Source organism: Chiloscyllium punctatum, chromosome 1 (genome assembly GCF_047496795.1).
Source record: "Chiloscyllium punctatum isolate Juve2018m chromosome 1, sChiPun1.3, whole genome shotgun sequence".
Taxonomy (NCBI): domain Eukaryota; kingdom Metazoa; phylum Chordata; class Chondrichthyes; order Orectolobiformes; family Hemiscylliidae; genus Chiloscyllium; species Chiloscyllium punctatum.
The window spans coordinates 73,220,623-74,372,424 of NC_092739.1; the positions used below are offsets into that span (position 1 = coordinate 73,220,623).

Genomic DNA, 1,151,802 nt, shown 5'->3' on the forward strand with positions numbered 1-1,151,802 from the left:
TAAACTTGTCAGAAATGTCAGAAAAAAAATTATTTAGTGTTTACATCGGTTTGCTTTGTTATATTTTAGTGAGAAGACAAAGGTATGGAGGCATCATGTGGAGCATGCTAACTGTGATAACTGTGGAAAATGTGAGCTCCAAACAAGATAAATTCTGTATTCATACATTTAAAATTCTTAACTACAGTGCAATTAATGTGCATGGATAAAGGGTCACGTGTCCCATTTCTTCTCAGAATTTTGTTCAACTCTTTGCAATGCATTTTTTTTTACTGTTTCCAGTTTCAGATTTCTCTGTAAATAGTCACACAATCATCTTTTCCAGCTGAGATTGGTTTAAGATAAACTTTGTCAATTCATATGTATTTTCAGGAAGTTTCACCAGTGCATGGTCCTCAGTCTTTCTCCCACATGTTCATTCTCCTCGGGTACATTTACACAGCTATTCAGCTATTGGTCATGAGAAGCATTTCGAGGCAAACCCAAACTGAGCCTTGCCTGTGTTTGAGCCTTGCCTGTGGTTGAGCCTTGCCTGTGTTTGAGCCTTGCCTGTGGTTGAAACTAGCACATTTTCAAGCACAGATCACTGGACACTGATAAGATACAGGAAATCTGGATTCTGATGTTTTCCTGCGAGAGGGTGGGCTGACTCCCAGGGCAATCTAAAGTTAGAACAAGCAAATGGCAAAACCTCAAGACCTGCCTTTTCCACCCAGTCCAACACTGGCACCTCCACATCTTGTCATTTCACAAGGAGTGCCTTATCAGAAAGAAGAGCTGGGCACTTAACAACATCATAAATTGATAACTAGCTTTTTTTAGAATTAAGCTGATGAATCTATGCTCCTCCATATTGAACACCAATTGGAGAAACACTGAGGGTGGAAAGAGTACAGAATGAACACAGGGAGTTCAATGTCCATCACTTCGACTGGATTGGGAGCACCACCACTAACCAGGCTGGCCAAGATCTAAAGGACACAGTTTTCAGACTAGTCCTGTGACAGGTTATTAGGGAATCAACAAAAGAGGACATAATATCTCCAACCTTATTAATCTACCTATCACAGAAATATCTGTCCATTAGAGTACTAGTTAGAGTGGCCACAGCAAAGTTCTTGCGGAGACAAAGCCTTCTTTTCACATTTAGGCTCTCTTCTATTGTGGCACTCCCACTGTTCTAACTGGGATGGATTTCAAAAAGACCTATAAACCCAAAAAGACCTATATACCTATGGAGCAAGGTGAGCCCTCAGCAGCAGAATTGTACTTAGTCATAATCTGTAACCTGCCATCAGCGTCAAGCCAGGAGATGAATCCTGATCCAGTGAAGAGTACAGGAGGGCATACTAAGAGCAGCGCCAGGTACACCTAAAGATGAGGTGTCAACCTGTTGAAGCTATAACACAGGACGAGTTAGATGCCAAATATCACAAGTAGCACACCATAGTCATACAACTTTGCAACACAGCAAGAGGCCAGTCAGCCCAATGAATTTGCCCTGTCACCAAGACCTAAATCTATTCTAATGCCACTTCCCAGCATTTGAACCATAGCCTTGTACACGACAGTGTTTCAAGTGTTCATCTGTATACTTGTAAGATATTGTGAGGGTTCCAGCCAAAACAATATTTCAGGCATGGTTACATCATCTCACCTCAGCCTGGGAACGTATTTAGTTTTAACCTTGCTCAAACCATTAATACTTCCTGTCTCCCAATTTTTTTTTTCAAGTGTATCACAATCCCTTTCCCTGATTTGTAGATCTACATCATCTTTCTCTGTAGTGGATGATAATGCAAAGTACTGATGTAAAATCTCATTTACATCTTCCGGCTCCGCACAGATGATTATTTTGGTCCCAAAGATCTCCCACTTTTTCTCTTGTTATCTTCTTGCCCCTAATATATTTCTAACATAGTTTTGGATTTTTCTTTGTTTTACTTGCCAACATTCTCTCTCTCGTTGTTTTCTTCATTTTTTTTAAGTAACCCCTGCACTTTCTATACTCCTCTACAGCTACTGTTGTTTTGAGCTCTCAGTATCGCTGTAAGCACCTCCTTATTCCTTATTCAATTATGTACATTCCTTGACATCCAGGGTCCTCTGAATTTGTTAGACCCACACTTCGCCTTTACAGGAACATGCCCCTGCACTCTCACCATTTCCTTTTTGAATGACTCCCATTGGTCTGATGTAGATTTTCCTATTAGTGACTGACTGCTCCTAGTCCACTTTGGCAAGATCCTGGCTTAGCTCAATAAAATTAGCCCCAATTCATAATGTTCACTTCCGGTTCATATTTGTCCTTTTCCAAAACTTCTCTAAATCTTATTGAGTTATGGTAAGTATCACTGAAATGTTCTCTCATTGACACTTCACCCAATTGCCCAGTTTGTTTCTTAAAATTAGGTACAGCACTGACTCTTTTCTTGTTGGACAAATGGTACAAAGGAACTCCTGCAAGTTCCCCTCCAAGGCACTCACCATCCAGCTTTTGAAATATACTTAAGCTAAGAATGACCATGTGTAAAAATATCTTATCAATGTAGCTTTCGGCCTCATGGGATGCACGATTGTGACTCCAGCCAGTGCATGGTCTGTTGCTGAGCAAGTACCACTTTACAACACTATCAACAATCCCAAGCATCTTAGAATCATAAAGTCATAAAGCACAAGAGATACCCTTCTGCTAATCGAGCCAGAACTGGCAAAACTACTCTTGCTCACAATCAAGTGAAGACTGATGGGCCATAATTAGTTGGCTTGGATCTGTCCTGTTTTTTGAAAATAGGACATTTTCCACACTGTTGGGTGTTGTGGCTCAAGCTTGTCCAGGGGTGAAATTTCTTCTGTAGGACAAATATTTAGAACTATTGTAGGAGCACTGTCAGGGCCCATTCCTTTCCCTGTGTCCAGTGCCTTCAGCCAATTATCAAAGCTGCAGAAAGTGAATTAAATCAGCATCTGTAATGCTGGTGATCTCAGGTAAAGGCCAAGATGATCATTCACTCAACATTTCTGACATTAGTGTCACTGCATTCCCCACTATCAACTTCCGGGGTAGTTCCAATTAACCAGAAATTTAATGAGGCTGGGATGGATAGAAGATCAGATCAGAGACTGGGGACTCTATGTTGAATAAGTTGACTTCTAAGTTCCTAAACCATATCTGTGATTTAGCTCCGGCTCTAATAACAATTAAGAACCATGGTACTATCCAGGACAATTTATTCCATTTGAATTCACCACCTTCATTACTGACTCTGTTTACCAATGACGCAATGTAGGAGAAAGTATTCCTCTTGCTGAGGCACTGCAGGAATTCACCAAGATTCCTTGAACCGCACCTCCCAAATCTGCAACCTCCAACACCTAGAAGTACGAAGGGAACAAATAAATGGGAGCACCATCACAACCTGAATATTCCCCTCCAAGCCACACAGCATCCTGATTTCAAACTATATCACTATTGTCTCACTGTTCCTGGATGAAAATCTCTTCCAAACAGCTGTGTGCATACACCCATAGCCCAGATCAACAATGATTCACTAAAGCCAATTTGCGATTGCCAATAAATACTGGCCTAGTCAACGATGCCCATCCTGCAAATGAATTAATAAAAGAAATATTGAGGAAACATTTGGAACAAAAAATACTCAACTCCCATGTCATCTTCTCCAACCCCGAGAATTTCCTCTTCCTTTAAGTAGAATGTGGTTAAGTTGTTTTTTTTTCAATTTTGTTGAAAGAAATGCACAGAAAATAATAGCATGATCCATAATTCTTTTCCTTTCATGTGGAAAAGTTTGGGCAGAAAAAGGTATGTTAGGAACGTTGATCTGAATATTAACAACTCTATGTATAAGGCAGCAGCACAAAAATGCTGCACTGATTTCTTGGTGATTTAGAACATCTCTGTTCCTATGTGATAACAATGATTGAATCCATTCATTGGAAGCAGTAGCACGCAAATTCTATTTGTCATGCAATTGAATTAGTGTTCAGCTTATATGCTCTGAACTATAAATAAAGCTGAAGTCATTTGATGTTTTAAAGATACATGCACAAACTTGAAAACAGTATTTGAGGACAAATGACAACTCATTAACACACTTAAAGAACCAAATAAAACAAGATTAAAAAACAGTAAAGTTCAATTTAGGAATATGGTGCCATGGCAAACTATGAAGAGTTGTGTTGAGCCTCAGTTTCACAAGGATGTTGAAGTAAAAAATTATTTCTATAGTGTAATTCAGAATTATTAAAATGTCCTCAATTTACAAATAATTGAGAAAACTTCAAAATCCAAAAGCAAAGGAGCAGTTACAGCAAATGTCACAGGAAAAGAATGTGCCACACTGATTCTGCAAGTGGTGTAATTCTTGAGGAACAAGAGAGAAGCTTCGCCGAGCACATTGCCTACCTCAGTATAACTTTGAACTCAACACTTGATACCAAAAGTGACCATTATTTTACCCACAGAATTGTTATTCATGTTTTTTTGAAGGGAGGCAAACTTGCAATATTCTCATGTCTTTGGCTCCACCTTCACCTTAGATTTTCCTTGCTCTGCAAGCCGGGTGATGGTGTGTCAAATCTGCTCACAGGTAACTAATACTGCCTCAGAACTTGCAATGAGAATGCTAGTGAGACTACCAGTGCTCACTATTCTAATAGAGGAAATGTGACAGAGACTTCAGAGTATGTTATATTTAAATGTGAATATCCAAAATTTGCTATCAGATGTAAAACCACTCAGCAACAAGGTGCACTATTGCAGTGTTTGCTTGGGATTAAAATGACGGCAACATTGGATACCTGGGTACTTGGATGCATAATGTACCCTGTACTGAGCTGGAAATAGTTTTGACTGGAGCATTTGTTATCCACTCATGGAATGTGGGTGCTGCTGGCTGGCAAACATTCATTAACCGTCCCTTGTTCCCCTCAAGAAGATGGTAGTGAGCTGCCTTCTTGAACCACTGTGGTCCATATGCTATAGGTAAACTCACAGTGTCATTAGGGAAGGAGTGCCAAGATCTTGACCCAATGACAGTGAAGGAATGACAATATATTTCCAAGTCAGGATGGTGAATGGCTTGGAGGGGAATTTGCAGGTGGTGGTGTTTCCATGTATCTGCTGTCATTGTACCTAGTGACACAATAAGCAGTATCTAATTTAGGGACAAACTTTCTGGCCTTGAAAGTTCAATTTTACATGTGGAGCCTCTTTACTAGAGAATAAGATGAGTACTGGTGATCTCATTTTCTTGGAAGACTTGTTTTTCTGTTTCTTATGGGTCTCCCTTAATCCTATCTGTTTCTTTTTGTCTTTATTCCAATTTTAATGAATCTTTAATTCTAATATATCCATATATTTTGAGCCTTATATTGCCTTGTTCGGACTTTGCATATCTCTTTGAGTTATTGAAGACGCCTATATTGTTTCTTGATCATAAATGCAGCGGATCTCCTGTAGATGGTGCTCTGCTGAATTAGAAACCAGGAGCAGGATTTTCCCTGCAGGATCAGCCTGTCAAATCATACAGGGCTCAGAAGTGATACATATGTGGCATTAGTCACTCAGTGTGGCTTCCCTCAGTGACAGATTAACACCCAGTGGGTGTGCTCACTGTCCAATTACGGACAGTGTTTGGGGTCTTAAAGCTGGAATGCCAATCAAAGGCCTTCAAGCTTGAAAGGAGCAGCAGACGGATGAGTGAGGGAAAGGGTCCTTCAAGATGAAAGCATATCTCTCCAATCTTTTCCGAGTTTAAAGAAGAAATGTTGTGGATGGGACAAAGGACCCTGGTACAGGGCTGACATTGACTGCTTCTGTACTTATGCTAACAAACAGAGCCTCTTACACTATCTGGAGCGTTGACCTTCTGGTCGACCATTGAGAGTCCACTTCCAGATTCCACACTGTCCTTTGCTGCCAGCAGAAACCTGCAGAATGCTAGTGGAATGGCACAGTGGGATAGTGTTGGACCCATGACCCAGCAGTTGATGGATCCAAATCATCTTCTGCTGTATTCTTTTTATTCTTAGAGAACTTGACAGGATAGATGTGGAAAGATTGTTTCCCCTTGCGGGAGATTCTCGGACAAGAGGGCTAACTTAGGCGTAAAGTGGAAAGTTCCTGTCAATTAATTCACTTAGCCTTGAATGGAAATCTTTTGCCTGCCATACGTGGACAGATAGCTCCTCTATCACTCGCCCTCCAGAATAGAATCAAAGAACTGTCATGCAAACCAAGTTTAGTGCCTGCACAGTGCTGCTCCTGGCTGTGACGAGGGTTTTAAGTCCAACCCCAAATTTCTGTAATATTTCCTGACCAGCCAATTAAAACGCAGAAACAACATCATTGGAGACAGTCATCTTTTTTCTTCTGGTGGCCCTTCTTTATGCTTCGTTTTGCCCCTGTAACTGTGGCTTTGGCCACAAAATCCCCTGACATACATTATCTCCCCTCTAGACCCATCCAGCTCCCCAAACCCACCTTTAGCTTTTCACAACTCTTGATTAATTTCATTAGTTCCTTAACCCTCAGCAGCACACCTCATTATCGAATTCTGTTTCCCGCTCTCAAAATAAGCTCCCATTCTTCCATGTCTTTCCTATCACTGTGACTTTCTCTCTGTTTCTGCCTCTATGTTGCTGACCTCTGTTACCCAAGATCCTTCCATACTTCCCTTTCACTTTCATACCTTCCATGCCATATCTTTGCAACTTTATTTGTAAATTTTCCATCTTGCCCCTGTTAATTTGAACATGTCCTCATCCATTCAAGAGATGAGGGCATCAATGGGTTAGCATTTATTGCCCAACCCTAGCTGCCCTTAAGAAAGCGGCAGTGAGCTGCCTTTCTGAATTGCTGCACTCCATTTGGTGTAGGAGCACCCACCATGCTGTTAGTTAAGGAGTTCCAGGATTTGACCCCGAAGGAATAGTGATATATTTCCAAGTCAGGATCATGAGTACCTTGTAGTGTTCCCATTTATCTGCTCCCTCTGTTCTTCTAGAAGGTACTGGGCATGGGATTAGAAGGTGCTGTCTCAGGAGCTGTAGTTAATTTCTGAAATGCATTCTGTAGCTAGTACACACTGTTGCTGCTGAGCATTAATGATAGAGAGAATAAATGTTTGTGGATGTGGTGCTAATTTGTCCTGGATGGTGTCAAGCTTCCTGAGTGTGGAGCTGCACTCTTCCATGCAAAGGCAGGGGTGGTGGGGGAAATTCTATTACTCTTCTGAGGATGGTAACAGGTCTGACCTCCAAGAGCTGCTGGCCAATCGGATCACTGACAGCTCTTTTGTTACAACAGCACTAGTGGCAGTGATGTCCATTGATGGAACTACATCTAGTCCTCAACAATGTTCATCATTAATGCCGAATGCAAGGAAAATTGAGAAGGCCGTTCAGGTACTGATGGAGTCAAGTTTGCAGATCACTGTGAGAGACTAATGGATTAGGGTGGTGAGTGCTCAGGAATGATGAATGCAGGAATTTCTGGAGTGTACCGCAGAGGCTCCAATCAAAAAAGGGTCTTATCAAGAAGGCCACTCTCCTCCCCCTGATATTTCCCACCCAAAACCCAACATTGTTACCTGCAGGTGTCCAGCTTATATATCCTTGCTCTTGCAAACACACCTGCAAACCTTCCTGCAGGGATCGGCAAACTTCTGTCATAGAATGCTCTTTATGAACAACTTTTCTTCTGTTTTCTCTAGCTCATGTGCCATTTGTATTTAAAGCTATGATGTTTGGTTGTAACACACTCAACATGGGAAATAATGTTTCTCATTATTTGGTCTACGAAAGCCCCAGCTTGGCAAAGCTCCTCTCCATCCATTTGAAGGTCATGACTTCTTCTCTACACTGTGGTGCTTCATATCTATATATTACTCCAAAAGAGATCCAGCCAAATATTTGTAAAGGCTGTTCATAGCTCCTTGTATTTTTATTTTCAATGCCCCAATTATAAAGCTAAGTATCTCAATTACTTTCCATTTTCAGCGTGGCCTGCCACTTTCAAAGACTCTGGATGGAAGAGGAAAGCTGGTCTTCTTTTAAAGTCAATAAAATTGCCAATTGTTTTCTTTTTGTGCAATCCATAATAAAAGAAATGTCCACCAGGTTTCTTTAATCATCTCAAAAATAAGTCATTTATTATAAGCAAATGCATTCATAGAAAAAGTGGTAAAAGTGGTTAACGACTAAGCTATGATTCTGAATTAAACTATACCTTACCCTCATTATCTGTGGGAGTTTGGGGCATCAATAAAACACAAAAGTGGGAATGTCCCATCTATCCCAACACACCCAGAGGTACTCCACAATCCACCGTGACCTGTCAATGAGAGAAAAAAAAGCTTGCATCTGAGGCTGCCCTTGTGAGTACAAGGATCCATGATGAATGAGGATCAGTGTATATCCCTTTAATCTGAAACACACGCAATCACATGACTGACATTACAATATGAATCTTCTGAGATTATGTAGATTTTAAATGAAAGGCAAATGAGAAAAACAGCTGATTGGGCCAAGGGTGCAAACTCAAGGGATAAAAAGAAGGCAGACCTCTCAGTCCAATTGATTTCCTGTCCTTGAGATTGCAAACGACAGCTGGAGAATCAATGAGAGATCTTTATATCAGACTTCAATTTAGATAAGAGTCAATTAGAAGAATCAGTTCAGTTTTCAGAGTTCAAGAGGAAGTTAAAGCACTGATTTTTGGAAGTTTCTCAAGTTCTCAAAAGGTTCTTTACTGAATAGATCAATGCAGTTCATCCTGCTGTAGAGAGAAAGATCTTTCTTTTTGCTACCTGCTTCTATCAACTGACACAGTAGGGCTGTACTGAAACAACACAAACACTCACAGCTCTGCTGGAGATCAATGCTGAAAAATGTGTTGCTGGAAAAGCGCAGCAGGTCAGGCAGCATCCAAGGAGCAGGAGAATCGACGTTTCGGGCATAAGCCCTTCTTCAGGAATGAGGAAGGTGTGCCAAGCAGATTAAGATAAAAAGTAGGGAGGAGGGACTTGGGGGAGGGGCGTTGGAAATGCGATAGGTGGAAGGAGGTTAAGGTGAGGGTGATAGGCTGGAGTGGGGATGGGGGCGGAGAGGTCAGGAAGAAGATAGCAGGTCAAGAAAGCGATGCTGAGTCTGCCTTCTTGACCTGCAATCTTCTTCCCGACCTCTCTGCCCCCACCCCCTCTCCGGCCTATCATCCTCATCCTCACCTCCTTCCACCTATCGCATTCCCAATGCCCCTCCCCCAAGTCCCTCCTCCCTACCTTTTATCTTAATCTGCTTGGCACACCTTCCTCATTCCTGAAGAAGGGCTTATGCCCGAAACGTCGATTCTCCTGCTCCTTGGATGCTGCCTGACCTGCTACGCTTTTCCAGCAATACATTTTTAAGCTCTGATCAATGCTGGAAGGCAAGGGGGGGTTGGGGAGCAAGGTGATCATCAAGTTTCCAAGTTAACAGGGCCAATTAAACTGCAAGTTGCTTCCACCCAAGTAGCACCCTAGTGGGATGGAGAGGAAGAAGAAAACATACTGAGAGCCCATATCTGATGATACAACATCAATGTAAATAAACAGTCACTGCTGTCGATACATGTTCACTTGCACAGTTACAACATATATTGTAGTTTTGTTTTCATCAAGACAACCTTGATGGGGATGAGAAGCCTCTTCATACATCCCAAGCATGTAAAATGTTGCAATCGTCAAGGACTGTTCATCTCTCGCAAGCAACAAAGTCCTTGACAACAGATCCAATAATCTTACCTTTGAAGATTTCTGCCAAGGTCCTGCAAGTTGCTGTGGAGGCCAATGAGGGTAAAGACAATGTCCAGGAAATGGGCCAGGTCCTGGCCTGTACACATTCTTCAACACAAGGGCCCACCTTAAAGGTGAGAGAATATTATCAGCTGCAAAATGACTTGCTAGCTTTTATACTCAATGCCCTGACTGATGAAGGAGGAGAAAGTGAGGACTGCAGATGCTGGAGATCAGAGCTGAAAATGTGTTGCTGGAAAAGCGCAGCAGGTCAGGTAGCATCCTGAAGAAGGGCTCATGCCCGAAACATCGATTGTCCTGCTCCTTGGATGCTGCCTGACCTGCTGCGCTTTTCCAGCAACACATTTGCAGCCCTGACTGATGAAGGCAAGCATGCCATATGCCTTCTTTATCGCCTTATCCACTTGTGTTATCACTTTCAGGGAGTTATGGACTTTCACCCCAGGATCCCTCTGTATCTCAATGCTATTAAGTATCCTGCCATTTATTATGTATTTTCCTCTTGTATTTGGCCTCCTGAGATGCATCTGATCACACTTGTCTAGATTAAACTCCATCTGCTATTTCTCTGGCCAATTTTCTAACTGATCTATGTCCTACTATATCTTTTGATAGCCTTCCACACTATCCAGAACTCCACAAATTTTAATGTAATCTGCAAACTTTCTCATAGACTATCTACATTCTCATTTAAATAATTTCTCTTTCTTACAAATAACAGGGCTCCCAGCACTGATCTTTGTGGAGCACCACTGGTCCCAGACATCCAGTCAGAAAAACACTCCTGTACCTCTATCCCTGTCTTCCATGACTAGGCCAACTCACTATGGATCCCACATGACTTAAACTTCTGGACCATTCTAACATGAGGGACCCTGTCAAGTGCTTTAGTAAAGTTCATGTAGCTAACATCCATTGCCTTATACTCAGCAGCCACCTTTGTTAATTCCTCAGAAAACTAAGTTAAGTTTGTGAGACAAGAACATAAAGAGATGCCGACCATCTCTCATAAGTCCATGCTTCTCCAAGTGTGATTAAATCCTGTGTCTAAAAATCTTCTCCAATAATTTTTCTTTGTGAGTGACTTGCAAGTTCTATCTGTAATGTTCCCCGCATTGTTCATGTTCTCTTTTGTGAGATTTCTTTGTGGCTCTGAAGACTTTTAACTCTCCCCATTTCAGTTGAGCCCCTTTACATCACTATTTATGTACCTACTTTACCCAGAGGTTCCTATGTGTTTGCTATGTGTCTACCCTCCCGTGTAGTGACTGGAATAACCATGACCTGCTTGAACCTTCCAGACCTGATTGCCCTGCTTTCCCCAGGATGCTGTTAACAATTATTAACAACCAAACTGTCTTCAATGACCATGATTCACAATACCTCTCCACCCCCACTCTCAACAGGTTTAGCTTGACAGCCATGATTGACTGTGGTCTACTGCCTCAGGTTGATGTCTCTATAACACTCTGACTAACCTGCATAAACCCTGAGCTGTTTGCAGTTGACCTCAAGGAAGGATCATGGCCTGGACTACAAGAGATGGATCCTGTACTCACACAGGACAAAACACCTGACTGACCTTGTCCTAGTCCCAACCATCTTCAACTTCTTCATCTCTGGCTTGCCCTCCATCATTACGCCAGATGCAGGAATACAAGAGTCAGGGGACAGAGGTGTGTGTAGTGGTGAATTTGCTGGGGAAGCTGAAAGGTCTGAAGGTGGATACATCACCTGGGCCAGATAGACTACACTCCAGAGTTCTGAAGGAGATAGTTGAGGAGATGGTAAAGATATTGATCTTTCAGGAATCATTGGAGTCAGATAGGGTCCCAGTGTACTAGAAAATAGTTAATCTAACAGTCCTGTTTCAGAAGGGAGAGAACTGGTCCCAATGTCCCGGGAATCTGAAACCCTTGCCCCCACACTATCTCTTTAGCCATGTTTTCATCCAAAATATCCTATTATGTCTACTCTGACTAACTCATGGCACTGGTAGTAATCCTTTGGTATTATATTTGAGGTCCTACTTTTCGACTTACACTCTAACTCCCAAAATTCTACTTTTAGGACCTCACCTTTCTTTAACCAATGTCATTTGTGCCAATGTGTACCATGACCACTCGTTGTTCACCCAGCTCCCCTTCCAGAATGTGCTGTTGCATCTCTGGGACATCCTTTATCCTACCACCAGGGAGGCAACATACCATCCTGGAGTCTTTTTTGTAGCCACAAAAATGCCTGTCTATTACCCTAACAATGTAGTCTCTTGTAACTATTGCATTCCCTTACCTTTTATTCCTCCCCTGTGCAACAGAACCAACCACGGTGCAATGAATTTGGCTGTTGCAGCTTTCCCTTGAGAGGCCATTCCCCAAAACAACATCCAAACTGGTTCAACCGTTTTTATGGAGAATTAGCCACAGGAGACTCTTGCACTTGTTGGTAGTCACCCATTTCTATTGAGCGTGCAAAGCCATAGCCTGAAGTGTGACTATCTCTTTAAATGTGCTATCCATGACATTCTCCACCTCATACTCTCCAGTGTCCCCAGCGATCCCATCATCAACAAAACCTGAGCTTCCTGGAGCTGCTGCTGGGGACATGTCTTGCATATATGCTCACCCTGGGCACTGGAAATGTTCCGAGCTTCCCAAATAGGAAGAGTACACCACAGCTTTGGACTCTCATACCATGATTTAGCTCTTTAAATTAAACCTTCTGCGAGATGTTTAATATCAATTACTCTCGGGCCCTATTCACTGGTCCACATTATTATGGTATATATTCATGACAAATTACAAACAATAAGAAAAAGCAAAAAGCCTCTCTTCGTTCTGCATCGAATTCCCACTATGCTTCAAACTCCCAGAAACACGCGCTTTCTCTGACTGTGTCTCACTGTCTTGCAATTGCTCATGTGTGGTTTAATGAACCGGGCACAGATTTAAAATGATCTGCAAACCAAGCAAGGACATGGTGAGATTTTTTTTGCAGACACCACGTCATCAAGGCATGGAATGTCTGGAAATGTGATGGAGGCAGGTTTGATTGAGGAATTTAAGATGGTTTTATTTTAGATAGCAATAGTGTGCAGAGATATGGAGAAAAGGTACGGAGTTGTCATTTTGATAGTCAGGCTGAATGGCCTCCTTCAGCACAGGAATAAATCTGTGATCCTGGCTGCCTGCCTCCAAAAAGCTATGACACAGATGATGCTATGCCAATCCTGAAAATCCCAGTAAAGCTACATAAGATACCTGGCTGTCCCTTACCCAAATGCTTATTATGTATTTTGCCAAAAAAACTAATCTCTCTTTAAATGGGTGCAGGGAGCTTAAAAAAGATGGTTCTCCTTGAATCTGTGAGATGGTGCATTTTCTATTTACTTCAGTCAGAAAGGCAAACAGGGTGATGTGCTGTCACAGCATCAACAACAACATTAGATATTTAGAATTCAGTGAATCCATGGACAACACAATAGGTCCTTTTCAAGACATCAGTATTTAAAGATTCTGAAAACAAACAAGAAGCTGGAATGACCTTGACGGGGAATTGGTGTATAATTGACTTTACTTTGTAAGGCAACGATACATTAGAATTTCAGATAGTAGCCATCCTGAATTTTGTAAGACAGACTGAGACACCATTTTTGAAAAAGTAATCTGAGAAGAGCTCTGAGAGAAATGACCAGAATGAGAGTTCTCAATGGAGGAATAAGTGAACCAGCCTGCTGGACTGAAACAGGACCACTACCTGCTGAGTCTTACAAGTGGCATCAAGGAGATCTCAAACGTTCCAAGAATCTGTTCCTCTCAGTCCATTTGTAGGAAAATCTTAAACCATTCAATCTATCACAGCTGCTGAATTGGACTTCCAACTTCAACCCCATTCACTTTAGACAGAGCAGTCTTTAATTCAATAATAGGCTGATAACAGACTGATCTCATTCTCAACTGTTAAGTATCTTTTAATGTATCAGATTTTAATCTTTGCATGTGCATTTTAGTGAATAACTGTCTCACATTTTGAACTTATTAACTTTTAGCAATACCAGTATAATAAATTACCCTCGTTTAAGACAAAGCTTCATTGATGGTTATTTTTCTAAATTGGCACACCCACGTAAATAAAAAACTAAATCAGCTCTATAAATTTGCAACTTATGGATCACTCTGCAAAGGCCTGTTGTGGCTGTGACAAGGGGAAGATTCTAAATATAAGGAACTATCTCAAAAATATCTTAGAATAGTGATGCTGACTTTCAGATCAGCGGAGGTTTGCCACTGAACAGAATTCAACAACAATTTACAATATAACACCTCTGAATGCCAGAACTACTGTTTCTTAAAGCTGGAGAAGCTTCAAGTTCTCTAACAGCAAAATTGCAAATACTTCTCATTTCTTCTAACAAGAAGAAGTTAGCAAGACATATTAAATCCGAATGTCTCCACAACTTCATTTTTTGTATTATGGCGAAGGTCAATATTTGCAGACAGTTTGTTCAGAAACACCAGGAGAAATGTGAAAATACAGATATTGCAAGCAGATACCTCCTTTGAAAAATCACTATCACTATTTTCCAAAAGAAGAAAATACTCACTGACTTTTCAATGAAATACACCATAACAACTAGAAGGCAGATGGAGGCTCCGCAAGAGAGGCTCATTAATCCTAAATATATTAAAGAAAATGTCCAAGGGATATGCTCGTAAGTCAGTTGTTTTGAACGCGTTGATCAGTTTACTAATGATTATCCTTCTTGGAAGGGATATTTTTCTTGTCAATCAAGTTGGCTCTAAGGTGAGCTGCCTTCAAATGTAAACTTGAAAGTAAATCTGTGCTTGATAATCCAGTATTTGTATTGGTAGATCAAGTGCTTTTAATTGCCATTCTAGCATGGGGTCTGAAGGGAAATGCTGGACATTAAGATGAGGAATAACATAGAAAGATGATATTACATAACAGGTGCAATGCTTAGAGGGGTGCAGGAGCAAAGAGAATTCCTTCACTTTATTTACCTCGGTCCAATTTACCCATGATTCAGGGAGCTTTCCTGAGATTATTGACCTGGAGATCCCACTTTTTAATTTTGCTCCTAACAGTTGGAATTCTTTTAGCAGAACCTGCATTCTAATCCTTTCAATGTCATTCAGAACACTGAAGAAAAGTCAAATTGGACTTGAGACATTAACATTGCTTCTCTCAGATACTGCCCTTACAGATGCATGGATCACTGAAAATGGCAACAAGTGCAATCCCTTGCTTTATTAATAGCAGCATAGAATGCAAGTGAATGGAGATTATACTGAATTTTTACAAGACATTTGTTAGACCCCATCTAGAGCACTGAGTAAACTTTTGAATGTCACACTATTGAACTGACTGAGAGAATGCAGCAGAGAAGTATAGTATATCAACTTCCATATCTAAGCTATTAATAATCATGGTTCCAGTTCACTCCACTAGTTACAGGTTACCATCCTCAACATGCCCTTTTATCCCAATGCTCTGATTTCTATTAGCTAGCCAATCCTCTATACATGCAAGTATACTACCCCCAACTCCCTCGACTCCTGTCTTGTTGAGTAGCTTTGTGTGTCTTACCTTATTGAATGCCTTTGGGAAATCCAAATCATTACAACTACTGATTCCCCTTTATCTATACTGCTTGTAATCTCTTCAAAGAAATCTAATGAATTTATCAGGCCTGATTTCTCCTTCATGATGCCAGACTAATTCTCTTATATTATGGATTTCTAAATGCTCTGTTATTACATCCTTTGGAATAGACTTGAAAATTTTCCCAATATTAGAGGTTAAACTAACTGACCTATAATTATCTGCATTTTACCTCCCCTTTGTGTTTAAATTAAACTTATACATTGACAGTTTTCCAATCCTCTGAGACTTTTCCAGAATCCAATGATCTCAGCAGATTGCTACCATTGCATTCACTATCTCTGCAGCTACTACTTTTGCATCCTTCGAGGACACCCATCAGGTCCAGAGCACTTATTGGCTTTATTAGATCACCTAGTCCTTTTTCTCAAGAAGATATTATTGTATTTATTTCCACCTCACTTTTTGCCCGAGATTATTTGGAATTTTTGGAATGCTACTAAAGTCCTCTCCTATGAAAACCGATGCAAAGTATTTATTCAGCCCCTCTGCCATTTCCTGGCTCGCCATTATTATAACCTCAGCTGCATTAGTAAGGGGCCCATGTTGACTTTGACCTCTCTCTTTTTTTTATGCATTTGAAGAAGGTCTAACTGGTATTTTTATGTAACTTCCTAATTTACCCTCACTGTTTATCATCCCCCTTTTTATGATAATCTTTTATTGGATATTAAATTCAACCAATCCTCTAATTTATGCTTGCTCTTCAATTTAACACCATCCTTAAATTCCTTGGTTACCTATGGTCACTTTATCCCCTTCCCAGAATCCTTATTTCTCACTGTGAGACATAAATTTCTGGTCATATCCCCGATCATATCTTTAGTGTGAGTCATAAATTAATTTCTTAAATGTCTGACATTTTACATCAAATATATTTTCTGTTAAATTCCTTTCCCAGTCCATTCCAGCCAGCTCTGCTCTTGCTGCTTCATAATTACCCTTAGATGGTTACAAGCTAGGGACATTTAAAGAACAAGCCAATAAACTTGTCATTTTTTTGCCTATTTTTTCTCTTTTTACCTTCTTTGCTGCTTTTCTGTTTCATGATTCCACTCTCTGTCCCTTCCTGTCTCAGGAATTCAGGATATCATTACCTATATAGCTGGCTTGCAGTGCTGCCATATCCTTTAGGTTTGTAAGCTTAGATATCCCTTCCATGGAAACCTCCCCACTTCTGGTTAGTTTAAAGCCCTTTCTGCAGCCTTGGTTATTTGTTTAACCAGGATGTTGGTCCTAGCATGTTTCACGTGAAGCCTGTTCCACTGAAATAACCCCCATTTATCCCAGTTATTGATATCAATGTCTCATGAACTGAAATTCATTCATCCCACACCAACCCTTGAGCAACATATTTAAATCCTTCACTTTATTTACCCCGTTCCAGTCTGCCTATGATTCAGGGAGTTATCCTGAGATTAGTACCCTGGAGATTCCTCTTTTTAACTTTACTCCTAACTGTTCAAATTATTTCAGCAGAACCTCCTTTCCAATCCTATCAATGTCATACAGAACACTGAAGAAAAGTTGTATCAGACTTAAATATTAACTTTGTTTCTCTCTTCATAGATGCTGCCATCCTGTTGAATCTTTATGTTTGTATGTTAGACAAAATTAGATTTGTACAAATGAAAAACTTCGTATTTTTTACTCAGTATAGTCATGTTGGCTAACTTGGAGCATAATACTTTCATAGAAGAATGTTTCTCCAACTTAAACTACTTGGATAATGTTACACCAGACCTTGCGAGCCTAGGGAATACAATATTTGTACAAAAGACTTAGTCGTAATAAATCTCAGGTGGATTCTTCAAATAACATTAGTCATGACTAGTGTTTTATGTTATGGGAAATAACATAGGCACTGCCACGTCAGGCAAAACATCATATTGGAGATGAACTCACTCCATAGCAGTAATTATCTGGAATAGCTTCCAATATCTTGGTGATAGATAGTTGGAAAACCAAATGGTTAACAGTTTTGGATACAATAAATTAAAGAAAAGGGAGAATTTCTCACCCTTTAGCATAAGTGTTTTGTTAGCACAGTATGTTGTACAAATCCCTAAATAGTCAATTAATCACAATTAGACAAGATGTGGAAATGCCGGTGTTGGACTGGGGTGTATAAAGTTAAAAATCACACAACACCAGGTTATAGTTCAACAGGTTTATTTGGGAGTACTAGCTTTTGGAGTGCTGCTCCTTCATCAGGTAGCTGTGGAGCAGGACCATAAGACACAGAATTTATAGCAAAAGATCTCACTATCCTGATTTGGAAATATTTCACCATTCATTTGTTATTGCTGGTTCAAAATGCTGGAATTTCCTCTCTAACCATATAGTGGGTCGATCCACAGCACATGGACTGGAAAATCTGAAATAGGCAGCTCCCTTTTCAAGGGCAACTAGGGATGGGCAATAAATGCTCATTCAGCCAGTGATGTCCGTGTCCATGAAAAACTACACAATACTCCAGCTAATGTCTAACCAGTGATAAATAAAATTTTATCAGAACCTTCCTGCTTTTGTACTCAATGCCCACTTGTGAAGCCAGAATATTTTGTTTATTAAAACAGCTCTGTCTGCCTGTTCTGAACATTTAACTATTTATATAAACCCAGATCTCTTTGATCCTGCACTTCCTTTGGAATAGTTACTTTCATTGTATGCTATCTCACCACATTTTCCATGTACCAAAGTCATTGCACATTTCTCTGTACTCAACTTCATCTCCCACCTGCATACCCACTCTACTAAGCTCTGACATTTTGAAGTCTGCATCACAGTTTACAGTTCTCTCAAGACTTGTGTGATATTCAAACCTTAATCGATTTACATTATTAACATGTATCAGGAAAAGCAAAATTTCCAATCCCAATCCCTGTGGAACTCCATTACATACTTTCGTTCAGCCATTAAAAAACACTTATTATATTATATCTCCATTTTTGATCTATCAATTTTATATCCACATTGTTACAATCCCTTTTTTTACCATGAACTAGAACTATCCTCACAAGCCTCTTGTGTGGGACTGTATTGAATGCCTTTTGGAAGTTCATGTACATCACATTATCAGGTTTCCCCTCATCAATCATCTCTGTCACCTCTTTAATAAAAAAACACTCCAGTTAGTTAGTTAGACTTTCCCTTAACAAGATCATTCTAACAATATCTGCTGTTTTATTTTGTGGATCAAGCGATAGAGGATCCCAAGAAAAAAGTTCTAAAAATCTTCTGTGCCAATGACAAGAAGATGCTTTACAGTAGTAACACATCAAGTCTTCCCACTGATGATCAGAAAGATCCAGACGAAATTTGGAAGATTCCTCAAGATAAGAATTAACTTTAGGATTAACAGGTCTCAACTCATGTCGTACTTCAGGAGCCAATTGAATAGTTTGCCAGTAGATGAAACAGCAAAGGGCATGAATGTGACTTTTCTGAAAGTAAACTGTCTGAGAGGTTTACTGAGTTAGTGTAGCATTGCTGTACAAATACACAAATTCAGCCGGGCTTCCTAAAACCTGGTAAATATCAATGTTCTAGCTGTGTATGCGCAGATCTCAATATAGTCTGAATTCATAAGATTCAAATCACACCCACAGTGACTGAACAGACCACGTCTGGTACAATTGAATCAGCCAATGATCTCCATGACTTTGAAGTGAAATAGAAATTCAGGTACCAGACATGCTGAGCAGATTACTCAACTGACACAAAAACTAAGATATTCCACTTGATCTGTACAGTTATGCTCTTGACTACAAAGTTGAAGATATTCTCAACATTCATCTGTTACAACTTGGCCTAAACCAGTGTGAACAGTTGCCATCAGTGATTGCTGAAAGTGAGAAGCTACAAGAGTTGCAAAATATCATTATCCATGGATCATCTAACCATATTAGACAAGTACCTGAGAAGATTCGTTCATTTTTGGCTATACAGGGATAAACTTGGTATATCACAACAAGTCAATTTAAAGGGTAACTACTCGTAGTGATAACAACATTATACCGAAATATCCTGTACATGTTACACCCAGACATATGGGCATTGAACACGTGGGTCAGTTAGAAATTGGGAAACCTGCAAATGGTATCAAGAAAGTTAGGAACTTCCGGGAAAATTTGATAGGTCCGACAGCATCTATGGAGGGAGAAAGAATGTCAACATTTTGAGTCTGATGTGACTCTTCATAAACTGAAAAGGGCCAAAAAATAATGGTCTCTATACTGTTGCCATAGGGAAAGGAGAAGCAATTGGGACAGATGAGAAAATACCCAGAGCAAATGATAAAGGCAGAGCTAATGGTAATGGAGGAGGGATATAGATATAGGTGCAGACTAAGTGTTAGTACAGAACGTAAATAGTACAAAACAGGTCAGGTCTGCTGAGGGCAAACCTATGGGAAATCGACGGGCTGCATGTGTGTTGGGTGTATGTGGGGAAATAGGGTGTGGGGTGGGGGGCTGGTGTGTGTAGAAGTGGGAAGTGGATAAAGGAAGAATGAATTTTTCTGATTCTTCTGACACCTTATTCAGGTTTCCCCTTGGTCCAGGTGATCACTCTTCACCGTAGATGTGCGATCCCTCTTTATGTCCATTCCACATCAGAATAGTTTGAAGGCTTTGAGCTCCTTCTTTGAAGACGCCTGAACAATCTTCATTCACAACACCCTTCAGCTTTAATGCATCTTTCACTCTACAAGTGAGTACTGTCTGTTTTTATTCAGAGCTCCATCATTTGCAGTATTTTGCTTTGACTAAAAATACCCATCTTCTGACTATTAGTACGTTGCCATTTGTCTGTGGTTCAAGAATTAGCTTTGATGTTCCTAACACTGCAACAGTGTAGCTACATTTTAAATGTATTTCTTTGGCTGTGAAACATTTTATGAAGTCTTGAGGTCATAACAGGTCCTGTATAAATACGAGGCTTTTCTTTTGGTTTGATTTTACTGGGAAATAGCATCAATGGTTTTGTTGCTTAAGTTTCAGCAACAGCTGTATGGAAAACACAAGACTTAATTCATGTTGAAGTATCGCTTAATGCTTGGATTTAATGAGGTGACAATGTATTCTTTTGGATCAGGAGTGTGTATTTCACTGTAGCCAAAACAATTTGCTCTGGGTGTTACTTTGCACTGTAATGGGTTTCTGTCTCTGCTATGTTTCTTACAGCTCAAAATGAATACCTGCCCAGAGCGTTTTCTTAATTATTATAAAAGTGTAACTGATAAGTTCGACATATGAAATATTATATTGGAGACAGGTTATCATGTGGTAGTATTGTTGGGAAGATAGTTCCACAGGTCAAAGCTGATGCTTAGATAATGACCCTCATGTAAAATGTATCCAAGCCTCAACACGGTGAAAAAGGAAGTATGAGTTAGAGAGATGACCAAAATTTACAAGGTAAGGTAGAAGAGCCTCCAATGCTGGAACAGCTATCTAGTGTTAAAAAGATGGAAAATTCATAAATGTATGTACCAACAGCAAGGATTGTTCAGGTAGACTAGAGCAAAACTATGGATGGAATGGAAAATAAGAACAAAGATCCTGAAGTGCACACCGTGTGTAATTTCCTAAGGATTTGTGTAAAGGGAAAGATTTGCAGTGTTCGAGTAATAGTGGTAATGGAGAAGCCATTAGGTAGACTATTGTTGAGGGCAATTAGTAATGAGCAACAAATGCTGGCCTTGATGAGATGTTCATATCCCATGAAACATAAATAGTAAGTGAGGTCATGAAAACAAGAACAGGGATTTCAGTCATTGGTGAAGATGGAGGTACAATTATGAGTAGACAACAGGGAAATCTTAGCAACAGAGTAGAAATCAGGTTAAAACTCAGCTTGACATTGAACAGTATTCTGACATTGTTTTATAATGATCAGTATACTAAGGAGACTGATGAACTCAAATGCTACCAAAAGATAAGATAATCATTCTTGTTGAGTCACTATTAAGTCAAAGGATATTTTGATGCCTTTAGAACTCAATATTTGACAGGCAATTAGAACGTAAATACCATCCTTGAGATGATTGGTGGAAAAAGAAGGCAGAGCAGTGGATGTGGACTGTGTATTATGCTAACAGGTGAAATTATCAATTGTAAAGAAACCATTTGAACATACAAGGCTGTCTGTGCATAAATGAGCTTAACTTTACAGAAATTGAAGGCTATTCAGTTACATAATTTTCTGGCCCTTTAGCACATGACTCAGGACAGTTTGGAAGCTTGAAGGTGACAGCTGCTGTTTTCCCATTATCACTGGCTGACAATAAAAGATGTAATGAATGGGCAGCAGTTATGGGGTGCCAAGCTCAGGGATGCTGAATCTTATTAAAAACCTCCTTTACTTCATATTCCAAATATTTGAAATAAGTATTGCAAATCAGCACATGACAGTTGTATCAACTTATGAATGTATCCTAGCTAGCTTTAATCCCTGCCTCATTGTAAGATTTGATCCTCTTTGCGTACTAACAGTCTCAAGCAAACTATATGTATTTTTTGTGATATGGAAAGTAGGTGATTCTGTTATATCATTGGTTCTATTATGGCTGTGTTATGAGACCGTAAAGAATAGAACACAAGGATGTTGCACTCCCATGTTTTGCCCATACTTGTTCATTGACTATGTTGGCAGCAAGTTTTATCAAAGGTTATTACACAAATATTCTCTCATTTGATTCTGTTACAGACAGCTAAACTTAATAATGGGAATTATTTCAAACTTAATCATCCAGACAATGAAACCAATTAAATTTGTGTAATTTAAAACAAAAATTGTTTCATCCACCACAATTATTATGCAACTTCTGGATGGATTGACAATTGAACCACTCAAAACCAGCAGGATCCATCATGCAATATACAAATCAGGTCAAAAGATGTCATTGGGCCGACACTGCAATTTTAATTCAAGCCACAGCAAAGAAACCACTAAACATTTCCCACTAGCCTGAATGTTGTGAAAGAAGCCCCTGGGAAGATTAAGAGACCAAAGTAGAGGACAGTGTTTGATGGATCAGCTTGGGGTTGGAAGCCCAACCTGATTTCGAATGGAACATTGACATTACAAACAGTCTGATTCAGCCCGAGACAGCAGAGAGGAAAAGGAATGGGAAGAAAGCAACAATTTTGTAGTTTAAATTAATGTTCAAGACAATGTCACAGAGTGGCATTAAGAACGCCACACTTGGGGATACACCATGTAAGTCCTCTAAGCTGGGAATAATCAGTATGAAGTTGGCTAGCCGGCTGACTTGAACAGGAGACCTCCAAGCTAAAACAAAACTGCTGGTTCGGGTTTGCAGAGGTGCCCGTGGCTGTGGGCTCTTTCGAAGGACTTGGTTTCGGTGCCATAAGAGGTTGAACTACCTTCACCATATAGGTTTGTATAGTTTTATTTTGAGAATATGGATTTGAAAGTGGTGGAAAATAGATTTCAGCTTTCAGTTCTGTGAACTTAACTTTTTATAACAAAGGTTAGAAAATTATTCTGAGCAGTGAACTATCAGCTTTTCCAAGAAAGCTCATGACTTAAGTTAAAACACTCGATAATCAAATTGTTGAGTTAATTGCTGAACGTTTACAAAGTTGGGTTTTTGATCATATAAAAACAGTTGGTCAAGGGTCACTAACAGACTGAGGATGTTTGCCTTGTAGGAGAGCAGTTTTATAGTTTGTACGAATTGCAGATTGTGAGAGGTTTGTTTGTCACAGTTTCCAGATCGTGAGAGTTGATTGAAATCTCCACATGGTTTGAGATTTTCAGGATATCAGAGCTGAATAAAAGTGTTAAGCTGCTTCAACTGTCCCAAGGAGAAGAACTTGAAAGAGTCAATCAAAAACAAAGTTCAGATGGAAATGATAATTCACTGGGATTGAGCGACAATAAGGTGTGTAGTTTGCAACAAGGTTGAGTTTTATTTTTGCTTTTTATCTTAAGGAATTTCTAAATTGTTCATATTTATATATAATATATATATAATTTTGTAACTTTTTGTATAAAATAAATTTGTGCTTTTTTGTTAAAAGAACATCGGCAGCCTTATTGTTCAATGCTGAATAAAAAATGCATTATCAAGTTATACCTAAATCTCAAACATCTAGTCCTCTCCATAAAGAAATGCCTGTATGAGATTCCAATGCTAGAAAGCTTGAATCCCAAGCTGATAGGGTCTAAATTCTTCTTCAATTTGGATGCCAATATTATGACAATGGGTCAGAATGCCACAGTACTGGGGACAGTCTTAGCATGTAATTTTGAAATGTATTTGTTAGAAAAATGGCTGATATAGCCAAAAATGCCTGCAGATGTAAATTAATCTCTCCAGGGAGTGTGATCAATTGGTCATAACACTTAAGATGTCAAAGAAACTTCAAGCAATCTGGACTGTAATTTCTTGATGCCACAAGATAATGAGGGGTTGGCAACTCCTGGTCAACAGCAAACTGTCTTCTCTGGATTACATTGTAGACTGTAGATTTATTTTATGCTTTTCCCTTTGAAGAATACACAAGGACATGTGTTGAAACAGTGATTTCAACTTTACTGCCATGGACTAGTGGGACTGAATGGCCTTGTGTGTAACTACCTCAATTTGAGCATTAACATGCTGTCACAGTTATGTAGCTGTTCCCTATTTGACCCTGCATTGCAGATCAAGAGTTTCTCTAACTCTGAATGCTGCACACCAGTTAAAAAGGAAACAGGTCACCTAAGGACTCTCTCTCACCCTGAATGCTGGAATTCAGTCGTTGTTGAAAGGCCTCAGAATGACACAAAATCAACCAATCTGCAAATCTAAGGATTCTGAAGGCTACTATTCACCTAACAATGTCAATGTTACCAATAACCTTCACTGCAATGTTCAATATTCTATTCTCCACAAACAATTCAGAGATTTTTATAAACTTTTAACCTTCTAGACTCAACCTCTTATTTTTAATCTGTTTATTTATTTGTTGCATTACTATTTCTTTTCACTTACTCTTCTTCTCACCTACTCTTTACTGTTAGCATTGTGCAAGGACTTTTTCCCTTTGTGATGGCCTGGTCCACTCCTCTGTCACTCCTAACACTTCCTGAATAATATCCTCCCTGCCATGGCACATCACAAAAGGTGTTGCATGTGTCCTTCACCTTCTAATTGTTCACAGTCCCAAATACAACTTACAAATAGAGCAATGGCTTACTTGTACTGCTTTCAAACTAGTTAGCTATTTTTACTGATCCCATTGTGGTCTCCTCTTCATCGGTGAGACCAAATGCAAATTGGGTGATTAATTTGCAGAACACTTCTGCTCTGTCCATATCAGTGGCCCTATCCTTGCAGTTGTTTGCCATTTGAATTAACCATCTTGCTGTCATGCTAATATTTCTGAGCGAGGTCTATTGCAGTGTTCCAGCACAAAGTGGAAGAACAGCATTTCCACCTGGGTACCATACAGACGTCACCATTTGAAGGGAAAGAAAAATCAATATTTTTTGTCAGGTTTAACATGTGCTTCAAGTCTGAGAAGAGAAAGATAGCTTCCTTCTCATCACAGCCCAGGTTGTTCCAGGCCTGAGAAGATTCCATCCTAGGTCTTTTAAATGTGGGAATATACCACTTACACAACACACTGGTCAGAGCACAGCTGAAATGCTGTGAGAAGTTTGGGCCCCTTAACTAAGGAAAGATATACTAGCATTGGAGGAAATCTAGAGAAGGGTCATTTGGCTGATACCAGGTATGCAGGGACTGTTTTCTGAGGAGAGGTTGAGTATGTTGGGTCTGTACTTGTTGTAAAATGGAAGCATGAGAGGCAACCCTATTGAAATATACAAGGTCCTACAGGGACTTGGCAGGGTAGATGCAGAAAGGTTCTACTTGTAGCAAAGTCTAGGACCAGAGAGCATAATCTCAGAAAAACGGCTCACACATTTAGGAAAGATGAGAAAGATTTTTTTTCTCTCAGAGGGTTGTGAATTTGTGGAATGCTTTCCCACAGAGGATGTTCTTCAAGTATAAGCAAGGCAGAGACAGGCAGACTTTTAATCTGTAAGGGAATTAAGGGTTCTGGGGGAAAAACAGGAATGTGCTGTTGAGGGTTTTCAATTCAGCCACAATCTCATTGAATTGTTAAGCCAACTCTATGGGCAGCCTGGGCATCCACTCTTGAATGTTATGGTGTTATTGTATTCCTTTTGTACTATTGACATATCTGACTCTCCACCTTAAAGTGATAACAAAATAAGGCCATGTCACTGCCATTACAATAGTGACCTATAATTTAAAACAGTACTCCTGCATTTAGCTTTGGCTCTATACTGCATCACCGCAGTCATACTAACTGCAATCACTGTCTTACTGAAAGCTGTAATCAGTGACTATTTTATTGAATCTTGATTTAACATTTATTTTTAGCTTGAACTTTGTTTGTTGTCATTGCCAGCAGTTAGTCTGAAGCCTAGAAAACTTTAAGAGTATTGATGACCTTGGCCTTAGGCAGAAAATAGCAAATTACAGCAGTGGAATGACAAAACTTTGGAGAGAATCACAAGAGAAATATCCAAGGCAGATGCTGACCTGGGAATTCCCCAAGTGATTGAGAACCTCTGTTAGGCCATTCAGTATAATGAGCTCCCTGGCCCGATAAAGCTGCTAAGAGACTCATTTATAATAGTGGCTTCATGACTAGACATTATGCTTATTGGGTATTGGCAAGACTTCAACTATTGGAGAGTAAACTGTAGCTGTCTTTGAATAAACAATCCCAGATGTAGTAGCAAATAAACATTTTGAATGTGAAGCTTCTCAACTTCAGTTTTGCAACACCAATTATTGATAAGTTTATATTCTTGTTGCTCACTTATGTCGTCTATTGAATTGCCAATGTAATTTATTGAAAATTCTTTTTATACAAAGACACTGGTTCTTTGTTAAACCTTAGATAAACTTTCCATGCATAGCCTTAATATTTGGCTCCACTTCAATCTGAGGTGATCAATATATGGGCTGTCTCCAATGTTTTTGTCAGATCGTCCAATGGGCATTTTAGCGATATAACCCAGAAACGTTTCATACATCACAACCACGATGAGTGAGTTCATCTCATCTAACCACAATTTCTAGTACATGCATTTGAGTTGTTAAAGATACATGGTCAGAGACAGTAACTATAGCAGGGTGATCTTGTTAATACTTGTCCTCTCCTTAAAATTGTCTTTCTTGCCCTCTGTAACTTAAGCATATTTAGTTAACTTATTCCAGAGCTTGACAGAAATGGCATTATCAATATGTAACAGTATATCTGGTCATTTCAAAAGACATGGACTAGTCAAGGGCGGTCAGCAGGACCAATTTGATTGCATTTTCTCAATTGTTCAATGAGGGTAGCTCATAGGATTCATGAAAGAAAGTGGCAATTTAGATCCAAACTTGACTCAGTTGCAGGAAGCAAAAGGTAGTAGCTGCTGGTGTTTTTGTGATTTGAAGACTGTTTACAATGGGATTCTAGCGACGAGCTTCCTTGAGTATGAGCTTCCTTGTCTTTTGTTATTTTGAACATTAATAACTTGGATTAAAAAGCAGGCGGCATGGTTAAGCAATTGCAGATCATATAAAAATTGGCTGCGTTGTTGATAGTGAGGCAGAAAGCTGTCTTCAGGAATGTCAATGAACTGCTCAAGTGAGCAGAATATTGCAGACGGAATTCAACTCACAGAATTATAAGGGAATGAATTAGGGCAAGGAATACGCCACAAAGAAATACACAGTAAATTAGTGAGCTGTACACGCCAGTAAGGGCTACACAGATAGAGAAGACTTAGGTGACCACCATGAAGAGTAGCAAGCATGAGCAGGCAGTGCAGGAGTCCTCTGTGGCCATTTTCCTTTTAAACAGATATACTATATTAGATACTCTCAGGGGAAAGCACTAGCAGCAGTCAGATCAGTGGCACCACAACTGACACTGTTGTATGGCGGGGAAGGTCGAAGTGAGTAGGAATGATAGAGGGCTCTTTAGTAGGGGGCACAGATAGGCGTTTCTGAGGCTGCAAGTAAGACTCCAGGATGGTGAGTTGCCTCACTGGTGTGAGGGTGAAAGATGTCTCAGCGCAGGCACAGGATATTCTGAAGGAGGAGGGTGAGCAGCCAGAGTTTGTGGTCCATTTTGGTACTAATAACAAAGGCAGAAAGAGAGATAAGAATCTGCAAAAGAAGTTTAGGAAGTTAGGTAAGAAGTTGAAAAGCAGGACATCTAGAGTTGTAATCTCAGGTAACTTCCTGTGCCATATGCCAGTGAGTATATGAATAAGATGATAGCACATTTAAATATGTGGCTAAACAGCTGGTGTAGGAGGTATGGTTTCAGGTATTGTGGATCTTTGGGATGTCTTCCAGGGCAAGTTGAATCTGTACAAGAAGGATGGGTGGCACCTAAACTGGAGGGGCACAGAAAACTTTGCTAGTGTCATGGAGGAGGGTTGAAACTAATGTGGCAGCAGGTCAACAAGTGAAACAAACCAGGAAGAGTCAGAGACCAGGGTCAGCAAGACTAAGAAGAACAGAGAGGGGGAGGTTTCTGAACACAGCAGGACTAATGGTCTGAAATATATTTGTTTTAATGTAAGGAGTATGACAGGTAAGGCAGATGAACTTAGAGTTTGGATTAGTACATTGAACTATGATACTGTAGCTATTACAATGACTTAGTTGAGAAAGGGACGGGGCTGGTAGCTTAATGTGCAGGGATTTAGATGTTTCAGGTGAGATGGAGAGGGATGTAAAAGAGGTGGGGAGTTGTGTTATGAATAAGGGGGAATATCACAACTATACTGAGGGAGGGCAGCTGGGAGGGCTGATCCAGTGAGGTCATATGGGAAGAGGTCAGGAATAGGAAGGGCGTAATCACTTTGATGGGGTTGTACTACAGGCCTCCCAAAAAACCAGTGGAAAATAGAGGAACAGATATGTGGACAATTTATGGAAAAATGAAAAAAACAACAGGATTGTTGCGATTTTAACTACCACTAAATTGACTGGCACTCACTTAGTGTCAGGGGCTTGGTTTAGGGGGAAATTTGTTAGGTGCATCTAGGATGATTTTTAAAAAAATAATATGTAAATAGTCCAACTAGGGATGGGGCCATAATGGACCTGTTACTGGGGAGAAAGTCTGGTCAGGTGAATGAAGCTTTAGCAAGTGAGCATTTTAGGAACATTCATAGAATCCCTATAGTGTGAAAACAGGCCATTCGGCCCAACAAGTCCACAATGACCCTCCGGAGAGTATCTTACACAGACCATTCCCTACCTTATTACTTGACATTTACCCCTGACCAATGCACCTAACCTACACACTCCTGAACACTATGGGCAATTTAGCCTGGCCACTTCACCTAACCTGCACATCTTTGGACTATGGGAGGAAACTGAAGCACCCAGAGGAATCCCACACAGACATGGGGAGAATGTGCAAACTCCACACAGACAGTCCCCTGAGGCTGGAATCGAACCCCGGTGCCTGGCATTGTGAGGCAGAAGTGTTAACCATGACCATAATTGTATAAGTTTTCAGTTAATTATGGATAAGAGTAATTGTCAGGTGAAACAACTAAATTGGGGGAAGGCTAACTACCATAATATTAGGCAGAAGCTGGGGAAAGGAGATTGGGGCAAGGGTTTGAGGGTAAATCCACATCTGACATGTGGGAATCTTTTAAAGAGCAGATGATTAATGTTCAGGACAAACATGTTTTTGTGAAAATGAAGGATACTGATGGCAAGATTCGGGAATCATGGAAGACAAGAGAAATTGAGAACCTAGTCTAAAAGATAAAAGACGCAAGCATAAGGCTTATGAAACTGAAGACAGACAGAGTCCTTGGAGAATACAAAGATAGCAGGAAAGAACTTCAGCAAGGAATTAGGAGGGCTAAAAGACGACATGTCTTTGGTAGCACAGGATTACAGAAAATCCCAAGGCATTTTATTCATAAATAAGGAGCAAGAAGGTAGCTAGGAAAAGGGTAGGACCATGCAAGGACAATTGAATTGAATTGAATTGAATTTATTGTCACGTGTACTGAGGCACAGTGAACAACTTTGTCTTACGAGCAATACAGGCAGATCACAGAGTTAAGTAGCATAGATAGTAAATAATAGGTAAACAGCGGCAAAACAAAACAGTTACAGGTGAATGTTAAGAGTTTGTGAGTCCATTCAGTATTCTAACAACAATAGGGTAGAAACTGTTACAAAACCAGCTGGTACATGTGTTCAGGATTCTGTATCTTCTCCCAGATGGTAGAGGTTGTAGAAAAACATTGCCAGGATGGGATGCTGGTGGCTTTCCATGACAGTGGGCCTGGTAGATGGATTCTATAGATGGGAGGTTGGCCTTTGTGATTGTTTGGGCCAAGTTCACCACTCTCTGTAACTGTCTCTGATCTTGAATGGTGCAGTTGCCATACCAGATAGTGATACATCCAGACAGAATGCTCTCGATGGCACACCTATAAACGTTGGCAAAGGTATTTGACGTCATGCCAAATTTTCTCAGCTGCCTGAGGAAGAAGAGCCATTGTTGGGACTTTGTAACCAGTGCGTCCACATTAAGAGTCCAAAAAAGCTTGTTGTGGATGACCACTCCCAGGAACTTGACACTCTCCACTTATTTCACCTCTGTGCTGTTAATGTGTCGGGGGCATGAGTAACATCCTGCTGAAAGTCAGTAATGAGTTCCTTGGTTTTGCTGGTATGAGAGCTAGGTTGTTCTCAGTGCACCATTTTTCCAGGTCTGTAGCCTGTAGTCTGTTTCGTCACCATCTGAGATTCGACCGACTATGGTGGTGTCATCGGCGAACTTGTAAATGGCATTAGTCTGGTATTTGGCAACGCAGTCATGGGTATACAGTGAGTACAGAAGGGGGCTGAGTATGCACTCTGGGCAGTTCCAGTTGAGTGCTAGTGAGGATGAATTATTGTCCCCAATCTTCACTAATTGAGGCCTGTGCGTCAGGAAATTGAGGATTAAGTTGCAGAGAGTGGGGTTTAGTCTGGGATCACTAAGTTTAGTAATCAGTTTCGAGGGGATAGTAGTGTTGAAGGCTGAACTGTAGTCAATGAGTAGGATTCTTACGTAGCTGTTCTTGGTGTCAAGATGTCCTAGGGAGGAGTGAAGGGCAAGTGATATGGCATCTGACGTGGATCTGTTGGTCCGATAGGCAAATTGGAGTGGGTCAAGAGTACTGGGGAAGGATGGGGTTGATTAATGCCATGACCAGCCTTTTGAAGCACTTCATGACCACCGAAGTTAGGGCCACTGGGCGGTAGACATTCAGACATGCTGCATGAGCCTTCTTAAGCACAGGGATGATGTTGGCCCTCTTGAAACAGGCAGGGACAGTACCAGGGAGAGGTTGAAGATGTCCGAGAAGACCTCTGCCGTGAGGTCCTTAACAAATACTTTGCATCAGTATTCAGGACATGTGGATGGTGAGTCTTGGGAGGGATATATTGATATTCTATAATAATATAAAAAGGGAGGAGGTGCTGGGTGTTAGAAAAGCATTAAGGTAGGCAAGTCCCCAGGATCCAATGGGATCTATCCTAGAATGCTGAGAAAGCTGGGGCCTTGTCCAAAACCTTTACATACTGTTTAGTCATGGGGGAGGTCCCACAGGAGTGAAGAATAGCCAATGAGTTCCTTTGTTTAAGAGCAACAGGGATATTCTGGGAAATTACAGACCAATGACCCTTAGTGGGAGAAAAATTATTGGGGAAGATTCTTTGGGATAGGAATTACTCACCCTTAGAAAAAAAATAGACATATCAGCAAAAGGCAGTATTGCTTTGCGTGGGGAAGGTTGTGTCTCATAAACTTGACTGAGTTTTTTGACGGATTGTCAAGCTGGTTGATGAGGACAGGGAGGTGGACATTGTCAATATGGACTTTTGTGAGGTTTTTGACAAGGTCCTTAAATCAGGAGGTGAAGTTACATGGGTATGGCTTAGTCATAGAAGATAGAGAGCAGCGGTAGAAGTAATAAGACTGGAGATCTGTGACCAGTGGTGTTGTACAGGGATCAGTGCTAGGATTACATACAAGTACATGATTAGGAGGAGAATGGACACGGCCTAATTAATAAATTTGTGGATGACACAAAATTTGGTGGAACTGTGGATAGTGAGGAGGATTGCCAGAGGATACAGCAGGAAATAGGTAGGCCAGACTCTTGGTACAGAAATGGCAGATAGGGTTTAATCTGGACAAATGCAACTTGACACATTTTGAAAGATCTAATGCAGGAAGGAAATATACAGTAAATAGAGTCAGAGATGTACAGCATGGAAACAGACCCTTTGGTCCAACCCGTCCATACCGACCAGGTATCCCAACCCAATCTAGTCCCACCTGCCAGTACACGGCCCATATCCCTCCAAATCGTTCCTATTCATATACCCATCCAAATGCTTTTTAAACTTTGCAATTATACCAGCCTCCACCACTTCCTCTGGCAGCTCATTCCATACACGTACCACCCTCTGTGTGAAAAGGCTGCCCCTTAGGTCTCTTTTATATCTTTCCCTTCTCACTCTAAACCTTTGCACTCTAGTTCTGAACTCCCCCACTACAGGGAAAAAAACTTTGTCTATTTACCCTATCCATGCCCCTCATGAGTTTATAAATCTCTATGAGGTCACCCCTCAGCCTCCGATGCTCCAGGGAAAACAGCCCCAGCCTGTCCCGCCTCTCCCTATAGCTCAAATCCTCCAACCCTGGCAACATCCTTGTAAATCTTTTCTGAACCCTTTCAAGTTTCACATCTTTCCGATAGGAAGGAGACCAGAATTGCACGCAGCATCAACATACAGAGGGAACTAGGCATACAGGTCGACAGTTCCCTGAAAGTTGGAACGCCAATGGATAAGGTGGTCAAGAAGTCATATGGCATTCCTGTCAGAGAATGTTGGTTGGAACATGGAGTATAAAAGTGGACAAATCATATTGCAGCTGTATGAAACTTTAATTCAGCCACATTTGGAATTTGTGTGTAATTCTGGTCACCACACTGTCAGAAGGATGTGGGGGTTTTGGAGACGGTACAGAAAAGGTTGACCAGGATGTTGCCGTGATTGGTGGGTATTAGCTATGAGGAGAGATTGGACAAACTTGGTTTGTTTTCAATTGAACATCAAAGGATGAGGGTTGGCTTGATAGACACTTACAAAATTATGAGACGGGTGGATAGAAGAGGTAGTTGGACTCTTTTTTTCCCAGGGTAGAAATGGCAATTACTAAGGGACATAGGTTTAAGGTAAAAGGGGGAAAGTTTAAAGGAGATGTGAGAGACAGGCTTTTTTTTTACACAGAGAATGATGTAAAAAATGTGCTGGCAGAAGAGGTGATGGAGGTGGGTACAATAACAACGTTTAAGAGATATCTTGATGGATATTATAAATAAGCAGGGAATAGAGGGATTCAGAGACAAAAGGTTTTTAGTTTAGAAAGGTATCATGTGTCAACACAATCTTGGTGGGCTGAAGGGCCTTTTTTTGTGTTGTTATGTTCTTTGGTCTAAATGTCAAGATATAGAGATCTGTAAAGCAAAAGAGTGACGTGGGAGTCCATTTCCAATGACTGGACTGCTTCCATATCTGAGGAGCCATGAATGATGTTGCCAATATCCCCACTTCTGCCGTTATTTTCGAAGATGATAAATGATGAAGCAGCTGAAGATGGTTGGGCCCAGGACACTATCCCGAGGAATTCCATGGTTTATGGGGTGATGGGAGAAACAATAGCCTGAGAAATTGGAAGGGCTCATGTAGTGTGGTGGCAGTGACCCCACATCTGGGCCAGGAGGCCAGGGTTCAAGTCCCAGCTGACCCAGAGGTGTGTAATAATAAATATGAACAGTTTGGTTAGAAACTATCTGTTCTATATTGCAGGGTTAGGGTTCTCATGACACAGTAGTCATATCCCAATCTCTAAGCAAAGAGGACTGGATTCAAGTCCCACTGGCTTAGAGGTGTGCAGTATAATCTTTGAACAAGTTGATTAGGGAAAAGGATTGTCTGTACACAAAACTACTCTGAAGAATTTGAACGGCTGTTATGGTACCTGTGGGAGCACTGAGATACAGGCAGCCACACCATGGGAGCAGTGAGATACAGGCAGGCACACCACGGGAGCAGTGAGATATAGGCAAGCACACTGAGGGAGCTGTGAGGATACAGGCAGGCACACTGAGGGAGCTGTGAGGATACAGGCAGGCACACTGTGGGAGCGGAGATACAGGCAGGCACACTGAGGGAGTAGTGAGGATACAGGCAGGCACACTGTGGGAGCGGAGATACAGGCAAGCACACTGAGGGAGCTGTGAGGATACAGGCAGGCACATGTGGGAGCTGTGAGATACAGGCAGGCACACTGAGGGAGTAGTGAGGATATAGGCAGGCACACTGTGGGAGCTGAGATACAGGCAGGCACACCGAGGGAGCAGTGAGATACAGGCAGGCACACTATGGTACCTGCTCCAGATGAGTGTCATAACATCCCTAGACAGGTTAATTAGGAGCTATCTACTGTGAGGAATTCCTGCAGAGATGTCCTGGAGCTGATAGGACTGACTTTCAACAACCACAACCATCTTCCTTTGTGCCACATATGAGTCCAACTAGCAGAGGGATTACTCTTGGATTCCCATTGATTCCAATTTTGTTTGCATTGCTTGCTATCAATTAAAATAAAAAACAAAATATCATAGAGGATGGATATCTGTATTAAAAGCAAAGTGTTTGAGAAACTCTGCAGGTCCTGCAGCATCCATGCGAAGAAAAAACATAGTTAATGTTTTGAGTCCAAGTCAAAACTATGTCAGGTGGGACTCTTCTTCAGAACCGCAGACCAGCATTCGGACAAGTTAAGGAATATTTTCTTTTCTCAACTCACAGTTCCCTTTGCAATAATCTATCTACTAACTTTATACTTCATGAACCTTACTTCTGGTAGCTGCGCAAAGTAATAAAGTGATAAATTCACCATAATCTTATGGCACGACAGGGCAGATTAGTCTCTCAATACAGAGAGATGACTGGTGGTAGTTTAACCTGATGGTCATCACACCTCAGATGAGGGAAGAGATTGAAAAGGAGAGTTTGTCATAGTAAGTTCAGCCAGGGAATTGAACCCACACTATATGGCATCGTTCTGCTTCGCAAATCAGCTGTCCAACCAGCTAAATATAAGTGGCAATATCATCTCTACTTTAAATTCACACTTTATTGTGACCAGAGAGCTTGCAGAATCAGGAAAGAAATCCATCTCGTTTGTAACAATCTGTTCAAATTATCGCATAGACTAAATTTGAACAATAGCCAATTTACACTACAAACAGTATCTGTAAGAGATCAGTCTGATGTTTCTCCTTTGCTGCTTTAGTTTTAAACAAAATTTCTTGCGCTTAATTTGGAACATTATTTCATTAAAGATCTGACACAGTGAACATAAAACAAAATCATTCTCCTAATTCTGTTCAGGATAGTTAGTGAAACTGGCATTCAAATTTACTCTGAGGGAAATTTAGCAACGGTAAACCTTGATTATTGATCATTTTTTAAAAAAAAAATTCTTAAAAAATCCTTGATGGCATACTGTCTGTAGTTCACAAGTAATTTATAGAGATTTATTCACAATTGGACAGATACATGAATAGGAAAGTTTTAGAGGGATATGGGCCAAATTCAGGCAAATTTGACTAGTTTAGTTTGAGAAAATTGGTTGGCATGGAGAGTTGTACCGAAGGTTCTGTTTCCACGCCGAATGATTCTATGGTTCTACTCCCTCTGCTACTTTGCCCTCAATGGTAAGACTGCCTATTTTAAAATAGCTCTGAGTTTAATTTATGTAAATTAATTTACCACTACACTAAAAATAACTCAGAAGTTCATCCAGCACTTTTAAAATTAATTTTGTCTATGGGTTAATAGATGCCACAAATGTAAAGTTAGACTGAGACAGATGAACACAATGTGGTCTCATGACAGGCTTCTGTTCATTATTTTAATAGACATAGAGCTATTTAAAGTAGCAAGCAGAGGAATGTTTCACAAACATGAGATATTCATCTGCTAATATCAACACAAGCAAATTTTACTGGTCATTATTAATTTGTAATGTCTGGAACTATTTCAATTTTCAATTGCTGTCTTTTTAAATTTATTGTTTAGATATTTTATGAGGTAAAACAGATTGACCAATTAGTCCCCAGTGTTGAGAAATCACATATTATTTTTGATAAAGCTAATCATTGCTGAAGAATCAAACCTAGGGACTAGATACAATTCAGCGGCACCATCTGGTGTTTGTAAAAGGTTCAAGTACATTCTAGATGGAAGTTCCAACAGCAGAAATCTCACAATTCGGCATCGTGTTAAATTCAATCTTTGTTGAATCTCTCACAATGTGAGACTAAAAACCAGAACAGAAGTTGCTGAAAAAGCTCAGTAGATCTGGCAGCAGCTGTGAAGAAAAATCAAAGTTAATGTTTCGGGTCCAGCGACCCTTCCTCAGCAGCAAGCACAAAGACAGATATAAGCAATTCCACAACCACCTGAACAGCTGCAAGCACTGGTGTTCTTTCACAACTGGTCATGACTGGTGGTGGACAAGTAAACAACTAACAGAAGGAGGTTCCACATATACCCTCACCCTTAATTAGATTCCTTACAGTGTGGAAACAGGCCCTTCGGCTCAACAAGTCCACACCGACCCTCCGAAGAGTAACCCACCCAGACCCATTTCCCTCTGACTAATGCACCTAACACTATGGGCAATTTAGCACAGCCAATTCACCCGACCTGCACATCTTTGGATTGTGAGAGGAAACCCATGCAGACAGGGAGAACATGCAAACTCCAGACAGACAGTCACCCGAGGCTGGAATTAAACCTGGAACCCTGGTGCTGTGAGGCAGCAGTGCTAACCACTGAGCCACCATGCCGCCAGGAGTATCAGTGTCATCACTGGAATAATAACCCAGGGGCCTAAATGTATTTCTAAGGTCACAGGTTCAAATTCCACCATGTCAGCTGACAGAATTTAAATTAAATTAAATGTGGAATTGTTACCAGAAACGAAAACATGTTCGGAAGAAGAGTCACTGCACCCAAAATGTTAACTTTGACTTCTCTCCACAGATGCTGCCAAACCTGTTGAGCTTTTCCAGCAATTTCTGTATTTGTTTCTGATTTCCAGCATCCTCAGTTCTTCCACTTTTATGTGGAATTATTATGCTAATCTCAATATTAATGCCACTAAACGCTCTGGAGACAAAATTCCCCAAGACCTTATCCATCAGGGCTGGAAACTTCAACCAAGCTAACTTCAAGAGAGTGCTGACAAAACACCATCAACACAGCTCCTCTCCCATTGGAAGATTGAACATCCTAGGTCACTGCTATACAACCATCAAAGACGCCTACCACTCTATCCCCACCCACTCTTTGGAAAATCAGATCACAGCGCTGTGTTCCTCCTCCCAGGTTATAAGCAGAAGCTGAAACGGGAGGATCCTTCACAGAAAGAAATACAATGCTGGTCCAAGGCAGCAGAGGACTGTCTCAGAGTTTGGAATTGGTGAACTGGACCATGTTCAACCTACACCACCACCGTCACGAACTTCATTAGCAAATGCATGGTGGACTGTATACCAAAGAAGTCAATCCAGGTGTCCCCTAATGGGAAACCTTGGTTAAACTGGCAAATCCACTCCCTACTGGAGATCAAAAGTGCAGTGTTCAAATCAGATGACCCAGACCAATACAGGAAATCCAGATATGACCTCTGCAAAACCATCAGGGATGCCAAAAGGGAGTACCAGACCAAGTTAGAGGCGCAAACCTATCAAACAGACTCCTGTCACCCATGGCGAGGGCTAAACAACATTATTGGAGACAGAATAAAGCAGGCAAGATAGCAGACAAAGACACATCCCCACCCCGACGTGCTCAATGCTCTCTATGCTCAGTTTGAGCAGAATGCCAGCAGCATGGTGATGCCTGCCTCGACAGCCCCAGACACACCTGTTCCCTCGGTCACCGCTGCAGACATCAAATCAGTCTTCCTGGGAGTCAACCCAAGGAAAGCAACAGGCCCAGACAGTGTTCCTGGCCAGGCACCTAGATGCTGTGTGGACCAACTGGTGGAAGTTTTCATTGGCATCTTCAACTTCTCCCTCCTACAGGCTGAAAGTCCCTACCTGCTTCAAGAAGATCACCATCATCCCCGTACCAAAGAAAGCACATGCAATGTGCCTTAATGACTACCACCCAGTGGCTCTGACCTTAAAAACTATGAAGTGCTTCGAGAGCCACATCAACTCCAGTGTCCCAGCCTGCCTTGATCCCCTACAATTTGTCTACCGACATAACAGGGCCACAGCGGATGCCATTTCCCTGGACCTGCACTCATCCCTGGAACACCTGTACAACAAGGACACCTACGGCAGACTCCTGCTCATTGACTACAGCTCCACCTTCAACAGGATTATCCTCTCCAGACGGATCTCAAAACTCCATGACCTTGGTCTCGGCTCCGCCTTCTGCAACTCGACCCTCAGCTTCCAGACCCACAGTCAGCAATCAGTGCACCTCCTCCAGAATAACACTCAAACTCGATACCCCCCACCCCCGCTCCATGGTGCATCCTCAGCCCCTTACTGTACTCCCTGTACACCCACAACTGCGTTGCCAATTTCTGAATGAACTCCATCTACAAGTTCACTGATAACACCACCGTAGTAGGACAGATATCAAACAATGTTGAGGCAGAATAGCGAAAGGAGATAGAGGGCTTGGTGACATTGTGCAATGAGAACAACTTTTCTCTCAATGACAGCAAAATTGAAGAAATTAAAGAAAGGAGGAGAACAGCCCCCCCCCCCCCCCCCACCCCCCCACCCCCGCCATCTACATCCACAGAGCTGAGGTTGACAGGGTGGAGAGTGTCAAGTTCCTCAGCACAATGATAACCAATACCCTGCCTGGACTTCCCACATGCAACAGTCAGGAAGTCACACATTACCTCTTCTTCCTCAGATAGTTCAAAAAATTCAGCCTGTCCAAAAGGACCCTCACCAACTTTTACAGATACATCATAGAAAACATACTGTCCAGGTGCATAACAGCTTGGTATGGCAACCACTCTGCCCAGGACCGTAAGAAACTACAGAAGGTGGTGTGCACAGTGCAAACCATCACGAAAGCCAGCCTCCCATCCATGGACTCCATTTGCATGTCACAATGCTGCAGAAAGGCTGCCAACACCATCAAAGACCCCTCCCGCTGTGGTAATACTCTGCTATAACCTCTTCCATCAGGCAAAATATACAGAAACTTGAACACTCACATCAACAGTTTCAAGAACAGTTTCTTCCCCGCAGTTATCAGACTGATGGATGGACTGTCTAAATTCAAATAATACTGATCTTGCTAATGTTGATCTTGCCGATTACACTCTGTGTGGTATAACCTGAATGCATCTGTTCAAGTATTTCTTTCACCATACGATCTATATGTCCTTGCTTACTATGATCTGCCTGTGCTGCTCTTAAACAAAGCTTTTCACTGTACTTAGGTAGGCATGAAAATGAATCAAATCAAATTGTTGTAAAAACTCATCTGGTTCACTATTATCATCTATGGAAGGTATTCTGTCATCCCTACATTTGGCTTATATATGATCCCAGTCCAGAATAATTGTTTCCTAATGAAGGGCTTATGCTTGAAATGTCAATTCTCCTGCTCCTCGGATGCTTCCTGACTTACTGTGCTTTTCCAGCGCTACACTCTCAACTCTGATCTCCAGCATCTGCAAGTCCTCACTTTCTCCCAGTCCAGAATAATCTGTGATTATTCACTTTCCTCTTGCAAGCCCTTCTGTTCAAGAGTTATTCGGGATGGGAAACAAATGCTAACTCTGTCAGCAATGTGCAACTCTCATGGAAGAATAAAACGTCTAGAATGATTACTGACACATTATCTAGAGCAATTGTGATCAAGAAGCAACCCAAGAGTTAGTACTTATTTCAAAGATGTGAATTACAAAACATAGTCAGCCAGCTTCTGAGAAAGAAACTACAAACATATCCAGGTGAGGAAACATTGTAAGAAGATTGATCAAAATATATACCAAATAATAAACTCTTGCAGAAATATCATGGTTAAGTGTAGATACTAACCTAAAATTTGTCGGGTTAGCCAAAAGAAAGTTAAATGAAGTTACATAAAATGAGGAAGAAACATATGAAATGTAGTGATGTCCTAATAATTGGAAAAGTCACTGTTTTAAAATGTTTTTCTGTGCTTTGCTGAAGGAACGTATCTGTGTTTACATCAAGCATTGCAAGTCAGCAGTAATGGGCTGGACTGTCACAGAGTCTCCGGGAAAGCTGAAGTTTTGATTGAAACAGAATTTGATGTGGTAATATCGACTATTTATCAGCTGAATTTGGGGTTGTCACAAAATTGTACAGTGCATATTATTGATTGGATTACGTCACCATGGTAAAAATCAAACACAAGCTAAAGCTGAGGTCAGAATACTTTAAAAGCAAGAGTTGAGCCTCTTTCCGAGGAGAGACAGCAAGTCCTAATGAGTTAGTTGATCAAACTGGCCATGGTAGGTGACACATTTGTGATGTTTGCCATTAGTCAAACTGATCATTTGCTGGAGTAGAGAGTGTGGTGCTGGAAAAGCACAGCAGGTCAAGCAGCATCCAAGGAGTAGGCATTCCAGTTTCAGGCATTCTCCTGCTCTTCCGATGCTGCCTGACTTGCTGTGCTTTTCCAGCACCCCACTCCTGACTCTGATCTCCAGCCTCTGCAGTCCTCACTTTCTCCTGATCACTTGCTGGAGACTGGATAGTGTCAAGAATGTAAATGTAAAGCTTCTTTGTATGGAAACACTATCAAAAGCCTTTACCTTATAGAACAATTAACTAACAGGAGATCTTCTGATCAATAGCTTGAAGTTGAGACCGCACAGGTTGATATCTGTTCTGATAACATCTTCACAAAAGTCCCCATAAAAGAGTTCATTTGTGATTACAAGATTTGCAAGAGCAAGTTTTTTGCTGTATTTCTTGTTGTATACTTTGCTATAATAAGTACATTCCATTGAGTACATTCCATTGTTAGAATTGCCTTGGGTTATTGATATCCAGAGTAACCTGATTGACCAGGGAAAGTAGAAATAAAAGCTTACAGCAGAAAGAATATCTGATGATAATGGATGATCTTCGTATATTCCATCACAAGTTAGTAATACCCAAGAGAGGAATGCTATAGGGGTAAAGATACATCATAGAACCAATGGTGTTCTCTTGGGAATTGTGAAATGTAGATAGTGCTCAGCAAACTGTGGTTGTCAAGAATTTCTCAAACAATTGAGAAATTATCTGCTATTGTCTTATCACATTTGTGCAATTAATAGCCAAATGCCAACAGAATCTTTATTGCCATCTAATTTTTTTAGATAGGCCTGGATCTCTTTGACTGCCGAGGAAAAGTGTGCCTGATCAAAGGTTATTACGCAAGGTGGTGACACCAGCACAGCCAAATTAGTGATAAGAGCATGAAATAATATATTTTCAGTTCATAGTTCTCCAGCTGAAATTGTCTTGGATAATGCCCCACCATTCATAAATGAATACTTCAAGAAATATGCAGAAGATATAAAATCAATTAATTTACTAGCCGTCCTCCTCTTTTGCAGGCCAATTAAGAGATCTAGAGAGGTCAAAACCATATAAGTCCCTTACATCCATAAAACCTTGGAGCAGAAGTAGGCCATTTGGCCCATCAAGTTGGCTCAGTCATTCACTAAGATCATTGCTAGTCTGATTATTCTCAACTCCTGTTTTCTGTCTTTTTCCCATAACCTTTGATTCCCTTACTAATTAAAAATCTGTTGATCTCAGCCTTCAAATATAAGACTGTAAGAGTACTGATTGGGATTTAGTCTTACTGAATTATAGACTGATACCCATAAGTAACGGATTCATATCAACACAGTTGCTTACTTGCCAAAGATTGAAACCTCAAGTTCTATTGAAGCAGAATCTAAAATTAAATATTACATCAGGTGACCATGAAGAAATATAGAGAATGATGAAAATATAAAGCAGAAGAACTCAAGTAGGAACAGGCATAGATTGAAATCTTTAGCAATATCATTACCAGGTCAAAGGATATTGGTCAAAGATAGACAGTCTGAAGGTGCAGTCCTTAAATAAACTGAACAACCATGATCCTTTCTCATTCAAACTCTGATAGTTCAGGAGAAACAGAAAACTTCTAACGTTACTAAGCTTCGTGAAAAAAAAGGGAAGGTGATGGCCTAGTGCTACTATCTCTAGACTATTGATCCAGTGACTTAGGTAACGTGATGGGCTTGTAGGTTTGAATTCTGCCATGACAGGTGGTGGAGTTTGAACTCAAAACAAATCTGAAATTAAGAGCCTGTGGTGATCATGAACCCATTGTCAATTGTGCAGGAAAGATCTGGCTGGTTTACTGATGTTCTTTAGGAAAGGAAACTACTCCATCATTACCTGGTCTGGTCTACATGTGACTCCAGACCTACAGCAATGTGATTGACTGTCAATGGCTTTCTGGGTAATAAATGCTGACCCAGCTAGTAAAGCCTACATCCTGTGAATGTATAGAAATTATTTTAATTCCCGAGCTTGCAATATTCAATGACAAGAAAACTAGGTAAATTAACTCACAGAAAATTATCGATTCATGGAATTGATTGAAGACAATAGCATAAACAAGACATGGGAGAGGTGCTTTTGCATCTTTTGCACAAAGGCTTAACCTGTGTATTTAGACTTCAGATAGAATTGATAGGAATATAAATAATTCAAGAAAATAATTTAGGAATGTTATGAAAATGTTGAGGGGGGAATATAAAACACTGTGATGTGTAACGTGATGAAATAGTGATATCGGTCATCATATACAAGAATCTGGAAAGAGAGATGTACTAGAGAGATGTACTTAATAGAAATGTGTTTAATGTTTTATAGATTCAAGAAAGAAGTTTTTATGAAACATACCAGACAGGGATCTAAGTCAGTCATAGGTAGAGGAAAATCCAGAAGTTATAATTAATGTAAAGAAGCATCCAAATAGGATTCAGAGTAGATCAAGCCCATAAATCACCATGCTCCAGTTCAATGTAATCTGACATCTGTGACGGAGCTCTCTTTGTATATGCTCAGTAGCTATCCTTTGAGTAAAGAAATTATACCTTTTACAATACACCCTGGGCTTACAAGGCCTGGCTTTGACTGCACCACTTAACCAGGGCAAGAGCAGTTTGAGCAATTGCGCATAGCAGTGGTGGGAGGATGTTATCATCCTCAGACAGATAAACTTGGATAAATTTAGACTTTACTCCCACTGCAACACACAGGTTTTAGTTGGCTTCTGCTTCTGCTGTAACGGATGTGAAAACATTGGCAATCAGATGTCATGATCACTTGGAGTTTGACCATCTGGAGATATGTTCCTTGTGCAAAACTCTGTGCCTTATTGTTGTCAAACTCTTCCATACTCTTAGATATAAAAAAAAGATTGGTAGCTATCAAAAAGGACAAAAGCACGATATGGTAAAGATGATAAAAGGAGCTGATAAAAGATGATTAGGGGCCAAAAGGGAGATTTACAAATGGAAGTGGGGATACTTCTGAGCTATTCAATGAATATTTGCACCTGTCTTTACAAAGAGAACAGATGTTACCCAGGCTTTTATGACAAAAGAGGAAGCTCGGTCATTGGAAGAATGCAAAATTGATAATGAAGTGATTATTTTTAAGCTATTGTTGCCCGCAGGTACCTGGGCCAGATGAGATGCATCCACAAAAATTAAGGCAAGTGAGAGTGGAAAATGCAGAGACACCAGCCATAATCTTTCAGTCTTACCTGGACTCAGTGCCACCTGGTGCCAGAGGATTAGAGAATTGCAAACATTACACCCTTGTTCAAAAAAGATTATCAGGATCGCCCCAACAATTACAGACTAGTTCGATTAACTGCTAGAAACAGCAACTCAGGATAAAAATACAATTAATTGAATAAAGGTGGGGTAAGCAGGGAGAACTGGCATGGATTTCTTCAGAGAAAGAAAAGTTAACTAGTTGGAGTTCTTTAAAGAGCTAACAAAGAAAACTGATGAGGCTAATGGTGTTGAGAGGATCTAACTGGACTTCCACGAGGTGTCCAAAAGGAGTGCCATCCAACAGAATTGTGTAAAATGTTATAGTTGGTGGAATAAAAGAGACAGAGCGACATGTATACAAGGTAAGTTCAGAGAGTAATGGTCAATAGATATATTTCAGACTCATGGAAGATGTGAAGCGGAATTCCCAGGGTCAGGATTGGAACTCTTGTATCTCCTGGTTTATATTAATGATCAAGATTTTGGAATGCAGGGGTCAATTTCAAATTTTTTGACTGATAGAAAACTTGGAAACACAGCAAACTGTATGGAGAACAATGCAGAACTTCAAAATGGCAGGGCTAAGTTGGTGGAATGGGAATGGGCTGATAGGCAATAGATGAAGTTCAACGTAGTAAAGTTTGTGATGCTACATTTTGGTAGAAAGAGAATGAAGAGATGGTATAAAATAAAAAGTACTACTCTAAAGGATGTGCAGGAGCAGAGGTTTGGGTGTATTTGTGCATAAGTCATTAAAAATGAGAGTGCAGATAGAGAGAACCATCAATAAATCGTAGAGTATCCTTAGCTTTATTAATAGGTACATAGAATCCCAAGGAGGTTATGCTGAACTTGTAAAATACACTTGTTTGAAGTGTTGTACAGTTCTGTATGCCACGCTCTTGAAAGGATATGAACATATTGGAGAGGGTGCAGATGTTTTTGATTCAAGAGATGACAAATTTTGGTGCAAGGAAAGGCTGGAAAGTTGGAACTGTTTCATTGGGGAAGAAGAGGAGATTTCATTAAAATGTTCAAAATCATGTGTGAAACAAAGAGAGTAGGTAGGGACAAACTTGTAAATGGACCAAGACTGTGACAGCTATTAAAGTGATTTGCTGCAGAAGTAAATGTGATGTGAGAAATGAAATGTTGCCCGGTGAGTAGTTCGGGTGGGAAATGCACTGCCTAAAGTTACGGTGAAGTGGACTGAACCTGAAAGTCCAGTCAACACATTCAAAAGAGCTTTAGATGATTATTTAAATGGAAATGATGTGGAAGGTAGGAGGAAAGGTGGTGGGAGAATATGACACTCATTCATGCTGCCAATTTAGAGGGTCAATGCAGAGATGATGGGCCGAATGTCCTTCTTTTGCATTGTAACAAATCTATGGTTCTGTGATATCATATGCAAGTTTTCTGGCACGTTTGCTGATGTGCCACACATTTAACCTGTATATACATCAGGAATTTAGGAATATAAGAACATTGGAGCAGGAGTAGGCCACTTAACCTATTCTGCTCTTCAATGAGATCATGGCTAATCAGTGACCTAGCTCCCTATACTTGCCTTTCACCCCTATTCTTTAATACCTTGCTTAATAAACATTTCTCTATCTCTGACTGAAAATTAACAACTGATCTATCATTAAGTATCATTTGTAGAAGACAGTACCAATCTCTACCACTCTGTTTGTAGAATCACTTCCTAACATCGCTCCTGAATGGCATGGAACTATTTTTTGGACTGCGTCCACTGCGTCCCATGAGGAGGTTGAATAGTTCATCAACTTCACAAACACCTTCCACCCTGCCCTCAAATTTATCTGAATTATCTCGGGAACCTCCCTCCTGTTCCTGGACCTCTCCATCTTCATTTTCCGATGATCGACTCAACACTGACATCCAATTCATACCCACTAACTCCCACAGCTGCCTTGAAACATCTCCTGCACCCCCCCTCACCCTCCCCCCAGAACAAATGCTATCCCTTACTCAAAAGTCCTCTGCCTCCACCGCATCTGCTCCCAGGAGGACCAATTCCACTCCAGAACATCTCAGATTGCCTCCTACTTCAAGGACCGCAAGTTCCTCTCCCACATGGTTAACAATACCCTCCAATGCATCTCCTCCACTTCCCGCACCTCCACCCGTGAACCCCACCCTCCAACCACAACAAGGACAGAACCCCCCTTGTCCTCACCTTCCAACCCACCAACCTCTGTATGCAACGCATCATCCTCCACCATTTTCACCACCTACAGTCAGACCCCACCACAAGAGATATATTTCCCTCCCCATCCCTTTCAGCATTCAACAGAGACCATCCCCTCTGCGGCTCCTTTGTTAGGTTCATGCCCCCCACCAACCTACCCTCCACTCCCAGCATCTTCCCTTGCCACCACATGAGGTGTAATACCTGTGCCCACATCTCCCCCTTCATCTCTATCCAAAGCCCCAAAGGATCCTTTCACATTTGGCAGAGATCTTCCTGCACCTCCAAACACTTCATTTATTGTGTCCTTTGCTTTCAGTGTGGTCTCCTCTATATTGGGGAGACAGGACGTCAACTTATGGAATGTTTCAGAGAACATTTCTGGGACCCATGCACTAAACCACCCCTCCACCCTGTGGTTGGGCACTTCAACTCCCCCTCCCACTCCACCAAGGACACATAAGTTGTTGGCCTCCTCCACTGCCAAATCCTAGCCACCAATGACTGGAGGAAGAACACCTCTTCTCCTGCCTTGGGACCCTCCAACCACACGGAATCATTTTTGATTTCACCAGTTTCATCATCTCCCCTCCCCCAACCGTATCCCAGATCCAACCTTGCAACTTGGCATCGCCCTCTTGAACTGTCCTACCTGTCCATCTTCCTTCCCACCTATCCACTCCACCCTCCCCACCAACCTATCACCATCACCCCCCCACCTTCATCCACCCAACGCAATCCCAACTGAATTCCCCCCCCCCCCCCCAGGCCCAGCCCCACCCCTCCTCCCATTTATCTCTCAGCACCCTTGGGCCATCTCCACATTCTTGATGAAGAGCTTATGCCCGAAGCATTGTTTGTCCTGCTCCTCGAATGCTACCTGACCTGCTGTGTTTTTCTAGCACCACACTTTTTGACTCTGATTTCCAGCATCTACAGTCTCACTTTCTCCTGTGTCCACTAGTTCTGGAGTCAAAATAGTTTTCTAACTTGTCTTTTCCTCTTAATATCTTGGAGACTTCAATTAGATCACTCCTTAAACTTCTAAATTTTAAAGAAAACAAGTCCAATTTATGTAATCTCTCTCCATAACTTTACACCTGAAGTTCAAATATCATTCTTATAAACCTATGTTGTAATTGCTCCAATTGCTCTTTCCTAAGGGGTAGGGCCCAGATATGCTATCAGTACTCCAAGTGGGATCTAATCAGGGTTTGTATAGCTGCAGCATAACTTCTCCATTCTTGTCTTCCACTAATCAAGATGTAAAGGCCAGCATTCCTTCAGCCTTCTTGAATATTTTCTGCACTATTCATGGCAATTTAAAGATCTACACACTTGAACCTTTAAGTTTCTTTGAACATCCATTTTATTTAGCTTCATATCATCTAGAAAGTAACTTGGTCTATCCTTTTTGCTCTAAAATGAATAACTTTCATACTTGCTGCCATTAAACTCTAACTACCACAGTTTTGACTCCTGCATCTCGGGAACTCTAAAAGACTAAAGTTAGTGCATGTGCTTCCCTACTTCCTTTAACACCTTTGGCTGAAAACTATCATGTCCTGGGGGTGTGTTACTCATTATTTCCATGAATTTCTTCATTATCATTGTTTCTTTACATTAATTTTATTCAGTCCCTGTCCTCAATCCACTATTACTTTCATTGGACATGCCGAATTTCCTTAGCTTCCTGAAGAGTAAGAGGTGTTGTTGTGTCTCCTTGACCGTTGCATCATCATAGGAGATCCAGGACAGGTTGCTGCTGCTTGTCACTCCAAGGATCTTGATGCGCGTAATCCTCTCCACCTCAGCTCCATTGATGTAGATATGGGTGTGCCCTCCTCCTTTCTTCCTGAAGTCGATGATCAGTTCTTTAGTTTTGCTGATGATGAGGGAGAGAGTGTTACCTTTCCACCGCATCACCAAGCACGCTATCTCTTTCTTGTATTCTCTCTTGTCATTGTTTAATATCAGGCCTATAATGGTGGTGTAGATAGAGTTCAGATGAAATTTAGCCACAGAGTCATGAGTGTACAGGGAGTACAGTAGGAGGCTGAATACACATTCTATCAGGGCACCGGTGTTGAAGATCATTGTGAAAGGGGTACTGTTGCTTATTCTCACTGGTTACAGTCTGTGGGTCAGGACATTGAGGATCAGTTGCAGGTGTCAGAGCTGTGGAGCTCTTGGAGTTTGGGATTGTAGTATAGAAGGCAGAGCTGTGGTCAATAAGTAGAAGTCTGACATAGGTATACTTATTATCCAGATGTACCATGAACGTGTGTCGAGCCAGAGAGATGATGTCTGCCATGGAACTATTGCACTGGTAGACAAATTGCAAGGGATTGAGGCAAGATGGGAGGCTAGAGTTGATAGGAGCCAAGACTAACTTCTCGAAACACTTCATAGTTATGGAGATCAGAGCCAATGGGCGGTAGTCATTGAGGGATATTGCATGTGGTTTCTTTGGTACTGGGATGATGCTGGTGTTCTTGAAGCAGGTGGAGACTTTGGATTGTAGTCAGGAGATGTCAGGCGAATACTCCCGCCAGCTGGTCCACACAGGATTTGAATGCACAGCTGGGGTCTCCATCCGAGCCAGTCGCTTTCTGTGGGTTCACCCTCACAAAGGCTAATGTCTGCGGCGGAGACCGTGAGTACAGGTGCGCCCAAAGCTTTCGGGGCAGGTGACATCATTTCACTGACTTACCTCTGAACTGAGCATAAAATACATTCAGCACAATAAGAAAGGATGTATTTTAGTCCACTAAGCCTTACCACAGATGGCAGCTGTCTGTGTGGTCAGTTTGGGTCTCTAACTTAGTCCAGTATTAGGAGAGACTAGGACACAAGGGCACATCCATAGGGTGAAGGGGCGATCCTTAAGAACTGAGATGAGGAGGAATTTCTTCAGCCAGAGAGTGGTGAATCAGTGGAACCCATTGTCACATAAGCCTATAGAGGCCAAGGCATTGAATGCATTTAAAACAGAGATAGATAGGTTTTTTTAACTAGTAAGGAGATCAAAAGTTATGTGAGAAGGCAGGAGAATGGGGTTGAGAAGTATATCAGCCTAGACCGAATGGCAGAGCAGACTGGATGGCCTAATTCTGCTCCTATATCATATAATCTAATGGTCAGTCTCTCTTCTGCATGAAACTGGGAAAATTCAGAAATGGCTACCCCGCACTGGTTATGAGTTAGTGCTTCTGGCTACACAACAGTTCATTCGGTAAGTGAGACAGCAGTGCTTCCAGTGATTGTGGAGCAATCTGTCTGGGTGATGTGACTTGTAATTAAATAACTGGTAGAATACTGATGTATGGTCTTATGGTCTTATCATACAAGATGTGCATACAAATGTGCGTGGTTCTAGTGGAAAACTACATGTGAGATTGAGGTGTGGGGATGAGTAACAGACATAAGTAATAATTGTTAAAATTATTGATAGGTGAAAAATGGAGAATGCATTGAGCAATGTGTGAGTTTAATTCTGCAGTTGGTTACATAGGATACTTAATGATGTATTCACTGAGCTTGACTTCATGTGAGACATTTGAACTTCTTACAGTGTCCAGATCCTTGGGATGAGACTCCAGTTACTGACAGCCACAATTATTTTCTGCCATTGCCTTCATGAAAGTTTGTCTGGAAAGCCTCCTGACCCTCTGTGAATAGACAACATGTCTTGCCCTCTCCCATTCCTGCACCAAGGCTTCAATCACCTCTACAAACCTACACAATTCTTGTGTTTTTTAACCCAGGTCAAACACACTTCCACAACATCCAGCACCTGTTTCAGTCAAGACACACCAGTTTTAAGTGATGTAGCCTCACGTGATTTTGTACCTTTGCTGAGGTGTACAACTGCCCAATGGCACATCTTAATGCTATCTGCAGGCTCATGGGTGTTGGATTAATCACCCATTTCTTTCCCTGTCTCTGCATTCAGAGTTATCACAGGCTTGATAACCTAAAAGTCAAATAATAGGGGACAGCAGACATAACTGCACAACTTTCATCAAAAGAAATGCAAACAAACATTTGCTTAAGTAATGGTTTTGATATTTGGATTCCTCTAGGATTAGAGTACTTACAGTGTGGAAATAGGCTCTTCGGCCCAACAAGTCCACACCAACCCTCTGAAGAGTAACCCACCCACACCCACTTCCCATCTGACTAATTCACCTAACATTATTGGCAATTTAGCATGGCCAATTCACCTAACCTACACATCTTGGATGGTGGGAGGAAACCCACACAGATGCAGGAAGAATGTGCAAACTCCACACAGTCGCCCAAGGCTGGAATCAAACCTGGGACCCTGGTGCTGTGAGGCAGCAGTACTAACCACTGAGCCACCATGCTGATTTTGTATGAGCTATAGCAAGGTAAGCCACAGGAAAAGGATGGAAAAGACAGTGATGACCCTTAATAAAGTAGTACAAATATTGCAGGCTTTGACTGAAGAGCTCTTTATTTGGAGACAATATAGCAGAAGTTGGGTCAAACTGAAAGAAGTTAAAAACTTCCATTCTTTTCTTTATGAGTCAATGATGTGGTTAACACTTACCTGTCTTCTGAATCAGCCCAGTAAGCCATTCAGTTCAAGGGCAATTAGGGAGGAACAATGAAAGGGCCTTGCCACTTTTACCCAAATTCCATGAAATATGTTTTAAATGATAAAAAGTTGGCTCCAGCAACAACTGCAGCTTATATTTTCTATTCACTTAGGTACAACAAATATCAAGTGATGTAAAAAATGCAAGGTTGAGTGCTGAAGTCTCCTGATGTTACAGTATATGAAAATCAGTGGCAACCTACAGTACAGGCAGCTATTTACAAATTATCGTGCATAATATATTGGTAATCCCCACTATGCTATGTTGCTACTTTTCTTGGGAATTTGCTTCAAGTCAAATATTTCCTAGTGTACTTTCTTCTATGTATGGTGAGATACACAGTTATCACTTGTAGATGTGCTCCCATTCCAACTCAGAAAGAATCTTTCGCTGGATCTTCATTCTGTCAACAAAGAGTCAAGCTGTGTTCTTTCACCATGACCATGTAAAATAATGCTCTCTCACAGTTTCATTTTCCAAGTTGAATATTGTGATTTACTATTCAGTTGAGTTGAATAGCCCACCAAACTATTCAAAAAACTGCAGTGTTAAAAAGGAGACCCAAAATTATAAGTAATTTATTTCATTCTTAATGTCTGAAAGATAATTTGTTGATGCACAGTGTATTTAATTCACTATCCAATTATTTTCTGTCCAACATCCCTCTGAGTTTCCTATTTTTATCTTGTATCATAAGCACAACATATTCAAGGCATGAGATATTTTTAAATTGTGCATTTCCTATCATTTTCACTTTTGTAATTTTTTTGTATGACTAACAGAAAAAAATCATTAAATGCTGCCTTTTGTTAAATGGCAGTTTGACATTAATGATTAATATTAATAGAAAAAGTATCAACTTTCACTTTTTGCATTTGCCTTCAGTGTACTGCCTTCCCGATCACAGCAAAAGCATGAGCAAACCTTCACATCCCATTTAGTCTGGTGCAAACCTTTTGTATTTCACACAAATTTATGACTGGTTGTGAATAATTGTATCTGATTCTAGTTATGTGGTCTGCCTATAATTTTAAAAAGTCTATAGTTTAAATAGTGTAACATACAGTTGTTCTTTAAAAACAAAATCACATTCAAGTCTGATGTCATTTTATTTGATCTGTTATGTTGGGGACATGCTCCTGCTGCCAATATGTTAACAATGCATTAGAAACTATACTGACTGCTTTTCTCATTTAAACTTCCTTCTTGAAACAAGAAAATTATTTTTAATATATTGCGAAGTACCTTGGCACTCTGAACACTAATTATAATAAGAAAACAGCTAACAATAGCAAACAGTCCACATTGAAAAATCACGCTTTGCAACTGTACAAGTCTATATCTTGCCAATGCAATATTAAAAAAAGACAGAGTGACCTGATGGGCTGTGAAAATAGCTTGCCTGGCAAAACTTGTTTTGTCAGGCAAATAATACCACAATTTATGTTAATTTAGTGCAATTCATCACTCCAATGTTGATGAATAATCCACCATGTAAAGTATAAATAAAACATTTAAAGATACAATACAACAGAATTTTCCATGGTAAAATAGGACAAATCAGTGCTGGGAGAATCTCAATACATGTCATGAATGTGCAAGTGTTCAGATAAAGGTGAGAAATGATTTCCTTCTGTTAAATACTACAGTTTTCTTCTTGTTAATAAACCTGGCCCTCTCACATGCCCCCTGTGCCTCCCTCTTCATTGCTGCATTGACTCCTTGATGTGGCACATCAGCTTTCAGGCATCTGATCCAAGTTTCATTCACTTCTAAACCTGAACAACTACTGACTACTCACAGTTACTCTGTCACTGGAGTAATACAGACAAGCTCGGCGCGATCTTTACCTGACATTCACACAAATGACATTCCCGTAACAGGTCCTGGGCAATGACAAAAGATCAGAAAACTTTGCCATTTTTTCCCCTTCTTAATCCGAGAGTTCAAAGGGTACTTTTGTCTTAACCATTCGCTGCCCTGGCTGAGTACATTGTGTGGTCTGGGAAATAATGTAGGACTTTGCTGTTCAATGTGAGTCAGTTAATCTGTTTTGACCTTATTACAGAAAGAAATATAAAATTTTCAGAGCTGTCTTTATAATGGTGGCCATATATGCAACCAGCTGGAAATTAGAGAATCACAGGTACGATTCCTGCTATATGCTGTTTTGATTATAATAAAAATAGACCATCAAATTTCAAACTGGAACCTTTTCATTGACTAAAATTGCTATTAAATAAAGAAAAGCACTGATTAAGAGGCACAGGTACAGTGATCAGCAGTTCAGGTTGTGTCAAACTCAAGAAACCATCTAGGGTCAGAAGTGGGAATGTTCACCAATGATTGCACAAAGTTCAGCACAATTTACAACTCTTCAAATACTGAACCAGTCCACATATAAATGCAACAATATCCAGGCTTGGACTGGTAAGTAGCAAATAAAATTTGTGCCACACAAATGTCAGGCAATGACCACCACCAATAAGAGACAATTTAACCACCGTCCCTTGAAATTAATGATGTTTCCATCATTGAATCTCACACTACCAACATCTTTGGGGTTAGCATTAATCAGAAACTCAACTAGACTCACCACATAAACATAGTGGCTCCAAGAACAGATAAGAAGCTGGGAATGCTGTAGTGAGTAACTTACCTCCTGACTCTCCAAAGCCTGTCCACCATCGACAAGGCACGGGTCAGGAGTGTTATGAAATACTCCCCACTTGTCTGAATGAGTGCATTTCCAACAACAATTAAGAAGCATCCAGGACAAAGCAGCTTGCTTGATTGATGTTACATCCACAAGTATGCATTCTTCCACCACCGAAACTCAGGTGCAACAGTGTTTACTATCTACAAGATGCACTGCAGAAATTCACCAAAGTCCCCTGGTCAGTACATCCATGAACACTTCCATCTAGAAGGTCAAGGGCGGCAAATACATGGGAACACCACCACCTACAGGTTCCCCTCCAAGCCATTCACTATCCTGACTTAGAAATATATTGCCATTCCTTTACCATCACTGGGTGAAAATTCTGGAATTCTCTCCTTAAGGCATTGTGGGTCAACCTATAGCATGTGAACTGCAGCAGTTCAAGAAGGCAGCTCACCACCACCTTCTCAAGGGCAACTAGGGATGAGCAATAAATGCTGGTCAACCAACAATGCCATGGTCCCTTAAATGAATAAAAACCAATCTAAATAAAATTGGCATGATATCAAAATGACTGAAACTAATTGTTCAAATTTATATCTCATGTTAACTCAGACCTCTCTGGAAGTTTCACCAATTGGCATGAGAGGGACTGTATTTCAGGTAATAATTGTTGGTACAGAGCATAAAGAAAGAAAATGATTTACAACAGCAGAATTGAAAGACTTTCTTCTTCTCTCTATCTCTCAAAAACAGGCTCAGTGATAAAACAAAGTGGAGAAATATCCATTCACCAAAAACTCAAAGATCTTTAAAAATCTTTCCACTGCTGATGTTTCAAGACATTAATTAAACAACTAGGAGAAAGTGAGGACTGCAGATGCTGGAGATCGGAGCTTAAAAATGTGTTGCGAGAAAAGCGCAGCAGGTCAGGCAGCATCAAAGGAGCAGGAGAATCGATGTTTCGGGCATAAGCCCTTCTTCAAGAAAATCAACGCTTATGCCCGAAATGTCGATTCTCCTGCTCCTTTGATGCTGCCTGACCTGCTGCGCTTTTCCAGCAACACATTTTTAAACATTAATTAAACAACCATGGTCTCAGGTTAAAGGACTTTAAGGATTATGTTTTAAAATTGCATATTCTTAATCTTCCTTTTTCTATTAGATTCACACCCCTTTTCAAACATTATAGTGTGTTTGTGAATGTGCTTGATGCTGTATTTTATCTTTTCTTGCTGTTACTAGTAACAAGATGCCTGTTTATGACACTCAAGAAAACTTTATTACTGGTTCATTAATTTTGACTCATACAAACTTTCAATTGTGTGGAAAAAAGAATTAAAATCTTTGTTGTGGCAAGTACAGGAGGTTAGTAAGAGCAGAGCCAATTCATCCCTCCCTATCTGGTCATAATAATGCTGTCAATTGATAAATATTAGGAAGCAGTTATCCTCGAATTTCATTCTGCAAATTGGTTCAGGTCTTCTGAAACTTTAATGTGGAAGATAGGTGAGGATGATCTACAGCACTAATTCCTAAACTTTGAGACTGAGCTATTGTCAACCCCAGGGTGTCATTGAAGAAGAGAAGTACTTGTTAATGGAACTTCAGAGGTTGCTTTCACCTGATCTTGAACATTGAGAAATTAGATCCAATGCAGGTCTTTTGTCAGGAATAGAATTTCAGACCGTAGACGGTTAAAGTTAAGCATTCAAAAATGAATCAAATTATTTAGGCATTTTCTTTTTAGTAGTAATTTAGTTCAAATAGTGAAAGAGAGCGACAAGTGCTATAATACTAGGGCAATCTTGCCAGCTAGGACTCCGAAATTTTTTTCCATCATATATTTTACTTGAATAATTGACCACCTGCGGAGTCCTATTTGATTGAATTAACTGCCATAACATTATCCTTCCTCAGCCGAATAGGCTTTGCTCTTTGTAGATCAAGAAGACCAGAGTTTAAAATCCTTCTCAACAATAAACTTGCTGTTACATAATTAGATAAGTGACCCACATCATTCTTTGTAGGCATTGAATTGTTCATTTCCTGTGTGAATTCATAAGACACTAATCACTAAGCATTCTTTGGATGTGGAGTTTGAAGGTGTTGCTTATTAGAAAACACCATGTTATTGTTAGACAATAATGAAGATATTTACTAATTAGAACTTAGATAAAGTTTCTTCACCTAAACTGGCTATTTCACTCCTCCATTTTATACAATTGATATATATAAAGGAACAGAAAATGTTGGAAACTGTCATTTATGACGAGGGAGACGAAGTTGTTGTTTCAGCTCAACTTCACTGATTGGAGTCGGGTAGAGTCGTAGGCCCATCCATCTTCAGCTGCTTCATGAATGATCTTGCCTCCATCATAATGTCAAAAGTGGTGATTTTTGCCAGTAATTGCATAATGTTCAACACCATCCATGACTTCTCAGATACTGAAGCAGTCCATGTTCAAATGCAACAAGATCTGGACAATATCCAGGCTTGAGCTGACAACTGGCAAGCAACATTTACACCACACAAATGCCAGACAATGACTATTCCATTAAGAGACAATTTAACCACCGCCCCTTGACATCCAATGGTTTTACCATAACTGAATCCATTGCTTGCAACATCCTGGGAATTATCATTGACCAGAAGCTCAACTGGACCTACCACATAAACACATTGGCTACAAGAGCAGGTCAGAGGCCAGGAATACTGTGGTGAATAGCTCACCTCCTGACTCTCCAAAGCATGTCTACCATCTACAAGGCACAAGTCAAGAGTGTCATGGAATATTTCCCACTTGCCTGATTGGGTACATCTCCAACAACACTTAAGCTACTTGACACCACCCAGGACAAAGCATCCAACTTGATTGCCACTGCATCCACAAGCATCCACTCCCTCCACAACCAATGCTCATTAGCAGCAGTGTGTACCATGTACAAGATGCACTGCATAAATTCATCAAAGGTCCTTAGCACCTTCCAAATCCAAAATCCTCACCATCTAGAAGCACAAAAGTATTAGATACATGGGAACACCAGCACCTGCACATTCCCCTTCAAGCCACTCATCATCCTGACTTGGAAATATATTGCCATTCTTTCACTGTCACTTGATCAAAATTATGGAACTCCCTCACTAAGGATATTGTGGGTCAACCTACAGTACGTGGATTGTAGCAGTTCAAGAAGGCAGCTCAACACCACTTTCTCAAGGGCAGCTAGGAGTGGACAATAAATGCTGGTCACCCAGTAACGCTCACACTCCATAAGTGAATATATTAAAAAAACAAGTTCTACCTCTCTCCTTACAGATCCTTACAGACTCAACTAAACTGTTGAGTGTTCCTGCATCTTTTATTATTGCTCTAAATTCCCAATATTTACAGTATTTTGCTTTAGTTGAATAGGTATAATATTGTTTTACATTAAAGACAGATGATGGGGAAAAACATATCATAATGTACCAAGCATTATGTTCAATTCATAGCATTTGCTTTCATTTACATTTTGATTACATTAAAATATTTTCTTTACCAGCATTAGATTAGTCAAGAAGGGTCCCTTTTATCAATTGATTGTTTGTGGGAGTTCAAGAAATAATGTGGAACTCTGATAACTGGGTATAATCTCTGAAAGCTAGAGCATCCCTGGCAGAAACTGTGATCAGCTCTTGAGTCTGTAGAAACTTCTAATCAATGTTCCAACAGTGTCCTGTTTAATCACAGAGGTGGTACTGTTTCTAGTTTTGAGGCACATTGTCTTTATTGGTGTATTGCTTGCAGTCAGAGGGAACATTGGCTCAAAGCAGATAGAATGACTAACAATTTAGAAACCTCACTGTTATATTGTCTTTCATGCATTCTTGATTTGCAGAGACAGCTGAGTAGAGATAAGAATAGCAGTAAAAATAGTAGAATCGACGAGCAGAATTTAATCACAGCAATTCAGGACATGCTGGTGGATCTGAAAGTGGGCAGCATTGTCATGCAGACAGAAGTAAACCACCAAATGTGATTATGTGATGGACAGCCGATTAACACGTAGAAGACACAGGACCAATTGTATGTGATTTGTCGAGATTTGAAGCAATTATCGTGTTAATGATAAGTTTGAACAATACCTGGTTTATTGTACATAAAGGAACTACTTACTGCTTTACCTATTTATTATGGTGTACTTTGCTGAAGATGTTATCATTCTGTCTCCAAGTCTCAGCCATGTATTCTCTTCTGTCTTTAGGTGCTATTTACACAGTGCTAGATCGTTGCACTTATAAATCTAAGGAAATCCATTCATGTAATGGAGGAAACCTCAGAACCAGCTGATAGCTGCACAGGTGCCATTCACATTTTCAAAAAGCAAACAGCTTTGCCCACAGAATTTAAATGCCCTCTCAGTGCTTCTCTGACAGTGACCTAGTGAAGGATGGGAAACTTTAACAGCAGTACATCTCAATCCTGGGAACTCCAGTTTCAAAGTTGGCCTAACCACAGTCCTCCTCATAACCAATCCACATTAAGAATAGAAACATAGAGACTAGGAGCAGTATGTAGCATTCAGCCCTTCAAGTCTGTTCTGACATTCAAAGTTATCATGCCTGATCATCCAACTTAATACCCTGTTTCCACAATCCCCATATTCATTGAGCTCCTTGACCTTAAGAACCACATCTAACTCCTTCTTGAAAACATTCAATGATTTGGTTTCAGCCACTTTCTGTGGTGGAGAATTCAACAGGCTCACAGACTCTGGGCGAAGAAATTTCTCCTCATCTCAGTCCTAAATGACTTACCCCATATCCTTAAATTGTGACTCCTGGTTCTGGATGGTCATCAGGAACACCTTTCCTACATTTGCCCTACATATTCCTGTTTGAATTTTACAGGTTTCTATGGGACTCCTCATTGTTTTTCGAAACTTCCAAATGGGCATTTGGAGAAACAAGGTCCAAAGCATTAAAACCAAGCAATGTCACTGACCAACAGGATAGTCTTATCATTCAGTGATACCTCCCTGTGTGCCCTCCTTCAGACAGTCTGGGAACAGTACAGTGTGTTATTTACAGCTGACATCAGGAAGGGAAGAATCCCACCCACCAAAGACTATCTGAAATGAAGTTGTATGGAGGTGAGTAGTCATGGGCTACAGCCAAGCAACTGGGTCAAGTTTAGGGAGAGATTGAAAGACCTACTTGACACCTCGAGTGAACAACGTGTGCCTTGTGGTTTGAGGTAGATGAGAAGTAGAGGATCACTAACTTGGACAGAATCGTAAGGGCAGACATATGTAATATTATTCCCTGCACTGGAACCTTCAGGAAGAATGGCTGCAGGTGGATGACTAACCTATGTACCTTGGAATCAGCACCCATGGTGTCCCATGACAATGGACCTGTGACAGAGACAAATGTGAGTGCCCATCAGGAACAGAACACCGCTTCTTATCTAGACACCCTGCAGGAGAACCTCTAGCAAGGTGTTGTTAAAATGTAGGGCTGACCCCTGGCAGAACTCTGACATCTCCAGGGGTGAAAGTGAGGACTGCAGATGCTGGAGATCAGAGCTGAAAATGTGTTACTGGAAAAGCACAGCAGGTCAGGCAGCATCCAAGGAGCAGGAGAATCGACGTTTCAGCCATGAGCCCTGAAGAAGGGCTCATGCCCAAAATGTCGATTCTCCTGCTCCTTGGATGCTGCCTGACCTGCTGCGCTTTTCCAGCAACACACTTTCATCTCCGGGGTGAGTGGGGGTGATGAGCCAAAGTCCACTCATACACAGTATCTGAATTGTGATGGATCTCTGAGGTAGGGTGCACAATGTTTTATATTGTATGCAGGTGCATTGGGAGTGATTTTAACATTTAGAACCCAGGAAATCAAGTGAGGACCTATAGACTCTTTACCCCTCACCTGATTTTCTGTTCCACATCAATTATGAGACAATCAAGGCAAGGTATAAAACAGACTGCTGAGTCACTGTTTAGAACCCCATATTAAAAGTTAAAATTACTCCCTTAAACAGTCCATAAACAACATATGTTCATGAAGGAACAGTCTACTTACCTCAACAAAGTAAGAAATACCTTTATTAAGTATTCAATTGCATTTTATCTATCCAATTCGTTGTGTCTTCTGTACACAAGGGCTGAAAATGCACGAGATCCTGTATTCTTTCCTTTTACTTTTAATCTAGTTGCAGCTCCATCACACTTGATTGATGTATCATTGCACAGCTCACAGACTGTTTTGAATTCTCAATGTTTTGCACAAGGGAAAAGCAGTCACTCTGCATAAAGTGTCAGACTGGTAACTTATTAGCCTCTTCAAACTGCAGTGTATTCATGCTTAAGAAAGAGTTACAAGCAATTATGAAATGCCTGAGATTTAAACATGTCCAGGACTAATATTACTGGAAGGGTAATTGTGTGGTGCATCTAATATCATTTTTCTGTGGGATAGTTCCACAGAATAGCATTAGTTAAGATCCATGTTTATTTATGGTATTTCATGCTGTCCTTGTACAGCTTTATATTGAAGTAAGCTTTGAATTTTATATGTTAAATTATAGTGGGCTGCATGGTGGCACAATGGTTAGCACTGCTGCCTCACAGCGCCAATTCCCTCCTCAATTCCCGCCTCAGGCGACTGACTGTGTGGAGTTTGCACATTCTCCCTGTGTCTGCGTGGGCTTCCTCCGGGTGCTCCGGTTTCTTCCCACAGTCCAAAAATGTGCAGGTTAGGTGAATTGACCACGCTAAATTGCCTGTAGTGTTAGATGCAGGGGTAAATGTAGGGGAATGGGTATGGGTGGGTGCACTTTGGCAGGTTGGTGTGGACTTGTTGGGCCGAAGGGCCTGTTTCCATACTGTAAGTAATCTAAACTTTTACACTGCTTCAGCTAATCTTTTATTTCTTGGTTCATCCAATAATGCACAATTTCAAACCTCTTACTAAAAACCGAGAGAAAAATACTTTGAAATTCCAACTCAGAGTGGCATAACTTGGCAAGGGCATTGTGCTCCCCATATATTCACACCGACCTCCATTTAAACAGCCAGCTTCCATTAACGTTCATTCCATTGCTTCAGGCTAGCAAGTCTCTCATGAGCAATTAAGTATCTCAATTATTGTTTTCATACACAATTTTCAGTATTTGGCTCACCAGTAGAATCAAGTAGCAGAGAGAATTATGGCCAAAAGAGGTCCAGGTAAGTTTCAGCACTTTATTTTCTGAAGTAAATCTGGGGAGGTTCTTGTGATCTGGGCTTCTCATTAGCTTAGAGGCATTCCCTCACACATTGTATTATCCAGAGGCTGAGGGATTGTTCCCATAGAGACTCTTGCCTCCTGAAATTCTAAGTCTACCTGCTGCCCAGGTAATGGCTGCCAAGTTCATGCAATATTCAGTTGAATCCCAGCTTTCTCTAGGTCTAACGCTAGGAGGTGGACAAATGTCTGCCTAATGTTTCTTTCGTTAAAGTTGGTGTTGAGGTAACTCATCTATAGTTACAGAAGCCTTTCGACTGTCACGGTCCTGAAACCAATCATGTGACAATGCAATTCCATTGAATTTGACCAGGAATTGACTCAATATCGATACTGGGAATTTCATAGAGGGTTTCTCTCCGTGAGCTGCAGTGAGTTATCTTATTGAACATAGAACATGGAACAGTACAGCGGAGAAACAGGCCCTTTGGCCCATCATTTCTGTTCTGACCATGATACCATTCAAAACTAATCTCTTCTGTATTCACATGGTCCATTTTCGTCTCTACCCCGGCTATTCATGTGTCTGTCTAAATGCTTCTTAAACATTGTTATTGTACCTGCTTCTACCACATCCTCTGGCAATGCATTCCAGGACTTACCACCCTCTGTGTAAAAAACCTTTTCTTGCATATATCCTTTCAAACTTTTCCCTTCTAACCTTAAACCTATGCCCCTTTCGTAACTGACACTTTCACCCTGAGAAAGACACTCTGACTATCTGACTTAATTACTCCTCTCATAATTTTGCATACTTCTATCAGGTGGCCTCTCAGTTTGTGATGCTCTAGCGTAGGCAATCCAAATTTGTCTAACCTCTCCTTATAGCTAATACACTCCAATCCAGGCAATGTCCTGGTAAGCCTCTTTTGCACCCTCTCCAAAGCCTCCACATCCTTCCTATAGTGTGGTGACCAAACTGTACACAACATGTGGCCTAACCAAAGTCTTATATAGCTGCAACATGATTTGCCAACTTTATACTCAATGCTCTGACCAATAAATTTAAGTATGCCATAAACCTTTGTTACCAATTTATCCACTAGCATTGCCACCTTCAGAGAGGATGGACTTATATACCTCTTTATGCGAATACTCCTACGGGTCCTGCTATTTACTGTATACTTTACAGTGACATCTGACCTCCCAAAATGCATCACTTCACTCTTGCATGTATTACAATCCATCTGCCATTTCTCTACTCCACTTTTCAACTGATTTATGTCCTTCTGTATCCTTCCACAACCTTCCTTATTACCCATAATTCACCAATTTTCATGTCATCTGCAAACTTATTAATCAGATCAGCTATATTCTCCTCTAAATCATATATGTTACAAACAACAGGCCTCCCAGCACCGATCCCTGTGAAACACTACTAGTCACAGATCTGCAGTCAGAAAAAAAAATCCCTTTTCAATACCCTCTGTCTTCTACAACCAAGCCACTTTTGTATCCAACATACCAACTCACTGTTGATCCTATGTGACTTAATCATTTAGACCAGCCTACCATGAGGTACCTTGTCAAATGCTTTACTAACGTCCATGTAGATAACATCCACTGCCTACCCTCAATCATTTTCAACACTTCCTCAATAAACTCCATCAAGAGTGTGGGACAAGACCTCCCCCACACAAAGCCATGCTGACTATCCCAAATACGTTCATTCTTTTCCAAATGCGATTAAATCCTGTCCCAAAGAATTATCTCCTATCTTTTCCAAATGCGATTAAATCCTGTCCCAAAGAATTATCTCCTATAATTTCATTTCCACTGATGTAAAGATCACTGGTTTATAATTTCCTGGATTATCCTTGTTGCCTCTTTTAAACAAAGGACTAAATTGGCTATTGTTCAGTCTTCAAGGCACCTCACCTGTGGCTAAAGAGGATACAATGTCAAGGCCCCAGCCATCTTCTCCCTCGCCTCCTTCAGCATCCTGGGATAGATCCAATTAAGCTCTGGAGACTTATTTATCTTGATGTTTTTCAAAATACCCAACACCTCCTTCTTCTCACTATTGACATGCTCTAGAATATTAACATATTCCTCCAGAACTTTAGCATTGGCCATGTTCTTCTCCTTGGTGAATATCGATGTGAAGGGCACATGAAAGACCTCACCCACTTTTAGAATCCCAAAAGTATGGAAACAGGCCATTCAACCCAATAAGATCACAACAACCCTCCAAAGAACATCCCACCTAGACTCACCCCCTTACCCCATCCGTGTAATCCTACATTTCCCATGGCTAACCTACACATCCCTGACCATTATGGGTAATTTAGCATGGCTGATCCACCAACCTGCGCATCTTTGGACTGTGGGAGAAAACACACAAGACATGGGGAGAACGTGCAAACTCCACACAGACAGTTATTTGAGGATGGAATTGAACTTAGTTTCCTGGTGCTATAAGGCAGCAGTGCTAACCACAGAGCCATGAGAATGAGGAACTGTGAGGGTGGGGAGCTATGAGGGTGGGGAGCTGTGAGTGTGGAGGGTCGTTAAGGTGAGGAGTCAGAGGAGGGAGCGGTGAGGGGGTAGATTAGGAATGTTAGAGATACGAGTCTGGGTATCAGGATTGTTGGACATATGAGGGTGGGGATTAGGAGTGTTGACGATATGAGGGTGGGGATTAGGAGTGTTGACGATATGAGGGTGGGGATTAGGAGTGTTGGAGATGAGGGTGGGATTAGGAGTGTTGACGATATGAGGGTGGGGATTAGGAGTGTTGGAGATATGAAGGTGGGGATTAGGAGTGTTGGAGATGAGGGTGGGGATTAGGAGTGTTGGAGATGAGGGTGGGGATTAGGAGTATTGGAGATGAAGGTGGGGATTAGGAGTATTGGACAGGTGAAGGGGGGATGAGGAGTGTTGTGGATTTGGGGTGTGGTGAGGAGGGTGGTGAGTGGTCAGAGAGTAGTAGTTCTGTGTGTACGTGTGCGGTGGTTTGTGAGAGAGGAGACTGATTATCTCGGTGTTGAGGGGAGATAGGTTGGGAAATGGAGATGGAGGAACTTAAGGGTGGGGAGTGATGTAAACAAAGAATGTGAGGGTGGAGAGTCAGAGTGAGCAGGAACTGTCTAAATGTAAAAAAGGACAGGTGAGATAACCAAGGTAACGCTCATATAGATTTGATATGTGAGCATGCACAATGACAAGAAGAGGCAGTATGGGGGTTTAGTGCAGAGTAATCCGACTCCACACTGAAAAGTCATGGAAACTACTGGTGTGATCCCAGTATTGTGGGCTCCTCTAGTACACATCCAGATCCACCCAGATCAAAACCGATGGACACCACCTTGGGCAGCTGTCTAGATCTTGTTTCAACCAGATGATATACTGATTCATGTGGGTTTTATACCCCCGGAGTGCCTCCTGAGCCGAGTTTGCATCTTAATGATACCCACTTTGTTCCTCTACACACCCCCTGTGGAGGCCACAGTGGCAGTCAATGCCAATGAACCCCCTCTGTAGCCAGCATGCCTCCGATGCTGGTCTACATACCCCCCATAAACCTTGAGATTCTCCCAATCATGAACCCTACCCTTACTTCGACACAAGCCTCTGCTCCCCCACCCCCTCTCACCAATCAGGCTGAGTCCCTAACCTTTTCAGCAGTGACCTCCTGCTGTGTTAGCAGCTCCCTGGCAGGCAATTCATGATTACCCAGAGTGCTTGTGATGTCTCAACAGGATTGACTACTATCCACTTCCCCGACTACATTCGGACAGAACCCTGGCCCTGACTGACACAAGGAGAAGACTGACTATGACCTGACCCCTGGACTGTGGGTAGAATATGCCCATGACAGACTTTACTATAACATCCTGACAGACAATGGTCCCCACTTGACTGGACTGAAGTCTAGCCCCCATCCACTTTTCGACATGTCCATTTGATTGAATAAATGTTTGCTACATGAAGGACTTATGCCTGAAACATCGAGTCTCCTGCTCCTCTAATGCTGCCTGACCTGCTGTGCTTTTCCAATGCCACGTTTTTCGACTCTGAGTCTCCAGCAACAGCAGTCCTCTCTTTCTGCTGTATGCAATGGGCACATTCTAGACATATCATGTAGTAAGCGGCATTTAACAACTTATAATCTCCCTTTATTGGTAACTCTCTGCTGCCTAGTGAGAAATGTGGCTTGATGCTTTGCAAATGCAAAGATAGCCATTTACTTCAGACATTACAATCAGCCATACCAGACACCAATTCTGCCACAAATCTCACCATAGCCCATGTTGTTCACACCCCTACGATTCTGTCCACATTGACTGACAAATTAGCTTTGTCCAAGGTGGCCGTGGAAGTAACAACCCTGGCAAGTTTAAAGGATCCTGACTCCTGTACCAGAAAAGAATGAATGATCGGTGATACTCCACTCGTGTAAGTGCCACTGTCTACTTGTTGCTTACTCACATTCTTGGGAGTGTGAAGCATTGTTAGATTGCTACTGCAGAGGATTATCAACACTAGGTTGGTTGGCAGGCATCTCCATTACATGGCTCATTTGCATTAATGGTTACCAATGTTTCACTACTTGCACCACAATGGTACTGACTCTCACACAATGCCACAATTGAAATATGAAAGAAGACACACTCTTAACAGCTCTCATTAATATCACCTCACTGACCTTTCTTCACAATCAGGACAGCTTACACATCTGATGTGTCTTCAGCAAAGGGCTGCACAGTAGAAGGACATAATCACCAAAGGTGACCTCAGCCTTAATGGTTCCAAGGTATTTCAGACACAGCCATCATATAATGCTTTGTTGCTTTGAACTCTTTGAGTGAAGCGCCAGTCATTCATGATCCTCACCTTTTCAGATGTCCCACCTACACTCTTCTCCACACTAACTGTGACTCACACCTTTGGAAATTGACATCCCAACCTGTGTCTGTGAATGCAGACAAAATGCTCATATGCCCATCTTAATTTATCTCTTACCACTGGATCTACAGGAGAAAAACATACACATTTACGGGTCAACACGGAAGTCACCATAGTCACAGAGGACCACAGGAGTGCTGTATCAGAGACAGAGAGACAGACAGACAGATAGACAGACAGATAGATAGAGAAGACTAGTGGTGAGTTTAACCTGAGGGTCACTCACCTCAAGCAAGGGACAAGGTGAAGAAGGAGGAGTGTTTGTGATGATCACAGCCAGTGTGGAAATTCTGCATCATTCTGCCTTGCAAATTGCTGTCCAAGCAAGTGTACTGATCAGGCAATAAACATGAATGGGCCCAGATGGGTTGGAGTGAGAAGGGGGTGTGAGGAGGGTATAGGGGGAGGTTTATAGGTCTTGGCCGTCTCTGTTGAGCTGGCGGTTACGCTGACAGGTCGGCAGGAAGACTGCGCCTGTTCTGAAGTTAAGGTTCTATATATAAACCAATCTAATAGGATTGCCTCCACTCTGATATTCCGATCTGCACATGAAGCAGCAATAACTCGGAACATTGGAATAGGAATAGACCATTCAACCTGTGAAACCTACCCTCACATTCAATACAGTCATGGCTGATCAAATACTTCTATACCTGCTACCTACCCCATCCCCATTACCCTGTATGCCTCTGGTAATCAGAAATCTACTAATCTTTGCTTTAAACATACTCAATGACTGATGCTCCACAGCCTCTGTGGCAGAGAATTACAGAAGTTCACGGCCCTCTGACTAAAAACATTTCTTCTCATCTTAAATCAAAGTGGCAAACCTGTTATTTTTAAATTGAGCCCCTGGTTCTAAACTTCCCAACGTTACCTGTGTCTACCACATCTAGCTCATTAAGGATTTTGTAGTTTTCGATGAGATCACCTCTTCTTCTTTGAAACTCTAGAGAATACAGGCCAGGTTTGCCCAATCTTTCTTCATAGGACAGTCCCGGGAACCAGACTGGTGAACCTTTGATGGACTCCATCTATGGCAATACCATTTTTCTTAAGACAAGGAAACCAAAACTACACACGGCTACTCCATGTGCAGTCTAATGAAGTTCCTATTTTGTTGAAGCAAGACTTCCCTCATCCTGCACTCAAATCCTCTTGTAACAACAAACATTCCATTAGCCTTCCCAATAACTCACTGCATGTGGAATTATGAATTATGCTTTATGGGAGGGCTGTGATTGCACTGGAGAGGGTGCAGCAGAGCTTTACCAGCATGTTGTCTGGACTGGAGAGTTTCAGCTAAAGGAGGGATTGGACAGGTTGGGCTTGTTTACATTTCAGCAAGGAGATTGAGAGGAGACACAGTTGAGATATACAAAATTGTGAGGGGCATAGAATAGACAAGAAGAGCCCTTTCTCCTTGATTGAAGAATAAATGACTAGGAGGCAAGAATTCATGGTAAAAGACAGAAATTTTAGAGGTGTGAGGAAAAGTATTTTCACCCAGTCGATGATGGGAACTCATTAACTGTAAAGATGGTTGAGGCAAAAACCCTCATAGCTTTTAAGGAATACTTAGATATGCTAAATTCAAAGGCAGAACCAAAAAGGGGGGCAATCATCTCTGGGTTACTACCTGAGCCAAGTCTAAATTGGCACAGGATCAACAAGATTAAAGAGTTAAGCACATAGCTTAAAGATTGATGTGAGACAAGCAGTTTTGAGTTCATGGGACATTGGCACCAGCGCTGGGGAAGGAAGGAGCAGTTCCAATGGGATGAGTCCCATCTGAATAATGCTCGGACCAGCTTCCTGGTGAACAGCATAACTAGGAATGTGCATAGGGCTTTAAACTAAATAGTGAGGAAAGTGAATTCAGTTACATGCAAAATTATGGAAAAAGTTCAAGTGGGGAGGTTTGACCAAAAATTATTAAAGTGTCCAGAACAAGTAACAGGAACTGGTCAGGAATCTAATTTCAGGTACACAAATAAATGAATAACTATGGAAAAGGGGACAGTCAACTCAGGACTGAGGGTGTTGTACATAAATTTTTTTTGCGGTATATGAAACAAGGAAAATGAGCTTGAAATTGGCGGGAACGAGAGACGTGCTGCAAGGGGATCAGAGCTGGAACTAAATATCCAAGATTACACAACCTATTGGAAGGATGGGCAAATAGGCAGATGGGATGGGGTTACCTTGCCTTGCTCGTGAGAAATGAAATTGAGACCAAAAAATGATGTAGATTTGGAAGGCGTAGAATCTGTGTGGGAAGAATTGAAGAACCACAAAGGAAAAAAGATTCTGATGCGAGTTGTGTACAGACCTCCTGGCAGTAATCAGGATGTGGGGAAGGAAACAAATCAGGAGATAGAAAAGGCGTGTAAGAAAGACATTATTATAGTAATCATGGACCGGGGTGGGGGGGAGGGGGGGGCTTCAACATGCAGATGAACTGAGAAAATCAGGTTGGTAGCAAATCCCAAGAAATTTAAGATGTCTGTTGTAGGATGTCCAAGTTTCAAAATATCAATAATTACCACTCCACAATCTCAGTACATAATAAGGATTGCTAATTTCCCACACTACTGAGGAGGTGTTGTACTGTACAAATTGTGACGCTTTATATCAGGTTCAACTGAAACCCTGTCAGTCTGCTCTCTGATTCTCTTTATGGAGATTTTTGGAATTCTCTTGCTTGCTTGGCCAACATTTTTCCATTTCTCACCTCTAGACGTTAATTCAACAATTATTGAGAGAGCAATTAAGGTAGTAGCCACTATAAGTTTTACTTACTACAAGATAGCTACTGTCAGGAATGCCCTGAATGTAATTATATTGAAACAAGTCTTTCTTTTTTAGAATCAGAGAATGTTGCACTGAGTCAAATGCAGCCAAGCCTCAAAACTATGTCAAACAGGAATGTTATCTTTATTCTCAGACAAATGAAACTTAGAAGAAATTTTTCTCCAAAAAGCTACAAGCTGTCACTTCATCAATATATGTAAAAATTGTCTATGGTTTTTCTTTTTCTGCTTTGCAAAGGAAATCACCAATCCAATTTGGTTTGCTATGAAGCTACAATCCTCGTGCATTTGAGTATATGAAAAGGTTTATTAACCTCTCGCATATATAAGGTATCAACTAATCCTTCAGAGTTTGCATTATTTAAATGAGGGAGGAAAATATGCAGGCTGAGTCAGGGTGGTGGTGGTGGTACTGGCGGTGAACAGAGTGACATTGACCCAGAATGACAGAATAAATGCACATTTATGGCAAAAGATAATTAGATGAGAAGAGCTCAGTGAGGGGAATTGAACTAGGAGAGCATTACATTAAACAGGAAAAATAAACTGACCCTGAAAGTGGTGACCATTGCATCAGACATGAATTGAAATACGTGACAAGGTCCAATGCTACTAAGAGGCATTTGACTGAATTTTAATTTTGTGGAACATTATAAGCGTGTGGTTCTCTTTGTTAAATATTTACTCCATCTCTGTTTCAAATAGTGACAGGGATCAACAGTGCATCATCGCCAGCTGTCTACCTTCATTTTATATAATTATTCATTTGAATGTTAAAGTTAACCAAAGAATACATGCAAATTATGAAAATAACTAAAGTCTCCCGTAAGTACATGATGGTGAACAGGTGCACACTAAATAAGATCCTCCAGTTATTGTAAACTGTCAAGGGTCATTTGCTGCTATGGTTCTGTGAGCTGTTGAAAACATAAAGGCCTTTTTGGTTTCACATCTCTCAACAAATAACTATTGTTACTACAATTAGATAGACAATTCATGATGAGGAAAAATTTTATTAAAACAGATTGCTCCCAATATAATAAACACCACAATTCACAAAAGCATTTAGTAATGATTCTGTAAAAAATGGTGAGAAATGCATGTGCTTGGAATGTCTGGATTTTTAAACCCCAGGTTTAGTATAAGATAAAATAAAATTATCTTTTCTGTTTGCACATAGTCCTTAACTCCAACTAGTGGAAAACATCCCATTTGGCCCGAAGGCAACATTGCTTTTTCAGGAAACTATCTTTGCGGTTGCTATGAATTCATGTTCACTCAAGTGGACTGAGATCACAACTTTATTTTATTTGGAAGCCCCATAAACACCAATGAGACAAGTTCATTCTAAATTTGTGGTCTAGATTTAATACCCGATCACATGGAAAAAGAACAGTGTTCCAACTACATACTGTCTGGACCCTTCAAAGCTTAGGACTGACGGGAGGAGACAAAAGATAAATTAGTTGAATTTGTTGTGGAGTGATCAGAAGTGTTAAATAAATTTATCAAATGATTTAACCATCCAGCAAAAAATGTTAACCTTTTCACAATATGAGATCTAAGGGTGTAAGAAGCACCTTGAACTACTTTTCATCTGCAGTCACTTTAGTCATAAATCAATGGAGCAGTGTTCTAGAAAACAAGACCACTAACCCCAGAGGCGTTGCAACAGTTAAAAAGTTTATCAAAGTACCTAAGTTCCTAATTTACTTGCAAATATACCCAAGCTAACAGAAACATGGATCAGGATTCTGTACTTAATAAGAGCTACTATTTATTACAAATAAATAGGTTTTAACCACAAGTAAGCAATTGCAAATTATCTCTATCTAACTCTCATTAGTTAAACTTCAACTTCCTTATATAATAGTCCTACACATACACAGACAGACTTACATTACAAAAAGAATATGGTGGCATAAATAGAAGGAAGAAAAATCAGGGGAAGCGGTTCCAGGACTTCACTGTAATGATCTTTTTGCTTCTCAGGATTTTCGTTCTCCAATCTCTCTCCTGCAGGTTCTTTTAACTGACTTGCAGGAGGCACAGGAGATATTTAGACAAAGTGCAAATTTTCTTAATTAGTGGTTAAAGCTCATAACTTTAATCAATTGGTGAATGAAAAAAAACTCAAGGTGTTTTACTAGTGAGAAAGGCACACCCCCTGTCCTTTGATGCAGTTTGATGGTTTCTGAATGTAGCATTCACACTCACAAGCTGTTCAAGCATTCAGGAGTCAATCAGATAGCTGTTGCCAGGCCGATGAGTTTTTCAAACCAATCAGCAACCTGTTACTGTCCAAATCTTACTTTGTACACACCCCCTGGTGATAGTCCATGTACAAACAGCCTCTCTAAATCATTCAGTTGAGGTTAACATTGTTTAAGAATTGCAACAAGGCATTTTGGAGAAACCAGACAGTACTTGTGTTTAAACTCCACATGAAAAAGCTTAATAACCAATTAAATAATCATTTTCAATAATAACAAAAGTTAAAGAATGTAAAGGTCTACCTTTCCTCTTTGCTGCTATCAATAATGTCCAGAAAATAAGAATAATGCAAGAGATGACAGGGTTCTATTCTATTTGTTTCTGCTGGAGATATGCCTGATTGTAGTGAAGAACATGCAGTCATGAAAATTATACGGAAAAGAATGTCAGAAGTCTTTATATTAGAATTTCTTTCAATATCACCAGGTGAGGTTCAATGACAAAATGCTGCTTTCTGGGCTACTATTCAGCTAGCAGTCCTAGTGAGAATACTACCAAGAAACCACCTTTGCCTTTGACAGTCAGGATACAATGATTCTGCTATTTGATAGAAATGAGGAGCAGGGGTAGATCGTTTGGTCCTTTGAGCCTACCCTGCTAATCAACATGATCATGGCTGATCTTGATCTCAATGCCATATTCCCACTTTCTCTCCACACCCCTGATGCTTTTAATATCTAAAAGTCTGTCAATCTCTTTCTTGAATATATTCAGCGATCTCGCCTCTTGTTTGTGATAGTGAATTCCACAGGTTGACTACCCTTTGAGTAAAAGAATTTCTCCTCATTGCTTCTTAAATGGCCTACCCAATATCTTGAGACAGTAACCCCTTGTTCTAGAATCCCCCAAATGGGGAAAACAGCCTCACTGCATTTAGTCTGTCTGACCCTGTTAAAATATTATATGTTTCAATCAGATCGCCTCTCATCCTTTTAAACTCTAGCGAATATTGGCACACTTGAACCAACCTCTCCTCATACAACATTTCCCTCCTCATTTCTGATGAAGGGGTTGTGCCCAAAATGTCGATTCTCCTGATCCTCAAATGCTGCCTGACCGGCTGTGCTTTTCCAGCACCACACTCGTGACTCTGATCTCCAGCAGTTGCAGTGCTCACTTTCTCATAGCCAAAAGGGGTGTGTTGAGGTGTTTTTGCAATGTTAAAGGGACTGTATAGATACAGGTCCATAGGCCCCAAGGCCAACTAGACCTGAAATGTTAACTCTGATTTCTCTCTACAGATGCTGCCAGACCTGTTGAACCTCTCCAGCAACTCCTGCTTTTGTTTCTGATTTCCATGCATCCATAGTTCTTTCAGTTTTTGTATAAATATAGTTGTGGTTTCTATTGTTGTATAAGCTGCTGTTTGGCAATAGTCATAGCACAACAGCATGAGCTCATTCACCGGAGACAGCGCACTTCAATTCATGTGAAACTCAATGTCAAGCAAATAACAGCTTCTGCTCGCCTCTCTCAACAGTCATCAATAGCCGACTGTTTAAAAATCTACTGCTCTATACACCCCCAAATCTGCATCAATCAACTATGAGGTTCCCATTGTGCTTGTTCTGTCAAGGGTACAGATGCAGAGTGCAAACCCCATAAAAAGAACATCAATTTTTTTGTTAATTTTTGCTTCATATGATAGCAGAGAACAAAATAAGCACAAGAACAACTGAATAATTCTAGTGATATACAGAAGAACTTTTTTTCAAAAAAGGGGGTGGTGGGAAGAATTGCATGTGGCAGCACATTAGTCACACATTATATACACCCTGTCCTCCATTGATTTCAATGGTCACAAAACCCAAGTGAATATGGAGGCGGCATATTGACTAGATAGATGATCTAATATCATCAGTCTTACTAAAGTTGAATTTTAGCTCCAAAATGTCCAAAGACAAACCAGCTAAATACATGCACATTGGACCAGTTTAATAATTCATCAAGAGTTCATTTAGTCTCTTAAACGCCAGCACATGGATTGAAGTGACGGCAAACAGCTATATTTCCTGTGTCCTCCCAAAACATCAATAGTGCCCCCCTGCAGCCTGCTGTATGCCTGGTGTGTTTATGGTTTATTTTAATGAGGCCCTATAGGAAGTTTGTGATTATGTTTCAGTGAACTCCCTTTGTGCCTACAATATTGATGCACCTAGAGAGTAAAATCAGCAGTCATATTTCTTCTTGTTATTTTGATTTTAAATGTTTTTGCATGAAGAAGTCTAAACACGTTTCAGCACTTTAGTTCTGCACTTACATATTAAATGAAATGAAATATTTTAACCAGAAGATAAAAGCTGAAATAATCTACATCTGTCATCTGGAGAACAGACATTTCGCAGTAATTGGAAAACCTATTTCCTTTATTTATGACTCAGTAGTCAGACTCAATTTCTCCCTCCAGCTGCTATGGGGTAGTGACACTATACGCAGCATTACAAGGTATCTCACTCTAATTATGATTGGATAGTGAGTGACCATGTATTGCCATTTCATTTTCTCTCTCCTCTGAAACCAGGATAAATGTCATGAAATTCTCTCTCGATATATTCTCAGAATGCAAGTGAACCAAGAGGGTGATCTGCATCACATCAGTAGGCATGAAGAGTTAATCACATATTTTGAGTCTGGATCCTCATTGACAGATTCACATCCCTGAACGACATTAACCCAACAGCTTTCACATTTCCAGTGTTATTCTACAAGTTCACATATTTATTGAGTTCAATTTCACAATCGTCATTGCTGAGATTTGAATTTTACCACATGCTCAAGTCAAACAGAGAATAATGTTGACTAGCTAAAGGAAGAAAAGGAATTTGTTTTCATGGACATATGAATGATAATTACACACTGGCCTGGATTTTATGGTGAACAGTGAAGCGATGTCATCTTCACTGACCTCGAAGGAAGAGGACTATAAAAATCTAATGAGGTGGCTGCTCTGGGTTTTATAACTCCTGCTTTTAGTTTCGCGAATTATAGGGAAATGTTGGTGACCAGCAACAGAGATGTCATCAAACAGACCATGCACTCCATCATATTGAAGAATTCTGATAGAAAGCAATTGAAGAAATTACAATCAGGTTTTATCAATTCACTTTTATCATTTTATAGAAAATGAAATAAATATTTGAATGTACACATGAATTATTAGAAATTGAAGTATCATAAACAAACTTACCTTTTTTCTTCTTGGAATGGAGAAAGTTGCCATTCCAGGAATGTAACCTCTCTTTTCCATGAATTAAAAAATTGTTTAGAAGGAACACAGTTACTCCTTTTTCATTGAGGCTGAACATTCAAGAGTTATGACAGTCAGAAAATAATGTTGCAAAGGAAGTTTACACCAATTTTATACTTTTCAAATGATATCCATTGACAAGAACTTTAGCAGTGCATCTTGGAGAGGATCAGGAATTACTCATAGAAACTTCTGTATTTCTGCCTTTGGCTGTGTAGGTGTGGGTGCTAGAATTTGCTGCCAGTTTAGCACAGTGATAACTGTGAACATTTTGACTGTAGCTGTGGCTATAGGATAGTATCTTGTCGAGATGAGGTCAGGTGGATAGTGACGAGAGACCTTACTTAGAGAAGGCCTACTGAATTACAAACTAACCAGCTTTAGATAGACCAGTGGCAGGTCTTCTACTGAAACCAGAACCCAGGAACTGAAAGCTGATGGCCATTCAGAGGCAGCTCCTTACCATGGGGGTCATTACTGGAGGCCCAGAATCAAGGACTGGTCCAGGCTATTGGCCAGTGATGGCAGGAAGTGTTTTGTGGGTGTGGGCAATGGGACAGGAGGAGTAGGGGGTTGACAGCAAGGGGATGGATTGTCTCTCATCAGGTACTCCTCTCTCTGATGCCTGGTCTCTTGATCCAGACCTGAATGAGGAGGAAACCCAGCCCCCAACCACTTGCAGTGAGGCAGCAAGCAGCCTGCACTGGTTTACTAGCTGGGTTCCCTGAATGGGGACCCTAGCCTGTTCACAACTGGGTTAATATTAGTGTAAACAGTATAGGGTCCTTAACAGAGGTTTTTATTTTTGACTTTTAAGGCATCAAGGGGCATGGGGAGAAAGTGGGAATATGGCATTGAGACAGAGGATCAGCCATGAGCACGTTGAATGATGGAGCGAGCTTGAAGGGCCAAATGGCTTCCTCCTGCTCCCAGTTTCTATGTTTCTGGAGCTAAGAAGACAGCATGGTGCTCACCCAGCACCTCTCTGTTCAGTTAAGTGTCTTCCCTGCTTCCAAATACACCACTAAAGAGAGCATTATCTTCACAATATAACTCTAGAAAATGTAGAGCAGCACAGAATTACAGAGGTATTAGAGTCATAGAGATGTACAGCATGGAAACAGACCCTTCGGTCCAATCTGTCCACGCTGACCAGATATCCCAACCCAATCTAGTCCCACCTGCCAGCACTCGGCCCATATCCCTCCAAACCCTTCCTATTCATATACCCATCCAAATGCCTCTTAAATGTTTCAATTGTACCAGCCTCCACCACTTCCTCCGGCAGCTCATTCCATACACGTACCACCCTCTGCGTGAAAAAGTTGCCCCTTAGGTCTCTTTTATATCTTTCCCCTCTCACCCTAAACCTATGCCCTCTAATTCTGGACTCCCTGATCTCAGGGAAAAGATTTTGCCTATTTACCCTATCCATGCCCCTATAATTTTGTAAACCTCTATAAGGTCACCCCTCAGCCTCCGACGCTCCAGGGGAAAACAGCCCCAGCCTGTTCAGTCTCTCCTTGTAGCTCAGATCCTCCAACCCTGGCAACATCCTTGTAAATATTTTCTGAACCCTTTCAAGTTGCACAACATCTTTCCGATAGGAATGAGACCAGAATGGCATGCAATATTCCAACAATGGCCTATTCATAAATTAAGTGAGTGGGTGAAAACTGCAGCAAGTGAATTTTAATAGAAACATAGAATATAGGTCTAGCAGCAGGCCAATTAGCCCTTCAAGCCTGCTTCCTCATTCGATGTAATCATGGCTGATCATTAGACAATAGACAATAGATAATAGGTGCAGGAGTAGGCCATTCTGCCCTTCGAGCCTGCACCACCATTCAATATGATCATGGCTGATCATCCTTAATTAGTATCCTGTTCATGCCTTATCTCCATAACCCTTGATTCCACAATCCTTGAGAGCTCTATCCAACTCTTTCTTAAATGAATCCAGAGACTGGGCCTCCACTGCCCTCTGGGGCAGAGCATTCCACACAGCCACCACTCTCTGGGTGAAGAAGTTTCTCCTCATCTCTGTCCCAAATGGTCTACCCCATATTTTTAAGCTGTGTCCTCTGGTTCGGCACTCACCCATCAGCGGAAACATGTTTCCTACCTCCAGAGAGTCCAACCCTTTGATAATCTTATATGTCTCAATCAGATCCCCTCTCAATCTTCTAAACTCAAGGGTATACAAGCCCAGTCGCTCCAGTCTATCAGTGTAAGGTAGTCCCGCCATTCCAGGAATTGACCTCGTGAACCTACGCTGCACTCCCTCAATAGCCAGAATGTCTTTCCTCAAATTTGGAGACAAGAACTGCACACAATACTCCAGGTGTGGTCTCACCAGGGCCCTGTACAGCTGCAGAAGAACCTCTTTGCTTCTGTACTCAATCCCTCTTGTTATGAAGGCCAGCATGCTATTAGCCTTCTTCACTACCTGCTGTACCTGCATGCTTACCTTCATTGACTGGTGTACAAGAACACCCAGATCTCTTTGTACTGCCCCTTTACCTAAATTGATTCCATTTAGGCAGTAATCTGCCTTCCTGTTCTTACCATCAAAGTGGATAACCATTCATTTATCCACATTAAACTGCATCTTCCATGCATCTGACCACTCACCTAACCTGTTCAGATTACCCTGTAATCTCCTAACATCCTCCTCACATTTCACCCTGTCACCCAGCTTAGTATCATCAGCAAACTTGCTAATGTTATTACTAATACCATCTTCTATATCATTAATATATATTGTAAAAAGCTGCCGTCCCAGCACTGATCCCTGCGGTACCCCACTGGTCACTGCCTGCCATTCCGAGATGGAGCCGTTTATCACTACTCTTTGCTTCCTATCAGCCAACCAACTTTCAATCCAAGTTAGTACTTTGCCCCCAATACCATGTGCCCTAATTTTGCTCACTAACCTCCTATGTGGGACTTTATCAAAAGCTTTCCGAAAGTCCAGGTACACTACATCTACTGGATCTCCCTCATTCACCTTCAGAGTTACATCTTCAAAAAATTCCAGAAGATTAGTCAAGCATGATTTCCCCTTCATAAATCCATGCTGACTCTGACCTATCCTGTTACTACTATCCAGATGTGTCATAATTTCATCCTTTATAATAGACTCCAGCATCTTTCCCACCACTGAGGTCAGACTAACTAGTCTATCATTTCCTGCGTTCTCTCTCCCATCTTTCTTAAAAAGTGGTACAACATTAGCCACCCTCCAATCCACAGGAACTGATCCCGAATCTATCGAACTCTGGAAAATAATCACCAACGCATCCACGATTTCTCGAGCCACCTCATTCAGTACCCTGGGATGTAGACCATCAGGCCGCGGGGACTTATCAACCTTCAGACCTAACAGTCTCTCTAACACCAATTCCTGGCAAATATAAATTCACTTAAGTTCAGTTCCTTCAGCCACTGTTACCTCAGGGAGATTGCTTGTGTCTTCCCCAGAGAACACAGATCTGAAGTAACAATTCAATTCTTCTGCCATTTCTTTGTTGCCCGTAATATATTCCCCTGTATCTGTCTTCAAGGGCCCAATTTTAGTCGTAACTCAGTATCCTTTTCTGCTTTCTCCCCATACCCTTTAATCCCTTTAACCTGAATAACTCTCTTTAACATCAGTTTGAAACATTCAATGATTTGACTTCAATCACTTTGAATGGCAGAGAATTCCACAGATTCACCACTCTCTGGGTGAAGAAATTGCTCCTCATCTCAGTCTTAAAAGGTCTTCCTCATATCTTTAAAGTGTGATCCCTGATTCTGGACTTCCAGGTCATCAGGAACATCCTTCCTATGTTTACACTGTCTAGTTCTGTTAGAATTTTATAGGTTTATCTGAGAAGCTCCCTCATTCATTTAATTCCAGTGAATCTTATCCTAACCGATCCAGTCTCTCTTCTTCTGTTAGTTTTGCCATGCCAAGGAGCAGTCTGGTAAACCTTTGTTCAACTGTCTGAAAAGCCAGAATATCTTTCCTCAGACAAGGTGACCACAAATATACACAATACCTCAGATGTAGTCTCACCGAGGCCTCAACAAAACATCGTAATATCAATTAATATGGGATTAATTATAACTAAAAGGAATTATCCTGGATATTCTCTAATTTGGGAAATGCTACAATTACTAAATGTGCGAAGAGACTGGGGATCCAGATAAATAGGTCATTAAATATCAGTAAGAGGTACAGAAATCAATCAATAGGCATGTTTATCCACAGAAGGAGAATATGAAAGAGTAAAAGTTATGCTTCAACTATACTAAACAATGGTCATGCACATCTCGGGTATTGTAAGCAGCTCCTAGCATTAAATGCCAGTAAAGATATATTCCCTCCAGAGGAAGTCTCACATGAAATTAACAGAAATCTAGACTCAAGAATTAAATTGTAAACAAAGGTTACATGAACTCAGAAATTTAGAAGGTAAGGAAGGGATAAGATTGAAACGCTCAGAATTTTCCTGGTGACAGTTAGGGTAAATAAATGCACATCATTTCCACTGACTGAAGATTCTGGAACTAAGGGGACACTACCTTAAAAACTGGAGCCAAACCTTCAGAAGTGAAAATCGGAGAATACTTGTACATGAAATGGATAGTAGAAGTTTGGAATTCTTTTCCACAAATGGTAATTAATATTAGATCAATTGTTTATTTTATATTTGAGATTCATGACTTTTGGCAGCCAATTATATCAAGTAATTATAAGGCAATGCCCATGATGTTTCATTTCAAATCATCCACGATCTCAGTGATCAGCAGAACAAATCCAATATGTGAAACAGCCAAGAGCTGTTCCAATGGGTGGAATTGAACAATCTGACATGGGCATCAATGGCAGTGAGATCAGACTGGGTGGGCCTGACCTCTGAAATGATAACCGGTGATCCCCCATTGACCTGTTCACCAGAGGGAAAAATCAATAAAAGCCAATAACAGTTGGAAATGAACAAATTGATTGTACTCGTCCTCATTTTGACTTATATAGGTTAAGTCATACGAGTATCCCACTTAGCCAGTTTGACTGTGTTTTCCAGAGTTTCCAGAGAACCGGACAGAATAAAGTGTTTAATTGACAGAGGAAACCCTGCTGCAATGCTCCTGGCTCCTCAGGGGACATTAAAACATATTACCTTCCAGTGGGAGCAGGAGCAGTGGGCACAGCTAGTTATACACTAAGTAGAAGATAGTGAATAGATCCTCCAGAGTCAGATAACTGGGGAGGAATGGAGATCCCAGGTGGAGGGTCATCAACATGTAGATATTAAAGACAAAAGGGTGGCTTTTTGTAATACTCCCCTGCCTCCCGAAGCCCTTGAAAATCTCTCACCTTGTCCTGATTCCATGTCACTCACTGCCTTGAAATTGACATGATTCTCTCCTTTTACAGCAAAGACAACAAGTTCTTGCAAGGTTGGTGGTGGGGTGGTGGATTGCTTTTGTTCATGAAGCAGAGTTTCAGCTCATTTAATTAATCAGTTGTTAGTAACAGGTTGGATGTCATGTCTCTGAGGTCTTTTAATTGTGTTGAATAGTAATAATGAACCTTTGTAGTGCTGCATTGTATTTATCCTAATCACTGACAGACAGTTTCTTTAAGAGAGTCAGTTTGTGTACAATGCGCTCCTTCAGTCAACAGCAAGTATAAAATCCAAGATTTGAATTTTAAAGCAATTCTTTCTTGAAGATCTTCAATTCTATTTGTTCAATAGAATTTTCACAAAATTTCTTTCAGTATAGCTGCTATCAGTTGCTGAGAAGATGAGGTCTTGTCTGTAGCAGTTATCAGAAATTAGATATCTGTATAGATGTAAGTTTTGCTAATAGCTATGATTAAAATGTGGTATGTGTATAAATTACTAAATTCTCTCTTCTGTTCTTAGTTAATGAAGATGTACATATCATTGAAAACCAAGTGCTAACATTTATGTAACACGTTATTTGGTTCATCACACATTCTAAACTGTTTGAATTCAATTACTTTTCAAGTGTAGTTATTGCTGTTACATAATTAAATGCTGCAGCTAATTTTTATACAGATAATTTCATAATTGGTATACAGATAATCTCATGAAAACCTTATTTTTAGTGATGTTGATTGAGAGAATGATGTTATTTTTACTCATTTATGGGATGTAGACATCACAGGCCAGGTCAATATTTGCTGAGCATCCCTAATTACCCAGCAGGCAATTAAAGGTCAATCACATTGCTCCAGGTCTGGAGTCTCATTTAAGTTAGACCAGGCAAGGGTAGCAGATTTCATTCCCTAAAAGGAAACCAGTTAGATTTTTACAACAATATCTGTATGGTTATCAGAAGAAAGGCTTTTTACTCCAGATTTTTATTGAATTCAGAATTCAACATCTGCCATGATTGGAATCAAACCTTTGTAAACCTTTGTTACATGAACTCAGAAATTTAGAAGGTAAGGAAGGGATAAGATTGAAACGCTCAGAATTTTCCTGGTGACAGTTAGGGTAAATAAATGCACACCATTTCCACTGACTGAAGAGTCTGGAACTAAGGGGACACTACCTTAAAAACTGGAGCCAAACCTTCAGAAGTGAAAATCGGAGAATACTTGTACATGAAATGGATAGTAGAAGTTTACTGGATTTACTGGAATCATATCTCTAGAACATTAGCCTGAGATTCTGGATTACTAGTCCAACATATTACCACAACATCGGGAGCAGTACCAAGAGATCTTTAATGTATATTTGACTTCTATGAAAGACAGTGTCTCTAAAATTGTAGCAGTCCTTTAGCATTGCACAAAGCAGATTTTCTAGTTTATTTGTTAAGATCTCTGAGTGGAATTCATAAAATTCTGATTTAATGTTAATAAGAAAACTAGCTTTCAAAAAGAAACACACAAGTATTAAGATCTTTGTGATGGCAGTATACAAACTTAACATTTCAATGATGAAAGAACTGATGTAATGGGTGTTAGATAAATTGGTCAGGAATGAATATGATACAATGGTTGGACATCAGACCAAATTCAAAGTGGGTGGTGCTCATTCCTGATGAAGCACTTATGCTCAAAATGTCGAGTCTCCTGCTCCTCGGATGCTGGCTGACTCCCTACGCTTTTCTAACATCACACTCTTTGACTCTGATCTCCAGCATCTGCAGTCCTCACTTTCTCCATCAGACCAAAGGACATTAGAGACAATTAATCAAGCTAAATATGAGACATACAATTTGAAAGAATGTCTTCAGTAACATCATTGTTGAGGTTAAGGAAATATTAATGGATTCAGGAGTCAAAGTCAAATAATAAGTCAGGAAGTACAGAAACAGCTTCAGGATTAATGGTCAAGGAGAAATGGAGCCTTGGCATACCTTTTGTATTGTGCAGGTAAGCATCAGTTTCGTATAGGCCAAGCACGGGATGTGTAATACAGGGTGAATTGGGAATGCGAGTTAAGCAGTGTTGAGATGGAATAAATAAATTAGAGAGATTGATCTGCATGGCATAAGTAGTCTGCCTGAAGGTTTAGCACATTGTCCACCATTATTTCATCTTGAGCTGATTCTTTGACAGCTATTTAGTCAGCTTTGTTTTGCTATTGCCTTCCACTGTTAGGAACAAGTCAAGGAGGCAGGTTCTAAGTCAATCACAGCGGGGATGGGGAATTGAATTCCCAAGGCAACTCTGTGATGAAAATAAGAAAGGATGTAAAATTCCCGCCCCATATTTGATTTCCACTGTCAAGGCACTCCTCAGTATCTTGAGGAGTGGAATGGGGACATAAAGGAAGTGTAGCAAAAGGATTCCTGCACCTGACAAGGCTGCAGGGAGTTTTCCTTCACCATAGTTCTGGAAGAATATTGGCTGACCACACTTTGATCATTGCTGCATTTATGTGATGGCAAGGGCAGAGTTCGAAATGCAGCTGATTTTAATATTACTGTCAACATCTGCTAAGAATAAAAGAATTGATGGCACTCATTTTGACAAACAGGATGGAATGGGTCAAAACTACTGAAGGAGGGAGAACTCCACATATTAGAATCTAATATCATTCAGAATCTTTCCTTCAAACTTTACCATACTCATTTTGGAGACTTTCAAGTGCTGGTGTCTGAACACTATGTGCCATTTATTAAAAAATATAAATGTGTAAAAAGGTCTCAACACAACAATCAAGTCAATTCATAAATCTCTTTTGTTTGAACCATACTCACCATGAAAAGAGCATTAAAAACTGCTTTAATTTCCCAATTGTCTGAAAGTATAATCATTATTGCAATAATAGCTCAATTAAATGCTGAATTAGCACCGTCAGCGAACATTCAACTCACATTCAAAATACAAGAGTCATTAAGCTTTTGTATTTTTCCTTGATGCTGCAAGTTCTGTCAAAAAGTAGTAGTTGAGTTGTTCTTTTGTGACATTATTGAGGAAACCATGTGATTCTGTCTTGCTGAAACTGCCTTCTAATGACATTAGGTTTTGAATTTCCTTGCAGTTCCTGATCATTTTGTATGTGGTCACTATGGTGGGCTGTCACTTTAATAATCCAATCGTATGATGTGATGATGATATCATCAGCTATTTTGGGTGGGAAACAGCTTAATCTCATCTTGCTGCATGTAAACATCTCCTTAATAAAGCTTCTGCTATTAAAGACTTTGGCTTCCTGGTCTTTGTTGGAGCTTAGCCAATGAAAATTGGTGACAAGGATGAAAACTACCTCAGGATCCATTGGGTCAATCCATTGGTTCAAAAAGAAAAGGATCACAGTCCTCACTACAGGTCTCAGAGGTGCTTTGACAAAAAGATGAAAAGAAACCAAAAGACATCATTGCTACACCAATGCAGGGAGAGTCAGAATTACACCAGGGAAGAGGTAAAGAGTGCAGAAGAAGCTTTCTATGTGTTCCACCCTGAAGATCACTGAGATTAATGAATACGCTACATGGAAGGAAATGCCTTGAGGTGTAAACTCTGAAAGAAACAGGCAGCCTCAGGAACACACTGTTTTAAATGGGAAGACATGAGGTCATGCTGAACATTTTGTCGTACATCACATTATGCAGGTCCTTCCCATTTAGCACCGTGGCACCATATGATAACAACATAGAAAACTGATACTCCAACACAGAGAGATTCCATTATTTTGTTCGAGCCAACAAAATTGAAAAAGAAATAATCAACTTGCATTCATCAGAATAATGGGGAGAAAATCTTTCAATCTCCAAAGGAGTCTGGTACAGCCAGAGAAGCCAAATTAAAAACACAGGAATGAGAACAGGCATTCCACCCCTTGAGCCTGTTTTGCCATTCGATGAGATTGTGGCTGACCCATGGCCTAACTCCATATACTTACCTTTTGCCCATATCCTTTAATACCTTTGCTGAACAAAAATATTATCTGTTTTATATTTAAAATTAACAAATGATCCAACATCCACCGCTGATTGTGGAAGAACATGCTTGTGGAGTTCCAAATGCCAACCATCTTTTGTATATAGAAATGCTTCTGAACATCTCTCTAGATGATCTGATCCTAATTCTCAGATTGTGCATCCTTGTTCTAGAATTTCAATCAGCAGAATTAGTTTATTTTTATTTACTTCATCCTTTCCTCTTCATATCTTGAAGACTTTGATCAGATCATCACTTAACCTTTGAAATTCTGAAACAAACAAGTCTAATTTATATAATCTCTCCTTAGAACGTAACCCCTAAAGTCCAGGAATTATTCGTATAAACTTATGTTGTCCTCCCTCCAAGGCTAATGTATCCTTCCGAAGATGTACACCCAGATCTGCTCATAGTACTCCCAGTGGTGTCCAGCCAGGGTTTTGTACAACTTCTGTATCCTGTGCTCCAGTCCTCCAGATGTAAAGGCCAGCATTACATTAACAACCTTGATTACTTTCTGTACCTGTTCATGAAATTTTAAAGATCTATACACCTGAACCCCTCAGTCTCTATGGACCTCCACTATATTTAACTTAATACCATCTAGAAAGTACCCTTTTGTATACTTTATTGTTCCAAAATAGATAATCTTGCAAGTGCTTATATTGAACTACATCAGCCACAGATTTTTCCTTTCATTGAATCTACGAACTTTATTTTGTCATTTTATGCTATCGTTTACACTGTCTGCAATGATACCTAACTTTGTGTAATCAGCAAATTTCGATGCATGACTTTCTATGCCATCAGGGAGGAGAAAGTGAGGACTGCAGATGCTGGAGATCAGAGCTGAAAATGTGTTGCTGGAAAAGCGCAGCAGGTCAGGCAGCATCCAATGAGCAGTAAGCCCTTCCTGAAGAAGGGCTCATGCCCGAAACGTCGATTCTCCTGCTCCTTGGATGCTGCCTGACATTTTCAGCTCTGATCTCCAGCATCTGCAGTCCTCACTTTCTCCTAGAAGATCTTAACCTACTGCGAATCCTCTTACAAGGATGCCTTCCTTGAAGAAGCTCTCTTCCTCCCTCTACAAGGATTTCAGTGAGTCCCTCTCTCACTGCACACCCCAGGTCATCTCCTCTGCACAGAAGCTCTTCAGCCACGTTCTCAAACAGACTCGCTACCACAGCCACATCTCCTTCCTCAGCACCTGCCGACGGAACCAATTGACCCCGCACGGACTCCGGACTACGTTCAGACCAACAAAATTTGGACCCAACCAGGACAACCAGTACCTACAACAAATCCGAAGCCTCCAACAATTCCTGAAGAAGGGCTCATGCCCGAAACGTCGATTCTCCTGCTCCTTGGATGCTGCCTGACCTGCTGCGCTTTTCTAGCAACACATTTTCAGCAGTTTCTATGCCATCATCCAAGTTAATGATAAATAATGTGAATAACTGGGTACTTAACACAGATTCTTGTGGGACACCATTGGTCACATCCTGCCAAACTAGGAATGCTCCAGCATAAAGTTAGCAGACACCAGGTTATGTAGTTTACTGTAGGACATTTACAACATGGAATCAGGGCATCCAATGTACTACTAAGCATCTTGAATCATTACTTGTGTTTAATGGTATCACCTGATGCTGTAGCACTCAGAAAGGACAGTATTTTTTTCTCGTCTAGAAAGGACAGTATTGACATCTTTACTAATTACTCGCCTAATGAGATACATTCATAGACAGCTAATCGGGTTGCTCCTATGGGAAGCAATCGCTCTTCAAAAAGAATGAAATAGTGATGACGTTTTGTCACAGTGTGATGTCTCTGGTTTCGGTATTCTGTACAGAATCAGTCTGTGGTGCTATAAATTAACACAATGAAACAGAGGAAATAACAAGATTTGAATAAATAATAACAATGAAAGAAAAACTGCAATTTAAAAAAAATTCTAAATTTTTTTTGATTCTTTATTTAGTTTTCCTTCCATGTATTGTCAGATTGCAGTCTACTTTACTTGATTTTGAAATACAGCTAAGAAATTGGGGGGCAGGGTGGCTCAGAGGTTAGCACTGCTGCCTCCAGGGTTTGATTCTAAATGGATCAAATGTTTTTGCTGTCCAATGGCTAAATAAGATTTAAAGTAGAAAGGCCTTGACAGGCTAAAATGTTATTGAATACTGTTGGACAAATTCAAATTGTACTTGAGCTGATGTAATTTGGATGATTGTACACACAGGTATAGTAAAGGGAGAAAGTGAGGACTGCAGGTGCTGGAGATCAGAGTCAAAAAGTGCGGTGCTGGAAAAGTACAGCTGGTTAGGTAGCATCCGAGGAGCAGGAGGGACACTATTTCAAGCATAAGCCCTTCAACAGGAATGTGCGGTGGCCCAAAGGGGCTGAGAGATAAATGGAAGGGGAGTTGGCTGGGGGGAGGTGGCCTGAGAATGCGATAAGTAGATGAAGGTAGGGGATGATGGTGAAAAGTTGGAGCAACGGGTTGAGCGTATAGGTGGAAAGGAAGATGGACAGATAGGACAGTTCAAGATGGTCATGCTGAGTTGGAGAGTGGGATCTGGGATACGATTGGGAGAGAGGAGATGAGGAAACTGGTGAAATTGACTGGGCCCTTGGGCACCATCCCCTCCGTCACATTCCTGATTTAAGCTTATGCTTGAAATGTCAATTCTTCTGCTCCTCGGATGCTGCCTGACCGCTGTGCTTTTCCAGCTCCACACTTGACTCAGATATAATAAAGGATAACATTGACAAAGGGAAATATTACAAACATGGTGCTGCTCTGTAACTTACAGTGTTTTAACTAAGGTGAAGAATGAACGGTAGAATAGAGGCTGTGTTGTAACTAGCTTATACTGAAAACTGTAAGTGTGGAAACTGAAAAAAGATATCAGCTATCTCATTATTGAGAGAAAAGTTTCTTGGCAAACACTGAAAGACTGAAACAGATGGTTCAACTAAATGACATAATGCTAAGTATTTCTCTTTTCTTTCTCTCTAAAATAAACTAAGGCATTGGTTTAAGCTGAGGACTAGAAAGTAAAACATTTTACGTAGAATAAGTAGGAAGCGAATTAATGAGTACAGATTTGGTCTAGAGGCATGAATTAAAATTAATAGTTAAACAATGTGTTACCTAAATTCTGAAAGATGAATAATATCATTCTCATATAGATCATGATTGAGCAGCTGAGAGCTGGTGCTTGCAATTCTTGTACCTCATGGGAACATCAAGACTCTTGATGTGTCCACTATCCCACCAAAATTGGTGGAACCGTGATGAAGGTCACCTTACAGTACAATAGGATCTTGATCACTGGACCAGTGGGCCAAGAAATGGCAGATGGAATGTAATGCAAATAAATGTAAGCTGGCATTTTGGTAAGGCAGTTAATAGTAGGGCCCTGGGGAGTGAACAGAGAACTTAGGGATGCAGGTACATAGTTCTTTGAAAGTGACATCACAATGAAATAAGATGATGAAGAGTGCATTTGTCATGCTTGCCTTCATCAGTCAGAGCATTGACTACAGGAATTGGGTGTCATGTTACAAGGACTTGGTAAGGCTACATTTGGAGTACTGCAGACACATCTGGTTGCCCTGTTATAAGAAGAATGTTATTAAACTGGAAAGGGTACAAAAATGTTACCAAGACTGAAAGGTTTGAGTTAAAAGGAGAGGCTTGATAAGCTGGGTCATTCCTTCCTCGAACGTAGGAGGCTGAGAGGTGACCTTACAGAACTCGATACAAACCATGAGGGGTTTAGATAAGGGGAATAGCAAAGATCTTTTCCCTGGGGTAGGGGAGTCCAAAACTAGGGGCCATGGGTTTAAACTGAGAGGAGAAATATTTAAGTCATCATTGGACAAGCATATGAACGTACATGGAATAGTGTAGATTAGATGGGCTTCAGATTGGTATGACAGGTTAGCGCAACATCGAGGGCCGAAGGGCCTGTACAGTGCTGTAATGTTCTATGTTCTATATCTGAGGGCAACACTTTCACTCAGAGGGTAGGTGTATATGGAACGAGCTGCAGGTACGATTACAGCATTTAAAAGTCATTTGCACAGGTACATGGATAGGAAAGAGAGCAATTTCTGGAAAATGCAGGAAAATGGGATGAGTTCAGTTTAAGAAACCTGGTCAGCTAGGACGATTTTGGCCGAAGGGCCTGTTTCTGTGCTGGTTGACTGTATGACAAAGAAAACAGAAGCAAGTTTGTTGAATTGATGACTACATCAGCTATGGATTGATCACCTGAGGTGTGCTTGTAACTTGAGGAAACTTTCAGCCACAACATTGTGAACTATTCATCCAAAGTCTGAAAATGTAAACAATAAATGGAATTTAAATACAGTCTGGAATGATAGTCAGTTTTGTAATTATAGACTTATAGTAATGTAACTGGACATTATTTATCTTAACAGTACTAGAGAAGAAAATACCATCACTTCAGATAGGAAGAGACTAAAGTGACTATAAGGAATAATGCTGAAATATCTATTATAAACAGCTAGTTTACAGAGGCACCAAAGGTGTTGGCTGTTGAGTGGAGGAAAATCTATATTACCCTCTTTCAAAAGGTCTCATGATATTAAGAATCATTCAGGCCATCCCAGGATCAAGGAGATCAGGCACAGCAATCCCACCTACCCACAAATCAAAGGCTAACAGATCATTTGAATTGCCACTTCCCGAGAGGCCTTGCCAGTTATCATGTGGTTCAAAATAATGCCAACAGGGGTCAATTCTGTTCTCACTGAGTACACATGGGGCTTCCCTCTTCATCTTTCCTCACAGTTTGGCAACCTTCAGATAAGCGAGAATGCTGCCTGGAGAAGCACAATATTTGAACGAAGAGTGAGGGGCGAAATGGGAACAATTGCTAATTTGTTCAGGAAAACCTCCATGATGAGCATGTTCTCAGTCCACCGAGGAAAGGAGGTGGATCTGATGCTGTGGGATGATTGGATCAAGTGCCTATGGGATAACATTTGGGTAAAAAGTGATTATTACATTTAATAAGGTACCACATCAAAGGTTATTGTGGAAACTAATAACTCATGATGTAGGGGTTGCGGACGTATAAATATTTCGCCAGCTGACTGAATGCAAAATAATTGTAAATGAGTATTTTTCAGGTTGGTAATCAATGCTGGGACTCCAACTGTCTGTCATTTATATAAATGACTTGGACGAAGAGACAAAAGGTACAGTTGCCAAATTTGCTGATGACTCAAATACAGGTAGAAAAGTAAGTTGTAAAGAGAACATAAGGAGGATAGAAAAAGGTATAGATGGGTTAAGTGAGCAATCAATTATGTGGCAAATGAAGTTTAATGTGGGAAGATGTGAAATTGCCCATCTTGGTAGGAAAATTTTTAAAAAGCATATTATCTAAATGGTGAGAGATTACAGAGCTCAGATGCAGAGAAATTTGTGTGTCCTCATGCATAAATTGCAGAAGGTTAATGTGCAGGTACAGCAAGTAATTAGGAAAGTTAATAGAATGTTATTATTTAACATGAGGGGAATTGATTAGCAAAGTAGAAAGGTTATGCTTCAGTTATCCAGGACACTGCTGAGACCACATCTGGAGAGCATTGTGTACAGTATTGGCCACTTTATTTAAGGAAGGATGTAAATGCTAGGAGGCAGTTCAGGGGTGGTTTAATAGATCATTGTCTGGAATGGGTGAGTTTTCTGATAAGGTTGAATAGGATAGTATTTTTTGGAATCTAGAAGATTAAGAGGTGACTTCACCAAAAAGTATAGAATCACGAGGGGTACTAACATTTGGTGAGGATGTTTCCTCTTATGGGAAAATCTAAAACTAGAGGCCATGGATTAAAAACCAGGAGTTACCCACTTAGAATATAGAATGTATTAGCATACATGATAATATATATTGGCAAAATTTTTACTCTCAATGTCTACCAAGTCTTTGGCATTCTCTTCCTGAAAACATGGTATAATACAAAATCTTTGAATATCAGAGTCTTTAAGGCAGAATAAGTAAAGTCTTGGAATGCAAAGGGCTGAAATGTTATCATGGGTAGAAATGTGGATTTCAGTTTACAATCAGATCAACCATTGAATAGGGGAACATGCTTGAGGAGCCGATGGCTTTCTTCATATGTTTCATATATTTGTATGTATATGTAATCTTTAAATGAGTTATGGAAAAAAGGAAATACATACATTAGAACTTCTAAACTGGAAAATGGCTAACTTCAATGGGATGAAGGGGATCTAACCAAGGTGAGATAGAACCAAACCTTTTACAGAGATTATGTTTCAAATATTATTGCAACCGGGGGAAAGATAGAGGAACTATTGCCAGAGCTTATTCAATTCTGAGGGAGATCACTAATATAATAAAACAAAAAAAAGAGGGTGTAAGAAGCATATTAAGAACATTCTTCAAGTGCAAGACAACATATTTGGAGAAGAATTGAAGAGGAAATTAAGACTGGAATCAAGTAAATATAATAAAATGATAATTAACAGAAATAGGAATGCCAAAATCCTCCATAGGCATGTAAAGAATATATAGTAGTAATAAGCAGGACCTAGAAGGGATAAGGCAGATGATGTAGATATTTTCTAATCAGCCTATTCAGGGGCGTTGTTACATACCTCTAGAAGAGACGAGATTTGGACCTGGGCCTTCTGGCTCATGATGTATGCTTAGAAATATAGACAGACCGAGAATACATCATGATTACTTTCCACTGGTGTTTGCTAAGGAAGTGGATATTGACAAAATATCAATTGAACTTGAGGGAGAGGTAGTAGATCAAACAAAGTTAATGAAATTTGATGACTTGATGAAATTTGAGAAAGTAGACAGAATGCACAAGAGAGGTTGGCTATACTGGGAGTTGGTTGCTGTGCTTAACCTGATGGTTTGCATTCCAAGAAGTGAAGTGCTGGTCAGAATTTCTCTCGATATGGGCGAAGTACCTGGAATTTCCTAGGAATTAGAGAGTGATAAGTTTGGCACTCTTGTTCAAGAAGACAAGTAAAAGCATTTGGAGCAACTTGATTATTAGTGGAGGGTCCAATTTTAGAAACAACAATCAGAGTTAACAAGCACTTGGATAGTTTTGAGTTAATTGAAGAGAACCTGCATAGAATTGTAAAGGGCAAATCATGTTGGACTGATCTTGATCTACTTGAAGCTTTTGATGAAATAACAGAATGTGGATGAAAAGTTGATTAACAAAGTATTGGCTCATGGAATAGAAGGGTCAGTGTCAGCTTGAATAAAGAATAAAGACAGCAAGTCATGATTCTTGGTTGTTTTTCAAACTGGACAATGGTAAACAGTGCTGACAGACAGAGCAAGGCCAACATAATGTGAAAAGGTCGCACATGGAATTTAATAAAGAACTGCAATGTTTTAAAGCATGGCGGAAATGATAAAGAACAACAAACCAGACTTAATGGAACAGTTCCAAATAGTAGGCAGCCAGAGATGAACATGCGTGTTCGTGTGTAGAGCATACAGAGAAAGCAGTTAGCAAACCATGTGGGATCTGGGGTTTCATAAATAGGGGTATTGAGTATAAAAATAGGGAAGTAATGCCAAACCTTTATAAAACTTCTCCGGAGTCATAGCTAGAGTTTTGCACTCAGTTCTAGTCACTGCATTTTAGGATGTGACGAAGATGCAATCAATGACTTCAAAAGGAAATTAGATGAACATTGGAAAAAATGAACTTGGCGGGCTATAGAGCCAAAGGAGGAATGAAGCTGACTGGATTATTCCATGATGAGTTGCTGGTGTTGGATGGGGGTTGACAAAGTTAACATCACAAATACCAGGTTATAGTCCAACAGATTTATTTGGAAGTTCTAGCTTTCAGAGTGCTGCTCCTTCATCAGCTACCTGTACTGAAGGCTAGTACTTCCCAATAAACCTGTTGGACTAAAACCTGGTATTGTATGATTTTTAACTTGGATTACTCTACAAAGAGATAATGGACAAAATAGCCTCCTTTTATGACATTAATTCTGTGACTGTATATTAGGTTTTGCCGTGAGTATGTGATTTACCATTATTCCCAGTGTTGCCCAGACAAGGAACCTGTATTGTCCAGAGTGAAAATGAATGACACAGGGCTAAATTTATACATATCTTAATTATAATTTTGAAATATAATAGCAATAAAATGCAACAACACAACAAATCAATTCCTATATTGACTTTACTGCACAAAGTAATTACTACTGTTTTCATCGTCACCACCGTGCCCTATTCACAAACAATCTAAAGTAGCAGTCTAGACAGGCAGGCAAATATATTTTCCATGACCACATGTTGAGCCTTGCAAACAGCACCCAACTTGGGGCAAAAAAGATTTAAAGTAATGAATAATGCATTGACAATTTTCTGATATGACAGCCATTACTGTATATGCAAAGTCCTACCAATGACACATACAGCTTCAGAAATGTAACTCCAGTTGTAAAATTAAAGATCTTTCAACTGGTATTTTATTCAGTTTTCTCTTCCTCAATTTGATCCATGAAAGGGATCCCAAATATGAGACAGAGGCAAAAACCTGCCAATGTATCAAATGAAAGGTGAACTCCAAAAGGTTCATTTTGTGACTGGTCTCTACAGCCAATAAGGTGCATCAGAAATTCAGATGTACAACCTTCCAGCCTATACTTAAAACAAAATATCACCTCAGAATTTTTGATAAGCATTTTTAAATTACTTCACTGAGGGTAACAAGTTGGAAAATTACTTCTCATTGTGACCAACGTCATGTTAGAGGTGTAAGGATTTCTGTTTCTCCGAAGGCTGGATTTTACAGAGGTTGTTGCTTGGTACAAACTGCTTGCTTCTCTCCACCCCTTCTCTCAGTAGAAATGTTTCTTGACAGCTAAGAACTTGAAAAAGCTAAACAGGCTGAGAATAGAACTGACGCATCTCAGTGGAAGAAAAGCTGCCCTCAAGAGCTGCTGTCAATTCTAACGTTCTAATGTAACATTAAAGTTAAGCTCATGACCAGCTCAAAGGTTATGAAGCAGGAATTCTTTGTCCCACTAGCATCAGGACTTTACAAATATTCAGAGAAATTAAGGCTAAAATTATGAAAAGTGTGTTTACATTGGATCAAACATATAATGAGGCCCCTTACTCCAACCCCAGCCTGACAAAGATACCTCTTCCTCCAGGGATGGTCTGGAGGAACTGTTCAGTTCCCTGCTCAGCAGCCTCCTGTCCTGCTGCCACCTCCTGGCTAGAGGCCCAACTACACATTTTCCTGTTTGAGACTTGCCGCCCCAGCAACTACAGGTAAAAGTAAAGTTTCTACAGTCTCAGAAGCCTTTAGGAATGCTTGCTCATCAGAGCAATAAGACTGGTGATGGTTTAACCTGAGGGTCACCGTGCCTCAGCTGAGGGGCAAGTTTGCAAAGACAGGACTTTCATGGTGATCTCCACTAGTACATAGATCATAGAACACATATGCCAACCATGATGCCATTCTAAACTAATCCCATCTGCCTGCACAGGCTCCATATTCCTCTGTTCCTTGCCTATTCATGAGTCTGTCTAAATGTCCCTTAGACATTGTTATTGTATATGCTTTGACAACCTCCCATGGCAGTAAGTTCCAGGCACCTCTCACTCTCTCTGTAAAAACAAATTTGCCTCACACATCTTCTTTACAAACATTTAGAGAAATTAAGGATGAAATTCAGAAAAGGGGGTATTTACATTGAATTGAGCCTGTAGTTGCATATTGTGGTTGAGCAGTCCTTTTATCTCTCTCTCACTCTTACCCTCCTTGTAGGTGCTTGCTCTGTCCCAGCTCCTCCAGAGATATTCCACAGGGATTACTTAGCTTCCCTTGTTTGTTGCTCTTCCTCACTATCACCAGCTGCTGCTGGGAAACCCTGCTACATCAGAACTTGGCCATGGGTGCTGCCAGAACTGAAAGTGGGCCAATGCAGAAGAGAGGATAGATGCTGAACTCAAGTGAGCCATGCCTTTTTGGGTCTGGAGAAATCAGACATCCTTGGGAGTTGGGGTAGTGGGGGGTGCGGGGAGGGGGGTAGGGATGCAGGAGCCTGTTTTGGAGGTTAGGCAGGGGGGAATAAAGGTGGAATAACAGCTTGCATGGGATGTGCCTCCGAGCAGCACAGAGCATCTCCAGAAGATGTGCCCTTCCTTACCTTGATAATATTTTCCAACCCAGCTTGCAGAAACAGCCTACACAATCTGCCTGCCCGTGCGGAACGTATTATGACACAGGCAGTACAATGGTAACCACCTACCATTTTATGATGGGCAGCTATGGCCTGGGATGGAAGTTGGTTGACTGGGAGTCCCAGGTATTTTACACATCCCTATTCCCCCGCTGAAATCACGACTGAAGGGGAAGTGAGGGGCATGATTGTAAAATCCAGTCCCTGGAGTTATGTTGATGATTCACACGCAGTAATTCCATTATTATCATTGGGATACCTTATGAAATTGATTCATAGTCACAGCTTTCAAATTGAGTTTTAACATAAATCGAACACAAGCACATCCATTCACTTGGGGGTGATCATTGTTATTGCCCAGAACATAAAGATGTGTAAATAAATTGTCTTTCTACGCTTGGTTAATGTATTTTGTTACAAGGATTTGACGAACAGTCCCACTCCATTGCTGTTTCTTCATAACACTGAGTATTTCAAAGCAACTTCAGAGGGTTGTGCATTATTTTCCTGTCACTGATTCAGGCATCACGAGTTCTCTATTTACAGGCTTCCTGCAGCACTTGCAGATTGGAGAAGGGGTTTCTAGCATCTCCAAGAAGCTAATTACTTCCTGTTTAGTACCAACAAAACCAGTCAATCAGGAGTCATTTATTCATTGTTTTGCTGTAGTAGCCAAAGACCCAGAATGAAGTGACATATATTGCTGACAATTTTAGACAGCCGTGCATGGGAAAGAGACAACTATGATAAACTTCACCAAAGAGTCACCGTGCTCCAGGTGAGGGGCAAGGCTGAGAAAGTGTGGCCTACCTGGTGACCTGTACAGGAATTGACTGCATACTGTTGGTGGCACTTTGCATTGCAAACCTGACATCCAGCCAATGTAGCTACCCAACCAACACAGATAGCACCACCTTCCAAGCTTAAACTAAGGTTATAAATCAAGAAATAAACGCTTGTCCAGGAAGAGAAAACTTGTCTCTGGCTATTAGTCTAATTATGGCTGGATTATTAGACCCCTCTCTCTCCCAACAGACAGAGAGTCTGGACTTCAACACTGAGAACAGTGGCTCTGCCTTCAGTCACATACAAGTTTACCAGTCCTGGAAACCACAATGTCATTGTGTGTGTCTCTGGGAATGAGTTGTCTGAAGTTAAGGCTTCTGCCCACAAGAAGCAGGATGTCTTGGCAATGACATCAGGAGCCACTGAGGCAGCTATACTCAGCCCCCAGTCCAAGCCGATGATGGAAGCCCCAAGATAAGAGAAGTAGAATTGGGGTGGGCTTGTCCTGGTGGGATTAGGATGTGGAGGTGGCAAATGGGAGGGCTGAGGGAAGTGGTCATGTCAGGTAGCTCTTTATACTGCAGGGCTTTTGTAGGGAACAGAGTATCCTATTGGAGGGTCCTGCCTCCCCCCACACACCCAAACACATCCCCCCCACTCCAGGGAAGTTATCCATCAGCCTCCTGTGATGCTTTCAGAGGGCAGAAGGGTGGGAAATAATCACTGCTAGTATATCATTAAGTCCAGTACCAATTTTCCTTTAACTAGGATAGATTGCGCACCCAGCAATTATCACCACTTGCAGCTGGAACTGCTGGCAATAAAGAGTTGGTGGCTGTTCAGACTGTCTGCCAACACTAGGCATGTTGGAGGGGGAGGGTTGACTTCCTTTTCCTAAGGGGCAGAATTCCCACTTCATCTTGTCAAAGCCACTTCTAGCATGGTAGGAGATGGCTTTTCCAATATGTTTAGGGTGGAAGCTAGACAAGTGCAGCATCATAAGATTATCTGTGGGCTTGTGGTAGAGTGAGGTACTGAGGTGTCCACATTTGATGGAGATGCGTGTGTCTAAGAATGAGACTGATTCCAAAGTAAGTCCATGGTAAGTCTGATGAGTTGTATGACCCTTTCATCTTTTCCTTATAAATTCTGCATCTAAGGTCTTCCTCTCTCACTAACACCTGATGAAGTACCAGTGCTCCAAAAGCTAGTATTTTCAAATAAACCCATAACCTAGTGTTGTGTGATTTTTTTTAACTTAATTGGTGTTACACACTTTTTCCCTGTGTGATTTCCCAGCTGCAAAGCAGAGGAACATCAAAGCATCCCATTTTTATTTTTAGTGTTTTTAAAACATGAGATGATGCATAACTACAGATTATTTTTCAGTTGGAAACTCGAGGCAAGTTGAGCCTATATATAGGAGTTAATAAAGCAGCAGGCTATGCATAACCTTGTACGACCTGAATTGTGGCCTCAGATTAAGCACTTAATTCTTATGCAGAATGTGGATTTCATTATTAGTGCTTAGACTACCAAATTAGTTATGCTTTTGTCTTACAAAGTCCTTTTTGCGAGCCCATTAGAGACTTCTTTTTGACTGTTAGATGTAAAAGCACTTTAAACAACTTTAGGGCAGTAACCTTGTACACATTGTGCGAGCTACTCATATCTGAATTTGTTCAGGTCAATTTTCATGTCAATTATGTCAGTGTATGCTAATTCAAAGGGTACAATGGGTCAAATGAGGAAATAGGAATCATAACATCAGATCACTCTTCCTTTTGTAAATCATGTACATTTTTTAGTAGGATTCAGTGGGTACAGTATGCTTCTGCACCATACTGTCAAAAATAATGTTAATGATGTAGTTATGGTGACAAATATGTCTCTGCACCTTTTACCACCCATGTCTCAAATTGCTGTACCTAATGTACATAAAATGCTTAAGGACATGAGGCTATTTATGGTTGAACTTTAAGTAAGTTAAATAGTATATTGAATTTTTTACATGTTTTGGAAGCCAGCAATGGTCTGCCAACAATGCTGTCATTTGGTGACATTGATAATAGACTGAGAGAACTTGGTCATGAATCATAGAATCTCTATACTGTGGAAAGAGGCCATTCAGCCCATCAAGTCTGCACCAACCCTCTGAAAAACATCCTACGCAGACCCACCTCCCTTTCATATCCCTGTAACTCTGCATTAACCATGTCTAATCCACCCAACCTGCATATCTCTGGACACTACAGGGCAGTGTAGCATGGCCAATCCAACTAACCTGCACATTTTTGGACAGTGGGAGGAAACTGGAGCATGCAGCAGAAACCCATGCAGACACAGGGAGACCGTGTAAATTCCACTCAGTTGGTCAAGAATCTCATTCAAGAGTTAAGGCGTAAATATGCTTAAATTGATGTCAGGGAGATCATTCTGGGACAATGAAGACTTTGAATTTAGAATGGTGTGTGTCTAGGAGGAGAACTTGCAGGTGGTAGTTGCATTTGATCCCCTTATCCTCCTAGGAGGTATGAGTTTTAGAAGATACTGTTGAAGGAGCCTTGGTCATTTAACCAACCTCCTAGGAGGTATGGGTTTTAGAAGCTAATGTTGAAGGAGCCTTGGTGATTTAACCAAATACACCTTGTAAATGGTATATATTGTTGTCACTAGATAATAGTGTTGGAGAGGTGCTGGAAGAGCACAGCAGTTCAGGCAGCATCCAAGTAGCTTCGAAATCGACGTTTCGGGCAAAAGCCCTTCATCATTTTATTCCTGATGAAGGGCTTTTGCCCGAAACATCGATTTCGAAGCTACTTGGATGCTGCCTGAACTGCTGTGCTCTTCCAGCACCACTAATCCAGAATCTGGTTTCCAGCATCTGCGGTCATTGTTTTTACCACAATAGTGTTGGAGAGGTTTAGTGCTTAAGATGGTAAATTGAGTGCCAATCAAGTGAATTCACTTGTCTTGAATGATCTCCTGAATGATACTGTTGGAGCTGTACTCATCTTGTCAAGTGGAGGATACCCTAATATTCCCCTGATTTGTGCTTTCATAGAAAGATTTTGAGTGATCAAGTCGTGAACTTCCAGCCTCTTATCTGGTCTCTTAGCCACATTGGCGGGCGGCACGGTGGCACAGTGGTTAGCACTGCTGCCTCACAGCGCCAGAGACCTGGGTTCAATTCCCACCTCAGGTGACTGACTGTGGAATTTGCACATTCTCCCCGTGTCTGCATGGGTTTCCTCCGGGTGCTCCGGTTTCCTCCCACAGTCCAAAGATGTGTAGGTCAGGTGAATTGGCCATGCTAAATTGCCCGTAGTGTTAGGTTAGGGGTATGGGTGGGTTGCGCTTCGGCGGATCGGTGTGGCCTTGTTGGGCCGAAGGGCCTGTTTCCACACTGTAAGTAATCTAATCTAATTATTTATATGGCTGGTCAAGTTTACTTTTTAATTAATGGTAACCCCCAAGCTGATAATATAATGCTAATATCATTAAATGTCAATGAGCATGCTTAATTCATTTCTGTCAGAATTGGCTTTTACCTGATACTTGTGTGATACAAACATTATTTGCCACCAATCAGCCCAAGTCTTTATGTTATTTAAAACTGCTGTAAATGGACCTAGACTGCTTCAGCATCTGAGGAGATCCAATAGTATGGAATATCATGCAATCATCAGTGATCATCTTGATCATCATAGGGAAAGGCATTAAAGTAGCAGCTAAAGGTTCTTGGCCCTGGCACACTACTGTGCTGTTTGAAAGTGACATGTTTGATCTTCAATTACCACAACGATTTCTTGTGTGCCAAGTATGACTTCAGCCATTGGAAAACTCATGATTCCCATTGGCTTCAAATTTACAAAACTCAATAAAGACAAAGTAATTAAATTGATTCTCATTCATTTCATTTGGTTCTATATCCCCATAATGTTTGTATCTATAGGTTAATCTCCAGAACTAAGAAAGACAAAAATCACAAAATCAGCAACATTGTGGAAGAAACCATCCTGATGAAAGGCTAATGCCCGAAATGTTGATTCTCATGCTCCTCAAATGCTGCCTGACCTGCTGTGTTTTCCCAGCAACACATTCTCGACTCTGATCTCCAGCATCTGCATTCCTCGGTTTCTCCCGGGGGAAACCATTGCCTCATTCTGGTTGGATACCCTGGAATCTCTGATCCAAAAACTATTATGGCTGCAGTCTCACTACAAATATTGCAGGAAACCAACAGGAAGGTCTCATCCCTAACACAGAGTTTACAAGGCAGTTGGATGGGCAATAAATATGACCTTTTCAGCAGGGCCAACATCCCCAGAACATATTAAAAAAGATAAGTTAGGAGGTTTATTTTCTGAATGTCACATACCACCCACAATTGAGGAGTTAATGTAATGCAACAACAGTGTCTCCACCTACGTAGCACCAACCATACAAAGTATAAAAATGTTACTGTGAGATGAACTTTTCTTTTTGTACTGTTCAAAGCATGATTTAACTTGGCAGAGTTCTAAATCAGTACATTTGGCACTTTCTGAAAAGCAAGCGGGCATGGTGCCCTGAACAGTACCAGAAAAATCACCTCCCTAACTAAGCCCTTGGCCAAAAGAAATTAATGACATCGATAAGTATACACCCACTAGCAGAACTGCACTGGTGGGTGTAAAGATTCTGAGATTTTTCATCAGTACTGAGTAATCTTCCAAATCAGGAAATATGATTCTATTGGTATGGTATCTACACCTCTCAAATGTCATAGAAATAAAAACCTGAGAGAAACCTTTGAGTCCTTTCCTTGCTTCAATTTTTCTCTGTATGTTTACTCCTAGTTCCAATTCTGCAGTTAGATCTATCCTTTAGTTTAAATCTACCCTGTACATTTATCACTGCTTCTAGTTCTCACCTGAGATCACACCTATAGGCTGATAGATTTCTGAACAGTAGAGAAATTAAGGGTTATGGTGAGAGGGTGGGTAAGTGGGGCTGAACCCTGATCTTATTGAATGGCAGAGCAGGCTCAGTGGGCAAGATGCCCCATTCCTGCTCCTATTTCTTATGCTCTATTTTTAGTGTTTCCATCAAATTGTTGGTATAAGAACTTAATGATTGGATAGTGATAAGTGATGAAAGAGGGAACAAGATGTATTCTTACTAAAGGATAAAGCAGAAAAGGATGAGGACTTAAATACTGGAAGAATAAAAGGATGATGTACACTCTTAATGTGCAGGTTTGAAATAGAGAACTTAAATTTCTCTCATACTGTTTCAGTGTTTGTTATATTAGAATACAATGCTATTTCAAACAAAGAGCTAATGATGAAGTAGTTCAAGTCATTTATTAAGTCAAGGTGTTGTGTAAAATCAACTAAATATCAAGTAAGTAGAGTGTGAATTATAATGTGAAATTAGCAGGGTATAAATTGGAGCTGGTAAGGCTTAAACTTTCTCACACTATGGTTGGGTAGCAGGTGCTGTATATGGTCCCCTTCTAAGCAACAACAAACAAGGAACATAGTTAAACACAGAAATTATTTCAGAAATAGCCAGAAGTCTGATTTGTCTGCATTAGAAGATTGAGATATTTGGTTAGAACTGGGGTTCTTCAGTCTTAGGAGAAGACAACTGGACTTAGTAGATGTATAAAACATATTGATATATCTGATATATTGAATTAGCTTTTAGCTTTTACACTGCCAAATTCCATCCATCTACACAGTAATGTTGAAGGGATCATTTATGGACTTATCTTTATGACATATAGATATGTCAGAGTTATGACAGATCCTCCACTTTAAGAGAAATTCAGTAGATTTTCTGTTAGTGCTACCTACAGGAAATAGACAGATGAAGTGGTGGAGTTTAACCTTATAAACAGTAGATTTGTGGAAAAAATGCATGTGGGACATAGCCTAGTCAAGACAATTCATCCTTACCCTTTACCAGGCAGGAGACAATCGAAGCAGCTGAGGAAGACATTGTTAGTGTTTTACCTCCTGCCACCTCCTTTCAATACACAAACAACTTTCAAATCTTTTTATTGTTTCATGGGATGTGGATATGACTGGCTACATCAGCATTTGTTGCTCAGCCCTATTTGTCCCTTAGCAGGTGGTATTGAGTTACATTTGAACCCACTGCATCCACCATTAGGTACATCCACCATGCAGTTAAGAAGGGAATTCTAGGACTTTGACCCAATGACAATAAAGGACTAACAATATAGTTCCAGTCAGTCTGGTGAGTGTTTTGGAGGGGAACCTGCAAGCAATGGTATTCCCAATGTCTACGTAGTAGAGGTTGTGAGTGTAGAATGTGCTGTTGAAGGAAGCTTGGCATTTGCTGCAGTATATCTTGTAGGTTGTTTGTACTTCTGCTAAAATGTGCTGGGTCCTTGGACAATGTTGAACTTATTCAGGAAAGCATTCCATTACATCTCCGACATGTGCCTTGTAGATGGTGTATAAAAATTGGAAAGAAGGAGGTGAATTGCTTGCCTCAGAATTCTTGACCTGCTCTCATGACCACAATATTTTAATAGCTGGTCCAATTAAGGTTCTGATCAATTGTAAGCCCCAGGATGTTGTTGGTGAGAGATTCAGCAGTGACAACACCATTGAATGTCAAAGAGAAATGGCTAGATTCTGTCTTGTCAAAGATAGTTATTACCTGATACTTGTAAGATGGACACATTCAAATACCATCAGGCAAATGTAGATTAGATTAGATTAGATTACTTACAGTGTGGAAACAGGCCCTTCGGCCCAACAAGTCCACACCGCCCCGCCGAAGCGTAACCCACCCATACCTACACCTACACCTACATCTACCCCTTACCTAACACTACTGGCAATTTAGCATGGCCAATTCACCTGACCTGCACATCTTTGGACTGTGGGAGGAAACCGGAGCACCCGGAGGAAACCCACGCAGACACGGGGAGAACGTGCAAACTCCACACAGTCAGTTGCCTGAGGCGGGAATTGAACCCGGGTCTCCGGCGCTGTGAGGCAGCAGTGCTAACCACTGTGCCACCGTGCCACCGTGCATAATAGTGGCCCTGTCAGAGGCAGGCAAAGACAATGGGGTGATCTTTGTCTTTGGAGGTTCCAAATAAATGTATGGTCAGTAATTGGTTGCCTGTTTTTCACTCTGCCTAATTTACACTTGCAGGATGGCTGTGGGCTGATTTGCTGTCCATGCATTTCTCCCTTGTAATTTCTTCATCGGAGAAGAACATCAGGCAGGTTGTAAAGTCAGCTACTGATAGGTTCGCAATGCTGACCAAGATCAATTCACACTTGAGTATTCCAAACAACTCGAGTTTCCCACTGCTTCCTACCCAAGAGAACAAGAATATCTATTGAACTTACCTCCAATAAAGGTACACAAGAAATTTAATGTTGCAACTTTCAGAACACAAAATACTGTAGGATACTGTTAATGCTGTCTCATTTAAGTTATCTGATAATTCACTTTCACCCTGAATCTAACTTTAGTGAGCTAATTGTATTAACTAATTTAAATTACTAGATAATTCAGTTCTAAAATTACAAAAATGACTTTGAATTATTTGGATGGATTGAAATTATTCATACTGCAGATTAATTAACTATGAATGAAGATAAACTATTGAATATTCATAAAATTAATTTAATGCATATAAAAATTAGAGTACAAAATTTTAGGACAACAGGACATAAGTAGAAACTGATTAAAGCAAGTTCCTGAAAAAGTACCCCCAATTCTTGAAATGCATTTTCAAAAGCAGTATAGACAGGAATTTATAAATGATAAGATCGGAAGATTGAATGTTCTTTTGAACAGTTGAGTTATTCCATTTGTATTCATCTTGCGATTAAAAACTGGTTCCAGAAACTTTCAATGACTCAAGATGGTACTGATCGAAATAGGTACCTGACAGATTGAAATAGGTAAAGGCATAAACTAGATTAGATTACTTACAGTGTGGAAACAGGCCCTTCGGCCTAACAAGTCCACACTGACCTGCCGAAGCACAACCCACCCAGACCCATTCCCCTACACCTAACAATAGGGGCAATTTAGCATGGCCAATTCACCTCACCTGCACATTTTTGGACTGTGCGAGGAAACCCACACAGACACAGGAGGATGTGCAAACTTCACACAGTCAGTCGCCTGAGGCGAGAATTGAACCTGGGTCTCTAGCGCTGTGAGGCAGCAGTGCTAACCACTGTGCCACCATGCCACCCACTAATGCTGCTCCGAGGCTTAGATGCTAACAGTGGTTCCTCACTGGAGAATGAGCCCATGGACAGTGGGAAAGCAACCGTTTGGTACTTAAAACGAAGAACAGTGATAGCCTGGTGGTAATATCATTGGACTGTTAATGCAAAGGTTCAGGTAATGTTCCGAGAATCTTAGATCAAATTCCCACCACAGCAGATGGTAAAATTTGAATTCAATAAAAATGTGGAATTAAGAGTCTAATGATGGCCATGAATCTATTGCCAACTATCAGGGAAAACACATCTGGTTCTCTATTGTCCTTGAAGGAAGGGAAATGCCATCCTTACCTGGTCTAGCCTACGTGTGATTCCAGAACCTCAGAAATTTGGATGATTCTTAAATGCCCACTGGGCAATTAGGGATAAGCAATAAAAGCTGGTCTGACGTCACACCTTCGTGCCATGAATGAGTATTTTACTGATCTGAATAAGGGTCACTGAACCAGAACATTGACACTGTTACTCTCTCCACGGAAGTTACCCAATCTGCTGAGTTTCTCCAGCAATTTGTTGTCAACTTCTAGCATCTACAGTACTTTGTTTTAAATAACTATTGAACTGTGTTAGTGTTTCCTTTAAGCTTGCTTAATAAAGAACAATTTCATTAGCATGTGGAAGTAGAATAGAAGTTTCCATTGTGAATCAAAACATGAACTGATAGTCTGATAAGGAATAAGAACAGCTGAACGGAATAGTCATTATAGACAATTTGTCAACAGATCAGGTCAGACACAAATGATGCAATAGTTGGGAGTTAGTTCAAGGTTTGAGATAGAATGCTACTGAGAGGATTATTCTGATCAGGGAGAACTTCTTGAGATGCAGTCAGGAAAAAAATGAGGTAAGATCAAAGGCAGAGATTTGGATATCATTTTCTATGTTATTTCAAAATAAAGCAAATCTTTAAACGCCTTGCCAACAATCCATCCAGGTACACATAGATAGGTAATTAGTGCAACACACGAGGCACCATAGACACCTCTCTCTGTTGGAGAGATAATTGTTCATATAGTTTGAAGGGCATGGCCTGTATCAAACAGGAAGCAGACTCTAGAATGACCTCAGTAGGAATCACACACACACACACTAGCTACCTAATCCAATCAGGCTTCTTGTCCATATATCCACCCATGATAAAGTTAAAAACTGAAAAAGTCAGGATAGCTCTGTGCAACAGGCAGTGGAAAACAACTCTCTAGGAAGACTCCATCTAACAGCCCTGAGTAGTATGTGGAATTAAGAAAATTTAGAGCACAAAGAGAAGAAAGAGGAGATGGAAGAAAGAAAGTGCTGACTGTGTGTTCCAACCATCTCTATTTGCTATGATTGTATATTTTTGTTTGATATGATTGTGTCTTATTGCATCTTAAATTCTGATGGAACTCAAGCTCCCACCATATTGATTGCACTCGGTCCTGATCAACTGATTGATAAGATACTAAGAATTTTCAAATACCTTTCAATCATTAAAAATTAGTACATGGCTGACCAGTGTCTCTTGACTAAGTGTAAAAAATATTATCCAAAAGCTCCTACTAAAAAGTACATGAATACTGACCATATTGGGATCAGTTTTGATTAAGATAATATCAGACTCAATAACTCATGGCATCATTGACTGGAGAAGTTAGCATGCAATTTACAACTAGATGGCCACTTGCACTCATTACTTTGTTAATGGTATGTTAATTGTATTGTTAAGATGCACAAGTTGAGGGTGTTATTAAGTACCACGAGCACTTTTAAAGAGAGTCGAGGAAAGGTGCTGTTGAATTTTGGCTTTGCATCATTTATGAATGGTACTTAGTCAGTATCTGGACATCTTCACATCTCAACTTTTATTCTTGATTGATTTATTGTTGTCACATGTAGCGAGGTAGAGTGAATAGTGTTGTTTCGCATGCTATAAAGGCCGACCATACTACACAAAGTGCATCGGGGAACAGAGTGCAGGATACAGTGTTATAGCCACAGAGAAGATGCGGAGAGAGAGATCAGAACTAACATTTGAAGTGTCAGTTTAAAAGTCTGAAAACAGTGGAGAAGAAGTCTTTCTTGAATCTTGAATATGTATTATCAAACTTTTATATCTTCTGCTCAACGGAAGTGGATGGGAGAGAGTATTACCGAGGTGGGAGGGGTCTTTGATTATGTTGGTTGCTTTCCTGTGGGACCGGGAAGAATGGATGGAAGACTGGTTCACATGATGGACTGAGTTATGTTCATGAGTCTCTGTAGTTTCTTGTGGTTTGGGAATATCCGTTGCCATGCCACACTGTGATCCATCCAGATAGAATGCTGTCTATGGTACATCTATAAAAATTGGTAGGAGTCCTTGTAGACTTGCTGAATTTCCTTAGCCTACCGAGAAATTAGAGACGGTGTTGTGTCTCCTTGACCATGAGGTGGACATGAGTGGACCAGGGAAGATTGCTGGTGAATAGCACTCCCATTCTGCTTCCTTTGATAGTTTGATTTTAGTTACAATGTTTCTTTAGGAGTTAGTTATTTAGTTAATTGGTTCATTGATTTAATAGGTTTTCAAAATTGTATAAAGAGAAACTGTTGCACTGTTTCTCTAATGTAGTGGTTATCACATTTACTTAACATGGGATCGGGTCCTGGTTCAAAGCTAAACAGAAGCATTGATGTGAATTGTTGGTATCTGAGTGGAGGACTGATTCCTGACTTACCGAGTATGTTAAATATTATCCCAGTTACCTTAGGGTCTTGAACCTTCCTCAGGAGCCTGCACCCCACAACCTGAGTTGCCTCTTGGGTATATGTACTGTGTATTTCTGTCTGGCAAGGAGATTTTTGTTTGCATAGGCTGCTGTTGCACACCATCGACCTTGGCTTGACATGCCTATGTGCTGTCGGATGGCGGGGATCCCAATAGAAGGCTCTCTATGTGGGAATCCTATTTTCCATTAGGGACCTGGGGTGGAGGGTGTTGCACACCTCAGTCTCGCAAAACATTGCGGTAGTTCATGCATTCCCAGCCCAACTGTTTATTCTGTGGCACTGTAGAGTCTGTTGACCATGCATATATTGATTTTGGGTGATTACACACATTTTTGTCGCTATTTGAAAAATCTTTTGCTGTGTTTTTAGTTACACTTCCGCCCCACACTCCTGATCTTTGGCACACTCTTCAGAGGAGTATGGCTGGATCGGAGGACCACATCATGGGTCTGCTCCTAGGTCTGGAGGTCTGAAGCAGCCTATTAATAGGTTCAGGCAGTGGACTGTGAAGGGGGTCATCTCTGCCAACTGTCTGCCCTTCCTCTGAGACTAAGTTCGTGTTGGAGATGGAGCACACAGTATCCGTCAATGTTCCTGATGCCCTTAGAAAGTGAGGTGGGCACCACGGGGTACAGAGCTTTTTGCCCCCTTCGAACCCATTTTGATTTAGTCCCTTCCCTCTCTTGCTATCTCCCCCTCACTTTTGATTGGCTGCATTTGCCCATGAAGGGTTTTAATTTTAAATATTTAATTGGCTACACAAGTGAATACTGGTGGTGGTTAGTAGTTTTTAAAAAAAGATATAAGTAATGTTGATTTGCTGGCAGGAAGGTTGCTCAGTTGTGTGCAGTAGTGCTTTGAATATAAAAAAAAGTATATAACAAGGGGTCCTGTGATGCAATTAAAGTGTCCCTATCTCTGAGCCAAGAGGTCCGGGTTCCAGACCCAATCTGCTCGAGGGATGTGTAATAATATCTCTGAACAGATTGATGAGCAAATATTTAAAGAGAGACTGCTGGAATTATTCTATCCAAAGAGTCATTTTAAAATGCAATATATTTTTGCTTTCTGGAGTGATTCCACTTTGTTCACTACACTTGTAACGTTCTAGGAGGGAATTACAGGAAAGTGGTTTTTCCAGTTGTAGCTGAGAGACGCTGGTCAATTTTTCACACTCCTCCACTCTCTTGCCTGTGACCTGCTAATGCAGTATCAGTTGGAATAAACTTTGTGAATTATTCCTTCATCAGAGTTTACAACTAGCTGCTGCTTAAAAGTTCTTTACACAAAATCGGATTCTCCCACAAAGACACATGCCCACACAGACCATCCATCAACTTTAACTTGAGAATATTAAAATTATGAAAATTATGTGTTGGTAGAATGGAGCATCTCACTTTACTGGCAGTAGATCAAAAGAAAGCTAGTGTTAATCTCCAATTGTCACTCTTACCTTCTCCCAACCCAACTGCTAATTACGTTAAGTGCTCAGGGAAAAGAGCATTTCCAAATATTAAGTCTGAACCTAGCAACACAGGAAAAGTCATGTTTCCTTCTGGTTTTTGTCAACATAGTTAGCTGGAACAACTCGTACAGCAAGTAACCCCAAAAGTTGTCAAATTTAAGAAAATGCAAATTGCTAAAGCATCCATTTTAATAAGCAGCAAATTCAGTCATATAGTTCTTTTAAAATTGAAAACAATTTGCATTGGGCGAAAAGAAATCTTAGGTATAATGAACAAAAGTAGACAGTGCCCATGTGGTTAGATTTAGTGGTCTGTGTAGATACCCATCTATTGCCTAGAAAGCTGGTGAAAACAACGCCACAGCCATTCCTTGGATCTTCAAAATGAGGGAAAAGCCAATCAGACATTTGTCTGGCTGGTGTTAGGCTACCCTGGTTTTGCAGAGGGAGGTCCTGCTTCAAAAACTGGTTGGTCAATCAGAGGCTGGCAGCTTTCCAACACCAGCAGCACCATTGGGAGCTCTGGCCACTGCTGGTACTGCAGTTGACCCTTGGATGAATCACCAGGGAGTGTCAGCACGCAGGTGAATTGGAGTTGGTTAGTCAGGCAGACCTCACAGGGTTGAGGGGAGGGCAGTCACGTTATAGAGCAGAGAGTGTTTCCTGAGAGAGGCAGTTCTTGCCAAATACAGGTCACTTTGTTGTGCACTGAATGCTGAGGAGGTGGACTGTCCCTTGGAACTGGCAGAACTGCTAGGGTATGCTTGGTGGCTTGCTGATGTATGACCCCTCTCTCTCACACCATTGGTAGAATAATCAAAGCAGCAGGCTAAAGCTCTTGTATGGACCTTCATTGGCCACCTAAAGGCCTCACTTGGACTACAGGCAGAAAGAAGTTTTCCATCATTCCTGCTTGTACTTAATTTTGTGAGTCAGGAATGCAACAGGCTCTGCGCCCTTGAATTTTCCTATCCCGTTATGTTCTTCCAGCTCTGAGCCTACTCTCTGGAAGGTGACAAATTCCAACCTACAGGAAGCAAGGGAAGAGATTGCTGTGCCTTTGGCAATGATCTTTGTTCACTTGAGTAGTGCCAGATGATTGGAGGGTGGCAAATGTTCTTCCCTTATTCATGAAAAGGGATAGGGATAGTTCTGTGAATTACAGATCGGTCAGTCTTAGATCAGTGGTGGGCAAAGTAATGGAGAGGATTCTGAGAGACAGGATTTATGATTATTTGGAAAACCATAGTTTGATTAGAGATAGTCAGAATGGCTTTGTGAGGGGTAGATCATGCCTCAAAACTTTATTGAATTCTTTGAGGATGTGACAAAACACATTGATGAAGGTAGAACAGTGGATGTGGTGTACATGGATTTTAGAAAGGCATTTGATAAGGTTACCATTGGGAAGCTCATTCAGAAAATAAGGAGGCATGGGATACAGGGAAATGTGGCTGTCTGGATACAGAATTGGCTGGCCCATAGAAGACAGAGGGTGGTAGTAAATGGAAATTATTCAGCCTGCAACTTGGTGACCAGTGGTGTTCCAGAGGGATCTGTTTTGGGACCTCTGCTGTTTGTGATTTTTATAAATGACTTGAATAAGGAAGTGGAAGGGTGGGTTGGTAAGTTTGCTGACGACACAAAGGTTGGTGGAGTGGTGGATAGTGTGAGGGCTGGTATAGATTGCTATGGGACATTGACAGGATACAGAGTTGGGATGGTTAGTGGTAGATGGAGTTCAACCTGGAAAAGTATGAAGTCATTCACTTTGGAAGGTCGAATTTGAATGCAGAATACAGAGTTAAAAGTAGGATTCTGAGCAGTGTGGAGGAACAGAGGGATCTTGGGGTCCATGTCCATAGATCCCTCAAAGTTGCCATCCAGCTTGATAGGGTTATTAAGAAGGTGTATAGTGTATTGGTTTTCATTAGCAGGGGGATTGAGTTTAAGAACCTTTGAGGTTATGCTGCAGCTCTATAGAGCCCTGGCTAGAAGACACTTGGAATATTGTGTTCAGTTTTGGTCGCCTCATTACAGGAAAAATGTGGAAGCTTTAGAGAGGGTGAAGAGGATATTTACCAGGAGGCTGCCTGGACTGGAGGGCATGTCTTACGAAGAAAGTTTGAGGAAGCTGGGACTTTTCTCATTTGAGCAGAGAAAGATGAGAGGTGACTTGGTAGAGGTGTACAAGATGTTGAGAGACATAGATAGAGTGGATAGTCAGAGACTTTCTCCCATGGTGAAAATGTCTTTCCTGCAGGGACATAATTTTAAGGTGATTGGAGGAAGGTTAAGGGGGGATATCAGAGGTCGGTTCTTTACACAGAGATTGGTGGGTGTATGGAATGCACTACCAGTGGTGGTACTAGAGTCAGATACATTAGGCACATTTAAGCGACTCTTGGATAGGCACATTGCAGATAGTCCAATGAAGGGATGTACGTTAGTTTGATTTTAGAGTAGGATAAAAGGCAGACACAACATCAAGGGGTGAAGGGCCTGTGCTGTGCTGTACTGTTCTACGTTGTATGTTCTACTACGAGAAAGGTGGAGAAATGCAAGTCTTTTTATTTGGGCTTCTTGATAGGGCAGTAGGTGGTAAACTATGAATACCAGGAACTTCTTTTGAATGTTCAACATTTTTGACTACTTCAAGTCACCTTAAACAGTATAACCCATATTCCAAAATGTACAACTTAAGGTCTTGTGTGTAGTATGCATCATCTCAATGGACCAATCCAACGTTAACATAAAAACTCAGCACACTTGAAACACGCAGCATGTCAGGAGAAAACTACTGCAGATGCCGAACCTGTACTGAAAATAAAAAATGCTGGAAATCAGAGTGAATCAGATAGCGTGGGGAGAGACCATCTGACGACAAGTCATCAAGACTCTAAATGTTAGCTTGCTGTCTCTCCACAGATGCACAGATGCGGTTGTGATTTTCATCATTTTTTTGTTTTCAGCATATCATGAGGCTTTAAATCTTGGAACCAGGGCTTCCCCATTTCCACCTTGCAGCATTTTGCTTAACTGTGAACTTTATATTTAATGTAAAGCACATTTGCATTCTAAATGTCCAGACGAAAAAAAAAACGAATCTACAATGTTTTCTGGGTTGAACACCAAATTTAACTGATATTTGCAGAAAGATGAGCAGAAATTGACTTGCACAATTCAAACAGATAAAAGAAGGTATTTGCAGCTCAGTTCAATGGACCTTTGCTCAATTTAATTGTACGTTGACTATCCTCTATTTCCTTTGATAAAATCTGTCCAAAACCTTTGCTGCAATGTATGAGTATGATTTTGTCTTTGTGGAAATTATCCCATTTCTTCCAGAAGCATGATCATGTCATTGCAGCACTGTTAAAAGCTCAAATGTTTTGCTGATCAATTGATTTTTGTGTTAACATTATGAATCTTGATAAAGTGCAACATCAGCTTTTTTTTCTACGACATAGGTGGAGCTCCTATAATTACTATTGAGTAGCATAATGAACCTGGAAGATTAAAAGCAATATAGAGACCTATGTGATCAATGTGAAGCAGACAACGTGGATGACATATACAGATTCAGAATAACAAGGATTGTTGCAATCAGTGCCAGTAAACTCTGTGCAACGAATTTTAAGAAATAAGAATCTATTTAATGCTCTTGTCACAGTAGTGAAGAATGTAACTTTATTTAATTATCCCAACAAAAGCAAATAGAATATTAGTGCCCATCCATGTAATTTTATTCATACTTAAACCATTATTTAAATATTTGAGAGCTGAATCAGGTTGATTTATTCATTTTAAGGCTGGGGAGGGAGATGAATAATCTGTTCTCCAGATTCAAATGAAATATAGATCTCAGCTGAACTCTTTGAAGTAGAACAGTTTATCACACAGTGCTTAGGCCAGCAGATAATTGTCAAAGTATATTTCAATATACTGTATGGAAGGAGTGTATATTTAAATCCACTTCTGTGAGATTCGATCACTACAAGGCAACTATTTGTCTTCATTTTAAGAGTTATTCTACTCTAACCCATGTCAGCTAGGTTTTACAGCAATCCAACAGGTAAAAGGAAGTGAGATGGGCAGACTCCTTGAGGTAAATGTCTTTACCGCACTGTTGGGGAAGAAATAATGTTTCTCTCAAAAAGCTGCATAGCACACTCACCAATCATACAAGCTGGCTGCTTCTCAGCTCAATCGCCATCAGACTGAGGAGGCAGTGGTGGAGTAGTGATAATGTCACCTGACTATGCTCAAAATTCTGTCAAGATTAGAGTGGTGCTGGAAAAGCACAGCAGGTCAGGCAGCATCCAGGAAGATTGGCATTTTGGGCTTTTGCCTGCAATGTCGATTTTCGTGTTTCTCGGATGTTGCCTGACTTGCTGAGTTTTTCCAGCACCACTCTAATCTTGACTCTAATCTCCACCATCTACAGTATCCACTTGTGCCTATGTTCAGAATTCAGGCTAATTTTCTGGGGATATGAATCCCACCATGGCAGATGGTGAAATTTGATTTCAGTAAACAAGTGGACTTTTAAAAACAGTATAGTGACTGTGTAACCATTGTTAATTGTTGTAATGTTGTTTTGAACATGCCTTATCATACCAACCTGTTGCATTTGTGAAAGGAAATACTTCTTTCTCTTTTTATGTTCAAGTAATTTGTGACCATTGGAGCCAAATTTGGGGATTTGCCAAAACACTTAGATACTGGAGAACTCACAGGTTTCTGCCTCACTCCAAGCTCCACAGATCATATAAGGGTATGACCCCTCCATTATCTAAGTGCTTTGGCAAATCCCAAATTTGGTTTAAATTTGAACATAAAATGAATTGCTAAGCCCTTCAAACATGACTCATGATACCTTTACAAATCCTCAGCTTGACACATTTCAAAGATATAACACTGCTCAGACTTCCACCAGGAACAGACCTCTCCTTGAGGTGAGGTTTCGATGCCTGGATCATTCCAGTGGAGCGTTGCAGGATTACTCAGAAAGAGTGTGCTGTATCATTGTACCAGGCTGTGCCCTTCACAACATGAGCCAACAAAGGCAGTATGTCCTGGGTATAGAAGTTATGGGAGATTAGCAGCAAAGGTGAAGATGAGACAGAGTGTGGGCATTCACCAAGAATTGGTCTGTCCAAGAGAACAGGATACAAAAATGCACCATTGAGCCTGAGAGGCAGAGACAACTTACAGCAACCTGCTTCCAGGAAGACTGAGCCAGATAAAGAATTTGCTTGATTAATTGCAAATTTGTGACCTATCCAATATGTATCCTCCTGCTTAGTACAACGGCAACAAAGAGCTATTTTTCGCAATGCTGCACCTTTTATATTACTGAGTAAATTACCATCCATGGTAGTATGGATATATGGATGATCCCACTTCAAACTATCTATACATAACCTCGCCTATATGACTATTCAGGGAAAACAAATCACACAGCGCACTTACAGTTAACATTAGGTAGCTCTTAAAGCTCTTACGGCATTTGAGAGAATACGATACCTGAGTTATATGTAAATTAGTCCCTAATAACAGTCACGAGGTTAACCCTCGATCTGAGGACCCCCTTTTGAACTCGTGCTTCTTCAGGAAATTTTCTGTTTTAATACTGTATACATATTGTTAAGTAGCTTCATTTTTATTCACTCATGAGATGTACAGATTACTGGCTGTGCCAACATTTATTGCCTATCTTTAGTTGTCCTTGAGAAGGTGGTGGTGATCTACCTTCTCAAATCCCTATAAGTAGACCAACAATGCTGTTCAGAAGGGAGTTCCAGAATTTTGTCCCAGTGACACTGAAGGAACGGCAATACATTTCCTAGTCAGGATGGTGAGTGGCTTGGAGGGGAATGTCAAGGTGGTGACATTCCCATGTATCTGCTGCCCTTGTCCTTCGATGGTGGTAGCAGTCATGGTTTTGGAAGGTGCTGTTGATGAAGTCTTAGTGAATTCCTGCAGTGCATCTTGTAAATAGTGCACACTGCTGCTACTGACCATCAGTATAAGGGGACTATATGTTTATGGGTGTAGTGTCAACAAGCAGGCTGCTTTGTCCTGGATGTGTCAAGCTTCTTGAGGATTGAGTATCTGTGATTTGTGCAGTTTTTCTTGGCATACTTCTGTAGTATGAGAACCAGTGTGTGAAACCATTGACCTTCTCCCAACCTCGAATGCCATTGTATTCCCTTGAATACACAGAAATTCACAGAATTCACAGAGATAGCAATTCCCTAGAGAGATGGGTGGAATCCTCACTAATTCTGTACTCTCGTTCACAAGGTAGATGTCAGTGTGGAATGATGTATGTTGGCAGGCCTTCACTTTTCTCTGGGCATTGCCTCACTGTTGTCTACTTTTATTTATTGGCTGAAGTCTTTAAAGTTCAGATTCAAGGATCTCTGATGTTTGGTGCTTTCTGCAGTTGAAGACTCCATTGCTTGTGAGAGATTAACAATTATTGGCAACTGCAACATCTTGCATGCTTGGCAGGTATGAAGAGGCTCCTCATCTCTCACATGGATCTGAATTAACCAGATCCTTTAGTGAAGGATCTATGGCAGACATTGTAACAATGCACATGAATATATATTAACAGTGATGATTGGAAATAATCGATGATGTTGCATCCATGCCGTCTCAGTATATTTTCTTCAGTCTCTCTTTCCCTCTACATCTAAGTGTGGGCCTGTTTCCCACAGTTAGGGTGAAGGGAGCCTGCTCAATTGTTGGTTTCACTGATTTGGAAGACTTGGAAGGTCATCCCCTGACCATTTGGGTCAAGCATGTTCTGGAATGTAGAAAGTCTCCTGGTCAAAAGTTGTCTCACCTGCCTTGGCTTGTATTGTGTCAGGATTTGGGATCAATAGTAGGTGAGTCTTTTATTCACTCGTGGGGTGTGGGCACCACTGGCTGGCCAGCATTTATTGCCTGTCCCTAGTTGTCTTTGAACTGTATGGCTTGCTAGACTATTTCAGAGGGCTGTTGAGAATCTATCATGTTGCTGTGGGCACGGAGTCACATGTAGGCCAGATCAGGTGAGGATGGCAGATTTCCTTCCTGGAAGGACATTAGTGGGGCTGATGGGATTTTCCCAACAATCAGCAATGGTTTCACAGTCATTAGTAGATTCTTAATTTCAGATATTTTAAAATTGAATTCAAATTCCACCATCTGCTGTGGCAGTACTCAAATCTGGGTCCCCAGGAAATTTCTGGGTTAATAGCACAAGGCCATCGCCTCCCCGAATGGAGGAAAGAGCAGTTCTCGACTATCCAGAGACAATGCTTCTCGTCATCTGTGATTCCAGTAGCCTGGCTCATGTAGCCAAGCAATGTTATTCTCAGTTTTTCAAACACTCCCTTCTCATTCAATATTGGACTTGCAATCTGAAGTACTTTCATACTGTTTTCTTTGGGCATGTTCTTCTTTTATATTGACCATATGATATAGTACTCTGTCAATGCCTTCCAATGTGTATTCCAATGACATTGAGTATGAAAAATTTCTGGAGCAGATGCTATTCCAAAGGGTAATGCCCTAAAGGTATAATAAAGTTAGTCAGCCTTTTGGGAGTTTTCATCCAGAGCTAATTGGCAAAATCCACTGTTAGCATTCAGTTTAGTGAACAGGGCTTTTTTAGCTAATTTTGCCAGACTTTCATCCACTGCATATACATTGGGTGAATCTCATATTCCATTTCCTTTCTGAATCGAATACAATCCACAAAGATTCTTATTGAACCATTAGGTTATGGCTCTGTAGATATGCTCGAGTCCCATCTCATCAGTATAATAGCTGGTGAAATTATGCTCTTCTAAAACTGTAATTCATTCCTTATTTAACTCTATCTATTTTTATTGCACTTTGTGGTGTTTTTCCTGGTGAACCATATGATGGAAAGAAATTGCAGTCTTTACCATCATTGCCCACAGCTCCAAGCTGCAACATACAAGCAAAAGTGCACATTGCTGCAGCAACTTCAACACCTTTGTGGCCAGTGTAGTTAGTTCAGTTGGCTGTTTTGGCAATCTGGGTTGAATTGGGTGCCAACAGCATGGGTGGTTTGATCCTTGTTCTGGCTAGGGTGGATTTGGGACCAGCATCCTTGCTCTACCTGTGATGGAGGTTATTGGCTCTGAGTCAGACCTGCCTTTGGGCAGAAAATTGATGGCTACATTAATATAAAGAGGCCCTTTATCTGTTTTTAAAGAAAATGAGACATTGTATTGTGATACTATTCCAAAAATAATTTTGGAATAACATATTGAAGCAACAGTCTGTACTGAGTTTATAATGTAGCATTCTGCCACATAGAGATGTGAAAAATATACTCAACCAATGCTCCAGTATTTGTGTCTAAAAGTATGATTATTTTGTATTTCTAGGAGCGACAAGATACAACAAGCAAAAATAAAAGGAGCAGAAGAATCACTGTTTTGGGCAAAAGCCCTTCACCATTCCTGATGATGTTAAAAATCACACAATACCAGATTATAGTCCAACAGGTTTATGTGGAAGCACTAGCTTTTGGACTATAACTTAGTGTTGTGTGATTTTTAACTTTGTACACCCTAGTCCAACTCCAAATCATTCCTGATGAAGGCCTTTTGCCCGAAACATCGATTCTCTTGCTCCTTGGATGCTGTCTGACCTGCTGTGCTTTTCCAGCGCCACTCTCTTGACTCTAATCTCCAGCATCTGCAGTCCTCACTCCCACCAACCAAAAGTAAAAGCCATTGCAAGTGATTCTCTAACTGCAAATGGATATGGTAGAATAGAATAAGGAGGAAGACATCCATCCTGAATAGAAGAGGAGAGGTAATGAAGAAGCAGGGTGTGGTCAATGTGTTTAAAATTATTTAATCTAGCTATTTTGTACTGACTGGTCACAACAAATCTTAGAATGTCAGGTCAAATATGCATTTCATGCTCTCCAACAAGTCAGAATTGAAAGTCAGGAAAATCGTCTTTCTTATCTCCAGGCAATTTATATAAAGTTTGTAGAAAGCCTAAAAATCTACTTGCATCTCAATGATTAAGATTGTTTCCACTGAACTGAAAGAATGTGTTTATTTAAAAGATTGTGAATGATAATACAAAGCCAGCTGTTATATAATAGCTAGGGTATAAATGAAAGCCTTGCTTTCACTCTATTTGATTGTTTGCTCAATGTAACTCAGAGAAGATTCCTGAAGAAGGGCTTATGCCCGAAACATCGATTCTCTTGCTCCTTTGATGCTGCCTGACCTACTGCGCTTTTCCAGCAACACATTTTTAAGCAATGTAACTCAGAACCAATCAACATCTTCTATTAGTTAGATAGAACCAAATTTTAAACATAATTTCTTTCGCATGTGTTCATTGATTTTTCAGAAAGCCTCTTGTTTCAACTTGAAGTTGATGACCATGTAGTTTTAAGGCTTGTATTTTAAGTTGGCAAGTTCAAATAATTTGCTAATTCTTCCATTGATTGCTCAGCAACTGGAACAATTTATAATGGGTTACTGCATACTGTACTGTTACAAGATTCATTGCTATAAATAAATGACTAAATGGGTGCTGCAACTCTCAGCAAGATGGTGAGGAAAGATCAACTGGAGTTCATATCAGCGATAATTTATGGTGATTCCCTGTGGGAAGATATAATGGTATTCAGGGAAATAGGGTGTATTCAGCAAGCAACGTGGCCAAATAATCTGCTCATACTTTCTAACCACATGAGGAATGCCTCCTTGAATATAACAGTGGGGGAGACCATACTCTGTAATGGCCCTCCCATTGATCCTCCTATTTGAGCAGGTAAAGGTAATGTTTTCTTTGACGCTCCCTTATTATTATTAAAACTTCTTCACATCTGCCACTGCCAATTTTTGCAGCTTCCTCAGGCACTTTAAAATTGACAGACTTCTAAAAATGTATATACTTTGTTGAGAACATTTAAAATGTAGAAAATTATTTTTACTTTATACATATAAAGTACTAGTTTTTTTTTAAAATTGGCAAGTACAAGTGCTATGACCTCCTGCACAGTCCTTTGGCTGGCAGAGATGCCAAATAACACTCTTGTTATTTCCTCCGGGGCTTGATAGCTGGTTTGACAAGTGCACTCTTATGCCAGAGTTAATTGCAGTTGATCTCAGTCTCTAATCAGCACTGAAATAAATCTCATGGTCATTAAAAACTATCATTCCTGCTGTCTGAATGTTAGGTTGCCACAATCAACATATCTGTCAGTCTAATGGTCAAGAAGTTTAATTCATGCATCTTAAAGGTGCTAGATAAATATCATTGGTGTGCTAATCTCCTGTCAAGTAAATGCTATAGTAATGCTGCCAGTTACATTGCAAGTAAACATTGGGAAAACTGAAGCCATTGCCTTTTGTTCCTGCTACAAATTCCATTGTCTAACCAATGACACTATCGCTCCATGAAACTAGCCTGTTTCTAAGCGCTGATGTTCTATTTGACCCTCAAATTAATTTCAGCAAAGTTTCCACATCACAATTAAGAGCATCTATTTCCTCTGGTGTCCCACTACCTGACATTATACATTTCTCAGCTCATTAGTTGCCAGCACCCTCAACAATGTCTTTGATAATGCAAGACCTGTGGTGTGTTTGGATTTTCCGAAGGCTTTTGACAAGGTCCCTCATAAAAGATTAGTGGGAAAAGTTAAAAGGCATGAGATAGGGAGTAATATATTGTCATGAATCAAGAATTGGTTAGCAGACAGGAAACAGAGCGGAAATGCATTTTTTTTTCATTGAGAGGCAGGCAGTGACTAATTGGAATACCGAAACAGCCAATACTTGTGCTCCATCTATTCACTACATCCATAAATGACCCAAATGAGGGAACCAAATGCAACATTTCTAGTTTTGCTGTTAACACAACTCTGGGCTGGATTGGGAGTCTGAAGAAGGTGCAAGGAGACAGCAAAATGATTTAGAAAAGTTGAGTGAGAGGGCGAACACATGACTGATTCAGTACAACATGGCAAAATATGAAGTTAAAAATCACACAACACCAGGTTATAGTCCAACAGGTTTATTGGAAACACTAGCTTTTGGAGCGCTGCTCCTTCATCACCACCTGATGAAGGAGCAGCGCTCCAAAACCTAGTGCTTCCAAATTAACCTATTGGACTATAACCTGGTGTTGTGTGATTTTTAACTTTGTACACCCTAGTCCAACACGGGCATCTCCAAAGCAAAATATGAAGTTATACATTTAGGGGTGAAACATAAAAAGGAAGATTATTATTTAAATTGTGATATCTTGGGAATTATTGATGTACAAAAATATTTCAGTGCGACGTCAATTGGAATATTACATGCAGTCTCGGTCTCCTACTTAGGAAAGGATATACCTTCAGTTGTGGGAGTGCAGTGGAGGTTCACCAGGCTGATCCTGACAATGACAACACAGTCCTGTGGGGAGAGATTGGTTTAACTGGGCCTCTATTCACTTGATTAAATGGATGAAAGGGGATCTGATTGATATGCATAAAATACTAATATGTTTAAACGCTGTTGATGCAGGGAGGATTTTTTTCCCTGGATAGGGAGTCTGGAGGCAGTATGTGAGGTACACCATTTAGAACTGAGATAAGGAAATGTTTCTTCATTTGAAGGGTGGCGAACCTATGGAATTCTCTAATACAAAAGGGCACAACACTGAACATACTGTCCAGAAAACTGTGCAGGTTAGGTGAATTGGCCATGCTAAATTGCCTGTAGTGTTAGGTGAAGGGGTAAATGTGGGAGAATGGGTCTGGGTGGGTTGCTCTTCGGAGGGTCAGTGTGGACTTGTTGGGCCGAAGGGCCTGTTTCCACACTGTAGGTAATCTAATCTAAGTAATCTAAAATATTACAGAAAGAGAATTTTTTAAAAAGGCAACAGGGGTAAAGGTAGAAATTGGGAATATGGCACTGAGGTAGAAAAACAGGCATGATCTAACTGAATGGCAGAGCAAACTCAAAGAACCAAATAGCTTACTCCTGCTCCTAGATCCAATGTTTTTATGACTATTCCAGTGTGCTCCAGTTTGATCTTATGGAAACTTTGTAAAATTGAACTCATCCAAATTCTTGTTGCTGGTATAATCTACCCGACCCATCAACCCAAATATATTATTTTCATTTCAGAGTGTTGTTAAAAGTATGTTGTTTAAAGTTAGTTTCAACAGTTTAAGATTAATTGTCTTAGGTCCATTTTAACGACTGAGGAACAGATTGTATGATCTATTTTTATGGGCCAACAATTTTCTCAATATCCTCAACACTCAATCCACCATTGCATCATTATAGTATTAAAACAGTTGGACTAAATTCACTTATGTGCTTTTAATGCAGTCTTGTCCTTGCTTCTAAGGAAAGTTTTGAGGGTGCATCTACATAAGACCATGTGGATTGTAGGATAAGGTATAAGAACATCATTCGATAATGGCCAGGAATGTTGTCTTTCTTTTCTCTTTCTGTTTGGGAACTCCCTCATCTCTACTGTGTATTTGCTCGTTGTTACTAGAGCCAAAGGTTGCATCCAGTTCCTGCTATAAAACAGCACATAGGTCTTCTAACAAGCTGCATTATCACATCATCTCGATCATTTACCACTTGTCCTATCTCAAATATAATTCAGGTTAAGGTGTACAGTGAGATACAATGTTACATTTCTGATGGCCAGACTAATATTTCATGAGAATCCAATTTATATAAACTGAAGGAGAGTTTTCAGCAGAGAAATGCATTATTTGGCTTAACAGCTCCATGCTGCTCTTTGCGGTTTACATGAGCCTCCTCCAATCTTACTTTATTTTATTCTGTCAAGACTGTGTCAATTGTGGTCTCCCTGCTATAGGAAGGACGTTGTGAAACTGAAAAGGTTGAGTAAAGATTTACAAGGATGTTGCCAGTATCGGAGTGTTTGAGCCATGGAGAAAGGCTGAATAGGTTGGAGCTATTTTCCCTGGAGCGTTCGAGGCTGAGGGGGTGATCTCCTAGAGGTTTATAAAATCATGAGGGACGTAGATAGTGTAAATAGTCAAGCTCTTTTTCCCAGGGTGAGGAAGTCCAAAACTAGAGGGCATAGGCTTAAGGTGAGAGGGGAATGATTTAAAAGGAGAGGCAACTTTTACATGCAGACGGTGGTGTCTGTATGGAATAAACTGCCAGAGGAAGTGGTGGAGGCTGGTACAATTCTAACATTTAAACAGCATCTGGGTGGACATATGAATAGGAAGGATTTAGAGGTATATGGGCCATGTCCTGGCAAATGGGATTAGATTAATTTAGGATATCTCATCCACGTGGCGAGTTGGACTGAAGTGTCTGTTTCTATACTGTACATCTCTATGACTCTATGTTATTCCTGATGTATTTAATATACGTCCAACTTAAACTTTTACAAACCATTTCCACAATGCCATGTGCTAATCAGTCTCTTGGTAAAGAGGTTTATCCTAAAGTGTATTAGCCATTTTACGTTATATTCCCATCTTCATGGAAAATGCAATATATTCCCTAGAAGATAAAGATGAAAATAATGTCCACTGAAATGTCAGAAAATAGCAAGAGTCTATGTGATCTGTCAGATCTGTGTTAATGCCAGTTGCTCAACTGAAGCCATCACTTTAATTCATTTTCTTAGCATTTTAATTTTTTTTTGATTTACTTAATCAATTCCATTTTAATGTGATAACCTCTGCCTCAATAGAAACTTGTGATGAAACATTCCATCTTGTAATATTCAGCTGTGTGGAAAAGCTTTCTTACTGATTTACATACTTCAATTATCTTTACTCACAATATGATCATACAAGATTCAAATAGATATTCCCAGATGACACACAGTCAGAAAACATTGGAGCATGAAAGATTTTTAGTCACTGAAGGAAGTAGAATACAAAAACATGCCATATATGTGTGCGGAAAATGATAGAAATAGCACAACAGGAGAGAAACTATAAATTGGTGAGTTAGAGAACTTACAGTAAATGGTAGGTGGGAGCCCATGAATTTGGTTCAACCCTACCAATAAATCACGAAAGTAGAAAGTCACAATAAGCATCAACATGCCCCTTTTTACAGCAGATTGGAAGAAGGACAAAAAAAGTAGATGGAGCAACATGACATTTTCCAGTCTGAAGAAAGTGAGAGTGGGAAGTGGGGAGAGTGGAGGGAATAAATATAACTTCAGCTATTGTGTATAACAGGTGATGGAGAGTCAGCTGCCTGTTAAAACTCTCACTTAATTATATTTTCCATTCAGTTCAATAGACAGAAATCAGAAGAGGTATACGTTGGTATGTGTCGACTCAGTTGGTAGTGTTTTTTCAAGAAGGTGCTGAATTAGAATGTTCTTAGGTTTCAAGATCCTTGCCATTTCCAATGCCAATACTGCTGTGCTCTTCCAACACCACTAATCCAGAATCTGGTTTCCAGCATCTGCAGTCATTGTTTTTACCTAGTTGATTTTAACCCTACTGCGAATCCTCTTGCAAGGATGCCTGCCTTGAAGAAGTTTTCCTCCTCTCTCTACAAGAATCTTAGGGAGTCCCTCTCCCACTGCAACTCCCAGGTCATTTCCTGAAGCTCTTACTCTATGCTACTTTTTCCCCACCCCCACCCTCCTCTCACTTATCTCTCCACCCTTTTAGGCTCTCTGTATTCCTGATGAAGGGCTTTTGCCTGAAACATCGATTTTACTGCACCTCAGATGCTGCCTGAACTGCTGTGCTCTTCTAGCACCACTCATCCAGAATCTGGTTTCCAGCGTCTGCAGTCATTGTTTTTACCTACTTCAGTGCAGTGGTGGTTTGTAGGAATCCAATGGTTTTGAATGCAATGTCAAACTGACACCCCATTTCCTCTCTCAGGTGGATATAAAAACTCTCATCACTATTCTGAAAAAAGTTTAACTTTTTTTAACTTTGTCCATCTCAGTCCAACACTGGCATCTCCACATCATATTCTGAACAAGATCAGGGAGAGCTCACTGACATCTTGGCTAATATTTATCATTCAAATAAAATCACTAAGACCCAGACAAACTCTTTCGAGTGTTGGCCCTTGGGTTCTCAAATCTGAGTGTCTTGAGCACCACTTTATACCCAACAGTTGAATTTCACAACATTTCAGTTTCAGTGTCCAATCTCTAACTAACTTATCTTCCGGTTACATTGCCATCTGTCTCCTGCTTACGACAGCTATTTGCAGATGGAACAAAGGGTGACTGTTAACAGTTAATCACAAGTTTATCACAAGTTGACTTAATCAGCAAGGAGCCATATTCCACAAGAATAGACATCGCAAAATAGGTTACAAGTTGTCGTGATCAGCACATTTCACAGTACCAATTCATTGTTGTCATGCCGCGGTTACAAGCTTATCTGGTCATTATCGCATTGCTGTTTGTAGGAACTTGCAATGCTCAAATTGGATGTTGTATTTCCTACATCGGAACAGTGAATACACTTCATCGTGTGCAAAATGTTTTAGGAGTCTTTTGATCATGAAAGATGATATAAAAATGAAAGTCTTTCTGCTTTTAAAAAGCATAAAATTTGCGATCATTAATTTTACATTTTCACAAAGTTAAATTTACCCTATAAGACACAAAATAACTCAGGAGGATGAGATAAGGTAATGAAGTGTTCTTTGGAGAACAGTAAGTAGAACGTAAAAATAATCCAAGCATTTAGCATACCACCAGACAAGAATAATGTGGATGTAGGCATGTTATTTAACATAATCTTTGACTGCATTAGCAGAATATGTGAGTGTTTATGAGGTTTTGACTGAGAAACCTAAATGTTTAACATGGAAGAGGTTCCGTCAGAGTTAATCAATACATTTATTTATTTTGAAAGGAGCTGAACGCGTATCTCATTTGCTGATTGTTAAAATGATTAGATGCATAGATAAGTAAATATTTAACAGACTTGTAGATGCTGTCCTTTTATTTATGTTCATTTTTTGGTGGAAAACAATTGATCAAATGAATTAGATTATATTGTTAGATTGATATCGAGGGGAGAATACGGACATTGGTGAGCTGTGTTGGTAAATAAGATAGTAAAAGCAAAGTAAGAGAATGTTGGATGATTATTGTATGGAAGTAATATGGAATGGTATGAGAATACAGCAAGAGATGAGATAATGCTGTTTGTTGGAAGAGCTGGTGGAGGCATGGATGAGCTGAATGACATTTCACTGCACCATAACAATCTGTCACTCTCTGATTCTCTGGATGTTGGAGATCGGAAATAAAAACAGAAAGGCTGGAGAAACGTAACAAGTCTGGCAGTGTCTGTGGAGAGAAAACAGAGTTAACATATCAAATCTGATGTGAGAATGAAACAATTTCTGTTCTACATAATGGCAAATAAAGAAACTGGAGAACGCTTGAGGTAGAGGTAATGTGAAAACAAGAAAGTTGGCAAGTAAGTAAATCTCAATATTGGTGACAGGGAGATAGGGATTGGAGAATATGGGTTGGATGGCAAATGTACAAATCATCAGCTGCTCTTCATAAATAATGACATTTTAAAAATGGATGTATAGGATATATTAAAGAATAGATGTACAAGCTTGTGAGAGATGAGCACCTTGAAGAAAAGCCATTTAATAATAATAAATGTGTCATAGACATTTCCACTCGTTTTTTACTATACTCTAATTCTCTCATATTTTCTGAACATTTTTATAATTGAGTAACAACAAAAAAAAATATATCATGTCGTTAATATAATCAATATCACAAGATATGACACAAGATATGACGTAAAGCTACTCACAACCAAAATCTTAGAATGTTCCAGGGTTTAGACATGTCAAAAGGAATGAGGTGGGGTGAAAAAGAGATGGTGGAGTGGCGTTGCTAATCAGGGATAGTATGACAGCTACAGAAATGGAAATTGTCATGGAGGGTATGGGTGGAAGTCAGAAACAGGAAAAGAGCAGTCATTTTATTGGGAGTTTTCCACAGGCTCCCCGCTCCCAATAGCAACCGAGACACAGAGGAGCAGATTGGGAGGCAAATTTTGGAAAGGTGCAGAAGTTGTCATGGGTGACTTTAACTTCCCTAATATTGATTGGAACATACTTAGTTTAAGTAGTATGGATGGAACAGTTTGTGTCAGGTATGTCCAGGAAGGGTTCCTGACACAATATGTAGATAAGCCAACTAGAGGGGAGGCCATATTGGATTTAGTGCTTGGCAACAAACCATGGCAAGTATCAGATCTCTCAATGGGAGACCATTTTAGAGATAGTGATCACAACTCCCTGACCTTTACTATTCCCATGGAGAGGGATAGGAGCAGATGCTATGGGAAAGTATTTAATTGGGGGAGGGGGAGTTACAATGCTACTGGCACGAGCTGGGGCTCCTAAATTGGGAACAGATATTCTCAGGGAAATGCATAACAGAAATGTGGAGGTTGTTTAGGAAGCAATTGCAGATAGTACTGGACAGGTTTGTCCCACTGAGGCAAGGGAGGGCTGGTAGGTTGGAAGAACCATTGGTGACAAGAGAGGTGGGGCATCTAGTCAAGAGGAAGAAGGAAGCTTACCCAAGGCTAAGGAGACAAGGATCAGTTATGGCTTTAAAGGGTTACAAGGTAGCCAGGAAGGGACTGAAGAATGGACTTAGGAGAGCTAAAAGGGGGCATGAAAAAGCTTGAGTGGGCAGGATTAAGGAAAACCCTAAGGCATTGTCCACTTATGTGAAGAAGAAGAGGATGGCCAGAGTGAGGGTAGGGCCAATCAGGGATAGTGGAGGGAACTTGCGTTTGGAGTCAGAGGAGATAGGGAAGGTCCATACTGAATACTTTACTTCAGTATTCACTAGTGAGAGGGACACTGTCATTTATGAGGACTACGTGAACAAGCCGACATGCTTGAACAGGTTGATGTTAGGAAGGAGGATATGCTAAAAAATTTAAAAAACATAAGGATAGATAAATCCCTTAGGCCACATGGGATATATGTGAGGATACTCTGAGAGACTGATGTGTCTTTGGCGATGATCTTTGCATCTCACTGTCCACTAGAGTAGTGTTAGTTGTTTAGAGGTTGGCAAATGTTATTCCCTTGTTCAAGAAAGGGAATAGGGCTAATCCTGGGAACTACAGACCAGTCAGCTTTACATCAGTGGTGGACAAAGTACTGGAGACGATTCTGAGAGACAGGATTTATGATTAATTGAAAAAGTATAGTTTGATTAGAGATAGTCAGGATGGCTTTGTGAGGGGCAGGTCATGCCTCACAAACCTTATTGAATTCTTTCATGAACGTAGAGCAGAAAGTAGAATCATAGAATCCCTACAATGTGGAAACTGTCAATTACACCAACAAGTCAACACCAGCTCCCCCCTCCCCCCCCCCCCCCCAACGAAGAGTATCCCACCCAGACTCATTCCCTTACACTATCACTCTACACATCCCTGAACACTATGGGTAATTTAGCATGGCCAATTCACCTCACCTACATATCTTTGGACTGTGGGAGGAACATGGAGCACCCGGAGGAAACCCACGCAAACATGAGGAGAATGTGCAAACTCCCTAGAGCTCGGTAACCAGTGGTGTTCCACAGGAATCAGTTCTGAGACCCCTGCACTTCATGATTTTTAAAAATGACTTGAATGTGGTCTACATGGATTTCAGCAAAGCGTTTGATAAGGTTTTCTCATAGTAGGCTCATTCAGAAAGTAAGGAGGCATGGGATACAGTGAAACCTAGCTGTCTGGATACAGAATTGGCTGGCCCATAGAAGGCAGAGAGTGGTGGTAAATGGAATGTATTCAGCCAGGGTTGTTCCACAGGGATATGTTCTGGGACCTCTGCTCTTTGGATTTTTATAAGTGACTTGGATGAGGAAGTGGAAGGATGGGTTAGTAAGTTTGCCGATGACATGAAGGTTGGTGGATAGTGTGGAGAGCTGTTATAGATTGCAACGGGGCATTGACAGGACGCAGAGCTGGGTTGATAAGCGGCAGATGGAGTTCAAGCTGGAAAAGTGTAAAGTGATTCACTTTGGAAGGTCAAATTTGAATGCAGAATACAGGCAGGATTCTTGGCAGTGTGGAGGAACAGAGGAATCTTAGGCTCCATGTCCATAGATCCCTGAAAGTTGCCACACAAGTTAATAGGGTTGTTAAGAAGGCGTATGGTGGGTCAGCTTTCATTAGCAGGGGAATTGAGTTTAAGAGCTATGAGGTTATGCTTCAGCTCTATAGACTACATTTGAAATATTGTGTTCAGTTCTGGACTCCTCATTGTCGGAAAGATGTGGAAGCTTTAGAGAGGACGCAGAAGAGATTTATCAGGACGCTGCTCAACTGGAGGACAGGTCTTAAGAAGAAAGGTTGAGGGAGCTAGGGCATTTCTCATTGGAGTGAAGAAGGATGAGTGGTGAGTTGATCAAGGTGTACAAGATGTTGAGAGGCATAGATAGAGTTAATAGCCAAGAGATTTTTCCCAGGGTGGATATGTCTATCAAGAGAGTTATAATTTTAAGATAATTGGAGAAAGGTTTAGGGGAGATGTCAGAGGTCGGTTCTTTACACAGAGAGAGGTGGATGTGTGGAATGCACTGCCAGCAGTGGTAGTAGGGTGAGATACATTAAGGACATTTCAGTGACTCTTGTGTAGCCACATGGAAGATCGTACAATGAAGGGTAAGTAGGATAGTTTGATCTTCGAGTAAGATAAAAGGCCAGCACAACATCAAGGGCCAAAGGGCCAAGGGGACTTTACTGTGCTGAAAAAAAAGAAAAAAAGAGGTAGGTTCGAAGTAGCGTCATAAAGGAAGAAGGCAAGTCTGAGAGAATGATATTCTATAGCATGGGGTACAGTGCACAAGAAGGCAGAATTCGAGGAGTGCAGTTATCCTCAAGGGTTATGCATCTGTACAAGATTACACAAACACAAGGCCAAGAGGGATTTGCAAATAAAGGTGAGAATTATAAAAACCAAAACATTGCTTGACCATGTGCCAAGGTGAGTCAGTGAACACAGGGCTGTAGGGAACAGGGCTTGCTGTAAATTAAAACATGAGCAGCAAACTTTTGGATGACTTCAAACTTAAAGAGGGTAGAATATGGAAGGCCAGGCAAGAGTGCATTAGGATAGTCAGATCTAGGTAATGAAGGCTCAACTGGGAGTTTCAGCAGCAGGTGAACAGAGACAGCAGCAAAGTTGGATATTGCTGCAGAGGTGAAAATAGATGGTCTTGGTTGTGGCATGACTATATGGTCTAAAGCCCATTTCAAGATAAAGTGTGGCACCGTGGTTTCAAAATTGTTCTTTTAGATTGTTACGAGGAAGTGAGATTGAGTCACAGAGTTTGGCCTGGAGACTGGAAGCAGTGGATTCAATCCTGACAATATGTGATTGAAGGAAATTTCTGCTCATCCATTATAGCATGGTGGATAAACAGTCTGAGGGTTTAATAGAGTAAAGGAATTGAGAGAGATGGTAGTGAGGTAAAGTTAGCAGTCGAAGCAGTCTTGAGAAAACTAATGTGCATCTTTCAATGATGTCAATGAAGAACAGCATGTGGATGAGAAATGGGATGGTAGCAATGGCAGATCATTGGGGGACATCAAAGAACTGGTATTGTCACAGGAAGAGAAACATTCCACATGTGGGTGGCATGGTGGCACAATGGTTAACACTGTTGCCTCACAGCGCCAGAGACCTGGGTTCAATTCCCACCTCAGGCGATTGACTGTGTGGAGTTTGCACATTCTCCCTGTGTCTGCGTGGGTCCCCTCTGGGTGCTCTGGTTTCCTCCCACAATCCAAAAATGTGCAGGTTAGGTGAATTGGCCATGCTAAATTGCCCGTAGTGTTAGGTAAAGGGAATGGGTCTGGGGGGTTGCGCTTCAGCAGGTCGGTGTGGACTTGTTGGACCGAAGGGCCTGTTTCCACACTGTAAGTAATCTAATCTAATCATGTTGTCTGGCTACAAGGAGACAGATAAAAATGGACACAATCCTTGGCCTAAGCAGCCAATTGATAATGGAAAAGTATTAAAAGAGGGCAGTTAATCATCTCAAAAGGTTATAAACAGATCAAAAGAATGACAGTGCAAGCCCACTTTTGATGCAGTCACATAGAATGCCATAGAGTCATAGAGACATAGAGATGTACAGCATGGAAATGACCCTTCAATCCAACCCGTCCATGCCGACCAGATATCCCAACCCAATTAGTCCCACCTGCCAGCACCTGGCCCATATCCCTCCAAACCCATCCCATTCATATACACATCCAAATGCCTCTTAAATGTTGCAATTGTACCAGACTCCACCACTTCCTCGGGCAGCTCATTCCATTCCCACACCACCCTCTGTGTGAAAAAGTTGCCCCTTAGGTCTCTTTTATATCTTTTCCCTCTCACCCTAAACATATGCCCTCTAGTTCTGGACTCCCTGACCCCAGGGAAAAGATTTGCCTATTTACCCTATCCATGCCCCTCATAATTTTGTAAACCTCTATAAGGTCACCCCTCAGCCTCCGACGCTCCAGGGAAAATAACCCCAGCCTATTCAGCCTCTCCCTATAGCTCAAATCCTCCAACCCTGGCAGCATCCTTGTAAATCTTTTCTGAACCCTTTCAAGTTTCACAACATCGTTTCAATAGGAAGGAGACCAGAATTGCACGCAATATTCCAACAGTGGCCTAACCAATGTCCTGTACAGCCACAACATGACCTCCCAACTCCCATACTCAATACTCTGACCAATAAAAGAAAGCATACCAAACGCCTTCTTCACTATCCTATTTAGCTGCAACTCCACTTTCAAGGAGCTATGAACCTGCACTTTGTTCAGAAACACTCCCTAAGTCCTGCTAAGATTTGCTTTCCCAAAATGCAGCACCTCGCATTTATCTGAATTAAACTCCAACTGCCTCTTCTCTGACCATTGGCCCATCTGGTCATGATCCTGTTGTAATCTGAGGTAACCCTTTTCACTGTCTACTACACCTCCAATTTTGGTGTCATCTGCAAACTTACTAACTGTACCTCTTATGCTCGCATCCAAATCATTTATGTAAATGACAAACGTCGAAGGCCCAGAACCCGATCCTTGTGGCACTCCACTGGTCACAGGCCTCCAGTCTGAAAAACAACCCTCCACCACCATCTTTGAGCCAGTTCTGTATCCAAATGGCTAGTTCTCCCTATATTCCATGAGATCTAACCGTGCTAATCAGTCTCCCATGGGCTACCTTGTCGAACATCTTACTGAAGTCCATATAGATCACATCCACCCCTCTGCCCTCATCAATCCTCTTTGTTACTTCTTCAAAAAACTCAATCAAGTTTGTAAGACATGATTTCCCATGCACAAAACCACACTGACTATCTCTAATCAGTCCTTGCCTTTCCAAATGCATATACATCCTGACCCTCAGATTCCCTCCAACATTTTGCCTACCACCGAGGTCAGGCTCACCGGTCTATAGTTCTCTGGCTTGTCCTTACCACCCTTCTTAACCAGTGGCACCACATTTGCCAACCTCCAGTCTTCTGGCACCTCACCTGTGACTATTGACGATACAAATATCTCAACGAGAGAAATGTGTCCTGTGACTTTGAAAAAAGCTATTTCAATTCTGCAGTGGCAAAAAGCTAATTAGAGGGATTCAAACATGGAGTTCCAGGAATGATGGATTTTGGAGGTGACAACATGTTCAAGTAATTTGTTGATGAAAAGTAAGTTGGAGATGCCCATAAGATCATAAGACACATGAGAAGAATTAGACCTATCAAGTCTACTCTGTCATTTGATCATGGCTGATATATTTCTCAACTCCATTCTCCTGCCTTCTCCCCATAATCTTTCATTCCCTTGCCATTCAAGAACCTATCCATCTCTGACTTAAGGGCACTCAATGACTTGGCCTCCACAACCCTCTGCAACAATGAGTTTCACAGATTAACCACCCTCTGGCTGAAGGGATTCCTCCTCATCTCAATTCTAAAGGATCATCCATTCACCCTGAGGCTGTGCCCTCAGTTTCCAGACCCTCCTACCAGTGAAAACATTTTTTGCCTATTCACTTTATCGAGGCATCTCAGTATTCTGAAAGTTTCAGTCAGATCTTCCTTCAATCTTCTAAACTCCATTGAGTACAAACTCAGAGTTCTTAACTGCTCCTCAAATGACAACCCCGTCATCACCAGGATCATTCTTGTAAACCTCCTCTGAACCCCCTCCAATGTCAGTACATCCTTCCTTAGATACGGGACCCAAAACTGCTCACAATATTCCAAAGGTAACCTGATCGCAGCCTATACATCCTCACCTGTCTATCTGTGCTCTTGTATTCTACTCCTCTTGAAATGAATGCTAACATTGCATTTGCCTTCCTAACAGTGAACTGAACCTGCATATTAACCTTAAGAGAATCCTGAACTAGGGTTCCCAAGTTCCTTTGTGCTTCAGATTTCTGAAGCCTTTCTACTTTTAGAAAATAGTTTAACATTTCTATTCTTCCTGTAAAGTGTATAACATCACACTTTCCCACATTGTATTCCATCTGTCACTTCTTTGCGCACTCTCCCAGCCTATCCAAATCCTTCTGAAGCTTCCCCCACTTCCTCAATACTAATTGCCTCTCCACCTATCTCTGTGTTATCTGCATTCTTAGCAACAATGTCCACAGATCAGATTGTTTATGTATAACATCAGATTGTTTATGTATAACGTTTTATGTATAATGTATATTTGGTCAGATGGTTTATGTATAACGTGAATTGTTGTAGTCTAAACATGGACCCCTGCGCAACTCTGCTAGTCACCAGCTGGCATCCTGAAAAAGATTTTTGTATACTCTCTGCCTTCTGCCAGTTAGCCAATCTCTATCCATGCCACTACTTTGCCCCAAACACCATGGGTCTTATCTTAATTGGCAGGCTCTTGTATGGCAACTTGTGAAAGGCCTTCTGGAAATCGAAATAGACCACATCTAATGGTTCTCCTTTGTCTAATTTACACCCCCATACTTCTCAAAGAATTCTAACAGATTTGTCAGGCATGACATGACTTCCTCCTGATGAAGCCGTGCTGACTCAGCCCATGCATTTTCAGGTACTCTGCAATCTTATCCTCAATAACGGACCAAAATCTTACCAATAATCAAGGTCAGACCAACCGACCTACAGTTTCTTGTCTTCTGCCTCCCTCCCTTCTTAAATGGGGGGTGTTAAATTTGTTATTTTCCAATCTTCTGGGACCCTCCAATAATTCTTGAAAGATCACCACTAGTGCCCCTACAATCTCCTCATCTATCTCCTTCAAACTCTGGAGGGTAGTCCATCTGATCTGGACGATTTATCCACCTTCAGACCTTTCAACTTCCCCAGCGCCTTCTCCCTATTGATAGCCAGTACACTCACCTCGTCCTCCTAACTCTCTTGAAGTTCTGGTATGCTGCTGTTGTCTTCCACTATAAAGGCTCATGCAAACTGATGGGATGGAATACTGAAACGTGTCAAGGATTTTATTTTAAAGAGAGAGGTAATGTCTCTACTGAAGAGAAAGAAGCATATATAATCCAAACATCATACTGCAGGACAGCTTCAAAATTGAAAGAGGCAAATTTCATTTATACCGTAGAAACATAGAAATTCTGAAAATAGGTGCAGGAATAGGCCATTCAGCTGTTTGAGCCTGTACCACCATTCAATACGATCATGGCTAATTATGCAATCTCAGGATCCCACTCCCGCTTTCTCCCCATATCCCTTGATCCCTTTAGCTGCAAGGACCATATACAGCTCCCTCTGGAATATATCTAATAAACTGGCCCCAACAGCTTTCTGTGGGAGAGAATTCCACAGGTTCATAACTCTCTGAGTGAAGAAATTCTTCCTTACCTCAGTCCTGAATAGCTTTCCCCTTATTCTTAGACTGTGACTTCTAGTTCTGGTTTTCCCCAACATTAGGAACATACTTCCCTCATCTAGCCTGTGCAATCCTATCATGATATTATATGTTTCGAAGAGATCTCCCCTCATTCTTTTAAACTCCAGCAAGTACAAGCCCAGTCGATCCAGTCTTTCTTCATATGTCAGTCCTGCCATCCTGGGCATCAGTCTGGTGAACTTTTGTTGGACTCCCTCAATGGCAAGAATGTTCTTCCTCAGAGCAGAAGACCAAAGTTGCACATCATATTCAAGGTGTTTCATCACCAAGGTCCTGTGTAACTGCAGCAAGACGTCCTTACTCTGATACTCAAACTCTCTCACTATGAAGGCCAGTTTTCCTCACTGTCTACTGCACCTGCATGCCAACCTTCAGCAACTGTTCCCCCATGACATCCAGATCTCATTGCACCTCTCCTTTTCCTAAATTGTCAGCATTCCAATAATATTGTATCTTTCACAATCATGGGATACCCAAAAGCAATTTATAACCAATGAAATACATTTGGAATGTACTCACCATTGTAATGCAAGGAAACACAACAGTCGAATTAGCAAAAACCAAAATTCCACAAAGGAACCAGGAGAACCCATGGAGATGCCCACCCATCCCTTTGCTTTAACAGTTGAACAATGATACTGCCATCTATACTGCACCCCATTAACACTGCAATTCTGTGTTAGCCTGGATTGCCATGAAGCTGCTCCCATTTTATCACCATGATCTCACTAGAAATGGGCAGCAATCATCAAGGAAAGTTTTGCTCTTGGACTCAAGTCTCTGAATTGGGAATGGGAGCCTCCAACTCAGAGGCAGGAGTGTTTCTACTGAGTCGAGGCTGAAATAAAATTTTATAGTAATATGCTTACTAGTTATGTGATACCGAGCTTAACCTTAGGAGAGAAACGATGCAAAGAGGTAGGTAATACTAAGTATATGTAGGAAAAGTTTTTTTTAAGTCCTGGTAGATAATAAGTTTGAACAGCAGAGACCACAATTAGCTGTGATTGCAACATAATGCAAGGATAGGAAGGAACTTACATAAACATTATGTTTTCCTGCTGTATTAATACAGAAATGTAAAGCCAATGATTTAGCAAGCACCTTTGAGCAGTCAGTTGTTAGAGCAGCAACTATTACAAACCTTATAGTTTGGCTGTAAAGCTAAGAAAGAAGAGGATAGTTATACTGAGAGAGAAGTAGAGATGGGAGCAGCAGAGGTGACAAACAATCCATTTTTACAAGCTAAAGTCCTAGAATGTTAACTCCCCTTCTGGAATAAAAAAAACAGAAAATTATGGAAGTGTACAGCTAGCCCATCAGCAGCTGAAAAGTGAAAAAGCAAACTGTTTTTTGAATGCAGCCTTTTAATCAGAACTGGATCAGATAATTGCAGCAGACTGGAAAGGAAATGCAGACTTAGGACTTGCTTGTGCGTGGCTGGTCCTTTTAATGCAAAATATAAAAACAAATCATTAAAATGCAATGACTTCATAATTATTATAATTAAAAAAGGGTGAAATTGGCAGGCCGCAGTGGTATGTCTAAGGCTTTTTTGTGAAGACTTGATGTAGATTGTGAATCTCTTGATTAAGATTCAGCACAACATGCACACTTTGGTGTCTGCAAAGAATCATCATGAAAACAACTTTACAAACCACCCACCAAATGCCAAAATTAGCAGGTGCAATTAGCAGATAGAGAGAGCTGCCTCCAAACCCTCTCCAAAAGCCACTTTCTAGAATTTTCAAATTGCATACGTGTAGACCATCAGAAAAATTCTCGGTTTAATTTTTCCTGATGAGGGAAAAAAACATTAACCCTTATATATATTTTATGTTTCAATTGATTCTACTGCTATCGGAAAGTCGTCTAACATGACAAAATCTCAGTTACAAAATTAGAAATTTATCACTTGCCTAGCTTCAGGAATAAATATAGAATATTTCTTCAACATATTTTATTTGTCCTCAGAATGTGAGTTTTCTCTTTCCATTGCCCTTTTCTTTAATCTGGGCGTCAGTCCACATTCTGCCCTGAACACTTCTTGCCAGTCTCCTAATTGAGGTTTGGTGGAAAGTGCTTGTAAGTGACCAATTATGGGATACTACAGAATAAGAATAAGGAAGGGCATGCTGGCCTCGACTCTATGTAACGCTCCTGCCAAGTTGAAGGCAGGCAGATAGATTAAAGGACTGCCATCCTGGGAAATGTACGGGATCCGGGGTTTACCAACTGGAAATCAAGGAATGATAAAATCAGTGTTTAAGATTGATTTGGCTCCAATGCAGCCAATACTGCAGCTAGAAAGGGTGGCAAGGATTGTATTTGCAAATGGCTGTGATGGTGTTTCTAGTCATGACCATTTATGCATCTAGTTCATTCCAGGCTGTAGCAAATTGATATTTAGATCAAGTTTAAGATTTCCAATGTCAGTGAGGCTCTGTTTTCAACGAGAGCTCAATGTCTTGTAAGATTGCAGCAGGCAGAGTGAGCATGTGACTTTATGAAGTCACAGTTTTCCCCATTGTGCAAAATGCCTTTGAGTGCAAGCAAATTGCTTTACAGGTGCCAAATTTTAACACTGAAAATTACAGCAACCCACACGCAAATGATACAACTCAATCTCCTGGCAGCAGTCATAATGCCCTCATTTGTGACATTCCAAGCCGCCATCTGCATTTGAGTCATCACAACAAACCAAAGACCTGTTCGTTCAGTATGTGACTCAGAACTCCATGGCGCAGCCCACACACAAGAAGGCAATGTACCATGAAAAGCAGCTGCCACACAAAATGGGATAGAGCACACCACTGGGATGCTGAAGCAATGTCTGCTGCCTGAATCACACTGGCGTATCCAGCGAAACAGGTAGTGAGAGTTATGGTTGCCTGTTATATGTTGTATCTTTCCACTAACAGGCCACAGCTCCTCATACCAGCTATGTAGTGACCAGTTGAGGGTGAGAGAGAGGAGGAAAAGGAAGAAAAGGAAAGGAGGATGCAACCAACCCAATCCCTTTCTGAACAGGGCTGTGCATGAATGTCTTCCTACATGCAATCCTTACTTCCCATTCACTAACTGGACCATCAGAGCAACTTTCTTGGCAACTTTAAAAAACAAAACCATAACAAAATAAGCAAATTGAATCCAATGCTTTGATCAAACGATGCCATTTTACGTACAAATCTCAAGAAAGCTTCCTTGTATATTCACTTTGTGCTTGTTTACATCTGCTACATGTCTGTCCTAGTTTTCCCTACTGTGCAATGCGACCTTACTGGCTCCAGCAAGGCTGGCTAAAGCCTGCTGACTTTCACTGGGGAGGACTGTGGATGACCTCTCAGGAAAACGGTGAACAGTTCTGCAGTGGGCATACATTAAGATCACTCTGTCTTAGCAAGGGAAGCACCAATATGTCTGACTGATTGAAAGACCAGATCGTAGAGGATCAACAAGACTGGGATTGCAATTGCTGTCAGTGTGAAAGAGGACAACAGGGTTGTGCTCCATGAAATCACTTACACTCCTCTGGGTTAGCTCCTCAACAGTCCTGATCACTGTTTGAAGGAGAGGTTGCATCATTCCTGTAAGTCCCTTTGAACATTCCTTCCCACAGCTATGATGGCAATAGTCTGAGCTTTTGCAAGAGTAGTCTGCATCTCTGCTGCAGCACCAAGTTACCAGTGACCTCTGCTTATACTGTTAAGAGAGATTTACCTGTACTTCCTCAGACGTCATCTACTGTGTCTGTTGCTCTCGATGTGGTCTCCTCTACATCAGGGAGACAGGATGTCAACTTGCGAAACATTTCAGAGAACATCACTGGGACACAGGCATTAAACAACCCCTGTGACCGAACACTTTAACTCCCCCTCCCACTCCGCCAAGGACATGCAAATCCTGCGCCTCCTGCACTGCCAAATGCTAGCCACCCAATACCTGGAGAATGAATGTTTTATCATCCGCCTTGGGACCCTCCAACCACACGGGATCAATGTTAATTTCACTCATTTCACCTTTTCCTCTCCTGTTCCTCTCCCCACACCTTATCCCAGATCCAACCTTCCAAGTCGGCACCGCCCTCTTGAACTGTCCTACCTGTCCACTTCCATTCCTACACCCTTTTCTCTGACCTATCACCTTCAGCCCCACCTTCATCTACCAGTTGCATTTGTTTCAGCAGTTTATTCCTTACTGACACTGCTTCCAGGGCTTGTTGCAGAAATTACCTATTTCTGGTCAAATAGATTAGATTCCCTCCCGTGTGGAAACAGGCCCTTCGAAGAGTAACCCACCCAGCCCCATTTCCCTCTGACTAATGCATCAAACACTATGGGCAATTTAGCAAGACCAATTCACCTGACCTGCACATCTTTGGACAGTGGGAGGAAACCGGAGCACCTGGGGGAAACCCACGAAGACACGGAGAAAATGTGCAAACTCCACACAGACAGTCGCCCAAGGCTGAGACCCTGAGGCAGCAGTGTTAACCACTGAGCCACCATGCCGCCCACATGTTAATTCTCTGGTATGCACCAATCAGTCCAACTCTCATAATAGAAATCCTGACACGTTGCCCAGTCAGAAACTCCAGGCTGTGAAATCTAGAAACCTATTAACAATGGTAACATTTTTATGAATGGGGCAAAATGTTCCATAAGTCTTGCATATCCAAAAATGAGATGGAAACCTGCAGAACTTAGAACATAGAACAACATACTGACTTGGGGCAAAATACTGACTTGGATTGAAAATTGGTTGGCTGACAGGAAGCAAAGAGTAGTGATAAACGAGTCCCTTTCAGAATGGCAGGCGGTGACCAATGGGGAACGCAAGGTTCGGTGCTGGGACTGCAGCTGTTTACAATATATATTAATGATATAGATGAAGGCATTAAAAGTAATATAAGCAAATTTGCTGATGACACAAAGCTGGGTGGCAGGGTGAAATGTGAGGAGGATGTTATGAGAATTCACAGTGACTTGGACAGGCTTGGTGAGTGGACGGATGCATGGCAGATGCAGTTTAATGTGGATAAATGTGTGGTTGTCCACTTTGGTGGCAAGAACAGTAAGGCAGATTACTATCTAAATGAAGTCAAATTAGGTAAAGGGGAAGTATAACGAGATCTAGGTGTTCTTGTACATCAGTCAATGAAAGCTAATGGCATGCTGGCCTTCATAACAAGAAGAATTGAATATAGGAGCAAAGAGATCCTTTTGCAGCTGTACAGGGCCCTGAGACTACATATGGAGTATTGTGTGCAGTTTTGGTCTCCAAATTTGAGGAAGGACATTTTGGCTATTGAGGGAGTGCAGCGTAGGTTCATGAGGTCAATTCCCAGAATGGCGGGACTATCATATGTTGAAAGATTGGAGCGACTGGGCTTGTATACACTTGAGTTTAAAGGATGAGAGGGAATCTGATTGAGACGTATAACATTATTAAAGGATTGGACACTCTGGAGGCAGGAAGCATGTTTCTGCTGATGGGTGAGTCCAGAACCAGAGGACACAGTTGAAAATTCCAGGTAGGTCATTTAGAACAGAGTTGAGGAGAAACTTCTTCACCCAGAGAGTGGTGGATATATGGAATGTTCTGCCCCAAGGCAGTGGAGGCCACGTCTCTGGATACTTTCAAGAAAGAGATGGATAGAGCTCTTAAAGAGAGTGGAATCAAGGGTTATGGGGATAAGGCAGGAACAGGATAGATTAGATTAGATTCCCTATAGTGTGGAAACATGCCCTTCAGCCCAACAAGTCCTCACCGGCCCTCTGAAGAGTAACCCACCCCCCTCTGACGACTACACCAAACAACTATGGACATGGAAACCGGAGTACCCAGAGGAAACCCAGCCAGCCACGGGGAGAATGTGCAAACTCCACACGGATAGTCGCCCATGGTTGGGACTCTGGTGCTGAGAGGCAGCAGTGCTAACCACTGAGCCACCATGCTGGCAGGATACTGATTGTGGATGACCAGCCATGATCATAATGAATGGTGGTGCTGGCTCGAAGGGCCGAAGGGCCTGCTTCTGCACCTATTGTCTATTGTCTATAGCATGCACGCTAAACAGTCAAAGCAGCATGCAATAGAAAGATAACCAATAAATCAGAACAGTCAGTAGTCCTGCTATATCTGATCATGAACAAATAACCAAAGGAGGATTCTCCACATACTTCCTGTCTTTTAAGCCAGGAAAGCCCAGCATGTCAGGAGAAAAGACAAGGTTGAAACATTTGTAATCATTTCCAGCCAGAAGTGAAAAGTGGGAGATCGATTTCAGTTTCATCCTGAGATTCCCAATGATCATAGTCATCCATCTTCAGCTAGTTGTATTCAATCCACATGACATGAATATAAAGGCAATTGGACCTGACCACTTGAATAGTACGGAAACATCTTCACAACTAGCTGTGCTTCGGCCAAGTTGGTCCAGTACACCTGCAAGATTGGCACCTAACTGACAATAGGGAAAGTTATCCAGGCATAGCCTGTGCACAAACAGTAGGACAAATCCAGCCCAGTCAGTATTGTTCCATCATCAGACTCAATCATCAGCAAAGTGATGGTTTGAGTCCTCAGCAGTGCTGTAATGCAGCAGGAAAACCTACACATGGATATTCATTTGGGTTCCACCAGGGACACTTGACTTCTGACCTCATTTCCAGCCTTGTCCACAAAGGGATAAAAGACCTAATTTCAAGAGGTGAGGTGAGAGTGACTGCCCTGGACATCAACGCAGCATTGCATGGAGAATGGTATAACGGAGCCCATACAAGGTTGAACTCAATGTGAATCAGGGGAAATCTCTCCTCTCGGTGTCAAACTCAGTGAAAAGGAATTTGGTTCTGGAGATTGGAAAACAATCTTCTAAATGCCATAACATAGTCCCAGGAGATCTCCAAGATCGCCTCTTAGGCACAACGATCTTCAGTTGCTTAATCACTAACTTTCCTTCCATCATGAGATCAGAAGTGAGGATGTTCATGACTTCCTACAATCTGAAGCAATCTATGTCCATATGCAGCAAGAAGTGGACAATATTCAGACTTGGGCTGATCAGTAAAAAGTAGCAAACATACCACAAAGTTCAGAGCAATGAACATAACCAACTAGAGAAACTCTAACCATTTCCCTGTGACAGGTTCAATGACATTGTCACTGCTCCATCCCTGAGGGTTGTCATTGAACATAGATGTAACTCAAAGTTTGTGAGAAGATTTGTAGCTCGGGTGCTCGTTGTTGTGGTTCTGTTTGCCGAGCTGGGAATTTGTCTTGCAAACGTTTCGTCCCCTGTCTAGGTGACATCCTCAGTGCTTGGGAGCCTCCTGTGAAGCGCTTCTGTGCTGTTTCCTCCGGCATTTATAGTGGCCTGTCTCTGCCGCTTCCGGTTGTCAGTTCCAGCTGTCCGCTGTAGTGGCCGGTATAGTGGCCGGTATATTAGTAACCCAATATACCGGCCACTACAGCGGACAGCTCGAACTGACAACCGGAAGCGGCAGAGACAGGCCACTATAAATACCGGAGAAAACAGCACAGAAGTGCTTCACAGGAGGCTCCCAAGCACTGAGGATGTCACCTAGACAGGGGACGAAACGTTTGCAAGACAAATTCCCAGCTCGGCGAACAGAATCACAACATAGATGTAACTGGACCAGTGACGCATTAGCTGTGGCCACAAGAGCAGATTGGAGGAAGGGGGATTCTGTGATGATGTCCCAATTGCCAAACCACCCCCATGAACTTCAAGGCACATCAAGAGTATGAGAGAATACTCCTCAGCTTTGTGGATGAGTACAGTCTATCAGCAGTCAGACAGCTTAATACCATCCAGGATGGAGCAGCCACTTTGAGCATTCACCTCAATCAACATTCACTTCCTCTACCAACAGCACACATTGTTAACAATGTATTTCACATAAAAGATGCACTGTAGCTGTCCTCCAAATCTCCTTCATCATCAGTTTCCAAACCGTCAACCCATACCAAATCGAAGGATCTTTCGGAGAAACACAACCTGTAAGGGCCCCTGCAGGTTGCCCATTACTGGGGCTTGGAACTGTATTGCCAATTCTTCACTTCTGCTGTCTCATAAAGATGGAATGCCCTGACAGCACTGTGGAATACCTGTGGACGCAACTACAGCAGTTTGAGTAGTGGTTCACCAGCACTTCCTCAGGGACAGGCAATCATTCCTCCTTTTTCTGAGATCAATGTAGCTGTTTGGCCGTGGATCATCAAACATATGGAAGCAGCTTCCCTTCATGAAAGAAGCTGTGAAAAGATATGAAAATAATTTAAAGGATAGTGAAGGATAAATAAGAAATCAGCAGCAGCTAGAATATCAAGAGCAGTAACAGCAACAAATGAACTCTTGGTTAATCTAATGACCAAGACCGCTGATCACTTTTGCCTGGAGGCTGTTTGAATGTGCAGCTGGTCTTTCATCTCCTGGCTCTGTAAGAAGGAACACCATTTGGTTTCCAGCATTCCTCTGTGTGTGGCTTTGATGGAGACTTCAAAGGATTCCTTGTCTTTGATGATCCGATTTTAATTAATTCAGAAATAAATGATAGCGAAGGTGGTGACAGCTCATTGCTAGGATCTTAGTATGCTGGAATTCATGAGTGTAGACCAATGTGGATGTTCAAGCTCTTTTTAGCAAAAGCATGTTCCTTTTACAGATCTGGAACCATTCAATCAAAATGAGGAAGTCAGCCCACTCAATTTCAAACTTGCACCTGAAGTAATTTTATATGACACAATCTCAACTCTCCATTCAGGGCCTTGGAGATTTGTGGAGTTCTCATAAAGTTAACAACTGAGTAAGAATCTGGCAGAATTGATCACTGGCCATTGTAGGACCTTCCTGATTCCTCCTCCACCAACATACCCTCACCCCTGCAACACTTCACTGCCACCTACCCTTCTGACAACACCCAGCATTGCAATGAATGGAAGAAAAGCTATTTGTTCTAGAATGATCTACTGATTCTATGTGCAGAGCCAGAAGAGGTAGGTGAGATCTTAAACAAATATTTTGTGCCTGTATTCACCAAAGAGAAGGAATTGGTGGAGGACGATCTTAGGGAAGGGAGTGTCGAATTACTAAGCCAAGTTGCTAGTAAAAAGAGGTGTTGTGCATCTTAAAATATATTAAGATAGATAAGTCCCAGAACATTAGAGGAGGCAGGAGAGCAAATTGCTATAGCATCCATAGACATCTTTGTACCCTCTTTGGTCAGAGGTCCTAAAGGCCTGGAGAGTAGCTAATGTTGTCCCTTCATTTAAATAGAGTAACAAGGATAGTCCAGGGAAGTCTCGCATCAATGGTTGGGAAATTATTGGAAAAGATTCTCAGGGTCAAGATCTATAGGCATTTAGAAGCAGATGGACTGATTAGTGATAAACAGCCTGATTTTGTGTGAGGGAGATCGTGCCTCACTAACTTGATCGAGTTTTTTGAGGAGATACGAAGATGATTGATGAGCGAAACGTGATTGATGTTGTCTACATGGATTTTAGTAAAGCCTTTGACAAGGTCCCTCATGGCAGACGGATACAAAAGGTAAATTCACATGGTATCAGGAATGAGCTGGCAAGATGGATACAGAACTGGCTTGGTCATAGAAGACAGGGTAGTGGTGGAAGGATGTTTTTTTGGAATGGAGGGCTGTGACCAGCAGTGTTCCACAGGGATTAGTGTTGGGACCTCTGCTGTTTGTGATTTACATAATTTGGAGCTGGTCTAATTAGTAAATTTGCAGACAATACAATGATTAGTAGGATTGTGGATAGTGAGGATGATTGTCAGACAGCAGGAAAGATCAGTTGGAGGCATGGGCAGAAAAATGGCAGATTAGGTTTAATCCGGACAAATGTGAAGTGATGCATTTTGGAAGGTCAAGTATAGGTGAAAATTATACAGTGAATTGCAGAACCCTTAGGAATATTGATATGCAGAGGGATCTGGGTGTACAGGTCCACAGATCAGTGAAGGTGGCACCGCAGATAGATAAAGTAGTAAAAAAAGGCTTATGGCATGCTTGCCTTCATTAGAAGGGGCATTGAATATAAGGATAGACAAGTTATGACACAGCTTTATAAACATTTAGTTAGGCCACACTTGGAACATTGCATACAGTTCTGGTCATCATGCTACCGGAAGGATATGGATTCTGTGGAGAGGATACTGAAAAGTTTTACCAGGATGTTGCCTGGTATAGGAGATTTTAACTATGAAGAAAAGTTGGATAGACTGGGTTTCTTTTCACGAGGACAACCTGATGGAAGTTTATAAGATTGTGAATAGCATGGGTAGAGTGGAAAGTATGAGGCTTTTCCCAGGGCAGAGAGGTCAATTACTAAGGGATACAGGTTCAAGGTGCAAGGGGGTAAGTTTGAAAGAGACGTGCGAGGCATGTTTTTCACACAAAGGACAGTGAGTTTCTGGAATGTGCTGCCAGAGGAGGTGGTGGAAGCAGACGTAATAGCAGCATTCAAGAAGTACCTGGACAAATACATGAATAGGAAGGGAATAGAGGCATTCAGATCCTGTAAGTGAAGATAGTTTTAGTATGGAAGGGCAAAATATAGTTGTGCAGGCTTGGAGAGTCAAAGGACCTGTTCCTGAGCTGTATGATCTTTGTTTTCTTTGATTTCTGCTGGATTACTGATCAAGTGGTGAATCTGGAAATTACCTCCTTTTCAAGCTATATTAAGAACTCTGCTGTGGGTGAGCAGAACTCGAAAGGGAGCTCAATACAAAAGGCCATCTTTGTCATTATGTCACTATCCCATGCACAAACCTTTGGTTAAAAAGCTATCCGATGTATAGTTTCTCCAACTTATGATGAAAGGTCAGTGACCTGATGGTAAAAATCCATTGAGTATTGCAGTTCCTTTGAGGATTTTAGTGTGAACCCTGGCAGATGTGTGAGAAGTAGAAGCACAGTGGTGTCAGTAGTTCTGTATTGGCAGTTACAATGAAGAGACTGGCATTGATTGCATCAGGCAATGATGGAGGTGCCTGGCATCCAGCCTCCTGTATGATATCCTCTGAAGTGGCAACTTTAAAATGCAAACTCAGACAATGTAGCATGTGGCATTGAGTAGACAGTGATACATGTCCTGGCACAGCACAGTAAATCATTCGTCCTTCATTCAGCATTGGAGACAGATATACTTGAGACACCCAAGAGTGCTGGCATCCACAACCATCTCTGTCTAGGCTGTCTTCAACAATCAGGATAGCTTCTTGTTGCCATTGCTAGGAAAGAGAATCTCTTTTCTCACATCGATAGCCTTCATGAGAACCTCACTTTTTGCCTGGTCTCTAGGAGTGGGTGGATATAATGAGTGGAAGTTAAGTGGTGATGCTGTGTTGCAGAAATTGAAGTACTATCTGGGTGTATTTAAATAGCTTGGAGCATGGAAGGTCCTGGTAGGTTTCAGAACCTCCTGTTCATAACGTTTGATGTTTTACCCACAAACACATATGTAAAAGGGCTGAGAAGAATATAATCACACAGGAAAACCTGGCCCAGCCCCAGTCAAAAGTCTCTCCCATTTTTATAATCGCCTCAACATTTAGTCTAAAAAAAATTCCACTCATCAGGTGTAAGAGACATTCCATGTTTTCAAGTATATTTTCCAGCTTAGACTAAAAAAACTGTACAGAACACGGAATGTCATAATAGACAAAAAACAGTTTATTCTGTTATATACATATATACACATGGCCACAAGAGGATGCTATTACACTCCTCCATCTTAAATGAATATTTTACATAATCTTCAAAATTATATCCAATTTAGATCTTTTTCCTTTTATTTACAATTCTAACTTGATCAATTCTTTCTTGACTTAAACTTTCAGAATTTGAGAAGGACATTTCCTCCAACCAGATCAGATTTTGCCCTTGACCAACCGTCATTGGCAGACATATTGGTATTACTCTGACGTTGGTTCCATTCACAACTTGTATTGGAATAACTATTAGTACTCTATCACAACTTTCTATTCATTGAGCTCACTTGACTCTTCCCAACTCATTTCTTCTTCATGAATCTCTGAAGGTAAAATATGGTGTACATGTCCAAATCTAACCTTTCCAACACTGAAAAGTTTGGCTAAATATATGTTTGTTTTATTACTTGCCCTATTATCTATTTCAACCACTTGTGTTGATGTTCTTTCATCTTAACTTACCAGTCCAACTCCATTCCTCTTTCTCTCACTCTACTCCCGTCGTGGCTATCTTTTTGTCTGGATTTTTCTTGCTGACTGTGGCAAATGTGTCTTCAGCAATTAAACCTTAATGTAGATGCCTTCTAAGAAACAATTCATCCAGCATTCCACCAGTTATAATATGAGATGTGTTACAATAAATAAACAAAAAACTCACCAGTTTGTGGTTCAATGGCATCTGATATTTCTTCCACTTTGTATCTAGCATTTATACAGTCATAGAGTCATAGAGATGTACAGCATGGAAACAGACCCTTCGGTCCAACCTGTCCATGCTGACCAGATATCCCAACATTGTTTAACAAGAACAGCTTAACAATGTGTATTGTGCATTCTGCTGTTTTATTTGAAGCAGAATGATAGAGTGGAACCTGATTATGTTTTACCTCACTCATTTCCATAAAATTTCAAAACTTTTCTGAACAAAACTGAGATCCACTGTCAGACACTATTTCCTCTGGGAAACTACAGCAGCAATCAAACTACATTCAATCTGTCAAGCTTTCCTAGTTTTTTTTTAATTCATTGGAAACAGGTCACCCCACTTCAAATGACTATTGGTCACAATGAATTGCTGATGCCATTTCAAATTCTACAGTAGCAATGTGCAGTCTCTGCCACACTATGCCTTGCCATTTACAGTGTGGAAAAGGTATACCATTGACAACTTCTTTTCTACAGCTTGGCACACAGATCACCATTTCATTGCATTTACTTAGCATTTATCTAATTTTGGTCACCAAAGATGGCTTCTTGCTGGGATCTATGTCAAGCTTATCCCTCAGTATTGACCATAAGCATCACATAGCAACTGTAATCTGTATCTTTCTAATATTATAAATCTGGCTCCCCTGTTACACATTATTTATTAACACAGCTCATTTTTACAGATTTTAAAAAGGGCTGATTTCCATTAACTGTTTTAGCTATCATCTGCACTATAATTCTATCCTCTTTGGCAATACAATGTTTCTACAAGGTGTTCTACCAAGGTTATCTGCTGTGACTGGCAAGTCAACTATATATGTGAAGAAACCTCTGTGTACTTCATTGGAAAAGAATGATAATCTAGCCATTGTTATGATGACCTACCAATCATCTGGACTTAATTTAATTTAATTTGTGAGCAAAGTCAAAACCCATCTCTGCACTTTGTAGGTAAAGTGGGAACCAGAGCCACTCTTTGCAAAAAGGAATCGTTACTTCATGATAATTTTCAGCAGTGAAGCTACATGTATTTAATTATCTATGAATCTTCTTAGTCCATAAATCAGAGACAATGCTTCATACCCTGAGCAGAATTTCACTCATTAACACTGAGGATGCATGAGGCAAATACAGCTGGTCATTCCTGAATATTTTCTAGCATGACAGATTACAGCACCTTCTGCAAATGGAGAGGAATAGTTTTTCTTTGGAGCACATCTAAAGTACAAGCATTGTACTATTTTCCAAGTTACTTTTGAACAACTTGAATATTGCATCATTCTACTTTGTCCAAAAGAATACAACATCCTTCACAGGACTTTATTCAAGAGATGCAAATTTGATAAGTATGTTGTAATAAGTCTCAAGTCTCAGAAATATTCTGAGGCACATTTCTTTTTGTCTGAATTTTACCCTGGGTAGCATGTTTGTCCTCAATGTGATCCATACACTCAATGGAATTTTGAAACATTTCACATTTGATTGCCTTTGCTAAAAATGCATGTTTTTCCAAATGTTGGAGCATTTTCTTCAGCCTGTCATCATCTGTCTGCTAATTTGGAGATAGCACCCAAATAAAACATTATCCCCCAATTCATTGCAAAACTTGGTTCATTTGCCTCTTAAAAGTTCCAGGGCCTGAAGAAAAACCAAGTAAACAAAAAAGGACCCATGTGAGTATGAATTGTCGATTATGACTTTTACTCATCGTCTAATCCAAATTGCAAATAGATATTTGTCAGATCTAATCTTGAAAACTCTGGCTGCCTAACAATTTACTGAAAAGTTCCTCAATGTTTGGCAAGTTGTCACATAGTGCCTGATTTACTGTTACTTTATAATATCCGCAAACCTATGCTGCAGCCTTCAAAGGTCTCTGGATATGCATACCAAGATACTAGCCATATCCCCTACCGAGATATTACTTGCCCTATTATCTATTTCAACCACTTGTGTTGATGTTCTTTCATCTTAACTTGCCGGTCCAACTCCATTCCTCTTTCTCTCACTCCACTCCCGTCTTAGCTATCTTTTTGTCTGGATTTCTTTTGTTGACTGTGGCAAATGTGTCTTCAGCAATTAAACCTTAATGTAATGCCTTCTAAGAAACAATTCATCCAGAGATCATTAATGTCCACAACAAACAGCAAAGGCCTCAGTGGATGCAGGTTTCCAGTCACAAAGTTAACCTTTGACCATCACCCATTTCTTCCTACCACTAAGCCAATTTTGGATCCAAATTGCTCTGGATCCCATAGGCTTTTACCTCCTTGACCAGTCTTCCATGTGAGACCTTATTAAAAGCCTTACTGAAGTCCATGTAGATCACATTAACTGCAGTACCCTCATTAACACACCTCGTCACCTTCTCAGAAAACTCAATCAAACCTGTCAGATGTGATCTTACTCTGACAAAGGTCTGCTGACTACACTTGATTAATCCTTGTCTGTCCAAGTGGAAATTAATTCTGACCCTCAGAATATTTTCAATAGTTTTCCTACACCGATGTTAGACTCACTGGTGTACAGTTCCCTGATTTATCCCTAACATCCTTCTTGATGTACAAGCACAGTTGGCTGGATGCCTGGTGAAAGTGTGGTCTCAATTCCCTCATTGGCTGACTCTTCTTCTCAACCTCTTCCCTTGCTTGAGGCATGGCAACCCTCAGGTTAAACCAATCATCTCTCTCTGATGAGAGAGCAGCTCTGTAGTTGCTAGAAAATGGTGATTTTAGTTTTTAGTCACCTGGAACCTCTCCTGTCTCCAGCGAAGGTCTGGAAATTAATGTCAGGCACCTTGCAATCTCCTCCCTTGCCTCCCATAGCACCCTGGGACGCATTTCACCTGGACCTGGGGCATCCAATTTCAACTCCACTAAAACTGTTAATAACTCCTTCCTTTCAATTTCAATTTGTTCAACTGTATCCTAGTCGGCTTCCCTGATTTCTATCATGAATACAGATGTAAAGTACTCATTTGAAATCAGCTCTAAGTCTTCTGGCTTCAGCCAGAGATCGCCACTTAGATCTCTAATGGGCTCTACTGTTTCTGGTGGCTCAGTGGTTAGCAGTGCTGCCTCACAGCACCAGGGACCTGGGTTCAATTCCAGCCTTGGTTAACTGTTTGCATATTCTCCCTGTGTGGGTCTGTGTGGGTTTGCTCTGGTTTCCTCCCACAATCCAAATATGTGCAGGTTGAGTAAATTAGACATGCTAAATTGTCTATAGTGTTCAGGTAACATAGGGTAGAGGAATGCATCTGAGTGGGTTATTCTTTGGAAGGTTAGTTGGGCCAAAGGGCCTGTTTCCACACTGCGTATGGATTCTATGATTCTTTCTCTGACAATGGTCTCCCTTTTAATATTCTTAGAAAATGCCTTTTTTCATGTATTTTATCTATTGATGTTCTCTCTTTCTTTGCTTTTTTGATTTCTTTTTTAAGTAATCCCCTACACTGACTAAATGCTCCGAGAGTTTCTAATGTTCTGAGCCTCACTATCTACCATAATCTTCCCTGTTTTTCCTTATCAAGTCATGTACATTCCGTGATATCTGGAATTTGTTTTCGCCCAGCTTCACCTTTACAAGAATATGATGGCTCTAAATTTTCACTTTTGTTTTGAAAGGCTCCCACAGCTGTGATGTAGATTTTCTTCAAATTGCTGCTCCCAGTCCACTTCGGCCAGATCCTGTTTTATCATATTAAAATTGGCCTTCCCCAAATTCAAAACCTTTACTTCTGGACAATATTTGTTCATTTCCACGACTTCCTTAAATCTTACTGAATTACGGTCACGTATTCATGGACAATGCTGCTTGGAAAGCTATGACAAAGGTAAACGTTGGCAAAGTTAATAACTTACTGTGAATTTCCTCACTGTTTAAACTGCATGCAGATTTGTCCCAAAATATTTTATCTTGAAACTTTCCAAGTTTACAAAAAATGGGAAGTTTTACAAAGCCATGATTAGTTCTGCAATATCCTCACTAGGTAATTAATCCCTTACTCCAAGCTGATAGCTGTCTTGAAGTCTCCAACAGCTTGGGGCTGTTGCACTACTCAATCTTACAGAAAATGTTTGACAGGGGCATGTCTTTTGGCTTCGCAGGGACAAGCAAATTCTTGAATGTTTCATACAATTCTGGGCCTGCTTCAGTCAGAAATGTCATCCTTTTCCTCTTCTCCATTTCCAGGATAAAACTAACAGTAACACTCAAGCTGCCACACGCATGCACCTAAATGTCTTGATAATGGCTATATCATTCCAGTTCTCTACAGCATGGACCAACTGTGATGGAATCCTAGCATTGGAATGAGGATGATGGCTCATTCTGCTTTCTAAACCTCACAGCATCTGCCCTCATTATATTATCTGACCTGATGGAGTGTAGTCAAAGACTTCTTCCTTCCCTGCCCACTCCTTATCCATCAACAGCCTTTAAGACAGAGATGGAGAGGAATTTCTTCTCTCAGAGGATAGTGAATCTCTCAAATTCTTTAAAGCAGAAGACTGGTGAGGGTGGGTCATCAAGTATATTCAAGGTTGAGATAGACAGATTTTTAATCAGCAAGGGAATCAAAAGTTATGGGGAAAAGCCAGAGAAGTGGAATTGAGGATTATCAGATCAGCAATGATCTTATTGAATAGTGGAACAGATTCAATGGGCTAAGTGGCTTATTTCTACATCTTATAGTCTTGCCTGAGCTTTAGGCATAGATTCAGTTAACAGGGTTTTGGATTGCCTGGCCATTTACACCCTACTTTCCTCAACCTTCAATCTCCTGATCTATGCAGAACTACAAGATCCGAAGCAATTTCTAATATTCTCTCCTGCTATTTACAAAGTAGAAAGGTAACATGATATGTTCTATGTTGGTGGGCGCTCAGCTCATTGACCAAATGACAGGAAGTGATCACGATTCATATTTGCATTTAACTTGTGGAATTGTCCAGTTGTTAATGTTCTCCAAACTGATCAAGAATCTGGGCTTCATTTAGTTCAGTCCTGCTTTTGATTTTTTGATGTGATTAGATTCCCTACAGTGTGGAAACATTGGCGTCTGACCTTACTTGGAGGTTAGTGTAGAGTTGATATTGGAAGACTCAATGGCCACAAGTAGGCTGCAAACAGTGTAGAAATAAAGGATGGCTTAGTTCCTTGCTCACTTACAAGGAGAAGAAGCAAACTAGAAGTTGGATGTGGATCTTAACAGGACAGCATTGAATAATCAAACACTGAATAAACAAAAAGTTCTGGATGCATTGGTTGCCCTGTACAGATGTACACCTGAAGTGGCAGTGGAATTGCTGTTTTAGTAAGGCAAGCAAGTCAAGAAAGACAAAGGAAAGAGCAAAGAAATGAGAAGCAAGTATCAAACTAGACTTACATTTCCCAGTGTGCTCACAAATTGGGATCTCCTGGATAGAATTGTGTGTGGTAGTTTATAATGCAATACTTATTATTAACATCATGCACATGCAGGAAAACTTTACTTAAAACATTGATTTGAGAGTGTGAATATATTGCACACCACTGCTCAAATTAAGTTGTATGGTTTGTTCATATCTAACTGTGTATATATAAAATTGACATCAAGGCTTGCTAGGTAATGGTGTATCCATAGAAGACCCTGTACAAAATAACCCAATAGTAAGGCACATGTGTGGTAAGTAATTTCCTGCTCACCTCACCCCCATCCTCCCACCACCCCACCCCACAACCTCATCCCCTCCAACACCAGCTCCTAGATGTTAGTAACAGGTGGACCACTGAATCTCATTAACACTTCAAATGTATTACAATTCTTCACTTTTGACTTTATCATGGAGGGCCACAATGTTTTCGCACGCTCTGAAGTTCATGTTTGTGTTTTCCTGTGATTTGACTCCCTTGCATTCTCTGAAACTGTTCTGCAACACTTCTTCACAGGAACAGCCCTGGCTTTTTGTAAATAACAAGCCACAAGCAGCAATACTATCCTCAGATTTGTTCCTGAACTTTAATCTGGTTCAGTTACACAAAGTATACACTGAACTATTAGTGACACATGCTTCTTCTGAGCCCTGACAGCTCTTGGGACTTCCTGGAGCCTTGACTCCTCACTTTGCTGTCTAATAACACCATGGACTTCTGCTTGCATGCTAACAGCATGGAGTCATCAAAATGGAGTCCACACTGTGCGGACGCACTATGGTTCACTGGTCTTTCAGAAGTAACTGTGAACGGTTCTTTCCTGACTGGAGTTTGTTTCTCTCTTTATCTGTCAAATAACTGGCTGTAAGGAACATTCCCCTGTCATTATTTTGAGTAACCTTTTGAAAACTTTTCATCAAACCTGTCATTGTTGCTAGGCAGCATTGAGTGCAACTATTATTTTGGAACAGTCAAATGTAGCAATCAGCAGTAGGACTTAAATGTTACAACACTTTGGAACTGTCTGTCCCTGTAATGTTACAATGCTATCCAATGGCTGGCTCTGGAGAATGCAAAAATGCATACTAAAGAAAAAATTGCACACAGAAAGATCAGGTCCCTCAAGAGATGTCTACACACCTTCAGGATACCATGAACAAATTTTGCCCTCTTTGTTCATCTAATGTTCAGTATTCTGCATTAAGTTGATGTACTAATCAGATAGCATCAGTTTAAATTACCAAAACTCCTTAAAAAAATATTTGTAGCAAGATTAGATTTGAGTTGTTGATATAAGGTAGGGTCAATGAATATCAGCAACCTTTATTAAGTATTAATAATATGCAAGAGATGTATAAGAGGACACTTCTACATATTGATGACCCATTTCATGTGATCTGACTTTATCATGACAAAGCAGCTTATACACATGCTAAGTAGTTGTTACCTGAGTAAAGGTATAGTTAACCCTTTACTCCTCAACTGGAACATGCCCTATTTCCATGGATCTGAATGGTGCGTTGGAATGTTCTATGTTCGTGGTTAACACTGCTGCCTCACAGCACCAGAGACTCCGATTCAATCTCACCCTTGGGCGACTGTCTATGTGGAGCTTGAACATGCTCCCTGTGCCTGTGTGGGGTTCATCTGGGTGCTCCTGTTACCTCCCACAGTCCAAAGATGTGCAGGTTAGGTGGATTAGCCATGGGAAATGCAGGGTTAAAGGGATAGGCAAGGGGTGTGCATTTGGGTGGAATGCTCTTCAAAGGGTCTGTGTGGACTCGATGGGCTGAATGGCCTGATTTCCCACTGTAGGGATACTATGAAATGAAATTGGCGAAGTGATTAACAGCAACATAGCCTTATTAGCTACATTCACCAAGGTGTCACTATGACAAGCATTTGGTCCTCTTACTTGGTCTGTGGAGACTTAGCTTCACCAAGTCCAGAGAGGTTAAGTAAAAGGTTGTGCTAGGAATTGCTAGGATACCTGAACTACCTACAGCTTCAGGCAAGAACAGCTAATGATAACACCTGATGAATGAATATGCACGTGGACAAAAACAAATCTTTCAGGAATTTTGGATGCTTGGCTTTGAATTTTTATCCATCCACCATTTTTCAGTTGTATCACTAAGATGACAGCTATGCTGGAACAATACTGTGTTTGTTTTACAAAACCCCTTGGGTAGCAAATGAGAAGTTTGTCTGATTGGCACAGGATTTGTTGTTTTTTGCATTGTCCCAAAAGCTATTGATTGTGCATTTTATTGTGGTAATCTGTTGGAGTACATATAAATCTGCAAATTATAATCATAGTCTTCAAGCAAATATGATTGAGTTCTGTAAATATGTAGAAAGCCTCTCATCATATAAATAGCTTCATTCAACCTTGCTATAATTTCTCAGTATTGTAGCCTCATTTTATTCTGGATCAGTCTACGTTAACTCAAAAGTTTCAGACAGACAGCAACTTACAAGGCTGGATGATGGATAAACATTCTTTGTTAACTTATTTTTGCTCAGATTGGCTGAAGCTGTTTGCATTGCTGGTTTAGCAATGGTCTCAGTTTATTTTTCCACTGCTTGGCTTTTTCCATAATCTAGTGATCACTGCTTGCAAGTTAAACCACTAGTTCCATTACTTTACCTTCAGAGTCCTGTGGAAAGGAAATATGACAAAGTGTACTTTTTCCTTTGAAAGCATTACCACAATAAAACGTACAGCATACTAAAAATTTAGTTTATTCTGTGGCTAAATCATGTGTGTTACACTGAAAAGCTCAGAAAACTTATCTCTTTATTCCCAATTATGTCCTTCACAACATCATCACCCACTGAGAGATAATGCTAACCTTCAATAGGAACAGATAATTGCTTTTAAATCACAGGCAGTGGATCTAAACAGACCTAGTTTCTCATGTGATCAGAAATTTAAAGACTCAATAATTTTGCATAACAGTATGAATTTAATACTTGCTTTAGATATTACTGACTTAGAAAATGTTGCTGCATGATTGTCTTCAGTATATGATTTGGTTAGTCTTTTATACTTGGCGATTGTGAAATTGATTAGAGAGAAAGAAGAAAAGGAAATCAATGGTTCCAGGATTCTTTTTGTCTGTATTCAAATATTGATTCTGTCAGTTACTTTGGCAAGAAAGCTAGACAAAAAAATCAAAGCTGACAGTGCACCACCAGTCCAAAGTGGAGAACATCGGGTATGAAGACAATTGAGAAAGTTTTAAAAAACAGTCAATGCATGTGGAATGGAGAACTGAAGGAAATGGGTTCTAATACTTTCAGACCTCGAAAATGCATTACATTCCAGTAATATTTCTTCCTCCTCCAGAACCAGCTGTGGAGGCCATGACACCAGACTGTGCTAGCCTGCCCCAAGGTTAAAATCAACTGGGAGGAAGTGAGCACTGCAGACGCTGGAGATCAGAGTCGAAGAGTGTAGCACTGGAAAAGCACAGCCTGTCAGGCATCATCCGAGGGGCAGGAGAGTAATTCCTGATGAAGAGTTTATGCTCAAAACATCGACTCTCCTGCTTTTTGACCCTTGGTCCAAGGTTAAAGTATTCTGAGCTTTTTGGAGGAATGCCCAGCAATGTAGCAAGAAGGTCAATATCCTTCTCCACTTTACCAGTGTAAATGCCACCATCTTCTCTTCAAAGCCTCACACTCGGTCTGTCTCTGCAACAGTCCCCACCTCCCACCAAGGCTCGTGCTCTGCTCTGCCCATCTTGCACACATGCTCTTCCCACCCCATTCCCTGACATCAGTAACCCTGCATCCCCTATCAGGTCCACACCCCCCTACGACCCACCCTCCCATTCTGGTACTTTCCCCTGCCACCGCAGGAACTGTAAAACCTGTGCCCACACCTCCTCCCTCACCTCTAACCAAGGCCCTAAAGGAGCCTTCCACATCCATCAAAGTTTTACCTGCACATCCACTAATATCATTTATTGTATCCGTTGCTCCCGATGTGGTCTCCTCTACATTGGGGAGACTGGGCGCCTCCTAGCAGAGCGCTTTAGGGAACATCTCCGAGACACCCGCACCAATCAATCAAACCGCCCCGTGGCCCAACATTTCAACTCCCCCTCCCACTCTGCCGAGGATATGGAGGTCCTGGGCCTCCTTCACCGCCGCTCCCTCACCACCAGACGCCTGGAGGAAGAACGCCTCATCTTCCGCCTCAGAATACTTCAACCCCAGGGCATCAATGTGGACTTCAACAGCTTCCTCATTTCCCCTTCCCCCACCTTATCCTAGTTTCAAACTTTCAGCTCAGCACTGTCTCCTTGACTTGTCCGGACTTGTCCGACCTGCCTATCTTCTTTTCCACTTATCCACTCCACCCTCTCCTCCCTGACCTATCACCTTCATCCCCTCCCCCACTCACCCATTGTACTCTATGCTACTCTGTCCCCACCCCCACCCTCCTCTAGTTTATCTCTCCACGCTTCAGGCTCACTGCCTTTATTACTGATGAAGGGCTTTTGCCCGAAACGTCGATTTCGCTGCTCGTTGGATGCTGCCTGAACTGCTGTGCTCTTCCAGCACCACTAATCCAGTATCCCCTATGCACTGACTACTCATTCACTCTTCACCTGCACCAACAGTAACACTTTCATCTCCCATAATATATTTTAAAAAGGCAATGCAAGGCAAGACAGAAATGACATGAATATCCAGGCAGGCTCAGAGTGAGTGATTGTATGAGAGTAAGTGAAGACCCCGGTCCAGAAGTAGGTGTGTGTACCTGAGCACAAGTCTTTGGTAAAGTATTACAATGTTTGTTGCTATTTAGTGCAAACTGTAGCATTGGCATGCAAAACTAGCCTGTGAGTGGATTAGAGATATGTCAATGTCTATGGATGCATAGTACGTAGAAGTAAGAGTAATAAAAAGATGGATTACTGTGCTAATGGTAGACTACTTGGTAGTGTGGAAGAGCAGAGGGATCTTGGTGTCCATGTACACAGATCTCTGAAAGTTGCCACCCAGGTAAATAGTGCAGTGAAGAAGGCATATGGCGTACTGGCTTTTATTGGTAGAGGAATTGAGTTCCGGAGTCCTGAGGTCATGCTGCAGTTGTATAAGACTCTGGTGCGGCCGCATCTGGAATATTGTGTGCAGTTTTGGTCGCCATACTATAGGAAGGATGTGGAGGCACTGGAACGGGTGCAGAGGAAGTTTACCAGGATGTTGCCTGGTATGGTAGGAAAATCCTATGAGGAAAGGCTGAGGCACTTGGGGTTGTTTTCATTGGAGAAAAGAAGGTTTAGGGGTGATTTGATAGAGGTGTACAAGATGATTAGGGGGTTAGATAGGGTTGACAGTGAGAACCTTTTTCCACGTATGGAGTCAGCTATTACAAGGGGGCATAGCTTTAAATTAAGGGGGGGTAGATATAGGACTGATGTTAGGGGTAGGTTCTTCACTCAGCGAGTCGTAAGTTCATGGAATGCCCTGCCAGTAGCAGTAGTGGACTCTCCCTCTTTATGGGTATTTAAGCGGGCATTGGATAGGTATATGGAGGATAGTGGGTTAGTGTAGGTTAGGTGGGCTTTGATCGGCGCAACATCGAGGGCTGAAGGGCCTGTACTGCGCTGTATTCTTCTATGTTCTATGTTCTATGTAAGATGGGTGTCCTTAGGATTTGAACTGAGATTTTGGGGCTTGGTTTCCAACATGAAGATCATTTGGAGCAAACAGAGTTTTCAATCCAATAGGTTCTCACTCTGGTTTCCTTGCTGAGTTTTCCCAACTCTGAGATTCTTTGGCAAGTTTGATCATCTGGACGGCTCAATATGAATGGGGCAAGTTGGACTGTTAACAAGGTGTTTACCAAGCAATAATCACTGTCAATTGGCAACTTGCCGCTGTCTAGTGAGTATCTTGCCATGGCATTTGTCAGCATTAAAGGTTGTGCAAATTGTTTTCAACGTCAGGATTAACTTAAACACTGCTGTCTGATTCTGCCACACTTCTTATTATAGTTAATGTTGCTCAGACCCCTATAAGATTTCAAACTTTATGTTTATGATTATGCAGTTAATTTGAGCAGAAAATAGAACTATGAATTTGATTCAGAAAGCAAGTGATTTGTTTTGCGCATTTTGACTGTTGTAATGATGTTCAAAGATAATTCCAGAACAGATTCTTACAACCAAGAATTTTTGTTAAATGATATACAATATTTACAAAGATGGGTAGTAGAGAGCATTCTGGGAACCTTACTGCTCAGGCCTCATGACCTGCTAATCGATGTCAACAGGCACCATGTTTGCTATTCATCAGCCGTACAGGACTTAACCATTGTCCTGTATCTCCTTCTGCCTCTTTGTTCTATCATTTTACAATCATTATGGTTTCATGATTAACATCACTTAGCATTTAGCTACTAACATTTCCCTTATTTGTGACTCCCCCTACTGAGTTCTGTAGTATTCTGGAGTATTGGAAAGGTCACGATGGCTTCAGTTTCCTGTGGATCTGCCATTTTTTCCACTGCCTGAACCTCACAGCCCAAGAACTTGATCACTGACCTGGAGAACTCTCATTTGTTGATGAATGCCAACTCCACATCCTGTGACTTAGCAAGGCACTCCCGACTCCATCATCACATTTAGCTTCAGTAGTCCAGGGGATGGAAACACCCTCCATGCTTTCTAATATATTGTACATGTCTCCATGGAAAACTTCATAGGCTGAATTATAAGGTTTTATTAGCTAAAGTTGAGTTGACTTTGTTGGTCACACTCTTGCCATGAGGCCAGAAAGGATTCTTGCTGAATCTTATCAAACTTGCTGTTTGATTACCAATTATACCCCTATTTTATTCACATGGCATTCTCAGAATAAGTCGCCATTCACTGGAGCTCTCTGGGGTGTGTTAGGGTTGGCGGAAAACATGTTGGGGGCAGAGAGCTATGGGTTGAATGTTGGGACTTAAGAAGTGACTCTGTTAGGACAGTTTGGGGTATGCTTGATCCTTAGGCCAGATGGACTGATGGAGTGTCAGTCCTGGGCTGTTGGAATTGTGTTGGCTAAGGGTATGAGGTCACGGGTACAGGAGATTTAAGGAGAGTAGCAGTTAGAGGAGTGTGGAGGCTGTGGAATTTGGGGTTCTGCAGAGTCCTGATACTCAATTCCAGTCCATGATGCTACAATGGCTATCTAGCTATTGGGAGATCCAAGCCAATTCAAAAGCAGTAAGTTGAAGTCAGAAAAAGATTTAAACCAAAGTAGTGTTTCTGAGGCAAAAACAGCTTTCTTAAAAACCAGAATATATTCAAATACAGGAAAGAGCGCCATTTTGTTGAGAAAATAAGGTGTGAATCATCCCCAGAAGATTAAAGGTTCAAATCCTCAATTTTGTTCAAGACAAGCAGAAAATGTGATACTCCCCCATTCTGATCCCTAAAACTAGTAAGATCTTCCTTATTCTTCAGAACAAAGTATTCAACAGAGGTTTACAAAATTATGAGGGGCATGGATAGGGTAAGTAGGCAAAGTCTTTTCCCTGGGGCCGGGGAGTCCAGAACTAGAGGGCATAGGTTTAGGGTAAGAGGGGAAAGATATAAAAGAGACCTACGGGGCAACTTTTTCACACAGAGGGTGGTACATGTATGGAATAAACTGCCAGATGAAGTGGTGGAGGCTGGTACAATTGCAACATTTAAGAGTCATTTGGACGGGCATATGAATAGGAAGGGTTTGGAGGGATATGGGCCAGGTGCTGGCAGGTGGAACTAGATTGGGTTGGGATACCTGGTCGGCATGGACGGGTTGGACCAAAGAGTCTGTTTCTATGCTGTACATCACTATGACTCTATTTAAAATAATTCTTCAAAATTTTTTGAAAAATATTGCTACAGTACAGAATTTTAAAGCTCTATTTTTTTGAGAAGTGCAAGTGCTTTACAAGAAATAATAAATCACAACAGAATAACAGTCAATCCAAATTATTTAGAAAAAGTTGATTTGGTTCAAGAGTGATACAGACTTAACAAAGACTGAGAAATCAAGAAAAAGCTGCAAAGACATTAGTAAGTTCAAAGAATTCCTGAATACAAGAAGAAAAACTGACAGAGTATCATATTTAAAGCAAAATTGAAGTTACACAGGTTAAAATACTTTCACTGTAATAAATGTAATCAACATGTGAAGGAGACTGGAAAAAGATTCAGTAAGTCCTACCAGATTTAGCATCAGAAATAGTCCAAATAGAATACACAATGTCAGCAAATCTGAAGAAAACATTTCATCAGATATAGAATTGTTGCAAAATTGATAACCAAATCAGAAGCAGAACAATTTAATGCATTATTACATCCTATAGATCCAAGATCAGTCCAGTGAACCTTCTCTGGGCTACTTCTACTGCCTTCTTTATCTCTTCTTAGATAAGGGACCCAAAACTGTTCACAATCTTTCGGCTATGGTCTGATTAGTGTCTTGTACCATTTTAGCCAAAACTTCTTGCTTTTATACTCCATTTTCTTTGAAATAAAGGCTAACGTTCCATTTGTTTTGTCAATTACTCGCTTTACTTGAATGTTAGGCTTTTATGATTCATGGATGAAGAGTCTCAAATCCCTTTGTTTTGTAGCTTTCTGCAATCTCCCTCTATTTAAATAATGTTCAACACCTCTATTCTTCCTGCTCAACTACATAACCTCATATTTTCCTGCATTACATTCCATCTATATAGCTTTTGTCTACACACTTTAACTGATAACATCCCTGTATAGACTCTTTGTGTCATCCTCACCACTAGCCTTCCCAACTATATTTGTGATAATCTCAAACTTCACTATATTCACTTTTGTTATTCAAATCATTAATATATATGTATATTTTTTTAATAACTGTGGCAGCAGCACTGCTCCTTGTGGCACTCCACTAGTTACAGGCTGCCATCCTGAAAACATTTACCTTATCCCAAAGTCTGTCTTCTATTAGTTAGCCAATCCTCTATCCATGCTGATATACTACCTCTAAAACAATGGACTCTTATCTTACTAAGTAGCCTAATGTATTGGGTCAGGGTTTCGGTTAGACATTATCAAACCGCTCCTGAAGATTGAATATATGACATCTACTGCCTCCTCTTCACCTAACTTGCTTGTGATCTCTTAAAATAATTCTAATACATTTGTCAGGCATGATTTCCCTTTTATAAAGCCAAGCTGACTCTAATTGTTCATATTATAGATTTCTAAATGCTCTGCTATTACATCATTTATAATAGACACTAATATTTTCCAGTAATAGATATTAAGCTAACTAGGAGAAAGTGAGGACTGCAGATGCTGGAGATCAGAGTCGTGAGTGTGGTGCTGGAAAAGCACAGTAGGTCAGGGAGCATCTGAGGAGCAGGACAATCGATGTTTCGGGCATAAGCCCTTAATCAGGAATGCTAACTGGCCTATAGTTACATTTTCTTGTATTTTTTTCTCTTTTTAAATAAAGGTGTTATGTTGGCAGTTTTCCAATATTTAATCCTTTACAGCAGATTATCTGATGATTTATCTAATTACTGTTTGTGGGACTTTGCTGCACATAAACTGGATATTTCACTTTCCCACATTACACCAGCAACTCAATTCAAAAAGATCATCATTGGCTGTAGTATACTAGGGGGGCATCGTGAGGGTGGTTGATGTGTTATATAAATGCCAGCTTTCTTTTCTTTCTATAAAGGCATTACATAACCTTTCAGAAATTATTAAATATCAAATGATAAATTTCAAACTCAAAACTAAACTGAAGGTGAGATTATTATCCCTGTTTTTCAATTCAACATTTATGCTCCTGTTCCTCATATCCTGAAGGCAGCCTTTTACTGTGGTTTTCAATTTGCTTTTTGCTTCATTGACGGAGTAGTTGTGTTGGATTTCAAGCCAATGTTGCCAAGCAATTCAAGGAGATGTTTGGAATCAGGCAAAATCTCATTAAATTCTTCACTATTATTTTACTTTAAGTCTATTTCAAAATTATTTCATTTCAAAAATTTGAATTGAATGTTTGCAATGCAGTATGTTCTGACAATTTATGCTCTGCATAACCTGAACATTCTCAGAATTCTCTCATCAGGTTCTATTGTGTTATGAAGGAACTGTCATTTAATAACTTGGTGAAATTGCTTAATTGTTTTATGCTCTTGTATTTTGTGTCCAGTGTATCCACTTTATAAATATTAATGATTAAGAATTACAATACAAATCTGTTTATCTCATCAGCATTATTTTCAAAAAGATCCAGCTAGGGAAACTCTTACATCATTTCAATCAATGTACTTCTCAGGCAACTCCTGAAGCCAAATCAGTTGTGGTGATGAAATGAATATCAAAGTTTGACAAAATCAATGAGATGCTCAGTTTGGCCAAGGTGCTTCCATGTTATAATTCAGAACAACCAGCTATAATAGCAGCAGACACCTCACTCAGTTTAATGTTTTGACCTCAACCATTTTCTGTGGTAAAGAATTCTACAGGTTATCTACTCTTTGGGTGAAGACATTTCTCCTTATTTCAACCCTAAATGGCCAATTCCATTTTATTAAACTGTGACCCTGGCTCTGTACTCCCCAGTCATCATGAACATCCTGCTTGCTTTTAGCCTATTTAGTCCTCTGAGAATTTTACGGGTTTCTAAGAGATCTCCCATGATTCCTCAAAATCCAGCGAATATGGCCCTAACTGATCCAGTCTCTCATACATTTTAGTCCTGCCACTGCAAGAACTCATCTGGTAAACCTTTGTTACACTCACTCCATAGACAGAACATCCTTCTTCAGATAAGGAGGCCAAAACTGCACACAATGCTCCAGGTGTGGGCTCACCAAAGCCCTATATAAATGCAGCAACACATCCCAGCTCCTGTACTCAAAGTTTCTCACAATGAAGACTAAAATGCCATTTACTTCCTTCACCACCTGCTGCACCTGCATCCTTACATTCAGCGTCTGTTGTACACACAGTTCTCATTGCACCACTCTCTTTCCCAGTCTATTCCCATTCAGATAATAATCCATCTTATTGTTTTTATTACCAAAGTGGATAACCACACTTTTATCCACATTATACTTCAGCTGCCATGCATTTACACTCTCACTCAAACCACATTGAATCAATTTCTGCATCATCCTCGCAGTTTACTTCCCACCCAACTTTCTGTCATCTACAAACTTAGAGATATTACATTTGCTTCATTCATCTAAAGCATTATGAACAGTTAGAGTCCCTTATGGTACCCCACTTGTCACTGCCTTCCAACTAGAAAAAGACCTGTTTATTCCTACTTTTTATTGCTATTTTCCAATTAGTTTTCTATCCATGTCAATACACTACCCCAGGCCAATGTGCTTCCATTTTACTTGATAATCTTTTATGTAGAACCTTATTGAAAACCTTCAGTCCAATCCAAGTAAACCACATCCACTGGCAGCCCCTTATCAACTCTACTTGTTACATCCTTCAAACATTCTCGTAGATTTGTAAATCTATGCTGACTCTGTCCAATCCTGGTTCTGGTTTTCCAAGTCTTCTGCTATTAGTTCTTCAATAATAGTCTCTAGCATTTTCCCAACTAAAAATGTCAGGCTAATCAGTCTGTAATTCCATGCATTTTACCTTTTTTTTCAAACAGATGTTGATGGAAGATGGCGCTGTAATAGCATTCATATAGGCACTTAGGCACTTTTCGCAAGTTGTCCTTATATTTTGTAACAGAATTAATTACTGGACTGTAATTTTGAAAAAACAAGCAATTGCATTTAATCATTCACATCCTCATACTATCCCAAAGTTGATTTTAAATTAATTTTAAAATGTATTCACTGCAATGTAGCCAGTTCCCACAAACAGCAATGTGATAAATACCAATTCATTTGCAGTTCATCACAAATGATGAATGAATTAGATTTTTAAAAGTCTTGAAGATATATCTATGCTTTAACTTTGTTGGGACTGCTATGGAGGAATTCCTGCTGGGACTAGGGACACACTTTAATTCTCTGTTGGCTTTTTGTTTACCTTTTGTCCTACTTTTCACTTTTGGCGAAAGACCTACAATTTAGTTTGATTGTGTCTTGGACTAATTTGCTCTCAAGTGCAAGTATTCCAGAATGGCTTCAAGATTAAGTGCATAACTGATGTGATTTTGCTTGTTGATTATGTCCATACTGAAAATGTGATGTTAAATACCAGAATATAGAGACAAAGAGTCAACAATGGACTAAAAGAGATATGACTGGCAGTAAAACATATTAAAGTGATATTATTTTAAAGTATCTCTTCCTAATGTAGAAATAATATAACTTCTGTAATGGCACATGTTTCAATATGACAGCCTATGAATTGAATCTGAAACTTCTGAGGAGTTGCTAACAATCTAAACTAAGGGACTAGACAAATGGGTGACAGATAGGAGTGGCTGGGGGAATAAATTGAATGGACAAATCCATCCCACGCTTCCTTTTTATTGACCAGTCATCTGCCTCCTGAATGGCAAACCCCTTCTCTGTGATCAGGATGTGAGGCCTAGTTATTTTTTTCTCTCTAGCTCTGTTTTATCACAGAAAATGAGAAAAAAAGGGTTTATTAGTTATGTCTGCTGCTTAGCACTTTAGAATTGTGATTTGTTTGCATTTATCATTTAAACAATCAATATATTGTTCAAATTTTTCCACTAAAATATATGTTTACTGTTGTGGCAAATCTAATAAATTTAGTCTCCCGCCCCTTCAGTGAGCAGAATGGAAATGTGCCCCTGCTGATGCGAAAAGATTGTACAAGCCTAGTTTGAAGGATTGGAGTCATTCTCTGCAATATTCAAAACAATGTGTCAGTGCTTTTCCTCAGAATTCATTATTGCACTATATTGACAATGTCTGTAACACTTTCTTTCAGAGATCATACTTTTCTTTCAATGGAGGAGAGAAGAACTTAAGAAAAATAAGTTCTTACATCAATTACTAATGTTCTAAAGTGCAATTTCATACCTAAGAATTTAATTGTTCTTTTATTTATTCTCTCTTACTTTTTAAATGCAGGAAGATTCAATTACTTGTGTATTGGTTACAGCTCACTGCTTTTGTTGGCAGTGCTTTTGTTTCAATACAAAATAACAGATACTAACATAATAACATAGGAGAGTAGCCTTAATGCCCAGTCCTTTTAAGTGGGATTTTAGCAGTTTTTCTTAATATTTAGAATGCAGTATTTTTTCATGTTTCTAACTTCCTGATATCAATTCTTGAATATGTTAAAAAAAACTGCAGTTGTAAAATTCAATTCTGCAATGTTGCAATTTGTCTGTTCATAAGTGTATCAGATAATGAAATCTGAAATTTGATTTTAAAAAGATCAACTTTTAATTATAGTGACTGTAATGCATCAGATAATACATCATAGTAAGGGGTAATGAACTCTTACAGTTCAATGACTTACAGCAGATCAATGCAGATGTAAAAAATATCTGATATTTGTGCTGGTCAGTGCAAAGCAACAGATAAATTCAACCATACTTCTAGCTTGACTGAAGATTATTTTTAGCAATCTCTATTATAAAATTGGAACTTCTTCCAAAGTGATTTTTTTTTTGCTATTAGAATAATAGTAATCTAAAGTCATGGACTAATTAATCAAAGAATACGAATTGAAATTATATCTTTACAGATCAGAAATTTAGTTATTTTTAAACAGTTCAAGAACTATAAAGAAGTTGATATCCATGCCAAATCTTTATACAACTCAATTGATTCAAGATTCAAATGTCTGTCAATATTTGCTGTTCATCCTAATAGGCCCTCGAGAAGGTGACAGCAACCTACCTTCATGACTTGGATCAGTCCAAGTAGTTTTACGTACTGCTGCTGAGAGAACAGTTCCAGGATATTGGCCCAATAAAAGTGAAGAATGCTAATATTGTACCAAGTCAAGATGATGTGTGGCTTGATGGGATCTTGTGGGTGGTGTTCAAACGTTCATCATACGAACAAGAATAAGCCACTCAGCTCTTTGAGCCTGCTTACTCCATTCAATACGATCATGACTGATCTGATTTTAACCTCAACTCTACATTACCACATACCCTGCTAATCTTCCAACCCCTTGGTAATCAAGAATCAGTCAAACTCTGTCTTAAAGTTATTTTGAAAATTATATCCACTGCCTTTGAGGAAGGGAATTTCCGCAATCTCAAAACTCTGACAGAATTTTATTTCCTCATCTTTGTCCTAACTGGGTGTCCCCTTATTTTTCAACTACTGGAATCATCCTTTCAACATTCTCTTACTTTTACTTTTTCTTTTACTTCATCTCCTTCGACAGCAGCAGAGATGGCGACATTGCAGAGGAGAGCAGCCAGAGCGGTCCGCTCAGCAAAGTGGCGGCCTAGCTTGGTAGTGGAGCCAGGGACTCCCAGTTGAAGTAGGCCAAGGGCCAAGGGCTCCTAGTTATCGGCAAGGCAGCAGCGATAGCGGTGACGGGGGCTCCTGATTGTGGGGCAGTTGTGGGTCCAGGATGGAACTGGGCATCGGCGGCCCATCGGTGAGGTGGGCTCAGAGATGAAGAGATGGCATCTGCAGAGTGGTGACTCTGATGTTAGTGGGTCCAGCACAGGCAACAGAGGGGTAGCAGTGAAGTTATTGTTGGTCAGCTGGCTCAGGAGTCATGGGGAGGTGGCGGAACGAAGCTGGGCTTTCTTTCAGCTATATCTTTTTATTCTTTATATTCATAAGATATTCAAATGACACTGGATTGTGGCGACCGTTGAAGTTTTTCACTGTATTTTACTGTGTTGTTCATTGTAGTGTACAAATTATAATAAATCATCATTCATTCATCCGTTTAAGCCCCCTCAGGATCTTAGACATTTCAATTAAGTCACCTCTGACTCTTCCAAACAACAGAGGATGCAGACCTAGCCTGTCTAGCCTTTCATCTTAAGGCAACTTGTCATTCCAGATATTAATCTAATAAACTTTCTCTGAAGTGATTTCAACAAATTAACATCCTCCTGTAAGTACAGTGACCAGCACTGTGCACAGTTGCGATTGGGTTAGGATTAGATGTAGTCTCACTAATGCTCTGTATGACTGAAGCATTACCTCTCTATTAGCATTCAATTCCTTTTGCAATAAAACATAATATTTTATGCTTTAGCCAGCTTTCCTGATTACTTGCTGTACCTACAGATTAACCTTCTGCTATTCACACACTAGCACATCCAGATCTCTCTGCATCTCAAAGCTCTGCAGCTTCTCACCATTTTGCCAATATGCTTCTATTTTATTCTTTCTGCAAAAATGAACAAGTTCATACTTGCCCACATTGAGCTCCATTTGGCAGATCTTTGCCAATTCACTTAACCTATCTATATCCCTTTGTTGGCTCCTTATATCCTCTTCATAACTCATTTTTCCACCTGTCTTTGTGTCATCAGCAAGTTTCGTGATCATGCTTCGGTCTCTTCACCCAAATCATTCATTTTATATTTTATATTCATAATTGTAGAGGGTTGAGGGCCCAAAACTGACTCCTGTGGCATTGCACTCATGACTTCCTAACAACCTAAAACAAGACTCATTTATTCCAACTCTCTGTTTTCTGTTAGCTGGCCATTTTTTCTATTCACGTCGATATGTTATCCAACACCATGAGATTTTATCTTAAGCAACAACCTTTGATGTGACACCTTATCAATTGCCTTATGGAAATCTAAGTACTGGTTCCCCTTTATTTGCAGAGTTACTTCTAATAACTCTAAGAAATTAGTTAATCATGATTTCCCTGTGACAAAGCCATGTTGGCTCTACCTGATTACCTTGAACTTATCCAAGTGGCCTATTATAACTTCTTTAATAAAAGTGTCTAACATTTTCCTAATGACAGATGTTAAGCTAACTGACCTGTAATTTACTACTTTGTGCCTCCCTTTTTTGCATAAAGGAGTTGCACTGGCCATTTTCCAATTTAAATATATCTTCTTAACCTAACAGGTTTTGCAAAATTACCTAGCCACTTCTTTTAAAACCCTAACATGAAATCCATCAGGACTTGGAGACTTGCAACTCAAAGTTCTAACAATTTACTCAGTAGTAATTTCCTGATAATTATAATTTTTTTGAGTTCCTCCCTCCTTCCAATTCCAGCTATTTCCATGATGTTACTTGCATCCTCTCTAATGAAGAATGATGCAAAATATCTGCTCATTTCATCTGCTATTTCATCTCTATCTTCCATTATGAATTGATCAAACTCTTTTTCTATAGGGCCAACGTTGACCTTGTCACATCTTTTCTTTTTTAAAACATCTGAGGAAACCTTTTCGATATACTTTTTAAATATTTTTAGCTAACTTTCTCCCGTACTCTCATCTTTCCCTCCTTTTTAATCTTTTAGAAATTACTTGCTTTTCTTTATATTCTATTCAACCTTCTGATCTACTACCTATCTTTGCAGAATCATATGTCTTTTCTTTAAGTTTGATAATATCTTCGACATTTTTACTTAACAATCAGAAGAACAGAAGAAGCCACGGAAAGAACAAGCACAGTCAGGCTTTTCTCGCATGTTAGCGTGGAGAACGATGGTCGATATGTACTGTAGTGTTGTATTCAGTTCATTCTCAATTTGAAAATATTTTAGATCATTCACTGTCGAAAATATCTGCTGCCAACATCAACTGCAAATGAGCTGATGCCTTCAAACCACAGAACTTTTGATAGACAATAATTTCTTATTGTCTCATGCAAATACTCAAAAGCAAGTCAGATTTGTGTACCACCAAGCCAGAATTTAATATCCATTTAAATTGATTAGATTAGATTCCCTACAGTATGAAAACAGGCCCTTCGTCCCAACAAGTCCACACTGACCCTCCGAAGAGTAACCCACCCAGACCCATTTCCCTCTGGCGGTACGGTGGGTTAGTGGTTAGCACTGCTACCTCACAGCACCAGGGTCCAAGCCTTGGGTGACTGTCTGTGTGGAGTTTGCACATTGTCCCTGTGTCTACGTGGGTTTCCTCAGGGTGCTCCGCTTTCCTCCCACTGTCCAAAGATGTGCAGGTCAGGTGAATTGGCCGTGCTAAATTGCCCGTAGTGTTAGGTGCATTAGTCAGAGGGAAATGGGTCTGGGTGGGTTACTCTTCGGAGGGTCTGTGTGGACTTGTTGGGCCGAAGGGCCTGTTTCCACACTGTAGGTAATCTAAAGTTAAACATTAATTTGGGGCGGCACGGTGGCTCAGTGGTTAGCACTGCTGCCTCATAGCACCAGGGCCCCAGGTTCGATTCCAGCCCAGGTGACTGCCTGTGTGGAGTTTGCACATTCTCCCTGTGTCTGTGTGGGTTTCCTCCGGGTGCTCCGGTTTCCTCCCACAGTCCAAAGATTGGCCATGGTAACTTGCCCGTAGTGTTAGGTGCATTAGTCAGGGGTAAATGTAGGGGAATGGGTCTGGGTAGGTTGCTCTTCGGAGGGTTGGTGTGGACTTGTTGGGCTGAAGGGCCTGTTTCCACAATGTAGGGAATCTAATCTAATACACCTAACACTATGGGCAATTTAACATGGCCAATTCACCTGACCTGCACATCTTTGGACTGTGGGAGGAAACTGGAGCACCCGGAGAAAACCCATGCACACGGGGAGAACATGCAAACTCCATACTGATAGCCGTCCGAGGCTGGAATCGAACCTGGGACCCTGGCGCTGTGAGTCAGCAGTGCTAACCATTGAGCCACCATGCCTCCGAAGAGTAACCCACCCAGACCCATTTTCCCTATGACTAATGTACCGAACACTATGGGCAATTTAGCTTAGCCAATTCATCTGATCTGCACATCTTTGGACTGTGGGATGAAACCACAGACAGTGAGAGAATGTGCAAACTCTATACAGACAGTCGCCCGAGGCTGGGATCGAACCCAGGTCCCTGGCTATGAAACAACAGTGCTAACCACTGAGCAACCGTGCTGCCCTAATGTAGAACAATAAATTTCAGATGGATTTAACTAAGCCCATGAAAGTAAGAAAACTTACAAAAGGGGGTGACTTAATTAGGTGAAATGTTAAACGTTGAGTTCCTGATAGCCGGGTAAATTGGAGTGATAAAGTTTGTAGCCTATTTGGAGCATGTTTTACATCAGCCTGGGACTGCTTATAATATACTTACATACCTTGAAAACTAACAAGACATTATTTTTAATAAACCTTGAATACTTGAAGATAAAGTTAGGGGCCCAGTCATTCCCATTTGTTTAAAGGTGGCATGCACCTGTTGTATCCGAGGTCAGTGCTTTTCCTTGTGGAGCTCTGCAGCGTGAGGAATGGGAGCAGGAAGCTGGCAGCTCGCCGGGTGGGTCAGGTTCGGCAAGTGTAAGTCAGCGGTGCGTTGTTTTGTGGAACGGGATGTCATTGTGGTGACAAGGGAATGGAGGAGTTAAGTGGGAAAGGCCGGATGATGTGGGTTTGGTGGGAAACAGGGAACAGTCAGTCAAAGTATTAAAATAAGCGGCCAGAAGTCAGTGCCTGTAATGTGGAACACTTCAGGTTATTGGTTGTCAGGTCCTTACATGACTTTAAGTTTACCTTCTTTTCATTATCCCTGTTGAGAGTGACCTTGGACAATATCCTCTGAAAGGAAAGTTCAGTTATGTCCCACAGACCAGAGTACAACACGGCTTCTAATAGTAAAGTTCAGGTACAGAGTGAAAATAAAGGCACAACATTATATCTTGCATAATAAAGGAAAATTCTCTAAATCCCCTCTCAGCATCCACGTTTGCCAAGGCATGCCAGTACATATAGCTCTCTGAAGAAACTAGTCTAGGCAGATAGTGTTGATGCACACAAGAATAAAATGAAACCAATACAATATGAAATATTTGTAAATTATTTGTAATTTGTAAAAACACCCATGCCATCTTTGTGATCTCAAGACTTATCTTAAGAGTAATGTTGTTAGGTAGAAACATTGTGATGCAGGACCTTCCTGTTGGAACACAAGGCTATTTAATCAACTTTCCAGAGACGGAGTATGGTCAGCTGATAGTGAGTTTCATTGATGCAAAGTTTCCCCACTGTTGAATTAAATGTGTTTAGCATGGACACCTTTGGCACTTAGAATTTTAATTTTTAGGTTGTGGGAAACTGCAAAACTAGAGAAAAATAAGACTATAGTGCACTCACACTAATCATACACCCAGGGTCAGTAGTGAAGTCACTTCCATAAACAATCTTCTTTTCACACTGTCAGAAGCATCCCATACTGCCCATGGTCTAATCAATTATTAAAATAACTCAGAGCCATAATAATCAGATCTTAACATGGCCGGGAGTGAACATTATGCCATTACATGTTCACTCCTGAGTGATTCTCTAGTTTTTCAGTGAGTAGACTGGCAACACACCAGAGAGACGTAACCTGAGGCAAACAGTTTTTTTTTACATCTTGTTTTTTCTTTCTGCATAACCATTTATTGCCCTATCTCCTGGACAGGAAACTCGCAGCTGATCTCTGACACAGGTCCACTTAGGCATTCCTTTCAAGTTGTTCAAGAAGTTGACTATTACTTCCTCTCTTAACTTGGATATAATCCCTAAAAAGATCAATTTTAGTTTTCAAATGATTGAGACCAGCTTGGTATAATGACATGATTTCTTTTGTGTGAAACAGTGTGGAGGAGAGGCTTTCTTGCAAGGTTGAGGAAGGTATCCATCTTAAAGATAACTGCTCAGATTTCCTTTTGATGTTAATTGTATTTCTCTATCTCACATGTAGGTAAAAGCAGAGAGCTCTTGCTGTGTGCTCCACAATAGCTTCCTCACTTTACATTGAAGTCCTGACCCAGAAAATACTATAAACGTAGTTGCTATTATTTGCAAATAAGAGAAAGAGAGAATAATATTGGGAAAAAAATTGAGCTATCCTAATAATTCTATCCACATTTAGGTTTAGAAAAGAATCTGATATTGACAGGTGGAAGTCAAAGAAAATGCTGAGAGCCAAGAGTCTTAAAGCTAGAGAGCAGGCAAACCATTGGTTCCTATGTCAGTAGCTTGCTAGCCCAGGCAGGTTTCGTATTGGTTTCTTCTATAGACAGTGTAACAAACATTGGAACCAAGTTTACAATCTCTTTCCGTAGGAGGCTCAGTCACTGTCAAAGTAACAATTGATCTGAATTTTTCTCCAGGAAGCATTTGATCTCATAAAATAATGAGTAGATGATAGATGCCTCCTGTAGGAAAGTCATAAATTTCAGCTGTTTCCTAATGGACCCACCTTAACAGAAATAACAAACACTGAACTATTATTATAGTGAGATTTCTGTATATATAGGATGCTATGGATGTCACTGTGAGGCATTAAAATTCCTGAATGCATCATTAGGCAAGGTCTTCATTCTATAATTTTACAGCTAATGAGTGATGCCAATCACATCATTCTGCAAAAAGAATTCATTCTACCCTCCAAGTCTGACTATCTGAATTGTTAAGCAATGGAAATACATATGGATAATTGCTGGAGACCTCGGCTACGTATTTCCGTTGTTTTAGAATAACTTCAGGGACTAAAATTTAGAATAGGCTCCATGAAATATTTAGTACTATGTGTATCAACTTTGAAGTGATTGTCAAAGTTCTGAAGTAGATTTTGTTGGGCTGCAGAGAATGTGGGAGAGAAGCTTGCACTATAATCCAGCAAGAGTCTGAAGGGTTAGAGTGGAACACTAAATGTGGCATAAATTCTGCAGTTAGGAAAGGATTGAACTTTCTACTCATAGAAGATCAAGACAAATAAGTGGAAGGTCATTTCTCACAGCTATTCACTTGTAAAGGTAATGGGAGCATATTGGCAATGTTACTCGACTAATCCAGAAAACTGAACTCATGTTCTGAATTCCCATCTTGGCAGTTCATGGAAATTCAATTTTTTAAAAAAGTAAGTAATTTGTGACGCATGGATATCACTGGTCAGACCAGTATTTATTACCCAGAGGGCAGTTAAAAGTCAATCACATTGTGGTTGGTCTGTAGGCCAGACCAGGTAAGGACAGTAATTTCCTTCCCTAAGGGACATTACTGAACCAGATGAGTTTCTTTCTGACAATTAGCATTTGCATCATGGTCATTATTAGACTTAATCTCAGATTTCTAATTGAATTCAAATTCCATCTTCTGTCATGGTGGGATTTCGAACCTGGGTCTTTGGATTAATAGTCTAAAGATGATACCACGAGGCCATCGACTCCCCTTGTTTATGATTATACCTAAGAATAGAGAGTTCTAGTAAAACCTTTGCAAACTGTGAACAAAGTGATCAGCCACAGGTCAGTTCAAAAAATATCACAAGACTGGGAAAATGGGATTTTCAACTTTAAGAAAAAAAAGTCCAATTTACTGAGCAAAATTTAACAGTAAGATGAGAACCTCACTAGTGAACAGTCAGAAGCCTTTTTGCATGCATTTATATTTCATTATTATCTACTCTAACTTTGTTATTATCCATGTTGCTTTTCTCCCGTGCAACAGGAAAACGCTAAAGAGCGATAATTGCTGACATAAAAGTCTGAGTGGGTACCTGTCAGCTCCAGCTTGTCTCTCTGGTCAGATTTTCCCAACATCTTAAGGCACGCTCCATGGGCAGTGACTGTATGCACCCCTTCCATCCATGGAAGTTGCCACCAGACACACATCAACCTCAATATGCCAACGTGGCTCATCCTGACTCACTTATAGTTCAGCACTTCCGAATGTCACTTTGGAACTCAACGACACCTTTCATTGCAATATTGCTGACTGATGAATTTGCACACAGAGACAGGGATCCACCCTATACATTGGAATGGACTGTGCTTCAGGATGTGAGGCATGCTTTCATCGTGCTTACTCACCTCGCACTGATTTGCACTGCTGCTGTGCCTTGCCTTATTGTTTCTTTTTGTGCATTGCTGTATCATTCAGATCCTACAGGCTTACAGGACTTGGCTTGCAATGGCATTGCTTTGTCTTTCAACACATGTACAAAGTCAGAAGCCATGTCATGTTCTGCAGTGATCAGTCACAACTACACTGTGTGTCAGCAGCTTACATGGCAAACACACTGAATGTGCTTTGATTAAATAACTACATTTCAGAATTAAGGGGAGTGGTCCTTTGTCACATCAAAGAGCACTATGCTCAATCAAGGGTTCCACTCCAGTGAGTCAATAGCATTGTCTGATCTCTGTCCAGGGACATGAACAGAGTTAGTTAGCCACTTGGGTTGTTCAGGTTCAGTGGTTCAATATAATTGCATTGAGGACACTATTTTAAAGTGGGGTCAGAAACAGTTAAAAAGAAGAGTTGAGAAGGAGTATAAGGAGGTTCAAATCTTATAGTTTTGATTGGGAATGCCAGGCATAAAGAAATTTAAAGGTTTGATAAGTTACCTGAATTAACAGGTTAAGCCTGTAGTACCTTCCATCCTCATCTGACTTACAAATTTGCAATGGGAACAGAAAACAGCTGCCACCACATCTGGAGTTGGCAGTGGATTTTCTCCTGTTAGAAGGAGCAGGTTCTGCTTCCAGTGATAGTCATATCCCATGAGTGATTAATTTTTTAAGAATTTTAACATGTTTATTCTGAAAAAAGAGATGAATTGTGCCAACGAGTGACCTGCAGCCTGATAATCAGTAGAAGTGATCAAAGATCATTTTTACTCTAGAATTGAGGGACTCCATCTTTACATCTCCCAATGCTATTGAGCAAAAGTGACAAAAAGCAACTCACAAGTATTATAAACTTCACATCTTCTCGGAAAGGTAACACTCATAATGCTGCATAAACAAACACAAACACAAAGGTTTCCTGAAAATAATTAACAAGTAAATAAATCTACATTCTTCATTAATAGAAAGAAATCCCACTCTTCATAACTGAGCAGTGCTTGAAAATGCAGCATTGACACTAACAAATAAAATTGTTAAACATTAAAACAGAGATGTTATGCTGTAAGTCAACAAATGGCAATAACCATAGATCCTTTAGTGTTATACACTTTCCTAATTGTTCTGTGATGTTCATCTGCTATTTGCAAAGATTATATTGAAAAGTGTAATCTTAAAAAGGATACAGTCTATTGTTGAGATAGATTTTAATGGTTTGAAGACCATTTGATTCCAGTCATACGAAAGTGTTCAATGTCAGCAAGGTGGCTTGGTCTAATTTTAGCATAAATGAGTAAGCTCTAAAAAGAAAACTGGATTAAATGACAAAGGGTGATATAATTATAATATTAATGAACCTCAAATTGATTTGGTTATTGATATAATTTTTCATGGTTTGGTCCCGAATGAATGAAGTGTAATAGGAAAGAAGTGGAATTTTATGACATTTTGTTCTTTTTTAGGGGCAAGGTTCTTTAATTTGAAATTTAGCTGAGTGTGAATTATAGTCTTGGTTCATTGTTGCTAAATTTAGCTAGATGTATGATCTATCATAGTCTATGTCTAAATACTTTATAATGTGACAGGCAAATTAGCTTGTGTTTTCTTCATTGCCTACTGCTTTCCTCATGCGCTGTAATTTCTGTGCATTGCAATTTCTTTCTAAAGATTTTTTGTTCTTTATTCAATGTAAGGTAACTAATGCTGCACAATACGAAATGTTTTGTAATTTTAATGTTTCTATAACCTTATTGATGACATCACCTAGGACAATTACAGGACCAGAAGTGCCTGATCAGATGAAATGTCAACTTACCGCTTCACATCAATTTGCATTCTAGGCATGCGAAAATTCCTGTTGTTTTATTGCTTTAAGTACTATGATGCTTCAAGAGGTGGGTATGCTAATAAACCAGGGACCAGAGTGATTTACTAACATTTGCAGACTCGCTGTGCATACAAGAAAACATGGTTAGCTGTAACTCCAAGTTGCCATTATTGGTAAGCTATTACTTACTAATAACACATGAAATCCACCTTGATCAGTGCTTGGGATTTCCTTAAAAAAACATACTTGAAAACGACACACCCACCTGATGAAGGAGCAGCGCTCCAAAAGCTAGTGTTTCCAATTAGACCTGTTGGTCTATAACCTGATGTTATGTGATTTTTAACTTTGTACACGAGAAAATTTGTACAAGGCTTTAAACCAACCAGAGTTTCACTTAAAAGAGAAAACACATCCCTCCCAATAAAGAATTCACTACACAAATAGTGAAGAGATGATGTGTAAATAAAAAAAAAACTCAAGCTACCATTAGAAACAGAACCATCACGGAAACATGGATAGATGAGGGACAGGAATGGCTGTTGGAGGTTCCTGGTTACAGATGTTTCAGTAAGATTAGGGAGGGTGGTAAAAAAGGAGGGGGCGTAGCATTGCTAATTAGAAATGGTATAACGGCTGCAGAAAGGAAGTTTGAGGGGGATCTGCCTCTGGAGGTAGTATGGGCTGAAGTCAGAAATAGGAAAGGTGCAGTCACCTTGTTGGGTGTTTATTATAGGCCCCCCAATAGCAGCAGAGATGTGGAGAAACAGATTGGGAAACAGATTTTGGAAAGGTGCAGAAGCCACAGGGTCGTAGTCATGGGCGACTTCAACTTCCCAAATATTGATTGGAAGCTCTTTAGATCAAGTAGATTGGACGGGGCGGTGTTTGTGCAGTGTGTCCAGGAAGCTTTTCTAACGCAGTATGTAGAGTGTCCAACCAGAGGGGAGGCCATATTGGATTTGGTACTCGGTAATGAACTGGGACAAGTGGTGGGCTTGTTAGTGGGTGAACATTTTGGTGATGGTGACCACAATTCTGTGACTTTCACCTTGGTTATGGAGAGAGATAGGTGCGCACAACAAGATAGATTTTACAATTGGGGGAAGGGAAATTACGATGCTGTAAGACAGGATTTGAGGAGCATACGTTGGGAGCATAGGCTGTCAGGGAAGGATGTTGTGGAAATGTGGAACTATTTCAAGGAGCAGATACGACGTGTCCTTGATATGTATGTACCTATCAGGCAGGAAAGAAATGGTCGTGTGAGGGAGCCTTGGTTGATGAGGGAGGTTGAATGTCGAGTAAAGAGGAAGAAGGAGGCTTACATAAGGTTGAGGAAACAGGGTTCAGACAGAGCGTTGGAGGGATACAGGATAGCCAGGAGGGAGCTGAAGAAAGGGATTAGGAGAGCTAAGAGAGGGCATGAAAAATCCTTGGCGGATAGGATCAAGGATAACCCCAAGGCATTTTATGCGTATGTGAGAAACCTGAGAATGACGAGAACGAGGGTAGGTCCGATCAAGGACAGTAGTGGGAGACTGTGTATTGAGTCGGAAGAGATAGGAGAGGTCTTGAACAAGTACTTCTCTTCAGTATTTACGAACGAGAGGGACCGTATTGTTGAAGAGGAGAGTGTGAAACGGACTGTTAAGCTAGAAGAGATACCTGTTAGGAAGGAAGATGTGTTGGATATTTTGAACAGCTTGAGGATAGACAAGTCCCCCGGGCCTGACGGGATATATCCTAGGATTATGTGGGAAGCAAGAGAGGAAATTGCAGAGCCGTTGGCAATGATCTTTTCGTCTTCACTGGCAACGGGGGTGGTACCATGTTGTGCCCCTGTTCAAAAAAGGGAATAGGGATAACCCCGGGAATTACAGACCAGTTAGTCTTACTTCTGTGGTAGGCAAAGTAATGGAAAGGGTACTGAGGGATAGGATTTACGAGTATCTGGAAAGACACTGCTTGATTAGGGACAGCCAGCACGGATTTGTGAAGGGTAGGTCTTGCCTTACAAGTCTTATTGAATTCTTTGAGGAGGTGACCAAGCATGTGGATGAGGGTAGAGCAGTGGATGTAGTGTACATGGATTTTAGTAAGGCATTTGATAAGGTTCCCCATGGTAGACTTATGCGGAAAGTCAGGAGGCATGGGATAGAGGGAAATTTGGCCAATTGGATAGAAAACTGGCTAACCGGTCAAAGGCAGAGAGTGGTGGTAGATGGTAAATATTCAGCCTGGAGCCCAGTTACAAGTGGAGTTCCGCAGGGTTCAGTTCTGGGTCCTCTGCTGTTTGTAATTTTTATTAATGACTTAGATGAGGGAGTCGAAGGGTGGGTCAGTAAATTTGCAGATGATACGAAGATAGGTGGAGTTGTGGACAGTGAGGAGGGCTGTTGTCGGCTGCAGAGGGACTTAGATATGATGCAGAGCTGGGCTGAGGAGTGGCAGATGGAGTTCAACCCTGCCAAGTGTGAGGTTGTCCATTTTGGAAGAACAAATAAGAATACGGAATACAGGGTTAATGGTAGGGTTCTTAGTCAGGTGGAGGAACAGAGGGATCTTGGGGTCTATGTACATAGATCTTTGAAGGTTGCCACTCAGGTGGATAGAGTTTGTAAGAAGGCCTATGGAGTATTATCGTTCATTAGCAGAGGGATTGAATTCAAGAGTCGTGAAGTGATGTTGCAGCTGTACAGGACTTTAGTTAGGCCACATTTGGAGTATTGTGTGCAGTTCTGGTCACCTCACTTTAGGAAAGATGTGGAAGCTTTGGAGAGGGTGCAGAGAAGATTTACCAGGATGTTGCCTGGAATGGAGAGTAGGTCATACGAGGATAGGTTGAGAGTTCTCGGCCTTTTCTCGTTGGAACGGCGAAGGATGAGGGGTGACTTGACAGAGGTTTATAAGATGATCAGAGGAATAGATAGAGTAGACAGTCAGAAACTTTTTTCCCGGGTACAACAGAGTGTTACAAGGGGACATAAATTTAAGGTGAAGGGTGGAAGGTATAGGGGAGATGTCAGGGGTGGGTTCTTTACCCAGAGAGTGGTGGGGGCATGGAATGCGCTGCCCGTGGGAGTGTTAGAGTCAGAATCATTGGCGACCTTTAAGCGGCATTTGGATAGGTACATGGATGGGTGCTTAATCTAGGTTAGAAGTTCGGCACAACATCGTGGGCCGAAGGGCCTGTTCTGTGCTGTATTGTTCTATGTTCTATGTTCTATGTTCTAGATCAGAGTATTAAACAAAAAGCTAAAGAAACAAATAGCTGCACGGTTGAAACTTCACACATTACAAACATATAGTAGCAAGATTACTTTACATCACCTAAACAGTATTTTCAAAACATCAGAAGGATGACTACTAAATTCCCCAGCATGAATTGGAAGACTACAGATCTGAGTTCAGACTTTTTGAATAAAGGATGGAAATATCCATTTTTAGATTTGACTGTTGCAGAACCAAATATGCCAGCAGTGAAATAAAGACAGCCATTGAAAATGAAGGGTTGCATGGAGCCAATACTTCTGCCTGTCTCAAGAGAGATCTTGCAAAGCAGGAGAAAATGATAATCAGCTGAATGAAAATTAAACTTGAGAACTTTCTGTCCAGAGCAAATGTCAAAACAGTCAAAGAACAAAGAACAATACAGCACAGGAACTGCCCCTTCTGCAGTCCAAGCCAACACATTTTGTCCTTCTGTACTAAAGCTGTCTTCACTTACAGGATCTGAATACCTCTATTCCCTTGTTATTTATGTATTTGTCCGTGTGCTTCCTGAATGCCGCTATTGTGTCTGCTTCCATCACCTCCTCTGGCAGCATGTTCCAGGCACTCACCATCCTTTGAGTGAAAAACTTGCCTCGCACGTCTCTTTTAAACATCCACCTCCACGCCTAACCCTGCACTTTGAACCTGTGTGGCAATTGACTCATCTAACCTAGAAAAGAGCTAAACAGAGACATGCACGAGTATTCCTAGAGGCCTGGCATGTAAACCGGAGCTCCATCAACAAACACATCAATTTGGACCCCATTTACCAATCTCTCAGAAAAAGAACTGGAAGCAATATCACCCACCACAACAGACCAAGATAGATAAATAGAAAGCAGGACAGAACACCAGTGCTTCACTGGAAGCTCACTGATGATGTTACCCGGCATGGTTACAAAATGTCTGAAAACAAAGTTTCCAGCTCAGTGAGCAAACCTACGACCTGAACCATAGCCTGAGCTACAGATTTGAAATAAAAATTGTATCCATATCCTTCTGGTAGTGTGGTGATGAGAACTGTATGCAATATTCCAAGTGTGGCCTAACTAAATTTCTATAAAGCTGTAACATAACTTGTCTATCCTTATACTCACTGCCCCTTCTAATGAAGGCCAACAAGTTATAAACCTTTCTTATATCTTATCTATCTGCACTGCCACCTTCAGTGATCTATTAACTTACTCACCCAGATCCCTCTGCATACCAAAACTCCTAAAGGTCCTGCCATTCACTGTATAATTTCCACCTGTACTTGACCTTTCAAAATGCATCACCTCACATTGCCTCACCTCACCTCATGCCTCCAATTAATCTATAACCTGCTGTATCCTCTAACAATCCTCCTCACCATCTGCAACTCCACCAATCTTTGTATCATCCGCCAATTTTCTAATTAGACCAGCTACGTTTTCCTCCAAATCATTTATGCCAATCACAAACAGCAGAGGTCCCAACGCTGCTCCCTGTGGAACACCACTAGTTACAGCCCTCCATTCCAAAAAGCATACTTCCGCTGCTACCCTCTGTCTCCTATAAGTAAGCCAATCTGTATCCAACTTGCCAGCTCACTCCTGATACCATGTGATTTTACCTTTTGTACCAGTGCCATGAGGGACCTTGTCAAAGGCTTTACTGAAGTCCATGTAGACAACAGCAACCATTTTTCCTTCGTCAATCATCTTGGTCACTTCTTCAAAAAACTCGGTCAAGTTAGTGAGGCACAATTTCCCCTGCACAAAACCATACTGTCTATTGCTAATATGTCCATTCGCTTCTAAATGTTTACAGATCTTGTCCCTGAGAATCTTTTCCAATAATTTCCCTACCAAGGGCCTGTAATTCCCTGGATTATCTCTGTTACCCTTTTTAAACAATGCAACAACATTAGCTATTCTCCAGTGCTCTGGGACCTCACCTCTGGCCAAAGACGATACAAAGATATCTGTCAATGCTGTAGCAATTTGTTCTCTTGCCTCCCTCAGTATTCTGGGACAGATTCCGTCAGGACCTGGGGATTTACCTATCTTTGTACTTTTTAAGATGGAAGACACCTCTTCATTTTTAATAGCAACTTGGCTTATAAACTCAGAACTCCCTTCCCTTAGATCATCCTCCACCAATTCCCTCTCTTTAGTGAATACAGGACAAAGTATTTGTTTAGGACCTCACCTATCTCTTCTAATTCCCTTCTTTGTTCTTGAGTGGGCCAACCCTTTCCATGGTACCCTATAGCTTTTCATATTTGTATAAAAGCATTCGGATTCTCCTCAATTCTGTTTGCTAATAATTTTTCATAACCCTTTTAGCCCTTCTAACTCGTTGTTCAAGTTCTTTCCTACTTTCCTTATATACTTCAAGGGCTTCATCAGTTCCCAATCTCCTAAACCTTGTGTATGCTTCCTTTTTCTTTCTGACAAGGTCACAACATCCCTCGTCATCTACAGTTCACATACCTTGTCATATCCATCCTTCATTCTCACAGGAATGTGCTGCTCCTGAACTCTTAGCAACTGCTATTTGAAATATTCCCACATGTCTGATGTCGACTTAATCTCAAACAGTCGCCTCCAATCAATATTCTCCATTTCCTGCCTAGTAATGTTGAGGTTCACCTTCCCCCAATTTAACACCTTCACATGAGGACTGCTGTTATCCCTATCCATGATTATCCTAAAATTCATGGTATTATGGTCACTACTCTTGAGATGCTTCCCCACTGAAACTTCACTCACCTGGCCCGGTTCATTTTCCAAAACCAGTCCAGTATAACCCCTTCTCTGGTTGGCCTGATTGCATACTGTGTCAAGAGTCCCTCCTGAATGGTCCTTAAAATTTCTGCTCCATCCAAGCCCCTAGCAAGAAGAGAGACCCAGTCAACATAGGTGAAGTTAAAATCACCCACCACAACAACCGTGCAGTTTTTACATCTTTCCAAACTCTGCCTACATATTCTCTCCTCTCTCTCCCACTGACTGTTGGGAGGCCTGTAGATACCCCCAGCGTTATGATTTATCTTTTCCTATTCTTGATTTCTACCCATACTACCTCGCTGTATGAGTTCCCTGATGTGTCCTCCCTCAGTACAGCTGTGAGATACTCCTTTAGCAGTATTGCACACCCCCCACCCCCTTTTGCATCCCTTTATATCACACCTGGAAGATCTGAATCCTGAGACATTCAGCTGCCAGGCCTGTCCCTCTTTTGGCCAAGTCTCCATAATCACAATAATGTCATAGTTCCAAGTACTAACCAAAGCTCTGAGTTCATCTACCTTACCTGTTACTCTTCTCTCATTAAAACACATGTATTTCCAACCACCACCTCTGCTCTGTTCAGCAGTATTTCCTTGCCTGTACTTGTTCTTAGTTGTGTTTGTATTGGTTTCTACTTCTCCCATAATTTCTGTCTCTACTACCTTACTCCTCTGGTTCCCATCCCCCTGCTACACTAGTTTAAACCCTCCCTAATCATTCTCTACCAAGTATCTCCAAGAACATCAGTACCAGTCCTGCCCAGGTGTAACCCTTCCAGTTTGTACAGTTCCCACCTCCCCTGGAAGTAGTCCCAATGCCCCATCAATCTGAAACCCTCCCCCTGACACCATCTTTTCAGCCACATATTCGTCCTATATATCCTGCTGTTTCTATCCTGACTAGCTTGTGGCACTGGTAGTAATCCTGACATAACTACATTTGAGCTCCCACATTTCTGCTTTCTACCTAGTTCTCTATATTCTGCTTTTAGGACCTCATTCCTGTTTTTCTCAACCTTTGTCGTTAGTACCAACATGTACCATGACCACTGGGTGTTTGTCCCATCACCCCCCCCCCCCAACCCCCCCACCCCACCAAGAATATCTCACAATCACTCTGAGATATCCAGACCCTAGCAGCAAAAAGGCAACACACTATCCTGGACTTTCTTTTGCAGCTACAGAAACGCCACTATTCCCGTTCCAATTGAATCTTCTATGACACTAACATTTCCAAGGCTATTTCTCCCTCCCTCTAGAGCAGAGCCAACCATGGAGCCATGAATTTGGCTGTTATCCTCTGAGAGGCCATTCCTCTCAACAGTATTCAAACCAGTATATCTATTTTGCAGGAGAATAGACACAGGAGATTCCTGCTGTGTCTGCTTAGCCCTCCTGATCTGCCTGATGGTCACCCACTCCCTTCTTGCCTGGGGAATCTGAGTTTGCAGTGTGACCACCTCTCTATATACTTGCTATCCACAACACGGTCTGCCTCACAAATGCTCCGTAGCATCAATCAATTGATCATTTTGTCAGTAGGTGCCATGATGAGGGCAAGGGCTATGATTTTTCAGAAGTTGAGTTGCCCGAGCAGATAATGGAGATGGTTATAATCGCAACCCTTTTCAAAGCTTTCGAAAAGACTTCCTCAAGGAAAAGAAAGGTCACAGCATCAAAGCACAGCAGAAAACATTTTATACGCCCATAAGACCATAAGAAATATGAAGAGAAGGAGGTCTTTCATACTGGAGTAACCTTCACCCTAACCATTTTCCTGCAGCAGTAGATGATCTTCACAACATTTTACAGTCCGTTATTTGGCATAGCATCACAGAGCTAATAGAAGTTCTGCACATGACAGGAAAGGGCTTCAATGTCTCCTTACCTGCAATAGCGAAGAGTGAACATGTAGTCTCTTCAGTCTAGCACCCAATCACTTATCAGGAGTCAGTAACTATACACACACTGATTATGACTCTAAGCTATCTTCTAAAGTATGCAAAATGTCAGTACCTGACCTATTAGCCAGAAAAAGAGGCAGTGGTTCTTCATCAGAGGATCACGGTTGTTCTCACACCTCTTGATGAGGCTGTGTTGGTGGGCCTGGTGACAGTTCTTCAGCATCTGAAAGTATAAAATGGGAGGCAAGGGTTGAAGTGAGAAAAGGAAGAGCACTCACTGCAAAGCAAAAGATCCATGGACACACCATCTGGTGTTGCATGTTGTGCAGATTACAGAATGAGGGTGAGGTAGCATTGCATATAGCGCACATTCTGCATGTTCTGTCTGACATCAGGTGTTGTGGCTTCAGTCATATCCAGTCCAATAATATTGAGCACCATATGACCCAGAATGCTTGAAGGATACAGGGCGGCATTGTAACTTTCTACTTCTCGCTGTGATTCTGCAAAACTGTGTCCTGCAAGTGAAAGGGAAGGATGTCACTGCATGTACTGTATTGCTTTGTATTCTGCCAGCTGCAGCTGTAAAATAGGGGTCATGTGAGGGCTGCAAGAAATGGGTCTGAAGCTGACAGCACTGGTGTGTAATAGTAGGCTTGAATTCTGAGTTCTGATTATTGGGGCATAGAGAGGTGTTTCATTGAGCAGTGTGAGAAGCTGACGATCCAAAGGGTAAGAGATGTCCTTTGAGGCTGGAATCACTGACCTTTAGCCACCCTCGTGATGCTTTTAAACTTTTCGAACACTGCAGTCAGACCCTTGGGCCAAACATTTGGGAATTGCCCTTTCTAACTTTTCTATTCCAGTTCCTTTATGAGGTCTGCATTGGGGACCATCCGAGAAACATATTATCTCTCTCCAGTTTTCAATTTCCATTACTAAAGCACCCAATGCTGCATCTATATACATGGAAGTTCTCTGGCTGTCTTATTGCAATGTTTGCAGTTCTCTTTCTCCCAGAGAAGTCTTTCTGAGACTGTTCAAATGGTTCCTTAGCATGAGCACACCTGCCATTTAAGAAGTGTAAGGTCCCTTTAAAAGTGCAGGCTGGTTGTTGATCACTTAGCCAGACACTTTTCTCAGATGCTTTGTGTGTGCAACACGTCAGCAGCACATTTTATGTTGGGCTATCTCTGCAATAATTCTGATCAGCAAGCAGTACAAGATTGGCGTGTTGCCTATCTTGATAGGACTGAGTACAGAGTAACCAGGTATCACAATCCTTGTGCCGATTGTCATGTCCAATTCTATTTTTCCTCCTCTGTACCTCATAAATACAGAGCAATGTATCAGGTCTGACAGACACAATATTTGTCGTGTTAGTCATCTGTCATTTTAAAAAATTGCCCTGGATCCAAGCACCCAAGTTTTTTCCCTTCTGCAGAATATTTCATTTTCAGTTATTTGTGTCATAATCTAATGCTGTTTTTTTTTGCTCTCTTCCCACAGGAAATATCCATCTTTACTTAAGGTGCAAGTATTTTCTCGATGTGTGACATATGGAAATAAAAATCCAAATTGGATAGAGGAGCAAAGGGATCTGAGAGGACAAAGACACAAATCATTAAAAGTTGCAATGCATGTTAATAAAACCATTACAAAAGCAAACTGAGGATTAAGGTATAATCCAGGATGGAGGAGAAAGTGAGGACTGCAGATGCTAGGGATCAGAGCTGAAAATGTGTTGCTGGAAAAGCGCAGCAGGTCAGGCAGCATCCAAGGAACAGGAGAATCGACGTTTCGGGCATAAGCCCTTCTTCAGGAAGGGCAGGATGGACAGAATAATCCAGGACGGACAGAATTGAAAGGTAGAGAAATTATGCTAAGATAATATCAAACCTCAATTAGATTCCACATAGTGTCCAGTTCAATTCATCATTTTATAAAAGGCTTCATAATTTTACAAAATAAAATTCATTTCATATGTCAATTATCTCAGCTCCAGGATGTCCCTTCAAGAGTTCCGCAGGGTAAATGTTTTCTAATCAAGCTATCCATACAGGTTATGAGAAAGCTTTGGAGCAGTGGCACTTAAACCCCATACTCTCAGCTCAGAGTGAGGGACATTACCAATGTTCAACAAAAGCCCTTCATCGAGGCAGTGTCCTAGGACTAAACATCTTAGCTGTTCCATCAAGGATCTTCCCTCCATCATAAGGTCAGAACTGGGATATTCTTCAATGACTGCACAATGCTCAACACCATTTACAGTTCCTCAGACCTGAAACAATCTAGATGCAAATGCAGCAAGACCTGGACAATATCCAGGCTTTGGCTGATACGTGGCTACAAAATTTGCAACATAGATGCCAGGTAATGACTATTTGCAACAAGATACTATCTAATTATTGTTACTTGACATTCAATAATAATTACCATCACCAAATACCCCACTATCAGTATCCTGGAGTTACCACTGATCAGAAATTGAACTACAAAGCAGGTCAGAAATCAGGAATCCTGGTGAGTAAGGGTGAGCAACTCATGTCCTGACTCCCAAAGGCTATCCACCATCTACAAGCCTCAAGCCAGGAGTGTAATGGAATACTCCCCACTTGCCTGGATGAGTGCAGCTCCAACAACACTCAAGAAGCTTGACATCATCCAGGACAAAACTGCCTGCATGATTGGCGTCACATCCACCAACATCCGCTCCCTCCACCAGCGATGTTCCATTGCAGCAATGTTTACAATCTACAAGATGCATCACCTTCCAAACCCACCACCACTAGAAGGACAAGGAGAGCAGATATACAGGAATACCACATTGCATCTGGGGCCTCAGCTATTTACAATCTGTATCAACAACTTGGAAGAAGGGATTGAATGCATGGCTAAGTTTTGCTAATGACATCAAGATAGGTATAAAAGTAAGTTATAAAGAGATGGTAAAATATATGCAAAGGTATATAGGCAGGCTAAATGAATGGGCAGAAAATTGTCTGATAGATACATGTGAGAAAAAGTGAACTTCTCCACCTTAGCAGGAAGAATAGCAAATCAGTATACTACTTAATTGGAGTGATCTTGCAGATCTTGTTCCTACAGTATGTTACAGTATTCTGCTTCATCAATCACAAAAGTTATTATACATGTATAGTTCATGATTAAGAAGGCCAATGGATTGTTGCTGCATAATGCAAGGGGAATGGAATATAAAGGTAAGGAAATTCTCATGCAGCTATACAGGGCTTTATCGAGACCACACCTGGAGCACTGTGCACAATTTGGACTCATCTGAAATTTACATAATTGTGTTAGAAGCAGTTCAGGACATATTCACTTCTCATTCCTGGGAATAAAGGGATTATTTTATGAAGAAAGACTGAACAGGAGTTGGGCCATTTTAGAGTTTAAGCGAATGAGAGGTGATCTTATTGAAACATGTAAGATCTTGAGGGCCCTTCAAAATGTGGATGCCAGGAGATTAGAACTATGGGGTGCAAATTAAGGCATTTTTAAAATGTAAATTTTCTCTTTTACAACAGAGATGGGAATTTGTTTTCTCTCAGATGATGATTCATTCAGAGAATTATCTTCCCCAGGAAACAATAGAGGCTGAGTCATTTAATTTATTCAAGGCTGAGTTGGAAAGGGTTTTGACAGACAAGGGAGCCAAGGGTTACAGGGACCAAACAAGGAAGTGGAGTTGCCATGATCATATTGGATGGTGGAGCAAGATGGAGGGGCCGAATGATTCACTCCTGTTTTGAAGTTTAGAATCAGAGTCAGAGTATCCTTTATTGTCACGTGTACTCCATTGTAGAAGTACGGTGAAAAGCTTTTACAATATCTGCCTCTTATGGCACCATCTTAAGTACAAGTGCCTGGGTACAACTCTTGGGTGCAAAAGAAGAATAAAAAGCAGTTGCATTTCTTTACAGAGTTAAAAAAATAAGTTAGAAAGAAGACATCATTAAGGAATTGACAACTATAGTCAGGTAAAAAAAATTCAAATAAACATTACATTGTAGCTGTTTGGCGAGGGGCCTCCACATATAGTCTGACCACCCCCAACCTGACCCAAGTCCAATAGCTGTCCCTGCTCCCCTCCAACTTTCCCATCCACTCCATATTGTGTTCAGATGCTTCAAAGTTAGTTCCAGGACTGACATCCCCACACCAGTCTCTGCCCGAGACTTGCTGTCCGCACTGCTCTGGGATTCCCTACCCATGCGCTGCCCTGGGACTTGCTCGCCACTGCCCCAGGATTCGCCTCAGGGGCTAAGGAGAGAGAAAAAAAAGAAAAAGTAAGAAAAAGGACAGGTGGAGCAGAAGAGAGAGATGAAAAAAAGACATGAACAGCAAATGTTTTACACAGAAGATGGTTTACATGTGGAATGACCTTTCTGAGGAAGTGGTGGATGCAGGCACAGATACAACATTTAAAAGACACTTAGATAAATCCATGAATGGAAACGATTTGGAGGGATATGGGCTAGGGTAGGCAGATGGGACCAGTTTAGTTTGGGATTATACTCGACTAGGACTTGTTTGTCCAAAGGGTCTGTTTCTGTGCTTTATGATTCTATGACTGTATGACTAAGAGAAAAATTAAAATCTGGCAATGCAAGAGAGTGACCAAGAAATCCATTAAAGACTTTACAAGAAAATTCTTCACAGGAAGAGTGGTGAGAATGTGGAGCATACAATAACAGAGAGTCGTTCAGATGAATGATGTTAATGTGTTTTAGGAATAACTGGAAAAGAATGGGAGGGTGAATGAAATAAAGGATTAGAGAATATTTAGGAATGATAGATAAAGATGAAATCCAAATGGAGCACTGAAGCTGGCAGGGACTGGTTAGATAGAAAAGCTCTACAGATATAATCAACAAATGCTCAATATGCACAGGCTAATCATCAACTGTAAAGAAAAAAGATAGGGGACTATTCCCAATGTCAGCCTCCACTGCAAATGAAACTAAAAGAGTAGAAAGGAAAATAGAACAGAAAGATTTTGCCTGAATGTTGTGCGTTTCGTGGTCTCAGTACGCCACAAGTAACTTTTAGCCAATGGCAAATTTTTGATCTGGAGTCACTCTTGTAAAATAGAATTGAAGAAGAAAAGAAAAAACTGAAAGCAACATTTGGTCATGAATAATCATTCTGTCGTCATAAGCAAGTTACAAGACCTCACAAGCACACTCTGCCCTCTGTCAGTGCCTGCAGCTGAATGCTGTTATCACTCTTCGATTCAGATCTTCCTGTAAGTTGTCACACTATCTTAGCTTTGGTATTCCAAGTTATCTTATCCAATTTGGGCTTATTCCATCAATTTCTGGCTAGTATTTTGCTAAAGGGCACATATGCCTTTGCCATCACGATCATCTCACTGAAAAATGTATATTCAGTCAACAGACTGTAGCTTCTCGTTAACTCATTGCTGAGAAATCTATCTTGCCAGCTGATACATTGAAATATTCCTGTGTGACAAATAAACTCTGCAGTTAAAATATTGTTATTCTGTTGTATTCTTGAAGTGGATGGGGAGAAATACTCGCTCAAAATTTGACGCAATCATATGTAAAGTCAAAGTTGGCAGAATATAAAGTATCGACTGAGGTGATTACATCAGGAAAGTTAGATTAAAATCGTCCGTCACCCTGTCTCCCTTCACATCAGCTGCTTGCCTCTCTTCACACAACCATTCAAACAACTTGCACAGTGCATGGTGTAGTATCTTTTACAATTTGTTCTTTCCTTTTCAGTCTGCATTCTGAGTGGAACGACCTATTATCGAGGCCCGAGCATTCTTCTGCTCAATGTTACTGCTCAGTTACTGATACAGCTGCCCACAGATTCCATGAAAAACTGTTGGTGAATTTGACACAGTAATGCCATGTGAGTGACAGTTCCAAAGTGAACAGAAATTGTGGATGCAGAGGTGAAGCTGTTATTGACATCAGTCCTAATTATACTCTCACTCTTTCTGATGGTCACAGCTGAACATCATATATCTTCTGAAACATCAAGATCAAGTTAAATATTTTTTTTTCTTTTTTTTTGCAAAGCTCGACAGGTGCTTTTACTTAAAAGTTAACATTTTCTGTGAGACAAAATAATTACTACCCTGGGTCATCACTGCCAGGTCTCCCTGAAAACCAGTGTTACCTGGGCACGGTAATGGAGTGGCAATGTTACTTGACAAGTAGCTTAGAAATTATAAACTCGCAATTTTCTACAGCAAGTTACGCCACTGGTTTTGATACATCTAATAATTTGTGACCTAGCAACAGGAAAATGAATGCTGTTGGCTTGTTGAAAAAGAAGCTGCTTAGATTCACAGGAAGTTTGTATATCACTTTTTTCGAAGGCTGTCCTACTTCAAACGAAATGAAGAATCATCCCACAGTGACAACTAGTGCTATCTGTTCTATAAATAATATTCAGGTGGCACACGAAATGCAGTTCTACCATCATCATACAAATGCTATAAGCTTTTCTTTTAAAACTGCACAAAGGGGAGGGGGATCGAGGGGGATCTGCCTTTGGAGGTAGTATGGGCTGAAGTCAGAAATAGGAAAGGAGCAGTCACCTTGTTGGGTGTTTACTATAGGCCCCCCCAATAGCAGCAGAGATGTGAAGAAACAGATTAGGAAACAGATTTTGGAAAGGTGCAGAAGCCACAGGGTAGTAGTCATGGGCAATTTCAACTTCCCAAATATTGATTGGAAGCTCTTTAGATCAAGTAGATTGGACGGGGCGGTGTTTGTGCACTGTGTCCAGGAAGCTTTTCTAACTCAGTATGTAGATTGTCCAACCAGAGGGGAGGCCATATTGGATTTGGTATTTGGTAACGAACCGGGACAAGTGATGGGCTTGTTAGTGGGTGAGCATTTTGATGATGGTGACCACAATTCTGTGACTTTCACCTTGGTTATGGAGATAGATAGGTGTGTGCAACAGGGTAGGTTTTACAATTGGGGAAAGGGTAAATACGATGCTGCAAGACAGGATATGAGGAGCATAAGTTGGGAGCATAGGCTGTCAAGGAAGGATGTTGTTCAAATGTGGAACATTTTCTAGGAACAGATACGACGTGTCCTTGATATGTATGTACCTATCAGGCAGGAAAGAGGGAGTCGTGTGAGGGAACCTTGGTTGATGAGGGAGGTTGAATGTCTAGTAAAGAGGAAGAAGGAGGCTTACATAAGGTTGAGGAAACAAGATTCAGACAGAGCATTGGAAGGATACAGGATAGCCAGGAGGGAGCTGAAGAAAGGGATTAGGAGAGCTAAGAGAGGGCATGAAAAATCTTTGGCGGGTAGGATCATGGATAACCCCAAGGCCTTTTATGCGTATGTGAGAAACATGACAATGACGAGAATGAGGGTAGGTCCGATCAAGGACAGTAGTAGGAGACTGTGTATTGAGTCGGAAGAGATAGGAGAGGTCTTGAATTAGTACTTTTCTTCAGTATTTACAAATGAGAGGGACCGTATTGTTGAAGAGGAGAGTATGAAACGGACTGGTAAGCTGGAGGAGATACTTGTGAGGAAGGAAGATGTGTTGGGCATTTTGAACAACTTGAGGATAGACAAGTCCCCCGGGCCTGATGTGATATATCCTAGGAAATATGTGAGAAGCAAGAGAGGAAATTGCAGAGCCGTTGGCAATGATCTTTTCATCTTCACTGTCAACGGGGGTGGTACCAGGGGACTGGAGAGTGGCGAATGTTGTGCTCCTGTTCAAAAAAGGGAATAGGGATAACCCTGGGAATTACAGGCCAGTTAATCTTACTTCAGTGGTAGGCAAAGTAATGGAAAGGGTACTGAGGGATAGGATTTATGAGTATCTGGAAAGACACTGCTTGATTAGGGACAGCCAGCACGGATTTGTGAGGGGTAGGTCTTGCCTTACAAGTCTTATTAAATTCTTTGAGGAGGTGACCAAGCATGTGGATGAGGGTAGAGCAGTGGATGTAGTGTGCATAGATTTTAGTAAGGCATTTGATAAGGTTCCCCATGGTAGGCTTATGCGGAAAATCAGGAGGCATGGGATAGTGGGAAATTTGGCCAGTTGGACAGAGAACTGGCTAACCGGTCAAAGGCAGAGAGTGGTGGTAGATGGTAAATATTCAGCCTGGAGCCCAGTTACAAGTGGAGTTCCGCAGGGTTCAGTTCTGGGTCCTCTGCTGTTTGTAATTTTTATTAATGACTTAGATGAGGGAGTCGAAGGGTGGGTCAGTAAATTTGCAGATGATACGAAGATAGGTGGAGTTGTGGACAGTGAGGAGGGCTGTTGTCGGCTGCAGAGGGACTTAGATATGATGCAGAGCTGGGCTGAGGAGTGGCAGATGGAGTTCAACACTGTCAAGTGTGAGGTTTTGCATTTTGGAAGGACAAATAAGAATGTGGAATACAGGGTTAACGGTAGGGTTCTTAGTCAGGTGGAGGAACAGAGGGATCTTGGGGTCTATGTACATAGCTCTTTGAAAGTTGCCACTCAGGTGGATAGAGCTTGTAAGAAGGCCTATGGTGTATTAGTTTTCATTAGCAGAGGGATTGAATTCAAGAGTCGTGAGGTGATGTTGCAGCTGTACAGGACCTTGGTAAGGCCACATTTGGAGTATTGTGTGCAGTTCTGGTCACCTCACTTTAGGAAAGATGTGGAAGCTTTGGAGAGGGTACAGAGGAGATTTACCAGGATGTTGCCTGGAATGGAGAATAGGTCATACGAGGATAGGTTGAGAGTGCTAGGCCTTTTCTCATTGGAACGGCGAAGGATGAGGGGTGACTTGATAGAGGTTTATAAGAGGATCAGGGGAATAGATAGAGTAGACAGTCAGAGACGTTTTCCCCGGATACAACAGAGTGTTACAAGGGGACATAATTTTAAGGTGAAGGGTGGAAGGTATAGGGGAGATGTCAAGGGTAGGTTCTTTACCCAGAGAGTGGTGGGGGCATGGAATGCGCTGCCTGTGGGAGTGGCAGAGTCAGAATCATTGGTGACCTTTAAGTGGCAATTGGATAGGTACATGGATTAAGCTAGGACAAATGTTCGGCACAACATCGCAGGCTGAAGGGCCTGTTCTGTGCTGTATTGTTCTATGTTCTATGTTTAACTCTGTCAGAAATCACAGTGTGATTGAGCATTACATTCAGTTTAAAAGATAGAGGAGTAGGTCCAAGACTACTTTTTAAAAATTTCCATCAGAAAGGTCATGAGGGCATGAAAGCAAAACTGGCTAAAGTGAATTGGCAAATTAAGTTAAAGAGCAAGTCAATGGCTGATACTCAAGGAGATATTTCAGAACGCACTATTCAATGAATAAGAAAAATGCAAATAAATTGACCCACTGTTCTTGGTGATCTAGAAATCTTTAACACAGTATCAAACTAAAAGAGAAAAGATATAATTGTGCAAAGACTGGTGCCAGGTCAAAAAAAAAATCAGAATATAAAAACATCAACAAAGAATGACAAAACAGTGAAAAGGGGGAAAAATAGAGTATGAGAGAAGACTGGTCAGAAGAGCAATAACAGATCCATAAATATTGAAAGAAGAAAAACTTAACAGAGTGTTGATCAGATAAAAAAATGAGACTAGGGAATTAATTATGTAAAATAAGGAAATAAAAGATTAAATAAAAACAGGCATTTTCATCAGTCTTCACAAGAGAAGATCTAAGTGGCATCTCAGGGACAATGATAAACCATAAAATAGGAAAGAACTTGGAAAAATCACAATTATCAATGAAGTGTATTAAATTGAAGTGTACTTAACAAGTTGTTGGAACTGGGGGCTGATAGTGCTTAGGTCCTAAAGTCTTAAGAGAAGATTTTAATTTTTCAAAATTTCATTGATTCGGGGAATAACCCATTAGATTGGAAGATCGTGAATGTAACGCCTTTATTCAAAAAGGGAGGGAGACAGAAAGCAGGAACATAAAAGCCAGTTAGTTTACATGTGAGAAGTATGTTTAAAGAAATTATGGCAGGGCACTTGGATAAGTTGAAGTAATCAGACAGAGTCAACATCGTTTTGTGAAAGGAATATCGCATTTGACCAATCTATAGGAAATTTTTTTCAAAGGTAATGCATGATGTGGATAAAGAGAAACTGGTGGGCGTTCTGTTCTTAGATTTCAAGAAGACATTTGATAAGGTGTCACTTCAAAGGGAAAATTGTGGAAAATAAAAGCTCATGGTGTGGAAGGAAGATCGTCCAGCTAACAGGAAGCAGACGGTAGGAGTAAATGGATTCTGGATTAGTGGTGCTGGAAGAGCACAACAGTTCAGGCAGCATCCAAGGAGCAGCGAAATCTATGTTTCGGGCAAAAGCCCTTCATATTTAACCCGGTAGGAGTAAATGGATCCTTTTCAGGTCGGCAGGATGCAATACATGGTGGTCCACAGGGACTGTGACTGCTACCTCAAAAGTTTACCATTTACATAGATGTCTTAAAGAAGAGATAGAATAGATAGAGATGTCATGGTCACATTTGTTGACACCACACAGATAAGTAGGAAAGGTAATTGTGAAGAGGGCATAAGGAGCTACAAAAAAGTTTAGGTTAGTACAAAAAGGTATAACAAACTGAGCATAATGTGGGAAAATGTGAAATTGTCAATTTTGACAGGAAGACTATAAAAGAAGCAAGTCATCTAAATGGTGAGAGATTTCAGAGTACTAAAATATACAGCAATACTGGGCCCAACGTATAATCTTGAGTTTAAAGACAGAACCAATTAAACTGGAGAATTAATATAAAGGAGGATCAACCAGGGAAATTCAGAGGAAATGTGGAATGAAAGTTTGACGTCTGTCATTGGTAAGAGTTTAGACTCCATTATTAAGAATGAGATTGTGGAATACTTGGAAATGCCTGATAAGCTAGGCCTGAGTCAGCATGGCTTTGTCAAGGTGGTCATGTCTGATAATCTGTTAGAATTCTTTCAACAAGTAATGAGCAAGTTAGACAAAGGAAAGCCAGTGGACGTGGTCTATTTGGATTTCTAGAAGGCATTTGACAAGTTGACACATATGGGATAGGTAAATAAAATAAAAGTTCATGATATTAGGGGCAAGTTAGTAGCATAGATAGAGGATCAGATGACTGACACAAGGCAGAGAGTAGGGTTAAAGTGGCCTTTTTCAAGATGGCAACTGGTGACTAGTGGAGCGGTCAGTATTGGGATCATAAGTATTCATGTTATACGTTAATGATCTGGATGGAGGTACTGAGGGCATTGTCGTTAGGTTTGCTGATGACACAAAGATAGATGGAAGGACAGGTGGTGTTTGAGAAATGGGGAGGCTGCAACAGGACTTGGACAGACTAAGAGGGCTGGCAAAGATATGGCAGATTGAATACAATGTGGGAAAATATGAGGTTGTATACTATTGTAGGAAGAATAGGTGCAGACTATTTTGGTAGGCATTGATATTTTTTAAATGAGGAAAGGCTTCAGAAATCTGAAGCATAAAGGATCTTGCGAGTCCTAGTTCAGGATTATCTTAAAGTTAACTTACAGGTTCAGATGGCTGTTAGGAAGGCAAATTCACTATTAACATTTGTTTCAAGAGGACTAGAATACAAGAGCAGAGATGTACTGCTGAGGCTATATTAAGGTCCATTCAGACCATGTTATTGAATATTGTAAGCAGTTTTGGGCCCTGTTTCTAAGGAAGGATGTGCTGATATCGGAGGGGCTCCAGAGGAGGTTTACAAGAATGATCCTGGGGGTGAAGGACTTGTCATATGAGCTCTCTAGGTCTGTCCTTGATGGAATTTAGAAGGATAGGGAGGATCTCATTGAAACTTGGATAGAGTAGATGTAGAGAAATGTCTCCACTAGTTGGAGAGACTGAAACCTGAGGGCAGAGACTCATATTGAAAGGACAACCCTTTCGAATTGAGATGAGGAGGATGGGGAATGTGTGGAACTCATTGTTGCAGAGAGCTGTGGAGGACAAGCCATTGATTGCACTTAAGACAGAGGTAGGTAGGTTCTTGATTGAGAAGGCGGTTCAAGGATTTCGGGGAGAAGGCAGGTGAATGTGGTTGAGAAACATTTCAGCCATGATCAAATGTTGGATCAGACTTGATGAGCCAAATAGGCCAATTCTGCTTCTATGTTTTACAGTGTAATTGGCTGGGTGGTAAAGAAAGATAGGGGATGGAACCTAAAGAGCATTATTGTTGGAGGTGCAAAAGAGATACTGGGAAATGGAGTAAATAAACACAGATGTGACAGAGGATCCATATGGTCAAGGAGGATAACGAAGCGTGGGAGCTGGATATTAAGAGTTTTGGAGCCCAATGGGCTAAATTGCAGACCACATCAGGGAGGGAGAAAGACAAGTGAAACTGAATGAAGGGATATTGTAGTGTAAGAAAGAGGCTGGGCATAGAGATCTAAATGGTAATGCGATCAGCAGGGAGAGCAGGAATTTCTAGGGATATAGTTAGGGGCTGATAGCTAAAGGGAGAGATTGAAGCAGAACAGAGTGATGGGAGATGAAAAGAGAAGGTTATCAAAAGTTATGATGGTGAGGAGTATACTCAAAAAGGAGAGGGTAGAAGATCAAAAGAAACATTTATCTCCAACATTTTGCAGCAAGGCATTTTCCAAGTGAGGGAAAAAGGGAGGCACCCAGATTTGTTTGTTTGTGTTTAGACATAGCAACATATCTCCAAAAGAAACCATCAGAACTAAATATCTCTGCATGGTTAGGATTACCATCAATCACACCTGTCACAGACTGCAAACTTGCTTGTAGCCATTGGAGGAAACACTATTCTAGGGACCGTAAGATCATAACAACATTGAAATTATTCACCTGTGGCATTTTTCGAAGCTCAATCAGGGACACGTGTAGTATCTCTCAGTCTACAGCCTACAAGGACATTCATGGGGTTACCAATGCTGTTTACAGGAAAGCAATTCAATTTGTCCTGTTCATGATGGACCCCAAGGGAAGCTCCCTGAGCCTTAGGAATTGCAGCTCCTGCCGGGTTCCCTCAGGTACAATGGGCTATCGATTGCTCAGATAAGGTGGTCACAGCTCCCTGATATCATCCTGCCAGCTTCCTGAACAGAAAAGGATTTCACTTCCTCAATGTCCGGCTTGATGGTAACCATAGGCAACAATTCCTGCAGCTGTTACCTAGGAAGCTGTCATGACATGTACACTCTTTGAAGCTCTCAGGTTCCTCAAATGTTTGCAATGGGCCTAGCTCCATAACATCTCCAGGGCTGGTGTGTGGGTGACAAGCATGACCTCGACAGAAAGCATGGCTCATAACGCCAGTGTGAAACCATCAGACTGATGGTGAACAGCACTGCAATGCAGTATTTTTATACACTCAGGCCAGTGCTGAACAGACAGCTGAGCTTCCAAAGATGTATTTCCATGATCAGGACAGTACAGGAGGAGATCTTCAGTACTCACTGGACAATGTCTCCTGAATATTGAGTTTCCTGTGTACTCCACAATCTAGCTTGATAACAGGAACTTACAGCAATCCTCTTTCTCCTCTGATGAGGAAGGAGAGGAGTCTGACAGAAATGCTGCAAGAGTGAATGCTGATGCTAAGGATGCTGAGGAAGTCGATGCAGTGGTAAGCTGAGGCAGACAGACCTGAGACAAACTGATAGCAGCTAGATTTAAGAACTGATGAGTCATCACAAACATGGGAATACACAGAAGTAATTGACAGTTGCGATGTATAAGCCTTACATCTCTGAAGGGAAATCTTGTTTCATTATGATGAATCTTTACATTTCTCTGCTTTGAATATATTGAGCACTATTTTTACACCAATAACTGCTTGTTCAGTTTAATGGCCAGAGCATCGGGATGGAATTCTGTGGGTTTAAAAGGGAGTGAAGCTTGTGCGACATAAATCTTTTGCAAGGGACCTATCACAGAGAGGTAAATGAGCCACGTCATTCTGATTGACCATTTATTTTATTCTCCTGCTTCTCAGACAGTTTTCTCCTCCCAGATGAGACCCTTGCATGACAGCATCAGTGCTTTGTGCATCTAGAGTGACCATTGACCCTCAAGGTATTCTATAAAGGAACGCGAAACTACTACATTGCACAAGAGCACAGAAATGCAGAAAACCATGGCGTATTTATTTATATCAGTGTTTTGTCATGATGACTTTCGAGATTGTCCTATGATGACCCTGAGCCACGAAGGCCCCAGTCTATTAGGGCTGGTGTGCTGAGCCGCTGTTCAATCTCCTCAAACTGAGCTGAGACCAGATGTTCCAATATTGGCCTACACAATATGGTCAGCTTATCACTGGCTGCTTCGAGAAGCTGGTCACCTATAGTGGCCTCAGCAGGGGCCTGTTTTCCGCAGATCTCTGAGTGCCAGTGCAGAGCTGTTGGAGGCAGGTAAAAGACTAACAGAGGAAGTGTGAGATAGAGGGATATTGATGAATGGGAAATCAAGGTTATATTCTCTGGCTATGCACTCACATGAGATGCCAGGGAGCCAGACTTTGCAAGGGTAGTCCAATTTGCCTTTTCTTCTCCAATTCCTTTCCTTCTTCTTCTCCTCCATAGATCATGGAAGGCGAAGGCTGTGCCCTCAGGATGGCAAGATGATGAGGACAGTGCAGGAGAGAGAGAGAGAGAGAGAGAGAAAACCTGCACAGTTACTACCTTTGCTGTTTGAATTCGTGTATCGCTGGTCATCCTAGTGCATCTGGGAAAATTAACAAACAGTGAAATTCACAACTAATCTTGGAGGAACTGTTGGGCGAAGTTCACAGCACAGAATCGGATAAGTTAATTGTGGTTTTAAGTCTGTCCAAGAGAAAGGCTGCAGTGGTGAGTATAGTGGATTCTTTCTTGATTATATGTTTTTGGAGATAAGTCTCTTGTTTAAACTTAAAATATAAACCTTAGCTATTCATTTAACCTGGGGCAGTGTTTGTAGAGGAATAAGATGGTGTTATTTTCTGGGTCTGTAGATTGTGAAGGAGCAAACATGGCCTTTGCAGTGATATGTACTTCTTGTCAGATGTGGGAAGTTAAAGAGAGTTTAAGAGTTACTGCGGATTATATTTGTCGTAAATGCTGTTGGTTGCGAATCTTATCAGATTGAGTGAATCGGTTGGAGAGATAGATAGAAACGGTGAGGAAATTGCACAACAGTATGTGATGGATGGCAGTTATAGGAAGGGGGGAAAGTCTCAGATACAGTCACACAGATGGATTAACTCCAGGAAGGGTAAGAGAGGTAGGCAGCTAGTGCAGGAGTCTTTTGTGGATATACCCATTTCAAGCAGGTATGCTGTTTTGGTAAATGTCGGGGGTGATGGATTCTCAGGGGAACGTAGCACAAACAGCCAAGTTTCTGGTATTGAGACTGGCTCTAATGCAACGAGGGGTATGTCGGCTTCCAAGAGATCAATTGTGTTAGGGGATTCTGTAGTCAAAGGTACAGACAGATGTTTCTGTGTCCAGCAGAGAAAAATCAGAATGGTGTGTTGTTTCCCTGGTGCCAGGATCAAGAATGTCTCAGAGAGGGTGCAGAATGTTCTCACGGGGGAGAGGGGCCAGCAGGAGGTCATTGTCCACATTGGAACCAACGACATCGGAAGGGAAAAGGTTGAGACTCTGAAGGGAGATTACAGAGAATTAGGTAGAAATTTTAAAAAGGAGGTCCTCAAGGGTAGTAATATCTGGATTACTCCCAGTGCTACGAGCTAGTAAGGGCAGGAATAGGAGGATAGAGCAGATGAATGCTTGGTGAAGAGCTGGTGTATGGGAGAAGGATTCACATTTTTGGATCATTGGAATCTCTTTTGGGTAGAAGAGACCTGTACAAGAAGGATGGATTGCATCTAAATTGGAAGGGGACTAATATACTGGGAGGGAAATTTGCTAGAACTGTTCAGGAGGATTTAAACTAGTAAGGTGGGTGGGGGGGGGAACCCAGAGAGATAGTGAGGAAAGAGATCGATCTGAGATGGGTACAGCTGAGAACACAAGTGAGTCAGTCAGGGCAGGCAAGGACAAGGTAGGACTAATAAATTAAATGGCATTTATTTCATTATAAGGGGCCTGACAGGGAAGGCAGATGAACTCAGGGCATGGTTAGGAACATGGGACTGGGATATCATAGCAATTACAGAAATATGGCTCAGGGATGGGCAGGACTGGCAGCTGAGTGTTCCAGGATACAAATACTACAGGAAGGATAGAAAGGGAGGCAAGAGAGGAGAAGGAGTGGTGTTTTTGATAAGGGACAGCATTACAGCTGTGCTGAGGGAGGATATCCCCGGAAATACATCCAGGGAAGTTATTTGGGTGGAACTGAGAAATAAGAAAAGGATAATCACCTTATTGGGATTGTATTATAGACCCCCAATAGTCAGAGGGAAATTGAGAAACAAACTTGTAAGGCGATCTCAGCTATCTGTAAGAATAATAGGGTAGTTATGGTAGGGGATTTTAACTTTCCAAACATCGACTGGGACTGCCATAGTGTTAAAGGTTTAGATGGAGAGGAATTTGTTAAGTGTGTACAAGACAATTTTCTGATTCAGTATGTGGATGTACCTACTAGAGAAGGTGCAAAACTTGACCTACTCTTGGGAAATAAGGCAGAGCAGGTGACTGAGGTGTCAGTGGGGGAGCATTTTGGGGCCAGCGACCATAATTCTATTCGTTTTAAAATAGTGATGGAAAAGGATCGACCAGATCTAAAAGTTGAAGTCCTAAATTGGAGAAAGGCCATTTTTGACGTTATTAGGCAAGAACTTCCAAAAGCTGATTGGAGGCAGATGTTTGCAGGTAAAGGGATGGCTGGAAAATGGGAAGCCTTCAGAAATGAGATAACCAGAATCCAGAGAAAGTATATTCCTGTCAGGTTGAAAGGGAAGGCTGGTAGGTATAGGGAATGCTGGATGACTAAAGAAATTGAGGGTTTGATTAAGAAGAAGAAGGAAGTATATGTCAGGTACAGACTGGATAGATCAAGTGAATCCTTAGAAGAGTATAAAGAAAGTAGGAGTATACTTAAGAGGGAAATCAGGAGGGCAAAACGGGGACATGAGATAGCTTTGGCAAATAGAATTAAGGAGAATCCAAAGGATTTTTTACAAATATATTAAGGACAAAAGGGTAACTAAGGAGAGAATAGGGCCCCTCAAAGATCAGCAAGATGGCTTTTGTGTGGAGCCACAGAAAATGGGGGAGACACTAAATGAATATTTTGCATCAGTATTTACTGTGGAAAAGGATATGGAAGATATAGACTGTAGGGAAATGTCCATATCACAGAGGAGGAAGTGCTGGATGTCTTGAAAGTCATAAAGGTGGATAAATCCCCAGGACCTGATCAGGTGTACCCAAGAACTCTGTGGGAAGCTAGAGAAATAATTGCTGGGCCTCTTGCTGAGATATTTGTATCATCGATAGTCACAGGTGAGGTGCCGGAAGACTAGAGGTTGGCAAACATGGTGCCACTGTTTAAGAAGGGCGGTAAAGACAAGCCGGGGAACCATAGACCGGTGAGCCTGACCACAGTATTGGGCAAGTTGTTGGAGGGAATCCTGAGGGACAGGATCGAAATGTATTTGGAAAGGCAAGGACTGATTCGGGATAGTCAACATGGCTTTGTGTATGGGAAATCATATCTCACAAATTTGATTGAGTTTTTTTAAGAAGTAACAAAGAACATTGATGAGGGCAGAGCAGTAGCTGTGATCTATATGGACTTCAGTAAGGCGTTCGACAAGGTTCCCCATGGGAGACTGATTAGCAAGGTTAGATCTCATGGAATACAGGGAGAACTAGCCATTTGGATACAGAACTGGCTCAAAGGTAGAAGACAGAGGGTGGTAGTGGAGGGTTGCTTTTCAGACTGGAGGCCTGTGACCAGTGGAGTGCCACAAGGATCGGTGCTGGGTCCTCTACTTTTTGTCATTTACATAAATGATTTGAATGCGAGCATAAAAGGTACAGTTAGTAAGTTTGCAGATGACACCAAAATTGGAGGTGTAGTGGACAGGGTTACCTCAGATTACAACAGGATCTGGACCAGATGGGCCAATGGGCTGAGAAGTGGCAGATGGAGTTTAATTCAGATAAATGTGAGGCGCTGCATTTTGGGAAAGCAAATCTTAGCAGGGCTTATACTCTTAATGGTAAGGTCCTAGGGAGTGTTGCTGAACAAAGAGACCTTCGAGTGCAGGTTCATAGCTCCTTGAAAGTGGAGCCACAGGTAGATAGGATAGTGAAGAAGGCATTTGGTATGCTTTCCTTCATTGGTCAGAGTATTGAGTACAGGAGTTGAGAGGTCATGTTGCGGCTGTACAGGACATTGGTTAGGCCACTGCTGGAATATTGTGTGTAATTCTGGTCTCCTTCCTATCGGAAAGATGTTGTGATACTTGAAAGGGTTCAGAAAAGATTTACAAGGATGTTGCCAGGGTTGGAGGATTTGAGCTACAGGGAGAGGCTGAACAGGCTGGGGCTGTTTTCCTTGGAGCGTCGGAGGCTGAGGGGTGACCTTATAGAGGTTTACAAAATTATGAGGGGCATGGATAGGATAAATAGACAAAGTCTTTTCCCTGGGGTCGGGAAGTCCAGAACTAGAGGGCAAAGGTTTAGGGTGAGAGGGGAAAGATATAAAAGAGACCTAAGGGGCAACTTTTTCACGCAGAGGGTGGTACGTGTATGGAATGAGCTGCCAGAGGATATGGTGGAGTCTGGTACAATTGAAACATTTAAGAGGCATTTGGATGGGTATATGAATAGGAAGGGTTTGGAGGGATATGGGCCGAGTGCTGGCAGGTGGGACTAGATTGGGTTGGGATATCTGGTCGGCATGGATGGATTTGACCAAAGTGTCTGTTTCCATGCTGTACATCTCTATGACTCTATGACTCGATCAGTCAGCATGGAGCACACCTACATGAATTTTGACAGTTGTTCTGCTGAGCAATGCAGGGCTCTTCCACTGATTCAGAACACAGAGATCCCTGACATAGTGTACGTGGAAAAGGTGTTTCCACAGTTGGAGAGACTAGGACCTAAGGGTACAGCCTCAGAGTGATGACACAATGCTATAGAATGGAGAGTAGAAGGTATTTCTTCAGCCAGAGAGTGGTGAATCTGTGGAACTCATTGTCACAGAAGGCTTTGGAGCCCAGGTCATTGAGTATATTCAAGACAGAGATTGATAGGTTCATGGTTAGTAAAGAGATAAAAGATTATGGGATAAGGCAAGAGAGTGGATTGAGAAACATATCAACCATGGCTGCATGGTGGGGCAGTTTTAATGGGCGAAGTGGCCTAATTCTGCTCCTGTATCTTGTAGACTTATGGTCAGATCTATAGAATTGATCTGGTACCCAACAGTCTGGTTCTATCTCAATTCATGTGACAGCATAGTTTGAATTGTACGCATTCTGACCACTGGTTTGTGTGTTGTCTATTGAGGTATCACCCATGTCACCAATGTCTCATCCGCATTGCCCTATAGCCACCTCTAGCTTGTAATTGCAGTTCAAATGAGATGGCAGAGCTGGTTCCTGAACATGAACTGCCCTGGAGTGGGCACACTTATGCAGCATTACCTACTTGATTCATTGTGTTTGGATGGACCCCCGCTGAAGGGTGAGGGAATGAAGTCCTTTCCGTTTGTGGTATACCTTGGAGATGACGTGAAGTACCTGGAAAGCAAAGGGTATGCAGTCAATGATGCTCTGCACCTCAGGGAAAGTTACATTCCTCATGAAGCCGTGTGTTCAGTCCACATCTCTGCTTATCTCTGAACAGAGACAATGAAATATACTCATTTCCCTTCAAATACAGAGCCCCAGTGACAGTTTCATGCAACATTGAACATCAAACGTACTACATCTCCAAGTCCATCTGCCATGGTGCATGTCTCCCCACAGGGCTGAAAATCCTCACAATAAGCATCCAATCTCATTTGTATTTGCATTGTCAATATTTGCCAGGCCATCAGAGTTAACTTTCTTCTCTTCAAACAGTTTTATATCTATCCAGGACAGACAATGGGCCTGTGGTTTAATATTTCTCCAGTGCCACAGACCTCCACACAGCAGCAAAGTGTCAATATAGATTTTCCAGAATGGATCTCAAACCTACAATATTTCTAAATCAGAGTAAAGAGTGCTGTGCACTAAGCCATTATTGGTATGAACAGCCAGCAGATTTCAGTGAATATGGAATTCAGTGAAGTACACACATTTTTTCATGCTGAGGATTGGGTATAAAAAATGTTTCCTGAATTCATGAAGTGAAAATGGCCTCCTATTGACAACCTGTCCCCCTCTCTCCCAGCAGGCTTCTGTGCAGGTCCTTTGTTCATTCAGCCAGCCACGCCATATTCCAAAAAGAATGGCTACTGATGCACAAGTCCTTGAACAATTACTTTGTGCTGTGGTCTGGAAGACAGGACAAATTACTTCAGCACATGTCTCACCACTTCTAATAGGGTCCAATGTTTCCCAGAGACCTTTAAAGTTGCTCAGAGCTTCTATAATTGTAGTAATAGTCAGCTAAATCCATCTGCAAGTAACCCAAGTAATCGACGATCCCTCTAAGTAGCCCTGTGGCAGGTTCCTTTCTGCTGCTGAATGCATGTTCAGCCAAGAATGATTAAGAGACAATGTTAAATGCTGATTGACATCATAAGCCGTCTCTTCATGCTTCCAACAGACGCTCATTGGGCATGACTAATGCCCTCACCAATATGCCATCTGTCTCAAATTCCACCAAAGTGTTCACACATGCCAACAGAAGCCATTTGGATGTCTAAAAGTAATCGTAATAATTACAACATAGGAACTATACATCCAACTATTGCATGCAAAGACCTTTCTTTGAAGTTCTATTATTATGTTATTGACAGCATTGATACATATTCAAGAACAAAGGCAGCAAATTTGTTTTTTGTTTGGGATAATTTTGTTTCACAAATACTTAATATTTCAACAATGACACTGCAAATAAGACAATAATTCATAAAAGCAATGCAATAACAGACACCAGGCAGTTATGGAACTATTCACAATTGAATATGTGAATTTAACTTGCACTGGTTTGGTGTCAACCATCAACTTTAAAAGTTCAATTGTTCTGACTTTTATTATGAGTCTAGTCTTTGACCTGTCGCACTGTACTTTACTGGTGTTGATCCGGGTGCAGTCTCAGAGAAAGATAAATGGTCCCCACAGAGTTAAAAATCACACAACATCAGGTTATAATCCAACAGGTTAATTTGGAAGCACTAGCTTTTGGAGCGCTGCTCCTTCATCAGGTGGTTCACCAGGAGCAGCATTCCGAAAGCTAGTGCTTCCAAATAAACCTGTTAGACTATGACCTGGTGTTGTATGATTTTTAACTTTGTCTAACCCAGTCTAACACTGACACCTCCAAGTCAAGGCCCCACAGAAGGTGAATTGGGATAAGCATGATGCAGGCATGTTAAGCTGAATCTTACTGTTTTTGGCTAAGTTCAAATTGTGTTCAGTTTTTTAGAGGGTTTCTTATCGCAAGTGGGTTAGGCAGCATCCAAGGAGCAGGAAAATCGACGTTTCGGGCAAAAGCCCTTCATCAGGAATGATGAAGGGCTTTTGCCTGAAACGTCAATTTTCCTTCTCCTTGGATGCTGCCTGACCTGCTGTGCTTTTCCAGCACCACTCTAATCTAGACTCTGGTTTCCAACATCTGCAGTCCTTGTTTTTACCTTCTTATCATAAGGCTGAATGCTATTTCTCACCAAATCTTACCTCATTAACTAACCTTGCTAACACTAAAATGGTGTCCCTCATGACCAATTCTATCCCCAATTCTGTCACGCCTTACTCCCAGAACAGCTCAACACTGCTGAGATATCCTGGACTTGATTGGCTTCAGTTGCGTCCATGTGATCTTTATAAGCAGTGTTAGGTAAGTACTGCCAGTCTAAGCTTCCCTGCAGAGTCCCTAACATTTGCCCTGGTAGACAGGGAGAAATCAATGCCCGCTTTGTGGGCAGAGACAAGCAAGTCCTGCTGGATGGGTTGGTACACAGGCAGGTCATACTTCTCCCCCAAGGGCCAGCAGTAGAGGTAATGACATCAGACCATGCCAGGTTGGTAGATGGTACCAGCTGGGTCTGTACTATCTCAGCCATCTGGAGGAATGCCCAGCAGTGTAAAAAGAAAGACAATATCCTTCTGCACTCCACCAGCTGAAGTGCCACTATCTTCTCTCTGTGGCTTCACATTCACTCAATCTCTGTTACTGTACCCACGTCCTTCCTACCAGGCTCCTGCTCTTCCACTCACATCTTCACCCTTCACTCTCACACACCCCTTTGCTCCAATACTACTCAGCCTGCACATCCTCATCATTGTCGAATCACTCGCTCAAGACACATCCCCATCTTCACTGAAAATAACAGCTGGGGCCAAACGCTTCCATCTCAATAATATCTGCCTCTCTTTCATTCTGGTCAGAAAAAAAAAACACAATAAAAGATCAGAATCTGTGAAGATGGGACATATGCTGAGGAGACAATCCTGATTCTGATTAATCTGAGAGGTTTATTGACCGGGTCCAAGCCCCTGGACTTACAGTTCGGATACCTTGAGCAGAGGCATTCCCCCTTGACTTTACTGAGGCCTGCAGTTAACCATGACAAGCTTCCTGGCTTGAGGTCTGCACTAAACAGCAACGCAGGCAGATATAATATGAACCTGGTCTCTCTAGCTGAGGGGGCAAAGTGCACAAAGGCAAGGCAGTGGCAGACAGGGATGCTGTGAGCATCCAGAATTAGGCTCAGAGTTAGTGAGCACTAAGGGAACAAGCAAAGAACTCAGAGATGCAGCCTGGTAACCTGGACATATATCCATGATACACGCTGTGTCCTTGCTGCAGTATTTCAATGATAGTTGTTGGTGCAGCACTGAAGTACAGGAGTTTCCTGTAGGGGGATTAATGATATGCCATGAGGGAAATTCGAGCCTGCCACATATCGGAGACCAATGTCAGTAGACGTGGATCCCATGTGGGCAGTGCCTGTGGAGCAAGCCATTTGATGTTAATGCCAATTTGAAGGACAATTGCATCAAACGATGAACTCAAATTGGAAGGTACCTGCTCTGATTTCATGTCGAGATTTCCCAATATCTGGCATGTTTGGCAAATTCAGAGGGTGAATATTAATGAGATGATTTTTTGCCTTTAATAAGGCATTTAATGAGCAATAATCTCTGTTAATTGACAACTCACTGCTGCCTAGCAAGAAACATGCCAGCCTGCTTGGTGTGGTAATAGAAGCATAAAAGCTGCAACAAAATGCTTCTGTCCTCAAGATGGGCCTTATTGGACTTCTTGTCTAATTCTGCCCCAATCTCACATTGCCTATGTTTCTTCCCTTTCTTTTATTTTACTTGCTGCATTCTCTGTCACCAAGTCTTTTCTCCTCTCCCCCAGCCCAGTCTGTTCTTTCCAATCTGGCAGTTAGACACATTGTTCTGCCATTTTCACATTCCAATCTCTTCATTTGAACCACCAATATCTTTTCTCCACCAACACTCTGCACTCCACCACATCACAATTCCTCTCCTCCCACATGCATCCCCCACCCCACCCCACCAACCACATCAACTATAGCATAAATGCTGTTCCCTCTACATTTCATTTTAGCTCTGATGAAGAGTCATCTAGACTTGAAACATTAGCTTTCTTTCTCTCCATGGATGCTGTCTCTCCTGTTGTGTACTCCAGCATTTGCTGTTTTCGGTACAGATTCCGGCATCTGCAGTAATTTGTTCCTGCGTTGCTGCATGGTTCAGTCCATGGAATTGCAGAATTTTAAAACTTTTCTCAATAAATCTGTTGCTCACAGTGTTATGTCTTCATTGCTCTAAGATATATAAAATATCTGTCATAAGTAGGCCTAGTCACTGAATTAACATCAGCCCTACAAATATGGCACATGAAACAAGTCAGCCTAATACAAATATTAAATATTAATGTTACTAGCTGCATCCAAATATGTAGTTGCAGTTGGAAAATAGAAAACTTTGGATTTAGATGTGAAACAGCCTTTGCTCTGTCAAAACATTATTAAGGATAGGTAACCTTCAAGCAAACTTCCTAACTGAGTGTAAGTTCATAACATGGTTTGAAGAGTTTTGAACAGTGTGAAGACTATTAGATTCTTCTATACAAAATGTATTCAAGAAAATTTCAATAGACTAACATAACAGATGTCATTTTGGACACCCCTCCAAAAATAGGGACATGGAGTCATAGAGATCTACAAGACAGATAAAGGCCTTTCAGCTGATCGGGTCTGCACCAGTGAAAACAATGACCTATTTCAATCCCATTTTCCAGCTCTTGGCCCAAAGCCTTGTCTGCCTTGGCGTTACAAGGGCACATCTAAAAACCTTTTCAATGTTATGAGGTTTTCTGTCTCTACCACCCTTATAGGCAGTGAGTTCCAGATTCCCACTACTCTCTGGGTGAAAAAGGCTTCCACCCATCCCCTCCAGAACTCCTACTTTAAATCTTTCTCCCCAGTTATTGATTCCCACCAATGGGAAATTTCTTCCTGTGGACCTATCTATCCCCCTCATAATCTTATACAGCTCAATCATGTTCTCTCTCAATCTCCTCTGGTCTAAGGCAAACAATCCCAGTCACGTTATAACTGAAACTCTTCAGCCCAGGCAACATCCCAGTAAATCTCCTCTGAATCCCATCCAGTGCAATCACATCCCTCCTATAATGTGGATTCCAGAACTGCACACAATCACCTGATGAAGGAGCAGTACCCTGAAAACTAGTGCTTCCAAATAAATCTGTTGGACAATAACCTGGTGTTGTGTGATTTTTAACTTTGTTCACCCCAGTTCCAACACCAGCATCGCCAAATCATACACACATTATAGTATGGGTCTTCTCCAAATGCAGGACATTTCCATGAAAAAGCCAGAAATGCTGCATATTAAACTGTACCATATTGTATATATTATATCAATTGAACTTCAAGATTTGAGCTATGTTTCTGGTAATAATTAACTCCAGTCATTGGCCTCCTCCAGTGACACTCCAGCATTACAAATACCAGTCATCAGCCAATTCAATTCACTTCATGTGGTATCAACAAATGCTTGTAGGTACTGGATCCAGCAAAGACTACAGACCCTGACAACATTCTGGCAATAGTAACGAAGACTGTGCTCCAGAACTTGCCGCTCCCCTAGCCAAGCTGATCCAGTCTAGTTACAATTTGACATCTACCCGACAATGTGGAAAATTGCCTATGCATGTCATGTACAGAGAAAGCAGGACAAATCCAACCCTACCAATTACCACCCCATCTGTCCACCCTCGATCATCAGGAAGATATCATCAACAGAGCTATCGAGCAGCACCTGCTCAGCAATAACCTGCTCATTGACACCCAGTTTGGGTTCCACCAGGGCCACTCAGCTCCTGACCTCATTACATTACAATCTTGGTTCAAGCATGGACAAAAGAGCTGAATTCCAGAGGTGAGGCGAGAGTGACAACCCATGACATCAAGGCCGCATTCGACTAAGTGTGGCATCAAGGAGCCTTAGTAAAACTAGAATCAATGGGTATCGGGGGCAAACTCTCCACTGGTTAGAGTCATACCTGACACATAGAAAGATGGTTGTGGCTGCTAGATTGTAACCATCTTAGTGTCAGGACATATCTGCAGAAGTTCCTAAGAATAGTGTCTTAAGCCCAACCATCCTTAACTGTTTTATTAATGACCTGTCTCCATCTTAAGGTCAGAAGTGGAGATGTTTATCGATGATTGCACAATGTTCAGCACCATTCATGACTTCTTAGTTGCTAATCAGAACATGTCCAAATGCAACAAGATCTGGACAATATCCAGGCTTGTGCTGACAAGTGACAAGTGACATTCATGTCACACAAATTCCGGGCAATGACCATCTCCAATGAAAGACAATCAAGTCACTGCCTTATTGACATTCATTGATGTTCCATCACTGAATGCCCACAATTAAAGTCCTTGGGGTTATCAGAAACAGAAATGGACATGCCACATAAATACACTGGCTACAAAAGCAGGTCAGAGGTCAGAAATACTACTTCCTGACTTCCCAAAGCATATCCATCATCTACAAAGTACAAATTAGGAGTGTGACAGAATACTCCCACTTGCCTGGATAGGTGCAGGTCCAACAACACTCAAGAAATTTAACACCATCCAGGACAAAGTAGCCCACTTGATTGACAGCATTCACTCCCTCCACGACAATGCTCAGTGGTAGCCGTGTGTATTATCTATAAGATGCACTACAGAAATTCACCAAAGGTCCTTCGATAGCACCTTCCAAACCCCAACCACCTCTGTATAAAAGGACAACGGCAGCAAATACATGGAAATACCACCATCTGCAAGATCCCCTCCAAGCCACTCACAATCTTGACTTGGAAATATTTCATTGTTCCTTCACTGTCACAGGGTCAAAATCCTGGAATTGCCTCCTTAAGGGCATTGTGGGTCAATCGATAGGATATGGAGTAGATCAGTTCAAGAAGGCAGCTCACCACCACCTTCTCAAGGGCAAACAGGGACAGGCAATAAAATAAAATCACTTCTGAAGAAGGGTGTCTGGAGTTGAAGTATTAACTCTGCTTTCTCTCAACATGTGCTGCCATACCTGCTGAGTTTTTGTTTCTGATTGCCAGCATCCACAGTTCTTTTAGTTTATTTGTTACAGGCAATAAAATGCTAAGCAGGTAGTGATGTCCAAGTCCCACGAGTAAATAAAAATAATACAAACTGTCATTTTAGTTCAGTCACCAAGTTTGTGAGCATTTTATTCCCTCAGTTTGTCCTCTCAATTATATGTTGCATATTTTGCAAAACTCACTCTACTTAACCTTTTTTAAACTTGCTAGATTGAACATGCCCATTTATAAAGATATGCAACTAACAAATCCAGCAATGTGAGTTTTGCAACATCATTAGAATATTCGTAGATTTTATATTCAAATGTAACATAAACATCAGTTTTAATGGCATAGTAATAACTGAATGTCAGTGTTAAATGCACCTGATTTTCTTAATTCCACATATTACCAATAATTCCTCTCAAGAGGATCTCTTCAGATCATTAAAGTTCTTCACAAGTAGCTGCATTTTGTTTTGCCATTTTGAAGATAATATTTTCTTTTCTTCCTGATTCTCAATCCCCTGCTGAGGGAATTGAAAAGCAAAATGTGCTGCCCTTTAGTGTTGCTCTTTAACTCTTATCTAGGAAGTGCTTGAGGATGACCCAGACTCACTCAATCTCTAATTTTCCCTCTCACCGTGGGACTGTTTTCCTGCGCCCTAGTACTGTTTAGGAGACTGAAACTGATTCTGGAATGTGGAATAAAACATGTCCTACTACTGTGAGGTACAGCTCATTTATACATTCATTTCAGATTCATCAACCATTCTACTCTAAGCCTGGAGCAATTATAGGACTGTTCAGGACCATTCACTCTTATCTCTCCTCAGTAAAAGGACCACCCGTGTGAGTGCATGTTGGAACATATCCTATATTTTTATTCAATACTATTCACACTAAGTCATTATTTCAGCTCTGCTATGCAACAACGCTCAACATGACAGGTATAATCAGCTTAAAGATTTTCTAATTCTATAGGAAAAGGACATTGTTTGAGGTTAATTTGAATAACATCATTTATTAACTAGAATTAAAAAGAAAAATGTTGCTTTTATTTTAATCACATTCTGTCATCAGAATGCAAAATTGACCTTTACAGGTTGCTGTAGGATGTTACTGAAAATTTGAAAAGTGTACCATACTTTTTTCACACAGAGGGTGGTACACATATGGAACAAGCTGCGAGAGGAAGTACTGAAGGCGGTGACAATGACAACGTTTAAAAGACATTTAGGCAAGGACATGAATCGGAAAGGTTTAGAGAGATATGGACCTAATGCAGGCAAATGGAACTAGTTCAGTTTAGAAAACCTGGTCAGCATGGGTGTGTTGGGCCAAAGGGCCTGTTCTGTGCTGTATGCCTTTGTGACTCTATATCATGGTATTATGACAGGCTATTTGTATATTAAATACATGGAAAGTTTTTTTGCAACAGCAATGAAAGTTTGTGTTAGATGTTGCAATTAGAGACTGAGCTGATTCTAAATTCTTCTGGTTTTACTGATCATATGTTTTGAATCATCTTCTTGAACCATTCCAATTGTGATGATTCTGTGGCATTAAGAGGTCATTTTGTTCTATTTGTTTCTAAAGATAAGTTGAACGAGATCTCTGTAAGACAATAAACAGCTTGTGAGGCCTTAAGATTTTTTTAAAGTTGAATAGGTGTGGTCAAACTCCCACAGAGCGAGGATCTTTAGTTTAGCTTTCAGCAGTTGTTGCTGGGGTCTCAGCAGGGTTGGAAGGCAGTGAATCTCTCTCTCTGAGTTTTCTCTGGGCTGCTGGAGTAGCATCGGAGACAATTCTGTTTTCTGAATTTGCCTTTTGCCAAGAGTGTGTTTATGGGATGTTACGATGTTGGAACAGTTACCGTTTAGTGGTAAAATAATCTATTATTCTATTAAGTTTTCCAACCAAGTTAAGTTATTCCAAGTTCCTCTTTCTTCTGTTGTATTATAATTATAGTGGATGAATAAAGTGCATTTTGTTTTAAATCCAGTAGCCTGACCAATAGAATTGTATCTGGAAAGCAACATTTTGCATTTACCTCTAAAACAAGAAAATATTAGAGTCTAGACTATCTTTTGAATATTTTGAGAGGGTTTGGTCTGGTCCATAATACAATCTATGCCATATGCATTCCCATACTGCTGTTAGAAAAATAATTTCTCATCTTTAACTCAATGTCAGTGAAGGAATGATGATATGGTTCTAAGTCAGATTAGTATGTGTCTTAGAAGCATAGAATTCAATATTCAATACAATAGAATTCAATACAATTATTGTCGATCAAATGCTTCAATTCCTTTTACGCCTACCCAATAATCCCTTACACCACTGATAATCAAACATATAACAATCTCTACCATAAACATACTCAAAACTCTAAGCTTCCACAGCCCTCAATGTAAAGAATTCCAAATATTCATAACTCTGAGTAATAATAATCCTATTCATCTCAGACAGAAGTGTCATTCACCTTATTTTTAAATCACTCCACTAGTTCTAAAATCCCAACCAGATTAAACTTCTTATCTCTAATATGCTATCTATCCCTTTAAGTACTTTCTTGAAGGGTATCTTTTCATCAGTGGTACTCCCTTGCACCTGCCCTTCTAGGTGGTAACGTTTGTGGGTTTGTTAGATGTTGCTGATAGAGTCTTGGTGAGTGGCTGCACTAGCTCTTAGAGATGGTATACACTGCTACCAAGGTAAACCAAAGTAAAGGAGGAAAAAATTGCTTTATGTGGTGAATGTAGTATGGATCAAATGGAAACATTAACAGAAATTGCTGGACAAACTCAGCAGGTCTGGCAGCATCTGTGAAGAGTAGCCAGAGTTAACATTTTGGTTCCAGTGGCCCTTCCTCAGAACTCTAACTCAATCAACCAGCCTATTTGTACTAAATGTTGCTACATTTTATGAGTATTAATGGAGGTGTACATGTCCAGGTGAGTGGGGAATATCCCATCATATCTCTGACTTGTGATTTGTTGATGATGGAATTGTGCATTAAGCCTCCTGAATAGCAATTTTCAAAATAACAAATTCTACCAACTAGAAGAACAAGGGCAGCAATTGTGAGATGAGTTACATTCCAGAGAATTCTCAACCTCTGACCTGCTCTTGTAGCTGGTCCAGTTACTATTCTTGTGAATAGTAGCCCTGAGGATGTTGATATTGGGGGATTCACTTATGGTGTTGTCATTGAATGTCAAGTAAAGAGTGTTACACTCACTCTTGCTGGAGCTAGTTATTGCTTGGCATTTATGAGATGCAAATGCTATTTGCAACTCAAGACTGAATGTTGTCCAAATCATGTTGCATGTGGGCAAACAGTGTTTCAGTATCTGAGGAATTGTAAATAGGGCTAAACACCAGGCAATCCCCACTTCTGGCCTTATTGTGGAGGGGTGGTCATTGTCGAAACAGCTGAGGATGGTCATTGTTGAAACAGCTGAGGATGGTTTGGCAAAAAGGAACACTACTCTGAGAAACTCGCACAATAATGTAATGGAACTAAAACGATTGACTTCCAACAACCACATCTATTTTTCCTTAAGGCAGGTACAACTCCAACGGGTAGAGAGTTTTGCCCTCGATCTCCATCAACTTTAATTTTGCTAGGGCCCCTTGACGCCACTTCGTGATTGGTCAAATGTTACTTTGTTGTTATCATTAACAACCCTGGAATTTAAAATTTTGTTCATGATTGTGTTAGGATTGTAATGAGGTTGGGGGCCAAGTGGCCCTGGGGGAACTCAAACCGAACATCAGTGATAGGTTATTGTTGAGTAATCATCCCTTGATATCACTGCCTTCTCGCATCACTTTTCTGATAACTTAAGATATATTGATGGAGTGCTCGTTAGCCATGTTGGATTTATCCTTCTTTTTGAGGACATACCTTGGCATTTTCATGCATTGTTGACTAGATTTTGATTTTTTTTAACCACACTAGTCATTTTGTTTGGTCAATTCTACAAATATGTGAATGATCATTAACAGAAAGAGAAAATAATTAAACAAAATGAGAATATATGCTTGATAATTAAAGAGTTATTGGAAAATTGATTCAAAAACATTATTTTAATCATATCAAGTAAGTGGAAATGATTTAGTTTCTGTATTCACTATTTATTTAGAATATAAAGCATACATATGTAATATACAACCACTCTGTGAGGACTATTTGCAGGTAAAATTGTAAAATATTAACATTCCCATGTATGAGTCAATAAAGAATAATTCAATAACATGCAAATAAAAATTACAAAGTTTCTTGAAAAGGATATCATGAATAAGTCAGTGATCCCATAGGAAAGGTGCTATCCTTCGTGGTATTATATTGACATCAATTTACTATTAATTATTTCTGCCTCGTTTGCACTTGAGTGTAAGCAATTACTTTAATGGGATGCATGGGTCCAAAATTAAGTAAGTAGAATACAACACCAGTAACAAAGCCTATCCAAACTAACATATGCAAAATCGAGTAAAAGTGCACGATCTCATCCAAATTTCCTATATGCGCAATGATCAGGCATGCTATTTAATGCTCAAGGACAAAAGAGGGCATCTGCCCCTTCATTCAATGCTCAGTTCTCAAAGCGACAGGTTTATTTTTTGTTCACACTTTGAGAAAGTAAAGGTTTCTCATTTTGTGGTCCTTCCATTTCGATATCAGTACCTTCACTTTATGGTATTCTGATGCATTTTGTATCATTCAAAAAAATAGAATTGTTAAAGTGACTGAAGAGATACACACTAAAAAGATTTCAATACAACTGGAAATTCATTTTGCCAGATGACTGGTAGCCCTCCAAAATCGTGATAACTTTAACATCATTCACACTTACATACAGAAATTCACTAGAATCTGAATATTGCTTTAATAAACAATTGACATTTTAAGTCAAACCCTAAAATTGAAGTACACGAATAATGCATGAAGTTTTTTTGCTTGCAAAATAACATTTGTCTAGGGCCTGCACTTTTCAAGTACATGGTATGTTAATCAATCAACACATTTATTCAATATCACATTCAAAAAGTACATTTAAAGTGTGAAATGTGCATGTTTACATTACATTCTCTTTCATTGTGGTTGTTTGAACTGTCATTAATGTCATACAAAGTCTATAAAATGTAATGTTACATTCAAATAAATAAAATAAAGGGCCTGGGATAGTTAAATGCTATAATGGCAAGCATTTTTAATACTTTATTCATACAATAATTTTATTTTTTGCAGGGGCTTCATTAGAAGGTAGGTAACAGTGAGGCACACATTTAGTTAACAAATATGAAAACTTTGGATTCTCAATAGAAGGAATGCAAAGGAGGTTACAGAACATCGTTCTTTAATGACTGAAATCAAGTGAATTAACTTGAAAAGATTCACCACTATAGTCATCTAAAATCTACTGTGATCGGTAATGTTACATACATATATGCATTGAATAACATATTTATTCAGAATATTTATACATTGTATGTACAATCAAATTTCACAGTTCCACAGGACATCAATCAATTTCACAACCTAACTTAGCACAGAACTTTATCAGGGGACGTACAACACACAGGCAAGAGTACAATGTTCCACATGATTCAAAACATGGATTTGGGTTCTGGAGTACCCTCAAAACTCTTTGAAGCTTTTGATGTGAATGTTTAATATTTGTACTACTAAAGTTTACCAAAATTCTTCCAACAACTTCCCTTCAAAAATTATTTCTCAATGTTCATCAGATACGTTCCTTATTTGTTTACAAAGCCCGGTAATCCAACAGAAAACATAAATCATAATTTAGGCAACAAACTGGTAATATAATTATTGTAAAAGAGATCCTGTGAAGCAAAAATGCATTTTTTAAAAATGTGGAATGTGAACTCATTTAATGTTTTCTCATAACTGAAAAGAATTATAGCAGTTTATATCATTTGTTGAATCTACCAATACATTTCAGAAAGACAGTGCAATATTTTATCTTAAAGTATTATTTTTCCTCATATACATACAGATTGGCTATAATATATAAATAATTTTTTACCTTCAAAATTAAACATACTCCTTTTTTTTGTCTTTAAGTTGAGCAATGATTCAGTAACGTTATTTCTCCATTTGGAATTGTGATATAACATTAAATCATCATATTTTTAGAAGACATACTCAGGCATGAAGATTAAATAAAACAAACAAATATTTTTAAATGGTTGACAGAACTTTACATGTTCAAATGAGAATTGTGATGGAAACACCCTGATAAACAAATAATAACTGCTGACTAAGACTCGGAGTTAAATAATGTTCAAGACAAAAAGGAATGCAAGTATAATAAGCAGTGATAAATAGAGGAACAAACTGAAATGTTTTAAGGTAGTTCATGGATAATTGAACTAAGCTGTTAAAAAGATTGATGTGCTAGCAGGCTTCAAAGAGACAATTGTCAAGGAATGAAGCAAAGATGGTTTGAAATGTTTTTTAAATACAGATGTCAATTGGAGAAGTGATATTATTGGTGAAGCATAATATCATGAGCATTAAAGGGTGAATAGCATAACAGAAAAGAAGCTGTTGGGAGCAATTTCAGTTAATATGATTGAAATAATGCCAACAAGTAATAATAATTTGGACTCTGCCATAACTGCCAGCTCAGACAGGTAAATGCTTATGCAGAAGTAGAAAAGCTGACATCACATCATCACATGAAAGATAATTAAGATAACAACACTAATGATTCCATAATGATAGTGAGGCAGATATCTTACACTTTTGGGGAAACATCTTTGAAACAGCAGAACTTTTGTACACCACAAACATGCGGGCAACCACCCAATTTCCCAGCCTTATGCTGATGAACATACTGGAGGCAGAAGCCACATTGCACAGCATACATTAATGTTAACTATTTCAAAACAGGAATTATGAACTAAATCAAACAATCTGATAACACAAAAGCAACATACTGAAAATGCTGGAAATGTGAAATGAAAACAAAAATGCTGGAAATACTCAGCAAGTCAGGCAGTATCTGTGAGAGAAACAGAATTAAAATTTCAGGTCTGAGTATTTCCAGTATTTTTCTTGTTGTTTGAACATCCTGTTGATTAGCAAAGAAACATGTAGACATATTTAAATGTTCTAGTGCTCAATTTATGAAACCATTAACTTGGTGCTTAGCTGAAGTAATAATGGCAAATATGTTCCTGGGTTAAATTAACAGAAGAATAAAGTATGAATGTGAAGACATTTATTGCTATTGTCAAAAGTACTGCTTTGAATCGATCTAATGTTCTGCATTGAGTTCTGGACCCCACATTGTAGGAAAGGAATCATTCCCATTGATAAGGACACAAGGGCAAATAAAAAGGTAAACTTGGGTATCAAGACTTTAAGTTTGATATATAAAAAATATTGAGTTTGAACAGGAAGATGCCAGTGGTAGTACTAGAGTCAGATACATTAGGGACATTTAAGCAACTCTTGAATAGGCACATGGATGATAGTAGAATGAAGGGTATATAGGTTAGTTTGATCTTACAGTAGGATAAAATGTCAACACAACATCAAGAGCTAAAAGGCCTGTACTGTGCTCTACTGTTCTACATTCTAGGAAGAGGTTGATTGTGATATCTCCTTTCTCACTTTTTCCAAACTGAAATAGCTCACTGACATTGAATGGGTCAATTTCTATCAGATTTCCCATTCCACTCATTGTATGAGTAACAGAGTTGCAGAAACTCTGGGACAATAACAGAAATGATGTTTATAGCATTTCTCTGAGGTTTTGCTAGCTTTTATAGAGTCATACAGCATGAAAACAGACCCTTCGGATCAACTTGTCCATGCTAATCAATTTTTCCAAACTAGACTAGTTCCACTTACCTGCATTTGGCCCATATCCCACTAAAGACCATAAAACCATAAGATGTAGGAGCAGAAATTAGGCCATTCAGCCCATTGATTCCTCTCCACCATTCAATCATGGCGAATAAGTTTCTCAAGGAGCAGCAAAATCGACGTTTCGGGCAAAAGCCCTTCATCAGGAATAAAATATGGTTTGAACATTAAACATACTCCTTTTTTTTGTCTTTAGCAATGATTTCAGTAATGTTATTTCTCCATTTGGAATTGTGACGTAACATTAAATCATCATATTTTTAGAAGACATACTCAAGCATACTTTGGGCGGCACGGTGGCACAGTGGTTAGCACTGCTGCCTCACAGCGCCAGAGACCCGGGTTCAATTCCCGCCTCAGGCGACTGACTGTGTGGAGTTTGCACATTCTCCCCGTGTCTGTGTGGGTTTCCTCCGGGTGCTCCGGTTTCCTCCCACAGTCCAAAGATGTGCAGGTCAGGTGAATTGGCCATGCTAAATTGCCCGTAGTGTTAGGTAAGGGGTAAATGTAGGGGTATGGGTGGGTTGCGCTTCGGCGGGGCGGTGTGGACTTGTTGGGCCAAAGGGCCTGTTTCCACACTGTAAGTAATCTAACCTAATCTAATAAAGATTAAATGAAACAAACAGATATTTTAAAATGGCTGATAGAACTTTACATGTTCAAATAAGAATTGTGATGGAGACACCCTGATAAACAAATAGTAACTGCTGACTAAGACTCAGAGTTAAATAATGTTCAAGAAAAAAATAGAATTGCTTTTATTCCTGATGAAGGGCTTTTGCCCGAAACATCGATTTTGCTGCTCCTCGGATGTTGCCTGAACTGCTGTGCTCTTCCAGCACCACTAATCCAAAATCTGGTTTCCAGCATCTGCAGTCATTGTTTTTACCTAATAAGTTTCTCAACCCCATTCTCTTGCTTTCACCCCATAACCCTTAATCACCTTGATACTCAAGAACCTATCTATTTCAGCCTTAAATATATTCAGTGATCTGGCTTCCACAGCCTTCTGTGGCAATGAATTCCATCGATTCACCACTCGCTGGCTGAACAAATTTCTCCTTATCTCCATCCTAAAAGATCTTCCCTTTACTCTAAGCTATGCCCTCAGGTCCTAGTCTCTCCTACCAATGGAAACATCTTCCCAATATCTACTCTGTCCAGGCCATTCAGTATTCTGTATGTTTCAATTACACCCCCCCCCCCCATCCTTCTAAACTCCATCGAGTACAGAAGCAGAGTCCTCAAACATTGCTCATATGTTATGCTTTTCATTCCTGGGACTATTCTCATAAATATCCTTTGAACACATTCCAAGGTCAGTACGTCCTTACTGAGATATGGGGCCCAAATCTGCACAGAATACTCTAAATGTGGTCTGAGCAGAGCTTTATAGAGCCCCAGAAGTACATCCCTGCTTTTACATTCAAGTTCTCTCAAAATAAATGCCATCATTGCATTTGCCTTCTTAACTACTGACTCAACTTGCAAGTTTACCTTGAGAGAATCCTGGACTAGATCTCCCAAGTCTCTTTGCACTTTAGACTTCTGAATTTTCTCCCCATTTAGAAAATAGTCCATGCATCTATTCTTCCCACCAAAGTGCATGACCTCACTTTTCCACATTGTACTCCATCTGCCACTTTGTTGCCCACTCTCCTAACCTGTCCAAAGCCTTCTGCAACCTCTCTGCTTCCTCAATGTTACTTGTCCCTCTACATTTGTTATATTGTCTGAAAACATAGCCAGAATGACCTCAGTTCCTTTATCTAGATCGTTAATGTATAAAGTGAAAAGTTGTGGTCCCAACACTGAGCCTTGTGGAACACCACTTGACAGCAGCTGCCATCCTGAGAGAAGCCTTTTATCCCCACTCTCTGATTTCTTCCAGACAGCCAAGCTTCTATCCATGCTAGCACCTTGCCTCAAACACTATGGGCCCTTATCTTACTCAGTAATCGCCTACACAGCACCTTATCAAAGGCCTTGTTGAAGTCCAGGTAGATAACATCCATTGGTTCTCCTTGGTCTAAGCCCTTCCTATTCATGAACTTATCCAAATGTTTTTCAAAATACTGTAACTGTACTTGCACCTGTCACTTCCTCTGACAGTTCATTTCACACAACAACTACCCGCTGTGTAAAAAACGTTGCCCCTCAGGTACCTTTTAAATCTTTCTCCTCTCACCTTAAAAATATGCCCTCCAGTTTTGAACTCCACTACCCGACAGAAAAGGCCTTTGTTGTTCATCTTATCCATCCCCCTTATGATTACAATAAAGGTAAAGTAAAATCCAATGTGAAAAGCTACTCTTTCAATCTTTGGGCTCTCACTTAATGAACTTATTAGATGACAGCTGATGCCTGGGCTGTTAAGACCAGGTAAGACTCAACTTCTCAGAGAGGAGAAATAGAGAGGGGAAAGTGGGGAGGTAATGACCTTGTGGTATAGCTCAACAATAAAAACCCAGAGATAATTTTCTGGAGCTTGGGTATGAATCCTGCCATGGTAGATGGTAGAATATGAATTTAATAAGAGTCTGGAATTAAGAGTTTAACCAAGAAATTATTGTCAATTGTCAAGATTCCAGATTCCAGAATCACAGCAATATGGTTGGCTTTTAAATGCAATAAGAAATTGGCATTAAATACTGGCTGGGCCGGTGACGTCCATATCCCATGAAATAGTAATTTTAAAAAAAGTGAAGGAAAATACATTTAGAAGTAAATAAGCAAGAAGGTGAAGTGATCTTCTTTCACACAAAGGACAGAAGTGAAATAAAGGTCATTAAAGTGAGCATTTTCAATAGCTATTAGACTGTATGCATTCCTGAGGAGAAAAAAAAGCTTATGAGTATGGTAACAATACTGCTAGACATGACTGATTTAGAAAAACTATACAAATTTGATACATCGGCATCTCATTTCAGGCCTGAGGTCACCAGTTTAGCTACATTGAACCTGAACCTTTGACAGAAAGATTCTCCTTCATCCATGACAGTCAATGAAGAATCCTACAGACCTATTTCATTGAGGGTGCTAAAACAGAATGCAATGGCAAGGCAAAGACCTTCATCAACAAATAGTTATTGCTGACTAAGAATTAGAGTCAAATAACATTCAAGGAAAATGAAATGCAAAGTGTAATAAGCAGTGATAAACAGGAAAACAAGCTGAAATGTTTGAGGATAGGTCATGGATAATTAGTATAAGTTGTCATAAAGATTGATATTTCTACCAGGGTTCAAAGAGGCAATTGTGAAGAAATAAAGTAAAGATGGTGTGAAATGTTTTATAAAGATTTCTAATTTCTAATGGAGAAATGACATTATTGATGAAACATGATATTACAGGCGTATTACAGGCGTATTCATTCAAACATATAAAAGTCCTAGCATCTATTTTACGTTACAACTAGAGATACATTACTTTTGAGTGCAACATGTTTCACATATCAATGGGGTGCAGGACATTGGTATGTGAATTGAGCCTTACACTTCTTTATGCCAACAGAAAGAGTGCATTGAGATCCAATTTCAATCTGAGTGGTTTTATGGGCTACAGCAATTCTAAGTGGGATGAAATAAAAGCACAGTAAAAATAATATTATGTAGGTAATTTTTTTGTGTGTGGCTAGCCTATTCAAATGATCAATTTTACATGAGAAATTCAGTTCTGCCTGCTAATGGTGCCATGGGCCAGCTTAGGATCAAACTTGTTGTTATACATTTTCCTAATAAACCTGTTCAGAGATAGTGTTACCCACCTCGGGAGCAGGTGGGACTTGAAACTAGGTCATCTGGCTTACAAGGTAGGGACACTACCACTCCATCGCAAGAGCTCCCATGTTTGTTGTTATAAGAAGCTAGGCTAATGTGCATTGTAAAGAGAAATGCAATGATTGAGCATGAAATCAATTAACAACATCAAGTCAGCCAGAAGATGTTAACAGATTAACTGGCATACATCTCACAATAGTAAATGAAAACAGGCTATTTAACCCTGCAATTCTTTGGTAACACTATAGTTGGAATTGGAGACAATTTTGGCACTTTATATTAGAAAAGGCAATTATGATTTGGAAAGAAGGGAAGCATTTATAATTCTGCAATGCAACACATGAGGTGTATACCTTTGAAACAGTTTTGGAGGCAGACCTTGAAAGATGAAATAACCTAACTCCATAAAATACTGAAAAGCATCACTAACATGATCAAGAGGGGCAATTCTTTCTTGATTTTGCTAACTTTTATGGAAATGTTGATATGAAAATAAAGCACAGGTATTGTTTTATATTAATGCCTACTTTTAAAAAATAACGATCTAGGAATATGTACTGAGTTATCTTAGAGAACCAAATGATGCACATTGGACTTGAAACATTAACTCTATCTCTCTCCACAGATGCTGCCAGACCCATTGAGTTTTTCCAGCACTTTCTGCTTTCATTTTAGAAATTTAGGCTGCGCCTCCCAGTCCCACAAAAAATATTGTAGAATTATTTTAGAGATGCCATCTTCTTCATAACTAACCTTTAAAAAGTGGAACATTCATGTTGCATAGACCACTCAGTGGGCCCAAAAAACTACCTGATCCATGTGGAGCTGCCCCAGTGGAAAGCCCAAGCAAAAACTGAGCAGAAAGGAGACAGTACATCAACCATCTGATGTTCTCTTGAGCAAGAAGGACATGAACTCTTTGCTTGTTTGTTCCTGTTGCAGGCTGTAGAATGTCCCTTAACCATTTGCTTGCTATCAATTTTTCAAGTCATTAACATTCCCATTCTAAATAGAGAAGTCCAATCAGCTGTACAGAAATACATTGTCAACAAAACAAACCACTGAACTTTTCAGTGTTACATTGTCAAGTTCAAAAGCTGCCTGATATCACGGTGTGGAAGCTTCATGGGTTTCGGTAAATGTGAATGCAAGGAAAAATTGATCTTGCCGTCATGGCTTAACTGTTCTGTTTTTGACAGTTTCTATTTACTCAATGGTTGTGCATCCTACCTGCCACTAGAAGTGAACATAGGTTTACTAATGATGCTCTGGTCTCACCTTGTTTTAACTATATTTGATTTCTCTTGAGAATTCATAGGCACTTTTCCAATTGTTAGAAACACACCCACTTTAAAAAATTTTGTTGGTGTCTCCAAATATATCTTAAAACAAAATATAATTTTAAATTAATAGTAGCTATAAAAATACTAAACTATAAATTATTTTCCTTCGTTATATTCTGGATAGCCTGGAAAAGAGGACATTGCACGTTAAAATATTTGCACAGCCACAAAATATTTAATCTTTTGTTCAGTGGATCTTCAAGTTGCAGTATTGAGAACTTACTTCATTTGATCACTTGAGTCTGCAGTTAAAAACAGAAGTCAGAAACTCAGTTCTGCTGAAAGGGCTCGGTTTCATTTCTCCTTCAGATACTGATGAGCTTGCAGTTTTGTTTCTCAATATTTCTGTTTAGTTTTCTTAAATACAGATGCGTATCTGTTTTTGCTGTTTGTGCCACTTGCTATCTTTACATATATTCTTTATTTAAACCTCGCAGAACGATAATACCAGCTATACACATTTGTCCTCAGCAATAAGCTATGGTAGCTCTGTCTGAATGAGTATTTTTCAGTTGAAATCAGCCATTACTGAGAACCCTGCTGTCTGTACACATTGGATTAATAAACCTTAAATGAAACCCCTGCATTTTTGATGGATTATGAAATGTTCTAACAGATAATATGGTTTTTCTGTAGCAGCAAAATTACATTTCACCTTCTGTTTTCTCCATGGTGTCTTTTGAGAGGTAGACTACCCAGTAGACCATGTTAAATGCACCAAACGTAACTGGAAAAAGTATGCGAGCATATTTGTCAATTTTGCTTGTTCCGCTATTTGCAGGTGAAGCCGGAGGAAGGACTGGAGCAGATGAAGTGGTGGTGGGTGAAGAATGCTTTGAGGTTTGTCCAAATAGTCTAGATGGTAGCAGGTTCTGCTCTAGTGTTGCTCCACATTGGCGATGAACTGGAGTGGGTCTCAATGAGGCTATTGTTGGAGTGCAAGGAGGGGGTGGTGGTGTGCTTCTCACCAATGGCATTGTAGGGGATGCATGTGTGTGCCCAAATTTCCTGGGTGTTGGCACAGAAGAAGGTGAAGCAATAGTTGAGGGAGGTACCTGGCCAATTATAGATGGTCTTGATATCTCACTCTTGCTATCATTCTCCAAGTAATCTTTTTCACTGGCAAGAATATCTGATTGCACCAAGAAGTTCATTCTCTTCCTCAAATTGCCATTTGAATCAGGGTGCTTCAAGAGAATGGAAAAAGAACATTGCCTCAATAGCAGAAAGTAAGAATTCATGTTGCATCTAATGGCAAAAAATGATTACTTAGAAATAATTTTGTGAATCTACAGTAATAATATTTATCAGCCTAAATTTCTTCATTGCCAGCTGTTCATCAGGAAAAGCTGAACTATTTAATCACAGAGCACTTTAAAATCTGGATTCTAATTTACAATCTCGAGAAAACCAACTTCTCCAATATCTTTTCATTCCTTTTTCAAAACTTTGGAGAAATGACTGAGGTCCAATACACGTAGGAATTTGCTGTTATACCTTGAAGCAAAGTACACTGTGTACACAATATTTTTCACCCAGTAATTATTGGCTTGCATCAGTCAGTCACAAAGTAGAACTCTACTCAACAGGTGGTTATAACAACAAGAGACTGAGCAGAACAGTGATGCTTATGAAGAGGAAAGGAACATTTAACTCACCCCCACCGTTTTTGCATACCTATCATCCAAATCCAAATCAACAAAGTTGAACTTCTGCAAATTGACCAGCATTGCATTGATTGCATTGAGAAGAAAGGAAATTACTTGGAATTATAAAAACTTTTGCAAACTATGTTCAGTGGGTGCCTGAAGGTTACAGATCAAAACTCTCCAATGTTGACCTTCAGTCTGCAGACTTAGCTTCTCAACCTGAAGGAAATGCAAATACCCTTGCTTTTCCTTCCTGACTGCTATTATAAAATCATAGGCAAATTGGAGGCTCAGAAAAAATATGGGAATTTCACAGCAATTGTGTACCATATTGTTTTTTGCTTTAAAATATCTCTGAGGAGGTATAATCAGACTGCACTATATCCACAAGAGAAAGACGTTTTATTTCAAAAGGTGCCTTCAAGAAGCAGAGTTGCATCTTAGGTAATTGATCCCTTTGAGGTTAACTATTATAGTTAGCATCAAACTTTCTAAGTAATGCATACATTCTAATCAGGCAGCTGCACATTTGGAATTTTTCACTTTAACTTCCTGCAATTTTGAATCCTTTTGTAAAAAAAAAATTGAAGAAAAATTAGAGAACAGATTTCAAAAGCTTTATTCAAGTAAGGATTATAATGATTTTCTTTGAACCACATAGGCTATGTGAGGGTCAGCTGTAACCTAGAGAAGCAAGTCACCCTCCTATGATAGAACATTCCCAATTTTTATTCCATTTATATTAATAGTATAGATGTTGAATGGATTCTACAGAAAGCCAGTAAATAACCTCCTGTAATCCAGATAGAATGAAAAATATGACTCCACCTGCATGTGAATGAGTTTGTACAATTGATTACAACTTGAAGAACCTGAGGTTGCAGGGATGATAATAGACTGGAAATAGGCTTACTGCCCCATAAATGTCAATAGACAACCCATTTCACTTTCATTCACCCAGTGAGAAACTGAAATGCCTGCCTCTTTTTAGGCCTTCCTTAAAATGCAAATCAGGGATCTGTAACTAACAAAGCATTGCAAGGTTTGTGAAGGTTTGTAGCTCAGGTTGAGGTTTAGGGTGTAGGTTTGCTCACTGAGCTGTAGGTTTGATATCCAGATGTTTCATTACCTGGCTAGGTAACATCATCAGTGGCGACCTCCAAGTGAAGCGAAGCTGTTGCCTCCAGCTTTCTATTTATATCTTTCTCCTGGATGGGGTTCCTGGGGTTTATGGTGATGTCATTTCCTGTTTGTTTTCTGAGGGGTTGATAGATGGCATCTAGATCTATGTGTTTGTTTATGGCGTTGTGGTTGGAGTGCCAAGCCTCTAGGAATTCTCTGGCATGCCTTTGCTTAGCCTGTCCCAGGATAGATGCGTTGTCCCAGTTGAAATGGTGGTTTTTTCATCCGTGTGTAGGGCTACAAGGGAGAGAGGGTCGTGTCTTTTTGTGGTTAGCTGGTGTTAGTGTATCCTGGTGGCTAACTTTCTTCCTGTTTGTCCTATGTAGTGTTTGTCGCAGTCCTTGCATGGAATTTTATAGATGACATTGGTTTTGTCCATGGGTTGTACTGGGTCTTTTAAGTTTGTTAGTTTTTGTCTGAGAGTGTTGGTGGGTTTGTGTGCTACTAGGATTCCGAGGGGTCTTAGTAGTCTGGCTGTCATTTCTGAAACTTCTTTGATGTATTGTAAGGTAGTTAGGGTTTCTGGCTGTGTTTGGTCTGCTTGCCATGATTTGTTCTTGAGGAATCTGCGCACTGTATTTTTTGAGTATCCGTTCTTCTTGAATACGTTGTATAGGTGGTTCTTCTCTGTTTTCCAACACATTTGTCCTGGGACAGGCTAAGCAAAGACATGCCAGAGAATTCCTAGAGGCCTGGCATTCCAACCACAACGCCATAAACAAACACATAGATCTATCAACCCCTCAGAAAATGAACAGGAAATGACATCACCACAAACCCCACGAACCCCATCCAGAAGAAAGATATAAATAGAAAGCAGGAGACAACAGCTTCGCTTCACTTGGAGGTCGCCACTGATGATGTTACCTAGCCAGGTAATGAAACGTCTAGATATCAAACCTACAGCTCAGCGAGCAAACCTACACCCTAACAAAGGATTGCCATGACCACTGGAAGCTAAAGGTGGCTGGAGCGACTTCTATTGAAAACTGTAATCCAGTCTGCTGCATCCTCATCCACTTCATTTCAATGAGCAAGACCTATCCTGAATGTACCTTATTACTAATAGGGTAACCTTGGAAATAAAAACAGAACATGCTGGAGAAACTTAGCAGATGTACCAGCATTTGCTCCGTGTGAAGCAAAATTAATGTTTCAAATTTAAAATGACTCTTCTGCAAACTTTTCTCTGGACTGATCATATTTCCTGATGTTTGGAAAAATACATTTGGAATGCCACTGCGTTTGACTGAAATGAGTCTGGGTTGTGGTCACAGCCTTAATGAAAGACCATTACCATGCTCCTCATTCAAAACCCATCCAGAAGTTAAAATGAATTCTGCTAAATGTTTGTGTCTGTGCACAGAAATATCATAAAGAGATCATCAGAAATATCATGCATTTTGAAGTCATAGTATAACTGTGTAGGCCCAATGCATTGACTGATTTCATATGTACGACTTACTTTTGAAAGCAAATAATTTTCAATGAACCATGGCCTAGTTTTAAAACATCTACTAAGGTTACCTTGATATCAAACAGGTCAAATACCATAAGGACTAATAAAATAGATATCTAAATGCATCAATAGGAGACTGCTTTTCATGAAAAGAATTGAAACTGACTATGTGTAGACATTAAGTCAGAAATTCAAAAATCGAAACAATATGGATGTACTGAATAAATATGCTCTGGTCGCTTTTACAGGGACATAGCTGTAGGATTAGGACCTGACTCTTGAAGGGTACAGGACATTTAGGAATGTTGGGAAGCTAGGAAACAGTGGAGGGATGGCTTTGTTAGTTAATGATGATGTTCACACAACGGAGAGGGAAGAACTCAATTCAGGAAATCAAGATCTGGAAACTGGTGGAGGAGATACAAAATGATAAAATCCAAATCACTTGTAGGGATGATGCAGAGGGCTCCCAACAAGAACCATAGAATGAGGTAAGGCATAAAGGAATAAATAATGAGAAATTGTCCATCATGGTTGTTCACTGGGAAAGTGTAATTTGATCCCATTCTCATGTATTACTAAAAGATTGCTGCTCACTCAGCACTCTTTGTCACTGACATTTAGTCTGCACTGTCAGGTCATTCACCAAAGAGTTTTGCTGTTTAAACAATATCAGTTAAAGACTCCTGAATGAGTTTGAGTAAGTTTGACTGCTCAATTGTGTTCTCAGTACTGATCTTTCTCACTAACTTAGCTCAGTTTTATCTTCTGATCTGACTGCCATGATAAAAGGAATGTTTTCCAGACTTGCCAATCCTGTATGATCACAGGTTCTACAATGAGTGAGAAGATGTTCAATCTCTTTTTAAGATCTTTAGCCAGCATAGTTACTTAGCTCTGGCTTTAAGCCATAAGGGTCCCCAGTGGATTCTTTCCAGTGCATCTTCCAGAAAAGATATTGAAATAACTTGTCCCCTGCCATACTTTAGCAAGTCACCTCAGATGGTGTAATGTTGCAGGTGTTCATTACATTCTCAGCCAGGTCAATGGACTCTTGGTCTGGCCATCCTTCAACCAGTCAATGGTAACAAACTGCGGTTGCACCTCTTTTTTTCTCATTTGTGGGATGTGGGCATTACTGGCTGGCCAGCATTTAGCGACCATCCCAAGTTGCCCTGAAAAAAATGGTGGTAAGCTGCCTTCTTGAACTGCGACAGTTCACTTGCTGTGGGTTGATCCACAATGTTCTCAGGGAGGGAATTCCAGGACTTTGACCCAGCGACAATGAAAGAACGGTGACATATTTCCAAGTCACAACAGTGGTGACTTGGAGGGTAACTTGAACATGGTGGTGTTCCCATATATTTGCTGCCCTTATCCTTCAGGATGGAAGTGGTTGTAGGTTTGGAAGGGATTGTCTGAGGATCTTTGGTGAATTTCTGCAGTGTATCTTGTGGATAATACACACTGCTGCTACTGAGCATTGGAGGTGGAGGGAATGGATGCTTGTAGATGTGGTGCCAATCAAGGCTGCTTTGTCCTGGATGGTGTCAAGCTTCCTCAATGTTGTTGTGGCTGCAATCCCTTGGGCAAGTGGGGAGTATTCCATCATACTCCTGACTTGTGTCTTGTAGATGATGGACACGCTTTGAGGTGTCAGGTGGTGAGGTACTCGCCACAATATTCCCAGCCTCTGACCTGCTTTTGTAGCCACTGTGTTTATGTGGTGAGTCCAGTTGAGGTTCTGGTCAATGATGACCCCCAGGATGTTGATCATGGGAGATTCAGTAATGGTAACACCATAGAATGCCAAGGGATAGTGATTAGATTCTCTTATTCATGACAGTCATAGCCTGGCATTTGTATGGCGCAAACGTTACTTGCCACTTGTCAGTCCAAGCCTGGATATTGTCCAGATCTTGTTGCATTTGGACATGGACTGCTTCAGTATCTGAGGAGTTCTAATTGGTGCTGAACATTCTACAATCATTGGCAAGCATCTCCACTTCTGATCTTATGATGGAGGAAGGTCATTGATGAAACAGCTGAAGGTTGTTGGACCGAGTACACTACCCTGAGGAACTCCTGCAGAGATGTCCTGGAGCTGAGATGGCTGACCTCTAAAAACCATGACCATCTTCCAATGTGTCAGGTATGACTCCAACCAGTAGAGAGTTTGCCCCCTGATACCAATTGATTCCTTGATGCCACACTCGGTTCAATGTAGCCTTGATGTCAAGGGCTGTCACTCTCACCTCACCACTGGAATTCAGCTTTTTTGTCCATGTTTGAACCAAAGCTGTAATGAGGTCAGGAGCTGAGTGGCCCTGGCTGACCTCAAACTGGGCGTCACTGAGCAGGTGCTGTTTGATAGCACTATTGATTACACCTTCCATTACTTTATTGATGATCATGAGTAGAATGATGGGGCAGTAATTGGCCAGATTGGATTTGTCCTGCTTTTTCTCAACAACATACTTGGTCAAATTTCCACATTGTCGGGTAGATACCAGTGTTTAACTGCAAGGTTTGTGAAGGTTTGGAGCTCAGGTGAGATTTAGGGTGTGGGTTTGCTCGCTGAGCTGTAGGTTTGATATCCAGACGTTTCATTACCTGGCTAGGTAACATCATCAGTGGTGACCTCCAAGTGAAGCGAGGGAGAGAGGATCATGTCTTTTTGTGGCGAGCTGGTGTTCGTGTATCCTGGTGGCTAACTTTCTTCCTGTTTGTTCTACGTAGTGTTTGTGGCAGTCCTTGCATGGAATTTTGTAGATGACGTTGGTTTTGTCCATGGGATGTACTGGGTCTTTTAAGTTTGTTAGTATTCAAGAAGAACGGATACTCAAAAGGTACAGTACGCAGATTCCTCAAGAACAGACCACAACAAGCAGACCAAACACAGCCAGAAACCCTAACCACCTTACCATACATCAAAGAAGTTTCAGAAATGACAGCCAGACTACTAAGACCCCTCGGAATCCTAGTAGCACACAAACCCACCAACACTGTCAAACAAAAACTAACAAGTTCAATCAAGGCTTTCATCAGTTTTTCACATTCAACTTAATTGAACAATAAGAAAAGCAATGGAAGAACAAACTGGACAACTGCATTTGCAGTTGGGATTAAACTAGGGATGCTTGCCTCTCTTGACCTGGGGAATGATGCTAAACAAAGAGACCTTAGGGTACAGGTTCATTGTGACTTGAAACTGGACTCACAGGTAAACAGGGTAGTGAAGAAGGCATTTGGTATGCTTGCCTTTATTGGCCAATGCATTGAGTATAGGAGTTGGGAAGTCATGTTGCACATTTCGAGGGTTTAAGCTATAGGATGAGCTAAATAGGCTGGGGCTAATTTCCCTGGAGTTTTGAAGGCTGAGGGGTGACTTCATACAGGCTTATAAAATCCTGAGGGGAATGGATAAGCTGAATAGATAAGGACTTTTCCCTGGGGTGTGGAGTCCAGAATGAGAGGGCATAGGTTTAAGGTGAGAGGTGAAAGATTTAAAAGGGACCTAACGGACAGTAGTTTCACACAGAGGGTGGTGCGCGTATGGAATAAGCTGCCAGAGGAAGTGGTGGAGGGTGGCATAATTACAATATTTAAAAGACATCTGGACTGGTACATGAATAGGAAGGATTTAAAAGGAAATGGGCTAAATGCTAGCAAATGGGACTGGATTTATTTCGGACCTCTGGTCAGCATGGTTGAGTGTGATGGAAGGATCTGTCTCTGTGCTGTACAACTCTAAGACTCTCTAGTGTTCTGTACATTGCTAAATTTGAATCTGCTGGATATTATTATATCTTCATCCATTGCTTCTAAATGTGCTGATTAATGATATTACCACTAATCTTTAAAATTCTATATCATTGTACTATGACTTGCAATCTGCAGTTCCTTAAATTCATATTCTTATATCCACCAATGCAGTTTTAAATTAAATAATAGTTGAATTTGTTAGGTTCTGTACATTTATCCTTTTATTGGCTAGTCTTTTTAAAAATTCTTATAGTTTTACATTGTTATAATTATTTCATAGGATGTCAGCATTGTTAGCTGGGCCAGAGATTATGCCTATCCATAGTTACCCTTGAGAAGGTGGTGTTGAGCTGCCTTCCTGAAGCACTGGCTGAAGTCCATTTTCTGTAGGAAAACTTACAATTAGAGAGAGAATTCCAGGACTTTAACACAGTGACACTGAAGGAATGGCAATATACTTCCAAATCACAATGGTGAGTGTCTTGGGATTTGCAGTGATTGTGTTTCAATGTATATATTGCCATATCCTTCAAGATGGTAGTGAGCACAGATTTGGAAGATAATATTAAAAGGAGTCTTGTGAATTTCTACATTGACTTTTGTAGATGGTACACACTGCTGCCACTTAGCATAAACGGTGGAAGGAGTGAATGCTTGTGGATTTGCTGCCAATCAAAATGGCTGTTTTAGTCTGGATGGTGTATTTTGCATGTTGTCAGTTGCAAAAGCAAATCAGGAGAATTTCACCGCACTCCTGACTTGAACATGGGGACATGCTTTGAGCAGTCAAGAGATGAGTTACTCACTGTACGATTGCTAGCTTCTGACCTGCTATTTTAGGCACTATAACTATTTAGATTGGCCAGTTCAGTTTCCAGTAAACGGTAATGCTACCCTTACCCCAGATTGTTGCTAGTGAGGGATTCAGTAATGGTAACATCACTGAATGTTAAGGGAGGATGGCTAGATTCACTCTTGTTGGAGATGGTCACTGCCTGGCATTTATATTCTACAAATGTTGCTTGCCACTTGTCAGTCTAGGAGAAAGTGAGGACTACAGATGCTGGAGAGTCAGACGTGAAAAGTGTAGTGTTGGAAAAGCACAGCAGGTCAGGTAACAGGATAAAAGGGCTTATGATTGAAACATTGACTCTCCTGCTCCTTGGATGCTGCCTGACCTGCTGTACTTTTCCACTGCCACACTCTCAACTTGTCAGTCTAGACCCGGATATTGTGTAGGTCTTACTGCATATGGACATGGACTGCTGCAACAATGAGTGCAGTGTGCAAAGAGTGTATCACTGCAACTCTGCATCAATTTTTTCAATAAACCTTAAATTATATTAATTGCACTTCTGTAGTGGTTGTCTACTTGTAAGCATATTTAAATTTGTTCCTTTGTAATATTGTATCTCTATACTGCTTACTGGGTTTTCTCATCGTCTTTAATGGTCAGAATGGAGGTAACCTATTCCAGGGTTTTCGAACCTTCTGCAGCCAAGTTGGAGTTTCAGCCATTTTTTCCAATGTAAAATGGATGTTTTCTTGCCTTTCTTAGTCTAAACCACCAAGCTCGTCTTTTCCATAAACCTTTAAATAATGCTCTCTGATTGCGGATTTTTAAACCTGCTCACCAAGACTGTGGCTTAATGAGAGTCCCAGTAATTTTACTTCATTAACTCGTCCTGGCCTTTCCTTTCCTGCTAGGACTTTTGTCACTAAATTGTTAAACAAATTCTGAAGTTTTCCAGAAACTGAGGCCCTGATTAAGACACTGATGAACATTGCTGGCACTGGAATGGAGGTGTGAATTCTGGATCCGGGTACGATCCTTTTTTTTCCCTATTGATGCAAGATAACTTCACATCAGGATGAGAAAATCTGGCCATAGCTTTTTGTGAGACACTTGTAAACTCAGTAAGTAGGCAAATATCACAAAATTCAACAGCCACAACACGTACAAGTAACAGCACAACCATTGCTTTAGAAATTATCCATCTTTTAAAATTAAGACTTGCACTATTCTGTATCATTCTCTTAACAATTGATATCAAGGTTACCTGAGTCACAACCTCTGAGGCAGACACTGTTTTTATTGGAGTCAGTGGAGATGTAGCAGGCGGCTTGGCAGCCCTTTTTTTGGCTTTTTCGGCTTGTATGTTTGTGAAGTAGTTAACAGCAGCAAATTCGATCAGAGCAGAGAACACAAATGCAAAGCAAACTGCAATGAACCAGTCCATGGCTGTAGCATAGGAGACCTTTGGCAGAGAGTGTCTAGCACTGATGCTCAGTGTTGTCATAGTTAGAACTGTTGTTATACCTTCAATGGAGAAAATATATTATTTTATTCAAAAACAGGAATATAAGCAGGCACTTCAAGCTCAAAAAACAGAAACATTACACAAGTACATTTTAGCAATATGTCCATACAAATAAACCATTCTTCTGTTTCAGCTATCTTTTTTTAAATTTGTACAGTTTAGGAAAAGAGATCTTGATGAAGAATATTCCAATTGTGAACTTTAAACTTTTGTCAGGATGTTCAAGCCAAAATGATGGCATAGAAAATAACCTGGAGCTTAAACATGTTTCGGACATTCAGTATAATGACAATGTTTACAATGGCACAGACGATTGAAGGGTTCACCATTCAAACAAGTGTAAACCAGATATCGAAATATTCGAGAGCTTGCAGACTCTGTGTGCATTTGTCAACAGAACTGCCATCCACCCTCTCAGCTCTGATCACTATCATATTAGTTTAGGCACAGCAGATTGAAGCTCCTGTCCATCCTCTCTTAAGCCTAGCTTGTGGGGTCAATTGCAAACTTATGGACAACCACCAGCTTCAGCAAGTGATTAAAAAGAGCATTCGAGCCATCCGAAGCCACCATCCTCCAAAGGTGAAATAGAGAACCTTTTGCAGCGCAATAGATTTGGCTAGTGTATTGACAGCAGTTGATAGCAGACCTTCACCTGCTTCACCTGTCAGAAGGTTGTTTTACTTTCTAAAACTTCATCTCAGTTTTCAGTTCAGCTCTGAGAGTACTACACTCTTCATTGCATACTCCATCCGTTTGTACTAAGTGGTGAAATGGAAGAGGCCTGATGAAGTAACACCAGAGTGAAATATCTCTGCACCCCATCACCAATCACTTTTTATTTACAAATGTATAGCCTATGACAATCACACTGCCTCTCAATGAGTCAAGCATTCAGGGGGCCCAAAACCCCTGACATTCAGCTTTTAATGCTAGCCAGGGCTCGCTGATTGGACAAGGTTAACAGCCACTATCAGGCAACTCATATTCTCTGAGGTCCAGCTGGCTGAACACTTTAAAATCACTGTACAGAGTTATCAGGGAGCTGACAGGAGCAGAGGTAAATCATCCTGCTGCATCCATACTACATTGCTGCCAGATCACCTCAGCATGCACAACATAATCAAATGTGGGATGCTTTTTTGCAACTAACAAACACTATTGTAATAATGGGGTTGGCATTCTTGCTGTTGCTCATTTCTTCTCAGCTAGATGTAGTAGTTATCAAAGCCCTCCAGACCCTACCCTATTATTCCCTTATGCCATATGCTCTATGCACCATCCATGCCAAGTCACGTCAACCCATGCCCTCCATGCCATCCTATGTTCTTATACACATACTCAACAGTTCTTCAAACTCACCATTCAATTCTAAACTCCTCTACCCATCTCAAATGTGCCTATGTGAACAACTTCCCACAGTACCCACAGAATTAGCCCTTCAAAGCCCCTCTGTCATCACATGCCCTTATGCCAACAACCAATGACTCCATATCATCATTAATTCCAATGCTCTATTGGCCATCACCATCATCCAGCAGAGTCTCAATTCCCCCCATACTAGAATTCACACAAATTTAGTCCTATAAAGCTCCTAAGACACTCAAAGCCCAATGCCATCACTCTGACCATTATGCAAACTTCTGGTAACACATGATTATCACTAACTCACCCACAAACATTTGCCCTTTCCTCTCCACGCCAACTCATCTAGTTTCCACTATGGACAAGCCTTAGTGTCTATTCTGACTTAAGATCAAGTTATTGTATCTATTGATGGAATCAATATTTAAAAACATTTGCACCGATTAAAAAAAATTCTATTGAAATTGTTTCACATAAACTATTATGAAAACATGCATTTCATTGAGCAGATTAGTGCAATATTAAAACAAACATGTCATGTAAGTGGTTACTGTCTTATGAAAATATTACCAGTGTAAAACTGCTTGGCACTGTTCATCAATGTACTCATTTGACATGAACCCCATTGTGAAAATGATCGGCTGGGAAATCAGTCTTGCAGCAGAAATCCTGTATTGGTTTATGTCAATGGGTACACTGAAATAACTAGCTTTTTCAAAACAAAATTTCTACAATTATTACTACTCAGCTCTTTGACATTATTAACAACTTTAACTGTACTTTGGAAGCTTTGATAATTCTTTAACAACTTGCAAGTCCCAATGAGTTTATGCTTTTTATGGACATAAAAATACAGACACTGAAGAAAATGAGAAGATTTGACAATCTTGTGGCCAGAAATCTGTTATTATTGGAAAATTACAAGTGCACATCCTGTGCATATTAGACCATACACGTGGAGTAAAGCCTTGTTCAGAATGTAACAAGGATTTACTCAGAAGAGGAGCCTAGATGAACAAAAGGAAGTTGCAAATCAAATAGTAAGTCACAATGTTCACATGCTACTGATTATTCTTAAGCCATCAATGCCAGTTAATGAGAATGTCAGAGTACATGAAAAACAAATGAAATCACAAAGTGACAATATAAAGCAAAGACATAAATGAACAGGCAGAAGGGAATCACGAATTGAGGCTAGAGATTAGACTCAGGTAAACTGACCAAATCACAAGCACAATGTACACTACCTATGTCTGGCCCTTTACCAATGTTTATCTAAGTTTAGATTAAAGACTCTTGATAGCAAGTAGGCCATAATACTTTAAGAGGATGTGAAGAGGATATCGTTCATTTGCTAATGAGTGATATTGATCATCCACTTCATCAGGTTGATGACACAGAAACACAACTACAGCTTCTTAGCAAATGTAAATCAAAAAGACTTTCATGTCCCAAAAGCTATTTATGTTCTTAGAGAAAACAGACATTTTAAACTTTAAGAGATAACTTGACATGCATGGTTTTTGTTTAGAATGATTTAATTGAAAATAAGGTCTATAATTGAAAAGACATGACATTGAACTCAATGGTATAAATGCTCTGGATTTGCTTAGTTAATATTGTTCACTGATCCTTGCAAACCTGCTTGATTACTTAAGCCTGTGGATGAAGTGAGGGAGTTAAGACACTGACTCCAGACATTGAACTCCAGAAAGGGTCTGGGCTCTGAACTCTAAACATGTGTATGTTGAAGCTCCTGCAAATTCTGAGATATTTTAAGAAATGTAAATAAACTGTTTGGATTTTAAATTAGATTCATCTCTATATCTCTCAGCGACAAACAAGATGCACAGCAAAGTGGCAAATGATAATACTCCTCGTCCTAAACCTAACCCTCAAATATTCTTTATCATAGATAACATTTACATCAATAATTTTAACCAATTGAATAATAAACAAATAGTATTTTATAGTGGAGTGCTATAACTACAGAATATATTCTTTGAATAAGATCAATCTAAGCCTAAATTTCAAATACATTCCATGTCTCTGAATGAACAGGGACTTGAAGAATACAAATAAAAACAAATAAAGAAAAAATATAAAAGTAAAAGGCTTGAATAATGTCTCTAGGTTTCACTTCTCACATTATTTTCTAGCAAAATGGCTTATTCATAAGTAATGTTTCAAACCGATTACTGAGTCTAATTTTCTAATCCCGTATTAATTGATAGTTTCACTGGCACATTTAAGTGTCCAGTTCCAAACTTCAGATCAAATTTATTCCATTCAAAATTATTTTGAGGAGAAATTAAGCATCTTATGACAAAAATTAAATGTCTGCTAATTCACGAAGCAATGATTTGCAATACAATGATTTTGAGGGTTTGGTATTTATTCAAATTTTAATGTAAATAGCCTTAGGTAGTCAGGGACTAAATAGCAGAGGTTTTGCATGAACTTTATTTAAATAGCTGATTTTAAATCAACTTCAGAAATCTTGAAGTCATATTAATTGACACAAGACTATTCCCATCTGTCCAGTCAACAGTGTTGAATATTAATTCCAAAAATCCTGTGGTTATGGCAGAGTTTAAAATGAAAATAGAATCTGAAATGAGGATCCCATTTCTGAAACCTTTAACATTCAGTTTTAATGAGATAGAAAAAGAATGGAACAACCAAGCAGTTTATTGGAAGCAGGTTAGTCATTGAAACCCGACAGTGAGAGATGTGCCTCCTTTTAACGTGTAATTATTGTTAGTTTTTTATTCCAGGTATTGAGGTATCGCAAGCTAAAAACCTAGCAGTTTAATGGAGGTGAGCGAGTTTGAATCCATAAGGTTAATGCCATTCCAGGAATGCTTGTGGACCAGAAAGAGCAGCAATATTTCCTTTAGCCCCATCCCCCATCACTGCAATAGATCTGTTGCCCACTGCCAATCATCAGTAAAGTCACTGGGGACCAACTGCATCTGCCAACCACCAACAACATAAGCACAGTCTTTAAAACTATGGACTACAATGAGAAAGAACTGTTCCTAAAAAACAGGGATTGACCAGAATGGCCGCATAGTTACTACAGCAAGGAACTGGACACTTATTGTGCACTCTGCATTTTGTGATTATAGATTCCTGCAATGTGCAGCCGACGAAGAGCCAAGGAGTTGTTTATAAGTGAAGCTGATTGGTTCACAGCTAACTGAGCAGATTGGAACTGGGAACAATTTACAGAAACACAGACACGAGGAGAGAAAGAAAGACACAGAAGGGTGTGCCGCCATTCTCCCTAGCCAAAGCTGCTAAATCTCCACAGGGGCACAAAAAGCTCAGTCATAAGAATAGAAAGAAGTAGGAGTAGAAGTAGGCCATTCGGCCTACAGTATTTGATCCACCATTCGATCACAGATGAAATGTTTCTCAATCCAATTCTCCAGTCTTCTCCCTGTAACCCTTGAACCCTTTACCAATCACAAACTCATCTACCTCTGTCTTAAAGACACTCAATGACTTGGCTTCCACTGCCCTCTGTGCCAAGGAGTTTCACAGATTAGCCACACTCTGGCTGATGAAATCCCTCCTCACTTAGTTCTAACCAGTTCTCCATTCACTCTAAGGCTATGCCCTTGGATCTGAATCTCACCCACTAGTACAAGCATTGTCCCGATGTCCACTCTATCCAAATTTCTCAATATTCTATAAGTTTCAGAACGAGAACTCCCCCACCTCCCACCCCCATCCTTCTAAACTCCACTGAGTACAGGCACAGAGTCATCAGCCACTCTTCATAGCCCTTCATCATGAGGATCACTCTTGTGACCCTCCTCTGGACCTTCTCCAAAGCCAGCAAATCCTTCCTTAGATATGGGCCAAAACTGCTGACAATATTCCATAATGAAGTCTGACCAGAGTTTTACACAACCTCAGCTATACATTTCTGCTCTTGTATTCTAGTCCTCTTGAAATGAATGCTAACATTGCACTTGCCTTCTCAACAGCCAACTGAACCAACAATTTAACCTTAAGAGAATAGTGAATTTGGACTCCTAAATCTCTTTGTGCTTCAGATTTCCAAAGCCTTTCCCCATTTGAAATACCTCTAATCTTCCTACCAAGAGTAAAACCTTACACTTTCCCATATTGTATTCTATCTGCCACTTCTTTGTTCACTCTCCTAGCCTGTTCAGTCCTTTTGTAGTCTCCTCAAATCCTCGACATTACTTGTCACTCCATCTATCTCTGTGTCATCTGTAAACTCAGCAACAATACGCTCAGTTCCTTTGCCCAAATCATGAATATATAATGTGCGTAGCTATAACCCCACAATGACTCCTGCAGAACTCCACTAGTCACTGGATACTATCCTGCATAAGATATCTTTTTCCACACTCTCTACCTTCTGACAGTCAGCAAATCTTTATCCCTTGCCTTGCCCCTAACACCATGGAACCTTATCTTACTTAGCAGCTTCCTCCATGGCACCTCTCTGGGAACCAAAGAGATCACATCCACTGACTCTCCATTGTCTACCTCAATCATTACCTCCTCAAAGAATTCTAACAAATGTATCAGGGCATGACCTCCCCTTGACGAAGTCATGTTCACTCAGTGCTACTTGATTATGCACTTCTGTACCCCACAATCTCATCTTTAAGAATGGACTCTAAAATCTTATGAACAATTGAAGCCAGGCTAACCAGTCTATAGTTCTGTCTTCTACCTCCCTCTCTTCTTAAATATGGGTGTTACATTAGCCATTTTCCAGTCCTCTTGACCCTCCCTGACTCCAGTGATTCCTGAAAGATCACCACCAATGCCTCCACAATCTCCTCAGCTATCCCCCTTCAGAATTCTGGGGTGTAGTAAGACAGATCCAGGTGATTTAGCCACTTTCAAACATTACAACTTACCCAGCACTATCTCTTTAGTGATGGCCCCTATACTCACATCTGCCCCCTACTCTCTTAAAGTCTGGTATGCTACAGGTGTCCTCCACTGTGAAGACTGATACCTATTCAGTTCCTTCACCATTTCTTTGTTCCCCATTGCTACATTTCCAGTCTCATTTTCCAATGGTCCAATATCCATTCTTGCCTCTCTCTTGCCTTTTGTATGTCTAAAAGAACTTGTGTAATCTTCACTTATATTATTAGCTATCTTAATCTCATACTTGATCTTCACTCCCCTTCTTGTTTTTTTAGTCATCTTCTACTGGCATTGAAAGGCTTCCTAATTCTCTAGCTTCCCACTAATCTTCACCACACTGCTTGTTTTTTATTTTGCTTTTATGCAGTCCCTGACTTTCCTTGTCAGCCATGATCATCTCGTGTTCCCCTGAGTATGTTTCTTATGTTTCTTCTTCCTTGAGATGAATCTGAGTGTGCATCCTGAATTACTTCCAGATACTCTTGCCATCGCTACTCCACCATCTTCCCTGCTTGGCTCCCCTTCCAGTCAATTCTGGCCAGCTCCTCCCTCATGTCTTTGTTGTTACCTTTACTCAATTGTAGTACCGATATATATGATTCCAGCCTCACCCTCTCAAACTGTAGGGTGAATTCTATTACATTGTGGTCACTGCTCCTACACCTTCAGCTCCCTTATCAAGTCCCGCATTATACGTCGCAAAATCTAGAAATGCCTGTTCCCTAGTTGGCTCTACCACAAGCTGCTCCAAAAAAAAACACCTTGTACACATTCCACAAATTTCTTTTCTTGGGATCCACTTCCATCTGGTTTTCCCAGTCCACCTGCATATTGACTTTGCCCATGATTATTGTAATAGTGCCTTTCTTATGTGCCTTTCCTATCTCCTGATTTATTTTCCTCCCTACGTTCTGCCTACAGCCAGGAGCCCTTATGTAAGCCCCATAAGGGTCCTCAACTTGAAGAAACCAGTTACTTTTTCTGCAGCAGTTGTTGTGCGCTGTGACTCTGAATTGATAAATCGGAGACAACTTCCAAGTGAATCAGTCGCTCTGTCCTTCTTACAAATCAGCAGACACTTCCAGAGAAAGACAAATGAACTCCAATAATGATATTTCCCCTCCTCCTTTACGCCCCTCCCTGTACTTTTGAAAAGATCTAAAGCCTGGAACCATCCAGCAACCATTCCTGCCACTGTGAAAGCCATGTCTCCAATATGGCCACAACATCGTACTTCTAAGTACTGATCCATGCTCAAAGTTCATAATGCTTATTCCCGTCTGTCCTTGCATTGAAAGAGACTTTAATCATCGCTTTGCCCTATCAACTGTGTATCTTTCCTGGCAGACATTTTATTTCAGCCCACTCAACAACTACCCTCTCCTCTGATCTGTAGCTCGGGTTCCCATCCCCCTGCCAAACTAGTTTAAACCCTCCCAAAGTGCTCTTGCAAATCTACAGCCCAGGACAGTGGTGCCCCTCCAGTTTAAGTGTAACCTGTCCTTCATGTATAGGTCCCACCTTCCCCAGAAGGTACTCCAATGATCTATGTATCTGAAGCCATCCCTCCTGCACCAGCCCCTTAGCCACGTGTTTAGCTGCACTCACTCCCTGTCACTTGCTCACTAGTACGTGGCACCTGAGATTATTACTCTGTTCATCCTGCTTTTTAGCTTTCAACTTAATGCCCTGAAATCACTTTTTAGATCCTCATTCACTTTCCTGGCTATGTCATTGGTGCCAATGTGCACCACGACCTCTGACTGCTCACCGTCCCCCTTCAGAATCTTGTAGACTTGATCAGAGACATCCTGGACCCAGGCACCTGGGAGGCAACATATCTTCCAGAAGTCCCGTTTACAAACACAGAATCTCCTGTCCGTTCCTCTAAGTACTGAGTCTCCTACCACTGGCACGTCTCTATTCTCTCCCTTCTGAGCCTCTGCAAGAAGTCTGTTGTAGATTGTCAGAGGGCATCATTGAACAGTGTAAGTGTATTGGTTTTATGACCACTGGGTAGCATGCTGTAAATTGTGCTGTGATATTCCTGGCATTGTGGGAATGTTGTTTTACTAAAGTATGTACAGTACCGCAGTTTCCCTGACTTTCAGCTCAAGGTTGATAGGAGACACAGACTAGGTGCCTGTAGGGAACAAGAATTATTATTAATTACAAATAATTAGACTCTAGCTACAAAACCATTGGCCTATAACGCTGCAAACTAAAACTCTAATCTCTTTATAAACTCTCCCTTTATTGATAGGGCAAAGGGATGATTAAAGTCTCTTTCAATGCAAGGAGAGTCAGGAATAAGCATAATGAACTTTGAGCATGGATCAGTACTTGGAACTACGATGTTGTGGCCATATCAGAGACATGGCTTTCACAGTGGCAGGAATGGTTGCTGGATGGTTCCAGGCTTTAGATCTTTTCAAAAGTACAGGGAGGGGCATAAAAGAGGAGGGGAAATATCATTGTTAATTAAAGAGTGCGTCAGGGCTGCAGAAAAGAAGGTTGTTGAGGAGGGTTTCTCCACTGAGTCAGTATGGGTAGAAGTCAGTAACAGGAAAGGAGCCACCCACTTTATTGGGTGTTTTCTAAAGATGGAGATGGAAGAACAGATTGGACAGCAGACCTTGGAAAGGTGCAGATGTAACAGAGTTGTTGTTATGGGTGACTTCAACTTCCCCAGTATTGATTAGAACCACCTTAGTGCTGATGGCCTGGATGGAGCTACCTTCCCCCCAGTCCCAACCCACTCCCATTTATCTCTCAGCCGCCCGGCCCACAAGCTTCATGCCTGATGAAGGACTTATACTCAAAACGTTGATTCTCCTGCTCCTCGGATACTGCCTGAACTGCTGTGCTTATCCAACACCACACTCTCAACTTTGTTCTCCAGTATCTGCAGTCCTCATTTACTCCTGAAGCTGATTTTGTCAGCTTTGTCCAGGAAGGATTCCTGACTCAATATGTAGATAGGCCAACTAGGGGGGAGCCATATTGGATTTGGTGCTAGGCAGTGAGCCAGGCCAGGTGTCATATCTTTCAGTGGGAAAGCATTTCTGTGACAGTGACCACAACTGCCTCACCTTTACCATAGCCATGGAGAGGGATAGGAACAGATAGTTTTATAAAGTATTTAATTGGGGGAGGGGAAATTATACCACTAATAGACAGGACCTGTGGTGTATAAATTGGGAACAATTGTTTGACGGGAAATACACAACAGAAATGTGGAGGCTGTTTATGGAGCACTTATAGAGTCATACAGATATACAGCACAGAAACAGACCCTTCAGTCCAATTCATCCATGCCGACCAGATATCCCAACCCAATCTAGTCCCACCTGCCAGCACCCGGCCCATATCCCTCCAAACCCTTCCTATTCATATACCCATCTAGATGCCTTTTAAATGTTGCAATTGTACCAGCCTCCACCACTTCCTCTGGCAGCTCATTCCATACACATACCACCCTTTGCATGAAAGAGTTGCCCTTTAGGTCTCTCTTATATCCTTCCCCTCTCACCCTAAACCTATGCCTTCTAGTTCTGGACTCTCCCACCTCAGGGAAAAGACTTTGTCTATTTATCATATCCATGCCTCTCATTTTTTTTTTATAAACCTCTATAAGGTCACCCTTCAGCCACTGATGCTCCAGGGAAAAAAGTCCCAGCCTATTCAGCCTCTCCCTTTAGCTCAAATCCTCTAACCCTGGCAATATCCTTGAGAATCTTTTCTGAACCCTTCAAGTTTCACAACATCCATCTGATAGGAAGAAGACCAGAATTGCATGCAATATCCCAAAAGTGGCCTAACCAATGTCCTGTACAGCCACAACATGACCTTCCAACATCTGTACTCAATACTCTGACCAGTAAAGGAAAGCATACCAAACGTCTACTTCATTATCTGATCTATCTGCGACTCTACTTATAAGGAACTGTGAACCTGCACTCCAAGGTCTCTTTGTTCAGCAACACTCCTGAGGACCTTACCATTAAGTCTATAATTCCTGCTAAGATTTGCACCTTGCATTTAACTAAATTAAACTCCATCTGCCACTCCTCAGCTCATTGGCCCATTTGATCAAGATCCCGTTGTAATCTCAGGTAGCCTTCTTTGTTGTCCCCTCTGCCTCCAATTTTGGTGTCATCTGCAAACCTACTAACTATATCCCTTATGCTAACATCCAAATCATTTATATAATTGATGAAAAGTAGCGGATCCAGCACCAATCATTGTGGCACTCCACTGGTCATGGGCCTCCAGTCTGAAAAACAACCCTCCACCATCACCCTCTGCCTTCACTTGTTATGAGTGTTGGATAACTTTGCCCCACTGAGACAGGCAAGGAATTGTAAGGTGAAGGAGCCTTGGATGACAAGAGCAGAGGAGGTTCTCATCAAAAGGAAGAAGGAAGCTTACTTAAGGTTGAGGAAGCAAGTATCTGGCACAGCTTTAGAGGATTACAGGACAGATAGGAAAGAACTCAAAAATGGACTGAGGAGAGCCCGGAGAGGACACAAAAAGGCCTTGGTGGGAAGGATTAAGGAAAACCCAAAGGCGTTCTCTACCTACGGGAGGAATAAGAGAATGATCAGAGAGAGAGTAGGGCCAATCAGGGATAGTGGAGGGAACTTGTGCCTGGAGTCTGAAGAGGTAGTGGAGGCCCTAAATGATTTTTATGCTTCAGTATTCACTAGAGAGAGGGATCTTGTTGATAGTGAGAACACTGTGGGCCAGGTTAATAGGCTTGAACAGGTTGATTTTAAGGAAGTGGATGTGCTGGAAATTCTGGGAAGCAACAAGTTAGATAAGGCCGCAGGGCTGGACTAGGTATACCCAAGGTTACCACGGGAAGTGAGGAATGAGATTGCTGTGCCTCTAGCGATGATCTTTCCATCCTCACTCTCCACGGGAGTAGCACCAGATGATTGGAGAGGCGAATATGGTTCCTATGTTCAAGAAAGGGAACAGGGAAATCCATGGGAGTTACAGACCAGTCAGTCTTAGGTCTGTGGTAAGCAAGGTACTGGAAAGGATTCTGAGAGATAGGATTTATGACAATTTGGAAAAACATAGTTTGATTAAAGATAGTCAGCATGGCTTTGTAAGAGGCAGGTCCATCTTCACAAGCCTTATTGAGTTCTTTGAGAATGTGATGAGACAAACTGACGAAGGTCGAGCAGTGGATGTGGTATATATGGATTTCAGTAAGACATTTGATAAAGTTCCCTCTGGTAGGCTCATTCAGAAAGCTAGGAGATATAGGATACAGGGAAATTTGGCTGTCTGGAATTGGCTGGTCGAAAGAAGATAGCAAGCGGTAATAGATGAAAAGTATTTGACCTGGAGCTCGGTGACCAGTGATGTCCTGCAGGGATCTTTCTTGGGCCTCTGTTCTTTGTAGTTTTTATAAATGACTTGGATGAAAAAGTGGAAGGTGAAGTAGTAAGTTTGCCAATGACACAAAGGTTGGTGGTGGTGTCAACTGTGTTGAGGGCTGTTACATGCTACAACAAGACATTGACAGGATGTAGAGCTGGGCTGAGAAGTGGTAGGTGGAGTTCAACCTGAATAAATGTGAAGTGATTCATTTTGGAAGGTTGAATTTGAATGTTGAATACAGGGTTAAAGACAGGATTCTTGGCAGTGTGGAGGAAGAGTGGGATCCTGTGGTCCACGTACAATGATCCCTCAAAGTTGCCACCCAAATTGATAGGGTTGTTAAGAAGGCACACGGTGCTTTGACTTTCATTCGCAGGGGGACTGAATTTAAGAGCTGTGAGGTTTTGCACAGCTGTATAAAATCCTGTTTAGACCACACTTTTTTATATTGTGTCCAGTTCTGGTCGACTCATTATGGGAAGGATGTACAGGTATTTGCTTTAGTAAGGGTGCAGAGGAGATTTACCAGGATGCTGCCTGAAATGGAGGGCTTGTCTTATGAAGCGAGGTTAAGTGAGTTAGGGTTTTTCACACTGGAAAGAAGAAGGAAGAGAGGTGACTTGATAGAGGTGTAAAAGGTAATGAGAGGCATAGATAGAGTAGAGACTTTTCCTCAGGGCAGAAATCATGAGGAGTCATAATTGTAAGGTGATTGGAGGATGGTTTAGGGGAGATGTCAGAAGTATGTTCTTTACACAGAGAGTGGTGGCTGCATGGAATGAACTGCCAGAGTGAAGTTGTAAAGTCAGAAACATTAGGGCCATTTAAGCGGCTACTGGACAAGCACATGGACAGCAGTATATTAAGAGGTGTGTAGGCTAGGTTGATCTTAGATTAAGATAAATGTTTGGCACAACATCAAAGGCCAAAGTGCCTGTACTGTTCTATGTTCTATGTCATGCTGACAGGACTATAATCAAAACCCTCCATTATTCACAATCACCATCTCGCAATCTGTGCCACACACTCCCCCACCCTCTAATGTGGCTGTGCTCATTTTTAGGACTACCTGTCCTCACAGCCTTCAGCCCTGTAAATCAGGCTTCTCTCACAAAAAAGCTTCCAGTCTGTCAATCAGGCTGCCTTTGGATGCAAACTCCAGTTAAAGGTGTTCTGTAATTATGTTTTGCAGGACATCTAAGAAACACATCCTTCCAGTTTCCCAATCCCACAACAGCATTCCCACTCAACAGCACAGGCTACACATTCAGGTTAAAATCCAAGCTGCAGTTCCACTCACTGTGTTGTCGCTTGCTAAGAACTGGAAGCTGACCATAAATGAAGAATCAACAGGAGTTTAATACAATATAAAAAAGGAGGGAATGTGAATCACAAGCTCTTTTAATACAGATTTCAGGTTCTGAAGGAACTACAAGTCATTGAGCTGCAGCCTAGAGACATCTGAATGAATTTGGGCATGGAAGGAAACAGTCTTAAAGACAAAATTAATCAAAAATGGCTCAGATGCATTACATATAATATCTTGTGTTTGAAAAAGTGAAAGGTCAAAGCTCAGGGATCTGCTAACACCACAGCAGCACTGAATACAACTGCAATCTCCTCGATCCTACCAAACTTTGGTACAGTGAACTCTGAATGGCTAAGGTCAGTTTCTTCCCTGTACTACACCAATGGCTACACTTTACCACTTGCGGAGCATATTAAGATGACACAAGGACTTGAAAACTGCAATGTAACTGTAATGCTCTTTCCTTTTTTCTTCACTTGCTTTGAGGTGACAATGAGCCAGTTAGAGTTTTACCACTTCGACATATGGGATATCAGATGTCTGTTACAGTCAAGGTCATCACATGCTTAAGTTTCTAGTGCCACTCTGATATACACCAATATGACAATCATACATGTCATAGACAGGTTAATTGTCTGTCTATCATCATGATGTTGGTTCATTCACATTGCATGTTCACATGTATGTCACAATGAAATTGACATCTGGATTTGTGAGATAATGGAAACTGTATAAAAGGTCCTGGAAAAGGACTCAGCATTGTGAAGAAACACTTTCTTAACTGGTTTTCCTTTTATGTTCTCTCTCTGTTTTAACACAGCCTCCCATTAGCCTTGTGCCATTTACTGTAACTTACCTTATTCCCTACTCTATTACTGACAACAATGGCTTTTCCAATGGACACTCCCCTGTCTGATGTGCTTGAAAGAAGAAGATACAAGATCAGTTATGAGAGATGATTTGTGCCCATCTAGAATCTCAGAACAAAGATCAACACAAATTGCATTGACAAACTGGGAAGCTCAGAGTGTTTGCAGAGCTGAATAATTGGGAATTTCATGTGGGTGGAAATTCAAAGAAAGAGAACAGGAGTGCCTCCTTTCACTTTTCTCTTTTATCTTATGATTGTTGTTAAAATCTCTAAGGCTGTAATTTTCTGTTACTTTTCCCCCTAAATTATTATCTTAAACTAGATAACCAATTGATTGATTGAAGTAAAAACTTAGAAGCAAATTAAAACTAATCAACTGATTAAACTAATAAATGGATAAGGTTAGCTAAACATGGAAGGGAAGGCAGTGTTCCATAATTGCAGCATGTAGACTCTTGTAGGGAATGTTAAGATCCCAACTGATGTTTCCTGTGATAAGTAACTGCACCTAAGGAACCTCAACTCAAAATTGCTGAGCTGACCTAAGCTGCAGACATAGGTGTAGCACCAGGGAGGGGGAGTGTTACTTAGACACTTTATTCCAGCAGGCAATTGCACCACTTAGGCTAGGTAAAGAATTTGAGTTGTTCAATGGTTGGGAAAGTGTGACTGTGACTCAGGTAGGGAAGAGGATCCAGCAGGAATGATGGAGAAGCTTTAGCCTTTGAATTTGCCCAACAGGTACAAGGTACGCATTCCTTGTGTCAATCGGAACAACTGCAGGGAAGATAAACAAACTAATCACAGCAACATAGTACAGGAGGTCTTACGAGTGGGGAAAGTGGACAGAATTGTGGTAATAGTCAGGGTCAGTACAATCGGAGGTGGGGCAGCGGGGGGTGGGGGGCACTCGATATTATTATCTATAGCCTTGACCAGGAGTTCTGAAGGTTATGTTCCCTGCCCAATGTCAAGGTTAAGGACTTCTACCCACAGGTGGATGATGGTGGATCCCTTGTCCACATAGAAACCGATGATATAGGTACAACGAGGAGTTAGCATTCTTATTAGAAAACAGTATCTCAAAATTAGAAACTGCTGAATTATTACCCGAGTCACATGCTAACAATGTATGGATAAACAGATTAGAAAGTTAAGCATAGTGCTGGAGTAGTGATGGGGGAGGGGCTTTGATTCATGGGCTATTGGTATCTCTACTAGGAAAAGATGGAGCTGCTCCATTTCGATGGTCTCCACTGAAACAAGACTGGGCCAAATGTCAAATAAAATACTAAGGTAGCAGACTGAACTTTAAACTGATGAAGGTGCATTGGGAGGATTCAGGAAAGAGGTAATTCAAAGACATGAAGCGAAATGTCAGGCTTTAGAGCAGAGAAGTGTTTTGTGTGAAACAAGCAAACTGGGTTAGGAAGGCACAGCGAGAGGACCAAGATAATAAGGCAATAGAAACTAAGATGACATCAAGGAAAATTAGAAAAATACCAAAGTTAAAGACACTACCTAAATGTGTGAAGCATTTACAATACACAATATGTATTAATAGTGTAAATAAAAGTTATTAGCTTTGGTCTAATATCCATTGTGGAGGAGTTGTCATAAAGTGACCACAATTCAGGACTAAGTATTCCAGGTGACTCTTTGGAAGAGAGAGTTAAAATGGAAAAAGAGGACAGTTGGTGATGATGAGATAAAATAAAGACAGCCAAAAGAAAGGATCTTAGCTCAGAAAATCAAGAAGGCAGCAACAATCTGAACGGAGATATGAGGAGGCAAACATTTGTGAGAGTTATCCGTAAGAACATAAGAACTAGGAGCAGGAGTAGGCCGTCCAGCCATTCGAGTCTGCTCCGCCACTCAATAAGATCATGGCTGATCTTTATAAATCCCTATAACAGTAATTGAAGTGTAGGGCAGATTATAATTTGGGAAATTTGAGGCACTTGGAATAAAGGGAAGAAACCAATAGAGATCTTCAATCTTAACATAGATGGGCAAACCAAATCATAGCAATAGCATGGAAGATAAGTTAATCAAATATATATAAGATAGTTTACAAGCTTGGTATATGAGGAACCAACTTGGGAACACACTGCTTTGGAACAGAATGTTTTAGACAGTGGTAACCTGTCCAGGGAAGAGTAACCATAATTTAGTAGAATTTTATACTGAATTTGAATGCGATTTACTTAAGCCTGGAACTAAGACCCTAAATTTAAACAAATCAAATTATGTAGCTATGAGGGCTGCGCTATATAAGGTATATTGGAAAAGATAATTAATATTACAATAGAACATAGAACATAGAACATAGAAGAATACAGCGCAGTACAGGCCCTTCGGCCCTCGATGTTGCGCCGATCAAAGCCCACCTAACCTACACTAACCCACTATCCTCCATATACCTATCCAATACCCGCTTAAATACCCATAAAGAGGGAGAGTCCACCACTGCTACTGGCAGGGCATTCCATGAACTTACGACTCGCTGAGTGAAGAACCTACCCCTAACATCAGTCCTATATCTACCCCCCCTTAATTTAAAGCTATGCCCCCTTGTAATAGCTGACTCCATACGTGGAAAAAGGTTCTCACTGTCAACCCTATCTAACCCCCTAATCATCTTGTACACCTCTATCAAATCACCCCTAAACCTTCTTTTCTCCAATGAAAACAACCCCAAGTGCCTCAGCCTTTCCTCATAGGATCTTCCTACCATACCAGGCAACATCCTGGTAAACTTCCTCTGCACCCGTTCCAGTGCCTCCACATCCTTCCTATAGTATGGCGACCAAAACTGCACACAATATTCCAGATGCGGCCGCACCAGAGTCTTATACAACTGCAGCATGACCTCAGGACTCCGGAACTCAATTCCTCTACAATAGTAGAAAAGGAGTGACTAGCAGTTAAAGAACTAATATATAACTGGCAACAAGTATCCAGTCTTCAGGAAAACTCTACAGAAAGAATTGATGTAATCATCTCTAACAAGAAGGTAGTACTAGATCAAAGGATGAGGTCTATGATTTTACAAAAAGGATTGAGGCCTGAGGACTAGGAGTATTTCAGAATTCAACAAGAAAGACCAAGAATTTAATAAGGAGGAAAAGAAAAGGGTATGAGAATGAATTAGCAGAAGGCATTAAGATATGTAAATAGTTTAATAAAAATATGAATAGCAAATAATTAGTGAAGGTAAACATGAACCCTTAGAGGCAGAGACAATTGAAATTATAATGGGTGATGGAAAATGGGTGATGAATACATTACCAAATACTTCATTTTTATTTATTCACAGGATGTGGGCATCTCTGGCAAGGCCAGCATTTATAGCCCATCCCTACTTGCTCAGAGGGCAATTAAGAGTTAATCATATTGCTGTGAGTCTGGAGTCACATGTAGGCTAGACAAGGTAAGGATAGCAGTTTCCTTCCCGTGAACCAGATGGGCTGTTTTCCTGGCAATCGGCAATGGTTTCATGATCATCATCAGGCTCTTAATTCCAGAATTTTATTGAATTCAAATTCCACCATCTGCCAACACGGAATTTGAACCTGGGTCACCAGAACATTACCAGGTCCCTGGATTAACAGTCCAGTGATAACATCACCTGGGCCATTATCTCCCCAAACTTTGTATGAGCCTTCACGAGAGGAGGTAAAATACATTCTGGAAATAATGAGGAACCAAGGGGTGTGTCAAAAACAAGGAACGTAAAGAAATCAGATTGAGTAACTAGATAGTACTAGAGAAATTAATGGAAATAAAAGGCAATAAATCACTTTGGATCTGATGACCTGCATCCTCAGTATTTAAAATAAGAAGCTTCTGAGGTAGTAAATGCATTTGTATCGAGCTTCCACAATACTTTGGATGCCAGAATATTCCCCAAGAAATGAGATGAGGCAAAAATAACCATTCTGCTCTGAAGGAGAAAGGGAATAAACAGGGAGCATCAGCCTAACATCAACAGTAGGCAAAATTTTGGAATCTGTTATTAGGGATATGATAATAGGTCAAGGGGGAAAAACTAAAAGTCATGGAGCATATTGACAGCCCCTACGGGATGGAAAAAGTTGAGGTCCTACAGTCTAGATTGAGCAGCTGGGGAGGAAGCTAAAAGCAAGACCTCAAAGGTATTAACTAGACTATATTATGCATTAGTAAGAGTGGAAGTAGGGGAATTTAACAGTTGGTAAGAGACATGGTGCATGACTCAGAGGCATGACTAAGTTGAATCAACTCAGACTGTGCAAAAAGTCATCAAGTTGACATATCTGTTAGGAGGTTTTGAGAATGTAAATATTAAGATGGAAAATGGGCAATCAGTGAATGCAGTGAAATGAATTTTTAAAAAAGCACTGAATAAGGTTCCAGACAAAAGGTTTCTACGTCAAATTAGGACTTGTGATATTGTTGTATGATATTTGCATGGACTGAGGATTGATTAATAGACAAAAGAAGATATTTGCAATTATAAGGAATATTTTGGGGTTTTAGGGTATAACTGCAAGGTACGTCATGCAGCTGTACATAGGCCTCAAACTGCAAGGTACGTCATGCAGCTGTACATAGGCCTCAGTTATCAACAATCTAAATTAATGGTTTGAATGAAGGGACTGACCACAATGTATCCAAATTTAAAGTTCCTTCATCAAAACATTAGTTAATCTTTTTGATAGTATATTCGTCCCAACTCAATTCAGACCTTGAGAAGGCCATTCCAGCTACAGGTTAGTTCCAAATTTCCCAGGAATCTGGAACATGTCTCTAATTATGTGTTAACCTGCCACATCCTGTGACTTCTACTTTCGCTGATGAATAACAATGAGTGGGAGTAATCCAGATGTTATTACCTTTCAGAACCTGCGTTTAACTTGCTTTTTGTCTTCTTAATTCCAGGCTACAGAACCTCAATACTCTTCCACCCCATGTCTGTTCTTCTGACATGCTCTATGACTTCTAGCTCTTACCCTTCATTCTACAGAATGTTATACAAATCCTCTCTGTTAACCTTTAACCTCACAGAACTGCCTGTCTGTTCTCTTGATTGTGGAGTGTCCAGTGATTACTGCATGCCTACACTCTTCCATTCCCACTGTCCAATCCTTTCCTCATGGTACCAGACATGGTGCTGCACACCATCAATATTTCTTCACCTTCAGTGGTGTTCAATGGTAAATGTCAGATTGAAAGTGGCACATTCCCAACAATTTCCTGCATAGTCTGCTTCTTTCACACAATATGTACTTGCTACTCTGTTCTCTGTCTGGCAGTTGGATGGCCACCTCTTGGAACCTGTGATTAAACCTCATGTTCGTGCCCAGGTTCAGAAACTCTAATATTCACAGCCTGGACTCAAACAGCTGGAGATACCTGTTACACCACTGGAAAACAAGAAATAACCTAAAGCACACACATGGTACCAGAATTGTGGACTATAATGGCAGTTTGTAAACTTTTCAGCTACCAAATATCAGGTTCCTTTTCTCACAGGTGACAGACCAATCACACTTAATGGAGATATTTATTTAATATCAAACATTTTTTTTTCATATTCATAAAATATATCAATATACCCAAGAAAAATGTATTTAAAAATGTAATGCTATCAATAAAATAACATGCTACTACAATCTATAATGCTGCTCCATGGAAACTTATTTGTGTGTCATGCTACAGATGGAGCTTCAATTGCTTCCAGATTGTCAAATACACCCAAAACAAAATGTTCCTCAGGCATGCACCATAAAATGTAGCAACATCATCTATACACCGGATTGAAAATGATCGATGACACTCTGTAGGTGAAGGTGGCACATAACATAAGCGAGAGGTGAATGACCAGCTTAATAGGGCACTCAGCAAGCCATCACCTAATCTGTCTGGAGAAAATGATCCAAAATATCATGGAACCAGAAACAAAGCAGCCTGTGGTACCTGGCACATCAGAAGCGTCCAGGATGGCAGAAACGGGCAGCTTCCTGTCCGTTTACAACTCACTGTTCCTACCCTCATCCTAAGAAATGGCATCAAATGGATGGTGAAGATGTGAATCTTGTTTACTTCACCACTCCCTTTCCTTCTCCCCAGCCATCGCTTGTTGATTTTAGACTTTCTGATTCTGAAAGGTTGCTCCCTGACTAACTCAGCAGAGGCAACAGGAACAAGTAGGACTATTCCATAGAAGTGATAAGCATGTACCATCTTAGACATGGAGGCAAGAGTTCTGATATTGACACTGCAAGGGCTTACAGGATAGTACGAGTCAAAGACAATACTTGGTGACCACATGGCCATGTTATTACATTGTAGGACTGAAGAATGTCAGCTTTCAGACTGGTCAGCAGTTCTTGAAGGCATGTCCTCCATCCTTATTTTGCCTACTTATTTTCTTCTTATTTTCTTATCTACTTCCTCCAAATATTGTACTGCACTCTTACCTTTACTGTAAACTTAAACACTTGCCCTTCAGAAGATGGAAAAAAATTGAAAATATCAGAAAATGGCATAAAATCTATTAGCTGTAGGTTAGAACCAGGCTCCACATGTCAAAATGAGAAATGTCTGCCTCTATCTCCTGCTTGTAATGTTTGGGACAGCATTTATCCAAATTTGGCTTCTCAGCATCTGTCAATGTCATGACTATCCAAGCCTTGAGCTGCATTTTGACACCAGTCTTAAAATTCACATGAAAACTGGTTGCGTAGGAACCGGTCTTCTATGGAAACTGACTGAAAGATCCGACAGTCGAGCAGTTCTAAAAAGGTCAGGTTGCCATGGCAATAATAGCTTCAATTACATAAAATATCCACAAGAGGCAGAACTGACTTATCAAGTGCGGTGAGGGCAATTTGTTAGCCTGAAAAGATTCACAAAGTTCAAACTCAAATCCCAGGATTTGATGTGCCAAAGCTATGTTATTTTCACACATCCCTCAGCTTCCTGCCCTGCCCTGTTTTTGTTTTAATTGAACTTAATCAAAGAATGGAATGGAGATCTGATCCGTGTCCATTTACCATTCTAGCACCCCAGAGAGTTAAAATACATCCCATCTTAATTAAATAATAGTAAAATGACACTAGTCTCCATGACAAACAAATTACCAGTGACTGACCCCAATGAATAAGTCTCATTTATTATGTTTTGTGGGCTAGATGCACAAACAAAAGTGAAGGATACTTCAAAGTGATTGGAAAACAACTTAAATCCAGGTTTTTCAACCTTGAAACCTCAATAATAAATCAGCTGCTTTCACATGTTGCAACCCCTCCTTCTGCCTGGTAATCCCCACCCAGATTATTTCCATGGCAGGGTGGTTGGGGCAGGCTGGAGTTAGAACTACTGCTCATGGAAACAGTTGGAAAGTGAGGATAATAGATGCTCAGGTGGGCAAGTTAGAAGGCCCATCTCCAATCATAAGAATATTTTCCCTGTTCAAGTAGAAGTAGCCCTCGCCTCCCTTATCAACACTCACCCATGCCCACATTTCACACCCCCTCATGTATCCCCTTGCCCACTGCTTCTGGTCATGCCCCCTCTATCCTCCTATTTCTTCTCATACCACCCCCATACCCAGTCAGCCATCATCTACCAATTACAGAATGCATGAGCCCTATTATAATACTGGGAAGTCTGAGAGATGCATGTGAACTATCAAACACAGCAAACAACCATTCAAAAACCACTTTTAAAATGTCAATGTCAAATGGCTCATAAAACTGCCAGTCAAATACACAACTATTCAAACTCAACTTGAAAACGAGTTAGTCCTCCCAATAATGATCAAAATAAACTTCTTCAAAAATGTTAATTCTATTAACTGTTCACAAACATTCACAGTTCCCTTATTAGCATGCCAACAACTCCTGCTCAACGAAAGTCATTATTTAGATTTTTGATACTTAGTCATGCATTCATAAAGGGATCCATTGCAGAGTTCTATCAACAGAACTTCCAAAGCTGAACACATTAACATTTTTGTTAGTTCGAAGGACCTCAGCCATTTGTTTAAATATTGAAGCAGGAGAACAAATGACCATCTGTTCCATTGCTACAAAGCTGAAACTAATAGATGAACTGCCAAAAAATTTTGAATTCTAAAGCAAATTAACACATTAAAGTCCCAGTCTCAATATTTTTATCAAAGAAGGATACTTTCTCTTTGGATAAAGTACTCCATTGTGTCTGAATGATTCCACAATGCTGGCTAATTTATCACTTATCATTCCTAAACCAAACCCTGGCATTCATTCAGTAGAACAAACATATGAGCTTATAATGCACCATTACATTATAACCTGTGAATGTATCAAACACCTTTTGAACATATCAGTCAAAAGGTTCTCAGTTGCAGACTGCTTTGAGATGCTGTGAACCATATATTTCCTATTAAAGTGGAACCAACTGTATGGGAATATTGAGATGTCTGAAATGTCAACTCTTGTGGAATAAGCATGTTGGGATTCTTGCACAGTAGGTTCACTACTTGCACCTTTGTCCTGAGACAACAAAAAGCCCTGCCTGCGCTCTGACACAAATTGAGTTGAGAAGATGTTTCTTAACCAAGCAGCAATGTAAGATTGTCAATCGGTAAGCTATTATGCAATTCATTGGGCCCAAATTTAACAGCAGCTTATTATCAGTTACACTTTCCCCTGTACCCTTCAGCTAAAAAACCTTTTGCTCAGATGTTATTTAAAATTTGAGCTAAGATTGATCTAATAAGAGACTCAGCACAGTTGACACTTGACTAAGTCAGGCAAACATAATGTTTCTTATTAACCAATCAAATTCAAGAATTTGGAAATTAACGTATGAAAGATTGAAATAAAAGGGCGATTTTAGTGGATGAATTCAAAGCAAATGAGATACAAAAATGAAATAAAAAGAAGGTAAGAAATATAGAGACACGAAGGAGTGAAAGAAGAGGTGGAAATTATAGCAATAAAAAGCATTCAGTATAAAATAAGACATTTTTTGAAATCATTGTAAAAGTGTGGGAACCTAAAGAAATGAATTTTCAAACTTGTAATAACTTTTGCTGCCTTAAAGCTTGATTAATAGTCGGTAACATTAATGTTAAATTAGTAGTTTGATGTCTAATGTCAAGTATTAGCTTTCTGTGGCGGGTTTAACAGCAAAATATAGTCAGTTCATAATGAAATAGGGAAGCAAAGAACAAAATGTCATTTTTTGCAAGTTATTAATGGACTGGCAGGTGGGGGTGGGGGGTTAATTAGTTCAGTTGGCTGGATAGCTGTTTTGCATATCAGTGTAGGTTCAATTGTCACACCAGCTGAGATTAGGTCCCACCTTCTCAACCACTTCCCTTGCCTTAGATGTGATGACTGTCAGGTCTTCATTACTTGTTTGTGCAATTAAATCTATATCTCACAACTTGAACCTTGATGATTTCTGTACAGGCTTTTCTTGTGGTACCAACATCAGGTCATAACCTAATGCATGCTTCAGCCATTCTGATTCAGCAGGTTAAACCTCAATACACAAAACAGCAAGTTTTGTGTTTTTACTGGAAATTCTCTAAAATTAGGCTATCATTTGGGAAGTGCTTCCCAAACATTTTCCCTTTATGATCCCATTTTGGTGCTTGAAAACTCTCATGCAAATCACTTTGGGGGCTGGGGGAGATGAAGCGGGGGCATGGGTGGGGGATACAGGGGTTATAGTTGTATTATTCAGAGATTTTAAGTAAAAAGCACCTATCTTTCCACTGAGTATTATAATAAGACAAGCTTGTTTCAAGAGTCAATCAGTTAGGCTGTGATTACTATTAAAATAATTGCAAAGGTTTGAAGGGGCCGCCCAGCTATGGCACTCGGAAGTTCCATTGCCTTGGAATCCACGGCTCCAAACTTTCAACTGGTGACTCTACTAGAGTCAACTTCGAGTCAATGCAACTTAGAGTTTGGGAAATGCTGTTATAGACTGATTCGGAATGCTTTGTGTAACTACAGTAATACTTACTGATCCCTGAAAAACACATGTATCAAGATGTAAGTTTCTGAATCAGAATGGACGAAGCAAGCATTAGGATATGGCCTGATTTTGTATCTCAAGAAAAGTCTGCACAGAAAGGGAAGGCTCAACTAATCACTACCAACTTATGGGCTGACAGCTCAGCTAGATTTCTCCAATGTTGCAAACTTTGGCCACTAGTGGAGTATTGTCACAAATTCCTCAGCTGCTTTGACATTGTTTTTCACTGTATACATGGAGTTGTGATCGTCTTTCAGCTAAAAAGCAGAGCTATTAAACATATCACTCCTCCAGCCAAACTTCCCACCTGTCCTGCTCAGTGGATATTAATTATGGGCATCAGGTCAAGGAGCTAAGTGTTTGCAATTGAAGAGAATTTAAAACATCATGGTCAATATTTCTTAAGAGTAGTATTGGTCTGATCTACTTAGCACAGCTTTTACCAATTTTATTTCCCATTGGTAGACACCTTTTTTGGCTTCTCTTCAGTACTTCATCGAGAGATACAAAATATGATTGTCAACTCATCTCTACTTCCATTTATATTTAAAGCAAAATATAACTATACACCAACTAGCTTTCCAAACAGATGATCCTTATGTAGGTTTTATAAGTTGAAAGTTAAATGTTCAAGTTACGTAGGGTTTGATTTGTGATTTAGGAGAGAAATCAGTCAATGTCACTAAGATTGGAGGTTACCAGTGTCAAGCAATAAGATCAGGTGAAGAATGGAACTAAGGGCTATCAGAACTAACTGGAATAGTTAAAATGAAATAGTGGAAACTGATAAAGCAAATCTGATCAGTTGGAAGTGGAAATTGATGACGTAAGAGTCAATTGATCAGACATTGATTTGTTTTCCCCAATTTTGTTTGCACTTGAACTTGAGGGAAAAAGGTATGTCTTCTATAAGGTATTTTTCCAGTGCCTTTATTTATTTATATTCATTTATTAGGGTTGAGAAACAAATATTTACTTAAGATTCTACCAATCCTCCATATTTAAAAGGCCTCCAATGTTCTTTAGTGATATGTCAGGTAGATCATTAAGTGGCCTGCCTTATTGCTTGAACATATTCTATAATTTTGACAGCAATTTTCAGTCTGCTTATTTGTGTTTGGTAAGGGTTCAGGGACCTTCAATAAGCTGGAGTACTTAGAAGACAGCCCATAAATCTATGGTCAACATTGATTCTAAGGTTTAATTTTGGTAACATTGACATACCCCTTATCCCCCTTCAAATTACACAAGCCAAAATAGATCAACATGGCCCAAATTCAAGTAACTCCTGCTATTGCAATAGGATCAGGATCAAAGGCAGATGGACTATTGTGCCACTTTTGTGAGCATAGAATACATCCAAGTTGAGGTCATAGTATGTACATCGTGGTGAAGGTTTCTGTCCACAAAATAATATGGTCCATCTAAGATTTGGTTGTCAATGAAAGGGACTGAATATTTTCACATTATACTGAAATTCAAACAAACATGTTTCTTCTCATATTAAAACTTGGGCACTCAAATTGGCAAAATGATTTTGATCTAGAATTCAGGGTTGTATTTTGCATAATACATCAAATGAAGTACATAAACAAGTTAAAGAAACTTAACTTTAACAAGTTACAAGAGTAGGAAATGTGGCATGAGTTATGATGCAATTAGGTAGGATACAAAAATTTGATTTTCAACAGTTGAGATGCAGCGATGAGCTGTGTGTTTGCAGTGCACTGAAAATAACAACCGGTCATGGTGGGCTCGTATTTTTAATACATTGGTATATCTCGAGTACTCAATAATATGAAACAATTTCCAATCATGTCCTATCTTCAAGGGCAAGTCAGCAGCACATAAGAATCTGATGGCATCCAGTACATGATCATATGAAGATGGCATTCACTTGTTAGCTTCCTGCAGTTGTGTGTTAGTTTTGCTTGTTTAACTCAACAGCATGAGGAGGAGGAGCAGAAGAATGGGCTCTTGCATGGAGGCTCTGGACAGATTCAGGTGAGTTAGTAGTGAGGGGGCTGAGGAGTGAGAACATGAGAGCAGTGGGAAGGTCCTTGCGTCCTTGGTGCATTGCGGCTGAGGGGGTGGGGAAGGCAGGTAGCAACTAGGACAGCCAGTTAAGGTCAGAGAATGAGGGGTCTTAAGTGTAGTGGCAGTCCTATCCAAATGTGGGTCCACCTTACAGTGTTCACTGGCAGAGTCCTTACAGGGCTTTCAGTTGACCTACACTAGTTCAATTATGCTGACTGAGAGTGATTTTTGACAAAGCCTTTTACAAGGTATTGAAACAGGAGCCAGCTGAGCCTGTGATTTCAGCTATGTTCCACAGAGAAGCATGCACAATACTAAGTACTAATATGAACAAACAAGAAACACAATATTGTATCTTCCACAATAATGAAAAATTCCATGTTCCCATATAACTATCAAGGCATGCTAACCGACATGTTGTTCAACTTGAAGGGCACAGAAAGGATTTTCAAGAATATTGTCAGGGTTTGAGAGTTTGAGCTACAGGGAGAGGCTGACTAGACAGGGGCCATTTTTCCCTGGAGCATTGGAGGCTGAGGGATGACCTTATAGAGTTTTATACAGTCATGAAGGACATGGATAGGGTGAATAGACAAGGTCTTTTTCTCAGGGTAGGAATGTCCAAAACTAGACAGCATAGGTCTCAGGTGAGAGGGGAAAGATTTGAAAGGCCCCTAAAGGCAATGTTTTCACGCAGAGGGTGGTGTGTGTATGGAATGAGCTGCCAGAAGAATTGGTAGAGGTTGGTACAAATACATCATTTATTAGGCAGCAGGATGGGTATATGAATTGGGACAGTTTAGAGGGATATGGGCCAAATGCTGGCATTTGGGACTAGATTAATTTAGGATATCTGGTTGGCATGGATGTGTTGGACCAAAGCTAGCATCAACAAAAAAACAATGACACAGACATGATTAAAGTAAACACACTCCAATACAAAATGCTTACAAGCGATTTAGTATTGAAAAAGACATTCAAGCACTCTTTGTGCTGTCACAACTTGAGTTAACAGCTGCAGAAAGGTTGCAGTTATGATGCAGAGCATCCTTGTTGGATTACAAGACTTTTTAATAGGCTTTAATAGTATTGTGAGTTGATGGTGGGTTTTATCAATGAAAAGCTTCCCCAAATGTTGAATCAAATGCTTTTAGGCTCGACTGTTCATAACTGTTGGATCTCTCTTTGCAATCTGAATCTGCATTATTCCACCTTCTATTTTAGGGACCAATTCTAAAACTCTGAAAATTGGACAGATGATTTTTAAAGAAAAATGTAGACTGCAGATGTCATTTCAAACATTGTTATCAGCTCTGGATGTGCAATCTGAATTTATAGAGCAGTATCCGGGTGCAAAATAAATAAACAGAGACCTTATGACATAATCCCAGCTAAAGATTACAAAAACATCATTGCAATTGTACAAAAGTTATTTTACTTACTAATTTACGATATCATTGACTGGTTATATTATTCTTGAACTGTTTTGAAAATAACACTTTGCAAATCAAAGGACACTGTCTACAGCATAAACAAGAAACAAGTTGCTTCACTGGAGACATTGAAGCTGTAATACTTTGAAAGAGACAGAGACATTCAGTTTGTGGGATAAAAATGTTTTTTGAGCACAGAGAGAACTTGCTACAGAGAAAATAGCTTTTGCCCTCTCTTTCCTTCTCTGAAATCCCTCTGATCAAAGTTTTGTAAATTGAAATCCTACTGAAATATCCCTTCTCCACAAGTAGAAGGTTATTAAAGGAGAAGTGTAAATCTACATCGATGTATCCAAAAAGAAGCATCAAGCAATCATTACTGATTCAGGAAGAAACCCCCATTCTTGGGAGGAAAGTGAGTTCAGCTGCATTTAGACATCTCTATGAATGATTTTTTTTTGGAATTTGACAGTTACTTGGCCAAGGGTTTTTTTTCAGACTTAGAAGATATTGGGGGGTGCTATTTCCATGAAGCATGGTTGAATATATTTACACATTTTAAAGTTTTTGTTGATGGTTTTCACTGCTTTGTCCAAGTCATTATTTTCCAATAAACTAATTATTTATTTGTCAATTTCAAGAACCTGGAGGACGTGTTTCTGATACTAAGCTACAGACAGTCTAAGATATAGAATACATACATTAACTGCGATGTCACCCCCCCCCCCCCCCCCAACTTTTGAATTCAAACTTTTCTGTGATCAGTAAAGAGTGGGACAAGTAAAATAATTAGTTCATCCCTCCTAACAGAATTGTAACACGTTGAAAACAATAAGTGTCTAATTGTCAAAGATTATAATTAATATTTTATCTTATACAGTGTATGGTGGTCCACTGATCAGATAATTTCTACAGGTTAGAGGGAAAGCCAGGGGGAAATAAAAATTTCCACTTTGATACATTCCGTTGTCAAGACTAATTGTCATTAATTCTTTTTATCCTATTTTACTTTGAGGGAATTTATCTGAGAGTTAAGTCTGGTTCAAACTGTCCATATTATAGCCATTGTACAGAAAGTTAAAAGTCTTTTTCTTTGCATTTGGCATTTAGTTTTGCTTCCACTATCAAAATCATAAGCACCTTATTTTTACAGCTTCAGAAGAAATAGGAAGCAAGACAAATTTGGCATTTGTTTATGATTTTGCTATAGGTAGTAAGTAAACAAAGTCATTCCCGTAGGTTATCAAATTACTTGTTGCTTGGGTGTTTATAACCATGATAGATTCAGACTGATCTGTTACTCCTATAATCTGCTTGATGTAAATTCTAGTACAAAGATCAATAGCTTCATATTTAATTGAATTTGCAATTCCCCAAAGATAAGATGCTTGGAATTCCTTATCTTCCAATTTATCATTGAAAATAAGTTGCCTTTAAGTCTATTTTCTGGAATGAATATTGTACCAAAATTGAATTGCCCTTAAATTTCGAAAAATGACTGTTATAAAATACATTTAGAGAAAGCTATAAAACAATAATAAGCTGAAATGACCAAAAGATAATTTGGCTATTCGAAAAAAAAGTTCTAATGGGATACTGCAATGAATTCATTCTGTCCTCCTCACTCTCAGAGTAAAAGAGCAGAAATCCAATTGTTACTGCTGTCTCATAATGACATGGGTAATGCTTCAATATAGTTTATTTTCACTGAACTTTTTTATGCCCATTCTTTCAAGTATTCTTGTAATATGTTAACAGTAAGATGACAAAATCAAAGCTATGTTTTAGAGGAAATGACAGAGTAAATTAACTTGCTGATAGTAACATCCAAAATCATTATGGGAATCACTTGACTAATATATTAGTTTATGTAGCAAATTATATTACCATATATAATTTTATTTCCAAACTCAACTGAATTCTTGAATAGCATGTAACTAAGGATGTGAGTTGATTTTCTAAAGAGAAATATCTCAATTATTTCTTATTTATGACTAATTACATGAGTGATTAAATAGGGCCAAGAAATTTGGTGACTCTGTACCATTTTAGAGATGCAAAACAGGTGACAAAGCTTTCAAAATGACCAGCAACATGTGCATGCACATTCTGACATGTAAGTTTTTCAATATTCCTTATGCTTGTCTAGGTAACTTAAAAGTCAGCAAGAGGATGTATTTGAATCAGCCATTAGGCTATCTAAGTGGGAAAATAAATAGCCTAATGATGCTTTGTGGCTCCCTTTACAAGACTGGTTCAGTCAACGTTTAGGAAAAGCAAGTCTCTATACATTGAAAGTGCAATCCTTAGGGGACATCTTCCAGCTCTACCAAGAACTACGTTTTCAGAAACTACTTACCTGAAGATGGAGCTCAGGGTGTATGCTCCTATCAGTTGTACAGAAACCAAAAACCCAAAATTAGCTCCCTTTCCTAAGTGTTGCTTTCCTTCCTCTCTTGATCTCTGCCTCCCCTCCAAATTTCCCAATCACTGCCACAGCAACTCAGAATTCAAATAGTCTTGACCATGGAGAGCCCTATCATGTAAGTCGCCAAAGTATCAACAACAGTGAGCATGGTTTTGTTAAGGAGAGGTCATGTCTGACCAACTTGCTGTATTCTTCGAAGAAGTGATCAGGTGTGCAATTGAGGGGAAAGAGGTGCTGCATATTGGGAAAGCAAATCTTAGCAGGACTTATACACTTAATGGTAAGGTCCTAGGGAGTGTTGCTGAACAAAGAGACCTTGGCGTGAAGGTTCATAGTTCCTTGAAAGTGGAGTTGCAGGTAGATAGGATAGTGAAGAAAGTGTTTGGTATGCTTTCCTTTATTGGTCAGAGTATTGAGTACAGGAGTTGGGAGGTCATGTTGCAGTTGTACAGGACATTGGTTAGGCCACTTTTGGAATATTGCATTCAATTCTGGTCTCCTTCCTATCGGAAAGATGTTTTGAAACTTGGAAGGGTTCAGAAAAGATTTACAAGGATGTTGCCAGGGTTGGAGGATTTGAGCTATAGGGAGAGGCTGAACAGGCTGGGGCTGTTTTCCCTTGTGTGCTGGAGGCTGAGGGGTGACCTTATAAAGGTTATAAAAATCATGAGGGGCATAGATATGAGAATTAGAAAAAGTTTTTTTCCCTTGGGTGGGAGAGTCCAGAACTAGAAGACATAGGTTTAGGTTCGGGTGAGAGGGGAAATATGGAAAAGAGACCTAAGGGGCAACTTTTTCACAAAGAGAGTCGTACGTGTATGGAGTGAGTTGCCAGAGCACGCGGTGGAGGCTAGTACAACTGCAACATTTAAGAGGCATTTGGATGGGTATATGAATAGGAAGGGTTTGGAGAGATATGGGCCAGGTGCTGATAGGTAGATTGGGTTGAGATATCTGGTTGGCATGGACAAGTTGGACCGAAGGGTCTGTTTCCATGCTGAACATCTCTATGACTCTAATGCTTTTGACGTAGTCTACTTGGATTTCAGCAAGGCATTTGATAATGCCCTAAATGGGAAACTAATAGTGAAGCCCACAGGATTCAAAGAAATTTGGCAAATGGATCCACAGTTGGCTGAGTGGCAGGAAGCAGAGGGTGATGTTTGAAGCGTGTTTTCCAACTGGAAGTCTGAGTACTAAAGGGGTCCCACTGTGATCAGTGTTGGGGGCCTTGCTGTTTGTGGTTTATATGTATGATTTAGACTTGAATGTAGGAGAGTTGGTCAGTAAGTTCACAGATGATATAAAAATTGTTGGCTTGGTAAATTCTGGAGAGTATAGTGTTAGATTATAAGAGGACCTAGATAGGCTGATTTATGGATCAATATGGATAAGTGTGAGGTGATGCACTTGGGCAGGACATAAAAGGCAAGAGCATACATGATGGATGATAGAACCCTGGGAAACACCAAGGATTAGAGAGACCTTGGTGTACATGCTCACTAGTCCCTTAAGGTATCTGAACAAGTGGATAAAGTGGTTAAGAAGGCAGATGGGATACCTTTATTAGCCTTATATGTTGTTATCAGGCAAGGTATAGAGTTTAAGATCAAGGAGGTTCTGGAGAGTTTCAGTTATGAAGAGACTCAATTTGTTTTCCTTATAGGAAAGGAGATCGAGAGGGAATATGATTGAGATATATAAAATTATGAGGAGAAAAGGTTGGGCAGACAGGGAGAAACGTTTCCCCTTAATGGAGGGCTCAATGGCCAAGGGGAAAGATTTAAGGTAAGAGACAGGAGGTTTCGAGGAGATGTGAGGAAAAACCTTTTTACCAGAGGGTAGTGAGAAGTTGAAACGCACTGCCTGTGAAGGTGTAAAGGCAGAAACCCTCATAACATATAAGAAATATTTAGATGTGCACTTGTCATGTCAAGACAGTCAAGGCTGTTGGCCAGGTGCTGGAAAATGGAGCTGGAATAGTTAGGTGGTTGTTTTTGACCAGCATAGACAAGTGCTGTCGATCTCTATGAGCCTATGATATATGCAGCTCACCAGTTTAGCTAAGACAGGAGTTCCAATATCAAACGGTAAAATTAACCTACATCTGTCAAAAGTAATACATACAGTGCATTAAGCTCACTTTCATAATTGTGGCATGCAGCCCAGTGTTAAATGAGCTGCTGAGTGGCTGCACTTTCAACAATGGCTCAAGTTCCTACAAAGTTAACACCAATTAAAATTAATTCATGCTTCTTAAAGAGAAAGTTGAATGCAAGAGTTCATTCAACTGGCTGGGAACCATTTTAGGAACAGGAAGAATTCTGAGTAAAGAGATTGCAGACCAGAAGAGGGTTCCTAAAGGAACTAATGCAGAAAGATGAAAGGAAGAAAGAGCTGATCTATCCACAAGGGTCCAGGTGGTCCTCCAGGCAAACACTGGGAGCAACTGGGTCAATGCCAATGATTTAGTCATGAGGACCTGGATATCATGCCAGAAAATACTCAGTGATCTCAAAGAGTGGTAAGGCTCAAACATTTAATATTCCACATGTCATATCCTACCACTGGGCTGGCAATCTCACCAACTGATTAATGTACATGCTCCGTCATTCACTCATCAACAAATCTCGCAATCCACATTGACTGTATGCCCCACCTCACTCTCGCACACTTGGCAATGCAGCAAGCCTCACACCCACCTCTCACAACATTTGCATGCACATCAGCCTAAAACATTGCAATACATTCTCTGTTACATTTTCCATCCTTTAGCAGTATTCCGGAAGCTATTCAAGTGACAGAATACCACTGTTTACAGAAGTCTTATATGTGCTTACGAAAGTCTCATGAAGAATATTCTGTACTGTTGAGGGTAAAGAAGGCACCGTCAACTGTTTCACTGAAGCTTGTGTGAATTTAATTTGGGTGACTCGGTGGCTCAGTGGTTAGTACTGCTACCTCATAGCACCAGGGATTGGAGTTCAATTCGAGTCTTGGGCAACTGTCTGTGGGGAGTTTGCACATTCTCCCCTAGTCTGCGAGGGTTTCCTCCCACAGGCCATAGATGCGCAGGGTAGATGAATTAGCCATGCTAAATTGCCCTTAGTATTCGTGGATGTGTAAGTTAGGTGCATTAGTCAGGGGTAACTATAGAGTAATAGGATAGAGGAACAGGTCTGGGTGGGTTACTCTTCAGAGCGTTGGTGTGGGCTTGAAGAGCCTGTTTCCACACTGTAGGGATTCTATGATTTTCTAGGGTTGGGCAATAAAGCTGACCTACCCACATCCTATGAGTGAATAAAAATAACCTGAACTCAGTTAAAGCAGCAAAAAAAAAGTCCAATAAGTCATAAGTAACACTCATACCACACATGCCCCAGGCAATGACTATCTCCAACAAGGGGAGAGCCAACCATCTCCCTTTGACTTTCAGCAACACTGCCATCAATTTCACACATTCATTCACCCATATCCACCCGTTCACACCCGCTCCCCAATACCCCCAGAATGACCATCCTATGGATAAACATTGATAAGAATTTGAATTGTACCAGCCACAAAAAAAATAGTGTGGACAATGCAAGTAAGTGAGAAGCTGCAGGTTCTGCAACAAGTAACACACCTCCTGACTCCCCAAAGCCTATTCCCATCTATCAGGATCAAGTTAGGACTGTGACTTCCCTAGATTAGTGGAGCTCTAATGGGACTCAAGAAACCTAATGCCACACAGAACAAAGTGACTCTCTAAATCAATATCCTATCCATAGCCTGAAACATCTTTTTCCTCCACTGCTTGTACACAGTGGAAGTAATGTGATGCATTACTTGTGATGATCCCTGTGATGATAGCTTCTTCAAAGTGTGAACCTTCTAGAAAGACAGGAGCAGCGGACACATGGGATGACTGTCACCTTCCCCTTTCCAGTGAAGGGCACGTATCATCCTGACTTGCAGCCAATCCCAGGATTTTCCCTAACTAGCTGTTTTAATGAGTGAGATGACCCTCATCTCTAACAGTGATAAAACCAACTGGAATTAAAAGTCAATCAGGCATTTAAATGGTCATCTGATGGGTAATTTGGTAAATGAATTCCCAACACCCATTTCCCCCAGAAGCAGTTGGCCAATCAGAGGTCAGCAAACATTATAAGGAGCATTCCCTCTTCAGACAATCACCATCCCTTTAGTGTCCCTGGGTCAAACTCCTAAGCTTCCTTTTCCAGCAGCACTGTGGTCATACCTATACTGAATGGATGAAGCAATTCACTACCATCTTCTCAATGAAGGGGACAAGGAATGCTGACAACGCCAGCAATGCCCACATCCCATCAGAGAACTTATAAAATGCTTCAAGAATTACCCATAACCAAAAGTATATGTAGAGACTTACTTGCCTCCATCGATTTTTTAGGTGTTTGTGTTGTGTTTTTCTGTGCAGAAGGTAGAGGGTAGGGTTTTCACACAAGCAAGATATTAATTCACATATGAACATAGTAAAGATTCCAAGGAGGTGCTAGGGATGCTTAAAATAACTAGTAGGATGATGACAACCATGTTTTGTGTGCACATCCAATGCACACAAGGTGTCCAGTTGCAAGGTCAATGAGTGTAAGACAAACGTTGCCCCTAAATATGAGCAAACCACAAAGAAATTTATCCCCAGTTTCATCTTCAGTTTACTGCATTGCCGTAGACATTCAGATTTTTCTGATGACGGTCCAGAAAATGTTTGTTGCAAGGTATTTTTTACTGGATGAATTTTGTTCAATGATCTCAAATAAAAATTGATCTAATGTTTCATTAACTCATAATAAACTCCTCTTATGTTTCTTCAAAGATTATTTGAAACAGGCATTTCCATATTTATCAGAATTACTGTCAAAATCAAACCAATAGCTTTGGGTGCTAGAAAAGTCAATATTTATCTTTCAATTCTTCCGCAATGCTCAATGTTATTAGCAAAGAAACACTATCATGTCAGAGCTAGAAACAGCTTTAAAAGATGAGACAGCTTTGGAATAGATTAAAAATGGCAAAAGTTTTTAGCAGGGTAGTCAGAAAACTTTACAAAAGAGATATGGGAACAAGATAGACATGTGGGACACACATAGACACATGCGCATATATAGCATAATCATTTAAATGAAGAGATACCAACTAAATTTGTGTTTCCATGTTGGGCAAGTTGTCTTTAGTAATATCTTAAAATAGGCATGAGTTCCTTTAGCAAGAAAATACAACCACATTTCCTTTCCTTTCTCCTGACTGAATTCTAATGAAATATGTTTGTGTGTATTGTATGCATTCCAAGGTGTGTTCTACCCATGGTCAACAACAACTAGTATTCAGATAAAGTGTTTAATACGTCCCAAGAGTTTTAGCTATCAAAGTTTGATACCAAGCCACATAAGGGAATATTAGGACAATTGAGCTGAAAAATTTAAGAAGTATATTGTCAGAGAAAAAAGAGGAGGTAAGGCAAAGTAGTTTAAGAAAAAATTAGAGATTTGTCTCATTCCCACAGAAGGCATGGCTGCCACAGGTGGAGTGATTAAAATTGGGAATGTTCAACAGGGAGGGTCCACTTGCAAGAGCAAGGGGATACTCAAAGCAGATCTCCATCCCCTTCCCTCACTCTGACATTGAATACCTTTGAATGAGTGAGAACCACCATTAGCCCCAATCCCTGTGAGCCTTCAAACAGCTCCACATGTATTTTTTTCTTTGTCATGTTCCTTGTATTGTGCACCTTCCTGCCCATCACAGCGTTAACATCAGCAGTGATGGATAGGGTAATAAAGCGAGCACTATTTACCACATAAAGGATTCAGAAAAGATCATCCAAAGGTCTTCCCATTACAGATTTCATCACAGTAGAAGTGAAAAGCAGCAGGATCCACACTCACTACTCTCCCTGCTGTCTTTGTGTACCCTCCAACCACCACAGACCTTGCCATAGGTAAGAGATTTAAGGTCTGCTAAACCATCCTGCACAAGGAAATCTTAAATCAAAAATATGCCCCGGTTAGCAAGAACCTTAAGTTCTTGACTGAACTCTCATCAACTCATAAACTTCCCAAAGACTTCTGAGGCCTAGAGAGCAAGGGTTCTGATCCTACAGTAAAAAGGATTCTCATGAGTGAATTAAGAAATGTGGAAACAGAAACCACACTGACAAGCAACAAAATATTAACACTTCAATTTTGGGGATGGAGAGACAGAGAATTAAAATGAAATTACCCAACATACTACTTACAGATTAAAGGTACATACCAAAAACTGTTCGAGCTGGAACCGATTCCTTGTTAATCCAAAATGACACTTGAGATAGAATAACTGTCATAATACAGGGTATGTAAGTCTGAATCATAAAATAGCCCATTTTCCTTCTCAAGTGAAAATAGACTGTCATCACCACATATTCTCCTAAAAAATGAAAAAGAACTCCATTCCATGAGCATTAATTTGGATTTAACTTTGATTAACTGATTTGGATAGAAGTACATTAACAATCTGGCAATAATTATGTATAATATAACAAAAATAAATCTTCAAAGTGTACTCTGCTGTGCAGAGATTGTAAAGCTTGTTTAAGAATTCCAAAAAGGTAGGCCTTTACCTGTGATGGATTTAACTGTGCCACTAGAAACTGTTTGTCCAACAAGATCATATTGCACCAAGCTAGAAGACTCTTTAGGCACCTCCACTGATCGTTCAGGACCTTTTGTCCATGTGTATATTATTTCACTTTTAGGATATGCATCTAAAACATATAAGAATACTAAACTTATAACAATATTATATAATTTTTTAACAACAAAATAAATAAGTGTAAAAAGACTTATTCAGCATAGTTTATTTTAAAATTATTACATAGTTGCCTAAATATTCAAGACATTTTATGGTAGTGTGCAAATCTATTTTGGTGTTAATGTTGTGAACTAAACAAAGGAAAACAATTACTGTGATCTAAATAAAGGAAAATGATGAAGGTATCAATGATCATTCTGCCTTTTTTTCTCAGTTTACAGTATAGTCAACTGCTTGCTCATTTTGTTTGTTTAATTTCTTCAAATCAGTTCCAAGCACGGAAAGAAGATATTAAACCTTTTCCATTTTAAGAAATCAGAACATATTTGAAATTTTATCCACAACAAGCACAAATATATTTCCCCAAAGGTCACAAAAAAAATTGATTTCTTATTAAAATATGTGCACGATTCCAAAGGTTAAATAAAATATTGAATAGTACCAGTGAAATTCTGCATGTGAAGCCAAAAACAGGGTCAACTCACAGCTTCCAAACTTAAGGGGACAAGCATGGCCATCCATTGGGAAATCAACCAGTTTCATAGGACACTCTGCACTAATGGTAAGTCTAAAATTTAAAAAATGAAAATCACATTACATTATTTTAAAAATTGGAATTAGCCTCTTTCAGTACTTTCGAAATGGTACTAAACACACCTGATTTTATGCAATGTGCAAATCCTACCTCATGGTGTATAGAATTGTGCCATTCTGCATTATTCTGAATAGCTTATTTGGAGCGGTCATATTATGGGAGATTGATTTTTTCCCGTTCCTGAAGAACGTGTCGGGTGTCCAGACTTTAGTGACCATCATGTTATTGAGACGAAGAATTTCAATAGGGCCGTCGTACTTCAGTCTCTTGTCCACCCAGGTTTGGCGGAAAAACACATCCATTGTGTACTCCTTTGGAAGGAAACAGGGCAAGAAGCACAAAAATGGATGACTGAAGTAAAACACTGTCGTCTAACGTGTGAAGTTGCTTTAAATAAATATTTAGTATTATAACGTTTACTTTATTTGCCAGAGCGGCATTATGTCACTGTACAATGTGCACTGTTCCTGTGTAAATGTTAATGTTCAGCCGCTTCCAAAGCGCTACACAACAGGACACAGGGCTAGAATCCACATCATGCAATCATATTTATCTTTTTTATTTCGTTTTCTCTTCAAGTAAAATGAATGGTGTAGCATGTGGTTTATTTTCGAAGTAAATGTTAAAACATGGTATGTATTGGCTTATCTATGGACACTTGGAATATGTTGATTCCGTGTTTGAGTACTAATATTAACCGCACACGCCAATTAAATTGCATTTTGCAAAATGTCTGAAGGTGGAATGTCCACTTGAAACAATTAAGTTTTAAACGTGAAATCCTACCATCTCAACGTCAGACACTGGCCCAAAACTCGTTACGTAGATATCTGTTTTCACTTCAGTCACAGTACCTGTGGAATATAACATGGCAACCGTTTTACCATCTCAACATCAACCTGTCCCACAGAGGTGGCCAAGAACAAGTGGACACTTGGATTTTCGGTTACTCCGAAATACTGGTGTTTGGAGCAGTCTGCAACCACCCTCTGTTTCCCACACATTTGGTGTACTCTCTCCAAGTTTTATTGACAGTAATCACCAAGTTACACGCTTCGGGTTCCTTTCCTTAACACAAATGCGCACGAATTCAACTTTGCTAGTGTGCCTTTCTTGCAAGGGGAAGCGTGCACACCTACAGATGTGTTCGGATAAACCCGCTCCCGAGCAAAACTCTTCAGAAGGTAGTAACTGAGAGAAGCAACAAGATAGCGGAATGCACTTCTCTCCAGCACTGATCTCCATCTCAGCTGTTAAAGGACGGGTGGCCTCCTCGGCGATATGACATGGGCTTGTATCTTTATCATCGCTATCTACTCTCTGCCAACCAGTCCCCTCCCCACCCAGCAGCCCCCCCCCCCCTCGCCGCTTCCTATTCACGGCGCCTTCGTGTTTATCCGTCTAACCCCCCCCCCCCCCCTCTCCCCCGCCCCAGGGTAGATTAACTGTCCTGTTTATAATCATACTCGAGATATAAAGCTACAAGACAGCCATCGTTTAAAAGAAAAACACAAATGCCAGAGCGGGTAAGATGCTCTGAGAAGTCAAGCCATAAAGGTCGGAAATAAATAAATGTGTAACCTTACCGCCGAATCCAGGTCGCAATCGGTTGTCATAACCGTCCAGGAGTCTGTCCAGTATACGGGTAAAATTCTCTGGATATAATTTCTCATCTTTCTTGGTTTCTGGGGAGCTCTCACCGATACTGAAAGTGAAGACATGAAGCTGCTGAGACCAGACAATGACAAGGCGGCAGCTCCTGACCGGCCACCTCCTCCCGATCGATCTTTTTTAGTCCCCCCACGCCGTACTAAGGCACAAAGCAGGAACACTGGCTAAACAATTGGGAGAAGGGGCGGCCGGGCCGCTGTCCTTCCATTACTTACCACGCTGTCACGTAGATAAAGTAAAGCAGAGTGGAAATGTAACTGGAAGACATCCTGATCACAGACTCCTTGGCAGGAACCATCTTTGCATGCCATACTTTAAGCCTCTTCCCTTTCCCCGCCGCCGATTGCCTTGTCCTGAGGAGAGACCACAGCCGTGAGAAAACAAAATCCCCTTGCACACCCTGGTGTTGATGGAATGCTTCCCTCCCTCTCCTTCCCTTCCCTCCCCGCTCCACCCCACCTTCCCTCTTCCACCTCCTCCTCCTCCTGGCAGCCTTCACTAAGAGGCGAAGGCTCTCGCATCAGCCTGACCACTTCCCCAAAGCGTTTGGCAGGCGCCGGGCTGGTAGCACAGGGTCAGAACTGAACCGCAACTTCACATCAGCGCGGAGAGATCAGCAACTCACTCTATCACCTGCTGCATGGAGTGGTGGGGCAAAGGGAGGGGGTGCCAACTCGAGCTGCTGGCAATTATAAGACACACATTTCTGCTTTGAGATGAACACGTAGAGATGAACCAGTTGCTGTACTTTTTTTTTGCACAGGCGCCTTGCGATAGTTTTGCGGTCAAATGAATGGGTAGAGATCGATAGGCAGCTAACCTGGGATTGGATCTGTTGTCACTGGTCTGCCCACGACTGATTCTGCTGCTAGTATTGAGCTGCTGTTTTTTTTCAGGGTTTTGCTTGGTGTCCCTTATCTCGGCTGTCCTCACTACCGGCTAGGGGAGTGCACAGTTTCTGTCACTCGGGCTTGTTGGAGCTGATCTGACGATATGAGGGAACTGAGTTCTCTTGTCCTTGCTCAGCTCCTATGACCGGGGGCTCAGAGTGTACCGGTTCTGCACCAGGTTAAACCCCATGTTTGCACTAAATCGAGTCACGCAAAGACGTTGCATAACGAGCAACCTGGTTCTCTGGAGTTTCATAACCGTGTAGTCCGCATGAGAAACGGCTGGGAAACAAACACAGCGCCAAATAAAACCACTCTCACGTTGTCTCATACATTTCACCTCTTGCCCAGCTATGAATGGTACACAATAAATCATTTGGAATATTATCTAGCATTGGTTTCAAGCGTGCCTTTGCCAATTGAGATTAAATGTTGCATGTTCCAAAGTCAAACAGTAAAATCACAGCTATGGAAAAAGTAAGCAACATGTATTTAACATTGCCTCTTCTTCAGAGGGTTCAAAGAATGCGTCCATGCTATTCTGTTTAAAAATAATATTGTCACAAATCAAAAAGAGTGTGAGTTTCCTGATCTCTCTGCGTCTTTTGATGGCTCGTCATCACTTTTGACCGTTATCAATTTTAAAAGCTTGAATTGAATTGCGTGGCTCCTCTGTCAGAATGAAATACGCCCCAATTTCGCAATTTGTATCTTTTTTTTCAGGGTAAGTAAACAATAACATTTGCTGCCAACATTGGCTCAGTGTTTCGGATGGTCTTTACCCACTGTTCAGTGAAATGGTAACATTGCGGTATACCTTTGGAAAAAGCTTTCCTACACTGGACCAAGGCACTGTTTTCAATGTCATTCCACCTTCCTGAAGCAGTCTCACCACCTTAATACAAATTGGAGCCACGCTCCGTTTTTCCTGTTGAAGGTAATTCAGCTAACACCGAGTTGAGACCTTGTGATTTAATTAGCATAATAACAACCCTGTAATCATTTGAGAGAGAGAGAGAGAGTAGAGGGAGAGAGAGAAAATACCTTGAAGGGTCTGATTGTTTGAATATTTTGCAAGGGAAATTGTTTCCACAGCAAACAGTGTTTGATGTTGTGGAAGCTGCGCGCATGCGTAGCGCCTCGGAATTATTGTACTGCTTTGGACTAAGTTGCATTCCTTGAATCTTCGCTGAAAGAGCTTTCAATAATCAAAGTTAGGAATGTGGAGAGTTCAGGACAGAGGATGCTTCGGGATTTTGTCGATCCCCGTGATGGTGGCCATGGTTTGCTATGCCCAGAGGTGAGCTGTGATCTCTAACCATTCCTTGCCATTGTTTGTTTTCTCTGCTTTCACATTTAGTGCCAATAAAATCCACATTTCTCCCCTCCTCAGAGTTAACGAGTCCAACAACATGTCATATGTGAAAGACACCGTGGATAACTTGCTGAAAGGATATGACATTCGATTAAGACCAGATTTCGGAGGTAAATCAGCTCCTCTCGGTATAGTCCCATGTATCTGTGTATAGTTCCTGTTCTCCAGCAGTCAGTAACTAACCAAATAAACATGACTTACTGTATATACATAGTAAAGAATAACTACAGCAGTGCAACATCTGCTGCCCGCGGTGATGTGCACCTATGTATATATTTTAAAAAAACGTGGATTGCAATATCACAAGTAGATAATGTATTGTTTACCTCAAGGTCTCCCTGTGGACGTTGGTATGAACATAGACATTGCCAGCATAGACATGGTCTCTGAAGTCAATATGGTAAGTGCACTCTTTAAATACCGGTCTGTGGAAATGAACTCTACAAGCGTGTTGTTTTAAATATATTTATCTATTTGAAATGCGTAATCCCCCATTGTTCCCAAGGACTCGATGCTGATGGTGAGTGTAGAGCCGTTTCCCGAATATTGTATTTACTGGAGTAACATGAATTTGTTCGGTAACTGAAAAAATAACTACGTCGCTGTATACTACTCCCGTGTAGACGTGGCTTCCTTACCTATGGATGCTTAAATCTACTCAAAGTGAGTAGTATTATAATAAGGCGTTTAACTTCCTAGAATGTATAATACCGCCATCTGGTGATTATAATAATTCACTACGTTTCAGTGCCAATGACAGACCATACCCAGAAACACGATTAATATGCAGGGGGGGCTTTAATGGCATGGACAGATCATACACCTGACCCTAGTTATCTACAGCCTGCTCGTGCCAATAACGTAATGTTCCAGATAACACTAGTTGCAAACCCCAGCAACAGCTGCGATTTATATCCCAGTTCCACAGTGGATCTAATCCAGACTACAAGATGAAAGTATATATTAGCAAGAAAATAGTGTACACACCTGTAACAAGAGATGACCCCTGTTAATTGAAAAGTCGAGGTGAAGGGCAAAATTCAGTGCTGCAAGAGCAGCAACATGATTGAAAGGGTAAAGAAAAGAAATTGCCAACGAGTGATGGATGATGTCGAGTGTTTTAGTGAAAAGACAAAGACTGGAGGAGTGAAAGGACATGGGGTCATATGGATGAATTGAAAAGTTGCAGACTTGAACCATGAATCTTCAATGTAACATATCATGGAGGAAATTATAAAATAAGGTAACCATATCTATGAATAAAAATAAGGAAGATTGCAACCGAAATAAAGGAACTGGAGCTAAGTAGAGAGGAAGAAAACTTTTATCAGATAGATCACTTGATTTTTGACAACAGTGTGGAGGAATGCAATTTTCAGAGTCAAAGATGCATTACATTTTAGACAAATGAAGGAGATTTAAGAAATTTTGAAAGCATTGAAGAAAACAGAGGGTCTATTGCAGCTTACACATTTGTCATTATTATCTATTATGGATACAACTTTTCAGTTGTATATATTTCAAATGCATTAATACAAAAAAATCCTCAATTTCCTTTGCCACTAAATTTATAGAATTATATTTAAAATAGAGGTTCCATTCAAATTCAAAAAGTAGCACTACCTGTAATTAGTGTCAGTTATACTACAGATAAATAGTTATCATTCTGCATGTATTCCATTGTTTGAGTGAGCTTAACAAAGGGCAGTTTTACTTTGGGGATGCAATGGACCCATAACTCATCCCTTATTTGGTGAATTTGCCTGTTTCAGAAGGTAAAAGATCATAGGAATATATTTCTCAAGTCTAGTGTTTTACTGTTTGTCAGGTGTGAGCACAAAGAAAATGATAACTTACCAACTCATTTTCTGACATATTTTAATTATATAGGTTGTAATAAGTGATGGAGGAGACATAAATTGCTTTTGGGGTCTATAAACTCATGAAAACAGTTTCTAAGCTACATATTTATATCCTTCATGCACCTTTTTCATCTGCACTAACCGTTAAATTGTTGTACTATACATGAAATCCCGTAGATCATAAGCCACACCTGTGTACAACTTTGGTCTCCTTATTTAAGGAGATGTATTGGCACTGGAGGGGTTGAAGAGGAGGCTCTCTAGGTTGTTTTCGGAGTTCAGAGGGTTGGTTAATGAGGACAGATTGAATAGATTGGGACAATATTCATTGGAATTTAGAAGGTTGAAGGAGGATCTTACAGAAACATATACAATATGAAGGGAATAGATAACATAGAATCAGAGACGTTGTTTCCACTGGCAGGTGAAAGTACAACCAGGGGACATAGCCTCAAAATAATTAGGGAGGGATATTTAGGATTGTGTTGACGAGGGACTTTTTCACCCAAAGGGTTGTGAATCTGTCGAATTCTCTGCCCAGTGAAGTAGTTAAGGCTGCCTCGTTGAATGTGTTTAAGACAAAGATACATTTTTGAACAGTAGGGAAGTTGAGAGTTATGAGAAAGATGCTAAAGGGTCAGTGTCAAAAAGTGTGGTGGTGGAGAAGCACAGGAGGTCAGGCAGCATCCGAGGAATTGAGGATTATGGTGAGATGGCAGGTAAGTGAAGTTGAGTCCATGAACATGAATGGTGGAGCAGGCTCAAAAGGCCAAATGGCCTGCTCCTGCTCTTATTTCTTACGTTCTTATGCTTTCATAACAGAGATTATTACTGATTTTGAAAACATAAGCTCAATAAATTAATGTTCTACCTTCATAATCAAGGTATGAGTATTCAAGACATTTCACTCCAACTCCTAGTGCAATCATTTATAAATCTCTCTTACCCTCTTGTTAACATAGTTCCATGTAAGAGAATGATCAGGGAGAAGGTAGGGCCGATCTGGGATAGCGGAGGGAACTTGTGCGTGGAGTCTGAGCAGATGGGGGAAGTTCTAAATGAGTTTTTTGCTTCGAGTTTCACCAAGGAAAGGGAACTTGTTGTAAATGAAAACTTAGAGGAGCTGGGATACAGTCTTAACCAGATCAAGATTGATGAAGATGATGTGCAAGACAATTTGGAAAACATTAAGATTGATAAGTCCCCAGGGCCAGACCAGATTTATCGTAGGCTGCTCCGGGAAGCAAGAAAGGAAGTTGCTAAGCTGTCGGCAAGGATATTTGCCTCCTCACTCTCCACGGGATTCGTACCGGAGGATTGGAAGGAGGCAAATGTTGTTCCACTTTTCAAGAAGGGTAATAGGGAAATCCCTGGCAATTACAGACCAGTCAGTCTTATGTCTGTGGTCAGCAAAGTTGTGGAAAGAATTCTGAGGGATAGGATTAAAGGCAGTCAGCATGGTTTTTGTAAGGGACAGGTCATGCCTCACAAATCTTGTTGAGTTCTTTGAGGAGGTGTCAAGACAGGTCGACGACGGTCTAGCAATGGGTGTGGTGTATATGGATTTCAGCAAGGCATTTGATAAGGTTCCCCATGGTAGGGTCATTCATAAAGTCAGGAAGTATGGGATACAGGGAGATGTGGCTATCTGGATTCAGAAATGGCTGGCTGACAGAAGGGAGAGAGTGGTTGTAGATGGAAAGTATTCTGCCTGGAAAACAGTGTTGAGTGGGGACCAGCAGGGCTCTGTTCTTGAGCCTCTGCTCTTTGTAGTTTTTGTAAATGACTTGGATGAGGAGGTTGAGGGGTGGGTTAGTAAATTTGCAGATGACACAAAGGTTGGAGGTGTCGTCGATAGTATAGAGGCTTACTGCAGGCTGCAGCATGACATAGACAAGATGCAGAGCTGGGCTGAGAAACAGCAGATAGAGTTCAACCTGGATAAATGTGAAGTGATGCATTTTGGAAGGTCTAACCCGAATGATGAATATAGGATTAAAGACAGGATTCTTGACAGTGTGGAGGAACAGAGGGATCTGGGTGTACAAGTACATAGATCCCTCAAAAGTTGCCACCCAAGTGGATAGGGTTGTTAAGAAAGCGTATGGCGTTTTGGCTTTCATTAACAGGGGGATTGAATTTAAGAGCCACGAGGTTTTGCTGCAGCTCTACAAGTCCCTGGTGAGACCACACTTGGAATATTGTGTCCACTTCTGGTCGCTCTACAATAGGAAAGATACAGATGCTTTGGAAAGGGTGCAAAGAAAGTTTACCAGGATGCTGCCTGGACTGGAGGGCTTGCCTTATGGAGAAAGGTTGAATAAGCTCACACTTTTCTCTCTGGAGAGAAGGAGGAAGAGAGGAGACCTGATCGAGGTGTACAAATTAATGGGAGGAATAGATTGAGTCAATAGCTAGAGACTTTTCCCCAGGGCAGATTGACTGATATGAGAAGTCATAGTTTGAAGATATTACGGAGAAGGTATAAAGGAGATATCAGAGGTAGGTTCTTTACGCAGAGAGTTGTGAATGCATGGGATGTGTTGCCAGCTATGGTGGTGGAAGCGAAGTCATTGGGAACATTTAAGCGACTGTTGGACATGCACATGGATAGCAGTGAGTTGAGGGGTGCGTAGGTTAAGTTACTATACTTTAGGATTAAACCTCGGCACAACATCGTGGGCCAAAGGGCCTGTTCTGTGCTGTACTTTTCTATGTTCTATGTTCTATGCTCTAATGTTCCATGGAGTAAATAGACATAAAGGTAGACCATATAGCTGTTCAATCCTGCTCCACCAGTCAACAAGATCAAAATACTTGTAACTATTCTGAAATTTCTCACCTGGATGACTATGTCCAATACTAATCAATAATCATGATTACAATGCACATAAGCAGAAAGAAAGTTTCAATTCAATTTATGGTAATGTGATAAGCAGCTGTAAGTTCATTTTTTTCATGGATCTTATTTACATTAAGATTAAGCTGAAACTTAGAGATTTTTGGAAAAAATGTCAAGTGATAAATTAATCCTGAAGACTGTGTAGATTTAAGAAAGAATTACTCAGTGAGAAATATTCTTCAATGCCTGAATTCATACATTCATCAGTTAAAAGAGCACAAGACAAAAGTAAGAAATAAGGCATTTGGGGACCGGCTAGTGGAAGTTTCAAAGCCAAAGATGACATACACCCAAGGATCAGCATGGGGGATTCTGATTGCTAGAGATATTCTACCGGGAAAAGATGAGACAGGAAGTATCATGGACATGAATGTTTAAAAGATGGCATTGAGCTATGTGATTGGTTCAAGAATGGATACCGAGGACATTAGAGAAAATTGCTGAAGTTCAGTAGAAAAAAATCCATAAAAATGTAGAAAGTAGGCGTAGGAGTAGCCCACTGAGCCTGCTCCACATTCAGTATGATCATGACTGGCCTCTATCGCAATTCCTAGTCTTCCCAAACCCCTTGATCCATTAAGTATGTAGAAATCTATCTATTTATTGCTTCAATATGTATAGTGACTTGGCCTTCACCATCTATGTGGTAGAGCATTGCATAGATTTGCCACTCTCTAAATAAACAAATTTCACCTCTTCTCAGTCTGAAATAGATGGAGGATCAACCATGATCATATTGAATGGCAAAGTGGGTTCAATGAACAAGGTAGCCTACTCCAGCTACTATTTTCTATATTTCTACATTTCTAAATTATTTACCTAAGACTGTGACCTCTTGTTCCAGACCCAATCCAATTTATACTATCAGTTTGAGCCTCAAAAAGAGTATAAGAGTGAAGGTGTAAAGAGATTATGTGAAGAGACTTGGAGAAAGTGAGTAGTTGCAATTACTTGGGTCAGTGGTGGTAGAACATGGAAGTATGGAAATGAAAACTTGGGTGGCATCAAGCAGAGAGAGAAAAAATGCCTGGCTATTAATGAGATGTAGATGCTGAAATGCATGTGTGGCTTAAGAAGAAAGAACAAAATTAGCACATCAAAGAGTCAATGAAAATTATAGAACCTTCAGAAAATGTAGCAAAGAAGAGATTGAAATAGTACAGTCATCGGCTGCAGAGAGAGTACACAAGTTCAACCAAGTGATGAAGAAGGAATTATCAGGAAGAAGGAGGAGATGTAAAATGTCATCAACCAACCTTGTGATAACACCAGGTATAATGAGGGAGGAGAGCAGAAAACATAGTAAAGCCACTTCTATAAATACATATTTAAACAAATGTAATGTTTCAAGGAATAAGAAATAACATAATAGTACACATACAAATCAAACTGAATCCAAAAGATCAGATAAAGTTCCTCAGACCTGGCTTCCCCATTTCAGTATCTCCTCACAGGACTGTCGGCAAATTTGACAATGAACATGAAATGGGGGATTAACGTCTCATATGCTTTTGGTACTATTACAGCACAAAATCCAGAAAAGTTTTATTTATCAAATTTCAAATTCTATACCTTACCAATGTACTGCACCATATTTATCCAGAACCTATTAAAGTTTAAAATCTTCCAATCCTTTGATATGTGACATTGTTTCCAGCTATAGTCCAAAAGATCAAAAGTGCTGAACATTGTACATTTGGAAAAAAAGTAAAACAGCAACATACCAAAGAAGGTTTGAAATTTTGTAACAACACAAGAAAGTTTGATCAATAAGTAAATTAACTCTTAAAACTGCAAATCATCTTGAAAATGCTGAACAATTTTGCCTGTACCGATACCTACATTAAATTTGGAAATTGTAAAGTGAGTATTGAACTTATATTCCACAGAATTCAAGTAAAATTATTCAGCTCCTACCCAGCAACAAATTGGGCAGTGGCCATGTGCCTATTATCAGTTAAAATATTCACACTGTGTTTCAAAGGTTCCTTTTGATAAGGTCTACATTTATATATATATATATATATATCAACCATGGAAATTGTTCAAAAATCTAGTTCTGATAAGGAAGTGCATATTTTGTACAGTTTATTTAAAAGTAATGAAACAAAGGAAGCAATCCATTTGTCTTCATTTGTACTCCATACTAATCTGCGTATGTTTGTAAATAGACAGCAATTAATTATAACATCTTAATGAAAAGGCTTTTAACATCGACAAATCATTTTGTAAATAAGATAGAACTTGTAATATAATTTACCAAGAAATATTTCAAAGTATAAACAATACATCACAAACCAATGGCCATCAAAATTATTTTCATTACATTGAGAATTGAGTTGGGAATTGGCATGCACTGTATTACATTCATTTGTTGTACTGCTGATATATATAAAATGGAAATAGAGCTATAGACATTTATTCTGTTTTCATAGCTAGCAATAAAAATATAATGTTAGTCTTACATTTGGAGAAGAGAAAGATTCTAATATAACAATATTAGAACAATTGTATTGACATTACCACAATGAAAACTAATGTTTTTGAATTTCACTCTTGAATTCAGGAAAGGCCAAATAGATTGCAGTTGTGGAATTTATGTAAAGGACATAAAGCAGCAGTACCCTTTGGATAATTTTTTTTTAATTGTTCATTTTGTGGTGCATTTAATTAACAAACTGTTGTTTTCTCATGTGCAAGTCCAGAGGCTTTTTGCTCAAAAGTTACTCATACAGTTTTAATTGGCTGAGAAGTTGATAATTGGAATGAAACATTTCATTAAATCATAAAGTAGTCGAAGCACAGAAGGGAGTCATTCATCCCATCTTGTCTGTGCTGACCCTCTGAAGGAGTAATTCCCTTGCATTTTGCCTGTAGCCCTGTAAATTGTTCCTTTTCTCATTATGATCAAATTTCCCTTGAAAAGTTCCAGTTGACATTGTTTCCAACATTACGGGCTGTGAATTCCAGATGCAAACCACTCACTGCATGACATTTCTTTAGTATTTTGCCGTTGCTTTTTTTGCCAATTGCCTTAAATCAGTACCCTTTGGATCTTGATCCTTCTATGAATGGGAAATTTCTCTATATCTATTCAGTCCAGATACCTCATGATTTACAGTATCACTATCAGATATTGGTGGTGGAGGGAGGGTATGTTTGTGGATGTAGTGCCAGTTAAGCAAACTACTTTGTCCTGGATGGTATCAAGCTTCTTGAATGTTGTTGGAGCTGCAATCATCCAGGCAAATGGGGAGTACTCCATCACACTCCTGACTTGTACCTTTAAGTCAGACTGGCTCTGTGGAGTCATGAGAAAGGTTACTCACTGCAGTATGCCTAGCCTCTGACCTGTTCTTGTAGCCATTATATTTACATTGCGAATCCTGTTGAGTTTCTGGTTACCTGCACGATGTTGATAGTGGAGGATTTGGCAATGGTAACACTATTGAATGTCAAGGAGTGGTTGTTAGATTGTCTCTTATTGGAGATGGTCATTGCCTGCCATTTGTGTGTTGTGAATATTACTTGCCATTTCTCAGCCCAAGCCTGGATATTGTCTAGATCTTGTTGCATTTGAACATGGACTGCTTCAGTAATTGAGGAGTCACAAATGGTACTGAACATTGTGCAATCATCGGTGAACATCCTCACTTCTTAACTTATGATGGAGGGAAGATCATTGATGAAGCAGCTAAAGGTGGTTAGGCCTTGGACATTACTGTGAGGGACTCCTGCAGAGATGTCCTGGAGCTAAGATGACTGACCTGCAACAACCACAAACATGTTTCTATGCATCAGGTATGACTCCAAGTGGCAGAGATTTTGCCCCCTGATGCCCATTGATTCCAATTTTGCAAGAGAGTCTTTGTGCCAAACTTGATCAAATGCGAACTTGATGTTAAAATTGATTGATCATTGTGAAGGCTGATTCACCATTGATTTTTGTTTAAAATAACATTTGGCTCAGTAATAAGCTTTCAGGAAGGAAATTTTTCATTCCTACTCGGTTTGGCTATTGTCTGACTCCAGATCCAGATCAATGTGGTTCACTTTGAACCCCGTCCCCCTCTAAAATGGCACAGAATGGCATTCAGTTCAAGTGTATTTAGTCATGGTCAACAAATTACAAAAAGTGTAAAGGAGAAAAAGTGACAGTTTAAGAATTAGGAGTCTCCCATTTAAGACTGGGATATGGGACATTTTTTTCTCAATAAGATTCATAGATCATGACATTCTCTTGAGGGCAGTGGAGGCTGAGCTATTTAATATGTTCAAAACTGGAATAAAAGCAAAATACTGCAAATGCTGGTATTCTGAAAATAAAAACAGAAATTGCAAGAGAAACACAGCAGGTCTGGCTGCAATGGTAGAGATAAAAGCAAAGCTAACATTTTCAGTCTATTACAATTTTTCTTCAGCACTGTCCTTTGTAGCCCTGTCCAGGTTTACCCCCGATTCTCACACACTTCCCAAATAATCCCTAAAAGCAATACTAAATCAGCTCCTTAAACAAATTAGTCCTAATTTAGTGAAGCTCTCAAATCCCGAAGACCTGATCTTAAGTTGTGAGAATGTAAAGCCCTTGCTCCTGCAGCATTTCTTTCAGCCACAATTCCCTCTGCTGTGTCCTTCCTCTGTACTCAGTTGCACATGGTACAATGACGCTTCTGGAGCTTACTGCTTTTGAAGTCCTGCTTGCTACTTTACAACTTAACTCCCTAAATTCTGACTGCAGGACAAAATGCCACTTTCCATCGATGCTGTTGGTACCAATGTGGAGCACAAATACTGGCTGCTTATCTCCTCCCTTCAGGGTGCTTTGCCAATATTCAGTGATATCTTTGATCCAGGCCTGGATCCCAGCTTGGATTGATGTCAGTCGCTATAGAAATATTTGCCTTTTCCTCGAACGATTGAATGTCTTGTCGCTAATTTCCTCTTAGCCCCTTTTTGTGCCCCCTGCCATTAGTACAGCTGGAACAGCCACGGTTAGATCGAATCGAACTAAATATGATTTAGAGAGTGAAATGAAACCTGGGTATCCCTTTAATTCCTGCCTATTTCTCTTCACTGCTTGATGGTCACTCATTTCTTCTACCCTGCATACTCTGCCATTGCAGTGTAATGACATGTACAAAAATGTAACCCACAAAACTCCCAACCTCACAGGAACGCCACAGTTATGCCACCATTGTTCAAACTCTGAAAACCAGACACAATTTGTTTTGTGCATCTTATTCAGAACACGATAAATGTCCTCAAATTCTCACATGGAACAGGATTTGCACTCTGAAATAACTTCACAGATGCCGATATCCTGTCACCCTTTATTTACACTGATCCAGCTCCCTCAGAAACAACTGTCAGAGTGAACAGAACTTCTGACACTCCTGTTTGTTTATTTTCTTCTTTGTTCTTTTTTCAGTCCCCTCACTAAAATGGAGAGTCCTTCACCACTGATACAGTTCCCTCAGAAGCAGCTCTTACAGTGAACAGTCTGACACTCCTGTTTATATTTTTTCTTCCCCAGCATGCATGTTGTGTGTGCAGGTGTAGGACACAGCAAAGAACAAACAAGTGTGTAAATCTTTATTCATATTCCACCATCAGGAAGAAGGAAACATCCAAGTGGCCAGTGACAAGCAGTGTCCTTCTCAGAGGGCAATGCTGCATGGTCAAACAGTGAAGGGGAGGGCAGGGATTAAATCAAAATAGAGCTGGAGGGGGAAATAATACACTCCACTCCCTGCGGTGCCCACATTTCCCTGAAAATCTCAAGGGTGTTGGTGGACAACACGTGCTCCTTCTCCAGACACATCCAGACACTGACCATAATCACAGAAGAGGGGCAGGCAGTCGGCCCTAACAACCCCCTCCAGAGCCCACTTCTATACCTGCTTATGGCCAGTTTGGCCAGGCCCAGGAGCAGAGCCATGAGGAGGTCCTCTGACCTACCTTCCCCCCTCTGTACCAGGTGACTGAAGATCAGAAACGTGGGACTGAAGTGCAACCAAAAACAGAGAAGGAGGTTTTTAAGAAAATCAGGAAGGGGGTGCAAGTGCCCACACCCAATATATACATGGTCCACAGACCCCACAGCACCACAGAACAAGCAGTTGGGCTGGGAGTCCATGAACCATCATAACCTGCAGTTTCAGGGAACTGTTGCATGCAGCACCCTCCATCCCACGTCCCCGAGAGAAAGGGGGAGGATTTCTGTGCAGAGGGCTCTCCACTGGGGATCCCCACCACCGATAGTAAGTGGCCACGCTAAAGCATGTCCGGGCAGTAGATGAGGGAGAAGAGGTGGATGGTGTGCAGCAGCAGTCGATACAGGGCCCACCGTTTTATGTCTCTAAGAGGGTTAACACAAAAACCCCGGCTCAGGTTGTGGGGCACAGGTTCCTGGGGGAAGTACAGAACCTTGGGGCCAATGTGAAATTCCATCTGGGCTGGGGTGAGCGCGGACGGGATCCCACCGCACACTTGACCATCCTCCAACTGGTGCATTATGTCGGGTCCAAGCACCGCCTGTTTAAGGCATCGGATGGCGGTGGTCACGTACTGGACGTCTACCTAATCCAGGAACTCAAATTCTATGAGGTCTACCTAGCTGGCCCTGTTATAATCACTACAGTAGGCATTGATGAAGACTGAGTGATTCGACAATATATGAACAAGCAGCCATCAATTACGGTGGCTAAAACAATTTCAGCCATCTTCAGCCATGTATATCAAGTAATGAAGTAGCTGCTCTCCTCTTTTAAAGTAATCTGTATCACAGATACTAATCTTCAGACATTTTGATTCACTCCACGTGATGTCAAGAAATAGCTGATGGCATGGGATATTCCAACGCTATGGGTCCTGTCAACATCCAAGCAATAGTACTGAAATCTCATGTTTCTGAGCATGTTATGTCTTAGTAAAACTGTTTGGCACAGCTACAATGATTAGCATCGACCCAACAATGTGGATCATTGCCCAGGTCTGTCCTGCGCACACCAAATTTAACCCAGCCAATTACTGTTCCCTCAGCCTTCCTTGTGATCATCAGCAAAGTGATGAAAAGTGCACATTCACATGGCACTTGCACAGCAATAATCTGCTCACTAATGCTCTGTTTGTGCCTGTCAGAACCATCTGACTCCTGACCTCAATGCAGTTTTGGTCCAAAAGTGGAAAAAAGAACTGTAACTCAAGAGGGGAGGTGAGAATGACTATCATTGGCATCATGGCTGCATTGACCAAATATGCCATTGAGAAACCCTAGAAAGGATGGAGTCAATGGGAATCATGGAAATGTCTCCACTGATTCGAGTCATTCCTGGCATACGGGAAAATGACCGTGGTTGTCAGAGGCCAGTCATCTCAAGTTTTGGAGGATTTCCTCAGATCATTGTCCTGGGCTCATAGCTACATGGATAGCATGTGTAGGCAAATTGTCACACCATAGATTAGAAGTGTGGAGGCAGAAAGTGTGAAAGCTGACTGCCAGGCAGTTCAAGAAAGTTCAGGGGTCATCTCAGGTTCATGCTGATTAATTGTTCTTTTTGTTTTCGGTACTGATTAGAGCATTTGTTTCTCAGAAATGTGCAGTCAGAATCAGGTTTATAGTACCGACGGTGGCTCAGCTGTACAGGAGGAGAGCAAGAAGAGGAATGGAACAGTAGCGATGGGGGAATATGTTAGTTAAGGGAACCTGCAGGCATTTCTGTATCTGTAGTCATGACTCTGGGATGGCATGTTGCCCCCTTGGTGACAGAGCCAGGCATTTCGGAGAATGGGTGCAGTACATTCTTCTGGGGAAAGGTGAACCACCAAAGGTCACAGAATCAGAGAAAGTAGGAGCAGAAGGAGTCCATTCAGCCCCTCAAGTCTGCTCCACCATTCATTATAATCCTGGCTGATTGTCCAACTCAGTAGCCTAATCCAATTTCGTCCCCATAATCTTTGATCGCATTCGCCCCTAGTGCTATATCTAGCTGCCTCTTGAGTACATTTACTGGGTTTGGATATGAACTACTTCCTTTGGGAATGAATTCCACTCCTCACCACTGCTCATCTTCTTCCTAAATGGTCTATCCCGAATCCTCAGACTGTGACCCCTAGTTCAGGACATAGGGAACATCCTCCCTGCATCTACCCTGTCCCTTTCTGTTAGAATTTTATAAGTCTCTGTGGAAACCCCACCCCCACTCTGCATTCGTCTGAACTTCAGTGAAAACAATCCTAATTTAATCAATCTCTCCTCATACGTCAGCCACGCCATCCCCGGAATCAGCCCGGTAAACCTTCGCTGCACTCCCTCGAGGGCAAGAGCAGCCTTCCAGAAAAGGAGACAAAAACTGCACACAATATTCTTGGCGTGGCCTCAGCAAGGCCTCGTATAATTTCAATAGCACATCCCTGCTTCTGTACTCAAAGGCTCATGGACCAAGTCTTTACTATTGACTCAAGTAGATAGGGGGATGAGGTTCTGAAAGCAGATTTCAGGGAGATAGGAAAATGATTAAAAAGCAGTTAAATGGATATGATTTAATTGCCATTATAGAAATATGGCAACATGGTAATCAAGGTTAGAACTGAAATATGCAAGGATATTAATCATTTAGAAAAAATCTGCAAAAAGGAAAATATGTTGAACTTGGATTCTTCATAAGGTACAAGATTAGCAAGAGTGGATCTTAGACTAAAGGAACAAGATGTAGAATCAGTTTGGGTGGAGTTAAGAAATAGCTCCATTGGGAGTTGTCTCTAGGTCATCACACTGTAATAGTTATAATAGTCAAGATTTTAATCAGGAAATTAGAGTTGCGTGTAACATGGTTAACACAATAATCAATGTGACTGGGTTAACTAAATCAGCACTGATGCTGGAGAGGAGTTTTTCACCCAGAGAGTGGTGAATGTTTGGAGTTCTCTATGCCAGACAGCTGTAGAAACTCAATCATTGAACATGTTCAAAACCGAAATCGAATGATTGATGACATCAAGGGATACAGAGATGGTGTAGGTATATAGAACTGAGGTAGATGATCAGCCATGATTGAATTGAAAAAAAATCTAATTGAATGATGAATCAGAGTTGCAGGAATGAATGGCGTATTCTTGTTAATTTGAAACTAACATACTGTTAAATTACAATAGCCCATATAACCTTTTTCCATTGCATCTTTCACTGGAAATAGAAAACCCTGCATTTCAAAACAAAGGCTTTTCTAATTGATACTAATTCGTACAATTTCATAGAGCATATAATCAGTTAGGTAACGCAACAGCTGTTGTCATCCTATATTGTGTTTGTTAAAATAATTAAGTTAAACAGCATCTTTTAAGAGATGTAATTAGTTAGTATTCTTCTCTGCATGTTTCAGCAGGTTGGTTTAATTAGTTGTTGTAAAAATGTCCACCACAGAGAGCAATAAATGGGTTGCCTTATCACTTTAAGACCTAACTCATACTTATAACAGCATCAGTGTATAATTCAATCTGACCAACAAGAAAAGACAAAAAAAGTTACTGAAGATTTATGAAAATAATGGTCTAGTTACCATGAAACTCCATTAGGTAAAAGACAGTATTACATTGAGGTGACTTGAATGCTTTCATTTTATGCAGGCACTGCTTTCTTTGATGCAATATGTTCACTTGTTCTCATTCTGATGAGTAATCCCTTGCAAGATCTCAAAGTTGCTAGAAATCTGAACTGAAAGCAGACAATGGTAGGAATATTGAGCAAGGATCTGTTTTGGGACCATTGCTGTTTGTCATTTCTATAAATGACCTGGAGGAGGGGCTAGAAGGTTGGGTGAGCAAGTTTGCAGATGATACAAAAGTCGGTGGAGTTGTTGACAGTGAGGAAGGATGTGTCCGGTTACAGCGGGATATAGATAAGCTGCAGAGCTGGGCAGAAAGGTGGCAAATGGAGTTCAATGTGGGTAAGTGTGAGGTGATTCACTTTGGTATGAGTAACAAAAAGATGGAGTACTGGGCTAATGGTCGGATACTTGGTAGTGTGGATGAGCAGAGGGATCTTGGTGTCCATGTACACAGATCTCTGAAAGTTGCCGCCCAGGTAAATAGTGCGGTGAAGGAGGCATATGGCATACTGGCTTTTATTGGTAGAGGAATTGAGTTCCGGAGTCCTGAAGTCATGTTACAGTTGTTTAAGACTCTGGTGTGGCCTCATCTGGAGTATTGTGTGCAGTTTTGGTAGCCATACTATAGGAAGGATGTGGAGGCACTGGAACGGGTGCAGAGGAGGTTTACCAGGATGTTGCCTGGTATGGTAGGAAGATCGTATGAGGAAAGGTTGAGGCACTTGGGGCTGTTTTCATTGGAGAAAAGAAGGTTTGGGGTGACTTGATAGAGATGTACAAGATGATTAGGGGTTTAGATAGGGTTCACCATGAGAATCTTTTTCCACATATGGAGTCAGCTATTACGAGGGGGCACAGCTTTAAATTAAGGGGTGGTAGGTATAGAACAGATGTTAGGGGTAGATTCTTTACTCAGCGAGTCGTGAGTTCATGGAATGCCCTGCCAGTAGCAGTGGTGGACTCTCCCTCTTTATGGGCATTTAAACAGGCATTGGATAGGCATATGGAGGATAGTGGGCTAGTGTAGGTTAGGTGGGCTTGGATCGGCGCAACATCGAGGGCCAAAGAGCCTGTACTGCGCTGTATTGTTCTATGTTCTATCAGGCAGCATCTATGGAGGTAGGCATGCTGAATAATTTCAGCATTTTCTCTCTTCCTTCATTAGCAAGAGAAGTTTTCACCTAGGAATATGAATATTTCAAGATGAATGTTATAATGTTTTGCTAAAATGCTATAGAAGAATAAGAGAGTCATAGAGATATACAGCACAGAAACAGACCCTTCAGTCCAACTCATCCATGCAGACTAGATATCTTAAATAAATCTAGTCCCATTTGCCAGCATTTCGTACATATCCCTCCAAACCCTTCCTCTTCATGTACCTATCCAGATGTGTTTTAAATGTTGAAATTGTATCAATCTCCACCAATTCTTCTGGCAGCTCATTCCATGCACATACACCTCTGCATGAAAATGTTGCCCCTTATGTCCCTTTTAAATCCTTCCCCTTTCATCTTAAACCTATGCCTTTTAGTTTTGGACTCCCTCACCAAGGGGAAATGACTTGTCTATTTACCTATCGTGCCCCTCAGAATTCGATAAACCTCAACAAGGTCATCCCTTAGCCTCCGACACTCCAGGGATAATAGCCTCATTCTATTCAGCCTCTCCCTATTGTCCATATCTTCAAACCCTGGCAACATCTTGGTAAATCTTTTCTGAACCCTTTCAAGTTTCGCGACATCCTTTCTATAGGAGGGAGACCGGAATTGCACGCAATATTCCAAAGGTGGCAGAACCAATGTCCTGTACAGCCGCAATGTAACCTTCCAACTCCTGTACTCAATACTGTGATGAATAAAGGAAAGCATACTAAATGCCTTCTTCACTATCCCAGCTCCCTGCAACTCCACTTTCAAAGAGCTATAAACCTGTACTCCAAGATTTCTTTGTTCAGCAATACTCCCCGGGACCTTACCATTAAGTGTATAAGTCCTGCCCTGATTTGCCTTTCCAAAATGCAGCACCTCACATTTATCTAAATTAAACTCCATTTGCCACTCCTGAGCCCGTTGGCTCATCTGATCAAGATCCTGTTGTGCTGTCCACTGTACCTCCAATTTTGGTGACATCTGCAAACTTATTAACCATACCTCCTATGTTAACATCCAAATCATTGATTTAAATGATGAAAAGTGATGGACCGAGCACCGATCCTTATGGCGCATCGCTGGTCATAGGCCTCCAGTCTGAAATGTAAACCTCTGTCTTCTATATTCAAGCCAGTTCAATGTCCAAATGGCTAGTTTTCCCTGTATTCTGTGTCATCTAACCTTGCCAACCAGTCTCCCATGGGGAACCTTGTTGAACGCCTTACTGAAGTCCAAATAGATCACGTTCACCACTCTGTCCTCATCAATCCTCTTTATTACTTCTTTAAAAAACTCAATCATGTTTGTGAGACATGATTTCCCATGCACAAAGCCATGCTGACTATCCCTAATCAGTCCTTGCCTTTCCAAAATCATGTGCATCCTGTCCCTCAGGATTCCCTCCAACAACTTGCCCACCACTGACATCAGGCTCACTGGTCTACAGTTCCCTGGCTTTTTCTTACCATGTGTAGTATAGTATAATAGTGACACCATGTTAGCCAACCTCCTGTCTTTTGGCATCTCACTTGTGACTGTCGATGATAAAAATATGTGAGCAAGGGGCCCCGCAATCACTTCCCTAGCTTCCCACAGAGTTCTAGGGTACACCTGATCAGGTCTTGGAGATTTATCCACCTTTATGCATTTTAAGACATCCAGCACTTCCTCCTCTGTAATATGGACATTTTTTCAAGATGTTGCTATTTGTTTCCCCAAGCTCTCTATCTTCCATAACTTCTCCACAGTAAACACTGATGCAAAATACATGTTTACTGTCTCTCCCATCTCCTGCGTTTCCACACATGGTCTGCCTTGCTGATTTTTGAGGGGCCCTATTCTCTCCCTAGTTACCCGTTTGACCTTAATGTATTTGTAGATTCCCTTTGGATTCTCCTTAACCCTATTTGCCAAAGCTATCTCATGTCTCCTTTTTGCCCTCCTGATTTCCCTCTTAAGTATACTCCTACTGTCTTTATACTCTTGTAGAGATTCACTTGATCTCGTCTGTCTATGCCTGACATATACTTCTTTCTTTTTCTTAACCAAACCCACAATTTCATTAATCATCCAGCAATCCCTACCAGCCTTCCCTTTCACCCTGACATGAATATACTTCCTCTAGATTCTCATTATCTCATTTTTGAAGGCTTCCCATTTTCCAGCCATCCCTTTACCTACCCCCAGTCAGCTTTTGAAAGTTCTTGCCTAATACCCTCAAAACTGGCTCTCCTCCAATTTTGAACCTTAACTTTTAGATGCGGTCTATCCTTTTCTATCACTATTTTAAAACAAATAGAATTATGGTCACTGGCCCCAAAGTGCTCCCTCACTGACACGTCAGTCACCTGCGCTGCCTTATTTCATAACAATAGGTCAGGTTTCCACCATCTCTAGTCAGTACATCCACATACTGAATCAGATCATTTTCTTGTACACACTTAACAAATTCCTCTCCATCCAAACCCTTAACACTATGACAGTCCCAATCTATGTTTGAAAAGTTAAAATTGCCTACCGTAACTACCCTATTATGTTTACAGATCACTGGGATCTCCTAACAAATGTGCTTCTCAATTTCCCACTGACTATTGTGGGTCTATACTATAATCCCAATAAGGTGATCATCCCTTTCTTATTTCTCAGTTCCACCCAAATAACGTCCCTGAATGTATTCAGAAGGAATATCCTCCCTCAGTACAGCCATAATGTTATTTGTAATCAAAAACGCCACTCCCTTTCCTCTCTTGCCCCTCTTTCTGTCCTTCTATAGCATCTATCCCCTGGAACATTAAGCTACCTGTCCTGTCCATCCCTGAGTCACATCTCTGTAATTGCTATGATATCCCAGTTCCATGTTCCCAACCATGCCCTGAGTCCATCTGCCTTCCCTGTTAGGCCTCTTGCATTGAAATAAATACATTTTCATTCATCAGTCGTACCTTGTTCTCTGCTTTGTTCATGCCTGCCCTGACTGTTTGACTTACTCCTTTTCCCAACTGTATCAGTCTCAGGCTAATCTCTTTCTTCACTATCTCCCAGTGTCCTAATCCCCACCCCCTTTTACTAGTTTAAGTCCTTCTGAGCAGCTCTAGCAAATCTCCCTGCCAGTATATTGGACCCCTTCCAATTCAAATGCAATCTGTCCTTCTTAGACAGATCACTTCTACACCAGAAGAGATTCCAATAATCCAAAAATGTGAATCCTTCTTCCCTGCACCATCTGCTCTATCCTCCTATCCCTACCTCACTAGCTCATGGACTGTGAGTAATCCAGATATTACTACCCTCCAACTTCTTAAATTCCTGCCTAACTTCTTATATTCTCTCCTCAGAATCTCGCACTTATCTCTTCCTTTGTCGTTAGTTCCAATGTATACAACAGATTCTTGCCGGTCTCTCTTGCCTTTGAGAACATTCTGTACTCTCTTCAAGATATCCTTGATCCTGGCTCCAGGGAGGTAACACACCATTCTGATTTCTCACTGTTGGATGCAGAAATTAGAGAGTCCCCTATCACAATTGAGCTCTTGGAATCTGACATATTCCTCATTACATTAGTGCCCGTCTCGGTACCAGAAACCTGGCTATCCGTGCCACATTCCTCCGAAAGTCCGTCCGCCCCTACCTTTTCCAAAACGACATACATGTTTGAGATGGGAATAGCTACATGAGACTCCTGCACTACCTGCCTCCCTCTCCAATCTTTCCTGGCAGTAAGCCATCTACCTGACAGTATCTGTGGTTTATCTCCCTCCCTGCAACTACCATTCATCACACCCCCAGCTCCTGTAAATTCCTAATTGCATCTAACTGCCGCTCCAACCTATCCATGTGATATGATAGGATTTGCAACCAAACATACTTCCTGCAGACATAATCATCAGTTACATGGAAACTCTCCCTAATCTCCCACATCCGACAGGAACAGTTATCTTAAAAATCTACAGACACAGAAAATAGGACAGTCTTACTGCTCCAGGCTAACTTAGTACCTTTTTTTATATTTTAATCAAGTGACAAATCTCAATAAAAGCATATAATCAAAAAAGAGCCCACTCTACTCACTATTGTAGATTTACAAAAAAAGTGAGGTTTCACCTTAAAACTAGCCACTTAGCTAGGTAAAAACAATAACTGCAGATGCTGGAAACCAAATTCTGGATTAGTGGTGCTGGAAGAGCACAGCAGTTCAGGCAGCATCCAATGAGCAGCGAAATCGACGTTTCGGGCAAAAGCCCTTCATCAGGAATTGAAGGGCTTTTGCCCGAAACGTCGATTTCGCTGCTCGTTGGATGCTGCCTGAACTGCTGTGGCTTCCAGCACCATAGCCACTTAGCTGTTCCACTGCAGTGAGCTCCCCACACAGGTTTCTCCAAGGTCAGCTGTGAATTTCATGATACTTGAAACCAAACAGCAAAGACATATCGATTATTTTTAGCACTGGGAAACAGATTCAATTCCAAATCACCCAATTATCATTTGGATAAAGGAAGTTCAGGAGTTAGAGATAGTGTGGTTAATTGTCATTAAAACTATTTGCTTGGAGTAATAGTTAACACTACTAACTATTTGGGTTGAAAGGCTTGTTTCCAAACTGTAATTTCCACATATTATAAATCAAGTATCATTTTTGTGTTCCTGATTACCTTTTCCATCTGTCCAGTAACTTCAGAGATCTGTGAACATCAGTTCCACAGTCACTCTGTTTCTCTACACTACTCAATATCCATCACTTAAGTGTTCCCATGTCTTGCTATGCTTCATGTAATGCATTATTCACACTTCACAGGATGGTTTCCCATTTGCTATCTGGTCCATTGAGAGCTTTCTACCATCTTCCTACAGCTTTGTTCCACACTATCAACCACACAATTTTATATCTGCTGCAAATGTTTTCCTACCTCTTACATTCAATTCCAAATCGTTGCTACATATCACAAAAGAAACAGTATCTAGAACCAAACCCTATGGAACCTACTGAAAATAGTTTTTCAGTCACAAAAATAATTATTGACTCTCATGTTTGATTCCTGTCTCTAAGCTAATTTTGGAGTCAACTTGCTACTTCACCTTATACTGCATAGACCCTTACCTTTCTGAACAGTCTGCCAAAAGCTTTGTTCAAATCCATATAAACTCCATATAATGTACTGCTCGCTTAAAAACCTGCATGTTAAATCCTCCAGCAATTCAATCTTGATAGAAAGACATGACTTTGCCTTCTTAACTCTGTGCTGACTTTTGTCATGATTCACTGGGATAGCAAGCTGGAAACAAGCCCTCCTGTTCCCAGAGTCATCACAAATGTGAACATAGAACATAGAACATAGAACAATACAGCACAGAACAGGCCCTTCGGCCCACGATGTTGTGCTGAACTTCTGTCCTAGATTAAGCACCCATCCATGTACCTATCCAAATGCCGCTTAAAGGTCGCCAATGAATCTGACTCTACCACTCCCTCGGGCAGCGCATTCCATGCCCCCACCACTCTCTGGGTAAAGAACCCACCCCTGACATCTCCCCTATACCTTCCACCCTTCACCTTAAATTTATGTCCCCTTGTAACACTCTGTTGTACCCGGGGAAAAAGTTTCTGACTGTCTACTCTATCTATTCCTCTGATCATCTTATAAACCTCTATCAAGTCACCCCTCATCCTTCGCCGTTCCAACGAGAAAAGGCCGAGAACTCTCAACCTATCCTCGTACGACCTACTCTCCATTCCAGGCAACATCCTGGTAAATCTTCTCTGCACCCTCTCCAAAGCTTCCACATCTTCCCTAAAGTGAGGCGACCAGAACTGCACACAGTACTCCAAATGTGGCCTAACCAAAGTCCTGTACAGCTGCAACATCACCTCACGACTCTTGAATTCAATCCCTCTGCTAATGAACGATAATACTCCATAGGCCTTCTTACAAACTCTATCCACCTGAGTGGCAACCTTCAAAGATCTATGTACATAGACCCCAAGATCCCTCTGTTCCTCCACCTGACCAAGAACCCTACCATTAACCCTGTATTCCGCATTCTTATTTGTTCTTCCAAAATGGACAACCTCACACTTGGCAGGGTTGAACTCCATCTGCCACTCCTCAGCCCAGCTCTGCATCATATCTAAGTCCCTCTGCAGCCGACAACAGCCCTCCTCACTGTCCACAACTCCACCTATCTTTGTATCATCTGCAAATTTACTGACCCACCCTTCGACTCCCTCCTCTAAGTCATTAATAAAAATTACAAACAGCAGAGGACCCAGAACTGATCCCTGCGGAACACCACTTGTAACTGGACTCCATGCTGAATATTTACCATCTACCACCACTCTCTGCCTTTGACCGGTTAGCCAGTTTTCTATCCAATTGGCCAAATTTCCCTCTATCCCATGCCTCCTGACTTTCCGCATAAGCCTACCATGGGGAACCTTATCAAATGCCTTACTAAAATCCATGTACACTACATCCACTGCTCTACCCTCATCCACATGCTTGGTCACCTCCTCGAAGAATTCAATAAGACTTGTAAGGCAAGACCTACCCTCACAAATCCGTGCTGGCTGTCCCTAATCAAGCAGTGTCTTTCCAGATACTCGTAAATCCTATCCCTCAGTACCCTTTCCATTACTTTGCCTACCACAGAAGTAAGACTAACTGGCCTGTAATTCCCGGGGTTATCCCTATTCCCTTTTTTGAACAGGGGCACAACATTCGCTACTCTCCAGTCCCCTGGTACCACCCCAGTTGCCAGTGAAGACGAGAAGATCATTGCCAACGGTACTGCAATTTCCTCTCTTGCTTCCCACATAATCCTAGGATATATCCCGTCAGGCCCGGGGGACTTGTCTATCCTCAAGTTGTTCAAAATGTCCAACACATCTTCCTTCCTAACAGGTATCTCTTCTAGTTTATCAGTCCGTTTCACACTCTCCTCTTCAACAATACGGTCCCTCTCGTTCGTAAATACTGAAGAGAAGTACTTGTTCAAGACCTCTCCTATCTCTTCCGACTCAATACACAGTCTCCCACCACTGTCCTTGATCGGACCTACCCTCGTTCTCGTCATTCTCAGGTTTCTCACATACGCATAGAATGCCTTGGGGTTATCCTTGATCCTTTCCACCAGGGATTTTTCATGCCCTCTCTTAGCTCTCCTAATCCCTTTCTTCAGGTCCCTTCTGGCTATCCTGTATCCCTCCACTGCTCTGTCTGAACCTTGTTTCCTCAACCTTATGTAAGCCTCCTTCTTCCTCTTTACTAGACATTCAACCTCCCTCGTCAACCAAGGCTCCCTCACACGACCATTTCTTTCCTGCCTGATCGGTACATACATATCAAGGACACGTCGTATCTGCTCCTTGAAAAAGTCCCACATTTCCACCACATCCTTCCCTGACAGCCTATGCTCCCAACGTATGCTCCTCAAATCCTGTCTTACAGCATCGTAATTTCCCTTCCCCCAATTGTAAAAACTTCCTGGTTGTGCGCACCTATCTCTCTCCATAACCAAGGTGAAAGTCACAGAATTGTGGTCGCCATCACCAAAATGTTCACCCACTAACAAGCCCACCACTTGTCCCGGTTCGTTACCGAGTACCAAATCCAATATGGCCTCCCCTCTGGTTGGACAATCTACATACTGCGTTAGAAAAGCTTCCTGGACACACTGCACAAACACCGCCCCATCCAAGCTACTTGATCTAAAGAGCTTCCAATCAATATTTGGGAAGTTGAAGTCGCCCATGACTACGACCCTGTGGCTTCTGCACCTTTCCAAAATCTGTTTCCCAATCTGTTTCTCCACATCTCTGCTGCTATTGGGGGGCCTATAATAAACACCCAACAAGGTGACTGCACCTTTCCTATTTCTGACTTCAGCCCATACTACCTCCAGAGGCAGATCCCCCTCAAACTTCCTTTCTGCAGCCGTTATACCATTTCTAATTAGCAATGCCACCCCCCCTCCTTTTTACCACCCTCCCTAATCTTACTGAAACATCTGTAACCAGGAACCTCCAACAGCCATTCCTGTCCCTCATCTATCCATGTTTCCGTGATGGCCACAACATCGTAGTCCCAGGTACCGATCCACGCCTTAAGTTCACCCACCTTATTTCTGATACTCCTTGCATTGAAGTATACGCACTTGAGCCCATCTCTGTGTCCGCAAGTAGTCCCTGTCAGTGCTACCTTCTCCACAGCCTCCCTACAGTCTTGGACATCCTGACACACAGCTAGCTTACTTGCTGGACTACAAGTCCAGATCCCGTCCCCCTGCCAAATTAGTTTAAACCCCCCCGAAGAGTGCTAGCAAACCTACCCCCCAGGATATTGGTGCCCTTCTGGTTCAGGTGCAACCCGTCCTGTTTATACAGGTCCCACCTTCCCCAGAATGCAGTCCAATTGTCCAAATATCTGAAGCCCTCCCTCCTACACCATCCTTGCAGCCACGTGTTCAACTGCACTCTCTCCCTATTCTTTGCCTCTCTGTCACGTGGCACCGGCAACAACCCAGAGATGACGACTCTGTCTGTCCTAGCTTTTAGCTTCCAGCCTAACTCCTTGAGCTCTTGAATGACGTCCCCACCCCTCTTCCTACCTATGTCGTTGGTGCCAATGTGAACATTTCATTTAAACACCAAATTGGATAGTTCGAACTAACAGTCTAATTCAGGTTAAAAGGTTCTAAGTAAAAGTCTAATTCAGGTTAAAAAATCTAACTAAAAGTCTAATTCAAGTTAACAGATTCTAACTAACAGTCTAATTCAGGTTAAAAGGTTCCACGTTGTTTATTGCAAATAAATTATTTTTAACCAGTGGACTTCCCCCTTATCTGGTACTGACTTACCTTTCTGGTTTCTTTGTATTTATTAATGAATCATATATTGCCCTTACCAAAAATCTTTCAGAAATATCCATAAAATATCTCAACTACATTCTGTTAAATATAATGTTTCTGTTACCTGTTCAGTGAATTCAATGGAATTCCTCTTGTGAAATTGACAGCTATTCGATATTTTCTTTCAGTTTATAGATTTTGTTCCTATTTATCCTCCAATAGGGATTCCATTATTTTTCCTTTCATTCATATTAGGTTGATTGGATAGTAGTCAGTTGAGCATGTTCCATTCTTCATCTTATTCACTCACGACAACTCTCAAGATTGTAGTTTAGAACACATGCACATTTGCACACCGTGCCAACAATAGGAGCATTACTGCCACAAGGAGTGATGAACATCATGCCATTGGCAATGTCAAGCAATGGTTTGGCATCAGGACAACTCTGGAGCAGACCTTCATGTATCAAGATTTGTGACAGTGAGCAGCTTGCCCCATAGTCTCATCATTAAGAGGAGCAACCCTTGCCAACGTCTATCAGGGCAGAGCTTTAAGGATGTGTGATCTAGAAAAAGAGGACAAGGAAGACAAGGATATGCAGCGGAAATTTGCAAAGGAAAGGGTACAAAGTAATGAGTCCCTTTAAGTTTGTGTCTAAATGATCAAAGAGTTCATGTATGATTGCAGAGTTGTAACTACTGCTTTCTATTTGACCAGTCACATGCTTCTTCATTTCTCTATAATTGGCCATCAATTTTGACCTTTGTCTGACAATGCAAAAGTAAAACCTACAGAAGGCGGGCATTGCAATTCAGGGGACAGACTTCCCCCTCCCAACACTGACTGCACTCGCGTCCAGAAGCATACAGGTCCACAGTTTTAAAGTTAGGCCATTTAGAACTGACACCATTTTCTCACAGGTGAGAACTGTAATGTGTTGTAGTGCAATTCTCACATAAGGTGACATTGGAGTCATCATTTAAATGCACACATCAGATATAATTTTCCTTTACATTTTTATTTTCTTCGAATTATATGGATTTTGGAAAGCAGTGGGAACCATATCAGTTTATTTAATTTACAAAACTTGTTGGGAGCTAATGATGGAATTAAGAACCGCTTAAAAGATCTTACTGACTTCAAATACTACTATGTAATAGTGTGTAATGATTTAACTATGTTTACAATATTGTGATTGATGATAGTGTTCTCTCCTAATTAGGTCATTGACCAGCATGATGTGCGTGTTCAAATTGTTATGACAGTGAATTAGTTATTGATGTTTTTTGAGGAGTTATGTCTGCAATTTATGAAAATTGACTCATTTGAGATGCTGAGGATATACTTGCACCTGATTTTTTAAAGGCAACTGAAGGACCAGTGTGGGACTTCTTAAAAAAAGGATACTTTGTACAAGTTACATGACTTAAGCTAATTACTTGGACTAGTTGGAAGTCATATGTCTGTGTTTTTGGCTTTCAGGATTATGGTTATTTGATATCATTTTGGAGTTCAGGTAGTGTCAACAAAATTGCCTGGCTTCCTACTCTTCTCTTAAAACTTATCTGAGGACAGGTGGTGGCATAGTGGTAATGTCATTGCAGTAGTAATCCAGTGTCCCAGATTAATGTTCTGGGAGGGGGTGGTTGGGTTTGAATGCCACCATGACAAATGGTGAAACTTGAATTCAAACAAATAAAAAACTAGTCTAATAGTGGCCATGTAAACACAGCCAATTGTCTTAAATAACCACCGTACTTTAAGGAAGGAAATCAGGCCGACATTTGTTTCCAGACCCATAGACTCTTAATTGCCCTTTGATAGAACTGGCCCAGCCTACAGCACATGAATGAATAAAAAGAACAGGCATTTCAATAGAGGCCTGAACTAAAATGTTATCAGCAATTTCGTAAAATGAGCTATTTCCAATAACATGTTCCTTTGTCAGTACTGCAGCATTAGGCAGCTGCTGGTGAATATGTTCACTATATACTGAGGCAGAAAGAAACTTACATCTGCTGTATCATTTTTCATATGTTATTCTTCATCATCAGCATCTTTGCCCAAAAAAGCTTGAGACCGTGTGGCATTCCTTTGGCATCTGATCCAGGTTGACAGGTTTTCCTGGACTAAGGAAAAGATGCCAGATGACCATATTGACATATTCCACTTTTAACAACTAGTTTTTTATTTTAACAATAATCAGCAGCAGAAAGAATTATATAAGACGTGAATGGTCAGGCATTGATCTATCACAAATAAAAACTATCACAAAATTCGACACAATACTGTGTCGACACAAGCTTAGCCAACTAGGCCCATGCAGGAATGGCTCTGCCAAGGTAGCTGCTGTGTGACTCCATAGTCTACACAAGCAGCGGTCTGCCAGAATCCTGCAGCGCACAGTCAGATCATACAGGTCACAGATTACTTGTTTGCACAGGCTATTCAATTAATCTGTTTCCCAGAGAAACAGAGAGCAGTGCAACTTCACTGTGCAATAACAGCAGGATTACTTGGATTACAAAGCAGGAGTGATAGTCGGCATACTTAGGTGCTACCAGCTATCAAAGCAAGCTGTAATAGATTGGACATTTGCAAAGGTACCCAGAACATTTCATGTATTGCAGTCAACTTCACACGTTGCCAATCCTCAAACCAACACGGATTCAACCTTGAGTAAGTCGTATGAACATTGACACACATGACTGCGGACAAATATGGCCACAGCATTTTCATGCTGGAGTTAGTTGATAGAACTGTGCTCTTATTTCTTACTGAAGTGTTCATATACCCATATAAGTATTTTCAGAATAGAATAAGTGACAATAAAGACTATTCTATTCATACTCACACTCATTCTGATGCAATTGTTCTTGCGCACTCATATCTTACAGCCACCTTCACAAATGGTGACCTTCCTCCTCTGCACAAATGTCATTTCTAATATCTTAACTGGCTGCTTTCTCTCTTTGCAATGAAAAAGGTTACACAACCTTGGTCAAAGGGCAGAAATCTAGTGGAGGGAGAGTGTTCCTCCAGTGACAGGCACCTTATTGCTGACTGGCAATATGTGTTCCGCTGATCCACTGGGTCAGCCTAGTTCCAGAATGACAGGTACAGGTTGGAGCTGTGCAAGCTGTTTCCGAGCCCTGGTGAAGACTAACTGTATGGAAATGCAACTGAAGATGAAACTGTTAAGCTTTGAAAGCACTTGATCAGAGAAGAAGTGTTTTTAGCCATAGCCTCTTACCTGGCCTTGACTGGAATTCTTCATGACGTGGAGTTGCTGGTGTTGGACTGGGGTGGATAAAGTTAAAAATTCTTCAGTTCAGGGATCAAAGCCTTCCAACCTGTCAGTTTCACCAAAGAAGCTCATCGAGTCTGGCAAAATGTGTACAGGTTGGGAATTAAATATCTAAATTTTAAAGCTGAAATTAAGTGTTAAGACATAACTTTATAACTTTGTGAAAAAACTTAATTACTTACTTAATTACTTTTCCATTTGTTTTCAATCCTACCTCAGTGAAAAAGAGGTAGGATGACCCAATCTTGATCCAACATTATGTTTAGAGTCTTTAACTCTGCTGCATGTATCAAAATTTACTTTCTCTTGCCTGGGAAATTTTTACCCATTATGCTATATCTTTGGAGAATTTCATATGCATGAGAAAAATTGTTAGCTCTTGGAAGTGGGACACATTTTTCTCTTTTGATTCCAAAATGGTCATTTTCCAACTGAGTACTGCTGTTGAGTTGTCTCCCCTAATGGGAACACACACCAGGAATTCAATTGTGTTGCAAATGATCTTCCAACCATTCAGTTAAATGGCTGGAAATTAAATCTCCAATCTGTGCTCATGGTGAATGAAGCTATCCACTAGGAATGGAATATCAGAAACTTACATTTCAGCGTTGGCAACAGATACTCCCTGATCAGTGACAGCATGAGCTTCCTTTATACTGCTCCAAATGTCTTTCTTCAGTTTACAACAAAAACACCTCTTGTATGCTAAATGACATTTTGCTCTCCAAAACTATCTTTTCCTGAGTGAGGCTGCCAGTAACAATTAGACCTTAGTCATCTGCAATGTTGCATTGTTGATTTCCACCCACTGGGAACTGCGTTGAGGCTGGCCAATTTCACTTGGAAAGCAGTCAGAAAAGAACCTTGCCCATTAGTCAGGGCTGAATTAGAATCCAGTTCCAAAACTAGTACAATCAACTATCTTAGTGCCCTTTTTTCTGTATGGCATTAGTTCATCGAAAGCTGATAGATAAAGACAGAGATTCCTACTAAATTTCTGCTTTGGATTTTTATGCAATTCATGAAAATAAAGCCAGTGATTTTCAAGTGCAGAAGGCGTATACAATTTTATGCATTTACTCATATATTCATTTTGCTGTGGTACACGAACTTTCATTTATTGCTCACGATCTCAATCTGGTCTCAAGTAGCCACATTTCACAAACAACACTGAGGCAGACCAGTGCAAAGAAAGGAATGAAACCAAATGGACTATCTGACAGTTACTGGAAATGAAATGGCAAACATAACCCCATTGACACTGTAAAGTCCTTCTTATTGCATTTGGAGGCTTGCATTAAACTTGGAAGCGCTGTCCTCAGACAGGTTTGACAACTGTCTGACATAGGAATCGCTCCTTATAGCTAATGTGTCACACATCACCATCACATCGCTGGGTCTGTCCTGTCCCACTGTCGGGACATACACTCCAGGGGTGGCAGCACAGTAGTAACAGTCAAGAGGAAACAGCCTTACGGGTCCTCAACATTGACTTCAGACCCCATGAAGCCTCATAACATCAGATCAAACATGGGCAAGGAGACCTCCTACTGATTACTACATAGTGTCCTCCCTTGGCTGATGGATCAGTGCTCTTCCATGTTAACACCACTTAAAGGAAACACTGAAGATGACAAGGACACAACATGTACTATGGGGGAAGGCTTTCAATGTCTATCACCAAAAGTGGCATGGTAGCACCACTGCTGACTGAGCTGGTTGTGTGCTCAAGAACATAGACTGTGTCTGTGACAGGAGGCGAAGAAACCAGCAAGAGGAATACTTGACCTAATTTTCACCAATCTACCTGTCACAGATTCATCTGTCCATGATAGTATCCATAAGCATGACCAAAGCTCTGTTCTGGTGTACTAGTCCATGAGCACAGCTGACTCCCACCCTTGGAACTAAATGTTTATAGAATCTCAACCATTCCCTTCACCGATTTATTAACCTCTTCAATTGTAAACCTATACTTGCTAACATTTTACATTGATAGTAACCTTGATCACTACCTTCAATGTTGTGCTCCATAATCTGTGTTAACTCCTATGGTTTACGTCTTGTTCCAATGTTCTAAAATGACTCAAAAATTAACTGATACAAAATGGGATCAAAACAACTACATATCAATTCATCAGTGAAAATGATATTTCACCCTCAGAGTGTAAAATTGAAAGAAACAGGAGGAGTAGGGTCATTGGCTCCTTGAGAGTTCTCCACCAACATTAAGATCAAGACTGTCTGACTGTGCTTATATCTTTACTTCCCTCCCTGGCCTGACCCTGCACCCCCTTTCTTCTCTCTCCATAACCCTGGCCTCCTTTGAAGATCAAGTATCTGTCTAACACAGCTTTTAATATGTTCAAGGATCCAGCCTCTAAAAGGTCTTTGTATGGGAAAGTAGGATTAATGTAGGTAGTAGTGTATCTTTTGGCAGTACAGACTCGATAGGCCAAAGGGGTCTCTGTATTTTGTGATACTCTGGATGGAGGAGAATTCCAAACATTAACTGCTTTATCTTGTCTCTTAAACCAGTACTGCTACCCTCACATTGAGGTACTGGGCCAGAGTATCAAGTGTTATTGGCATCTCGCATACACTTTCCCCGAGGCCCCTTCTTCCTTATTACCAAGTAACATTCTTTACCTCCTAATATACTGTAGCACTGCTTACATCTGGTACAGTGATATCACAGTGGATTATCAAGTACGGCTCTTTAGTGCATTGTCTCAGAACTCCCTCTTTGCATACACATGTTAGACCAGTGTCTTCTCTTGTCCTGATGTCAGAGTCATGTGGTCAGTGACATCATCATGACTTACATGAATCTCGGTGTGCTGTATCTCATGCATTTCCTGTTAAGGGTTAAGCAGCAACCTTGCTATTAATCAGCCGTTAATTTATTTCCTTATGCCTGCATCTACATTTTTTTCCAATTTGACTCTATGCAGCTTTCAATTCTCTTGTCCTTCCCTGGTTGTTTGGGATGAATATTTGGGATTCTCCTCCATACAGAGTGAAGGCTGGACCATTGACGATGTTCAAAGCTGAGTTGGACAGATATTTGATCTTTAAAGGAGTCAAGGGTCATGTGGATAGGAGGAAGGGGGAATAGAGTCAGGGTAGACAGGGAACTGGAGATGAGAGCACAATTAGTTGGTCTTGACCTCAATGTTTGATGGAGAAGGATTAAGAAACCAGATGGTGCCAGTTCACAACACACTTGAAGTGGTTACCTGGTGGTAGCGGCTCACCACTTGCTCCTCCAGGTCATCACCACAACATGTCTGCCTATTTTGTGAACACTGTCCCCCCTCCCCATCCTTTGTCTACACAATTCGGCATCAGGAAACCACATGATAGAACCAACTCAAACACCACCTCAACCCTGCAGCGCTTCACTCTGGAACTCAGGGATACTTACAACGAGCATGCTTCTGCTGGGTCACTTTCAGTGCAGGGACAAAATTTCATGTCATCATGTACACAGGATGCATCTTATGCCACTTAGCTGTTTTTCTTAGTGTTCACTCACTTTGTGCTTACTCGGAGGCTGCCAGCTTCTGTGATTTCCATTGTAGTTTCACATGGAGGGGAGACAGACAGCTTATCACAGGGAACATTGAGCAGGCAAAGGACTGGATAGCATTGTACAGCACAGGGTTTAAGCAAGTCCACACCAAAGAGTCATAGATACAATGAGTCATTGAGTCATGCAGCACAGAAACAGACCCTTCAGTCCAACTAGTTCACGCCAACCATAATCCCAAACTAAACTAGCCCCATCTGCCTGCACTAGGCCCATATCCCTCCAAACGTTTCCTATTCATATACTTCCCCAAATGTCTTTTAACTGTAACTATACCTGTATCCACCACTTCCTCTGGCAGTTCATTCTACACATGAACCACTCTCTGTGTAAAAAAATTGCCCCTCGTGTCCTTTTTAAATCTTTATCCTCTCACTTTAAAAATAGTTTTGAACTCTCCCACCCTAGGGGAAAGACTCTTGCTTTTCACCTTATCTAAGCCTCTCATGATTTTTTAAAAGGCCTCTCTAAGATTCCCTCTCAAAGTCCTACACTCCAGTGTAAAAAAGCCTGAGCCAACAGCTTAGATGCCTAACACACTTCAATGTGCCTCAGCAAAATAGCCATATCTGACATTCCAAGGGGAGCAGTTCTCAGTTGGTCTAAGAGGCCTACAGTCTGTTCAGGGTGTCACCATAGGGTGAACAGTTTGGGAAGATGAGGTTGGTGAGAGCTGCTGAGTGGACATGATGTTCTGCACAAGACAAAAATTGCACTTATAATCCACACATTGAGTGCCACCTCTGCTTTGTACTGTGGCTTTTCTCTTTTGCATTCTCCTGATCTTGAGAGATTATGTTTCACCTGAGGTTGTGGTCTAAAACTGAGACATCTGTTTTTACCCTTCTTCCCATTCATAATTTCATTAGCATCAAGTCTCTATTATTCAATGGTGTTACTCTGTGACTGAGCAGACCTAATTCTTAATCTGAGTTCTTATGTACCAGGGACTTTACAGTCTTGACTGTTCTTTCTGCCTGTCTGTTCAACTGAGGATTATGTAAAAAAAAACACATTACATCTGGATGCCAGCCTACACATGAACTTCCTGAAATCCCCATTTACAAATTGATGTCCATTTTCCTATACTAGTTCTTCAAGAAAACCTTATATCACAAAGTTCATTTTCAGTGCTCTGATCACTGAATCTGCTGAAATTGCATGAAGTCTTGCCACCTCAAACCATCTTGAAAAAAGTTGTGAAATATATCTTGCTTCTAAAGTCAAATACATTATTGCTTGCTTTTCCCATGGTCTTTCTGGAAATGTTCATGACACCATGTGCCCATTTAGCAAGATGAAATGTAATCCTGTCTGTCTTTTGAAATGCCTGATAACCACTGAATATTGTTCTCTTGCTCTGCACTTCATAATATCTAGATGCTCCCTATGGAGGTTCTGTGGGATTTATCTTCACATAGACTTTGCTATTCCATGCTCATACATTAATGAACCTTCCACTATTGAAAATTGTTGTTTCTGCTCATGGCGCCTGTTCAGCTCTTGGTCTGCTGGACTATATTTTGACCACTCCTGTGGACAGAGTTGGCTGAATTTTTTATATTTCTTGTCAGATTTTAAGCTACATGACTCTGTCTGAGTTTTCCCTCAGTTGCTGGTAAAGTGTCAGTTATTGATATGGAATAAGGAATTCCATCTTCTTTTACAATAAGATCCTGTTTTTCTGCTGAATCTATTGCACTCTTGAGTGTGCTCATTGTTACCTGTCTGTTGTCTGGATCCTTGATTATTCCATGATTGTATCTCATCAGTTGAAGCCTAAATATTTGTATGCATTTTAGAGATTTACTTCAATCCCACTAATGTTCCCAAAGACTTGTAGTTCATCTTGATCTGGAATTTCAATCCCATGAAGTAATCTGTAAATGTTTCACATCCCCACATAACTGCTAAAACCCACTTCTGTATGATTACATACTTCTGTTCACTCTTTGCCAAAGTTCTTGACATAAAATAGACCCATTTATGTGTTTCTTCAGTCTTCACTTGAATAAGGACTGGTCTTAATCCTGTGATGTGGAGGTGCCGGTGTTGGACTGTGGTTGACAAAGTTAAAAATCACACAACACCAGGTTATAGTCCAACAGGTTTATTTGGAAGTACTAGCTTTCAGAGCAGTGATCCTTCATCAGGTGACTAGTTACCTGATGAGGGAGTAGTGCTGTGAAAGCTAGTACTTCCAAATTAACCTGTTGGACTATAACCTGGTGTTGTGTGATTTTTAACGTAATCCTGTGGACAATGCATCTGCAGCTACTATCACAAATTAACCTGGACTGTAAAGTGTAAGAACATCAGTAGAAAGCAATTTTTCTTTAATATTTTTAAAAGCTGAGATCTGTTCCTGACTGCAATATCATTGTGAGCTTCTTCTTTTGAAAGCTCTGTGATGGATTGAGTAAAACTGACTAAGTTAAGGACCAAATTTCCCAGTTAATTTGCCATGCCTAAGAAGCACTATACAGCATTGACGTAGCTCAGTGCCAGAAATTTACTGATGCCTCTGGTCTCTCCATTGCGTTGCCTTGTCCTGGGGTAATGAGGCAGATTTCCCATTGACCAGACAGTTGTTATTATGGGGAGATGGCAGTTGCACAAGGGGACCCAGGGGAATCCCTATTGTAACATGCTCCAAAGGTATTACCCAGGGAATTGAAAATTTTACTGGGCTGCTTCTCTATGCTAAGATCGCTCTGAAAGACTGCACTTAAAAAGGATCCAATAAAATTAGGTAAAACAGTTAATTAGGAAAAGTTAGGTTATTAGATATGTAATGTATCTCCTGAGGAACTATTAACCAGGCTCCATACTTACCTCACACATCCCCAATTAGACCACTCCAAAATCCACTTATCCCCAGGACCTGATTCCCTCTTAACACCACCACCAGAAATTGATGTGATCTGAACCATTCCACCCCCCACCCCCCAACAGGGGAACCAAACCCCTTCCCACCACAGTGGACTCTGATTCCATGACAATCCATGGGAGGTATCATTCCTCAGAATATCTGGCCCAATATGTTCTAACAATGGTTTCAGCATTCTAGAGGTTGGCATTTCTCCTCTACGGTAAGTTCTGTGTTCACTTGCAACTCCCTCACACTGTTGTTTTTTCTCCATTTGGCTACACAGTAAGAAATTATCCTTCAGGCAAGTGGTTCCCCGGTTCATTCAGGATTCTAGATATCACTTCTAGTTTAGTGGAGAACCAAAATGGTAGGCAGGTAAAGCAATACTGCCTGAATAGTGTTGAACTGAGTGATATCTGTGCACGTTTTTTAACTCTCCATTGGGAACAGTTATTAGTTGTGAGCACCAATGTGCCAGTTCTGTCACTGGTGATATGACCCTGCTTTTAATCATGCTGTCGAACTGCGATTTTATTTTTTCCCAGTCAAAGAATGAGGAATCTTTCTGAGAATATACAGTCAGAGTAATGTCATCAGTTACATCATCATGGTTCACACGAAGATATTCCTCCTCTTGGCCATCTTAAATGCAAGATCCCTTGCAATGTACGGTCAGTACCTAGCCTGTCAATTCCACCCCCCCCCACCCCCACCTCCCACCTTGGGTCTTTAACGTTTCAATAAGATCATCTCTCATTCTTATCAACTTGAATAAGTATAGGTTCAACCTGCTCAACCTGTCTCCAGGACTCTGCTGATTTTTGCTACACTGGGTTCTTGCAATGCAATCGCCTCTCACTCGTACAATGTTCTGAATCATTTTATATAACATTATCAACAAAAACAGCCAATCTAAATACAGGTACCGCATTCAGAACAGCATAGAATGGAAAAATCACTCTTCACTGACCAGTACTTTCCTATATAGTGAGCAGTTCGGTTGTCTATCAAACAGCCCACTCAGTACTTAAGAGAGAAAAGCAACAAGTAACAATCATCTGGTCAAAAATGTTACTTCAGTAATCACTCACTCCATACAGTTCAGGTCATGTGCCTGTATTCACTTCAGTGCCAATCCTTACAATACAATGTCGATACAAAAAGGGTCTGTGATTGATCAGTAATATTGCCTACAGTTGTTTATAGATGTCACACTATAGATTGTTTCAGCATCAGTAATTTGTAAGTGTGAATAAAACATAAACAAGTCAATTGTTTTACTCTCCAGAAAAAACTGTCAGCCAAAACATTTTGATTGACGCCTTTGCTTTGTATTTCACTCCAATGATTAGAGACAAAACCATGGAGGTAGATGTCATTTCTTATGCCACTTTACAATAGTCAGTGTCAGGACTAAGGGGGAGTGAGTGCTCAATTCCATCTACAGGGAATTAGGAAACTGAGAACAAAAAGGAAAGTTGATACAAATAGTACAGTGAAGAAGCTTGGGGGGAGATATTACAATCCAACTGCTGCAAGTTTATAGTGAAATAAACCAGTTGAGATGGTGAACCATTTACCAGTGGTGTTGTACTGTTATAGTTAAATGGATGAATTGTACTAAACTCCATTTTTAAAAATAAAAAGTTGAAAACTTCTATTCATAGATATAAGAATGCGGGAACTAATATTGCAGGGGATACCAAAGGGAATCAATGTCTTGAACATGACTTTGTTGGGAAATGAAGTGCATTTTACTCTACAAAAGCATTTTAAATAAAGTTCATCACTATTGTCTAATTATGAGGAAAAGTTGTAGAGTCACATACTCATAGACATGTAAAGCATGGAAATAAACCCTTCGGTCCAACTCATCCATGTCGATATCCTAAATTAATTGAGTCCCATTTACCAGCATTTGGCCCATATCCCTCTATACCCTTCCTATTCATATACCCAATCAGATGCCTTTTAAATGTGGCAGTTGTACTAGCCTCCACCACTTCCTCTGGCATGCACCATTCTCTGCATGAAAAAGTTACCCCTAAGGTCCCATTTAAATATTTCCCCTCTCACCTTAAACCTTTGCCCTCCAGTTTTGGATTTCCCAACCCTGAGAAAAGAGCTTGGCTACTCACCCTATCCATGCCCCTCATGATATTATAAACTTCTATAAGGTCACCCCTCAGCCTCCAACACTCCAGGAAAAATAGCCCTAGCCTATTCAGCCTCTCCCTATATATCAAACCCTCCAACTACAGTAACATCCTTGTAAATATTTTCAGCACCCTTTCAAATTTAACAACATCTTTCCTATAGCTTTGAGACCAGAACTGAATGCAGTATTCCAAGAGTAATCTAACCAATGTCCTGTACAGCTGCAACATGACCTCCCAACTCCTATAATCAACTCACTGACCAATAAAGGCAAGTGTACCAAATGCCTTCTTTACTGTGGCTCCACTTTCAGGGAATTATGAACCTGCACTCCAAAGTCTCTTTGTTCGGCAACACTCTCCAGGACCTTACAATTAAGTGTATATGTACTGTCCTGATTTGCCTTTCCAAAATTTTATCTAAATTAAACTTCAGCTGAGACTCCTCAGCCCATCGGCCCATCTGATCAAGGTCCCATTGCACTCTGAGATAACCTCCTTCAGTGTCCACTCCATGACCAATTTTGGTGACATCTGCAAATTTACTAACTATACCTCCTATATTCACATCCAAATCATTTATATAAATGATAAAAAGCAGCAGACCCAACACCTATCCTTGCAGCACACCTCTGGTCTCAAGCCTCCAGTCTGAAAAACAACCCTGCACCGCTATCTTTTCTCTCTGACCTTCAAGCCAATTTTGTATGCAAATGGCTAGCTCTCCCTGGATACCATGCGATCTAACCTTGCTAACCAGTCTACCATGAGGAACCTATTGAATGGCTCGTTGAAATCCACGTAGACAAGGTGCACTGCTCTGCCTTCATCTTATGCTGGAATATGTAGCTTTTCCATTTAATACTTGCATTTCCTTTTTCCTCTGCAGTGGTGAATGCTGTGTGGGAAGAATGTATTATTGAACCCTTTAAGGTACAGAGATTCTTTTTCAGATTAGGATCAGAGCTTCTCCTCATCTCTCCACAGTATAGGTACCTACACGAGAGAAGTGAAACAATTAATTTGTAAGTGGATCAAGGGTTACAGGAAGAAGGAAGGTGATTGGGTTGAGAAACATAACAGACATAATCAAATGGCAAAACTGACTCGATGGGCTGAATTAGACAGGCAGGAGGCTGGAAAACAAATCATGCCAGGCAACATCAGGAGGTGGAAAAATCAATGTTTTGGGTGTAGCCCTTCTTCAGGACTGGGGGTCGGTGTAGAGGGAGCTACAGATAAAGGGGGTGGAGGGGGTCAGAGTGGTGAAGTGGGGATAGGTGAAGACAGGTAGAGGGTACAACCTGGTTGGTCAATGGGAAGAATGAATCCAGTTGGTGGCAGGGAGAAGTGGAATGGATGGGGAGAGGCTTGGAAGGGAGATAGGGGATGGGGGATGGGACGGGAGTTTATTTGAAATTGGAGAACTCAGTGTTGAGTCCTCCAGACTATAAGCTGCTCAGGTGGAAGATGAGGTGTTGTTCCTCCAATGTGCAGTTTGGCTTGTTGTGGCAATACAGGAGGCCAATGATGGTAATGCTGGAAAGGGAGTGGTTAAAATGGGTAGTGACTAGGAGGTCCAGTCAGCCCCTTGGGCCTGGCTGAGATGCTCAGTGAACTGCTCCTAAAGTTTACGTTTGGTCTCCTTGATGTAGAGAAAACCACATTGGGGGCACACTCAATGGGCTGAATGGCCTAATTCTGCTCCTATTTTTAAGGTCTTACTTTCAAACACCTCCTCCCATCCATGGGTATAGAGATCTGCCTGTCTGCCAAAAAGGGTTAATGACACAGTTGTCCTCCTCACTTTCAATACCTTAACACTTTGGACTTTGTATTGGAGATGGAACAAACTCCAACTCAAACAGGGTCAAATTTCAAATATCGGGCATTCCTCCTTCCGCGTTCATGTTTATATAATTTTTGTGAACCCTTAGACTATAAGATGGTCTAAGGGGAAAGGCATAGTGGCCAGGTCTCTGTTACTGAGCCTGGCTTTATGGCTCAAAAGGAAAGGGGGAAGAATAGGAAAGCACTAGTGGTAGGAGACACAGTAGTTAGAGGACAAACAAGAAAATCTGTGATCGTGAACAGGACTCCCGAAAGGTGCCAGGGTCTGGGATGAAGTCTACAAGATTCTGAAGGAGAAGGGTGAGCAGCCGGAAATGGGGTGAACATTGGCACCAATGACATAGCCAGGAAAAGAAATGTGGATCTGAAAAATGATTTCAGTGAGTTAGGTTGGAAGCTTAAAAGCAGGATGAGCATATTAGTAATCTCAGGCTTACTAGTGAGGCAAGGAATAGGGAGCAAGTGCAGCTGAACACGTGGGCACAGGCTGGTGCAGGAGGAAGGGCTTCAGATACGTAGATCATTGGGGTGGAATTCTGAGGAAGGTGGGACCTGTACATGAAGGACGGGTTACACTTAAACTGGCCGTAACGGACACATGGCTTTCACAGGGGCAGGAATGGTTGGATTAGAACAGACAGTATTGGAAGATAGTTAATCGAGGGAGAGGAAATTACACTGCTACTGGACAGGAGCTGTGGAGTATAAATTGGGAACAATTGTTCTATGGGAAATGCACAACAGAAATGTGGAGGCTGTTTAAGGAGCACTTGTTGCGAATGTTGGATAACTTTGTCCCACTGAGACAGGCAAGGAACGGTAAGGTGAAGGAGCCTTGGATAACACGAGCAGAGGAGCTTCTCGTCAAAAGGAAGAAAGAAGATTGCTTAAGGTTGAGGAAGCAAGTATCAGGCACAGCTTTAGAGGATTACAGGGCAGATAGGAAAGAACTCAAAAATGGACTGAGGAGAGCCCGGAGAGGGCATGAAAAAGCCTCGGCAGGAAGGTTAGGGAAAACCCAAAGGCATTCTAAACTTATGTGAGTATTAAGAGAATGATCAGAAAGAGGGTAGGGCCGATCAGGGATAGTGCCTGGAGTCTGAAGAGGTAGGGGAGGCCCTAGAAGAGTTTTTTAGCTTCAGTATTCACTAGAGATAGGGATCTTGTTGATAGTGAGAACACCATGGACCAGGTTAATAGGCTTGAACAGGTTGATATTAAGGAAGCAAATGTGCTGGAAATTCTGGGAAGCATCAAGATGGATAGTTCCCCAGGGCCGGACTAGATATATCCAAGGTTACTACGGGAAGTGAGGAATGAGATTGCTGCGCCTCTGGCGATGATCTTTCCATCCTCACTCTCCACGGGAGTAGCACCAGATGATTGGAGAGGCGAATGTTGTTCCTCTGTTCAAGAAAGGGAACAGGGAAATCTCTGGGAATTACAAACCAGTCAGTCTTAGGTCTGTGGTAAGCAAGGTACTGGAAAGGATTCTGAGAGATAGGATTTATGACAATTTGGAAAAACATAGTTTGATTAAAGATAGTCAGCATGGCTTTGTAAGGGGCAGGTCCTGCTTCACAAACCTTATTGAGTTCTTTGAGAATGTGATGAGACAACTTGACAAAAGTCAAACAGTGGATGTGGTGTATATGTATTTCAGTAAGGCATTTGATAAAGTTCCCCATGGAAGGCTCATTCAGAAAGTTAGGAGATATAGGATACAGGGTAATTTGGCTGTCTCGATAGAGAATTGGCTGGCCGAAAGAAGATAACGAGTGGTAGTGGATGGAAAGCATTCCAGCTGGAGATTGGTGACCAGTAGTGTCCTGCAGGGATCTGTTCTCAGGCCTGTGCTCTTTTGTAGTTTTCAGGAATGACTTGGATGCAGAAGTAGAAGAGTGGCTTAGTAAATTTGCTGATGACACAAAGGTCGGTGGTGTTATAGATAGTGTCAAGGGCTGTTGCAGGCTGCAACATGACATCGACAGAATGCAGAGCTGGGCTGAGAAGTGGCAGATGGAGTTCAACCTGGATAAATGTGAAGTGATTCATTTTGGAAGGTCAAAATTGAATATCGAATACAGGCTTAAAGTCAGGATGCTTGGCAGTGTGGAGGAACAGTGGGATCTTGGGGTTCATGTACATAGATCCCTCAAAGTTGCCACCTAAATTGATAGGGTTGTTAAGAAGACATATGGTGTTTTGGCTTTCATTAACAGGGGGATTGAGTCTTAAGAGTCACGAGGTTTTGCTGCAGCTCCATAAAACCCTGTTTAGACCACACTTGGAATATTGTGTCCAGTTTTGGTCGCCTGATTATAGAAAGGATTTGGATGCTTTAGAGAGGGTGCAGAGGAGATTTATCAGGATGCTGCCTGGATTGGAGGGCTTGTCTTATGAAGAGAGGTTGAGTGAGCTCGAGCTTTTCACACTGGAGAGAAAGAGGAAGAGAGATGACTTGATAGAAGTGTACAAGGCAATGATGAAGGGCTTTTGCCCGAAACGTCGATTTCGAAGCTCCTTGGATGCTGCCTGAACTGCTGTGCTCTTCCAGCACCACTAATCCAGAATCTGGTTTCCAGCATCTGCAGTCATTGTTTTTACCACCTTAATGAGAGGCATAGATAGAGTGGGTAGCCAGAGACCTTACCCCAGGGCAGAAATGGCTGTCATGAGGCTCCATAATTTTAAGGTGATTGGAGGAAGGTTTAGGGGAAATGTCAGAGGTATGTTCATTACATAGAGAGTGGTGGGTGCGTGGAATGAACTGTCAGTGGTAAGTCGTAGAGTCAGAGACATTAGGGACATTTAAGCAACTGCTGGACAAGCACATTGACAGCAGTAAAGTGAGGAGTGTGTAGCTTAGGTTGATCTTAGATTAAGATAAATGCTTGGCACAAGATTGTGGGCCGAAGAGCGAGTACTGTGCTGCACTGTTCTATGTAGGAGCCGAAGCTGGCTATTCAAATATATTGAAATCAATGTTTCCCCTTTATCAATCCTGCCTGATACCTCTTCAATTAGTTCTAATAAATTTGTCAGGCATGATTACCCCTTTGTGAAGCCTCTGCTTGATCATATTATGTATTTCTAAAAGCTCTGCTGTTGCATCATTTATAATCGACAGTAAAAATTTCCTAACAACAGATATTAAGCTAACTGCCCATAATTATTGTTCTTTGTTTCCTTTCCTTTTTGAATAACATAGAGCATGGAACAGTACAGCACAATACAGACCCTTCAGCCCACGATGTTGTGCTGAGCATTTATTTTAATCAAAGACCCTTTATCCTACTCGAAGGTCAAACTAAGCTCCGTCCCCTTCATTTTATTATCATCCATGTGCCTATCCAAGAGTGATTGAAATGTCCCTAATGTATCTAATGCTACTACCACCATTGGCAATGCATGCCACGGACCCACCACTCTCTGTGTAAAGAATCTACCTCTGACAGCTCCCCTAAACCTTTCTCCAATCACTTTAAAATTATGCCCCGTTGTGATAGTCATTGTGAAAAAAATCACTGACTATTCACCCTATCTATGTTTCTCATCATCATGTACACCACTATCAAGTCACCTCTCATCCTTCTTCAGTCCAAGGAGAAAAGCCCTAGCTCCCTCAACCTCTCTTCATAAGACATGCCCTCCAGTCCAGGCAGCATCCTGGTAAATCTCCTCTGCGGCCAGAACTGAATACAATATTTCAAGTATGGTCTAACCAGGGCTCCATCAAGCTGCAGCGTAACATCACGGCTCTTAAGTTCAACACCTCTGCTAATGAACGCCAACGTGCCATATGCCTTTTTAATAACCCTATCAAGCTGGTTAGCAACTTTGAGGACATGGACATGGACCTGAAGATCTCTCTGTTCCTCCACACTGCCAAGAATCCTGCCTTTAACCCTGTATTCTGTATTCAAATTCGACCTTCCAAAATGAATCACTTCACACTCTTCCAGGTTGAACTCCATCTGCCACTTACCAGCCCAGTTTTGCATTCTGTTAATGTCCCATTGCAATCTCCACCAGCCCTGCACACTATCCACCACTCCACCACCTTTGTATCATCGGCAAACTACACCCTTTCACTTCCTCATTCAAGTCATTTATAAAAATCACAAAGAGCAGAGGTCCCAGAACAGATCCCTGCATTGCACCACTGGTCACTGAGCTCTAGGCTGATAACTTTCCATCTACTACCACCTTCTGTCTTGTTTGGGCCAGCCAATTATGTATTCAGACAGCCACATTTCCCTTTATCCCATGTCTCCTTACTTTCTGAATGAGCCTTCCTTGGCAAACCTTATCAAACGAATTGCTAAAATCCATATACACCTCATTCACTGCTCTACCTTCATCAATGTGTCTTGCCACATCTTCAAACAATTGAAAAAGGCTTGTGAGGCATGACCTACCCCTCCCAAAGCCAGGCTGACTATCTCTAATCAGACAATGGTTTTCCAAGTAATCATAAATCCTGTCTCTCAGAATCCTCTCAAGTAATTTTTCCATCACAGATGTAAGACTAACTGGTCTGTAATTCCCAGGATTATAGTATTCCCTTTCTTGAACAAGGGAAGAACATTTGCCATCCTCCAATCATCTGACACTACTCCAGTGGACAGTGAGGGAGCAAAGGGCATCGCCAAGGACACATCAATCTCTTCCCTCGCTCCCTTAGTAACCTTGGATATAACCCATTTGGCCCAGGGGATTTATCTATCCTTATGTTTTTCAAAATTTTCAGCACATCCTCATTCTTAACATCAACCTGTTTGAGCATATCAGTTGTTTCATGTTGTCCTTACAAATGTCAAGATCCCTCTTAGTGAATACTGCAGCTAAGTATTCATGAAGGACCTCCCCTACCTCCTCTGACTCCAGATGAAAGTTCCCTCCACTATCCCTGATTGGCGCTACCCTCACTTTGGCTATCATCTTCTTCCTTACTTAAGTGGACAACACCTTAGGGTTTCTTTAATCCTACCCACTCAAACTTTATCATGCCCCCTTCTAGCTCTCCTAAGTCCATTCTTCAGTTCCTTTCTGGCTACCTTGTAACCCTCTAGAGCCCTGTCTGATCTTTGCCTCCTCAGCCTTAAGTAAGCTTCCTTCTTCTTCTTGACTAGATGTTCCACATTTCCTTTCACCCAAGTTTCCTTCACCCTTCCTTGTCTCAGTGGGACAAACCTGTCCAGCACTATCAGCAAGTGCTCCCTAAACAACCTCCAAATTTCTGTCATGCATTCCCCTGAGAACATCTGTTCCCAATTTAGGCACCCCAGTTCCTGCCTAAAAGCATTGTAATTACCCCACCTCCAATTAAATAAAGGTTTTACACTGACAGCTTTCCAATCCTCTGGGACTTCACAAAAATCTAAGGAGTTTTGGTAGATTACTACCTGGGCCAGCCACTTTTCTCTGTAGCTACTTCCTTTAGTATCCTGGAATATATCCCATCAAGCCAAGGGGACTTATCAATCTGTAACCCCATTAGTTTCCTCTCAGCTTTTGTCTAGTGATAGTCATTGTATATATTTCCTCTCCTACTCTTGCCCCTTGATTAATTAGTAATTCTAGCATGTTACTAGTGTCTTTTACTGTGAAGACTCTTTCATAATATTTATTCAACTTCTCTTCCACTTCCAGGATCTCCATTATTAATGCCCCAACCTCTTTCTCTCAGGGTCCTATATTACCTTTTGCCACTCTTCCTTTTTAGATATTTAAAGAATTTCATGTTATCCATCTTGATATTACTTGCAAATTTACCCCCTACAGTTTATTTATTCTCGTGTTATTATTTGTGTGGTTGTCTTTTGTTGGCTTTTAGATCTTTGCCAACCCTTTGGTTTACTATTAATCTTTACTACATTGTATGTTTTATCTTTCAATTTGATGTTATCCTGAATTTCCCTACATGACCAAGGGTGTCCTACCCGCTTCCGGGAATCCTTCATTCTCACTCGGGTGTATCTTTGCTGTGAGCCATGAAATATTTTCTTGAACCTTTAACAACAAAGAAGCTTGGCAAAAAACTGGTAAACTCCTTGCCCAGTCACTCAGCTCAACCCTCATTCCTTATCGAAGCTTAGCACAGTTGCTTTTCACCCAACTTCCTCTGTCTCAAACTGAATGCTAAATTCTAACATATTATCATCACTGTTTCCAAGGGGATCTTTTACCGTGACAACATTTATTAAAACTGCCTCATTACAGCTATTGAGATCCAAAATAGTCTGATCCCTGGTTAGATCCCAGGAAATTGTCTTGAACATACTCTGTGAATTCTTCCTTGTGTCTACCTCTGCCAAGCTAAATATTCCAATCTCTATGAAGATTAAAGTCACCCATGATTAATGTATTGTCTTTGTTGCATGCTCTCTTAATTATTCTCAGTCCCACTGAATAGCTACTGTTACCATGCCTATAGATTATTTCCACATGTTTTATCCCCTATTTCTTACCCCTACCTGTGTAGATTCTATAACTGCTGATCAATGATAATTTCTTTCTATAATATTTATTCCAACCTGTACTAAGAATGATACTATACCACTGCTTCCTTCCTGTTTCCTTCTTAAAGTCACATACCTCTGAATATTTAGTTCCCAGCTATAAAAGCACACACTGTGATAGCTGTAAGATTGTACTGATTTATCTGTATTAAATGGGAGAGCAAACTTCAAGACCATAGTGCATTAAATCTATTTTTGTTGGCCTTCTCTCAGGCCATGATGGGTACATATGTCTTTCTCACAGTTCCACATGAGACTTGATGCTGACACTAAGACGGAGAAGCCTGCCATCAACAGATAGTCATTCCTCTTGAGGAGTCCAATAGAGGGAACAAGTATGCATACAGCTGCCCTTGTAATCCCATCTAAGTTATTGATTTTCCACCAGTGGCCTATCTCTAACCGCAATGCACACTTTGTTCATTCAACCTCGCTCTTGGGTGCCAAGAAGGTCATTCACCCTCTTCCTAAACTGGAACCAGAACCCATGGCTGCTCAACTCTGCTACAACTTCAACCCATGCCTCTTCAGTTAGATGGAAAGTGGAAACAAGATGTCCCACAGTTCCCAACTTGGAGAAAGACATTTAAATTTGATAGGATTCCCTACAGAGTGGAAAGAGGCCCTTCGGCCCAACAAGTCCACACTGATCCTCCGAGGAGTAACCCACCCAGACCCATTCCCCTACATTTACCCCTGACTAGTATACCTAACACTATGGGCAATTTAGCATGGCCAATTCACCTGACTTGCACATCTTTGGATTGTAGGAGGAAACCCACGCAGACACAGGGAGAATGTGCAAACTCCACACAGACAGTCACCTGAGGTTGGAATTGAACTCTGGTCCCTGGTGCAGTGATGCAGCAGTGCTAACCACTGAGCCACCGTGCCACCTTTCCAGGAGACATCTTTGAATGAAGGAATTACCCCGTGTGTACTTTTGACATGGCTTGTTTTTAATGCTTTGGGTATCATTTCTCTAAATGCGCAAAATGATTCTGAACATTGTTATGATCTCCATGGAGATGGACAAATCTGAAGAATTGAATTCACTGAAGGCCCCAATGAAAAACCAATGGACAATGTTTCACTTATTTTACTCTAAACAATCAAACCAGATTCAACATACAAACTACAGATAAAGTAACAGACAATTCATGGACAAGATATGTTATAAATTGTACATTAAATAGCAGCTACTATAAATATCCATCCTGGGTATTTACCAGGTGGGCCACTTAGCAGATATGACATCAAAGTCTGTGAGAAAATTTGTAGCTCGGGTGCTCGTTGTTGTGGTTCTGTTCACCGAGCTGGGAATTTGTGTTGCAGACGTTTCGTCCCCTGTCTAGGTGACATCCTCAGTGCTTGGGAGCCTCCTGTGAAGTGCTTCTGTGATCATCAATGCCACACTCACCGGAATCAGATTCACTAGAGAGGAAGAAAAGGACAACCAACTCCCATTCCTAGACGTGATGGTACAGAGAATTCACCACAAAGGTTTACAGGAAAGCCACACACACACACAGACCAAGTCCTAAACTACGAAAGCAACCACCCCAACACACACAAAAGAAGTTGCATCAAGACAGTATTCAAAAGGGCCACAACACACTGCAGTACACCAGAACTGCAAAAAAAAAAAGAGGAAGAAGAACACCTATACAATGTATTCGCCAAAAACAGATACCCCCGAAATTTCATCAACAGATGCCTAAGGGAAAGACAACGGAACAAGGACATGCCGCAACCCAAAGGACTAGCCACACTACCATACATCAAGAGCATTTCCGAACTGACAGCCAGACTACTGCGATCACTAGGACTCATAACAGCACACAAACCAACAGCTACGCTCAGACAACAACTCACCAGAACAAAGGACCCAATACCCAGCATGAGCAAAACCAATGTAGTGTACAAAATCCCATGCAAGGACTGCACAAAACACTACATAGGACAAATAGGAAGACAGCTAACAATCCACATCCATGAACACCAACTAGCCACGAAACGACACGACCAGCTATCCTTAGTAGCCACACACGCAGGTGATAAGCAACATGAATTCGACTGGGACAACACTACTATTATAGGACAAGCCAAACAGAGAACAGCCATGGAATTCCGAGAGGCATGGCACTCATCCACAGATTCAATCAATAAGCACATTGCAGTGGGAGGTATATTGGGTTCAGGTCAACGGACAGCTGGAACTGACAACTGGAAGCGACAGATTCAAACCACTACAAATGCCGGAGGAAAGATCACAGAAGCACTTCACAGGAGGCTCCCAAGGACTGAGGATGCCACCTAGACAGGGGACGAAACATCTGCAACACAAATTCCCAGCTCGGCGAACAGAACCACAACAACAACAAACAACAACAACAGATATGACATCAATGCAGTCAAAAAGTCCTTCAAAAGATATAATCTTTTTTCCAGTAGAAGCCCAGCTGCTTTTCCTCAAAGATTTAGCTATTGATTTTCATGTGAAAGCAGCTCCTGAGTTTCACAGGTTGTTCAACAAAATGGTGCACTTTTCCAGAGGTTCCTCAGTTCAGCTTTGAATGTGTGTGTCCACCAGTCTGACCTTTACCTGAGTCCTCAGTGACAACTTTGTAAAGTGCACCCAGAGAGTGGGCAGTCAAATACTTTAAGTAATGACAAAAGCTGAAGAAACAATGTGCTTACTTATTGTATATCTTGGTTTTTCTCATTCATTGCATTATTGGGTGAGCGGAGTTCAAAAAGTACTAAACTTTTTCTCTAGTTTCAGTTTCCATTCCATGAGAAGTGTTTATGGTTCTGTGGTTATAAAACTGAAGTTTCAATCTCCCATTCAGTTAGGCTCTGACTCAAACAATGCAACCTTTGAAACAGTGTGCCCAACAGCAGAACGAATAAGGTTAAAAACAATGACGGCAGATGCTGAAAACCAAATACTGGATTAGTAGTGCTGGAAGAGCACAGCAGTTCAGGCAGCATCCAACGAGCAGCGAAATCGACGTTTCGGGCAAAAGCCCTTCATCAGGAATAAAGGCAGTGAGCCTGAAGCGTGGAGAGATAAGCTAGAGGAGGTTCGAATTCATGTTGCTTATCTCTCCACGCATCAGGCTCACTGCCTTTATTCCTGAAGGACTTTTGCCCGAAACGTCGATTTCGCTGCTCGTTGGATGCTGCCTGAACTGCTGTGCTCTTCCAGCACTACTAATCCAGTAGCAGAATGAATAAGTCATTTGTTCAGGCAAAGCCCACACGTTTTTCTCACTAGTTCTGCAAACTAGGGATTCCCGATGCCTGAAACATCGATTCTCCTGTTCTTTGGATGCCGCCTGACCTGCTGTGCTTTTCCAGCACCACACTCTCGATTCTGATTCTCCAGCATCTGCAGTCCTCACTTTCTCCTAGGGATTTCATCAGAGGATGAAAGTGACTAACTTTGAATCTGGATAGTTCAGTTCCACATACAGAGAGGCCATTCATAGAGCTGAGGTGTATCACTGCAAAACTCTCATGCCTTTCCCTAGAAAGGGTTGATGATGATGCTGCCCCTTTCATGAGGCATTTGTGTTTTATTTTAAAGAGGAGTCCTAAAGGCAGAGCTGCCGCTATGTCTGAACTGGCCAGTTTAATAATGGCTAACAAATACGCCCTAAGGCGACAAAGAAAAGGGCTTTTAGGTTTGTTTTTTTTTTAAAAAACTCTTGCACAAAGAACTGTCAGTTCTCCCAGTTCAGGGATTTTTCTAGTTTAGTTTTAGCTGGGGACTCCAAGAAGGTGCTGGGAAGAAAGAGGATTCATGTTTCAGCCAATGATCCCTAATTAATTCTCTCTGCAATCTCTCTCTCTCTCTCTCTCTCTCTCTCTCCCCTGAAAGAACCTGTATTTCAATTTACCTTTCTCCCCAAGGGGTAAGGAATATCTTGTCGGTCAAGTTTTCAGATAATTGTTATTCAAAATACTGTTTTCTTTTGCCTGTGTTTCATTCGGTAGTCCGTGAATAAATGCTGCTTTGTTTAAAACTGAGTGGTTTGACCAGCTGCATCGCTCCTGGAATTTCCCCTTTACACCTGATTAAAACCAGTAGCAATGCTAGGCTCTGGCGTGCCTTCTTGAAATGTTTTGAGTGGGTCTGGCCTGGTCCATAACACAGTGAAAGAGTACTTAACTGTCCATGCAGGGCCAGTTGCCAATTAAAAATAACACCACCAGGTGCTTGACATTCTCCCTCCCCCCCCCCCCCACCCCAGCTCTCAGCACAATCATATCATTGAACAAGCACCATGCCTTCTGCCCGGTAATTGGACAGTATCCATTTAAATGCATTTGGCTAATCATTTCTATCCTGCATGGCCATGTCATCTATTTTCATGTATGGGAGCAGACCCCCATCTGCATGATTAAATTCTGTCCATGTTCCATTATGTGATGAGCTGCAAAATCAATACAAGATAGTCAACAGAAATTCAAATACAGATTCAACCAAAACTTCTTTATCTAGAGGCTGGCGAGTTGGTAGTGCTTGATACCATGGAGAGGGGTTGAGGGGAATAGTACAGATGCATTTAAGGGGAATCTAGATAATAATATTTAGAAGCAAAATGTAAGAGGATTATGCTGATAGAGATAAATAGGACAAGGTTTGAATTGAATATAAATCCTGAACTGTATGATATGTGCTGTGCAATTTTGATCATTAAATGACAATAGCTCAAAGTGTTTTTCTCCTTCAGTTTTGTATCTGTCCACTGGACTACCAGAGAAATTCTAAATTTAACATCTCACCTCAGTTATATGTTATTCAGTTTCAAGCTCAGTGTATAATAATCTCACACAATCATATTTTAGAGTTGAATTGGGACCTGACTCTGCAGTAATATGCTTTTGCATAATCGAGATTGAGAAATTGTATAATAAAATGGTCTAATAGCCTCTATTCTTGAAACAGAAATTCTAATGTGGGGGTGGTGATGGAGGGAGTTTCTTAATTAGTTTTCCTGCTGTTGCATAATTTCTGACAAATTAGACTATGGTTCAAATTGCTGAGGAAATAAAAGTTAATCAGGAGATCAGATTTCAGCCTTTAGTTAATTTTCCAGCTCCATGACAGCTAATAGGAGAGCACAACACAACAGAGGTGTAAAGTAGTATGTGAGCTAGCTGAATGGACTAAAACCACAACCTGTCTGAATGATCGGATATGCTTTAGAGCGGAATAATTTATACCAGACCCAACCATATGGTAGACTGTAGTGTTTTGAATGTTCAAATGAAGGGTTGTCCAGAAAGCTACAATATCATGGCTACTTTGACTGAAAAAAAAAAGAGAGAGGTACCGCAAAAGTACACCAAATGGGAAATATTCTTGTCCATAGGACATAGCAATGCAACTGGCAGGTGCTTATTGAAGATTTGGTCTGGCATGATAAAGAGATGCACGTGTCACTAGCTAGTCCAGAATTTATTGGCTTCCATAGGAGGCATCCTAGAGAGCAGTTAAGAGTCAACTACAGCGATGTGGATCTGAGTCTCACGTCGGGCAGAGGAGATAAAAAATGACAGATCTTTTGCTTTTTCAAAAGCATTAGTGAACATGATGGATTTGTTTTTGCAATAATCAATAGTAATTGACATTAAACTAGTTATTAATTCCATTTTTTAAATTGAATTCAAATTTTGACAAGTGCCATGTTAGGATTTGAACCCATGATGAGGACACTACCACTGTGCCACAAGAACCCCTTGTTTCTACTTTGCATCTACCCAGCCAATTAATTAGTGAGTAAACCCTAATCATCTGCTTAACTACTTGCCATGTCAGAAGTTAGAAACAAGCTCATCCTACCCTCAAAATATTTCTGATCATATTGAAATAATAAATTGTTAATGGAATAATGGAGTCTTTTAAGACATTTAATCAATATGACATCAACTCAGTGTGTTTGAAATATTCCAAGAATTATTTGTGTGTTAATTGCCTGCATTGTTACACACACACACACAATAATAAATTTCCAATGCTACCTTATCATATTATTTTGCTCTAAAGGAAAGAATGATGAGATTTCAGGCAGTTGCTGTTACAATTCACACATGTTGAGTGATTCTAAATTTGTACACCCCAGTCCAACATCGGCATCTCCAAATCATGGCTGTTACAATTAACTGAGTAGTAGCTTTAAAAGGAAGAAGCCAGTAATCATTATGCTCATTGCTAAAATGGACTTTTCACCATTGCATTTGTTTCTGTAGAAATCTCTATATATTCTCAAGGAGTGCACACTTATTTATTTAGTTATAGATATACATATGCATATCCGTATAACATTTGGTCAATACAAGGAATGCAATACAAAGCAAAGATTTTTTCAAATCATTAGGATCTGTTTGCACAGGGGCTGGGGAGCAGTGATGAGGTGTTTAGGGAGCTTTTCACCTTTCTAGAACAGACAGACGGTTGACAGAGTTAAAACTGAACAATAATTCCAATCCCACCCATGCGTGTTTTTAATGAGTTACCAAGGCAGATGATTAAATGTCTTACTGAAGCTGTGTGGACCAATTGAAGTCCTGTGGGCTGGATTTCTAAGGACCCAGAAAACCCAGCAACTGCAGGGAGCCAGAATAGCCACATCCCACTGTTAATGAATTTCCAGCACAGCGTATATGCCAAAAGCAGCAAGAGCACTTGCTTCATCTTCTCAAGCTAACCTACTATCCTCAACATGAATAATACCTTGACCCTTCAATTGGGACAAACTCCAGATCCACTCTTTCCCCAGCCTTTCCGGTTTTCCTAAAATCCTGCTAATCACTCCCATGGCCTTCACAGCAGAGTACTACCTGGGACCTTGCTCTGTGGTATGTAGTTGTGTTTCAGATCTTAATTCATTGCATTCCTCTCATTACCAAATCATGTCTCAGGTTTAAATTGTAAACACTCCTGAAATAGGCCTGCTCTTCACAAGTTTCTGATTTGACAAGCTAAGGATTATAATCACTTACAGTAAGAAGTACAAACAAAGTTTCCTAATTCACTTCTAAATGAGTCACATTAGTTTAGATTTTGAACATTCACTGTGTTGAATAACAATTGGACAAAGTACAGTGGGTGGCAAGGCTATAGTGTCCTTTCGCAGGTGGATTACACTGTCCACCACCAAGTGTGCCTTGGCAACAGCATTTCTGAGGGAGCTGGTCAAGTCCTAAAAGGACATAGCTGTGAGACTGCGTCTGCAGCAGGTGGTAAGGAAATGAACAAGAAGGAAAAATATACTTGACCTCATCCTTACTAATCTGCCTTTTGCAGAAGCAACCTGGCCATAACAGTATCAATAAGAGAGTGACCATCACACAGTCCTCAATGAGACAAAGTCCTGCCTTCACATTGAGATTACCCTCCATGTTGTGTGGCATTATCACTGTGCTCAATGGAACAGACTTCAAACAGATCGGCAACTAAAGACTGAAAATCCATGAGGCACTGTGGGCAGCCACAGATTTGTACTCAATACAATCTGTCACCTCATGGCCCAGCATAGCCCCATGCAACAATTACCATCAAGCCAGGAGATCAATCTTTGTTTAGTGAAGAGGGAGAGAGGGCATACTAGGAACAGCAACAGGCATACCTGAAACTGAAGTGGCAACCTGACTTGCTAATCTACAAAAGTTGATAATAACAGATGGTGAGACATTTGATTATTTTATGTTAGCTTCTGATTTTTATTCACTGTCATATGTTGAATGCATGCACCAACGGTCAATAAATGATCAGAAATTAAAATAGATGATTTATGCTCCTTGATTTTGAAAGCTTTTATGCAATGTGTGTTCCCAGGTTTAAAAATGAAAGCTCAATAACAATGTTGAAGAAGCATTTCAGCAAACTGACAAGTTGTTGTTATGAAGAGTGTTAGACATGTGATAGCATCAGAGCACAGAAATGATCAAATAAAACAGAACAGAGCCTTTGCAGTGAATATGCGGTTTAGTTGCCATGGAGTTTAGACCTCTGTCTGTCAGTTAAATGTTACTGCTACCATAAATGGTCATTTTGAAAGCAGTTGCTGCCATGTAAATGATGCTTTGTGCACTAACTATACAGCATGTTTGTCAGCTATTCATTATGTAGTCCAAGGCTTTCGACATAGGACATTCGTCATTGAGGTAATGATTTCAAAAACATCTCAGAAGCAGGGTAGTCAAAGCAACTGTCACAGTATTGAAGTCTGACATTACGTAAAAGAAAAACAAGACATCATCACATCTGACTAGGTAGAGTGATGTGCTCTGTCTGTTATAGCATCTTTGCTGCTTGTTAAATGATGGCAGTTGGACAAGTAATAGGGAAACAATTTGCAATGAGTAGCCAGATGCTGGTACTACTTATGTTGTATTCAATGGTGTTCGAAGTTCCAGTGCAGTACAGACACATTTATCTGAAGGCAGCACATACATTTCTGTTAAAAGGTAATTACCAACAACAGCTCAGTTTAAATGAAAATAGATTAGGTGTGCTAGCCACTAAAAAGGTAGTAGATTCTTTCCTGAGGTTGCAGTGCTACAAATCCAAAGCCCAGTGAGTCTTATAAATTGAAGCTATAGCTGCCCTCCCAGATAGGTGTGAAATTCTTACATCCCAACAATGGAATAAGAGCAGAGAGCCCTCCCTGATAGCCTGAGCCAATGTTCATCCTTGAACAAACATCACTAAAGATCACTTTATCTGGCCATTAGCACATTGCACTATATGGCATCTTACTGTTTGCAAATTAGCAGCTGTGTTCCAATATTATGATAGTGACTACACTTCAAAAGGTATGAAAATTATTAATTTGATGATAATGCTTTGAGACATTCTGAAGCAGTATATATAGAAATGCAAGTCTGACAATGTCTGTCTTTCTCTTTCTATCTTAGATTATTTTAGTGTTATTGATTGTAAACAGTAACTTTCTGCAATTTGTTACACAATGAATGTCAATGTCAAACAGAAAAAAGTGCTCCCTCTGAATGTTGTGGTAATATCATGTATTTTGTGGCAACTGTGGTACAAAGAAGATAGTAACTTGATGAGTCAATTCCATAAGAAAACAATGGGGGCAATAATAATTGACCTCAAGGCAACTAGATTAGGAAGAATACTAAATAAAGCTGCTGTGTGGTAACCCTCGACATCACACATATTAAGGATGTTGACTATGAATCAATATGAAACTGCATATGAAAGAAGGTAGTGGCTCACTGGTTAACACTGCTGCCTCACAGCACCAGGGTCCCAGGTTCAATTCCAGCCTCAGGCAACTGTCTGTGTGGAGGTTGCACATTCTCCCCATGCCTGAGAGTGTTTCCTCCGGGTGCTCCATTTTCTTCCCACAGTCCAAAAGATGTGCAACTCAGGGTGAATTGGCCATGCTAAATTGCCCATAGTGCAATGGGTCTAGATGGGTTACTCTTCGGAGAGTTGGTATGGACTGGTTGGACCGAAGGGCCTATTTCCACACTGTAGGGAATCTAATCTAAAAGAAAGTTAACATATCTATCTGTGCAATATAGGGTCTTGTATATCAGAGAGTTCTGTCCTAAGAGTGCATTGGCTGAAATGGTGTGTAACTGGGAAGATTAATTGAAATTATTACTATTAAATAGATCATGTATCTATTTAATCAAGGTTGACTTACATCCAAACGTCCAACAAATCTCATTAATGTATGCCAGAATGTAAACATAAAATTTCACCAGATATCAACAAAGTGTTAATGTTGACATGAACTTCAGTTTCTTTCCATGAACTTCAGTGAGTTTTCTCATGGTATTCTTTGCGCAACTCATTAGCTGTGCACCACACCTTTCTGACAAACCACTTGTCCTATACTCCCTCTCATCGGAGGCAGAAGTACTCACCACTGCAGGCGTATCCTTGGCATTGGTCATTTTTAGAGCCCAGTCAGACTCCAGAGCAAGATCTGCAAGCCAGGAATTGCCCTTCGCAGTACAGATAGTGAGAAAGGTACCAAAATAAATACTTCAGAGGCAACGGAGGTGGCACAGCTGACAGTTCCTTGCAAATACAGATGCACATTCGTAAGTGTATTGCTACTTAAGAACCAAGCTCTCCAGGTTTCCCATGCTTAGCATTAACTCAACTTAGAACCCTGTCTAAGGGAGTGCTACTGTTTCCCCAGAGCCCAATGCATCCAAACATTTGTTTTCATTCATTCATGGGACATAGGCATCGCTGGTTGGGCCAGCATTTGTTGCTTGTCCTTAGTTGCCTTTGGGAAAATGGTGGTGAGCAGCTCATTCTTCTTCTCATTGTTCAATGTGGGGGCATCACACACTGGAAAGCCTGCAAATGGTTGAAAACAAATCAGCAACAGCAAAAGTGCATAATAAGCAAACAGACAGAAGCCACATTTGTTTCTGGGAACATATAGACACCACTTTGAACATCAAATAATTTCTACTCAATGAGTGGTCACTTCACCTAGCACAGATCTGTCAGTTAAATCCTGCCTGGCTTGTTATGCCTGACACTACATTGCTCTGTGATGGTGAAGGTGATGTTCTTCTGACCTACTGTCTTTATTTTCCTCTTTGGAAAATTGCTTAGGCTCTCCTAGCCTCTCAGCATCCATCACATCTCTTCTTAGCCTGCTCCAGCTGTGTCTTGCACAGCTTGCTCAGATTGTGCAGCACATTGTCGGGGCATTTCATTACACTCCATACATCGGACTGATCCAAACCTTTGAAGCTCATCTTCTGGAGATCTGTCATCCTCTCCACTTTGACGCTGGTGGAAGGATGGGCAGCATTGCATCAACACAACCTCAGTCAGAGGATTCCATAGTAGAGTCATCACCTTAGTCTCCACTTGTCTCCTAACTATCCTTGTTAACATCCAACCCTTGATGGGTTTAGCATACTCCCACTAAAGTATGCACATGTGAACATTCTGATAAAGGGGGCTATAGAACAAAAATTGCTGGAGAAACCCAACAGGTCTGGCAGCATCTGTGGAGAGAAACGGGTGATAATGTTGAGTCCAGTGTCCCTTCCTCAGAAACTTAAGCAATGGAAACCTTTGACATAATGACCATTACATACAAGCACTATAGGAGATTGGACGTGCTATATGACCACTGAAACCATACTCCTACCCTCCACATCAGTCAAGAAAGGTAGCATTGCAAATCAGAGCATGTTGGTGAATACTTACAGTTCAAGGTGAGAGGAACTCAGCTTTTGTTGGATTGTTTTTGTGGTTTGTGGACTCTAGGTGACATTTCCAAAGTGATTACTTCTGCTTCATGGAAATGACGATGTTCAAACCACAATGACCAATGACATGCTAAGATTGCTTGTGACCAGTGTTTATTTGTCACACACAGTTGGACAATGCAGGCTTTCACATGCAGGGTACTAGGATTACAGATGTCTTCAACCAGTGATGTGAAAGTGCCTGATTAATACAATTGCCCCTTGAAGGACCTCACATTTCACACCAGCAGACCTTGTGTGCGCAGATGGAAAAGAAACTTACCTGCCCACTCAGAGGGTCATTGCAGCCATTTTTCATTCTCATTGCACATTTATGATTTGCATGAAGAAGGCAATGCAGATCAGACTGCAATGACTAGTAAACAAGGACCCGTACCTCCCCCAAACCTCCATATTCCTTTCTTCCTTGTTATTGAGCCCATTAGTACAGAGCTTCTGCACATCTCTTTGAATGACAACTTTACCTCCCACATTATGCCCCAAGCCTGGTCCTACATCTGTTATGTCAACCAATGCTGCATTGTCACCCTGTCAAGGTCAGGGTGGTTGTGACCATCAATGATCACCCTCGTCCTCAGTAACCCATGACCCCCATTGTACTATTGTCTCTTCCATTCATATGTCGAGACCCCTCCCTTCATAATTGTCCTCAGCACTTCCTCCAATGTCCAGGATTGACTAAGCCGGCTTCTTTATCATAGCAGTGGCCCTGATAACCTCTTTGTTGAACTTTCATTGAGCTGATTGTGGGTAGGCCACCGTCAGTCCTGTCAATCAACCAGCTCTGACTGATGACTAATCAATCAGACTCCTGGATGACATATGACTTTCCATGACTCCCTGGACTGAACCTGCAATATAGACAGTGGCCCTATATCTGACTGTAGTGATATAGACTCCATGACCTTGACTGCCCAAGACAGCCAACTAACCATGCCCAAGCCCCTGGATGAGATCAGATGATGCCCTTGATTAACTCGTCTGGCACTTCTTGACTGAAGTTGTCTTTGATCTGACTCAAGATTACCCCCCTTAGACTTTGAGACATTTGGTTGATGCATATACACGGTGCTTTCCACATATGCTGCTGGCACATGGTGCAGGTGCAAGACTGACATAGCAATGACATACAGTGACATGTCCATTCCCTTCACTAGATACTGCTGACAAGAATGACAGGCTGCCTAGCTTTGTGTCTGTGTTAAATAGTGAGGCAAGTCAGACATACTGTGAGCATTTAAGCACTTGCTGAGAGGGCAAAGCACAAAATAGCAAGGTAAAAACAATGACTGCAGATGCTGGAAACCAGATTCTGGATTAGTGGTGCTGGAAGAGCACAGCAGTTCAGGCAGCATCAGAGGAGCAGTAAAATCAACGTTTCAGGCAAAAGCCCTTCATCAGGGATACAGGCAGAGTGCCTGAAGGGTGGAGAGATAAATGAGAGGAGGGCGAGGGTGGAGAGAAAGTAGCATAGAGTACAATAGGTGAGTGGGGGAGGGGATGAAGGTGATAGGTCAGGGAGGAGGGTGGAGTGGATAGGTAGAAAAGAAGATAGGCGGAAAAGAAGATAGGCAGGTAGGACAAGTCATGGGGACGGTGCTGAGCTGGAAGTTTGGAACTGGGGTGCGGTGGGGGAAAAGGGGAAAATGAGGAAACTGTTGAAGTCCACATTGATGCCCTGGGGTTGAAGTGTTCCAAGGCGGAAGATGAGGAGTTCTTCCTCCAGGTGTCAGGTGATGAGGGAGCAGTGGTGAAGGAAGCCCAGGACCTCCATGTCCTTGGCAGAGTGGGAGGGGGAGTTGAAGTGTTGGGCCACAGGGCGGTGTGGTTGATTGGTATGGGTGTCCCAGAGATGTTCCCTAAAGCGCTCTGCCAGGAGGAGTCCAGTGTCCCCAATATAGAGGAAATTGCATCGGGAGCAACAGATACAATAAATGATATTGGTGGATGTGCAGGTAAAACTTTGATGGATGTGGAAGGCTCCTTTAGGGCCTTGGATGGAGGTGAGAGAGGTGGTGTGGGTGCAGGTTTTGCTATTCCTGCGGTGGCAGAAGGTGCCAGGACAGGAGGGTGGGGGGTGGGGGTGGTGGTGGTATGGACCTGACCAGATAGTCACAGAGGGAAGTCTTTGCGGAAGGCGGAAAGGGGTGGGGAGGGAAATATATCTCTGGTGGTGGGGTCCATTTGGAGGTGGCGGAAATGTTGGCAGATGATTTGGTTTATGCGAAGGTTGGTAGGGTGGAAGGTGAGCACCAGGGGCGTTCTATCCTTGTTATGATTGGAGGGGTGGGGTCTGAGGGCAGAGGTGCGGGATGTGGACGAGATGCATTGGAGGGCATCTTTAACCATGTGGGAAGGGAAGGGAAATTGTGGTCTCTAAAGAAGGAGGCCAGCTGGTGTGTTCTGTGGTGGAACTGGTCCTCCTGAGCATTTACGGCAGAGGCGGAGGAATTGGGAATACGGGATGGCATTTTAGCAAGAGGTAGGGTGGTAATCCAGGTAGCTGTGGGAGTCGGTGGGTTTGTAGAAAATGTCGGTGTCAAGTCGGTCATCATTAATGGAGATGGAGAGGTCCAGGAAGGAGAGGGAGGTGTCAGAGATGGTCCAGGTAAATTTAAAGGTCAGGGTGGAATGTATTGTTGGAAGTTGATGAATTGCTCAACCTCCTCGCGGGAGCACGAGGTGGCGCCAATGTCATCAATATAATGGAGGTAGAGGTGGGGAGTGGTGCCGGTGTTCTACGTAGTCAACAAAATAGCAAGGTAAGGCAAAGATGCTGTAAGCTTCCAAATGAGCACAAAATGAATGAACACTAAGGGGCTCCTTGCTTGCTCCCTAAGGTGCACTCTGTTTGAATCCACGACATGGATGCTTGTTCCTAGGTGCAAAATATCCTAAGAGCAGCATTGTGATGAAATGGGCCAGTGCACTCCATAGTGCAGAATAATATTGTAGGTGGGTTGAAGATGTACCACAAGGGCGTGGTGAGGCTGTTAAATGTTCAATATCTGTGGATGTGGGGTATGTACATATGTTCTATGCCCAGAGTTGATGGAGACTTCTGCCTAAGATGAGAGCCTAGATGCAGTAACCAGACACCATTTCTGACCTTCTTGTCCGAAATTCTCACCATCTAGTTTCTATCCACTACTGGGGAGAATGGGAAACTGAATTTCTTGTAAATGCATGCAAGTCAATGAAAAAAGGCTGCTCACTGCTAACCAGTGAGATTCTTGTCTTGCTGTTCAAAGCTTAGTTGGAGAATCAGCCTTTTCTCAATGTCAAGAAAATCCTTTCTGCAAATCCCACTATTTTCCTGACTGATTCACCAAAGGCCAAGTCATTCAGTAGCTGGGAAGATTCCACCAGACTTTCAGAAGCTGAAATCAGAACTAATGACTGAGCCTAAGGAAAATGCTAATTCACACTATATATTACTTCCTTAAGTACTGGTAAGAAGTACATGTCACAAGCCATTACTTTCACACATTTGACTCAGAAGGTTAAGAACTTACCCTTGAGGAAACTTTTCAATTTTTAATAGTGTCATCAAACTGCAATTAAATGACCAGAAAATGCAGGGCAAAGAAATTGATTAATAATGATAATAAAGAAAATGCACCAAAACAAGTTTTGTTTCCAGTTTTATTGAGAATTATAGGCTTAATTATTTATGGGCTGACCTTGCATAATTGTGGGAAATTCACAGGTATAGCCCTTTAAGCCAGTTTCATGAGCCAATTCAAATTTGGACAAAGGAATTGAGAGATGAGTAGAAAAGATATAGGAAATTACTGCATTACACAATTGCAGCCAAATTTTCTTCATCTTTTGTGCTGGGAATTTTCTTTCTCTTTATAGATAGGAATATAAAAAATCGGCACCTGCAATTGAATAGGACATTTTAAGGATCAAGTGACCGAAATCCAGTATCCCCCTTGGCATACAGAACTGTATTCAGAGCATTACAGAAGAAGAGTAGTGTCATTCCCTGCAATTTTCTTCTGAAAAATTACAATGGGAAGAATTGCAGTGTAATGAGTAATAGTGGGATAGATCAACTATACAACAGTGTTCGACAGACTCTCCTGAGTTTCATAAAAAGATTCATAGAATCACTACTGTGAGGAAACAGGTCATTCAGCTTATCAAGTTCTCACCAACTCTCTGAAGAGCAACCCAATTCCCTACCTCTGTAACCCTGTATATCCCATGGACGATCCACCTAACCCTGTATATCCCATGGATGATCTACCTAACCTGCGTATCCCTGGACGCTATGGGCAATTTAACATGGCCAATCCATGTAACCAGAGTTGGCAGCCTGTTTTACATCCTTCTGAGCTTTAATTTCAGTTGATTTACCTGGTAAATACACTGAATGATATATCTAAGATAAAAATGGATGAACCAACTCCAATTAAAACATACAACGTAAATGTAATAAAGAACTGCAGATGTTGGAACCTTGGAATAAAAACAAATTGCTGGAGAAATTCCACAGGTGTGCAGCATCTTTGGAGAGAGACTGCGACAGACAGACGTAAGCTGGAAGGAAAGAAAAGCTGATTGAGGATGAGAAGTAGGTGAAAGTGAGTTGGCTGTGCTGACAGGGCCTGGGGTGTGGGGGTGGGAAAAGGACATACAGGGAGATGTGGAATATAAATGTTATTTTTTACTTGTCACTGGAAAGCTACTTATAGTTAGTTTGGGTAAAAATCTCTATTCGCCTTAAAAAAGGAATAAGACTGTACTAATAGGCTGGGGGGACTGTAAATCAGCTTCACGTTAAAATGTTTCCTATTATGTCTGTAGCAAAGTGAAAAGGAAAGGTTAAGATGATTCAACTTCAATTAGGCAATGGTCTGGATAAACTTTGATCTGCCAGTACACAATTTCTGCACTGATTTAATTTTTAATTTTATTAAAAATACTTTTGCTGTTTAGTCATAATGATGGTTATAAAAGTTCCCAGGGTGGATTATTTTGTAACGAGTTCCTCTTATAAGAATGTTTTGTTGATCATGTTTTTCATAAGATCATCATATTATTCAAGCATCCAGCCTCAATCCTGGTTTTTGCTCATCCTTCATTTTCTACTCTTTGATAGTTAGGTGATAAGTGTAGCTTAGCAAATTAGCCTCCACAGAATTAGCAACTAATACACAAAATTCATGGCTGTATTACAGTACATGGCAACCTGCTCAATCACATTATTGCATAGCCCTGCGACAAAAACATTGCTTAAGGTTTTTTTTTTAAAATTTGAATCTCCATTGCAATAGGAAGACCACAGTAAATTGAATGATCCCTGCATGTAGAAAATCCTATTTGCGCTATTATGCCAAACAAATGTGAAACTGTGACGTGCTGTTTGGTATAGATATTTCAGAGAACTGTATATGGTTTGTTATTCCATTGATATAGACTGAACAGACTAGAGTTTATAATAGACCATAACCAGTGGAGAACCAGATTTAATGTTCAATGTTTGGTTATATTCCTGAGAGATTTCTGTTCAGAGTAGTCTGAAGATTAGAACGTGTGGAATATTATGCTGTCGTTTATTGTTTTGCTCTGTTGAAAGATATGGGAGCAATTTATATATTTTACTTTAAAAATAAAGTGCCAAGTAGTTTGTGGACAAATTTGGAGTCTTGAGGTCCACCACCTGAGTTTATTGATATTGTGGTAGAGAGGAACGATGAGTGTAAACACTAATCAAAAAGCTGGCAGCTCTATATAGCCCGAATGGTAGGTAGGCATTGCAGAGGTAAGCTTTACACTACTAGGGCTCCTTCCTGTAGGTCTTTTGGGAGGTGGAGATTGAAAGTAAAATATTCGGAGGAATAAGGTCAATTGGCCCCCGAGAGAGAAAGAGAAACTCTTAACAGTACATTTGATCTGTGGATGTAACTTTGACAATGTCAAGGGCAGGCATTCAGCCACAGTGCCTATTCTTCTAACATGTGTTGTCACAGGGACACTGCTTCTGCTGAGCCACTGAGCAAAACAGAAGTTTGGTCACAAAACTGTCCCGAAGTGAGGTCTTCAAGCTTTAACTATTGTAATTGGGCATACAGCTCTGTCCCAAAGCAACTCCCTACACTCTTTGTACTCTCTCTTCATATACACACACAATGCCTGCTCAGGAACAGGAAAATTTAGACTTTGCTTTCTCCCCACACAGTCCTTTCCCACTTACTTTTTTATCAACAGTAAATACACTCCCTCTCTTATCCAAGGCATTACTACAGGTTGTAAGCAGCTGATTCCACAACAAAGCCCTGTGGCATCTGGCTGGTTCCCAAAAACATTGGGATGGTATGGTAGCTCAGTGGTTAGCACTGCTGCCTCACAGCACCAGAGTCCAAGTTCGATTCCAGCCTTGGGTGACTGTCTGAGTGGAGCTTGCACATTCTCTCTGTATCTGTGTGGGTTTCCTCTGGGTGCTCTGGTTTCCTCCCACAGTCCAAAGATATGCAGGTTAGGTGATTTGGCCATGCTAAATTGCCCATAGTGTTCAGGGATGTGTAGGTTATGTGCCTTAGTCAGCGAACATGTAGAGTCGTAGGGGAATGAGTTGGTGTGGACTCGTTGAGCTGTAGCGATTTTTTAAAAAAGTCAATCCTGAAAATGACCCATTTCATAGTCATATCTGTTTTCCATCAGATCGCCATTGTTGTTTCTTAGCTTTTCAAAAAAAAAAAATCAGCCTTTACATTGGAAAGTTAATTATTTTGCAAAATATTTGGATGAAAAATTCCCAGAACATAATTTGTAAGATTTATACAGCAGGATGATAAGGCACCACTTGGTGACCAGAGAGGTAACCACAGCAGTCAAACAGGCTAGTGATTAATAATTGTTGAATGATGATAATCATGCTGTTTAAAATGATTAAAAGAGCTGTTAGGACAAAGCGACAGAAATTGTTTCCTCTTCAGAATAAGGAGGTATCATTCTATCTTAGGTTTAGGCCATTCAGGTGTGAAATCAGGAACACTTTTTCATAAAGAGGAAAGAAAATCTAGATCTCTTTCCCTTATTCACTTTGGATTCCAGTGAAATTAAAATTTCCACTTCTGTAAATCAATACAATTTTATTTAGTGAAGAAATCAAAAAGGATATAGATCTAAGTTGTGTAAATGAAGCTGATGCACAAATCAATTGAGATTCATCTGTGAATGCTGAAACAGGCTTAAGGAACTGAATAGCCTACTCCAATTCCAGTGAATATGAAAATACTACTAGAGAATGACCTATTAGCATCACAGAGAAACAAAACAATGTTATTTTGATATGGGCATATATATTAGAAATGTTCACTGGCAGATTTATAATGGATAAATGTACATACTTCATTAGTTTTTGTGTCAGCTTACAAATATCCTGCTTTTTTTTGCTTCTTCTCTGGACAATTAATTAAATTCTGCTCCATCTTTGCCATAGACCCAGGTGGTATACAGATTGACACTGGTGTTTTGCTATCTACAACCTGCTATCTGTGAGAATATAACAGTGTGAATTATCACAGATTTACAGAAATATGCGTTACAACCAATTTGTAGGAAACCCTATTGATTTTCTTTTTGGAAAAGAAGTGGCGCATTGATGGTAATATTGTTTGCAATTTTGTTTGTTTTGACATATCTTGAAAAGTAATATGTCCTTTACTGATGAAGAAACATAAGACATGATGTGTTACCTTTTTATTTCATTATTTCTTTAGTGCTGTCTCAATACAGTTAGGACCTGTCTGACTTAGGATACATCAGAGATCTGGAGCACTTTTTTTAGTTCTGAGCTCATTCAATTTAATAGCTTCAGTGAAGGCTGCCCGATATAACAAAATATTTAATGCAAGATCAAGTTATGCCACAAAGCTTGTCCTCATAGAAAATTCAATAGCCTCTTCTTAAAATCGGTCTTTTATTAATATGGCAACAGCCTTATTTTCCCCTTGGTGCAGCTTCACAAATGTTATTTGTCCTGGTTCAGTTTATTATTCAGTCCCTGTAAGCATACATGACACTTAAGCCACAGTTTACATTGCCAGATTTTGGTTTTCTGTCTCCTCTTTGTTCATAGCACTATACCGTCTCCTTGCACCAGCTCCTGGGAACAGTGAGACTGAAATTGCTTTGGGGGGATAGAAAGTGCAAGCATATCAATCGGAGCTTTGCTTGTGATTTACACTTTCATTTTAAATGGCTTCGCACATCTGCTAATATATTAAAAAGTAGAATCTCTGACAAAGGCATAAAACATTTGTTGTTCTTATTATTTCACACTATAATCTCAAGGCCACATTTTCAGATGGCCTTTAAAGAGGAGCTTATCAGACTGAACTCTCTGATCAGCACAAATAGTTCAGATTCCTAGTTCAGATGCTAAGGGATTTTTCATCTCAATTTCACTTCCTTAGATGACGTAAATGCGAGAAGCAAAAGCATGATAACTGCTTCAACATTAACCTGCCTTCTGTCATAAGGTCAGAAGTGGGTATATTTGCCAATGATTGCACAATGTTTAGCACTATTCACAGTTTCTCCAATACTGAAGTAGTCTGTGTTGAAATGCAACAATATCTGGACCTGGACAATATCCAGGCTTAGGCAAACAAGTGGCAAGAAACATTTGTGCCAAACAAATGCCAGGCCATGACCATCTCCAATAAGGGACGATCTAACCAACCCCTTTGACATTCACTGTATTACCATCACTGAATACCCCACTAACAACATTCTTGGTATTACCATGATCAGAAATTCAGCTAGACTCGTCACATAAACACAACAGCTACAATAACAGGTCAGAGGGTAGGAATAATGCGGAAAGTAACTCAAGACAAGTCAGGAGTGTGACGGAATCCTCCCCACTTGCCTGGATGAGTGTAGCTCCAACAACACTCAAAATGCTCGAGACTATCCAGGACAAAATAGATGGGCAGGAGGCTGGAAGAACACAGCAAGCCAGGCAGCATTGGGTGTAAACTTCCCAACCTCTTGATGCTGCCTGGCTTGCTGTGTTCTTCCAGCTTCCTGCCCATCTAATTTGGATTCCAGCATCTGCAATTTTTTTTGTTCCCTAACTATCCAGGACAAAGCAGCCTGCTTGATTGCTATGGCATCCACAAACATCTACTCCCTCCGCCACTGATGCTCAAAAGGCAACAGTGTGTTCTATCTACAAGAAATTCACCAAAAGATCTTTATACAGCATCTTCCAAACCCATGATCACTCCCATCCACAAGGACAAGATCAATAGATGTGTGAGAACATCACCACCTTCAAACCAATCACCACCCTGACTTGGAAACATATCACTGTTTCTGAAGTTCCTCTCCAATGGCCTTGTGGGTCAACCCACAGCAGGTGGTCTTCAGTGTTTCAAAAAGGCAGCTCACCATCACCTTCTCAAGGGCAACTAGGCATGGGCAATAAATCCTGGCTAGCCAACAATGTCCATATCCCACAAGTGAATTTGAAAAAAAGCTAAATATGCAAACAACATCAAGATAGGTAGGAAAGTATGTTGTGACAAAGACAGAAGAAAGTTGAAACAGATGTAGATAGATTGAGAGTGGGTAAAAATCTGGCAGATGTTGGAAAGTGTATAGATTTCACTTTAACAGGAAACATGAAATAGCAGAGTACTACTGGTGTAACATGACCGGAATCCAAAATGCAGAAGGATTTGTAAGTTTCAGTGCATGAGTCACAAAATGTTAATGTACTGTTTCAACATATGCCCTGATGAAGGGCTTTTGCCCGAAACATCGATTTCGAAGCTCCTTGGATGCTGCCTGAACTGCTGTGCTCTTTCAGCACCACTAATCCAGAATCTGGTTTCCAGCATCTGCAGTCATTGTTTTTACCTCCTGTTTCAACATACGATCAAGTAGGCTAATGGATACTGTCCTTTATTATGAGAGGAATTGAACAAAAAAAAGTGAGGATTCTATGCTTCAATTACACAGATCATTGATGAGATCACATCTTGAATATTGGTGCAATTTTGGTCTTCTTTAAGGAAGGTGCAAATACATGGTTTACCAGAGTGTTGCCTAGGAGTTGGTTTATTTGGTAGGTTGCACAGGCTGGGCCTGTGTCCCTTGGAGTGAGGGGTGACAATCTAAGTGTATAAGAACTGAATAGTCTTGACAAGGTGGAAATGGAAAGGATATTTCCTCTTGTGGCCAAATCCAGAAAAAGAAGGCTGTTTTAAATTTAGGATTATCATTTGAAGAAAGAGATTAAGAGAATATTTTTGTCTTTCATGATGTTGGGTCTCTGTCTCAGAACAATGAGGTGGATGAACTAAATATTTTCAAAACAGAGGTAGATTGAAAGTTGTAAGCTTTATAATTTTATAAATATATCTGGGCAATTACAAAGATTCTTATTAATTACACTCAAACTATGCAGTGAAAAAGTGCTTCAAAACGATAAACAAAACGGAAAGAGAAAACTGAGTATTCAGTGAGCAACAAAAACAGATTGCTGGAAAAACTCAGCAGGTCTGGCATTATCTGTGGTTTCAGTAAATGATAACTTGGGCGGCACGGTGGCACAGTGGTTAGCACTGCTGCCTCACAGCGCCAGAGACCTGGGTTCAATTCCCGACTCAGGCGACTGACTGTGTGGAGTTTGCACATTCTCCCCGTGTCTGCGTGGGTTTCCTCCGGGTGCTCCGGTTTCCTCCCACAGTCCAAAAGATGTGCAAGTCAGGTGAATTGGCTATGCTAAATTGCCCATAGTGTTAGGTAAAAAAAAAGGGGTACATGTAAAGGTATGGGTGGGTTGCGCTTTGGCGGGTCGGTGTGGACTTTGTGGGCCGAAGGGCCTGTTTCCACACTAAGTAATCTAATCTAACTCAAATATACAGTAAACAGGTGGTCAGCAACCTGACTGGTATTTTAAAATGCTTTTTAAATTAATTATTTAAATGTGCTCAGGACAGTTCAGTTTAGCTTATTTTCTTGAATGAAAGAGGTAAGTAGTGTTAAGTTAAAAGGTGAGATTTACTATTACTGTTCGACTGTACATTTACAATTGAATAACAGTTTAATGACTTATGTCTCAGCTGATCACTAAAGCTAGTTCAGCTTTTAGAAGGTTAAAGAAGTGCTCATAAATTTACCATTTGGAAGAAATCAGGAGATGCTCCACATAGAATAGAGATAAATATAGGGCAGATTATCGAAGCCTGGGTTGTAAAGGTTGTGTGGTCTGCGTAAATGAATGATTCAATTTTTAATAATGGAGAAAACTAAACCTTGTATTATTGATTTAAACTGAAATATTCTAATAAGCAAGCAACTAGGAGGTAGAACATGTGGCGAGCAAACATTACACGACTCCCAATGTTAACACTGAAAAATCAGAAAGACCCTGTTACACCATAGAACCTGCTGTGGGATCAACATGATTCATCTTTTGGAGCTGATGGCTTAGAGACAACTAAAAAGAACTCAATTGATTAGTCTGTCAACAGGTTCCATGACACCAGCAAGGTCTAGATTTCTCAGAAGCTGAGCAGTCTGAATGGAAAGTAGATCTGGCTATAGTGTCTTTGCTGATCAAAGCTTTCCAAGAAGGCCACTGAAGAGGAGGAAAGATCATGGTATTGACACAGTGATAAAACCTAAGACAATACCCTCAAGAACTTAGTGTAGCTGCCAGTATTGGTGCAATAAAAAGAACTGTGGATGATGGAACTCAAACAAAAACCGGAAATGCTGGACAAACTCAGCAACTGTGGAGAGAAAGACAGAGTTAACATTTCAAGTTCCGTGATTACGGAACTCAAAATATTTGCCCCGTGTTTCTCTCTACAGATGCTGCAAGTCCACTATTGATGTGGTAGCCAGGATACAGAAAGCAATCGAAATGAGCTATTGCACTCACCACAAAACTGTCTTGTGTTCCAAGATCTTTGCAAGTTATTTGAGCAAAATGAGACTGGACTCTAGGCGGTATAGGACATCTGGTTCTAGAGGTGCGACCAGATGATAAAATTCAATATAACCAAAGACAAACGGGCAAACATTGAGGGGGAGTGTGGCAGAGATTCCGATATGCAATCAAATGCATGATGTTAGCAACTTGAAATAATACAGTGAAGATTCAGAGTAAAAAAAGTGACTCAGCTTTTCACATTGAAACAGAAACAGTCAGAATGTTTTGCTACTATCAGCAATGATATGCCCAAAGCAAAGCAAACATATGTATTTTCAAAGTTGACAAAAGGAGTAAACTCAAACATCTTACCAATCAGGATCCTAAAGGATATTATCGAAAGTCAACCTATGTTACCAGATCACCATGTATGATGTGTGATTTGAGGTGTCTGATTTATAGATGTGTGTCTGGGATTTGATTTAATGACGTGTGGGTTTTGGTTTCCGTGATTAACTTGTCAGTGCTTCTGGAGCCTTTAGATTGGTGTGAGGGCAAGGGCAAGAGGACCTAGAGTGACAATGGGTGTTGTGAGAACTTTAAGGTCTGACAAAGTAAACACTCGAAAGAATTGGCTTGCTTTCAGTTTAAAACCGTTATGACTTTCTTTCACTTAAGGGAAAAATCCATACCTTAGAAAGCTTTGTTTTCAGTTTGCAGAAATCCTGGTTGAAGTTAGAAGAAATATTTTCTCCTGATGAAAGGAAATAGTTCAGAACAGTTCAGAAAGAGGTTATCTAAGTGCAAGGATTTTACTTTGAAAGTTTCAGACTAAAAGTATTTGGTTCAAACTCTGAAGGGATAATGTGGAGCAGAGAAAATTGAAGCTCAGTTTTGCAATGATCAAGGAAGAGGCTATTAAACCCTCAAAGTTAAGAATTGAAAGGAACAGTTTAGTAAAACCTAAAGATATGGTAGAGCAGGAACTCTCTCTGGTAGTTGAATATGGGAAAGTGATAGTGTTGGGATAAATGGGATTGTATTTTGTTCTGTGTTTTGAAATCTTTCCCTAACCTGGACCCTAACTACTTCCACAATGAAATAACCAGATTCCTAGAAACCACCCCCTTGATCTTTGAAGAGGAGCAAAGTGAGCCTTCAGGAAGTGCCCACCAACACAAATACTGATACCTTGATGGGAACATCAGTCCATAGAAATTTTGAGAGCACAGTCTGGTGAACACCTCACTGCGACAGCTCTGCAGCTGGCTGAGGAAGCCTCCCTGCCACCCCCAAATCAGGCTTACCCTGAGGACATGTTCTCCAAAGATCCCACCAGTTGTGGAATTTAATACAGTATTCATGGGAGCTAAGTTCTTCTCCAAGTTGGAGACCAAATATGAGTATTTGTCAGTTCATTTGGTGTAGTGATCTCAAGAAAACACTACCCCTTCCAGGGCACCATTTAAAACATACTGCTATCAGAGATTACATTATGGTTTATCCATCAGTCCAGACCTCTTCCAGCAGCACGTGGACAGAATTGCAGGAAATCTTGTCGAATGTATCTGGATTGCTGATTTGATTGTAGTTACAGAACTGATTAAAGAGGAGAACATCCAAAATTTACACTCAGCAGCTTGTTGTGAATGATTCATCTTCAATAACAAGAACTAACATGTGAATGTAGATGAAATGCACTGTTTGGCTCTATCTCTTCAAGTTCTGGGATTGGGCAAACTCAAAGATGTATGGCACACAGAACTTCCCAGCACCATACTTGCCAGACTCTGCCAATAAAGCATCATTATTAAGGAGTTCTTAAGGAAGAACATTCCATGTGTCTGGCAGAAGAACCACCAAACAGTGTTCAGGTCACTTAACCAGGCATTGTCAGGTGAGATATATTATGACCAAGGAGGGAGATAATCTTGGAAGTAAAAACATATCAACAAGGATTAGAAGCATGTATTGTCTCGAATGGAAAAAAATGTTCCATGTGAATCATGTCCTGAAGGCAATTTAGTAAAACGTTTAAATAAAACTAAGGGGAAACTGTAAAAATGCACAAAATATGTCCAAAGGTCAACTTGGAGAATGAAATTGTGGAAGATGACCATGAAAACAATCAGCCGCCAACAATATATGAGATACCAACATACATGCAAGTTGCATGAGTCTACAAGTCATCAATACTTAACTAATAAGTCTAGATACTAAATATTTACAATGAATCTGTCTGCTGAGCAATCATATGATGCTCCTCCAGATAATAAGAATTTATATTTAGGTTACCAGTGTTGGTGTGAGATTGGTAAGCTTGTTTTTAGAAACTAGAACCACAACAAATGGAATATAGTAGATTTTCATTCATTCCAAACAAGAAACAACAATTTATGATCTGATTAAAGTTTTCTTTTATTCTTGTGGCCAGCCTTAGATTCTCAACCATCCAGCATCTTCAGTTAATTGAAACTTTTATCTTCATTGACTTACATCAAATTTAAAATGACCATTCGTCTGTTTGAATCTCCTAGTGTCCTTTCTGTTCTTTATCTAGTGCCCTCTAACTCTGCAGCATTTGACTTTTGCATTGTCCACAGCCCTCTCCACTGTGTCTCATGCTTTCTTCAGTATGCACCCCACCTCCTGGAATTAATTCTGCAATTTTCTCTGTATCTTGACTTTTATGGCATTCCTTGAAAACCATCTCTTTGATCAATGTGTTATCCCTCAATCCTGTTATCTGATTTTCTCACTCAGTATCTATTAATTTATCCTCTGCAAATCACAATGGGCATTTTGTTTTATATTGCAGGTGTTATAAATGCAAACTGCTGCTTTTTGTTATTGGAAAATGCTTCCTTTACTATGAGTTTTATTAGTTGTGGCCAAGACTGGGCACCCCACCGTAGATCAGAAAATCTTCAGTCTAGTGAGAGTGGACATTGATACCAGGATGATACAGAAGATCTCTTAAGCCATCAGTGTAGATGTTAACATCCTTAATAACAGGGCAAGATATTTATCCAATCAGGTTCAGTATATCCATCCTCAACACTCCCCATACCTCTGAAACCATACCCTAACTCCACCCCAACAGCCATTTGGAGTAATACAGCCAGACGGAGATGCGTACATATGAGAGATGACAGACATGATTTCACACAGCCAAAAATATTCTACAAAAGTGCCAATAGCGATTAGTGACAGAAGCCTACATTGAGAGATAGTTTCAACCTGGAGCAATTGGATTTCTAAAGACAAATCTATAGAGGTAGTACTGCAGGTTTATATATTGCTGAGTTTTTAATGTCCTTTCTGAGAAGCAATAGGAAGATAAATCACTTGAAGCTAGATCTATAATGCTATGTAATAAAGCAGTCACAGCTGCTAAAGTCTCTGGTAAGATTTTCAGTTACAAAGGCAAAAGCAATGCATAGAATTTCCACTCTCAGTATCCAACTCACCACCTTCCACAGGATTTCCCACCCATTAAATGGAATAGTGAACAATCCTGATGCACGCACTGATCTCAATTCTTGACCTCCCAGTACTGACCCCTGAAGAGCCCTGTCCCTGGGGAAACTAATTCAAGTCTGTCATGTCTACCACAAAATTTAACTTCAAAGCATGACATCTTTTCCAGAGGACCAAGCAGGAATGAGGCTGATTAAAATCTCAGTTGAAGGGAAATCTTGTAGAGAGAAAAATATTTTCTGTTTAAAGTGGCACTGAATGTCAGATAATTTTGATTATAAAAAGTATCTCTATCGCTACAGTATAAGCATTTGTTGGAATAGCTCTCTCTATGTCTGCTGAATTGTTTCTGTAAATGAATGTTTGACAATAAATTCTTCACTCACTACACCAGTCAGTTTTACACTAGTTTCCTTTTGATGCTGCCATTCGTGAATGTTTCTATTTAGTAACTGATAGCAGCACAAAACTGAATACTGGTGACTATAAGAGATCCATTCGAAGATATCCTTTGATATTGCTCAGGTTGAGTAAGACACATGACTAACTAACTTGTAGTGGAATGAATGTCTGGGGGCATGAGAGACTGCAGTGTGAGAGTTCTTCATGGAGTGTAGAAACAGTGAAGGTATGGTAGCTGTTGGAGAATGATAAAACTATGGCTGTGATTTACAGCACCAAATTTGGGAAATATAAGAGCAGAGGAAATAAGAGCAAGAGTAGGCCATTCGGCCCTTAAAGTCTATGTTTTCAACATGATCATGGTTGATCATCCAGTTCAGTACCCCGATAGTTCTTTCCCTCCATACCCTTTGAACGCATTTTAACTGTCTCTTGGAAACAAGCAATGCTTTGGCTTCAACAGAGAATTCCACATTTGGGAATGAAAAATAGGAGAGACACTGTAGAGAGAAACTGAACCTGCTAGGTGGGAGTCAGAGGAGTCAGAGTTATGCACCAGTTTGAAGAGAGGTATGAGCCACAGGTGCCAAGCTGTCACTTCTAAACCAATTTAGTAAACAGCTTGTGAGGCTTTAGGGATTTTAATTTTAAAGTTGGAACAGTAGAAGCAGCACGAATAGATGGAGTCAATCACCCACAGAACCGAGGTTTAGTTTAGTTTCAGTGGTTGGGTTTTGGAACTACACGTGGAAGCTGCTACGTCTCTCTCCCTCTGCTACAGCCAAAAGCATGGGTTCTCTCACTGCTGCCAGAATTAGATGTGAGACAATCTGTTTTACTGACTCCGACTTTGCCAAGGGTATGTTTATCGGATGTTACCATTTTGGAATGGTTACTGTTAACTAACCTATTATTCTGTTAAGTTTTCTAGTAGAGTTAAAGCCTAGTAGTGTGCCCAATTGAATTACATCTGGAATTCAGTGCCTTATACTTGTTGTAAATAAAGATAAAAGTTAGAGTCTCGGCTATCTCCTTGATATATTCTGAGGGATTTTAGTCTGGTCCATAATAGTCTGTGGCTCTAAGACTCTTTATCTGCTGCCCTGTTGTTTTATGTTAATGTGGGTCACAGTCATCTGGGTTCTGAGGCAGTGGACACAAACAAATTGAAGTTAAAGCCATTAAAGGGCATGCAGTGGGGGGTCAGAAGCAGAAGATTAACCCTTTCCAAAATGAAATGCAGTTAAAACCAGAATGAGAACACTCAGACTACTATAGCAGGTGGCTGCATATGGAAGAGGGAACATGCATAAACAGTGAAAGGTGTCAGGCAGCATAAATAACAGGCATCAGAAAACAGGTGATTATTAAAAATAAAAGAAAGACTTAAGGTATCTTTCATGATTCCTAGGCATCCTAAAATACCTTAGTGTTAATTAAGGTACTTGTGAAACATGGTCACGCGGGGAAATCAAGAAAACATGACACCGAGTTTGTGCACAGCAAGATTCCACAAATAGTGATGTATAATGACCAGATAATGTGTTTGTTGTAATGTTGTTTGAAGAATAAATATTGGTCAGGTTATCATGGGAATCTTACCTGATCTTCTTTCCATTTCCTCATGGAATCCTTTGTAATACTTTGCATCACATCCAAAAGAGAATGACTCTAAACCCAGACTCATATTGACCTTGATTTTGTGCTCAGGTCCCTAGAGTGGATCCTGAATCCACAAAGGGAAAAGTGCTGCCATTAAAAAAATGGCTGACACTAAGTCATTTTAGATTAGGAAGCTTAGATTTATTATGACTGATTAATCTTGATTGCCTGATTTATCATTAAGTACCTTCCACATTGTCTGAGGTTGCTAATCATGGCTTATGGAATGAAATTAGTGTGATGCATGGCCAGGAGGCAGATCCCTAGATTAACCTTAACCAGGAATTGGAGTCATATTATTGGTGTTAACTTGCAACACACTTTAATCATCTCAGCAATTGAGCTACCTGGTTTATCAGTAAAGGTACAAATATGATGGAAGTGCAGATGCAGTGAAACCAGCTAGTTTTTAGAGAAGTGCAAGTTAAATGCCATATTAAGTCTGGATAGCTTGGAGGCAACCAAGACATATAGATAATAGATCAGGAATCAAGTGTGACAACAGGAAGTATATGCATTCACAAGGCATTTAATATGGATTACAAAAATAAACAGCTATGATTTTAAAACTTGCATTCCAAAAATGGATTAATTTCTAGATGGTCCTCATGGCATCTGAATTTAATTGCCTTGAAGGAAAGAGAATATTTAAATTTGAATTTTTTCCTCTTAAGACTTAGCCTTATAAGTTTTCAGCTTGTAAATAGCTTCATAAGGACATGTTCCTTGTCAGTAAACCATTACCTTTCATTGGATAAAATGATAATTAATCCGGTTTCCATGGCACTATGTGACAAATTATAACAACAGCCCAAATTATTTCAGCTGCCAATGGTAACAAACCCTGATGAAGTCCAAGCATCAAATCAGATGGCAAGTACTTAACACAAAAAGAATTGAAACTTTGCAAATGTCAGTAACTGGAGAAATTACCAGATTGAATTAATATTTTGTAATTTTATAATAAACACAATTTTTCAAAATAATTTTGATTTTGGTAATATGGTTAACCACTAAAATGCTTCTACAGTCAACAAGTGTGTTCTGAAAGTTTGTACAAAGATGTTATTTGTCTTGTAATAGTTATAATAACTGTTGATTTGTTAAATTACATGTACTGGTATGAAAGTCAGAAAGTGTGGTGCTGGAAAACACAGCAGGTCAGGCAGCATCTGAGGAGCAGGAGAGTCGAGTGTTTCGGGCAGAAGGTGCATAAGTCGAATCTCCTGCTCCTCGGGTGCTGCCTGCCCTGCTGTGCTTTTCCAGCACCACACTTTTTGACTCTGATCTCCAGCATCTGCAGTCCTCACTTTCTCCTGTACCAGTATGAAAGCATACTAAGAACAAGTTACATTGATAAAACACCTTTGAAATAATAAAAATTTCCCAGCATTCTCCACGGGTACAAAGTCAAACTAAATTTGATATCAGGCCAAACATTAGGCAGATAACCAAATGTCAGAGATAAGATTCAAGAACTTAAAGGAGGAAATTTCAGGGCTCAGGGTTGAAGGCTTTTTTTTAATGTATTGGGTTAATTGACATGCTGCTTGTGTCCATTTATTTTCATGCAAAAAGTCTTTACTTAAAGCTAAAAATATACACACATTCCATCTTCACACAAGGCTGGAGCTTCTGCCTCTTTCCAGATTGCTTCTACCTAGTCATGTGACTCTGACATAATTGTTGACACCACCATCTTCCTGTATTTTTCTGTTGCTAACTCCATTAATCTACAAAAGGTGCCAGTGGTAGACAAAATAAAATTGGGGTGCCTTAAGAATAGGTGTCTCGAACATAGAAGGCTTAGAAGAGATTACAGAGATAGCAAGGAGCCAAGCCTGGAGTAATTGGAATTGAGAATGACAATTTAAAATCAAGCATTGCTTAACTGGAAATTGATTTAGAACTGTGAACGCATGTGTAATAAGGGAACAATAATTGGTATAAGTTAGGATGTGGGCAGCAGAGTTTTGCAAGTGTGCAAATTTATAAAGGGTAGAAGATGGAAAGCCAGTCAGCAGTGTGTTCAACAGTTAAGAGAAACATGCATGAATGTCCCAGCAATAAATGAGCTGGGACAGGATTCTGTAGGGTGGAAATATTTGATCGATGTGATTCGACAAATATGAGGTTGAAAACCTACGTGAAGTAAAATATAAGATCAAGGATGCACACAGTATGTTCCTTGCATGTTGCGGTTATACATGACATTGGTTGCCCACTTTTAGAATGCTATATACAATTCTGATTTCCCTCCTATAGGAAGATGTTGTTAAACTTAAAAGGGTGCAGAAGAGATTTACAAGGATGTTGGGGAGTTTGAGCAAAAGGGAGAGGCTGAATAGGCTGGGTTTATTTTCCCTGGAGTATTGGAGGCTGAGGAGTAACATTATAGAAGTTTATAAGATCACAAAGGACATGGATAGGGTGAATAGCCAAGGTCTTTTTCCCAGGGTAGGGGAGTCCAAAACTAGAGGGTATAGGTATAAGGTGAGAGGGGAAAGGTTTAAAAGGGATATAAGAGACAACCTTTTCATGCAGAGTGTGGTGTGTGTATGGAATGAACTGCCAGAGGAAGTGGTGGAGGCTGGTACAACATTTAAAAGGCATCTGGATGGGTATGTGATCGGAAGGATTGACAAGGATATGAGCCAAAAGCTGGCAAATGGGACTAGATTAATTTAGGATTTCTGGTCGATATGGACAAATTGGACCGAAGAGTCTGTTTCCATGCTATACGTCTCTATGACGCCATGACTCAATCAGATAGCTGCTACATTCAGAGACGAAGACTGTAACTGGGAATAGAGATTGAATCAGGAAATGAAGACAACCAAAGGATTTCTTTTGGTTATCATTTAGAATTAGTTTACGATTTTGATCCAAATTACACAGAGAAAGTCTCCCCATGATTTTTCTTTTATTTGACATGTTGCAGGTAAACTGACAAGTAAAATTTTTACAGGCGACAACACTTGCTTTTCAACTAAAGAAATTGTAATCGTGACTGCTGTGCTTTTTCAAAAATAAAATTAGCTTCTGGAACAAGAAAAAATGAACTGATTTGAAAATAGCAAGTGCATCTGCAATTGAGCATTCATAATTGGAACAGATGTTTCAGTCCACAGTTTGATGGAAAATGACGGATTTCATTAATCTGAAGAAATGAATGAGCAAACCACAGACATGTTATTCATGAGTTCACTGATTACATTTTTGCAAGGTATGGGTCAAAAAGCATGTTAAGATTTTAAAAATTCAATGCACTTACTGTCCAACAAATTTCGGATTACACTGTAATTGGATTTATAATGTTAGACAAAAAGTTACAAATGGTACTTGAGGATAATGCCCAAATTAATTGTAATTCTTGGTAATGGGACAGAGCTACATTTCGTGATCGGTGTTTCAGTCAGACAATGAACAATCAGCAAAGTAACCACAGTACTGCTGAACCATAGGGCTGCTCTCTACTTAGAGAGAGAGACAACTGGTGGTAGTATAACCTGAGGGTTACTATGCCTCAGGTAAGAGAAGAGGTTGAGAAGGAGAGTCCTTCATAGTAACATCAGCCAGTGCAGGAATTGGACTCAAGCTGTTAGCATCACTTTACATTTGCAAACCAGTCATCTAGACAACTGAACTAGATTAGATTAGATTCTCTATAATGTGGGAACAGACCCTTTGGCACAACCAGTCCACACCAACCCTCTGAAGAGTAACCCACCCAGTCCCATTTCCCTCTGACTAATGCACCTAGCACTATGGGCAATTTAGCATGGCCAATTCACCTGACTTGCACATCTTTGGACTGTGGGAGGAAACCGGAGCACCCAGAGGAAATCCGCACAGACACGGGGAGAATGTGCAAACTCTACACAGACAGTCGCCCGAGGCTGGAATCGAACACACATACACACACATACACACACACACACACACACACACACACACACACACAAACCCACATGCACACATACATATATACTTTTGTGAGGTGAACTTGTACTTGCAGAGTTACATTATACTTTGCTCAAAAACTGCATGAATCCATGTAAGACTCTGTTAACTCATTTTTTAGATTAGAATCAGTCTAAACATTATGGCATAGACAACAGTCCACAGGGAGCTAACACCTTCAACACATTATCTGGGCTGACACCAATTGTTAAAGTTAACCTGAGAATGCAACTTTTAAAAAATGTTTTGTGATTTCCATATGAAAGAAGTGAAACTATCATGGTCATTCTAATAGATGAGAGATTTAATAAACAATTAAGGTATTTTTCAATGATAATTTAAGTTACATCACACTGTAAACTTTTGCTATAAATTCTGTGCCTTACAATTGTGTCCTCCACAACCACCTGATGATGGAGCGTCGCTCCGAAAGCTAGTGCTTCCAATTAAATCTGTTGGACTATAACCTGATGTTGTGTGATTTGAAACTTTGTACACCCCAGTCCAACACCGGCATCTCCAAATGATGAAACAAAATCTCCCAAACGGAGGAATAAATGTGGGAAGCAGTCTGAACTTCTTGTCTAATGAAGCCTGCCAGTCACCATTGGCATCAGATTTAGTGAAGATCTTGTTTTTTCTAGAACTTGGTTCACCGTTAATTCATAGGGTGGGTTTCTCTAACCACTGTCTTATTGATACATGTAAGATCAACACATAATCTGATCGAACAATGAGGTTTTTACATGGTGACCATGCCCAAATACTATGCTATTGGTCATGTCACCTGTAAAATGACACCCATGTTGTTCATCTCACTGAAGAGGACTGGGAAATTGTGTACTTACTCAACAACAAACTCTGCTGATTATGGATGAAATATACCTTTTTTTCTGTATAACAATAATCTTTGGCCTCAAAGACATTGTTAACATCCCTTTAATTTTGGTGGTTGTTCCACCTCCACCCCACCCTGACTAGTATTATCCCAAGAAGGATGCAACTTCATTTTCTTCAACCAAGGATTTTTTTTTAGATAAAACAGTAACACTCGCCTTTATGACACATTCAAAATTAATTGAATGACCGATATGCTGTATTGTCTCTTTCATATCTAGTTCAGATGAGTCACCCAAGGAAAGCTTGATTCATGTTATCTAAATGTAGTATATTATCATGTAACAATATGTGTCCTCATGTCTTGTATTCTGGATTTTCTTCCAACATGCTTGCTGTAAGATGTTAACTTCTTTGTGCACATAGCATTATTAATTCCATGGTTGAAAAAAAAGATTGTCTTTGACTCTTGCACATTCTCTGGAAATGTTCCACTTTTCTACCAAAGTTGCATGGGTGTGATAAAACTGGTGTGTTTTAACTCCATGTCTAGAATAGTAACTTGCAGCATCAAAACAGTTAAAAATAAGTTGTGCTGGTCTGCCATGTGATACTTTAATTTTTTTGTACCTTAGAAATTTGACAAAGTCTGATGAGCTTCTTGACGTAGTTTGACTTTCTGTTTGCATCTTGTTCTGTTTTCAGATTTTACCTTCCAGTACAATTTGGAAATCTCATCCCAATGTGTGATTATCTTTGATTGAAAAATCCAAAAGATGATTCTGTCTCTAATTTGATATGGTGATAGAACATCACAATCACAAAGTTCTGACAATGTGCCAATGTAATTGATAACATTGTCAACAAGATCTCCTTGAAGCTGTATCCTTCTGTTAAATCTTGGCCTTTTCATTTTATGATTGGTACTTTATGTAAAGTAATTGCCTATTACTCTTACCATACTATTAAAGGTATCAAACCCCAAGAAAGCTGGAGAAACTCAGTAAGTCTGGTAGCATCCATGGTGAGAGAATCAGTTGAAAATGTAGTAACAGACTCACACCATTAACTGTTTTTCTCTCCACATACCCTTGCAGACCTGCTGAGTTTCTCCAACATTCTCTGTGTTTATTTCAGCTTTCTGTTATCTTGAAACATGATTTGCTATCAGACCCACAGAACAAAAAAAAGTGTTCACTTGTTCTTCTCTGGGATTCTTCCATAATCCTGAAGCAATTCTATATTGCAGAACTGTATGTGTTTCCATATAATCCAGTTTATTTTCCAGTCTGAAATGTTTGAGATTTGCAAATTTACTTTACCATTGTGATGCAGTATTTTGGCAATAATTCCAGCTGCATTGACTGCCAGGTTGATCCTCAGCTATCAGATTGCCTTTTCAACTTCATGGCAGATTGGGATTGTGGTGAGGTGGTGGACAGCTGGATCAGTGATAATCCACTGGACAGTGTGAAACCATCATTAAACCTTGGGAGGACCCTCTGAATGAAGGCAGAATTAACAGTGAAGTTCAACACCCTATTTTCAGCCATCTGAGGTGCAATATATTTGAAAAGAAAATGCTCAAACTCATGGCCTACAGGGCAGCAGCATTACATTCCAATCTGCAAATGTCACAGACAGGGGCATTGTCCAGCAGACACCTCAAATCTACAGAGAAATGTCACTAACAAAGGATTAGCAATTCCAGTAGCAGAATAGGTGTTCCTCTCTCAGGCCAACAGCCCTAACATTGAGACGCTGATAGAATCAATCAGATGCATTGGTCAATCATAACATGCACATGTCTGATACAAGCCTTCCAAAACAAGCTTTCCATTCTGGGTTTCATCACAGCAAGCAATTACCTGGAGGGGCATGAAATGCTTCAAGAACATCGTCAAAGTTTTATTGATAAACTTTCTACTGACCCATGGGAATCTCTTGCCCCCAAGACTACCTAAACTAGATAGGAAGTATCTGCAAAGGTACCAACCATCTCAAGCATCTCCAACAGACCCAGGTAGAGGCCAAGCACAAATATTGGAAGGTCCAAGTACAAATCCAAGTACCCAACCTGTCCATTTCATCAAATACTACTCCCCCTAGTGGTGGCAGGGTGTGTGCATCCAGTATTGTGGTGTTTAAGCACCTCAGGACCCACAACTGCAAATGGAAAGTCATTCTCAGACCCAAGGGACCACCGAAGGATAAGACTTCAATAATTTATATTTTACAATCATGTCAGTTCTATTAAATTTTGTCTTCTTCAGAAAGTTTTTAAATACTTTCATTTTTGAATATGGTAACTATTTTTAATTGCTGTATCTTAAAGATGAATTGTTAATAAACACTTGTGTTAATGAAGATTTTTAATTGCTATTTTTTATTCTCTTCTTCTATATTTTCATTTAATTTCTGTCATTTAAAGCTGAAAAAAGTTTAAGTACTTCAAAATTATCCTCTTGATTCTGCTGAAAAAATATTCAATAATTTAAAGATTGTGGAATTGTTTAAAATTGAAGGAACACTATAATCTATTTCTTCAAAGATGAAGGGAGAGTGTTATTTCAGAGTCTTTTCCCCTTCTTCCATGGCTTTCAGATCCTTTTTTTTTGCAATATGGATTATTTATGCTTTTCTGCTTGTTTCCAACATACTTGTGCTGGTTTAGATTTTAAAAATGTGATATGCTGTAATCATGCCTTTAAGAACATTTTACATAGAACAATGAAACTTTCATTTTCTCTCAAAGTGCTCATTTTTAAAGAATTCCTCTTTTGCTTTCAGTTTTCTGATCACACTGTACTATTTTTTTAATCATTTTAATGGGAGCCCTTTTTTCTGAAGTGTTTTGCAGATTCTGTGGAAAATTTAAATGAATTTAATAATGTTCATTTGCTTTATCTGTAATTTGAGCTTTCGTTCAGCATCTCAGCCGAGAATTTTTCCACAAAGATAAGAACTTTCAGTCTTCCACAAAGGGTATGATCTTACTTCAGGTATCTGATATCGAACCACCTCTCCTTGGTTTTTTCCCTTGTGCTTTCGGTATGACTCTCCTGGATCTGCACATGCTTCTTCAATAGTTTTAACCATTTCTAGCTCTCCTAAGCTCCTAGAGGCAGGCTGGCTTTTTTTGTTTTTAAGCTGCTGAATATTTAAAGATACTCTCAGAGTGTTGTGACTGGAATGTTTATGTTTCTTCTTTTCCTCAGGTGTCTGTGACTTTTGTAGAGCTGAAGGTTTCTTCAGACTAGCAGTATCAGGTTGCAATCCATACTACCATTCAGTAGTTGTTGCTGAGCTATCTGTTCAGACTGCCACAGCTGCTACCACATGAAACCCTTGTGCCAACTGTCGCTACTGTCTTATAAATGCTGTAGTTAGCTTCATCCAGGATACCTTAGGTAGATTCACTGCCACCAATCCTTCTTGTTTGTATCAGTCTAAGCTACTGATACTGTGTGGGGAAAGATGTCCACACAAGTCTTTCAGCAAAATATTGCCTCAATTTTGTTAAAGACTAGAGGTTTATTGCATGACACTTAATAACTATTAACATTACATCTACAATACCATGACTTGCTCATGTGAGACACCAAGCTCAACTCAAAAGGAAGTACTCATGAGTGCTTCTGAAACATTCTCATACTTTTTTGGGAACTAACACAGAACTGCTCCCTTGTTTAAGAAAGGGAGCGAGGATAATCCAAGAAATTATAGGCCGGTAAGCCCAACGCCTATGATGGGGAAGCTCTTGGAAAAGATACTGAGGGACAAAATTTGGAAGAAAATGGACTAGTTAGTGACAGGCAGCATAGTTTTGTATGGGGAAGGTCATGTCTCACCAACCTGACTGATTTTTGGAAGAGGTGACAAAGATAATTGATGAGGGAAAAGCTGTGGATGTGGTTTATGTGGACTTTAGTATGGCATTTGATAAAGTCCCAAAAACTAAAACTAAAATCACATGGGATTCAGGATGGGCTGGCTGGATGAATACAAAACTGGCTTAATCATAGAAAACAGAGGGTTGTGGTGGAAGGATGTTTTTCAGAATGGAGATCGGTAACTAATGGTGTTCCAGAGGGATCAGTCTTAGGTCCTCCCTTATTTGTGGTACATATAAATGATCTGAAGGAAAATGTGAGTGGTCTGATTAATAAGTTTGCAGATGACACAAAGATTGGTGGAGTTGCAGATAGCGCCAATGATTGTGAAAGGATATAACAGGATATAGATAGATTAGTAACTTGGGCAGAGAAATGCAGATAGAGTTTAATTCAGATGGAGTTTAATCCAGGTGATGCATTTTAGAGGATCAAATTTAGGTGTGACTTATACAGTAAATGGCCGAACCCTTTGAAACATTAACATACAGAAGGATTTGGGCGTGTAGGTCTACAGTTCCTTAAACATGGCAACACGGGTGGTCAATGTGATTAAGAAGGCACATGGCATGGTTTGCTTCGGGGCATGGAATAGAAGAGTTGGCCAACCATATTGCAGCTATATAAAATCCTTGTTAGGCCGCATTTGGGATATTGTGTGCAGTTTTGATCAGCAGAGTATCAGGAGGACATGGAAGCTTTGGAGAGAGTGCAGAGAAGGTTCACCAGGATGATGCCTGGTCTAGAGGGCATTGGCCATGAGGAAAGATTAAAAAGACAGGAATGTGGAAAGATGGTGGCTGAGCAGAGACATGATAGGGTGGACAGTCAGAGGCTTTTTTCCAGGGTTGAAGTTTCAATTACAAGGGGGCACAGGTTCAAGATGTGTGGGGCAAGGTTTAAGGGAGATGTCCTAGGGAAGTCTTTCATGCAGGGAGTGGTAGGAGCCTGGAACATACTGCCAGAAGAGGTGGTGGAAGTGGGCATATTGGTGATTTTTAAGAAGTATCTGGATGGTTACATGAATAGGGATGGAATAGAGGGATGCAAATCGAATAAAGACAGAAGGTTTGTTTTTTAGTTTAGTTAGGACATGATGATTAGCACAGGCTTGGAGAGCCGAAGGGTCTGTTCCTGTGCTGTACTTCTCTTTTGTTGTTTCTACATTTAATGAGTTCAGGTCATATAACTTCATCACCCAGAGCTTCGCCTATTGCAAGTAACTCAATAACGTCTACTTAAGATCCTCCACTGTGGTTTAATTGATTCAACTGAACAGATATTCACCAGCATTTCCAAACAGAATGCAGAAGCCTAATGGAACATTCTTCGATATACAATTTATAGTCCCTCACTCTTGAAAGATCAGAAGCAAGAATGAAAAAGACTTGTGACTAATATTGTTGTAATGATTTGTAATGATATTGCTGTAATGATTTGCAGGTGCCGGTATAGGACTGGTGTGTATAAAGTTATAAATCATACAACACCAGGTTTTAGTCTAAGAGATTTATTTGGAAGCACCAGCTTTCAGAGCGCTGCTCCTTCATCAGGTGGTTGTGGAGTATAAGATGATAGGACACAGAATTTATAGCACAAGTTTACAGTGCAATGGAACTGAAATCATATATTGAAAAAGGCCTGGATTGTTTATTAAATGTCTCATTTTTAGAGTGGGTATACTGGTTTCAGTTCTTTCATATGTAAATCCCAGAACTTTCTTAAAGTTACCTTCTCAAATGAACTTTAACAATAGGTGCCATGTTGGCCCAGATAATGTATTGAAGGTGTGAGGTGCCCTGTGTGAGGCTGTCTGCGCTCCAATGTTCAGATTGATCCTAATCTAAAAAAGGGATTTACAGAATCTTACATGGATTCATGCAGTTTTTGAGCAAAATAAAATGTAATTCTGCAAGTACAAATTCACCCCACAAATTTATATGTGTGTGTGCATGTGGGTGTGTGTGTGCGGGGGGTATAAGTGTCAGTGAGAGAGTGTGCGTATGTGTATGTATGTGAGTGTGAGTGTAAAGGGGTATAAGTCAGTGAGTGGGAGCCTGTGTTAGTGTGGGAGTGTATGTGTGAGCGTATGAGAGAGAGCTTGTGTATGAGAGAGGGTCTGCGTGAGTGGGTCTGTAGGGGTATGTGTGTGTGCGTGCATGTTTGCCTAGTGCAGTGGGGTTACCTATAGTGTGACATAATCAAAAGTCTCGGTTGAGGCCATCCCCAAGGGTACCGAACTTGGCTATCAGCCTCTGCTCGGCCACTGCTTGGCGTTGTTGCCTGTCTCGAAGTCTGCCTTGGAGTATGGTCACCCGAAGGCCTGAGATTGAATATTCTGGACTGCTGAAGTGTTCTCCAGCTGGAAGGGAACATTCCTGTCTGTTGATTGTTGTGCGATGTCCGTTCATCTGTTGCCGGAGCCTTTGCTCGGTCTCATCAGTGTACCATGCCTCAGGGCATCCTTGCCTGCAACATATGAGATAGACAACATTGGCTGAGCCGCATGACTACCTGCCACATACACAGTGGGAGATGACCCTACATGTACTGGTGGTATCCATGTCAATACTCTGAAATGTTTTGCAGCGTCTACCATGGCAAGGTTGTATGGTGTTGTCTTGAAAGCTGAGCAGTTTGCTACGAACAGTGATCTGTTTAAGGTTTGGTGGTTGTTTAAAGGCGAGAAGTGGAGGCGTGGGGAAGGTCTTGGCACAGTGTTCATCCTCACTGATAATGTGTTGCAGGCTGTGAAGGACATGGTGTAGTTTTGCGGGTCCTGGGAAGTACTGGACAACAAAGGGTACCCTGTTGGTTGCAGCTCGTGTTTGTCTCCTGAGGAGGTCATTACGGTGATGGAATGTGTCTATGAAGCAAATAACATTACATTCTTGTTAATTACAACAAGGATCTGAGTTCAAAAGCTCTGAATGCTTTAAAGTGCTGCACAAAGTAAAATCCAATGAACTGTCCAATAGTGCACTAATGGCTATTGGTTGCAATTGTAGAATACCCTAATATCCTCCATGTATGAAAGGATCAAAAAGGCAAGAGATCCATCAGCAAAGAAATTAGGCTGTACTAAAGCCAAAGGAGGCTGTTACCAATTGCAATAAACAGATTGAGAGTTTGAATTGAACTGAATTGAATTGAATTGAATTCAATGGAATTGAAATCAATTGAATTAGCTTTATTGTACTCAAATGAATACAGTGAAAAGGTTACAAGTTGTCACTTACAGCACCATCTCAGGTACAAGATACCCAGGTATAAATTCTTCAGTACAAGTTCTTAGGAAAAATAATGAAAAAATAAAGAAATACGAAGTCCAGCATGACAGATCATAGGAATAAATTAGAAAATTGAGAAATAAAATGTTCAGATCAACAGTCTTTCCCATCCAGTCCAGTAGAACACAGACTTGAGTTGTACTCTAGAGCCAACAAGATCATTTTGGAAGTATGGTATGGAAATCATGTGGATATGTTTAAAAAGTTCATCAGATAATGATGTGAGAATTTGGGGGTATTGCCTCACACTAATCTGCAGTTAGTGGATGTCCCCATAGAGGGAGGAAGGAATTTTAATCTGGCCATTTGGCATTGGTCTGTGTCTAACAGCAAGTCTGACTTCTACATCCGTAAATCAAAAATCCTCCTAGCCAACCCTCTCCCAATTTCCACAACAAAGCCGCAAATCCAGCCCTTATTGTTTAAGAAGACTATAAGTTAAATGTTCCTCAGCCGAGAGACAACAGTACCATCCAGATAGTTGTCTAAAATCAGAATATGATTTGGAGATGCTGGCGTTGGACTGGGGTGTCCAAAGTTAAAAATCACACAACACCAGGTTATACCCACATGCACACATACACATATACGTTTCTGGGGTGAATTTGTACTTACAGAGTTACATTGTACTTTGCTCAAAAACTGCATGAATCAATGTTAAGACTCTGTTAACTCATTTTTTAGGTTAGAATCAGATAGATTATGGCACAGACAACAGCACACAGGGGGTGAACACCTTCAACACATTATCTGGGCTGACATCATTTGTTAAAGTTAACTTGAGAATGTAACTTTTAAAAAAAGTTTTGTGATTTACCTATGAAAGAAGTGAAACTAACATGATCTTTCTAACAGATGAGAGACTTAACAAACAATCAAGGTATTTTTCAATGTATAATTTCAGTTACAACACACTGTAAACTTTTGCTATAAATTCTGTGTCTTGCAGTTGTGTACTCCGCAGTGCTCCAAAAGCTAGTGCTTCCAATTGAACCTGTTGGACTATAACTTGGTGTTGTGTGATTTTTAACTAAAATCAGAACAAGTTGTGACCCTATTTGTAATTCCTAGTGGAGACCCATTCAGAAGACATTTCTGCACCTATTCACAAATTGGGGATTCACAAACTCTTTTAAAGCAGTCAAGATATTGTAATTTCTTATCACCCCTTGTTCACATTTCCCACCATCCATGTTGCATCAAACTTTACAGAATTTCTCTTCAGTGTTTATGTGGACAAGCAGAGTTTCATGTTTGATTCAAATGGCAGCTTTGTTACTATTTCAGCAAGTTTGAGACAGTAGATTTTGGAAGAACAAGGTTTGCTGAAAATTTGTGCTGGTTGATTTGGAGCATCTCAGCAATTTTACCTAGCAGGACAGTCTTTTTCAAGCTGAGATTAGTGACATTCCACTTTCCAGTTATGTTTTCTTCTATAACCTTCAACTGCTTATTAGGACAGGAAGCACAGAGGATAATGGCATTTATAATGTGCTATCTATTCATTGAATATGGTTGTTATTCCACTCAGTACTGAATATATAGTACAGAAACATAACAATTTTACAGCAATGAAAGAGACTCTTTGGTTCATCAGATCTGAGGTGTTTCACCGTGTCTGTGAAAAAAGAGAGAGAGATCTAGCCTATAGTTCCACTTTCCACCTCTTGGTCTGTAACTATGTATGTGTAGTTTAAGGCATTTCAAATGCATGTCTTAAGCATTTTTACATGTGATGAGGGTTTTTGCCTCAACCAATTTGAAGGAATATCCTCTTTAAATACATGTGGTTCAAGAGCTAAGGACTATATGTCATTATGTTTTGAGAATACTGGGCACTATTCATGAACCAATTGTATTTGGGCTGTACTCTTAGTGCAGTTTGAATCCCAGGACCATAAAGTAATGACTCTATAGTGGCTGAAGTATCTTATTTACAACTTAAAATAGTACATACATGCAACCTCTTAATCAAAACAAAAAAATTAAATGTAAGTGCTACTCAGTGAATTGTTTATTAGTTTATTTGCAAGTGAAGAATTAAAATGGAAAAGTCTTATGTGGAGGAAGCTAATTAATATATGAATTTTCTAAATTCAGTAGAACATGAATTGAATGTAAATCTGAGAGTGAGAATTGCTGTTACTGCACCAGTCTGTTTAGTGTAAGCACAACAGATATATAGGTTTCTGTTTTGGCTATTGTATTTTCCTGTGCCTTGTATACTTTACTTTTTCTTTATTTCCTGTTCACTTGCATTTCTGTTTTCTGCATAATCCAGCTCTATCCTTTGCAGCAGTGAATTTTCCAAAATGAATTTGCCACCATTATCACCCCTCGCTTAAATAGATATAAAATTCACAGAACTCACTTGAGAAAAGAATCTGCATAAAATAGTGAAAATGTTAAACATTGACATTAAGGGAACTATAATTTTAAATATTTTGTTCTCTAGTCCTGACAAAGGCACATATAAAGGAACACAAAAATGAATTATGACAAGCAAAGCTAAGAAGACTGGATATACAGTCCACAAAGCAGTACGTTATTAAAGAATACCACAACACAACTGTCACAAATTTTGTGTGACCAATAACTTCTGAGAAAACGACGTTAAGGCTGCAAGTCCCCATGTATCTATTTTTACATAATGCATCGGAGCATGCATTCAAAATAATTATGCTTATTTTAACCTGTAAAAGCACATATAGCGATGAGTAATTTAGTGCTGCAATTTGCATTGCATTCTACACTGATCCACTGCAAGGATAACTGTTAAACTGTCTGGCCTTTTTCTTGGGGAGTGTGCAAGAGAACAGAGAAGCCTTTGAAACTGGTCCCCTGTCCTGCATTATAATCTGGTAAATCATGATTCTAATCACCTTATTCTTCACCCAAAGCCAAGAATGCCGCAGATTGATATATGTCTCATGGACATGGCCAAATCAATCTTCAAATTCATTTAATGTTATTGAGAAACTTCATCATTGAATGAGTTTTCTTACTGATGGTGCCAGCTGTCTAAACTGGTCCACATGAGATAAGTCAGTAATGCTGGAGTAGATTTAAGCTAATTTACTCCTACGTAAGCAAATACACATATGCTGTGTGAACCTATTCACTGGCTCCTGATGTGCATCTGTACTCACAAATTATTCTTTTGCCTTTTTTAATTATGAGAAATTGACTCAAAAGTTCTGCTTACATTCATTAAAGACAGCTTGTGTGCACTGTGTTGTGTTAATATAAAATATATCTACTGCAGATAAATAGGCAGGACGGATTTGCTCATAGGAGGAAATATTCCACAAAGTTAAGAATGTTTTGTCAGTTCCGAGGAAGGGTCACTGGACCAGAAATGTTAACTTTGATTTCTCTCCACAGATGCTGCTTGACCTGAGTTTTTCCAGCATTTTATGTTTTTGTTTAATAAAATTGAGATCCTTTTGATAATTGTTCATCATAAATTTAGTGTCACTAACCAGGCCACAATTTCATCATTATAAAATTTGACTATTATCTGTCCTTTAACGTTTGGTTAACTTTTTCCTATTGCTTAGTTTAAAAGTCTAGTTTAAGTTGCACAGTGACCATAAACAACAGCAAAATTAGATTAGATTAGATTACATTACAGTTTGGAAACAGGCCCTTCGGACCAACAAGTCCACACCGACCCGCAACCCACCCATACCCCTAACCCAACACTACAGGCAATTTAGCATGGCCAATTCACCTGACCTGCACATCTTTGGACTGTGGGAGGAAACCCACGCAGACACGGGGAGAATGTGCAAACTCCACACAGTCAGTCGCCTGAGGCGGGAATTGAACCCAGGTCTCTGGCGCTGTGAGGTAGCAGTGCTAACCACTGTGTCACTGTGCCGCCGATTAGGCACAGTAAATTACTCTGTTTAAAAATACAAATTCAGCAAGTTACAAAAAAAAGTGCAGGTCCAAGCTGATGTACCAAGATGTAGACTCAAGTAGCAAAATGGTCAAAAATCTTTATAATACCAAATTGTGAAGGCATTTTGAAGGTAGAAAGCATGAAATGGAGGGATAAAAGCCCACTCATGTTACATACACGTATATCAAAACAAAGGGCCCTGCAAATTCTTTGATCTATGTTTCTAATCAATCTGTTTGGCAATGTTATTACACACCACTGGAGCAAGACCCCAGGCCTCCTGGCCCGGGGTAAGGAACTACCACTGCACCTCAAGAGGGCTCTCTGCCAATACTTTGAAATTCTTAAAAGTAGATTGGGTAAATAGTTAATGAGTTCTCAGTTTGTCATTCTATGAATGCTAATGTTCTGCCAAAGTGGGGCTAATAGTTGACAAGGACAAGTGTCATGTTCCAGGAGGAATTTGCTTTAATGTGTAATGCCATACAATTTGGTTACATGCATAGGTTACTCATTTATTCGGTGACACAAAGACCAGGAAATATTTTTAAGAGAATTTCAATGAAGCAGCAGGGGTTCCCAGCCTATCCCAACTGGTCTACTATGTGCCTGTAATTCATAAGCAACATACAAAGAAGCACAGATCTGGAAATGGTTTCGGAATCACAAACCTGGCTTGGGGCAGATGTGCACCTAAACTATGATCTCCACATTTATTTACTGTACTATTCCACCTCCCCTGGCAAAAGTGAATTAATTTGCTTTATTTTCCTCTATTTGCCAAAATTCTGAAAGACTCATAAGAACTAGGGCATGGCTGACAATAGTGTGACAGACATGGCAACTGCATGTATTAGTGTATACCCTTTGTAGTCATGATGTTACCAAACTCTCCCTAACGGGAAAAACATCAGAGGTATGAACAGGAATAAAGGAAAATGTGTTCTCACGAAATTCCAACTGCATCCACCCAGATCATTGAAAATAGCTGCCAGGTGGAGCACACAATATTGATGCAGTATTATTTGCAAAGCAAGAAAAATGCAGCCCCCAACACTTTGAAAGGATACACTGGTGTCAATGCTGTTTGCTCATGGTAGCCTGTGTGTGGCATATCACCTGCAGAAAAATAGATTTTCTCTCTGTCTCTCTCCCCACCACAAGCTGCATGTTGTTACATTCTTCTTTTAGAAGTAAATATACCAATCAACGACAAAGATTCTGAGACAATAATGAGATTTTTTTGAAGATAAAATAAACCACAGATAAATTTTACTGGGTAGTACATCTAGAACATTCTTTATAGTACATTTTAGTCCTATGCTTTAACTGCTGAATACTTCATGGAATAAGTGCATCATATCCTGTATAGCTGTGATTTTAAAAACTCTCACAAAGGAGCATGCATATCATTTATTTATTCATGGAATATAAGCAGAGCTGGATAAACCATAATTTATTCTGCATCAGTAAATGACCTTTGCTAGTGACCTGCCTTCTTGAACTGCTGCAGTGTTTGGGGTGTAGATACATCCCAGTATTGTTCTGGAGGGAGTTCCAGGATTTTACCCCAGTGACACACAAGGGGTAACAGTGTGTTTCCAAGTTAGGATGCTATGTGGTTTGGAGGAGGCCATCCAGATGATGGTTTGCCATGTATCTGCTGCGTTTTTTCCTTTGAGGTGGTAGAGGTTGTGGGTTTGGAACATGCACTTGGAGAACATTTAGTGAGTTGCTGTTATGCATCTTGTAGATAGTAGAAACTGCTACCACTGTGCATCTGGGGTAGAGGGAATCAATGTCGAAGGTGATAGATGGAATGCCAGTCAAGGGGAATGACAATATAACCACAAGGTATTTCGTCACTTGTGCCTGCTCCGCTATTCAATAGGATTACACCTGAATCAACATTCCTTATGTTTTGCCAACAACCCTTGGCTCCCTTACCAATCAAGAATCTATCTATCTCAGCCTTATATATACACAAAGACTGCCCCCACAGTTTTCTGTGGCAAGGAGTTCCAAAGACTCATAATACTCATTGAAAAGAAATATCTCCTCATCACGGTTTTAAATTTGGCACCCTTTTATCCTGAGACAATGCCCTCTGGTCCTAGACTCTCCCATGAGAGGAAACATCTTCTCAGCATTTATCCTGTCAAGGCTCTTAGAGATCCTGTGTGTTTCAATGCGATCTCCTCTCATACTTCAAAACTGCGGAATAGATTTCCAACACGTTTAGTCTTTGCTAATAAGACAATCTCTCCATATCAGGGATCATCAGAGTGAATCTCCCCTGAACTGCTTCTAATGAAATGAAATAAGGAAACCAAACTGTTCACAGTACTCTAGATGTGGTCTGACCAGCACCTTGGACAGTTGCAGTAAGACTTCCCAATCCTTTGCTCCAACCCCATTGAAATCAGGGCCAACATTCCATTAGTCTTCCTGATTACCTGTTGTACCTATGCACATAAGAGCCCATGCACAAATTCCACCAAGTCCCTTTATGCATTTTTATACTTTTTCTCCACTTAGATCTTCTGGGGGATAGTGCCAAAACTGGGAGAGCTGTCTCAGACTAGTCAAGCAACAGTTTAACATAGTCATACTCATGGAATCATACTGTACAGACAATGTCCCAGAGACTACTCTCACCAACCCTGGATATGTCCTGTCACATTGGCAGGACAGACTCGGCAGAGGTGATAGCACAGTGGTATAGAGTCGGGAGGGAGTTGTCCTGGGAGTCTTCAACGTTGATTCCAGACCCCATGAAATCTCATGGCTTAAGGTTAAAAATAGGCAAAGAAACCTCCTGCTGATTACCATGGACCGTCCTTCCTCAGCTGATGAATCAGTACTCCTCCACAGTGAACAACAGTTACAGGAAGCTCTGAGGATGGCAAGGATAGGTAGGGGTTTTCAATGTTCACCACTAAGAGTGGCTCGACAGCAGTAATACTGATCAAGCTGATCGGCTCTGAAAGGATATAACTTCTAGACGAGGTCTGTGGCAGGTGATGTAGGAACCAACAAGAAGGAAAAACATACCTAACTCCATCCTCACCAATCTGTCGGTTGACAGTTTTGGTAAGAGCAACCACTGCATTGTCCTTGTGGAGATAAAGTGCCGCCTTCACTTTGAGAGTAATCTCCATTGTGTTGTGTGGCACTGTGTTAAATGGGACAGATTTCAAATAGATCTAGCAACTCAAGACTGGACATCCATGAGGTGCTGTGGGCCATTAACAGCAGCAGAATTGGACTCAAGCATAATCTGTAACCTAGTGGTCCAGCACATCTCCCACTCAACCATTGCCATCAAGACAGGGGATCAACCCTGGTTCAATGGACAGAGCAGAATAGCATGCCAGGAGCAGCACCAGGCATACCTACAAATGAGGTCTCAACTTGGTGAAGCCACCAAGCAGGACTACTTGCACACCAAACAGCATAAGCAGCAAGTGATAGACAGAGCTAGGCGATCCCACAACCAATCTAAGCTTTGCAGTTCTGCCACATCCAGTTGTGAATAGTGGCAGACAATTAAACAACTCACAGAAGGAGGAGGCTCCACAAATATCCTTAATGATGGAAGAGCCCAGCACATCAGTGCAAAAGACCAGACGGAAGCTTTCACAGCAATCTTCAGCCAGAAGTGCAGAGTGGATGATCTCCATCTCGGCCTCCTTCAGTCGTCCCAAGCATCACAGATACCAGTCTTCAGCCAATTCAATTCACTCCACATCATATCAAGAAATGGTTGGAGACACTCAATACTGCAAAGGCTATGGGCCCTGACAACATTCCAGGCATAGTACTGAAGAACTTGCTGCTCTCCTAGCCAAGCTGTTTCAGTATTGTTACAACACTGGCATACACCTGACAATCTGGAAAATAGCTCAAGTCCTGTACATAAAAAGCAGGACAAATCCTACCAGGCCAATTACAGCCCCATCAGTCTACTCTCAATCATCAGTAAAGTGATGGAAGGAGCCATCAATAATGCTATCAAGCAGCACATGCTCAGCAAACCTGCTCGATGGTGCCCAGTTTGGGTTCCACCTGGGCAACTCATGCTCCTGACCTCATTACAGTCTCAGTTCAAACATGGAAAATGGAGTTGAATTCCAGAGAGAGGTGAGTGTGACAGCCCTTGACATCGAGCCTGCTTTCAACTGAGTGTGGCATCATGGACCCCTAGCAAAACTGGAATCAATGGGTATCATGGCAAACTCTGTGGTGGTTAGAGTCATACTTGACACATAGGAAACTTTTTAAGGTTGTTGGACGTCATCTCAGCTCCAGGACATCGCTGCAGAAGTTCCTCAGCCCAACTGTCTTCAGCTGCTTCATTAATGACCTTTCTCCAATATAAGGTCAGAAGTGGAGATGTTCACCAATGAGTACACAATGTTCAGCACCATTCATGACTCCTCAGATACTGAAGCACTCCATCCACAAATGTGACAAGATCTACACAATAGCTTGGGCTGATAAGTGGCAACTAACATTTGCGCCACAAAAATACCAAGCTATGACCATCTCTGATAAAAGACAACCTAACTATCGCCCCTTGACATGCAATGGTGTTACCATCACTGAATCCCCCATTATCAACATCCTGGGAGTTATCATTGACCAGAAAGTCAACCAGACTCACTACATAAAACAGTGGCTATCAAAGCTGGGAATATAGCGGCAATTAACTCACCTCCTGACTCCGTCTACAAGGCACAAGTAGGAGTGCGATGGAATATTCCTCAATTGCCTGGATGAATGAAGCTCCAACAGCACTCAAGAAACTTGACACCCTCCAGGCCAAAGGAGCTCATTTACATCCACAAGCATCCATTCCCTCCACCACTGACATTCAGTAGCAGCCGAGTGTATTATTTACAAGATGCACTGCAGAAATTCACCAAAGATCCTCAGACCGCACTTCCAAACCCACAACTACCTCCATCTGGAAGGACAAGGGCAACAGGTACATGGGAACACCATCACCTTCGAGTTCCCCTCCAAGCCACTCACCATCCTGACTTGGAAAAATATATCACCATTCCTTCACTGTCACTGGGTCAAAATTCTGGAATTCCCTTCCTAAGGGCATTGTGGGACAATTCACGGCATGTAGACTGCAGCAGTTCAAGAGGTAGCTCACCGTCACCTTCTCCAGGGCAAGTAGGGATGGGCAATAAATGCTGGCCCAGCCAGTGACATTCACATCCCATAAATGAATTTTTAAAAACTGTTCTTTTGTTCTCCCATCCTAAATGAATAACTTCACATATTCCCACATTATACCCCATTTAACACTTACATAACCTATGAATATCTCTCTGTAAACTGTTTGTATCCTTCTCATAAGTTGCATTTCCACATATTTTTGTTCTCTCTGAAAATTTGGCGGTGGTATATTCAGTTCCTTTCTTCAAGTTATCAATATATATACTTTGTCCTAAATGGTGTCAAGCTTCTTGAATGTTGTTGGAGCTGTGCCCACGCAGGCCAGTGGAGAGTATCCCATTAAACTCCTTGTTTTGCCTCGTAGATAGAGGACATGGATGGGGATGTAGGAAGTGAGTTATTCACTGCACCATTCCTAACCTCTGACCTTCTCTTGTAGCCACAGTACTTGCAAAAAAACAAAAGACTGCAGATGCTAGAGATGGTTCAAATATCTTTCATGTTGAGTTGCTCACTGCCTGGTACTTACTGGGGGCACAAATGTTATTTGTCACTATCAGCCCAAACCAGACTATTGTTCAGTTTTTGTTGCATTTGGACATAGATTGTTTCAGTATTTGAGGAGTTACAAATGACATTGTACGTTCTGCAATTTTAACATAGTTTAATTTAAATTTTGGATTTTTGCATTTTGAATTTATGGTATCTGGGATTTTATACATATTTGAGTGGTTCAGTGATTAACTTATAAGTATTTATGTCGCCCCAGGGATTTCCTCTTAAAACAACTTGATAAAGAAGTAGCGTCTAGGAGTTATGGGGGTATTGTTTAGTTGTAAGAGTGTTTATAACACAGCAAGATAGCAATTGTGCATGAAGGTTTTGGTTAGAAGCTTCTGCACTTTTTTTTAATCTTGGGGGCCACAGTCATAGTTTGGATATGAAAGAAAGTTTTGATTTCAGTTTGGAGTCTTTCTGTGGAAGTCTCGAATGAAGTTAGACATGTAAAAAAATTGCCCCTGAGAAAGGAAATAGATAGTTAGATTTGTTAACAATAGATTACCTCAACTTAAGGAGTTGAATAATTGGGAGTGTTTGATAAAACCCTGAAGAGGTGTGATTAGATTCTCTACAATGTGGGGACAGCTCCTTCAGTCCAACAAGTCCCCACTCACCCTCCAAAGAGTAACCCATCCAGACTCATTTCCCTACGTTTACCCCTGACTAATGCATGAACACTATGTGTAATTTGGCATGGCCAATTCACCTGGCCTGCACATCTTCTGAAACATGGGAGGAAATCCACGCAGACAGGGGGAGAATGTGCAAGCTCCACACAGGTAGTCACCTGAGACGGGAATCGAACCCAGGTCCCTGGTGCTGTGAGGTAGCAATGCTAACCACTGAACCACCATGCCACGCTTGAAGTTGAGAATATCTATAACCTCACCTTTAGCCATGTTGTGCTGCATCTGCCATGTTATTACCTATTCACTCAACTTGTCTAAATCGCCTCAAAGCCTCCTTTCATCCATCTCACAACTCACTTTTGCCCAACTTTGAGTCATCTGCAAACTTGAAAATGTTTTATGTGTTTCCATCAGCCAAGTTATTTATATATATCGTGAATAGTTGAGACATAAGCACTGATCCTTGTAATACTCCACTATCACTACCTGCCACATAAAAAATGACCTATTCATTCTCACACTGTGTCTTCTGTCTGTCAACCTATTCTCCATCCATGCCAATATATTATCCCATACCCAATATGCTTTAATTCTGCCCATTCCTATTATTTATCAAAATCCTCTCAAAAGTCTTCTGAAAATCAGAATGTACCATGTCCACTATTTCTCCCTTATCTACACTACTAATTACGTCATCAAAAAACTCCAGTAAATTTATTAAACATGATTTTCCTTTCATAAACCCATGCTGGCATTGTCCAATCCTGCTATTCCTTTCCAACTATTCTGTTATCAATTTCATAATTGACTCTAACATTTTTCCCAATATTAACGTTAGGCCAACTCGATATATTTTGCTCTCTAGCTTTTTAAAACACGAGCCAGCTTCTGTTTGCAAAGGATCTACATTTGTCTTTACTAATCTTTTCCTCTTTTAAACTCAGTTTCTGTGTTGCCTGCAATTTTACTCTTACATTCTATTTCCCTATCTCTTGATTAAACCATTTTTCCTCTTCTGCTGACACCTGATTTTCTGACCCCTTTGCTAACATTGCGACCCTACCTCCTTTCCCTTTTTCTTCCTAATAAGCTAGCGTTTATTATCCAGAGTGCAGCTAAAAGCCAGACACATTGTTGTGCCCATGGAGGTAGCTATGGGCCAGGCCAGGTAAGGATGGCAGATTTTCTTCCCTGAAGGAGATCAGTAAATCAGATTTTTTAAAAATACATAATTGACAGTGGCTATATGATCATCAGTAAGCTGACTTGTTTAATTCCACATTTTTATTGAATTCATGTTCGCCATCTGCCATGGTGGGATTCAAACAAGGTCACCATAATATTAGCCCAGGGTTCTCAATTACTAGCCCAGTGACATTACCACTGTGCGACCATCTCCCCTGGTATACAGAATTCCCACAAAACTGCAAAATTACTTACGCAATGAGCTGTTTTCTTGGACTGGGTGAGAAGAATTGAGTCTTACATTCTGCTCAGTCAAGCCTTCAAAGTCATATTGCCAGTTTGCTCCATACTTCTTTGAGACATGAACGTACAAATCACACACAAAGGTTGGTGAACCAATAATGTGGGCTCTTTATTTGTAAATAAGACTATTTAGGGATAATGTTTACTGAGAGCCAAGTGTAATAGATCCTACTGTTATCAATGTTGATTGAAACTGACCAACAATTCCTCATGTGACTAACACACCATGTCCTTTGAGGTGGGTAATGTTCGACTGCAGGTATACCCCAGAAACGTTCATGCATATAATGTCACAAGACCTGCAGCTCCCAGTTTTCAGTTCTACAATTGGAATGGAAATGAAGCTGGTGAAAAGCTTTCATGTCTGCAATGGTGACTGGATATGTTCAGAAAATAAACATGGAAATTTAGCTTCTCAAGAAGAACTGTTTCTCCTGGAATTATCAGAACACTTAAGAACTATAACCATTGGTTTTGAGATTGATAGTTAAGTGAATGAGGTTCTCATATAAAGTAAGTGGTTCTAAATCATGCAAAATATAAAATCAAATGTCTAAAATGTTCCAACTTTGGTTTTGACCAACATTACGGAGTTGGAACCATACCAACTTACAACTAACAATCGTCTGTGAAATTTACTAATCTTTCTCTATAGTTAACTAAGCATGAAATTACACGGTGGCACAGTGGTTAGCACTGCTGCTTCACAGCGCCAGAGACCCAGGTTCAATTCCCACCTCAGGCGACTGTCTGTGTGGAGTTTGCACATTCTCCCCGTGTCTGCCTGGGTTTCCTCCCACAGTCCAAAGATATGCAGGGCAGGTGAATTGGCCATGCTAAGTTGTCTGTAGTGTTAGGTTAGGGGTATGGGTGGGTTGCGCTTCGGCAGGGCGGTGTGGACTTGTTGGGCCGAAGGGCCTGTTTCCACACTGTAAGTAATCTAATCTAATCTAAAATTTCAAACATGGATCAGCTGATTAACAGTGAGAAACCAGCATACCTCTGACCTTACTAAAACTTTCCCATTGTCAGCGGGTGGTGCTTTTGATTATTTGTTTCATTCACCTTAATTTTGAACCAGAAATTTAAATCATCTATCCATCCAGAACACTTCAGTTACAGCTGGAAATGAGCATGAAGCTACTTTTCTACCCTAGAAGATTTTTAATTATACTGTACACAAATAAGACGTCACTGGGAGTCGCCCGCCTAACTGTCCATACGGAGCTTTATTGATGACTAATAAATGGTCAAGTAGACCGACCATTGTGGAGCTGACAAATGAATGCAAATAAAGCTAGAGTGTGCAAAAAAGGAACTTTTCACACCGTGAGTAATTAGATTATGGAATGCACTGCCTGGAAACATGGTGGAGGCAAATTCAACGGAGGCATTCAAGAAAGCATTTGAATAGTATTTGGACAGACCTGGCCTGCAGGAATATAGACTATGTGTTAAGCAACACTTCAAAAGAGGTTGACTTGTTACACAGCATGAGCTGAAAATGTGTTGCTGGAAAAGCGCAACAGGTCAAGCAGCATCCAAGGAGCAGGAGAATCGACGTTTTGGGCATGAGCCCTTCTTCAGGAATGAAGTGTCCAGCAGGCTAAGATGAAAGGTAGGGAAGAGGGACTTAGGGGAGGGGCATTGGAAATACGATAGGTGGAAGAAGGTCAAGGTGGGGGTGATAGGCCGGAGTGGGGTGGGGGCGGAGAGGTCAGGAAGAAGATTGCAGGTTAGGAAGGCGGTGCTGGGTTCGAGGGATTTGACTGAGACAAGGTTGGTGGGAGGGGAAATGAGGAAACTGGAGAAATCTGAGTTCATCCCTTGTGGTTGGAGGGTTCCTAGTGAAAGATGAGGCGCTCTTCCTCCAACCATCATGTTGCTATGGTCTGGCGATGGAGGAGTCCAAGTCCTGATGTGGCCTCCTCTATACTGGGGAGACAGGCCGCCTACTTGCGGAACTTTTCAGAGAACACCTCTGGGACACCTGGACCAACCAACCCAACCACCCCATGGCTCAACACTTCAACTCCTCCTCCCACTTCACCAAGGACATGCAGGTCCTTGGACTCCTCCATCGCCAGACCATAGCAACACAACGGTTGGAGGAAGAGTGCCTCATCTTCTGCCTAGGAACCCTCCAACCACAAGGGATTAACTCGGATTTCTCCAGTTTCCTCATTTCCCCTCCCACCAACCTTGTCTCAGTCAAATCCCTCGAACTCAGCACCGCCTTCCTAACCTGCAATCTTCTTCCTGACCTCTCCGCCCCCACCCCCACTCCGGCCTATCACCCTCACCTTGACCTCCTTCCACCTATCACATTCCCAACGCCCCTCCCCCAAGTCCCTCCTCCCTACCTTTTATCTTAGCCTGCTGGACACACTTTCCTCATTCCTGAAGAAGGGCTCATGCCCAAAACGTTGATTCTCCTGCTCCTTGGATGCTGCCTGACCTGCTGCGCTTTTCCAGCAACACATTTTCAGCTCTGATCTCCAGCATCTGCAGTCCTCACTTTCCCCTTGTTACACAGCATCACATGGAATATAAAGTACTTGAATATGCCATATGTCTCAACTAGTCTTTACTGGTGTTTTCACTCTATAAGCTTGCCATTACATTGCATCTGCCTCACCATGTTTTTTCAGCATATATTCCAGTTCACGTTCCTCTCATGTACTCATATTCATTTACTCATTTTGATAGAAATGTAACTGCAGTGACTTTGTTAGCATTCTTAAATGCCTTGCTGACCCGTGATGCTACTTGTAATGATTTGTTTACCAGTGTCTTTCGATGCCTTTGTAAATTGCACTACCTCATATTTATCACTGTTAAAGTTCATTTGCAATTTAACTGCCCAGTTTGCAAATTTTCTAATGTCATTTTGTGTGATGTTTCACACTTCCTCAGTATTAGTCATGGCCCCAGTTTGTACTTGCCAAGTGTAAACCATTAATCTAAATTATAAATGACAGCAATTCCAGCACTGATGAAGTATGTTCTACCTTTCCCTAATTTTAACAGCAACCATTCCCCCCTATACTCTACTTCATAGTTAGTAGCCAATTTACTAGCCATTCAGCTGTGTGTCACCTGATTCCAAGTCACAGCGTCATAGTCATAGAGATGTACAGCACGGAAACAGACCGTCCAACTCGTCCATGCCGACCAGATGCCCTGTTCTTTGTCCTTACCATATGGTAGCTTGTCAAATGTCTTTAAAATATTTTGTAATGATATTGTAATTGACTGCATTGCTTTTGTCAATTCTTCCTGTTGTTTCCTGCAAAACCTCCATCAAGCTTGTTAAACATGTTTTAAGCTTTTTGGAACCCGAGTTACATTTTATTAGACTTTCTGCTCTTACATACTCTTCTATTATTCCTTTCAGCGTAAATTCAGCATTTTTTTTTCCCATTGACATAAAACTGCAGCTTAGCTTATTGCAGAGTAGTTAAGACTCCATAGTTTATCCAAAATAGCACCAGGATCTGGTCATAAAATGCCTGTCCCATTTCTGACAGATCTTAATTTCACTTGTAAAGAAACAAAGGCAGAACATGACCCGCACATGGGAGAAATCTAAATTCAGCATGGCCATGCAAATTCAATGCTGAGTTCAAACAAACCTGATTTCTGTCCAAGTGAGAACCTTGTCCAGAATTATTTGCCTTAACAAACTTTTAGAGTGGATGTAAATGCTCATAAAACACAGAAAAAGCCTTTGGAACTGTTCAGCTATCCAGTTATTTAAAATCGCCTGCTGTTTATTTAAAGTTTGAAAAAAGAAACATTCTGTCCATATCACTAAATTGCCAAAAATTGTTTTCTGAAGTCTCATTGGATGTTTGTTGATTTAACACTAAGTGTTATCATAAGCATTATTATTATTCAGCTGCTTTATTCTGAGGAGATTCAAATATGCAGAATTTTGTTTTACCTAGTGAAGCCTGCAAGAGATAATAAGAGCATTCTTTTATTTCAGTGTGGCTCCTGAGATCTATCCATTGAAGAAGTTTGCATGGAGGTTCTAATAGCAAAGGGTGTTGAATTGGCATGGTTTGACATGAACTCATACTACGTTGGCATTGGACGTGAAAAGAACCTTGGGGATAAGTGGGGATCCATAAGTTGACACTATATTGACATGGGGCGATAAGGAACAATGGGGATAGTTGTGCCGGATTGCCAGACTATGAGGTGGAAAGCAGGAGAAATCTCCAGAGTGGGTGAGTCCTGTGACAATCCTGAAAACTACAGTCTTACCTTCAGTTGTTAGGTCATGAGCCAGGGGACGATAGAAGGAAGTGTCTTGAGAATTGGAACTCAGCCTCTGTCATATAGAGGTCAGCAAGCCAGACAACAAGCCCTTATTGATAGCTTTGATAATAAGGTCAGGGTTGGACCTGAGAGAATAGAAAGCAGTTAAGAGTCAACTATGCTGCTGTGGGAGGAGTCACATGTCGGCTGGGCCAAGTAAGAATGGCATTTTTCCTTCCCTGAAGGACATTAGTGAACTAAGTGGTTTTTTAATGACAACCAGTAGTGGTTATATGTTTACCATTACGAGAGCTTTTAATTCCAGGTTTTTATTTTAATTGAATTCAAATTTCACCAACTACCACCGTGAGATTCAGGCCCATAAAATTAGATCATTAGCCTGGCGTCTTGGATTACTAGTCCAGTGATATTACCACCACACCACCACCTCCTCCATCAGGACATGGGATTTTTATCCCCTTTTTGATTTGCTTATTTGCTGATTACTTTATTTCCTTTTTAGAATACTGTTTAAGTATTGAGTATTGCTGAAAAGAGACATATAGTCGGTTCTGCTATAACACGGTAGTTCTGTTTTCGTGCAACCCCGTGTTATAAGAAACTCGTGTAATAGCAGCACCATTTAAACTAATGGGGGCAGAAACACATTATAACCAATACACGCTTTAAAAGTTTGCGCTTTAGAAACAGTGTCCCCAATTCATCAATCGTGTTATAGTTATAGTGCATGAACAAAACATACATTTGAGCAGAACGACCTGTAATTGTCAAACCTTTTTGTCATCAGGGCATGAATACCAATTGAAAACTTAGCCTTGGCCTCTCAATCCAGTGATATTATTCTTCTGACACCAAGCCCCACCAAAATTTCATTGGTGCTGACTGGCCCTCTGAGTATTTTCAGCATTTTAATTATGTCAGTTGTCCAGCATCCTCACTGGTTTGCTTTTGTATAAACTTTTCTCGTGAACTTTATTGATTACACTTTATAAGATTCTCTATTGTTTTACCAACTTGTAGTTTTTTTCAACACCTTTTCCAAAATTATCTTCTTCAATTCAACCCATTTCTTCCTAATTTGATATTTCCATCTACTGACCTTAGTCTTTCTTCAGATTATGTCATTCTCAATCCTAATCTCATTATTTTATGATCACTGCTAATAAGATGCTTGCCTATTCTTAGTTCTAGCTGGCTGTTCTCATTCATTGCCCAGTAGAAAATCCAATGTTAATTCTTTCCTCATTTGACTTCTGATATACTGAGCAAGAATGAGATTCTGTAGACATTAAAAACTCAATTCCGTTATGCTCTTTTTACTATTGCTTCATACCAGACTATATGGGATTATTTGAGTTCTGTCATGATCATTTAATGCCCATTGGCCGTTTGCCATTTAGTATAGTCTGAAAGGGTTAATACTGAGAAGTACCATAAGTGCCACCTACTAAAATGACAATATGTGGACTTGTAGCTAGAACAGCTTTGTATCTCCCCATGAGTGACATCCAACATCCAACAAAAGTCTATCAACAAGTATGTTACATGGCTATAACTAGTTGCTAAAATGCAATAAATTTACTTCCTGTTCAAGAGAAGAGACTGTTCTAGTTAGGCCAGTGTTACGATTCCCACTGATCTTAGTATCAGATCCCAGACTGAAAACTGACTGAAAACTCAAATCCCAGAACAAGTTCCTTTCACTATCACATCTATAGGTTTGACTTAACTGTATCTTTCAATTCTCACTCTTTACTGTTTCTTACCCCCTACTTTGACTGGCAGAACTGAGCTTAAATTTTCTAAGTTTCAATTAATCACTTCATATTTCTAACCATGTACTTCCAGTCTGAAATTTTCAATCAAAAATACTTTAACTAAAATAACCTACCTTTGAATTAACTACTTTATCCAGGTGAAGTTGTTCTTACATCTAACTACATCTAACCAAAAACTTTCAATCTCTGGGAGTTTAGTTCCTAATCAATAACATCAATCCCTGATTCTTCCAAATTAAAAGCAAGCAAATGCTTTTTATTGTTGACTTTCTTTGATCATAAAATTCTCACAGTGCAAACCTATTCCCATTATTACACTAAAAGCTGCATTCTCGCACATATTGGTTTAAAAGTAATGGCTCCAGAAAGACTGACAAGTTAATTATTAAACCCCCCTCAAGTACATAGACTAAAGCCCCCATGTGATTAAATCAAAATCAAAACTCTAAAATAAATGATACTGATGTTCATAAATTACACCCTAAATCATATTTCCTTTTACCAAAGTAGACCAAGCAGGTTCTGTAATTCCCTATCCTGACAAAGGATGGTGGCAGCAATCTTTATCATGATCAGCAACTCTACAATGTAGTGCATTGGTATGTCCATACGACAGAGTGCAACAGTTAAATCCACCCATTCCTTTTCCAGATCCTTTCTCAACATTTTTCAATGTTTTGTTTTGTGGCATCAGATCTGACTGTAAAGAAAGCAAGCCATCCAACTAATCACAGAATCTTCTTTTGAAATTATTCTGCATTCTCTTAGACTCATAGAGATATACAACACGGAAAAAGACCCTTGGGTTCAACTCGTCCATATCCTAACCTAATCTAGTTCCATTTGTTAGCAGTTGGCCCATATCCCTCTAACCCCTTTCTATTCATATACCCATCCAGATCCCTTTTAAATGCTGTAATTGTGCCAGCCTCCATCACTTCCTCTGGCAGATCATTCCATAGATGTACATCCCTGTGTGTGAAAAAGTTGCCCCTCTAGTCCTTTTTAAATTTTTCCCCTCTCACCCTAAACCTCTCCTTGGAGACGTCACCTTTGTCTGTGTTCTGGTTGTTCTTCAAAACGTTTTTCCCTCACAGGGAATGAACAGTTTGTACCTGTTGAATATAAGCTGTGTCTATTAAATCCTTCACTATCCTTCCTTGATAGAGGTGTACAATATGATGAGAGACACAGATAGAGTGAATAGTCAGAGACTTTTTCCCAGGGTAGAAATGGCTCTCACCAGGGGATATAATTTTACAGTGATTGGAGGAAGGCTTAGGGGAGACGTCAGAGGTCGGTTGTTTACACAGGGACTGGTGGGTGAATGGAGTGCACTGCCAGCGGTGATAGTAGAGTCAGATGCGTTAGGGATATTTAAGCGACTCTTGGATAGGCACATGGATGATAGTGAAATGAAGGGTATGTAGGTTAGTCTGGTCTGAGAGTAGGATAAAAAGTCAGCACAACATCAAAGGCTGAATGGACTGTAATGTGCTGTACTGTCCTATGTTCTATGCGCTATTTTCTATGTTCTATGTATCCCTCCCACATTCCCTTAATGATGACTAACATTTATCTTCTTCCCTTGCACATCTCTGCCTTTGTTTGCTGTATGGCTGCACCATGGAGTAAATGATGCAGTAATTTCTCCACCTCTCAGTGTCCTAGCTCAAACTGTATCTCAACTGTACAAAGTGTCCAGAAGCGGATACATTCCTTGTAGATTTGACTGTTTGGTGCAGTCTTGTTGTACACAATTTCCCATTTTCTTTCATCTTTATACACAGGCTGCATTGTATTATTTATTATTCTTAATTAATTAATTCATTTGTTATGTATCAGTAGTTTATTTCGTGAGTCAACTGATTACCTGTGGGCTATATTTGTTGGAGGTAGGTTTTTCAGATTTTGAAACAAAATTTCTGTATGATCTCTATTCTGTGCTGTAAGAAATATTGCATGATTTAAAATGAACAGACGTATAATTTCTTCACCTTGATAACATCACATTAGAATTGTGATATATATCTATTTCGGTTGAAAGCTAATTGAACTGTTGTACAATGCAGGTGTTACCCCTCTCCTGCTGTGTAGCACGGCAGAGTTCCAGTCACATAATGATATAGCTTGACCTACTCAGGGCAGCTCAACATGGCAAAACAGATGGCAAGTTAGAAATTGTGCTACAGGCAACATTGGTTCATCTCACAGGGTCAGAGACAAAACATTTGACATTTTTATTACCAGAAATGTAATGCTGCATTGGTTTCATGGCATACATTAGACATGTTATTCACATATAATATTGTTTCTGCTTGTTGCATTCCCAGTGGACTGGTGGGTGTCTCGAGTCATTATGGCTACATGACAGACTTTGTAATGTCATCAGCAATTTCTCTGATACTTTTCTCCTCAGTGCCAAGAACAGATGTTGTGGGTTTGATCGTGACTATGTTGTCATTCACTTCCCTGTCGTCCATTTATGCTTGCAGTTCTTTCCTTTAGATGTCACTTTCCTAATTGTCTTGGAAGAGTGGGCATCTTCATCCTATTGTCTATCAATCAGCTCATTATGAACTGACAGGCAGAGCGTGGGAAAGTTTCTAGGCCAACTAGGCACCTTGAAACTGGTGGCCTATCCTTCAGAATCAGCTGTCAAAGCTTATTCCTCAGGGGATCCAGAAATGAGAAAGTAAATATTATCACATTTTTCTCACTGCGTTGTGGGCGGGACAATTTTTTAAAAATTATTCATGGGATGTGGGTCTAGGTCAGCGATTATCATGCATCTCTAATTACCCAGAGGGCATTGTGGATGTAGGCCAGACCAAATAAGGATGGTAGATCCCTTCCATAAAGGACATTAGTGAATTGGATGGGTTTTCTCAACAATTGATGATGGTCATCCTTAGGCTCTGAATTCCAGATTTTTGTTGAATTCATCTTGCACCAGTTGCCATGGCAGGATTCAAACCCATGTCCCCAGAATATTATATCTGGATTAATAGGCTAATACTATAATACAACTAGGCCATCGCCTGCCCTGGGGTATTAGAGGCAAGGGCAGGCTTTTTGATGGCAGGAGAGCATGAGGACTGCTGATGCTGGAGATCAGAGTCGAAAGTGTGATGCTGGAAAAGCACAGCAGGCCAGGTATAATCCGATGAGCAGTAGAATCAATGTTTCGGGCAAGAGCCTTTCATCAGGAATGCCACCCCCTTACTTTGGCAGCTCTTTTCATATATACACCATTCCCTGCGTAAAAAAGTTACTCCTCAAGTCCTTCTTAAATTTTTCTCCTCTCATCTTAAACCTATGCCCTCTAGTTTTGGATTCACCTACATTGAGGAAAAGACCTAGCTATTCACCTTATCTATGCCTTTCATGACTTTACAAACATCTGTAAGGTCATTTCTTAGCCTCCTACCCACCAGGCAAAAAAGACCCAGTCTATCCAGCCTCTCCTTATGACTCAAACTCTCCAGTCTTGGTAACATCCTTGTGCATCATTTTTGCACTCTTTCTGGTAAGCAACATCCTTCTGATGGCAGACCGACCAGAATTGGATGCAGTACTCCAAATGTGGCCTTACCGATGTCTTGTATAGCTGTAACCTGATGCCCCAACTTCTGTACTCAATCCTCTGACTGATGAAGGCAAGTGTGCCAAATGCTGCCTTCAGCATCCTGTCTACCTGTGACGCCACTTCAAAGGACTACATCCTACACTCCTAGATCTCAGTGTTCAACAACACTCCCCAGGGCCCCACCATTTAATGTATAAGTTAAACCTGCCCTGGTTTGTCTTACCAAAATACAACACCTCGCATTTATCTGAATTAAACTGCATCTGGCCCACTGTCACAGTTGACCATGATCCCAATGTACCCTTAGATAATTTTCTTCACTGTCCACTAAACCACCCCAAGTGTTTAAGATCTATTCTATTCCTAGGTTTAAAATAATACAAGAAAATGGTGGTAGATTTAATGAAATATATAAAAAAGGAAGATAATTAAGTGGTAAGCTAAAACATATGAAAAATGGAAGGACGTAGCAAGTGGGAGCTCTTGCATGCCACTGCGATCCAGGGCAATCGTGTCTGCAGAAGGTATTTACTCAGGATCTTTGCCTCACATTGAACTAAGGCCCCATTGGCAGGCAGTGTAACACATCAAGAAGGGGAAAGATTATCTAGTTATTTTCTACTTGGTAGCATCACACACCTTAGGGTAGGGTTTTCTGATTTGATCAGTGGTCGGGAACATAGGAAGCTAGGAGCAAGAGTTATCCACTCAGCCAGTTGAGCTTGCTCTGCCATTTAATATGATCATGACTGATCGAACACTTCAGTGCCTATTACCTATAGTGGCCCCCAGAACCCTTTATTCCTTCTTAATCAAATCTACTTAAACATACCCAAATGTTGAGCTTCTTTTGGCTAAAGAATTCCAGAGATTTGCAAACCTCTAAGTAAAAACAGGTCTTCTCATCTTGGTCCTAAGTGGTGTCCCTTTCATTTTAATTTATCTGTTCCGTTGGTACTCCCCAACCGAGGGAAACATCTTACCTGCATCTATCCTGTCACTGCCTTTAAGCACTTTTTAGGTTTCAATCAGGTCATCTCTCATTCTTTGAAACTTGAGAGAATACAGCCTTGGTTTGCCTAGTCTCTACATTCCCACCATCCTGGGAACAAGTCTAGTGAACTGATATTACACTGCATGAGACAGGGGAAAGCAGTTGCTGCTGAGGCTGGTGAGTGACCTCAGAGGGCAAGAGTGCAGGGGACACCGCCTTTGCAACTGTCCACCAGTTTTGAGGTTATTTCAGTTTGTTTGGTTGAGAGTGGGGCTACCGGATTAATACATTAACTGGCCATGACACTCTGCTACAGGGATGACAGGAAAAAGGAATGTAGTGAGAGTAGGGATCAGTATGTTAATGGGGCATTGACATGTCTCCCGCAGCAAAGAGCAAGATCCAGAATGCTGTGTCACCAGCTGGTGCCAGAGTTCAGGCAAGGTATCAACTCAGGCTGCTGATATCACTTGCTCATGTTAGATTTTGCACCCAGAAACATGCAAATAATTTTTTAAAAAGCTGAGGAAAAGATACATTTCAAAATTTCAGTGTAATTGCACTGTAATCACCAGTTGCTCCCAATGCAGAAAATTTTACCATTATTCTGGTACTAAATGACATGAGAATAGCAAGTTAAAAATTTAGCTGCTTTTCTTCATTAATGGTTGAGAATGATTCCAATGCTTTGTTACTGTTGATTATTTCAGCAATTCAATTTTAGTCTTTAGTTGTTTAAGAAAATAAGTATTCAACAAAAGGCAGATTTGTTGAGGACTGATCTTCGCACTAACTGTATTATCTGTGGAAAATTCAATAACATCCTCAACCTTTAAGGAATTGGTTTCTAAAGGTCTATAGAATGTCATCAAGTGAGAGAGAGGAATGCAACAGCAGAGAGAAACAAAAGATTGATGGCATCTGGCAAATAGACGATGAGGCAAGTGAGGCATGTATAAAATAAAACTTTTAAAAGGGGAAGGGATTGTGACCATGAATTGCATGAAATTAATTCAAGCCTTTGCAGGTCACCTGGAGCTAGAAAAGAATTAGCTGATCTATGAAGAATTGGCTTTGAAACATTCTCATCAGTTTCATTGTCATTTGGAATATCAAATTGTAATTGGGACATGTTCTGATCTATAATAAAAAGTGAATACTCTCAATTGTCAAATGCAGGCAGAAATCAGAAATGAACTGTGATATTAAAAAATTATAAATGTAAGAATATGTTCAAAGAGATGTTCAAAGATGCTTTCTAATATCTTGTGTGTAAAGGGGGAGGAAGAACCAAGTGGAGTTGTCACAAATTCACAATTAGAAATTCAGGCCTTAGATATTATTTATGTGGGTGAGTTGCTTCTGCAGGCAGCTTTACATTTTACAATTTGATAGTTGTTTGGCTGTATAGAGTTTTTAGTTTTGCTAAAGCCTTTGTTTTGAGTGCATCAGGACTCTAATTCTAACCCTAACTCTAACCCTGCGCCTAACCCTAACCCAATCGCAAGTTAAGTTCAAGAGGACAACCAGCAATTATACTGCACAAGAGTAAATGCTGATTGATGATAATAGATCTAATTCTATTAATTTGAATGAAGGGATATGTAAAAAACCATGGTGAGGTGAGACCAGATGTGAATACTTTATTCCTTAAATCAACAGATATAGAACCTGATCATATTTACTTAACTCATCAGAGCAAGTTGCTGTTCCAAAACCAAAGTAAAGAATAATTTCAACATCAGTTATTGTCTTAAATAAAATATAATTCCTCATTCCTCCATCCTAACCTTATCATAGTCTTATTTGGACCTATTTGCACTTGTGACAATCTGTTTATCTTTTAAAAGACAGTTTCCTAAGTTTGCCTTTGCCTCAGTTTTCTTTAAATTTCTCTCTATCCACAAAGATAACTCATCAGTGAAATCTCAATTTAGTGAGTACATGAGATTGTCAGTTGCTATGACAGCTAATGCATTGCTAGTTATTATTTCTGTGGAAAAACATTATCAAATTTAAATTGTTAGTATTTTGATCACCTATCAGCTCAGTGCCCTTTTTTAAGTAGATTATGAGTTTGAAAATCTTAAAGGTCCATTTCTGTTCAATTCCCATTCATTGTCATATTAACTGAGCTTTTTTTAGGTGTCATGGACCCCATCTGATATAGGTAGGAGCCTTAATATATCACATCTAAACTATGGCCCCATGTCCATATATGGATATTGATTACAATTTAATTGAATGGAGCTTGTAATCATTACAGTGATATATTATCAACCTTTTTGATGTCTAGTTCTATCTTACTAAGTTTTTCATAGTCCATCTAAACTGTGATTGCCTCCAGTCGTCATCTTGATAGCTTTTTTTCTCTTTTTCTGCACAAATAATTCTCCAACTACTTTCTTTCTCGATTGAGGGTGATGATAGCATACCTACATGAGCAAGTCTTATTAGTCATCTCTAGTTGCCCTAAGAACGTGGCCTATCTTCTTCAAGTTTGCAACCCAAAAGATGCCGCCTGGAAGAGAGGGTATGAACTGGAAGGAGAGGCTAAGAAAACTTAGGCTGTTTTCGCTAGAGCGGTGAAAGCGGAGAGGAGACCTGATCAAGTCTAGAAAATTCTAAGATGCATAGATAGGGTTGACGGTCTGAATCTTTTTCCCAAGTTGAAATATCTAATTTAGGGGGCACGTATTTGAGGCGAGATGGGGAAAGTATTTCAGGAGAAATGAGAGGCAAGTTTTTTTACACAGGGACTGGTGGGAGTGTAGACTGCGTTGCCATAGATGGTGGTGGAGGTAGATACGATGGGGACATTTAAGTGACTTTTAGATAACCACATGAATATGCAAGGAATGGAGGGATATGGACCAAGGGCAGGCAGAAGGAATTAGTTTAATTTGGTGTCATGTCAGCATGATGGACTAAAGGGCCTGTTCCTGTGCTGTACAGTTTTATGTTCTACGTTCTATGGTATTCCTTCAATGCTGCGAGTTAGGGGATTCCAGGATATTGACCCAGTTATAATGAAAGAATTGCAATGTACAAGATATTTGTGTGATTTGAGAACCATGTGAAGTATGAATATGAGTGACAGTCAAGTGAAAGGACAAAAACTGGCATTTAGTGAAGGCCAATGGAACAGGCTTGATGGTAGCTGGGCCTGTTTAATCTAGGGGAAGGCTGTGCAATGCAGATCCATCAGCAGGTAAACTGACCTCACGAAGTGGCAATGGGAATAACTGAAGTGGGGAACCAACCTGCTGGCGAATTAGGCTTATCACTTGACCTCTAATTGATGAGCAGCTTTTATCAAGAGATATTTCTGTGGCTAGGGTTCTAAATCCTGGGGAAGGCCCATTGCTGGCCAGTTACATTCTTAATTTTGTCAATACCTCTCCACTGAAGCAATGCAGGTTTCCCTTGTTCTAATGCCAGTGAGTAAAACTGTTTGGGGAACATTAAATCAAGTTCCTAATCTTAAGGTTTTGCTTTGGCTGATGGTAATTACCTTGCACATTCATGGATAGCACTTTATAACATTGATACTTGGGTCATCCACATCATATGTGGGTGTAAACTACCTGACAACTTTCTGAAGGTCTTCTCCGTTCTTCAGCATCTGTTACCAGGCCTTATTGGGACTGAACAAAATACCAAATCACACCTTTGAGTCCCTTAAAATTGTCTAACTACTTGTACAAAATGTCTGTGTCCCTTTATCATGATTTATCTCAATGAATTGGTTTGTTAAATATAGATCTGTGTCTCTGATGCTTTAATAGGGCTCAGATACCATTCTTCAGTTAACACAATCTAAATTTTACACGTACTTATTAGCAAAGTTCAAATGGGTCATCCAGTTGCTAAGCTGTTTAATTTGGCTCAGTACATTTTACATTCCATTGGCTGGCTTAGCTGACTATGAAACAAACAGGGAGATGGCATGCTGGTTGTGTGGTTATTATGTGTAATTATCTCAAAGCTATCACCAAAATAGCCTTAGCAGCAATGAAAAGGCCAATCATTCTAATTACCTCCTCAGCAATGTGCCAAGCGAACATTAATACGAACACTCAGCAATAAGCATCAAAGCACATTTATGTATTAGAAAAAATTAACTAAATGCAATTCCATGTTAATGTCTGTAAACATTATGAGGGAGCACTTAACTCCCAAGTGTGGAACAGGTAGCCAGATTGTACAAATACTTAAAGCAGCCTATTTAATGTTGAGCATCATTGGAATATAGTGATGACCAACAGGCAGGTAGTTATAAGAGGGATCAGAAGAAACTGAACACAATAGGGGAGAATCTGTGGGAGCAATCTTGTGGATTACAGAGCCACATTCTTGAACAGAAAACAATCAGAAATGTTCTATTAAGTCCCATACACATTCTATGATCTCAATGGGATTTTCATGAACCAATGTGTATGTACAAGCCTCATCAATTGATATTTGGTGCGGAACAGTCCAAACAATGGACTGTAAAGAGGTTAAGTTTCAATGCTCCCAATATTTTTGTCTTTTCATTTTTCTTAAGACACTGTCAATCACCCACAAATCTCCAACACCACATGCTGATGTAATCTGAGTCCCCAGTTTGGAAGATTTATGATGACGATTGTGGTGGTGGGGCTGGAGCAAAACTGATCAATCCTCATTGCTGAAACAAAGCAAAATCTATGCCAAGTTGCTTCAGGATTGTGACCATTCCATCTTACTCAGGCAGGCCAAGGTAACATCAACCCTTATATTGAAGCAAAACTTCACAAAAACAAAAGAAGAAATTGCTGGAACATCGGAGCAGCATCTGTGGAGAGAAATCAGAGTTAATGTTTCAGGTCCTGTGACACTTCTTCCAGATCTTTCTTCTTTCAGTGATTATTCTGACATTAAACCAAGACCCCAGTTGCTCTTTCGAAAGGATGGAAATGTTTCATGAGAAGTTTAAAGAAGAGCCAGGGAGACCTCAACTGTGACTTGTTCAAAATTTATTCCTGGGTCAAAATCAAAAAGAACTCAATGATTGTGTGATTATCGCATTGTGATTTGCTGGGACTTGCTGTGCATGAATCTGCAGCTAGAATTTCTATGTTACAACAGTGACTAACATTCAAAAATATTTAATTGGTTATGAATTCCTTTGGGACATCCAGAGGGTGCTATAAAAATGCAAATCATCCTTGTTTTTCTCCAAGCACTTACTTGCCCACTGAGAGGCTAGATACACCATTCTTTCCATCCAACTAAAACCTTCCAGCAGCTCCTAGAATGGTAGCAGCATGGGGATAAGTGGAGTAGTGGAAAGTACACTGTTGATTGCATGATGCCATCATTGATAGATCCACACATCCATTCTGCCACCTGTAGATGTTCCAAAGTATTCAGGCCATGGTGACCAAGAATGCTCTGCACAGTCAATGCAGTTCATCGGTCCAACTTAACTGATTGGGAAACAAAATTCAATATGGGCCCAATGTTCTATTAAAGGGAGAAAACTCAGATGTAATTGATTGGTGCACATCTGGACTCCAGGGAAGATCCATGCACATCTGTGGTACTCACGCAGGAAGCCTAAGCTCTGATTGCTAGTTTTACTTCGTCTGCATTGTTGCAGGATACCTGCGTCAATGGGATTACATGGCCAACCACACAAACATGGGAAGGTTTCCCCAAGCTTACTGTGGTTTTAACACAGATTTAGGTTAGGTTTCTCTGAGCAGGCTTAAAGCCTGTGTAATGCTGAATATTTAGCTGGAGTGTCAAAGCAGCCCAGCATCCCTGGTAATGTTCACTGCCTCTCCCACTGATGTTCTTCTTGACCATGACAAATTTCAGATTGTTGCACAAAGCCAACTGTTCCAATTCAATTGAAAATTCAACAGTCAAGCATTGGTACAAAGAGGCACAGTCATCAATTAGATTGAGTGACTATTAAGAAAACTGTTGGCATTCTGGAGGACAGGTTTGTGATTTTCATAGAACTGGAGATTCAGGGAAATATACAACTGGGGTTTTTTGTTGCATTGGAATTATGTGCTGTGCTCTTCAGAACTTCAGAATTCAGAGAGAACCATGGAAAAGGACTTAGCTGAAGGGCATCAGGTGTTGAAGCTGAAAACCAGGAACTTGACGTTGTGAGAATTTTCTGTGTTAGCTGCCAAGGAATCTTGGAGGCGAAACATGAGTAATTGGCAATATATTCTCCTCAGAATAAAGCTGCAGAAAAATTGAACGATGTTATTTAACCAGTTATAACATGGTCTATTTCATATAAAACATTAGAATGAGGAAAAGCATGAGCTGGTCGATTTTTTTAATGGAGCAACTTTAATGGTGTATGAGTTATGAGCACAAGTAGAGCAAGAAAAAAATACCTAGAGTGTGGAAGGGAGCAGATTACTGCATTTTGTTATGTATTTCAATGCTTACAGCATATGGGTTTATTTTATTTATACTTCTATAAATTATTCCAAAACAAGCATTATTCATTTAAATGAGAATCCACTTCTGGGAAGACTGTAACATTGTTCACCTTTGCAAGGAGATGGTGAAGTAATACATTGACCTAAATATGTTTACTCAAGTAGTGTAGTGACACAAAGCACTGTTCTACCATGTGCCATTCCCAGAGCAACTCTCAACTCAATGGATATCCGTCGAAACACCATCATCTACGCCTCCCATAACATTTTTAAAAGGCTGTTGTGCACCGAGAGAAATATGGCAATCCAGCATTGTCTATCATGAACAATATACTGACACAGCAGTCACAAAGCCGTGCAGCTCACAGCTCATCTAACAGCATGACTAACTCCCTCACACATACAAAACCCTTTCTCTCATCCTAGTCACTGTTTAATCATCAGGCCACACAGTTAGCAACTGTCCTTAGCAACATCCCAGCTAAACATACTCTCTAGATCCCTGCTACTCTGCCCCAGTGCCCAGCGGATAACCACATTTTCTCACAGAATGTCACGTACAGGCCAGCAATAGGATAATTACAAGCATGAGCTTTTATTTACAACATCAAAAGCAAAAGCAAACAAATTCAATAGAGGCTGCAGTTTACACCATCGTTCGTACCATGTCCAAAGACTAGCTGACAGTCCATGATTGTCTTTTGCACCCAGCTCTCCTCGACTGGCACTGGGTCTGACCCCTGTCTGAATTGTAGCCCTAAAGTATCTGAGCTCTGTCGTGGACCAGGAGAGTTTCTTCTTCCCCAATACCTCTTGGTCCTCCTCAGGAAACTGCTCCCATTCACCCAGTTCCTCAGCATCTATCTTTGTCTCGTTACCTGCTCGGATTATGTCAAGTACAGCACTCCAAACTCTAGTCTGCATGTCACTGGAGGACCCCAGACACCAGGTTCTAAGCATTCACTCTGCTTTCCTCCCGCAAATGCTGCAGGTTTCTCCAGCAATTTCTGTTTTTATCTCAGACCTCCAGCATCAGTAGTTCTTTGTTTTATTTTAGTGACATACAAGACAAGGCTGTGGTGGTTGTGGGGGAATGGAAAAGAAATGGAGGAGAGATGTCATGTGATCAGCTGTGAAGTTGTGAAGTCCAATGTTGAGTCTGAGAGACTGTAAAGTGTATAGTGGAAAAAGTGGAGTTGTTCCGTGAGCTTGTGTTGTGCTTTGTTGGAACATGGCATGATGACCAACATGGAAGGCCTTTGCAGGTACTTGTCCTGACTTGCATGTTGAGGATTGACAGCATATACCTTATGTACATAGTATGATAGAAAGCTGCATATTAATAAGATGAGATGTGCAGTTAGTAAGGTTTTTAACAAGAAATAATCCCTCGCTTCTGCCTAGTAACAACTTCAATTTGGTTAAAAGCCGCAGCAAGTTGTTCCTGACATCAAAATAGGCCTCACTGGACCTCTCACACAATTCTGCCACATTTTCTCACCCAAACCCAGGTCATTTAGGCCACTGTTACATTCCGATCATTAATGTGTAACGTGAAAAATTTTAAAGTTTATGTCAAAGTGCTTCGTGAAAAGATTTTTCTCTGTTGTTAAAGGTCATTTGTAAACATGTTCAGTGTGTTCCAGAATGAATAATACTTCCCACAAAAGGTTGGAATAAAGGCCCACTTCTGGTGAAAACCAATGGACTCCATCCTTTAAGCAGGCCCTGAGGAAATGTTATATCTCATGATATTTATCAAACTCACCTCCAATTTGTTGTTTCTTTTCAGCTGGTGATACAGGCAGTCTGCTCTGCCTGACTTGGCGTTGGTCTATACATTCAGCACCCTTTGCAGAATGTGATTAAATCTATACTAACATTTCCTCTCCCCTTTATATTCTAACTTTTGTTGTGTTTGTGCAGGTAACCAAAAATGTTGAAGACTGCATATCTGTAACCATTAGGCAATTGGTTCTTTAGTGCATGCAGTAAATATTGGCCCTGACTGTTCTTTGCTTTTTAAGTACCTTGTATGGGGATGAAAACAGCTTGGTGCACATTTAGTGGTCATTTTCAGAGTCTGTAATAACAGTGAGAGATTTGCCCATTCACTTAGAACATGAATTCATTGGTGGGCTGCTAGACAAGAAATATCAAAGGAACAATAATGAAGATTCAAGATGGTACTGCACTGAAGCAAGTAGATGCATTTTTTCTATTTAGGACAAATGATACAGAAGATGATAGATGAGATGCTGAAGTCAAAAGAAGGATAGAGAAGTAATTTCTTGAAGTCAGAGCATATGTTACCAACAAGGAAACACAAGCTCTTAATGAAAAAATAAAACATGACACAGTGTCTTCTTTCCTCTGTGATTCAAAAATTTGGACTTTAAATAAGGATCTGTGGAAGGCAAAAAAAAGGTGGCCTTTGAAATGCAGATAGTAAGACTTGTGGTTAAAGTTGTATACACAGACCATAGACAAATGAAGAGATTCTTGCAATTGCAAAAGCTAAAAGGACTTTGAAGAAGTCACAACCAGAAAAGAAAATGTCACTGTTTTGGCCGTTAAATCAAAGCTTAAAATCTGCAGAGATCTCTTTTTAGATTAGATTAGATTAGATTAGATTAGATTAGATTAGATTACTTACAGTGTGGAAACAAGCCCTTCGGCCCAACAAGTCCACACCGCCCCGCCGAAGCGTAACCCACCCATACCCCTACATCTACATCTACATTTACCCCTTACCTAACACTATGGGCAATTTAGCATGGCCAATTCACCTGGCCTGCACATCTTTGGACTGTGGGAGGAAACCGGAGCACCCGGAGGAAACCCACGCAGACACGGGGAGAACGTGCAAACTCCACACAGACAGTCGCCTGAGGCGGGAAATGAACCCGGGTCTCAGGCGCTGTGAGGCAGCAGTGCTAACCACTGTGCCACCGTGCCGCCCATAAATGGCAAACTGGAGAGCAGCCCAGAGAGGGGGTTCCCTCATTCCTGATGAAGGGATTTTGCCCAAAACATTAATTCTCCTGCTCCTTGGATGCTGGCTGACCTGCTGTGCTTTTCCAGCGCCACACTCTTGACCCAGAAAGGGATATGCCAAGGCACAGAAGTACCATGACTGCAGATCGTCCAATAGGAATTCCTACAAGCAGCAGCAGTGTAGTGCAGAATTTAATAATTTGCTTCGTCTCCATTTGGGACAGCTTGAAGTCATATTAGCTTTCCAAGAAAGGCCTTTTTGCCAAAAGAAAAACCCCATGAATTCAGGATTGAAGTTGACAGTATCAGCCTGAGCTGATGAAACTCTCTGTCACCAATTTGAACATGTTGGGTAACTTTTCATCTTTCGGACTCCCTGCTCAGAGCTCTGTATGGCAGAAATACATTTTGGAATTTGGTGAATACATGGAAAGTGCTTCCACTGCATGAAATCCAGTGCCAGATACACGATAAACAAAACTTTGCCCTATTGTTCCAGCCACAGCAATTATATTTCTGTGTGCTGGAGAGATGTGGCTAACACACTAGTAAGAAGAAAAGTGATAAAATGCTGCAAGGACATTGCAGGATAACTATGTGAAAGTATCCATTTTCCTAGTGTTCTATGGAGCTGAGTTATCTTGCTATGACACTAGCTCATTTACTCAGGAATGTAACAATGTCCCCTCCAACATTCACCCTTTCATCAAAGGTTTGCACCACTGACACTCTACCCACATCTTTACTTTGCATTTTAATCAGTATTTTCATGGAGATTATTTCTGCTCCTGTTTAGCCCTCTGATTGGATGGCGGTTTATAGAGTCATAGAGTCATATGGCATAGAAACAGACCCTTCAGTCTAACCAGTCTAAACCAACCATAATACCAAACCAAACTCGTCCCACCTGCCTGCGTTTGGCCCATATCCCTACAACTGTTTCCTATTCGTGAACGTATCCAAATGTCGTTTAAACATTGTAACTGTTCCCACATCCATCACTTTCTCTGGCAGTTCATTCCACACATGAACCACTCTCTGTGTAAATAAGTTGCTCCTCATCTCAGTTTTAAATCTTTCTCCTCCCACCTTAAAAAACCCCCGCTAGTTTTGAACTCCCCCACCCAAGGGAAAAGATCCTTGTCATTCACATTACCTAAGCCCCGCATAATTTTATAAACTTCAATAAGGTAACCCCTTAACCTCCTACACTCCAGTGAAAGAAGTCCAAGTCTGTCCAATGTATTTTTATACTTTAGACCCTCTATTCCCAGAAATATCCTGGTAAATCTTTTCTGAACACTCTCCAGTTTAATAATATCCTTCCTATCAACACATCGACCAGAGTTGCACACAGTATTTCAGAAGAGGCCCCACCAATACCTTGTCCACCCTCAACATAATGTCCCAACTCCTGTGCTCAAAGGTCTGACTAATGAAGGCAGGTGTACTAAACGCCTTTTTAACGACCCTGCCTACCTGTGATGCAAATTTCAAAGAATTGTGTACCTGAGCCTCGTTCCACTACATTGCCCAGAGCCCTACCAGTAATCGTATAAGTCTTGTCCTTTTTTGTTGTACCAAAATGCAATACCTCACATTTATCCAAATTAAATTCCACCTGCCATTCCTCAGCCTCTTGAGCCAATTGATCAAGATCTGTTTGTAATTTTAGATAACCTACTTCACTGTCCACTATACCATGAATTTTGGTGATATCTGCAAACTTACTAACCATGCTTTCTATATTCTCATCCAAATCATTTATACAAATGACAAACAAAAATGGACCCAGTACCGATCTCTATTAAATATCGCTGGTCACAGGCCTCCAGTCCAAAGCACAATCCTCCACCACTGTCCTCTGTCTCTTACCATAAAGTCAATTTTGTATCCATTTGGCAAGCCCACCTTGACTCCCATGTGATCTAGTTGTATTACTTAGTCTACCATGCTGCACCCTGTCAGAGGCTTTATTACAGTCCAAGTAAACAGAATCTACCACTCTGCACTCAATCATTCTGGTTACTTCATTAAAAAAAAACTCAATCAAGTTTGTGAGACAAGATTTTTCTCACACAAAACCATGCCGACAATCTCTAATCAATCCTTGCCTCTCCAAATGATGTAAATCTGATATGTCAGAATTGTCTCCAACAACTTACTCACCAGAGATGTCAGACTCACATTTAGGATTCAGTTATTTGTTTAAACCATGCTCTTTGAACATAGGTACGTAATTATTCTTCCTGCACATCACTATAAGCCTTTGAAAGGAACTACTGAGAAAAAAAACTAGCTGCAGCATTTTTTTTCTCAGAAAGCAGATGATGAGATATTACAGCAGAAGCTTTGGACCTGAACCAAACCTGGGCAAAACACAATCAACATCTTGACAATGCCAAGAGGCATTACAATGTAAAGAAGGGATCTGGTCAGAGGGAGTGAAAAGTAAGAAAGATTTGAAGGGCTGATGGTGACTGAAAGATGTTGAATCTTACCTTTCTTAACATCTGAAAGCAAGAGAAAAGGCATTTGTGTAAATGTATCGGATGGAAAGATACAAGTCAATGGTACTGGAGACAGAGGTCGAGTGTGTTTGTGTAGTTGTGTGGCACAAGAGGTGTGGATATCAGAATTCAGCAAGAACCATGGTCCGAGGAATGTCATTTATCTCAAAGATCGCTGTAATCCTGATAGTTGTAAAGCATTAAGGGTGAAATTTTGAAACATTAGTTAGGGTTTGTTTTAAAGGGAGACCTAAAGAAGGAAAAGGAGGTCGAGAAGTGAAGGTATTTAGGAAAGGAACTGCAGAGGTTAAAGCCACCAATGATGGAGCTATTCAAATCTGGTTGGCAGAAGAGGTACATCCGCATAGATAACCCAAAAGATTGCTGGTGAAGTGCAATCACAGAGAAAGCAAGGGGCAAGAGCATGGAGGAATCGGAATACAAAAATGAGAAGCTGTTCCATTGGCAGAATGGATGAAAGACCTAGCATACAGTTTTGAGTGATTGTCAGAAGAGCTGAAGTGGACCTTCAGAAAGCATGGTTTACACTGTGAGCAGTTAAGGTCCAGAACACACTGCTTGATGGACTGGTAGAGGCTGATTTAATCTGGGCTGACAAATGAAATGAGTAAAACTCTTAAAGAAAATGAAATATTGAAGGGCCATGTGGAGAGGGCCTGGGGGCTGAGGACTAGCAAACGTGAGAGGCCAGGCATGCTGGATCAAACGGCTTCCTCTGTGCTGCAACTGTTGTATGCAATAAGTCATAAGTTAAAAACGCATTCAGAAATGGAAATGTAAAGTATTGGATACAATAACAGGTTAATGGTATACTTGTAAAGAACAAAGCTTACCAGAATCACAACTGAAAATAGTGATGTGTATTTGCTCTGAATGTTGGTGCCTTCGTGATCATTATTGTCACACAAGGGCAATCCTGCTTTCTGAGGCATTTCTGTCAGTCTCAAAATCTGTAAGGTTATTGTCAGAACAAATCCAAGACTGATGACTTTGTAATTGTCCCATAATTATATTGTTCTGAAACTGCACTTTATTGCTGAATGATGGAACCTAATCTTCTATTCTTTTCAAAATTCTAACACTGCGTTTAGCTATTCGTTCTTAAAAGGAAAGATGTGTCATCTATTGTTATTCCTATTTTTGTGATTCAAATTATTCCTATTTTAATGAAGTTTAGAAGTGCATTTTTATCAATTAATGCAAGTTCTCCACTTGTTCTCAAAAAAAGGTTTGTCCAAAGGGGAGAACATTACACTCAATGTCTAGTGGGTGAAATACTGTAAATGATTGTACCACTCCCACGCACACTGACTAAGCATGAATGTGAAGTAATTTTGTGCATTAGCATTAATGGACTTTCACTCAGAATCCCGAATTACTCTGGGGAGTAATCTGGTTTAATGTAGTTTAACACATGGCCCCATTGGTAATGTTCTTTTTGCATTGTTAAGTATTAATTAAAGACAAATGCACTCAGAGCTGCCTCAAAATGCAACATCAAAATGGCATGCTTTTAAACTTGACATCAAGGTAGCAGACAGAGTCAGCAACGTTTCAGGAGACCTCACTGCAGGAGACACTGTAAGAAAAGGCCCAAATGTTCCAGGAATCAACAACATATACAATGTCAGAAATGGTAACAACAAAGTGTTACAAAGAACAGTCAGGAGAATTCGTTGCCCTCGAACCTGCTACCACAGGAAGTTACCTATATGTTACAGAAAACAAATTTAGTTCCACTCCACATATATGAGGAGACTGTGGCTACAAGATTTTCCTCAGCAGCTCAGTTTGTTTAAGTTACATGCTTGAGATTTATGGACACTCTCAGCATAACTGCAATGCTTCCCATTTAGGGAAAGTCAGTAGATTGAGGGAAAAAGAAGAAAAGCTGTTTGCTAAAGGAGGAGGTGGAAAGATCGAAAGGTGATCAGCAAGTGCCTTTATTCATTCAGGATCTTCTATTAACACTGCTCAAACTTCAATCTAAGCTAGGTTTTACAGATGGAGTGTGGACATGGCGTTGCAGCATTCTGCTCTACCCCATGGCCCAGGGTGCTATTGACTACACACAGGTTGTGAAGTAGCAAGATGCAAGGTTGTGAGGCTTGCAGCACTGCTAAATATATCAGGTTGAACTGAGACTTTGGAGGTGTAGTAGGATTGGTGTTTAATTCAGGATGTTGATATGTTATTGAAGAGGGCTGTAGTGAATAGGCCAGTGTGGAAACTGATTGTTCATTTAGAGAATGATTCAATTCACCTTGATCGCTGCACCTCTTCCTGCACAGTTCCGGAGGACAAAATGGCTTACATTGACAGTCAGAGCTTCCTGTTCCCGCTGCCTTCTCAGTGTCTGTCTGAAGGGCCTGTTTGGGTTGAAGACCTTTGACCTCCTTTCTACCGATACTTTAGTGCTGCATCAGGGAATCTTGGAACACAGACTCTGCAATTACATCAATTGCACTGTTCTTCCTGGTCAGATAGACTTCCTCAGGCACTTTCAACACTTGCTGCGCCCCAAATTCATTTCCTCTTTAGAAAGTACAGATTACCTTGAAGGAGTGCTAGTTTCACATGAATTTGTATCCCTGATCCGATGTGCAGCCAATCAGCAGGAGAGCATAATACTTGCATATAGCCTGCATCAAAATGAGCGAGTACAGGTTAATCACTAATCTCGATCCCCACATGTTATCGGATCCAATTTTCACCAAGGACTATATTGATGTGATTTGGAAGTCTGGCTGTAGATGATGAATCAATAATCATTTCTGTTGGAGTCCGATGTGTTCCATTGGATAATATCAGGACTGAGTTTATAGAGGCAACAAGAACACAGTAACAGCACTAGAGCCTTTCGGGCAATGGCAGGCTTGGGATCAGCTTGTTTGTGAACACTGATACACTGCCAAGTTCACAGGTTCTCTCTTCAGATATTTTCTCATCAACCTGTTCAAACATGCTATTACACACCCCTGAAGCAGGTGGGACTTGAACATCAGGGCAGCACGGTGGCACAGTGGTTAGCACTGCTGCCTCACAGCACCAGAGACCCGAGTTCAATTCCTGACTCAGGCAACTGACTGTGTGGAGTTTGCACGTTCTCCCCGTGTCTGTGTGGGTTTCCTCCGGGTGCTCCGGTTTCCTCCCACAGTCCAAAGATTTGTACGTCAGGTGAATTGGCCATGCTAAATTGCCCGTAGTGTTAGGTAAAGGGGTAAATGTACAGGAATGGGTGGGTTACGCTTCGGCGGGTCGGTGTGGACTTGTTGGGCCGAAGGGCCTGTTTCCACACTGTAAGTAATCTAATCTAATCTAATCTAATCTAATCAACCTGTTGGCTCAGAGATAGGGACACTACCACTGAACCACAAGACCCGACAGATAGACCTGACTACAATAAATTCAGTTAAAAGTCACACGACATCAGGTTATAGTCCAACAGTTTTATTTGGAAGTGCTAGATTTTGGATTGCTGCTCCTTCGTCAGGTAGATAGATGACAAAGGAGCAGCGCTCTGAAAGCTAGTACTTCCAAATAAACTTGTTGGAATGAAACCTGGTGTTGTGTGATTTTTAACTTTGTACACCCCAGTCCAACACCAGCACATCCTCTTCATATTTAATAAATTCAACACTGGGCTGTAGCAGGAGAAGGAAACACACAAATGTTTTTCAACAATATAGCGTTTCCAGTGTTTCCGTGTCTGTTATGTTAACATCACAGAATAAAATCCATATTCCACTTAGTACATAATGAATATTCTATAGTTAAACAATGTAGTAATGGTCATATAAACTTATATTGTGATGTTGATTGAAGGATAGATATCAAAATACCATGGCTTTTCTAGTGCCAGGGGATCTTTCAGATCCACCTAAACAGGCTGAAGATAGACCCTCGGTTTAACATTTCATCCAAAAGATAACACATTAACAGCAAATACTGTACTCACTTGGTGGGGCAGAGAGGGTCAGCCTTGGATTTTGATGTATTCTTACAGTGGAGTTTGACTTAAACGTTTGTCCTCGTGACTCCAATGTAAGGGTGCTACTGACAGAGCCACAGTTGACATACGTGGTTTACGTCACTCCCACACATGTTACCGTTCAAGTGTATGTGTAACATTCTATGGTGTTAGCCTACAGAAAAGCATACTGCCAGTACTGCCAAACAAGTCTGCATGTCAGTGTGTGACTTTGAAGATTATACCAATGACATCCATATTAGAATAGAATTGTGCATTTTGTACACATTCGGTTTAGAATGCTTAGTTTCTGAAGGGTTTAAGGAGTGACCTCAACTTTAGTGTACCTTTGGAATAGCTGTACTCTAAAGGCACGCTGAAATGTTACACTGCAGAAGGCCATTCATCCCATTGCACCATGACTATTCTAGGTGCAGCAAAGAGCCACTAGAAGAAGGGAAGATTTGTTTTCCTCATCCTACTCCTCCCCCTTCTCCATTGGCATTTCCCAGCAAAAGACAGTGCTAAAGTGCCACAAGTATCATAAGGCAGGGGTCAAGAAAATAGGCCATACCAGTTAAATTACTTATCAGTAATGGGTTTACACAGAAGCTCTTTGATGTGAATTGCCAATATATCAGAGCACTTCAGTTGCTCTGTATTTTAAAAATGCGATAAGGATCTCTACTGCTGCCAATTTTTTTCAGGCAGTGGGTTTCAAAGTTCTACCACCCTCTAGGTGGAAAGAATTACTCTTCAATTCCTCCACAGTTCTCTACCAATTACTTCAAACCATGCCTTTGGTTTTTGACCACTTTGCTAAAGGGAAATATGTTCTGCCTATTTAACCTATCTATGCTAAAGCATACTTTTGTGTCCCACAATTAAATTTCCCCTCAGCCTCAAATATTCCAAAGAAAACCACCACTATCTAATCTTTCCTCACAGCTAAAATGCTCCTGGTTTCTACTTTTCTCATGCAATTGCATCGTCCCTGTACTGCAATGACCAGAATTGTCGCAGCTTGACCTTTCACCTCTAATGAAACCTCTCAGAGCATATGCCCTAAAATTGTGAGACTCCATTACCAGATACCGAATCTCACTCAAAAGGAGCACAGCTCACACAGCCAGATGTCAAGATTTGCACATGAAATTTGTTGAACTCAGCATCAACATTACTACTTGGAAGTGTATAAAATTCAAAATTTTTTATCCTTTGCATTTGAAGTATAGAAATAAATCACATGTGATTTCTGACCCAAATTGCAAATATGTGCATGATATCCTGCACAGAGGTACAGATATATAAATCTACCCCATTAAATATGAATATTATTGACTAAACTTTATGTAGATACGTAATATGAATAAACCTGTCTTTTGACGTTGTAGGTAAAAATGCGACAATAGGACACAATTTATACCAAATTTATAAAAGATAATTTTAGAAGTCCATATTGTGAGCAAGAACTTATCAAACAGAAATTGGACATTTGGGTAATCACTGCCTGAACTTTTACGATTATTAAAATTAATGATTAAAAACTTATGGTTCTGAATTTTCAATTTGCACTGCCAATATATAAAGCTCTCCCTTGTCAGTATGGAGTCATAAAATTAATACTGATGGTTAATGTTCATCTCTCACCCTGCAATTAATAAGTACGTATTGCCATCTCTCTCCTGGTATATAGTTCCTGGTACATAGGTTGTAAATTCCCACTTCTTGAGGGACATGAGGGATATATCCTCTGCCCAATTTTGCAATGCATTGAGGAAAAAGTTGGGCATAAGACTATTGGGTGAACAATAGATGTTGCCTATTTTATACCACAAAAATTAGTTGGGGTCAATTTTTCATGTGGACTGAAAGAAGCATGAGCTGCATTCCCTAAATGGCATCCGACTTAGTCACCTCCTCATAATTTCACATATATGTTGATAAAAATCTAGCAATTCAATTCATTTTCCCTCTTTCCTGCTTCTTAAATAACACCATAATAAAGCAAAACACAGATTTTATGTCACAGTAGATTCTAACTAATAAGTAGCAGCATGAAAAAAGTATAATTAAGTAAGAAAATGATTGGATATGTGTCTTCTATTTGCCTCTGCTTTCAGAATTGCAACTGCTGCAAAAATGGATTAGCAGAATAAAGGAGAAATTTGTCTTGGATAGTGGCATACAATGGGCAGTACAAAGTCATAAAGTTGCACAGCACAGTCTAACTCATCCATGCTGACCAGATATCCTAAACTAGTCAAGTCCTATATGCCAGCAGTGGGCTCATATTCCTCTAAACTCTTCCTATTTATGTATCCGGCCAGATGCCTTTTAAATGCTGCAATTGTACCAGCCTCCACCACTTCCTCTGGCAGCCCAAGCCATAGATGAAAATGTTGTCCCTTAGGTCCCTTTAATATCTTTCCCCTCTGACCTTCAACCCAAGCCCTCTAGTTTTGGATTCCCCACCCAGGGAAAAAGACCTTTTCTATTTACCTTATCCTTACCCCTCATGATTTTAAAAACCTCTACAATGTCACCCCTCAAACTCTGACCCTCCAGGGAAAACAGCCACAGTCTATTTAGCCTCTCCCTATTGTTCAAACCCTCCAATGTGGCAACATCCTTGTAAAAACTGAATGAACTGTGGATGCTGTAAACCAAAGACAAAAACAGAAATTGCTGGAAAAGGTCAGCAAGTCTAGTAGTATCTGTGGAGAGAAATTACAGTTAACGTGACCCTTCTTCAGAACTTATCCTTATAAATCCTTTCTGAACCCTTTCAGCATCCTTCCCAGAGGAAGGAGACCAGAGTAGAACACAGTATTCCAAAAGTGGCCTAATCAATGTCCTGTACCAACTCCTATACTCAATGCACTAACCGATAAAGGCAAGTGCACCAAATGCCGTATTCAGTAATTTGTGTACTTGTAACTCCACCTTCAAGGAACTATGAACCTGCACGCCAAGGTCTTTTTGTGCAGCAAATCCCAAGGACCCTACTATTAAGTGTATAAGTCCTGCCTGATTTGCCTTCACAAAATGCAGCATCTCACATTTATCTAAATTGAATTCCATCTGCCACTCCTCGGCCCAACGGCCCATTTGATTCAAGGTCCCATTGTACTCTAAGATAGCCTTCTTCACTGTCCACTAAACCACAAATTTTAGCATCATCTGCAAACTTACTAACCATTCCTCCAATATTCTCATGTGCTATGGCTCTATGACTCTATGACATCTTTTATATAAATGACAAAAAGCAGTTGACCCAGCACCAGTCCTTGTGGCACATTGCTGATCACAGGCCTGCAGTCCAAAAAGTAACCTTCCACCACCATCCTCTGTCACCTACCTTCAAACCAATTTTGTATCCAATGACTAGCTCTTCTGGATTCTATGGATGGACCAATTGAACACAACGCTGGACATGCACTGCAGTCAAAGGAACTGAGTATCTGGCATTCGTGTACACGACGTGACAGACGTGATATTGTCTATTTTGCCACTGATTGAGACAAAGTTCTAACCCATTAAATGCAAATCAGCAGGAGCAATGCTCCTCTATTCAGTTTTCTGATGGAAAGCACCCTTCATAGTTACACTGTCATGTCTGAAGAGTGTGGTCTAATTTCCACTTCACTATTTCAGCACTTAATTTATGCTAATATCACACTATAGTGTTGACAGAGAATTGCAATTCTGAAAGTGCCATTTTTGAGGTGTCAAAGCAAAGACCCAGATGTCTTCTCAGATAGATACAAATGGTCTCGTGCACTATTCAAAGAAAAGGAAGCTTGTTTTCCCAGTGTTCTGATTAGTGTTTAACTTTCAATCAACATTTTTAAATCAGGCTCTCTCTTTATATTCTGAAAATGTGTTGCTCTAAAAGCACAGCAGGTCAGGCAGCATCCAAGGAGCAGGAGAATCGACGTTTTGGGCATGAGTCCTTCTTCAGGAATCTGATTCCTAAAGAAGGGCTCATGCCGGAAACGTTGATTCTCCTGCTCCTTGGATGCTGCCTGACCTGCTGCGCTTTTAGAGCAATACATTTTCAGCTCTGATCTCCAGCATCTGCAGTCCTCACTTTCTCCTATCTCTTTTATATAACTTACTGATGCTTCTAGAAATTGATTGTTTGCCGGTGACATTGACTGGACTTTGAAAATGCTGTGGAATGCCATGTGGTCTGAAAGAAATGGAAGTTTTCTTTCCTTATGACAGTAAACTATTGTGAAAGAATCATTGATTTACTTTAACTAACACACTAACTAATAAACTATTCAATGTTTCACTCTTCATTAAGATCATTTACAATGGGTGTTTATGTTAGTACTCAGATATATGGTGATATTTGCAAAGTGCGTTTTTATTTACTTATTAGATTCCTCATTTCCCCTGAAGTGAGTATATTATACATAAAATATTGGAGCCTTTCCTAGTTTCCTAGCCAATATTTCTCCCTTAACCACTAAGACATATTTTCAAGTCATTACCTCATTACTACTTGTGAGACCTTGTTGTGCACAAATTGACTGTCAGGTTTCTCTTCATTACAGCAGTGTTTATACTTTGGATATACAGCAATGAGTATTGGAACATTGTGAGGATGCAAAAGGTGCTACCTGAATACAAAGGAAGTTATTTTGATCGAAGGCAGGGACTAACGTAAACAACGCTAATAAGACATGCCTGATTGAAAGTCTGATATTAGTACAAAAGTTTGGTTCTAATCGATGATTGCCAGAATTTGAACTTGCCTGGAGGTGCAGAAACAAATACTTGCTGTTTTAGCACTCACTCATGAAGCTGATAAAGTGTGGCTTTTTTGGAACAATATGTATGTCGGCTTCACTCAGCCATTTCCCTGTATTTTTGGAAAGGCTGGATGAATCACCAGGTTCATTTCAGAATGCTAAGGGACAGAGTGAGAAGGGCACAGGGTCTCAGACATTGTCAGATCTGCTGGAGCAGGTCCAGAGATGGAGAGATGCACACTACCTTGCAATCCTATCCTTCCTGCCTCTGACTCTCTCGCTCTCACATACGCTCAGCAGCTGGTGCTCTTCCTGACCCTATCTCTTATAGTCATATCTCCAACTCACCAAGTGGGTCCCCAAGCTCGGTGCCAAACACTGCCTTCCTCCTGGTGACCCCTTTACACCACCAATCAATTATAATAGTATAACACTCATTCTTTCCAATGTTCTCAGATAATTTCCATAATAACAGTTCAGTGATGTGACAAAAAAGACTTTGTCACCAATGTTTTATACATTGGTTTAAAATAACTTCTTTGCTTTTGTACTCTATATTCCTAATGATAAAGGCCAAGATGAATTCTGCTTTATTAACCACTTTCTCACTCTGTCCTGCTATTTTTAATGACTAATGCATGTGTACCACATTCTATCCTATTTTGGTTCAGATGCACACTGTCCTGCATGTACAGGTGCAACCTTCCCCAGGAATTATCCCAATGATCCAGGAACCTGAAACGCTCCCTCCAACTCTGAATCTTGAGCCATACATTCATCTGCCTTGTTCTCCTATTTCTGTACTCTCTAGCACAGGGTTACTGGGAGTAATCCAGAAAACCTGTGAGGTCCCGCTTTTAATCTACTGCCTAGCCTCCTGCAAACACAAACTGTGCCTGTTTCAGCTCAACTGAACAGATGACAGCCATTCTCTGATTCATTTCCTAGGCCGATGTCTTGATCAGAGTTATGTCGGCTGGTTTAATATTGAAACAAAGCCTGGCATTTAACTGGCAATCCCCAAAAGTTAATGAATTCTCCACAGTAACACCTCACCAATCAGAGGTCACATCTTCTCATACTGTATAACCCCTGTTTTCTTCCTTAAGTTGATGTCCCTGCTGAGTGCAAGACCTCAACAAAATATTAGCACTAATTAAATTCTGTATTACTTTTGATAGGAAATATTTAATATTGAGACTACACTTTGTGATGTATACATATGCATCATGATTGGCCAGAAACTTTCATCACTATTAATTGTACTTCAAACATGTGTATTTAGAAAAATATGAAGTAAAGAAGAAAATGATGAGGCATGGAAAGAGTGATCAGAGTTGGGAACTGTCATAACAGAACTGGTTAGTCACAATTCAGTTGTCAACATACTGTATCCAGTATTCTTTTGTCCAAGTACCTAGAATCTGGTAAAAATATTTTTAGCTCATAACAACGTTAATCCTCAGTCAATGTGGTTTCAGACAATTGCCGACATGTATCTTCTGTCATAAATCCCACACAATACTTTGTTGACTCGCTTCCTGAGTATATCTCACAGCATTAATCATTCATTGTAATCAAATTTGGTCTTCTTGTTGCATTGGATACATTTTTTCACATGAGTAAATCTGCTGGTAACTCTCTCTGCACAGCTATTTTTGAAATTCAACCTCAATTTTTCACACTTTCAGGAATGACACCATGCTCAATTTGCCTACAAAATCCAATTTGCTGCTTTAGAAGCTGTGTTAAGCACATAGTTCGAACCATGAGATCTCCTGTAGCCAGGGATGGCAAGGGCACATTTGTATTTTGAATGTGAGTCAAGGTAAATAGTTTTCACACTTAAAGGACTTTTGATTCATTTCCATCTCTTTAGATTATGTGGCCCTGTGTTTCCTTCCTTGAAAGATTTTTTTGTTCTTTGATGGGCTGTGGGTGTCACTAGCAAGACCACCTGTAAGTGCTCCTGATCGGAGTATCTCACTAGGTCATTTCAGAAAGCAGTGAAGAGTCAATTACATTCCTCTGGATCCGGAGGCAAATGTAAACCAGACCATGCAACGAAGGCAGATTTCCTTCCCGAAAGGACACTAACAATTCAGATGAGAACTTATAATTATCAATGTTGGTTTCTTGTTTTTTTAATTAGCTGAGTTAAAATTGTATTTGCTAAACCCATGTTACATGAATACTAGTCTGGCCCTTTGGATTCCTAGTACAATGACAGTACCATCATATTTCCCTTGTGAGATTCTAAATGACTGAGATGGGTTTCTCTAATAATTTAGTGGTTTCATGTTTCCGTTAGTGATACTAACGTTTTATTCGAACTGGTGGAATTTTAACAAAGGGCTACAGATTATTACATCGATTCCTGAGTTATGAATCCAGTAATATCTGACTAGTCTATCTCCTCCCTATGACTTTGTATCTTAATATTTGTGCTTTTTTTATAATTTAATGATCACTGCCTCAATGGTTCCTCATTGCAAAATCATTCCAAGTTCCAAATTTTCTCCATGTAACAAATGCACCGTGTGATAAAATCCCTATTTTGTTGTATCCATTTGGATTATGTCACTTAGCAATCTGTGAATAGTGGACCATTCAGGAAATAGAGTTCCAATGTTTTTGACATTCAAATAGCAATGGTTGCTACATTCAGTTCAACCTGATAATAGGTATAGAGCTTGTTAGATTTTCAGTAGGTCGTTCAGAACAGTTCGAAGGTTAACAGTCAATTGGTAGTCAGTTAGATAGTTAAAGACAGAGTAATAAGCAATCTGTATGCAGAAGGAATGCTAGTCTCTGCACTGCTGAGAAAGTAATTAAAGGTCACTGTGAAGCTAGGGTTGATGAAGAAGTTCCAGGAACTGTTTAGCAGCTTAGTTCAGTTATGATTCAGGCAAAGTCTTAAGAACTAATAGGTACAGCTACATATTGGAGTGTCAGGTAAAATTCTGGGATCTGTTGGGTATCGCAAAAGAAACCTCTGGGCAATTCAAAGCAATGGGGGTGGAGTGAATGGAGTCCACAAGCAGTCGCACTTGATGCAGCTGAACAAGATTACAACTGGGTAGAAAACAGGAGCAATACCAGCTTGGGCAGCTTACATTATGATCCCATCTGATGGTAATTCTGGACAAATCAGATTCCAGATTGAGAGGTGTCTTGGTGGGCCATAAGTTTTACATTTCTTACATTTACCATGGAGGTCAGTCACTGAATAAATTCTCAAGAGGCTGTCAATATGCATTTAAGAAAATAATGTAAAAGTTTATAACACCAAAAAAAATATTTCACTATATAAGGAATATTAGAACAAACTGATTACAAATATCAGAAAGAAAGATCTAACCCTTTAATCCCAGCAATAACCTACAGACACTCAAGTCTCAGTGAAGAGTCATCCCATCTCCACAATAAGTCTTCTTGCTCTACTAACTCAGCTCATTGTTGCTTCTTAACATGGGTTAATACCTCATCTTTTCAACAGCCTTTGGGATGTCTACTTTTCTGACACAACTGTAGCCTTCTGCTTCTAGAGACTTCCTCTCAGCAACTCAAAGTTTTATCCCAGTTCTGACACTTGGAAACTGTAACTAACAGGACCTCTGCTATTATGGGTATCTTCTTTCTAAATGAGCCTGTTTCTGGCCTGTCTTTCTCGCCCTTTCTTTCTCTGCTTGTAAAACTCAAGTCAGTTTAGTAATGATCTCTGCAGGTAGCTTGTTAGTTATTTAGTTAAGGTCACATGACTTCTTGGAATGCTGTTTTTTTTTAACTCATTGCTCAAAATGATTTTCTGACCATTTAGAACAAAACAAGTCAGAACTTCACAGGACTGAAAACAAAATTCCATTTATTAGTTTAGATTAGATTAGATTACTTACAGTGTGGAAACATCTTCCACTTCAGGACCTAAATTCCCAAATAAGAACTTCCTTTACAATGTCTGTGAACAAGCTGAAACTGTGCCCGTGGGAATGTGCCAGAGTATAGTTTCCAGAATCCAAGGGAGTGTAGTCCCAAATTGGGAGAGAGTGAACTACTAGGGTGTGAGCAGTTGTTGAAGCAGTCTGTGACTGAGTAACTTTTAATGGAGCATTGAAGTTAGACCTTTCAAAGAGAAGATTAGAAATCCTTGGAAAGCTTTAAGGAGATTGGATAATCCAAAGTTTCAATAATGTCTGAGGGGTTTATGAGAAATTTGTGGAATCTATCTTGACCACATTATTATTTCATATGGTCTGTAGAATGCTTGACTATACTTTATCTGTTACCCATGATTACCTGATGAAAATTCTGGATGTCAGAATATAAAGTGTCTGTTCAGTCTAGATTGTATTACCTTTCTACCAATTATGTATTAAAACTTATTTTTATTGATTCAAAACTATAGAATTTGGTGGCTTTATCCTTGTAGTAAATGCCAGGGTTCTTAAAGTTTGCAGCATTGAATATAAGAGTTGCAGTTGTACAGGACATTAATGAGTCCACTTTTGAAGTACTGGTCACCTTTCTATAGGAAGGGTATTATTAAATTGAAAAGAGTGCAAAAAATATTTACAGGGGTGACACCAGGACTGGAGGTTCTGAGTGATAGGGAGAGGCATGGATTTTTTTTTCCCCTATAGAATGAGGGGTGACTTTATAGAAGTTTATAAAATCATGAGTGATAGAGACAAGATGAGTGGCAGGTCTTTTCCCTGGGGTAGGAGAGGTCAAAAGAAGAGAACATACGTTTAAGGTGAGAGGGGAAAGATTTAAAAAGGGACCTGAGGGGCAATCTTTTGACGCAGAGGGTAGTGCATATATGGAATGAACTGCCAGATGAAGTGGCATATGCAGATAAAGTTACATTTAAAAGACATTTGGACAGGTACATGCATAGGAAAGGTTTACAGGGATATGGGCTAAAGGTAGGCAAATGGGACTAGTTCAGTTTGGTAAACCAGGTTGGCATGGACTGGATGGAACGATGGGTCCCTTTCTGTGCTGTATGACTCTACTGGTCCCTTACCCAAATGCTAACATGAATCTGACAGCCTAACCTGGAATCAAAGACCTGTTTCATGGGATGATTTTAACCCTAACTAAACTATTAACCTACTGTTGTCTTTGTGGGTGGCACAGTGGTTAGCACTGTTGCCTCACAGTGCTCGAGACCCGGGTTCAATTCCTGCCTCAGGCAACTGTCTGTGTGGAGTTTGCATGTTCTCCCTGTGTCTGTGTGGGTTTCTTCCGGGTGCTCAGGTTTCTTCCCACAGTCAAAAAAGTGTAGGTTAGGTGAATTGGCCATGCTAAATTGCCTGTAGTGTTAGGTGAAGGGGTAAATGTAGGAGAATGGGTCTGGGTGGGTTGCTCTTCGGAGGGTCGGTGTGGGCTTGTTGGGCCAAAGGGCCTGTGTCCACACTGTAAGTAATCTAATCTGAATTAAATTGCTACAGTTCTGTTGAGGGGAGTGGGTTTGCCGGTGAGGGAAATGAGTTTAGTGTTCCATATTGTGCAGAGCTCAGATTATAGTTTTCACCACAAATTTGTTGCCAAGAGTTTGAAAGTGTTTTAGGCCCAAACCATTGCTGCATTAAGAAAACTCTTCCGGGTCAGGTCTAAGCCCACTGTGAGGTCACCCTGAGAATTTAACCCATTTCTCAATCTAAGAGGTCCAATGCAATCTGTCTGCGACAAGAGTAGATGTGAATTGCTTGCTGGGCCTTAAGGAGGCCCCAGCATTACTGGCTGTAAAGATTTTCAATGTCAGACAATCGTCTCCCTATTGCGACAGAAGCATTTAATGTCAACTCCTACCACATCAGCAGGCCTTTTAATGCTCTACAAACACAGGATGCTTCTGTGACTGCATAAAGGAAAGAAGAACCATCATTTTTGAACAGGATGGCCAAAGCAATGTCATGTCAATGAGAGGATTTGCAGATTGTGCGTTTGTTGGCTGCATTTTCCTAGATGACTGGATGAGTGTCAGCTTGTACTTAAAACATTTCCTCTGACTCCCTACTGTCCTACCGCCTGTCATCTGCTGATTATAAAACGCAGCTTCGGAAAACCATTCATTTGACATGTGTACAATCCAACCGTGCCTGTATAACTATGACTTCAATGCTATGTCAGTGATTTGGAGCCTGTCAACATTCATTATCCTGCCTTGCCACTTAATTTTGATGCGAGATAGTTTTCATGGAACCTTTCCAACTGTTTCATTTGCAGATTGAAAGTGATCCTGGAGTTGCAGCCATACGAACAGCTGAACACTACAACAAAATAAATTGACATCTGTCCCTTTAACTTCACAGTGGGTCCAAACGTGCTGTTGCAGACAGTCACACGTTACATCTCCTATTGAAAGAGTCTTTAATATATAAAACACCCCAGAGATACTCACAAGAGCATATCAAAGAAAGTTAGTGAGAAGATTTGTAGCTCGGGTGCTCATTGTTGTGGTTCTGTTCGCCGAGCTGGGAATTTGTGTTGCAGATGTTTTGTCCCCTGTCAAAAGGGCCACAACACACTGCAGTACACCAGGACTGCAAAAAGTGGAAGAAGAACACCTCTACAGTGTATTCGCCAGAAACGGATACCCCCGCAATTTCATCAACAGATGCCTAAGGGAAAGACAACGGAACAAGGACATGCTGCAACCCAAAGGACCAGCCACACTACCATACATCAAAAACATTTCTGAACTGACAGCCAGACTACTGCGATCACTGGGACTCATAACAGCACACAAACCAACAGCCACTCTCAGACAACAACTCACCAGAACGAAGGACCCGATACCCAGCATGAGCAAAACCAATGTAGTGTACAAAATCCCATGCAAAGACTGCACAAAACACTACATAGGACAAACAGGAAGACAGCTAACGATCCGCATCCATGAACACCAACTAGCCACGAAACGACACGACCAGCTATCCTTAGTAGCCACACACACAGACGACAAGCAACATGAATTCGACTGGGACAACACTACTATTATAGGACAAGCCAAACAGAGAACAGCCAGGGAATTCCTAGAGCATGGCAATCATCCACAGATTCTATCAACAAACACATCGACCTGGACCCAATATACCGGCCACTGCAGCGGACAGCTGGAACTGACAACCGGAAGCGGCAGAGACAAACCACTATAAATGCCGGAGGAAAGATCACAGAAGCGCTTCACAGGAGGCTCCCAAGCACTGAGGATGTCACCTAGACAGGGGACGAAATGTCTGCAACACAAATTCCCAGCTCGGCGAACAGAACCACAACAATATCAAAGAAAATTTGACATCAAGCCACATAAGTAGATATTAGTACAGGTGAGCAAAAGCTTGATAGTTTTAAAGATCATCTTAAAGGAGAGACTGGTCAAACAAACTTAACTGTTTTTGTTCTTTGTGGTGCTTAAGAACATGGGTTTGGAAGTTACTGCCAAGGAGTCATTGAGATGTATAGCACGGAAACAGACCCTTCAGTCCAACTTGTCCATGTCGACCAGACATCCTAGATAAATCTAATCCCATTTGCCAGCATTTGGCCCATGCCTCTCTAAATCTTTTCTATCCGTGTACCTAGCCAGATACCTTTTAAATGTTGTAATTGTACCAACTTCCTTTGGCAGCTCATACCATACATGCACCATCCTCCGGGTGAAAAATTGCCCTTTAGGCCCCTTTTAAATCTTTGCAGTGCATTTTGTTGATGTAAATCACACCAACTTCACTATAAGCAGCTGTAGAATCAACCAAAAAAAAATCAAAAGAATTGCGAACGGTGAAAATCAGAAACAAAAACAAAAACGGAAATTATGAGAATAACTCAGCAAGTCTGGCAGCATCTGTGGAGAGAAATCAGAGTTAACGTTTGGGTCCAGTGACCTTCTTCAGAACCTAAAATGTTAACACTGATTTCTCTCCACAGATGCTGCCAGACCCACTGAGTTTTTCTCGCAATTTCCGTTTGTGTAGAATCAATGATTTTTAAAAATCATTTACAAGCACTAAGTTTGCCTACATAAGGTTTCAAAATTCTGATACTGGAGGTGGGAAAACTACGGATTCATTAGGTAACAGTCAATTACACTTCTTAAAAACTCCAATTAAGCAATTCCTAATTGCTGCTTTTATTCAGGTAAGGACAAATACTTAAATATAAAGTGCTGAGAGAGAGAAAACATAGGCAGTTGAGTAGGTAATTAATTACCTTTGCAACAAGTAACATGTTTTCTTATTTTTAAAATCATGAATAAATCTACATGATATACATTATCAGCATTCAAAGCTGTAGAAGCTTTTTTTTTGAACTACGTCCTTTAATTTTCCCATCTACATTCAGTGGCACCCACACTGTATTTCTTGACTTATCTTCCATCCAATTGTTCTCAGCTTTGGTGCTGCATTATAGTTTCACCTGTGGAATCCAATCCCACAGAAAGCTGTTGCAGCCAGTTTGTTCGATATATTCAAGAGGGAGATGGAAGCGGCCCTTCCGGCTCAAGCAATCAAGGGGTATGGGGAGAAAGTGAAATCGCATGATCAGCCATAATCATATTGAATGATGGTGCAACCTTTAAGGACCAAATGGCCTACTCCTGCACCTATTTTCCCTGTTTCTTTGTTTCTATTCTCCACCTTGATTATTTCATTAAAAACAACATTAATTTCTGTGTCCAAAATGGTAGCCAGCTAAAATCTCAAGACAATAGATCTAAGAAAAAATACATTTTGGTCCCAAATTTCTGGCTGATGTCTGCTGCAACAGATCTGAAAAGAAGAATCTACATGAACAAGAATCTACCATTATTGAAATTTGCCAAGGTAGACATTGTTGAAGTCTCATAGCATCAGATCAAACAATACCTCCTGTATTACCACATACTGTCTTCCCTCGGCTCATTTTGAGCAACACTTGGACAAATCATTGAGGGTGGTGTGCAAGTTGTGCTCTGAGGACTTCAATGTCCATGAGTGACTCAGTAGCAGCATTACTGATCGAGCCAGTCAAATCAATGCTGCTGGACTGAGTCTCTGATATGTGGTGAGGGAACAAACAAGAAAGAAAACTGTACTTGACCTCATCCTCACCAATCTATCTGCTACAGATGAATCTGCTCATTAGTGTTGATAAGAGTAATTTGTGGAGATGAAGTTCTGTCTTCACATTGATATTCCCCGACATCTCCAACACATAGATCACAATTATTGGTTGATCACAGAGCCCCTGACAGCTAATCTCACCACCCAACCATGCTTTCCCCCCCCAACCCCCTCCCCCCACCCCCCCCCCCCCCCCCCACCCCCACCCCCCCTCCCCCTCACTCCTCCTGCCGGCTCACATATCGATATCGATCATGCTACTACATGATTTCTGCTTCTAATAGTTCTCCTATAATGTACGTTTATTAAACGTGACTTGACTGGAATACAACTTGTGACTTGTAGACCTTTTTTAATAAACTGAACCCCAGTTCACTGTTCCGTGATTCTCATCCCCATCACTCCTTGTCGCGGTGCATGGAGAACTGGATTCTGCGTCAGCGTCATATGATCAGTCGGCTAGTGTGCTTTCTTGAGAAGAGCTTCGTGAAAAGTATTGTGAAATGGTTGTGCTAGTGGACTTGGAAAGCATCATGAGGATGTCTCTACACCCTGAGGACAAGAAGCTGGGAGTAATCTGTTAATTTGAAAACTTAAAAGAGTCTAGATAAGAGTGAAATTTCACTGAAGTTGATAACAGTAAAAGGACAGTGTTGAGGAGCAGTTTGAAACTTGGCTTTGCTGTTTGTATGAAGAGTTTATTTATCTTTTTGTTTAAAAAAGCATGTTTAGATGTTAAAGAATATGTGCAGACTCAAATGAATCTGTTTCAGTGACTAATCATTACGACCAACTGTAAAGAAATACCAGTGCAGGGGCTTGGACATGGTCAGTCAGTTGCTAAGGGTGGTCAAAGCCAGGAAACTCTGCACACAGTGGGTAAGGGAGAGGAAGGTGAGGGGCACACTGTTACTTTTGGTGCTTGTGCGGAGATGCCCTGAGGGCGTGGGTAGGCTGTGCAGAAGAGATTCAGGTTAGTCAGAATCAGATGTTTAGCTAGGATGAGAGTGAGTGGGGAGGATGTTGCAGGAAATGGTGGGTACAGTAGCAGAGATAGAGTGAGTGTGAGGTATCAACAAGAAGATGGTGGCACTTCCACTGGCAGAGTGGAGAAGGTCATTGACTTTCTCCCTACATTCTGTGCATTCCTTCAGATGGGGAGATTGCACTGGTCTGGACGGTAACCCTGGTCTAGGTTAACATGGTTCCAGCAGAATGGTGTCCTCTGTTGACCTGGGAGGAAAGGACATCCTACCTCTGCATCACCCCATCCTCATCAGCAGCATCTCCACGTCCCTGCCCACAAAGAGAGGCACCAATTTTCCATTGTTTGCCACATCCAGGGCCAATGTCAGGAACCATGCAGGGCACCTCTGGACTGACAACTCTAGTCTGGGTGCACAATATCTTTTTAAAGATGGTGCTGCACCACGGATGTTGGTCAATTCTGGGACATCCAGGAAGTAGTGAGTTGTTTTGGAAATAACACATGGTATGATGGTGCTAGAGTGTGTGAAAGAGGCACAAAAGGGTGGGGCAGGTAACCAATCAAGTGGGTTTTGTAAAACAAGGCGATAGCTGTCCCCAAGCAGCATGATGCGAAACCCTCTGAAAAACTTGACAAAACTGACACTTAGTAAAAGAAATTAGGATTCAGCCCTTGATCTATCAAGGCAGGTTTCATTCTGGGCTCGGACTTGTGAAGTGTTATCATTGAATGGGGTCAGAAGTTTGGCTAGAATGTAGTGCAGCCAGCAGGTATAGATGCCAATCGAGAGCAATCAGTTGAAGATTCTGATGAATTGTACTATACAGTATCATATAACGGTTACAACAGCACAAAGTTTACTGAGACTGTGCTGTTATTTGTGTTAGGCTAACTACTGGTTTTGTTTCGAGGTTTACTGGGATTTCTGGTGGTTTGTCCCAACCATGTTTTTCCCATTATTTCTGTTGTGCAATTTTCTATTACATGATATTGCACAGAACGCAACTATGACATTATATGAGAACTATCTGTTTTGGGTTTTGCCAGGTTGTTGCATCCTGTTTCCATTTGGTCCAGATCAATGCAGGATAATGTGAGTTTTGAGTTGGCAGTGCACACAAGTGAATACAAAATCTATTAGGAACTGATGTGTGAAGCCATTATATTTCAGTACTAGAAACATAGGAGGCCATTCCGCCATTATGTGTATGTGGACTAAACAAGAACAGCTCAGTTAGTTCCACTCCTTTGCCTGGTCTCTGTAGACCTATGTTTTTATCAGCTGCTTATCAAATAGGCCTGTGCAGGACCACCATCAATTTCAAAAATGGTACTGTTTCCTGTCAGAAGGATGTTGTGAAACTTGAAAGGGTTCAGAAAAGATTTACAAGGATGTTGCCAGGGTTGGAGGATTGGATCTATAGGGAGAGGTTGACTAGGCTGGGGCTGTTTTCCTTGGAGTCAGAGACTGAGGGGTGACCTTAGAGAGGTTTATAAAATCATAGAGAATAGAACATAGAACATAAAAAAGTACAGCACAGAACAGGCCCTTTGGCCCACAATGTTGTGCCGAGACGTAATCCTAATGTAAAATATAGTAACTTAACCTACACACCCCTCAACTCACTGCTATCCATGGGTATGTCCAGCAATCGCTTAAATGTCCCTAATGACTCTGCTTTCACCACCATAGCTGGCAATGCAGTCCATGCATTCACAACTCTCTGTGTAAAGAACCTACCTCTGATGTCTCCTTTATACCTTCCTCCTAATATCTTCAAACTATGACTTCTCGTACCAGTCAATCCTGCCCTGGGGAAAGTCTCTGGCTATTGACTCTATCTATTCCACTCATTATCATGTACACCTTAATCAGGTCTCCTCTCTTCCTCCTTCTCTCCAGAGAGTAAAGTCCAAGCTTATTCAACCTTTCTTCATAAGGCAAATCCTCCAGTCCAGGCAGCATCCTGGTAAACCTTCTTTGCACCCTCTTCAAAGCCTCTTTATCTTTCCTATAGTAGCGCGACAAGAACTGGACACAATATTCCAAGTGTGGTCTCACCAGGGACTTGTAGAGCTGCAGCAAAACCTCGTGGCTCTTAAATTCAATTCCCCTGTTAAAGAAAGCAAAACCCCTTATGCTTTCTTAACAACTCTATCCACTTGGTGGCAACTTTGAGGGATCTATGTACTTGCACACCCAGATCCCTCTGTTCCTCCACACTGTCAAGAATCCTGTCTTTAATCCTATATTCAGCATTTGAGTTTGACCTTCCAAAATGCATCACTTCGCATTTATCCAGGTTGAACTCTATCTGCCATTTCTCAGCCCAGCTCTGCATCCTGTCTATGTCACGCTGTGGCCTGCAATAGCCCTTGATACTATCAATGACACCTCCAACCTTTGTGTCATCTGCAAATTTACTAACCCACCCCTCAACCTCCTCATCCAAGTCATTTATAAAAACTACAAAGAGCAGAGGCCCAAGAACAGAGCCCTGAGGGACCCCACTCAACACTGACCTCCACTCTGCCTTCTGTCAGCCAGCCAATTCTGAATCTAGATAGCCAAATCTCCCTGTATCCCATACTTCCTGACTTTATGAATGAGTCTACCATGGGGAACCGTATCAAAAGCCTTGCTGAAGTCCATATACACCACATCGACTGCTTGTCGATCTGTCTTGACACCTCCTCAAAGAACTCAATAAGATTCGTGAGGCATGACCTGCCCCTCACAAAGCCATGCTGACTGCCTTTAATCACACAATGCTTTGCCAAATAGTCATAGATCCTATCCGTCAGAATTCTTTCCAAAACTTTGCTGACCACAGGCATAAGACTGACTGGTCTGTAATTGCCAGGGATTCTTGAAAAGAGGAGCAACACTCGCCTCCTTCCAATCCTCTGGTGTGACTCCCATGGAGAGTGAGGAGGCAAATATCCTCGCCGACAGTTTAGCAACTTCCTTTCTCGTTTCCCAGAGCAGCCTAGGATAAATCTGGTCTGGCCCTGGGGACTTATCAATCTTAATGTTTTCCAAAATTTCCAGCACAACAACTTCAATCTTGATCTGTTCAAGCCTGTATCCCAGCTCCTCAAAGTTCTCCTTCACAACAAGTTCCCTTTCCTTGGTGAAAACCAAAGCAAAAAACTCATTTAGGGCTTCCCCTATCTGCTCAGACTCCATGCACAAGTTCCCTCCGCTATCCCAGATCAGCCCTACCTTCTCCCTAATCATTCTCTTATTCCTCACTTGTGAGTAAAATGTCTTTGGGTTCGCCCTAATCCTTCTTGCCAAACCTTTTTCATGCCCCCTCCTGGCTCTCCTCAGTCCATTTCTGAGCTCCTTTCTAGCAAGCCTGTACTCCTCTAAAGCTGTGCTAGGTCCTTACTTCCTCCACCTCACATAAGCTGCCTTCTTCGTTTTGACGAGAAGCTCCTCTGTTCTCTTACCCCTTCTTGCCTGTGTCAGAGGGACAAATTCATGCATCACTCGCAACAACTGCTCCTTAAGTAGTTTCCACATGTCTGCTGTGCCCTTTCTGTGGAACAATTGCTCCCAGTCTGTACTTCCCAACTTCTGTCTGATAGCGTCATAATTTCCTTTTCCCCAATTAAATATCTTCCCTCGGTAACTGCTCTTTCCCCTCTCCAAGGTTATGGTAAATGGGGGGCAGTTGTAATCACTGTCACCAAGTGTTCTCCCACCGCGAGATCTGACTCCTGTCCTGGTTCATTGCCGAGCACCAAATCCAAAATGGCCTCTCCCCTCGTCGGTCTGTCTACATACTGAGTAAGGAAACCCTCCTGAACACACCTGAAAACACGACTCCATCCAAACCATCTGCACTTAGGAGGTTTCAGTCAATATTGGGAAAGTTGAAATCACCCATAACAACAACCCTGCTACTTCTGCATTTTTTCCAGAATCTGCTCGCCTATGCGTTCTTCAATCTCTCTACTGCTATTAGGGGATTCTGTAGAAAACTCCCAATGCAGTGCTGTTCCCTTGCTGTTCCTAACTTCCACCCATACTGACTCAGTAGACAAACCTTCCTCAACATCTTTCGTTTCTGTAGCTGTAATACACTCTCTGATTAGCAATGCTACACTCCCTCCTATTTTTCCACCCTCCCTGTTCTTTTTAAACGTTCTAAACCCTGGAACATCAAGCAACCATTCCTGTCCCTGTGAACCTCACGTCTCCGTTATGGCCACAACATCATAGCCCCAAGTACTGATCCATGCTCTAAGTTTATCACTCTTATTTCGGACACTCCTTGCGTTAAAGCAGACACACTTTAACCGATCCCTTTGTTTCATCGCATGAGAAACCTTCTTGATAGATACAATACATCCTGTCACTGCCCCATCTTCAACTGTCTCCCTCTTAGACATGTGGCTCTGATTCCCACCCCCCGCCAAACTAGTTAAATCCTCCCGAACCACACGAGCAAATCTCCCACCCAGGATATTTGTGCCCCTCCAGTTCAGGTGCAACCCGTCCTTCATGTACAGGTCCCACCTTCCCCAGAAGGTATCCCAATGGTCTAGATATCTGAAGTCTTCCCTCCTGCACAAGCCTCACAGACACGTGTTAAGCTGCATTCGCTGCCTGTTCCCCATCTCACTATCCCGTGGCACCATTAGCAAACCTGAGATCACTACTCTAGTCGTCCTGCTCTTCAGCTTCCAACCTAACTCTCTATAGTCACTTTTCAGATCCTCAATCCCTTTCCTGGCTATATCATTGGTGCCAACATGTACCACTATTTCTGGCTGCTCACCCTCCCCCTTCAGAATCCTGTAAACCCGATCGGCGACATCCCAGACCCTGGCACTGGGGAGGCAACATACCTCCAGGAGTCCCGTTCCTGACCACAAAATCTCCTGTCAATCTGTCTGACTATTGAGTCCCCTATCACTAATGCTTTTCTATTCTTCCCCCTTACCTTCTGAGCCACAGTGCCAGGCTCAGTGCCAGAGACCTGACAACTGTGGCTTACCCCTGGTAGACAATCCCTACCAAAATGGTATACTTAAGACCATAAGACATCGGAGTGGAAGTAAGGCCATTCGGTCCATCGAGTCCACTCCGCCATTCAATCATGGCTGATGGGCATTTCAACTCCACTTACCCGCATTCTCCCCATGGCCTTAATTACTTGTGACATCAGGAATTTATCAATCTCTGCCTTGAAGACATTTAGTGTCCCGACCTCCACTGCACTCCGTGGCAATGAATTCCACAGGCCCACCACTCTCTGGCTGAAGAAATGTCTCCGCATTTCTGTTCTGAATTTACCCCCTCTAATTCTAAGGCTGTGTCCATGGGTCCTAGTCTCCTCACCTAATGGAAACAATTTCCTAGCATCCACCCTTTCCAAGCCATATATTATCTTGTAAGTTTCTATTAGATCTCCCCTTAATCTTCTAAACTCCAATGAATACAATCCCAGGATCCTCAGCCGTTCCTCGTATGTTAGACCTACCATTCCAGGGATCATCCGTGTGAAAGTTATTGCTTATTACTTATTGCTGAGGGAAATGGCCACAGGGGTCCCTGCTCTGACCGTCAGTTCCCTTTCCTCCCCCTGACTGTAACCCAGCTGTCCTTATCCTGTATCTGAGGAGTGAACACCTCCCTGTATATCCTTTCAATTCCTCCCTCAGTCTCCCTGATGATCCGAAGTTCATCCAGCTCCAGCTCCAGTTCCCTAACTCGGTTTTCGAGGAGCTAGAGTTGGGTGCACTTCCCGCAGATGTAGTCGGCAGAGACAGGTGAAATGTCTCTCACCTACTACATTCTGAGGAGGAACATGCAACTGCCCTAACATCCATATCCCGCTATGATGAAAGCACACACAGGACTAAACAAAGGAAGAGAAGAAAGAAAAAGAAAGAGAAACCTGAAAAACTTATCTAGTTTACAGACTCTTAGTAAGGTTAGAGGAGGTGGGTGGAAGGGAGGTCCTGTGGCGTAGGGTCTTGGGTTTAAATCTCACCCACTTAAAAACTTCCCAGCAGTCCTTTGCTCCTCCCTCACACCTCTCGGCAAATGGAGGCCCCGACACCTGAAGTAAGTGTTTTAAACAGTTAGACTCACCTTCCCAGCAATCCTTTGCTCCTCCCTCGCACCTCTTGGCAAAATGAGGGGCATGGATAGGATAAGTAGACAAAGTCTTTTCCCTGGGGTGGCAGAGTCCAGAACTAGAGGGCATAGATTTAAGGTGAGAAGGGAAAGATGTAAAAAAGACCTTAGGGGCAACTTCATTCACGCAGAGGGTGATACGTGTATGGAATGAGCTGCCAGAGGAAGTGATGGAAGCTAGTACTATTGCAACATTTAAAAGGTATCTGGATGGGAATATGAATAAGAATGGTTTGGAGGGATATGGGCCAGGTGCTGGCAGGTGGGGCTAGATTGGGTTGGGATATCTGGTCAGCATGGATGGGTTGGACTGAAGGGTCTGTTTCCATGCTGTACATCTCTATGACTCTATGACTCTACAACCCCCGCACCCTCCATCCAATATCCAAACAACACAAACTAACTTGAGATCCCAGAAACAAATCACAACCACAGGAGTGATCGCCCATGCCTCCACACTTGAAAACAGTCAGCAACATTCCAATTGTTGCAGAGGTACAGATCCAGAGGCCTACCTGCAGTGTGACCAGCAGCAGAGTGAGATCATGAACTGCAATAGGAAATAATGAGGAGTGATGAACCTGGGCCACCTACATAGAAAGCAGAGTGTACAGCTTCCGTGTGGAATGGGAGAGAGGATTTATGTCCCCAAATATAAAAAATAAGAACATTTGCCTTATATATCATGGAAGTACTCTATATCAATAAGTAAAGCTGAGAATTTGGAATGACATACACAACACTGCACAATAAATTCAAAAGATAAAGTAAATTCAAGGGTAGCTTTCCTTAAAACAGTATGTTTCAGAAAAAGAAAGTTGATGAATTGAAGGCTATTTTGAAAAGTCAATTATACCATTTCCCCTAAACTAACAGCAAAAGGTAATGACTGCACCAAAACCTCATTTTCCATTGCCTGACAAAACCAAAGAAATCATTGATAGATGATAAAGTAATGAAAGAAGCAATGGCTGCTGATTCTCCTTCTTCAGAGACTTTAACAACAAAGAAGAAATAATAACGGCAATCCAGAACATGTTACTTGGTGCTTCCACAGCAGCCATAAGTAGAATCGTTTTAAGAAGACATACTTTAGCAACTTCAGCAGGTCCTGAAGAGCTGTGAATGTTTCTCACTGAATTCAATGAATGTATCAATAAGCTTGACCTAGCCCAGCTGATGGTTTTTGTAAGCATTGTTTTTAAGGACACAACAACTAAAGAGAATCTTGTCATGCTTTCACACTTTAAACAGAGAACAAAGAGTGAGAATAATTACAATGAAGGTAAAATATTCATGCTTGAGAACCAAAATTCTAATCAAGCAACATGCTTGGTACAAATGTGGGCTTCAATGCATTCTGTTCAAATGATCCTGATTTCCTATTTTTTGTCAATTATCACTGTATAACCCTTCAGCAAGTATTAGTGAGTAAAAGATATGGTCTTTTCTCAGGTAATGAAAGTTGTTGTCAATTTTGTAAACTTGATTTGAGCAAGAGCCCATCAGCATCATTTTTGAGTCTTTAATCAAACTCAGTGCTGCCCATTGTGAACTAATCCTCCAAACTAATGCGACGTGGATAAGTTCAGGGAAAGTCATAGAGTTGTGTAACATAGAAACAGACCCTTCAATTCAACTCAGGTGACTAGATATCCTAAATTAATCTAGTCCCATTTGCCAGCATTTGGCCCATATCCCTCTAAATCCTTCCTATTCATACAACCATCCAGATGCCTTTTAAATGTTGCAATTGTACCAGCCTCCACCACTTCCTCTGGCAGCTCATTCCATACACACACCACCCTCAACGTGAATGAGTTGACCCTTAGATCCCTTTTAAATCTTCCTCCTGTGGTTCTGGACTCCCCCACCCCAGGGAAAAGACCTTGGTTAGTTACCCTATCCATGCCCTGCATGATTTTATAAACCTCTATAAAGTCACCCCTCAGCCTCCGATGCTCCAGGGAAAATAACCCCAGCCTATTCAGCCTCTCCCTATAACTCAAACCCTCTAACCCTGGCAACATCCTTGAAAATCTTTTCTGAACGCTTTCAAGTTTCAGAACATCCTTCCTAGCCGGGAGATCAGAATTGCACACAGTAGTCCAAAGTGGTCTAACCGATATCCTGTACTGCTGTGACGTGACATCCCAATTCCTATACTCAATGCCTGACCTGCTGTGCTTTTCCAGTGCCACTCTTTTCGACTCCTATACTCAATGCACTGACCAATAAATGCAATGATATTATGAAATTCTATAAGGTTATCCCTCAGTCTCCAATGCTGCAGGGAAAATAGCCCCAGCCTGTTCAACCTCTCCCTATGGATTAAACCCTCCAACCCTGTAACATCCTTGTAAATCTTTTCTGAACCCTTTCATTTTTCACAACATACCTTCTTTTGAGTCCTTGCAAAGATTTTTATGAAATCTGATGTCTGAAATAATTACATGTCTCAAATCAAGGAATGAAGAGTTCAATGAAGTGTCAGACCATGCCTGGTTGCTTGGTGTCAGTTCCTTACAGATATAATGTCAAATCTATACAAGCTGCACTATGAACTGCAGGGAAAGAACAAAGACTTAGTACACATGATCAATACTGTGAATGCACTTTAATTTGATTCTCTCAACAAAAAAATAAAATAATGCAACAACTCTCATGTCTGAAGAAATACTAGAACAAAAAAAAATCAAAGACAAAGAAGGAAGGTTCCACCCAGAAAGCCTCTGTGCAATCCTGGAATTCTCTCCCTAAGAGCATTGTGGGTCAACCTACAGCAGGTAGACTGCAGCAGTTCAAGAAGGCAGCTCACCACCACCTTCTCCAGGACAACTTGGGATGGGCACTAAATGCTGGCTGGCCAACCAGCAATGCTCACTTTACATGAGTGAATTTTAAAAAACCCAGGGACGTTAGCAATCAGCAGGTGATTTCAGGATTTAGGTATGATGGAATAAATCATCATGTTTGCCTTCCACCCATTCCTTCAAGTAGACTTTGGCAGTTGACTATCAAATTCTTTCAACTGTTTGATTTACAAAGTATCGAGTTCAGTCCTCCACTCTGCTCATCTGGCCAACTGAACTAACCAATGCAACTCCCCAGCACCAGGATATAAGCTCACATGACCAGCAAGAAGGATTTTCTGATTTTAAACATCTCCCTTGTTAATGAAGGAGACCGATGGTTTTCTGAAGTTTTAGATTTGAGTAACATTATTTTCAGGTGTTGCATAGACACTTCTAATTGTATTCCCATATTTTCTGTCACTTAACTTCAAGAGGAGCAGAAGGATTCTGCATGCCCATATTCTGCTGATATCCTGCAGCTGGGGAAACCATGAATGAAAGTCAATCGACCAAAGAGAACAGTAATTCTGATGAGAGTAACTGCTGAGAAAGAGAGATGGACTACAAAGAGCAACCAGCACATTACAAGTAACAGTGCTGTGCAGCAGCATGTTACATATCCATTTAACCAAGTAGAATCTAGTATTTTGTACAACAGCAAAACATTAATATTGCCCTGACAACCATACTATCATGAAATGATATAATACAGAAGAAGGCAATTCAGTCATAATGGCGGTCTTTACATGAGCTTTGTAATTAGTCCCATTCCCTTCCTTGATTGCCCATAGCTCTTCAAGTATTCATCCAGTTCCATTTTGTAAGTTATTATTTAATCTGTTTCCACCACCCTTTCAGACAGAGCATTTAGGATCATAACAGATGTACTGAATAACTCAACTGAGATAATATTCTCGGCTTTGCTTTCAAAATTTAACAATTCATGTTGGCAAGCTATATATTTTCCTTGATATTCTTCTTCAAATAAATTATTTTTTAAGGTTTGCCTATTATGTTTTCTTGGCCCAATTTATCTCTCTGTAAAGGACTGTTGAATGATGTGCCAAGGCTTTGCAATTACTTCCCACGCCTGCAATTAATGTCATAGTGAGGGTGATACAAACTTAACAACAGAACCAGTGTGGATGTTCCTGAATATTGTAAGCCATTTAGACTTAGAGATGAGTCAAGTGAAAAGAATTTCAAGGATAGCTCTACATTATTGGAAAAGTCATAAAATATAGGAGCAGAATTAGGTAATTCGGCCCATTGACTCTGTTCTGCCATTCGATCATGGCTGGTAATTTTCTCGATCCCCTTTTCCTGCTTTCTCCCCATAACCTTTGATCCTTTTACTAATGAAGAACCTATCTATCTCTGTCTGAAATACACTTGGCCTCCACAGCCTTTTGTGGAAATGAGTTCCACAGATTCACCACTCAAATCATTATGATTAAAAGTATTGATTCCTTGTGACAGTGGTAATAATGTGGCAGAGATCAGCCATGGAACTGTGAGTTGCAGAAGAGTGAGAGTAAAACATAGAAAAGCAGTCCAAATATATTTACAGGTTTGTTCACTTAGCCACCCATATACCATCATCTGGGATAACATGAAAGGGGCCACAAAAATGTGGGAGAACAAAGGAGAGTTATCAAGTATCTTTGACATAGGAGGAAACAGAACTGAAGTCCTCCGACAGAAATTAAGAAACAAAATTGACATGGTTTCAGGAACATTCTTAATGCCATAAGTTTATCAATACAGAAGGAGTCAGATAAGGGAGGTCACTACGTGATCAGGGAGGTAGAATAGTCGACAAGATTTGTGGAACACATGGATCAGCAGTGGATCAGTAATGACTTGTGTAGGAGTGATATACTTCACACAGACAGAACTGCAGGACTGATACCCTCACTGAGAAACTAACAAATGATGCTGAGAAAAGTTTAACTAAAAATTGGAGGGTAATAGGCAGGAGAAAGCCAAGGGAGCAAGGAAAACAAAGACAGAAAAAAAGTATATGACAGAGAAAAGAGAATCATTGACTGCTACAGCACAGAAGTGTCCATTTGAACCCACTATGCAACAATGAGAGTAGTACAGCATGAATCTTTGTGGACAATATGTCCAGTAGCAGAGATAGAGTGAGTGTAAGGAAGATAAATGGCACTTACCCTATTGAAGGGCAGAAGGTCATTGACCTGATTCCTACACTGCTTGGTGTTACTCCAGAAGGTTAAGTCTGCACTGACCTTGATAACCTCCTCTGCACCATCCTATCCAGGACCTCCAGGTCTCTATCCACAAAATGGGGGACTGATTTCCAATATTCCACGTCCAGAGCAAATGTCACAGTCCGTGCTGAGCAGCTATAAACTAAGCTCTCAACATTCAGTTGGCTACACCACAGCTGATTTTAAGATGTTGTCAACCCTGGGATGATGGGATATCCTAGCAATAGTGAATACTTCCAGCTACAATGACTGGGAATATCGGGCTAGCATTGAGCGAGAGGACACCACTGGGTGCGGTAGGTAATTAATGAAACAATGTTGGGATGATAGCCTGAGAAAATCCACCAGGTCTTCAATGGAATGTGAAGAAATGACTCTTGACAAAATATAGTAAGAATCAGCCCAACGTTACAGGGCCAAAAGGAATCATGATGAAACAAGGGGCAGAATATTCTGATTTTCAGACTATGATCAAAAGCAGATGAAATTAGCAGGGAGAATCTGGAACTTGTTAGCTCTGTTGAAAGATCTGGTGAGTTTTCCAATCAGGTACCTGATTGATCACCATCCGGCTTTTGACTTGGATTAGGACTGTCATTCAGGAAGTCCTGCGCTCCAAAAACCTGCAGGCCAGTCAGAAGCCAAGATCTCGCACAGTGCCATGGAAGAAGAGACCATGGTTACTGACAGTACAGCACTCACTGGACTCCCAGGTCTAAGGAGCAATCCAGGGAACAGTTGAATGTTACTGGGGAGAGTTCTCACATATGGGGGGAGAGAAGCCGTGGGGTTCAGAAGTATCTTGACCATGCACATGTTAGTGTAAACTGCAGGACTACTGTCCAACTGAAAGCCTGCCCCAGGTTACCACAATAGTTTACCAGTCAGGTAGGTATGCAGTATCCAGTTTACCCATCTGGTTTACTGGTCAGGTAGGCCAATACATCATTCTCACCTGGAACTGAATAAACAGGGACGAGGCCAGGATGAGCCCTTAAGTTGTAATTAATTGAGGGTTATCAGATCATGTTATGATCTCATTGAATGATATGGCAGACTTGATGGGCTGAATGGCCTACCACTACTCATACATCTTATGGACTTAAATGTGGTGGATGCAGACAGATGGTGAAGTTCTGGGACTCCACCACCTAACCTGAGGAGTTTTCCTGGTGTCCTCCTGGGCTGCTGCTTCCAGGACTGGCAGGTTCCATCTGAAAACAATGTCTGCAGCAAGTGTGCTGCTCTCTGAAGTAAAAATAAGAAACAACTGCAACAAAAAAAAGAAACAAAATGGGGGCAAGGAGTTTGCATTCTGAAATTGTTGATCTCAGCGTTGAGTCTAGAAAGTTGAAAATCAGCATTGCTTGATTTTCTCCTCATTAGCCTAAGAATATTAAAGCTCGATGTAGCAACTTCATTAGTATTTACACACAGCATAAACAGACAATAAAGCTGAGAAAATAGCTCCTCAAGGCCCTGCAAAAATAACATTTATTCCCTTATGTTGCTGTAATAACTTCTTACGAATCCCTAGGTCCAACTTCTCTGCTATGTGTTATGAATGAAGGGAATACTCTGCAACATTCTCTTGTTTTAAATTATAATCTAAAACCTGATTTGAATAACATAAGTGGGTTATGGTCAACCTTATCAATCTAATCGTCCAAAAACAGTAAGGGTTTCAGCCATGTCCCAAGACTGTTGGGGAGTAATGTTAATTTGATCTTCACAGGCCATTATCACACTTGGAACACAGTGGCTTGGTCATTTCATAGTGAAAGAGGTGCGAGAAAGAAACTTTGAACTTGATGAGTTGACTTTTTTTTCTTCTTTCTGCAGGATTATACTCTGACAATGTACTTCCAGCAGTCCTGGAGAGACAAGAGGCTTTCATACTCTGGAATACCTCTGAACCTCACTCTAGATAACAGAGTGGCTGACCAACTCTGGGTTCCCGACACCTACTTTATTAATGACAAAAAGTCATTTGTTCATGGAGTTACAGTGAAAAATCGAATGATTCGTCTGCACCCAGATGGCACAGTGCTGTACAGCCTGAGGTTTGTTTGAAGTTTATTTGAATAGTTGTGTGGATCACAGTCTGGGATTGAATGTGGGTTATAGGTATCCATGTAGTTTATGTGTTGCTCATGCAAGATAATAATCTTTAGATTATTGTTCTCTCCCTGCCAAATTTGCGATATTTCTTCTTTCTTTGCAGGTCACCCCTAATCATTCACTTTCTAAAGAAAGTAATTGCCTGCTCCCAGGCCCAGATCAATTCCATTCTCTAGGCAGCAATTAGAACAAAGTCAGCAGATCTGGTGATCCTACTCTCTGGTCATTCCCTTTTGTTGGGAATACATCTGCAGTAGCACAGCTGAGCCTAGTATATGAACCATGGGAGGCACATTTATACTTTGACGCTGCTATTTGTTTAAAGCAAATACACAGCGACACCACCATTATAATTGGCACAGATACTTATCATTTGATGTTATTTGGAAGAACTAATTTTTAAAATCAGATGTGCTTCAATATTGGTGATATAGGTGATTTAGGTGTGAAAGCTACATATTTACATATATGTAGGTGGCATAAATATTTGTGAGATAGTGATTGTGGACACATATTGGAGAGCAGTGTGGATATATCCATTAGATATCCAGTATAAGTGTGGTCGAGGACGTTCTGCTGTGATGCGATAATTGTATTCCTCTGCAACCTCATGCTATAGAAAGTCACGCTAAGGAAAACCACTGTAGAAAATTGCACTGTAGAACAGAAAATCCCTAGAGCCAATCAGGAGAAAGTTTGCATTATCCAAACAACATCCACAAATCGTCAATCGTGTTATAGCCAATTTGCGTTGACAAATTGCGCATTATACCAGAAAGACCTGGATTGCCATTCTATTGATAGACAAGAAATAGCATATACATTTCGGTCATACAGTCAACTGGATGTATCTCAAAGAGACAACAGTTCAAATCTTCCATTTCATGGAATTCAGACACTTATGCTGGATCATGGGACCTGCCAGACTATGGCAGCTTTCACAGAATCAGATTCAACTATTTTGAGCTGATCTTCATGCTGATTCTAAGTGATCTATCAGTGATCGAAGCAGACAATATTTTCTTATTGTATACACACATACAAAGGGATACCTATAACCCACACTCAATCCCAGCTGATTCAGGGTTGGAAGCTTAGTGAGCACATTGTTGTCCAGAGAGGGAAGGATAATCATCACTGCTTAAGTACCCAGGGTCCCTGATTTACGAATGTCTGACTAACGAATACTTCTATGTACAGTGATCCCATGCAGGGGTGTAATTTCAAAGATCCAACATATGAACCTTCATACACTTATGAATGGCTACTTTATATTGTCCTGAATTGTGTTCCAGTTTGTGTACAAATCAACTGGCAAACAGACTCAAGATTGGAACCCCTTCGCAACCTGGGACTGCCAATATTTGTAATTGCGAGACAGTCATATTGATAAAAATGTGAGATACAGTGTAGATATCAAGTACAGGATGGGTTTTACAAGTTCATGATCCAGATTCAGAGCTTCATGCTTTTGGACAACATATAAGTATTTGTGTAGAATGATCCACAAACTCTACAGATTTTCCAGCAATTAGAGGTGGAGAAAAGTATATGATGTCTCTACTTCCCCAACTAGATTCTTAGTAGGTTGTCCTAGTTTGTAAAAAGCAAGTAGCACAAATTCAAAAGACCACGTTCATATATTAGACAATAGTGTGGTCTTGTATGTCAGGGATAATATAGATATAAATGTAAGGCAACAGAGTATTTTTACATGAGGGGTTGTGTAGGTGTATATATGATGGCAATAAATGAAAAGCATTATGCACATACATTGAATTGAATTTATTGTCACGTGTACCGAGGCACAGTGAAAAGCTTTGTCTTGGGAGCAATACAGGCAGATCACAGAGTTAATAGAACATAGAACAGTCCAGCACAGAACAGGCCCTTCAACCCACGATGTTGTGCCGACCATTGATCCTCATGTAAGGTAAACCTGATGTACGAACCCTCAAATTTCTGTGACCATATGCATGTCTAGCAGTCTCTTAAAGATCCCGAATGACCTCGCTTCCACAACTGCTGCTGGCAACGCATTCCATGCTCTCACAACTCTCTGCGTAAAGAACCCGCCTCTGACATCCCCTCTATACTTTCCGCCAAACAACGTAAAACTATGACCCCTCGTGTTAACAATGTCTGCCCTGGGAAAACGTTTCTGGCTATCAACTCTATCTATGCCTCTCGTTATCTTGTACACCTCAATTAGGTCCCCTCTCTTCCTTCTTTATTCCAATGAAGAAAGTCCGAGCTCAGTCAACCTCTCTTCGTAAGATAAGCCCTCCATTCCAGGCAGCATCCTGGTAAACCTCCTCTGAACCTCTCCAAAGCATCCATATATTTCCTATAATAGGGCGATCAGAACTGGACACAGTATTCCAAGTGCGGTCTAACCAAAGTTTTAGAGCTGCAACAAGATCTCACGGCTCTTAAACTCAATCCCCCTGTTAATGAAAGCCAAAACACCATATGCTTTCTTAACAACCCTGTCCACTTGGGTGGCAAATTTAAGGGATCTATGTACCTGCACACCAAGATCCCACTGTCCCTCCACACTGCCAAGAATACTGTCTTTAATCCTGTACTCGACTTTCAAGTTTGACCTTCCAAAATGCATCACTTCGCATTTATCCAGGTTGAACGCCATCTGCCACCTCTCAGCCCATCTCTGCACCCTGTCGATGTCACGCTGCAGCCTACAACAGTCCTCTATACTGTCAACGACACCTCCAACCTTTTGTGTCATCTACAAACTTGCTAACCCATCCTTCAATCTCCTCATCCAAGTCATTAATAAAAATTACAGAGTAGAGGCCCAAGAACAGAGCCCTGTGGAACACCACTCACCACTGACTTCCAGGCAGAATACTTTCCTTCCACTAACACTCGCTGTCTTCTGTCGATCAGCCAATTCTGTATCCAGACAGCTAAATTTCCCTGTATCCCATTCCTCCTGACCTTCTGAACGAGCCTACCATGGGGAACCTTATCAAATGCCTTGCTGAAGTCCACATACACCACATCCATCGCTCGACCCTTATCAACTTGTCTAGTAACATCCTCAAAGAACGCAATAAGATTTGTGAGGCATGACCTGCCCCTCACAAAGCCGTGCTGACTGCATTTAATCAAGCCATGCTCTTCCAGATAGTCATAAATCCTTTCCCTCAGAATCCTTTCTAACACCTTGCAGCCGACAGATGTGAGACTGACTGGTCTGTAATTGCTGGGAATTTTCCTATTTCCTTTGTTGAAGAGAGGAAGTACATTTGCCTCCCTCCAATCCTCAGGTACAACTCTGGTGGAGAGCGAGGATGCAAAGATCTTCGCAAGCGGCGAAGCAATCACATTTCTCTCTTCCCAAAGCAGCCGAGACAAATCTGGTCTGGCCCTGGCGACTTGTCAATCTTAATGTTTGTCAAAATTTTCAGCACATCAGCTTCCTCAATCTCTATCCATTCCAGCGTGCTTACCTGCTCCTCAATGGTTTCATTCACTATAAGGTCCTTTTCTTTAGTAAAGACAGAAGCAAAAAACTCAGAGGGCTTCCCCTACCTCCTCAGACTCTATATACAAGTTCCCTATGCTATCTCTGATTGGCCCTACTCTTTCTTTGATGATTCTCTTATTCCTCACATACGTGTAAAATGCCTTTGGATTCTCCCTAATTCTTCCTGCCAAGCCTTTTTTGTGCCCCCTCCTGGCTCTCCTCAGACCATTTTTGAGCTCCTTCCTCACCTGCCTGTAATCCTCTAGAGCTGAGCAAGACCCTTGCTTCCTCCACCTTACGTAAGCTGCCTTCTTTCTTTTGATGAGAAGCTCCTCCGCTCTTGTCATCCAAGTTTCCATTATCTTACCCCTTCTTGCCTGTCTCAGAGGAACACATTTGTGCATCACTCTCAACAACTGTTCCTTAAACAGTCTCCACATGTCTATAGTGCCCTTTCAATTGCTCCAAGTCCATGCTTCCCAACACACGTCTGATAGTATCATAGTTTCCTTTTCCCCAATAAATATCCTCCCATTGTGCCTGCTTCTCTCCTTCTCCATAGCTATGTAGAATGTGAGGCAGTTGTAGTCACTATCACCAAAATGCTCTCCCACCGCAAGATCTGACATCTGCCCCGGCTCATTGCCGAGCACCAAATCCAAAATGGCCTCTCCCCTCGTTGGCCTGTTAACGTACTGAGTTAGGAAACCCTCCTGAACACACCTTACAAAAACAGCTTCTTCCAAACCATCTGCTCGAAGGAAGTTCCGATCAATATTGGGAAAGTTAAAGTCACCCGATACAACAACCCTACTACATTCATACTTTTCCAAAATCTGCCGACCTATGCTTTCTTCAATCTCCCTGCTGTTATTGGGGGGCCTGTAGTAAACCCCTAATGAGGTGACTGCTCCCTTACTGTTCTTACTTTCCACCCATACTGACTCCGTAGGCAGACCCTCCTCGACAATGGTAGCTTCTGTACCTTTGATACCCTCTCTGATTAGTAGTGCTACACCCCCTCCTCTTTTTCCCCCTCCCTATTCTTTTTAAATGTTCTAAACCCTGGAACATCCAGCAACCATTCCTGCCCCTGAGAAACCCATGTCTCTGTTATGGCCACAACATCATAGCACCAGGTACTGATCCATGCTCTAAGCTCATCACGTTTATTCCTGATACTCTTTGCATTAAAGCAAACACACTTTAACCGATCCCTTGGTTCTTTCCCAGGAAATTCCTTCCCACTGGCTGCGCTACCTCTTGCTATTGTCTCATCTCCCTCAACTCTCCCTACCGGTATACAGCTCAGGTTCCCACCTCCCTGCCATACTACTTTAAACCCTCCTGAACCACTCGAGCAAACCTTCCACCCAGGACATTGGTCCCCTTCCAGTTCAGATGCAACCCGTCCTTCATGTACAGGTCCCACCTTCCCCAGAAGGCATCCCAATTATCTACATATCTGAGGCCCTCCCTCCTACACCAGCTGCGCAGCCACGTGTTAAGCTGCGCCCGCTCCCTGTTCCTCGCCTCGCTATCTCGTGGCACCAGTAGTAAACCCAAGAGTAAACTACTCTGTTCGTCCTGCTCTGCAGCTTCCACCATAACTCACTTTTTATATTCTCAATCTTTTCCTGGTTATATCATTGGTGTCAATATGTAACATGATTTCTGGCTGTTCGCCCTCCCCTTTCAGAATCTTATACACCCGATCGGAGACGTCCTGGACCCTGGCACCAGGGAGGTAACATACCTTCCGGGAATCCCAATCCTGACCACAAAATCTCCTGCCAATTCTCCGAACAATTGAGTCTCCTACCACTAGCGCTTTTCTATTCTGCCCCCTTTCCTTCTGGGCCACAGTGTCAGGCTCAGTGCCAGAGAACTAACCACTATGGCTTTCCTCTGGTAGGTCATCCCCCCCCAGCAGTATCCAAAATGAAATATTTATTGCTGAGGGGAATGTCCACAGAGGATCTCTGCACCGTCTGTCTGTCCCCTTTCCTCCCCCTGACTGTAACCCATCTATCCTTATCCTGAGCCTCAGGAGTGACCAACTGCTGGTAACTCCTCCCAATTACCCCCTCAGCTTCCCGAATGATCAGCAGTTCATCCAGCTCCAGCCCCAATTCCCTAACACGGTTTACAAGGAGCTGGAATTAAGTAGCATAGATAAGTAGATAATAGGTGAACAATGGCAAAACCAAAAACACAGGTACAGGCGAATGTTAAGAGTTTGTGAGTCCATTCAATATTCTAACAACAGTAGGGTAGAAACTGTTTCAAAACTGGCTGGTACGTGTGTTCAGGCTTCTGTACCTTCTCCCCGATGGTAGAGGTTGTGGAAAAACATTGCCAGGGTGGGATGGATCTTTGAGAATGCTGGCAGCCTCTCCTTGACAGTGGGCCTGGTAGATGGATTCTGTAGATGGGAGGGTGGCCTTTGAGATTGTCCGGGCTGAGTTCACCACCCTCTGTAACCATCTCCAATCTGGAATGGTACAGTTGCCATACCAGGTAGTGATACATCCAGACAGAATGCTTTCGATGGCGCACCTATAGAAGTTGGCAAGGGTATTCACTGTCATGCCAAATTTCCTCAGCTGCCTGAGGAAGAAGAGGCCTTTGTAAACAGTGCATCCACAGGAAGAGTCCAAGAAAGCTTGTTGTGGATGACCACTCCCAGGAGCTTGACACTCTCCACTCGTTCCACCTCTGTGCTGATGATGTGTAGGGGGGCATTATTGTCGAAAGTCAATAATGAGTTCCTTGGTTTTGCTGACATTGAGAGCTAGGTTGTTCTCAGTGCACCATTTGCCAAGATTTTCCATCTCCCGTCTGTAGTCTGTTTCATCGCCATCTGAGATTCGACTGACTATGGTGACCATAGACCCAGAGAGTCATGGAGATGTACAGCACAGAAACAGACCCTTCAGTCCAACTCATCCATGCCATCCAAATATCCCAACCCAATCTAGTCCCACCTGTCAGCACCTGGTCCATATCCCTCCAAACCCTTCCTATTCATATACCCATCCAAATGCCTTTTAAATGTTGCAATTGTACTAGCCTCCACTATTTCCTCTGGCAGCTCATTCTATACACGTACCACCCTCTGTTTGAAAACTTTGGTCCTTAGGTCTCTTTTATACCTTTCCCCTCTCACCCTAAACCTATGTCCTCTAGTTCTGGACTACCCCATCCCAGGGAAAAGACTTTGCCTATTTATCCTATCCATGCCCCTCATGATTTTATAAACCTCTGCAAGGTCATCCCTCAGCCTCCAATGCTCTAGGGAAAACAGTCCCAGCCTATTCAACCTCCCACTATAGCTCAAATCCTCCAACTCTGACAACATCCTTGTAAATCTTTTCTGAACCCTTTCAAGTTTCACAACATCTTTCTAATGGGAAGGAGACCAGAATTGCACGCAATATTCCAACAGTGGCTTAACCAGTGCCCTGTACAGCCGCAACATGCCCTCCCAACTTCTGTACTCAATACTCTGACCAATAAAGCAAATCATACTAAATGCCTTCTTCACTATCCTATCTACTTGTGACTCCACTTTCAAGGAGCTATGAACCTGCACTCCAAGGTCTCTTTATTCAGCAACACTCCCTAGGACCTTACCATTAAATGTATAAGTCCTGCTAAGATTTGCTTTCCCAAAATGCAGCACCTCACATTTATCTAAATTAAACTCCATCTGCCATTTCTCAGCCCATTGGCCCATTTGATCAAGATCCCACTGTAATCTGAGGTAACCTTCTTCACTGTCCACTACGCTTCCAATTTTAGTCATCAGCCAACATGTAAATGGCATTAGTCTGGTATTTAGCGATGCAGTAATGGATATACAGTGAGTACAGTAGGAGTTTGTGTACGCACCCCTGGGGAGCTCCAGTGTTGAGTGTTAGTGAGGATGAAATGTTGTCTCCAATCTTCACTGACTGATGCCTGTGGGTCAGGAAACTGAGGATCCAGTCGCAGAAAGTGGGGCTCAGTCTGAGATCATTAAGTTTAGTAATCAGTCTCCAGGGGATAATAGTGTTGAAGGCTGTACTGTAGTAAATGAATAGGATTTTTACATAGCTGTTCTTGGTGTCAAGATGTTCTAGGGAGGAGTGAAGAGCAAGCGATATGGCATCTGACATGGATCTGTTGGTCCAATAGGCAAATTGAAGTGGGTCAAGAGTACTGGGGAAGGCTGGAGTTTATTAATGCCATGACCAGCCTTTCAAAGTACTTCATGACCACCGGAGTTAGGGCCACTGGGCGGTAGACATTCAGACATGCTGCATGAGCCTTCTTAGGCACAGGGATGATGTTGGTCCAATTGAAACAGGCAGGGAGAGTGGCTACTGCAGGGAGAGGACCTCTGCCAATTGCTCTGCGTATACTCAGTGCACGGCCTGGTACTTCGCCTGGTCCCATCGCTTTCCTTGGATTCACACGAAGGAAAACTGATCTGATCTCTGATGCAATGACTGTTGGGATAGATTCATCAGGACTTGTCGGAATAGGTGTTACCTCTCCCCCGAAATTCTGCTCAAAGCGAGCATAGAAGGCATTGAAATGATCTGGGAGGGACATGTCATCGTCTGCTATTTTGCACTGTCTCTTTTTAGAACCTGTGATGTCATTCCATAGTCCTTGCCATAGTCACCAGGTGTCTGTCTGGGTCTCTAGTTTCGATCAGTATTGGTCCTTGGCTGTCTTAATGGCTCTGCGAAGGTCATACTTGGATTCCTTATGTTTGAGTGGGTCTCCTGATCTGAAGGCCTCACACCTGGTTTTTAGCAGGTTTTGTACATTCTGATTCATGCAGGGTTTCCTGTTGGGGAACACCCGGATTGACTTCTTTGGTATGCAGTCCTCCACACACTTGCTGATAAAGTCAGTAATGGTGATGGCGTACTCGTCCAAGGTACCTGCAGATTGTTTGAACATGGCCCAACCAGCCGATTCTAGACAGCATCAGAATTGATCTTCTGCCTCCTCTGACCAGCACTGGATCTGTATCCATGAGGGAGTCTCCTGCTTGAGCTTTTGCTGATAAGCTGGGAGGAGAAACATGGCATTGTGGTCGGAGTTCCCGAAATGAGGCCGGGAGATGGAGCGGAGGGCATCTTTCACAGTGGTGTAGAAATGGGCCCCTGGTGAGGCAGGTAATGTTTTGGTGGAACTTGGGCAACACCCTCCTTCGATTGGCTTGATTGAAGTCGCCAATTACAATAATCTGGGCCTCGGGGTGTTTCGTCTCCAGGTGTTAGTGGTGGAGTACAGCACATCTAGAGCTTCCTCAACCTTTGCTTGTGGTGGTATGTACACAGCAGCTTGTATAGCAGCGGTAAATTCCTGTTGTAGATAGAAGGGGTGGCATTTGATGGTGAGGAATTCAAGGTTTAGGGAGCAATGGCTGCCCAGGTTACAATGTCTGTGCACCACAAATTGTTGATTAAAAAGCAAACCCTGCACCCTTTGTCTTACCCAAAGACTCTGTATGGTCCATACGATGGATAGAAGAACCATCAGCCTAAAATGCGCAGTGGGGAATGGATGGGTTGAGCCAGGTTTCTGTGAAGCAGAGTGCGCAGCAGTCCTGCAGTTCACGCTGGGAGCTGAGCGGTGATCTGAGTTTGTCCATCTTGTTCTCCAGAGATTGTACATTTGCTAGGAGTAAGCTAGGAAGGGGGGGCGGGGAGCGGGCTCAGTCTTACTAGCAGGCCGGCATGTTTACCCTGCTTCCTTGCAGGTTTCTTACATTTGAGTGGTCTGGTGGTCTGGTCATGTGAAAGGAGAACCTGGATATATGTGTGAGATGTAGTATCAATATCATGTTAATGGGCAATATGGAGGTATATATGTAGGAACACAATTCTGCAGAGCAGTATAAGGTCAGGAAACAAAGCCAATTATAAGCACAATGGATGTACCTACATCACAGACTGCAGTGGTTCAAGTGGGATGTAGTTTACCACAACCTTCTTACTGGCAAATAGGAATGGAAAATGAAAACTGACCTTGTCCCAGTGTCCGCATCCCATGAAAGATACAAAATAAAATACTTACGTAAATAGATGCATCACAGTTGATAATTGTTGCCTTATACCATTATTTTCATTTTTGGAAAGATTTTCTTTTGAATTATGAAATAACTAGTCTTTTATGAATTGAGGCCAGAACTCTACAATTTCTAATATAATTCAAGTAGATGATTGTAAGATTCAAAAACCAATTATTGCGTGAATTCAATAGACTATTTACAATATACTGAGCGGATTTGAAGCTACAGCAATCCTCAAAGGACCAGTATTTGATTTTTAATCCTTATGTAACTAAAGAGGCGTTTGATGGATCATCACCCAAGGCTACAGAGACAAACAGCTTTTTGTTGTCAAAGCTGAAAATCTAGTGAAGCATGAGAAAGCAAGAACTGAAACGAAGCAGTGCGTCTACAGAAATCTTGGAAATGGTCTCTATTTCATGACTGATGTTTTATCTATCCAGATCAGGAGACAGATATTTTTCTAGCATTAATGTGCTAAGGAGTGCTGAAAACCAGCAAATTCGAGGAAGGTCCTACATATTTAAGGCTGAGTTAACTCGATTTTCAGCTAGATAAGGGAGCCATGGTTTATTAAAGCGGTGCAGCGTGTAGAAAGGTGAGTTAAGACCACAACTGGATCAGCCATAATATAATTGAATGCTGGATCAGGGTCTAAGGGCTGAATGACCTCCTCCTGTTAGTATGTCCTATATCCTATGTTACTATAACAATGCAGATTTATCAGCACCTATCTTGACACCTCTACTTGCTTTGATTTGTCACACTGGTTGGCTGATACCTAATACTGGAAGATCATGTAACTCTGCTAATTAAGTATTGTCTTTGGTTTTCAACACAAACTCTGTTCTCTTTCCACAGACTCTCTCTCTCTCTCTCTCTCTCTGACAAACCTCTGAGTTGAATATAGTGTACACATCATAGGAAACCTATTGCATCCTGAGCTTAGTTTCTTACTTCATCATCTCCATCACCAAGACTAACCACTTGTAACTCAAAACATTGCCCATCTCAACCTTACCTCAGGTCATTTGTTGCTGAAATCCTCACTCATTCCTTTGTTACTTGTAGAATCATCTATTCCGATATCTTCCCACCTTGTACCCTCACTAAAACTCCTCATGGTCTTATTCAAACACTGGTCTATCCACCCACCATATTTTTGCTTGCTGAATTAGGAGCAATTAGAGATGGAGAATCATACATGATATGCTTGCCTCCCCAAATAGATTCTTAGGAGATTGCCCTAGTTTGTAAAAAGCCAGACAGTAGCACAAAATCAAAAGACCACTTTTGTATATTAGATAATAGTGTGTCTTATATGTCTGGGATGATATGGATAGAGGTATATTAGGCAGCAAAGTGGATTTAAATGAGGGTTTCTGTAGGTATACACATGATGACAATATGTAAATGATGGCAGTATAACATCGGCTCTCAACCTGGCAATAGCTCAATTTGAAACTATTTGTCCTTGTATTCTAATCTCTCCACGATCTCACTCCTCCCTATCTCTGTAATCTGCTCCAGTTCTACATTTCCTGAGATTTCTTTACTCCTTCCATTCTGGCCTCCTTCACACCCCTGATTGTAATTTATCCACCATTATTAGAGATGGGTAAGGTATGCTGGTCTTATCAACAATGTTCACATGTCATGACAGGATGATAAAAACAGTGGCTGCTTTGTCTTCAGCTGCCCTGGATACTGACTCCAGGAATTCCTTCCCAAAACCTTTTTGCTTCTCTTCTCCTTAATATATTTATTAAAACTAACCCTTTTGATCAAGTCTTTAAGCATCTGGAACAATATGTTACATGGCTTGGTATTCATTTGCAAAGATAATCAATTCTGTGAAGTACCTTGAGATGTTTTACTGCATGAAAGGATATTCATAAATGCAAGTTTTTATTGTTGTTGAACAATTTGATGATAAGTAAACTTGCCCCAGTGTAATAATTCTAACCAGTTTTAATGATTCAAAATTAGTCATGACTTTGTGCTGTGCAACACAACAGTGTATATTAAATATCAAATAAAAGCTCAGACTAGCATTCAACAGGATAATAGTGTCTGTTGGGCAACTTCAAAAATAACATTATCCCCTAGATGCCAGTTTGTTAATAAATTGTGCAGGATAACTGATTAAAAAGCAAGCTTGATATTATGTAATTTAAAAGTGTTTAGTATTTAATATAATTGTGGCTGCATTATTATTGGTATCACAGCAACATCTTTACTGCCTTTGGAAATACCTATAATACCTTCTACATGGTACCATAAAGTAAAGGATAATATAAAAGATAATACAATTGATAAAATAACGTAAAATAAATAAAGGGTGAGAACAATGTTACCAGGTTAATTTAATATAACTTACTCAAAAAAGCAAATTTAAAAGCAAATCATATCTGACTAACTTGATTTGTTTATTAATGTATTAACAAAGAGAATTGATGAAGCTAGTACAGCTGATTTATCTACAATCTTTAAGAAGACAATTTATAAAATATCACATAAATGCAAAGATAAATCCAATGAGATTAAAGGGGCTGTGACAACCTGGATACAAAATTGACAAGGCAACGAAAGCAAAGTAGTGGTCAATTGTTCATATTCTAGAGAGTGGTATTCTTATCCAGAGGGTAGTAACATACTTTAGGAAGAGAGTACTGATGAAATGAATAGATGTATGATATAGTAAAGAAATCTCTGCATCACACCTGTCAATGGTTTTTACATTTGTGTGTGGTTTGCTTCAAGAAGCTGAAGAAGTTTCAGTACAGCCTTGACAGCATTCAGATACAAAGTTAAAGACAGTGGTGATTTGATAGCTATGGGCCTGGTATGGCTATTCGCTTCAGCCATATCCACAGCAGATCCTCCTCCAGCAGACTTCATGATCCTGTGCAATGTGCACTTCATGTAGCATCTTGTTTTCTTATATGTGACTGAAGTATTAGAAGAAGTTCAGCATTCGAAACGGTAAATAAAGTTCCACTTAACTGATTCCTAGAATGAGACTTGTCTTATGAGACAGGTTGGACAGGGTTAGCCTTTATCCATTGGTGTTTAGAAGAATGAGAGGTGATCTTTTGAAGCATGTAAGAATTTGAGGGAAATGGACATGCTGCAAGTTGAGGATGTTTCCCCTTGTGAAAGAGACTAGATTTAGGTGACACGATAAAAAAAAGTCTCTACCACTTAAAATGGAGATGATGGGACTTTTTTTTCCTCTCAGGAGATCCTTGATCTATGAAATTCTCCTCTCCAGACAGCAGGAGAGACAGATAACTGAAGGTGCTGGAGAGACTCATCAGGTCTGGCAGCATCTGTGGAGACTGGAACAGAGGCAAATTTTCAAGTTTGACATGACTCTTCTTCAGAAACCACTACCAGAACTGCTGAATTTCTCCAACACTTGTTTTTTGTAAAATTTCAGTGTCAATCATCCGCAGTTCTTTGCTTTTATTTCAGCATCATAGAATAGTTTTAAGGCAGAGATTGATATAGTCTTGATTGACAAGGGAGGAATAGGGTATAGGAGGTAGAAACAAAAGTGGGGTGAAGGTCACAAACAGGTCAGACATGATCTTATCCAATGACAGGGCAGAATTGAGAGCCTGAATCTACTGCTGTTCTATTTTTGTATGTAAAATGCATATCCTCTGTCGGTAGATCTGGTGCCCTGGTTATATCACATGCAAGTTGTGTCTCTCTGCTGAAGCCTTTTTCTCTTGTGGAGCAGTAGGACTGTGAGCAGTTTTTTTTTGCAAATCTGGTTGTCATCTGAGATCCAATCTAAGGTGACATAAGCTGCACTGATGCTGATCGGATATAAAAATGCTCCACAATGCAGGTCGAACCTTCAAGCATTGTGAACAACATGTAAAGTAACCTCCCAGCACAAATATTTTGCAGAAGCTATTCCTCACAAGCAGCTAAGAAAGCTGCAGTGAGTACTTACAGTCGATTTTTTGCCCTGTCATATAGTTTCAATGATATGAAACTATATAATTTCCCCTCTGTTGCCACTGTTCTCCCTTTCAGTGGCGCGTTTCAGCAAAATCCAAAAGTTGGTGGGTTGGATCCAGCATCCCAATCACAGTCAATTGCTTACCAACTCCTAAACTATAACTACAATGTGTGAAGATTAAAAGTAATTCAAGCATTCAACAACATTTTGAATACTAATTGTCATGTGTTGTCAAAGGCAGTCCATGATAATATTAAAGGTATGAGATGAAAGGAAGGATGCTCTGGTTATGAAAGGAGTGCAGCGAAGGTTTACAAGGCTTACTCCTGGGAGGGCAGGACTGACGTATGAAGAGGGACTGCATTAGTTAGCACCATATTTCTTGGAGATTTAAAGAATAAGGGGGATCTCATTGAAGTCTGTAAAATTCTAACAGGACCAGGCATGACAAATGCATAATGGATAATCCCAATGACTAGGGAGTCCAGAACCAGGGGTTGCAGTGTAAGGATAAAGGCTATTTATCAAGGGGAGGAGACATTTCTTCACCCAGAGTGTGGTGAGCTTGTGGAATTCTCTGCCTCAAAAACAGTTAGGGCCAAAATGTTGAATATTTTCAAGAAGAGTTTAGATATAATACTTAGGGTTAAAGGGATCCAGAGGGAACAGAGTACTGAATTGGATGATCATATTGAATGATGGGGAAGATTCAAAGGATGAATGGTCTCTGCCTTTTCCATTTTCTGGGATGCATCTGTCCCATCCATTCTTAAGAATAGTCACTCTCATCTCCCCTCTGGAGTTCAGTCATTTTGTCCATGTTTGAACTAAGGCTGTAATGAGGTCATGAGCTGAGTGGCCCTAGTGAAACCCAAAACTGGGCATCACTGAGCAGGTTAATGCTGAGCAGGTACTGCTTGAGAGCACTGTTGATGTCACCTTCCATCACTTTACTGATGATCGAACGTAGACTGATGGTGCGGTAATTGGCTGGGTTTAATTTATCCTGCTTTTTATGTACAGGACATAGTTGGGCAATTCTTTAGACTTATTAGGTACATTCTTCTCGCCAAACAGTAACTAGGGAATTTTTTTCATTCCAATAATTTAGACATTTGTGACAATAATTTTGAATCTTGATCATTAAAGTTTGATGCCTGTTTCAAATGTTGTTTGAGATCGTTTATGGTAAGCTGAAGCCATTCCTCATTTTATTCCCAAATAGTTCATTATTTCATTGAATGTTTGTGACATAAAATTTTAACCATGAGTAATCCATATCTTGTAAGAGTGTGCTATTTTTCCAATACAAAAGTTGCCATTATTTGGAAAGATATGGCCTTAGGAAAGCTTGTCAAAACATCCATAATTGTTCAAAGACACTGAATCACATTGCTAAATTAAGGAAGGTGTCCAAGACAATCTTTTACTGCTGAATAGTTCACCAAAAGCAACATCAGATTTAAAAGTGTAAGTTTAATTTATAGTTCAGGTTTCCCACCCACCAAAACCATCACATTTTTTTTAAATCTTGGCCAATACAAATGTCTATTATTGTATATTGTGTTTTCCTGATACTCAAGTGACTTGCAATTTGATTATTGTAAGGTAATCGTAAAATTTTGTTACGATACTGAGATGAAGTTGCCATCTGCTATCCTACTATTCAATCCTCATCCAATGGGGTTTTAGGTGTTCTCCATTTCTTCATTGATGCTTTGTCTTTTAAATACAACCACTTAAGTGTCGGTTTCAATTTCTGAGTAGATTGTTTGATATCTTTCAATTCAGGATATGTCTGTTATATTTCTATTATGGAAAATGGGACAAATATATCAGCCTCTTTCTGTTTTCCTTCAGCTTTTTATGTAGTCTTTCAAAACTAATGTCAGATAATTGAATTTCCAAGCCATAGCTTTTTCTTATAGATCTCTTATTTTATTGATGAATTCTATGGTTCTGGGGTCTAGTCACAACACAGTCAGGAAACAATCCAGGATATTCCTGCTGCAGCTTTCTCAATTTTTTTTTACTTATATTAGTTGTCCCTCTTAGTGAGGCCAATAATTTTGAACCAGTCTAGTTGTTTAGAGTCATAGAGTCATGGAGATGTACAGCACAGAAACAGACCCTTCGGTCCAACCCATCCATGCCGACCAGATATCCCAACCTAATCTAACCCCATTTGCCAGCATTTGGCCCATATCCCTCCACACTGTTCCTATTCATATGCCCATCCAGATGCCTTTTAAATGTTACGATTATACCAGCCTCCACCACTTCTTCTGGCAGTTCATTCCATACATGCACCACCCTCTGCATGAAAAAGTTGTCCCTTAGATCCCTTTTATATCTTTCCCCTCTCACTCTAAACCTATGCCCTCTAGTTCTGGACTCCACCACCCCAGGGAAAAGACTTTGTCAATATACCCTATCCATGCCCCTCATGATTTTATAAACCTCTATGAAGTCACCCCTCAGCCTCCGACACTCCAGGGAAAATAGCCCCAGTCTGTTCAGCCTCTCCCTATAGCTCAAATCCTCAAACCCTGGCAACATCCTTGTAAATCTTTTCTGAACCCTTTCAAGTTTTACAACATCCTTCTGATAGGAAGGAGACCAGAATTGTATGCAATATTCCAAAAGTGACCTAATCAATGTCTTGTACAGCCACAACATGACCCCCCAATTCCTGTAGTCAATACTCTGACCGATAAAGGAAAGCATACCAAACACCTACTTCAGTATCCTATCTACCTGCAACTCTACTTTCAAGGAACCTGGAACTTGCACTCCAAGGTCTTTTTGTTCAGCAACACTCCCTAGGACCTCATCATTAAGATTTGCTTTCCCAAAATGCAGCACCTCACATTCCAAGATAAAATCATTCCTTCTTCAGGGATTTGTTGCACTACTATGACTACTACTTTTTCACTTACTAAGTCACTCTTTAGTCCAACTCTACATAACGGGATTAACTTATAGTCTTATATCCCTCCAATAAATATTTCTTTTTTCATTAACCCCACTGGAAGAACCATTGTATCATCAGCCAGCATCAGTGATTGACTTGTGGTACAACAATTTATTCCAAACCCCGAGCAAACTGTTCAATTTTAATTGCTCAGCCACATTTACTGCTGATTCATCTCACATTGTTACAGAATCTTTGGTACAAAAACAGTGCTTTACAAATAAAATTCAATTTTAAACAAAATATATTTTGTTTGATAAACAGTGATTTCCGATGTCATAAGTTACAATTAAACAAAGCATTTAAGTTTTCAAATTTAGCACAACCCCTTCACCAATATACGTGGCATGATTGTATTGTCTGTTCAATACATCTCTCTGATGCAGAACTGAATTAATAGCCCGATAACAAATGAGACAATCATTTTTTATTTACAACCACAACACACTTATTGAGGAAGGATGACGTTAAATGCTGTGACAAAAAGGGCATATTCTTCAGGAAAATTATTTGCAATATTGCTAAAATAGTAACATGTATAATTTAAAAGATTTATTGGAAAGGTCATTTCTTAAGGTCTTAACCAGAAACACATGTGCATTTCATGATCTATTTATCTGTACAAAATTCAAACCTGTGAATGTGTTCCATATCAAAGACAAAACAAATAACTCTGCTTGTCAGAATGATAAGATGAAATTTACAAGTAGCTCCGGTCGTCAAATAGCTAGCCCATAATAAAACTAAAACAACAGCAGATGCTGTAAATCAAGAACAGAAACAACAATAGCTGAAAAGCTCAGCTTGTCTGGCAGCATCTTAGGACAATTAATGTTTTGGGTCCAGCGACCCTTCCTCAGGCCATAATAGTTTCCTGTGTTGAAGTCAGAAATATGTACTAGGTACTGAAAGAATCTACTTGAGTTGAAAGAATCAATTGACAGTGTGACAAGGTGACAAGATTGTCATAGAGACATAGAGATGCACAGCATGGAAACAAACCCTTCGGTCCAACCTGTCCCCAAACAGATATCCCAACCCAATCTAGCTCCATCTACCAGCACCCGGCCCATACCCCTCCAAACCCTTCCTATTCATATACCCATCCAAATGCCTCATAAATGTTGCAATTGTACCAACCTCCACCACTTCCTCTGGCAGCTCATTCCATACACGTACCACTCTGTGTGAAAAGGTAGCCCCACGGGTCTCTTTTATATCTTTCCCCTCTCACCCTAAACCTATGCCCTCTTGTTCTGGACTCCCCAACCCCAGGGAAAAGACTTTGCCTATTTACTCTACCCATGCCCCTCATAATTTTGTAAACCTCTATAAGGTCACCCCTCAGCCTCCGATGCTTCAGGGAAAACAGCCTCAGCCTATTCAGCCTCTCCCGGTAGCTCAGATCCTCCAACCCTGGCAACATCCTTGTAAATCTTTTCTGAACCCTTTCAAGTTTCACAACATCTTTCCGATAGGAAGGAGACCAGAGTTGCATGCAATATTCCAACAGTGGCCTAACCAATGTCCTGTACAGCCGCAACATGACCTCCCAACTGCTGTACTCAATACTCTGACGCATAAAGGAAAGCATACCAAACGCCTTCTTCACTCTCCTATCTACCTGTGACTCCCCTTTCAAGGAGCTATGAACCTGCACTCCAAGGTCTCTTTGTTCAGCAACACTCCCTAGGACCTTACCATTAAGTGTATAAGTCCTGCTAAGATTTGCTTTCCCAAAATGCAGCACCTCATATTTATCTGAATTAAACTCCATAAATCTGAGGTAACCCTCTTCGCTGTCCACTGCACCTCCAATTTTAGCGTAATCTGCAAGCTTACTAACTGTACCTCTTATGCTCGCATCCAAATCATTTATGTAAATGACAAAAAGTAGAGGACCCAGCACCGATCCTTGTGGCACTCCACTTGTCACAGGCCTCCAGTCTGAAAAACAACCCTCCACCACCACCCTCTGTCTTCTACCTTTGAGCCAGTTCTGTATCCAAATGGCTAGTTCTCCCTGTATTCCATGAGATCTAACCTTGTTAATCAGTCTCCCATAGGGAACCTTGTTGAACGCCTTACTGAACTCCATATAGATCACATCTACCACTCTGCCCTCAATCTTCTTTGTTACTTCCTCAAAAACCTCAATCAAGTTTGTGAATCATGATTTCCCAAGGATAAAGCCATGTTTGTCCCAATTTGTTGCTGGCTTTTCCCCACCCCACTCCTCCTTCACACCCTTCATATTGCATTCTCAGCAATGTCTTGGTTTCATTTCCTTACTAATAGCTTCCCTGCATCTTCTCATAATTGAATGCACTGAATCCCCAAAAAATCAGAATTTCATTGCTGTACAACACAAAAAGACATTCAAGTGCATTTATTAAAATTTATCTGATTTCTTAAAAATAATGAACGTGCATTGTCAATTGATAATTAACGTCAAATATTTTTTTTTCAGTTTTTGGCTCTTGATTAATTGCTACCTACATTTACAACTTTAGAAAGGAATTATTGTGGTACAGTGCTACCTAAAAATGTCAAGGTATGAGTCTTGTGATTCAGTGATAATGTCCCTAACTCTGGGCAAAAAGGTCCACCTTCAAGTCCCACCTGTGAAGGAGGTGTGTTATAACATCTCCAAAAAAGGTTGATTAAAAATAAAAAATTATGCAAGATTTCCTGTTAAACAATTAATCAACTCTGCTGCCGTCAGTGAAGAATTTGATTTGTGTAAGTTTTGGTGATTTCTAGAGACACTTAAACAATAGTATCTTCTCCCGTGGTCAAATGGTGTTATATGTAGTTGCTAAAATAGCTTTCAAATGCTCCTTAAGGGCCATCTATCAAAAAGAGAAGGAGGCAAACAGTGGAAAACTATAGGCCAGTTGGCTGAACATCTATTAATTGTAAAAATATGAGAATCAATTATTAAGGAAATAGTCGAACATTTGGAACTTCATAATCTGAGCAAGCAGAGTCAACATGTCTTCATGAAAGAGAGATCATGTCTGATTAATTTATTAGAATTTTTTAAGCAAGTCTCAGTGAGAGTGGATAGAGGAGAACCAGTAGATGTGATGTACTCGGGCTTCCAGAAGATAATTGACAATGTACCTCACAAAAGCTTAAGACATAAGATAAGACGTCCTGGTGTTGGAGGTAATATATTGACATGGATAGAGAATTAGTCCATGGGCAGAAAGCAGTGAGTAGGAATAAGATGTTTTTTTTCAGGTTGACGATCTATGACCAGTGGGGTTCCATAGGGATCAGTGCTGGGGCCACAATGTTCACAATATATGTTAATGGCTTGGAGGAATGAAGTCAATATACAGTAGCCACATTAGCAGACAATACAAAAAGAATTGGAAAAGCAGTTTACAAGAGGGATATAAACAACTTAGAGGGACATATTGATAGGTTGAGTGCGAAAAATGTTGGCAAATGGAGAATGATTTGAAAAAAAATGAGAAGTTGTTCCTTTTGGAAGAGAGAACAAAATATTATTTAAATGTAAAACAGCTGCAGAAAGCTGCAGCACAAAGGAAGTTGGTGGGACTTGTACATGAGACACAGAAAGCTAGCACACAGATACAGCAGGTGATCAGGAAGGAATAAGCTATGAACAAACTGTGAATGTTGCAGATCTGAAACTAAGACAGAAATTGCAAGCAAACTCAACAGGACTGGAATGTTGGCCCTTATTTCAAAGAGGATTGGAATATAAGAGTAGGGAAATCTTACTGCAACTGCACAAGGCATTGGTGAGACCACATCTGCAGTACTGTGAGCAGTTTTGGTCCCTTTAAGGAAAAATACCATTTTATTAAAGGCAGTTCAGAGAAGGTTCACGCGAATGATTGTTATAAAGCTAAACAGATTGGGCCTACACACACTGAAGTTTAGAAGAATGAGAGATAATCTCGTTGAAATACAGTAGATAGGATTCTTAAGGGGCTTGACAGGGTAAAGGCTGAGAGGCTGTATCGCCTCATGGGGGAGTCTGAGACCAGACGGCATAGTCTCAGAATAAAAGGGTGAAAATTTAAGATTGAGATGAGGAGGAATTTCTTCCTTCAGAGGGTTGTGGGACTTTAGAACTCCTTGTCACATAGAGCTGTGGGGACAGTGTCCTTGTGTATATTTATGGATGAGCTAGGTAGATTCTTCACCCTTAGGGGAATCAAGGGTTATGGGGAAAACACAGGAAAGTGGACATGAGGAATGTCAGATCAGCCATGATCCAGTTCTGAATCAAAGAATCATAGAATCACTACAGTGTGGACACAGGCCCTTCGGCCCAACAAGTCCACACTGACAGTCCGAGGAGTAACCCACCCACATTCCCCCACCATATTACTCTACATTTACCCATGACTGATGCACTCTGTGAAGGTACTGGCCTTGGACATCTGTCTAACATGAGTCTATCTCTGTCACAATCCTTTCAAAATCCGTGGGGCATCTGGTCAGGGCAAGCTGTTATCTCCAGCTCTGTCTGTGGGCAATCGTTCTCCTTCTGTCTTTCACTGTCCCTTGTCATGTCTTTCTCTCTCTCTCTCTCCCTCTTTCATTCTCTCTCACTCTCATTCTCTTTCTCTCTCACCCTCACATTCTGTCTCTCTCACCCTCTCATTCTCTCTCTCATGCTCTCATTCTCTCTCTCACATTCTCTCGCTCTCTCTGTGTCCCTCACCCCCCTCTGTCTAGTTTTCCTCCACTTCTCTCTCTATCCCTGCCTCATTTCTCTCTTTTGGTCTCTATTCACCTTTCACCTCTCTCTCTCTCCCCCACCACCTCTCCCCCCCCCCCCCCCCCCCACCCCGACACACACATACCCACACCCACCTCATTCTCTTGTCTTGTCTGCCACTTCTTTTCTCTCATTTGGTCCCTCTTGCTTTCGCTCATCTTTTTCCCTCTCACTCTCCTTTCTCTCTCTCACTTTGCTCTCTTGTCTCTGCCCCTCCCCACCTGTCTCTCTCTCTCTCTCTCTCCCCCCCCATCTCTCTCCCTTCCTGTTGCTCTCCCCATCTCTCCCCCCATTTTTCTTCCCTCCAGTCAGTCAGTCAGTCTCTCTCTCCCTCTCTCTCCATGTCTTTTCCACCCCACCCCCGTATCTCTCCCCGTCTCCTCCCCCCATTTCTTTCCCCTCCTTTATCTCTCCCCTCCTGTTTCTCGGTAGAGCAGACCCGAGGAGTTGAATGGCCTACTCCTGTTCCTATTTCCTATGGTCTTATGATGATATGTATCACTCATGTCTTCTTAATGGCACTGACATTTCACTCAAACAGAAACTAATTACTATCTCTATCATATATAGTTCACACATAAGACTTCTTAAAATGAATTGGTCAAAAGTCATTTTATCATTGCCTTTTTCTTCTGGCCAACTTTAGACTGACATCCTTGAAAAAAGGGAATTCATTGCTGTTTTTCTAGTATAGAAACAACAAGTAAAAGGATCGATGTCTGCATCAACTGTGCTTAATCAATTCTCAGCTAGGCTCCCACAAGAGGAAGCAAATTGGAAAAGGTTTATGAGCTCCTTTGTCAGCCGTGCATACTGTATCTCTTTCAAGTGATGTGTGTTTTCTGACCTCCATAGATTGCACACAAAGGCATTTATCAGAGAGGTGGAGGTCACATGATTATGGCAAGCCAGCTAGTACACCAAAGGTATGATTCCATTTCTCCAAATATCCTCTTTTCCATAAACAAAACACAATGCGTCCGCTAATATTCACAGTTACAGATTATGTCAGTTACCCAACAGACAGGATCACAAATGAAACTATCATTCATGATCAAGACACCATGTTAATTCTAGTCAATTGTCCTATTATCGTTCTCAGTACATACATTGATTATGTAGTCTTTAAAGTATGCAGCTCTCCGAATGGCACATGTACACGTTGTTGGCGATTGTTCTTCCAGCATCTGTTCAAACCTAAGCTGATGTTCCTTCTGCAGGGAATATCTTTCCTGTGGAAGTTCTCATTGTCATGGTAACTAGTGTTCCTGACCCGTTTTTATTACTGGGGAACAGTGGACCTCTGGGACTAATAATCATTCTGTCCTCTGTTCAGATGGTGAGATCACTTCATCCTGATTCACTGCCTATAGTGAAGGTGCAGATTCTCTCGTTGTACAAATATGCACGTGGTCATGATGCTATATGTGGCCGTTCACATCGACTATATACAATCAGTAAGTACACAGCTCCCAATCCTCAGGAAAAAAAAGTTTCCTCATCTGTCTTAAATGAGTAACTCCTTATTTTTAAGCTCTGACCCCTAGTTTTAGATCCTTTCACATGAGGAAACATCCCTTCAATATCCACCCAGTCAAGTCCCCTCAGAAACTTATATATTTCAATTAAGTCACCTCTAACTCTTCTAAAGTCCAGAGGATACAGGCCTAGATTATCTAGCCTTTCCTCATAAGACACTTTGTTCATTCCAGGTATTAGTCTAGTAAGCTTTCTCTGAGCTGCTACCAACATTAAAATTCATTTGTAAATATGGTGATCATCACCATACGCAATATTCCAGGTGTGGTCTTACCAATGCCCTGAATTATCGTCGCATAAACCTCCCTACTCTTACATTTATTTCTCTTCTCAATAAAACAGAACAAATTATTAGCTTCCCCAGTTACCTGCATATCGACCTTCTATGATTCATGCACTGGCACAGCCAGATCTCTCTGCATCACAGAGCTCTGCAACCTCTCACCATGTAGATAATTTGCTTTTTTAAATTCTTTCTGTCATAATGGTTAACTTCACAAGTTCCCACATTGTGTCCATTTGCCAAATCTTTGCCCACTTTCTGAATGAATCTATGTCCCTTTATAGGGTCCTCACATCCTGTTCACAACACTCTTTTCTACCTATTTTTGTGTCATCAGTAAATTTATATAATTTGTAAAGAGCTGTGGTCTCAGCATCAATCCCTATGGCACTACTCTGGTGACATCCTGCCAGCTGGAAAACAATCCATTTATTCCTATTCTCTGCTTCGTGTCAGCCAACATATCTTCTGTCTATGCCAATATATTATACCTTACTTTGGGAGCATTTGATTTCCACAATAACCTTTGATATGACACTTCGTCAAATGCCTTCTGGAAATCTAAATACAATACATCCATTGTTTCATCGTTAGCTCCAGCACTTCTTCACTTATGTTTCTAATCGACCAGAGATGTTATTACACACCTCTGGAGCAGGTGGGACTTGAACCTGGGCCTCTTGGTCCAGGGTTAGAAACTCTACCTCTGCACCACAAGAGCCCCTGAAGTATGCCTTTAAAGAACTCCAACAAATTAGCTCAACATGACTTCCCTTTGGCCAAGCCATGTCAAATCTGCCTAATTACCTAGAACATATCCAAGTAACTTCTTTAATATTAGCTTCTAACATTTTCCCTATGATTGACCTTGATTTTGTCACTCACCCCTGTTGTTACTTTTGGTTCCAGTAGTTATTTAGCTTTGAGAAGAATAGGTTAGGCATGATATGACATTAATCGTTGGACTGGACTACTTTCCTTGACTTCAATAGGTATATTTTTTCACTCAAAGATTGTTTTATACAAGTGTGTGATGGATTTACTTGGGTTTGTTCAGGATTCCTTTGGCAATTCTCAATGGCACATGAGCCTTCTCACTTAACTGGGAACAGTGTGAAGATAATGTAGAGTGTTGAATTTCACCTCCTTCTACGACGCAGCAGAATTCCTCACTCATGAATTGAATGCCACTGTCACTCAACATGTCTGTAATACCATAGCAACCGGATATTGGGCTCTTACACGCACTTAAAGTGTTTTATCGAGAGTGTTTCATGATGCCTGTTATTGCGGTGTGGCAAATAACAGCTGTTTTATGCAATATTTTGGGCTTCACCTCACTGGTCTTTACAGCATCCTTCTTGCTGAATTACATCCAGTCGAGGTGAAAGTGATCATCACCTGCTGGACCTTCCAGTGGCTCATGCTTCTGGCACCATGTGTAAAACTGATGAGCATGCCATTTCAGAGACTGTCGTGATTTCTATGATATATCCACTTTGCGGACACTGACAGTGAATATGCATCTGGGCAGGACACTCTCAGCAAGCCTGCATTGTACAGGCTCAAAGGTACCAGCAACAACCACCCACATCCTCCAGACCAACAGGCCTACAGATCAGGCTCCATCCATCCCTGCCAAGAAAGTTGGGATTGCAGTTACATGTAGTGGGTTTGGGTACTTCTACATGCTCAATAAATTCTTATTAATAATAGTAATAGCAATAATGAGTCATTGAGACTCCTATTCCTACTATGTGGAGTCATAGAGTCATACAGCACAGAAACAGGCCCTTCAGCCCAACTCATCCATGCTGACCAGATTTCCTAAAACTGAACTATTCCCATTTGCCTGTGTTTTGTCTGTATCCCTCTAAACCTTTCCTATCCAGTAGCTTTCTAAATGTCTTTTAAATGTTATAATTGTACCACTTCCTCTGGCAGCTTGTTCCATTTGTGCACCACCTTCTGTGTGAAAATGTTGTCCCTTTTAAATCTTTCCCCTCTCACCTTAAACCTATGCCCTCTAGTTTTGTACACCCTACCCTGGGGAAACTACCTTGGCTATTCACCTTATCTACACCCCTTATGATTTTATAAACCTCTGTAAGGTCATCCTTCAGCCTCCGATGCTCCAGGGAAAAGAGCCCCAAATGTTTCAGCCTCTCCCTGTAGCTCAAACCCTCCAACCCCTGCAACATCCTTCTAAATCTTTTCTGAACCTTTTCAAGTTTCGCAACATCCTTCTTATCGCAGGGAGACCAGAATTGCACACAGTATTCCAAAAGTGGCCAAACCAATGTTTTGTACAGCCACAAAATAATCTCCCAAATTCCCATACTCAATGCACTGGCCAATAAAGGCAAGCATAGCAAACACAGGAGGCTCCCAAGCACTGAGGATGTCACCTAGACAGGGGACGAAACGTTTGCAAGACAAATTCCCAGCTCGGCGAACAGAATCACAACAACGAGCACCCGAGCTACAAATCTCCCAAACTTTGAATAGCAAACACCTTTACCACCCTGTCTACCTGCCTCTCCATTTATAAGGAAATATGCACCTGAATCCCTAAGTCTCTTTGTTCAGCAACACTCCCCAGGACCTTATTAGTAATTGTATAAGTCCTTCCCTGATTTGATTTTCCAAAATGCAGCACCTCACATTTATCTAAATTAAACTCCATCTGCTACTACTCAGCCTACCTTGCCCATCTATTCAAGGTCATACTGTGTCTGAGGTAACCTTCTTGGCTGTTCACTAGAGCATCAATTTTGGTACATTGTGCAAACTTACTATCCATACCTCCTATGTATACATTCAGATCATTTAAATAAATGACGAAAAGCAGTGGATCCAGCACTGAATCTTGTGGCACACCACTGGTCACAGGCCTCTAGTCTGAAAAGCAACTCCCTACCACCACCCTCTAGTCTCCTTACTTTGAGCCAGTTCTATATCCAAATGGCTAGTTCTCCCTATATTCCAGGTGATCTAACCTTGCAAAACAGTCTACCATGTTAAGCAAGGTAACCTTGTCGAACACCTCCCTGAAGTCCCTATGGAACACGCCCACCACTCTGCCTTCATCAAGCCTCTTCATTACTACTTCAAAAAACTCAATTACGTTGCGTGATTCCCTGAGAGACTGTCAAAGTCATTTGACAGAATGCCTCCATACCAGAACTTTCCAATACACACCAAGGCATCATTTGGCTGGTAGTGAGAAGGGCACTATCTGGTGAGATCATTCATATATGCTCGGACACTCAGAGCCACTGCATATTGTTCTTGAAACAGCTGTAGGGGGGCAGTGTGTATGAGACTATCACAAGTCTCTGTCTGGAATATGCCTTTGCAAAGGAAGTCTGGAGAAAGATGCAGTGGTTTTTGTCAAAGTTCATCCCAACCAGCTCCATGTCACAGGACTCTGGTCTACAGTCTGTTCTCTGGGATACACACCAAGACAACCATGGTCCTCCAGGCACAATCTATCAGCTAGGTGAAAAATGCTCTTTGGTCTGTCTAAAACTTGTTGCTTTTCAATTGCAAGGATTTCACTTTGACCGAGTATTGCAGACTGGCACATTCCAAGGACCAGGACTACTTGCTGAGGAATGGACTAAAATTTGGGGCAGCTGCTACCAAGGCACAGTGGGAAAAGACCATTGACAGAAATTTCCCAGACCTCTCTGAAGACAGGAGCAGAGGACAGGAGGATTGCGAATTGGATGTCATTGTTTCAGAAATGGGCAATGGATAACCCAGGAAACCACAGACCTGTCAGCTTCTGGGAAAACTGACCATAATACAGTTTAAAATAAATACACACTTGGAGAAAAATAAGTTAATACTAAACAGTCAATATGGCTTTCTCAAGGGCAGGTCATTTCAGGCAAATTTGATTGAGGTCCTTGTCAATGTGACATAGGCAGTGGATAAGGTTTGTGCTGGTTATTTTGTATATTTTGAGTTTCAGAAAGAATTTGATCTAGTGCACATGGCAGACTGTTTGGCAAATGAAAAATGTTTGATATTGATGTGCTCTTGGCATCATGGATTTGATGTTGGCTAAAAGATAAGAAACAGAGGGTAGGTATAGATGGGCATTTCTCAGATTGGAGACAAGTTGGAAATGGTGCTCCTCGGGGATTGGTGTTGGGTCCCTTGCTTTTTTTGATTTATATAAATGATTTGGAGATGGGTATTGAGGGCAAAGTCTCTTAATGTGGAGATGAAATTAAGCTAGGGAGAATAGTGAATAGTGAGCATGATGTTGACCAACCTCAGGGGGATATTGACAAGTTGGCCAAATGGGCAGACACCTGGCAGATAAAATTCAAAGCAAAGAAATGTGAGGTAATGCATACCGGTAGAAGAAACATGGAGAGACAATATAAGCTCAACAGTACAACTTTGAGGGGAGTACAGATGGAGACGGACCATGGGATTCACACATATTGTTCTCTGGAAGTGACCCAGCAAGTTGAAACAGCTGCTAAGAAGGCTTTTGGGATCCTTGTGCTGAGAAGCAAAGGCATAGGAAGACAAGGGAGTGATGCTACAGCTATATAAATCATTGGTCAGACTACATATTCAGTATTATGTTTGGCTCTAGGGACTTTGTTTAAAGAAGGATGTTAAAGTCCTGGAAAGAGTGCAAAGGAGATTTATCAGAATGATAAATAAATATGAAGGAATGAAGGATCGTAAATATAAGGAACATTAGAGAAATTGGGTTTATTCTCCTTGGATTTATTTTCCTGGATAAGATTAAGAGGTGATCTTATTGAAGTGTTCAAACTTATGGACAATTTTGACAGGATAATAAAGTCATAGAGTCGTGGAGATGTACAGCACGGAAACAGACCCTTTGGTCCAATCCGTCCATGCCGACCATATATCCCAAACCAATCTAGTCCGACCTGCCAGCACCTGGCCCATATCTTTATAAACCCTTCCCATTCATATACCATCCAGATGCCGTTTAAATATTGTAATTGTACTAATCTCCACAACCTCCTCTGGCAGCCCATTCCACACATGTACCACCCTCTGTGAAAAAGTTGCCCCTTAGGTCTCTTTTATATCTTTCCCCTCTCACCCTAAACCTATGCCCTCTATTTCTGAAGTCCTCCACCCCAGGGAAAAGACCTTGCTTATTTACCCTATCCATGCCCCTCATGATTTTATAAACCTCTATAAGGTCACCCCTCAGCCTCAGACGATCCGGGGAAAATTCTTGTATTCAGCCTTTCCCTATAGCTCGAATCCTCCAACCCTGACAACATCTTTTCTGAACCCTTTCAAGTTTCACAACATCTTTCTGATAGGAAGGAGACCAGAACTGCACACAATATTCCAAAAGTGGCCTAACCAATGTCCTGTACAGCTGTAACATGACCTCCCAACTCCTGTACTCAATACTCTGACCAATAAAGGAAAGCATACCAAATGCCTTCTTCGCTATCCTATCTACCTGTGACTTTGCATTTAAGGAGCTATGAAACTGCACTTCATGGTCTCTTTATTCAGCAACACTCCCTCGGACCTTACCATGAAGTGTATAAGTCCTGCTAAGATTGGATAGAAAAGATTGGCCAATTGGATAGAAAACTGGCTAACCGGTCGAAGTCAGAGAGTGGTGGTAGATGGTAAATATTCAGCATGGAGTCCAGTTACAAGTGGAGTTCCGCAGGGATCAGTTCTGGGTCCTCTGCTGTTTGTAATTTTTATTAATGACTTAGAGGAGGGAGTCGAAGGGTGGGTCAGTAAATTTGCAGATGATACAAAGATAGGTGGAGTTGTGGACAGTGAGGAGGGCTGTTGTCGGCTGCAGAGGGACTTAGATAGGATGCAGAGCTGGGCTGAGGAGTGGCAGATGGAGTTCAACCCTGCCAAGTGTGAGGTTGTCCATTTTGGAAGAACAAATAAGAATGCGGAATACAGGGTTAATGGTAGGGTTCTTGGTCAGGTGGAGGAACAGAGGGATCTTGGGGTCTATGTACATAGATCTTTGAAGGTTGCCACTCAGGTGGATAGAGTTTGTAAGAAGGCCTATGGAGTATTATCGTTCATTAGCAGAGGGATTGAATTCAAGAGTCGTGAGGTGATGTTGCAGCTGTACAGGACTTTGGTTAGGCCACATTTGGAGTACTGTGTGCAGTTCTGGTCGCCTCACTTTAGGAAAGATGTGGAAGCTTTGGAGAGGGTGCAGAGAAGATTTACCAGGATGTTGCCTGGAATGGAGAGTAGGTCGTACGAGGATAGGTTGAGAGTTCTGCCTTTTCTCGTTGGAACGGCGAAGGATGAGGGGTGACTTGATAGAGGTTTATAAGATGATCAGAGGAATAGATAGAGTAGACAGTCAGAAACTTTTTCCCCGGGTACAACAGAGTGTTACAAGGGGACATAAATTTAAGGTGAAGGGTGGAAGGTATAGGGGAGATGTCAGGGGTGGGTTCTTTACCCAGAGAGTGGTGGGGGCATGGAATGCACTGCCCGAGGGAGTGGTAGAGTCAGATTCATTGGCGACCTTTAAGCGGCATTTGGATAGGTACATGGATGGGTGCTTAATCTAGGATAGAAGTTCGGCACAACATCGTGGGCCGAAGGGCCTGTTCTGTGCTGTATTGTTCTATGTTCTATGTTCTATGTTCTATTTGCTTTCTCAAAATGCAGTACTTTGCATTTATCTAAATTAAACTCCATCTGCCACTCCTCAGCCCATTGGCTCATCTGATCAAAATCCCATTGTAATCTGAGGTAACCTTCTTCGCTATCCACTGCACCTCCCATTTTGGTGTCATTTGCAAACTTACTAACTATACCTCTTATACTCACATCCAAATCATTTATATAAATGACGAAAAGCAGTGGACCCAGCACTGATCCTTGTGGCACTCCACTGGTCACAGGCCTCCAGTCTGAAAAACAACCCTCCACCACCACCCTCTGTCCAGTTCTGTATCCAAATGACTAGTTCTCCCTGTATTCCATGAAATCTAACCTTGCTAACCAGGCTCCCATGGGGAACCTTGTTACTGAAGTCCCTATCGATCATGTCTATTACTCTGCACTCTTAATCGTCTTTGTTACTTCTCTAAAAAACTCAATCAAGTTTGTGAGATTTGATTTCCCACACACAAAAGATATTTTGTTTCCTCTAGTTGGTATGTCAGTGACTAGGCCCACAATTTCAAGATTGTTAGCAAAAGAACTTAGAGTGAGATGAGGAGAAACTTCTTTACTCAGAGAATTGATAGGGTTTGAAATGCATTGCCTGAAAAATTGGCGGAGGCTGATTCCACAGGAGATTTCAGAAGAGAAATGGATATATATTTGAAAGTGATTAATTTAGAGGACAGTAGAATTGGGTTGGAGAATGGGACTAGCTGGGTACCTGTTTCGGGAGCTGATACAGACACGATGGGCTGATTGGCCTCTTTCTGCTCTGCAAAATTCTATGATTCAATAATTCTACCTTTTAAAACAGTGCTGTTGTGGGTGGGGTGAAGGAAGATGTCAATCATACTGCTGAATGCATGTTCACCTGTGTGGACAGTGTGGATATTTTGAGATAAAGAGGGTTACAAAATGTAGTTAATCATGGTTAGACACTGACAAATGCTAAAATCGACCTTCTCTTAAATTCATTCACAGAATGTGGTCAGTTCTGACAGGACAACGTTTGTTGTCCATCTCTCATTGTCCTTGGGAAAGTATTGGTGATCTATCGTTCTCGTGCCACTGTGATCTATGGGCTTTAGGCACACCCACAGGGCTGTAAGGAGGGAGTTACTGGGCTTGGTATGGTTCCAAGCAAAGGTAGTGTGTGGTTTGGAGTGGAATGTGCTGATGGTCGTGTTCCTACCCATTCACTGTCCTTGATTTTCAAGGAAATTAAGATTACAGGTTTGAAAGGTACTATCAAAGGAACCTTGGTAAGTTGTATTGCAAAAGTTCATGATGACACGGCTTGGATCCTGAATATCAGGAAACTACTATCTTCAAGAAAAGTAGGAAGCTAGGCAAAGGTAGAGGAGGAGTGCTGTTAATCAAGGATGGAAATGATGCAAGAGTTAGAAATGAATTTGCTTCAGGAAGTCAGGGTGTCTGTTGGGTTTTGGTGGTGATGAGGAATAGTCAGTGAAAGAAGTTAATGGTGGGAGTGATCTACAGCACTCTAACTAGAATGACAATGTAGAATGAAATATAGAAGAAGAAATTTTGGCTGATAGTGATGAGGAGACAGCAATAAGCATTGGGAACCCCAGACCAGCAGTAGCAGCCTGGATTAGTTCATGCAATGGCTTTTGAGAGAATTTCTTAGAACAGCACATTCTGGAACCCGACCAGAAAGCTAATGACACTATACTTGGTATTGTGTAATTAATTCATTGACTCAGAGTAAAGGCACCGTGAAGTAAAAGTGACCACAGCATGATTGAATTTAGTTTTAAAAGGGCAAGGCCTTGACTGATATGTTAAACTTAATTCAGGGCAACTCTGTGGGCATGAAGAGTCAAGCAGTTGAAGTGAACTGAGATACTAGGCCTAGGGATAGTTCCATTAAGACACAGTGGCAAACATTTAAGGAGATACTTCAGAATAGCCAGCCTATGTATATTCCTACTGTAAAAATAGACCCTAAGGAGATAATCTACCATTGTGGTTAAGAAGCTAAGAAAATCATCCAATTGAAGGAAAAATATATATATTTGCATATGTGGCAGGTCGGATTATTGGGCATAATTTTTAAAATAATAGAATGCCTAAACAGTTAATCAGGAGAAATAAATTAAAGTGTAAGAGGAAACTACCTAGAACTGTAAATATAGATTGCAAATATGTCTACAGTACTTAAAAAGGAAAAGAGGACATAAAATGAGTGTTCATTCCTAAAGCGTGCAGATAATAGGGAAATAGCAGATGAACTTAACAAATGTTTTGTGGCTGCTAAAAAAATTACAAAACAAAATGTTAGGGTGATAGCTGTGAATCAGGAAGTGGAAAAGTGAGAGGAATTTGGTGAAACTGCAATAACTCAGGAAGCAATACTGAGTAAACTGATGGAACTGTGGGCTGATAAATCTGCACATCTTGGGATTTCATCCTAGAGTCTTCAAAAAAGGTGGACATTGAAGTAGCAGATGTATTGGTATTAATTTTTCAAGATTTACTACATTCTATCAAATTGGGCAAGGTGGCAAATATAACTATTATATTCAAAAATAGGAAGGCAGAAAAAAGGATACTATAGTCCAATTAGCTTGACATCTTGATATCTGGGGTAGTGCAGTGGCTCAGCGGTTAACACTGCTCCCTGATAGCACCACGGACCCGAGTTCAATGCTACCCTCAGAAGACTGTCTGCGTGGTGTTTACACATTCTCCCCATGTCTGTGTGGGTTTCCTCCAGGTGCTCCAGTTTCCTTGCACAATTCAAAGATGCACAGCATAGGATGGATTGGCTGTGCTAAATTACCCATTGTGGCCAGGGATGTGTAGATTAGGGTTATTAAGGAATTACAGGGAAAGATCGGGTGGGATATTCTTTGGAGGGTTGATGTGAATGCAATGGGTCGAATGGCCTGTTTCCACATTGTAGTGATTCTGTCTGTAGAAGAGATGTCTGAATCGAACATTGAGGAGGTTATAGCTGAGCACTTAGAAAAGCTCAAAATAATCAGTTAGCATGATTTCAACAAAGGAAAATCATCTGTAATTTGTTTTTTTTAATGTCAGACCAGCTGTGCTAGTGACTTTGAAACTTCTCAGAGAGTGGTGTTAAGGAACATATATGATTGTAAGGCTGTTCACCTTGTAAAATGTTTTTCTCAATTTCTGAGAGGTGTTGGCTGCAAAGAAAATTTCACATTCATTCTATGTGTGCAGGTCTAGTATGCTAAAGGGTCTCTCATTAATAAAACCTAACTCAATAAGAAGTAAGTTCATTATCAGGACCTTGAAGAGTTATAATTATTCTTTAATCCAAGAATTATTCTATTACATAATAGAATTTTTATTAAAAAGCCATTTGGTGTTTTGCCTTTCATTAACTGGGGGATTGAGTTTAAGAGCCGCGAGGTTTTGCTGCAGCTCTATAAAACCCTGGTTGCACCACACTTGGAATATTGTATCCAGTTCTGGTCACCTCATTATTGGAAGGATGTAGATGGTTTAGAGAGGGTGCAGAAGAGATTTACCATGATGCTATTGGAGGGCTTGTCTTATGAAGAGAGGTAGAGTGAGCTTGGGTTTTTCACACTGGAGAGAAGGAGGAAGAGAGGCGACTTGATAGAGGTGTGCAAGTTAATGGGAGGCATAGATAGAGTGGGTAGCCAGAGATTTTTCCCCAGGACAGAAATGGCTGTCATAATTTTAAGGTGATTGCAGGAAGGTGATGTCAGAGAGGGAGATGTCAGAGGTAAGTTCTTTACGCAGAGAGTGGTTGGTGTGTGGAATGCACTGACAGAGGTGGTAGTAGAGTCAGTGACATTAGGGCCATTTAAGCAACTGCTGGACAAGCACATGATTGGCATTAAATTGAGGGGTGTGTGGGTTAGGTTGATCTTAGATTAAGCTAAATGCTCAGCACAATATCGTGGGCCGATGGGCCTGTACTGTGCTGTACTGTTCTATGTTCTATGTCTAACCAATTGATTGGAGCCTTTGAAAGGATGATATGTGTTGTGAATAATACTGTGATCATTCTGAAAGGTGTTTAACGAGACAATTGTGCAACGTAGTAGCTCATGGTGGAGGGGGTAACATATCAGCATAGTTGAAGATTGGATGGCAACAGAAAATATAAAGTATGCACAAATGGGTCCTTTCTGATTGACAGGATGTGATAAATGGAGTCATATCAGCACACATACAAGCATACAAAATAAAAGCAGAAATGACCCATTTCACCACTTGAACTTGTTTTGCCATTCAATAAGATCATGGTTGATCTATTTATGTTCTGAATTCCAAATTCCCATCTGCCCCAAAAAACCATTGAGTCCCCTGCCGAACAAGAATCTATGTACAAAAACAGAAGTTGCTGGAAAAGCTCAGCAGGTCTGGCAGCATCTGTGAAGAGAAATCAGAGTTAACATTTTGGGTCTGGTGACCCTTCCTCAGGATTTTGTTTCTGATTTACAGCATCCGCAGTTCTTTGAGGTTTTATTAAGAATCTATGTACCTCTGTCTTAAATATATTTAAAGACCCTGATCTCAACCACCTTCTGAGGCAGAGTTTCAAAGTCGTACAACCCTCTGAGAGGCACAATCCTTTATTGAGGTAGTATTATTCATGCCTGAGACTCAATGAGTTTCAGTTACCATGTTGACACATACACACTCGTGAATTGCATTGGCTGATTGTTCTTTATCATATCTCTCATGTATGTTGCCTTAGCTGTGATAGTCTAATTTTGCACATTCTGACTGTCAAACATGCTGGTGGATGTGAATCTTATCAGATTGGAGAAACACCTAGAAGCGATGAGGAATTTGCAACAGCAACAGTATGTGATGGATGGCAGTTATAGGAAGGGGGGAAAGTCTTAGATACAGTCACATAGATGGGTTAACTCCAGGAAAGGTAAGAGAGGTAGGCAGCTGGTGCAGGAGTCTTTTGTGGAGATACCCATTTCAAACAAGTATGCTATTTTGGAAAATGTAGGGGGTGATGGATTCTCAGGGGAACGTAGCACGAACAGTCTCTGGTATTGAGACTGGCTCTAATGGAATGAGGCGTACGTCGGCTTCCAAGAGATCAATTGTGTTAGGGGATTCTGTAGTCCGAGGTACAGACAGATATTTCTGTGACCAGCAGAGAAAAAGCAGAATGGTGTGTTGTTTCCCTGGTGCCAGGATCAAGGGTGTCTCAGAGAGGATGCAAAATGTTCTCACGCGGGAGAGGGGCCAGCAGGAGGTCATTGTCCACATTGAAACCAATGATATAGGAAGGGAAAAGGTTGAGATTCTGAAGGGAGATTACAGAGAGTTAGGCAGAAATTTAAAAAGGAGGTCCTCAAGGGTAGTAATATCTGGATTACTCCCAGTGCTACGAGCTAGTGAGGGCAGGAATAGGAGAATAGAGCAGATGAATGCATGGCTGAGGAGCTGGCGTGTGGGAGAAGGATTCACATGTTTGGATAATTGGAATCTCTTTTGGGGTAGAAGTGACCTGTACAAGAAGAACCGATTGCACCTAAATTGGAAGGGGACTAATATACTGGCAGGGAAATTTGCTAGAACTGTTCGGGGGGGGGGGGGGGGGGGGGGTGGGGTGGGACCGAGGGAGATAGTGAGGAAACCCAGGGAGATAGTGAGGAAAGAGATCAATCTGAGACTGGTACAGTTGAGAACAGAAGCAAGTCAAACTGTCAGGGCAGGCAGGGACAAGGTAGGACTAATAAATTAAACTGCATTTATTTCAATGCAAGGGGCCTAACAGGGAAGGCAGATGAACTCAGGGTATGGTCAGGAACATGGGACTGGGATATCATAGAATTACAGAAACATGGCTCAGGGATGGGCAGGACTGGCAGCTTAATGTTCCAGGATACAAATGCTACAGGAAGGATAGAAAGGGAGGCGAGAGAGGAGGGGGAGTGGCATTTTTAATAAGGGATAGCGTTACAGCTGTGCTGAGGGAGGATATTCCCAGAAATACATCCAGGGAAGTTATTTGGGTGGAACTGAAAAATAAGAAAGGGGTGATCACCTTGTTGGGATTGTATTATAGACCCCCTAATAGTCAGAGGGAAATTGAGAAACAAACTTGTCAGGAAATCTCAGCTATCTGTAAGAAAAATAGAGTGGTTATGGCAGGGGATTTTAACTTTCCAAACATCGACTGGGACTGCCATAGTGTTAATGGTTTTGATGGAGAAGAATTTGTTAAGTGTGTACCAGACAATTTTCTGATTCAGTATGTGGATGTACCTACTAGAGAAGGTGCAAACCTTGACCTACTCTTGGGAAATAAGGCAGGGCAGGTGGCTGAGGTGTCAGTGGGGGAGCACTTTGGGTTCAGCGACCATAAGTCTATTGGTTTTAAAATAGTGATGGAAAAGGATAGACCAGATCTAAAAGTTGAAGTTCTCAATTGGAGAAAGGCAATTTTGACAGTATTACGCAAGAGCTTTCGAAAGCTGATTGGAGGCAAATGTTTGCAGGTAAAGGGATGGCTAGAAAATGGGAAGCCTTCAGAAATTAGATAACAAGAATCCAGAGAAAGTATATTCCTGTCAGGGTGAAAAGAAAGGCTGGTAGGTATAGGGAATGCTGGATGACTAAAGAAATTGAGGGTTTGGTTAAGAAAAAGAAGGAAGCATATGTAAGGTATAGACAGGATAGATCGAGTGAATCCTTAGAAGATTATAAAGGCAGTAGGAGTATACTTAAGAGGAAAATCAGGAGGGGAAAAAGGGGACATGAGATAGCTTTGGCAAATAGAATTAAGGAGAATCCAAAGGGTTTTTACAAATATATTAAGGACAAAAGAGTAACTCGGGAGAAAATAGGGCCCCTCAAAAATCAGCAAGGCAGCCTTTGTGTGGAGCCGCAGAAAATGGGGGAGATACTAAATGAGTATTTTGCATTAGTATTTACTGTGGAAAAGGATATGGAAGATGTAGACTGTAGGGAAATAGATGGTGACATCTTGCAAAATGTCCAGATTATAGAGGAGGAAGTGCTGGACGTCTTGAAACGGGTAAAAATGGATAAATCCCCGGACCTGTTCAGGTGTACCCTAGAAGTCTGTGGGAAGCTAGAGAAGTGATTGCTGGGCCACTTGCTGAGATATTTGTATCTTTGATAGTCACAGGTGAGGTGCCGGGAGACTTGAGGTTGGCAAACGTGATGCCACTGTTTAAGAAGGATAGTAAGGACAACTCAGGGAACTATAGACCGGTGAGCCTGACCTCGGTGGTGGGCAAGTTGTTGGAGGGAATCCTGAGGGTCAGGATGTACATGTATTTGGAAAGGCAAGAACTAATTAGGGATAGTCAACATGGCTTTGTGCGTGGGAAATCATGTCTCACAAACTTGATTGAGTTTTTTGAAGAAGTAACAAAGAGGATTGATGAGGGCAGAGCAGTAGATGTGATCTATATGGACTTCAGTGAGGCAGTCAACAAGGTTTCCCATTGGAGGTTTGTTAGCAAGGTTAGATCTCATGGAATATAGGGAGAATTAGCCATTTGGATACAGAACTGGCTCAAAGGTAGAAGACAGAGGGTGGTGGTGGAGGGTTGTTTTTCAGACTGGAGGCCTGTGACCAGTGGAGTGCCACAAGGATCAGTGCTAGGTCCTCTACTTTTTGTCATTTACATAAATGATTTGGATGCGAGCATAAGAGGAACAGTTAGTAAGTTTGCAGATGACACCAAAATTGAAGGTGTAGTGGACAGCGAAGAAGGTTACCTCAGATTACAACAGGATCTTGACCAGATGGGCCAATGGGCTGAGAAGTGGAAGATGGAGTTTAATTCAGATAAATGCAAGGTGCTGCATTTTGGGAAAGCAAATCTTAGCAGGACTTATATACTTAATGGTAAGGTCCTAGGGAGTGTTGCTGAATAAAGAGACCTTGGAGTGCAGGTTCATAGCTCCTTGAAAGTGAAGTGGCAGGTAGATAGGATAGTGAAGAAGGCGTTTGGTATGCTTTCCTTTATTGGGCAGAGTATTGAGTACAGGAGTTGGGAGGTCATGTTGCGGCTGTATAGGACATTGGTTAGGCCACTGTTGGAATATTGCGTGCAATTCTGGTCTCCTTCTTAACGGAAAAACGTGAAACTTGAAAGGGTTCAGAAAAGATTTACAAGGATGTTACCAGGGTTGGAAAATTTGAGCTATAGGGAGAGGTTGAGAAGTCTGGGGCTGTTCTCCCTGGAGTGTCGGAGGCTGAGGGGTGACCTTATAGAGGTTTACAAAATTATGAGGGGCATGGAAAGGGTAAATAGGCAAAATCTTTTCCCTGGGGTCAGGGAGAACAGAACTAGAGGGCATAGGTTTATGGTGAGAGAGGAAAGATATAAGAGAGACCTAAGGGGCAACTTTTTCACGCAGTGGGTGGTACGTGTATGGAATGAGCTGCCAGAGGAAGTGGTGAGGGCTGGTACAATTGCAATGTTTATGAGGCATTTGGATGGGTATATGAATGGGAAGGGTTTGGATGGATATGGGCCAGGTGCTGGCAGGTGGGACCCGATTGTGTTGGGATATCTGGTCGGCATGACGGGTTGGACTGAAGGGTCTGTTTCCATGCTGTACACCTCTATGACTCTATGACTCTAAGTATGGTTCGATATAGCATGTGGTAGGTGCATTATGTAGCATTTCCATCAATGTTGCTCATTAGGTAGTTAAACTACTTGAAATAATGCTTTTCCACCTGGGTTCCTACAGAATACTAGATTATGTTGTCCTTAACAGGAACCACAGTATGATAGTCAGTTAAGTATAAACATTTTTTAAAAAGATATTCTCATTCAAAATCTAATACTGTGGCATAACAGTTGTCAAGATATATATGGGAGGATACTCTTTCTCATTGCAAGTTCTGTCTGATAACGTAGTCATTTTCCACACTAGTATGAGCACGTCAGAGAGCAAATATGAAATAATAGACTGTCATAGTGTATTATGAAGATACATGTTGCCATAAATTGATCTGGTGCCAGTTTTTACATGAGTAGTGCAGTAACTATAAGAAATCAAAAATCTACTCACACCTCATGGAGCTAAGTGGTAATGTTTACAGAACTGGAAGCCCTTCGAATTGATTAGACTAATTCTTTCTAAGTGATAGGCAGAAGGACACACATGCATACATATACTGACACACAAAGTCACAGGACTATGCACAGAATTTTTTGTACTGGAAGATGTGATTAAATATATAGATTTATGTAAAACATAAATGATTTAATTCTGAAGTTTAAATGATGTGAAATCAATGAATTACTATCATTATATTATGCATGACTTTGGAAATAGGAGATCAGGGAATACAAATGAAAATGAGGAATATAAATTTTCTTTGTCAGTAACCCATGACCAATACACATGTATTGGTTGAATAATCAATGGAGTATTTCAATTATGTTTGTTAGTGCCTTGCATCTTCAGTCAAGCCTTTGATAAATTTATTGTTTTCCAAAATTCTTGCACAAGACAATTTACCAGCTGTACATTAGATGCTTGTTCTAATTTAGTATTGCTGCAGATTAAATATCCTTAGCTGTAAAATATAGCCCTGTCGTGCCAGTTTATAAGAAAGGTGACATCTGTCCTTACCCAGAATGACCCACATCGAACATTATCTTGACAACGCCATTAGCCTGGGCATCACAAAGGTGTACAAGAAGTACGCAGCCTATTTGATTTACACCCCAGCATTTTCAACATTCACTTGGCTCACCTCAAAGAACAAAGAAAATTACAGCACAGGAACAGACCCTTCGTCCTTCCAACTCTCTGATGCACATTGGCTGCAGTATACCATTGACAATATGAATTAGGAACTTAAATAGGCCATTTGGTTCTGTTTTCCCTGCCATTAACAAAGATCATGACAGATCTCTTTGTGCCTGTATTCCATATTCTCAACTACCCCCAATAACCTTTGATTCCTTTTCCTAACAAGAAACTTTTTACTTTTCACCTTAAAATTATTAAATTACCCCACTTTCACTATCTTCTCAGACAGAGTGGTCCAAAATCAAAAACTCTGAGAGAAAAAGAAATTCTCCTCATCTCTGTACGAGAAGAATGACCCCTAATATTTAAACAGTACCCCCTGTTTCCCCCAACTCCCCACTTCTGGACTCCCCCACAAGTATAGAGAACAGTTCCACATCCATTTTGCCCACTTCATTCAAGATTTATACATTTGAATCAAATCATCCCTCACTCTTCTAAAACATTGCATTGCCCTTCTTAATTTCCTGAGATACCTGCATTTGATATTTTTGTGACTCACACATAAATTCCTCTGTACCTCAGGACTATTGTTGGTCTCTGTGTAATTAATGCCCTGTGCTTTTTTTGTTCTTCTCACCAAAGTGAATAACCTCTCACTGCCCCACATCGTTTACATTAACATGTAGGTGCCGCAGGCAGTGAAGAAGGCAAATGAGGTGTTGGCCTTTATCATGAGAGGATTCAAATACAGGAATAGGGATGTCTCACCGAGACATAACTGTCTAAGGAAAAAGTGAGGACTGCAGATGCTGGACAAAAGAGTTGAAAAGTGTGGTGCTGGAAAAGCACAGCCGATCAGGTAGTGTCTGAAGAGTGGGAGAGTCAATGTTTCAGGCATAAACCTTTCATCAGGAATGAGGGTTGTGGGCTAAGGGATAAATGGGATGGGGATGGGGATGGGGATGGGGATGGGGATGGGGATGGGGGCAAGGTAGATGGGAATGCAATAGGGTAGATGAAGATGGGGTGAAAGTGATAGGTCAGAGAGGAGGGTGGAGCAGATAGATGGGAAGGAAGATGGACAGGTAGGGCCGTTCAAGAAGGTGGTGCCAATTTAGAAGGTTGGGACTGGAATAGGTGGGACGAGGGGAAGTGGGGAAACCGGTGAGATCTACATTGATCCTGTGTGTTTGAAGGGTCCCAAGGCGGAAGATGAGGAGTTCTTCCTCCAGGTGTCTGGTGGTTAGGGTTTGGCGATGGATGAGGAGCTATTGGTCTGGGGCTTTAGTGGGACCACACTTGGGGTATTGTGTGCAGTTTTGGTCTTCTTTTCTGAGGAAGGACATTATGACTTTAGAGAGTATGCAACGAAGATTTACCAGGCTGATTCTTGGACTCACGTATGAAGTGAGATTTGATCAGTTCAGACTATATTCACTGAAGATTAGAAGAATGTGGGGGATTCTCAATAAAACTCTAACAGCACTAGGCAGGTAAATGCAGGATGTTCCCAATGACTGGGCAATCCAGAGCCAAGGATCACAGTCTGAGCATATAAGGTAGGCCATTTCACACTGGGATGAGAAGAAGTTTCTAATGCCAAAACATTGATTAATTTCAAGAAGAGTTTAAATATAGCTCTTAGCACTAAAAAATCAAAGGCTATTGGGAGAAAGTGGAAGCAGGATGCTGAATTGAAAAATCAGCCATGATCATAGTGGATGGTGGAGCAGACTGAAGGGGGTCACACGGCCTTTTCCTGTTCTTACTTTGCATGCTTTTATGTTTCTATTGTCTATTTGTCAGAATTTTACTTACTCATTTGCTCACTGAGCTGTAGGTTTGATATCCAGACATTTCATTACCTGGCTAGTTAACATCAACAGCGGCAACCTCCAAGTGAAATGAAGCGAAGCTGTTGTCCCCTGCTTTCTATTTATATCTTTCTCTTGGACGGGGTTCCTGGAGTTTGTGGTGATGTCATTTCCTGTTTCCATGAAGAAGTTTCTCCTCATCTCTGTCCTAAATGGCCTACCCCTTATTTTTAAGCTGTGTCCTCTGGTTCGGGACTCATCCATCAGTGAAAACATGCTTCCTGCCTCCAGAGTGTCCAATCCTTTAATAATCTTATATGTCTCAATCAGATCCCCTTCAGTCTTCTAAACTCAAGGATATATATATGCCCAGTCACTCCAATCTTTCAACATAAGATAGTCCCACCATTCCAGGAATTGACCTTGTGAACCTACGCTGCACTCCCTCAATAGCCAGAATGTCTTTCCTCAAATTTGGAGACCAGAACTGCACACAATATTCCAGGTGTGGTCTCACCAGGGCCCTGTACAGCTGCAGAAGAACCTCTTTGCTTCTGTACTCAATCCCTCTTGTTATGAAGGCCAGCATGCTATTAGCTTTCTTCACTACCTGCTGTACCTGCATGCTTACCTTCATTGACTGATGTACAAGAAAACCCAGATCTCTTTGTACTGCCCCTTTACCTAACTTGACTCCATTTAGGTAGTAATCTGCCTTCCTGTTCTTGACACCAAAGTGGAGAACCATACATTTATCCACATTAAACTGCATCTGCTATGCATCTGACCACTCACCTAACCTGTCCAAGTCACCTTGTAATCTCCTAACATCCTCCTCACATTGCACGCTGCCACCCAGCTTTGTATCATCAACAAATTTGCTAATGTTACTATTAATACCACCTTCTATATCATTAATATATATTGTAAAAAGCTGTAAAAATACATTTCGGAGGAAGTTTGCTACATTGATACCTGGAATGAGTGGGTAATTTTGTGAGGATAGACTGAACTTGCTGGAGTTGTCTAAAAACATTTTATCACATTTGTAAGGCTTGACCTCCCTCTAACAAAACCATGCTGACCTTTCCTGATCAAAACTTGCCTCTCCAAGGGTAAATAAATTCTGTCCTTCCAAAATATTTTGCAATAATGTCTCTAGTACTGACTTGAGACTCACTGGTTAGGCCTAGAACACTATGCTGAGGTACTGCAGAGATGTCCTGGAGCTGAGATTACTGACCTCCAACAATCACAACCATTTTCATATATGCCAGGTATGACTCCAACCAGTGGAGAGTTTGCCCCCTGATACTCATTGATTCCAGTTTTGCAAGGGTTCTTTGAAAGCATACTAAGTTGAATGTGACCTTGATGTCAATGGCTATAACTCTCACCTCACCTCTGGAATTTCGCTATTTTGTCCATGTTTGAATGAAGATTGTAATGAGCTCAGGAGATGAATGGACCTGGTGGAACCCAAACTGGGTGTCACTGAGCAGGTTATTGCTGAGCTGCTTGATAGGACTATTGGTGACCCCTTCCATCACTTTACTGATGATCAAGAGTAGACTGATGTGGCAATAATTGGCTGGGTTGAATTTGTTGAATACCACCCTTTTGTGTCCAGCAAATACCTGGGCAATTGTTGGGTAGATGCCAGTGTTGCAACTGTATAGGAAGAGCTTGGGTAAGAGTGTGGTGAATTCTGGAGCATAATCTTCAGTACTATTGCTGGAATTTGTCAGGGCCTATATCTTCTCCAACAATTTCTTGATTTCATGTGGAGTAAATTGAATATCTGTAATGCTGGGTACCACTGGAGCAGTCCATGATGGATCATCCACTTATCAGTTCTGCGAATGCTTCAGTCTTATCCTTTGTACTGATGTTCTGGGTTCTGCCAATATTGAGGATAGGAATATTTGTGGATTCTTCTCTTCCAGTGATTTGTTTAATTTTCCACCATGATTCACAACTGGGTGTGGCAGGATTTCAGAGCTTGGTATGATCCATTGGCTGTGGGATCACTTAGCTCAGCTTATCACTTGCTACTTATCTTGTTTGGCGTGCAAGTAGTCCTGTTTGGTAGCTACTCTAGAGTGACGTCTTGTTTTTAGTTATGCCTGGTACTGGTCCTGGTCCTGGCATGTCCTCCCACTCTGTGCATTAAACGAGGGTTGATCCCCTTGTTTGATGATAGTGGTTGACTGGGGAATATGCCAGGCCATGAGGTTACAGATCATACTGAAGTACAATTCTGCTGCTGCCAGTGACCCACAACATCTCATGGATGCCTTACACACATTTGGCCTGATGTTACGAGACTTCATTGTGTCTGACTTAATTAGATTAGATTACTTACAGTGTGAAACAGGCCCTTCGGCCAAAAAGGTCCACACCGACCCTCTGAAGAGCAACCCACCCAGACCCATTCCCCTGCACCTAACACTTCAGGCAATTTAACATGGTCAACTCACCTAACCTGCACATCTTTGTGACTGTGGGAGGAAACCGGAGCACCCAGAGGAAACCCACGCTGACACAGGGAGAATGTACAAACTCCACACAGATAGTTGCCCAAGGCAGGAATTGAACCCAGGTCTCTGGTACTGTAAGACAGCAGTGCTAACCACTGTGCCGCCCCTGTTGCATGGTTCTAGGGCTATTAACTCCTGACTGCATACAACTAGAGCAGACAATGTGAGTCAAATGGTTTCCTTCTGCATTAAAATAGTTCTGTAGTTCCATGCAGCCAACTCTGCTGAGTCTGCCTTACTAGCGAGACAGAACATCCCATGGAATGTTAACATAATAGAGTAAGAGTCTCTGGAATTTGCTGTGCAATATTATTCTATGAGTATGACCATATCAAGTTGTTTATTTGTCTGATATGTCTTTCAATTTTGGCATAAGTCACCAGGTGTTTGTTAGGAGGATTGTGCTGCTTGTGCCCTTGTGGTATTCTGATGCCTCCTTAGTTTTATTCTAATTGGAATTCCTTGTAGTGACTTGATGCAACTGAGTGGCTCAGTGACCTTTTAAATAAGCAATCAATAGTAAATGACATTCTTGTGGGTGTGGAGAGATATGTCAGCCAGATTGGAGATCGGGTAGGAACAGCAGGTCTCCTTCCCGAAACTCCAGCTCCAGCTCCAGAGTTAACATTAGAAGGGAGGATTGACAATCACTTTACTGCAGAGCTAAATAGTAATCTGTCTTAACACAATTTAATTCAAAACCCATTGTGTTAAATTAACACTGTCCCTTAGCAGAATGCTATGACACCCAAACATTTATCTCTCGCTCTAAAAGTGCTAAACAAAAAGTTTAGACTGTGAAGGGCTTGCTCAATGGCAAACATTTTAAATTTTTGAGCAAGTCTATTCCTGCTGCAAAGTATATATCCTTGCAGTAATGTCTATTATGATTATTTAGAAGGCAATCTATTAAGACATAGTGAATACAATTCAGGATGAATTCTGAGAAGTTAAAGACCCACGGCCTTGCTTGATGGAAGCACAGATCATAGAATTTGGGATGGAAGGCAGCGTGTCTAATTCATCACATTAGCAATTTTCCCTATCATCAGAAATATAGGGAGCATTGAGAATTTGACACACTAATATCCAGCACATACAATGTTCCCTCAAACACAGATTGAGAATTTAGTCTTACACTTATTCCATTATGGCCTTGATCCCAGTATTGTTGTTTGCCCAACATTTTATGTGTAGAGTTTTGCTTCTGCAGGAACCACTTTATCACATGTGGAACACCGCAATATATTTCTCCTCAGAGAGATTAGCAACTAGAAAAAATAATCGATGGAGGTAACTTTCATGGAAAGAAAAATCACCCAGAAAGAACAGTTGGCAACAAATCTTAAACCAGTTTGCCCAAAGTCATAATTATCTTCCACCACAGTGACAAAACAATTCCTTCACAGTTAGTAACTGCTTCACCCAAAAGTCCTATATCCAGCATTTATCAATGATAAAAGGAACACTGGAAATACTTGTAATGCAGCAATGTGGCCAACATCTGGATTCAGTGGATGTTTGTAGTGTGGACTTCTCAACACTGCTACATAATAAAAAAAATCAGATTAGATTCAATGCTAAAGATCCCAGTCCTTGAGTCTAAATTAGAACCATTTAAGAGAGTGGTCGATCCTTCAACAATGTAATCTGACAAACTCTCCTGATTTCAGAGGAATGCAAGGATGCCTGTCTAAAGGAGAAGCAACTGCAATTGCTTATCTGTTTAAATTGTCTCTGAAACCAAAGCTGTTAAAAGTGATTGGGCAATAAAGATTATGCTTCTTTTCAAGCAGAGATCAAAGTCGGAGACTGAAATTACAGATTAGCATCGCTACTACTTCATTTGTCAAACTGCATGGAAAGCATGTTAGACAAGAAACTCGAACAATATATTGTAACAGTCTGCTGGCTGCTTGCTCATGGAATATTTCCAGGCCATCCAATTAGATATTGCATCCAGGGTTTTTCTGTGAATCTTGGTGTGTGTCAACAGTAATACTTCTTGATAAATGGATGTTTATCTTATCATAGCAAGTATACACAGCGGCTCTCAGAAAAGTTGTCCTGAGCATAGTTACTCTTAGCTATCTCGGTGACCTATTGTATGTCCTTAAAAATGATAACAAGAACAGAAAATGCTGGAAGTATTCAGCAGTCAGCAAGCATAGAGAATCTATATAAAACATTGTAGGTGTGAACCCATCTCTAAAATTCACTTTGATGTATTCTTTCATGGGATCTGGGCATTGTTGGCATCATTTGTTGCTCACCTCTCATTGCCTTTGATGTGAGTGACTTCCTAAGCCATTTCAGAGGGCATTGAAGTATGAATCCCCTTGAAGGGTTTAAAGAGATTGCACCTTTAGTATTAACTCTAGAGATGCTGTCTGCAATGCTGAGTACTTCCAGCATTTTCTGTTTTTATTTCAGATTTCTGGAATCTGAATATCTTTCTGCCTTTAAAAATTGACATTTGTTTATTTTCTCTGCAGTGTTTTTCACTCTTTAGGCTACATTTGGGTATAAAGTGAATCAGCCCAGGGACACAGTAATAGAATTGGGCAACAAAGTCTATTAAGTATTTAAAAAAATCCAAATAACTCTGTCAGTAATGTTGGACTGTATTTATGTGCTCCAGTTTCCTTCTTGATAACGTACCAAACATTCATTAGTTATAGATACCGGCTTCTGTTCCAAAGGAATCAAATTAGAGGTACGCCAAGGAAAACAGGTAGCTGGGTGAGTCAATAGAAGAGGAAGCATCCCTGAAAGAGTCTAATCCTGCATGTTACTGTTAGCAACATCACTACCCATCAAAATCACTACAATCACTGCACTCGATGAAGTTGGCCAATCCATATATCATCTGAAACACAACAGGGCTGTAACTGCGGTGCCAGATCTCTACAAGCTCATTACCAGGCTAACAGATTTGCTATCACTTAAACCAGATCTCTACACACATGCCAAAAACCCAAAAGCTACTGCAGCTGAATTTTAATTTCTGGAATCAATCCACCACAAAATGGTGATGACAAATCTTCAAAACGTCGGAATCCCAGTTTCCAGCCTTTTCCAAGCCACAGATCATCTCCAGCTTACATTTCAGAAACAAATCCACATTACAGCTTTATTTACTGTCAGATGCTAATGCATAACAAAAACTGCACCAGGATTTTAGTTTTAAGCTATCTAGTGATTCATGTGAGTGTGGCGTTGATAATCCGGTGTGTGTTCTCTATTTCTGTGTTTTTAATGATTACAAAGATGTCATCCACATATCTGACCCAGAGTTTGGGTTGAATTTGTGGTAAGACTGTTTGTTCTGATCTTTGCATTACCGCTTCTGCTATGAGTCCAGAGATTGGTGAGCCCATGGGTGTGCCGTTGATTTGTTCATATATTTGGTTGTTAAATGTGAAGTGTGTTGTGAGGCACAGGTCCAGTAGTTTGAGTATGCTGTCTTTGTTGATAGGTTCAACGTCCTGTTGTCTGTTCTGTACGTCCAACAGGTTGGCTACTGTTTCTCTGGCTAGGGTTTTGTCAATAGAGGTGAACAGTGCCGTTACATCGAATGAGACCATGGTTTCTTCCTTGTCTCTGAGTATATTTCTGATGATGTCCAAGAATTCCTGTGTTGATTGTATAGATTGTCTGGATCTGCTGATCAGGTGTTTCAGTTTCTGCTGTAGTTCTTTAGCCAGTTTGTGTGATGGTGTCCCTGGTAGTGACATTATGGGTCTGAGTGGGATGTCTGGTTTGTGCACTTTAGGTAGTCCATAGAATCTGGGGGTGTTGTTGCTTTCAGGTTTCATTCTTTGTAGGTCAAACCTGGTTATCTGTCCGTTTTTTTGTAGGTTCCTCAGTGTGTTGTTTATCCTATTGGTGAGCTGTGGGGTGGGGTCAAACTCCCTCTTTTGGTAGGTGTTGGTATCTGCAAGTAGTCATTGTGCTTTCTGGATGTAGTCTGCTTTGTCCAGGATGCCTTTGTCTGCTGGTAGTATAATTATGTTCTTATCGTTTCTTAGTGATTTTAGTGCTTCCCTCTCCTTGGTGTTGAGGTTATGTGTTTGTCTTTTCCTTGTTATCAGGGGTACGATACTTTGTCTCACTGTTTGTTGTGTCTCTTCTGTCAGTCCATTGTTCCTGAGTGTGCATTCTAGTGCTGCTAGGAAGTCTGCTGTCTTGGCGTCCCTGTGGTTGTAGTTGAGTCCCTTGGCCGGTATTGTTCTTTCCGTGTCTGTGAGTTGTCTGTGGCAGAGGTTTCTAACCCAGGTGTGTGTTGTGGTGTCCTCTCTGTTGTGTGTTAGTTTGGCCATTTTTTCTTTTAGTGCCGTTTTTTTGCGGTGTGTGGTCCTGTTCTGTCCTATGGTGATGGCCTGTTCTATCGTCTGGGTCCATTCCTGATTGGTGGTTTTTGAAATTAACGATTTTTGGCCCGCAATTTCTTGTCTGTATTTGTGAAGTCTATTGTGAGCGTCTGTAATCATTACCTGGATCATCCTGAATCCATTCTGTTTAGCTGTGTCCCTGGCTTGTGGTTTGTTGACTGGTGGTCTGTATCTGACACATGGTGGAAGGATTTGATTCTTTCGGCATTCATGCAGGAATCTGAGTTGTTCATATGTGGCGCTTAGGCGGTTGGCACAGGATTCCCATTTCCTGGCTTGTCTGAGCGTCTCGCGCCCGTTGGTGTTCAAAGTTTGTGAGAAGATTTGTAGCTCGGGTGCTCGTTGTTGTGGTTCTGTTCGCCGAGCTGGGAATTTGTGTTGCAGATGTTTCGTCCCCTGTCTAGGTGACATCCTCAGTGCTTGGGAGCCTCCTGTGAAGCGCTTCTGTGATCTTTCCTAGCCACGAAACGACATGACCAGCTATCCTTAGTAGCCACACCCGCAGATGACAAGCAACATGAATTCGACTGAGACAACACTACTATTATAGGACAAGCCAAACAGAGAACAGCCAGGGAATTCCTAGAGGCATGGCACTCATCCACAGATTCAATCAATAAGCACATTGACCTGGACCCAATATACTGACACTGCAACGGACAGCTGGAACTGACAACCGGAAGCGGCAGATTCAAACCACTACAAATGCCGGAGGAAAGATCACAGAAGCGCTTCACAGGAGGCTCCCAAGGACTGAGGATGTCACCTAGACAGGGGACGAAACGTCTGCAACACAAATTCCCAGCTCGGCGAACAGAACCACAACAGCTTAACATATCAGCTCTTATCAATTCCTTGCTACATTTCACTTCCTTTCCATTTAAATTTTACTTGATATCTGCTTGGTATCAACATAACTGATACCAATTGTTCCCAAGTGTGTGTCTGTGTGCGTGTCAGATATGATACATATCATTTACATACGACATATACATTCACATGTAGTCTAGAAAGAAAGTCAGTGCCATAACATTCCAAACAACTTAAGGAGGAACAATTGGCCTTTATTAACAGAGATGTAGGAGGATTTGAGGAGCCCAGTACCTGGTAAACAACTTGCCAAAGTTAGAGAAATGGAGACTCTGCTGAACTTAAGAGCTTAATGGCAGAGCCTCAAGTGAATATGTGCAGATTCCCACACAACATCTGGTCTACTTGTATAGGTAATAAATAGGCTCCTGTGGCTATGGTCCCCACTAGTCAATTGGGGATTGTGGAGGAGGAAGCTTTGGGGTACAATTGAGGGGGAGGTGGTGCCCTAATGATATTATCACTAGATATTACACCAGGGATCCAGGTAATACTCTGGGTTCAAAATCTTGCCATGGCAGATGATGAAATTTGAATTCAATTTAAAAAAATCTGTGTTATGAATCTAATGATGGCTGTTGCTGATTGTCAGGAAAAATCCACCTAGTTCACTAATGTCCCTGAAGATGGAAATCTGCCTGGTCTGACCTACATGTGACTCCAGACCCACAGCAATGTGGTTCACTCTCAACTGCCCTCTAGACAATTAGGATGGACAATAAATACTGGCCCAACCAGCAAAGTCCACGTCCTGTGAATGAATAAAAATGAGAGGTATGAGGGTGGATGATAAATCTGCCAACAATCGGGTTGAAGGACAAGGAAGGCCTTGAGGCATGCAATTAACATTGTTTGTTCTAAGTCAGTCAGATATTAAGGCAGAAGTTGGGAGGAGAAACGTTTGGTGTGGCATTTTGATAGCCAAGAGGAGGTAGGAGCACCTGAAACCAAGAGGCCTAAAGACTACTTACAGCACCTGAGAAGTTTGCTCCTGTTTTTCCTGACATGCCAGGAGTTCTAAAAGGAACATTACTTCCTCCCTTCCTCAGATCCTGAGAAACACGCACTCGGCCTTGTTATCACATGGTCTGCTATTACACGTGACCTATTGTTAGCCACTAACACTCCCCATTTAGCAGCTATTCATTCTCCTCCATGTCTGAGGAAGGGTGACTTGACCTGAAATGGTAACTGATTTCTTTTCACAGATGCTGCCAGACCTACTGAGCTCTTGCAGCAATTTCTGTTTTTATCTCTTTAAGTACCTTGGAAAGTTGGACTCTCCACCTTGGATCTGTTGCCAGGCATCCAACAACATAAGCCTCTTTGTGAATCTCTAGCACTCTGACTCCATAATACCAATAATGACATCTTTGAATTTAATCTGGGCCCCACTAGCCTTCCACAGGAATCTAATGGATGGCCTAAACCAGTGCAGTATAATTAACAGGCCAGCGATGTCAGCGGTTTGCTTGATCCTAAGAGTTTAAGTTTCACTTTTCCAAAAGTTCGAGAGTGTAGGAGATTATAAAATTGAAGGCAGCATTTCTCGTGTGGTTAATAGGTATGAAATATAAATTTAACATAGCTACCACCCACTGTCAGAACAGCACCTGTTCTTTATTGCCTTATTCCACAACTATGATGAAATCTCTTGGCCTTAGGTGGTATACTAAGCTCTTGTGTAGATTTATCCAAAGAGTATTGTGAGGGGTGATAGTGCAGTCATGATATGGCCAAACAAAATAGCAATAAATAATCAATGCTGCTGGAAGGTTTATCAAAAACTCTTTAAAACGTATTATATTCTTCTCTTGCAGAATCACAACGACAGCAGCATGTATGATGGATCTGAGGAGGTACCCCTTGGATGAGCAAAACTGCACACTTGAAATAGAAAGCTGTAAGTTTTCTAATAGGGTTCTTTGTTCTCATTGTAACGTAGTAATGATTGAGATCAAGTTGTGGTGTTGTGATGACAAACTACTTAACTAATACCTAGCTCATTGAAAACCATATGTTAATACTTACCACATTTCTGGTCTGAAGCCATGGTACTAGCAGATTTGTTCAGAAAGCTGTATCTTAGATGACACTTGTTCAGTCCTTGCCAAGCTCAAAATGCTGAGCAGATGCAAGATATAGAATTAGCTAAAGTTCAAATCCAGCACATACACGGCTGTGCACAGGTTTCACAGTCTGGGAAGACATAAAACACATTTTAAAAACATCAAATTAACTTAATTTACGAGCACTTCTTTTTACCTTTCCTCAGTAGTTGAACATTAGGCATTAGACACAGCACTTCAAAATATTGTAGTGCCTGTCCATCATATGAAAAGTCACAGTCCTAATCATCAATGATAGATAAATCTCTCAGTGCAGGGCAACAGTTTTATAACAGCAAAATTCAATAAGCCACCCATTTCAGCACACATGGACAAGAGTAGGCTATTCAGCCCCTTAGACATATTCTGTCATTCAATTTGATCATGTAGCTAAACTAGATTTAATTTCTTTTACTCCATATCTCTTAATGCACTAAACTAACCAATCCCAGCCTTGAACATTTCAATTATTTTATTATCCACAGCCTTTTCAAGAAAGAGTCCTAGATTTTCTCTACATTTTGAGTGAAACCATGTTTTCAGATTTCACATCCAGGTGAACAAGCTCTGATTTTGGTGTGAACATCACAAAAAGAAGAAATACTTTCACTGTATCTATGCTATAAAATCCATTTATCATTTTGGTCGAAAGAACATAGAAAGACGGTATAATGTCAAGATTAATGGGATAAAGGAGCAGGACAACCAAGACGTTTATATATATGCATATATATAAAAATAGAAGATGACAGGACATATTGAGTAAATTTAAATAAAGAACACAGGATCCTAGTTTTATAAATAAAGGCATTCAGTACCAAAGCAAGTAAGTTTTGATGATCATGTATAAAGCATTGGTTTCACTTAAACTGATAATTGTGCCTAGTTCTAGGAATTACACTTTAGGAAGGAGATGAAGGCATTTGAAAGAATTCAGAAAAAAATAATGAGACTGCTTACCAGAGATGTTGAATTCCAGTTATGTAGATAGATTGAAAAACCTGGGAACAGTAAGGTTTGTCAGATGTATTCAACAACTTAACAGGTTTGTACACAGTAGATAGGAAGAAACCATTCCCAGTAACAGGATTAAGAACCAGAGGACGCTGATTGATAAAAGAAGCAATGGTAACATTAAAACATCAAATTAACTTAATTTACGAGCACTTCTTTTTACCTTTCCTCAGTAGTTGAACATTAGGCATTAGACACAGCACTTCAAAATATTGTAGTGCCTGTCCATCATATGAAAAGTCACAGTCCTAATCATCAATGATAGATAAATCAGAAAAGGCAGGAATTAGACTGAATAAGTTGTTTTTGTTCATTCATTTATGGGATGTGAGCATCACTGGCTAGACCAGCATTTCTTGCATTTCCCTGAAGGGAGCTGCCTTTTTGAACTGCTGCAAGTCCTTCAGCTATAGAGACACCTATAGTGCTATTAGGAAGACAGCTCCAAGGTTCTGACAGTGAAGCAATGACTATGGTAGAACAGCAATATATTTCCAACTCAGGATGGTACATGACTTGGAAGGAACTTACAGTTAGTAGTGATGTTCCCACGTATCAGCTGCCCTTGTCCTTTTAAGTAGTAGAGTGCATGGTTTTAGAAAGATAATAGATGTGATGTCAATCAAGCAGACTGCTTTCTCATGGATGGTATCAAGCTTCTTGAGTATTGTTGGAGCTGTATTTATCCAATGGGGAATAATCCATCATCATCCCGATTTATGCCTTGTAGATGATGGTCAGGCTTTGGGGATAGAGGAGGAGAGTTATTCACTGCAGAATTCTAAGCCTCTGACCTGGTCTTATAGCCATTGTATTTATCTGGCAAATCCATTCGGTTTCTAGTAATTCCCAGGATAGTGGGAGATTCAATGATATCAATGTCATTGAATGTCAATTGAAATAGAGGCATATAATGTTTTCCAGGAGGGGAAAGGCTTTGAAAGTCTGAACCACAAAGAAACTTAGGAGTCCAAGTTCAGGATTCTCTTAAGATTAACATGCATGCTCAGTTGGTTGTTCGGAAGGAAAATGAAATGTTAGTATTCATTTAAAGAGGGCTAGAATACAAGAGCAGGGACATACTGCTGAGGCTGTATGTCACTCTGGCCAGACGGCGTTTAGGATATTGTGAGCAGTTTTTGGCTTCGTATCTAAGGCATTATATTGGTATAGGAGGGGGTCCAGAGGAGGTTTACAAGAATGATCCCGGGGTTGAAGGGTTTCTCATATAAGGAGCAGTTGAAGACTCTGGGACTGCATTCAATAAAGTTTAGAAGGATGAGGGGAGAGCTCGTTGGAACTAACAAAATACAGTTAGACCTGGAGAGAGTGGATTTGGAGAAGATATTTCCTCGAGGGGGAGAGACTAGGGCCCAAGGCCACAGCAGTTCAGGCAGCATCCAAGTAGCTTCGAAATCGACGTTTCGGGCAAAAGCCCTTCATCAGGAATAAAGGCAGTGAGCCTGAAACTTGGAGAGATAAGCTAGAGGAGGGTGGGGGTGGGGAGAAAGTAGCATAGAGTACAATGGGTGAGTGGGGGAGGGGATGAAGGTGATAGGTCAGGGAGAGGAGGGTGGAGTGCCTCAGAGTGAACGGACAACTCTTTCAAACTAAGATGCGGAGGTATTTCTTCAGCTATAAGGTGGTGAATCTGTGGAAATCATTGCCACACAAGGCTGTGGAGGACAAGTCATTGAATGCACTTAAGACAGAGATACATAGATTCCTGATTAGTAATGAGATCAAGAGATACAGGGAGAAGGCAGAAGAATGACATTGAAAAAGCATATCAGCCATGATTGAATGGCAGAGCAGAATCAATGGCCTAATTCTGCTCCTTTATTGGATAGCCAAATGGTATAATTAAATAATATCTTTCATATACCTTCTTAACCTAATCCATCTACCCAGTCACCTTCAGGTATCTTTGTCCTATACTCCAAAGACCCCCTGATCTTTGAAATCAATTAGTATATCATTGTTGATTATGTACTTTATTGTTTTTTTTGTCTTCCCTAAATACATTACATCACATCTTTTCAGACTGAATTCCATTTGACTATTCCATTAATATCTTCCTGCAGTCTACAACTTTCATTCGACATTATCAACCATGCTCCCTTTTTTTTATATTAAGTACATTTACATATTGATTATGGAGGAGATGATGTAATTGAGGTGTTAATGATAATCAAAGGAGTTAGTAAGATAGATACAGAGAGAGGAGGGCATGGATGAGAGCATGAAGAGAGTGGTAGAAGAGCACAGGATGGGTGAACTGAGAATGGAGAAGAGACAGTGAGGGGACAGGAGATGATGCACAAATGACATGAGTTAGTGGAGGAGATAGAGCAGCCAGAATTGTTGGAGGAGTCAGAGATGAAGGGATAATCAAAAGATATTTTCATTGAAGAGTGTTAGAAAAAGATGCTCATTGAGGATGGAATGCAATAGATTGCCAATTAGGACAGCAAAAATGAAAATAAAATGCCTTTCTTTACCAATTAATCCACCTTGTCGAAGCAAATGCATTGGTACAGTGCCACCCAGTGACGCTTATTAGGAATTGTAGTGAGACTCTAAATAAACAGATTAATAGTATTTGGTTGATTGACAGTCACATAACATCAGACAGCCTCACAAAGTGAATGGATTACATAAGATTTTACTCATAGTTGCCACCACAGGCAGAATACTATGCTTTGCATTCTTTCAATCACAATAAAGGTATTAAACTAAAGAAACAAAAAGTAATACAGGAGTCAGAATAAAAGAGAATGTGTTGTTTTTCCTCACTTGATGTTACTTCAATAATTTCATTAAACCACGTGTTGAGTTTTGAAACCTGCTGATTATTTCTATCACCAGACAGTTAGATAAGTTCAAAACTAATTGTATATAATTGTATCTATTTTTTCATGGCAGAAGTGAATCAATATATTAACGTGACGTTAACAGACCAAAGATATCAATACACCTCTAAGGGACATACTCTTCATTTTATCACTATATGCGACATGACAGCATAAAGGTCTTAGACACCATCTTTCATGGGATCATTTGAAGCATGCTACTATTTTGTAAATAAATAGCTGAATATCAGCCCAGTCACATCTGTATCTATGAATATAGTAACTGTCCATAATAGTCAGTTGTAACAAGCGTCTGATGAATCCTTCAATACCATGTAATCCATGCTCATATCCTTAACTTATGAGGGACAACATAAGCATTGTAACGGCAAGATACCCTGCTGGAGGCAAACCCACTTCGCAAAAGATAAGCTGTATCTAAAGCAAAAATTACATTTAGCACAAACCAAGTTTTCATGACCTTCTCCTGAAAAGCCCACTAGAGTTCATCAGTGAAAAAATAAATAGTTCTGCATGGATTTGTAACTGATTTTTCAGTTAAAATGGGCTATGAAGACCTAGTGTACTAGACACTCATTACAAATGATTTTTTTGTGATAGATCCTTTTCAGCTATATTAACAAAACCAATTACCACTCTTAAATATATCAAATAATATTTTACAATTCAATCAAACAAGATTACGTTCTAAAGTACTGCCCAATTAGGCTAATTCACAAATGGTTTTATGCACACAACTATGCAAATATGTTGTCATGAATTCAAATCAGAAAACTGATGCAACTTTGAGCTTAATTTTGCTGTCAATATCTAAAATAGACCATAAAGCATTTATGGAGAAAGAAACAGTGAATTGGAATTTTGCTTGTGATTGGGAATTCAACACTGTGATCATTCCTGGGTCCTGATTCCGAATGGTGTTGGTATGACACAACATAGACCATAGAACAGTATAGCACAAAAACAGGCCCCTCAACCCACCCAGCCTACACAGATGCATATCGCCTTTCCAAAGCAAAAAACTTTTGCCTCTACATGATCCATGTCCCTCTGTTCTCTGCCTATTCATGCATTTGTCAAAATATCTCTTAAATATTGCTATCCTATCTGCTTGTACCACCTCCTCCAGCAATGCATTCCAGGCACTTACCACCTGTGTAAAAAAAAACCTGCCTCTCATGTCTCCTTTAAACTTTCCACCTTTTACCTTTAACTTACATCCCCAGGTAATGGTAATTTCTATCCTGGGAAAAATATTCTGACTATCCATTCTATCCATGCCTCTCATAATTTTGGTAAATTCTATCAGGTTGCCCCATAGCCTCCAATGTTCAAGTGAAAATAAACCAAGTTTGTCCAATCTCTGCTCATTGCTAATTCCCTCCAAACTAGGCAATATCCTGGTAAACTTTTTCTATGCCCTCTCCAAAACCTTTATATTCTTGTAACAGTGTGGAGACCAGAACTGTACACAGTATTTCAAACATGGCTAAATTAAAGTTCTGTACAGCTGCAAAATGACTTGCCATTTTTTATACTGTGTGCCCCAAATGATGAAGATAAATGTGCTACATTTTTTTTGACCATGTTATCCACTTGTGTTGCCACTTTCAAGGAACTGTGAACCTATATGCCTAGATTCCTCCGTATAATAATGCTTTTAAGTATTCTGCCAGTTACTATATACTTCCCTCCTGTATTAGACCTTCAAAACACATAACCTTGCATTTGTCCTGATTAAATTCCATCTGCCATTTCGCCACTCAACTTTCCAACTGATCTATGTCCTGTTGTACCCATTGACAATTTTCCTTACTATCTGCAGTTTCCCAATCTTTATGACATCTTAAAACATACTGATCAGATCACTTATATTCACATCCAAATCGTGTCCAAATGTTACAAACAATAGGGGTCTCTACACTGATCCCTGCAGAACACCAGTGGTCACAGATCTCCAGTCAAAAAACAACTTGGTGAGTTTTGAGAAGATTTGTAGCTCAGGTTGAGGTTTTGGATGTAGATTTGCTTGCTGAGCTAGAAGGTTCATCTCCAGACGTTTCGTTACCCTACTAGGTAACATCTTCAGTGGGCCTCAGGCAAAGCAATGCTGAAAATTCCTGCTTTCAATTTATATGTTTGGGTTTCTTTGGGTTAGTGATGTCATTTCCTGTGGTGAAGTCACTTCCTGATCCTTTTCTCAGGGGGTGGTAGATGGGGTCTAACTCGATGTGTTTGTCGATAGAGTTCCGCTTGGAATGCCATGCTTCTAGGAATTCTCATGCATGTCTTTGTTTAGTTTGTCCTAGGATGGATGTGTTGTCGCAGTCAAAGTGGTGTTCTTCTTCATCCGTATATGAGGATACTAGTGAGAGAGGGTCATGTCTTTTTGTGGTTAGTTGGTGTTCATGTATCCTGGTGGCTAGCAAAACAACTCTCTGTCTTCTATGACTAAGCCAGTTCTATATCTACCTTACCAGCTCACTGCAGATCCCATGTGACTTCACCTTATGTATCAACCTGCCATGAGGAACCTTGTCAAATGCCTTGCTAAAGTCCATGTAGACAACATCCACCACCCTGCCCTCATGAATTATCTTTGTCACTTGCTCAAAAAATGCAATCAAGTTTGTGAAACCTGATTTCCTCCACTCAAAACAATGATGCCTATCACTAATCAGTCCATATTATTCCAAATGTGAGTAATTCCTGCCCCTAAGAATCTTCTCCAATAGTTTTCCTACAACTGAAGTAAGGCTCACAAGCCTATAGCTTCCTGGATTATCCCTTTTGCCCATCTTGATCAAAGGAACAACGTTGTCTATTTTAGAGTCTTCTGGAATCTCACTTGTGGCTAAACAGGATACAAAGATACCTGTCAAGGCCCCACAAGCTCTTCCATTATGTCCCTAAGTATCCTGGGATAGATCCCATCAGGCCCTGGGGATTTACCGACCTTAATGCTTTTAAAGACAGCTAAAATACCTTCTTCTTAATATCAATTTGCCCTTGAATATCAACATTCCTAGCCCTAATTTTACCATTATCCATGTCTTTCCACTTAGTGAATACTGATGCAAAGTATTCATTAAGGACCTCATGCACTTCCTCTGCCTCCATGCATAAATTTCCTCCTTTGTTCTGAGTGAATCTACCCTTTCCTCAATTACCCGATTGCTTTTTATGCACATATATAATGCTTTGGGAATCTACGTGATCCTACTTGACAAGGACATTTCATGGCCGCCTTTAGCTCTCCTAATTCCTTGTTTAAGGTTTTCCAGCTTCCTTCATATTCTACAAGGGCCTTGTCTGATTTCAGTTTCCTAAACGTTGAAAATGTTTTCTTTCTTTTTTTGATTATACTTGTCATACTGTCTTGTCATCCAAGGTTCCCAAATCTTGCCATCCTTATATTTCATCCTCACAGGAAGATGTTGATCCTGAGCTTTGTATTACTGGCCTGTGAAAGACTCCAACATGTCAGATCTAGATTATTCTCAAATAGCTGTCCCTGATCTAATTTATCCTATTCTTGCCTAATATTGTTATAGTTAGCCTGTGCACAATTTTCCACTTTCACCTAAAGACCAGTTTTAACATCAAACATAACTATCTTAAAACTTATGGAATTATGATTACTATTCCCCAATTGCTCCCCCACTGAAACTTCAATCATCTGGTTAGGCTCATTCCCCATTACAAAGTCTAGTACAGCCCTTTCTCTAGTTGGACTATCCACATATTTTTTCAGGAAACCCTCCTGAATGCACCTAACAAATTCTGGCCCATCTAAGTCCCAGGCACAACAGGAGTCCTAATCAATATTGGGGAAGTTAAAATCACCCATTACAACAACCCCGATGTTTTTACATCTTTCCATGATCTGCTTACATATCTGTTCCTCTATCTGCCACTGGTTATTGGGAGGCCTATAATATAACCGCACCATAGTATTTGCATATTTCTTATTCCTGAGTTCTACCCATATTGCCTTGCTAGATGCGCCATCCAATATGTCCTCTCCTAGTACAGCTGTGACATTTTCCTTAGTCAATAATGCAACTCCTGCATCCCTTTTACATCCTTCTGTATCACTCCTTAAACATCTAAACTTTGGAACGTTAAGTTGTAATCCTGCCTTCTCTCAACCACATTCCTGTAATGGCTTTCACGTCATAGTCCCAGGTACTAATGCAGACTTTAAATTTATCTGCCTTATCTGTTATACTCCTTGCCTTAAAATAAATGAACTTCAGAATGCCAGTTCATTATCCTGGCCCTGCCTGTTAAGACCATAAGATATAGGAGTAGATTTAGGCCATTTGGCCCATTGAGTTTACTCTGCCATTCAATCATGGTTGATATGTTTCTCAACATTCTGACTTCTTAATTTTTTTGAATGATGATGTTGATTTCTGTTTAAATATTGCTGAATGGTATTATGGCTATCATTCAACTTTGATCATGTAAAAAGATGTATATTTATTTAAATATTTATAAAATTTGAGCAGATTTAGCAGCTTTAACAAATTTATCTCATCTTGGCTTCTCAAATTTTACCTTTTTCTCAATGGAGAAGATGGTGGCTTCCACAATGGGTTCAGCTCTGTCACGAGAACTGCCATTTCATTCTTTATCCTACCACAACCCATATCCTATCAACCACAACTCCAATCTGCAACATTACTTTCGGTTCTTCTGTCAATTTCTATTGATATTGTTGCCACATGAAGGATTGTCATAAAATTCCATAATTAAAGATGCCACTGTTTGTATAAATGAAAAGATGTGACTACAAACGCAGAATCATGCTAAGGCAGAATAGCCTACACACATAAAAAAAGTTCCTATGTAGCCTACGCACTCTACTTAACAGCCTATCTGGCACTACTATGAATTGAAATTGATGAGATCAGAGTGTTACTTCTGGAATGTCGACTTTGATGAGCTTTCTATTCTTCACTGCTAAAGGTTAAATGATGACAGCTGTAAATTCATGAGCAGTATGTGACTTACATACACTTTTCTGTTCGTGTTGTTGTATGGCCAGTTACACTGGGTGAGAAGCAAACAGAACAGGACCTGTGTCCACCTGCCTGATAGAAGCAATTTTCTTGTTACTCAAATGTTTCATTTGTATTTGATAGGGGAAACTAGATAGGTACATGAGGAAATAAAAATAGAAAAATGTGTTGATGAGAATTAAATGGGACAAGGTTTATGTTAAGCATAAATGTGTTGATCTAAAAGGCCTATTTCTCTGTTCTGAATAATGGCTAACACAATATAATACTATCTTAATCGATTCCTTAACATCTTTATGATTTTCAAGGGACTAATGAATCTTGGCTATAAGCAGCCAATATCATTGGGCTGGTTGTCGATATCTGATCTTGTGGGCCATTTCAAATGTATCTCTGCTCAATAACACAGACACCACACCCCACTGACAACCTCAAAAAATCCCACATCACAGCAACTATCAAGTCTAATCCATCTCAAAAAAGATGTAGATTTAAATAGTGCCTTGAAATATCTCCCAAAACATTACACTAGAATCCTTGCCTTATGCAAATTATTGATACTATCAGGGGATTTGTAAAGCTTCACAAACAACAATATGATTCTATGGGGGAAGAAGCTCAGATAGAATCTGTGATCTTCTTCAGATAGAGCTGCAATTCTTTTACATCCACCTGAAAGACAGTCAGAACCTTGGTTACTTTCCATTCTTGGACTGCACGACATTTAATACAGCAGTCCTTCAGTGTTGTAAGGTAGTATGGAAAGGTCCTGAAGTGGGATTTAGACGGACAACTAACTAACTTAAAGGCACGAATACTACCAATTGAGCCAATGGTATTCAGTGACAGGACAAGCAACAACTGGAAAAACAGGGAAGTCTTATTCATTAACATATACATTCTAATATCCTGAAACAATAGTAGCAGCATTCTCTGACCAGGTAAGCTGCCCTCTCTATAATAAGAAATAGTGCATGATACATCGAAAGAAAGGCCAGGAAATAACTTGAAAGTGTAATGTTTTCCGAGTCAATCAAAACTGATATGAAAGTCGATCTTTCTATTCTGACGGTTGCTAGAAATGCACTTATCCTTAACTAAGATCCCTGTTCGCTGGATAATACAACTGTCCTCTTGGTATTCATAAATTTTATATAATGGACATGAAAATGATCTATTTTTGTTTTGTAATTCGAATTAAGCATCCAGTACAAGTATTATGCTCTGAATAAGAAATTATTGCAGTAAATATTCAATTCACTATCCAGGCATAAATCAGATTTTTCAGACTAGCTACCCATTATAGAAACACCCAACCTGGATTTCCACTGATTGGGCAGTGTGTCTGCAATGGACATTTATCTTAGCAGTAAATTGAAAACTTACCCCATATAAATTCTGGTCTGATATTTGCAGGTAGCTAATACGTTACATAACTATGTGGTGCATTAAGATTTTGTTCACTTTCCTCACAAAATATTTTGTAAGCCCAGTTTCATGAATGTGGAATAAGGCAGCCAGTGATCTTTCCAGATGGGTGCAGGTATAGATGATAAATGTGTCACTGCTATAAAACATTGATGCAAACATAGTGCAAAATAATAAAACATTAAGGCCAATCAGTCTGCTGTCATCTCACTTCAGAGGAAAATGGTACAAAACAAATACACCAAAATATCTGTATTTTTGCGATGGAACAATTCAGTAAGAATCATACATGGATATTTCTTAACTGGTAGAAGAATAATGTTGGGGTTTTTTTGGAAGGGATTTGAATATATTCTCTGCATTGCTTATGCTCATAAATATAGTCTAATTATCAGTGCAGCGTCATTATCCGATTTTTGAAGGGCAAAAGCTAATTATAAGGAAACTAGCACCATAACCGACTGCAGTTATTGTTAAACTCTATTATTTGACCTGTTAAGCACTTGAATAAAATAATATGTTAATTTTTTTGAAAAATTCATATTTTAAATGTGAAATTGCCTTCACAGTTTGCATTCCATTATGGTGCATATTGATGAATAATGAGTGGGGAGTTAGAGAAGTAATGTTGTATTCTGATATGATCATTAGGGAGCTGATTTGAATAATGATACATAAGAATGTAGACAGAGATGATGAAATTCATCCTGAACTCCAAAGTGCCAGCTCAGCTATTGGACAGTTGAGGAACAGAGTACCAATGATCCCTATGATTCTGTATATTCTTTGAAGACTTGGCCAACACACAGCGGGCACCTCAAAGTACTGGAGAAGAAGAACCACCAGCAGTATCTGTACAAGATCTTCAAAGTTTGATAGCAAGAAAAGTGGTCCAACAGAAGTGTCCTCCCAAACTAAATGCCAGCATAAAGGTACAAAACACTCAAAATCAATTCCATTGTGCTCCATGTGTCCCTGGCACCAGGTTCCTGAAACAATTACTCTATTCAGAATTCAGTTATGATAGGAAATGTCCAGGAGAGCAGCAGAAACCTTTCACAGGAACACAAGAAACAAGAGTAGGATTAGACCAGATGACTCATTAATCTTGCTTTGCTGATCACTATGGTCAGGGCTAATTCTGAACATCAACTCTATTTTCCTGACTTTACACCCCCCCCCCCCCCCCCCCGAACCTTTATTCCCCAAAATCTGTCTGTGCCAGCATTAAATGTATTCAACAACAGAGATTTGAAAACTGTCTGGACAGAGAATTCCCAATATCTGGCAACTCTCTGAGTGAAATAATATCCTCTCATTTCTGTCCTCGAAGTTCAACCTCTTACCTTGAGACTGAGCCCTCATGTTTAGGCTCCTTGACCAGTGGAAACAATTTCTCAGCATCCACCCCGTCAAGTCCTTTCACAACCTTATTAATTTTTCATTGGGATCACCACTCAGTCTTCTGAACTCCTGAGAATTTGAATACAGCTTGCTCAGACTTTCATCATAGGGAAATTGCTTCATCCCAGGGAGTACTTTAGTGAACCTCCACTCTACTGTCTCCAATGTGAGTATATCCAAAACTGCAGACAGTATTCCAGATGTGGTCTTACCAAAACCCTCTTCAATTATACTAAACTTGTAATTTGACTACCTAATGGTTAGTATCTATATGTTAACTTCCTAAGTTCTTTATTCAAGCACATCCAAATCTCTTTGAACATCAACCTGTACAAGTTTCATAACTTTTTAAAAATACACTGCTTTCTGTTTCTTGTGACTAAAGTGAATCACTTGACACTTGCTGACATTAAAATCCATGCGCAGTCCTGTTGCTCACTCAGTTAACCTACTTGTATCTCTTCGCAGCCTCTTTGGGCCTTCTGCAGTTTACCCTTCTGTCCTGGTACATATGATCAACAAACGTAGATACACTATTCTCTGACTCTTCATTCAAGTCAGTAAATGGAGGTAATATCGGGCTGAATCAGCACAGCCTCATCAAGGGGTGGTCATGCCTGACAAATCTGTTAGAACTTTTTAAGGAGGGAATAAGCAAGTTAGACAAAGGAGAGAGAGTGGACATGACTGTCTATTAGGCTTTCCAGAAGGCCCTTGACAAGGTGCAGCACAGGAGGATGCTAAATAAGACAAACATCCATGGTATTGGGGGGAAGGAGGATTGCTAAGTCTAAGAAGGCAGAGTGTCAGGATAAATGAGTCTTTTTCAGGATGGCAGCCAGTGACTAGTGGATTTCTGTAGGGGTCATGTTGGGATTAACGATCTGGATGAGGGAACAGAGGGCACTGTTGTTAAATTTGTAAATGGCACAAAGATATGATGTGGAGATGCTGGTGTTGGACTGGGGTGGACAAAGTCAGAAATCACATGGCACCAGGTTATAGTCCAACAGGTTTATTTGAAATTACAAGCTTTCAGAGCGCTTCACCTTTGTCAGGTGAAACACTTCAGGAATTAATGAAAGCATTTTCACTTGTGAAAAAATGGTGGTTCCCTTTAGGAAGAACATCTGACAACTTTACCTGGTTTGGCCTACATGTGACTCCAGAACTACAGCAATGTGTTTAACTGCTAACTACCCTCTGAAATAGTCTAGCAAGCAACTTAGTTGAACTTCGAGGACAGAAATGAGAGGATATTATTTCACTCAGAGAGTTGCCAAATATTGGCTGAGAAATGTCCCAAAAGAATTCAACTGGATAGAACACCTGGCATCAAACTAGGCACTGGAAATGACATCTGTAAACACAGCCCTGTCAACCCTGCAAAGACCTCCTTGATAACATCTGGGGGCTAGTTCCAAAATTGGGAGAGCTGTCTCACTGACTAGTCAAGCAGTACTCTGACACAGAAGCACACTTTACAGTTAGTGTCCCAGACACCACTATCATTATTCATGGAAATGTCCCTGTTCCACCAGTTGGACATCTCCAGCAGAGGTGATAACACGGGAGTACAGATTGGACAGGAGTTGTCCTGGGATTTCTCAACATTGAAGTGTCATTGACAATGGGTAATAATGGGATGTTAATGTATGCAAATAGGCCCCTCACTACTCAGAAGTGAGGTTCACAACTTGTCATTCAAAATTTGGGTGGAAAATTCTTTTCATGACATCAAGAAATAATTTTTCTGATCTCACTAAACTTTCCCAATGAGTTTGCCATTGCCCACATCATTCAAGGGCTGAAAAAATACTGCCCATGGTCATAATTTTCCAGAGGATCTTGTACTACAGCATTTCTAATGAACCAGATATACAGCATGATAATATTTATCATATATACTTATTCAAAGTCAAATTGTTTAGACTATTTTTGAGGTTAAATATATGGGGTCGACTATTACATGGATTCTACTTTTGAGGAGCTAAATTCGTGCACAATGAATGACAATAATTCCATGAATGCTCCAGGGGAACTGAGCTCAGCTGAGCTGCAAACAAAGCGAGGTTGTCACCTGACTCTGACCTGATGCATCTTAAACATTTGTGCCAAATTCTTCCATTTCCCTCCATTTTCTCTCATCTACTGTTGTTTAACATTTTAAGCTTTTAGAGTCATCGAGTCATTGAGATGTACAGCATGGAAACAGACCCTTCGGTCCAACCCGTCCATGCCGACCAGATATCCCAACCCAATCTAGTCCCACTTGTCAGCACCCGGCTCATATCCCTCCAAACCCTTCCTATTCATGTACCTATCCAGATGCCTTTTAAATGTTGCAATTGTACCAGCCTCCACCACTTCTTCTGGCAGCTCATTCCAGACACGTACCACCCTCTGCGTGAAAAAGTTGCCCCTTAGGTCTCATTTATATCTTTCCCCTCTCGCCCTAACCTATGCCCTCTAGTTCTGGACTCACCCACCCCAGGGAACAGACTTTGTCTATTTACCCTATCCATGCCCCTCATGATTTTATCAACCTTTATACAGTCACCGCTCAGCCTCTGATGCTCCAGGGAAGACAGTTCCAGCCTATTTAACCTCTCCCTACAGCTTAAATCCCCCAACCCTGGCAACATCCTTGTAAATCTTTTCTCCCTTTCAAGTTTCACAACATCTTTCCGATAGGAAGGAGACCAGAATTGTACGCAATATACAAACAGTGGCCTTACCAATGTCCTGTACAGCCACAATATGACTTCCCAACTCCTATACTCAATACTCTGACCAATAACAGAAAGCATACCAAAAGTCTTCTTCACTATTCTATCTATTTGCAACGCCACTTTCAAGGAACTATGAACCTGCACTCCAAGGTCTCTTTGTTCAACAACTCTTGCTAGGGGTAAGGTCCACCCAAATCTTGAATGACAAGTTGTGAACCTCACTTCTGAGTGGTGAGGGGCCCATTTGCATACTTTTATTTATGCTAAAAGAAGTTTTCAGACATTTGACTGCCATACAGTCTCACCAATCATTGTAGCTGTGAGAAATAGTCATCGCCCCTTGGTAATTATAGTGAATTAACTGTATAAAGGCCTATCTTATATAGAAAACAATGGTGTGATAAACTTTGTATCAAACTAATTATAGTGCTCGTTCAATAATGGACTTAAGAAATCTGTAACCTAACGTTGATGTGACTCTTACATCAAAACACATAGCACAAAAAAATGAATTTCTTATTGTAACATTTATATACAGGATAATACCTTGGCTCACAAATGTTGATCTGTCATTTGTGAAGATCTCAGGTCGAGATGTATGGAAAATTCCTGATTAGTTTGGCCTAAACAGAAGGTCAACTTTTACACAAGATTGACTTTTACTCGAGTATATACAGTAATACTACATCTAAGACAGCTATATCCCCAGTCACTTCCATAATGTACTGATTCAAGAAACTGTCACAAAACTATCCCACAAACTCATCTTCTAGATTACTCTTGCCAATTTGATTGTCCTTGCCTATATTAAGATTAATGTCCTCTCAATTATCACATTGCCCTTATTACATGCTCCAATAACTTCTTGTTTAATACTCTGTCCAGTGTTATAACTACTGTCAGGGGATTTATAAACTACTCACACTGCTGTCATTTTTGCTACTCCTATTTTCCAACCACACTGATGTACTTCATGAGCCTCTAAGACAGAACCTGTCTCACTAATACCTGTATGTCATTATTTACTATCAAAGCAACTTTTCCAAATTTGCTATACTGCCTGCTTCTCTGAACTATTTTGTACTCTGAAATATTTATATCCTAGCCTTGATGAATTTGTAACCATATCATAGAATCATAGAATCCCTACAGTGTGGAAGTATGCCATTCAGCCAATCAAGTCCATCCTGCCCCTCCAAAGAACATCCCATCCAGATCTGTCCCATCTCTGTAACCTTGTATTTCCTGTGGCTAACCTAGCACATCCCTGGAGACCATAGGCAATTTTAGCATGAACAATCCACCTAACCTGCACACCTTTGGTCTGGGGGAAGAAAAATAACAGCCAGACGAAATCTATGCAGACAAAGGAAGAATGTACAAACTTCATGCAATTGCCCAAGGATGGAACTGAACCCAGATCCCTGGAGCTGTGAGGCAGCAATGCTAACCAGTGAGCTACAGTAGCCACCCATGTCTCTGTAATAGAATCCTCAAAGCATCTCTGAAGAGGTTATATATCACCACCAACTCATGGGAAACCTTGCCTTGTTCTAACCAATATGGAGCAAGATCATTTGGGAAGAGTGAAGACATCAAGTGTCTTAATTTGGAAGATGGGATGATGACCTCAAGGTGTTTGAAAAAGGGCTCAGACATTCAAACAGTTCACCCCTTCAAGCACCACCTGAACCACGTGGCAAATGACATAGATCTTGGATTAGACATAGCTGACTTTTCAGACCACATCCTCAATCCCAAGGAATCGACTGAAAAAGAGAAACAACAACTAATGGATCTATGCTACTGAAGCATATATCTTATCAGTCCAGAAATGGAGTGTTCAAAACATATGTTAATTTTTTTATGGAGAGTTTTTTAGATCCTTTGTTAAATTTTATTACCACGAAGATTGAACTGGAATGGAATACATCTGTATGACACACGTGTCAGCTTTCTCCTATTTTATACAATCTGTGACAGAACTATTGACTTTGATAGGAGCTCAGGCAAACAGCCTGATTTTGCTTTCTTTATCCTCAAGCTGAATACTGAGGTGCTGCCACAGGTAATAGAGACCTCCACAATGATGACATTTTAATTACTTTACAGTTATTACCTTTTCATCTTTTTGTGATTACAGAGTTGCCTTGACAATATATATATATATGACTGCAAAGAGGTAACAGTGACATTTTAACCCCTGCTTCATCATGGATACTTACATTGTGAAGGAATCTCGCTTGTCTGTAATAAGGCCTGGGTGTCTGCAGGAAGGTATCCCACAGCGTACTGTACTGCATTCGTTTTCATGTTGCATATGTCTATGTGAATGTATAAAAGCCCTAGACATTCCAAAGGAGCCCGGAGCACAGGATGGATAGAACTTGATAGTCATAGTCTTAGCTCCATCCACTTTCTGGAGACCAATAGCAACAACACTCAGGCCATTTCTGGGAACCCTAGCATGATTAAACCCTGATCACACAATCTACTGCACATTGTTGGGCTTTCTAGGTGCTGCAGAGCAGATGTCCCAAGTCTGACAGATGCCGTCCAATCAGAGGAAAGCAGCTCTTCAGTACCAGCAGCGCCATCAGGAACAGTGGCCAATGCCAGTTCTTCAGTCCAGGAGACTCTTAGAAGGAGGATGATTACTGGAACCTGAGAACACCAGTAAGGACAGCCCTGGTAAGGAGAGGGGAGCTGTTGGTGTGAAGTCTGTGAGGGTTCGTCCCATGGAGACAGACCCTGCAACTGATGGTTGGCTCCATTTGACATTGTTGGCCTCAATAGGAGTGAGTCCCTCTACCAGGCAAAAAATGCCCCTCACCAACATTCCTACCCACCTGCCCAACCTCGCTACTGGTACAGTATCATCAATAGTTTCAAACAACCATTTAGCACAGAAATGCCATTCTCAGACCTTCCTATCCAGGCTTAATTGGGGGAGCTGAAAATGTGACAAGGTCTCCACCCAGAGCCTTTCCAGCACGTAATGTGCTTGCCCACCCTACCTCTTGGCCGACTCCATTAAGTTCTGAACATTGTATTTGAAGGAAGTAAACACATTTAAGGAAGTTAGTCTTCTGCTATGGGAGATCAGTCGATTGTCTATGGACACAACAATTTAAATTTATGTTGAAAAATGTCGTGCTGGAAAAACACAGCAGGCCAGGCAGCATCCGAGGAGCAGGAGAATCGACATTTCAGGCATAAGCCCTTCTTCAGGAATGGGAGCGTAGGGGGATGAAGGTGAGGCCTCTGCTGAGGACTGATCATTCATCCTTAGAGAGGTGGAAGTCTGGAGGGATGGTGAAAATACGGCAGGGCTGGGAGCTAGGACCTGGTGTGGGGCTGGAGCTGGGAGTGGGGGCAGAGTTAGTCATGGGGGCGGAGTTGGTCGTGGAGGCGGAGTTGGTCGTGGGGACGGAGATCGATGTGGGAGTGGCGTAGTGTGCAGTGTGGTCCTTGAGCAGGTGAGTGACGTCAGTGGGGGCGGAAGTGGCTGCAGTGGCGGCAGCTCCGGGGGTGGAAGTGGTGCGCCGGGCAGAAACAGCGCTGGTCCCGGTAGCCATGGATCCTGCGGCGGCTGCATATCTGTCACCGATGGTCTTCCTGGCGATCGTAGAGGCGGTTATCTGGGTGGCGATCGTGGAGACTGCCTGGTCGGTGGTGGCTGTTGTCCATGTGGCGGTGGGGGCGGAAGTGACGTCACCGTTCGCCGCAGCGGTGGTGGCTGCAGTAGCCGCGTGGGCAATGTCACCCATTCCTGAAGAAAGGGTTATGCCCGAAAGTCGATTCTCCTGCTCCTCAGATGCTACAAGGCCTGCTGTGTTTTTCCAGCACGACATTTTTCAACTCTGGTACTCCAGCATCTGCAGTCCTCACTTTCATCCCAATTTAAATTTATGTCACATCTTGTGAGGTGTGGGTCAGTTCCAGTGATCATCATTTTTAAAGTAGAAGTGGTGTCTCTAAGTCGGAGTATATTGTCTGTTCTATACCTTGCAAACACTGTTATATCACAAAGCAATGGGGAGAAGCAATGGATCAGGGTATCCACAAAGAGCGTATCACTAATTCCCTCATCCCCAGCACCTCAAATCTCACTAACCTACATTAGCTCCCAATTCAGCAATCTTGTTTTTTTTTGTTTTCAGTTCCCTTCACAACCTGGCCTATCCCGATCTCTATGATCTCCTCCAACTTCACCTGAGAACTGTGCTCTTCAAACACTGGCCTAATGATCAGTCTTGATTTTAATTGTTTCAGGTCTGGCAATTGTTGTCTTTGACTGCCCAGACTCTAAACTCTGAAATTATCAACTTTAATCCCTGAATTTCTACTGGACTTTTCACATTTTTGACTATGGTTTTGGTCATCTGCCTGAATGTAACTTCATGTGGCTGAGTGTCATGCTTTATTTTATATATCACCCCCCTCACCACCACCCAACCCTGCTATGTGTCTTGGGAGATTTTATTTTATTAAAGTCTTTGTGTATATACATGTTTTTGTTGAATCACCGAAAGGTCTTTGGTTTAGTTCCCAGTGACCTATCACTCACTTTGACTTCCAGAGTTAGCCTGAAAATTTAAGCAATTTTCAATACTGTCTTTAGTCCTTTTTATAATCTCCCAATCATTTCAGTGTGAATAAACTTATTTATATCAAAGTGTCAATCCGGGGTAGAGTATTCATTTAATATAATTTTATGGACATGTGTTGGATATTTAAGTAGAAATCAACTACCTATTTAACTGAATTGAATTGAATTAGCTTTATTGACACATGTACAGTGAAAAGTTTACAGTCGCCACATTATAGCGCAATCTTAGGTACAGAGGTATCTAGGTACAGATTCTCGAGATTAAATTCTTAGGAAACAAAAAAAATTAGGAAGTAAAGAAATGAATTGTCAACCATTACAGATCATAGGAATAAATTAGAAAAATAAAGATGTAAAAGGTTCAGAATATCAGTCTTTCTGATCCAGTCCATACCAGCACCTAGCCTCAAGGGCGACCCCCACCATCTCGCTGCCACCTGCGCTGGACCCACCCAACATAGGAGCCGACCCACTTTAGGCACCATCTCTTTACCACTGAGCCTACTTCATTGATGCCACTGAACTCACACTCATCCTGCAGCTAAGAGTCTCTGGCTCCACTGTGAAGACAGGCCACCACTGGGCCAAGTGTTGATCTTCAGCTGCAGATGTCATTTATCCAGTGCTGCCATCTTGGAAGGTCCATTGCCAATGCTGCTGCCATCGGTGATCACTGGAGGAGCTCTTCTACTTCTGTCACCGGCCCTGAACGGCCAGAGTATGACCTCACTGTCACTGTCACCAGCCCTGATGGCGAGAGGATGATGTCACTGTCGCTGCCACCGGCCCTGAATGATGAGAGGATGATGTCACTGTCCCTGAATGATGAGAGGATGATGTCACTGTCATTGTCACTGGCCCTGAATGGCGAGAGGATGATGTCACTGTCACTGGCCCTGAATGGCGAGAGCATGATGTCACTGTCACTGTCACCGGCCCTGAACAGCAAGAGGATGACCTCACTGATGGTGGCACCAGCCCTGAATGGCGAGAGGATGACCTCATTGATGCTGTCACTGGCCCTGAACAGCGAGAGGATGACCTCATTGATGCTATCAGCAGCCCTGAATGGCAAGAGGATGACCTCACCGACGCTGTCACTGGCCTTGAACATCGAGAGGATGATATCACTGTCAGTGTCACCAGCGAGAGGATGATGTCACTGTCACTGTCACCGGCCCTGAACAGCGAGAGGATGACTTCACTGACGCTGTCACCAGCCCTGAATGGCGAGGGGATGATGTCACTGTTACTGTCACCGGCCCTGAACAGCGAGAGGATGACTTCACTGACACTGTCACCAGCCCTGAATGGCGAGGGGATGATGTCACTGTTACTGTCACCGGCCCTGAACAGCGAGAGGATGACTTCACTGACACTGTCACCAGCCCTGAATGGCGAGGGGATGACCTCACGTCCGTCTTTCTGCTGTTGGCTCGTTCTCACTGCTGTGACGACCAACCTGCCACAGAAAATAATTTAAAAAGATCAAAAGGAAAGAAAAATAAAGCAAAAGAAAAGAGCAGAAGCAAAAGTGAAACAAAGAAGGAAAGCAAATGGGCAAGAGCCCTGTTTCTCTGCAGCCATCTTGCTGGGCAAAGACCAAATATTACTAATTATTTGTAAAATACTTTGTCAGTTCTAAATGTTTCCTTTAATGACCTGCAACAATGAGCAGAAAAGAAGAAGAAACCTAGCCAACTGGTGAAAGCAAATCCTAAAGATACAGTAATGAAAAATAACCAATATAACAATTTTAAATCAGCTAATCACCCGTAACTCAAATATCGATATCAGTATTAACATTATACCAAAAACCTCAGTTCATTATCACATTTTTCTTTATTAAAAGACATTTTATGAATGCTAATATTTCTGTTTAAATGCAGACTACAGTGAGTTGAATATTGCACCCCCTCATATAGGAAGATTGATTGTTAGTACAAGCATTAAATTGGGCACCATGCCATAGGCACTGCTCCTGTCTGTCTGCCCTCATCACACTGCAATCTTACACGTAATGAGGACTACATCAGCCTGTAGACCAGGGATTCTTTGTGTGTCTGACAACTGCAGTTTTTCTTGGGACACCAAATGCAATACCTGAACTGGAATGCATTCACAACTCTCTGTAATTTTTTGCTGTCTTAGGCAGAGCAATTACTATGCCAAGCTGTGATGCATCCAGATGCTTTCTATGCTGCATCTATAAAAATTGGTAAGACTCATTGTGGACATGCCAAATCTCCTTAGCCTTCTGAGGAAGTAGAGGCATTGCTGTGCTTTCTTCACTGTAGCGTCAATGTGGATGGACCAGAACAGGTTGTTGATGATACTTACTCCTAGGCACTTGAAGTTCTTGACCACCTCCAGCTCATCACCATTGAAACAAGCAGGGGCGTGTCCTCCACTCTGCTTCCTGAAGTCAATAACCAGCTCCTTTGTTTGGCTGATATTGAGGGAGAGATTGTTGTCTTTACACCATGCCCACTAAGCTTGCCTGTATATATTGTTTGAGTTCTGACCCAATACATTGGTGTCATCAGCAAATTTATAAATGGAATTACAGCTGTATTTGAACAAACAGTCAGAAGTGTATAATGAGTGTAGTAAAGGGCTGAGAACACCTATCCTTACTGATTGGGGTTTGTAGTCAGGAAATCAAGGATCCCCAGTTGCAGAGGGGGAAACAGAGTCCTAGGTCTTGGAATTTGGAGAGGAGTTTGGTTGAAATTATGGTGTTGAGATGGGAGCGAAAGTCAACAAATAGGAGTCTGAAGTCAACAAATAGGACTCTTGTTATCCTGATGTTCCAGGGATGAATGTAGGACCAGGGAAATAGTGTCTACAATGGTAGGTGAATTGTAGCAGACCAAGGCAATCTGGGAGGCTGGAGGTGATGTGTGCTATTACTAACCTCTCGAAGCACTTCATTATGATGGATGTTAGAGCCACTGGGCAGTAGTTATTAGCACACATCTGATTTTTCTTTGGCACCAGGATAATAGTAGTCTTCTTGAACCTCACATCATAGTAAGGTGAGATTAAATTTTCAGCGAATGCTCCCTCCACTGGTCTGCACAGGATCTGAGTGCACGGCTGGGGACTCCATCTGGGCCAGTCACTTTCTGTGGGGTCATCCTCAAGAAGGCCGACCTGACGACTGCGGCTGTGACTGTGGATAGAGGTGCATCTGAGTCTATCAAGGCAAGTGACATCATTTCACTGACCTTCTGTTCAAAATGAACATAGAACACATTGAGCTCATTGGGGAAGGATGCATTGTTGTCAGCAATTCTACTGAACTTCGCTAGTAGCCCGTAATGTTGTGTAAGCCTTGCCACCATCAAGCTGTATTAGTGTGGTTAGTCTGGGACTCTAGTTTAATCGTGTATTGTCTCTTGGTGTCCCTGATGGCTTTGTAAAGATTGTACCTAGATTTCCCATTTGATCAGGGCCACCTGACTTGAACACCTTAGACATGGACTTCAATAGGGAGTAAATCTTCTGCTCCATCCATGGTTTCCAGTTGAAGAACGATCAGATTAACTTCTTTGGCAGGTAGTCCTCTGCACACTCACTGATGAAGTCTATTATGGTCATGGCATATTCATTGAAGTTGCCCATTAAGTTCTTGAATAAGGGTCAGTCCTCTGACTCCAAGCAGTTGTATAGGAGCTCGTCTGTTACCTCAGACCCAGCACTATATGACCTTCTATACCGGATCCTCACACTTCCGTTTCTGCCTGTAAGCAAGGAGAAGGAGCACAGCCTTATGATCTGATTTACCAAAGTGCAGGCAGGGGATGGAGGAGTAAACATCTTCGATGGTTGCATGGTTGCGTAGCAATGGTCAAGGATGTTCAGACTTCATGTGGGACAGGAGACTTGTTGATAATATTTTGGTAACACATACTTGAGGTTGGCCTGCTGGAACTCAATGGCAACAACGAATAATGCCTCAGAGTTTTCCGTCTCAGCATTGAGTTCTCCAATTTCAAATAACTTCACTTCCTATCCCCTGGCTCCCTTCCCAGCCCCTCCTTCTCCCTTCCACTTCTCCCTGCCACCAACTAGATTCATTCCTCCCATTGACCAAACAGGTCGTACCCTCTACCTGTCTTCACCTATCTCCATTTCGCCACCCTGCCGCAGCCTCCCCCTTTTATCTACAGCTCTCCCCACACCCACCCCAGTCCTGAAAACGGGTTGCACCTGAAGCATTGACTTCTCCGCCTTCTGATGCTACCTGGATTGCTGTGTTCTGCCAGCCTCCTGCCTGTGTACTCAAGGCCATTTATAGCAATGTATATTTCATCACGTGTGCTCTTCACTTCCACATAGTGTGGGATGTAAATTGCTGTTTAGGTTGACCTGAAGGATTGCAGTGGTTCAACAAGGTAACACTCTGACACCTTATCAAGAACAATTAGGGATGAGTAATAAGTGCCAGCAAGACCACATCCCATGAAAAGATGGGGGAAAAAAATGTTTATGCTAAAAAGCCACAGGAAACATGCGACAATGCAAGTAAGCTAGCTGTGTGTCAGGATGCCCAAGACTGTAGGGAGGCTGTGGAGAAGGTAGCACTGACAGGGACTATTTGCGGACACAGAGATGGGCTCAAGTGCGTATACTTCAACGCAAGGAGTATCAGAAATAAGGTGGGTGAACTTAAGGCATGGATCGGTACCTGGTAGGGTTCTTGGTCAGGTGGAGGAACAGAGGGATCTTGGGGTCTATGTACATAGATCTTTGAAGGTTGCCACTCAGGTGGATAGAGTTTGTCAGAAGGCCTATGGAGTATTATTGTTCATTAGCAGAGGGATTGAATTCAAGAGTCGTGAAGTGATGTTGCAGCTGTACAGGACTTTGGTTAGGCCACAGTTGGAGTACTGTGTGCAGTTCTGGTCGCCTCACTTTAGGAAAGATGTGGAAGCTTTGGAGAGGGTGCAGAGAAGATTTACCAGGATGTTGCCTGGAATGGAGAGTAGGTCGTACGAGGATAGGTTGAGAGTTCTCGGCCTTTTCTCGTTGGAACGGCGAAGGATGAGGGGTGACTTGATAGAGGTTTATAAGATGATCAGAGGAATAGATAGAGTATACAGTCAAAAACTTTTCCCCCGGGTACAACAGAGTGTTACAAGGGGACATAAATTTAAGGTGAAGGGTGGAAAGTATAGGGGAGATGTCAGGGGTGGGTTCTTTACCCAGAGAGTGGTGGGGGCATGGAATGCGCTGCCCGTGGGAGTGGTAGAGTCAGAATCATTGGCGACCTTTAAGCGGCATTTGGATAGGTACATGGATGGGTGCTTAATCTAGGTTAGAAGTTCGGCACAACATTGTGGGCCGAAGGGCCTGTTCTGTGCTGTATTGTTCTATGTTCTATGTTCTATGATAGCAGAAGTAAACTCCCACAGCAGATAGTAGGGACAGCACTTCACCGTTAGATATTGTACATACAGGAAACAGTTAGTCGCCAGGGTCATCACATGTGAGCACCAAGAGATGTTGATCAGGAGGCAAACCCTACTGCCCTTTGCCTTAACCGAGGACGCTATTCAGTCCATCCAGTGGACTGAGAAGCCCTCAGGTTGTAGGCCCGGTCAGATGTAGCAGGAGTGAGCCATTTCTCTGTAAAACAGGGCCCACAGCAGTCTCTCAATTCCCATTGTAGGTCAGGTCGTGTTGCTGGGAAAAGACAGCAATCAAATGGCCAGCAGCACCTGGAGGCAAAAGGGAGTAAATCCTGCCTCCAGGTGCTGCTGGCCATTTGATTGCTGTCTTTTCCCAGCAACACGACCTGACCTACAATGGGAATTGAGAGACTGCTGTGGGCCCTGTTTTACAGAGAAATGGCTCACTCCTGCTACATCTGACCGGGCCTACAACCTGAGGGCTTCTCAGTCCACTGGATGGACTGAATAGCACAGAACTAGCCTTTTAGATACAGAGGATGGGAGACAGAGGATGGTGGTGGAGGATTGCATTGCAGATTGTGCCCCAAGGATTGATGCTGGGGCCACTGCTTTTTGTCATTTATATAAATTATTTGAGTGTGAATATAGGAGGTATGGTTAGTAAGTTGGCAAAATTGGAGGTGTAGTGGACAGCAAAGAATTTTTACCTCAGAGTATAATAGGACCTTGATCAGACAGGCCAATGGGCTGAGGATTGGCAGATGGAGTTTAATTTAGACAAATGTGAGGTGCTGCATTTTCAAAAGGCAAATCAGGACAGCACTTGTTCACTTAATGGCAAGGTCCTGGGGAGTGTTGCTGAACAAAGAGACCTTGGAGTGCAGGTTCATAGTTCCTTAAAATTAGAGTTGCTGGTAGACGTGATAATGAAGAAGGCCATTTGGTGTGTTTGCCTTTATTGGTCAGTGCATTGAGTCGAGTAGTTGGGAGGTCATGTTGCAGCTGTACAAGACATTGTTAGGCTACTTTTAGAATACTATGTTCAATTCTAGTCTCCCTATAGGAATGATGTTATGAAACTTGAAAGGGTTCAGAAAAGATTTAGAAGGATGTTGCCAGGGTTAGAGGGTTTGAGCTATAGGGAGAGACTGAGTAGGCTAGGGTTTGTTTTCCATGGAGCGTCGGAGGTTGAGGCATGACCTTATAGAAGTTTATAAAATCATAAGAGGCATAGATAGGGTGAATAGTCAAGGTCTTTTCACCAGGGTAGCGGAGTCCAAAACTAGAAGGCATAGGTTCAAGGTGAGAGGTGAAAGATTTAAAAGGGACCTTTTCACACAGAGACTGGTACGTATATGGAATGAGCTGCCAGAGGAAGAAGTGGAGGCTGGTATTTTTACAACATTTAAAAGCCATCTAGATGGGTATATGAAATATCCCTCTATTTTAGAGCGGTATGGGCCAAATGCTGTCAAATGGGACTAGGTTAATTTTGGGTATCTAGCCAGCAGGGACGAGTTGGACCGAAGGTCTGTTTCCATGCTGTACAGTTCTGCCTCTATAATTGGAAAATCAGTCTGTCCTCTCCAGACTGGCTTTGGGAGGGAAAGAATTCCAAGAAAAATATTAAAAACTTTGTTTTTAATGTTTTTTTTATTAAACCATTATGTTCAGCCAGAAAGCAATTATGTGTTGAATAAAGTCACAGAAATACCAAATTAAATGGTGTCATTTCCTCCAGTTTGTGTTTGCTACAAGTTCCCTGATAATGTTTACAGTGTTGCATTCACCATAGCAACAACGTCTGAGAGCCAGCTCATCATCCATCAAAAAAACAAGCAGTTTATTTCATTATTTAGAAAAATATTATGCAACAAAACATTGAAGATAAACATCAAAAATATTCCTTAAACATGGAATTATTGCAAAAGCAATGAATTTAGCTTGTTGCGTTAAACCTTTTCCTACAAACATATGCTCAGCTTCTCCAGCCTGCTCCTCTATTCAATATGGTCATTGATGTTCTAATTACACCATTTTCCCGTCTACTCTCGGTAACGTTTTACCCCCAGCTTATCAAGACTCCATTCACCTCTGCCTTAAAAATGTTTAAATACCTGGCTTCTATTGCCATTTGTGGAAGATTGACCCAAATGACTCATGAACCTTTCAAAGAAAATAAATTCTCCTTATCTCTGCTTTAAGTGGACAACCACTTATTTTAAAACAGTGACTGTTAGTGCCAGGTTATTGCAGAAGCGCATAATTTCCACCTGCATCCTCTCATAAACCCTGAGAATCTTATATTTTTCAGTCAAATCACTTCTTACTCTTCTGAACTCCAACAGATACAAGCCTAGCATTAAAGTTTTCTTCATAATTCAAACTAGCCATTCCAGGTTTTAGTCTAGTAAACCTCCTCTGAACTATTTCCAATGTGTTTACATCCTTCCTCAAATAAGAATATCAGCACTGTGCACATTACTTCTGATGTAAGTTAGTTGACTAAATGGCTAGGGTATGGTTCAGAATATTGCCAATAGGACAGGTTCAATTCTACTTTTATTGAGGTAGATTTGGGATCTGCCTCTTCACCCAGTACCTTATATTGTAAAGCAATACCAAATTATTACTAAGGAAAAACAGAATAGAAGCATTGGCAGACCATGAACAAAGAAGAACCTTTTGGCAAATCACGCTTCTTATATTTGAAAGAAAACTTGACATCAATTGTTTAAGATATAACACCGTAAACAGGACCATTAGAACTGTTAAGAATGAAGATAGGTTTGGATAAAAATATCAGTTTGAAGTGTTCCCAAATTTGGTTTACACCTCTTCAAATCTCAACAATACTAATATCGTCCTTTGTATAAGTACTAATGCCTGCCTAGGTGATGCTAAAAAGGTAAAAACAATGACTGCAGATGCTGGAAACCAGATTCTGGATTAGTGGTGCTGGAAGAGCACAGCAGTTCAGGCAACATCCAAGGAGCTTCGAAATCGACGTTTCGGGCAAAAGCCCTTCATGCCATGGCCTGTCAGGAATCCTCAGTGCATAATTCATGATCTTCTGTGAATTGTTTTTCAAGGACATAAAATCAGACACTATGTACTCAATTTTTCCTCAAATCCATGGTACTGAGTACTACATATGATTTCTTACTTTTCTTCATTCATTCACACTATGTGGGCGTCACTGACCAGATCAGCTTATGTTGCCTATTCCTAAATGCCCTTGCAAAGATGATATTGAAATGCCTTCTTGAAAAGCTGCAGTCAATGTGATATATGTATACTCATAGTACCTTTAGGAAAGGAGTTCCAGGATTTGACAGTAGATGAATGCGATATAGATTGAACTAAAGTTGGTGAGTGGCTTGGAAAGGAACTTGCAGATAGTGGTGTTCCCATGCAGCTGCTAGCCTTTGTCCTTCCTAATGGTAAAGGTCACAGGTTTGCAAGATGCTGGCAGTGGAGCCTTTAACACAGCGTATCTTTTCGATGCTACACATTGCTGCTACTGAATGTTGTGATAGGAATGATGTGATTCAAATGAAGTGAGCTGCTTTGTCCTGGATGGTGTCAAGCTTCTTGAGTGCTGTTGGACCTGTACTCATTCAGGCAGGGGGGAATATTCCACCACACTTCTGACTTGTGCATTGTAGGTGGTGGACAGGCTTTGGGGAGTCAGGAGGTGAGCTACTCACTGATTTTGTAGCCACTGCATATTTTTGGCCCCTGAAGTTCAGTTTCCTATCAATGGCAATGCCTACAATGCTGATTGTAGAGGATTCTACTATGGTAATGCCATTTGAATGTAAAGAAATGATAGTTAGATTCTCTTTTGTTGGAGATAGTCATTTCCCTGTCACTGTGTGGCATAGATATAACTTGACATTTATCAAAGTGAGTCTGAATATTGTTCAGAACCTGCTGCATTTTGGCAAAGGCTGCTTTCATATCTAAAGAGCCATGAATGGAGCTGAAATTTGTACAATCAGTTGCGATTATCCCCATTTCTGCCCTGATAATGATGACGAGGGTCACCGTTTTATTCTTTGCTAGCCATGACAAGACACTCAACACAATGGAAATAAAAGCAATTTGGAGCATTGAGAATGGGTGGAAGGGAGTTCCTACATGGAGACACTAATATATGGATGTTTATTTTTGATATCAGGTATAATAATACTGACTTATTATCAAATTTAAGATGCTAGCCTCAAGAATAATTTGTACTGATACTGATCCTGCACCACTAAAAAAAGACATGCTTTACCACCAACACAGACAATTTTAAAGTGTACCATTCTACATGAAGTTCAGAATTACTGAATTTAATATTGAAATGCAACTTTGAGGTGATATCTTTCAGAAAATATGCACAATTACATAGATTACAGGATCTCTGGCCTTTTCAGATCTCAGGGACAGCATATTTACTTCTGACTCAAAGCTAATGGGTCCAGTTTCTCCTTCAGAAGCTTAAATAATCCGAGGCTGACACTTCAGTGCAGTACTGAAGAAATGCTGCACAGTTTGTCTGGAGTGGCCGTGTTAAGTTCCAGTTGGTGCTTGCAGGGCATTACTGTAAGGTAAAGGTATAGCTGGACTCTCTGGGTATATTTTAAAGCAGTTGTTGACATTAAATGAACTATCAATATTATAACTATGTATATGATCTAAGCTACTTAGGTCTTTCACTGGAGTGTTGACATCATCCTGTCTAACATCATGTGGTCATGTCATCACCAATGACATACATGTTCAGGAGTTAAGCCTTTAATATTGCATGTGCTGTCTTTCAAAATTTTAAAACAAGGCAATATTTGCCTTTATGTAAGGTTCCCTTGACGTTAATTTGCAGAAGAATAGGGGACTTGGTATCTTAACCAAAGATACCCTTCAACTAATACCATGAACACAACTAAACACACCATCATTACATTGCTGTTTATGGGAGCATACTGTGCATAAATTGGCTTCTGAGTTTGTCTACATTATAATAATAATTATGTGGCACAAGTACTTCATTGTTCTGAACTCTGTTTTACTGGTCCCAGCCTATTGGTCAGCACATCAGCGCATCTGCTGGGCTGCCTGTCTGAAAATGTTAACAGGGACCCAGCAGCATCTATGGCGAGCATCTATTTCAGTAAAGGAAAGCTGCAATCATTACACTGTTGACAAGCTCTAGCTCTAAAGAGGAAGATAGTAAACGAAAGAATAACCAAAAAAGAGAGCTCCCAGGTTCTCTATCATTGTACTGGAGGCCTCAGACAGAAAGCTGGCAGGAAAAGGAATGCCAAATTTACATTAGAGACCAGGAGGACTGAAAGGAATATATTAGAAGGAATGTGAGTGGATTGTTAGGAGGTCAATTCCCACAATCTGATCCTGAGGCATTGGCTGAAGTGCCAAAAGAATCCAATGATGTCACACATTAGTAAAAGCTGGTGAAAGAACAAAGAAAGATTTAAAAATTAGTCACTTGTTTTGTGAGTTGCCCCACTTTGTGGAATCCTGTGTGTCTGTGGGACCTTGCAGCGATGTACGTCTACATACAGTGACTACTTATCCAAATTAAATAATTGTTCATTGCTTTGGAAAATCCAGAGGATGTGAAAGACGTTTCACATTAGCGATTTGCAGTAGGTGTTCGTGGTTGAAATGCGATATTGGCAAAGTGATTTCTGGCTGTTCCCCTTCTAGTGCAATATACAACACTTCATTTGCATATAATCAGTGTTTCTGATAGATAACATGTGGTGCCGAGTGCCACAGCAGTCAACAGTTCAATTGATTGAAAGGTTATTTGTCACCGTTAAAAATGTAGCTGTTTGCAAAGTAGAAGATAAATGCATTGAACAGAGGAGGCCCTGAAGTGCAACCAGAGCAACTTCCGAAAATTAGGTTTGTTTATTCTGCAATTGTATGTCATCTTTCATTAGAATTAAGGACCAGAATAGCCAGAATGGAAGTCCAGAAACAGTCAATAGTATCACATACGTACAGTGAATCTGGAAGAAGTTGTGCATGTGACTTGGCAAGTTCCTACACATATTACTCAATTTTAAAATGTTGCCTTAACAGGTAATAGCATTTCAGCTTTGCCAGGATGCTATGTACTGATATTATAACAAGGTGTTTTGTTGTAATGGTATTAGGGAGTTAGTTAGAACACCTGTAAATATGGTGTTGCCTCAAAGGCGCCAAGATCAGGAACATGAAGAGGGTTGTTGGGAAAAATTAGGGAATATACCAACTAGAAGCACAATAATTGTTCTTATGAAATGGAGAAATTAGATTGAATTTCAATCAGTGGAGAGTTTTCTCCCTGATAACATTGACTTCAATTTTGTTCAGGCTCCTTGTTACCCTACTCAATGAAGCGTTGTCTTGATGTTAAATGTTAAATTCTCACCTCATGTTAGTGTTCAGCTCCTTCGTTCATGTTTGGATCAAAGCTGTAATGAGTTCAGGTGTTAAACCATCCCGGTAAGCTCAGCATCAGTGATCACTATATTGCTGTATATATACTACTCAATTACACTGTCCATAATACCTTCCATCAAATGCTGATAATTGAGAATAGATAGGTGAAGCAGCATCTGGCTGGGTTGGATTTATCATGCATTTTGTGTACAGTACATACCTGGGCAATTTTATACATTGTCTTGTAAATCCCATTGTTGGAACTGTACTGGAACAGCTTGGCATGGCCAGTTCTGGCTCATAGAGTCAGAGAGTCATACAGCACAGAAACAGACCTTTCAGACCAAGTCCTCCAAGCCAACCAGACATCCCAATCTGACCTAGTCCTATTTGCCAGCATCTTGCCTGTACCCTTCTAAACCCTTCCTATTCATATACCCATCCAAATGCCTTTTAAATGTTGTAATTGTACCAGCCTCCACCACTTCCTCTGGCAGCTCATTCCATACATGCACCACCCTCTGCATGAAAAAGTAACCCCTCAGGTGCTTTTTAGACTTCTCCCTCTCACCTTAAACCTATGCCCTCTAGTTTTGAACTCCCCCACCTACGAAAAAGACCTTGGCTATTCACCCTATCCATGCCCAGTCATGATTTCATAAACTTCTATAAGGTCACCCATCAGTCTCCAACGCTTCAGGGATAAAAGCCCCAGTTTAGTCAACCTCTCCCTATGGCTCAAACAGGGCAATATTATGTTAAGATAGTCCAGAAGCCCAACAAAACAGACTATACCCATCCAGATGCCTTTTCTTAGTCTTTTCTATATTCTCACATGTCTAACAATATCCTTCCTATAGAAGGGTGATCAGAATTGTACACGGTATTCCAAAAGACAGAAGTATTCAGTACTAATGCTGAAGTGTTGTCAGAACCCATAGCCTTTGCAATATTTAGTGCCTTCAATTATTTCTTGCTATTACTGAAATGAATAAAAATTGATTGAAAGCCAGCATCTGTGATTCAGGGAATCTCAGGAGGAAGCTGAGATAGATTATCCACTGAACAATTCTGACTGAAATGGCTGCAGAAGCTGAGTAGCTCCCAAATTTCCACTGACAGCCAAACTGCTTCAGAAGGTTAGCCTAGTCCGTTTTGTCAAACTTCTGGACTATCTTAACATAATGTTCCTTCAAAGCACAACACAAGCTCAAAGACAACACCTGATTTTCCTCTTAATCATTTTATAGACTCCAAGATTCAATATTAAACTTCACAACTTCAGAGCATGATATCTATCATCCATTTTACTTCCAATCCACCCTCACCATGTCTTGGTTAATTTTGCTCTCAGTAGAGTGGACCCATTTTCTCATTTTATACAGATATCATTTATACCTATTCTACATACATACCATTCCTTTACCACCAGTAGCACTCCTTTGTCTTTTGTTCTGGGCACCTTAAAAGTCTGTTCCACTTGCTCCTCCTCCCCTCTATTGACAGCATAACAAACATTATTTTCCAGCCCTTTTCAGTTCTAAAGAAGAGTCATGTTGGACTCAAAACTCTAATGCTCTTTTTCTTTCTCCACAAATGCTGCCATACCTGCTGGGTTTCTCCAGAGCTTTCTGCTTTCATTTTGTACTTTCAGTATCTGCAGCATTTAGCTGTTATTTTCATGCTGAGATTGAGTGGATAAATGTACAGAGGACAGGAGTTGGGTGCCAGACTCCTGGATTGTTACTCTAGTGCACTGTGATTGTGAGGAAGCAGCTGCCCACCGTTCCTTCTTCCTCAGGCCATGTGCATACCCAGATGGAGAGTCACTGCTTGCAAAGGCATGTGCATACAAACCTTGGTAGGAATGGGAGTGCAGCTGTAGGCATTCATGCCTGCACCTGTGTACTGAGAGGAGGCTGCTAGTCCCCGAAATCATCCAGTTCAAAAGAGTACAAATTACAATGAATATATTCTCTCAAATCCTCTGCCTGACCTTGTACTATCCATTTAATAGCAAGCTTTGGTTAGGTGTCTGTGTACAGGGACTCAAAACTGTTTCTTATTGAAAATCAAGCAGGGCACAGTTTGAGGAAGTCCCCAGGTTATGCAATCTGTGAAGATCTGATATAATGGGACTCTATCCCTTTTACTTTGCTGTCATCCTTTAAGTGTGAATAAGCACAAGACAGAGAAAACACAAACCCAAGTAATTGTGTGGTCAGATTGCAGCTAATATTGTGGAGTTATTCATGAAAAGTCCCATCAACAAGTTTGACAACATTGAAATGGAAATGATCACACTGACAATTAGAGTGTGTCTGCAGTTACACTGACTGATCACAGTTTCCCTATCACTGTACAAGAACTTACACCCTAAGGACTTGTGCTAAGACTATCCACTATAAGTTGTAAGGCCAATAATATGACAGAAAGGCAGAAAAGTGCAATTATTTAAAGTTTAATAGAATGCATGAAATTACCACTAAAAGGAATTTCAACCATAAGATTTATCCGTCAATCTATGGTTATGTCATGTCCCATAGGCAGAGCAGACCCATCAGAGATGATAGCATAGTGCCATGTAATCAGGACGGATTTGCTTTGTGAGTCCTCAGCATTGACTGCATGCTGCATGAATTCCCATGGCATCAGACCAAACATAGGAAAATAACCCTCTTCCTGATTACCACCTCTCATGCCACCTTATTGCTCCACCCCCCAGCTGGTGAATCAGTGTTCCTCCATGTTAAACATCAGACGGAAGAATGACTGAGAATAGAAAGGGCAGTGAAAGTATTCTCAGTGAGAGAATTCAATGTCCAACATCAAGAATAGTTAAATACCACTGTCGCTGATCAAGCTTGCTGAGTCCTAAAGGACAAATCTGCTCGTCTGGGTCTGCATCTGGTGCTGAAGGAACCAACATGCGTGAAAAGCCTGCTTCAACTCATCCTCACCAGTCTACTGAAAACTTAGAAAAACAAAGCTTAATTCACCAGTGTCAGCATAATTTCATGAAGGGCATGTTTGACAAACTTGATGGAGTGCTTTGAGGTTATAACCAGCAAGGTAGATAATGTGAATCTAGTAGATGTGATATATCTAGCTTTCCAGAAGGGGCATTTGACAAGGTGCCGCATAAAAGACTGATCCAGCAGGTTAGATCCCAGGTCCTAAGGGTAGAGTATTGGTTTGGATAGAAGATTGGCTGACTGTCAGAAAGCAGAGGGTCGGGATAAATGGGTCCCTCTCTGCATGGCGAATTGTAACTAGTGCAGTGATGCAGGGTTCAGTTCTCGGACATCAACTATTGACAATCTCTATAATTGATCTGCAAGAGTTGTAAAGTTTAACATAGCAAAGTTCACAGCTGATACTAAAGTAGGTGGAAAGCAGGATGAGGAGATAAAGAGTTTACAGATGGATATTGATAGACCGAGAGAATGGGCCAGAAGCTGGCAGACGGGGTTTAATGTGGATAATTGAGAGATTGTCCATTTTGGCTGGAAAAATAAAAGGGCAAATTATTATTAAAATGGGAAGCAGATTCAAAGTGCATCAGTGCAGAGGTATCTGGGCATTTTTGTGCATAAATCACAAAAAGTGAGTATGCAGCATATAATAATAAAGGTAAATGGAATCCTGGCATTTATTGTAAAAGAACCGAATTGTAAGAGAAGTGTTTTTACAATTATATAAGGCATCAGTGAGATTACACCTGGAATATTGTGTCCACTTTTGGGTATCCATATATGAGAAATTATATGATGGCACTGGAGACAGTTCAGAGGAGGTTCACCAGATTGATTCCAGGGATGAAAGGGCTGTTGTACAAGAAGCAGTGGAATAGCTTAGGCCTATTCTCACTGGAGTTAAGAAGAATGGGTGGGGGGGGGGACCTGATTGAGGGATATAAAATGCTAAAGGAGATTGATAAGATGGATGTTGAACAGATATTCCCCTTGTGGGGCAGTCTTCATCAAGAGGTCAAAGACATAGTATGAGAAGAAGTGAGATGCAAACAAACTCTGTCTCTCAGAGAGTTGTGAATCTGTGGAACGCACTGTCACAGAGTGCAGTGGAAGCAGAATCAATCAACAAATTCAAGAAAAAAAGATATGTTTCAGATGAAAAGTGGGAGAAAGGGCTATGGGGAGCAGGCAGGAAAGTGGAGTTGAGACCAGGATAAAATCAGCCATGATCATGTTAAATGGCAGAACGTACTCAACAGGCTGAATTGCCTACTCCCGCTCTGAATTCTTATGTTCCTATATTCTAATGTATAGCATTACCACCTTGCTAAATGGATTAGATAGAAAACAGATTTGTAAGGTTAAATCTGAGCCCCCATGAAGCATTGTGGACAATTAACAGCAGCGGATTTATATTCAATAACAATCTGTAATCTCAGGGGCTGGAATATCCATCACTCTAATATTTACATTGAACTGGGAGACCACGCTTCATGCAATCAGAAGAATGGAAGAGTGTGTTAGGAGTACAATTTTCCAAACCAAAAAAGCAGCCTGCCAACCTGATCAAGCAACAACATAGGATTTCCTGCATGCTGACAGCAAAGGAATCGTGCTCTAGGCAGAGCTAAGCTATTTATCAACTGGCAGATCAGATGAAATTTCTGAAGTTGTGATTGATAGTGCTCAATGAGAGAGATCTTACCATGTCTGTGTAAAGTAAAGGCTGAGGAATTTGCAGACATCATCATCCAAAATCCGTGACACCCTCCTCCCACACTTCCCAGCATCACAGATGCCAGCCATCAGCCATTTAAACTCACTGTGCATGATATGAAATTTCACATACAGAAACGCTACAAGCCATAACAACATGCTGGTGGTAATAGGGAAGCCCTGTGCTCTGGGGTGGACTAACTCAGCAAGAACATGCAGACCAATGCATAGTTTTGGTTCTGCCATAACCCCACAGATCCAGACAACATTACAGCTTTGTTTCAAATATGTAGTAGACAGACAGGAAGCTGGCAGAACAGCAAGCCAGGCAGAATTCGGAGGTGGAGAAGTTGACGTTTCAGCTGTGACCCTTCTTCAAGACTGGGAGTGGGTGTAGGGGGAGCTGCAGATAAAGGGGATGACAGGGGCAGGGTGTTGAAGTGGGGATAGGTGCAGACAGGTAGAGGGTACAACCTAGTTGGTCAATGGGAGGAGTGAATCCTGTTGGTGGCAGAGAGCAGTTGAAGGGACAGTGAGGGGGTGGGATGAGAGTCAGGGAATGGGAAGGGAGGTTAACATTGAGTTCTCCAATCGCAAATAACCACCCTTTCCATCCCCGACTCTCATCCAAGCCCGCCCCTTCCCTTCTACTGTTCCCTGCCATCAACCGATTCATTCCTCCCATTGACCAACCAGGGTCGTACCCTCTACGTGTCTCCACTTATCCCCACTTCAGCACCCTGTCCCTGCCACCCCTTTATCTGCAGCTCCCCCCACACCCACCCCCAGTCCTGAAGAAGGGTTACAACCAAAACATCGACTTCTCCACCTCTTGATGCTGCCTGGCTTGCTGTGTTCTCCCAGCCTCCTGCCTGTCTACTTTGGATTCCAACATCTGCAGTTTTTTTTTGTCTCAAACCAAGTTTGTTGCAAATATGGACAAGAGAGCTGAATTCCAGCGATGTGGTGAGACTGACTACCTTAAACATCAAGGTAGCTTTTGACTGAGTGTGGCATCACAGACCCCTAGAAAATTTGACAAAAATGGGAATGAGGGGAAAATCTTTCTGCTGGTTAGAGACATAACTACCTCAAAGGAGAATGGCTTCCACAACCACAACCAATCACCTCCGTCCTTGGATATATTGCAGGAGTTCCTCAGTAAAGTATCTAGGCTCAACCATCTTCAGTTGCTTTTTTAATGATCTTCACTCCATCATATGGTAAGAATATCACACATCAATCAATACACACTGACTACATGCATGTTTGGGCTAAGAAGTGTAAAGTGATTTTTTTTACTGCATAAGTGCCAGGCATTGATCATCTCCCCTTAGCATTCAATGGCATTACCATAATTGAATTTCTCTACTAAAACGTGGGGGTTACCATTGACCTGAAACTGAACTGGACCTGACATATTATATAATACATATACTGTACTTATAAGAGTTGCTCAGAGGCTGGGAATTCTGTGGTTAGTGACTCACCTCCTCACTCTCCAAAGTCTTTCAACCATCCACAAGGCATAAGTTTGCAGCGTGATGAAATGCTCTTCAGTTGCCTGGATGAGTGCAGCTCCAGAAACACTCAGAAAATGCAATACCATCCAAAGCACTCCATCTACTAATTTCAATGTTCTCACCCTGCACCACTGGTGCAAAGCAAAAGCTGTGAGGGCCATATGCAAGATACACAGCAGCAATTTGTCAGGTTCCCTTCAACAATACTTCCCACAAATTCTATCACCAAGAAGGACAATGGCAACAGATCCATAGAAACACCATGATCTGTACATTTCCCTGCAAGACCTGAACCATCCTGACTTGGAACTTATATTGTCATTCAACCACTGTCACCAGGTCTTCCTGACAGGTATATTCACACCAAAAAGGGTGCAGGGATTCAAGAAGGTGGTTCACCACAAACCTTTCTCCAAGCCAATTAGAGGGGAGCAACAAACATTGGCCTCAATACTCAGTCTGATCCCAAAACTAGTACAGCAATTATCTAAAAAGCAAAATACTGCAAATGCCAGAAATCTAAAATTATAAAAAGGGAATGGTGGAAATATTCAGTAAGTCTGGGTGAGTCAGTGGGGAACAAAACACCAATAATATTTTAGATTGATAAACTCTCATCAGGCTTAGAGAAAGTTAGAGATGTGCCAGAATTTCATCAATAAAGGTCTGGGACAGCATTGCCACTGCAGTAAACATTACAGCAAAGTGTTTGTTGCAGGAGAATGAGTTATTAAGGCTTGTAAACCTTTTATTAAATCCAAAGGTTCATTAGGCCAGAGTTCAATAAGATCCTTCCATAAATACTTACAATATGGCATTTGACCTTGTATATTCCCAGAAGGAACTATAAATTATTTTAGATTATGTTGGAAATAATTTCATTTTGCTTCACTCAGCTGCAAGTGATGAGTGCCTTCTGCTGGTTAACCCAGGTCTGCAGAGACAAGGTGCTGAAAAGAACACTTGCGTTTTCACTTACCAGAGTTTACACAGAATGACTGCTGGCAGGTGCATAGGGATACTACAAATAGCAAAAAGCAATTAGGAATGGTTAACCTTTAGAAATGTGAAGCAAGACTGGAGTACTGATGGTAGCTTTTATTTCATTGTTATGTTTGAAAAGTGAGGTTTTCATTTATCAAAGCACTGACAAAGCACTTGGACTCTGCAGAAAGAGTTTAATTCCATACTGATTTTTTGGCTTTACTTTATAGATGGGTACACAACGGATGACATTGAATTTCAGTGGACAGGTGGTAACTATGCAGTCACAGGAGTAGAGAAGATTGAACTGCCGCAGTTTTCCATTGTCGAACACAAGCTGGTTTCAAAGCGAGCAGTTTTTGCTACAGGTAAGCCATTCAATTGGAAATAGAGGCTCTATCAATCATTTATGTTACTGAACTCCAGGGGTTCGTGGTTGTTAAAGACACAGAGGGATAGGAAATGCTCTGATTTGCACCCATTTTTCAGGCTCAGCATGAGTGTAGAGCAAAGCAGTTCACCTTTGGGATCTTTTGAGCAATCGGTGCTTGATGAGAAGGTTTCAGGCTTTCTCCATCCATGGTTCAATACTGGCTGCCAACTAAAAACAAATATAATTTCAAAATAATTGTGTGAACCCAGGAGTGTGGGAGATATCCATTCCTTCTAAACATCAGAGTCCCCTGCAGCAGAAATAGTCGCCATCTCACTTTTAGTTTTTCTTTTATTCATTCATGGATGTGGGCGTCACTGGCTGAACCAGCATTTAGTGCCCATCACTAATTGCCCAGAGGGCAGTTAATTGTTAAACATATTGCTGTGAGTCTAGTGCACATGTAACGATGGCGGATTTCCTTCCCTAAAGAACATAAATGAACCAGATGGATTTTTCCTGACAATCAACAATAGTTTCATGGTCATCATTCGAATCTTATTTCGAGATTATTATTGAATTCAAATGCCAACATCCAGGGTGGCGGGATTTGAACCTGAGTCCACAGAACATTATCTGGTCTCTGGATTAAACCCTGGATTAATTGATCTGTTAATATGACTAGGCCATTGCCTACCCCGAAAGGTTATTTTAAGCAACGCGTTCAGACATGATATGGCACATACCTGGGGCAGGTGGAATTTGAACCTGGGTATCCTCGGCTCCAGAGGTAGGAGTCTACCACTGCATCACAAGAGCCCTCTAAATGTAAACTTTTAAGGTGAATGTAATTAATAAATGTAGATGTTTTCATTGCATTTAGATGAACAAACTGAGATGCATAACTAAAACCTCGGGGGAAAAAATAAGACAGGAGGATAATAAGATATAGATTGGCACTTGAGTTTAAAAGGCCATCTGCGTGCAGCACATTAAATAAAGTCAGGCAGACTCAGTTACAGATGTCCGACCCTCATCACCTAATCTTCCAATGTTCTCTATGCCTTGACACTGTTTTGTCTCCATATACAATAGGAGAAATACCTGCTCCAAAACAGCTTCAGGAACATTTTGTTAATGTATTAGAACATAATTCAAGGTTGTTCATTCGATTTGAACATAATTGCACAATGTGTCATCCTCTTGTTCGTTTTGAATATTAACTGAAATACGTGTCTCTGAAAAAGAATTTGATTGACTGAGAAAGGACTGACCTCTTTCCCGCTCCAAAGAAACAGAATAAAGAAAGTGAAAGAGAAAGAAAATATTATCGTTCTTTCAGATAATGGTCAGTATTCCTCTTTTAAGCTTGCTAAATGTGAATTGCTTTTGCTTTTTGCAAAAGGAATGATCCAGAATATATATGAATATATCAACAATCCTGACCAAAGGAGGGAAAGTTACATTGCCCTGGCGTAAGCAATCTTCAAAGAGGTCAAGAGGGTGATAATGATGTAGATATATTAAGCCAGACCTGTTCCTATCAACATAACCATCTGCCACTTGAAAGGGGTGGGGAGGCAACCATTAAATACAAAAGCAGATGGAAGGTCAAAGGGAGGAAATGCCAATATCAGGTCAGCAGCTGCACATCCTTCGAACTTTCTTCACAGGAACATTTCGTTTTTTAAAATACTTCCATTCTTATTGTTAGTGGCTGCTTCTCAGATCAGTATGAAGAAACTGAGCAACTAAAGCAATGCAAGACTGAACATATGTAAATTAAATGCCTGTTTCAGGTGAGATAGCAAATGCCTCTTCCAGTATGGGAGCCGAAATACCTTTTACTGATTGAACACAGGACTTTGTTTCCCAAGCTTGATATTTAAACTAAGGTTCTGGATTAGTGGTGCTGGAAAAGCACAGCAGTTCAGGCAGCATCCGAGGAGCAGTAAAATTGACGTTTCGGGCAAAAGCCCTTCAGCAGGAATACAGGCAGAAACTAAGATACCATTTCTACAGAAATATTTGCTTTATAATTCTGATTTATGTTTTTAAAATTATATTCGGTTAACTGCAACAAGACCTTATAGAGGTTTATAAAATCATGAAGGGCATAGCTAGGCATTTAAAAGGCATCTGGATGGGCACGGTGGCTCAGTGGTTAGCGCTGCTGCCTCACAGCACCAGGGTCCCAGGTTCGATTCTAGCCTTGGGCGACTGTCTGTATGGAGTTTGCACATTCTCCCCGTGTCTGCATGGGTTTCCTCCGGGTGCTCCAGTTTCCTCCCACAGTCCAAAGATGTATAGGTCAGGTGAATTGGCCATACTAAATTGTCCATAGTGTTAGGTGCATTAGAGGGGAAATGGGTCTGAGTAGGTTACTCTTCGGAGGGTTGGTGTGGACTGGTTGGGCCGAAAGGCCTGTTTCCACACTGTTGGGAATCTAATCTAATAGGAAGGGTTTAGAAGGATATGAGCTAAGTGCTGACAAATGGGACTAGATTAGGTTAGGACATCTGGACGGCATGGGCGAGGAACCTCAAGATTCTGAAGGGATCTGAAGGGTCTATTTCCGTGCTGTACACTCTATGACTCTACGTGGACACGTTTAGGAAGAAAAGAGACGCAAAGGTGTTAGATGAGTGTTATTTGGCTGTGTAGCTTTATTGTGCAAGGGTATTATTTAGCTTCACCGAAATGTGAATGGTCTAGTTGATCTGCATTTGTACCTGACATTTCTTGAATGAGTGCATGATTATTATTTGAGATGTTATCAGTAGGTTAAATTAGAAGAACAATTTGCAACGACAAATATGATGACCAAATTCTGGATGAAGTTCCCCAATTTATTATGATTTCAGACGAATACCCCAAACCATTAAGCTCCCAGGTAAGCAGGGATGATTTAGATCCCTTTGTTTATTCACCCACCACCTCAGTTGGTTGCAATATGGTTAATTTTAAAAGGATGCCTTCCTTTGTGAATACCTTTCTCCCAGTCTACATGAACTTGTGCTTTAAAAGGAACCAATTAAATCAGACTTCCTTAACTTAGCAAAGTGTGCATTTATTATTTACTGAACGCAATAAGTAACCTAACACACAGTTTAGAAGTAAAAGATGATTCCAAAAGATGTCAGGAAAAAAATCTATAGAGATCAGTCACAAAGAGCAAATACCTCCAGATGCATACTTTTTCTATTGGACAGGTTTCTGTGTTTCCTGTTTTTGCCAAACAAGTTTGAGCCTGTGAATACAAGCAGACCAACAATGAATTCAACCAACTCCAGAGCTACAGATCTTCACAAAATGGTCATTAGTATTCATTCAATGCTTATGAATGTAAAACAGGTTCTGAATAATGATGATCATGAGAGGTTCTGAGAACTTACCAAAAGTCTAACCCACTATTGGGAAACTGCCCAATTAAGTTCCCCTCTGCCCATCCTTCTAAAAACTCGAAATAGGCTTAGGAAATTCCACCCAATGCTTCAGGCCAATGAGCTTTCATCAGTACTGAGCAACATAACATGTTATGAGCAAATAAAAGGTGGGGGGGGGGTATGAAGGACTAATGAAAACTCTGTGATGGGGTAGAGTTTTCAAAAAAGCTTTCATCGGTACTAAAACAAATGGTGTGCTGTGATAATGGGCAAAGTAAAGCATTTGTCTTGAATCATTTATTTGTTTCACTTTTAGGTTCTTATCCAAGACTATCACTGAGTTTTCGACTGAAAAGAAATATTGGCTATTTCATCTTGCAAACATACATGCCCTCAACTTTAATCACAATTTTGTCCTGGGTGTCCTTCTGGATCAATTATGATGCTTCTGCTGCAAGAGTTGCATTAGGTATTTAAATAACCTTCAGCAATCCTGTTCTGTGCATGAGATATAACATATGAAAGTATATACGTGGGATGCAGTGATAGGGATCATAAAGTGATGGCCAGCCCAAGGGTGCAATATTGAGGCAAATTAGAGAGCTACATAAAATACCAGAAGCTGGTTTTACAATCTTCGGATACTTTTAAATGGACTGCAAAAGAGAGTGAGTGGTTTAAACAGCTGTTGGAGAGGGCCCCTCTGGGTTATTAGTCTGGAGGTTATGTAACCAGTGTATAAATATACATCACAGTGCTGTGATTTAAATGACTGTCTACACGAGGAATTTCCATTTTATTAGCTCATTTGTGACTCAGCTGAAAGGCTAGTGAGATGAGGTGTATCAATCACAAGCTGGTCATATGTTGGTCTCAGTAGTGTGGGAAAGGGTCAGTCTTCATAGCAGGAACAATCTTCGCCTCCAGAGAATAGGACTTTGTTTGATAGATTGTGATCAACCTTAATTTAAAGTCCTATATTTTGTCCTTGTATTCAGTCATACGTTTATTTAATATTCTTAATACCAATAAACTAGCAAAAGTTTGGTGGCTTTTGGAAGCAGAGATGTCAAATTGATTGAAGTATCAGGGTTTGTTTGAAAGGGCAAGGCAAAATTGACAGTGTACCAACTGATGTTTTGCATACACAAAATAGAACGTTGGCTCCTGAGTCCTGGCCATACCTTGCTGCCTACCAGAGGATCCCAGAAGAGCTACACTTTCCGCTCCCTCCTCCTACAATCTGCTGCAGTGATGTGAGGCTCTTACCACCAAGTCAGACATGATCCAAAAATGGGTCGGTTTCCACATGGATGCTGATGGCACTCAGCTCGAATCTGCCACATCTCTCTGAACTTGGCATTGCCTCTGTGTTGTTAGATATATTGTCCACTATCCAACCTTAGCTGTGCCATATTTCCCCATAACTAAATGTAGCGTCCCACACTGCGTGCTTTAAATTGTTGCAATTAATCCTAGCTCCTCCCCCAACTCTGACATTTTGTCTCAGTTTGAAACAGACTCTTTGCAAACTTGGTGGTTGATGAGATTCCCACTTTCAACCCCATATCTCCTTCATCACAGAAACTGTAATACTACCCATATCAAGTCATACTTCAATTAGTCATGCATTTATCACCTTTAGTTTTGACTAATCCAATGGCATCCAAATATTGTCCAAGTAACAGCCAGACCACACAGTGCTGGGCATTGTCCTTAAAGAGAGAATCTGATTAAATTCTCTTGCCATTAAATAGCAATACTATTATGAAATACTTTACTATTTGACCAGAAACTTAACTGGACCTGTTATGTAAATTATCTTAATTGCAAGTGAAGGTCAGAAGCTGAGAATACTATAATAAGTTAACATACCTCCAGGCTCCCCAAACCCTATCCATTATCTACAACTGCAAGTCAGGAGTGTGATAGAATACTCTACTTGTCTTGATGAGTGCAGCTCCAATAACACTCAAGAAGCTCCACACTATCCAGGACTAAGAAACCTACTAGATTGTTACACCATTCATTAACATAAACAATCATTTCATCCATAACTAATTCAGAGTGTAACCAATGTATACCAATTACAAGATTTTTTTTATTTACTCATTTCCAATGAGTGTATTGCTGATTAGGCCAGCCTTTATTGCCCATCCCTAGTTGCCCAGAGGATTGTTAAGAGTCAACCATATTGCTGTAGAGTCTGGAGTCAAATGTCAACAGGACCAGATAAGGACGGCAGTTTCCTTACATAAAAGACATTTGTGAACCAGATGGATATTCCTGACAATTGGCAATGGATTCATGGTCATCATCAGATTCCTAATTCCACATTTTTATTGAATTCAAATTCCACAGTCTGCCAAGGCAGGATGTCAATGGAATTCCCATCACATTGCCTGGGTCTCTGGATTAATACCATTGGCCATTGCCTCCCCTGTACTGCAGCAACATTCCATGGTTGTTCTGACAGCACCTTCTGAACAATGGCTTTTACCACAAGTAGGACAGGATCAGCAGATGCATGTGAATCTCACCATTGACAAGGTCCCCCCAGTCTGGCTTGGAACTATCACACCATTCCTTCGTTGTCATAGAATCAAAATCTTGGACCTTCAATCTCAGCAGAGGTGTGTGTGTGTGTCTGTGTTTGTGCGTGGTGTGTATGTCAGTGTGTGTGTGTGTGTGGTGTGTGTGTGTCTATGTGTGTGTGAGAGAGTGTGTGTGTCTGTGTGTGTGCGTGTGTCTGTGTGTGTGAGTGTGTCTGTGTGTGTGAGTGTGTATCTGTGTGTGTGTCTGTGTGCATGTGTGTATGTGTCTGCGTGTGTCTGTCTGCGTGTGTCTGTCTGTGTGTGTGTGTGTCTGTGTGTCTGTGTGTGTGCATCTGTGTGTGTGTCTGTGTGTGGGTGTGTGTGTGTATCTGTGTCTGTGTGTGTGGTGTGTGTGTGTGTATGTGTATGTGTCTGTGTGCGTGTGTGTCTGTGTCTGCATGTGTGTGTCTGTGTGTGTGAGAGAGTGTGTGTGTGTCTGTGTGTGTGCATGTGTCTGTGTGTGTGTCTGTGTGAGTGTGTGTCTGTGTGTGTGTGTGTGTGTATGTGTGTATCTGTGTGTGCGTGTGTGTCTGTGTGTGTGCGTGTGTGTGTGTGTGTACCAGATGAACTACAAAGCAGTTGACTCACTGCCACTTTCTTAAGGGCAAATGAGTCTGGCCAATGAGTGCTGGCCTTGACAGTAATACCCTCATCTGAAGAAAAACATATTCAGCACCATTTGCAGATTTGAGCTTATCCAAACTCTGCTCCCTTCTATTCAGTCCAAAACCAAATCCAGCCTGTCCGTCATTCCTGGCATTTCAAACCCTGCAGTTTCAAATTCCAAACTTTGGTTAAATCTCTCACACTGAAATGGCCTCAGCCTTCTTGTAACCTCTTTCAATCCTGTTACCTCCCACCTCTGTTCCTCTGACAATGGGCTGATGCAATCTTTATCCCCTCACGCCATCACTGGCAGTTATGTCTTTGACCATCTGAGATCTCTGCCTATTCATCCCCTATTGTTTTCTAAGACCCTCTTTAAAACCCACTTGCTTTATTATGCTTTTGGCTACCACTTCTACTATCTCCATCTGATACACAGATTATATTTCCACAAAGCAATTTGAGATTTTTGTTTTATTTTAAAATTACCATATCAGTTGCTTTTGTGTGCAGATGTCGTACTTTTTAAACATGTAATAGATATAAGTAGATATTTTCTTCCAAGTTGCTTATTGATTTTTTTTCCAACATTTCACAGGAATCACAACTGTACTTACCATGACAACTATCAGCACTCACCTCAGGGAAACCCTTCCCAAGATCCCCTATGTTAAGGCTATTGACATTTACTTGATGGGTTGTTTTGTCTTTGTATTCCTGGCTTTATTGGAATATGCCTTTGTCAACTACATATTCTTTGGAAGAGGACCACAGCTTCAGAAGAAAGCAACTCAGAAACCATCACAACCCAACACGAAAAGCAGACTTGGAACCAACAAAACTCAGGTAAACAAATTTAGGCTTGCCAAGCAAGGCTGAGAGGTAAAATAAATTAGCTCTTTATTTTACATTTGTTTCCTATCTCTGCTGTAATTTAGAGTTTGAAGAATCATTATTAAGCATGTTTCTTCAACTCTTAATTGGGGTGAGGTCTGGTTAGGGTCAAAACTTGTAGGAGGAAATGGTGAAATTGAACATAATCCCATAGCAAGTACTTTTCCTGTAAATTTTTATATATTCTTTCATCCATTAGGATTACACATGAATCTATCGTCAACTCATTCTCTTTGATGCAAGCTGGTCAGAATTGATTATACTTATGGAACTTACATTTTACTTACCAGAATTCAATATATCAAGTCATCAATACATCAAAGATTTTCAACAAGCAGTTTTATTATCTCAGTCTAAATATCCAACTCCATTGTCCAAGGCAGCTCTGATATCGAGATTTGGAAATTCATATGCTCAGCAGCTACAGCTTACCATTTAGCAGCTGAAACTGTTTACTTACTGAATTTCAATGATTTCTTTCTTTTGTGTTCTAATGCCCTGACACTGCTAATGCTAGCACAATAATAGGGATTGGACAACCCATTTTTCAAGTCTTCAACACATTGGCTTGAAACATTAACTGCATAATATACACTACATCTTGATTGTAATCAGAATGTATAACATTTTCTGATTGACAGATGACCAGATTCAAACCACAGTGGCATCTAATTGATTACCATCTTTGTTGAAATGTAAATCAGTTCTCTTCTTTCATTTTCATAAAAGCCTGAATACTGCAGTGCCTCAATATATTACAGACACAATGTTTAAGACATTTGGATAAGATCATAAATAAGACATTTTTGGAGGGATATGGGTCACATGTAAAGAGGTGGGACAAATTTAGTTTGGGATTATGGTTGGCATGTACTGGTTGGAACGAAGGGTCTGTTTCCATGCTATGGTTCTATGACTCTATATTAAGCTATCATACCCATCTATTGTATTGCTTGCCTTGAATATACCTAAATATTTTAATACTAGAGAGACCTCTTGAAGAAGGTTACATAATGCAAAACAAAATATTGCTGTTAATTTTGACAGTCAATATTAGTAATTTGACTGGAGCACTAGCTAGTATTGAACTGAAGTTTACAGTTTCAGAAAAAGAGAGGCTGGAGGGGATTGATGAAAAGCATATGACAAGTAATGAGTGTCTGAAAACCAGTCAAGGAGATACTGAAACAATGTCAAACAAATCTAATAACAGAAAGGAAAGGATCTAAAACAGAAGATTCAATGGAGTGCAAGAGGGCATGCCAGAAGTAGCACGTGCATATCTAAAAATTAGGTGTTAACTTAGTGAAATTACTTTACAGGACTATCTGCATGCCAAATAGCATAAGCGGCAAGTAATGAAAAGAGCGAAGGGATTCCACAAACAGAGGATCATATCTAACGTCTGCTGTCCTGCCACATCAGTTGTGAAGGATGATGAATGATGAAACAACTCTTTGGAGGAGGAGGCTCCATAATATTAGATTAGATTACTTACAGTGTGGAAACAGGCCCTTTGGCCCAACAAGTCCACACCGACCCTCTGAAGAGCAACCCACCCAGACCCATTCCCCTCCATTTACTCTTCCACCTGACACTACGGGCAATTTAACATGGCCAAGTCACCTAACCTGCATATCTTTGGACTGTGGGAGGAAACCGGAGCACCCGGAGGAAACCCACGCAGACATGGGGAGAATGTGCAAACTCCACACAGAGTGTTGCCCGAGGTGGGAATTGAACCCAGGTCTTTGGTACTGTGAGGCAGCAGTGCTAACCACTATGCCACCGTGCCACCCAATCTTCAATATTGGAAGAATCCAGTACATCAGCACCAAAGAAAAGGCTGAAGCATTTGCAGCAATCTATGGGCAGAAGTGCAGAGTGGATGATTCATCTTACCCTCACCTGTAGTCCCCAAGATCATACATGTCAATGTAAACTAATTTGATTCACTCAATATGATATCAAGAAATGACTAAAGACATTGCATAGTGCAAAGCTTATAGACCCTGACAACATTGCAGCAAAATTGATAAAGACTTATGCACCAGAACTGGCAGTATCCCTAACCAGGCTGTGCTAGCATAGGTAAAATACTGCCATCTCTCCAGTAATATGAAAAATTGTCCAGGCATGTCCTGTATACAGAAGACCAGGACAAATCTAAACAGGCCAATGTTGTCTGGTTCCTCTTTAAATAAGTTGCAAACAACTTCAACCAGAAAGTTATCAATGATTATGCCCGGGTGTCCCACAATACCGAAGCAGTCAAATCAATACAAGCTCAAGCTGGTACCAAAAGCAAAACATTCTCACTTTATTAGGAACAAATTTACAATAATCTTTAATAATAAGCATGCTACCCCTAATCCTACTTGGCCCCTTAAGGCTACAGTACTTCATGAGTCATTGTAAATTTACACAGTCGCGCTCTCTGTGACTCTGGCTCTGGGTCTGTGAAGCTGCTTTCTTCCTCTCTCTCCCTCTGGATGGTCACCTGGTCTCTGGTCTTGCTATGCTGATCTCCTCAGAAGACCTCAGACAATTCCAAGAAAGGTTCCAAGAGAGAGCTGAGCAGGTGAACCCTATTTTTATACCTTTTAGATGGTTTTTTGGAAATTTCTGTAGTTCTGACCAATCAGGGAGATATACTTAATAGTTTGAAACAAGAGTCAATCATTTAGATAAGAGAGCGGTGCTGGAAAAGCACAACAGGTAAGGCAGCATCCGAGGAGCAAGAGAGTCGACGTTTCGGGCAAAAGCCCTTCATCATGAATGAGCTCAGGGCTTTTGCTTGAAACGTCGACTGTCCTGCTTCTCGGATGCTGCCTAACCTAGTGTGCTTTTCCAGCACCACACTGTCAAATCTAATCTCCAACATCTGCAGTCCTCACTTTTGCTTACTCAATCATTAAGATGGCATGCTATGGTCAGTTTGTTTGTGTTGCAGGACCTGGTGTCTTTTTATCTGGGCTGTCCTTAGTTTAATGGATAAATTGTTGGGGGTGGCAGTGCAGACTAACTGATGCCTATTACATTATGCTAATGTCATTAGCAACTGGCTGCTGTGTTTGCACTCTGGTATGTGGGCTTTTGTGATTTCAGTTTTTCACTTGGCCAATGTACCCAGAATCCCTTGCTGTTTGGCCAAGTTGACAATCTATCTGTGTTTTAGCAGCCAGGAAGCTGCTACACCAATTACCAATCCATCAGACTACCTTTTATCATCAGTAAAGTGATGGAAGATGTCATCAACAATGCTTTCAGTTTGGGTTCTGCTAGAGCCACTCAGCTCCTGACCTCATTATAGCCTTGGTTCAAACATGGTCAAAAGAGTTGAATTCCAGAGATGATGAGAGAGTTACAGCACTTGACATCAAGGCTGACTTTGACTGAGTTGACATCAAGAATCCCTAGCAAAACTAGAATTAATGTGGATAAGTGGAAAAACTCTTTGTTGGTTGGAGACATACTTGACACATAGGAAGATTTGTCAATGGAAGTGGGCAACTAAAAGACCAAATGGAAGATAAGGTTTCAAACATAATCGACATCTTAAATGATGGCAGAAACCAGCATATCGGTGCAAAAGATAAGGTTGAAACATTAGCAAGAATCTTCATTCAGAAGTACCAAGTGGATGATCCATCTCAACCTCCTCCCGAGGTCCCCTGCATCACAGATGTCAGTCCTCAGGCAATTTAATTCATTCCACTTGATATGGAGAGCAAGTTGAACTCACTGATACAATGTAAAGTCTAATTTATAGATGCCACCATCTAGATGATAATGTTTTATCATGTTCAGTGGCATTTAGAGTTCTTTAGAAACTGAAGCAATTCATGCCTCTCTGCAACAAGTCCTGGGCAATGTTAAGGTTTGGCTTGATAAATAGCAAGTGACATTTACATAATATCAGTGCCAGTAAATGATCACCTCCAACGAAATAATTTCACCATTTCTCTCTTTCAATGGCATTACCATTGCTGAACTGCCACCATCAATATCTTGGGGAGCACTATTGTCAGAAACTGATCTGAACTAATTACATAAATACTGTGGCTGTAGGAGCAAGTCAGAGGCAGAAAATCCCCTATTTGTTATTCACCTTCTGTCTCTCCGAAGTACGTCTATCATGTACAAGGACAATGTAAAGAATTTGCTGGAGTGCCTGGATGAATGCTTTCCAAAATACTCAAAATGCTTGATATTATGCAAAACAGAACAAACTTGATTGCCACTCCATGCACCGAATTAAACATTGACACCATCCACCAGCAGCAGCAGTATATACCTTTAAAAAGTACACTGTTGCAAATCACCAAGGCTTCTTCAATAGAATTTTCCAAACTTATGAACTCTGCAATGAGGGAGAACAGTGTGCAGCTAATACATGGGAATACCACCACATTTACATTCCCCTCCAAGGCACGCAGCATCTTGAGTTCAAAATATATCACTATTTCTTCATGGTTGCTGAATCCAAACCCGGGAATTCTCTCTCCTCTCAGCAGCAAGGTACCTACACCACATGGACTGCAGTGGTTCAAGATGACACCACCACCTTCTCAAAGGCAATTAGCAGTAGGCAACAAATGCTGGCATTGCCAGCAACACTCACACCCCAATAACAAAGAATTTAAAAAGATTTAGTGTATTACAGGTATAATGAAGATATTTAAACTTAATCCACCCATCTGCAGATTGACTGGATCAGGTAAAATGCTGCTTTATCACTCCAGCTGATTTTCTTCTCTGTTGAAGTCAATGAAGACATTCGGTGGAACTGAACACCAGTGATCCATCTGATCCCCATAATTTCCTGTCAGGTGAGGCGAGTAGTTAAAATTACCAGCATGTTTTCCACTGGCTGTCTTGTAAATGGAGTCAGTGATATTCTAAAGCAAGAGAACAAAAATGCAGTTAAGATTAATTTGTCATTGAAAGACATTTCTATTTAAGCTTCAGCCTTGTTTTTATTGTACAATACATTTTCAGAACACCAAGCGAAAGAAGTAATTACATCTATTAATTTTGCTTTTTACAGTGGCTTTTATACATTTACTTGGTTGTGTTTTATCTTAATGAAATGTGCCTTACTGCCATTAACCAAGATTTGGTTAATCCATTTATGTATAGGACATAGAATATCACAGCACAGTAAAGGCCCTTCATCCCTCGATGATGCACCGACCTGTGAAACCAGCCTGAAGACCATCTAACCTACACTATACCATTCTTGTCCATATGCCGATCCAATGACCATTTAATTGTATTTCAGTGCTCAAAGGGTTAGTGCAGATTATAGTTGGAAAGTACATTTTTATGTAACATTTTAAAGGCAGGTTGGTCCTGATGTAAGTGTTGAGGCAGTGTACAATTCCATGGATGACTTCATGCTTGATGACAGACTGGGAGTTGAGCTAATCATATCCAGTAACTGTAATTACACTGAAATGACATTGTGACCATACGTTTGTAAAGCTGTAAAATTTTCAGAGTGTTCAAGGTGAAGCTTGTATATGTGTCTTGTTTTAAGCTGTTTTTCTAGTCGTCACTGCTATAGCATCTTGCCATTTAGTTACAATTTGTTGATTCTATTTGCATCCATAGTGCTTCATGGCTTTTTCCAAAATAAGACCAATTTATGATCTTCAGATAAAATCTACACAACCACCAAAATGCAATAGTTCCGCAGTTAAATTACAATTAAAAATGGCTTTCCTCAAAAAAAAATTCTAGCTGTTACATTTTTAAAATAATTTACATTTCATATAAAATTAATGTCAGCCTCCTAGTGGAAGGTCATGTGGTTATTACTAAGATGAACAAGACTTACAATATTTGTAAGCAAAGCTTTGTCAGAGAAATATTGGGAGGATGATGAAGGTGTTTTTAAAACATTTCATAACAAGGATAAGTAAGAGAGTAAGATACATCAACTAAGTGAATGTTCATTGTTCAGTGCAGCCTTACATCATTTAAGACATGTTCCTGAATGTTTTATCCACAGGAGGTGGAAGACATTACTTCTGATATTGTTCAGATGATTCTCTTTGAAACATTCAAATTGAATTGAATTAGCTTTATTGTTACATGTACTCAAATGAGTTACAGTGAAAAGTTTATGAATTGCCACTTACAGTGCCATCTTAGTCACAAAGGTACAGTCCTTAATTACAGATTAGAGAAATGAAGAAAAACAGTTACATTGCTGATTTACACAATATAACCATAAAGCAGAAAAACAAGAAGCAAAGTTACAATGACAAACATCACAGTTTGTCTCCAAATGCGCTCTGTAGTAGACCAGCGCAGGAGGGCCTCCACCTGGTCTGACCCATTGGCTGCTGCCATGCTCTGCACTGGGCCACTGGTCGCTGGCATCCTCGCTCCGGGCACTGGTGTCTCTGCTGACCCATTTCTAGCTATTGCTGGCTATAAGAGCATACATTTTTAAAAAATATCTACATATTTTTAATTCTTTACATAAAATACATTCAAAACTCACTGGCAATCATTGCATCTAATCCAATATTGATCTTCCTTTGAAGTCTGTCAGTAAAATATTGAGGTGTAATTCTTGATAGGAAGAGTATGTGCCATGTTCAGATAGTGAGAGATAGCTGTAGTCCTTCCATAAATAATAATTTATGAGTCCCTAGTCCCTTGCAGTTTGCTGATGCATTGATTTATCAAAATGGGGATCATGGTTTCAGTTTGGGAACCACCTATGTTCAGTGATTTCCAAAATTTTGCATACTGTTTGTAAACAGTAGCTGCAGCCAAATTTATGGCAAACTTAAAACCCTTCAATTATTGACCATATTCCCCAGTCTGACATACATTTACACAAACTTACATTTCTAGTCTTGTTGCTGAATTTAAAAAATCTAATTTCAACTGAGCAAACATTGAATTAATCCAATTGAGCTAAGTATAATCTTTCTATAAAATTATCACTTCCACAATAATGCAAGAAGAATGTAATATTTCTGGACAAATACTGGGTATTTTCATTCACATTTAATTTTTAATGAACATAGATAGTAGAGAGTGCAGTATTTACCCTTAAGGCTCATTAAAAATTGTGGTAAAACTGTAAAAAAAAACATCAAGCATATTTATTTTGGTCTTTCAAATCCTCAGACAGAAAAATAATTGAGAATTACTTCTGGTTTCCATTTTACCAAAAGACTATTTACAGAATGTAAACCTTTCCTAAGGCTGTTTTCATCCAGTGAAGTATGAATGATGTTTACTTTCATGTAGATGTCCTATGTATGGTTGTTTTTGCTACTAATGAATATTTATATGAAATAACATCACAGCAGTTATTGAATGCATGTTGTATGTCGATATACCAGAACCATTGCTCTTGATGGTTCAACCCAAGGGCAGTAGTTTGAAAAAAAAAACAAATTAATCATAGACAATGGAGTTTTTCTTCACTGAGTGAATTGCTGTGATTGCATTTTATATTTTAATAAATGGAACAAACAGGGATATTGTTGAATGGGATCTTGAGACAAATATTTTTATTCCTTGCTCTGTAGCTAAATCAATATTTTTCTAAGCTGTATAAAAGATAAAATTAAATTCCTTCAAGTAGGTCAACTGTTTAAAAGCCAAGATTGATTTTGCTAGAATCCACAATGCCTCAGTCTACCTAATCAAGCCTGCTGATAGATGTAATTGAACATGATTTTACTTCTGGATAGTGCTGATTAACAATGGAAAGGATCCTCACTTGTCCCAGCAAAGGAAAGAAAATACAAACTTCTGTATTTCCACAGATTCCCTACTTGGATGCTAGCTTTTTTCATTGAATCCCTACAGTGTGGAAACAGACCCTTCAGCCTAACAAATCCACACCGCCCCCTGGAGGGGTAACCCACCCAGACCCATTCCTCTACATTTACCCCTGACTAATGTACCTAACCTATACATCCCTGAACACTATGGGCAATTTAGCATGGCCAATTCATCTCACATGCACATCTTTGGACTGTGGGCAGAAACCGGAGCACACAGAGGAAACTGCGTCTGTGTGGGGAGGATTGGTTAAAGATGGGTAATCTCACATGCAGAGACTCTGAATATGTTATTTTTGCTTTCAACAGTCTTTTATTATTTATTCTTCATATATTTTGCAATTACAGAATAGTAGTCCTTAGTCACAAATGAAAGGCATTGTCTGCTGACAGTCAATACTTGCTAGGCAAATGTCTTTCTACCAATTAAAAATATATTATTTCAGTGAAAGCTGTTGGAATCCATTTCAGACTAAAATATAATGTTCCTAAGTGCATGCATTCTTGATCACCATAGCTACTGGATATGAAAACGTTCAGTCACAAACACATTGAAGACTGAAATCTATTTTTGCTCCTAAATAACAGGTTGTTCCCCACAGATGAAAGAATCCTTCAAGTCTGACAATTGTCAGTTAAAGCTCTCCACTGCACATCTGCACGTACTGATCTGATTTTTTCCAACGCAGCTAGGTTATGAATCAAGACACTTTCCACCATTTAGGCAGATCAGTGCTTGTTCACTTCTTAAGAGGGCTAACAAGACAGTTCCTACAAATATGTCATCACCAGTAAAAAGACACCTTCTCAAGGATCTCAGCTATGACCTTGGTGCCAACTGTGCATTAAGAGTAACAAACCCTACTTTGGATAGGCCTAGTTACATATTTAATATTGGTACAAGCTCAATGAGGCATTTTCATTTTAATGTGATGCATTGTTATTAATCTTTAGATAGAAAAGATAAGGTCAAAGGATAGTTCAATGAGATTTTGGGCTAAAGTTTCCCAACATAAGTGTCAATTTGGGAGTTTCATGGAGACTTACTCTCCAGGAGTTCCTGCATCATGTGATCTTACAAACCTCACATCAGTAAGGATGTATTACACCTCCAGGGCACCACTCGCATGCTATCATGCACTTACCAGCCGCGGAAGTACAGACTGTCCCCGGAATCTTCCAGGTCTCCTGTCACAGTTGAAACTGGAAGCTCTCTCTCTCTCTCTCCTTCTGCCTTTCTAATTGCATAAACTGTAAGCTGCCTGTGTCATTGTTTACTGTTTGTGCTAAGGGATTTGTGTGTTGGGACTGTTGCAAGTATTTTCGGAACAGCATCATTAAGTTGAGTTTGGAAAGGATAAGTTATCCAGTATTCTGTTTTTGGTTCTTTTGTGTTTCATTCCATGATTTTGTAAGTAAATTTTGTTTGTTTAAAACTTGGCAGTCGAACCAACTAATTTACTCTGGGAATATCCACTATATACCTAGCTAAAGCAAATAGCAAAGTTACAGTTTGGGCTACCTGCTTAAAATATTTTGACGGGTCTGGCCTAGTTCATAACAGATTGGGAACTCTTTGCGGGATTTAAACAGCGGGTGGTAGGTGTTAGTGTCTTTTATTTCGGGTGTTGATTTGGTTGGTTTAAACAGCGCTCAGATAGCAATGGCTCTTTCAGTCACCAAGGAGGTTCTGAAGGTGGAAGAAGTGACCTTTGGGGTTTTACAAAATGCAAATGAGACCAAGCTGCAGGAATTAGTAGACAAGCTGGAGTTGAAGTTACCTCCTAATGTGAGGAAAGATTCGATGATGGCAGCAATAGCTCAGCATATAAACTTGCTGGAAACACCATCAAGATCTGTGGAGATGGCGAGAATTCAATTGCAAATGAAGCAGCTTGAATTAGAGGCAAGAGATAAGGTCAGGGCAACAGAAATGAAACAGTTTGCGTTACGATTAAAATCGGAAGAGAAAGAAAAAGAACAAAGGGCTTTCGCAGATGAGAGAGCAAACGAGAGAGCATTTGAACTTCAGAAATTGATACAAATAAGGAAGTCAGTTTAAAAGGCTGGGGATGAAGGCTGAAGGTAAGATTAGTAATGAACAGAGTGAGGATGAGCAAGCCCCTGGTAGTTAAAAGCCTGGTGAGAAATTGATTAAGTATGTTCAAGCATTACGTAAATTTGATAAGAAGGATGTGGAAGCCTTTTTCATCTCAATTGAAAAGTGGCTTAATAAATGCAGTTGCCAGTCACCATGTGAGTTTTGTTGATCCAAACCAAACCTGTAGGTAGAGCTAGTGAGGTATTTGCATCCCTATCAGAGGAGGGGTATCTGGGGAGTATGCAGAGGTGAAGAAAGCTATCTTAAGTATATATGAGCTTGTACCAGAAGCCTACAGTCAAGGTTTCAGGAATCTAAGGAGGGACCCTGGTCAAACCTACATTGAGTTTGAAAGGATCAAGTAAAGTAATTTTGATAGGTGGATAACACCATTAAAAATAGAGCAAACTTACAATGCCCTTAGAGAGACAATTATTTTGGAGGAGTTCAAAAATTCACTCCCTGACATAGTGCGAACACATGTGGAAGAGCAGAGAGTTAAAACAGTAAGGTTAGCAGCTGAAGTGGCTGATGACTATGAGCTGGTCCATTAAACACAGTTTGGCTTCATGAATCAATTTCAATCCATTGGGGATTGAAATTGGGCCAAAGAGAAATCCTCACATGGTAGATCTCGGGGAAGATCATAAGGATAATTTACCACAGGGTAAAAAGGAAGCCCTTGAAGGTAAAAAGCTCCAGTGTTTTAATTGCAATAAAGTAGGTCACATGAAATCACAGTGTTAGTGGGCTAGGAAAAGCACAGGAAAGCAGGACAAGTCTGGGAGTTTTGTTGGAATGGTAACAGAAAGCACAGTGAAATCTAGGAAGCTGCATCAGAGTGCACAAGATGATCAGAGTCTGGTTAAGGAGGAATTGCCAGAACTGCTTAAAAAATATACCTGCAAAGGTAAAGTTTATTCACATAGGCTAGGAATAGCAGGTAAAGAGGTTACAATACTAAGAGACACCAGATCCTCTCAGTCTGTAATGCTGAAGGATGAGGAGATATGTACTCCTGAAAGACTATTGCCAGAAAAGGTACTGGTAACAAGAATTCACAGTGAGACAAAAAGTGCTTTTTTATGTAAAGTGAGGTTAGAGTGTCTAGAGAAGAGTGGAGCATTTGTGGTAGGATTACTGGACAAACTCTTAGCTCCAGGAATACAATTTGTCCTTGCGAATAATATAGCTGTTTCACTGGTAGGCGTGCTGTTTACTATAGTTGAAACACCAATGGAAACTCAGGCAACTGAAGCAATGCAGGATTCTTGTCCGGATATCTTCTCTGATTGTGTAGTAACAAGGTCACAGAGTCAACAGTTGAAGGAAGAGAGATCACAGAGTACAGACAAGGAAGCTAAAGTAGCATTAGCAGAGACTGTGTTCAATCAGTTAGTTGAGATAAAACAGGAATAAATAAATAATCATGCAAATATCTTTAGCTCTGCAAAACTCATTGAGTTGCAACAGAAAGATGAAAATTTAAAACAGTTGTATGAAAAGGTATTTACAGAGAAGGAGTCTGAATGCAACTCTGTGTGTTATTACCTGAAAAATGATGTCTTAATGAGGAAATGGAGACGGTTACATATTCAAGCAGATGAGAAATGATGCAACAAATTGTTTTGCCAATGGGGTATAGAAAGGAGGTTCTGCAAGTGACGCATTAGCTACCACTTGGAGGGCATTTAGGAATGAGAAAAACACAGGCTAAAATACAGAGACATTTTTACCGGCCTGGACTGCTCAAGGATGTAGTTGAATTTTGCCAGATGTGTCATACATGTCAGCTTATTGGTAAACCACAGGCAGTAATAAAACTGCACATTCCAACATTTGAGGAACCTTTTACAAGAGTCTTAATTGATTGCATAGGTCCCCCACCTCACACAAAAAGTGGGAATCAGTATTTGTTAACAATAATGGATAGATCAACAAGATTTCCAGAGGCCATTCCATTATGCAATATCACAGCTAAAAGGATTGTAGAGGAATTACTCTTTTTTTAAGAGATACGGACTACCATTAGAGATGCAGTCAGATTGAGGGTCAAATTTCACATCCAAACTATTCAAGGAAGTTTTGGACAGCTTGGGCATAAAGCAATTCAAATCTACAGCGTACCATCTAAAATCACAGGGAGCACTAGAAATATGGCATCAAACCATGATGAAAGCTTATAGCCAGGATTATCCAGATGATTGAGATAAGGGAATTCTGTTTGTCCTTGTTGCAATCAGAGATACACCAAATGAATGGTCCAAATTCAGTCGAATTCAATTAGTTTTTGAGCATGAAGTGAGAGGACCATTAAAATTGATCAAAGAGAAATTACTAAATCAGAATTCAGAGACCTCCCATTTGGATTATGTGTCAAAGTTTAGAGGATGATTAAATAGAGCTGGGGAGTAGGCTAGTCAGCATTTAAAAGTACACAGCATACAATAAAACAGGAAGCGGACAAGAAATCAAAAATTCACAATTTTGCTATCGGGGATAACGTATTGCTGTTACCACCTGTAATAGTTGAACCTTTAGATTAGATTCCCTACAGTATGGAAACAGGCCCTTCAGCCCAACAAGTCCACACGGAAGAGTAACCCACCCAGACCCATTCCCTTACATTTGCCCCTAACTAATGTACCTAACCTATAAATTCCTGAACATTGTAGAAAATTTAGGATGGCCAATTCACCTGACCTGCACATCTTTGAATTGTGGGAAGAATCCCACACAGACACAGGAGGAATGTGCAAACTCCACACATACAATCACCAAGGTTGAAATTGAACCCAGGTCCCTGGCGCTGTGAGGCAGCAGTTCTAACCACTGAGCCACCATGCCACCCTAAAGCAAGGTTTAGTGGACATTATCAAATCAAAAGGAAATTAAGCGAACTGAGCTACTCGATGAGGACTCCAGGCAGGAAGAAAATCACAGAGAGTGTCATGTGTGAATATGCTCAGAAGGTATTTTGACAGGGAAGGAAAGCAAGAGGAGAAGGTGTTCATGATTACAGCACAGAAGGAAGAACCAAATTCAGAGGATTCTGAGTTAGACATTTCTCAAATCAAACTGGATAATGAGGAAGTTATCAAAAATGGGGATAAATTATTGAGTTACCTTCCTGAGAAAAATTGAAATGACCTGAAAGAGTTATTATAATCACATGGGGAGACATATGGAAATAAATTGGGAAGTACGAACTTAACTGTGCATGACGTAGACATGGGAGATGCTGTTCCAATTAAGCAACATCCTTATAGGCATAACCCTCTAAAGTTGGCACAGGTTCAGATGGAGATAGAACACATGCTCTAAGATAGCATAGCTGAAGTGAGTTACAATGACTGGAGCTCACCCATAGTCATGGTACCTAACGGTTATGTGTGGACTATCGCAAAGTCAATGCCATTACAAAGACTGATGCATTTCCAGTTCCACGGTTGGAAGACTGTGTTGAAAAGGTGGGACAAACAACTTACATTTCTAAGCTGGACTTGCTCAGAGGCTAATGTCAAGTACCTCTGTCAAAAAGAGCAAAGGCAATTTTGGCTTTCATAACGCCAAATGAAAGTGAGGACTGCATTTATTGGAGATTAGAGTCAAGTTTAGAGTGGTGCTGGAAAAGCACAGCACATCAGGCAGCATCTGAGGAGCAGGAGAATCAACATTGCCCAAAATGTTAATTCTCCTATTCCTCAGAAGTTGCCTGACCCGCTATGCTTTTCCAGCACCCCACTACCGATTCTGATCTCCAGCATCAGCAATCCTCACTTTCTGCTACGTATCAGTTTAAACTCATGCCATTTGGTATGAAAAACATTCAGACCACATTTCAGATATTAACTAATAAGGTCATTGGTGGATTACCCAACTCTGTGGCGTGTATTGATGACCTGGTGATTTTTAGTCACTCATGGAAGGAACATTTACAAAATTTATTGGATTTGTTTGAGCAACTTGGTGGTAAACCTAGCTAAAAGTGAATTTGCCAAAGCTCAAGTAACCTTCCTGGGCCATGTTATTGGACACGGACAAATGGCCCCACTGAACGCGAAAACAAAAGTAATTGGGGAATTTCCCTGGACAAAAAGAGCAGTACTATGGTTCCTGAAATTGAGTGGATTTTATCGAAGGTTTGTGCCAAATGTTCGCAGTGTGGCTGCTCCACTCACTGAATTTCTAAAGAAAGGCAAGAAGTTTCAGTGGACAATGGACTGTCAGAAGGCGTTTGACCACCTGAAGACTGTGTTAACCATTGCCCCAGTATTAGCCACACTTGATTACACAAAGCCTTTCAAGATGGCTATCGATGCCAGCAATGTGACGGTTGGTGCGATGTTCTTGCAGGAAGCCAATGAGAAGATAGAAAGACCTATCAAATATTTCCCCAGGTAGTTAAATGTTCATCAGCAGAAATATTCGACAGTTGAGAAGGAGGCTTTAAACTTGGCGTTGGCATTACAACATTTCAGTGCTTATCTTACCAACAACATATCTGAGACAATTGTATACATTGATCATAACCCATTGAAGTATGTGGAGAAATTTAAGAACAAAAATGCCAGACTGTTTGGAATGAGCTTGTTATTACAGTGATTAAGTTTGAAAATTGTGCATGTAGCAGGACGAGAAACAGTGATTTCCAACGCATTGTTAAGACTTGAATGAGAAATAGTGACATTCTGTGGTGGGATACAGTTAAAGTTTGTAGTTAATGAATGTATATGTAGCTTTAAAATACTAACCTATTTTTAATTTTGGGGGGGTTTTGAAAAATGAAGCCATCTTTGGATATTGATGGTTCATTTTTTTAAAGGGAGGAGGTGTCATGATGCTAGTGTTTTACAAGGTTACTATGTCCTTGAGTTTTTTTTCAGAGAGGGGGTAATTGGCCAGATTCCATCTGAAATTTGAATGGTTCATTGGGGCCTTTTTGTTTACCCTAACAGATAGTGCTTCAGACCAAAAGCTTGAAAAGTCTTTTGGAAAAACTGATTTGGAGATGTCGGTGTTGGACTGGGGTATACAATGTTAAAAATCACACAACACCAAGTTATAGTCCAACAGGTTTAATTGGAAGCACTAGCTTTCAGAGCAATGCTCCTTCATCAGGTGGTTGTGGAAGACACAATTGTAAGACATAGAATTTATAGCAAAAGTTTACAGTGTGATGTAACTGAAATTATACATTGAAAAATACATTGATTGTTGGTCGAGTCTTTCATCTAGGTAAAAACAATGACTGCAGATGCTGGTAACCAGATTCTGGATTAGTGGTGTTGGAAGAGCACAGCAGTTCAGGCAGCATCCAAGGAGCTTCGAAATCGACGTTTCGGGCAAAAGTCCTTTATCAGAAGGGCTTTTGCCCGAAACGTCGATTTTGAAGCTCCTTGGATGCTGCCTGAACTGCTGTGCTCTTCCAGCACCACTAATCCAGAATGAGTCTTTCATCTGTTCGAATATCATGTTAGTTTCTCTTCTTTCATATGTAAATCACAAAACATTTTTTTATAAGTCACATTCTCAGAATAACTATAACAATTGGTGTCAGCCAGATAACATGTTGAAGGTGTTAGTCCCCTGTGTTCCCTGTCTGTGCCATATGTTTGGACTGATTCTAATCTAAAAACTGAGTTAACAGAGTTTTACATGAATTCATGCAGTTTTCGAACAAAGTACAATGTAACTCTGCAAGTACAAATTCACCCCACAAACGTATATGTGTATGTGTGCATGTGGGTTTTTGTGTGTGTGTGTGTGTGTCTGTCTGTCTGTCTGGGGTGGGGGATCGTGAGTGTGAGCGAGAGTGTATATGTGTGTGTATGTGTGTGTATGTGAGTATAGAGTGTCTAAGTCTGTGAGGGGGTGCATATGTGAGTGAGGGAGTGTGTGCGTCTGTAGGAGTGTGTGTGTGTCTGGGGTGGGGGGTTGTGAGTGTCTGTGAGAGAAAGTGTATCAGTGTGTATGAGTGTAAAGTGGTCTAAGTCTGTGAGAGGATGCATGTATGAGTGTGGATGTGTGAGTGCGCGCGCGTGTGTGTAGATAGTGCAATGGTGGTCACCTGTATTGGGATATGAACCCAAGGTCCCGTTTGAGGCCCTCCCTATGGGTATGGAACTTAGCTAAGTTCCGTACTCATGGGGAGCACCTCAACCAGGACCTTGGATTCATGTCACACTACAGGTGACCACCATTGCACTATACACATACAGACACTCCTACACACACATACGCACGGACACATGTATACACAGACACTCACATACACCCCTACAGACACACACACTCCCACACTCACACATGCATCCTCTCACAGACTTAGACCACTTTACACTCTCACACACACACATTTACTCTCTCTCACAGACACTCACAACTCCCCACCCGGACACACACACACGCACTCCTACAGACACACACACCCCACACTCACACATGCATCCCCTCACAGACTTAGACACTCTACACTCACATATGCTCACATATACACTCTCTCTCACACTCACAACCCCCCCCACCTCAGACAGACAGACAGACACACACGCACACACACAAACCCACATGTACACATATACATATGCGTTTGTGGGGTGAATTTGTACTTGCAGAGTTACATTGTACTTTGCTCAAAAACTGCATTAATTCATGTAAGACTCTGTTAACTCACTTTTTAGATTAGAATCAGTCTAAACATTATGGCACAGACAGGGAACACAGGGGACTAACACCTTCAACATACTATCTGGCTGACATCACTTGTTACAGTTAATCTGAGAATGTAACTTTTAAAAGAAAGTCTTGTGATTTACATATGAAAAAAGTGAAACTATCATGGTATTCAAACAGATGAAAGACTCAACCAACAATCAAGGTATTTTTCAATGTATAATTTCAGTTACATCACACTGTAAACTTTTGCTATAAATTCTGTGTCTTACTATTGTGACCTCCACAATCAGCTGATGAAGGAGCAACGCTCCAAAAGCTAATTCTTCCAATTAAATCTGTTGGGCTATAATCTGGTGTTGTGTGATTTTTAACCTTGGAAAAACTGGTCAAGTCAAAGGGGTGTGGCCAGCTCTCTAGCTGTGCAGTTCAATTCAGTTCAGGAGTTAGTTGGGTAAGAGTCACAGTTGAAACTGGAAGCTCTCTCTCTCCTTCTGCCCTTCTAATTGTGAAAACTGTAAGCTGCCTGTGCCATTTTTACTGTTTGTGCTAACGGATGTGTGTATTGGGACTGTTGCTAATATTTTCAGAACATCAAAATTAAGTCAGGTTTGGATAGGATAAGTTATCCAGTATTCTGTTTTTGGTTCTTTGTGTTTCGTTCCATAATTTTCTAAATAAATTTTGTTTGTTAAAAACTTGGCAGTTGAACTAGCTAATTTACTCTGGGAATATCCACTATACACCTAGCTAAAACAAATAGTCTATTTACAGTCTAGACTACCAGTTTAAAAGTGTTTTGAGGGGTCTGGCCTAGTCCATAACACCTGGTATACTGATGATCACAGATGACTTTTACATTGACTGAATGTCGCTCTTTTCTGATGATAAAGTCAGCCGCAGCAAGGGCTTCTAATACAACCGCCATGCACCTGCAATAGCTTTCGCATCAGACATGCTTGCCATATGGGTTCTTTCCGTTACCTGAGAAAATAGCAACTTGCTTATAAATGGGGTGTGATTAGTTAATAATAAGATGTTTTGACTGGGAAATACAATCATACTAGGACAGGCTAAACAAAGAATAGCAAGGAAATTCCTGGAAGCAAGATACTCAGCCTCAGACTTCATGAACAAACATTGACCTGAACCCAATGTACAAACCGCAGCAATGGAAAACCAGAACCACCACCAACCGGAAACAGCTCAAACTCAACCACATCAATTCAAGGCAGAACAGTACAGCAGCGCTTCACAGGAGGCAACACAACTCTGGTGATGTCATCTAGAAAGGGGATGAAGCATCTGCCAACAAACCCGCCAGCTCGGCGAGCAGACCAACAACAAATGCCCCTCACTGTGCACGATCGAGATCCTCCTCATGCTGTTGAAATCTGATGCCAAAAATCAAACGTTTTCTCTCAACATTGAGAATCTCATTTTCCAATCTCCCCATCCTTTCTCAACTGTCTCACCACTGTCAACATTATTCAGGATGTGGCAATGTTTCACTCTCCGTCTTCATTCCTGGCTCATGATTCAATTGTGAAAGCTGCAACCACTATCAGAGCAAGGGTTTAGTGAAGCACAGGGGCAATATTGACCATATACAGAGGAACCTCAATTATCCGAACGAGATGGGCGGGCACTATTTCGTTTGGATAATTGATTATTCGGATAATTGATTTTAACTTAAACAAGGGAAGCTGTTTATTTAAACCTATAATTTTAACGTACTGAGCGTAAGAGAGTACAGATTTCATGTGATGAAGAAAATAAAGGAATGATAACACAAGAAAACTTTTTAAAAATGCAGCAGTACTTAGCATTTGGCAAGGAGTGGTGAAAGCATTAAACAAAGTCCTGAATAGCTTCTACGATCGCAACAACATTTGTCGGTTTCTGGGAACTCAGTCCCGTGATGCAAAAATAGAAGCACTGCCTCGTGCATGTCTTTACGTTCTTGGCTTTTTTTTAATGAACGGCCTGGTAAAGCGACGGGAATACCCTGTACTGTAATGTAAAACACTTACTTTTGTAAAGGGCTGTCTAACTAACCCTTACCTAAAAATATCCAGTCGCTGATGCTTGAGCTGCTTGTGTTTCTTTGTTTTGCCAGCTTTTTCACATGTTCTTCAGTACAAGTAATTGAATACACTTACCTCTTTAATATAACGTTTTTGCAGAACTTTGAAATCCACTTTGGATTATCCAAAATTCAGATAAACGACATTGGGATAATTGAGGATCCTCTGTAATATAGACATCTTGAAGCAGTATTTCTGATGCATTAGTTGCTCATTGTTATCATTGTTGGTCGTATATTATATGGCTTTGCCAATAGAGGAACCTAAACATGGAGTAGGTGAAAAAGGAAGTGACTCATTTATAGCCAAAGCTCAAGCAGGATCCCAAAAAGAAGATATTTCTTTTGAAATACCAAAATCCAAAACCAGAGATCATAGTTTAAAAATAAGAGGTCACCCATTTATATCAGTTATTAGTTAAAAACTGCCTTCCTTAAAAAGCAGTAGATGCAGAATTTTAAATGTTTATTTTAAGATAGAGGAGGATAGATTCTTGATTCCCAAGTGGGTAAAAGATTATCGGGGGTATAAAGTTGAAGTTAAAATCAGATCAGCCATGGTCTTATTGGATCAAGCTTGATGGGCAAACTCTTATTCCTAGTTTGCATGTTGAGATATGCATGTCCACTTGTCAAAAGTAATGAATCAGCGCATACAGATCTTTAGGGTCTAGATTAGACTGGTGCTGGAAAAGCACAGCAAGTCAAGCAGCATCCAAGGAACAGGAAAATCGATGTTTCGGGCAAAAGTCCTTCATCAGGAATGAGGCAGGGAGTCTCCGGAGTGGAGAGATAAATGGGAGGGGTGTGGGGCTGGCAAGTAGGTAGCCAACAGTATAATAGGTGGATCGAGGTGGGGATGAAGGTGATAGGTTAGAGAGGAGGGTGGAGCAGGTAGCTGGGAAGGGAGATTGGCAGGTAGGGTAGGTCATGAGGATGGTGATGTTTCAGGACATGGTTGAAGAGCTTCAGGGCAGAGGAGATGACCTGGGGGTTGCAGTGAGAGAGAGACACTCACTGAGATACTTGTTGAGAGTAGAGGAGAACTTCTTCAAGGAGATCTTTACTAAAGGAGATCTTTACTAGCCAGATCCACTTAATTCACAGGCAGTGCATATGTATGCTGGAGTTGGGGGCAGTGAGGGGGCAGTGTGGGGGGGGGGGGGGGGGGTATAGATGCTAAGGACAGGTTGGTTAGCTGTTGACTTGAGGACTAGCCATCAACACTAGATGCAATGCCTGTTCTGACTGAGGTAGGTTTGACTAATAATTGCCAAGGACCTTTCTTTGGGTAGAGAAGCAAAGAACAAGAAGACCAGGTACATAGTGCTGAGCAGCTTTATATTAGGAAATGGCAACAAGATTACCATCAATAAGGCGCTGGCATTTGGGGAAGCCTGTTTTGTAGGAACAAGAGTCCTCTCGTTCTGTTGTTATTTATTGGGAGAAGTAATGGAAGTGTTTATCCTGATATCACTTTAATGATGCAGGCTTCTCCAAGGAAACCTGCATTGGAATTTAAGGGGAGATTGTGTACAGGTCAAACTCCAGCATCCACGACAATTCCTTCACTCTCTAACCCCAACCCATCCCGCCCCCCACCCCCATCCCCAGTGAAGCAAAGGCAAGAGAGGATAATTTTCCTGGTCCCATATCAATGCCTGCACTCTTGATTTCAACAGTGAATTCAGTCACCATCTTGGCTCATATTTTAGACTCTGGTAGTCAAATTTTCTCAAAGCAAAACTGCTTAAATAGCAAAGAGCTAAAGAAAAATGGTAGGGGATCTAAGATGGCGGCGATCTGAGAAGATCACACTGCAGAGCTTCACACCGCAGCAGGAGCAGGATGGTCCTTTAACCCACCCAACCCAGGTCATCAGGATTTATTGGGGTGTTGGAAAGATTGTGGAGCCCCAAGAAACATTTAAAAATTGACTTACCTGTATTTTCAGCTGTCCAGAAATGCCTAAAAAGGGAGGAGGAGCATCTGATGCCAGGCCTGCAGCTCAGCCTGCAGCAGCCTCGGAGCCGATTACTCTCCAGGACCTGGTGAACCAGCTCTCAAAATCTCACGAGATGTTGGGGAAACAGATTGAAGAGAAGCTGGCTCCAGTCTCTCTCATGCTGCAGAAGCATGATCAGCATCTGGGAGACCTGGAGAAGAGGACGGATGAGGTGGAGCACAGGGTCACAGAGATGGAAGCTGATGCCAGTTCATTCAAGGAAGAGATCCAAGCAGGTTCTGAAGACGCAGGTTCGTAATTTGCGTGATCAAGCGGATGATCTTGAAAACAGGGGCAGGAGAGAAAACATTCGGATCATCGGTCTGCCTGAGGGTAAGGAAGGTGAGCCGCCTGCGGAATTTGTTGAAGATTGGTTTCTGAAATTCCTTGACTTGGAGACTGGCATGAGAGGATTGAAGATAGAGAGGGCTCACCGGGTCGCAGCACGGAGGTCGGGTCTGGGTCAATGCCCTCGTCCTTTCCTGGTGTGGTTCCATCATTACCGGGATAAGGAGAGAGTCATGGAGGCTTCCAGACTCCAGGGGAAGGATCCAAAGGCCCTAATTTACGAGAGATCTAAGATCATGTTTTTTCAGGACTTTTCAGCGGCGGTGATCCAGAAACGAAAATCGTATGATGGTGTCAAGAGAAGATTGAAGGAGCTTGGGATTCAGTACTCCCTGAGATATCCAGCAGTGCTTCGCATCACCTTAGATGGATCCATGCATCTCTTTGACACATCAGAGAAGGCAAGAGACTTTGTGGACAAACTAACCTAAGTTAAACAATTGTAGTATGTATAAATATTGTTGCTTGGGTATGTGTTTATCATTCTGTAAAAGAAATGGAGGAAATCCGGTTGGAGCTTTGTTTGTCCCCCTTTTTTTTCCTCTATTGATAATAATTTGGTTCAAACTATGTCTGGCGGTGGTTAAGATGTACATTTTAAATTTCCAAGTTAGGACATACCAAAGGATGGGTGGGCTATTTATTTCCCCTTTTCTTTATAAAAGAATTTTTTTTATTCATATTGATATTCTATGGGGTGTTTATTCTTTTTAGCTTGTGCTTGCGATGCGGCTCTAGCTGGGAGAAGTGAAGGTGTTTGAGATGGTTAGATGCCTATTTATGGGCAGTTCGGGACAGGTAGTTGCCCCCTCCAGGCAGGGGGTGAGTTCCCCTACTCAACGCTATTGGCACTTTATATGTTGGTTTGTTTTCTGGTTTTTGTTGTTTTTTATTTTTAATAATTTTGTATGTTTGTTAAATGTAGTGGTTTTAGTTTATGTAGTTTTTATATTTGGTGGATCATGCGACACTAAGGCTCAGCAATTTGTGGTTCGGGTTCCTCCTCTCTGGAATTTAAATGTAATTGCAGAAGATTATGGCTAATGATTTGATTAAATGATGTACCTGGAATATCAAGGGAAGTCACTCACTAATTAAGAGGAAGAAAGTACTCTTGAGTCTTAGAAAGGAGAAGGTAGATATTGCTTTGTTACAGGAGACACATTTGGATGACAAGGAGCATCTGAAATTACAGCAGAATGGCTTTGACCGAGTTTATTTTTCATCATTTAATACCAGAAGTAGGGGAGTGGCTATATTGGTCAGGAAAAATCTCTCATTTAAATTGTTGGAATGTATTAAAGACACATATGGGAGGTTTGTAATTCTTAAAGCCTTGATAAATGGGGAAGAATATGGCATTTTAAATGTTTATTGTCCCCCAGCTCATCCTCTTAAATTCTTGATAGATGCTTTTTCTAAACTGATAAATTTCAAGTCTCGGCACATCATTATAGGGGGAGATTTTAACTGCCTCATGGACCCCACAGTAGACAGGTTGCCTAAAGGTCCCTCAATACCCTCTGCACAAACTAAACTGTTATTGGGTTTGTGTGGGGAATTAGGATTGGTGGACGTCTGGAGGTGTCTCCACCCTACAGGTAGGGATTTCACGTTTTTCTCCAATCCGCATAGATGTCACACGAGGATTGATATTTTTCTGACCCCTTCGGTAACCCTGGATCTGGTGGCATCCTGTACAATCGGTAATATTGCCATCTCTGATCATGCTCCAGTGTACCTCATGGTTAAAATTAAGGATGTTACAGTGGATTCAAGGTACTGGCGAATGGACCCCTTTATTCTCATGGACAGCAAGTTTGTGGAGAATTTCTCGAGGGAATTTCAGGCATTCCTAGACATCAACATAAGCTCGGTTGATAGCTCATCTGTTTTCTGGGAAACTGCCAAAGCTTACACCAGAGGGTTAGTTATTTCATGTTCCACAAGTAGGAAGCGGCAGAAGGGTGAGCAGTAACGTCTCCTTGAAGCACGGTTGAAGGCAGCCAAGAAGGCCTATTTTGACAGACCCTCGTTGGTCAAACTACAGAGGATTACGGCACTGTGGTCTGCACTAAATTCCGTGCTCACGCAGACGGCAAAGAAGGAGCTGGCTTTTGCAAAGCAAAGGTTATACAAGCATGGTGACAAGCCAGGCAAATACTTAGCATACCTTGCCAGAAAGAGAAGTGCCCCACAAACCATTACAGCGATTAAGGAAGGGTCTGGGAACCTAACATGTGATTCTAAAAAGATTAATGTGGCGTTCCAGAGACTCTACTCGAGGTTATATCAGTTTGAGAATTGTGAGGAGGAGCAGGCCAAAATGGAATCATTTTTTAGAGATCTGAAACTCCCGGGTGTGACTCCCAAAAAAACAGTCCTTTCTCAATGCCCCATTAATAGGGCAAGAAGTGCAGGAAGCTGTGAGGCAGGTTCAGAGTGGAAAGACGCCCGGTCCTGATGGACTTCCCAGTGAATTCTATAAGGAATTTGTAAGTATACTGTCAGGCCCGATGCTGAATATGTTTAATGATTCATACAGTCATGTTTGTCTCCCACATCTCTGAGAGAGGCCAATATTTCACTTATCCTTAAAAAAGGGAAGGATCCGGAAGACTGTGCATCATATAGGCCCATCTCGCTCTTAAATGTGGACTTTATGATCCTCGCTAAGGCTCTTGCGTTAAGGCTGGAGACTGTGTTACCCTCTATTATTAAAGAGGATCAGACGGACTTCATAAAGGGTCACAGATTCTCCAATAATGTTAGGAGGCTGCTTAATGTAATTCAAACATGCCAACAGCAGTCAATACAGGGATTGGTGATTTCTTTAGATGCAGAGAAGGCATTTGACCGAGTTGAGTGGCCGTACCTTTTCTATACTCTAGACCGGTTTGGTCTGGGCGAAGTTTTCATAAGATGGGTAAAGGTTCTCTTCGGTGTACCTCTCGCTGCAGTCTTTACCAACAGGGTACGATCAAGCAATTTTAATATTTCTAGGGGCAGCCGGCAGGGCTGTCCCCTTTCACCATTACTTTTTACGTTGGTGATTGAACCATTGGCAGAGGCAATTTGTGGGGATCTCAATATCTCAGCTCCAGAAGTGGGGTCAAAGTTACATAAGATCTCGCTGTATGCAGACGATGTTCTAATTTTCTTGACAAATCCAGCAGTTTCAGTGCCTTGCCTGATACAATGCATTCACGCGTTTGGCACTTTTTCAGGGTATAAGATTAATTTTGCTAAATCAGAGGCTATGCCTATGGGTGGTCTTATGAAAGAGTTGGCTCTTCAGAGTGACTATAGATTCCCATTTAGGTGGTCACAGGGGGGTTCTGTGTATTTGGGCATATTCATTACTCCGGTTCTGGATTGGCTGTTCAAAGCCAATTTTACTCAATTATTTGAAAAAATTAAACAAGATCTCCAAAGATGGGAGGCACTTCCAGTCTCATGGTTGGGCCGGATAGCGCTTATTAAGATGAATATTCTCCCTTGTTTGCTATACCCTCAATACAGATGCTCCCCCTGATTTTCAATAAACAAACACTCAGGAGACTGAACAGTTGATTCAGCTCCTTGATCTGGCACCGTAAAGGGCCCCTCATTAAATTAGCCAAACTGCAGTTGCCTCATAGATTGGGGGGAGTAGACCTTCCGGACATTAAAAATTACCAATTTAGCTTGCTTTTGACCTACGTGAGTGATTGGATTTGTGGGGACCCTCTTTCAATATGGCTAGATATCGAAGCCTCCCAGGCAAGGTGCCCCCTTACCAGTTTGCTGTTTTTGGACAGGGTGAGGACAGTAAGGGAGTATTGCCATAACCCAATAGTCATCAATACTGTTAAAGCATGGAGGGCAATTCGGCAGAGGGAAGGTAATATTGGTAAAACATCTTTGTTTACACCTTTAATGGGTATGCTGAGTTTTCAACCAGGTATGATAAATTCAGGATTTAAACATTGGGCAGCTAGGGGTATATCTTGCATGGGTGATTTATTTGAGGGAGATGTAATGATGTCCTTCGATCAGTTAGTACGGAAGTACAAGTTACCTAATAGAGACCTCTTTCGTTTTTTTCAAGTTAGGGATTTTATTCAAAAAAGGACCACACTTTTGATTGATCCCTACAAATCTGACATAGAAAGAGGGGATACTAAGGCCTAAGAGTACACTCTCTGTCAGTACTCTATTTCACCAATTGGGGGGTGCCACCTCAGATGAGTCTGATCGACTCTGCAAGATGTGGGAAAGAGACCTGGGTGTTGAAGTTTCTTCAGAGGCTTGGGAGGATATTTGGGAGAATGCAAGGAAGATATCAATTTGCAATAAGACCCATGCTTTACAGGGTGAAGATTTACAGGGTCCACTTAGCCCCAGACCCTTTTGTCAAAATTTAAACCAGGGGTATCTTCAGCATGCCCCAAGTGCAAGGTCTGTACGGGTACTCTTACCCATTGTCTTTTGTCTTGTGACAGGCTTCAAACATATTGGAGCCCTGTAGTGGGTGCAACGGAGAGGATTTTAGGTGTAGGGGTGGAGAAGGACCCTATTTTGCTCCTTTTGGGCCTACCCATTGTATTTCCTGCAGACTTGCATAAGACAAAACTTTTCAATATTCTTACATTCTGTGCAAGGAAGAATATCTTGCTCGGTTGGATATCAGAAATCCCCCCAGGCCTGTCGGGTTGGTAGAAGATTGTTATGGAGCATATTCCCCTGGATTTTCTCACAAATATGGTACACCACAAAACTGAGAATTTTTACAAGACATGGCAACCCTTTTTGAAATACCTGGACACAGATTTATCTGCCACACTAACAAGGGCTTTTATATAGCCGTAACGATTGTGTTTCATGAGTCCAATATCCAGGGAGGAGGAGCTGTGAATGTATGAGTGTTTTGTTTGGCTGGGCTGAGTTATTACTATTTATTTGTTTGTTGTTAGGTATTTATTGAGTTAGTTAAATAGCTAGTTTAGGTATTTTAAAAATTTTATACTTCTCTATATATGTTTATACATTCGTATAGGAGGGTGGGTCGGGGAATTTTTTTTATTATTTGGGTTTAGTTTTGTACTATTTTTGTACTGTTTTGAATTGCATTGTTTTGTATTTGTTGTAATATTTTAAAATCTATTTTTTCTTAATAATATATTATAAAAGAAAAAGAAAAATGGTGCTGTAACAGAAATCCATCCAGGTCAAACCCTGTAAATGAAGTTATATTTACCTTCATCTAATTGAGTAACCCTGGCTGTTATCACACCACATTTCCCATGAGAAAATCAGTGGATTGTGTAATTCCTCATTGGTGTCCATTTTCCATCTACTTATATAAAGGTAACAGCTGTGCCCAAGCACCCTAGGCCATCAGTAACATTGTACAGTTTGGGAAAGGATCTGGTATTTCAGATTGAGATCTCTGCCTGTTTCTCTTGGCTTTGTTCACTGTTTTGTACGGCTACCCAGTAATTTCAACTTCCTTGTAGCACTTGATGCAGGGATCAAAACACAGAATGACTGCAAAGTGCAACCTTTTCTGAATGAAGATGTTTTATTTGTTATTGAGCTTTAATTATGTAATTTCAGATAAACAGGTTTTATACTATTGGTAGCTTGATCGTACTTCATGTTACTTATATTGCGCAAACTATAATTTTTTGAAGGTGATAGCTTACCACAGTTTTAAGTTATGCATTACATAATAATCCAAGCTCAAACTGTGCATTAACTAATTTTAACATTTTAATATGTATTAATTGGAGCTTTATTAAAAATTGACTAGGATTGTTGCAGCTAAGTCAAGTCATGACTTTGTTTGGTGCTATTTTAATTAGTGCCTTGTACTTCCTGCCCTCAAATGTTGCTTTGTTTGATTGACATTGGTAAGATGGAGTTCCCTTGGGCCATCTTATATTACACCTCAACAACTCATTGCCTGCAAGTGATGGAATCTTCTAACACAACTGAATTGTTGCCTACACTGAGTAGGACTAAAAGTTCTAATATCAAACATGTGTTTTCTTTCATGAGTTCTGCAAAACCTTTCACATAAATTCTATTAACAGGATGTTATAAATGGGTGAGAGAAAAATGGTATTATTCTCCCATACAGATGTGAGAACAGTTCAGAAAAAGATTATAATTTTTTGTTCTTCCTGGAATATGGATGTCACTGGCAAAACCAACATTTATTGTTCATCCCTAATTATCCTTGAGAAGATTGTGATGACTCAATGTATTGAATTGCTGCAGTCCATGGAGCGTGATGAAGGTACGCCCACAATGCTGTTGGCTAGAGATTCCAGGATTTTGACCCAGAGACAGTGGAGGGATGGCAATAGTATGTTTCTTCCAAATCAGGATGGTAATAGAGAGTGGAACCTGAAGACACCCTTATCTTTCGAGGTGGTAGAGGTCACACCTTTGACCCTTGCTGTTGAACAAGGTTTAACCAATTTCTGAATCTTTTAGTTAGCAACCGTGCTGTCACTATGAGTTGTTGGTGAGGGAGTGGAATTTTAATTTGGTCAATGGACTACTGATTAAGAGATCTGTTTTCGTGAATGGAATATTCACTTTCTTGTGTATTAACACTCAGTTGGAGCTGCAGTCATCCAGATAAATGAAGAGTATTATGTCACATTGTTACTTGTGCCTCATATATGATGGACATGAAGTTGTGAAGTCTGGATAACTACTTATCACAGAAACCCTCTTTTCACCTGTACGTCTAGTCACAGTATTTATGTAGCTGGTCCGGGAAAGTGAATGGTCAACAGTGGGCCCAGTGTAGAAGGGGAATTCAGAAATGCTAATCCTACTGAATGTCAAATTATGAAATCTTATTAGTCACACAGAGGCAGCCTAGGAATTAAAAGAGCATTACAATTCAGGAAATCTTTTATCAGAGTGGCACCCTACAGCATTTCCACGTCTGAGGGATCTTAATAGAGGCAGGCTTTGAATGATAGACATGAGCTGTCTATCAAGTTAGCATTTAAATTGCCACTTAAAAACAAACTAGTGATATTCCTGAGTTGTTAGTAGTGGCAGACTGACCTCCACTGGAGGCCAAGTCCAGGCAACCGCTTGGAAATTGTCTTATCTGTGAGCAGTGGCAAGAAGCCTGTTAATGGAAATTACTGCTTGTTATCAGTGCAATTAACAACAAATCTCACTTCATTAATGCACAGCTTCCTATTCCACCTCCTACCACAAGGAGACTAGTTGACAACAATTCCAAACAGGAAGGTCAGAGGGGGTATCTGCAGCTTCCAGCTTGCCACTTGCTCTTCCAGGCAGCCATCTTGGACACCCAACAACATACCAGGGTACCAGCCCATGCACCCCACATCCATGAACTCTGGCATCTGGCACTTGCTAGCCTCTCAGGACCCTCCTTTCAGACATCTTTCTGATCCACTTATTGGATGTTTCCACACTTTAAAGCTGCACATCGGGACCTACAAGCAATTTGCATGGAAATGCTACAGCAAGGACGTTGTGCAGGCTGAGGTAGTCATCCAGCTCACAGATTGGACCAGGCTGAATCTCAGCCTGCTAATTTTTCCATTTAGTTCTTCAGCTGCTTCATCAATGACCTTCCCTCCATCGGAAGGTTACAAGTGGGGATGTTCATTGATGATTGGACAATGTTCAACACCATTTGTGACTCCTCAGAAACAGGGAACGTTCACGTGCAGCAAGACTTGGACATCATCCTCGCTTAAGGTTGATATGTGACAAGTAACATTCATACCATTCAAGCGCAAGGCAATGACCATCTCCAATGAGAGAGAATCTAACCAATGCACCTTGTTGTTCAATAGCAATATCATTATCTCGCTATCAACATTCTGGAAAGGATATCACTGACCAGAATCAGAGCAGGGCCATCTTTATGAATTTTCATATGCATAAGACATGGAGAGAGAGAGAGCCTGAATTGTTTATTTAATAACATACAAACTGGTGAATACAGAATGCAAGATGAGATCATTCAGCCCTTGCTCCAGCTTTTCATAAGATCATGACTGGTCTGTTTATGTTTTGAATTATCCTAAAAGCCCTTGATTCTCCAAGTCTAACAAGAATCTATCTGTAATACCTTAAAAATATTCAGTGTCCTGCTTCCACCACCTTCTGAGGCAGAGAGTTCCAAAGATGCACAACCCTACGAGAATTTCCGTATTTGCCTCACACATGAATCTTGTGCTCAAAATCCACCTTTGAAATGGAACAGTCAAATGAGCTTGCTTTCTTTGATGTCCCAGTTGGGAAATCAGCCAGGGGTCTCTCTCTACTACTGTCTCCTGCAAGCCTACCTTCACAGCCTAATGTTGGAATAAGGTGTACAAAGCCATCCTGCAGGGTAGTAGCTACCCTGATTAAATCAGATCTTGTAATTTATCACGCTCACTTATGAATGTGCATAGGGCGCTTTTGGTGCTGAAATGTGACCAGTCTACCTCAGATTATCCTGGATAAAATGTTTGGAAAGTTTGAGCCACAGGTGAATCTATTCCTATCTCATGCTGCTACAATGTTGTAGTACCACGAGTGGTGTTTCCCACTAACAGGATGCTGTTGTCAAGCCAAAAGACATTTTGCCCATTGCATAAATGATTAACATAATGTCTGTTTTCAGTGCCAGTGTGATGGCACATATGTAGTCTGCATATCCCAAAGACACCAGATCATATCAAGCAGCATTTTCCTTCAGCTGTTTGCAACGAGCAAGGTACTGACCATCCCCAACCAGCCCAACACGTGTAAAACCCACAGAGAGTATCTAACATCAGCTATGTTTCCGTGATTGGACAATATTGGTTAAATAATCCTGAGCGTGAGCCTATAATAAGATGCATTTGGACATACTGGAAGCTGCATAGTTTAATATACAGGGTGTTGTTCTTTGCAGATAGTAAAAATATATTTTTTAAAAATGTGACAACTTTTCTCCAGTTTACTTCTGAAGGCAATGCTTTCATGAATCAGACTCAACCTGTTTGGTTAAAAATTTTGACAAACCTGGCAATTAACTGTCAATCATCATTAACTGGTTAATCTCCAATAGTGATACCTCTAACAGCCAGAGTACACTTGCTAACCAATTCCTCCAGTGCAGCATAATTGTTGTTTGCCCTTTATTTTGTTATTTCTTGTGAATTGTCCTGATTAGTGCAAGAAGAAACGTTTTAAGAAAATTTGTTTTTTTTTCAGCAATACTCAACAAAATGAGTACTTCACTATTTATTTTATTCCAGAGTCAAGTGGTCAAGTATTAGATTCTAACAAAGGGTGAAGATAGTTCCACATAATTTCTAGTACTGTCTTGTTCTTAGGGATGTAAAGGTGACAACAGCCGTGGAACAACATATTTTAATTATTTTAGCAACATAGCTGATTATTTCATTGTTTGAAATGACTGATTGGATTATGAAACCAAATCACTAACAATTACCATGGATGAAGAGGAGTTGTATGCAACATTAACATGCATAATGAAAAAGTAAACATTTGCTAAACTTACCCATTATTGGGTAACTAGAATACAAAGGCGTGTTGCATTGATTTACTGGATGTGAGACTGAAAGCCAAGTGCTACCTCAGCAGTGAACATGAAGCAGACCAATTACTGTTGTGATTGAAATGAAAGCATTTGTGAGACAGTGGGAGATAGAGAGCCACATTTATATCATAATAACAGGGAGTGAAGCAGCAGAAGCCATGAAGAAGCATGGGACTTGGAAACAAAAGATGTTTATAAAAAGATCAGAAGAGGAAACATTTGAATTGTCTTAGATATATCTTAGGGCAAAATAAAAACTCTACTGAGAATAAAATCAAAGAACATGTGGTTATGGAGGTCATTGCAACATTGAAAAGCCAATTTGTGAATGTATTGAAAGGATGCATGTAACCAGTTTAATGGAGTTATGGGTGAACCTTTACGAGATTCAGCTTCTGGCATGAGCAGAGATAATAGAATTGGATGCAGAAATTGAGCTTTTTTATTCGTGTGCACGAATCCCTGATCTTTTATCCCATTGAGTAAAGATCAGTGCTGAGAGGAGAGTCTCAACAATTACTGCATGTGGTTACAAACAGAAGAGATGTGAGTCCCTCTCTCAGAATGATCAGAAGACATAAAAACACATTAAATGCAGAAGGGTACTGTGCTCATCAGGGAGGATCTGACAGTCAATAAAATGCCAGCCAAATCCACAGAGGGGAAGTTGCCACATCTGATTTGTATAGAAAAGTATGACAGCACAAGTGGAAAACAAATAATAGTAGCCTGCCACAGATCATTGAGGCAAAATGATTAAATCAATATTGCATTGCTTGAGTAGGTTGGAATCCTTTTGACAAGAAGGATGTTAATCGTGGACAGTTTTTAATTAACTGGAATTAAAGTGAAAAGATTTGATGTCATTTTTGAAAAAGACAATATTATGGAGTTTGTGCAAAATTACTCTTTGCCTCAGTAAAGAGAATTTTCTGACGCTGGGTGTCAACAGTGGCAGTACAAAGTATTAGATTGTCCACCCACAGTGCATTGAATTCCCAGCATGAGTGTTACATCTTGTTATGCACTACAGAAGTTGAATGTGATTGAATTCAAAGTAATTGATGGGTACAAAGATAACAGCACTCCGTTCCTTCCTCGATCTCTGAATTTAACTAGAAAATCCACCCAATACATTAACAAAGTTACATACAAAATTTAATTTCTAGCATTTGACCTGATACAGTTTGCAATAGAATAGTTATTCAGATTTTGCTGTACTAATAACAGTGTCGGCTGTCAAACACATTATTATTGATAGAGAACACTGACAACCACTTCTGGTTTCCGCACATGTGCAGTTAAATTTGGAAGTTGCTGTCAGTAGTATACATTTATCCCAGATATAGGACTTCTATTTAGGAGAGTAAGCCACAACCTGTTTGAAACAAATGAAATATCGAGTGGTCTTGACTGGATCGATGTGGAGAGGATATTTCCTTTAATGGCAGAACATGGAAGTAGGGTTCATTGTTTAAAAATCAGCGTTGCCCATTTAAAACAGAGATGAGACTTTTTTTTTCTCTGAGGATCATTTGTCTTTTGGAGCTCTTGTCCTGAAAAGGTAGTGGAGTCAGAGTCTCTGACAGTTTTAAGGCAATGGTAGATAGATTCTTTATAAGTAGGTGGTAATCCCTCTGATTAGGGATAGTCAACATGGCTTTGTGCGTGGGAAATCATGTCTCATAAACTTGATTGAGTTTTCTGAAGAAGTAACAAAGAGGATTGATGAGGGCAGAGCAGTAGATGTGATCTGTATGGACTTCAGTAAGGCATTCGACAAGGTTCTCCATGGGAGACTGATTAGAAAGGTTAGATCTCATGGAATACTAGCCATTTGGATACAAAACTGGCTCAAAGGTAGAAGTCAGAGGGTGGGGTTTTTTTTCAGACTGGAGGCCTGTGACCAGTGGAGTGCCACAAGGATCGGTGCTGGGTCCTCTAATTTTTGTCATTTACATAAATGATTTGGATGTGAGCATAAGAGGTACAGTTAGTAAGTTTTCAGATGACACCAAAATTGGAGGTGTAGTGGACAGTGAAGAGGGTTACCTCAGATTACAACAGGATCTGGACTAGATGGGCCAATGGGCTGAGACGTAGCAGATGGAGTTTAATTCAGATAAATGTGAGGTGCTGCATTTTGGGAAAGCAAATCTTAGCAGGACTTATACACTTAATGGTAAGGTCCTAGGGAGTGTTGCTGAACAAAGAGACCTTAGAGTGCAGGTTCATAGTTCCTTGAAAGTGGAGTTACAGTTAGATAGGATAGTGAAAAAGGCATTTTGTATGCTTTCCTTTATTGGTCAGATATTGAGTACAGGATTTGGGTGGTCATGTTGCGGCTGTACAGGACATTGATTACTGGATTAGTGGTGCTGGAAGAACACAGCAGTTCAGGCAGATCCAAGGAGCAGTAAAATCGACGTTTCGGGCAAAAGCCCTTCATCAGGAATACAGGCAGAAAGCCTGAAGGGTGGAGAGATAAGTGAAAGGAGGGTGGGGGTGGGGAGAAAGTAGCATAGAGTACAATAGGTGAGTGGGGGAGAGGATGAAGCACCAGCACCACTAATCCAGAATCTGGTTTCCAGCATCTGCAGTCATTGTTTTTACCCAGGACATTGGTTAGGCCACTTTTGGAATATTGCGTGCAATTCTGGTACCCTTCCTATCAGAAAGATGTTGTGAAACTTGAAAGGGTTCAGAAAAGATTTACAAGGATGTTGCCAGGGCTGGAGGATCTGAGCTACAGGGAGAGGCTGAACAGTTTGGGGCTGTTTTCCCTGGAGCATCGGAGGCTGAGGGGTGACCTCATAGAGGTTTATAAAATTATGAGGGGCATGGATAGGATAAATAGGCAAAGTCTTTTTCCTGGGGTCAGGGAGTCGAGAACTATAGGGCATTGGTTTAAGGTGAGAAGGGTAAGATATAAAAGAGACCTAAGGGGCAACTTTTTCATGCAGAGGGTGGTACGTGTATGGAATGAGCTGCCAGAGGATGTGGTGGAGGCTGGTACAATTGCAACATTTAAGAGGCATTTCGATGGGTATATGAATAGGAAGGGTTTGGAGGGATATGGACCAGGTGCTGGCAGGTGGGACTAGATTGGGTTGGGATATCTGGTCGGCATGGACGGGTTGGACCGAAGGGTCTGTTTCCATGCTGTACACCTCTATGACTCTATGATACAGTGGGATATAGATCAGTTGTAGACTAGGGTGGAGAAATGGTAGATGGAGTTTAGATTAGATTAGACTACTTACAGCATGGAAACAGGCCCTTTGGCCCAACAAGTCCACACCGACCCGCCGAAGCACACCCACCCAGACCCATTCCCCTACATTTACCCTTGCACCTAACACTACGGGCAATTTAGCACAGCCAATTCACCTAATCTGCACATTTTTGGACTGTGGGAGGAAACTGGAGCACCCGGGGGAAACCCACGCAGACATGGGGAGAATATGCAAACTCCACACAGTCAGTCGCCTGAGGTGGGATTTGAACCGGGGTCTCTGGCGCTGTGAGGCAGCAGTGCTAACCACTGTGCCACCGTGCCTCTTAATCCATGTGAATGTGACGTGCTCACTTTGGGAGATCAAATGTTAAGGAAAAGTATACAGTTAATGGCAGGGCCCTGAACAGCATCGACATACAGAAGGATCTTGGGGTTCTAGTCCATAGCTCCCTGAAAGTGGCCATGCTTGCATTTGTTGGTGAGGGAATTGAGTAAAAGAGTCAGGATGTCATGGTGCAACTTTTTAAGACTTTGGTTAACTCACACTTAAAGTACTGCATTTAATTCTGGTCACCACATTAGATTACTTACAGTGTGGAAACAGGCCCTTCGGCCCAACAAGTCCACACCGACGAGCAACCCACCCAGACCCATTCCCCTATATTTACCTCTTCACCTAACACTACGGACAATTTAGCATGGCCAATTCACCTAACCTGCACATTTTTGGACTGTGGGAGGAAACCGGAGCACCCGGAGGAAACCCACGCAGACACGGGGAGAATGCGCAAACTCCACACAGAGAGTGGCCCGCGGCGGGAATTGAACCCGGGTCTCTGGCGCTGTGAGGGAGCAGTGCTAACACTGTGCCAGCATGCCATTATAGAAAGGATGTCAAGGCTTTGGATAGGGTGCAGAAGAGGTTTGCAGGATGCTACTTGGATTAGAGGGTATGAGCTACAAGGCACACTAGAAAAACTCAGGTTGTTTTCTCTGGAATGGCAGAGGCTGAGGGGAGGCTTGATAGAAATCTATAAAATGATGAGAAGCATAGATAGGGTAAACGGTCACAATCTTTTTCCCAGAGTTGAAATGTCCAATACTAGGGGACATGCATTTAAGTTGAGAGGGGAAGGTTCAAAGGAGATGTGAGGGGCAAGTCTTTTACACAAATAGTGCTAGAAATCTGAAACATGCTGCCAGGGGTGGTGGTGGACGTAGTTATGAAAGAGCATTTATTACACTTTTACGTAAGCACATGAGTATGAAAGGGATGGAGGGATATAGACAAGGGCAGACAGAGGGATTTGTTTAATTTGGCATCATGTTCAGCACAATATCATGGGCCGAAGGGTCTGTTTCTGTGCTGTGCAGTTCTATGTTCTAATTTAAACAAGCAATGCATTCTTGAATGCCTCAATTGACTCTGGCTCCATCAAGCTTTCAGGTTGGGCATTTCAGACCTGAACAACTTGTTACATGAAAAGGTTTCTCCTCACACCATATTTGCAACATTTTCAAATAATTTTAAGCTGTGATGTCTCATTTTCAATCCTTATATGTGTGGGAACAAGTTATACCTATAAACATTATCTAGTGCTCTTATGATTTGGAAAACTCCTATTAAATTTCTTCATCTCTTCTATACATTTGTCTCATAAATGACATTTTTAGCCTCATGAGCTATTTTTGAAAATCTCTTCTGCAGCCTTTTCGACTGCAGCCCAAATCTCATGGTTAGCGGTGAAGATTTAATCTGCCTATTTTTTACGCCGAAGGCTTTGCATAGTCATAGCATAGTCATGACACAGCAGTCATAATTCCACTAGATTCAAGATTGTTGTAGAAAACGACAATGATGGGCATAAAATCAAAATTATAAACTGACTTTAATAAAAGCAGGTATAATATCGCTAGAGTGGACTGGGAGCAGGTACTTTTAGGTAAATCTGAGTCAGAGCAGTGAGCTTCATTCAAGAAGGAAACGAAAAGGGAATTTTCCAATAAAGGGAAAATTTAGGACCATCAAATCCTGTGAACCCTGGATACCGTGGGATGTATAAGTTTGGATAAAGAGAAAAAAAGAGGTTTATGGCAGAAACTGAGGGTTCAAAACTGAAGAAGCTCTAGAAAAGTACAGAATGTACAAGTGGAAACTTAAAAAGGAAGTTAGGAAAGCAAAAGGGATCATGAAAAATAATGGCATGGAAGAATAAAGGAAAATCTGAAGTTACCGCACAAATACATTTAAATTTAAAAGATAACTAGGGAAAGAATGGGGTCCAATGAGGACCATAGAGGTAATTTGTACATGGAGCCAAACGATGTAGGTTGGGGTTCTAAATGAGTAATTTGTGTTGGTGTTCACTAGTGAGAGTCATAGAATCATAGAGATGGACATCATGGAAACAGATCCTTCGGTCCAACCCGTCCACCCCTACAGCCTCTTCCTGCAGCTCAGATCCTCCAACCTTGGCAACATCCTTGTAAATCTTTTCTGAACCCTTTCAAGTTTCACAACATCTTTCCAATAGGAAGGAGACCAGAATTGCTCGCAATATTCCAACAGTGGCTTAACCAATATCCTGTACAGCCGCAATATGACCTCCCAACTCCTGTACTCCATACTCTGACCAATAAATGAAAGCATACCAAACGCCTTCTTCACTATCCTATCTATCTGCGACTCCACTTTCAAGGAGCTATGAACCTGCACTCCAAGGTCTCTTTGTTCAGCAACACTCCCTAGGACCTTACCATTAAGTGTATAAGTCCTGCTAAGATTTGCTTTCCCAAAATGCAGCACCTCGCATTTATCTGAATTAAACTCCATCTGCCACTCCTCAGCCCATTGGCCCATCTGGTCCAGATCCTGTTGTAATCTGAGGTAACTCTCTTCGTTGTCCACTACACCTCCAATTTTAGTGTCATCTGCAAACTTACTGACTGTACCTCTTATGCTCTGATCCAAATCATTTATGTAAATGACAAAAAGTAGAGGGCCCATCCTTTAACAACCTTCTGCACAATCCACAACTCCATTGATCTTTGTATCATCTGCCAACATATTAACCCACCATCTACATTTTCATCCAATTCATATCACAAACAGCAGAGATCCCAAAATGGATCCCTGCAGAACACCACTAGTCAGTCACAGACCTCCAGCCAGAAAAACACACTTCCACCACTGCCCTCTATGAGCAAACCAATTCTGAATCCACTTGGATCCCGTGCATCTTAATCTTTTGAATGAACCTATCATAAGGGATGTTGTCAAATGTTTTTCTAAAATCCATGTAGAAAATATTCACTGTTCTACCCTCCTCAATCACTTTTGTCACCCCCTCGAAAAATTCAATCAAGTATGTAAGACATTACCTGTCCTGCACAAAGACATGCTGACTGTCTCTAAGTAGGCCATGCTTATCAAATGCATGTAAGTCTTATCCATAAGACTTCTCTCCATTAGCTTCCTAATCACTGATGTGAGACTCACTAGTCTATAGTTTCCTGGATTATCTCTAATTTCCTTCTTGAATAAAGGAACAACGTTTGCTACTTGCCAGCCCTCTGGTAACTCTCCAGTAGCTAGCGAGGATGCAAAGATCTTATCAAGGGTCCAACAATCTCCTATCTTGCCTCTCTCAATAAGCTGGAGTAGATACCATTGGGTCCTGGGGATTTATCCACCTCAACATTCTTCAAGAGACCCAACACCACTTCTTTCTTGATCTCAAAATGCCATAGCATATTAGCATGCTCCACACTATCCTCCATATCCTTCTCATGGGTGAATATTGATACAAAGTACTCACTTAGGATCTCACCCCCATCCTTTGCCTCGATGCACTAGTTCCCTCCTTTATCCTTGAGTGGTCCTACCTTCTTTCTCATTATCCTCTTGATATTAATGTAAATCAAGCCTCAATATTCCTGGAGTCATCACAACTATTAATGTTTTCATAAAATTGCACAGAAATAATCAACAGTATCCTTTTATGCTGATATTTGCATTATCTTGCTTTCTGTCTTGCAATTCTGTTTCTAGATTTTTCATTTCTAGTCATAGAGTCATAGAGATATACAGCATGGAAACAGACCCTTTGGTCCATGCTGACCAGATATCCCAACCTAATCTAGTCCCCCCTGCCAGCACCCAGCCCATGGCCCTCCAAACCCTTCCTATTCATATATCCATCCAAATGCCTCTAAGAATTGCAATTGTACCAGCCTCCACCACATCCTCCGGCAGTTCATTCCATACACGTACCAACCTCTGCATGAAAATGTTGCCCCTTAGGTCTCTTTTATATCTTTCTCCTCTCACCCTAAACCTATGCCCTCTAGTTTTGGACTCCCCGAACCCAGGGAAAAGGCTTTGTCTATTTATCCAATCCATGTTCCTCATAATTTTGTAAATCTCTATAAGGTCACCCCTCAGCCTCCAATGCTCCAGGGAAAACAGCCCCAGCCTGTTCAGCCTCTTCCTGTAGCTCAGATCCTCCAACCCTGGCAACATCCTTGTAAATCTTTTCTGAACGCTTTCAAGTTTCACAACATCTTTTCAATAGGAAGGAGACCAGAATTGCATGCAATATTCCAACAGTGGCCTAACCAATGTCCTGTACAGCCGCAACATGACCTCCCAACTTCTGTACTCAATACTCTGACCAATAAAGGAAAGCATACCAAACGCCTTCTTCACTATCCCATCTACCTGCGAATCCACTTTCAAGGAGCTATGAACCTGCACTCCAAGGTCTCTTTGTTCAGCAACACTCCCTAGGACCTTACCAATAAGTGTATAAGTCCTGCTAAGATTTGCTTTCCCAAAATGCAGCACCTCGCATTTATCTGAATTAAACTCCATCTGCTACTTCTCAGCCCATTGGCCCATCTGGTCCAGATCCTGTTGTAATCTGAGGTAACCCTCTTCACTGTCCGCTACACCTCCAATTTTGGTGTCATCTGCAAACTTACTAACTGTACCTCTTATGCTCAGATCCAAATCATTTATGTAAATGACAAAAAGTAGAGGACCCAGCACCGATCCTTGTGGCACTCCACTGGTCACGGGCTTCTAGTCTGAAAAACAACCCTCCACCACCACCCTCTGTCTTCTACCTTTGAGCCAGTTTTGTATCCAAATGGCTAGTTCTCCCTATATTCCATGAAATCTAACCTTGCTAATCAGTCTCCCATGGGGAACCTTGTCGAACGCCTTACTGAAGGCCATATAGATCACATCTACTGCTCTGCCCTCATCAATCTTCTTTGTTACTTCTTCAAAAAACTCAATCAAGTTTATGAGACATGATTTCCCACGCACAAAGCCATGTTGACTATCCTGAATCAATCCTTGCCTTACCAAATACATGTGCATCCTGTCCCTCAGGATTCCCTCCAACAATGTGCCCACCACTGAGATCAGGCTCACCGGTCTATAGTTCCCTAGCTTGTCTTTACCACCCTTCTTAAACAGTGGCACCACGTTTGCCAACCTGAAGTCTTCTGGCACCTCACCTGTGACTAATGATGAAACAAATATCTTGGCAAGAGGCCCAGCAATCACTTTTCTAGCTTCCCACTGAGTTCCCGGGTACACCTGATCCGGGTCCTGGTGATTTATCCACCTTTAACCGTTTCAAGACGTCCAGCACTTCCTCCTGTGCAATCTGGACATTTTGCAAGATGTCACCATCTATTTCCCTACAGTCTATATCTTCCATATCCTTTTCCACAGTAAATACTGATGCAAAATATTCATTTAGTATCTCCCCCATTCTCTGTGGCTCCACACAAAGGCCGCCTTGCTGATCTTTGAGGGGCCCTAATCTCTCCCTAGTTACCCTTGTGTCCTTAATATATTTGTAAAAACCCTTTGGATTCTCCTTAATTCTATTTGCCAAAGCTATCTCATGTCCCCGTTTTGCCCTCCTGATTTCCCTCTTAAGTATACTCCTACTGCCTTTATACTCTTCTAAGGATTCACTCAATCTATCCTGTCTATACCTTACAGATGCTTCCTTCTTTTTCTTAACCAAACCCTTAATTTCTTTAGTCATCCAGCATTCCCTATACCTACCAGCCTTCCCTTTCACCCTGACAGGAATATACTTTCTCTGGATTCTTGTTATCTCATTTCTGAAGGCTTCCCATTTTCCAGCCGTCCCTTTACCTGCGAACATCTGCCTCCAATCGCTTTCGAAAGTTCTTGCCTAATACTGTCAAAATTGGCCTTTCTCCAATTTAGAACTCCAACTTTTAGATCTGGTCTATCCTTTTCCATCACTATTTTAAAACGAATAGAATTATGGTCGCTGGCCCCAAAGTGCTCCCACACTGACACCTCAGTCACCTGCCCTGCCTTATTTCCCAAGAGTAGGTCAAGTTTTGCACCTTCTCTAGTAGGTACATCCACATACTAAATCAGAAAATTGTCTTGTACACACTTAAGAAATTCCTCTCCATCTAAACCTTTAACACTATGGCAGTCCCAGTCAGTGTTTGGGAAGTTAAAATCCCCTACGATAACCACCCTATTATTCTTACAGATAGCTGAGATCTCCTTCCAAGTTTGTTTCTCAATTTCCCTCTGACTATTAGGGGGTCTATAATACAATCCCAAAAAGGTGATCATCCCTTTCTTATTTCTCAGTTCCACTCAAATAACTTCCCTGGATGTATTTCCGGGAATATCCTCCCTCAGCACAGCTGTAATGCTATCCCTTATCAAAAATGCCACTCCCCCTCCTCTCTTGCCTCCCTTTCTATCCTTCCTGTAGCATTTGTATCCTGGAACGTTAAGCTGCCAGTCCTGCCCATCCCTGAGCCATGTTTCTGTAATTGCTATGATATCCCAGTCCCATGTTCCTAACCATGCCCTGAGTTCATCTGCCTTCCCTGTTAGGCCCCTTGCTTTTAAATAAATGCAGTTTAATTTATTAGTCCTACCTTGTCCCTGCCTGCCCTGACAGTTTGGCTCACTTCTGTTCTCAGCTGTACCCGTCTCAGATTGATCTCTTTCCTCACTATCTCCCTGGGTCCCACCCCCCCACCTTACTAATTTAAATCCTCCCAAGCAGTTTTAGCAAATTTCCCTGCCAGTATATTAGTCCCCTTCCAATTTAGGTGCAATCCGTCCTTCTTGTACAGGTCACTTCTACCCCAAAAGAGATTCCAATGATCCAAAAATATGAATCCTTCTCCCATACACCAGCTCCACAGCCATGCATTCATCTGCTCTATCTTCCTATTCCTGCCCTCACTAGCTCGTAGCACTGGGAGTAATCCAGATATTACTACCCTTGAGGACCTCCTTTTAAATTTCTGCCTAACTCTCTGTAATCTCCCTTCAGAATCTCAACCTTTTCCCTTCCAATGTCGTTGGTTCCAATGTAGAGAATTACCTCCTGCTTGCCCCTCTCCCCCATGAGAACATTCTGCACCGTCTCTGAGACATCCTTGATCCTGGCACCAGGGAAACAACACACCATTCTGCTTTTTCTCTGCTGGCCACAGAAACGTCTGTCTGTACCTCGGACTACAGAATTCCCTAATACAATTGATCTCTTGGAAGCCGACGTACCCCTCGTTGCATTAGAGCCAGTCTCATTACCAGAAACTTGGCTGTTTGCACTATGTTCCCCTGAGAATCCATCACCCCCTACATTTACCAAAACAGCATATCTGTTTGAAATGAAAATATACACAAAAGACTCCTGCACCAGCTGCCTACCTTTCTTACCCTTCCTGGAGTTAACCCATCTATGTGACTGTATCTGAGACTTTCCCCCCTTCCTATAACTACCATCCATCACGTACTGTAGCTGTTGCAAATTCCTCATCGCTTCTATATGTCTCAACAACCGATCCACTCGATCTGATATGATTCGCATCCAACAGCATTTACGGCAGATATAATCCGCAGTAACCCTTAAACCCTCTTTAAACTCCCACATCTGACAAGAAGTACATATCACTGCAAAGGCCATTTTTGCTCCTTCACAATCTACAGACCCAGAAAATAACACCGTCTTATTCCTCTACAAACACTGCCCCAGGTTAAATTAATAGCTATGGCTTATGTTTTAAGTTTAATCAAGAGACATATCTCCAAAAACATATAATCAAGAAAGAATCCACTATACTCATTCCTGCAGCCTTTCTCTTGGTCAGACTTAAAACAACAATTAACTTATCTGATTCTGTGCTGTGAACTTCGCCCAACAGTTCCTCCAAGATTAGTTGTGAATTTCACTGTTTGTTAATTTTCCCAGACGCACTCCGATGTTCAGCGATACACGAATTCAAACAGCAAAGGCGGTAACTGCAGGTTCTCTCTTTCTCTCTCTCTCTCTCGCACTGACCTCACCATGTGTTTCCTTTGTCTGCTCTTCTCCCTTTTAAAACTGCTGTTGTTTTGACTTTTTTTTTCCAAAGTTCCAAAACAATGCAACAGCATATAAAACAGTAACTGCTGCTCCTGGAATTCGAGGAAATCACCTCCAGTACCTAAAATACCTTAAAAAAAGGAGCAGCTCTTACAGCCAGAAATTTTTCCCATCCTCCATATTAGTCTTTTCAAGTCCATTTCCCTTTCCTTGATTTACTCTTTGGTGTGGAATTCCATCTCCAGTTTTTTTTAATCTCTTCATCCTTAAACTGCTTTGACCACAACTGAATATCACCTGATTTCAATGCTTCGAGTGCCTGGTCTCGCTTGTGTTTTTTCTAAACCCAAGTGTTGTGCTTGTACCTCAATCATCTCTGTCTTCGCTGTGTCAGGTAATGCTGCTTCCAGTTTACTCACCATGTCGATTAGTCTGAGTTTTAAATGTACCCTTAAAACAAGTCTACCATTTGCAGAAAATCCATTTTACCTGTCTTTTAGACCCAGGTTGAGAGAAAGTGCCGATTGGGTGTCTATACATAATGAGGGTTACTATTTATTACAAATAAATAACTTCTAGTTAAGGATTAGCAATTATGAACACTTGACATATAACTCCACTACTTAAAATTCTATCCCCTCTCTTGTGAAACTCCACAGCACAACAACATATAAATAGGTTTAAGCCACGTTCAGGAGGCATCTGAATGTTAACTTACTGGTTTGCTGCAGGAATTGTGACTTTATCAGTATGTTGCTCCCTACCTGATCACATGATCCCCAGATGCTAATGAAGGCCACTTTTCAGAATTAGTTGTAATTACTGAATTTTGTTACAACTCAATAACTGAATTATTGTGCATTGTTGGTGAATGGGCAGATTCATGAAACTTCATTTAAAAACTTGCACTTGACTTAAACTCTTGGCCTGAATCTATCACCATTAGACGATGTTTCCTTTCAGAGCCAGATGCAGATTTTAAATGTGAGGGGGTCAGGTGCTTATCAGTGTGCCCTTCATCTATTCCATGATATCATAAGGCAGGGCTAACAGGATAGCCTAACCAGCTGACAATACCACCAATTCTCACAATATTCAACAATGGCACGTTGTACAGTATTGCCTTGTAATTTTCCAATGGCTGTCAGTCTCAAAGAGATTGGTTCCATTTTAAGAAATTTATATTTGAGGATGGAAACCTTTTCTTCAGAACTTAACAAGACACCGTCTTCCACAGAGTGGTGAGAGGGTGCTATTCCAAATTTTCAGACTCCTGTGGCAGGAAATGTCATAAATATATCAAGTCTTTGTGAACTCATAACTATCATTTTGGACAAAATCAGTGCTAAAGTGGACTGGTGGGCTGAACAAGCATCCTACCATTTGTCTGGTGCTACGGCTGCCAAAATGGAATTTCTAGGCCCTTCAGTTTATAAGCTGCAAGTTACAAGATGCATCAAGAAAGTCAGTGTTACATCAAGATGACCATGGGTTGTGTACAGAAACGCCATTTAATTACTCATCAGTTTGTGAAATGCCCTTGTTACTGCATGAACAGTAATAGCAGCCCTAAATTGCATTGTCTCAATCAATACAAATTTTCTGTTTCTCAAAATATTTCTCTTTTCACCACAGGTGGATGCTCATGGAAATATTCCACTAACAACTCTTGAAATTCGGAACGAAGTGAAAGCTTCTGAGGTGTTCACGAATATCAATGATCCAAGAGCGACCATGTTTTCTTATGACAATACCAACATCCAATACAGAAGGCCAGCTGCCAGCAGAGATGGCTATGGTAGAAGCACAATAGAAAGGCACACAGTTCAGAAGAAGGGACGCTTACGGCGACGAACATCACAACTGAAAATTAAAATCCCAGATTTGGCTGATGTGAATGCCATAGACAGGTGGTCAAGGGTGGTCTTTCCTGTTACATTTGGGTTTTTTAACTTGGTGTACTGGCTGTACTATGTGCACTAACTCAGACAGTATGTACAGTACAGATAGGATTCCTTCTTTCTTTTGATTTCATTTATTAACCCTTAAAGAACTGTAGTAGCAAAATAGCAACAAGTTCAAGGTAAGATATTCAGCTCTTATATTGTTGTGGGGATTAAATACATAAGCGTATTTGCTAATGAACTTGTGTCTGGTTAGGATGAATAGTTCAGTTTTGAAATAAATTGCTTTCATTCGATGCTTAACTCCTAATGACAGCTATTCAATATCTTCTACTTTGAAAGATTAGGGTTGACAATAATGGTTAAGATAGTGGCCTCATCCACCAACTTTCCAACTGGAAAAATGGTGGCAACCTTGCCATAGCTGCTTTTGGGAGCCCTGACACGATGACATTCAGCAGGTAACTGTTGCCAGGGCTCCCATACCTTGAGAATGAAAGAGCTGCTGGCCAACTGGCCGCAGTTTTCCACCTTACTGTGGTGCTGTAGCCAGGAAGGAGGGCCCAGGAGGTGGGTACGGTGATTCACCAAAGCCAGTGGACAAACCTTGGTAGCGAGACAGTGAGCAAAGATTGGGGGGTGCACAGGAGAAAACCACTTCCCTTCTCAACTCCCTTCATTTAAATGTAGGCTCAGAAAGGTCCCAGACCACCTACCCACCTGAAGGCCAATTAATCCCTTGAAGTGGCCAGTTGAAGGTCTTGGTTCATTACTACTGGTGACATTTTACCAGGGGCAAGTGAAAATGCTCAAGTCACGTGGGAAGGCCACCCCCTATACCCTGAGGGTTCAGGGACTGGAGTGGAGGCTTCTGCGAAACTGTACCCTATGGAGAGCCCCACCAAAGACAAGAATGTCTGCCACTGAAAAATGTTCCCTCCTCCCCAAACTGACATCTTAAACACACACCAGACATTATTGTCTGACTGACTGTAAAGAGCCTGCCCTAGTTATCTAACTCTGCATCACACACTCCCTCCCCCACCATGGCTGCGACTTAAGGTTTCCTGCAGAACCAGTAGTGACAACTACTGCTGGTGGTGGAGAGTTGTCAGCCCTCTGTTTTAGATTAGATTAGATTACTTACAGTGTGGAAACAGGCCCTTCGGCCCAACAAGTCCACACTGCTCCGCCGAAGCGTAACCCACCCATACCCCTACATCTACATCTACCCCTTACCTAACACTACGGGCAATTTAGCATAGCCAATTTACCTGATCTGCACATCTTTGGACTGTGGGAGGAAACCGGAGCACCCGGAGGAAACCCACGCAGACACGGGGAGAATGTGCAAACTCCACACAGTCAGTCACCTGAGGCGGGAATTGAACCCAGGTCTCTGGCGCTGTGAGGTAGCAGTGCTAACCACTGTGCCACCGTGCCGCCTGTTTGGTGAGCATATTTGTGGGGGAGGAGATAATCATCTTCTTTAAAAGTTTGGAAATACTGAGCTGCCTGATTAACATTTAGATTCATCTGGGCTTCCCAGAAATGCAATGGAGTTGCCACCATCTTTCCAGCTAGTGATAAAGGCCACCAGTATTGACATTAAGCATAGCTGGTGTATGGCCATCCCACTACTATTAGAAAACCAATGGTAATGTGTTGACACACAAGTGGCAATTGACTGTGTACTGAATGGTCTCTGTTTTCCCACTGGGCAGGATGACTATTCATGACCATTCCCATCCTGCTAGGAGATTAAATACCACACATTGTGTCTGATTAGGAATTAAATCACTTTAGTCCTTCATAAAGTGTATGAGCATATGATCTTCAGACTTAATTTTCCCTCCTTACACATGCAGGAAAATAAAAAAGACACTAGCTAGAAATTACTATTCACAGTTTTAGCGTGTGAATGCTGTCAAATATTTTTCAGTATTACCCACTTCATTTGAAATGAATTGTCTTCTGCAAAATGACAGCAATTGCAATGTGTGTGCCAGCTAATGTTGGCAATAGTAATTTCTAGGCCACATTGGGTAACTGGAAAGAGAGTGTCAGGTTTGGCAGACTGGATGACTGGATGGCTGCGAAGGTTAAACTGTTAGGTTTGAGCAACTAAACTAGCACCCAACTATAATTCTCTCCTTATGATATCCTCAGCACCCAGGCTCACACAAAATCCTGTTGGCAGCTCTGATATCCTTGCTCTGCACCAAACCTAACTGCAACCTCAATACAACCCAAAACCTTCATGTCCTCATTTCCACCAAAGTCCCAATTGCAAATCCAAAGATACAGACCTGATATCCAAGTTCATTTCTTACCCCCACCCTGCAGTCCTAATCAGAGCCTGGCATATTTAGCTTCTACTGACAAGAGAAAAAGTGCCCATGGATCTCTGGCTACCTGCCTTTGTTTTTGCAACCACCCAGCTGCCAAGCTGCCGATCACCACCAATTAAAGGAGGTCCTTTAAAATGTGACACCATGGTCCTTCTCAAACCACCCACCACCTAATTAATATCTGGATTCTGCACAAAAAAAAAACTATTTTCTAATCAACTTGTTCAGAAATGTTGTTACAACACCTCTGGAACAGTTGGGGCTTGAACCCTTATGAGATACACTCGGACTCTGCTTATTGGACCAGATTTTGCTGGTTTTTGTTCTGCTCTGTTTTTGTATTATTTTTAACTATTTTGTTTTAAGAGAATTGTTTTGTGCTTCCTCATGCAACTGCATTTTTACTACATTTCCAACATATTTTTATTTAGTTTTACTGGTCTATATGCTTGTTATCAGTGCAATTGAATGGGCCATTTTATATATTTACAAACTTCATAGTAAACTTACAGCTGTTACAACATGCATTTTTTATAGTGTAGTGATTGCCCTGGCTTAAAATATATCGAAACATAGGATACACAGAACGTACTCATCTCTTCCCTGTTTATATATCAAGCTATTTTCATTTATAGGTAAAAACAATGACTGCAGATGCTGGAAACCAGAGTCTAGATTAGAATTGTGCTGGTAAAGCACAGCAGTTCAGGCAGAATTCGAGGAGCAGTAAAATCGACGTTTCGGGCAAAAGCCCTTTATCAGGAATATAGTCAGGAATGCATTTATAGTCTTTTCAGGTTTTATATTATGAATGCTCCCAAATTAAGCTCTCCCGGAGACTTTAACATTAGTAAGCGTGAGATTCAAAGCAATTTCTTTGTCTGACGATTTTTAACAAAGTGATAATTGTTATTTTGAAACATGCGTGGAATTTTTATCACAAATAGCAACTGGGGGAAACTGTCCCATCTATTTTTCTCTTTACACTTTAAATCTAGTTTGCAGAAGTGAAAAAGCAGAACTCTAATCCATGCCTCATTCTGTGTAGCAAAGTTTCTATTCAATTATATTCCCAGGTTTTGCAAGAAAACTAACAGATTTTATAAGTGTATTTATCCTTATATATGGCTGAATATCGTGCCTTAAAGAAATAAGTCACACATTTTGAGAATGCAAAATTCATACAATACTGCAATTTACTATAAACTTTATATAATAATTAAATAATGGAAAATATAGACTGAAAAAGCAATGTGTTAAGTACTCTCAGGCATTCCAGTGAAAAGTACATCCCTTGTGTTTGCCGCTAAGAAGTTACAAGTGCCTGCACTCAGAATGATGCAGCATCGGTCATAAACAATGGCAGATACTGTTGTGTCAGAGCTAACTTGCAGTGCCTGCAATGTTTATGGACAGCAGTTAGGGCTGTTTTACACATAGAAGTTAAAATTACTGAAGATTAAAATAACTCCACAGAGGCTATATCCCATCACCAAGTCACCCTTTGTTTATATGTGGTAAGTCCTTGACATTAATCCAGCTTCCACAGAGCCAGCTCTCAGAGTATCAGGATGTCCAACATTCCTGTTTTTTTTTCTGTCAGCTAAAGCTCCCTAATTGGACCAGATTAACAGCCCCTATCAGGGAACTCATATTCTATGAAGTCCATCTGGTTTACCTCATTACATACAGGTGGGAAGGGAAATCTCAAGCCAAGTAGGGATCAATCAAGGAGCAGATGAGAGGGGGAAACATATGTGGGAGGTACAGTGGGGTTTTTGAGGCTTGACAACAATTATAAGCCAAAGCTGAATTAACTTTAGATGCCTCATAAGTGGCAGGTTCATAGACCAAGGTGACAAATAGAATACTTTGTGGTGAAAGTTTGCAACACTTGAGATATCCAGCCAATCACAATAGAAAATCTTAACAATAATATTATGTTTAAAATACAAACATGCCTCTTTGGAGGGTGTTTGTCACCCACTCTCCATCCAGGCACAATTAAAGATAGAGGTGAGTTTGCATTAGGAAAAAGATATCTCAAACTTGAACCTTCCACCTAACTCAAACCCACTTTTCTTTGTGCATTAAGAACATCACTATGCAGACTGACCTTGCACTGTGCTTGTAAAGGTTTGTGCTATCTCTCTAGCAACCGCATCAACGCAATGACTCCGTGACATAGTTTCAATATCTCGTAATTAAAAAAGGGCTGAGTTGGCTCTGTAAATAATGAGATTGAAACATCCCCTGTTTATAATTATCATCTAAACCCTGAGCTAAGATTATTGTGGAATAATTATATCTGTTGACAATTACGGCAGGACTGTTGTACCAGGGAAGTGAGCACTATTTCATTATCAGTGACTATGATAGTCACTGTGTAATTTTCCACTTCACTTCCTTGTCAAAAACTGTGTTTCTATAATTTTATCCCATTGAAATCTATAGAACAAAAAAAGTCAGATCAGTTCGATAAAGGCAGGATATTTATATCCACTACATCAGGTTATTGCCCAAGTCAAGTCATTGACTATAGGGCGTATTACGTTCCTTATCACTGATGTGTGATATAGTGGACTCTTGAATTTTAATGATTATGACATATCCACAACAAATGATAATGAACAACGTGTTATCAGAATGGGATTCTTTCCTTCTCCCATCCTTTGCCTGAATGTTTCCAAATAGACTGAGGCTAACATTCAGATGATAGGTAGTTTGAAGTTGTTTGTGAGAGTCAAATTACATAAAGGTTAAGTATTTAGCAATGCATTTGCCCAAACCATGTAATTTAAATAAAACGTTCATAATAGATATTACCTAACCTAAAACAAAAACAGCGGCAAGATATGGAAGTCTACAGGTGATCACAACTGTTCTTTGTTCAAACTTAATTCTTGGAACAGAAACTTTAAGGAAGTGAAGGATGAGAAGAAGTTATTAATCCATAGGGGGCAGTTCCTAAATTAATTCCACTTATCACCCATTCTGTCAAATAGAACCCTTAAAATCATCATGCTGTTAAAAGGAACACTGTATCCATCTTTCACATTTAATGGGAAGTTGTGATGTAATTGTATTATCATGTAATTAGTGAGGAAGAGCCCAGTCTAATGTTCTAAGGATGTGGGTTTGAATCCTACCTTGACGGATACTGAAATTTGAACTCAATAAAAAAACTGGAATAAAAAATGTCATGCATGTAACAGCTGTTGGTTGATGTAAAGCTCATCAGGTGCACTAATATCCTTTCAGGATAAAGTTAAAAATCACACAACCCCAGGTTATAGTCCAACAGGTTTATTTGGAAGTACAAACTTTCGGATCGCTGCCCCTTCGTCAGGTAGCTAGTGTGTTAGGGATGTAAATCTGCTGTCCTTACCTGCTCTGGCTACATGTGACTCCAGACAGAAATGAAGTCAACCTACAATGGGAAACAAGTGCAAGCCTAACCAGTGTTCCCTATATCCCTAAACTGAATACAAATAAAAGGCAGTCTGGTTTACCTGACCGTCCATTAGAGGCAGCTAACAAAATTGGAGGCCCACTGCCATTTTCAAATGAATAATTAAGCCAACTGAACCTGTGACATATGCTACTTGATCCAGACGATACTCTGTCTATTCTATTGTATGGACAATATTGATTGGCGCAGACACATGGGCAGTAAGGAGAATGGGTAAGCTTTTTTTAAAGAAATTGTTGAAAAGTTGGGAATGAATAGGGGCAAGTATCCTTTGGGGAATGCCACGTGTGCATTAGGTATATAGCCCCTTCAACCCCTGAACATTTAGCCACCCTTCATTTCTTTGTGCTTTGCCTCCAAAACCAGCACCTCCAGCACCTCCAACCTCCCCCCATCTCCTGGTCTCCATTTCCCTAATATTCACTATGCCTTCCTACACTCAACTTACCAGCTTCCTCATGTTCCGGGCAGCATTTAATATCAGCATCTGGCAATGGCAGGACTACCAGAGCTGCCAACAATCAGATTGATTGATGACTATTATGGGCAGTGGGAGGAGTGTACATCCTGCTCTCACCTGGCTTCACCCACCGACACCACATTATCTCTGTAGGCTAGGCCTCTTTAATGTATATTGGCTGCTGATCACCTTTCCTTTCAGGGGGTGGAGGGGCCCACCATACCAACCCCACCCTCCCATTTATAAGTTCCAGCTGAGCATTTAGAAGTGTATTACTCAGAATATCTTGTCCATTTCCATACTGGCATACTGTCGCAATCTTATGCTGCACCAGTTACTATAATCAGGTTGTATGAGCTTCAGGGATGCATTTTCCCAAATTAATAAATTATGCCCACATCATCACAGCATTAACTCCACATCCATTCATTAGAAACTTCAAGAAGTATCAAATTTATTTCCCTTTCTTTGCTAATTATAGAGTCATAGAGGTGTACAGCATGGAAACAGACCCTTCGGTCCAACCCGTCCATGCCGACCAGATATCCCAACCCAATCTAGTCCCACCTGCAAGCCTATATGCCTCCAAACCCTTCCTATTCATATACCCATCTAAATGCCTCTTAAATGTTGCAATTGTACCACCCTCCACCACATCCTCTGGCAGCTCATTCCATACACGTACCACCCTCTGCATGAAAAAGTTGCCCCTTAGGTCTTTTTTATATCTTTCCCCTCTCACCCTAAACCTATGCCGTCTACATAGAACATAGAAAAATACAACGCAGTACAGGTCCTTTGGCCCTCGATGTTGCGCCGATCCAAGCCCACCTAACCTACACTAGCCCACTATCCTCCATATGCCTATCCAATGCCCATTTAAATGCCCATAAAGAGGGAGAGTCCACCACTGCAACTGGCAGGGCATTCCATGAACTCACGAGTCGCTGAGTAAAGAATCTACCCCTAACATCTATCCTATACCTACCACCCCTTAATTTAAAGCTATGCCCCCTCGTAATAGCTGACTCCATACATGGAAAAAGGTTCTCATGGTCAACCCTATCTAAACCCCTAATCATCTTCTACACCTCTATCAAGTCACCCCAAGTCACCTCTATCAAGTCTAGTTCTGGACTCCCCTATCCCAGGGAAAAGACTTTGTCTATTTATCCTATCCATGCCCCTCATAATTTTGTAAACCTCTATAAGGTCACCCCTCAGCCTCCAGGGAAAACAGCCCCAGCCTGTTCAGCCTCTCCTTATAACTCAAATCCTCAACCCTGGCAACATCCTTGTAAATCTTTTCTGAACCCTTTCAAGTTTCACAACATCTTTCCGATAGGAAGGAGACCAGAATTGCATGCAATATTCCAACAGTGCCCTAACCAATGTCCTGTACAGCTGCAACATGACCTCCCAACTCCTGTACTCCATACTCTGACCAATAAAGGAAAGCATACCAAACACCTTCTTCACTATCCTATCTACCTGCGACTCCACTTTCAAGGAGCTATGAACCTGCAATCCAAGGTTTCTTTGTTCAGTAACACTCATTAGGACCTTACCATTGAGTGTATAAGTCCTGCTAAGATTTGCTTTCCCAAAATGCAACACCTCACATTTACCTGAATTAAACTCCATATGCCACTTCTCAGCCCATTGGCCCATCTGGTCCAGATCCTGTTGTAAAGAGGTAACCCTCTTCGCTGTCCACTACACCTCCAATTTTAGTGTTATCTGCAAACTTACTAAGTGTACCTCTTATGCTCGCATCCAAATCATTTATGAGGTAAAAACAATGACTGCAGACGCTGGAAACTAGATTCTGGATTAGTGGTGCTGGAAGAGCACAGTGGTTCAGGCAGCATCCAAGGAGCAGTAAAATTGACGTTTCGGGCAAAAGCCCTTCATTAGGAATACAGGCAGTCAGCCTGAAGGATGGAGAAATAAGTGAGAGGAGAGTTGGGGTGGGGACAAAGTAGCATAGAGTACAATAGGTGAGTGGGGGAGGGGATGAAGGTGATAGGTTGGGGGGGAGGGGGGAGTGGATAGGTGGAAAAGAAGATAGCCAGATAGGACAAGTCATGGTGACAGTGCTGAGCTGGAAGTTTGGAACTGTGGTGAGGTGGGGGAAGGGGAAATGAGGAAACTGTTGAAGTCCACATTGGTGCCCTGGGTTTGAAGTGTTCCAAGGCGGAAGATGAGGCGTTCTTCCTCCAAGCGTCTGGTGGTGAGGGAGCGGCAGTGAAGGAGGCCCAAGACCTCCATGTCCTCGGCAGAGTGGGAGGGGGAGTTGAAATGTTGGGCCACAGGGTGGTGTGGTTGATTGGTGCGGGTGTCTCGGAGATGTTCCCTAAAGCGCTCTGCTAGGAGGCGCCCAGTCTCCCCAATGTAGAGGAGACCGCATCGAGAGCAACGGATACAATAAATGATATTGGTGGATGTGCAAGTAAAACTTTGATGGATGTGGAAGGCTCCTTTAGGGCCTTGGATGGAGGTGAGGCAGGAGGTGTGGGTGCAGGTTTTGCAATTCCTGCAGTGGCAGGGGACGGTGCCAGGATGGGAGGGTGGGTCATAGGGGGTGTGGACCTGACCAGGTAGTCACGGAGGGAACAGTCTTTGCGGAAGGTGGAAAGGGGTGGGAATGGAAATATATCCCTGGTGGTGGGGTCTGTTTGGAGGTGGCAGAAATGTCTGCGGATGATTTGGTTTATGTGAAGGTTGGTAGGGTGGAAGATGAGCACCAGGGGCGTTCTGTGCTTGTTACGGTTGGAGGGGTGGGGTCTGAGGGCAGAGGTGCGGGATGTGGACGAGATGCATTGGAGGGCATCTTTAACCACGTGGGAAGGGAAATTGCGGTCTGTAAAGAAGGAGGCCATCTGGTGTGTTCTGTGGTGGAACTGGTCCTCCTGGGAGCAGATACGGCAGAGGCGGAGGAATTGGGAATACAGGATGGCATTTTTTCAAGAGCTAGGGTGGGAAGAGGTGTAATCCAGGGAGCTGTGGGAGTCGGTGGGTTTGTAAAAAATGTCAGTGTCAAGTCGGTCGTCATTAATGGAGATGGAGAGGCCCAGGAAGGGGAGGGAGGTGTCAGAGATGGTCCAGGTAAATTTAAGGTCAGGGTGGAATGTGTTGGTGAAGTTGATGAATTGCTCAACCTCCTCGCGGGAGCACGAGGTGGCGCCAATGCAGTCATCAATGTAGCGGAGGAAGCGGTGGGGAGTGGTGCCGATGCTCTTCCAGCACCACTAATCCAAATCATTTATGTAAATGACAAATAAATTTCAAATAAATTGAAGGTTGGTGTAATATGTTGCAAATAAGACAATGGAGTAGTGCACTAAGTATGGTTTTAAGAGGCTTACATAACAGTGTAGCTATTACTCAAGTGCATATGGGTTTGACACTTAAGGCCGTCCGCTGCTGCTTGGGCAAAAATATTACTGGCTTTTTAATCTCTCCCAACATGTAGGTGCATAGCTGCTTCGAAGTGGAATCTCAGGTAGACTGTGTGGTGGAGAATGCTCTTAGCATGCGTGCTTTCATTGGTCAGTGCATTGAGTATAGGAGTTGAGATGTCATGTTGCAGCTATCATGGATATTGATTAGATCACTATCAAAATACTGCTTTCATTTTGTAAGGATGTTGCTGAGATTTGGAGAGTTTGAGCTATAGGGAGAGGCTGAATAGGCTGGGGCACTTCTCCCCTGAAGCATCAGAGTCTGAGGGGTGACCTTATAGAGGTCTTTAAAGTCATGATGGGCATGGATAAGGTGAATAGCCAATGTCTTTTTCCCAGGGTAGGTGAGTCCAAAACTAAAGGACACAGGTTTAAGGTGAGAGAGGAAATATTTAAAAGGGACATGGGGGCAACTTTTTTCATGCATTTAAACTTAACAAGGATGCCATTGTTCCATTTTTCATTTTTGAAAGCCTATTTATGCCGCTTGCCATGTTTTATGTTGTTAACGTATGTCTGGGGGGGCAACATGTAAGTAGTGACCCATGGCCTTTATACACAGACCTTCCCTGTTGACTTTTCTCTTTGCTCCTGTTCCAGATTGAGGCTGGCATGTTTGATTTTCTTTTAAAGTAGAGAACCCAATTGATCTTCTAGCAGGAGACCCAGTGACAGTGATCAAGACTGGCGGAATGTGACTCGCTCATGCTAGGGTGTCTCTGAGGATTGGGCCATTTATAATTAATAAATGGCATAATTACAGGAATGATGTCAATTATTAATCAATCAGCAAAGCTGTCTATTTTCTAAGGGAACACGTGGCATATGCTATACAGTACTTTAAGGGTTAATTTATTTCCTTATTATTTGCTTGTAATTGTGTACTTATTAAATCCAACACTCAAGTAAGATGCAAATCTGCACTTGCTATTAATTCACATTTTTCTACTCTTTGTGAAGCTTCATAATTAAGGGGTTGAGATCTGATGTGGTTTAATTAAATGGATCCTTTGAAACACCTTTCAAATCTCTTCAATTTTCTTTCAACAATAGTCAGCTGTCACATTAACAGTATCCCATTGAAGCAACTGCTCTTGTAAATCACAGCAGCAAGGCATTTATAATTGTACAAAAGCAACTTCTGTCATTTCCTAATGTCTGATACCAAGGCTTTGCCATAGACGTGAATGCCAATCACAATGCATTCGCAAAAATCGCAATCTGAATGTTAGAGGATAGTTCAGAAGAGTGTGACTCCTACCTTAGTTTATTTCTAGAATTCATTGGCTGAATTCAATTAATTTTCCACTGGCCTATTGGTTGGAATGTTCTCTAAAAGCATGTTCCAATTCAATTAAACTGTGGGCTTCAGCTTCCCCTACCCACTATCCAGTCTTGCTGGTGGCAACTTGGGAGGAAGTTGCTATTCTGTCCTCAATGTCAGAAAACACTGAGGTTTAGAGTGACCCAGGCCAGTAAAGAAGGAATAACAACTATTTTAGAAATAGATCAAAATCCTTCTCAGACCATAAAATTCCCAGTATGGAAGCAGGCCATTCAACCCACACATCACACTCCCACCCCAAACAACATACCACCTAGACTCACCCCCCTACCCTACAGCCCAGCATTTCCCATGACTATCCCCGTAGCCTGCACATCTCTGAACCCTGTGGCCAATCCACTTAACTTCCACATCTTTGAACTATGGGAGGAAACCCTCACAAATACGGGGAGAATGTCCAAACTCCACACAGACAGCCACCTGACGGTGGAGTCAAACCTGGGTCCCCAGCACTGTGAGGTACCAATGCTGACCCTTGAACCATCATGTCACCCTGATGTTCTAATACCATGATCTTTGTCAACATCAAATTTTAAAAAGGACAATTCTCGTTTTTCAGTCCCTACAATTGACAAGGGGGATGCAGTAGCATTGTGCCAGTTTTACTGGATTACAAGGTAGTAATCCAGAGGGCCAGGTTAATATTTGATTCATGACAAATGGTGGAATTTGCATTCAACTAAAATCTGGCATTAAAATTAGTCCAATGGTGACTATGTAACTATTCTCATAAGGGAACAACTTGTTCGTTAATGTCCTTTAGAGAGAAAATCTGTCACCCTTATCTATTCCAGCCTAAACATGACTCCAGATTAAAGACCTGCTGAAATGGCTGAACAATGCAGTGAACAACAAATCTTTGCCCTGCCTTGGGATGCTGGTGTACAATCAAAGAATGTTACAAAAAAGTGGTAATGCTTAAACTTGTAGTTTGTCAGTGATCAACTAGAAAAATGTGCATCTGAGAATTCAACATAATAAGATCACATATTTTAATATGTTATTATTAAGAACTTATAACAAACAAATATTAATTGTTTTCTGGAAACAAATGCAAATATATATTACTTTTACTTTGTTTTGTCTCTGCTTTTCTCCTAAATTAAATGGGAAAGGAAATTGAGGGGAAAAATGTGATTTCAAAGTTAAGTAAAATGACAGACTTTTGGAACATACAGAAAGGATGAAATGATTACTTAACTGCACTTAACCTTCTTGAGATTGGTTAAAATGTTGGAAGATTTTGCAATTTTAATTCAACAAATATCCAATGTATTGGCACTGAATTTGATTTGTATAGTGCTGAATGCTTGAGTTTTTAGTTCAGTCAATTTTCAGAAACATAAAGAGATAACATTAATTTATTTTTTATTTTATTTGACACAAAGTGCCATTTTAAAATTACCTGCCATACAGTTACAAAATTCACTGGAGAAGAAGAATGTCATTTATATGACAGCATTTCTGTCCAAACAAATGCCTTCTGAAATCTGTTCTGTGAAAGCACTCTTTTAATATCAGTTTTGTTATTTTATATCATTGTACATGGACTTGATGCTAAACTCAGTTCCCAAATATTGAACTGTCACATGGTGTAAAAGTAAATTGTTGTAAACGTATTTTAATAATACTTTTTACAGTATGAAATCCTGAATCTGCTTTTCGTATTGCTTACATAAAATGGTTAGTAGTCTTTGAAAATCATGAAAAGCAATGAAACCATTTTTTATTTGTTCTTTTCATAAATGCTGCATTTATAATCTTCATTACATATGATCAATGCTCACATTTTGAGGTTGTTTCTAAAACATGCCACATTTTTTTGACGTAAGGGATGTGGCAGCTCACTGATTACAAGTTATCAATAAAATAAGAATGGAGAAGGTCAATATAACACCAGTTGTTCTTTCTGAACCATTATCTAGTGACTCCAGCTGAAAGAGCATGAACATAGCGATTGGTGGAAGATAGGATTAGGCTTCATATTAAACATTTTCATTAACACATTGAACTGTAAAAGTTATCACACAACTTCACACAAATTTCTGCATATGCTCAGAAATAAATAATGTCCAATTGGTGAGATACCTGTGAGCAAACAATGCGTGTGAAAGCAGAACAAGGCATGGAGTTGCTGCTTGAAAAGAAGAGGTAAAAGAACATAGAACATAGAACAATACAGCACAGAACAGGCCCTTCGGCCCACGATGTTGTGCCGAACTTCTATCCTAGATTAAGCACCCATCCATGTACCTATCCAAATGCCGCTTAAAGGTCGCCAATGAATCTGACTCTACCACTCCCTCGGGCAGCGCATTCCATGCCCCCACCACTCTCTGGGTAAAGAACCCACCCCTGACATCTCCCCTATACCTTCCACCCTTCACCTTAAATTTATGTCCCCTTGTAACACTCTGTTGTACCCGGGGAAAAAGTTTCTGACTGTCTACTCTATCTATTCCGCTGATCATCTTATAAACCTCTATCAAGTCACCCCTCATCCTTCGCCGTTCCAACGAGAAAAGGCCGAGAACTCTCAACCTATCCTCGTACGACCTACTCTCCATTCCAGGCAACATCCTGGTAAATCTTCTCTGCACCCTCTCCAAAGCTTCCACATCTTTCCTAAAGTGAGGCGACCAGAACTGCACACAGTACTCCAAATGTGGCCTAACCAAAGTCCTGTACAGCTGCAACATCACCTCACGACTCTTGAATTCAATCCCTCTGCTAATGAACGATAATACTCCATAGGCCTTCTTACAAACTCTATCCACCTGAGTGGCAACCTTCAAAGATCTATGTACATAGACCCCAAGATCCCTCTGTTCCTCCACCTGACCAAGAACCCTACCATTAACCCTGTATTCCGCATTCTTATTTGTTCTTCCAAAATGGACAACCTCACACTTGGCAGGGTTGAACTCCATCTGCCACTCCTCAGCCCAGCTCTGCATCCTATCTAAGTCCCTCTGCAGCCGACAACAGCCCTCCTCACTGTCCACAACTCCACCTATCTTTGTATCATCTGCAAATTTACTGACCCACCCTTCGACTCCCTCCTCTAAGTCATTAATAAAAATTACAAACAGCAGAGGACCCAGAACTGATCCCTGCGGAACTCCACTTGTAACTGGACTCCATGCTGAAAAATCTTGTGAGAGGGAGGAAAAGCAAATTCCAAAATATTTTGAATAAATGAAGTATCCATTTACTGAAATACACATAAATCTTGTTGTAATGGGTTAACCTTTAGATTTTCTAACCATGGAGAATCCTAGATAAAAAGTTGAATGAATATGAGCAATGTTTCAGAATGAAAGGAAGGGGGAGCCAAAGGAAATCCTAACCCGCTGGCAGTCTGCTAGTCCCAAGTTGAATGGGTCATGAGCTATTTGTTAACTAATGGTTACAAAACGATTTCAAAGTGTGAATTGTTAACAAAAATGTGTTGGAAGCTTTTTCTTGTTACTTTTCCATATACTTGATTTGAAATTCAATAACTTCTAAATGTTTCGTGACATTAATTTTTGATCTTATTATAAAAGGCTATCTAAGTTGTTCTGTGATATATGATGTGATATGTGATGTTTTAATAGCCATTTTGAGAATGAATGTAGAAATTTAAATAATATGAGCAGTATCAGATCAGCCACCTGTAATCCCTGATAGATCAGTTTCATTAGAGTCGATTGCGTCAATTATCAAATACAATAAGCGTATAATAGCTGACCAATCTGATCCCATCCAAAACTGCCTGGCGAACCATACATTTCTGTTATAAATCAAAAAGAAAAACTCAAGAGAAATGCAGCAAGTGGAATTAGAGAAATAAAAGAACAAGAGCAATGGATATTGTGGATAAAATGATGAGGTTCTCTCAAAGCTATTCATTCTTCAACTTTCTACAGTAAAATTTGTTAATGTTCTGTTTTAATGTAGTGTAATTGTGCAAATCAAAAGACTTGAGGTAGCAACTTTGATAATGTGACTCCTGTGGAGAAGCTGTTTGTCCAACAATAGTCTTGGATGAAGACAAAAGATGCAAGAGTTTGAAACTGTGGGATAGATTTTCAACATGTTAGCTGGACATAAAGCAAACTTTGGAGATCGGATGTCCATTATGGAAATCATGTCATTTTCAAACTGTGTTTTTTTTAATAATAGGTCACCAATCTTAAAAACCTTCTATGCCCAAGAAACAAGTTGAAAATATGCCCCAAAGTTCTTTGTATATCTTTCCTGCTTTTTTTCTCAGCAAACCATCTTTATTTTATTTTCTAACTCTAGGAGGAACAGGAACCAAAATAAATTAATTTATGGTTGGTGTGTTTTCATGTATTACATTTCTTGTTCCTCCCAAATGTTTTCTTTTGTTAAGTTTTCTGCAAAACATGACAACGTTGCACAAATGAAAATGTTCAGCTACAACCATTTCTCTGCCAAAAATACCTATCTTGAATATTCATTACAGAAAATCTGCAGTAAATATTTAATACTTCCCTCCAGCCTTGTATGTCGTAGTAGCAGAGCTACTCGAAATCATGTAGGAAGGCCATCTACAGTCTCTCCAGTGAAATTCAACACTTTTGCACTGGCCATGCTGCAGTCACTGGTGTGGCCATTTATACGGATCGTGGAAAAGAGAAAGGAACCTAGAAGACAAGGCACCAAGGGGATGCACGTGAACGCTTAGCTTAGTTTTTTTATATTATTGATGTATTTGGGGTCAGTAACGGGACTCCTGGAGGTATGTTGCCTCCCCGATGCCAGGGTCCGGGATGTCACCAATCGCGTTTACAGGATTCTGAAGGGGGAGGGTGAGCAGCCAGAAACTATGGTACCTATTAGCACCAATGACATAGCTAGGAAAGGGATTGAGGATCTGAAAAGTGACTACAGCGAGTTAAGTAGGAAGCTGAAGAGCAGGATGACTAGAGTAGTGATCTCGGGTTTGCTACCCGTGCCACAAGATAGTGAGATGAGGAACAGTCAGCGAATGTAGCTTAACACGTGTCTGCAAGGCTGGTGCAGGAGGGAAGGCTTCAGATACCTAGACCATTGGGATACCTTCTGGGGATGGTGGGACCTGTACATGAAGTAGGGGTTGCACCTGAACTGGAGGGGCACAAATATCCTGGGTGGGAGATTTGTTTGTGTGGTTCAGGAGGGTTTAAACTAGTTTGGCAGGGGGGTGGGAATCAGAGCCATGTGTCAGAGAGGAGGACAGTTGCAGATCAGGCAGTGACAGGATGTATTGAATCTATCGGGAAGGTTTCTCACGCGATGAAATAAAGGGATTGGTTAAAGTGTATCTGCTTTAACGCAAGGAGTGTCCGAAATAAGAGTGATAAACTTAGAGCATGGATCAGTACTTGGGGCTATGATGTTGTGGCCATAACGGAGACGTGGGTTTCACAGGGGCAGGAATGGTTGCTTGATGTTCCAGGGTTTAGAACGTTTAAAAAGAACAGGGAGGGTGGAAAAAGAGTTTGGGGTGTAGCATTGCTAATCAGAGAGTGCATCACAGCTACAGAAACAAAGGTTGTTGAGGAAGGTTTGTCTATTGAGTCAGTATGGATGGAAGTTAGGAACAGCAAGGGAATAGCCACCACATTGGGAGTTTTCTACAGACCACCTAATAGCAGTAGAGAGATTGAAGAACTCATAGGCAGGTAGATTCTGGAAAAATTCAAAAGTAGCAGGGTTGTTGTTATGGGCGATTTCAACTTTCCCAATATCGACTGGAACCTCCTAAGTGCAGACGGTTTGGATGGAGCCGTTTTTGTCAGGTGTGTTCAGGAGGGTTTCCTTACTCAGTATGTAGACAGACCGACGAGGGGAGAGGCCATTTTGGATTTGGTGCTTGGCAATGAGCCAGGACAGGTGTCAGATCTCGCGGTGGGAGAACACTTTGGTGACACTGATCACAAGTGCCTTACATTTACCATAGACTTGGAGAGGGGAAGGCGCAGTTACCGAGGGAAGATATTTAATTGGAGAAAAAGAAATTATGACGCTATAGGACAGGAATTGGGAAGTACAGACTGGGACCAATTGTTCCACAGAAAGGGCACAGCAGACATGTGGAAACTATTTAAGGAGCAGTTGTTATGAGTGATGCACGAATTTGTTCCTCTGAGACAGGCAAGAAGGGGTAAGGTTAAGGAACCTTGAATGATGCGAACAGAGGAGCTTCTCGTCAAAACGAAGAAGCAGCTTACGTAAGGTGGAGGAAGCAAAGATCTAGCACATCTTTAGAGGATTACAGGCTTACTAGAAAGGAGCTCAGAAATGGACTGAGGAGACCCACAAGGGGCATGAAAAAGGCTTGGCAAATAGGATTAGGGAGAACCCAAAAGCATTTTACTCATACATGAGGAATAAGAGAATGATCAGGGAGAAGGTAGGGCCGATCAGGGATAGCGTAGGGAACTTGTGCGTGGAGTCTGAGCAGATAGGGGAAGCCCTAAATGAGTTTTTTGTTTCGGTTTTCACTAAGGAAAGGGAGCTTGTTGTGAATGAGAACTTTGAGGAGCTGGGATACAGGCTTGACCAGATCAAGATTGATGAAGTTAATGTGCTGGAAATTTTGGAAAACATTAAGATTGATAAGTCCCCAGGGCCAGACCAGATTTATCCTAGGCTGCTCCGGGAAGTGACAAAGGAAGTTGTTAAGCTGCTGGTGAGGATATTTGCCTCCTCATTTTCCATGGGAGTCGTACCGGAGGATTTGAAGGAGGCAAATATTGTTCCTCCTTTCATGAAGGGTAATTGGGAAATCCCTGGCAATTACAGACCAGTCAGTCTTACGTCTGTGGTCAGCAAAGTTTTGGAAAGAATTCTGAGGGATAGAATTTATGAGTATTGGGCAAAGCATAGTGTGATTAAAGGCATTCAGCATGGCTTTGTGAGGGGCAGGTCATGCCTCACAAATCTTATTGAGTTCTTTGAGGAGGTGACATGACAGGTCGATGAAGGTTGAGCAGTGGATGTGATGTATGTGGACTTCAGCAAGGCATTTGATAAGGTTCCTCATGGTAGGCTCATTCATAAAGTCAGGAAGTATGGGATACAGGGAGATTTGGCTATCTGGATTCAGAATTGGCTGGCAGACAGAAGACAGAGAGTGGTTGTAGATGGAAAGTATTCTGCCTGGAGGTCAGTGTTGAGTGGGGACCCGCAGGGCTCTGTACTTGGGCCTTTGCTCTTTGTAGTTTTTATAAATGACTTGGATGAGGAGGTTGAGGGGTGGGTTAGTAAATTTGCAGATGACACAAAGGTTGGAGGTGCCATTGGTAGTATCAAGGGCTACTCCAGGCTGCAGCGCAATATAAGATGCAGAGCTGGGCTGAGAAATGGCAGATGGAGTTCAACCTGGATAAATGCAAAGTGATGCACTTTGGAAGGTCAAACTCAAATGCTGAATGTAGGATTAAAGACAGGATTCTTAGCAGTGTGGAGGAACAGAGGGATCTGGGTGTGCAAATACATAGATCCCTCAAAGTTACCACCCAAGTGGATAGGGTTGTTAAGAAATCATATGGTATTTTGGCTTTCATTAACAGGGGGATCTAGTTTATGAGCCGCGAGGTTTTGCTACAGCTCTACAAGTCCCTGGTGAGACCACACTACTATAGGAAAGATACAGAGACTTTGGAGAGTGCGCAAAGAAGGTTTACCAGGATGCTGCCTGGACTGGAGGGCTTGCCTTATGAAGAAAGGTTGAATAAGCTCGGACTCTTCTGTCTGGAGAGAAGGAGGAAGAGAGGAGACCTGATCAAGATGTACAAGATAATGAGTGGAATAGATAGAACCAATAGCCCCAGGGCAGGATTGACTGGTACGAGGAGTCATAGTTTGAAGATATTAGAAGGAAGGTATAAAGGAGATGCCAGAGGTAGGTTCTTTACGCACAGAGTCGTGAATGCATGGAATGCATTCCCAGCTGTGGTGGTGGAAGCAGAGTCATGAGGGACATTTAAACGACTGCTAGACATGCACATGGATAGCAGTGAGTTGAGGGGTGCGTAGGTTAAGACAATAGACAATAGACAATAGACAATAGATGCAGGAGTAGGCCATTCAGCCCTTCGAGCCTGCACCGCCATTCAATATGATCATGGCTGATCATTCCCAATCAGTATCCTGTTCCAGCCTTATCTCCATAACCCTTGACTCCACTATCTTTAAGAGCTCTATCCAATTCTTTCTTAAATGAATCCAGAGACTGGGCCTCCATTGCCCTCTGGGGCAGAGCATTCCACACAGCCACCACTCTCTGGGTGAAGTAGTTTCTCCTCATCTCTGTCCTAAATGGTCTACCCCATATTTTTAAGTTGTGTCCTCTGGTTCGGCACTCCCCCATCAGCGGAAATATGTTTCTTCCTGCCAGAGTGTCCAATCCTTTCATAATCCTATACGTTTCAATCAGATCCCCTCTCAGTCTTCTAAACTCAAGGGTATACAAGCCCAATCACTTCAGTCTTTCCGTGTAAGGCAATCCTGCCATTCCAGGAATTGACCTCGTGAACCTACGCTGCACTCCCTCAATAGCCAGAATGTCTTTCCTCAAATTTGGAGACCAGAACTGTACACAGTACTCCAGGTGTGGTCTCACCAGGGCCCTGTACAGCTGCAGAAGCACCTCTTTGCTTCTATACTCAATCCCTCTTGTTATGAAGGCCAGCATGCTATTAGCCTTCTTCACGACCTGCTGTACCTGCATGCTTGCCTTCATTGACTGGTGGACAAGAACACCCAGATCTCTCTGAACAGCCCCTTTACCTAATTTGATACCATTGAGGTAGTAATCTGCCTTCCTGTTCTTGCCACCAAAGTGGATAACCATACATTTATCCACATTAAACTGCATCTGCCATGCATCTGCCCACTCACCCAACTTGTCCAGCTCACCCTGTAATCTCCTAACATCCTCATCACATTTCACCCTACCACCCAGCTTTGTATCATCAGCAAATTTGCTAATGTTATTGCTGATACCATCTTCTATATCATTTACATATATTGTAAAAAGCTGCGGTCCCAGCACGGATCCCTGCGGTACCCCACTGGTCACTGCCTGCCATTCCGAAATGGAGCCGTTAATCACTACCCTTTGTTTCCTATTAGCCAACCAATTCTCTATCCAATCTAGTACTTTGCCCCCAATACTGTGTGCCCTAATTTTACTCACTAACCTCTTGTGTAGGACTTTATCAAAAGCTTTCTGAAAGTCCAGGTACACTACATCCACTGGATCTCCCTCGTCCATCTTTTTTTTTACATTACAGTGTGGAAACAGGCCCTTCGGCCCAACAAGTCCACACCGACCCGCCGAAGCGCAACCCACCCATACCCCTACATTTACCCCTTATCTAACACTACGGGCAATTTAGCATGGCCAATTCACCTGCACATCTTTGGACTGTGGGAGGAAACCGGAGCACCCAGAGGAAACCCACGCAGACACGGGGAGAACGTGCAAACTCCACACAGTCAGTCACCTGAGGCGGGAATTGAACCCGGGTCTCAGGCGCTGTGAGGCAGCAGTGCTAACCACTGTGCCACTGTGCCGCCCTTCCAAGTTACATCCGAGTTACATCCTCAAAAAATTCAAGAATATTAGTCAAGCATGATTTCCCCTTCATAAATCCATGCTGACTCTGTCCTATCCTGTTACTATTATCCAGATGTGCCGTAATTTCATCCTTTATAATAGACTCCAGCATCTTTCCCACCACTGAGGTCAGACTAACTGGTCTATAATTTCCTGCTTTCTCCCGCCCACCCTTCTTAAAAAGTGGCACAACATTAGCCGCCCTCCAATCCTCAGGAACCGACCCCGATTCTATTGAACTCTGGAAAATAATCACCAGCGCATCCACGATTTCCCGAGCCACCTCCTTCAGTACCCTGGGATGCAGGCCATCAGGTCCCGGAGACTTATCAACCTTCAGACCTAACAGTCTCTCCAACACCAAATCCTGGCAAATATAAATTCCCTTAAGTTCAGGTCCTTCAGCCACTGTTACCTCAGGGAGATTGCTTGTGTCTTCCCCAGTGAACACAGATCTGAAGTACCCATTTAATTCCTCTGCCATTTCTTTGTTCCCAGTAATATATTCCCCTGTTTCTGTCTTCAACGGCCCAATTTTTGTCCTAACCATTTTTTTGCCTTGGACATACCTAAAAAAGCTTTTACTATCCTCCTTTATATTCTTGGCCAGTTTACCTTCGTACCTCATTTTTTCTCTGCGTATTTCCTTCTTACTAATCCTCTGTTGTTCTTTAAAACTTTCCCAGTCCTCAGTTTTCCCACTTATCTTCGCTAAGTTATTATACATTAGGATTAAACCTCAGCACAACATCATGGGCCAAAGGGCCTGTTCTATGCTGTACTTTCCTAGGTCCTATGTTCTATGTATCATTGATAAAATTGTTACCTGCAGTTCTTTGAAGTCATTTTTTATGTTGTGATATTAAGGTCTTATCACAGCATGTTGGAAATAAATCCAATGTTAGAGAATTATGGGAGCATACATGAAACAGGGAAATTCCTCTTCACTGAAGCAAAATCTCACAAGGCAGTTCCTCTCACCTTTTCCAGTTGTTCTTGGGTTATGTGGCAACTTGAAGTTAATGAGTGGCAGTTAATTAGTTACTATCAATAAGGTATTGTTATAGGTATGTCTGAGATACTTCCTACAAGGGGGAAAGCACAGCAAACAAAGCCACAGTTTTCTGAATGATGAGCTTACAGGCATATGAATTAGGAACAGAGTTATGCAACTTAGTCTGTCATTCAGTCAGATCATTGTTTGTGTTTGAATTCCACATTTCCACCTATTCCCAATTACCTTTGATTCCATTGCCTTCTTAAAAATCTATCGCTTTTCAATAACCCTGTCTCCACTACCTTCTGAGGCAGAGAGTTCAAAGTTGCACAACCCTCTGAGTTACCCAACTATGGTTCTGAACTTTCCCACAAGAGGAAGCAGGGCTGAATGTTATCAAATGATTGATGAGTGACAATTTCAGGGAGTTTCTTGGAGACTACTCACCTTAGTATGTGGGCATTGTACCCCAATATCACCCTACTTACATTATCATGTGCTCACTCGCAGCAGAAATATTTCACATTGCCAGGAAGATGCAGGATTTATACCATTGGTGCCATATTTAAAGGGCAGCTGTGCACCACCTCAAGTGCTGCCAGCTAGGAATTGCCCTTCACAGTACGTGCAGTGGGAGAGAATCAAAGAAATTAAGCTTCTCAGGACACACAGGTAACACAAGTGATACTTTATGAAATAGAATCTCACATTCATCAATGTGTTGCTACTTTACATCATCACCTACTTGATCAACAGTCTTAGTAATAATATCTGCAAGAATAGGGGCTACCCATCCTTAGCAGCAATATGCCATGTTCGAATACTGTATACAATTCTCTATTCTCTCACTCATGCCCAGCAAAGCACAACATCTTGTCATTGTTCAATGTGGGAGCATCAAATCTTTTTAGGCCTTCTAGTTGATGATATGAATTTCTATTGAACAACAGGAACCGCAAATTAAAAACAAACGAGTAAAGCTAGACAAAATAGGGACTAGTTGGCATTCAAGCAACAAAAACAATTTACAATCAATGAATGATAACCTCATCCAACACACATTTATTGGAAGTGGGTGCCATTTAAATCCAAACTGGCTTCTCACACTGGATGCTGCACAACTCCATCATGATGAAGATGATCTTCCTCGTAATTAATGTCCTCATTTTCCTCCTCAGAAGACTACTGTCACTCTCACAGCTCTTCAGCATCCATCACATTCCTAATTTGTTGGATCTAATTGTGCATAGCACAGCGTGGTAGGATTACACAGCACGTTGAGTCTGGACTGTACTGCAAGGCCCTGCAGACTAATCAAAACGCTGGAATCTCATCTCGGGAGGCCTGTGTACTCCGCTATTGGACAGCCAACCGCATCTTATCAACACTCAGCTTCAGTCGGGAGGTTATGCAATTAATTCATTAACCATGATAGCAAAGAGTATACCTTGACTCCCAGTAACCTTCCTTATAAGGCATCCAGCTCTTGACATGTAGCTGGAACCTGAGAGTTATTTAGGATAAAGGCATCATGGCAATGTCTATGGTGGCCCAGATGACTTGTATGTTGGCTAAATGGAAGAATTTTCTGTTGAAGATTGTTGTCATGATATGGAGCTCCCAGTGCAATGTGTGAATAAACTAGTGCACCCTGCTCCTGAGTGAAGCTGACTATGTTGACAAAGGCTCCATCCTGGGTTGTAGCGCTGTCCTGGTCACAGGGAATCAAGATGAAGCAATTTGATCTGGCAAAAATTGCATATGTATTAAGGTTATTACTAATGCAATGTGAGAATTGAGAGATTCCACACAAATCCCTCGTCAATCATTGAAAGGAACCAGTTGCATAAAAGTTTAGCACAACACTGCGACCTTGATGACCAATGGGGTAAGACCACCACCCAACCCTTCAGGTTACACGTCCCACTTCAGCAGATGACATAATTCTGTGATGGTGTCCCAGGATGTCCTCAGTCTGTGTCTCATTCACCGGGAGCGAACAACATCAAAGACAATAGATTCTGAGCCTCCTGTATCTTGAGGGAACCTTTAGCAGCAGCTCCTTCAAGTGACACGGTAGGGCAGCTGTTCGAGGTTGTTTCTGGCCTTGCTGGTGATTTGTTCCAGTACAGCCTCTCTGATCCTTTGTTGAACCATGTTCACAGTGACAATAACTCCTGCTGTGACTGGATCCATTGGTTCCGATTAATCCATGGTCACAAAAACAGAAACTGAACAGCTGCGGAGTAATGTGAGCAATCAGCATTCACATGACACACAAATGATAATTTACCATAGTCCTCAATGTAATAGGACATGGAGGACTCCAACTAGAATGGCCATGGCATCCCTGACCAGGACCTACAACACATCGGACTTTATTCTGATTTATGCAGCATGACAACCCTTGTAAATACATTGGGAGATTGTAAGTGCTGTCTGATTTCTGAACATTGTCCCCCACAAACCCACCATTCATATCACCAGAGAAAGGCAGAATTGCATTTAAGAGCATGTTGGCAAGAACTTAACAATTCAAAGAAGACTAGCTCCCACCCTTGTGCAGCCTGAGATTTTGGGTTGTCTTTGCGAATTGCAACCCACAGCCAATATTTTTAAAGTTGCTTGTGGTTACAATTTCTTCACAGAGATATCTGTGATCAATCTGTAATGACCAATGACATGATCAAGGTTGCTTGTGGCCACGGTTTCTATTTGATATATTTGGTCCCAACATGAAATTCACAGACAGAATTCTATGATTACAGATATTTAAATCTGAAATGTGTAAGGGTCTCATCTCTCTCAAATAAAGCCTTCATTCCTAGGCAGAAAAAAAAACACTTGCTTTCACCTACTCTTACTGTGATAACAGTCATTGTTAGTGTGCATTTGCAAGCCGAATGAGGATGAAATGCAACACAAGACACAGGTCATAGACTGAATTGTAGACTCAACCTGGTAATTGAGGTGACCCACCAATCCTTCATGTTCGTTTCTTATAGAGTCATACAGCATGGAAACAGACCCTTCGACCCAACTCGTCCACACTGTCCTGAGATTCTAAACTGATCTAGTCCCATTTGCAAGCATTTGGCCCATATCTCTTTAAGCCCTTCCGGACCATGGTGGGCAGTACAGTGTCTCACAAGCATGAGGGACTCAGATTTGATTCCACCCTCAGACAACTATCTGTGTGGAGTTTGCACATTCTCCCCGTGTCTGCGGGTACTCTGGTTTCCTCTCACTGTCCAAAGATGTGCAGGTGAGGTGAATTGGCCATGTGAAATTGCCCATAGCGTTCAGGGACGTGTCAATTAGGTGCATAAGTCTGGGGAAATGTAGGATAGAGAAATGGGTCTGGGTGGGTTACTCTTTGGAGGGTCAGTGTAAACTTGTTGAGCCAAATGGCATGTTTCCGTGATTCTATGAAATTGAAACCAGATAGTTAACTCAAAAGTCTGAGGGTGCACACTTCTGTATACCATTCATCTGAAAACCGAGGCAGAAGTAATAAGGCTGGTGATCAGCAACCTTCTCAAATTATTAATCTCCAGTTATTGGGCAACCCCATTTTAAAACACAACTGATCAATCTGAATCCACAGTGACTTTAACCTCACTGTTAATCTAGCACTAATTGCAGATAAATGCCCATTGCCTTTGAACTGTTCAGTGGCCTGGCGGGTGGAGCAAAAATTCATAAAGATTTGTTTCACAGGCCAACCTGCAGATGGGACTGGCTGCTGAATCCCAATAGCAGGTGACTATAGTCACTCGCTGGGGTTTGTTTTACTACGCAAGGCTCCCTCTGGGATCAGTCTATTTCACAGGGCAAATCCTGAATGGATTAACAGGGTATACAATAATGCTACTCGATGATACTTCGATCACAGGCTTCACTTGAGGAAGAGCTCTTGAGAAACCTGGAGGAAGCCTAAAATGAGTGCATGCTCACAGATTACGAGTAAAAATAAATTGAATGTTCTTCAAGAACTTAATTGAATACTTAGAGCACATCAACAGCAAGGGGCTTTACCAAAGAAAATAGAGGCAATCACGGAGTCTTCTCAGTCTACTAATGAATCCCTATTAAGGTCTTTCCTGAGTCTCATGAGTTATTAATACAAATTCATTCTAAATTTTGTGAATCTTTTGAAGCTGTTACACAATCTTCTGTGCAAAGTTCAACCTTGGAAATGGAACCAGATGTCAGACATTTTGGTTCATTTTGACACTCATCTGCTGTTGCAATTGGCCTCATCCTATGGAATTGATACAGTGCTATCACACACCCTACCCAATGCAGGAGACAGGCTGATTGATTACACTCTGCACTCTCTCACTATAAATGTGATATCACCAATTGAGGGTGGCATGGTGGTTCAGTGGTTAACACTGATGCCTCTCAGCACCAGGAACCTGGGTTCAATTCTAGCCTTGTGTTAGAGTGTGGAGTTTGCACATTGACCTAGTCTGCTGTGGGCTTCCTCCAGGTGCAGCAGTTTCCTCCCACAGTGCAAAGATGTGCAGGTTAGTTGGATTGGCCATGTGAAATGAAGAGTTGTGAGGAATGGAGGGAGGGGAGGTGTGGTTCTGGGAGGAATGCTCTTCAAAGGGTCAGCGTGTACTCAATGGGCCAAATGGTCTGCTTCCGCTCTGTAGGGATTCTATGATCTAATTAGAGAAGAAGCATCATGTTCATTTTGAGAAGAATGTTACCACCATTTATACAGCCCCACTTCATTCTGCTAATGAATAAGTCAGCTCCTCAAGTCCATCTTCAGCCTGGACACAGGGATTCCATCAATGGAGACCAGTCAGCTTCAGAGATGGGCCCTAGTCCTTTTGGAGTACTTGTATGATGTAGAATACAGGCAGCCAGAGTGACACACAAATGCACATATGGTTGTGCAGCTGCCCCTGTCCTCAAGTAAAGGGCAATCCAGCAATGGCTTGAAGATTCTCTACTTCTCCCATTCAGAAAAATGTGCCACTGACAGAAGCACCAGTGAGGAATGACAGCAGAAATGGCCCAGCTTTGAGCCAGACGATGGATCCACCCACCCACTTCTTCAAACAGCACCAGCCCTGTCTGTGGTAACAGCATCAGATTGTTTAATCATCTCAGAATCCACAACTCCAGAGAATTTGTGGTGGTGGAGGTGATTGGAGACACAGATTTAGTGAGATACAAATACATTTAAATCAGGTGGTCATCACTCAATGGCAAGGTTCTGAAGTCTCCATTTGTGATTTGAGAGGAGAATTGCAAAAATATTTCTCAACATCAAGATTCTGGTTTGTTTCCTTCTCTATTTCCCCATCTTTCTCACCATTGCTTATGCCACACCAGTTTTAGCTTATGCGAATTTATGATCCACCTAGCACTATTTACCTGTCTCATTCCATCCCTCCCTGCTAATGCATGCTGAGGTGAAATAACATGAAGTTGACATATCTATTACACCATTTCCAATGTGAAAAGTAAGTCTCAATCATGAATGCCCATTCAAAACATTGAAGCCCACTCAAGTACTTCGTTCATTATCAAATGATCAGACTTGTATTCATAATGCCACGCTAATCCTTAAATAACCTCTTTGAGTGATCAATAGTGATCTTACTTATATATCCTACCCCACACAATTGTGACAATGATAGGTTGTGATTAATAAAACTAAAATCACAGCAGTTAAGATTTTGTCAGCAATTGTTGAAACTGTGAGAACATTTTGTTTCCCCCAACTTATGGAGTGAGAAATGTAAACAACTTTTTTTCTGTTTGTATGTATGGTGTGGGCTTCACTGGCTAAGCCAGCAGTTGTTGCCTGTGCCCAACTGCCATGGAGAAGGTAATGGTGAGCTGCTAAGTTGACCTGCTGCAGTCCTTGATGTGTAGGCACATTCACAGTGTTCCAGGGTTTGGACACAGCAACAAGACAGAATTGTGACATAGCTCCACTTCCAGCTTGAAGAGACACATGCAGGAGGTGGCCTTCTCAAGCATCTGCTTTCCTTGGCCTTCTAGATAGTGGAGGTCATGAGTGTGGAAGATGGTGTCTGAAGAGCCTTGGCAGCTTTCTGCCATGTATCTTTTGAAGTATATACTGCTGCCATTGTGCATCGGGAAGTGAATGTTGAAGGTGGTGAATGGGGTGCCATTCAAGCATGCTGCTTTGTTCTGGACAGTGTTGATTTTACTGACTGTTGTTGGAGTTGCATCCATTCAGGCAAGTGCAGAGTATTCCATGACACTAAATGGTGTCTTGTAGTTAGTGGAGGAAGCATTAGGAAGGAGATAATGAGAGCGATTCATTGCAAAATTCCTAGCCTCTGACCAGTCTTTATTGTATTTATTTGCCTGGTCTAGTTCAGATCTGGTCAATGGCAACCCCCAAAAATGTGGAGCTGTCAGAGATAGTCATTGCCTGGTATTTGTGTGGTGGGAATATTACTTGCCACTGATAAGTAAAAGTCTGTCCTATGTCCAGGTCTTGCTGCATATGATTATGTACTGCTTATGTGAGCAATTTTGATTGGTTTTTGAGCTTTCTGTAATCATTAGTGAAAACCCAATCTCTGACCTTATGTGGAGGGAAGGTAGGTTGTTGGTTAAGCAACTGAAGCTGGTTGGACCCAGGACATTGCTCTGACGAATGCCTTCAGAGGTATCCTGGAACTGAGATCATTGCGTCTAACAATCACGACCATCTTCCTTTATTCTAGGTATTACTCCAATTACTGGATACATTTCTCCAATGAACTGAAGGTTTGAAAAAGTTCCTTGATGTCAAAGGCAGTCGCCTCATATTCTCCTGTGAGTTCAGCTTTTTTGCTGAAGTTTGGACTAATATGTCAGGAGCTGAGTGGATCTAATGGAGCCTAAACTGAGTGTCATAGCGCAGGCTATTGCTAAAATAAGTGCTATTTGCTAGCATTGTCCATGGCACTTTCAATCACTTTATGGATGATTGACAGTAGATTGGCAGGGCAGTAATTAGGTTTGTTCGTCCTGGGCAATTCTTCACATTGCTGGGCAGATGGCCAGTGTTGTGGATGTACTGGAACAGTTGGCTAAGATCACAGCTACTTCCAAGGCAGAGCCAACGCTGAAGTGTTGTCAGGACCAGTCTTTGAAGTTTCCAATATCAAGCTGTTTTTTTATATCATGTAGAGAGAATTGAATTGACTGAGCACTGGCAGCTGTGATTTGGAGATATCTGGAGGAGGCTGAGATAACTTGTCCATGTGGCACATCTGGCTGAAGGTGTTGGCAAATCCTTTAACTCTGTCCGTCCTTCCATTTCCTAAATTACACCAATTACTGTGATGTTTCTAGTATCCTCCAAAGTGAAGACCATTTCAAATTGCCTGTTCAATTTACATGCCTTCTTATTTTCCTTAACTGAGACTATGGGAAGAAAACTCTATTTACAGTTGAACAGCCACTAAACAGTCAACTTTAGGAAAACTAGCCTAGGTATAGCTACAAAGATACAATTTCATTGCAGTTGCAGGTCACCAACAAAATTTGCTTTTAAAGTATAAATTTACAATTTGCATTAAATTTACATTTGATAATATTTTTCTTTAATTTTATGATTACTGTGCTTCATTCTTTCAGCAATCTATTACAAATAATATAGCAGTATTCTTAACTGCTGCATTAACTTTCAGAGAGAAACTGAAGTTTCACTGAGTTCTCTTAGTTTTGAGCTATCACCTTAATTGATATGTGCCTTCAATTGTAACTCTATGTGGAATTCAGGTGGGTCAAAGAGAAGAATCACTGGCAGAAGAAAAAAATTGTGAACAAGCCAGAATTATTAGAGATAGGACAATAAAGGGAGTGTCACAAGCAAGAGGACAGCTGCTAGTTTTGACAGAAAGAGACATTACATATTACTTCTAACACAGAAAAAGCAGGGGAATACCTCAAGGGATCAATGTACAAAAGAAAGCTGATGGGCATCCAGCAGGATATATTCAGTGCTGAAGGCTTACGTACAATGTCACAGAGTACAGGAGCAGACCCTGGATCCACTTAGCTCAAAGCTTTGCATAGAGCATGAAGATCATTTTGTCCAATATGCACTGAATGATCAGTTTCTCAATACAACTCAGTTGCCTACCAACACGGAGTCTCTTCTCAGTTCAACAGCAGCTATGACAGCACAACAAATTACCTCAAAAGCCAAGATTGGAATGATGGCAGCTTACACTCCTACAAAGGAAGACAAATGGTTACCATCTCAGATGTGAGCGCAACTATGGGCAGGAGCTTTCAGAGTATTCAATCATTCCTGCTGTTATCCAATTGGGTCCTCTGCGTTCTAAGGTGCTGTTTCAGAAAATCAGACTTAACTCCACAGGGGAGACATCTGCTACATTCTATCAGCATGACTGCATTGCATCTGCCCTTAAGTATCGCATAGCATGTCATCCTACACTGTTCTGGCTCACACTGGATGCTGTAGTCTGAGTTGGTTTGCTCAGGTTTATTGCTGCTCAAGATATCCCATGCTACAATAATCTGAAGAATACTTGAAGCTCAGCAGTTTTCCAGTTCTGAAGCTGTAACCACTGGAGAAAACACTTTGTAGGTGTGCTAAAATAAGAAAATAAGTACACAAGGTAGACACAAAGGGTTTACACATGGCTGATTCCAGATTTGATTGTTTATGATTAAGAAAATGACAGTAATAATCTTTTCTTAATATGAAGTAAACATGTTCTAAACTGTGCTTTCATGATAAAGCATATAAAGTGTAGGTTTATTGAAGGTAGTGTTACTATATGGAATATCAACATGTTAATACCAAGTAAAACTAAATAGATTGATGCCTCTATTAGGGCAACAGAGATAGGAATTTGACATTAATGTATTAAGCTGTTTTAGTTGAAGTCATTGCACATCAAATGATACTGATGGTCAAGAACCATGGATAATTTCTCAGTCTCTGGTATATTATGAAATTTCTCACATTATATTATACTTCATGTCATTCGATATGGAAACAACCAACAGTAACAATGGACAATAACATTCCACAAAAATCCCATTTGACTGAAGGCAGAAAATATGAGGACAGAAAGAAACCACAGGAGAAAGATAGGAGACTATGGAAATACATAATCAGTCATACATTCGAATAAATCTCCCCAATCCTCCTGGACTGCCTTCATACATCATCACAATTATTTTAATTATTCATTAGGCTGGATTTACTTTTCTGATGACATTTACTGAGACAAAATGTACTTACATTAAGTAATTTTTGACGGCATTTTTAAGGAATTGCTGATATTTTGAAACTATGGTAATTTGGAAATGAAACTAAATCTAAATGGTTTTAGTTTTCCATTTTCTGTAACTTTATTTTGTGCACCAAACTTAAATACCATCCTATAGAACATGAAATAGGTCTTAATGACTATTAACTGAAGAGTCAATGCAATTTGTGGGCAGCATTGTAATGTGAACATGCTGTCCACAATCCAAAGTACCACATTGAAATTATCAAGTACACACACAGATAGCTGCGTCAGAAAAAAGAGAATTGGCTAATATTCAAATGAGTTAGCTTCCTCAACTGCAATGCTTTTAACACAACAAATATGGATTAATGAGCTAAAGGAAGTTAATAATGTATCAGTTAAGTAAAATGACAATAATTTAATTTCAGTTTGCAAGACTTTAAATTATTCCTTCCACTCTATGCAACTATTACAAATAATGATAATGTTATGGTACAGAATATGTGAGCTCAATCTACATCATATATAATTTAATTTGCTTGTAAAACCTTTTGTAGCATGGTTTCCAATCATTATGGAGTAATATCTTTGTCTTTACCAAATGGTCAGTTCGTTGCTTGAGCAGAAGCTACCAAGATTTCATTCCATTGGTTACAGAATTCCACACATGCCAGAGGCGTTCCACCATCTGTCTCTCCATGCCCATCTCCCCATGAGTCACCTCAGAATGTGTTACAATAAGATTTAGGTTCATCTTGTTCGGCTTCAGTAAAGAAAAGTCAAAAAGTTTTCTAAATATTTTTTGGGATGTGATGGGATGTGATTGTCACAAGCCAGGCCAGCACAATATAAATGTTTATCATGTGCCATATATACATTTTTTTTGTACAGTTAGAGTCATTGATGTCCATAGCACAGAAAAAGGCCACTCAGCCAATTAAGTCTGTGCCACTCCAAACTATTCTAATCCCATTTTTCAGCATTTGGACCATAGCCTTCTCTGCCTTAGTATTGCAAATGCACATCTCAGTACCTTCTTAGATGTTATGCAGGTTTCTGCCTTACAGGCAGTGAATTCCAGATTCCCACTACCCTGAGTGAAAAACATTTTCCTCAAATTCCCACTATACCTCCTGCCTCTTATCTTAAATCAACATCCCCATCCGTTGATCCCTCCCTCAAGAGGGAAGGTTTCATTCTCTATACACTGTCTATGCCCCTTATAATTTTATACATCTCATTCATGGCACCTCTAAATCTTCTCTACTCCAAGGAAAGTTCCCATTATGTGTATAATTCTGTAATCAAGTTTCAAATTGAAGTGGAAAAAGCCTTCAAAACTATTGTATTCAAACAATGATGAATGACACTTTGAGATCTTGATGTTGTCTTAACATTTTTACACAACTATGAATATCTGTTCTGAACACTCCCAAACCTCTGTCACGTAAAATTAGGGTGGCATGGTGGCTCAGTGGTTAGCACTGTGGCCTCACAGTGCCAGAGAAAACAGGTTCAATTCCTTGGGTGATTATCTGTGTGGAGTTTGCACATTCTCCCCATACCTGTCTGAGTTTCCTCTGGGTGTTCCTGTTTCCTCTCATCATCCAAAGATGTGCTGATTAGGTAGATTGGCCATGCTAAATTGCCTATACTGTCCAGGGTGCAGGCTAGGTGGATTAGCCATTGGAAACATCGGTTTACAGGAATGGGATGGATTTGAGTACAATTCCCTGAGAGTCAGTGTGGACTTGATGAGGTGAATGGCCTGCTTCCACACTGTAGGGATTCTATGATTATTACAACATGTATTGCCACTGTCAAAATTTACTTTCTTAATTTCTTATTAACATTTAAACCATTCCACTTGATTACTGTAAATGACCCCTATTCTTGCAGAGTCATTACTCATTTTAGAGATGGATTGTATCTTTCATGGAGAAGTGCAGAATAAAATTGATATTACCTTAATATAATGGCATTCTTTGCATCATTGGCGATTTAGAGTATGACCAACTAATGCCATTTTGGATTTAGTACATTATATGTTTCCAAAATCTGTCATTTGTGCTAGAGAGCGCGAGCGTGTATATGTGGGTGTGAGTGGGAAGATTGCATCGCTTTAAAGAGATACTCAAGTCTCTAATTACGATGAAATTATGTTACAGTCATGAAATATTGTTAAATTAATTAATTAATTATGAACAGACTTTTCACATATTAGCATTGATCTTTCTCAGCATCTTCTTTGTTGCAGAGAAATGCAGAATGTGCATTCTGCATTTTGTTCCATTACCCTGATGTACTTGTGTAAAGTATGATTTGCCTGGCTTAGCATGCAGAACAGTACTTTTTACTGTAACTCAATACATGGAACAGTAATAAATCAAATATAAAAAATGCAAATACTAATTTCAGAAGGCCATGGACTTCAGTGTGAAGAGAATAAAGAAAACTGTCCATTGATTGACTTTTGTGAAGAATTGTGTTGCGGCAACCTCCTGGCTGTTTTATCCCAGAATATTTGGGTTGGCTATGAAATCAGGGTCCAAATCAATGCCTAAACTTAAAATTTTGAGGGTGTATATTTACATAGATTTAGCAAGTGTAACCAAAATCGTAACAAACTAAACTGTTCATCTGACAGGATCCTGTGATGAAAGTAATGTTCACTGACACTGAATGAAGTAAAACATGATGTGATTATAAAGCAGTGTTTTTTAGTTTATACTTATTCCTAAATTTTTGCTACATTTAATAACTGAAGGAGCAGGGGGATGACAGAAAATTTTTACTGTGGACACAAGTAGAAAACTGTTTTGGCTGACCACAAAGGAAAATGGGTAAGGTGAAGAATGGCCCACTAATCAACAATATCCAGCTATCCTCAAAGTGAAAATTGTAATATTTCTCCAATGAGCTTAAGCTTTCAACACATAAGAACTGGTTTCAAGTTTTTGACACAAATGAAAACTTCCATGGTTTCCCATTATGGATTTCATTTTTAATTAATCTTAATATAAAATTACCACAAAACCAAGCACTTTCAGATGTCAAGAACAAGAGCAGGAAACCTTTCCAAAGCAATTACAACATGACGCCAGTCACACGGGAAGCTGGGCTGCCAATAGAATTGCAATGGATGATGAGCAAACGTTAGAAATGTTATCCTGAAACATGCTTCAGAAATAATAGAAGTGATCCAGACAGATGTGGATTAAGATACAGATTCTAAATGAGGTAAAGTACGTGTTCCCAGGTTTAGAATGATCTTTTCCAGGATATCACAACAGACCATGAATAAGATTTATTAAATACTGTACTGACAATCATGATGCATGAGGTACTGAATGCTGAGGAAATAACTCTAGACTGGAACTAGATTTATAATTAAAACGGAACATACCGAAAAATAGAAATATAGAATGCTCCATGATTAATCTGACTAATTGGAATCAGTTTGATGAATATGTGATTATATGCTAAATTCAGTAGGTCAGATATATAGTTAACTAAAAATGAATACCAATGTCGGTAAAAGGCTAAAGTAATTGTAACTCTTAGCAATGAGAAGGAAATTTTGTGCAATTATCAGGCAATATGTTGTAAAACAAGACAGCTCCTCCAAGGTAAATGAGAATATTAGAATAAAGGAATCAGAGCATATTAAACAATAAATCAGTGCAGATATTGACTGAAAAGTGTCAGGCAAGAAGTCAAAAAATGAAATAGTCTTTCAGATAGAGCAGTGAAAACAAAAATCTGAGATTCATTGAAGGTAAAATTGAATGATGTGTGGGGTACTATCTGAAAATGCGTATACCATAAAAGAAGCCTTGGGCTTTATTTAACTCATGAGGAAACATTTGTCAAGATTAGCCTTCAGTTGCAGTGGCCATAGTACTTGACCGCCCTGCACCTGACTTGATCAGCAAACTGTACTATCTTCCTTAACTACATGGCTTCAGGATACTGCCCAGCACAGACTTCGCTGAGCAGATGGGCCATATGGTATGTGTGGTTATTGCACATTTCCACTAACCTACTTGTCAGAGGCAGCTTGTCCCTATTAAAATTGAGCTGGGCTGCAATCCTCTCAACTGGAAAACCTGAAGAAGCAAAAGGGCAGAAACTGTGGCCACAGGAAGTATGGCATTGGAAAGATGATGAGAGGAAAGGAAGAAAAGTAATGTTGCTTCAGGAGCAGGAGAGCAAAGTGCACATGATGACTGAGAGCAACAGGAATGAGTGCCAACTTGAGATATTTAGTGAGTTTTCCTCAAGTTAAAATTTAGATTAACAGGGACTAGTGAGAGCTCTAAGGCATTAATTTGATGAGTTGGTTGGTGAGTTTTAAGAATTTATCTGTCTATACAAGGGCCATAGTTTAAGCTGGTAATGGGCAGATATTGTTAAATTTGTAGCTTAACCAGTTGAGTTACTTAACTTGGTTACAGATAGCAGTAAAGTGAAATTTCCTCATTAAATAAAATACAATAAAGATGCAGGCCAGATAGCGTGTTGCAGTTATAACATATGAGTGCCCCTGGATAGCTGTGTGAACGATAGCAACCACATCTGCAGTAAGTGTCTGCAGTTCGAGGAACTATGGCTCAGAATTAAATGAGCTATGACTGAGTGTCTCAGAAATTGCAATGTAATAGGGAGGGGAAACGTTATCTGGACACTTTGTTCTAGGAGGCAGTTAAACCACAAAATCTAGGTACTTTTGATCATATTCATGGTCAGGAGCAGGAAGATGATGTGACAGTGAGTAAGGTGGTTTTAAAGGAGCAGTTGGTTGCTTAGTTTCTAAGATTGTCCCGTTGGCTTGAGGCTTTTGCACTGATGGTCAAGGTCATCAAGAGTGTTCATCAAATGGCACTCTCTGTAATAATCTGTGCAAAAAGTGGCTCAGTTTAGATCCCACTAGGTCACACAACTCCTGACCTCATTATTATTGCCTTACCCCAAACATGGACAAAAGAATTGAAGCCCAGTGGAGAAGTGAAAGTAAATTCCTTTGATGTCAAGGCATCAATTGACAGAGTTTGACATTAAGGTGCCTAAGTAAAACTTGGGTCAATGAGAATCAGGAAAAAAGTTTCAACTGTTTTGAGTCAAACTTGGCAAAAGGGAAAATGCCTGTAGGTGTTGGAGATCAGTCATGTCCATTCCAGGGCAACATTGCAGCTGTTCCTCAGAATAGTGGAACAACTTCAGCTGCTTCATAAAATGATCTTCCCTCCATCATTTGGTCAAAAGTGGGGATGTTCACTGATGATTGCACAATGTTCAGCACCATTTGCACCTCCTCAGACACTGAAGCAGTATCCACAAGCATCCACTCCCTCCACCACCGACATTCAGTAACAGCAGTGTGTACCATCCACTCCCTCCACCACCGACATTCAGTAACAGCACTGTGTGTACTATCCACTCCCTCCACCACCGACATTCAGTAGCAGCAGTGTGTACTATCCACTCCCTCCACCACCGACATTCAGTAACAGCAATGTGTGCTATCTACAAGCTGCACTGCAAAAAATTAACCAAATATCCTCAGACAGTACCTTCCAAACCTACAACCACTTCTATCCAGAAGATCAAGGGGAGCAGATACAAGGGAACATCACCACCTTCAAGTTTCCCTCCAAGCCACTCACTATCCTGATTTGAAAATAAATCACTGTTCCTTCACTATTGCTGGATCACAATCCTGGAAATCCCTCCCTAATGGCATTGTGGGTCAATCTACAGCAGATGGACTGCATCAGTTCAAGAAGGCAGCTCACCACCACCTTCTCAAAGGTAAATAGGGACAGGCAATAAGTACTGGCACAGCCAGAGATGCCCACATTCCTTTTTATTTATTCATTTTGAGGAAGTCCAGTGTTCATGTGCTACAAGACCCAGACAATATCCAGGTTTGGGTTGATAAGTGGCAGGTGACATTTGTGCCATAGAATTGCCAGGCAATATCATATCCAATAGGAGTGAATCTAACCAATTCTCCCTGACAATCAATGGCATTACCTTACTGAATGCCACACTGACAACATTCTGGAGGCTACCATTGAACAAAAATTATAATATGCCAGCTATATAAACACAATGGCTGTAGTCTCAGGTGAGAGCCTAGTAATCCCGCAGGGAGTAACACATATCCTAACTCCCAAAAGCTTATCCATCATCCACATGGTGCAAGTCAGGAGTGTGATGGAATTCTCCCCGCTTGCCTTGGTAAGTGTAATTCGAACAAAAGTCAAGACACTTGACACTATCCAGGGCAAACCAGTCTGCTTAATTAACTCCCCATCTATCAGCTTCAACATTCACCTCTTTCATCACTGCTGCACAACAGGAACAGAGTACCATTTATAAGATACACTGCAGCAACACACCAAGGTACCTTTGACAGGACCTTCCAAGCCTGGAACTATTTCACTGTTCCTTCACCATTATGGGAGCAAATTCCAGGAACCTCCTTTCCAACAACATTCTGGATGTACCAACCTACAATGACCTGTAGTGGTTCAAGGAAGCAGCTCACCACCACCTCAAGAGCAAAGAGGGATGGGCTATAAATGGTGGCCCAGCCAGCGATGCTCACTTCCTGTAAGATAAAGATAAGTATACCCAGAGAGCAATTATACAGCTACCACTGCATTAAAATGAAATGCTTTAAAAAAATATATTGTTGTCGAATTGCCCATTCAACTGAACTGTTGAATCCCATCTTCTTGCCTTGCAAGTTAGTGGATTTTTTTTGCCCATGGTGTGTGTGTGTGTGTGTGCAGGTGTGAAACACAGTGAAAGACACAAAGTGCATGAATCTTTATTCAATTGCCACCACGAGGAAAATAGGAAAACACCCAAGTGGCCAGTGACAAGCAGTGCCCTTCACATCAAAGGGCAATGCTGTGTGATCAAAACAGTGAAGGGGAGGGTAGGGATTAAATCAAAATAGAGTTGGAGGAAGAAATAATGCACTCCACTCCCTGCGGTGTCCACCTCTCCCTGAACAACTCCAGGGTATTGGTGGACACCACGTGCTCCTTCTCCAGAGACACCCGGGTTCTAACGTAAACGCGGAAGAGGGGCAGGCAGTCGACCCTAACGACCCCCTCCACGGCCCACTGCCTGGACTTGTTGATGGCCAGTTTGGCCAGGCCCAGGAGCAGACCCACGAGGAGGTCTTTGGACCTGCCCTCCCTCCTCCGTACCGGGTGCCCGAAGATCAGGAGCGTGGGACTGAAGTGCAGCCAGAAACAGAGGAGAAGGTTTCTAAGAAAATCAAAAAGGGAGTGCAAACGCCCACACCCAATATATACATGGTCCACGGACTCCACAGCGCCACAGAACAAGCAGTTGGGCTGGGAGTCCGTGTACCATCGCAATCTGCGGTTACAGGGGACTGCTGCGTGCAGCACCCTCCACCCCAGATCCCCGAGAGAAAGGGGGAGGACTCCCGCGTAGAGAGCCCTCCACTCGGGATCCCCACCGCCCGGTGGCAAATGGGCACGCCAAGGCGTGTCCGGACGGTGGATGAGGGAGAAGAGGTGGACAGTGTGCAGCAGCAGTCGATACAGGGCCTTCCTTTTTATGTCCCTGAAAGCAACAAATTTAAAATTCCGGAGGCGGCTCAGGTTGTGGGGCACAGGCTCCCGTGGGAAGGACGGGACCTTGGGGCCAATGTGAAATTCCGTCCGGGCCGGGGTGAGCGCAGACGGGATCCCACCGCACACCTGAGCGTCCTCCAACTGATGCACTACGTCGGGTCCGAGCACCGCCGTTTTAAGGCGTCAGATGGCGGTGGCCACGTACCGGACGTCTACCGCTGCCCTGCTAGCTATGTCCTGCGGCAGCGTCCAGCCCAGGCCCCCGGCACCCAGCACGTCCCCGACCCTGGTCGCCCTCGCCGCCACGGCCCTCCCCTCCGACAGCCACTCGAACCCGCGAGTACGGAATTGCGAATTCCTGAGCAACGGCTCCCTGACGACAGCCGCTACTCCAGCCGGAAGGTAGGCGCGACGCGATTCGACCATGTTCCAAACAGTGATCAGGTCCTGGTAAAAGACAGGCAGCACCTTGAGGGCGACCTCCAAACCATCACGGTCGACGAACAAGAGCTGCGTGTCGTAGTTGAGGTTACGCACCTGGTGAAAAAAAATACGTCGCCAGGGCGCACCACCTAGGAGGAGGCTCGACGTAAAGGTATCGCCGCAAGGTCTGAAGGCGGAACGTCGCGACCTGGGTGCGGACGCTCACCAGCAGCATGTTAGTGGGTCACTGAAGCTGAAGGGTCTCTGATTGGCTGTCCAACTTCAACAACCTACTTACCAACCTTAATAGGAGAGGGAGCCTGTCTGAATGTCAATTCTGGGCTCACCCATGCAAAAACCTTAACTCCAATTAAGTTTCTCCATTGGAGCTTGGTTCAACACCAGAAAACAGTCTTTATTTTTATGCCTTCTCTGGAGGGAATATCCAGCCTGCTGTTTCCATCACAGTTTGTAAATTCTTGAATGTTGTTTTTCCAAAGGAGATGGTATTTCATTCCATATACATATATGAATTCTGTTGTCTAGTTATATATCCAGAATGTTATTTTCAAAAACAGGTTCTGGCAGTTATTATTTGTAATATTGCCCGAGCACTGGTCCCACAGTTATTATTTGTAATACTGCCCGAGCACTGGTCCCACAGTTATTATTTGTAATACTGCCCGAGCACTGGTCCCACAGTTATTATTTGTAATATTGCCCGAGCACTGGTCCCACAGTTATTATTTGTAATATTGCCCGAGCACTGGTCCCACAGTTATTATTTGTAATACTGCCCGAGCACTGGTCCCACAGTTATTATTTGTAATATTGCCCGAGCACTGGTCCCACAGTTATTATTTGTAATACTGCCCGAGCACTGGTCCCACAGTTATTATTTGTAATACTGCCCGAGCACTGGTCCCACAGTTATTATTTGTAATACTGCCCGAGCACTGGTCCCACAGTTATTATTTGTAATATTGCCCGAGCACTGGTCCCACAGTTATTATTTGTAATACTGCCCGAGCACTGGTCCCACAGTTATTATTTGTAATACTGCCCGAGCACTGGTCCCACAGTTATTATTTGTAATACTGCCCGAGCACTGGTCCCACAGTTATTATTTGTAATACTGCCCGAGCACTGGTCCCACAGTTATTATTTGTAATACTGCCCGAGCACTGGTCCCACTCATTAATTTCCTTCACTTTATGCACAAATTCCAATCAGGTTAACGAGCCAGGAGTTTCATAGTTAAAGTTAAAGAATAGCACAAGTAAATTTCATAATTTCATTTCCACTGTGTCCTGGGTAAGTTATCTTGCACAAATCACACATTACTCAAATTGTTATTTTGGCAAGGGAGATATTGGGTGCATTACTCGGAGAATCATGTAGGGAATGAAATAAGATGCCCACTACAGCTGGTACCTTGTAGCCTCCCAGGCTCTGGCATTATATTTCCTCTGTACACCTCTTCACATGCTGCTCATTATAAAGTTTCAACACATAAATTTCAATACTTAAGAGGGAAATCAGGAGGGCAAAAAGGGGACATGAGATAGCTTTGGCAAACAGAGTTAAGGAGAATCCAAAGGGTTTTTACAAATACATTAAGGACAAAAGGGTAACTAGGGAGAGAATAGGGCCCCTCAAAGATCAGTAAGGCGGCTTTTGTGTGGATCCACAGGAGATGAGGGAGATATTAAACTAGTACTTTGCATCAGTATTTACTGTGGAAAAGAACATGGAAGATATAGAATGGAGGGAAATAGATGGTAACATCTTGAAAAATGTCCATATTACAGAGGAAGAAGTGCTAGATGTCTTGAAACACATAAAACTGGATAAATCCCCAGGACCTGATCAGGTGTACTCTAGAATTCTGTGGGAAGCTAGGGAAGTGATTGTTGGGCCTCTTACTGAGATATTTGTATCATCGTTAGTCACAGGTGAGGTGCCAGAAGACTGAAGGTTGGCTAACGTGGTACCACTGTTTAAGAAGGGCGGTAAATACTAGCTAGGGAACTATAAGACCAGTGAGCCTGACCTCGGTGGTCGGCAAGTTGTTGGACGGAATCCTGAGGGAAAGGATGTACATGTATTTGGAAAGGCAAGGACTGATTAGGGATAGTCAACATAGATATGTGCGTGGGAAATCATGTCTCACAAACTTGATTGAGTTTTTTGAGGAAGTAACAAAGAGGATTGATGAGGGCAGAGTGGTAGATGTGATCTATGTGGACTTCAGTAAGGCGTTTGACAAGGTTCCCCATGGGAGACTGGTTAGCAAGGTTAGATCTCATGGAATACAGGGAGAACTAGCCATTTGGATACAGAACTGACTCAAACGTAGAAGACAGAGGGTGGTGGTGGAGAGTTGTTTTTCAGACTGGAGGCCTGTGGAGTGCCACAAGGATCAGTACTTTTCATCATTTATATAAATGATTTGGATGTGAGCATAAGAGGTACAGTTAGTAAGTTTGCAGATGACACCAAAATTGGAGGTGCAGTGGATAGCAAAAAACGTTTCTTCAGATTACAACGGGATCTTGATCAGATGGGCCAATGGGCTGAGAAGTGGCAGATGGAGTCTAATTCAAATAAATTGAAGTGCTGCATTTTGGGAAAGCAAATCTTAGCAGGACTTGTACACTTTAATGGTAAGGTCCTAGGGAGTGTTGCTGAACAAAGAGACCTTGGAGTGCAGGTTCATAGCTCCTTGAAAGTGGAGCCGCAAGTAGATAGGATAGTGAAGAAGGTGTTTGGTATGCTTTCCTTTATTGGTCAGAGTATTGAGTACAGGAGTTGGGAGGTCATGTTGTGGCTGTACAGGACATTGGTTAGGCCACTGTTGGAATATTGCATGCGATTCTGGTCTCCCTCCTATCAGAAAGATATTGCGAAACTTGAAAGGATTCAGAAAAGATTCACAAAGATGTTGCCAGGATTGGAGGATTTGAGCTATAGGGGAGTTTGAACAGGTTGGGGCTCTTTTCCCTGGAGCATCGGAGGCTGAGGGGTGACCTTATAGAGGTTTATAAAATCATGAGGGGCATGGATAGGATAAATAGACAAAATCTTTTCTCTGAAATGGGAGAGTCCAGAACTAGAGGGCATAGGGTGAGAGGGGAAAGATATAAAAGAGACCTAAGGGACAACATTTTCACACAGAGGGTGGTACGTGTATGGAATGAGCTGCCAGAGAAGTGGTGGAAGCCAGTACAATTGCAACATTTAAAAGGCATCTGAATAGGTATATGAATAGGAAGGGTTTGGAGGGATATGGACCAGGTGCTGGCAGGTGGGACTAGATTGGGTTGGGATATCTGGTCGGCATGGATGAGTTGGACTGAAGGGTCTGTTTCAGTGCTGTACATCTCTATGACTCTAAGACATGGAGCAAAAGGGAAACAAGCTCACTCCCAGCTTCATGAAGAAAGTTCCCAAGATGTTGGTGGACAGTATGGAGGAGAGGTCAGCCCTTTCCCTCACTGATGACCACAAAAGGCAATCCACATGGCCAGTCAGCCTGGGCAGAGATAGCAGCATATGTCAGTGCTATCTTCACTGTGAAAAGGGACAGCCAGCAGTGCAGAAAGAAGGTCAATGACCTCAGCACTATCTTCTTTATAGTATCTCTCACTCTCAGGGCCATCACTCCCACCACCAGTGCCACAATGTACAGACCTCACCAAAGATTATAATGCTCAGCATCACATGCATCATGTACATTCAAAGGCTCACACTCATCTCCAACTACAAACTCTTCCTTGGCCTCCACACTTCCTATTGACTCACCGGAAATAGTTTACCACCTTGGATGTTCATGCATGCCATCGAACTGATCTTGCATCCAACTCCATCACATTCTGTGCTATATTCCTCTCATTGCAGGAAAAACTGGCCACAACTGGATTGAGGGGTCTAAGTCAGGGGTTGGGGAGAGGAAGGGGATGGAGGTCATGATGATGGACATTAAGTTCTTCACTGTTTTCACACTGGAGGTGAAGATAGTTGAGATGTCCAGGAGTAATTTTTTTTTCAAAAAGTGATCTCATAGAGATGTTCAAGGAAATCAAGACAACATTACAGTCTTTGCGTTTGCCAAAACATTGAAGGGATACAGTTAAAGGAAAAAGTCAAACAGAGTTTCGTCAGAATTTGAGTCAAACCAATAGCTTTCAGGAGGGACTTGACTTCAGATGACTTATTTTCATGTTATGGTTTAGCAGATACAAGACAGTGTGCCTAGATTGTGTGACACTAATATGTGATTGCTGCCTTTTCCCTAATCCTCATTTAGGTTCAATTGTATCTACTTTAAGTTCAATTCAACTAAAGGTAGCATTAACATGGATAGAATAACATTTAATCTGCACGATAAAAAGTGAAGAACAGAAGGCAGCAAGATAGACATGGAGTTTACACGAAGCAGGGGGGCTGCCTAACAGATGAGCAGCTTATTTACAAAAACAAGCAAAGTCTGAACCCTGCTCGCTCCCTCTAGAGCAGACCTGGGCATTTTACGGCCCACGGGCCATATCCGGCCCTTTGGTCGTTCCTGTCTGGCCCACATGAGGTCAATCTTAAATTAGAACATAAATGAAAAAGTATTTACGCCATGTATGCAATACAATTGTGTTGCTTTTATTTTGGAAAGGATGCTTTTTTTATTTACGTATGGACGCACATGTGCATGTACGTGTGTGTGTGAACAGCTAAAAGTGATGCTTGCTGGCTAGCCCTCAAAATGTCAGCTCACAAGTTATGTCATATCCCACAAAATCACCAGAAACAGTAAACCATTTTCTGATGGAGCGTTTATTAAGGAGTGCTTATTGGACTCTGCAGAACTAATATGCCAAGAGAAAAAGGAAACATTTTTAAAGAGAAGGATTGGGGACATCGTGAGAAATCTGGAGCTTCAGCTGCAGCATAGACCAGTCAACTTTGACCTTTATCTTTGGCTTGTTGGATGAGAGCTGCAACGTACGTGACACAGCCCAGCTACTCATCTTCATACTTGGGGTAACGACGGACTTTAAAATCACGGAGGAGCTGGCAGCCATGCAGTCAATGAAAGGAACAACAACTAGTAATGACTTGTTCTCGGAGGTAAATGTATGTTTGGACACGTTGGGACTAAAATAGGACAAGCTGGCGTGTGTGACAACAGATTTGGCGTGTCCAAACCTAACGGGAAAAAATGTTGGACTCTTAAAGAGAATGCAGGATAAAGTGACAGAAATTGACCCTGAACAGAAATTGGTATTTTTGCATTGTATTATACATCAGGAAGTGTTGTGTAAGTCAGTGTTAAAAATTAACCATGTGGTTGATGTTGTAACTAAAATAGTTAACTTCATCAGGGCAAGAGCTTTGAATCACAGGCAGTTGGTTGCCCTTTTGGAGGAAAATGAGACTGAACATTGTGACATAGGCTACCACACAACGGTCAGGTGGGCAAAATGCTGAAAAGTGTATGGGACCTGAGAGAAGAGATTCCAGATTTCTGTGTGAAGAAAGGGAACAGCCTTCCACAGCTTTCAGATGCAGACTGGATTACAGACCTTGGTTTTGCTGTTGATGTGACTGCACTTATGAATGAACTAAATGTGAAACTGCAGTGCAAGGGCCTTTTTGTGCATGAAATGGACAACTTGGTGAAGGCTTTTATGAGAAAGTTGCAGCTCCTCTCAAGCCAAATGGAGGACAACATTCTCACCCACTTGCCAACATTGAAGGAAGCCGCACCTTCAGCTGATCACCTCCCACGGTACTCATCTATGTTAGAAGCACTACATGGTGAATTTTCATGGCAATTTAAAGACTTTAAAATGGTTGAGAATGAAATGCACATGATTTTTTCCCCATTTACATGTAATGTGGAGAATGCACCTAGTGATGTTCAGTTTGAACTCATTGACCTGTAGTCTGACACACTTCTGGCAGAGTACTTTAGGTCAGTCTCACTACTTGATTTTTACTCTTCTCTCAAAGAGGAGAACTTTCCACACATGAGCAGGCATGCTCAGAAGATTCTAGTCTCTTTGGATCTACCTATACATGCGAACAGACATTTTCAGTGATGAAGTTCAACAAATCCAAATACAGATCCTCTATCACTGATGATCACCTCTCAGCTGTCCTTCACATATCCACCTCAGACATTCACCCAGATTTCAGTGCACTTGTTCAAGCCCAAAACAGACTGGATATTTCTCACTAAACAAGTAAAATGAACAGAAAAACATCAAGAGCACTTATTGCTTTTTGTAAAGAGTTGTTTGTTGTTTGTAATACTGAACAATAATGAAACAACTTTTCATTATTGGTTTGTGAGATTAATATGTTAAAAATAAAATGAAATACTGAAATTATTGTTTTAACTGTTTATTTCTTCTACATTTGACCTACTCCACAATTTCATATCTTTATTGAAACAGAATATCCTTATTCCTTTGATTATAAGTTTCAATGCAAAACTATATAACTTAGTACTTTTTACAATGGAAGAAAATTAATACTGAGCAGAATTAACCAACTTATTGTTGGTTCGGCCCTCCAACACAACTCAGGTTTCTCATGTGGCCCCTTGAAAGAATTAATTACCCACCCCTGCTCTAGAGGTAGATGAATGTGGGATTGTCCCTGGCTCCCAAGATCTGGCTCAGGTCTTGAGAATATGGCCTTGATTGTCACAGATTAAGTAAACATTAAGGGAATGTTCTTATCACCTTGGGGTGTGGTGGCAGGGTGGTAATAACTCTGCCTTTGGACTAAAGCATCTGAAGACAAGGGAAGGAAATTGGCATCCTTATCTGGTCTGGACAACTTGTGACTCCACACCCACAGCCATGTGGTTAACTCTTAACTGCTCTCTGGGATGGGCAATAAATGCTGGCCTAGGTAGTGATGCCCTCATCTTGTGAATGAATAAAAATACTCTCAATTTTTAAACTGTCTTTCACTCAATGCTGCTTCTTTCCATTGATTTATTTCCCATGTCTACAAAAATAAATCTTGACTGCATATTTCTGAAAAAAAGCAATACTGTCTAATCTCAGCCATTCCTAGCGTGTCATGTTCCTGAACCTCCTCCTTAAAGACTAGCAACTTTCACCAGCTGCAACCCTGAAGGCTGACCTAGCTGAACAAAGATATTGTTGACAAGAACTCAGGAAGAATGCCACTTGCAAGGTCAAAATTGTTACCTTTAATGATTTGAATGTCAGAGTTGGTCCTGGCAGCCAGGCATGGAAGGGAGTGCTCCGAAAATACGCAGTTGGCAACTGCAGTGAGAATGAAGTCTGCTTTTGGAACACTGCAGAAAAGCAGTTGTCCAAAACTCAACACAGTCTTTCAACAAAATCATCACTTCAACACACATGGATACATTTCTGCCCTAAACCCCGGCAGATTATATTATGGTGTGCCAGTGTAGCCAATAGAATCTCCTGAATGTGAGAGTGATGTCCAGTGCTGCCGTCATATAGACCACTAACTCATTCACTGCAAAAAGTGAACTTTCAATTCAAGCCCAAGCTGAGGAACAGATAGAGACAACTGTTCAAAGAAATTTCAAGTCAACCATCTGCAAACCTCAGTTTGCAGAGATAGTTATTGAGCAGATTTACAGGCCAGACTGGAACACCCTGATCACATGGATTCCACTCCACAGGAGTAACATAGTATGGGATACTTTGACTGAGGTCACTAGGCCCAGGGGTTTGCTCAGAAATCACTGGCCCAGGTGCTTCTCAAGGCCCCATCTTTGGCATCACACACTCCTCACAAAGCAAAGTGACCCCACCACAGCATGAGCACAATGAGTCACTGAAGCCCTGGACCCCAGTTATTGGGCCCTGATGGACTCCACAACCACCCCTCCACTTCCCATCCCAGGCCCTGGTCATAGCCAACACCAGTAAGAACGGGGACTGGTTTGATAGAAATGACAAGGAAATCCTAGTCACGCTAACAACAGAAATTATCAGGGCCAGCTGCAACATTCCCTCAAAGTTACGCAGTCATATAGCCAGCTCTGAGTCCATGCATGCTTACACCATGCCAACACATACATTTTGGTTTCACCAGCTGGTGCCAAGTGTGGATCTTTGGTGTCTGTAAAGTGGTTGGAGAAATTATGGGAATATGAATCAGCTAGCTCTGCCAGCCAGCCATTAGAAAAAGAAGGCCTACGTTAAGTAGCACACTTTGACATAAACTGAGGAAGATCTAAAATGACTGATGGATGGCACAGCCTTGAAGAAAAACCTTAGCTGCACACTGACATAGTGGCATAAGCAACTTCCATGAAGCACTGAAACCTGTGTACAGAGCAATACATCATATAGAAACCCTCCTAAGGAGAATTAATGATAAGGTACTACACACCAATGAGGCGTCGGTTCTATATCACTCATTGGCGTCTTTGAAACATCACACAGCATCAAGTGCACTGATACGGACATCAACCATATCAAACAACAGCCTGAGAAAGAAGAACTAAATGGGAGACCAACTCTGGAGGAAACTGATTGCTGTCAACCAAATGAAGACCAACCAAGTCCAAGAGTTGATGGAATTCCACATGAAGTCTTGAAGCTCGGTGGCTCTGCCCACATTCTAAGCTCCATGAGCATTTCATGCCCTTCTGGGAACTGGACAGGATTCAACAAGGTCTTCCTGATGCAATTATTGCCACTTTTGTTAAAAGGAGTAAAGTCAGACTATTCCAACTGGCTATTGCTGGGAGAATTCTGGCTGGGATTGCAGAAGAAAATCTCTCGGAGAACTGAAGTCTCAGAGCAAACAGTGGCACCACCCACACGGGATTCACACCCGAAAGAACACAAGGAAATCGACAAGTCAAACAAAGGTCTGAATTCACTTTCACAGCCCTCAGCACAACATTCGACACGGAGTAGAGATGGACTTTGGAAATCCTTGAAAAATTGGTCACTGTGAAGCAGTGGACAAATGAAGCTCAGAAAAGCTTTCAAATCTCCAACAGTGTGAAGCAAGAATGTGTGATGGCCCTAATCTTATTCACCGACTTCTTCATCACAATGCTGCAACAAGCAACCGAAGACCTTAGGGAAGGAGCATACATACACTTTCAGGCTGACAGAGGCCTTTTCAGCCTTAGGTACTTTCAGGCTTACACAAAGATACAAGGATAACTCATCCGTAACTTTTCACTGATGCCTGCACTGTCCTCACCCGCAGTCAGTCAGAACTGCAACAAGCAACTTGATTTTCTGAGGCAGCATAACTCTTACTAAAAAATCAATCTAAATAAAACTGAAGTCCGACATCAGGCATCACCTAAAAGGACATGCAATAATAAGCACTACTAACTTATGACTGTTGCAATGACACAAAATTTGTGTAAAATGGGCTGGTGTTCCATTTTAAATTGAACAGTTTAATTTATTTGAAGCATTCACTTTGGTTTAATGCTAGCACATACCCTTCTGAGTCAGAAAGTTAAGGTTCACCTCACAAACTTCAGAGTAAAATCTAGGCGGACACTTCAGTGAATACTGAGACAATGCTCTACTCTAGGAGCTGTCATCTTTCACATGTCCATTAAACTGACACCCAGTCTGTTCTTCTTATTAGACATAAAATAATCCATGGCACGATCCTTCTTGCATTTTAACCATATCTTCAGCTAATGTCCTTAAAACAAACCATACTATTCTTTTGCGACCCCTTGCAGTTTGTAAATTGGCTGTTGTATTCCATGATTATAATGGGGACAACACCTCAAGAGTATTTCATTGGCTTTGAAATCATTTTGAGATGTTCAGAATATGTGAAAGGGCTGTATTAATAAAGGAGGTGTTCTCTCTACATTTTCATATTTTAACCATATACCAAGTTAAAATAATAAACGTGCACTTGGAGAGACATGAATTAATCTGGGCTATGAACGAACAAATGATTTTATTGTCACATGTATTTTAGATTAAATTGCTTACAGTGTGGAAACAGGCCCTTCAGCCCAACAAGTCCACACAAACCCACCCAGACCCATTCCCCTAGGTTGACCCCTTCACGTAACACTACGGGCAACTTAGCATGGCCAATTCACCTAACCTGCACAATTTTTGGATTGTGGGAGAATACCCACACAGACATGGGGAGAATATGCAAACTCCACAGAGACAGTTGCCTGAGGTAGGAATTGAACCCAGGTCTCACGGTGCGGTGAGGCAGCAGTGCTAACCACTGTGCCACCGTGCCGCTCACAGGTGAGAAAAACTGTAAAATACAGTGAAAAGCTTTTCCACTGTTGCTGTGATCCAGCGCCATTTTGAATTGTTTAAGAATAAAAAAAATAGAAATAGCTTAGGGAGAGTTTACCAGTCTGAGCCAGTTCATCATCAATGACGCCATACCCCCCTCAACCATCTCACCACGATATACATGAGACACAAGCAACAATTAAGTCGCCAGTCTTGACGCCACCATTCGCCTCTGGACCCATTTTCCTCCGTCATTGCTTCACCGCTGCCTGCATCAAACCTGCCAACCTCATCTCTTGCCACTGGGTCCACTTTACTGATGTCACTGTGATGCCCTTCCAATGCTGTTCTACCATTACCAGGGCCAGGTCCAAACAATACCAGTCCTCAGGCGCCATCTTTCACCTCTGGACTTACTTCACTGATACCTCCTCCGCCGATGTAGCAGCCACCGATTCCGATGCCGGGCCCCGTGCTTACCCCAGAAAAGTAATTAAGCATTCGCTCAAGTCCATTCTGGGCTCATTCAGTGCCACCAGGAGATCCACACTGGCATCATTCGAGTCAGCGCTATGCCCACTCGCTCAGGTCAAGAGGTAAGTAAATAAAAAAGGAGAAGAGAAAAAGAAACAAGAAAAGGGAAAAGAAGAAATGAAAAGTGGTTGCAGTGGACGAGCCCCAGCCCAGGAGGCCTACTCTGTTACCATCTTGGTGAGGATAGTCAGCATAGATTTGTTAAGGGAAGGATGTGATTGACAAATTTGATTGAAATTTTGAAGAGTTTTGATGAGGGCAATGCATTTGATTTGGTCCACATGGACTTCAGTAAGACTTTTGACAATGTCCCTCATGGCAGACTGGCCAAGAAATTAAGACCCCCACAGGATTGAAGGCAAAGTGGCATTTTGGATCCAAAAGTTGGCTGATAGACAAAAGTGGAGTATGATGGTTGATGGATGTTTCTGTGAATGGAAGTCTACCTATAGTGGTGTTTTGCAGGGAACAATGATACCAGCCCTTGTTGTTTGTATGTATGTAAAAAATTGATTTAAATAATCACAAAGTTCATGGATGATTAAAAAAAAATCAGTAATGGTAAATAGTGAGAGGAATAGTCTTAAACTGCAGAAGGACATCAATGAATTAGTCAACTGGGTACAGCAGAAACAACTGGAATTTAACTTTGAAAAGTAATGTACTTGGGGAGGGATGACAAGGCATGCAATTATGCTATGACTGGCTAGAAAGGAAAACCCTAAGGCCTTCTATAGTTCATTGTAAGATTCTTGGTATCCCAGTAAATAAAATTCTGAAAGTTGCCACCCAGGTTGATAGGGTTATTAAGAAGGCATATGGTGTTTTAGTGTATATTGGTAGAGGGATTGAGTTTCAGAGTCACAAGGTCATGCTTCAGTTGTACAAGACACTGGTAAGGCCACACCTGGAGTATTGAGTGTAGTTCTGGTCATTGCATTATAGGAAGGATGTGGAAGCTTTAGAAAAGGTTCAGAGGAGATTTACTAGGATGTTGCCTGGGATGGAAGGAAGGCCTTATGAGAAAAGGCTGAGGTAACTGAGGCTGTTTTCATTGGAGAGAAGCAGGTTGAGAGGTGACCTAATGGAGATGCATAAGATAATGAGAGTGTTAGATAGGGTGGACAGCAAGAGCCTTTTTCCTCAGATAGTGAAGGCTAACACAAGGAGACGTGGCTTTAATTGAGGGATAATAGATTTAGGACAAATATTAGAGGTAGTTCTTCATTCAGAGTGTAGTAGGGGTGTGGAATGGCCTGCCTGCAACAATAGTAGACTCACCGACGTTAAGGACATTTAAATGGGCATTGGACATATATTTGGATAATCATGGAACAGTGTAGGTTAGATGGGCATCAGATTATTTTCACAGGTCACGTAACATCTAGGGCCAAAGGGCCTGTACTGTGCTCTAACATTCTTTGTCCTATGTTCTAAAACATTGAGGTTCAGAGAGATCTCAGTGTGCATTTCCACAGATCCATGAGGGTTACAGGGCAGGTAGATAGGTTGGTTCAGAAGGTACGTGGGATACTTGCCTTTATGGGAATGCTATTTAGGACTAAGATGAGGAACAATTACTTCACCCAGTGAGTGGTGAGGCTTTGGAACTCTGTCACAGAGAGATGGTTGAGGAAAAACATGGAATGTTTCCAAGAATGAGCTAGGTATAGTTTTTTAGGATCAAAGGGTATGAGGCGAAAACAGGAGCACAGTCCTGAGTTGCATGATCAGCTGTCAGCATATTGAATGGTGCAGTAGGCTTGAAATGCCGAATGGCCATTCCTGCTCTATATTTATATCTTCTTGCTTAGAGCTTGGGGGGAGTCTGGACCTCTCTGCCTGAAAAAGCAGTGGAGTCAGAAACCCTGTAACATTTAGATATTTACTTGTGTTACCAAAGCCTCCAGAGCTCTGGGCCAAGAGCTGGAAAATAGTCTGATTTTTGTTGACCAGCAAAGACATAGTGGGCCAAATGGTCTCCTATGTTGTGAACGACTGTAAGTTAATACATCTTAATATTTAAAATTTGACCAACCTTGTGTGTTCAAAACCAGTAGTTATTTTAATTGAACTCGAGCATATTGCTAAATTATTAGGCAAACTGTAACAAGAGCAGCATGTTATGACAAAACGATTCGTTCAATTATACATTAGGTTCACTCAACTCCTGTCATAACAACTGCTGAAATTACATTTACATTTTGCTCAGGTAAGGGCATATCATATGGATTTCATTGCTAATCAAAATCTCTGAAATATTGCAAAGTATGCTTGAAAAGTTGAAAGGTGGAAATGTAGCAACCACAGCAGAAAAATATTTGTTGCTGTCATAATCATCTCTCTCAAACTATTGAACAGCCTCAGGGGTTGCACACTGCAATGGTTCAATCCACTGCCTTCTGGTTCAGGAGTAGTGGGTTCAATCGACCGCACATCTGACTGAAATGTTCTGGATTTTCACAAAACCCATTGTAGGGGGATGGAAATTGGATGTAGTGGGGCTTATGCTTGATAATGATCTCTGATGACACCCCTTTCCAGTTGATCAGCAAAGGTACACATTTGGATAAGAGCCAGAAAACAGAAACAACACTGGTAAATTGGAGGACAGAGTGCAAGCTAGTACTTCAGTGAGCTTTCATTTCTTTATTCATGCATGGACATTAGCCATTGTTTGCTATGCCAGTATTTATTGCACATTCATTATTGTTTTTGAGGGGATCACAGTGTTCTGACTTGCTGCAGTTCTTATGGTGTATTTATAATCACAGCGGTGTTAGGTAGGGTGGCTAATTTTACACACAATTGTTTTGCCATGGAGAGACTATGTGGTTTTCACAAAATAAGTGGACTTTTGACCTGAATTCCAGGACAGCAGTGCAGAGATAGAAATCTGAGTTTTCCCCAACTCTGAATTTTCAGGTAGATACAGTCTTTGCAAAATGGACCTACAAAGGCAGACTATGTTCTATTGGATGCTAGTTACAAGCTAGCATAAACTTCTCAGATATATGAAAATGGAAAACAGTTCACAACAAGACATTGAGTTATTGCTGATACTGCTCCTTTCAAGTCTGAATTTAGGCTGCTGGAATATGCGATTCCTTCTATATTAATAACAATGTTCTAAAAAGAAAGATAAAGGACACAGTTTCACTGCATTATAAGATATCAGGTTTGTTTTGTCTTCACACATGGAAGATGGGAGTTGCTGGCCAGCCAGCATTTATTGCTTGCCCATAGTTGCTCCTGAGAAGGTGCAGTGAGCTGCATTCTTAAGTTACTGCTGTCCATCTGAAAAATGCAATTTAAAAAAACACTAGAATTTTGGATTTTATGACCTGAAAAATATGATAACACCATTCATCAGAGCTCAGAGCTGTGCAATCTTTACAAGGCCAAAAGGAGAGGCCTGCACAGTTGAATCAGGACAGTGTTACACTTAGGGTTCCAAAATACAGAGGAACTTTGACTATGCGAAGGACGCAGAGGGGGAGTATTTCTGTTGGTTAATTTGATTCCAGATAATCAAATGCCAGATAACAGTTTAAGCAAGCAGCAGGACCTTGCCAGATAATCCAATATTTGGAAAAATCAACTGCTGGATAATTGAGGCTCCTCTGTATACTTTTTTTATTTCAAAAATATACTTTATTCATAAATGATTTGATGGTCTGTACATTGGATCATGCCATACATATGTCCATATTTACAAACACAGATTCGGCTTTATTCTTGTCCTTTACAATCCTGTGCATTTTTTCAATCTTGTATATATACATATATTTGGCTGAGGCATCAGCAGAGCCCAAAAAAACGTCTGTATGGGCCCCCTGTTCTTCTTTCGGCAGGCCGATCTTACACGGTGGTCTTTCCCCACCGCGCCTTGGCGGCAGCTGCCCCAAGCTTCAGCGCGTCCCTCAACACGTAGTCTTGTACCTTGGAATGTGCCAGTCTGCAACACTCGGTCGGGGTCAACTCCTTCAGCTGGAAGATCAACAGGTTTCGGACCGCCCAGAGAGCGTCCTTCACCGAGTTGATGATCCTCCAGGCGCAGTTAATGTTCGTCTCGGTGTGAGTCCCGGGGAACAGGCCGTAGAGCACGGAGTCCCGCGTCACGGCGCTGCTCGGGACGAACCTCGACAAGCACCACTGCATTCCTCTCCAGACTTCCTCTGCATAGGCACATTCATACGCAAGAGCAATGAATGAGTACACCAGTTAATAACATTGAATTGACTGCAGAAAGACTGGGTCACCCCTTTTTCACTAGTGCACAGTACATTGGCAGTGACTGGCCAGCTCAGACGCAGTTCTCAATTTTATTGGTCAGCTTTCCTGATTAGTCCAGGTTAATATCTCCAATAAATAAATTTGTAGTCAATGAGTTCCACCTAATGCCAATACAGCATCCCTTCCCTACACCTGCCCCACCACCCCCCCAACCCCTAAAGTCCAGGGACGTAGACCCAGCCTTTCCCTTGCATCTTCTGTTGTGATGTTTTCACTTCAGATCCCAGTTCTGACTTGAATGTGGACAGAAGTGGTATGCACCAGACCGTGGCCCATCTCTTGCATCTGGAACATCTGTGTTAAAATGGAGGCCAGGATATATCAATTTTCCTAAGCTCCAGTACAGACATGGGAGCTGGGGCTCCTTTGATTGCCTGGCCCTCCTTTGGTCCAGTGGATGTAACCCAGTTTTGTCAACTCTAACCCACTGGGGGGGGGGGGGGGTGCATTTAAGCACTATATCCAAATACCCCAAGTGCTCTTTATTGGTCTTCCCTGTTCTTTTTACATCATTGAGATACATGGCAACCTAATGCAGCCCTTGTAAAATGTTCTCATGGTCTGCTGGAAGAGAGTGCAGGCTGATGATGCCCCAAATGCCAGTCTTGTATATTAAGATAAACCCTTATGGATATCAATTGTTGCATACTTCTGGGATCCCTCATTCAGTCATAATTGCAGGTGGATGTGGCTCATGTCCAGCTTTGTAACAGAGCTTCCCCCACTACCATGCACACAAGTCCTCCAAGTGAGGACTCAGGTATTTATCAGGGTGAGAGAAATAAATTACAGTTTGCTTAAAATCCCCACAAAAGGTCAACTGAGCTGTCAGGTTTCACATTTGCTACAAGCAGTGCTGCCAATTCCACAAACTGCACTGGCTTGATTATCCCTTCCTTCTCCAGCCTCCTGATTTCTACACCTACTTCTGCCCATGAGACAATGACACCAGACAGGCCTTACAGAATCTTGGAATTGTGTCCTGGTCAACATGTAAAGTGGCTTTGGCCCCTTTGATAATCCCAAGCTCTTCCTGAAATACTCCTTGGTATTTCACTAGGACTTCACTGAGGCAGCCACTTTCCAATCAAAAACATTGAGCCAAAGTGAATCTTTCTCTACCAATACCAGCCCAGCAGACAGGGGCCCAAGCCTTTTTCTACCATCAATGGCAACTGCACCAACTGCTTCTTGCAGGAGACTGGAACTGAAATTGGACCCTTAATGTGAGACAGTTCCCCAGTGTATGTTCTCAGTCTAACTGAGGTCTCACCTGAAACTTAAAGATTAGAATTCTGAGTGAATCGTGCTAAAGACAGATTCTACAAACAGTTAGATTGGTATTGACCTCCTGGGAAACTGGGTGACTGTTTAACTAAATCACGATGATTTTAATTGGCTCTGATTTGGGTGTCTAAGCAATTATTTTCCAATCCCCATTAGGGGAACTTTCCAAGGTGTGCACTCTCCTGGTTACTGGCTTAGGAGAGTTCCTAGTCAGGTTTCATAGGATTGCTTTGCTGGCTCAAGTCCACATACTGGCAGCAACTACAATGGCTGGCCAGTCCAGATCCAGAAAAGCCATTTAGTCACTTGGTAGAGGCTCAGCTTTGTTGTGGGGGGGTTCTGCTGTAGATTGGCCCAGAGTCCCTCTGCTCAGGACATGCTCTGCATGAAGCCCTGAGATTGCCTACACTCAAATGGTGCTCCCCAAGCTCAGTTGGGCAGGTGATGGTGTCCTTTCCATTGGAATGTCCTGTAGTTCCCATGCTCCACTTGCTATATTTTCTAACAAGGTCTGCTGTAGTGCCTGTTTGAAGTCCAGTTGGCCTTCAGCTAGTAGGGGCTTCTGCATGGTTACATTAATCCCAATTACCAAACAAACAGTCTCAGCATCTCATTCAAAGTTCACCCAAAATCTGCCTCTGCCATTCAGTATAACCTCATCAAAATCTCAATACAGTTTCCCTCAGCTCTCCAACAGCTGATAAAGTTGATAGTAACTCAGGATTAGAGGTGGTTTGGAGTCATAATATTCCTTAACCAACTCAACTCTTGGAATGTTTTAGTGTCTGATGTGTCCAAGAAAGTTCAGCCCCTTAGAAATGCTGTGGGTCCACATGCAGTCATAAGAAATTGTTGTTTTTGTAAAAAAGTTTATTGCATTTTAACTTTATGAACTTTGAAAAATACAACAATAATCAGTATAATAAAAAATTACAATACAACTACACGAATACAAAAACCCTAACTGTTGAAAGCAACACCAATAAGTAAATAACTAATAGATCAAAACAAAAAAGGAAAATCAATACAGAACAGCTATGTTCGGCACAAAGCTTCCAAACAAAGGAATGGGAGCATGGTATATGTACCTGGATTAACTCAGGAGACTCCCTCCAGGGAGGAAGACTTGACAAACCTAACCATCCTGGTTAAACAAACACCCTAGTTAAGATAACTGAAATCTATATCCAAATAGGTCAAGTAGGGCTGCCATGTCTTATAAAGAGAGTCAATGGAATGTGCTCCATAATTAGTTTCTACCAGCCCAGCAGGTTCTCAGACCACCCAGTTCAGAATATTCTTCCATGCACAGTATGCAAGAATATTAAATAGTTTCTTCCTATACCTATGAAAAGATGGTAAATTGGGTAGACCTAAGAGGAGCTATCAGGTCTAATTTGACTTCAGTCCTCAATACCATCCCTATTTCTCCTACTGTGCTCCAATAAACAGATTCTGTGGCATGTCCAGAAGCAATGGGTAAGAGTACCTACACTTACTTTACATTTGGGGCACAGTGAAGATGCCTCATTTTAAAAGTGTGGCCAGATGGTCTGGTGCCAGATGAACCTGTGCAGAACTTTTAATTGCATAGTGCATGTCCTATTGCAGGTAGAGATCTTTTGATTATTCTCCCATGTTTCAGAAGAGATCTCCACTCCTAGCTCTTGCTCATAACTGGTTAATATCCTGCCAGGCCCTGCCACCCAGGAGGCAATAGAGGCCACTAACCAAAAGTGTGTTTGTGGGACAACCTCCCTGTATCAGGCTTATAGGGCTTAGTGAGAAGCCTAGGAATTTCCAGAAGACTAACTGGGAAAAAAAACCTGAAAAGATCCTGCTGGGCAACCCGTATTTGCAGCTCAGTTGCTCAAAAGACATAACCTTCCCTCTCAAACAAGTCTCCTAAACTAGAAACTCCTCTCGCTGCCCATCATTTGAACCCTGAGTCCATCATTCTTGGTTGGAACCCTGGCATACCAACTATAGGTGTAAGTGGTGAAGTCTTGGATAAGCAACCCTCACTGACTGTACTAGTGACAATGGAGTTCTGGCAGTGGTCCATAACTGTCCTCATCTTATCCATGAGGAGTTAAGAGGGCACTTTGCCTGGGAGGCCTCGATATCCAGCCAGAGAGTTTGGATCATTGCGCATTCATTTGCGGACAAAGGACAGCAGGGAACTCAAGTGATACCTCCTGATGTCTGGGAAAGTAACTTCGCCCCCTCCTTGAGGCAACTGCAATTTGGTAAGATTGAGGGTCCACCCACTATGCTAGACAAAGGAACAAGCCATCCCATAAGCTTTTGCAGCATTGGCCTGGGAAACATTATAGTGAGATACACATGGGATAAAGCAAATGAGGAAGAACATTCATCTTAACGAGATATTCAGCCCAGCCATGAAATTGAAAGAGCCTCCCATCTCTGGAGATCTCACCTAACATTGTCAAGCAATTGTGCAAAGTTAGTCTGAGATAACAGTTCAAACTGGGGTAATAAAAGTGCCTAGGTATCAAAACACTGCCTGTGACCACTTAAAAGGGAACTTAGGGCCACCTTCAACTTCTGGCACATCCTTAAGGTTCCCCAAAGGCACAGCCTCCAACTTTGCAAAGTTAATCTTATATCCTGAAATAGCCCCAATGAATTGAGACAGTATCAAATGTGGTATGGAGGTCATTGGGTTTGATAAAAACAGAAGGACATAATCTGCATACAGTGTATGCTTGTGTGCCCTTGATCCCACTTCTGGAGCAGTTATGTGGATGTTCTGAAGAGTGGCCTCTGCCAGTGACTATCACCAATGTAAACAATGGAGAGAGGGGGCAGCCTTACCAACTATCCCTTCCAATCCTAAAATTCCCAGATGCCACTGTGGCCAGAGGGTGGCAATATAAAACTTTCACCCACCTAGCAAAAACCCCAACCCAAACTTTTCTAAAGACATACAGTAGAACCATTCCACCCAGTCAAATGCCTTCTCTGCATTTAAGGAAATCACCAAGCCCTGAATCGATCATTGCTGACAAACTTGGACCACATTCAGCAACCATCTAATAGAGGACTACAGCCCCTTATAAAGCCTGTCTGGTCCTCTTTAACAATGTGGGGCAACACCTTTTCTAAATCAGTGCCAAAATTTTGGACAATCTTGAAGTTTAAATTTAATAGAAGAGATGGGCCTGTATGAGGCACAATCCTCAGGAGCCCTCACCTTCAAGAAAAAAGAAAATATTAGCTTCTCTCAAAGATGGTGGTAAGCATTCATGCATATAAGAGCGATTGTGCATCTCCAAAAGTAGACTTGACAGAATCCCTATAAACCTCACCCAGGAGACCATCAGGGCCAGGTGCTTTCCCCATTCTGAAGTTGTCTAGCTACCTCCTCTATTTCCTGAACTGTCAAGGGGGCATTAAAGAGAGAAGCCTGTTCCAAGGTTACCTCTGGGAGGTCCAGGTTCTAAAGAGGGTCTCCATTTTAGCCCTCCTGTCCTCACAACCTTCAGACTGATAATGAAACTTTTCTGGAGTTTTTGCTTTGAATTAATGTTTTTATCATATATAAGGGAATCAAGTTTAAAAAAGGAATTAATCAAGTTTTTTCCCCATTTTCCAAAAAAGGAAAGGAAATCAGGAGAATGAAAGGAATAAAAAGAGAAAATATGGGATGGAAGAGAATAAACATCAACTCTATTCTTTAGGCCACTCCATCTATTTTAAAGTGTCTACAAAGTTTTAGCTTTATCCACTGAGTGGAATGTATAAACTGAGTCCTGGTGGTTAAAACACTGCACTGCAGGGTATCTCATGGAATACTGGATGCCCAGGTTCCTCAGCCTCTAACTTCATCAAAGGACTTCCTCTTTCAAATTAAAGCTGCTGAGAAATTCTGGAAAAACATGATTTTTGACACCTTGTACAGCAGTGCCTGCAAATCATTCCCCAGTAATTGAGAAGCTATCACTTTTTGCTTGTCTTTATAGGAGTGGAGGTGCACTAGGACCAGATGGGGGCACTACACCTGCCCTGTGCACAGTAACCAGATAAGCCCTTTCAATCTGTAGCCCACTGGACTAGATGTGAAGCCCCAAAAGCTTCAGCAGCCAGCTTTCAGAGAAGCTGACTGGCTGCTCACCTTCCAGGAGCCCAACAATTCAGATTTATCCTCTGACCTAGATTTGAGGTAATCTATATGGTCTTGCAAGGCCCACACCTCACTCCAGCACTTTGATCTGACTGGATGATGATTCCATCACAGTTTCTGAAGCCTTAGTTTGACCCTCCACCTCCAGCTACTCCCAGAGGCCCTGAATCTCCAGTGTATGCTTCTGCAGGATGGAAATAATAGGCTGGACCTGGGCACAAATCTCCCCACTGATCACCTCAAATCACAGCCCCAACTTTCAAGGCAAGTCTCTCCATTGCCACAGCCAGTGCCTGTGAATCTGTCAGGTCCCCAGGGGGACCAGGAGAGGGTGCTGCTGTAGTCTCTAGTGTGGTAGGAGATGCAGGGGAGTGTCCTCCCTACTGCTGTTTGCTCACTGCTTTTCCCTTTGGCATCCTTCCCACTCCCAAATATTAACAAATGTGTTCTGTAAAGGTTTTAAACTAATAATTCCACTACATAAATTGACCAGGGAAAAAAACACCAGTATGCCCTGGCTATTAGGAAGAGCTATCCACAGCAGTTCTACAGAATCACCACCATCTTACCTCATCCCCTTGTTGCTTTCACATTCTTTATTGGACCCTGTCTTAACAGCAGGGTCAAATAAGTCAAGCTTCCCAAATAAAGATATATTGCTAGAAGTGCTTACTCTATCTTCAAGGTCACAGTTGCAAGTGAATGTCCTTCAGGCACATCCTATTTTCTCCCATCACCACTGAAGTAACTGCACAGAGACTGGATCGCATCACCAAGTCATTCTTTATTTACTAGTACACTAACTATGACCAACCAGCAATTCAGTCCTCAACTGAAGAGGTTCTAATCTCCTGGTTATATTGGCTAGTTTATCTCATTGGCCCAGGTTAACAACTCCAATCAAAGAACTAATAGTCAATGGGATCCATCTGCTCCCAATCACTACAAATATGTTCAAATTTAGAAACATGTTTGATGTTTAACATTTTTTTGGCATGAGTCAGCTCCAGCACTTGACTAACAACATGGTACATCTACCTAATAGTTCATGGTATGTAATAAAAGGAAGGAGCTTTCAGCCATCTATTACTCTGAGGTTTGTGACTGGATTGCCATTGAGGCTATTGATCAATCTGTGTGATGGAGTAATTAGAATAAACACACAACACCGAGTCTTCAGATCAACACTTGAGACATTCTTTATTTGCAGTGGTGATGGCACACCAGCAGGCCACTCCAACAATACAGACTTCCAACCAGTTTATATACCATTCAAATTGAATTACAATCACACTGCCACCCATTGGGACTGATACTGTTGAAAAGGACTGGATGTCATGTCAGCACAACAACTAGGAGAAAGTGAGGACTGCAGATGCTGGAGATCAGAGCTGAAAATGTGTTGCTGGAAAAGCGCAGCAGGTCAGGCAGCATCCAAGGAACAGGAGAATCGACGTTTCGGGCATCAGCCCTTCTTCAGGCTGATGCCCGAAACGTCGATTCTCCTGTTCCTTGGATGCTGCCTGACCTGCTGCGCTTTTCCAGCAACACATTTTCAGCACAACAACTAGGCTAAACCTAACCTTAACCACCATCATGTATTCTAATAAGAAATGGAATGGGCCATCATCACAATCATATGGCTCCAGACCACATCTATTCACTGTCATCACAGAAGGAGAGAAATCCTCCAGACAAAGATCAGCATGGAGCCAGGGACAGCTCACCTTGGTAAACTCCATTTTCTGTAGAAATAACATTAACACTGAGTGTCTGTCTAGTTTATAGTCCAACGGGTTCCTTTGGAAACACTAGCTTTCGGAGTGCTGCTCCTTCATCAGGTGGTTGTGGAGTATATGGTCATAAGACACAGAATTTATAGCAGAAGTTTACGTGGTGATACAACTGAAATGATAATTGAAAAAGACCTGGATTATTTGTTAAGTCTCTCATCTTTTAAAATGACCATTTTGGTTTCTGAGCTGACATGGCACCTTTTGAGAATGTAATTTTGGAGGGGTTCTGGGATTTACGCAGGAAGAAACTGAAACCAACATGGTCATTCTAAAAGATGAGAGCCTTAACAAACAATCCAGGTCTTTTTCAATATATATTTGCAGTTGCATCACACTGTAAACTTTTGCTATAAATTCTGTGTCTAACGACCTTATACTCCACAACCACCTGATGAAGGAGCAGTGCTCTGAAAGTTAGTGCTTCCAAATAAACCTGTTGGACTATAACCTGGTGTTATGTGATTTTTAACTTTGAACACCGCAGTCCAACACCCGCACCTCCAAGTCATGTCTGTCTTGAACAGACTTGCAGGATTAATGTGGGTGCCAAGTATGAATCATCCAGGAGAAGTGCTTGTGATACTGCTGACTGGAACAAACCGGGTGAATGATGTCTGCAACAGTCTTAGTTTTGCCTTTGTACTTTATAAGCTCATCAGCTGAGAATAATTTTAACTGTATCATACTTGTTATAAGGCTCAAAAGCCCCAATTCTCTGTTTTTCTTAGCTTGTTGCTGTTTTTGAAAATTTAATTTTGAACTTGAAGAGAAGTGTTTTCTGCTGGAATTTATTTGTGTTCAATTCAACTGTCGAGCTGGTTGGTCTGGTCAGGCTGCTATTTCGGGCTGTGGAGGAGAGGGGACAGCCTCAGAAGATAATAGAGAACAATATCAGTTTGCAGAAAAGCTCGGAGAAGGGTATACAATTCACTGATAGTGTGTGGCTTCCACAAAGGCCATTTGGCACCTGACCTCATTGCAGTGTTGGTCTGAACTTGGATAAAAGAGCTGAACTCCAAAGGTGAAGTGGGAGTGACTGCCTTTGACAGTTCCTCAGGATCAATATTTTCTTATGCATTACACACCTCTGAAACAGATGGGAATTGAACCCAGGCCTCCTGGCTCTGAGGTAGGATCACTGCTACTGCAGTACCAGAGTCCAATGTCCCTCAGGATAATGTCTTACACTCAATAATTTTCAGCAGTTTGTTCAATAATCTTCCCTCCATCATAAAGTCAGAAGTGGGGATACTTGCTGATGATTGCACAATGTTTAGCACCATTAATGAATTCTTAGATATTTAAACAATTTGTGCCCATGTACACCAAGACCTGGACAATATCCAGGCTTGGGATGATAAGCAGGAGTAATATTCATACCAGGCAATGCCCATCTGCAACAATATGGAAGCTAACCACACCTCCTTGGCATTTAATGGCATTACCATTGCTGGATCCCCCATTAACAACATTGTGGAGATAAGAGAGCAGAGCATTGGGGAGGTGATGGTCTAGAGATGTTATCACTGGGCTGTTAATCCAGGGACCCAGGAAATGGTCTGCTGCACCAGGTTCAAATCACACTATAGCAGATGATGGAATTTAAATTCAATAATAAAATAAATCTAGAATTAAGAGTCTAATGATAACCATGAAACCATTGCTGATTGTTGGAAAAACCCACTCTGGTTCACTAACACTTTTTGGGGAAGGAAACTGCCACCCTTACTTGGCCTGGACCACATATTACTCCAGATCCACAGCAATGTAGTTCCCTATTCATTGCCCTCTGGACAAAAAATGCTGACCTTGCCAGTGATGTCCTCAGTGAATTAATTTTAAAATCCTTAAGTGGATCATCCTAAAAAATATAATGACTACAACAGCAGGTCAGAAACTAGGGGTCTTGATGAGCACTGCTCCAACAACACCCAAGAACCTTGGCACAATCCAGGACAAAGCAGTCTGCTCGATTGTCACCACAACCACAAGCATCAATCCCTTCACCACAGACTACTGTAGCAAAAGTGTGTACCGTCTACAAAATGCTCTGTATAAATTAACCAAATCATCTTACTCAGTATTTACATAAATCACTAAACCTATGGCCACTTCTGTACAGAAGAACAAAGCCAGGAGATATATGGGAAAAACCCACACGCAAGTTCCTCTCTGAGTTGCTCATCATCCTGACTTGGAAATATATCACTCTTCCTTCAGTTTCACTGGATCAAAATCCTGAACTCACTCCCTGACAGCACTCTGGGTGTCCTTACACCCTCATGACTGCAGTGTTTTACAGAGGCAGCTTCCCATCACCTTTTCCAAGGCAATTAGGGAGAGCAATAAATGCTGGCCTTGCCAGTAATGCCCAGATCCAGTGAACAAACATTTCAAAGATTAAATTTCTACCTGGTAACACCCATTTTGCATTAAACAAAAGACCGAGAGAACTGTGGATACCAGAAATCTGAAACAAGAACAGAAATTTTGAGAAAATTTGTTGTGCAACATCTGTTGTGAGAAATCAGAGTCAATGTTTTGGGTCCAGTGAAACACAGCTATGCTCAGCACAAAGCTCCCAAACAGAGGAACGGGAGCATTATATATGTACCCGTATTAACTCAGGAGACCCCCTCCAGGGCCCAGGGCTTGACAAATTTAACCATCCTGGTTAAACGAACGCCCTAGTTAAGACAACTGATGAATCTGTTTCCAAATAACTCAAGTAGGGCTGCCATATCTTATAAAAATTGTCTTTTGTGTGGTGCATCATGTTTGTAAAAAAGTCCAAGGGAATGTGCTCCATAATTAATTTCTGCCATCCCAGCAAGCCCGGCGGGTTCTCAGACACCCAATTCATCAGAGTATTCTTCTGTGCACAGTTTGCAAGAATATTAAATAGTTTCTTCCCATGCCAGTCTAAAGATGGTAAATTGGGTCGACCTAAGAGGAGAGATATCGGGTCTACTTTGACTTCAGTCCTCAATACCCTCCCTGTCTCTCCCACCACAGCGCTCCAATAAACACGGAGCCTGTGACATGTCCATGAGCAATGGGTAAGAGTACCTACACTTACTTTACATTTGGGGCACACTGAAGGTGCCCCTTTTTTAAACTTCGCCAGATGGTCTGGTAATGGATGAGCCCTGTGCAGAACTTTTAACTGCATAGCGCATGTCTATTACAGATTGAGATCTTTCAAGTATTCTCCCATATGTTCTCCCATGTTTCAGAAGAGATCTCCACTCCTAGCTCTTGCTCACATAACCGGTTAATATCCTGCCAGGCCCTGCCACCCAGCAGGCGATAGAGGGCACTAACCGAAAGGAACGTAGCAATAACCTCTCTATATCGGACTTATAGGGCTTAGTGAGAAGCGTAGTCTTCTTCTGGATGAAATCCCTAACCTGAAAAAAATGGAAAAAGTCTCTGCTGGGTAACCCGTATTTGCAGCTCAGTTGCTCAAAAGACATCATAACCTTCCCCTCAAACAAGTCTCCCAAATAGAAACTCCTCTCGCTGCCTATAGTTTGAACCCTGAGTCCATCATCCTTGGTCAGAACCCGGGCATGCCAACTATAGGTGTAAGTGATGAAGTCTTGGATAAGCAACCCTCACTCTGATGCATCGCCCTCCAAGCCCTGATTGTACTAATGACAATGGGGTTCCAGCAGTGGTCCATAACTGTCCTCATCTTAGCTACGAACAACAGGTTAATAAGAGAGCACTTTGCTTGGGAGGCCTATAATCCTATTTCTAGGGGCGGATAGATTGTGGGGAGGTGACAGCCTAGTGGTATTATTGTTGGGCTGACATCCCAGAGACCCACATAATATTCATGGGTACCTGGGTTGAAATCCTGCAATCGCAGAAGGTTGCATTTGAATTCAATAAAACCTAGAATTATGAGTCTAACAATGACCATGAATCCATTGTAGGAAAAAAAATCTGGTTCACTAATGTCCTTTAGGGAAGGAAACTGCTATCCTTATCTGGTCTGGCCAAAATGTGGCTTCACACCCACAGCAATGTGGTCAATTTTTATCTGCCCCTGGGCACCTAAGGATGGGCAATAAATTCTAGACTAGCCAACGACACCCTCATCCTGTAAATGATTAAAAAATAAAATGATGTATCAATCAACTAGCAAAATCCTTTTGGCCAAGGATAGTGTCATAGTGTCAGATGACTACCATCCCTTTGCACACCTTCAATTGAAGGTTAATTTTCAAACTTTCTAAAAATTAAATCTTATTATTATTATTTAAAAAAACCTGTATTCATAATAAGGTAGTGTGGTGCCTGGTAAATCTTTTCTTTAGTGAATGTTGGAAATCTGAAACAAGCAACAAGAGAATACTTGAGAAAATCAGCAGGTCTAGCAGTGTCTGCGCAGTTAATGTTTCAAATCCAGTATGATTCGTCTTCAGAAGACTGGACCTTCAAGACATTTTCAGAGGCTGACAGAGAGCAATTAACAAGAATTAACATTTATTACAAACACATTTAGATAAACAATTATGAACCATTGACATATAACACCATTGATTAAAACCCTAACCCCTTATAAAATCTCATCAAATTACTGTTGTAGAGCTGTAGAACAGAGAAACAGACCCTTCGGTCCAACCAGTCCATGTTGAACATAATCCCAAAGTAAACTAGTCCCAACTGCCTGCTCCCAGCCCATATCTATCCAAGGACAGTTTTATTACGGAAGTGCAAAATGTGTTGGCACAGGCTTGGAGAGCCAAAGGGCCTGTTCCTGTGTTGTAATGTTCTTGGTTTTATTGTGCTCTGTTTGAACCTTTCCTATTCATGTACTTATCCAAATGTCTTTTAAGCATTATAGTTACACCCACATTCACCACTTCCTTAGGAAGTGCTTTGCACATGCAAACCACTTTCTATATAAACAATTTGCCTCTCATGTCTTCTTTAAATTTATCTCCTCTCACCTTAAAGGTTTGCTCCTAGTCTTGAAGTCCCCCATCCTAGGGAGAAAACAACCACCATTAACGCTATCTATACCCAACATTATTTTATAAACTTCTAGACAGTAGCTTCTCAACCTCCTACACTTCATTGAAAAAAGTCCCAGTCTATGCACCCTTTCTTTGTCCCTTGAACCTTTCATACCTGGCAACATCCTGGTAAATCTCTTCTGAACCTTTCCAACTTAATAATACCCTTTATATAACTAGGTGACCAGAACAGGAGACAGAATTCCAGAACAGGGCTCACCAATGTCCTGTACAATCTCAACAAAACTTCCCAACTCCTATACTGAAAGGACTGAGCAATGAAGGCAAGCATGCTATACACCTTTCTAACCATCCAGTCTATATGTGATGCAAACTTCAAAGAATTATGTCCCTGTATCCTGAGGTCCCTACAACACTACCCAAGGCCCTACCATTAAATGTATAAGCTCTACCCTTACTTCTTGTACCAAAATGCAATACCTCGCATTTATCCAGATTGAACTCCATCTGCCATTGTTCAGCTAATTGACCCATTTGATGAAGATTCCTTTGTAATCTTAGAAAACCTTCGTCCTTGTCTATAATACCACCGATTTTGGTGCCATCCGCAAACTCATCCAAATCATTCATATAACTGACAAACAAAAGAGGACCCAGAATCGATCCCTGTGGAACACCGCTCGTGACAGACCCCCAGTTTGAAAAGCAATATTCCACCATTACTCTCTGTGACCTGCCATTAAGCCAATTCTGTATCCAATTGGTGAGCTCACCCTGAATCCCATATGACCTAACTTTGCTAATTAGTCTACCATGCAGTACCTTGTCAAACGCTTTACTTAAATGCAAATAAACAGTGTCTACTGCTCTGCCATTATCAATCTTTTTGGTAACTTCCTCAAAAAAACTCAATTAAGTTTGTGCGACACGATTTTCCTCACACAAAACCAAACTAACTATCCCTAATTTTTACCTCTGTAACTGTTCATAAATCCTATCTTCTTTAATCACCTCCAACAACCTACCCACAACCAAAGTCAGACTCACAGGTCTATAATTCCCCGGTTTCTCCTTACAACCTTTCTTAAACAATGTTAGCCACACACCCACCCCCCCAGTCATCAGGCTCTTCACCCATAGAGGTAAAAACAATGACTGCAGATGCTGGAAAGCAAATCACCTTCCACCCTACAAACCTTCGCATACACCTTCCACCCTACAAACCTTCGCATAAGAACACCCCTGGTGCTCACCTTCCACCCTACAAACCTTCGCATAAACCAAATCATCCGCCGACATTTCCGCCACCTCCAAAAAGACCCCACCACCAGGGATATATTTCTCTCCCCACCCCTTTCCGCCTTCCGCAAAGACCGTTCCCTCCGCGACTACCTGGTCAGGTCCACACCCCCCTACGACCCACCCTCCCACTCTGGCACTTTCCCCTGCCACCGCAGGAACTGTAAAACCTGTGCCCACACCTCCTCCCTCACTTCTATCCAAGGCCCTAAAGGAGCCTTCCACATCCATCAAAGTTTTACCTGCACATCCACTAATATCATTTATTGTATCCGTTGCTCCCGATGTGGTCTCCTCTACATTGGGGAGACTGGGCGCCTCCTAGCAGAGCACTTTAGGGAACATCTCCGAGACACCCGCACCAATCAACCACACCGCCCTGTGGCCCAACATTTCAACTCCCCCTCCCACTCTGCCGAGGACATGGAGGTCCTGGGCCTCCTTCACCGCTGCTCCCTCACCACCAGACGCCTGGAGGAAGAACGCCTCATCTTCCGCCTCGGAACACTTCAACCCCAGGGCATCAATGTGGACTTCAACAGCTTCCTCATTTCCCCTTCCCCCACCTCATCCTAGTTTCAAACTTTCAGCTCAGCACTGTCTCCTTGACTTGTCCGGACTTGTCGAACCTGCCTATCTCCTTTTCCACCTATCCACTCCACCCTCTCCTCCTTGACCTATCACCCTCATCTCCTCCCCCACTCAACCATTGTACTCTATGCTACTCTCTCCCCACGCCCACCCTCCTCTAGCTTATCTCTCCATGCTTCAGGCTCACTGCCTTTATTCCTGATGAAGGGCTTTTGCCTGAAACGTCGATTTCGCTGCTCATTGGATGCTGCCTGAACTGCTGTGCTCTTCCAGCACCACTAATCCAGACTTCACCCATAGTTATAGATGATGGAAATATTTCTGCAAGGGGTCCCATAATTACCCTCCTTACTTCCCACAATGTTTTGGAATACATTAGATTAGGTCCTGGAGATTTATCCATCTTTATATTCTCTAAGACCTCCTGAACTTCTTCTGTAATGTGAACTGTTTTAAAACATCAAAGTTTATGTCTCTGCATTCTTTAGACTCCATTTCTTTCTCCACGATAAAATTTTATGTGAAATATTCATTTAGCATCTCTCTCATATCCTGGGGTTCAACACAAAGATGACCTCCTTGATCTTTTAGAGCCCCTATTCATACATACAGACAGAAAAAAACACATGGATGTGATGGATGGAGGCAAAGACTAGGAAGGCAGTTCAATGGTTCCTGTTGACTGGGTTTGCTAAGGTAGTCCTTTTGGGTTTTCAGGACTTGCTATTCCTTGATCATCCATTTCCAGATACTTTCACTCATTTCCAGAAGGTACTGGTGGCTTGCTCAGACCTATAAGGTCTCAGGCTTGCTGATTAACATCCATAACTTAGACCTATGGACTCCAGGAGATATGGTAACCAAGAGAAAAAGAAGATCTTCTGAGGGTATATTAGTGGCATCATTGTAAATAGGTTTTGCAATCAAAAGTTCACTTTTCACAGTGAGCTGTGTACAAAGGTGTCTGTGTAGGTAGTACTACAACATTCTGACAATGAACCCACTTATCCTTATGCCTAAATGTTGTCTGAAGGTTGAGGGTGTGAAATACAAGTTCCTAAACCACCAGCTGGCAAAGGGTAAATGGCAGGTGACTGCTGCCTTGACAACAATGCTCCAACTTTCAAGGCAGTCAAGCATTGCCATTGCAGCCCAGGCAGTATAGGGTTAATTCATAATCTCCCATGATATGGCCAAGGGTGCTTGGGTCAAGGCTTTGCACAATGTAGGTGAATGTCAAAGGGTCACAAGGAAGGTATAGCTTGCATGTTTCTTTCAGCTGTGGTATCTGAATGTATGTGTAATGATGTTGCCCTTTGAAGGGTTTCAGTTTGCTCAAAATCTAAGCCTTTACCACAAAGAATGAAGCACTTATTTCACCCACTCCAGATGTATTTGCAGCCATTTTTAGCTTCAGTCCACATTTGTAATTTACAGAATGATTGACAACAATAGCAGTGCACCTTGGATAGTAATTTTCAGACTCTGCCTCTCCATATAGATCATAAAATCATAAGATATAGGAGAAGAATTAGGCCATTCAGCCCATTGAGTCTGCTCTACCATTCGATCATGGCTGATATGTTTCTCAATCCATTCTCCTGCCTTCTCCTCATAACCCATCTAAACCCTTATTTTAAAAAAAAACTATTTATCTCTGATATAATTACACTCAATGATGTGGCCTCCACAGTCTTCTGCAGAATTTGAGTTTCACACATTCACAGATTCACCACCTTCTGGGCGAAGAAATTCCTCCTCGTCTTAATCCTAAATCCCTTCATTCTGTGGCTGTGGCCTTCAGTCTTAGTGTTGAAACATCCAGCATAAAGACATATTTCTTGTAGCCCTCCCCCTCAATCCTGTACACACCTTCCTAAGTCCCTTCCCAAGCTGTCTAAATCAGGCAGCATCCACCTACTTCACCCTCCTTCCACCCTCGTGACAGACATATCAGATAGTTATACGAGGTGTGAGAGTGCACTATGTCTGCTGCTCACTATCAATGCCCTCTGCCCACATGACCGCTTTCCCTCTGATGCTCCAATGTACCTACTCCTCACGTACTGAGCTGCCCGCTTCACATCTGGAATCCACTCTCCGACCCAGTAATCTGACTTCAATCAGCATAATTATCATCATCTGCTTCCCATCCACAACTGAAAACTTGCCCCCCTCCCAGATTGGTTGCACTTGACCCACAGGGCTGACCTTTGCTGATGCTTAGACAGCAGAATTATGGAATGCCTGAGTGTGACAGCTCTGAGTGGACCGTGAGTGCACTTGACTTACTGTGCCAGGGCTCCTGGCAGTTGGGTGCCCTCTTGGACTTCACTGCCTACCCTCCTTGGACTCTAAGACATCGCAATAGGGTTGAACACACATGGAAGTGTATCTACCGCTTACGTTTCTGGCACGGTGCAGGTATGAGATGCCAACCCCCTTAATCAATGACCACTGCCAACCTTGACAAGCTGTCTGGCTTTGTGTCTGCCCTAAAAGATATCAAGTTAGAAATACAGTGAGTCTTTAAGTTCTGGCTGCCAGGGCAAACTGCAAAAAGGCAAGGCAAGGCAGGGACACTGTGAGCATCCAAGTAGGCACTCAGTGGGCAAGAGCTAAGAGACCAGGTGAGCAGCCTGATCTAATCCAAGCCTCCTAGCAGAAGCATTGCAATGATAAATAGCAGTGTGCCTGAAAAGCACCATTACGGTGTAGAAGGGAACAATACGTGGATTGGAGATGTGCCATGATAGTTCAGAGAGGCTAGGGTGGATTGGATGTCAGCACCTATTGGCAAAGGTGTTCATGCAGCTGCTGCACAGGAAGGTGTCCTCAGATGTTTGTGCTGATCTCCAAGTGAGAAAGTCATCAGATACTCACTGAAGACTTTCATCTTGGGAATTCATGCCATCTAGTTGCTTTCTGGCACGTGGTCGATTTGGAAGATGCATATTATTGAGGTGAGATATGGTGTTAATGAGAGTGATATGAAGTGATTCTCCCTGTTATTAGGACTTCCGCAGCTCATTAGCAAATGCCTTGTACTGACATCGGAACTTAGTTGGAAATGTGACAAGTTGTTATTTCTGAGACCGAGAAAGTTCCCACTGGATATCTCACATGTTTCGCCCAGATTTCTTGCGATAGTCCCTGCCGTTCAGGTCCCCGTTAAGATCCTATAACATTGCATTTAAAATAGCACAAGATAAAAGGGATAAGTTAACAGCAAGATATTGTTTCCAAAATGACTGGCAGACACCTCTACACATAAAAATCCTAAACCCAACTTCAATATACTGGTAAGAACACAGGTAATATTTTTCCACTGCATATGTACAGGGCTGGAACAGTCTAACTATACAGTTACTACCCCATTCACTGCACAGAAACATGCAAAACAGGAGCAGCTTTAGGCCATGTAGTCCCTCCAGTTTGCTCCCCATTCAGTAAAATCATGACCGATCTGATTCTACTTCGATTCTCACTGAACCTCAGCGACCTTTTGTCCCCTTGCTAAGCAAAAATCTATCTATGTCTGCTTTAAAAATATTCAAAGACGCAAGTCAGCTACCACAGACTTAAAAGGCTCAGAGGAAAAATAAACTCCTTGTCTCTGTCATAAAGGGTAGCCCCTTATTTTTAAATAGTGACCCCTACTTCTAGATTCTCTCACAATAAAAAGCATCCTTTCCACATCCATTCTGTCTCGAACATACACTCTTCAATTCAGTTGCCACTTACTCTTCTAAACTTCAGCAGGCAGCAAGTCTGGCCTGTCCAATCTTTTCTTGTAGGACAGCTGGCCATTCCATCTAAAATAACAATAGTCCTAAAGGATAATTCATCCATTAGAGAGTGACTCAACTGGTGGCAGGTCAAATTGGAATGCCAGTATGCCTCTCGCAAGATATGTGGTTGAGAAGGCAGGGACTTCAAGGTGACTGTAGCCAGAGTGGGAACACTATCAGTGACTCTCTGCATCACAAACCAGCCATCCAATCAACTAAACTAACTGACCTACAGTCTATCAAGATTCTCACTGCTTTTAATCCATTTACATCCTTCATTAAATATTGTTCACAGTACTCCAGATGTAGTCTTACCAATGCCCTATACAATTGAAACATACCTTCCTACTTTTGTATTCAATTTTTTTGGAATAAATTATAATACTGTATTAGCTTACCTAATTACGTCCTGCACCTCCATAATAACCATTTGAGATTTATGCAGGAGGTCACACTAACCTCTCTGCATCTCAGATTTCTGCAATCTGTCACCATTTATTTTATTGCTTCGGTTTTATTCTTCCAGCTAAAATCAGCAATATCACCTTGTCCATAATTAGCAAATTTTCGCCCAGTCACTTATCCTATGTTTTAATACTCAGGTCCACTTCACAAGTTTCCAACTTATTTATGCACCCCCAGCAAATTTAACAAAATCCCTTTGGTCCCTTCATCAAAGCCACGATTATACATTGTTAAAAGTCAAAGCCCTGATCACTGTGGCGCATCATGCAATATGTGCCAACCAGGTATTAACCCATTTAGGCCTGGTTCTGTTTCCTGTTAGCTAGCCAATCTTTAGTCCATGCCACCTGCACAACCATTGGATAGAATACCCCCACACTCTCATATCTCTTCTGTGGGTCTCAGGCACCAATCCAGCAGCTTGTACCATTCTGTCACAGTGTCCATGGACATATGAAGTCTTCTTTGACACTGTGCCTCTTCATCTCATGGTTATGGATCCAGCAGTGAAGGACTCTGCTCTCCTGTGGCCCTGATACACCCCGAGGTGTCCTTCAGCTGTAATCACTCCCTGTGCTTATTATGGGGACTCTTTTGTATATTCTTTTCCAACAGTTAGCACTGTGCCTCACAAATCATTTCCACCCTCTGGTAACTGTCACTGTGGAGTTTGCACATTCTCCCATGTCTGAGTGGTTTTCCTCCCGCCATCCAAAAACGTACAGGTTTAGGTGGATTGGCCATGCCAAATTGCCCATAACTTCCTGGGATGTGCAGGCCAAGTGGGTTAGCCATAGGAAATGCAGGGACACAGGAATAGGGTAGAGGGTTGGATCTGGGTGGGAGGCTCTTCGGAGGGTTGGTGAGGACTCTATGGGCTAATCAACCTGCTCCCACACTGTCAGGGTTCTGTGAGTTGGGTGTTGCTTCTCCCAGCGGCGGAGGTGGGTTGGAGGGGTGGGGGGTGCTCTTCTTCCATCGGCCTTCACCTTCTTAGCAAGGCAGTCACTGTGAGCAACATCCCTCCCCGGTTGCATCCATAGCACCTGCAGGAGCTGATGTTGGGAACGTAAGGAACAGAATGACATCTTGGCTCAGAAAAGGGTCAGTTCTGGCAAACCTGCTGTTGCACACACTCCTCCACATACTGAAACATGCAGCACCCCATCAATGAGGGCCATGTATCAACTTCTCAAGGTTCTTTGGGATGGTCACCTATTTGATCGAGGTGCTGTTCCAGCTGAGTGAACAACACAGAACAGTCTCTTAGAATTGTTCCATGCACTCTGAACTATTCCCATCTCAGCCTCAAATCAACCATGGCAATTCCCAATGTATGCTGTGACGTCTATCATTACACCCTCAGTGCGGGTGTAGATTAGGTTAGATTCCTACAGTGTGGAAATAAGCCCTTCGGCCCAACAAGTCCACATGGATCCTCCGAAGAGTAATCCACCCAGTCCCATTCCTCTACCCTATATTTACCCTTCAGTAATGCGCCTAACACTACGGTCAATTTAGCATGGCCAATTCACCTAACCTGCACATCTTTAGATTGTGGGAGGAAACCAGAGCACCCGGAGGAAACCCACGCAAACATGAGGAGAATGTGCAATATCCACACAGACAGTTGCCCAAGGTGGGAATTGAACCTGGGTCCCTGGCACTGTGAGGCAGCAGTGCTAACCACTGAGCCACTGTTCGGCCCAAACAGAGGGCCCCAGTGTAGAGGGCCTCAGTTCAGTGCCCCACAGTTCCCTTGAATGTCTCTTATGTTCTTTCGGTCTACATGCATTTCACATGGCCAATGATATGATTGGAAATAAAGTGGAAATAAAATGATTAATGCCTTTTCTCCTCACTGTATTTCAAGTAGAAGTGCAGCCTGTGTTTTTGCCCATCAAACTGACACTGATTCTCCCACAAGGGGAAACATTCTATCAGCATCCATACAGTCAAGTCCTGTCAGGATCTTATACATTTCAGTCATATCACCTCTGACTTTTTGAAACTCCAGAGGATATGGAGAAAGTAAGGACTGCAGATGCTGGAGTTTAGAGTCAAAGAGTGCGGTGCTGGAAAAGCATAGCTGGTCAGGCAGCATCCAAGGAGCAGGAGAATTAACACTTTGGACGTAAGCTCTTCATCAGGAATGTTGGGGGAGGTGCCCAAGGGGGCTGGGTGATAAAAGAGATGGGGTGGGGCTAGGGGTGAGGTAGCTGGGAATGCAATAGGTAGATGAAGGTGGGGAGTGGTGGATAGGTGGGAAGGAGCGGGGGGTGGAGCAGATAGGTGGGAAGGAAAATGGACAGGTAGGACAGTTCAAGACCACAGCGCTGAGTTGAAGGGATGGATCTAGGATAAGGATGGGGGAGGGGAGGTGAGGAAGGTGGTGAAATTGACATTGATGCTGTGTGGTTGGAGGTTCCCAAAGTGGAAGATGAGGCGTTCCTCCTCCAGGCATTGGGTGGCTTGGCTTTGGTGATGGAGGAGGCCCAGGACTTGCATGTCTTTGGTGGAGTGGGAGGGGGAGTTGAAGTGGCCAGCCACAGGGCGGTGTGGTTGTTGTGTGCATGTGTCCCGGAGATGTTCCCTGAACCATTCCACAAGTTGGCATCCTGTCTCCCCAATGTAGAAGGGGCCGCATCGGGGGCAATGGACACAGTAGAAGAGGTGTTTGAATGTGCAGGAAAATCTCTGCCAGATGTGGAAGGATCATTTAGGGCCTCAGATGGAAGTGAGGGGGGGAGGTTTAGGCACAGGTTTTACACCTCTTGTGGAGGTGGTACTAACGAGGGAGTCATAGGGGGACTAGTCTCTGTGGAATGCTGATAGAGGTGGGTAGGGAAATATATTACTGGTGGTGGGGTCTGTTTGTACATGGCAGAAATGGTGGTGGATGATGCGTTGTATCCAGAGTTGGGTGGGTGGAAGGTGAGGACTGGGGGGGATGGGTTCTGTTCTTGTTGCGTTGGGAGGAGTGGGGTTCAAAGGTGGAGGTGCAGGAAGTAGAGGAGATGTGCTGGAGGGCATTGTTGACCACGGGGGAGGGAAATTGTGCTCCCTGAAGTAGGATGATGTTCTGGCATGGAATTGCTCCTTCTGGGAGCAGATGCAGCAGAGATGGAGGAATTGGGAGTAAGAGATAGTGCTTGTGTGAGGGGAGAGACGGGGAGGGGGAGGTATAATCCAGGTAGCTTTGGGAGTCGGTGGATTTGAAGTAGTTTTTGTGTTGAGTCAGTCACTGGAAATGGAGATGGAGAGATCCAGGAAGGGGAGGGAGGTGCCTGAGATCGTCCAGGAAAATTTGAGGTCAGGGTGGAAGGTTTTCATAAACTGTTTAGCCACTTCATGGGAGCAAACAGTGGTGCTGATACAGTCATCGATGTAGTGGAGGAAAAGTTTGGGAATGGTGTCGGTGTAACTGTGGAAGATAGACTGTTTCATGTACCCGATGAAGAGACAGGCATAGCTGGGGTTCATGCGGGTGCCCATGACTACCCCTTTGGTCTGGAGGAAGTGGGAGGAATCAAAGGAGAAGTTGTTCAGGGTGAGGACCAGTTCAGCCAATTGATTGAGTGTGTTAGTGGAGGGGTGCTGGCTGGTCAGTAGGAAGGTAAGAAATGGAGGGCTTGGGGGCCTTTGTCAAGGTAGATGGACATGTATAGGGTCTGGATGTCCATGGTGAAGATGATGCGTTCGGGGCCAGACAACCAAAAGTCATGGAGGAGTTGAAGGGCATAGATGCTGTCCAAAATGTACGTGCGGAGTTCCTGACCCAAAGGTGAGGACTGTGTCAAGGTATGCAAAGATACGTTCGGTGGAGCAGGAGCAGGCATAGATGATGGGTCAACTGGGGCAGTCAGGTTTGTGAAGTTTGGGGAAGACAACTGGATGGTGTGGGGTTCCGGGACTATGAGGTTAGAGACTGTGGATGGGAGATCCCCTGGGGTGATAAGGTTGTGGATAGTCTGGAAAATGATAATTTGGTGATGGGAGGTGAGGTCATGGTTGAGAGGGCAGTAGGAGGAGGTGTCCATGAGTTGCCGCTTGGCTTCAATGGTGTACAGTTTAGTGCGTCGAACTACCATTGAGTCCCTCCTTCTCCACTGGTTTGATGATGAGGTTGAGGTTGGAGCGGAGGGAGTAGAGGGCTGTGTGTTGCAAAGGTGAGCGATTGGAGTGGGTGAAAGGGGTGGACAGGTTGAGGTGGTCAATGTTATAGCGGCAATTGGACATGAAGAGTTCAAGGGTGGGTATTAGGCCTGCACTCGTGTCCAAGTGGATGGAGTGTGTTGGAGGTAGCTGAAGAGGTCCTTAGGGGGTGTGTGGAAGTCCTGTTGGAAACAGTAAGCACAGAGGTGGAGGCGGCAGAAGAAAAATTCAATGCAGCAACGTGCATTGAATTTGTGCATCTGGGAACATAGTGGGGTGAAGGTGAGGTCTTTACTGAGGACTGATCATTCATCCTCACTGAGGGGAGGTCTGGAGAGATGATAAAAACATGGCAAGGCTGGGCACTAGGTCCTGGTGTAGGGCTGGAGGTGGGATTGGGGGCGGAAACTGTCTCTGGAGTGGGTGTGGTCATGGTATCGTGAGTGATGTCGGCCTCCTCCACCACCAAATTCTAGCCACCTGACGTCTGGAGGAGGAATGCCTCATCTTCTGCCTTGGGACCCTCCACCGACATGGCATCAATGTCAATTTCACCAGTTTCCTCATTTCTCTTCCCCCCACCTTATTCCAAATCCAACCCTCCAACTCGGCACCATTCTCTTGAACTGTCCTACCTGTCCATCTTCCTTCCCACCTATCCGCTCCACCCTCCACTCCAATATATAACCTTCACCCCCATCTTCATCTACGTATCGCCTTCCAAGCTACCTTCCCCCCAGCCCAAACCCCTCCCATTTATCTCTCAGCCCCCTTGCCCCCCCCCCCCCCCCCCACCCCCATCCTAGCCCCATACTAAGAGATTGACCACTCAGGATTATGTAGAGAACTGACAGCATTCAGAGGGTTACGAATCTTATAAACTTTACATTTCAAAGAGCTATGTGCTCTTCATCATTGAGTACATTCAAGATTGTGGATGAAGGATTTTTGGACACGAAAACAAATACTAAGCAGATATGGAAATAAGATCTGAAAGTGGGTTTAACGTAAATCAACCCAAAACCAGTTGAATAGTTGAGTACGCTTGAGGCATCTTATGACCTAATGCTGTTCCTATTGCTTATGAATCTAAATGATTTATGTGCCACCAATAGCGATCATTTCACTTACCCATTTCTTTCTTGGCAATTCTGACTTACGAGGATAGTTATCCCTATCAAAGTAAAGGACCATCTGAACAGAGCAACTACAGAAACCTACTGCTTCCACAAGATTAAAAGATATAGGAGCAGAATTTGAACGTTTGGACCATCAAATCTGCTCCATCATGATGGATCTTGATGGATATGTTTCTCAATCCCATTCTCCAGCTTTCTCCCTGTGACCTGCGATCCTCTTGTGAGAAAAGAGCCTAATCTATCTCTGTCTTGAATACATTCAATGACTTGGCCTCCACACCCCGTTGGAGCAGTGGGTCCCACAGATTCAACATCCTCTGGCTAAAGAAATTCTTCCTCTTCTCAATTCTAAAGGGTCATCCCTTCACTCTGAGGCTGTGCCCTCAGGTCCTACTAGTGAAAACATTGTCTTCACCTCCACTCTTTCCAGGCCTCTCAATATTCTGTAAATTTCAATCAGGTCGCCCATCTCATCCTTCTAAACTCCATCAAGTGCAGCCCCAGAGTTCCCAACTGCTCTGCATATGATAAACTCTTTACCCCCATGATCATTCTTACGAACTTCCTCTGCAGTCCGTCCAACGCCAGCACATCCTTCCTTTGACACCGAGCCTGAAACTGCTCAAAATATTCCAAATGCGGTCTAATCAGAACCTTATATAGCCTGAGCACTATATCCCTGCTTTTGTATTTTGGCCCTCTTGAAATGAATGCTAACATTGCCTTTGCCTTGTCATTTAACCTACATGTTAACCTGTAGAAAAGCCTGAAATAGGACTTCATATTATCGGCGGCAGTTGGAGTGGGAGGAATGACAGCGAGGATCAGAGGCCAGGTGGGAAGGTAAATTTTTAAAAGATATAAAAGCTTACCTTGTGTATAGGTGGAGCGCACACTGTGCAGGAGTGGACACGGGACTGCTGGATAAGTGAGGCCTTATATTTGGGTGGTTGCTTTACCAGAAACGTTACCTGGGTAGTGTCTCCCAGACATTTTCCCCGTCTAATCAAAAAATAGGTTCTGTGTGCCGGTTTGGTAAGTGGACTAGTTTTTATTTGTTTTCAGTTTTTCAGTACTCTCGTTGGGAATTTAGAACAGTGGGAATGGAGGTTAGGGCAGTTGAATGTTGCTCCTGCAGTATGTGAGAGGCAATGGTCACCAGTAGTGTTCCTGCTGACTGCATCTGTGGGAAGTGCATCCAACTCCAGCTCCTCGAAAACCATGTTAGGGAACTGGAGCTGGATGAACTTCGGATCATTCGGGAGGCAGAGGGGGTTATTGAGAGGAGTTACAAGGAGATAGTCACACCTCAGGTAAAAGATGAAGGTAGATGGGTTACTGTCAGGGGACGGAAAGGAAACCGGCAGGCAATGCAGGGAATCCCTGTGGCTGTCGCCCTCAACAATAAGTATACTGTTTTGGATACTGTTTGGGGGAACAACTTATCACGGGTAAGCAACTGGGGGCACTGGCCTCTGGCATAGAGTCTGCCCCTGTTGCTCAGAAGGGAAGGGGGAAGAGGAGCAGATCATTAGTCACTGGGGACTACATAGTTAGGGGGACAGGTAGGAGGTTCTGTGGGAACGGGAGAGACTCATGGTTAGTGTGTTGTCTCCTAGGTGCTAGGGTTTGTGATGTCTGATTGTGTTTTCGGGATCCTTGAGGGGGAGGGAGAACAACCCCAAGTTGTGGTCCACATAGGTACCAACAACATAGGTAGGAAGAGAGATGAGGATTTAAGGCAGAAATTCAGGGAGCTAGGGTGGAAGCTAAAACCTCGTGCCACATGCTAGCGAGGTGAGGAATAGGGAGAGAGAGAGAGAGAGAGAGAGAGAGAGGAATTGAACATGTGGCTACAGGAATGGTGCAGGAGGGAGGGTTTTGAATTCCTGGATAATTGGGGCTCTTTCTGGGGTAACTGGGACTTCCACAAACAGGATGGTTTTCACCAGAACCATAGGGGTACCAATATGCTGGGGGGAGGTGGAATTGCTAATGCTCTTTGGCAGGGTTTAAATTAATTCAGCAGGGGGATTGGAACTGAAATTGTAATTCGAGTATATGGAAGACTGAGAGTAATGAAATCAGAACTAAGATTTCAAGATCGCAAGAAGACACCGGCAAGCAAGAAATGTGTCAATGCCAAAAGCATCCGGAATAAGGTGGGTGAACTTACAGCATGGCTTGGTACTTGGGATTTCGATGTTGTGGCCATTTCAGGGACATGGATAAAGCATTGACAGGAATGATTATTGCAGATTCCAGGATTTAGATGTTTCAGTAAGATTAGAGAAAACGGGGGTGGTATGGCACTGTTAATCAAGGACAGTATTACGGTTGCAGAAAGGACTTTGAGGACTCATCTACTGAGGTAGTTTGGGCTGAGATTAGAAACAGGAAAAGAGAAGTCACCCTGTTGGGAGATTTCTATAGGCTTCCAAATAGTTCCAGAGATGCAGAGGATAGGATTGCAAAAATGATCCTCGATAGAAGCGAGAGTGACAGGGTAGTTGTTAAGGGGGACTTTAACTTTCCAAATATTACTGGGAATACTATAATTCAAGTACTCTAGATGGGCCAGTTTTTGTCCAATGCGTGCAGGATGGTTTCCTGACAGGCCAACAAGGGGCAAGGCCACTTTAGATTTAGTACTGGGTAATGAACACGGCCAGGTGTTAGATTTGGAGATAGGTGAGCATTGTGGTGATGATGACCACAATTTGATTATGTTTACTTTAGCAATGGAAAGGGATAGGTATATACCGGAGGGCAAGAGTTATAGCTGGGAGAAAGGCAAATATGATGCAATTAGGCAAAATTTAGGATGCATAGGATAGGGAAAGAAACTGCAGGGGATGAGCACCATTGAAAGGTGGAGCTTAGTCAAGGACCAGCTATTGCGGGTCCTTGATAATTATGTACCAGTCAGGCAGGAAGGAAATTGTCAAGTGCAGGAGCTGTGGTTTACTAAGGAGGTTGAACCTCTTGTCAAGAGGAAAATAAGTCTTATATTAGGATGAGATGTGATCACTCAGTTAGGGCGCTTGAGAGTTATTAGCGAGGGAAGAGCTAAACAGAGACTTAAGAGCCAGGAGGGGACATGAGAAATCATTGGCAAATAGGAACAAGGAAAACCCTAAAGCTTTATATAGATATATCAGAAATAAAAGAATGACTAGAGTAAGATTAGGGCCAATCAAGGATAGTAGTGGGAAGTTGTACATGGAGTCAGAGGAAATAGGGGAAGTGCTAAATGAAAGCTTTTCACCAGTATTCACACTGGAAAAAGACAATGTGATTGAGGAGAATACTGAGGTACAGGCTACTAGACTAGATGAGGTGCATAAGGAGGTGTTAGCAATTCTGGAAAGTTTAAAAATAGATAAATCTAGGCCTGATGGGATCTAACCTAGGATTCTCTTGGAAGCATTTGGAGGTTGTCAAGCATTTGGCTTGGATCTTTATGTTGTCATTGTCTACAGGAATAGTGCCAGAAGACTGGAGGATAGCAAATGTTGTTCCCTTGTTCAAAAAGGGGAGTAGAGATAACCCTGGAAATTATAAATCTTGTGAGCCTTACTTTGGTTGTGGGTAAAGTGTGGACAGGATTATAAGAGATAGGATTTATAATCATCTAGAAAGGAATACGTTGATTCATGATAGTCAACACAGTTTTGTGAAGGGTAGGTCATGCCTCACAAACATTATTGAGTTCTTTGAGAAGGTGACCAAACAGGTGGATGAGGGTAAAGTGGTTGATGTGGTGTATATGGATTTCAGTAAGGCATTTGATAAGTTTCCCTATGGTAGGCTATTGCACAAAATGCAGAGCATGGGATTGAGGGTGATTTAGTGGTTTGGATAAGAGATTGGCTAGCTGAAAGAAGACAGAGGGTGGTGGTTGATGGAAAATATTTATCCTGGAGTTCAGGTTCTAGTGGTGTACCACAAGGATCTGTTTTAGGTCCACTGTTGTTTGTCATTTTTATAAATGACCAGATGAGGACATAGAAGGATGGGTCAGTAAATTTGCAAATGACACTAAGGTCAGTAAAGTTGTGGAAAGTGATGAAGGATGTTGTAGGTTACAGAGAGTCATACATAAGCTGCAGAGCTGGGCGGAGAAGAGGCAAATGGAGTTTAATGCAGAAAAGTGTGGGGTGATTCACTTTGGAAAGAGTAACAGGAATGCAGAGTACTGGGTGAATAGTAAAGTTCTTGGTAGCGTAGATGAGCAGAGAGATCTCTGTGTCCAGGTACATAGATCCTTGCAAGTTGCCACCCAGGTTGATCGGGTTGCTGAGAAGGCATATGGTGTGCTAGCTTTTATTGGTAGAGGGATTGAATTTCAGAACCATGATATCATGCTGCAGCTGTACAAAGCTTTAAATTGAGAGGTGATAGATATAGGACAGATGTTAGAGATAGCTTCTTTACCCAGAGAGTAGTAGAGGCATGGAATGCACTGCCTGCAACAGTAGGTGAAAGTGAGGACTACAATTGCTGGAGATCAGAGTCCAGATTAGAGTGATGCTGGAAAAGCACAGCAAGTCAGGCATGTTCCGAGGAGCAGGAAAATCGACGTTTTGGATAAAAGCCCTTCATCAGGAAGCCATTCTGTTCATCAAGTCTGTACTGATCCACCAAGAAGCATTCCATCTAGACACAGGTCTGCACGGACCAAACAACTCCACCGCCCTGTGGCTGACCACTTCAACCCGTAGGTGGAAGATGAGGCATTCTTCTTTCAGTTGGCAGATAGCTTTGATTTAGTGGTGGAGGAGGCCCAAAATTTGCATCAATTGAGGGAGTGTGGAGGACAAGTTGAAGTGGTCGGCCACAGGGCGGTGGAGTTGTTTGGTCTGTGCAGACCTGTGCCTAGATGGAATGCTTCTTGGTGGATCAGTAAAGACTTGATGAACAGAATGGCCCCTCTCCACACTGTAGTGTTTCTAAGTAATAATTGTGTGTAAATAAAAGACCTCTACTGTTCAGAAAAATAGTGCAATAAAATGGTGGGTCAGATTTAAAACCAACTTCACCTTAGTTCCCAAATGTAATTGCACTAATATGAGGTAGAAAAAAAAAGAAAAATTAAATACTAACGTCTTTAGCTCCTCTTGGCAACCTACTTAAAAGCAGAATGAGCACAGACCAGACAGTAAAGGCTTCCCCTTTGCCCCCACAGAATAAAAAGGAAAAAAAGGATATCAAACTCATAATAAAATCATAGCTATAGCTTGAAAGAGGGGGACAACTGACTGTAAACATTTGTTACTCCTATTTCATTACCGAAACTAGATATCAGTGTGTGGGATCTTTGAAATAAAGATAGAGTCATTGAAATGAATTTTGATTTAAAACACTAGAATTTTGTTCATACGTCTGTGCTTTTATTATAGATAATTTTCAATGTGAACATTATAGAACAACATTCTCCAAATATTCTGATCTCACAAGATAAATTAGCGAGCTCCCCAATTTAAATTTTATGGCCCCACTTCTTTTAATTACACATCCTTGAAATAACTGAAACATGTATAAATGTTTTCCATAGTCCAAATTTGGCAAAAAATTCATGAACTAAACAAATAAACACAGGAATTCTTGTACCATAGCAGTTCAATAAGTTGGAGCATTAGAATCCTTTGGCAAAATGAACATGGAAACCAGTAACTGCTGCAGCAGAGGCATATCACCAAAGTGAAACCATTCAAGCAAGTAAGTTAACAAAAAGCTACGAGGGGAATGGTGGAAGGTTTGAATTAGTAGGTTTTTAAACATATCTTTGTACCGTGGACTTCATAAATTTCCACTTTCTTCAAACAGCCTTGCTAATGGTCTAAGCCCACTAGCAGGCCACAATTTCTCAGACTGGGGTGATTTGCATTACCTGCAGTGATATTAGTGTTGCTTTGAAGTCTGTAACTACAATAACACACAATTACAACATCATATTCAGGGGAAGGAATACAAGTCATCTGGCAATATCCATGAAACAATTAGATATAAAAACGTAATTGAGAAGGTAAAAAGCACTTTACAAAAAAAGTATACAGAGAACTGCTAAATGATTTTCTTGTGGATATATCCATCCTTTTCTCAAAAGATAATCAATTCACAAATAGTTGACAGAACTGTGCAAACTTAAATTAAGTTACTAGGCAATGCATTAAAAGATTACAGATGAACCAGTAATTGCAATTGTTTCTTCCTATCCAGAAAATGGAGCTGGAGAATTCACATCAACAATCATGAGGGAGATCATATCCACTGAAATTTAAAAAAATTCCATGGATAAAGCTCTCTCAAGTCAAGTAATAAATATGTAAAGAAGCTGCAGATCATTACTCAGAAAACAAAATAAAAAATTCACTGCTGTGCATTTCAAATACTGGTGCTAGTCATTAAAGCAAATACTGTGCAAGTCCAACAGCCTTAACTCTGTTGAGTGTCAGAAGTTAATCAAACACTATAAAAGTAGTTTGAAGTTTCTACTGTGCTTCAGGCTTAGCTTCATTTATTCACAAATTCCTGATGATGTAATTACTCTCTTTGCTTCAGTATCAACTCAAAGGTTTTAAGTAGTTCTCAGTTTCCATTTGGAAATGTTACAGAAATATAGGCCACCGATTATCTCCAGTTATTTTATTTGTAGAACAACCTGCCAGGAGAGAAGCTGTAAATTTCAGGTCAAGTTATAATTGAATCAGTGTCAAAACAGTTCTCATTTTCAGAATACACCAACATGTTACATACTTTCAGGACCATTCATATTTTCACTATTTGAGTAGATTACCAACGCACTAGCTATTTTTGTGTTTACAAACATGAGTTTTGTTTTGGTCACACTGTCTTCAAAGTCTACAATAACAAAGAACTGGCAGATGAGTTTTGAATTGCTTGCTGAAATGCATTAGTGAATCTAGTTGGTGATCTTGTCACAATGATGTAAAATATGGACTATATGTCTTTGAATCCCATCAGTTGATTTAATATCTGGGACTTGCACGAACTGCTATTGTTTTAAAAAGGAATCAAAATCACTGACTTAAAATAGTCACAGGAATCATACAGGTTGGCCAGGTTGATGAAAGCAAAATGGATTCCACAAAAGGCCATTTGAACAGGTTTACAATTGTACAATTTTCCAGTTAATGGACCCCCAATTCCTCCCCAGCAATGTAAAAAAAAACCCAAAAGTGTCGATGTTGCAAATCAAACAAAAACAGAACTAAATGGAAAAACTCAGCAGGTCTGGTAGCACCTGTAGAGAGAAATCAGGGTTTATGTTTCACGCCCAGTGTAAAAAGATCTTAATCCTCTGTACCATGGGAATCTTTAAACCTTGTTTAAATTTGGCACTGCCCACAATTATCAAAACTGGACAAATGAACGTGGTGAACAGAATAGGTAAACAAGCTGTAACTTCAAGGTATTTCTGGGAGAAGTCTAAGAGATGGATTTTTGACTGAAACACGCTGAAGCAGAATCACCATCTACCTCTCAAAGAAAAGCCTGGTGACAACAGACTGGAAAGAAATATTAATAAACTTAAAAGATAATTGCAATATTCTCTACTATTGAAAGTCCACAAAATCAACTTACCATCATGATTGCAGGCCTCATTAAGCAAGCCTCAAGGACATTAAAGGATTCTAAACTTAAATTTTTCTTTTTAACCTTAGTTTTCTACTCGATATTATAACATTATCTTTGTATCTAGGTGCATGTGTGTTCATGTGCAAGTGGGGAGGACTTTAGATTCTACACAAATCTGATCTTTATTACCTTTCTATTACACTCTGACCCAAGGGAAAAAAAATCCCCTTTTAAAAAACTTTGTTTTCTTACTGCTGCAGTAGAAAGAGTTAACTACATTTTGATTGGAAGCTACAGGATAAAAATGAATTTAAATCTTTACTGCAGTCAAACAGGGGGGTTGACGAGAGGATCCACTTAACCCTTCCTCACTTGTCTGTAACATATTGTAAGGGCAAACAAAGGCTCCTGATGGAAATTCTCCATCAGAATCAAACATTACTGTATTTTAATTTCTATATCTTTTGAATGAAGAATTGCCAAATTACAACTGAAGCCTGATTCTGGAGGACTGTATATCTCTAATTGAATATTAAAAAATGATCTATTTCATATAATTTCCAAATGGACTCAAAAATCAAGAATATTAGGAATCAATTCAACACAAACTATTACACCTGTCTCCGTTTAAGCTTTAAAATGTTGATTTTATTCAATTTTCAGTGTAGATGTTTGAAATATGTTCTATATAATACTGTACTTAAATCATCTTAAACTGAAATTAAAGAAAAACCTTTACAAAGAGTGGGCAACAAAAGGTTTGGTCCCCAAAATAACCCTTCAAAGTGTGCAAGATAACTTAAGCTTCACTATCTCCTCCCTCCACTGGGAAAAGTCTGTGCAAGTACCGAAGCCATTGAAAAAGTTTCACTTTTTTATCCTATTTTAACATGTATTGAACACTGCATTAACCCCTGCCTACAAAATTAATTAATTTATAAGACAGTTCTTTCGGTTTAGTTGGGTGCTACTTAAAGTTAATTTAATTTGTTTATTCCCGATAATAATAAAATCAAATTGCTAAGTCATCATTAAAATAAACTTTTCTGTTAAAACTAATACTTCACAAATAAAATGAATCCCTGTTTTCTTAATTCCATACACTGGCATTCAACCAGACAGAACGTGTATTGATTTATCATTACGTGTTACTTTAGGGTGATCTTAAAGTGTTTCTTAACCGAAGAATTAAGTTCAAAGTGCAGTCATCATGTATAGAAATGCAAATTAATTTGTGCATAGCAAGTTTCAACAAACAACCAGGATAAATAAAATAGCTTAATTTTTAATTTATGTAGATTGAGGAATAAATCTTTATCAAGACCCAGGAATAATGGTACATATTGTTGAATACCTGCAGGAGATCCTTTTTAAACTCAGCCGCTTGTCAGCTGATTATAATGTCTCATCTAAAGTGGAGTATCATTGAAATATGCAGCTGAAGTAGACTTTGGCCCCATTTGTAGCAATTAATGCTAAATTAACAAACAATGTCGTACATACTGAGCAGGTCCATGTGAAGCAAGGTCTATCTTGTGCAAAACAGTCCATCCCACAGCACACAAGTTGCTCATGATATCAAGACGGATTCCACGGATTTCTTAGCAAATTCCCCCAGATATGACATTGTGGGTCACTAAATCTCATTATGCTTCAAAAAGGATTAAAGTTCTCCATTTTTCCCAATTTAGCCTCAAAATTCACTGTCTCCAGCTATTCCATCATAGACAGACTTTATCCTGGTTGATTTTCCTTCTTCCTGGATCTTCACTCAGACTTCAAAGCCGCATTCAGTAATCATTCACAAGGATAATTCCAGATGTTTACTGACAGCTAACTTCACTAAGCCAATCCTACTCCTGGATAGTTTCTCACATCATCCCAAAATTCTAAATCTTGCTCAACTGCTTCTAGCAAAAACAGCATATGTACTTTTTAATTCCCACTCTCAGCTGTGCTGAAGTTAATGCTTACAGAGTTTTACCCAGCCTGATGGGTTTCCTCCAGTACAGTCACCGACTATTCCACTTTCCTAGATAGTTTCCTAGAACTTGAGTCCTGATTCCAACTTAGTTGTCGATTAATATCCCAGAACTTTGTCCTGAATTTTAACTGTACACAGTAATCTAAATGTTCTCTATTTCTGAAGGAGTCTCCTCCACAGAATCTGTGCAGTGCAACTGCCTTTCTGGTACAGATAACTATAGTATTAATAAAATAGATACTGCTTCCATCTCTCTATCACACCCATTCTCACTGTGCACAATCTTTGAAGTGTCCCAAGCGAAATATCAAATCTTGCATATAGATACAATAAAGTAAAAATTACCTTGTTTGCCGCTTCCAGAGAGTGAATGAGGGTTTGTAATTCTTCTTTGTCCATTTCAATGGAAACTGGCTTCACCACTCCATTTTCTTTCACATCAAGGTCAAGATTTAGCAGTGGCGTTTGAAGAAAGGCAATCTTATCACTTGATAGAGGCAACTATATTAATAAAAGCAAGAGAACTCTATAAAATTTAAAGATCTGAATCTTCCCTTTGGTTTTATTCAGTAGATAGAATTTAAAATATTAATCTTAACTCATACAGAAAAAGAATTGATCACCGATATTCTGTACATGCATATTCCTATTTAAATATTCAAAACATTTCATACAGTTTGCATAGAACTTGCACTACTTCAGTATAATTGTCTATTTAAAAAGGTTCCAGCTGTCTAAAGGTCACAATTCCTTATGAATATTAAACAAAAGATATACTAGTCACCTATATTTAACTAACTTAAAAAATTAAAATGTCTAGTATTTGTTTTACTTTATAATAAAGCAATAAGCTTTACGGGAGTATTAAAGTAGCCCAAAGTTGGGTAGAAAAGTAATTTTACTATTAAAAAATCATATTACAAACCATTTAGGCTGCTTGAAATTGAAGATAAAGAATCCTGTCAGGGAATGAGATGACAGTTTAGAGTCAACCACGTGGCCATGGGTCTAGAGTGGCAACTAGATCAGACCAGGGCCAGGACAGTAGACTCCCTTCTCTAAAAGGTCATTAGAAATACTCGAGCTTTTACAACAAATGTTGGTGGTTTCAAGACCACTGTTACTCTGACCAGCTTTCAATTTCAGATTCTACTCATTGAGATTAAATTCCACCTGCTGCCATTGTAAGATTTGAACACGTCCCCAGATCTTTAGACTGGGCCTCTATACTACAACAGATATCAAATTCTGCTTCTTTCAACACAGATACTGACGAGTATGAAGAATTTGTCCAGCAGTTTTGTTTTCTATTAAACATTTTGAGGCGTTGCACAAGTTGTACACTGTAATATACATTTGGATAGGCAGCATATAAGGGAAGAAGAGAGCCGAGAATAGACTCTTAGAGACATTGGAACAATCTATGGAGTGAAATATTGCCTTATGATCAAACAAATGAAGGCTCAAAAAAAAGGGAAGGACAGCATATTTGCCTCCATGTCAAAGTTGAAAGTTCAAATCCCTGAAGAGAGACATCTGTTAACAATCTAGGATGACATTTCAGTGCCATAACAATGGACTGCTGCATTTTTTGTGGTGCCATCTTTTAGATGCAATCAGGCCTTAAGTATCCTCTCAGGTGAACGCAAGAGACCCTCAAGCACTATTCCAAGAAGAGCAAGCGGGCACGCATGGTGTTCTAATGAACAGCTCTTCCTCAAAGAACATGCAAAGCAAATTATTTGGTCATCAAATATTGTTTGATTGAGTAAGAAGTTTGAGACATTTTAAACACTGCAACATTGACTATACTAATTTGTTATCAAGAAAAATGTAACATAAATTCAAATCTTTAACTTCAGAGAAGTAATGCTGGAAGTAATGTTGTGACTAACCCTGCTAAAGGTCATAGAGAGCGAGTAGGATAATGCAGAGTTAGAGAACATTGTTTACACTTTGGTTAGGGAAGCAATTTAAACACCAGGTTAAAATTTAGATTTCCTGTAATGAATGCAATTCTACTGACACATTATTGTGGTGACTGATGGTGGGGAAATATTAGTTTTAAAACATCGATAGGACATGAATCTCTATACCTTCAGCTGCCAATCAAAGTCCTGTAGATAAGCAGATGACACAGCATTTGTTTTCTCAATTAAGGCTGACTGCAGCTCATCCTTTCTTGCTTTTAAACAGTTAAGTACTGCTTCTTGATGAGGTGCACTCAATCCATCCAACAGCTGAAGAATCTTAACAAAAACACAAGTTCAGTCTATTTTATTATGTAAAAGAGGGCTTTTGTCCATTGTATTTAAGTTACAAACACTTTTAGTATGTGCATAGAATGTTTTCAAGAATTGTATAACTTTAGTAGCACCTATAAACACACAGGTTAAAGATGTACCAGATATAAAACATGTTTGAAGCGACTCAGTGACTAAAAATGACTTTCATGTCTTCTGAATGTGAAAATTGAGATTCACAAGTTTCCTGTAAACTCAAAACTGTTTTATGAACAAGAAATTCAAATTATTTAACTTGTTCACTGGATGTAGACGTCCCTAGCTTGATCAGCAGTTAATGGCCATACCAAATTGTTCTTGAGAAGGTCATGGTTAGCCACCTTGAACTGGTGCAGTTCATGTGGCATAGGCACACCTACAGTGCTGTTAGAAAGAAAATTCCAGAATTTTAACTCATGACAGAGAAGCAATTACAATATAGTTCCAAGTCAGGATGGTGTGTGACTTAAAGGGGTACTTGCAATTGGTGAAGCTCCCTGCTTCTGCTATTGTGGTTTTTCTAGGTGGTAGAAGTTGCAATATTGGAAGATGTTGTCAAAAGTGCCTTGATAAGTTGCTGGATTGCAACTTGTTGCACAGTGTGTTATAACTACATCAGTGGTGGAAGGATGAATATTTGTGGTAGTGACTGGGTTTGCCAATTAAGCAAACTGCTCCACTCTAGATTGTATTGAGCTGCTTAAGTACTTTGGAAACTGCACTAATCCAGTACTGGCAGTTATCTTTCAGTCATTATTTAACTTATGCATTCTCCATGGCAATGTCTCTGCCAGAATCCACTTGTCAATCAGCACGGATGCCTCATAGTATTAAATGTGTTCTCCTTTTACATTGGTATTCCCGGGAATTGTCCTGAGTACAAGACAAAAAGCAGAGACAAAATATGTTTATCTAAAATACTCAAAGCTCTGTAATACTAATTCCAGTATCTATTAAAGTTGATGCACTCTATTCTAAAATGTGCTGTGCAGAAACAATTCTCAATTTGGACCAAAAACATTAAAGTTCAACAAATTCTAAAACCAACCAACCTCTTCATCTGGTAAATGCTTTCCACTGGCATGTTTCACAAAGGTCGAGGCTTCCTCGAGGACCTCCATCCATTCTATCAGACTCCAAATATTTCCATAATCCCGGAATCGAGGAAGTGCACGTCCACAAATACCATCAATTACTCTGTGAATGAACTACAGAAGAAAATTCCTTTTCAGACTGGAGACCTGTGACCCGTGGTGTGCCACAAGGATCAGTGCTGGGTCCACTGCTTTTCGTCATTTATATAAATGAGTTGGATGTGAACATAGGAGTTATGGTTAGGAAGTTTGCAGTTGACACCAAAGGTTACCTCAGAGTACAAGAGGATCTTGATCAGATGGGACAATAGGCCAAGTAGTGGCAGAAGGAGTTTAACTTAAATCGATGTGAGGTGCCGCATTTTGGAAAGACAAATCAGGGTGGGACTTATACACTTAATGGTAAGGGATAGGGAAGTGTTGCTGAATGAAGTTCCCTGAAAGTGGAGTCACAGGTAGACAGGATAGCGAAGATGACATTTGGTATGCCTGTCTTTACTGGTCAGTGTAATCAGTATAGGAGTTGGGATGTCATGTTTCAGCTGTGCAGGGTATTGGTTACATCACTTTTAGAATACTGCAGGCAATTCTGGTCTCCCTCCTATAGGAAGGATGTTGTGAAACTTGACAGGCTTCAGAAAAGATTTACAAGGATGTTGCCAGAGATGGAGGGTTTGAACTATAGTTAGAGGCTGTAATAGAATGGGCTATTTTCCCTGGAGTGTTGGAGGTTGGGAGGGGTTACCTTAGAGGGGTTTATAAAATCACGACGGGCATGGATGGCATAAATAGATAAGATCTTTCCCTTGGGGTTGGGGAGTCCAAAACTGGACGGCATAGGTTTAAGGTGAGAGGGAAAAGATTTAAAAGGGACCTAAGGGGCAACCTTTTCACACTGAGGGTGGTGCACATTTTAGAATATGAAATCAGCTGCCAGAGGAAGTGGTGGAAGCTGCTACAATTGCAACATTTAAAATGCATCTGGATGGGCAGAGAAATCGGAAGGCTTTGGAGGGATATAGGCCAAATGCTAGCAAATGGGACTTGGTTTATTTAGGATATCTGGTGGGCATGAATGAATTGGATCGAAGGGTCTATTTCTGTGCTGTATATCTCAAAAACATAACAGAAAGCCTTCAATCATAGAAAAATCTGATGCCTATTCAATTAAGTTACAGAGTACCTGCATGAGTAGTCATTTTAGTGAAGCTTGTGGAGACTGGTGTGGAAAAAATATGTAACTCCCTTTGTTTTTACACAGATACCCTCAGTTTACGCTTGCTGGTTTCTCTGTGCTAGCTAGAATAACGTTTCATGATTTATCCTGTAAAATATTTTATCATATGCAAAGCCTCAATTAGCCAACGTTTTAAACATTTCTTCTCATTCTCAGATTAACTTCAGTGAATTTTCACTTTTGACGACTTTCACATGTCTTTTATAATGGATACTCAGAATTACATTCAATACTTTAAATCGTAGTCTAATATAATTCAAATCTATACATTTAATATCACCTCTGTGCTTTTATATTCAATATTCCTCGGTGCAATAGAGAAAATTCTTGGCTCACCTTCAGTTGACAAAGTTGATAGGTGATCAAGGTGCTTAAGTTAGAACGTAGAAATGTACAGCACAGGAAAGGGCCCTTCGGCCCATGATGTTGTGCCTGAACATGATGCCAAATCAAACTAATTCCTCCTGCCTACCCTTGGTCCATTTCCTTCCATTCCTTGCATACTTACATGCTTAGCTAAACATCCCTTAAACACCCCTATTGTATCTGCCTCCACTACCACCCCGGCAGCAAATTCCTGACTCCTACCACTCTGTCTAAAAAAACTTTGAACTCCCCCCGCGCACCCCCACCTAAAATGCACACCTCCTAGTATTCGAAATTATAACTCTGGAAAAAAGATTCTGACTATCAACCCTAACTATGTATTTCATAATTCTATAAACTTCTATCAAGTCTCCCCTCACCTCAGTCTGCTCCTGGGAAAAAAAAGTGTTTTTCTAGCTTCTTGTGACAGTTCATATCAAGATGGTGCCTGGATTAGAGGGCAAAAGCAAATTACTACAGTACAGAAAGCAACAAATGCTGGGGATCACAGTGGGTCAGACAATATCCGTAGAGAAAGCAACCTAATGTTTCAAGTCTAAATGATTCTTCATCAGAGCTCTAATGAAGAGTCATCTAGATCCGAAACGTTAGCTTGCTCACTCTCCATGGATGCTGTCTGACTCCCTGTGATCTTCAGCATTTATTGTTTTCATTATCCTGGTAAACCGCTTCTGCATCCTCTCCAAAGTCACCACACCCCTCCAGCAATGTGGCGACCAGAACTGAATGCAATACTCCAAGTGTGTCCTAACTAAAGTCTTATAAAGCTGCAACATGACATCCTGACTCTTGTACTCAATTTCCTGACCAATAAAGGCAAGCATGCCATATGCCTCCTTTCGCACCCTGTCTACTTGCGTGACTACTTTCAAGGAGCTATAGACTTGAACCCCAAGATCCCTCTGCACATCAGTGCTGTTCATGAAGAACACCTCTGGGACACCCGGACCAACCAACCCAACCACCCCGTGGCTCAACACTTCAACTCCCCCTCCCACTCCACCAAGGACATACAGGTCCTTTGACTCCTCCATCGCCAGACCATAGCAACACGATGGTTGGAGGAAGACCGCCTCATCTTCCGCCTAGGAATCCTCCAACCACAAAGGATGAACTCAGATTTCTCCAGTTTCCTCATTTCCCCTCCCCCCACCTTGTCTCAGTTAAATCCCTCAAACTCAGCACCGCCTTCCTAACCTGCAATCTTCTTCCTGACCTCTCCGCCCCCACCCCACTCCGGCCTATCACCCTCACCTTGACCTCCTTCCACCTATCACATTTCCAACGCCCCTCCCCCAAGTCCCTCCTCCCTACCTTTTATCTTAGCCTGCTGGACACACTTCCCTCATTCCTGAAGAAGGGCTCATGCCTGAAACGTTGATTTTCCTGTTCCTTGGATGCTGCCTGACCTGCTGCACTTTTCCAGCAACACATTTCCAGCTCTGATCTCCAGCATCTGCAGTCCTCACTTTCTCCTCGAAGATTGTATCCTTTTAGAACCTTCTCCCCTCTCCACAACTGCAATGATCTTTGTGTAGTGTGTAAACTTACCAATCCACCTACCTGCATTTTCAAACATTTATCACAAACAGCACACGTCCCAGTATGGATTGAACACCATTCCACCACTACCCTCTGCCTTCTATAGTCAAGCTAATTCTGAATCCATGTGGCGAGGTCACCGTGGATCACATGGATCTTAATCATCTGGATGATAAAGACCATGAGGGACCTTGTTGGAGAGCTTATTAAAATCCATATACACAACATCCACTGCTCTACCCTCACTGGTCATATCCTGAAGGGCTTTTGCCCGAAACGTCGATTCTCCTGCTGCTCGGATGCTGCCTGACTGGCTGTGGTTTTCCAGCACCATTCTAATGTCGACCCTCATTGATCATCGCTGAATTTTGAGGTGGTGACAATCAAGTTAGTAGGACATGACCTGCCCTACCCGATGCCACGCTGACTGTCCCTAATTAGGTCATGCTTTACTGAACACGCATAAATCCTATTCCTAACAATTCTCTCCAATAACTTCCCAACCACCAATTTGAAACTCACTAGTCTGTAATTTCCTGGATCATCGCTATTTCCCTTCTTGAACAGAGGAACAATATTAGCTACTTACCAGTCTCTCGGTCAAGGCCCCAACATTCCCCTCTCTTGCCTCTCTCAATAACTTGGGTAGATACCACCAGGTCCTAGGGAACTATATCTTATTAGATTAGATTAGATTCCCTACAGTGTGGAAACAGACCCTTCAGCCAAACCAGTCCACACCGACCCTCCGAGGAGTAACCCACCCAGACCCATTTCCCTCTAACTAATGCACCTAGCACTATGGACAATTTAGCAAGGCCAATTCACCTGAGCTGCACATCTTTGGACTGTGGGAGGAAACCCACACAGACACGGGGAGAACGTGCAAACTCCACACATACAATCACCCAAGGCTGGAATGGAATTTGGGCCCCTGGTGCTGTGAGGCAGCAGTGCTAACGATTGAGCTACCGTGCCACCCAACTACCTTAATGTTCTTCAAGAGACGCAACACCAACTTCTTTCTTGATCTCAAAATGTCCTAGCACGTTAGTATTCTCATTATTTTCTGTTCCTTCTCCTGGGTAAGTACCAATACAAAGTACTAATTTAGAATCTAGCCCACATCCTCTGTGTCCAGGCACAAGTTCCCTCTTTTATACTGATATGGTCCTACCCCCTCCCTAGCTATCTTCTTGTATGTACAGAATGCCTTGAGATTCTCTTTAAACCTACTTTTGCTTAATAAACTCGTTTTGTTGTTGAAATCAAATTTGCACCATTGCCTACATTTGTCCCAATTAAAAATCATGTATAATAGGGGGGGAAAAAAAGCAGTTGATCAACAAAGCCAGATTTCAGTTTGATCCAATAATAACATCACCTGGGATCAAAACACTGGACCAAAACTAAGGTAAAAACTCTCTGTTCCAGAGGGACAACTGAGACTCTGAGCGCTTGATTTAGTCTGCAAGTGCACTTCGAATATACATGAGCATCTAAACATACAAATCGGGTGCAAAAATAGGCCATTGAGCCTCTTGAGCTTGTTCCATCATTTAGTAACACCATAGCTGATCCAACTGCAACTTCAAATGCATACTCCTGCCTACACCTAACAACCTGCTTAACCCACTTGGAAATGTCCGAGAAAACCTTGTTTCTCCCTCCACTGGTGCTGCCAGAACGAATGTGTCCAGTTTTGTGTGTGTTTATTACTGTTAACCAGAATTTAAAAACACTTCGTTTCCATCAATTAAACGAACTAACCCACTTGTTGAGTCCCTGCCATTTTCTGAGAGTCCTGTGACTGGTGCAATGAGGTGCAGGAACTTCAAATTATCCAAAATAAGAAACACACAGGAAAGAGAGAGACCGGAAAGTGCAGACCAAAAGCAGAAACCGAGAGAGTGCTGAATGATACATAAAACATCGGCACTCTTGGGCAGCCCGTCGATCCGTGAAAGGGGCGACGGCGAGCGGGAACTCTGCTAGGAAACACCGAGGCTCCACCCGCGGCCGCTAACATGGAGGGGACAAGGCTCCCCCCAGGCCCCCGAGCTTACCCGGGGGCACTCCTCTGCCACGAGCTTCGCCAGTAACGGCAGCGTGGCCGCGCGCTCGACCGTTGGGCTGTCCATCCGCGGTCTCGAGCGACGAAAATCCCCGGTGCGGGCAAATGGCAGAACAAGCCCCTCCTCCGCTCAGTCCAACTCTGACCAGGCTGCGCCTGCAAACTCGACGGATCTGGATGTCGAACCGCGGCTGCAGGGTCAGATGCTTCTGCTTTTCTCTCCGGACTCGAAACGCTCAATTGTCAGCGCTCAATGGGAAGGTTCAAACGTGGAGAGTCATCGCCTCCGAAAGGTATCATTGAGCGTTAAAGTTTAACCCATCGAGGGTCTGTGTTTTCAGGAGAAAATTGGGTAGCTCAGGATAAAAATAATATAACTAAGTCTACCACCAAAATATTCCCGTCTTTGTTCTTGAACTGAAAGTGTGTTCAAGACCCACCAGGCATTTCCAATTTCTATCAACAACCTTTTTTCCCTCCTAAATATACTTCAGCCATCACAATTTATTCTACTACTCTCAACAAGAACCTTGCACGTTGATACACATTCATTGTTCAAATCTCTTGTTACTTCTTGTTCCACTATGCTTATGTTTACCCGCATGGAAAATTTTCCGTTTGAACGACTAAATCCCCCTCTTGTTAGTATAAAAGCCTCTCCACAGCAGGATTTATGTGATTCGCCAGGGCAATGGTCACAGTCGGGTTTTAAGAGTCCAGTCCGTAAAGTCTACACTATGTGTTGTAGGAAAGCAAGGGACAGAAGAGAAGGCAGGAACTTAAAACAACATCAAGAGGAAACACTGCTGTAAAGCTGCTAGGATAAAAGCGTTGAAAGTCGGCTGGACCCGACAGCCTACATCCTAGGAAGTGGCTTGTTGAAGTTGCAAATCATAGTAGAGTAGAAAAAAAGTCACTTTGATCTTTCAAACACAGTTGCATCTTAGCAAAACAACTAATAAATTTTAACAAAATTCTGCATGGAGAGCTGTTATGGTAACACCTAAAAATAAATCAAAAAGTAAAACTGGTTCAAGTCCTGAAAGTGGGTCAAATTGTCCTAAGAATGGTGCAACAGAGAATAATGTTTGCACGACTAATATTTCTAATTTATGTTCATACTTTAGTTAGAAGCTCAATGCCTATTGCTCAAATGACAAGCACTGTAATTTAAAGATGCATTTTAAAAATATGTAAATAAGCAAACAATCACATGCATTTACAGGGAAGCTTGGCAGACTTAGGAAGAAGGGAATAAATGTGAAGCGAAGGGCTAAACCTTTATTCCATAATGTGGAGGTGCTGGTGTTGGACTAGGGTCGTCAAAATTAGAAGTCTCACAACATCAGTGTGGGAAATAGAACCCACTCACTTCAATAATTTCAGTCTGAGACAAGATCTGAAGCAGCAGTTTCGTTTATTATACTCTTGCAAGAGTGGTGCCTATAAGATAGGCACACCAAGTTTAAGGAGTACACAACTTATATACAATTCATTTCTCTTTCCCTCCTCCCCTGTTTACATCTCCCACTACTCTAAACCTGGCTGTTTATCTCTTGCCTCATCCGGCCTTGTTTGTGACAAAAATGCATGTCCTGCTTGGCCATTTCATCACATCCCTCTGTGGTCTATTGTTATATATCCTCCTTTACTGCCATCTGTTTCCTTGCTTGTTAAAGCAACATTTCCTTCCATTCTTTGCCCATACTGAGCCTCATGACTTCTTGATTGTGCTTTTTTTTTGTTTTTGCTTAAGTGGGAAACAGATGCTTATAACTGTACAAGCATATCTAGCTTAACCTACACTCCCTCCCCTCTCAGCACCTTATCTATTTGTCTGTAACATCTACCATTGTTTGCAGGCACATTTCATTCTTGTATGCATATTTTCGTTAATGCAAAAGCAATTATATATTTCCTTCACTTAGTTTTCATTCTTGTTAACTCAGCTCTTGGCTGAAACAATTATACACTGGTGTGAATCCATTTACATTGCAGAAGTAACACTGCTTTATCTATATCCCACATAACCTCCTGTTGGACGAAGGAGCAGTGCTCTGAAAGTTCGTGATTTCAAATAAACCTGTTGGGCTATAACCAGGTGTCATGCGACTTCTGACTTTATACCTTTACTCTAAGAATAGCTACTGACCATGCACATAATGAGCTATGTCATAGTGGCATCATTAGAATCGGTGGCTGAGTTTATAGGGTTTGGAAGATGTCTTTCCTCATCATTCCTGGTGTAAAGTTATATTTAATGAAACTTTTTAGCATTGAACAATAAAAATTTATACCTCATCTTGCTACAGTTACAGGAGAGATTTAGAGTAAAATTGAGAGGCGTACACATGGAGTATAAATGTTTGAGCCATGCACCCTGTTCCTGTACCATATATCCGATAAAATCCGATGATGTGGAAGAAAATTTACTGTACCAACAGGGAATCAAGTTGATGTTTACTGGTACACATTGTGAGTTGTATATAATATTGCATTTTCCTAATGCACGAAGAGCAAAATTACACACCATAGAGGGCCAATTTCTTGATAACCAGGTTCTGATTAGCTAGTGACCAGGCGACCATGGCTTGTGTGGCGCCTTATCTGAAAAGAGAGATCATCAAAAAAAGTCTCTGTGGCTTTCTGTACTATGTAGAGGTGCCAGAAAGTCTTCAGTAGTAGTTAGCTGTCTTCTACTCACCTTCTTTTTGCGCAAATTCCTGCATGAGAAGGAATAAAACACCTTCTAAGACAAGTTCTCAACTAGTGAATGAAAGAGCACCAATGTGCAAACAACTTTGCGTCAATGGCAAAGAATTAAAAGTAACTTGGAAGAATTCAAAATAAACCACTAATCAACTCCTGTAGTTCAGACTGGTGTTCCCTGAATATTTTCCTTTTCCAGCCTAAATATTTGTGTTGTGTCTCTCTCTTGTCTTTTTTTATAAAGAGATGGAGTATAAGTTATTATATTAATATTATATTATATTAAGTTATTATATTATATATTAATATTTCCTAAATTTCATTAATTAAAGAAAATTTGTTTAGAACAAAAAATGTTTTTAAGTATGGAAACCTAGTGAGTGAATTTTTCAGGGCAAAAGTGAGGACTGCAGATGCTGGAGATTCGAGTCGAGAGTGTGGTGCTGGAAAAGCACAGCAGGTCAGGCAGCAAGCGAGGAGCAAAAACTCTTCATCAGGAATGAGAAGTTGCTTCGGATGCTGCCTGACCTGCTGTGCTTTTCCAGCACCACACTCTCGACCTGAATTTTTCAGTCAGGTAAACTGAGGATTTTCGTAATTTTAATGAAATCTCGCATTTTTGACAACTGTGGGAATCAAGTTTTCCAGCACACTACACCAGTGAGTCATGGCAATGTTTGGGGTCCTTGTGGCTTTGATATTTGGAAAAAAGACATTGTAACATTGAATATGAGTTGATAAGTGATTAAAATGAAATATCAGGGTTTATATAGTTGAAAATAAGATGGTACTAGAAACTATCGATTGAAGCACTAGCACAGCATTTGAGCTTAATGAGATGTAATATAGATTAGATACTCCAAACAATGAGACATTGTCATTAGTTCATATTAAGCTACTGTTAAAGTAGTTTGAACATGAGGAAAAACAATAAAGAGGCTGGAGATGGAAATATAAGTAAGAAAACTGGAATTAGAATTGAAAAGGGAAAGAGAAGAGAAAGAGAGAATATGAATATAACCATAAAATGCCACGGTTTAAAAAAAGTTCAGATGCTAATGCAGGCTCTAATAAGGAAAATTCTAGTAATGATGTAAAGTCCAGTAATGAAATGTTTAAGTTTTTATGGGCCTGACCTATATAATTGAGGCAAGGGATATAGAGACATTCTTAATACATTGAGAAAATAGCAAGAGAAATTAATTAGCCAAAGGAAAACTAGACATTGTTCATGCAGTGCAGGTTGACAGGTGAAGCACAGGAAGTATTACAGGCAGTAATTTTGGATTTTAAGGAAATAGCCTGGGAAAATCTACATTGAAATTGAAAATTAATCAAATTAATTTTAACATGTAGATACCAGCATTAGGATTTGAAATCTTTATTAGTTTCTAAAGAGGTCATTAGTTTAGATGGATTTAAAAACTCACTGCCTTTTGAAAAAGAATATATATTGAAAACTTAAGGATTGTGACTTCTGAGGAGGCAGCAGTAATAGCTGATTATTATGAGATGATCCATCAAACTAAATAATTTTACCCTTCACCCCGTAAAATTTTGAAGCAAAGTCGAAGGGAACATGAAAGTAAGGCAAATTGTCAGCGTGAAGAAAGTTCAGCTGGGAATACCCCTAGATCTCCACTTTAGATCAGAAGGAAAAGTGAGGGTGGTGGTGAAAATTGAAAGCTGAAGTATTTCCATTGTAATAAAGTTGGACACCTTCATTCAGAATGCTAGAAGTTGCGACTGAGTCCATGGGGCTTTTAGAATTCATAGGAGGGAATCTGAAAAGGGCACCCAGAAAGAAAATACCATGGATCAAGTTTATAACTTTAACATCATAAAACCATAAGAAATAGGAACAGAAAAAGACCATTTGGGCCCTCAAACCTGTTCTGCCATTCAATAGGATTGTGGCTTATCTGACATTCCTCACATCCACTTTCCTGCATTTTCCTCATAACCCTTGATTCTCCTACTGATCAAGAAATTATTAATCCCAAAAAATTCAGTGAGAAAGCCAAAATGTTAGTGAATGGAATAAGTATAGAGTGTAGCCTGGTTCAATTCCACAAAGTGCCACTTGGACATAACTTATTATTTGACCACTGTTATTAGGAGTAGTTAAGAAATGAACTTGTCACAGAGTAGACTTGCTCCTGGGTAATAATTTGCTGGCAGCGAAGTTTTTGGCTTCGCTCATAACCATGGAAAGCCCAAGGTAGATTAAAAAGCGAGAACATTTACAAAACGAAGTTGCACATATTTTCCATTTTGTCGTGACCAGAGCAATGGCTAAAAATTGTCCATCACCAGAGGTCAAAGTAATACAACAAGCAGAAGTTCGAATAGCTGGAACTTTCATTACAAGTGAGGATAATTTGAACGAAATATTTAACGGTTTATTAATTAAGGCTAAGAAAGCAGATCCTGAGGCAAACAGGTAAGCACCGACAGCAGTCAGTGAGGTTGAGGCTGATGGAGGTCCGGAGTGCTATAATATTCAGAACAATGAGAAAATGGTGGCACTCTTACAGTTCTGTGAATGAGGAATGAATGTAAAAACTCACCACGTTTTGTAATGAGAATATACATTGTGCAGCAGATAGTAGTACTGCCCAAATACCTTAACTCCTGGAGTTTATCCCAGGATATGACAGCATTTGTTGGAATATAGAAAACTCAAGCATCAATAAACAGGTGTTTTATCTGGCCCAGACTTCATAAGGATGTCATGCAATTTTATAAACATGTCACACAGTGGGTAAATATAAACACCAAATGAAATTAGCATCTTTAATACCCATACAAATTTTTGTAGAACCATTTAGGTGAGTCTTAGTAAATTGTATAGGACCATTTCTGAAAGTGAAAACTGAACATCAGTATATCCTTATAATTATGGATATGACAACCTGAATTTTCAGAAGCAATTCCTTTAAGGACAACTACAGCTAAGGCAGTAGTGGTAAAAAATAATTTTATTTTACTCTCTCTAATCTGCCACTCAGTGTCAATTAATTGAAGTCAACTGCAAACACATGGAGCTTTGGAGAGATATCATCACACTCTTCCAAACATGACTAAAGCCTATTTTCACAAATACCCAAGGGAATGCAATAAAAAGGTTAGAATTCTTATTCTTTGCTACCAGAAATTCCCCAAATGAATTTACAGAATTTAGTTGCTTCAAATTATTTTTTTGCTATGAGATAAGAGGCCTATTAAAATTGATTTGGGAAAAATTCAGAAAGCAGAAAGATGAATTTGCAATGTTGGATTACATGTCCATCTTTCTAAAGAGACTCATATGAGCACGTGAAGTAGAATGACAGTACTTTAAAACTTCACAAACCAAAATGAAAGAATGGGCAGACTTGAAGATTTCACACATGAGGTGAAGTATTGGTGTTATTATTTTTGCAGGATGATCCTCGAAGTAAAATTTAGTGGTCTATATAAGGTAGTTAGGAGGGTTAGTTATTGTCTTTACGGCTAAAAAAAAGTAATATATCTTACTGACCTGATAAACACCACTGATAGTATGAAGAAGAATTGATTATGTCACATAAACATAGTAAAGCAATATCTTCAGAGGAGAATAAGCAAAAGTAAATGTTTCACATATTAAGAGTAGCAGAGGATAACAGTAATAATAATATAGAAGTAGAGGCAGTTCTCAAGGTAGCAGACATCCTATAATTCAATTAGCTAAACGGAAATCTTGGGAGAGTTAGACACAGTATCTTCTAAATATGAAAATAATGTGAAGGGCTAGTAAGGTTACTTAGGAAATTATCTGTAGGCATATACCTGGATATACTACAGTAGCTAGGTGTAAAGTGGATGTTGGAGAATCAGTACTGATGAAACAGCATCCTTACAAGTTAAGCCCAGAGAAACAAGCTCAGGTGGAAAGGTGATTCAAACATGCAGGAATGAGCCTAACCAAAGCAACTGGAGTTCAGAGTTTGGTAGTTTCTAGGCTGCATAAACTTCAGGAAAGTGAATGCTGTCATGCAAACAGATTCCTATTCAATTCCTAGGTTGAAAGACTGTATTAATAGGGGTGGCAGTGCTTAACTTCTTTCTAAGGAATACTGACAAGTGCCATTAACCCCGAGGTCTGTGAGGATGTCTCCATTTTTTTCATCGTTCTGTATATGCTAACACTCTGGACTCCATCAGCGTCAGTAACAGTGAGTGTTGGCTGTGCTAGCTTGTTTATCTTGGGATTTGCTTTCTGAGCCTCAGTTAAGAAAGACATGCCAAATACAACCTTTTGAATTAACCTCATTTTTAATGAAAGTTTCAACTATTCTTTCTTTTTGTTTTATTATTTTGGCTCTGGTGAATACCTTTGTTACTCTAGTTAGACATGACCTAAAAAATTGTGAACAGTTTGGTTCCCTTATCTAAGGTAAGGTATATTTGTATTGGAGCCAGTCCAGATAAGATTTCCTAGGTTTATGAAGGTATTGTCTTATGAGGACAAGTTAAATAGATTGGGCTTGTACTTAATGGAGTTTAGAAGAATGAGAGGTGTACTTTATTGAAACATGTAAGAAACTTGGGGGATTTGACAGGGTAGATGCTAAAAAGTTGATTTTTCCCTTGTGGAAGCATCCAGAACCAGAAGTCGTCATCTCAGAGTAAGGGATCACCCATTTAAGGAAAAGATAAGGAAGAGTTTCTTCTCTGTGAGTAGTTGCCTGTACAGTAGAGAATTTCACAGATTCTGGGTTGTTAAGTATATTCAATGCTGAAAAAGACAGATTTTTAATCAGTAAGTGAAACAGAGGTTTTGGGGTAAAGGAAGGAAAGCCATGATCTGATTGAATAACAAAGCAGTCTTGGTGGGCTGAGTAGCTTACTTCTGTTCTTCCTGACTTCAGGTGTTAAATCATAGGACAAGGGCAAGTTTGCCAAGAACACTGAAAGTGAAGGGTCTGATAGAATTCCGTCTTCTTGAAACTAAATGCAATATCATGAAATTTTTAGAAATGTGTGGTTTCATAGGAAATTTGTGCCTAACTTCAACAGGATAACTGTACCTTTAGCAAATTTGTTACAAAAACAAAATGATAAGTAGACCAAGCAGCCTTTGAATAGCTGAGAGCAAACCTAATAAATCAATCAGTGTTAGCCACTCTAGATATCATCAAACCTTTTAAAATGGCAACTGATGCTTGTGATTTGAAGTAAGTGCAGTCGTATTCAAGTAGAGAAGCTAATGGGTTCCTTTTCCAAGAATTTCAGCTATGTAAAAGGAAACTGGAATTATTGCAGGCTGCTCAATAATTTGAAGTTTCTCTGACATGGTTGAAATAAAACTTTAGAAGATACTGATCATCATTTGCTCATCTTCAATGAAAAATTTAAAAGGAGAAATACAAGACTTTTGAGATGGAGTCTTTTGATGCAACCACTCAGTATTAAGATTGCTCACATTGGTAAAGATAATGTGATTGTAGATACCTTATCCTAAATGTAAAATAATTAAACAAGTTAATGATTTAAGAGATGATAGAAGATTCTAATAAGACTTCAGCCCAACCAGTTTGTGTCTCTATGCTCCATTCAAACTTCCTCCTATCTTTTCTCCTCTAAATCTACCATCTTAACCATTTATTTTCCCTTTTGCCCTTATACATTTCCCTTCAACCCATCTATTCACTGCATTGCCACTCCCAGTGGTAGCAAGATCCACGTTCGTACCAGTCTTTTAGGAGAGAATGTTTTTTCTACATTCCCTTTTGTATGTCCTTGTCACTACCTTACATTGTTGGCCTCTAGTTATTTTCTTCCCCATAAAAAGAAACACACTTTCTATCCACTTTGTCAAAACTATAGTATAGTACAGTTATGCATGCTGTGTGTTGATTATGGGTGTTTAATAAATGTCACATGATGAAAGTTAGATTCTCTTATGTTTGAGATAGACATTGCCTTGCACTTCTGGAGTGTGAATGTTAATTGCCACTTAATATTTCAAGCTGATTTTTTCATTTGAGATTAAAAATTAGGAATATGATGTCACACATCTGGAGCTTCTTAAGTTGATTTCCAAGAAGTTTGAGTAGTTTAAATTACTGGTCTGTGAATACATTGTTTCCTCGTATACTGGAAAATAATGTTGTACGTAATTGAAAAATTGAACTGATGAAATATTTGGGAATAACAGAGAAATTCAATCCTAAAAAAGAATTACAAAGTAATTACAAACTAAGGTTACATATTTAGCTGAAATTAAATACAATAGGAGATAAGGATAAAGAAAAGATTTCCCTGAGCAATTTTTTTTATTCATTCACAAGATGCGGGTGCCATTGGCTAGGTCAGCATTTATTGTCCAAAAGAGTCACCACATTGCTGTGGGTCTGGAGTCACCTGTCAGATCAGTTAAGAAAAGCAGATTTCCTTTCCTAAAGGGCATGAATAAAACAAATGGGTTTTTCCTAACAATTGACAATGAATCATGAGATTCTTAATTCCAGATTTTTATTGAATTCAATTTCACCATCTGCCATGAGTGGGATCTGAAAATGGGTTCTAGAGTATTGTCTGGGTCTCTGGATTAATTAGTGATAATGCCACCAGGCCATCACCTCCATATGCCAGGGAGCATGAAGATTTTAAACTGAGACAGGAAGAGTGTATGTCACTTCAGTCCCACTACTGCATCGATTGCAAACTAAAATGAAAAATACTTCTTATAGTTACCAAGTTGCAGAAATGAGCTGAATTGAAGAGGAAAAGTAAGTGTCACAGTTCTCATTGACAAGGCAGCATTTCACTGATGTGGCATCAAGAAGCCTCAGTAAATCTGGAGTAAACAGGAATTGGGCAAAAACTTTGGTTAGAATGATACAACTGCATCAGAAGATGGTTGTTATTGTTGAAAGTCAATAGTCCCAGTCTCAAGATACACTGCAGAAATCTCAGGATAGTGTGCTCGGCCCAACTACCTTCAGCAATTTTATCAATGTTTTTCCCACCATTTTAAGGTCAGAAGTGATGATTGCATAATTTCAGCACTGTTCATGACTCCTCAGATTCTGAAACAGTTGTATCTATATGCAACACAGCTGGGACAATATCCATCAATTACAAGAACAGAAATCCAGGTGGTGGAGGGTTGCTTTCCAGACTGGAGGCCTGTGACCAGTGGAGTGCCACAAGGATCGGTGCTGGCCCCACTACTTTTCGTCATTTATATAAATTATTTGGATGTGAGCATAAGAGGTGTAGTTGGCAAGTTTGCAGATGACACTAAAATTGGAGGTGTAGTGGACAGTGAAGAAGTTTACCTCAGATTACAACAGGATCTTCATCAGATGGGCCAATGGGCTGAGGAGTGGCAGATGGAGTTTAATTTCAATAAATGCGAGGTGCTGCATTTTGGGAAAGCAAACCTTAGCAGGGCTTATACATTTAATGGTAAGGTCCGAGAGAATGTTGCTGAACAAAGAGACTTTGGAGTGCAGGTTTCATAGCTCCTTGAAAGTGGAGTCGCAGGTAGATAGGATAGTGAAGAAGGTCAGAGTATTGAGTACAGGAGTTGGAAGGTCATGTTGTGGCAGTATAGGACACTGGTTAGGCCACTTTTGGAATATTGCAATTCTGGTCTCCTTCCTATCGAAAAGATGTGGAACTTGAAAGGGTTCAGAAAAATTTACAAGGATGTTGCCAGGGTTGGAGGATTTGAGCTATAGGGAGAGGTTGAATAGGCTGGGGCTGTTTTCCCTGAAGCTTCGGAGGCCGAGCAGTGACCTTATAGAGGTGTATAAAATCGTGAGGGGTATGGATAGGGTAAAGAGACAAAGTCTTTTTCCTTGTGTGGGGGAGTCCAGAACTTGAGGACATAGGTTTAGGGTGGGCAGAGAAATATATAAAAGCAACCTAAGGGGCAAATTTTTCATGCAGAGTCTGGTATGTGTATGGAATGAGCTGCCAGAGAAGTGGTGGAGGCTAGTACAATTGCAACATTTAAAAGGTATCTGGAGGGGTATATGAATAGGAAGGGTTTGGAGGGATATGTGCTGGGTGCTGGCAAGTGGGACTAGGGCCTTTTTCCATGCTGTACATCTCTGACTCTGTCTCAGGGCAATTGAAAAAGAGATGTGGTGGATGTGAGGATAGTATGAGACAGACATATATGGCATTCCATGACAGCAGATTCCCCCAATAGTAACGCCAAGCAAAACAACTATCTCCTGGACTATTCTTGTTAAATTAATAAATATGTGATCTCATTTTGTCCGAAGTTAGAACAAGATAAGACACAGGCCTTGTGGGCATGCAAACCAATACCAAAGTGTATTCTACCATCTTTAATTTTTAAAGCAACAACACAAATGGCATTTCATTTTGATATTTTTAAAGATATTGTTTGCCCTTTGCAATTAGCATATAGCTGAACAGTAAACCACACTTACATCCTGTGTTCTGCCTTTCAGCAGATATACTTTTTCTGTGTGTGATTAAACTCGTCTGCTCGTTCCCCCACAGTTGGCGCTCTGAATCGATTGAGTTGTTCGCAGTAGAAGTAGTCTTTGACGGCAGCGTGTGTCTGAATGGAAAGTATCTGCGAGAAAAGATAGTTTTTACTACTAACTGAATTATCAAAAGAGGTGAGCGGTAACGGAAACGTGTAGTCCTTTTTGTTTAAAAAAATGATTTTAGCCGAAAGGACGTATCCTGGGGCATATATTGCTGCTGTTGTGGAGATAAGCGGTTGGTCTTTTTTGACCACTAATTATCAACGTGAGTTAAAGAAAATACGAAAGAACAGCCCTTGCTACCCTGTAACAAAACCAGGAATCATTTAGTTTGTTCTCAGATATGTTTAAACATTCAGCTTTAATTTCTATATTATTTAATGGTTTGAGTAATTCCTCTTTTATTTGGTTAAATACAGAAAAAGTATATTTTAGAATGGTCTTTGAGTTACGTGGACCTGGTATAGCAATAATTGAAATGATATTTCTTATGTTTTCACCTGAGCATTGTATTAATTATTTTGAAATTCCGAAATTTGTACTAGTTGAGGAAAGGATATGGCAGTGGTTAGTAAGTCATACGGTTTATGCGGTTACCACTGTCGAGTTTTTGGCATGCATGTACTGTAAAGATTTAAGTGAACGGAAGTCGGAACTATTATAAAGTTCTATGGGGATTTTTAGAGGAAGGATCTCAGTTTCCTAACTAAGTATATGGTGACTTTTTCTGGGGTTTTCCAAGGATCGCTGAAAGGTTTCTAAAAAGGTAGTTGTCAATCCAGAAATGGTCGCTATCTGTGATTTGAAAATTGCCATTAATTATTTAGAAGTGCACGACGAAACATTCGATCAGAACGAGCTGTAAAGAGGTGATATTTGCTTGCTGTATGCAGCGGCTTGTATTGAATTCAATTGACCATAGTGGAATGAACACCAAGTACTTTGATTTTATTCAGCCTCTTTGGTGCCAAAGTCTGAAATAAAGTTGTACCAAAGTTGCTGACCTTCTGGTGAGTACTCAGGCTAAATGGAATGCTGTCTTTTTTGTTAGTGAGCAGTTCTATACAGTCATATTTATATTTCCAATTTTCTTCCTGGTAAGAAGCACTGTCACATTCAACTCCAATTCAGGGAATGTTCGAAGCCTTCTGATATCTTATTTGTTTTCTTAATGAATAATCCAAAACATGAATTTTTAAGGATTTTCATGGGCTTTTCGCCATTATAGGTAAATCTGATCTGAAATATCAACATATTGTCAAGGGTAATCAGTTGTAAGATGGAAGAGGCGCGATTGTGTTGCTTCCATTGCCACTGCCCTGCCTGAATCATCTTTCATAATTAATTATGAAGAATTTGTATAACTCAGTATTGCACTGTGTATTCAAAGAAAGGAAGACTTGCATTTATGTGGTACCTTTCATTTCATTCTGATGTTCTAACATGCAATCGCTTTAATATAGGAAGCAAGATAATCAATTGTCACACATTTAGCTTCCATCAACAGCAATGAGATACCAAAATAAAAGCAAAATACTCGAAATTGAACAATTCTAGAAAAAAATCAATAGGCCTGCAAATAACTGGTGAGAGAAATGAGTTTAAAATTTTTGAGTTGAATTGAAGGAAGGTTTATGATATTAGGTTGTAAATTTGCTCGTGAGCTGGTAGATTGGCTCTCAGACGTTTTGCCACCATAAGATATAGGAAAGGAAGTAAGGCAATTCGGCCCATCGAGTCCACTCCACCATTACTAGTAACATCACCAGTGAGGCTCCGGTGAAGCGTTGTTGTGCCCCACTTGTTATTTATCTGTCTCGGTTTGTTGTAGTAGGTGATATCATTTCTGGTTCTGTTTCTAAGAGGCTGGTAAATAGTTGTTAATGAAGTTCCAGTTTGAATGCCAAACCTCTAGGAATTCCCTTGTGTGTCTTTGTTTAGCCTGTCCCAGGATTGATGTATTGTCCCAGTCGAATTGGTGTCCCTTTTCGTTTGTTTATGGATACCAGTGATAGTTGGTCATGTCTTTTGGTGGCTAGTTAGTGCTCATGTATCCTGGTGGTCAGCTTTTTGCCCATTTGTCTAATGTAATATTTGCTGCAATCCTTGCAGGGTATTTTGCATATGATGTTTGTTCTGCTGGTTATTGATATGGGGCCCTTTAAACTAATCAGGGGCTGTTTCAGTGTAGTGGTAGGTTTGTGGGCTACCATGATGCCTAGGGGCCGGAGTAGTCTGGTTGTCTTTGTCTGGTTCTGAGATGCCTTTGTATGGCAGTGTGGCCAGAGTCTGTGGGTATATTGTCTCTCTTAGTTTAGGTCTGTTGTGCAGGAATTGGCAGATTGTTCTTATTGGGTACCCGTTGTTCTAAATATGTTGTATTAGTGTTTTTCCTTGGCCTCTTATAATTCTTGGGTGCTGCAGTGTGTTGTGGCTCATTTAAATAATGTCCTGATGCAGCTTCATTTGTAGGTGTTGGGATGGTTGCTCTGGTAGCTGAGTATCTAGTCAGTGTGTATGGCTTTCCTGTAGATGCTGGTCTGCAGCTCTCTATTGGCTTTTCGTTCTACTATGGCGTCTAGGAAGGGGACTCAGTTATTGTTCTCTTCCTCTTTGGTGAACTTTATGCAGGTCAGGATGTTGTTTGTGTTTGTGGGTTTCTTCTAATTTGATGTGTTTTGTGATGACCAAGGTGTCATCCACATAGCGGACCCAAAGCTGGATCGTGGGAATGGCTGTTCATTCTATCCTCTGCATAACTGCTTCTGCTAAAAGTCCGATATTGGTGATTCCATAAGTGTCCCATTGATTTTGTTTGTAGACCTTGTCATTGAAGGTGAAGTGGATTGTGCGGCACAGGTCTACTAGTTGAGGATGTTGTCATTGCTGATGGAGTTGTTGTTTTCAGGCGTTTGTGTTCTTTGTTTGTCTAGCAGTCAGGCCAGTGTTTCTTTGGTGAAGATGATGTTTATTGATGTGGTAGGGCCATCATGTCGAAGGAAACCATGACCTTGTCATCCTTACCTTTGCTGCCTTTGGGTGGAGTGAATGGAGTGCATTGAGTCTTCTTCTAGGTGTTTCAGTTTGCATTATAGTTCCTTTTCTAGTCCTGTATGTCAGTGTACCAGGAAGTGAGACTATGGGTCTGAGGGAGGCCCCTCGTTTATGTACCTTTGGCGATCCATAGAACTGGGGTTGTGTTGGAACCTTCTTTCAGGTCTGCCTTGTTAATTCCACCTGTCTTGTGTAGTTGCCTCAGGCTTGCTGTAATGCGGTTTTCTAGCTGTGAAGTTGGGTCCTTTGCCACCTGCTGGTAGAAATCAGTATCTGTGAATAGTGTTTGCTTTTTCAATGTATTTTGTTCAGTTCAGGACGATGGTCATGCACCCTTTGTCTGCCAGTAGGATTATGATATTTCTGTCTTTTCTGAGTCCTTTCAGGATTTTCCTTTACAGTGTGTTGAGCATCTTCCCTCCTTTCTTTCTGCTTAGTGTTGGTGCTACTGTCTGTCTGATGGCCTGTTGGGCTTCTTCCCCAAGTTGGTTGTCTTTCAGATTGGATTCCAGTGCAAGTCCTTTTTAATCTATGTTTCTGTGGTTGACGTTCATCCATACTACTCGGATGGTTTTTTCCATGTCTGAGAGTGGTTGGTTCGGCAGGTTCTTTATCAAAGCCTCTGAATTGTCCGTGTTATTACTGAGAGAGAGCTTGGCCAGGTTTTATTGTGGGGCTAATCTTTTCTTTGTCTTTGTCTGCTGTTGTTTAGTGTTGATGGCTCATTCTAGCATATTTGTCCATTCGTGATCAGTTGTGTTGGTGTAAAGAGTTTGTTTTGAGGCGAAACTTTTCGTTCGTATTTGTGGAGTTGGTTGTGGGTATCATTTATCATTTCTTGTAGCTTTCTGTTGCTGTTCTGTTTTGCTGTTCTCCTGGGTTTTGGAGTGTTGAGAGGTGGTTTGTATTTGACACATCATGGTAATACTTGTTTGCTGAGGCATTCGTGTAGGAAGTAGAAATGTTGGCAGGTGGTGCTCTGTCGGATGGCATTAGTTTCCCATCTTCAGGCTAATTTGAATGTATTGTGTCCATAGGTGTTTGAGATTTTGGAGAAGATTTGTAATTCAGGTTATGGATCAGGTTGTAAATTTTCTTGCTTGAACTGGTAGATTTGTTCTCAGACATTATGATGATGGAAGGCTCATGGGGAGGAAGAACAAAAGGGAAGGTCTGGGATAGGGTAGAGGGGTGGAAAGAATGAATGACAAAATTGAAATGGAACCAAAGAGTGATGCTAATAGTATTAAAGAGGCAAGGCATTTTCCAGAGTGAATGTGAATGGCAGAGTAATAAATAGCTCCATCTAAAAGTGAAACAGTTTTTTTTTAAAAAAACAAACTTATTATCAGTATATAGCAAAAAAAACCTCAAAATCGGGGTCATATTTTTAAATTGTTGAGCTGATTATTGAGTCTAGAAGGCTGTGAACTGCCTAAATGAAAAATGAAATACTGTTGCTTGAGCTTGTATTGACCTTCAGTGATACACTTGCATGTCAATTGGAGACAAGTTAACGGAGGGAAGTGTCAGAGGTAGGTGATATGAAGGTGAGAGAAAAGTGGAAATTGGAGCAAAATTGAAGACATTTTTCAGTTCTGAGTGAGAGCAGGAAACTGTCATTCGTGAACTGAAAAAAGAAGAAATGTTCCACATACCACTCAAACACAACTAGGATCCTTGTGGGTATCCATAATTGCACTATTTAGAGGTGGAACAACTCACAGTCAAAGAGATATACAGCACAGAAACAGACCTTTCAGTCCAACCTGTGCATGATGACCAGATATCCTATATAAATCTAGTTCCATTTGCCAGCATTTAGCCCATATCCCTCTGAACCCTTCCTATTCATATACCCATCCAAATGCCTCTTAAATGTTGCAATTGTACCAGCCTCCACCACATCCTCTGGCAGCTCATTCCATACACGTACCACCCTCTGTGTGAAAATGTTGCCCCTTACGTCTCTTTTATATCTTTCCCCTCTCATCCTAAACCTATGCCCTCTAGTTCTGGACTCCCTGACCACAAAGAAAAGACATTGTCTATTTATCCTATCCACTCAGCCTCCGACGCTCCAGAGAAAACAGCCCCTGCCTGTTCAGCATCTCCCTGTAGCTCAAATCCTCCAACCCTGGCAATATCCTTGTAACTCTTCTCTGAACCATTTCAAGTTTCACAACATCTTTCCGAAAGGAAGGAGACCAGAATTGCATGTAATATTCCAACAGTGGCCTTACCAATGTCCTGTACAGCCGCAACATGACCTCCCCAACTCCTGTACTCAATACTCTGACCAATAAAGGAAAGCATACCAAATGCTGCCTTCACTATTCTATCTACCTGTGGCTCCACTTTCAAGGAGCTATGAACCTGCACTTCAAGGTCTCTTTGTTCAGCAACACTCCCTAGGACCTTACCATTAAGTGCATAAGTCCTGCTAAGATTTGCTTTCCCAAAATGCAGCACCCCGCATTTATCTGAATTAAACTCCATCTGCCACTTCTCAGCCCATTGGCCCAACTGGTCCAGATCCTGTTGTAATCGGAGGTAACCCTCTTCGTTGTCCGCTACACCTCCAACTTTGCTGTCATCTGCAAACTTACTAACTGTACCTCTTATGCTCGCATCCAAATCATTTATGTAAATGACAAAAAGTAGAGGACCCAGCACCCATCATTGTGGCACTCCACTGGTCACAGGCCTCCAGTCTGAAAAACAACCCTCCACCACCACCCTCTGTCTTCTACCTTTGAGTCAGTTCTGTATCCAAATGGCTAGTTCTCCCTGTATTCCATCAGATCTAACCTTGCTAATCAGTCTCGCATGGGGAACCTTGTCGAACACCTTACTGAAGTCCATATAGATCTCTTCTACCGCTCTGCCCTCATCAATCTTTTTTAAAGAAGTAACAAAGAACTCAATCAAGTTTGTGGGACATGATTTCCCAAGCACAAAGCCATGTTGACTATCCCGAATCAGTCCTTGCCTTTCCAAATACATGTACACCCTGTCCCTCAGGATTCCCTCCAACAACTTGCCCACCACCGAGGTCAGGCTCACCGGTCTATAGTTCCCTGGCTTGTCTTTACCGCCCTTCTTAAACAGTGGCACCACGTTTGCCAACTTCCAGTCTTCTGGCACCTCACCTGTGACTATCGATGATACAAATATCTCTGCAAGAGGCCCAGCAATCACTTTTCTAGCTTCCCACAGTGTTCTTGGGTACACCTGAACAGGTCCTGTGGGTTTATCCACCTTTAACCGTTTCAAGACATCCAGTACTTCCTCCTCTCTAATCTGGACATTTTGCAAGATGTCACCATCTATTTCCCTACAGTCTATATCTTCCATATTCTTTTCCACAGTAAATACTGATGCAAAATATTCATTTAGTATCTCCCCTATTTTCTGTGGCTCCACACAATGGCTGCCTTGCTAATCTTCGAGGGGCCCTATTCTGTCCCTAGTTACCCTTTTGTCCTTAATATATTTGTAAAAACCCTTTGGATTCTCCTTAATTCTATTTGCCAAAGCTATCTCATGTCCCCGTTTCACTCGATTCACTCGATCTATCCTGTCTATACCTGACATATGCTTCCTTCTTTTTCTTAACCAAACCCTTAATTTCTTTAGTCATCCAGCATTCCCTATACCTACCAGCCTTCCCTTTCACCCTGACAGGAATATCCTTTCTCTGGATTCTTGTTATCTCATTTCTGAAGGCTTCCCATTTTCCAGCCATCCCTTTACCTGCGAACATCTGCCTCCAAACAGCTTTCGAAAGTTCTTGCCTAATACAGTCAAAATTGCCCTTTCTCCAATTTAGAACTTCAACTTTTAGATCTGGTCTATCCTTTTCCATCACTATATTAAAACGAATATAATTATGGTCACTGGCCCCAGAGTGCTCCCCCACTGACACCTCAGTCACCTGCCCTGCCTTATTTCCCAAGAGTAGGTCAAGTTTTGCACTTTCTCTAGTAGGTACATCCACATACTGAATCAGAAAATTGTCTTGTACACACTTAGAAATTCCTAACCATCTAAACCTTTAACACTATGGCAGTCCCAGTCGGTGTTTGGGAAGTTAAAATCCCCTACCATAACTACCCTATTATTCTTACAGAAAGCTGAGATCTCCTTACAAGTTTGTTTCTCAATTTCCCTCTGACTATTGGGGTGGTCTATAATACAATCCCAATAAGGTGATCACCCCTTTCTTATTTCTCAGTTCCACCCAAATATCTTCCCTGGATGTATTTCTGGGAATATCCTCCCTCAGCACAGCTGTAATGCTATCCCTTATCAAAAATGCCACTCCCCCTCCTCTCTTGCCTCCCTTTCTATCCTTCCTATAGCATTTGTATCCTGGAACATTAAGCTGCCAGTCCTGCCCATCCCTGTGCCATGTTTCTGTAATTGTTATGATATCCCAGTTCCATGTTCCTAACCATGCCCTGAGTTCATCTGCCTTCCCTGTTAGTCCCTTTGCATTGAAATAAATGCAGTTTAATTTATTAGTCCTACCTTGTCCTTCCCTGCCCTGACTGTTTGACTCACTTCTGTTCTCAGCTGTACCCATCTCAGATCGATCTCTTTCCTCACTATCTCCCTGGGTCCCAACTTTCCCTCCGCTCCACCTTACCATTTTAAATCCTCCCGAGCAGTTCTAGCAAATTTCCCTGCCAGTATATTAGTCCCCTTCCAATTTAGGTGCAATCTGTCCTTCTTGTACAGGTCACTTCTACCCCAAAAGAGATTCCAATGATCCAAAAAAGTGAATCCTTCTCCCATACACCAGCTCCTCAGCCATGCATTCATCTGCTCTATCCTTCTATTCTTGCCCTCACTAACTCGTAGTACTGGGAGTAATCCAGATATTACTACCCTTGAGGACTTCCTTTTTAAATTTCTGTCTAACCCTCTCTAATCTCCCTTCAGAATCTCAACCTTTTCCCTTCCTATGTTGTTGGTTCCAATGTGGACAATGACTTCCTGCTGGCCCCTCTCCCCCGTGAGAACATTCTGCATCCTCTCTGAGACATCCTCGATCCTGGCACCAGGAAAACAACGCACCATTCTGCTTTTTCTCTGCTGGCCACAGAAAGGTCTGTCTGTACCTCTGACTACAGAATCCCCTAATACAATTGATCTCTTGGAAGCTGACGTACCTCTTGTTGCATTAGAGCCAGTCTCAATACCAGAAACTTGGCTGTTTGCACTACGTTACCCTGCGAATCCATCACCCCCTACATTTTCCAAAACAGTATACCTGTTTGAAATGGGTATATCCACAAAAGACTCCTGTACTAGCTGCCTACCTCTCTTACCCTTCCTGGAGTTAACCCATCTATGTGACTGTATCTGAGACTTTCCCCCCTTCCTATAACTGCCATTCATCACAGGCTGTTGCTGTTGCAAATTCCTCATCGCTTCTCTCTTTCTCTCCAACCGATCCACTCAATCTGATGAAATTCGCATCCAACAAGATTTATAGCAGATATAATCTGCACTAACCCTTGAACTTTCTTTAAACTCCCACATCTGACCAGAAGTACTTTGCTCCATTCTCCTCCATGGTCAACAATTCATCCCAATCCATGAAAGTAAAAGCAACTGGACTAGAAGGTTGAAGCACAGTTCCTGGACCAGAAGGTTGAAATTAATTTCAATCTCAATCTGACTTTCCAATCCATGTTATGGAATACTGGATGATGGCGCTTAATACCCAGAAGATAAAGGAGGAATTTTAAATTTGAAAATTCCCTTCAAAAATGTGTTGTTTAATTGAGCCTGTTTTTAATTGATGGAATTACTTTGTGTTTCACTTCCTATTTTTCTTTGTGTGTTGGGTTTGAAAGAGAAAAAAAAGTGCTCTTGGACTATTCTGATGTTTCAGTGGATAAGTAATTGTGTCATAGACCAAGGATTTTGCCTGGTCCTATTCATCTCCACTGTAAATATAATTTAATCACAATTTTGCCAGTTATAGGCTCAAATTATCCATTTGAGCTTGGGATGTTTTCTGCATTGAAAACTTGCAAAATGTTTTTATTTAATCTTTTTATGTCTTTGTTCAGTTTGTTGATCTGTCAGAATAACACTAGGCATGCTACAACTAATTATACCCTAAGGCTAGGGAGGGAAAGTAAAGCTGTTGATCTTGGTTCTTCTTATTTATAGTTATCCCCTGCTGGATAGTGCATGGAGATAACTATAGGGGTGGGGTCAAATGCCTATTTGGCTTCACTGGTCCTGAGGGTCAGACCTTCCCATCTCCAAAAAGATCCCACCACCAGGGATATATTTCCCTCCCCACCCCTTTCCGCCTTCCGCAAAGACCGTTCCCTCCGCGACTACCTGGTCAGGTCCACACCCCCCTACGACCCACCCTCCCATTCTGGCACTTTCCCCTGCCACCGCAGGAACTGTAAAACCTGTGCCCACACCTCCTCCCTCACCTCTATCCAAGGCCCTAAAGGAGCCTTCCACATCCATCAAAGTTTTACCTGCACATCCACTAATATCATTTATTGTATCCGTTGCTCCCGATGTGGTCTCCTCTACATTGGGGAGACTGGGCGCTTCTTAGCAGAGCGCTTTAGGGAACATCTCCGAGACACCCGCACCAATCAACCAAACCGCCCCGTGGTCCAACATTTCAACTCCCCCTCCCACTCTGCCGAGGACATGGAGGTCCTGGGCCTCCTTCACCGCCGCTCCCTCACCACCAGACGCCTGGAGGAAGAACGCCTCATCTTCCGCCTCGTAACACTTCAACCCCAGGGCATCAATGTGGACTTCAACAGCTTCCTCATTTCCCCTTCCCCCACCTCATCCTAGTTTCAAACTTCCAGCTCAGCACTGCCTCCTTGACTTGTCCGGACTTGTCGAACCTGCCTATCTCCTTTTCCACCTATCCACTCCACCCTCTCCTCCTTGACCTAGCACCTTCATCTCCTCCCCCACTCACCCATTGTACTCTATGCTACTCTCTCCCCACCCCCACCCTCCTCTAGCTTATCTCTCCATGCTTCAGGCTCACTGCCTTTATTCCTGATGAAGGGCTTTTGCCCGAAACGTCGATTTCGCTGCTCGTTGGATGCTGCCTGAACTGCTGTGCTCTTCCAGCAGCACTAATCCAGTATCTGCTGTCAATATTGCCTTGTCGAGGCTTATCTTTGAAGATTGCTTGAATGGATGATTTGCCAGAGATTGTTGACACCTACAACCACTGCTACTGTCCAAAAAGAAAGGTACAAATCTATTAAGAGTAAGAGGGTAACTAGAGAGAGAGAGAGTAGGACCCCTTAAAGATCAAGGAGGTTTTGAATTGAATTCAATTTATTGTCACGTGTGCTGAGGCACAGTGAAAAGTTTTGTTTTGCAAGCAATATAGGCAGATCGCATAGTTAAATAGCATAGATACCTAAATAATAGGTAACAGAGCAAAAATAGAAAACACAGGCACAGGCGAATGCTAAGAGTTAGATTAGATTAGATTAGATTAGATTAGATTAGATTACTTACAGCCCAACAAGTCCACACCGACCCGCCGAAGCGTAACCCACCCATTCCCGTACATTTACCCCTTTACCTAACACTATGGGCAATTTAGCATGGCCAATTCACCTGACCTGCACATCTTTGGACTGTGGGAGGAAACCCACGCAGACATGGGGAGAATGTGCAAACTCCACACAGTCAGTCGCCTGAGTCGGGAATTGAACCCGGGTCACTGGCGCTGTGAGGCAGCAGTGCTAACCACTGTGCCACCCACAAGAGTTTGTGAGTCCATTCAGTATTCTAACAACAGTAGGGTAGAAACTGTTTCAAAACCGGCTGGTACGTGTGTTCAGGCATACGTAACTTCTTCCTGATGGTAGAGGTTGTAGAAAAACATTGCCAGGCTGGGATGGATCTTTGAGAATGCTGGCAGCCTTTCCTCGACAGCAGTCTTGGTAGATGGATTCTGTAGATGGGAGGTTGGCCTTTGTGATTGTAATTGTTTGGGCCGAGTTCACCACTTTCTGTAACCATCTCCAATCTTGAACGGTAAAGTTGCCATACCAGGTACTGATACATCCAGACGGAATGCTCTTGATGGCACACCTATAAAAGTTGGCAAGGGTATTCATCGTCATGTCAAATTTCCTCAGCTGCCTGACGAAGAAGAGACATTGTTGGGTCTTTGTAACCAGTGCATCCACATGAAGAGTCCAAGAAAGCTTGTTGTTGATGACCACTCCCAGGAGTTTGACACTCTCCACTCATTCCACCTCTGTGCTGTTCATGTGTAGGGGGGCATAAGTAATATCCTGCCGAAAGTCAATAATGAGTTCCTTAGTTTTGCCAGCATTGAGAGCTAGGTTGTTCGCAGTGCACCATCTTTCCAGGTCTTTCACCTCCTGTCTGTGGTCTGTTTCATCACCATCTGAGATTTGTCCGACTATGGTGGTGTCATCAGCGAACATATAAATGGCACTAGTCTGGTATTTAGCAACGCAGTAATGGATGTACAGTAGGGAGTTGAGTACGCACCCCTGGGGGCTCCAGTGTTGAGTGTTAGTGAGGATGAAATGTCTCCAATCTTCACTGACTGATGCCTGTGGGTCAGGAAACAGAGGATCCAGTTGCAGAAAGTGGGGCTCAGTCTGAGATCACGAAGTTTAGTAATCGTGGGGATAATATTGTTGAAGGCTGCACTGTCGTCCATGAGTAGGATTCTTACTCAGCTGTTCTTGGTGTCAAGATGATCTCGGGAGGAGTGAAGGGCAAGTGATATGGCATCTGACGTGGATCTATTGGTCCGATAGGCAAATTGGAGTAAGTCAAAAGTAGTGGGGAGGCTCGGGTTGATTAATGCCATGACCAGCCTTTTGAAGCACTTCATTACCACCGGAGTTCGGGCCACTGGGCGGTAGACATTCAGACATGCTGCATGAGCCTTCTTAAGCACAGGGATGATGTTGGCCCTCTTGAAACAGACAGGGACAGTAGCTTGCTGCAAGGGAGAGGTTGAAGATGTCTGAGAAGACCTCTGCCGATTGCTCTGTGTATGCTCTGAGTGCACGGCCTGGTACTCCGTCTGGTCCCATCACTTTCCTTGGATTCACAAGAAGGAAAACTGATCTGACCTCTGATGCAGTGACTGGGATAGGTTCATCAGGACTTGTCGGAATAGGTGTTACCTCTCCACTGAAATTCTGCTCAAAGCGAGCATAGAAGGCATTGAGATGGTCTGAGAAGGATGTGTCATCGTCTGCAATCTTGTACTGTCTCTTTTTAGAACCTGTGATGTCATTCAGTTCTTGCCATAGTCACCAGGTGTCTGTCTAGATCTGTAGTTTGGATCGATATTGGTTCTTGGCTGTCATAATGGCTCTGTGCTTGGATTCCTTATATTTGAGTGGGTCTCCTGATCTGAAGGCCTCACACTTGGTTTTTAGCAGGTTTTGTACATCCTGATTCATCCAGGGTTTCCTGTTGGGGAACACCCGGATTGACTTCTTTGGTATGCAGTCCTCCACACACTTGCTGATAAAGTCAGTGATGGTGGTGGCATACTCGTCCAAGGTACCTGCAGATTGTTTTAATATGGCCCAATTAGTCGATTCCAGACAGCACCAGAGTTAATCCTCTGCCTCCACTGACCAGCACTGGACCTGTATCCATGAGGGGGTCTCCTGCTTGAGCTTTTGCCTATGCGCCAGGAGAAGAAACATGGCATTGTGGTCGGAGTTCCCGTAATGAGGGCGGGACATGGAGCGGTAGGCATCTTTCACAGTGGTGTAGCAGTGGTCTAAAATGTTTGGCCCCCTGGTGGGGCAGATAATGTTCTCACACTTGGGCAATACCTTCTTTCGATTGGCTTGATAGAAGTCACCAGTCACAATAAATAGGGCCTCGGAGTATTCAGTCTCCAGGGTGTTAGTGGTGGGGTACAGCACATCCAGAGCTTCCTCAACCTTTGCTTGTGGCAATATGTACACAGCAGCTCGTATAGCAGCGGTAAATTTCTGTGGTGGATAGAAGGGGCGGCATTTAAAGATAAGGAATTGAAGTTTGGGGAGGAATGGCTGCCCAGGGTTGCAATGTCTGTGCACCAAAAGTTGTTGATTAAAAAGCAAACTCTTCACCCTTCGTCTCACCCAAGGATGATGTACGGTCCATACGATGGATAGAAAAACCATCAGCCTGAAGTGTGCAGTCGGGAATGGATGAGTTGAGCCAGGTTTCTGTGAAGCAGAGTGCACAGCAGTCCGGCAGTTCATGCTAGAAGCTGAGTCATGATCTGAGTTTGTCCATCTTGTTCTCCAGAGCTTGTCCATTTGCTAGGAGTAAGCTTGGAAAGGGAGTCTTGAAACTGCATAGTCTCAGTCTTACTAGCAGCTGGCACATTTACTCCGCTTCCTCGCAGGTTTCTTAATTTGAGTGGTCCGGTAGTCTGGTGGAGTGGATTGGGACTGCTTCTAGGTAAGTGTTCATCTTTGTGTTGAACCCTAAAAGATAGAAGAGATACTAAACAAATATTTTGCATCAGTTTTTACTGTGGAGAAAGAAATAGAGGCTCGGGAATGCAGGGAAAATGAATTTTGATCTTTTAAAATCTGTTCATAATACAGGAAAGGAAGTTTGGGAGGTTTTAGAGAATATAAATGTGGATAAATCTACAGGACCTGATCTAACGTAGCAGAACGTTGTGGGAAGTAAGAGAGCAAATTGAGACTCCTTGCAGAAATATTTCCATCATCCGTAACTGTGGGTGAAGAGCCTGATGACTGGAGAGTGGCTAACCTTGTTCCTTTGTTTAAGAAAGGTTGTAAGGAGAAACCGGGGAACTTATAGACCTGCGAGTCTGACATTGATTAAGACCATAAGAGCCTAAGACATAGGAGCATAAATTAGGCCATTCAGCCCAATGTATCTGCTCCACCATTCAATCACGGCTTTTAAATTTCTCTGCCCCATTCTCCCACTTCCTCCATACCTCTTGATCAAGAACCTTTCTATCTCAGTCTCAAATATACTTAATGACCTGGCTTCCACAGCCTTTTGTGGCAATGAATTCCACAGATTCACCAATCTCTGGCTGAAGAAGTTTCTCCTCTCCGTTCGAAATGGTCTTCCCTTTACTCTAAGGCTAAGCACTCTGGTCCTAGTCTCTCCTACCAATGGAAACATCTTCCCAACATCTAGTCAGTCCAGGCCATTCTGTATTCTGTTTGTTTCAGTTAGATCACCCCTCATCCTTTGAAACTTCATCAAGTATAGACTCAGAGACCTCAAACATTCCTCATATTTTAAGCTTTTCATTCCTGGGACCATTCTCGTGAACTTCCTCTTAACACACACTCCAGGGCTTTCATGAGGTATGGGTCCCAGAACTGTGCACAATACTCCAAATGTGGTCTGACCAGAGCCATATAGAGCCACAGAAGTATATTCCTACTTTTATATTCCAATCTGCTCAAAATAAATGCCATCATTATGTTTGCCTTCCTAACTACTGACTTAACTTGCAAGTTTACCTTGAGAGAATCCTGGAAGAGAACTCCCAAGTTTCTTTGCACTTTAGACTTTTGAATTATCTCTCCATTTCAGAAAATAGTCTATCCCTCTATTCTTCCTACCACAGTGCATGACCTCACACTTCCCCATGTTGTACTCCATCTGTTACTTCTTTGCCCACTCTCCCAACCTGTCCAAATCCTTCTGCAGCCTCCCCAGGTCTTCATGCTACATGTCCCTCTACCTATCTTTGTATTGTCTGAAAACTTAGCCAGAATGCCCTCAAATCCTTTGTCTAGATCATTAATATAAGATAAAAGTTGTGGTCCCAACACTGAGCTTTGCGGGACACCACTTGTCACTGGCTGCCATCCTGAGTCGGACCCTTTTTATCCCCACTCAGCTTTCTGCTAGACAGCCAAGCTTTTATCCATGTTCGCACCTTGCCTCTGACATGATGGGCCCTTATCTTACTCAGTAGCCTTCTGTGTGGCACCTTGTCAAAGGCCTTCTTGAAATGCAAGTAGATTACGTCCATTGTCTCTCCTTGGTCTAACCTGTTCATTACTTCCTTAAAGAATTCTAGCAAATTTGTCAGGCATGACCTTCCCATGATGAGACTATGCTGACTTTGTCCTATTTTACCATACACTTCCAAGCATTCAGAAATCTCATCCTTCACAATGGATTCCAGGATCTTACCCATGAGGTTAGGCTAATCAATCTGTAATTTTCCATCTTTTGCCTTACTCCCTTTTTAAACATGGGTGTCATGTTAGCTACTTTCCAGACTCTGGGACCCTCCTGATTTTAGCAATTCCTGAAAGATCACCACTAATGCCTTCACTATCTCCAACTATCTGTTTTAGAACTCTGGGGTATAGTCCATCCGGTCCAGGTGTCTTAGCCACCACCAGGCCATTCAGTTTTTTGGCACCTTCTCCTTGGCACTAGTACTGGGGAAGAAGGGACCTGTTCCAATGGGACAGTCTTCATTTGAATTATTCTGGCATCAGAGTATTGGGTTGTGGGTACGTTGTTGGGGATGATTTTGAAAGATACGATTTATGGAGGCAAGCATTGATTAGGGATAGTCAGCATAGTTTTGTGTGAGGAAAATAATGTCTCTCAAACTTGATTGAGTTTTTTGAGGAAGTTACCAAAAAGATTGATAGGGCAGCGCAATAGGCATTGTTTTCTTGGACTTTACTAAAGTGTTTGACAATGTCCCACATGGTAAACTAATTAGTAAAGTTACGTCGCAAGGGATTCAGGGTGAACTTGCCAATTGGATACTTATTGGCTTAATGGCAAGAGACTGGTGGTGGTGGGGGGTTGCTTTTTGGGCTGAAGGCCTATTTCCAGCAGTGTTCCACGGGATCGGTTCTGGGTGCTCTTTTGTTTGTCATTTATATAAATGTTTTGGATGAGAATGTAGAAAGCATGGTTAGTAACTTTGCCAATGACACCAAAATTGGTGGAATAGTACACAGGGCAGAAGGTTTTAGGATTACAAAGGGATCTTGGTCGATTGGCTGAAAAATAGTAGATGGTGTTCAATCTGGATAAATGCGAAGTATTGCATTTTGGAACTACAAACAAGGGAAGTACTTATACAATTAATGGTAGGTTGTTGGGTAGTATTGTAGAACCGAGGGACCTCGGAAATCAGATAGTATACAGAATTCTTTGAAGTTTGCATCACATATAGACAGGGTAGTTAAAGAGAAGTTTAGCACATTTGGCTTCATTGCTCAGTCCTTTGAGTATAGGCGTTGGGTAATCATGTTGAAGTTGTACGGGACATTGGTGAGGGCTCTTCTGGAATACTATGTCCAGTTCTGATCACCCAGTTATAAGAAGGACATCATTAAGCTAGTGAGAATTCAGAAGAGTTTTACCAGGATGTTGCGAGGTATGGAAAGTTTGATTTATAAAGAAAGGCTGGATAGGCTAGAATGTATTTCACTGGAACATAAGTTGAGAAGTGACTTCTGGAAGTTTATAAAATAATGAGGGGTATCGGTAGAGTTAATAATTTCCCTAGGATGAGGGATTTCAAGACTAGGGGGCACGTTTTTAAGGTGAGGGGAGTGGGATTTAAAAAGGACATGAGGCAAGTTTTTTTTTAAGAGTATGGAATGAACTTCCTGAGGAATTGGTGGATGTGGGTACAAGTACAACATTTAAAAGACATTTGAATAAGTACATGAATAGGAACGGTTTGGAGGGATGTGGGCCAGGAGCAGGCAAGTGGGACTAGTTTTAGTTTGGGATTATGTTCAGCATGGACTGGTTGGACTGAAAAGCATGTTTCCATGCTGCATGACTCAATGACTTTGGCTGGTAATGGGATTATCAGTACAATCATTCGGGTTGCATGTCAGAACAGCCCATGAGATGACAAGGACTGCTGTGTGGGGGTTTGGGGTAAGGACATGGGAGCCAGTGCTCAAGCCCTAAAATAGTTGAACTTGATGTTGAGTCCAGAATGCTGCAGAGTTTAAGTAGAAATTGAGATGCTGTTCTTCCAACTTGTCCTGAGCTTCACTGGAGCACTGTAGCAAGCCTGAGACAGAGATGTTGGCCAGTGAACACGGTGATGTATTGAAGTGACAGGCAATTGGAAGCTCAGGGCTATTTTTGCTTAGATGTTCTACAAAGTGGTTACCCAATCTGCGCTTTGTTTTCCCAAAGTACAGGAGACCACATTGTGAGCAGCAAATACAGGAGACTAGATTGAATGAAGTGAAGCAGCACTTGACTTACACATGGAAGGTGTGTTTGGGACCTTGGAATGTGAGGAGAGAAGTATTGCACCTTCTGCGATAGCAGAGAAAAATGCTTTGGTGTGTTGGGAGTGAAGCACGGTGTCTTAGCGGTCACGATCCCTGCGAAAGTTTGACAAGGGAGGGGCGAGGAATATGGGTCTGGTGGTTGCCCCCCTCTGAAGGTGGTGGTAGTGATGGCCAATGATCCTATGATTATAAATGCGTAAGTGAGGACAAAGAGTCCTATAACTGTAATGGGAGGGAAGATAGGTATGAGGGCCGAGGTGTGGGACATGGATTAGACCTGGGTGAGAAGTCTGTCATCCATAGTGGTGGGGAATCCTTGGTTGAGAAAGAAGATGGACATTTTGGAGGTCCCCTTGTTGAAGTTGACATCATCAGAACAGATGCAATGGAGATGGAGGAACTGGGAGAATGGAGTAGAGTGTGAGAATGAATAGTTAAGGTAAATTCAGATTTTTAGTGGATATTGATGGCCTATCCCCAGAAATGGAAACAGATGTCAAGGAAGGATGTTGTGTACTCGGCAAAGGTCTCAGTTTTATGCCGCTGTGTCCCCACCTTAATGAATTTTAGACACGACATATTGTTGAACACGTCTTCCATCACTTCTGCCTGCATGCCCATATCTTTGGACAAGCATCCTCTCCCCATCCTACAAACCCCTCCACCCATCTCCACCATTGTCCCTCCACCTGGAACCCTTCCTTTTATCTTTTACTTGCACTCAAGCTGTTCGTTGAGAACTGTCGCTATGACATTGGTCGCCTCAATTTCTCTGCCCACACTTGCCCCTTCCAACCTATATCCTTCTGACTGACTGCACTCCATGATCTCAGATTCAAACCTGACTTTGTAATTAATCCTACTGACAAGGGAGGTACTGTTGTTGTCTGGCATACTAACCTCTACATTTCAAAGGCTGAGTGTTAACTCTTGGATACTACTTCCTGTCTCCCCCTGGACCATGACCCCACCATGGAACGCCAAGCTACTGTGTCCACAGTGGCCACTAATCTCATTTCATCTGATGACCTCTGATGCTGGATCAGTTTCAGAGTTTCAAGCTTCTGGGTTCCAGCCCGCCACTCCTTTTCTATGGATGTGCAATCACTTTACATGTCCATCCCCCATTAGGATGGATTGAGGGCTCTCCTCTTGTTCCTGGATAAAAGGCCTGAACTGTCCCCATCCATCACAACCTTCCTCTGCCTGGCCGAGCGCATCCTCAGTCTGAACAACGTCTTTAAACTCCTCTCATTTTCTTCAGGTTAAAGGTGTGATCATGCATATCCATGTGGGCCCCAGTTATGTCTGTCTCTTTGTGGGGTATGTTGAACATTCCTTATTCCAGTCCTATTCTGGCCCCTGCCCACAACTGTTTCTCTGATATAACAGTGACATCATTGGTGCTACTTTCCTGTCTCATCCAGAACTGGAAAAGTTTATTTATTTATCTTTTTCCAGTTTTTACCCCACTGTCACCTTCACCCTTCTCTTGCTCAATATTTCTTTACATTTCTGGGGCCAGGCTGGCCACCAGTACCAACATCTACATTCTGTCTGCAAACATGACCCCGAGCTTCCAGCTGCCTGCCACTTCACACTGTGATGTTCCCTGGCCAACATCTCTGTCTTAGACTTACAGCAGTGCTCCAGCAAAGATTAGTGAAAGCTGAAAAAAACCTCACCACATTTTCCACTTGGGAATGCTACAATCTTCTGGAGTCAATATCAAGTTCAACGTTTATGACTTGAGCACTTTTTCCCATGTCCTCACCCTAGCCCCACCCACCAGGCCTTGTCCTCATATGGGCTGCTACCACACACAACACATTGTCAGCTATCATTAATCCCCATTAGCAGGTATTCATTCTCCCAGGCTGATCATTACCTGCTCCTTTGTCTGTCCAACTGTTTTTTTCTCTTTGTGGGCTCTATCTCCACCTATTATTCACACTTCTTCCTCCCCCACATCAACTTCTGCATAAATACCAAACTTTACTTAGCCCTCATCAGTTTGGAGAAGGGTTACTGGACATGCAACATTATCTCTGCTTTTTCTTCACAGATGCTGCCAGGCCTGCTGTTTTTTTTCCAGCAATTTCTGTTTTTGTTTCTGATTTACAGCATCTGCAGTTCTTTCTTTTCTTTTAATACTTTGTAAGACACATTCTCCTCCTTGTTACCAACTTTTTTTTATGGAAAATGTTGTATTTGTAAGTAGTGTAACTAGTCTCATTAACCCCTCTTACTGCATAGTGCAGCTGTCCCTCTGTTTTAAACAGAATCATTTTGCAACAGTGATCAATGTCGTACATTCTGAATGTGGTATTGAAATGCTGCAGTGCTGTTGCAAATCTCCATAACAATTGCTTTGCAGATGTTGGCTGGGTTTGTACTTCATTTCAGGAGGGAGCCAAGGCAACAGGGTGCTAACAGTGGAGTAGGGTGGAGTAGCAGGATGCTAACTATGGATTAGGTCAGGTGGCAGGACACTAATTTTTGAATGGGACAAAACAACAGAGTACTACTGTGGAATGACTGGAAGTAGTAGGATGCTAACTGTGGGAAAGGACAAAGGGGTGAGGGTGCTAAATGTGGGATGGAGGTGGAGGGGCACTAACAGTGGAATAGGACAGCGTTAGCTGGGTGCTAGCTGTGGAATGTGACCTAATTAGCACCTTGGAACTTTTTTTTGTCATACTGCAAAGTCTTTGAGTAAGACTAATCAGTCTGACAATATCTTGGCAGGTAAAAATGTAGTCTGGTTTGACACTAAATCCCCAGATTTGATTATAACCCAGCTATGACTCTAGGCTGTGTTAGTTGATATAAGCCAGGACAGCATTTAGAGTCATAGAGATATACTGCATGGAAACAGACCCTTCGGTCCAACTCATCCATGCTGACCAGTATCCCAACCCAACCTAGTCCCACCTGCCAGCACCCGGCCCATAACCCTCCAAATCCTTCCTATTCATATACCCAGCCAGATGCTTTTTAAATGTTGCAATTGTACTTGCCTTCACCACTTCCCCTGGCAGCTCATTCCATGCATGCACCACCCTCTGCATGAAAAAGTTGCCCCTTAGGTCCCTTTTATATCTTTTCCGTCTCAGCCTAAACCTATGCTGTCTAGTTCTGGACCCCCCACCCCAGGAAATTTGTCTATTTGTCTGATCTATGTCCCTCATGATTTTATACCCCTTTATAAGGTCATCCCTCGGCCTCCGACGCTCCAGGGAAAACAGCCCAGCCTATTCAACCTCTCTCTATAGCTCAAATCCTCCAATACTGGCAGCATCCTTTATACAGTGGAACGTCGATTATCCGAACATGATGGGCAGGCACTATTTCGTTTGGTTAATCGATTTAAATGCCTTTCCTCTGGGACTCAGTTTTTAAAGTCTGCTCACCATTCAGCAGGTAAGGCAGCATGACAGCGAGACCCCGCCCCCAACTCCATCTGACACTGCCCCTCACCCCCTGCAACACCCCCGCCCCCAAAACTGTCTGACACCGCCTCCACGCTTCACCCCCGCCCCCAACCCCGCCTGACACCGTCCCCCAGCCCCACTCATCACCCCCCCGCCCCCAACCCTGTTTGACACCACCCCCGGTACCAGCCCCCTCTGACACCGCCCCCACGCATCATCCCCAGCCCCAACCCTGTCTGACACCTCCTCCCCTGCCCCCAACCCCATCTGACTCTGCCCTCCAGCCCCATCTGAAGCTACCCCACCTCCAACAACCCTCCACCCCCCCCCCCCCAACCCATCCCCAAGCCCATCCAGACTGCTCTCCCACCCACTCCCTGACCCCATTCATACTCACATACTCTCCGGGGCAGCTGGGCTGGGCACCAGCAACAAGACTGCTGCAGTTGACTTTATGGGCTAAGTCTCCAAACAGCGCACACACACATGCAGCCACAGCCCCACACACAATATTTTACTGCAACGTTTTGACAGGTTCCATGTTTGCCTTGTACAGGACAATGTTGGAGAGATTATTTGTGGAAAGAGTGTTTAGGGTACACCCCTCTGGAACTCCAGGGAAGGTGTGGGGAGAGAGAGGGAGGGCAGGAGGTCAGTCATTTGGAGACCGTGCCTGTTTAATCACTGTAAAAAAAAAAGACTCGATGATTGTTGGAAACATGTCTTTGATGTAATGTTTCCATCGGGAGCTCGATTACCTTCAGATAATCGAGGTTCCTCTGTAAATCTTTTCTGAACCCTTTCAAGTTTCACAACAACCTTCCGATAGGAAGGAGACCAGAATTGCACGCAACATTCCAACAATGGCCTAACCAATGTCCTGTACAGCCTCAACATGACCTTCCAACTCCTGTACTCAATACTCTGACCAATAAAGGAAAGCATACCAAACACCACCTTCACTATCCTAAGTGCCTGTGATTCTACTTTCAAGGAGCTATGAACCTGCATTCCAAGGTCTTTGTTTACCAACACTCCCTAGGACCTTACCATTAAGTGTATAAGTCCTACTAAGATTTGCTTTCCCAGAATGCAGCACCACACATTTATCTAAATTAAACTTCATCTGCCCATTGCCCCACCTGATCAAGATTAGATTGTAATCTGAGGTAACCTTCTTCGCTGTCCACTACATCTCAAATTTACTAACAACATAAATGAAGAAAAGTAGTGGACCTAGCACCAATCCTTGTGGCACTCCACTGGTTACAGGCCTCCAGTTTGAAAAACAACCTCCACCACCACCCCTTTCTTCCACCTTTTTGAACCAATTATGTATCCAAATGGCTAGTTCTCCCTGTATTCCATGAGATCTAACCTTGCCAACCAGTCTCCCATGGGAACCTTGTCGAACGCATTACTGAAGTCCATATAGATCACGTTTGCCGCCCTGCCCTCATCAATCCTCTTTGTTAATTCTTCAAAAAACTCAATCAAGTTTGTGAGACATCATTTCCCAAGGACAAAGCCATGTTGACTATCCCTAATCAGCCCTTGCTTTTCCAAATACATGTACATCCTGCCCCTCAGGATTCCCTCCAACAACTTGCGCACCACCAATGTCAGGCCCAAAGGTCTGTAGTTCCCTGGCTTGTCCTTACCACCTTTCCTAAATAGTTGCACCACATGAGCCATCCTCCAGTCTGCCGGCACCTCACCTGTGACTATTGATACAAATATCTCAGCAAGGGCCTCAGCAATCACTTCCCTAGCTTCCCACGGAGTCTTGGGGATCTATCCACTTTTGTGTGTTTCAAGACATCCAACACTTCCGCCCCTGTAATATGGACATTTTTCAAAATGTCACCATCTATTTCCCTACATTCTATATCTTTCATGTCCTTTTCCACAGTAAACACTGATGCAAAATATTCATTTAGTATCTCCTGCGGCTCCACACACAGGCCACCTTGCTGATCTTTGAGGGGCCCTATTCTCTCCCTAGTTACCCTTTTGTCCTAAAGTATTTGTAAAAGCCCTATTGGATTCTCCTTAACCCTATTTGCCAAAGCTATCTCCTGTCCCCTTTTTGCCCTCCTGATTTGCCTCTTAAGTATACTCCTACTGCCTTTATACTCTTCTCAGGATTCACTTGATCTATTTTGTCTATACTGGACATATGCTTCCTTCTTTTTCTGAACCAAACCCTCAATTTCTTTAGTCATCTAGCATTCCCTACACCTACCACTCTTTCCTTTCACCCGAATAGGAATATACTGTCTCTGGGCTCTCGTTATCTCATTTCTGAAGGCTTCCCATTTTCCAGCCATCCTTTTCCCTGCAAACATCTGCCCCAATCCAGCTTTTGATAGTTCTTGCCTAATACCGTTAAATTAGCCAAATTAGAACATCTGGTTTATCCTTTTCCATCACTCTTTTAAAACTAATAGAATTATGGTCGCTGGTCCCAAAGTTTTCCCACCCACTAACAAATCAGTCACCTGCCCTGCCTTATTTCCCAAGAGTAGGTCAAGTTTTGCACCTTCTCTAGTAGGTACATCCCATATACTGAATCAGAAAATTGTGTTGTACACACTTAACAAATTCCTATGGCAGTCCCAGTCTATATAAAATCTCCTACCATAACCGCCCATCCTTAGAGATAACTGAGATTTCCTTACAAATTTGTTTCTCAATTTCCCACTGACTATTAAGGGGTCTATAGTACAATCCCAATAAGGTGATCATCCCATTCTTATTTCTCACTTCCACCCAAATAATTTCCCTGGATGTATTTCCGGGAGTATCTTCCTTCAGCACAGGGGTAATGCTATCCCTTATCAAAAACGCCATTTCCCCCCTCCTCTCTTGCCTCCCTTTCTATCCTTCCTGTAAAATTTGTATCGTGGAGCATTAAGCTGCCAGTCCTGTCCATCCCTGAGCCATGTTTCTGTAATTGCTATGATATCCCAGTCCCATGTTCCTAACCATACCCTGAGCTCATCTGCCTTCTCTGTTAGGCCTCTTGCATTAAGATAATTGCAGTTTAAGTTATCAGTCCTACCTTGTTCTCTGCTTTGTCCCTGCCAGCCCTGACTGTTTGTCTCGCTTCTGTTCTCATTTTACCAGTCTGGGATTGATCTCTTTCCTCACTATCTTCCTGCTCCCCCACCCCCACCTTACTAGTTTAAATCCTCCCAAGCAACTCTCGTAAATCTCCCTAACAGTGTATTAGTCTCCTTCCAATTCAGGTGCAATCCGTCCCTCTTGTACAGGTCACTTCTACCCCAAAAGAGATTCCAATGTTCCAAAAATGTGAATCCTTCTCACATACACCAACTCCTCAGCCATGCAATCATCTGCTCTATCCTCCTATTCTCCTCCTCTCATTAGCTTGTAGCACCGGGAGTAATCCAGATATTGCTACTCTCGAGGACCTCCTTTTTAAATTCCTGCTTAACTCTCTCTATTCTCCCTTCAGAATCTCATCCTTTTCCCTTCCTATGTCGTTGGCTCCAATGTGTACGATGACCTCCTGCTGGACCCACCTCCCCCTTGAGAACATTCTGCACCCTCTGAGACATCCTTGATCCTGGTACCAGGGAGGCAACACATTATTTTAATTTTATTTTGCTACTGGCCACAGAAACGTCTGTCTGTGCCTCAGACTAGAGTTCCCTGAAACAATTGATCTCTTGAAACCCGATGTACCGCTCATTGCATTAGTCAGTCTCAATACCAGAAACTTGGCTGTTCATGCTACATTCCCCTGAGAATCCGTCACTCCCTACATTTACCAAAACAGCACACTTGTTTGAAATGGGGATAGCCACAGAAGACTCCTGCACTACCTGCCTACCTCTTACCTTTCCTGGACTTAACCCATCTATGTGACTGTATCTGCAACTTTTCTCCCTTCCTACAACTGCCATCCATCACACCTCCTTGCTGTTGTAAATTCCTCATTGCCTCTAACTGTCTCTTCGACCAATCCAGTCAATCTGATAGGATTTGCAACCAACTGCGTTTATAGTAGATATAATCCTCAGTAACACTTAAACTCTCCCTGAACTCCCACATCTGACAAGAGCATATCATTCTACTAAGGGCCATTTTTGCTGCTTTCAATCTACACACCCAGAAAATAGCATTGCCTTATTCCTCTACAAAACACTGCTCCAGGTTAACTTAATACTTATGGCTTATATTTTTTAAGTTTAATCAAGAGACATTTCTCAATAAAACATATAATCAAGAAATAACTCACTCTACTCACTACTGCAGACTTATTGTAAGGCCACACGTGAAACTATTCACTTAGAGTCATAGAGATGTACGGCATGGAAACAGACCCTTCGGTCCAACTCATCCATGTGGACCAGATATCCCAACCCAATCTAGTCCCACCTGCCAGCACCTGGCCCATATCCCTCCAAACCCTTCCTATTCATATACCCATCCAAATTCCTCTTAAATGTTGCAATTGTACCGGCTTCCACCACTTCCTCCGGCAGCTCATTCCATAAACGGACCACCACCCTCTGCGTGAAAATGTTGTCCCTTAGGTCTCTTTTATATCTTTCCCCTCTCACCCTAAACCTATGCCCTCTAGTTCTGGACTCCCCAACCCCAGGGAAAAGACTTTGTCTATTTTTCCTATCCACACCCCTCATAATTTTGTAAACCTCTATAAGGTCACCCCTCAGCCTCCAACTCTGTTTCTGTGCTGTAACCTCTCCCAAACAAGTTCCTTCAAGATCGGTTGTGAATTTCAGTATTCTTTAGTTTTCCCAGATGCACTCCGATATCCAGCGATACATAAATTCAAACACCAAAGGCAGTAACTTTGCAGGTTCACTGCTGTCTCTGACTCTCTGTCTCCCTCGCCTGCACTGACCTGACCATGTGCTGCCTTTGTCCCTCTCCCTTTTAAAATTGCTGTTGTTTTTACTTTCTTTCTTCTCCAAAGTTCCAAAACAATACAATACCATATAAAACAGTAATTGTTGCTCCTTGAATTTGAGGAAATCACCTCCAACACCTAAAATACCTCAAAAAAAAACAAGCAGCCTGTTTCAGTCAGAAATGTTTCCCGTCCTCATCAGAGAGAAGATTGACATATTTACACTGAATGTCCCACGCAGTTCAATGCGCAGCAAGTGTCTGCATCTGGCCTCAGTAAATTGCATTCTATTTTGCTTGAGCACAGGTGATATTCTGCTTTTGGTGGTTCTCCTTAAATGTGTTTCACCAGATTTTCCCTTGCTGGCTTGTCTTCCACCTAGTGGTATCCAGTGCACTTTACTTAGCTGGAGCCTATGTCCAGAAAGTGAAGGATGTGCCTTACCAACATTGTGGTGTTTTGTAGGTGCCTCTGGCCACTCCTGCAGTGCTTTCTGACTGGTGCAGCCATCTTTCCCTGCGATTTCCAGGATGATATGTTGGCAGTCTGGTGAAAGACATTCAATTTAAGTGACTTTTTAAAAAATGTTTTTTCCATGTCTCATAGAATAGGAGAATCATAGAATTCCTACAGTGTAGAACCAGGCCCTTCGGTCCAACAAATCCACACAGACCATCTGAAGAGTAACCCATCCAGATCCATTCCCCTAACTAATGCACCTAACTTGCACATCCCAGAACACTGTGGACAATTTAGCATGGCCAATTCACCTAACCTGCACATCTTTGGTCTGTGGGAGGAAACCGGAGCACCCGGAGGAAACCCACGCCAACATGGGGAGAATGTGCAAACTTCACACAGGTGGTCACCTGAAGCTGGAATCGAACCCAGGTGCTGTGAAGCAGTAGTGTGAACCACTGAGCCACTGTGCCATCTCCCTGCCATAAATTGTGGTTGCTATTAAGGATTTGTAGAGTTTCAAATTTGTGGCCATATTGATGGTGTTGGATGCCCACAACATATGAAGCTACTTGAAGATCAATGCTACTTTGCTGGTTTAATTGACAGTTTTCTCACTGTGTTCTTAGTGAATAAAAAATCCTTGAGCTAACATTATTATGCAAGGACCTTCACAACACTTCACATTAACTCAAGATGGTTGATACCTGCTGTTTTTCAAGGGTAACTAAGAATGAGTTTTGACAGTTTTCATAGTGCTGGACAATTGTACTATCCCAATAATAGCAGATAATATAGATGTTATCGAAAGACAGGAACTTAGAACAATCATCATCACTAGGGAAAAGGTACTGAGCAAAATATTGGGATTGAAGGCAGCTGAGTCCCCAGGACCTGATGGTAATTCTCTGGCAGTGGGAAATACTTCAGTGGATTCAATCAAGGCTAATATAAAGCCTTTATTAAAAAAGGCACGAAGCATAAAGTAGGATATTGTAGATCATTTAGTTTAATATGTGTCATTGGGAAATTGTTGGAACCAATTATTAAGGAAATAATAACAGGACACTTGGAAAGTCAAAATGCAGTCCATCAGACCATGATTTTTATGAAGGGTAAATTACATTTGACTAATTTGCTAGAATTCTTTGAAGATGTAGCAAGCAAGGTGGATAATGGGGATCCTGAGATGAAATTTATCTTGACTTCCAGAAGGCATTTGATAAGGTGCTGCACACAAGGTAAGATTACATGGATTTGGGGTAAATTACTAGCTTAGATAGAGGATTGGCTAACTGACAGCCAAAAGAATCTGGATAATTGAACCTTTTTCTGGCTGGCAAAATGTAACTAGTGGGTACAAAAGGATTCGATCGTCAGGCCCTAGTTATTTACAATCTGTATTAATGCTGTGGATGCTGGGGTAGTAAGTACGACAGACAAATTTGCAGGTGACACTGAAATAGGTGGGTAAGTAAATTCTAACTTGGACAACAACACAAATTCCATCAACTGAGAAGAATTTGATATAACCGTCCAGCCTGCACCTTGTAATTTTTTTTACTCTAGAGCATCTGTCACCCTACCTTCCTGCTTTGAGTTACAAAATCTGGACTCTTCCAATGAAATTCTCAAACTGAGTTGATCTCTGACAGGTTTGAGGCACTTGCTTACAATTCACAGTCACTTAAACTAGAATTGTGATTAGGCAATTTGCTTCGCATTGCAAATGCTCACATAGGCAAAGTTCCTGAGGCACCAAAGTACTTGAAAGTATGTTTGTCCATAATGGTTCAGGCTTCCTTAAACATTTTCTGTTCACTGCAAAAAGGCAGCTTCCATTAGCAGAATGAGGTTCCTATATATTGAAATCTACACCTATATATACCTCTTCTGAAATGATTTGCCCTTGATTATCAATTTCAATTGTGAAAGTAGTTAGTGTAGATCAGAAATGATGCATTCTCCTTTTAAAATGATAGAAAACACCTTTTTGTCTATCCAAAAAATGTTGGTGAAAATGAATATACAGCTTTTAATAGGAAGTAGAAAATAGAAGTAGTGAAACACAAATAAACACTGCAATAATTTTAAAAACAATAGAATTTATTGCAAATACACCCAAGTCTAATTGGGAAAAGCTTAAAAGATATTTAAACAACCATTGCATATTGTAATGGATACAACTGAAGACGTTTTCCATTTGTTTTAGGGGCACTTGGAGTAATGGAGTTGTACAGTATGGAAACAGACCTTCAGTCCGACTCATCCATGCCGACCAGATATCCCAAATTAATTGAGTTCTATTTGCCAGCATTTAGCCCATACCCCTCTAAGCCCTTCCTATTCAGAGACCCATCTGGAAACCTTTTAAATATTGCAATTGTACTAGCCTCCACCACTTTCTCTGGCAGTTCATTCCACACACCCACCACCCTGTGTGTGAAAAAATTGCCACTTAGGTTCCTTTTAAATCTTTCCCCTCTCATTTTAAACCTATGCCCTCTAGTTCAGGACTAACCCACCCTGGGGAAAAGACCTTGGCTATTCAACCTATAAATGCCCCTCATCATTTTATAAACTTCTATAAGGTCACCCTTCAGCCTCCAATGCTCCATGGAAATAGCCTCAGCCTATTCAGCCTCACCCTCTAGCTCAAACTCTCCAACCCTGGCACATCCATGTAAATCTTTTCTGAACCTTTTCAGGTTTTAAAAACATGCTTATTATACCAGGGAGACTGCTAGAGTAAGCATGTTTTAAATAGTGGCACCATGTTAGCCAACCTCCAGTTTGCCAGTACCTCACCTGTGACTGTCGATGATCCAGAAATCTCAACAAGGGGCCAAGCAATCAGTTCCCTAGCTTCCCACAGAGTTCTAGGGTACACCTGATCAGGTCCTGGGGATTTATCTACCTTTGAGTTTTAAGGCATCCAGCACCACTTCCTCTGTAATATGGATTTTTTTTTAACATGTCAGCATCTATTTCCCCACATTCTGTTTCTTCCATGTCCTTCTCCACATTAAACACTGATGCAAAATACTCGTTTAGTATCTCTCACCCCCAAATCTCCTGTGGTTGCACACATAGGCTGCCTTGCTAATCTTTGAGGGGTCCTATTCTCTCCCTAGTTACCCTTTTGTCCTTCATGTATTTATAAAAACCCTTTGTATTCTCTATTTGCCAAAGCTATCTCATGTCCACTTTTTGCCCTCCTGATTTTCCCTCTTAAGTATACTCCTACTACTTTATACTCCTCTAAGGATTCACCTGATCTCTGCTGTATGTGCCTGACATATGCTTCCTTCTTTTTCTTGATGAAAACCTCCATTTCTGTCGTCATCCAGCATTCCCTACACTTACCAGCCTTGCCTTTCACCCTATTGAGAATATACTGTCTCTGGATTCTTGTTATCTCATTTTTGAAGGCTTCCAGTTTTCCAGCTGTCCCTTTACCTGAGAACATCTGCACCCAATGAACTTTTGGAAGTCCTTGCCTAATACCGCCAAAATTGGCCTTCCTCCAATTTAAATTAACTTTTAGATCCTGTCTATCCTTTTCTGTCACTGTTTTAAAACTAATAGAATTATAGTCACTGGCCCCAAACTGCCTGTCCTGTCCTGTCCATCCCTGAGCCATGTTTTTGTAAAGGCTATGATACCCAGTCCCATATTCCCAACCATGCCTTGAGTTAATCTACCTTTACCTGTTAGGCTTCTTGCATTGAAATTAATGCAGCTTAATTTATCACTCCTACCTCATTCTCTGCTTTGTTCCTGCGTGCCCTTATAGTGTGCTCCATTTCCCAACTGCACCAGTCTCCGACTGATCTCTTTTTTTCACTATAGTCCTGGGTATGTCCCCCTCTAGCTTAAATCCACCTGAGTGGCTACAGCATATCGCCCTGCCAATATATTAGATCCCTTCCAATTCAGGTGCAATCCATCCTCTTTATACAAGTCACTTCTGCCCCAGAAGAGATTCCAATGATCCAAAAAGGCGAGTCCTTCACCTCTGCATCAGCTCCTTTGCCACATATTCATCTGCTCTATCCTCCTATTCCTACTCTCGTTAGCTTGTGGCACCAGGAATTATCCAGATATTACAACTGTTGAGCACCTACTTTTTAAATTCCTGCCCAATTTCCTGTATTCTCTCCTCGGAATCTTGAACTTTCCTCTTCTTCCGTCATTAGTTCTGATGCATACAATGACCTTATGTTGGTCCCTCTCTCCTTGAGAATATTCTGCACCTTCTCTGAGGTATCTTTGACCCTGGCACCAGGGGATCAGGAAACAATTCTGATGTCTCATTGTCGGCCACAAAAACATCTGTCTGTATCTCTGACCAGACAGTTTCCTATCACAATCAATCGCTTGGAATCTGACATACCCCTCATTATTACATTAGTGCCTGTCTCAATACCTGAAATCTGGCTGTCAGTGCTACTTTCTCCTGAGAGTCCATCACCCCCTATATTCCCCAAAACGGATGGGGATAGCCACAAGAAACTCCTGGACTACCTGCCTACTTTTCCCACCTGTCCTGGAGGTAACCCATCTCCCTGACTGTGTCTACAGTTTTTCACCTTCCTGCAACTGTCATCCATCACATCCCCCAGCTTCTGTAAATTCCTGATTTCCTTTAACTGCCACTCCAACCGATCCATGTGATCTGATAGGATTTGCAACCGTACACACTTCCTGCCAACATAATCATCAATTACATGGAAACTCTCCCTGATCTCCCACATTTGACAGGAAGCGTGCATTACTCTACAAAAAGCTATCCTTGCACCTTAACAGCCAACAGACCGAGAAAATAGCCCAGTCTTATTATCTAAAAACACTACTCCAGACTAACTTAGGACCTTTTTTATATAGCTTTAAAGTTTAAACAAGAGACAGATCTCGATAAAACATATGATCAAAAAAACCCACTGCATACACTGTTGTAGATTTACCAAAAAAGGTAAGCTTACAAATTAAAAAAAAAGCCACTTAACTGTTCCCCTGCTGTGTGCTCCCTCACTCTAGTTTCTCTAAGGCCAGCTGTGAATTTCACTGTTTATTTTTCTTAGAACAAACTCCTATGTTCAGAGATGCTTGAAACTAAACAGCAGAGGCAGTCAGCTGTGAAGGTTCACTGCCTCCTCAAACAGCTGTGCAGGCTTACTGATGTTTTTTTTCATCTCCCACATGGCCCCTTGATATTGACTTGGCCAGATTTCCCTTATTGTGAGGAGCTGCTGTGTTTATCTGAATTGTTTTTAAGTGTTATTGAACCACTTGTACTGATTGTGCTTTTTTAAAAACTTCATATATACACAAACACCAAAAGAAAATCCATTTAGACAAGGCTGGTAGTTGTCCTGCATAATATCCTAAAGGTTGTGCTTATTCAATAGTACTTCATCATCAGAACCTTTGAACGAGTGTCCTTCCCATCAGATCTTGACACCACAATACAGTATCCTTGAAGCACCAATGGTGTGAAAGGGATCATTAATCAAATCATTCTGGAATATGCTTTTGTAAAGAAAATGTTTTTTTTCTTTAGAGATTCATCCTAAGTAGCACTCTAACTTGGTACTCACTGCTCTACAGTTGTTCCTATATGTACGTAGAGAGAAGCATCAATTCTGGCAGAAGACCTTTAACTCAGTGGAGATTTTTTTTTGAATTTCTGAAACATGTTGATTCTCTCGTGCAAAGATCTGTTGCAGATCCAGGACTATGAGCTGAGGGTTGCAGTAAACCATAAGGCAGCTTCAACAAATGTTCAAATAATTAAAAGGCCACAGCCTATCTCCTTCTGCTCCAACGTTCCTCCAATTTTTATTCTTCCTATCATTCATCTGAGTTCAGAATGTAGGATGTTTAAAACAGAACAGAAATCGTACAGTGAAAGCTGATGCATGTGGAGGGCTTCCCCACAATTGAGCAGCCACACAGCTTGCAGAGAACATTGCAGTGTTGGTACACTGAGAGCCTGGCCCTATAGGTCTTATCCCTTGGGTTGAAATATAAAATGTAAATGTACTGAGGCACTTCAGTGGTGTGTGTTATATTGAAAGAAATTGAATTGAATAGGACTTTAAATAATGTCAAATTTAAAGTGTTATATTGATATAACTTTACAAAATTGTAATGAAAACTGTATTAGGTATTGGTTCCAGAACCCCTCCCCCCATTTACTCATGTACTGTAATAATACAGGATTGACTGAATTTACTCAAAGCTTATAGAATTTTACAAAATACCCAGGAAGAAAATATTTGTAAAATAAATATTCAGTGTGTACATTAAATGATCTTCTGAAGATAAACAGAACAATCATCATAGGTGAAACAACTCCTGCCATGTTCTAGTGCAGACCTGGCCAGAGCAGAATGAACCAACATGTTCTTTGAACCAACCTTGTAAGTTGTTCTTTACAAACTAGTTCAGACTAGTTTCTTTTTTCTAAAGCCTATCTGTGGGATTAGGAAGGAGAAATTTGTATTTGTTCATTTTCTTGGCTTCAATTCAATCTGGTTAATCTCAAAGGGAAGTATTTTTCTGAGAGTGTGTGAATATTGTGGACATGTGCTTGTGGGACTTCTTTGGAGACAGGAAGCTAAGAATGAACTAAAGTTGTTTCTAAGTTTCAATTCAACCATTTTTAAAATTTCAATCACTGCTTCTGCTCTCCTCTGGTACTGCCTGGACTTGCCCAGCGGTCCTTCAGGTGACTAATCTTGTTGTCTAGTCATAGCGTGTGCTAGATGTTGCACTAATGCTGTATAGTTTTCTTTTTAAACTAATAAATCTGCAAATATGAGATTCTTCCAAGATGCTAAGTATGTTTGAGAAATGACCATTGAGGGGACCAGTAATATTGTAAGTTAACTCTGTATTTTGAGATCAAATCATTATTGCGTATTTGTTAATAGATAGCAACATCTAAGTTTCTGGGAATTATGTTTTTACTTGCATTTGGTGCAAGTATCTCAACAAAATTAGTATTCAAGATTGAGAAACTCATGACATTAATTGAATAAAAGCAGGAACAGTTTACCAATGTCCATTTCTATGTTTATCTCTAAACTAGTACCCAAAACAGATGATCTGGTAATTCACTTTATTATTGTTTGCGAGGTCGTAAGTGCTGTATTTTCAAATTGGCTGCTATGCTACCTACTTTGTAATAATGAATTAGATTTCTAAAAAAATGTTGCATTGACAGTGAAAGTATTGAAATCTTGAAAGGCACTATATAATTACAGGTATTTATTTCTTTCCAAATCCAAGATTGGGCAGGTCATGTCTGACAAATTTGATTGAGTTATTTGACAAGGTGATACAAGTGGTGCATGAGAATAATGCTGTGGATGTTGCATATTTGCACCATTTGAAAAATGGTGGCCTGTGGCAGGTTGGTTAGAAAATTAGAAATGTTTGGGATTGATGGGTGCTTGACAGCATTGATAAGTTAGCTAAAAGAAAGGAAACAGAGGATAGGCATTTCTCGGATTGGAGAAGAGTTGGAAATGGTGTTCCCCAGGGATCGTTGTTGGGACCCCAGTTTTTCTGATATTATGTAAATGATTTAAAGATGAATGTTGAGACTAAGATCTCTAAATTTGCAGATGATGCTAGGCTAGAGAGAGAGTATTGAATTGTGAGAATGAAACTGAATGACTTCAGAGGGATATTAGCAGATCATCTGGCAAATGAATTTCAGTGCAGATAAATGTGAGGTAATGTGTTTTGGTGGCAGAAACATGAAGAGACAATATAGACTCAGTGGTACAAGTGTGAAGGGAGTACTGGAGCAGAGAGACCTTGGGGTTCACATGCATAGTTTTCTGAAGCCAAAGGAAAACAAAGTAGAAGAGAAGCAGCTGCTGTTGCCAGACAACACAGAAAGGAATATCTGGTTGCAGTGATTCAGTAGGTAGGTTTCACTCCGAGAAATAAGGTCTGTCCCAGCAGGGTAGTGTTGCTTAGTGTCCAAAGTAGTCTGGGCTGCAATAAAGTCCTAAATGCCTTTAAAAGTCAATAAGTGAACAACTCCACTGACTGAAAAATGACTTTAACGAATCCATATTAAGAAATGTATACTACATTAGCAGTTTATTTAAAAATCTTGGGAAAAGAAATTCACTCAATGCTACGTTATTTAGTTAATACATAAATATGTTGAAAATAAACAGACTAGTGTTTTTTGACAATATAATTAATTGAATACAGAATAGTATAGCACAGGATCAGTCCCTTCAGTCTACCACATCTGTGCTGTCCATAATGGCATTTAAACTAATCCCATCTGCCCGCATAGGATCTGGATCTGGATACCGCTATTTGCTGCCATCTCATGTATCTGTCTCAATGCCTGTTAAACGTTGGTAACACATCTGCTTCTACCATCTCCACTGTGTAAACAAGCTTTCCTCCTACATCTCCCTTGAACTTTTCCCCCCGTCACGTTAAGCCTGGTATTTGACATTTCTACTGAGGGGCGGAAAAACTCAATTATTCATCCTATCTATACCTCATAATTTTAAATAGTTCTATCATGTTCCCTCCTTAGCCTCCAATGCTCTCGTGAAAACAATCCAAGTTTGTCGAATCTCTCCTTATACCTAATCAACATCCTGATAAATATTTTTGAACCCTCTTTAAAACCATCTTTATAGTGTGCGGGGACCAGTATGGTGCACAATACTCCAAATGTTACATAACTAAAGTGTTATACATCTGCAACATAATTTGTCAATCTTTATGTTCAATGCCCTGACAGTTGAAGGCAAGCATACCGTAATGCCTTCTTTACCACTTGTGTTGCCACTTTCAGGTCTTGACTCCCAAAATTTCTCTCTATATCAGTGCTCCTCAGGGCGCTGCCATTAACTTTCCTCTTGTGTTGGGCCTTCAAAAAAGGTAAGTAAGATATGTAAACAAGGCAGGAGGGCCTGGAGGTGAATGTACACTTTAGACTTTAAAGGTGGCAAGATGAACAAGATGGATATTTTAAAAGTTACACAGGAGGCAAGGCATTGGGCATAAAAGCAAGGGAGTTATGGGACTAGGTGATTTACAAATGAAGAGCTTTTGCCTGAAACGTTGAATTTTTCTTTTCCCTGCTCCTCGGATGCTGCCTGACCTGCTGTGCTTTTCCAGCACCACACTCTTGACTCTGATTTGCTTATGAGTCAATCCTACGCTCAGTTCTCCATGCCTTACAAATTTATGTTTTCTCTAAGCACTTTTGTAGGATATCTGCAATGCAGAATTGGGCCATTTGGCCCATCACGTTTGCACTGACCTTCTGAAGACCATCCCATCCAGACTCAGTCCCTGACCCTATTCCTGTAACCTGGTATTAACCATGACTAATCTGCCTAGCCTACACATCCCTTTGGTGCAATTTAGCATGGCTAATCCACCTAATCTGCGTATCTTTAGACTGTGGGAGGGTCAGAGGAACACCCGGTAGAAACCCACGCAGACAGAGAGAATATGCAAACTCTATACAGTCAGTCACCCAAGACTGGAATCAAATCTGGGTCCCTGGCACTAAGAGGCAGCAGTGCTAACCACTGTGCAACCATGCCACCCTTCAGTTGTTCACCTCCGCCTCCTGATTTCAGTTTCTGTCATCATTATTTTCTTTTTCTTATTTGGACTGTATCCTTCTAATTTTCCTTCTTCAGCAAGCTGTCATAACTGAGAAAATAGCCAAGTTCAATTTTTTTGTCTTTCCTTGATATTCACTAATGATCTTTTCTCTTCCACCATTCTGAGAACTTCATTGTTGTTGTCTTTTATCCAACTAATCTGCTCCCAGCCTTTTTCCAGAATGACATTTCATGAATTTCTATTATTTTGGATACCTCCTTTACTTAAGCCCCATGTGTCAGCCTCGTACAACAAAGGTACTCTAAATCTTTGAAAATTACAAAATATCTAAAACTATAGACACAGTAGATACAGGCAAGATGTTTCCCCTTGTTGGAGAGTCTCGAACCAGGGGGGCATAACTTAAAAAATTGGGGAATGCCATTTAGATCTGCGATGAGCAGAAATTCTTTTACTCAGACGGTTGTAAATCTTTAAAACTCTCTAGGAGTGAGAGCTGTGGAAACTCCATTTTCAGTATGTTTAAGGTACAGATTGATACAATTCTGATTACCAATAGCATAGAGATTTGTGGGGTGGGTAAGAGGCATTAAAATGTTCAATCTGTCATGATGGTACTGAATGATAGGGGAGGCTCACAATGGGCTGAATGGCTTACTATATTTCTATATCACAGTTTTGATTCTTAAAAACTCTATTCATTCTTGTAACAAGCTATTTTTGATTGAGAATGCATTATTTGCCAATGCTCTGATTTATTTATGGCAGTAACAGACTTCTGACAAAACATTTTCTGCGTGTTTAAATTGTGATATCTATTGATTTTTAAAATATAGTTATTCATTGTTGCATGTGGATGTTGTTGGCTGATCCAACATTGCCTATCCCTATTTGCCTTTTGAACTGTAAGGTTTGCTAGACCATTTCAGAGGGCAGTTGAGGTTTTAAATTACAGATTTTTAAAATTGATTTCAAATTTCACCATCTGGACCCAGATAGAGCATTTTGATCAATTCAGGATGGGCTTATTTTGGAGGGAATGTTGACAAGATCTTGGGGAGATTTGTTAGAATGAGGCCAGGGTTGAAAAATGTCAGTTATAAGCACTGGAGTTTTCTTCTTAGAAAACATTAATGACTTTGAGCGTGAGAAAGAGAAATTGTTGCTGGTGGCAGCATGGTAGATATCCAGAGGTTTAGATAATTAGCAAAGAAACCAGAGACAGTATAGAATTTTATTTATGATTTTGAATGCACTGTCAGAAAGGATACTAGAAGGCAATTCAATAATAATTTTCAAAATGGAATTGGATAAAGAGTTGAAAATATGTGAGATTTGTAAAAAGTGTATGTGAATGAGACTCTAAAAGGCAGCTGACACAGAATAGCAGCAGCGTTTTTTGACTTATAAGTCAGAATTGATTTTTATGTCCTCATTTTGAGTTCCTTGTCAAATACAATGTGGACTAGTGTATTTTTTATATCAAGTAATTTGGCAGTTCTCATTATTAGTTGAAAGTCAAATGCTGGATTCCTGAATCATTTTACTCTTGGTGCATATAGATTTGAAGTATGGAGCCATTAGCATCATGGTCATATTAAAAAGACATGGCATTCATGAAAGTGTATCTGGTAGACTTTTGTTTACACATACCATAATTGATTCTATAACATGTCATGATTAAAAAAAAGCATGACTCTTCTGCCTTTCCTCCATTACCAGATCTGAAAAGAAATTATGAGATAACCTGTCATAAGGCCCCAGGAGCAGAATTAGGCCATTCCACCCATCAGGTCTGCTCCGTCATTCGATCATGGCTGACATATTTCTCAACCTCAATCTCATTCTCCTGCCTTCTCCCCAAAACCTTTCATTCACTTACTAATCTAACATATCTATCACTGTAATAAATAAAATCAATTGATTTAATTCCAAAGAGCCATGGATGTCTAGAAATATTCAGAACTGGATAAAAAAGGAAGAGACATATAACATATGAAAATAATTCTTCTTTAAAGTCAAATTAAAGAGACTGTGGAATATTTTTTTATTTAAATCTGCTTTAGGACCCTGATTAGGAGCATAAATAACTTATTTTGATGCATTATGCAGTGATCGGGAACAGTTCTGATGAAATCAGTGTTTACCATGTACTTTGTATGGTATGCATGGTAACTCTAAAATGTGCGCAGAATAAATGAGTTACATAAATTTATAAATCAGAGGCCCTTCAAGGCAGTGTTTTCAAACAAAATTTGCTGCCAAGCCACATTGGATATGAGGATAGGTGTCCAACAGGTTGATCAAAGAGTTGAGTGAAGGGTCATCTTGGAAGGGGGGAGAGAAGAACATTCCAAAGCTTAATGCCTCATTAGCTGGAGTCATTGCTGCTGATGGTGAAGCAATGATAATTAAAGATATGCAGGAGATGTAATGAAAGAAACTATGTAGAAGATTATGAAGAGATTTGAAAATGAGGAGCACAGATCTGATGACTCTATAACTTCGGACACTGACGGTAATATCTTAGTTGATCTAAATTTTTTGTAGAGTGGAAGATGGGAGCTCAGCAATTTAGGCTTTGGCATTTCAGGTCTAACATTACAATAGCATAAATGGAGACATCAGCATCAGATAACATGACTTAATCTCTGCCTCAATTATTGCTCAAAAGTGAGCACAGATGTTTTTGTTGATGGACAGCATGCAAAGTCAGAAGATAAACTGTGTCTAGTGTGGTATTAAGATTGCAACTATTCTGAGTCAGTCTTGTTCTGACCAGTTGAGGAGGAGTGATTGGTTCCTCTTTTTTTAATCCTCTGTCAGTTGCAACAAATACTGTTTTTAAGCATGCAGTTATTGTGTTTCAGTTAAAACTTTAAATCAAAATGAAAGTCAAATTCCAAGGTTTTCTTGGTGAAGGAAAGACAAATTTTATTACCTACTATCCTGAAGAAAAAATTGTGATGTGCACTCAAACGCAAGTAATGAGCTTAAGGGTATCTGTGTGGACAGGGAATTAAAGGCACTTGCAATTTTGAGTCCTTGAGTTGTGAAAGTGAAACCCAAATCACAACTGTTTAGCTGTTATCCTATTTCCTCAGGGTGGCAAAACTCGCTGATTAACATTTTTGTCAAAGATGGTTTTCTAAAGTTTCTTTCGAGCACAGATTTCTGAGATCAAGAAAGAGGGAGAGAAGAGTTTTCACTACCCTTGCTGTTAGCAGTTCATGATGCTTTCTTTCTCTTGTTGCTCAAAGGGTATTTTGTTATTGAGTAATTTTGCAGAGCCTGATGGCAGTATCTTTGTTTCATTACAAGCGTGAAGTTATGAAGCAAATGTAAGCAAAACCGATCTAATGCCAGACTGTTTGTGTTCTTAACTGAAATGGTAATACCAAAGAAGCCGGTTTTGTATATTCCATGTGAATTGCCTGGGCTTGTCAGGTGATCACAGCAGTCATTTGGGGTCAGTAGTTCCCTTTTAGAAACTGTTTTTGCCCTTGAAAGTCTTGGGTATTGCAACCACAGTTCTGGTGTTTGTGTAAATCCTTTTTGCTTTGCTCCCATGTTGTGCAATTGTAATGTAAATACTGTATAGCTGAATCTGATATAACTGCCAACATGACAGGAAAGAGATGGGGTGAAACTTAGTTGATGGAGGGAATCTTGGTCTATTTAGTTTAATTAGTTAATTCAGACCTGATTTTCACTCAAATTAGGTGAGAATTTATTTCAGAATTGTATTATTTCTTATTTTTGGAGTAAGAATGCATCATTTAATCATGCGTCGATAAAGATCGGAGAATAATTCTATGTATTCACAAGTTATTTAAAATTCCTGCCAATTGACATTCCAAAACTCAGTGTATTTTTGAACCTAGCATAATTGTTTATAATTACTTTTATGGTCAGAATTAGGCACAATGTGTGATTTCTAGCAAAAAAAAATGCCACTTAAAATGCAGGTCAGTTGAACAATACAACTGTATTGTTCTTCTCTCCTTCAATATAATATGCTGTGAAGTTCCAATCAATACTTTAAAAAATTGATACAAACAAGTTATTTGCTACAACTCGTACGAATTTTGATATTTGGAGTACAGACGAAATCAAGTCTCTGGTAAATACCTAATTAAATTTGAAAGGCATTAATCATCTGTAGCCTCCCCACTACTCCCCATATACAGACAACAAGCAAACTAATGTCATTTACAAAATACCTTGCAAGAACTGTAACACCAATACATTGGACAAACAGGCAGAAAACTAGCCACCAGTATACTTCAACACCAACTAGCAACAAAACAACAGGATTTGCTCTCACTAGTATCCTTACATACTGATGAAGAAGGACACCACTTTGACTGGACAACACATCCATCCTAGCACAAGCCAAACACAGACACGCATGAGAATTCCTAGAAGCATGGCATTCCAACTGGACCTCTATCAACAAACAGTGTGGACTTGTTGGGCCGAAGGACCTGTTTCTACACTCTAGGGACTCTAATCTAATCTAAAACACATTTGACTTGGATCCCATTTACCATCCCCTGAAAAAAAAGCATAGCAAATGATGTCACCAGAGGAAATGACATCACCAGCCCTGGAAAACTCAAACATATAAATAGAAACCGGGTTACATCACCAGTGCTTCATTCAGAGGCTCACTGAAGGTATTACCTAGTATGGTGATGAAATGTCTGAAAACGAACCTTCCAGCTCAGCGAGCAAGCTTACATCCAGAACCTCAACCTGAGCTATAAATCTTATCAAAACTTGCTCCCCACTACGCTTGACCTACTCCTATTTGCCCATCAGACCAACCGATCCATGTCAGATGCCATATACTTGCCTACACTCCTCCCTAGAACATCTTGACACCAAGAATAGCTATGTAAGAATCCTACTTATTGACTACAGTGCAGCCTTCAACACTATTATCCCCTAGAGAAGCCCCACTGTTTGCAACTGGATCCTGTTTCCTGACCTACAGGCCACAATCAGTGAAGATTAGGGACAATATTTCATCCTCACTAAAACTCAACACTGGAGCCCCCCAGCTGTGTGTACTCAGCCCCCTACTGTTCTTACTGTATATCCATGATTGTGTCGCCAAATTTCCAGACTAATGCCATTTATAAGTTCAGTGAGGACACCATCATAGCCGGTCGAATCTCAGATGGTGACGAAACAGACTACGGACCTGGAAAAATGGTGCACTGTGAACAACCTAGCTCTCAATGCTGGCAAAACTAAGGAACGCATTATTGACGTTTGGCGGGATGTTACTCATGCCCCCCTACACATTAACAGCACAGAGGTGGAACAAGTGGAGAGTGTCAAGCTCCTGGGAATGGTCATCAACAACAAGCTTCCTTGGATTCTTCATGTGGATGCACTGGTTACAAAGGCCCAACAACGTCTCTTCTTCCTCAGGCAGCTGAGGACATTTGACATGACGACAAATACCCTTGCCAACTTTTATAGGTGCGCCATCTCGAGCATTCTGACTGGATGTATCAGTACCTGGTATGGCAACTGTACCATTTAAGATCGGAGATGGTCACAGAGAATGGTGAACTTGGTCTGGACTAACTCAAAGGCCAACCTTTCATCTATAGAATCCATCTACCAGGCTTGCTGTCGAGGAAAGGTAGCCAGTGTGAGAAACAAAGCCCACTCACTTCAATAATTTCAGTCCGAGACAAGATCTGAATCAGTAGTGTCATTTATTTTACACTTGCAAGTGGGTGTGATGTCCACTGTCTACAAGGCAAGGGACATACACACACCAAGTTCAATTCATACATAACATTTATATGATTTGATGTCTATTGTTTTACACTGCTCCCTCCCCTGTTTACATCGTCCACTTCCCTAAGACCGGCCCCCATTACCCCTGTTTATCTCTTGCCTTGTCTGTGACAAAATGCTTATTCCTGGCCTCACAAGGCTGTTTGACCCCATCCTGCTGTAGGTCATTGTTAGGCATATTCTTTCTTCATCATTATCTACCCCCTTCATCTGTGCCTTTCCCGAGGCCGTTCTGATCCCTATGACCCTTTTAATTGGGGTTTGTTCCTGTGTTTTTGTAAAAGTGGGAAGCACATGTTTATATCTACTGTTTGTACAGGCGTATCTAGCTTAACTTCATCCCCTCACAACATCTTATCTACTTGCCCATAATGTCTACCTTCTGACATACAGTTTTAGCTAATACAAAAACAATTATATATTTCCTCCACATTGTTTCCATTCTTGTTGACTCAGCTCTTGGCTAAAACAATTACACACTGGTGTGAGTTCATTTTACTTTGTAAGATGGAATTGCAGAATTGCAGAAGTAACATTAATTTACCTATATCCCACACCAGCATTCTCAAATATCCATCCCACCGTGGCAATGTTTTTCTACAACCTCTACCATCAGGGTGAAGTTACATAAGCTTGAACACAAGTACCAGCCGCTTTCGAAACGGTTTCTAACCTACTGTTGTTAGAATACTGAATGGACTCAGAAACTTTTAACATTCGTCTGTACCTATGTTTTGTTTTTGCCATTGTCTACCTATTATTTACTTATCTATGCTACTTAACTATTGCTTGCAAGACAAAGCTTATCACTGTGCATCGGTGCACGTGACAATAAATTCATTTCAGTTCGAATACTGACTTGGGTGAAGATACCTATTAATTATCTATCAAATTTACAAGTTTCATTGTATAGTGAAGGGCCAACACCTAAAGACTTAAGTTTTCAGACTGCCTGATTCCATGCTTCATAATAGACAAAAGGAAACTTAGTGGCCGTTATCAACTTTCCATTGTATCACAATGGCCTCCATGTCCAACTTAGCAGTGGTCTAGTGGTTGAAGTTAGTTTCCGGGAATGTACCCTTAATACCTCAAGATCCAGTATACCTTTCAGAGCCACCAGTTGATATCCAGTCTGAGAAGCAGACTCTGAAACTGTAATGGGCTAAATAATTTCGCTGCTTGATGATTACAGCTAGTTTCAAAGTTTGCTTGAGAACCAACTTATTTGATATTCAACTAAAAAAGCTCAGTCTGTTGTGAACCCTTTACAAGATCCTCACTTCAACTTTAGATTATTATATTCATTCAAGTAACCATTGGCTGCCATATGGGAGAACATTCAAGGAATTAACTGTGATGTACAAATGTGTTTGTTCATTTCTACATCCAGTCTTTGAATGTAAGTGTGTGAGAATCAATAACCTTCCTTATTTGACCAGCAAGCTTTTGAGTGTTTCAATGTTTTAATTGGAATACACATTGCAAAAAACGAGAAGGCACATTTCCGTCTCGACAAAATATTTCTGATTATGGGCAGTTAGAAAATGCATACATTCTGTCCATGACAATGAGGAAACTTTTGAAGCTGATTATTTGAGTATATTTTAAGGCAAGGAAAGATAGATTTCTGATTGCCAGTGGCGTACAGTGTTATGGCCCCAAGTTGGGTAAAAAGCAGTAATCAGCCATGATTATACTGAACAGCAGGGCAGGTGCAACTGGCTGAATGCCGTATCTTTGTTCTTATGTTCTGAATACATAATAAAGATGACCTGTAAAAGATAAAATGTTTTTGCTTTAATTAGCAGAAAAAAACTTTGGTAAAGGAGTAGGGTCAAAGCCTAAACACTACCTAAGAAAAGATATACAGGTTCATATCATAGAGGGAGTGCACCAAAGGTTCACCAGGCTGATTCTTTGGGATGGTAGGTGTTTTCACTGAGGAAAGGTAAAAGAAATGACTACAGATGCTGGAAACCAGATTCTGGATTAGTGATGCTGGAAGAGCACAGCAGTTCAGGCAGCATTCAAGGAGCAGCGAAATCGACGTTTTTTGGGCAAAAGCCCTTCATCAGGAAAGGTTGAGTCAACTAGGCCTTGTATCCACTGCAGTTCAGAAGAATGAGGGGGGAACCTCATTCAAACATACAGTCGGTTCTGCTTTAATGTGGTCGCTCTGTTCTCATGCAATTCCGTTTTATAAGAAAATTGTGCAATAACAGCAGTGGCTCAGTGGTTAGCACTGCTGCCTCACAGTGCCAGGGACATGGATTCCAATCCCGCCTCGTGCAATTGTCTGTTTGGAGTGTGCACATTCTCATTGTCTGCGTGGGTTTCCTCCTGGTGCTCCGGTTTCCTCCTACAATCCAAAGATGTGCAGGTCAGGTGAATTGGCCATGTGAAATTGCCCAGAGTGTTAGGTGCATTAGTCAGGGTTAAATATAGGGTTGGGGAATGAGTTTGGTGGGTTACTGTTTGGAAAGTCATTGTGGACTTATTGGGCCAAATACCCTATTTCCATACTGTAGGGAATCTAATTTAAATCACCATTTAAACTAATGGGGCCGGAATCAAGTAATAATCCATGTCTTCAATTCATCAATCACATTAGAGAATTCGCATTAATGAAACATTGTTATAGCAGAATGACTTGTATAAAAGGTTGACAGGGTGGCACCAACTGAATCCAGGGATAATACTTCCCCTGGCTAGGAGGTCCAGATTTCAGGTTATGCTGCATGCCATTTTGGACTGAGATGAAATTTTTTATCATTTTATATTGAAATGGAATTCTGTTCCATAGAAGGCTGTGGAGGCCAAACCACTGAATAAATTAAAGGAATAAGTAGATTTCCAGAGCCTAAGGGTGTCAGAGCAAGTGTAAGTTAGACATTGAGATTGGGGTTCAGTTGCGATCAAATGATGAAAAATGCATTTTAATTGTGCAGTATGATTGTAACAACTTCAGTAAGTGAAGTGGAGTTAGTGACTCTGAAATGGAGTTTACAATGGACACTGAAAACAATAGCTTCAGTTTTCCCAATATGCAGTTGGAGAAAGCTTGTCCTCATCTATTCTGGATGTTGGACAAGCAGTCTGATAATGTTAAAGATGTGGCATCAAGAAAGGTGACAGTGAGGTATGCTGGCTATCACCAGTATACCGATGGCATTGGTGGATTTTTAGGATAATATTGTCATGGAATAAATTTAATAAGAAGTGTTTTTGAATTGTAGCCACTATTTAATGTAGGAAATTGTGGCAGCTAATTTGTGCAATGCAAGCTTGCACAAGCAGGTACATCGTGATGACCAGATCATTGTTTTAGTCATTTGAGCAAGGGGTATATATTAGTCAGAGCACCAAAAATAGCTCCCTTTCACTTGACAAAATAGTGCTTCAAGATCTTTTACGTTTCCCTGAGGGCAGATGGAACCTCAGTCTAATGCTTTGTTCAAAAGAAGGTACCTGTCAAAATACAGCATTATCTCAGTTATGCAGTGAAACATGCTCAAATCCTGGAGTGGGTATTTCTGAACCAGATAAGCATTAGGAATGCAGCTGCACGACCAAGCAAACGCTACCACAACAAATGAATGGACACCACACAACAATCACCAGGCAGGGGTGTTCCCTCACAGTTGGGGAACATTTCAGCAGTCAGGGATATTCGCCTCGGATCTTTGGGTGACCATCCTCCAAGGAGGTGTTCGGGACAGGCAACAATGCAAAGTGACCAAGCGGAGGCTAGTAGCCATGTTCAGTACCCATGAGGATGGCCTCAACCAGGATCTTGGGTGCATGTCACACTACAGGTGACCCCATTAGACGCACTCTCGCGCGCGCGTACACACACACGCGCGCACACACACTTAATCATGCAGACCTTCTCTCATACGTACATACATCACCCACGCATGCACCCTCTCACAGGCATATATCCCATCTCTCTCTCTCTCTCTCTCTCTCTCTCTCTCTCTCTCTCTCTCTCTCTCTCTCTCTCTCTCTCTCTCTCTCTCTCTCTCTCTCTCTCAGGTGCAGGTGCATCATTCTTTAAAGTTTGTCACATATTAGCAGGATGGTTAAAGAGGTATTTGGGGTGCTTGCCTTCCTTGCTCAGTCTTTTGAATATAGGAGTTGGGACATTATTTTGAGATTTTACAGGATATTGGTGACACACTATGTCCAGTTCTGGTCGCCCAGTTATAGGAAGGACATTATGAAGCTGGAGAGGATTCAGAAGAGACTTACCAGGATGTTGCCAGGTGTGGAATGTTTGAGTTATAAAGGAAGGCTGGATAGACTTGGACATTTTTCACTGGAGTGTAGGCAGTTGAGAGAAGACCTGACAGTTTATAAAATTATGAGAGATATAGAGAGAGTTGATTGTAGTTGTCTTTTCCTTAAGATGGGGAATTTCAAGATTAGGGGCAAGTTTTTAATGTAAGAAGAGAGAGATTTTAAAAAAGGCATGAGGCAAATATTTTACATTAAGGGTGCTTCGCGTGTGGAATGAACTTCCTGAAGAAGTGGTGGATGTGGGTAGAATTATAATGTTTAAAAGGCATTTGGATGGATACGTGAATAGGAATGGTTTGGAGGGATATGGGCCACGAGCAGGCAGGTGGGACGAGTTTAATTTGGGATTGTGTTCATCATTGACTCATTGGACTGAAGATCTGTTTCTGTGCTGTATGACTCTATTAGCCTGTTGGAAAAGTAGTCAGTGAACAATTTTACATAGAACATCTTGGTGTCATATCCTGTGTAAACTGTGAAAAGTTTTCTTTGGGTTTGGTGATGTGTGGGAGCCAGTTCACTTAAAAGTCTCCTTGCCCTGGTTTTTCTGGATTTGTAGTTGAAGTTTTGTTTTGCAAATATAAATCAGGCTGTATCATTTTACAGCTACATTTTGTACAAATATTATGTCCACAGTGAAAGGACAACTGCTCTGTGAAAGATTGGAAAGATAAATGAAGAAATGTCTTTTGTTTTCTCCACCTGATATATGGGTACATAAGTCTTCTAGCATTTGATTTGGGTTCAGAAGATGTATTCTTCAATCTGTTATACACTGTAATCCAGTTCAGAAATCTGGAATGACCAGTTGTCCTAAAGTGTTTTTGAGCAGTCTCGGGCAACTCTATTTTTACTCGTTGCTACGACAAATCATGAAATAGTGAATGCGATGGCCTTTATGATTATTCTAATAGCTGTGCTTTAAATGAAGATTTAACAGCTTTTCATGATCACTTATTGTGGTTAATGCTAAAAATAAAATCAGTTGATAATGTATTTCAGCTCTGAATATGTCTTTCCAATTACCTTTTCCTTTCCTTTCTATACGATACTTGTTTCGCTATTCATCATAACTTCATAAGATCCTATCTATTTTGATGAGAATCTGACTTCTCTGCCATGATTTATGCCATTTCTTTATCTCCGACCCTAGGTACCTCAGCCCATTTCTGTTCCTGCTGTATTTCTATGCTGTATAAAATTTGCTGACCCATAACTCCCTGACTCAGTCCATGTTTGCTCAGATCTTTAAAACTGCTTCCTCATTACCAGTGACATTTCCTGTTAATTTCATTGTACTTCCTCTCAGTAACTCAAATGGTGTTAATCTGGTCATCCTATTTGGTGTTATCTAGAGTTTCATTAGGATTGGCCAATCCCCATCCAGTCTCTTAGATGGCTTTTGCTACCGTTTTCTTTAATGTATTCTTCTGCTGAACTATGCTTGAACTCTGTAAGTGGTAGGGGATGTGAAACTTATGCTTTATCCTCAGCAATTTACACACTTCCTTAATCACTTGTCCGATAAAATATGTTCCCTGATCTGAAACCATTTGCAATGACATGCCTTATCTCGGGATTTTCTAATGGCTGAACAATCTCCTGTGAAATAGGTTTCCACTGACATTGCAAATAGTTAATGATGGCAAAACAGTAGGTATTTCCCTGTGCATTGGGACTGATCCATTGAAATACTTTTGTCTACTGCTATTATCTTGTGATGGCAACTGGTATTATTGCTCGACTGTTAATCCAGTGACTCAGGTAATGTTGTTTTGGGGACTTGGTTCAAATCCAGCCATCGTGAATCATGGAATTTGAATTCTGGAGAAAGAAAATCTGAAATTAAGAGTCGAATGATGATGATAAAAATTGTTGATTGTCAGAAAAAAAATCTGGTTCACTTTTCTCCTTTAGGGAAGGAGATTGATGTTATCTGATCTATAAGTGATTCGAAAGCAAGTTGGACAACTCTTAACTGCCTTTCAGGCAATAAGGTATGCATAATAAATGCTGGTATAGCATGACTATGACTAAGAAAATAAAACCTATGTCCTGATGGTTCAACCTGCAATCTACATTGATGTTATCACCTACCTACAATCCATCCATGTAACTTCTCTTGCATGGCTTCAAAGCCTTCTTTTAGCAGCTTTAAGAATATTTCATCATTCTGTTGATCTTTCTATCCTGAGAACTGCACATTGTGCAGACTGAAAACGGTAGCAAATCTGTTACTGACTTATCGTTTTATTTTGGGAGATGGATGTTTTATGTCTTCAATTGATCTCCCCTTTACCCAGCTTTTCCATCTCCATTCCTTTGAACTACCTATTCCCTTATTGGACTTTGTGATTTTTCTACCTCAGGCCATACTTTCAGATGATCTGGCATCCTATTCCAGAGACCGCTTTACCAGGACATGCATATCTTTGGGGCACATTGAGTGAAATTCCTGCACTTCACTCAATGTAGTCCAGAATTCAATGTATCACTCTGATGTTTGAGCTGTTATAGTCATAGAGATGTACAGCATGGAAACAGACCCTTTGGTCCAACCCGTCCATGCCGACCAGATATCCCAACCCAATCTAGTCCCACCTGCCAGCACCTGGCCCATATCCCTCCAAACCCTTCCTATTCATATACCCATCCAAATGCCTGTTAAATGTTGCAATTATACCAACCTCCACCACATCCTCTGGCAGCTTATTCCATACCCATACCACCCTCTGTGTGAAAAAGTTGCCCCTTAAATCTCTTTTGTATCTTTCCCCTCTCACCCTAAACCTATGCCCTCCCCGACCCCAGGGAAAAGACTTTGCTTATTTACCCTTGTCCTGCAGTGAGCAGTGTCTGTTTTTCTCCGGAATAAATTTGAACATGTGTGACCTTATCGATCGTGCTTCATTGTTCTTGTCCTTCACTCGATTCCTCCTTACTGTTAGGTTTCCATGTTTAAGACATTTTTATTTCGATATCATGGTCATGGCGGCTAACTTTCCTCAAGGCAACAGGTTTTCATATGGGAGTGGGTGTTTCCCATACTTGGCTGCTGTTTCTTCTAAACTCTGTCAATCAATTTTCTCCTTATTGTTTGTGGCAGGCGTCACAGCCCTCACCATCTGTGTTTTTTTTCCTTGACAGTTGTATGGCATTTACATTTGCTCATCTGCAAAGCTATAAATATAAAATGATAATCATCACTGTCCGTTTTTGTTCTTTACCTTTCCTTTGATCTATTCACCATTTTTCTCTGTCCCTTCGGAGTATTTCTGCAAGTTGTTAATGACTTTTTCCTGGTGCACCACAATGAATCGCGTTATGAAACCCTGTCATCTCCAGTTAAGCTCTATAGCATCCTCTGCCCTCTGTTGAAAACACCCTTAGTCTTTCATTAAGACTTTTGCCTGTCCTGTGTGGTTTTAGAACCTAAATCTGCAGGCTTCGTCTATTTTGTTCTGTTAACAACAGCTTTTGGCATTCAAAAGAGCTCCTCCAGTTCTTCAAAAGGTAAACCAAAAGCATTTGATGAAACAAGATCAGGTACAAATTATTATTTTATCAACAGCAAGTGAACAGTAAATGAAAATTTCGCTGACTTCGTTCACCCAATCTCACATCTCACCTTCATTTAAAAAAAAGTGCTCTGTTTGTAGACTCTAATTTTAATCTGCATTCCTGTCTAGACAACCATCAGTTGCAACCATCAATCACTTGATCTTACTTTTGCTTTTAGTTTCCAGTTCGTGGCTGATAAGCTGTCCAATCTTTTCCATAAAACCTGATTCTGTTGTACATGATTACAGAAATTAGAAGGCTAATTCGCCAGCAGCTCTGTCAACTCATTCAGATATTTTTCACATTATCCTGATGAGTAGAACCATCCACACAATAATTGATGTGAACTTGATTGTCTTCAACATGACAATCAATTTCTTACCCATAGAGACACCTCTGGATAATGGACACGATGGCTGAATCTTACTTTTGTTTTTGCATAGAGATGTGTGGTGATTCTTGCCTTGACACCCCAAAGTTCTCTCACTGTGTCTTACCAAACTCGCCTCCCTAATTACCTACTACATCCTAGGTGTCTCTCGTATTCAGCTTCCACCCCATGTTACCCGGTGCTGATCCTGGAACAGCCCACCACACACTGACAGCACAGCAAACACTGTCAGCCCAGACTTGCCCTGCACGGTGCATGTGTTTACCCTGGACGGTGCATGTGTTTACCCTGGACATGGCAGATAGCAAGATCTCAGGGCCTGACGTGTATATGAAGTGGAAATCAGTGAGGGGAACTGTAATATACTTGAATGAATTAGTATTGAGAGAGAGGAGGTATTCACAGTTTTTATTTGAAATTGGATAAGCCACTAAGTCTGTTTATAATGCATCCTAGTCTGCTATATGATACAAGGGAGGAGATTGAAGGGGCTCTTAATAATTTATCCTTAATTAATAAATTAACTAAAAGAGTAAGGGAATAAACATTGATGGCAGGATCCTAGGAAATACAAAAAGACAAGATGTACTTGTTTGTCCATGGACCCTTGAAGGCAGCAGGGCAGGTGGATAAGACGTTGAGAATACATATAGAAAGCTTTCCTTTGTTAGTGAAGGCATTGAATACAAGAGCAAGGAGGTTATGATGGAGCTATATACAACATTGTTAGACTATAACTGGAGTTGTGAAGGACATGATTACTCAATGGAGGGTACATAAGACATTCACCAGGATGGACTGGAGCAATTAGCAATGAAGTGAGATGAGGTTGGCTGGGATTGTTTTTATTAGAGCAACGAAGATGAGAGGGTATCTGATTGAGTTGTGCAGGTTCTGAGGGACTTAGGGAGTATTCAGCCAGTAACCAGGGGGCACAGTTTTAAGGTAAGGGGGCATGAGATTTATAGCAGATTTGAGCAGAAACGTTTTTGCCCAGAGAGTTGAGGATCAGGAGCACACTGTTTGGAAAAGGTGGTGCTTGAATCCTTAAGACACTTAAGAACTATTTTGATGAACACTTGAAATGCAATGGCATATAAGGCTTTGGATCATGTGGTGAAAAACAAGATTAGAATGGATCGATGTCTGTTGACCAATATTGGTGTGATGAGTCAAAGGCCTCTTTCTGTGCTGTAAAAGCTCTCTATGCTCTCTGTTGAGAGAGAAATAGAGTTAATACTTTGAGTCCAATGCTGCTTCTTTGAATCTCTAACACTCTTATGGATTATTTTCATTCATTCTCTGGATGTGGTCATTGCTGGTTAGGACAGCATTTATTCCCAATTTATAAAAGGCCCTAGAAAAGATTATACTGAAAAGAACATCTGTAGTCCATCTGATAATGCTACCAGACCTATTGAGTTCTTTCAGCACTTTCTGTCATTGTTCTACAAATTCTCAGTTATTGGGCAATTCCTCATGATCTGTCAGCATAACCTTAGCAGAAGTGGGTGTCAAAAGGTAATGTGGGTACACAACAGAGAATTTGATTCCACATTAAAGATCAGCCATAATCTTATCACGTGACAAAGCAGGTTTAAGAAGTTAAGTGATCTACCTCTGCTTCATATGCCCGATGGTACATCTATTGGTAAGTTGTCTGAATGTAAAGGCATTTGGATGGGTGGCAAATGGGACTATATTTATTTAGGATAGCTGGTCAGCATGGACAAGTTGGACCAAAAGATCTGTTTCCGTGCTGTATATCTCAATTTGGCTTAGTTAAATTATCAACCATTTTATTCCATGGACTTGTGACACTTTTCCCTGCTTTAATGCTGATCAAACTGATTTCATTTAGAATTGTTGCAACTGTAGGTTCTTAATCAGCCTTGATTATATTTAAGTTTGGTTCCCAGAAATGATGTTTCACTTGACCCCAATATGCTACATTTTCTGAACCACTTAATGATGAAGTTTAAGCTTACTCCCATTCAGAAAAAGCAAGGGAAGTGGATCATGTCATCGTGACCAAAGGCACACTACAAGATACCAATGTGAAAATAACAGTTAGGCTTAAAAGTATTGATGCTATAGGGTGTGATGTACAGCAATAATCATGGATGATTTAAGTGTGTATAAATTAGATAAAACTAAATGGAAAATTGAAAGAACAAGTGTATAATTCTGCAAAACATAGTGCTAAGTCAACAAAGAATGGACTAAAAACGTATAAGGAAGAAAAAGCTGGAAGAAAATGAGAGAGAGCTGTGTAGAAATGTAAAAATATACCATAAGAAATAGATCAGAAATAGGTTATTCAACCTATCTCATCTGTTGAACCATTCAATGAAATCACAGCCTATCTGATAATACTCAACTCCACTTTTCTGTTTCAAATCCATAATCCTTGATTCTTTCTGTCTGTCTTGACCTTGAATATATTTAATGGTCCAGCCTCATTATCTGCATTTCCTCTAATCTTTGTGTCATCCGCAAGCTTACTGATCAGAGTACCTACATTCTCCTCCAAATCTGTTATACCGAAGTACTGATTCTTGCAAAGCACGAATGGTCATAGATCTCCAATCAGGAAAACACCCTTTCACTGCTACTGTCTTTCATGACCAAGCCAGTTCAGAATCCGTCTTACCAGATCTCAGCAGATCCCATGTAAATTCACATTCTGTATTATCCTCCATGAAGGACCTTGTCAAAGGCCTTACTGAAGTCCCTATAGACAACGTCTACCTGTTCTCATCAATCATTTTTGTCACTTCCTCAAAAACCTCAGTCAAATTTGTGAGACGTGGCCTCCCCTGCACAAAGCTGTGCTGCCTTTTGCTGATAAATCAATTTTTTTCCAAATGTGTGTAAATCCTGTCCCTAAAAACCTTCTCGAATAATTTCACTTCTACCGACGTAAGGCTCACCAGCCTGTTATTTCCCGGATTATCCTTTTGCCGTTTTTAAACAAAAGAACAGTATCAACTATTCTTCAGTCCTCTGAGACGTCTCCTGTGATTAAAGAGGATCCAAAGATTTCACACAAGGCCCCAGCAATTTCCTCCCTCATCTTCAGTATTCAGCGATAGATCTCATCAGGTCATGGAGGATTTATCTACCTTAATGCTTTTCAAAACACACATCACCACTGTCTATTTTGCATTGACATGCTCCAGAATATTAACAGACCCCTCCTGAGACTCACCATCCACCATATCTTCCTCCTTTGGGAATACAGATGCAAAGCATTCAATTCCTCTGGCTCCACACATAAATTCCCTCCTTTTGTCCTTCAGTGGTCCTGCCTTTTTCCAGCTATCGTCTTGTTCCTTTATATATGTTAAAACACATCGGGAATTTTCTGTTATTTCATGGCCCCTTTTAACCCTGCTTGAGATCTTCCCTGCTTTCTTTACTTTCTTTTGAGGGCTCTATCTATCTTCAGTTTCCTAAAACCTTATGTTTGCCTTCTATTTCTTTTTGACTAAACTCTCAAATTCTCTTGTCATCCAAAGTTCCTGAATCTTTCTATTCTCATTCTTCTTTTTAACAGGAACATGCTAGTCTTGAGCTCTAATCAACAAGCCTTTGAAAGATTCCCACATGCCAGGTGTGGATTTAATCTCATAGTTGCCCCAATTTACATTCCACAGGTCCTGCCTAATATTTATGTAGTTAGTCTTCCCCCTAGTTTAGTATTTTCACCTAAGGACTATGCTTCTCCTTATCCTAGGTAAACAAAACTTACAGAATTATGGTCACTTACTAAAATGCTCCCCCTCCTGAAACTTGAATTACCTGACCGGATTCATTCCCCAATCCCAAGTGTAGTGTGGCCCCACCCCTAGTTGGACTATTTACATATGGTTTCAAGAAACCCTCCTGGATACATTTAACGGAATCCACCCTTCCCCATCCACCATCCAAGTCCCAGTCACAAATTACAGCCAACAACACTGTTGTTTTTACATTTTTCTATAATCTGTTTATATATTTGTTCTTCTATCGCCTTCGAATTGTTGGGATGTCTGTGTACAATCCTATTGTGTCCTTTCTGTTCCTGAGCTCTGTCCTGGCCTTGCTGGATGTGCCTCTAAGGTGTACCTTCTCCAAACAACTGTAATATTCTCCATGATCAGTAATGCAACTCCCCCACCTTTTGTGTATCCCTCTCTATCTTGCCGGAAACACACACATTCTGGAATGTGAAGCTGCCATTCTTGTATCGTGCATGCTTTCCTCACCCCCCCCAACCAAATCTCTACAATAGTTAAAACAACATGATTATATGTACTAAACCTAGCTCGAAGATCATCTGCCTTACCTGTCATACTCACCACATAAAAACAAATAGACTTCAGACCGCCAGTCCTGCCATGTTCAGTAACTTCTCCCTAATCTGTTCTTCCTCTTAGGCATAATGGCCCTACTCTCTCGTTTCACTTGCTGCTCTGATTCCCACCCCTAAGCGGCACCAGTAAACTTTCCTGTCTGGATATTGGCACCCCTCCAGCTCCTCCCTGTCCTCCTTGTACAGATCCCACCTGCTCTTGAAGACATTCTTCCTACACCAGCTCTTTAGCCATATATTTAACTGTGCTATTTTCCTTTCCCTTGCCTACACTAAAGTGATCCTGTAGTAGTGTCCAGAGTGAAGATTGTTCGCTTGCAAAAATCACAGCCATTGTAGTTTGTGCCATGTACGACTTCAGTTATTGGAATGTTTTCCCACTGATTTCTAATGATTTCGATCCAGGATCCTCTTAATCTGGCTCAATATCACAGCATGCTGAAGATACAATTGTGTAGTGGTTGTCTTACTAGACTTGTGGTAGTCCTTTTCAATATAAAATTGAGAAAATGTTAGTTCAGGTATCATTGTGAAATCTTGAGAATTGGAGTTCAGTTTATGTAAAAAAAACTGCAAACATAAAGCTATTATCACTTAGTTTTCATGATGCTGTCAATGCTTTTTATTAAAAAAATGGTTTACTTAATTGGTCAGTGAATGACAGCTGCCTGAATCCATGACTGGAATCTATTCTGACCTCTGACTCTGAAAATGGTGTCAAAACCCACTCAGCAAACAGTGTTGGTGAACCTTTGCCACACCAATGGCAACAGTTCAAATTCTCTGTATCTAAGCATAAGCAATAAAATATAACCTTGTCAATGCTGCTCTCAGTTTGAAAATTAATCGTTAATGCAGGGTCTTTACCCTGGTCAGTTACCAGATGGTAATTGGTAAACTTTGTAGTCAAAATTGGAGGAGTGCCAAGGGGCAGTGGAATTGTCAGTTTGTAGATTTATTAGATGCCTCAGTAAGGACTGAGATTTCAGGTGAGTTTTTTTTGAGGTCCTGTGTCAATTGAAGTGCTTCAGTGGCTGTCAGTCAGCAATATTCTTTTGAGGAGAATGTTTTCCTTGTGGGCATGAGGAGCGATATGCTGTGCTGACGTAGGAGGCCACTTGAGCTTGGTCAAGTTCAGCACATCTTTAACTCTTCCTGTAATGTTTTCCCATTATTCAGCAGGGTGGGATATCATTGACTAAGTTCCATTCTCTAGTTACAGATGAATAGAATCACTTGCAATGACTTAAATTCCTGCTGCTGTACTGTTACCTCCAACATACCCCATGCATCTATACTTATCCCCTTCCTATTTGTTGTCATGGTTCTGCACAGTGGTTACATCATCGAAAAACTCAGCATTAGATTTTACATGTATACTGATGCAACTCTGATCTGTCTCACCAGCTCTCATAATTCTGCCATTGTTGCTAATCTTTCAGACTACTATTCCAACATCCAGTTCTGGGTGAGCTGAAATTTAACCTGAGTACATTTTGGGAAATCTAAAGCTATTGTTTTCCATCTCTGCTCCAAACACCAATTCCCAGTTACTGACTCCATCCCATCCCCAAGCAAGGAATCTGAGTTTAAATCAGATTAAGCCACTGAAATCTTGGTTTGTCTTTTGACCCTGAGGTGAGCTTTTGGCTTCATGTTAGAATCTAAAGTGGAGGATGGGAAAAATTTCTGGTCGTAACAGCTGCTCCTTTATTTAGATATTTTAGGTGTTGGAGGTGATTTCCTCGAATTCCAGGAGCAGCAATTAATGTTTTATATGCAGTTACATTGTTTTTGAACTTAGGAAAAAAAGTCAAAACAACAGCAGTTTTAAAAGGGAGAAGAACAGACAAAGGAAGCACATGGTGAGGTCAGTGCAGGAGAGAGAGAGAGAGAAAGAAACTGGCACAGCAGTTAAGCTGCACAGTTACTGCCTTTGCTGTTTGAATTCATGCATCGCTGGACATCGGAATGCGTCTGGGAAAATTAACAAACAGTGAAATTCACAACTGATGTTGGAGAAACTGTTTGGGCGAAGTACACAGCACAGAAGCAGATAAGTGTATTGTTTTTAAGTGTGACCTACAGAAAGTCTGCAGTAGTGAGTAGAGTGAGTTCTTTCTTGATTATGTTTTTTGAGATCTGTTTCTTGATTAAACTTAAAATATAAGCCATAGCTATTAATTTAACCAGGGGCAGTGTTTTGTAGAGTAATAAGACAGTGTTATTTTCTGGGTCTGTAGATTGTGAAGGAGCAAAAATGGCTTTTAGTAGAGTGATATGCGCTTCTTGTCAGATGTGGGAGTTTAAAGAGAGTTTAAGGGTTACTGCGGATTATATCTGCAGTACATGCTGTTGGTTGTGAATCTTATCAGATCGAATGGATCGGTTGGAGAAACAGTTAGAAGCAATGAGGAATTTGCAACAGCAACAGTATGTGATGGATGGCAGTTATAGGAAGGGGGGAAAGTCTCAGATACAGTCACATAGATGGGTTAACTCCAGGAAGGGTAAGCGAGGTAGGCAGCTAGTGCAGAAGCCTTCTGTGGATAGACCCATTTCAAAAAAAGTATGCTGTTTTGGAAAATGTAGGGGGTGATGGATTCTCAGGGGAACGTAGCACGAACAGCCAAGTTTCTGGTATTGAGACTGGCTCTAATGCAATGAGGGGTACATTGGGTTCCAAGAGATCAATTGAGTTAGGGGACCTTCTAGTCAGAGGTACAGACAAACGTTTCTGTGGCCAACAGCGAAAAATCAGAATGGTGCCAGGATCAAGGATGTCTCAGAGAGGGTGCAGAATGTTCTCAAGGGGGAGAGGGGCCAGCAAGAGGTCATTGTCCACATTGGAACCAACGACATAGGAAGGGAAAAGGTTGAGATTCTGAAGAAAGATTACAGAGAGTTAGGCAGAAATTTAAAATGGAAATCCTCGAGAGTAGTAATATCTGGATTACTCCAGGTGCTATGAACTAGTGAGAGCAAGAATAGGAGGATAGAGCAGATGAATGCTTGGCTGAGGTGCTGGTGTATGGGAGAAGGATTCACATTTTTGGACCATTGGAATCTCTTTTAGGGTAGAAGTGGCCTGTACAAGAAGGATGGTTTGCACCTCAATTGGAAGGGGACTAATATACTGGCAGGGAGATTTGCTAGAGGTGGTCGGGAGGATTTAAACTAGTAAGGTGGGGGGAGTGGGACCCAGGGAGATGGTGAGGAAAGAGATCAACCTGAGACTGGTACAGTTGAGAACAGAAGCGAGTCAAACAGTCAGGGCAGGCAGGGACAAGGTCGGACTAATAGATTAAGCTGTATTTATTTCAATACAGAGGGCCTAACAGGGCAGGCAGGTGAAATCAGGGCATGGTTAGGAACATGGGACTGGGATATCATAACAATTACAGAAACATGGCTCAGGGATGGGCAGGACTGGCAGCTTAATGTTCCAGGATACAAATGCTATAGGAAGGATAGAAAGGGAGGTAAGAGAGGAGGGGGAGTGGCATTTTTGATAAGGGATAGCATTACAGCTGTGCTGAGGGAGGATATTCCTGGATATATATCTAGGGAAGTTACTTGGGTGGAACTGAGAAATAAGAAAGGGATGATCACCTTAGTGGAATTGTATTATAGACCCCCCTAATAGTCAGAGAGAAATTGAGAAACAAATTTGGAAGGACATCTCAGCTATCTTTAAGAATAATAGGGTGGTTATGGTCGGGGATTTTAACCTTTTGAACATCGACTAGGACTGCCATAGTGTTAAGGGTTTAGATGGAGAGGAATTTCTTAAGTGTGTACAAGAAAATTTTCTGATTCAGTCTGTGGATGTACCTATTTGAGAAGGTGCAAAACTTGACCTATGCTTGGGAAATAAGGCAGGGCAGGTGACTGAGATGTCAGTGGGGGAGCACTTTGGGGCCAGCGACCATAATTCTATCAGATTTAAAATAATGATGGAAAAGGAAAGGCCAATTTTGACGGTATTAGACAAGAACTTTGGAAAGCTGATTGGGGGCAGATGTTCGCAGGTAAAGAAATGGCTGGAAAATGGGAAGCCTTCAGAAATGAGATAACGAGAATCCAGAGAAAATATATTCTTGTTAGGGTGAAAGGAAAGGCTGGTAGGTATAGGGAATGCTGGATGACTAAAGAAATTGAGGGTTTGATTAAGACAAAGAAGGAAGCATATATAAGGATAGATCGAGTTTATCCTTAGAGTATAAAGACAGTAGGAGAATACTTAAGAGGGAAATCAGGAGGGTAAAAAGGTGACATGAAATAGCTTTGGCAAGTAGAGTGAAGGAGAATACAAAGGGTTTTTACAAAACCATGAAGGACAAAAGGATACCTCGAGAGAGAATAGGGCCCCTCAAAGATCAGCAAGGTGGCCTTTGTGTGTAGCTGCAGAAAATGGGGGAGATATTAAACTAGTATTTTGCATCAGTATTTACTATGGAAAAGGATATGGAAGATATGGAAAGTAGCTAAATAGATGGTGACATTTTGCAAAATGTCCATATTACAGAGGAGGATGTGCTTGATGTCTTGAAATGCATAAAGGTGGATAAATCCCCAGGACCTGATCAGGTGTACCCTAGAACTTTGGAAAGCTAGAGAAGCTAGAGAATATCTCTTGCTGAGATATTTATATCATTGATAGTCACAGGTAAGGTGCCGGAAGACTGGAGGTTGGCTAACGTGGTGTCACTGTTTAAGAAGGGTGGTAAGGACAAGCCAGGGAACTACAGATCAGCGAGCCTGCCATCGGTGGTGGGCAGGTTGTTGGAGGGAATCCTGAGGGACAGGATGTACATGTATTTGGAAAGGCAAGGACTAATTAGGGATAGTCAACACTGCTTTGTGCGTGGGAAATCACGTCTCACAAACTTGATTGAATTTTTTGAGGAAGTAACAAAGAGGATTGATGAGGGCAGATCAGTAGATGTGATCTATATGGACTTTAATAAGGCGTCCGACAAGGTTCCCCATGGGAGACTGGTTTCCAAGGTTAGATTTCACAGAATAAATGGCGAACTAGCCATTTGGATACAGAACTGGCTCAAAGGTAGAAGACAGAGGATGGTGGTGGTGGAGGGATGTTTTTCAGACTGGAGGCCTGTGACCAGTGGAGTCCCACAAGGGTCAGTGCTGGGTCCTCTACTTTTTGTCATTTACATAAATGATTTGCATGCGAGCATGAGAGATACATTAAGTAAGTTTGCAGATGACTCCAAAATTGGAGGTGAAGTGGACAGCGAATAGGGTTACCTCAGATTACAACAGGATCTTGACCAGATGGGCCAAAGGGCTAAGAAGTGGAAAATGGAGTTTAATTCAGATAAATGCAAGGTGCTGCATTTTGTGAAAGCAAATCTTAGCAGGACTTATACACTTAATGGTAAGGTCCTAGGGAGTGTTGCTGAACAAAGAGAGTGCAGGTTCATAGCTCCTTGAAAGTGGAGTCGCAGGTAGATAGGATAGTGAAGAAGGCATTTGGTATGCTTTTCTTTATTGGTCAGAGTATTGAGTACAGGAGTTGGAAGGTCATGTTGCGGCTGTACAGGACATTGATTAGGTCACTCTTGGAATATTGCATGCAATTCTGTCTCCTTCCTATGGGAAAGATGTTGTGAAACTTGAAAGGGTTCAGAAAAGATTTACAAGGATGTTGCCAGTGTTCGAGGATTTGAGCTACAGGGAGAGGCTGAACAGGCAGGGGCTGTTTTCCCTGGAGCATCGGAGGCTGAGGGGTGACCTTATAGAGGTTTACAAAATTATGAGGGGCATGGATAGGATAAATAGTCTTTTCCCTGGGGTGGGGAGTCCAGAACTAGAGGGCATAGATTTAGGGTGCGAGGGAAAAGCTATAAAAGGGACCTAAGGGGCAACCTTTTCACACAGCAGGCGGTATGTGTATGGAATGAGCTGCCAGAGGAACTGCTGGAGGCTGGTACAATTGCAATATTTAAAAGGCATTTGGATGGGTATGTGAATAGGAAGGGTTTGGAGGGATATGAGCCACGTGCTGGCAGGTGGGACTAGACTGGGTTGGGATATTTGGTTGGCATGGATGGATTGGACCGAAGGGTCTGTTTCCATGCTGTACATCTCTATGACTCTCGTGCATCACAAGGACCACCTATTTACACCTTCATATCATTGTCGAAGCTTTCCCTTCACTCACTTCATATGTTACTGAAATCCTCATCTATGACTTTGTCAACCTTGGACTTAACTATGCCAATGAATTCCTGACCAATCACCCTTGTATTTTATACTTTTTGAAACTTCATTTGTGCAATAGGGTGTTGCTGGCTGGCTCGCACTTATTGCCCTTTCCTAGTCCTACTTGAGAAGGTGGTAGTGAACTACATTCTTAAACCACTGCAGTCCACCTTCTGAAGGGAATTCCATGATTTGGGCCCGAAGGACCGAATATATTTCAAGTCAGGATGGTGAGTGACTTGGAGGATAACTTGCAGGTGCTTTAGTTCCGAAGTATCGGCTACCGTTGTCCTTCTAGATGGAAGTGGTTATGGGTTTGGAAGATGCTGTCTGAAGATCTTTGGTGAATTTCTGCAGTGCAGCCTATACACAGTACACACTGCTGCTACTGAGTGTCAGTGGTGGTGAGAGTGGATGCTTTTGGATTAAGTGCCAATCAAGTGGGCTGCTTTGCCCTGAATGTTATCAAGCCTCTTGTATGTAATTGGAGCTGCATCCATCCAGGGAAATGGGGTGTTTTCCATCACACTCCTGACTCAGCATTTTAGATGATAGACAGGCTTTGGTGAGTCAGGAGGTCACTTATTAAGTCCTAGCTTTTGACACGCTCTTCTAGTCACTGTTTATGTGATGAGCCCATTTGAATTTCTGGTCAGTGATAACCCCCAAGATGATAGTGGGTGATTCAGTGATGGGAACACCATTGAATGTCAAGGGGTTTTGGTTTAACTTTCTCTTTCTGGTGATGGTCATTGCCTGACATTTGTGTGGCATGACTGTATCTTGGCAGCCCAAGCCTGGATATTGTCCAGATCTTATTGTATTTGAATATGGACCGCTTTGGAATCTAAGGAGTCATGGATGGTGCTGAACATTGTGCAATCATCGATAAACATCTTCTGACGTTATGATGGAGGGAAGGTCATTAATAAAGCAGCTGAAGGTTATTGGCTTTGGGCACTACCCTGAGGAAGTCATCCAGAGATGTTCTGGAACTGAGATGACTCACCACCAACAACAATTACCATCTTCCTATGTGCCAGGTATGAATCTAATGGCGGAGTGTTCACCCCCTGATACCCATTGATTCCAGTTTTGCTAGGGCTCCCTTGATACTATACTTGGTCATATTCAGCTTTGACATCAAGAGCTGTCATTCTCCCCTCATCTCTGGAATTCAGCTCTTTTTCCATTTACCTGCATTAGGCCATGCACATGCACAGAAACTCATTAAAATTGAGGATATACACCCTTGATTCTCTGAGTTTACAGACTGAATGATCAATCATAAAATTACAAGGGAAAACAATCAAGACAGTGAAAAGCTTTCCAATGCCAAAACACTTAGAGTCATAGAGATGTACAGAATGGAAACAGACCCTTCGGTCCAACCCGTCCATGCCAACTAAATATCCCAACCCAGTCTAGTCCCACCTGCCAGCAGCTGGCCCATATCCCTCCAAACCCTTCCTATTCATATACCCATCCAAATGCCTCTTAAATGTTGCAATTGTACCAGCCTCCACCACATCCTTTGGCAGCCCATTCCATACACATACCGCCTGCTGCGTGAAAAGGTTGCCCCTTAGGTCCCTTTTATAGCTTTTCCCTCTCACCCTAAACCTATGCCCTCTAGTTCTGGACTCCCCGACCCCAGCGAAAAGACTTTGTCTATTTACCTTATCCATGCCCCTCATAATTTTGTAAACCTCTATAAGGTCACCCCTCAGCCTCCGACACTCCAGGGAAAACAGCCCCAGCCTGTTCAGCCTCTCCCTGTAGCTCAGATCCTCCAACCCTGGCAACATCCTTGTAAATCTTTTCTGAACCCTTTCAGGTGTCACAACATCTTTCCGATAGGAAGGAGACCAGAATTGCACGCAATCTTCCAACAGTGGCTTAACCAATGTCCTGTACAGCCGCAATATGACCTCCCAACTCCTGTACTCAATACTCTGACCAATAAAGGAAAGCATACCAAACGACTACTTCACTATCCTATCTACCTGCGACTCCACTTTCAAGGAGCTATGAACCTGCACTCCAAGGTCTCTTTGTTCAGCAACACTCTCTAGGACCTTACCATTGAGTGTATAAATCCTGCTAAGATTTGCTTTCGCACCTCACATTTATCTGAATTAAACTCCATCTGTCACTTCTCAGCCCATTGGCCCATCTGATCCAGATCCTGTTGTAATCTGAGGTAACCCCTTTCGCTGTCCACTACACCTCCAATTTTTGAGTAATCTGCAAACTTACTAACTGTACCTCTTATGCTCGCACCGGGGAAAGAAAAATTTACCAGCTAGCTAATTTGCATTTCTGTAGTCTGCATCATTTTTAACGTTGTATTTGTACGGCATCTATCATGTTGCCTAACCAGCCTAAAGTACTCTGCAGTCAATGAAGTATTGGTCTATTTCTGTTATAATGTAGAGAAGTGCAATACGTTATATGTACACATCAAGACTTCCCAGGTCACTGTGTGGTAAATCCACAAATACTTTCCTGTACAATTGTTGGTTCAAGGATAAATCAGGGATAAAACTCAGGAAAGCAAGCCCCAAGGAATTAACCTACTGGCAGGAATGCCTGTCACAAAGTATGTCATGAATGTAAGAATTCCTCTTTCCAATTGAATGTTTAATCACCTATCTAATGATGGGTACTGCTTCCCACACACAAACTAGGCTCACTCTAGATATTATTTGGCCATCACCCTTCTCTGGAAGGAGAAACTTCTTTAGAAGGAGAAACGTCTTTAGCCAGAGTGGTGAATCTGTGGAATTCATTGCCATAGAAGGCTGTCGAGGCCAGTTCATTAAGCATATTTAAAACTGAGCTAGTTAAGTTCTTGATTGCCTTGGGGATCAAATGTTACAAGGAGAAGGTGGGAAAATGGGGTTGAAAGACCTATCAGCCATGACTAAATGGTGGAGTGGATTCGATGAGCCGAATGGTCTACTTTCTGCTCCTAAGTCTTCTGGTCTTATGATGTGATCTAAACAAACTGAGCAAACATTAACCCAAGCCTACCTTTGGTATGGGATTACTATTCATGATTTCCAATTATTCCAACTAGAAATAAATATAGAGACACTGGATGAGATTAGGTTTTCATTACTGTGCTTTGGATTCATGCTGAGGGCAGGTAGTGGCATTGTTATCACGGTTATCATTGTTATAAAGGTTAGGGATGCCAGTGAGAGAAGAATTAAGATTTTTAAAATAATTATACTGGTCTTGATTTTAGGACAAAACATTATGTGAAGCCTGCCAGTAGGTTAATGTGTTCCTACTTTTAAAAACCTTGACTTAATTCATTGTTGAGCAACTATGCCCGAAACGTCGATTCTCCTTCTCCTTTGATGTTGCCTGACCTGCTGCGCTTTTCCAGCAGCACATTATTAAACTCTGATCCCCAGCATCTGCAGTCCTCACTTTCTCCTAGTTGAGTTTTCTCCGAGCCATTATGATGACACATGCCAATTGCAAAGAACTGCATTGATGATTCGAGTTCTAGAAGAATGCACGAAAACATCCCCGAACTGGTAATCTTGAAATTGCAAATGATAAATAATGAACTTTTATTTCTTGTCAAATTAAGTTCTTGCATGTGCATCATGAGGGCTTTTAAATTTAACCTTAGTTTTACAGAAATGCTAGTATCAAGACATTATATCTGTATTAAATTCTCTTTGGGACAACAATTCTATTACAGTTATAATTTCCATGTTTTGTATTATTTTGCTTAGCTTCAAAAATACATTGTTAATTTATGGAGCATTAAAGTTTTCAACAAGTAAATTTCTATGAAATTCAAGAATTTGATTTCATATAGAATTTCAATGAAATTCAGAAGGGGTGTTTGGTAATCTTGATCGTAGGGAATAAATTAAAGCAAATGAGAATACATTTTGAAACTATTCCTTTAAGCTTCAAATCAACACTTGGATCAGTGAATATTAGCAGCATTCCTTAAAGAGTTCAATAGAATCCCAACAGTGTGGAAACAGGCCCTTTGGCCCAACATGTCCGTACCAACCCTCCAGAGAGTATCCCACCCAAACCCATTACTCTACATTTTACTCCTGACTAATGCAACTAACCTACACATCTCTAAACACTATGGGCAATTTTTAGCGTGGCCAATTCACCTAACTTGCACATCTTTTGGACTGTGGGAGGGAAACCGGTGCATCAGGAGGAAACCCACAAGGACACTGGGAGAATGTGCAAACTCTACATAGACAGTCGCCCAAGGCTAGAATCAAACCTGGGTCCCTGGTGCTGTGAGGCTTACCACTGAGCCACTGTGCTGTCACACAGGGTATGATAACTGACAGAGGGCTGAATCATCTGTGGTGTCTTTGATAGTTTGCAATGTCCATTATCTCAACAACCACGTCACGCATAATTTATTCAGAGCTAACCAAGAGTCTTCAGCTTGGAGTTCTGAAAAAATGATACTTTTCTGCTTAAGTTGAGAAAATTCACCTTATCTTCAAGATGCATTATGCCTTTGGGAAAGAAGAGGGCTGATTCAATAACAAGCTGGTGGGGTGGAATTCTTTGCCCTACTGAAATACTAGCTTTAGTGAATTGAACAAGAATAAATTGTTTCATAAAAGAAATTCTGAGGATTGCTGACTTTTTTTTCTAGTTCTGTCCACTTGTTAAATATTAATCCAAAACGATTGTTGTTGTCATCAGTGTGGTGGTAGCTGTATTCCTCTAACAGTAGTGTCTTGGGAAACTGCATGTCTGTTTCTGGTCTGCTTGCTCGAATCAAATGATATAAACCAGTGGGTTATATATTCAACCACATTGTGGTCCTGTCAGAATTCACAGTGCTGTATCATAGAATCCCTGCAGTGTGGAAACAAGCTATTCGACCCAACAAGTCAACACCAAACCTCCGAAGAGTAACCTTCCTGAACCCATTTACCTACCCTATTACTCTACATTTACCCCTGATTAATGCACCTAATCTACACATCCCTGAAAATTATGGGCAATTTAGCTTGGCCAGTTCACCTAATTTGCACATCCTTTGGATTGTGGGAGGAAACCGAAGCACCTGGAGGAAACCCACGCAGACACTGGGAGAATGTGCAAACTCCACACAGACAGTCATCTGAGGCTGGAATCGAACCTGGGTTCCTGGTGCCGTGCGGCAGCAATGCTAACCACTGAGCCACTGTGTTGTTCTGCATAAAACTTTAAAAGTCACATAAGGATAAGACAATTGCATAAGAATAAAATTATATGCTTACCAGTATGTACACTCGGTTCCAATGCAAATGTGGGGAAGTCTCAACAAATGTTGAATATATCTTGCTGTTAATTGATTAAAACTTTTGCTTAGCACTTACGTGAAGTGTATAAGTTTTTCTAACCGTAATCTTCAATCATAATGATATCAACCACATTTACAATCTTTTAAAAATGTGAAACCAAGGAGCGCAGGGAGAAAGTGAGGACTGGAGATCAGTATTGAGAGTGTGTTGCTGGAAAAGCACAGCTGGTCTGAGGAGCAGCATTAGAGGATTCCTGATGAAGGACTTATGCCCGAAATGTTGACTCTCCCGCTGCTTGGATGCTGCCTGATCTGCTGTGCTTTTCCAGCAACGCAAACCAAGGAGCACAACCAGGCCCATTGAAGTAAAAATGTGTAGTAATCCCAACTTTTGGGTTTTAAAAATCTGATAGTTTTAACTTTCTACTGTCACTATCAGATGAGAACCAGCATTTCCATAGTACAGAGATTCTGGGGAAGAATTCTTTGGTGGATGCCTCTTCACCAACTTCTTCGCTTCATTCTCATAGGAACATTGGAATTAAGAGTGGAAGTAGGCAATCCAGCCCTACGAGCCTATCCTGCCATTTACCATGATCATGGCCGATCTTATCCTCCACTTCACTCTCCTACCTGCTCGCTATAGCCCTCTATTATAGTGCTTTTCATCAGAAATGTATCTATTTCTTTCACTAGTATGGTATAGATTCTGCTCTCACTGTATTCTGGGCAGTGATTTGCATAGATTCACAACCCTCCGAGAGAAGTTTGTCCTCATCTCAGTCTTGAGCCTACCTCCTCGCACTGTATACCTTTGATCTCTTGTTTGAGACATTGGTCCCCTTGTGGAATAATCTGCTGAGTGTTCACATGAACAACCTCCTCTCAACTGATCCCAATTTTCTCAGCCACTCATTCACACTGAATTTATCCATGTGAAGCCGTGACATTCTGATTGATCCAGAGTTCAGTTTCACCATTTGGCACTACTACTGCTTTACTCCCAAAGTTGCAGAGAAGAGGAGAGAGTAGCTGCTGTTGACAGCTATGTCTGATTGAGTGTAGCATCAAGGAACCTTAGCAAGTCGAGAGTTAATGAAAATCAGGAAAAGATCTCTCCACTGGTTGGAGTCATAAATGCAGTGCATACAAAATATAATACAAGTCCTTTGCTGTAAGAGGCTGGATATTCTGTATTCAGCTGATTCAACTCCTGACACCCCATAGCATATCCACTCTCTACATAGCATAAATAAGAAGTGTAGTAGAACCCCATTTACCTGGACAACAGCAGGAGCTTCTCTTGATTGACACTCTAACTACTCCTTTCAGCATTCACTCCCTCCACCATAGATACACAGTGGCAGTAGAGACTAACATCTTTTGTTTTCATTCATTACTGCAATGTTGGCTTTACTGGCTGGGCCTAATTATCCTTGAGAAGGTAATTGTGAACTGATGTGTCTGTGTCTGTGTCTGCTTAGTATAGGTAAACCCATAATGCTATGGGTATCCGTTACATTGAAGGAAAGGTTATATATATTTCCACATAATTTGAGAGTGGCTTAGACGTGTTTCTGCTGCACTTGTCCTTCTTCATAGTTGTGGACATGGATTTGAAAGGTGCTGTCTTAGGAGCCTTGTTGAATTTCTGCAGTGCATCTCGTAGATAGTTCGCACTGCTACCATGTGCTATAGCACCATCTACAAGATCCCCACCAAGCCACAATCAATCCTGTCTTGCAAATATATTGGCATTACTTCAATGTAACTGGGTCAAAATTCTGGAACTGAATTCCTGCAATAGTATCTCATGGTCTGCAATGCTTCAAGAAAACAATTTGCCACCATCTTGAGGGTAATTAGGGATGGACAATAAATGTTGGTCTAGCCAGATTACCCTCATCATATCAAAACAATAAAGAAAAGCTTACAAATGTGTCGATGCGACTAGTTGTAATGAAGGTTAATATTTTCTTATCTCGTATGCTTTGTTCATGTAATTGCTTCTCAAAACTCTCTTCCATATATTCTGAACTTGCATTCCATAAAGTTAAAAAGTTGTTGCTCAGTATGTTGTCCGTGGAGTGGATGAAAGATGACAAATATGGTTTAGAGTTTAGAACCCATTTGCTTGGCTTCCAAGCTGTTGCCTTCAGCCTCACCCCGAACTCATCATAGAATCATACAGCATGGAATCAAACCCCTTGGTTCAACCAACCCATGCCAACTGTTACCTCAAATTAAACTAGACTCACCTGTCTGCATTTGGCCCATATCCCTCTAAACCTTTCTTATTCATGTACTTGTGTTTTTTTAAAAAAGTAACCCAACCCACATGCACCACTTCCTCTGGAAGTTCATTCTACACATGAACCACTCTGTGCAAAAAGAAATTGCTCCCCATGTCTTTTTTTTTTAAGTCTCTCTACTCCCACCATAAAAATTTGCCCCCGGGTCATGAAATCCCCCACCCTAGGGAAAAACCATCTGCCGTTCACCTTATCTATACCCCTCATGATTTTATAAACCTCTATAAGATCACCCCTCCTATGCTCCAGTGAAAATAGTCCTAGTATATCCAACTTTTCCTTCGAGCTCAAACCTTCCATTCACAGCAACACCCTGGTAAATCTCATCTGAACCCTCTCCAGCTGAATAATAGACTTCTGAAATAGGGTGACCAGGATTGGACACAGTGCAGGGCATTCTGGTATAACACGAGGTTCCTCTGTAACCTCATGCTATAGAAAATTGGGCTGTAGAAAATCACTATACCTGTTCAGTAGAAAGTTCACATTATCCAAACACTGTCCACAATTTGTCAATCGCATTGTAACCAATTTACGTTGATGAAATGCGTGGCATACCAGAATGACCTGTACTCCAGAAAGGCCTCGCCAATGTCCAGTACAACTTCAACATTATGTCCCAACTCCTATATTCAAAGGTCTGAGCAATGAAGACAAGTGTGCTAAGTGCCTGTCTATCTCTGATACAAACTTCAAAAAATTATGTACCTGAATTCTTAGGTCTTTCTTTTCGACAACACGACCCAAGGCCCTATTTTTAATTGTATAAATCTTGACCTAGTTTGTTTTACCAAAATGCAATACCTCGTATTTATCCAAATTAAACTCCATCCACCACTCTTCAGCCCATTGACCCTTTTGATCAAGATCCCTTTGAAGTCTTAGATAACCTTTGCTGTCCACAATACCACTAAACTTATTAACCATGCCTACCACATTCTCATACAAGTCATTTATATAAATGACAAGTAAAAGTGGACCCAGTATTAATCCCTGCGGAACACTTGGAAGATATGAGGTTGAAGAAGACATGAGAGAAGCATCTAAGAAGATGGTTGAAGTAAAGACACCAAGGGTTATTTTTGCACTCCAGGGTGAACTAGACCAAGGTTGTCTGAATATTAACTGATAGGGTTTTCGAGAAAGACAGAAGTGTTTTGATAGGGAGAGTGTGTAATTTAACAGATGACAAATGTTTACTTGTATCTGGTCCAGACATTGCTGTCCCTGACAATTTTAAGTTACAACAGCTTGTGGACTACATTTATGAACTTCCTTTCTTGTAATTCATAAGACTTACGAATTTTGTTTGTACAAGGACTGAATAATTTTCTGCCTTACATTTCCAGCTAAGCAAATACAGGAGAGATCAAGTACCTTCCGTCAATAGCCATAAAGGAGTTATTACTTGATGATGCTAATTTTGCAGCTACTTGACAAATTCTTGGTTGTCTTCGAGAACAAGCTCGAAACCAAACCTAGTTGTGTAACTATTGCTGATAAAGAGCAGCTGCTATTTGCAGATGAAATGTTCTTAGCTTTTCTATCTCTAAGATTAATGATTTCTGGATTAAGGAGAAAATGTAACAGATTCAAGATATTTTATGCTTTGAAATAGAATATTAGAACAGTACAGCATATATATAGGTTCTCTCCATGACTACCTGGTCAGGTCCATGCCCCCCAACAACCATCCTCCCATTCTGGCACCTTCCCCTGCCACCGCAGTAATTGCAAAACCTGCGCCCACACCTCCTCCCTCATCTCCATCCAAGGCCCGAAAGGAACCTTCAACATCCATCAAAATTTCACCTGCACATCTACCAATGTCATTTACTGTATCTGTTGCTCCCGATGCGGTCTCCTCTACATTGGGGCGACTGGACGCCTCCTCGCAGAGTGCTTTAGGGAACATCTCTGGGACACCCGCACCAATCAACTCCACCGCCCCGTGGCCCAACATTTCAATTCCCTCCCACTCTATCGAGGACATGCAGGTCCTGGGCCGCCTCCACCGCCACTCCCTCACCACCCAACACCTGGAGAAAGAACGCCTCATCTTCTGCCTCGGAGCACTTCAACCCCCGGGCATCAATGTATACTTCATCAGTTTCCTCATTTCCCCCTTCCCCAACGTTACCCCAGTTCCAAACTCTAGCTCAGCACCATCCTCAGTAAAAATAGATGTAAAATATTCATTTAGTATCTTTCCAATCTCCTAGTTGACCTCGTTGATCTTTACGGGGTTCTACCCTCTCTCTAGTTACCCTCTCGCTCTTAATGTATTTGTCGGATCTCTTTGGATTATCCTTAGCCTTATCTGCCAATGCTATCTCATATTCCCTCTTTGCCTTCTTGATTTATCTCTTAAGAATGCTCCTACATTCTTTTATATTGATTTAAGAGATTCAAATGAACCAAGTTGTCTGTATCTAGAATAAGATTCTCTTTTATTCTTAACTGGAACCTCAGTATCTTTATTCATCCATTGTTCCCTCTCTTACCAGCCTTACCCTTCATTGTAACAGGAACTTTAGTCTGAACATTCGTCATCACACTATTGAATGCTTCCACCTTCTCTGACGTCCTTTTATCTGCAACGTTCTTTTACCAGTCTACTCCAATCAAATTTTGAAAGTTCCTGTCTCATACCTTTTGTTGTTTAGGGATTCAGGTTTTTGGATAATTGGAATGTCTTTTGAAAGACCTGTTCAAAATGGATAGATCTAACCGAAACTGGAAAGGGACTAATATCTTAGAAGGGAGATTTGCTCATTCTATTAAGGGAGACTTTATGTTGATTGAGTGGAGGAATGGACGAATTCTAAGTAGCAGTGTAAATGGAAGGATTGATGGGGGAAGGCTCTGAATGTGAGGCGAGCATGTCAATTAGAAGACAGACAACAGAGAGTCAGAGTATGCAGTAAGTACTGCCTCACAGCGCCAGAGACCCGGGTTCAATTCCCCCCTCAGGCGACTGACTGTGTGGAGTTTGCACATTCTCTCCGTGTCTGTGTGGGTTTCCTCCGGGTGCTCCGGTTTCCTTCCACAATCCAAAAATGTGCAGGTTAGGTGAATTGGCCATGCTAAATTGCCCGTAGTGTTAGGAGAATGGGTCTGGGTGGGTTACGCTTCGGCGGGTCGGTGTGGACTTGTTGGGCGAAAGGGCCTGTTTCCACACTGTAAGTAATCTAATACCAGATTTTCAGTCATTGATTTATCTTCTTTAACCTTTTGTTCCTTCCCTCATTTGATTTTGGCATTGGGAGTAAACCAAAAATTACTACTTTTATTTTTTTTAATCTTCCAGCTAACCTCTTAAATTCACACTGTACTGCTTTAATCTTTTTCCCTAACAATGTCATTCTACCAATGTGCACAATAATTTCTGACTTCTCAATCTCACCTTTAACAATATGCTTGAAATGTTTAGAGATGGCCTTAATCCTAGCACAAGGAAAGCAACAAACCATCTTAAATTTATGCTCACTGCCACAGAACCTCATGTTATTAACCAATTTGCCCTATGCAGTCATTAAGAGTTAGCTAGGTTATGGTCAGCCAAATTAAATAGACTCCATATTTCATATGTGTGGTCCCAGGAGGATTTGAATCAAGGCCTGTGAGATGAAACAGAACAACTGACCAACAACATACCAGATGACCCTTTCATTCTTCCATTTCATCCCCACCACTGCCTCCTACCCCAAAGTTTGGGGATTATTTAGCCAGTAATTGCCATCTTTAGTCACTGACTTCAAGGCTGTAATATGTGACAGCACATGTAGGAGTGCATAGGTTAACAGTTCTCTGAGAGAGATGGAATTTCTTTTATTGCTGCTAATTTATGAAGCAAATGGCTAGAAGAAGAAAGCTGAAGCTGTGAATTGAAATGAATTCTTTGGTGTGCTGTGATATTTTACCTTCTGCCACAACCCATTATTGTTTGCAGTTAAGTGGGTGCTTTCAGCATAGAATTAGCTCATTTTGGTACGAAGACCATATGTTTTATATTTTGAAAAAGTTTGTAAAATAAAATATGAACAATTTAATCCATTAGTAGTGTGACCAGATATGCTCCTTTTACAGAAGCTTTTTCTTCATTTGTAATAGTAAGAATCATAGTCATTTATTATTACATGTATTTATGATAATACAACAAAATATACATAAGTTGCCCTAAGCTGGTGCCATTTTAGTTAAGTAAATTATAAAAACAAATACATTTTACAACATTAGGACAAATTACATTTTTGTTCCATACACAGCTTCTTGATTTCCTAAATGTCTGTGGGAATCCCCTACACTCCACAACCACTAAGCCATCCCGACGATGCAAAACCAAGAAGGAAGCATGCTGAAGCAGTCCCAGCTGCTGCTGACTAGACCCAAAATATTGTCTCTGCCAAAACCACCTCATTGCCAATACTCCAGCTGCTACCACAGCCAGGAGACTGTCCCAACTCTCGAGGACCACGGCTCATCTCAATTTCTGAGACCAGAAGACCATCTAAACTAACTCCCAAGAACCGAGAGATGGTTTGCTCTGCTGCCATAGCATAAGCTACCAAAACATCAGAGGAAAAGCATAGACCCCAATTGGGAGGCACCAATTGGTTAGGTGGTGTTTTGGCGCCTGGCCCTGTTGACTCTCTCTCGCATGACCAACTATATCCATTTTATTTTTTCTTCATTTAACTTTTGAATTTGTTTTCTTCTCTCTGCGGTGGCAGGGAGAGGTTGCAGGAAGCTGCTTAGTGGCAGATCTTGTACATTCCTCGTGGCAGTTGCAACTTAAGAAACTGTTCCAGCATTGATTAATTGGGGTCCGTTCTTTTTGATATCTCCGAGACGTCTGCACATGTGGCAAAGTGAAGGACCTTTCAGTTGTCGGGAGTTAATTTAGACGGTCAGTTGGTTCTCTGAAGTTGAGGTTTCCGACGTCTTCAGAAATCCTTGAGAGTTGAGACAGTCTCCTGGTTATGGCAGCATCTACAATATCGGTGGCGATGAGACAGCTTTGGCAGAGACAACGTTCTGGGTCTGCTTCAGCATGCTTCCTCCTTCAGCGTGTTTCAGCCACGGGCAGTTTTTGGCAGAGGAGACGTTGTTAAAAGATTTAATATTCTGGCACATAGCCTGTTCATTGTGCGCTCTCTTTTCAATTAGATTGAGTTGAGCAAGTAACTTTGTCACGAGCATTGTCAAACATACCTGATTGTTCAAAAAGATAACTCCAACGTCTGAATGTATGATTACACCCTATGCAAGAACGTTTATGCTTTTAAGAAGATCGATGGCTCACTGTGATCATTAAGATGTTAGCACACTGTTCTAGCCTCTCATTGATCTGCATGTAGCATTTGCTCATTCCAAAACTCAACTATTTTTCTTCATTAAACACAGGCTTATTTTTACTTGATTTTTCAGATAGTTTGTGAGTCACTGCAACTCTTTATCATTATATCCTGTTATTTAATGGTTCATTTTATACAACTGATGTAACAAGATATTTCTCCTTAAACTGTTATTTCTTACAAAATGGTCCATGGTATTTTTTCCCCAGAAGAAAAGCACTTATTAAAATCATCGCATTCTTTGGATTTTTTTAGATAAATTATGCATTAATAATTCAAGCCTTGTTTTGTCAATCCGTTTGAGTTATAATTATTTTGCCATTTCAAATACACCTCTAAACGGTAAGAATATCTGTTTGTGAATGAGGATATTAAGTTTACTTCCAAGATGAAATTTACAGGGAACCACTCAATTTTGAAAAATCCTAGTTATGCTTGAACTGGAAAATTGGCATTCCATTTGCAATTTATATTTCCCATTAGATAATATTAGTCAATTCCTTTACTTGATCTATTTGCATATAATTAGGAATAGTGGTAGGAATAGACCGTTCAGCCACTGAAGGCTGCTCAACCATTTCATAAGATCATACCTGATCCTATTGCGACCTTAACTTCACCTTTCTACCTGCCATTTTTGCCTTTTACTCTCCTTGATATAAAAAAACTTGGCTTTGAATAATTTCATTGACACAGCTTCCACTGCTCTCTATAAGAGAGAATTTCTCTGAAGGAAGAAATTCCTCTTCATTTCTATCTTTCTTAAAGTAGAGGTTCCTTACTTTGAAATTATGCCCCTTAGTCCTAAAAGCCCCTAGAAGAGGAAACATCCTCTCAGCATCTATCTTGTTAAACCCCATCAGAACCTTAACTATTGCAATAAGCTCACTTCTCATTCTACTAAACTCCAGTGAGTATAGGTCCAAACTTCCTTCATAAGGCAACCCTTTCACCATGTGATGAAGCTTCTCTGAACTACTTCCAATGCAAATACTGTAAACTTTTTATTATCTGGCACAAAAGGGACCAGGAGTTTGCTGATTGATCAAATATTCCAGATAATCAAGAGGACCATATAATCAATGCAGAAACACATACTAAGTCACTTAAATGTAATGCAGGCGGTATACACATCACTGTTATATTTTATTTACAGCATAAGCCACTTAAATAATAATGCAACTTTGCTTTCAATAAAACTCATACCCTTAACTGGCTACTCAGACAATGTAATAGTTAACTGTATTTGAGGAGAAATTAATTCAAACTTGCATCAACTGTTGGTATTTTGTGTGGCAATTCAATTGAGCAATAAATATGTTTACACTGAGGTAAATAAATTTTTAATCTATAATAATTGGACAGAATAATACAGTAATCTTTCGGCTAGTTGAGGTACCATCTTGTATAATGCAATGGTTGTGTTCTTACGCAACACTGCATTATAGAAAAATCACACTTTGGAAACAGCACTTCATTATTGGCTATGTAATCACGTTAGTGTTTTAAAAGTTTATGCTTTTTCCTGAAGAAGGGCTTATGCCCGAAACGTCGATTCTCCTGTTCCTTGGATGCTGCCTGACCTGCTGCGCTTTTCCGGCAACACATTTTCAGTTTAGAAACAATATCCCCAGTTCGTCAATCTCAATACAGTGAATTCGCATTAATGACCTATGCAATATAATCTTTGCAAAATTTTCAAGAGTGCTAGTTTAATAGAGTGCCGGTTAAACTAAAGTTTGCTATATATCCCTTCCTCAGAAAAGTGACCAAACTTCACCAAGTATTCCAATTGCAATCTCCCCAATACCCTGAACAGTTTTAAAATAACAGGCCTATTTTTATACTCCATCGCCCTTGAAATAAGAAAAATCTGATTGCCAAATTAATTACTGTACCTGCACATTAACATTTTATGATTCATGAGCAGGAATCAGACCCTTCGGTCCAAATTGTCCTTGCTGACTAGATAACCTAAAATAATCCAGTACCGTTTGCCAGAATTTGGCCCATATTCTTATAAACCCTTCCTTTTCATGTACCCATCCATATGCCTTTTAAATCTTGCTATTGTACCAGCCTCCACCACTTCCTCTGGCAGCTCATGCCATACATGCACCACCGAAACACTGGAATGTCTAAAATGAACTATGCTGATGTTGCGTGACTTCTGTATCTCCAGAGGATTAATACGCAATCTCCTTTTGTTATCTTCTGTTTATGTTTCTGCCTTACCTTTAAATTGTATGTTTGTTTAAAATGCTAATAAATTTTTCTTCCTGCTTTCCAAAACAGCTAGTGCCTTGTGGCGTACTGGTAATGCCATTATTTCTGTGCCTGAATACCTGGCTTCAAATCCCATCTGTTCATAAGCTGGGGTGTCTAATAACACATCTGAACAGGTGGTTTTAGAGAGCTCTTGTGGTGCAGGAGGCTAGGGTTCAAGTCCCACCTGTTCCAGACGAGTGTCATAACATCTTTGAGCAAGTTGATTCGGAAATAGTTTTTAAAAAAGGGGTAATAAGTATCAAATAGCCGCAAATAACTCCAATAGTAAATTAAGGACAAACTCATTTATCCAGAGTGTATACAATATTTACCAGGAGAGAATTGTTGTGGAGAATAGCATAAATTCATTTTAAAGAGAGCTAGGCAATTAAAAAAGAGGCAAACGTCAAAAGATATGGAGATATATTGAGAAGAGACAGATCACCCTCTTTAGATTGAGAGACCTGGTGTGTTTCTCTACATTTTGGGGTGACCTTATAGAGGTTTACAAAATTATGAGGGGCATGGATAGGGTAAATAGACAAAGTCTTTTTCCTGGGGCAGGGGAGTCCAGAACTAGAGGGCATAGGTATAGGGTGAGAGGGGAAAGATATAAAAGAGACCGAAGGGGCAACTTTTTCACGCAGAGAGTGGTACGTGTATGAAATGAGCTGCCAGAGGATGTGGTGGAGGCTGGTACAATTGCAACATTTAAGAGGCATTTGGATGGGTATATGAATTGGAAGGTTTTGGAGGGATCCGGGCCGGGTGCTGGCAGGTGGGACTAGATTGGGTTGGGATATTTGGTCGGTGTGGACATGTTGGACCAAAGGCTGCGTTTCCATGCTGTATATCTCTATGATTCTGTGAGTAAATGATAAGGGCCTGTACTGCGCTGTAATGGTCTATGGTCTATAAACGCTTAAGGATTTTGTGTTTGCTGAGCTAGGGTGTTGAAATAATTTGCAAATCCACTAGGGGGTGCCATGCCCTTAGTAATTCAGTTTAACAACGAAACACATTGAAACTTTTTTTAAAAAGGAGTAGCATCTGAATATACTGTGTTGTTTGACATAAATGTGGGATATAATATGGTAACATCCTGTGCCAACTGTGATGATTTATTTTTAATATCAGCTTCAATCATTAGGCATCCTTAATAATTAAGTTTGTTTCAATTTTTAAAATAGGAGAAAGTGAGGACAGCAGATGCTGGAGATCAGAGCTTAAAAATGTGTTGCTGGAAAAGCGCAGCAGATCAGGCAGCATCAAAGGAACAGGAGAATCAACGTTTTGGGCATAAGCCCTTCTTCAGGAAATCTTCAGGATTTCCTGAAGAAGGGCTTAATTATTAAAATACTAAAGAACAGTTGAAAAATTATTTATTTTACAGGAAAAATAGTTCAACTCTTGTAAAATTTCTGACTTTGGTGATAAAAATTCGATGTAGATTTTATTGTTGTTCATTTTATTTTTTGTAGTTGAATGCTGGTTGATCCAGAACACCCAAGTATATCTGCTTGTGAGGACTTAAGAAGATGGCACACCCTATCCAATGGGCACGCTACAGATGGCAGAGATTGCTCTCGACACATGGAAGCAGTAATAGATACGCTGTATCACTATTCCCAGGGTGGTTCAAAACTTCCCAACCACAGAAAACTGGCTGCAAACATCGATTAGTAATTCCTTGTCTTGGTGGATTTACTGAAGAATATGAAAAGGTTTTCAAGAATTATATGACTAATAAGATTCAAACAACCAAATATACCTTGCTGAACTTTATTCCAAGGAATTTGTTTGAACAGTTTCACAGGTATTGTCTGTTAATTGGAAGATCACTTAACAATCATAAGTTGCCAAGTTAGGTAGGAGGACACCTCGGTTACAATTATTATTTTTCATGGTAATTTTGAATACAGGGTGCAAACAGAATCACAAAGTTCTGAAGGCTGAATATCAATCAGTCTAATTTGTACTTATGTTACATTGTTCCAGGCACATACTTGTTTTGGGAAACACTATATCTTGGCACAAGGATGGGGAATGTTCCACCTTGGAGCTATTAGCAATAATTGTGCTGGACTGCTGATCCCGCTGGTCTGTTGCTCTTCATTACTTGGGCCTTGCAAGGATCAAGTTGAATCCTTTAGAATTGTAAGACCAGTCAGTGTTCTGTTGGTTTCCTGGACTGCTAATCGGAAGGTTTGGAGCCAGAAGATCCATGGAATTTGACAGATTGTATTAGTCGTGGTATAAGGTATCTCAAATTGATCTTTCTGAATTTTGAAGTAAGTTTTTAGAATCTGATGCACAGCTTGGGTTGTTTTAACCCAAACATCAACCTGAAGAATTTTTTTGATGTAATAAAGTTTCCAGGGCCTTAAAAAGCAAAATATGACATCAAACTTTATGGGAGAGATTAAATCGGATGGTCTGATCTAAAAGAGACAGAATTTAAGGAAAAATGTCTTAAAGGAGAAAAGTGAGGTAACATAGTGGAGAATTATAAGGAGGGAATGTCAGAGTTTGGGGTCCTAAGCAACTAAGAGCATGGCCACCAATGGTAGAACACTTGAAATCAAAACATTCAAGAGGCCAAAATTAGAAGAATGCAAATTTCAGAAGATTGAGAGGCTGTAGGAGTATAAGGAAAGACACGAAAGCAAGGATGAGAATTTTAAATTCAAGTTGCCTGACAGGCAACATTGGCAGTCAGTGTGGAGTACAAGGACGAATGGTAAAAGGCTTAGGCACTGATAAAATCAGAAGACCCTTTCCTAAGGAGTCTGACTGGCTCAAAGAATAAGGTGTCTAAGTAATTTTGATGTCTGTGATTTGTTGCGGTGTCTGCAGCTCTGCCTTCAACTCAATTCTGAACTGAAGTTTCTGCTGCCGAGAATACCAAAAGCAGGCATGTTGGCCCTGGATCTCACTGGTATCCAGAAGTTCGCATATTCTTTAATCACTGCACATCACCTGCCCTGCCATCTTTAAAATGTGTTAATTAATTAATACTTGCTACTTAATTTATAATTAGAACAGCCTTCACCTCCCAATACATTTAAGTACTGCCAACAAACTTTACAATACTGACAAAACAATACATTGCTTATAAAAACCTATGGTTTCTAATAGTAATTATTACTGATTTTGTGCTGCTTTTGCTGCACAAAAATGGAAATCAAGTGTTGGAGACTTAAAAGGGAGAAGATAAAAACCACATCTTCCATACCCGTCACTGAACACTCCACTCAGCTGATTTTACTAGTTGCAGTAAACTTTACTTAAAGCACCTCTTTCCTCCATACACTAAATTCCCAAATATATTCACTTGAATTCATCCTCACTGATGGCAAAACCCCTTCACACTGACTGTGCATCCTTACTGACCCAAGTGCTTTTAAATCTTGTCTATCACAGTGCAGTTTAGTACTCTAGGAAACAAATTTTACAATGTAAGGAATGTTATTTGCAGGTACAGTAATGTTTTTATCTCTCAAAAAATATGTGCATTTGAAAAAGAAAAATGTGCGTCCTACACCAGAAATACTTATTTTGTTGTTCTTTTCACAGTTGCCGCCTGATGTACTGAGCATTTCTAACATTTTCAATTTTTATTTCGGACTCCCAGGAATTGCAATATTGCTTTCCGGTCAACAGCTAGTGGATCATGAGGAAAGCATGAAATGGCATTTACTATAGAGGTTTACAAAATTGAGGGGCATGGATAGGATAAATAGACAAAGTCTTTTCCCTGGGATCGGGGAGTCCAGAACTAGAGGGCATATGTTTAGGATGAGCGGGGAAAGATATAAAAAAGACCTAAGAAGCAACTTTTTCACGCAGATGGTGGTACATGTATGGAATGAGCTGCCAGAGGATTAGGTGGAGGCTGGTACAATTGCAACATTTAAGAGGCATTTGGATGGATATATGAATAGGAAGGGTTTGGAGGGATATGGGCCAGGTGCTAGCAGGTGGGACTAGATTGGGTTGGGATATCTAGTCTGCATTGGACCGAAGGATCTGTTTCCATGCTGTACATCTCTATGACTCTATTGCTACATCACTTGAAAATAAAGCCAGTTTGGAAACATAGCAGGATAAAAAAAGTCCTAATCTCTCCAGAAAGCTATGTTCCCTCATTCTCCTCCTCCTCCCACCTATCCAGTTAGAACACTGGGATTTGTGTTTGATCCCATCCATACAGTCGTCTTGGAGCATGTCTGGTATTTTTGAAGTCTTGCTGTTTGAATTTGCTACCAGGGATCATTTGTCAAGGAAGCTGACATTTTGGCACTAATGTATGGCATTTAACATGATGTAGATATTTTACATATATTGATTAATATTTTAGGAGTAAATGGTATGTCACAAGCAGTTTGGTTCTTTAATTTCAAATCTGCTGTATTTGTGTTGAGAATATGTCTGGTATTGGATGCATTTATTTTCACAAGTTTTGGTTAATCCACAGCAGCATGAGCTGTTTTTTAAGGTAATACATTGTAATAGTTTTATTGGCCAAAGTTTCTTTTTAAATATCGAACTCTGGTATACCCATTAACCAGGCAAAACATTTTATTCTCTCAAAAGCTGCAAAGAAATAGTCTCCTAACTCTCTCATGCCATTTTAATCACCACTGAATGCTTAAGTAAATTATTCGAGAGAGAGAATTATTTTCTTGTGCGTTTTCAATTATTAATTTCATTTTCATTTTGTGTTCTTCAGGATTGCAAATCTTTACTTCCTATTCATTGTTGTTCTCAATTGGGTCCCCTTAGTGGAAGCATTTCAGAAGGAGATAACCATGTTGCCATTAGTAGTGGTTCTTGCAATTATTGCAATTAAAGATGGAATTGAAGATTACCGTCGCTACAAGTTTGACAAACAAATAAACAATCGAACAACTAAAGTATATGACAAGTAAGTATGCACATTCCCCTTTCTTCACAACAATTTAGGAAAGGTGTCATTATTCTTTCAAGTAATGTTTGTGTGTGTTCTTTTTAAAGGTCATAGAATTTATTTATCAAATGCTTACTAACCAGTAATTTTAAATTTTGAAATTTATATACTCAGGATTACTCCCTCCTTTGAACCTGTAAGCTTCCTGTTACAGTGCAAGTCGATTCATACTTCAAAGCTTTGTGGTTTCTTAAGATCATTCTTGACCTTCAAGACAATATGATGAAGGTTCATGATAGATAGTTATTATTTGGAAACTTCGGTTTCTAAAGTGGACAGAGTCATGCATAGCAGTATATTTAATTTATAATTCTATAATCTGTTTAAAGAGAAGAAATAGTTTTGGTTTCATTTTTGAGTTCTGAGAGTGGTGTTGGATTGTCCAAAGTTTTGTTTACAAGCATCGAAATGAGTTTTATTTTTAAATTCCTGAAGTGAATAATTAAGCACATTAGAAAGAAAAATAGAATCACTTCAAAACAGTTGGTAGAATTTGAATGCAATAAAAATCTGAAATTAAGTGTCTAGTGGTGACTGAAACCGTTGTCAATTGTCAGAAAAAAACTATTGATTCACTAATGTGCTGTGGAGAAGAAAACTCATCCTTTAGCTGGCCTCCAGGCCCACAGTACTGTTTTTGACTTTTAACAGCAGTGAGGAATTGGCAATTAGTATAATGAATTTTAAGAAAATGTTACTTTGGATCGGATCCCAGCCATCTGAGGCTATCTGCGCTACAATTCCAGAGGGGAAAAAGTTTCCTCTTTCACTGGGCTCTCAAGATTCATGAACTGTTAACTATTCAATTGTACAGTGTCTTTCATTGTATCTTTCTTAAATTAATGGTGAGTGATGTTGCATTTGGGTTTTTGGGTGTGAGTGCATGAACGAATAATTCACGTGGTTATCCCACACAAAAGGCTGCTGTTGGTAACTTTTACATGGCTTGTACTCCAGCAGAGGTTTAAAGATGCACACCTGTTTCTTAAAAAAAAAAGCACTAATTAATAACTGAAAGAGAGAGGAATGAAAGTTTTGTTTTATCTCTCTTTGGAGATTTGCTTTTGGATTCCTTGTATTTCCAGTTAACTTATTAGAAACACAGAACATAGAACGCATTCGCTAAATCTTTAAGTTTCAATCTCTTCATTTCAGATAGAGAAATACCAAGAAGTAACAGACCTGCAATCATTTTAGAGATTGATCTGCCTATATCTTTATAAGTATCTTTTTATCCTGGCCTACTTTTAGTTATTTTATATCTATTTTCAGTTAATAACCTTGTTACTTTTACTTAAATAACCACAGCAACATCTGTCCCAGTCTGTAGAAGGGCTAACAGAAGTCAACCATTAACTACTACAAGAGAGTGTAGAAAGTATGCTAGTAGTTTTGTATGCACTGGATCATTAGTATTCATCAGTGTTCATCAAAATACATTTCAGAATATTTTACCGTGGAAGGTTTGTGGTTCACTTTATGTCAAAATTGAAATTTTTAATTGTTTCATTTTGCTTATGTTAAAAATATTGAGATGATATATATTAAACCTGACAATTTTCTCATTGATTAAGAAAGAGCGGGTGCTAAACTTGTACCGTTGTGGCTTATTTTTATTGTTTAAGAATAATGCACACCTGAGATCAAGTGGCATTGCAAATTATGTTCACTAGATATTAATCTTGCCTGGACAAATGCTGTGTAATTTGCAGTGGTTCTAATGGAATTTATCAGAAGTGATTGTCAGTAAACAATGTGTATTTTTTACTGCAATTATGTAGGGTCCAAACCAGTTTTCAAAATGTTAATCCAGCAGTGTCTGTGAAAGAGATAGTAAATAGCTCTCAGTTGAAGAAAATTCCTTCTTTCTGCTGGCAGCTATCATACTTCCAGTAGCTGCAGAGTCGTCTCTTCAACACCCTTCCTTGCCCAATAACTTTCTATCAGTTTGGACTGACCTGTATCTTTGAAAAATGATTGGGTTGAATTCAAATTAGAAATTAAAATGCAAAATATACAAAATACATTTGTAACTGACAAAATAAATTAGGTTCATTAACAGACTCTGATAAGAGCTACATACAAGTTAGTACCTGTGTGAATGGGCATTCAGCCCTTGTTAATCATTTTAAAATAATTAAGGTGCATAACATTGCATTTAATTCTCTTTTAAGCTTCCAAAATTAAGCGAAGATAATAGCATAGTGATCATTTCACTGGAATAGTAAACTGCAGACTGAGGCTAATGCTTTGGTGACATTGGTTTACATCCTACCAAGGTAGCTGGTGAAACTTAAATTCAGTTCGTAAACCTGGAATTGAAAATCTCAGCATAGATGGCCATGAAACCATCAGTCTCATAGAGGGACTGTTTCATGTTGAAGAGGATTTAACTGAATTCCAGTCATTAGGTGCATGCATTTCACTCACTGTCTTCTTAGAACATAAGAAATAAGAGCAAAGTAGGCTTTTCCACCCCTCAAAGAGGAGAAAGTGAGGACAGCAGATACTGGAGATCAGAGTCGAGAGTGTGGTGCTGGAAAAGCACAGCCAGTCAGGCAGCATCCGAGGAGCAGGAGAATCGACATTTCGGGCATAAGCCCTTCATCAGGAATGAGGCTTGAGGGTCGAGACTGAGAGATAAATGGGAGGGGGGTGGGGTTGGGGGGAGATGATAGGTCAGAGGGGACAGTGATGGATGGGTCTGGAGGGCAGTGCCAAATTGGAGGCTTGGGACTGGGATAATGTGGGGGGAGAGGAAATGAGGAAGCTGTTGGAATCCACACTTATCCCATATGGTTGCAGGGTCCCAAGGCGGAATATGAGGTGTTCCTCCTCCAGGCGTCTGATGGTATAAGTTTGGTGGTGGAGGAGGCACAGGATCTGGCATGTCCTTGACAGAGTGGTCGGGGGAATTGAAGTGTTCAGTCACGGAGCGGTGGAGTTGGTGGGTGCAGGTGTCCCAGAGATGTTCTCTGAAATGATCTGCACAATGGCGCCCTATCTCCCCGATGTAGAGGAGATCACGGTGCAACGGATGGAATAGATGACATTGGGAGACTTGCAGGTGAATTTCTAATGGATGTGGAAGGATCCCTTGGGGCCTTGGATGGAGGTGAGGGGAGTGGTGTGGGCGCAGGTTTTGCACTTCCTGAGGTAGCAGGAAAAGGTGCCAGGTGTGGGCTGGTGGGAGGTGTGGACCTGATGCAGGAGTTGCAGAGGGAATGGTCTTTTCGGAACGCTGATAGGGGTGGGGAGGGAAATATATCTCGTTGTGGGGTCTGTTTGGAGGTGGTGGAAGTGGCAGAGGATGATGCAATGTATGTGAAGGTTGGTGGGGTGGAAGATGAGAACTGAGTGGGTTCTGTCTTTGTTGCGTTGGGAGGGGTGGTGTTCAAGGGCGGTGAAGTAAAGTGGAAGAGATGTGCTGGAGGGTATCGCCAACCACGTGGGAAGGGAAGTTGCGATTGTGGAAGAAGGCCCCTCAACCCTGCCTCACCATTCAAGAAGATCATGGCTGATCTGCCCTGGTGCTTAATTCTTTTTCATGAAAACTCATCATAGATCACAATTCAAAGAAACCATTTACCCCCCTCTTTATATGCTTTCAGTGATCTAGCTCCATAACTCTCTGGGGTAGAGAATTGCATTAATTCTTTACCCTCTTGCAGAAGAAATTCCTTTGTATCTCCTTTATAAATTAGTATCTCCTTATTCTGTAATTATAACCCCTAAATCAAAATTCCTATTCTACCCTGTCAAGTCCCCTCAGAATCTTATATGTTTCAATAAGGTCACTCCTCATTTTTCTAAATTCTAATGAACAAAGACCTATTTAGCCATAAACAAAAAGAGAAATTGCTGTAAAACCTCAGCAGGTCTGGCAGCATCTGTGGAGAAAAATCAGTTAACATTTTGGGTCAAATGACCCTTCCTCAGAACCCAGAATTCAACACTGGCACCTCCACATCATGGCAAGCGCACAATCTGGCTCAAGCCTTGGAGATGCCGGTGTTGGACTGGGGTGCACAAAGTTAAAAATCACAACACCAGTTTATAGTCAAACAGGTTTTATTGGAAGCACACTAGCTTTTGGAGCGCCACTTCTTTATCAGGTGGTTGTGGAGGATACAATTGTCAGACACAGAATTTATAGCAAAAGGATTACAGTGTGATGTAACTGAAATTATACATTGAATAATACCTTAATTGTTTGTTGAGGCTTTCATCTGTTAGAATACTATGATAGTTCCACTTCTTTCATGTGTAAATCACAAAACCTTTTTTTTAAAGTTGAATTCTCAGGTTAACTGTAACAATTGGTGTTAGCTAGATAATATATTGAAGGTCTTAGCCCCCTGTGTTCTTTGTCTTTGCCATAATGTTTAGACTGATCGTAAACTAAAAAGTAAGATAACAGAGTTTACATGTAACTCTGCAAGTCCAAATTCACCCCACAAACGTATATGTATATGTGTGCATGTGAGTCTTTGTGTGTGTCTGTCTCTGTCTGGGTTGGGGGGTTGAGTGAGAGAGAGTGTATATGTGTGTGTTTTTGTCTACTCAATTAACCTGTCTGAATACTCTTGCCAATTCCTTAGGCTCTCATCGCAATATGCCTTCCCACCTATTTTGTATTATTAGCAAACTTTGATACATTACATCCCGTCCTTTTCTCAGTCATTAATATAGCTAGTAAAAATTAAGGCCTTTGCATTGATCCTTGTGGCACTCTAGTTGTATTTTTCCAAACTGAAAAAGACTTATTAACCCTGATTCTGTCTTCTATGTGTTAACCAATCTACAATCCGTGCCAAGACATTAACCCTCCGTTACACCCATCTTCTGCCTTAACCTTCCTGTAGCACCTTAGAGAAATCCAACTACGCTACGTTGACATTTGTCTTTATTAATTCTGCTTGTTATTATCCTCAAAGAACTCTAGCAAATTTGGCAAACATGATTTTCCTTGCAAAAACAAAAAATTAACTCTCTCTACTCTCTCTAATTGCATTAAGCTTTACGAATATCCTGCTTTTTCTTCCTTAGTAACTGATTCTAGCATTTTCCCAACAACAGATAAGGTATACTTGCCTGTAGTTCCCTGCTTTTTGTCTCCTTCCTTGTTGAACAGAGGTATCACTTTAATGGTTTTCCAATTTGCTAGAACCCTCCCAGAATTCTGAGTTTGGGAATATTTCAATCAATGCCTCCATTATCTCTGCAGTTAGCTCCTTTTAAAACACTTGGATGCTAGCCATTAAGTCTGCATTTATTGCCTGCCCCTAGTTACCCTTGAGAATGTGGTGGTGAGCTGCCTTCTTGAACTGCTGCAGTCCACCTGCTGCATGTAGGTTCACCCACAATGCCCTTTGGGAGGGAATTCCAGGATTTTGACCTAGCAACTGTGAAGGAATGCTGATATATTTCTAAGTCAAGATGTTAAGTAGCTTGGAGGAGAATTTGCAGATAGTGGTTTTCCAGTATACCCGCTGCACTTGTCCTTCTAGATTGAAATAGTTGTGGTTTTGCAAGGTGTTGTCTAAGGATCATTGAATTTCTGCAGTTGATCTTGTATATTGTACACACTGCTACTATTGAGCATTGTTGGTGAAAGGAGCAGATGCTTGTGGATGTGTGGTTAAACAAATGGGCTGCTTTGTTTTGGATGTTGTCAAGCTTCTTGAGTGTTATCGGAGCTGCACCAATCCAGGCAAACTGGACTGCTCCATCATAGAGCAATAGAGTCATACAGCATGAAACAGACCCTTCGGTCCAACCAGGCCGTGCCGAACATAATCCCAAACTAAACTAGTCTCGCCTGCCTGTTCGAGGCCATATCCCTCCAAATCTTTCCTATTCATGGATGTTAGTTTGCTTGCTGAGCTGGGAGGTTCATTTCCAGATGTTTCATCACCATACTAGGTAACATCTTCAGTGGACCTCAGGCGAAGCAGTGTACATGATTTCTGCTTTCTATTTATATGTTTGAGTTTCTTTGGGTTGGTGATGTCATTTCCTGTTCTTTTTCTCCAGGGGTGGTAGAGGGGTCTAACTCGATGCTTTTGTTGATAGAGTTCCAGTTGGAATGCCATGCTTCTAGGAATTCTCGTGTGTGTCTCTGTTTGGCTTCTCCTAGGATGGATGTGTTGTCCCAGTCGAAGTGGTGTCCTTCCTTATCTGTATGTAAGGATACTAGTGAGAGAGGGTCATATCGTGTTGTGGCTAGTTTTCTGCCTTTTTTTCCAATGTAGTATTTGTTACAGTTCTTGCACGGTATTTTGTAAATGACATTAGATTTGCTTGTTGTCTGTATAGGGTCTTTTAAGTTCGTTAGCTGCTGTTTTAGTGTGTTGGTGGGTTTGTGGGCTACCATGATGCCAAGAGATCTGAGTAGTCTGGCAGTCATTTCCGAGATGCCTTTGATGTAGGGGACAGTGGCTAGGGTTTCTGGACGTGTTTTGTCTGCTTGTTTAGGTTTGTTGCTGAGAATCTGACGGACTATGTTTATTGGGTACCCATTCTTTTTGAATACACAGTATGGGTGCTTTTCCTCTGCTCTGCGTAGTTCCTCTGTGCTGCAGTGTGTGTTGGCTCATTGAAATAATGTTCTGATGTAGCTTTGTTTGTGGTTGATGGGGTTATTGCTTCTGTAGTTCAATGTTTGGTCCATATGTGTTGTTTTCCTATAGACACTGGTTTGAAGTTCCCCATTGGCTGTTCGCTCTACTGTGACACCTAGGAATGGCAGTTTGTTGTTGTTTTCCTCCTCTTTAGTGAATTTTATGCCAATAAAGATATTATTGATGGTCTTGAAGGTTTCCTCTAATTTGTTTTGTTTTGTGATGACAAAGGTGTCATCCACGTAGCGGACCCAAAGTTTGGGTTGGATGGTTGTTCGAGTCTCTGCATTATTGCCTCTGCTAAGATACCCTGATATCGGAGGTCCCATGGGTGTTCTGTTGGTTTGTCTGTAGGTTTTGTTGTTGAAGGTGAAGTGTGTGGTAAGGCACAGGTCCAGTAGCTTAACGATACTGTCCTTGCTGATGAAGTTAGTGGTGTTTGGTGTATGTGTCTTTGGGTCTTCTAATAGTGTAGTCAGTGTTTCCTTGACCAGGTTAATGTTGATTGATGTAAACAGGGCTGTTACATCAAAGGAGACCATTATTTCATCCTTTATCTATCTTAGTGTCTTTGGTCTTCAGGAATTCTTGGGTGGAGTGGATGGAGTGGCGTGAGTCTTCTACTAAGTGTTTTAGTCTTTGGTGTAACTCCTTGGCTAATCTGTAAGTTGGTGTTCCAGGTAACGAGACTATGGGTCGGAGGGGGGCTCCTTGTTTGTGAATTTTCGGTAACCTATCGAACCATGGTGTGTTGGATCTGTCTGGTTTCATTTTTTTGGAAGTCGAATTCATTTATTTCTCCAGATTTCTGAAGTTTTTTGATTAAGGCTGTGATTTGGTTCTCAAGTTGTGGGGTTGAGTCTATCACCACTTGTTGGTATGTCTTGGTATCTGTAAGTAATGCGTTCACTTTTTCAATGTAGTGTCTTCGATTTAGAATGACTGTCAAGTGTCCTTTGTCTGCAGGTAGGATGACAATGTTTTTATCTTTTTTAGTCTTTCTAGGGCTTTCCTTTCTTGTGTATTGAGTGTGTTTCCTTCATTGTTTCTGCTTAATGTTGGTGTGACTATCTGTCTGATGGCTTACTTGGTTTCTTCTGTGAGTTGGTTGTCTTTTAGTGTTGTTTCTAATGCTGCGAAGAAATCTTTCTTGTCCACATCCTGGCAGTTGTAATTTAATCCTCTTACTAAGATGGCTTTTTCAGTGTCTGTTAAGGGTCGGTCAGGTAAGTTTTTTTAACCATGCTTCTGTGTTGTCAGTGTTGTTACTTTGTGTAAGTTTGTCTAGTTTCTTCTGCAGGTCGGGTTTTTCATTTTCTGTGTTTGTCGCTGTCTAATATCAATGGCTTGTTGTACTGTGTCTGTCCGTTCATGGTCTGTTGCATGTGTGAGTAACGGTCTGTTGTGGGCATTTCTCTAAGCATTCTGTGGCCATTTTGCTACTATCGCTTCAGCTAGCGGGGAGGCTTGTATTTAAGACATTTACATAGTACCTGTTTTCTTAGGCATTTGTGCCCGAAGAACAGCTGTTCGCGGGTGGCACTCTGGGTGGCATTTTTGGGCCTATTCCTATTTATGTATCCTTCCAAATACTTATGACTTGTGCTTTGTAGATGGTGGATAGGCTTTGAGAATTAGGAGATAAGTTACTCACCAGAGTATTCCTAACTTTTGACCTGCTCTTGTCGCCACTATTTATCTGGTTCGTCCAGTTTAGTTTTCCTGGTAACCCCCAGGATGTTAATCAAGGGGGAATTCAGTGAAGATAATACCATTGAATGTCAAATGATTAAATCATCTCTTATTGGAGATGGGAATTGCCTGGCATTTTTGTCGCATGAATATTACTTGCCACATGTCATTCCAAGCCTGAGATTGTCCAGATTTTGTTGCATTTGAACATGGACTGCTTTGTAGTATCTGAGGAGTCACAAATGGTGTTGAACATTTTGCGACATTTGATACTTTAGGGATATTTGCAGTGAAAACTATTGCAAAATATTAGTTTCAATTATCTACCATTTCTCTATACCCAGTTATTAATTTCAGTTGTATCCAGTCTTGCACTTATTTTTTCTTTCTCTTTATGCACACATAGAAGCTCTTGCTGTTTCTTGCCAATTTACTTTGAAATAACTCGTAATTAGTTCTTTAGTCATCTACTGTCAGTTCTTTGAAAAAAAATCCTAATCCCCTGGCCTTAGATTCTGATTGGATGCTGTCCTTGACTACCTTTGACATGAGTATTTCATTCTTTTCATCAAATTCTTCTTTTTAACCAGAATAAATCTTTACTGAGCTTTATGTAATATTCGCTTAAACGTCTGCCGCTGCTCATTCCCCTTAGTCTATTTTCCAAATCTGCTTTTGGAAACACTTTATTTGTGCATCTGGAATTGGCCTTATTTAAATTGCAGACACTGGGTTGATTGTGTCGTTTCTCTCTTTCAGACCGAGTTTGAAATTCTACCATGTTATAACTGTATCCCATAAAGTATCCTTAACAATTACATAACCGCTAACTCTTGTCAATTTTATTTCATTGTTGTTTTGAAAATTGCCCAAAGTGTTACAGTTTGTTTTAATATATCCTATTCCATCAAAAATAGCCATGTGGATTTCAGATCAACTACTACATATAACGCGTCCAACTTAAAATTAAATGTATAACCTTTTCGGTGAGCAAGTTAAGTTGCTTACAATTGAACTGGCTCAGCCTGATAACTTTACATGACAATCATGTCCTCTTTAAATTGGTTGATCACAACAGCTAAAGTCAGACATCTCACAAAATGCGCTTTGTTAGACTTCTAACTGGACCCTATAGCTCCAAAATTGGTTGCCCTTTCAATTTCTTGAAGTGCAAGCTGATAACAGGACAGTGGGGATAATGGTAAATGAGACCTTGGTGAATGATATAACCAGCAGTACAGTTCCCTAACTAATCATTTATAAAGATTGAAAAAAGCAGAAATTACTGTGAGGAGAAAAATAGATAGCATGAGTAAATTCATTATCAAATCAGGTACAGAAAGAGAACCAAAGAGAGAAAAAGTGACAGAAAATAACAGTGAAAAATTACAAGAATAGTTTGTTTTCTTAAGGAGTGAGAGTCTAATTATTTTATATTTGTTAATGGATGCCAGTGTTGCCTGATAGGCCTGCATTTATCACCAAATCCATTGCCTTGGATAAGATGCTGGTGAGTGTTTTTCTGAACTCCTGCCATCCTTGGGATGTAGCTACGTCCACACTGATATTAGGAAGAGAGTGTGATATAAGTCTGGTTGATGAGCAACCTGGATGGGAACTTAATGATGTTCCTTTGCATCTGATACCCTTGTTCATCTAAGTGAGAGAGGTCATTTGTTTGGTGGTGAAGTAAGTGAATGTTGCAGATGATGGATGGCATGCCAGTCAAGTTGGCTACTTTGTCATGGATGGTGTCTAGTTTGTTGAATACTGGTGGAGCTGCACCCATTCGAGCAAATGGGGAGCATTTTATCACATTCCTACCTTGTAGATAGGTGTGTTAGTCAATGCTGAATTCCACACCACCTGCTGTATTGGTAAGAGTACAGATCCAATATATTCCCTTTAAGGTGAAATGTAGGAGCAACAACTCAGAGAACTTTTGATGACCATAAATATTCAAGACTGGATAAGATAGAAAAGGGTGGCTTTTAACAGATACAAATTGAGCAAGTACAGTAAGGAGCTTAAGAAAACAATTAGGAGGGGCAAAAGAGAGCATGGAAAGATACTGGTGGGTAATACTAGGGAGAATACCAAGATATTCTATAAATTATCAAGGGGATGAGAATAAGCAGGGAAAGAATAGGGATAATTTGGAATCCAAGAGTAATCCGTGCATGAAGCTAGAGGACATTGGTTAGGTGTGAAATGAGTACTTCACGTTTGTCATCATTTGGAGAAGGAGGATATAAATACAGAATTTGTAAAGAGGGTCCGTGAACAGCCTTACATAGGGAACATGGTGGTTATAGAAGGTTTGGCAGACTTGAAAGTTGACAAATCCCCAGATCTTGATGAGTTGTATCCTAGGCTGCTGTGGGAGACGAGGGAAGAAATTGAGAGCTCCGACCTAAATTTTTCATTACGTCCTGGTCATAGGAGATCTACCAGAAAACTAGAGGACAGCTAGTGTGGTTCCTCTTTTCAAGAAGGGTGGTAGAGATCAACCAGAGAATTAGAGACCAATGAGTTTTGCATCAGTGGTAGGGAAACTATTGGACAAAATTTATCTCAACTTGGAAAGGCAAGATTTGTTCTACCTTCTTAGTCACCTCTTCAAAAAGAACTCTTAGCAAATTTGTGAGACACAATTTTCCATGCACAAAGTCATTCTAATTATTCCTAATTCGTTCTAACTGCATGTAGATACTGTCTCTCAGAATCCCCTCCAATACCTTATCCACCACTAATGTTAGACTCACCCCTGTGTAGTTCCCTGGCTTTTCCTTGCAGCTTTTCTTCAATAATGACACAACATTAGCCACCCTCCAGTTTTCTGTGGCTGCCGATTTAATGCAGATGTACCGACTGGGATCCGTAGTTCTTCCCCAGCTTCCCACAGTGTCCTAAAATACACTTCATTAGGACACAGGGATCTATTTACTTTTTACTTGTTTTACGACCTCTAGCACCTCCTCTTCTGTAATATAGACTCTTAACAAGACATTGCTATTTATCTCCCTGAGTTCCCTCGTTTCCATGTCTTTCTCCACAGTAAATACTGATGTGAAATATTTATTTAGATCACACTCACCTCTGCATAGTCTGCCTCGCTAATTTTTAGGGTGCCCTATTCTCTCCCTAGTTATGTTTTTGCCCCTAATATACTTGTAGAATATCTTTGAATTCTCCTTTACCCTATCCACCAAATCTATCTTTCTGCTCTTGATTTTCCTCCCACATTCCCTTTATTCTTCAAAGGATTCACTTAATTCCAGTTGGTTATGCATGACATATGCTTCCTCCTTTTTCTTGACCAGAATAGTCACCCAGTGTTTCCTACTCCTGACAGTCTTGCCTTTCTCACCGGCAGGAACTGTTATTATCTTGCTTTTGAAAGCCTTCTATTTGCCAGATGTCCCTTTACCTGTGAGCAGCCACCCCCGAAGAACTTTAGGGCAAACTTTCACATTGTTTATGTTGCATCACATTCTTACAGTCGTTTTTCCAGCAAGATTTGGCCAATTAGCTCATGCAGTGTACCTATATCCAGAAGTTATTGTGTTAATTGTCTATGAGGAGTTGTTGGAATGTTCCAACTGGTGAAATGAAATATCACTTTACTGTATGCCCTGTCTCTATTGCAGCAATGTTTGTAGTAACAAAGAAATTAAGGTATTAAGCATTATGAGTGATTACAATTCCCAAAGAAATAGCATGTGTACAACCAGGTGTTTTACAGGTGGGTGGTGCAGGAAGCAAGTTGAGCCAAATGCAAGGGTATGGTTAGCAAGTGAAGCACAAGCTTGGTAACTCTGAGGATTGTCGTTCACCAAACAAAGTTTTCCAAGCCATGGGTTTGACCATTCGGAGACCAGGGCAGCAAGATTTAAATGGCTGAGGATATTTAGATGGAAAAATATGATTCTGAAGAAGACTGCATGAATGCAGATGAAGAATGAAATATGAAGGAGAGCTCTAAGAGGATTGTGACTTCTAATTTATTGACTGGAGAGAGCACAAAAACCATAAACCAAAAATATTTGGGAAATGGGATCAAGACAACAAAGTATACGGTGTGGTCCTTTATTCCCAAGAATCTCTTTGAACAGCTGCATCGACTGGCCAACGTATATTTTATCTTCATTGCCGTGCTCAACTTTGTGCCCGTTGTCAATGCTTTTCAGCCAGTGATCAGTCTTATCCCTGTTATAATTGTCCTTCTCCCAAATGCTATCAAAGATGTCTGGGAGGATCACAGGCGTTTCATCTCCGATCAAAGAATTAATCAGAATTTATGTCTTGTCTACAACAGGTAAAAAATAATTTTCAAGTGCTGTGATAATTCTTTGAACTTCAGGGTGCAAATAGCAAGAGGTTTTAGTGGTCAATGTCGAGGCAGATGATCAGGGGGTACTGGAATTTTATTCATCAGGAAATAAATGACTTTAGAAGTTGCTGAATCACAAATATAAAAAAAAATCAACTTGTGTTAAATTTTAATCACTCCTTAAGCAAGCTGGTGCTGTTTCAAAACTAGAGAAGACATTTACAGGTAAATTATTTTCTATATATGTCGAAGAATAAAAGGTGTAAATTGTTTTGCAATATACCTATAACCTCAGCATTTGTCTACTGATAAAATCTCAAAATTATGTTAAAATAAGTTAAATAGGGGCATAGTATCACTGCACTGTAATCCAGAGACCCTGGATAAAGTTCTAAGTTTGTGGGTTTGAATCCCAACATAGCAGGTGAAAGTTGAATTCAGTAGAAGTTTAGAATTAATGAGAAGCACATAACAATTATTGGTTGTCAGAAACAAATTCGTCTGATGGCACGGTCGCTCAGTGGTTGCCTCACAGCACTAAGACTCCGGTTCGATTCTAGCCTTTGGTATTGGCTAGGGTTTCCTCTGGGTGCTCCTGTTTCCTCCCACAGTTCAAAGATGTGCAGGCTAGGTGGTTTGGCTATACTGAATTGCCCTATGCCATCCAGAGTTGTGCAGGCTAGGTGGTTCAACTATGGTAAATGCGGGGTTACAGGGATAGGTTTGGAGAGTGGTGGTCTTGAGGGTGATGCAAACTCAATGGGCAGAATGGCCTCTATCTGCATTGTAGGGATTCTATACTAATATCCTTTTAGAGAGGGAGTTCTAGCATCCTTACCTGGTGTGGCCTACATGTGACTTCAGCACAGCAATGTGATTGACTTTTAATTATGCCTGAAATGGATGATAATACATTCAAGGACAGCTAGTGTTGGGCAACCACATCACATTCAGGAGTTTAAAGATTTGACTGTAGAGATACCTTCAGTTCCTAATTGGGTGTCTAATTCCTTCCTTCTAATAGGTATGTTTCGAAAGCAGCATCGTAGCAAAATCTGTGGAAGAAATATAATAAAAAATAAATACAAATTGTATAAACATATACCACTATCATGAAGAGAGAGAGAGACATTAAGCAGTTGGACCAAGCATAAGAAGTTTAAACGGGAGTAGGTAATTCAGATTCTTGTGTGCTCAGCCACTTAATATGATCTTGGCTGATCTCATCTCCACCTCAACTACACTTTCCTGCCCACTCCCTATAAACTTTTGACCCATTGCTAATTAAAATTCTGTCTATTTCATCAAATTTATTCAGTGTCTCAGTGTCCACCATACTGTAGTGAATTCCACAGATTTGTGACCATTGAGCAAAATAATTCCTCCTCACCTCTGTTTTAGATCTATTACCCCTTAGTCTAAAACTCGATTTAGATTGCCTCTCAATGGGAAACATTCACTCTACATATATTTTGTCAATCGTCTTTAGTATTTTATATACCTCAAGACTGTCTCTGTGGAGCACGTTCTCCCCTTGTCTGCATGGGTTTCCTCCGGATGCCCTAGTTTCCTTCTACATCCCAAACAATTACAGATTAGGTGGAATAACCATGCAAAATTGTTCCATAATGTCCAGGGATGTGCAGGCTAGGCGGATCAGCCATGGCAAATGCAGGGTTGCAGGGATGAAGGGTGTGTCGGGGGGAGGGGAGGAGCAATTCTGGGTGGGATGCTCTTGGAAGGGATAGTGGACCTGATGGGCCGAATGACTTGCTTCCACACCGTAGGGATTCTATGTAGCATCAGCGGAGATAGAAAAATGCAGGATTAAAATTTGAGATCACTGATGTCCTGAAAAGTGGTTAATCTGAAAAATTTACTCCCTTTTTTTTCCTCTGTGAATGATAAGTATTGATTTTCCCATAATGTTCCTTGTATATAAAAAAATTGTAAACAAAGAATGACAAATTCTGGAAATCAAAAATAAAAGCAGAAATTGCTGGAAAAATAAGCAGGTCCAGCAGCATGTGTGGAGAGAAAGCAGACTTAACAGTTCAGGTCAGAGACCCTCCTTCAGAATTGATTGTAGCTAAGAAATGTAGCATATGCTAGTAAATATATAAATAACATTTTGTTCATCTTCTACTCGTGCATCATTCAAATGATTTCTTTCTCCTTCTCCCTATACCTTTACTTTGAGCATCTGACATTTGTTCACAATCCTTTTTATTAGGACTGCAAATGACCACTGCAATCCATCTGATCCCAAAGTTCAACAAATCAACATCACTTCCATATCTCAATCATTGTTTTTGTCAGTCCTTACATTTGTATCCTCTACATTCCGTAGTCCTCAATTTTTTCTATGCTATGCACATTACCTCTGTTTCCGTGTCCTTTGCTTCTCTTATGGTATTTACTTACACACTTACTGTATTTATCTACATTTTGTTTCCATTTATCTCTGTTCATAATGCGTACGTGTTTCTTTCAGATTTCACATTCTTTATTCTGTGTATCTCAAATCAATGCTATGTTCAATGCTTGTGACTTGGAATCAGGTATGTGACTTGTCCTCTAGACAATAATTTTGGAGATGGAGCACAGGGGAAGAGATTCAGAATTACCTTGCTGCATTTGCATAAAGAAGTGAAAGCGGAGCTTGAGTAGAGATGGATGGCTGGGGTCAGTCAGAAAGAAGTCCGAAGGAGGCCAGTGACTTCATTATTTGATACTGTAGTAATTGCTTGAATTATTAAACCACCTCATAATGAAATTAAAACCTATCCAGTAACTGATGTTATCCGTTTCAGCCACACTGTTTCAGTACTGCTTTCACAAAAATACATTTGGCCATGAAGCAAATCCTTTCCTAGGCAACAGCTAACCTACTAACAATCTATCTGTTTGAATGCACTTGATTAATTAGGTGATTTTTGTGAAATGCATTAATATTTTAAATGATGGGTAATTTGAGACTTAAAGTATAGATTGTAATGATACAGCTGCAATCAGTGGATCAAGTGACATGGTTTTACTGTGCATTTTTTTTTACTGAGACCCCTTCTATAAAAATTCAGCATATGCATGCTTGTATTTTCTTTTAAGAATAGCACGTTATTTATGAGTATAGAAAAGCAAAGATATGCATTTATGTATTACCTTTCATGAGTATAGTTCTTCATAAAGTGCTTTCCAAACCATAAAGTACTGTTTGAAGTGAGGTTCCTATAGCAGTGTCCAGAAATACAATAACTAAGTTATACACAACAAGCTCTCGGAAACAAATAAAAATGTAATGACTGGATAATATATTTTTGTGATGTTGACTGTGAAATAAATACTGGGTGCGACATGGGATATGGTCCCTGTCCTTCAAAATCTTTTACATTTGCTTGAGAAGGCAGATGAGACGAAGTATGATCCTGAAGGTTTGATCAGTTTTTAGGCATTGATGGTATAAATACAGAGAGAAAACAGCAACAGTCATAAACTTTTAGAACATCTCAAGACATTTCACAAAAGTGTTGTGAAATATATTTGGCCATTCTACCAGAAATAATTGATAAAATGGGAGAAATGACCAAAAGCTTTATAAACTAGGTAGATTTGAAGGAGACTGTTAAGAGAAAAATGAAAGGTAAGAAAGGAGGGAGGGAATGAAGGAAATCTCTGAACAAGACAATTAAAAGCCCCAGCTGCCAATGGTGAAGCAATTAAAATTATGGTCGCATGTGAAGCCAGAACTTGAAGTGCAGATTATCTTGGAAGGTAGTGGGCCTATAAGAAACTGCAAAGTTCGGAGGGACAAAGACACAGTGGAGAATCCAAAAAGATTCTGTAAGTACATTAAGAGCAAAAGAGTAACTAGGGAGAGAATAGGGCCTCTTAAAGATCATCTTGGCCAACTATATGTGGAACTACAGGAGATGGGTGAGATACTAAATGAATATTTGGAGTCTGTATTTGCTGTGGAGAAGGACTTCGAAGTTAGGGTTCTTAGGAAGTAAAAGTAAATAATGATTACTTGAAAGAGTTCATATTACAGAAGACGAGATACTGGAGGTCTTAAAATGCAAAAAGTTAGATAAATCCCCAGGACCTGATCACTTATTCAAAGTTTGGGAGAAGATTTGTAGCTCGGGTGCTCATTGTTGTGGTTCTGTTCGCCGAGCTGGGAATTTGTCTTGCAAACGTTTCGTCCCCTGTCTAGGTGACATCCTCAGTGCTTCTGTGCTGTTCCCTCCAGCATTTATAGTGGCCTGTCTCTGCCGCTTCCGGTTGTCAGTTCGAGCTGTCCGCTGTAGTGGCCGGTATATTGGGTCCAGGTCGATGTGCTTGTTGATAGAGTCTGTGGATGAGTGCCATGCCTCTAGGAATTCCCTGGCTGTTCTCTGTTTGGCTTGCCCTATAATGGTAATGTTGTCCCAGTCGAATTCATGTTGCTTGTCGTCTGTGTGTGTGGCTACTAAGGATAGCTGGTCGTGTCATTTCGTGGCTAGTTGGTGTTCATGTATATGGATTGTTAGCTGTCTTCCTGTTTGTCCTATGTAGTGTTTTGTGCAGTCCTTGCATGGGATTTTGTACACTACATTAGTTTTGCTCATGTTGGGTATCGGGTCCTTCGTTCTGGTGAATTGTTGTCTGAGCGTGGCTGTTGGTTTGTGTGCTGTTATGAGTCCTAGTGGTCGCAGTAGTCTGACTGTCAGTTCAGAAATGCTCCTGATGTATGGTAGTGTGGCTAGTCCTTTGGGTTGCGGCATGTCCTCGTTCCGTTGTCTCTCCCTTAGGCATCTGTTGATGAAATTGCGAGGGTATCCGTTTTTGGCGAATACCTTGTATAGGTGTTCCTCTTCCTCTTTTTGTAGTTCTGGTGTGCTGCAGTGTGTTGTGGCCCTTTTGAATAGTGTCCTGATGCAACTTCGTTTATGTGTGTTGGGGTGGTTGCTTTCATAGTTTAGGACTTGGTCTGTGTGTGTGGCTTTCCTGTAAACCTTTGTGGTGAATTCTCCGTTCGGTGTTCTCTGTACCATCACGTCTAGGAATGGGAGTTGGTTGTCCTTTTCTTCTTCTCTAGTGAATCGGATTCCTGTGAGTGTGGCGTTGATGATCTGGTGTGTGCTCTCTATTTCTGTGTTTTTAATTATTACAAAGGTGTCATCCACGTATCTGACCCAGAGTTTGGGTTGAATTTGCGGTAAGACTGTTTGTTCTAACGTTTTTACGGGACCTTGAGATCTTGCTCTGATAATCTGAAATTCGGATAATTGATATTTAGGTAACTGAGGTGGTCCTGTATTCAGATACATGAGTCCAAACACTTTATTTCCTCCTCAAACTCCAAATTGGAGACTTTTTCAGAAGAATATAGATGCCAGGCAGATTTCATGGGAAGTTTCAACTTCCTAAACAATTACTATGTAGTCGGTGCATTGATATTTTTGAATGTTCCCAGTGCAGTTTCCCAGATATGTTTGGTCTTGTTCTATCTGGAGATGTGAAAATCTTGGCCATGGAATAGGCAGACCTTTCACTGATTTTGCTGGTTAAACTATAAGTTTCCCAATGATTATCAACTTCCACTGATACCTATTCAAATTGGACCCAACCTCTGGTGACCATGAAAATATGGAAGTTGTAGCTGAATTTGCAACACCTAAGGTGTGAGAATACAGAATCTTGTAACCTGACTTGCAATTTAAATATATTCAATGGTGTAAAATTCATGTGCTTAACTCATAAGTATAGAAAAAGCTCTCCAAAAACAATTTTTAGCTTAGCCATTTCAATCTTAAATACCCTCTTAATAATTCTTAATTATTGACAAACATTTCTGCCACAAAAATGAATTTTGTTGTCTCAATCAGCTTTTACATATTGTTGGAGCTTTGAAAGCAATGATTAATTCTTTTTTTCTGGTTTTGTTATCTCACAATTCAGTATTCCTTTCTGACTGTAATATCTCAATTCACTCTTTCTTTATTTCATTCTCTGTATCTTATAGGACATTGAATTCACTGTTCTAATTCTTACTTCCTAATTCAAACTGAACTGTTTATTAACAATTCTTCAAACTGATGTGGATAAGGAGAAACCCAGTTGCTTGTCCAGTTCTCACAGATCTCAAGTGCTGTGTAGAAGGTGCACACAACTTATTCGATGTTTGGATGACAGCGTCTTGTCACTCAAAATCCCATAGAAACTGCACTCAAAGCTAACTTTAGCTACTTGTATGCACTTACATTATTTATTGCTCCTGTAGATTGAGTAGTGTTGGTTCTTTTTACATTGTCAAGCAGACCACATCATTAGTTTATTTTATAATATGACTAAATCATCCTCTGATCTTTGCAAATTACCCTTGGGCAAAGCTCTAGAGGATAGTGTGGAAAAATGTGAAATTGTCCATTTTGTCAGGAGGATTCAAGATTAAATGTTATCTCAAGGGTAAAATTTTGCAGAGTTTTAAAACGTAGAAGGATCTGGGTGTCCTAGCCCATGATTTGCAAAATATTAGTATACAGGTCATTGTAAGGAGAAATATGAACAAGGAGTCTTGATTTCTGTGTTCAGTAGTACAAGTGATGTTGTTCAGAAACTGTTGGAAAAGCTCAGCAGGTTTGGCAATGTCTGTGGAGAGAAGTCAGAGTTAATGTTTCGAGTCAAGTGACCCTGCCCCCCCCCACTCCCGCCTCGAACACTCTTTGTTGTAGTCAAGATAACTGTGGGAGTCTGTGGGTTTATAATGAATATTAGTGGTCAGCCTATCTACAGAAATGGAAACAAAAATGTCGAGGAAGAGAGGATTCGGAGATGGACCAGGTGAATAAAAACTGAAAGAACTGCGGATGCTGTTATTCAGAAACAGAAACCGAAATTGCTGGAAAAGCTCAGTAGGCCTGGTAGTATCTTTAGAGAGAAATCAGAGTTAATGTTTCAGTTTGAACTCCTCGGTACAGGGATGAGGCTGGGGTGGACATTGGAAGTGAAATTTATAGCCTTTTTTTGACTCTGGACCTTTACTCAAAGCTCTTTTACCATAACATGCAAGAGGTGTAAAACCATTCTGAATCTGCCTTTCACGTGGGACACAGTTGTTATCGTAATTATAGCTCAGATCGGAGAAGAGGTCAGTAACAGTCTGGGTTCCTCAACTGAATACAACATTTTTATACCTTGCGCGTTACAATAATTATATGCAACATTAATGCTGTTAGCCACATCGCCCTATTCTATTCATCTAATCCTGTAAACACACAATCAATGATGGACAACTCTGGGTCCTCCCATAACCCTGTGATATTTACTACATACCGCCATCATCAGTCTTTAGGACCTTCCAATTCATCTGACAGTAATACTCTTTCCCAGACATTTGCTAGCTGTATCAGATTAATTGTCAATAATCTAAATACTTGTTTATCACTAAGAACTCTTCCAAATTCAATAAGGCAATTTATATTCCCTACTAACATTATACAGAAGATTAGAAAAGATATTAGTTTTTACCAATTATTATGGAATTTGTAATCTCTTTTCCAATATGAAGTTATGTAGTTATAGTTCTTTAACAAAGCTAATGAATTGGAGGCAGCTTCTCTTTGACTTAACCCTGGGGAATCAAACAAACAGTCCGCCTGACTTGCAGTTGCAGTTACAACCCCCGCTACTCTCAAGTTGTAAGTGAGTTTTAAACCAGAGTTTAGTTCTTAAATGAATCTTTTACTGTTTCTATTCTTAAACACTTTCCATCACTGATTTTCTTGAGGAAGTATCTATTCAAATTCCACTGATTAGGGTGAAATACGAACACTTGACGACTTTACCAAGTCATCAAATGAAAGTTGTTTAGATTTCGCAAGTAACTAGGGAGCATAACCACATCTTCACTCTGTACTTTGTAATTTGTCTCTGTCATTCTTCCCTCAATGTCTGCATTTAAGAATTTGTTCAAATTATCTACATCTACGCTTCAGCTTCAATTGTATATCTCTCCCCAGTCCTGAGATCTCTTTTTTACAACCTTCCTTTGCCCTCTCTTGTGCTAGTGGTCTTTTAGAGGCCATGTTTACGCCATTTATTGCTTTACCTTCCCTAATAATGCAATAGGCCACTTTTACTACCTGCAAACAATTGCTCAAGGAATTCAACTAACCCTTTCACACTAATTTGTTGTTTGCATTTCTAATTTACAACCACCTAAAAAGTTCAGAATACTGTAGACTTTTTCTTCTGCTTTTTAAAAACTAAGTAACAAACATGGGACTGTGGCTAAACTAGGCCTTTCTAAAATGCGTATATGTGTAGAACAGTCTGTTTATAGAAACCCAAGTAAATTCCCTAATGTTTCTTCTTACCAGGACCCTTTTATAACCCCGACGGGACCTTTCATTATCTTATCCTGTAATTCTGTATGGAAACCACAAGTCTGCCTATGAGTAACTGCTATACGTAGCTGCCAATCCCTTTTGGCCATCTTGAATCAGGTAAAAAGCCCCAGGTGGCCATCTTGTCAACTTTAATCATCGGCTACTACAACATAGCTTTCCTAATTATTTTCTGCACCTAATTGATTGATATTCTTTATTGCAAGGGAAATTGAATATACAAATAGAAACATCGTAATTGAGTGTGGCAGGGCATTGGTAGATCACATCTGGACTTCTCTGCACAGTATTAATTTCTTTATTTAAGGAAGGATGTAAAAACATAGGAAACTGTTCAGAGAAGATGTACAAAACTAAAACCTGGAATGAGAGTTACCTTTGAAGGAAGGCTTGGCAGGCTCTTGACCATTGGAATATAGAATAGTGACAGATGACTTGTTTGAAACATATAAGATCCAGAGCAATCTTGACAGAGTGGGTATAGAAGGTATGTTCCAGACCCACAGCAATGTCGCTAACGTTTAACAGTCTAAGTGGATGAGCAAGCCGCTCAGTAAAAGCAATTGGGAATGATCAGTAAATGGCCCAGCCAGTGACATCCAAATCCATGAATGAATAAAATGAATATATTGATATTATCAGTAGTGGATGGAAATTTGGAATTATCAGATCAGCCATGATTTTATTGAATGATGGAACAGGCTCATGGGAGTTACTCTGAATTTTATGTATAAAATGTGTGCATGCTTCTGTTGAAGTGTCAAGATTATGAATTAAATATTAATAAATTGCATATTTCGCAACATGAAATTTATCCATTTAATTAACTTTTGTGACTTCAAATGCATTAATTAAAGTTTCTAATCGATTTCAATATTTCTAAAGAGCCTGGATTTTGGCTTGCTATTTTTGCCTAGGACTGATTCCATGTGCTGAAAATAGTTCACTCACTTTGTGCGTACCAGTTTCCTTAGTACTTTCAAATCAGTTGCTCTGATTCTTTCCCGAGATATGTTTTGCTCAATAGCTTTTGTTCAAGTAATACTACAAGCACGAGTGTGCTTTTCCGTAGCTTAAAATAAGAAGTAAATATGTTTTAAAGAGCCTGTGTAAGGGGAGAAATGCTTGTACTAAATACATGTTGGTGTTCTATGTACTTAGAAAATTAAGCTGACCAAATTGTGAAGAAAAAGGAGTTGAAGATCTTTTTCATGATAATGATCCCTTTGAGGAATGTCAAGACTTGAAACCAGTGAATTGTCCCCACCTCATTTTGTTGTCTGTTAGAAATGTTTAACACTAGTTGATGACATATCCAATTCCAAAGTTTAAATTTCTGACTTGGAAGGGAAAAGGTAAAGAAAACATAATTTGTTTCCTCAGTATAACATAATATTTTGAAAAGCAGAATCTTTTAACTAAGTAGAAGAAATCTTAGTGGGGATGTGGAGAGTAGAGGAGTTGAGATCATGATCACATCATCCAGGATCTTATTTAATGGCAAAGCAGGATAGAGGGGCTGATTGGCATACTCCTGCTTCTATTTCATATGTTCACATATAGACTATAAAGAGAGTTGGAGAAAGTGAGGACTGCAGATGCTGGAGATCAGAGTTGAAGAGTGTGGTGCTGGAATACCCCACAGTCGGGCAGCTTCCAAGGAACAGGAGAGTCGATATTTCGGGCATAAGTCTTTCATCAGGAATGAGGCTTGTGGGCCAAGGGGGCTGAGAGATAAATGGGAGAGGGGTGGGCCTGGGGAGAAGGTAGTTGGGAATGTGATAGGTAGATGAAGGTGGGGGTGAAAGTGATATGTTGTAGAGGAGAGTGGAACAGATAGGTGGGAAGGAAGATGGACAGGTAGGACAGTTCAAGAGGGCGGTGCGAAGTTGGGAAGTTGGGACTGGGGTAAGGGGGGGAGGGAAAATGAAGAAACTGGTGAAATCCACATTGATACCCTGTGGTTGAAGTGTCCCAAGATGGGAGATGAGGTGTTCTTCCTCCAGGTGTCTGGAATTAGGGTTTGGCAATGGAGGAGGCCCAGGACCTGCATGACCATGGTGGATTGGGAAAGGGAGTGAAAGTGTTAGCTACATGGCAGTGGGGTTATTTGGTGCAGGTGTCCCAGAGATGTTCTCTGAAACAGACACTTCAACCACACAGGATCAATGTGGATTTCACCAGTTGCCTCATTTTCTCTACCACCCTGACAGGCAAAGAGTTATAGATTCCCAATACACTGAGTGAAAAACATTTTCCTCACATCTCATCTAAACCTCCTTGCTCAAAAATCCATTCCTGTCTATTTCTGTTTGTGTTTATTACATTTACAGACCTTGGCAATGGTCAACTGGTGTAGCATTTCAGATATTTTGTATCCTGCCCGAGGACCAATACTCTGGTAATTTCATTTCTTTCAGCCCATGACTCATATGGCATTCTTCCCAAAAAATATATACGTGCAATCTAACCAAGTGTTGTTATTGTCAAGTAGCTTGAACTTAAATTCATTAAGTTATACATGACTTGTCAAATATGGAATCTGTTGAGACTTGCAGCATAAAATTTGGTGAATTAATTTCTATCCCCTGAGTGTTCTCCTGCTAACACTTGGCCCATGTATTCCCAGGAATCAGGCCTTAGCAGTGCTTCCTTTCCCATTTGACTAGAAAGACACTACTGTAGAAAATGCTCTGAACACACTCTAGTAACATCTCGCTGGCTTGGTTTCCACTACTACTATCACGATCTGTATTCAGATAAAGTCCATCACTATAAACTACTCTCTCAGTTTTGAAACTTTCTGTAATTTCCTTGCAAATTTGATTCTCTATGTCCTTCCCCACTAATTGTGGTCTCTAGATTACACTAAGCAATATAATTGCATTTGTTTTGTTCCTTAGCTTTCGCCAAATTCTCTGGGACATCCTCTTCCTCTCGCTTCCAAATTTTCCCTTAATCAATACAAGCACCCCTGTTTTGTTTTCCCTTTTTTGTTTTATCTTTCTTGATCATATTATATGCAGGAGTGTTTAATTCCTAATCCTGTCCTTCCTTTAGTCAGGTGTCTGTTATAGCGACAACATATATTTAATAGCAATCTGTGCCTAAAACTCACCAATCTTATTTATGATGCACTGTATTCACATACATATGCATGGTGATCCTGATTTAGATTTTATTATTTTGTCCCTTACTCAGCTAGTAACCTACTAATCTCTACTCTAGTGTCATCTATCTCTTCCAGTATTTTGTACATTTTGGTATATCCATCTGATATCATCTCTTGCTTCCCAAACCCCTGCCAGTTCCCAAGAGCATTAACAAACTGCCCGACAAGGAGCTCAGTCAAATTTATTCAGGTAGAAACTGTTCAGCCTGCATAGGACCCATTTTCACCAGTGCTGGTCCTGATATCCCAAGTACCTAAAGACCTTTGTACACATCTACCTTCCTACACCTCTACCTTTCCATATATTTATCATATGGCCCTGTTTCTATACTTGCATTTGACACTGTAAATAATCTTGAGATTGCAACTTAGCTTCTTAAATTGACTGCAGAACAAGATCCCTTTTTTTCTGCGTATGTTGTTAGTTTTAATGTAGACCACAACTGCTGCTGCCCTTTTTCTGCAGAGTGCTCCTTAGTTGCTCATCAACATCACTTGGTACTGGAGCAAGGTACCAACACACCATCCTAGATTCATGTCTGTGGCAGAAATAGCTATCTGTTCTCTTAACAATCAAGTCAGCTATCATTTTGCTCTTCAATCTTCCTAGTATCCCCCCCTCCCGTGTAGCTGAGCCACCCATGGTTCCATGGATTTAGCTGTGGCATTGCTCCCTAAATGAACCATAACCCTCATCAGTATTCAGGTCTGAAGAGGTCGCTGGACCCAAAACTGTAACTCTGCTTTCTCTCCACAAATGCTGCCAGACCTGTAGAGTTTTTCCAGCAATTTTTGCTTTTGTTTCTGATTTCCAGCATCCACAGTTCTTTGTTTTTTTTTGTTCAGAAATGAATACCAGTTGGAAAGTTGAATACACACTGGGGACCCTGTACAACCTTACCTATCTCTTCCTTTTTGACTGCCTGATGGTTAATCATTCCCTCTCTGCCTGATGCTGTTAAAATTTGGTTGACCACAATCTATAAATGTGCTTTCAAGTTAGCTGAGTATTCCTTCATTGACATGTTTAAACCTGTTCTCCCTTTGCAGCTTGTCCCCCTCCTATCAAATCTCTTGCTGTTTTTTTTTCACATACCAACCCCAAATTCCAGTAGCCCTTCTGTCCCAATTCCCCCCCCCCCCCCCACCCCATCCAGTTAGCCCCTCTCCTCTACTCATTCACTATTTTCCTACAGGTTTTATCCTTCAAATATTTATCTGATTCCCATTTTAAAAATTCTATTGAATTTGAACACTCGCACAGACCCTCTCTCATACACAAGCTCTCTCTCATAGGCTCACACATACACCCCCCACACATTCACCCACCCAAGCACCCTCTCACTGACTTATAGCCCTTTACACTCACACTCACACACACGCACTCACACATCCCTACGTGCACATGCATATGTTTGTGGGGTGGCTTTGTACTTGTGGAATGACATTGTATTTTGCTCAAAAATTGCATGATTCCATGTAAGATTCTGTAAATCCCTTTTTTAGAAATAGAATCAGTCCGAACACTGGGGCACAGACAGCATCACACCTTCAATGCATTATCGGAACCGACATGGCACCTATTGTTAAAGTTCACTTCAGAATGTAACTTTAAAAAAGTTCTGGGATTTACATATGAAAGAACTGAAACCAACATGGTCATTCTAAGAGAGGAGAGACTTCACAAACAATCCAGGTCTTTTTCAATATATGATTTCTGTTGCATCACACTGTAAACATTTGCTATAAATTCTGTGTCTTGCGGTCTTATACTCCACAACCACCTGTGTGATTTTTAACATTGAATTTTAATCCATTCTTTAAAGTGATAAATTTCACATACTATCCACTCATTGCTTCTATATGATTTTTCACATCTTGCCAATCATCATAATTATATGTCCTCTTGATTATTGATCCTGCATACATTAGGATCAATTTCTCTTCATTTATTCAATCTAAAACCTTTGCGATCCTCCACCAATCTCCTCCCCTTCTCTCCTATAAGGAAGAAACATAATTTTTCAGTTTATTTGCGTAACTATGATCCATCTCTGAAACTGTTCAATAATTCTGTTCTGTACGCTCTGCAAAGCCTCCAAGGCCTTCCTAAAATATGATGCTCAAAATTTAAATCCTTCAGCTCCAGCCAAACTCACGTTTTCCCTAGAATAAATACAGAAGGTGCTGAAAATACTCAGCAAGTGAGGCAGTGTCTGTGAAGAAAGAAACAAAGTCGATGTTTCAGGTTGATGGTATTTCAACAGACAGAAACCAAATTCTTTTTTAAACTATCTAGACACCTTAAAATACTTGTACTCCAACATCTGTCTCTCACTTCTTGTATCTGTGCTTAAACATTACAATTTGGTAAATGTTTTATAAAAATATGTTTTCAAATCTCACTGTCTTTGAACTATGTCCTGCCCAGCACTGTCTTGCAAGCAGCTCCTTTGTATCACATAACATTTTAGTTTTTTTTTGTGCACATCGTATTTGGTGAACCAACACGAAACCTTTGAGGATGTCTTGAGGTCTGTCATGAACTGCCTGAGTAAATGTCTGGCAAAAGTCGGAGTCTACTATTACTGATCACAGCAGTGTGACTTGAATCATGGTAACTCAAGGACGCTGTATGGACACAGTGTTCAAATGCAACTTTAGAAATGACAACCTGGAATTGAATCAGGTCTTTGTAACACATGTAAATGATACAACTGTGGAGAATGCATACAAAGTAAAAAGTGTTATGACATAATATGCAGCACAAGGGAAGGATTATTTATGACAAAATATAGTTCACAAGAAGTAACTCTGTTTTCAGTGCTCATCATTTGCATTCTTGTATTTTCAAGATTTGGAGGTGCCAGTATTGGACTGGGGTGGACAAAGTTAAAAAGCGCACAACACCAGGTTATTGTCCAACAGGTTTATTTGGAGGCAGTGGCTTTTAAAGCGCTGCTGCTTCATCAGGTGGTTGTCCACTAGCTTTCGAAGCACTGTTTCTTCAGGTGGTTTATAGTCAAGGTTGCTGTTCTGGGTTTGATAGCAAATTGTTTATTGTACCATTTTGTGTATATAATTAAATCTTTCATGAATCTTTTCGTATGTAATCCCTTGAAGAAATGCATTTATATTTTATGGGTGAAATGTAGCTGCAACCTGTGGGATGCCTTGCCTTACCATCTTTAAATCTATTTCTTGTAGTTGGTATCACTAATAGATATCTTGGCTGTAAACATAGTGCACTATGCAATGGAGAAGATTTACAATTTGTTGTGAAAGAGATGTGTAGCAAAAATGCAAAGATATGGACATTTTATAGATATCAGAAATGAAGACCAGAATCTTTATGATCACCAAGTAAATGAGCAGATTGGCAACTTTTTGTAGTTTTAAAATAATATTTACAGCTTCATCACAACCCTGCCAATCTTTGTCAGCAACCTATTTCTTTTGATCTCTACTTTTAATTGACTAGAAACATGGAAAAATTGTCTTCCTTTACTCCGGTAAAATTCTCTGCTTCTTTTTTAAGTTTAGGATTCAGTTTAGTTCTATACACCAAGGTAGGATGAATATTCACAGAACATTACTCTGATCTAAACTGGAGTTTTATGCCTAGTTCTGGGTATCATACTTTTGGAAGGATATAAAGTGTGATGTGCGTTTGTGTTATGTTGTTATTATTTGGGAATTTCAATTTGAAAATGGAAGGAAAATAGAATTCAGTTTCCCATTCTGTGAAGGCCACTAAATGCTAAATGACCCGATAAACCGCCTGGGAAGTTATTTGTTGAAATGTTTACAAAGTTGAATATTTATGACATCAGGGAGGACTGCCCGGGGCCACAACCACATTTCTATTGAGAAGGATAGTTTCATACCAGCAGAAGAGCAGTTTAGTTCATGGCAGTTCAGATAATCATAATTGTCATGAAGGCAAGGCTGTCAGCACTGGAAGGTTGGGTAAGAAGTTGTCAAGTTGAGATTGGATGTTTACTTCATTGGGATTGAGTTATTGTGAAGAGCATTACTGGGAAAAATCAAATGCAACCTTACTTTTCGGTACTTTTCTGCACAGATATTTCTGAATTTCCTTATATAACTTGTTTACACAAAAGAAAAACAAGGAAGTTATGTTCTTTCGTTAAAAGAACTTTGGCGACCTAGTGTGAATATGTTCTGTGACCTGAAACCATAGTAATCAAATTATAAAATAAAATTTATGATCTATCAAATCAGGTTTCATCTGGAGGTCTAACTTATCCAAGGTTACAGCTGGGATCATATCAGGGAGTGTTAGAAAGATTGGGAAAGTATTTATAAAAATGATTCTAATGATGAAGCGACTTCAGCAAAGCAAATCTAGGCCAGTCCTCCCTGGAGACAAAATACTTGAAGGGGGGGATTTGATAAAAATGTTCAAAATCATGAAAGCTACAAACAGTAGATAAAGAGGAACTGTTCCCATTGGCTTATAGATCAAGAACTAGAGGACACTATTGTAAAGTGCAAGGCAAAAGAATCAACAGGGACGTGAGGAAAACCCTTATCACGTCGTTGGGATTTGGAGTACACTGCCCAAGAGTGTAGTGGACACATTCATTTGTGGCATTCAAAAGAAAATTGGAAATTGATAATTCTAAGACTATACAGATGAGTGGGATTTGCTGAGTTGCACTTCAAACAATTCACACAGGCACTACGGGCCTTATTATTGTCTCCAGTGCCCTCACTATTCTATCACAGAAAGGAGGCTATTTGAACTCATCACGTCAGCTATTCTGTAAATAAACATCATGACTCTGTGCCATTGTTCTGCCTTTTCCCTATAACCTTGCACATTGTTTCTGTTTTAATTAGTCATCCACTGCTCTCTTGAATGCTTGAACTGAACGTACATCCTCTGTACTTGCAAATAGTACATTCCAGACCTGAACTGCCACAAATCCTACTCTTCTGCTTTCTCCCTGTCCTCCAAATGTTTTGATTTTCAATTTCCAATTTTCTTTTGAAAGCCCCAACACTTTTTTTTCTCATGTTTGCTTCTTTTACAAATCACTTTAAATACGTGCTGTCTTGTTTATGATCTTTCACCTGCAGGAACAAGTTCTCCTCATCTACCCAATCCAATCTCCTTTTGGAAAGCTTTTATCAGATCTCCTCTTAGCCTTATTCAGTTCATGGAGATGAATACCAACCTCTCCAGTCTATTCACATACCTGAAGTTTCTCATCTCTGAAACCATTCTTCTAAAACTCTTCTGCAAAGAAGAATGATCACTCATTGCCAATTTTTTCTCTCTGAAGAGTGATTCACTTTTTTGTTTGAAGTGGTATGCTGTAGAACCTGTGTCCCTAGGGGTGCAGGTACATAATTCTGCGAAGTTTACGCGAAGGAATGATTAAGACGACATATGGCACGCTTGCCTTTATTGCTTAGTCCTTTGAGTATAGGAGTTGGGAATTCATGTTGAGGTTGTATAGGACATTGGTGAGGCCTGTTCTGAATGCTGTGTCCAGTTCTGATCACCCTGTTATAGGAAAGATACTATTAAGCTGGAGAGGGTTCAGAAAAGATTTACCAGGATGTTCCCTGCTATGGAAGGTTTGAGTTATAAAGAATGGCGGAATATGCTAGGACCTCTTTTGCTGAAGTGTAGGAGGTTGAGAGGTGATCTGATAGAAGTTTTTGAAATAATGAGGGGTATAGATAGAGTTGATGAGAGTTGTCTTTTCCATAGGATGGGGGATTTCAAGACTAGGGGGCACATTTTTAAGGTGAGAGGTGAGTGATTTTAAAAAAGACATGAGGTGCATTTTTTTTTAACACGGAAAGTGAATAGTGTGTTGAATGAATTTCCTGAGGAAGTGGGGATGTGGGTACGATTGCATTATTTAAAAGACATTGGGATTAGTACATGAATGGGAAAGGTTTGGTGGAATATGGATCAGGAGCAGGCAGGTGGGACTAGTTTAGTTTAGGATCATGTTCGGCTTGGACTGGTTGGACCGAAGGTTCTGTTTCCATGCTGTATGTTTCTATGACTCTTATGTATCGCTTTCTAGTGTTGTTAAAACATGACTCATACTGACACATGTAGCATACCTTAAGTGAAATTTGTAATTGTAATTCAGATCTTTGCAGACCTCCTTTGTTGATGAGGTGTTGATGTTATTTCATTCTAGACACAAAAAAAAGTACCTTGTGAAATGGTGGAAGGAAGTTCACGTAGGGGATTTCATCCGATTATCTTGCAACGAAATTATCCCTGCAGATATGGTGTTGCTGTATTCCACTGATGTTGATGGGATCTGCCACATTGAAACATCCAATTTGGATGGAGAAACCAACCTGAAGCAAAGACAGGTTGTTAAGGGATTCACAAAGCTGGTGAGATATGTCTTTTGGTGGTAAAGGTCAGCAATAAACAAACTACAGCTTTTTTGGTAATTCCTACTACATACACTGCTAATTCTGTACTCTTTAATCACAATAACCAAATAGTTTTGCTTACCAGTAAATACTTAGTCTTGGGAAAAAGCACATGATTATGAATTAAGTCACTAAAGACCTGAAGTAGGTAAGTTACCCTTAACCAATCAAGATTTTAAAAATATCACCTTATTAATTGCAGGACTAGTTATAAGGATTAAGTCCATAATTCTCCTTTCCAGAAGAGAATTGCATCCACAGAAGGCACAGATCACACTTTTCCTCCAATGTATATGAACATATATATTTTTGTCTTAAAAGTATTTAATGACACTGCTTCCTCAGACTTTTGAAGCACAGAATTCAAAAGCTGCAAAACCCTCAAAGAAAAAGGATTCACATTTTAGTGCAAAAAGGCACCCCTAATTACAAAACCGCTTTCCCTGTTTCTGACATCACTACAAGCGGGAACCTGCTTTCCAAATGTGTCTCGTCAAAACCATTCTTGATCCTAAACATCAGTCAGGTTACCCCTTAGCTTCTAAACTCCAATAGAAACATGCCCAAATTATCCAACCTATCCTCAAAAGACAAGTTACTCATTCCAGCGATCAATCTTTTAAGCTTCATCTAAAACATGTCTCCAATCCATATATATATACTATCTTAAGTAAGGAGATCAAGGCCATAGTATTCAAGTCATGGTGTCAACAGTATGGCTTTTCTAACTGAAGTATAACATTTCTATTTTTATGTCAACTCCTTTTGTAATAAATGATAGCATCCCACTGGCGTTCCTGATTATATGCTGTACCTGCATACTATGTCTTTGTAACACATGCATAGAAGCACCTAAATTCCACTGCACCTCAGCATTTTATAGCCATTCCTGATTTAAGCAATGCTCTGCTATTTTTTATTTTCCTGGAAAAGTTATCAACTTCAATTTTCAAAATTTATACTCCTTCAACCATGTGTTTGCACACCCACTCAATTCGTCCTTACATGTCTACAACCTCCTCCTGTTGCCTTCACAGCAAGGTTTCCTATTCATCATCTTGTCTCCCGCAAATTTAGCCACCACCATTCAATCCCCTGATAACTATTTGATCTATATTATACAAGTTGAGGGCCTAGCAGAGATTTGTGTAGTACTCAGTCATCATTTGCTGCTATTCAAATGTAGTCCCATTTATGTGTACACTTCATTTTCAGCTAGCTAACCAGCCTTTGTCCATGCTAATCTGTTATAAGTTTTTATTTTCTGGCATAGCCTTTTATGTGATGCCTTATCATATGCCTTCTGGAATTCCAAGTGCAATATGACTTCAGGCTTCCTATTGTCCACAATGTATGTTACACCTTCAAAGGACTCCAATAAATTGGTTAACATAAAATTATTGAGTTATACAGTATGGAAACAGACCTTTGGGTAAATTTAGTCCACATCAACCAGATATCCTAAACTGATCTAGTCCCATTTGCTAGCATTTGGCCCATATCCATTTTAACCCTTCCGAATCATGTACCCACTCAGACCCCTTTTAAATGTTATACCTGTCTCCACCACATCCTCTAGCAGCTTGTTCTATACACGCGTGATCCTCGACGTGAAAAGGTGCCCCTCAGGTACCTTTTAAATCTTTCCCTCTCACCTTAAATCTATGCTCTCTAGTTTTGGACTCCAATACCGTGGGAAAAAGACCTTGATTATTCACAGTGTATAGATGTGCCAGTCAGGATGAATGGCCATGCTAAATTGCCCTGTAGTGTCCAAAAATGTGCAGGATAGGTGGATTAGCTACAGTAAATGTGGGGTTATGGGGATAGGGTGTGGAGAGCTGCGTCTGGATGGGATGCTCTTCAGAGGATCGGTGCGGACTTATTGGGCTGAAAGACCTATTTCCACAATTTAAAATCTACAATTCTATGAAGTGCCTTCTTATCGACATAAAAGCAAAATATTGCTCATGCTAGAAATATGAAAAACACACAAATGCTGGAGAAACTCATCAAATCTGGCATCATCTGTCAAGAAAGAAAATGTTAACATTTCAAGTCAGATTAAACACTTCTTCAAAATCCTTTCAACTTAATCGGACTCAAAATGTCAATTCCATTTCTCCTGCCATAGATGCTGCCAGAACTGTTTCTGCGTGTGCCTCCGTATCGATTCTTTATGCCCCGCAATCTTATACAGCTCTGTCAGGTCACTTCTGAACCTTTGGGGAACTAGGGAAACTACTCCAGAAGATCCAATCTAGTAGCTCAGATCCTCCTGCCCAGGCAGTAAGAATCTACTTATTCCAATTATTCTTAAACATTCCCTCAAGTATCCACCATTGAGTCACTAACAATCTATCCGCTAACTTAGTACGCCTATTTACTTCAGCTCCAGCAGCCTTCATGCCCACACAGTTTTCCTTATTTTAAAATTCTAATGTTTGGTTCAATCTTCTACCTCTCAAACTGGATGTTGATATTTGCTGCTGCCTAGGGATGTCTTTACCCTGAGTTCATTCATTAATTCTGTCACATTATACAATACCAAATTAATATAACCTACTGTTTGGTCGCTTCCAGGATGTGAAGCTCTGAGAAACTAACTCAAAAGTATTCTATGAACTTTTTGTCCAGCCTTCTCCTACCAGTTTGATTTTCCCAGTTTAAATGATTAAAAGTAATTCTGTTTATCGCCATACCTTTTATCAGAAGCACCCATATTTCTTTGGAAACATTGTAGAACATTGCATTTACTGTGTGGGGACTCGTGGACCATTCTGACTACCTTATATATTCAAGTAATAGTCGATCTCATGTACAAGTCGACCTCCTAATTTTGGCCAAAAAGGTCTGGAAGTATCCATGTATCTCATGTAAAGATCGACCAGAGTTCCCCACAGATAACAGGTTAACATTTATGAGTCAGTGTGCCGGTCAAGAATTACTGTAATTTGCTGGTCTTTTTTCTCTATTTGTTTGGAGGTCAGTTGAGCTTCTGCTAATGATATTTTATGAACTTTGACAGCCATGAATTTCAGCCACTCAAAAGTAGTATCCCATAAATTTAACGTTTTAAAAATAGTCAAAAAATTTGACGATTACGCGAGTATATATGGGCAGATAGTAACTTTTTCCCCTACTATTCCTCATCTTCACCCAAACTGATTTTATATACTGATGTCCTGAATATTCAGAGTGTAATTATTGAGATGCTGCAGCCACATCTTTATAATGGATATCAGATCATATTTATGTTCCTTAATGTGCACTATCAGTTTGTTTGCTTTGTTATGAAAGCTGCATGCATTCAAATTTAGAGCCTTTAGTTTTTTTTGTCATTTTTGGGATACCCAGTCTTCATTGGTGTGTTCCTAGATTTTTCTTTCTTTCTCTCTCTCTGTCCCTCCCTACCATTTTTTGGTTGTCATTTCCCATATTATTACTTGCCTCTCAACTTGCCAGTATCCTTTGGTATACCATATCTTTCAACATTTGCTCTCTTGCCTCCACTATTTATTTTGCAACTTCCCTTTTGCACAACTTTGCTAAGGTATCTACAACTGACCATATCGTTACAATTTTTAACTTCCAGTCATCTTCCTTCTTTTGACTATGGACATTGTGAATGTATGCTGTAAAGAGCAGCATTGCATCATCAGGCTTTGGAATAGGCCAATTTAGCTCTTCGAGCTTGCTTTGCCATTCCATAACATCAGTACTGCTCTGGTTGTGGTCTCGGCTCCACTTTCCAGTAGACTCTCTTGTCTGTTAAAGATCTATATATCTCAGTGTTACTAAATTCATGTTAGTAAATGCAACTAGAGTGTTCTCTGGTTTCTGGGACAGAGAATTCCACTGACTAACAATATTTTGAGAGAAAAGAGTTATCTTCATCTCCATCTTAAATAGCTAGGCCTCATATTTTTAAATTGTGACTCCCAGTTTTAGTATCTTATACAAGAGGAAACATCCTTTCAGACTCGACATTATCGTCCCTTCAGAATCCCATTTTCTCAATTTCAATGTGAAAGGCTTTCTTCATAAGGTAAGTACTCACAACCTAAACAAGTGAAACCTTAAGTGAACTGCCTCTAATTCAGCTTTGTCAGTTCTTAATTAGGAGACCATGCCCCAGATGTGGTCTTAACAAGGCCCTGTACATCGGCAGTAAAATTTCCCAATTCTTGTATTCTATTTTCCTTGTAATAAACACCAACATTCCATTTAACTTCCTAAACACTTGCTAAATTTGCAAACCAACCACTTCGTTCACTCTGTATCTCTGAGTTCTGAAGTCTGTCTTCATTTGAATAGTAAATGTTCTACCTGTCAAAGTGGGCAGCCTTATATTTTCCCATGTGATATTCCACCTGCCAAATTTTTGTCCATTTGTTTTTTCTATCTATAACTTTCTGCAGACTCTCTGTCCTCTTGACAGCTTACTTGCTTGAATATTGAAAAATCAGTAACTTTAACTCCTGTTCATACATACCCACAAGCCATCCATTATTTAAGAAGAAACTTCTACTGTAATTCCTATATATGTTTCTCTGACTATTTCTTGATGCCTAGGTAGAAAGTCATAGCAAGAGCAGAGGTGTTCTAATGTCCTAACGATGACATTTGAGAATTATGTAAATAAAATGAATTAACTTGTCCTTACATAATTGCTTTTTATACAGGGGTCTGAAGCTGATCCTGAGCAGTTCACCAGCAGAATAGAATGTGAAAGTCCGAACAATGATCTAAACAAGTTTAAAGGGTATATGTAAGTGCTGTGTGTTTCCCAACTAACTAAGAAAGATTTGAAAATTTGAAAATGAAGACTTTCAGAATTGGATCAAAATAGAATGTTGCATAATTTTGATGTCTTACTTGACTGGACTTCAAACTTAACGTCACCTACTGTCACCCATAAATTATTACCATTTACCATCTTTCTTCACTTTCAATACACTAAATTTGACATTCATGCCCATGTCACTTTGAATCTCAGCTTTTCAAATATTAATTGTGGCATCCTGAACTGTATCGTGTACAAGTATCAATTCATGTGACAATGCTGCAATCGATGTTTTGACAATGTTTTCACTGACACTATTCTCTTTCCACACCTTTATTGGTTTCCTATTTCTTAATATTTTGACTTGAAAATCTTTATGCTTGCCAATAATATTTCTTCACTGTTTTGCTGCTTCACTGCTCTACCTGTTCTCAAATCTTTGTTCTCCATGTTAGGGTCTGTCACTGGTGTTAAAAGCTGGCATTATGAAATTCTCTGCCTTGCTAGAATCCTCTAACCTTTCAAAAGCTGACTTAAAATCTATTTTTGTCATTTCACTGCCATTTCCCCATGCTCCTCCAAAACTCTCCTCACACTTGTGAAGTTTCTTGGAATGTTTGCTTTCTAATGGCTTCATAAAATGCAAGTATTTGTCCAGACTTCATAACTGTTCTTATTTTTCCTCCAACAACACAATGTTTATCCTTAATAAATTGTTTAGAAAAGGTTTCACTCGTGGAAAATATTTATGAGTGATACATTCATTGGGGAAGATCAGGATGTCTAACTTCAAAAAGTTGATTTTAAGTTCAGAATTTACTCTAATTGTTGTGTCACATTAATCTAATTTCTAAAATTTTCTAAATTTCTAGGCAGTATTATTGAGGAGGCAAGCAACGAGTAATTAATTCAGTCTCTTTATACAAGATAGCAGTCTTGTTTGATGGTACAAATTTGTATATATGCTTTCTCAAGCTGTTTCGCTGAAATGTATCTTTATAGATTTTTGGAAAAAATATAACTAGGCCTGTTGATTTTTCCTTATTAACCATTGTCATTTATGAAAATTTGCAGGGTACATCAAAATAAAGAGCGGGTTGGTCTCAGTAAGAACAATCTTTTGCTTCGAGGTTGTACCATTAGGAATACTGAGGCTGTTGTTGGAATTGTAGTTTATGCAGGTTAGTGTTCAACTTAATATAAAATAATATGATAAATCCATAGCTTTGTGACCAATTTTCTTGAAAACAAGAATTTCACTTTGAGGTACTGTGCACAGGAGTTCAAATCGTGGGTCACAGTCACCAGTGAGGTCACCAGCTTGGAGGCTGCTGTAGTGCTCCAACCAAGTTCTAATAACTGCATGGTTAAATCTCAAAATTTTTGTTTTGATGGTGGTCATGGCCTAACTGGTCTCATTAAGGTCTGAATCCTGTACTGATAATATCCAGTGGAAAGGAAAAATGAGTGAAACAGCTTCTCTCTCTCCTCCTGTCACTCACAGGTGTCTGTCCAATGTATATCACCACCACTCGTGTCATAGGTCTCTCCTACCCTCCCCACTCACATAGTTCCTCACCACATACCCCACGTATCTGGGACACACATTTTTCCCTTATAAAGCATAAGCCCACCTTGGAGAAATGTCTAAGAACTCTGTCCAAAGTCTCGAATTGCTCTATATTGCTTTTCCCTGTTTTCAGCGCACCATCCAGATAAATGGAAACCTGGGGTAGATCTTGTAAAATGTTCTCCATTATCCACTGAAAAATGGCACAGGCTGTTGATACCCCAAATGGGAGCCTTGTATATGATATAATCCTTTATGTGTATTAATTGTAGAATACTTCGGGGAATCGATCTGCAATAGCAGGTGCGGATGACTCCTGTCCAGTTTAAGGAAGGACAGCCCTGCCAAGCCAGCCTTACGTATGTAGTTAACTTCTTTTAAGTGAAGGACTGGGTATTTATCCAGCTGCGAGAGGCGGTTCACCATTTGTTTAAAATCCCCACAAAGACAAACCGTCCCGTCAGGCTTCACAATTGGTACAACCGGTGTAGCACATTCCACAAGCTACAGGTTTGATGATTCGCTTGCTTTCTAGCCTCCTGATTTCTACCTCTACTTTTGCATATCAGGCAAAAGGCACTGGGTGGGCCTTGTAGAATTGCCTTGGCTCCTTTAATAATAGTCCCTTGAGCTTCCTGAAAAACTTCTGGATATTTAATTAGAACTTCACTCAGGCACCCATTTTTTAATCACAAGTTGTTGAGCCACTCAAGGTGAATCTTTTGCGACCAGTTTCATCCCATCAGGCTTGGGCATTTGATGTCAGTGGTAAGTGAACCGGTTGCTTCTTATTTGAGACCAGAACCAAAGTTTTATGCTTAATCTACAAAAGTTTCCTGGTATAGGTTCTCAGTCTAGCTGAGGTCTTGCCCAAACTTAAAGGTTGCAGTCAAGAGCAAATTTTGCTAAAGACTCAGTACTGTGATCACTGAAACAATTGCGCCAGTATCGGCCTCCATCAGAACCAGGTGACCATTTAACCAAAAGCTTATTTTGATTGTTTCTGATTTGGATGCTGCTCAGCAATTCAGTTGTTCCAAGCCAGATGTAGGTAAGCTTTCCAGGGTGTGCACTCTCTTGGATACTAGTCCATGAGTTCTCTTACTCAATTCAGGCTGAGTGGGATTCTTTTGCTGTCTCAGGTCCGCATACTGGCAGCAACTTCAGTGGCTTGCCGGCCCGAATCCTGAAGAAAATGATAACCATGTGACTGAGGCTTAGTTTTGTTTTGGGGGATTTTCTGTGGGCTGATCTAAAGTCCATCTGGTGAGGATATATTCTGAGTATGGCTATGCAATTGCCTTTGCCCAAATGGTGTTCCCTCAAGCTCAGTCGGCCAGGCAACGGTGTCCATTCCATCAGCATACCTTGTAATGCGCGCAATCTACTTGCCATATTTTCTAATGACAGACTCCGTTGTAGGGCCTGTTTGAAATCCACTTGGGCTTCAGCTAGTAGGTGCTTTTGCATAATTACGTTAATTAATCTCACATTCCAATGGTCTCTCAGCATGTCATTAAGGGTTAAGCCAAAGTCACATGCCTCTGCCACTTGTCATAACCTCATCAAAAATCCTGACCTGGATTCCTCTCATTCTCGAGCTGCTGAGTAAACCTGATAACATCTCAGAATTAGAGACTTGTGGTTGTAGTATTCCTTAACTAAATCCATCTTGAAATGTTTTGGTATCTGGTGTGTTAGGAAATATTAGGTTCTTAATAACTGAAAAAGCTATGGGTCCACAGGAAAATTACTCATTGCTTTTTATCTGCCCCAATGTCATTTGCCTGGAAAAAAAACTGTGTTCTTTTCACCCTCTGGGCCTAGCCTTTGACAGCAGGCTCGAACAAGTCAACCTTCCCAAATAATGGTATGATGCCAGAAATGCTTACCTCAATTCAAAGATGACTGTTGCAAGCGAATTTCTTCAGGAGCATACTTTTTTTCCCTCTCATCGTCACTGAAATAACTCCACAGAGGCCAGTGTCCCATCACCAAGTCATCCTTTATTTAGACATACATAGCACTTGACACTGGTCTGGCTTCCTCAAAGCCAGCTCTCTGAGTAAGCAGAACATCTCCCATTCCTGTTTGTCCATCAGTTTAACAGCTCCAATCAGGCAACTCATTCAATGAAGTCCATCTGGCTGTCCTTGCTACAATCACCACAGTAGGAATTTGAAAATGGTGTAAGCCAGTGACACATGTATTGGCATCTACTCTCCAAATAAGTCTAGTTGAAGAATTTGATGGGGTTTTTTTGTGAGCATTTTTAATTTTATTTTTAGTAATGTTTAAGTTGTGAGAAATTGCATTGGAAGCATTTTTCACAGCTTCATCCTCTTGGTTCCTTTTAGAAATTCAAATTAATTAATGCTTCATTTGAAATATTACAGTCATACATTTGACTTTTACTTTGGACAGTGTGCTTCGTCACTTCAGATTCATTCAGCTTGGAGGACTCAATCATTCTGATCACTTTTAAGGCAATAATATAACATCTATCAACACATACTGATTTTTAGTTATTGAATTAATGATACTATTGCACCGTATGAGGGCTCTTGTGGTGCAATGGTAATTCAAATCCTACCTGCCCAGACATTCGTAGTGTGCCTACTTCTGGGCTATCTCAAGTCCCACCTGTCACATACATGTGTTGCAAAATGTCTGAACAGGTTGATAAAAATATCTGGATTAGAGTGGTGCTGGAAAAGCACAGCAGGTCAGGCAGCATCAGAGGAGCAAGAAATTCGACGTTTCGGGCAAAAGCCCTTCAGGAATAGACCAAGAATTTACCTGATAAAAATATCTACAGATTCAGGTACACTTGTTGTCTTAGGAGAAACAGTGGTGTCATAGTAATGTCACTAGGCCAGTAATCCAGAAGCCCAAGGCTGATGATCTGGAGACGTGGGTTCATGTCACCACTGCAGCTGGTGGAATTTAAATTCAAATCATAGGGGGTAGTGTGGCACAGTAATAGTGTCCCTATCTCTGAGTCATATGTTCCACCTGTTCAAGAAGTGTGTCATAACACATCTGAACAATTTGATTGAAAGTATCAATAAATACTGTGTTTGATGTTAGTTTGAGAAATGGCAAAGAATTTCTCTTTATCTATAGTATTCTTATTCGGATGGAAGTTCAAAAATTAAAAGTGAAATCAATGTGATCTCAGAAATTGCTGTATATACTCAAATAATAGTTGACCCCCCGTCACCCGTACTTTTGGCCAAATAACCTGGAATTTTCCATATATCTTGTGTAAAAGTCGACCCTAGTTCTTGACAGATAACAAATCAACGTTGATTAGTCAGTATGCTGGCTGTCATGTCCCACTCCAGCTTTCAATTTGGTGAATGTTCCGCTCCTGGTCTTCCAGTCTGCTGGCTGTTAAGTTCCATTCTGGATTTTCAGAATTATCAGAACTCATCGTTTTTTTTTCTTGATTCATTCAGAGATCAGTTGGGCTTCTTCTAATGCTATGGTATAAATTTTGACAGGCATAAATTTCAACCCCTCAAATGTAGCATCCATGTAATGGTCAACCACATAAGTTTAATCTTAAAAAGTAGTAAAAAAAATTAACTATTACTAGAATATATATGGTATAACCATGGTGTGAAAGGTTTTATGAGCTGGTGACAATGTAAACATATGGCTGCTAGTGCAGCTTTGGAAACTGAATAGTCTAGTTGGTTAAAGAAGCCCAGTTTCTCATTATTATTGCTGTTTTATATTGTTTAGTTCTATTAATTAAGGAGAATACACAGTCCCAGTTTAATTTAAACAGTAACAATGGATTTGCAGGTGATCATTCATTATTTATTTCTAAACCAGGACATGAAACCAAAGCAATGATGAATAACAGTGGCCCTCGCTACAAGCGCAGCAAACTTGAAAGAAAGCTTAATACAGATGTTCTTTGGTGTGTGGTCCTACTATTCATGATGAGTCTAACTGGAGCATTTGGTAAGTGGCCAAAATGTGGAAGAAAGATGTCTAGTGTGACTGCATTAGGACAAGCATACCTCCCTTTGAAAGAAATTGCACAATAATTATCTTATCAGTATGGAAAAAATATCCTTTTTGTAGTATGAAGTGCTAATTCACTGTAACTATTTAATTAGTTTATGTCGTGGTTTGAACAGTGCTAGTTGTCCCTTAGACAAATCCATGTTTTTCTTAAACTAAAATGTAAGTATTGCTAATCATATATTTTAGACGTGGGCTAAGAGATTCCCTTTGTATTTGAAAAAAGAGAAAATTTATCATCATTCAATTGATGTGCTATTCAGGTGGGGAGCCAGTCAAGTTGAGAGATTATATATAAGTTGTAACTTACATCAAAACAGTCATGGGAGTGAGTTAATACTAAATAACAAAATTGTCATAGCGTGGGAGGGGGTCATTTAGCCCAGCATGTTTATGTCACTTCTCAGAATGAGCAACTCGCTGAGTGAATGTGGGTGGTAATGTTGTGTAAGTAGAATTTGACAGTCTTGCTCATGGTTCTGTTATAGTTTTGAAACCTGACCCAGGATTAAGCAAGAATGCATCTCAAGACCTTTTGAACGAAGTTTCTGTTTTTTGAGTTAACAACTTAATTTTTAAAAAAATATTGTTCAAAGGATGTGAGCATCACTGGCTAAGCAAGCATTTATTATTCTTCCCTAATTGCAGTGGACCTGAGTGAATTCCTAGGTCATTTCTGAGGACAGTCAAGAGTTAGCCACATTGTTGTGGGTCTGGAGTCCCATGTAAGCCAGATTTGGTAAAGGCAACAGTCTTCCTTCCGTGAAGCACGGAATTAGTGAACTAGTTGGATTTTTATGAGCATAACAGTGATTAATGTGGTCATCATTAGGCTAGCTTTTTATTCCAGACTTCTATTGAATTCAAATTTCACAACCTGCCATCGTGGGGTTTTAAAATATATCCCCAGAACATTAATCTTGGGTTCTGGATCACTAGTTCAGTGATGTTACAACTGCAGTCAGTTTGCAGGCACATAATTTTAACGTTTGTCTTTATTTAGCACAACATTCTTTTTCATTGTGCCACTTTAATGTTCTTAATTATAGTCATTTGGTAGTACAGAACTTGATTATTGCTGAAAGGCAGACACATTTTGTTTAAGTTTTTCATCTTGCGCTCTTCAGGACAATTTGAAAGAGCACTAGTTTGGAGATAGAAGTAATACATATGTGTACTGCACCTGTTTCATCTTAAGTAGGTGACAATCATTCATTGGTTCATTTCTCAGGGCAGTGCCATGACCAATGACAGTCAACTAGTTTAAAACATAAAGCCTGCTGTTAACTGTTAATCAGCATGAAATGGTACATTCTCCATGGCAACTCCCCTACCATTTGCAGTTCACTTCCCAACCAATCAACATTCTCTATTCACTCAATATAAAAGTTGTTTTTACTCTCAAATGATCTATTTGTGAATTGTTCTGATGAGTATAAAATAAAAATCTTTGCCAAAATGTGTATTTTATTCTCTTGATTGCATTAAACTGTATTATTGCTGCTTTTTAATCCACTTCTATCTCTGGTTCACCTATTGACAGAATAGATTTGGTTACTTTACTCGTTTAATCAATTTTTCTAATCAACCTGCTCAGAGATGGGAGCAAATGGAAGTTGAACCTGGATCTCTTGGTCCAGGGGTACGTATACTACCAGTGCACCACAACAGCCCCTTCATTTTACTTGTTTAAATGTGGTACCCTTCTAATTACCATTGACCTAAATTCTATTCACACACGATTACATTATACAGTGGCAGTTGCTATCACATAACATTGTACATTTCAGTGTATGGTCAGTTAGCATACTTGAATTTGCTTTTTCTGCTAAACCTTATTTAACCATATATGTCTTTGTCATTTAGCATGGATATTTGCCATTTTGTAGTTCTCAACACTTACCTCCAGAAGTTTGACAAAGCTACCTTTCTTATCCTGCAAGTGTCCTCCTTTCTTTGATAACTAGATATCGTCTACAAGCCTAGAATGCAATACCTTTTGTGAATTGTGTCATAAATAACGTGAATTGCATAAGCCTGTTAACTAATCTTTGAGAAATTTTTTTCATCATGGTTACCTAATTCAAATTTCTATTACTGCTCATCAGATTGGGCTGCTTTTCCTGTTACCTATGAAATCATATATGTAATTGATTTACCTTTGATCTTGGTAGACTTTTCTGTCCTATTCCAGGATATTCCGGGCTATTTACGAGATGCACATTTCCTACATCTTATTGATCAGAAGATTGCAATGATGTCATCAAAAACCTTTTCATTGTGTGCGATTTTCAAAAGAAATATTGTGAATAATGCAATTTAATATCTTAAAAGTCTAACCTTAATTACTTTTATTTTATGATTAGGTCATGGAATTTGGTTAAGTAGCTATTCGCAGTTTCCTATTTTTAATGTCCCTCAGCCAGATGGAGAACATACTCTTCCAGCTTTGGCAGCATTCTACATGTTCTGGACCATGATCATTTTACTACAGGTAAGGAGGGCTGTACAAATAACGTATGATGTTCCAGGTCTAAATCTGACCCTACTGGAAGTTTGAGCACTTCATAAGCACAAAAATTTTAATTTATAGCGTTATGCTATAAAGACAGGGGAGGCATGGATATGAAGTTGACCAAGTAATAAGCGTAGAGTCATTGTGAGTATTTTTTTGGACTGGAAGAAGGTATAGAGTTGGGTTTTCTGGCATTGATGTTGTTTTTCTCTGTGCATTATGAGACCTAGACTTGGATATATTGGATAGCTTCAGAATTTGCAGATGACAGAAAACTTGAAAAAATTATGTACTGAGGTGGCTAGTGTGAAATTTCAAGAGGGTAGAATGGCAAACATTTTAGAGGTGTCATTTTTAATGTAGATGCATGTGAAGTAATTTATTTCAGTAGAAAATAAAAATACATTATAAAATAAAAAGTGCAGGTCTAAACAGGTGCAAGAGCAAATGCACAAATCATTGAATCTGGCAGAGCAGGTTGAGGAAATAGTGAATAAAAAGTCAAAGATTAGGATTTATTAGTAGGGGCGAAAAGTACAAAAGAAACTTTTGTAATCCTATATAACACATTGATTTGGCTTTTCTAGAATGTTATGTCCATTCTGGATGGCATAATTTTGGAAGGATGTTGAGAGAGTACAGAAAAGATTCATGAAAGTAGTTTCAGAATGACGAATGAATTGGAGAAACCACAGAATTGTTACAACCCAGGAGGAAACCATTAGGCCCATTATTCCTTTTACCTGTTTTATTGCCTAGTATAAATTTCTTGCCTTTTCACCGTATCCCTGCATAAAAAGTTTTATCTAAGTGATTAATAATTACCCTGTTGAAACCCTCAATTGAATCTGCATCCACTACATTTCCAGGCAGCGCTACACTAACTACTCACTGTGCATTTTTTTCTCCATCCTTGCTTCATTTGCACATTACTTTATATCTATGTGGCAATGTTCTTTTTCTTCTACAAGTCGGAACAGCTTCTCCCTATCTACTGTACCCAGCCCATTCATAAGTTTGAAATCACCTATCAACTCTCCTTTCAACTATCTCCTATCCAAGGAGAACAATCCCAAATACTTTGATTTCGTTGCATTTTGACTTTCCACACATTGACTGGGACTGCCGTAGTGTTAAGGGTTTAGTTGGAGAGGAATTTAAGTGTGTACAAGAAAATTTTCTGATTTAGTAATGTGGATATACCTAATAGGGAAGATGCAAACTTGACCTACTCTTGGGAAATCAGGCAGGGCAGGTGACTGAGGTGTCAATGGGGAAGCACTTTGGGGGCAGTGACCATAATTTTATTAGTTTTTAAATAGGATAGACCAGATCTAAAAGTTGAAGTTCTAAATTGGAGGAAGGCTAATTTTGACAATATTAGGCAAGAACTTTCAAAAGCTGATTGGGGACAGCTGGAAAATGGGAAGCCTTCAAAATGAGATAGCGAGAGTCCAGATACAGTGTATTCCAGTTAGAGTGAAAGGAAAGGCTGGTAGGTGTAGGGAATACTGGATGACTCAAGAAATTGAGGTATTGGTTAAGAAAAAGAAGGAAGCATATGTCAGGTATAGACAGGAGATGTCGAGTGAATCCTTAGAAGAGTATAAAGGCAGTAGGAGTATACTTAAGAGGGAAATCAGGAGGGCAAAAAGGGGACATGAAAGCTTTGGCAAATAGGGTTAAGGACAGTCCAAAGGGATTTATAAATACATTAAGGACAAAAGGGTAGCTAAGGAGAGAATAGGGCCCCTCAAAGATGAGTAAGGCAGCCTGTGTGTAGAGCATCAGGAGATGGGGGAAGATGTTATACGAGTATTTTGCATCAGTGTTTACTGTGGAGAAGGACATGGAAGGTATTGAATGTAGGGAAATGGATGGTGACATCTTGGAAAATGTCCTTATTACAGAGGAGGAAGTGCTGGATATCTTGAAACGCATAAAAGTGGATAAATCCCCAGGACTTGATCAGGTGTACCAAAGAACTCTGTGGGAAGCTAGGGAAGTGATTGGTGGGCCTCTTTGTTGAGATATTAGTATCATCGATAGCCAGAGGTGAGGTGCTAGAAGACAGAAGGTTAGCTAACGTGGTGCCACTGTTTAAGAAAGGTGGTAAGGACAAGCCAGGGAATGATAGACCAGTGAGCCTGATGTCGGTGGTGGGCAAGTTGTTGGAGGGAATTCTGAGGGACAGGATTTACTTATATTTGCAAAGGCAAAACTATCCCTGATTTGAGAAAGTCAACGTGGCTTTGTGCGTGGGAAATCATGTCTCTCAAACTTGATTGAGTTTTTTGAAGAATTAACAAAGAGGGTGGATGAGGGCAGAGCAGTGGATGTGATCTATATAGACTTCAATAAGGCTTGCAACAAGGTTCCCCGTGGGAGACTGGTTAGCAAGGTTAGATCTCATGGAATACAGGAGAAACTAGCCACTTGGATACAGAACTGGCACAAAGGTAGAAGACAGACGGTGGTGGTGGAAGGTTGTTTTTCAGACTGGAGGACTGTGACCAGTGGTGTGCCACAAGGATCAGTGCTGGATCGACTGCTTTTTGTTATCTATATAAATGATTTGGAAGTGAACATCGGAGATATTGTTAGTAAGTTTGCAGATGACACCAAAATTGGAGGTGTGATGGACAGCAAAGAAGATTACCTCAAAGTACAATAGGATCTTGATCAGATGGGCAAATGGGCAGAAGAGTGGCATATGGAGTTTAATTTAGATAAATGTGAGGTGCTGTATTTTGGAAAAGCAAATCAGATCAGCATTTATACACTTAATGGCAAGGTCCTCAGGAGTATTGCTGAACAAAGAGAGCTTGGAGTGCAGGTTCATAGTTCCTTGAAAGTAGTGTCACAGGTAGATAGGATAGTGAAAAAGGCATTTGGTATGCTTTCCTTTATTCATCAGAGTATTGAGTATAGGAGTTGGGAGGTCATGTTGCGGCTGTACAGGACATTGGTTAGGCCACTTTAGGAATATTGTGCGCAATTTGGTCTCCTACCTATCAGAAGGATGTTGTGAAACTTGAAAGGGTTCAGAAAAGAGTTACAAGGATGTTGCCAGGGTTGGAGGATTTGAGCTTTAGGGAGTGGCTGAACAGGCTGGTGCTGGTTTTCCCTGGAGTGTTGGAGGCTGAGGGGTGACCATACAGAGGTTTATAAAATCATGAGGGACATGGATAGAATAAAAAAACAAGGTATTTTCCCTGGGGTGAGGGAGTCCAGCACTAGAGTGCATAGCTTTAGAGTGAGAGGAGAAAGATATAAAAGGGACCTAAGGGGCATCTTTTTCACATAGAGGGTGGTGCATATATGGAATGAGCTGGCAGAGGAAGTGGTGGAGACTGGTACAATTACAACATTTAAAAGGCATCTAGATTTGTATATGAATAGGAAGTGTTTAGAAGGATATGGGCCAAGTGCTGGCAAATGGGACTAGATCAGGTCAGGATAGCTGGTTGGCATGGACAAGTTGGACCGAAGGGTCTGTTTCCATGCTGTCCATCTCCATGACTCTATAAAAGTATGAGGCACATGGGTAAGGTAGATAGAAAGCACCTGTTCCTCTTAGTTGAAGAGTCCATAATAAGGAACCACAATTTTAAGCTGAAAGTCAGGAAGTTTCGAGGGGTTTTGAGGAAAAGCTTTTTCACCCAGAAGGTGCAGAAAATTTTTAATGCACCGCTTGGGAAGATAATTAAAGTGAGAAATCTCTCAATCTTTAAAAAGTACTTGGATAAGCACTTGAATTGCCACAATATTCAGTGTTATGGACCAAGTGCTGGTAAGTGGAAGTTGTGTAGAGTTAGAGCAGCTTTTTTTTGATTGGTGTAGAGTCGATGGGCCAAAGGACATCTTCTGTACTGTATAACTCTGTACTTCAATCTGTCCTCAAAATTGAAATTTCTCATTCCTGAAACCATTCTTCTACACTCTCTCCAGTGCATAATTGTGCACAGTGCTCCAACTGAGATCTAACTAGTGTTTTGTACAAGTTCACCTCGTCTCCTTTTTGTGTACTTTATGTCCCTACTGATAAAGCCAAGAACACTGCATGCTTTATTAACTGTTCTCTCCACCTATTCTGACATCCTCAAAGATCTGTATACCCAGGTACCTTTGCTCCTGCACCCCTTTTTGAATTGTGCAATTGTACATCGTCCTCTTCAGAGTTTATAATTCTTCCAAGTTTAATGTCATCTGCAAACTTGGAAATTGTCCCCTGAACACCAAGATCCAGATCATTGATATATATCAGGGAAAGACAAGGGTCCCAATTACAGACCTGTGGGAAACTCTAATACAAACCTTACTCCAGCCTGAAAAATATTCATTGACCATCACTCAGGAATTATTTACCTTTGAGAAGTTAAAGTTAAGAGGGAATTTAGTGAAGGTGTTCAAAATCATGAGAGATCGACATATCATGCACGGAGAGTAATTAGTCCCCATTGACATTGTGCACTATAAGATATTGATTTAAGATAATTGGCAAAAGAAGGAATGGTGACACACAGAAATCCTTTTTTTACAGAATGGCTAGGAAGTGTTTGTGTTTACTATAGGCTCCCCAATAGCAGCAGAGATGTGGAGAAACAGGTTGGGAAACAGATTTTGGAAAGGTGCAGAAGCCACAGGGTCGTAGTCATGGGCGACTTCAACTTCCCAAATATTGATTGGAAGCTCTTTAGATCAAGTAGATTGGATGGGGCGGTGTTTGTGCAGTGTGTCCAGGAAGCTTTTCTAACGCAGTATGTAGATTGTCCAACCAGAGGGGAGGCCATATTGGATTTGGTACTCGGTAATGAACCGGGACAAGTGGTGGGCTTGTTAGTGGGTGAACATTTTGGTGATGGTGACCACAATTCTGTGACTTTCACCTTGGTTATGGAGAGAGATAGGTGCGCGCAACAAGGTAGATTTTACAATTGGGGGAAGGGAAATTACGATGCTGTAAGACAGGATTTGAGGAGCATACGTTGGGAGCATAGGCTGTCAGGGAAGGATGTGGTGGAAATGTGGAACTTTTTCAAAGAGCAGATACGACATGTCCATGATATGTATGTACCTATCAGGCAGGAAAGAAATAGTCGTGTGAGGGAGCCTTGGTTGACGAGGGAGGTTGAATGTCGAGTAAAGAGGAAGAAGGAGGCTTACATAAGGTTGAGGAAACCGGGTTCAGACAGAGCAGTGGAGGGATACAGGATAGCCAGAAGGGACCTGAAGAAAGGGATTAGGAGAGCTAAGAGGGCATGAAAAATCCTTGGCGGATAGGATCAAGGATAACCCCAAGGCATTTTATGCGTGTGTGAGAAACCTGAGAATGAAGAGAACGAGGGTAGGTCCGATCAAGGACAGTAGTGGGAGACTGTGTATTGAGTCGGAAGAGATAGGAGAGGTCTTGAACAAGTACTTCTCTTCAGTATTTACGAACGAGAGGGACCGTATTGTTGAAGAGGAAAATGTGAAACGGACTGTTAAGCTAGAAGAAATACCTGTTAGGAACGAAGGTGTGTTGGACATATTGAACGACTTGAGGATAGACAAGTCCCCCGGGCCTGACGGGATATATCCTAGGATTATGTGGGAAGCAAGAGAGGAAATTGCAGTACCGTTGGCAATGATCTTCACGTCTTCACTGGCAACGGGGGTGGTACCAGGGGACTGGAGAGTAGCGAATGTTGTGCCCCTGTTCAAAAAAGGGAATAGGGATAACCCCGGGAATTACAGGCCAGTTAGTCTTACTTCTGTGGTAGGCAAAGTAATGGAAAGGGTACTGAGGGATAGGATTTACGAGTATCTGGAAAGACACTGCTTGATTAGGGACAGCCAGCACGGATTTGTGAAGGGTAGGTCTTGCCTTACAAGTCTTATTGAATTCTTCGAGGAGGTGACCAAGCATGTGGATAAGGGTAGAGCAGTGGATGTAGTGTACATGGATTTTAGTAAGGCATTTGATAAGGTTCCCCATGGTAGGCTTATGCGGAAAGTCAGGAGGCATGGGATAGAGGGAAATTTGGCCAATTGGATAGAAAACTGGCTAACCGGTCGAAGGCAGAGAGTGGTGGTAGATGGTAAATATTCAGCCTGGAGCCCAGTTACAAGTGGAGTTCCGCAGGGATCAGTTCTGGGTCCTCTGCTGTTTGTAATTTTTATTAATGACTTGGATGAGGGAGTCGAAGGGTGGGTCAGTAAATTTGCAGATGATACGAAGATAGGTGGAGTTGTGGACAGTGAGGAGGGCTGTTGTCGGCTGCAGAGGGACTTAGATATGATGCAGAGCTGGGCTGAGAAGTGGCAGATGGAGTTCAACCCTGCCAAGTGTGAGGTTGTCCATTTTGGAAGAACAAATAAGAATGCGGAATACAGGGTTAATGGTAGGGTTCTTAGTCAGGTGGAGGAACAGAGGGATCTTGGGGTCTATGTACATAATCTTTGAAGGTTGCCACTCAGGTGGATAGATTTTGTAAGAAGGCCTATGGAGTATTATCGTTCATTAGCAGAGGGATTGAATTCAAGAGTCGTGAAATGATGTTGCAGCTGTACAGGACTTTGGTTAGGCCACAGTTGGAGTACTGTGTGCAGTTCTGGTCGCCTCACTTTAGGAAAGATGTGGAAGCTTTGGAGAGGGTGCAGAGAAGATTTACCAGGATGTTGCCTGGAATGGAGAGTAGGTCGTACGAGGATAGGTTGAGAGTTCTCGGCCTTTTCTCGTTGGAACGGCGAAGGATGAGGGGTGACTTGATAGAGGTTTATAAGATGATCAGAGGAATAGATAGAGTAGACAGTCAGAAACTTTTTCTCCGGGTACAACAGAGTGTTACAAGGGGACATAAATTTAAGGTGAAGGGTGGAAGGTATAGGGGAGATGTCAGGGGTGGGTTCTTTACCCAGAGAGTGGTGGGGGCATGGAATGCGCTGCCCATGGGAGTGGTAGAGTCAGAATCATTGGCGACCTTTAAGCGGCATTTGGATAGGTACATGGATGGGAGCTTAATCTAGGTTAGAAGTTCGGCACAACATCGTGGGCCGAAGGGCCTGTTCTGTGCTGTATTGTTCTAAGTGAAATACATTACCTGCAAGTGTGGTGGAGACAGGGTCATTTGGGATCTTCAAAAGAAAATGTGACAATGTGAAACAAACTACAGGCTATGTAGAAAAGAAGGGGGGTAGAATGAACTGAATTTCAGAGGCTTTACAGAGACCCAGTACAAAAATAAGGGCTGAATTGTGTGGTATGAAAAGGAAAGCATACCTCACAGAGACTAGGAAAATCATTCAGTGAGTTTGCTACAGTTGCATTAGCTGAACAGTGTAGGAGGTGGTAACCAGCTTTTAATTGGAAGATAGAAGTTCTGAAAGGAAGATTTTTGAAATGTAAGATGCTTGATTTTCTGTAAGAATTATATTCAGCATTGTGAATTCACAAAGATACTACATGTGATTTTTACAGTCTATTTTATGTGCTCTGAAAATAGTGATATCAATAACATCAAATATTCAAACTTAAACCTATGCCATCCTGGCTTTTTATTTTTAAGGTGTTGATCCCAATTTCGTTGTACGTGTCCATTGAAATTGTCAAGTTGGGCCAAGTACTTCTCCTCCAGAGTGACATTGACTTGTATGATGAAAATACAGATTCTACCATTCAGTGTCGGGCGTTGAACATCACTGAAGACCTGGGGCAGATTGAATACCTATTTTCAGATAAAACTGGAACACTTACAGAGAACAAAATGGTTTTCAGCAGGTGCAACATTGCTGGGATTGAGTATTTTCATAAAGAAAATGGTATGTTTCTATTTTGTTTACAATTTAGAAGTTTCATTTACAAAATATGACTGTGTTTTGCTAGATTTTGAAAGCACTTTAAATAATCACATGGACTACCTCACTGTCTGAGGTCATCCAGTCAGTTCATGGATACACCTACCAAGACGATTTGACGTATTTATTTCTCAAGCTCAACCCACTCAGCGATCTATGTTGAAAACATTTTCATTGATTGTGAAGCATCTGAAGGTCATCAAAGGTGTTATTAGAAGTGTAATTCTTGTTCCTTTTTCCAGTAACGATGAGGTTAATTTAATTAAACTTAGTTTACTTTATAATTTTGTACTATTCTATTTAATGGAGTGGGATTTAGATAATAAGTTTATAGATTTTCTTAAATTATATGAGAATATTACTTTTTGATGCCAGTTTCCTTCTAAAATGAGAAACTTGTGTTAAATTTTGGTGTTTTATTTTGTTTGTCAGTGAATACTTCCTCTTCATATGTACTAGTTAGGACTATTGACTTGAACGCTGACTTATGTGTTGAGAGAAGCCGTTCCAGGCAATAGTAATAATCTTGGAATCCCTCCAGTTTGGAAGCAGGCCATTAGTCCCATCAAGTCTGCACTGACCCTCCAAAATGCATCCCACCCAGATCTCCACTGAGAAATAGTAGACATCCAAGAAACCCAGGGGCAGTACCACATAGTGAAACTAAGCAAAATCTGGAATTGTGCCCATGAATAGGTACTAAAGTGTAGACAAAAGTCCAATGGAACCCAGTATTGGGGCAAGAGATTAAATTATCAGGGTTTGAACAGCCATTGAGGCAGTCCATGCGTGACTGTAGGTTTTAAGGGAGAATGAAAGCTAGATCTTTGAAAGTTAAGAACTGACATTCTGTGTGAAGGAGGCAAAGTTATAATGCGTTTTGATGTCTTGTAGTGTCAGTCTGATAGTTGTTGATGAGAAATTCCTGGAATCTGTCTGAACGACATATTCTGTTTGATATTCTTTGTGGGCTGATGAATCACAGTTTGACTGTTAATTTACTCTTGCCTCATGTCAGTTTCGGGTTATCGAATGCAAGATGTGCGGATTTAATTGTTTTATATTCTAACTTTGCACAGAAAAGTATAGTTCAAAACAATGGAGTCTTGTGTGGCTTTATTCCCTTACTAAGTACATAAGATCTCAAACTTTCTCTGCTTTAAACATAAGGAAAATTATTGATCCCCAACAAAATCATAACAATTTAATGGTCTCATCATTGATCTTAACAGAAAAGAGTCATTTTGTGCTCATATACACTGAACATGTGTTTAAAACCAATTTTGTGCATCATGTCTTGTGTAACGTTTAAAAAGGATATTTGTAAAGAATGTTTGAAATGTACTGAGATTTTTGATCAGTGTTATTTGTCTGAAGAGAACACGAGAATGTTTGAATCAATCCACTTCAATCCTTTATATTCATATTGATGTTTGTCTTTCACCTGTCCAATAGCAAAAAGGCTGGAGTTTTATCAGAATTTTAATTCTGAAGATTGCTGTAACACTTCTATGGAACCTGTTTGTCACCATTCGAACAGTTGCAGCGCCCTACCAATAATGGGAAGCCATAGCTCATTAAATTGCTTGACTTCTAAAGGCTCAACATTGACTAAGAACGATGTATATGAGGATGATGAACATGGAAAGATTGCACATTCACGTCAAGTAGCATTCAGCACCTCAATTGTGAGTATGCCCACTTCGTGGTGTTCCTTTTAATTATAAGGTCTTATTATTAATGTCTCCATTTTATTTTCCTAACTTTGATACAACAGATGGTCATTGAAACCTCTCACTTACCACTTCTCACTTGTAGTCCATCTTTCTCAGTTTAACACATTTTTCCCAAATTTATAGGCCACAAAAGCTGCAACAGATGTATGATCAGTATGTTTCTTTTCTCACTTAAGCACACATGTTTATGTTTGAAAAATTGCACCAAATATAAAGCTTTAAAAATCTATTCTTTTTATTAAATCTGGAAAAGTATTGGAATTATGAAAGCTAATGTTAAAGCTCAAGCTCAGTAGATTATTTTCACAGTTGCAAATATCACATAGCAATAAAAACATATAAATAAGGAATAGAGATCAGCCTTCATAGCTGATGAGTTTCTGTTTTGAATTGCCTATTCCTATCTTCCCCCAATCGTCTTTGATTTCCTGCCTAACAAGAAGGTATCCATCTCTGGCTTAAACGTATTCAACGACCTCAATTTTACTGCCTTCTGAAGCAAAGAATTCCAGAGATTGACAGCCCTCAGAGAGAAAAAGATCCTTCTCATCTGAAAGAGCAGCCTCTAGTTCTGTAAGAGTTCCCGGTATTTCTGGACTGTCCCACAAGAGGAAACTTTCTTTCTACGTCCACTGACTCAAAACCATTCAGAATCTTAAAAACTTCAATTGAGTCAGTTTATCATAGAATCCCTACACTATGGAAGCAGGCCCTTCAGTCCAATAAGTCCACACCAACCCTCGAACAGTAACCCTCCCAGACCCATTCCCCTACCCCATTTTCTTGCACTTACCACTGACTAATGCACCTAATCTACACATCCCTGAATGCTATGGGAAATCTAGCATGGCCAATCCACCTCACCTGCACATTCTTTGGATTGTGAGAGGAAACCAGAACACCTGGAGGAAACCCATGCAGACACTGGGAGAATATGCAAACTCCCAGTCGCCTGGGAATATGCAGTCGCCTGAGGTTGGAATCGAACCTGGGTCCCTGGCGCTGAGAGGCAACAGTGCTAGCCACTGAGCCACCGTGCCGCTCTGTTCATCTGTGAAAATGTTAGTATGTTATAAAATATGTAGTTGCAGAGCATTTAGGAATACATAGCATAATCAAGCAGAGTCAGCATAGAAGAAATCATGCCTGAAAAATGTAATACAGTTCTTTCAGGAAGTAATGGGTATGGTAAATATGAATTAACCAGTAAACATAATATATTTGGATTACTAAAAGGCATTCAATAAGGCTACTTACCAAGCTATAGGTCTGTGGTGTTGGTGATAGTATATTACCATGGATAGAGGATTGGCTAACTAATAGAAAGGACAGAGTAGGGTTAAAGGGGGCATTTTCAGGATGGCAACCTGTAACTAGTGACATGCCACAGGGATCGGTTTTATAGCCACTATTATTGACTACATGTGTTACAACTTGGATGAGGGAATTGAATGTACTGTCGCCACATTTGTGGATGACGCAAAAACAGCTGGGAAGGCAAGTAGTGAGGATGTCACAAGGAGTCTATAGAAGGATAAATCTGAAATTAAAAATTGCTGGAGCAAATCAGTGAGTCTGGCAGCATCTTAGAGAGAGAAACTGGATTAACATTTAAAGTGTAAAGTCTCAACTTCAGAATCTTCAGAACCAAATGATCAACTTTATTTCTCTCTCCACAGATGCTGTCAGACTCACGAAGTTTCTACAACATTTTCTGTTCAATTCTTAATAAATTCCATATTTATTTTAATTATAATAAAGGTATTCTGATATTTCACAAATGTGGGTCATTGATGTTGAGCAGTAACTATAAAGTTAGTATTTAGTTAAAAATCCAGTTATATCTCACTCAATGTATAAGTTTAGCAAAAGCTTTCACCGTAAAGTTAACAATATAATGCATACGAAGTGGAAGTTCTCAAATCATCGGTTGCAGCATCAGGGGACCTCAGCAGTACACCCTCTGGAGAAATCACATGTTCATTATCTGGAGCTTGTCAATTTCAATAGCAATGCTGACAGTTTCACATCGTTACAAGCAAAATAATCTGAATAATCAAAGATTAAAGATTGTTCACACAAATGGTTCTGAGAATGTGGGATGTGCTGGCCTAGGAGGTTATTGATACCAAATCAATTGAGATGCTTAACAGCAGGCTACAGATTTTAAAAGAAGGATATGCATCAACATTAAGAACGTGAAAAGCAGGAACTTGGCATACAGACAGAAATAAAGCTGTTGGGTGTAATAAACTAACAGCACAATCTTTATGGTGTAAAGGTCTTTCCTTCAGAATGGCTTGTGGAAGATAAAATCATTAGACTTGCACCTTAAAATAAATTACCATTTCTTTCTCCTTTGTTGTCTACACACACTTACAGTCTGTCTTCCCCAATTTCTGCCTCCTCACTCTCTCTCTACTGCAGGTTTAACAAATTCCTTGCCTAAAAATGTGTTTTGATTTTCAGGAGAGAGATGTTGCACCAGATTCTCAGCTTCTAAGGAAATTAGAACGAATCGCATCTCAGCCGCTACATTTGTTGAATACAGCAGAAAATGTGCCTTCCCTGGAATATACTTATATTGTGGACTTCTTCCTTGCCTTAGCCATCTGCAACACTGTTGTTGTGTCATCCCTTAACCAGCCAAGACAGCGGGTGAGGTCAACAGTTATCCAGTGTTTGAATTGTTTAATTATAGTTTTCTTAGAACTCTGAAATGTGGATTTAAAGTGTGATCTGACTGATGGTGTGAAACTCTGTTGTTTGATTTATATGGGTTCTGTATGAAATTAGTAAGTTTAGTTTCACTCTGTTTTGTGTCAGTTCATGATGGAAAGCTGCCTCTAATGTAATATTTTTTCCTAAAGTGAGATCATCCTGGCATTGTTAGTGAAGGACGTTGCATACTGTTACCGGTGCAATGGAAGTGAGGGGGTAGGGCTGGGCTTATTTGATGAGAGTTAGAGCTGAGACATCAAACCTTCGTTTTGACATTAGGTCCAAAAAAAAGAAAATGTGTCAGTATCACTGAATAAATTTGAAATAATGATTAAATAAGATGTATCATGGTAGGAACAGAAACAATGTGTAGGAATAATGGGTAGAAAGGTATAAAGTTGGATGTGAGTTCATGTATAGATTTTCAGGTAGAGCTCCTTCCAGTGTGAAAAAAATTAAGGTTTAAAATTGCTCAGGTTATGCTATTACAGATGATGAAGGTAATACATTGCGATAATTATTGTTTTTACAAAACTTGAAAATAAAAATACAGTAACCCTTAATTAAATATGTAGGTGGCCCCAAATGTAGTTTTGTACTTTGAAAAAGTCTATTCTTTAAAGGCCATTTTTCAGTGAGGTGTTAACTGAGGCGCTATCTGCTTCTTCTGTTTGTTGTTAAATGTCTATTGTAAAAAGAGTGATATTCTCCTGGGGCCTTGGCCAATATACCTTCTTTAGTCTATGCCACAAAAAAAATCATCAGGCAGTTCAACTCATTGCTATTTTTGGGACCTTACCATGGAAAAAGTGATTCGTGGGGGTCTATCCACATTATACTAATGATGTAATGCAATTAATTTATTGTGAAACACTGGCAAATTAAGAGGAACTAATAAGTTCTTTAAACTGTTTTAAGAATGTGTAAGCTTTTTTTAACGTATCATAATTAGATTTCCATGTTTGGAGTCCTTGTTAATAGATGGATTGGTGTTGAATGTTTTTTGAGATTTCTTGACTTCATGCAGTGGCATAGTTCAGGCTGCTTACAAAATAGGTATAATAAGTGCAATGAATTTCAATTGATCTTAGTTTTCTAATTTTACCTGTTCTTGAAAAAGTACCCATTTGATTGCTACTAATTTATATTAATGTTTTCATTTTGTATTCTTGCTGTCAAAGATGGGGCAAAAAGAGGTATGGTAATTTATCTATATGTGAAGTAAACCTTGAAATTGATAAAATCAATTCAGCTCATATGTTTAAAGGAAATGCTTAAATATATTACATATTTGAGGAGTCACAGACCTTGGGGTGAAGATACACCCATTATTGGTTGGGAGGGAGTTCTAGAATTCTGACTGGCAACAGTGAAGTAACAGTAATGTATGACTAAATCAGGAAGGTGTGTCAGTTGGAGGAGAACTTGGAGATAGTGATGAGTTCATGTGTTGTTCTGCTTGGTTGTAGGAGCTGCTGATTTGAGTAATATCAAATTTCTTACAATGTGCTGTGTGGTAACAGTCAAAACTTGAGCTCAGATCATATTGATTGCTTATGACACCTGATTAAGGATCAAGTCTGATGCAGGTTTAGATATGTGCTTGAGTCATTATTATTGAAAGTACTGAATCATAACATTATTAAATGTATAGTTTTTTTAAGTTTATTTTTAATTGTAGCAATTACATTCACAATCAAAAGCGATGATTATCAGTGAACTAATTTTTTTTTGGAAAAAAGGAGACATTCAAGAATGCCAAGTTTCAAAGGGAGTTACATTTTATTGTGAATGAGAAGAGGGTCCTGATTGATTGGCACGTAGACTCTGACCACTAATGCCATGGACAAATCACCCAGAAGCTGTAGTTTGCACATTAAATTCAAATTTAAACTTGTTGAGGCCAATGGGGAAGTGAGACAAGGTCTACCTCTACTTGGTAGAGATAGACCATTTGAAAGGTTGAAAATGCGGATATGAATATTAGTTTACTTAGAAAGAAAGGTTTGGGGGAGGAACAAGTGAACAGTGAAAACAAGGGATTGAAATCATCAATATTTTAAAATGGAAATTTAGAACTACATGTAATTGAGTAATTTGACATAGATTATATGCAGATCTTTAAAATATTTTGAATGAGCCTAACACAATTGTGTTAGACTAAAGACAAAAAGGCAAAAGAATCGCAGAAGCTAGGAATCAGAAACAAAAACAAAATAAAATTGTTATAGCTTTTTGTAACACTATTAACTAATAATGGCATACGGCATCTTATGACTCCATGACTCTAAGTGCATTGACTGCATGGTGATTACATTGGCCTGCTAATGTGATCTGTACTCTCGCATTGTGATTATGTTAACATTGAATTTTTCCTTCAGCTCTTCCAGAAATTTGTGCACCTGCAAGTTTATTCATGGTGCATCAATTTGATTTGCTGGAATAAAATCCTAAATAGATCTCTTTTAACATGGATTGCTAATTACACATCTTAGTGTTTTAAACACATGTTGGCTTTATCTGTTGATTTGAGCAGAGTTGCATTGTAAACCAATATTAGTCAATTAAACTTTAGAAAAGTTTTAAAACAGAGGGAATTCTCTAGGCAATTACGTATAAGTCATGATTCTTAACTTGTGATGAATAATGTGGAATAACAAAGTGTTAATGATCCCTTGTCCTCCTCCAATGTATCAAAAGTTCATTTTAAAAAGCACTGATATTCAGTTGTTGGAATGAATTGACTTTTTGTATTCATGGGAAGGTGGCAAAGCTCATTTATCTAATTGTAATATATTTTTATGTCAATAAAGGTAAGAATACCTTCATTCAGCAATACTCCAAAGAAATCACTGGAAGAGTTAAAGCTAATGTTTCATAGATTTTCGGTGTCTAGTGCAAGCCCTTCCTGTCTTTCAAGTAGAAAAAATTCATCAACAGAAAGTCCAAGTACTTTTACTAACAGACTGCTAAATCGAGTGAAGCCAGCTTCTTTATCCAATGCACTCCAAAAACAAATGGAAGAATCTGCTGGGTTAACCAAGGAAACTACTGGTGGCCCCTCTGAAACTAATGAAAATGTTCCAAATGTGTCAAAAGAGCTTGATGAAACTGCAGGCCTTTCACCCACAATGCAGGGCATCTCTGCAGAAGAATTGCGTTATGAAGCTGAGAGTCCAGATGAAGCTGCGTTGGTACATGCGGCTCGGGCCTACAAGTGCACTTTAATATCTAAGACCTGTAGTCAAGTCACTGTGGAACTTAACAAAGTAGGACGATTGCATTTTCAACTCTTGCACATCTTACCATTTGACTCAATTCGAAAGAGAATGTCTGTGGTAGTCCGACATCCACTGACTAATAAAGTGGTTGTTTATACAAAAGGTGCTGATTCAGTAATGATGGATCTTTTGGATGCCTCTGCTAAAGGTATGTAGAATCTTACTTGTACTAGCACTTGTCTGTCCTTGAAATATTTCTAGACTCTTCAACCTGGAGGAATATCCTGTCTGCAACTGCCTGTCTAGCCCTGTTAGAATTTTATAAGTTTCAATCTGATAGTCATTCTTCTAAACTGCAGTGAATACAGTCCCAGTTGAACCAATCTCTCCTCATATGACAGTCCTGAAATCCCCAGTACTGGTCTAGTGAACTTTCACTTTAGGTAGGGAGAATAATATGCTATAAACAGGAGTAAAAATGTTTTTAAAATATATAGAAGAGTTTCTTCCTCATTTCTTGTCTCCTATGCATTATAATCCAAACAAAAAGAAGTCAGACTGAGCTGTAACTGTCTGAATCACATTTTCTACCTCAGTTAGAAATGAGTGCTTAGTACAGGTATTCTTCCTCTTATTACAAATAGGCTGAAACAAAGTTTTTAAATATCGATGAACACCAAAGGAATGAGAAGTGACCACAGTGAATTGGTCTAAGTTTTGATTGATAAATCTTTAGGCAAATTGATAAGAAATAGTCAAATAAGTATGTGATGAAATACAAAGCAAGTACATAGCAGAACTATGTACTGTAAGGAGGCTATTATTCCACTTGTGTGAAAAGTGATCATAGCCAAGAATTGAGGTAAGACCCAGTATTGAGCTAAAAGTAATGATTTACACAAATGTAAACTTAAGTGGAAATCCAGTAGACTGGGAGAGCTATATAACATAATAAAGGGATATACGTAAAGTCATAAGAGGTGCAAAAAGGGAATATAAAAGGAATTGGTAAGTGATATGTTAAGAAAATGAGCATGTTAAAGAGACCATTAATGACAGATGCAGATGAGAATTATGGACATTAGGAAATCGCAGTCTTGTCAAATGACTGCTTTGCATTTGTTTTCACAATGAAGAAAGTGAATAAAATACCAGCTGTTGAAGGGTAACTAAAATATGTTGAGGTAAGGAAGTTAGTGGATTTAACACAAGTTTATTTTAAAAATCTGGAAATAGAAAATCTAATAAAACTTGAAATGGACATATCTCCAAAACCTGATTGTCCCCAGCCAGACAATGAAAAGTAGTAGTTGAAGACATTACATATATATCACTCACCAAAGCTCATTATGTTCAGGAAATTTGCCTTTGCTCAGAAAAATATCAATATCACTGTGTAAGTTAAAAAGGATGGAGGGAGAGGAGAAGAAACCAGCAAAGTATGAACCTGCCTGTTTAATATCACTTGCAAAGCCAGTACTTTTACCCCATCCTCAATTGCTCTTGAAACTGTTGTTGCTGCAGTCCTCATGGCACTGATCTACCCACAGATCTATTAGGGAGACAGTACCAAGATTTTGACTCAGTAGTAGTGAAAAAATGCTGATGTCGTTCCAAATCAGAATGGTGCATGACTTTTAAGGTAGTTTGGAAACGTTAGTGTTTCCATGCACCCACTGCCCTTACTCTCCTAGAGGTTTGGACAGCGCTGCCAAAGGAGCCTTGGCAGGTTGCTGATTTTTGAAGATGGTACATACTTCTAAGACTGTGCTTTGATAATCAAGGAAATGATTATTTAAGGTGGCTAATGGGGTGTCAGTCAATGGGCTGGATGATAGCTTGAGCTTCTTGAACCTTGTTTTAGCCAAATGGAGACTCTTCCACTCCATGAAGATCCTGAAGGTGCCTAGTAAATGGTTGAGAAGTTATGGGGAGTCAGAAGTTGAGTTACTCATCAAAAAATTATGCGGTTGTCTTCTGATACAATCACAATATTTATATGACTAGTCTGGTTTCTGATCAAAGTTAACCTCAGGATGCTTATATTGGGAGGTTCAGTGAAAGTAAAGAGGGAGGTGGGGTGATGGTTAGATTCTCTCCTGCTTAAGATGGGTTTTGCTTCATACGTGTATGGTGTGAATCTATCTCACAATATCAGATTAAGCCTGAAGTTGTCCACATCTTGCTACATGTGGACATGAACTGCTTCATTATTTGAGTTGAGAATGATAAATCAGTGTTATGAGGGACATCTAATTTCATGCTGCCTAGCAGCCAGCGGAGGCAGAGATCCATTGCTTGTATAGGGCTCAGGAGAGGAACGTCCTTCATCTGAGCTAGTTCTGCTGTAACCCTTCTATCATTCTGTAAGAGAGAGAGTGGAATGTCAGTGAATGTGTATCACTGTTTTTGAGTGATGTGATTGCTATAGCTTAATAGCTGGAGGAATGAAAAGTACAATGAAAGAGAATGAAAAGGAATAGCACCAGGCATACCTAAAAATGAAGTGTAAACCTAGTGAACTTACAAAACAAGACTACTTGCTTGGCAAACAGCATAAGAGGCAAATGATGGACAGAACTAAGTGATCTAGTCTTTCCACATCTAGTCATGAATGATGGTAGGAGAAAGTGAGGACTGCAGATGCTGGAGATCTGAGCTGAAAATGTGTTGCTGGAAAAGCGCAGCAGGTATATGGTAGACAATCAAACAACTCAGAGGAGAAGGAGGCTCCACAATATCCCCATTCTCAATGCTGGAGTACCCAACACATTACTGCAACAGATAAAGCTGAAGCATTTGCAATAACTCCAGTCAGAAGTGCCAAATGGATAGTTGATCTTGGCCTCTTCCTGAAGTATCCAGCATCAGCTAGTCTTCAGCCAATTTAGTTTCATTCCACATTAAATCAAGAAACTTTAGAGGCACTAGATACTGCAAATACTATGGGCCCTGACAACATTCCCACAATAGTACTGAAGGTTTGTGCTCCAGAACGTGCTGCAATCCTACTCGCACTGTTTCAGTACAGTTACAAAACTGACATCACCATGGCAATATGGAAAATTGTCCAAGTATGTCCTGTACACAAAACATAGGACAAATCCAACTTGGTCAACTACCGACTCACTCATCAGTGCCAGTGTCCCAGAAATCTAAAGCCCTCCCTCTTACACAGTCTCTCCAGCTACACATTCATCCAACACAGTGGCACCACAGTGGTTAGTAGTGCTGCCTCACAGCGCCAGAGACCTGGGTTCAATTCCTGACTCAGGCAACTGTCTGTGTGGAGTTTGCACATTCTCCCAGTGTCTGCGAGGATTTCCTCCGGATGCTCCGGTTTCCTCCCACAGTCCAAAAATGTGCAGGTTAGGTGAATTGGCCATGCTAAATTGCCTGTAGTGTTAGGCGTAGGGGTAAATTTAGGGGCATGGGTCTGGGTGGATTGCTCTTCGGAGGGCCGGTGTGGACTTGTTGCGCCGAAGGGCCTGTTTCCACACTGTAAGTAATCTAATATATCTAATTTTACGTTAACAAAGAATTATGGGTAGCTCTAACATTTGTAAAGGGAAAGGAAGAATAAGAATATCAATAATGAGAGAAATGTTTACGGCTGGGAGGAATATAAAAACTGTTATATTTCAGACTTAACTTTCAGACTGACAGTAGTCTCCTTATTTAAATTTATCCCTGCAGTTTTCATTTCAATTTTTGCCCTAATACCCTAAAACAGCCGCCCCTAATTTACATGCCCCAGTTCCTGCCTAATACTGTCATACTTAGACTTTTGCTAGTTTCATACTTTCACCCAAGGACTACTCTTTCTTTTAGTGATTGATTTATTGTTCACCGAGAAACAGTGAAAGATATTGTTTTACATGCTATACAGGCAGATCTTACCATACAAGGTGTATCAGGGTAGTAGAACAGAGTCGAGAGCGGGGTGCTGGAAAAGCACAGTAGGTCAGGCAGCATCCGAGGAGCAGAAGAATCAACATTATGGACCTTCCTGATGAAGAACTTATATCCAAAACGTCGATTCTCCTGCTTCTCGAATGCTGCCGAACCTGCTGTGCTTTTCCAGCACCCCACTCTCGACTCTGAACTCTAGCATCTGCATTCCTCACTTTCTCCTAGCAGAACAGAGTGCAGAATACCGTGTTACAGCCGCAGAGAAAGTACAGGGAAAGAGATCAAAATTAATATTTAAGAGGTCTGTTCAAAAGCCTGATAACACCGGAGAAAAAGCTGTTCTTGAATCTGTTCATATCTGTATTCAAACTTTTATATCTTCTGCCCAGCGAAAGAGGGTGGATGAGCATATAAGCGGGGTGGAAGAGTTCTTTAATTATGTTAAAAATCACACAACACCAGGTTATAGTCCAACAGGTTTAATTGGAAGCACACTAGCTTTCGGAGTGTGCTTCCAATTAAACCTGTTGGACTACAACCTGGTGTTGTGTGATTTTTAACTTTGTACACTCCAGTCCAACACCAGCATCTCCAAATCATTTGATTATGTTGGTAGCTTTCCAGCAGTACCAGGAAGTATAAATGGAGTCAGTGGATGGAAGGCTAGTTTGCTTGATGAACTGGGTTGTGTTCATGACTTTCTGTAGTTTCTTGCAGTCTTAAGAAGAGCAATTTGCCATACCACACTGTGATGCATCCAGATAAGATGCTTTCAATGGTGCATCTGTAAAAATTAGTAAGAGTGCTTGTGAACATACCAAATTTCCTTAACCTCTTGAAGGAGTAGAGACATTGTTGTGCTTTATTGACTATTATGACAAAGTGGGTGTACCAGGACAGATTGTTGGTAATCATCAATCCCAGAAAATTGCTGGTCTCAACCATCTCCACCTCCGCACCATTGATGCAGACAGGGGTGTGCCCTCCACTCTGCTTCCTGAAGTCAATGACCAGTTCCTTAGGTTTGCTGACATTGATGGAGAGATTGGTGTCTTTACAGTATGCAGTTAAGCACTCAATCTCTTCCCTCTATTCTGTCTCATCGTCGTTTGAGATCCAACCTACAACAGTGGTGTCATCAGCAAATTTGTCAATGGAGTTGGGTTGGAATTTAGCCATACAGTCATGAATGTACAAGGAGTATAGTAGGGAGCTGGTACACAGCCTTGCAGGGCACAGATGTTGAGGAGTATGATGGAGGCAGTGTTGTCACCTGTTCTTACTGATTGCAGTCCATAGGTCAGGAAGTCAAGGATCCAGTTATAGAGGGAGGAGCCAAGACCTCGGTCTTGAAGTGTAGAGAGGAGTTTGTTTGAAATTATGGTGTTGAAGGCGAAACTGTAATCAGTAAGCAGGATCCTGACATGGGTATCCTTGTTATCAAGCTGTTCCAGGGATGAGTATAGCACCAGGGAGATGGCATCTACTGTTGATGTGTTGCACCGGTAGGCGAATTGCAAAGAATCAAGGCAATTTGGTATGCTGGTTTTGATGTGAGCCATGCTGAATTTCTCACAATAATGTACATCTCTATGACTTCATAATTATGGAGGTCAGAGCCACTGGGTGGTAGTCATTGAAGCATGCTGCATGATTCTAATTGGTAGCAGGATGGTGGTGGTCTTCTTGAAACAGGTAGAGACTTCAGATCATAGTAATGAGAGGTTAAAAATGTCTGCAAATAATCCTGCCTGCTGGTCCACACAGACTGGCTTATTCTGACTGTTGAGAGGAAGAAAAGCTAGGCACTAGAATCTTGAGCAGGGATAAATATTTCCAGTATTTTAATTGGACAACTTTTCTGCTCATCCAATACTGGATGTTGGGTAAGTAGTCTGATAGCACCGAAGAAGGGCTTATGCCCGAAACGTCGATTCTCCTGTTCCTTGGATGCTGCCTGACCTGCTGCGCTTTTCCAGCAACACATTTTCAGCTCTGATCTCCAGCATCTGCAGTCCTCACTTCCTCCCCTAAGTAGTCTGATAATTTAGGAACAGTAATCAAGGAAATGTTTAGTGACTAGAGCTGGCTTTCACTAGTGCACATACAAAACTAATGCTGTGCTTTAATAATTCTGTGATTCTAAGTCTTTTGAACAAAGTTCCAATATATAGCATGCATGTTTTCAAATGTAATATGGGCTGTGTTTAATTGTACACAATATGTTTCTGCCATACAGGATAGGTTGCAGGACTGGTTCTCAATTGACTTGTTTATCTTGCAGACCAGGGGGAACAGAAGATCATTCAGGAAAGGACTCAAAATTATTTAGATGATTATGCCAAAGAGGGACTCCGTACTCTCTGCATTGCTAAGAAGGTATGGAAACAGAACATTCAAGATGTGACATTGCACAACTTGTGTATTACAAGCCAGTTCCACACCAGGGAATGAAAATTGAAAGCATGCAATAGCAATGTTCAGGATTTATCAACATTTTTTGAATTTGTTACTTGATTTGAGACCATCTATTTTACTGTGTATTTGTGAAAAAAACTGTATGGTTTAAAACCGCTCTGTTTGGATATGGTGTTACGAGTTTTTTTTGGCAAAAGTAAGCTCCTGCTTATGTCCAATTTGATTACAGTAGAAACAAGATTCAAGCTTGCATAAAGCAAAATCAGAATAGAAGGCAGTGTTTGTAGTCTGAATTTGTTGAACAACATGTTGAATCCAGTAGATTGTAAACTCCTAGTTGGAAGTTGGAGCTTGTGTTCAGCTTCAGAGAAACACTGCAGCAAGCCAAGGACAAGCATGCGAGCATGACAACAAGAATAGTTAATTAAATAGCAAACAATAAAAAGCTTTGATTCATGCTGGCTGTCTGAACGGAGATATTATATACAGTGGTCACCCAATCTGCATTTGGTCACCAGACGAGACCACGTTGTGATCAGTGACACAGTTTCCTAAATTGATAAGTATATGTAAATTCATACACCACTTGGAAGAAGAGTTTGAGCCTTGGACAGTGAAGAGAGGGAAGGTAAAAGGACCAGTGTTAGTCTTCCCGTGATTTCAAGTGAAGGTCGCATGGGAAGGGAATGAAGTGTTGGGTGACCAATTGTCATAGAAGAAAGCTATCTTTGAAATGCTGACAGGGGAGTGGAGGTACAGATATGTTTGGTGGTGGCAGAAATGGAGGAGGATGATCCTTTGGTTATGAAGGCTGGCAGGATGAAAATTGAGGACCTGTTGTGGCTCAGGGGGAAGGGGCGAGAACAGATGTGTGTGGAAATAGGTTCGATAGGGTAAGGACTCTGTGTGGTAGTGGGGCAAATTTCTCGAAAGTTGAGGAAAAAGGAGTGTACACAGAGCACTGTTGTGGAAGATAGCTTTGTCAGAACACATAAAATGAAGATAGAAATTATGACTCGACTAGATTCCTTATGGGAGGAAGGTGTGAGGAAATATAATCAAAGTGACAATGGCAGTTGGTGAGCTTATAATGAATATTGGTAGATAGTCAGTGTTCAGAAATAGAGAAAGGGAGAGAAGATTAAATTGAAAACTGGGTGGCATGGGCACTTTGAGCCAAAGGGCCTGTTTCCATGCTGTAGATCTCTGTGACACTATAAGTAGAAAAAAGGAGGTAAATGTTGGAGGTTTATCAAGTCAAGGTGAGAAGTATGGAAATAAATTGAAAGGAAACTTCCAAATGAGAGCATGTAGTAGTATCTGAGTTTCTGTAGATAGATCGTTGTTAAGCAAGAGAATCAAAGGTAGTTGGGATAGATAGGAATGTGAAAATTGGAACACTGATTTTCGTGAATGATGGAGAAGGCTTGACTGGCCTACTTCTACTCCTAATTTGTATGTTCCTAAAAGTCTACCATGGAAACTCAATATGTACCCTTTCTATGCTGTTCATACTCACATGTGCCACAACTTGTGGCTCATTCCCTTTCCCTTGCAGAATGTTCTGCAACCTATTTAGGCTAGCCACACATCATGCCCAACTTATGATAGTGATTACTGAGGAGCTTGCCTGTTCCCCTAATTCTTAAACCTCCGTTAACAACTACAATTCTGCTTTTTGCTGTTCCTTCATGCACAGTGTCCTGCCCATTTTGACTGTGTTCTGAGCTTCATCCTTCAAGCAATCACTGAGAATTGCCACACTCGGCAATGTATAGTGTACCACTTTGAGAGTGTTACATTCTGACAGGAATTAATAGTAGTCATCACACACTAGTAAGGAATAAAACAAACTGCTTGAAGGCCACCTTCACTCTATTCTAAGGCAGCCTCTCAGAGCTACTTGCTCAGGAACCATTTTCCTACAGTCTTCCTGTGCAGGTTGTTATATAAATAATCAGACAGATGAAATATGAGCCTTATGGCAGCTGGTGTATAAGTCTATGTATGATTGCAACTTGATCCCTAGCATTCATTGTGCATGTAATCAGTTTTATGTAAGCTCCTCGTCATGCAGTTTCAGCTTAGGGAAAACAAAAATCGATGCTAAATTCCCAACTGCGCTCATGCTCCGCTTCCCTGCAAAGGCATAGAATGTTGTTTCATTGCCTGTTTCCTGAATGCTATGGTAATCCTTTATTTTTGCCTGCAGTAGTAGGTGGAATGCCAGTTGCACTGAGACTTCTTCCTGTCATTCTCATTAATCCATTTTAGTCTGACTTACACTCCCTTTTTCAATTTTCTATTGTATTATATGTCATGGGTACAAATTTCCATTGTTATCAGTATATGTCACGACCTCTATGAAAATCTACCAGCAGAGTAGCAGCATAGGAGGCATCATAACATACTGCCCCCTTAGAAACATTGACCACAATCATCATTTCATTAATGCAATATCAGGTTGCCTAAATTGGTTTACACATATTTCTGACAATGTCATCCTCACTTTATTCCTGATGAAGCAAAGTCAACCCTGTTCTGGGACTGTGTAAGGAACCAGTCCACAAGTTGCAGCTGAGATACTTCTTCTCAGGTGAGATTCATATTAGTGGTGTGATGAGCCACTGGAAAGATTTGGAGGTTTTGGCTGACTACAGAAAGACAGAAAATAACATTGCTTTGCGAAGGTATGGCAGCAGTCTTACATTGCCATATACCTGTGGGCATGACATGCAGTGGCAGAGCATGGAATTTCTACCATCGAGGGGAAGGAAGGCTTTTTTTTTAGAAAGCCCAATGTTAAAAGAATCTTCCAGGAGCAAAATTCTTACTTTGTAATGAGCTTCAATCAGCACCTTAGGACACTTTGCTTCACACAGGAGGTACTGCCCCATCTTTCATTACAATCTGAAGCCTCAAATAAGAACAACTGTCCTAGCAGCTGTTTAGATCACCTTCGCTCTTTCTGTGCTTTGTGATCTTTCCAGACAGAAACAGGCTCGAGTAGCAATACACTGCAATTTGCCTTCCACAGAAATATCAGGAAGATGACACAGATGCTTTACAGGAGCAGTGGAAACTTTGTTGTCTTCTCTCAGAAGAGAGAAAGTAAACTTGAACTGTCATGGGGTTTTACCAGAATAATGGTCTTCCTGCTAATCCACTACATGTGACATACTCTGTGCCCTTCCCCATATCAAAGGGGAGTAATTCGACAATAACAATAGCTTACATTTTGTCAAAGTGCATTGTTGTACAACCATGCCAAGAAATGTATCTTTGAATACCTATTATGTTGGTAGCACATCGATAACTTTATCCTTTTGACAGTCAGCAATTCCTACAGCTTTTAGGTAGCCTACTGCTTTCATACATGATCCCCGGAATCCCCTACCATCCTACCATGTGGGATCTGAGTGCCTTTCATGAAAGCCGTGGAGCCATCTTCAGTGTCTAGTGCTGTGTATCAGTTTGAGAATGATACATTCTGACTTGATTTAAGAGTAATCACTACACACCAGTAAAAGAAGCAAATAAACTTGATCTCTAGCATTCATTGTCTGTGAATGCAATCAATTTTACATGGAGAAGTTTGAGTAGCTGTTCCAACTATCCATCCACCCAACTGAAGTCTCTCAGCCCTGGAAGTATTGTCCCAAATCCTTTCTGAACCTTCTCTAAAATCTTCATATCCTCCTTAATATGTGTTACCTAGAGTTATACACAAAAGTTAACCAACTGATTCTTAAAGGTGTGTCATAACTTCCTTGCTTTGGTACTCTGTGTAGTTGTTCACAAGGCTCAGATTTCTGATTTGTTTTTGTTCTACCTGCTTTCTCCATCTGCTTTTCCACCTTCAACAATTTATGCATATGTACACTGATGTCTCTTTGTTTCCACACTCCATTTAGAATTGTACTGTCCATTGCCTCTTCTTAGTATTGTAACCAAAGTACAGAGGAACTTCGATTATTCGGCATTCAATTATCCGAATATTGGATTATCCAGCAAGATCGCAAGGTCCTGATGCTTGGCTAAACCGAGTTATCCAGCATCCAATTATCCAGAATTCGCCAAACCAAACAAAATACTCCCTGCCCGTGTCCTTTGGATAATCGAGATTCCTCTGTATATCATTTCACAGATGTCTGTAATAAACTTTATCTGCCAGTTAACTGCCCATTTCACCTGTCTGTGCAAACAGCCTGTGTTTGCTTTTATCCTCCACATTATTTAAGTATTCAAGATTTGTGTCACCTGCAAGCTTGGAATTGATAACAATTGTGCCAAGTCGAGAGCATTAAACATAGAAACCCAACAGTGTGAAAATGTAATATAGCAGAAAGAAAAGTGGTTCTCATATCAATCCTTGGGCATCACCACTTTATATTACAAAAATCCTTTCTTATTTCAAAGAATATAGTGAAGTTAAACACAGTTTTTCCTTTACAGATGGGTACTGATTTTAATTTAGCAGATCAGTTGGCTCATTTGGATAGACATCTGGTTTACAATGCAGAGTAATGCCAACAGCATAGGTTCAGTTTCCATACCAGTTGAGGTCACCATGAAGGCCTGTGCTTTCTCCTGAGGTATAGTGACTCTCAAGTTAAACCACCATCAGTCATCTATACGTAATGAGACAGCAGCCCAATGGTCCAGTAGGACTATGCTGACTTTATCTCTTAATGATTTTAAATGGCAATTAATTTAATTACACATTATTGCTTCAAAAGTTCCCCTAAACTAATGTTAGGCTGACTGGCCTGTAATTCCTCTCTTTTTTGTGAACATGGCTGTAATATTTGTAATCCCAGTTCACTGACACGAATGATCAAAGGGGGGCTTGGAGCTTGGGGCAACCAACTCTGTATTTTCAACTCTTACTTCCCTTCAGTAGTCTAGTGGACCAGTGATTTATTTTTGAGATTTTCCCAACTTCTAATTTCTATTTTTAATCCTATCTAATCTAATTTCTACCTCTTCGATTTGTGACATTTTCATCATCTTCCCTAATGAAGACAGTTGGTATTCAGCATCACAGCTGGGTCATCAGCTAAAGCATTGGTATAGAATAACAGCTTGAAAGAAGGTAGCCATAATGTGGAGGTGTCAGTGTTGGAGTGGGGTGAACAAAGTTAAAGTCATACAACACCAGGTTATATTCCAACAGGTTTATTTAGAACTACTAGCTTTCGGAGCGCTGCTCCTTCATCAGGTAGCCCATGGATCAGGATCATAGGACACAGAATTTATCGCAAAAAATCATAGTGTCATACATTGATGCAATATATTGAATAAACCTAGATTGCTGTTGTGCCTTTCATTTTTTAGAAGGGTTTGCAGGTTTTGATTCATTACTATGTAAATCTCAGAACTTCTTTCAAGCCACATTCCCGAGATGACTTACATTTTTATAAAGAAAAGTGACATCTCAGCCCAGAAAATGCATTAAAAGTGTGAGGTTACAGTCTGTCTGTATCCTAATCTTGAGTCAGGCTGGTTCTAGTTTCAAAGTAGGAATTTATAACATTCCACAAGGATTGACTGCCTACAGATTGTGTGCTTTTTGGACAAAATAGAATGTATCTGTAAATACAATTCTGAAATACTGATGAATGGAAACCTGCAATCCATTCTCAAAGATGACAGACTTAACAGAAATCTGTGCTCTTTTACAATAAATTCTGTGTCCTATGATCCTGCCCCACTAGCTACTATGGAAAATAAAGAACCATGAAAGCATGGGAAGGGTTAAAGCATGAAGACCACCGGCAATCTGTGGTCTGTGGAAGGTAGGATGGGATAAGAATAGTGGAATGCTCTTGCACAAATTAGCAGAGTAAGGTTAAGGCTAAAAGGTCACTGTGGTGAGATGAGATAACACAAGTAATAAAGCAGGTTTCTCTGTTAAGTGTTATTATGACAGGATTGGGACCATAAATATTTAGGACATGACATTAAAATATCTAATTAATAGTTAGTAGAGTCAGCTTGAGACAGGAGACTATTGTAATAGATGCAATAGCTAAGTATCTATCATGACAGGTTAGTCTGGAATGGAAGATCACTGTAGCAGAGTTAGCAATAAATATCTAACTGTGACATTAGAATAACATTAAGTAGAATGTACAACTAAAGAGATAATGGGAAGTAACATCGCTGGTTTATTGTGTAGCTAGAGTGAGGTACTTTGATTAATATAGTTGGACATGCAGATAAGCTAACAGAAACATGATTAAAAAAAAATCCATGGACCTGAGGTTCGGGGGCATTCGAGAATCTGCTTTCTCAGTGTCATGGTTTTTTGTTTGCAAATAAAAGACCTACTTCTTGAAGAACTCTCTGCGTCTCCTGGTGATTCTCTGTATTTTCTCCACAACGCTACCTGATGAAGAAGCAGCGCACCAAAAGCTAGTACTACCAAATAAACCTGTTGGACTATAACCTCGTATTGTGTGATTTTTAACTTGAAAGAAAACACTCAAAAGCTGGATTCTAATATCTTTGAGTAGTCTTAATACCATTCAGTGTCAGAAACAAATGAGTTATCTTGGAGATAGAATATAATTTGCTTGATTTTGTGCATTCCTGATTGTTTATTGATATCTTAATTCGGCAACTCCTGCCAATGTTCAGTCAGAAAACTGAAATGACATCATTGTAAAAACCTTGCAGATGTTCAAAAATACATAGCTTCATTGTCTGTTAAAACTGATAATTTCGTGTTTCCAAAGGTGATCATGTTGCATTTTGTGAAATGTGAAAGAAAACCTGACATTCATTCACCTTGGAATAAGTTAACTGTGTCAATATAAATAAATAAACAGAAAGTGCTAAAAAAAATTATCAAATTCTCTTGTGACAATAGGTTATTCTTGGACAGATGTATAGTGCTCATGTTCATATTTAAATACTGTTTGGCTGAAGATGCCTCATTCTAAGCATCATACTTTCTTTTCTGTAGGTGATGAATGATTCTGAATACTCAAAGTGGCTACAATTTCATCTATTAGCAGAGACAAGTATTGATAACCAAGAGGAGCTACTATTTGAATCAGCTCTTAAGCTGGAAACTAACCTAACACTGCTTGGTAAATAATTGCAAGAACAAAAGGATGGAATGATGTATATTGTTATAGCTGTTTGGCTTAACATATTTATTTTAGTATTGTGTTAGGAATATATTCAATTTTTTTTCTGATTGTTTACTTGGTTACTTACCTTGCTCAGCAGGTGGTGATTAATTCTATAGTTGGGACGTTTCTGATTCCCAGGAATTGGACTTGAAGGTGGAATCAGGAGGAAATTTTGAAATGCTGATGTTGGATCAGAGACCATCTTGACGTAAATAGGCCATCCCTGGCAGCGGCGGGTAGACAATTTGAATATTTAAGTACTCACTTGTAGGTAGATTGCAGATGGATATCTTCCTGAGTGTAAAGCAAGCCCTCCTATTTTTCACACGAGGGCTGTTTCAGCCACAGCAGTTGCCACCAGCTGACTTGTGAAGGCTGTTCTTTTCCACAGGAATGGCTGGAAACTGTGGCCACATGCATGCATTAAATTCGAAAACTCCAAGAGAATCCTTGTATCCTTCTTGCAGTAACGTCTTGATCTTCTGGTATGCTGACAATTTTAGTCTTTCTCAATAAGGCAGTTTGGTGTCTCGTCTACCCATTATCCTGAATTGGATGTGTTCCCAGAGGTGACCTTTTAATTGGCCTGTTTCAGTAAGATTGCAAAAGCGGAAGGTCAGGAAGGATCAACAGGGTCAATGTCCATTTTTGATTGTGAATTCTCAAAATCATCAAAGCCAGTAAAATTTCAGCCCATTGAAGCTGTTTTTGTGCATGTTAAAATGATTGTTTATATCTTTATTCAAATATATATGGATTGCTTAGATTGTGGGGGTTTGATTGTTTTTAACTGATGAAGCTGGACTTATGATTGCATCTGCTGTAAAAGACATACTTTTCTCAATTATTTTTAAGAAGAATTAAATCATCTTGTGTGCCATTGCAGGAGGACCGGGCTTTTCCCATTTTTCACGCCAGTCTGACATTTTAGACATTCCCTTTAATAGAAGAACAAGTTAATAAGCGCAGTTGCAGAAAACCTCTCAAAGGGAATTAAGGTTATGTGTATTCTCAGGTGACAAAAGGTTAGAAGGTGGGAGGTTACTGGATCAACGAGCATAGCAACATTCCACCTTAAAGTCATAAAATTTGTATTTGTACAATGCTTTGATCTAAGGTGATATTTCACAAGTAAGTAGCAAAACTTATCATTTGGAAGGTAGAATTAATTGAAATAATAATGGTCCTTTTTACTTCTAAAACCTCCCTCAGCACACCTTATTCCTCTGCCCCATATTATAAAACCAAGACTAGGTTTTGGTTTAATAAACCTCAGGCTGAGAAAATTTATCTATGAATGGTTCATGCACTGCCTGGTTGAGAATCTCTCTTTTTAAGGAGCTTGGAAGGCTTCAAACTGCAATGTGACAATGCAACCATTTAAAAAATAAATATTTGATTTGTACATCATTGGCAAGATCTTCCATTAATCTGAGCTTGCAAGGCCATTTCCAGGTGCAGTCTATCACATTACATGTAGACCACGTACGTTTGGCAGGAGTATTAGTAATGACTAGCTTTGAATTTCAGACTTTTGAATGAATGGAATTTAAATTTCACATGCTGCTGTTGTGGAATTTGAACTTGTATACCCAGAGCACTAGCCTAGTCCTCTGCATTACTAGTCCAATTATCTTACCACTAATGCCATCATTTCTCCATTGGTTTATATGCGTGCAATTCGCTTTCATAAATGTGTAAAGTTGGCAACAGGTGATAAAGTTTAGAATGGTGATACATGCCAAGGTAAGGTTTGTAATATATTACATTCAACCACAAGACTATGAATCAACTTGATCCCATCTCACCTGGTTTCCATACATTTAAAACAGATCACATAAAGGCAGCAGAAGCAGTTTTCCATATGTCTGAACCTTAAATCCAGCAGCTTTGAAGATGATGAGGAATTGAATCTTGGAGTTGTTTTCATGTATTTCAATTAAGCTGTGAATTCATACTCTGATTTTAGATACATCAGAAAACATAATTCTCAATAAATAATCGTGACTAACTGTTTGAATCAATCAGTGTGATTTTGTGTGGAAATAACAAATATTGTAATTTCTAATTCTATGTTTAGGTGCTACGGGCATTGTAGATCGTTTACAGGAAGGTGTCCCAGAGACTATTATGGCACTTCGAAAGGCAAAGATAAAGATTTGGGTCTTAACAGGAGATAAACAAGAAACTGCTGTTAATATTGCCTATGCATCTAAACTCCTGGAAAGAAAAGACCATATTTTTACTCTTAATACGCAGAACAAGGTAAATGGAAACCTTTGTGTATCGTGTTGTGTTGAAACATCAGTTATCACTAGACACGGCTGTTTAAAAATTTTAAAACTGAACAGACTGAAATGTCTTATTGAAGATATTCTTAACAACTATAAAGTAACTGGAATTTAGTTATCAGGACATTCATTTTGTCACTATTTTTTGCAGAAATTTTGGCTTTATCACCTGAAGTTCTGCTGTTTCTAACCAATCTAAGATCATTCTGGAGCAGAAAATCAGTTGCAAAGTCCTGTTTCCAAAAAAATTATTATTTTTGACCACATCCACAGGAGCTATTTATTCTCAGTTCAGACAGGTCATATATGTCTTAGTATCCCAAACCAAAAACATCTATTCTTATGTCCCTACCCATAAACCCCTTTTTATAGACCCCTCCATGAGCACATAGCTCTTACCATCTCCAACAGTCTTCTTCAGCTCTGGATTATGATCAACACCTGCACCACCAGCAACCCCAAATTAAAATCTTGCTAATTTTTACCATTGTTTTTATCAACCCACCCGTTTTTCTCTGTTTTGGATCCTGTATCTCTAATAAATCTCTGTATTCACTCCTCTCTTCTGAAAATCTATTCAATTTCTCTTACTTACTAACTACTACTTCCTTTCCGTGTTTTTGACAAGGTTCTGGAGCACAGGCCTTGCAAATGCATTACTGTGGAACCATCTACTCAGTTTTCCATCAAACCCATATTGAAATCCCATTGATCAAAATTAAAATGACATGTATAAGTGCTTCCTTAATATCTCTGCTGCCTTCAATACTATTAAGCACTCCATTCTCGTCAATTATCTCTACCCCATAGTTGATTTATTAGAATCGTTAGAATCCCTACACTGTGGAAACAGGTCCTTCGGCCCAACAAATCCATACCAACCCTCTGAAAAGTATCCCACCCAAACCCATTCACCTACTTTATTACTCAACATTGACCCCTGACTAATGCACCTAAGCTTAGCAATTTAGCATGGCCAATTCACCTAACCTGTATATCTTTGGACTGTGGGAGGAAATTGGAGCATCCGGAGGAAACCCACACGGACATGAGGAGAATGTGCACGCTCCACACAGACAGTCACCTGAGGCTGGAATCGAACCTGGGTCCCTGGTGCTATGAGGCAGCAGTGCAAGCTACTGAGCCTGTAGTACTGTTCTATAGTACTGCTTCCTCTGGTCCTCTATTTCTTGCAATGTACGAAATATATCACCTGGAATAATTTTTCCTTTCATGTGTAAAGTCAGTTTTAGTTTATCTCAACATTCCATCTGTTTCATCTTTTACTTGTTCTGCATTACTGATCACTAATCCAGTTATAGCAATGAGAGTAGGAGCAGAGACTGACTGTGATCACAGCATTGAGATAGTTACCAGAGCCAGAGAAGGAGTTGGTCAGCAAATCTATCTGAAGAGTGATGAGTGGGGAAAGAAAAGTCAGTGATTGACAAAGGGGAGATTGGCTGCTTCACTGAGGGTCAGGGCTTAGGACACCTGCTCCTGGCACATAAATCACACCTTGTAACATTTTTTATGCTATTTAATTTATGGAGCCAAATCTCTTGTCTCACTTTCACTGTTGACTTTCTGACCCCTTGGAAGCCTGTGCAGCGAATATAAAATTTAAATTGTGTAACCCAGGGAAAAGTGGCCTCTGCCTCCACCCAAATAGAAACTGATTCTTCTGTGCACCATTGACATTTTTGAGAGAAAGCAGGTACAGCTAATCAAAGAAGCTTTCCCTCCACTAAATCCCTCATTCCATTCGCCTGATGACATGAAGATTGGTAGGTGTTTAATTATGAAGGAGAAAATCTTAGGTTACAGAAAGATATAGGTGGGTTGATCAGAAGGGCAGATCAATGGCAGATGGAATTTAACACTGAAAAGTGTGAGGTGATACACTTGGGAACAAGATAAGGAAATACTCAATAAGTGACAGAATATTAGGAAGCTTGGAGGATGGTGGGATCTTGCAGTGCTTGTCCATAGATCCCTGAGGTGGCAGGACAGATTAATATTATAGTTACAGTGGTGTACAGGAATTTGCCTTTAATAGTCGTGGCACAGATTATAAGAGAAGGGAGGTTATGTTTTACCGATGCAAAACTTTGGTTAGGCCACAAATGGGGTACTGTGTGCAGTTCTAGTCGCTGCACTATAGAAAGGATGTGATTTCATTGGAGGGGTTGTAGAAGAGATTCACCAGATGGTTGCCTGGGTTGGAGCATTTTTGCTATGAAGAGAGTCTGGACAGGCTCAGATTGTTTTCTTGAGAGACAGAAAAGATTGAAGGGTCACCTAATTGAAGTGTGTAAGATTGAGGGGAATGAACAGGGTGGATAGGCAGCAGCTGTTCCCCTTAGTTGAAAGGTTAATAATGAGATGGCATAATTTTAAGGTGAAGGCAGGAGGTTTAGAGGGGATCTGAGAGAATATGTTTTCACCCATGGTGTTGGGAATCTGGAATACACTGCCTGGAAGGGTAGTTGAGACAGCAAACCTCTTAACCTTTAAAAATTTATGGATGAGCACTTGAAATGTGATGACATTCAAGGCCATGGAGAATGTGAGGACGGCACATGCTGGAGAGAAGAATCAAAAAGTGTGGTGCTGGAAAAGTACAGCTGGTCAGGCAGCATCCGAGGAGCAGGAGAGTCAATGTTTCAAGTATTCCTGATGAAGAGCTTATGGTCGAAACGTCAACTCTCCTGCTCCTCAGATGCTGCCTGACGGCTGTGCTTTTCAAGGTCATGGGCCAAGCACTAAGGACCGAAGGGCCTGTTATGTTCTATATGACTCTATGTTGAAGCTTATCCTAGGAACAAGAGAGGTCATTTAGCCCCTTGAGCCTGCTACCCATTCAATATGATCATGGCTGATTTGAGGCCAAACTACATATGCCTGCCATGCCCTAAATCCCTTCATACACTTGCATAATAAAAATTTGTCTATCTCAGATTTAAAATTCACAATTGAATTAGCAGTGATGAGAATTTAAGAAAGAGAGTTCCAAACCTCCACTAATGTTTGTGTATAGACTATTAGGCTTAGGAGCAGAATTACACTAATTAGTCTGCTGCACTATTCATTCATGGCTGATATCTTTCTTAACCCCATTTTCCAGCCTTCCTCCCATAACCTTTGATCCCTTTACTAATTAAGAGGTTATCTTTCTCTGTCCTTAATTCACTCAGTAGTTTGGTTTCCATAGCCCTATGTGACGATGATTTCGACAGATTCACCACCACCTAGCTGAAGAAATTTCTCCTCCCCTCAGTTCTAAAGGGTCAGCCCTTCACTCTGAGGCAGTGCCCTTGGATCCTAGTCTGTCTTACTACTGGAAGCATCTTCTCCATGTGCACTCAATCCAGGCCTTCTCAGTATTCTGTAAGTTTTTCAATCAGATACTCCCATATCATCCATCTAAACTCTACCGAGTACAAACAAGATTCCTCAACAGCCCTTCATCCCTGGGATCATGCTTGTCAACTTCCTGTGCACCCTCTCCCAAAACCAGCACATCCTTTCTTAGATACAGGGCCCAAAACTGCTCACAATATTCCAGATGCAGTCTGACCATAACTTTACATCGCCTCAACATTGCATCCTTGTTCTTGCATTCTAGCTCTCTTGACCTTGCATTTGCCTTCCTAACTGCTAACTAAATCTGTGTCTTAATTGTAAGAGTGTCCTGAGCTTAGACTAATAAGTCCCTTTGTAGTTCGGATTTTTGAAGCTTTTCCCTAATCAGAAAATAGCCGATACTTCTATTCTTCCTATTAAAGTATATAACATCACACTCTCCTACATTGTCTTCCATCTGTCACTTCTTAACCCACTCTCCGACCTTCTCCAAGTTCTTCTGCAGCCTCCCCACTTCCTCAACACCTCCATCTATCTTTGTGTCAACTGCAAAATTAGCAACAATATCCTCAGTTCCTTCATCCAGATTATTAATCTATATTGTTATTAGTTGTGATCTCAACACCAACCTCTACAGAACTCCACTAGTCACCAGCAGAAAAAGACTCCCTTTTATCACTACTGTTTGCCTTCTGCCAGTTAGCCAATTCCCTATCCACACCAGTACTTGCCCCGAACATCATGCTCTTGATTAACAACCTCCTGTGTGGCACCTTATGACAGGCTTTGTGGAGATCCAGATAGATTACATCCATTGGCTGTCCTTTGTCTAACTTGTTACCTCAATGAATTCTAATAGATTTGTGAAGCATTAGTAAAGGGATCAAAGGTTATGGGGAGAAGGCTGAAAAATGGGGTTGAGAAAGATATCAGCCATGATTGAATAGTGAAGCAGACTGAATGAGCCAATTGGTGTAAATCTGCTCCTGTGCCGAATAGTCTACACACAAACAGTAGTGGAGGTTTGGAACTCTCTTCCTTAAACAGTAATGAAGCTATGCTGATTCAATCCTATTTTACTATGCACTTCTAAGTACACAGCAAACTCATCCTTAATAATGGACTGTCCGAGGTCAGGATAACCAGCCTATAGTTTCCTGTCTTTTGCCTCGCTCCCTTCTTAAATAGGGCTGTTATATTAACCATTTTCCAGTCCCATGGACTCTCCCTGACTCCAATAATTCTGAAAGATGACTCAAGTTGTCTCCACGATCTCCTTCAGAACTCTGGGGTGTAATTTGTTTAGTGTATTTATCCACCTTCAGACCTCTCACTTTCCCCTCCTAAGTGATAGCCACTATATTCACCTCTGATTCCCCTGAGGTTCTTGGCTGTTGCTGGTGTCTTCCATTGTGAAAACCAATACGAAGTACTTTATTCAGTTCCTCTGCCATTTTCTTTGATGAAATGTAGAAGTGTTTTCTGACAACAACTTCTCTTTCCAATCCTCCCACTTCCTCAAAATCAAAGGAGTAGCCATGGGCACCCGAATGGGCCCCAGCTATGCCTGTCTCTCCGTCGTTCCTCACATTGTCCTGAATGGTCTGGCATTAATCCTTTGACTGTGACCCCTAATTTTAGAATCTTCAATCAGTGGAAATAGTTCATCTTTATCAGCCTATCTTTCCCTATTAATATCCTGAAAACCTTGACTAGATCACCCTTTAACCTTCTAAATTCCAGAAAATGAGCTTAACATCTGAAGTCCTGGTATCATCTTGCAAACCACTGTTGAACTCCCTCCAGGGCCAAAACACCCTTCCTAAGATTTGGTGTCTATTACAAGCAGACTAATGAACAATAGTTATAGTTAAATAATTAGTCATGGTTCAAACAGACCAGATGTTTCAGTCATGTGATGAGGGTTTCTGGTTGAAACAGTTAGTTAATGTGGTGGTTTTGAAGATCTTTCATGAGAAATTATTTTATTATTGTAATAGTTGCACTTGTAATATTTGCATCAAGTCAAGCTTTAATGGGTTTGATTGTCTCCTGCGTTTAAAGCTGATTGAAGTAGACATCTCATGCAAATCTGTAATGTTGGCTTGGGTGAATGTTAATACAATGCAAGGAGATGATGAGTTGCTTTTGATTCGGTAATTGCTGCAATCTGGGGGTTGGTCATTTGCCTGATAGCAGGTTTGCAATGTAGAGCAATGCCAACAGCTCAATTCCCTTACAGTTTGAGGTTGCCATGAAGATTGCCCTTTCTAAATCTTTCCCCTTGCCTGAGACATGGTGACCCTCAGCTTTAGACCATCATGAATTGTCTGCCATTATAGGAATGTGGTGACTTTACTTCACCTTTTAGGTAATGCTGAACATTTCTGGAGCAGTCATCTTTCTCAATCTGCATTTGATAGCAGTCATTTAAAGAATATCCAGCAATGGTCCATATAACAAAAAAAAAACAAGGTTGTATAACTGAAAAAAAGATCCTCTGGACAAATTACAAGGAATTATTCGGATACAAAAATTTGAATTCTTCAGTAAAATTCTTCAATGTCTGCTATCTAATTCGGTAGTAGGGCTTTTGCCACAGGCATTGAAAATATTTAAACGTAAAATTTGCAAAGCAGGATGGAAGGTTTCCTAGATACATAAAGTTTATGGAAAGAACAACTACATTGCTTATTGTACCAGTCATGCCTGTACATAAGTCTTCCACCCAGAGATAAGCCCACGAAGAACAATTGTACTTGTATTCTTGCAAATTCCCGTAAGTAGCAAAGCTGAGTTACAAAATTTGTGAATTCATGTTCTGAAAGTTAGAACTGACATGCACCCTGTCAGGTTATTACACAAAAATACAAGTTAACTTCTTCTTTTTAACTTTTCATTTTTGTCATTCACTGATCATCTTGTCTCAAACCATCTGCTCTCTAGGAACATTTTTAGTTTAAAATTCCAAGACAACTCAGAGGATAACATTACAAGATATTGATAGATTAGGTGAATGGGCAAAGCTGTGGCAGATATATTTTAATATAAGCATGAGGTTGTCCATTTCAGATTGAAAAGGAAAAGATCAAGTTTTTTTTAGAAGACTTAAAGTGGATGTCCAATGGGAATTGGGGTTCAGGTCCACAGCTCTTTAAAATTCCATGCACAAGTATTGACAATAGTCAGAAAGGCTAGTGGAATGTTAGCCTTCATGTGAAGGGCTGGAGTATAAGGACTCAGACGTTATGCTGCAGTTACACAAAACCCTGTATAGAATCCACTCAAGAGTTCTATGAGCGTGTCTGCTTGTAACACCCCAAGAATGATCAGCTCTAGGCTTAGCTGAGTTTCTGTCTGTGACTTCAATATTTCCTAAAAAGTCTGATTCCTGAAAAGAGACTTGTGTTGCCTGCAAAGTGAACACTTTCCTTTTATCAGCAATTTGATTGTGACTGAGCTCCTGCAAAAGAAGCTTCTAGTCAATTGAAAAAACCTCACCCAAAAGTTAACTTGCTGGACGGTCCAGTTAATGTGAACGAACATCTTTGATTTTAAATCATTTGTAACTTCTCTGCTCTCCCTTTTCCTTTCTTTGTTGGAAGGATGTGTGTATGATTCTATTTTACAAACCATTTCACCTGGTTTTTGACTGCAGTAATAAGCCCTATTTTATTTTAGCCCCAAATAATGTTTTTTTTAAATACAAAGATTTTAGGGAAATGCAATTTTCTTTATTTTTTTTAACATTAACATTAAAATTAAAAAATAGAAACTATCTCTGCTATGTACAGAAGTCAGTAACAGGAGAAAATCCAAAGATGTGCAGGTGGATTAGCCATGGGAAATAGAGTTACAGGATAGGGTAAGGGGGATGCATCTGGGTGGGATGCTCTTCAGAGGTCGGTGTGGATTTGATGGGCAAATGGCCTGCTTCCACACTGTGAATTCTATAATAAGTCAATCACTTCTCCAGCTTGCCTGTGACACTTGGCACAGCTGAGCTATATATAGTTTTCTTGAGTAAGAATAGTCTTTTAGATGTGGATGGAAAAGAAAGAAAAGGAAATAAATGGAAATGATTTGTTTGTGTGTTCGAGCAAGGGTTCAGGTCAAGTCGTCCTTTCACTCTAAATCTCCTGTGCAACATGTTTTTGGAAACCAAAAGAACAGTTGTGTAATGTGATTTGCATTTTGCTGACTCGTTCAGGTTTTGTTTTTAAGTTTTCTAATTTGGTATCCAACTGTTATCTTATACCTTTCTCCATTATTTTTGTGGAGGTGGAAAGTAGTTGGTGAGTTTGATGGAATGTGTATCATTGTTATCATTGACAAAAAAAGCAACTGAGTGGAATGTTTCTTTTCCCTTCTCAGTTTTGAACTTTTGAATTTGGATTAAAGCTGCAGTTTTGATAGAGACAGTGTTTCAGTTTGATCTGAATTGATGCCATGTTTAATTTGCTTCTGTGCCAGGTTCACCTGATCAACAAAGTGAAAAGACCTCCAAAATGTACAAAACATCCAAATGCTATTCGAAATTAGAATTAAGATTAAAATATAGTATTCTTTTTATTTTGAATTGTGCTTGTCTTTAGTTAGTGACTGAAGGAAACATGAATGCAGCCAGCAGTCCAACATGTTTGGCTCGTATTCACTGGGCATATGGAGATCTGTTTATTCGAAGTCAGCTTAATTACCAAGGTTCAGAGTCAAAAGTTAGATAAATCACAAATGTTATTCTGTCTTGAAGCAAAATAATGACAGCCTGTACCTAATTCTATTTCTTGGCGTGATTATTTGCTTTAAGCATTTTCTGATTTGGCACAGTGCATGTTCATAGTAAACTTTCTGATTTGGAGCAAGTTCTGAATTTGCTTCCAGGAAACCAAGCATGATATATTACTACAGAAAAAGTTTACTGATGCGCAGTACTTTTTTTGACATTTGTCCTGAATTTCTCTTGTCCTAATCCATGCTCTTGATGAGCACAGAAATGTACAGATATTTAGAAAATAACTAATTCAATGTAGGATTAGTTGGACCAGTCAAAGGTTTGCCTCTGTTCCTTAACAGTGTGGCGCTGGAAAAGCACAGTGGGCCCAGCAGCATCCAGGGAGCAGGAGAGTTGATGTTTCGGGCATAAGCCCTTCTTCAGGAATGTGGTGTTACAGGTTTTACACCTCTTGCGGTGGCAAGGAAAGGTGCCGAGTGTGGAGGGTGAACAAGGGAGTCAGAGAGGGAATAATCTTTGTGGAATGCAGAAAGGGGTGGGGAGGGAAATAGGTATCTGGTGGTGGGGTCTGATTGTAGGTGGCAAAAATGGTAGAGGATAATACACTTTATTGGGTATTAGTGGGATGGAAAGTGAGGACAAAGGGGCGTTCTATCCATTTTGCAGTTGGAGGGGTGATGTTCAAGGGCAGAGGTGCAGGAAGTGGAGGAGATCCCTGGAGGGCACTGTTGATCACGTGGGAGGGGAAATTGTGGTCCTTGAAATAGCAGGCCATCTGGGATGCCCTGGAGTGGAATTGTTCCTCCTGGGAAGAGATATCGCAGAGGCAGAGGAACATCTCTGGGACGCACACGCCATACAACCTCACCGACAACTTCAACTCCCCCTCTCATTCCGCCAAGGACATGCAAGTCCTGGGCCTCCTTCACTGCCTTCTTCCGTTGTATCTCCTCCCAGGAGGAACAATTCCTTCTATTTCCAATATTGTAGTTTCCTCTTCCATATGATCAACAGTGCCCTCTAGTGCATCTCCTCCACTTCCCGTAACTCTTCCCTTCAACCCCTCCCCTCCAACCGCAACAAGGATTGAAAGCTCTGGTTCTCACCTTCCACCCCACTAATATGACGTTATCCTCTGTCATTTCTGCCACCTACAGTCAGACCCCATTACCAGAGACTTATTTCCTCTCCACCCCATTTGTGTTCCACGGAGCCCATTCCCTCTGTAACTCCCTCGTTAATTCCATGCTCCCCCACCAACCCACCCTCTACACCTGGCCGCAAGAGGTGTAATACCTGCAGCCACCCCCCCCCCCCCCCCCCATCTCTGTCCAAGGCCCCAAAGGATCTTTTCACATCTGACAGAAACATGCGCTCGCATCCACCCACCTCATCTACTGTGTCCGTTGCTCTTGATATGGTCTCCTCTGCGTCAAGAAGACAGAACGCCAACTTGTAAAGTATTTCAGGGAACATCTCTGGGGGACACACCCAACAGTCCCACTGCCCTGTGGCCAAGCACTTTAATTCCCCCTTCCACTCCACTAAAGGTATGCAAGTTCTGCGCCACCTCCACTGCCAAATCCAAGCCACCTGACATCTGGAGGGAGAACATCTCATCTTCAGCCTCGGGATCCTTCAGCCACACAACATCAACGTCGACTTCACTAGTTTCTAAATCTCCCCTCCCCCACCTCATCCCAGATCCAGCCCTCCAGCTCGGCATCATCCTCTTGATCTGTCCATCTTCCTTCCTTCCTACTTGCTCCATCCTCCCCACCTACTTATCATGGTCACCCCCACCTGCATCCACCTATTGCCTTCCCAGCCAACTTCCTCAGGCGCACTCCCACACTCCTATTTATGCCCCCTCCGCCCACCCCCCGCAAACATCCCTCATGAAGGGCTTATGCGCAAAAGGTCAACTCTCCTGGTCCACGAATGCTGCCTGACCTGCTGTGCTTTTCTAGCGCCACACTTTTTAACTCTAGCTCTCCAGCATCTGCAGTCTTCACTTTCTCTCTGTTCCTTAACAGTCTATTATTGATTGTGGAAAAGGAGACCTGTGTAGGACACTTTTTTTCCTGATCAGGAAAGAGCCGCAGACTGGCACATTACTTAGTGACTGAGCTGTGGGAATATAGTAGGATGATTTTCACATGCTGTTAAGGGCAGTCTCTGGTGGTCAAGGTTAAGTGATGCTACCTTTAAGCTGTACTCTTGTTTGGTTGCTTTGAATCAACAAAATATCTTTGTACTTCTGAAATATGAGGTTTTCCATTTTCTGTTTTCTCCATCGCTATTTACAGATCATTCAATCTCTAGTGTATGTCTGTTCATTTTGTGAATTTTCATTTTTTGTTTTATTCTATTACTTTATGATTACAGTTAATCTTTCGTATCCTTCAGTTCAGATGCTGAGCCTACACCTGAAAAATTGGCTTCTTTCAGCTCCTGACACTACTCAACATATTTATTGCTATCAGCATATTCTGTCTCCTTTTCATGTGATATTGTCCTTTAATTGGTTTATACTTGTTTACTTTTGCTAATTTCTACAAATATCTTTTAAAAATCTGGAAGAAAATCCTGAACTAACTGCTGTTGAAACATTAGAAGAACAATAAAGGTTATTTACTAGTAAATAGAATTTATACAATGCTCAATAATTAGAATGCCTCTAGCTTTCAAATTGAATGCAATAAATGTTAATTCTTCCTTTAAACATTACTTTTATATGTTCTATAATTAAATCACCACAGGGTAAAATATTTAAAGGGAATATGCATCTTGCTGAATTTTCCAGAAATCTTAAATATGATTGTCATTTGTGATGTTTCCAACAAATTATAACATGCCTTACTTAAGCAGTTCACATTTCAAAACCAAAGCAAAATATCTACTGTTAAATATGGTTCAATGATTAGGCAGCACATGTTGAACAATCCTGAATACATTGATAGCCAAACTGGCAACCAGTTTAAGATAATAAGCTCATAACATGGCTCCTTTATGCTTACTAGAAGTCACACATAAACTGACACTCATTCTCTGCAAACAAAATAAATGTGTTTAATGTATGTAGAAACACTTTGAAAGGTCTTAGCCACTCAATGTTGATTTGCCTGCTTCTCTTGTGGTATAAATTGATGTTCGTTTGAAATTTTGAATGTTTTACATTTGTACTGATGAGTGCAAGATGAAAAGCTTCAGTGGTACATATCTCTTTTCAGCAATATTCAAATTGCTATTGTATAAGATTGAATATAACTGAAGAGAATTAATGTATTGACCATAAACTATCATAGTGGGATACATGTCGTCAAATGGTCTTATGTTGCTATGTTGCTGTGTGTATTTTTTTGAATACTCATGGGATGTGTGGAAAGACCATAATTTGTTTCTCATCCTTATTTGTCCTTGAGAAGGCATTGGTGAGTCAATTTCTTCAACTGCTGCACTTCACATAGTGTGTACACACCCACAAGGTTGTTATGAAGGAGTATCCAGGATTTCGGCCCAGCAACTATAAAGAAATGGCAGTATATTTCAAAGTCAGGATGATGAGTGGTTTGGAGGGAAACTTGTAGTTGATGGCGTTCCCAGGCTTCCACTGTCCTTGGACCTGTAAGTGAAAGGTCACAGATGTGAAAGTCGCTGTCAAAGTAGGCTTAATAAATTGTTGTAATTCATCTTGTAGATTATTTATTCTGCTGTCAGTATAGATTATTTATTCTGCTGTCAGTATGCATCGGTGGTAGAGGGAGTACATGGTTAAAGTGGTTTATGGGATTATGGGTTTATGGTTTAAAGTGGTTTAATCAAGTGGCTGCTTTGTCATCCATTGTGTCAAGTCTCTCGAGTATTGGTGGAGCTGCATTCATTCAGGCAAGTCACACTCATAACTTCCGCTTGGTAGATGGTGGACAGGCTTTGCAACAAGTAATTCATTTCCTGACTACTCAAAGTTTCCAGCCTCTGACCTGTTCTTTTAGTAACAATATTAGTATAGCTAATCTCATTAAAGCTTAGGTCAATGGTAACTCCCTTGAGGTTCACAGTGGTAAAGTTAAGAATGATAAAACCATTGAATCTGAAGAGGTAGTGTGCTGGAGATAATCATTATCTCCACTTGTGCCATTCAAATGTCGCTTACTATATATCAGCCCAACCTGAATGTTTTCTAGGTATTTTTTGCACGCAGGCAAGGACTGTCTTAGTATATAAGGAGTTGCGAATCATACTGAATATTCCATTCATTGGCAAACATTTTAAATTCTGACCTGTCTGATGAAAGGAAACTGCTAAAACTGCTGAAGATGGTTGGTCCTAGGGTACTATACTGAGCAACTTCTGCAGCATTGCCCTGGGCTTAGATAATTGGCTTCTCACAATCATCTTCCTTTATGATGACCCGTCAGTCTGACCTGTATACATTTTGCCCCTTGATTTCCATTGCCTTGAATTCACTAGGATTCATTAATGCCACAAGCAGTCAAATGATGTCTTGGTGTCAAGAAAAATCACCCTTACCCCCCCCAACACTTGATGTAGACATGGACACAGAGCTGAATTCAAGACTGTAATGAGATATGGAGCAGGGTGGCCCTAATGTCTTCTACATTGTACAACAGTGAATTATATGTTAGTCATTCAGGTACCCACAGTTAGTGCAAGAGAACTTCTGATACGTATATTTAGCCAACACCTTTTATTCTTTGTTGAACCTCGACCTACGCAACTAATATTAATGCTTGATTACATCAACTGACAATCAAATGACTTCAGATGATTTTGCAAATATTTTTCTACAAGCACTTTTTTTCTGCTTTTCATCTCCAAACAAAATGTCTTCCTTGATTTTGAGTGACACTCCTGTGTAATGTCCTGCCCCGATCTTCTGTTTGAAAATTTCTAGGAGTCTGATACTCATCTGTTTCTCTTTTACAGGAACTTTGTGAAGACATGATTAATACAATTATGGCAGAAATCAGAGAGAAGGCCACTGCTGAAAGGAACACTTCTGATGTCAATTGCCATCCTGCCTCTTCAGCTAGTGAGACCAAACCTCATATTGGTTTGGTTATTGATGGAAAAACTTTAGAATTTGTGCTACATGAAAGTCTGCAAGACAGGTTTCTGGAACTTACTCAACGATGCCGTGCTGTTATATGCTGCAGATCAACACCATTGCAGAAGAGCGAGATTGTCCATCTAGTGCGCACTAAGCTGAAAGTCATGACTCTAGCCATAGGTAAATTAGTATAATGGAATTCTCCTGCATAATCTTTGTTGCATAACTATTTGTAGGAATTGTCCTAAAATATATTTAAATGATAAGTGTACTGTGTGTACTATAGCAGGATGTAAGAGTGATGTATCAAGTGAAAAACTCCTGCACTCTAATATCTCGAAATCATGACAACAGGCACTTCACAACTGGGATTGGGGGAAGAATCACACTTTTCTCCTCTCACTACTCCCTCTCTGTAGAAAATTTATAATTAATTTTAAATAGTATATTAGTATAAACATTGGTATACACAGTAACTTTGTATTTACTTAAAATAGATAATACTATCCTGCTGGTTAGTGTTGATGGTTATACTTCACTCATGCTTCCATGCATCCATCATCCACATATCTTTCTGTTCATTTTTTTCTCGTGTACCTAGTTTCATCTTAAGTGCATCTTTGCTAGTTATCTCAATCACTGCTGTGGCAGTAGGTTCCATATGTAAACATAAATATGCTATTTGTAACTGTTGGTATAGCAATATGCTACCTATTTTGTGTGAAAAATGAAGGGTGTTAATTTTAAAACAAGTCCAACTAATGGAAACAGGTCTGCAAAAATGGCACATAATGATCTCCTAGCCTATTGTACATGTAATTTGTGTTACTGCACAACAAATTGGGTGAAAGTAATCAAAATTCTATGTATATTATGATGCTGATCTGAAATAAAAACACAAAATATTGGAACATTATGGCACCATAATTGCAAACAATTAAAGTTAACATTTTATCTGTGACCTTTCACATTGGAACATGTATACATAAACAATAAGAGTTGCCCCTTTTTTCTCCTCTTCCTCATTGTCAAAAAAAACCCCAAACACTTCGAGACAAAGCAATGATTTATGTAATGCTTTTTCCCACTTAGTCAACTTTACTTGTTGTTCATAACATCATCTCAATATTGGCAAGACTAAACCCAGATTGGATTTTCTGCAAATTTGACCCCAGCTTTCTGGTGGCTGATTATTTCAATTCACCGCCTTGCTCTCACATTGACATTTCTGACCTTGACCTACTATGCTGTTTAAGGGAAGCTCAATGTAAGCTTGAGAAACAGCTCCTCTTCTTTCAGTTAGACACTTCAGAAGTTCAAGGACTCAATATTGTATTCAAAAATTTCAGATCATAATCTATGGTCCACTTTGTTCCTTGTTTTATTATTTTAGGAGCATCTTTTGTTTCTTTGTTCTTGCCCCATCATCATTCCCTTTGACCCTATAAAAAGACATTCAGTTTCTCCTCATATTCACTCTATCACTGATTTTCCTTTTGGCCTTATCCCAATTGTGACAGTGCAGAAGGAGACTATTCAGTCCATCGTACCTGAACTATCTCCCTGAGCATTTAGACCTAGTGCCAATTTCCTTCCTTTAACCATGTAACTCTGCATATTGTTTTAATTTAAATAATGATCCAAAACCTTTTGAATGCCTCACTTCAACCTGTCAGTACGTTCAAGTAGTGTGTTCCAGAACTCAAAACACATTGCATCTCTTAACTTTTCCCAGTCACAAGTCTCTCTCCTCAGATTCTGCCATGACCTTTTGAGTAATTCCAGCCTTCCTGGTTTTTGAGTGAAATTAACATCACCTTAACAGAAAAGTTAGTTTTTGACTAATATATATCTGTTTTTCAGTAAAATCAAGAAAGTGTTTTGAAGAAAACCTTGGCCACATATTGTAAATTTGACTGTCTGGAATGCTCTATGTTTGCACTTCACAGGGCTCCTTAATGGAGACCTATTTGTCCTGTAGATCAGATATTAAGGAATTACAAAATGAGACACTCCAAATTTGATTGGCTCTGCTCAGATTTTTGATACTAATGTCATTGCAGTGAATCCATTTGAAACCTGAAACAAAATCAGAAATTGCTAGAAAAAACTCAGCAGGTCTGGCAGCATCCTTGGAGAAAAAAATAGTTTATGTTTGGCTCCAGTGACCCCTTGGTTCTAAAAATGGGTCATGTTAACATTTCAGGTCCTGTGACCACTGAACCCAAATATAAACTCAGCTTTCTCTCCAAGGATGCTGCCAGACCTGCTGAGTTTTTCCAGCAATTTCTGATTTTGTTTCTGATCTCCAGCAGCCAGAGTTTTTTGGTTCTTGTGTTTTCCATTTGAAACCTACTTTCATTTTGTTTATAGTCTCGTGTTGTTAGTTAATCATTTAAGCAAACCTCTGTCCAGTACAGATATCTTTATTTTCCTGAGAGTGTACATTTTTTCATTGCAGATAAAAAGTCATAGTTGTAAATTTGTAGCTTTGATTACTGTTTTGTTTATATGTGTAATTTTGATGTTGCCTCCAGAATTATGTCTTTTGGTTTTTAAGATATTCCCCCCCCCTCCTTAGAATAGAGCTTGAAGATTGAAGACAGAAGGAGCCACAAGCAGTTTTCTCCCAGTCTACTACCAACCTTTTTGTTTCAGTTCATTGACATTTCATCAGATCTTTCACAGGGAAATTAGAATCATAAATTGGTAGGCAAAGATACAACAGAACAATACAACACTGGCATCCTTAGGTAATGATAGACACCATGGGCACAATCTCACACTTCGGGTTGAATGTCACCTTTATGGGTTGGAGGCTGACTCATGAAGGGAGTACCTTGGGCTAAGGGAGTTTTTTTTTAGTTTTCGGTGAGCTCTCTTTTCCACCATCCGGTCATTTATTTTATTCTCTACTATTTCTATGCCCCCTCTGTTTGTCTCCAGGTACTTGGCCAACCGCAGGTCCTTCCCCTCCATCAATTCCAATTCCAATCCCAGGCAACTTGAGGTTGTCTTCACAGACATTCTTGTATCTCAGATGTGGGTAATTTGTTGGTCTCATGCCAAAAGCCAACTCACCAAACATGGAGCCACTTTGAGAATGCAGTGGTCATCTATTTGATTCAAATGACCCTGTGATTGGAGTTGTTAAGCTCTTCCTTTACCCCCAACCATCTGTTCTGAGAAAGGGTCATTGGAACCAAAATGTTAATTCTGCTTTCTCTCCATAGCTGCTGTCAGACCTGCTGAGTTTTTCCAGAAACTTGTTTTTGTTCCTGATTTGCAGCACCCATAGTTCTTTTGGGTTTTTGTTTGTATTTTGTAAACCCTAATCCCTGCCTTGATTTACATGTGTTCAGTGCAAGAATGTTTGGCAGTCACTGTAGAAAAGGCTACAATGCTAAAGGGGGTACAGGTGCACAAATTGTTCAGTATAGTAGGGCAGTTTGCGAATGTGATTATAAATGAATGTAGTGTTCTAGGTTATAAATAGAATAATAGAATACAACAGAAAACTATGGTGACCATATGATATAGGAGCCGAAGTATGCCTTTTGGCCCTTTGCGTCTGCTATGCCATTCAATGAGATCACGGCTAGTCTCAGTATCCTCAACGACACTCTCCTGCTTTTCCCCTACTACGTGTGATTCCCTTTTTTAATAAAAATCTGTCTATATCAGCCCTGACTATAATTAATGATCCAGCATCGACAGTCCTTTGTGGTAAATAATTCCACAAATTCACTGATCTGAGCGAAGAAATTCCTCCTTAACTCTGTCTTAAAAGTGCAAACCATAGTTCTGCGATTATGCCCTCTGGACCTAAACTGTCCCACAAAGGGAAACAAGTTTTCTGCATCCTACCCTGTCAAGTCCTCAAGAATTTTGTATGTATCTAGAAGATTGCCTGTCATTTTTGTGTATTCTAATGAATATAGGCCCAATCTACTCAACCTTTCCTCATGGGATAGTCCCTGCATATCTGGGTTCAGCTTTACGAACCTTCTCTGGGCTACCTTCCATGCACAATATCCTTCCTTGGATAAGGGGCTCAAATAAAACAATTGTTCTACTTCGACAAAACTATTATGTTCAATTTTGGATTTCACACTTTAGGATGAATGTGAAGGCATTAGAGGGGTGCAGAAAAGACTTGGAACAATGATTTCAAGAATGAGTAGCTTCAGACACGTGATTACATTGGAGATGATAGGCATGTTCTGTAATATGAGAGGAGAATTGATAGTGGTATTCAATTTCATGAGAGATCTAGACCATTATTACAAATCTATTGTTGGAATGATCAAGAAAAGGAAGGAGAGGGAATTCACAAAAGAAATAGATGATGACATAAGGAAAAATTTTTTTATTAGTCAATATTGAGAACTACTATGCATTGAATATTGAAACAGATGCTATGGGACACTGAATATTGGTTTCTTCCCAATCCTAGCTTAATCTTTTTCTCACAAAGCGATGTCACAGTATCTGCCAATTGAAGAGATACAATTGAACGTTTTTCATACAATAAACTTATGTACAATTTGCAAATTTTAACCCTCATTAACTATACAAATATGTCTGTGAGGTGAATTCCAACAGTAGAAAATCTGAACATCTCAAACCTGTTATTTTTGTTTTGAAGACTTTAGATTTACTTTGTGTATCAAGCTTCCTACTACCCCAGCTTGAGGTTAACATTAGCAACAAACACAGAAGTTTCTGCAAAAGCTCTGAAGGTCTGGCAGCATCTGTGAAGAGAAATCAGAGTTAACATTTCAAGCCCGATGACCCTTCCTCAGAATTGAGTTGAACATTGTTTGTGCCCACCGTATTTTCCCTCCCTTACTCATCAAGGCAAGGGCTCACACTGAAATCTATCCATCAACACTGACTGTTCTCTGAATGACCTTACCTTGGCTAAGTTCCCATCTCCCTAACTTCAGTGTCCCATTATCAAGAATAGATCAAATTCTAACTGATCTGCTTTGAATAGCATTGTTCCACCTTGTGCAATACATATGCCAATGAGCAAGTTAGTCTCTTTTAATCTCCTACACCAGAGTGCTGTTTTTGGAAAATAAAATGAGAAATTATTTACAGAATAAAATGTGTTAAAGGATATCTTTGTTTTGGATTATTGTATTTGGTCATGACAAACACAGCTGCTTCTTTTGAGTCAAATACCTTGTGTTTAGTGCTTCTTAAACTAGTCATTTTTCATCCTTGTTTTAATTTAAAAACTTGTCTTGATTTTTGGTGCAGGTGATGGTGCCAATGATGTCAGTATGATACAGGTGGCTGATGTAGGAATAGGAATTTCTGGTCAGGAAGGGATGCAGGTAAAGCTCTAATAATGTATATCTCTATACATTTGAAAGTAAATATATAACATGTACTCTAAGGATATTTCACAGTCTTCACTTAATGCTGGTTTTAATTGTACTCTTAAGTATGTGTTTTCTAAAGAGTATAACTGTGTCATGTTGCAAAGCACAATCAACTTGCCTGGATGAATACAGCTCCAATGTCCCTTAAGATGCTTGGTACCATCCATCACCTTCAGTGTTCACTGTCTTGACCAGCAGCACACGGTAGCAGCAGTATGTACCGTTTATAAGGTGCACTGTAGTAACTCATCTCATTAACCACCTCTTACAATATCTTCCAAACCTGTGGCAAAAGGACAAAACAAAACCGCAAATGCATGAGGATACCACCACCTGCAAGTTACTCTCCAAGCCACATGCCATTCTGGCTTGAAACAGTATCACCAATCCTTCATTGGTACACAATCAAAATCCTGACAAGTGCCTTCCTAACAGCTGTGAATTTACCTACACTTCAAGGATTGCGAAGGCAATTTAACACCTCCTTCAGGGTGTGGACAGATGTTGGCCTAGCCTGCAACACCCACATTGCATGAATGATTTTTAAAAAACACACAAGGACCACACACTTAGCCATTTCAGAACGATTGCAATTCATTTTAGTTTGTCCATAAACTTTAAAAATAATTTAACAAAATGATAACCTTTCTTAAATATTTGCATGTTTGCACAATAAAATTACAAAATCAATGCAAGAATGATTTTGTTACATTTGCATTATTTAGATTATCATTTTAATCCTAATAACTTTCATACCATTAGCAAATAGCAGTAATATGCAAATCTTGCCAGTTATTGGTGAACCGCATAAAGGCTGATTTAAGGTTGCATGAACAAACCTCTGCCGATACATTTTGCCTTCCATACAAAATAATAGAAGGTGAATGCCTCTCAGCACAACTAACTTTGGTCAAAATAAGTTTCATATTTTGACCCACTCCCTGTAATTTGTTACCTGTATAGCTCTTGGTCAAGGAAACATGACAAGAATATGTATAGTTATGATCTCAGTAGAAACCAGATATTCTTAAAAAGGCTGAAATCACTAAGCTCAGGGGGTTTAACTTGAAATAATTTTACTTCACAATAACTAATTGCATTCAATCTTAAATAGTTACATTAAAGATGTTAAATATGCAATGAACTCAGTTAATTGTAATCTCAACTGAACATCCTCACACCATTTTTCTTTAAATTTGACAAATTCCTCTCTCAATAAGCTGAAGTCAAACCTTAACAACTACCACTTGGTTTTCGTGTTTTAATAACTTGTATAAAAGTTGATATTTCTTAGGCTATTTACTTCTGGGAGCATTGTTTCTTCAAATGTGTTACAGCAGTCCTACAATTATAAATGTTCCATTCAGGATACTCCAGTTTAGGTGTTTAGATATCTTAAGTGCTGTCACCCTGGTTGGAATCTAGTTAGATTTTAATCATTTTTAACTTTGGAGTTTTATGTCTAAAACACCTTTTTTTTCTCTCTCTCCTTCACTCTCTCACAGTCACATGACTTGGGCAATCCCAAAAGCTCAACTTATTCTTTGGAATCCTTCAGTTAAAGATTTTAAACTCTTCTACCCAGCACGTAGCTCTCTGTTTGAGAGGGATGTTTATTTTCTCTGCACTCTGCTTACTCTGAAGCCTTAAACTAACCATATGGACAAAGGCTACCTGGTCAGGTCCACGCGCCCCTACAACCCACCCTCCCATCCTGGCACTTTCCCCTGCCACCGCAGGAACTGTAAAACCTGCGCCCACACCTCCTCCCTCACCTCTATCCAAGGCCCTAAAGGAGCCTTCCACATCCATCAAAGTTTTACTTGCACATCCACTAATATTATTTATTGTATCCGTTTCTCCTGATGCGGTCTTCTCTACATTGGGGAAACTGGGCGCCTCCTAGCAGAGCGCTTTAGGGAACATCTCCGGGACACCCGCACCAATCAACCACACCGCCCCGTGGCCCAACATTTCAACTCCCCCTCCCACTCTGCCGAGGACATGGAGGTCCTGGGCCTCCTTCACCGCCGCTCCCTCACCACCAGACGCCTGGAGGAAGAACGTCTCATCTTCTGCCTCGGAACACTTCAACCCCAGGGCATCAATGTGGACTTCAACAGTTTCCTCATTTCCCCTTCCCCCACCTCACCCTAGTTCTAAACTTCCAGCTCAGCACTGTCCCCATGACTTGTCCGGACTTGTCCTACCTGCCTATCTCCTTTTCCACCTATCCACTCCACCCTCTCCTCCCTGACCTATCACCTTCATCCCCTCCCCCACTCACCCATTGTACTCTATGCTACTTTCTCCCCACCCCCACCCTCCTCTAGCTTATCTCTCCACGCTTCAGGCTCACTGCCTTTATTCCTGATGGAGGTCTTTTGCCCGAAACGTCGATTTCGAAGCTCCTTGGATGCTGCCTGAACTGCTGTGCTCTTCCAGCACCACTAATCCAGAATCTGGTTTCCAGCATCTGCAGTCATTGTTTTTACCTAAAGAATCCTGACAAGAGCCAACTCAGCTGATAATTAATTAACCCATTGATCTCTTTTGCCTATTCTCTCCCACACAAGGTTTGTTGTATGGTGATTTATTGGAAGCTGTTTGCTTCTTTATAATTTGAAATCAGATCTTAGTTTTTAAAGTAACCACCACTTCAGAACAAAATGTAGGCTTTCTGCCACAAAAGTAAGTGGGTCATCACAATACAGGGCATTTTTCCTGTGATTATTGACTGATCACAAATGCTTTCATTGTGTGTTGTTTTGCAGGCAGTAATGTCCAGTGACTTTGCAATTTCTCGATTTAAGCATTTAAAGAAATTGCTGCTGGTCCACGGGCACTGGTGCTACACCCGACTTGCCAATATGATCCTTTATTTCTTCTACAAGAATGTGGTAAGTGTTATTGGCTGAGCTGCCAAAATACTGGCAAGTTTGACTTTTTCATGAAACTGGATAGAAAACAGATTTAGAGTACAGCCTTTAATTTGAAATTTTATTACATTCATTCTGAAACTGGGTATGCTAGTAATGTACAGGATGGAAGCTGGAAACGTCCCTGATATCGTCACCAGGTATTACATCTTGGTGGATATGGACATGGTTTGATACTCTTCATGTTTATGCCCTATTGTACAAACATCACCTCTCTATTCATAACTTTGTGTTAGGTTGAAAATTTCCATAATTTTCAATTTTGCCACAGCATATTTTACTTTTATCCTTGCTTCAATGTATACCCTCAGCAACCATACATATTTATAGCTCTTTGCAGATAATTTTGAAAGGATTGATTTGCTTTGTGTCCTGTGTTGTTATTTAAACTATTTTTCCAAGAACATATCTATTGAAGTTGTGTTTTAGATTGAATTTAATAATCTTCTCTCAAGTAATGTGCTTTTAAGAAACCTGTGGTTTGCAATTGCAGAGAAAAATAGTACATTTCACAGCAGGAATTTGTATACTGGTTTTAAACTTCTCTCAGCAAGTTAAGGATGGGAGATGAGATCATACAAAGGGCGGCATGGTGGCTCAGTGGTTAGCACTGCTGCCTTACAGCACCAGGGTCCCAGGTTCGATCATCTGTGTGGAGTTTGTACATTCTCCCTGTGTCTGCGTGGGTTTACTACGGGTGCTCCGGTTTCCTCCCACAGTCCAAAGATGAATTAACCATACTAAATTGCCCCATAACGTTAGGTGCATTCGTCAGAGGGAAATGGGTCTGGATGGGTTACTCTTCAGAGAGTCCATGTGGACTGGTTGGGCCGAAGGGCCTGTTTCCATACTGTAGAGAATCTAATCATCTAATCTAAAATACAGGGGACAGCCTGCTTGCGCGGCCCAACCTTTCCCCTCAACTTTACCAGCAGTGAGGTGCATCTTCTATCTATCTCTCTGAGACCTCCCAGAGGTGCTAAACTGTGAATTAGTGAGAAACATAGTGGCTGGGTTGGGGGGGGCCTTCTTCCACTTTTACTCTCTCTGAGTTTGAATTTGTTGTTCTTTGTTTATTAAATCAAGGCATTGCTGGTAAGGCTGCAACTTTACTGTCCATCCTGAATTATCCTTGAAGTGACTGGCCTCTTCAGAGATCATTTAGGAGTCAACCACATGATCGTGAATCTGAAACCACATATAGACCAAATTGGGCCAGGACAGCAGAACTCCTTTCTAAACGGATATTAATGAATATAGAAACATAAGAAATAAGGGGAAGAGAAGGATATTCAGCCAGTCAAGCTTGTTCTACTGTTCAACATGATCATATCTAATTCTCCATCTCAATGCCATACCCAATCCCCCTCCACAAAAAGGTCTTTACCACTTCAACTTCTAGAAATCTATTTATTTCTTAAATCTATTCAGTGATTTGCCCTCCATAGCCATCTGGGGTTGAGAATTCCACAATTTCACCACCAAGTGAAAAAAATTTTCCTCATCTTAGTCTGAAATGATCTACCATGGGAACAGTCTGTTTGGTCCTGTCCGGATTTTATATTTCAAAGAACTCTCCCCACCCCATTTTTCTTGTAAATTTCAACGAGTACAAACCCTGACCAAATCTCTCCTCATACAACAAACCTACCATCTCAAGAATCAGTCTGGTGAATCTTCACTACACTCCCTCAATGGCAAGCCTATCTTTTCTTAGGTAAGGAGGTCCAAACTGCATATAACACATCTCACCAAGATCCTGTACAGCTTCAGTAAGACATCCTAAATCCTAGTATTCAAACCCTCTTGCAGTGAAGGTCAATATATTATTTTCCTTCCTAACTGTTTAATACATCTGCATGCTTGCTTTCGACACCAACACAGCATTGACACAGTGATTGTAGCATTGGCTTTCAGCTCCAGAAGTCGCTGTTGCGTACAAACGTTGGAGGCTTGTGCAGCCAGAACAAAATTAAAGGGAACCACTGTTCCACAAGGCGAAAAAAACACTTGGTATCTACCTTGTAAAGCCCCATCATTGCAATCATGTCATACCTGTTTTCAACTATTTGTGCTATTAATTCATCCACTTTATTGTGAATCAAGCAATGAACAAAGAGCAATAAACTCATGGAAAGGACCTGAATAATTGATTTGCAACCAAGTTCAAGGTTTACCCGACCATTCCCGTAGATGTGGGGGATCTACTGGCACGAAGTTTTATTGTTGTTGGCACTCTACGCATTGCCCCACCAACATGGCTATGTCTGCATCCAGGCATGCATGAGGCATAACTTCTCATCAACCTCTTCATTGGAGCATCCTGGACGGCCCTAGTGGAGTTCAGCCGGTATTTGATGGTGACCTTTGCTCGGGACAATCACTTTGCTCCACATATCAATATGCCATCCTTTGCTATGAGTTGATATCTCTTGGGTTCAAAAGGTTTTCAGTTCTAATTATGACCACCCTTTGATTTCCCCAATGCCACCAGTTGTTTCAGTTTTGAAAGGACTAGATTTTTCTGTGTAGAATGTCTGATATTGTCAGCTGTGACTAGAAGTGTATCCATAAAATTTAACACCACTACAGATTCTTCCATAGAGGTACCACTGGTGGTGCATCTGCCATTGGGAGGCATCTCAATGCATCCACATTAGCTACACAGCCTACTGGATGGTGTTATAACTTATAATTAAAAACACTTAGTATTAGGACCACATTCAGCAGTGGATTCTAAGTTACGAATGTCACTGCCTTGTCGTCTTTAAGCAGATCAAGTAAGGGTTGTGATCCATGATTGTCACAAATTTTTATCCATAAAGGTATTGGTGGAACTTTGTGACTCCAGATATGACCACCAATCCTCCTTTCTCTCGCCACATTTACGATTTGCATTAGCCAAAGTCCTGGATGCATATGCGATTGGATGTTCCTCTCCATTGGACCACCTGCTAATATTGCTTTAGTGACATACAGGGAGGTGTCATATGTCAATATCAGATCTTTCTTGGGATCATAGTATGCCAACACCTTAGAGGATGATAACTGTTTCTTTACTTGACTGAAAGCTAAGGCTTGCCTACTTGACCATCTCCAAGGCTGACTGTTTTTTTTTAGGAGTTGAGACAAAAGTGCCAAGGTAGAGGCCAGGTTATGTGTGAACATCCCATAATAATTTATCAGCCCAAGAAATGACCTAAGCACCTGGATGAAGGTGGGGGCCAGAGCACCTTTGATCACCCTCACTTTATCTTCCAATAGTTGTAACCTGGTCTTGTGAATTCAGTGTTCCAAGTAGGTCACTTGCAGGGGCCTAGAACACATTTTTCCCTTCTTAGGCATATGCCCACTTTGGAAAAACACATTAGGATTATGTCCAAATTTTCTAAGTGTTCCTTACTAGTTTTCCCTGTTACTAGATTGTCATCTAGGTAAATGACGACCTGAGGTAGACCTTGCAAGATGTTCTCCATCATCTGCCAAAAAAATTGAACAGCTGACAATACCCCAGATGGCAGTCTTGTACATAGGTACAAGCCCTTATGGGGATTAATTGTAGCATACATCTGGGAATCCTCATCATAACACAATTGCAAGTAGGCGTGGCTCATGTCCAGCTTTGTGAGGGACCGCCCTTTGCCAGTTTTGCACGCAAGTCCCCTATCCAAGGGATTGGGTATTTTTCCAGCCGTGAAAAGCAAACTGACCTGTTAGGCATCAAAAGCAGTATGACTGGTGGTGCCCATTCTGCAAATTGGAACAGTTTGATAATTGCTTCACTCTCCAGCCTTCTGATTTCTGTCTTTACTTTTGCTCATAAGGCAAATGGCACTGGCAAGCCTTGCAGAATCATGAAATTGCTTTGTGGTCAACATGCAAGGTGGCCTTGGCTTCTCTGAGTTCATGGACCTACCTGAAAGACTTTAGGGTATTTAATTGGGACTTCACTCAGACAGCCATTTCCTCATTGGCCAGTTTACATGAATCTCTCACAACCAATGTCTTTCCATCAAGCTTGGTCTGAGCCTTTTACTACAATCACTGGTAATTGAACCAGCTGCTTTTCATAAGAGATCCAAACTGAAGTTGTACTGTTAATCTGTAAAGTATCCCCAGTATAGATTCTCAGCCTGGCCCGAGGTCTTGCATGCACCGAAGGGCTGGAGTCTGTTGTGAATTTTGTTAAAAACCATTTCTGCAATCACTAATTCAGCCATGCTGGCATCAACCTCCATTAGAACCCGATTACCATTTAACCAGATATTTATTTTGATTGATTCTGATGTTGCTAAGCAATTTAACTTGCAAATCAGATGGAGGTGGACTTTCCAGGATATGAATTTGCTGTTTACCCTCCTGGATATTAGCTTATGAGTTATCTTACTCAATTTAGGTCAGGTAGGACTTTTTAGCTGTCTCAAGTCCCCATTCCAATTGGGATCCTGAGGAAGATTTTAACCGTTTGGCCAAAGCTTGGCTTTGTTTTGGAATTTTGCTGTGGGTCAACCTAGAGTCTCTGTGATCAAGATACGTCATGAGTGTGGCTGTGCAATTGCATGCGCTCAAGTGGTGTTCCCCAAGCTCAGTCATACTGACAAGGGTGTCCACTTTTATTGGAATACCCTACAACTTGTATGATCCACTTGCCACTTTTTCCAGTGGTAAGGCCAGTTATTCGGCCTATTTGAAGTCTAGTTGGGCTTCAGCTAGTAGGCATTTTTGCATAATTATGTCATTAACTCCACGTACCAAATGGTGTCTAAGCATCTCATTAAGGGTTTACCCAAACCTAGTCAAAAATTCAGTTATGGATTCCACTGGTTCTTGAATTGCCAAATAAAACTGATAGCATCTCAGAATTAGAGGAAGCTTGGAGTCGTAATTTTGCTTAATGATATCTCAATTCTTGGGAAGATTTTAGTATTTTGTGCTTCAAGGAAAGCTAATCTCCTAATAACAGCAAAAGCTCTGGCTCCACAGGCTGACAGGAAAATTGCTCATAGCTTTTCATCTGCCACAATGTCATTTGCCCAGAAAAAATATCACATTCTTTCCACATAGTGGGTCCCTACTCAACGGCAGGGTCAAATGAGTCAGCTTCCCAAACAAAGGCATGATGTAAGAAATGCTTACCCCAACTGTGTGTCTGCATTTGTCTGTGCAGGTTTACGTAGGGTTAGATTTACAAGTCACAGTTACAAGTTGATAATTGCCTATGCTTAGAGCTGATTTATTGCTAATAAATAGCAGTTTCTTGGTAAGTACAGAAGTCTGGTCGATAGTTTCTTTTTTTACCTGAGTTCATCAAACAGGAAGCTTGGGGCCTCTGAGTAATTTGATTAACTCTAACTTTTGTGATGATTCCTGAAAAAATGGGACTTGAGTATCAGCACATTTGCCTAAATAGATCATGAGAGCTTTCAGGACACCACTCCTCCTCTTAGTCATGTTTCTTGTACCAACATAGATCATGATCTCTGGTTGTTCTCCTTCCACCTTCACAATTCTCCTCTTCTTAAAAAATGGTTTTCCTTGACTCTGACACCAGAGAGGAAACATACCATCTTGTTGTCACATCTATGGCTACAGAAACATTTATATTTTTTCCTTACAATAGAATCTTCTACCACTATTGCTTTCCCAATGCCACGAAATTGTCTCTCAGGGCCTTCACCTGAGAAGCCATCTCCTTCCTACATGTCCAAAACTGAAATCTGTTAGTGAGATGGCTTCTAATTGGATAAACATATGGATGAAAATAGCATAGTGTAGGATAAATAGACTTCAGATTGGTTCCACAGGTTGGTGCAACATCGAGGACCGAAGGGCCTGTACTGCGCTGTTATGTTCTATGGCTCCAGGGTATATCTGGTCCATTTGCCTAGTACTTCTACTCTGGCAGTCACAAATCTCTTTCTGCCTGTAAAGTCTTTGTCCACAGTCTGACCATCTTGCTGTGCATGCTATTCAACCTTGTGGATACTCCAGTGATTCTATTTGCTACCGCAGACCTGAAATGAGGGATTCCCAGTTACTACATCTAGTAACAACTCCTTGTATACATGGTCACCCAGGACAGTGAATATATCTCCTCTTCTCCATACCATTTAGAAATGGCTTTCAGCTCGTTCAGCTGCCTTTGACTCACCCTTAAATTACTGTCTTTCCATTTAGACTGGTAGAGTCATACAGCGCAGAAGAAGCCTTTCCATTCACCAAGTCTGTGCCAACCTCTCTATACTAAATGACTGTAGTATATTTGCTACCCGTAGTAAAGATGAGTAAATATAAACCAGGAGCCTTAACTTATCCCTTTTACTTTAAACACTCTTAAGCTAAACTAAAGAACAATTTTTACTTTAAAAACTAAACATTAGAAATACCTAGCCTTATTACAAAGGCTGCCACTTGTTTCATGCCATCTCCCAATCCCACTTGATGAGCGTTATGTTTTAGCCACGATGCCACTGTTGAACATTTTCAAACTCTTAGCCTTTGTGCAGCTTTTCAACACCTGTTCTCCTTGAGGCTGAAAATAGAGAAAGGGAAGAAAAAAGTGCTCCACCCGCCCCTCCCCAAACTCCCCTCTCACCAATTCACAGTCATTCTACTCTGACCGCAGCACTTACTATCAAGACAATTAATTGTTTAACAGTCACCATTACTGAGACGACTACTAAATTTCTGAATAATGGATTTAATTTAAATTTGACCTGCCATGGTGCAATTTAAATTCATGTCGCCACAGTATTAGCATGGACTGCTTGATTCCTAGTCCAGTGACATTAGTGTCACGCCACCATATTCCTTGCAAATGTTCTTCCAATTTGATTAGCAGTCAGTCACCATTAAGAGCTTTTCTTCTCCTTGACAGACTCCCCATCTGATACTTTAGCGAGGCGTCAGGAACCATGGTGCTCCATAAAGTCCAACACTGTGATTTTGTGTCCATTTCAAAAGCTGATGTTATGATGCAAGTACAAATTTCATGACTGTGTAATTATAGTACAGGCAGTCCCAGGGTTGCAAATAGGTTCAGTTCTGGAGTCCATTCACAAGTTGAATTGAATGTAAATCAGACACAATAAAGGACAATGTAAAGCAGCCATTTGTAAATACAGGAGATGTTCGTTGGTTGGGTATTTAAAACTACATTCCTGTATGGGATTGTGATCATAGTATGAGTGTTTGTAAGCCAGTTGTTTGTACATTGGGGGACCCTTGTATATTTTACAAAGAAGGCACATGAACTTCTAAAGTGGGCTTATCAACTTAAATGTGGCTGTCAGGAGACTCATGACTATCTACATTAATTCTCTTCACTATCAGCTATCCATAACTCAATTAACATGGTGTCCTTTCAAAAGATGTGAAAATTCAAAACTTGCTGAAGAAAATCAGGAGAGTAAAAGCACGCCCGTTAGGGATTCAGCATAACTGAATTTGTTTTGGGGGCAATAATTCATCAAACGTTAACATTGCAGCTGTCTTAAGTGTGATCTGTACAAAGCCCTCAAGACAAAACTCCAAGATGTCTTTTTAGAGTCATAGATATGTACAGTATGGAAACAGACCCTTCAGTCCAACCTGTCTATGCCGACCAGATATCCCAACTCAATCTAGTCCCATCTGCCAACACCCAGCCCATATCCCTCCAAACCCTTCCTATTCATATATCCATCTGAATGCCTCTTAAATGTTGCAATTGTATCAGCCTCCACCACATCCTCTGGCAGCTCATTCCATACACATACCACCCTCTGCGTGAAAACGTTGCCCCACTGATCTCTTTTATGTCTTTCTCCTCTCACCCTAAACCTATGCCTTCTAGTTCTGGACTCCCCGATCCCAAGGAAAAGACTTTGTTAATTTATCCTATCCATGCCCCTCATAATTTTGTAAACCTCTATAAGGTCACCCCTCAGCCTCTGACACTCCAGGGAAAACAGCCCCAGCCTGTTCAGCCTCTCCCTACAGCTCAAATCCTCCAACCCTGGCAGCGTTCTTGTTAATCTTTTCTGAACCCTTTCAAGTTTCACAACATCTCTTCAATCGGAATTGTACGCAATATTCCAACAGTGGCCTAACCAGTGTCCTGTACAGCCACAACATGACCTCCCAACTCCTGTACTCAATACTCTGACCAATAAAGGAAAGCATACCAAACGCAGCCTTCACTATCCTATCTACCTGCGACTCCAGTTTCAAGGAGTTATGAACCTGCACTCCAAGGTCTCTTTGTTCAGCAACACTCCCTAGGACCTTACCATTAAGTGTATAAATCCTGCTAAGATTTGCTTTCCCAAAATGCAGCACCTCCCATTTATCTGAATTAAGCTCCATCTGCCACTTCTCAGCCCATTGGCCCATCTGGTCCAGATCCTGTTGTAATCTGAGGTAACCCTCTTCGCTGTCCGCTACACCTCCAATTTTGGTGTCATCTGCAAACTTACTAACTGTACCTCTTATGCTCGCATCCAAATCATTTATGTAAATGACAAAAAGTAGAGGACCCAGCACCGATCCTTGTGGCATTCCACTGATCACAGGCCTCCAGTCTGAAAAACAACCCTCCACCACCACCCTCTGTCTTCTACCTTTGAGCCAGTTCTGTATCCAAATGGCTAGTTCTTCCTTTATTCCATGAGATCTAACCTTGCTAATCAGTCTCCCATGGGGAACCTTGTCGAACGCCTTACTGAAGTCCATATAGATCACATCTCCTGCTCTGCCCTCATCAATCATCTTTGTTACTTCTTCAAAAAACTCAATCAAGTTCGTGAGACATGATTTCCCACGCACAAAGCCATGTTGACTATCCCGAATCAATCCTTGCCTTTCCAAATTAAGACTAAAATTGGGCCCTTGAAGACAGAAACAAGGGAATACATTACGGGGAACAAAGAAATGGCAGAAGAATTGAATTGGTACTTCAGCTCTGTGTTCACTGGGGAAGACACAAGCAATCTCCCTGAGGTAACAGTGGCTTAAGGACCTGAACTCCAGCAAATTTATATTTGCCAGGAATTGGTGTTGGAGAGACTGTTAGGTCTGAAGGTTGATAAGTCCCCAGGGCCTGATGGTCTACATCCCAGGGTACTGAATGAGGTGGCTCGAGAAACCGTGGATGCATTAGTGATTATTTTCCAGAGTTCAATAGATTCGGGATCAGTTCCTGCAGATTGGAGGGTGGCTAATGTTGTGACACTTTTTAAGAAAGGTGGGAGAGAGAAAGCAGGAAATTATAGACCAGTTAGTCTGATCTCAGTGGTAGGAAAGAGTCTATTATAAAGGATGAAATTACGAAACATCTGGATAGTAGTAACAGGATAGGTCAGAGTCAGCATGGATTTATGAAGGGGAAATTATGCTTGACTAATCTTCTGGAATTTTTTGAGGAAGTAACTCTGAAGGTGGGTGAGGGAGATCTAGTAGATGTAGCGTACCTGGACTTTCAGAAAGCTTTTGATAAAGTCCCACATAGGAGGTTAGTGAGCAAAATTAGGGCACATGGTTAGATTAGATTAGATTACTACAGTGTGGAAACAGGCCCTTCGGCCCAACGAGTCCACACCGACCCGCCGAAGCGTAACCCACCCATTCCCCTACATTTACCCCTTTACCTAACACTACGGGCAATTTAGCATGGCCAATTCACCTGAAGTGCACATCTTTGGACTGTGGGAGGAAACCGGAGCACCCGGAGGAAACCCACGCAGACACTGGGAGAATGTGCAAACTCCACACAGTCAGTCGCCTGAGTCGGGAATTGAACCCGGGTCTCTGGCGCTGTGAGGCAGCAGTGCTAACCACTGTGCCACCATCGCTGCGGGAGGAAGGAGCGGGTGGATGGGGTGTGCGGGCCGGGCCGAGAAAACAAAACTTAGCGTCAGCCTTTATGAGTTTAGGGTGGTCAGGCTCACTTTGTGCGCTGAGGAGTTTAGATGTGAGGCGGTTTGCGGGGCGGTGGGGCCGTTGAATGAGTGGGGGAGGGGGGGTTCAACCATCGTATAGAGGGTCGCGATGGCGTGGCGGGGGGGGAAGAGATTGGTTTTCGTTGCTGTCGACGCGCAGTTAAGAATTCGGAAACGTTGGGAAAGTTCTGGAAGGCCGTTCTGTTGCGGGTGGGCGCTGAGCGGTAGGGTTCGTTTTTGTTGGTGCAGGGGGTCAGCGAATGGGTGGGGTCGCCATCTTGAGTAGGTCGGGATGGGCGGCGGGGAAAATAGCTGCTTGTTGGGTGTGATCGCCATTTTGAGAAGGTCTGGGGCGGGTGGGGAAGGTGAGATGGGTTCGCCATTTTGAGAAGGTCTGGGGCGGGTTCGCCATTTTAAGGTTGGGGTGCAGTTAAAGCTGCTCGCTGGGTGGGGTTGCCATCTTGAGAAGGTCTGGGGCGGGTAGAAGCGCCGGTTGCGCTCGCCATCTTGAGAAGGGCGGGGGGGGGGGGGAGGGGAAGGTGGAGAGAATAGCTTTTCGCCGGTTGGGCTCTCGCCGTTCTGAGGGGCTGCGGGCGGGTGCACACCCCATGTGGGAGGGTCGTAGAGGGGGCGGTAATCGCACGTCATTTCACTAAGGTCACGGGCGGTTCGCCATTTTGTGCAGGTTGCTGCGACGTAGGGCCGCCATTTTGTGAAGGTCCGTAAGTTTTTTTTTTAGCTTCTGGGTGCGTTGTGAGTCTAGAGGGCCGAAGGAGTTTCTTTAGCTGTGACGTTAGTTTGCGCAGTCGGGTTGAGTCACTCTTCTTCCAGGTCCCATGTGTTGTTGTAAAAGAGTGATGGGAGTTGGGGGGTGCTGCTGTTTAGATATCAAGGCTCTCTCTGACTTTGTAGAGTCTGTATGTCTTTCCTCAGTCGAGAGCAGTGTTCTGTATCTGGGGAGGGATATACTTTGAAATAGTGGGCAAGAATGGAGTGCTGTGTGGGTGTCATGGTCACCTGTGAAATTCTCCTGCATATGTTAATCTGATTTGCGTGCCGGTGTGGTGTATTGCCAAATGGGCAAAAGTGGAAAAGTTCATGAACATCTGAAATGTTGAGTTTGTTAAATGTGTTTTGGTCAAACACTGAAGATGCAAAGGTTTTCAGTTGCAATTTGTTGGAAGGCTGAAGATGTGCTGTGACTATTGTCTGCATGACTATGTTTTTATATTTGCTGATCTAAGCGTTATACTTGGATGCAGAATAAAGCAAAATCTGGCATTGGTATTGGGGGCAAGGTACTAACTTGGATTGAAAGTTGTTTGGCTGATAGGAAACAAAGAGTAGTGATAAACGGCTCCATTTCAGAATGGCAGGCAGTGACCAGTGGGGTACCGCAGGGATCAGTGCTGGGACCGCAGCTTTTTACAATATATATTAATGATATAGAAGATGGTATTAATAATAACATTAGCAAATTTGCTGATGATACTAAGCTGGGTGGCAGGGTGAAATGTGAGGAGGATGTTAGGAGATTACATGGTGACCTGGACAGGTTAGGTGAGTGGTCAGATGCATGGCAGATGCAGTTTAATGTGGATAAATGTATGGTTATCCACTTTGGTGGCAAGAACAGGAAGGCAGATTACTACCTAAATGAAATCAATTTAGGTAAAGGGGCAGTACAAAGAGATCTGGGTGTTCTTGTACACCAGTCAATGAAGGTAAGCATGCAGGTACAGCAGGTAGTGAAGAAGGCTAATAGCATGCTGGCCTTCATAACGAGAGGGATTGAGTATAGAAGCAAAGAGGTTCTTCTGCAGCTGTACAGGGCCCTGGTGAGACCACACCTAGAGTTTGTGTGCAGTTCTGGTCTCCAAATTTGAGGAAAGACATTGGCTATTGAGGGAGTGCAGCGTAGGTTCACGAGGTCAATTCCTGGAATGGCGGGACTACCTTATGCTGAAAGACTGGAGCGACTGGGCTTGTATACCCTTGAGTTTAGAAGACTGAGAGGGGATCTGAATGAGACATATAAGATTATGAAAGGATTGGACACTCTGGAGGCAGGAAACATGTTTCCGCTGATGGGTGAGTGCTGAACCAGAGGACACAGCTTACAAATACAGGGTAGACCATTTAGGACAGAGATGAGGAGAAACTTCTTCACCCATGTGGAATGCAGAGTGGAATGCTCTGCCCCAGAGGACAGTGGAGGCCCAGTCTCTGGATTCATTTAAGAAAGAGTTGGATAGAGCTCTCAAGGATAGTGGAATCAAGGGTTATGGAGATAAGACGGGAACAGGATACTGATTAAGGATGATCAGCCATGAACATATTGAATGGTGGTGCAAGCTCGAAGGGCAGAATGGCCTACTCCTGCACCTATTGTCTATTGTCAAATACATGTACATCCTGTCCCTCAGGATTCCCTCCAACAACTTGCCCACCACTGAGGTCAGGCTCACCGGTCTATAGTTCCCTGGCTTGTCTTTACCGCCCTTAAACAGTGGCACCACGTTTGCCAACCTCCAGACTTCCGGCACCTCACCTGGGACTATCGATGATACAAATATCTCAGCAAGAGGCCCAGCAATCACTTCTCTAGCTTCCCACATCTGAAGATTTGTCTTTCAGAAGTCATCTTACCCAGAGAATGCTCAAGAGAAGGACTTAAAATGGACCAGATACACCCTGGAGCCATAGACCACAGAACTAGTGAGGAACAAGAAACCTTTCCTTCTCTCAAAGTCTGCTGCACCTATTGACTCCATCTGTACAGTCAATGTTGAAGTATTCAACTACAGAAGGCATTGCCATAACTGAACCTGACTTCAATGTTTCAGTCTCTATTTTGGAAGGAGAAATCTTCAAGCAAGTAATAGCCCTGCAATGATAGCAGACTGTTTTTATTCTTATATGGGTCCATTTTTTTTCTAATCACAGTACCATGTTTATTTTGTAACTTACAGCAGTAGTTGTGTAATATAATAATTTTTGAATCTGTTTAAATTAAATTTCCTAACTGTTTATTTAAATTCAACCACACAAAAAATTAGAAATGAGTTAAATGCGAAATAGATAGATTTGCAGTTCACATTTCAGTCTGCAGACATGGCCGATTGCCACCACATTGAATGACAGAAGTTTCGATCCTTTGAAAATAAAGTAGAACTTGCCATATTTGCTGCCGTTTATGTTGATATTTATGTTTTTTTTTCTAGGCTTATGTGAATCTCTTGTTCTGGTACCAATTGTTCTGTGGGTTCTCTGGTACATCAATGATTGACTATTGGATCCTCATTTTATTTAACCTCATCTTCACATCTGTTCCACCAATTATCTATGGCATCCTTGATAAAGATGTTTCTGCAGAGACTCTCCTCCAACTTCCAGAACTTTACAGTAGTGGGCAGCAGTCTGAGGTATTGATATTTAAGTATAATGCAACACTCTGCTTTCTTTATCTTGAATAGAATTGATCAATCTGTTAGATTTATTTCTGAGGCTCTGCTCCACTACAAGCACTTAATCATTTAAAGATGTCTCGTAACTACATGGGAACAGAAAATATCCTGGGAATTTTGTTTTATTTGGACAGACTAGTACAAGGGAATGCTCTTTAAAAATAAGTCTCCCTTTAAAATGAAGAAAAGGTGATTAAGTATCTTTTAAGGTAGATTATTGATTCTTGACTGACAAAGGAGTCACATATTGTCTAGGATAAGTGCAAATTTGAAATCCCAATTAAATCAGCTATGGCCCAACCAGTGAAACTCATTGCCGGCTCAAGTGTCAAATGGCCTATTCCTGCCCCAACTTGTGTAATTGTTTGTATTTTCTTATGTTCATGGGATGTGAGGATCACTCTCAAACATTTGTGTTTAACCTCTAATTGTTGTTGAGAAGTGGCCTATATAGTGATGCTGTTTATTGTGCTACATGTTATTTCTAATCATATAGTCATAATCATTAAAGCAGTGGAGGAAAACTGGGGAACACATTTAATGAATAGTGTCGAGCTAGTTGGGAAGCAGAAATGCTCTATTCTGACCAAGTAGAATCATTGTAGAACAGCAATTCCCAAAGTAAGCATAATAATGAGTGATAGTGTTCAATAGCAGCTTTCAGGTTTAAGGCCATGATGCTGAAACTGGACAATATTCTGGTCAGGTTGAGCCTTTTACCCTGGAACTTTAGTGTGATATATCTGAATGCCATCAGCCAACAGAAAAAAATCATGAGAATATTTTGGAAAAACATGGACTTTTCAACTTTCAAAGGAGACACACACTTTATCCATCATCAATCCTTCTGTTGCTTCTTCAAAAAAACTCTAACGAGTGAGTTGAACACTATTTTCCCTTATGAAATCATTCCTTATACTTATTCTCTGTGACTATAAATAAACCCAGGTTTATCCATGTGACTATTAATCCAATATCAAATTTTTGTTTCTAGAAGTTTCCTTAACATCAAAATTAATCTGACTGGTCTGTAATTGCAGAGCTTATGTTTGTATCTTTTTTAGAACAACAGGGTAATATTTGCAATCCTCCAATCATTTGTTACCACCCCTGAGTCTAAGGAAGGCTGCAAGTTTGTGGTCAATGCCTCCAAAATTTTCACTCTCTCTTCCTTCACTATTTTTGGATGCACCTCAGCCGCATCCAGGCCTTGTCAAATACAGAGACTCTTAGCGTCTCTCACCCGTAGGTGTTCAAAGTTTGGGAGATTTGTAGCTCGGGTGCTCGTTGTTGTGGTTCTGTTCGCCGAGCTGGGAATTTGTCTTGCAAACGTTTCGTCCCCTGTCTAGGTGACATCCTCAGTGCTTGGGAGCCTCCTGTGAGGCTTCCGGGGACGAAACGTTTGCAAGGCAAATTCCCAGCTTGGCGAACAGAACCACAACAGAGACTCTACTCAATACCTTCTTATCATTTTTTAATCCTTCTCCAAAGCCTGGATGGCATTTTTCTTCTTAGTAAGGATATACACAGCATATTCATTTATTGCTTCGGTGATGCCTCTGTTTTGGTACCTAATCAATTTTACTCCTCCTTTTACCATTCTTTGCTATTTATGAGTCTACAGAAGACAGTAGGCTCCCCTTAGCTGTCAGTCTCTTTTTCTCTTCTCTTCACTTATAGCCAGTCTGATTCTCAATTGTATTTCCTAACCAACACTAGTCATAAGCATTCTTGTTCTTCTTACCTTAATTTCTGTCTCATTTTTAATCTTGGGAGCTCTGAATTTATTTGCCCCACCTTTTCCTTTTAAAGGAATATCATTTGACTACGGCCAAACTATCTCCTTTTGAAGGTAGTTCATTGGTCAGCTACAGAATGCTGACATGGATATGAAGTTTCATTGGCAGTTGCGTCCATTATTCATATCAGTTCCATAGATACTGTTTCCTTTCTTTCCAATCTGATTGTCCCTGTGTCTATCATCTCCAAACGATGATGAACTATATTTTATGTAGACAACTGATGAGCACAGGTTTTAGTAAATTATGTTAGTATGCAGGGCTCACCTCCAGCTGCAAAATTGTGTATCTGTGAAAAAGAGTGGAAAGGCACTCATACTCTCAGAACATTTAAGTAAACTTAGTATAGATGTCTAAGGTGCCAGGAAAGTCAAGTCGATGGCAGGGATATGTGCCCTGAGCTCTTTATAAATTTGATTTAATTCATTGGAAATACTTTTGTATAACTGCAAAATTACAGTATCCACCTTCAGGCTAAATCTTCCATAACAAAGCTGCTTGGATTATTAGAATTGGGAATAATGGTGTGGGAGCCAAATCCATAATAGTCTTATGGAAAATGAATATACATTTGAAAATAAACATTTTTAAGGGAAAGTGAAGAAGTATCTCTTTCAAATTTATTTTTTCAAGAAGTTGGTACAAATAAACTGGGCCAAAATTGTTTTCCGTGCTGTAACATTCTGTGATCCAAGACGCAGGTGCAAACAAGCTTGATATTTGCAAATAAACTTGAATAAATTCAAATAGAATTGATTCTGTTTGAAAAATGTATTAACTTGTGCTTTTGATAATTCAGTTTCCAATCACTAATTTTGTTGGAAGTGTAGCATCTTATTCCCATGAAGACTGCCTTGGCGTCAATGAGTGAGTTGCAGCTTTAAGTGTGAATTGAAAATTAGCTCATTCTTCTCTAAGCTCAATAATATTCTTCCATTGATTATCATTTTACAAGTGGACTATCAAGATAAGAATTACTACGGTGTCCTAAATATTATTCATAGTTTTGTTTTAATAATTAACAAAGACAAATAGTTCTGGTGACCTACTTTATTTTGTATTTGTTATAGGCCTACTTATCATCAACATTTTGGATCAGTATATTGGATGCCTTTTATCAAAGTCTCGTTTGCTTCTTTGTTCCATATTTTGTAAGTGTCCCTGCGTGTCGTATGTATTATATTTTGTTTTCTCTGTTACGTTTTTAGTCAAAAGTGATAAACCCCTAGCAATGGAAGGAAAATTGAGCAGTATGGCCATTAGTCTGCTAATATATACTTTCTGCCACTATCAAAATTGTAATCTGAGGTCCAGCTTCTTTTATACAGTTACATGAATTTGTAGACTGCCTTCTCTGAGATGTGGACAAATAAGCAATTTTGATAAATTGAATATTAATGGAGCACTTTCTGTCCTAATCAATTATGTACTTTTATTATGTAGGAACTATGAGAAATAAGAAGGGTTATTCACTGTTGTCTGCTGATTTATCCACATTCAAGTTGGTTATCCAGCTGCTGGAAATTTTAGTTTTAGTGCTGACCTGTGTTCAGTCAGCTGTAAGATCACGTGTTTCTTCCCATCAAGTCTCAGTTAGGCTGGAAGTTGGCCATGAGTCTGTTTCCTGTTGAAGATTCCGAGATAGTTTGTGCAAGATGCAAAAGGCTCACAGCTGGCTGGCCTCGAGAGAGCTGAGATTTCTTTAATAATGAGATTGAGTTAATTGATGAGGTTCATCAGTGTCAGTGAGGTGGGTTGGGGGATCGCTAAGGTAACTGCATAATATTACATAATTTTTTTGTTTTGCAAAATGTTGAATTTTTCTTGTATATGTTATAAATGAAGGAGTCAAGAATGGGTTGTGGGCCTGAAACAAAGGGAGTAAGATAGAAGACATACATTAATGAAAATGAGCATAGTGAGAGAGTAGGGGAGAAGACTGTTAAAGTCAACCAGGGCACAGCAGCTTCTGTATTGCTGAAAAAGAGCAGAGAGGTCAAAGATAGACAAGAAGAAAAGCTGGAAAATAACTTGAACAGAAAAATAATATTGGATAAGTTATGTATATCAATGTTTGTAATTTATGAAGCATTAACTGTAGTGAGCTGTGTTTATATATAATTAATCTTCTCCATGGTGAATTACTGTAAGTGAGTTAGAATTTAGCCCTGCATGTTTTCTTTGTTAATACCTGTTAGTGCTAATGCTGTAAAGGAGAGAGAGACAATTTGAACTAACTGTTACTTATGCAATAAGGAGCAAGAAATATTAATAAGGAGTGCATTTACTATATGTTAATTAGTTTAGGATTAGGCACATTCTAAAATTTGTTATGCACGAGAATACTGAAATGTATGATGTATTTGTTTTAGCTGTAAGTTAGGATTTCCTACTGTGGTTAAACTACAGTTTATTTTCTAATTTTCTTCAGTTCTGGAGGACCTCTGATTGTAAATTCACAGAATTTTTTAAAAATTAAAAACTGTAAATTAATTAATTCTAACCATGGCTCTGACAAGTTATATTTTAAATTCATCCTTTTCATTTCAGACTTATTTTGGCTCAGATATGGATATCTACTCATTCGGAACACCTATCAACACAGCAATACTGTGTGTAATTCTTTTACACTTAATAATAGAAGGCAACACTTGGGTAAGTGGAATAGAGCCGTGTATGTTCCTCAATTGCATATAATTCCATGTGTTCCACTTATAATGTCAAATTCATAACATTTCAGCAAAGCATTAGAAAGTTAGATACTCGGGTGGCACAGTGGCTCAGTGGTCACTGCTGCCTTACGCTCCAGGGACTAAGTTCGATTCCCACCTCAGGTGACTGTCTGTGTGGGGTTTGCACATTCTCCCTGTGTCTGCTTGGGTTTCCTCCGGGTGCTCCGGTTTCCTCCCACGATCCAAGAATGTGTAGGTCAGGTGAATTGACCATGCTAAATTGCTCATAGTGTTAGGTGTCAGCAGTAAATATAAGTTAGGGGAATGGGACTAGCTGGTTTATTCTTCAGAGGGTCGGTGTGGACTTGTGCCAAATGGGAGAAAGTGAGGACTGCAGATGCTAGGGATCAGAGCTTAAAAATGTGTTGCTGGAAAAGCGCAGCAGGTCAGACACTGCCTGACCTGCTGCGCTTTTCCAGCAACACATTTTTAAACTTGTGCCAAATGGCCTGTTTCCACACTGTAGGTTATCTAATCTAATCATTCTAATTTCCTACCACTAACAGTATGCAAAGTATATGTTTCACCAAACCACCTGATTTATACAAGCTGATATCATTCATAATGAGGGCTGAAAATGTGTTGCTGGAAAAGCGCAACAGGTCAGGCAGCATCCAAGGAACAGTGGAATCAACGTTTCGGGCATCAGCCCTTCTCCTGTTCCTTGGATGCTGCCTGACCTGCTGCGCTTTTCCAGCAACACATTTTCAGCTCTGATCTCCAGCATCTGCAGTCCTCATTTTCTCCTCCATCATTCATAATGTCCCCAGAATAACTGTGATCTGGTTAATATTTGGCACAGAAATTTTATTGCAGTTCTTAAATGAATTAAGCTGCTCATGATCATGTTTTCAACAATGCCTTCATTGCCTGAAAACTTACTTTCTCCAATATTCTCTTCACTGATCTTCCATTTACACCCTAAACAAAATCCAATTGAATAAAATGTTTCTGGTAATATAGAAAATGCACGAACTCTCAAAAACCATTGTCTCAGTACCAGAATTCTGTTCCACAGTATTGTGATTTTCGATTTTCTGGGTTGCATTCTAGGCCTTAACAAAGGCTAATACAGTAGTGGTGGGCACGTAAATGGTGCAGCTCGCTGACATGCCAGTTTCCTTCTATCTTCCCACCCCTCCACTGAACCATATTCCCAAAAGTAAGAAATAAACTGACGAGAGTTACCTGTCCAAGTGTGGTGGGTAATTAACATAGATCCTTAAAGGCCTGCTAAGGCCCATTGTTAAAGCTGACAAGGGGACAGTGCTCTAGGAGGTTCAGTACCTCTGAGTACCTGGCTTCGGTTCAACGTGCAGTTTGCCTTTGCTGGTGGCTTAGCTGCTAAGAGCATGTGTTTCTTTTATTTTAAATGTAACTAAATGAAACTTCTAATTCTCCAAAACATTGGAGAGAGGAAGCGTCAAAATGATTGTGTCTTCTCTAATTCACCTGTTGCATCTTCAGTGCTGAAAAGCCTCCTCTTGGAAAACCCCCACCCCCCACCTCTAAGCTTTAATGCCTGTCTACTGTCCTTAATTGAACGAGAGACAACCCTCTGAATTATTTGTCAAATTTGGAAAAGATCACAACCCGTTGACTGTTTCACAGACAGTGCAGACTTCTGACCCTCATTTGGCCGAATAATGGGGTCACAAAGTCTGCAGAGATAGTCTTGTTCTGTCTTACCTTTGTGCTCTCTATGTCCTTCCTGTCCTTTACTGCCACAATCTTCTGAATTCTTGTGTCCCAGTAAGTGTATTTTGTTCTCCCAGATTAGAGCTACTGAACCTTTTTCTTAACTAATTTGCCTCTCACCATTCTACCTTGAAATACATTGCCATTTCTTTACTGTCTCTGGATCAGCAGTTCAAGAAGGTAGCTCACCACAGCCTTTTCAAGAGCAACTAGGAAAAGGCAATAAGTGCTGACAAAACCCACCATTAACGGACACAGCAAATTATATTATTCCACTGAGGAGTTAATTCAGCCAGTAAGGCAAAGAGGCTCATGTGTTATCTCAATATCAACCATAAAGAATAATAGAATTTAATGGAATGCCTACCATTTGGCCCATCAAGTCTACATCAACCCTCCGAAAAGCATCCCATATAGACCCGACCCCTTACCCTATATCCATAACCCCACATTTACCATGGCTAATCCACCTAGCCTACACATCCCTGGGCATTACATGGCCAATCAACCTAACCTGCACACCCAGCATGTACACTTTGCTTCACAGACTAGTAATTCATCCAGAGTTAATGTGGCAGACATCTAAAGTTCTTGTCAGTATGAGACTGATGTTGAGGCACCATTCTGTACAGAATGCCAAGAAGGACTCTGAGAGACTGACTGAGGGAGAGGATTCTCATCAGGGAGGGAAAGTAAAAGGAAAACAGCAAAGCACTGCTGCACCAAGCCAAATTACCAAAAGGCCAGAATTTGAAGTGTTATCGAAGTGTTCTGAGCTGATCTGCTCAGTTCACCTGTGAGAGAAACCTTCCAACAGCAGTTACTGAATTCAAATTTCAATTCCCTCCTTTGTAAAGAGGAAGGCAATTGAAAGCAATGGACCTAATACTGGAAAGTGGGACTAGTGCAGATTTAAGTTGAGAGTGTAGTGCTGGAAAAGCACATCAGGACAGGCAGCATCCAAGGAGCAGGAGAATCGACGTTTCGGGCATAATCCCTTCATCGTGCCTGATGAAGGAATTATGCCTGAAACCTTGATTCTCCTGCTTCTCAGTTGCTGCCTGACCTGCTGTGCTTTTCCAGCACCACACTCTCAACTCTGATCTCCAGCATCCGCAGTCCTCACTTGCTCCTATTGCAGATTTAATACAGATTTGGCTGTGCTGACTTGAGGTAAAAACAATGACTGCAGATGCTGGAAACCAGATTCTGGATTAGTGGTGCTGGAAGAGCACAGCAGTTTAGGCAGCATCCAAGGAGCTTCGAAATCAACTGACTTGAGGTCTGAAGGACCTCTCCTGTACTGTACAATTCTATGATCTTCAAGCAAGAAATGATAACATATTGAACATATTCTGATCTTTACAATATTCCTTTATCCATTTTAATTTTGTTTTGTCTATTAACTATTGCTTTTTTATTTCATGTTCAGCAATAGTTGTGTTATTAACTGAGATAACTTAAAACAAACGCTTTGCTGTTTAAAACATAAAGGGGGCAAATTGAGCTAAAAGAATGTGTTATTCATGGGCCTCTTTAGAGACAACGAAGTGAATGTAACTACATTAATAACTATATTAACTGTCAATTTGTAATAAATTGGTGAGCACGTCACTAGCTAAAACTACATATATTAATATGCAGAGATCCATTTTCTGCAAGAAAAGAACATGTTCAAGCCTTGTTTCTTTTTTGAATTGTTCAGGAGTTTAAAAGCTGTAGTTCTTCATTACTTTATCCATCACTGTACCTCAGGCAGTGTTGACTTTTTGCCAATCAGCAGTTTTTTTCACCTTGTAGTTAGCATAGTTGTGATCCTTTATAATTTGGCATTCTGGCATTTGTTTCATTTGTTCACAGCATGTAGTGATCACTGGCAGGCCAACATTTCTTGCCAATCCCTAACCTTCCTTGAGAAGGTTATGGAGAGCCGTCACCTTGAACTGCTACAGTCCATATAGATGCATCCACAGTGCTGTTGTGCAGGGAGGTCTGGGATATTAACTTGGTGACTGTGAAGGAACAGCGATATAGTTCCAAGTTTGGATGGTGTGTGGTTTGGAGCTGAATTTGCAGATGGTGTTCCTATATATTTGCTATCCAGCATTCCCTCTACTACTTCTTACCAGCTGCACAGGCATCTGAGGCCTGTGTGCAGCATCAACTACTGGAACCAGATGTCAGCATGCCATATGCAGATTCTTAGAACTCGTGTGCTGTGCAATTGCACAGCGTAAAGGGAATGTGCCTGCTGCCCTTGTTCTTCGGAAGGTGCTGTCGGCATTAGGCATATGCCTTATTAAAGAATCAAACTCGTACCTTATATTATGTGCTGCCAAACACAATAAGAATTTATTGATTCTATAACAACCAATACAAATTGTTTAAAAATAATCTCCTGCAAAGTTTTAGGGTTTTAATATTTTTTAATAGAGATACCAGCATCAGTTAATTTCCTAATGATTTATTTTTATTTCAGACATGGATTCATTGGGTTATAATGGGAGGCAGTGCTTTACTTTACTTTGTGTTTGCACTGGCTTTTGGAGGAACTTGTATAAACTGCAACCATCCATCAAATCCGTATTGGATCATGGAGCAACAAATGTCAGACCCACTCTTCTATTTGGTCTGCATCCTCGCTACAGTGATAGCTTTGCTCCCCAGGTAATGTGCACTTCTATTTACAGTGGTTAGATATCCTATTTTATTTCTAACTTATGCTATGAATCACTGGAAGGTAATGCAATTTCTTTTTTATTCCTCTTTTCATATCTAAGGTTTGTACCTAGATACTTTGTATCTAAAATGGTGCCATGAGAAGTGATATTATAACTTTTTCACTGTACTCCAGTACTTCTGTACTCGAGTACACATTACAATGCATCTATTTTATTCTATTTTATTCTATTCTATTCTATACTATTATATTCTAATAGGTATCCACATTGAGAGGCTGAACCCAGCCAGATAGACATGTAAAATCTCAAGAAAATATTCTGATGAAGAGCATGACAGTTATTCCCATGTCCTGGTCAACATTTGTTCCTGTATTAACATCACAAAAATAGGTTTTCTGGTGATTATAACTTCATTGTTGGGCGGTTGACTGTTTGCAAATTGGCTGTCACAGTCCCTGTGTCACACACAGTGGTTATACTTCAGAAGTACTTCATTAATTGTAAATTACTTTGTAACATCCAGAAATCATGAAAAGTGCCACATTAATGCAGGTCTTTGTTTGATTTGATTTATAAGTTCCCTTATCAGTTTTTGTTAACCTTATTCTCTCATCCAGTGCACAAAAGACTTACACAGTGCTTTTCACGACCACCAAATGCCAATGAAACCAGTTATGTTTTATTTTGATGTAGGCCACGATGATGATTGTGAAACTGTTAAATTTAATACTCTGTAGAGTCATAGTCAAATCTGCCAGACATTTGAATTAAAATGCTCAATGTAAGTCAAAATGATACATACACATACTATTTGCCACAGGTTATCATTCACTCTTTTGCATCAGTGCTTAACATTTTGAAAGGGTAATCCTGTTTGTCAGCTACTTCCTAAAATAGTAGAGTTATAGTGGGTGTATATAAAATGTGATGATTTGGAGATGTCGGTGTTCGACTGGGGTGTACAAAGTTAAAAATCACACATCACACTGTAAACTTTTGCTATAAATTCTGTGCCGTACAATTGTGTCCTCCACAACCACCTGATGAAGGAGTGGCGCTCCAAAAGCTAGTGTGCTTCCAATTAAATCTGTTGGACTATAACCTAGTGTTGTCTGATTTTTAACTTTGTAAAATATGAGTTTCTCTCTGCCATCTTAGTTGTCACCCTGTATCAAAATTGGTTGTGAATGATAGCACAGATTTACTTGAAGTTAATTTTAACATGTGTATCGCTAGCTAAGCCAGCAATTAATGCTCAGCAAATATGCCGTTGAGAAGGTAGTGAAGAAGACGCTATCGTCCTGAACTTCTGCAAGTCTCCATGTAATGTAATTAACCCACTTTGTCAAGAAGGATGTTCCAGGACCTTCTACTCATTAATGAAACATGGGCATCACTTGGCCATCAATGATTGTTCAGGAGAATGTGGTACTGAGCTGCTTCCTTGAATTGCTGCATTCCTTAGTTTGGTTACCTCGGTTGTTGGTTGATTGACTGATTTGATTTATTGTCACGTGTACCTAAGTACAGTGAAGAAATTTGTTTGCGAGCAGTACAGGAAGATCATGGTAAACAAGAATATACAGATTATAGGGTGAAGAAAACTTGGACAGAGTGAAGCATACAGGTTACACCGCAAGGAATGTGCACGAGGCAAGAACAGCATTATTTGAAGTTAGGGAGTCCATTTATCAATCTAATGACGGCAGGGAAGAAGCTAGTCTTGAACCTGTTGGTGCATGTGTTCAGGTTTCTGTACTTTCTACCTGATGGAAGAGGCTGTAGGAGAGAATTGCCAGGATGGGATCGGACTTTGATGATGTTAGCAGTGTTTCCTTAGCAATGAGAGGTTTAAATTGAGTCCATGGATGGGAGGTTGGCTTTCCTGAAGTGTGTGCACACAACTTTCTGTAGTTTCTTACAGTCCAGACAATTGGTTCACAAAGCAGGGTAATGTCAGCACAGCAGATTCAATTTGCAGTAGAGATGTGATGATTATGAAGGCCTGCCTTCTCAGTCTTGCCATTTACTGAAACTGTGGTAACCCCCAGGTTAAGCTCACTTCCAGACAGCTCTCTAATGAGAGAGCAACCTGTGTTCATATGGGATTCTGGTGATCTTCACTTTTGTAGAGACACTTGTAGTGCTGTTAGGAATGGAGTTCCAGGGATTTGACCCAGCAATAATGAAGGAAGATTAATATAGTTCCAAGGTAGAATGGTGTATCGCTTGGAAGGTAACTTGGTGTTCCATGCTTATGTTACCCCTATCCTTCTTGCTAATGGAAGTTGCAGGTTTGGAAATGCTGTTAGAGAACGCTTGGTGAATTGTTGCAGTGAGTATTGTAGATTTAAATATGCTGCTGTACACTGTGCATTGACGGTGTAGTGAGTGAATGCTAAAGTTTGTCAATGGAGTCTCAGTTGAATGGTTTGCTTTGACTTCAAGTTTATTGAATGTTTGAGCGGCACTCATCCAAGCAAGTTGGGGGTATTCCATCACACTCTTGTAGATGGTGAACTGGGGAGACACGAGCTGATTTATTCACTACAGAGCTCCTTGCCACTGACCTGTTGTGTTGCTACATATGGCTAATTCCATTTAGTTTCTGGTCAGTGGCAATTCTCAGGATATTGATATTGGAGGGTTCAACAATAGCAATGCTGATGAATGACACAGGGCAATGATTAGACTTTCTCTTGTTGGATATGGCCATTGCCTCCCTTTTGTGCAAATGTTATTCATTCAGTAAAATGTTGCCAATTGTTAACCCAAGCCTGAATGTTGTACAGGTCTCACTATATATGAACATGGGTTGCTTCAGTATCTTGAGAAGTCGTGAGTGGTGCTGAACGCTGTGCAATCATTAGCAAACTTCCCCATTTCCAGTTTATGATTAGATTAGATTCTCTACAATGTGGGAACAGACTCTTCGGGCCAACAAGTCCACACCGACCCTCCGAAGAGTAACCCACCCAGACCTATTCCCCTACATTTACCCCTGACTAATGCACATAACGCTACAGGCAATTTAACAAGGCCAATTCACCTTACCTGCATATCTTTGGACTGGGAGGAAACCGGAGCTCGCGGAGGAAACCCACGCAGACACTGGGCGAATATGCAAACTCCACACAGACAGATGTCCGAGGCGGGGATTGTACCTGGGTCCCTGGCACTGTGAGTCAGCAATGCTAACCATTGAGCCACAATGCCGGATAGATAGAAGTTCATTGATGAAGCAAATGAAAATGATTGGGCCTAGAACTCTACACTGAGGATCTCCTGCAATAGTATCCTGAAACTGGGGTCATTTGTCTCTAACAACCACAGCTATTTTCCTTTGTGCAATGTATGATTCTAGATTAGAGTGGTGCTGGAAAAACACAGCAGGTCAGGCAGCATCTGAGGAGCAGGAAAATCAACGTTTCGGGCAAAAGCCCTTCATCAGGAATAGATGCAGAGTGCCTATAGGGTGGAGAGATAAATGAGAGGATGCTGGGGTTCGGGAGAAAGTAGCATAGAGTACAATAAGTGAATGGGGGTGTGGATGGAGGTGATAGGTCAGGGAGGAGGATGGGGGAAGGTAGCAATGAATGATTCCAACCAGTAGACAGTTTCTCTCGATCCCTATTGACTCTGGTTTGGTTCCTTGATGGCATGCTCTTGTGAAATATTGCCTTACTGTCAAGGACAGTCAATCTCACCTCATCTTAGTAATGAAGAAAGATCAATTAGATCACTGCACATCAGGATGCTGGATGATCAGAGGGACCTTGCAAGGGATAGTATTCCCATGAAACTACTGCTGTCATTGTTCTAGGTATTAAAGGTGGTAGATTTGGAATGCAATGCCAAAGAAACTTTGGCAAGTTGCTGCAGTGCGGTTATAGATGGGCAGAATGTTTAGGGTAGTGTAGGGACTGCCAGTCAAATGGGCTGCTTTGTGTTAGTGTTGAACTTCTTGGAACTGGACTCAGCCAAGCAAGTAGAAAATATTTCAGCAGATATCTCAATTGTACCTTGAGATAGGCAAATTATTTGCCAAAGAATACTTAGTCTCTGACCTGCTTCTGGAGGTACAATGGGTAGCAGGGAATTCAGAAATTAAAAGGCCATTGAATGTCACAGAGAATGTTCCAAAAAGGTATCATGTCAGACTCAAAACATAACTCGATTTCTTTCTCCACAAATATTGCCAGACATTGAATTTTGCTAGCATATATTGTTTTTATTTTTCACTTTCGCATCTGCAATATTTTGCTTTTGTAGGAAGGTTTAGGAATGTTAGTTTACCTCGACTTGGATTCACTGTTTAGCTTTTGGTCTCAAAAAGACTAAAGTTTTGCAAATTTATAATAAAACAGGAAATTATGTTTATTTTGACTGTATTTTCTCCAATTTTCCCTACAATTACAAATAAAACAGGCTAACAAGAAGGAAACTGCACCAGTTGAACAATATATAGATCGGGAAAACATTTCAATTAATTATTGAAAAATGAATACATTTCCTACAAATGATACACGTGCAAAATTTCTTAGCTTCTAATAATGCATAGCTATAGAATTTTATTGAAGTCATAAATTAAATAACATTCACATTTAGGCTAATAAGCAGCAAGTTATAAATTACACACCAATGCCAGCGACTACCATCTCCAACTCCAAATCTCACAACCTCTCCCTGACATTCGATGGCATTATAATTACTGAATTCCCTACTATCTACTGTAGCTCCAATACCAAGTCAGAGGCTAGGTATTCCGTGTCTTTTTAAAAAATGCAATTGTTTTTCTGTCTGTCTTTTTATAAACATTGAACTAATTGCTTCAAGGATTCCTTAAATGCTTAATCTTAATGCATTGTTAACAAACTCCAGATAACCCAGCATCACTGTCCGAACTCAAAATGAAGCTAAAACATCTTCCTTAACATATATGATCCAGATATACAATCCTGGCCTAAAAGCTATACATGGTTCTCTGCATTTCAGAGCTAATATCATGAACCTTCACAATGTAGTAATTTCCATATAAGCATAATGTATGGGGTTGTTTGGCTCACCTGGCTAGATGGCCAGCAGGAAAATGACAATATGTGTGTTTGTTTGCTTCCTGTCCTGCTCTGGCTGTGGTAAACTTGGGAACCACCTCCCTGCCCTGGACCTGAAATTTAAAGACAATGGCAAAGCACCAGCAATGAAAACTGGCAAGTAAATTCGCTTAGAATGCATATGGGCAAAGGATCTGTCTTTGGGGAAAAGCAAAGTGGAATGCAAACATAATTAAAAATGACTAAACCCAGTTTATAAGTGCTTGATTTGTTTATTGTATTTTAAAGCACAACATAAACTAAAACCCCCACTGATTTGAAAGCACGTGTGACAGATGCCCTTTTTATTAGATAATTAATTAAGTATGCACTGAAGGATGTTGTGAAACTTGAAAAGGTTCAGAAAAAATTTACAGGGATGTTGTCACGGTTGGAGGGTTTGAGCTATTAGGGAGGGGCTGGGGCTGTTTTCCCTGGAGCATTGGAGGCTGAGGAATTACCCTATTGAGGTTTATAAAATCATGAGGGGCATGGATAGGGTAAATAGACTGGTCTTTTCCCTGGGTTGGGGAAGTCCAGAACTACAAGGCATAGGTTTAGGTGAGAGGGGAAAAACTTAAAAGGGACCTAAGGAGCAACTTTTTCATGCAGAGAGAGGGGGTGCATGTATGGAATGAACTGCCAGAGGAAGTGGTGGAGGCTAGTATAATGCAATATTTAAAAGGCATCTGGATAGGTATATTAATAGGAAGGGTTTAGAGGGATATGGGCCAAATGCTGGCAAATGGGACTAGATTAATTAAGGATATCTGGTCAGCATGGACTAGTTGGACTGATAGGTCTGTTTCCCTGCTGTACATCTCTATGACTCTATTGATCCTTTGAGCTCAAACAGTGCTGTGGCAACGAGACAGTTTCAGTATGGAATGATATTTTGAGTGGTGACCAGGTATGTTCTAATAGCAATTAGCCTGCACAATTAGCAGCCAATAAAATGTAATTCAGAAAATATGGGAGATAGTAGTTACACGAGTGCCCCAACAAGAACTATAGCCTGTCTGTTCCTGCTTCACTTGCAATATGTCATTTTCAGATGAACCAAAGAAATTATACCTTGCTGTTTAGCAGGTGAGGAGAATGCTTTGAGATAATAAGAAATGAAATCAAGAGTCAAGACATTGGTAATCATGATGGACATCTATAGTCAGGGTTTTGGGCAGGATGTTGGGGAAGTATCATACAGATGGTGTAGAATGGTGTGAAGGTTGTTTACAAGTTAACTTGTTGGAATTGATGGAAACACAGATTCCTAAGGAATTCTGCAGTCTGACTTCCTGTTGCCCAGGTAACCTAGCCAATGTGGATTAAAAATAGAAGCATGCAAGGTCCATAATTATTCAATAACTGATTTGCCTTCTGGGAGAAGATTGGTCCCCTGTTTCAAATTACATCTGTGTTAAAATGAGATATTGGGGTGGCACTCACTTGAGGTTAAGTTTGCATTTTAGATTTTTCCATTTTAACATTGCTTGATGGAAATGGTCACCATTCCTTGATTCTATTATGTTCAATTTAATAAGCCAAAATGCAAAATAAAACTCAAATTTTGACTTTCATTTCCAGGTACATCTATCGCATTTTCCAAGCAACAGTATTCCCAACTCCTTTGCTCAAGGCTCGTCAGCTGGACAAGTTGAGCTCTGAAGATCGCAAGAAGTCAATCCAAGAGTGGGATGGTACCCAGCCAGCCTGTGAAGTATCTAGTGTGGATGCCATCAACAACTCTGTAACTAACATTACCATTTCAAGAAAAAAATGTTCAGATCAGACTAACTTTTTATCAAAGGATGAAGCACCTTTGGTTGCTGCACCAGCAAAAGGAGAATCTGCCATTACTGTAATTCCACTGAATGAAATTCCATCAGAAAACACTAGTATATTTGTCAAAGGAAATGCTGTTTTGTTTAAAACAGAAATGGTTGCAAACTCTGACCTGGTACAAGAATCTGATGCAAATACTGCCTCTGACAGCTTGCACACCCAGATGCATTCAGAAGAACACAATGAAGGAATGGCTTTGCAATCTAAGAACAAAAATATCTCCTCTTCCATATGGGACAAGTCTGGTAGATTACAGGAATTTCCTCCGGCAGTATGCTAGCACTACTTAATCAGAAAGGACACCATGAGCTATTTGCTCGATAGGGGTAAAATCTATTTTTTTCATCACTGTTTTGAGATGAAATAATTTACTTTGGCCAGTATTGCTGTTCAACGTGTTGTTGCAGACCATATTGTATACTACTGCCTTGCTGAAGAGCTTATCTCCAATACAAAAATAGGCTGCACCATGCAATATTGAGATATACGTTGCTGTCATTCATTCCCTATGGAGTAAGGTCCTGATGTCAATCATGTCTCAGTGCATATTCATTACATGGAGTGTATGACTACTATACAGGACAAATAGCATTTCACTTTGTGAGAAATAAGACAGAGGGGATGCAGCACTGAATCCCTGGCTTCTCCACAGTCAGGCAACAATCAGGAGGACAAATGAAGTTAGGCAAGCCACAATTCGCTACCTGAGTCAAATTATCATGCTGTTTTTACCTGTTGATTTTCTAAAGATAGTGTTCTAATCATGTTATCATCTCTGGGAATATCATTATTTTCAAAGCTCAACTTAGGACTATGTAATGATTTCAGTGCAATGCAAATAATGGCCCTTTTAAAAATGGGCATGTGTCAAAAGTTGATTTTCAAATATACAAACAGGATGTACACAGAAATATCAACTCTGAATAAAGTAAGTCACTAGGCTTAGAATTCCCTGAAAATTGGTACTCTAAGTTCAGCTTAGTACAAATTTCAACACAAAAGATTGAAGACTTTCAGACGCCTGTGACTCGTTACATTTTTAATGTTGCCGCCAAACTACTATTTCATTGTGACACTTCTGTGGAACTTATGCTACTCATTAAAAATGAGTTCTGTTGCTATGTATAACAGTTTCTAACAGTTATGAACAGATTTTAAATTTGCACCTATGTTTGGGTGCACAAGAATGTTAAAAATATATTTCTGATGTTTTCATAAAATCTTTTCTGATTTTGTCGAGTTTATTTTGATTTTCCTCACCTTTTATTTGTATCTTTGACTGCATCAGAATAGCATGAAAACAGTTTGCATTAAAAAGTTTTAAATTTCCACGATTACATACATAATGTTCAATGGTTTCAAACTTCAGATTATATGCACAAGGAGGGATCTGGTGTAACTTTGCCACTTATCTCAGGTTCTAGTTGCTTGGCTGATGTGTGCTTTTTTTATGCTGTTTACTTTCTAAGATATGCTAATGCGATTCTCAAGAAATTTAGGTTTTGCTCGATGGAAAAACTATTGTAAGCTTCAATGATTTATGCCATTTCAGGAAGTTCTGCTCCAACTTTCATTTCATCAGTCAACAGAAAAACCAAAGTTATAACTTCACCTATCACCACCATTAGAAATGTCAACCAACATTATGCAGTAACAACCCTTGGAATATTCACAATTATTGGTAATTACAGGTTCAAAAAAATACCTTCCAAAAATTAACATTTTCAATTGCTCACAAGGATGCTGGATTAAAACACTGCATGTACATTGGACTATCTGACAGAATGATTTATAATATATTGATGCTTAAAGTTGTTGCTTGTTTTAATAATTGAGACACAAAATTTAATGTTAAAATTGTTGGAAGTTGATGTATGGAGCTTTTCAAATGGTTGGTTTTATATTTCCTTAATGTTTTGGAAAACAAAGCCACTGACTTTTCACATAAATGATAAGAATATGACCATGTCCAATTCCCTCACTATAAATTACTATAAAGTGCACTTTCTTTACAAGTAAGCTGCATAAAATATGGGCAGACGTTGTACTGCTTGATCTAACATACAAATATGAACATACAAACCATGAACAAGCCTCTCAATCCTTTGTGTCTCCTCCACCATTCAAGAAAATCACGGAAAATCTAATTTTAACATCAATTCTACATTCCTGCAAATCCACATTAATCTTTGTCCCCTTGTTAATCAAGAACTTTTTATCTCTCCCTTAAACATATTTAAAGATGCTGGAATTTTTGAGGAAGGGAATTCCTAGGACTCTATTCCCTGAGGGAAAAAACTGTTTCTTCATATGTGCTTTAAATGGATAACCTCTTATTTTTAAACTATGACCCCCAATTCTAGGTTCTCCCACAATAGGAAACATCTTTTCAACATCCACCCCATGAAGTCCCCTCAGGAACTAGTATGTTTCAGTTAAGTCACCTCTGTACGATTCCATAAGCCAACTGCAGAACGGACCCCTTCAATTGTGGTGTCATAACTCATTGGGGTAGTGCGCTCAAAATCAAGCCCCACTATTCTCAGAGTTGTCACAAAAGTTAAAGGTTTTAAAATAACTGCACAAAATTCCCCAGTATACCTGATTTGCAGACCCAGGTTGATTAAAGCACAGATCAAGTTTCTGAACACAACAAGAATTACAATTTACTACAAGTCATTAGACTATATCCAAAGGTAAATACTGATCAGAATGTTTCTTTTCAGTTACCTTTCTTCAGATACCTCCGCTGTTTTGCAAGAGACATGACGTGGCTAGTTCACTGATATAAGAGTTTCTAATGTAACCATTAAACACCACAGCTTGCAACAACTGCTGAAGGAAAGATGAGCTTTCTTTTCAGATTTAAAATTGGTTTCAACTGTAGTAAATAGATAGACAACTCCCTTGCTGGTGGAGATCAGAACAACTCCCCCTAGCTTGTTCCAAGTCCAAGCTGTTGTTTCCTGAGCACCAGTCTCGTCGTTGTGGGCAGGCAAAAGGCCTTTGTCATCAACAATTCATCACTTCTCCAGAGAACAATCAACTTCTTGTTGCCACCCACCTGCATCTGTACACAACCCCTTGCTCCTGTTTATTCACAACCTCTTCAGTTGCTAAATAAAAACCAAAAGAACTGTACATGCTTTACATCAGAAACAAAAACATAAGTTGCTGAAAAAGCACAGCAGGTCTGACAGCATTTGTGATGATAAATCAGAGTTAATAGTTTTGGTCCAATGTCCCTCAGAACTGCTGGTAGCTAGGAAAAGGTCAGTTTATGTGCAGACGGTAGGGTTGGGTGAGCAAGTAAAGAGTAAATAATAGGTGGGGATAGAGCTCAAAGGGTGAGAAGAACAGTTGGACAGACAAAGGAGACAACAATCTGGCTCGGACTATAAATAGCTATTAATGGAGACTGTTTGCACACTACCCATTGTTAGCCACAATGGTAACAAGGCCTGGCTTGTGGGTTAGGACATGGGAAAGTTCAGGACCTAAAATTATTGAACTTGATATTGAGTCCAGAGGGCTGCAGAGTCCCCAAGCAGAAAATGGGATGTTTTTCTTCCAACTTGCACTGAGTTTTGCTGGGGCACTGCAGCAAGCCTGAGATAGAGATGTTGGCCAGGCAGCAGGGTGGTGTGTAAAAGTGGCAAGCAACTGGAAGCTCAGGGTCTTTTTTGCTGACAGAATGCAAATGTTCTGGGAAATGATCACCCAGTCTACGCTTCAATGTAGAGGACACCACGTTGTGAGTAGTGAATGTAGTAGACTGGATTGTGTGAAGTGCAGATAAAGTACTGGTTCACCTGGAAGGTGTGTTTGGGCGCTTGAACACTGAGGAGGGAGGAAAATGGGCAGGTGTTACACTTTTGGCGATTGCATGGGAAGGTGCTGTGTGGGTGCTTTTGGGAATGAAGGAAGAGTAGACCAGGGTGCCCTGAAGGGAACAATCACTGCAGAAGGCTGACAAGGGAGGGGAAGAGAAGATGTGTCTGGTGGTGACGTCCCACTGGAGGTGGCAGAAAAGGTGGCTCATAATCTTTGGCATGTGGATGCCGGAGGGATGATAGGTAAGGACAAGGTAAACCCTATCATTGTTGTGGAAGGGAAGTGGGGGAGGGGTGAGGGCGGACGTGCAGGAGATGGGGCAGACTCAGTTGAGGAAGAAGGTGAATGATTCAGAGGCTACCTTGTCGGAGCATACGCGAAGGAGATGGAGGAACTAGGAGAATGGAATAGAGTCTTTACAGGAAGCAAGGTGCATGGGTGTACAGTCCAGCTAGCTGTGCAAGTTGTTGGGTTTATAATGGATATTAGTGACCAGTCTCTATCCCCAGAAATGGAAACAGATGTTAAAGGGAGGGCAGAGTCAGAGACAGACCAGGTGAAAGTGAGAATTGAGTTGAAATTGGAAGTGAAATGAATTAACTTTTCCAATTCCGGGTGAGAGAGGGGAATCGTATATAATATGATCAATATATCGGTGAAAGAGTTGCGGATAGGGGCCAGAATAGGACTGGAGCAAGGAATGTTGCGTGTGCCCCACAAAGAGACCAGCAAAACGGGGGCCCACGCAAGTGCCCCTTGCTCCCCTTCTGACCTGAAGAAACTGAGAGGAGTTAAAAGAGAAGTTGTTGAGTGTGAGGACAAACTCGGCTAAGCGAAGGAGGGTGGTAGTGGTGAAGACAGTTCAGGCCTTTGCTCTGGAAAGAAGCAGAGAGCCCTGAGATTGTCCTGGTGGGAGATGGACAGAGCAAGGTATTGCACTTCCACAGTAAAGAGGAGGCAACTGGAACCCAAAAACAGAAAATTCCAAAACTGGCTTAAAGCATCTGAGGAATCACTGATGTATGTGAGCAGGGACTGGACTGGGGAGAAAAGACTGAGCCAAGGTAAAAAGAAATGAGTTGTGTGGGGCAGGAGCACACTGAAACAACTGGTCTGCCTGGGCATTACTGTTTGTGGACTTTCAAAAGGCAGTAGAAGCATTCTATGAGGGGTTAGAACATAGAACAATACAGCACAGAACAGGCCCTTCAGCCCACGATGTTGTGCCGAACTTCTATCCTAGATTAAGCACCCATCCATGTACCTATCCAAATGCCGCATAAAGGTCGCCAATGATTCTGACTCTACCACTCCCACGGGCAGCGCATTCCATGCCCCCACCACTCTCTGGGTAAAGAACCCACCCCTGACATCTCCCCTGGGACAATTAAATGGGGGACAATTAATTTGGAGGCGGGGTGGAAGAAATTCCCCGATGAAGTGAGGTCAATGACTGTAGATACAATGACCTAATGTTCTATGCTGGGGTCATGGCTCAGGGGAGGTATCTGAGAGCTGGCGCTCAGCCTCTATAATATAGAGGTCAGTCCACCAAACTATGATAGCGCCATCCTTATTGCCAGGCTTAATAACAAAGTCAGGTTTGGGTCTAAGCACATGGAGTGCAGTCAGTTCAGAGGGAGATAGGTTGGATTGCATGAGAAGGGGCAGAAAATTTGAGGCAATCAGTGTCATATTAGCAGTTCTTAATGAACAGATTGAGTGCAGGTAAAAGGCCAGAGTGAGGGATCCAGGTGTATGGAAAATGTTGGAGCTGGGCAAAGTGGTCTGTAGGACAGGGAGAGGACTCTTGTCTTAAAAAAAAAGGGCATAGAGGCGAAGACGACAGAAGAGTTCTATGTCATGTCGTGCCCGAAATTCATTCAGGTGGAGCTACAGAGGAATAAAACAGACCTTTGCTGAGCAGAGAATGTTTAGCCTCCGAGAGTGGAAGCTTAGGAGGGATGGGGTGGGGTTAGGGGAGGAAGGTTCCAGAGGGCCATGGGTATCTTCGAGTTGGTGCACCTTGATGCCTGAAGAAAAAGAAGAAGTTTCTTGTTCGCAAGGTCTCATCCTCACACTGAACGACTTCTCTTTTAACCTTTCACATTTTCTTCAGGTCAGTGGGGTGGGCATGGGTGTGTGCAGGGGCTCCCGTTATGCCTGTCTCTTTGTGGGGTGCATGGAACATTCCTTGTTCCTGTCCTATTAAGGCCCCCCCCCCACAACTCTTTCTCCAATATCTCAATGATATCATCGGTGTTGCTTCCCTTTCTCACCCGGAACTGGAAAAGTTAATCAATTTTGCTTCCAATTTCCACATCACCCACACTTTCACCTTGTCTATGTCTGACTCCTCCCTTCCCTTCCTTGACATCTCTGTTTCCAATTCTGGGGATAAACTGGCCACTAATATCCACTGTAAATCCAATGACTCCCACAGCTAGCTGGAATATATATCCTTGCACCCTGCTTCCTGTAAAGACTGTATTCTATTCTCCCTGTTCCTCTGTCTCTATTGCAAGTATGTTCTGATGAGGCCAATTTCAACAAGGGAGTCTCCGAAATGTCCACTTTCTTCCTCAACCAAGGCTTCCTCAGCATCGTTGTCAACCTTTCTCTCGCACTTCCACCCTCACACCCCTCCCCCCACTTCCCTCCTGCAACAGCAATAGGATTCCTGTTGCCCTTACCCACCATCCCAACAGCATCCACATCCAGAAGATCATCAGCTGCCATTTCTGCCACTTCCAGCAGGATGTCACCACCAGACACACTATTCCCTCCCCTCCCTTGTCAGCCTTCGCAGGGACCATTCCTTCCAGGAGACGCTGGTCCAGTCATCCCTCAATCCCATTTTCTGCTTGGGAACCCTGCAGCCCTCTGGACTCCATATCGAGTTCAATAGTTTTAGGGCCTTAACTCTCCCATTTCCTAACCGCCAACCCCACACACCAGGACTTCGATTTTGAACTTTGTGATAATGGGATTTTTGTATCTTAAAACATTTCTTTTGTTTAGGTAATGTTGATTTGGAAACATTGAACATTGTTTAACCATGCTGTAATGTTTAAAGTTCGAAGTCAATATACTTTCACAAAAGGGGATTCAGTCGACTTTGCTTTCCAAAAGGCATTCAAAAAGGTCCCATATAAAAATTGGACTTGTCTGCCATTACACACTATCTATTGTTAGCCACTAATGGTCTCCATTAGCAGCTATTGACCCTCCTGGCCAGAACAATAATATCACCTTTGTCTGCCCAACTGTTCTCTCTCTTTGGGCTCTAATCCCACCTATTGTTTACACATTACCCTCTCCCCTACCCTACCTTCTGCATGTAAACTGACATTTCCCTACTTACCATCAGTTCTAAAGAAGGGTCACTCGATCCAAATCATTAACTGTGATTTCTGTCCACAGATGCTGCCAGACCTGCTGAACACTTCCAGCAATTATTACTTGTTCAAACAGCTGTTTACACAATGTTCGCCTAAGTGTCAGTCTTTTCAAAATGTGTAGCAGTTCTTAAAATACTGGTTTTAAAACAGTTTGTCCTCCAATTTAAAAAGCAAAATAAATTTAAAATGGTCTTTACAAGGGCTTCTGTACTCTTCAAGATGTGTGTAATTTTGTTCCTATTCTAAAGCCAAAATGTTTTAAGTCAAATCTATTTACAATAAATATCCAAAACTGATAAAGCAGAAGCAATTAGCACACATCACATCAATTTTTATGCTAATAATCCTTAAATCACTTAGATTTTCCATCGTACATATGTCAACTTTTCATCCTGAATCAGCCTGTTGAGATATTGTCTTTCTTTCACAATTTTAATAGCATTCTTTGTATTCTATAAAAACATGATGTATTCCTCCACTACATTCCCAGACAAGCTTGTACAAAGATGTTTCATTTGTTTGTTTAATTTGGAGATGCCGATGTTGGACTGGGGTGTACAAAGTTAAAAATCACACAACACCAGGTTATAGTCCAACAGGTTTAATTGGAAGCACAGTAGCTTTCGGAGCGTCGCTTCTTCATTTGTTCGAATTATTGTTTATAGTGTTTGTTTTTTTCCATCAACTTTGCTAATTGGTACTGAGCTTTTACCATTGACATTCAAAAATCATACATCAATGATGATATAGTTATCACTTTGAACAAGATGTTCTATAATTATACTGTTTTATGCTATATGTCAACTGTATGTCTGTTTGTCAGTTTCAATATTCAGATTGTTGTTGAAATGCACATTAGTTTCCACAAGTCAATTATTGAAGCATATTTGACTTCACAGGATTGTAAACAATGTGTAACAGCATATTTTAAAATAAGTGCAGAATTCTGAATGATGGACTGAAAAACCTATCTTGGAAAGTATGAGTAAAGTTTTCCCATCATTATTTTGACACTGGTGCAACAGCAGGTTACTGTCCATTACACTGAGAGGCTCATAGGCCAGATTATATTATTTAGTGTGTGGTGTTCAGATTAAAAGTATGAAGTCTGATTTCCTGCCTTCAAAATAACAACAGATTCCCATACTTTCATGGAAACAATGCTGATGTCAGTGGCTTAGTAGGACAAATAAACTATTTCAACTTAGCTTGTATAAAATTTTCAGTTCAGTGACTTGCCAGATATTTTGATGCTACCCTGGATGCTTTGTGCTTACTACACTTTAAACATTGTAACATATGTAATCTGACAATTTTTAGATTGATTTTGAACTTTGTGATAATGGGATTTTTGTATCTTAAAACATTTCTTTTGTTTAGTTAATGTTGACTTGGAAACATTGAACATTGTTTAACCATGCTGTAATGTTTAAAGTTCGAAGTCAATATACTTTCACAAAAGGGGATTCCATCGACTTTGATTTCCAAAAGGCATTCAAAAAGGTCCCATATAAAAATTGTAGTACAAGAGGGTTCATAGAGTTGGCGTAATTCAATAACATGGATGGAGGATTGAGTAACAGACAGAAAACGGTAGGAATAAGTGGGGTATTTTCAAGAAGGTAAGCTGTAAGCATCAGAGTGCTACAAGGATCAGTGCCTGGACTTTGACATCTGCCATCTATAATCTTGGTCTTTTCAGCTAAATCATTAATAATGAAACCAACTTTGCTAACAGTACACTATTGATTGGGAGTATAAGTTGTGATGAGGCTGCAATCAACCTGCAGAGACAGAGAAACAAGTTAAGCGAGCGATTGACATGCTGGTTACATGGAGCATAGTATGGGGAGGCTGTTTGGTATGAAAAATACAAAAAAGCAAACGTTTTTTGAAAGACAGCATTTTTAAATGCTCAAGTTCAGTTTTATTTCACTTGTACAACGAACACATATGCAAACAGTCAATTAAGAAGGCAGATTGAAGTTCTGAAGAAGAGTCATTATGGACTTGGAAAGTAACTGTTTCTCGCTCAACAGTTTCTGCCAGACCTGATGAGTTCTTCTGGCACTCTGTGTTTGTTTCAGATTTCCAGCATCTGCAGTATTTTGCTAACAAGGTAGCCATTTAATGCCAGTCTTGAAACAACTTTTGATATGACCAAGTGACTCTAAGGCATTTCAAAGGGAGTTTAAGAGGCAACTGCATTGCTGCATGTCAGGAGTCACATTCAGTCCAGTGCAGGTAAGGCTTGCAGATTTCCTTCCCTACAGGACATTGTATTTTTGTAATTACCAAAAACAGTTTTACACTCTATTCGTGAATGATGTTGAACAATTAACCAACAAATGGGAGGAAGATACTCCACATGAACTGCCAGAGGAAGTAGTAGTGGTGAGTACAATTACAACATTTAAAAGGCATTTGAACAGGTACATGAATAGGGAGGGTTTATGGTTTCCTCCCACAGTACCAAGATGTGTGGGTTCGGTGGATTGGTCACACTAAATTGTCCCATGGTGTCCAGGGATGTACAGGCAGGTAGATTAGTCATTGCAAAATGCAGGATTACAGGAATATGGTGGATCTGGGTGAAATGCTCTTCAGGGGATCAGTGATGGGCCAAAAGGTCTCTTCCTGCACTGTAGAGATTCCTTAAGCACAGACACAGACCTTTATTTTGCAGTATGGGAAATCTTATCCAGAGGGGCATAGCCCCGGGAAAATGGTTGATCATTGACTACTGAGATGAGAAGGAATTAGTGGTTATGAATCATTTAAATTAACTCCCACAAGGCATTACTAATGTTCTATCATTGAATATATTCAAGACTTAGACTTAGGAATGAAGGGATGTGAGGACCAGGCAGATAATGAGTTGAAATAGGAGATCGGCCATTATTATATTTAATGATTGGGCAAGCTCAGGAGATGAATGGACTTTGTTTGTTGCGAACAGTCAATGCATTTCAGAAGTGCTTTGAGAAGTCCTGAAGTTATGAAAGAAGATATATAAATCCAAGTCTTTATTGCATTATTAAGGGTCCAAATTTGATTCATTTTGCTGTGATATTAACAAGATATTTGGATTGCTTTGTTGGAAGCAAATGATTACATACCATCAGAAAAACGTAAAGAGCTGTCTTTAGAAAGTATTACTACTCAAACTTGTCCTGTAACCTATTATTTTAGGGTGATAAAGTAATCAAACATTAATCATTGTTAAGGTATTTTTATTAGTTTTTACACATTAAAGTACAATAGGGCCACAGCTTCACATAATAGGGGAAAAACTGCAAATAACAGAAATCTGAAGTAAAATAAAATACTGGATCTACAGAGAAATCCATCAATATTTAAGAAAAACGATATTCAGTGCTGACAAATGCTCAAAAGCCTAAGATTTAACCAAATCTTGTCTTATTACAAATATGGTGAACATTCCATCATTTTGGTGTTTGTAGCTTTTCCTTATATTTACATTTTGTGACTTACGTTTATAATTTTGACTCGATCCTTTAACAAAAAGTGATTTGCAAATGAGAAATGGTATTTCTGTACCCTATTTTAGCTAGGGGAAAAGAATACAGGTAGCGTGCCATCGTAAATGCCTATGAGGAGATTAGCTGAGCCTATGCTGCAGAGCTCTGCAAACACTTATTTTATCCAAAAAAATGGGAGAAACTTTGCTAGAGGTGCTGACAACCATGAGGGGTATAGACACAGTAGACAAAGATGAATGTTCCCATTAGAAGGACTGAAATCAGAGGACACAAGACTTGAAGTAATTGGCACAAAAAAAATCATCAGCAACATGAGGGAAAGTGTGTTTTGTATTTAATGTTAGAATCTAGAATGATCTGCCTTAAAGTATGGAGGTAAATGCAATTACGGCCTTCTAAAGGAAATTGGTTAATTATCTCGCAAAACTTTTGGAGGGCTATCAGGAAAAGGCAGGGGTGTAGGACTAACTTTTAGAATTTGCATGAATACAACTGGCTGAACAATCTTGCATTGTACAATAACCAAAACCATTACTCTGCAGCATGGTATCATTAAATATGAAGACAACTTACTACACAATATAGAACTAAAACAGTTGTTCTCTCTTCACCAGCAATTAACTACAATCTTAACTACTTTACAATTAAATTGTATCACTCTATTTCTGTTTAAAGTCACAATAATTAAATTTGTACAACTAATGCAATGAAATATAAACTAACTTTGGAGCAAGAGGGAAGAATATTCAAGATTGGCACAATGGGCCAAACGTCCTTATGCACATTAATGATTCTGTGAAACCAAAGTATACCACACTCATCAGTGGGTGCTTTAACGAATCTAGCAAAAATTAGAAGGAAATTGACATGACTGCGGTGTAGCTTTAATGTCATTGGACTAGTAATCTCCAACCCCAGACTATTGTCAGAGATAAATTTGCATTCTATCATGGCTGATGATGAAGCAATTTTTCAAAATGGAATTAAATGCTATTCTGATGGTGAATTTATAACCATTATTGTATTAACCAACTTTCCTTTAGGGAATGAAATCTGCATGCAAGTCCAGACCCACAACAATGTAGTTGCCTCTATAGTGTCCTCAGCAAGACACTCTGATCAAAAGGAATGAGGAATGAGCAATAAGTGCTGGCCAAGCCAGCGATGCCCACATTGCATAAAAAAATTCCAGAAAAGTTTAGATTGGCAATGCTGTCAAAAATATTGTCAAAACTTTGAAGCCAAAAGACCTCGTGTTTAAAAGAGAGAACTAATCGAATATGATCATCTTTGCAATCACCTTTTATCAATTTAATTAAGTGGATCATATCCCATGCTACTAGGCTATAAATTAAGGTTGTAAGAAAAAGGTTGCACTGCCATCCAGTTAATGTTTAAACTATACTAATGGTCACTTATTCAACCACCATCTTTTAGTCATGAAACAAAGCTTTGTTTTAGAACTTTCTGATCTTATCCTGAAGATTTAATTGTCTCTAATGTGTGAGTGAGATAAGAGACTAACTTGAAATGTGGCAATAATTGCATATGTTTGCTTCCTTCAGGTTTTCCAACTCCCTGCTTAATGAAGGAATCAGTGATGTAATGAACAAAAATATAGTGTTATGAATGACTAGTTAAGTGATAGAAACTCCAAACCAAGCCAAGCAGTAAATTACCCTGGAGGATCAGGTAAAGGCAGGCTGAGTATTTAGATCTTAATCCACTAAAATCAGGAATAAGGTTTCCTAGAAAATGTTTTGACAGTTGAAATGAGGTTAAAATGTGTGTGTTTGAATTTGAACTGGTGCTGTTAAATAGAACAAGCTTGTACTGTAAGCCCATGTCTTCTGTTTACAATACTGGCAACCAGCAGTTTGCTTTTTGATTGTCATTTACAACATCACAAAGTGCAAACACCCAATCTATTTAAAGTTTGGCCACACAACAGCAGAAAGTTGAAATCTGCACCTATAGAAAAAGCAATATAAAAATATTTTATAAAATTACAAGCATTGTATCATCTTTACATGGAATGTTACATTGAACATTGCAGACATTTCTGAAATGTCTTTGTTTAGAAATGATACAGGAACAAAGTACATGGCACTTTTCAACAGTATAATGCTATCACAGTGTAGTATTTATTCTCAGACTTGAATAGCAAGCTGCCACACAAAAACCCAATGTAAATACAAAGCAAGCTGAAACAAAACTTTGGCATAAGAGTAATTTTAGTTTGAAAAGTGGTAATAAGTAATAATACCACTTACGGTAGCTTAGAAAAAGTAAAACAGGAACAAAGTTCAATTTATTCACTTCACATTTGATGAATACTGACATCACAGAGAGAGAGAGACCCTGGATTTTAAAAAGTGATAAGTCTCCAATTTAATTCATTCTTGTTATGAATAAAGTAGCAGACTGAACTGATTTCCAAATGTGAGCTTTCCTTATTGAAGGAAAATTCACATTTTACACAGGAAATCCTTCACACTGAAAATAGTGACAAACTCAAAGGTCAATGGATAGGAGCAGTTTGAAATGCTAATATAATGAACAAAGTCCATACTTAGAATTAGAACAGTGACCCTGTATACAGAATGCTCAAATTTGTTTTTGATTGAAATTTCATTTAAAAAAATCACAAGACACTTCTACTCTTGGTCAGTTATGTGGTAATGAAACTAGATCACAAATTCAAGAGAAGTGCACATTATTCACTTTTTGGATAGTTGCTTCCTACTTTAAAATGGAATAGAACTTCTATATATATATAGCATTAGGTCAAAGCAATTACAATATGATCACTCAGTTCAAGCTACAAAATCAAATCTTTCTCATTTCTTAAAAATTAATATATTAGGCTACAATTGAACACTTCTTTCCAAATCACATAAGTTGGCAACTAAAACTTTTAGGGAAGAGAATGCCTACTGCTGGTATTTTCTTTTTAACTAGTATTCCAGTTAAATAATCAGTATATAAGATACTAACTGCATTTGATGTCAACATATTAGAAATATTGTACACAGTTATCAAGGAATAATTATAAGAAAAGCTTTACACTGACTTCGTGTAGAAATCCATCTACAACTCCAATACATTTGGTTCACAGTTACACACTGATGCAACATAAACCCATCCTAGAAATAGTTCTGTAAAATGTGAAATAAATTTGTCTCTCATCAGCATCCTCAGTGTGGGGCAGTGTCATGGAGAATGCAGAAGCAGCTTTCTCAAATACTCAAGTTAGAGGTAGCAAAAAAATTCTGTCCACAAACAATCTGAACAACAAATGCTGACCTCACTTCCCAGAAGAATCTAATCATATCTTTCCATGCTTGTAAAACTTTGGAATGTATGTGCTGCAAAATTTCAAAAGGGAGCAGTGGTTTATTGGTGCATTATGTACTAGGATAAGCATTTCTCAGAAATATGGAGTTTATTGAGTGAAATTTTAACAACAATTGTTCCCATAACAACCCAGAGATTTGAAACCATCACTTTGAGAGCAGTTTGGTGTGGTAATTCCTTATGAATGACATTGTTGAACACTCAGTGAATGGGGATGGGAGATGTGGTGCTTGCTAAGGGGAATGATCATGTAGATAATTTTGCAGTCTTTGAGAGCTGCCACATTTCTGCTTCTTGAGGTTTCTGCTATTTGAGGTTTAAATTCCGATGCTGTTCACTGGCATTTGATGCATTTATAAAAATGTATGGATGTAGATTTGCCTTTCAATCCATTCAACAAAATGAGTTACATTGCTGTAAACACCAGGTCCAATGAGTTTCGTGAAGCACACTGATCCCCAAGAGGTTAAACCAAATAATGTCCATCTCTTGCCAGGTTGTTCACAAACCAGAGGTCCTCCACTGTCACCCTGATGATCAGAGACAATATTGACAATGGAATTTAATATTTTGGACAAACAAAAGCACTTGCACTTCATTTAGTTTAAACAATTCTAATAGAATTAAAATTAAAACTAATAGAGTTCTAGAGTTTCACAGGATAGCACATCATGTTCACATTGATGATCATGCACCTATACAACCCAATCTCACTTTACAACACTTGACCTGAATAAGATCATAAGAAATAGGAATAGGAGATAGGCCACTTGGCCCTGCCTTGCTGGAGTTCAGAAGATGAAGGGGGGATCTATTGAGGGATATAAAATGCTAAAATGGATTTATAAGGTGGACATTGAACAGATGTTCTCCCTTGTAAGACAATGTCCAATAAGAGTTCACGGATATAGAGGGAGATGAGAAACTACTTCTCTCAGAGGGTTGTGTATCTGTGGAACTCACTGTCCCAGAATGCAGTGGAGGCAGAATCAATCAACAACTTGAAGAAAGAAATAGATATGTTTCTGATGAAAAGTGGGATAAAGGGCAATGGGGAGCAGGCAGGAAAGTGGAGTTGTGACCAGGATCAGATCAGCCATGATCATGTTAAATGTCAGAACAGGCTTAAAGGGCTGAATTGCCTACTGCTGCTCCCATTTCTGCTGTTCCTGCTGTGATCTTTGGAAAATTACAACCAGTGCATCCACTATCTCTGTGGCTACCTCTTCTAGGATCTTAGGATGCAAGCCATTAGGGTCAAGGGACTTATCTGCCTTAAGCATCATTGTTTTTTTTAAAATACTAATTCTCTAGTGATGGGGTTGATACTTAATTTTTCACTCATATTTTTCAGTATTAATGGGATGTTTTCATCTGAAAGACTGATACAAAATATCTGTTTAACTCATCTGCCATTTTCTTGTTCCCCAAACTATCTCCTCAAATTCATTTTATAAGGGGCTTGTGTTCACTTTGACCTCTTGCTTCCTTTATATAATCTGAGGTTCCACAGGGATCAGCGCTAGGTCCACAACTGTTTACAAATGTATTAATGTCTTGGAGGAAGGAACTGAATGTACTGTAGACAAATTTGCAGAAGACACAAAAAGAATTGGTGGAAAAGCAGATTATGAGAGGGATACACTCAGTTTACAGAGAGATATTGATAGGTTAATTAAATGGGCAAAATGTTGGCAAATGGAGTATAAAGTGGGAAAGCAAAAGAACATAATGTTATTTAAGTGGAGATAAAATTAACAAATCTGCAAGATAATGAGACTTTAGGGTACTTGTACATGAAACACAGGCTAAGTAGGTAGTCAGGTAGGCTAATAGAATGTTGGCCCTAATTCAAGAGGGTTGGCAGATAGGAGTAGAGAGGTCTTATCAAGGTGCTGGTGACACCACATCTGGAGCACTCTGAGTAGTTTTTGTCCTCTTAAGAGAAAGACATAATTTTGTTGGAGGCACTTTAGAGAAGGTTCACTAGGATGATTGCTGGCATGGAGGAATTGTCTTTTAAACAAAGGCTAATCAGGGTTGGGACTGTACACACCAGGTTTAGAAGAATGAGCTGTGATCTAATTGAAATGTAGAGGATTTGTAAGGGGTTTGACAGGGTAAATGCTGAGAGAATGTTTCCCCTCATGGGAAAGTGCATAGTCTCAGAATAAAGGGGTGCCAATTTAAGTCTGAGATGAGGAGGAGTTTCTTCTCTCAGACGGTAAAGTGTCTTTGGAACTCCTTGCCACAGCGTGCTCTGGGGCAGAGTCCATTAAGGCTGAGATAGATAGATTCTTGATCAGTTTGGAAATCAAGGGTTACAGGGAGAAGCCGGGATCGTAGATGTGAGGAATGTTGGATCAGTCAAGATCCTATTGAATGTTGGAGCAGGCTTGAGGGGGCAAATGGCCTGATCCTGTTGTATTTTTTATGGTCTTAATAGCTGTCATTGACAATACTCTATACAGAATTCCACAGCAATGAGATTTGGGCTTTCACAAGAAACAATTCCAGGAGGATGGATGCTGATGATAATAATGAGGAGAGGTAAAAGGTGAAGTGGGTAATTTACCACCAGTAGCACATGTTGCTGTCAGGCTAGCTTCATTATTATTCACAGAGATGGGTGAATCAATTAAACCTAACAAATAGATGCAAAAGCTACTTTTGCACCCACCCGCCCTGCCCCCACATGGCAGAAATTCAAAATAGTCGTTCTAATTACCAATCCCTGGCTTGATTGTCCGTGCATGTCATTAATGAGGCTAAATAACTTTCACACAACTCAGCAATTATTTGTTTACATTGACAAGAGTGTGGTTCTGGAAAAACACAGCTGGCCAGGCAGCATCCGAGGAGCAGGAAAATCGACGTCTCTAAATGACACAAAATCCGTTCATCAGTTTCCTGCTCCTGCTCCTGCTCTTCGGATACAGCCTGGCCTGCTGTGCTTTTCCAACGTCACACTCTTGACTCTAGTCTCCAGCATCGGCAGATCTCACTTTCACCCTGTGTTTACAGTGTGCCTGACATCAATCTAAATATGGTGCGTAAGTTAGAAATATTTCCTGTTATTACTATTTTAAACCTAACACACCCTCCCTCCACCCTTACCATGCAAGAGTCCACTGTTCCAGGTTCATAGCCTGCACATAACATTCGTGAAGTAATTGTTTTAGTGTCGAAGTATGACTGGCAATGATCAGGTGAGAGAATGCGGACTTCCCCTTCCTGGAGTTTGAATGGAACTGGAATAAAAGTTGAAAGAACATTAAGATTGAGCTATGGTGACAAGATATCAATGTACAATGGATCATAGTATGCAGTATCCATTTTCATGATGTGAATTTTACTCTGCCTGTAAACTCTGGCCATAAAGTTTTGAAAGTGTGTGTGTTTAATTTGTTCAATGTCCACGTTTAGAGTATAATATAAATTATCTGCAAAATTGTACTTAAAAATGTACTTTAAAAGCCACAGCTCTCCTGACATATTAGAGCAGAGTTTCTCTTATAACTTTCCTCATCTTCTACTCGAACTTCGGAGGCAGTCTGGAGGCCTGTGACCAGCGGTGTGCTGCAAGGATCGGTTCTGGGTCTACCGTTGCTCATCATTTATGTAAACAACTTGGTTGAGAATATAGGAGCTACGGTTAGTAAGTTAGCAGATCATGCTAAAATTGGCGGTATAGTGGACAGTGAAGAAGGTTATCTCAGAGTACAATGAGATCTTGATCAACCAAACCAGAGGGCTGAGGAATAGCAGATAGAGGTTCATTTAGGTAAATACGAGGTTTGCATTTTGGTATGACAAACCCAGGGCAGGATGTATACAGTTAATTAGAACCATTACCTTAAGAACCATGAGAACTAGGAGCAGGAGTAGGCCATCTGGGCCTTCGAGCCCACTCCGCCATTCAATAAGATCATGGCTGATCTTTTCATGGCCTCAGCTCCACTTACCTGCCCTCTCACTATGTAACCCTTAATTCCTTTACTTTTCATAAAATTATCTATCTTAGTTTTAGAAACATTCAATGAGGGAGCCTATTGCACTGGGCAGAGAATTCCACAGATTCACAACCCTCTGTGTGAAGAAGTTCCTCCTCAATTCAGTCCTAAATCCATTCCCCCTAATTTTGAGGCTCTGCCCTCTTGTCCTAGTTTCAACTGTCAGTGGAAACAACCTCCCTGCTTTTATCTGATCTATTCACTTCATAATTTTACATAATTCTATAATCCCTTGACAGGTCTGTTCTTGTTCTTAAAAATACATCATTGTCACAACTTCTAAGTACTTTGGATTGGATTCTGTACAGTATTAATGAATAAAATAATTAATTAGGTCAGAAAATGTGAGAAACTACCTCTGACATCTGTCCTATATTGTGATAGATATAGGACAGATATCAGAGGTAGTTTCTTTACTCAGAGTATTAAGGGTATGGAATGCTTTGCTTACAACGGTAGGAGATTTGCCAACTTTAAGTGCATTTAAGTCGTCAATGGACAAACATATGGACATACATGGAATAGTGTAGGTTAGATGGGCTTTAGATTGGTATGACTGGATGGTGCAACATCGAGGGCCGAAGGGCCTGTACTGCGATGAAATGTTCTATGTTCTATGAATTATGGGAGAAGTGGATTGATAACTTACTGTGAAATAGAAAACAGAGAGAGTGGGAGTAAAAAGTATTTATTCCATTTGATATTGTTCCATCAGTCCAATTCTTGCAGAATTTAGAAGTTAGTCAAGTATATGAAAGATTTTCAAGTTACTGAGTCAATAACTAAATGTCTCACTGAAGAAAACTAAAATATTTGTCTTGAGGTATAAAAATATATTGTTTTCTGTTAGAGAAAACCAAATTCTTTAAATGAGATAATGCAACAAATGTATTTCTGATTTCTATGAACTCCTTCTGTATTCTGAGTTGAGATCATTGAACTTGACACCCTTGAGCAGCAATGTAGTGCTTCCTGCAGAGAGCCTGTTTGAAATAATGGGGTACATTTCCACTGGGATTTTCCTGATCTCACCCTTTGCTTGACATCCTGGAGAAATAGTATTCTCTGGGGTCTTTCCTGCATCATAGAGGCATACAGCATGGAAACAGGCCCTTCAGCCCACCTCATCCATGCTGACCAGGTTTCCTAAACTGAACTAATCCCATTTTCCTGCATTTGGCCCATAACCATCTAAACCTTTCAGATCAATGTACCTGCCCAAAAATCTTTTAAATGTTGTCATTGTACCCACCCCCATTACTTCCTCTGGCAGCTCATTCCATATGTTTACCATCCTCTGTGAAAAGGTTGCCCCTCAGGGCCCTTTTAAAACTTTCCCCTCTCACCCTAAACTTCTGCTCTCTAGTTTTGGACTCCCCCCACCCCAGGTTAAAGACCTTGGCTTTTCACCTTATCTACACCCCTCGTGATTTTATAAACCTCTATATGGTCAATCCTCAGTCTCCTATGCTCCAGGGAAAAAAAAGTCCCAGCCTGTCCAACCTCTCCTTTTAACTCAAAGTTACATAACTTTTATAACTTCCAGTCTTGGCAACATTCTTGTAAATCTTTTTGCACCCTTTCCAGTATGATAACCTTCTTCCTATAGTGGGGCGATGAGAATTGCACTCAGTACTCCAAATGTAGCCATACCAATGTCTTGTATAGGTGTAACATGACATCCCAAAATCTGTACTCAGATCTCTGACTGAAGAAGGCAAGCATGCAGACTGCCTTCAGCAACTTTTCTATGTGTGACACCACTTTCGAGGAACTATGTACCTGCACCCCTAGGTGTCTCTGCTTGACAACACTCCCCAGGGGCCTGCTATTAAGTTTCAGTGAGTGGGCAAAGGTCTGGCAGATAGAGTACAATGTTGAAAAATGTGAAGTCATCCATTTTGGTAGAAATAGTAGTAAAAAGGACTATTATTTCAACAGTAAGAAATTGGAGCATGCTGCTGTGCAGAGGGACCTGGATGCCCTTGTGTATGGATCATAAGGTTGGTCTGCAGGTGCAACAGGTAATAAGGAAGGCCAATGGAATTTTGCCCTTCATTGCTCAGGAAAGAACTTTAAAAGCAAGGAAATTATGTTGCAGCTGTATGGGGTACTGGTGAGGCCACATCTGGAGTACTGGGTATGATTTTGGTCTCCCTACTTGAGAAAGTACTGGCACTAGAGGGGGTACAGAGGAAGTTCACTCGGTTGATTCTAGAGTTGAGGGGGTTGGCTTATGAGGAGAGACTGAGTCGATTGGGATTATATGCTTTGGAATTTAGAAGAATGAGGGGGAATCTTATAGAAACATATAAAGGTATGAAGGGAATAGTTAAGATAAAAGCAGGGAGGTTGTTTCCACTGATGGATGAAACTAGGGCAAGAGGGCAAAGCCTCAAAATTAGGGGGAATGGATTTAGGACTGAATTGAGGAGGAACTTCTTCACACAGAGGGTTGTGAATCTGTGGAATTCTCTGCCCAGTGCAATAGGCTCCCTCATTGAATGTTTCTAAAACTAAGATAGATAATTTTATGAAAAGTAAAGGAATTAAGGGTTACATAGTGAGAGGGCAGGTAAGTGGAGCTGAGGCCATGAAAAGATCAGCCATGATCTTATTGAATGGCGGAGTGGGCTCGAAGGGCCAGATGGCCTACTCCTGCTCCTAGTTCTTATGATTCTTAAGGTAATGGTTCTAATTAACTGTATACATCCTGCCCTGGGTTTGCCATACCAAAATGCAAACCTCGTATTTATCTAAATGAAACGCCATCTGCTATTCCTCAGCCCTCTGACTCAGTTGATCAAGATCCCATTGTACTCTGAGATAACCTTCTTCACTATCCACTATAGATCAGTCAGCTTAACCTCAGTGGTGGGAACAATAATTAAAACCTTACTGAAAGGAGGGAACAGAAATGTATCCAGAAACGAAAAATTTGATAATGAACAGTCAGTCTGTATTTCACTAGGGAAAATCTTGCTATAACAAATTTATCAATTTTCTTTAAGGTGGTAACAGATGGAATAGACAAAGGTGATATAATAGATAATAATTTATCTAGATTTTCAAAAGACCTTTGATAAACTGTCCCATAATGGAGTAATGAATAAGGGCAGAGAATTTGGAGCTAGAGGATAAATGGCATAATGAATTGTTGACAGGCTTCAAAATAGGAATAAAGTGTAGTTATTCAATGTGGCAGAAAGTGCAACGTGGTCTTCCACAACATTCAGTGCCTATTTCACTCCTGTTCACTATGTTTAATAATGATTTACTTATAAATCAACACAAATTTTATGTTTGCAGATGACACCAAAGTTTAGTTATAGTCAATGCGGCGAAAGCATGGGTGTGATTAGCACCACATGCACAAGTATCCACATCCTTCACTGACAACCAATAGCAGCAGTGTATACTACCTACAGGATGCACCATAGAAATTCCTAAGGCTTCTTTGACAGCATCTTCCAAACCCAACTTGAAAGCCAAGAGCAGCAGATATGCAGGAACACCACCAACACTACCACCTGCAGGTTTCAGTCCAAACCGCACACCATCTTCTCTCCGAAATATCACCATTCCTTCAGTGTTGCTGAAGAGTCAAAATCCTGGAATTCCTTCCCCAGCAGCATTGTGGTCAACCAACAGAGCACATGAACTGTGGTGGTTCACCACCCCCTTCTCAAGGGCAACTCAGTGATCTGCAATAAATTCTGCCTCAGTCAAAAGCACCCCTATCACATGAATGAATAAAAGAAAAGGCTGTTGTTTTATAGTCTTTTCTCAAACAGAAGTTTTTAGTTAATTTCTAGGTTAACCAAATGACTGGAACATCTCAAATCTCAGCCACTGAAATGGTGGGGAGTTGGTGATCCAGTAGAAATTTCCCCAGATCAGTAACCCAAAGGGAAAAACAGTACAACTTGCAGATGACATATTGGTCTGACTTGTCTTGTACACTTCAAAATGGAGCTCCACTTCCAAGTATTATTGCTTTGGTTTTACTGCCTTTTCTCAGTCTGAGACCCCAGAGGCCCAGGCTAATGGTTAGAGGCCATGAGTTCAAAACCCACCATGACAAAACTTAAGTTCCAATGGTTAATCTGGAATGTAAAGCCAGCATCAATAATTGTAATTTTTAAAAATCATTTTTCAGGGATATGGGTGTCGCTGACTGGTCAGCATTTATTGCCTGTCCGTAGTTGCCCTTGAGAAGGTGGACTGCTTTCTTAAACAGCTGCAGTCCACCTGCTGTGGGTTGACCCACAATGCCATTAGGAAGAAAATTCCAAGATTTTAACCCAGTGACAGTGAAGGAATGGTGATGTATTTCTAGGATAGGATGGTGAGTGGCTTGGAGGGGGTGTTCCCATGTATCTGCTACCCATGTCCTTCTAGATGGAAGTGTTCTTGGGTTTGGAAGGTACTGTCTAAGGATCTTTGGTGAATTTCTGCAGTGCATTTTGTAGATAGTACACACTGCTGCTGCTGCTGAGCATTGCTGGTGGAGGGAGTGGATGCTTGTGCATTAAGTGCCAGTCAAGTGGGTTTCTTTGTCCTGGATGGTGTCAAGCTTCTTGTGTGTTAGAGCTGCACTCATCCAAGCAAGTGGGGAATATTCCATTACACTCCTGACTTGTGCCTTGCAGATGATGGAGACACTTTGGGGAATCAGGAGGTAAGTAACTCACCACAGTATTCCCCGCCTCCGACCTGCTCTTGTAGCCACTGTGTTTTTTTGGTGAGTCCAGTTGAGTTTCTAGTTAATGGTAACCCCCAGGATATTGATAGTAGGGAATTCAGCGATGGTAACACCACTAAATGTGAAGGGTGGTAGTTAGATTGTCTCTTAGTGGTTATGATCGTAGCCTAGCATTTGTGTGGCGTGAATGTTACTTGCCAGTAGTCAGTCCAAGCCTGGATATTGACCAGATCTTGTTGCATTTGAACATGGACTGCTTCAGTATCTGAGGAATTGTGAATGGTGCTGAACATTGTGCAATCATAGATGAACATCCCCATTCTGACCTTATGATGGAGGGAAAGTCATTGATGAAGCAGCTGAAGATGGTTGAGCCTAGGACACTACCCTGAGGAACTCATGCAGAGATGTCCTAGAGCTGAGATGACTGACTACCAACTACTACAGCCATCTTCGTACAGATCAGGCTATGATTCCAAACAGTAGAGAGTTTGCCCCTGGATTCCCAATGATTCCCGTTTTGCTAGGCTCCTTGATACCCTACACAATTGTATGTGGCCTTGATGTCAAGGACAGTCACTCTCACCTCCCCTCAGCTCTTTTGTCGCTGTTTGAACCAAGGTTGTAATGAGGTCAGGAACTGTGTGGCCCTGGTGGAACTCAAACTGGGCATCACTGAGCAGGTTATTGCTGAGCAGGTGCTGCTTGACAGAGCACTGCTGGTGACACCTTCCAACACTTTACTGATGATCAAGAGTTGACTGATGGGATGGTAATCAGTTGGGTTGGATTTGTCCTGCTTTTTATGTACAGGACATAACCTGGGCAATTTTCCACATTGTCAGGTAGATGCTAGTGCAATGACTGTTATGGAACACATTCACTAGGGGAGCAGCAAGTTTTGGAACATGACTCTTCAATACTATTACCAGAATGCTATCAGGGCTGAAAGTCTTTGCAGTATCCAGTGCCTCCAACCGTTTTATGATATCACTTGGAGTGAATCGAATTGGTTAAAGACTGGTTTCTGTAATGCTGGGAACCACTGGAGGAGGTGCTTCCATTGGGGCAGCTCTTACACTGTAGCTTTTCAGTACCATGCTGTTAGTCTGGAATAATTGCCGCACTGTCATAGGCTTAAACATCTTGCTGAATTGTTGGCCAGATTATTACCAGCTGTTCCAAATTTACAATGTGATCAATGGATTATTTGCCATTGGCCTTTCTTACCTCTGTTGCCAGTGTGCCCCCAACCTGTTATGAAGCAGTAAGTATCTGGTTCTGCTACTTGATTCTTTCTGGGTAGACAGACAGGTCGGACATAACTGGTCTCGATGATTTCTTCATGTAACTCCACCACACTGATGTCATAATCAACAAATGCTCTGTTATAGCGGGGGTGTAAGATAATCCGGTTCACTTTCCGAGTCTGCATTGATTCAGACGGATGGTCCAGATTGTTGATACCAAAAACAACGTTCCAGACAGCTGCATTTTCACGGCTACAAGGAGAAAAAGAATTATATTCTTATGTACCAACTAACTTTCCTGGTTTTTGTTTCAGCTGATTAAATTATTATCAAAGTCTATATATCAACTTTCTGTTATCAAACTGATTTTAATATTACTTTTAAACTTTCAATGCAAACTGCCAACGTAAGCATTAATCTTGGAACTTTCAATGTAAACAGTTATCTGTCACAGTCTAGATTCAGGCCTTCAGCCACTTCAGCTGGTGAGGTCCTACCTTTCTCAACCTTCTCTGCCTCACGCTGCTGCTTTTAGTAATTTAACCTTATACTAGGCCCAGTGCTGCTGGAACAACCAACAGACACCCTCAATTCCTGATGTATCAATTAAACACCTTTTCCAATCTTCTGCTTTCTCATGTCAGGATACCATATTCTGAGATCTGCTGTATCAGTGCGCCATTCCTACATTCCTTTGACCAGCCTCCACAATGTCCTAGCCCTGCAATCTCAGTCTTACAGCTGACCATCCTAGCTTTTCCTTCTGTGACGACAACACTGCTCTTGATTGGAAAACCATTCTTTTCTCTCATTAGCTTCTATTGTTTTGTGTAAAGTATCACCTTCAGTTTGTCTCCTCTTCTATCAATCATTTTTACTGCAATACTTCAAACGAAATGGATCTGATTATCCCCCATGACACCTTTAACCCTCTCTCTTCCGATGTGCCCTTCTCTCTGACATCAGACTGCCCTCTACTGGCCTTCCAACTCTCAGCGACCTGCAAGTCTTACAGTCGCATAATCAAACAGTAAAAAAACCCAGAAAGATACACATAGCTGAGGACAGATAAAAAACACCAGCAGAACTAAGACAACACTATAATTTTCAAGATGTGATTCCATTCCTATGCTTTGTAATGCAAAACTTTACACCTACAGTAAACAACAGAGACAGAGAGAAGCATCACAGACTGCACAGAAACAGAAACAACCATGGGCAAAAGGACAATGGATTCTGAAAACTCATTGGCTGAAATCCTGATAGTCATAATTCCTCTCACAAGTGCTCTAATGCTGTAACCCCAGAAGTATACAGAGTGTCACCAGGTACTTGGGACACTTGGATTCACGCAGCTAACAAATCCACGGTGGGGCATATTTTCTTGGGGTTAATTGCCCAGGCCTTAACCTGAATCCTATGGAGCCTCTTCCAAACCTTTGTGCATTGGAAAGAAATTGTAATTTTCTGTTCCAAAAAATATCAAACAGTCCTTGGGGAAACTAGACTGCTTCTTCAACTTATTTGGTATTCCAAACACCAATACAATGCCAAACTTCAACAAAGCTGGTAGCGAGTATCCCTGGCAGAAAGGAACCCTGCTCTTGGCAGGGCTTTCTGACACCTTTGCTTTTCCTGGGGTTGGGGGAGCTTTGATTGCTAGAAAATCTCAGAAATGGCTGGAATTGGAATTATGCTTGAAGTCTGGCCAATCCATGAGCAAATTCACTATCCTTTTTGCTTACTTTCATGAGTCTTTTGTTTATAGATATACAAGCACTGACCATTGGCATTTGCAAAGAAGGGATAACACTGCTAACTGACACAACAGTGAACCTGCACGGTTACTGCCTTTGCTGTTTGAATTCATGTATCGTTGGACATCGGAATGCATCTGGGAAAATTAATAAACAGTGAAATTCACAACTGATCTTGGAGGAAGCTATTTGGGAGAGGTCACAGCACAGAGACAGATAAGTGGATATTTTAAGCATGGCCTTACAGTGAGTCTGCAGTAGTGAGTAGAGTGGGTTCTTTCTTGATGATATGTTTTATTGAGACATGTTTCTTGATTAAACTTAAAAACATAAGCCGTAAGTATTAAGTTAGCCTGGAGCAGTGCTCTGTAGAGGAATAAGACAGTGCTATTTTCTGGGTCCAAAGATTGGAAGAAGCAAAAATGGCCTTTAGTTGAGTGAGATGCTCTTTTTGTCAGATGTGGGAATTTAGGGAAAGTTTATGGTGATACTGAAAATTATATCTGCAATAAATGCCCTTGGTTATGAATCCTATCAGATCGAATGGATCGGTTAGAGAGACAGTTAGATGCAATGAGGAATTTACAAGAGCAAGGGAATGTGATGGATAGCATTTATGGGAAGGTAGAAAAGTTGCAGATACAGTCACAAAGATGGGTTAACTCCAGGAAAGGTAAGAGAGGTAGACAGGTAGTGCAGGAGTCTTCTGTGGCTATCCCCATTTCAAACAAGTATGCTATTTTGGTTGTTGTGGGGGGGGGGGGGGGGGGCGGGGGGCGGTGGGGGGAGTGATGGATTCTCAGGGGAATGTAGCAAGAACAGCCAAGTTTTTGGTGTCAAGACTGGCTCTAATGCAATGAGGGGTACGTTGGGTTCCAAGAGATCAACTGTGTTAGGGAAGTCTCTAGTCTGAGGTACAGCCAGATGTTTCTGTGGTCAGCAGCGAAAAATCAGAATGGTCTGTTACTTCCCTGGTACCACATCAAGGATGTCTCAGAGCGGGTGCAGAATGTTCTCAAGGGTGAGAGGGACCAGCAGGAGGTCATTGTACACATTGGAACCAATGACATAGGAAGGGAAAAGGTTGAGATTCTGAAGGGAGATTACAGAAAGTTAGGCGGGAATATGAAAGGCTGATCCTTGAGAGTAGTAATATCTGGATTACTCTTGGTGCTATGAGCTAGTGAGGGCAGGAATACGTGAATAGAGTAGATGAATGCATGGATGAGGAGCTGCTGCAGGGGAGAAGGATTCACATTTTTGGATCATTGGAATCTCTTCTGGGGTAGAAGTGACCTGTACAAGAGGGACAGATTGCACCTGAATTGGAAGGGGACTAATATACTGTCAGGGAGATTTGCTAGAACTGCTTGGGAGGATTTAAACTGGTAAGGTGGGGAGCGGGGGGGGAGGTGGTGGGGATGGGGGAGCGGGTACCCAGGGAGATAGTGAGGAAAGATTTCAATCTGAGACGGGTACAGTTGAGAACAAAGCGAGTCAAACAGTCAGGGCAGGCAGGGATAAAACAGAGAACAAGGTAGGACTGATGAATTAAACTGCATTTAATTCAATGCAAGAGGCCTAACAGGGAAGACAGATGAACTCAGGGCATGGTTAGGGACATGCGACTGGGATATCATAGCATTTACAGAAACATGGCTCAGGGATGGGCAGGACTGGCAGTTTAATGTTTCAGGATACAATTGCACCAGGAAGGGTAGAAAAGGAGGCAAGAGAGGAGGGGGAGTAATGTTTTTGATAAAGAATAGCATTACAGCTGTACTGAGGGAGAATATTCCTGGAAATATATCCAGAGAAGTTATTTGGGTTGAACTGAGAAATAAGAAACAGATGATCACCTTCTAGGGATCGTATTATACACCCCTAATAGAGGGAAATTGAGAAACAAATTTGTAAGGCGATCTCAGTTATCTGTAAGAATAATAGGGTAGTTATGGTAGGGGATTTTAACTTTCCAAACATCGACTGGGACTGCCATAGTGTTAAGGGTTTAGATGCAGAGGAATTTGTTAAGTGCGTACAAGAAAATTTTCTGATTCAGTATGTGGATAAACTTGACCTACTCTTGGGAAATAAGGCAGGGAAGTTGACTGAGGTGTCAGTGGGGGAGCACTTTGGGGCCAGCCCACATAATTCTATTAGATTTAAAATAATGATGGAAAAGGATAGACCAGATCTAAAAGTCGAAGTTCTAAACTGGAGGAAGGCTAATTTTGACGGTATTAGGCAAGAACATTCAAAAGCTGATTGGGGAAAGATGTTCAAAGGTAATGTGACAGCTGGAAAATGGGAAGCCTTCAGAAATGAGATAACAAGAATCCACAGAAAGTATATTCCTGTCAGGGTGAAAGGGAAGGCTGGTAGATGTAGGGAATGCTGGATGACTACAGAAATTGAGGGTTTGGTTAAGAAAAAGAAGGAAGCATATGTAAGGTATAGACAGGATAGATCAAGTGAATCCTTAGAAGAGTATAAAGGAAAAAGGAGTATACTTAAGAGGGAAATCAGGAGGGCAAAAAGGGGACATGAGATAGCTTTGGCAAATAGAATTAAGGAGAATCCAAAGGGTTTTTACAATACATTAAGGACAAAAGGGTAACTAGGGAGAGAATAGGGCCCCTCAAAGATCAGCAAGGCGGCCTTTGTGTGAGCCGCAGGAGATGGAGAGATACTAAACGAGTATTTTGCATCAGTGTTTACTGTGGAAAGGATATGGAAGTTATAGAATGTAGGGAAATAGATGGTGACATCTTGTAAAATGTCCATATTACATAGAGGAGGATGTGCTGGATATCTTGAAGTACATAAAAGTGCATAAATCCCCAGGAACTGATCAGATGTAACATAGAAGTCTGTAGGAAGCTAGGGGAGTGATTGCTGGGCCTCTTACTGAGATATTTGTATCATCGATAGCCACATCTGAGGTGCTGGAAGTCTGGAGGTTGGCTAATGTGGTGGTACTCTTTAAGAAGGGTGATAAGGACAAGCCAAGGAACTATAGACCAGCGAGTCTGATGTCAGTGGTGGGCAACTTGTCGGAGGGAATCCTATGGGACAGGAAAGGCAAGAACTGATTAGGGATAATCAAAATGGCTGTATGCATGGGAAATCACAGGTAGATAGGATAGTGAAGAAGGCGTTTGGTATGCTTTCCTTTATTGGTCAGAGTATTGAGTACAGGAGCTGGGAAGTCATGTTGTGGCTGTACAGGACATTGGTTAGGCCACTTTTGGGCTATTGTGTGCAATTCTGGTCTCCTTCCTATTGGAAGGATGTTGTGAAACTTGAAAGGATTCAGAAAAGATTTACAAGGCTGTTGCCAGGGTTGGAGGATTTGAGCTATAGCGAGAGGCTGAACAGGCTGGGGCTGTTCTCCCTGGAGCGTCGGAGGCTGCAGGGTGACCTTACAGAGGGCTATGGAACCATGAGGGGCATGGATAGGATAAATAGACAAAGTCTCTTCCCTGGGGTGGGGGAGTCCAGAACTAAAGGGCGTAGGTTTAGGGTGAGAGGGGAAAGATATAAAAGAGAGCTAAGGGGCAGCTTTTTTATGCAGAGGATAGTACGTGTATGGAATGAGCTGGCAGAGGAAGTGGTGGAGGCTGGTACAATTGCAACATTTAAAAGGCATCTGGATGGGTATATGAATAGGAAGGGTTTGGAGGGATATGGGTGGGTGCTGGCAGGTGGGACTAGATTGTGTTGGGATATCTGGTCGGCATGAACGAGTTGGACTGAAGGGTCTGTTTCCATGCTGAACATTTCTACAAGTCTATGACTCTATATTGAATTTGAAATATCAACTGTTATCTCTTCGCAATGTGCCAGTCTCGCTGACATTTATGTGTGAATTAGGAGAAGCAGTAGGCCATTCAAATCTTTTTTATGGCTTCTACTTTGCTATCTAGTTGTTTTACGTTTGTGCCTCTTGTTAGTCAACAATTTAACTAACACAGCCTTAAATATATTCAGTGATCATACCTCCACTGTTCTCAGGAGATGGAAATTCCACAGATTCATGACCCTCCAACCAAAAGGAATTTCTCCTCATCTCTGTCTTCAGTGGGAGATATTGTGTCTCCCACAAATGGAAACATCCTCTCAGAACCCACCCTATCAAGTGCCCTCAGGATCATATACATTTCAATGAGATCACCCCTTATTCTGCAATTGATACAGGTCCAATCATTCCTTATAAAATAACACCTTCAACCCAGGAACCAGGCAAGTGAATGTCACGTTAACTGCTTTGAATGCAACTATATCCTTTCTTAAATAAGGTGACCAGACTTGTACACAGTACTCTAGACATCATCTTATCAATGCCCTGTATAACTGTTGTAAAACCTCCCTACTTTTATATTTCATTTCCCTTCCAATAAACAACAATATTCAATTTGCCATCCTAATCACTTGCTGCACCTGCATAGCAATATTTTGTGATTCCTACCAATATACCCAGGTTCTTCTGTACTATTTCTTGCACACTCTCTATTTAAATACTATGCTGCTTTCTATTCTATCTAAATGGAAAAGTTCACATTTAGTCATATCATACTCCATTTGCCAAATATTTCTCACTTCATTTAATCTAAATACATCTCATAGCAAGCTTATTGCATCCTCTTCAAAACTTCCTTTCCTACCTATCTTTGAACCATCAAATTCAGCAATCACATATTTGGAACCTGCATTGTAAATTGTTATGACCCTGTAGTACTCCATAACTTGCCAACCTAAAATTACCCACATATGCCTATTCTCCATTTCCTGTTATCTAACCAATCCTCTAATAGGTTACCTCCCTACACCATGAGTTCCAATTTTATACTGTAAACTTTGATGTTGGACTTTGTTAAATGCTTTCTGAAAATCTAATTGCTCCACATCCATATATTTCACTTTATCCATGCATGTGTTATTGTCCCAAAGAATTCTCATAAATTAGTCAAACAGGATTTCCCTAACAAAAAACCATAGTTGCATTAATTTTCTAAATCCTCTGCTTTAACCTCCTTAATAAATGTTCAAACATTTCCTTAGAACAAATGTTCATTTCACCAGTTTCTAGTTTCTTGCTTATTGTCTCTCTACTTTCTTGTCCAGAGGAACTTTAGTCAATATTTACCAATCTGTTGAGACTTTCTTTGGCATCTAGGGAATTTTGGAAAATCAAACCAATGCATCTACCATCTCAACAGTCAGTCTTTTAAGACCTTAGGATGAAGACTTTCAGGTTTTAGTTGGATTAATTTACTCCTTTAATTTATAATTATAATTTATAATTTAATAATTGTATATATAATTTAATTATTTATTATATATATATAATTTAATTATTTATAAATTATAATATAATTATAATTTTTTTTACAGCTCTCCCTCTCATTCTCATGATTTCTAATTACTTTTGGGATGTTATTATCTCTTCTAGCATGAAGACAGATGCAAAATACCTGTTCAGTTTCATCCACTGTTTCCTTTTTTTTAATTTACTCATGGAATGGGGACATTGCTAGCTGCCCAGCATTTATTGCCCATCCCTAATTGCTCTTGAGGAAGTGATGGTGTGCTACATTCTGGAACCACTACAGTCCACCTGCTGTGGGTTGACCCACAATACCCTTAGGGAGGGAATTCCATTGACACTGAAGCAACAGTGACATATTTTCAAGTCAGGATGGAGAGAGGCTTGGAGGGGAACTTGCAGATCGTAGTGTTCGTATGTATATGCTGCCCTTGTCCATTATTAATTCCCCACACTCACCCTCTAAAGGGTAAACACTCTCTTTAGTTACTCTTTTCCTTTTGAAGTATCTGGAGAAACCTTTATCTCAGTTGGCTGAATGACTGGCTTGTGATGCAAAGTAATGTCTATAGTGTGGGTTCAATTCTTGCACTGGCTAAAAATTCTCCTTCCCATACTCTCCTTATGATCTATGAGAACTGTGGCGACTTTAGCTTAGAAACTTCCACTAGCTTATATTTTATATTTCTAGCTAACTTTCTCTCAAAATCAAATTTATTACTTGTTATTTTTAGTAATTCTTCACTTCTTTAAAATATTCTGCCTAATAGTATGAAATGCGATTAAAGTTTGTAAAATTATCAACTTTCCCTTCAGTTTAATACTATCTTTAATTTGCTTAGTTGTCTCTGGTTGTTGTATCCTTTTCCCACACTTTTTCTTTCTCACTGGAATGTTTCTTTAAAATGTCTGCCCCAATATCTCTATGGAACTGTTCTTCATCTCAAAAATATACTAATTTCCCAGTTTTCTTTAGATAGCTCTGTCTTCACACCCTTAAAACTTTTCTTAGAATTCTCTTAGACCCACTCTCCTCTATCTGAAATTGAACACAAAATTCAATTATGTTACGATCATTGTCATTCGATCACAGGATAACTTTACAATGAAGTCATTAGTTAATCCTCTAAAACAACCTTCCCTCTGGGTAGTTTGAGAACACGTTGCTCTAATAAAATTGCCCTCAGATTACTCTACGAATTTATCTTCTGAGCAATCTTTGCCAATTTGATTCATCCGGAACCTTAGTCCTGCATGGTTCAGATGAAGACTGTCCCATTGGTATGGCTCCCATTTGCTTCTGTATTGCTGACAGTGCCCAATGAATAAAAACACATTTATCCCACTGCAACCACTGAACCATGCATTTAGCTCTGATCTTATTTACCCCACACAAACTTGCTCATGACTCAGAGAACAATCCAAGGCCTATTACTTTTGAGGTTGTGCTATTGAATTGCAGTGAGCTGCATTTTTTTTTTCAGCTGAACTTCTTTCTCTATTCAACTATGTCATTGCAACTCAAGTGGACCATGACAACAGGACTCTTCCCATTGTATGTTCCACTCCAATATTGGAACCCCTGATATTGCAACTTTCTTGACCCTCTTGCTTGCAATGTGATTCTGACTAGATTGTCCCTGACTACTGTTACATTCTTATTAATTCACCTCATGTGATTGGCTTCTACAGTCATTTGTTCACCCACTCTGCCGTTCCTGTTTTAAACAGTACTGGCTGTGATAATCTCAAAGCTGCTGGACATTTGCAGAAGTGGAGGATCACTGTGGAATTAATAGACCCAGGAAATCACCTGTTTGGTAAACTAACTTGAGCAATGATCCTAATATCCATGACACAATGAACGGGGGTGTCTGTTTACTGACAATTCTAATGCTACTTCATTAATGAGTTGAGGCTTTTTTGACAAAGAATGAGTGCAAGTAAAATTTCAGTAACAAGAAAGATGCTGATAAAAATATTGGGAACAATTTGTAGCATGTGAGGTAACCTATATTTGTACAGGACTTCACACTTTAAGACGAGAAGACTATAAGACATAGGAGTGGAAATAAGGACATTCGGCCCATCAAGTCCACTCCGCCATTTAATCATGTCTGATGGGTATGTCAACTCCACTTACCCACACTCTCCCCGTAGCCCTTAATTTTTTGCAAGATCAAGAATTTATCAATTGATAAATCTCTGCCTTGAAGACATTTAACGTCCCAGCCTCCACTGTGCTCCATGGCAATGAATTCCACAGGCCCACCACTCCCTGGCTGAAGAAATGTCTCCTCATTTCTGTTCTAAATTGATTCCCTCTAATTCTAAGGCTGTTGCCCTGGTCCTAATCGCCCCATCTAAAGGAAACAACTTCCCAGCATCCATCTTCCCAGCAGCCATGCATTATCTTGTAAGTTTCTATTAGATCTCCCCTCAACTTTCTAAACTGTAATGAATACAATCCCAGGATCCTCAGCCATTCATTGTATGTTCGGCCTACCATTCCAGGGATCATCCGTGTGAATCTCCGCTGGACACGCTCCAGTGCCAGTATGTCCTTACGGAGGTGTGGGGCCCAAAATTGGTCACAGTATTCTAAATGGGGCCTAACTAGAGCTTTATAAAGTCTCAGAAGTGCATTGCTGCTGTTATAGTTCAACCGTCTTGAGATAAATGTCAACATTATATTCACTTTCTGAATTACGGACTCAACCTGCAAATTAACCTTTAGAGAATCCTGGACTAGCACTCCCAGATCCCTTTGTACTTTAGCTTTATGAATTTTCTCACTGTTTAGAAAATAGTCCATGCCCGTATTCTTCTTTTCCAAAGTGCAAGACCTCACATTTGCTCACGTTGAATTTCATCATCCATTTCCTGGACCACTCTCCTAAACTGTCTAAATCTTTCTGCAGCCTCCCCACCTCCTTAGTACTCCCTGCCTGTCCACCTAACTTCGTATCATCGGCGAACTTCGCCAGAATGTCCCCAGTTCCTTCATCCAGATCATTAATATATAAAGTGTACAACTGCAACACTGAACCCTGCAGGACACTACTTGTTACTGTCTGCCATTCTGAAAAATCACCTTTCATCCCAACTCTCTGCCTTCTGTCAGACAGCCAATCCTCAATCCATGCCAGTAGCTCACCTCGAACACCATGGGACCTTACCTTACTCAGCAGCCTCCCATGAGGCACCTCATCAAGGCCTTCTGGAAATCTAGATAGATAACATCCACTGGGTTTCCCTGGTCTAACCTACTTGCTACCTCTTTATAGTATTCTAACAGGTTTGTCAGGCATGACCTCCCCTTACTAAATCCATGCTGACTTGTTCTAATCCAACCCTGGTCTTCCAAGGATTTAGAAATCTCACCCTTAACGATGGATTCTAGAATTTTACCTACAACCGAGGTTAGGCTAATCAGCCTGTAATTTTCCATCTTTTGTCTTGATCCTTTCTTGAACAAGGGGGTTACAACAATGATTTTCCAAATATCTGGGACTTCCGCGACTCCAGTAACTTTTGAAAGATCACAACCAACGCCTCAGCTATTTCCTCAGCCATCTCCCTCAGAACACCAGGATGTAGCCCATCAGGGCCAGGAGATTTATCAATTTTTAGACCTTATAGCTTTTCTAGAACTTTCTCTTTTGTAATGCCTACCATACTCAACTCCGCCCCCGACTCTCCTTAATTGTTGGGATATTACTCATGTCTTCCACCGTGAAGAGTGACACAAAGTATTTATGAAGTTCTTCAGCTATTTCCTTATCTCCCATCACTAGCCTTCCAGCATCATTTTGGAGCGGCCCAATGTCTACTTTTGTCTCTCGTTTGTTTCTTATGTATTGAAATAAACTTTTACGATCATTTCTAATATTACTGGCTAGCCTACCTTCATATTTGATCCTCTCCTTCCTTATTTCTCTCTTTGTTATCCTCAGTGTGTTTTGTAGTCTTCCCAATCTGCTGATTTCCCAGCGCTTTTGGCCACTTTATAGGCTCTCTCTTTTTCTGTGATATATTTCCTGACTTCCTTTGTCTGCCATGGCTGTCTAATTCCACACCCCTCCGATAATCTTTCTTTTCTTTGGGATGAACCTCTGACCTGTGTCCTTAATTATACTACTAGGCTCTGCTTCCAGTCGATATTCATCAGTTCCACTCTCGTGCCCCTGTAATTACCTTTATTTTACTGTGACACCATTACATTCAATTTTGCCTTCTCTCTTTCAAACTGCAGACTGAACTCTACCATATTATGATCGCTGCCTCCTAAGTGTTCCCTTACTTTAAGATCTTTTATAAAGTCTGGCTCATTACATAGCACTAAGTCCAGAGTAGCCTGCTCCCTTGTGGACTCCATTACAAGATGTTCCAAAAAGCCATCCTGTAGCATTTCTTTGGATGTACCGGCAACATTATTCTTTTGCCCGAAACGTCGATTTCGCTGCTCGTTGGATGCTGCCTAAACTGCTGTGCTCTACCAGCACCACTAATCCAGTATTTGCTTTCCAGCATCTGCAGTCATTGTTTTTACCACATTATTCATCCAGTCCACCTGCATATTGAAGTCCCCCATGATCACTGTGACCTTGCCTTTCTGACATACCCTATCTATTTCCTGGTACATCTTACGTCCCTGGTCCCGACCACTGTTAGAAGGTCTGTACGTAACTCCCATTATGGTTTTTTGCTTTTGTGGTTCCTCAACTCCACCCACACAGACTCTGCATCATCTGACCCTATGTCATTCAGTGCCATAGATGTAATTTAATTTTTAACTAACAAGGCAACCCCGCCCCCTCTGCCCACCTCCCTATCTTTTTGATAAGTTATAAATCCTTGGATGTTTAACTGCCAGTCCTGAACTCCATGCAACCACGTCTCTGTGAGGCCTACCACATTATAATCATTCATGATGATGTGTGCTGTTAGTTTCCCTCATTTATTGACTGAGCTTTCAGCTTTAAGTTCAATATTGTGCGACTTACCCTTCAAAGCAATGTGCCACCGTCAACACCCATTTGCGTCCAATCAGTACACAGCCACAAATGTGCCCACTAGGCTCACTCTGCAATGAGCACTGCCAAGGCCAGCGGCCCAGACGACTAGTTCTGCCTCCTAGAATTCGTTTATTTAGTCGAGTTGCCGGACGCTGACCACAGTCTAGAAAAGGTAAATTAGTTTATTGATGGATTAATTTTTTTCATAACCTACAGCTCACCCAGAGGAAGAATTGCCCCTTCTTTTCTATTCTTCAGCCATTTTCTTTGTATCCCACTCTATTCTGTTAGACCCTCCCCAAAGTAAAAGCATTCTCCAGCCCCTATGCCACACACTACAATTGCGTCCCTTTTCATATTGGAATCAATTATCAAGGAAGCAATAGCAGAACATTTGGAAAATCATAATCTAATCAAATCGAGTCAGAAGCTTCATTAAAGGGGAATCATGTCTGACTAATTTATTAGAGGTTTTTGAGGGAGACTGAACCAGAGTGGATAGAGGGGAACCAGTAGGTGTGCTGTATTTGAAGGCTTTCAACAACCTCACTGAAGTTACTTCATAAGATAAGATACCACGGTGTTGGAGGTGGTACAGTGGCATGGATAGAGAATTGGCTCAAGGGTAGGAAACAGCAAGTGAGAATAAGGGGCTCTCTTTCAGGCTGGTGATTCATGACCAGCAGGTTCCACAGGGATCAGTGTTGGGTCCACAACTGCTTACAATACAAATGAATAATTAATTTGAAATGATAAAAGAAATGCATGCTTAATTGTGAGAAGGGCATAAACTCATTAAAAACTTTGCCAGTCCCAATGAACTGTCCAAGAAAAATGAATTATTAAAAGAATCCATTGCCTGCTCATTACAGCCATGAGTGCAATTGGTTCTGATGCTCCAGGATGTGGTCAAGGATGCTTAAGGCAGGATTTGTGTGCAATGTAGGATAATGCTCAAGGGTCACATACATGTAATGCTCAGAGGTGTGTTTCAGTTGCACTGTGTCCGTGCAATGCTGTTTCCTTCTGAGGGGCCTCACATCACTTGAAAGTGAAGCCTCCTTTCTCACAAAATGAAGTATTTCGCTCACCCAATCCATGTGAGTTGGCAGCCATTTTCAGCTTCTTTGCACCCTTATTATTTATATCACAAAGGAAGGAAAATGGTTGCACTTCACACAGTGAGTCTCAGCTTCTTACCCTTGGCTAACCCCAAAATGAACAAACTCTCTTCTTGGTAGACCTCCTTATCAATCCTGTCTACTTTGATTTTCCCCCATGTTCTCACCCAGCATGTGTATCTCACGCTTCATCTTTCCACTTTACCTCCTCATCCCCGCCGTATCGAAATACAAGTAACATCAGGAAATGGAAGTGAGAGAGATAGGAAGAATAAAAAATAAGCACATTGTTTAAATGGTGAGAGATTGCTAAGCTCTGAGATGTAGAAATATCTGGGAGACTGAGTATGCAAATTGCAAAAAGGTTAGCATGCAGGTATAGCAATTTCTTAGGAAAGCTAATAGAATGTTATTATTTATTATGAAGGGAATTGAATACAAAAGTAGGGAGGTTAAGCTTCAGTTAAACTGGGCTTGAGGGAGTATACATGTGCTTCTAATGTATATGTTTACCTGTTTCCCAGACAGCTGTTGGCGACTTGAGGCCCTTAAGCAGCCATTAATTGACCATTACTGGAGAGTCATGAAAATCCCCACTGACCTTCCCATCCAGCAATTAATTGTTGAAGTGATAAGCAAGAGGTGAGTTTCACCAAATCAGCTTTTTATTTCCTCTTTTCACCACTTCTCCCACCACCGTGTCCACAATTTTATGCAACAGTTGGATAGGCAGTGTGAAATAAAGTGCCCTTTACTTACTTTCCCTGGTGCAGAGCAGCGATACCTTGCTTTTACTTTGACACACCTGCCTACGTTAGCATGGGAAATAAGGAAATATTTATTGGTACAAAGTGTAATTCAACAACATATAACACTCTTATCAATATATATTCTGAATTTCAGCCTCCCTGCAGTCTTGTTATGAGTTACATAATTATTGGTTCACACCAGAGTCTCACTGCAGAAACTGAGCACATAATTCAGGTTGACACTTCAGTGCTGAGCTGAAGGAGCCCTGTGTTAGTAGATGTGCCACATTTCAGATGAGGCCTTGTCTGCTGTCATGGCTGAAGGTTACAGATCCCATGGTACTTCTTTGAAGAACTGGTGTATTGGGGGCAGTGGGGGGAAGTGTTAGGGTCAGTGCCCTGATCAATATTTTGTTTGTAAACCAATATTCTCAAGCATGATCTGGTTTTTATTACACTGTCATATGAGAGAGTGTTGAATGTGCCATGTTTCTCACATCACAACAATGATTGCTCTTCAAGAATACTTCTGGCTGTAGTGCACTTTGAGACACCCTGAGGTAATAAAAGGCACTACAGAAATGCCCAATTTGCTACCCAATTGAATCCTGTAGCAAAATGGGCATTTCTGTAGTCATGATGCACGCTATAGTGAATATTAAATATGGCAATGGATAGGGTGCAGCAAAGGTTTGCCAGACTGATTCCTGATTTGGTCAGACTGATGTATGAAAAGAGACTGGATCTGGGGAAGCATCACCGGACCCGAAACGTTAACTCTGATTTCTCTTCACCAATACTGCCAGACCCACTGAGCTTTTCCAGCAATTTCTGTTTTTATTTCTGGACTATGTTCTCTGGAATTTTGAAAAATGAGGGGCGATATCAAAGAAACCGGATTGGACAGGGCAAGTGCTGGAAGGAAGTTTGCAATGACCAAGGAGTCTAGAAGCCAGAGTCAAAGTCTAATTGATCTACCCCCTATCCTTTGAGATGCTGAGAAATTTCTTCATCCAGAGAGTGGGGAACCTGTGGATTTAGACAGAGTTCTTAAGATTAAATAGTGTTTGGGGATCAAAGGATATGGGGTGAAAGTAGAAACAAGGTACTGAGTTGGAAGATAAGCCACGCTCACATCGAAAGGTGGAGCAGGCTAGGAACCAAATGATCTACTTCTGCTCTTACTATCTAAAATTCTAAATAGGTATTAGACAAAAAATACAAATCTGTCGTCAAACTGTTGTTATTTTTGTATCATATTATTTACACTCCAGATTAATGATCTGATACTATCAATAGGTGGCACCATAACATCCAAAAAGAAGAGACCTAAGAGACTCACTGCGCTTTGTGAAAATACTCAAATAAATAACACGACAAACATGGAAGTAGAGTTGACAATATTAGCTAAACGGAGCTTAATACTCTTATATAACACCTGACTATCATTTATTTTAATACATTTGTTAACCTGTTTACTATAAATGGGTTAGAGACAATAAAATTGCTGGAATCCAATGTAGACAGTCAGGAGATTGGAAGAACACAGCAAGCCAGGCAGCATCAGGAGAATGTTTTGGGTATGGTCAGGAAGAAGGGTTATACCCGAAACATTGACTTCTCCACCTCCTGATGCTGCCTGGCTTGCTGGGTTCTTCCAGCTCCTGCTGGACTACTATAAATGGGTTAGCATCTTTTTGAAAATTGCAGAGAAGCGAGGAAATCACTACCACATCATCATTACCATCTTTGTGTCAGACGGTATAAGACTGATCTCTGTTTTATGTGTCTCTGGTTCTGAATTATTGTACTGAAATCCAAAGAGCTACCTAAATCTAGTAGGTGTGATTAAACCCCCTTCATCAGATGGGATGTGTAAACCCATTAAATCCTCCTTTGGTCAAAGACTAACGACTTCATCGATAAGGGCCATCTATGGACGAAACATTAATGGATGATGAAAAAACAAGTACCAGAACACATCCATTAAATTTATTCCTGAAACTTTCTAACACTGTAGAGAGTCAAAGTTAACAAGAAATGCAATATTTGTTATACTGGGTAAATACTATCTTTGCAAGGTGTCTCGTAGCATCAATATGTTATCAATATTTTCAAACAAGTAGAAGGACATAATTTTCCTTAAAATTAGTCTGTTTCCATCATCTCTATGATTCTATGAGTAGTTAGCAAGAATGTAAGGTTCTCAACCCACAGTTATTTATAAGAAAGAAGATTTATAAAGCAAGACGTTATCAGTTAGCTTTGATGTTTAGAAATCCGAGAGCATTTACAAATATTGAATGGAATAAATAAGTGAGGGAGCAGACTTTGAGTTCAGGTAGAATTCAGGGCTGAACAACAACTGCATTTCAAGATGCCTGGTCATATCTCCCAAGAAAGCCAGGGTATAATTACTCGCTTCTATTTTCAATACTTAATTAATCCAGCATGCCTGTGTTCTCAATTTAGATTTCTTGCATTAGCCCCACTAAAGAGTTTCATATTGCTTGAGTTTTGCATTCAAATCCATTAAATGTTGACTGACTGTTTTAAACATTTGTTATGTCAAATACTATTCTATAATTTCATTGATTGGTTTCACATATTAAACAGTTTGAAAAATGGATACAGTGAACTTTGTAGGTGGTTGCAGACCTTTTTACAACTTTTAATTTTCAAGCTTCTGGAAGTTTCCAAAGTCGAGAATAAAGAGACATAACCATTGGATATTACAAATTCTCACAGTTGCTAATTTCAAGGATTACTTTGAGACCAATGAGGACACATTTTTCATTTTATCGATGGGCTTGTCAGACAAAGTATAAGTGAAACTTCACTAACTGTTTTGTTAGTGAAAATCTGCTTTGTTATGGAACAAAAGGTTTTGACCTAAATGGGGGGAGAGTACACAACTGTTTATTGGATTTCCAGAATACTTTAATTGGGACCATGACTTGCAGTTGGAAAGACATGACAGCAGCCATCTTGACTGCCAAGTACAGGACCTTGGTATTGGCAGCAAAATGATCAAGAATTCACAGCTCTCTCACCAGAACCACCTTGAAACATCATTACAGACTGATACAAGAACAAAAGGAGCAACTGCCATATGCCTCCTCCTCTCTCAAATCTCTCTCGAAAGCTATTTGCTATAACCCCCTTAAAACACACCTCCTGCCAGCAGTTTGTTTTAACAAGGAAGATGTCAGCTCAGCTCTGTTGTCTGCAGGGGAGTTACCAGTCACATATTTAACCAGTAACACTGATCATTGAAGGAAAATCTGGTCATTGTTACATGAACCCTAACTGTTATCATTCTGTTATCTTTGTATTTTTGTCTGCTTGGTATGCATGTGTGTGTTGCTGAAGTCAGGACTTATTTTACCTTCGAAAAATTTTCTGTATCTTTACCAGTGTGAGTTTAAGTAATAAAACTAAACTTTTGCTCATTTCAGAGATCTAGCTGACATATGTTTTACACCGAGCTACACATAATTGAGGATATACAAAATTGGAAATATTTTATCTTTTTAAACAATTAATCTCTGTTCTAACCAACCCATGGAGAAGAGAAAAAGAAGAGTCAGTTCATCTTTTCTAACTTGTTCATAACATGGTGCTTACCCCTTTAGTAATAAGGCCTGTAGAGTGGAAACATTCTTAGTTTGCCAATTGGAAATCAGGTGTAACCACTTTCTACGTTGTGTTTGGTTGAATTCTGACAATATTTGAGTCACTGGAGGGCCTCTGTGAACCAAACATACGAGAGTTGTTAAAACAAGGGTTGAAAACAAATTGAAAACATTTCTATTTTGGTTATTGGATATTTGAACTGGCTTTCTTTTCCTAAAACTACAAGAAACATACAAAAATGAACTTTAAATATATTCTTTTCATGGAATGATTGATGCTCAATCCTTGAACTAGCTGCTTAGTTCTAATTTGAATCTTGTCCCCAAAGCATTAACCTAGCTCTCTGGATCGCCAGTCCAGTAACATTACCACTCCGCAACTGTCTCTTCTATTAACAACCTTAATAAATGTCCAGAAGCATGACCTGCTTTCCCTCTTTCTCAGAAAGGTACTGCTTACTCCCCAGTTACTTAAACAATTTCACAATCTAATCAATCATAAAAGGGTGCAAATTGAAAGCAAGTGTTCTTGCCATTAGATAGTTGGCTATCAGCAAGGATGTGGAATCAATACATTTCTACCAATAGGAGAGTTTTGAGGAATGTAACGCCTGCCCCCTGACTTGCTTGGAGTTCTGCTATGCTACTGGTGTCTTCCACTTAAATACTGACGCAAAATACCAATTCAATTCCTCCACCTTTTCTATGTGCCTCATTACTACTTCTCCTAGCTCATATTTCAGCTGTCTTTGTCTACTCAACTCTCTCTTACCTTTTAGATATCTAAAAAACACTCACAATCTTCTTTCATATTACTAGCAAGCTTACCCTCATATTTCATTTTCTTCCCTTTATTGCTTTTTTAGTTATCCTCTGTCGGTTTGTAAAGACTTCCCAACTCTCTCCCCACTAATCTTCACAACATTGTTTGATTGCTCTTATACTGCCCCTAACTTCCCTTGTCAGCCATGGTTGCCTCATCCTTCCCTTAATATGTTTTCTTCTTCCTTGAGATGAATTTCAGCTGTGCCTCCCAATTTACCTCCAGAAACTCCTGTCATTGCTGCGTCACTGTATTGTCTGTTAGGCTCCCCTTCCAATTAACTCTGACCAGCTCCTTCATCATGTCTTGTAGTTACCGTTTCTCAATTATAATACTATTACATTGGATTCCAGCTTTGCCCTCTCAAACTGCAGGGTGAATTGCATCATATTATGATTACTGCCCCTTAGGGATTCCTTCACCTTAAGCTCCCTAACCAAGCCTGCTTCATTACACATCACCAAAGCTAGAATTGCATGTTCCACAGTCTGCTCCAAAGAAAACATCACATCGACATTTCACAGATTAATTTTCTTGGGATCTGCTACCAACTTGATTTTCTCAATGCACCTGCATATTGAAGTCCCTCAGGATTATTGGAATAGTGCCTTTCTTAAATACCTTTTCTATCTCCTGATTTATTTTCAGTCCAATGTCCTGATTACAGCTAGGAGGCCTATATGTTACTCTTTGTAGTTCCTCAATTCTACGCAGATTCTATGCCTTCCAACTTTATATCACTTCTTGCTATTGATTTAATTTAGTTTCTTACTGACAGGGCAACTCTGCGCAGTCTGCCAGTATCCCATCATTCTGTTCGGATGCACATTCTTGGATATTTAGTTGCCAGTCCTATTTCCCTTGCAGCCTCATTTCTGTGATGCCCATAACATCAAACCTGCCAATTTCAATCTGTGCTACAAGCTCATCGACTTTGTTTTGTATACTACATGCATTTAAGTACAACACCCTCAGACTTGAGCTGACTGCCTCCAATCTCCCCTTATCTGCTGTCAAGAGTGTGGAGAATTGATTCCTGATGAAGGGCTTTTGCCCGAAACATTGATTCTCCTGCTTCTTGGATGCTGCCTGACCTACTGTGCTTTTTCAGCACCACACTCTCAACTCTGATCTCCAGCATTTGCAGTCCTCACTTTTCCCTTAACTGCTGTGCCCTAAGATTCCTATTTCCACACTGCCGATAGTATTACTTTGATACAGTTACCCAAACCCTAGCCCCTAGCCCCCACTATCCACCCCCCCCTACCCCCACCCCACAACCCCACCACTAAATCTCTTTAACTTTTTCTATAACTTGTCATGCAACTTGAGTCTTTTTGGTTTGATGTTAGCTATATTATGCTTGACACTAGTAACCTGACAACTAACTTGGAACTACATTACTATCTCTTCACTTGAAGACGGTAGCTCACCTACCACTTTCTCATGTCATTTAAGGCTGGCCTTAACAGTCAGGATAAAGGTTACCTGCGATCTCAAAGGGTACTGTTTTTAACTGTGTTTAACATTATCTTGAGGCAGAAATAAGAAATAACAGCATTTGTTTTGGGGTTGCAAATCTGATACTTACATAATAACAATGGTCACTCAGACAAGGTAAAGAAAAGGAGTTGTACAACCATTCCCCAGAAAACTTCAACTCACTAAAAAAAAATAGAGTGGAGCAGATAGATTCGGGGGCTAGAGGGAGTTGGAGAGTCATACAACCAAACATAACAGACTGTGGAGACAACATCCTGCATTTACACATTCAGCTCAGATTCTAGTAATATTCTTCAAAGCAGTGTTGCCCTCACTATCTATCAGTGTTAAAACATTTACAGGCATCTATAAAACTTGGGCGCCTGCCATTAGTACTTCAGACTTTTTTATTGTTTGAAAATCCATCATAAATTGCAAGGTAACCTATTTACAACCAGATAACACCCTTGACAGGGTCATGTTGTAAGAAATGATATTTGAAAGTCAAACTGAAGTCTGAGCACATGTCTGGCAGGGTTCAGTAGATACTTTAATGCTTCTTCAAGATATTCCTGTTTATGATTTTACTACAGTTGGCTTTAGCTCTATCTGGGTTGATTCTAGCAAAGAATATTAAGCCGAATTACAATATGATTCTACAATCCAACTGGGTGGCATGGTGGCTCAGTGGTTAGCACTGCTACCACACACTACCAGGGACCAGGTTCGATTCCTGCTTCGGGTGACTGTCCGTATCGAGCTTCCACATTCTCCACGTGTCTGCATGGGTTTTCCCTGGGTGCTCCAGTTTCCCCCATCAATCCAAGGATGTGCAGGTCAGATGAATTGGCCATTCTAAATTGCCCATAGTGTTAGGTGCATTAATCAGGGGTAAACATAGGGTAGAGGAATGGGTCTGGGTAGGTTACCCTTCGGAGGGTCAGTGTGGACTTGTTGGGTCAAATGGCCTGTTTCTATACACTAGAAAATCTAAACTTTTCAATGTTTTGCCAAAGTGGCCATTTTTCTACCAAAAAGTGAGGCAATTTTTACTGAGTTAAAAAAACCGAAAGGAGCACTTATAATGTCAATCAACAAGTCATGGCTAAGGAGACCAACACACTGCAGATGTGTTGCAATTATGGTCGAGTGTTGAAAGTGCCCCTTAGCCAAGAATCTACAGCACTATATGCTACTGACCTTACCCTAAACCAATCTGCTTGCATGCCAGCTGGCTGAGCTCATCCCGCCAATCATCAGCACAGATGTGATAGTCAGAAGTTGACCTGTGCACAACTAGCTGCGATAAGGAAGCTGGACTGTCCACCAGTGACACTGTAAACAAATAAACAGGAATAATAATCAGTTACCATTGAATCATACAGGACAGAAGGAGGCCATGGTTTTTAATCTTACATGTAATACAGGCATCACTGGCTAGGATTTGGAGGTGCTGGGGTGTACAAAGTTTAAAAAAACACAACCCAACACCAGCATCTCCAAATCCGAGCCAGTCTTGTGTGATTTTCAACTTTGTATCACTAGCTCGGTTGGCATTAATTGCCCATCCTGAATTACCCAGAGGGCAATAAAGAGTCCAGCACATTGTTGTGGGTCTGCAGTCATATGTAGATCAGACCAGGTAAGGATTGCAGATTTCTTTCCCTCAAAAACATTCCCTAAAGTGAATTATATGAGTTTTTACAACAGTTGACAGTAGCCACACGGTCACCGTTGGACCAGCTTTTATTCCTGATGTTTATCGAATTCAAATTTCACTATCTGACATGTAGCATTTGAACTCTCATCCCCAGAATATCAGTCTGTGATTCTGGTATGATGACATTACCACATCACTCCCATATCCCCATGCTCAATTGGAATGCATGTATGGTCCTTTCCAAAGCCCTATCTACATAGTCCTGCTCCCCACTCATCCCTACAACACTAAATTGCTTTCCCTATCATGTCTTTATCCAATTTCTTTATGAAAATTACAATTGAATAACCTTCAGCAGTATTCCAGACCAAAATAATTTACTATGTAAAAATCAAATCAAATCTCTCTTTGATTCATTTGCCAATTATCTGAAATATGTGCCATATGATTACTATCTGCTATCGCCACCTGATGAAGCAGCAACACTCCAAAAGCTTGTGATTTCAAATAAACTTGTTGGACTATAACCTGGTGTTGTGTGACTTTTGACCTTATCTGCTTGTAGCAACAACTTAAATACTCTCACCTTTCATAATATTGTTCTTCATAATTTTACCTCCCCTTCGGATTCTCCAAGCTGACAATAATCCCAGCATTTCTATTGCACTTTTCTGTACATTTGTTCACTGCAATGACTTTTTATTGAGTTTTCACCATAATTATACCATGTGTGCAATTTTACATTACCCTGGGGTTGGATTGGTCCCCAGATGCCTACCTCACCAGAGTAATCTTGCACACAGTGAGTGAGATAATGGGTGGCCCATATGATCCTGACCCAATACATCCAGGGAAGATATTTGGGTGGAACCGAGAAATAGGAAAGGGATGATCACCTTATTGGGATTGTATTATAGGCCCCCTAATAGTCAGAGGGAAATTGAGAAACAAATTTGTAAGGAGATCTCAATTATCTGTAAGAAAAATAGGGTGGTTATGGTAGGGGGTTTTAACTTTCCAAACATAGGCTGGGACTGCCACAGTGTTAAGGGTTTAGATGGAGAGGAATTTGTTAAGTGTGTACAAGAAAATTTTCTGATTCAGTATGTGGATGTACCTACTAGAGAAGGTGCAAAACTTGACCTATCCTTGAGAAGTAAGGCAGGGCAGGTGACTGAGGTGTCAGTGGGGGAGCACTTTGGGGCCAGTGACCATAATTCTATTAGATTTAAAGTAATGATGGAAAAGGATAGACCAGATCTAAAAGTTGAAGTTCTAAATTGGAGAAAGGCCAATTTTGTTGGTATGAAGCAAGAACTTTCAAAAGCTGATTGGAGGCAGATGTTCACAGGTAAAGGGATGGCTGGAAGGGAAAATCAGAAGCCTTCAGAAATGAGATAACGAGAATCCGGAGAAAGTCTATCAGTGTTAGGGTGTAAGGAAAGGCTGAGAGGGAAAGGGAATGCTGGATGACTAAAGAAATTGAGGGCTTGGTTAAGAAAAAGAAGGAAGCATATGTAAGGTATAGACAGGATAGATCGAGTGAATCCTTAGAAGAGTATAAAGGCAGTAGGAGTATACTTAAGAGGGAACTCAGGAGGGCAAAAAGGGGACATGAGATAGCTTTGGCAAATAGAATTAAGGAGAATCCAAAGGGTTTTGACAAATACATTGAGGACAAAAGGGTAACTAGGGAGAGAATGGGGCCCCTCAAAGATCAGCAAGGCGGCCTTTGTGTGGAGCCACAGAAAAAGGGGAGATACAAAATGAATATTTTGCATCAGTATTTACTGTGGAAAAGGACATGCAAGAGAAAGAATGTAGGGAAATAGATGATGACATCTTGCAAAATGTCCAGATTACAGAGGAGGAAGTGCTGGATGTCTTGAAATGGGTAAGGGTGGATAAATCCCCAAGACCTGATCAGGTGTACCGTAGCACTCTGAGGGAAGCTAGAGAAGTGATTGCTGGGCCTCTTGCTGAGACATTTGTATCATCGATAGTCACAGGTGAGGTGCTGAAGACTGGAGGTTGACTAACGTGGTGCCACTGTTTAAGAAGGGTGGTAAGGACAAGTCAGGGAACTATAGACCAATGAGCCTGATGTCGGTGGTGGGCAAGTTGTTGGAGGGAATCCTGAGGGACAGAATATACATGTACTTGGAAAGGCAAGGACTGATTAGGGATAGTCAACATGGCTTTGTGCATGGGAAATCATGTCTCACAAACTTGAATGAGTTTTTTGAAGAAGTAACAAAGAGGATTGATGAGGGCAGAGTGGTAGATGTGATCTATATGGACTTCAGTAAGGCGTTCGACAAGGTTCCCCATGGGAGACTGATTAGCAAGGTTAGATCTCATGGAATAGAGGGAGGACTAGTCGTTTGGATACAGAACTAGCTCAAAGGTAGAAGACAGAGGATGGTGGTGGAGGGTTGTGTTTCAGACTGGAGGCCTGTGATCAGTGGAGTGCCACAAGGATCAGTGCTGGGTCCTCTACTTTTTGTCATTTACATAAATGATTTGGATGCGAGCATAAGAGGTACAGTAAGTAAGTTTGCAGATAACACCAAAATTGGAGATGTACTGGACAGCAAAGAGATTTACCTCAGGTTACAACTGGATTGTAACCAGATGAGCCAATGGGCTGAGAAGTGACAGATTGAGTTTAATTCAGATAAATGCGAGGTGCTGCATTTTGGGAAAGCCAATCTTAGCAGGACTTATATACTTAATGGTAAGGTCCTAGGGTGTGTTGATGAACAAAGAGACCTTGGAGTGCAGGTTCATAGCTCCTTGAAAGTAGAGTCGCAGGTAGATAGGATAGTGAAGGCGGCATTTGGAATGTTTTCCTTCATTGGTTAGAGTATTGAGTACAGAAGTTGGGAGGTCATGTGCAGCTGTACGGGACATTGGTTAGGCCACTGTTGGAATATTGCATGCAATTCTGGTCTCCTTCCTATCGGAAAGATGTTGTGAAACTTGAATGAGTTCAGAAAAGATTTACAAGGATGTTGCCAGGGTTTGAGGGTTTGAGCTACAGGGAGAGGCTGAACAGGCTGGGGCTGTTTTCCCTGGAGCGTCGGAGGCTGAGGGGTGACCTTATAGAGGTTTACAAAATTATGAGGGGCATGGATAGCGTAAATAGGCAAAGTCTTTTCCCTGGGGTCGGGGAGTCCAGAACTAGAGGGCATAGGTTTAGGGTGAGAGGGGAAAGATATAAAAGAGACCCACGGGGCAACTTTTTCACAGAGTGGTACATGTATGGAATGAGCTGCCAGAGGAAGTGGTGAAGGCTGGTACAATTGCAACATTTAAGAGGCATTTGGATGGGTATATGAATAGGAAGGGTTTGGAGGGATATGGGCCGGGTGCTGGCAGGTGGGACTAGATTGGGTTGGTATATCTGGTCAGCATGGACGTGTTGGACCAAAGAGTCTGTTTTCATGCTGTACATCTCTATGACTCTTTGACTCTAAGTCATCAAATCTCCAATTAAGAGACATTAAGAGAGTCTTCCAGTCCCATTACAATTTGTGCCAAGGTGGGTGTGGCCAGAACTAAATTTGTTGGGACCAGAGAGTTGCCAAATGTTTTAAGATCTTTCAAGCTGTGTTGTATATTTAGATGGATTTGGTTTGATTTTTTTGTGTAATGAACTCCCATGTTTTTGTTAAAGAAAATCTATAGCCTCATGTGCCCATTTTCCACTGAATGACTACCACATTAAATAAAGATGACCCAATGAGCCAGATTTCACTGTTATCCAACTTGTCAAGTGGTAACATCAGCTGGGATCATAACAGTATCTTGAAGAAATTCAGTACTTGATTCAGCACGGCTGTGATGGTGTTGCAGCACTGAGCAGACTAACGTTTTGTTACAGCAATGAATGTTTCTTTTTAGCTAGCTAGCTGCAAGAGTAGCATAGGTGTGCCACAGTGGCTCAGTGGTTAGCACTGCTGCCTCACACAACTCAGGCAACTGTCTATGTGGAGTTTGCGCATTCTCCCCGTGTCTGTACGGATTTCCTCCAGGTGCTCCACTTACCTGCCAATGTCCAAAGATGTGCAGGTTAGGTGGATTAGTCATGTGAAGTGCAGGGTTACAGGAATAGGGTAGGGTGTGGGTCTGGGTGGGATGCTTGAGGGTTGGTGTGGACTCAATGGGCAAAATGGCCTGCTTCCACACTGTAGGGATTCTACGATTAGTCTACTGTTCTACTGACAAGGCAGGGGGTTGAAAAAATTCAGAATCTCAGTTTCAAAACAAATGTTATGCCTGTACCAGGTTAACAAACAGCAGCGTCCATAATCAAAGAATTGAATAAATTACCGATAGCAAAGCCAACAATCCAAAATCAATCAAAATGAACTTAGAGTCTAGCCCATGAGGTAAGGGAAGTGTGTCCCAATCAACCAAAGGTTACTTCGCAAGACTCACCACAGTTCCATTCATCTGAGCCATCAGGGCAATCGTTCCTCCCATCACACCAAACATGACGGGGAACACAGGCATGGTTAACACAGACTACCTCATGGCCTTTGCAAGACGCTAGAATGAAAAAAGGCAAAAAGAATCAGAAATATCTTTAAAGTATTCCATAAAATATTCTGTCCTATTTCTTGGCAGAACAGAATTGCTCAAATTTTAGAAGAAAATAAACCTAACTCACAGATAATCCATCCTAGAGTATTGCTCCATTCGCATATTCCTGCAGTATAGCTCAAAGGAAATAACCAATTTCAAGTTTGAATTTAAAAATATCATGTGTCTGGTTGAATCAACTTGGTTCTCTTTTGACTTTTACAATGTTTTTAAACTTCTAATTCAAAACAAACTTTAAGACACCCGTTTAAAAACAAGGGTAAGCATATGTTTAAACTTGTGTTGTTACACTCTGCTGTAAAATATCTTGACCAATTCCCATGAGAAACCAATGTGTTCTTAGTGACTGAGCTGGGTGAAAGATCAACAATCCTGTCTTGCACTCCAATTAGTTACTGAAGAGTAGCTTTTCATCTCAAAGTATACGGTTGTAATTGTTCACCTCTTACTCAAGTGCTATATTGCTTTCTCTATTAAGAAAAGTAATCTGAAGTTCTGGAAAAATATTTTCAAAACCATATTTGAATGAAATATTTGACTATTGTGAAAATATTTTTTAAAATTATTAAAATCACATCAAGGGATGCCATTCAGTGAAAATTTCAATACTAACAATGTTTGAAAGAAATTCAAATAATGCTAATGTAGTAAGCGGACGCTACATGTTGAATGGCGAATTGTGGAAGCCCATTCACTCCTGAGAAAGACCTAAGTCACAGTTCTGTTTGTCCCTCATGATTTATGGTTTCATCACACAGTTGGAACTGCCTAGTAATTCATACTCACCAGAAGAATAGCCTCTATGCTAAAATAATAGAAACTTTTGATTTTGTTTTGTGCACATAGTTTCAAATCTGTGATGCGATCTAGAGCACCATGTCATGGTGTTGTTGTGGGGGAATCACATTACCACAATGCAGGATATCAATTATGCTCAATGTATTGAGTAGCTGTAGAGCTATATTAATATTCACAAAATCAGTATGTTTAGCGAGATAAATTTGGAACAGAAGCATGATTTTAAAAGCGCATCACTAGACACATTAAAAAGGACATCTCTAAGCAAAACATTCAATTTGGTAACAAAAAAAAATTGAAAACACCAATAGAAATTTACAGCAATTCTTTTCATCTGCTTTGTCAACACAATCCTGGAAGCCATCACAGATCATTGTATGGTCGATACAGGTCTTGTCAATGGTGCATTCCCACAGGCCTCTCTCACTACAACCTGAGAACAAACAAGAAGTCAAGAAATCCAAAGAGGGTTCATTGGATTGGCTATCAGTTTTTGTGGAAATTTAATAAACAAAGTAACAAATAAAACATTTGGTTATCATTCACAAAAAATGTTCACTGAATAATCTCATTGTTCTTATCTTAGAAACATAACTTAAAATTTGTTTTCCAAGACCAAACTATTCAGATGTCAAAATGAATACCCTGGGCTGACACCTCAATGAAGTAGTCTGATAGATACACCTATGAAATCACAGAATCTCTTCATATCCTCCTACTGATTTCCAACAGTTGCTCATTTCTCTCTGCTAGTCACAGCAGAGATACCAGTCCACGTTTATTCCAGTCCAGCAATAATCCAGCAATAATCCAGCAATTCCAGCAATAATCAAATGTTTCATCATAAAGAATTCTGCAGTTCTTCTTGATGTCAAGGTGTGCAAACAATACAATGAACCCAAATCCTAAAACAGTCTAGACCATACTTTATTGAGACTCAGTGCTATCCTAACAACTAAAAACAGAATACTGGAAGTAATCAGCAAGTTAGACAACATTTGTGGTGACAGAAATAAAAGTAACTTTACAGGTCAAGGATTTTTTATTTTGTTTCCCTATTTATGAATGTTACCTAACTACACAGGTACTTTTTCTGCTCTTATTTTGGATCTTGCTGTTGTTTACCATCCTCAGGAATTTTTCCTGCCTTATAAACTGGTGGTTTGGCAGACAATCCATCATTGTATATGATTACAATTGTGCGGTATGAAAAGGTTTTAAGATCTAGCATTGCATTCTTTGGCCGATAAAGTTATAATAGTTTGGAACTGGTGATTTAAATGTAGGGCAGATGGAATGTGAGGTCACATGGCCTGTGCTGCTGTTTGCCTAACAGCAGGCCTAGTTGATTCATTATTAGCAATCAAAGGAAACCTCAGATTGTTTTATTCAGAGACTGGAGTTCCTAAATTCACAATGAATAGACCAAGTCTCCCAAAGAGAACAATAATAAGTATCAAGTTGTAAACAGTTGTGTTAGAATTTTTCCTCTACTTCTGAAACAAAGTTTGGATCTAAAATTAATGGTTAGAATCTTTTTCTAGATATAAAGCTAATGTGTTTTCTCCCCCATTGCCAGGGGCAAGATGGCAGTGGGAGTCATTTTGATATTAGGTTAGAGGTAGCTCACTGAACATCACAAAGAGGTAAGTTTGCAGTTCTGTCATGCATAGTCTGCAGTCATGTGAGAGGTAGAGACCAAAATGTGAAAATGGTCCAGTCTTAGTTGGGAATATTCAGATTCTATTGTTCACCAAACAGCACGAGTGAGAGCTCACACTCAGACTGTACACTGAAGATTAAAGGAGGATTCACTTAACTTGGAGCATCTGACCATTCCCAAACTGCACTCACCTCTCCCAAAGGGAACCGCCTTCTACCAAAAGGCATCTGACTTCCTTTAAAAGGTGCCCCAGGACCACACAGCAGCTGTCTTTGTGAAACGTGCATGAATGAAATGTGGAGTAAGTGAGGACTGCAGATGCTGGAGACCAAAGTTGAAAAGTGTGGTGCTGGAAGAACACAGCAGGCCAGGCAGCAACCGAGGAGCAGGAGAATCGACGTGCCCTTCTTCAAGCTTATGCCCGAAACGTCAATTCTCCTGCTCCTCGGATGTTGCCTGGCCTGCTTTGTTTTTCCAGCACCACATGAATGAAATGTGCTCCACCCCTGTTCCTGGCACCACAAAAATGATAGATGCCATGTTCAACTAGGGCAAGTTCTGAGCTTTGGGCATGTCTCACCTCAATTCATTTTGGGGAAGTTTTCCTTTCATAAATCAGTTTCTGTATCAAAATGTAGCATCAAGTTTCTTCAAAGTTTTAAATGGTTTCAAACCTTTCAATCAGTACTATATACAGTAAACAATTCAACCATGGTATTAGAAATTATATCATGGTCAAATATCAGCATGTGACACTTTCCCTTCTTAAACCCATCACTTTCTTTAAAACTACCCTTAAAACTCACTTCTTTAAAAACATTTTTACTTACCCCTCTTAATAACTTGTTTTTTGATTCAGCATTAAGTTTTTTCATATTATTTCACTGAGAAGCAGTTTGGTATGTTTTAATATGCTAAAGATACGATACAAATCTGAGTTGTTGCAGCTGTTTTGTTTAAAAGAAAAACTACCAAGCTTATAAAAGGTCCAAGATGAAAGTGTACTTCTTTGGGCATTTATAAAATTCTACTTGAAGTCCCTTTTTGAAGACATACTTTTTATGTAACTTTGTTTTATTGGTAGCAATAGGAGGTTAGTCAAATCATGGCTAACCTATTAGAATACACTAAATTCATTCAAAAACTCTTGTGGTGCAGTGGAAATTCAAGTTTCACCTGCTTCAGAAGTATATCATATCATGTCTGAAGAGATTGATTAAAAATATTTTTGTATGAAAATTCATTTATGGTCAGATAAACAATTCAGTGTATAATTTGTATATTTTAAAATTGTAGTTTTCTTTTTGAACAATGCAGTTTTGGAGTGGACAAATATCAAATTCCAATAAAATGAAGTATCAAATGAGCAGTGGATTCATGCTGCCTACAGAACATCTGTATCAGGAGGCCTGGACCATTTCCAATCTCCAGTCATTCAATACAGCCCACAAACTGCAGACATTATGTTGATGCTCCAATACAATTTTCTGGATGAGTGGTGCTGGAAGAGCACAGCAGTTCAGGCAGCATCCAAGGAGCAGCAAAATCGACGTTTTGGGCAAAAGCCCTTCATCAGGAATTAGATTAGATTAGATTAGATTACTTACAGTGTGGAAACAGGCCCTTCGGCCCAACAAGTCCACACCGCCCCGCCGAAGCGTAACCCACCCATACCCCTACCCCTACATCTACATCTACATCTACCCCTTACCTAACACTATGGGCAATTTAGCATGGCCAATTCACCTGACCTGCACATCTTTGGACTGTGGGAGGAAACCGGAGCACCCGGAGGAAACCCACGCAGACACGGGGAGAACGTGCAAACTCCACACAGTCAGTCGCCTGAGGCGGGAATTGAACCCAGGTCTCTGGCGCTGTGAGGCAGCAGTGCTAACCACTGTGCCACCGTGCCGCCCAAGGCAGAGAGCCTGAAGGGTGGAGAGATAAGCTAGAGGAGGGTGGGGGTGGGGGTGGGGGTGGGGAGAAAGTAGCACAGAATACAACAGGTGAGTGGGGGAGGGGATAAAGATGATAGGTCAAGGAGGAGAGGGTGGAGTGGATAGGTGGAAAAGGAGATAGGCAGGTAGGACAAGTCCGGACAAGTCATGGGGACAGTGCTGAGCTGGAAGTTTGGAACTAGGGTGAGGTGGGGGAAGGGTAAATGAGGAAACTGTTGAAGTCCACATTGATGCCCTGCAATACAATTCACTGGTTGAGAGAGGGAACATAATTGGCAAACTCTGACTTTCACCAATGGAACAGGAGCTTGAACTCCAACCCACCACCACATTGTCTGTTAGGTGATCGAGTGGTACATTTGAACAATTAGTTTAATTTAAAGAAACATAATCTAAATCAGCCACATCACCACTTTCATCATAATTGTCAAGATATTGTCAATATATGTTAATCAGCCAAATTCAAATCTGTCACGCAAACTTACAATGAAGTAGGCACTGCTTGCAACTTTGTTGGTACACCAACTAACTGGTTGATAAACTAGTAAAAGGAGGATTTACGTATTGATTTCCAAAATTTGCAACTTCTAGTTTGAGCAGTTCCTTGCCACTTCCTGAAGGTTATCATTTTCCTTTCTTAATGCAATTGCAAGGCAAGTTGCAGGCTAGCTCGCACAGAGATAAAGGATTGAACGTGTTGTTCCCATGCAGGGCAAATCCACATTCTGAAAGGAAAAGAGGTGTGTATGATCCCACCCAGTTGCCATCATGCAGCATTTTTAAATGGTATGGGATTTCAAATCCCCCATAGTTTTCATGGAATCATGCCAACTTTTGCAGGTTTCTGAGGAAGATGTGGTTCATGTCATTGGAAGAGGAAATGGTAGTAGATGAGCAATGTTTTTTTTTTAAAAATCACTATTTACAAAGAATCATTTCACATGCGGTTAGCAGAACCTTTTAAACCACCAACCTTTGAAAAAGAGAGATCAAAGACTCACAGTCCTCAAAGAGAAAAAAAGATCTCCTCCTCTGTCTTAATTATTTTTAAATCAATAACCCCCAATTCTAGATTACCCCGTAGGAGGAAAGAGCCCCTACATATCCACCCTTGTTGAGCCCCCTCAGGATTTTATATATTTCAATCAATTTGCCTCCGAATCTTCTAAACTCCAGCAAATACAAGTGTAGCCTGTCCAACCTTTTTCCATAGGACAACCTCCCCTTGCCTCCCCATTGCAGGTAATTACTTCAGTAAACCTTCTCTGATCTACTTCCAATGCATTTACATCATTTTTTAAACTAAGGAGCCCAATGGACTAAACAGCATTCCAGATGTGATCTCACCAGTGTTTCATATATCTGAAATATCACCTTTTATATTCAACTCCTTTCAAAATGAACAACAACAATCTATTAGATTTCTTAATTATTTGCTATTCCTGCATTCTAGACAGTTGTGATGCAAACCCATCTTCAACAATGGGGCACACTAGCACATCAAAGCTGAAGTATATATATCCATCTTCACACAGAAATGTTAGTTACATGATTCATCTCTGAACTTTCCTGAGGTTCTCAGCAGTGTACACTACAAGAAACATATCAAAAAACATCCGAAGACACAGGATACTGAGAAGGATATGGGCTCGGAAGTTAAGATAATAGGTCCAGCAATAGTCATGAAAGTTTGTGCTACAGAACTAGCTGGACCCCGACCAAGTTGTTCCAGTACAGTTACAAAACCGGAATGTACTGTACAATGTGGGAACTTGCACAGGTATATCTCATGCACAAAAAGACAGGATCGATCCAACATGGATGAATATCAGCCTACTCTCAACCATCACCATAGTGAGCGGAAAAAGTCATCAATGAACTATCAAACCTATTTACAAAAGAAAAGCTTTTTCACAGATGTTCAGGGGTGATTCACCAGGGCAACTCAGTTCCTGGCATCATTACAACCTTCGGCCGAGCTTCGACAAAAGAGATGAACTCCAGGTGTGAATGATTACGCTTCATATCAGGACAGCATTTGATAGAGTCTGGCATCAAGGAGCCCTGACAAAACTGGAGTCAATCGGAATCAGGGGAAAACTCTATATTGGTCATTTCTGACGCAAAGGAAGATAGTTGCAGTTAGAGGTCAATCATGCCAGCTACAGAACATCACTGCAGGAGTTTCTAAATGTCATATCCTAGGCCCAGCCATCTTCAACTGCTTCATCTTTGACATTTCCCTTCATTGAAAAGTCATACGTGGGGAATATTTCCCAATGTTTGCATAATGTTCAGCATAATTTGCAACACCTCGAATACTAAAGCAGTCCATGTCCGTATGTAGCAAGCCCTGGTCAACTCAATTGATAAATACAAGTAATGTTAGCACCACATCAGAAACAGTGAATGACCATCTCCAACAAGAAAGAATCTAACTATTACCCCTTGGCTTTCAATGGCATTATCATTGCTGACTTCCCTATTATCAACATGCAAAGGGGTTACCATTGACCAGAAACTAACTGGACCAGCTATAAATAGTGTGGCTACTAGTGCTGGTCAGAGACTAGGAATGCTGTAGCAAGTAATGGCGGCATGTGGCTCAGTGGTTAGCACTGCAGCCTCACAGTACCAAGGACCTAGGTTCGATCCCAGCCTCGGGTGACTCTATGGAGTTTGCACATTCTCCCAGTGTCTGCGTGGGTCTCCTCCGGGTGCTCCGGTTTCCCCCCACAGTCCAAAGATGTGCAGGTCGGGTGAATTGGCCACGCTAAATTGCCCATAGTGTTAGGTGCATTAGTCAGAGAGAGATGGGTCTGGGTGGGTTACTCTTTTGAGGGTCGGTGTGGACTTGTTGGGACGAAGGGCCTGTTTCCATACTGTAGGTAATCTAATCTAAACGTCCTGTTTCCCCAGTGTCTATCTATGATCTACAAGGCACACATCAGTTGGAATATTCCTCACTTGCTTGGATGGATGTAGCTCTAACAATATTCAGGATCAACACCAATCAGGAGAATATAGCCCATTTGATCAACTTACATCCGTCACTTATATTCACATCCTTCATCACTAATGCATAGTAAAAGCAATGTGCATTGCCTACAAGATGTCACCAAGATGTCACCAAGGCTCCTTCAACAACACCTTTCAATCTACAACCTTTCCCATCTAGAAGGACAGGCAACAACTACATAGGAACACCACCACTTGGGCAATCCCCTCCAAGTCACACACTATGCTGACTTGAAAATATATCGCTGTTCCTTTACAGATGCTGGGTCAAAATCCTGGAACTCTTTCTCTATCTGCACTGTGGTTTTCCCTACACAGCATGGGGGCCTGCAGCAGTTCAAGAAGTCAGCTCACTACTACCACCACCACCACCTTCTCCAAGACATTTAAGGACAGGCAGTTAATGCTGGCCCAGACAGTTATGCCATATCCCTTGAACAACTGAAGGCTGACATGGAACAGATTGAATGAACAAGTGGATCTTTTCCAGTCTCCCATTGTTCATATAATAACTTTTTTAAAATCAGAATTATAACTATTTGCTTGAAATGCTGGATGGTGGAGAATGATATGGCAAAAAAACCATGGTGTCAAATGATTCACCTAGTTTCTAAAATGGACTGCTTTCTGCGTCACACTCACAGTAATCTACCCGCAGTAAAAAGCAGACAACCTCATGTACTGATTGTTACTAGGAGCTACTTGTTTGTTGATTGTTATAGTGCTTACATTATCACAAGCAACCTGACAAGTTATCAGTTTAATGACACCAGTCCAACACAGATTAACTATTTAAAATCTGCTTCACAGAAACATTCCCATTTATAACAAACTTTACAAAGTTTTCCTAAAGGTCAAGTGGAGAATAGGTTTGATAAGTGTTTAACAAGGTCAGTGGAATAGAAACCCTCCTATTTCTTGAATCCAACATCAGTATCAAGTACTTCCAGGTCAGCTACAACACAGCCAGATGCAAACTAAAAGGTCCTTACACTCTGTCCCAACAATGTCCTCAAGGTCTAATCTCAGAGGAGAAGACTTGGCTCCAACACAATGAGATTTTTCCATTTTATGGACTAGGGGTGGAGTATTAATGGAGGTGGCAAGGGTCTCTCACCTGCTTCCTAGAGAGCAAGGGTGCCATATTGTCTCTTTATTGGAGAGTCCATCACAGAACATGCCACTCAACAGACTAGCCAGCCTGCCCAGGATTAAGGACCAAGGGGAGGATATCCTGCCAGTCAAAAGCTACCAGTCAAGTACAGTTTGGATGCTCTACTAAATAGCAGCACCAATGGAGAAGTAGGCATTACTGTTAGTACATCACTTACCTAAGGCCTAGTATTTTTGCTGCATCCCAGACCACAAGTAGGTAATGACAAGAGGGCAGTGATGGAATTGCCGTCATGATAAAGCCAATCTGCAACAAGGTGGATGGGTGACTCTTACCCTTCCCAATGTTCAGTTGTGGATCAGACATTGTCTTTGAATGAGTGACCACAATCCCAGAGTCCAAGTGCATCAGTAATGAGGAGTTAGTTTTGGATTAATTGCTGAGTAAGAACCCTCAATTGTGAGTAATTCTGGAAGGCTACCTACAGATCTCCACACCTTTTAGTTTGCATCTGGCTTGTTGTAGCTGACCTGGGAGTTCTTGATACTGAAGCTGGATTCAAGAAGTAGAAGGAGTTCTATTCCACTGCCCTTGTTAATCAGGGTGGGAGTGGAAAGCCTGTGCAAACTCAACGTGCCTCCTTCCCACCTAGTTGAATATACCTTTTATCAAAAGTCCCAGAGGGGGAGTGCATTGTGTTCTGCCCTAGCTGTCCTTAAACCTCCCTTTTGTGCAGTCGTGTGTTGCAGGTCCATGTCAACTGTGAACTAGAAACACTAAATTGAAGGCTTTTATATTGCACTCATTAAGACTGGGATGCAAGAAACTAAACTTTGAAAGGGAACAACAATTTATATAGCAAGAGAAGGCAGTGTTGATTTGCTTGGATCATTGTAGGCATAGAGCTGCAGCAGCAATGTGAAGCTGATTAAACTCTAACCAGGCAGAAAGACTCAGATTGATCAGGGTGTTATCGTGAAAAATACAATAGAGGTTGGCAGCTTCCATAACCTTTTCATCTACAAAGAACAGGGTTTTAGGTGTGAATGCGCGTAGCTTCTAGTACGTGACAATGAATCAAATGCAAGCCCAATTAATAATCTGAAATTATTTAGCAAACATTGTCCAATAGCAGAATCAGATCTAACAAGACCATAAGATTCAGGAACAGAATTTGGCCATTCAACCCATTGAGTCTGCTCCAGCATTCATGTGGCTAATCTGATAATTCTCACCTTCACTTTCTTGCATTGCCCCATAACCGTTGATCTCTATCTCAGGCTTGAATACACTTAATGAGTCAGCTTAAGCAGCTCTCTGCAGTAAAGAATTCCACAGATTCATTACCCTCAAAGAAGAAATTTCTCCTCATTTCCATCTTAAACATATAACCCATCGTTCTGAAATTATGCTGTCTGGTCCTGGACTCTCCCACAAGGGGAAAAATATCTTTCCACTAAGACTCGTGTATGTTTCAATCAACCTCTCCTCATAAGAAAATCCTTCCTTACTGAAATCAACTTAGTGACCATTTTCTGGACTGCCTTTAATTCTAGCATATCTTTCCTTAAATAAACTGTTCACAATTAACTGGTGACTAGTATGATTTTAATGAGAATTCTCTACTTTTACACTCCATCCCCTTTGAAATAAAAGCCAAAATTCCATTTGCCTTCCCTATTACCTGCTGAACTTGAATGCTAACTTTTTTTTGTGATTCATGCATCAAGTCTCCTAGGCTGCAGAAAGCTACAGAGTTTTCTCCATTTGAACGATATTCAGCTCTTTTAATTCTTCCTGTCAGCAAAACATCACGTTTTCCTACATTATATTCCATTTGCCAAGATTTCGCCCATTCACTTAGTCTGTCTGTATCCCTCTGCAGACTCTTTGTGTTATTCTGACTTCTTGCCTTTCCACATATTTTGGTGTCATCTGCAAACTTGGCAAAAGTGCATTCACTTTCATTAGTTTTGATTGTAAATAACTGTGGCCCCAACACTGATCCTTGTGACAATCCATTTGAAACAAGTTGCCAGCTTGAAATGTTGCCTTCCTATTGTTGGACGTGGAGTTGTGAGGTTTGTGAGCACAGACTGGTTCAGTGCGGTCAGCATGCTGCCTGCAACAGATGATCAAAGGGACATGTTTTTTGAATAATGTTTGCCAGTTGTAGGACATAAGATTCACATACCTGACATCACACTGGTACGAGACTCATTTATCATATTATATTATATATTTGTGTGGCAGGCAACATGCCTTTTGATATTCTGTTAGTGGAGAGTACCACTCATGTTTACTGCAGAGTTGTAGTGTGAGACAGCAAGCTTCAGATGTTGCTCACATTTTTAAGATACCTTTCCCTTTGATGGCAGCTGGAGATAGACTAGCTGAGCACCTTTCAGTATCACAAGTGACAGTCAGAAACCTTTTCAAGATTCTGCATAGTATACAGCAAATAATGATTTGATCAGGGCAGCCATTTTCAAGCAGCCATCTCAGCATTTGATTTACTTTGTGAGCAAGAGAGAAAGTGAGGACTGCAAATGCTGGTGAGTCCGAGTCAAAAAGGGTGGTGCTGGAAAGCAGGTCAGGCAGCATCCGAGACAGGAGAGCCAACATTTTGGGCATAAGCTCTTCATCAGGAATGTGAAGGGGACGGGGTCTCAGGAGGGTAGGGGTGGGGCTGAGGGGAAGGTAGTTGGGAAGGCAATAGCTGGATGCAAGTGGGCGGTGATTGGGATAGATTGGTGGGGAGGGTAGAGCTGATTGGTGGGAAAGAAGACGGACAGGTAGGTCAGTTCAAGAGTGTAGTGAGTGCCAAGTTGGAGGGTTGGATCTAGGATGAGGTGAGGGAGGGGAGATTTGGAAACTAGTGAGGTCGACATTGAATCCAAGTGATTGGAGGGTCCCAAGGTGGAAGATGGAGCATCCTTCCTCCAGACATCTGATGGATTTGTTGGAGAAGGCCCAGGACTTGCATGTCCTTGTGGAGTGGGAGGAGGAGTTGAAGTGGTCAGCTACAGGGCAGTGGGGTTGTGACCCAGATATGTTCCCTGAAACGCTCCGCATGTTGATGTTCTGTCTCCCTGATGTAGAGGAGACCACATCGAGAGCAATGGACATTGTGTGCAGATGGCTAGTTGCTGAGAAGTTTGATCCTGTAGCACGTGGAACTGTACAAACCTTTAACATGTATATTGAGAAGTGAAAATAGACTTGTGAGAGAAAATAACAGAATGCACATTGGCAAATTTCTCAACCATCACATCTGGCAAATGCTTTGACTGCTCTATTTCAATAGTATATGTGTGGAACAATCAAGAAGATTAAGACTGGTTAAACTCAAATTCACACAGGAAACCTTTACAGACTGCTTACTGTGGAGATCTTGTCAGTTTTGACTGGATTTTGTTCTTGGGTCTTGGAGATGAATGTGTAGCATGTGCACCCAGCTCCTAGTAGACATTTTTTAATATAAAAAAAATGATATTTTATCTACAGCCCTTGTAGAAATCTTGCTGTAGTCTGTTGGGAAATTAAAATGTAGGATCTTCACAGAAGGAATGCAAGCAACACATACCACATGCTTCCTCATCGCTAAAATCATCACAGTCTGGTCGTCGATCACACCTTTTTGATGCCAAGACACATCTCCCTGATTTACACTTGAAATGACTTGGGGAGCACTCTGCGAATAAAACAGTAAATCTTTCCATCAGTACACTTCCATTGCAGCTGGTGAGGATGGTTACACATGGTGGGCTTTAGATGCAGGCAGGCCCAATATTTCTATCGTTATTTTAGCATTTTCATTACATTAAATAATTGGGAATTTAATCATATTGTGAATTTATAGTTCAATAGGGAAGTATAAACTGTGAGCAGTCATTCATAGTGAATCACAATATGGAGTAAAATTGACACCTTCAGCAGGCTTGTTTGAGGCTGCAAGTGAAGTTCATTTAATTATTTAATTTACAACAGAGTATTTGAATCAATTCATTGGATATATTTACTGAATACATCAAGACCTCCTGCTACCTACACTGAAACAACACCACCTTAATACAAAACCTATTGGGATTGCTTTCTGTTGAGGCCAGAGTTCCTTCAAATTTAAATATGACAACTTGTTGCAGAACATAACTCTATATATTTATAATTGTTATTGAAAGTCATTCATATAAACAATCCAAAGTCTAGAATTTGTCTTTAGAGGGCTACTGAATGTTCATGTACTTCTATCACAACAATACTGCCTTTTGGTGCCTTAGCCCAATTCTATAGAATCCCTACAGTGTGGAAACAGGCTATTCAGCCAAACAAGTCCACATGGACTCTCCGAAGAGCATCTGACCCAGAATCACTCCCCTACCCTATCAGTGTATTTTGCATGACTAATTCAATTAACCTACACATCGCTAGACACTGCAGGGCAATTTAGCATGGTCAATCCACCTAATCTGCACATCTTTGGAAGGAATGGGAGTACCTGGAGGAAACCCACACAGACATGGGGAGAATGTTCAAACTCCACACAGACAGTCACCTGAGGCTGGAATTGACTCTAAAAGTCTTAAACATTTCAATAAGGTCTCCTCTCTTTCTCCTAAACTCCAGCGAGTACAAGCACAACCTACTCAACCTCTCCTCATAAAAATGTCCCTCCATATCCAGGGTCAACCTAGTGAACATTCCCTGTAATGACTCCAATGGCAGGATATCTTGCTTAGATCAGGGGACCAAAGCTGTTCACACTACTCCTGCTGTGGTCTGATCAGTGCCTTGTATAGTCTCAGCAAGACAGTCCTACTTTTGCAGTATATTCGCTAACATTTTGTGATTCATGTACAAGGACCCTCAAACTCCTTTGTCCTGTATCTTTCTGCAGTCTTTCTCCTGATAAATAACATAAAACTATCCTATTCTTCCTACTAAAGTGCACATTCTCACACTCTCCCGTATTATAGTCAGTATGCCAAGTTTGTGCAAACATTTAATCTGTCTATTAACCTCTGTAGACTCCTTGTGTCATCCTTATTACTTGCCTTGCCAACTATATTTGTATCCTCCTCAAACATAATGATAATAAATTCACTTCCCCTATCTGAGTCATTAATATATATCACAAATAATGATGGCTCCACCACTGATCCCCGGGACACTCCATTAGTTACAGGTCGCCATCCTGAAAATGTCAATTTATCTCACTCTGTCTTTGCCAGCCAATCTTCTTTCCAAGTTAATTTGGGGGTCAGTTGTTCAGTTGGCTGGATGGTTGGTTTGCAATGAAGTGTGGTGCAAACAGCATGCATTCAATTCGCACAACAGCTAAGGTTACCATTAAGGACTCTTCTTCTCAATGTCTCTCCTCACCTGAGGTGTTGTGCCCCTCAGTTTGAGTTACCACCAGTTCTCCCTCTACAATGGAAAGCAGCCCTATGATATGGTAGGATTTTAGTGACGTTAATTTACAACTCCAACCACCATGGGCTCATACGCTCTTAACATTTATTGTTTCCCTATTAACTACCCTGGTTGTTTCCTCCTCAGTAATTCTGTCAGGCTTGGTTTCCCCTTCATAAGGCCATGCTAACTCTGCTTGATTATATTTCATGTTACTCAATGCTTTTCTATTCCATTCTTTATAAAAAACAGACATTTTCCCAACAACAGATTATGTGCTATCTGGCCTAGGCATCACAAAAGGCATTTTGTAGAGTAAAAATGGTTACTCTACGAAATAAGACCCCATGATGCTGAAGTTGAGGTTTGGGGTGGTAGGACTTTAATTCAATAGATAACTAACAGGAGGCAGATAGTCAATGACTTGGATGAAGGAACTGAGTAGATTGCAGCCAAATTTGTTGATGACACAAAAGTAGGTATTAAACCAAATAATGATGAGGACACAAGGATTCTGCAAAGAATATAGAGAGGCGAAGTGTGTGGTATCAAAAAAAATGTGAGCAACACACAGAATTCCTCAGTACACAACATCCTTGTGTGTCCTTTCACATGAATGACAAAAAGCTATCACACAGTTACACCAAGTAGATGTAATGTTGAACCTTATTTGCAGGGGGAATGCAATGTAAAAGCCAGGTCATCTCATTACAACTGTAAGCAAAGATTAAAGTTGTCATAGCCCCAGAGAACCACAGGGCTGCTGTCTCATTACAGAAGTCTGAATGGTGGTACTTTTAGCCTGAGGGCTACCATACCTTGGGCCAGGTGTTATGTTGAAAAGGCAAAACCTTCAGGGTGAGCTCAGTCGATATGGGAATTGAACCCACACTATCGGCATTACTCTGCATCAAACATTTATACAGGGTATTGAAGAAACCACACTGGAGTACTTTGCACACTTATGATTTCCTACTTAAAGAAGGATACATTTAATTTGGAAGGAGTTCAAGAATGGTTCACTTGACTGATTCTGAAACGTAAGTGTTTCATTATGATGAAAGGTTGCGTCTATACTCATTGGAATTCAGAGAAACGAGTGGTGATTTTATAAAAATATAAAATATTCTGAGGGAACCTCAGTGACAGCTCTGAGAGGATGTTTCCTCTCACAGGAGAAGCTAGAGCTAGGGCTCAGTTTCAAACTAACAGACTTTCCAGTTAAGACGAGATGAGGAAAATGTTTGCCCTCATGTAGTAATTCATATTTGGCATTCTCTTCTACAGACTACAGTGGAGGCTGGGTCATGGAAGATACTCAGGGTTGAGGGTACACATAACTTTTTCATTGATAGGAAAGTAAAGAGTTCTGGGGGCAGCATGGAAAGAGGAGGTAAGGCTACAAACATATCATTCAGGACCTTCCTGGATGGCATAACATGCTTATTGGCAGATGCCTATTTGCTGCTCCTATTTCTTGTGACCTTCAAACAAGATTATTTTGGGAGAGGGGAAGGAGGAGACAGGGACAATGATTCACTCAGTCAGATTACTGCCTACGGGGCGAAAACAAACATTTACATCTTAGTGTTTAAAGTTAAAGATGAACAATGGCCATTGGGAAGAGGTATTGAGGTTGTCTGACACCCAAGGAACTTTGCCGCATTAAGTGCCAGCTTCTTCAAGAAAGAAAATATCTCTCAGGAAGGTATCAAAATTGAGACAAAAAACATAACCATACCAAAGTTGCAACTTAATATAACTCTTAAAACCTATAAAATTAATACTAACCTTCCACATTCTCATCAGGCATCAGACATGTCCTATTGTCAGAGGTTTCTCTGGGGAACTGTTTGCAATCAGTGTCCTCTGGCCACTGCAGTCCAACCATACTCAGTACAGTCTCACAATGATTTTTGGAGTCTTCACATAGGGATCTTAACATAAGAATGAAAATATTAAATAATAATTAAAATATGATAAAATAGGAGGACAACTAATTGCATATGCAATAACTTTCCCATTAAAAATAATAAATACCAAACGGCCATGCACTTTTTCCTGCGATTAGTTGGACATATTGTTACAATTAAAGCTTGACCGAGAGATCATTTTGATGGTCTATCAATTAATTAATCAACTTGAGATGATGTTGCTCCTTTAACGAGGTTTTGTTGTTCTTGGTTTTTCTCAAAGAGGTTGTAAGTGACACAGGTTCCACAAAGTCTGAGCTTGGATGGGTTTTAGGGCCAATCTATTTACAAATAACAGATACTGCCTCAGGCAGAAGACTTTCAAGTTAAAAAAAGACTTGTATAATGAAAGGGGAGCGGCCACTTCTCCCAGCTCAGTTTTTCTCTGGTTTGGTTTTTTTGTTGTTGTAGCAGTTGTGTGGAAACATTGCTGGAATTCAGAAGCAAGTTTAGGCTTGTCTTCTCTTCTGACTCCTATCCTGTAAGACCCTGTGTTTGATTTTACTTTTTGTGCCAAAGGGTGTTTATGGGGATTGTTGCAAGTATTTTGGAACAGCATCATGAAATGGGATGATCTGTTGGGTTTTCAGATAGGAAAACTTACTCAGTATTCTGTTTTCTGTCCTTTGTGTTTCATTCAGTAATTGTGTAAATACATTCTGTTTTGTTTAAAACTAAGAGTTTGGACCAGCTGATTCTCCTGGAATACCGACTTTACACCTGTTTAAAACAACTAGCAAAGTTAGGGTCTGGGCTACGTTCTTGAAAGGTTTTGAGGGGTCTGGCCTGGTCAATATTAAACTCCTTTACTCCATATTCTCTACCACTGTTGTTTCCCAATTCACTATCTACATGGAATATCCTCTAATTGATGGTGAAGAAAATTGAAGGTACGTAGATATGCATTTTAATGGAATCTTTTGGCATCAAGCAAATTAATTTTGTTAATGAAATAAGTGACAAATGCACCAATATATATTACATATTGTTTTATTCACTCAAGAATTTTGCATGAACTATGAATATAGCAGACTTGGATTATATCTGTGATAAAACAAAACCTGATGCATTATTACTGCAACCTACTCCATTAGGTTATTATGAAAATGTCTGCAACAAAATGGAGTAGTGCTCTCCATATCCTTTCCAATCTTTTGAATAAGGAGGGCATTCTGCATTACCTGCAAGGTGGGACCCGTTGATTAGTCTCATAGTCACACTTTGGTACAAGGATGCTGCACGCAAAAAACATGAGGTACTTGTAACAATTCGTCTGAACAAGGTTCGGAAAGAGTGAAAATTCCCAGCTAATTGATGCCTCTTTCTGGTCCCGGTGACTCAGGTAGTTAGGGTAGATGGTGGAGTTGTATGGCTGATTCATACAGAGCTCAAGAGTAATGGGCTCACATTTACCTGCATGAGGGAAGAACATTTAAATGGATTTTCTTGCAAGATACTTGAGTTTTAAAAAGTTGGTTTTGATAAAATGGCTGAAGGTTAAATATTAGACAAACTCTCTACTAATAATGAAAATCAAACATGATACCATGTCTGGAGTGTCTTATTACAGAGGAACCTCAATTATCCGAATATTGGATTATCCGAACGAGATCTCGAGGTTCCGATAGAAACATTACATCAAAGACATGGTGGGGGGGGCGGGGGTGAAGAGTGGTGATGGACAGGGTTGGGGGGCAGGCAAGGGGAAGCGGGTTGGCGTTGGATGGGTTTTGGGGGAGAAGGTGGGAGTAAACGATGGCAGTGTTGGACGGGTTTGGGGCGCGGGCAGCGGCGCAGTGATGGAGCAGGTTGGAGGGTGGGGGCTCTCACGCGGTGTGCTACTGCCTAGTCTCCTGAATGGGGAGGGGACTTAACAGAAAACTCGTAGCCCCAGAGGAAAGGAATTGAATCAATTAACCGAATAATCAATTATCCAAACAAAATAGTGCCCGCCCATTTCATTCGGATAGTCGAGGTTCCTCTGTACAATGTGGGATGCACAAATATGATGTATTGCCATTGCAAATATTACATATATTTGTGGTCAAAAGGAAATAAACTTTAGTTGTGTGGTGTGCCATGGCAGACCACGCATCTTTTGGAATAATTTGATCAAATCGCTCTAACTTACTGCAGTTTGTTCTACTGTCGTGAGCTGCACAACTAGAGCCATTGCAGGTGTCTGTACAGGAATTTTCAGCACAGGATAAATTCCCTTCCTTGCAAGAGTTCTGATCTGCTGGAGCAAACAGAAAACATATGATTGCTATTTTTAATGCTACTCTTTCTCAAAATTAAATTTTTGTATACCCTTTATCAGGATGTCAAATTTGTCCAGCTCATCTACAATGTAAGATGCTGTTTGGTCAACAAATCACATTTCAATATTCATGGACACAGGAGAGGATCTTCATTTTCCCTGTGGCTTTTTAAGGTTCAGGCAGTTTAAGATGGTGCTGTAGAATAGCCTAAAATTCTATTGGCAAACAGAACATTTTGATGAAGTATCAGTCAGCAGCCTAACCTGGGAGTATATGAAGCTGACATTTGGTTCACAAAAAGTACTGAAGTGCTCTATCTCCTGCACAAGCATTCACTTTTAATACACAAAAAGAAAATCAAAATAAATTCTAACTTTTTAAACACCCCCTAATTTGAAGGCAATAAAGGACAGAATTTAATAAGGGTGGTCTCGGACAGGTGTCTTTGCCAGTGAAAGCTATTGTTAATATATGGATCCTCAGCTGAGTTTGTGGGATCCTTCAGGAAAGGTAAACATTAGCTGGATGGGGATTGCAGCAAGAAGGTTGCCAACTACTAGCCATCTTCCCTCCCTAATCAGGTCCTCAATCTTTTAAACAGGCACATCCAACAATTTGGCAATAAGAGAGTTTGTTTGCTGCTCTCCCCAGATACCGAGAACTCCGTCCAGCCCTAAGTGAGCCTCAGAGGCAGCAGGATGATGTCCTTAAGCGGAGTGAGAGGATTGCTGGCAAGACCCAGCAGTTGTTGCTCAACACTAACTTTGCTTGAAGTGAGTGACTTGCTGAGCCATTTGAGGGGACAGTTAAGAGTTCACCACATTGACCAGAAGACATAGAGCCATTAGTGAGCCATTTGGCTCATTGAGAATGCTTTATCATTCAATATCCTAATCAATCCAGCCTCTCTTTGATGTCAGAAGAGAGACTGATTGGTTAGGAGTGTATTCATTGGAGTTCAGAAGGATAAGAAGGATCTCATTGAAACCTAGAAAATTCAAACAGGGTTCGACAGTGTAAATGCAGGAAGGATGTTCCCGATGACTGGGGAATCCAAAAGCAAGGGTCGCAGTCTAAAGATATGAAATAAGCCATTTGCGATTGGGATGAGGAAAAATTTCTTCACCTAGAGAGTGGTGAGCCTATGGAACTCTCTGCCACAGAAAACGGCTGAGGCCAAAACATACAATGTTTTCAAGAAAGAGTTAGATATAGTTTTTATAGCTAAAGGGATCAAAAGGTATGGGGTGAACGAGGGGACAGGGGCCTGAGAAGATGATTATTGTGATTGTAATGAATGGCAGAGTAGCAAAGGGCCAAATGATCAACTCTAATTTCTATGATTTAAGCTGATCTAATAATCCCCAATTCCACTTACTTGCTTTTCTATCCCCACAAGAACTCTTGATTTGCTTAATGATTAGAAGTCTATGATAGCCTTGAATATGCTCAACCACCCAGTCTCTACAGTTCTCCAATAAGTACCAATTCAATAACTCAACCTCTCTTCATAACAGAATCTCCCCATACCCAGAATTGAGTTAAGAAACCTTCTCTGGAATGACTCCAATGCAAAGATATCTTCCCTTAAATAAGGGGACCAAAATTGATCACAGTACTTCTACTATGGTCTGACTAGTGCCTTGAATAGTTATAGCAAGACTTCTCTATTTTTTTGAAACTCAATTCCCTTTGAAAGAAAGGCTAAAATTTTGTTTATCATCCCTATTACCCACTGAACTTGGATGCTAGCTTTTTGTAATTTATGCACTAGGACTCCCCAAATTCCTCTGTGCTGCAGCTTTCCATTTAAATAGTATTCAGCTTTTGTATTCTTTCTACCAATGTGCATAACCTCACACTTTTGCACATTTTGCTCAATCTGCCAAGCTTTTGCCCACTCACTTAACCTGTCTATATCCTTCAGTGGTCTCCTTGTACCATCCTTATCATTGGCCTTCCCATCAATGTTTGTGCCATCCGCAAACATGGTTAAGTACATTCGCTTTTTTCAGGCAAGTCATTGATATATTACAAGCAAAAACAGTGATTGTTGAAAAACCTTTTTTAGAATTCAGATCTGCAGCATCCGTAGCTTTTTTTTAAAGTTAGCATATTGCTGTGAGTCTGTAGCTAAACCAGGTCAGAATGGCAAACTTCCATTTCAAAAAAGTGAACCAGTTGACGATTGATAACAATTAGGCAAAAGTAAGTCCTGCACATGCTGGAGATTAGAACCAAGAGTGTGGTGCTAGAAAAGTACAGCTGGTCAGGCACCATACGAGGAGCAGGAAAGTCGACATTTCGAGCAAACGCCCTTCATCAGGAAATTGATATGGTTGATAACAATTGTCATGGCCACCATCATTGATTCAATCTTTCAATTCCAGATATCAATAGAACTCAAATTCCACCAGTTGTTCAGGATCTCTGAATTACCAACCCAAGTGTGTGTGTTGGTGGGGGGGAAATAGGTGGGTAGCGGGGAAGAAAGCTCACAAGCCTTCTTGGTCCAGACTTTATCTGAGGCAATGGGAACAGCAGCAGATTATAACCCCACCCCTCCATCTTGAAATCCACCTCACGGAGGGTCGGCAGCAGTAGATTCTGCCTAACACTTCAAATAGTGCCATATACAGGTAAACAATCCTTTATCCAAAATTCCACAATCAGAAAGCTCCAAAATCCAAAATCTTTTTTCATGTGTGAACAGGTCACCCAACTCCACACCCACTCGAACCACATTACTCAGATATGACTTGGCACCGTGGGCCAGCACTGGCAGGCTTCAATTTTGTCTCAGCACTCATACTATTCACATGGTCATCTGCTGTTCGGTAATTTTTTAAAAGATGTCACTGTGAAAATGTAATTTATTCCGACATCGAAAAATTTCCCAATTCTAAGAAACAACTGGCCCCAAGGATTTCAGATAAAGGATTGTGTACCTGTACTGATCATCAGGCTTCCATAATCATAAGCAACTAGAAAACATTGTTTAAAGATATTGGAAATACCATTATGGTAAGGTCTGTTTTGTTTATTTAGGAATGACTCTATAACTAGCACCATTAACTATTAGTTAGTCCAGAGATTTAATCTTATACAAATATACTTGTGCACCACTAAGAGAAATAAAATAAATTTTAACTGATCTAATTAAATTAATTTACATTTATATTTGAATAAATGAGTAAAATTATTCTTCTGAAAAATATTAACATTTTTTCCACTCATTTTATTCATCAATTTTATTTAGCTTTGAAACTAATGACATTTTATTGTGGAAATAGCTTATTTGTCAACTAGAATTGATTGCTGCGTGATTAAGTTCATACTTTTAAGGCGTGAGCATTTTAGATTTCATAATTGTACTGAATTAGAATGGACTACAAACCATGGGTTTTGGAACAGTTCAGTTCATCACTCCAGTCCTCACAGTCATTCTCACCATCACAGTGGAAAATGCTTGGAATACATCGACCATTACTACATTCCATCAGACCCTGGCTCTTGCAAGCTGGAAAACAATTATCATATTTATAAAATAATTAAGTTAAAATGAAATTATTTTGACAACTTTTAAAGATCCATTCTCCAATGCAGAGTTTACAGTCACACAGCATTGAGCAAGTACGTACTGTGACATAGACACAGTGCTAAAGTCTGAAGACTTAAGAAACACCAACTTTACTAAACAACAGAAGTATTGGATCTAGGTGAATGACTGGCTATCAGGAATTATTGTAGCTACTGATCGGGGCAGAGTTGAAATATATAGGGGCTTTGGTTAGATAATTTCAAATGCAATTCAGGTCTCTCTTTTTAAGGAAATAAAATAACTCCAGAATTGAGAACTACAAGGAAGTGGAAATGCTACTGCAATCAAGTTGTACATCAAGATATTGATATACCAACAGTGGATGATGCAAACCCAAGCATGATGAAGGGAGTGAACAGAAATAACAGAAGTTCTGGACACTCCTCCTTAAACATATAGGCTATGCAACTGTATTGGAGTACTTAATGTAATATTCCTTTTCAAAGATAAACTGGGTAATTAAAGGGCACTTTGTTCCTTCAATTTGTAGGGAAATGCTTAGAATTCAGAACGAGATATAATTAGTCAACATTAAAGAAACATGGATTAATCAATGGCCATCAGTGTAGATTTGTTAATAGAAAATTAAGTTTAAGAAATTTATTTGAGATTTTTGAAAAGGTTTACTATTATAGAGATAAAGGGAATGCAGTAAAAGAAGTATTATATAAATTTTCAATAAGCTTTCAATAATATGTTGAATAAGAGGTTTATTGAAAACTATTCAAGCATATGTAATGAGTTGCAATGCAATGGCTGAATAGAATGTTGATTAATGGATAGGAAGCAAAGTGTTAACGGACGTATTTTGGATTCACAAGGTTTGAAATGAAGTACCTGAGTGGAGTACACCCTTGTTATGGTATGTAGAGATGACATTAAAATAGTAAATAGAATATTAGAATTTACTGCCAACACAAATTAGGAACAAAGAACAACACAGCACAGGACCAGGCTCTTCGGCCCTCCAAGCCTGCGCCAACACATTTTGCCCTTCCATATTAAAACTGTCTTCACTTAAAGATCCATATCTCTCTATTCCCTTCCTATTCATGTATTCGTCCAGGTGCTTCTTGGATGCTGCTATTGTGTCTGCTTCCAACACCTCCTCTGGCAGGATATTTCAGGAACTCACCACCCTTTATGTGAAAAACTTGCTTCGCACGTCTCTTTTAAATTTCCTCCCTCACACCTTGAACCTGTGTCCCTTAGTAATTGACCCCTCCAACCTGGGAAGAAGCCTCACACTTTCTACTTTATCCATGTCATTCGCAATCGTATAAACTTCTATCAGGTCGCCCTTAACCTCCTGCATTCCAGTGAAAACAAACTTAGGCTATCTAACCTTTGTTCATAGTTAAAACCTCCTCATACCAGGCAACATCCTGGTAAATCTTTTCTGTACACTCTCCAAAGTATCCACATCTTCTGGTACTGTGGTTACCAGAACTGTATGCATATTCCAAGTATGGCCTAACTAAAGTTCTATAAAGCTGCAGCATAACTTGTTTATCCTTATACTCACTGCCCCTTCCAATGAAGGCAAGCATGCCACAGGCCATTTTTACTAGTTTATCATCTTCAGTGATCTGTGGACCTACACATTCAGATCTCTCTTCTACAAATCTTTGTATTGTCTTCAAACTTACTAATTAGACCAGCTATATTTTCTTCCAAATAATTTTTATAGATCACAAGCAGCAGAGGTCCCAACACTGATCCCTGTGGAACCCCATTAGTCACAAACCTCCATTCCGAAAAGCATCCTTCCACTGCTACCCTCTGTCTCCTATGACTAAGTCAGTTCTGTATCCATCTTGCCAGCTCACTTCTGATATTTCACCTTTTCTACCAGTCTGCCATGAGTGAGCTTGTCAAAGGCTTTACTGAAATCCATGTCAACAACATTAACCGCTTTTCCCTCATCAATCATCTTCATCACCTCCTCAAAAAACTTGATTAAGTTAGTGAGGCATGATCTCCCTCACACAGAACCAGGCTGTTTATTTCTAACCAGTCCATCTGCTTCTAAATACATATAGATCTTGACCCTGAGAATCTTTTCCAATAATTTCCCTGCCATTGATGTGAGGCTAACAGGCCTGTAATTCCCTGGATTATCCCTGATACTCTTTTTAAACAATTGGGTAACATTAATTATTCTCCAGTCCTCTGGAATCTTACCTCTGGCCAAAGAAGATACAAAGATGCCTGTCAATGCTGTAGCAAATTTTTGTCTTGTTTCCCACAATATTCTGGGATAGATCCCATCAGGTCCCAGGGACGTATCTACCTTAATGCTTTTAAAGACACACAACACCTCTTCATTTTTAATAGCAACTTGGCTTAGAAATTCAACACTTCCTTCTCTGAAATCATCCTCCAGCAATTCCTTCTCTTTGGTGAATACCAGCACAAAATATTCATTTAAGACCTCACCTACCACTTCTGGCTCCACACATAAATTCCCTCCTTTGTCCATGAGTGGGTCAACCCTTTCCTTGGTACCCTCTAGCTTTTAAAATGTGTATTAAAGCCTTGGGATTCTCCTTAATCCTGTTTGCTAATGACTTTTCATGACCCCTTTAGCCCTTCTAATTCCTTGTTTAAGTTCTTTCCTACTTTCCTTCCACACTTCAAGGGCTTCATCAGTTCCCATCTTCCTAGACCTAACATACGCTTCCTTTTTCTTTCTGACCAAGGTCATAACATCCCTGGTCATCCACAGTTCACATACCTTGTCATACCTATCCTTCATTCCCAGAGGAACGTGCTGCTCCTGAACACTCAGTCACGGCCATTTGAAATATTCCCACATGTCTGATGTAGACTTACCCTCAAACAGCCACCTTCAATCAACATTCTCCAGTTCCTGCCTAATATTGTTGCTTGATTTCTCCCAATTTAACACCCTCACCTGAGGACTGCTGTTATCCCAATATATGAATAAAGTAAAACTCATGGTATTATGGTCACTACTCCTGAAATGCTTCCCCACTGAAACTTCACTCACCTGGCCGGGCTCATTTCCCAAAACCAGGTCCAGTATTACCCCTTCTCTGGTTGGACTGATTACATACTGTGTCAAGAATCCTTCCTGAATGGTCCTTACAAATTCTGCTCCATCCAAGCCCCTAGCGCAAAGAGTCAACATAGGGGAAGTCAAAGTCACCCACCACAACAATCCTGCTGTTTTTACATCTTTCTAAAATCTCTCCACATATTATCTCCTCTATCTCCTGCTGGCTGTTGGGAGGCCTGCTGTATACCCCCAGGCCTCTGATTTCACCTTTCCTATTCCTGACTTCTACCCATTCTGCCTCACTGCACAAGTGCTCTAAAGCATCCTCCCTCAGTACAGCCATGAGATACTGCTTTACCGGTTGTGCAACTCCCCCACCCCTTTTACATTCCTTTCTATCACACCTGAAACATCAAAATCATCAGACATTCAGCTGCCAGTCCTGTCCATCTGTCAGCCTAGTTTCCATACTCTCACCAATGTCATAGTTCCAAGTACTAACCAATGCTCTGAGTTCAGTAAAGAATGAGGACTGTGAAATACTTCAGAAGACAGACAGATTAGCAGACCAAGTAGGTAGGTGACAGAGTAACTTAATGAGGATAAGTCATAGAGTCATTACGATACAGGAGGAAACTCCTTGTCATTGAGTCTACACCCACCCTCTGTAAAACAATCGGATCTGCCCCACTTCCTTGCAACTCTGTAGGCTTATTTTGCTCATGTGCCCATCCAATCTTCCTTTGGAATCATGCATCTACTCCTCTTCCACCACCTTCAAAGGAAGCTAATTCTAGCTCATTAGCACTTGTTCTTTAAAATAAGCTCTTCCTGGATCTGCCCCTCCTCACCCTGCCTTGCATCTCTTGGCAAAAGTCTGTCCATGTGACCTTGTACCACCAGCTGATCGGAGCAGTATTCTTTGTCTACCTGTAATAAACTTGACAATTGATATCAAATCTCCCTTCAATCTCCTCTGCTCAAAGGAGAACATTGCCAGCTTCTCCAATAAAAATGGAAATTGCTACAAGTCATCAGCAAGTCTGGCAGCATCAGTGGCGAGAGAAATAGAATTAAAGTTTGGAGTTGAATACGATTTGTCTTCAGTACAGAAAAGTAGAAATTTGACGGGTTTTAAATAGATCTTAATTCTTTTTAGCTTCTATCAGCTCAGCCTACTGTAGGATGCAGAACAAGCTGATAGAATAAAATTCCTCACCATTACTGGGTTGGACACCAATCTTACATCAAAATGTTGTAAACCTTATCCTAGAATAGGGAGATATAGTTAATCTGAACATTTTGGACAACTTTGGCAGGCCAACGCTTTTCTTCACAACACGGCAGTGTGTGATCCTTCAGAAATTTGAGGGCTTACATGTGAAGAGCAGACTTGGCTTAGTTTTTGTACATTCTGTAGTTCGCTGTCATTTAATCATTTGGTCTGCACATAAGGAATAGCTAGAATGCAGAATATCCAGCAGGCATCAACGCCTTGAGGAGAGATGGTGAGAAAAGTGAGGCCAAAGTGAGAACATTGACTTCCCTGGAAACAAATGAATTACCAGGTTAAAGAAAAACTCACTTTTACTTTAGATAATATAAATCCACCTTCAGTTTGTAATATGTTATTCACAATTCACACACTTAGACTTACCAGCATGAAGAAAGTAATTATTTAGCATTACACTCAGACAGTGATGCTTAGCTTTTCATTATTTTTGTGCATATGCTCATAGAACTTAATTTGGATTAATAATTTGATGCTTAAGTATAAACTCACAAAATAAGTCCAAGTATTGCCTGCATGATGTTAGCTATAAAACTTTGCTCCTTAATTACAATTTTCATGGGAAATAGTTCAAGTGCACACACTCTTCCTTATATACCACAAGGGAACAACAGGGCTCCGGATACGTTTTTCAGTCTATTCCCAAGTTCTTGACTTACTGATAAGCCATAAACATTGATGGTGAATTGATGACTTACAGCAGTTAACCTCATCAGACTTGTCTCTGCAGTCATGGTCTCCATCACAAACCCAGGACTTCAGGACACACCGGCCACTTCCACATCTGAAATGGAGCTCAGGATTGCATTCTGTAAAATAAACATGGTTTAAGAGAGTCGAGAAATTATAACACAGGTCATTGAAAACTAATATGAAGCAAAAGCAGAGCCTTACTGAATTTCCAAGCCAGACTACTTAATGAAGACTATTTTGTTTGGAATCAAATCTTTCCAGAGCTTTAACCATGTAGCCAAGTTAAGAAATGACATGCCCTGCCTCCATTTCCTTCCCTGACGTACTCAGTCTTGTTATATTATTGCTCTATTGATACCAACAAAATTCATATACGTCAAACATCCTTGACGTGTCAACAAGGGTAATAAGTTTCAGCTGCCACTTCACTGTGAAGAGCATCCATGTAACTTGCATTTTCCAAAGGTTGGTGGATAGTTATCAGCTTGGCATGATACTAAGCTGTGTATTTGAAAGCTCCTTTTTTAATATATATACTGTTAGCAGATCCTACAACTGTCCCCAGTGCCATTAAGCTAGCGAGACTTCAACTTTTACTTTTATGTATTCAAGGAATATGTCCCACATTGAATGAACTTAAATCACAGCATGGATCAGTACACACATCACAGAAGTACTAAAATGGAGATTTGACCAGTTGTATCTGTGCAACTGTTTCACCTGCAATGCTCTATCTCAGCTCCATTTCCCATACTCTTTTCTATACTTCACTTTCTAATGTTGTTATAGCTTCTTAGAATAGGCAATTGCCCATTTAAGACAGAGATGGAGAGCAATTTCATCCCTCAGATGGTTGTGAATCTTTAAGATTCCCTACCCAGCAGAGCAGTAGAGGCTGAGTCATTGGATATTACCAAGTTGAGTTAGACACATGTTCAAAATATAGGGGCATCAAGAGTTGAGGGGAACGCAAAGGGAAGTGGAATTAATACCAAGATTAGATCAGCCATCTTCAGCTGCTTTATCAATTACATTTCCTCTATTATATAGTCAGAAGTGTGAATGTTCCCTAATGTTTTCACTATTCATGACTCCTCAAATACTGAGCCAACACTGCAGCAGGGATTGAAGCAGCATTTAAACCAGCTGTGCCGTTGGAGCTGTTCAGCAGAAATGGCAGCGGTGGGATTCGAACCCACGCCTCTGTCAAGACTGGAGCCTTAATCCAGCGACTTAGACCGCTCGGCCACACAACCAACACAGCCCAAAACGTCGATTTCGCTGCTCGTTGGATGCTGCCTGAACTGCTGTGCTCTTCCAGCACCACTAATCCAGTATTTGGTTTCCAGCATCTGCAGTCATTGTTTTTACCTCCTCAAATACTGAAGCAGCCCATGTCCAAATGCTGCAAGATATCGCAAATAGCAAGTAACATTCATGCTACACAAGTGTCATGAAAATGATCAATTTCAACAAAAAAGAATCTATCTCCCCTTTATATTTTACAATACTATCCTCATCAAAAATGCTGCATCATCATCCTGGGGATGACCAATGAACAGAAACTTAACTGGTTTCTTGGCGGTGTGGAGGAACAGAGGGATCTGGGTGTGCAAGTACATAGATCCCTCAAAGATGCCACCCAAGTGTATAGGGTTGTTAAGAAAGCATATGGTATTTTGGCTTTCATTAACAAGGGTATCGAGTTTAAGAGCCGCGAAGTTTTGCTGCAGCTCTACAAGTCCCTGGTGAGACCACACTTGGAATATTGTGCCCAGTTCTGGTCGCCCTACTATAGGAAAGATGTGGAGGCTTTGGAGAGGATGCAAAGAATGTTTATCAGGATGCTGCCTGGACTGGAGGACTTGCCTTATGAAGAAAGACTGAATAAGCTCAGATTTTTCTCTCTGGAGAGAAGGAGGAAGAGAGGAGACCTGATTGAGATATACAAGATAATGAGAGGAATAGATAGAGTTAATAGCCAGAGACTTTTCCCCAGGGCAGGATTGACTGGTAAGAAAAGTCATAGTTTGAAGATATTAGGAGGAAGGTATAAAGGAGACATCAGAGGTAGAATCTTTACACAGAGAGTTGTGAATGCATGGAATGCATTGCTAGTTGAGGTGGTGGAAGTGAAGTCATTGGGGACATTTAAGTGACTGCTGGAAATGCACATAGATAGCAGTGAGTTGAGGGGTGCATAGGTTAAGTTAATATATTTTACATTAGGATTAAGTCTCGGCACAACATTGTGGGTGTAAGGGCCTGTTCTGTGCTGTATGTTTCTATGTTCTATGGTCCAGCTACATGCTGTGGCTACGAGAGCAGGTCAGAGCCTGGGAATTCTGTGGCAAGAAACTCACCTCCTGTCTCTCCAATGCCTGCGCATCATGTACAGGACACATGTCAGAAGGGTGATAGAAAATTCTCCATTTGTCTAGATGACTGCGATGGCACAACACTTCAGCAGCTTGATACCATCCAGGACAACACAGCCCACTTGACTAACACACCATCCACCAACCTAATAATTCACTCACTCCACCACTGACACACAGCAGCAGCAATGTATGCCATCTGTAATAGACACTGCAAGAACCCACCCAGCTCCCTTCAAAAGCAACTTGGGTGGCACAGTGGCTCAGTGGTTAGCACTGTTGCCTCTCAGTGCCAGGGACCCAGGTTCAATTCTAGCCTCGGGCGACTGTCTGTGTGGAGTTTGCACATTCCCCCCGTGTCTGCGTGGGTTTTATCTGGGTGGTGAAAATGTGTTGCGGGAAAAGCGCAGCAGGTCAGGCAGCATCCAAGGAGCAGGAAAATCGATGTTTCAGGCATGAACCCTTCTTCAGGAATGGGTGCTCCAGTTTCCTCCCACAGTCCAAAGATGTGCAGGTTAGGGGAATTGGCCATGCTAAATTGTCCATAGTGTTAGGTTCATTACTCAGGGGTAAATACAGGATAGGAGAATGGGTCTGGGTGGGTTACTCTTTGAAGGGTCGGTGTGGGCTTGTTGGGCTGAAGGACCTGTTTCCATACTGTAGGAAAGATAAACCCTTGATTATCATCTTGAATGACAACAGCAGATGATAAATAAGAACATTGTTATGATCCAGCAAATAGAGTTATAGAGACGTACAGCATGGAGACAGACCCTTCGGTCCAACCCGTCCATGCCGACCAGATATCTCAACCCAATCTAGTCCCACCTGCCAGCACCCGGCCCATATCCCTCCAAACCCTTCCTATTCATATACCCATCCAAATGCCTCTTAAATGTTGCAGTTGTACCAGCCTCTATCACTTCCTCTGGCAGCTCATTCCATACACGTGTGAAAATGTTGTCCCTTAGGTGTCTTTTATATCTTTCCCCTCTCACTCTAAACCTATGCCCTCTAGTTGGACTCGCCCACCCCAGGGAAAAGACTTCGTCTATTTATCTTATCCATGCCCCTCATGATTTTATAAACGTCTATGAGGTCACACTTCAGCCTCTGAAACTCCTGGGAAAACTGCCCCAGTCTATTCAGCCTCTCCCCATAGCTCAAATTCTCCAACCCTGGCAACATCCTTGTAAATCTTTTCTGAACTCTTTCAAGTTTCACAACATCTTTCCGGTAGATAGGAGACCAGAATTGCACACAATACTCCAACAGTGGCCTAACCAATGTCCTGTACAGCCGCAACATGACCTCCCAACTCCTGTACTCAATACTCTGACCAATAAAGGAAAGCATACCAAACACGACCTGCACTATCATATCGACCTGTGGCTTCACATTCAAGGAGCTATGAACATGCATTCCAAGGTCTCTTTGTTCAGCAAAACCCCCTTGGACCTTACCATCAAGTGTATAAATCCTGCCAAGATTTGCTTTCCCAAAATGCAGCACCTTCCATTTATCTGAATTAAACTCCATCTGCCACTTCTCAGCCCATTGGCCCATCTGGTCCAGATTCTGTTTTAATCTGAGGTAACCCTCTTTGCTGTCCACTACACCTCCAATTTTGGTGTCATCTGCAAACTTACTAACTGTACCTCTTATGCTCACATCCAAATCATTTATATAAATGATGAAAAGTAGTGAACCCTGCACTAATCCTTGTGGCACTCCAATGGTCACAGGCCTCCAGTCTGAAAAACAACCCTTCACCACCAGCCTCTGTCTTCTACTATTCAGCCAGTTCTGTATCCAAATGGCTAGTTCCCCCTGTATTCCGTGAGATCTAACCTTGCTAACCAGTCTCCCATGGGGGACCTTGTCAAACACCGTACCAAAGTCCATATAGATCACATCTACCACTCTGCCCTCATCAATCCTCTTTGTTACTTCTTCAAAAAGCTCAATCAAGTTTGTGAGACATGATTTCCCATGCACAAAGCCATGTTGACTATCCCTAATCAGTCCTTGCCTTTCCAAATACATGTACATCCTGTCCCTCAGGATTCCCTCCAACAACTTGCCCACCACTGACATGAGGCTCACTGGTCTATAGTTCCCTGGCTTGTCCTTACCGCCCTTCTTAAACAGTGGCACCACGTTTGCCGACCTCCAGTCTTCTGGCACTTCATCTGTGACTATCGATGATACAAATATCTCAGCAATCACTTCCCTAGCTTCCCACAGAGTTCTAGGTTACATCTGATCAGGTCCTGGGGATTTATCCACTTTTATGTGTTTCAAGACATCCAGCACTTCCTCCATCTCCATTCAGTTTTCAAGATGTCACCATCTATTTCCCTACATTCTTTCTCTTGCATGTCCTTTTCCATAGTAAATACTGATGCAAAATACTCATTTAGTGTCTCTCCCATCTCCTGCAGCTCCACACAAAGGCTGCCTTGCTGATCTTTGAGGGGCCTTATTTCTGCTTCATTACCCTTTTGTCCTTAATGAATACGTAAAAACCCTTTGGATTCTCCTTAACTGTATTTGCCAAAGCTATCTTATATCCCCTTTTTGCCCACCTGATTTCTCTCTTAAGTATACTCCTACTGCCTTTACACTGGTCTAAGGATTCATTTGATCTATCTTGGCTATACCTGACATATACTTCCTTCTTTTTCTTAACCAAACCCTCAATTTCTTTAGTCATCCAGCATTTCCTTTCCTTTCACTCTGAGAGGAACATATTGTATCTGGACTCTCATTACCTCATTCCTGAAGGCTGCCTATTTTCCAGCCGTCTTTTTACCTGTGAATATTTGCCCCCAGTCAGCTTTTGCAAGTTCTTGCCTAATACCGTCAAAAGTGGCCTTTCCCCATGATGTCCCAGACTGAAAGCCATGGGCACACGTATGGGCCCCAGCTATGCCTGTCTCTTTGTTGGCTACGTAGAACAGTTGATCTTCCGTAATTACACCGACACCACTCCTCACCTCTTCCTCCGCTACATTGATGACTGCATTGGGGCCACCTCGTGCTCCCGCGAGGAGGCTGAGCAATTCATCAACTTCACTAACACATTCCACCCTGACCTTAAATTTACCTGGACCATCTCTGACACCTCCCTCCCCTTCCTAGACCTCTCCATCTCCATTCATGACGACCGACTTGACACTGACATTTTTTACAAACCCACCGACTCCCACAGCTACCTGGATTACGCCTCTTCCCACCCTACCTCTTGCAAAAATGCCATCCCATATTCCCAATTCCTCTGCCTCCGCCGGATCTGCTCCCAGGAGGACCCGTTCCACCACAGAACACACCAGATGGCCCCCTTCTTTAGAGACCGCAATTTCCTTTCCCACGTGGTTAAAGATGCCCTCCAACGCATCTCGTCTACATCCCGCCCCTCCGCCCTCAGACCCCACCCCTCCAACCGTAACAAGGACAGAATGCCCCTGGTGCTCACCTTCCACCCTACCAACCTTCGCATAAACCAAATCATCCGCCGACATATCCGCCACCTCCAAACAGACCCCACCACCAGGAATATATTTCCCTCCCCACCCCTTTCCGCCTTCTGCAAGGACCGTTCCCTCCGTGACTGCCTGGTCAGGTCCACGCCCCCAAACAACCCACCCTCCCATTCTGGCACTTTCCCCTGCCACTGCAGGAACTGTAAAACCTGCGCCCACACCTCCTCCCTCACCTCTACCCAAGGCCCTAAAGGAGCCTTCCACATCTATCAAAGTTTTAGCTGCACATCCATTAATATCATTTATTGTATCCGTTGCTCCCAATGCGGTCTCCTCTACATTGGGGAGACTGGGCGCCTCCTAGCAGAGCGCTTTAGGGAACATCTCTGGGACACCTGCACCAATCAACCACACCACCCCATGGCCCAACATTTCAACTCCCCCTCCCACTCTGCCGAGGACATGGAGGTCCTGGGCCTCCTTCACCGCCGCTCCCACACCACCAGACGCCTGGAGGAAGAATGTCTCATCTTCCGCCTCGGAACACTTCAACCCCAGGGCATCAATGTGGACTTCAACAGTTTCCTCATTTCCCCTTCCCCCACCTCACCCTAGTTCCAAACTTCCAGCTCAGCACTGTCCCCATGACTTGTCCGGACTTGTCCTACCTGCCTATCTCCTTTTCCACCTATCCACTCCACCCTCTCCTCCCTGACCTATCACCTTCATCCCCTCCCCCACTCACCCATTGTACTCTATGCTACTTTCTCCCTACCCCCACCCTCCTCTAGCTTATCTCTCCACGCTTCAGGCTCACTGCCTTTATTCCTGATGAAGGGCTTTTGCCCGAAACGTCGATTTCGAAGCTCCTTGGATGCTGCCTGAACTGCTGTGCTCTTCCAGCACCACTATTCCAGAATCTGTCTTGATAGAGCCTATTTTGTTTTTTTTTTGGTTTTAATGACGTGATCTGTCATTGGAATACAAACACGCAATTCCACTGATTTGGAGTTAAGCAATAAAACAGAAGGTTATTACACAAAAGGTTTGAAGATAAGTAGAACAAACCAAACTATAGGCAAAACAAAAATTTAAAGCTATTGAAACAAAGTAAAATCTCCTCGTAACCTTAACAACATTCCTTTTCAGGGCTCAGACCAGTGAGTATTTCCTTCTTTTTCACATCTATTAAGATTAATTTAACTTTCACTTCAAATCCCTATCTTGAGAATCTGATAGCTTCTTCCTGGAGCCTTCAGCAGCTGAGTGTACATCTTCTCAGCCTCAAGTAAACCCTTCAGAGTTTCAGCCAAACACAGCTGGTCTAGATTTTTAAAGTAAACTCAATCCACTGAAGTAACTTTTTTCCAGGAGTCCTAAAACTATCTCCATTTCTCAGGAACAGCTGTTTTGTGCATCTAGCTTCAGCCAAGACTTCTGCAAAATTTCCTAAACTGAAACTAAGATTTTTTTTCCCCAGGTTATGGGTTTTCCCGAAGCCCCAAAAAGATTCTAAACTCTTGTGCCTGATAACTTAATGCACTACCGAGTCTATTTTGTTGCTTGTAAACTTTACCAGTCTGAACAAATTCCCATTAGCCTTTACAAAGTATATCTCTCAGACCTTTTCTAATGAAATCACTGTGGCTACAGAATGCCTACAAGGTAATCATTAAAATCCTGCAGGCACACATAAAATCCATATGACACTAATTTAACATTCAAAAATCCAAAAACAATTTATACTGAATATATATTATAGACATCACATATCACCTGTAAGTTCTACACAAATCACACAATTTTCTAACTGAGCTACCTTGTTATTCCCTCACTGCTGCTTGAGCAGAAACCTAGAACTCCCTTCCTAAACGTACTGAGTGTGTCCCTGGACACAAGGACTGCAGTAGTTCAACAAGACAGCTCACATCTCATGATCAAATTTTAACAATTCTTTTAAAAGTTGTTAGACCTTCTTTCCCAAAGCTATTTTTGTGAAGTATTCCTGACTTTAGTAATCCCAGCTCAAGAAATTATTTCTCCTTTTCATTCTTCAAAGTAATTCATTTTTACTGACTGTAATTGATAAATATTGACACACTTAATAGCACAAAAAGGACAGAACTCTGTTGTATCAAAAAATAAATCTGAAAACTTGTAGGTAAAACTTTAGCTAAAGAATCATTGAGTTTTCTTTCATGGACTTTTTGCCTTGGATTAAAAATACGTTTAGCTATAAGTAGCGTTCCTCCACATGGGAACAACAAGTGATTCAGAATAACTGTCCAAATGATTTTGATGATTTGTAAATACTGATGTTACTTATTTTTTAGAACGGAGTAGTAATTAAGTTTATGCTCTGTCTTTGGAAAGCAACAAATATCTTCTACTTCTCAGATTTTCAATGATAACTGAAGCATTTTTGACTCTTCCAGGATTCAATATGACAGAAATTGTATGACTCGAGCTGAATTCCAAAGTAATGTTTACAACAGATTAGGGAGGAGGCTTAGGAATTTTTCTATTTCCATTTTTCAGAATCCTAGGATTCTAACATGGTGGTCAAAGAGTCCACAATCATTGAGAGCCATAAACGTGCTACCTTCAATATTGGTGAATATCAATGTCTAAAGCCAATGTCTAAGACAAATATAAGACCCATAATTTGCATACATAAAAAGGAAATAAAAAGGAGATCTCCACTGCAAAGATGGTTCCTGTGATGCAATCAAGATGGGTTTTAAAGAAGTGCTTGGCTGGGTGGTCTGTTTCTGTAATGTATTATCTGTGTGATTCTATGTGGTTTTACTACAAATTACAATGACCATTATCAGCTACCTGTTGGAATCTACAGTGTATATAAGAGTTCAAACAGTCAAATTTGGTTACAGCAGGTTTCTGCTTCAAAACAGGAATGTAAGTTTCATGCTCTACTTACCACAGTTTAGTTCATCACTCAGGTCCCCACAGTCATCGTAACCATCACAAGTGTTATTATGGTGGATACATTTGCCAGTGCCACACTGAAACTGCCCTTGGCTACAAGCTGCAACAAGAAAACAAAGACATAAGCAGGGATAAAATGGAAAACATGAATGAAACAGTGGCTTAGAAATTTGTCTCCACACAGGGTGGTAGTGAACCCAGGTCCCTGATGCTGTGAGGCACTGAGCCACCATACCACCCCAATTTTTCTGAGATAGTTGCATGGTGGTATTTTAAGACTATGATGACTGTTCTTGGGCAACATCAACCATTTTCCTTCTCATCACACATTAAGAATTGTTAATATAGCAAGTAGTTGAGCAGTTGAATCATAGAATCACCACAGTGTGGAAACAAGTCATTTGGCCCAAAGGATCCACACTGAACAGCATCCCACTCAGACTCAGCTCCCCATCCCTGCATTTCCCGTGGCTAACCCTCCTAGTTAAATATTAAACTAACTAGCTTGGGATTGTGGGAGGAAACTGTAGCACTCAGCGGAAAACCACACTGACACGGGGAGAATTTGCATACTCCACACAGGACAGTCGCCCAAGAGCGGAATCAAACTTGGGTCCCTGGTGCTGTGAGATAGTAGTGCTAAAAACTGAACCACCATGCTGCCCATCACTGAGCCACCTTTGAGAAAGTAATTGACTGAGTAGATATAAAGGGGAACAGGTGGGACTGACTGAACATAGAACATAGAACATAGAACATAGAACAATACAGCACAGAACAGGCCCTTCGGCCCACGATGTTGTGCCGAACCTCTATCCTAGATTAAGCACCCATCCATGTACCTATCCAAATGCCGCTTAAAGGTCGCCAATGAATCTGACTCTACCACTCCCACGGGCAGCGCATTCCATGCCCCCACCACTCTCTGGGTAAAGAACCCACCCCTGACATCTCCCCTATACCTTCCACCCTTCACCTTAAATTTATGTCCCCTTGTAACACTCTGTTGTACCCGGGGAAAAAGTTTCTGACTGTCTACTCTATCTATTCCTCTGATCATCTTATAAACCTCTATCAAGTCACCCCTCATCCTTCGCCGTTCCAACGAGAAAAGGCCGAGAACTCTCAACCTATCCTCGTACGACCTACTCTCCATTCCAGGCAACATCCTGGTAAATCTTCTCTGCACCCTCTCCAAAGCTTCCACATCTTTCCTAAAGTGAGGCGACCAGAACTGCACACAGTACTCCAAATGTGGCCGAACCAAAGTACTGTACAGCTGCAACATCATTTCACGACTCTTGAATTCAATCCCTCTGCAGCCGATAACAGCCCTCCTCACTGTCCACAACTCCACCTATCTTTGTATCATCTGCAAATTTACTGACCCACCCTTCGACTCCCTCATCTAAGTCATTAATAAAAATTACAAACAGCAGAGGACCCAGAACTGATCCCTGCGGAACTCCACTTGTAACTGGACTCCATGCTGAATATTTACCATCTACCACCACTCTCTGACTTCTACCGGTTAGCCAGTTTTCTATCCAATTGGCCAAATTTCCCTCTATCCCATGCCTCCTGACTTTCCGCATAAGCCTACCATGGGGAACCTTATCAAATGCCTTACTAAAATCCATGTACACTACATCCACTGCTCTACCCTCATCCACATGCTTGGTCACCTCCTCGAAGAATTCAATAAGACTTGTAAGGCAAGACCTACCCTTCACAAAAGGCTAGCAGGAGCTGTAAAACTGCACAATTAATGAATTCAGTCAACAAAGAAAGGTGTCTTGGTTTCTGTTTCATAAATTGGCTTGCATTCGAGCAGATATTGGTAACAGCGGATGGTTGCCTCAACGTGAAATTTGGAAATCAAACAGGAGATTGTAATTTGAGGTACTTTCAAGAAGAATGGCAGAACCAACTGTAAAGTATGGGATATGTTTTCCCACTTGGTGTTCTTTGAAGGTGAAGCTTGGAAAATGAGGCAGATCCAAGGACACTGGTTACATACTTTCCAAACAAAAGCAAGTCACAGTCGTGCTCTGTTCCTTACTGCACAAGCAGGATCAGGTGTAAATTATTCTCAGAACTAAAGGCTCAAGAATTAGACACTGAGGAAGTTTTGGAAAATTTATTAACAATAATGCCAAAATTTAAAAGAACAATGGTTTCTCGAGTATACAAGTCGTTGATGCCTTCATTGCTCAGATCTTTGAATATAGGAATTGGGACATCATATTAAGGTTGTATTGGATGTTGGTGAGAAGCCTTTTGGAGTATGGTGTACAGATCTAAATTGGCGAGGATTCAGAAAAGGTTTACCAGGATGTTGCCAGGACCGGAGGATGTGTACTATCAGGAGATGTTACTTTAGGTCACAGTTCTAGAAGGACTTCCTTACCTTCCTTTTAAAGAATACATTTTTTTTAAAGTAACCCAAATTCATATGCTTCTACTTTGGAATAGAAATTCTGAATAAATTAATATATAGAAATTATACAATTTTCATTGCAAAAGAGCTAACTTTCATTTGTGTAAAGACCATGTCTTAATATTTTTGTGCTTTTTAAAATTCTGAAATGAAAAGGAGTTGTTTTGAAAGCCAGGGATTTATGAAGATGGCTTCATATGTTTTGAAAATCAGAAATTTGATGCTGATTGTGAACTCTGTGTAGCTGTGAGTTCCAGCAATGTGCAGATGAACTGGAGTCAAGGGATTGTTTCCAAGTGAAGCTGACTGGTGTGGACTGAAGGCCAGTTATCCATCACAAAGTCCTCTACCTGACAACAACCATGTGAATAGTTATCTACGCATAAGATAAATTGCAATAAAAATTGCTTCTGACAGGGCAGCACAGTGGTTCAGTGGTTAGCACTGCTGCCTCAGCATCAGGGACTCGGGTTCAATTCCAGCCTCGGGTGACTGTGCGAAGTTTGCACATTTTCCCTGTGTCTGCCTGGGATTTCTCCGGGTGCTCTGGTTTCCTCCCACAATCCAAAGATGTACTGGTTAGGTGGATTGGCCATGCTAAATTGCCCAGAGTGTCCAGGGATGTGTAGGTTAGGTGCATTAGTCAGGGGTGAATATAGGATAATAGGGTAGGGGAATGGGTCTGGGTGGGATACTCTTCAGAGGGTTGATGGGGACCTGTTGGGCCAAAGGGCCTGTTTCCACACTGTAGGGTTCTATTCTATGAATAAAAGAAAACAGCAGTTCTGCAGCAGACAAAAAAAAAATCATTCTTGTTCAGTTCTTTGTAGTAAGCCTCTTTAAACCTGAAGAAAATCAACTTTTATTTCCTCGGCAGATGCAACAAGTTGTGACTTTGAACTGGATAAGTATGAGACCTTTCATAAGTGGAACTGTGGAAATATCCAAGAAAAGGAAAGTCACAGAGAAACCTTCATTTCATCAAAAACCAACCCTTTGAAAGCAAAGGCATTGGATTTTTTAAAAAATAGCAATTCTTGTTTAGTAAAGAAACCTGGTCCATGCTTTCTATCAGCTTGGTGTAAAAATCAGGCCATTTGGGGATTGAGTGCAGTTCTTTTAAAATTTTTAAGCTTGTGATGACTCCAGGAATAATGAGGGTTGGTTCCAGCACTGCCTCAGTGAGAGTTGTAACATCCAGCAATGGAACCTGTGGTTTCCCCTGTATCAGGCTCACTCTTCCCTCCTATGACCAAATTTGTCTGCTAGGTACTTAGTTTATTCTGGTATTACTCCTCTGGGTTACTCATGGTAGTCTCCTTTTGCCCAATGTTGGCACCAACTTCCAAGCAAATTTGACTAGAAAATTAGCAAACAGCATTTTAAAAAAACTCATTCACTTGGATCAGTTGAACTCCCAGAAGGCAACTTTCAGGTGAATTGTCTAATTGCTTTGGCACGCTCCTCATTTTAAAGTTAAGTTCAAGTCCCAACTAGGAGTTTAATAAAAGTGACAATTGGCTAAATGAGGAATAACCTGGTGGGGTCCTAGAGAATGCCCAAAATCTCAGTTTGCATAGTACAGGCATTCAATAGTGATCACTTAACCCTTCCTGGACTTAAACTGTTCTATTGACAGGAAGTTTTGTCATCTTAGCTATTGGAGAGCTATCAGGCACTTAATGAATGACAGAAATGGGCATCCAAAGCATTGCATGCTTGATCCAAATTACAACGTCACTACCGTTGGTCATCTTTAAGAATTAAGTTGTCCGCTTGATACACCTTGAATAGTTTAGAAATCAAAATAAAAAAAGTAACACTACTGAAAGGTTTTTGAGTGATAACTAAGGTCAGATAGCAGGCAAATCCAAGATGGTGGCGTCCTGTTCGGTTCGCATTTGCTAGGCTCTGCGCCACAACATTGACCAGACAGAGCTGGAACCCAACCCATTCACTTTACTGTGAGTAAAAACACAGTCCAAGAGCTAGAAAACCTGCAAAAACTACTAACCTTTTTACAGCGGGAGAATGCCGAGAAAAGGTGGAAGCTCACCTGGGGCCGCAGTAAGGGCCAGCCCACTGAAGAAGCAGGCTTGTTTCAACAGACCCTGCTTGAAGAGCTGGCCAAATCTTGAGAGGTCCTGGAGAAGATTGAAGAAAAAAATCGAAGAGAAGCTGGCTCCAATATCTGCTATGCTGCAAGACCTGGGGAAAAGGACCAATGCACTTGAGCACCAGGTTACAGGAGTAGAGGCACAGACTGACTTCTCCAAGAGCTGGAGTGAAGTCCTGGAAACACAGGTCCATGGCTTTTTGGATCTGGTGGATAATCTCAAGAACAGGGGCAAAAGAAAGAACCTGTGCATTATTGGCACACCAGAGGGGACGGAAGGTGAACGGGCAGTGGAGTTCTTTGAGAAGTGGCTCTTGGAATTCCTCAGTTTGGAGTCTGAGAATGGAAGAATAAAGGTTGAGAGAACCTATCGGATTGCAGCACAAAGGCCAGGTATGTATCAGTGCCCACATCCTGTCCTGGTAAGGGTCCATCATTATAAAGACATGCAGATGGTCATGGTGGCTCCAGGGCCATGTTCTTTCAAGACTTCTCGATGGCAGTGGTTCGGAAAAGGAAGTCTTATGATGGTGTCAAGAAGAGATTGAGAGAGCCTGGGGTCCAATATTCTTTAAGCTATCCAGCGTTGCTTCGGATCAATCATAATGGATCTAGACATTTGTTCGACTCACCAGAGAAAGCGAAGAACTTTGTGGACACATTGACTTAAGGTGGACGGCCAAATAGGCATAAAGTAGAGATGTTCAGATTTGTTCTTTAAAAAAGACTTCGTGGAGTCTCCTTGCTGGTAATAAGTTGTGTTAAGTGATATCCTGGACGGATAGAGTATTTATTTTTAATTTCCAAGTTATGTTAAAGAATGGGTGGCATATTCATTTTTAATTTACTTGTCTATAGTACTAACTTTGCCCTTGTTTTTTATTCCCACCAGGTTGACGGTGTATGTGGCAAAAGTGAGGACTGCAGATGCTGGAAACCAGAGTTTAGATTAGAGTGGTGCTGGTAAAGCACAGCAGGTCAGGCAGCATCCGAGGAGCAGTGGGGTTGTAGGATGTGTAGGTACCCCCTTTGAATGGAAGTCAATTTCTCTAATCAGTGCTTTTGGTGATTTTTTTGTTTTTCTGTTATTGCTGTCTATAGTTTTTGTAAGTTTTGCAGATTTGTTGGCTGTAGTTATTTTAGTTTATGTAGCTTTCGGGTTTTGTGGATTTTTTTAGTACAGCAATCTGTAGTTTGGATTCTTCCTTTCTAGAGTCTAAATGGTGCTATAGAAGGTTATGGTGAAGGATGTGTCCAAGTGATTTACCTGGAATATTAAGGGGAGTTATTCACCAGTCAGGAGGAAGATGGTACTTTCCAGCTTTAAAGGGAGAGGGTAGATGTTGCCTTATTACAAAAAACACATCTGGATGATTCAGAGCATTTGAAGCTGCAGCAGAATGGGTATGACCGGGCTTATTTTTCACTTTCATTCTAGTTAGAAAGAATCTCGCATTTAAGTTGTTAGAGTGTATTAAAGATTAGTTACAACGATCCTTATACAGGAGATTTGTAATCCTTGAAGTTCTGATACATGGGGAAGAATACGGGATCTCAAATGCTTACTGTCACCTGGCCCATCCCCTTAAATTCTTGACAGATACACTTTCTAGACTGTTTAACCTTGCATCTCAGCGTGTGTGTGTGTGTGTGTGTGTGTGTGTGTGTGTATGTGTGTGTGTGTGTGTGTGGTGGATTTCAATTGCCTAATAAATCCTACGTTGGACAGATTGCCCAAAGGCCCTCTAATATCTTCTTCGTGACCGACACAATTAAGGGATTTGTGTGCCAAACCGGGACTGGTAGATGTTCAGAGGCACCTTCACCTGACTGACAGGACTTCACATTATTTTCAAAACCACATAAATGCCATGCCAGGATTGATCTTTTTCTGAACCCTGCAGTGCATCTGGGCTCAGTGGGGTCATGTACAATTGGCAATATCACTATTTCCCATCTCGCTTTTGGATAGCCTTTTGAACAAATTTAACACAGACTATAACATAAATGGAGAGGCAGTTCAGAGAAACAAATAACAAAACACTGTGGAATAGTGGTAGATTTTGGCAGTAAACTTAATTAGGAAAATTTGTAAAAGTCCTGGCTTCACATTGAAGATCCTTCCATTAGCCATGAAAAATGTGATATACTTCAAACAGATTTAGCAACACAAAACTAGACATCGAAGTGTGAGCCATGACAAGCAGCAGAATTGTGTTCAGTGATAATCTTTAACATCATAGCCTGGCATACCCCCCATTGTACCATTAACATTAAGTTAGCACACCAACCATGGTTCAATGAACATTGCAAAAAGGCATGCCAGGAGCAGCACCATGCAGACATAAAAATGAGTTGCCAACCTGGTGAAGCTACAGGACTACTTGCATGCTATTACAGTTTAAGCATCAAATGATGGATAGACCTAAGCGATCCAATGCCCACAAATCAGATCTAAGCTCTACAGTCCTGCAACATCCAGTCACAAATGGTAGTAGACAATTAAAGCAGTTCGGGGGAATCCAGCATATCAGTGTAAAAGATAAGATCGAAGCATTTACAAGTATCACCAGCCAGAAGTGAATGGCCTATCTCTGCCTTTTCCTGAAGTTCACCAGCATCACAGATGCCAGATTTCAATCAATTTGATTCACTCTGTGATATCAAGAAATGAGTAAAAGAATCGTTTACTACAAAGTATGGGCCCTGCCAACAGAGCCACAGCAGTATTGAAGACTTGTGCTTCAGAATTAGTCTCAAACTTAGCCGAGCTTTACAGCTAAAACAATGGCACCTCCCTGGCAGTGTGGAAAACCTCCCAGGTCTGTTCTGTACACTGAGCAGAATACATCCATTTTCCATTTTCAACATGCTGAGGATTACCATTTACCAGATGTGCAACTGGACTAGCCATATAAATATTAGAGCTACAAGAGCAGACTAAAGTTTGGGAATTCTGCTACGAGTAACATTCCTCCTAATTCCTCATAGCCCATCCACAATCTACAAGGCACAAGTCAGGAATGATTGGAATACTCCTCACTTGCCCAGATGAGTGTCACTCCAAGAACACTCAAGAAACTTGACACCATCCAGGACAAAGCAGCTTGTTTGATCAGTATCCCATCTAATACCTTCAATAATCTTACATTCATGCACAGTGGCGGTACTATGTACCAGCTAAAGGGTGCATGCAACAACTTTCCAACTGTGCTTCAACAGCACCTCCCAAGCCACTGAGAAGGACAAGGACAGCAGATATACAGGACCACCATCACTTGCAAGTACTCCTCCATTACACTAACCATCCTGATTTGGAACTATATTGTTGTTCCTTCAGTGTCATTCAGTCAAAATCCAGGAACTCCCTCCCTGACAGCCCTGAGGGTTCCTCTACAACACATGAACTGCAGCAGTTCAAAAAGTCAGTTCTCCATCACCTAGCCGGAGGCAGTTTGCAATAGGCAATAAATGTTGGCATGTAAAGCAATGCCCACATCCCATTAATGAATCAAAATAAAAGTTATATTTTGTAGAGAGGGAGGAAATGTGGCAACTGAATTGGTTCTGTCAAGAAGGATGAGAAGGTCAGAAGAAATTATGGGATGGCAGGAGAAATGAGCTCATCAGGACTGGAAGACTGACTGACAGAAAGAGATGCAGAAAGGTGATCAACCAGCTTTGTGAGAGCCTCAAATAAAATGAGAAAAGACAAAAAAGGAAAATAAAAGACAAATTATTACATCCTAGGCATTATAATAGTCTGAGAGCTACTCCTCAGAAGTATACTCCCCCACCAGAGAGTAAAGAGCTTTGACATTTTCTTTTATTCTTATTCAATGTCTTTCACCTCCAGACTCAAATTTTCCAATATCCCGTAGTTGTGCATCATCTCTGAATTCAACTTTTCCAAAACATATCTGCTGATATCCAGCATCACATTGAGTCTTGTTTTTCAATAATATTTTCCTTACTGTCTTATATTAGGATCTTGACTGCAAAGAACTGCATTTGAAATCCCTATCTTCATTTTCAAATCTCTCAAAGAATCAGCCTATCCTACCTTTGAAAACTCTTGATATGTCTTATATTATCTTGAGGTATATCCTGTGTGTGCTCTGTGTTCTGACTCTAACTATTTGCAAGCCCTGATCTGAAGAGGAGTTACATTGATCTAATTGGAAGAACAAACTTCCAAATAAACCTGACGAACTAAAACCTGGTGTTGTGTGATTTTTAAACTTTGTCCACCCCAGTCCAATACTGGCACCTCCACATCATGCAAATCTAATGTTAGCTTTGTTTCTCCCTCCACTGATTCCGACAGACTGCTGAGTTTCATTATTTTCTTTATGCACACCTTGTTCCGTTAGTTGCAGACCCTTAGTTGCTTGGTATTACATTTTGGAATTCCTTTCTTAAAATACTTCACTCCTCTCTCCACATTTACCAAAATTCTATAAACTCTTATTTTAAACAAAGCTCTTGGTGATCCCTCTAACATCTCTTCCTTACATTGACATTTTTCTTCCTCTTTCTGTCAAGGACTTTGGGCCTTTGATGTAAAAGAAATCCCAAGTCTAATTTAGAGTAATTTTACATAAAATGCTTTGCAAAATCTGCAGATATGTACTTATACAACTCCTAAGCAAGATTAACTAGAATTTCTTGTCTGCCACTGGCAACAATTAGATTTTGTTTGAGCATAACAAAGCTGTTGCCAGCCTTGAGGTTATTTTTTATGTCTGTCAGTGTGATTGGTATCATGAGATATTTCATGAATATTAGAGTATACAGGTTTTTATTTTAATTGCTTGTATGAGGTACGATTAGAGACATATTGTTGCAGTGATGCGTACAGCTCAGTCAAGTATTAAAAACATAACAACTATAATAACCAGTGGATGAAACATAGTCCCCTCGTCAGGGATTGCCCAACATCCTGAGGTAACATCATGGTGCCACCATTATGTTGTGCTGTAGTTTATCTTCATCTAGAATAACTGCAATATCCACTACATTAAATTGTACTAAGTCCTAAAATTTTTTTTAAAAACTAGTCTTTTCTTTAACTCTTTCATTCAATTAAAGATGAAAATAGAAATGTTCTCATTATATGTGTTCACACCACAGACAACTACCCTGATCACTGCTTCCAGACAGGACAGGGGGAGAACAATCATGAGCTCCAGATTCCTCCTTCCCGACAAGCATTAGGCAATTCAAATCCCAGAGATTTCACAGAGCAAAAAGGAAGACTTATAGCTCAGCAAGTCTGGCTTTCTGAGAGAGCAATTTTAACTGATTCCACAACTTGGATTTTCTTTCTCTTCAGGTACTAATCCATCTCCCTTGTGAAAGGCACCATTGCACTTGCCTCCAAAGCAGTGCATTTTGGATAGGATTTACAAAATTGATTGCAGAAATGAGAAACTTTCATTATATAGATAGCTTAGAGAAGTTGGGACTGGATTCCTTGGGAGATTTGACAGAAGTATTTGAAATAACAAGGTCTCTAGACAGAGTAAATAAAGAAAAGCTATCACAGATGAAAGGATCGAGAATAAGTGGGCACAAGTTTATAGTAACTGAGAAAGGTAGCAATGGAAACTCAAGTAAACTTATTTTGATGTAGTGAGTGGTCAAAATCTGGAGTGGGCTGCCTGAGAGTATCATGGATTCTATCGAGACTTTCAAGCAGCAGTTGGATTATCTGAAAAAAAAGTAGAATATATAAGATCACAGGGAGAAAGTGAGGGAATGGTTCTAGGTTAATTACTACTTTGGACATCCAGACCAGACAAGAAGGACTAAATGGCGTTCTTCTGTGCTGTATCAATTTTGTGATTATAAACCCTAACCACTCACTAAATAAAAAAAACGTTTTCCAATGTCACCTTTGGTTTTTTTCCCAATTTCCTTAAATCAGGGTTTCCTGGCCTGCAAGCCATCAGCCAATGGAAACAAATTCTCATCAGTCTACTTTGTCATGAGCCTTGATGATTTTGAACACCTCAGTCAAATCTCCTCACAACTTTATGCAGAAATGCTGGGACTAGAAACTGACAGTCAATTTTGAAAATTGGCAACTTATAAAATAATTTTTGTCATTCGAAACAGAAAATGCCACACTTGCTTTTCTTGAAAGTATCAGGCAATTTTCTTCAGAATGTTCAACATGAAACTAGCACTGAGCTGGCAATATTGAGGTATATGTGTTATCCAAAGAGTAGTGTCTAGAATCAGGCATACAACATTTCTTAACCCATTACAATAAAAGTCACCACTGGAGATGTATCTAGGTTTTACATGTATAAATCTTGCTTAACTCCATATAACATTTGACTTTTTAGCAGTATAATTATTGTCAGTAGTCACTACATAGAGAGAAATGAAGGACATACCGCAATCTGCCTCATCACTCCAGTCATCACAGTCATTGTAACCATTACACAACAGCTTCCTTTGGATACAGAATCCACTGCCACACAAGAATTTGTCCAGCTCTTTGCAAGATTCTGCAAGGAAAAGAAATAAAGGTGCATTAAAAACTCTGGAATGTATGCACATTGTTAGTTCTACTAGATTTCACAACTATACCATGGACAATATATGTGGTGATGCCTTTTAAGGTAGGATAACTGGAACATTTCATGTATCTTCAAAACCCACAGCCACTTCCACCCAGACGGATAAGGGCAGCAGATACATGGGAGCATTGCCACCTTCAAGTTTCCCACCAAGCCTCTCACCATGCTCACCTGAAATATATCCCCATTCTGTCAGTGTCATTGGATCAAAATCCTGGAATTCCCTCCCCATGCAACATTATGGATCTGTCTATACCAAATGGACTGCAGCACTTCAAGAATGCCACTCACTACAGTGATTGGAATGAGTTTAGCCATGTGGACCTCAGAATATGGGTTCCCTGATTGAGGCTGTTAATCTGGTCCAATCAGGGAGCCCTGGCTGACAGATAAGCGCGGACTCTGAGGGAACTGAATCAGTGTCTTGGACTGTCCACATGTAAATAAAAGGTGACTTGGTGATGGGATATCGGCCTCTGTGGACTTCTCAGTGTTGACGAGACAAAAACTTGCTCCAGAAGAAAATTGTTCATGTCGTGTTTTAGTTGGAGTAACCATTTCTAACATCATGCCATTACTTGAGAAGCTTGACTCGTTTGAACTTGCCATCAAAGACTGGGCCCAATAGGTGGAAATATGCCTTCCTTTTCTGGGCAAGTGACATCAGGGCACATGAAAAACAATAAGTAATTCTCCTGACAGCTTGTGAACTCATAACTTTTTTAGTTATTGGAAATCTAAATTTCCCTGAGGTACCAGTAACTAAAACCTTTCAAGAGTTGACAGATTTGGTTAAGGAATATTATGAACTGAAGTCTACTCTAATTCTGAGCTCCTATCGATTTTACTTGGCAATTTGATAACCAGGAAAATCCATACTGGGAATTTTGACAAGGTTAAAATGACAGGCATGGTGATTCAGTGGTTAGTGCTGCTGCCTCACACCACCAGGAACCTGGGTTCAATTCCAGCCTTGGCTGACTGACCATATGGAGTTTGCACATCCTCTCTGTGTCTACTTGGGCTTCCTCCAGGTGCTCACTGGTTTCATCTCACAGTCCAAAGATGTGCAGGTTAAGTGGATTGGCCATGCTAAATTGCCCATCGTGTCCAGGGATGTGTTGATTAGCCATGGGAAATGCAAGGTTACAGGGATAGAGTAGGGAGGGATGGGTCTGAGTGAGATGCTCTTTGGAGAGTCAGTTAGGACTTGTTGGGCCGAAGGGCCTGTTTCCACACTGTAGAGATGCTATGATTTAATCAAACAGTAAACTGCTTTTGACAACTAGATAAGCACCCAGTCTGTGAGATAGAGGATTTATATGCAAAGTTGGCAGGGAGACTGTCCTTCATAAAGGCATGCATACTTTCAATTGCGGTTAGATCAGAATGCTCAGAATTAATACCCATAAGGGTTTGTACCAATATACGAGACTGCATTTGGGGTGTAGACAGCCTGTGCAATATTTCAGCAGATGATGGAGAACATTTTACAAAGGGAGAAAGTGAGGACTGCAGGTGCTGGAGATCAGAGCTTAAAAATATGTTGCTGGAAAAGCGCAGCAGGTCAGGCAGCATCAAAGGAGAAGGAGAATCGACGTTTCGGGCATAAGCCCTTCTTCAGGCTAATGCCCAAAACGTAGATTCTCCTGTTCCTTTGATGCTGCCTGACCTGCTGCACTTTTCCAGCAACACATTTTTAAGAACATTTTACAAAGTCCAGCCCAAGTCATCATTTATGTCAATGATGTGATAATGACAGAGAAGACCATGAAGAAGAACATAGAGAATTTGAACATAGTCCTTCGATGTTTCGCCCAGGCCAGCTATGCCTTAGAAGGGAAGAATGTGTATTTCATGCATTCCAAGTGACCTGCTTGGGCTACAGAGTCGACAAGACCAGGAAGGAGAAACAACAGCAGGAACACCAATGCTGGACACAAGACTCTGCTAAGCTAGAGAGACAGTTTCCTTCAGGGGATGAAATTGGGGAGGAACCAGGGGAATGGCCCTGCACAGTTGACAGGCATGGTTAATTCAAGGTCAGGTCCAGTGACGTATAAAGCTTGTGTAGGTGTGATGGTCCAAGCGCAAGAGATCAGTTACTGTGCATTACACACCACACAGAGTTGGGTGAGCATGACCCAGTGCTAAAACACCGCAGGTGAAGCTATCAGAAAAAGGAGCAGGCCTATATCCTCAGACTCAGCGGAGGAGAGATTTCATGACTATAACGAGGTTAGCCAGGTGGGCCTCATAGAATATGAGCTCCCTGACTCTGGCTGCAATCTAGTCCAATCAGGGAGCCCTGGCTGACAGATAAGAACAGGAGTTATCCTCTCCCTTCATGTAAGCATTGCCTTTATCTGTCTTTGTTTGTTAATGGATCATTGGCCCACATGGGACTTTCCTGGTGGTGGAAGAAATGGAATAAAGTTGTTGTACAATGGTGTTTTTTCCTGAGTCACCGCATTTACACATAACCACAGCAGAAGTGGGGAGTACATAAGCACTACTGCTAGGCCCCACCTTGGGCGCAGTGAGAGAAAAAAAATTAAAAAGGAGATTCGGAAGGTCTCTTCAGACTCAGGATCAAGATCTCAAATACATCACGTTGACTGACTCTCCTTTGTCTAACTTGCTCATTACTTCTGCAAAGAAGCTGAAAGGTCTAAAGGTGGACCAGATGGACTACACCCCAGAGATCTGAAGGGGATAGCTAACAGATTTGTCAGGCATGATCTCCCCTTGATTAAGCCATGTCAAATCAACCCTATTTTACCATGTATTTCCAAGTACTCTGTAATCTTATCCTGAATAATGGATTCTTATATTTTAACAATGGCCACTTCAAGCTAACTAGCCCATAATCTCCCAACTTCTGCCTCCCTCCCTTCTTAAACAGGAGTGTTACATTAGCCATTTTCTAGTCCTCTGGGGCTGCCCTTGTATCTCCAGTGATTCATGAAAGATCACCAATGTCTCCATAATTTTCTCAGCTATCCCCTTCAGATCTCTGGGGTGTAGTCCATCTGGTCCACCTTTAGACCTTTCAGCTTCTCTAGTGTCTTCTCCTTAGTGATGGCCATTACACTCAACTCTGCCTCCTGTTTTTCTTGAAGTTCTGGTATGTTGCTGGTGTCTTTCACAGTGATTACTGATGGAAAGTACCTATTCAGTTCCTCTGTCATTTCTTTGTTTCCCATTAGTACTTCTCTAGCTTCATTTACCAGTGGTCCAGTGTCAACTTTTGCCTCTTTCTCATCTTTTAGATATCTAAAAAAAAACTTCTGGCATCTTTTATAAAACAAATTAGCTGACCTTCACAACTCATCTTTCCACCCCTACCCCCCTCCCCCTCCCCCTCCCTTATTGCCCGTTTTAGTCCTCTTCTGGTTTTTAAAGGCTTCCCACTAATCTTGACCACATTGTATGCTTTTTCTTGTGTTTTCAAGCTGTCCCTGAACTTCCCTGGTCAGCCATGCTTCCCTTATTCTCCCCTTCTTCTGCCTTCTGTTGTGGGTACATTTATCCCTGACTAATGTACCCAACACTACGGGCACTTTAGCATGGCTAATTCACCTGACAGGCACATCTTTGGATTGTGGGTGGAAACCGGAGCACCCAGAGGAAACCCACGCAGTCATGGGGAGAAACTGCAAACTCCACACAGACAGTCACCCAAAGAGGGAATCGAACCTGGGTCCCTGGCACTGTGAGGTAGCAGTGCTAACCACTGAGCCATCTTGCTGACCCAAATATTAAGATAATAGTATTTCAAAAGCAACAATGCCACCTTATAAGACAACAGCTTTCTTTTAGCTGTATTAATGAATATTTCCCCGTCATTATTTTATTCATTCATGGGATGAGGGTGCATTTATTGGCAATCCCTAATTGCCCAGAGGGAAGTTAGGAGTCACCCACATTGCTGTAGGTCTGGAGTCACACATAGGTCAGACCACCCAAGGAAAGCAGATTTCCTTCCCTAAAGGACGTTAGTGGACCAGACGGGCTTTTCTGACAATTGACGATGGTTTCATGGTCATTAGATCCTTAATTCCAGATTTTTACTGAATTCAAATTCCACCATCTCCAGTGATGGAATTCAAACCAGGGTCTTCAGAACATTACTTGGGTATCTGGATTAACAATTTAGCCGTAATATCATTAGGCCCTCTTAAGGTGTAGGACCTCTTCGGGGACAGTGACCATTGTATGATAGAATTCAGCTTCACTTTCAGTAGGTTATTAAAAGCATGCTGTATGATGACATATTAGGGGAAGCCTGCAGCATAGATTTGAATAGCTGGGTTTTGGAACCTTTATATTTTATTTGTGAAATCCAGTTCCAAGATGAACATTAGCTTTGTTTTCTATCAGTCAGCCAATTTTTTTATTCATGTTGCTGTTGTCACTTTTACTCAATGAGTTATAATGATAATTTGTGTCACCTGTGTCCAAGGTAATTGTTAACAATTATTATAGTCCAAAAATGTGCAAGTTAGGTGGATTGGCCATTGGTAATTTAGGGTTACTAGGACGGCTGGGGTGGGGAGGGGGTGTTGATCTGTGTGGGATGCTCTTCTGAGGGTGGGTGGGAGTTGATGGGACTAATGGTCTACTTCCACATTGTAGGGATTCCATGATAAAATAGAGACCGCTACATATATCTTGTACTGAAAAGATTCAGTCTCTCCTTTGATCAGTTTGTGCAGATTAATTGCATCTTATATGTCCTTTATGACAACGTAACCTAGGTATGGAATAACGGCCTCCCCTTTTGTGATGGATTCGTTACTGCAGGTATGGTTCCGCAATCTCTCCAAACCTACTAGAGCAAAGCTGACATAATAATGATTGAGTAAAATTCGTGGTTGTTATTTCAGAGTGGAGAATTAGAATCATTTGCCTCAATAAATATCTCTAATTTTTGCATAATTAAAAATATCAGTAGATCAGCTTCCTTAATTGAATCAGTTCTACTCTTACTGTTCTCACATTTCTAATGTCGGTAAGATCCTGTGAGTTCAAATGTTTCTTTAATTATAGCTTCTGCACAGACAGTAAAAAGGACAGGACCTGTGTCTAACCAATTTTCCTATTGCTTCTCAGATACTCTCATTTTTGCTGTTTTTCTCATGTACAGCTTTCTCCTGAATCATCCATTTCTCCAGTCTACTCCAATGTAGACTTTCAGTAATGTCAAGAGCTTGATCTAATAAATCCAGATGAAAATCTACAAAGTACACATAGCATGGCATTGGCTTCTTTCTTCAGGTAATCATTTTGTTTGCACAAAGTCCTGTGACATTCTCATGGAAAATAATTGTCTTTGCACAGTTTCGCAAGCATTGATGCTGTCTGTTTTTTTATATTTTTAATCAGCTCTGCAGGTATTTCATTTATGTTGTTTTTATCTCATTTCTTGCTATTCTTATCTCAACCTGTAATGTACCTTGTCCAATGAAATTTTATCAACATTACTCTCTTTAGCTCAGTCTATGTGCAGAAACAATGATTAAGAAGCACTTAAGAGCAAAGATTCTGGTGTGAAGATTATGGGGTGAGTGATAAAATTAGTTAAATTTGAAGATGAGAAAGAACTTGCAGCGAGCACAGAAGGATTATAAGAACTAACAGATGGAAAAGTAATGTAGGCATGAAATTAAGAATAAAAGTGAACATTGGCAAAACCAATGTGATTCATATCCAAAATCATCAAGGAATGCATACATATAAGGAAGAGAACTGGAAGTAATGCAAGAATTCAAGTAGTTAAGAAGAAGCATAGTATCTGCAGATAGAAAATGTAACTGAGAAATAGAAATAAGAATAGCAATAGGAAAGGTTCTATTTAGTAAGAAGAGATGGTTTTGAACTGGAAAGCTGAATAAACAACATGTAAAAAGCTTGGCTTGGCCTGTTTGCAGGGAGCTGAGATGTGGACATTGTTGAAAGAGACCATTTTGCTAAACAACTTTGAAATGCAGGTTTAAAGGAGAATGGAAAGAATCAGCTGAACAGACAAAGTAACAAATGGTGAAGTTCTGAGGAGAATGGATGAATAGGGCCATTTTCTGAATATAATTTGAAAAAAAGCAAAGAGTGGACAGAAGAAAACTTGAGAATAAATGGATTGGCAAGAGATAGTATTGATGGAAGATTGCAAGTGTAAAGTGGAAGGAAGAGGAGAATATCAATGCAGAATGGCTTGAAAATTGAAGGAACTCATTGGAAAATAGAAAGACTGATACTGAACAGAGTGACATTGACAAGTGTCCTCAGGTGGAGCACATGTCATAAGGATGTTGATGAGTCTTAGTAATATCTCTCACAGATCTCCTTCATCATTGCCAGGATATGTCTCATAATCTTCCATGTTTCTGCTTAGTCAGACAGGGATCAAAGACTTTCTGACATAGGGAGAGGCATTTGCTGTAGACAGGTAAAATTGTTTCTTTTTAGCCCTCGTGAAAAGCAACTATATTCTGGTATCTTAACCACACGTTAATTGTGCTTTTTTAAAGATAAAAATGAGAGAATGGGTTTTGCTTCAGAAATCAAATATTCAAAGTTGTTTTTACAAATCTCACTTGTGGAAAATCATGTAGTGCGATATGGTTCAATTAGTGCTTGGCCAACCTGCACCAAAATGTTTGCTAAGTGATAGAAGAGTTCATTAAGTGACATGCATTTCAATCAATCTTAAAGTGCTACATTACAGGTGTGTCAACAAAGATAAAGCCCATGGAACAAAAGAGACATTAACAGCATGGATGCACTTGGCTGAGTGGTAGAAAGCAAATAGCGGTAGTAACTGGTTATTCCATTGGACTACAGTAAAGTATAGAGTGGGGTTCCCCAGAAATCAGTACTCTCACGCCTGGGCTGAATCTTACAGTATTTTTGGTGAGGTCTGAGTTGCCGCAAATCTTTGGAGTGTTCCTCTTTGCAATGCCGATTGAGATTTCTCGCCATATCTTATCAATATCACCCTGCATTAAATACTTCCCTGCCTTGAGTGATTCTCACTCCATTTTATCATGTGCCATTCCCCAAATAGCTTGTCATGCTGGAATATCCCAGCATTGACTGTTATCCCTGGCTGCAGTCATTTTTAAAAGGCTGTTGAGCACATGGACAAGCACTGTCAGTCCAAAGGCACCCTGCAGTCGCCCAGGCATATGCCCCAGACATGACAGAAATGGAAAAATTGGTGCCCAGCTTTGTGGATGGGTCTGGAGGTTCTGTCAGACAGGGTAGTACACAAATGGGGCTTCCCTCTCCACCAGGACAAACAGAAACGGCCACAACACCAGCCCTTGGGTCAGTACAATCTCAGGCAACTGGAAAAATACAAGCGATATAGAAAGAAGATCAACCTTCTCCCCTCCAGAGGTATGTGATTCCAGCAGTGTTAGTGTCACTATCGTCTCCCTGATACCTCATGCAAACCATTTCTGCTACAAGACCCACCTGCCAACCATGTTCATGTTCTACACTCTCATTATTGCCTGCAGCATCTTCCCTCATTCGCTTTCACCCACCCCACCCCACAACATCACTGACCCTGCATGCCCTCTGCACAGCCTACTGACTCACTCAAGACTCCATCCCCACCTGCACTGAATTTCATCCCTCTCTCTCATTCCATGAGGAAAACAGCCCACGATAAGACAGGAAGCTTCTAAACAGGAGGTAAATCGCTCACATTGTCCTCATGAGAGCAAGATCCTGATGCTGACAATCCTGAGCTATGACTATGGCCAATCCTCTAGATGACCCCACTCTACCCAACTGACAGGTGCCTCCATGAACTTCAATGATGACCACTCCCCTGAGACTATGAGACATTGCTTGCTGCTCTTGAAGAATGTTTGCCACAAACGATGGTGCAGATGTGACGTTGATGTAGCAGAGAAGGATGTAAGTCCCCTTAACTGAGGACGGCTTGCCAGTAAGAAAGGTTGCCCAGTTGTGTGATTGCACGAATAGGCAAGGCAAGGCACACCAAGGCATGAATGCTGCATGCGTGCAGATATATGGTAAGTGAGCGAGCACAAAGGTAGCAAGCAAGCAGCACTGAGACATGACCTGGTCCAATCCATGAGTTAGATGCCTGTGTTCTTGCAGCAGCATAACAATGGCCACTGCCAGTGCATCCTGCAAAGCCAGAAGCCTGCAAGTAGAACGGAGGGGCACCACAGTTATCATCAGGGTTGGCAAATGTTGAATGACAACTTCCTAGCATATGGAGTACATGTGGCTAATGACCACGGCATCTGCTCTGCAATGGCTTTTGATTCCACAGCACCTCTTCACAGACAGTACTAAGCTGCATTTGCCAGTATCTACTCTGAGAAAACTCAAGACAGAATCCAAGGTGTGCCTCAATGTTGTTGTTCAGTGCATTTGGTGAGACAGAAAGCTGAATATTAATGAGGCAAGTTTTGTGGCATTGATGAGGTATTTAACAAGGTTTAATCCCTATCAACTGGTAACTCACTGCTCACTAGAATCTCACATCACCATTTCGCAAATGTATAACAGATGCAACGAGATGCTTCAGACATCAAGAAAGGCCTAGTCTTGTCACGTGATTCTGTTGCCTCGTCAGGTCATTATAAGATTCTGTCCCCTGCTTCTCTTCATAGATATAAGTGATGTGCGTGCACAGGGCACAGTTTCAAAGTCTACATCGACAGCAATGTAGTGGAAGCTGTGAGGAATGCAGGGTTAAATATCAGTTGAAATTCAATGCAGAGAAGTTTAGAGCGATTTCTTTAATATTCATTTGTGGGATGTGGGTGTCACTGGCCAGCCAGCATTTATTGCCCATCCCAAGTTGCCCTGAGAATATAGTGGTGAGATGCTTTCTTGAACTGGTACAGTCCATGGCCTGGAGGTAGATCCAATATGGCCTTAGGGAGAGAATTCGAGGATTGAGACCCAGTGACAATGAAGGAATGGCGATATATTTCCAAGGCAGGATGGTGAGTGGCTTGGAAGGGTATTTGCAGGTGGTGGGGTTTCCATATATCTGTTGTCTTTGACCTTCTAGATAGAAGTGGTTATTTGGAACATTTGTTAGCAAGAACAAAGAAAGTCACTATGAAATAAAGGATATAAATTCAAAAGACAGGGTGGCGGTGTGGGTAGCAGTAGGAGCAAAGAGACCTATATACACACACAAATCACTGAAGGTGATTGGACAAATCAGATAGCAGGTTAATGATACATACTAGATACTGGGCTTGATAAATAGGGAAGTTATATTGAAACTGTCTAAGTACTGGTTGACCTCAGCTGACATTAGTAAAGGCTTTAGAGAAAGTGTCGAAAAGATTCACAAGAAGGTTCTAAGGATTAGGAACTTGTGCTATGTGGATAGATTGGAGAAGCTGGGGCTGTTCACCTTGAATAAGAAAGTATGAAGTGGGGATTTGATAGAGATATTCAAAATTATTAGAGGTCTGGACACAGTAGATAGAGAGAGACTGTTGGCATTGATGGAAAGATCCAGAGCCAATTTGAGAGAAGAAATGGCACTAAAAAGAAAAATGTTTTCTGCATGGTGATTAGTTCAAATCTAGAATGTACTACTTGAGAGCATTATGGGGGCAGATTCAATAGTAGCTTTCAAAAGAGAATGGAATAATCAATTGAAAAGTAAATGTTTACATGGCTACAGAGAAAGATGAAGACTAGATGGGTGACTCTTGCAGAGAATCGATGGACATTATGAGCTACCACCCCCATGCTGAGTGATGATGTCACTTCTGCCCCCATCATGGCCACTCCCACAACCACTTCCACCCCTCACATCATCGCTGATGCCACACACTCAGTGACTTCCGCCACCCCTACTGCCATGATCACCACCACTTCCGCCCCCACCAGCGCCACTCACCTGCATTCTGCTGACACGCCCCCCCACAGACCCCACTGTCACTATCCCCACCCCCCAGAACCCCGAGGGGAACACTACCCCTGCTCATGCCTCCACCCCTATTCCCCCCACCATCACACCCACTCCAGGTACTGGCTCCGACCCCACTCCAAGCTCCACACCCACACCAGATCCCAGCTCCTGGCCCTGCCGAGTTTTCACCATCCCTCCAGACCTCCCACTCACTGAGGACAAACGATCAGTCCTCAGCAAAGGACTCACCTTCATCCCCCTCCGTCCACGCATCAATGAATTTAATACACGCCGTGACGTCGAACAATTCTTCCGTCGCCTCCGCCTCCGAGCTTACTTTCACAATCAGGACTCCCGCCCACCTTCCGAAGACCCCTTCGCCCAACTCTAATACACTGCATCCACCTGGACACCCCGCGCTGGCCTATTATCTGCCCTCGACCTCTTCATTTCCAAATGCCGCCGGGACATTAACCTCCTCAACCTGTCGACACCCCTCCCCCACTCCAACCTCTCACCCTCACAACGCGCAGCCCTCCAATCCCTCTGCTCCAATCCCAACCTCACCACTAAGCCAGCAGATAAAGGGGGCGCAGTGGTAGTCTAGCGCACTGACCTCTACACCGCTGAAGCCAAACTCCAACTCGAGGACACCTCTTCCTACTGCCCCCTTGACCATGACCCCCACCCTCCATCACCAAACCATCATCTCGCAGACCATACCGAACCTCATCACCTCAGGAGATCTCCCACCCACAGCTTCCAACCTCAAGTCCGGGAACCCCACACTGCCCGGTTCTACCTCCTTCCCAAGATCCACAAGCCTGACCACCCTGGCCGACCCATTGTCTCAGCATGCTCCTGCCCCACTGAACTCATCTCTACCTACCTCGACACTGTCCTATCCCCCCTAGTCCAGAAACTCCCCACATACATTCAAGACACCACCCACGCCCTCTACCTCCTCCAAGACTTCTGTTTCCCCGGCCCCCAACGCCTCATCTTCACCATGGATATCCAATCCCTCTACACCTCCATCCGCCATGACCAGGGCCTCCAAGCCCTCCGTTTTTTCCTCTCCAGACGTCCCCAACAGTACCCTTCCACTGACACTCTCCTTCATTTGGCCGAACTGGTCCTCACCTTTAACAATTTCTCCTTTGAATCCTCCCACTTCCTCCAGACCAAAGGGGTAGCCATGGGCACACGTATGGGCCCCAGCTATGCCTGTCTCTTTGTTGGCTATGTAGAACAGATGATCTTCCGTAAGTACACCGGCACCACTCCCCACCTCTTCCTCCGCTACATTGATGACAGCATTGGCGCCACCTCGTGCTCCCGCGAGGAGGTTGAGCAATTCATCAACTTCACCAACACATTCCACCCTGACCTTAAATTTACCTGGACTATCTCTGACACCTCGCTCCCCTTCCTGGACCTCTCCATCTCCATTAGTGACGACCGACTTGACACTGCCATTTTTTACAAACCCACCGACTCCCACAGCTACCTGGATTATGCCTCTTCCCACCCTACCTCTTTCAAAAATGCCATTCCGTATTCCCAATTTCTCCGCCTCCGCCGTATCTGCTCCCAGGAGGACCAGTTCCACCATAGAACACACCAGATGGCCTCCTTCTTTAGAGACCGCAATTTCCCTTCCCACATGGTTAAAGATGCCCTCCAACGCATCTCGTCCACATCCCGCACCTCCGCCCTTAGACCTCACCCCTCCAACCGTAACAAGGACAGAACGCCCCTGGTGCTCACCTTCCACCCTACAAACCTTTGCATAAACCAAATCATCCACCGACATTTCCGCCACCTCCAAAAAGACCCCACCACCAGGGATATATTTCCCTCCCCCACCCCTTTCCGCCTTCCGCAAAGACCGTTCCTTCCGTGACTACCTTGTCAGTTCCACAACCCCCTATGACCCACCCTCCCATTCTGGCACTTTTCCCTGCCACCGCAGGAACTGTAAAACCTGTGCCCACACCTCCTCCCTCACCTCTATCCAAGGCCCTAAAGGAGCCTTCCACATCCATCAAAGTTTTACCTGCACATCCACTAATATCATTTATTGTATCCGTTGCTCCCGATGTGGTCTCCTCTACATTGGGGAGACTGGGCGCCTCCTAGCAGAGCGCTTTAGGGAACATCTCCGAGACACCCGCATCAATCAACCAAACCGCCCCGTGGCCCAACATTTCAACTCCCCCTCCCACTCTGCCGAGGACATGGAGGTCCTGGGCCTCCTTCACCGCCGCTCCCTCACCACCAGACACCTGGAGGAAGAACGCCTCATCTTCCACCTCGGAACACTTCAACCCCAGGGCATCAATGTGGACTTCAACAGCTTCCTCATTTCCCCTTCCCCCACCTCATCCTAGTTTCAAACTTCCAGTTCAGCACTGTCCCCTTGACTTGTCCAGACTTGTCCGACCTGCCTAGCTCCTTTTCCACCTATCCACTCCACCCTCCCCTCCCTGACCTATCACCTTCATCTCCTCCCCCACTCACCCATTGTACTCTATGCTACTGTCTCCCCATCCACACCCTCCTCTAGCTTATCTCTCCACGCTTCAGGCTCACTGCCTTTATTCCTGATGAAGGGCTTTTGCCTGAAACGTCGATTTTGCTGCTCGTTGGATGCTGCGTGAACTGCTGTGCTCTTCCAGCACCACTAATCCAGAATTATGAGCTGAATAGCCTTCTTCTGTGGTGTAAATTAGGTGATACTACAACAGTTGGTTCAAGGCCCATCAGAACTGTTTGCCTCCTTTCCTTATTACAGGCTTGATCCAGGTACATACATACAGTCAAAAAGAAAAGAGCTGCTCCAAACATTAATGACAATATTCAATCAAAATATGGCATCAAGAAGCCTGGCAAAACTGAACTCGCCTAAAGTGAAGGAAAAAAAACAAAATCCCAATAGTTTGTGTTACATGTGATAAGAAGGAAAATGGTTGGCGTTGCCCAATAACAGTCATCATAGTCTTAATATATCACCATGCAACTATCTCAGAACAATTGGGGTGGCATGGTGGCTCAGTGCCTCACAGCATCAGGGACCTGGGTTCACTATCACCTTCAGGCAACTGTCTATGTGGAGACAGTTACGTCTGTACACAAAATCTCTTGTGATAAATCCCGTTAGCCTTCCTATCATGCCAATGAAAAGGTAACATCAAGCAGAGTTGTCAACCTTGGTTCAATGAATAAGGCAGCACTGCATACCAGGTGCAGCAGAAGGCATGATTCAAAATGAGGCATCAACCTGGTGAAGATACATAACAGGACTATTTGTTTGCCCAACAATAGGAGTAGAATGCAATAGACAGGGTTAAATGATCTCACGATCAAAACAAAATTGGAGGTTTTGCCAGATTCAGTTCTGAACAGTTGTAGACAATTAAATAACGAATTGGATTTTATCATGATTTGGAGATTCTAACAAATTGAATTTAAAATTTTAAAGTGATGAATAGGTATGCAGTTGAGGGTAGTGCAACAGATTTCAGTAAGACTTTTGACAAAATCTTCTATGGCAGACTGACTCAGAAGCCATGAGCCCATGGGATCCAGGGCAATTTGGCAAATTGGATCCAAAATTGGCTTAGTGGCAGAAAGCAAAGAATGCTGGTTAAAGGACGCTTTTGTGAATGGAAGTCTTTGTCTAGTGATTTTCCATGAGGTCAGTTCTGGATCCTTTGCTGTTTGTTGTGTACATTAATGATGTAGACATAAATGTAGGAAGTATGACCAGTAAGTTTGTAGATGATCATAAATAGCAAGGAGGAAAGATTTAGACAACCGGACGATATAGATGGGCTGGTCAGATAGGCTGAACTGTGACAGACAGACCTTAATTCTGAAAAGCATAAGCCAGTGCATTTCTAGTGGACTAATAAGGCAAGGGAGACATTCAGCAGCTTTCCCTTTCAAAGGACACTGACTGGACCATTCCAGGTGTAATTAGGTATCTAAATGTTGCATGAAGCATTCGATAACCAGGGTAGGATCCCAGTTTGTAGATTTACTGAAGATAGAACCTGTTCCTAGTCTATTTGTCATGTCTTTAGCATAAAAGCACTGAAGTTAGGTTATAGTTAATTTGTTTTTCAGGCATAATGTTAAATTTTTAGTAGTACATTTGATGTAGCAGCTGTTTGAGGAAGTTCAGCCTCATCTGAAAATACATCCATTTTCTTCCTCCTCACATTTACTGTTTTATTCATTTTTACTTCCCTTCTGGTTCTATACTTTGGTTGAATTTCATCTGTGTTATTCATCAGGAATCATATTTCTAAGATTCATTTCAAGTTGAACTCTACTTATACAAGTACCTTTATATTTCCCTTATATTTTCTTTACATCACCCCTGAACAGACTAACTACTACCCTTAACTTCTCTTCATTAAATGCTTCCCATTGTTTGTCCACTATCTAATCTGCCACTTTTTCTTTCTAGTTTATCTAGACTAGTTTTCCTTTTATCTCATTAAAATTGGCCTCTTCCCAGACAAGTACCTTTATGTTGACTGTTCACACTGTCTTTCAACTGTCTAATTACTTTATGGCTGTTGTTTCTGAGATATAGCCCTACTTGCTCCAATTTATTTCTACAAACAGAGCCAGCAACACTTCTTTCCTTTATTGAACTAAAAGTGCTTTTGATTTGGAAAGCACACCCAAAGACATAATAGCCACATCCCTTTTCCATGGGAAGGTGCAATTATTTTTAGCCAAATGTAAGATACAAAATATTCACATTGAATAATTCCAAAAGCTTAGCTTCTAATGGGTACCAAAAATTATGAATAAAATTTCCAGAACACTGTGTGCTGGAGATGGAACAAGAGAGTTCTATGAAAGCTTTCTGTTTTCTAACGAGGTGTTGACAAAATACAACCTAGGTTCCAGTTCTAAACTAATCTCTCATGATGCCTCCTTACAGCTTTAGGTGCTCCATAACTGCTAAAATTGTTTGTAATAACTGCTGTAAGAAAATTGTTTTGACAACAAAGAAAAAAAATTGACCAAATTGCTGACCTAAAGACAAATAATGGAATATATTTTTACAATGCGGACTTTGCAGTCGCTGCTTTGGAGCCTTTTTGGATTTTGAACCCCCTTGCACAACCTTATCAGTAAGTAACAGTCAGCTATACCTCATACCCCTCACAGCTTTCCACCATTTGTCAGATGACTTGTCCAATATCCAATATTCAATGTGCAGAAATTTCCTTCAATGAAATATTAGCAAGGATAAACATCTACCATAGTTCCCCATCCCAAACTCAGTAATTACTCACACTTTCCATCCCTGCAACTGTCCTAAGCTGAGTAAGACAGTTTGAAAACTTGCTGCTGTTTTTACCATGTTTAGTTTTTGACTAGACACCTATAATATCACTCAATTTTAACATCTCTCCATCATATCTACTACTAAAATCCTCATCCAGGTGTAGTTACCTCTAAATCAGAATATTCCAATCCTCTCCTGGCCAGCCCTACTTTCTACTAACAGAGGTAGGTAGGAATGTAGATCAAGGTCACAATTAGATCAGCCATGATCTTGTCAAATGGAAGAGCAAGCTTGAGAGACCAAATAGCATATTCTGCTCTCAACTTGTATGTACATTCATACCCTTAGAAAAATTTGTGCTCATGCAAAACTCTGATGTGCAGATCTTAACTTGCTCCAAATCTCATTCACCCATCAACTCTGTCCTTGCTGATCTCCAATTGTTCTCTGTCCCACAAATTCACTTTTAAAAATTTCATTTCCCCCCATCCCCCCAAATTCTTGCACAGCCTTCCACTTCCTGTCTGTGTCACCTATTCTAGCTCTACGAACTTTTGAGAAATCAGTTTCTTCCAATTCTAATCTTCGAAATATGTCCGATCATAGTCACACCACCATTGGCAACTGTCATGGCAGCTACATTGGATCAGAGTGTTGACATTTTCTTTCTAAGTTACTCTGCCGCTGTATCTTCCCCATTTAACATGCCGCTGAGAAAAACCTCTTTGGTTAAGCTTTTGATCACCTTTCCACATTTTTCCCTCTGTGGTTCTGTGTCAAACAATATCAAAATAAATTGATAGCTTTCACTATGTTAAATGCACTATAAAAGTATAAATTGTTGTTCATCTAAAATCTTACTTTTATCTTTTAAAACTGTAATAACCACTAGAAGGTTCCTATGCATGTTGCATTGACCTCCCCAATATTAATATTAAGTGCAATGACGGTGTAAAGTGTTTCTCCTTGTCCATTCTGTAACCTAGACACTGTCAGCAGGATAAAAAGTCTCAAGATCTGTTGAAACATCCCCCAGAACCTACACACATGCACTCAAAATGCAAGAAAAGGATATTACTAAGGAGGAGCAACACACAAATATTTCCCGAAATCATCATTTCCCATTAGTAAAATATGAATTTTTACACACCCAGCCAGTTTTGTAAGCTTATTATGAGAAATTGTGGGAAAGAAACAATGAAAAATGCATTTGCTAAAGAATTATGTTATTTGTGTTGATGTATATTGGACTAAACAGATGGTTGAGAAAGGATGCTACTTTAGAGATTCTTCAGCTGTGTTCAGCTTTATCTATGTTCATGCTGAGCAATAACATGATTGGACACAACGCATCTCCCCATGGTTCAGCCTGACTTGTCTCTTCTGCAAGGTAACTTTGTATTTTAGAATCAGTAGTTTGCCTTCACTATTCAATAGTTAGTCAAATAGTAGCAAGCCAAGTGACTTATAGCAAGTAAACCTATGAAGATAATTTCATTTTCTACATGCCTTCACATGCCTTTCTCTAAAAATTGGACTGATTGATACTTCACTAGAATGGGACCAAATGGAAACTAACATGGAGGACTATTCTAGCAATTTCAAAGCTTAAATAAACATTATTTCATTTCTGTCTTCGCTTCAATTTGATTCAAATGTAGAAAATAATATTGTACCTGGGGAAGACTGGACTGGTAACCCAGAGACCCAGGCTAATATTTTGGGGCACATGGATTGTAATCCCACTGTAACAACTAGTGGAATTTACATTCAATTAATAAAATCTGGAATTGAAGCTAGTCTTTTAAGGGTGACAATTGAATGCTCATCAATTATCGCAAAAAACCTCATGTTCACTAATGTACTTTTGGAATGGAAACTGTCATTCTTATGCAAACTGACCTAGACTGTGACTTCCGACCCACAGTAATGTGGGTGACTCTTAATGGCTCTCTGAAATTGCTGAGCAAGCCACTCAGTCCAAGGGTAATTAATGACACCCATATTTGATGAAATAATAATTTAAAATGCTCTGAAATCCCTGTACACGGAATAAATCTTCACTTTTCTTGCCTGCTCCAACTTGGAGTCTAACGAACTTTATTTTAAAATCTGCACAGTCCTTGAGTGTTACTTTCAGCAATATAATGAGTGGCTAGTCAAATATCACCCGATACAAGTCCCCAGACAAATTGTAAGTTTCAGCACGCGTTGTCATATTCCCTCTCATTTTTTAGTTGGAAAGTAAGTTAAAAGCCTGAACTCCTCTCGAGATTTGTGTGTGCTGGGAAAGGCGGGATCAAGATGTGAAAATGTTAGAGAACCTCACTAGTTGTAGCAGCATTCATACAGAGTTAAAATTTCACTTCCAACGAAGAGTCATATTGGACTCAAAATGCTAACTATTGTTCTCTCCACAGATGCTGCCACAAGTACTGAGTTTCTCCTCTGTTTTATTTCAGAAATCTCCAACAGCCACAGGGTTTTGCTTTTAATAAAGGAGAGAGAAAGTTGCCTGCTCCATTTCAACTGATCTCACCATCTGTTTTTTGCTTGGCTGGGAGTTAAAATCCAGGCTACTAACTCTGGATAGCTCACAAGAAAGTCTCCTGTCTGGATGTAGTTAATAACTATTAATGTCTCAAGTGGAAACAGTGTGAGAGAAACTACCTTCCATAGACTTGTCCTTACAACTTGAATACACATCCTCTTCCTCTCCTTTGACTCCCTGTGGAGATATTAATTTCTTGACAGCTATACTGAGATCTCATTTTTAACATAAATTATACTGAACACCTTCTGTGGCCAAATGACCAATATTCTGGAAATGTGACGCCCTCCCACAGTTAAATAATGTGCTCAGATTCACCAAGATAAGTTTCACAGAGCCATTAATAGTTGGAAAATCCTGCAGGACAAATTGACCTTGTACCCAAAATCACAGTCATGTCTTGTGTGAAGCTCCACACTGAGTTCAAATCTGTAAAGTCTCCAGTACTGTTCATCACACAGATGGTGGATAGCTACTTGGGAAAAGCAGAGAAAGGATTGTACCCTTCAGATGCACAGCTCAGGGATGGAAGGAGAAAACTAAATACAGACAGAAAAAAGGAGTTGAGTCTGTCATTAAATTTGCCATAAAGCTTTGTTTTTGTTTGTGAAAATAATTATACAGTTAACTAGAAATCTGAATATTGACCCAAGGCTTTGATTTTCTTTTCCTTTTCTGTCAGTAACAAGATACCAATGTTCCATAATCACCAGAAAACTTTGACCTTAGCATAACCTGTTTCCTCATTAATAGCATTTCTATATACTGTAAATGCAGTCTTTCTTCAATTGATGCTCAAATATCCATGCTTTCTGGAGTCTTTTCAAGCTTAAAAATGCTTTGAAAAGTAAATGCTTTGAATTTGCCGGACATTGCAATTTGCTCTATGTGGTAAACAAAATGAGATTACAAAAGATCTCAATTCATTATACCTCACTAAGCTAACAGTAGTTTTTAATGTTTTGAAATTTTCCACTTGCAAAAAGGTGCATGGACCCACTTTATTGGTATACGGTAACTAGGATTTCAGATTTTACGCGTTAGTTGTTGTCATGGAGAATATACATGTTATTGCTGCGTTAGGTTAATTACTTACTCAGCCATCTGTCATCCTGTAAATCAAAGTTTTCATTTGGAATATATATTTCAGGCTAAGGCACTTCTAGTTTCCATCTCGGTATTTTTTAACCTCCTGTTTAATTCAATTAAAGTTGAAAATGAAAAGAAAATGGTAACTTGATTATAATTAGGGCGCCAATTTTCCATTAATGGAGGTAATTGAACCATTATCATGGCAATGATTATATGATAATGTATGCATTAACTGTTGGTATTTTTCTAATAACATTACAAACAAATATAAAACAGTTGCTACTATATGGCTATTTATTGAGCAACGATATACAAGGTCAATGGGAAAGCATCATATAGAATAGGGAGGGGGCTGCACTTTAAAGAATAAAACAGATAGCACCAGAAGAAAATTGCAAACAAATTTAGATCATAATTATTTCCAAACAAATGGGGCAGTTTCGGCTAATACTGTAAAGAGTGTGCTAGTGAATCACCAATTGTTTTACATTTCTTTCTCCTGAGTGTAGAAGGCTGAAGGTGATGTTATAGAGGTTTATAAAATTATGAGGGGAAAGATAAGGTGAACAGCCAAGGGGTAGGGGAGTCCAAAACTAGAGGAACTAGGCTTAAGGTGAGTGAGGAAAGATTTAAAGGGGACCTGAGGGGCAACTCTTTTCCCCACAGAGGATGGTGAATGGGCTGGAATGGGCTGCCAGAGAAAGTGGGTAGAAGTGGGCACAATTGCAACATTTAAAACACATTTGGAGAGATGCATAGATAGAAAAGGCTTAGAGGGATATGTCCCAGTTGGGACTCGTTCAGTTTAGGAAAACTAATCAGCATGGACGAGTTGGGCTAAAGGGCTTGTTTTGTGCTTTGCATGACACTATGACTCTGTCACAATTTTTATTTCTATCAACTTCAATATAAGCAAAATGGTTAGAGATATAAAATAGGCTTGTGATTTGCTTGCCTTGGTTTTACAAGATTGCACAAAGTTACCATTATCCTCATTAATTTCAACAAGGATATTGTAAGGAAAATCTTCAAGCTTTCAGGTGATAGCAAAATAGAAAGCATAGTAATTATAAAGACACAAGCAGCTTCAGGAAGATTTAAGGAGTTGAGACTGGGTGTAACTGGATTGAAAGCAGATGGTTTAGAATTGGTGCCAGTTTTACTTCTGTGCTAGGATTCAATCATACTAACTGAGAAGAAACAAAAATCATTCTGCCTGTTTACCATTATAGTGACTGTAACGAGGTCAGCCAGATGGACCTCATAGAATAGGAGTTCCCTGATTGGGGCAGTTAATCTGGTCCAATCAGGAGCCCTGGATGGCAGATATAAACAGGAATGTCCCTTCTTCCGCGGTTATGTTAGAGCCCGGGTGTCCTTGGAGAAGGAGCACGCGGTGTCCACCAACACCCTGGAGTTGTTCAGGGAGAGGTGGGTGCCACAGGGAGTGGTGTGCATTATTTCCCCGTCCAACTCTATTTTGATTTAGTCCTTACCCTCCCCTTCACTGTTTTGATCACACAGCATTGCCCTTTGCTTTGAAGGGCCGTGCTTGTCACTGGCCACTCGGGTGTTTTTCATATCTTGCTGGTGGTGGCAATTGAATAAAGATTCGTGCACTTTGTGTCTCTCACTGTGTCTCACACCTATACACACACACACCATGGGTGCTGGGGAAAAAATAAGCACTACCGCAGTTAGGCAGTAGTGTGGGGGTTAAATTTTATTTTAAAAATTTTAAAAATAAACAGGAATGTCCCTTCTTCTGCGGTTACGTTAGAGCCCGGGTGCCTCTGGAGAAGGAGCACGCGGTGGCCACCAACACCCTGGAGCTGTTCAGGGAGAGGTGGGCGCCGCAGGGAGTGGAGTGCATTATTTCCCCCTCCAACTCTATTTTGATTTAATCCCTGCCCTCCCCTTCACTGTTTGATCACACAGCATTGCCCTTTGATGTGAAGGGCACTGCTTGTCACTGGCCACTCGGGTGTTTCCTATCTTCCTGGTGGTGGAAATTTGAATAAAGATTCATGCACCTTGTGTCTCACACCTGCACACACACAACATGGGTGCTGGGGGAAAAAAATAAGCACTACTGCAGTTAGGTGGTAGTGTGGAGGTTAAGATTAAAAAAAATGTAAAAATAAAAAAAAACAGGAATGTCAGACATCTTGTTCACTCAGAACAGGCTCTGAGGGAGCTGGATCACTGTCAAGGACTTTCCACATGTAATTAATGGGTGACTTGGTGATGGGATACTGGCCTCTGTTGAGCTATTTCAGTGTGACGGGTGTAAAGCATCCCATTGAAGACCAAGCCTCATATGCGGAAAGAATGTGTTAATTTTTTCAAGCAAATGACATTGGGCCAGATGAAAAACAATGAGTAATACTCCTGACAGCTTGTGGACCCATAGCTTTTTTTAGTTATTAGGAGCCAGATCTTCCTGAGGCACCCAATACTAAAGCATTTCAAGAGTTGATTAACTTAGTTAGGGAATATTACAGCCTAAAGCTTCCTCGAATTCTGTGTCACTATCATTTTTACTCCATAATTCCAGGACTAGGGAATACATATCAGAATTTTTGATGAGGTTAAGATGACTGGTAGAGGCATGTGACTTTGATTTGATCCTTAATGAGATGCTGAGAGACTGTCTGGTATGTGGGATTAATTACGTAACCATGCAAAAGCGCCTAGTAGCTGAAGACTAACTGGACTTCAAACAGGCACTACAACTGGCTTTATCATTGGAAAACGCAGCAAGTGGAGCTTATGAGTTGCAGGGTATTCCAATCAAAGCGGAGACCCTTGCTAATCCAACTGAGCTTGGGGAACACCACTTGATTAAACTCTCACTCAGGACATACCCTGAACAGAGGGATGTTAGGTCAGCCCACAACAATTCCCCAAAACAAAACCAAGCCTCTGCCAAACAGTCAAAATTTTCTTCAGGATCTGGGCTGGAAGCCATTGTACTTGTTATCGATATGCGGTCTTGAGACAGCAAAGGAAGCCCAATAGACCTAAATTGAGTAACGCAACTCATTGGCCAGTATCCAAGAGGGTCCACCTGCATCTGATTTGGAATAGTTAAATTGCTTATGAGCATCCAAATCAGAACCAATCAAAATAAGCTGGTTAAAAAGTCACCCAGTTCTAATGCAGGTTGATACCGGCACAGACGTTTCTATGTTTAACAAGTCTTTAATAAAATTCACTTTGGACTCTAACCCTTAAAAGTTGTGCAAGACGTCAGGTAATCTGAGAACCTATACTAGGAATATGTTACAGATTAAGGGTACAACTTCAGTTTTGGTCTGTTATGAGAAGCAGCTGGTTGTAGTAAAAGATTGGGGCCCAAGGTTGATGGATAATATTGGTTGAGAAAGATTCATCTAGATTGGCTCAATGTTTTTCGATTAGTAAATGGCTGCCTGAGTGAAGTCCTAGTTACATATCAGATAATCTTTCAAGAAGGTCTAGGGACTATCAAAGGAGCCAATGCTACCTCACAAGTTGACTAGGAAGCATTTCTATGATTCTGCAAGGCCCCAGCTTTACTTGCATTATGGGCAAAGGTAGAGGCAGAAATGAGAAGATTGGAAAGCAAAGCAATCAACAAACCACCCCAGTTTGTGGAATAGGGAGCAGCAGTCAATTTCTCAACAGGTCAATTCACTTTTCACAGCTGGGTAAGCACCCAAACCCGTGCATGCATCAGTGTCAAAGACTTGCCACGTAAAAAAACAAAGGGTGACTTAGTGATGGGATACCAGCCTCTGTGGAGTTATTTCAACCACCATAGTCTAGTTTTACCTAATATCTTTTAGGGAACTGAAGCAAAATGCCGTACCTATGCAGTTCAATGAGAAAAGAACTACAAAATAATTAATATAGAACAAGAGAACAAAACAAGCAGTATGCATTAAATTGAATGGTCATGTAGTTTGTAAATCTGGTCAGGTCTTAGAATTGTTATTGATAACAACGCAACCACTAGTTTAGTGTTTTGTTGCAGGAAAAAAATCTTAATTGATGCAATGTGTTACAACAATTAGCAGATGAATAGTGCACAAAGTATATGTACATTTTGTTCTGTAGAGTGACAGCCATCTCTATCTGCATTCATATGTGTTGTCCTGGTCCCCTGAAAAAATAAAGAGGGACAAGCAGCATTGAATCTTGATACGTGGAATCAGCTAAGATATAAAGAAAGATGGATTAAAATTAGAGATGAGCTCCTTGGAAAAGGGGTAATGGCCAGGTTGATGTGTTTGTGAACTAGAAAGGATAATTATAAGTGAAAGAATGCACTTTAGATGTACAATTTTGAGGCACTTGCCAAGAAACAGGAGAGAAATTAATCAAAGAACAAAAACAAATGTATGGCTTTTTTTCTGATTCTGAAATAAACTCGGGCTGAGGTTTCTTTTGCTTTGGTCTCAAATAGCATCAAAATTCTGGTAACACAAGCAAAAATACACACAAAACTTTTGCCTGCGTTCTGTATGTGAATAGCCTTTCCCTGTACTTCCTCTTTGGCTTTTCTGGTGCTGGTACCTGATTCAGGAATTCCAACTGCATGTAAATGAATATCAAAATCTGGAATGTAGTTAAACTTCCTCTAATAACATTGGACCATAGTTAGGGGACAGGCAGGCCCAATAAGAACTTGCCATTTATACTTACTGACATTTTTTTTAGTTACCCTCAATCATAAAAAGGCAGTCCAGTTTTGCCACATACTTTACCTTTGGTACTTAGCATTGAACATCGATTTGCTGCTTAAATATTTGTGATGAATGCTGATAGTCATTTACACTTAATGATAAAGAAAAGAGAAATCCCCAAGGTTAATCTATTACCATTTTATTCCTGTATCATCGATCTTCGATCACATTTGTTTTTCCTTTTCCCTCACCTGTAAACTGAACTGATATCAAAATAATACTTTACAACAATGCTTTTATAAAGCACAATTATAGCTGAAAAAATTCCTCCTCATCTCAGTTCTAAAGAGTCATCCCTCACTATACAGTTGTGCCCTTGAGTCTTAGAGTCATAGAGATGTACAGCATAGAGACAGACCCTTCGGTCCAACCCATCCATGCCAACCAGATATCCCAACACAATCTAGTCCCACCTGCCAGCGCCCGGCCCATATCCCTCCAAACCCTTCCTATTCATATATACATCCAAATGCCTCTTAAATGTTGCAATTGTACCAGCCTCCTCCACATCCTCTGGCAGCTCATTCCATACACATACCACCCTCTGCGTGAAAAAGTTGCCCCACTGGTTTTTTTTTATATCTTTCCCCTCTCACCCTAAACCTATGCCCTCTAGTTCTGGACTCCTCGACCCCAGGGAAAAGACTTTGCCGATTTATCCTATCCATGTCCCTCATAATTTTGTAAACCTCTATAACCTCAGCCTCCGACGCTCCAGGGAAAACAGCCCCAGCCTGTTCAGCCTCTCCCTGTAGCTCAGATCCTCCAACCCTGGCAACATCCTTGTAATCTTTTCTGAACCCTTTCAAGTTTCACAACATCTTTCCGATAGGAAGGAGACCAGAATTGCACACAATATTCCAACAGTGGCCTAACCAATGTCCTGTACAGTCATAACATGACCTCCCAACTCCTGTACTCAATACTCTGACCAATAAAGGAAAGCATACTAAATGCCTTTTTCACTATCCTATCTACCTGCAACTCCACTTTCAAGGAGCTATGAACCTGTACTCCAAGGTCTCTTTGTTCAGCAACACTCCCTAGGACCTTACCATTAAGTATACAAGTCCTGCTAAGATTTGCTTTCCCAAAATGCAGCACCTCGCATTTATCTGAATTAAACTCCATCTGCCACTTCTCAGCCCTTTGGTCCAGATCCTGTTGTAATCTGAGGTAACCCTCTTCGATGTCCACTACACCGCCAATTTTGGTGTCATCTGCAAACCTATTAACTGTATCTCTTATGCTCACATCCAAATCATTTATGTAAATGACAAAAGGTAGAGGGCCCAGCACCGATCCTTGTGGCACTCCATTGGTCACAGACTTCCAGTATGAAAAACAACCCTCCACCACCACCCTCTGTTTTCTACCTTTGAACCAGTTCTGTATCCAAATGGCTAGTTCTCCCTGTATTCCATGAGTCTCTCCTACTAGTGGAAATATCTTCTCCACTTTCACTGTATCCAAGCCTTCTGTTATTCCGTAAGTTTCAATCAGATCCTCCCCACCCCCATTACATCCTTCTGAACTCCATCAAGAACAGATCCAGATCCTTAACCACTCCTGACATGACAAGCCCTTCATCCTTGCCAGCATTCTTGTAAACCTCCTCTGGACCCCATCCAATGCCAGCACAATCTTCCTTAGATATTGGGCCCAAAACTGCTCACAATATTCCAAATGCGGTTTGACCAGAGCCGTATTTGGCCTCAGCAGTACATACCTGCTCTTGTATTCTAGCCCTCTTGAAATGAATGCTAACATTGCATTTGTCTCCCTAATTGTCAATTGAACCTGCATATTAACCTTAAGAAAATTTTGAACTAGGACTCCTAAGTCCCTCTGTGCTTCAAATTTCTGAAGTCTTTCCATGTTTAAAAAAGTCTACCCCTCTATTCCTCCTAGCAAAGTGCATAATCCCTCACTTGCCCATATTGTATTCTATCAGCCACTTCATTGCCCACACCCCAAGCCTGTCGAAGTCCTTTTACAGACTCGTCATTTCCTCAGCAATGCCTGTCCATCCACCTATCTTTCCACCCTTTCTACCCACTTCAGAGATGCTAGTAGTGTTTTAGCAATCTGAACCTTATCATTATCATAATGGATAAGGCACAGTTAAATGAAAAAGATATATTTCAGGCTTGCAACAATGAATTTCAACAATTTCAAATCTGCAGCAATGGTGAGTGTCATCACAGTGCCTGTTTCAGAAATCCTCCAACTAAAAAAAAATACAAATCTCAAATTCTAACCAGATTGCTCAGCACCTTCAGTATTGCAGTTGCTGCCTTTAAATACTTAATTCAAATTTATCTCCCCCAGACCTGTTGTGTACACCAATTCTATAAGAATGTGTCAGGCAGAGTTCAGGTAATAACACCAGTTTCTGGATATGCCAGATTGTGCTTGGTGGGTTGAGAATTTTGACTTTTTTGGTGGCCAACTGACAGACCTGGATTTCTGTGCCTGCATACAGCTGTGATTTTAATGCTCCAGTATTTATGCCAGAACAACCAGGCAGTGGAATCCATGCAGCTCAATGAATTACTCTGCACCAAGTTGAGATGCCCTGGATAACAGTTCAGTATGTGCAAGGAGTGAGGGAAGGATGGAAAGGAGATTCCTGACTACATTTTTGTCGTCTTGCGAAAAACTCTTCTCCTTTTCTGTGCCCAGCAAAAGACACTCCACACTTAACTTTGCAGCCCTTCAGCTCTGAGCTGTGGAACTGGCTCCATTTAGAAGGACAAGAGGTGCAGACATATAGGAACACCACTACCTGCACGTTCCCCTCCAAGCCACTCACCATCCTGACATGGAAACATATTGCCATTTCTTTGTGGCTGCTGGGTCAAAATTCTGGAGTTTCTTCCCCAAGGATATTGTAGGTCAACCTACAGCACATGGAGTGCAGCAGTGTAAGAAGGCAGCTCAGCACCATGTTCTTAAGGGTAACTGGGGGCAGGTAATAAATGCTAGCCAGCCAGCGATGCCCACAACCCACAAGTGAACTTAAAAAAAGAGCATGCATTGCACATCCTCAGAGTAGCTTCTTCCAAAACGGGCAATTTAGTTGATACGATGTCATGGTTTGCATATTAAGGGCAGTCCATCACCTGAAAGAAGGTTATGCCTGGTATCCAGCAGGGATGCCCTTTCTAAATGGTGCCAATAAAATTGACAGGATTACCAGAATGGTAAAGACACATTAAACCCCATTGACCTATTTATATCATAGGAAGAGGGTTCTTGATGAGATTACATTAAATCAGCCAAACATTATATCAGGCAATGAAAAGGTTTTTTTGATCACAATACATTTTCCCTTGGCAAAGAGCTGGGACAGCATGAGAAATTAAATGCAGCATTTCCAGTTGTCAGGGTTGTAAGAGACAAGAACCTACTCAGTTCTGATTGAAAGTGGCTCAACCTTTGGCCATGATGCTTAATCAAGACAAAAAAGATATTTCTTACCAGGGACATGACAGACAAATGAATGTTACAACTGTAAATGTTATAGTGACTGTTCCAGCATAAAAGCTGAGGGTATACATGAGAGATATTTTTAATGAAAGAGAAATGAGCTCTATCCCTTGTTCCAGTGCTCAATATATGTCATTTATTGGACTCAATTCATTAGATGAGAGAGAATTATTTAATTTTGGTTCCTTGCTAAATTATTACAGAAATCAGAAAAATCCTTACTCATCATAAGCGTACGTTTCTCCATCAGGAGGGAGGGACATGAGCTGAGTTCAGGTCACCCTCTCACAAATAAGTCAGAATTTTGAGTGTTCAAGCAGCACTCAAAATCCATAAGGGTCATGGCTTGAATTTTCCCGAAAAAATGCCTGCAAAATTCAAGCTCAAGGATAAATTTGAAAAAAAAAAGTTGACGCTGTGAAGATAATGGATAGAATTGGTGAGGAATTGCTTCTCCAATCACAGACTTTTGTTTTCACATATTTGCTACCGATCAGCTTTCCAGACAGCCTCCCAGCAGTAAACGGGGAAACAAACAGCCGGTGATTGGAAGAGCAGCAAGCTGTTGGGGAAGTAAGAAAGAGAGGAAGGAAAGTTAGTGAGAGAGCCACTATGAATCCTTCTGCCAGGGGTGGTCAAGGAGGTGGCGGGGGGGGATCAATCAACAGTTCTATTTTGAAGGAGGCTGCTAGGAAGTGTTTGGATGTGGTGGGAGAGAGAAGAAAGAAGCTGCTAGGGGAAGGTATGGGAAAATGGGAAGAAAGGCTCCATAGAGGCTTCAAGGAGTATGGGGGACTGGGGAAAGACTGTGGAGTTGACAGACAGGGAGGGTGTGATGATGGCTCCAAGGGTAGAGAAATGGAGGCGAAAAAGGAAAGAGAACAGTTTTAAACCTGTCAGCATAGGAATACCCAGTTAACTAGGGGACACAAAAACTTGAAATCAATGATGTAATAAATTTCTTGATAATGAATGTGGAATATATAGCTTAAATGTTCAGCAGCTAATATATCTTTATGATTATGTATAGCGAAAAGGTAGTGGTTTTTTAAAGGAACACCAATTCTTAAACTTAAATCTGAGATTGAGATCTGAAATGCAATAAAAAAAGTGATTGCCTGGTTTAAAAACTTTCAGCTTTGTGAATGACTGTGGCCTTAGCACTAAGTATTATCAGGAGAGAAGTGTCTTTCAGTTATTTTGACAAAACTTTTGTTGTAAACTCATGTTCCAATTTAAATACTATGATGTCGAAGAAATTAATGCTTTCCTTAGGTTTTGTAGCTTAAAAGTGTAATGGTCGGTTAATAATTACTGCAGATTAGATTAGATTCCTTACAGTGTGGAAAAAGGCCTTCGGCTCAACAAGTCCACACTGACCCTCCAAAAGGTAATCCCTCCCCCCCCCCCCCCCCCCCCCACCTCGACTCATTTCCCTACACTTACTCCTGACTATTGCATCTAACACTATGGGCAATTTAATTTGGCCATTTCACCTAACCTGCACATCTTTGGACTGTGGGAGGAAACCAGAGCACCCAGAGGAAACCCACGCAGACACGGGGAGAATATGCAAACTCCACACAGACAGTCACCCGAGATTGGAATCAAACCTGGGTCCCTTGCGCTTTGAGGCAGCAGTGCTAACTACTGAGCCATCGTGCTGCCCTAATATTGGTAAAATCTTCCAATTCTGCCTGGGTGCGAGTTCAAATATTATACATGCAAATACAAATTAAGAATGCATTGTCACTTTGTGACTGTATCTCCTCATAAATAAATTAGTGAGAATTAAAAGGTAGTCCTGAAAATTGAAAAGGTAGACTTTGAGAATATCTCAAGAAATCTCAAAAACCTTAAACAAAATAATTGATGCTCAATTAAAAGCAAAATACTTTAGATACTGAAAATCTAAAATAAAAACAGAGATGCTATATAAACTCAGCAGGTCTGGCAGCATGTGTGGAGAAAGAAACAGAGTTCTGAAAAGAACCGTAGCAGACTCCAAACTACTACTGGTCACTATTTTAACTACTTGCTGTAGTTTGGTGAATGAAGTGCACATTAGAAGCAGGTGGAAGTTTCATGACCATTTAGAACTAAGATGAGGAGGAATGTCATCAACCAGAAGGTGGTGAATTTGTGGAACTCATTGCTGCAGAGGGTTGTTGAGGCGAAGTCACTGAATGTACTCAAGACAGAGATCGATAGGTTCTTGATTGGTAAGGAGATCAAAAATTGAGGGTGAAGGCACAGGAAAATGGGTTTGAGAAACAGATAAGTCATGATTGAATGGTGGAGCAGACTCGATGGGCTGAGTGGTCTAATTCTACTCCTATATCTTATGGTCTTTTAGTACTTCTCAGGATCCTATTATGTCACTTGGACTCTGCTGAATCATAGTTCACGCTTCAATTGAGACATCACTGCAATATTTCTTGCTAGATAAAGGTAGATTAACAGCTGATGGGGAAGATATAGAGACCTCATCCAATGTATGTGAAAATCTTTCCTTTCATCAGAAGGAGTAGTAGCACTTCTACTTCACAAAATGCTCCTGCCGTTCCAAAGATCTTCTTGCCATGACTTACACTGCACACTGGCAAGTCTTGGTTCAGAGCTGGCTGGTGGAATTCTAACTTTGTCCAGTGAGAGGTTGCTACTTTCCCTTACTCTGGTTGGGCAGCCGACAGCAGATTTAGCCAATGAGCAAAAACAGCCTAGATCTCAACCTTCAATTTCACTACCCTTAACCAGTGTCAGAACACACATTGGTTATTCATTTCACTACCTAGAAAACAACAGTAAATACATATAAAATAATTCACTGACAGTGAAGAACTATGGGATGCCCTGAGGGCATGAAGTTCAAGTTCTTGTTTTGTAAGAATGCACATAATGGTTTTCAAATCAGATTTTCTGGCTGCCCTTACACCCTCAAAGCAAACAGAAAACTATTCAGTTATAAAATATTAGAGTATATGCAATCCATATAGGCCATTAACAATTATGAAGCAGACATATCCCTTTCTCTTAATTTTCTCTCTGGAACCCACATTGTTTATGATGAAAATATCCATAAACAATGTACTGGCATTTCTTTACAATGTTTGAATAACTTTTAAAAACATTTTTGGCTTGAGAAAGGTTGCAAGCAATTCATGAGAATAAGATTTAGACTTAGCCAAAGACTCAAGAATGCTGGAAAGAAAAACTTACTTAAATTCTAAAGTTTTATTTTGAAAGAAATATTTTTCATTTCGGTGAAAGAGGTCAATGGGAAGCCAAATTGGTTTTTACTCATCTGGCCTGCTGGAAGTGGGTCTATAGAAAGTCACTGAAAACACATTATTCAGGATTCTACCAAATGTTAGAGACATTACTAGCCAGTTGTTAGCCAGAGGCCAGCCTGAAGTTTAATCTTGCAGGCTGCTGATCTCTGTGTGGGGAGAGGGAGTATTGTCAGCTGCTTGGTATTTAGGTTGGAAATCAGAAGTCTCTTTTCAGGAGGGCTATAAGGGCTGGGACCTTACTAGAAGGTAGTGAAGGTCTGTGTAGCAGGTCATAGATATTGCCTTAGGGGATGGGGGAGAATATCAGACACATGGTGGTACGGGGACATCAGAGGTCACATGTCCGCTTCCATTAAAGTAAAAAAAAAGGTGTTCTAGAGGTGGCTTTGAGTTTGGAAAATAATGTTCACCTACCCAATCCAACCATCTTTAAAGATAACAATTGGCCCCATTATTTAAAATTTATTTGGAGTTATTAAAATATGCAATGATTATTGTCTATCTTAGATCTTTACAAATATACCACAGGCTTCTATGTGTGTAATATATTTATTCAGAGTGATTTAAAATGTCTCAGGCATTTTTTCTACTTCAACTTGCAGATGTCTCCACAAATCATTTACTTTTCTCAAAGTACACAAGCAGGCTTAACCAATCAAGCAGTAAAAATCAATTGTAAAGTGACTACCATAATACTACAATCAGAACAACTGTTCTCAGTAATTTGTTTAGACTGAATTATATTACTTTGAAAATTATAAAAGGTGAAGAATTATATTAGGTTATTTAGCCAACTCAGTACAGTTTCAAGCATCACTGATCCTTAAAAGGTACAGACAACATTTGTGGGGAACAGGAGATTGAAATAAGAAGTGCAATTCTAACCTGGTCCGGATAGATGGACAGCAGCAAAGTTGGAGATCTTTATCAGGTAATTTACTGTCCAGATTCTAGATTAGAGGGGTGCTGGAAAAGCACAGCAGGTCAGGCAGCATCCAAGGAACACCAATCAACCCCACCGCCCTGTGGCCCAACATTTCAACACCCACTTTGCCGAGGACATACAGGTCCTGGGCCTCCTCCACCGCCGCTCCCTCATCACCCGACGCCTGGAGGAAGAACGCCTCATCGTCCGCCTTGGAACACTTCAACCCCATGGCATCAATGTAGATTTCACCAGTTTCCTCATTTCCCCTTCCCCCACCTTACCCCAGCTCCAACCTTCCAGGTTAGCACCACCCTCATGACCTGTCCTACCTGCCTACCTCCCTTTCCACCTATCCACTCCACCCTCCCCTCTGACCTATCACCTTCATCCCCACCCTCATTCACCCATTGTACACTTTACTACTTTCCCCCACCCTCCCCTCTGACCTATCACCTCCATCCCCACTCCCATTCACCTATTGTACTCTATGCTACTTTCTCACTACCCCCACCCCCTCTCATTTATCCCTCCACTCTGCAGGCACCCTGCCTCTATTCCCGATGAAGGGCTTTTGCCCAAAATGTTGATTTTCCTGTCCTCAGATGCTGCCTGACCTGCTGTGCTTTTCCTCCACCACCACTCTAATCTAGACTCTGGTTTCCAGCATCTGCTGTCCTTGTTTTTACCTAGTTGATTTTAACCCTCCTGCGAATCCTCTTGCAAGGATGCCTGCCTTAAAGAAATTTTCCTCCTCTCTCTACAAGTATCTCAGTGAGTCTCTCTCTCACTCAACCCCCAGGTAATCTCTTCTGCTCTGAAGCTCTTCAACCATGTCCTGAAACAAACTCGCTACTACAGCCACATGAGCTTTCTCAGTGCCTGCCTCCATAACCAACTCATCCCACATGGACTCCTTGGATGCTGCCTGAACTGCTGTGCTCTTCCAGCACCACTAATCCACATGGACTCCGGACTACCATTAAACCAGCAGAGTTCGGAAACGAACAGAACAAACAGTACAGACTACAGATTCAAAAACACCAGGAACGGTTCTCCTTCAAGATCCTCCACTCCACACTCGCAGCCATGCACCAGTACCAAACCTCTCTACAGTCAGTCCTGCCACAGCTGAGGGCCACACTCTCTCAGAATTGCAAAGGACCCCTTCTGTACTATATTCTCAGGAGAATTCATACTCTCAACAAACAGTATTTCAACACCATTTCAAACATCAAAAACTGTAAGTACAACCAACTTTTATATACCCACCTCCATAACCAGCACTCCTCAAACATTCCAGAAGATTCTCCCGGCCACTGGAACTGCTCGGATGCCATTAGCCATGTGGCTGCTGCAGCTACTATCGCCACAGTGATGGATCACGTCACTTCTGCCCCCATCATGGTCGCTTCCATAGCCACTTCTGCCCCTCTCAATTCCTCGTGCACCACACGTGACTTCACTTCCACCCCTCACATCATCGCTGATGTCACATGCTCAGTGACTTCCACCCCTCCCACCCACACCCACACCCACCACCATTTCCGCCCCCACCAACGCCACTCACCTGCATTCTGTGGACATGCCCCCCCCCCACAGATCCCACTGTCACCATCCCCGACCCCCAGAGCCCTGCGGGGAACACCACCCCTGCTCATGACTCCACCCCCATTCCCCCAACACTATGCCCACTCCAGTTACATGTTCTGCCCCCACTTACAGCTCCACACCCACACTAGGTCCCAGCTCCCGACCCTGCTGAATTTTCACCATTCCCCCTAACCTCCCCCTCACTGAGGACGAACGATCAGTCCTCTGCAAAGGTTGCACCTTTATCCCCCTCTGCTCACACATCAATGATTTTAATACACGCCGTGACGTCGAACACTTCTTCTGCCGCCTCCGAGCTTACTTTTACAATCAGGACTCCCGCCACCTTCCGAGGACCCCTTCGCCCACCTCCAACATACTCCATCCACCTGGACACCCCGCGCTGGCCTATTACCTACCCTCGATCTCTTCATTTCCAATTGCCGCCGAGCCTTTAACCACCTCAACCTGTCTACCCTCCTCCCCCACTCCAACCTCTCACCCTTACAAAGTGCAGCCCTCCAATCCCTCTACTCCAATCCTAACCTCACCATCAAACCAGCAGATAAAGGGGGTGCAGTGATAATTTGGCGCACTGACCTCTACACCACTGAAGCCAGACGCCAACTTGAAGACACCTCCTCCTATTGCCCCCTCGACCATGACCCCACACCCCCACCCCCATCACCAAACCATCATCTCCAGACCATACAGAACCTCATCACCTCAGGGGATCTCCCACCCACAGCTTCCAACCTCATAGTCTGGGAACCCCGCACTGCCCGGTTCTACCTCCTTCCCAAGATCCACAAGCTTGACCACCCTGGCCGACCATTGTCTCAGCCTGTTTCTGCCCCACTGAACTCATCTCCACCTACCTTGGCACTGTCCTATCCTCCCTAGTTCAGGAACCCCCACAAACATTTGAGACACCACCCACGCCCTCCACCTCCTCCAAGACTTCCGTTTTCCCAGTCCCAGCGCTTCATCTTCACCCTGGATATCCAATCCCTCTACACCTCCATCCACCATGAACAGGGCCTCCAAGCCCTCCGTTTCTTCCTCTCCTGACATCCCTAACAGTACCCTTCCACCGACACTCGCATTCGTTTGGCTGAACTAGTCCTCACCCTTAACAATTTCTCCTTAGAGTCCTCCCACGTCCTCCAGATCAAAGGGATAGCCATCGGCACCAGTATGGGCCCTAGCTATGTCTGTCTCTTTGTTGGCTGCGTAGAACAGTCCATCTTCCATAGTTACTTCGGCACCACTCCCCACCTCTTCCTCCGCTACATTGATGACTGCATCGGTGCCACCTCGTGCTCCCGCGAGGAGGTTGAGCAATTCATCAACTTCACCATCACATTCCACCCCAACCTTAAATTCACCTGGACCACCTCCCTCCCCTTCCTGGATCTCTCCATCTCCATTAATGACGACCGACTTGACACTGACATTTTTTACAAACCCACCAACTCTCACAGCTACCTGGATTATTCCTCTTCCCACCCTACCTCCTGCAAAAATGCCATCCCGTATTCCCAATTCTTCCGCCTCTGCTGTATCTGCTCCCAGGAGGACCAGTTCCACCACAGAACACACCAGATGGCCTCCTTCTTTAGAGACAGCAATTTCCCTTCCCACGTGGTTGAAGATGCCCTCCAACGCATCTCATCCACATCCCGCACCTCCGCCCTCAGACCCCACCCCTCCAACCGTAACAAGGAAAGAACACCCCTGGTGCTCACCTTTCACCTTACCAACCTTCGCATAACCACATCTTCCGACGTCATTTCCGCCACCTCCAAACGGTCCCCACCACCAGGGATATATTTCCCTCCCCACCCATTTCCGCTTTCCGCAAAGACCGTTCCCTCCGTGACTACCTGGTCAGTCCACACCCCCCTACGACCCACCCTCCCATCCTGGCACACTCCCCTGCCACCGCAGGAATTGCAAATCCTGCACCCACACCTCCTCCCTCGCCTCCATCCAAGGCCCAAAAGGAGCCTTCCACATCCATCAAAGTTTTACCTGCACATCCACTAATATCATTTATTGTATCCGTTGCTCCCGATGCAATCTCCTCTACATTGGGGAGACTGGACGCCTCCTAGCAGAGCGCTTTAGGGAACATCTCTGGGACACCCACACCAATCAACCCCTACCGCCCTGTGGCCCAACATTTCAACTCCCTGTCCCACTCTGCCGAGGACATGCAGGCCCTGCGCCTCCTCCACCGCCGCTCCCTCACCACCAGATGCCTGGAGGAAGAACGCCTCATCTTCCGCCTCGGAACACTTCAACCCCAGGGCATCAATGTGGATTTCACCAGTTTCCTCATTTCCCCTTCCCCCACCTCACTCCAGCTCCAGCCTTCCAGCTCAGCACCGCCCTCATGACCTGTCCTACCTGCCTATCTTCCTTTCCACTTATCCACTCCACCCTCCTCTCTGCTTTATCACCTTTATCCCCACCCCCATTCGCCTATTGTACTCTATGCTACTTTCTCCCCACCCCTAACTCCCTCTCATTTATCTCTCCACTCTGGAGGCACCCTGCCTCTATTCCTGATGAAGGGTTTTTGCCCGAAACGTTGATTTTCCTGCTCCTTGGATGCTACCTGACCGTCTGTGCTTTTCCAGCACCACTCTAACCTCGACTCTGGTTTCCAGCATCTGTTGCCCTTGTTTTTAGCTAGTTGATTTACTGTCCACTCTAGTGTACACAACTTTCACCTATGGCCAGAACTATAATGATAAAGCTTAGCAAATGTAACTACATTTAATAATCAGACTCCAGCTGATTATAGTGTGTCTCTTTACCTCATGGGGTTGTGATAATTGTTGTGTCGGTGTGAAGAGGAAATGGTGAATGCTAATAACATTAACATCAAATCTTACCATGAGCCTGGATCACAATTTTCAGCAAATCACTGAAAATTAAGGAAATTAACAACTTTCGCAATGGTGCTTTTACTCTTTAGGTGGTATATAATTTCATTATATTTCTACATTAGACAGTTGGGAGGAGATTGCATGCTGACTTAATCTTTGCTTCAAATAGAATAGTTCCTGGTTAGCAACTCACCATAGACAATTCACAGACATCTGATTAGCTTCCTGAATTATCTGTAGATGAAGTATTAGCAACAGATTGACTATTTATAATGCTTAATATAATTTATACTTGAATCAGATTATGGCTTGTTAAATTGGCATTATACATTTAGATCAGCTGGATGCAGTGCACCAGGCACCACAGGGAATGAAACGTTAGTTCAGGGATCACTTCAACTACTATCTAAAACACAGTTTCCACTAGGACTAGCTGAAATGAGAGAAATTTCTATGTATAAAATGGATTTCTTTCATTAAATTAAACTGTTAAGCTACATGGGGAACACGTAATCTACAATTAGCAAACATCAAAATGAAGACAACCTACTGCCACTGAAAGATGGACATGTGGAAGAGATATCCAAGTAGAGCAATTAATACTGTATCGATTAATAGAGATATCTTTTCAAAAGGGGTCTAAGGATTTACGGTTAAGAATTGAAGATCAATTATCCTACAAATATTAATGATTCAATTGCTTGGAACAAGAGCAGGGGTAAACTGCAAATATGGAGATGGGTGATTCATAGAATCTCACAGCATAACAGCTCTTTCAGCCCAATGACCTGATGCTACCTCTCCAAAAGAATGACAAGTTCGTTTCACTCCACTTTCTTTCATGATGGTTTTGCAATATTTCCACATTAAGTCCTACTTACTTCCCTTTTGAAAGTTACTATTTAGTCCGTTTCAACAAGCCTTTCTGGTATTGCATTCTAGATCTTAACAACTTGATGAGTAAATTAATTCTCCACATCACTCTTAATAAATAAGTAATCTACAGTTTTGCTTAATTATCTTTGGGAATTAGACAGTATTTATACAGAACTTTTCTTGAGGGAATTAAATAGCTGAGTTAGACTACATTTTACATAGACTAAAGAAGTGATCAAGATAGATGCACAACTTAAGTCACATGTTCAATGTCTTGGGGGAAGACAGTGGCATAGTGGTATTGTCACTGGACTAGATGTTCTAGCTAATGTGCCAGGAGCCCGGGTTCAAATCCCATCCCATCACAGTAACTAGTGGAAGTTAAATTCAATAAATAAATACTGAATCAAAAGCTAGCCTCAGTGATGGAAACCATCAACAAATCCTGTAAAAACCCATCTGGTTCACTAATGTCATACAGAGCATGGAAACAGACCCTTCAGCCCAACTCATCCATACTGATCAGGTTTCCAAACTGAAATAGTCCCATTTTCCTTTGCTTGGCCCTCTAGTTTTGAACTCGTCCATCCGAGGGTAATGACTTTGGCTATTCACCTTATCTATGCCCCTCATGATTTTATCAACCTCAAGAAGGTGACCCCTCATCCTTATATGATCTATGAAAAATGTCCCAGCCTATCCAGCTTGTCTGTATAACTCAAACGCTCTAGTTCTGATAACATCCTTGTAAATCTTTTCTGCACCTCTTCCAATTTAATAATATCCTTTCTATAGCAGGACAAACAGAATGACATGCAATGTTCTAAAAGTAGTCTAACTGATGTCCTGTAAGCTGTAACATGACATCCCAACTCCCATTCTCAATGTTCTGACCAAGGAGGCATGCATGACAAACACCACATGGTCTACCTGTGACACTACTTTTTCAAGGAACTATGTACCTGAACCCATAGGTCTCTATTCAGCAACACTCCCCTGGGACCTAACATTAACTGTGTAACTCCTGCCTTGGCTGGCCTTACCAAAATGCAACACCTCCCATTTATCTAAATTAAACACCATCTGCCTTTCTACAGCCCATTGGCACAGTTGATCAAGATCCAGAATATGGTCCTCCTTACTTGGCCTAACTTCCATGTGACTCCAGACTCAGGAAAGTCTGTAGCCACATGGCTTGGAAGGTAGTGCTATGCCTGTGGTGCTGAAGCTCACAGTAACACTGAACATCCTCTCTCCATCTCCTTCCAAATCTCAAACGGGCAAAGGTGTGGCACTTTCCAATCAGTCCCTCCAGGTGAAACAGATGTTCACCTGCCTCTCTTCCAAACTAGTTTACTGCATCAGGTGGTCCCGATGTTGTCTTCTCTACATCGGGGAGACCAAACGTAAACTTAGGAAATGGTTCACCGAGCATCTCGGCCAGGTCTGCCAACCAGACCTCCAAGGCCACCACCCATTTCAATTCCCCCTTTCTGACATGACCACCCTTGGCATCCTCCATTGCCAAAATGAACCCAGAGCAAATTGGAAGAACAACACCTCATCTTCTGCCTGAGCAACCTACAGCCCAGAGGACCCAACATTGAGTTCTCCAATTTCAAATAACATCCCTCCCCCTCCCTAATTCCACTCCCAACCTCTCCCTTCCACTCCCTGCCACTAAACAGATTCATTCTTCCCATTGACCAACCAGGTCATACACTCTACCTATCTTCACCACCCTGCCTCCACCACCCCCTTTATCTTCAACTCCCCCCACACCCACCCCCAGTCCTGAAGAAGGGTTACACCCAAAATGTTGACTTCTTCACCATCTGATGCTGCCTGGCTTGCTATGTTCTTCCAGCCTCCTGCCTGTGTACTTCCCAACCAGCAGCTCACAAGCACAATTGTGAGTGGACTGATGATCTTTACAGGAAAATGGTACAGTTTTCCCAGTTCGCTGGGGACCCAGAGAGCCAAGGTGAGGGTTCCCTGCAGTATAAGAGGCCATCAAACTCCCTGTTATCATCCAGCCAGATTTCTGAACTGGAAGGGATTTCACTCCCTCATTGTCCAGCAACAACCCCTGAAGATGTGCAGCAGCCTATTCTGGAGTCCTCTGAGTGTTACGGACCTAAGCTGTTTTCTCCTCTAGCTGCAAGCCCATGCCAGTGCTGTGCCCACAAGAATATGGCTCTCAACCTATTCTAGATAAAGTATCTACTGAGGTGACCTTTCTGCACTGATGAAGAGGTTCAGAGGTCATGTCTGAAACTCATGAGTTGGGAGGTGTAGTTTGATGTTCTGCTGGGGGTACACACTTCATCTCAAAAAAACAAGTTTACACCCAATACATCAATTTAGACCTTAAGCTGCTTTATGTAAGCTTGCCCTTTATTATGTCCTTGTTTGAAAAAACATTGCCTCCCTTTGGCAACATAAACACGTCAGGTCTATTAGAACCATCTCCCATCTCAAGCTACTGCATTTTACCATTTAGGTGCACCACTGTAAAAGTTTTATTTGCCTTTTTCTGGAATTTATCTAGAGACGAGGACCCGTGGACACAGCCTTAGAATTAGAGGGGGTAAATTCTGAACAGAAATGCGAAGACATTTCTCCAGCCAGAGAGTGGTGGGCCTGTGGAATTCATTGCCACAGAGTGCAGTGGAGGCCGGGACGCTAAATGGCTTCAAGGCAGAGATTGATAAATTCTTGATGTCACAAGGAATTGAGGGCTACGGGGAGAATGCGGGTAAGTGGAGTTGAAATACCCATCAGCCAAGATTGAATGGCGGAGTGGACTCGATGGGCCGATTGGCCTTACTCCCATTCCTATGTCTTATGGTCTTATTGCCACTACTAAGCCCTCAGAATGGTATAAGGGTAGTCTCAGGTGAGACTTTGCTGTTTTAAGTAAGTTTTAAGTTCAAAATTGATGTTTGAATTCTAATGTATGAAGAGGAAGTTGTATTTTAATTTAAGATATCCTCAACATTAGTGAGGCGTCAGGAACACACGGTTATGGGGATCAATTCAATGCAGCATAAAAATACTCAGCAGCCAATAATAATTTCAACTGCCACAGCAAGGTCAAACAGCATGAGCAGCAAAAGCTGCTGATTATCTGAGCTGAACAGCAGATTCTTGAGTCCCACAACAGCAAAGTGGGAATGTGACATTTGCACACTGCTGTTCTGACCTTCACCATGAAATTCCACAGCTAGTGCTGTGACAAAAGCTTTTGTCGCTCTCAGCTCAATCAGTCCTGCAATAAACAATTATCAGCATTTTTAGCACTTCATTAAAAAGAGATTGGCAATGAATCTCCTTGCCAGCACAGTGCTTGCACATATTGTATAGACATTCTTTTCAGAGCAAAAATCTAGGTAGAGTAGTTTCAGATGTTTATACACCTTTTGAATGGTGCTTCGTCCTTTGAGATTCCACCATCACATCTTTACTAGTCTCTTTTTCACACGTTAAAGTGACAGCCAGTGGAATAGGAACTAGATATCCTGGGTTTACACTGCTAACATATTTAGGGATTTATGAAGTGAAGCAGCTGCCAGGAACGTCTGATTGGGGCAGAAATGACACAGAGGATGGTGACAATTTTATAATACCTTCCTGAGCAGTCTATTGTCATTCTGTTTCCAACAGCTTGTGCACTTTTCTTACAGTCTGAGCAGTGATAGATCTTTTGGATCCTTCAACTCCATAATTAGTGTGTTCTCAGAAATAAAAACTTACTGGAAGTGGCACCGTGGAATCTCATTGCAATAATATTTAATTCTCCACTTACTGCTGACTTCACCCGACATCCTTCTCCTCACTTTCAGGTTAATGACTATTCATTTAATCCATCATCCATTGTACAACAGATTTGCCCTCATTGCCTTCATGTGTCAATTAACAACACACATGTAGAATGCAGGGACTGGATTTTTAAATGGACCAAAGGCCAAGATTGCAGGTAGGCGGGGTTAATTTCACATCGCTGGCCTTTCTGCCATTTCCTCACAACCATTTTGACCTGAAGCTATTCAGAGTGCCAGTCTCAGGATCATCCCAATGCAAACCAGTGGGCAGTTAATTCAGGACATTAATGTTCACCTTGAGACCTGTCAAGGGCCTGTCACTGCACTGTGTAAGATTTTCAACTATCAATTTAGTGGCCAATATCAGCCTGTATTTTTATTCATGCATGGGATGTGGACTTTGCTGGCTGTGCCAGCAATTGTTACCCATCCCTACTGGCCCTCAAAGGCGGTGGTGAGCTGCCTTTTTGAACTGGAGTCCATTTGGTGCAAGTACTTAGTTGCAGATGGTACATACTGCTGCTGCTGAGAGTTGGAGGGAGACAGTGTTGAAGATCATGGGTGTGTTGCCAATGAAGAGGGCTGCTTTGTCTTAGATGGTATCAAGTTTGAGTGATGTTGGAGCTGCACTCAGCCAGGCAAGTGAGAGGCATTCCATCACAGTCCTGACTTGTGCCTATAGATGGTAGGCAGGTTTTGATGGGCCTATTAATGTGCAGCATTGCTGACAGTCGTAGGTCACCTTGGTGGGAGGGAGTCCCTTGATCAATGTTAAATCAGTGCCTGTAGCACCAGCAGGAAGTTCTCACTGCAAGCTACCCCCTGCTCTTGCTTTAGATCCTCTCTTTCTATGTGAAGCCCAATCTATGAACCCTTTCCCCTCACCATTTTCAACCCCACCTCCACACACAGCCTAGTTCTGTTTTGATTCCTCTAGTTCTGTCTTGGCTCCTGTTTGATCCCAGGACTGAAGAGTTACTCTGTCACCACCAGCCACTGCCTCTTCCAAGGTGCAGCTGAGTGTAAGAGTTGCTTGCTGCCTCAGACTGGCTGGCAGATCTCTCAGTTCTGAAAACAAGTCACTTGACTTAAATATTGACTTTGTTTCTCTCTCCACAGATGCTGCCAAACTTTTCTCTAATAATTTCAGATTCCTATCTGGGTGGGGCTTCCCTAGTGGTTTTGGATCCCCAGTGGAACATTCTATTGGTGGCCTCAGCACTGCCTGACTGGCATGCAAGGGTAACTTCCATGGACAAGACGGTGTGGATCTCTCACCAGCTCTTTGGCTGGCTGATGACACTCCTGATATCTCAACAAGTCTCTGCTCACTGCTTCTTTTTCAGGGGTCCCCTCCATGTCAGGATATCCTCTTGCTCTTCAATAATAAACTGGAGCTCTATCAATCAGTCCAACGAGGTGTCAGGACTGGAAGGTCTCCCATTGGCCTTCATTGCACAGTGAGCTCCTCTCTGCCAAGCACTGGCCTGGCTCTGTGAAAGCTCCTGTCAGCATGTTTGGAACACACTGTATATGGTAAGGACTCATCCCCTTCCCTGCTATGCTGTGGTGGGTGTGCAGGAATGGGTTGGTATCCCTGAGGAAGAAAGGAGACAGAGGGTGGGATAGATGCCACTGTCTGTCCCACTTTTTCACTGGCATGTCAGGGTAATATTGTTAACTTTCAGTTAGACTGGCCACATTTGTTTTGCAAAACAATTTTGCAATTCGGAGTCATTGAAAATCTGAATAATTCTTCGCCCTCTAAGTATAAACTGTATCTGTGCGGTCATTATTTTGTGCAAATATAAGAAGATTTCTAAAGTCAAAGTTAACATTTCAAGACCTTAAACCTTCTTCAGGACTGATACCAACTAGGAAAAGGTGGTATTTAAGTTAATAATAGGTGTGAGGATGTATAATCAAGGCAACTGTGGGATTCGATGGGTTTGTAGTGGATATTGGTGGTCAGCCTATTGGGGATGTGCTAGGTGCAATGGTTTGAAATACACTTTAGCTTTGCCTCTTATACAGACTTGCTGAACCCCTTAGAATGGAGAATGAAAGGTGAAGATGTCCTTCTCCACTTACACATTAGGATTACTAGATTGAATTTTCTATGGGGTGGCCTGGCTTATTCACCAGTGAACCAGCATTTACATCATGTTTATAGGCCTACTGGAGATCATTTTCTGAAGCTATAACAGATTAGTTTTAAGCATCCTATGAAAATTCTTCATTTTTAGCACAAACATCGCAGAAAGTAAACCCAACAATTTACTAACTGTAACTTTTGTATTGTTCACTTTACAAACAGTGCTGCATTAACTAACAATGGGTCTGGCACTGAATTGGCTCAGAAGGGAAAAAGTATGGTTAACATGTACTGCTTTTATCAACTGGTACAAGCCCATGAACACTTGGTGTATACATGAATACAATATAGAGCTTACATTGTACAAAATCCTCTTGCTCAGAACATGCAGCAAAACAAAATCTATTGTTTCACATTCAACAGAGCATATATTATGACACTAGCCCTGGATTTCCTGATGAATTGTGCCCTATTTTCATATTCCCACGAGCATTTCTGATTTTAAATTGCTCCATCACTGGTCTCTTTTCTTTCTGCTCTTTGAGCCCCAAATTCTGGAGAAGTTCCCTAAATATTTCGGCCTCTTTATTCCTCTATCCATGTAAGACACTCTTTGAAAATGTTTTGATCATCTACTTCAATTTCTATTAACATGGTTTGGTGCCAAATTTTGTTTTAATAATGCTTCTGTGAAGAGCCTTGGAATGTTTTATTACATTAAAAGGTGTTAGATTACTCAACCCATTCTCTCAACAGCCACAACAGTAACTTTCATTTTTATGCAGGATCTCAATACTTTGGTACTGACAGTTTCCCAGTGTCATATCCAGCAAATGGCAGAAGTGTCCACCTTGAAAATAATTGGGAGTGTTTAAATGAAATTGCAATTTAAACACTGTGTCTTATTTTCTGTCATTAGCACATCAATAGTACTCAAAATAATTACACCAGTACAAAAAGAGGCAGCATTGCAAGGCATCATAAGTAGGTGTGCTTCACAAAGGGATAATATTGATAGGTTATGTCATATGCTATAGCTTAACCCTACAGTGTAAAAGAAAAAATATTTTACCCAGTTAGACTCCTGAATATGGCATTATGCTCCTGATCTAGGCTTACACCACAGAGGTGAGGTTAGCCCCAGATGCAGCATTTGGCAAGCAAGAATCGGAACCTTTTTTTCCATATACTTGACAACAGTAAATATACACTTAAAAAAAACTTCACTGATTGTAAAACAATGCAGTACAAACTGAAGATATGAAAGGCATTACACAAATGCAAGTGTCTCTCTACACCAATCTAGAATCGGTTTGCCATTTACACAACAATTATTCACATGAGAATCTTGCCCTCAACCAAGGCCCTGCCTTTTGACACTACCCTTATTTGATGCAGGATACTCTCACAGTTAAGAGTGGGTGTGTTTCCGAATACTCTGTTCAGTCTCTCCATGCAGACTAGTAGAACTTCCAGGCAACTTAAATGATTTATGAGCAGTATTTGCCTTGCGGGTTAGACACCTTGCCAGAGTCAAATAGGGACCAGAAATATGTAAAAACAGTCTGCTGTCAAGATTGGGCAACAGTTGGCACTCCAGTGTGGAAGAAGCACCAGGCAGCCCTTTCAGGTAAAAGAGAGAGAGAGGTGTTATGGATGGCGATACCCTCTCTCTAACTTGTTAACTTAAGAAATGGCCCTTCCACTAGGTGTCCTGTGGCTGCAGCTGAAGTCAGACACAGACGAGGTGACACTCTAAGTCAGACGTGCGCATTGGCCTTGTCCCCTACTTCTCCAGGAAGCTATACTGTTTCAAGCCTTCTAAGGTCATGGAAGCCATCGGGACAATAGGCCTTAATAGGTAATTCACAAGTTCAATGAAGAATGCAGGAGGACATGGCAAGAGCAGCACTAGGCAACCTGAAGAACTACCGAACAAGACGACTCACATACCAAATAGCATAAGTGACAGACAGGTCCAAGCAATCCCACAACCATAGATCAGATCCAGTCTGCATTCCTGCCACATCTAGTCGTGAATGTTGATGGACAATTCAAGAACTCACTGGACGAGGAAGCTCCACAAATATCCCCCTCTTCAATAATGGGAGAGGCCAGTACATCAGTGCAAACGATAAGTTTGAAGCATTCACAACGATCTTCAGCAAGGACTGCAGAGTGGATGATCTATCCCAACCTCCTCCAGAGGTCCCCAATGTCACAGATGCTAGTCTTCAGTCAACCCAATTCATTTCACATGATATCAAGAAATGGCTGGAGGCACTGGGCACTGAAAATGCTATGGGCCCTGATAACACTCCAGCAAAGGACTGAAGACGTATGCTCCCAGTCAAGCTGTTCCATTATAGCTACAACATTGAACCTAACCAATGAGCTAGAACTTCGACCAGGAAGGACCTGAACATGACAAGCAGGACTAACCCAACCCAACCAATTATCACCCCATCAGATTATCTCAATTGTCAATACATTGATGGAAGGTGACATCAACAGTGCTATCAAGGCGTCATCAACAGTACTATCAAGTAGCACCTGCTCGGTGATGCCCAGTTTGGTTTCTGCCAGGGCCACTCAGCTCCTGACCTCATTACAACCTTGGGTCAAACATGGACAAAAGAGCTAAATTTCAGAGGTGAAATGAAAGTGACAGCCCTTGACATCTAGGCTTCATCTGACCAAATGTGGCATCAAGGATCCCTAGCAAAACTGGAGTCAATGGGGATCGGGGGCAAAGTCTCCACTGGTTGGAGTCATATCTGACATATGGGAAGATAGTTGTGGTTGTTTGGGGTCAGTCATCTCAGTTCCAGGACATCTCTGCAGAAATTCGGTAAGGTATTGTCTTTGGCTCAATCATCTTCAGTTGCTTCATTAATGACATTCCCTCCATCATAAAGGTCAGACAAGGGGAATGTTTGCCAATGATTGCACAATGTTCAGCACCATTTGTGACTCCTCAGATACTGAAGCAGTCCATGTTCAAATGCATCAAGATCTGGACATATCCAGGCTTGGTTTGACGAGTGCCAAGAAGCATTCACACCGCACAAGTGCCAGGCCATGGCCATCTCCTATAAGAGACAATCTAACTACTTCCCCTTGACATTCATGGTATTACCATGATTGAATCCCCCCACTTCAACATCCTGAGGGTTACGATTGACCAGAAACTGAACACAAGTTTAAATATGGTGACAACATGGTAAGAAGCCAGTAATACTGTGGTGAGTAACTACCTCCTGACTCCCCAACACCTGTCTACAAGGTATAAATCAGGAGTGTGATGGAATACTCCCCACTTGCCTGGATGTGTGCAGCATTAACAATATTGAAGAAACTTGACATCATCCAGCATAAAGCAGCCCACTTGATTGGCATCACATCTGTAAACATCTACCACTGACAGTCAGTAGCAGCAGTGTTCACTATCTAAAAGACTCATTGCAGAAATTCATATGGACTCCTTATACAGTACTTTCCAAATCCAAAACACTTCCATCTAAAAGAACAAAAGTAGCTGATAATATATAGGAACAACACCATCTGCAAACCACTCACCATCCTGAATTGGAAATAAATTGCCATTCCTTTACTGTTGTTGGTTCAAAATCCTAAAAATCACTCCCTAACAATATTGTAGGTATATTTATGGCACATGGACTGCAGTGGTTCAAGAAGGCAATTCACCATCATCTTCTCTCTAGGGCAATAAAAAAATTGAATGTCCAATCCTTGTAACTAGGTCATGGTGGCAGTCTAATTCCCCCTCCAGGATAATGGCCTGGGTGTGGGATAGGAACCATGGAAATGACACACCAGCTAGCAGCACATTCATGTGCCTGCCACATCAGGTCTAAAACATGAATTCTATGTTTTCACTAATATTTTCATTGGACAAGTAAATACTTCAATTTCTGTCAAAATAAAATAGACAATTGTAAACTATAAAGAGAAAATAATGGAAATATATGGCAGATTCAGCCATATCAGTATACCATCAATTAGAGCAGCATTGGCTAAAGCCGTTACATAGCTTTCATTTCCTCAGCTGCCATCAGGTACTTGTAGCCTTTTGTGACGGACATTTCAGTTTCTAGTATTTGTGTTGGACTCAAGGGAGAATACAAGAATGTGTCTTTCTTACAATGGTGTTTGGTCCGTACAAGTCGTTGTAACATTTGGAAGCATGCCCTTCACAGACCGCAACATAGTAAACTATGGCACTTTTTGTGATCATCAGTATATTTGAGACCATCTTATGTCTATTAGAGTGGTTACCTGAAATTCATTTCAGCATTAACTAAGAACTAAACAGTACATTGTTAATACATTTTGAATGTTTTTTTTAAACTAAGTTGTGTATTTGGACTTCTATGTAATGATCTGCCAGATATTATTTACAAGAACCTCATTGCAATTGGTGAACATTCCTTTACTGTACCATAAACCATTGAAAAGAAGTTCCATTCTTCAAGGGCTTTGTTCCCATTTCATAAAAGTAAAAATATACTTTAAAGTAACTCAGTGGGATCTCATTCATTAACTTCCTACTATGGGAAGCGCAGATCTTGTTAACATGGAGTCCTAATTAAAAATGTTTTACTGAGATTAAGTTATAAAGAAGCTTTTTCCAATAGCATTCTCCAAACTGACCTCCATTAAACAAGTGCAAGTACTTCAGCAAAGCCCTGTTGAAGTGAGTTGCTTTTTAAATTCTTTAGTCACAATTGTACTGGTCACGATTCTCAGAAATAGTTTAGTCCTTTTTGTATTGTGATCTATCCATTCATAATAAAAGAAACAAAAATCAAGATGTGCAGAAGTAAATTTGACACCATACAATCACATTGTCTAAACTGATTACAGAAACCGAATATGTTTATTGTGTACATAGTCTCTGATCAAACCATCTTCATAAAGTCAGAATAACAAGGCAAACGTGAGTGAGCTGAGAATGCAGTGTGGGATGAAGGAACATGAGAACATGGAGCTGGCCTGCCATGTATTTCTTGCTTTGGAAACTCCGTTCTCATGAAGTTTTAATATCTCAGATTTTTATGATACTTTCCCTCAGCATTACATTTACCAACGTTTTCCCCCGCCACCCCCCCCCCCCCCCCCCCCCCCCCAAAATATATTGAGGGAGTAATTTAAGAGAGTACAGTGCATGTACTTTACAAAAACATATGTCAAATTACTGGACCAGGCAGTGTGACTTAACATGACCTGTGTGGCCCATGATGCATTCTTCAATGATGTCAATGGAAATAAGATGCAGTACTACATGAATGAATTTCATTGGCTTTAATTTCCAAGGTGTAGTTCTCCTGAGATCATGCTCCAACTTTGATATATGATCACCAGAACCTCAGAGATAAAGTATACTTGTATACTTACAGATTGATATTGTCAATTTGCCGGCACCAAAGTTACAGAAAAAGATCAGGATAATTTGAGGCATTTATTTAAGCTGCTTTCCAGCTGATTTAGTTTTCTATTCACATTTATTCTTGCAGTTTATGGAAAGATAATGCTAAGTCTATTGACATATTATGTGAAACAGTGTGTAATTAAACCAAATGATGAACAATGGCAAAGTTTAGGAAGCAGATTTCTATTAAATCATTTTAGAAGGCACAGCAGCTAATGTCCTTTGGTTTAAGACAATGATATCAGTATGGGTAGAATTTAATGCCCTCCTAGGGTTGGGTGCTAAGGTGAAGATGGTTGAGGGCGTGTGCTCAAGATCCAGCTGCAGAGCCATCTCACTCCAATCATGTCCAATGGGTATCCTTCTCATGTGGAGGCAAGTTCAAGAACTTTAACTGGTGCACCGTTAGTATTCAACCAGCAAAGGGCATGATAGCCCATCATCTGGGAAGGGCCATTGTTCATGCTTTGCCCAATCGCAGGACCCAACATCAGGAAAGGGTAAAAGTTCACAGGAAGTCACTCCCCCATTCATCAGCAACCCTGATCCTGCCTTCACTCACTTCTACCTGAGGATTTATTGGCTATTCATCATAGGCCCAACAATACGATGGGCAGCCAACATCATTTCCACATTTTAAAAAATTCACTTGTGTGACGTGAGTGCCATTGAATATCAAGGGGTGGTGGTTTGAGTATCCCTTATTGAAGATGGTCATTATCTGGCATTTGAGAGGCATATATATTATTTACCACTTGTCAGCCCAAGCCTGGACATTGCCTGGATCTTGTTGCATTTGAACATGGATTGCTTCAGTATCTGAGGAGCAGCGAATGGTGCTGAACATTGTGCAATCATCAGCAAACATTCCAACCTCTGTCTTTATAATGGAGGAATGTTATTGATGAAGCAGATGAAGATGGTTGGGCCTTGGAACTACTGCAGAGATGTCCTGGAGCTGAGGTGAATGACCAACAACCATAACCATCATTCTAGATGCCAGATATGACTCCACCCTGGCAAAGAGTTCACTCCCAATTCCAGTTTTGCACGGGCTCTTTGATGTACACTCAAAGGAATGCTGTCAGTCTCTCCCTGCCTCTGGAATTCAGCTCTTTTGCACTTGTTTGAACCAAAGCTGTAATGAGGTCAAGAGCTGAGTGGCCCTGGCAGAACCCAAACTCGACTTAATTCAGCAGGAGGCCCGATGCTGCCCAGCTAAGTCTCCAATTACCACAAAATTGCATTTGGTCTCCAGCAATACAGATCTATCACTGGTTTTACTACTACTGGGTGGGACCTTCTCACTCATATGAAATCCTGGTCTATACATGCTTATCTTAGTCCAGAATAGTTGATGAGAGAATTTGGCTCAACGCATTCATTTAGAGACACTGTGTCAATACATCCATTCCAGGATCACATAGGAAGGATGAGCACTTTGATGTGCTAATAGATGGCCATTGCCTAAGATGCCACAGGTCTCTATGAGCCATCCCCTTCACAATTAGTGGAGAAACTAAGAATAATTACTTAATCCAGATTTGCCACTGTATTTATATTTTTTTTCCTGGATGGTTAACTACTCTTATTTTGATAAAACTGAACTGTTTTTCAAATATCAAAGGATCACATCAAAAAGATTCCAGAAGAAAACTGAAAAATGTACTGACTGGCCAGAATTAAATTTAGATGATTTATGTGCAAACAAACTGTGAAAGATTATCTGAATAGGATACACACAAGTATTTGGTACTATGTGCTTTAATATTTGGATTTCAAAGTCTTTCATTTAATACTTGGCAATCAAACAGCACAATATAATCACAAGAATTATTGATAACAGAATCTGACCGTGTGACACAACAGTGAGTTCAAATTAAGAAGAATTGAAAGTGGTGATAAGTAATTCATATTCAACTCACTTTTTCTTTCCTCTTGCTCGGGTGAGAAGCATATCTTGCTAGTGTTTTCCATTCCTGTATCATTGATAAATCTGGAGCATTTGAGGACTTCTGGCCACCCAGCCTCCACTTGTTGCAATAATGGCTCACAGCCTTGCTTCGCAGCCTCACAGAATGACATACACGGCAGAATCACTGCTCTAGATTTTAAAAAATGACATGTTTCACGTGAATGGATAGAGACATTACTGAGCAATTACCTTGCAATTAAAGTTTAGACAGCATGATAAAGGCAGCCTATCCACAGTAGATATTAGAACTTGAAAAGACACAAATACTTCAAAACACATACATCATTCAAAATAATTCAGCTTGACTCCTCAAAGTTCTGGCTCATGGGTAATAGTAACACTAAAATAGCTTGAAACAACTTGGCTTTCTAGGCCATTTCACAGGGCAGATTAGAGTTAACCATTTTGTTGTGGGTCTGGAGGCATATGTAGGCCAGGTAAAGATGACAGACTTCCTTCCCTAAAGCACAATAATCATTGTTAGACTTTTAATTCCAGTTTATTTTGTTCACCAATTTCCACCAACTACCCCTGGAGAGATTTGAACCCAGATCTTCAGAGCATTGCTTTGATCTCTGGATCTGTAACGATGTCATCACACCATCACCTTCTCTCCTATGCAACATATAAAATATTCGCTTTTTATTGCCGGGCACTGTTTGAGCCTGTGAGGTTTCATAACTCCATAGTGCTGAGAAGAAATTTTTGTGTCTGTTGTTACAGACTACAGTGCTCGGTATTGGTTTCTCAAGTGTATGTTTTTCGATGTTGTGCCTTAAGGGTTGAATGACACTGCCTACCACATTGTATGAGTATGCCAGCTCACTACACTCAATGAGTTGTGACTCGTAATGTATCTTATTGCCATCATCCTTTTTTTAAGTGGAGGAACTACACTTGGTAGACAGAACCCACTTCCTGGTTTGGTTAGCAATTAGCTACAGGTGACATTTATACAAAGGCAGTGATTTTGAGGAGGACTAGCTCTGAAGTGCTATGCTCCTTAGCCACTCTGCTCACAAGTCCATTTGACATCGTTGCAGTAGCAATGGCAGGAATAGGAATCTTGGGGTCTGGTGTTGCATCTCAGCCCTAATCCCTGACCCACACAACCCAAGCAAGGCATCATCTTTAATTATGCGATCAATTCAAGTTTCCAACAGTACCACCAAAGTATTTTAAGTGTGCTTCTACTGGAGACAATTCTGTGTCCCATTTTTCTCTTCTGGATGAAGTAAATCTAACTATTCCACTTATGCAAATTCAAGGCTTATACGAAATGTATGGTGAAACTTCCAGGTAAAATAGCAAATCAAACGTGAAGAGGTAAACGATACATCCCAAATTAATCTTCTTCTCAGTTGAGAAAAGAAGATAAAGTGAGTCCATGCTTTTATGACATGGATAAAAATGATTATGGTGAAATTAATGATTTTGATATTTTCATTATATTCAACCAAAAATCATAATATTAATCTTGGGTTTGAACTCCTGGGCCTTAAATATTCTTTTCTTCAATCAGCTAAAGGCTGAGTTGGCATATTGATGGTAAATTCCACCATCTGTATCACCCTTCGTCTAGAGGAGAGAATGGTCATGGTTTCCCAACCCAGTGGCAATCCCCACATCCCTGTATGCCTTGAAGACATGGACAATATTCAGCAGGCATCTCAAAGCACCAGGCAAAAGTGGGTTTTGCAGATGCTGGAGATTATCATCAAGATTAGAGTGGTGCTGGAAAAGCACAGCAGGTCACGCAGCATCCGAGGAACAGCAAAATCGGTGATTCAGGCAAAAGCCCTTCATCAGGAAATCTCAAAGCACCAGTTGTTTTGCAAGATCTGCCAAATCTGGTGACAAGTGAGGGAATGCAACATCAGTGCCCTCTCCTCAGTAAATACATCTAGCATTGAAACTCAACTCATTCAAATCCAGCTCCATTGTAGGAGCACATGGTTCCAATATCTGATGCAAGACTCCCAAAGCAACTGATCTAATCAGAAATAAAATCAGAAATTGCTGGAAAACTCAGCAGTCCAGCAGCATCTGTGGAGAGAAAGCAGACCTTCTTCAGAACTGATTGTACACAGGCAAAAGATTGATAGTATGCTGAAGATGGGGTGGGGTAGGGTGGGGTGGGGTGGGGGCATGATTGGTAGGAGGAAGGAGTCAATGATTATGGAGATGGAGCTGAGACAAAGAGATAGAGAAACAGAGAAAAACAGTTGGGCAGACAAATAGGTGGGTAAAGGTCAACCTAGGAGAATCAATAATCACTAATGGGATCCACTAATAGCGGACAATTGGACGTCTGTGGTAGCAGCCCATGTGATGACAAAGCCTAGCATTTGGGGGATGGGGTAAGGGCATGGGAAAAGGGGTTCAGACCCTAAAATTACTGAACTCGATATTGAGTCCAAAAGGTTGCTGCATTCCCAAGTAAAAAATGAGCATCTCAGGCAACCACAGATCTTTGGATTTTTTTTATCTAATCAGAATATTGTCACAGCAGGAAATTCCCAGGAGGAATGCGGAAACACCTCAGATGTCCTCAATGCAACCACAAAATGATGAAATAGCCCTGACAACTCTGGGAGTCCCTAGATGTCACTGACTAAAATAGAGAATGCTAATTCAGGAAGTCACAGAATACTTCATTGTGACATGCAGAGATGAAGGGATTGGAAAGAGTGAATAAACCTCGCAACATCTCATCTGCCAGACCCCTAGGGTAATTACTGAACTTGTATCGCAAGGTCAATAGATCATCCAGAATCCATCAAACAGGAACTGAAGCAAATAATTTCAAAATGGAGAGATTAACTCAGGAATAGTTTATCAAAGTTGGATAATAGAAGAAACTGAGAGGTCAGTATTGTTGCACAGTTATTAATAAATCTGTTCAAAGAGACATTTTAATAACCTTCAAATAGTATACAAATTATTTAACAAACATTATGATAAACTTCATGTTAGAAAGGTCAAGTTGTAAAATAATCATTCTTACTTCCTCAAAGCATCCCCTTTAAATTGAAATAGATGGAGTCAATAAATATATTTTTCTCCTCTATTGAAAGAAATGCAAGGAATATCTTTATGGAGATAATGTATGGTAGAAAAATAGACTAGACAACTTCATGGAAATTTCTTTCTGATTTACGTCACAATCCCGTTTTCTACTTAAAGGTTATTCATCAGAACTTGGACACGTATAAAAGCATTAGAACTAAACTCTTCCTCTGTAAACATTTCAGCTTTGGAATGTTATTTTCAAAACAGACCTGTGATTTGTTGACAGAGATTATTTAGAATTCATTTGTGCCCCATTACAGGCACTGTCAAGAACCCATGACGTTAGAAAGAACATGTTTGGGATTAGCGTCCATTCTTAGTCAAATTGTCTGTACAATCTTACAGAGCTTGTTCTTGTTGCATATTGTTTTACTCACATTCACTACAGCTTGCAAAGATGAGAGGGGATCTGATTGAAATGAATACGTTTATAACAGGACTGGGCAGATTAAATGTGAGGAGGGTGTGCTCTGTGTTTGGGGAGTCTAGAACCAAGGGATATTGTCTCAAGACAGACCACTTAGGACTGAGAAATGGATTTTTTCCCCATTTGCTCAAGGAGTAGTGAACTGGCAGGAGTCTCTATCACAGAAAGATGAGGAGTCCAAGTCACTCAATACATTCAAGAAAGAGACGGATAAATTTTTAGATTTTAAAGACATCAAAAAGTTTGACTAAAGCAGGGTGTGGCACTGGGATAGAGGATCAGCCATGATCAGATTGAAGTAGGCATGCTGTGCCGAATGGTCTACACTTCAATGTTTCTATGTTTTATTTGTGACCTACACCTCAACATTATGAATGGTGGCAATATTTCTTTTACCAAATCATTATTTGAAATGGTTCAGCAATTCACCAATTTTACTCAAAGGTAGAGATTTGTTTCCTTTGGCAGCCTTTCATCACAGAGAACAATGGCTGTGTTAAACATTGTCTGTTTTGTGGGTTGGGGTTCCATTCTGGCACAGCAGTCTGTGCTGCATTTGATCAGATAGAAACATTGGGATGAGAAGGTGAAAGAGTCAGTAGCCTGTGTTTTCTCTGGGCCCTCTTCTCAGTGAGATGCATTTGCACTCACTGCTTCTAAAAAGGTCCTCCAAACTGTCAGCCTCTGAACTTCAGGCCTGTTGTTACCAAGAGGTCAGTGTCAATGTTTAACATTTTCACAGTGTTCTTGTAGGTGTGATTTAACCAAGATATGGATGGACTGCAAATCATGACCTACTGATCAGTTCACCATCCAAAAAGTCTTTGGCTATACTGCTGTCATTCATTTAATGAATGTGGCCAGCACAGGTATTAATGGCTCAGCAATGACAGTGTGTTATTAGCAAGCTGATAACAGCATTACGTTGCATCATGAACCATAACTGTATTAACACAGATTCTAGAAGTGGAGTAGGCCCCTCATCCCCTTGAGCCTGGTCATCATTCAATAAGGCAGAGGTGGGTACTCCAGATGCTGGAGATTAGAGTTAAGATAGACTTGTGCTGGAAAAGGACAGCAGGTCAGGCAGCATCCAAGGAGCAGAAAAATTGATGCCCTTCATCAGGAATCCATCATTCAATAAGTCTGTTTGGGGGAAAGGACGGGTGTTACTGCAGTTGGATGACTGCAGAAGAGCAGCTGACGGAAGGAAAAAGGAGCATGATAATCATATTTTATCATTCTCCACCCTCCCCCCACCCCCTCCCCACCCCCCACCCCCACCTTATTAATGAGAGGAAATGGGAAATTGTGTGGTTTAACCACATGGAGGATAACACAGGTCCCACACATTATCCTTTTGTTCTGTCTGGCCATGGTCATGAGGAATTGGTTGGTCACCTCCCGGTCCCCGGATCGAGTGGCCTCACTCTGTGGAAGTTGGCAGTCTCTGATTGGCTGGCTGGGCCAGCAGAGTCTACCACTGCGTGTTCCGATTGGTGGGGCAGGGTCTGTTTGTGCCCTGTCTCTTCCTGAGACTTGCTACATTAATGCTGAGGGGGTAAAAGTTTGGGATCTTATCATCTCAAAAGGCAAAGCTCATAGGGCCCTTTATTGAACTGCTTCATGGCTGCTGGCAACATTGCAGATTCTTGTTTCTCTCCCTATAAAACCCAGTTTGTTCCCTCTCAGAGTCCAACGCAATGGAGCCAGCCGCAGTGACTGAAGTTTGTGTGTATGTTGCCCACATGAACTGTAGCAAATGACAGATATGTATTGTGAATCCTCCAGGCATACACAAAATAATCAGTGGAGTAACGTGCAATTTTGCTCTCCTTACGCGTTGATGGGCGGGGGGTGGACAAAGTTAAAAATATGCCACATCAGGTTATAGGGCAACAGGTTTATTTGAAAGCATTAGTCATGACACTAGTCTTTTGTTATAACTTGTCTTATGGACTGGCTCCACAGCTACCAGATGAAGGAGCAGTGCTCTGAAAGCTAGTGCTTCCAAAAAAATGCTGTCCTTACAGGTAAATCTCCTATAATGCAGTAGTTGTGTTCTCATGCAACTCGGTGTATTAGAAAATTGTGCAAAATAAGTAATTGGGCCTATGGGATAAGCAGGGTTAGGGCTGAACCACAAAATACCAGTAAAAATCATAACAAAAATAGTTAGCCTAACAAATGATAGCACAGTCTAAGTAAATCTTTAAATCATATATTTCATGTAAACTTAACATTTGAATACTAAGGTTACTGACTACAACACTACCTTTCATGAAACTCGTCACCAGAAAGCATGTAGACTGACCACGTGATACTGATGCGCACATAAGGATTATCCTCAAGTTTGAAAAACATGTAGACTACAATTTCCGATTTCAAGGCTTGCAGAGCTGATTGCATTCCTGTTTTAGCAGAACACACTGAATTTACATTTTGCAAACGAGATTCTGAGGCTGCTTTGCTGTTCAGCTGGTGCCAGGGTTTATAAAATTATTTGGTGACAGAATCTTATTTTGTCACTATCAGGTTCATAGCTTCTTGAAAGTAGAGTCACAGGTAGATAGCAAGTGTTGGCAAATGGGATTAGATTACGTTGTGATATCTGGTCGGCATGGACAAGTTGAACTGAAGGGGCTGTTTCCGTGCTGTACATCTCTATGACTCTAAAATAATCTGATTACTCCACATTCCCATCTACCCTCAATCCCACCCATGCTCATCAAGAATCAATCTCCATCTGTCTTAGAAATATACAAGAATATAGAGTTCTACACAACAGGGGAAGCAATTAAGTTTGTCTAAATTACCTTCAGCTCATTCTAAGATGCAAATGATTAAGCATCTCAACGTGTTCCCATTTGAAATAATCTAATCGTGTACCCATAAACAACTCTTCAAAAACAAATACCAAAGTCACAAATATGATGCATAGCAATTAGCCATGGATCATCAAATATGAAACAATGTTAATTGTAAAATGGTTCTAATTTCTGCAATTTCACTTCATGTTGATGTCAGTCTTGTAGGGTTGGAGACACCAATGTGCATGCAGTTTAATCCAAGAGACTAAAATATAACAGGTTTAAACTGTTAAAAATATGTGCTGCAGGTAGCAGAACTAATTTGATGCCATCATGGTTTGGCATCCATGTTGGGATGCGAAGTTAACACACTGACACAATAACAATAACTGCTGGAAAAAAAATCTTATTGTCTGACAGTGACCAGAAAAGTCATCCCTAGTCTTTGATCTGTCTATTTTACGTCCATGTGTAGCATAGACACATTTTTAAACTACATATATTAAAAAAGCACCACTCATATAATTGGCCGCTTTTTAAATAAACAGGAAAAAAAGGAATCATCTGGTGCAAATCTTTAGATGGTGATTTTTCAAAGCACTTTAAGGATGGGTTTTAGTTTAATTTAGACCAAAAGGATAAAAAAGGTTTTCTTGACCAAACTCAAAGGGAAAACATTCTTAGAATTTTTGATTTATTTCAGTGTCTGGAGGTCCATAGCAGTTATGAAACTGAGACTCTTTGGCATTGGTTCAGACTCCTCACACCCATATGCCAGAGAGATTTTCAGACAATAGAAATACCACACAGGAACACAATAGGGCACTTAGTCTGAAGTGGAATTACACTATTGAACAAACACATAACTATCAAAATATTCCAGTGTGGCATCCCATTGCACATTATAAATTCTCCATCACTTTTGGGATTCTTTTCCATATTATAGTTCAAGTTTATTGTTCCAACAAGCCTAACCAACATTGCATCCTTTGTGGGAAGTGACAATGTTTAGCATTACCAATAAAATTATTTAAAAACAAAAATGAAATTTTAATGAGTTATTCTGTGAACAATTTACCACATATTAGACTTCTGGAATGTTTTTTCGAAATGAAAATCCAAATCATTCATGAAGTCATGTAAGTTTGATATTGGTTCTAATCTGACCAGGAGAAAGTGAGGACTGCAGATGCTGGAGATCAGAGCTGAAAATGTGTTGCTGGAAAAGCGCAGCAGGTCAGGCAGCATCCAAGGAGCAGGAGAATCGACGTTTCGGGCATGAGCCCTTCTTCAGGAATGAGGAAAGTGTGCCAAGCAGGCTAAGATAAAAGGTAGGGAGGAGTGACTTGGGGGAGGGGCGTTGGAAATGCGATAGGTGGAAGGAGGTTAAGGTGAGGGTGATAGGCCAGAGTGGGGGTGGGGGCGGAGAGGTCAGGAAGAAGATTGCAGGTTAGGAAGGTGGTGCTGAGTTCGAGGGTTGGGACTGAGACAAGGTGGGGGGGAGGGGAAATGAGGAAACTGGAGAAATTGGAGTTCATCCCTTGTGGTTACAGGGTTCCTAGGCGGAAGATGAGGTGCTCTTCCTCCAGCCATCGTGTTGCTGTGGTCTGGCGATGGAGGAGTCCAAGGACCTGCATGTCCTTGGTGGAGTGGGAGGGGAGTTGAAGTGTTGAGCCACGGGGTGGTTGAGTTGGTTGGTCCGGGTGTCTCAGAGGTGTTCTTTGGAATGTTCCGCAAGTAGGCGGCCTGTCTCCCCAATATAGAGGAGGCCACAAGGGTGCAGCGGATGCAGTAAATGATGTGTGTGGAGGTGCAGGTGAATTTGTGGTGGATATGGAAGGATCCCTTGGAGCCCTGGAGGGAAGTAAGGGGAGAGGTGTCGGCGCAAGTTTTGCATTTCTTGCGGTTGCAGGGTAAGGTGCCGGGAGTGGAGGTTGGGTTGGTGGGAGGTGTGGACCTGACGAGGGATTCACGGGGGGAGTGGTCTTTTCAGAACACTGATAGGGGAGGGGAGGGAAATATATCCCTGGTGGTGGGGTCTGTTTGGAGGTGGCAGAAATGACGACGGATGATACGATGTATATGGAGGTTGGTGGGGTGGTCAGTGAGGACCAGTGGGGTTCCGTCCTGGTGGCAATTGGAGGGGCAGGCCTCAAGGGCGGAGGAGTGGGAAGTGGAGGAGATGCGGTGGAGAGCATCATCGACCACGTCTGGGGGAAAATTGCAGTCTTTGAAGAAGGAGGCCATCTGGGTTGTTCGGTATTCCAATACACACAGTAGCAGTAGTGTGGATTAGGTACAAGATACACTACAGTAACTTATCAAGGCTCCTCTGACAGCATTTGTCTAAACCTATGACTTCTACTGGCTTGAAAGACAACAGCAGTAGATATATCTGAAAGATCCCCTCCAAGCCACATTCCAACTGACTGGGTAATTAGAGACAAAGGGCTTATGCTTGAAGCGTCGACTTTCCTGCTCTTCGGATGCTCCCTGGCCTGCTGTACTTTTCCAGCACCACACTCTCGACTCCAGCATCTGCAGTCCTCAGTTTCTCCCAATTAGGATGGGCACTGATAAGAGTGCAGCGAATTGGTCTATTAACAATGTGTTTAATAAGCTATGAGGAACATCAGTTCCTGCCTTTCAGGAATCTCATCAGGCTGCTTTGGAAAAGAAAATAAGATGCAGCAAGATTGGGGGGGGGGGGGGGGTGTTGGTGTTGGCTGAACATCTTGATTGCTTCTAATACTCATTTCACCAAAGTCCATGCCATTCAGAGCCTGGTAAGATTCCGCCTGAGATTCAGGATATCACACAGCAGCAGGGACAGTTTAGCAAGGCAGGCAGAGGTTATAACGTGCCCCAAGTGGGCTAGAAGAGACATTAAGAGGCCCTTGCAAGTGCAATGTGGAAAATTAAGAACTTAAATGGTGGCTTCAACTGCTTAAAGAATAGCGGCTTCTCAATTCTTTGTGACAGTACAAATATGGCAGACTATGCAATTATTACTAGGTATACTTAAAAAGTAATTTCCTATATACCCATTTACATTAGTGCACAGCATCCTTTTGCTATGAGTAACATCCCACTTAACATCTGGATTGTTTTCCTAGAAATGTTTTCATGTGAATGCCGTTGACAGAATTTTCCATTTCACCTGCCATTTCAATTTTTCATGGTCCTTGGCAGGGGGCCAACGTAGTCCATTTGTCAGGATAACTTCACCTGTTACATTGTTCATTCCATGTATTGTACAGCCTTTACAAAATGGGCCTGATTGAAGATGACTGTTTCACTAAAATCTTCAAGCATTACTGCAGCCAGACACACTGGCTGCTCATTATACTTTAAGAAATGAACTTGACAAGGAATTGATCAAGATTATTGTCTCAAGAAAATAATAAGCAAATATAAAAGGCTACTCTTCCATATCAAATTTACCCCCTTGAAATAAATGTGAAAATAACATCAAGAAAAACAAAATAAATTGATGACACAGGGATTAGACACTTTTGTGAGTAGGGGTTTTGTTCCAGCATAATTTTCTGCTGGCTATATAGTCCTGGGTGTAATAAATTGAGCAGTCTCAACACAATTATGAATGAATATATATATATAAAATATCTCAGCAACATAAATCCCTCATAACACAGTTTAAAACTAGCAGATGATGAATGTCTAGGTATCAGTTACAATTCAGGCTGGGTAATAATATGCAGAAACAGCACTACTGTTCAGATCATATGTCCAATGTCTGTCACACACAAAGGTTTACAAATCTCCTTTCAATACATACCAAATTGACTTGTTAAATGAAAGAAGGCAGAAATGAATAAAGTGAATTAGACAATACAAAGTTTCCAGATAAGAATGTCAAAATTAGGAACAGCAGTGGACTAAAGTGACCACGAATGCTTGCTTTGTCAATCAATGTGATGATCTTCTGTCCCAATTCCATTTACGACACCCCTCAATTCTCTCTGATGCACTAAGAATCTATTGTTCTCAGCCTTAATATATTCAATGAGGTAGCACCAACCACCTCTGGTGTAGAGAATTCAAAATATTCACAATCTGCTCGATGGCTCAGTGGTTAGCACTGCTGTCTCACAGAACTAGGGACTTGGCTTCGATTTCAGCCTTGGGTGAGTGTCTGTGTGGAGTCTGCATGTTCTCCCAGTGTCTGTGTGAGTTTCCTCCAGTTTACTCACACAGTTGAAAGATATGCAGGTTAGGTGGATTGGCTATGGTAAATTTCCCGTAGTGTCCAGGGATGTACAAGGTCGGTAGATTAGCCATGGAAACGTGAGGTTATGGGATAGGGTAGGAGCATGAGTCTGGATGGGATGCTCTTTGGAGGATTGGTGCACACCGGAAGGGCCAAATGGTCAGGTCTGTGCTGTAGTGATTCTATGATATTGCTCAGTGAAGAAATGTATTAACTCTGTTCCAAGTGATCCTGAGACTGTGCTCCAACAGCCATAGGAAACAACCCATTATCTATGCCGTCAAGTCCCTTCACAATATTTCAAATGAGATCACTTCTCATTCTTCTAATCTCCAAACTACTCATCCTATAATCACAGGGGGATGTACCTCCGCCTAGAAACTAACTTAGTGAGCCTTCACTACACTGCCTCCAATGCAAATATATCCTCCTTTAAGTATGGAGACAAAAATTACATGCTAACAAAAATAGAAATTGCTGGAAAAGCTCAGCAGGTCTGGCAACATCTGTGGAGAGAAATCACAGTTAGCATTTTGGGTCCGGTGACCCTTCCTCAGAACTGATGGTACCTAGGAAAATGTTGGTTTATGTGCAGAAGATAGGGTGGGAGAGGGGGTAAGGGTTAAAAGATAGGTGGGGATAGAGCCTGAATAGAGAGAAGAACAGTTAGACAGACGAAGGAGTAGGTAGGAGGGTGAATATTTGTTAATGGGGACTGTTGGTGGCCAAAATGGGTTGTGTGATAACAAAAACTGATATGTAGGGGTTAGAGCGTGGTCATGGGAGAGCTCAGGTCCAAAAGTTATTGAACTTGATATTGAGTCCAGAAGGCTGCAGGGGCCCCTAAGTGGAAAGTGAGGTGCTGTTCTTCCAGCTTGTGCTGACCTTTGCTGAATCACTTCAGTAAACCTGAGACAGAGATGCTGACCTGAGAATTAGGGTGGTGTTGTGAAATGGCAGGCAACTGGAAGCTCAGGATCCTTTTTGTGGACAAAACATAGATGTTCTGTGAAGCAGTTATCCAGTGTATGCTTTGTTTCCCCAGTGTCGAGGAGATCACATTGAGAGCAGCGAATGCAGTAGACTAGATTATGTGAAGTGCAGATAAAGCACTGCTTCACCTGCGAGGTATGTTTGAGCCTTTGGATACCAAGGAGGGAGGAGGTAAATGGGCAGGTGTTGCACCTTCTGCGATTGCAGGGTAAGGTGCCGTGGGGCTGTGGAGGGGTATTAGGAGTGAAGGAAGAGTGGACCATATTGTCCCAGAGGGAATGGTCCCTGTGGAAGGCAGACAAGGAAGGGTAGGGGAATATGTGTCGCGCTGGAAGCGGTGGAAATGGCAGCTAACGATCCTCTGGATGTGGATGCTGGCGAGATGGTAGGTAAGGATAAGAGAAACTCTATCACTGTAGTGGGAGAGAAGAGTGGGGGTGAGGGCTGAAGTGTGGGAAATGGGTCAGACCTGGTTGAAGACCCTATCAACAATGGTGCTGGAGAATCCTCGGTTGAGGAAGAAAGTGGTCTCATCTGAAAAAATGTGTGACGGAGACAGACGAACTGAGGAGAATGGAATGGAGTCTTTACAGGAAGCAGGGTGTAAGGATGAACACGTCACTTAGTTGTGGGAGTTGGTGGATTTATAATGGATATTAGTGGCCAGTCTAACACCAGAAATAGAAACAGAGATGTTGAGGAAGGGAAGGAAGGAGTCAGAGAAGATGAAGGTGAGAGCGTAGTGGAAATTGAAAGCAAAATCAATAAATCTTTCCAAATCCAGATAAGGGAGGGAGACAGCGTCAATGATATCATCAATCTACCAGAGAAGAAGTTATGGATGGGGGCTGGAATAAGCCTCGAACAAAGAATGTTCGAGGAATGTTCCATGTATCCCACAAACAGACAGGCATAACTGGCCCATACACATACTGATGGCCACCCCTCTGACCTGAAAAACATGAGGGGAATTAAAAGAGAAGTTGTTCAGAGTGAGAACAAGCTCAGCCAAGCGGAGGACAATGGTGGAGGGTGGAGGTGGTTCAGGTCTTTGTTCCAGGAAGAAGTGGAGAACCTTGAGACCACCCTAGTGGGAGATGGACATTTAAGGTCCACGGTAAAGAGGAGGCAGCTGGAGCCCACAAACTGAAAATGCTGGAACTGGCGTAAAGCATCTGAGGAATCACAGATGTAAGTGGGTAGGGACTCGACCGGGAAGAAAAGACTCAGAGGCAGTAGGAAGAGATGAATTCTGTGGGGCAGAAAAGATGAGTTTGCCTGGGAATTCCTGTTGTGAATTTTGGAAAGGGGGGTAGAAGCAAACTGTGTGGGGTTAGGGTCTATCAGCCTGGAGATAGTGAGGGGAGATCATCTAATGAAATGAGGTTGGTGACCGTCTGGGAGAGATAGGAGGAGGTATTGGAGAGTTGGTGCTCAATCTCTGCAATGCAGAGGGCAGTTCACCAGACTACAACAGCACCACCCCTATCAGTGGGATTAATATTAAATGTTGGTGTGGATCTGAGAGTATGGAGCTAATCCCCAGGTATAGTCTCACCAAAGATCCTCCTCCTTTGCACCCCCTGTGGAAGTACAGCAGTACTTGCTTATTCTTGTACTCTAGTCATCTTGCAGCAAAAGTCAGCAAGATGTTTGGCCTCCTAATTGTGTGCTGCATGTTATATATTTGGCAAACCTCCATCTTTTGCATTGGTTTATGCTGTGATGTTCTCCTCTGTGTTGATAGGGAGGTAGTGGCAGAGTGGTCATGTCACTAGGTGAGTAATCCAGAGGTCCAGGTTAATGCTCTAGGAACATGAGTTCAAATCCCACTGACTTAAGACAATTTAAAAATGAGGAATTTCCTGATGGTTGAGTGTCTTTGGAACTCTGCATCATAGAGAGTTATGGGGACAGTATCCTTGTGTATATTTGAGGTTGAGATAGATACATTCTTGATCAGCAGGGAAATAAAGGCTTATGGAAAGGGCAGGAAAGTGGACACAAGGAATGCCAGATCAGCCCTGATCCTATTGAAAGGTGGAGCAGGTTAGATGGGCTGGATGGTTTATTCCTGTTTCTATTCCTTTTTTAAAAAAAAAATCAGCATCTTCTGGCTTCACTTGGGAGCTCCAGTCTATCAGTTTCTGGACATTTGTTACAAATGAGGACAGTAGGTTGATAGGATTCATTAGTCTCTGCTTTCTCTGGGCTGTATTCTCTATTGAGCTTTGTATTTCTGTTCACTCTTCAAATACCCCTCCAAGTGGTCAGCTTCCAGAGGTCATAGGTGCCTACAACTGTCTCTTGGTTATCTGTGTTGATGTCTTTCACCTTCATATCACAGTCGTAGGGGTCCTTGTCATAGATGAATGGAATTCCTCTGTACCTACATGCTAAATTTCTGTATAATTATGAGTCACCCAAATTCATCTGAACATCAACATTTACAATATGCACAGCTTTTATATAATATTGTCTTTCTGTTCTTACAAAGAGAATAACTTCACACTTCTCCATATTATATTTATCTTACTCACCATTCACTTAAACTTGTTTACAACTTATTTCAGCCTCGTTGTGTTCTCCTCACAGTTTTCACTTCCCTGATCTAGAGTCCACACATCACTTCTAACACTACTTCAGAGCAGTGGGACAAATTCATCACCAAATTCAGCTGAAAAGTAGGATCTATTGAGTGCACTCACTGCCATGGTTCATTTTCTGAATTTTTAAAATGTGCATTAACTTCTCAAAGTTGTGAATTAAAAGATTGCCAATTCAAACCAGTACTAATATTGTAAACAATAGATCCTTAAACTCTACTGCCTTATAGACAAATCCTTTCCAAAATTTTGAACAAATGGGGCTTTGGACTGGATAACCTGTGTGCAAAAATTATACTTGTCTGTGGAACGTAGCATGCAAACCACATTATACTTCTCCCAGACATACTGATTAGAAGTAATCCATATCACACAGCATCACATTTTATTCTTCCAGTCTGACTGCTAGTCATGGCTCATCCAGTGTTGATATAAAAAGGGGTCTTTGTTGGAATGAGGCCAGCATTACTACTTTGAACACTCATTACAGTCCCACAGTATATAAAGAGAGATTGGCCTAGTTAGCAATGAATGACATCCCGATTTGATTTCCAGTTAGTGTTGAGTTAGTAGATGATCTAAATATATGTACAATGCGGTTGTTAGAATTCTCTCAATGATCTGGATTAGCAGGGCAACAATGACAAACGTCAAAGGATAACCAAAATCTTTGAAACTTTACTCCAGCAAGAACAAATTACATTCAAAGGCAAAAACACGGGAAGGGGTTGGTCAAAAAGAAAGGAAGATAAAAGAAGCAATATTTATTGAAAAAAAATTGTAAACTACAAGCAAAATTCACATTTAAGAAAATGGAAACAAGTCAATGAGGTTTACCAGTTTCATCATTTTGAAATATATCTGCTTCACTATTAAAGTTGGGAAAAAAAATTAGAATTATCTTTCTGTGCTAGCTCATAACGCTAGATGCATTCTGTGGAAATAATTTAATATTCCATTTCTGAAATATTAACCTACACAGCATGTTGTGTAGGTTACCAGGCAGTTCTGATTGTTGTACTGATTATGTTCAGATATCCATTAAGAACGGCTCAGGAATGAAAAGCTATAAACTTTTGCCTTTAGTGCACAGACAACAATTAAATTTCTAGGTCAAATTTAAGTCTGACTGATTTTCAGATGGGGAACATGAAAAGTTAATCCATGTTTCTTTGTTTTAATTTTTGCTCTATGTTCTTAAATTCCAGTTTGTACCATCAGTTGCTTAGCCCAGGCTGGAAGGGATGTCGTCTGCAGGCTATTGGAAAGGTTCAGGTCAAGGTCATTTCTTTTCTGCATCATGTGTACAAGGTTGGTAGTTTAGGTAATGAGAAGATATGCTCATTCTACAAAAATACAAGCTGAAAAAAGACATTTGTTGTTTTATGTTTTTTTATTCGTCAGGCTAGTTTATAAAAATTACCAAAATAGGTGAAAAACACTTATACCATCAGTGGAAGCACACTAGCTTTTGGAGCGTCGCTCCTTCATCAGGTGATAGTGGACGGCTCAATCCTAACACACAGAATTTATAGCAAAAGTTTACAATGTGATGCAACTGAAATTATACATTGAAAAATTGATTGACTATTGAGTCTTTCATCTGTTTGAATACCATGATAGTTTCACTTCTTTCATGTGTAAATCAAAAAACCTTTTTTTAAAGTTGCATTCTCAGGTTAGCTGTTAACAATGGTGACAGCTAGACAATGTGTTGAAGGTGTTGTCCCCTGTGTTCTCTGTCTATGCCATGATGTTTAGATTGATTCTAATCTAAAAAGTGAGATAACAGAGTTTTATGTGAATTCATGCAGTTTTTGAGCAAAGCACAATGTAGCTCTGCAAGTACAAATACACACCCTTACAGACACAGACACTCCCACACTCTCACATGCACCCCCTCACAGACTTAAGACACTCTACACTCACTACACACACACACTTTCTCACACTCACAACCCCCAACCCAGTCAGACAGACAGACAGACAGACAGACACAGACAAAGACCCCCATGCACACATATACTTTGTGGGGTGAATTTGTACTTGCAGAGTTACATTGTACTTTGCTCAAAAACTGCATGAATTCATGTAAAACTCTGTTATCTCACTTTTTAGATTAGAATCAATCTAAACATCATGGCATAGACAGAGAACACAGGGGGCCAACACCTTCAACATATTGTCTAGCTAACACCCATTGTTACAGCTAAGCTGAGAATGCAACTTTTGAAAAAAGGTTTTGTGATTTACACATGAAAGAAGTGAAACTATCATGGTATTCAAACAGATGACTCAACAGACAATCAATTTTTCAATGTATAATTTCAGTTACATCACACTGTAAATTTTTGCTATAAATTCTGTGTGTTAGGATTGAGCCCTCCACTACCACCTGATGAAGGAGCAATGCTCCAAAAGCTCGTGTACTTCCAATTAAACCTGTTGGACTCTAGCCTGGTGTTGTATGATTTTTAACTTTGTACACCCCTGTCCAACACCGGCATCTCCAAATCATGACCTTCAGAGGAGTGCTGATTGGCTGGTAAATGGGCTCTGGTAGAGACATTGCCATGGGAAATGCACCAGTTAATGATATCTAGCAATTATCTGCCAAATTTTGTTTAAATTTTAAACCAGGCAGTTTGACTCTAATTGATCTGGGCATTGAACTAAGACATTAAATAGAATTCTGTCACCCATTTGGTTGAGCTGAAATGGGCTCAGTACACATGCATGTTCTTTCTGTCAGTGAAGAACAGGGTCCTGTACAACATGCAATTATATCACACTGCAAGCAGAAATGGCAATCCAGTACTGGCTATCAGTGTAATTACTCACATTCTCAGGATTACTTAATATTTGTTGTTCAATCATAGAATCACACCTAATGTTGAACACTGTTTTGAGTTTTGCATGCATGGGCTGTTTAGGTACAATGCATCTCACTTGTTGTGAGCAACCAAAGGGGTATGCTATTTGGCACAAAGTGCTGGTCTTGGTGATGTCCAGTTTATTTATCTGCATTACATCAGTATTGAAATTCATACATCACACTATTCATTTGTATGATTGAATCAGCAGCTTTTCGGTTTGACGGCAGCCACCTTTTGATGGTAATCAATGTGCATGATGCTACTGCAGAGTGGCAGAGTGAAACAGTTTGCTCCAACTGTGGGTCAAATATTTGAGATACATTCCCCTTCCAGGGTAATCAATTGTGGACTGCATACTTTTTTCAGGACCAAATGTGATAGCCTTGGGCCCTTTTATGAGTTTGTGCAATTTACAGCGAGAAATTTTCTGTTCAGGCTAGCAGTTATCCCCATAGATGTCTTTGTTGAGGCCTATTTCAGCATCAAGATGGTACGATGAACTGCGACGAGCATAGACCCAATTTATGAGGTTGCCAATAAGGCAAATCATATAGCGCATGGGGCTACAGGAATTCCAATTCAGATATTGATATTTACTAGTGACATTAGAGGATTTGAGCTATAGGGAGAGGCTGGATAGGCTAGGGCTGTATTCCCTGGAACGTCAAAGGCTGAGGGGTGACCTCATAGATGTTTACAAAATCATGAGAGGCATGAATAGGATAAATAGACAAGGTCTTTTCCCTGGGGTGGGAGGGTGCAGTTTTAGAGGGCATAGATTTGGGTGAGAGGGGAAAGTTGTAAAAGAGACCTAAGGGGCAACTTTTTCATGCAGAGGGTGGTACGTATATGAAATGAGCTGCCAGAGGATGTGGTGGAGGCTGGTACAATTGCAACATTCAAAAGGCAACTGGATAGGTAAATGAATAGGGAAGGTTTAGAGAAATATGGGACTAGATTAGGTTGGGAAATCTGGTCGACAAGGACAAGTTGAACCGAAGGGTCTGTTTCTGTGCTGTACATCTCTCTGACTCTGAGTGTTGTTCACCACTAACAGGATCCTACATCAAGTCAAAAAGACATTCTGCCTATCGCACAAATAAGAATGATGTATATGAATTTCAGTGTTGGTGTGATGCTAGGTATGTAAGCCTTACTTCTTAAAGACTGGAAGTATGTATTGACCAACATATTCCTTCAGTTAATCATAACAAGCAAAATGCTGGCTGGCCAGCCTGGACTTATAGAACATACAACAGAGTTCAATATCAGATGTAATTCAGCGATTGGACCAAGTGTGCAAAGATCTATGCTAACAACAACTTAGGATGTAACTCAGCTCAGAGTGTGGCACACCTGTGTGTAATGGAAGCTACATAAATCAATAGACAGATTCTAGTTATTTGCAGACAGAAATAACATATACACATACAACATCTGTTTTAACTCAACAAAATGAGTGACAGGAATATTGCGTTTCATTTTTCATGATGATGTCTTGAGCTGAGTCAACTTGCCTGGAATAGAATTTAAAATCTTAAGGTATGGCAATTAACTGTCCATCATGACTAACTGATGCATTCTTCAGGGAAATTCTTCTACCAATCAGACTCAATTTGTCACCACTCTCCATTCATATACAATATGAAAATATTGTTTTCCCATTACTTTCTTATTTAAATTGTCCTGATGAGTGAAAGACAAAAGACTTTGTCAAATAGTCTTTTACAACAATGCTGGAATTCTGTAAAATTTAGAATTTATTGTCATATGTATTTTAACAATAAAAATACAATGGAAAGTGTTCTAAGTCACCCTAGCACTGCGCTTATATGATACCATCGAATGATGAACAATAGAAGCTTGAATTTTCACAGAATCATGGAAGCCCAAATGGCAACTGGAACACAAATGTGGAAGCTACAACTCCATTTCCCAAGGCTATCATAGTGTCTTGTTGCATTTTTGGCTGTTTTCCACCAACTACCATAGGTTCTAAGTGGATAGTTTAATTAACAACTCAAAAAATTATTAAAGGATTAATTGTCTTTCATGTGGGTTCTGAATTGAAGTTTAAGACCATAAGACCATAAGGCATAGGAGTGGAAGTAAGGCCATTCAGCCCATCGAGTCCACTCCGCCATTCAATCATGGCTGATGGGCATTTCAACTCCACTTACCCGCATTCTCCCCGTAGCCCTTAATTCCTTGTGACATCAAGAATTTATCAATTTCTGCCTTGAAGACATTTAGCGTCCCGGCCTCCACTGCACTCTGCGGCAATGAATTCCACAGGCCCACCACTCTCTGGCTGAAGAAATGACTCCGCATTTCTGTTGTGAATTTACCCCCTCTAATTCTAAGGCTGTGTCCACGGGTACTAGTCTCCTCGCCTAACAGAAACAATTTCCTAGCGTCCACCCTCTCCAAGCCATGTATTATCTTGTAAGTTTCTATTAGATCTCCTCTTAATCTTCTAAACTCCAATGAATACAATCCCAGGATTCTCAGCCGTTCCTCATACGTTAGACCTACCATTCCAGGGATCATCCATGTGAATCTCCGCTGGACACGCTCCAGTGCCAGTATGTCCTTCCTGAGGTGTGGGGACCAAAATTGGACACAGTACTCCAAATGGGGCCTAACCAGAGCTTTATAAAGTCTCAGTAGCACAACGGTGCTTTTATATTCCAACCCTCTTGAGATAAATGACAACATTGCATTCGCTTTCTTAATCACGGACTCAACCTGCATGTTTACCTTTAGAGAATCCTCAACTAGCACTCCCAGATCCCTTTGTACTTTGGCTTTATGAATTTTTTCACCATTTAGAAAGTAGTCCATGCTTGTATTCTTTTTTCCAAAGTGCAAGACCTCGCATTTGCTCACATTGAATTCCATCAGCCATTTCCTGGACCACTCTTCTAAACTGTCTAGATCCTTCTGCAGCCTCCCCACTTCCTCAGTACTACCTGCTTGTCCACCTAACTTTGTATCATCGGCAAACTTCGCTAGAATGCCCCCAGTCCCTTCATCCAGATTATTAATATATAATATGAACAGCTGCGGCCCCAACACTGAACCCTGCGGGACACCGCTTGTCACCGGCTGCCAATCCGAAAAAGAACCTTTTATCCCAACTCTCTGCCTTCTGTCAGACAGCCAATCCTCAATCCATACCAGTAGCTTACCTCGAACACCATGTGCCCTCATCTTGCTCAGCAGCCTCCCGTGTGGCACCTTATCAAAGGCCTTTTTGAAGTCTAGGTAGACCACATCCACTGGGTTTCCCCGGTCTAACCTACTTGTCACCTCTTCAAAGAACTCCAACAGGTTTGTCAGGCACGAACTCCCCTTACTAAATCCATGTTGACTTGTTCTAATCCAACCCTGCTTTTCCAAGAATTTAGAAACCTCATCCTTGATGGATTCTAGAATTTTACCAACAACCGAGGTTAGGCTAATTGGCCTATAATTTTCCATCTTTTGTCTTGATCCTACCCTGTACGTGCCTCCTTCACACAAAGTGAAAGTTGAGTATCAGAATACATTTTGCTGAGGAGAAAGTCTTACAAGTCAAACCGTGAACCTCTGTAGTTTCCCAACATTCCACAAATACTTGAGACACTGAAAATGATGTCTGTACTGACCCTAAATATCCTCAATAATGGAGCAACTACAATCCTCTGGGATAGAAAATGCCAATGATTCAGAATCATTCAAGTAAAGAAATTTCTCCTTATCTCATTCCCAAAGGATTGTCCACTTATTTGAAGCCTGTGCCCTAATGCTTTAGATTCTCCTGACAATGAAAACAACCTCAGTCTATTCTATCAAGTTTTTCAGAATCTACACCCCTGGAGAGCACTGAAGGCTGAGTGAGTCTCTTAAATCTTCAAGGCTGAGTTAGATTTTTAAAACATACAGCCATGTTAATGTCAAGATAGAGAACGAAAGTTATCTGACTATTTTGTATGAGGATCATAACCTTTTAATAATTTGCAGCAGTTGTACCAGAATTGAATGGATTTTCTATTTTAAATGTTGTCATTATTCAAAAGGCTATGGTAAAATGAGATTGTATACATTCAGAAAAGGTAATGATAGCTGTTGTGTATAGCAGCATTTTATTAAGAAGGCACAGGGACACAAAAATTAATTTAATTTCCAAATTATGTCAACTAAACTAAACTGGCCTAGTTCAGAATTTCGTTTGGAACTCATCTTCAGTCTAAAGTAAGTATATGGCAAACTGGAAACATTTTATCTAACATTATAACTAATTTTGCCTACACATATAAGTAGCAATACAACATAACCGCAAAGTGCCAGCAAATTTCAAATTGGTAAGCACTTAATTCCTAACCGGTCCAGTTGTGTCCTCAGTTATAATTATCCCAATAAGGAATGGAATACTTAGTTGTGCTGCTAAATGAAGTAACACATCACAAAGATGTAGGTGATTTCATGGCTCATAACCCTCTATTTGAACTATATTTTCTCACCTGTTTCTGTTAAATGGAAAATGGTTACAGAGATGACCATTTGTAATAACACAAAATAATAACGAGGATAAACTAAAAGAAAGCTGGAAGGAAAAGAAAGAAATAGTAAGTGGAAGTAGAGACAGAGTTTTGACTTGACTAACATTTATTACCATCAATCTTGACAAGGTGGATTATGATGTTACAGGCACCTCAACCAGCAGCAGAATCCTGGAATATATGCAAACTGTTGCAAATATAAAGGAGGTTTCGTCAAATTCAATCAACATTCATTAAAAAAAATGACAAACAGTTCAAACAAAAACACAGTGAATTGAATTACAATTTATACATGTACATCAGTATGACCACTGATGTATAAACACATTGTAAATATACTAAGTGAAGGCAGAGTACTCAATTACACATTCTTAGCTGCAGCTGCAGTACAAAATGTTTGATTTCTCTAGAGACAGAGCAGCAACTCTACATCTACAGACTATGATAAAGTCTTGTCTTCTGAAGTGAGTTCTAATGCGTTTTAAAAGATGACTGAGGTTAGGGTCAATCCTTGTTATTGAAAACTGTACAGTTGACAAAATAATATGAATAACGTCTTACTCTGAACTGCTGCTTTCACATTCAAATTTTTTAACTGAGCTTAATTGAAACATCAATTCAAATCATGCAAAAGGGACACAAAAATCTGCTCAACTGAAAAGATGTATTTTCTGTACGCCATCTTCACTTCCACAACTGTGCCAGTCTAGAACTGCCTTGTCTCAGAGCTACTTCTGCTATTGTTCTATTAGGAACAGTGAGCAGGTCAACCTTCCATAACCAGACAATGGCATATAATCCAATGGCCATAACCCAAAATATTAGTCACCTGCGACCAATGTCCAGCAAAAGAATCAAACAACTGGGCAGTGACCTGAAGATGTTATGGTAGAATGCTTAACCAGAACTAAACCATAATGTATATCATTGTCTTGGAGTGAATGCTGACAGGTGATATGTAAGAAAATTTAACTTTTTTTACACAAATCTTGCAGTTAACATTTAACTAAAAGCTAGAGTTTAAAATTCTAAAGTTGGCACACCTGATGGTGGCATTTCGCTGGAAGTTGCAGAAATGGCAGCTGATGATCCTTTGGAGATGGCATGGAGTTAATTGTTTCGAGGAGGAAGGGGAAGAAAGAAGGTGTTTATTTTCCTTTTGCTTTGTCCAATACCACAAACTGGGGTTCCTACTCTGCTACAGCAAAATAAGCTAGTTATTTGGTGAATATCATAAAGTGACTAAGATTCATTCTGTTCTAAGGTATAAAATAGCAAAGTAACTGATGGTAAACTATGATGAAAAGTGTCTGTTTATATATTATCAGTTTTAGCATATGGATTTTAGAATAGTGGCATATGGAGCTGTTTACACTTTTGAAGAATTTAAAGGAAATAAGGCAGTCCTTCCAGAACAGTCCTTTTCCTGTCCAGGAGCAGCAGGAGACAGAGCGGCGGTGACATTGGAGACCAGGAGGTTGCCGGGAAGGTAAGGACTTAGTAGATATTTGGGCAGCGGCTAAACCTGAGATGCTACACGTAGTATTGCCCTCCAGTGCCCAACCCCCACCCCCCAACCAGAAGAAAAAGTGTCTCTAAGGTAAGGCTTTTTTTCCTTTTCTTTCATATATTTAAGTACATTGTTTGGTCTTAGTTGAGTTAAAGCTAAGACTTACAATGGCAGCGGACCTCAGACCCGTGGCATATGCCTCTTGCTTGATGTGGGAGCTCAGGGGTGTGGCTGATGTCCCTAACTCTTACACTTGCAAGAAGTGTGTCCAGCTGCAGCTCTTGTTTGACCGCATGATGGTTCTGGAGCTGCAGATGGACTCACTATGGAGCATCCACGATGCTGAGGTGGTCATGGATAGCACATTTAGTGAACTGGTCACACAGCAGATTAGAATTGCTGAGGGAGACCGTGAATGGGTGACCAAAAGACAGAGAAAGAGTAGGAAGGCAGTGCAGGTGTCCCCTGCGGTCATCTCCCTCCAAAATATTTTGGATACTTTTGGGGGAGATGGCTCACCAGGGGAGGGCAGCAGTTGCCAGAATCATGGCACCATGGGGGGACTCTGCTGTTCAGAAGGGCGGGAAAAAGTTTCATAAAGCCACAGTCATAGGAGATTCTATTGTAAGGGGAGTAGATAGGTAGTTCTGTGGCTGAAAATGAGACTCCCAGATGGTATGTTGTCTCCCAGGTGCTCGGGTCAGGGATGTCACCGATCGGCTGCAGAGCATTCTGAAAGCGAAGGGTGAACAGTCAATTGTTGTGGTGCATATAGGATCAATGATATAAGTAAAAGATGAGATGAGATCCTGAAAGCAGAATTCAGGGAGCTAGGAGAGAAACTAAAAAGGAGGACCTGAAAGGCTGTGATCTCAGGATTATTACCAGTGCCATGTACTAGCCAAGATAGAAATTAAAAAAAAGGCAGGAAGAACACATGGCTTGAGAGATGGTGTAGGAGGTAGGGGTTCAGATTTGTGGGACATTGGGACCAGTTCTGGGGAAGGTGGGACTATTACAAATTAGATGGTCTACACCTGAATCAGACTGGAACTAATGCCCTTGGAGGAGTTTTTGCTACTGCTGTTGGAGATGGTTTCAACTAATGTGGCAGGGGGCTGGGAACCAGAAGAGAAGACTAGTAGACAGTGAGTTGGAAACTAATTACTGTAAGGATCATGAAGTTAGCATTACCAAGGGGAAGAGTAGGCAGAAAGCAGATGAATGCAAAGGAACTGGTGGTCTGAAATACATATGCTTTAATGCAAGGAGTATAGTGGGTAAGGCAGACAGACTTAGGGAGCCTGGGAGTATAACGCTACTGCAATCACAGAGACTTGATTGAAGGAAGGGCATGATTGGCAACTAAATGTTCCAGGATATAGATGCTTCAGACAGGACAGGGATGGAAGTAAAAGGGGGAGAGGAATTGCATTGCTGGTCAGGGATGCTATCACAGTTATGCTAAAGGAGGACACAATAGAGGGCTTGAGCAGTGAGGCATTATTAGTAGAGCTGAGAAATAAGAAGGGTGCAGTTACATTGGTGGGGCTGTACTACAGGCCTCCCAACAGTAAGTGTGAGGTAGAAGAACAAATAGGTAAACATATTATGGAAAAATGTAGAGGCAACAGGGTGATAGTGATGGGAGATTTTAATTTTCCAAAGATTGACTGGGATACACTTAGTTTTAGAGGTCTGAATGGGGCAAAATTTGTAAGGGGCATCCAGGAAAGTTTTCTAGAGCAGCATGTCAATAGTCCAACTAGGGAAGGGGCCATATTGGACCTAGTGTTGGGGAATGAGCCAGGCCAGGTGACAGAAGTTGCAGTGGGGGATTTCTTTGGGAATAGTGACCACAATTCTGTAAGTTTTAGAATACTCATAGACAAAGATGAAAGTGGTCCTAAGGGAAGAGTACTGAAATGGGCCAAAGCCAATTATACCAAAATTTGGCTGGGAAATATGGTTGGGGCAGCTATGTGAAGGGAAATTCACATTTGATATGTGGGAGGCTTTCAAAGATAGGTTGAAGACAGTGCAGGATAGGCGTGTCCCTTTGAAAGCGTGTGATAGGAAAGGCAAGATTCGTGAACCGTGGACGACAGGAGAAAACGTTCAACTAGCCAAGAGGAAAAGGAACCATACATAAGGTCCAGGCAGCTAAGAACAGAATGGGCCTTGGAGGAATATCGGGAGAGTAGGATCATTCTTAAATGAGGAATCAAGCGGGGTAAAAGAGGTCATGAAGTAACTTTAGCGAGCAGAATTAAGGAGAATTCCAAGGCATTTTATTCATATATAAGAAGCAAGAGGGTAACTAGAGAAAGGGTTTGTCCACTAAAGGATAAGGAAGGAAAGTTGTGTGTCATAGAGTCATAGAGATGTACAGCATGGAAACAGACCCTTCGGTCCAGATATCCCAACCCAATCGGGTGCCACCTGCCAGCACCCGGCCCATATCCCTCCAAACCCTTCCTAATCATATATCCATCCAAATACCTTTTAAATGTTGCAATTCTACCAGCCTCCACCACTTCCTCTGGCAGCTCATTCCATACACATACCACCCTCTGTGTGAAAAGGTTGCCCCTTAGGTCTCTTTTATTTCTTTCCCTTCTCACCCTAAACCTATGCCCTCTAGTTCTGGACTCCCTGACCCCAGGGAAAAGACTTTGTCTATTTATCCTATCCATGCCCCTCATAATTTTGTAAACCTCTACAAGGTCACCCCTCAGTCTCCGACACTCCAGGGAAAACAGCCCCAGCCTGTTCAGCCTCTCCCTATAGCTCAAATTCTCCAACCCTGGCAATGTCCTTGTAAATCTTTTCTGAACCCTTTCAAGTTTCACAACATCTTTACATTAGGAAGGAGACCAGAATTGCACGCAATATTCCAACAGTGGCCTAAGCAATGTCCTGTACAGCTGCAACATGACCTTCCAACTCCTCTACTCAATACTCTGACCAATAAAGGAAAGCATACCAAACACCTTCTTCACTATCCTATCTACCTGTGACTCCACTTTCAAGGAGCTATGAACCTGCACTCCAAGGTCTCTTTGTTCAGCAACACTCCCTAGTACCTTATCATTGTGTATAAGCACTGTGAAGATTAACTTTCCCAAAATGCAGCACCTCGCATTTATCGGAATTAAACTCCATCTGCCACTTCTCGGCTCATTGGCCCATCTGATCAAGATCCTGTTGTAATCGGAGGTAACCTTCTTCGCTGTCCACTACACCACCAATTTTGGTGTCATCTGTAAACCTACTAACTGTACCTCTTATGCTCGCATCCAAATCATTTATGTAAATGACAAAAAGTTGAGGACACAGCACTGATCCTTGTGGCTCTCCACTGGTCACAGGCCTCCAGTCTGAAAAACAACCCTCCACCACCACCCTCTGTCTTCTAACTTTGAGCCAGTTCTGTATCCTAATGGCTAGTTCTCCCTGTATTCTATGAGATCTAACCTTGCGAATCAGTCTCCCATGGGGAACCTTGTCAAACGCCTCACTGAAGTCCACATAGATCACATCTACTGGTCTGCCCTCATCAATCCTCTTTGTTACTTCTTCAAAAAACTCAATCAAGTTTGTGATTTCACACGCACAAAGCCATGTTGACTATCCCTAATCAGTCCTTGCCTTTTCAAATACATGTACATCCTGTCCCACAGGATTCCCTCCAACAACTTGCCCACCACCAAGGTCAGGCTCACTGGTCTATGGTTCCCTGGCTTGTCCTTACCACCCTTCTTAAACAGTGCTACCACATTAGCCAACGTCCAGTCTTCCAGCACCTCACCTGTGACTATCAATGATACAAATATCTTAGCAAGAGGCCCAGCAATCACTTCTCTAGCTTCCCACAGAGTTCTAGGGTACACCTGATCAGGTCCTAAGGATTTATCCACCTTTATGCGTTTTAAGACATCCAGCACTTCCTCCTCTGTAATATGGACATTTTGCAAGGTGTCACCATCTGTTTCACTACCTTCTATATCTTCCGTATCCTTTTCCACAGTAAATACTGATGCAAAATACTCGTTTAGTAACTCCCCCATTTTCTGCGGCTCCACACAAAGGCCGCCTTGCTGATCTTTGAGGGGCCCTATTCTCTCCCTAGTTACCCTTTTGGCCTTAATGTATTTGTAAAAACTCTTTGGATTCTCCTTAATTCTATTTGCCAAAGCTATCTCATGTCCCCTTTTTGCCCTCCTGATTTCCCTCTTAAGTATACTCTTACTGCCTTTATACTCTTCTAAGGATTCACTCGATCTATCCTGTCTATAACTGACATATGTTTCCTTCTTTTCCTTAACCAAATTCTCAATTTCTTTAGGCATCCAACATTTCCCTATACCTACCAGCCTTTTCTTTCACCCTAACAAGAATATACTTTCTCTGGATTCTTGTTATCTAATTTCTGAAGGCTTCCCATTTTCCAGCCGTCCCTTTCCCTGTGAACATTCGTGTCCAATCAGCTTTTGAAAGTTCTTGCCTAATACCATCAAAATTGGCCTTTCTCCAATTTAGAACTTCAACTTTTTGATCTGGTCTATCCTTTTCCATCACTATTTAAAATCTAATAGAATTATGGTCGCTGGCCCCAAAGTGCTCCCCCACTGACACCTCAGTCACCTGCCCTGCCTTATTTCCCAATAGTTTTGTACCTTCTCTACTAGGTACATCCACATACTGAATCAGAAAGTTTTCTTGTACACACTTAACAAATTCCTCTCCATCTAAATCCTTAACACTATAACAGTCCCAGTCCATGTTTGGAAAGTTAAAATCCCCTACCACAACCACCAATTATTCTTAGAGATAGCTGAGATCTCCTTACAAGTTTATTTCTCAATTTCCCTATGACTATTAGGGAGTCTATAATACAATCCCAATAAGGTGATCATCCCTTTCTTATTTCTCAGTACCACCCAAATAACTTCCCTGGATGTATTTCCGGGAATATCCTCCCTCAGCACAGCTGTAATGCTATCCCTTATCAAAAACGCCACTCCCCCTCCTCTCTTGCCTCCCTTTCTATCCTTCCTGTAGCATTTGTAGCCTGGAACATTAAGCTGCCAGTCCTGCCCATCCCTGAGCCATGTTTCTGTAATTGCTATGATATCCCAGTCCCTTGTTCCTAACCATGTCCTGAGTTCATCTGCCTTCCCTGTTAGGCCTCTTGCATTGAAATAAATGCAGTTTAATTTATTAGTCCTACCTTGTCCCTGCCTGCCCTGACTGTTTGACTCACTTCTGTTCTCAACTGTACCAGTCTCAGGTTTATCTCTTTCCTCACTATCTCCCTGGGTCACACCACCCCCCCCCCCCCCCCCCCCCCACCTTACTAGTTTAAATCCTCCCAAGCAACTCTCGTAAATCTCCCTGCCCGTATATTAGTCCCCTTCCAATTTAGGTGCAAACCGTCCTTCTCGTACAGGTCACTTCTACCCCAAAAAGAGATTCCAATGGTCCAAAAATATGAATCCTTCTCCCATACACCAGTTCCACAGCCATGCATTCATCTGCTCTATGCTCCTATTCTTGCCCTCACTAGCTCGTAACACCGGGAGTAATCCAGTTATTACTACACTCAAGGACCTCCTTTTTATATTCCTGCCTAACTCTCTGTAATCTCCCTTCAGAATTTCAACCTTTTCCCTTCTAATGTTTTTTGTTCCAATGTGGACAATGACCTCCTGCTGGCCCCTCTTCCCCTTGAGAACATTCTGCACCTTCTCTGAGACATCCTTGATCCTGGCACCAGGGAAACAACACACCATTCTGATTCTTCACTTCTGGCCACAGAAATGTTTGTCTGTACCTCAGACTAGAGTCCCCTAACACAATTGATCTCTTGGAACCTGATGTACATTATGGCCAATCTCAATAACAGAAACTTGGCTGTTCGTGCGACATTCACCTGAGAATCCATCACCTCCTACATTTTGCAAAACAACATACTTGTTTGAAATGAGTATAGCCACAGAAAGCTCCTGCGCTAGCTGCCTACCTCTCTTACCTTTCTTGGAGTTAACCCATCTATGTGACTGTATCTGAGACATCCCCCCTTCCTATAACTGCCATCCATCACATACTGTTGAAAATTCTTCATTGCTTCTAACTGTCTCTTCAACCGATTCATTTGATCTGATAAGATTCACAACCAACAGCATTTATTGCAGATATAATCTGCAGTACCCCTTAAACTCTCTTTAAACTCCCACATCTGACAAGAAGCGCCTATCACTCTACTAAAGGCCATTTTTGCTCCTTCACAATCTACAGACCCAGAAAATAACACTGTATTATTCCTTTACAAAACACTGCCCCAGGTTAAATTAATAGTTATGGCTTATATTTTAAGTTTAATCAAGAAACATATCTCAAAGAAACATATAATCAAGAAAGAACCCACTTTATTCACTACTACAGATTTTCTGTAGGTCACACTTAAAAACAATACACTTATCTGTTTCTGTGGTGTGAACTTCATCCAAACAGTTCCTCCAAGATTAGTTGTGAATTTTGCCGTTTGTTAATTTTCCCAGATGCACTCCGATGCCCAGCGATACATGAATTCAAACATTAAAGGCAGTAACTGCGCAGGTTCACTACTGTGTCAGTTTCTTTCTCTCTGTCTCCTGCACTGACCTCACCATGTGTTTCCTTTGTCTGTTCTTCTCCCTTTTAAAACTGCTGTTGTTTTGACTTTTTTTTTCCAAAGTTCCAAAACAATGCAACAGCATATAAAACAGTAACTGCTGCTCCTGGAATTCAAGGAAATCACCTCCAATACCTAAAATACCTCAATAAAGGAGCAGCTGTTACAGCCAGAAAGTTTTCCCATCCTCCATCTTGGATTACCCAGAAGAAAATGAGTGCAATTCTCAATGATTATTTTGCATCAGTGTTCACTGAGGAGAGGGACATGATATGTGTTGAGATTAGAGTTACAAGTTTGTTTATTCTGGATCATGTTGACGTAAGGAGGGAAGATGTGTTGGTTCAGCTAAAGGATGTTAAGGTGGACAAATCACCAGGACCAGATGGGATCTATCCCAGGTTGCTAAGGGAGGTGAGAGAGGAATTAGCTGGGGCCCTGACAGATATCTTTGTAGCATCCTTAAACACAGATAAAGTGCCGGAGGACTGGAGGGTTGCTGATGTTGTCCCCCTGTCCAAGAAGGGTAATAGGAGTATTCCAGGTAACTATAGACCAGTGAGCCTGACGTCAGTAATGGGAAAGTTGCTGGAGAAGAAACTGAGGGATAGAATCTATTTATATTTGGAAAAGAACGGGTTTATCAGTGATAGGCAAGACAGTTTTGTGCGGGAGAGATCGTGCCTTACCAATCTAATGGAGTTTTTTGAGGAAGTGACCAAGTTGGTAGATGAAGGAAGGACTGTAGGTGCCATATACATGGACTTTAGTAAGGCATTTGATAAGGTTCCCCATGATAAACTAATGGAGAAAGTGGAGTCACATGGTATGGTAGGTGCCTGGAACACGCTGCCAGCAGAGGTAATAGAGGCAGGCACGATAGATTCATTTAAGGTGTGTCTGGACAGATGCATGAGTCGGTGGGGAGCAGAGGGATACAGATCCTTAGGAATTAGGTGGTAGGTTTAGACCGTGGATTTGGATTGGCACAGGCTTGGAGGGCCGAAGGGCCTGTTCCTGGGCTGTAAATTTCCTTTGTTCTTTGTTCTAACACTGACCTTATCCAATATGTTTCAGACAGCAAGGACTCCCTAGGCTGTTAATGAAAGATTGCTTTTACTGTGATGGTTTGCAACAGGTGGAGTAAACATTAAGGGCTATTAGCTTTTTTTTAGTTGATTATAATCAAAAAGTAGGTTTTAGCTTTGGAAACCCATTGATTTGGGATAGTTCAGAGGAGACCTGACTGGAGTCAATTGGAAATATAGCTTACCTCCTAAAAAAAGTACAGAAAAGATCAGGAAAAGCATAGTTACAGTGAAAGAAAAGTTTAGTTTGTATTACTTCAGAACCAGAAATGTGTGGTTAGAAACTTGCAGGTTACTCAAAAGATGAGTTTTGTAAGTGTTCATGTAAGAAGACTTCACAGGCTACAGAAATAAAAAGAGGAGAATGGAGGAAATTGAGTTCAAAATGTCAACTCTCCTGCTCGTCCAATGCTGCCTGATTTGCTGTGCTTGTTCAGTATACCACACTCTTCGACTCTGATCTCCAGCATCTGTAGTCCTCACTTTCTCCGAGATTATAACCTTACTGCGAAGCCTCTTCCAAGGATGCCTACTTTGAAGAAGTTCTCCTCCTCCCTCTACAAGGATCACAGTGAGTCCCTCACTGCACCCCCCAGATCGTCTCCTCTGCCCTGAAGCTCCTCAGCCACATCCTGAGGCAGACCCACTGGCCTGATGAAGGGCTTATTCCTGAAACGTCATCTCTCCTGCTCCTCGGGTGCTGCCTGACCAGCTGTGTTTTTCCAGCACCACACTCTTCGACTGTGATCTCCAGTATCTATAGTCCTCACTTTCTCACAGTTTTAGCTCAGTATTTTTGAGCTGGAAGCCGAGCTATAGATACAGCGATGCATCAAGGAGGAGAAAATTAATCTGGAATACTTTTATCAGAAGGCAGCCACACCTCTTAGGATAGCTTTGTTCAGCATTCAGGGACAATAAACCAAAACAAATCAGGATTAGGTCATTTGGCAGTAGGCTATGACTGAAAGTAAGGCAGGTAAAGGAGAGCAGGAGCACAGGGGTTTCAGCCTTTGGAACTGTCTGATGGGTTTGAGGTTCTTGCAGCTTGTTTTAATGTGTGGGAGCTGCAGGGTGAATGAGCTAACTGACATTGGCACTATGGTAAAGGAAACCATTCAAGTGGAGGGACAGAATGGAATACAGTGCCCATGGGGGGCCGTATGGTCAGACACTGATCTCGGCAATAAAGAGCAGAAGTCCAGATGGCTATTTTGCTTGATCAGTACCAGCATGCAGGAAATCTACTCAGGACCAGAGAGGAACTTGAAGTGGAAGGCGAGAGGATCCAGTCTTTGTGGTTCATGTAGTTACCAACAACATGGGCAGGATTCAAGGAGAATGTTCTGCATAGTCAATGTGAGGAATTAGGTGCTGAATTAAAAGCACAAGTTGGAGTGGAGGGAGGGGATAAGGAGTAAATGATAAATGGGGATAGAACCCAAATGAGAGAGAAGAATATTTGGAAAGACAAATGATTTGGCTAGGAGGGTGAATAGCTGTTAATGGAGACTGTTAGTAAATAACAATAGGTAGTGTGTAGTGGCAAGCTGTGATAACAAGGCCTGGTGTATGGGGTAAGGGATGAGGATATAGGAGAGTTCAAGCCCTAAAACTATTAAACTCAATATTGAGTCCAGGGGGCTGCAGGGTCCCCAAGCAGAAAATGAGGTGTTGCTTTTCCAGCTTGCACTGAACTTTGCTGGAGCACTGCAGCAAGCCTGAGACAGAGATATTGGCCCGAGAATAGGGTGGTGTGTTAAAGTGCCAGGCAACTGTAAACTCAGGGTCTTTTCTGCTGGTAGAACGTAGATGTTCTGCAAAGCGGTCACCCAGTCAATGCTTTGTTTCCCCAAGTAGAGGAGACCACATTTTGAACAATGAATGCAGTGGACTAGGTTGTTAGAGGGGAGGGTAAAATGCTGATTCACCTGGAAGGTGTGTTTGGGCCCTTGGATACTGAGGAGGGAGGAGGTAAATGGGCAGGTGTTACATCTTTGGGGGTTGCAGGGGAGGGTGCCACGGGGCTGCGGAAGGGGAGGGGTTGTTGTTGGACGAGGGAAGAGTGGACCAGGGGACCCGGAGGAAACAATCCCTGTGGAAGGTGGATGAGGAAGGGGAGGGGAATATGTCTCTGCTGGTGGCACCGCGCTGAATGTGGCAGAAATGGCAGCTGATGATCTCAGCAGCAACTGATACTGAAAAACGAAAACTAAAAAAAGCCATAGTATCATCACAATAGAGATTACAAATCTAAGAATAAATCATCAAAGTGGCTAAGGTTACAAAATAAAACTACATTAGTATAATCTGGTAGCCTTTGCAGATAATATAGCTGCAGGATAACATGGATTGATATCTAAATATTAAAGGTTACAGTATGTTTAGAAAAGGACAGGAAGCAAGGAAAAGATGGAGGGGTGACCCTGTTAGTTAATGATGGCATTAGCACAATAGAGAGGATGATCTGTGATCAGGAATCTAACAGGAACACAAGAACAGGAGGAGACCAGTCAGCTCCTTCAAACTGTTCCATCATTCAATGAGATCATGGCTGTGATGTGGCCTAACTCCTTCTACCTGCTTTTAGCCCATATCCCTTAATACCTTGCTGAACAAAATTCTCTCTCAGATTGAAAATTAACAACTGATCCAGCATCCAATGCCATTTGTGGAAGAGAGTTCCAAATATCTATCATTCTTTGTGTGTAGAAGTACTTCCTAACATATCTCCTGAATGGTCTGGCCCTAAATTCTCAGTCCATACCACCTAGTTCTAGAATCTCCAATCCAGGAAATGGTTTATCTTTATCTACTTTATCTCTTGCTGTTATATCTTGAAGCCTTTGATCAGATCACACCTTAGCCTTCTAAATTTCAGAGAAATTAGCCTAATTTGTATAATCTTTCCTCATAACTTAACCTCTGAAGTCCAGGTATCATTCTTGTAAACCTACTGAAGAGGGAGATGTCACGGGGCAGAGTGACACTAGGCACACAAGATGGCCACTGAGCCATCAGTTGGCCAACTTGACACACAAAATGGCTGCCAGATCACAATTATGGAGAGAAACAGCAGAGCAGAAACAGACACTACCTGGGGCCACCAGAATGCCAGGACTCACAACCCAGGTGATTAGTTTAAGGCAGATGAGGGAGAAAATACATAAGTAACGAACACTGCCCAACGAAGAATCTGGGTCCAGCCAACACCTCTTATAGAAATGCGAACAACTTGATACAGACTCAATACGAAATGCTAATAGCCAGGGCTGCAGTAATTGTCCTTCTTAGGAAGAGCGATTAGCACCCATTACTACAGCAATGGATTTCTGTGCAGACATTGAAACTGACAATGTCTTCACTGAAACTGACAATAACCACGTGGAAATTAACAAAGGCTGCACTGGAACTGACAAAGACTGTATCAAAATTATCAACAATTTTGCAATGATTACCATAAACAAACCATGTTACAAAGACTGTAATTTCATCACTGACCTATTGTATCACAAGATGTATAAAAATTTCATGACATGTGCTCCGGGTCGAGAGAAGACTTGCAGCTGACCACTGGGCTGTTGGTGTCTTTCTCTCCCTGGAGCTCCGGTATTTCCTTGTGCAATAAATTCTGTCATTGAACCCCAATTCTGACTGAGACTGGTGTTTTTCCCCACAACACTACATTATACTCCCTCCCACACCAACATACCCTTCTGAAGGTGTAATGCTCAGTTCTACTCACAGTACTCCAAGTGGGGTCTAACCAGAATTTTGTATAACTACAGTATATCTTCTGAATCCTTGTACTCCAGTCATCTAGATACAAAGGCCAACATCCCATTACCCACCCTGATTATTTTCTGCATGTGACATTTTAAAGATTTATGCACCACCTGAACTTTGCAGTCTCTTTGCACAGCCACTGTATTTAACTTGATACCATATATAGAAAGCACCCTGGTTTATCTTCGTCCATCCAAAGTGGATAACCTCACATTTGCTTACATTGAACTCCATCTGCCCAGATTTGCCCATTCATCTAGTCGATCAGTATCCATTTATAATTTTATGCTATCATCTACACTGTCTACAATGCTGCCTAACTTTGTGCCATTGGCAAATTTAGATATATGATTATCCAAGTCATCAATTTATAATAACTGTCACCCTAACACAGATCCTTTTGAAACACCATTGGTCAGATCCCTACTTTCTGTTCCCCGCTACTCAACTAATTTCCTCGCTATGTCAGTGATCTGCCCTCAATTCTGTGGGCTTCTACCTTAGTTAACAGTCTCTTATGTGTGAATTTATCGAATGTCTTTTGGAAATCCATATAAGCAACATCCAAAGACATTACTTTGTCTATCACCTTAGTCACGTCTTCAAAAAAACTCAATGACATTTGTCAGACACAGACTTACCTGTCATGAATCCATGCTGGCTCTCCCTGGTTAACGGAAATTTTTCAAGGTACGAAGTTACCCATCCTTGATTATTGACTCCTACAATTTCTCCACCACAATGGTAGGCTAACTGATCTGTAATTCCCTGGTTTTCTTCTTTTGACCTTCTTAAAAATATAAGTGACATGCACAATTTTCCTATCTGTATCTAGGGAACTCTAAAGGTTTGTAGTTAGGACATCTACTATCTTTAGTACCCCAGCTGGAAACCCTCAGATCCTGGGGATTTGTCACTCTTTAATTCCATTAATTTCCTCATTACCTCATCTTTTACTTACAATAATTTTATTCAGTCCCTGTCCCCGATCCACTATTAACTTCCTCAGGATTTCTGTCGAGCTATCCTCCTTTTCTACAGTAAATACAGAGGCAAACTAATTATCCAGTACGTCTGTCCTTTCCCCATGATCATTGACAATATCTCTGCTTCACTTTCAGTTGGCAAACATTGCTCCTGACTACCTGCTTTTTAATGTAACTATTAATTTCTACTTACTGCTTTTGATGTCCCTGGCAAATTTACTTTCATGATTCCTTTCCAGTGGCTCTTATATGCTGCTTTCTGACCCTTTGCAAGTCTTTGTATCTCTACCATTCAGCAAGATCATGTATTTTTGCATTTTTGGCAGCCTTTTTTATTTAGTTTTATGCTATCCTTTATCCCTTTAATTGTCTCCAGCTGCATTTTTCTGTGAAGTGGAGTTTTTCCCTCTCTGAGGTATAAACTGGTTTTGTACAGGGTTAAATGTTTCATTAAACATGCTCCACTGTTCTCCAACTGTTTTACAGATTAGCAGATTTTGCCAGTTTATTGTGAGTGGTCTCCATTTCTTCTCATTAAAGTCAGCCTTACCTATATCCATAACTCCAGTAGCTGATTCGTGCTTTTCACTTTTAAATGCTACATTGAACTCCATCATTATGATCACTATTTGATAAATGTTCACACACTATTCGGTGACAAATTAAATCTGGTACATTACCCATTAACAAATCCAGTATTGCTTGTCCCTTTGTCGTATACAGGACATAGTGCTGTAGGAAACTATCCCAAACAAACACCCTCCAGAAGCTCACTACCTTTCTGACAGGCCTCTCCCAACCTGTTGAAGTTAAAATCCCTCATTAATACTACTATAGCTTTGCTATACACTTGCCTCATTTCTGTACTTAAATAATCTAGCACTCCAGAGCTGCCACAGATGGTCTGCATACTACATCTATTACAATTTTACATCATTTACTGTTCCTCAGTTCCACTCACATAGTGTCCATTGACTGCTTTCCCCTCATATATCCTCCCTCATCACTGAAGTAATTTGTTTCAAATCCATAGGGCTACATCACCTCTTCTGCCATTTTCCCTGTCCATCCTATAAACTTTATAATCTGGTATGCTTAGCCCCCAATCCCAACCATCCTGCAGCTATGTCTCTATAACTCAGAGCAAACTCTCAATATTATTGTGAAATATTCTTCAGATAAATTTTAGATGGTCAGCTAAATTTATTGTATAACACAGTATAATCAGAGGGATTGACACCGTTGTCTGAAGCAAAAGGTATCAGTCCAGACAGCTGTTTCAGCTGCTCAGTGTGGGATCTCAGCTGGGGGCTGAAGAGGAACCTGAAGTGGGAAGGAGAAGATCCAGCCTTCATTCATGTACGTATCAACGGTATAGGCAGAACAAAGGAGGAGGTTCTGCAATAGTTAGTATGAGGAGTTAGAACCTAAATTGAGATGCTTTCTTGTTACCTCAATTTAAATGGCATCTTGTACCATGATGTTATGTTCAGTGAAATCACTCACCCTGCATCCACAATTAAATGAATTACTGACATATCAAAATCAATGCAGTTTCTGAAAATTTGTGTCACAGCGAGTGTGGCTATATGTTTCTTATCAAAGCGCATTTTTTCAGTGGACTTTCTGCAGATCCTCTGCAAGAGGTGTAAGATGAACCTAAAAGAAGATCTCCTCCTACATGAAGGAGATCAATGTAAAATGCTAGATTCTGTTAGCAACACTGTTCAGAAACTAGACCAAAGATGTTAGCCATTAAACTCCTCTTAATACATTTATCAACCAGCTGATATTTCCTTCGTTCAGTCTTTACAATAGATTCTACAATCAAAAATTAAAAGTTCTCTCCGAAACTGAGAGTGAAATTGAACTATTTTCTTCCTCCCTCAACTAAAGGATAAAACTGTTGACTTTGCTGCAAATAATAAACTCAAAATTATTTATTTAAAATCCAGATCACTAGTCTATTAATCAAAGTAAACATTGCAAATATTTTGTACTCATTTTATGCCATTTATTCTTTTACTTCGGTGTTTTTGCATATAAAATCTGACAGTTAAGACATTATGTTCTCTGCCACTGTTAGCCAAACATTGTTTTTGTGTAGGACTTTGAGGAAAAAATGTAGGAACCTTCAAATGACGATCTTTGCTGTTTTCATATCCTCCCCTGTTTCACAACCACCAGTGCTTCACTGAGCTTGGATGAGTTTATCCAGAACTTTTGAACTATACTACGCAAACCAGTCTGCTTTATTCTGCTTGAGAAATCTTCAAGTAAAATTTGTGAAAACAGTGAATCTGATGAAGTAAACAATATTTTGTATTGACAATTGGCCTTAATTATTTAAGGACTATATTTTCTAGACAAAAACTATAAGGCTATAAGATATAGCAGCAGAATTAGGCCAATAAGCCTCCCAAAATTGCTACGCCATCTGATCATAGCTGATATATGTCTCAACCACATTCTCCCACCTTCCCCCAATAATCTGAGATACCCTTTCCAATCAAGAACCACTGTCTTAAATACAATCAATGACTTGGCCTCCATAGTTTTATGTGGCAATTAGTTCCACAGATTTGTCACCTTCCTGCTGAAATTCCTCCTCATCTCAGTTCTAAAGGGTCATCCCTTCACTCAGAGGCTGTGCTCTCAGGTCCTTGTCTCTCCTACTAATGGAAATATCTTCTCCAAGTTGACTCTCTTCAGAACTCTTATTATTCCGTAAGTTTCAATCGGATCCCCCCATCCTTCTAAACTCCTGAGTTCTCAACTGCTCCTCGTATGAAAAGCCCTTCATCACTGGGATCATTCTTGCAAATCTTCACTGGACCCCATCCAACACCATCACATCCTTCACTAGATACAGGGCCCAAAACTGCTCACAATATTCCAAAGATTATCTGACCAGAGCCTTAAACAGCCTTGGCAGTACATCCCTGCTTTTGTATTCTAGCTCTCTTGAAATGAACGCTAACATTGCTTTTACCTTCCTAATTTCCAATTGAATCGACATGTTAACTTTAAGAAAATCCTGAATGAGGACTCCCAAACCCCTTTGTGCTTCAGATTTCTGAAGCTTTCCTTGCTCAGAAAATAGTCTATGCCTCTATTTCTCCTACCAATGTGCATAGCCTCGCACTTTACCACAGTGTTTTCCATCTGCCATTTCTTTGCTCACTCTTCTAACCTGTCCAATTCCTTCTGCAGCCTCCCTGCTTCCTCAACATTACCTGTACCTCCACCTTTATATCATCTGCAAACTTAGCAACAATACGCTCAGTTGCTTAGTCCACATCGTTAATGTATAACTTGAATAGTTGTCGTCCCAACACTGACCCCTGCAAATCTCCACTAGTCACCAGCTGCCATCCTGAAAAAGACCCCTTTATCCTCACTATCTGCCTTCTAGCAGTCAGCCAATCTTTTACCCATGCCATTACCTTGCCCCTAAAGCCATGGGCTCTTATTTTATTTAGGAGCCTCTTGTGCGGAACCTTGTCAAAGGTTTTCTGGGAATCCAAATAGACCATGTCCATTGGCTCTCCTTTGAGGAGGTAACAAGCAAATAAGACAAAGAATTTTAATAGATTTTCCAGCTACGACACCCTCTTAACAAAATCATGCTGACTCAGCCCTATTTTATCATGCACTTTCAAGTACTCTGCAATCTCCTGCTTAATAATGGACTCTAAAATTTTACCAATAACTGAGGTCAGGCTAACCGTCTTCTGCTTCCCTCCCTTAGACATTTTCCAGTCCTCTGGGAGCCTCCCTGACTCCAGTGATTCCTGAAAGATCACCACCAATGCCTCCATAATCTCCAAAGCTACCTCTTCAGAACTCTAGGGCTTAGTCCATTAGATTCTGGTGATTTATCCACCTTCACATTTTTCAGTTTTCCCAGCACTTTCCCCTAAGTGAAGGCCATGACAGAAACATCTGGGCTCTGACTCTCTTGCTACAGATGTCTTCTCCTGTGAAAACTGATGCAAAGTGCCTTTTCAGTTCTCCCACCATTTCTTTTTTCCCCATTACTACTTCTCCCGCCTCATTTTTCATAGGTCCAATGTCCACTCTTGCCTCTGTCCTTTTAGATATCTACAAAATTGTTTGCAACCATCTTTTATATTACCAGCTGATTTCATCTTCTTACCCCCATTGCTTTTTTAGTTATTCTCTGCTTACTTTTAAAGTCTTTCCAATCCTCTGATTTTCCATTAATCTTCACCACATTGTATGCTTTTTCTTTTACTTTTATGCTGTCCTGAACTTCCCTTCTCAGCCATGGTTGCCTCATCCTTCCCTTAATAAGTTCCTTCTTCCTTGGGATACGTTTTTGCTGTGCCTCTTGAATTACTCTGAAACTCATGTCGTTACTGTTCCACCATCTTCCCTGCCAGAGTCTCCTTCCCATCAACACTAGCAAGCTCCTCCCTCATGTCTTTGTAGTTTCTTTTCCTCATCTGTAATACTTGTTATGTCTGATTCGGGTTTCTCCCTCCCAAACTACAAGGTAACTTTATTGTATTATGGTCATGGCGCTCTAGGGATTCCTTCACCTTAAGCTCCCTAATCAAGTCTGCCTCATTACATATCACAAATCCATAATTGCCTGTTCCATAGTGGGTTCTATCACAAATTGTTCCAAAAAACACCCATCTCATAGACATTCCACAAATTCCTTTTCTTGAGATCCATTACTGACCAGATTTTCCCCTATTGAAGTCCCCATTGATGATTGTAATAGTGTTTTTCTCACACACCGTTTATATCACCTGATTCATTTTCTTCTCCACATCCTGACTACTGCTAAGAGGCCTGTAGACAACTCTCATCATTTGTTCATTTGCGATTCCGTAACTCTACCCTTCCAACCCTCTTTACTTCATGATGTCAATTTGATTTCATGTGTTACTAACAAGGTATGACACCCCCCTGTCATCTGCCTATCCTTCCGACAGGATGTGTATCCTTGGATATCCTTGCAGCCATGTCTCTACCAATTTCAATCAAGTTTAATAAAAAGATTCCATTGAGTAAGTCAAGGGAAAATAAATATTAGCACTGTTCTTTAATTTTTATTGCTATGTATTGTCAGTATTCCTTTATGGTTTAGATATACTCTGATACTATTTGAATCTCCCTTTGGGTAACCTGTGGCCTGTCTGGATCAGGAAGGATTCCTTCTACCATTGATTGACTTAAGTCCGATGCTAGATTATTTTTCAAAATTTATTTTCATAAAAGTACATCCTATTACATTTTGTTATGAAAATGGATCATATCCTTGAACTACTTAGATACATTGAACTTTTAACTACAAAATTAGTCGTTTAAAAGACTGACTTACAAGCAAAAAGACGAATGAGGATATAAATTCAGTAGAAAATCCCTGTGCAAATTATACAGACACCTGAGAGAAAACACAGAATGTCACACCTGAAAAGTGTCAACAAAATTTAAAACAGCAACAATTCAAAAGGAGAATTGCCATTCAAAAATCTGAACCATGATTATATGCCAAGCTGCAGACATGATAGGAATTGAAAGAAAAGTAGTTCTAAGAGAAAGATATTTGTTTGTTATAATTTCAGAAATACACATGAAATGGGGTCAAAAGCCAACCGCTGCCCCTGACCTTGGTATGCCGCAGAGATGTCTTGCTAGTGAATTAGTTTGTGACTGAATTTCCACTATGCTGAAGTATGCTGCAAAAAAGGCACAGCTGCAAATTACTAGGCACCCTACATGTGCGGTTAAACAGAAACAAAGTATTTCTGATTGCTGAAAGCAAGCCAGTAAAGCCACTGTCAAAAGGAAACTGGATAAACTCATTCCTGTTCAAGTGAAACTACCTCAGCCTGGTAAAAATCTTTGTCTACTACTACCATCAGTCTATACAGGATCTAACAGGTGATATCACAACCAGACTTAGCAAACATGCTTTAGTCTAAATCTCCTTTGAAGAAAATTGTTCTGGAAGAAAACTTATATTCACTTGCAAAGAGGAAAAAGCCTGCAGACCAACATCTGGTTGAGACTTCAACTTTAAAAAGAATTTTGCAACTTCAGCAACTGCCACTACTCGAATCTCAGCTCCTACCAAAAAGCACCTTCACTGGACAGTTACTCTCTGGATTCAGACGAAAATCATGTGAAGTAATCTTTGTACATTTTTTAAAATAAAAACTTATCCTTAAGTTAAACCCTTTCTTTTCTTGTGTGTCCACGACCCTCGCCATGTTTCCATGTGTCCCCATGTCACTGTTTGTGCATGTACCTGTGTCCATGTGCATCTGTGACTTTGCTGAGAGTCATTTAAAGTCGGACTTCATAAACAAAGGGTTTGAGAGAATCACACAATAGCCAATCACAAAAAAGAAAAAGAATAAGAAGAGAACTGAAAAATGCACCTCTGCTTCTGGACAGAAGATAAGAAAAAAAAAATCTATATATCTGTGCTGCCCATAACACTACTGTTTATCAAAAAGCACCTCTTCTTTCTCTCACACCAACATGTCTGTTTTACACCAGCTGTAGTGTTTCAATAAAGCCCAACACAAGCTGAAGGAATAGCATTATATTTTCTGCCTAGGGACTCCAGGACAACACTAAGCTCAAAAACTTGAGACCCTGAATTTATTCCTTTACTTTAATAACTCATCCTCCTCCCACCCCTTTTGTGTCTTATTACCATGGGTTTGCTCTCAGCTGAACTAGTTATTTTTTGCTAAAAACATCTACAATTAATCCATACATGTATCCCTTTTCTACTGGCATTGGTACTCCCTTCATGTTTTGCTTTTGATTACTTTTTCTAACTCTTCCACTTGCTGCTTCTTTGCATTTTTCAACAACATAAAGCCAACATATCAGACACAAAACGTTAGAGGAGATGATGACCTGATGATATTAACCACTGCATGATCTAGAAGACATGGCACTTCATTTAATTTTAAGATTAAAGTTTATAATTGGTGTAAGGTAACTTTTAGTGGCGTTAGACAAGAATGTTCAAAAGTTGATTGGAGTAGACTGTTTACACGTAAGTGGATGTCTGAGAAATGGGAGGCTTTCAAAAATGTGTTATTAAGAGCTCAGGGTCATTATGCTCCTATTAGAGTGAAAGGTAAGGCTGGTAAGATTACAGAATAATGAATAAATAATAAATATTGAGGTTCTAGTCAAGAATAAAAATGAATCATATATTAGATATAGACAACTGGGATCAAATGAATCAGTTGAACAGTGCAAAGAGTATGGGGCATTCTTAGGACGGAGGTCAGGAAGTTAATGAAAGGATACAAGATAGCATGGGCAGGTAAGGTAAAGGATAATCCAAAGAGATTCTGCAAGTGCATTAAGAGCAACAGAGCAACTAGAGAGAGTAGGGCCCCTTAAAGATAATCGAAGTCATCTTTGTGTTGAATGTTAGAGATATTAAATGAATATTTTGTGGCAGTTTTCACTGTGGAGAATGAAATGGGGACTAGAGAACTCAGAAAAATAAATATTGATGTTTTGAAAACAGTTCACATCAGGAAAGAGAAGGTGCTGGAAGTCTTAGAAAATATAAAGGTGAATAAACCTCTGGGACCTGATCTAGTGTATCCCTGGACTTTGTAGGAAGTTAGGGAGGAAATTATGGGGCCCTTGCAGAAATATTTCTATCATCTATAACATACGGTGAGGTGCCAAATGACTGGAGAGTGGCTAACGTTGTGCCTTTGTTTAAAAAAGGTTGGGAGGAGAAACCTGGGAATTGTAGACCTGTGAGTCTGACTTCAGTGGTCAATAAGTTGTTGGAGGTGATTTGGACATATAGCATTTGGAGAGGCAAGGAATGATTAGAGATAATTAGCAAGTGAAATTGTGTTTCACAAATTTGATTGAGGTTTTTGAGGAAGTAAACAAGAAAATTGATGAGGGCAGAGCAGTAGTCATTGTTTACTTGAACTTTAGTAAAGTCTTTGACAAGGTTCCACATAGAAGGCTAACTAGTAAAGTTAGATTACATGAGATTGATGGTGAGCTCACCAATTGGATACAAGATTGGCTCAATGGCAGCAGACAGAGAGGGTTGTTTTATCGGAATGGAAGCCCGTGGTGTTCCACAGAGAGTGGTGCTGGGCCCACTATTCTTCATCATTTACATAAATGATTCAGATGAAAATATAGAAGGCATGGTTAGGAGTTTGCAGAAGGCACTAAGGTTGATGGTATTGTGACAGTGAGGAAGGCTATCTAAAATTTAGACAAGTTGATCAATTGAGTCAATGGGTCAAGGAGGTTAATTTGAATAAATGCAAAGTATTGCATTTTGGTAAAGCAAACAAGGGGATTATACAATTAAAAGTAAGATCTTGAGTAGTGTTGTAGAACAGTGAGACTTAGGGGTTCAGGTATATAATTCTTTGAAGTTTGCATCATTTGTAGACATCGTGCTTAAGAAGGTATTTAGCATGCATGCCATCATTGCTCAGAGCTTTGATTTGGAATTGGAGTATTGAAGTTGTAAGGATATTGGTTAGGCCTCTTCTGGAATAATGTGTCCAGTTCTGATTATTCTGTTATAGGAAGATTTACCAGGATGTTGCTGGAAATGGAGGGTTTTAGTTATAAAGAGAAGCTGGATAGGCTGGGACTTTTTTCACTGGAGGATAGGAGGTTGAGGGGTGACCTTATAGAGGTTTATAAAATCTTGAGGGGCACAGATAAGCTGAACGGTGGATTTCTTTTCCCCACAATGGAGTATTTCCAGACGAGGATGCTTATCTTTAAGGTGAAAAGAGAAAGATTTTAAAAAGACATGAGGGGCAACCTCATTTCTTACACAGAAGGTGGTTCATGTGTGGAATTAACTTTCAAAGGAAATGGCGGACATGGGTACAGTTACAATGTTTAAAAGACATTGAGATAAGTACACAAATAAGAAATGTTTGGAGGGATAATGGGCCCAACATAGGCAGGTGGGACTAGTTTGGTTTGGAATTATGGTCAGTATGGATTGGTTTGTTTGAAGGGTCTGTTTCCATCTTGTACGACTCTATGACTCCATTAAAGATATATTATAAGCAACTGTCTAAGTAGGGGATGCCAAATAGTATAAAGCCTATTCCTACTTCACAATCAACAAATCTCAGTTTTCAATAGGAAAATACATCTTGACCTGAATATTATTCAAAGGATGGGAGTGGTTTAACAACAAAGAATAAGGGGCTCCTATAAACAGGAATATCCCACATTATTTAAATATTTAACAAAGTTGAATACCAAATACAGCGTTACAAAGACATTTGCTAAATCTTTAGTCACTCTACACATGGGGAAATTCTGCGTTACTTGATGAAGCAACATACAGAGGTGGCAAGAATGGGCATCATTTCCCAAGCAACACAGACAACCAGCTATGTTCATGCATGGTTACTGTATCCAAGCCTACCAGTACAATTTAAATTTATGTTGACTGTATTCAGCTTGACATGGTAGTAGGAAGAGAAATCCACTCTATGTCAATGTTTGATGAGCGTTTAATTAATTATCCAAAAGTAGAACCCAATGCCAATAGGAGATTCTGGCAGCTACCATTGAAAGAACAATAATATTGTTTATTACATTTATAAATTTTGTTGCAGAGATTTTGTTCAACAGATTACCATTTTGAATTGCCTTAATACCAGAGATTTTTGATGGACTATGTCCAATATTTAACAAGGTCGTTATGGAGTCATATGCCAAATAGATGACACAAAGATACATATGGAAACAGTTGATGAGCATAGTTAGAGTACACACAGTCTTCAAGAGTTTATACAAGGAAGGGCTCCAAACGGTCCTTGAGTTTGGTAAACCAGTCGGTAATTTTCTTTTCGCTTCACTTAGCAACTACCATGAAACACTTAAGGTAACTGAAGAAAATGCAAGGTAGCATTGAAAGCAGATTGAGATAATACTTTACAGAGCTTCAAAAATGTTAGCATCCATGGTGTATTAACACACTATAATCCAACCTTTTGAAACATTATACTGGTTCCTCCTTCAGCTACATGCTTTAGAGCAATGCTCTGCCAGGAGAAACTGAATGGGAGTTGCAAACAAGCCTGTTACACATCATGTGCATTATGGGGCACAGAGACACTGAAAACATAGAAGATTAGAGCATTCAACCCCTCAAGGCTGCTCTGCCATTCAATATGATCATGGCTGATCATTAATCTCAATACCCTAATCCTACCCTCCACCCATATCCCTTGATCCCTTTAGCCATAAAAGCTGTATCTACCTCCTTCTTGAAAACACTTAATGCTTTCACTTCAACCACTTTCTTTGGGAGTGATTTCTACAGCGTCACCACTGTCTAGGTGAAGACATTTCTCTTCAGGTCAGTCCTAAAAGGTTTACTAGTTATCTGGTCCTGCATCAAGCCTGTCTTGTTCTGTTGTTGTCTTATGTTTCTATGGGATCCCCATCTCATTTTTCTCAACTTCAGTGAATACAATCTTAACCAACTCAGTCGCTCTCTGTATATCAGTCCTGCCATCCCAGGAATCAATTTGGTAAACATTCACTGTACTCCCGCTATGTCAATAGCACCCTTCCTCAGATAAGGAGACCAAAATTGCACACAATATTCCAGGTGCGGCCTCACCAATGCCCTGTATAATTGCAGCAAGGATTCCTTGTTCCTGTCCTCAAATCCTCTCGTTATGAAGGCCAACACATGGGTTGCCTTCTTTACTGCCTACTGAACCTGCATGCTTACTTTCAGCAACCGGTGCATGAGGACACCCAGGTCTCATTGAACATTTCTCTCTCTCTCAATTTACACCCTTCCTATTTTTGCTACTAAAGTGGATAACCTCATATTTATCCCCATTGTACTGCATCTGCCATGTATTTGCCCACTCATTCAGCCTGTCCAAATTACACTGCAACATCACAGCTCACCCTTCCACCCAGCCTTGTGTCGTCCCTAAAATTTGATATATTACAATACACTGTAATTGAGAAGGAAGCCCCTTTCCGCTCCACGGGCTTTTGAGAGATTATCGGTCTCCATCTTGGTCTGAAAATCAGCATAGAAAGAAATCACAAACTTCATTGTCTGCTGGATGAGAGAGGATGAGCAAAACTTCCTCTAAGAATACAAAGATTTTTACTTCAGCTTTTCATTTTATAGAAAACGGTATACATGCTGGAAAAACTACCGATGATGGCCGTGGCACTCTGATATGATGGATAGCAGCCTTATGAGTCATGATGTTGAGTATGTCAAGTTAGACTCTAAGTCCATTGCAGCATAATGGACAGCAAGTCACAATAGCTTTGCCAGATCTGATAGGAGTAGTTCAGGAACCAGAGAAGCCTCTACATCTGTTGGTACTGTTTTGAAAGACTCTGAGTTGGCTATGAAAACATAATTAAAACTCTGATAGCAGTTTACAATTGTGGTGGCTTAGCAGTGCATGACAAATATTAGTCATTCCAGCTTCACTTCAGAAAGAAATCTCAGGGAAAATTCATCAGGGACATTTAGGCAATATCAATTGCAACAACAGAGCTCAGTCAATGGTGGCCTAGGATCTCCACAAACATGAAGGATCTTACTGATCAGAAGAAGATCTGTGCCATGAGGTTATCCCAAGTGAAACACAATATATTTGCAATGCAGATCCTGGGTGTGGTTATTTTAGACAATGGACCATGGTTTGATAATGAGCACTTCGGTCAATTGGCAGCCAGTTGTAGATTTCAGCATATCGCAAGAATAGGAAAGCTGAGTGTGAAGTCAGGGACATGAAACTGCTCTTGAAGAAGAATGCCAGTTATTGTACAATGCCGCTAGATTGTAGATCTGCTCCAGTCTATTGTAGCCAAAGTCACTAATGGGCAGGAAGTTGAAGAGTCAGGTCCCCATCCTAAAGAGGTTGATTCCACATTTACACTTACTGGATTATCAAAACATTTATATAATAAGGAGCAGTCTTATCATACACAGTAGGCCACACACAGCAATTGGTGCTACTGAGTGAGACTGTTGTCACATTTAGGGACAGCAGCTGTGAGCCAGGATCCAAACAGAAACGGTATGGGAGCTTGTAAAAAGAGCTACAGACCAGCATAGATTGTATATTGTTTGTACTGCCAAAAGGATTTCACAAAGGAACCACAAGAACATTATCCCTTCAGGGCTCACCACTAATAAACTGAAACAAATCCAAGAGGAACTTGGTAATACAAGGCCACTAGAGTGCAAACTGTTCAAGAGAAGAAATATCAACTACCTCTCATCCAGGAAACTACTAAGTCCAAAGGAATACATTCTAGAACTTCCAGATTTCTGAATTTATCATTTTCAGGCACTTTGGGGAAAATGAGGTAGAGGTAACTGTAGTTATATACTTAAAGTATAATATTCATAGTGGGGAAAAATGCTTGTCGAAGAAAGGTTAATCCTGAGGAGTGTCATAAGCACCACCCACAAAGAAGATGTCATATTGAGTTGAGGGCTTTGACACCTAACATCTAGTCTGCCTCAAAGTCTCCGTAACAATGTCTGGCAACTTAATGCAATCTATAACTAGTTGCTAATATGCAATGAACTATATCATGTTAAATACAAGATTCTTTTCTAGTAAGAAGAAGTAGTGGGTTTTTCTACCCATTAGACCAAGCAGGTCCTGTAGTTTTCTACAATTGCATAGGATCCTGGCAATAACTTTCATCATGGACTGGCATATCAATACAACATCTTGTCCCAAGAAAACTACAGAATATCGAACTTAAAACTTATAGTAACAAACTTAATTGTTACTTAGGAATTTACAAATAACTGGATCTTTAGTTTATTTTAAGAGCATTTGATGAAAACATTAATGATATGGAAAAAATTCTAAATATACTACATTACAAAATAACAAACAAGCATAAACTCAAAATGCCTGTGGCCATGCAACTTCTTTGCTCCCAGTAGTAATAGCAATAAATTGAAAAAGCTAAAAACTATCTTCGATTCTGTTCCATTTTACAAACCATACATGCAAATTAACCTTATAACAGCATGTGGTCCTCAACACTGCTTTGACCTTGACAAGCCTAAGATTATTGCTCTCTATGAATTGACATGACCAGTTACATAATGTTAAAAACTTGCAACAACGTCATCCATGCCATTTTTCAAATAATTTTCCTAACAGACATCCTGGGACTGAAATAGTTATATTTAACTGATTTGACAGTTTTCACAAACTTTCATTGACTGAATTTGTTAAAAAATCAAAGTTAAATGTGTTACATATATTTTTCTCTTTGTTCCTATTTCTTCCTTTAATATCAAACACTCGGACAGTGTAATGTACTTTATATTAATTAATTTCACTTCTTTAAGTGCTTCTTTAAAACAGTCAAGATTTTTAAAAAGGTTGGTATTTTTGACAAGTGTAAACTCAAAATGCGTGTGACCATGCAGCTTCTTTGCTCTGAAGTCACCATATTTTTGCTTATTCTCCTGATTAACTTGATGGTCTACTCCAATTTGGTTGATCAATCACACATTGCACTCAAACAGCAAAGCAGCAAATGTTTGTGGGGGCTCTTCCTCTCCCCACACTAAACCAAAATGCATCTTGTACACGTACACACACACATACCAAAATCATAGTTAATTTCTACAATTTGATTATTGTAACAGATATTCATTAAAGGACAAAGATTTTGTTTGACGTAAAATAAAGTTTAATACATTATGCTTGAATCAATAAGATAGAAATTGCTGTCATTAGCAGTTGCAACATACTTCAGCCAATTTCCTTTCTCTGCGGTTTTAAAGAATGCCACGCGAACATATTAATGTTAAAATAATAAGGATAGGAATTTGCTTTGTATGGCTCAAAAATGTCAACATTCACTTCTGGCTTAATAGGATTATTATTGTAGACCAGCATCTAAATTATTTGCCACAATAGAAGGGAATTTCACCTTGCAGATTCTTTTTAAGAGTTCACTTGAACTGAGGCCATATCCGGAGCTTTGTGAAATAACAGCTCCCAAATAAATGCCCAACGGATGAACTCTCCTCCAGAAGAATGGGCATAAGATGAACCAACAAATTAAAGACCTGTAAACTTTACTCCCACTGTTTTCAGTATTATACGGATAATAGGGAGTAATTTTAAGAGTCATGAGCTAATCCAGCATAATCAGGCGGTTTTACAAATGAGTTGTTGTGCTCGACTAAGTTATTTGACTCCTTTGAATAACTAACAGATTTCACAAGTGGGATCAACTGGACTTTGGGACAGCATTTGACACAATCCCACAGAATGGCCTATTGCTAAGGTCTAAGCCTAATGTAATATATGGAAAGTATTAAAAAGTGGTTGATAAATGGGCGGTTGGTTGGCAAAATGTAGCAGAGGGTGATGAGGGTCTAAATTGCACTGACTAGGAGGGTAATTGAGGCAGGAAAAGGTTGAGAGACTAAAACAATTACATGGACGAGCTCTTGACATATCATAACTTTCAAGGCTATGGATCAGGTGGTGGAAAGTAGGACTAGTGTAGATTTAGTGTAGCTTTGGCAGTATAGACCTGATGGGTGAAAGGGCCTCTTTTGTACTGAGTGATTCTATAATTCATCAATAAAAGATTAATAAAAGCTGACATATAACCTGTAACAAAAGACTTAGTGTTTTAGGTAACATAAATATACATTTTGTATATGTTACTTTGGAAAATTGTGTTTCTCCAAGACAGAAATAAGAGATGCAAAATGAAGAATTCATAATTGACCTTGTGCAGTTTCATTTGTCTTAACAAAGAATAGGGTAGTATTGAAATGTTATACAAAAATCCAATATTGAAACATTAATAAAATAGCCTGGTTACAATGTATTGGAAATCTTTCATGGGTCAGGAACCAACAATAATGAACAAACTTTTAAGTTAGCTAAATGTTTGACAGTTATACTAATTTGAGATAAGAAGGTATGAGTTAAGGTTTAAAAAAGATGACAAATAAGTATTTTGTTAACCTATTATCCAGTGCTAAGAAGAGGACAACACATTTCAGCCTGATTACCTGAAAGAGTCATAAGAAAGTCTGTGCCATTGATAAGTTAAGTTTTATCTCTTTTTACTGTTCCTTAAAATATTGTATAACATTTTAACTCGGTACAATTCTATCTTTTGTTGCTTAATAAACACCATGAATTGGAAATCTGATGTTTTTGGTCTCACCTGATGTTTAAGGCTCATAAGAACCTACATAACATACTATTGGGGATTCAAGATAGTTACAACATTATGCCACTTATAAATCATTCAAAAAAAGGAGACAAGAAATTCTTTCCACTCTATTATCCTGGTTGCCCCCTTCCCCCATTCAATTTGATGCAAGTCATGCTGTTTGCCATGGCCATGATTGCTGCCCTCAGCTAATGCTGTACACACTGTTCAGTGACTGAACACTTTAACCAAGAGCTCCCAAGATCATGACAGTTTAAGATAATTTCAAGCCAGCAAGCATTGCTTAAAAGGGAAGGTGCATCGTGCTGTGCAAGCCACTGTGGCATTGAAAAAAAATTGAATGATGGCACAACATAGGAGACAGCAGGCTCCAAGTTTTTTGAAGAATGCATTGGACACCTTTTTGGAGGAGTTGGAAAGGAGGAGAGGAGGGTTGTAAACCCAGAAAGTCCTCCAGCCAAATGCTGTGTTTCCAACACAAACGATCCATAACAATAAAGACCAATTTACTAAGTTCTTTAAAAAAACTGCTTTACAGGTAAATTATATCTTTAATCCAGTGAAACGTAAGGAGGAATGTAATTGCATTTTTGATGAACTTAAAAGAAGAATGCAAAACTGATCATTTTTGAGTTCTTTAAGTTTGTCTATAGCCTGGACATAATGAATAGGACACTACATGGTTCAAAGAACAATCAAACTACAGTTCAAACAACAGGCACAAACATGGTGTTTACAAAAGATTTTATAATTAGCTGATCATGTGAATAAAACTCCAAACAGGAAATTCAAATCCAATTGAAAACGTTTACTGGGTGGGGGGGAATGAAAACTGTCAGTCAATAAAATGAACAAGTTACTTTTTGAAAATCCAAAATACTCTGAAGTTAAATTCTTTTTCACACACGATGGTCAGCCTTGTATGAACAAGCAATGTGTAGTCAAAGGATGAAGGGGACATCAGAAATTGCCAATGGTTACATTATGCCAGAAGCCTCATAAAGCATTTTGGCATTAACCTAATAGCCAGATCAAGTTATGGTTCAATGTACAATGAGCTTTCCTTACTTCACGCATTAACATAGAACATAGAACATAGAACATAGAACATAGAACATAGAACATAGAACAATACAGCACAGAACAGGCCCTTCGGCCCACGATGTTGTGCCGAACTTCTAACCTAGATTAAGCACCCATCCATGTACCTATCCAAATGCCGCTTAAAGGTCGCCAATGAATCTGACTCTACCACTCCCTCGGGCAGCGCATTCCATGCCCCCACCACTCTCTGGGTAAAGAACCCACCCCTGACATCTCCCCTATACCTTCCACCCTTCACCTTAAATTTATGTCCCCTTGTAACACTCTGTTGTACCCGGGGAAAAAGTTTCTGACTGTCTACTCTATCTATTCCTCTGATCATCTTATAAACCTCGATCAAGTCACCCCTCATCCTTCGCCGTTCCAACGAGAAAAGGCCGAGAACTCTCAACCTATCCTCGTACGACCTACTCTCCATTCCAGGCAACATCCTGGTAAATCTTCTCTGCACCCTCTCCAAAGCTTCCACATCTTTCCTAAAGTGAGGCGACCAGAACTGCACACAGTACTCCAAATGTGGCCTAACCAAAGTCCTGTACAGCTGCAACATCACCTCACGACTCTTGAATTCAATCCCTCTGCTAATGAACGATAATACTCCATAGGCCTTCTTACAAACTCTATCCACCTGAGTGGCAACCTTCAAAGATCTATGTACATAGACCCCAAGATCCCTCTGTTCCTCCACCTGACCAAGAACCCTACCATTAACCCTGTATTCCGCTTCTGATTTGTTCTTCCAAAATGGACAACCTCACACTTGGCAGGGTTGAACTCCATCTGCCACTCCTCAGCCCAGCTCTGCATCCTATCTAAGTCCCTCTGCAGCCGACAACAGCCCTCCTCACTGTCCACAACTCCACCTATCTTTGTATCATCTGCAAATTTACTGACCCACCCTTCGACTCCCTCCTCTAAGTCATTAATAAAAATTACAAACAGCAGAGGACCCAGAACTGATCCCTGCGGAACTCCACTTGTAACTGGACTCCATGCTGAATATTTACCATCTACCACCACTCTCTGACTTCTACCGGTTAGCCAGTTTTCTATCCAATTGGCCAAATTTCCCTCTATCCCATGCCTCCTGACTTTCCGCATAACCCTACCATGGGGAACCTTATCAAATGCCTTACTAAAATCCATGTACACTACATCCACTGCTCTACCCTCATCCACATGCTTGGTCACCTCCTCGAAGAATTCAATAAGACTTGTAAGGCAAGACCTACCCTTCACAAATCCGTGCTGGCTGTCCCTAATCAAGCAGTGTCTTTCCAGATACTCGTAAATCCTATCCCTCAGTACCCTTTCCATTACTTTGCCTGCCACAGAAGTAAGACTAACTGGCCTGTAATTCCCGGGGTTATCCCTATTCCCTTTTTTGAACAGGGGCACAACATTCGCTACTCTCCAGTCCCCTGGTACCACCCCAGTTGCCAGTGAAGACGAGAAGATCATTGCCAACGGTACTGCAATTTCCTCTCTTGCTTCCCACATAATCCTAGGATATATCCCGTCAGGCCCGGGGGACTTGTCTATCCTCAAGTTGTTCAAAATGTCCAACACATCTTCCTTCCTAACAGGTATCTCTTCTAGCTTATCAGTCCGTTTCACACTCTCCTCTTCAACAATACGGTCCCTCTCGTTCGTAAATACTGAAGAGAAGTACTTGTTCAAGACCTCTCCTATCTCTTCCGACTCAATACACAGTCTCCCACCACTGTCCTTGATCGGACCTACCCTCGTTCTCGTCATTCTCAGGTTTCTCACATATGCATAGAATGCCTTGGGGTTATCCTTGATCCTATCCGCCAGGGATTTTTCATGCCCTCTCTTAGCTCTCCTAATCCCTTTCTTCAGGTCCCTTCTGGCTATCCTGTATCCCTCCACTGCTCTGTCTGAACCTTGTTTCCTCAACCTTATGTAAGCCTCCTTCTTCCTCTTTACTAGACATTCAACCTCCCTCGTCAACCAAGGCTCCCTCACACGACCATTTCTTCCCTGCCTGATCGGTACATACATATCAAGGACACGTCGTATCTGCTCCTTGAAAAAGTCCCACATTTCCACCACATCCTTCCCTAACAGCCTATGCTCCCAACGTATGCTCCTCAAATCCTGTCTTACAGCATCGTAATTTCCCTTCCCCCAATTGTAAAATCTACCTTGTTGTGCGCACCTATCTCTCTCCATAACCAAGGTGAAAGTCACAGAATTGTGGTCGCCATCACCAAAATGTTCACCCACCAACAAGCCCACCACTTGTCCCGGTTCGTTACCGAGTACCAAATCCAATATGGCCTCCCCTCTGGTTGGACAATCTACATACTGCGTTAGAAAAGCTTCCTGGACACACTGCACAAACACCGCCCCATCCAATCTACTTGATCTAAAGAGCTTCCAATCAATATTTGGGAAGTTGAAGTCGCCCATGACTACGACCCTGTGGCTTCTGCACCTTTCCAAAATCTGTTTCCCAATCTGTTTCTCCACATCTCTGCTGCTATTGGGGGGCCTATAATAAACACCCAATAAGGTGACTGCACCTTTCCTATTTCTGACTTTTTGTTTGCATAGTATAACCCATACCTATCAGGACTTGACACTTTCCCCAAAGTAATGTCAGTAAATACTCAGATATTTTGAAAATGATATTGTTATTCTGAAGTATAGGTAATGCATTCATTTCAAATTCCTGTACAATTTCAAAGAAAGCATTTATTTATTATTGTAAATGCCTCTATAATACAAGATATAAAAGAAATTTGGTCCCAAAGCATTCAGTATTTGCATGATAATATTACAAAATGTTATTATCTGGCTGACAGATATCTCCAATAAAGACAAACAGGATACATCTCCTTCTGCACAATTTGAAAACCACTGGTTTACCTGCTCACCTACCTCTCAGTGCTGTTGATACACTCTGGGAGAGCAATGCTGCAACCAAACAGCATAATATGTTGATAGCAGCGCAAAAGGTTAAGCTGACTGAAGAAGCGGATGAACATTTCCATGTCTGAGTTGCTGTAGTTTGAAAGATAGGGTGGTACAGTAGTCTGATTATAGGGCAGTATTTCACACAGACTGTAACTTAAGTTGTTACAGGTACCTGTAAGAAAGAACAACAAGTGTGTAAAATCATGTTTTTAAGAAAAAAAGCACCAAAACCAAGGTCCTCAGCTTTGATAACAGACTTTGTGGATTAATTCTCAAAATAGAAAACTTATATTCTATTCAAATATGACCCAAGTACTCAGCCCATTCCAATATGTTTCTTGGGAACTTGACAACGGAAACCATCAGCTTGGAAACTTTACAAGTCACCACCACAGGGAGTAGTTAAACTAATTTCAGTGAATATTTAATTATGCATCTAATTAACCAATTACAACTATATGCCCAGTTAACTTTTTTAAAAAAGGTCCAAAATGAATAAATAATAAACTAACTTTCCCAAAAACGTATTCTGAATACATATTGTTTAATGCTTCCAAATATAATCTGGTGGACTATAACCTGGTGTTGTGTGACTTTTAACTTTGTACACCCGAGTCCAACACCAGCACTTCCAAATCAAGAAAAAGCATGTCATTCATGGTGTTATAGAGGTGACACTGAACACAAGTACAAGGAAGTAATGTTTAACATTTCTGGACAGCTTGCTTTCAGAGGAATGTCAAGTTTTTGGAATGGGTACAGGTGAGGATAACCAGATGAAACCAGAGACAAAGGCTTCCCTTGGAGAACATTAGAATGTTTTCATTGAAAGCAAAAGAGATTAAAAGATCAAAGTTAGGTATGGAATATATGAAATAACTGCACAGAGGTCAGCATCCTGTCACCAAGTCACCCTTTATTTACATGTGCACAATATGTGTCTCTGACCAGTCAGCTCAGAGCCAGTCCTTAGAATCAGGAGACTCTCAATCAACTGTTATGATCTGTCAACCAGGGCTCCCTGATTGGCTCAGATTACCTGCCCCAATCAAGGATTTCATAGTCAATGAGATCCACCCAGCCCTGGTTCTACTCAATACAGTATAAATGAAGTAGGAATGAAGAAAGATGAAGTAAGTTTTGCTCTGGCTTGTGGGTCTGTAACCAAAGGTTTAACATATAAAACATAAAATGATATACAGATACTCTTGTGTGAGAGACGATTTGAAAATTAATGTCAGAGCCCCCACATTCTCCTCAGTTGCCTCTCAGAGCAGCCTGGGAAGTCTCTTATCTGGACCAAGATATTATCAATTTTCAAGCCTGAAAATGTGGTAATACCTCCTCAATTTCAATTTGTTCAAGTAGATCATAGTCCTCCTCCCTGATTTCTATACTTCTCTACAGAGAATAGAGATGTACTCATTTAAAACCTTAACGACATCTCTGGTTCCACACAATTTGCCACTTTGGTTCTCAATGGGTCCTGCTCATGCCCTTGATAGGCTCTTGCCTTTTATATATAATACTTTCCTTTATTTTAACTATCACTGTTTTTTTTCTTATCCCCTCTTTGCTTTCCTTATTTCTTTTTCTAAATTAACTCCCTGCTCTTTCTATAGTTCTCTAAGGCTTCTGCCTTAAGCCCTTAGTATCTACCATAATCATCCCTTTTCTTCCCCTTATCCAATCTTGTATATTCCTCAACATACAGATTTTTCCAGAGTTGTTGGTTCCCCCTTTATGGGAGCATATTGGCCCTCATTGTCAATTACTGTGAGAAGTTATTTGAGTCCATAATTACTCTGATTAACTATAAATGCAATTAAGTCACAGAAGATGTTTTGATATGGGCTAACATGGGGTTTAAGGCCATAGTTTTCTAAAAGTGGCCACTCAAGTAGATAGGGTGGTAAAGAAGGCATATGGCATGCTTGCCTTTGTTGGTCAGGGAATTGAGTACAAGAGTCAGGATGTCAGGTCTTTGATTTATAAGACTTGAATTAGGCCACACTTAGAGTATTGCATTCAATTCTGGTCGCCACATAAAAGGCAGGTTGTGGAGGTTTTGCAGATGGTGCAGAGGTGCTTTACTAGGATGCTGCTGCATTTGGGAGAATGAGCTATAAGGAGAGATGAGAAAAATTCAGCTTGTTTTCTCTGGAGTTGCAGATTCTGGGGGAGACTTGTTAGAAATCTATAAAATTATGAGATACATAGATAGACAGTCAGAATCTTTTTCCCAGAGTTGAAATGTCTAAAACAAGAGGGTATGCATTTAAGATGATAGAGGAAAGTTCAAACAGGAGGCAAGGGAAATCTATTTTACACAGAGAGTGGTAGGAGTCTGAAATGCATTGCTGGGGTCGTGGTGGAGGTAGATACAATAGGGGCATTTAAGGGACTTTTGGATAAACACATGAATATGCAAGAAATAGAGGAATATGGACCAAGGGCAGACAGAAAGAATTAGTTTAATTTGGGATCATACTCAGCATAACATCATAGGCCGAAGGCCCCATTTCTGTGATGTAAAATTCTATGTTCTATGTAAAATCTAACTGCAGATTAAATTTGAATTTTTTTTACATTTCTATTGCCAGAAGTAGTCAGCCATTGCATCAAGTTCATATTGACAAGTTCAGTGAGGCTGCTTTTAACTTACACGATTTAAGTACAGTTAATTCAAGTGGACCTTGGTCAATTCAAATCAGCAAGCGTTCACTATTTGGCCTTCTAGTACGTCAATTGTTCAGATTGTTTCAATTCACTGAGGGCTTAATTCCAGCTCTTATAAAAACATTGGCAGTCAGAATCATTAACCCAACTTTATGACTACAATTGTGAAATACTGAGGTTGTTTTCTATTCCTAAGACTACTGAAAAGTGCCAACCTTATTGGATGAAATACATAGAATTTTTTTAAACAGTGGATGAGCAGGTCTGGAGTGTTCTGTTTACAATTAATAGAAAACAAAGTAATGATGGTTTGTACATTTAAACTAAAAAAAGTGATTCCATTTATGCAGTACAAAATTATCACTGAAGGTACCAAACCAAATTTTCCATTTTTGTCAATTAAGTGTCTCTCAATTTGCAATTGGTTTTTATTCAACGACCAATATTTTGCCAGAATATTCACAGCTGAATGAGTAATATTTGAAGTTATAGCCATATACGATAATCCAGTGGTTTTATAAACTCAAAGAACTTAATTTCCAGGAGCTAGGGGCTGTGATGGATGTCAGTTGCAGGGAGGGAGATAAACTGAAGACACAGTCAGGTAGATGGGTGACCTCCATTAAAGGTCAGAGAGGGAGGTAGGTAATGCAGGAGTCTTCTGTGGCAATCTCTATCTCAAACATGTTTGCTGACAGGCAGATTTCTGCTACTGAGACAGGCTCTAATGTAATGAGGAGTATGCCAGGTTCCAAGCAATGAATGTGATAGGGAAATCTCTAGTTAGAAGCATGGACACACAATCCTGCAGCTGACAGTGAGACAGGGAAGCGTGTTGCTTCCCTGGAGTCAGGATCAAAAATATCTCGGAGAGGGACCAGCAGAAAGTCGTTATAATAATTAATAACATAGAAAGTGAAAAGGATGACATTCTGAGAATATAGGAAGTCAAGCAGTTTTTGTGGTCCTTGTGGATTGTAATATCAGGATTACTCCCAGTATCACAAGCTAGTGAGGGTAGGAATATGAGGTTAAAGCAGATGAATGCATAGCTGATAAGCTGGTATAGGGGAGAAGGATTCACATTTCTGGATCATTGGAATGACTTCTGGGATACAAGTGACCTATATAAGAAGGACAGATTGCACCTGAATTGGAAGGGGACTAATATACTGGTGGGGAGATTTGCTAGAGCTGCTCAGGAAGATATCAACTAGTAAGGGGTGAGACCCAAGGAGATAGTGAGGAAAGGGATCAATCTGAGACTGGTACAATTGGGGAAAAAAAAGAGTAAGTCAAACAGTCAGGGCAGGCAGGAACAAAGTAGAGAATGAGGTAGGACTGATAAATTAAATTGCATTTACTTCAATGTAAGAGGCCTAACAGGGAAGGCAGATGAACTCAGCGCTTGGTTAGAAACATGGGACTGGGATGTCATAGCAATTACAGAGATGTGGCTCAGGGATGGCAGCTTAATGTTCCAGGGTAGAGATGCTACAGGAAGGATATAGAGAGGCAAGGGGAGTGGTGTTTTTGATTAGGGATAACTTTATGGCTATATTTAGGGAGGATATTCCTGGGAAAACATCCAGGGAAGTTATTTGGGTGGAACTGAGAACTAAGAAATGCATGACCACCTGACTGGGATTGTGCTATAAACCTCCTGAATAGTCAATGGGAAATTGAGGAAAAATTTATACAGAGATCTCAGTTATGCATAAGAATAATAGGGTAGTTATAGTAGGGGATTTTAACTTTCCAAACATAGGCTGCGACTGCCATAGAGTTTCAGCTTGGACAGAGAGGAATTTGCTAAGTGTGTGCAAGAAAATTTTCTGATTCAGTATGTGGATGTACCTACGAGAGAAGGTGCAAAATCTGACCGACTCTTGGGAAATAAGGCAGGGCAGGTGACTGAGGTGTCAATGGGGGAGAACTTTGGGGCTAGTGACCATAATTCTATTAGTTTTTAAATAGTGAGGAAAATGGATAGACCGGATCTAAAAGTTGAAGTTCTAAGTTGGAGGAAGGCCAATTTAGACAGTATTAGGCAAGAACTTTCAAAAATTGACTGTGGGTGAATGTTCACAGGTAAAGGGATGGCTGGAAAATGGGAAACCTTCAAAGATGAGATAATAAGAGTCCAGAGACAGTATGTTCCTGTTAGGGTGAAGGGTAAGGTTGGTAGTTGTAGGGAATGCTGGATGACTAGAGAAATTAGGTTTTGGTCAAGAATAAGAAGGAAATAACTGGCAGATATACATAGCAGAGATTGAGTGATTCCCTAGAAAAGTATAAAAGCAGTAGGAATAAACTTAAAAGGGAAACTAGGAGGGCAAAAAAGGGAACATGAAACAACTTTGGCAAATAAGGTTAAGGAGAATCAAAAGGAATCTACAATACATTAAGGACAAAAGGTAACCAGGGAGAAAATAGGGCCCTTTAAAGATCAGCAAGGCCACCTATGTGTGGAACTTTAGGAGATGGAGGAGGTACTAAATGAGTATTTTGCATCAGTGTTTACTGTGGAGACGGATATGGAAGATAGAGAACCTGGAGAAATAAATAGTGACATCTTGAAAAATGTCCATATTATGGATAAGATGGTGCTAGATGTCTTAAAACGCATAAAGGTGGATTAATCCCTGGGACCTGATGGGAACTCTGTGGGAAGCTAGGGAAGTGATTGCTGGACCCTTTACGGAGATATTTGTATCATCAATAGCCACAGGTGAGGTGCCGGAAGACTGAGATTGGCTAATGCGATGCCACTATTTCAGAAAGGTGGTAAGGAAAAGCCAGGGAACTATAGACTGGTGAGCCCGACATTGGTAGTGGGCAACTTGTTGGAGGGAATCCTGAGGGATTGGATTCGCATGTATTTGGAAAGGCAAGGACTGATTACGGATAGTCAACATGGCTTTATGCATAGGAAATAGCATCTCAAAAAATTAATTGAGTTTTTTGAAGAAGAAACAAAGAGGAGAGATGAGGGCAGAGCAGTGGACCTGATATATAGACTTCAGTAAGGCATTAAACAAGCTTCCCCATGGGAGACTGGTTAGTAAGGTTAGATCACATGGAATACAGGGAGAACTAGCCATTTGGATACAGAATTGGCTCGAAGGTAGAAGACAGAGGATGGTGGTGGACAGATGCTTTTCAGGCTGGAGACCTGTGACCAGCGGTGTGCTACCAAGGATCTGTGCTGGGTCCACTACTTTTCTTTATTTATATCAATGATTTGGATGTGAACATAGGAACTGTAGTTAGTATGTTTGCAAATGACACCAAAATTGGAGGTGAAATGGACAGCGAAGAAGGTTACCTCACCTTGATCAGATGGGCCAGTTGGCCAAGGAGTGACGAACAGAGTTTCATTTAGATAAATGTGAGGTGCTGCATTTTGGAAAGGCAAATCAAGACTTGTACACTTAATAGTAAGGTCCTGGTGTGTTTTGCTGAACAAAGAGACCTTGGAGTGCAGGTTCATAGCTCCTTGAAAGTGGAGTCACAGGCAGATAGGGTAGTGATGAAGATGCTTGATATGCTTGCCTCTATTAGTCAGAGTATTGAGTATTGGAGTTGGGACGTATTGTTGCAGCTTTCCAAGACGTTGGATTGGCCACTTTTGGAATATTGTGTGTAATTCTGGTCCCCCTACCATAGGAAGGATATTGTGAAATTTGAAAGGGTTCAGAAAAGATTTACAAGGATTTTGCCAGGGTTGGAGAGTTTGAGCTATAGGGAGAGGCTGAATAGACTAAGGCTGTTTTCTCTGGAACATCGGAGACTGGGGGGTGATCTTATTGAGGTTTATAAAATCACGGGGAGCATGGATAGGGTAAATAGTTAAGGTCTTTTCCCCATGGAGGGGGAGTCCAGAATTAGAAGGCATTGGCTTAAGGTGAGAGAGGAAAGATTTCAGACGGACCTAAGGGACAACTTTTTCATGTAGAGGGTGGTGAGTGTATGGAATGAGCTGCCAGAGGAAGTGGTAGAGGCTGGTGCAGTTACAGCACTGATAGTGTGGTAACTAAACAGGATTCTGGGTAATCCAAAATGGAGGATGGGAAAAATTTCTGGCTGTAAGAGCTGCTCCTTTTTTTTTGAGGTATTTTAGGTGCTGGAGGTGATTTCCTCGAATTCCAAGAGCAGCAATTACTGTTTTATATGCTGTTGCATTGTTTTGGAACTTTGGAAAAAAAGTCAAAACAACAGCAGTTTTAAAAGGAAGAAGAGCAGACAAAGGAAGTACATGGTGAGGACAGTGCAGGAGGGGGAGGGAGAGGGGGAGGGAGAGAGAGAGAGAGAGAGAGAGAAAACACCTGCACAGTTACCGCCTTTGCTGTTTGAATTCATGTGTCGTTGGACATCGGAGTGCATCTGGGAAAATTAACAAACAGTGAAATTCACAACTAATCTTGGAGGAATTGTTGGGCCAAGTTCACAGCACAGAATCAGATAAGTTAATTGTTGTTTTAAGTCTGTCCAAGAGAAAGGCTGCAGTAGTGAGTATGGTGGATTCTTTCTTGATTATATGTTTTTGGAGATAAGTCTCTTGATTAAACTTAAAATATAAGCCATAGCTATTAATTTAACCTGGGGCAGTGTTTGTAGAGGAATAAGACGGTGTATTTTCTGGGTCTGTAGATTGTGAAGGAGCAAAAATGGCCTTTGCAGTGATATGTACTTCTTGTCAGATGTTGGGTTTAAAGAGAGTTTAAGGGTTACTGCAGATTATATCTGCCATAAATGCGGTTGGATGCGAATCTTATCAGATCAAGTGGATCGGTTGGAGAGACAGATAGAAGCGATGAGGAATTTACAACAGCAACAGTATGTGATAGATGGCAATTATAGGAAAGTATCAGATACAGTCACATAGATGGGTTAACTCCAGCAAGGGTAAGAGAGGTCGGCACATAGGTCAGGAGTCTTTTGTGGCTTTCCTCATTTCAAAACAGTATGCTGTTTTGGAAAATGTAGGGGGTGATGGATTCTCAAGGGAACATAACACAAACAGCCAAGTTTCTGGTATTGAGACTGGCTCGAATGCAACAAGGGGTACGTCAGCTTCCAAGAGACCAATTGTGTTAGGGGATTCTGTAGTCCGAGGTAAAGACAGACGTTTCTGTGTCCAGCAGAGAAAAAGCAGAATGGTGTGTTGTTTCCCTAGTGCTAGGATCAAGGATGTCTCAGAGAAGGTGCAGAATGTTCTCACGGGGGAAAGAGGCCAGCAGCAGGTCATTGTCCACATTGGAACCAACGACATAGGAAGGGAAAAGGTTGAAATTCTGAAGGGAGATTAGAGAGAGTTAGGCAGAAATTTAAAAAGGAGGTCCTCAAGGGTAGTAATATCTGGATTACTCCCAGTGCTATGAGCTAGTGAGGGCAGGAATAGGAGAATAGAGCAGATGAATGCATGGCTGAGGAGCTGGTGTATGGGAGAAGGATTCACTTTTTTGGATCATTCGAATCTCTTTTGGGGTAGAAGTGACCTGTACAAGAAGGATGGATTGCACCTAAATTGGAAAGGGACTAATATATTGGCAAGGAAATTTGCTAGAACTGCTTGGGAGGACTTAAACTAGTAAGGTTGGGGGGGGGTTGGGACGCAGGGAGATAATGAGGAAAGAGATTGATCTGAGATGGGTACAGCTGAGAACAGAAGTGAGTCAAACAGTCAGGGCAGGCAGGGACAAGGTAGGACTCATAAATTAAACTGCATTTATTTCAATGCTAGAGGCCTAACAGGGGAGGCAGATGAACTCAGGGCATGAATAGGAACATGGGACTGGGATATCATAGCAATTACAGAAACATGGTTCAGGGATGGGCAGGACTGGCAGCTTAATGTTCCAGGATACAAATGTTACAGGAAGGACAGAAAGGGAGGCAAGAGAGAAGGGGGAGTGGCATTTTTGATAAGGGATAGCATTACAGCTGTGCTGAGGGAGGATATTCCCAGAAATACATCCAGGGAAGTTATTTTGGTGGAACTGAGAAATAAGAAAGGGATGATCACTTTCTGGGATTGTATTACAGACCTCCCCCCCCCAATAGTCAGAGGGAAATTGAGAAACAAACTTGTAAGGAGATCTCAGCTTTCAGTAAGAATAATAGGGTAGTTATGGTAGGGCATTTTAACTTTCCAAACATCGACTGGGACTGCCATAGTGTTTAGATTGCTTACAGTGTGGAAACAGGCCCTTCGGCCCAACAAGTCCACACCGACCCGCCAAAGCGCAAGCCACCCATACATTTACCCCTTCACCTAACACTATGGGCAATTTAGCATGGCCAATTCACCTGACCTGCACATCTTTGGACTGTGGGAGGAAACCGGAGCACCCAGAGGAAACCCACGCAGACACGGGAAGAACGTGCAAACTCCACACAGTCGCCTGAGGCAGGAATTAAACCAGGGTCTCTGGCGCTGTGAGGCAGCAGTGCTAACCACTGTGCCACCGTGCCACACCGTGTGTTAAAAGTTTAGATGGAGAGGAATTTTTAAAATGTGTACAAGAAAATTTTCTGATTCCGTATGTGGATTACCTACTAGAGAAGATGCAAAACTTGACCTACTCTTGGGAAATAAGGCAGGGAAGTTGACTGAGGTGTCAGTGGGGGAGCACTTTGGGGCCAGCGACCATAATTCTATTAGATTTAAAATAGTGATGGAAAAGGATAGACCAGATCTAAAAGTTGAAGTTCTAAATTGGAGGAAGGCTAAGTTTGATGGTATTAGGCAAGAACTTTGGAAAGCTGATTGGGGGCAGATGTTCGCAGGTAAATGGACAGCTGAAAATGGGAAGCCTTCAGAAATGAGATAACAAGAATCCAGAGAAAGTATATTCCTGTCAGGGTGAAAGGGAAGGCTGGTATGTATAGGGAATGCTGGATGACTAAAGAAATTGAGGGTTTCGTTAAGAAAAAAAAGGAAGCATATGTCAGGTATAGACAGGATAGATCGAGTGAATCCTTAGAAGAGTTTAAAAGGAAGTAGAAGTATACTTAAGAGGGAAATCAGGAGGGCAAAACGGGGACATGAGATAGCTTTGGCAAATAGAATTAAGGAGAATCCAAAGGGTTTTTACAAATATATGAAGGACAAAAGGGTAACTAGGGAGAGAATAGGGTCCCTCAAAGATCAGCAAGGCGGCCTTTGTGAGGAGCCACAGAAAATGGAGGAGATACTAAATGAATATTTTGCATCAATATTTACTGTGGAAAAGATATGGAAGATATAGACTGTAGGGAAATAGATGGTGACATCTTGCAAAATGTCCAGATTATAGAGGAGGAAGTGCTGGATGTCTTGAAACGGTTAAAGGTGGATAAATCCCCAGGACCTGATCAGGTGTACCTGAGAACTCTGTGGCAAGCTAGAGAAGTGATTGCTGGGCCTCTTGCTGAGATATTTGTATCATCAATAGTCACAGGTGAGGTGCCTAAAGACTGGAGGTTGACAAACGTGGTGGCACTGTTTAAGAAGGGCGGTAAAGACAAGCCGGGGAACCATAGACCGGTGAGCCTGACCTCAGTGGTAGGCAAGTTGTTGGAGGGAATCCTGAGGGACAGGATGTACATGTATTTGGAAAGGCGAGGACTGATCAGGGATAGTCAACATGGCTTTGTGCATGGAAAATCATGTCTCACAAACTTGATTGAGTTTTTTGAAAAAGTAACAAAGAGGATTGATGAGGACAGAGCAGTAGATGTGATCTATATGGACTTCAGTAAGGCATTCGTCAAGGTTTCCCATGGGAGACTGATTAGCAAGGTTAGATCTCATGGAATACAGGGAGAACTAGCCATTTGTATACAGAACAGACTCAAAGGTAGAAGACAGAGGGAGGTGGTGGTGGAGGGTTGTTCTTCAGGCTGGAGGGCTGTGACCAGTGGATGCCCCAAGGATCGGTGCTGGGTCCTCTACTTTTTGTCATTTACATAAATGATTTGGATGCGAGCATAAGAGGTACAGTTAGTAAGTTTGCAGATGACACCAAAGTTGGAGGTGTCGTGGACAGCAAAGAGGGTTACCTCAGATTACAACAGGATCTGGACCAAAGGGCTGAGAAGTGGCAGATGGAGTTTAATTCAGATAAATGCGAGGTGCTGCATTTTGGGAAAGCAAATCTTAGCAGGAATTATACACTTAATAGTAAGGTCCTAGGGAGTGTTGCTGAACAAAGAGACCTTGGAGTGCAGGTTCATAGCTCCTTGAAAGAGGAGTCACAGGTAGATAGGATAGTGAAGAAGGCGTTTGGTATGCTTTCCTTTATTGGTCAGAGTATTGAGTACAGAAGCTGAGAGGTCATGTTGCGGCTATACAGGAAATTGGTTAGGCCACTGTTGGAATATTGCGTGCAATTCTGGTCTCCTTCCTATCGGAAAGATGTTGTGAAACTTGAAAGGGTTCAGAAAGGATTTACAAGGACGTTGCCAGGGTTGGAGGATTTGAGCTACAGGGAGAGGCTGAACAGGCTGGGGCTGTTTTCCCTGGAGCATTGGAGGCTGAGGGGTGACCTTAAAGAGGTTTACAAAATTATGAGGGGCATGGATAGGATAAATAGACAAAGTCTTTTGCCTGGGATCGGGGAGTCCAGAACTAGACGGCATAGGTTTAGGGTGAGAAGGGAAAGATATAAAAGAGACCGAAGGGGCAACATTTTCATGCAGAGGGTGGTACGTGTATGGAATGAGCTGCCAGAGGAAGTGGTGGAGGCTGGTACAATTGCAACATTTAAGAGGCATTTGGATGTGTATATGAATAGGAAGGGTTTGGAGGGATATGGGCCGGGTGCTGGCATGTGGGACTAGATTGGGTTGGGATATCTGGTCAGCATGGACGGGTTGGACCGAAGGGTCTGTTTCCATTCTGTACATCTCTGACTCTAGAACTGCATATCATATTCCACCTGTGGCCTAACCACATCAACTGCACTACCCTCAATGTATTTAGTCATTTTTGTAAAAACTCAATTATATTAGTCAGACAGCATAACCCTCTAAAAACTCTTTGTTGACTATTCCTGATCAATCCTTGCCTTTCCAAGTGTTGATTAACCTTGTTCCTCAGAATGTTTTCCAATAATTTCTTCAGATGAAGGGTCACAGATCCTGCCAGATCTGCTGAGCTTCACTGGCAATTTCTGTTCTTGTTCCTGGGGGTCAATGCACCCATATGCCTGATAAAACATCTATTACCACCTCCTTATTAAACTTAGCATGCTCTAGAACCTCACTATCCCAACCAAAATCCCCAGCTACAATGACTCTCTCCTCTGTGAAGATAGATGAGAACTACTCATTTAAGATCTCACCCATGTCCTCTGACTGCATGCACAGGTTTCCCCTTTGGTCTCTAAGGAATTTCACTCTTGCCATGGTACTCTTCTTACTCTTAACATACTTCTGAAAATTCTTGGGGTTTTCCATGATCCAATCTGCCAAAGATATTTTGTGGACCTTTTTTGCATTCCTAATTTCATTTTTAAGCTAATCCCTATACCTTTGAAGGGTCTCTCCTCTTTTTAATATACTGTACATGACATATGCTTCCTTCTTCTCTCAATATTCCTTGACACCCAGGTTCCCTGGATGTAATGCCTTTGCCCATCACTCTTAGACATAAACACTGGCCCTGAATTCTGTTTGTACTAGTTTTAAAAGACTCCCACTTTCCAAATGTGGATTTACCTGCAAGTAGCCAATTCCAGTTTATGGTAACCAGATCCTATCTAATAATTTTGAAATTGGTCATCCCTGATTTAAACACAATTTATTCCTTTCTGTAATAACTTTGAAATTTATGTATTTATGGTCACTATCCTCAAATTACTCACCTGCTGAAACCCCAGTCCCTCAGATTAGGTCTATTTATAGTAGGATTTATCCATATACTGGCGCAAAACGCTCTCCTAGATGTACTTAAAAAATCTCACCCCGCCTAATGCTTTTACACTAAGACAATCCCAGTTCATGTTAGCAAAGTTGAAATTCCCTTCAACTAGAACCATATTCCCCTCTTACCTTTGTGATTTGCTGACATATTTGCTCCTTTATCTCCTTCTGATTATTAGGAGACCTATAGTATAATCCGAGCAAAGTAATCACCCTCTTTTTTTATTTCTAATCTCTACCTAGATGGCCTCATTTGAGGACACTTCTAGAACAGTCCTTCCTCAGCAATGCAATGCCCCCAGCTCTCTTACATCCTGCAATGTACCAGAATCTTTGAAACGCTGGAATGTTGAACTGCCAGTCATGTCCTTCCTTCAACCATGTCTCAGTGATTGCAACAATATCATATTCCCACGTGCTGATCAATGCTATAAGTTCATCCATCTAAGTCGTCAAGCTCCTTGCATTAAAATAGATTAAATTTAGCTTACCAGACTTCCCATGTGCCTTATCCTGACCATGTCTTCTCTGTCCTAGCATTCCTTTTATATCTGATTGGACCTTGCTCCTGACTTTACATCTACCCTACGCCGTATGCTCCTGCTAAATGAGTTTAAGACCTCTCCAGCAGCACAGGCAAGCTCCCAGCAAGGATATTGGACTCGGTCTGGCCCATACAGGTCCTTTACAGAAGAAAACTGCCAACTGTTCTAAGTGTGACTCCAGACCCACAGGAATTTGGTAACTCTTAACTCCCTCTGTGCAATTAGGGATGGGCAATAAACGTTGGCCTAACCAAAAATGCCAACATCCCATGAATGAAGAAAAAGCAGTTTTTTCACCATCACGTGTGGAGGGTGGTGCAAGTTTGATGGTCTCTAAGAAAATACTAAACCAGACAAAGTTATTGAATAACTAAACCAACTCCTTCAGGCATCCTTTTCAGGCCACCCTGTCAGGAATTCTACCATCAATTTTATTTCCAAAGGAAAGTAAAAGCTCTGCTACAAATTCTTTCCTGCTCAGAGTCATAAAGATGTACAGCACAGAAACAGACCCTTCAGTCCAACTAGTCCACTCCAATAGATATTTTAGTTTAATGCTGCCATTTACAGATTAAAACTTGGACAGTGATCTTGCACAACTGACATTTCCACTCACATCAGATCAAATAGCTAGTGCATTCTATTCCTTTTAATATTTTAATTTTTAGTTTATGAAATAATGGATCAGATCTTGCTGGTAAAGGAAATCATGCAGTACAAATCATTACTTAGATATATTTCTGCACATTTCAACACATAAGTCTTTGCACTAAAATTTGCAGGAAGTGTATTTTGGAAACAATGTGGTAAAGGATCTCAGTGAACACTGGGACTGACAGTATATATCCTAAACTAGCGAGCTGAATCTCATGTTTTCGTTTTGGCAAAGTCTGAATTGTGTCAAGTTTTTTGGAAGGATTGCCACCTTGAGTTCTAGTAGGTATTCACGCTTCATTAACTACCTAATCCGCCCCCTATGAAATCACTCTTGCCCAATTCCCACAACATGCCATTCCCAGAAAAAAATAAAATAATGTAATGGATATCGTGGAATTCATCAGCATCACTTGTGCCCACGCCATCTTTAAAAGCTTATTGTGTACCCGAAAGTAGGCATTTTGGGAAATCTGTAATCATGGGTCAATATTAAAGGCAAGTATATGGTTACTAAATTTAAATGACCAAACCACTTCCCATGAGTGGTTTAGCCACTTGTTCCACATCCTGTCTCCTTTAAAGATGGAGTTTTCATATTGGGTTCTGGTTCATCTCTTTTTGAAATTTTGCCCTCTGACCAAACGTTCTGTTTTTGCAGAGCCATGTTTCAGTCATAAGAAAGAGATGTCATTTGTGCAAACCAAATGGTGGAGCAACATAAACCAACCTGCAAGTGAATCTCTTCATGCTGATTTGAGAATAACTGTGTGTGTATCATTCACATGTAATTATTCTCCAGCAAATTCCAACCCAATCTGTTTTTGATTCTGCAGTTATAATTTGATGCCAAAGTCCCACAACCATCAGAGGCAAATTTCTCTAAAACAGCTTCAAAATACATGTTGAAGAGAGCATCCCAAAAGATGCATAGGACTATCCAAATATGATCTCATTAGTGATTGCCATTAAGGCATAATTTGTTTTGATTTAGAATCATATGACCTCAAAATGCCTCTCAATACCAGAAAGGCCTTTTGATAATAGTTAAGCATTGACTGTCAACCTTCAATTAATGATTAGCACTTCCAAATATGTATTAAAACTTTGCAGTTAGCCAAAGTATTTTTGTTCACTACTTTGTAAAGACATGTTTGCACTAAAAATCACCACTTGAACACATAGCTTGGTACTGTCAGCAGCATTTATAAGACAAGACTATGCTCTGCACATCAAGAACTGAACTAGTGACTGTTATAACACGGTGGTGAACCATTCCGTTAATTAAACCAAACATCCAGGAAAGCTAACCTTGCCTCATAATCTGTTAAAGTATGATTGACAGAGAACTCCCAAATTCTACTATTTAATGAAAAAATATCAATTTATCCTTAACTCTAAAAGTGAACATTAAATTACTAACTGTGTGGAAACAGGCCCTTCAGCCCAACAAGTCCACACCAACCCTCTGAAGAGCAACCCACCCAGACCCATTCCCTTACATATATCACTACGGGCAATTTAGTATGGCCAATTCACCTAACCTGCATATATTTGGATGGTGGGAAGAAATCGTGGGTTTCCTCCGGGTGCTCCGCTGACATGGGGAGAATGTGCAAACTCCACACAGAGAGTCGCCTGAGGCGGGAATTCAACCTGGGTCTCTGGGGCTGTGAGGCAGCAGTGCTAACCACTGTGGTGCCACTGTGCTGCCAACAACAACTGTTCACAACTCTAAGCTTCCTTTCTCTTAAATGCCTGTTATCTGCTTCCAACTCTATAACAATATAGTGTTCCGCTAAAAAAAGTTTTTAAAATTACATCAAATTAATTTCAAAAACACAGAGTGACTGTCGTCATCAGCATCTGTCTTCCTCTGGCTATAGATCCCCTGGGTCATCTTTGGTTTTTTGCTGCAAAGATGTTTTATCTGAAAAAGGTAGCTTTGACAGAGAGTTTGTTGCTGGCAATTACTCTAGTGATTGCAATTGGTCTCACTCTGTCTAGCTGTCAAAATGCCTGCTTCTTTATACCCCCAACAATGGATCATCTCATTGGTTTGATGTTGGTGCAACAATAAGTTCAACATCAGTTGGTTTTAGTATCCTGGGGCATAATTTAAACTGATTGGTTCAATTTGAATTGTAAAAATAGCAACCAAAACTCAAAAATTTGTTTCAAAGCCAAATATTACATATTTTCAATTTTCCAGTAAACTCTGAGACTGCTAATCAGTCACATGACAGGTGCCTACAAGCTATCAGTGTAAAACAGCTTTTACTCTCTCTTAAAGGTACAATGCATGCCTTCACCTTCATAACACTCACACCTTAAGAAAAAAGGGATCATCATAATGAAAAATTGGCTTCTTTTTTTCTAATTCTTAGCCCCATTACAATGAAATACCTAGGACATTAATCTAAGTTCATATTAATTTCTGCACACATATATAACATTAGTATCTGTTCAATCTTATCTTTACTATACCCATTAAATCCATGATAACACATCTACTTTAACATTCTTACAACCCGCAACATGTACAATTTGTAAATTAAAAGCCTGTAACATAAGACTCCAATGAAATAATCTCATATTCTTGTCCTTAAATCGTTCCAAGAATGTAAGAGGATTGTGATCCTTGTATACAACTGTCTCCAGCACATTGTTCAACATGTAAATATTAAAGTGCTGTCAGGCCAGTACCACACTCAATAATTCTTTTCCAATGGTAGAGTATTGTATTGTCTCTAGAGGATGTTGAGTTTCTTTGAAAAGTAACCAATTGGCTATTGAATTCTATCATCATTTTCCTGCAGCAGTACAGCTGCAACTCCCATGTCACGAGTATCGATTACTACTTTGAAGGGTGCAGTGGTTAATACTACTTTTAACTTGGTAAATGCTTCCTGGCACTGTCCTGTCCACCGAAATATTGTGTTCTTCTTCAGTAAATCTGTTATCAGTGCCACTATGCTGCTGAAGTTTTTGGGAGAACCAACCTGGTCCCAAAAATCGAACCACCTCTTTCTTCAAGATTGGTTGTGGAAATTCCTCAATGGTCTTAGTCTTTGCATTCCTCAGGGTCAACCCTCCATGATCAACATTATGTCCCAAGAACATTACCTCTGCCTTCGCGAATTCTGTTTTCGTTCATTTTATTATCAGGTTTACTTTCTTAATCGCTCAAAGAGCTCTGCCAACTGTACCATGTGATCTTTCCATGATCCCTTGAAGATCACTACATAATCCAGATCAACTGCACAGTTTGTAAACCCAGTCGCAACTCTGTTAATGAGTCCTTGCAATGTGGCTGGTGTGTTCTTCATTCCAAAAGACATCATTTTGAATTGATATAGCCCATTTGGGGTTACAAACACAGAAACTTCTTTTGCTTTCTCTGATAAAGGTGTCACAAAGCTGGTCACTTTTTTCTAAAAGCTGTTCCTTTCTCAAGGATACTGTATCCTTGATGTTTTTCAGAGGGGGTCATAAGACTCTCCCAGTCCTGAATAGACTGGTTTGGTACAGAGACTAAAGGGTATCGAGAGGTTTTTTTGTTTATACATAAAAAATTAGACTTCAGGCCAAAGTGGTCATGTTTTAGAAGTGACCTGTATAATGAAAGGGGAGCGGTCAGCTGAGCAGTTTAGTCCAGAACTAGTTAGGAGTTCAGCTGTGTGGAAACAGGTTACAAAACTCTCTCTCTTTCTGCCCTTTGAATTTCAACCTATAAGCATCTATTCCATTTTTTTACTGTGTTTAAGGGGGTTTGCTGTTTGGGACAATTGTGTATATCTGGAACAGCATAAGTAAGTCTAGTTTGCATAGACTGGACTAAATAAGTATTCTTTATTCTGCTCTTTATGTTTCATTGTGTAATTTTGTGAATAAGTTTCTGTCCGTTTTTAAAATGTAGTAGTCAGCCTAGCTATCCTACTCCAGGTAATTTTCACTGTATACTTATCAAAACAAATTGCAAAGTTATGGTCTGGGTTGCCTGCTCAAGAATGTTTTGAGTGGTCTGGCCAAGTCCATAACAGAGTGGGGCTCTTTGCAGGATTTTAAACAGCAAGTGGTAGGTGCTAGTGTCTTTAGTTCGGGTGTTAGTTTGGTTGGGTGGATAGAGCTTGGGATAGTAACGGCTCTTTCAGTCACCAAAAGTTTTCTGGAAGTGGTTGCGGTGACTTTGGAAGTTTTGCAAAAGGTGAATAAGACCAAACTGTGTGAATTTGCTGACAAGCTGGAATTGAAATTCCCTGCTTCTGTAAGGAAAGGAGAGATAATTACAGCAGTAACTCAGTATTTAAAATTGCTGGAGAAACCATCAGAATCTATAGAGATGGCAAGAATTCAATGACAAATAAAGCGGCTTGAGTTAGAGGCAAAAGATAAGAAAAGGGCACCAGATATGAAACAGTTTGAGACACGATTAAAAGCAGAAGAGAGCAGTAGCAGAAGAGAGGGAAAAAGAGAGAGCAGCAGAACAGAGAGAAAAAGCGAGAGTTTTTGAATTTCAAAAATTGACACTTGAAAAGGAAAGTCAGCTTAAAAGGCTGGAGATAAAGGCAGAGGAAGAGAAAGGCTTAGTGAGGAAGAATGTGAGGAGGAGCAAGCCCCTGGTAGTCAGAAGCCAAGTGTGAAACTGTTTAAGTATGTTCAAGCATTGCCTAAATTTGATGAGAAGGATGTGGAAGCCTTTTTCAGCTCATTTGAAAAGGTGGCTAAGCAAATTCAGTGGCCAGTGGCAATGTGGATTTTGTTGATCCCAACCAAACTTGTAGGTCAGGCTAATGAGGTATTCGCATCCCTATTAGAGTAGGTATCTGGGGATTATGAGGAGGTAAAAGCAGCCATTTTAAGTGCATATGAGCTTGTACCAGAAGCCTATAGACAACATTTCAGGAATTTAAGGAAGGACCCAGGTCAAACCTATATTGGGTTTGAAAGGATCAAACAGAATAAATTTGATAGATGGATAAAAGCTTTAAAAGTTGAGCAAACCTATGATGCCCTTAGAGAGATAATTATTTTGGAGGAATTCAAAAATTCACTACCTGAAGTAGTGAGAGCTCATGTGGAAGAGCAGAGAGTTAAAACAGTAAGGTTAGCAGCTGAAGTGGCTGATGATTATGAGCTGGTCTATAAAACACGGTTTGGCTTCAAATCAATTTCAGTCCATGAGGGATAGAAACTGGGGCAAAGAGAAATCCTCAAACAGAAAGGGAAAGATAGATCTCAGTGAAGATCATAAGGATAGTTTATCACAGTGTAAAAAAGAAACCCTTGTGGGGGACAAAGAAGTTAAAAAGGCCCGGTGTTTTCATTGCAATAAAGTGGTCCATGTGAAATCAGTGTTGGTGGGCTAGGAGAAAGCCCGATGTCGGAAAACCAGACAAACCTGGGAGTTTTGTTGGACTAGTAACAAACAGCACAAGGGAAGTTAAACTTAATGGTAAGGTCCTAGGGAGTGTTGCTGAACAAAGAGTCTTTGGAGTGCAGGTTCATAGCGCCTTGAAAGAGGAGTCGCAGGTAGATAGGATAGTGAAGAAGGTGTTTGGCATGCTTTCCTTTATTGGTCAGAGTATTGAGTACAGGAGTTGGGAGGTCATGTTGTGGCTATACAGGACATTGGTTAGGCCACTGTTGGAATATTGTGTGCAATTCTGGTCTCCTTCCTATCGGAAAGAAGTTGTGAAACTTGAAAGGGTTCAGAAAAGATTTACAAGGACGTTGCCAGGGTTGGAGGATTTGAGCTATAGGGAGAGGCTGAACAGGCTGGGGCTGTTTTCCCCTGGAGCATCGGAGGCTGAGGGGTGACATCATAGAAGTTTACAAAATTATGAGGGGCATGGATAGGATAAATAGGAAAAGTCCTTTCCCTGGGATCATGGAGTCCAGAACTAGAGGGCATAAGTTTAGGGAGAGAGGGGAAAAGATATAAAAGAGACCTAAGGGGCAATTTTTTCACACAGAGAATGGTATGTGTATGGAATGAGCTGCCAGAGGATGTGGTGGAGGCTGGTACAATTGCAACATTTAAGAGGCATTTGGATGTGTATATGAATAGGAAGGGTTTGGAGGGATATGGGCCGGGCGCTGGCAGGTGGGACTAGATTGGGTTGGGATATCTGGTCGGCATGGATGGGTTGGACCAAAGGGTCTGTTTCCATGCTGTAGATTTCTATGACTCTATAGCTGCCTCAGAGTGGATAAGATGATCAGAGATTGATTAAAGAGGAAGTGCCAGATCTGCTTAAAAAATATACATGCGGGGTAAAGTTTATTCACATAGGCAGATAGAGATTACAATATTAGGGGTCACAGGATTCTCTCTGTTTGTGATGCTGAAGGAGATATGTACTCTTGAGGGACTATTGCCAGAAAAGGTACTGATAACAGGAAGGTACTGATAACAGGAAGGTACTGATAACAGAAAGGTACTGATAACAGAAAGGTACTGATAACAGGAATTCATGGTGAGACAAAAAAGCGCACAGTTATGTAAAGTGAGGCGAGAGAGTCTAGCGGAAAGTGGAGAATTTGTGGTCAGAGTACTGGACAAACTCTCAGCTCCAGGAATACAATTTGTCTTGGTAAATGATATAGTGTGCTGCCTACTGTAGTCGAAACGCCAGTGGAGACAGAAGCAGCTGAAGAAATGAAGGATCTTTATTCAGGAATTTTCCCTGTTTGTATGGTCACAAGTTCACAGAGGCAAAAGCTGAAGCAGGAGGGATCAAAAGGCACAGATAAGAAAGCTGACATAGCTTTATCCGAGACCGTTTTTTAAATCAGATAAATGGGACAGGCAGGGTCAACTAGATAAACATGCAAGTATCTTTAGCTCTGCTAAGCTTATCGAATTACAACAGAAAGATGAGAACTTAAAACAATTGTATCAAAAGGCATTTAAAGAGGAGAGTGAATGCCTTCCTGTGGGATATTACTTAAAAAATGATGCTTTAATGAGGAAATGGAGACCATCACGCATTCAAGCAGATGAGAAATGGACAGAGATTCATCAAATCATTTTGCCAGTAGGGTATAGAAAGGAGGTGCTGCAAGTGGCGCAGCAGCTACCACTTGGAGGTCATTTAGGGGTGAGGAAAACACAGGCTAAAATACAGAGATATTTTTACTGGCCTGGACTACACAAGAATGTCGTTGAATTTTGCCAGAAGTGTCACACATGTCAGCCAATCGGAAAACCACAGGCAGTAATAAAACCTGCACCTTTAATACCTATTCCAGCATTTGAGGAACCTTTTACAAGAGTCTTGATTGATTGCGCAGGTCGCCTACCTCAAACAAAAAGTGAGAATAAGTATTTATTAACAATAATAGATGTGTCAACTAGATTTTCAGAGGCAATCCCATTGCATAACATCATAGCTAAAAAGGTTGTGGAAGAATTACTTAAATTTTTAACTAAATACGGACTACCAATAAACACCCAGTCAGATCAAGGATCAAACTTCACATCCAAACTATTCAAGGAAGTTATGGTTAACTTGGGAATAAAGCAATTCAATCTATTGCATACAAACTGAAACTGCAGGGAGCCCTAGAGAGATAGCATCAAACACTAAAGACCCATGTTGAGGGCTTATGGTCAGGATTATGCAGATGATTGGGATAAGAGAGTTACGTATATTTTGCAATCAGAGATGCACCAAATGAATCGACCAAATTCAGTCCATTTGAATTAATTTTTGGGTATAAAGTAAGAGGACCATTAAAATTGATTAAGGAGAAGTTAATAAGTCAGAATTAAGAGACCACCCATTTGGACTATGTGTCAAATTTTAGAGAATGATTAAATAGAGCTGGAGAGTTGGCTAGACAGCATTTAAAAGTATCACAGCATACAATCAAACAGGAAGCAGATAAGAAATCACAAATTCACAATTTTGCAATTGGGATATGGTATTGGTGTTACTTCCAGCAACAGGTGAGCCTTTAAAAGCAAGGTTTAGTGGATGGTATCAAATTGAGAAGAAATTGAGTGAGGTGAACTACTTGATAAGGACTCCAGACAGGAAGAAATCTCAGAGGTGTCATGTGAATATGCTGAAAAGGTATTTTGATGGGGAAGGAAAGCAAGAGGAGGTGTCAATGATTACAGCACAGAAGGAAGAATGAAGTTCAGAGGATTCTGAATTGGTCATTGCTCAAAACAAATTGGACAATGAGGAAGTGGTCAAAAATTGGGATAACTTATTGAGTTATCTTGACAGTATTAGGAAAGAACTTTCAAAAGCTGATTGGGTACAGATGTTCGCAGGTAAAGGGACAGCTGGAAAATGGGGATCCTTCAGGAATGAGGTAACAAGAATCTAGAGAAAGTACATTCCTGTTAGGGTGAAAGGAAAGATTGGTAGGTATAGGGAATGCTGGATGACGAAAGAAATTGAGGGTTTGGTTAAGAAAAAGAAGGAAGCATATGTAAGGTATAGACAGGATAGATCAAATGAATCCTTAGAAGAGTATAAAGGCAGTAGGAGTATACTTAAGAGGGAAATCAGGAGGGCAAAAAGGGGTCATGAGATAGCTTTGACAAATAGAGTTAAGGAGAATCCAAAGGGTTTTTACAAATACATTAAGGACAAAAGGGTAACTCTGGAGAGAATAGGGCCCCTCAAAGATCAGCAAGGCAGCCTTTGTGTGGAACAGCAGAAAATGGGGGAGATACTAAACAAGTATTTTGCATCAGTATCTACTGTGGAAAAGAACATGCAAGATATAGAATGTAGGAAATAGATGGTGACATCTTGCAAAATGTCCAGAGGAGGAAGTGCTGGATGTCTTGATATGCATAAAAGTGGATAAATACCCAGGACCTGATCAGGTGTACCCTAGAACTCTATGAGAAGCTTGGGAAGTGATTGCTGGGCCTCTTGCTGAGATATTTGTATCAACGATAGTCACAGGTGAGGTGCTGGAATACTGGAGGTTGGTTAACATGGTGCCACTGTTTAAGAAGGGTGGTAACGAAAAGCCAGGGAACTATAGACCAGTAACCCTGATGTCAGTGGTAGGCAAGTTGTTGGAGGGAATCCTGAGGGACAGGATGTACATGTATTTGAAAAGCAACATGGCTTTGTGCATGGGAAATCATGTCTCACAAACTTGATTGAGTCTTTTGAAAAAGTAACAAAGAGGATTGATGAAGGTAGATGTGATCTATATGAACTTCAGTAAGGCATTCGAAAAGGTTCCCCATGGGAGACCGATTAGCAAGGTTAGATCTCATGGACTACAGGGAGAACTCGCCATTTGGATACAGAACTAGCTCAGAGATAGAAGGCAGAAGGTGACGGTAGAGAGTCACCTGAAGGCCTGAAGGTAGAGGGTCACCAGACTGAAGGCCTGTGACCAGTGGAGTGCCACAAGGATCAGTGCTGGGTCCACAATTTTCATCATTTATATAAATGATTTGGATGTGAGCATAAGAGGTATAGTTAGTAAGTTTGCAGATGACACCAAAATTGGAGGTATAGTGGACAGTGAAGAAAGTTACCTCGGATTACAACAGGATCTGGAACAGATGGGCCAATGGGCTGAGAAGTGGCAGATGGAGTTTCATTTAGATAAATGCAAGGTGCTGCATTTTGGGAAAGCAAATCTTAGCAGGACTTATACACTTAATGGTAAGGTCCTAGGGAGTGTTGCTGAACAAAGAGACCTTGGTGTGCAGGTTCGTAGCTCCTTGAAAGTGGAGTTGCAGGTAGATAGGATAGTGAAGAAGGCGTTTGGTATGCTTTCCTTTATTGGTCAGAGTATTGAGTATTGTTGCAACTGTACAGGACATTGGTTAGGCTACTTTTGGAATGTTGCATGCAATTCTGGTCTCCTTCCTATCGGAAGGATGTTGTGAAACTTGAAAGGGTTCAGAAAAGATTTACAAGGATGTTGCCAGGGTTGGAGGATTTGAGCTATAGGGAAAGGCTGAACAGATTGGGACTGTTTTCCCTGGAGCGTCGGAGGCTGAGGGGTGACCTTATAGGGGTTTACGGAATTATGAGAGGCATGGTTAGGATAAATAGACAGAGTCTTTTTTCCTGTGGTGGGGGAGTCCAGAACTAGAGGGCATTGGTTTAGGGTGAGAGGGGAAAGATATATAAGAGACCTAAGGGGCAACTTTTTCACAGCGGGTGATACATGTATGGAATGAGCTGCCAGAGGAACTGATGGCTAGTAAAATTGAAATACTTAAAAGGCATTTGGATGAGTATATGAATAGGAAGGGTTTGGAGGGATATGGGCCAGATACTGACAAGTGAGACTAGATTGGGTTGGGATATCTGGTCGGCACGGACAAGTTGGAATGCAAGGTCTGTTTCCATGCTGTACATCTCTATGACTCTATGACTTCGGAAGCCAGGCTTGCTGGCAAACCCAAGTATATGTGAATTTGCCAGAAACCCAGGTCACCTTCCTGGGCCATGTTATTGGACATGGACAAATGGCCCCATGGGATGCAGCAACGAAAGTAATTTAGGAATTTCCCACACTGTCGATGAAAAAAGCAGTACAACGTTTCCTGGGATTGAGTGGATTTTACTGAATGCTTGTGCTGAATTTTTGCAGTGTAGCTGCTCCACCCACTGAATTGTTAAAATAGAGCAAGAAGTTTCAGTGGTCAGCAGACTGTCAAATGGTATATGACAGCCTAAAAACTATGTTAACTGCTGCCCCGGTATTAGCCACCACCGATCACACAAAGCCTTTCAAGGTTGCTATCGATGCCAGTGATGTGGGTGTTGGTGCGGTGCTCCTGCAGGAGGATGATGAGGGAACAGAAAGACCCATCAGGTATTTTTCCAGGAAGCTGAACATTCATCAGAAGAAACATTCAACAGTGGAGAAAGAGACTTTAAGCTTGGTGTTTCCATGTTTATATTACCAGCAACGCATCAGAGACAATTGTATACACTGATCACAACCTATTGACATTGGTGTAAGAATTTAAGGACAAAAATGTCAGACTGTTTAGATGGAGCTTGTTTGAGCCATTCACTTTGACAATTGTGTATGTGTCAGGTCGCAGAAACGTGATTGCCGAAGTGTTATCGAGACTCGAATGAGATACGGACGCATTCGGTGGTGAGTGTACAGCGGCCTGACTTTGTATGTAGTTGTGCATGTTCGCATGTTTATAGTTTGTACAGTGTATATGTGTATTTTAGACTACTAACCAGTTTGTTTTGAAGGGTTTTAAGAATAAAGCCATCTTTTGTTACTGATGGTTCATTTTTTTAAGTGGGGTGATGTCACAAAGCTGGTCAATTTTTTTCTAAAAGCTGTTCCTTTCTCAAGGATACTGTGTCCTTGATTTTTTCCAGAGGGGTCATAAAACTCTCCTGGTTCTGATCAGACTGGTTTGGTACAGAGATCAAAGAGTATTGAGAGACCTTTTTTTAAATACATAAACAGAAGAGACTTCAGGTCAAAGTGGTCTTGTTTTAGAAGTGACCTGTATAATGAAAGGGGCGTGGCCAGCTCTTGAGCTGCGCAGTTCAGTCCAGTACTAGTTAGGAGTTCAGCTGTGTGGAAACAGCTTGCGAAAGTCTCAGTCTTTCTGCCCTTCTAACTTCAACCTGGAAGCATCTCTTCCTTTCTTTAAACTGTTTTTTAAGGGGATTTCCGTATTGGGACTGTTATGTATATTTGGGTCAGCATAATTAAGTCTAGTTTGGATAGACTGAGTTCTGTAGGTGTTCTTTGTTCTGTTCTTTATTTTGTCAATAAAGTTCTGCCTGTTTTTAAAATCTAGTAGTCAACCTAACTAACTTACTCCAATTAATTTTCACTGTATACTTACCGAAACAAATTGCAAAGTTATGGTCTGGGTTGCCTGCTCAAGAATGTTTTGAATGGCCTGGCCTAGTCCATAATGAAGATACATGGCAATAACAACACAGTAAGTCCAACTTTGTGACGCAACTAACTTATCCAACTTTCTCTGTACAATCCTCCAATCTTGATATTGGATAGAAGTCCGATTTTTGTCACAGCGTTGACCTTCCAATAGTGGACACAAAATTGTTGATTCCTGTCAGGTTTGGGAACTAACACAATTGGTGAACTCCACTCACTCAGACCTGGTTTGATGATATCTTCACTGAGCATTGCATCTGTGTGGCTATGAAAGGATTAAGCCTGTAGGGGTGCTATTTTATCGGAACAGCATTCCCTACTGCTACCACATGCACAATAGCATTAGACCTCCCTATCCTATATCCTATTCCTATATAGGTCTTCATACTGCTGCAACAAACCTTTCAATTGGGTTCTTTGTTCCTGTGACAGTTCATTAACGTATCTCACTCCTCAAGGGCTTTCTCATTGTTTAATGCATTTTGAGACACGTAAAACTCCACAACATCTGGATTTGATTCCTCATTCTGCAGGGCAGTAACTAACACGTGTTTCTCCAGTTCCTTCTCTATTATAATAAGTTTTCAACATATTCATATGACATACCCAACAGTTCTTTTTCCTTTCTGGCATCTTTACCAGATAGTTTATCTGACTCAACCTTTTCTTCAATTTGACAGGGACCACTAAACCTGGCTTTTAACGGTTCTCCTACCACTCGTAACAAGACGAATACATCACCCTCACAGGAAAACCTTGGAATTTCAGAGCTTTTAATTGCCACCAGCTTCATTCTATGCTGTGTTCTCTTTAGGTGCTGTTTAGCTAACTCACCCGCTCAATGTAATCTCTCCCTCACCTCTGATACATAATCATAAGTGTGAGATCTCTGACTTTGGTCTTGTCAATTTTTCTTTAATTAGTTGCAAAGCCCCTCTTACTTCATATTCAAATATTAACTCGAAGGGAGTAACTGAGTAGATTCATTTAGGGCATCTCTAATAGCAAACAATATGAATGGGATACCTTTATCCTAATCATTTGGGTAATCCTGACGGTATGCTCTTAACATGGTCTTCAGGGTCTGATGCTACCTTTCCAAAGGTCCCTGAGATTCAGGTTGCTATGCACTTGATTTAAAGTGTTGTATGCCGAAGCTATCTATAGCCTCCTTAAACAGTATAGCAGTAAAATTGGACCCTTGGTCTGACTGAATCTCTCTGGGTAGCCCATACCATGTGAAGAAAGCTACTAACTCCTCTACCACTCTTTTTGCGTTATTATTCCATAATGGAATTGCATCCAGAAATCTGGTAGGCACATACATTATAGTTAGCAAATACTGGTTCCCACTTATAGTTTGAGGGAGTGGACCTATACAGTCAATCATAACCCACGTGAAAGGTTCTTCAAATGCAGGAATTGGCAATAAAGGTGCTGGTTTTATTACCACCTGTGGCTTACCTACCATTTGGCATGTATAACATGTATGGTAAAGGTTAACCACATCTTTGTGTATTCCAGGCCAACAGAAATGCTTTTGTACCTTAGCCTGAGTAGGAGATCACCTAGGTGTAAGGAAGGCTCAGGCTAAGGTACAAAAGCATTTCTATTGGCCTGGTATACACAAGGATGAGGTACTTGCTACCCGTAACACTTCCTGTCCGTATGCTGCCGACAACACAATCTGGTGCACTTTGGCCCATCTCCTCTGCACTAACCTGCCGTGGTTCCATGTTCGTCCTCGGATTCTATCTTTAACATCATAACCTTCAGGAATATTCCTGGACTCCTTTTCTGTGTATGCATCAACATATGCATTTTTTATCGTCTTGTCTTTCTGTTGTAAGTCAATTAGCCTTTCAGGACTAAACACCTCTGCCTAACCTACTGCCTGTTCAGGTTTTTCCTGCACCATTACATCAAACAGGGTGTCCGCTAACTGAAATTCAACTCCTTCATCTTTTTCTTCAGTTTTTGCCTTGTGCTGTGACTTATGATGGTGGGATTTTGATACTACACAATCTTGGAAAATACCAGAATATTTTTCTTTTAACTCCTCAGTTCCCTGGTCTTCTTTTCGCTTCTCCACAAGGAGGGGTGCCACTCCCACCATGGATCCTGTTAAATCGTTCCCAAGAACAAATTGCATTCTTGGAACTGACATTCTGCCAATCACTCCCACTGTTACGTCCCCAGTCTTGAGTTGGCATTTCAACCTGATCTTACATAGGTGCGCTAAATTTCTGTCCATCTATCTCACAAATTACCACTCTCTCGGCTAACAGGTCAGGAAGAGCACAAATATGTACATCTCTTGCTATTAGCAACTGATTAGATCCTGTATCTCTCAAAGTTATAGTTTCTTTTCCTTCTTCTCTTTTCTGTCTGAGTAAACTTTACCCATGGGGGTAAATTCTTTATAGAGATCAGGTACTAACTCCATACCGAATTCCTGCCTAGGCTGTGCATTCTCCTGCAGCTCTTCGGCTTTTCTTGGGGTTTCTTTTACTACTTTCACTAATGCCACTGGCTTAGTCTCTTTTATCACACCTTTCCCAGTGCCCTTCTGAAACCACTGGCACTGTAATTTTCTGTGCCCCACTCCATTACAGTGAAAACACCTGAGGCCTTTCACCTCCTTTTCACCCTCTTGGACTTCCTTGTGGTAAACTCTTACCAGTGTGCTCTACTCTTTGTTTTGTAGTGTAGGATCTCCCCTTCTCCCAATTTCTATCCCTCACATGATGAAATTCTTGCTGGAAGCTAATGTTTACCTTATGCACCCAGTGCGCATTCTTGTGCCGTCTCTGCTGCTCTTCTCACTTCCTGTTCATCCACATGAATTCTTATCATCTCTGGAAGTGAGTTTTTAAACTCCTCCAGCAGAATAATCTTTCTTACAGCCTCATTGGTCTTAACTACTTTTGAGACCCCCACCCATCTATCAAAATTACTATGTTTAATTCTTTCGAACTCAACTTAAGTCTGATTGGGTTCCTTCTTTATGTTTCTGAACTGCTGTCTATATACTTCTGGTACCAATTCATAAGCACTAAAAATTGCCTGTTTGACATCTTCATAATCTCTTGACCCCTCACCTGACAGTGCGGCAAATATCTCACTAGCTCTGCCTATTAGCTTAGTCTGAATTAATATTACCCACATGTTCTCTGGCCGCTCCATCTGCCCAGCCAATTTTACAAAAGAAATAAAGAAGGCTTCAACATCTTTCCCGTCAAAATGTGGCAATGTTTTAAAATATTTGTATATATATTACCTTCTCTTTTCATCTCCATCCTGTTAACTTGACTTTCTTGACTAAGTCTCAACTTCTGAAGTTTGAACTCTCTCTCTCCTTTTCTCTTTCTTTTCTCCCTCTCTTTCTTCTCTCTTTTTGCTCAGCTAAGAAACTTCTTTTCCTTTATCTTCTAACTCTATTTTCCTCAATTTTAATTTAAGCTTTTTCTAACTCTACTGCACTTGTCTGTTTCTCTGACACACCCAAGTGCTTAACTAACTTCTTTTTCAATTTCAGCTTTACTTTTATCCCTGGTTAGACCTAATTCTAACCTCTTTGCTAATTCTAAAAGTATGGCCTTTCTCTATCTTGCTAAACCTTCTTGGGAAATTTGAGAATCATCTTCAAACCCAAGAACCTCTTTAGCAATCTTAAGAGCCATTTCTCTCACTTCTAACTTAACCAACTACAAGTAACGGAAATTAAACAAATTGTCTCACTTATGTTTTATTTAAAGATCTAGGACACCAATAGGCAAGTGTTTAAATCTGCTGGGATCTTTTGAACCCCAAATCTATTCAAATCTGTCCAAATCTTGGCCCCAAGCCCCCAAACTATTACGACGCAGCGGTAAATCCTTCTATTAATTAAACAAAACATCCAGAAAAGCTCACCTTGCCTCATAATCTGTTCAAGTATGAGCAGAGAATTCACAAATTCCATTATTTAAAGAAAGAAAATCAATTTATTCTTTAACTCTAAAAGTGAACATTAAACAACAACTGTTCACAACTCTAAGCCTCTTTTCTCTTAAATACCTGTTATCTGCCTCCAACAATATACGGTTCCAATTAAAAAAAACAATTAAAATTACATCAACTCAATTTCAAAACCACATAGCAGCTGTCATTGTCAGCATCTGTCTTCCTCTGGTTGGAGATCCCCCTGGGTGATCTTTGGTCTTTTGCTGCAAAGATGTTTCATATGAAAAAGGTGCCTTTGATGGAGAGGGTGTTGCTGGCAGTTACTCTGGCAATGGTAGCTGGTTTCACTCTGTCTAGCTGTCAAAACATCTGTTACTTTATACCCCCAACAATGGATTGTCTCATTGGTTCGATGTTGGCAAAACAATAAATTCAAAATTGATTGGTGTTTAGTATTCTGGGGTATAATTTAAACTGAATGGTTCAATTCAAATTGTTGTAAAAACAGCAACCAAAACTCAGGTATTTGTTTCACAGCCAAATGTTACATATTTCAATTTTCCAGTACACTCTGAGACTGTTAGTCAGTCACATGATAGCTGCCTGCAAGCTCTCAGTGCAAACTTTCATTCTCTCTTAAAAGTAAAGTACACACCTTCACCTTCATAACATGAGTCACTCCATTTCCGATCTAACTTTTGACATTGATCAGCACCTTCTGCCTTCAATCCAGTTAGCTAATCTGTAACTCATTGCATAAGTCTTCCAGTTTTCAAATTGTTAAATGGTCAAGTAATGCATCAGCGACTAAGACATAAGCTTTTCATTGGCAACAACTTTCTTCTCTTGAATGCAGTCTTACAGATCTACAGCCCAGTGCTCGAGCTGTCCCTTTTCAAGCTAATTGATCAATTAAAACTAACCACCTTTTTACCCTTCCATTTCACTATATCATGACAATAACGTATATGCTCCCAAAAACAAAACTGATATTTTGTTAAATACTTTTTGAAAACTAAACTCAAGTATATCCATTGGCGTTAGTGAATTTAATTACTTCCTCAAATAGGTATTGAGGAATTGTAATAACCCCTGCAAAGCTGATCATGAATTATTAATTAATCTCCCTGTGAAGCTCATTGAGTATGAGCTCCCTTGGTGACAAGCAACGGCCAGCCTAGCTGGAGCTCACTACCTGAGCCTTAAAGCAGACCCAACAATGCAGGGGTACTTTCTCTCTCTCTCCAACTCCATTTTGACTCAGCCCTGTCCCACTCTCCCTATCTCTCCCTCACCTTTGATGGCTTGTATTGCCCGTAATGGGTTTTACCTGTAATATCAAATTGACTACCCTGGTGATTTACCTGTGGTTGGTCACAGTTAAAAATAAAATCAAAAATGTCACGATGATTTTGTGATAGGGAAAAGGTTCAGTTGGGAGTAAGAGTACTTTTGATATAAAAAATATAAGGCAGACCCAGGGGCTGTTGCGGTGCAGTGATAGTGTCCCTACCATCAAACCAGGATATCCACGTTTAAGTCCAATCAGCTCCAGAAGTGTGTTTAACAATTCTGAACACGTTGATTATAAAAGAATACAGCAGACCCAGGTCAGGCCTTTTATGAAGCATTGGTAGTGTCCCAACCTCTGAGAACTGGGTTCATGCCCCTCTTGCTCCAGTGATATATTGTAATATTTCTGAACAGGTTGATAAAAATTATAAAGCAGACCCAGAATATCATGATAATTGGATGATGGAGAAAAAAATGTTCAAGTGGGTGTAAGAGATAAAATGTGGACTAGGATGGGAAGACAGAGAGACAGAGAGACAGAGAGAGAGAGAGAGAGAGAGAGAGAGAGAATGGGGGCCTAGAGGTAATGTCACTGGACTAATAATCCAGAGGCCCAGACTAATTCTGTCGGGAATGCAGGTGATACTTTTGGGATAGGCCAGGCTACAGAAACTCCACCTGATAGGCAACTGATCTTTAAAATGGGTACTAGTGATCTATATGAAGTCATTGGGAAGTATCCCAAAATTTTCCAAAAAGGTATCGAGAAGATAAAAGGCACCAGGGTCAATATTTACTTGGACCCAGAGGCCTGTCCTAAACACTTCAAGGCATGGCCGGTCCCCACACCCTATGTGCCAAAGTAGAGTCTGAATTGGAACACTGGTGTCATATGCCCAGTACAATTTGGCGAATGGCCACACACAGTAGTAAAACCTAACAATTCTGTCCATCCCTGGGGGAAATATGAGTTGATAGCCAGCAGAGTTTCCTATTTAGACAGATAACCTACCCACACATGGAAAACTGATACAAAAAGCTGGTTGAGGGTCACATATTTTCTAAATTCCTTGAGTCACACCTACCTCCAACTGAAGTTGAGAGGTCATCCAAGAAGTATATTACTATCTATACTGACAAATGACTGTATGAGTTCACACTCTTGAACTCTGAAAAGTGGCACAGGCTGAAGGTTGCCCCAAAGGATAATGGAGAACATCCTCCAAGTGGTACCCATAGTGGCAGTCTGTCTGGATGATGTTAATCTCAGGATCTATCTTAAGGCATTTGTCTGAGGCCGACATCCAGCTAAAGAGGGAGATGTTTGTATTCCGTGTAAACAAGCTAATGTACCACAGCAAGGACAGATTATACACCATTGAAGAGAAGACGAAAGCCATAAAAAAGGGGCTCTGTCTCTATGGAGCACAACAGAGCTGACATTTTTCCTAGGTCTGAAAAGTTACTCAGGGAAGATACAGTCCATGTAAGGAATTTTGATGATGGCTCTCTGGGGAGTCCAAGAGTTATTCTTAACAAGGAAACAGGAATGGTATTGTATGTGGTCAAAACTTGGGAATATCACTTCGACCAGTTCTGGCATGAATCCTCCACAGAGGCGATTGTTGCAATCAAAAAAAAGAAGAAAAAAAGAAAAAAAGTGTCAGGGGTTCTGCTCACTCTAGGAGTCAAATCTGTGCTAGCTGGGTCAGTATCATGTATTGTGCATAAGTAATATAAACGATGACTTGGTGATGGGATACAGGCCTTCATGGAGTTACTTCAACCTTATTCTTCTTACAAGTTAAGAGTTCACATAATATTAACGTTAGAATCCATGTGAGAAAATGTAATATCTGGTTTGGGGATAAGATGAATAACACTACATATAATGCATGCATTTAAAATGTCGAGATATGCATTGTGGATGTGAACTGATTAACTTGGAATTACTAGAGTAAGTGATGCAAATAGAATTAATATAATACCAGGGTATCTAAAAATCAGAAAGCATGCTCTTTTTATAAATGTGGGCATGCAAAAATGATTCACAGCAAAAACAGTCTTGTCTCACCTGCCAGCACCCAGCCCATATCCCTCCAAACGCTTCCTTTTCATATACGCATCTAGATGCCTTTTTAATGTTGCAATTGTACTTGCCTCCACCACTTCCTCTAGCAGCCCATTTCACATGTGCACCACCCTTTGCATGAAAAAATTGCACCTTAGGTCTCTTTTATATCTTTCTCCCTCTCACCCTAAACCTACGCCCTCTAGTTCTGGACTCCTCCACCCCAGAGAAAAGACTTTGTCTATTAACTCTATCCATGCCCCTCATGATTTTATAAACCTCTATAAGGTCACCACCTAGCCTCTGACGCTCCAGGGAAAACAGCCTGGTGTCTAATTCCATTGAGTGAAATGAAAAGGAATATCAGGAACAATGTAAAACAGGTGCCTAGGAGTTTGCACTGGGCTGTCATTGGGATTAACTTGGGGCTCTTTACATCTTGCTGAGGATTCTTCAACCTGATGAGCATCTCCTTAACCTATTTGCCCTGGTCACATAGTGCCCAGTAGAGATGCCTTTGCAGTTTTGGATTTCTATTTACCACAACTTTGAGTGCAAAATCCCATTGAAATTTGGAAGAGAATATAATCATAATGAATTGCTGGTCTTATTCATCGATCACTGAGCAAAATCTAGGCAATTGACTACAAGCAAAATGAATTCTTACCAACACTGGTGTCAAAATATGCAGCTTCATGTGTTGTGCCATTATTTGTTGCAATACTCGTGGAGCTGAGGCTTGGGAAAGAAGTCTTGAATGGTGAGACATTTGTAGGTGCTTCATTAGAATAAAATATTCCATCTGTCCTCTGAGTGACTGAGCTTGTATCTTCCACACGCAAGAATGATCCTGCACTGATGTCATCCAAATTGGGGGATATGCTCTGTGTTGACTGCAAACTGTCCTCCTGCATCACTGTGGTATTCAACTGTTCCTTATTCAAATCAGTCAACTTGTCTTCATTATTCAGGCCATCAGTAGTTGAAACATTTGATACTGCAAAAGGAGATGGCGTCCCCAAATCTATTTGTTTTGGCATTCCTGAACTGTTTCCAATGATGTCTGTATAAGTATTATCAGATACTTGTACGGTTCCACTGGTGGCAAGTACATGATTCCTCCTTTGATCAAAAAGACCATCACCTATAACACCTGTTGAAAAATATTGAAAAAGATGAATATATTGTTATAAGCAAATTCATAATTTAAAAACACTGTGCCTTTCCCTCAGTCAATAACTAAAGGGTATAGGCTTAGTCAGCAAAGGGGGAAATTGAAGAGAAAATGTTTTACCAAGTGTATGATGGGAGTCTTAAGCTTATTGCCGGAAAGTCTGGTAGAGGTAGAAATCCTCATCACATTGAATTACACTTGCTGTAGTTCTTTTCAGTTGGCACAGACACAGGAGGTTGAATGTCCTTATACTATGTCACAAATCTAAATGTTTCTGATATAATTGAAAACCATTTAGTTTTAATAAGATCAAACTCTCCATTCAAAATAATTTAATGGGTATTTCTGTGTTTCCTCTAATTATTAGCAGAGGCATTAAACTGTTCTTGGGTTAACTTCAGGAGCTTATGAATATTATCTGAGCTGGGAAATACAAAGTCAATTAATTAAGATGCAAGTCAATTTAACAGATGGCTTAAGTTTCTTTGTGACATTTTGTGATTTGTTAAACACAAAACACCAGATTGCTCAGACAAATAAAATGGACAGTTCTTCCTCTGTTCCAATCTCTTTTCTTAAGTATGATAATTATTGGCTTGTTTTTGTTATTCTTCTACTTCAATTTCTCTCTTTGAATGTTACCATTCCTGTACTTTCTCTTGTTATTCATAATTGTTATCTCTTTTTCTTGTATTTTCTGTTTGATTCTTCTTGATTTCTACTTCTAATATTCTCCAACAATGCTACCACATCCTCCTCACTTTTTTATCAATGTTATTAACATGTCAATATTCCCTCCCAGATGTGGATTGGATGTGATCAATTTCACTTGCATTTTGCCTCAATTTTCAACGACAATTATTTAAGAACAGCAGCTAAGGGAAGCTTTAATTAGTTTCAGCAGACAGTCAGCTGCAAAATGTTTAAGCAAGATTTTGCACTTTAAGGTCTTCACAAATCTATGGAAAATAATTGCAAATTAACTCAGCATGTACCTGTGAATTTAAAAAAAAGGACTTCTTTATAATCTTCACTCCAGTCCCCAGTGATATAACAGCAATCCCACTTTACAACACAACACTCCATTTGACTTACCATTAGATTACTTACAGTGTGGAAACAGGCCCTTCAGCCCAACATGTCCACACCGATCCACCGAAGCACAACCCACCCAGACCCATTCCCCTACATTTACCCCTTCACCTAACACTACGGGCAATGTAGCATGACCAATTCACGTAACCTGCACATTTTTGGACTGTGGGAGGAAACGCACGCAGACACGGGGAGAATGTGCAAACTCCACACAGACAGTCGCCTGAGGTGGGGATTGAACCCGGGTCTCTGGCTCTGTGAGGCAGCAGTGCTAACCACTGTGCCACCCAAGGTAAAGGTTTCATTTTCACATTCCCTCTAAGCACAGTAGGGACTGTTAACTCACACTGAAACCAGTTGGTGAAGTAAAAAACTGGACAGAGGGAAAAATTGGGAAAGCAGTCAGTGGTTCTTGTTCACAAGGGTTGCTGAGACGATTTGTATGAGTTTTGTGCTGTTCTGGATACTTGCATTTTTATCAAGAGGCACAGGGTGCTGGTTCACTTATAAAAGTTATCTAGTTTATTAGTAAAAGTCCCTACTTTCAGCAATTGTTGAAGGAAAAATAAACCGCTTTTTTTCAGGTTTAAAGTGACCTTTACTGCATGGAACAGAGAGAGAGAACTCCTAAACTGATGAAGGTCTTTAGGCTTCTCTGGTTCAGCTAACTGAGGGCCAATCATCGTCGTTGGCACGAAAGAGAACTTCGTCATTGGTAACTGATCTCTAATCCACAAATCAATCTACCATTTTTTGCCAACCAAAGCTTTATTTGTACACAACCCTTTGGCTCAATCCCATTTGCAATTACAGCTATATAAACAATCTTCACAATGAATATTAAGTTACTTGTTTTCAAACCATTCAGCAATCCTTGTAAATCCAATAGTTTTAACATAGTTCTTTTCTAATTTTAATCCACAATTTATAGAACAGTAAAATGAAAAGACATAGCCTTTGGGAGATCTGTTTTTATATTTCTAGCTAGCTTTCTGTTATACTCTAATTTCTCTCTTCTTTTAATCATACTTTGCTGGTTTTTCAATCCTGTCCATTATTCTGACCTTATCAGCAATCCCCACAGAATTGCACACTTTTTCTTTCAATGTAATACTGCCTGTAATTACCTCAGTTAGCCACTTGTGTTGCATTTTATTTCTCGAGTTTTTCTTCTTGCTAGAATGTATCTTTGTTGTGTGGTACATAACATCTGCCTCTCTATCGAAATGGACCTACCCCTTTGCCCAGTTCATTTTGGCCAACTCAATCTTCATATTCCTCCAATGGCATGTATTTAATTTTAAAATGTTAGTCTTAGACCCATGCTTCTCTTTCTTAAACTGCATATGAAATTCAATCATATTATGAATGCTGCTATCTAGAGGCTCCTTTACTAAGAGGTCATTAATTCATCCTCTCTCATTGCCTGATCTCCAACTAGCTCTGAAGTACATGCAGTAAGAAATTATCCTGAAAACTCTCTATTAACTTATCTTCCAATATACCAATCTTACTTGTCCAAAGTAAACGTGCATTTAAATCACCCATAAATATTGCCATATCTTCTATGCAAGATCCAATTATTTATTGTATTTTTTGTCTTATAATGCGATTGTTGTTAGGGGAGCTGAGAATCAGTGACTTCTTACCTCTGCTATTTTTTAATCTCTGCCCAACCTGACTCCACATTTTGGTCTTTAGAATGAAGGTCACCTCTTACTAAGACCCCTTGAGCCTGCTCCACCATTTCAATATGATCAAGCCAGATCATAGACCCTCCCCCATATCTCTTGATTCTATTAGCTACAAAAGCTGGACCTACTCCAAGTCCTGAAGAAGGGTCACTGGACTCGAAACATTAACTCTGCTTCCTATCCACAAATGCTGCCAGATCTTCTGGGTTTCTCCAGCAATTTCTGTTTTTGTTTCAGATTTCCAGCATTCAAAGTTTTTTTGTTTTATAATAGCTCTATCATTTTCTTTTTGAAAACACAATGTTTTGCCTCACCCTCTTTCTGTGGTTTTGAATTCCATGGGCTCACCTCTCATTGGATGAAGACATTTCTCCTCATCTTAGGCCTAAAAGGTTTACCCCTTATCCTAATCCTGGTCCTGAACTCCACAAAGGTTAGATAAATGGACCAAAATTTAACAAGGTTTAATATGGAAAAATGATTGGTTATCTGTTTTTGCCAGCAGACTAGAAAGGCAACTCATTATCTAAATGGAGAGAAACTTCAAAATGCTTCAATTCAGATGGATCTGGCTACCCTTGTGCATAGATTGTAGAATACTAGCAAGCAGGTACAGCAAGTAATAAAGAAGGGAAGTGAAATTTTGGCAATTATTGCTACAGCATTGTAATATAAAAGTAAGAAAGTGTTGTTGCAACCATACAAGGCATTGGTGACACCTTATCTAAAGTATAGCTTTAGTTCCCTCACTTGAGTTAAGGTGTAATTGCATTAGAGGCAATTCAGAGAAGATTAATTCCAGAAATGAAAGGCTTGTCTTATGAGACGAGATTGAGCAGGTTAGGCTAAACCCACTAGAGTTTAGGAGAATGACAGGAAACCTAATTGAGGAATATAAGCTGCTAAAGGGGATTGACAAAGTAGACGTACAGATGATGTTTACCCCTGCGGGGAATCTAGAACAGAGGTCACAGTTTTAGGTTAAGCAGTAGCAGACTTAAAGCAAAGGTTAGGAGGAATTACTTCTTTCAAAGGGTTGTGAATCTGTGGAAGTCACAATCCCAGAGAGTGGTTACTGTGACAATGGATACATTTAAGGAGGAGATAGACAGATTTTTCATTAGCAATGGCTTAAAAGGTTATGGGACTGGGCAGGAAAGCGGAGTTGAGGCCAACTTGAGATCAGCTTCGTGTATATTAAATGGCAGAGCAGGCTCAAGGGACTGCATTACCTAGTACTGATCAATGTTCTTTTATTCTTATCACAATTTCAATGGTATATCATGTTATACGTGACCAGAATATTGGCTCAGCCTAATCCCAGAGGACCTAAACAATGTAACTGCATCATTCAATCAATGTAATTGGCATGAGGCCAGTTACTTTGAGAGTCAAACCTCATTGACATTAGAGCAGTGAGCAGTGCTATAAGGATCACAGATAGCAACCCAGTTGAGGGGGTGGGAATTCTGGCAGCTCTGACAGTGGAGACCAGCCAGAAATATAATGCTGGAGCAGACATTACACATGCTCAGATGTGCAGATGGGGCCAGCAGTGTGGACTAGAAGATTCTGTGGGGCCAAGAGGAATACATTTTCAACATGAAAGAAAAAGCGAAGAAAACTAACTTCTGCAGTAGTTCCTTTAACTAGGGTTTCTTAACCCTTAGCATAACATTCTCAAGTTTGTATTTTAATCCTAAAATACCATAGGATCTTAATGCGAACACTGGAACGAGGCTCCCAGTTGAAATGGCGGGACAGTTGGACTATCACTTCAGAGCCACCCCAGAAAAGGATGGAGCTAGAAATACAGTTCTATAGATGTGGGTTGATACCACCTAGCTTAAACCGTGTAGTTTGACTTAAAATTGGCCGTCAATAACAAGAACAATTGTCAGCATTATGCAGCTAGGTGGAAGTTAATTGGCTATGTAATGGTCCGTCACATCACCAGTGCTTTGTTGGTGCTGCTCCAAAAAGCGAAGATAGGCATAAAGGTATACAAAAAATTATCAATATAAATGCTACTCAACAAAACGTTCCAAGATTATGTCAAGTTCTTCTTAATGTCACAATCTTCAAATTAGAGTATTAATGGGAAAATTCATACACAAGGTAATTTAGTAAGTTACCACCAACACAAGAAATCATCCTCCCATGTGCTCCCATATTAAGCTTTAAAAGTTCTATATGTGGGCTGGAAGCATGCGCTGTTTGTTGTCACACTACGATTCTATACACACTGCCAAGGATAGTGTGATGTACAAAACTACAGCTAAAGCAAGTAAGCCTTCTGTGTCTCTCAGAAAATACTAAATTCATGCCTAAGGTTATGAAACTTTCAACAGACAATCTTGTTAAGGAGGGAATGTTAGTTCCAAATAAATATACAACTCCAATTAGTCATTGAGAGATTACAGGTACGTAACTCAGTACAAAGGGCATAGTGAAAAAGTTGAACTGAAGACACAGGTAGCCACTTAGAAGCACGCTATCATAGCGATTTCTGAAACGTAGCCTGAACGGCGATAGGATTGGCAGCTCAATCTTTCTGTTGCAAGATCTTCAGTCAAGTGGGGGTTAGGTGAAGGGGGGTATTTACATTCCAATATTGGTTAAAGAAATAATCCCATTTGTGAGCAGGAATGAAGGAAGCCATATACATTGAACTGATAATCAAGCTGATGGAAGTTTACTATTATACTCGGGCAATTTAATTGAGGGCTACATATTGGGATGCCTAGACAGAGTGGATAGGAAGCCATATTCAAAATAAGGCAAAAGCGAGGACTGCAGATGCTGGAAATCAGAGTCAAGATTAGACTGGTGCTGGAAAAGCACAGCCGGTCAGGCAGCATCCGAGAAGCAGGAAAATCGACGTTTTGGGCAAAAGTCCTGATGAAGGACTTTGACCTGATACGTTGATTTTCCTGCTCCTCTGATGCTGCCTGACTGGCTGTGCTTTTCCAGCACCACTCTAGTCCATATTCAAAACAAGTCGGGCGGGGCGGGTAGAGAAGGGGGGTTGTGCTTTGGGCAGCAGGTGGACCTAAATTCAAAATCCTCAAATCAGAATGGAAAAGCCCCCCACAGGGATGACCAATCAGAGAAAGAATAATTAGAATGGAAGAAAATAATGAGAATCCACTCCTATAGTCACAGGCTAGTTCTCTCCCATTGATTGTCTTTGACAGGTTTATGCCAGCAGCAAATGTGGGAGAGTCTATGATTGGAGGAGCGAGGTGAGGGATAGTAGTCAGTAAGGCTGGAGGAGGTGGGAGTGGAATAGGAAATGGGGCCCTGTAGGAAGACCAGAATGGAAATGGGAAGCAAAACCTGTACCCAGACAGGGAGGCTGGGGATTGTGGGAAAATTAGATTGCAAAGTGGAGAAATGAATTGCAAAGGGGGACAGAAAGTGAACATTGCTGGAAAGGTGCATGAAGAGTGACTACAAAGGGGTGAGAAAGAGGGAAGCAAGAAAGAGGGGACAAGAAAAAGAGGAACAAGGACTAGTATGGGGACTGAAGAGTTGGAAAGTGGAGTAAGCAGTAATAGGAGTGTGGGGCTGCAAAGCGGAATGAAGTGGGGGGGGTGTTCTGCAAATGGGAAATGGGGCTGTAAGGGGGCACAGAGGAAAACTCAATAAACTGGGAACAGGAAAACTAAAATCATGAATTCCTTGCAAGTTTATGTGAAGTCTCTAGATTAAAGCTGCTGGAGTTCAGGAGCTACTCTATGAGGAAAGTGTAGTGGATACAATTGTAATAAACATTGCAACAACTGCATATTTAAAAATTGATATCTTATTTCATAAAGATTCACATTTATGTGACAATATATTTAAAAGTGTTCTACAAACTATGAATTATTTGAGGAGAATGACCATTAGAGACAATCTCAGGTACCATTCAAGCAAGCCCTCTCTGAACTACCTCTAATGCAGTTACATCCTTTTTTACAATCTTGTCTGTTCTTTCTTCCCCTGATCCGGATTCCTAGCCTCCGGACTCAGCACAGACATGATGTGATGGCCTCCCGGCCTGGCGTTCTGGCCTTCCGTCCTGGCACAATGGACTCTCTGCCCACCGTGGTGATCTCTCAGTGGTCAGCGGGACAGTCTCTCGACCCAACATGGTGGTCTTTGGGTGGTACATGATGTGGCCTCAGCATGGACTCCTGGTCTCGAGGAAGTTCCTCAAAGTGCAGTCCCACCATAGCTAAGTACTTAAGAAAGAATTAAAATTAATTCTTCAGAATCTGAAAAAGGTTCACTGGACCCAAAACATGAATTCTGCTTATTCTCCATGATGCTGCCAAATCTGCTGAGTTTTTCCAGCAATTTTTGCTTTTGTTTCGGATTTCCAGCATCTGCAGTTCTTTTTTTTTGTTTAGAGGTACATTGATTACCAAGGGAATGAAAGCTTATTGGTACATGCAGGAATGTAGAATTGAGATTACAATCAGCCACAATCTTATTGAGTGGTGGAGCAAGTTCAAAGGGTTCAGTCACCTACCTTTCTTCCTTGCTCATATATCAGTGATTTGAAGGAGAGATTTCTCTCGTGAACCATGCACAAGAAAAGTGGTTGAAAAAAATTAGGAGATAGCAAGCAACGAAGTGATCAAATCTTGCCCCGTCAGTGATGAGACTTTGGGAAAGATGAAGACACAACAAATGAACTCAATATTACATTTTACATACAGGTTGTTATGCTATAACGCAACAGTTGTGTTCCTATGCAACTTGGCACGATGGAAAACCGCTATAGAAAATCATACCATAGAAGTTCACTAATAAAAAATTGCTACACCAATTCAGAAGAAAGTTTGCATTCACAATTCACAAATCGAGTTATAGCCAATTTGCATTGACAAAATATGCATAATAGCAGAATGACCTGTATAATTTTACATAATTAAAAACAACTTGATTTACACAGTGCCTTTAACATGGTAAAATATCCCAATATGCTTCACAGAAGAGTTATCAAACAAGATTTAACACTTAGCCACATAAGGAGATTTTAGATGATGTAGCCCAAAGCTTGGACAAAGGCTTTGAAGAGTGAGGAACAGGAGTGTGGTCGCGAGACAATGAGGTTTAGGGAGGTAATTCTGGAACTTAGGACTGACTCAACTAATGCATTGGTGAAGGGAAGAAAACTAGGTTGGGTAGTTTACCAAAATTATAGAAGTATAGAGTTCTTGGAGGATAATATAGTGATAAGATGAGACAAGGACGTAGTAGATTTTGAAAGCAAGGTTGAGAATCTTAAAATGGAGGTGCTGGCAGGCATTGAGTAGACAAACACTTGTAAGCTTAAAAATGTGTTCCTGGAAAAGCACAGCAGGTCAGGCAGCATCGAAGGAACAGGAGAATCAACGTTTCGGGCATAAGCCCTTCTTCAGGAATGAGGAGGGTGTGCCAAGCAGGCTAAGATAAAAGGTAGGGAGGAGGGACTTGGGGGAGGGGTATTGGGAATACGATAGGTGGAAGGAGGTTAAGGTGAGGATGATAGGTCGGAGAAGGGGTGGGGGCGGAGAGGTCGGGAAGATGATTGCAGGTCAAGAAGGAGGTGCTGAGTCTGAGGGTTGGGACTGAGAAAAGGTGGGGGGAGCACAATGTAATAGTTGAACATAGACTAATTGACATGTTCAATGTATTCATGATAGTGGCCAAAAAATGTTTTTTGAAAAAACAATTTTGTTTCTCCTACTTTTGGTCCTGACCTCAAACTGTACATAATTTTTATTATCTTAATCTACATGTAATAAAAGTAATTAAGTGCACACTGCATAGATTTTCTCACACATACAATTGGTTTATAGATACACAGAGCATTACTATCATAGATCCAATCAATAGAACTGAAGCAAGTATGTTCACTTTAGTTGCCTCAGTTTTGTGGTTGCAATGACATCAAGCAACATTGTAAATGACAATTAAAAAAAGTCTTCTGACTTATTTAATTGGAAATCTAAAATACTGTTGCTTAGAGACAGTAAAGGTGGAAAGAGACATGGAAAAAGAGTTGCACACAGACCCAAAGGAGGCATCTGGCAGAGCTTGGAGAGGGGGTGGCCAGTAACTATAACAGCACAATTCCTCAAATTAAGGTTTGGATTCAGAGTATTTAAACACAGACATACATATGCCTTTACATCTACATCTGTTTTTCAAATATGAAATTGATATTGATCTAACTACAGTTCAATAAAGCCAACAGGCTTTATGTTGAACTACATGGACAAAACAGTAAAATATTAAGTGGGAGGAATTGTGAACAAACTGGATAATATTACAAGACCACCGCAAGTATAACATTCTGGTCACAAAATGAAAAGGGAACACATTCATAAAGAACTTTTTGGATGTCTTAAATAATATTTCTTTTTGAAGTGCAATCTCTATTATAATGTAGAAAAATATGGAAGCTAATTTCACAGAATCAGAATTGTTACAGCATAGGAAGTGGTCATTCAGCTCATTGTGTCTGCACCAATTCTGCAAACAAGGTATTTAAACTCATGAGAACTCTGGACAGAGTAGATAAGGAGAACCTGTACCTACTCATGAAAGAATCTTGAGCAGGAGGACACAGAATTGAAGTAATTAGTAAAGGAAGCAAAAGCCAACCTGGAGATACCTTTTCACACAGAAAATAGTAAAGGCTTGAAATGCCATTCTCTTACTGCCATTCTCACACCTTCTCCCTAGAACCCTACACATTGTTGTTTGAAAGTGAATGATCTCATTCCCTTCTGCAAGCCTCGATTGAATCTGCCTCCACATACCCTCTGGGAACGCATTTCCAGCCTTTACTGTTTGCTGCCTAAAATGTCTTTCACCAGGTCGCTTTTGCTTATTTTACTATTTACTTCAATTCTTGCCCTCCTGTTCACGGTTCTTTCATAAGTGGGTACAGTTTCTCCTTATCTACTCTGTCCAGACTTCTCATGATTTAAAAATAAACAAATGTCATCAGTCTTTTCTTCAAGGAAAACCATCATAACTTCTTCCATTTATCTCCGTAGCTGAGGATCAATATCTCTGGAATTGTTCTCATGAACTATTTCTGTACCTCTCCAATGCTTTTACAATCTTCCAAAACTGCAGCATTCAGAATTGAATGCAATACTCCAGCTGAGACCAAGTTAGTGTATCATACAAGTTCAGCATTTCATGTACTTTATGCTTTTATTAATAAAACCTAGGATACATATTATTTTTACCTTATTAACTACCATTTTCACCTGTTCCACCACCTTCAATGAATAATGCACACATATAATTAGTTACCTCCACCCTTGCACCCATTTAGATTGCATTCTTTATTTTTTACTGTCTCCATATGTTTTTCCCACAAAGTAAGCACTTCATATACTTACATTGGTTCACCTGTCAATATCCCGAACACATTTTGTCCTCTTCACAGGTCACAATGCTTCCAAATTCTCATCATCTGCAAACTCTGAAACTATGCATTGTACACCAAGGTCTAAGTTATTAATATAAATCAGGAAAAGCAAAAGGTTCAAATACAGACTTCCACAATAGGCATTCCACAACAAACTTTCCAAAAAAGTATCACTATTTTCTGTTTACTGCCATTCAGCATCATCCACTCAGTATAAAGTATTGTCTGAAAGATCATACCTCAAACAATGGAGTACTAAAGTAGTGCATATGTACTTGATTCTTTGAAGCGTAACTTGGAACCACATTGTAATGACTTCTTTTTAACTTTTCTCTGTAATCTCCCGCATGTCATCAAGCCTTCTAAAAACCTCAAGACTCTGCAACTGGATCCCCAGCTTTCTGAGCCACAAACCGCAATCAGTGAAGACAGATCACTGCCCTTCCTCCTCCTCATTAGCCCTCAAAACTGCATACCCCCAAAGATGTGTCCTCAGCCCCTTACTGGACTCCCTGTACACCCACGTGGAGCCAAATTCTGAATGAACGCCATTACAGGTTTGCTGACGACATCAGTGTGGTCGGATGGATATCTGACAACAACAGGACAGAACACAGAAAGGAGATAGAGGGCTTGGTGACATGGTGCAGTGAGAATAACCTCTTTCTCAATGTCAGCAAAACTAAAGAAATGATCATTGACTTCAGAAAGAAATGAGGAGGAGAACACCCCCCCATCTACATCAAAGAAGCGAAGGTTGAGAGGGTGGAGAGAGTGATGATAACCAACCTGTCCTGGACTTCCCACATTGATGCGATGGTCAAGAAGGCACAACATCTCTACTTCCTCAGCTGGTTTAGGATATTCAGTATGCCCATAAGGATCCTCACCAACCTTTACAGACAGAAAGCATACCAGCTAGGTGTATAATACCTTGGTTCAGCAACTGCTCTACCCAGGACCATAAGAAACTACAGAAAGTTGGGTGCACAGTCCAGACCATCGTGGAAGCCAACTTCCCATCCAAGGACTCCATTTACACTTCTCGATGCTACAGAAAGGCTGCCAATATCCCGCCCTAGCAATGCTCTCCTACATCCTCTTCTGTCAAGCAGAAGATACAGAAGTTTGAACACATGGCACCAGCAGGTTCAGGAACAGCTTTTTCCCTGCTATTATGAGACTGATGAATGGTCTTTCTAACTTCAACTAATGTTGATTGTGTTAATATTGATCTTGCTTTGTACACCTTGTTTGCAGTGTAACCTGTGCGTCTTATTCTGTCCAACAATCCTATGATCTGTATGTCCTTGGTTACTATGATCTGCCTCTACTGCTGGCAAACAAAGCTGTTCACTGTACTTAGGTAAATGTGACAATAAATCAAATCAACATCAAATATCTGCACTCCATCAATTCTGGAGTCTTGGGCATTCCAGGTTTTATTTGCTTCATCGTTGTAAGGACCTTGATGCTGGAATTCTCTCCTAAACATCTTCACATTTAAGTCCTCCCGAAGGATCTATTCTTGGCACCACCTAGCCATCCCCCTACCCCAACTGATTTCTCACCTAGACGCTGCTCATCAGCAAAATCAGCCAAGCCATAGTTTTCAGAAATAGACAACATTGAGTTCTATCTCACCACCACCTATCTCAATTCCTTCACTTCAGCTAAGTGATCAAGCTGCTTGTTCAATACCCTGGACTGGATCTGTACAAATTTCTTTCAATTAAACATCAGGAAGACTGAAACTGTTTTTGAACCCCATTCAGAACACAGTTCCCAGATACTCACTCCGTCCCTCTCCTCAGCAATGGTATGATTAGGCCAGTCTGTTCACAATCATGTCGTCAGGTTTGACCCTGAGATGAACTTCCAGCCATACATTTCTGCCATCATTAGAATGGCCTATTTCCACCATCATAACATCACTTGACATTGCCTCCATCTCAGCTCATCTGATGCTGAGACTTTCATTCATACTTTTGATCCCTACAGACACAACTACTCCAGTGGACTCCCAGCAGGTTTCCCATATTCTATCCCCCACTCCCCACTGCTGATGAAAGTTTTAGATCATCTCAAATCTCAGCTGCCCATGTCTTAACTCACAGCCAGTCCTGCTCTCTATCTCTCCTAAAGCATGTCAAAGTTCCTGCCGCACCCAGGTCAGGTGGCACTTGAATGGTTAGCAGATAAAGTAATAGGAGGGGAAAGAACTCCACATAGGTACCCTGTCACCCTTTACTTACACGTGGAGAGGCCTTGATACTGATCCAGCTCCCTCAGAGCAAGATCTCATAGTGAACAGAACCCACTGTGCTTTTCCAACTCCACACTCTCGACTCTGACACTCCTGTTTATATCTGTCAGGGGCTCCCTGATTGAACCACATTAACAGCCCCAATCAGGGAACTCAAGTTCAATGAGGTCCACCAGGCTGACCTCATCACAATCACTACATCCCTCTCCCTCTGAGTCAGAGGACATAGGCTGGTTCTATTTCTTGTCCTTCATCCTGGGGTTCCTCCAACTATGCCTCGGATATGGGTAGCGTATAACATAGAGTAGTTCACCTCTTTCATGCAGAAGAAATTCATTCTCTTCTTCAGGCAGCAAGGTGTCAAAGGGGCGAGATCCACTGTGTCCATCTCAGATTCTGAGGTCTCTTCAGTGCTTGATAAAGAGGGAGAACCTATGGATTCCACCAGCCTTTCCGACTGCTCTGAGGAGCCAGACATGTTTCCCTCCCAAGTTTGCAGCTTTCATATGGTCCACGTGTTTGTTCAGGCCAGTCGCACCTACCCGAACTTTACACGGCACTGTACTTGACCTCACGTCGACCATGCCTCTTAACCTTGCAGGGCCATTCCTCTGTTTCCTAACTCACCCCGAATTAAACTGTCTCACTTAGCGGAGTCTTGTGTCCGGCACTGGTGTTTCTGATGCTGTTTTACTCTCCACCCTCCCCAGGTCTGGGAAGATCAGAATTAATCCGGTTAAACCTATTAGCAACTGCGGTAGAGCTATCCCTGTGGTTGCATGACGGTTGGTCCGATAATCAAATAGGAACTGGGAGAGTTTGGTCTCGAGTGAAGCTGTAGGTTATTTCCTTAAGCCTGCCTTCAAAGTTTGGACTGCCTCTTTTTGTAAGACCTTTGGTTGATGGATGGTATAGAGCTGTCCTTACATGTTGAATGCCATTAGACTTTAGGAAATACTCACATTCCCTGCTGGTAAATGATGGCCCATTATCCATGACCAATACTGGGAGCCCCTGTATTGCAAAAGGTGCATGCAATGTTTCTGTTGGCGTGCTACATTTGATGAATGAACTCTATGCATGTCCAATCCATTTTGAGTGGGCATCCACAAAGCCTAAAAATATTGAGCCTATAATATGACCTGCATAGCTTACATGCAACCAAGTCTGGCGTTTACCCCACCATTTGCAAAAATGTAGGAGGCTGCTGGTGTTAATTTTTGCCCTTGTGGGCACTCTGGCCACTGTGCAACAACATGGCTATTTCTGCATCCAATCCTAGCCACCAGACTTAACATCTTGCCAACAACTTCATTTTGGAAACCCCTGGACGACTCTGGCAGAGTTCAGCCTGTATCTGGGATACCTTTGCTCGGGACAATCACTCTTGCTCGCCATAATAAGATGCCGTCGCCCACTGTGATGTAATCTCTCCAGGTCCAAAAAAGGTTTCAATTCCGGTTGCGACAGCCCTTAAATAAATCCATCAATTATTGAAGGGTTTTAATATCTGGTGACTCAGGAGAAGTTAGGCACCTTATAACCGAAAGATGCAGGTCCAAAGCTGTCAGGAGAATTACTCGTTGCTTTGCACCTGCCCCAATATCATTTGCCTGGAAACAATATCACATTCTTTCCACATACTGGGCCTAGCCTTCAACAGGAAGATCAAGTGGGTCAAGCTTTCCAAATAGCAGCATGATGCCTGAAATGTTTATCTCAAGATGAATGTTGTAAGCAAATTTCTTCAGGAGCGTATTTTTTTGTCATGTCACCACTAAAATAACTCCATAAAGACAGAAGTTCTGTTACCAAGTCACCCTTTATTTACATATGGAAAGTCCTTGACTCTGGTCCAGCTCCCTCAAGCCAGTTCTGAGTGCACACGATGACTGACATTCCTATTCTTTTTCTCCCCACAGTTGTCACTGAACTAATTGCACAGAGGCCAGTATCCCTTCACCAACTCACCTTTATTTACTTGTGCACAGTACACAGGGACACTCCTGTTCTTTTTTTTTAGGATGTTTGACACTCCTATGTTTTTTTTTCTTTCTTTTAACCCCCACACTACCGCCTAACTGCAGTAGTGCTTATTTTTTCCCCAGCACCCATGGTGTGTGTGTGCAGGTGTGAGACACAGTGAGAGACACACGGTGCATGAATCTTTATTCAATTTCCACCACCAGGAAGAAAGGAAACACCCGAGTGGCCAGTGACAAGCAGTGCCCTTCACATCAAAGGGCAATGCTGTGTGAGCAAACAGTGAAGGGGAGGACAGGGATTCAAACAGTGAAGGGGAGGGCAGGGATTAAACCAAAATAGAGTTGGAGGGGGAAATAATGCACTCCTCTCCCTGAACAACTCCAGGGTGATACTCCTGTTCTTATCTGTCAGTCAGGACTACCCGATTGTGGGACTGTTAATCTGGTTTAATGAAATACATTCTATGAAATCCATCTGGCTGATCTCATTTTAATTACTACAGAAAGTTCTGTGCACCCTTTACAAAGTGTTGACTTTGCCTCTGCACATTCTCAATTAAGCTCTCGATGTCTTTAGTGTCTTCTTGCATAAACATTGTTCATATGGTCAGTCACAAATGTTACATCAAGACCAGAAAAGTCAACTGCCTTACGACAGTCTCAACTCCACGGGTCACAATTAAATCTAATTGCTCTACCCGGCTCTCAATTTCACCAATCGTATGGTTTCTCTGTAACAAACGTAAAAAGATCCCTCCATCAGATTTCATTAATAAACACATTATTTATTATCATAAACAAAATGTACTCACTTCACAGAATCACAGAAGTGCTCTCATGCAGAAGGTGGCCATTTGGTCCATTCTGTTTGTACTGGCTCTAAGCATTTTAGTCTCCTGTTTTTAACCCCATAACCCTTCAGATAGTTTCGTTTTAAATGATCGCTTGACACCCTTTTTAATGCCCAAATTTAACTTGTCTCCACTACCCTTCAAGGAAGTACATTCCAGATTCAGTAACTACTTGCTTTGTGAAAAAGATTTCTCACCTCGCATTTGCTTCTTTTACCCTGACTCTCCCTCCTCCTCCTTTGGCCCATCTTATAACTGCAGACAGCAACTGTCTGGCAGGAATACCACCTGATGGGAAGAGTTTCCTGACCCTGACCACTTAGCAATACAGCTTATTTCTAGGCGCTGGTAGATTACACATAGTCAATCACCCATTTGATTCCTTCTAGTCAATGGAGACGGGACAAATACTCACAATATCTGAATGACTGATGTTTCCTTGCTCACCACCAGCTAGAGGTTAGCTTACATCTTGTAAGGGCAGACACTTTTGTTTTTGCAAAGCAATCTGCATCACTAGGCAGCAATAGCCTGGTAGTCTTCATAACCATTATCTTTGAGACTTATCTTTTGCCCTGTTCATTAGCAATTGTTTACATTTGTATGTATAGAAAGGGGTTCAAAGCTGTGTCAGCTAAATTTATTATTAGTTTCAAACTTCACAAAAGGCAAATAGCAAAATAATGGTCCCAACTTTTAACAGAGATGAAGTGGGAAGGGGAGGGAGTGCCGTTGCTGTAAACAGAGGAATCAATAATTCTCTTAGCTCTCTGAGCCATCTACACTCTGCTAATTCTGGTCTAAAATGCATCTCCAATTTTAAATCATCCCACAATTGGTAGGCGTGCTATTAGATATCCAGGCACCAACTCTGGAATACACTCCCTACACCTCCCACCTCTTTACCTTGCTTTCTGCTTCCTCCTTGAAGGGTTGGGATACCTGGTCGGCATGGACGGGTTGGACTGAAGGGTCTGTTTCCATGCTGTACATCTCTGACTCTATCTCTTTGACCAAACTTCTGATCATGTGACCAAATTTGCCTTATTTGCCACAGAACCATACTGTTTTATAATGCTATTCTGCAGTGTCGGAGATGCACTGTGTCAAGAGCACTAAATAAATGCAAATAATTGTTGTTAAGTAATTTCTTAACATCAACCATTTCAGTGATACCCTATACAGCATTTGGAATGTTTTATTATCTTAAAGGTATCGTTAAAATGCAAATATGTTGTTATTTGTGAGATTATGATCATTCCATCAGACCTAATACAAACTGAAACACTAGAGGAAGTGCACATAAGAACCTGAGAGTGGATGATTATTGCCAAACATCTGATTTACAAATAGTCAGAAACTGTTGGAAAAACTCAGCAGGACTGGCAGGATCTGTGGAGAGAAAGCAGAGGTAATGTGCTGGGTATATTGACCTTTCTTCTACATTGAGTTTTCCAGAAACTTCTGATTTTGTTTCCGATTTCCAGCATCAGCGTTCTTTTTTTTTGTTTAATGGTTATTGATTTACGAGGATAGATTGCAAAACATTAGCATTTTCATACTGGAGGGGAGATATTCAAGAGATGGTTTTATACTAGTACATAAAAGCAGCTTCAGAGCCGGAAAACAAAAATTTGGAATTTTATTTAAACATTAAACCGCAATGACATGACAAGGGTGCAACAGTTTCAAACTACTAAAAGAAATTTAGGAGCGATACGAGGGAGGTCTTCACACAGAGCAATCAGAACTTGAAAAAGACTTTGAGGTTGACATTTCTGGAATGTTTTGAGAAACAATTGGCAGGGCTAGGGAGACATTAAAATCTTTCTAGATGCCTTAATTAAGACAAGTCACATAACCTTCATCATCTATAAATACCTTACTAACTTGCAAATAAAACCAAGACTCCTTCCAACACCAGTACATTAATCTGCATAAACAAGAAGCATTTATAGAAAAGGAAAATCATTCTTATAGAAGATTCCAGACATTTTGCAGCAAATAAAAAGTAAGTAATGCCAATTAAATGGAATCAAAAACAGATAGCAGGCAAACGTTTTCCAAGATTGGTAAAGCAGACTCTTATATTGAAGGTATCTTGAGACACGATTCTGACATCAGTTTCGCAATATTTTTCGATCTAAAAAATATTAACGTTCTTCTCCAAGGAGTTGGGTGTTTTTGCAAAAATGACAGCGCGATAAGTGATTGGTTCTGGCTCTCCTTGGCTTCCTGTTTTTTATATCATAAATGAAAATAGCACAAAAACAGTCTCACAGTAACAGACTTTTACTGTCAGATGGTTCCAAAAATTACTTAACTCATGGGGCTCATTTTTGGAGTCTAGATTGTTAGTGGCCATACTCAACCATTTGGGTTTCCCAAATTAGAAACTTGGGTTCGCATTTCTCGATGATGTGGCAATCTCTGGGATAACATTTTTAATTTATGTTACAAACAGATGAAGCTCCATATTGGCAGTGCAGATTCATAAATTTAGCCTTAGTATTATCAAGTCTAGTGTGTTGTTCACTACAGGTCATATGATCCAAATCTTGGACCAGTGACTTCAAGCATTTGCGTCAATGCACAAAACAAGCAGAAAGAATTTCTGGCAGGAGTAAATGTAGACTTGATATGATTTAAGTGAGGTATACCCGTGATTATACAAATAACCAATCAAAAACAATAGAAAGTTAACAAAGAAATCATTTGGATACGACATAGCACTTGGATACAACCACAGTTCTGATTATACTCACATGGTTTCCATAAATGAAAACACTAATAGTCCCTTGAAATAGCTAGCACATCAGATCAGAGTAAACAACAAAACTCCACTCTTCAAATTATCCACTACACAAGTCATGTAATTAAGATAATTCAAAGCGTCAAATACCAAATTCCTAAATGAGATGCGTCAACAGATGTTTTTCTTGAACCAGGACTATAATAGAACATACTAGGAGAAAGTGAGGACTGCAGATGCTGGAGTACCAGAGTTGAAAAATGTGGTGCTGGAAAAACGCAGCAGGCCAGGCAGCATCCGAGGGGCAGGAGAATCGACGTTTCGGGCATAAACCTTCATTCTTCATTCCTGATGAAGGGCTTACGCCCGAAACATCGATTCTCCTGCCCCTCGGATGCTGCCTGGCCTGCTGTGATTTTCCAGCACCACATTTTTCAACTATAATAGAACATAGAACTGTACAGCACATGAAGGGACCCTTCAGCCCACAATGTTGTGTCAAACATGATGCCAAATTAAACTAATCCCTTCTGCCTGCCCTTGGTCCATATCCGTCCATTCCTTGCATATTCACATGCTTATCTAAAAGTTCCTTAAATGCCCCTGTCATATGTGCCTCCACCACCACCCCTAGCAACATGTGCAAGATTCCTACCACTGGGGTGTACAAAGTTAAAAATCATACAACACCAGGTTACAGCCCAACAGGTTTATTTGGAAGCACTAGCTTTCAGAGCTCTGCTCCTTCATCAGGTGGCTGTGGAGTATAAGATCGTAGGACAAGAATTTGGAGCAAAAGTTTGCAGTGTGATGCAGCTGAAATGATAAATTGAAAAAGACCTGGATTGTTTGTTCAGTCTCTCATCTTTTAGAATGACCATGTTCTTTCATATATACATCCCAGAACTTTTTTTAAAGTTACATTTTCAAGTGAATTTTAACAATAGGTGCCATATCAGCTCAGGTAATGCATTGAACATGTGCGTTGAAGTCTGTCTGTGCCCCAATGTTCAGACTGATTCTATTTCTTAAAAAGGGATTTACAGAACCTTCCATGGATTCATGCAGTTTTTTAGCAAAATAAAATGTAATTCTGCAAGTGCAAATTCAGCCCACAAACTTGTGTGTGCGAGCGAGAGTGTAAAGGGGTATAAGTCTGTGAGAGGGTGTGTATATGGGTGTGAATGTAGAGGGTGTGTATGTGTGAATGTTTGAGAGAGAGAGATTGTGTATGAGGCAACATCCTGGTAAACCTCTTCTGCACCCTTTCCAAGATCTCCACATCCTTCCTGTAAAGTGGTGACCAGAACTGAACTACTTGTGGCCTAATCAAAGTCTTATAAAACTATGACCTGACATCCTGACTCTTGTACTCAATTCTCTGACCAATAAAGGCAAACGGGCCGTATGCCTCCTTTAAACACTCTATTTGCTTGTGTGGCCACTTTCAGGAAGTTATGGGGTTTAAACCCAAGATCCCTCTGCACATCAGCGTTGTTCAGGGTCCTGCCATGAAATGTATAATTTTCCTTAATATATGATCTCCCAAAGTGCAGCACCTCACACTTACCCAGATTAAACCCCATCTGCCATTTCTTTGTCCATATCTGCAACTGATCTACATCCCACTGTGTCCTTTGACAACCTTCTATACTATCCACAACTCCACTGATCTTTGTATCATCTGCAAACTTACTAACCCACAAATCTACATTTTCATCCAAGTCATCTATACATATCACAAACAGCAGAGGTATGGATCCCTGTGGAACACCACTAGTCACAGACCTCCAGCCAAACAAACAACCTTCCATGGGCAAGCCAATTCTGAATCCATGCAGCCACGTCACTATAGATCCCATGGATCTTAATCTTCAGGATGAGCCTACCATGAGAAACCTTGTCGAAAGCCTTGCTAAAATCTATGAAGACAACATCCACTACTCTACCCTCATTGATCACCTTCTCAAAAAATTCAAATCAATTAATAAGACATGACCTGCCCTGCACAAAGCCACACTGACTGTCCCTAATTAGGCCATGCTTTTTCTAATGTGTATAAATCGTATCCCTAAGAATTCTCTCCAATAACTTTCCAACCACCGACGTGAGACTCATGGGTCTATAGTTTTCAGGATAATCCCTGTTTCCCTTCTTGAATAGAGGAACAACATTAGGAAGTCCTCCAGAACCTCTCCAGTGGCTAGTGGGAATACAAAGATCTTGGTCAAGGCCCCAGCAATCTCCTCTCTTGCCTCTCTCAATAGCGTGGGATAGATACCATTGGGTCCTCGGGTCTTACCTTAATACTCTTCAAGAGGCACAACACTACTACTTTCTTGATTTCAACTCATCTCACTACCCTCCGTATCCTTCTCGTGTGAATACTGACACAAAGTATTCATTTAGGATCTCACCCACATCCTCTGCCTCCATGCACAAGTTCCCTCCTTTATCCTTGAGTGATCATATCTTCTCCCGAGTTATCCTCTTGTTTTTAATGTATGTATGGAATGGCTTGGGATTCTCTTTAACCCTACTTGCCAAGGTCAGTTCAAGGCCCCTTCTTGCTCTCCTAATTCCCAGCTTGAGTTCTTCCATGTCTGATTTTAGTTTCCTGAATCTTACATATGTTTTTTCTTCTTTTTGACCAAATACACAATGTCTCTCATTATACAAGGGTGCCTTACCTTGCCATCCTTGTCCTTCCTCTTTACTGGAACATGCAAATTCTGAATTCTCATCAGAAAGTCTTTGAACAACTCTCACATGTCAAAATTTGGAGTTGCTGGTATTGGACTGGGGTGTACAAAGTCAAAAATCACAACACCTGGCTATAGTCCAACAGGTTTACTTGGAAGCAGTAGCTTTCAGAGCACTGCTCCTTCATCAGATGGTTGTTGAGTAGAAGATCATAAGACACAGAATTTATAGGAAACTTTTACAGTGTGATGTAACAAATTATATATTGAAAAAGACCTGGATTATTTGTTAAATCTCTCATCTTTTAAAGTGACCATGTTCAAATGTGGACTTGCCTGATAACAGCTCCTCCCAATGAACAATCCCTAGTTTCTCATTTGGACTCCCTAGCTTCTGTTTAATATCAACGTAATTTGCCCTCCCCCAATTTAGTACCTGACTTATCTTTCTTCATAGCCAGCTTAAAACTCAATCTTTACATTTCACATTTTCATAAACATTCTGAATTTAAATAATGCAGCATTATATTTTTGAATTAGTACATTTATCAGAAAATGCATGAAGTTTAGTTTTTATGTTCAAGATAATAAGACCATGAGACCATTATATATAGGAGCAGAACTGGACCATTCAGCCCATCGAGTCTGTTCCGCTATTCAGTCGTGGCTGACAGGTTTCCCAATCCCATTATTCTACCTTCTCCTTGTAACCCTTGATCGCCTTACTAGTCAAGAACCTACCTATCTCTGCCTTATATACACTCAATGACTTGGTTTTCATAGCCCTCCATGGCATTGAGTTCCATAGCTTCACCACTCTCTGGCTGAAGACATTCCTCCTCAGCTCAGTTCTAAGAGGTAATTCCTTCACTCCGAGTCTGTACCCCTGGGTCCTAGTGTCTCCTGTTAGTAGAAACATCTTCACCATGTCCACTCTATCCAGGCCTCTCAGTATCCTTAAGTTTCAATCAGATCTTTCCCATCCATCTAAACTCCATCAAGTACAGACCCAGAGTCCTCAACTGCTCCTCATATAACAAGCCCTTCATCACTAGGATAATTCTTGTAAAGTTCCTCTGGATCCCCTCCAACATTAGTGCAACTTTCCTTAGCAATGGGGCCCAAAACCGCTCACGTATTCCAAAGACAGTCTGACCACAGCCTTATACTGCATCAGTAGAATCCCAAATGATGCCCATGCCAAAGTAACAATGCTCTCAGTTCCTTCATCCAGATCGTTTATGTATAATGTGAGTAGTTGTGGTCCCAATACGGACCTTTGCAGAATTCCACTATTCACTGGCAACCATCCTGAAAAAGACCCCTTTATCCCTACACTCCACTTCCTGCCAGCCAGCCAATCCTCTAGCTGTGCTGGTACCTTGCCCCAACACCATGGGTTCCTATCTTATTTAGACAACTCCCATGCAGCACCTTTTCAAAGGCCTTCTGGAAATTCAAATATATCATGTTAACTGGTTCTTCTTTGTCTAAGTTGCTCATTACCTCCTCAAAAGAATTCTAACAGACTTTTCAGGTATGATCTTTGCTTGACAAAGCCATACTGACTCAGCCCTATTTTATCTTCCATTTCCAAGTACACCACAATCTCATCCTTAATAATAGACTCTAAAATCTTACGAATGACTGAGGACAGACTAACCAACCTGTAATTTCCCACCTTCTACTTCCCTCCCTTCTTAAATAGGGGCATTATAACAGCCATTTCATATTCATCCTTGAGTCCAGTCATTCCTGAAAGATCACCACCAATGCCTCTACAATCTTCACAGTTCTCTCCTTCAGAATTCTGCGGTGTAGTCCATGTGGTCTAGGTGATTAATCTACCTTCTGGATTTTCGTTTCCCTAGCACCTTCTCCCTCATGATGGCCATTACACTTACCTCTGCTTCCTGACTCTCTTGAAGTTTTGGTATGTTGTTGGCATCTTTCACTGTGAAAACTGATGCAAAGTACCTGTTCAGTTCCTCCCCTTTTTCTTTGATCCCAATTACTACTTCTCCAGCCTCATTTTACAGAGGTCCAATGTCTCATACCTTTTATGTATCTAAAATAAAACTTGCAAATTTATTTTCAATTACTAGCTAGCTTTCTTTCGTATTTAGGTGAATTGTTCAGGTGAATTGGCCACACTAAATTGCCCGTAGTGTTAGGTGAAGAGGTAAATGTAGGGGAAGGGGAATGGGAATGGGTCTAGGTGGGTTGCGCTTCGGCAGGTCGGTGTGGACTTGTTGGGCCGAAGGGCCTGTTTCCACACTGTTAGTAATCTAATCTAGTCTAATCTAATCTATTCTATATTTCATCTTCTTCCTCCCTTATTGCTTTTTAGTTATCCTCTGCTTTGTTTTAAAGGCTTCTCAATCCTCTGGCTTCTCCCTAATCTTCCACCATATTGTATCCTTGTTCTTTTGCTATTACACTATTCCTGATTTCTCCTGTCAGCCATGGTTGCCTCGTCCTCCCTTTAATATGTTTCTTCTTCCTCGGGATGAGTTTCTGCTGTACCTCCCTAATTACCCACAAAACTCCTGCCATTGCTGCTCCACCATCTTCCCTGCTTGGCTTCGCTTCCAATCAGCTCTGGCCAGTTCCTCCCTCATGGCTCTTGACTCAATTTTATGCTGTTACATCTGACTCTCCCTCTCAAACTACAGGGTGAAATTATATCTATATTCTATTATGAGCACTACCCCTTTGGGGTTCTTTCACTTTAAGCTCCCTAAAGAAGTCTGCCTCATACACAGCGCCAAATTCAGAATTGCCTGTTCCTAAAGACTACCACAAACTGCACCCCAAAAAATTCTTAGGCATTCCACAAATTCCTTTTCTTGGGATCCGTTATCAATCTGACTTTCTCAATCCACCTGCGTACTGACATCCCTCATAACTATGTATTAGTGTCTTTCTTACATGCCTTTTCTATCTCCTGATTTATTTTCTTCCCCACATCCTGACTACAGCTAGAAGGCCTATACATAGCTCCCATTATGGTCTTTTCTCCTTTCCTCAACCCCATCTACATGGAATCTACACCTTCTTGCCATCAATTTAATTTAGTTTCTTACTAACAAGGCAACCCTAGCCCCTCGGCCTATCCTTCCAAAATAGTATGTGCATCTTTGGACATTTAGTTTCCAGCCCTGATCCACTTGAAAGCCCATGTCTGTGAACCCTCCAATTTCAGTATGTGCTAAAAGCTAATTTACTTTCTTTTGTATACTGTGTGTATTTAAGTACAATACCCTCAGCCTTGCATTGATGATCACCCTTGTGCCGGGCCACAATAATTTACAGTACCTATTAATAACTTTGATGAGAAAAGAGTATACTATCACCCTAGTTTGCAGATTACACAAAAATAGGTGGGAGGACAAGATGACACAAAGAGTCTACAGACGAATATAGGTAGGTCAAGTCAAGACAAAAACCTAGTAGATGAAATGAAATGTGGGAAAATGTGAATTTATGTCAAAAAGAATCAAAAAGGCAAAAAGAATCAAAAAGCTAAACATTATTTAAATAGAGAAAGACTGCAGAAAGCTGCAGCAGAGAGGATTTTGTGGGTCACTGCACATAAATCACTAAGTTAACATCCATGTTCAGTGGGTAATAGGGAAGGCAAATTAAATGTTGGTCATTGTTTCAAAATGAATCGAATATAAACAAGGGAAGTCTTGCTAAAACTATTCAAGGTACTAGGGAGACCACACCTAGAATATTATGAACAGTTTGAATCCCCTTCTCTCAGGAAATACTTACTGGCATTGGTGACAGTTCAGAAAAGGTTCTTGAGTTTGATTCTAGGCAGAGAGAGATTTTCTGAGGAAGTGAGGTTGAGTAGACTGGGCTTGTATTTTTCTAAACAGTGAATGAGAGGAGACTTTGTTGAAACATAAAAGATCTTTAGAGAGGTTGATAAGGTAAATGCAGACAGGTTGTTTTCCTCTGTGGAAGAGTCTTGGACCAGACGGTAAGTAAGGAATCATGCATTTAAGACAGTGATGAGGAGGAATTTCTTCTCTGGGGTAGTGACTGTGGAATTTTTTATTGCAAAGGGCTGACAAGGTTGGGACACTCAAGGCAAAGAAAGTCAGAATATTTCAACAGTAAGGAAAACAAGGGTTATGGGGTAAGAGCAAGAAAGACAGTCGACAATCCTCAAGTCAACCATGATCTCCTTCAATGATTAAACAGATTTGACGGACCAAATGGCCTACATCTGCTTCTACTTATTATAGTAGGAGGAAGGCTGGGAGTAACTTGGGATTTGTTCTTGTACTATTATACATTTGCCAGAAGTTGTACTATTATACATTTGCACAGCAAAAGAAGTTGTAATATGCATCTTGGTTACATTATTTAGTTCATGTAAAAGCATATTTTCTTTAGTTCAATGTATTAGATGCCTATGATGTAGTGTTTGATTTATGTTGATCACAATTTGACATGAAAGCCCTAAAATGTAAAATCTTGTCCTTGTTTTGTTTCTATTGCTTACTTGGAAATTTGTCTCTTTTTCAAAATTGTAGGCTTCTATGTGAATATACATTAATACTATGTTGAAATCACAAACAATTTGACAACTATTCCATTGTATGCTTATTTTCTTTATTTTTGAATTGTATATTAATCCCAAAAAATATAGCACATCCTTCTCAAGTCAAGGCGCTTTTGTGATTTTGGCCAGGAATTTTAACCACACAAACAGAAGTGGAGTTAAGTATTGGCATCACTTAAGATTGCAAAACATCATCAAACAGGTGTCATTTAATGCACAACTTCTGTTTCCTTCTAGTATTTCATATTACCATCATATCTTAAAGAGAAGCTCAATTTTCCTATTAAATAAGAAATCTCATGATCAAAACACTTACAACTCAAAATATGAATATTTCTGACCTTCACCATCAGTTATTGGATTCTTGTATTCATGAAGTTAAAAGTTACACATCATCCTAACCTGTTCTCCTTACTGACCTCTGCAGTTTGTTCACTGAGATACACTAATAGGTATTTTTAACATGAAAATTCTGAGAATCAAGACAGAAGTATCCTATATGACAATATACAACATAGTATTTTAAAAACTATGGCTATGAATTCCTATTGGTGCAGGCAAAAAAAACAGATTTATTGCTTGAAGCTCAGAACCAACACAGGCATTCACTTTACTCACCTGATTTCCCACTCTGCCACAATTCATAGCTTTAATGTTTGGGAGCACTCTCCATCTTGAACAGCCATGTCAGGCTTCATATATAACTGCCAAGTCACTATCACAGTAACTCCATGCACAGAACTTCCAATAAGTCTGGAAGCTATCGTTCTGGATTGAAACGCTAACTTTGATACCATTTTGGGTGCAAGCACCCAGTATCGCTTCAGCCCCGCAAAACCCTGCGACCTCGATTAACTAGAATGTAGAGACCCTACACTCTAGTTAACCGTGAATGTAATTTTAAAAAAATACTAAAAATATCAAAACTAAAGCAAATAACGGTCATTTTGTTTTCTAAAACGACCTTGGTTAATGTTTTTCATAACTATGAGGCGATGGGTATGTGCCTCAATACTGGAAAGCAAATCAAACACACTTAAAATCCCCCACACACGGAGAAGATACAAGCGCCGAGTAATATTGAAATCACCTTACCTACAAATGCCAAGAGGATTACCAGGACACAGATGAAAGCGCTGACACATGGAATAAGTATTAACAGCAGGAGGCGGAGGTGCTTGACTGATCCCAGCTTTTGAGGACAAACATCCCCCATGTTGTCTTCATCTGTCCCCAACACCTGCTCCAGTTAGAAAGAAGAAAAGCATTAGGACATTCAGAAACCCTCAGTGCAATTCACTCCATAAGCACCAAGCTCGGAGTAAAGGAAAATAAAACCTGCAAAGTGCGACTGAGATTCCGCGTGAGCTGGAATTAACTATACAATTTTCAGTGATCCGCACTTGTAGAGCTATTTCCAATCAATACTAGAGCTAAGTAAACAATATCTAAACAAATTAGGTGTTAACATTTTAAATTGACAACTGTTTGATTAATTGTAGCTCAACAGTACGGAACTGGAACAGAAACGTGCCAATACCGTGCAACATCTGTAAGAGGAGATGGAGTTTGGGACGTGTGTTTGAGTGGAGTAGAGGTGAGAATGGGGTCTGCGGGAGGGGATGTAGACAGTGGCAGTAAATACTGGGTGAAACGCTGCACTATTCCAACGGTGTTCCACTGTGTCCCAATGACCCTCTTTGTTAGAGCCCAGTCTGTTCAAAAACTTCATCGGACCCGCTTCCCTCCATAGTCAAAGCGACCACGTCCAAATAATTAACGGGCTTCAAGACGCTGAACTGCCAGTGACCAAGGTGAAGGGTCGATCCACTTAATTGATACAGGGCCATGGTTTGTGACAAGAACTGGCTTCTGCACGATTCCCAAAACTAACTCTCAGTGGCAGGCAGCCGCTAGTAAAGCAGCAAGTGGCAGCTTCCGCGGGGTCCTAACGCCATAAGCACAATGAAGAAAACTATCCAACTCCAATTGAAACTGTCCAACCTCCACTGAAAAAAAATGGGACCCGTTTTCAGAAATTCAACTTGGTTTCGCCGTTCAATAGAACACCATGCCTTCTCGTTCACTGTCCCTCCGAATTCTGACAGCAAATTGTGATTCTGGATTAGTGGTGCTGGAAGAGCACAGCAGTTCAGGCAGCATCCGAGGAGCAGCGAAATCGACGTTTCGGGCAAAAGCCCAAATTGTGATACCGATTATATTGATATCATTTAACGTATTCACCTACAGCTACTACTGATATAACTTGTGTCAAACATGTATATCTTTACAGTGCATGTGTTAAGGCTTAAGTATAACAACATTCGCCAGAGTGATAGCATCTTTTTTGACCAGGGACCAGGGACCAGGGACCGAGTTCCTGTTACTCATTCTCCACCAAAGACCAGTACAGCACAGGGACAGGCCCCTCTCCACCACGCCTACACTAACTCACCATGCCATTCTAAACTTAACAACGGGTTTCCTTCTCCCTGGTCCATATCCCTCTATTCCCTGCCTATCCATGTATCTGTCAAGATGTCTCTTAAATGTTGCTATTGTATCTACAAACTCCTACAAACTTCTACAAACTCCTCTGGCTGCACTTTCCATCTCCTTTAAACTTTTCCCATTTTACCTGAAAGCTCTGTCCCTAGTAATTGATATTCCTACCTGAGGAAAAAGACTGCAACTTCCCATTCTATCCATGCCTCTCAATTTTGTAAACTTCCAACAGGTTGCCCATCAGCTTCTATCGTTCAAGTGAAAACAAACCACATTTCTCCATTCTCTCACAGCAAATACCCCCCAGACCAGGCAACATCCTGGTAAGCCTTTTCTGGTAGTGTGGCGACCAGAACTGTACAACGTATTCCAGATGCAACCTAAAGTTCTATACCTCGGCAACATGACTTGCCAATTTTTATACTCGGTGCCCCAGCCAATGTAGGGAAGCATGCCATATGTCTTTAAAAGATTTCCACATGACATGTGTGGATTTATCCATAAACAGCTTCCCCCAATCTGCATTCCCCAGTTCTTGCCCAATATGGTCATTGTCAGCCTTTCCACAATTTAGCACTATCACCCTAGGACGAGAAGGAAATACGCAGAGAAAAAAATGAGGTACAAAGGTAAACTGACCAAAAATATAAAGGAGGATAGTAAAAGCTTTTTGAGGTATGTGAAAGGCAAAAAAATGTTTAAGACTAAAATTGGGCCCTTGAAGACAGAAACAGGGGAATATATTACAGGGAACAAAGAAATGGCAGAAGAATTGAACTGGTATTTCAGATCTGTGTTCACTGGGGAAGACACAAGCAATCTCCCTGAGGTAACAGTGGCTGAAGGACCTGAACTGAAGGGAATTTATATTTGCCAGGAATTGGTGTTGAAGAGACTGTTAGGTCTGAAGGTTGATAAGTCCCTGGGGCCTGATGGTCTACATCCCAGGGTACTGAAGGAGGTGGCTCGAGAAATCGTGGATGTGTTGGTGATTATTTTCCAGAGTTCAATAGATTCGGGATCAGTTCCTGCAGATTGAAGGGTGGCTAATGTTGTACCACTTTTTAAGAAAGGTGGGAGAGAGAAAGCAGGAAATTATAGACCAGTTAGTCTGACTTCAGTGGTGGGAAAGATGCTGGAGTCTATTATAAAGGATGAAATTACGTCACATCTCGATAGTAGTAACAGGATAGGTCAGAGACAGCGTGGATTTATGAAGGGGAAATCATGCTTGACTAATCTTCTGGAATTCTTTGAGGATGTAACTCTAAAGATGGATGAGGGAGATCCAGTAGATGTAATGTACCTGGACTTTCAGAAATCTTTTGATAAAGTCCCACATAGGAGGTTAGTGAGCAAAATTAAGGCACATGGTATTGGGGCAAAGTACTAACTTGGATTGAAAGTTGGATGGCTGATAGGAAACAAAGAGTAGTGATAAACGGCTCCATTTCAGAATGGCAGTCAGTGACCAGTGGGGTACCGCAGGGATCAGTGCTGGAGCCGCAGCTTTTTACAATATATATTAATGATATAGAAGATGGTATTAGTAATAACATTAGCAAATTTGCTAATGATACAAGCTGGGTGGCAGGGTGAAATGTGAGGAGGATGTGAGGAGGATGTGAGGAGATTATAGGGTGACCTGGACAGGTTAGGTGAGTGGTCAGATGCAGTTTAATGTGGATAAATGTATGGTTTAGTGGCAAGAACAGGAAGGCAGATTACTACCTAAGTGGAATCAACTTAGGTAAAGGGGCAGTACAAAGAGATCTGGGTGTTCTTGTACACCAGTCAATGAAGGTAAGCATGCAGGTACAGCAGGTAGTGAAGAATGCTAATAGCGTGCTGGCCTTTATAACAAGAGAGATTGAGTATAGAAGCAAAGAGGTTCTTCTGCAGCTGTACAGGGCCCTGCTGAGACCACACCTGGAGTACTGTGTGCAGTTCTGGTCTCCAAATGTGAGGAAAGACATTCTGGCTATTGAGGGAGTGCAGCATAGGTTCACGAGGTCAGTTCCTGGAATGGTGGGACTACCTTACGCTGAAAGACTGGAGCAATTGGACTTGTATACTCTTGAGTTTAGAAGACTGAGAGGGGATCTGATTGAGACATAAAGATTATTAAAGGATTGGACACTGTGGAGGCAGGAAACATGTTTCCGCTGATGGATGAGTGCCGAACCAGAGGACACAGCTTAAAAATACGGGGTAGACCATTTAGGACAGAGATGAGGAGAAATTTCTTCACCCAGAGAGTGGTGGCTGTGTGGAATGCTCTGCCCCAGAAGGCAGTGGAGGCCCAGTCTCTGGATTCATTTAAGAAAGTGTTGGATAGAGTTCTCAAGGATAGTGGAATCAAGGGTTATGGAGATAAGGCAGGAACAGGATACTAATTAAGGATGATCAGCCATGATCATATTGAATGGTGGTGCAGGCTCGAAGGGCTGAATGGCCTACTCATGCACCTATTGTCTATTGACTACTCTGATCCTTACCCACGGGCCTTCATCAGTCGGGGCACTGAGTCTAGAAGTTGGGAATTTATGTTGCAATTGTACAGGATGTTGATGAGGCTACATTTGGAGTCTTATGTTCAGTTTTGCTCACCTTGCTATAGGAAGGACTTATTAAACTGGAAAGAGTGCAAAAGAAATTTACAAGGATGTTGTCAGGACTCAACAGTCTGAGCTACAGGGAGAGGCTGGACTAGCTAGAACCTTTTTCTTTAGAGTGTAGGAGACTTATACAAGTGTATAAGATCATGACAGGTCTTTTTCTCAGGGTTGGGGAATCAAGGACTAGAGTGGAAAGAGTGCAAAAGAAATTTACAAGGATGTTGTCAGGACTCAACAGTCTGAGCTACAGGGAGAGGCTGGACTAGCTAGAACCTTTTTCTTTAGAGTGTAGGAGACTTATACAAGTGTATAAGATCATGACAGGTCTTTTTCTCAGGGTTGGGGAATCAAGGACTAGAGGGCATGAGTTTAAAGTTAGAGAAGAAAGAATAAAAGGAACCTGAGGAGCAACTTTTTTAACATATGGAATGAGCTGTCAGTGGAAGTGGTTGAGACGGGTAAACTAATAACATTTAAAAGGCATTTGGACAAAAACATGGATAGTAAAGGTTTAGAAGGATATGGGCCAAATGCAGGGAAATGGGGTTAGCGTGGATGGACATTTTGGTTGGCATGGACAGTTTGGGCCAAAGGCCTGTCTCTGTGCTGGAGGACTGTCACTGACTCCAAAATGCTCCCCATTGAAACTTCAACTACCCAGCTGGGCTGATTCCCCAAACCCAGATCTAGTGTGGCCCTTCCTTAATTTGAATTATTTAAATATAGCTTCAACAAAGCCTCCTTAGCTCATGCAACAAATTTCCTCAAATCAAAACCTCTGGTACTGAGCAAGTCCTAGTCAATACGTGGGAAGTTAAAATCAACCCTGTGGTTTTCACATTGTTCCAGAATCTGACCACATATCTGTTCCTCTATCACCCACAGGCTCGATGGAGGCCTGTAACATAACCCTGTCAAAATGATTTCACCTTTGCTATTCCTGAGCTCTACCCATATACCTCACTGAATGAGCTCTCCAAGGTGTCGTGCACCCACCTCCGCCCCCCTCCAGTACAGCTGCAATATTCACCCCTAATCAGTAACAGCACACTAACCCCCAACTCCCTCCACCCCTCACACACCCCTCCAGCATTAACACCCCCTCCAGCCTTCACACCCTCTCCAGCCTCATAGCACCCCCATCCCTCATTCCCAGACCACCACTCATAGCCCTCCAATCCTCAACAATCCTTCCAGCCCTCACAACTCCTTCACCCATCACCACCCCCCCACGCCCCCACATCACCTCCACCCATCACACCCATCACACCCCACTACCATTCACACCCTCTCCACTCCTCACCCCCTCACTCCCCCTCCAGCCTCACACCCCCACCAACTCTTATCCCCCACCAAACCTCAATCCCACTCCCACCCCTACCCTTGCCACCAGCCCACCCTCACACCACCTCTACTCGTAACTCACAATCCATCCCTCCACTCCTCACAACTCTCCATCCCTCCCACCAACTCTCCCCGACTCCAGCCCTCACACCCCCACACCCCCTCCATCCCCTCACACCCTCACCCCCCCCCATCCCCCCACCCCCCCCCTCACCTCACCCCCCCACACCCCCCCCCTCCCTCCCCACCCCCCACCCCCCCCCCCCACCCCCACACCCCCCCCACCCCCCCCCCCCCCCCCACCCCCCACACCCCCGCCACCCTCACACCCCCCGCCACCCCACCCCCCCACCACCCCCCCCCACCCTCCCCCCCCCCCACACCCCCTCCACCCCACACCCTCCCCCACCCCCCCTCCCCTCCCTCCCACCCCCCACACCCCCCTCCACCCTCACACCCCCCACCCCCCACCATCCCACCCAACCCCCCCACCCCCTCCACCCCCCACACCCCCCCACACCCCCTCCATCCCTCACACCCCCCCCCACCCCTCCCACCCCCTCCCACCCCCCACACCCCCCCCCCCTCCACCCCCCACACTCCCCCCCCCCCCTCCACCCTCCCCCCCCCCCCACCCCCCCCCCACCCTCACATCCCCCCCCCCCCCCCCTCCCTCACACCCCCACACCCCCTCCATCCCCACACCCCCCTCCATCCCCACACCCCCGCCACCCTCACACCCCTGCCACCCTCACACTCCCCCACACCCCCCACACCCCTCACCACTCCCCCACACCCCCCTCCATCCCCACACCCCCCACATCCCATCCATCCCCTCACACCCCCCCACATCCCCTCCACCCTCACACCCCCCTCCATCCCCTCACAATCCCCATCCCTCACACCCCCCCCCACCCCCCCTCCATCCCCTCACACCCCCCACACCCCCTCCAACCCTCACACCCCCCCACCCCCCCCCAACCCCTCCATACCTCACACCCCCCACACCCCCTCCCTCCCTCACACCCCCCACACCCCCTCCATCCCTCACACACCCCCCACACCCCCCTCCATCCCTCACAACCCCCACACCCCCCTCCATCCCTCACACCCCCACACCCCCTCCATCCCTCACACACCCCACACCCCCTCCATCCCTCACACGCCCTCCATCCCTCACACCCCCACACCCTCCTCCACCCTCACACCCCCCCCCCCCCACACCCCCCTCCATCCCTCACACCCCCCCATCCCCACACCCCCTCCATCCCTCACACTCCCCACACCCCCCTCACACCCCCCTCCCTTCCCTCACACCTCCCCCACACCCCTCACCCCCCCTCCCTTCCCTCACACTCCCCACACCCCCTCACCACCCCCCACACCCCCCCCCACCCCCACCCCCCCCTCTATCCCTCACACCGCCCACACCCCCCTCCATCCCTCACCACCGCCCCACACCCCCTCCATCCCTCACACCGCCCACACCCCTCCATCCCTCACACCCCCCACACCCCCTCCATCCCTCACCACCCTCCACTCCCCCACACCCCCTCCATCCCTCACACCGCCCACACCCCCCTCCATCCCTCCACCCCCCACACAGCCTCCATCCCTCACACCCCCCCACACCCTCTCCATCCCTCACACCCCCCACACCCCCTACACCCCCTACACCCCCCTCCATCCCTCACACCCCCCACACCCCCTCCATCCCTCACACCCCCCCCCACCCCCTCCATCCCTCACACCCCCCCACACCCCCTCCATCCCTCACACCCCCCACCCCCCCCCACACCCCCCACACCCCTTCCATCCCTCACACCCCCCACACCCCCTCCATCCCACCCACCCCCCCTCCATCCCACCCACCCCCCACACCCCCCCTCCATCCCTCCCACTCCCCCACACCCCTCCATCCCTCACCACCCCCACATCCCCTCCATCCCTCACACCCCCCCACATCCCCTCCATCCCTCACACCCCCCTCCATCCCTCACAACCCCCATCCCCTCACACCCCCCACACCCCCTCCCATCCCTCACACCCCGCTCCATCCCTCACATCCCCCCCATCCCTCACACCCCCCACACCCCCTCCATCCCTCCATCCCTCACACCCCCTCCAACCCTCACACCCCCTCCATCCCTCACACCCCCCACAACCCCCTCCATCCCTCACACCCCCCCGCCCCCTCCATCCCTCACGCCCCCTTCATCCCTCACGCCCCCTCACGACCCCCACGCCCTCTCCATCCCTCACTCCCCCCCACGCCCCCTCCCATCCCTCACACCCCCCACGCCCCCCTCCATCCTCCCACTCCCACACCCCCTCCATCCCTCACACCCCCCTCCATCCCTGACGCCCCCTCACGACCCCCACGCCCCCCCACGCTCCCCCAACGCCCCCCCCACGCCCCCTCCCATCCCTCACACCCTCCCACGCCCCCCTCCATCCCTCACAACCCCACACCCCCTCCATCCCTCACAACCCCCACAACCCCCACCCACCCTCCATCCCTCACAACCCCCACAACCCCACGCCCCCCTCCATCCCCTCACACCCCCGCCATCCCTCACACACCCCATACCCCCTCCATCCCTCACACCCCCTCCATCCCTCACACCCCCCCCACACCCCCTCCATCCCTCACACCCCCCACACCCCCTCCATCCCTCACCCCCCCACACCCCCCTCCATCCCTCACACCCCCCACACCCCCTCCAACCCTCACAACCCCCTCCATCCCTCACACCGGCACACCCCCCTCCATCCCCTCACACCCCCGTCCATCCCTCACACTCCCCACAAGCCTCACACCCCCCATCCATCCCTCACACTCCCCACACCCCTCACACCCCCACAACCCCACACCCCCTCCATCCCTCACACCCCCCCCACACCCCCTCCATCCCTCACACCCCCTACACCCCCTCCATCCCTCACACCCCCCACACCCCCTCCATCCCTCACACCCCCCCACACCCCCTCCATCCCTCACCACCCCCCACACCCCCCCTCCATCCCTCACACCCGCCAAACCCCCTCCATCCCTCACACCGCCCACACCCCCTCCATCCCTCACACCGCCCACACCCCCCACACCCCCTCAACCCCCCTCCATCCCTCACACCCCCCACACCCCCTACACCCCCCTCCATCCCTCACACCCCTCACACCCCCTCCATCCCTCACACCCCCCACCCCCCCTCCATCCCTCACACCCCCCACACCTCCCACACCCCCCTCCTTCCCTCACACTCCCCCACAACCCTTACACCGCCTCCATCCCTCACACCCCCCACACCCCCCCACACCCCCTACACACCCTCCATCCCTCACACCCCCCACACCCCCTCCATCCCTCACACCCCCACACCCCCTCCATCCCTCACACCCCCTCCATCCCTCACACCCCCCACACCCCCTCCATCCCTCACACCCCCCACAACCCCCCCATCCCTCACACCCCCTCCATCCCTCCACCCCCCATCCCTCACACCCCCCCCATCCCTCACACCCCCCACCCCCTCCATCCCTCCATCCCTCCCTCCCTCCACCCCCCACACCCCCTCCATCCCTCACACACCCCACACCCCCTCCATCCCTCACACCCCCACACCCCCTCCATCCCTCACGCCCCCTCCACCCTGACGCCCCCTCACGACCCCCATGCCCCCCCATGCTCCCCCCACGCTCCCCAACGCACCCCCACGCCCCCTCCATCCCTCACACCCCCCCACGCCCCCCTCCATCCCTCACACCCCCCCACGCCCCCTCCATCCCTCACACCCCCCCACGCCCCCTCCATCCCTCCCAACCCCCACACCCCTCCATCCCTCACACCCCCCACACCCCCTCCATCCCTCACACCCCCCACATCCGCTCCATCCCTCACACCCCCTCCATCCCTCACAATCCCCCATCCCTCACACCCCCCCACACCCCCCACCCCTCCCTCCCCACCCCCCCCCCTCCCCCCCCCCCCCCCCCCCCTCCATCCCTCACACCCCCACACCCCCTCCATCCCTCACCACCCCCCCACACCCCCTCCATCCCTCACACCCCCACACCCCCCACAACCCCCTCCATCCCTCACACCCCCCACACCCCCCCACCCTCCATCCCCTCACACCCTCCCCACACCCCCTCCATCCCCTCACACCCCCCCACACCCCCTCCATCCCTCACACCCCCCACACCCCCTCCATCCCCTCACACCCCCCCCCACACCCCCTCCATCCCTCACACCCCACACCCCTCCATCCCCTCACACCCCCCACACCCCCTCCATCCCTCACACCCCCCCACACCCCCTCCATCCCTCACACCCCCTCACCCCTCACACCCCACACCCTCCTCCATCCCTCACACCCCCCACCCCCCACAACCCCTCCATCCCTCACACCACCCACCCCCCACACCCCTCCATCCCTCACACCCACCCTCCATCCCTCACACCCCCGAACACCCACTCCATCCCTCACACCCCCCACACCCCCTCCATCCCTCACACCCCCCACACCCCCGCCATCCCTCACACCCCCCCGCCCATCCCTCACGCCCCCCACACCCCCTCCTACCCTCACACCCCCCACACCCCCTCCATCCATCACACCCCCGCCATCCCTCACGCCCCCCACACCCCCTCCTACCCTCACGCCCCCCACACCCCCTCCATCCCTCACACCCCCCACACCCCCTCCATCCCTCCCACCCGCCACACCCCCTCCATCCCTCACACCCCCCACACCCCCTACACCCCCTCCATCCCTCACACCCCCTACACCC

At 41.0% G+C, this 1,151,802-nt stretch overlaps 5 protein-coding genes and 1 pseudogene across 25 annotated transcripts in view; 3 read left to right on the forward strand and 3 right to left on the reverse strand.

The window, feature by feature from the left end:
* Positions 1–212,652: 212,652 nt before the first annotated feature.
* On the reverse strand, positions 212,653–272,903 carry LOC140476263 (gamma-aminobutyric acid receptor subunit alpha-4-like). Of its 8 annotated transcripts, XM_072568657.1 has the most exons (11): positions 270,510–270,634; positions 270,266–270,403; positions 269,966–270,084; positions 269,166–269,233; positions 268,470–268,690; positions 268,270–268,352; positions 267,594–267,737; positions 267,248–267,400; positions 230,928–231,187; positions 229,197–229,251; positions 221,919–221,999 (listed from the first exon to the last, which is right to left on the reverse strand). In XM_072568657.1, the coding sequence occupies exons 1-11, from the start codon at positions 270,569–270,571 to the stop codon at positions 221,992–221,994; spliced, it is 1,311 nt and encodes a 436-aa protein (XP_072424758.1). In that variant the 5' UTR covers positions 270,572–270,634; the 3' UTR covers positions 221,919–221,991. The 8 variants fall into 8 exon arrangements, with proteins under 8 accessions (XP_072424721.1, XP_072424739.1, XP_072424729.1 ...); XM_072568620.1 differs by lacking the exons at positions 229,197–229,251; positions 270,510–270,634 and adding an exon at positions 272,642–272,903 and having other exon boundaries at positions 212,653–221,999; XM_072568638.1 differs by lacking the exons at positions 229,197–229,251; positions 270,510–270,634 and adding an exon at positions 271,758–271,825 and having other exon boundaries at positions 212,653–221,999.
* LOC140476295 (gamma-aminobutyric acid receptor subunit beta-1-like) lies at positions 271,553–573,970 on the forward strand. 3 transcript variants are annotated; one of them, XM_072568689.1, is made up of 10 exons: positions 271,553–271,647; positions 272,137–272,240; positions 272,334–272,425; positions 272,648–272,715; positions 424,011–424,231; positions 475,262–475,344; positions 513,926–514,063; positions 517,771–517,923; positions 521,253–521,500; positions 565,433–573,970. In XM_072568689.1, the coding sequence occupies exons 2-10, from the start codon at positions 272,161–272,163 to the stop codon at positions 565,778–565,780; spliced, it is 1,431 nt and encodes a 476-aa protein (XP_072424790.1). In that variant the 5' UTR covers positions 271,553–271,647; positions 272,137–272,160; the 3' UTR covers positions 565,781–573,970. The 3 variants fall into 3 exon arrangements, with proteins under 3 accessions (XP_072424790.1, XP_072424800.1, XP_072424781.1); XM_072568699.1 differs by lacking the exons at positions 271,553–271,647; positions 565,433–573,970 and adding an exon at positions 526,691–527,265 and having other exon boundaries at positions 272,003–272,240; XM_072568680.1 differs by lacking the exon at positions 271,553–271,647 and having other exon boundaries at positions 272,005–272,240.
* commd8 (COMM domain containing 8) lies at positions 523,876–661,817 on the reverse strand. 3 transcript variants are annotated; one of them, XM_072568711.1, is made up of 5 exons: positions 661,659–661,817; positions 656,385–656,540; positions 655,147–655,299; positions 653,396–653,551; positions 523,876–526,449 (listed from the first exon to the last, which is right to left on the reverse strand). In XM_072568711.1, the coding sequence occupies exons 1-5, from the start codon at positions 661,731–661,733 to the stop codon at positions 526,285–526,287; spliced, it is 705 nt and encodes a 234-aa protein (XP_072424812.1). In that variant the 5' UTR covers positions 661,734–661,817; the 3' UTR covers positions 523,876–526,284. The 3 variants fall into 3 exon arrangements, with proteins under 3 accessions (XP_072424812.1, XP_072424830.1, XP_072424821.1); XM_072568729.1 differs by lacking the exon at positions 523,876–526,449 and adding an exon at positions 648,836–650,128; XM_072568720.1 differs by lacking the exon at positions 523,876–526,449 and adding an exon at positions 648,836–650,143.
* Positions 608,115–610,653, forward strand: LOC140482820 (general transcription factor II-I repeat domain-containing protein 2A-like; annotated as a pseudogene).
* Positions 661,818–661,822: 5 nt separating the features above from the next.
* atp10d (ATPase phospholipid transporting 10D) lies at positions 661,823–880,369 on the forward strand. 5 transcript variants are annotated; one of them, XM_072568569.1, is made up of 26 exons: positions 661,823–661,959; positions 672,887–673,008; positions 720,708–720,787; positions 750,045–750,379; positions 753,296–753,490; positions 783,931–784,135; positions 788,863–788,948; positions 790,038–790,144; positions 794,377–794,508; positions 796,938–797,065; positions 804,637–804,889; positions 806,381–806,613; positions 809,131–809,319; positions 810,564–810,578; positions 812,196–812,811; positions 818,800–818,894; positions 825,904–826,030; positions 828,156–828,340; positions 841,415–841,718; positions 846,807–846,883; positions 849,706–849,831; positions 863,012–863,212; positions 866,124–866,204; positions 867,604–867,708; positions 871,963–872,150; positions 878,842–880,369. In XM_072568569.1, the coding sequence occupies exons 4-26, from the start codon at positions 750,102–750,104 to the stop codon at positions 879,377–879,379; spliced, it is 4,464 nt and encodes a 1,487-aa protein (XP_072424670.1). In that variant the 5' UTR covers positions 661,823–661,959; positions 672,887–673,008; positions 720,708–720,787; positions 750,045–750,101; the 3' UTR covers positions 879,380–880,369. The 5 variants fall into 5 exon arrangements, with proteins under 5 accessions (XP_072424670.1, XP_072424662.1, XP_072424653.1 ...); XM_072568561.1 differs by lacking the exon at positions 720,708–720,787; XM_072568579.1 differs by lacking the exon at positions 672,887–673,008 and having other exon boundaries at positions 661,848–661,959.
* A 9,181-nt stretch (positions 880,370–889,550) lies between these two features.
* The window catches only part of corin (corin, serine peptidase), a 266,366-nt gene continuing 4,114 nt past the window's right edge, over positions 889,551–1,151,802 (reverse strand). Inside the window, exons 1-22 of one of the 6 annotated variants that reach the window (XM_072568751.1) lie at positions 1,142,085–1,142,419; positions 1,141,640–1,141,784; positions 1,114,691–1,115,176; positions 1,081,009–1,081,216; positions 1,026,091–1,026,269; positions 975,921–976,034; positions 964,953–965,060; positions 956,157–956,267; positions 950,942–951,064; positions 947,415–947,519; positions 946,465–946,696; positions 945,102–945,247; positions 941,485–941,592; positions 930,462–930,575; positions 929,180–929,290; positions 924,282–924,411; positions 920,764–920,886; positions 917,147–917,196; positions 915,255–915,429; positions 903,143–903,414; positions 896,312–896,445; positions 889,551–893,724 (exon numbers count right to left, since the gene is read on the reverse strand). In XM_072568751.1, the coding sequence (XP_072424852.1) occupies positions 893,548–893,724; positions 896,312–896,445; positions 903,143–903,414; positions 915,255–915,429; positions 917,147–917,196; positions 920,764–920,886; positions 924,282–924,411; positions 929,180–929,290; positions 930,462–930,575; positions 941,485–941,592; positions 945,102–945,247; positions 946,465–946,696; positions 947,415–947,519; positions 950,942–951,064; positions 956,157–956,267; positions 964,953–965,060; positions 975,921–976,034; positions 1,026,091–1,026,269; positions 1,081,009–1,081,216; positions 1,114,691–1,115,176; positions 1,141,640–1,141,784; positions 1,142,085–1,142,276 (3,543 nt within the window). In that variant the 5' untranslated portion in view covers positions 1,142,277–1,142,419 and the 3' untranslated portion in view covers positions 889,551–893,547. Of the gene's footprint in view, positions 893,725–896,311; positions 896,446–903,142; positions 903,415–915,254; positions 915,430–917,146; positions 917,197–920,763; positions 920,887–924,281; positions 924,412–929,179; positions 929,291–930,461; positions 930,576–941,484; positions 941,593–945,101; positions 945,248–946,464; positions 946,697–947,414; positions 947,523–950,941; positions 951,065–956,156; positions 956,268–964,952; positions 965,061–975,920; positions 976,035–1,026,090; positions 1,026,270–1,081,008; positions 1,081,217–1,114,690; positions 1,115,177–1,141,162; positions 1,141,549–1,141,639; positions 1,141,785–1,142,084; positions 1,142,420–1,151,802 lie in introns of those variants that run through there. The other 5 variants (XM_072568743.1, XM_072568771.1, XM_072568761.1 and 2 more) reach the window with 5 other exon arrangements.

Excerpts from the sequence above, each read along its gene's own strand:
- LOC140476263 (XM_072568602.1), bottom strand. The coding sequence starts at position 270,571 with ATGCGAGAGCCTTCGCCTCTTAGTGAAGGCTGCCAGGAGGAGGAGGAG. Across the intron at positions 267,401-267,593 it reads CACAGTTAAATCCATCACAG|GAGAATATGTGGTGATGACA; the intron begins GTAAAGGCCTAC and ends TTCATTTTTTAG. Across the intron at positions 231,188-267,247 it reads TCCAGCTCGAACAGTTTTTG|GTATAACAACAGTTCTAACT; the intron begins GTATGTACCTTT and ends TCTCCATTGAAG.
- LOC140476295 (XM_072568689.1), top strand. The coding sequence starts at position 272,161 with ATGTGGAGAGTTCAGGACAGAGGATGCTTCGGGATTTTGTCGATCCCC. Across the intron at positions 517,924-521,252 it reads TGCTGCAAGAGTTGCATTAG|GAATCACAACTGTACTTACC; the intron begins GTATTTAAATAA and ends AACATTTCACAG. Across the intron at positions 521,501-565,432 it reads TTGGAACCAACAAAACTCAG|GTGGATGCTCATGGAAATAT; the intron begins GTAAACAAATTT and ends TTTTCACCACAG.
- commd8 (XM_072568711.1), bottom strand. The coding sequence starts at position 661,733 with ATGGACAGCCCAACGGTCGAGCGCGCGGCCACGCTGCCGTTACTGGCG. Across the intron at positions 655,300-656,384 it reads AGCATTTACCAGATGAAGAG|ATTCTTCAGCTGTTGGATGG; the intron begins GTTGGTTGGTTT and ends GTTTTTGTTAAG. Across the intron at positions 653,552-655,146 it reads ACTTTGATTGGCAGCTGAAG|TTGCCTCTATCAAGTGATAA; the intron begins GTATAGAGATTC and ends TTATTAATATAG.
- atp10d (XM_072568569.1), top strand. The coding sequence starts at position 750,102 with ATGGCACACCCTATCCAATGGGCACGCTACAGATGGCAGAGATTGCTC. Across the intron at positions 790,145-794,376 it reads TGGAATTGTAGTTTATGCAG|GACATGAAACCAAAGCAATG; the intron begins GTTAGTGTTCAA and ends TTTCTAAACCAG. Across the intron at positions 846,884-849,705 it reads CTGGTCAGGAAGGGATGCAG|GCAGTAATGTCCAGTGACTT; the intron begins GTAAAGCTCTAA and ends GTTGTTTTGCAG.